Raw genomic sequence first — 1,146,858 nt, 5'->3', positions numbered from 1 at the left:
ACACATCTCTCTAGTACTTATTAGAATTATTTTTCATGTCAGGCCTTCTGCAGAAAACACCTGCTGTGTCAGTACTTCAACAAATAGAGAGCGGGTTTTAATTCCAAGGCTGTGCTGCCTGTTGGATAAGTATCTGTATTATCACAGCTCAGTTTTCTAGTATCTCTGTTTCTGTGTGATCTGAGAACAAACTGCTGGGACTTTCTGTGTTTGTTTCCCTAGTCCATTGTGGTGGTTCCAGCTGGAGTCTGAGACTGAATTGTCACAGAGAAACCATTGTCTCCCTGCGGTCTTCAAGTTCTGCAAGGATACTACCAACAGTCTTAAAAGGAAGGAAAAACATGAATTCAGGAGAACACAGTGAGTTTTAAATGTTGCATTACACTATAATAAGCTGTAAACTTTTAAGATAATAAAGCCCCTGACTATAAAGATACAGTTATGCTTGCCCAGCTTTTTCAACAGTCACTGAGGATTCTTCTGTTCTTCATTTCTAAGGTAGCATCGTGGAGAAACCACATTTTTGGAAGGTGGGTGCTCAAATTCATATTTTTGTCACTTGAGCTATTCCCGTTATGTCTTGGAAATCACTGCTGCTCCAAATTTCACAACAAACATCCCAATAGAGTAGCATGACTTAAAGGAAATCTACAGTTTGATCTAAAATTGTTAAAACTTGGTTGATTTTACTTTTCACCTAGGGAACAAAAAGCTCTGTGCAAAGGTAAGTGTAGTTAGGCAACAGATTTTGGTTTTGATAAACCCAGGGTTTACATTTGCAGACTCTGCTTGCTACTCTGCTGTTGCCTGTCTATCTGCATGGACAAATTCCCACATTGGCAAGAACAAGTAAAAGATGCATGAGAAGGGTAAGGTCTGCCTCGCTCCCTTGTGTGGTCAAGTGCACCAGGGTTTTTGTAGGGTATCCTCTTTGGTCCCTTACAAAACCCACTTGGGGCTTAATCTGTGTATCTATAAATGACAGCACAAGTTGCTAGGCAGAGGGGAACTTGGCTAATGACCTATGCAATTTTTGTCATGTGTTTACTCAGTGCTCCCCCCGTGTCCTATGCAGGCCAGGATAAAGTGGCTGTAATTAGGGCCTCTCGGGCAGATCCTTGGCAGGCTCTGTGTTTACAAGGTCCATGATAAATCATGATGGTTTTTCTTGCCCAGGTTGTAAAAAAGATAACAGAAAATTATTGCACTAGGACTTTCTGGCTTTTGCATTTATAGACTCCTGAGCTATAACAACATCTATTTCAGAGACACAGACCACAGTCCTATAACAGGCTTTATGCTATGGGCTAAGCTTACAGCAGTAGATTTTAAGTGTTGGAGCTTATGCCATCAAATACAGCCACATCTAGGGCTGAATATGGGAACTTGTGCTCCCCTCCTAACTGCTGTGTAGGACAGACTCAACATCATTCACAAAGCAACACATGCTGCTATTTCGATGCATGTGAAATGAGTGCTGTCCATGAGCACATCTGACGTTTTAACATCCCTAAGACAAAATCAGCAGCATCTACAGCTCTGTGGGGAGAATTTTGGGGGGGGGGGGGGGGGGGGAAGATGATGTTTTAATGAAAAATTAAGGCAGAATTCTGATCCAATTAAAAAAATCCCTCCATAAAATATTGAACTAAACCCCTTTATTATTACAAAGTTAGAACATGAATACTGCAGCTCTCCTTGGGAGATTTTTGAGACTTTTCCTCACACAGGGCTGGTATTTCTCTGAGCTTCCTCCCCTCAGTCTTCTCCAACCTTATTTCTGAGAATGAAGATCAGAAAGAGATTGCATTTGCAATGTAGCTCCTACCACATTTGACATATAAACACAGAAGGCAGTTAATACCATCAGCTACAATTAATAGTGCTAAAAGAACAATGCCCAGGAGGCAGCTACATATGGATCTCAACACAAGCTGATGATTTTAATAAAAGAGGGACTATTTTCTGGTATTAACTAATTATGTGTTGCTTTAGGTATTTTATCTCTTTTCTTGCAGTGTAACATGTGTAAGCCTTTCATTTTTCCTGGTCTAGAGCCCTAGTATTAAAACCCAAGCAGTAAAAATAGGCTAATATTAAACTTTGGTATTTTGCAATTATCCTTATATTCTCTCTATAAAAATTTCCTGTGTATTCATCTTATTGCCTGTTCAACCTCACTTCATACTTCCATTTTTAGTTCAATAAAATTCAGCAAAAAACTCTCTCGCTTTATTTACATTGTTTTTCCCCTCTGTTGGTTCCCAAATACTATGAATGTGGACACGTGACTGAAAGCACTGAATTATCACTCACTGGCAGATCCCTGACAACCACCAGTTGGGTTCTCTGTCCATGTCAGTTGCAAAATAAAATATGCTGGCTTTAACCTCTTTTGTGATGGTTTGACTACATGATTCAGTTTGGCTAAGAATATTCCAGCTATTATTATGAGGCTGTGAATTAAACCAGCACGTTATGCTGTTCAGGATGACCTTGTATGATATAACCTTCTGAAGGAAGTGTACTGCTTCATTTCTCTAAGGTTTCGGGGTGGAAACCCCTAGCTGATCAATCCAAACAATGCCAGTACCCCATACTCAAGGAATATATAATAATAATTTCAGATACTCCCTTCTCTTTTTCTGACTGACCTTCACTTCTCCCTGTCCAACAGAATGAAAATTCTAGCATTTACTAGCTGTATTTACAGTGTCATAAAAGATATCTTGCTGAGAGACATACGTTCCCTGGTATGATTCTGTTTAGGGTAATGGGAATCCATTGTGCAAGAATATAACCCTCTGGTTTTTATCTTGCGCCCTTGTCTTCCCTTTGTGTCCCAGAGTGTTTTAATTAAGCTGTAATTTGGAAGCTCTCTAAGACAGCGATATATCTGTCTTTGGTCCCGTAAAGTACTTTATAGCATGTTATAAAGACAGAAATTTTGCAAATCAACCTGCTGGCATGTCACCAATATGCTGGAGGTAAGGTAAGTTAACAGTGAGCTCAGGAAATGCATAGCTCTGTGAAACCTGGTTTATTTTATTGAGATTTGTTAATATCTCTTAAACCCAGTGCATTGCGTTGTGCCCATCTGAAGGACTTTCTAGGACAGAGGTGGGTAGACTTTGAAAGCATATTATTATTCCTTTCTTATTAATTCCATTGGTGGCATCATATTATTCTCAACAGTGACTATGATTAGGTTTATCCCACACCAGTCCAGAAAGGGGAAACATTAAAAATTCAAAAACTTTATCTTGAGATGATAAGGAAGGCATTTAAAAAGGGATAAAGCAGCTAGGGAGAAGGAATATAAGAAGGGGTATTTGTGGCCTAAGGAAGAACTTTAGGAAATGTCTAAGACTACATGGGAATAGTGATCTACTGGAAAAGGGTAAAGGCAGAAAAAAGCCAATCTAAATTAGGAATTTATTTCAGACTAATGGCTCTTATATGACGTTTAACATAGAAACTAGTAATTCCAACATGCAATTTTTCCATTCTCCCACCTGCTCTGATGGGAAAATCACAGGAATTGGGCTTGAGACAATTCAAGGGTATAACAAATCCAACCAAATACAGCTCCAACAGACTTAACCAGCTGGAGAGGGGAAAAATTTGCCTCACCTTTCTTCTGTTTGAATTATTTGATTTCCACTGAGACGTACTCAATAGAAGCTGTGTGACATTTTGCTTTGGAAAAGGAAAACAGAAAATAAACACAGGAGGCAGGGAAGATATGTGCATAATCACTACTGCATTGGTCAGTTATCACCTGGGATATCATTGTATGAAAGCCACCATGCTTCAGTTTGAGCCTACATGCTCTGAGTGTAGACTAAAACCTCCTGTGCTACACCTCGTCACTGCAGACCCTGTTGGTTCAAACGTAAAAGGTAAACAGGGCCCCTCAGTGCCCAGGGCAAACTTGCATGGACAGAGAGAAGACCCCAGTTCATGAGGCTGCAGGCTACTGAAGCCCTGAAGGTAAACTTTTTGTTATGTTATAGAAAAGGGAAAGTAAGACTGATTTTCTGATCATCTTTGGCTCCACAGTACTAATACATTTTCCTTATCACATTGACCAGAACTATCTCATTGGGGTTCTTTTGCCTTATCTATTGTTAAGTTAATATCTATATGGTCTATCTATTATCTTAGTGTTAACTCACAATTTGTCAATGGCAGAACATTTCTCGGTCTTTCTTGAATGACATTTAGCAGGGTGAACACATTTGGCCCTCATTTACGTACTAGTGTAGAAATAACCTGTGCATGTTTTGACATGACAGTCATCATCATGTCCTCTCTATATTTTGGGATACTTTTTTCCAGAGTCTTCTCTTACCATTCAAAAACAATCTACCCCATTAGGTGCTACTGTATAATCACTGATAGCAATTATAAAAAGTTCTAATAAGCATGCTAGAAAGAGTGTTAAGATAGCTAAAGTCAGAGGCAATGGGAGTCTGGACAAGAGGGAGGTGAAATTCAGGTTGGAGAAGCGAGATTGCAGCAATTAAAAGGGAGAAGAGAGCATGAAGAAATGAACTCAATCTCCAAAGAAAGGTAAGGATGAACACCTTTAAAATATATTAGCAATTTACAAGTGCCTCCAACCTCTCTGGTAGAATTAAACATAGCTACTAGTTTCTTCAGCATGTGCGTGTTCTGGGGAGTGACACGTTAATTAATACTAAATATCTAACCCATGGTCTGCCTCAGCTTTCAAGGCACATTATAAATATTGGCAAGAAGGATCATTAAAAACAACACAGATCGAATGTTCAGCTTGATTTGTAGAAATTGCCTAGCAGCAAAGGTGCTGTGAAGATGGATGAGGTTGTTAAAAGGGAAAGATTTCAAATATCATTTCATAAGGAAATGAATAGCTCCTTCCTACCTCTGCAATGTGGCCACAAACACATGCATACAGAGTAAAAGAAAAAAAAATAAAACAAGCTTTTCTCATTATCATGGGAAGCTCACAGACTACTGAAAAATAGCATGTGTCTTCTGCTGCCTCTTGACAGAAATTTTTCAAGGGCTGGACCACAGTTACCAGCAATTTCTCAGACTCCTCTATCATCCTTTCTTGCTTGTTGCTCTCTGCTCCATCACACACTGATGTGTTTCTGCCTCTTACCCCTAACTCTGATGGGTAGGGTAAAATCCAACAACAGGGCCTGGGAAACCTGCAATTTTCCTTCCCTGGGGCAATGTATAATTAGAAGCTTTTTGGTTTAGGATATTTTAAATCAGATGATAAAGCATTTGAAACATTTAAAAGGGAATTTTCAGACCACCTGGTAGGCTTAGGAGAACGTGTTCTTTTAACAGCCAGGAGGCATCTGTAAAGCCAGATATTTTTACATCTCTGATCTTATTTTGAAGAACTTCAATTTCATAAAGCTGACAGCTTTTTAGGCTCAGAGTCACACAATTACTGTGTCACAGAATCACAGAATGGCTGGGGTCAGAAGGGACCTCTGGGGGTCATGCTGTCCAACTCATGTTGTCCAAGCACAGCCCCCTAGAGCCAGTTCTCCAGGACCATGCCCTGATGACTTGTGAATATTTCCAAGGACAGAGACCCCACAATATCTCTGGGCCACCCATGCCAGGTCTCAGTCACCCTCACAGTCAGAAATTGTTTCCTGGTGTTCAGAGGGACCCTCCTGTGTCTCAGTTTGTGCCCATGGCCTCTGGTCCTGTCACTGGCACCACTGAAAAAAGCCTGGCTCCTTCCTTTTTGTACCCTCCCTCCAGGTATTTATACACAGTGATGAGATCCCCTCCTTCTCTAGGCTAAACAGTCACATCTCTCTCAGCCTTTCCTCATAGCAGAGATGCTCCAGTCCCTTCATCAGCCTAGTGACTCTATACGTTCATAGCACTGGGGAGCCCAGAACTGACACAGCACTCCAGGTGGTGCCTTCAGCAGTGCTGATCAGGGGGGAAGGATCACTTCCCTCAACCTTTTGAAAACACTTTTCCTAAAGCAGCCCAGGATAATGTTCGCTTTCTTTGCAGCAGAGGTACCTTGCTGGCTCAAGGTCAAGTTGGTGTCCACTAGGATCCTCAGGTCTTTTTGTGCCAAGCTGCTTTCCAGATGAGTGGCCCCCAGCACATACTGGTGCCTGGGGATGTTCCTCCCCAGGTACAAGACTTTGCACTTCCCTTTGTTGAACTCCATGAGGTTCCTGTCAGCCCATTTCTCCAGCCTGCCAAGGTGCCGCTGGATGGCACCACAACCAGCCAGAGTGGTTCAGACAGTGTTCAGTCCACCTCACTCTCTCCTCACCCAGCCCGTACTTCATCAGCTTCTCTAGGAGGATCTCAGACTGTCGAAAGCCTTCCTGAAGTCTAGGTGGACAATGCCCGCTGCTCTCCCCTCATCTATCAGGCCAGCCATTTCACTGTAGAAGTTTACCGGGTTGGTCAAGCACGACCTCCCATTTGTGAATCCATAATGACTACTCCTGTCGTCCTTTGTGTGCCTGGAAATGATTTCCAGGATTAGCTGCTCCATCACCTTCCCAGGGATTGAGGTGAGGCTGACCATCTTGTAATTCCCTGGGTCCTCCTTCCTGCCCTTTTTGTAGATAGGAGGGACATTTGCTTTCCTCCCACCCTCAGGCATTTCTCCCAATCACCGTGATTGTTCAAAGATTATTGAGAGTGGCCTTGCAGTGACATCAACCAGCTCAGCACTCGTGGGTGCACCCCATCAGGTGTCATGCGCTTCCACGTGTCCAGGTTCCTTCGATATTCTCTAACCTGATCTTCTTCCACCAAATGCATGTCTTTCTTGCTCCAGACTTTATCCCTGGTTTCTAGGTCCTTAGATTTCTAAAGGCTGGTCTAGTAAAGGCAGAGGCAAAGAAAGCATTCAGTACCGTAGTACCATGAGAAAAACCTTCCCTAGAATTAAATGAAGTTCACCTTTACAGTTACATCCACCCAAGATGATGTTTCTACTGAACCCCCTGACCTTTTGAGGGGACACTTATGGACTGAAGAGTATGTCTAGAATTCAGGATTTTTACCTAAAAAAACTTTTTTTTTGAGGTCACAATAGCTTTTTCTACCAAAATACTTCACTACCTTTATCTTCAACTACAGCTCTTGCCTTGAAAGTGTGGGAGTAACCTACCCCTCCTACAGAAGAAAGTTTTTCTCCTCTGTTGTCTCTGCACACACTGAAAAGTTTATTCATCAGAGGAATTTATGTGGCCTTCAAATTTTATTTCTTGTCCCCAAACTCTGTAATAGAGCTGTAACTGGCTTAACCAGCATCGCTCTTCAGGAAATCCTGATGCTGTAATCCTGATGCAGAGAGAGGGATGAGGAATATTTACCCAACAACAAGATTTGCTATGAAATCTTTAATGTTCATGGGATCAGTTGGAACTTGTTTTACAGTTTCACAGAAATAAACCGATACATCATAAACTGTATGGAAGAATTATTTTTTATTATTATTATTGTTATTGTTATTATTTTTATTGCTATTGTTATTATTATTATTACTACAGAGAGCTCACATAACAGACTCTCTAACATCTTGTAAGGTAAGACTGTAAAAAGAAGTTAAGGATATTTAGACTCCTCATTTTAAAAAGGAAAAAACCCTACACCCTTGTTCTTTTCATTTATGTGTCATTCCTTGCAACCTTCCACTCTTTTTTCTCCATAAAGTCTCTCTTTGTGTCTCCCCAATGGGTATTATGAAACTGCTGTAGTACATAAAATATGGATTTTAGTACCATTTGGATAATATTTCCCTTCTCCTCCAATTACGGGACCGATATTTTCCCAAGACAATGTAAAATAACACAGATCTTCAGATGACAGTCTGGCAATAGCTCAAAATCTGGGAAGGGAAGACAGAATCCTTTAGGGAAAGTGATGAAAATGTCAAGGATACAGAAGGAAAGAGATAACATCTCCATTGCTGAAACATGCTCACTGACTGATAGGTTACATTTTGCTGTGGATAGAAATGATTGCATAGATGTTGCACATCATACAGAAAATGGATGTGCCCACTCTGGAATATCACTCTCTCTGCTTTTAAAATACCACAGAAGCTTTATCACAAACCCATCCGTGACTTTGACACCAGCGCTAAATATGCTGCTACAAAACCCAGAATCAATAGGCTGGAAGGTGAACCAATCCTTCACGCCAACACTGGCTGTCATAGTCACTACTGTGTGACCACCTCCTTGTAGCTACATCTGCCAATGATCCATGCAGAAAACTTCCCTGTCAGAAACACTGAAAAGTTCTGCATGAGTTCAGAGGCCAGAACAGAGTCAATTATTTGCCTTGCAACAACATGCTTCAGGCTTTGAAACGTGGAGAACCAGAAGTAGTGAATAGGGCTGCCCTGAAAATCAAACACACCTTTACTTTTATAGAGCGCTTGGAAGTCTCTTGATTAAAGTGCTGTGTAAGCATTAAATGCAATTACATCTAAATATATGGGAAGCGTTATACTACTAATGCTATTTTTATTTTCCAGAAAGGTTGCAGAATCTAGGCTTTCATTATCTGTAACCACTTAAGATTCCAAGTTACTTCTGCTAAAGAGGGAATGATAGCTTTGGTGTCTGGGCTAAGATCCAAATGAGTAATTATATTCTGCAAGCCTACATTTCTCCTCAAGTTTTATATTCGATAAAGTTCTTTTCACTTAGCAATGTTTCTTTTTAAAGACTGACGTCTTCCAAGCCAGAGGCAGCTGCATTTCACTGATGGGTGAACTAATTCATATGTAAACATAATTTGAATAAATCGAGTGCTTTGTGGCTTTCAAAACGCAATGTCCACTCCAATTCATGACTTTCGTTTATTACATGCGTGGAATAAAAACCTGTAGTGCAAACAAAGCAAAAATCCATCTAATCTTTGATTTCAGGGAACAGCCTAAGCACAGGCAATGGGGAAAATTGCTTTGGGTGATTCACATTTACTTTCAAGCATTTTGTTCATAAACAGTTTTTAATGAAATGGCATTTAAACGGAGTATGATGCATGTTAAAATAAAACAGCTATTCACCTACTGAAAATCCCATTAACAAAACTCCAAATAAGATGAACTGAAATTAATAAATCTGTGAACTACCTTGAGATAAATTTTAGAAGTCTCCAGCTCAGTAAATAATTAGTTGGTATGAGTTTTTGCTTCTGCTCAGAAATATAAACTCAGCGCATAGATTAAATGTGCTTTACTTACTAATGATTCTCAGTGCATCAAAGCTGAGAAGTGGTAATGCAGAAGAGCTGAAATGAGTAAGTGAAAGGCAAGAGGGAAATTGTCAGGCTGTCCTAAGGTGTTTGCAAATCAGATCTTGAACTTAAACTATAGTTCTGTTCACAACGTAGAGTTCGGAGAGCTGCTGTTGGCGATCCATGGAACATTACTCAGTACAATGTTGCTATGTCCAGTGTTTTATTTCAGGTCAGTAGTTAGTCAAAGATACAGTGAGTAGTTTCCTTTGGATGTTTTTCCCATGAATGATGGGAATATAAAGAAGAAAGGAAAAGCTGCTCATCTAGCCCTGCTAGGAACAGAAAGCTCCATCCCTTTTTAGGATGGGATGCATACATAGATCCCACAAGGAAGCAAAAAGAAACAGAAAAGAAAAGAAAGAAAAAAAGATGGGAAACTTGTGCTGAGAGAATAATTCCTTTCTCAAGGTGTATTGTCTGCACCGGGCATTCCTCTGTGGTAGGAGTGGTCTTACCTTATTCCTGCTCCCCTTGGATGTGCTGGCACCCCACTCATCCCCACTCATCCTCCACCCAGGCCAGGAGCACATCGCCTTCCAGTGGCAATATCGAACTGGCTCTGCCCGCCAGCACTGCTCTGTGATACTGTTTTGCTGAAAGGCATAGGTTTGTTGGACTAAAAGCTTGGAAGTTAAGCAGAATAAATCATAGACAATGTTATTACTCCACAGTAGTTCTTACCAGGCTAAACCTTGTTATTGCAAGATATTGATTAGACTGGTCAAAGCTCTTATAGCTTAAAAGATTTTACATCATTTACAGTAATTACAGTGTCTTCCTAACTGGTAAAGGTATCTCTGAACTCCCTGAAGGACATCCTGGATGGGCAGAAGTAAGTGATAATTTCCCAGTTACTTTTGTGAAGCCAGGATTTTGTCCGCTTTAGGAAGTGGAGAGCATTTTGTATTTACATACATATTTCTGGGGGTTCTACTATCCCAAACCAGCTCAGTGTCGTGGGGAGCAGCAGCTCGGGGCACGGAACCACTGTCCCCACTTCCCTCATTGCATAACCTGGCTCACATCTGTTCCTCAGCTGCAGGGAAATCCCACACGTGCTTTTGGTCACACCGAGTCTGAAGCTGGAAATGTGGAGACACTTCATGTTGCCTCAGTGCTCTGACTGAGATAAAAACACTGCAGCTTGCTTCTGCTGTGCATGCGGGCTCGCTGATCTGGCATTTCTTTCTGAAAGTTTACCTTCCCAAAGGCTACCATGCCCTGCTGTGACTGTGAGCATGCACCCCATTTAGATTAAGGTACATTAAGGTACCTTTCCACTTAGGAAACGTGCTCATTTCCCCTGAATGAATAGGTGGTTTTCATATTCATTTTAGACACAAGCCTAACTGTATAATCATTGTATAATAATTACTTTTTTCTTTTTACAAAGCAATCAAGGACTAGCACTTTCATAGTAAATAAGTTTATCAAAGAAGCAATCACAGTGAGTCATTTTCAGTCATCTAAATGACAGGCACTGACATTAGAACATACCTTGGGACACCTTTTCACTATTAGTAAAGCGATTGAGAGAAAAGTGCCTTTCAACTACGGACTTTGTTCACAGCTCATTGACTGCTCATGATGGAATTAATAGTTTTGTATTTTATTGGTACCTGCAAGACTGGGCTAATACTTAGTAACCTATCTCTGATATAGGATCAGGTCCTCTGGGCGTAGCACCTCAAATTCCTTTCAGTGAGTATCTTCTGACACATGGATTATTTTGTGAGGGCGTGTTGAGGGGCATAGTGACTCTTCAGAGCAGTAAAAATTTACAGAATTCCAAATAATAGGAAAATATCCAAATTTTCAACTTCAAACGCTTTTCTTCAGCTGGTGGCTTAGTCCAACTCACGTAAATAACTACAGTGAGTCTGGAGCAAGGACCCTTGAATTCATCTCTTAGTCCTGGCAGGGGTTTGCCATATGACCTTGGGCAAGGTCAAGTTTTGCTTTTCTGTACCTCAGCTTCGCCATTTGCAGAATGGTAATAATAATTCTCACTCCACAAGAAGACTGTGGTGCTTAATTAACGTCCATAAAGTACCTTGAAATCCTTAGATAAAAGGTTCTGTAAAAGGGCAAATGTAATTACTGTTATTATAGTGATGCAGCTATAAAATATTCATGGTATAATGGCAAGTCCAGTGAACACTCAGAAGCTTGTAAGATCAATTGCTGTGCATGAATGCACAAGCACATTAGCAGGTTGTACAAGATGCAAGGCAAATTCCTTCCAACTATTAATGTCCTGTCCTGCAGAGGGTTAAGAGCCCCCAGTTTCCCACTGAACTCAATGAGAGGCCCTTGCAAATAGCAGGGAATGTGGGTTCAAGTACCCTCCAGGGTTAGAATCGTAAAAAAATAGGAATTCTTAACATGAAAAAAAATGTGAAGGTTTTTTTTTCCTATTGATCAGAAACATTCTAGTACACTTCAGTGAACTGTTCTGCTAGTACCAAAGAATGGAGACTTGGATCCACAACTGATATAAATCATGGCGGTGTTTCTAAAGTCAGTGCATCTATACTAATTTATGATTGTGAAGTTCTTAAGAACACAAAGCATTCCTGAGTGGGGGTTTTAAGACACAAATGAGAACTATTACACCGAATTAAACTAGCTTTGGGTTGAGAAAGTAAAAAAAAAAGACAAACTAAAAAACCTGAATAAATAAATAAATCCACACCTTTCCAAGGCTCAGTTCCTACATATTTAAACAGAAAAACTTTCAAGAGCAGTTTATTATTGAAATATATATATAAAAAATAATTCCTTAGGATTCAGAACAGCAACTGGATATATTGTGGTTTTAAATTACTACTGACCCTCCTGTACTTTAACCTAGAGGTTCACAGAACCAGCTGTTTGGTTTTGAAGCAAGTTGCCGTTAATGACTTTCTAGCCAATTACAAGACATAATTAATAACTGACAATGCTGTTATACAATGCAGGTATTTAAGGTATTTAAGGACTTCTAGCTCAAGGTCAGTATTAAAAGTCATAAGGAGTCTAACCATTGTGGCACATTGGCTGGCCGTATTTTCTCAGATATCTAGCCTTGACACTCTCGTAGCACAGTCATCACATCCCACCCCTTCTTTCCACCACACCTGAGCGCATGTCCGCTGCTTTCAGCCCACATAAAAGACAGTACTGTCTTCAGTGTCCATCTGAGCATTCACCACCTCAACACCTCCATCCATGCTTTGGCACCCTCCTTTTCACTTTGTTCCTTCCAATATTCATTTGGCATTTCCTCAGATTTGAACTGATAGCAAAGTAAGATTTCTTAAATTATAAATCCCAATGCTGCAAAGGTAATACCAAAATATGCATCTACCCCAGTAGGATGTTATGGGTCTTGAACGTAATCTTTTGGGAGAAGAAAACATTTCTCTTCACCTCTGTAAGAGTATTTCAGTGATCTATAAAGGGGAAATTTCCCGGTGCAAAAGAATGCAGCTGAAGCAGTCAACATTTACCTTGCTCCCTTGTAAGCCCAGTGTAAAGGTTGTGACTTGGAATATATCCCTGAAGCTCTGGAGAGACTCTGTATAACTACAGTCAGGAGTTCTCAGAGCCAATGCTTTTCCATTAGAAACTGTAAAGCTGAAACTTCACTTAGAGGATCTATTTTCAGTGAAGACCATGAAAATTGTGCCTACAAATAATAGCAAACTTGGGCTTTTTGACTCCCTGGTAGATTTTCAAGAAGCTATGAGTGTGGATGATTTAGGATCAGATGTTTCTGAGCTTTCCAGGGCCATGAGGTCTCATCTGGCCTCTTTTCATAGGAGAGGTACACCAGAATTTCACGTCCTTTGAGTAAAAATCAAATTTCCCAGCCCACCAGGCATTTGGCAGCAAACCTGGCCAGTTTCCAAGCTCCCAGTTCCCTGGCAGTCTGTCTAACCATTTTTCACAGAGGAGAGCATGCAGATCCCCTTTCTCCAGCTCACCCAAACAAAAAGGCAGGGACAGCGGAAAACACATATTGATTTTGGAGAAACAGGAGTAGTCTTGGTGTGATCAGACTGCCTTGGTGGATTTGGAATGAAATGTTGTAATATTTAAGTTCTGCAGAACAAAAATGCAGTGAGGAAAAATAAAGCAATGCATTCTCCTTTTTGCCATTGATTTAAGATTTAAAATTTTCCAAGACTTCAGAATCATCTATAGAACCCAAATTTTCTTTTCCAGGTAGCTCTTGCCTATGGCATGGCACATAAACGACCTTAACAAAACTCTCTTGGAGTACAGGAGCCCAAAACATTGCTATAATTTATGGCAGACATCTTGAATTTCCGTTCCTAAGCTGCTCAGCACCCATGGTTCTTCTTGCATCCTGATGTTTCTTCAAATCACATTATTATATAAATAGGCAAATATAACATTTAAGCCCATGGGAGGACTGAGGGAAAAAAGATGCACAAAGTGAGGGAAAAAAGTATTGAAAAATTTAGTAAGAAAATATTAATGATATGGGAATATTCAAAAGAAGAACACAATAAAATGATAAGTGCTGTGTACATTAGTAGCTAATAAAAACAGTGACTTGTGAGAAAGATCTTCCACGGTGCGAAAAATTCAACAGCCATAGCTTTTGAAAATAACTCCATGACAAAGGAAAACATTTTTACCTAGGAAATTTTCATACAATGTTTCATTGGTTTCTTTCTCTCCTTTCTAAGGATATTCAGGGAATATATTTGTACTTTTTTTCAGCAGTGGGCTGTTCATCTCTGTGTGAATAATAGTGGAAGGTCAGAATCCTCAAATCCATTAAAACTGTTACAATATCCAGAAATTACAAAAAAAAAAATTTAAAAATATAATATTTTTATCACCTAAGATGAGATCAATTCACTTCTGGTGAGTAGAATTAATCCTTGCCCAAAGAAAGTCCAGCCCATGTGATGGTTTAGACCAATACTTTACTCCTGCAAGTATCAGTGGGACTGCTAGCAATATTCAGATTAGATGTGCATAAATCTTTGCAGAATGTCAGATCTGACCAAATGAAAAAGCTCAGCGAGCAGCAGGAGGGAGGTTATGGGAGGGAGGAGGGATGTCAGGATTTCTGCATTTAAGCAGATGGGATAATCCATCTAGTCCACCGTACTGGTACCTGTAGTTCTTCCCTGCCAGAAGCAGCTGGGAGACAGAGTCATGTGTTACCATTTAGCAGCATAATCCTCACCTCCAAACATCATGTGTTTTGCTTGAAAGTCTTGCACATTGCACTTCAAAATGTTCCCATCCTACATGTATGCCTTTTGGTCTGTTCCTCATAGACTGAGGAAATTTCATCTTGCAGTAATGAATTCACAGAATGAGTGTTTGAACAATCAGACCGCATGAACAATAAGTTTATGCATATGCATTAGCTGTTCTAAAAGTTCTGTTTAATGAATAATCATAAAGATAATACAACTGATTCCCTGATTCAGGAAGAATGTCATTTTGGGTCGCAGACTTAAAGGATGTGAAAAATTAGGACATTCCAGGCATGAGAATGACGCCCAAAGTGATGACAATGGAAATATCAAGGCTGGAGTGAGTGATGGGATCATTGAAGAAATTTAAGGAGGGCAAGAAAGAGTAAGAAAGATGAAACTTGTGATGGATTTGATACCTGAGATATAAGAATAATGGATTGGGTACAGAGGGGAAAAATCAGCTTGCATCTGAAAGGTGTGAGGATGAAGATAGCTAAAACCGTAATTGCCACAGCCAGGCTGTAGAAGCATCATTTGAAACGGAAGGGAATAATTTGGGAGCCGCAGTTTGTGCAAGCAGAGGCAAGGATGTTACATTGGTACGCACGGCTGGGTGCGTAGGTCAGTGACAAGAGTTTTAGCTTGTCTGCAAAAGCCTGGCTCCTTAAGATATGATGGATATAGAGCCAAGCAGTCTTGCAGCTAGCCTGGATGTCAGAGGACAATAAGAGGAGACAACTGCCCCGGTGACAGAGTGAATCGTGAAGGAAGGGGAATGGTGATGGAGGAAAGAAAGGAAGAAACAAGCAAGCTTACAATGGGAAAATAAGGAGTTAGGAGTAGACCTTTATTAAGCCATCCCAGAAAAGCTGTCGGAGAGAGTCTGATACATGAGAGTAGGGTTGAGGGAGATATATCACAGGCTGAGAGTTGTGAGGTTTTAGAAAGATGTTAGTAGCTCTCTATCTTTCATGTAGGCTGGATGTAGTTCTCTGCACAAAATATGTACTCTACAGGGGGATTTTCATCCCCCATTAAAATGCAGCCACCTCTCTTGTGGGTCGGCCCATTTCATCTCTCCTACTAACGCTACCAAATAGCTTTGGAAGAGCAAGCAGAGAGTAATTTCCCCTCTTTGAAACTATTAAAGTAATTTATGTGAGCAAAATGTAATTATCCAAACTGAAATTTAGCCAGCAGACTGATTTTACATTTCTTCTGAAGCAAGCCACTAGAAATAGGCAGGATTCCTTCTAGCATGAAGCTAGAGTATGGATCCAGTCCTGAATCAAGTGGAATAAAATGGCCCGAAGCACTGCTCCTGAAAGGTGCTGAGTTAACTTTGGCTCTCCCTCTTTTCACCTTGACGAGGGTGCTTATCACCTTTTCGCATGCCCTGGTGCAGTGTATGTATGAGGGTAATTTGAAAAGCTTACATTTATGAAGGCAAAGGGAGATTTACTTTCATCTTCTCTGAGTACAGGATTTGGCCAAAGAACACATCCCTTTGTGCTGCCAGAAAAAGTCCTGTGTTGATCAATTCTGACCCTGCAAGGGAATCGGATTTAACAAAATCATAGTCCCAAATGGCATATCTGGAAGACAGCCAAGGCATAATTCAGGGTGGAAAACCTATCAGGCCGGATTCACAGAGTGTGCCTGGACCCCTTAACGCAGGTGGTGGTGAGAAATGCAGTAAACCAGCCGCAAATTGCCTAGACAAGAATTCCCTGGTGGGTCTATGTGCTGGGCCCCGAGGCATCGCACCTTTGCTGCAACCTGGCCAGATGGGTGAGTGGGTGGAAATAGAAGCAGACATGCTGGGGGCTGGGAGACTTAATGTGGTTATCCTCTGCCATGGCAACCCTCCTCTGGCACATCCTCACTGAACATAAGGGACAATCTTGCCTTTGTAGTTAAAGATAAAATGGGACTCTGAGAAGCAAGTCTCCTGAGCATCTGTGTCACTATATATTTCACTGTTTCATTTGTTCTCTGCAGTGTCCCACTGAAATAAGTGATTTCTGTTTGCAACATTACACCACCTGTAGGATTATTTTTTAAAAATATGCCTTATCTCCCATGTCACAGTTGTTCCCTCTTTTAATGGACTGAAATCAATGAGCCCATCTGTAGAATTGTTCCATGAAAACAGTCCATTAAAAAAAATGAAGAAATTAAATATTTACTGGCATGTCTGCGTAACCATCTTTTCCCACTCTCTGCTACAGGGTGGAACTATACATAGCAGTGAGCAGCTGAGGGGGCTGGGGGGGTTTAGCCTGGAGCACAGGGGGCTGAGGGGAGCCCTTCTCGCTCTCTGCAGCTGCCTGAGAGGGGCTGGAGTGAGGGGGGGGTCGGTCTCTGCTCCCCAGTCACCAGTGACAGGGCAAGAGGGAACGGCCTCAGGCTGCGTCAGGGGAGGTTTAGGTTGGAGATGAGGGAAAATGCCTTCCCTGCCAGAAGGGTCAGGCCCTGGCACAGGCTGCCCAGAGAGGTGGGGGAGTCACCGTCCCTGGCGGGGTTCAAACACCGTGCAGACGTGGCACTTGGGGACATGGTTTAGGAGGCCTGGGGGTGTTGGGTTGGCAGTAGGCCTTGATGATCCCAGAGGTCTTTTCCAACCTTAATGATTCTGTGATTCTATGACCTCTAAACTGAACTATCACAGAACTCTTGTGCATGCATATTCTTTAAAATCACTGAATACTTAGCTTGTGTAGATGCTGCCTTGCTTTCTGAACTTGGATGCAAAAAAAACATCAGTCCGTCAAAAGTCATCCAGAAGACTTCTGTATGCTGGTTGTCCATCCTCATCTACAAGGCTGCCTTTAATTTGTGAGGCAGCTTCTCTTAATTCAGTTCAATGTTAAAAAACAAGCAGTTTAGAGCTCATTTCTGAACAACTGCTTGTGCCTGGGTGGAAGGAGAAAGGACTGCCCTTCCTTCTGAAATCACTGTCTTTTGTAAAATCTTCATTATTTCTCTTTTGGACCATGTGATGAGGGATGAATTACAAGGTGTGGTAAATATGATGAAGGGTGATGCTTTCTTCCAACTTCAACATGTTCACTCCTGATTTTATCCCAGATGTTTCACTTGGAGCCCCAGCTCATTAAACCAGAGTATTTGATTGCAATCTCAGCTTTCCTTTAAAACATAGGTTGGATGTACAAGTGGTGGGAGGCCTCTCTTCTTCTGCATCAGCTCCTGACATCTTACTAATAACCAGAACAAACCTATGTGAAATCCAGAAGGCAGGATCCCGTCTGTTCTGAGAGCAGAAGGAAACTATTTATGGTCAGGCAAGGAGGCTATGGTCCTAACAAATACAAAGGGAATATTTTTCTTTTAAAGTAGGATGAAGCAATGTCTTTTAATTGCATGGTACTTACTGGCTTTCCTCCTGTTTTGCAAAATTACCTACATTGTTTCTGCAGCAGCGTCTGCCTAGGGCTCCCTCTGTAGTCAATACTTCAAGCCATAGGAGATATTAACCTTTGAGTGAGATGTTTGGCCCTGCTTAGAGGTCTGATCCTGAGAAATATACTGTTTCTAAAAGGACTCTACAACACAGGCTATTTTAACACATTTTAGCGGTTGACTTTATGAAGCTGCCTATGGATAAAAAGAGAAGCTTTGAAGCTTTTTAAAGTCTTCTAGGGAATCTGAGTCCTTAGGGATGTTTCCATGTGCCTTAACACAGTCTAAGTTCTCTTCAGAGGGTATTGACTGCTCTAATTTCGCATTCGGGGATAGTTGTATTCCCGAGATAACAAACGTGCACATTGTGATGGTTTCCCTGACTGGGCCAATCATTCTAAGTTCTTCATTTGCCACTACTGAACAGCAGCTGAAGCACAACAGGTATCACCAGGTAATACCTCCCATCAGTAACGCATTTCAGCCATCTCCCTAACATATATATTTTCTTATTTCATTACCCAAAACTGAGTTCTCCATTTCTTCAGCCCTCCTTGACACAGTATCCTCCTTGGGACAGATTCTAATAGTTCGCCTTTTTAGGAATGTTTTTCTAGCCTGCATACAACGTGCTTAATTTCATGGAGCAGTGATCCCTGTCTCATTGAGTTTCTAATCTAAAAAACAAATTGCACTTGGGTTTCATTTTATGTATACATCTACCGCGAAACAGAATTAAAGGCAGTTTTTCTTTCTGAATGGTACAATACTTCACAAGTTTCAAATGATGATGCACAAAAAGAACTTGCTGGAAACAATTGAAAGATCTTTGCTGTATTATTATTTGCAGTTCTGGCATTGTTTTCATTCTCAATTGTTTGAAATGGATTCCTTTTTTCTTTCTTTTTCAGTTCACAGCAAAATCCAAAAAACAGATGTCTAAAATACCGTTGGAATAACGTTCAATATTTAATTGGAAAATCTTTTTCTTTTTTTTGTTAATAATTACAACATTGATTTTTTTAACGTTATTTCTTTTATATACATCTACTTAATTTCATTTTCAAATCAGAAAGCCAGAAACCTTTGGGAAAAAAATGAAAAGAAAACAAGATTTTGAAAATTTTTAATGAAACACAGTAATTTTAAAGTCTGTTTATGAAGGAAAAGTTTCTTCTTGGAAAAAACTCAACCAGCTGTACAGGCAAACCTAACAAACTAGCGTAGATTTTGTAAATCCATCATTTAAATGCAAGATCCACTGAGGTGAAATGTGGCAACTGTTTAATAATGTACAGCAGTGCTATACAGCAATTTAAGATGAAAAGACAAGAAGAATGGCATATGGAATTGAAAATGCAGGCTGAGTGTAAGTAGGCAAAATGTAATCATCTGAATGTGAATTTTGCCACGGCAACAGAGTAGGCATCCCTGCACTTACAGATATTGCCATGAAATCTTTAATGACAACTTGTCAAGGTGTCTTTTTATGTCTCCTTTTTAAGAAATGGCATCCAGAAACACAGTGACCCCAACTTCCCACTTGAGTATCGGTTTGCAACAACTCAGAGGAAAGAGCTCTCCATGGTGAATCATTAGTACCCTATTTTTTTAATAGTGGTTGTACTTTTGGAGTTGCCTCTGACTGGATGGCATAAGCACTGCTTAGCCTTCAGGGCATCTGAGCAGGTCAAAAATGCACCACAAAGAATCCCATTTGGATGTGGGAGGGTAGGGATGAAAAATCATATTTTCTTTTTTTTTTTTAAAATGTGTTTGTGTTTTTAAAGTTTGAATCATTTCCTCCCTCCACCATTCCTCTAATGCTTTGCTGTCAAGTCTCGTTGGCTTCTTCTGATGTGAATGGGCTTATTTTGCTGCTGGAGTGATAGTTTAAAGCAACAAGGGATGGATAACTGGGTGCATTTTATAATTTCTTCCTTTTCTGTTTCTTGTCTGTAGAAAAAAATGGTCTTTTGTCCAGCAAGGAACATATGATCAAGGGATAAAACAATATTTTAACTCATTGTATCTGAATGCAAAATGAAGCATTTTATAGGCCAAAATACGTGTGCTGGTTTTTGCTGGGGTAGAGTTAATTTTCTTCACAGTAGCTACTATGGGGCTGTGCTTTGGATTTGTGCTGGAAACAGTGTTGGTAACCCAGGGATGATTTCCCTGCTGAGCAGGGCTTGCACAGAGCCAAGGTCTTTTCTGCCCCTCACCCCACCCCACCAGCGAGGGGCTGGGGGGGCACAAGGGCTTGAGAGGGGACACGGCCGGGACAGCTGACCCCAGCTGACCCCAGGGATGTCCCACACCGCATGGGTCATGCTCAGCACATACAGCTGGGGGAGGAGGAGGAAGGGGGGGAGGTTGGGAGTGATGGCGTTTCCCTTCCCAAGTCACCATTACATGTGATGGAGCCCGGCTGTCCTGGGGATGGCTGAGCTCCTGCCTGCCCGTGGGAAGGAGGGAATGGATTCCTTGGTTTGCTTTGCTTGTGTGCGTGGCTTGTGCTTTACCTGTTAAGTTGTCTTTAACTCAATGAATGATTTTTCTGACTCTTCCGAGTCTCTCCCCCCATCCCATTTTGGGGGACCGAGTGAGCGGCTGTGTGGTGCTTCGTTGCCAGCTGGGGTTACATCATGACAATAAGTCAAAAAGAAGACTAATTCAAAGGCCAAAAGTTACAAAAATGCTGTATTAATACATTCTCCAAGGATTAATGAACTATTCCTATACTTTAATAACAATATATAGATTTTTAAAAATATTACCTGAGGCAAACTACTCCCAGAGATGTCTGTTCCCAGTTACAACTGTTTAATAGGGAATCAAAGCATGGTTTATTTCTTCCATAATGTTTGATGAAGCTTGTTAAAAAAAAAAAAAAGAAAAGAAAAAGGTGGGAGGCGCTTGTCAGAGGAGCAGCATGTAAAGTCTTTAGGTATCCTGGATGCAGAAAGGCATTACCAGGATATTCAGAAGAGTCGAGGGACAGGCTGTGGACCATGCTAAAGAGAGGTGGCCATAATAACTTCGGAAAAATCTCAGTAAGTTCCTGTCTGATCTTGGCTGGGTTTTCTACAAAGACATATATGGCAAAAAGCACTCCAGAATTAATTGTCTTTGGAATGGAAATATGACAGGGTTGTCTGGAGGATGCTGGATTTCAAAAAGCAATTCACTGAAGGATAAATTAGAGTCCAAGCTGCATATGGAGCTTGCTATTAAAAAACCGTAACACTGTGCCTGAGGTGCTGGTTTTCCTCCCCTCCCCTCCCCTCCCCTCCCCTCCCCTCCCCTCCCCTCCCCTTCCCTCCCCTTCCCTTCCCTTCCCTTCCCTTCCCTTCCCTTCCCTTCCCTTCCCTTCCCTTCCCTTCCCTTCCCTTCCCTTCCCTTCCCTTCCCTTCCCTCCCCTCCCCTCCCCTTCCCTTTCCCTTTCACCTTTCCCTTCCCCTTCCCTTTTCTCTCATTTTCTCCCAAGCAGCATCCAAGTTGGTATCAGGTCTAGAGATCCCACTGCTTCAAAGCCTCTTTTAAACAGACACAGTATATACACGCACACACTGTTGTAGAAATCCCCTGCTTCAAATTCCAAAGTCCTTACACTCTGGCCTGCCTTGATGTCAGTTTGGATCAGAGTTCACTGTATATACTATGATGCAAAAAAACTTAAGTTCTCTATACGGAGAATCTCAAAAGCTAATCTACTTAATGACGTCAAGACGGGGTTTAGAAATTATCACTGCCTATTAGGTGCAATCCCTGCTTTGGCGGTACGTGTGTGGAGACTGCTGAGCACCTCGCCCTTGATCTCCATACCCTTTGGCTCCTTAATCACAAAAAGCAATTGATTACTTGGCAGAGAAAAAGGAGCTGAACCCAAATAACAAAAGAAACATTTGCCTTGAGGTAGTCACTTTCTGTATTGCCAAAGAAGGAAGAGCGGGCATATTATGGACCTATTTTTGTATCATTAATTCATTTTGCTGTATGATATTGCCCAGGGTTCTATGACCAAAGTGATAAAGCTCTTTCCATCCTTATCAGGAGAGTTCTGGGAGACAGGGAAGAAGTTCATTAGACAGAGGGATCAAGCCAGTTGGGTAAAAAATAACAGAGGCACACAGCTGGGTTAGAAAACCAGCACAGTGATCAGAAAAGAGAGTGATGCAGGCAGACTGAAGAGTGAGCAGAAAGAAGCACAGTGGTAAGACCAGGAGGCACTTCTATGTAAATCACAAAGAGAAACCTGGAGCAGTCACAGTAAGAAGGAGTGAAGCAGGTCAGTGAGATGGTGGGATGCTGTGGACAAACTAGTGGGAAGAAATATAGAAAAAATATGAGCAAAGGCATTGGCAACCATGGCTAAAGTGAGAAGATTAAACATCATCCACAAGGAAACAGAACCTTCTCCCCTTCTCGCTTGTTTTGTTTCTCCTTTCATCTGCTTCGCAGCTCATCCTGGAAGGGATCATGGCTTTTGTTGTTCCTTTGGTGGTGCTGAGCTTCTTGCTTTTACTGAACCAAGATATAGTGGTGTTAAGAAACAAAATAAAGTGAAAACCTGACTTTCCCAAAAGCCACAGGAATTTTTCACTGATGTCAAGCAGTAAAGATTTCAGATGATTTGTGAACTTTGCAGCTGGAGTCTGTATTTCCAAAAGCAGACATGTACGTTGTAGATTCTTACATTCCCTTCATAGTTAATGAAGAGAAACAGGCAATTCAGGGCTGCCATTCACCTCTTCCGGATGGAAAGGTGTAGAAGAGGCAAAATCCTGAAAGACCCTATTTCTCTCATAAATAAACACTAAGCCTAGGAGGGCCTGGCTCGTGTGTAGGTGTCTATAATACACTGAGATGAATCCTGTTCTGTGTCTGAAGAAGTGCAGTGTGTGATAAAGCCATCAAATAAGACTTGTGAAGGAAACTAACATGTCAGGCTGGGGGTCATTCCTTTCATACTTCTTCATTAGGCTTCATTGCTTCTCACTTTGCATTCCAAGTCATTCCCAAGCGTAAAAATGACAATCCTCCGATTTGTGAGTCATCTGAGCACATAGGATTGCTTGCAATGAGGGCTGGTTGAGAGGCCTGAGACAAATCTTTTCAGCAGCTCTGCTGGGACTGGGGAGTGATGAAGGTGGTGGATGGAGGAAGTGGCTTAAGCTGGTGGAAGGGAGTCAGATGTTGAATTAGTCATCTGTTGTGATGAGGGGTGGGAACTAAGCAGGTAAGTTATGGGAAAAAAACCCAACATGTATCATCCCTTCAGTCTTCCAGACTCTCATTTTCATGTCCTAATGAAAAATGAACAGGCGAGCAACTAAAAGTTCCAAAAACTTTAAAAGGCCATCCAAAATCTGACAGGGGAAAAAAAAACCTGCAGCACTTCAGAAAGTAGTGGATATCTAAGCAGATGGTCTGTTTGCTTTCCTGAAGAAGGAAAATTAAATTGATGTTTCTAAAGCATCATCCAGGCCTTTAAACACAATAACCAGACATGATGTAGTTTGCACTGATGTGCAGAACACTCTGGTAATGAACTGTGGGAGCAGAGTGGGTCCAGTCCGCCTCCTGTGAACCAAAGGATGTGTGGTGTTATAGGTACAGATGGCATTAGGTGTACTGAGCTGCTCCTATATGTCTTTTGTTTAGTAAATACTATATTTAATGGCCTGCCATTAACTGCCGAACATAGCGAGTAAATTTTGCATTTAAATAGTAAAACTTCAAGGAAGTTCATAATTGCATATCTTTTTACCAAATGACAAGCCATATGCTAGGAAATTTCAAGCCGCTAATTAAACAAAACATGCCCAAGCATGTTTTTTAACAAATACTGTACATCGTTATTTAAATTCAGGGCAAATACTGTTCTGAGCACTACAAATAGCTAAAATGGTGTTTAATAAGATACACCATCTGCATTTCAAATTGATACCACCCACATTTAAATCTCTTGAATAATCCCACTGAACAGTTACTGGGGAAAAGAAATGCATTCATGGCTCTTTCTGTGAATTCGATATCACTGTTCTCGGCAATTCTCGTTTGGTTATTAAACTCACTGGGCTAAAACTGCCAAAGTGCTAACTGCCAGCTTCCAGTTTACACTAATCAAGAAGTGTACAAACCAAATTGTACTGTCCTTTAAGATCTCTGAAAAGGGATTAAATGGAAATAAATAAAAATAAATGTAGGGCTCCCCCCCCCCCGCCCTTAGCTACTCAGAGCTACTCACAAAGCCTCGTAACATATGGAACCCTACAGATTGTATAATCTCCAGATAACTGCTAGGACCATCCCTTAATCAGCTGAGACACAGCATAAGGGAAGGGAATGCACAGAATAAACCTCAAGGAGGGGAAGTTCTGGCATTCGGGCATACATTTTTCCATTTTTCCCTCCCCCATCCTCACCCTACCCAAGAGAATGAGCCTGAAATGCAACAGCTGTTTGGTTTAGCATCCAAACATCCACCATGTACTGGGTTTGCAGGTGTTCGGAGTCCAAAGCACATTGCCTTGTCTATGCCAAGACAGCTGGGGTAAAGTCACAGGCTAATTGTTAAAATTCTCCTACCAAGGAACTATAGGGGGTAGTTACGACAATGAACATGGCAGGAATGGCGCCAGGGAAGGGAGGGACTTCAGCAAAGACATCTGCTGGAAAAATAAAGTCAGTACATCCCTTTTCTATTTTGTTTTGATTTGTTTTGGATTTGGGGGGAATTTTTTCTGCTCTGCAGCTGATGTTTTCTTGGGGACAATTACACTCTCCCTGAGATTATTTATCAGCACCCTGCAAAAACTAGTTCCAGCAAAAGCTGTGGGATTGTCTTAAAAACTCTGAGAGCTTGGAATTATAGCCAAGGCTTCCGTTCTACCTGGTTGGGTCAGAAATATATTGAACTAGACCTGGAAGATTAAGCCCGAGCTGGCCCTGGCACTGTAAATAGCAAAGCAGAGAAGCATCTCAGGGCTTCTGCCTTTCAGCATTAGCTGAATTTACTTTATTGTGATTTAGAAGGGCGGTATAAAGATGAAATGTATCATTTATATCTGTGGTATGAAAGGCTCTAAAATTTCTGTGCAGAGCCCCATTAAACTGCCTCTCCTACAGCTTCTGCGGTGGCAAAGGGGCCGTATGTTTTCACAGGCATTTGGCCTGCAGGGAATACAACCCCCAGGCCAGTTGTTTTACTTTATATCTTCTTCTCAACCTCATCCCTTAAGATCGAGTCCTCTGTAACACATTATGTCTTCCTCAATGGTAAGGATAAACCAAATAAACCTCTATAGTTGAAAGCACAGCTTTGCTTGAAATTTTGACCCGCCAGTGCTGATGCTTTGAATAGTGGTGAATTTTATGAATTTTTAAGATCTCGGTTGGACCGCCCTTTCCGATGCTGCGGTGTAGTTGCCCTGTCCCAACTCTGCACCAGGACTCATCTGTCATTCTTGGTTCATCCATGCTTTCTGGTTTTCATGCTGGATTTCAAGCGGCCAGAGGCGAGGAAGCTGTTACTGCCCTTAGCAGCTTGTGTCGGTTGCGAGTAATAAATCCATTAAAATATTCTAAATCTGTTCTTGCAGTATTTATTTGTTTCATTTCAGCCTCAAAACACTGCTACTTGCTATGCCTCTCAGTTTCTCTATGTACGCTTTTAATGCTTTCCTCTGCTAGCTTCCTCTGAACCCAACCACAATAACTCAAGAGAATCCTTTAAAGTCCACAAAACCTATCTGTGATGTATATTTTAAAGACTTTAAGCCACTTTTTAGGAAAAAAAGAAAATAAACTCAACTTAATGGAAACCACACTGTTAAACACCTTGCAATGCTTTGAAAATGATGCTTTACCACACTCCATTTGGGTAGGATTGTCAGAAATGCTCAGCCATGCTCTTCTCCCTTCTTAATGAATTCTGGGGGAGTCTCACCACCGACTTCAATCAAAGCAGAGTTAGGTCAACATTGAGTTCTTCTGAAAATCTCATCCTTCTTGTATCAATCTATCAATTTATAATTAAGTACATAGAGGGCTATAGTCTATATTATGGATTAATGGTCTGGAAAATTTCATTTAAATTTACATAAGTCAAAGAAACTATAATAAAAGCAATAAATCTAATGGTACTGGTACATTTTGTTTTCCTTTTTTATTCCCTTTTTTCCTTTTTCTTGCATTACTCTCCTTGAAAAGCAGCCGCATAGGCTTAATCTTCTTTAAAAAAAAAAATGTACTGCTGAGTTTTATTAAAAAGTCATTTAAAAAAATGACTAAGCATGGAGTCCATTTTGACTGCTAAGTTAGAATCTTGGGTTAATTCTAACTAGGTTTTAAATGGAAATAGCACAAAATCTTTAATCTTTTTGTTAGTGTGAGCCAATATCCATAGTTAAGAAAGATAAAGAATTAATTCACTGTGATAAATAGGAATAGTTTAAAAAGCAGGAGGGGAGAAGGTTAGCACACAAAAATATTTAGCTTAATCAGCCCATACAGCAGTATTTCCTTTCATCATCTATTTGGAAACCTCCCTTATGATGATCCACACCTGACCACCAACTTTTCGACAAATCCCTCCTTAAAATCCTTCTTTTCTGTTACACTTATTAGATATCAAATAAATAAGAGAATCTTGTTCTCTCTCCTTTCCAACAAGCTGACCTATTCTTTCCTTGAACTTCCCTGCCTCCTTCAGTGCGCTCTGCAGCAAGCTCTGCCACCAGCTCCGTGCAGGTAACGCATTTCTGCTCCATCTCTGGGCCCAGAGTCATTACGGCAATGTAAAGAATCGTTATAGTGATCTACTTAAACAGCTGTACACAGCTATAATGACACCGATAGCTCGGGTGAGAAGGCACTGTTCAAAACTAACATAATGACCGGGTTGCAGATATTGCCACAGGAAGGCATCCTGCACACAGGACCTTACCCTGAAAGACACTATCATTTCTAAAACTTTTTCAATAGCCTTTCTCATTCAGGCTGGTTTTTTGGGTGAGCTGTCTGCCGAGACCCAGGCTGCTCTATGAAACTGGTCTTCTACACGGAAAGCCATGTGCAAAGGCACCCGGCGCCCACTGGGGCTGAATGCCCCTCAGGGGTGCCCAGCAGCCCTTATCAGCGCAGGAAAGCGCATTTTTGCATGGCCTAAAGAAATGGGGTCCACTCAAACCCAATGTATTTATTTTCTTGGTAGGTGCGGTCAGGGAGACCAAGCAGCCTGTAACACAAAACATCAGACAAAGAGCAAAAATCTTTCCTGTTCACCGCACAAAATGCTGCCCCTGGGGATCAAAAGCTGCTCGCCACACCGTGCTTTCCAGAAGCCGGCCCACTGCTAGGACAGAGATCACTCTGCACCGTCGCCTCAAAGGCAGAACCTCGCAGGGATTGCAAAGCAGGTCTTCAAATTTATCTGTAACAAAACCACATTTACAGCTCATGTCCAGCTGAAACATTCAGGGTCCTGATTGCGTGCAAGAGCATAGTTCGTGCTGGATTTTCCTACATAATATTTGCCAGCACACGCTCACATTTAGCCTCTTGCTCGTGACATGATGTATTGTTCTGTAATTACTTTTTTATGCCGTGTTCCAGCCACATTCTGAATGTCACATTTTTTAATTAGCTACAAGTCCATTAAAATGATGCCTTTTTCTATCCAGATGCCCTGGGAAGGTTGTGCTGTTTTAAAGGAGTGATTGAAGCTTGTAAACACAAGCAAGAGATACGACAAAATTAACTGTACTCATCGTCTGTAAAAAGCAAAACCAACAATCTGTGAATAATTATTTTCTTCCATTAAATGTTATGCCAGAATATTCTTCTGACAAGACCCTCTCCAGAAATTTTTATGTGTTTAACTGTTTTACAGTGTCATTCTTTTTAGATAGTGTGACATTCTTTTAATAAGTCATCAAATTACACCTCATGGCTTTCCTATTTAAAGATGAAATGGACCCCTGACACGTCCAATAAATCATACCAATTACATGGATACATCCATAGAATCACTAAACTTCAGGTTTTAATCTGATTTCTGTTTGGGGTTACAATAATACCAAACACTAGATTTTTTTCCGTGTTTTTCCAGGGCTGGGGTTTTTTTAGACTGACCTTGAAAAAGGGGGAGGATGGGAGGAAGGAAGAAAAAGAAAGAGAAGGAAAGAAAGAAGAAAGGAAGGACTGTGGGCTGACTGCGGGAACAAATGGGACATAACTGAAATTCTCAGGAGGCAAGGACGTTGCAGGGAAGAAATGGGTTGGATTTGTTCAGCTATCCCCTATATATAGTCTCATTGAGAAGAATAATGGAAACCCTATAGATTTTCTCTCATAAGAGATTTTATATGGAAATTTGTTCAGGTTTTTTTTCTTCTTCTTTTTTTTTTTTTTTTTTTTAACAGACATTGTGCATTCCCCACAGAAAGGAATTACTTTTCATTAAAAAAAAAAAAAAAAAAGCCTGTTTAGTTGACAACCTGGTTTTCTATTTCTATCACACGAATTTCTGTGGAAGTTTCTAATGCGATCTCAAGGGACACAACGGCTGCCACCACCGTGACTCACCAAACAAAGTTATGGTGGGGGTATGGGGAAGAGAAAAGAGAGCAGAACCCCGGGTGAGAGCTGAGAAGTTCCCTGTGTGTCAGGGATCCAAGCAGATACCACTGACTGATAAAGCCCTGTTAACGTCGGAAAGGATGACAAAACATGCCTTTAACCTGAGGGATCAACACTCGGGTTTTTGCACTGGCGTGGTAGGAATAAATCTTAATTGAAACTAACTACGTGTGGAACGGAGCTGAGGTGAGAGTCATCTAACACTTTCCTTTTTTCTTTTCTTTTTCTTTTTTTTTTAATAAATTGCTTTTTATTGGCAAACAGTTATTATTACTGAACCCCAGAGTATGTCTCCTTTTGCCTGCCTCCCTTTCAGACACTATGCTCCTGATCTTCAGCAGCGAATGCATAATCTTATCTAACTGCTTAGCTCCAGAAAAGTACACAGTTAGTATTTTAAATATTAAGGGAAAATTGATTTTCCCGTTTAAAGAACTGTATTTCTGTGTCGTGGTGATTAGGTGTGAATATTCCATTACCTTTTCCCAGATAAAGAGAGCCTCCTGGGAGTGCTTCGAGGGGAAGTATTGTACTGTAATGATTATTAGATGAGTTCCACCTCCTCAATAAGGTAGTGAGCAGTCGGCAGTGATGAAGTTTATTTACAAAAGATTTGCTCTTAAAAAAAAAAACCAAACATTACTTTTACAATACCTTGGATTTTTCCTCCATGGAAGAAACTTGAGAACTAGGTAAGAAATGGAAGGGCAGGAGATGTTAATTTACCAACAGAAAATGTCATATATGTTTTCCCCAAAACTATTCAGGATTTCAGTCAACTCACTAAGTAGGTGCAACATAAATAGAAAACAAAGGGGAGACAGAGGAGCATTGCAGTTGCAAAATAGCCACAGCAGGAGATGTTAAACAATGGCCCAGGGCTTATAGCATCAGCCCACAGATGAAAACCTAAATCCAATTCCATCTTCTGCTTGGAGGGATTTCACCCCCCCGTCCCAGAGGAGTACCCGTGCGGCTGCAATGTGGCATATTCTTATGAGGGAAAGGGAGCATTCGGTGCCTCCTGTTGATGCAGTTCCGTCTGGCATTGCTAATTAAACTTTCACCTGACATAAGGTTTGATTGTTAGTTCTCCTGACCACTAAACTCGTTCTTCTTCCCTGCCTCTGTGAAAACAAAATAGCAATTTATTAAGCCCCAGCTCAGACTTGCCTACAACTCCATGAGCACGTCATTATTCCCTGGAGGCTGGATTCTTAGCTTTACATCTACATGCTCCTTGTTTCAGAGACTGCAGCCTTAGGTGAGTATCGTAGGGGCATTTTCTCCCTCAAAGTCAGAGGGGTCCCATTTTGTGTTCAATATTCCCTGAACCCAAGCGTTAGCTGGGATACTCACACAGGAGGCGAGATACCTGTCTCCTAATATCTACGCTGAGAATGTACTAACAAATTGGAAAAGTAGTAACAGAAACAGCTATGCCCTGCTTACCTGACAGCAGAAGGATTAAAGAATACAGACATGTGGCTTTTCCACACACCAAAGCAAAAGCAGGGGTGAAATCTGTGCCTCCTGCATCCAGGGTCAGCACTTTTGCAGCTGGGGCGAGGAAACATCTCTTCTCCAGTTAGGGAATACAGTCCTTCATTTTGTATTTGCTCTTCTTCCTGGTGCTCCAAATTAGAAATATTTAATTTTCTTATTCATCTAGGGGGTTTTCACTTGGCACGAAGTGAACACTTTCCTGTTGTCTCATTTATTTCAGTTTTCACCAAATTAACTCCTTTCTCTCCCATACCACTGTCATTTCTCTCTCCACACTGCTAGCTGAATCTCAGGTCCCTTTGCCTTTGGCTGTATGCACTCAGAAGCAATTCAGTCTTGAACTAGAAGTTACCTCTTGTTAAAACTCAGCCACAACTTACAGAAAAGCAATAATCCTTGACTCAGATGCAATATCAGAGCAGCGTGGAAACCTTTCCTGGGACACAACACACCCAACAGAGTGCAAGAAGGCTCAGTCCTCCGAGGACATTCAGCATGTCAGTTCACCTTACTCGTGTTGGTGGTCTAACAAGATAAGAGAGGTGCGTTAGCACCAGATCCTCCAGGACAGGAGAGGCTTCTTTTGGGTTTGTTCCATAGTGATTTCTGGTTTGCCCACTGAGCAAACAAGATGGCACTAAATATCTGGTGTTCCACAAATATGTCCCCGAGGAGATGCAACTGCCAGTGAATGTCACACATGCAGACACACACAGTCTTGCACAGTTTCTGAATATGCAAAGAAACAGAGCTTCAGCTAACTGGAGTGGTACAAAGCACCACATGAAGGGCCTTGTACCTCCAACAGCTTGTTCTAGAAAAGGACCCCAGTCCCTAATTAAATATAGTGCTTTAGAACCCATGTAATTCAACCACATTTTTGTGCAGAAAACAGTTTAACCATGTTTGCTGGGCTATGATGTTTCCTCCCTTTCTTAGTAATATTGGCATTACCTGCTCATGACCAGTCTGTCTCCACAACCTAGGCTGTGTTGACCCCCTGATGGAGCTTTAACAACTTCACTCTTATCAGTGAGAACAGCGGTATCACCGTTCGCCTTTGAGGTCTCATGCTGGTGGCAGAGGAGAGCCAGTATCATTCACGCTGATAGAGCTGTGTGCGCTTTGTGCCACCAAAGTCAAGTCATGCCCAAGCCCTATTACTGAGTTAGAAGCAGGGTCTAGCTTTGGAGGCAGATGTCCTGACTTCACGTCCCTGAAGACTTAACCCTTCTGTGCAGCCTCAGGGAGTTTGGTCAGAGTCCCTCACATTAGCTTGGTTATGTCTTTTCCTATTTACCAAGATGAGCGTGTGTTCTTGACTGAGTAAAATTCAACTCAAGCAAAGGAATTTTGCTTCTGCTGAAAGCAGGAGGATTTTTGCCGTTCATTTAAATGCAGCCAAGATTTCACCTTCAAACTAAAATTCAGCTCTAAGTAGAGATGAATGGAGACGTGGAGCTGGTTCGTTCAGGGACTTGATCACACTGCATTGGAGTACAAATCAACCCAGCTATGGCGAAAGGAGAATTTTGATCACCAGTCAAACTCAGCCGGCTGCCAAATCACATCAACAGGACAGAGCCTTTTCAGCCGATTGACTATGGTAAAGGACATCTGGTTTGTTTAAGTTGTAACATATGTCACATTCCTTTAAAAAGTGAGTGAGTGGATCAGATGAAAATTTGTGGAGGGAGAAAGTTGTTCCTTTAGGACTAAATTGGCTTTCTAAAGAAGGCTTCAAGACCGAAGAATATGGCAGGCGGAGGAAACTGCAGGCACTGAGAGCATAGCAAGGACCTGGAATGCTAAAGGTCAAGACTAGGAGACTGCTGAAGAGAACAAAGGAATTGCACAGAATTTGTTGAAACCCAGAAAACCACTGAGCTGGCTGAAATCAAAAGGAGATATAAGGACACAGTGTCTTGTTCAAAAAACTTCTCATTCTTGCTCTGCTTTACCTAATTGCTTTGAGTTGTCCTAATTAAAAAGGTAATTATTCTAGTCTGTGTACAACCCAGCCTTTTGAGTTTAAAGGGCACTGTGGTCTTCATGGGGATATTACTAAATTACCTAGACACATCCTTCTGAAAGTTGTGCTTGATTTGTGATGCCATCACAGTACTGAACAAAACCCCACAGCAATGCTTTCCAAACTGAATCAGAGTGCTATGGCCACAAGTAGGAATAAATCTCATTAATTCTGGCTCCGGGTAAGCCATTTTTTCTCTAAGCCTCTCTTACAACTAGCTGTGAAGTTTAACGGGAAGAACTTTGAAGAACACCAGAAGCACAGTGACAGGTAGGTGTCACCCCTTCCATGAATTGCAGGGTAATGTGGACATTGTAATCAACAATACAATATTAAAGGAGGTTTACTTCAAATATATGGAGATAAAGACCTGTGGACTTCTTCCACCAAGGGTATTGGTGGAAGGAGAACAGGTTAGGGAATATTTAAGGAACCTGGACACGTGGAAGCGCATGACACCTGATGGGGTGCACCCACGAGTGCTGAGCTGGTTGATGTCACTGCAAGGCCACTCTCAATAATCTTTGAACAATCACGGTGATTGGGAGAAATTCCTGAGGGTGGGAGGAAAGCAAATGTCCCTCCTATCTACAAAAAGGGCAGGAAGGAGGACCCAGGGAATTACAAGATGGTCAGCCTCACCTCAATCCCTGGGAAGGTGATGGAGCAGCTAATCCTGGAAACCATTTCCAGGCACACGAAGGACGACAGGAGTAGTCATTATGGATTCACAAATGGGAGGTCATGCTTGACCAACCCGGTAAACTTCTACAGTGAAATGGCTGGCCTGATAGATGAGGGGAGAGCAGCGGGCATTGTCCACCTAGACTTCAGGAAGGCTTTCGACAGTCTGAGATCCTCCTAGAGAAGCTGATGAAGTACGGGCTGGGTGAGGAGAGAGTGAGGTGGACTGAACACTGTCTGAACCACTGGGGCTGGTTGTGGTGCCATCCAGCGGCACCTTGGCAGGCTGGAGAAATGGGCTGACAGGAACCTCATGGAGTTCAACAAAGGGAAGTGCAAAGTCTTGTACCTGGGGAGAAATAACCACATGAACCAGTACATGCCATGGACTGACCAGCTGGAAGTGAGAGAGAACTGGGCTATTTTGACTTGAGATAAGATCCTCCTCATGGATGATCTTATCAGAGTGTATAAATACCCGATGGGGCAGAAAAGAAGATGGAGCCAGACTCTTCTCAGGGATGCCTAGTAGCATAACAAAAGGCAGCTATCACAAATCGAAATACAAGAAATGTGATTTAAATGCAAGAAAAAACATCTTTACTGTGAACATGAACAGGTTGCCCGGAGTGGTTGTGGAGTCTCTATCCTTACAGATTTTCAAACCCAACTGCTCATTTTCCTGGACAACTTGCTGTTGCTGGTGTTTCTCTGATCACAGATGCTGAAGCAGACAATCTCCAGAGGTCTTTCCTGTGCTGAACTATTCTGTGACTCTGTTATACCTTGTTCATCCCCTCTGTGTACCAACAACAAGGACCTCAGCTGTGATTTATTTTGCTAATTACTCCAAACACTCCCCACTCCACCAAGAGAAAAAGGGTGGGCTGTAGCCTTCTTTGTAGTTGAAGTTACTTCCTTAATGGAAGTAACCATGATACTAAACCAGGAAGTCTTGACTTCCCTTTCCACTCGTAAGTGTATTATGGAGCTAGAGACCAATCTTTTCTGTCTGATGTCCTACCCTCCCCCTTCCCTACTGCTTATGGGAAGAAAATGAATCTTTCCATCTGTGAATTACCCAATATAAATTATTCATGGAGCACTTTTATCAACCCTATTAGCTGCACACGAATCTAGGTAAATGTCAAGTCATCTTCGTTAATCCTTCATTCAGGCTGCTGGAAGTGATACTGCACTGAGCGGTAATGCATTTGACCTCCCAGAGTATTCACTTTGCCAGAGAGTCACATTTTGATGAGAAAGTCTAAGTGCTTCTCTGTGGCAGAGCCTGGACTCTATCCTTTCTGAATAATTGGGTAGTAGGAGGTGGCCCTGACGTTTGCATATTTTCTTCTGGATCGTATATTTCAAATGGAGGAAAAAAGGACCTATTAACTCATCTCATGTCCATTTGTGTAATGCCTTCCCTAGTGGTGCCCTGCTCTCTAACAAGTTTTAAGAGCTGCACTGCTTTGCAATTCTCCTCTGCCCTAGAAGGTAACTTACTGTATTACATCTGGAATATTTTTCCCAGTAAGAACATATCCATTGGAATTAATCTTTCACTCTAACCCTCAAATGCATCCCTTGACTTTAACAGGCCTGGTGTGGCACTTGCTGTTACCTGGCACAACCGCTTTCCTTCCACAAACACCTGAGTTCCTTGGAAACAGACTTCAGCCCAAACCTGCAGCAATTTACAAGTGCCTTTACAAGTGCCTGCTCCAAGGACTGCAACAGACTTTAAGGTAGAAAAAAGAAAAAAAAAAAAAGAGCTCAGCTACTTAAATTGGGACATTTGTGGGAATTTTGCTCATATGTATGCTAGCCTTCATAGCCATAACTCCCTGATTCCATAGATTTTACACTTTGCCATGTGTTTAGTCACACATACTTCGTCTCCAGCCCAGTGGATCTTGAATTGCTTCTGGGATGGCGACATGGTCTTCAGAGTTGGGGTAGAACAGCCTAGTGGTGAGGACTCTGGCTGCCTGCGTGGGACACATGGAGACCGGGTGGCATCAGATCTGGGCCAAGGAATGGAGCTCATGCGAGTGCTCCATCCTCCACAAAGGTGGGCTTGTTGTTTTTAAGTCATACTTCAAAACAGGGGTTGTCATGACCGCATTTGTTGGGCAACCCAATCCCACCGGTCTGTGTTAGGTACCGTCTGAGAAGACCTAAGGGAATGATTCCTCACGTGAGACTTAGAGGTGGTTTCTGCACCAGCCAGGCTTGGACACAGAATGGGTGTCATGTCTCTCAGCCCAGCCAGCGTAGATCTATCTGGGGGCAAACATAACATCAGAATTTCTGAATGCCCAAGGAATTTTTAAGTTAAAAACAATGCAAGATCTTTAGAATTTAGGAATCTGAAGAACAGAGATTTTCATGATCATAGCTTAGGATTTAGGAACCTCATGTCCCTGCTTTCTATCTGTCTGGTATTTCTTGTGCCTTGCAATGGAGTCTGATGTAGAAATATCCATATTTCTGCCACGTTAACCAAAAGCGGTCAACTTTGAAAACTCTGTGCCAGCTTTTCCTCTGCCCAGTCCTGAGCTGTGTCTCTACGTGGTTCTGTCCTCCCTGTGGAGACTTCACAACTTACTTGATGGTCCCTCCCACAGCATTGCTTTGCTTGGTGTGGTCATGTCTTGCTGTTTCAGGCCTGGCCCTGAAGAGCTTGCCCAAGGCTGCATGGAGAGTCAGTGGCGGAGCAGGAACATGCATGCCAGATAGCACCCAAATCTTGAATCCATCCTTTCTGGGTGTACTGTTGTTGTCTTGCAGGCTGGTGTTACACAAATATAAAAGAATGAAAACAGCCAGACAATATGTTTTCCACTTCTAGTCTTTCCTGGTCTCTTTTCTGTCTCCCTTGTTGATGCCACATGTAAAACATAGAGCAAATAGCGACTGATGCCAGCTGGAGTATTGCCTCGGTACAGACATGGAATGATGCTCCCCTCTGGTATCCTACTTTTCCATAATCCTTTTCTAATCTGTTGGCAAGGAAAGAAAGACCATATTAGAGCTACAGCTGCCCCTCTCGGATGGATGTAGAGACAAAAGTTTGCACATACATTACTCTGTTTCTGCCAACTCCACAACAATAACAAATTTTACTATTTAAAATAAGAATAGTGGAAGCACAACCCTTGGGCAGGGGGAGAATAGGACAGTGCAAGAAACTTGTAGATATACAATGGGCTTGAACCCTTTCTACCAAATACGTTATGAAGCATCCGAAGAATTCAAGGATTATAAATCAAACCTGTTCATTTCACACACTTGTATGCAGGCATTTAAAACTCAGCATCTCCTCTTTCCTGGCTGCAAGAACCTGGATTATAGTCTCTGTAAAGCAGTATTGTTTTCTCAGCATAAAACAGAACTTTCCTCTTCATCTATCTTCTCTGCACAGCAGAAAGCCTCTCCCACATGTCTGACTAAGCATTTAAAGAGTAATTGTGAAGTGCCCAACCTGAGTGAGCAGGGGATGTAATGTGCCGAACCTTATTTACATTGGTGCATAAAGAAACCTGAGATTCATAGGAAAAAATGCCCTACGTTGAGGTCGGTGAAGTATGAAAACACCACCTCTCATTTAGCACAGCACTAAGCCTCAAGCTGATAGAGATTGAACAAGTCCTCTGAGGAAGTAGGATGATATGCATGCCTGCTCCTATGATCTTCCCAGGCATCCAGAGTTGGTTACTGTCTGAAAGAGGATGCTGGGCTAGGAGTATTTTTGCTCTGACCCAGCACGGTCATTCTCACAGTCTCCTATTAATGGCAAACTGTGCAGAAATAGCCAGTCAGAGAACTGAAAGACCACAGTGCTAAGTTTGAGCATGAGCAGCTGTAGGAAAAAGCAGTGGATTATCAAGACCATAGCCTTGTGACTGTGCTGCTTTCCCAAGGAAGTCAGAGCTGTGGCATGGCCCTGAGCTGTGCCAGCGAGCGTGAAGGGAGCTCTGACACAGCATTATGTTGCATGCATGGTGGAAACGAAAAGCACTATGAAAACTCTCACGTGGAGAGCCCGGAGGGTCTGGCTGGTGAAGGCTAGAGCTACCTTTTCCTGGGAAAGAGGATTTGCCATATGAGGTGTATTTTCTTATGAGCTGTGTGAATGCTGAGAACCCTTAGATGAAAAACCCAGCACTGGAGCCTCTTTCCCTTCTCTGCCTGGAAAGGAGCTGATCATTTCTCTTGGCTTCTCTTTTCTGTCCTGAACTTGCATTCCTTTTGCTAGTTAAATTCCCCTTTGTTTCCATTAAACAATTTATGACTTAAGCTGTCCTCATTCTTAAAATACATGGACCAAGGAGAAAATATTCCAAGCACTCTCTTGCCTTGAGTGGCCCACCAGGAATGTCAATGCTACAGTGGCTTGCGTTTAGATATGACGATTAGGTTAGGGATTTCAATTTCACTCTATACATAGTCCTATCTTATTATCTGTACTTTATGGATGAGGAAATGAGCATGTTGATTACCAAGATGCTTAAAAATCATGCAGGGAGGGGAGAAGTCAAGAAAGTGAGTCTTCTTTCCAAGAAAAAAAATGATCCCTACAAATAAGCAATTGAATGTGCCTGATAGGATATACAGACCACAATCCAAATGATACACATATGCAATTTTTTAGCTCTGTAAGTATCTAGATAAGCCTATCTGGTAGTAGCAGCAGCTGATCCAGTGACATGTGCAGCGCTCAAATCCACCAAATATGCTATTACACTTTACATTTAGAAATCATCTTTCCCTGAGGATAGCATACCATTTTGCAACTATTAAATATTAACTTGATATTATACTAGCCCACTGCATATGTGATGAGTAAGGGGGTGAGTAACTATATTTTTTATGAGACACCCAGAAGCAAGGACAGAGAGACCCGCAATTGTGGATTATGCTTCCTGCACCTGTCTGTTGTAAATGCTAAAGACTGTCAAGGCTATGTATAATTCTCTTGACACAAGTGTAAGAACGTGCCTGGGGTGGAAGAATGTGAACAACCCCAACTGGAAAACTGCAGAGAAATAGGACAGTGAGGTGACTGGGAAAAGACTTGAATGTGTCTCCTGCTTCTGACTCTATATCCTCATGTTGTTCTGAGCAGATTTCTCAGTCTCTCCATGCCTGTTTCCATTGCTGAAACAGGAATACAAGTCTTTGTTTTCTTTGCCTGGCTTACCTATTCACACTACAGTCCCCCAGGATGGGAAGTGGTTATTATTTTGAGTTTGCAAAGTGCAGAGCATTGAAGGGCCCTGGGCTCCGAAAGCTACACTACTGTAAGCAATAATAAAAGTCAGACAGTTGTCTGCTTCTCATTGCACAGAACTGGCCACAATAAAGGAAGTAATGTCTGGTTTGCTACCTCTGACAGGTGGGAAAATCTCACTTCTTTCCTGAAAGACTTTGTCAGTAATTGGGAAGAGAAGTTTTCCTGCTGGAAGACCAGCTTGGGTACTTGGTGGACAGACGCGATTACATCCAGTCTTGAAGCCAAACCATCAATACCTGATATATGAGCCTGTGTCTCTCAGGTGTGAGGGGCTCCAGGAGCCCGTTAAGCAGCCAAGTGATTGTCCCATGACAGCAAATTGCAGAAAAAGGAAATGCTTGTTGCAGGCTAGTGCTTCACAGAGCAAACGAATGCTCGCTGCCCCCAGATTGGGAAGGTTGCAACCTGCCCCACAAAGAAAAAGGCCATCTTTTAGCCTGTCAGCAGCAAGGAGACAGATGGTCTTTTATGCACTAATCTTTCTCTACACCCCTAGAAAATCAAGGGATTTTGTCAGTGAGAAACTACATGGCCAAACTCACTTAAAAGAATGTATTGCAAAACGATTTGGGTCATTATGGATTAGGCAAGCTTCCCGCTTCTCTGGGAAACTAAACAATTCTTTAAAAGAGCTGTGTCAGATACTATTCTCTTTGATACACTCTGTCCCCTGTTGGCATCTCACAAGGTACTGTATGCAGAGAGTGCCTGTGTTCTCTTTCTCACACCAGTGGCAATCAGGGGTAATGCTGATATTGGGAAGACACAGGGGCATCAGGCTCAGAGTTGGGCTCCAGCCCAACCCCCTGCAGAGAGCAGGGACATCTTCAACCAAAGCAGGTCGCTCAGAGCCCCGTCCAGCCTGGCCTTGGGTGTTCCCAGGGATGGGGCATCGACCACCTCTCTGATGTCTCAGTGCAAGCGATAGCATTGAGCAAATATCGCTTAAGGGATGCGTGTTATACGACTCTCACAGCAGCCTCCAATTTTCCCCTTTTTCTTCTTTCTCCTCTTCCCTGTTGTGATCTAAAAAAGATTAGAAATCAAGTCTCCAGAGGTGAAAAGCTAAAGCAAAAGTGTGCATTAACTACCTTGTCTTATTTGCTTCTCCCAGGTGCTCCCTATTGTAGAAGTTTATTTCATTACATCTGAAATCCTGTTACTGTCAATCCCGTGCATAATGGGAAAGGAAATCATTAGAGCTGAGCAAATGATTTCATGATTACTGACTTATTCAATGAATTTGCTGTACTTCACATCTACCTTTTCTGAACTCTGATGTCATAGACTGACTAGGGATATTAAAATGTAGCCCATATTGCTCATTTATGACCACTGTAGAGTTGCATGGCCTCATTGCACCACCTGGATGACCATGAGCAGCCAAACAGTCAGTTTCTACCAGCCACCATCATAGGTAACTTCGGAGTTCACTTTATAATAATTTTTGATCTGTATATTTTTTTTCATATCTTCACAGGATTTAACGCCAGAGGGCTTTCTGAGGTTACCTAATTTAAGTTTCCCAAATGTCACCTGGTTTCTTCTGAGTAAGTTCAGTAACTTCTCTTTGATTAAAATGGATGTGATTCCTGAACCAATAACAAAGAGAGGATGAAAGAAGTCGTTCTGTGAGCAGAGGAGCTAACGAAACCAGCTTTGTTGTAGATTTGTGCCTTCACAGCACTAGCTCTCCCTCTGAGACTCTCAGTGTCTTGCTGGGTGAGAAACAAAGTGGGTTATGCCTATCTCAGAGCTATGCGTGCCAGCCAGTGGGCCAGCACCTGCGTGGCTGGCCAGCTGCCACCGCACAAATTGGCTATTGTGAGTTCTTCCTGTCTTTTCGGTTTAGAGGGTGCTAATTCCCTCCTCTCTCCTCCACCCAACGACAGATTTCACCAGCCTTGTGGACAATGAAATCTCTCTGAATCTGCTACCTCCTCCCCTTCAAATGTGTTTGGGATGGACTAACGAGTTTCAAAAGTCATGAGGGGATGCAGGGAGTAGCGGGAAGAGAGTTGGGTTTTGTAGACATAGGACCACATATCTGTGTGTTCTTAGGAAGTTAATAATGAATGCAAACATGCCTGAAGAAGGAATGAACTAAGTTAATGGAAGAATATTTATTTTTATTCTTCAGACTTTGGGGAAAAAAAATAATGCAGAAAGGAAAAAAGCCCATCTCTGTTATATTAGCTTGTACTCTCAAGCAATAGGACTTTGGTACTGACACTCAGCCAGGGTCCATAGCTGGCCCAACACATACTAGATTTATGTATATATATCAAAACAATAAAATTAAGAGTGAATCCTTGTTGAACAATAGATCAAAAAGCCAATAGGTAGATTTTTAAAAATCTTTATATTCTTTCTAGATAAGTATCTGGGATTGTGATTGCCCTAATTTTAAGCTACCAATGCAATCATGTAGCTTTCTGCATTTCTGAGAGCTCTACACTGGATGCACAAAGCTCCACCGCTTCTTATGAGCCCTCATTTAAGAGCTCGAAATTTGCTGTGAATTCGTTCCCCTCTTGCCCTCCCCTGTGAAACACCAGCCTTTCTTCCCACATTCTGGTTTCACAAGCCCTGCAGTAGCATTGTCGGAAGCACCAACACTTCACTTAGGTGGAGGAAAGATCACACAATTTGATCACCAAAGAAATCACAGGCAGAAAGTAATCAGCTAGAGGCAAAGTTATTTTGCTGGTATACCAAAGTCTAAATCATAGCAAGCCTTGCAGAACTGTTAGGGAGGAGCTTGGAAGGAGACATGATAGTCAGTCCTTATGCAGGGGTGGAAAACCAGCCCCAACATCTCTGCAAAATGTTCTCTCTGGAAAAGGACATTTTAGTTTTACAAAGTCGGTGTTGTCTGACAGTATTGCCCATGCCTAAATGTGAAACGGGGAGAAAACTGGGGGCACTGAACCTGCGCCTGCTGGGGAGCTGTTCTGTGATCCAACACATTCAAGAGCACAGCACCGTTAAGGTGTTTGTTGGTTTAAGAGAAAGAAATTGGAAACTTTATTAGCTATATTTACAGCAGACCCTTTTCTGGGATGCTTCAGGAAGAGTTAAAATCTAATAAGCACCGATTGTAACAGAGGACACAGAAACCCCTATGTGATTTTAGAACATCACTTCCTCCAAGGAACAATGACTTCCAGAGGTAAAGAGCTTTTTCTCTGCGTTAGGTTTCTGCACTGATGTAACGGCATTGCTTGCATCGGCATTGCATAAGCATGAACCCATATTATATAAATGTGCTGCAGCAGCGAGGAAGTGCTTTCACTCGAGTACCCTCGGGTGGTTTACCCCAGAGTAATGAGGGCTTGCACTGAGACAGTCACACAGGTGTAGCTGCATTTTTTTTTGTTTGTTTAAAAGCCAAATATTCAGTGGCCCATAATTTGGATCTCTGAAGAACACATGGCAACTAAAACTCAAAGCTGAACCGCATTTGTAGCAGTCCGAGCAGTGACAATCCCAAGATTATTTCAATAAAAAGTGCAGGAAATTCCTTCAGCATATGATGGTCCGTAACTGCAGCAGCTCATCACTGCATAGATCAATTTACGGGTACTTACCAAGGGGAAACAGTCATTGTATGTTCTATTAATATTTGTCTAAATCAAGACAACTGTGCAATATATGACTTAAATAATATGCCACCAGTCCAAATTATTGATTTCCTTTTTAAATGAGTGAGAATATATACCCAAGTTCTCAGCTGAGAAGTGGTTCTATTAAAAAACCCAACTATTTCCTTCTTTCAGTTCACAAACGGTGCAGGAGTTTTCAAGTAGAGATGCTGCAAAATCAGAATAGCAGCAAATGCTGAATTGTATGATGTGCATCAGGATGAAAATCCCGAAGACAAAAACTTGCTTTATGACTTATTTATATAAGGGAGAAACTATGGAATCACATGATTTTTGACGTTAAAGTGTTGGAGAATTTTAAACAATATTCCTTGAGTGGCGTGTTATATTTTATACCTGAAAGGATACTGCTTATAACTGAAGCTACTGGGAAAATTTCCCCTGATGTCAAGGGAGGCAGAGCAGCACAGTATATGGCCCAAAATCTGCCTGCCTGTCTGTCACCTAGACTATTCATTTAAATATATTTCTTCCTTAATACAGCTGAGGTTTCTCTTTTACCTTCTAATTGTCCCAGAAACTTTAATCATTGCACAGATTAAAATAACAATTTCAAATTAATGCTATAATTCAGTGCATACAGGTTTTCAGAAAACATTGCCACCCCTACTGAAATGAAAACTGCAGAGTTTTAAGCGTAATGTTGCTATCATTTTGCTGTAATTAACTGCTGAAGATCTGACTTAAATTTATGAAGACATAGGTCAAGTTAATTGTCTTGTTGCTTAGCAAAAGAGAAGAAGAACTCAGTAGGGTGACTGGAGCAGCAGCTACCTATGGTTAATAAAGATTTTGAAATACTGGTTTCCTGAGACCAATACAGCTTCAAAAATATGATTTCCCACAGCCTGCAGAGTTCCAGGAACAATTACTTGTTTCCAAAATGTCTGCAGATAAACAATGAAGTTGCTGCAATTATGTCCAAAGGCTTGTAAAACAGCAACACAAAAAACTCAGTAGGCTGAAGATTTACAGCCTGGACCTCCTTTGTTTACTCAGAACAAGGTGCGTAAATACCAGATGAGATTCTCTTAAAAAAAAATTCATGTGTTTTAATTATATACACTTATTTTCCATAGAGATCAAAAAGCCAATACCTAAATGATCTATTATGAGTCAGACACCCAGTTAGTTTTAAGGATTTGCCTCCTAATTCTTCTTGATATGGATATTTTACTGTTTATACTAGTCTAGCTGTATCTTGATAAAGAGTGATTTTTTTTTTTTTTTAATTTTCTTTTTTTTAGGCTAGACAAACCCCTTTTCCACTCAGGCAGGAGCAAGGATGTCAGTGTCACTGCCCTGGTCTGAATTCACAGTGGTAACTTGAAGGGTTTAATTATCTTTTGCTGGCGGGTCCATGGGAATTTGGAGTTTAAGTCCCTGCGTCAGTGGAATTTAGGTTGCTCGAAGACAGATTTTTTATAAGTAGGAACCTTTCCACATCTGTGGACAAATACCTGGGTCTAAAAATCGAGTTTACTAATCAATGTGAGGATGGCTATATCAATCTGCGATTTGTTACTCATGCAAAAAGTTTTGAGACATGCTAACTAATACCCTTGTTTTGCACTGATCATCTTTACTTATGCAAAGAGCAGGTAAGTTTACCTCCGTACATATAAAGATATAGAAGTCAACTAAAGCTGTAAAACTCACAACCTTACTGATGAAGCCATTTCTCCAAGAGAGTGTAAAAGAACAGGAAAGAAGGATGTTGCAGCTATTTCAGCCTTGAAAGCTGAAGAGGTACCTGAAGAGCCAGGGGGAAGACAAAAGTCTGGAAACAGATGGGGTCTGGTGTCCTTCTGATTCCAGCCCAGGTGATGTGACGGCTGAGCTACGAGTGGGGTTTTGGGCCGCTGCTAACTTCTTTGTGGAAAGGAATATTTAAATTATGTGTAAGCTAAAGCTGAATGAAAACCAAGCTAGAAATGAGAAGAAAAGCGTTAGCTGGATCTATTTTTCTGAAGAAAAATTATCTAGCTATCACAGATCTCTGCCTTAGGATGAGAAGCAAATCCTCCTGAGGTGCTCATTTCTCTACATCAGCTATTGAGAGTCCAGATAAACACTTTTGCAAGGTGCCAAATTTTTGGAGAGCTGCAACTGCTGAAAAATAAATCTGATCTCCTGAGCCTCCCTGGCCTACCCTTTAATCTTCACTGTCCTTTCTAGCCCTTAGCATGGCCATATAGAATGAATAATCGTGTTATTTGGGGGGATCCCATATATTCAGGAGGACCATTTTCCTGTATTTTCCACTTTCTGTTTCCACTTTTCATAATGTTTCTGGAATATACACTGGTGATGTGGTTTTATATTCCTTTGCCCTACCAGAAACTGGCTGCAAACAGATTTATCTCACTGTAATATAACCAAATAAATTAGCATCCAAAAGAACTTTCTATCAAAGCCCACAAGCCTAGAGGCACAGGAAAACTGGTATTAGAGCAGAAGACAATTATTTGGTTTAAGACGGATAAAGATTCTGCGGGGATTTGATACTAGCTTAAAATTTGCAGGGGCGTTATAGCTATAAATCAGCAGGAAAGTAAAAAGCCTCAGATGGTCCAATTTGCTGACAATTTTTCCTCCACGTTTATTTTAAAAAATATATCTAATAGCAAACAAGGTTTGTTACTGTTGGATTTGTTTGTACTGCGACAGCATCTAAAATACTGCTGGAAGCTTTCCAAACTCTGTACGAGTTTCTGTACCGCTCTGAAAAGTGTATATTACATCCCCTTCATGCATCTCAGAAGAGCGTTGCATGACAAAGAAATCTCATTAAAGGACCAGATATTGCTGTCCTGACTTTGAGCAAATACTGGAATCTGGGTCCTAGTCCAGGTTTTGGAAAAGCAATTAATTATTGCAGGTGCTTTAGATATTAGGTGCTCAGCTAGAGACACCTTGAAGAAGGCTGAATTTCAGAATGTGCTATGCTCTGAATATAATTAGTGGCTTTCAAAAATCTCCCTTTTCCTGGTGTTCTCTGAAGAGGACTGACTCTTAAATTCCTATGGATGGATTTATTCTACCAGCCATTTGGGTTTTATTTATTTGTTGGACTGCTATTGTTTGGGTTGGGTTTTTACAGAGACCAGGACTGAAAGGTCATTCCTAAAAGGCTATATTTTATGTTTTGTTTTAAGCATTTATTCTACTGAATAGGAATATTTACAACATCCAAACATGGATCATTTTGGTTAAAATGAAAGCTGAAATGCAAATGTCACTCTGATCCCTTGATAGACGTTTAAATGTGTTCACTTTCCCCTTAGACCATTCATTTTCCAGTCAAAGAAAACCATCTCTGACAGATCTGTGATCTGTTCCAGCAGGGTAGATCTGTGTAATTCCCATGTTGGCCTCAGAATTGTATTTCTTCTATAGAATTAACCACTCAATCATCAAATAATGCACTGCTACACAATATATTTGTTTGACTGCTGACATTTTTCATTCATATGCCTTTTTTCAGATAAGCCTAATTACATTCTGCTGTCCCTTTTCAAGATACACAGTATGATTTTATTCTCCTAAGCAGAGTGCTCTGAAAAAAGTCTGACCCAAGATTTATGAAAATCTCACCATAATTTCAAAAGACTTATAACTGCCTACACTTTGTCCCGATATTAAGCTTACCTTCTTGCGTCATTTGTCACCATTTCCTGACAGTAAGAAAGAGGAATCCACTTGGGAACTTCTATAAAATGAACCTGGATTTTTAAGTCTAAAATTAACTTCTTGGATTGATTTCTATGTCACTCACTCCCTTCAGATAGAATGCACATAAAGATGTGATATCTGTACATAAAATTTTCAATTTATGAAACTATTATGCGTTTGAAAAAAAGCAAGGGGAAAACAACAAGGTTAGCTGGTTCTCAGGCTCTTTCTAGATGTCTTTTTGCTGCAGAATGTTACCCCACTTGGTTGCAGGGTGGGTCCTAGTTGCCTAGTTGCCATTGGTGTGTCTTGCTCTACACAGTGTCAGCCAGCAACAAATCAGACCTTAAAGAAAAATTTATTTTCTCCCTTGGTTTGCTCTGTTTCATTTATTTTTTCCATCAGCAGCACACTGTGCATGGAGTGGTTCTCACAAAATGCCCTAACTGGAAACAGTGGAATATCAAAGCACACACCAAAGAGATGTGGGATTCTGTGGGGAGTCAGAGTGGGAGTATGTACTTGTACATACATACTGGTACATACTCCCACAGCATTGTACTTGCCTGGATTTCTTCTCTTGGTGCTCGTGATCCCCCAGGGATCTGTGCTTTGCTTCTGCTTTAGCACTGATGTTATCTACATACCTATCAGATGGTTTCTTAAGGATCTCAGCCAATCTGGGGTAGCAGGGCCAACTTACAGATCTTTAATGAATTATATTCAAAAAACTGTTCCCTGAAACTCAGCTGGGATGGGTACCACCCAGGATATCAAGCTGGGACCATGTTGAAGACATGTTCTACCAAAGGAAGGTTCTGGCTTATTTCCAATTGCAGGTTTTTGTGAGACTGTGAAGTCTGTCCAGCAGTAAAAATTCACCTTGTGTGGATACAGGCATCTCCCCTGGGTAGCAGCGTAGTCATGGCAACATGGAGCTCAGTCTCTGCTGCCCACCGAGCATCTATCTGTCTTCTGCTTTCAGCTCCCTTGGGGTGAGATCACCTAAAAGTTAAAAAAAAACCCCTTTGCTTCTATTCTTTATTTAGATTATTTGACTTTACAGCAAGTATTGTCTCAACCATTGCTTTGATGGATTTTTTCTGTATTTCTGTGCCTCAGTAGCAGCGGTGAGCTGACCGAGTGCAACCCCCCAGAGTGCATACAGGACTGCTCCCATCTAACTCTGTGTGGCACATCATTCTGAAGGCCGCTCACACCGGGATCCTCCCCTGCCACAGTGACAGACAGACATCTCCAGCATGCAGCAACCTCTTCCATGCTGAATCACCACCTGAAAGTGCCTCTTCCTCCCAGCTGAGTAGGTACTAAGCCTTGTACTATATTGTCCTTGTCTCATACTTGCTAGTTGGAATGAGTCTGCCAGTCGTGACAGGACAAGAGTATTCTTCCTCCCCTCCCCGAACAGATTGTCACCTTCTGGTAGCTACTTGTGACGCTTTAGCCTTCAGTACACAAGACAGTAATGAGAAAAGAGACCCCAACCCTGCCTTGAAAGCCTCTGAAACCTTTCAGGTTGTCTCAGGTTGTCATTACTACCTACATTGAAAAAGCCATGATCCATGCCTCGCTAATCAGTGCTGAACGCTGCCACACGAATACACCTCTGTTCTCAAAGCTAGCAAAGAAAAGTACCTCTTCTTCTATAGGCATCTCCATGTTACTCAGGTTGTGGGATGGTCTCCACCAATTATAGAGCGATCCTACCTTTGGGGATCCTTATGAAGTAAGAGAGGCTGAATCGGGGTCTCTCTCCATCAGCCTGACAATAGTTTAGCATCTACCCTGCAGTGTTGCAGCCCTGGAAATGCGGAAAAGGTCACTCCTCACCGAAGCCCTTCTGTACGTTTTTGTTTTTATCTGTTCTTCCCACTCTGTACCCTGGCTCTTCATGCTTTTTTATCCAGGTTTTCTTTTATTCCCTTTTCACTGCAAGACTCAGCCCCTCTGTTGGCTGCGGTCAGGGGAAAATCCTTATGATGACATCGTCAAAGAGATTTGACGCTCTACAAAACAAAGGGCAATGCCTGGGAAGGGCAGAGTGATGCAGCACAGATTCTGCATGTCAGATAGCATTACCAAAGGGTAAAGTTTAACATTAGTCTTAGCATGTGTTTTATCTTTCAAAGCAAGCTTTGCCCTATACTTTGTTCTGTGCTTCAGACGGTAACCAACCAAATGTATTTCTGCTTTCAGTGTTTTTACTTAATAAATCCTTGCTACTTTCTCTTTTCATTCCACTCTAGCCCCCACTTTTATCACCATCTTCTAGTCTCAGAACATAGAAGGAAAACTCTTGCTTAACACTTGAGAACTGTTGCCCTCTTTTCCCCTCATTTGTAGGTAGTTACATATTAACTCCTACATTCATCAAGATCAGGATTTAAAAATATGCAGACCTGATTGCACCTCCTTTCATACTTGAGTGTCCAAGTCAGTGCAGTTTAGAAATGGTGAGCCCCTGTGAGTTTAGATCAAGTCAGTTAGTTATCTTTGTCATTAAAACCCATTGTTGTGGGTGTTTTTAAAGTCGGAACGCATTTTGCATATGCAATTATGACCCGAGGCCAAACTTTTCAACAGCGATGCACAAAGCTAGGCACATATTCCTATATTTAGCACACCATTAAAATGATCTAGTTTTCAGAGGTGTTGAACACCCTTAATTCTAGTGCTGTTTCTGGGATCTCCGTATGCTTATTACAACAAAAATTCATGCAATGTTTAGATAGATGGACTAAGGTACCATATTTATGTTGCCTAAATCCATACCTAAACACTCATTTTAAATAATTTCTCTTTATTTTTGAAATACCTTCTAGTGCATGGTGACTAATTGATGAAAATTACATTTGTACAATATACCTAGTTTGTATCTTTTTCAAGCCTTTTCAAGCCTCAGTATAATTGCCAATGCGTCATTCCACCACTGCAGCTCTGTTCCTGCATGTATTTCATGGATTTTTGAAGTACATCCCCCAAATGTCCTCTAAGGATGTCCAATCTTACTTAAGCAGTGAATTAAATCTTTCCTCTGAGTCACAGTTATATTTGACAGGAAGGTATATATTTGTTGAGATGTCCTGTTTTCTTAAAATTTTGGACCTTTTGGGTCATCCAGTTCATAGTAGCTTACCCCATTCCACCTGCTTTTGCCATCTTGACAACAGCTAGAACATACAAGAAGGAAATTACAGTGATGTTAACATCTGCTTAGGCCTTGTTAATGCTCTTGAGTAGAGTCTTTATTTCAAAGAATAACCTCCTGAGACACTTAAAAAAAACCCAACCCAGTCCAAATCCCCTCTCTGCTGTCATGATTTTCAAGATAGGAACAGTACAGCACATCTACTTGCCCTACTGTGGCATTTTTTGCTTCAGCACACAGAAAAAAATTACCAGTTGTGTCTTTCATTTTTAATCTTGTTTTCTTTGCCATGAATTGCAAACAGATAAAAGACGCTTCCACTTTTCTGATGTCTTCATGTACCCAGGGACTTATATGACCCAGTATCTATTCATTTGCTATTAGCTGTAGATAAAATATCATTAGCAGATCTCATATTAGTAGATACAAGCTGCAATAAATATGTTTGGATGTTTTATTTGAGGGAAGGTCGGGGGACTCTTTGCAAGCATGCAGACCTCCAGCAGCTCCCCTTGGCCTGACCAGGCCCAGTAAATTAAAAGCCCAGACTCCAGTCATGGGATGTAAACATTTTCATATCAAAGCCTTTATGTGTGATGTCTTATTCTGAAGGTACTTATGTTTGTGGCTTTTGTAAATGCTGTCTCCCTTGGGACAACTGACTTATACCAGCTAGCAAAGGTCCTCAAGGAACCATTCATTTATCTGGTGAGCTCTGCCTGTGACCCTCTTATCTCACATGCCTTCATGTGTCTTTCTGCCACATCCAGCAGTTGAAGGTGATATATCATCCAATTATGCCAGCTAGCCACTAGCAGAAGGTTTATATCAGATGGAGACACATGGCTAATATCCAGGGTACTGGCAATGCAACCTAGGTGCAAAGGGATCATACCGGGGTGGGGGAGGAGAATCAGGCCATCATTAGTGTTTAAAATGACCTGTAAATATTAGGTCAGCTTGTTCGCCGGCAGTATTGTGCCACTGATTTCAGTGATGGTTTCATCTGTTATCCTTAGATCCCAGCTGGATTTTCCATGCTAACTCTTGACAGCATATTGGCTTTGTTATGCTTTTCAAGTTAAATGCAAAAGGTCAACAACGAGAATCTTGGGGGTTTGATACAACATTCTTTGCATTGTTGTGCTCGCATTTATTTTATCATTAGCTTTAAAGGAAGATTACTTCAATGCATGGCAGTGAAAAGCAGGTTGGCAGACCTAACAGAGGACCACAGTAAACAGAAAACGAAAATGTACCGGCTGAACAGAGGGTCTCAGATAGGATTTGTGCAGATCTGAGCCAAGTTTGAGTATACAGTAAAAACACATTAAGAATCTTTCATCCACTTTTCTAACAAACTGGGCTGCAAAAGCATCTCCTTCACAGCCTGAAAAGGATCTGACTGCTTCTGAAATTAAAAGTACTCAGCGGCTTTCTCATGACTATCTAAGGTGGTAGATCAGACTCCTGCTCACTTCAGTGGTTCCCTAAATTGTTTTTTTTTCTGTGATGACCTTGCATGCTTTGTCTGTGTTTTAGCCATGTCAAGGGGAACTGTGGAAATAATAAAGCTCTTAGGCACTTTAGGCACTACTCCAGGGAAATGCAAAAAAGTCAGAAGTGAAATCCAAGGCACAATTCACATTTTTGTGTCACAGTCCTAACTTACTTTTTTGACCACTAATGCGGAAAAAATATAAGGTAATACTCTTGCTGTCGGTAAGGATATCCATGAGTCTCTCAGTTCACATCATATACCCTAGTCATTTCAACCGCCAGTGTGATTTAAGGATGATCTAGAGTAACACATTATTTAGAGATGATGCTCCTGGCAACAGGGATGTACGTCCATGCTGCAACTTAACGAGTTTTTATCTCCACCGGAGGGGAGAGTTTAACTTCGCATCATTCCCACATGACATGACTGGACAAACACATTCTATCGAGCGTTCTTGAACTTCATTTCCTCTCTGATAAGATTTTACAGCCTTACCTACTGCAGTTTCAAGGAAAAAAGCAAAGAGGACAGTATTTACAGCCCCTCCTGCTCCAGAAATACAGCACAAATCACTTTATCACTTTATCTTTGTAAAGCAGTACATGGCTCGATTCACAGGCTATCCTGCAGAGACTATCAGAGGAAGGGAAATCTCTCCTTTGACTAGTGAAAGTAGAAGAAAGCCTTGAGAATTTAAAGAAAAGACCACTCAGTTATGTAGATTAATCTAAATCTCAGTGCCTGTTCTAAGGTTGTTGTTTAGATTCTCTCAGTTGTCAATGGGAAAGGATTTTGACACCTCTGGAAGAGCGATTTGTCCCATCCTTAGATACTGATTTCAGACAGGTGGGATGTCGTCTCCCTCATTGACTACAGATGATACGTGTTATGCAAAAAGCCACAATACTATTTCAGTATCTATGCAGTACCTTCATATATAACATGTTGTTGGCCTTGCAGCGCAGTCCTACATGGTCTGTGAAGGTGCATTAAAAGAAAAGGCTGAAAATCTTTTCACCCATTGACTGACTTCTGTTGGCTTTGAGTCAAGCATTCAGCTAGATAAGTTCAAAGGTTTCCGTTTGAAAAAAAAAACTGATGTGTCATCCAATCAGCAAAGATGGGAGGATATACATAGAAGGAAACAGCAGCAACAAGTCTTCAGCAATTACGTTTGCCACACCTAGACAGAAGGGTAGAATGAGCTGTGAAAAAGAAGTCACAATATTTCTCCTGCTTATATGAATCTCGAGTTGAAGATGGTCAAGCTTTGTGGGAGGTGTTTTGTTTCTGTACAGTTTTGATCTCATTTGATTTGATTTGATTTTGGTTAGCTCTCCTATTTCAGTGCAAGATGCCAGCTCGTTTCTGTTGATTGAAGGTACCTGTGTTTTGGCAGCACCTTCATAAGGAAGAGACATTGAAATTCATAGAAAACTGACTCAGCACTGCCCTGCGCCTGGCAAGATGATGCAACCGAAGCGGTAGGTTTACGATACCTGCATTTCCCTTTGTGTTTGTACCTCCACTCCTGCTAAGAAATTATCACCTCAGCAATGGCTTTAGGACACACGTATTGCTTCTGTGCCATCACATATTCACTCATCCTGGTAGGGCTGGTGCATGTTTCATATCCACAGTTTCTCCTAATGCCCAGCTTAGACCATGGTATTGCTTTGTGCATTAATTTCTTTCCTACTTTGTCGCTTCTGGTCATGTCTCCTTGCCCCACCCTACAGCTTGGCTTGGGGTGAGGTGAGACGTGATGTTTGCTTTCTCTACTTCATCATGCCTTTGGTTACCCCAAAGAGTTCAAATCTGATACTTCTATCCAAGGTCTGTCCTGCCTCGGTAAACTCCACATCCCATGAAGTGTCTTTCATATCAGGAAGGCACATCGATACCAATTCCAGGAACGCCTGCGGAAGGAGGTGATTTTGGGCACTTTGTTGGAGTTATTAGGGCAGAGCAGATTCCTTCTAGAGCCACAGATCCCTGTAAAGACTGACTAATTTATGACAACAGCCTCTGCCAAATAATTGGGTGCCCTCCCTAGCAGATAGAATTCTTCCTCCAATAATAGGTGTCAAGAAGAATCCATCATCTTCCCTTCCAAACATGGTAACCTGGAGATATCTTGACGCTTGTGGGGTTGCAGACAGAGTTTGTAACATGGCATAGGACCACCAACAGGAGCTGACGACTCTATTGTTGTGTCACCTTTGCCCAAATATGACAGCTTTAGCTCTGGGCTGCGTTCACAAACCCACAGGATCCTCACAGCATTTAACACAGACCTTTCTATGGAGGTGCCAAGAGCCAGAAGATGGAGCATCACTCATACCTTCCAGGTTGCACCTCACCGGTCATCTCTCTGTGGCACCTAAGGACTTCTTATTACTCACCTGGGGAAGGGAGGACAGATGGTAAAGGGTGATAAACAAAAGGCAAAGAGCAGCAATGGCCTCAAATCTTCTCTGAAATTGTGCTTTCTGTTGTGAAGATTGATTGGAACAGATGGTTTCATTAAAAGCCTGCTCCGAAGATGGTTGAAGACAATAGGAGATTTTCCCTTGATCTTGATGAAATTTTCACTGGTTCCAGAAGACTGGACCTTGGTCAGGAGACCGCCAGTGTTGGTCTGCAGTATGATCAAACCTTTCCTCTGGGGAGGGGAGAGGTTGTTATGGATCCAGATGAGTCCTTATATACCATAACCCTAAACTTCTAGATTAAACATTCATGGAACAGAGGGAGCTTATAAAGGTTTGTAAATAACTCCTCTGGAAGTGTGCTTGTGGCCACAGCATGCATGGCAGCTCTGAGCGGGTGGGCAGCCCTTCTCATCCACCATTGTTTGAATAATTGGAAAATCACTCAGCCATTACTATTTTACGGCCACAGCCGCAACTGCTCCCTGAGCTGGCGCCTCAGCTGGGGATGTTTCATTTCCATTTAATAGGATGAAAACCATGGGGCTGTGAATCATTTGGTTCTGTCTCCGCCGCCTTAACATGAGCACGTTCGTCGTATTCAATCAACTGTGTTACAGTTCAAATTGATGGCAGGGCTCACACCTCATTTCCACACACAGAGTCTGTGAACTTTCTGAGGCTGCGAACATTCCCTTGCCAACCTCCTCAGCTCTAGCACCCTGCTTATTTTTTTTATTTTATTTTTTTGACTGCTATTTTGTGATAGATACTTTGCAGGCAGAGTAGGTACTGTCATTCCCTAAAGCTTTTATTAACAGTACTTTTTCTTTCTGTCCAAGATTTTCTGCCACATTTATTATCACACATGCTCCCAAGCGTGTGTGTGCGTGTTAGGGTGCCCATAAATCACCGTGCAACCCTAAGTACACTCTAAGAGTGCAATTCCACAGTGCTTTAGCTAATCTAAACCAGAGCTACTGCAGTTGCTCTCTCTCCTTCACCCCCAGCCTCATGTTCCTACCTTCATCTTCGAGCTGGTACTGGCAGATTTGTTATAAATGTTGATCTTTTATGCCATATTATGCAGGGAGCTGATGCAGTTAGAAACCAGTCAGGCTAGGTTTTGGCCAGTCCATTTCCCTCAGCTATGTCATTATCCTGTACTGACAATGCAAGTCAGGGAATGCTACCATGTGGAAAAGGGCGGGATTGAGGGCAGTATGACAGCAAACCTGATTTAGAGTGGCTTAAAGTGCCCCGGCGCCTCTCCTCTGCACATGTGGGTGTACACATGTGTTTATGGGTGTTTATTTCTAGGTACACATGAACAAGAATCTATAGATCAGGTATTTCTAGACTGTTACACGTAGCACTGGGGGTATAAAAACCCTAATGAAAAGTTTGGAAGATCCCATTGGGAGGCTTTTACAGGAGCTGCCAGGTGACATTTCCCAGGAAGGCAGGCAGCAATCTGGTACTAATCCTGACCTCCACACCTCAACACACTGATCAGTCAGTGATTAACACCGCTCAGCTCATCAGGAGTAACAAGCTGGAACTGCCACAGCTTCCCAGTCCATTCTGTTACTGGTGGGATGGACACAAATGGTGCCAGCGCCTGTGTTTCCTGATGAGGGTGCAGGGACAGGGCCTGGGGAGAGCACATAAAGGGATGGTGATGAGGCTAGGGTGTATTTTTTGCAGGTGGAGGACAAAACTAGGGTAATGGAGAGATGAGACTGGGGGATAAGCAGAGGGGAAGATAAATGATGCGCAACAGTGATCTCAGTGTGAAATGGCAGAGGAATGTGCCAGACAGATGTGGTTAGCATCCTATCCTACAAGGGCAGGGGACAGGAATATTTTCCTTTTTTCTCTTCGCATTCTCTCTAAACCCAGATGTGGGAATTGCTACCGGTATCTGTAGCTACTGCTCTCCGTGCAGTTTTGCCACCGTTGCTGGTAGTGCCTGCAGCCACCCCGTGGTTGACAGCAGCCAGATAGCTCGTGGCTGGGTTATGTGGCTGTAGACTCCAAGTGTGCAAGGCCTTGCAATGGATGCAGTGGGAACTGGGATGCTACTGTACTGAGTCTGGGTGGGTCCAATCTTTATGGTGATGTAGGAGAGACAAGGCCTGACACCTCTTTTGCTGCTGAGTGGAGAAAACACCTTCACTTCTGGACAGTGGAAGGTAAACCACCTCCTTCCACCTGGTTATTGTAGTAGTGGTTCCTCCAAGAGGAAAGGAGGAGTTTGATCACCTCACCAGGTAGTTCCTTCCTCTCCTTATTCATTTGTGCTCCTTTTTGTTCTCTATATTGCATGTGATTTTATTCTTTCTAATGTCTTCCACAACAGCAAAATTCTATTCCTCTGCAAACAACCTCTGCTAATATTGATTCAGCCTTTATAACAAATGTATTCCTTGTGCTATTATTGCCGTTAAGCTTTTACTCCCACCCCATGACCCACAGCTAAATGAACACCTTGTCCTCCTTCTGCATGATATTTACTCCCTTTTCCAGCATTTATCCTACACTCCACATGCAATACAAATCCTCTTCCCTTTGCTTTTTTAAGGATAGCAGTGTTTGTAAATGTCAAAAACAACTTGTGGTCCCTACTTCAGAAAGCCATTAAGTTGTCTCATGAGTTGGTGGTTTTTATCCCAAATTCTGAATCATTTGACAATGAATATTTTGTAATTGATGTTGATTAATCTTTGGAAAATAGTAATCACTGGTGAAAGAAGCAAAAAAGTCTTTGTTTTGATATGACAGACTGTATTACACTTTGATTAAACCCTCAACAAGTATGCCAAAATGTTTGATGGAGAAAGCACTTCTCGAAGGGTAAGTTTAAACTTCCTAAGAAATTAATTTCTATTCCTTTCTCCTTTTGACCATGGAGGAAACCTAAGATTACTTAGGTCCTTGTGTGTCCTGAGTCCTCTCAGTTAAATGTCTTTAAGTGCGTAGGATGAATCAGAGCAAAGATGTGACTCTCACTGAAGAATTTGATTTACACTAGTTCTGGGTAGGGTTTTTTTTTCCTCTTTCAAGTTTCTTAAAGTAGAGCATTTTGCTCTTGCTGTTCCTCATCTTTATTGGAGAAAAATAAATGCTATAAGCAGAGCAATGAATGAGGGACGCGGCAGTTCATAAAGCACAGGAGAACAAGCATATCTGGATCACACCTCTAGCCAAAGTGACCTCAACCTACTGTTGATGCTGCATAGGAGCACCAAGACAGCACAGCAAGGAAAGCCAGGTAGTGATGCTTCTCCAGTGTCTCAAACTAACTATACAGGCTAATTCAACAGGGCATTTGGCTAAAGTACTAACCCATGACTGCCCAAGCTGTTTAATTATTAACCTGCTCTTTGGTCCGGTTTTGTCTTTGTGTCAGCTAACGGTCTCCCCAGCAGTGCCCAGGCGTAGTCTGGGGAACAGGACAGCTCTTCGGAGGTCACGTGGAAAGCGTGATGGGAACTTTTTCTTTGTACCTTGTACAGTTCTCCAAAGCTACCCCATCAGACTTTGCATTATAAAACACGCTCAATGACCTCATATCACATCTCATGAAGGCACCTCAGGTCTGCAGAAATTTTCTTTGCCCCATTTAACTTAGCAGTAGAGACACAACCTCCAAGAAGGAAAGCCAACTCTTTCCTCAACAGATGAATCAGTTCTGAATCAGGGTATCTTCTCCTACTTCCAATAAGCAAGGAGAAGAATAAGCTTTTGTAACCCTTGGAAACCACCTGAATTCCCAGGAAGATCTCCCAGTATCTTTCTGCTGAAAGTTGCATTATAGCAACTCTGAGCCCCTCTGCAAAGATAACAATAACTGCCATCAGAGGTGTAAGTAAACCAGAAGTTTAGCTGTAGCCACGATGTTATCAAGCAAGCCCAAAATTAGACAATAATTTCTGACTCTATTTTCCACCCTGCCTCCTCCTCCCATCTGCTAAATATTTCCTGGATTTCATAAGGCTGTTTTCCTTGGTCCTTCTTGATCTTGATCTGCCACTCGCTTGTAGGTAAATCTCAAACAAATGTTCATCATTTCTTCACAGCAAGCTCAGAGATTGATCTCTCTACTCCAGAATCTCCCTCCAGGCAAACTAACATCATCTTGTGTGTGATTATGTACCAGTTCAAGCTCAGCAAGGTTAGAACAGAGCTTATAATCCTTTCTTGTGATTCCTCTGGGCTATCTTCATTCTCTACAGCCATTCTTGTGCTCATCCATGAATTCAGACAGCATTTTCTGCTTGTACCATCCTTCAGGCAAGGAATCTTGGTTGGGGGCAGGGAAGAGTTATCTTAACATACCTTAAAATAAAAACAAACAAAAAACCCCAGCTTTCCTACTTGACTTCAGGGCAAAATTCTCATTCAAATTCCTATCACCTGGGATTCATCTTCTCCAACTTTAGCTGTGTTAGGTATGTTAAGGCATGTCCAGCAACTAGTCTAAGCTCATGACCTAAACTCCACGAGCAATTGCTAAATAGATATAGGAATCCTCCACATGTTATGTTTTCATACCCTCTGGACAGACAGGAACACAGGATGTTGTTATGGTAAATGTAGCTGTGATGGGCAAATATATTCCTAGATGTGTTTCTTTCCTCTGAAAAGTCAGAGGAGACTGTCCTGTCATACTGAACAGTACTATCCCTTTCTTTTCCTCTACTTCCCAGGGTAATTGTATACATTTGTCTTCATTCTCTTTTTACATTTCAGTTTTTTAGGGAAGGTCTGCCTTTTCAGTGTATGTTTCCGCAGTACCTAACACAGGAGAATCCTGCTCTGGAACTGCAGCTTCATGGTACTATGACAAATAAATAACGATGAATTAGGTACAGGAGGAGTAGATCGAGAACACACAAGTCCATGTAAGAAACTTTTCTTGGAAAGCCATTGACCTCAATGTGCAGCCAAGCATGAATCTAGCTTGTGACTCCTTCCTAGCACGCAATTTTCTTTTAGTTCTCTTTGGACTATCAGAGATTGTTATTTTTCTCACCCTAAGAAACAGCTCTGGCAATATTTTTCTTTTTTCCTTTTGAATTAAACTGTATTTTAATCAACATGACAGTTTGTTATAACAGACTACAAAAACGCTTATTAAGGGACATTATTACATTGAATATAACCCCATATAGACGTATTTAACTTTTACAGTCATTTGTTCCATCATTTTCCTTATAATCTGCTGCCCACAGCTGATACAGTGGTTGCTTTGGCCAACCTGGCATCTAATAAGCTATTGCAGTTTGTTATAAAGACCTCAAAATACGTTTAACATATTTCAGTGCAAGTTCACATGGACTGCTTTGTCTAACCAGTTTGTAACTTAGAAAGCTGAATCTTTCTGTATCCATTACACAGATTTACACCCAGAATTTGTTGATATCTGAGTGTTCCTGAAAATGTTGAACAAGGACTACTCTTAATATCAAGGCTGTAGACTAGCCGCATGCATAAATATGAAGTGGTCTCCTCACAGCTCATACCACGACACTCTATATGGCCCAGACTCCATAGTTAGGCTTTAATATGTGATTATTCTCCCTCATAGAAAAGAAGAAAAGAAAAAGACGTCCCAAGCTTGAAGTTAAGAGGTATTGAAAAGTACTGCTGAACTGGGACCTGCATCAATCTATTGTCACAATCAAGTCTCAAGGGAACAAGCAGAGGCTACTGTAACTTCTGTATTGTACCTCTGCACCCCTGAAATTTCTCCTTCTTTATTATGTATTTTAAAATTTACTTAATTTCCAACAATATTCATTACTCATCCCTGAGTGAACTGGGATGCTATGTTGGTGGTGTTTCAAGAAACAAACGTTTGACCCTTCAACGTTTTTTCACTCTCTTTCAGACTTATGGAGCAGTGACAATTACCCTTACTGAAAGGAAATTTTGTTTGAGAGTTTTAAGAGAGAACAGTTCAGCTACCTCAAAAGAAGGAAATAGGGTAAGTAACCTACCATACACTTACAACCACTCAAACAAATGCTTAAAGAAGGGGCTGGAGCTCCCGATTCAAAAAATGTTCACCTTAAAGCATTAATTATCTTTATTCATCTATAGTTAATTAATTTATAAGAGTTGACATTAATTTGCATGTCACAAATCGCTTCTCACCCCAAAAAAGAAAAAAATAACTTACATGAAAACTTCAGTTTCTTTTCTGAAGGTCATGAGCCTTCAGCTGAGTATCCAAGCACACACTTAATAATTGCCTTTGGTGGAACTCCAAGTTAAGCGTATGATTAAATGCTTTGTGGCAGAAGTAGAAATTAAGCATTTACTTATATGCCCAGTGGAATTTGAGACTGATTATCAGGTTATTGGACTTACCAGATATACTCCTGTCACTTTTGGAACTACTCAATGGCATACCGGCACTAGAAATACCTAACAAGGAAAGGCATTGGGTTTGTAATGTGATCAGTGCAGACAGATGCTGAAATTTTTGCAGATCCCTGAAGCAGGCCTGGTAGTGCTAGTTCTGAAAGCTGAAAGGGTCAGGATAAGGGTCATAACTCTTTATTGAGGTTTCTCTGCATTAATAGTTTCCCAACTTTTGGGAACTAGTTTGTTGGCAAACACAATGTCAAAGCATGGTTGTGCTGTAGATTAACCAGCTGCTTAGTTTGTTTGAGACCATGGAAAGCCTTACCAAATTCTTTGTTCAATCTTCATATACTTTACGTTCTCCTCTTGAATATGCATCATACACATAACTGAATGCAGAAGACAGAAATATGTTGTTCCCTTGGAGACAATGTGAACTGAAGGAGAGGAAGCTGAAAATGAGGAGGGGGATTTAAAAGCAGGCAAACTTTGATTGCCTCTATAGGAAAGTAAACACTCAATTTGTCAGCCTAGCACTGAAAAAAATCTCCCACTGGTTGTCTAACAGGACAGAAAGTAAGTCCTTGTTCATTTACTTATATGTACACACATATGCAGAAGAGTGGAGGTAATTGTATGACATTCAAATTATTCCTGTATTTGTGTCTGAGTTCATCTAGCAGTAAATGTTAAGGTCATTCCCAATTTCAAAGATTAGTGCAAGACTAAATTTGCACTGAACTCAAGGCAATTGAAAAAGTTCAACACAAATGTGCTTCGCTGGCATTGAAAGAAATTCAGGCAGGGAATTGGCAGACTTGAATCTATGCCCTTATTAAAGCCTATTTCTCCTACATGGCTTAGCAAGTTCAGCTTATTTTATTTTTTCCTCAATCATAAAATATATGTTTGAGGTGTAACTTCTTCCACCTTGGTGACACTTGCTTCTACAAGAGGCAACTTTCACAGGGGTAGTGGGTTTTCATCTTCATAAGTAAAACCACAGATTTTAAAGAAGGAAATTACAAAATAAAAAAAAAGTCTGGTGTTAAATAAACACACACACGAAAGATAGACCAGCTTCTGATAGATCAGGGAGACATGTATTCCACTCCAATATGCGATGCCGACATACTCTAAAAAGCTAAAGAGCTGTAAGAAACCAAGAATTAAAAACTGCTGGTCCATGACAGAAGGTAAATGCAATACTGAATGAAAAAGAAATGTCTAATGAATATTGTGTCTATGAGGGATGGAGATTCGTCACATCCCCCCAGAGAAGACACCTGTTCAAATATCCTTGTCAGGATGATAATTAGAAAGATGACTCTTATGACTGGGATGCTAATGAGGAAAGTCACACATTTTGCTGCAAAGGGTTCCCAGACTAGCGTGGGTAACAAGTGAGCTGAACTATTACTTGTCACCATAGGAATCAGAGAGTCCCTGATCACAAGAAATGAAAACCGTGAACACTAGATATTTGGATGTTTTCCTTATCTATAAGTGCAAAAAGGTTTGGGACGCTCTGGGCAAGGTCTGGGGTCTGAGTGCTTCATGCCACACAACTGATCATTCGTGTTTTGTTTGATTACTTACCAAAAAAAATTAATCTAATAATGCAAGTCTGTTAACAGGACTTTCTTGCTCATTCATACAACGAATTCCTTCACAGGTGAGAATAGAGTGTGATTCACATCGGCTCTTTAATCAAAACACCGGATGCTTTCCTAGAAGGTACAATCAGTGCCGTGGGCTGAGACTGTCTCCACTTACATGAAGAGCCCTAACTATCACTGACAAAATCTAAGTTAGAAATGAGTTCATGTCAGATGGGACATGACAACCACATTTAATAGCCCGTGTGAGAAATACTGGAAAATCTCAATGGCTGATCTTGCCCTACATTCATCGTAGGCAAATTCCCAGCAGTTTCTTTTTTAAGATTGCTTTTTTCAAGTTAACACTTTCATGAGCATTCCCTCAAACACAAGACTTCTTGTGAAATGTTTTGCAGTCCTTAGACAGAAGATGCAAAAAAGATATGTTTGTGATTCATTATTACATATACTCAGACTTTGTAGTGAAGCTCTAGTAATTGAATACTGTTATCAGAGAGGAAGTCATTCTCTGACTGGTGGTTGAAAAAAAGTTGATATAAACACAGAATTAACCAAGAAACTACCATCTAAATATTCCCAGTTCTGTAGTAGTGGCCATCTGGCAAGACCTGAAACATGCCCTGCTGTACGTTGTGAAGAAGGCAGTCTTGTGTGAAATGCTCATGTGAGGTGATGGAAGGAAAACGACCTTCCCAAATAAATTCTGATGCAAGATTTGCACTGACATATGTGCATGAACCTTTGACAACAGTAATTATGATCTTACATTGATAAAGCATTTCTCATCCTGGATCCCAGAGCACCCTGTGTAGGATCACACTGTTGAGGTGTTGATGCTTTTGAAAGGTTACCCTCAGGTTAAATCAAGGTATGATAAGTGTGGCATTGAGGAAATTAGAAAATACTGTGATGAGGAAGAAAGCTCGCAAATGCAACTGCAGGGCTACAAACAAAATGTCTAGTTTTAATAGATTATTTATAAGCCAAGTTTGCTGTACCTTTGAGACTGGCTCATGACTTTTAAACACCAATTGTTGTCAAGATTGAAAGTGCAAGCTTCATTTTAAAGTGCTTAGAACCTTCTTGTTTCACAAACGCTATTTTTATAGATGGTCCCATACCCTGGCATCAGTTCAGAGCATTCAGTTCTGTGAAGAATGGCCACAGACCCTACTCAACTTTTTATTTGTAGTTGAGAAGTTCGGAAAAAAAGTGTTCTTACCTGTACACTCCTCTTTAGACAGAGGAGAGAAACGGGCATCTTCTGGTGACAGCTCAGATTTGGAAGGGTCTGTGTTGCCAACTTCATCTCCTGCTTTAGACACCAACAGGTCAATGTGATGAGACTAGGGCATACTGGGTATTTTTTCCTTTAATCAGTGGCAGTGACTGATGTAGGAGCAATGTTGAAAAACCATCTTTTCTTTACCCACTGATTGTGTTTAATCTATCCACTAGTCCAACCAGGGAATCTTAAATCTCCCGTCCAAGGGAACTTGTCTAAAACTCTAAAATTGTTATAATATGCTAACAAATAACCATGAGAGAAGGACTTGTGTAAGTCTGGTGAAACTTGAGACGGTTTTGAACCTGAAAAGACACCAGTCCAAATTCCAAACTCTTTTCTGCCATTTGGAGCATCCTGCAGGACTAAGGTCATGGGACAGATTTGCTAGTAACCTATATGCTAGCATGTCTGGTGGTTTTACGTCAGTAAGTAGGATGCTCAGAAAGACACCAATTGTAAAAATCACCCTGTTTTCCCTCTGCATTTCAAGACTTGTTTTCATTCATCTTAGGTTATAGAAGAAAAAAAAAGAAACTCTTTGAGGGTTGCATTTTGAATTCCCAGGACGGCTGACCTTCAGCATTCTCTTCCAGCTGGTATGTAATGACAAAAGGACGTAGTCTTTTTAAAAAAAAAAAAAAAAAAGACAATGAAACATGTTAAATTTTCACAGGCAGTTTTGGGGGTGGTGGAGCAGCGAATCTGGGAATATGCAGAAGAAACATTTGTATTATAACTTTGCTAGGAAACAATGTGCTCTAATTAGACGGCAGCAGGCTTGCAATATCCACACGACCTTATTAATATTTTATGCTAACTGGGATCCATCATGCATTCTTTAACATTCATTTTTTCCGCTTCACATGTTTCCAATAGTTCTTCACTTTCTGTGTCTATATAAGAAAAAATCAAGGTCTTTAGCAAACGTGTTACAAAAGAAAATGGGAAAATTTTTTTGCCATGGAAAAGTAAAGATTATGATTTACCCACTGCTGGGACATTTACTTATGTTGTGAATGATAGAAAAGATAGAAAATTGCCTTGAAAATTGCTTTGACTTATATGTATACAAAAATCCTATATTTGTGTGTGTGTAAGGGAGGGTGGCTGCGATACATTTATTTTGCAGCTAGGTTTGTATGCATTCTGCCATACACAGGTTTAGTTTGGAAGGTCAGCGAGTATGATTCCTCATTTTGAATTCAAAGCAGTGAAATTACCCAGCTACTTTTGGCCTACGTTTTCAGGAGCGTATGCCCAGCTTTCCTTCATCTGATCTTTCAAGATGGCATTTTTAAGTGGATTTTAACGTATTGCCAAGCTCCTGCTCACACATAGGGTCACAACTAAAATGAACTCTCCCGTGAAATGCATTTTCTGCACAAATGTTGCTGTCTAGATATCCTTTCTTGAGAAATGGACCAAAAGCCTGGTTTCATCTGTTGGGTAATAAATGCTAGCACACGCGAACCTTCCCTGGCATTATCACAAAAATTGTGTTCTTTCTTCAGTCCAGGATACAGAATTTGACACTGTAATGGAAAGTACAACTGCAATGATCTCTTCTTAGCTAGGGAAAAACTTAACATCAAAACGTTCATCCTCACCTTGCAGTAGTAAGCTACGTGATCACGGTTTTCAAGTGCGACCGTTAAGAGTTTTTAAACTTTCCACAAACGTTGCAGAGCCACAGTTTCCCTGCTTCACTTCTGACACTGAGACAAAACAAGATGCTTAATAAAGTGAAAGTTTATCAGAGTTTACAGTTTCTACAGCTTGTCCTGACACCCTTATTGTGCTGTGGGAGGCAGGTGGGTATCAGCAGACCCTTGATGGACACAAGCCAGTGTGATGGGTATTCACTTAGCCCAGATTTTTGCCCTTTATAAATAAACGTAGGCTGCAAGGGGGGAAGTAGGGACAAAATTTTGCTGGGAAAGAGGGCTGTCAGAGCAGATATGTAAGAAAACAGCTGAGACTTTCATATCAAGGTTTTCCATCAGGCTGCAAGGAAGTAGAGATCTGCCTCTTTAAAATAATATACTGCTGTGTGGCCGCCTTAGCCTACAAAGGCCCTTCCTTTTCTGTTAATTCTTACTCAGCCTACTTTTCTCTTTCCTATCATTGTTTTCTTTTGGCTTATAATTCCCTCCACCTTCCTTATTACATCTATTTAATTGTTTCTCTCCTTTACTACTTAGGAACAAAATCCTGTTGGACTCCTGTTTGGGTAGTTCTTCTTAACCTTAAAGATCATTTGCCATTCATCTTCCATCTCCTTTAGAGGGGAGTTTTCTTTCAAATCTTGTCTTTCTTCAGCTTCTTATTTGTCATTTGAATTTTTTCTTTGCAGATTGATATTTTGCTCAGATTTCTTTTTACTGATGCAGTTAAATTGCTCTCTGACCCCTGTAAATCTATATCTCCTTTATCCATCAAAAAGTTCAGAGGAAAAAGAAGAAAAGGGGAACTCACTAAGAGGGAAAAAATCAATATAATATATGCATGACACTCATTTGTGGGAACTGAGGTGCTTCTGCACTATCTGTACTACTGAAGCATCTATGAACTTTCCTGTGATCAAGGTCCCATTGTGCTTCATGAAAGACAGTCCTTGCCTTAAAGAGTTTCTACTCTAAGAAAACAGGATGTATAAACAGTAGAAGAAAGGCAGGACTACTCTCTGCCTCATACAGATGGAGAAGTGAGACTAAAGACAAGGTTTTCCAAAGAACTCAGCTACCATTTAGAAAGCGAAATAAGCCCAAATTCCTCTGGTCTAGCTTTTTTCTTCATCCCTCAGCCTGATATGTCCTTTGGGCTGGCTGTAGGCCTTCAGAGTCCACTAACATATGGACTTGAGTGAAAGTCATGCAAGAAGAATTACTTTAAAGGCTAGAATTTCCTCGGGACGTTGGGCATGAGGCAGTGAACTAAGCCGGGAAATCTGGTCATAAATGTCACAGAAAAAATTGAGCGCGTCTGAATTTGTGGCTTACTGCTTGCAGAGCAAAGCAGAACAGCAGCCCCAGCGACTCGCTGGGTGCTTTCATCGGGGGCTCATCTTTCTTTCTGATCCTCGGTCGTTTAGAAAGGCAGTGCTTGCTTGGGGAAGTACGTTCAGCAGGATTCACAGTTTTGCTGTTTTCCTATGAGACGGGCTTGTTCCTTCTGTATTTGTAGGTTTTAAAGGGAATTGGGGGGGAGGAATGGAGAGAGGGAAGGAGGGAAGGAAGGAGGGAAGAAGAGGGAGGGAAGGGAGGAAGGAAGGAAGGAAGGAAGGAAGGAAGGGAGGAAGGGAGGAAGGGAGGAAGGAAGGGAGGAAGGGAGGAAGGGAGGAAGGAAGGAAGGAAGGAAGGAAGGAAGGAAGGAAGGAAGGAAGGAAGGAAGGAAGGAAGGAAGGAAGGAAGGAAGGAAGGAAGGAAGGAAGGAAGGAAGGAAGGAAGGAAGGAAGGAAGGAAGGAAGGAAGGAAGGAAGGAAGGAAGGGAGGAAGGAAGGGAGGAAGGGAGGAAGGAAGGGAGGGAGGGAGGGAGGAAGGAAGGAAGGAAGGAAGGAAGGAAGGAAGGAAGGAAGGAAGGAAGGAAGGAAGGAAGGAAGGAAGGAAGGAAGGAAGGAAGGAAGGAAGGAAGGAAGGAAGGGAGGAAGGGAGGGAGGAAGGAAGGAAGGAAGGAAGGGAGGAAGGGAGGGAGGAAGGAAGGAAGGAAGGAAGGAAGGGAGGAAGGGAGGAAGGGAGGGAGGGAGGAAGCAAGCAAGCTTAATTTACTCAGAGGACTGAGAAATAAAATGCAACAACTCTGAAATAAGTCTTCTAAGTCTTCACTGCAACTATCAAAATAAAGTCTCATATGAAGACTTCTTCCCTTCATATTCCTCCATGACTCCACGGTGGCATTCCTGACTCTCAGTCATGCAAACGAAATGAAGGAAAATTATAAGGAAGATATTTTGTTGAAGACAGATCTTTTTTTTCTAAGGAAAAAAAATAAAGCAAACGAAAACAAAGAACCCCAGGACTTTCAATGCAAGACATCTTTAAATAATTCTTTCTACAAGTAATGTTACGGAAGCTTCAGGCTCATTGGGTAGACTTTGATAAATCCAGAGTTTGGCTGACAAGGTTCCTTGAAGAAATTGTTTTCTGTTGTCTTTGTTCAAGTAATGAAAGAGCTTCAATTAGGGGGGAAAAAAAATCCCAATTTAACACCGAGGATTTTACAGTGAATCACAACGTGCTTCTGATTCAGTGTATTTATCACCATGTTTCACTTTAGTAAACATGCTGTTGATTAGAATCCAAGCCAAATTATCAGGCAGCATGCTTGAAGTCTGTTTTTGTGTTGAATTCACACCGTAATTTATTTAAGGACAAAAAACGATATTATGGGATCCTTTACTTGTTGCATAAGTAGTCCAAGCTCTGGCATCCCTGTGACACATACGTGCTGAGTAGGTTACTCCAATCTGTGGAAGCTGGTGATTTGTTTGGCAAAGCTGGTCTTTAACAAACCAGGTCTGTACATACATACTGGAGTTAACAAATCACTGTCTTTGAATCATTCCAGTCAAAAAGCAGCGTGTAAATGTTGCCGTGTTACTTCTAAACATATTTGGAGAAAAACACTCACTCTTTTTACCACATTACATTTCATTAGTGTAAGGGATGAACATGACAGCAGAAAAGTTCACATAATAAAGGCTAAAACACAGGGCAGCATTTTAAAATCCCATTAGGACCAGATTTTCAAAGATCTCCAAGCTCATACAGATGCAAGCAGACACTTTCTGGGATTTTCTGAGCATGCCTACACACATTAGGTGTCTGAAGTACTGTGGGAAAAAAGTTATAATTGGGTCATTAATTATTTTTATAACACACATAGAAGATGATTTGTGAGTGATGATGTCTGCGAAGGAGGAGAAGTGATCTGATTTATATACGTCTTCCTGCCTAGGTGAATATTCTTTGTGATGTGGTTTTAGTCTGTCTTTTCAAAATGTTCGCTTTGGTAGGATTTATCCAACAGCCAGACATCAGATGCAAGCTAATTAAGTCATACCTCTTCAGGTAACTCCTTCAGTGGAAACAAGTAGACTCTCCTGATGGGATTCAGGCTACTGGTTTGGTTATCTCAAGCCAAGAACAGCCTTGGAAAAATATCCTTCACTTTCCTGTTGCTACAGACAACTAACTTGGATCAAACATTTAACTCTTACATGGCTAACGTTCAGTCAGTAATTCTCAGCATAATGGTTTCAGCTGAGGGTTAAAGCAATCTCTTCCCCTCCCCCCATTTCAGACAGCACAACTGCATTCACAACTATTATTCTAGACTTAGCTTAACTTAAACTGTGTTAATGACCTCATAACATGTCATTCTCAGTGGCAGCCAGCCAGAGGACGGACAAAGGATTGACAGATTCTTCCCTTACATCAAAGAACACATAAACAAAACACCATAAATGGGGTTGTACATTTATGTTCTTAATTTTCGCTTTTTTTAAAATTATGATGGGTGCAAATACTTTAAAACACATATCTAAAAATAAATATTGCATTAGTACAACCCAATTACTCTTTCCTTGAACATGATTTTAGACAAAAATAAACCTTTTTCTCATCATTATAAAAAACAGTGTATTACTGTAATTTCTAGAAGCTCAAGCAAAAATTAGAGTCATTTTGTAACTACTCTACCAACTTAGAGACCCCAACTCCTCAAATCCTTAGACCAAAATAAAAAATCTAAACAATTTATTTCATTTTAAAACTAAAGAATAAAGTCAGATGCCACTTGGGTCCTAGACATTAAAAAGGTTAAGTAGGTCCTAGTGTGTTTAAGGAAGTGGATGACGTAACAAGTTTGCAGAAAAACCATCCATTTCAGACAGAAATTGGCTTGCCTGCAATAGAAGAACCATCCTCCCTCCCTGGGCCTGACTAAGTCAAAATATAAAATCTTCAATGAGTCTTTAGTTCAGAATGAAATCTTATCCAAGGACTACTGAGGGGGTTTGTTGTTTGGGGTTTTTTCCTCTTTTTTTTTTTTTGCATTGATTTTTTTTTTTTGGGAGAGTGCTTCAAGCGCTCTATGAATATTTAAAAAGCAAACTCTAATCTTTAATTTTCTCCACATTGAGATAACTGGCCTTGATTTCTTATCTTGGCCTAAGACTTGAGGAGCTGGTCTCTCAAATTAAGCAGTTACTCAGTACTTTGCGTTTGTGCAGCTGGCGTAAAATGCAGCTTGAGCACATGTGTTTATGGACGGGAAGTCACTAAATCTAATTTTTTTCCTCTCTAATTGCATTTTGTGCCATCAGCTATGAAAATGTGACCCACTGAAACTTAATGCTGCTGCCTGCATTACCTCACCTCCCATGTGGATACACACTCCCTGCTAACTGTCTCCTTGTCAAATCCAATGATAAACTACCACTTGTGAGAACAATCTGCCGCCATTCCTTTATTCTCCCAGTTCCGTTTACCAGGAGCTTGGTTGTAACCTTCCAGGCTACCACTAGCGAGAGGCAGCACGTATTTCTGGAAGAGGCAATTTGGCAGCAGAAACTTGAGCAACTTTTTCTTCTTTGACAAGTGGGGATTTGAGATGAAGGTTGGATCGTGTGGTTAATGGGTTTGGATAAGCAGGTTATAATCTGTGACTTCAGGTAAATCACTCATGTTGGCATCCAGCTGTCTAAAGACATATAGGGGTCCAGTGTTACTTTAGATACTGCAGAGAGGCACTTGGCTTCTAGCCATCTGTAAGGCACTGTGATATATCTGCCAGTCCTACTGGGTATCTCATATACTCAGGGTCGTCTCAGACAGTGTTGGCTTCACCCTTAATTCCATTCTTTCTCTATAAAGTTAATGGTGCAGCAGTTTGTGCTGGTGTCACTGTTGTGATACGGTAGAAAGGAGCATAGACATGACATAAGCTTGTCAAACAATAGCATCACTCTGAAAATTTTTGATTTAAGGATCAAATGGAGAAAACAGACATTCAGCAAATGAACAGGGACTACAAAGAAGACTTTTTATATATCTATAAAAAAATATATATTTTCATATATATATATGTATGGTGTTGGAGACATAGTATTGTTAGGTTGACGGTTGGACTTGATGATCCTAGAGGTCTTTTCCAACCTTAATGATTCTATGATTCTGTATGTAGATGTATAGAGATATATACATAGGCCAGATGTGCCCTAGAGAGGTTGGGGACATATAACAGTGCCACAGGAGTAGGTAACTCTCCCTTCACAGCAGGATCATGCACATCAGAATGACCACTGACCTGGCAGATGAAGCAGCTAATTTTTGCAGAATCTGTCAGTGCCCAGGCCGTAACTTACACCTTACGTAAACTAAATCACAAGAAAAAAACAATCTTGCCACAATTTAGACTGTTATAATGAGCAGGTCAGAAAAGACACAGTGTGGCCATTCCTTTTAATGACTACAAAACCTATCTATTTTCGTATCATAAATAGGAAGAAGAAGTGAGTGCTTGCTGCATTATTTTAATGCTTTCTTGAGGCTCTTGCTTTGCATGAGGGGATCTACCCAGCAGACTAGGGAGACGCCAGGTTTCTCATTTTCAAGATTACGTTCCAGCTGCATACAAGATTATTCAACATGTGGATAAGGAGCCCTCTGCACTCCCCTTAACAGCCACAACCTGCCTTGAGTCCTCTAAGCAACTGGTCCAAAATGGTTTCTAGCATTCCAGCTCTTCTATGTACCAGAAAAAAGGCTGAATTAATCAGCATATGAAGAAAAATCCCTATTGTTTTAATAAAAGACAAGTGCATAACCTGTCCACAGTACTTAAATCTCATATGAGAAAGAAAATCTTTGCATTATTCTACATTGCACAAGGTCGATGTAGGAATGCTGATACTGGCATTTAAAAAAAACTAAATACATCTGTCTTTGGAGGGCCCCAAGGGACTGTTATTGGCTGCTTTTCCTGCAGCCAGAGTTACTCTTTAATATCACTGAAAACGTCTCACCTCATAGACATGCAAGATAGGTCTAAAGCATTATCAAACAGCCTCGACAGAGGCAATTGCTTATCCAGTTGGGAAAGTGCTCACTGAGAGCAGGATTGTATCAGGTTTACAGTAACACTGAGCAGTTACTCTAGGCAGTGCGTTCTGTTTGCGAATGTCTCACCCATGATGAAGAAACTTTGCCTCTGGCCATTCCAGGACTATCATAGCCAACATTTCAGCTCCACTGCCACTAAAGGATCAGATGGTAGGCAGGCAGACAGACTGCATCCAAGATAAACTGGGCTTGTTAAGGCTTTTTGATATCATGTCTCCTGCCCAGTCATTCATATTTATATGTCAGCTTGAAGCACACTTGGTGAATCTGTCAGTGCTGGACATCGCTGATTCGTGGGAAAGGTCCTGGAAAAATCACACTTTTCCTCTGTAGCCACAGCAACCTCCTGTGCTCCGATAGTCATGAGACTGGCATATGCCGTCTGGATCAGAGTATGCTCTCCCGGCCCCTGGGCTGGCTGCTCCTGATTTACACCAGCCTGGGGCTGCCCCTTCAGAAAAGCTTTAATTTAAATTGGTAACCTGTGCAAAAGTGCCAAACTGCCTTGTCTTTGCTAGGGATTTATCTCAAAGCAATGATTCCAAGTTAATTTAAGTTAAGAGCAAGTCTCTTTTTCTTTTCTTTCCTAAGTGAAAAGAAAGTCAGATCACAAAGATGACTTTTAAAGCAGCATTGTTTTCAAAGGAAGCTTAAAGTGAACTGCAGCAATCTATCAGCCAGACTTTATTGTGCAGTACACTAATTTCCCATTTCCACTTCATTTTGTGTTTAGCACTGTAATTTGTACATCTCAGAACCGCTACTGTAAAACCTCAGACAACCTCAAATAAAAAAAAAAAAAAACCCAAAACAGAAAGAAAGAGAAAATTAGAAACCCCTAAAGGAAACCAGGAATAAAAAGCCACAACAAAAAGCTAGAAGTGTCTGGACTTATCGAGAATATCAATGTGTCCACAACAAAGGCTCTTTGTCAGTAAGCCTCATCTGCATTGCCAGTACTCTTAATTCTACAAACTTTTCACATCTACTTAATTGTTCTCTGTGTTAAATCATGCTTTTGTATTTTAAAAAAATAATAATAAATTAATTATCTGCCTTAGCCCTTAAAAGTGATCCATCGAGATGCAAAAATGATGGCTCTTTTAAATCTGTGAAGAATTTGCATACACAAGCCATAGGAGTCCCTGACATGTTGTTCAAAAATTAAATAACATGTATTCATCAGACAAAGGACTACTCTTATACAGTAAGAGAATATTCAATCAGCTGAATGAGAGGAAATCTCATTCTTCAGGCAACATTATGTTACTGACAGGTGCATAAAAGCATCTTAACTGCACAGACCAAAGATGCAAAATCAAATGCTAAATCCTTTATACTTTTTTTTTTTAATGGAGATTAAAAACGATCACTATTAATGGGAAGCCACTGCCAGTTTTGCAGCTGATGTCAGTTTTAATCATTTCAATGTGTGATCTCAAAATCAGCCCTGGGGAGACCCATGCTGGGGAACTGCTCGCATCCCATGGCGTAAGGCATTCCCACTCTTGGGGTGTCTCAAACCCAGCCAGGGGTTGAAAGGGGACCTCAAAAGTAACTATATGGGAGGAATAAGTAAAAAGAGAAGAAAAATTCCCGTATGCTATTCCAACCATTTCCCACATCGGAAAAGACCTGCTGTGCTCCCCACGTTGCATGTGTGGCTCATTTGGTAAGGGCTGTAGAGGAAAGGCTTAAAATCTCCCTGTAGTTTATACAAAAAGAAAAAAAGAAAGGATTTCAAGGACAGGATATCTTCTTTTTGATACCTTTCAGAGGAAGGGAAAAACACCTGACGACTGAAGTGTGCACCAGGCAAGTGAATTATTCAGGTTTTAGCTTACTCCTGAATTCTCTAGCTAAGTATTAATCTACCAGAAGCAACTGAGGCAAGTGAATTACTGATTTCTGCTGTTGCTTTCAGAAGATGGCTACATCTTCTTCCGCATGCATTGGCACTCCCATCTGAGCATCACCTGCTTCTGGGCCCCGTTCACAGACTGAACAATTGATGTGGGTGGTACCTATAAGGTAAAACGCCAGACATGAAGAAATATGAATAAATCAGACAGATCAGGCTTCCAAAAGGAGACAAGAAACGTCCACAAAAAATAATTAATATTGAGCAAAACAACATTTTTCAAACAGAAAAACATTCTGTCAGGGAATATCTGACCAGTTTTACACAGCAACAGCGTAAGTGAATACCAACGCTTTTGCCAAGGGGCAGGGAAGGGGAGAAGGCTGTTAGTGCAGTTCACTTGCTTTCAATTTCTTTTTTTTTTTTTTTAATTCCCCCCAGAATATCAAAGACTTTTTTCCAGTGCATGAGGAAGGAAAAATTCATGCTTGTGTCTTCTCTGATTGCAAGAACTCGCAGTTGCAGGGAGTCGACTTTACTGTCTGTCTTCAGAGGGCTCCTTTTGCTTCACAACTGCAGGGTTTGGGTTGAGGGAGGTTAGTGGGATTTTTTCTTTTCTTTTTCTTTTTTTCTTTTTTCCTTTCACACTGAGTCTTACATTTTAAGAATTTATTGGGTTTAGTCAAAAATGCCTGCCGGTCCTTTCAGTGCCTCTCAGTGTCTGCAGCAACAATTATCCCAGACCAGCTCCATTCCAGAATCTCATAAAAATATGCTTTGAGATACAGAGCGTAGTCTCTCTCACACACAAGGCTTGCAACTGCCATTCTCTGTCAACTATTTTCTGTGGGAAATTAACTTGCTGCAGGAGATGGGGCAAGTCTCATTGAAGTCATCTGTGCTGAATGGTTTCTTAGGGTGTTTTTTTCATTCTTTTTGGTAATAGATTCCACAGATCAGTCGCCAAGACTGTATTGTCTTAATTTTTGCATGCCATTGGTGAACTTAACACTGTGCACTGGTACTTAGAGATACATGCCTTTTATAAACATGGACTAAGGATGTCGATGCACGTCTTTACCATCTGAACAGCTCAAAATGTTTTTCAAGCTCTCATTTAAATGCAGAGCAGCTCTCACCACTGTTCTGGCACAGCTCTGCTCAGAGCTGGGTGATGCTCATACCAAATGTAAATCATTGCTCTGACCAATTCCACGGGCCTTGTCCTCAGCTGTGCTGTAGCTGCTTTGCAGCATGTTGCCAGTATAAAATAGCCCCAAGGTCACTGTGATCACAGGAGGACTGTGGATGCAATCCTAAAAATCTGCATTGCCGGAGTAATGGTTTCACCCTGACCAGGACCAGCGCTGTGGCTAATCACCAAGGGCTGTTGCTGGAAATGCACTCTCCAGATTTAGCTTGCTGGTACCCAGCTGCCAGAACAGATTTTGGGGCAGTTGGCATAAGTTAAAAGCAGGAACAAATAGCAGAAGCAGCTTGGTTTTCACTCTCTCCGCTAAACTGGGGTATTGTCCGCTCATTTTAATCTCTTTTAGTGTTACTCTTGATATTGTGCATTTAAAACCTCCATTTACTTGTAATGGAGGAGAAGACTCCTCTCATTTGGGTACAGGAGGTGAGGATTTGGTCTTGCAAGGTGAAATCTTTCAAATTGTTCCTTGTCCAAAGGACAGCTGAGCACACATGGATCTGTGCCTCTCTTATGGTACTCTCTAAATGCTCAAATTTAAGGAAAAACATAAGTGTCAAAAATGCGTGTTCTGCATTTTGTTCATGTTCAAACGTTAGGTGTTCTCCTAGATAAGAGCCATAATTTTCCAGCGTCCACCTCTTTTGCGTTATTAAAAAGTAAAGTTTTACTCTTTGGGGTGGAGCAACAGCCTAAATCTGGCGGTGTCTTGCATCATGACCATGGCCTCCAGATGCCTCAATAGAGAAATGATAATTATCCATCCTCTGGGCTGAACGCATGCTTGGGGCTGGCAGCTTGTTCTCTCCACAAGCATGTGCTGGTGGGCAGGGCTAGGGCTTTAGAGGCCTTTTTTATATGGTCACTATGTGATAGCGCCAGAGCGCTGTCAGAAAGCTGCAGCAGGATGCACTCAGTTGGGTGAAAGCATTGAATCTCTGTTTCTTTTATCCCTATTCAGCACAGTTTTGTGCATGTTGTCTCCAATGCTTTGAATCTGTTAGCCAAAGGAACGCTCCAAGTAGTTCAAAAGCACACAGAAATTCTTTTCCTTTTTTTTTTCCCCTTCATGTTGGTTCAGAAATACCCTGAGCACCCCGTTGCTTGGCTGGGGATAGTGTCTAAATGCATGCTCACGACGTGGCAGCAGTGTCCTGCAAAAATTGCTGGTCTGCTCTTTGAAAAATGCCACCAACCTTATGAAAAACAACCTTCTGACAAAGGCTAGAGGAGTAAATTGTAGTACAAAGTTCATGTATGATATTAGTAGTAGAAACCAAATGATAGAGTTGCAATGCTAGCCTCTCAGCTCGCCAGCCCCCGTACCAGCCCACAATAGGGTCGTGGGGTGAAACCTTCCCTCTGTTGATTCACCAGCATGGTAAGGATACCACGCAAAATGGGTAGCCCCAGTTGCATACAGCAGTGTGAGTTTTAGCACTGTCTCTGCCATCAGAAATGATGGTGGTGGAGGCCTGACTATATAGATCACAGCAAATATCCTTCCTGCTAAAAGGGCTCAATTCTGCTGTCGAGGCGCACTCCTCTTGTACTGCGATGGCAGCTGAGCACATGTGCTGATGGGAACAAATACCTCTGAGTGGTTTTTACTCTCCTAATCACTGAGCTGCTTCTTTCATTCCTCTTGTCTTTTGCTGACTCTGTTCCTGCTGCTTCTGTGCTGACTGACTCTGCCTTATCTCCCTCCACGTACTAGTGCCATAGCCACTAAATCCTCTCGCAGCCTCCTTGGCATTAACTGTTGTTGTCACCAACTACTTCTTGTACTCCTTTGTGCTTCACCCTGTCTTTATTCATTCTACCTGAAATTCATCAGTATATACAGGGACGAAGATATAAGGAGAGAGAATTCTGCCTTTCAATCCTCCTTTATTTGGAAAAAAGTCTCCCTCCCTGCATGCACAGCTGAAAAAGGAATTGATTTATGTTGCTGCAACTCTACTGATTCTACCTGAACTTTCTCTAATTTCCACTGGTGTAGGGGAGATTAAAATCCATCCCAGAGTATAGCACCTCACTGCTATAGAATTGCTTTTGACTGGGTAAGAGATAGGAGGCATATTTCCAGCCTGAAATACATTTTCATTGTTATCTCATGCACAGGGCTCACTGAAACACTGTTATTGGAATTCTCTGCAAATCACCTGAATTACCGATAATCCTTTAGCAGCCCATGAGCAATAAAACACCGTCTGGCATGGGAGTAATGTTTCTGCGTGCCCTGGATGCAGTGAAAGCACAAAAACTGGCTGCCAGATGCAAACGCAGTGTAGGAGTGCAGAAACATTGCCCTAGCTTGCACAAGGGCTGATTTTGAACCCAAATGGGCAACCTTGCCATGGGATTATCGCCCTGTTCTGCAGCCACAGTCTGGCTCTGGGTTACCTTCTTAAATGGTTCTTTTAGTAGCAAATGCTTTAAAGGCTAGGAATACATTTGCAAAGTATAATGTAGCGTCCCAGTGTGTCTTGCCACATGTGCTACATATATTTTCTCTCCTCTGCCACCGACCTATCTGATAACCGTGCAGGTATGTTACTATTCACAGACCTGGACAGGGGCAACACCACATTTTCTCAAACACTCGCTCAAAGGAGAGATAGGAAGAGCACAATGGGTCCAATCTCTGATTCACTGCTCCATTAGCTTCCAGTTTGCACCAGCTAAAGTTGCAGCCCAAATTTTATTGGTTTCCTAGAATATCCATTTATACCTCCTTCATCACAGATTCTCCAGCATTTCTTTCTTCGAGAGGAAAAAGTTCTTGTTCGGGCAAAGTTGCCCATCTGTTTCATTGCTGTGCCAAGAGTCTCTGCACTCCTCTTTTCTAACCAGCCAAAGGCTAAACAGGTCACACCACTCTGAGCCTTCACCTTACCTGGAGCCAACATTTTTCTCCTCCATTTCATACCTTTGCTCACCACCATGACAGCAGCCGCTTACTTGGTATTTTTTTGCTTCCAAATGAGGAAAAAAAAATATTTAGTCACATTCACATTGCAAAATAAATGTGTGATATCCTTATAAGTGTGAGGATTGGTTTGCAATAAAGGCAGCAGGATGCCTCAAGCAATATGGCTATGCAGAAGTAATCACACATCTTGGGTGGCTGAATTCATTTTATTCGTGGTTTCAGACATGCCGAAGGTGTGCAATCTCCATAATGTGTTGTCCCAGCTTCTGAGAAGTTTCAGAAGAACTGAACTTCTGAAGAGTGTGATTCCTTGCTAGGAGAGAAATGAGCCAGCAAAGAGTCTGGATATTGTATAATTGATCTCAGCATTTATATTTATGCAAATGAGAGCAGGAATGGGAATTCTGCTCCCACGTCTCATGCTCAGTCCTGAGCTGTTGTTCTCTGTGCCATAACAGACACGGTGATGGGAATTAACACTAATAATCAACCCAACCAGGGCTGTGTAAGGCCCAGACTCCAGACTTGTGTCTGTGTTGTCTGTGGCTGTATTTATAAGTCTTTGCCTTTCAAAAGTAATGTGTTAATGTCCAGTTCTTGCATTCAGACATTGCTAGCAGGGTTTTCTTTTTATACAGTAAGTATTTCAGTGTTAAATGGGCTTACCAAACAGCACAGGCACCCCTAAGAGCAGCAGTAGATACTTTTTTCTGCAGTCTTCAATATCAGTATTTGATGGAGAAATTTAGGTCCCAGATTAATGTTGTTAATCTCTGTCATTTCCGTTGCTTCATGCAATACACGCACGTCCTTTGATTGGTTTAGTGACTCACTGGAAACCACAAACGCTACAGTTCAGTAAGTGAGAACTTCTCAGTGCTGGAAATGACAGAATCTTTTACCTTTGCTTATAATTGGTGTGATGCTTCAAGCTGTGTCCACTCAGAACTGTTATCTTTACTTTTTTTATCTTTACCTAGCAGCATAAGTGAGCCAGAGCATTGTTGCACTGGGTACTGTGCAAGTATCTGACCAAAAGCGAGGTGATGACACAGAGTTCAGGCATGAGACTTTGTAGAAGGTAGGAGATGTAGAGACAACCACCAGAAGAATCTGATCAGCCTGAAAAGTAGCAGCCTCATTAACCTATCTGCCTAACGATTGCCAAGGTTGGCTCCTTCTTCATTGGCAGCACCACAGATGGTTTTCAAGCAAAATGTGAAGGTGAGTAGTGAATTGGGTCTATTAATAGATTGCAGGTTTTACCTAGATAATTACAGAAAATAGGATTAGAAAGGAGTTGAGGAGGTCTTCTAGTCTACTCCCCCTTCTCTAGTTAAGGGAATGAGGAGAAGAAAGGAAGAAAAGAAGCAGCTAATATTTTTAACAGACATGAAGTCTGTAGACCGTGCCTGTGTAGCAACACCTCAGTCGGTGTAGGAGACCATCAGCAGGGTTGGGAAAGGCTGCGGAGGTCTGTGAAAGTACATGAGTGCTTTGTGCTGAAGACGGTGCAGGAGATTTCCACTGAAGGAATGCAAAAAAGGGACAAGGTGCCTTATTCCTTAAATGACAAACTGCAGGAACAGTCACTTCACCTCTATTTTAAAAGGATATATATGTATGAAGAAGAGGTTGTCAGGGGTAAGAAGAAGAAATGAGCGTGTGAGGTGAGAATGACCTGAACAAGAGATTTCCCCCGCAGACGTTGCATCCCCCAAAACGATGTAGCTTAGATCTGGCTGTGCTGGGGCTCTCAGAGGCAAGTCAGAGTCAAGCCAAACTTACTCAGCAGAGCAACACAGAGGAACACACAAGTTCCCCATGGCCACTAAATAGATGTTTAGTAGGGGAAAGAATAAAAATTCAGTTTTGACCATACCACTTTAGGTCTACTGGGACCTTTCAGGTGGACAATGACACAGATTAAGCTAGCAAATATTGACGATGAGCTGCTGCTGGCTAGGCTGACCTTAAAACAAAAGAGAGAGGGTCAGAGAGTGAAGGCAAAAGAGCCCCCAAACCCTGCTGCAGTTCAGGCACCCTAGCAGCATTCTTGAGCTTTTCAGAAGCTTAAGCAAAACAGACCAAATTACACTTAAACAATTAAGTAAAAGGCTGAGGATTAAATACTGGCAAAGCTGATTCATTCCCTGTTGCTCTACTATTTTAAAGGGCAGACTGCCAGCTACTGAAACACCGACCCTAACGTTTTTTTCAGCAAGCGGGGCTCCCATTCCCTTAGAAACCCTGCCTGATCTTGTTTGGTTTGAAAACGTTGCAGGAGAAAATGTACAAGACTACGTGACTCGCATAATTCTGAAGCACAGCAAATTCATAAGCCCATAAGTTACTGTTTACAAACACATTTACAACTCTCTCGATTTGGTAATGTGAGAGAATGAGCAAACAGGCTAAGCATGCACTTACCTGATTTCCCCAGCATATTTAAGACACTTAGTTTATGCCGAAAAGCCATAGAGGATGAGGTGGAAGGAGAAGCTCTTCCTGGTTCTAATTTCTAAATACATTAAGTGCAAACACTTCACTTTTATGAGAAAGTTTAACATTTAACTCTATGAATATGAATCTTTGGTAGCAGTTCAGATGATTATCATCCTTCAGTCTCATCAATTCTGTCATATCTACTAGATAAGGTCCTTTTCTGTCATTCTTCCATCCAGTTCAGGATCGCAGATTACAAAATTAGTACAAGGCTATAAATTCTCCCTCTTGTCTGATTTTGTCCTTGGCAAATGTATTTTTCTCACTCAGTTCCATTTCTTATTTTGTTGGTGCATTTTATTTCAGAAACAACCTGCTGCTTTTTTGTTGCGCTTTTTCTTTTGTTCTTCAAGCAATTACCATGCTACAGCTAAAAAATGTCATTTGCCTCCACGCAAGAAGCCTTCTTCCTAAGTGCCAACATGTAATACTGTAATACACTGCAAATCCTTCATTCTGTTTAGGTTTGGAGTGTGCCTATTAGTTTCTAGGGAATAAATCATGACTGTCTAATGACTGAAATGACCTTCAGTCTCTATAGTCATTTCAAATGAAGCTGAGTTGATTCTCATTAAAAACCTGTAATTTTGCTAAGCATTTCAATTACTTTTCTTTGTTGATGCTGTATATAATTTCAAGTACTTTTCTGCAGCTAATTATCAAACTATATTTAGTTTTAAGTCTGAGTGATACTGCCGTGCATTTTTAGAACTGTAGTTACAATAGTAAAGTGTGCTCGCATCAAAGGACCAACAATTTTCTGGGAATTGAATTTCACCTTGAGTGACTCCAGGTTAGCCACATTATCTGTTTTATTAGCTTTACCTTAAAGCCTCTTTCTCCAGAGTTTTGTATGTGGTATTTCTCACAACCCTTTATCTACCATTACCTGATGTCATTGTTTATGACATTTAACCTCTCACCGCTATCCAGACAACACTTAGATTTACTACGCTACTGATGCTGATTTCCTTTTGTCAATGACCATTTAGGCTAGTTTAAGCACCTTCAGCGATAAGACACCTGAAATACCCACGCTGCAGAAATTTTATGGTTTGAGAGCCAAGATTTTTTATAACTCTTAAGTGCACTTTCACTTCCTTTATTGCAGCAAGTATGAAGTTAAATTTACTGAGTAGCATAAATGTCTTCCACCTGTGCACACCATGGAAAAAAAAATCATTAAAGGGGCATTACCACCATATCATACATTAAAAGTGGTGAAAGGAAGAATAAAGATTGAAGTAAAATGTTCACAGGTTGCTACTTGGATTTTAGCATCCAGGACAAGATGTATCTCTTCAAATTTCAGACATCTGTGCTGTTGACACCCATCCTACGCTCCTTTTAGAGGCATGGCGAGAAATGTGCCCTTGTAGGGGAAGATTCATGTGACCAGTCTTAGACACCTACTCAAGGATGAGATGATTCATTCTCTTTCATGCCTCTTCTCTCCATTGACTGAAGGCAAAGTGGACAACCAAGTCCAACAGTAACATCCACATTGTATATTTGAAGTTGGGTGAGATGAATTCCACAATTACAGCTGTATTTAAAAATAAAACATTAAGCCCAACCCAGATGTGTCCCATCTTGCTCTTCTAGGTTTATGTGATCAAAATCTTTAAACTGCCTGTTTTTTAGAAGGTCTGAGCACTCCTGGTTCCCATCAAAACAAACACAGGGACATAGAGTCTCCTTGAAAAACGGTATCTTGACTCTTGAAATCAATCTAGTTCTGCCTCTACTCAGGCCAGTTTTTAAACATGGTTTTAACAGAAAAATTCTCCTGACTCCAAGCTTGAAATAGTCACTTCTGTATGCTTTCCTAAAGCCGTATTTTTAGGCACCAGCCTTAAAATGTCCGCACTTTCAAAATCTCTGTTGGCATTAGTCAGAAACCTTTGTAACAAGTGCCTTTAGCTGTGGCGGTTATGCTCCTTTTTCTAACTTTTTTGTTACTTTTCTCATTTTTCTCTGTTCAACAAAATTAAATAGACCTTCTTCAATTATAACCCTTCCTGAATTACCAGGCTTGTGGGCTGTTTTGGGATTCTAATACTGCAAAGAACGTTTAAAGTAACAAGAAAATCATGAAACCAGATGTAAGCATAATAAATTGGCAAAACCTAATTCTTTCTTCTTTTCTTTTTTTCAGACTCCATTTTTGTGACCTACCTACTTGGCAAAGTTCTTCTAATAGTTAAGTCATCTTATCCTCAGAGGAATTTTTAATTTAAATACGAGTCCATACATTTTGGCCAAAACGAGCCTGTGAAATTAACACTATTTTGGATAGCAGCAAAAAACCTGGAATCATCATCTAAAGGCATTTGCAAGCGTTCCAGGAACATCATTACATATGTATTTTTAGTCTTTCTACTGGCAGCAAGAGCAGTGTAAGACAAATTTGCATTTCAAGGCTGGAACCAACCGCATTTTGCATGGATCTGATAAAAACATCAGAAGAACAACGAGATGCTTTGGCACACACATACATTTCCTAAAATGACAGAAAAATGAGAATTTCAGGGATGCATTTCTACACCTCCCACTTGAAAGTCTTGCTACTTAATCTCCCTTGAATAAGCTGCAAATATGTCTGACCTCTTAGTAAAACTCATTCATTTCTATGGGTTTTTTTCCATGTAAATCCCACAAAAGGACTGTCTCAGTAAGCTTACAGATATTGTGCAGATACTCAGTGAGAGTGCAGATACCTTTAAATTCATCAGATTTTTTTCAATAGTAACAAATGGGACTTTTCAATGGAAATCTTTTCTCACTGGAGCCCCACAATACCTGCTTCTCAAAACTTATCACAGCGCCCAATCTATTACTGTGTCCGTACAGTAAAGGCAGATCAAGAGGGTACAGCGTGGCTTGCAGACTCAGCTCCCAAGGTTGTTTCACAGCAGGCTTAAGGACCACTAATGGAAAAATTTTCTGTGCAAACTAGAGGATGTAGAAGGCTCTGTGTCAAAATGTATGACTTAAATCTTTCAACACTACTCTCTGGAAGTAATAGTATGGTGAAGATAAAAACTAAAGCACAAAATGCTCCACAGCTCAGAAAAATTTGTTTGCTTTTTTTTGCGCTTCCTGATTTTGAAGAATCTCGACCTGTGTGTGATGGCAGAAGATATTTCATTTTCCGAACTGCTCCACGTTTGCACAGAAGATGTGTAGAGCCAGTAATATGTCTCTTGCAGACATTTTATTCTTGCCCATAACTTTTTTTGATCCCAAGTAAGTGATGTTGGACTGAAAGTACGCACTCTTCACTCTCTTGAAACAGCACATGCTCTTTTAGTATTGCAAGCTGAAAAAGGAGTATCAGATCAAAATATCCTTATTTCTCAGAGAAAACGTCAGAGAAAATAAAAGCTTATCTGAATACATAGCAAATGTCTACATTTACTAAAGAATATATCTCTTACGGGCAGGAAGGAGTTAGCAAGCTTATCTTGACACATGATCTTTCCAACAAACAGAAATACGTTGGCAAAATTTCCTAATCTAGCTGCTCTGCAACTTTTTCAAGTTCTCATATGTCAAATTTGGGCTTCAGCCCTGGCTTTCCCCCAGCAAACCTACTGATCCTCCGCCTCTGCATTCAGTCAGGCATGGCTCTCCAGCTCTTATAGTGTCCCTCCAGCTGGCTTTGAAGCCAGGCAGGGGGCAAAAGAAGAGCCATCCTCATCGGTGGCATATTCCTGGCTCCCCACCCTGCTGATTCTGCAGCACTGTGGGACTCCAATGCCCAGCTATTACTGGAAACACTCGCAAAATCTTTTGCAGTGTCCCAGACCCAGTGGCATTCTGGGATCAGTCTCCTTAGAAGCTACTCCAGGACGAAAACTGAACGGCAGCCTAGAGCAAATTATATTCCTCTAGGGGCAAGCGCTACTCTTTATCCTCATTTCTTTCAATCTGATAACTTATCTAGCTGTTTCTTTCTGGAACATCTCGCTCAGTTTCAACCAGAGAAGTCTCCAAGCTGTCAAGGTCCACCTGCCTTTTAGAAAGAAAGAAGAAAAAGAGAAGGTTATTATTAACCTGTTAATCTCATCCCTTGAGGAAATACCTATTAACTAACCAGTATGCGTGTCCTGCCCAGGACACAGGCCACTTCCTTAAGCCAGCAGGTAGGAGAGGTGGCAACGAGACAAGGGAAGAGGAGAGATTTAGGATGCAAGCCCAGGTTTCTTAGCTCTACTAAACAACTTCTTTAACCTTATCAACTTTATGATCACCACCATATCACATAGCAATACATTCCCGAGGCTAATTATGATTTCACTGCAGAAAATATTTTGCTTTCCAGTTTAAAACTTCTTGCCTTTCAATTCCAGGAAATACAGTTTGTTCTAACATTTTAAGAAAGTACTAACCAGATTTATCCAGCTGCTTCATTTGTACAGCTTATTTATTTATACACGTTTATCATGGTCTGGGTATTTTTTTTTTCCCCTCTCTAAGGAGAATGATCTTGCTTTTTAATAGTTGTTGCTACAAATTACAGAATCATTTCCATTTCAGCTGTGTCTGCTTTTGAGTTTAGGTGCCTGGAACTGCACATGGCCTTCAAGGTGAAAGGGTATTTTGAATTATACAGGTTTGTAGCATTTTCTTTATTATTCTCCATTATGGAGAATTTTGTTCAATTGACCTTGTCTCCACAACAAGTATTTTCATTAAATTATTCATGATGAGTCACAGATCTTCTACCAGAGCTGAAACAGTTAATATAGAATTTGCATAGGCAGCCGTATAAAATAAACATGTGAGTATTTCAAGATATTGTCTGTTATTTTTGTTTCTCAACACTGTATTTCCTCTGCTGTTTATCCAGCTTGCAAAGCTCCTTCTGCCTAGATTTCTCCTACCTTGGAAACTGCAGTAGTTGTTACCTGCAAGTCCCCCTCCTTCCCTGCTCACCATCTTTTGTAGATTATTAAAGCATTCTTTAAACAACACCATTTTTGGAGGTGCATCTTTCAGCTTCCCCTCTGATAGCTTCTTGCCATGAGGTAAATGAGTGTGTTCCTGCTCCTTAATGACCTACTGAAGGGTCTCAGCAAATCGCCATCTTTATGTCAACACTTCTACTTGCAGCGGCATGACTGGAAGCAGCAACGTGCTCTCAGAACAGGACAGATACGCTGCTATTCTGTGACTGCTTTGCATTGCTCTGGTGATGCAAGGCAGATGTAAAGTCAGCTCAGCTGCCTGGCTAGCTCAGGTGAGGGTAGGAGAGCAATGAGATTGCTGCAGAGCCCATGTCTCTGGAAAATCCAGACTAGACCAGCCCTGAGCTATTTTCAGAGTATATGCTACGCAGTTTAGGTATTACTATTCTAATGTAGGATGTGGGCTTAAGATAAATATTCATCCTGGTATGATGACCTATTCATCTATGATCTTCTGAGCTGAATTTCTGTATCAGCAAGAGATTTGAGTAACAGTCTGGATGGCTGCACAGCATTTTCTTTAAGCTCTATTCTCTAATTTCCTTAATCAGACCCACCAAAACCCCACTCACAAACTCGCACCTATAGTAATGCAATACCCATCCTAACTTCCAGGCAAAAACATATCTTTCTTCTCACCCTCCCCTCCAAACTCTCTCGATATTTAGAACAGAGGGGTCTGCAGAGCCCATGTGGGTTCAGAAGCGATGCAGGGGCTGAACAGAGCTGTGGTCACAATTCACATAGAAGAAATGTTAACTGCATGCCTGTGCCAGCAGCTGCTCAGCTTTCCAACATCTGACAACTGCAGACCAAAACCAGACAGTGTCAGGAGGTGAGCCAGCCAGAGTTTTATTTGTTTCCAGTATAAATTCATAGAATCATTTAGGTTCGAAAAGACCTTAAGGTCATTAGGTCCAACCGCTAACCTATCACTGCCAAGTCCACCACTAAACCATGTCCCCAAGCGCCACATCTACACATCTTTTAAATATCTCCAGGCATGGTGACTCAACCACCTCCCTCGGCAGCCTGTGCCAGGGCATGACAAGACTTTTGGTGATGAAAATTTTCCTAATATCCTCTAAACCTCCCCTGACACGGCTTGAGGCCGTTCCCTCTCGTCCTGTCACTGGTGACTGGGGAGCAGAGACCGACCCCCCCCTCACTCCAGCCCCTCTCAGGCAGCTGCAGAGAGCGAGAAGGGCTCCCCTCAGCCCCCTCTTCTCCAGGCTAAACCCCCCCAGCTCCCTCAGCCGCCCCCCAGCACACTTGTGCTCCAGACCCTGCCCCAGACCCGCTGCCCTTCTCTGGACACACTCCGGCCCCTCCAGGCCCTTCTTGTCCCGAGGGGCCCAAACCTGAGCCCAGCATTCGAGGTGGGGCCTCCCCAGGGCCGAGCACAGGGGCCCCATCCCTGCCTGGCTCCTGCTGGCCACACCAGGGCTGACACAAAGCATGCAGTATCAAAGCATGTGATCACTTTATTTCCTTTAATGTTATCATCCAGGATAGCCAAAAAGACCGAAGAATACATTGGCTGTTAGTCTATGCAAAATAATGTTAAATTTAGCTACAACTGTGTTTGTATTTTGGGGGTATTTACTTAACTTAATGAGGAATGTGATCACTACTTATGGAGAAAGCGGTCTGTTTTCATATGTGTATGCAAATGTAAGTAATTAGCATGTGCAAATGAGGAGTAGGTGTCCAGGGGAAGGTTGCTGTTTGCTTTCTATCACTTGTGCATGGTAATTATCAAAAGAAGATTTGCAAATGGTCATATATTTTTCTATTCCAAGGTTAATAATAAAATTCAGTGAGCTTTGAAAAGGCCAGACTTGCATTACAGCTTTGGCAAGCTTCCCAAAATGCTATACAAACTCATAAGTTTTCCTGATATAGGACATTTAAATTCTTCACTTGAAAAGAAACTGTCCTTTTATAAGATATGAACAGCTGATCTGGATGTGTGTATCTGATATGGACAGTATTATCAAAACCAGGTTTAAATTTCAGGTTCAAGTAAAAACAGTCCCAATTTTCAAACAAAGGATTCAATTGTAGTCAACTTATTAACTGCCCATAAATAGGTGATTTGTGAGAGAGGGGGTTGTAGAGCTTTTCTAGAAAAACAGTCCCTGTATCAGTCATTTTTCTTGAAATCAAGGACATTTCTTTAAATGTCTGAATATAATTGCCGAGCATGAAGCTCCCAGAAAATCTTGGTCATATAATGTTAAGAAGTTTTATCTGTGAACAAGTGTTTGCCTCCTATGAACTGTCTTTGATTACATCAGTTTTGAGCACACATATCCTACAAAGAAATTGAAACTATTAGATGTGATTCAGCTTAGAGCCTGCAGCCTACTATACACACTAGAGATAAGTGTCTGTCACAAAGAGGTTGTATTTCAAATATTGCGGGAAAATTGAAGGAAAATCCCACAAAAGACTAGTAATATTTCTCTAAACTCCTCTTTTTTTTTCCTTTTAATCTGCTTTTTTTCTCTCTCTATTTAGGCATTAACTCTTAAAATTATGACTAACAATAGGGCTTTTTTTAGCAAGACTGAGCTCTGACTGAATCAAATCTTATGATTACAAAACTTTACTACTGTGAATGGCAAATAAGTAATCAAGTAAAAAAAGAGCTGAGGGTGGAGAGAGAAACATTTATAAACCTCTGTCAGGCTGCTGTCAGCCAGCTGTGGGGAACAGTTTCAAGCCAAATCCTCCAACGGCTCCTAAAGTTATCAGTACAAATATAACCTTATGATCTTCTGATGTGATGAGCCCATGTCTGAGAGGCAGCCTCGCATTTCACACCTCAGCATGTTAAATCTCCTTACATCAAGGGAGGATAGCACATACTGTGTCTACCAGAAGAAAGAAGGCAGCGATGGAGCCAGGTTTGCAGTGACTGAGTGGATAGGGGAGTCTGCTCTCATTCGTACTGGGTTAAGTGACCCCTCTATGCAGTTGTCCTGGACATCCCTATTAATTGAAAGCTTCAAACCTTAAGATACACATTTTCTCTTATCCAAAGCAAAGATTTGCCACACTTTTGCATCCTTCCCTTTTGTAAGCAAACACTTTGCCTGCTGGCTGGAACCCCAGGATTAGTGAAGGACTTAGAAATGAGAAAGGCACTTGCAGAGACAAACACCCTCTGGGAGGCATAAACAGGCCTTTCTGCTCCACTGAATGCTGTGTCCAGCTACGGACACCATAGCTGAAGAAAAATGTGGTCCAGCTGGAGGGAATCCAGACAGGAGAACCGAGAGCGATCAAGTTGTTGACTTAATTGTTAAGCTGAAAGAAGAGGAGGCTGAGACCAAGAGTGATCACAGGACACCAGCATTTAGGGATACAGTGAAACCTCCACTGCAGGATACTTTTTTAGAACAAGGTAGACCACATCTGTCAGAAACAGTACAGAAATCGTTGTCCTGGTCTGGAGAAAGAGGGAGGGAAAAGTCTTCCAGTTCAGACCCCTTCCAGCAATCCCTCTCTTTTTATATATGTATGTGGCTTTCTATAGTCTGGTGAGCATCTATCATATACGATAGTAAGGAGAGAATGAGGGAATTGGGTTTGCTCAGTTTGCAGAAGGAAAGTCTTAGGGTAGATGTTAATGTCCACAACTGCATAGTGGGAGGATTTAGGTAAGACAGAGCCAGATGTGGCTCAACAGTGCACAGTATAAGGACAAAGGGCAACAGACACAAGTTGTTATCCAGTTGGATAGAAGGAAACCTTTCCCACTATGAAGGCTGACAAGCATTGGCACAGGGGCTGAGAGAGGTGGAGTAATTTCCTCAAAGATACTCAAAATTCAACTGGGCAAGGCCCCAAGGAACCTGACCTGATCTGGCCAGTTCCTTACAAGATGCCTTCAGCCTCGCAAGATGTCATGGGAATGAGAAAATACCTTCCCCTATTAGAGAGCAGACACTGAATTACAAGAGGAATTTGGCACTGCAACCATCATCACTGACTACTGTTTAAAGCTAGATAACCATCTCAGGGACTAAATAACACAGAACAGAGCAAAGCACCTGTGCAGCTACACGAGCTCAGGGGGAGCGCTAACATCCTGATTGAGAGTCATGGCATTAACATGATGCGCCAAGAAGAAATATCAACAGGAGGTGTTTTGTCTGCGTTTCAATCTGTCTCTTGCATGGCTGAGGACATGTCTCCAAGGGCTGCAGCTACAAACGGTGCATGATTGTAAATTATACCTAAAGAGCAGGAAACTATTTCAGTTGCTTAAGTCACTATTTTTCCAACAACTGATTTATACTTTACCTTAGATAATTATTGGGTTAAAGAAAGAAAAAGGAAAAGCAGAAGGAGATCAAAGTAAACAAAGCTGCTTTCCTTACCCCTGCCTAGCGTCCTAGCCAGCAGGCTACAAAGTCACAGCTCTTGTCCATGGGAATCAAGCAAGCGTTGCTGGCTGCAAGGGGGCTCTGGTTGAGTACACTTACCACTAAGGTCATCTATGAAAAAGTGCACATCAGCAGCCTTTGAACATCAGCAGTGTTTAGATCAATATCGCAGGAGACAGCTAACATAACTTTAATTTCCACCTTGGTCCAAGGAAATAAAAAGCTGTGTCTTTCCACAGACAGGCTTTAAGCACCAGTTTATAGGATGTTTTGCAAGTAAGCAAGTTCCTCCTTCCTCTTCGTGTTAATGCCACGAGGATGAAGGAAGACCCTTTAATATGAAAAAAACCTTTTGCCTCCTGCTTAGGACAGGTGGAAGAAGGGAAGAAGAAGCAGTTGTCTGAATTACTTGACTCTGGTGAAACAGAAATATATCCTAGAGACCAAACAGGAACATATGATATTTAAAAAACACAAGTCTCCCTTTCTCCCTTTCAGTGAGTCAATGCACTGCATTGCACCAATCTGCCTCAAAGGTAACAATGTGCTCAGGCCTCGTGTGACATTTCTGTGTCCCTCAACTCCAGCTTAGTCAGTAAAAGAATAAGATAAGTTAGCTCTGTAAACAGGAGCTTAGCTTAACTGTCATCATCAACAATTTAGCCACTTAAGTATAAGGTTTGTGCATTGTACCTAAGCAGACGGATCCTTGAGAGGCGACCCAAACTGCCTGCAGAACAGGGATAGCATCCCAGGCAGGAGATTTGCAGCAAAGGCACTTTAGGCAAGTTTCTTTGCTAGTGCCAGATCTTCTTACCCTTGAAGTGAGTGGACTTTTGCCATTGCCTTCAACAGAGTAAGGATTCAGGCAAAAAGCCTCAACCCAGGCTGACTGAATTTAAAAATGCAGCACGGCTCAAGTCCACGGAAGGATGGCCTTGAAAGCATGTATTACATATGTTAAAAATGTGCTTGTCTAACTAAATTGTCCTTCAACAATTGTTTCAATAATTAGTATGTTGGAAACATATTGCAAATCTACATGAACAAATTTACGTTTTTCCTTAATGGATCTAAATGAAGCTACAATTGTGACATGGCCAGGGAGGGCAACTGGCCGTGCCAGGTTCAAATTTCTTTACCTGTACAATAAAACATGTTAGGTAAATATCACTCAGGATTATTTGAGATAAACTGTTTTTACCTCAGAATATAAATGATATTAAAATCAGACCATGCTCAGCTACTCTATCTCATTAAGTAGGTGGGGATTTCTCAATGAACATTAGTTCTGTTTCTTTTAATCTTCCAAAAATACCTTGCTTTTCTTCAAGTAAGTAGTTTATAGTTTAAGCCAGACCTATTGTGGCCTATATTCATATATGTCAGGGTATAAAACTAGTAAATGATACCTAGAAATGGAAGCTATGGTATTGAATATACTGAAGACCTCTATGGAGAAAACTGGGCAGCTCATGCACAGTAGGTATGTACAAGTGTGCAGAATCCATGCGGTGACTGATGCTTTCCAGAATCATCAGAATTATTGCATATGCCCATATGTTCAGCATGGAGGTATAGGAGTTCCAGCTTGCTGCCATATATCCACAAATCTTAACTATGAAGCAGCTCTAAATGTGTGACCATGCTCTAGTTTGATCTAAAATTTTCCCTAGGGAAATGCTCAGCAGCCTGAAAAATAATTTCTAGGACAACAAAATGTTCAAAAATTCCAGCTAAATTTTAAAAGACTTTGCATGTTGACCAATTTTTCTTTTCCAGGATGATTTCGAGAGCACACACAAGAAAACATAGTTATAAAGTAGTCCTAAAATTAAATTCTTAGAGGTTTAATCACCTCATTCATAAATCAGTCAAATTTGGAAACCAATTAGGGTTCATGTTGCCATTTCTTCTCTCGGAAGGTTCTGACACACAACGACAGCCTTCTAGCAATTAGAAACTCCATTTTGATTTCCATCCTGAATTTATTCAGGTCTGGGTAATTAATGGCGATTTTCAGCCCATGATCTGCAGGCTCTGGGTACCCAACAGAGAGCTTCTAGAGGCCTCTCGGCCAGCACAGACTCGATAGATGTGTATTAACTTCACAGGATTCACGGCTCCACTGGGAAAACCTTTAGATACCTAGCAATAACATAAAGAATGAAAACTGTTAATCCCTGTGTCAGGCATTAACCTGTGTTACAGCTCAAATAGCTGTTTCCACACCCCACTGTTTAACTATGAAGTAGTAGAGCGCTACACAACCGTTTGGGCGATACGAAGCTATTTTAGTTCCCTGTTGTATGACACGCTCTTCATTCACCCAGTTGTACTCTTAGTCATCCCCTCCACTTGCAGAATAATTCTGAGGTGCGACCCTTTACACCGCGTGGCGAGAGTGGTTTATCCTGACCGGGTATGGCCAATAGTGCTGCTAACGGTCCGATAACATCACTTACTGCAGCGTCTCCGTTTTCCTTGGGGAACACTCTCGCACAAATACTACTTGGCCTCAGCACTTAAATCCTTGTGAATATGGTTTACAAAGCACAAGCTGCAGGTACTGTAACAGAATGCAATGAAGCATTTCAGGTCAGGTTGGTATTTGACTGCATCTTTTAATAATTATTGGTCGGGTGCACAGCAACTATTAAACACAATGCAGCCAGATAGTTTTTTTCCTCTGCAATAACAAAAGGCCATAAAATGCTCATGTCTAGCAATTCATTACTTTGACTTTGCTATGGTTTGGGGCAAAAAAAGCCCAGTAGTATTTAGTAGAAAAGCAAATAGACTTAAACTGGTGTTGTCACAACCATGTAAAATCTCTTCACTGTGCTCTGGCTAAATGCAACCAGCGTAATACCTGACAATGTCTACCTAAAACTCTCACAGACAGGTTTAGAAATGCTGATGTGTTGAAGGTCTCTTTTTCTTTCAAAACCAACATGAGTTTGTGCTCTTAAATAAGAAACCAAGACCATGGCAACAAGCTTGTACAAGTGTTCATCCTTAGGAATATGTCTCATAGAACTGGTCTAAACCAATTTTCAACTAATGAGAATTTCTGATGAAAAATAGGTTTCCTGAGTTTTATATATACTTCCAGGGTATTTAGCAGAACACAAGAAGTCCCTGAAATAAGGTGTAATTTTTCAGAAGAATAAAGCATTTCAGATGGGTTAAACAGCTTCTTTTTTGTTTTTAGATTGTATTCAGATGCTGATTTTTATTACGGTGACCAGTTTCAAAATACAATATGTTTTCAGTGGGGATCTTAAAGGAGGTTTGGTGGCTATTTCTCCTCAAAGGGGGAGAAAAAAAACCCAAACCCAACCAAACCACCCCCAATAATTCAAACAAGAAATTAATATTCTTGAAGACAATTCTTCATTTTAAGAAAAAGCAGAATCTTCAGAATGAAAATTTACTACGTATGAACATTAAATTTATGAACCTGGCTACTCTTAGTGCATTAAGTTAAGCAGGTGATAACTCCTCACAAATAAAGTACTGAATTGATATAGTACATCTACTCTGGTCCTCTCAAGCATGACAGATTGTAGAGGGCCATTGAAACAAAGTCAGGCCTCCTGAATCACAGCAGGGATTTTCATGTTCATTTATTTGACTCCACACTTAATCTAAATCTTCAGAAATTGCTGTTATATATCCTAACTATTAAAAAAAGGTTTTAAAAGGATAAATGAGGAATGTTCAGGAAGATAAACACTTTCTAAAGGTATTACAGACCCAAATCTTGGCCCCTACTGCATGAAGTTTCTAGAACAGGTAATTTGATAGTCATTTTCACAGAATCCCAGAGTGGCGGGGGCTGGAAAGGGCCTCTGGAGCTCACCCCGTCCCACCCCCTGCTGGAGCAGGCACCCCCAGAGCAGGGGCACAGGGCCGCGTCCAGGCGGGGTGTGAATGTCTCCAGGGAAGGGACTCCACAGCCTCTTTGGGAAGCCTCTGCCACTGCTCTGTTACTGTTATTTATTTTCTGAGCATTCATCTTATTGCAGAGTTGTCTCTTCAGGCTTTTCTTCAGTTACTATGAGAAAATCAGCTCCTTTCTAGGTAGAAGCAAAGATTTTTTCAAAAAACTTCATTACATTACATAATTTGATGCTCTAAAAAATCCCAGTAACATGATGTAAATCATGTGATGAGACTCAAGAAATAATGCATAACCTGGTCTCAGTAAGGCTTTTTCTCCAGCAGAGAAACTCTTGAGGAGCCTCTGCTATGGGACAAGAATCTCTTGTTAACATATTGTGAAAACCAGGCAAACTGCACCAAACAATTCATTCTCTTTACCTGTCAACTTCTCAGCTTTGGGTTGACTAAAGTTAATGTAATCTTCACTGAGCAGTAATAAGCTGTGTAGTGATAGCCATCATGCTTACAAAACTCACAACACTTCTGAGCTTCTCCTTTTATAGGGACATTTTTTTGCCCTGATATTCCTTCCCAGCCCTGGTCATGTATGTCTGACAAAGCTAAACAGCTTCAACCCTTTAAAAAAAGAAAAAAGACCTATGATGAGTTCCATCTCTTGCTGTTTTACCTGGTGATTTCAAGTATATTTTTGCCCTTTCTGGCTAATTTTTTAGCAGCATTTTTTTGGAAGCAACTAGAGTTTAAAGTAGGCTTTATCTCTGCTATCTCCAACTTTCTGAAAGCTAGGGGTCTAGTTGAAATCAAGCTTAGTTACTCTGCACAAAAAGAAAGCACCTCCAGCAGCCCCACAAGGCAGAGCCTGTAAGGACTCACTGACTTCAAGATTTCATTGACTATTGAGGAAACCTAGGCTGAGCAGCCCATTTCTAGCTGTTCAGCAATAGGCGGGATGAGTCTCATCCTTACATTTCTTTTTCTTAAGTGCAAACTGAGACTCCCCCATAATGACGTGACTTTTGGAGATGTAGCATTAGGAATGATAACATCTCAAGAGCTGGCAAAACCAACTGAGTACCTTGTCATACCTGACAAATAAACTGGTTATGTTTGTCAAGAGCAATAACTGGTTATGAAATGTGTGACCCTGGGCCCCATCCTGCTTCCAGAGTCAACACAGATGTATATATTGCTTTACTTTGTACCGGGGATAGACCAGTTGTTCACCACCATTATCCTGACCATCCAGTGGCAAGGATGGCTGCAGATTTCAGTGTGGTTGTAGAAGCTGCCTGCAAAGACACAGCATGAGGACCAAGTGAATGAATAACTGGATGTATCCAATTACAATTATTGCTCACAATTGACCCTCCCCATCTCTATAGTCTCTCCAGGCTGAACATTCCTTGGCAGATTTATGTGTGTTTTAAAGCTTTTTGGAACAGACTTCCCTTTCTACAGGCTATAAATCTTAATTAATCAAACATATTTTTTTCCAGTGCTGGAATTTATAAACCCAAAAATAAAATAAGGAAAGGACTTAAAACCAGCTTTATAGAACCAGATACAAAAGTCATCTAGGCTAATTCCTTATCTCTGATACTGACCAGTGGCAGATCCTTAGGGAAAGTGCATAACTGAGAAGACATTTATAGTGAAATCTTTCCCCTGGTAAATCCTTCCAGCAGTCAGTGGTATACAGACTTGCCACTGCAGCTAATAGTTCCTAACTGATATATTCTCACTGAGAAAGTCTAGTCAGTTTTTGAGCACATTCATTCAAATTTCCACAACTTTCCTGGGTAATTTAATTCTGCTCCATATGAAAAAGTAGTTCACTCTTTTTTGTTTTGAACTGGTTGCTTGGTAATTGAATTGTGCGTCTCCTATTCTGTGTAGTTCAAGAAAGGAAGAATAATGATTCTCTACTCACTTTTTCAATGTCATTCATTGTTTTCTACATCTCTGATCATGTCCACTGTCTCCCATAGCATCCTCACAGGCAAGCTAAGGAAGTGTGGGTTGGATGAGTTGGATGTGAGGTGGACAAAGAACTGGCTCAACAACAGAACTCAGAGGGTCATGATCAATGGGGCAGTGTCTGTTTGAAGGACAGTAACTAGTGATGTTCCCCAGGGGTCTGTGCTGGGTTCAATCCTGGTCAATATAGTCATCAATGACCTGGATGATGGGACAGAGCGTCCCCTCAGCAAGTTCGCTGATGATCCCAAGCTGGGAGGAGCGGCTCATGCACCAGAAGCTGTGCTGCCACCCAGCGAGAGCTGGGCAGGCTGGAGAGCTGGGCCCAGGGGAACCTCAGGGGATTCAACAAGAGCAAGTGCTCAAGCAGGGGGTTGGACGGGATGAGCTCCAGAGGTCCCTTCCAACCACTACTATTCTGTGATTCTGTGATTTTGTGATTCTGTGATTCTGTGATCCTGTGATTCTGTGATCCGAGTCATTGCCAAGCTAAAGAGACTATTTTATATGTTTCTTCCTTATTGCAGATGCCATTACACACCTCTGACCATCTTTGCCATCTTTATGTGTGCTTTTTCCCCCTAATTCTGAGGGGAAATATCCCTTCTGAGATAACATAATTCTCAGAAGACACTACACATGTGGATTTACACAGACTTGTGGTGGTGGTTTGGATCTCCATTCCCATCCCAACAGTCCCTAAGGTTCCTTCTGCCTCTAAGCACCTTCCAAGTGCTGCACTGATCTGCAGTGTCTCCAAGATCCCTGCTCTGAGTGGCAATAATTAATGTAATGTAGAGCCTTTCACTGAGAATGGATATTTGCAATTGCTTCTTTCCACTTGGGTTACTTTGCATTTAGCAATGCTTAATTTCATCTGCCATTCCCTCTTCCAGCCACCCATATCATAATTTAAATAAAAACTTATCTAAAGGAGCAACATTTGGTTCTTACACTACTTCTTCCAGTGTCCACTGAGGTCAGCGGAGAGAATTAGATGGGCTTTCAGTTGGGCCCAGATGGTATTAGGTTGCCATAGATTTTACAGTATTTTTAAAGCGGAAAACCACTTCTGAAACAGAAATGTTTTCCAACCGTGTTCAGCAGCTGAGCTGCACATTCTGGAGATTAGAAAGGGGCTGTCTTGCCCACAGAAAGACTGGATGGCAACACCACAGAAAAGAAAGTGGTACCACAACAGAGTTATTCAGATGCATTTTAATTCAAATTGGATGGGACTGTGGGGGAGGACATGCTGAAAGCCACAGAAATAGAATTTTTCCTCTCTTGCTTCAGTGTAATTTAAAACATCAAACCATTTTTATTGAGTTTTAGTGAAACCAAAACGTGGCTGTGACCTTCTATGCCAAAATATAGCCTGGAGAAAATTTTCAAAGCTGATTTATAAATCCTATAAAACAGGGACATTGATGGTGGTAACAGAGAGCTGTGGACACCAATGAGATATACTGTTACAGCCTTCTTTTTAACTTTTAATGTGCAGCGGGGGTCTGTAAGGTGTATTTACCTTGTATACCAGTGCAGAAACTCTGCATGAAACTTTGTCTTCATAAAACTATGACTTTGATGTTTTGCTCTTTGTCAGACTCAAGCAGAAAACCATGTTAGCAAAATAAAATGTACAGAAGGAAGCATGTACCACCAAGCTCTTATCTTCAACAGAGGGACCTTATTTACAGTAATAAACACAGAAATGCCACTAAACTACTTGTGTGCAAGGACGGCTTCTAGTCTTCTCTTGGACAAGTGATTCCTGCACCCATTTCTTATTCTAGTATATGGCTGAATAAGTTCTTCGAGGTACAGGCTTTCTTACTGTCAATATGACCAGGGCCTGCCCCTGTGAACACTGTGTAGGATCTCTAGGAGATAACTGTCATGCGAATAATTAGTAATGACTAAGTTGCATGGGTCATTTTTTCCTTGAGAGTAACAATAAGAGTTTGCATTCATCAAGTCTCCTGTGTAATGTTGCCGTATTGATTTCCTTGCCAACAGTTCACGCAATGCTTGGGACATTTTGCATCAAAATGTAATTTGAGTTAAAGGTAAGGTCCATTGCCTCATAGCCTCTGGTATTCTGCCTTGTAAAGGTCAAGGGCACAGGTACATCATATCACACCACCCATGGATTACCCATCTGATCTATTCACTATTCTGCAACATTTCTCACCAGCTTTCCAGCACCTTCCGCTGAGAAACTCCATGTCCCCTCAGTGGTGTGGTCTCCTGTGAGCTACCTCCCTGAACGTGCTTATTTTCTCATCTAAGTAATTTTTGAATTTTACCATAGTCCTAATGTTTCCTGAATTTACCAGCTCTTGCAGATCATACTAGTCTCCAGATCTTATAAATCCCTGGGAAATTTCATCCACTACCTTCTCAACACATACATTTCCTCTCCTCAGCCTTTGTTTTCTTGTAATTATTTCTCCATCCGAACCTATAGACATCTCTAGAATTTACATTAACTCAGGCAAAAGAAGATCTTTATAACAAGTCAAGAAATGAAGTTAGGAAAAAAAGTTTGTGTAGATAAAGGAATTTCCATTGGGATTCACTTTCCTTCTAAATTTTGACTTTAGGTGTCCACATCTGTGTTGGTCACTTAAATCGCTCTCACAGGACTTCACAGTACAGACCATTACAGTACATATTTTAGGAATCTACTTGTGGTGAGATAAATTGTATGCTGTAAGAGCATTTCCTTCTCTCTGGTGACTTAAAGGGATGCTTAACAGCTAGCTCAGAGGTAAACTATCTGCCTTGTAAATGCCTCAAGTCAGAGGAGCTGTCTCCGTCCCTCATGCCCTTTCCCACACAGGGTACATGAACAGAAGGACATGATGCTGTGGCTTTATCCTGCACTGACCTTGATAAAGGCAGATTTCTTGACTAATAACTGAAGTCTTGACTAATTAGTAGATAACAAGCTGAACTTACCAACTAACTTTGTAAGAATTTCACTGACTTCAAGTAAATGCTGTATGCACAGAACTCCTGGCAAAGCACAGGCTTTAGCTCTTCAAACCCAGTTTAAAGCAACAACTGTTGTGATTACACTGAGCAAAAAGAGACAAAAGTTCAGCAATGCTGGTGAGGAACAGCGTTCCAGGGAACAATGCAAAAAAATGTCATACTGCACAGCATCAGACCAGTGCAAGTTGCTCCAGCTCCTAAAGAAAGCATGTACTTTGCTTAACAAATTGGCGATGGAGGAAGAGGTGGTGGCAGGGCTATTTTATCATTCTATTGTTTTCTTTGTGTACTTTCTACTTTTGTACTTCATTTCCAAAATAAGTGGGTGGGAGCCTGGAGAAGTGGTGAATATTCCTAGGTCTCTTACTGACTTGCTGCAGTAAATGAAGAGGTCTCTTAACCTCCCTATACCTCAGGTATCCCATTTGTGAAATGGGGCTTGTCCTTTCACCTCTATAAAGCACTTTGGGACTTGACCGTTATTACTATATCCAGTGCAAAGCCAACAGACCTGATGCTGGTGGTCACAACAAAACCACGAGGACTATCCTTACCCAGAGATCAGCTATAGACTGTGAAAAAAACCTAGGCTGTTTAAATACATTATTTAGTTTTCCTGTCCACCCAAGAAAAAAAGGAGAGGGAGAGAAAAAACCCCAAGCACTTCAAAGCGCTGGTCCCCTTGCCCAGAGCACCGAGATCTTAAAGCACACTGTACAACATGGCTACAGTTCCCAAGCTAGAGAAAGATCAAAACTGCAACTTTGCCAGCTCTTCTTTACAATAAAGCTAATCACATTAGGCCACTTCACAAGAATAAATCTTTCATTTCCATCTCACTTTGATTTTCCCTTTTCATTTTCATCTTTAATGGGTAATGGCTTGAATAAAAATCTTTAGGTACAAGGAGGACGAGCTGGTTGCAGGAGGCATGTCTGGGATAAGACTGCAAGGTGGAAAGGTCAGCATCTAATAGGGTAAGCTTAAAATCTGATCCAGTGGTTCATTAATCTGCTTAAGGATGTATATCAGTTTCTACAGTGTCCTGGCTTGAAGGAAGTTTGTTTCATTTCAAAGCTTCCCTCTTCAACACTTAGAGGAAAATTAAAAAAAAAAAAAGAAAGAAAAATAAAGTGTAAACAGGAAAATATTTCATTTTCACTGCCATGAGTTTTGTCATTGCAGAGAAGGAAGAAGTCTGGTCCAATATTGCCTGAATCCCACAATAAAAACCGATGACAATATGTCAAGGAAGAAATGAGACAAGGCCAAGAATCCAAAGAAACTAAAAGTGCTATCCTGTCCTGAACATTTTAATTCAGCCATTTGGGCCTGATTCTGTGCAAGCCTGTATGCTGACACCTCCAGTGAAGGAGTTCAGATGTCTCCAAAGTAGCATCACCTGCTGATGTGATGTCCACAAACACACCTGTTTAGTCCTTGCCACCTGATCTGAAATGCTTTGCGTGAGTGTACATTATTTTCCTTGGTTTGTACGTTGCACAGAATCAGGCCCCTGATTTTTGGCAGACTAACTGTGAAGAAACAGATTAAGATAAATGTAAATATGCAGAGGTGTGCTTGGCATTTGAGGCAAGGGTTTTTTTTCTCCATATGAAAAATCTAACAGATATTACTGCATGAATTACTTCAGCAGGAAGCACCTCAGTTTCCAGACCCCTGAACTAGCTTGTTTTCCCAGCCTGGGGTGGGAGAGAGGAAGGAAATAAAAATTACTCTAGAAAATTAATTCCCTAGCTCTAAAAATCTTTTCAGCTTCTGGTGTGCACAGTACATCAACCCAGTTTGTTGTCCCCTGAAGGGAGCTATTTATTCACAACACTATTAATCAGTTTTTTTCCATTGTTTTCTTACTCCTTCCTTTCCAAAAACCTTATTTTCTTACCTCCTTCATTTTAAAGGCATTAAATAAAAGTTAACCTAAACAGTCAAATTATACCACGAGTTTTTACTGCAGTCTCATGCAAATGAATACCTGAGGAAAATTGTGGCAATTTAAGAGGACTCACTTATGCTCTAATTTTTTAGCTTGGGTAGAGGTCTCTAAGCCTGCATGAAAAAGACAATGGTCTTTCTTTTCCTTTTTTTTTTTTTTTTAAGTTTTGTTTTGTTGTTGTTATTGCAGTTGTTTCTACATCTGCAATTGCAGTTCAGGGCCAGAAACCTGCTGTTCAGGAAAAATTAGAATGTGCAGCTTGTTGCTGAAAGAGCTGAAGCTTACAGAGAGATGTGAAGATCTCAGGTTCTGTGATTTGTGTGGGTGTGTGCCCACAGCTTTTTCTGTCCTCGTTATAAATACAAAGGTTTAAGGAAGCGTGTGCTGTCTGGCTCCATGGTACAAAGGCAGAGGGATTTGCAAAGCTCTTTTCACTGCTGTAAGTCAAGGGGTGATTTCAATGAGGACTATTAGGCTAGAAAAAAATCCTACTGTCAGAGACTTCAGGCATGTCACGGCATGAGGGGAGGAGAAGGGGTTCCCGGAGGGACTTCGCCTGCACTGATCAAGGACATCAGAAACGCTTTGGGTAAACTGAAATGCAAAACTGGTAGAGTAGGAGCGAACTTTGCTCTGTGTGTTGTGCCCTTCCTAGCCTGGGGAGGGAAGGCTACCCGCTCTCCTCACCACTGCCCTCAGGCTATTTGGTCTGAGTTGTGGTTAAGCAACTCTCCTCTCCTTTATGAATAGGTATTTGGGCATCACATTAATAAGGGCCGTGTCTCCAAACCTAATATCATTAGTATTTCTACTTTGCAAAGCACTTAAATGATATGGTCTGATTCTTGTCATGGGACAAAATTTGGAGTCTGCCCCATTTCCACCCCTATTTCCTATCAGAAAGAAAATAAAGGCTATATTAACTGTCATTGAAAAGAATAGAGAACCAAATATTTTATTTTTTAAAAAAGCATATATTTTCTTTCTCTTGTTATTTAAATAATTATTTTTTTTAAAAAAAGGCAAAATTTATATGTTTCAGGTATCCAAAAATTACTGGTAGGCATGAATATGAACAGTTGAAATGGGACTACAGTCCATTCTAAGGAACTCAGAATGAAAACAGCTCTGAAATTACATAAACGAAGTACACACAGCACAAATTCCTAAACATATTAGATCAACAATGTGCTATACGATGTGGCCACATGTGATCAAAGGTGTAAGAATAATAACAGGTTTCTCTGCCTGGAGAAATGTAGTATGACTCAGGCATCAGGCAAAGGTTCACTTCTATGATATAATAGGGCTGTCACCTTCTAATATGTGATGCCAACAAAAAAAAAAAAAAAAAAAGAAAGATTCATAGCTCCCTTCTCAGCCAATTTTAACTAGACTGGGGGAGGAGAAGGTTGGCCGTGGAGGGGGAGCCACCATATGCTGGCAATATCTGAACATCCACAGACAAATACAATAAAACATTGCTATTTCCGTGTCTAGGTCTATCTGCTGCCCTTCTTCCAGTACACATTTAATAAGGAGGTCAGTGGGGGGGAATAAAAAAAACCAGAGCAAGCTGTAGCTCTATAACTAGTTCTGGAACAGCTGCCTTAACTGGAAATCTTGGACATTTACCCAGTACATGCATTATTTTTAACTAAGAGGTCCCTGTTCCTGCAAATGGAGGCAGGTTTGTTTAGCCTCCCAGAAAACACATAATTTCATTGATTTCAGGGGGGCTGCTTTCACTGCTGGCATTGAACATCTGCTTAATGCTTGAAGGAGCAGCACCCTAATTTTCCAAATTTTTTCCAAATAAACCTCATGATGCATAAAGTAATAACTGACAGATGATAACTGCGTAAAATTAATTCACTCCATATGTGTTTACAGGGCTAAGAAAGAAAACTAATAGAGAGAAATGTACTTTTCAAAAATCTATGAGAGGCAGTTTCACAAGAGATTCATAAACCATCCTACGGGCAGTGTAAGAGGTGTTGTCAGGGCAGTTGTACCATGCACGTCCCTCAGGTAATCCTAGTGTTTGATGTAGGAATTAAGAAGGAAAAGAGTATGGGAAAACTGGTCAAATGGCCCTGCAATTAAGGTGCTGAGCTGTGATTCAGCGCCTTGTTTCCTTCCTATCTCAATGACGGCAAACACCCTTTGCAACCTTGGGAGTTACTTTTCTATAGACTGTAAAAACAGGACTCATTATTGGAGCTCTGAACACCTCAAAGCAGTGCCAGCCCCCAGAGTAAATCCACTGGGAAACACTGCTCTTTTCAAGGGGACCTGTGGAAGGATGTAAAGATTTCTACTGCCACCTTCCACTTAATTTTTAACAGAGCTTTCTCACATAAGGGCTGAAATAATGCTAAAGCAAGCAATACCCCTGGCTCTCCTAATGTCACGGTAAAAAAATTTGTGAGGCATACTTTAGCCCTTCTTTCATGAGTTGGTTTATTAATTTATTTTGTTTTACATTATTTTTCAGGAAGGGCAGAAGTTGAGGACAAGAGAGACAGAAGGCTTGAAGACTCCGAGTGAAAATAAGCAGACTGTGGAGTAGGAGCTTTTTGGAAATGTGATACTTTTTAGTGGGGGCACAAAGAAGCAGATTGAAATAGCGTAATTGCAACATGTGCCTTGGAAAATAACATGCAATAACTGCAACCCAGGGCAGAGCCACAAGAGAGTCAAGGTCAAGTTGCATGAACAACCTTAACTGTGGCATTTCCTGAGTTTTACTTATTTGACTTTACAGCCTGAGCTTTTTGTTCTAATTATTTTCATTGCATATATGAAACACATTCAATCTGCACATTATTCATTAATAGTTGGTGTTTAAAAGGAAATGGAATAAAACCATGTGGGCTATGCATGTCTGTGTGGTAAAAAAATCGCGAATTACAAAATCTTTGTAATATTTCTTTAGCCTTTTGTTTTGAGGAACTGCAGAGTGAAATATTGCCCTCAGGACAGAAAAAAGCTGCCTCAGCGTTACATGAAGAAATTTCAGCCTTTAGCTCCAGGCATTGCATCACAATCTCAGTAACCCTCTGTCCCTAGGTGATATTTTAGCACGTTTTCCCTCCACAGTCACTATTTATAGGCTGGGAGAGCGTGCAGTCACTGCGGTACATTATACGCACAGGGTCGTTTGTTTTGTGTGTATGTGAGGGACGTGAGGTTTGCTCCTAACAATTCAGGCAGCTTTATTTTATGGTCTCTGAATATGTACATGCCTAAAGGTTTTTCATAGCAATTCTAGATGGAGAGGTGAAAGAGGAGTTTCTCATATCAAATAATATTGGGGAAAAAAAGAAAAAACAAAGCACCAAACAACCCCCCATAAAAAAAACAACAGAAGATATTCAGAGACCTTTCTCTTTGTTTACATTCTCAGTTTTGGAAGTAAAAAACCATATCCATCCAAAAAGAGTCAGTCGGAGCACCCTAGTGAAGGTTTACAGGGAGGTAATTGTAATATGAACTCAGACTTTTGCATCACGTTTAACTTAGCAACTTGTGAAATATGTCAGACAGTGGACTACGCTGAGGCAGCATCCATTTGAGCAACCTTAGCCGTGTAAAGTCACAGTCACATCTAATCTAAGCTGGGCTCTTATAAGCTTCCTCTATGAAGTTAGTGAATAGTGATAGATGATTCATTTTGGCTAAGAACATATAGAGGGTAAGCTTTGCCTTTGGAGAAATGTCTTTCTATCGAGGGTGTGGGTAACCTGGAGCTTAGGGATATCATTTTTGGACAGATTAGGTAAAGTAAGATGTGGGTGTGGAGGATCATAGGAAAATTCAGGTTGGAAGGACCATCATGAGTCTCCACTCAAAGCTGATTTTTTATCATGGAAACTGTTCCTTTTGAAGAGAACCTCCGGGATTTATGTAGTCCAACCTTGTACTCAAAGCACGTCGCCTTTCCAAGGGGATAGAGCACTGCATGGCATATGTCATTAGTTACAAACCTTGATACCTTAAAGGGAAAAGTATTTTCTCCTTTGTCACTGATATGGAAAAGAATTCTTTCTTGTCACATACATTCATCCTCTGGAAACTCCTGATTTAGATGCTAGATTAGCCCATTTAAATGCAAGTGAAATTTTTTAGTAAGATGTTCCAAAGAAAGTGTTTAGATCAGTGGAAGAACAAGGGAAGAATAGTAGCTCTGAGGTAAGTACAAGGATGAGGGGCAATTAGAGGATGTCAGTGGATTGGGCTGAAGGAGAAGAAAAGAGGCTTTCTGAGGAGACTTTCAAGTATTGGGCGCTGGCAATGATCTTGTTTAATGCTTTCACTAATAAACTTGGCAAAATTAGGAGTATGCCAATTAAACTGATGACAAAAACTGGGAGACATCACTGACAGAGGAGTGCAATCTACTGAAATAATTGAATGGGAACCGAAATAACAGAAATGGGATGAGATTTAATACTTTGAAGTTATAAGGACACACACTTGAAGACTAGGAAGAATTTATCTAGTAAAGCTTCAAGCTTTACAGTGCAAACAGCTGATAGGAAAATATAACATTATTTTATATTGGTATGTTAGGCACTCAGAGCATGGCTGTGAGCCACCAACATAGTATGGCCATGGAAAAGACCAATGTGAATCTAAGGGTATCAGGTTGAATATTTCAAATAAGTACAAAGAATATTAATTGCCCTTTCCAGAACAAGCCTTTTCTCATCTGGAGCTGCGCATTCTGTGCAGTTCTGGTAACCACTGATCAATAAAGATATTAAACTAATATTACATTCTTGTTGGGTAGAAGGAAATTAAAATGAGATGCAAGAGAGAAAGAGAGATTCTACCTTGACTCATGACTAAAGAGGATTGGGACTAGGGGGAAGCAGACAGCCAGGCTTCAAATTTCTGACGTATTAGGGCAGCTAAGAAAGCATGACCTGAAACTGCACTTCACTGGCGCTTCCTTCTTTAACATTCTTATAAATGCTACGTACGCAACCAATAGTCTAATGAAGAAACAAGACTTTTTTTTCTTAGAATAAAATGGGTTTTTTCTTTAAGTTCATCTGATGTTAGAGAGAGAGCTCAGGTCAGTGTGACAAGCATGGACATATTCTTCAGCAGCAATAGGTTCAAATGAACCTGACTCACCAACAAAACAATGGGATGTGCAACCTGGCACATGCTGGGGATGCAAGGAGCTGGAGCATGCTTCCAGCTAGCCTGCAAGAGCCAGTGTGGGAGCAGCCAAACAGTGACAAGAGAATAATTTCCCCTGATAAGGTGTCAACTAATGTGCCATTTTCCAAAAGCATTGGTGGGCTAAAGGAGACACATCCCACAATAGCAAATAGCTTCAGATTATCAAAACAACATACCCCACTGAGATTTGTGTGATATTTCCCAGTTAACCTAAGCTATACATTTTTCTTAACAAGGCAAGATGGTTTGCAAAATCTTGGAAATTAGTTTCTTTCCCATTTTTCCATGGTGTTTTCTGTCCTTTCTGGGTAAATGATAACTGAGAATTCAAAAACATCAGGAAAAAAGGTCTGTTCTAAGTTGCTGATGGTGTCACTGTGCTTGAGATCATAGAATCATAGAATCAAAGGTTGGAAAAGAACTCTAAGATTTTCAAACCCAACCATCTACCCAAAACCCCTATGCTTCCTAAACCATATCCCGAAATACCACATCTACATGTTTTTTTGAACCCCCCCAGGGACGGTGACTCCCCCACCTCTCTGGGCAGCCTGTGCCAGGGCCTGACCGCTCTGGCAGGGAAGACATTTTCCCTCATCTCCAACCTAAACCTCCCCTGACGCAGCCTGAGGCCGTTCCCTCTCGTCCTGTCACTGGTGACTTGGGAGCAGAGACCGACCCCCCCCTCACTCCAGCCCCTCTCAGGCAGCTGCAGAGAGCGAGAAGGTCTCCCCTCAGCCCCCTCTTCTCCAGGCTAAACCCCCCCAGCCCCCTCAGCCGCCCCCCAGCACACTTGTGCTCCAGACCCTGCCCCAGCCCCGCTGCCCTTCTCTGGACACACTCCAGCACCTCAAGGCCCTTCTTGTCCCGAGGGGCCCAAACCTGAGCCCAGCATTCGAGGTGGGGCCTCCCCAGGGCCGAGCACAGGGGCCCCATCCCTGCCCGGCTCCTGCTGGCCACACCAGGGCTGACACAAGCCCGGGGGCTGGTGGCCTCCTTGGCCACCTGGGCACTGCTGGCTCATGCCCAGCCGGCTGTCAGCCAGCACCCCCGGGGCCTTCTCCGCCGGGCACTTCCCAGCCCCTCTGCCCCAGGCCTGCAGCGCTGCCTGGGGTTGGTGTGACCCAAGGGCAGGACCCGGCCCTTGGCCTTGTTAAACCTCACACAACTGGCCTCGGCCCATGGATCCAGCCTGTCCAGGTCCCTCTGCAGAGCCTTCCTGCCCTCAAGCCCAACTTGGTGCCATCTGCAAATTTACTGAGGGTGCACTCGATCCCCTTGTCCAGATCATTGATAAAGATACTAAACAAGACCGGCCCCAACACTGAGCCCTGGGGAACCCCGCTCATAACTGGGAGACAACTGGATTTAGCTCCATTCATCACAACCCTCTGGGCTTGGCCACCCAGCCAGTTTTCACCCAGCCAAGGGTACACCCATCCAAGCCACGAGCTGCCAGCTTCTCTAGGAGGGGGCTGTGGGAGACAGTGTCAAAGGCTTTGCTGAAGTCCAGGCAGACACATCCACAGCCTTTCCCTCACCCACCAGGCGGGTCACCCTGTCACAGAAGGAGACCAGGCTGGTCAGGCAGGACCTGCCTTTCATGAAGCCATGCTGGCTGGGCCTGATCCCCTGGTTGTCCTGCACGTGCCTGGTGACTGCACTCAGGATGAACCGCTCCATAATCTGGTCATACAGAAAACAGCTGCTGTCTCTGCTGCCCTCTGATATGAGTGCCAGGCTCAGGCAGCCCAAGACCTGGACAGCTGCGTGTTTATGGGGGGGGGGCTCCATCTGACTCACCATGTTTCCTTCTAGCAGTGGTTCTCAGGTGAGTGGAGACCATGGCTGGGGCCTCTCCTGGAGGGGGGGGGCATTGACCACTAGCTGAGTTACTCATTAGAGCCAGAAAAGGGGCTGCACCCTGCCCAGGTGAACTGCCATGCCATGCCCTGCATGCCACCCCGTTCGCCACACTCCTGGTCGCTTGCGGTCCCTGAGAGGGGCTGCTGTATGTGCAGGGGTTTTGCCACCTTTGTCCTTGTCCCGCCCGCGCTGAGGCAGAGCTGCCTCCCGTCAGGAGCTCACTCCTTCCCACTCTGGGGTGGGATGGCTACCCACGCTCTCCCTGCAATTTTGCTTTTGCCTTTGTGCTTTTGCCACTATTCTGCCGCTTTAGAAAGGAACCTCCTGTGCGACACTCGGTTCCACAACCCTTCGCCTTGGTGGCTTCACCAAAATGAGGGTTGAACTGGTAGAACAGGCGATATAGGTGGCATAATCCTTGTGGCTGGAATTGCATCTTTTTAGAATCAAGTTTTATACACAGAAGACTCCAGGTAGGTAATGAGGAAGCTGGAGATTAAGGCAGTCACTGAAAGCAAATAAGCAACCTGACCTAAAGTTGGCCCGATGGGATTTTGATAAATTAAAGAAGAATCTACCTGGCCATTCTGGGGTTTATTAGATTGCAATTAAACAGAGACAAGGACAGCAAATGGAAAAAGTATCTATCAAAGTTAAAAAAAAAAAAAAAACACAAAAAAACAGAAAACAGCTCAGGCATAGGTGTAGATGGAAATAATCATAGAATCATAGAATCATTAAGGTTGGAAAAGACCTCTAGGATCATCAAGTCCAACTGTCAACCCAATAATACTTTTAATTTGCTCGGAGGGAATGTAAGTTTCTACTGATTGTTGCAGTAGTTATAGATATCAGGTCAAGAATACCTTCCCAACAGGAGCAGTCTGTGCTCATATGCTGTGCTTTAATAACTCAGGTCTTTTCTTCACCATTTTCCACTGCAAGAGGTCCCGCATTCTAATTTTTGCCTTTTTAAAAAGAGTTCATTCCAACAGCAAGACATCAGAGACCAACCAATTTATCAAAAAGCCTTTTTTTTTTTCAAATCTACATCAAACTTTTGAGACATCAAAATTTTGAGACATATACCATGATCATATTAGCAGATATCCACCAGAGTCCTCAAGTGTGCATTTTCTGAGAAAGCATCTGGAGGGGAGCATAGGAAAAAGAGCCAAGGCTGAAGGGCTGCAATTCCCTCTTCACTGTGTTCTTACACAGGGGTAATGCCACTAAGTTCAGGATCCTGAGTCCAGGCCCAAATGAAAGCAAGCTCAGCAAGCAGGAACTGAACAGTGCTGTAGTGCTGATATGAATTCTGTAGCAAAGGAAAGGGAAAAGAAAAATAAAAATTAAGTCATATTGGAGGTCACACTTAAGATGGAAAACTATAAGCACTCACTGCTGTGGTTATAGTCCATCCTACGCATATCCTAATTTTTCTTATTGTTAAATTTTGAATGCGTTGCACAAAGAAATTATAACATTGCAAAGTGTCTGGAGATCAAAACAACATTCCTCCCTCTCTCTTGAGGAGCAAAGCCTGTGTATAGTCCACACAGCGGTATACAAGCAAATGCACATACCTCAGAAAAAGGACAGAGAACAAAATCCCCAAACTAGCTTTTTCTGTACGTCAAAAATTATTTCACTGACATCAAAACTAAGTGGAACTGAATGCTCTCAACAGCCATCTAGCCAAAGAGAAGAACAGCAGGGAAAAAATGAAAAGATAGTAACAAGCAGAAAACCAGACAAATTGAGGATAACAGCACCAGATGCAATAATCATAATCAGAGCAATTGAACTGCACCTTGACAGGTCACATTTACTCGGATCCCAGGTGGGTCTTGGATCTGTGTATTAGTACAAAATCCAGACAGCAGGACCCACCCCCTCCATGCACACCCCCTGTCTATATCCATGCTTGCAGTTCCCAAGGGCGCTGTCACCTCTGTTATCCCAGACCTCCTGGGGGAATCTGTCAGCTACAGAGCACGCAGCCCGCCCTTACAGTGCTGTGCCTCCACATACTGCCCTGCCTTCCATAAGCGGTGGCTCAAACATACAGCTGAGCCCCAAATCCAGATGGTTTTCTACTTTTTAAAGCAGCCACTGGGCTAGGATTTATTGGTGAGCACTTTGTAACCAACCGATGGAATGAGTTTGATGTGAATTGCTGGTGGACACGCTAAACAGAAATGCAGCGTTAATCGAATTATGCTGTGGTCTGGGATAGATCACTGCATGCAGAAAGCACAGACCTGGTGGAGGTCTGACTTATCCCAACGTGTAACAGGAGCTGCAGCTTTTGCTCAGCAGTTACTGCAGTGAAGGCTTCTCCATCACTGAAGTTCACAGTAAAATCTCAGCGTAAATAACAGCAAGCTTAGAGTCACAGGAGCAAAGAACTGATGTGAGAAGATCATTGGCTACTATGTATTTTCCTTCTAATTTTGTGGTTATTTATCTTTTCAAACAACAGTGCTTAAATAAATGTTAATGGTGAAAAAGTCTGAATTCAAGTGGCACATCAGAACCCCGTGTCACGTCTGTGTCCAGTAGCTAATGCCAGCTCAAAATCACTTCATGGGTATTTAAGTTAGGTGTTTAGTGAAAGCCAAGTACCTGGGCCCCTTCTATAGCCAATGGAAAGCATTGGTAATTCCAGCAGTGCATTCATTTCATCCTTAAAAAACACATGCCTTCCTAAGGCAAGGTGACATATTTCGCAAAGGCTGAAGATAGGCAGTGAGATGTCCATCTAGGACAACCACTCACCCGTGGATCAGCGGGTCATCTGAGAACAGGCTGTGGCACAAATCCAGAGCATCAGTTGATTTTGCACCTCTGGATTTATCAAAAAATATTTTTTAACTTTTGTTTCTGTGCCCTCCTGGTAACTAAAACAATATGGAAAATGCTAGTTTAACATGAAAATATGCCATTTGGTGCTCCTATTTTATCCTGGAATTAAGAGATGTCTGATGATCATGAGTCATTCTTTCCACATGCATTTGGCCTCCAACCAAAGGACCTCTGAATCTCAGATGAGCTCAGGATGCCCCTAAAAGAATTATGTGTAGAGAACGTGAACGGACACAACCAATCTCAGTGGCTGGGAGGGAGGATAAAATACAGGGGTTCAGACTTTCTTCGTAGCTTTTTGGAAAGCACAAACTAAGCGAAGCATCAGTTTGTGAACATCTGAGCAGAAAGCATTACTACATCAACGTGCAGTGAGACCCGAGTTTCTCTCATTGCTCTCCCACCCAGAAGCTGCATAACCACATTAGCGCATTAGTACTTCTGGAGAAGACTAACTGTGTAAGACTTATGAGCTTTATGGTTTCCTGACAGGAGCTGGCTCATATCCAGCCAGCTAAGAGCTTGGGCAGAGGAGGCTGGGACTGTCTGCACCACCCATGCAAGCATGACCTTGGTTACATTTAAATCTGCAATGAAGCACCTGACCCCTTTTAAAGAGGGACAATAGACAGTCCTGTTCTTTGGCCATGTTGTCGGAGCAACTGTAATTTAGCTTATAAAGTGAGTGAATGCAGCTGGCCGAGCTCTTGCTGTCCAGCAAACAATAAAATCCCTGTCTGGGTTTTAAGCATCAGCTCTGAATAGCAAGAGTAGCTCAGATTGTGGGTTGTGCATCCAGGCATGGGTAAAGGCAGGTGGATGGACATGGAAGGAGTGTCAATAAAAGCAGGGTATATTAAAGTTAATAATCATCACAAAGAAGAATGCAAGAGGAGCTGAGCTGTTCCAGGCTGCAGTTACCGGACTAACTTCCAGCAAGTCATAGGCATGAAGGGAACCACCTGGGCCAGTGACTGAGTGCATCAGCTGAAGTGCTTTAATATTAATTACAGTTAGGGGAGATTTTCAAAAGCACCAAATAGTACACTTGATGCTCAGCCCCACTGCCTTTGAAACAGTCAGCCCCTTGGAAATCCCCACTTTGGCCCTTTATAAGCAGTTTATACCCATGAAGCTGAATACACTTTACGAAGGAAGGCATTACCCTCCACACACTCTTAGGGGAATCAAGGCACACAGGCCTGGGAAATCCTTGACGGCAGAATTAGAAATCAAACAGGAATTTTAGCCTTGTCTCATCCACTTGTCCCTACCTCGTTGCCAGTCCAAATACCAAACCCACACTGTCGCACCTGCTGCATGCACTGATGGACCGCTCCCCTGTGCTCCATATGCTAATTTTCTCTCTGTGAACTATACACATTTCTGCAACATTAATTACAAATCAAGAGCTTCTTCTGTCTTTTGCTGGTTCCACTGGTCTGTCCTCACAAAGCATAGCCTCATTTATCAAAATTCAGGCTATGACATCAAAGTAGTCCCTTCTGGCTGAAAAAATAGCAGCTCATCAGTGTTTCAGACTGGAAGAAGTGCTGTCACTAAATATAAGCCAATGCCTCTTTTCCTCTTCCTATCTTTTTCAAATTTTTTGTTTCACTAGATACAGTAAAAACTTGGTCTCTCAAGCTACAGCAACCAGTCCCAGCAATGAGGTTGCACGTCTGCTTGGGGGTTGGTTATGTTTTTTATTTCCAACCACATGCACTCGCTGTCAGATTCCATGTCATTTTTATTTAATCTGATTCCCTATCAAGCTGATTCTCTGTCTCCCAAGCTTTCCTGTCTTCCAGCTGGGCATTTTTTAAAGCAGTGATTTGCAAAACATTAAAGAAGGCATATAAATAAATTACTGTCTGAAGAGTGAGTCATCATTATTTAATAGGAGACTGTATCATAAGTAGTGGCTGCTTGTTGGCAAAGCAAGCCCATGCTGCCCCCAGTTTTTGCTTGCTGTTCTCTGCTGCTCTCCAGCTTTCTGAGGGTTTGTCCTGCTCTATCACATCCTGTGATATTTTTGCCTCCTGGCAAATAAGGCTCTCGCTCTGGACCCCTGGTACTACAGAAGCAAAGGGGAGGACAGCAAAGGCGCACCAAGACCTGAGACACAAGAGCTGCCCTGTTGTAAAGTGGGTTCAGAAGAGACACCTTATGCCTTGGGCTCCATTAATTACTGGTTGCTGGTGAGCTGTAGGGTATCCAGAGCACACGGATGAGAGCCTGCGTGCACACTAACGCGTACAGGCTTCCCCAGAAGAACTTATGGCCTGAAGCGCATCCCTGCTCCTGAAAACGTTGTCTGGCCTTGGGAACAGGCTGGGACCCAACCTAACTAAGAACATACACATGCCACAGTGTGGCTGCAAATCACAGCTGCATCTTAATTTCTATTGCTTTGGGGCCTAAATTAAAGGAATTTATCCTGAGGAAGATCTGACTGTGCTTTTACAGTGTGCAAACAAAGGGAGTAGTGCAATGGGGACCAGTTAGTACAGAAGTGGAGATCCCTCTCTGGGTTGCCCAACACCTCCACAGACTGAGCTTATTTCTTCATGTCCAAAATTCTGCTACATAAGCAAGCAGGGAGGATACAACTAAAATAAACCTCAAGCACTATTTCTTTTTCTTCTGTCCCACCTTATGCTTGCCATGGCCTAGTTCCCAATTATATTCCATATATTTAAACCCCCCACAAGAGCCATACAATGGCCACACCTGAGGCTTCACTTCAAATTCTCCTTCCTCCCCACCACAGTCTTGAACTTCTGGCTCCCAGTCACTCAGCACTGCTGGGTTCCAGTCATCATCTTACCAGTGGAAAGGTTCTAGTCAATTAGAGGAGCTGCATGTTACTACCTTTAAAAATAATGCAGCAAAGCCCCCCATAAACTTAAATGATGCAGCCAAAACACCACAATTCTTCATTTCCAGTTCTTCATTCATGACTCCTCTGTAAGAAACTGGGTTAGAGAAACCCATGATAATCTCTCATATAGTGAGGGTTTTTTTGTCTGTGTTACTATGATGACAGGCAGAGTTCCCACTGATAGTCACCACAATGCTGACAAATCTCTTTTTATTCATGTTGCCTTGAAGTTTCCACCCCATCCTTACACTTGAAGACCAGATGTGACATCAGTGCATCTATTTTAGGCCCTCAGTAGCATTTGAACAGATATGAGATACTTCCTGATGAGAATACCTGCTAGAAGGATCATGTCTACATCTGGTGTCAACCAATGTAATACCTGTGAAGTAAAAACCCAAGAACCATTGAAAGCTATAACAACTTCCACTATCTGAGGACCTGATCTGAGTCTCTGTGTCTTTGCATAGGGCCTAATACATCTAAAGGACCACTATAATATAAATAAAAAGTGCTGATTAATAATTTCCTATGTTTTGGATGGAAGTTATATTTTACTTTCCCACTAAGACAGTTTGTTTCTAGAGGTCACAGAGCAGGATTTGGAGTCTCCTCTTGGTGTCAATGGGTGTGCTTATCAACTCTACTCTTGTTTTCCCTACAGTGATGTGTAAAGAAAAGCCAAGGGGGGCAGAAAGAGGATAGTCTTAACATCACAGCAAAAGGTTTTGTCAGAAACTAGCAAAGCCATTCCAGATTTCTGTGCCTCTCTTTCTTCATTGGGTAAGCGCGGCTCATCTCTTCCTGTGTGTTTATACCATATTTAGCTTAGCAAGACTCTGATCTTAAATAGGAATTTTTGATAAGCCCTTAGAAAAGAGAAATTTACTCCTCTTAACTTATGTACTAATGCATAGTTTATGGCCCATGGGGACTCCAAAGGGCAAAGCATCCAAGCTAAGTATCTGCCTCTCTCCATCACTTACAGGTGGAATTAAGACTCAACACTTAATTCCTAAATAAAGCATCTAATAATAAAAGTGCCTTTCTGCATAAGAAGTGACTAAGAAGCAATAGAAGGCAACCTATGAATCCCAAGTAATGGTGCTCTGAGTAACAAAATGAAATTGGGAAAATTTCCAACATACAGAAAATGAAATTAAATTTGACTCAGAAAGGAATCCTGTTCTTAGTAATGAGAGCCAACTGACAGCCAGGGTTTTACTTGATATGTATCACCAGGTATAGCAATCCTTGCTTTTAGTAATGGCCATTTTTCCTACCTGGGGAATGCAGAACAAAGCGATAGATAACTATTATGCCTTTATGCTCATGTAGGCTACAGATTGATGACCAAGGTTCTCTCTCCTTTTACCCTCAAGCTTTTTCCTTTTGGTGGCTAAGAGCCAGGGTAGAAAATATGTTTACTCTCAGCAAAAAAAGCCCTGTTAAAGTAAGCAGAAAAAAAAATAATTAGCGACCCATTAAAAAAAAAATAATTTGGGCTAAATATTTTTCTACTAGCAAAGATAATAATCTTAATAGGTAATTTTTATTTGGTTACAGTTTATCTGGAAATGGGTATCGTTAAAATGCCTTGACAATAGAACAAACAAACTACTAATGAGGTGTAATTATAGCATAAGATATATATAATTAAACATTATAAATTGACAAGTCCTTGACAGCCTGTACTGAGATAATCTCATAGTATTGCTCACAAGTGTTAGGAGCATTCAGTGCCCTTTCTGAGCTAAATGCACATTTGGATAATACATTTTACTTCCCCAAGCTCTCCCTGCAACTAGATAGCACATTCATCATTTCTGGCAGTATTTAAAATGGAATTTTAAAAGACCCATTGAAACCTATTTGTCCTATAGCCCATGGTAATGACCATTACTGCAAAATGTGAGTATATATATTTGATATACTGAGAAGTGCCAGTATCCTGTATTCTAATGCACTCGCATCCAGCGCTAAACTACTGTGAAGGCTGATGATGTTTTGCTGGAAAGGCTGAGGAATATATGCACATCTCATTTAAAAACCCACCTGGTGCTGATATGTATCCAATAAAGTTCATAAGCAGGTGATAAATTGTGGTTTTATGCCTTCCTCACCTGCACTGTATCCTTTAGTCTATTCCTCTCCCTGAGTTCCTTCCAACTTTGAAAATCTCTGAATGGCTTCAAGCAGCCTCTGTATTATTTTAAACATAACCATGTAGAGCTCCTGGGGCTTTTTCTCCATTTTGCCTAAACGTGGAATTTTTCTTGCCTGAGATTAGGGTGCTCTCACTTGGATGCAGAATGAACAATAGTGTTTCTATTCTAGCTGAAAAACAAGTATCTTATAATGCACAGGCTCCATGAGCAAGTAGAGGAATTTTGGCATTGCAAAACAAAGATCTCCGGTTCCATATCAGGTCCAGCATTAGTCCCTAGATCCCAAACTATGATACATAATGTATGTTTCTTCCAATTACAGAAACAGTTTTAGCTTATTTTACATCAAAGGGTTTTCAAACATTAGTTTAGGCTTCTCCTATCTCTTCATCCTTTCTAGACTGGACTAATGGTAACTAAACCACATGACTGCACATATGGAATGAAAAATGAGTCACTAAAAGCTCTGAGCCATATTTAATCTGTATTCCCTAATCACGAGTAACACAGTACTGCAAGCGTGGACGGTGCTGTTTCCCTCTTCCCCGTGTTATAGAGTTGTCCAAAAGTTAAAAGCTCCTGTGAATAGGAACATATAGAATTTTGTGGTAGTCATTAATAGTTCATAGAGGGCTCTCTAGCTTTCAGGTTACTCTTATTGCTTCACATGGATGCTCGTTTCCTGCCCACTGGCAGGAAAACCTCTGTGGTCAGAACCTCAGCTGGTGTAAATAGGTAAGTAATGGGGACTGGATGATTTTTGCCAGCTGATGATCTGATATAAGATATTTCAGCAGTGAAAATCTTGCATTACTGATTAGACAGAGAAGAGAAACATTGCATGATGTGAACAGCAGCTCTTGAAATAAGGATTTTGAAGTTAGAATGGGGAAAAATGTTATCTGTATTTCACAAGTAGACTTGAAATTTCAGGACTAGTCCGAGATCACTTTTATTCCATTTTGGAGTCTTTTACAGAGATGCTGAGACATGTCCGTAACATCTGAGCACTTTCCAATACCTCACTGAGCAACATAATACCATTTGTCACATTTGTTCTTCTCCTGTCTCTGTAGCAAGACAAGCATGTGCAGTGAAGTACCTCCCTTTCCAAGGGTTGTGGGGTCGGTTTTGGTTTTTAGAATGTTATTAATCAGGGTGCATGAAGGCTGGGTGTCTTTTACTAAATTGATATATTTTTATGGAGGGGTGAAAAGATAGAAACAAAGAGCAAGTACCTGGCATTTTGACATGAAGATAGTAAATTTATAAGGATAGTGTCCTGGCCTCAGTGAATTTACTGCACGTCTGACCTTTTGCTATATTGAAGGAAGTCATAGTGTGGCAAAGAAATGAACTTTTTGGCCACGATATTTACTCTGGAAATTTACACAGTCTTTTAGATATTCTTAGCCTATATCCTAAGTCTTGAAGATAACAAGTGAGTTCATGAATGGAAAACAAATATGTCTTATTTTTTCTTTAAACAAATAGAAAATTTATGATGAATCTATGTTAGTCAAAAAGCAGGCTTCATTTAAAAAGACAAAAAGTGTAGTCTTTTTAATGGTGAAAATGGGGGAAAATGACAGCTTTCATGTATCCTTATTTTACTCTTGCAATCCTACCCAAAGAAATCAAGAAGAGAATCTACAACATCTGCAAAAAAGCAAAATGATAAACAGAGGAATCCAGAGAGATGAGAAAGGTGGGTATCAGATCCAGAAACTGCATGAGAGCCACTGGGCCAGATTTTCGTTCACAGTTTGGTCCCCTCACGCCACCTTCAAAAGTATAAACACTTTGCTCCCTCAGACCCCCGAGGAGGGGAGGGACAATTACATTGTGCAATATGTTTTAAGGGAAAAATGCCTTGCTTTTTCCCTTGGGATGACAACACTGAATGTGCAATGACTGACTGATTCCCCCTGTGGTTCTTCCACTGCTGTTCTATGATCATTCTATGGAAATCCTTGCAGAAAGCCAGGCCTTCGGCTGGTACCAAGAGAGGACAAGAGACTAAGCACTCAGTCGAGATCCCTTTTAAACCTATGGTTCTTTGATTGTCACACATGGTTTCTTCATGAGACTTCTTTAATGCAAGTGACTTTGCTGTCTGACTTTAAGTTATTATGTCAGCAGTGTGTGGGAGGCCAGGATTCTTCCCGTGGTCTTCTAGAAAAGGAGAAAAATGCTCAGACGAGGATTTAATTGTAAAGGAAGAAAAGCAGGTCCAAGAACTTCTTTCCACTTCATTAAAAAGAAGTGCCAATGCCTCAGAAGTAGTATTTCACTTACAGCTTGGGTGAAGGGGACAAAGTGCACATGGAAAAGATGGCTTTGCCTATCTATGCCTATCTGTATCTGTCCCCACAGCAAGGAGTTGCCTCCTGACTCCTTTCCAGCAGCTCAGTAGAGCCATGCTGCCTACACTGCCAGGTTGACCAGCACAGTGTCATTCCTTCCTCACACCTCCCTCGGACTTAGTTGTCTCCTTCAATTCTCAGAGCTAAGTTCTCAATGCCAAAATATCTCCTCCACCCTGGTTTGTACCCATTACCTTGCTCAATGGAGTCTTGGTCAATGACCTTGAGATGGAGGTGTGACAACCTGAAATAACTATAAATAATAAAGGTAGCTTTGATAGGTCTTTAGTTCTGGAATAAAAGTTTTTTAATTAATCCTTTTGAAACAGAGGAGGGGGATGGATCAGTCCAGACCAACTCATTTTTCCATCCACTCTTTCAGCATGAACTGACATAACTCAAAATGACATCTGTGCGACCAAAAAAGCACAAGCCATGTTAAGCCCAGTCGGTAGAATATAAAGTATGTTACTATTTTGTTTCCATGCATTGATTCACGTCACCTTTTTTGATTTTGTTTTCCTTCTTTTTTTTTAGTTATCTGTATCTTAGGAAAATAAATAAAAGCAGTATTTATAGCAGAAATGGGTTTTTCTTGTACATGTAGGTGGCAATCCTTACTCCATTAAATCTTAATAACCGCATCTATTAATTTTATTTTACAAATTTGGTTTGTATATATAGCCAATTCAAACTATTGTACAAGAGTCAAAGCTATGCCAAGCATTTCCTAACCTACAAAAACTGTGATTAAACTCAGTTAGGATTCCATAAGCTCTGCAGAGGTTAATTAAATTTTTATAGATTTACTCTTCATTCAGTCCTGTAAAAGGCTCTTCTGTTTGCCTATAGTTGCCAAGCTGGTGATGGAGGAAATTGAGAACCCTAATCTACATCAGTCTTCTCTGTTGCCAGACACTAAAATGATTTTCAGACTATTGGTATGGCATAAATTGGGGAAAGAAGGAAGAAACAGAACTACATCTGATCACTCTTCGGGTGATCTGTGGGCTACCATGAATGTTAGACTTCCACAGGCACAAGCGACACAGTGAAACTTTCTCTCACTGGGAACGAGCCACAGAAGAATGAACGCTCTTCATCTTGCTTTCGGGCGAAATGGATGGCCACTTCACCGAGGCTATGCAGGAGTGGAATGTGGCAATCTCAGTTCCATGAAGGTTTTACACTTAGGAATAGGAATCAATCTCTGCTGTTCCAAATTACTGGAAAGGCTACTGGCTACTAGGTTACTAGCACTGCTACTATAGATATCTGCAGTGTTTTATCTAGAAAACCCAAGTGGGGATGGGTGTTTTCTTGAACTAGGTGTCGGGCAGGCAGGCAGCAAAGCCAAGCAGTGAGTGTCCCAGGAGGATTACAATCAATGTATTACATACATAGCAAGTGGCTGTGATGAAATAAGAGATGAAGGCTTAGAGATTAAGATAACAATATAAAGAGTACTTTGAACGTGAAAGTCTCTGCTCAGCTTCTGCTTAATCTACTCTGTAAGTCACCTTTTCAGCAAAGCTGAAAACATGTTTAAGTCCAACTCTCTTCAGCAGAGCGCTATGGCATGTGTTTAGTTTTTAGCTTGTGATGAAGTGTTCTGCTAAACATGGATTGACTGCTGAATCTGAGCCTGAGGATGTTGTTAAAATAGTGGTTAGAGGAGATGCAGTTAACATTATTTATTAAAAAGCTTTTAACAGCATTCCTTACAAAAAGCTGCTTAAGAAACTAATCTATCATGGGGTGAAGTTGTGCCTGGGGTTAAAAACTGGTAAAAAGATTAAAAAAGGGTCAGACATGATAGTCACATTTCATCACAGAAGGATGATTGTCACAGGAATCTGCAACAGGAATGAAACTGTAATGTTACCTACAGGGACGCAGCTATGTACACTGAGTAGCCTGAAGGGTGTCTGGGAGCAGTTTGGGTTTTTTCCAAACGTTATTAAAAACTATAGCTTGCTTTTTTAAAAAAAAAAAAAAAGTGTAGCTAATAATCCTCCTGCTTGCTTTTTGACTTGGAAAATATCTTGCATAGTCTGGGCAGTAGCTGAGACAAACAGCAGTAAATGTTCTTAATAATCTAGAACAAGGCCTTTAGCAGCAAAATTTTTAAATTTTTTTTTCCAGGAAAAGTGTGTTTTATGTGACATAATTTAGACCAGCCAAGACCAAATAAGACTTTGGAGAATTCTCAATGGCCAGACTAAACTGTCTGCACAACATTCACGACAGATGAGATTCACTGGCGATAAAGTCAAGGTGATACATGCTGGAGAGGACAATTCAGCTGCTCATACGCATAGCTGAGTTACAAATTAACGGTAATCGCTCAAGAGAAATATCTTGCTGTCACTGTAGACAACTCCGTGAAAACATCTGCTCAGTGCACAGCGGCGATCAATAAGCAAACAAAATGTCAAGATATAGTGAGAGAGGGTTAGGGTTTAAGGCTGGAAGGATTATAGTGCCATGGCCTAAGTCAATGGTGTGCAGTCACCTCGAACATTGTGACCAATTGTGGTCACCCCCTTCCACAATAATTTATTGGAAAGAGAAAAGATTATGAAAAAACGATACAAGGGTAACATTAGAACATTAACACAAACATATGACACGAAAGGCTCGGTTTTCCCTCTCCCAAAGCACACATTATGAGGCCACTGTCTAAAAGATGAACTAAGTAAACCTCTGAGATTTTTTTTATAATTAACACATGCAACCTCTTCCTACAAAAACTCAGCTCAAGAGCTTAACCACTTTCAGAAATAACTGTCAATACCATTCAGACTTAGAGGTGGGTATCCCTAAGGGACATAACTAAGCGAAAGGATGCCAGCCAAATGGCAGGTAAGGGCATTTGGAGGCACCAGCCCCGCTGGGCACATTATGGAATCTATCTCAGTTTTTACACTGTGGGTTCTGCAATTTGCCTACTATAGCCTAGAGAATTTCATGCATTTGCAATGGATGTAAACACGTGCAGATGTATCACACCTATCACACGTTCACGTACATCACTGGCAGAGGAGGCTAACAAAGTTTTGCCCTGTTACTCTTAAGTTTTGGGTTTTTTAATACTGCCAGATTGCTTCAATGAGCATTATTATGCTTTTGTGCTGGATTACTTTAGAATAACCTACGTGACTCAATTGTTGGTGAATCAGCATTACTGTACACAAACTTCTTGCGAGAGAATGTGTCATGCCAAGATGTTAAAGATGTCAAAATAAATTTTAAAATACGACAGACTCAGAAGGAAAAGTAAAATTTAGACCAAAAGATTTTATACATGAGACTAAAGTTCATATTCTTCACCAAGCAAAAAGTATAAGAAAAAATTTCAGAGAAGAAAAAAGAAATATTAGCCACATGCAGCTTTGGGAATTATTTCCTGACAAAAACATTTTAAGGACCTGAAGCACAAAAATCTATTTTATGCTTCTCTGTGCAGTTGATCATGCATTCCTTCAGGCAGGCAAATCCTATTGACTAAACAAGATTTATGTGCAGAGAGCAACAATGGGATCAAAACTTAGGTACCAGCCAGTTAATATCAGAGCAGGGCAGGAAGCAGTTTTTCTGTCCTTGCAAAAATGCATGTGATTTGAAGAACGGTAGTTGTGTGGATAGAGACAAACATCAAAACAACATTAACTGTGAAAAATAGAAAGGAAAGAAAGGAAAGAAAGGAAGAAAGAAAGGAAGGAAGAAAGGAAGGAAGAAAGGAAGGAAGAAAGGAAGGAAGAAAGGAAGAAAGAAAAGAAGGAAGAAAGAAAGGAAGAAAGGAAGAAAGAAAGGAAGAAAGGAAGAAAGAAAGAAAGGAAGGAAGGAAGGAAGGAAGGAAGGAAGGAAGGAAGGAAGGAAGGAAGGAAGGAAGGAAGGAAGGAAGGAAGGAAGGAAGGAAGGAAGGAAGGAAGGAAGAAAGAAAGGAAGGAAGGAAGGAAGGAAGGAAGGAAGGAAGGAAGGAAGGAAGGAAGGAAGGAAGGAAGGAAGGAAGGAAGGAAGGAAGGAAGGAAGAAAGGAAGAAAGAAAGAAAGGAAGAAAGGAAGAAAGGAAGAAAGGAAGAAAGAAAGAAAGAAAGAAAGAAAGAAAGAAAGAAAGAAAGAAAGAAAGAAAGAAAGAAAGAAAGAAAGAAAGAAAGAAAGAAAGAAAGAAAGAAAGGAAGAAAGGAAGAAAGGAAGAAAGGAAGAAAGGAAGAAAGAAAGAAAGAAAGAAAGGAAGAAAGGAAGAAAGAAAGAAAGAAAGGAAGAAAGGAAGAAAGAAAGAAAGAAAGAAAGGAAGAAAGGAAGAAAGAAAGAAAGAAAGGAAGAAAGGAAGAAAGAAAGGAAGAAAGAAAGGAAGGACGGAAGGAAGAAAGAAAGAAAGAAAGAAAGAAAGAAAGAAAGAAAGAAAGAAAGAAAGAAAGAAAGAAAGAAAGAAAGAAAGAAAGAAAGAAAGAAAGAAAGAAAGAAAGAAAGAAAGAAAGAAAGAAAGAAAGAAAGAAAGAAAGAAAGAAAGAAAGAAAGAAAGAAAGAAAGAAAGAAAGAAAGAAAGAAAAAGAAAGAAAGAAAGAAAGGAAGGAAGGAAGAAAGAAAGGAAGGAAAGAAAGAGAAAAGAACTGACTTATCTCCCAAGTCTGCTGGTTAGAAGATTGGAGAGGAAGAGACTGAAAAATAAATCCTAATATGTTCTAAAAAACTTTTGCTCAATTTTATGTAAAATAAAATCCAAAAGATTTCACTTTATCCACACCAGGTGGTTCAGACACCATCTCAGGGGGAGATGCCTGGAAACCAAGTGGTGCTACTTCATAGCACCTAGACCACATATTTACCTGCCCGTATTATGAATACAAGATGTAACGCCTTGTTTCTCTCCACTGACCTAATGGCTCTTCGGAATAGCTGACTCTGTCTCTCCTCCTTATCCCCATTCTTCTTCAGTTTGACAAGAAATTCTGCCTGCACCCAAATGTCTTTTCTGAGAAAAACATTATCTAGTTTGCTTCAAGAAAAAAAAAAAAAAAAAAAGGAAAGGTGGAAAGTTTTTGATGAAACTGCTTTTTATCAAAGAAAAGGCAATTTCTTAGAAATGTCCCAAGCAGCCTTGGGTAATATTTTGTTTTCTTTCTTTAGAGAGACCTGCCTTGCCTTAAAAATGTACACACTATAGAAATACACTGCCAGCCAGCTCTTCTTTCAGACACATAATCTCTCCACATCCACATGGTAGCTACTCTTGTACACATAGCTAAGTAGTAGAGTTATATTTTGATGCATTTAATGCTTATGAGACCACCTCCCTGCAAAAAGGGACTGCCATCACCAATATAATCTATTTTGTACTAAACATGTAGTGTTAAAAATTAAAGCTACTCTGCAACTGTACTTAAAGTAAGATGGAACTAAATTTATAAAGGCTACTGTGTAAGAACCTGATTCTAGCCCAAACGATGCTTGATTATTTACTTTGATTATTGCACTGTTCACTTCCTACTTTTCCAGTAGATCTAGAAACCGTAAGCTGGGTCAACAGTCTCTTCAGTTAAATATTGTTTATACAGGTAGGTCCCTCTAGAAACATTGCAAGTGTTGACATTGCTGTGGTTAATGCAGTGCCATTTATCATCTGAACTACACTCACTGGTACTTTTGCACACTCTTATGCCATTGCAAATACAAGGTAAAACAAGTTAACTGAAAACATCGTCATTTAAACCAACATATTTTATTTCCTACGTGCAGCAGATATAGAGCCTGAATAGGGGTACACGCTGTCCTTGAAGAGCTGAATGGACAAAGCCTTGAGCAATCTGGTCTGAGCTCTCAGGTCTGAGCTCTCAGCTGACCTTGCTCTGTGTGGGAGGTTGAGCTAGAGATCTCCTGAGGTCAACTCCAACCAGGGTGATTTTACAGGCAGTAACTGTTGAAAGAACAGTCTGTAACTCAGGGTAAAACAGCTACAGGTGGTTGTTTACCCTTGAGTTTGGGGTAATTTTATTATGCATCACTGAAAACTGATACAAATTGACTGTCTCAAGAGTTAATGTTTGCCCAGTTCAAGAAGTTGACTAATTCAACTAAACTCAGATGGATCACAGCCAAAGCACTACTTTCCAAGGTGCTTAATAAGACACAGTTTACCCTACGGCATTGCGTTTGGTGCTCACCTGTTAGCATACAGCATCAAGAACACTTACCAGTTGGTAGTACCTAAAAATGGAAAAAAGATGAGGTTTTCTGGGCTTTTTTTTCCTCTGAAATTTTGCATATTTCTCTTGTCCAGCTTCCATCTATCATTTGTGTCATCCTTCAGCTCAAGGTCAGTGTAAGAGTGAAGCAGTCACCACGAGGGAACCCTGCACCCCAAGCCAGCAGCAGCTATGGACAGCAGTGGTTACCTCATCATTATATCCAACGAGTCCTTAAGAGGGCACAAATAATGTATCAAAGAGCACCATTAAACAGGAATTCGAGGTTTTGCTCTGTAAGGACACTTTCAAAGTTAGATGGCTGGAAAACTGCTCTTCTCCTACTATTTTGATAGCACTCGAGCCAAACAACACATGGACTATACTTTATTAACCTTTGCAGCCTTTCTTTCTCCTCCTGATGTCTGGTATCCTGGAGATGTTTCTCTGCCCTCTGGCTTATTAGTGTGACAGAAGAGACAACTGACATTAATTATGCACATAGCACCTCTTAACGCTGGCTTAGTGGGATTCGTCTTCTATTGCCTTTTGCCATACAAAAGGGAGAGGGAGGAAAGAAGGAAGGGAATAAAGGAGGCTGCTAATCAGTTTATAGCTTGAGCTTTCTTTAGTGCAATTACTTTTTTTTCTAAATCATTATGAATAATGAATATTACTGTAGGTACTTAAATAAATGGAATAGTAAGGTTGAATAATATCCACATGCATTGTCCTGTCCAGCTATGTTTGTGGGTGGAGACAATGATTTACTTTTATGCACTAATCACTATGCAATAGTCCTGCTAGCTTGTTGAGTAACCAACAAATTTGTTAGAATAAGAGTAAGCAAGTTCCTTAAACTCTTAAATATACCCCTTTTTATCAGTAGGCCTATCTTCCTTCCTGATTAAGTTAATTCACATTGTTTTTGAAAACAGCCTTTACACCTTTAGCTTTAAGTTCAAATTGACAAACTTATGCTTACAGTTATCCATTTGTAAACGCCTCAGTTCTTGCTCTTAAAATGTGATACCCCCCAAGCTGCCATATAGCTGTAATAAACTGGATGAGAGAAGCTTTCCGTGCAATATCTGCTCCATGAGGCATTCAGAGCTGGCACAAGCACTGCCTAATCAAATGGGAATTATGTTACACTGTCTGTCTTGGTTCGGCTTGAAAGCCATGCTCCCGTTCCCTTCTGAGCCCACTTGCCTCCCCTATGTATTGGAATCTTATTTGGAAAATTCTATTTGGATCTTGCTATAGAATCCAGTCACAGAGGTATAGCCAATGTTTTGAGGACAGACTGAATGTGTTTTAACTGTCCCTGACAAAGACTGGTTTTACTAGTTCTTTAAAGTATGTACTGATGAAGAATCCATCTTTTTCCCTGCTCTGGTACCAAACTGCCTTTAGTAGGAAGATTTTTCTACTTCTAGACTTCTCTTCCTGAGGACAACATAGAAGACTATCCATGGCCTATCTGTGTACAGAGTATCACCATCCTTGTATGGCATACTTTTAAAATAAGAAATAAGAAAATCCCCCCCCATATTTCCTTATAAGTTATGAATCAGCTGCTTTTTGCAAACTGAATCAAGCCTCCAGGCTTTGAAGGTTCCCAGCCTCCAGCGTTAGGAGTCCAAATGAGTGATCCTGCATAATCATTTTCAGATTACTGTTACATTTCCCTCTGTTCCCCCTTTGACCAACCCATGATGCAGACAGGGCACAACTTCTATGCGTCCCAAAATCATTTTCAGTGACCCACTAAATCTAATCACATGCAAGGATGAGACACGGCCACAACACGATATAATCCACTAGCAAAGTGGTTTTTCTGAAAAGAGAGCTTTCCAAAATGTTTGTGAGAGCAGTCCCATTGAGACTATTCTGGCACGCTTACAGTATCTGGGAAGCTTTTGTCTTCTGCCCAACATTGTGATAAATATCAGTGCATCCACCTGATCGTTCTTGAACAAAACCGAGTTGCAGATACCTCAGCAACAAACTGGTCAGCCTTTTATTTGCATAAATGTTCACAATGCTTTTCTCCTGTTTGTCCCACTTTGCTGCACAATGCTATGATTAATTATGCTCATATCAATGTGCTCTTATGAAACTGCTTTAGAAACAAATACGTGCAGTCATTGGCTTAATTTATTCCGTGTATTTCTTGGAGACATTTTTCTGAGGCAAAAATCTGATTTTTTACCTCGTAGTTCTGAAATGGGACATTATGTTTATTTGTATTTTCAGAGCAGTGTTAAGCTGACATTTTTTTGAGCTTGTTATAGTTGGAAAAAATGAAGAAAATGCGAACATTTCCCCCTTGGAAGACAGAACATGATTAACAAAAGGAGCTTAGTATTATATTGCAATCTGATATAATAATGTCCCACCACTGACCTGGTGAACCTGCCACAGAACTGCATCTAATACAATACGAGTTTCTTTCAGCATAAGAAATGTTACACAAATGGTACTACTGAGAGCCAGCAAAATTGTACCAACCACTTGAGCGTGGCAAATGGGCAAGTAATTATGCTGCACAGCAGAAAAGGGATAACACAAAATAAAAAATAAACATGCCCTTTGAAAATCATTTGGGAATTATTCCACAAGTATCAAAACAAAATTAAACTCACTGAGATTAAATATGAGTACCCTTAGATACAGCACGTCTCTGACAAAAAATGAGCCAGCAGAGCATGAAACTCTCTCTTAGGGACAGGATGTTCGACAGCAGTCTCCCACAGTCCTTAAAAAGCTGGAAAGCTCTGGTTCCCACCTGTGAGGTTTGCATCGGAGCTGAAGCAAGACCACATTAGAGGAGTTACATACACCACTGGGGGTGGAGGAGGTGCTGAACAGCTGATGCAGTGGTAGAGGTGCCCCAGCTCGGGTGTCCATGCTCCAGCTGTTGCTATTCCGCAGCGCCAAGGACTCCAGAGCTCGGCTTCTGCCTGTTCCAGACCCTGGTTTCTAGCACTTGGCACCTTTTTGGTCTTGCAGGTCACCTCAGTCTTGTGTGAGGTCCCTGCAGTTCAGGGCAAGGGAGGACCACAGAGGGATGACTGTGGCCACTGATCCAGTTATTTGGCAGCACTAAGCTTAGAGTATTACTTGTCTGTGTGTCTTCAGAGCTGCTTCGTGAATGAGCTAGTCCATGGTTTCTCTAAAACCTATTCCATCAGTCCTTTCACTGCCATCATATTCTGACTTCTCTGACCAGGTCAGCCTTAGGGAGTCAGTGCTAGTCATCTGGCCCGGTGCCTCAGTTTGTACAGGCTTGTAAGGAGACAGAGTAAACCTGATGCTTTGAAGGATTGCTCCCTGTATAAATGCCAGAGCTAGATGCATATGCCAAGTCCTTGCATTAAGAATGTACAAATATTTAACCTGTCCTTGCAGAAAAGGAGTCTACTGAAATAGCTTCCTCCTCTTTGAAAAATACGATGGGAGTTCAGTGCTGTCTTAAAACTGCGCTGCGGCACTACTCGCCTTTCACGTTGTTTAGCCATGGCTGAAGAACTCAACGCGAAAGCAGAAGACATAGTTCACTGCCCCTTCCATTCAGAAAGGGTTTCAGCCCACACCTCTCACCTCACAAACAGATGTTTAATCTTTTTCAACTTTGGGCTATTCTGGGTACTCTGTACTTCACTTCTTCACGCTACCACTCGCGTGCGTAGAGCAGAGGAAAGCGGCATTCATGGGTCTCTCTCTAGCCCGATGCTTCATTTGGCACGGGGAGGGCTGGTGTGCTGTTGCTTCCTGGGACAGTCTCTGTAATTTAATGGTCATCAAATAACATGCTTAAACTGTCCAGTTTAACTGTCAAAAAAATTTGCGGTCACCTCTTTTTTACATGATTATCTTTCCTGGCTCCCTGACTTCTGCATTCTTGGCTGCAAAGAGTAGCAGCTTCAAAATAGCATGACGGCAAGTACCTCGCCTGCAATATTCCTGCATGATGCCATATGCCATCTATACCTGTCAGCTGTTGCTTATTGTCTTCTCCTGCAGGGTGGAACAGATGAGATTGAAAGCTCTCAGGCTGAGGATGGATTTTAGCTCAGGACCCACACCTCTTGGATGAACGTACTGGTCACTAGGTTACTATATTTTAAGGCAAAGATCACAGTCATATCTATTCTTGGGTACCATATGAAGGTGTTTGTTAGTTGGGGGTCCTCAACATTCCTCGACTCTCTTCCAGCTTAAGCCAGAGACAGATGTTAAAAGTCTTGTTACAGGGCAGGTGGATCTGAATGAGGACATGCATGTTTGAGACGCTTTTAGGCAGAGCTAAAAAGAGAGTGGGGGATTGTATGGGTGATAATTCCTGAGCTATGTTCTTTAATTTTACACAAATTCTTCTCTGAGTTTCTGTCCTTTATTGGGACCTACCCTCAACCGTCTACAACAGGAGTCATCACCACCAGGATCTCCCGGCTCTTGTGCTGCACATTGGATGCGGGTTTTGCCAACAGGCAGTAGTGATCCATCAGCTGAAATGCCTGAAGTGGAAAGGGCTTCAATGACATTCCTGTGGCGTAGCTGTGATTTTTTTCTCCTGTGTATAACTGCATATTTAAGTCTCGCAGGTTTTCTTTTTATCTGCAAGTCACATCAAGCTCCAATTAACGTTCCCGATTTTAAATACTTGCAAGAAAGAGTATTTTCTTTTGCCTTTTATATTCTGTCAGCTAAGGGGTTTATTATTTCTTCTTGAATACACTTGTTCTGTCTCCATGTATACCTCAGGACTCTTAAAGATTAGCAATTCGAAGTGTTGTTTTTATTTGGATAATCTTAATATCGTACAAGCATCAGATTTTGCCTGGCCTCAATTGCTCCCGTTCCTGCATTATTACATAACCTGGCAGCTCAGGTTTCTGATTAGGCTTTGTAATTCCAAAAATGTGTCAGAACTTCTAAGTTACAGTTCTTTGACATATCTAAGTGTAATAGGTAAAACCACAGGGAAATTGTTTTCCTGAAAATTGAAATGGTTTCCTTTTCTTTTTCCTTCACATCGTTATGTGTTTGCAGTGCCATGTATTTTGCTGTAATAAATTAGCCTTGTATTTGCTCTAAAAATATTTGCACTAAGAATATAGGCCACATTGCAAAAGTCAATAATTTCAAAGGGCATTTTTTTTTCTCAGAAGAGTTTGGGTTTTTTAAAAACCAACCATTTTTCAACAACGATGTTACATCCACAAGGAAATGTAAAAGAATGCAAACCAAGTCTGGTTTAAAACTTTTGGAATATCTAAGCTGCTCTTGCATTAAAATTCTGGAACCTCACTTTTTTTCCCCCCTATGCTTTAGTTGTTCTGGTTTTGGTCTTACTTTTCCGAGAGGATTCGTCATGCTGGGCTGCTGTGATAACAGGCTGATGGGCACTGGGCAGGCTCAGGGGAACCGGAGAAAAGAGGCAGTTCGAGAAGTCTGTGAGGTTTTGCCCTGGCATTTTATTTTGCAGGAAAGAGCTTTCAGATGAGGAAAAAAAAAAACCCTAGCAATGATCCAGGAACGTGTAGCTGTGTCCCTCTGGAAACTGGGAACTGCTGATTGCTACAAATCTGTTTAAGGCTGGAAAATCTGCAGCTGGCAGAGACAGCGCTGAGGCTTACAGTACTGCCCCTGAGGCTTTCCATCTACTGATGGCATGATGCAGGGCTGAAGTGAGCGAGCACGTGTAGGTGCCGTTCAGCCCCTCTTCCTCACTCCGAGTAGTGCTTGATTCTGAAAATCGATCCCCTAAAATCAGCCACAAATCATAGGTAGTGATGGGAATGAGGGCAGCTAAACCTGGCCTGAAGGGAAGCAGCAAAAATTACACATTGCACCTGAAGGAAGCTTGGTGCAATGTAAAGACAAACCGCAAATAAATCAACGTAAACTCAAATTCATCTGCACAACTACATGAAACCCTATATTTTCATGATATGAATCGTCATTCCCCGTTCTCCGCCTCTCCAAACACACAAAGGTTAAGAGGGGTGGAGGTTTTGATGGAGATGAACAGCTTTCAGCTGCTGGTGGGCGACTTCCAGCTGAGCTCACCCATAGGCTCCCTTGAGGAGGTGATGTAAGGCTAAACTGGAGAGAGGATAATGCAAGCAAATGTGACTGACTGCAGGATGCTGATGTGAGCCGCCCCTAGTGCTAGTGCTTGAGACAGTGCGCATTTCTGAGGCTGTTGTAACTAGTGACTCTGAGACTTTGCTGGGAAAAAGCACTTTGTTTAAATTATTGCACTTGCTCTGAGTGCAAAATCCTTTAAATGAATCAAAGGCAAAGAATATCGCTTATCCTAGACACGGAAATTTCAACCCTTCAGAGAGATGAAAAAGCACTAATGCTTAATGACTGTGTGCGCTTCCAGTAATTACTAAAGAATAAAGTCTGGTATCAGTGGCATAGGAAAGTTAGGGTATGTAAAACTTGTATTAAATGAAGGGAGTTTTCGGGAAAGAAGGATGTGTGTTCATGGCTTCTTTTTCGTTTGGAAAGTTTTACTACTGGCAACGAAAGTGTGCTGTCTCTCCTTTAAATAAAATAGAAAATATACGATTTCACTAGAAATACTTCAGAAAAATACTTTTCTGAGTTTAAATCAGGGAGTTTGAATTCTGGATTCTTTTTTCGGCTTTATATAACAACATCACGTCTATGTTTCCTTGTTCGAATCATTAAATGTGTAAAAATCTAGAAAAAAACCTCTTGGTTCTGGATGCCATGAAACACTGACAAGGCTGCCAGCTTCCAAAGGTACTCAATGCCAACAAATTTGGTTTAAATCAGTGAAGTTTGCAGATATTCACAACCTGTCAAATGCAATGGGTGCCCCAAAATTGGGGCAGCTATAGTTAGTGGGGACATGTGAAAGTGGATTCCCACACATGCAATGCAAGGCTGAGTCAAAGTACAAAGGGGAAAGGACTGAGTCAGAGGAGTTACCCCAACAGATGCTGACAATTTCACCTGATGAGTCCAGTATCCCCCCCCAAAATGTCAGCAATATTGTATTTGTTTTTTCATTACTCCAAATATTTGGCATTCTTGCAAGCGCCTTTTGAGCACTAATTAATTCTCTTTTAGCCCCTTGATCTGAGGATCATCTCCATCCTCGGTGTGGAGGACCCAGGTTTTAAAAGGTGAGATCACAAGCCAGAAATAGGAGATTTGGGCGGTCTGACATCTCTTGCTTTCCTCATGGGACTGGAACAATAGATTAGCATCAGAGGGGGATTCCTTGCTGCTTCTTTATCTGTGCTTCTGTGGGTTTTTTCTGTCTTCCTGTCATTCAGCAGTGTTCAGGCATAAATTCTGTGCTCTGCCATTGCCAAGAGAGAAGCCTCTCAAGACTTGGAGGTGTGAAAGTGGTGAGTGCTGTTTATCTGAGTGCATGGCCGGGCGCCAGGCAGGTGGGCGGGCGGGCTGGAAGCAGAAGCTGCCTAACACATGGGATAAGATGTCTTGGGAGAAAAAACTCCGAATCTGTTCTGCATCAGGCTGACCCTCTCTCTTAAAGATGAAATTAACACAATCCTCACCCACCCCAATGCACACAGAAGCATAAAGAAATTAAGAAATTTTTCACTGTTGTTTGTTTTGAGAAAAAGAAATCCCGTAGCTGGATGGAGTTTCACTTTTTCGTTGAATTCCTCTGGCATTTAGATGTATTCATTCTCTTAGGACACCAGGGATGCTTTTTGAAGATGCCCATGATAGGCATTAAAGAGTTTATTATTTTCCCTTCATTTTTACTCTGTGAGAAGCAGTAGCAGAAGACCTTCAGAACACCATAAAATCTCAGTGTTTTGAAAATTTTTTTTTAAATGTGATGAAGCGAAGAAATTGAAAGGAAAGAAAAAAAGGAAAAGAAAAATAAAATAAAAAAATAAAAGAAAAAGGCAGAAAGCAGGTCTCCTGAATGAGTTAAAAATTAGAAATGCCAAAAAGTGAGAGATGGAAATGACTCACCCCAAGGTCACGCAACAGCTTGGGAGCAACAGCAGTGAAAGAATGTGAAAACCCATTTGTTGCCCCAGAGGGAGGACCCCCATCCTTCCCTGGCGTCTCTGGAAAGTGGCTGGGGAATGAGAGTCTCTCCCTGCCTGTTCCCTTGGAGATGGAGAGCAACGTCCGTAGCAGCGAGCGTGACGGGCAGTTGCCTCCTTGCAGCTGGAGCCAGGTATCCTCTGGCGCTCAGCTTGGTTGGATCCACGTGAGCAAAAAGTCTGTGGTGTACAAAAGGCGCTTCTTGCAAGTGAATGTGTAGGACGTGGTGATAGGAGGTGAGGTTATTTCAGAGCAGGATGTAGAAAAGCCAAAGTTAAAGCTAAATCTTCCCCCAAAGCCTGCACTTTCAAGTTGCTAGGGGTAAGGTACATTGAATATGCAGGAGATTGGAAAAGGAAGGAGTTTGCCAAGTTATGTAATTCAACTGGATGTTCTCACTCTTAACTACTGACCTGGATCAAATCTGCTGCCAACTTGCTCGTACAGAAGTCAGCAGCTGGTTCTAGTACTGGCCTGGGACATGTGTGTTCATTGCATGCATTTTCCAGTGGAAAACGTATTAGAGAAATCACAGAAGAATAGATTCTTTTACATATTTTATAACTATATAGCTATAAATCAGACGTAAAAGGATGTATTTTTATGCACCTCCATATATTTTGTGGCTTTTGGCAGTTTTTGCAAGTATCTGTGTTTGTTATAGGGTGTTTCATGGAGGAGTTTGTGTCTTGTGATGTGCGGGAGTGACAGGAAGGGATGTGAGACTTTGCTGGGCTTAAGAATCTGTTGCCAGACCGCCCGCGCTGGGGGGACTGGACTCCAAGCACAGAGTGTCTCTTTCAGAACTACTTTCTGAAAGAGCTCTTCTCATTAACTCCAGTGTGCTGTGGCCATACACTCAGAAAATACGCAGCTTTTATAAAGCGTTTCCTGACAGATTTATCTTGTGTATCGGTATCATATTGCATTAAGCCATCCCAGACTTATGGCTCAACATGACAGTTCAGCTATGCACAGCAACCTCCTACTTTACCCGACCTGCCAGTTAACTTGACCCATCTTTTTTATTTTTTTCCTTTGTTATTTTTTTCCCCTTTATTTTCTATTAATTTTCATTTACACAAACTGATGTTCGCGTAGACTGCAGTCACTATTCTGGCTGGCTGGTCTACACCTAGCTCTTCCCTGGTGTGAAATAATCATGCTTTGAAACCCTGGAAGGCTGTGATTCCTCCATCCTCCCACTACCACCACAACTCGACTTCCTTCAGTCACCTCAGCTGTAACAGCAACACCGCTCTAACGTCTTTGCATTGAAGTCAAACTCATTGCTCACACTTGCAGGCAGTCATAACAATTCCAAAGAATCTTTGTTGCAGATAAAAGGGCAAATGAATTTATGACAGCCAATTAAAGCACAATTAATAATTAAATGGCGATGTGAATTCTTAACATGATAGTGTTTTTTCTCAAAAGAATCCTGGCGTTTGACAGTGGAGTCTGTGGCTAAGTATTAAATAACATAGCTCACCAAGGGGTGGCGTCACTCCATCAAAGCTAATGAAATATTACAGTGGAGTCTGGTCCATTTTGCTCAGCTTCCAAATAAAGTGCAGATATTTTAAGAGAATGCATTAGATGTGAAAATAAGTAACACATTTATGGAGTGTTTTCAGTCTTGTGGCAGGCCCTGTGTTGAACAGAGATGTCTTCGTTGAAACTGTTCGATTAAGGTTTGGCATAGACTCGCAAAAGGTTCGTATCTGAAACACAGAAGGAAAGAGAAGCAAAAAAGAACCTGTAATGTAGTTAATACTTTCCTTCCTCAAGCATTTAACTTAGGAAGGTGGATCTACGCCCAAGACAGAAGGTTGCATGTGGGGTTTTGGCTATCACAGGAGTATGGAGGAAGGAGATACACTGCGGGTTATAAAGCCCAGGCTCCAGGAACCAAAGCTCACGTTGCCCAGAAGAGAAACACAGATACATCTGTGGGTGTAGCTGAGTCTCTGGACACCACAGAGTATATCAGGCATAAATAGGAGATTTGGGCAATGTCCTCTTCCTGAACTTTTCTTATGGTAGGGAAACATCCCCCAGTGGCATTTTTTTGGTTGTTTACTCTTCCCCAAAGCTTCAAATCTCAGAGGTTCTGCTGTTAGGTTGTTATTACTCTCTGGTTTTCTGCCCGTTTCTTTTTTTAACAGCTTCCCCTTTAAAATTTTAAAATAACCATTTCTCTGCATGCAACCAGTATGAAAGCAGTCTCCTACCTCAACCCATGTGGGTAGGAAACCCTTGTTTAAAATGCTTTCTCTCCCCCTACCTCCTTCCTGTACAACAACAACCCAAACAAACAAAGGAGGCTTTCTTGGAAAGTTGGCAACGGTTTCCTGAGCTCCCACTGTCATTTCTTCTGTAAGATCTTCAACTTGTTTGTTTAAATGTTCATGTCTTTAGGCCTTTCTTCCTGATTTTATTGCTGGAAACCATGAGAGCTGCTATTTGCTCCAGAAAGCAGATTTATTATTTCTTCTCTACCCCAACTATTACTTTCCTTCGATTTAAACTAAATAAAAAAAACAACCCCAATTTACTCTTCCAATATGCACTTTAACTCCTGTGACTTAGAGCCCCAAGCTGTGAAACAGCACATCTTTGTTGGGTTGTTGCAATTGAAAACCAAGAGTGGAAGGCACTCGATAAAATTTAGGTGATGCATGCCACAAACAGCTGCAATCTCATCAGTTCCAGAGCATGGCCTGATGATAGGAGTCAATATGCCATAAAAAATATTTTGAAAAAAAAAGGATAAATATGCATTTTGCATTACATGATATCAAATTTTGTCAGAATGGAGCTGGCTGGGGATTGTGCAGATAATAACAGTTACGTGGGGGATACATGAAATTTTAATGAGGGTTTCTCGAGCTGAGAGGCACGTCTCATGGAGGCGCAGGGGCTGTAGGGGTTAGCGAGCCTTGCTGGGGAGCATGTGAGCAGTTTGCCCCGCTGCTGCCTCGATGATGGGCCACTGTGCCAGCAGGAGCCCGAAGCGATATTCACACCAGGTTAGCAAAGAACAGAGGGCGTGCAAAAAGGGGAGGAGAAAAGTGGTACCTTCACACACACACGCACAGAGGACCTGAAATCATTTGTCCCAGTGAAAATTTCCCAAGGAGTGCTTTTACTTTTGTGAAAAAATTACCCCACCCAAATGCAATTTTTCTTCGTGTTCCCCCAGAAAATGCCCAATAGAGGGTAATAACAGAATAATCCTGGAGACTCTGAGAAGGTGAATGCCCAGGATCACTTCTTTTTATCCCGCTTGAGCAGACGAGCAATCTGAATCTAGTCACGCCACACCTCGGAGTTGGGCTCCAGACTGTCGGCGTACTCCCGGGAAGGCGAGGGGTTGTTTCGCATAAGCAGCTGAAAACACATTTGCAGAACTTCAGTTCTGTTCTGAATCAGACTGGAAAATGTATTTTGAAACCTGAATTTTCCACTACACACACTCCTGGACTTCTTGCCATTCTACTTCAGAGATCAGCGTCTAAAATTGTGCAATGGTCTTTTGATTACCTACAGAGTCTTGGTTCATCTGTGTATGTAAAAAAGGTAATTCAGGTCATTCAGCTGTAAATAGAAAGATGATTTCTAGCAGGCACTGAAATGCACGTGGGAATTTAGTTATTTTCTACACTGAATGAAGTTCTTCATGCTAACCGTTCCTGCCTAAAACACAATCACAGCTAGTGGCAGCCGAGCATTCACCGCACTGTTCTTTTGAGATACCTAACCGTCACGACAAAGAAGAATACAAAGAAGAATTAGCGATAAGAAGGCCTTGGTAAAACCGGGTTCTGTGCTGATTTCATTTAAGGGTTTCCAAAGTCAAAGTGTTAAAAAGCTCGTGATGAACGAAATTCCTCTTTTAATGAAAGCTGAGTTTTGCACAACCACTTTGACAAGGATAAGCGTAAGGCCAACAATCTGAAACGTTTAAGGGTGTCTATAAGTATGTGGTACCACAGACTGCAATATCGAAGTGCTGGAAGTTATAGCGGCTTCTTATATCCCTCATGATTTTTCTGTGAATCCTGTGAAGAATTATTTTCGTATAAAAACTCACCGTAAAGCAACAAGCCCGTTTTTTCCAGCTGTTCGTTCTGGGGCAGCCTTGGCACTGTTATAATTTTGCAAGGTGTCACCAACGCTGGGAGCGTCTTCCATGGCAAGAAGCGGTCAGTAACAGAGTGAAATTGATAGAACACGGGGAGGGTCGAAATAGGCACGTTTGCAGGGGTGACTCCAGGCGCCCTCCTGGTCTGCTAACATTTTATCCACACATCGCACAACGGTAAATGAATATATCTATTTCAAGAAACTGAGGAGCGTGGGCCAGCGTACCTGCAAGTGTACGCGTGCAGGTGTGATTGTGGATTTTCCTTCCCTCGTGTTGCATTCCCTGATTTTCCCGTGGGAGAGTTTTTGTGTTATGATGACTCACCCGTGCAGATGAGGATTTATTGCTGTAACAGGGTATTTTCTACAGTCCTGTGTTTCCCATTCTGTTTGCCATCTGAATTCTTCTATATTATGTCACTGGCTGCTATGGAAATGCTATGGATTCCCTGGACATTAACTGATACTGCTGTTAAAACTCATCTAGGGATAAAATGCCTTTTGACCAGATGGTACATAGGTGGTAGCTCTGTGGTTTGTCTTCTCAGGATTCAGGAGTCTGACAATGGTAGAAGTCCCATCTTCCTCTCGCACAGTATTAACGGAGCTTATCACCAGACAACCAGATATGACACTTGCAAAATTATGGCTCCTCTGAAATCAGCAGAAATATAATAACTTAAGACCAGAGCTTCGTTTTCTGGAATTGTTCTGAGAAAGTACTTTGAAGTCAAGCTGAAAAGACAGGAACGCAACCAAACTACAAGAAAAATGAGCAAGAATACATGGCAAAGGATATTGATTCTCCTTTGGCATGTGTCTTTTGCAGTTGTTAACCTTGAAAGCAGTACAGAGGAGAATGAACCTCAAGAAAATTGGAAGTGTGATGTCCTCCTTTCCAAGAGGGTCGTGAGAGCTATCTGCAAAGCTATGGTCTGAGCTGAAGTTCATCTCCTCTCTCACTTGCTTATACAAATACATGGACACACTTTCATCATGCTCATTCACAAGAAGGAGACCCTAAAGGTTTATAAGCGTTACCATTATATTTATTGTAACCCAAACCCACTAAACTAGAACACGAGAACTCTCTATATAGGAGAGTCTCAAGTCCGCTAGGTGAGACAAGTGACACTGAAGATTGTAAAAATTGTCTGTAGAATTGACTGTAAAATATGTCCTTGCAGGTCCCTTCCCCCTGTACTGATTTCCAGCTTTGCTTTTCCCCTGCTTTGAAAAACTGTCCTCTGGGGAGTCTTCCTTCTCCCGTCACCTGCAAAGGTTAACTTTGAGTCCCTTCCAAAAAGACCATACTTCCCAGAGGTCTTTCAGCCGGCCCATGAACCGCCATTCAGTCTCTCTCTGCCACAGCTCCATCCTATTTCTGCAGCCTGGACATACTCAGCTGCCATCAGGGAAGGAACAGCAGCCCTCTTCTCCACTGCCCACCCTCTTAGCCTTTAAACAGACTGTAAAATGTACATGTGCTAATAAAGTAAATTGTACAAGCACAAATCAAACATCTTTCCCACCTCTCACAGATGTAGATAACTGAACACGAAGCTGTAGGAACTTAAGCAAAGATGTGAAAAAAGGAAAAAAACCCAACCCCAAGAAAGTGATTCAGTCCAACTCATGACTCCAGACTCATCGGGATCTTCCCTATAAATAACGGTGATGTTGTTTTCATTTCTTTTTCTGGAGTTTGACTGTACTCCCACAGGCCTGTATGCATATTTCCCACAGCGTCTCAGTGGAAAAAAGTCTGATTTTCATGTGAAGAAAACTGGCATATGCCAGCAGCCCCAGATGAAATAAATTCAGGCTACCCAGTAAGGGGACAGCGATGGCCCTGTCCTTGCAAGAAACAAGATTTAGCCCTTCCTCTCAAGGTGAGGAGTGATACCTGGGTAGGGACTGGGTGGGGTGAGGAAGAGAAGGATCTGTGTCTTCTCATTTCCTTTTTTCCTATGCAATTTCACTAGCAAAAAATTTTATTCAACTTCTGTTTATCTCCCTTGCCTGCACCCAAACCACTAGCGGGTAGGGGGCTGTTTTGTATCTCACATCTGCTGTTAAAGAATTTATCAGTGAGTCTGCTATTGCAGCATTCTTTCCCGCTGAGTTTTGATCCCTGAATCTGAGGAATTTAGGACTATACGGTTGACAATATCAGCAACTGCAGTTGATTTTCCTTACTTTAAAAGTTGTCTTAAGCCTCATAACATGCCATATGCAGTACAAAAATACAGTTTCAACAGAGCCTGTCTGAGGCAACCGTCCAATACCATACCATAAGTGGATCCCTGTCTAATAAGTAAATAAAACTGCATTAAGTCTGGGGAGAAGGAAGAAGGGAAAAGCTTAAGTTAAGAAGGATTTTAAAGCTGTTTCTTCTTTGAAGTGGTTTTATTGCAAATCATCTTACAGTGTAAAACTCAGCATTAAAACTCGTGTCTTCTCAGATCACCAGCGTGGAATTCACCCACAGTTTGCAGAATCAAAAAGCGCCCTTTGTACATCATTAAAGTATCGCCATGGGATGGGATGTTTCATAACTCGTGGAAGGTACCAGGTCAGGCCCAAAGAGGTTGTATGTCTAGTTTTGATAACCACGTGCTTTGGAGTTGAACTATGTCCACCCAGAACATGTTAGTTCACATCCTGGACTGGCTTTGGAGCAGCTGCTGTGCTTTATGTTTGGAGGACAAGCGTTACTCCAGCATGAAAACACTTAAAACATCTACAGCGTGGACTCTGGGTGCTCAGCACTGAATATTTCACCTTATAGATCTGTTCTTACAGTATCCCGTTACTTGGCAAGGCAGCAGTGGCCAGAGAGCATCCCAGAGAGCCACAGCCGAGAGGAACCATGGTCTTGTCATTAGCAAAATCACCTCCCGAGGGACGGTAGCAGCGCTAGGACCTGGACGCTGAAGTCCGGAATGCCATTTCCTATTCTGAACCAATACAATGCATCCTCACCGATTCTTCTGAAAAAGTGGAACGTTAATTGAATTTCTCCACTCATTCTTCGTGGGATCATAGTTCGCAATTGTCCTCTAGTTCCGTGTCTCACTGCATTTTTACTTTATCTCTCACACTGTGATTATGAAAACTGGCCGTGTGGTATACAGTGAATCATGCTGTGATTTACTTTGAAGAGGTCAGCTTAAAAATTTTCCTGAGAGGAATTTTATTAGGTGCAAACTGCATCACGACTGAATTAAAATGCAGCCTAAGTATTCTTATATCCATTTCTTCAATATCATTATATTTCTCCCTCTGCTTCACCATTATATACTGATTGGAGGAGTTTTTTTCTTTAAAGTGGATGGGTCAAAAGAAGTTTTCTACAAACACAAGGTCAATTGTGCTCCACTGAAAATGATAACAAATAGCTCCAAAGCCTCTGTTGCACTCTGTGATAAGTGGACAGGATGGACACAGAGCGTAATGGAAGGGCAGATGTGGAAAGTATCACTTAGTAATCACTCAGCCCAGAGGTTTGCAAGCATTTTTACCAATGGGCATGAAATGATGGAAGCCACTGCGTAATGAAACAACCGTTTCCCTCTTCATTTGAGCCAGACCCTCTTAAGGCGCAGATTTGTGCATGTCTTTCCCAGCTAAATAGAATAAATCATGAGTATTAATGTAACACACAGCACAAAATGGGCTATCAGTGCTCCACTAAGCTGTGGCTGTTGTACCTGATTTCATCAACCACCTTCTACTTGAAGACAAGACCCTCAACCAGAATTGTTGGATCAATCCTGCAGTGTCTGTGTGTGCTATGAGACCTTGTAGATAAATATCCGTGTTTGATTTGAATGTAGTAGAGGAATCCTGGTCTCATATCTAGGGTAGCCGAGAAAGACAACTATATTTTTGTGTTAGCTAATAGACAAGGTATAAATAAACGATGCCAAAACCAGTGCAGCAGGTCGTTTTGGTTTGTCAGTAAATTTCTTGTTGCGTACCAGGAATGGATGCCTTTTGCTAATCCTCATATCCTCTTGAAGTTATATATTTTATTGTTACTAAGGTCACTGCAAAGCTACTGAATAACAAAAACTTATCTGGAGTTCTGGCTGAACTGCCATCCTTAATCATGTCACTCCAAAATGGTTTATGTAAATCAAAAATTGCCTTGAAGCATCTGTTAATCTCTACTTGTCGAGATCGAGATGGCTAGTGGAAATGCAGTATTTCCTGGCGTGACAGATCATCCTGGCAACGTGCCTGCAGATCTGGCAGCATGTAGATGAAGACACCTGGCAGTAGGAGAGAATTAGGAGGTATTTTTAGGATTGATGCGCTTCATCTTTGAAAGTAGCAGTGGTAATACAGTATGCAATGAGTCGATGCTTCTGTGCACGCATGCATTTTGACATGTCCTAGTTCTACACATGCCACCAACATGCAGAAAATACTTAGGTATCTATTAAAATGATAATAAGAAATAAATAAGTAAAAAAATTTCCTGAATTCTACCTATTTCTGTTTCTTTAAAAATCCATATTATGATTTCTTTGGGAAACATTATTTGTATCCGTAGCTGAATATTTTCTATGGCTCATTAGTCAACATTTGATTGCAATGATTCTGCATTCAAAGACTTAGTGATGCTCAAAGACATCATTTCATATGCTTAAAATTATTTTTTTGGATGACTGTAAATCACAGAATTAGGTTTCTAATGAGTCTGTCACTAATTTCTAAGTTGATTTCCAAAATCCTGCTGGTACAGTTGTCTGTGAGAATGGGAATTATTGAAAAGAAAACACCATAGTGATTTAAAATCCCTTAAAATTAAAATATCCACGCAACCTTCCCCTGACACTTGCCCAACATAATTAAGATGTCCCAGCTTTCAATATTTTTTATTTGCAGTGCCTAAGCCAAGGTATTTCAAGGTATACGATTATTTGATTTTAGCTTTGTTAATACCTGTACTAAACCAGAGCTTTATGTCAGAAAGGCAGCACTAAAAGTCAGGGAAACATTGTCATTTGAATCCCTCTAAAGGTGTATATAGTCTGCATATAATTAGAAGCAGGTGCACTCTGAGTCAACAAAAGGTAACACTAAAAATTTAGTAAAATGGAAGTCTGAGATATGCATAGCACTTACAGAAAATAATCAGCCTGGGACACCATAAAGAGAAATTAAATGGGGTATCTGATCTAATGTTTGGAAAGTTCGTTTGTAAATTTTCCTGAATGACTTAAAAACTGTCAAAATGCCGAGAACGAAGGTGATACATTAAATGATACGCTACATATAGTAAACCAGAGGCAGTTAGAGAATTTAGCCCTGTTAAAAGGTAAAGCCTAAAGGTGTCTGCTTTGCAGCCTCCGAAGTGGTCCTGGGATGCCAGTCCCCCAGCACTGACGCCTGTTCAGAGTTGTGTTTAGCAGATTGGGGCTTACACATACAGAAATCAGAGCCCATCTACAGACTGGCTTTACTTGCCCCAACAGTTGCTTCCCACGCTACTAATTATTTTCATTTTACATTTCATGATTTCCTTTCTTGACCCAAAGTCCATTCATATCACAGGGAATTTTCCCACTGACATTCAATGGGCATTGGATCATATCCTAATTTATCCGTCCCCAAGAAAGCAAGCCTAGAGCTGCCTAACTGCTGGAAAATCAGCATTTGCTAACACTCATTTAGACTCTGAATGGTTGTTCAATTCAGCCAAGCCTCTCTCCTTTTTAATCACTGACAACTGTGTAATCAGGTATTTGCCCAACGCACAGCTGTTCTGCACCTATATTCTTGTGTGCACAATATTATATTATTGTTATTTGCCATTCATTATTCGTCGTCCTCCTGCGAGACATCACTGGGTTTTTTTTCCTTTTTTTACAAGACCACCATTTCTTGAGGAGTCTTGTTTGTCACTTCGCCCAGCATTTTGCAGTCATTGGTTTTCAAACAGAAAAAAAAGACACAGCAGTATTTTTGGTTATTGTCTTCTTTATTTTTCTCTATCTTTCTTTTCCCCATGACTTTTCATAGAAAACAGGGAAGGAAAATGAAAATCTGAATATATTTTGTTTGGTCAATAAACAAACCAATATCAGCGTTCCAAAAGAATTATGATAATTTCTTTTTGAATCATTCCCACCTTCAAATTGTCAGACACGTATTCAAAGGAAGAAGAGTAGCACATCTCATTCAGAAACAGCAAAACTCACCTGAAATCTAAATAAATAGTGCATGAACACATCATGAGCCACAACGTGTTTGCTTAAATTAGTCATTGAACTATCGCAGGCAAGAAATAAGTATGCAAGAAAACCGGTGTGATTTGCAAATTATTTGTGAACAGAAAAAGAGTAGCCAAATACACCGGATAACCAATTAACTGGAATTAGAATGTGGGCCCCTGATCACGTGTAGCAAATTTCCCACTGATCTGATTTCAGTGAAAATAGGGTTTGGGCCATGCCAATGAATTCTCTCCTCAAATCAATTGATTTCAGTTCTCCTAAGGAAAGTATTTGGTTCGGTTCAGCAATGAAAACTGTCCCTATTACCTAAAAAACTTCATGAAAATTATCCATGATTTCAGTAAGAAATCATAGCCTACAGAAGTGAGACAAAAAGATGGCTTTACCCGACCTGCTGACGTGTTTTTGACAAGAGTATTTGGATGTCTGGTAGCATAACACAGGCGGGCTTGACAGCATCAAATGCCCCAAATAAGCGCATATTGATGGATTTATTTTATTTAAACGGAAGATTTGCCTCAACATCCTCAAAAGTGTGTATTTATAACTCTCTCCATTAGCATAGCACACCACCAGCAGCATTTGGTTTTTCTAGAAAGTCTGTAATTTTTGTACGTGGCTTGACAGAGTCAGCATTTCGTTCAGAGAAGTGGGCTCCTGGTCCTGCTCCAGTTGAAGCTGTCAAGAGTTTTTGCTCGTGACCTCTCTGAGGGCAGGAAGAGCAGGTACGCCTTCTTTTCTGAAGGCAGAAAAGAATGGATATATGAATTCCTTCAAGACCGGCGCCACCGGCTGTTTGCACAAACACCTAAGGCTGGCAGAGGAGTGCACTTGGCAGACGCCCGTCCTCTCTCTGCCGAGGAGTGTCGGGTGGGTTACCAAACCACCAGGGCAGATGATCCGCAGTGTAGTAACGGCAAAGAAGTAGCAATGCAGAGAAACTAACCTGAATGCACCTAAATTGCTCCCAAATTCAGTTTTTTTCCCTTCAAAAAAGCTAACTCAGTTACATTGCCAACTTTCTTACATCACTGCTCAGTCTCTGAAAAAACCTGCAGGAGTTTTGGCATGAATTTTGGGGTGCGCATGGGTAAATGAGACCCACACTTGCAGGTCTGAGAGGAGGAACGTTGGAAATCACTGATGATAAATCTGAGGTTAAATATGGCTTTTGCCTCCTGCTGCGTGCAAATGTAAATGAAATAAGCAGCAACAAGCCAAAGGAAATGCTGCTCGGTTGGAAGCAGAAAGGTCCTGTCTAAAAATGAAAGATTTTGCGTAAGAATTTAGAGGTAGAATATCTCCCCAGTTCTGAAACGGGGGATTAACAACCTAAGGGTGTATTAATCACCCAAATGTTATGAGAGAATTCCTGAGGCACAGAAGTCATCCAGGCAATGATTAGTCCAGGAGTAGAGCCTGACACCAGCTTAACCCTGAAGTCATGCCGGTGATTTGCAGTGGCGTGGAGGCAGCACCCAGAACTGGGAGACCTGGTGGAGTTCTCACAAGAAGCACGAAAGGGAAAAGTTCAATAAAAAAACCCCACATATTTACTCAAATAATTTTGACGAAGAAAAAGGTTGTGTGGAATAAAAGCGAAATGAGCTGAAGCAATATACTGCAAAGCACAATACTGCAGAGCCCTGATGAGCATCAGAGACAGTCAGACTTGTAGTAAATAAATGTTATTACGCTGCCACAATTACAGCGTCTTTCCTGTTTTCAGGCTGGTTGAGCCATCTGGCACGGGCATCCGGATAAAAGTTATGCAATTATTAAAACAAGCTAAATTAAATTAATTTAAATTAATCACAGTGTACAAAAATAACTGGCCAGAAGCGTCGAGTCATAGTTGTTTTGAACATGTTGACCTATTTTTCTGGTTTTGCTGGGCTCTCTCTCAGTACGAGATAACATGCTGTCTTTGAAACCAGTGGCAAAAGTCCAGTTGAGTGAAAAGAGAGGTTTGCGCAGGGTCCTGTTTCCCCTGTACGCTACAGCGACATGCTTCGTTAAACAACACGCGCATACAGCACCGACTGAAGGACGCAGCTGCGGTGAGATTACTGTGTGTTGGCCTGTCACGGAGAACGTGAAGTTACTACATTAGATTAAAATGTTTCCCACGCTATTTTGGGACGATCCAAAAGACTTTTTCATTCCCTCAAACCTTATGAAAAGTTTGTGTCCTTCAAACTGTTCATAAATAGGTATTTTTTATTTAGATGTTTCAAAAATGATCGTCTAAGTGCTTTCTTCGCGACAAATGTAGGTTTTCTGTTACAAATTCAGCCAATCTTTTGCTGTCAATGTGTTTAAAAAACAGTGTAAAAAATGACTAACTGAAAATGGCTTGGTTTAAAGTGCTGAAGAAAATGGGAAGGCGTTCAACTAACAGCCTCCCAGAGCTGCTAGGAATAAGAGCAGTTGAAAAGGAGAATCCCAAGAAGGAGAATCCTGAAGAATTTATTTCTGTATTTATCCGATCTGCTTGCCAGTACGTGGAGGGAAAAGGCAGCTTCTTGCCTACTGCTTGGTCAGAGGCAGCCTGGCTCCAGGCTTAGGAAGATGTTTGCGTCCTACTGATTCGACGGGATGTGCTTTCCACGGGCGAGGCTCCTGATATACGCCTGACACCCAGCAGCGGAAGCACTGAGGACAAAAGGAGTGTAGCTTCCACAGCTCTAGTCATGAGCACCCTCAGCTTTAGTTGAAGCGCCCTAAAATGCCTTCCTGCCTCCTAACAACCCATTAAAAGCCACCCAGCAAGGATGCGCATACCCTCCTGCAGCACAGACCAAAGCTCCCTCTGAACTCTATTTGGCTTCCAGTTTTCTTCCTCTCTTTTGTAATTTCTTTTCTCAATTACATTGGCTTTAGGTAAACCCTTTTACAGAAGTTCTTCAAATCTATACCTGAATTGTGTGAAGAGCCAGTTCAACTAGTTTAATGCACTGGATTGGAATCTGAGCCGCAGATAAAACACGCCGCTTGTTTGTTTTTACGCTCCTGATGTGATGCCCCCACTGGGCAGAACCATGTGTCGCATAGTGAAGGGGATTTTGTGGGATGCAGGGGAAAATCTGTACTAGATATTGACAAGTATTTTTTTCAGGCACGTTCAGGGAGGATGTGGAAGCTGTTTTAAACCAAATCATTTTTCCAAAGTGAGGTCCATACTTCTCAGAATAAAGCATAGGCAGGAATATTTATCACTGGCTTTTTTTCTTTCTAAAATAGGACAGGGTAAAAATGCACTCAGTATAAGGTTCTATTTAAAACCCTAGCCTAGGCTTGCCATTCGTCACTTACCTACCAAAATTAAAATGCAGAGACGCTAATGGCTGTGGAGAGATCCAGGTGTGGAATATGTGACTTGGACCAATATGAAATAAAATGTTAGGCAGAGGGGATTCTCTAACTGTAATTAGATTTTAAGCTTAAGCGGCTGCAATTTTACAAATTTCTCCCCCTTCCAAATTGCAAAGTCTTTTGAGTAAAGCTGATACTCTGCATACTTGCAGTCTAAGGAAATTAAAATGAATAAATTATTCACCTAAAAAGACACTGGCATTTACAGTAGGAGTCTTCTTTCCAATAGCATTGTTATTATCATTATAATTGTTACAATAATTTTCTTTTTAAAATCTCGTAAGTCTGTTTCTCATATGTGCATTTAAGTCAGATTGCCTTTCATGTAAATATTATCCTTATCACGTCTAGGCTTCAGTAGACTTGCGTGAAACCTTTTCTTCCGTAAGTTCTCACCTTCTGAGAACGTTATTTACCCTCAGAGGTACCGTGGTTATCTACCTGGGAGAGGGATTAGGAGTCTGGGGATGGAGTCCTATTCTTGGCCCTCTCATTTAAGATTTATAAACTTTAGCAAAGCACCAGAAAAAAAAGAAAAGCCTCAGTAGTGAAACAGGATAACGGCCCACATGCTCTTCTCTAAGTCAGGGAGTTTCGCGAAAGGAACGGTCTAAATGTAAGACTAACTCTTTTTTTACAAATAAGGTTTCAGATCTTCAGCTGAAAGTCCCTAGCAGCGCTAATTATATTTAATTTCGACATCTATGTATAAATGATCCTGCTGAACAATCAAATCCTGCAGCCTTTTATATTTTCTTATGTGGTTAGTTCCACTAGGATTACAGTTATTTTAAAATACACATGAAAGACAGCCGCTATTAGCAAACGCCTCGGAGATTCATATTGACAGCAAGGACCAGAGGGTTAAAGTCAGCTATTTGGAAATTTCCGTGTATAAAAATACCCACTAGACACATCAGGTACTCGGGTGTGCATACAGCGGAGCATCCCGTCAGCTATCTGCATTTGTAAGCTAATAAAACCCATGCACAAATACCTGATTTATATGCATGCCTTGGGGTTTGCACACACGAAGAACGGCGAGGGCAAATACCTGTGAACAATTGCATTTCCCTCACTTTGAAGATCTGCCCGTTAGGAGCAGTCTGTATTTTTTGAGAAACGACCCATCTTCCTCCTGAGTTTATTATTGTAATAACCAAGGTAGCTCAGCAGCCCAGTGAAAACAGGTGAATGTTTAGAAGGGGGCAAGAGAGGAGTTCCCTTCGTACGATTAATCAGACAAATGAAGTGGTAGGAGAGAACTGTTTGTATGCAGCTGAGTTTTCTGAAATGTTACGAAGTAATTGCATTATGAAAATAATCAGCTGCTCGGCATTCTGATCATTAGAAGCTGATGATATAATTGTGTTATAATGAAAAGCATTCCGGTGATTATTCCACAGAGAACTTCTCTGCAGATAATATTCAAATTTACTTTATTCTGGCATAATTTCAAAGAAGCTAAAAGTACAATGTAAACAGCTGGACTGTGAGGTAATATTGTTATAACTTCTGAAGTATGTCCCCTTTTTTAAAGTATTATCTTGAAAACGTTCTTTCAGTTTATCTGCATAATGCCAACTGAACTGGTTTATGTTTTATGGTGGCTCATTAAATAACTTTGTTCTCTATTTCCAATGGGAATTGGCAGTTTCATTCTTTTTTTTTTCTGAACAAGTAATTAGAAAATATCCCAAAGCCATAAAGAATCAATAACACTGGAATTCTCTCATATCCTGAATGATATTTTATCACATACTCTCTTCTACTGATACTCCATGACAAATCTTAACAGCACGTACTACTGGCGACTTACATTTCTGGCGTTTTGCTGGGTATAACGCAAGTCAGACCTTCCTCCACCGGTATCTTCATTATTGTTTCAAAATAAGCATGTTGTATTTTCTCAAGTTAATCAGCAGTCTCCAAACTAGGCATCTGGTATATAAACCCCTCGTTTTGGGAAGTGAGTATTGCCTCCCAAAGACAAGCCAATCCTTTGGGTTTTGGTTGGACAAACAACTCTACGGAGGCACCTGCTTTCCTATTGGGTATCTGGCAAACTGTGGCTGTGGGCAAATTAATCTCCCAGCCAGATAAGAAAACTAAGTTACTCTGCTGGCTTGTTAAAAGCTGTGTATTTTTCTGCTCTTGCTACAGTACCTGAATGCACCTTGAACAGTAAAACATAGTTTTATGCTCTGCTGACTACATTGCTGCAGGGAGATGTCTGGCCTACAACACGGGCTGATCTTTGACTTGTAAAAAGCTCTTTGTTTTCTACTCACGGCTTCTTCGCTATCCTTCCCCAGACAAATAAGTCACTTCAGTCCCACCTGATGGGTAACAGGGGTGAGAAAGCAGAGGTGAATGCTGTTCTACCCAGTAAGACCCATTAGTTTCCCTTTGCTACAAACAAGCATTGCCCATCTCCGAATTTCCCAGCTGATTTAAATCCCCTCCCTGCCTTTTTATCCAAGATACACTCATCTGTTTCTTTAATCTGTTTTTTGGTGCAAAGAGGAAAAAAATTGCCGATTCAGTGTGGTGTGGAGGCGTCCAAGCCTAGCAGCAGCAATGGTAGCTGGGGGGAGAAAGGGGAGCAGTAAGTGCTGAACAGGGGATACCGAGATCTTGACCTCACATGTCCTTCTGTATTGAAAAATGTCACAAAGTTGTTGCTAACTGCAAAGTTCTTGGGCTGGGGTTATCTTGAGCCCTTTAAAGGCTTCTGTTTGTACGGTCTTGCACAGCCAAGCCTGCACTGTTCGGGGGGCCAGCGAGCTCTCTGGCTCAGTATATGCTTGTTCCACCTTTACCTTAGTCCTGCTTTAAAACCAGAGTAATCAAACAGCTGTAGCACCACTCTTAAAGCTCAGGATCAGCTCCGCCTGCTTTTCTCATTCTCAGCTCTTTGAAAAGTGTGTCACATCACCACCCTACACCTGCAATGTGCTGAATCAAGTGAGAAGGCTGGAATAAAATGCCCTGTTTCATTTGATAATGTTTTTACAGGGGAAGTAAAAGCCCACACCTCTCATTGACTCTAATTAGAACAGCACATAATTGGCAGTGCCGAAAATAAAGCCACTAACACAGATGTTTCTTGTTGTCTTAGAAATTTAAAAGGAAGGGAAGAAAAAAAAGGCAGCACTAGAACTTGAAAGGGATTTGTAAGCTTCTGAAAGGTATTTAGTTGCCTAATTCCAAATTGCTTTAGTAAAACTTAAGGACCTAAATATGCCTAAAGCTGTTTGTGTGTGTATATATATATGTATATGATTACTGAAGACAATAAGTAAATCTTAGACCTTTAGAGCCAGAGCTCCATTTTCTGCTGTAACAATGAGGCGCCACTGCCAGATGGAAAGAGGTAGAAGAAGCCAACAGGACAGAAGAATGTTGTCCTCCTCCAGCCTCTGCAGTTCAGCCAACAAACAACTTCTGGAGAGTCCAAACGCTCTGAAGCTGGAGTTAATGTGCCTTAGCCCATGGGCCTATGAAGTTGATTGCTGACTTGCTCTTTCTTACTTTCGTACTGTGAGGGTCTCAAAGTGGCATTGTAATAATAAGGTGCTGTAAAGAGGAGTAGAGACTGGGACTATAGTTATTGTGCTTTTATACAGGGAGCTGGATTTTTCATGTAACTAATGTAAGTTTTTGAGAGGTTGCTTTTTCAGTGCTTTTTATTTTACTGCAATAACAAAAAAAAATATTTCTTTGACATATCATGTGAATCCAACAGAGAAATGCTGGAGAGAGGCTTTGGGAATTGCTAGCTGCATATTCTACTGGCAAGAGAAAGGAAGGATTGGGATAGTTCCTGCACCTTTGATGGGCTTGTGCTATCTCCAGATATCGCCGAATCACTGAGGCCATAGAAATTCCACCTGGAACTCATAAAAATGTTGGGGGCGAGCAGCATTTCTGTCTAAAATTTACCACATTGAAGCATGTACTGGATTAACTTTTTTGTTTCCTTTTTTAAATGCTGCCATGGAGAAAGTCACCAGATGTGCCTACAAGGTCTTCTTTCACCACCACCCCACAGCATATCTAGAGACGTAAATGGAAGCTCTGGATATGTGGTTCTTCTGGGCGGGGGGAATCTTTTGCAGCTTTGCATTGGTTTAGAAATGTATTTACTAAATAGGATTAAGTAAATGAAGTTTTCATCCCTTATTGGGTATTGACATCTGTCCACTGAACAACAGAAGCAGACCTGTGAATGTCAAAGTGAGATATAGCGAGAGGAATCATGGACACAAACGTGGTGTGGGAAAAGTCTTGGGAACCACTGGCACTGCTGTTATTAAACATGCTGTATAACCTTATTATATCTCTATCTTCGATTACATCTATGAGCAGGGTCCTCAGAGAAACTATAGCAGAACATCTCTGTATTTTAAGCATTTTAACACCAGATCTTTTCTACCAGTCCCAGTAACCGATAGCTATTTTTGATTATATTGCATGTACTGCTATAGCACCTCATGTTGATAACATTAAATGACACACAACAGTAGCAGCTCCACCTCAGCCAAGCTAGCTTCTCCTGCCTCCCGTGCCCACTGTGCTAAGCAAATGGCAGGTATGGTTTAAAACAAACCCCACCCAACCACTCTTACCCCGAAAGCCACACAGTTAAACATTACACATAGCAGGGTGTTAGTAACAGATGGACTGTGACAGTGTATGCCACGAATACCTACTAAGAACTGAATATATTTTGTATCAATATTGTGGTTGGAAGATAAAAACCTTTGCGAAGAGTCATTCCTGTGAGTAAGCAGTATAGTCTGGCAGTTTTACCTGGGGGGTGGTGGGGAATAACAAAAGCAATCATCCCATATAATGGGATAACTACCTGCAACAGCTCTGTTTCCATAGGCAGTCAACTCTCATCTGTATATAGCACATGCGCTAAATGAAAGGAAATATTAATGGTTCACAGGTTGAAACTTTGCGGAAGAAAATTTTAGTGCAGGGTGAACTTTTGCAGCCTGTCTCAAAAAGGAGTTAATGGAAGTTTTGAAAGACCTTTAGTTAAGATAGTTTAAGGGAAGTCTTTGCAATTCATGCTGATTTTTTATAAATGCATCATACACGTCCTCGGTATCTGCCATAATGTTATCATTTCCTCTGGTAATTAAAGCTCTAACTTCTGTGTAGTGAGTCTCCATATCTATAAAGCTTAATGCTTCACGTCCCGTATTATCCTCCCTGGGTAACTGCAGTTTGCTGCTACCGTTGGCGTTTCGTTATATGGCCCACCGTTACCGAATACGGTTTGTAACAGCCCATTTCCTTCTTTCCCTATTGCTAATTTAAAAGCAACTGTTTCTTTGTGCTTGTAATATGAATGTCATGTCACTCAGAGCTGAAACATTTTGCTTAGGGCCAAATTCTGGTCTTCATTGACAGGAAAACACCCTTTCACATGAATGAAGCCAGGCTTCGTCTGCAGCCGTTTATACCTCATTTCATTTTGAGAAATGGGCTAGGTGTGTGCTTGGTGGCTTTGGTAAGTCCTTCCAAGAAGCCGATAACCTTTCTACAGATGCCCTTCCTAAAAGGTAACAATCAGCAGAATGAGAATTAAAATGAGTTTCAGCAGAAAATTAATCAACCAGGAGGCGTTAACAGATTAACCCCTTTCCAGGCAGTGTCCCGTCCAGCGCTCCTCCACCTTTTCAAGGACAGGGTGAGCATGAAAGCTGTCCCCTAACCTGGAGATGTGCCTAGCAAAGGACTAGCTCAGCTGGTCAGAAAAGCATGCCCAATATTTTGCACCCTTTGCTGAGCAAACGATCGTTTAATCTCTGATTAATCAGGACGCTTACGCAAGAGCTACACTGACCCCTAATACTCCTTTCTCTGACACCTGCAACAAAGTGCTGAGAAGCCTTAGGTCCTTTGGGCTCTTCTCATGCAGTTATTCTCATACCCAAGTTTTATTATGCTTTCTGCATGAAAATCCACCTGATTACATTATACAATAGAGCATCTGACTCACCTTTATAAATCTTTAAGATTTTTGCAAACCCCAGGATTGTTGATGTTTAAATCAAAAGAAACAAAATTAGTTCTAGCACTCTTTCGTTAAGGAACTCAGACACTAAAACAGAAAATCACATGGTAAAATTGCTTCCCACTCTTAAATCTTGTGCTCTGTCACAAGCTAAATAATTCTAAATTCCCAGGAAGTCTATCTGTTCCTGAAGGAGGCAATCTATCAGCTTGTTGTATTGTGTTTGCAGGTTAAATATTCACTAATGGTTTATTAGCACGTGTATGGTAGATGAGCAACTTTGATTAATGCCCAAGTGCTACAGAGTTTCTCATATTTAATAAATATTTTCAGTACTCCCTTATTGCTTTATCAACATAAATTACAATAACTATCTAATAACTGTAAACCAATACAAACCCTGCAGTAAATCATTCTGAAGCAGAGAGCTGTTTAAAAGTGAAATGCCCATCCAAATGTCTCTTTCACTGCTTTATTGTACTTTCTCTGCTGATTTTTATGTTTTTATGAAGCCCCAACAACACTATGACAGTATAGCGGTCGATTCACCTCACTTGGACACAATTTTTCTCCTTGTCTCAGTTCATTGAGATTAGGATGGTGTTCTTGTTTTTGCTATAGGCTGAAGAGGCAAGTGTGATTCTTGAGGTCTTGTGGTTAACTTAATTTTACTTTGCCTCTGGCTCTCCCCTGCTTTCTCTTCTATTTCGTTATTTTAATTGAAACTTGTGCATACACCAAAACCAACATACCCTTGTACGTATACCTTGAACAGAACGAACCCCGCATCCTTGGTTTCAGCACAGAGTGGCCCCTAAGAGGAGGCTTGGCTAGCTTTAGGTTGGATGATGTAGCTTGCCAGGGGCTGCTCCCCTCGGTGTCCTCCAGCGGCAATGGAGAGAGGGAAGTCTTTCTCAAGAGCAATTCCCAAAGTAGCTGTCTAAAGCAGGCAGGATACATCTTCCTCCACAAGTGACAAAAAAGGGATGACTAACTTTGATTTAACACCTACCTTTTGGATGGCTAAAGTTAAGGAGGATGAATCATACTGTTAGTGCACTGGTCTCCCTTCTCTTTATAGAACAAGGATTTTTTGTTGCTGCTGTCTTTATGTAGCCCTTGCCCCAAAACGTCTACTAGTTTTACGGTCTTCCAAGGACATATTTTACAGAATCATACTATTGAGTTGAAATCACAGGCTGGAGTCTAGGTACGTGGAGACTAAAAGCCACTGAATTTAACTGCAGGATACGTTATTTGATGAATAGGCTTTCAATAAATTTTAGTGTGGTTATTTGCCCTGGATTGGTCAATCTGTTTAATGCTTCCTGCTCTTCTGAAGTGGGCCATTACGTCTGGGATGATTTCAGGTAGTCAGGATCCTAATGTGAGTGAAAGTACTTCTAACAACAAAGTCTTTACTGTATTGGAGTGAGTCAGTCCCTGCCAGCGGAACTGTTTGTTAAAATTACTGCCAGTTCCTGCATTATTCGTTAAAAATCACTTCTCACCAATTCTATTTACTAGCACTGATGAATCCTCTCTGAAGATTTCTGCTACCAAGTAAAGTCTTTCTGTCCAGTAAAGTTTTTCAATGTTTGACGAGCACAACTTAATTTAAGACACCCTCCCCACACTCCCTTACGGCTGAATATCTACCTTTGCTTTGCAGTATGGAAACAGCCTACCTTATTTTTTTTTACTAAACAAAACAATTATAAACTACTGATACTGCAAACCCTGCTAAATGCCTGCTGCTCAATAAACCGATCTGACTGTCAATATATTTCTGCTTAGTAGCATCCTCTAATTTTCCCACACAGATTGCTCCCGCTTGAGACTTCTAAAACCACATCCACAACTTTGGCTGCAGGCAACAGATGCAGAGACGACTCAACATCTCACCGACATGAACCTTATAAGAGTATTTAGGTGGGGTTGCTCTGCAGGAAGTTTTCTGGATGTCTTAAAAATATCAGGGACACCACCACCAACAACAAATTAAAAAGTGAGGTGTGTGGGAGAATGAAGGACATGAGATATTAATTCTTAAGAGTCCAAGAGCTGTAGTGTAAAAAATGAAGCTGAGGAGCACATGCCACATGTCTGTGAAGCCCTAAATGATACCAGCTCTGCTCTTCAGCAGGCACCAACAAGCCAGCGGGATTAGAAGATGCCATGAAATGAAAACAATAGAATTATCTACTTTAATTTTCCCCAGTGAACAATGCAACTTATCACAGAAGCTACAGAAGTGCATAAACTGTGGCCTGATATTGAAGATTTGTAGATTATAAACTCAGAAGACAGCATTATGTTCACATAATCTGACTTTTGGTACAGTTCATGATATTTATCACTGAGCACTTGCATCAAGGGTATAACTTTTGGCAGCATTAGGACTCTTCTAGAAAGCCATCCCAACATAGACTTAAAATGACGGGGAATCAATAATGTGCTTTAGTAATTTCTTACACAGAACCCCCATGGTTTATAACTATGTGTTTTATTTCCAAAATTATTGAAATGATTTTGTCCATCAGCTTTTGCCATGCTTTTGTCAGACAGATTAAAGAGCTTTCCATTATCAGAAGTCTTATCTCTATGTTCCTACTTACAGATTAGAAGGTGACTTAATCATAATCTTTTCTCAGATAAACTAAATAAATCTTGTTTAGTCTTTGACTATAAAGAAGTCTTTCCAGACCTCTATAAATCCAAACACTCTTCTAGACTCTCCACTTTGCAAGATGTGGTTTCATATCTGAACTATCCAACATATTTTCTGATTCTATTTGTGTGACTTTTCCAGGTTTTGTTGAAATTTCTGTAGCTTAAAACAGGCCGCCTCATCAAACGATTCAGAATGCTCAGTGAAATCAGCCCTTCACTGCAATCATTTCTTATAACGCCAAGCTGTGATTGGTAATTAGTGTAGGGATGCCGTCTCACCGCTTAACCCAGATCTACAGAGCAATAAAGTTACGATCTGGATTATATTTCGGTGTTTAGAGATTTCTGAGGGAGGATGTTCAGATTATGTTTGCAAAGACTCCTCTCAGAAAACCCCAAAAGTGTTCTTGTATTTATTTTCATTACAGTTTCGCACACTTGTTCAGCTTTTCACTTCTGGATGGCTGTTTCATAGACAACTTCTGATGCCAAAGCTTGGAAAACACTATGACCTGATTTACTTATTTATTTGCTGTTCATTCAGCAGGTTCGGTGGTCTTGGTCTAGTTTTAGTGAGTAAATATCTTCCTCTAAAATTTACCAAAATAGCTAGGAGAGTTTACCTAGTGATTGGTCAAAGGCTGCAAATACCACCAACTACTTTCTTTAATTGCACATATGAGAGGTGCTAACAGTATTGGTGACGGCATATGGGCTAGTTTCACTTAATTTCTAAAATATTTCCAAGCTGCATCGTATGGCAGAGTACTCGGAGACATTTTCACTCGGTTACTCAGTCACATATGTGAGGAAAGGATTTTGTAGCTCTAAACCTAAAGAAGACAATTTAGGGAAGAGTTTTACTATACTGCCAAATATTTTCTAAATTTTTTTTTTAACCTTTCTTCTCATTTACATGTGTTTCAACAGTCTTACAGAAGGTGGTAGCAGCTACCCTAAAGAAAGCTTTGTGCCTCTTACATGACTTCCTCTTACAGGAAATACATGGGGTTTTTCAGTTGGAGACCACTTTGCTCTTTAATCCTATATGGTTTTTACATAGGAAACAGTTGAAGTAATTCTTCTCAAGTGAAAATATGTTAAGGAATAGGAACATTTAATGTGTTGTTCATGTGTTTACGGCCAAGAAGTCAAATTTAAATCAGAATCTCGACACCATAATCTTTTAGCAAATGTTACCAGCTGTTCAGCTCCACACTTTCTTCCTTCTAAAAGCGAGTAAGAAAGTGAAAATCCATCATATCAGTCAGCTAGTGGTTCTCAGTACCCTTACCTTGACAGATGATACGTCAGAGTGCCTGTCTTTCTGGAAATTTTAGTTTTAATGGGCTGCGATCCATCTTCCTGCAAATACTAACATAAAAGTATGTATCAAGTCGTTTATATATGACTTGAGCCTATATATATAGGCTCACTTTTTATATGTTCTTCTGAGAAATAGTACTTAATTTTTCTTCTATGCCTATTTATTATGTCTGACTATATTTTTCTTCATTGAAAGGGCCAATGAAAGTAGCACGGCTGCTTTACTATTTTGATATCCTTCCAAATGCAAAGAAGTGTGAGAATATTAAAAAAAAAAAGAAAGGAAAAAGTAGAGATGTATAATAGGTAGAAAATTTCTGAGAAATTTGCCAAAGAATTAATTTAAGGGGGAAAAAATCCTCATAAAACGGGAATAAGCAAACCCTAGAGAAAACATTTTCTAAGCGTTACAGTCAATGGGACCCCAGAAACAAACCTCCTTCTTCATACCTATATAATTCTATATTATATGTAATTCTAAATTATATATATATAATCATATAAACATATTGTTCCCTATATGCTATATTACCTAGACTGCATTCTCCTCTCATAGCCGTGCAGAGCCCTGCATGATAGAGTATGGATGCTAAACATAATGTTCAATGCTACTGTAGTAAAGATCAATATATAAATTTACTGTAATAAAGACAAATAAATTATCTGGGGGTGAACACAGCTTTTAAACATTATAATCTGTCCATACAACAGCAAAACAACGTTTAACTCTGAACAACTAAAATATGTGAGTTAAAAAAGCCTCTAATCTAGGCTTTTTGCCAGATAGGTGTGACCTTGGTGGCAATGGGAAATAACAGACAGATTACACTGTACATTTCTAGTACCATAGAAACAGTCCTGGAAATATGATTTTTTTTTCTCTTTTTTTTATTTTTTAGATTTTCTCCCCTCTGGCAAATAAGAAATACTTTGAAAAGCCATTTTAAACCATACGCCTTATATACCAGCCTGGGCAGCCTAATGCCAGTGGGGTTTTTTGACAGCAAAATTGGAGCAAGCGAGGAAAACACATCCACAACATTCTGTATTTTGATTTCTTATATGGGGGAGCTTGCCAAGTATCAGAATAACTCAGATGCAAGCTTCATTTGTACATCTTCATTAAATAATAGCTCCTTGTCTTTAAAGTCAATCCCCTTCATTACTCAGGTCCAGCCTGTTTGACCCATTTGACCCAGGACGCTGACCTTTCCCAATATTCTCCGACTTCACTGTCCACCTGTTGACTTACCTTGAATATACACACTTTCCCTTGCACTACTCCTCAAACACAAGCTCCATACGAAAATCCAAACATCCGTCACCTTATCTTTCTTCAAATCCTGATTTAGAGCTCGTATCACTCACGTAACCTACTCACGTCTTCCTTTTTTGCTACTTGTTTACCTCCAGCTTCTCCCCTTGCTTTAAAAACAACAAAAATACTGGAAATGCATGAATACCCGATTTCATTGTTATTGCCTGCTGAATGAAAAAAAAAAAAATCAATATTTTCTTTTGATAATTCATTTTACTTTCATTTCTAGTCAGCCTGCAAAAATGAAAGGAAAGATGAAATTATTTGGAATCGAAAAAGTATTTGCTTGACCCTAAACAAAGTAATTCAAATTGTTTCTTAAGCGTCGCCTTTTATTATAAAGGAATTGATTTTTTAAAACTTTATTTTTATTTTAAAAATGATTTTTTACTAGCTTTTTCTTTTTTTTCAAAGAGTATGCACATATTTTGGTTGACATGATTCAGCTTCTCTTTTTTTTTTTAATCAAAAAGATTCCACAGGAAAAATTTCCCATGCTCAGAAACATAAATGGAACAGAAAATGTTGTAATAATTCTTTGCTATGTTCATTTATGTGCAAATTCAGCCTTTATGTTTCCTGGGTTTGTGTCTCAATCTGTAAAGTTTGCCGGGCAATGATGCCTCCATTCAGTGTTTGTGCAACACCTGCCACACAAAAGCTGGGACCCCAGTACGGACTTCTTATTCATAGTCCAAACCAAATGCCAGTACGGGATGGAAATCGCCTGTCTTCCTTGTCCTCTCCAGACTTAAATTTAGATGAGGTATCTCACAACAAATATACTGAACAGAAATATTCACATGAATAAAATAATCATATTTATATAGCCAAGTGGAAGTGCTTAAGGTTTGTTTAATGTCTAAGTACAGAACCATTAACAAGAGCATAAATTTTGCCAAGGATGTTGGCAAGAGACGATGTATTCCTTAAAGGATTTATCTATACCTGTTAGTTTAAACCTTTAGCAAGACAACATCAGAAAATTTAGTTAAGGTGTCAGCTTAAAGATCTGAAAAATGTTGGAGAAGCTTTGGACAGGAAAATTCACCTTTTGGTATGCTTAAAAGAGCTTTCAAAGCCAAACCCTCTTGGGCACAAGTGTGCAATTGAGGAGCGTTGAGTTGATTGCACGTGGCGGTGGCTGGGAGAGGTGTGTAGAAGAGAAAACAAAACGTCCAACCAAGAAGCTGTCCCCAGGTATCTAGTGCAGCCAGGTAAAAAAGGGGTAGAGTACATATATTTTGGGTTTTTTAATTGTCGTTTGGAGAGACAATATTCCCATTGAGTCAGGATTTGCTCTTGCGGGTTGTGTCTATCAAAGCCACGGTGCTCTGCACCCGCTGCTGGGCTGCACATGGGAACTGGACCTTCTGGAATGGTGGTTAGCTTCTTCATGCCATCATAGCCAAAGTGACTGTTTAAGGAACAAAAGATAATGGCACAACATTGGATCTGCCTCCTCTGCTCCCCAGCTGAAGTATTTGACATGTTCTGTAGACTCAGGGCTTCCTGGCTGTCCCATCTGTCCCATTTGGTGGCAGAAATGCTGGTGGGGAGCAACAATCTCAAAATTCTGGCCTATTTTCAATTAGGATCTTCAGTGTCCTTTCCTCATATCACAGGAAGGACATAGAGTTTCAGTATAACCTTAGGATACCATATAAAATAACTGCACTAATTATTCCTAGCTGAATTATAGATTGAAGTGATCTTGTTCTCTCTCTCTCTTTCTTTCTTTCTTTCTTTCTTTCTTTCTTTCTTTCCTTCCTTCCTTCCTTCCTTCCTTCTTTCTTTCTTTCTCTTTCTTTCTTTCTTTCTTTCTTTCTTTCTTTCTTTCTTTCTTCCTTCCTTCCTTCCTTCCTTCCTTCCTTTCTTTCTTTCTTTCTTTCTTTCTTTCTTTCTTTCTTTCTTTCTTTCTTTCTTTCTTTCTTTCTTTCTTTCTTTCTTTCTTTCTTCCTTTCTTCCTTTCTTCCTTCCTTCCTTCCTTCCTTCCTTCCTTCCTTCCTTCCTTCCTTCCTTCCTTCCTTCCTTCCTTCCTTCCTTCCTTCCTTCCTTTCTTCCTTTCTTTCTTTCTTTCTTTCTTTCTTTCTTTCTTTCTTTCTTTCTTTCTTTCTTTCTTTCTTTCTTTCTTTCTTTCTTTCTTTCTTTCTTTCTTTCTTTCTTTCTTTCTTTCTTTCTTTCTTTCTTTCTTTCTTTCTTTCTCTTTTCTTTTTCCTTTTCTTTTCTTTTCTTTTCTTTTCTTTTCTTTTCTTTTCTTTTCTTTTCTTTTCTTTTCTTTTCTTTTCTTTTCTTTTCTTTTCTTTTCTTTTCTTTTCTTTTCTTTTCTTTTCTTTTCTTTTCTTTTCTTTTCTTTTCTTTTCTTTTCTTTTCTTTTCTTTTCTTTTCTTTTTTCTTTCCCTCCCCATCTGATCCTCCTCTGATCCTGCAGCACTTTGCAGGTTTGGGATTATAATCAGCAATTATATGTGAAAACTTATCATCTGATTAAGCACGGTTGGCTCATGCTGATAGGTAGAATTGCCTAAAAATAAGGAATCAATCTTGAGCCAAGTGTTGTAATTTTAAAAATACTACTTAAAAGGTATACGGTAATGTAATTAGTCAGGGATGTAATTAGAAACATTTCGACGATGGCTTGAGTGAATGACATTTCCTGCTTAGCCATGCATTTTAGAAATGTTATAACCCGATTCAAGTTCCTAGAGTAACTTTCGTCTTGAACTTGGTACACCACAGAAGTGGAAAAAATAATTGGCAATTCCTTTGAGGTGATGCTCTTCTGACGCCCCCCCAAAATGCCTTTGCTACAACACTGCTTTTGTATCACAGCCTTTATTCAGATCAAAAAGCAATTTCAAGCAACCCAGCTTCATGTCAGATCGAGCAAAGACTAATCAGACTTTCAATCTTGAAGATATTCTTTAGGGAGGCATGTTACAGAGACGCATTTAGCCCACGGTCTGCTGATTAGCTTTCCATTTCTCAGCCATCTCATAAAGCTTCATGGTGGAGTTACCAACTTCTTAGCATGTAACCACATACGACAGAATTGTGCTTTCCTGTCCCTGTGTGCATCCACAGCAAATGCAAGTTAATTTGACTTGAGCCATCATAAAATGAAAGAGAATCAAACTTATCTGTGTTGACGGACTTCTTTCACAGGGAAAGGGCACGCACATGAAGGAACGCTGTGCCATAACTTGTAAGACTCAGTACCTTTCTCTTGCATCTAAACACTACATTACAGACTGGACTGAGCAAAGCGATCCTTGGGCTAGGACTACCTTTTGGCTAACGTTCAAAGATTTGGCTGTGGGATGACTTAAAATTCAGGATCATTGCTATTTTGTGACTGAGACTGAAAACTCACAGAATTAGGTGGTACTTTGCACTTGCCTGTTCTAGTGGGGGTTCTATTGCCAAACACTGACACTGTGGATGTCATAATCTAATTCCTTTGCTGGAAAGCTAGTAAAGGACTTAATTTTGAAATGTAATTAACTTTGAAAAGGACTTAATTAAAAAAAGTTAATAAACTTGAACAGAACAATATGAAATGGATAAGGATGGAAAAGTCTTTACTGAGGGTCAGTGTTATGCATGGTTCTGCATGAACGTTAGGAAGGAAAAATAACTTGGGATAGAAGTTGGGACTACAGCTCTAAGAACAGGTTCAAGTTTGGCAATGTAGATCTGAAGCCCTTTATATGTAGGGATCTGAATCTGCAGTTCTATCTTTAATTAAATAGTTTTTTAAAAATAAAACACATTTTCTTGGTATATTTGAAACCTGCTCATTCCAGGAGAACACAACTGATATTTTTAATGACTAGCTGTTCAGAAACAGCCTAGTGTACAAAATCTGCACATCGTTTTGCTTCCACGTACACAAAAGAAAAATCGGGTATTTTCAAGGTCGTATAACCTGTTCCTTTTTTTTCTCTGCAAAAGCTGGAGGGTTAGGCCTCTGTATAATTTGCCGAATCAAATGTTCTTTCGCATAGTCAGTGATGGATGGAATATACAGATGTTTCATCATTATTTAATATCGAGTAAACCTCTCTCCAGAGTTTCTCCAGCTCTCCTTATCTGTTATGTACTACCCTGTTTAGAACTATGATGGATTTTTGCTATACTAAATCCTTTCCACAGAGTGACTTTCTTTAACACTATGTCATTGTGTTTCCTATGTTTTCTATTTTTTTATCCCTGGTCTTCTGTTTTTGGGGTTTTTTTTCATATTTGGAGGGGATGTTGGGTATGGTGAGTTATTTCAGGATGAACCTTTCTTTCTTTGGAAGGTAGTATCAGTTAAAAAACCTGTATCTGTCGTGGCTCAGCTGAGCACAGGAAAGCGTTAAACAGCTGTATTGTGGCAACTGTTGGCACAACGCAGTAGGTCCACAACTGAGATGGCACTGCAGTCGCTGTGAGAGAGGGACGGTAACAGCAGACCGATTAAACATCAGTGCCTTGCAGGAAAGCACTTTGCCTTGCACCCTGTGACTTGTTTTTCTTGCTTGTGACTTCTTGCAGATTTTTGTTTAAAATGTGCATAATTTTGTAGATGCAGTACTGACAGACTTCAATCAGCAGTAAAGATAAAACTCTATCGCTCATGTGCCCCTGCTAAAGCTCTTTTCATGCAGTGTCGCCAGTTGCTCCACAGCCACATTTGCTCTGAATGCCTTGTACAGCCCATCCAGTCCACAGGAGCAACAACATTCCTCACTCTTTTCCTACAACAAACATTTTCAACACATTTTCTATCCTAGTTTTATGAACCATGATTAATCCTGCAGTAACATCTGTCCTTGCTCATCCCACAGCTGTGCACGACCACCCCCCCCAGTGTCAGAGCCCAACTCCCCCACTATTCCATAACGCTCTCACTTTGCTCATGACCCTGATATGGGAAAAAACTCCAAAATGTGAATGGTGGAGGAGGATGTCAAAGTGATCCCTAACAAGACAGTTCTGGCAAAATCACGTAGGAGGATTTCTTTTCCTTTCAAACCTGGAGGCATATAAGCAGACCAGGTAGAGATCTGGGACAAATTGATCTCTTTTTAGCTGAATGGAGTAACACAGCTTTCTCCCATCTGATGATTTGGCCCTTCATTTCTCATTAGTAAGAACTAAATAAGTTTTTATAGACAGAGGGAAAAAACATTAGCTCTGAAGACTGTTCATCAGCTTGCGTGTAACACCTCTTGGATTAAGATGGGAAAACTTAATTAAAACAAAAAAAATTGAAATTTCTCATGAGAAATTAAGTGCAGTATGCTTCCTTCTTTCTGTATGTGTTTCTGACCCTCTTATTCCTCTTTACTTTCTGCAATATTGTAAATTACCCAACCAAAACCAAATCAGTGGACTATAGTTACACCATGCTGTTTACACAGAAATAGTTTTGTGCTGTCCTCATAGCAGGGGGACGGGCAAGAACTTGACATTTACCTCTGCAGATTGCCAACAGCCAGCTGGTCTGACAGGATATGTGTATCAGCAGGACAACTGGCATGAGCGAAGTTTTATGTAGTACATGCCATTTCTTGCAATGAGGGGGTCAAAAACCTGAATGCAATAAAGGCTGGGGATACTTTAAGATTTTGAGGACCACGCATAGAAAATATAGGGCAGAAATGCACAGAAAGAAAAGTGTTTCAATACTATTCATGGAAGAGCTTATTGCACTTTGTGCATAAGTAACCAAATATTGGGGTCCTTTTAACAAGAGCTTTCTTGGAAAAGCTGCAGTACCTTGTCTATCTCAGGGTCTCTCATCACTAAATAATTTTTATAGTATTTTTATAAATACAGAAAAGTCTATGGCTGAAAACCTTTTTTCCCCTCTATTTAAATTTGCAGTGCAAGAAATTACACATACCCCATTCACACTAGTACAGTTTTTAAGTCTGGGAAAGGGTGTTTGCCCTTGTAGGACCATGAAGAATTTGGCAAGAGAAGAGGTGATGAAGAATTTGGGTGTCTGAGGTGTTTACTTGATTGTAAGACCCAGTTCCTAAAGAAGGATATTAGTATAGCCTACCTACTTCGGTTTCTAAGAAGCTCTAAGCACATACATCCTCCCCACAGAGAACTTACTAAACCACCTACATTTCTCCTGTGCTGCACATAGCATGATGGTCTCCATTGCACCAGTGCCTGTTTAGAGCCCAAGGCTACATGCAATTCAGAAATATACCTTCAGATCACCTGAGGAACCTGAGCTGGTGGATATGTTCCAGCACAGGACAGGTAGGACAAAAAGCAGCGATCAGTCACAGCTGTTTTACTTGGTAAGCTCCATAAAAGGGCAGAGCCAAGCCAACCTGTTGGTCAAAAGCCTAGGAAGATGACCTGGACTGGAGGCCAGACTGCCTGAGGGATTTCAAACCCACAGTTCCCACTTCAAGGAGTGGGTGCAAAGCTGGACATGCTGTCATAAAGTTGGAACTGCCTGTCCTGCTGTAGCTGGACCTGGGCATATATATATACAGAAACTGGGGTGCATGGAAAGGAGTGTAGCCAGCAGGGCGAGGGAGGTTCTCCTCCCCCTCTGCTCTGCCCCAGCGAGGCCACATCTGGGGTGCTGCATCCAGGTCTGGGCTCCCCAGTTGAAGAAATGCAAGGAACTACTGAGAGAGTCCACAGAGAGCTACGAAGATGTCCAGGGGACTGGAGCATCTCCCTTGTGAGGAAAGGCTGAGAGACCTGGGTTTGTTCAGCCTGGAGAAGAGAAGGCTGAGGGGGGATCTCATCAATGCTTATAAATATCTGAAGGGTGGGTGTCAGGAGGATGGGGCCGGACTCTTTTCAGCGGTGCCCAACGCCAGGCCAAGGGGCCACGGGCACAAGCTGGAACATGGGAAGTTCCACCTGAACATGAGGACAAACCCCTTCCCTGTGCGGGTGCCAGAGCAGGGGCACAGGCTGCCCAGAGAGGCTGTGGGGTCCCTTCCCTGGAGACATTCACCCCCCGCCTGGACGCGGCCCTGTGCCCCTGCTCTGGGTGTGCCTGCTCCAGCAGGGGGTGGGACGGGGTGAGCTCCAGAGGGCCCTTCCAGCCCCCGCCAGTCTGGGATTCTGTAAAATGTAGAATTTCAGGACTTTTGCAGGGAAATAAAAAAAAAAAAGCAGGAACGTAATTTTGTAGCATTTGCTAGAACTTTCTTGTTCACTGACTAGACTGCAGGAGGGGAGGGGAAGGGGAGCCGTCCCCACTCCTGATGTTTGGCGTGAGAAGAACTTGAAATCAATTTATTGCCTGAAACTGTAGTCTACTGGTCTGCAGCGCACTTTTCCTTTAGCATTGGAAAGATTGTATTTCTAATTTCCATTTTACTGACGCTAAAATTGTTCTAGGATGAAATGTAATGACACAGGAGACTCCGAAGGCGCATATGAGCCAACATGCGGGGGGTCTGCATAACAGCCAGAAACAGCACCTCCTCTCCTGTGCTGCAGGCCCACGTCTAAGCTCTCTACTACTATTGCACCGCTTCAGAATGAAGGCGTCAGTTGTACTTCAGCTTAGACTTTGGTTGCGGATAGCTAGCACCTTATTTTTAATTTCCTCTGTCCTATCATGATATGATTTTCCAAATGTACACCATTACGGCCGTTTACTTCAGTAATTTGGATCGACTCACGCAATTTCTTCCTGTTCGTCTTTACAGATGAACCATATTTAATGGCTGTATTACATAACACACACCTACCACGGCTGCTCTGAACTTTCATGAAGGGCAGTTTCGTTCCTTTCCACCCCATTTATCTAAGCATCTAAGTCTCATTTTGGAGATGCCAAATGTTCTTTCAATTACTATTCTGGTCACTTTTTCAGTTTCATTATAATTTATAATGATACAGTTTCCAGAGAGAATCTGGAGATAGAGAGAGATTAGGCAATTTTTCAAGAGATATCCGGTGTCACCTTATAAAGAAAAAGAAAGATTGTTATAAAAGTCCTCAGCGTATTAGGATGTGTTGGAATACCTAAGTGTTTGCTTACTAAGAAAACATTCTTCCTGAAACATACTGTTTGGAAATAACATTACGAAAAGCTCTGTGAGGGAGAGGTGAGATGCATAATATAGTAGTATTAAAGCTTATTTGCTCAGTATCTTACTTTTACAGTCTCAGCTTAGATCTGACGTCCACGTAGCTATAACTCATCAAACTACCTTGTAATTTACATCTTTATAATCTCCTGTAACTAATAAAAGGTGCAACAAGTAAGGTCTTAACTGAACAAATGGAGGATCTTTTCACCGCTGTGATTAGCATTAGGTGCTTCATTATGTCAAATTCCGATCGTGCTACTCCTTTGCTCTTACACAGTCTCCCATTGTGGGCAGTAACCTGGCAGCCTCCCTCCTCTCATCAGAGGCGCCCTGTTGTTCTTGTCATGTGAAAGAGGGAGTTTCGTCTGGAGGCAGACCGAGGAGCCAGTATACATCATCACCATCACGCTTTTGCAGCACTGAAGGCAACACGAGTTCAAGATAACTTGTCATTAATATATACTAGACCACATCCTCCTGTGGCTAATGCTCCAGGTTTAGGCCTATCAAGGTCAAAGGAGATACTCAGTTAAGACATACAGGATTTGGACCCTTCGTAGTGTTAGCTCCTTCTCTACGGTCGGGATTATTTTTTTTGAGAGGGACCCATGTTGTAAATGCAGGCTACATAAGCCTTCACCCACTTTTGGCCCACTTCTGGGAAAGGGATGTTAACACACACTACATAAAAGCCTCCTCAAATATTTCTGGCCACTCAACAGATAATGGAAATATGTATTCAATACTTTAATGAAGCACACTTCTTAATATTCTAAATGGGTCAAGGCATCACACCCACATTTACTTTTAAATAATGCTCATCTTTTATGATAGTTTGCGCGTCTTTCTCTTAAATCATTATTCATATTTTTAAAGCATTTACGGAATCAAATAAATCACAGATCTGAACTACTCCGAAAGCTTTATACCGTTAGGTCAAGTTGAGAAAGTACCAGTGACATTCAGCTTGAGCACCTGCCATGGGATGGTCTGTATTGGGCATTGGCTTCCAGAAAATCAGATGCTGAAAGGTAAGCTTTCTTTTTTTTCCTTTCCACATTGTCTAGAACATCTTTATTTTGCCATTTGCTCTTACGATATTTCTGTGATTGTGGTCCCTCAAACGTGTTCACAGTCACTGTAGCAATTACAGATATTCTTAGTACTCGCATCCTTTTTACTGCTACATAAATTTACACCTGTTGAGCCTTTAAACAGAAGTTGTGTTGTACATGTTGACCCCCAGTTTTACACAGTTTCTCCGTGGCTGGAACCTGACTGATTGCATGATGGCTCTGAGTGATAGTAAGTCTTCTCAAGACATGCCACCCAAGTCGCAGAAGGCAAAGGCAGGGACTGCGAAAATGAAGAACCATCCACTGTAGGAGAAGATCAGGTTCAAGACCACCTAAGGAACCTGAAGGTGCTCAAGTCCATGGGACCTAATGACATGCCCCCATGGGTCCTGAGGGAACTGGCAGATGAAGTTTCTAAGACACTGTCCATCATAGCTGAGAAGTCATGGTGGTCCCGTGAAGTTCCCACTGACTGAAAAAGGGGAAACATAAGCCCCATTTTTAAAAAGGGAAAAAATGAACTACAAGCCAGTGAGTCTCACCACTGTGCCAGGAAATATCATGGAGCAGATCCTACTCGAAACTGTGCTAAGGCACATGGAAAATAAGGATGTGATTGGTGACAGCCATTGAAGCTTCACTAAGGGCAAATCATGCCTGACAAACTTAGTGGCCTTCTATGATGGGGTTACGCTGTTGGTGGATGAGGGAAGAGCAACAGACATCATCTACCTGGACTCGTGCAAAGCATCTGACACTGTTGTCTCTAAATTGGAGAGACACGGATTTGATGGATGGACCACTCGGTGGATAAGGAATTGTCAGGATGGTCACACTCAAGGAGTTGCTGTCTATGGCTCCATGTCCAAGTGGAGACCAATGACGAGAGGCGTTCCTCAGGGAACCGGCATTGGGTATTGGTATTGGGACCGGCACTGTTTAACATTTTTGTTGGCAACATCGACAGTGCGATCGAGCGCACCCTCAGCAAGTTTTCCAACAGCACCAGGCTGTGTGGGGTGATTGACATGCCTGAGGGATAGGATGCCATCCAGAGGGACCTTGACAGGCTTGAGAGGTGGGCCCACGCAAACCTCATGAAGCTCAACAAGGCCAAGAGCAAGGTCCCGCATATGGATCGGGGCAATCCCAAGCACAAACACAGCCTGGGCAGAGAAAGGACTGGGAGCAACCCTGAGGAGAAGGACTTCAGGGTGTTGGTTGATGAGAAGCTCAACATGTCCCAGCAATGTGAGCTTCCAGCCCAGAAAGCCAAGCGTATCCCAGGCTGCATCAAAAGAAGCGTGGCCAGCAGGTTGAGGGAGGTGATTCTCCCCCTCTGCTCTATTCTCGTGAGGCCGACCTGCAGTGCTGCATTCAGCTCTGGGGCCCCCAACATAAGAAGGACATGGACCTGCCGGAGTGAGTCCAGAGGAGGGCCATGAAGAAGATCTATGGGCTGGAGCACCTCTCCTATGGAGACGGGATGAGAGAGCTGGGGTTGTTCAGCCTGGAGAAAGAGAAGGCTCCATGGATACCTTATAGCAGCCTCCCAGTACCTGAAGGGGGCCTACAAGAAAGCTGGAGAGGGACTTTACAAGGGAATGTAGTGACAGGACAAGGAGTAATGACTTTAAACTGAGAGAGGGTAGTTTTAGACTGGATATAAGGAAGGAATTTTTCACTCTGAGGGTGGTGAGGCACTGGAACAAGTTGCCCAGAGAAGCTGTGGATGCCCCATCCCTGGAAGTGTTCAAGGTTAGGCTGGATGGGGCTTTGAGCAACCTGGTCTAGTGGAAGGTGTCCCTGCCCAAGGCAGGGGGGTTGGAAGTGGATGATCTTTAAGGTCCCTTCCAACCCAAACTGTTCTATGATTTGGACATACACATTCACAGAACCAATTTGTCAGTATATTGCCAATGCATGCTGACACGTATAGCAAAGATACATAATAAAAAGCATCTGAGACATGCTGGTTTTCTGTGCACAGTACAAAGCAGTGTAATAACAGACACACTTAAATGCATGTGCCAACAAGTATGCTGTCCTCAAGCCAAATGTCCTTTAACAGAGTCAGAGCCCTCACATAAAGCACTTGTTCTCTCATCATCTTTATACAAATAACCAATTTCCCAGGAGCACTTTCCATTTTACTCCCTATTACTCCAAGCTCTCCCAAACCATATGCATTTATAACCTGCTAACAGGACAAAAGCACTGAAACAGTAAAATAAAAGCATAAAACAAATGTATCTTGCTCCTTGCAAGTCAACTGTGAAAGTCCTATTAATGTCAGCGGGGTGGGGGGTGGGGGGCAAGAAAGAGTGGAATTAGCTTGAGTTTGAATTAAAAAAAAATTGTGAGCTTCTCTAACATTTCATGATAAGAATCATTTTTCATAGGACTACATAACATCTCATATACAGTTACACAGACCATTTTTCTCTTCCATTCCCAACTGCTTAACATCTCTGAGACAATTCCAAGGTTTGGGAGAGAAAAGGCTGTGCTCTATCCCTCCAAGCACAATGCCTTTCAACATGTACTGAAAAAATGCAGGTAACATTGGCTCCTGCAGTTCCTCACCTCATCGATCTTAAACCAGCTCTTTTCTATCTGCTTTTTCAGAATATTACACCCTCTGCCTGTTTCCCCCTTCTTTTTCAATATGCTCGCTGGTTACCTTGTTCCTTGCCTCGGGACATTGCCTTTTTCTTCTTTCTTAGGAACTTCAAAGCACCAGAAATAAGCTGCCATTAATCAAATGATTTCTACGTTCTTGACAGAACTTAAGCATCTGTTGCTGCCACGTTACAGTTTTTGGACCACGTTTTGAGATAACGTGGCATAAACCAACATAGATGTTTTGCCAGTCTTAAGAGATACAATCAATCGATAATGCAAAAAAACCCCTTTGCAATAAAACCCATGATTAACCCATGTGTATAGGACACATCTGGGTTAATTTCAGGGAGGCATACCTATGAACTTGCATTAAAGAATTACCTTTAACTGTAATTTATCAACTATTGCCCCACACAAGCGAAGTCTATCTTTGGCAATTCCTTCTCCTATGTAGAGATCTTACGTTCTGATGTTAAAAGAATCTAAAACCTGCAAACACTCACTCCTTTCTGTACCTCTGAATGCAAAGAACTTTGAGTCAACTTCATCGTGTTGTAAATGCACTATTACTTCAACTGTTGCCTAACACTCACAGTCGTCCACCGGCACCAGTATTAAATGAGTTCCTTATGTAAGATTTCATCAGTGACGTTTGTATGATAAATCTGGGCTATTTTTATGTCTGTAGCTTTGAGAGTTCACCTGTTTCTTATTTACAAAGGACTAGATGCAATTCGCTGTATCCACTTAGATTTCACTTGGCATTGTGCTACTGGAACAAAAACCTGCACTGTTAACGTTTTCTGGCAATGGCTTGTATTTGTACCATTGACTTCTATTTCAGAAACCACTAGAAACGGTTTAGCCAATGTTAAGTGTCATTTATTTTTCAGTCACTTGTTATACAGAGCAGTAAACAAAGTCAATTAAACTAACAATACTGTATCTAATGACATTACTCATTTATCAGACTAAAGCTATGTTCTCATGGGTTTACGATTATGCAGATGTAAGCTAGAGCATTTGAAATTAGCCTTCTTCTTGACTTTGACGAATACTGAAAATTAGGGCATTGAAAAAATGCTTGGAAAATTTTCCCAAGAGGAAAAATTTCTGTTTTGACAGAAACAGCTTCGTCTTGACATATTTATAATACAAAACAAAGCTAAAATAGAAATATTTGTAGGAACTGTCATAGCAACCTGTTTTAATTTAATTTGCCAAAATTCTGTTTTTATGAAGTATTTTATGTAGTTTGCATGAAGAAATCATGAAATGGAATGGATCCTAGTACCCTGTCAGAGAAATTTCCAAAATAGTACAGTGCTAGCTTTTACCCCACACCCTGCCCCCAACATATTATTGCAAATCCTACAGTCGTCATAGTTTGTTGACATTCCTTCAATATTTCTGAGCAGGTCCATTAATTTAATGAAAAAGTATTCTTGGTGTTCTTTTTTTAAGGGATGGTTCATTCATCTGCCATTCAAACATGAGGAGGGCTTTGACAATGCAAATATTCCTGCAGTGTCATTCCCATTTGAGGTGTGCTTTATGTAAGGCATGTAAGGTCTTATGTAACTTTTGACCTGATCGATCAAGAGGTGCAACCCTTTTCAGAAGTAATAAGCCGCATAATTCAATTTGAACGTGCATAGCATTTTTGATATTGAAATCAGGATTATTATCTAAATGTGGCATGCTCATTTTACATGGAGCATTCTTCTCACACTTCTACTTCTCTCACAATTAACAGGTCTGTGTGGGTTTTTGGAATGTCATTTTCTTTCTGTTTGAAACTATATCCATCTCCAGCCTGGAAATGGGTGAGCCTGCTGCTAGATAACTGCCTGCCCCCACAAGCCTATGTGATTATTTGCACTGGTCATGACAAACAGACAAATACAAAAAGGAATTCTTCATATCATTCTTTAACTGTCAACGAAAAGCGAGGACAGGGCAAATGGGTGTGAAACACTCCAGGCTTATTGCTCATGATTTATTAATTTGTTCATAATAAAACCCCCTGAATTTTATGTTGCTGTATTGCTACTGTAGATGAGAAAAGATTTCGCGGTTGCAGTACATGATCTTTAGCAGAAGAAAAGGTTTGACCTTTCTAAAAAAGTTAATTAACAAGAAAGGCTCTGTAAATTAGGTCAAAAGGTCCATTAAGATGCAGGAAAATTTCAGCTTACAACAGACTGGTCACCACCAGTAGCAGCTCTTGCCATCAGCTTTCCATGATTTCTTTTTGTTCTTGATTTTTTTTTTTTACTTACAGCTGCTGCTCCTTTAGAAAAGTCAACTTTCTGTCATTTTCATGATTCATCAAGGCCTGAAGGAAAAGACCAGAGTCATCCATAGTCTTTTCATTTGTGATGCAGACTACAAGCAACTTCATTAACTTTCTTCAGGCCATGCTTTAGTTAAAAGTCTTTTGTGCGTTTTTACAGAAGTTAATGGAAAGATGCATCGTCTTGGGCTTCTGTCAATAGAGAAAAAAAAGAAATTAGAAATTTTACATACTTCAAGATATGGGAGATAATTTCTGTAAATATTATATACCTAAACCAAATCTTGATTTCATCTATTCCATCTCACCACAGCTTCCTGCCCACAAGACAGAAACTATACTTAAGTGATTGCTTTCTTCTGATAAAAAATGTTCAGCATGTAATATATCCCAAGTATCTCGTTTAACCCTTAATTAAGTACAATAATTAAGGCTGTCCTGCCACATTCAGTGAGACCTGGACAGGCTGGAGAGCTGGGCCCAGGGGAACCTCAGGGGATTCAACCAGAGCCAGTGCAGGGTCCTGCCCCTGGGGAGGAACAACCCCCCGCACCAGCACAGGCTGGGGGGGACCTGCTGGGGAGCGGCTCTGCTGAGAGGCCCTGGCACTGCTGGGGGGCAGCGAGGTGACCCTGAGCCAGCACCGGGCCCTTGGGGCCAAGGAGGCCAGCGGTGTCCTGGGTGCATGGAAAGGAGTGTGGCCAGCAGGGCGAGGGAGGTTCTCCTCCCCCTCTGCTCTGCCCCAGTGAGGCCACATCTGGGGTGCTGCGTCCAGGTCTGGGCACCCCAGTTCAAGAAGGACAGGGAACTGCTCGAGCAAGTCCAGTGGAGAGCTGCCAAGGTGATCAGGGGCTGGAGCATCTCCCTTGTGAGGAAAGGCTGAGAGACCTGGGCTTGTTCAGCCTGGAGAAGAGAAGGCTGAGGGGGGATCTCATCAATGCTTATAAATGTCTGAAGGGTGGGTGTCAGGAGGATGGGCTGGACTCTTTTCAGTGGTGCCCAACGCCAGGCCAAGGGGCCACGGGCACAAGCTGGAACACGGGAAGTTCCACCTGAACATGAGGACAAACCCCTTCCCTGTGCGGGTGCCAGAGCAGGGGCACAGGCTGCCCAGAGAGGCTGTGGGGTCCCTTCCCTGGAGACATTCACCCCCCGCCTGGATGCGGCCCTGTGCCCCCTGCTCTGGGTGTGCTGGTCAGTGATTCTGTGATACAAAGAATCTTTCATGTAGTGCAAACCAGAATTAATTATCAAAAAGAAAGGTTAATAAAAATAAAAACATGTTTCTTTTTCCTGTAGGCTAAAAGTTCTACAGCTAGTTACCTCTAGATTACCAAGAGACAATGTCAGCTATGGACATTCCCTGTCACGTTTTGTCTAGTAGAATTGTCACAAAGAGAACAGGAGTTTGCAGTAAGGCCGGAGAAAGGATCGAAATTTACTCCAGTATTTGTAAATAACATTGCAGAAAAGTACTATGGTTCAGTGGAGGAATCCAGCAATTCTCATGTGGATGAGCAAATTCCAGACAGCTTTCCATCCCACCTCATAGGTACAGAAAGCACAACAGGATGTAATAATCGAAAATGTAGAAGGTTGAGGACCGTAATTTCCCTGAAGTGAAGCAAATCCACTGGCTTTTTTCTTCAACAGAGGAATACTTAACGCACTGCATTTGGAACCATGGCAGCACATAAAACGGTTCATTCCTCAGACTGGAAATTTTGAAGAGAGTCATTCTTACTCTGTGACAGTTGTTAGGATCCGGATATTAATCCTTCCCCATAAGCCTTTCTTTGGTTAGGAAAAGAAAGGGATTCTAGGGACAGCGCAGTTCTACAAGACAACTGCAACTAGTTCTGCAACGGCATGGGCCAAAAATACATACTGCAGTTTTTAATCTGTGCACCTTCTGCCTAGTTCCTCTACTACCTCCTGTCCCTTCTCTCACACACTCAGCCCAGCTCCCTCCTTTGATCTCTCTCTCACTTATCTTGTCCCCCCCCGCCTTAGACAAGACTACCTGAGCATATGCTCTGGGTTCGTACGAACTACATTGCCTTACAGCTTGCAACATAACTGTTTACCTCTGATAAGTTTCACTAATTGGGATCCCTAGCAAGAAAAAACTATATTCTGGCGTTGCGTAGGATTCACAGTCATGGACAGATTTCCTGTTGTTTTGATGCAGTGTGCAAACATGAGAAAATAGAGCTTGTTTTCCAAGGAGCTAACAACATCAGCAGTACAAGACATGAAGTGTTTACAAACAACAGATGGGAAACAGCTAGAAGGTGGTGGTCAACATGAAAAGCAGCGCTCTCGGCTTAAGAGCTGCCTATTTGATCAACGTTTTTGTAGGACAGAAGAGCTTTAAGGGAAGATATAAAAAATAATTTTTCTGACATATGTATAACTAAGGCAACTTAGACGTAGAGAAACTGAGGCAGCTTTAAAGAAGTCAAGTCAGTTATTCAAGGAGGTTTGAGGAAGGGCTGAGAAGTCACATTTTCCTGAGTCTCAATCTTTTCCCTAGATGTCACCCCTGTCCAGTTAGAACACAATTCATTTAATAAATGTGAGAGATTTTATGGTGTTTGAACTGAATATTCCAAAGTCTATAGCACATTCTCTGAATATATGCAAGATTTCTAAACCATTCTTTCTTCATCTCCCCTTCAAAATATGGAAGTGCAATAAAGCTACCGCACATTGCCTTTCTTGCAATTAAAGGATGAAAGATGACCTCCACAAACACCCCCCTCCCCGCCCTGTTAACAGGTGGCATCAAGTGACGTTCAAAATAAACTTTTAACAAAATCTAAAATCTCTTCCTGTGGTTTTGAAAAGTAATCATTGTAGGAAAAGGCCTCGTAATAGTCTGCTATGGCGGTCATTAATCTAGTCAACATTAGTCTGACAACAGCAAAGACCAGGTGTCTTTTCTGCACTTCTTTTGAGCTTTTAGAGTCAGCTTTCTGAAAGGAGGGAAGGTAGTTGCCCCATCCGCTCCAGCATGAAAAAAGTGGAGAGACATATCCCCTGTGTTTTTTTTCGGAACAACCTGCACCTGCTACTTGCCTTCTAGTTACTCCAGAGGTCCAAGTCAGGGTAAGTCTCTGGATGCTCTGACTGGCAGATTCTTTTGAGCCAGAGAACACGGTCAAAAGGGGTGGCAGAGGGCATGGCAGGCAGGAGACTCGTAGTGTCAGAACCCACCTTGCATATGACTCTTTATACAATATCCAATTTAAATGACCTGCAGGGTGTGAAGGCTTTCCTGTTGCTTACTGTGGTTCTCGTGCCAATATCTAGCACAGAAGTGTCTCATTGCAGAGGAGAAGCAAGAAATATTTGCGACCCAGCGCTCAAGCAAATGTGCAAAAAATGACATACCTAAACCAAAATATAGGGCTCTAAAATACCTACCCAAAAGGTACCCAAATGTGCTCAGGGACGGCCAATGATTTTAGTCAATCCCTGTATATTTATGGGCACTCAGACAGTCAAGTCCAAAAGGTAATGTCTTATTAATACAAGGCACTGAAATATCTGTCAGAGCTGCTGCTGATCTCCCTGCAGCACAGACAGGCAACAAGCTACCTTAAAGAAACAACCTATTACTTGGTTTGTCTTTAAAGATAACTGAGCCTAAAAGAAACTTAAAGCATTCCTAGTTCCACCTCCAGCTTTCAAAATCTGCTTGAGTTGTCCAAGAGATACAGATCCTCCTCAATTTCTCTTAAGCATATATTAGTTAACTGAGTCTTTCAATTAAAAACCCTGCTATTCTTCGTTTTCCTGTTCTCAGAAATTCTCTTTTACAATAATGCTCAAATGTTGTCCAAACAGGAACAGGGGTTCGGGATTAGGTGGTGGAAGAAACGAAGTCCATCTAGACACAAAGAGGTATTGAGATCATAACAGAGGAAATAAAACCTCAAAATTTTAAGTTCATTTTCTTGAAGCAGACAATCGAGACCGTTTTAGCAATAACCCCTCTTCATGTAGAAGAACCTTCTACAAGAGAAAAGATGAGCAAAAGGTGTGGACGGTTTTTTTCTGTGTGTATGCAGACACAATACTGAGGCTTTATGCTGGGGTAAGGGGGGTAATTCCTGCTGTGGTATTTTCACGAGAGCTAGGTATAAAGATACAAACATACTTTGTAATATTTCAAGAGGTGGACTAACCTATTTTAAGACTGAAAACATGTCAAATATAAGGTCTTACTGAAGAAGTTGATATTGTACAGTATTTGGATGTGAGGAACATTGAAGAAAATACAGAAAAAGAGCTAAATGACATGACAGATCTATTATAGCAAAAGCTAAATGCCCAGTAATTAAGACAAATGTGGGTAAAAATAAGATAAATTGATTGTTATGTTAATGCTAATTCCAGCTTTTTTCCTCTTTAAGATATAATGTTGTGGTTATATTTGTAAATATGGTCAGATTAATTTTAGATCTACCCTCAGTGTAAAGTCTTTTTGTGTGCTGGAGAATATAAAAATTCTAGATTATTAACCCCACTATCCAAAAATAACTTTGTCAGAGAACACAAGTAACATGCAATTTTATGGAGAAAACCTGTGTTTGCTGGATATCATGTCACAGGTTTTGTCATAATAGGTAACAGACTATGGCTTGATTACTACAGATTTAAATGGCATGCAAAAGAAAATGATTTCCAGTACACTACATCATGGCAGGGTACCTGCTTTCTAATGTTGTCATTAACAGTAAAAAAAAAAAAAAAAAAAAAAATATTCAATAGGTGATTTAGAAAGTGACGTTCCTATCTGTCCAGGCACCAGTAAACCATAGGTCAGTATGTGAAAACCAGGACTGCTATGCGCTGAGATTTGCTATGCAATACCCTTGTAACCAACAATCTGCCTATATAACCACAAATGCCAACATAGATTTCCCTAAGCAGAGAAACTTGAAACCCCCTTGATTTCCTAACCTTTTTATCCCAGGGGTCACACAGCTTTGAGTTCTTCAAAAGCAGCAGAGCGCGCTGCACTTACAGAACCCAAATGCCCTTTCTGCCACGCAGTCTCCACAACATAAATACTGCAAATCGTCTACAGAGCTCACAAGAAACCACGGTTTCTCCTGTACATCTGCCTTCTGGTTGATCACACCACCACCACAGATCTTGCATTAACATCTTTCAGTAATGACCCCACTCATTTCCTGATGGCCTTTTATATATAGACACACACTACTGCACCTACGTGAGGTGACTGGGCACAGCCAGAGGGTTCATATGGCACACGGTGGCCTGAGCTGTGGGATGCCACTTCAGCAACTCCAACCCTCCCAGGACCTCTTGCTTAGGCGTACTTATGTTCTCTCCCGAAATTCTGCAACCAGCTGTCCCTGGTAAGAGCTAAAGTGAAAGCCAACTTGTATCTGACTAGCTACTCCTTTGAGTAACTATGTATTGCAGAACTCAGCATAAAAATCTCAAGTAAAGGAAAGGTAAAGACTAAATGGCCAACCAGGACCAGTCTCACTGATAAACATGACGCATACCCTGTCTGAATTTTTCTGTCGTCCTTATTCCAAATCATTCCTATTTTCCACGTATATACTTAATATTTGGGTTCTACATTGTGACAGTTTCACAGTTGGCACAGAACTAAAACAACAACAACAACATATATTTACAAAAAGCACCTGTGTATGTTTCACTTCAGCAGAATAGTCTTTTTGTCTGTCTTGCTAATCAAAGCGCCGGATATTTCTGACGCTTTGGTGATGTCTCTTCCCTATATGTAGCAGAAAGTTGGCAGTGGGAGATCCCATGGCAGTTGCAAGCGTTTGTTAAGAGCTGTCGCTGGCCTCCCTTGGCTGGTAGGAGCTACATTCATTTACAGGGCAGCTTAGCAGCTTATCTCAGTTTTTAGTAAACAGTGGTAACAAACTCAGTTTTCTTCGAGACAGTTAACAGTGACTAAAAATATGGGTAATTTCAAAAATATGTTAATTACCTAAATTGAAGAAAGAAACGTCTAAACAGTGGCCGGAGCCCTCTTTCAGGACTATGAGAAGAATAAGTTCACAGAGCTCTTCCAGATTTTCAGATCTCTTTATCACATTCTGGCAGACCTCTTAGCAACAGTCCAGCAATCCATGTCTTCTGTCTTAGACAAAGGTAATCTGGACTAGGCAAGTAATCTGATTTGTTTCTTAAATTGACATGCTTTAAACAGAAACATGCCCAGAGAGTTGGCTGAGTCATTTGGGTCAAATTTACGAGAGATGTATTTGCAGCTGGGTTACTGGTGGAGAGAGAAGTTATACCATTTTTCATAATCATGATTACTTACTATTTGTGGTTCTTATATGTATACTATAGCTCATGCTCATTTTAGTCAAATGCCTGGAGAAACATTTAGCTGACATTCAATTAGTGAAGTAATGCACTGTGATAGAGGAGGAGGTAATTTACTACGTTCTATTTGGAAACCTTGCTTGTTTCCATTGATATTCAGAATAGACTAGCCAGTTACCACAAAGTAAGGTACCACTCCTACATGGAAGGACTAGCAATCCAAAAGATATGGAGTTCAGAAGTGAAGGCAAGAAACAAAGTCTGTAGGTAAAGGCTTCCTAACACCATCTGGCTCCGTTCAATAGGATGGGAAAGACAATACCAGTACCTAGAAAAAGCAGTTTGATGCAACCTGAAAGCCTATTAAAGACACAAAGTAAATGCCTAGTTTGTCTCACAGCAATAATTTACACATCATCATGAAGGGCAGGCCAGCATGATCTCTGCTTACACTTGCAGAATAGGTTATGTTTCCGTCCTAAATGATACTGTGAGGTTAAAATAATTCAAAGTATTTCTGCATACTACACACTGTGACTACTTACATCTGTTGTATGGCCGTGCCAAGTGTGTGCCATGATGAATCTGATCACATTTAAATTCATATTTAAATGAGTTCTTGCCTAAGAAATTTTTTTCTTCTGCTTCAAACTCCTCCTGGACTCTGTTGCTGTGCCTTGATAAAGGGAATTAAGGTTCCAATTCAGCTCCCTTCCTCATTTATTCATTGTAAAAATGAATATAAATCCTGACTATATTTTTCTTGGGCTGAGGAGACAACGACTGGCAACGACTGCCTCTACTTGAGGCCTAATGGATACCTGTACTGCTAGCATCATTCCCTTACAAGCTGAGCCGGGAAACTGTTTTGGCCAGTTCCCTCCAAGCCTAAACTGGCCAGAAAAGGTAAAAGCATGGAAGGACTCATCCCCCTCCCCTCCTTGCTGCCTGTGAGTTTACGCAGAAGCTGGGGAAGCAGATGGATGCCACAAGAAGTGCAAAGGACGCGTGGAACAACAGCACGTCAGTGGGATTCACACTGCCTCAGAACAGCGAAGTCCCCTCAGCGACACTTACTCCACAGGGATCCTCTGCCACCGCGGCTTACGGGACTTGAGGCTCAGCGGTTTTGGAGCAGGATGGTGGCAGCATGTTCCTTCCAAAAGGAAGCGCAGAAGGTGCTGCAGTGTAGTGAAAAAAACCCCCAAACCTTAAGCTTGGTAAGATTAGCAATACAAGCTAAGGAACAGTGGAAAAAAAAGTGCAAGGCTTTGCAGAGAGGGACAAAACCTGACATTTGGTGCAGCGAATGGAGGGCTGTACAACACCCAAGTAACAGAAAGCCATAAGCAAAGTTTTTTTAAGAGGACAGGAGAACCGAAGTTCTTGCAACCGGTCCTGACGGTACCCTCATAAAGGGATTATCTTCCCCCTGCGCAGTATCTGAAGGAGTACAAGAGATTATTATAAATCCACATAAACCCCCTCCCAGCTCTTTGTTCGCCGAGCCCTCCTGTCACAGGTACCGGCGCTGTCCCCCGGCGCCCGGGCTGCGCTTGCGAAGCCCCCACTGCCAGGCGCAGCCTTTCCGCAGCTGCCCCTCGGCCTCCCCCGCCTTACCACCGGCACACGGCGGGCACAGCGCGGCCACCGACCCGCGCCTCGCCCCGCCGCGCTGCCGGGACGCGCCATCCCCTCCCGCCGCCGCTTTCCAGGCCGCCGGGCCCCGCAGCGCCTGGCCAGCCTGGGAGCCCTCACCTCACCTCAGCTCCCCACCTGCGGCGGCCGCCCCCCGCCACCCTGGGCCTCCCTCCGAGCCCTCTCCCGGCCCCCGCAGCAGCCGCCGCCCTCTCCCTCCCGGCCCCCCGGGCGCCTCCCGCAAGCCCCGCTCCCCTCCCCTCACACCCCCAGCCCCATGCCTCCTCCGCCGCGCCGCCCCTTCCCCACCGCGCCGCTTGGTAACGCCGTTTCCATACTCACAGCAACTGCGCACTGAGGCGGCCCGTGGCCGGCCTGGGGACCAGCTTAGCCGGGACCGGCAGCGGCGGCAAGGCCTCCCCCCGCCCCGTCAGCCCCTCGGCGGGCAGCTCCCCGCGCCCGGCGGCGGCGGCGGCGCAGGCGCGCTGCCTCCTCCCCTAGTGGCTGCCGCGGGGAGGCTGGCGGCCGCGGCGGCAGCTCCCGGCTCCCCTCAGAGCCGAGCGAGCGCGGCTCGGGCCGGCAGCGGGAGGCGGGTGGCGAGGGCGGGAGGCGGGGGCCGGGGCCGGGCGCTGTGTGAGGGAGCCGCGCCGCGCACCCAGCCCGGCTGTAACCGTCGCTGCTGGGGAGGAGGAGGAGGAGGAGGCGGAGGAGGCGACGACGGCGGCGGCGGCAGATTCTCCCACCCCCACCCACCGAGCTGAGGTGAGGCCAGGGCAAAGCATCCTCCTTTCTTCCCTTCATCCCTTCCTCCCTTTCATCCTTCCCCCTTCCCCGAGCTCCTTCCTTTCATCCTCTTTCCTTATCCTCCTCCCCCCTTATCTCTCCTTCCCCTCATCCTTCCTTGCGCTTCCTGGTCCTCCTTTCCTTTCTTCTCTCCTCAGCCACCTTTCTCCACTCCTCCCCATCCCCCAGACTTCTTCTCCCCGTGCCCACATTTTGCACCCACCAGAAATAATAATCATGCTTTTTTTTTTCCCCCCTTTTCCTTTCTTAAACGTAATTTTAATTCTCGCCCAGTGAAAGAGGGAGAGAGAAAGAGACAGAGTCGGTCACAGACAGAGATAATCCCCTCTCCTTTAAAGAATGGATTTGAATTAATGGTCATTTTGTGGTGTGTGTATTATGGGAAGAGGGGGCTTATATTTAGGGAAGAACAGAAAGGGTCAAGGGTGTGCTGTTTCACTTATTCATCCATTTACCTGGCATCACTTACAGGTGAAACCTAGCTCTCTATTATTTTAAGCATTTTTTTTTCAAATTTTTAGAAATTATTCTCCTTCCTTCAGGCATCAGAGGTTTCTTCCTCCCTTTTATCCATCCACTGTGCGTCTCTGTAATTTACAGTCGCTGCTGCTCTGATTGCCTCAGCCGGGAGCCGGCGGGGAAGGGGCGCGGGCAGCGGTGCTGTGCGGTGGGGAGGGGGCGACAGCAGAAAGCACCTTCCTCCATCCCATCCCTCTAGGCCTCTTCCAGGGTCTGAGACCTTCCAATCCACCAGCTTCGTATCCCACCCGGAATCCAGCCCGAAAGGTGCCAGCTCCCGTCAAAGGATTTGCTCCGGTGGCAAAGAGTGAAAGTTTAAAATGCGGCTTTGTCTTTACGCGGAGCGTGCTGGGGATGGCGAAAAGCTGCGTGGATGGCGGCTGAAAGGCGACGGCCAAAGCGTCTCCTTGCGTGGCTTCTGGAGTGGAAGAAGTTTTGCTTGGGCATGGTGGTGGCGGTGGGGAGCGGCGTGGCTGCTGCGAGACTTCCCTGGCTGCCTTGCCCGTTTGGGGGTTGGCGTTGTGGATGCGTGTGCTTAGGGGAGCGTCAGCACGCCCAGGGTTCGGGAAAGTAACTTCTACATGTTCACGGTGGGGTGTAACGTGAGGAGTAGGTAGCGTGCACCTGCCCCTCCGTAGATTGGAGGAGTGAATGTACTCCCTCGCATCTCGCCGGCCGTGCGCGCTGCCTGTTTTATTTTTGAGGTGATGCTCTGTCAGTTGAAGTGATCAGTTGGTGGTTGTATTTCTCTCTTCATCAGTTGCAGAGTGGCAGAACGTTGATTGCTAGCATGCTTCAGATGATTTCAGCCTTTCTGAGCTTCTGTTTGCTGAATTAGAAGTTTGTTTATACTTCATCAGGATACATATGTTTCAAAACCCTTACTATTTTATAAATCCATAGATACCACAGTAACCGATACGACAGCAAAACTCCATCAGCCTGAATAACATTAAAACATGGATGTTATACACTATCTTGGCATGTATTCCCTGAGAGATGTTGATTCTGTTAACTTGTCGGGATTGCAGTCAATGCTGTGGGTTTTGGAGTACGAGGTAGATAAGTAGCATAAGCAGGAGTAGTCTTAAATGATGATGCAAACAACAGATCTTACTGGCTTTGTGGCTATTACAATGCTGCTGGTTTCTTTTTTACCTATAGTGTCTGTGATTGATATTATGTATTGTATCAGGCTTTTTATACTCCAGGTCAAAGGGAATTCTTTCTAGAGGAGGAAAAGTACTGACCTGAAGGATGAACTTTTGCACTCGATTGTGTAAATGGTTGTTTACAGAAATGCCACCTCAGCTGTGTACAGGATAGCTGTAATTCCATTAATGGGCTCTGCTGATGACAAAAGCCTCACCAGGAAAAGCTCCAGTGTCGCTTCAGCCCCTACGTGGAAATGCAACCCTAATTTATGCAGATTTCTGAAAGCTTTTTATTTTTAATATTAATGGTGAGCACGTGCGGTACTACTGAAATGCCTCTGAAGCACTGCAAACCAAGAGTGCTTGTAGACTGAGACTGCAAAGCCAAAAGAAGCAATTAGATATTCTGCTCTGACCCCTTCACAATTATAGTCAGTTGGACTTTAGCCAGTTACTTTTGAGTGCAATAACTTGCATTTGGCTGAAACGCATTTTCCAGAAAAATTGGAATTTTGATCAGGAAGACAGCAAGAGGTGGAGAATCTGCTGTTTATTAAGTTATTTGGCTTCAGCTTCCAGTCACTGGTTACTGATGTGCCTTTCTCCACTGTGCTAAAGAACTCAAAGTATTTTCTTACCATGGAGGTATTTATCTGCTGTAACCTAGTAATCCCTCTCTTTTCTATTTGAAAAAAAAAAAAGAAAAAAAGTGGGCTAAAATACTTTAAATTCGTCACTGCATGCATTTTCCTCACAGCTCGCTTTCTGTGGCTTTTTTTTTTCCAAATCCACTTTTTCAGCATTTTTACGAAAACATGAGCTGGAAACAACATTGCCAATGCCTTCTCTCAGGAGTGTTTTGTGAGTTTAAATATTACCTCTCTAGCGTTACCCTTCTGTTTAGCCATTGCATTTACGTATTAACCCTTCGTCTGCAGCACTGCGTTGTGGTCTGGGTACGCTCTCTGTGGCACAGCCTTTGCAGGACTGTTTCTTTCCACAAGAGTTCATCATTCTGTAGGACCAGCATGTGTTTCCTGATTGTAGCTTTATAACTTTCCACATAGCTTTTTTTAAAGAATGTTTTGTTTCTGGCATAGGTTGAATATACCAAAAACTCCTGATTGCTTTTTGGAACCAATTTATCTCAGTGATGTAGTGTTCTATCAATTTATAACGTGCAAATTTTGTCACAATTGATCATGTAGACTTAGAAAAAATTGTAAAAAGGTGTTTTGTGATAGTGGCTCCACCTTTGGGGAACTCCGTGTTAGTCTGTGTTACGGTCTTCTTGAAAGCTCTTTTTTTTTTTTTTCTTAACCAGTTCTTGACCTGTTTAATTGGTGCTATTTTGTCATCAAGCTGTTGTAGAATACTGCACCAAGTGCCACAGAAGTTTATATATGATACAGATATTTTTACCAATGGGAAGTATCAATTTTAGCAAAGAATAAAACCAGATTCATTTAAGAGGATCTATTTTCATTAATTTTGCTTCCTATTTGTTATATAGCTCTGGTACATCAGTTGAATCTCATAATTTTTTTTATATTATTATGCTCAGGACTGCCATCGTTCTAACTTTCCTATAGCTATAAACACTGTCTCACTAGCTTTTTTAGAGTACGGTTGTAACATTAGCATTCATGCAGACATCTGAAATTTTCCCGGTGTTTTCAGAATTGCTAAAAATTCATGTCAGTGGGACAGACATGGTCCATGGTCACTTCTGTGAGAACCCTCTTCTGTGGTGATCTTTGGTCCTGCTGATCAAAAACATTTATGGCAAAGTAATATTGTTTTAATGTTGTACTTGCAGTGGACTGAAGAAGTAATTCATCATTCTCACGAGGTACCAGCAAATCATCTCGCTTCGTTACAAGTGCAGAGTTACTGACTGAATGTATCTGCCCTTTTGCACTGTTAGTGTGGCTCAGAGTCCCTGTTTAGCAGCACACCTGTGTGAGGGCTAAGATTTCTTTTGTTCTTACAAATCCGTAACCCCTTTTTCTCCTGTTGCCAAGAAATGTCTTCATCCTCACCTACCAATTTTTTACACTTACTGATTCAAAAAGCCTGTAATTTTTTATCCCTTAATACATTTTTTTTCTTGTTATGTATGGCTTCACACTTCTAATAGCAGCATTTATTGAAATCTGTTTTGTTGCCAAATTGCAGTAGTTATGACAATGCCTTCTAGGTATTACATGCTGTTGGAACATGTGAGTATGAGGGTTTTTTTCCTGTGTACAACAACACAGCTGTACAATTTATTACATTTCAGAGCAGAGTAGGCTTCTGCTTTTAATAGAGCATGTTTCAAGGCTTGGCTAAAGAAAGCTAAGCTCTTCATTTCTTTTCTCCATACGTTGCCCATAGGCAGTACAATGCATAGGACATACTTTGGGTGTAGATGTAGTACCGAATGACATTGGAAATAGGAAGGGCAAGTACAGAGAAATAAAAAATAGAATATGTAGCTGGAAGTACGAAGGACAGGCACACAGAAATAAAGAATAGCAAGATTAACCTAATGGTAGTTGCAGTAGCATACTTAGATCATAACTTGATTGGAGTTTTTGTGGCTCAGGTCTGTAGAAGTTGTACCCCTAAAGCTGGTTTGAGGTAAGATGCAAGAAGACGACATAAAAAGAACAGAATTGGAGGGGAAGATGAAAGTGACAAAAAGAAAGTTCTATTTCAGAGGCTAGTTAAGAGCTGCTTCTTGACCAAAATAAACTTGTTTATTTTCTATAAACATAGTATTTTTTTAGGATAAACTTTCTTGAGGAATTAGATAAGCAGTACTGTGTATCAGTGAACCAGCGAGAACTTCCCCAAGGCACAGCTTCCGATACAGCAGGCTTCTGCAGGAAGCGAAAGTGGATGAGACTCCAGTTCCTCTGTGGAGCTCTGTTATTGATGGGTAAGGTCCTCCAGCTGTTCAGCAACACCGTGAACCTGACTGTGATCAAACCACTTCTAAGTCTAGCGTACCTTGAGCACTGTTGGAAGCTACAGAGACAAAACTGCTTAAGGCTGCTGTAACAAATAAGTTGAAGACATGACAACAAAGAACGGAAACCAGGTTTTGGCCTATTAGAAGATGCGGTTAATAACCAAGATATTCTTGTATTCCAGCTTCTTATTGTCTTATGGGAATTCATAATACATCTAACTGTATCTCGGAGTGATAACGCTATTGTATTGAGTTTTCAGTCAGGCAGGCTCAGCATTCTTCGGATGTAAATAAATTTTGTCTTGGGTTTCTGGAATAAAGCTCTACATCTCAGCTTTCTAAATGGTTTCCTCAACATCATACGTGAGGCATTGAGAGGGTACTAAGATATCTGGTTCCAAAAAACTGGTTGTATAAAAGAATTCTTGAAAGTTTTCAAACAGTAGGGTAGGTTGAACTCATGTTTACATAACAAAATATCAGCTGCTCTAGGAAATGAACTACTTGTAAGCATCACAACAGTTGGTTGACAATCAGGATTTTTATGTCATGGAAAATCCTTGTCTTCGGGAATAGTGTTTTATTTTGCGTTGGAACAAGGTGTGAAGTTTAAAATTTCCAGTAAAATGACAGTTATTTCCCCAAGTAGGAATATTGCCACCCCCTGTCAACCCACCAATACACATATTTTATTTCAAACTCCGTATCCTGTCATCAGACAAAGCATTCTGACTTTATGGGGAGCAGGAGGAAAGCTTTTCAATAGTTTTTCTTTGGATCTGTTGACAAAGCACACCTTTCTTTGAAGTACTTTTACTCTGCTGAATCAGCATTTCTGACAGCAAGTTGGGTATATTTTTTGGCTGGCTACCCTTTTCAGTCACATCACCCCTGCATTAGTATTCTAGTACTGAGAACAGTAGAGAAACATTTTTGACACTGTTGCAGAGACTGCCCAAGTTTTTAGGCTTCTTAAGTAATGAGAATTATTTGGTTAAGTGAGGCTGAATCCTGTAACAGTAAGAACATCTCACAGGATTTTAATTTGAGAGGTAAGGAAAAGAGTAGATTTTTCAGTTACACAAAAGAATCTCTGTATTTAGAGTATTTTAAAGCTCTTTTTATAGTTATTCGAATCTGTTGTTATCATTGGTCTTATAATAATTATTGTGACATTTCTCTCTCCTGTGCGCTTCTCCTTTTCTTTGAAGCTATGTATTTTAAAAACAAGTATATGCTACGTTATGCTTAAAGTAGACAAGAATATTAGAACAGAAGACAATCTGAAGACAAGTGGAAATTAAACTCTGAATACACTTTTATAAGCAGAAAGTAGAAGTGGTTTTGGCCAGGGTAGGCTCCCAGTTGGCCAGGTCACTTCTGCAAATGGGACTTAAGCTTTTAAGTTACTTAAGGCTTCTTGTAAATGGATTAATCGGTTTGTCCTTTCCTACAACTAATCAACTTTAATTTTTAATGCTTTATTATTTATTAACAAAAGCTAACCCTCTGTATTCTGTTGAATCTGTCTTCATGGCAATTCTCCATTAAAGCCCACTCAGTGCAGCAAGGGAAGTTCAATCTCTCAGTTCTCTAAGTTTTACTTACAAGAAATGGATCAACTGGAAATATTTTATTCCTTATATTTTAAATGCAGAAACGGTGTCCATCCTGTGCAGAGCTGAGAAAACTACTTTTATCAGTTCTCTAAATCTTTTCAAGCATCAAAAGATGCTCCAAAAGACCTCTTCCTAAAGATTTAACTTTCAGGTTAGATTGTGGAGTAGAAATACTACTACAAAACTTTAGTAAGTGCTGGTTTTATTTCTATTGCCGTATCATAATGTTCTTAGCAATAGTTGGGCCCTTTCCAAAGGAACCATGTTAACAAACATTAATAAAACCTCTTGAAAAGTGGCATAAAAATATTTGCAGTTTTAATTTGCTCAAATATTCTGAGGCAGGCATATTTATCTGATGAGGTTTTATTTTTGCTCCTTTGCTGCCTCTGGAAAGCCACTTTTGTTTTGTTTTTCCTTTTTTCTGCTTGGTCTAGTAAGACATCCTCTTTAAAGTAATTTTGTAAGTTTTGAGTCAATTTAGAGGTTTCTGTAAATAAATAATGGTAATTAAGTAAACGAATGAATATAAACAGAGAACAGGTGTGATGTTCTCTGTCATTAAATATCTTCCTTGAACGTTTATTGAATGGTCTCTCTGGTATGAAGTATGATCAGCTGTGAGAAGTTCCCCATGGTTAATTCTTCACGTGAGTTCATACCTGAACCGTCACGTGTCTCCCACTGGGTGCAATATTGCCTCTGTAAGCAAGGTGGGGCTAATGCATGGAGGTGAAATTTATGGCTGCTGTTGTGTCTACAACATCTGATTATTTTGTTAGATAAAAGAACCATGATATGTATTTCCTATTCTGATGACTAGATCTCATGCTTAAATTACTGGAAGCAAAAGTTGCAGTTGCTTTAACATATGCCACTACACTTATTGAGACACTTTGAACATAGAACCCAATTACTTTTTTTTCCCCCTGCATCTCTGTAAAAAATCATATGATGGAAATGGTTATTTCAGTTTCTGCCAAAATAGCAAAGGATTGATTATAACTTTTTAAAATTGTGTCAGAATATTTCAGTGAAATAAATTGTATCATCTATGCTTGATTTTGATAGGCAGTTTATCAAAACTCTTCGTAAAAGGTTATCCAATGGTTACAAAAGTTGACCGTTTAGAAAACGAAAGATACCAAAAGACATTCCAGCCTTTCAAGAAAAGGTATAAAATAGATAACAACTAAAATTTCAAGTGAGAAACATCCAGAGTAGGAAGAATGCATGTTTTAAGTATCTATTTTCTGCTTGTTTATGGGTGATGATGAAAAAATAGCTCCATCTTTTATGGCCAGCAGTGCTTGCACCTAGCCAAGCTTGGCTTTCAACAAATGTCATTTTCCTGTTGTTGATTAAGATTAGGCTATCACTCATCAGCATTAGCGGTCCTGTTTGAAATAATTCAGCAGATTAAATCCGGAAGTAGGAGAATAGTTCTTCCATTTGTAAAATACAGGAAATCCAGTTAATTTAATTCTTGCAATTAGAATCCCCATGTGAATCTCTAAAATGAAGTCACGGAATTGCAGAGACACAACTCTCGTTTGTTACTGGCTGGAAAGAAACAACTGCCATTTGTTACCAAGGTTTGGTTTTTTTTTTTGGATTGGGGTCAAAGTGAGAGAGATTCATATCTTTTTATTGCAGCATATGAACTCATTTCTAGTTCTTATACAAATAGTCTTGAGTGCTTACTATAATCAAGTCAGAAATGCAAATTCAGAATTACAGCTGCTTAGTCTAATTTTAAACATATCTATTATCTTTGTAATCTACATTTCCAGTGCTTAGATGCTACGCAGAAATACTTCTAAGAAAAATAAATCGTCAGGAAGTCCATGAATGAAGGAGGATGAGGCTGTGTAGGGGTAGAATAGGAATAAATAGATTCTCGTTAGCTGGGAGCACTTTGCCCCAGCAAGAAGTCAGAGGCCTCAGCAGTATGCAAAACTGTTACTTGTACTTGGGTGGTCTGCCTATGCTTTCTGTGAAATCCAAGCTTTTTTCACTCAGCTGACAAAATGTTTTGGACTTTTGGACTTGCTAAATATTGTTTCTAGGTCGCATCTCATATCTAGCAAGAACAGGAACACTTAAAAAAAAAAAGATAAAAACTGTTGCTGTGTTATGATTTAATTTTACTTGCATGGCTTAGGGAGGACTCAGTGCATGGCTAAGACAGCCAGCTTTCTGGATCCTTGGATGCTTTAATCTGCTCTCGCACACTGAAGTGTCTTCAGGTGACTTGCATCCTTGAAAAAAGTTTTTTTGTTGTTGTTGGTTTTTCTTTTTTTTTATAAACTCAAATTCAAGCCTGTTCATTGAGGCCTGAGCCCAGGGAGTATTGGTTCAGCGCAGGTCAGAGTAATGGAACCGCACAGGTGCTTTCTAGGTGCTAAAGAGCAGTCGGGACATGAGTCCTGAGCAGAATTGTCTCCTACTCATGCTCTGTTTGTGTGAAAACCAGCATCAAACCTTATATAAATGTTATCATTCCCCTGTGTGCTTTCCTCAGCTTCTGAATAACTGAAGTTCAGTTCCAGAGTATTTTCTACAGCCTTACAAATACTTTTCGGCTTGCCTTGTTCGAATTCTGTATGTACTATGAACAGTATTTTTGTTTATAAATTCAGCCTAAGAACCAGAAGATATATGGGCTATGTTCAATATATACCTTCTGTTGGCAGGGTAAGAAATAGCGTTTTCTTATTAATTTTTATTATATTTAATATAATTTCCTTAATGTCATCAGAGAAACTATCACCTTGCTGCTTGCTGAGTCTTCTTGGAATGCCAGCCAGAGGTATTGTATGGTCCCAGGTGATCTCAAATGCTGCAGCGTAACCTAATTTACGTGACAGAGTAATATGGAAGCATACATTTTGTGCAGACGCAGCCAAAAAGCCTTCAGAATTAATGTCTTGAAGTAGTTGAGAAAGCTGAGTGACTGTAGTAGCTATGGTGACTTCTTTTTTTTTTTTTGCTTTTAAGTAGACACATCAGTGATTACTAGCTTTCATGTGAGCTTTAAGCTGGGCATCTGTTCAGCAAGCTACAAATTTGGTGGCAGCAAAAGAAAAAAATCATAGATGTGTGGACAGATTCAACACACGAAAAGCAGCGTGGTTTGGATGCAAAAATAGCAGGCTTGCAAACAAAATTAGGTTGAGAGCTGTAATGGCACAGATGCTTTTTTGAGGCTCCGCATTCCATGTTCTCCTTGTTTGCTACTAGTTTTAGAACTGTTTTGGCTTGACAGGTGCTGAAGTCGTACCCTTTAGCTCAGACGCTGCGGGAGAGTGACTTTGGACTGACAGATTCTTCCAAACCTGGTTGCATCCTAAGGGTGGAGTCAGCTTAACTTTATTTTAATTGCTTTGTGGCTTTTGGGTTCATGAGAATGACGCTGAGATGCACTGACAACATGAGTGTGTTCAGGTCTCCTGTCAACTTAATGAGTTTATTTTTGCTGGGTGGCTGACAGTCAGCCAAAAGAAACAAAAAAATTTACATAGCCGAAGAACAGCTTCTTGGCTGTTTTTCCATAAAAAGATCAGTCAGGAGGAAGGGGAAACACTGGAGATGACTATTTTTTTTAAAAATCAATTTTCCATATGGTATAAAAATTGGGATCTCTTATTTTCACTTTGTTTGCACCATAAAGGTGTTGGAGGTGGTGTGAGGTCCATTCTGTTGCCATGATACCCAGAATGAAGATTTATTGTACCCTAAGGATGTTGCAGGACTTGTGATGGCTAAAGCCTTTCCTTATCAACCCGTGGGAGCTAATCCACAATAATTAAGTATTTATTGAAACGGATCGTGAGCGAGAGAGACTCTGTAATGATTAAGACATGGGTGGATCAGAGCAATTAGTATTTGGTTACGCAAAAGTAACACCTTCTAAGTAAGGACTGAAATCCATGCTCCCCAAACAAAGATGATGTTGAAGTTTAAACCCTTCAGGTGTGCTTGAAATTAGTGGTCTGAATTGGAAAGTTGGAAGCTGGACCTCCAAGATTTTGAGTGGTCTTGTCCGCTGAGCTCTTGGCCGCGCTGGTTTGGATGTTTCTCTTTCATTGCTGTTCTTCATTGAGAAGTTATTTTTTTCCATTGGGTTGAAACCAAGATCATGTAAGTGAGGAAAGAGTTTTGAAATAATTATTTGAAAACTGTATTTTTAATCATTTCCACCTAGCCTTAATTAGAAATGACTAAAAACTGCTTAGAATTGAAGTCACCTCTTGGTTATTTCAGCTAATGTTAGGAAATACAGGCAGAGCATAGCGGCTGTAGGAAAGGTATGTTGCAGGAAGACATTCAACAGCTTCAACTACTTAGAGCTCCTTTAAATAAGAGGACAGTATGTAAATATGTAATGCTGCGTCTTGAGTAGATGGACTTCCTTTATCCAATAAAAAAAAAAAGAGGACCCTTATTGAGTCTTAGCTCTGATGTTCACATAACACTCCTTTTGTAGGAAATTAACTGCCCGAACCTGAAAGATGTTTCTCCGGTCTCAAGAAACATGAGAAATACTTCACAGTGACCAAGTAGAAAGATTTCTTTTACTGGGGGTCTCTTCCAGCATTGCAGATGGGTTTCTGGGTAACTTACCTGAGGGACTAGTTTGGGTATTCAGAATACACAAGATAAAATCCTTGATCCTTTAAAATTAATTACAGAATTTCCACTGATGTTGCAACGCTCTTATCCAGCACTTCTGGAGCTGGCTCCACCTTCAGCTGTGGACTGTGTCTGTGTCTTCCAAGTGTAGCAGGAGCCAGTCCTGTGTGGTATTACCATGATACGTAATAAGTTGCTTAAATGTCTGGAAAATTCAAATGCTTATCTATGTTACCTTATAGACTTGTTGTGAGTACTAATTGTATCCATTACATGCTCTAGAAGGCAGATAATTTATGTGAGCAGGATTTTTTTTAACATTTCAACAGTTCAAAAAAAAAAGGTAACAACAAGCGTCCAGTATGTCAGCTCTTTGAATCTAATTTCTCATCTCCTGCAACTATGCAATACACACCGCTCAAACCTTTATTTTAATGAGCTATTTTTCCTTCCTGTTTTGATCTAAAGATAGCTTTTCCTCTGAAGTGAGAAACTCGTTCTGTCATGTTGGGCCGGTTGAACAAAACATTACAGATGGACTCAGTTACCTAAACGTGAGCTCGTAGCACACCGTTGCGGGTACCTCACAGTGTTCAGCTTGCTCCTCAGTTCGGTCATGTGTCCTGGGTTACAGCTCATCTCAGTAACGAAAAAGACCGCAAATGTATCAGGGCATTGAGTTACTTGATGGTTTCATGTATTCCTCTGAAATGATGCTAATGTGGGTGGAAGAGTGCCACGGAAGGAACCGCAGTCCTTGGTTAGTCTTTAGTGTGGCAAGGTACATTCAGTAATTGTGAAATTTGGGAAGAGTACTGACATAGGGAGGAAATAGGTGGAAATAGGGGGAATTATGAATGCTGTTTTAGTGTGATGTGTATTATAGGTATCTCATGCAGAATATCCTGTATGAAGAACCTAAGTTCATTGTGGGCCTGTGTTTCTAAATACAGAGAGTACTATGGAAAATATTACAAGGTGAGATGCAAGTTATGTCAAGGATGGTGATCATAGTCAGTATGTTAGAAAGGTTTTATTATTTGATTCTCCAAGGAAATTTTGGTGTCTGAAGAGCTATTGCATTTTCATTTTTGGATCCAACTAAATGAAATAGATGAATTAGATGAAGGTTAGTAATCACTTTGATTTCTCATGTCGCACATTTAATCACCATTAAAGTGTTGATTTTTTAGCCATATTTCTGAAGGTCCTCTCATTTGAACATGCAAAACAAAACAAAAAGCCCAGCACTTTTTAGAATCATAGAATCATCACAGAATAATAGAATCATTAAGGTTGGAAAAGACCTCTAGGATCATCACGTCCAACCATCAACCCAACACCCCCCGGCCTCCTAAACCATGTCCCCAGGTGCCACGTCTGCATGGTGTTTGAACCCCCCCAGGGACGGTGACTCCCCCACCTCTCTGGGCAGCCTGTGCCAGGGCCTGACCGCTCTGGCAGGGAAGGCATTTTCCCTCATCTCCAACCTAAACCTCCCCTGACGCAGCCTGAGGCCATTCCCTCTCGTCCTGTCACTGGTGACTTGGGAGCAGAGACCGACCCCCCCCTCACTCCAGCCCCTCTCAGGCAGCTGCAGAGAGCGAGAAGGGCTCCCCTCAGCCTCCTCTTCTCCAGGGTAAACAGTTAAAGAAAGTATTTGTTTATTTTTAACCCTAAACCTTAGTCCAAACTTCTGTCCAGAAAGTGTATGTCTGTATAGCTCTAAATAATTGAATGAAAATTATATGTTAGTATTATTTGTAAAGTTAAAAACATTTGAATATGTTAATATGGAGCTTTGCAGAATACTGTGGAAAAGAAAAACAGACCACGTTATTTTTTATTATAATAAATTATGTATGCTTCAGGTGATTTCCAGGTATCTTATCTGTTAAAGGAATGACTAGTTCCACTGCTGGACTATTTTATGCTAAGTTATGTTTTTAAGCCAATGGAAATATAGTTTTTAGGAGCTGTATTTTTGTGAAAACTGTTAGCAAATGCATATCATTGTAGTGAGGCCTCAGTAAAGTGTAATCTATTATTCCTTGTGTTTTATTTCAAGAAAACTGAATGTAAGGAGGTGGGTCTTTACTACACACTTGCTCAGGTTTGCTACAGTCCAATATTTGCTGTCCTATTGCTATTTTTGTTAACTGCTTTTTGTGGTGAAGCCTTGTGATTTAATTAACAGTTATTTTAAACCCCCAAAAGCCTGACAGAGGGCTAAATAGAAAATAAATCTGTTTTCCATGTAGGTAAGCACAGAAGTATATGATTAAAAATCTGGGTGGCCTCTTCCATGCTTCAGAAGTCTCCTGCTTGCCTTTATAAACCTTTGGGAAATGGGCCATGTTGTCTCCAATTTTGTAAATAATTAACATGCTCTGTGCAGTTATTTTTATCAAAAGTATATTTCTGGATTAATTTGCAGATAATAATAGTTGTAGTTCTTCAGAGGTTTTTCTTTTTTTATTGGCTAGACCTATATTTCTGGCGTAGGAGAGCAGGTTCTTATCCCATTAGCCACCTTCCTTTCGTGGGAAGTCATGCATTGAATGAGGGCGTTTTAACAATTTTCACAGACTTTGAACTTGGTTTATGTTGTGATAACCCTTGAAACCCAAACTTATATGTATCTTATATGTTAACTCCACCTATAATTTCCACAAGTCATCTTACGAGAGCTTCTTTGTCACTCACAGCGTCAGAACACAGGGTCGTGTTTGTCCTTTGAATTAAGCAACTGTGATTAAATTACACATGCTTTCGTGATCCTTATTTTTGCTGCCTAAAGAATGGTGCGGTGACCTTCTGTTGACACGACAGAGAATGTGTGCTTTGTTAGCTGCATGCGAGATCTGTCCCTGAAGTTTAAACCAGAGGCACTTGTTCTAAAACACCAGCTTTGTGTTTTGGGCTTATCGCTATCACATCTGGACCTTCGCTACCTTAGGTGTCATGTGGTGGTACTTATTCTCCTTGTATTCATTGGATGTGATTTGCTTAATATAAGAAAACAAGCCCATACTACATTTATTTTTAAATGAAGAGAAAAAAAAATGACTTTCTCTGGAATGATGACAATGAGCTGTTTATTACCACAAGCTGTGCATTTTATTTTCTTTTAGTTAGAAAGCAGTGATTTGTCTGAATTTTTGGAGTAGTTCTTAAGTGAATAATGATATAAGAGCCTTCTTACTTGAAGCTTCTTATAAATATAGTTATTTATATGAGGAAAAACTGTTCAAGCACGGATTATTTATGCAGGGGAGAAAACTGGCTCTGGATTGATATAATTTTTCTTTCCCATCTTCTCTGGACTAATTTGTTTTCTTTGTGCAGTGAATGCTCGATATGCTTGCAATTTTGCTTTAGATACTTAGGAGCTCCTTGTACCATTTCCCTTGATAAAATGATTCGATTCAAACCTCACCTTCTGTTCCTCATGGCAAACTTTGTTCCCTCATGGCTTCGAAGAAGTGTTATGGCCTTTCCCCTTTCATTTTTAGCACCTGGTTTTATCATACATTTAAAAAAGAGAACTGAGATTTTTCTTGGTCTATTGGCATGTTCTTAAGTTTTGTATATTTTATTTCCTCCACACCAATCGAGAGATGGAGAGAAGATTAACGCTTTTGACCCCCTGCTTTTGATTTCACTTTTAATGCCAGTCCTCTCCTAAGATGGTCCAGTCTACACCTGCAGCCTGGGCTCAGCCCACCGTGTGAACTGAGATGTGAATCCACTCTGTTCAGCCACCAGATTGTTTCAAAATTGGTAATGCTGCCTTTGGGAACGTGCAGTCATCGGTAAAAAGAGCAGCCAAGAAGCGTTCCTAAAGCATTGTTAATTATTGACGGTAAACATAAAGAGAAGATGTAGAGGATTTTATATCAATAAAGATCTCTTCTACCTAGAGCCAAGAATGACCTAATTTTTTTATTTATTTATTTTAGATACACCAGCAGGATCTGTCTGTAAACAGTTTCTAAGCAACAGCTGCCTGTCCTCTAGAAAGAATGTCACTTTTTATCCATGACTCCTGGGTTTTATAGCCCTTCTGCCCAAACAGGCACCCTAGATTAGGGGGAGGTTGGATCATTCCTGTCAGCAATGATAGTTCTCCTTTTTTCTAGTAGCAACCGCCTACAGTTTGCTGAGGTGTGTTTGAAATTAAATCACTGTCTCCCTTATTGTTGGTTTCCCAACAGCTTTGCTGTCGCAGTCCAGCACTGTGAATTATTTCCGTGCAGTTTCATAAATATTCCGTAATGATCAAAGAACCAGTATTTCTACTTCCATTTAAATCCAAGAGGTGACAAACCAGAAAAAGCTAAATAATTGTATTTATTTTTTTTTTAAAATGATTGCATAGTTTGAAGTGGTTTTAAGGCAAAAAAACTGAGTTTTCCCCACAGCACAGCAGGTCTGTTTCTTCATCAGCAGTTCTGTGGCATCTGTCTCAAAGACTGGGATAATTTAGAAGCAGAGGAAACGACCTTTGTGATTAGATTTTTGTTACCTGGGAACCTGCAGCCCAATGACCAGTTTTCTGAGACTTACCACCATTAAGCACTGTCGAATAATTTGCATCTAGAGGACAAGCAGTAACAACGACCCAAGAAAGAGAGCCAACCTTTTCCATGGTAATATAGTGGTAACGGGGAAAAAAGGGGAAGAGTGAGGGTAATCTCACCTGGACATTGTAAGCTCTTGTGATCAATTTTAAACAGGTGTTAATTGAAAATAGTAAGCATTTTCTTTTAGCCAAAGATCCATGTAAGGTGAAGTATAGAAAAACAATTTTTAGAGGGATTTTTGTTTGGTTTGGTTTACTGCTGGAATCTTTCAAAAGAATGTTAACCTGGGGGCTGTGCAGATCGAGTAATTGGCTCGGGCTATTAGAACTTAAAATAGCCATAAATGTCAAGTTCTCTATTATGCAGCCGAGCTACCATGTTTTGCCTTAGCTGAGACTGCTTTTGAGGTGGGGAAGCACAGACCTTGTAGAAAACAGGGTTTGCATGAAAGGACATTGGAATGGAATAGGGTCATAAACTCATTTAGTAAGAGCTGGAATCTGTCTCCCAAGCTCCAAGTAGCTCTAGACTGAATTTTAATATACTAATTGCGTGTTCCTATTTGAGTTGTTTTTGCCAACTCTGTGAGCGGGCAGAAGTAAACTTGTAGTTCGTTGAAGATTTGGGAGGAGCAAGAGTAGCCTCGTCAGTGATCGCAGCATGGTAGGATGTACATAACTGGATTGTTCATTTTACTTGTTTTTAATTTGCTGTCTCTTACCTGCTACTGTTAGAGTTAAACGGTATTTCAGTTTGAAAAATGGTCTTACTGCTTTTACTAACAGTGCCTGAAGAGAAGGCCTGTGGATGTTGGAATCTGTTAGATCTGAGTAGTAGTTATGCTTGATAATATAGGCTGTAGCCTATGGCCTGATTTAAGGGAATGGTAGTGTTTATTTTTTCCCCCGAAGAGGTAAAATCATAGGTCTTCGTCTGAGTATTTTTGAGAAAAAAACAGCGATCTCTCTGTATGTTTTCTCTGTTATTGAGAGAAGCTGTCTTGTTTCTTACAACTGTCTTTATTTCCTTTGTTTGGTTTGAAATCAGAGATTCAGAATGGGGAGATAAAAAGTAACTGAGGTGTTTTTCTGGCTTGCATTAAGAAATAAAAATGAGTAGAGGGAACTCTGACTTAGGAAAGAGAGGTCAGATGCTACGATGTGGAACTAGGAAACACAACAAGAAAGGCAGTTTCAAATGCCCCTATTTTTGAAAAGAAAAAGTAAAACAAAAAGTTGACTAAGATGACATATGAAACATGAGCTTTTGAAGAACTTGCTATGAAAAGGGCAATACGTCTAAGATTTGTGACACTCTTACATTTTAGGGGCTGCTAGGGTGGCTTCCTCTCAAATGACATAAAAATAGACTGTGATGAAAGACCGAGAGTAAATTCTGTTTTTCACTGTTTTCAACATTCTCGCCTTCTTCATTACATTTTGGCCAAGAGTAGTGTATTGTTATAAAATCCAGCCTAAAAGTAAGCTTTTGTGGCTTTGTTTATTTCTGTTCATTTCTTACGTAAATGAAATGGTGATCTCAGTCAATCACTACCAATAATTGGTTGATATTTCCCTCTAGATTTGGGCCAAACCTACTTGATAACTCCTCTTTCATGTAGTAATAATTCCTCATTGTTCTGCGAGATGGATAAATCCCGACACGAGTATGTCTTTGTTACTAAATATTCTACTGTATACCAAATATTCTTTTCTGTGCAAGTACAATTCTTCCGTCTTTTGCAAGCTCTTAGTTTATAAAAAAGCCTCCCTTTTCATAAGCAAACTCCTGTAGCTCTGTTTCCTGCCTATATTAACAAAAAGTTTGAAGGCTGAAGGGAGTGAACACGCAGTGAGTCATCTTCTGTTGAGAATAAAACCTGATACAGTTGTGAATTAAATCTGGTTTTGTGAAGTACAGCGTGTAGTTTGCTATTGTGTTTTGGGGGATTTGTTTTTGGTATATTTTTGCTTTTAACAGATGTGCAAGTTGGGAAAGTTTTAATTGGACTTGGGAAGTGCTGTCTTACACATTTGTAAATCTGCAAATGTTGGGATGAATTGGGTTTAGTAGAACTTCACTATGACTGGGAATGTCTGCCCAAGGTGTTCTGAATAATTTTTGGAGATGCCTCCATTGACGCTATTTGAGTAACTTTGATTCCTAAACCTAAACATAAGCACTAGGATACCTCCAAAGTCTGAAAGTGAACTGAACGCCAAAAGCTTGATAAAGCTCCTTGACTATTAAGTGGCTTGTGTTAGAACAAGTATGGGATTTTAACAGACATGTGAGTTGATCTGATTATATATATGAAATGCCAAGGTCTGCGTAAGTCCAAGATTGTCTTGTACAAAGATTTCTACAACTCAGAAAATATTAAACGTGGTGATTACAGGCAATGTTAATGGTAAAATCTGGTATCCTTTCTGTAATGGTATTTGAAAATGAAGAGGACATGTATGGGTTGATTCATCCCTGCTTATTCCATCCTAGCTTGTAAGAGCTGTTTATGAAGAGTTCCTCAGTCTCAGGGTAGCAACTGGACAATAGTTTTTAATTGAGGACAGATGTATTATTGTTTCATAACTTCTCTCATTAATGTTCCCTTCATCCCTGAAACATCCTGCTGCAATTGGTTCCACAAATCTGAGGGAAGAAGTACTGCCTATTTGATACTTGGAAACCTGATGACTGAAGAATTTGAGATGCATTTAAGTTCTTGTACCATAGGAACTGTTGTGAGTACTATTCATCTCCGTGCTGTCTGTCTTCACGTGATCTTAATCCTATTTCTTCTCTGTGATTTATATTGAAAACTGAAGATTGAAGCGTGTTTAGACTCACTTCATATGGAAAGCATTCAATGCCTCTGATCATGGAGACTTTATAGGTACATCTTCTAGTTCTACCAGACCTTTTTGGAGGTGGAAGGGCACAGGGCATTAAAACTGTAGAGGTGTAATAGATTTATAGAGTGACGTGAAAGTATTCCCATCTTTTCTTTTCCTGAGCAAAGCTGTGCAGAACTGCTGGTTTTTAGAGGGCTTCCAACTGTGACTCTAGGATCAGTTGCAAACTTCAAGCCAATCATTTTACCTGTAAGGTAGGGTGGCTTTTCCCTGTGTTTTCCTCGTGTTGTTCCCCATGTTTTGCAGTGGTGGAAAATGTGTTTTCATTTGCCACCTTTGCCCCTGGTCACTGAGCTTGATAAGATCTGCAGTGCCGTGTAGTGAGATTTATACTGGAGTATTCTGCTTTTAGTATTATTTTTTTTTAACATTAAGAAATAGGCACTTCATGCTTCACCTCCTTTTTTTCCAAGTGGTGGCAGGAATTCAGTCTGTGGACTAGTGATGTTATACAAGCTATATAGGGTAGAGGTGAGGTTGTGCTTTACCTTCCAGAAAGCTTAGAATCCAGTCATTTAAAGAAGTTAACTGTTTTAATAGGCAATATAGTTATATTGTTATGGACTGAAATTCTGTGATGACAGATGAAAAGCTCACCCACGACGAGGCAGAAGTTGTCTGAAGACATCTTTACTGACCTGTAGGCAGGGGTCACAGAAGAGGAAGACTCTTGGTTTTGAATAAGCTTAAGACTAAACCTACTACTGTTGACGACATCTGAAACACTGATCGTACATATTTTAGTTCAAAGCCTTGTAGGAAGTGGGGAAAACCCCCCAAACTTACTGTGGTAGTGTTTAATCTCCAAAAAGAACTACATGTACAGGGAGACATGCTGAAAAGGAAATTAAAAAGAACAGTAAAACTTATTAATTTCTTGTGGGCTTTTGTTCTTAAGAAATTTCAAGGCAGTGAGGAAAATAAATAATATTCATTAAAATAGAAAATTAAGAAAAGACAATGAGGAATCAGGATGGTAGGGAAAGCTATTTTTGGATAAATAAGTATTTTTTTAAAAATGTGTCATAATGTGCAAGAGTGTTCAATGCCCAAAATGTAAGGGACGCCAAAAATAAATCTGCAAGAATGTTCAAGATATGAAAACCAATTATGGATCTCTTTCAAATACTTTGGAAGCAAGAAGTGTTCCAGCGAGTTGGCAGCCAGTAGACAAGCGAGGTAGAGAAGGTGAAGTCGAAGAGCACGAGGCCCGGCGGAAAAGCCGGGGAGATTCTGTGCATCCTCATTAGCTGTGAAACAGCTTATGAAGGATTTTCACAGAGGAGCTTACAGGAAAGGTGTCTGAGGCCAAAGTGTTAATTAAAGGTGTTTTAGAGAAAATGCAATGAATAGTATCAGGTCACTAAAATGGAGGTTTTTTTAGATCACCATGTATTCATTTTTTTAATGACTGGTCTCACTTGCTCCTCTCTGTGTCTAAGATACGATGACTGGCTTAAGTGCTGGGTTTTCTACCACAGTAAGCGACGGTGAGTTTAATCTTCTATAATTTCTGGATTGACATTGTCTGATTTTTTGCCAATTTTTATTAATGCTTAATGTATTATTTTGTTTGAAAAGGTATATAGGGGGACAGTTTCACCTTGGATGGGTTTTTTTTTTTTAAACCACTTCACTTTCCATTATAATCCTATATGAAAACTATTTGTATTCCATTGAGGTGCCTCTAGTAGTTTATTTACCTGATGACCTGAAAAGTTTCATTGCCATCTTTGAGTTTATCTGGGTTCCTTTGTTCTCTTAATCTTCACAGAGATTATTATTTTCAGACACACTGATCAAAGATTCACTATCAAGATGGAAACTGTTTTTGAAAAGAAAAGTTATTCTGTGGAAAAATTAATCTGACATTAGCTAAATTGCTTTTTTCTGAAGAAGTGGCACTTCATTGTCACCTGTTCCCTTCTTGCATTTCCTTTAGCCTGCAAATACTAGTCATTTGTTAATTAATCCTCTCATAATTTGCAGATTTTCATGTATTTATGCAAGAAGTTACTTCATGTTTTAATGTTGGTAAAAAAGAAAATGCATTTTCTTTCTTTCTCCTAAATTTAGGGGATTTTCGGTTCCGGTAAGAGTAATCTTGTAGTCAGACTGGAAAGGTGTTTTGACGACTGAAAAAGAAACAGGTTAGATATGTTGGTTTCCTCTGTGGTCAGGGCACATCGTGATGGCAGTCTCTTGGACAGCTTGCAGACAATTCAAAATATGGCCCTGAAGTTACTGTATCTTTTTGTCCTGGATTTGAAGGCATGGAGAACACTTATTGCTGTTAAATATCTATATATCTATAGATATTGTTTTTTTTCTGAGCTGATATTATTTCATTCTGTATTGCTTCTCAAGATTCTTATCAGACCCATTAGTGGTGAAATCAGTTTCCTTCTGAGAATAGCACCAGTGCATCAATGAAAAAACGCTTTTAATTCTTTAAATCCTCATACAGAACCGCATGTAATAAAGTTTAAATATTTATGTTTGAAATTCCAATTTTTGAGATTATTTTTTTTTTCATTTTCATATTAATTTTTAAATGGCTACTTACAAAACCTGGTAGTGCAGAACCAAAAACATCTCAGATTTAAGGAATCTGACCGTATGGATATGGCTGTTGCTTTTCCAGATGAATGGATTTTGACGTTTCTCAGTTAGATATCTGACAACGTCTCTCTCTCGCTGGAGCTGTACAGTCTGTATCCATGTGTGCTTATATATGTCTGCTGGTTCAGAGAGTACAGTTGTAGAGTGATGGGCATTTTAAGGATCAAGCACTCTTCTTCAGACCTTGTTTAAGAGAGAGAGAAAGATCCCACATTTAAATGCTGCTTGTTTTCTGGCATATGGATTTTTCTGAATTTTCAAGGTCAGCCAGATTTTTTTTCACCTCTGAGGAGTTAGGACAAAACCAAGTAAGTTGCGTTACTTTTGTATATTTGTCTGATATCCCTTTGCTCTGTCCTTCTCCAGAGCAGAGATTTATATCCGGAAAGCAAAGTATACTCTCATTACCATTTTGCAGTGTGCTTGCACAAGGCGAGCGCTGTCCTGCTTCTGGTTACAAATGGATGCAATCACGGCACTTTCTAATCCATGATGATTGCAGATTGCTTTGAAGTCAATGGGTGTCCCGAGCATCCTCTTATAGGCTCAGCAGAGGGGATGTTTGAACAGCTTTCTAAGTGTAACAGGCTTCCCACCAGCTCCTGCAAAGTTGCTGTACTTTTCTCATCTGTTTAAAATTCATGTGCTCCTGGCTTCTTAAGGCTGCTTTTTCTTTTCTCTCTTTGTGTTGGTGATTCTTTCGCCTTCAGTCAACAATAGGAAATCCTGTGCAAATTGGAAAGCTTGTAGTACCCATACGTCAGTTGGCTGTCACTGTGCTACCGTGTTTCTCCAAGTCAGCTGTTTTCAGAGGAGAAGAAAATTGTTCATTACAAATATATTTAATAAAATCGCACCCCTCATTGAGTTTTTGGTGGTTTGCCTGGGGGTGTGAATAAAAACATGATCAACTTAAACATGGCATCACTTCTTTCACCATTACTGTAAAAAGCATATTAAGCTTTTCATTACAGTTTTTCCATTTTCAGAGTTTTATATCACCTATCAATTTATGTATTATAAGAACATTGTATGGAAGGTCCACGTTGAACTAATCAAATTTTATTTGCAGAAACCGCCTTCCCACCTGTTCAGGAAGACATGCAGTTTGCAAAAATTGTACTAAAGAAAAATCCAGACCTTTTTGTTCAGAGAGAAGGAAATGTCAGATTAGGGTTCTCTGTATGAGGAGAAAAAATTAGTTTAGCTTATGGACTAAAAAGTGTTTTTTCAGTAATTATTTTTCTTCTAATTCTATCCATATGCTCGAAGTCCAGTATATACTGATATACATATATTTCTTGATTTTTATTTTTTTAAAGTTCAATCTAAGTTAAATAATAACATCTGTTTAGTAACCCCTGAAAGATTATTTTTCTCTATTTTTCATTATTGTCCATTTACTTATATTACATCCTGTATCCGTGTCCATATAGCAAGAACTTGATCCATAATGCATAACATTGTGCTGGTGCTTCCAGATTTCATTCCTGTTTTAAAAAATGAGGGGGAGGGGAGACCCTAGAGAACTTCACCTTGTAGTTGTCGTGCACATGTGGGCAGTGATGGGTTTTATGATTCTTTGAGAGGAAGGAGAGGCTGGTTTTCGTATATTTTACTGCCTTTGATTTTGAGTCTTGGACAAAGATCCCATTCTGTTTGTGCTAAGTGCTGTGGAAGTACCTGGCAAAACCAGACTTGGTCTCTCTGTTGAAAATGGAAGACAACAGCTGGATTTAGACGGAGTGCAAACACAGGCTGAGTTAGAATTCATCAGCAAGGTAAGGCTTGGTGACAACAGCCCATCCCAAGCCAACTGCCACTGAGTTTCTTTACATGGTGCAGCCAAGAAAAGTACCAGGAGGAGGTTGGAAGAAAGCAATGAGACCGAGCTCTGGAAGAGTTCCTTTGCAGGTGTAAAGCGGAGCTTTTGAGAAGGTTCAAAGTTACCTGTTTAACAATTTAGTCAGCTGTTTTATGGGATGATCATAGCTGAAGTCAACTTCCTGTTGCAAGTGGCTTATTTTGAGTAATTCTTTAGCTCCAGGGCTAATTTAAGCAGCTGCGCTTGATGATTCCTGTTCTGTGCAACCTCCTGAGCTATGCTGTATTATTTGTGCACAGCTGATCTGTGCTAAATTAACTTTCATTTTAAAAAAATGTTTATTAAACCTGGATTTTTTTTCTTGGTTTCATCTGGTTCATTACGTACCTGCACAAGTACTTGTATGAACAGAACTCAGCAGAGCGTGGGGATAGGCAGAAGTGGGTGGATGCTGCGGAAACCATCGCTGCTGCAGAAGGAAAGGCTCGTTAAACTACACCCCATTAGGTGACTGCAGCAAAGTTTCTGAAAAGCTTTAAAAGTGAAGGTGAGCAATATGATGCAGAAAGGTGATTTAGTTAGTGGAAGAAGTTTGAGAAAGCCCGGACTTTACAAAAACCCAAAGTATCTTTGTAATAGTTTCCTGAGTGCATATGATGGAATAAGATTGCCGTTAACAGGAAGCACAGAAAGCGAGATGCAGGATGATAATACCAAGAAGAAGAGAGGAGGAAGCTGAGCTTCAGGTGTATGGATGAATCAGCATATCATAAGAGTATATCTGGAAGATTTAGGTGTAGCTTGGGTTGGACTACATAAAAGGAAATCAAAAAATAATACTTATATAACAGGGCAGAGAGGTAGTAAATTCATTTTGTGGCTGTGGATATGATTATCCAGGCGCAAGGAACAGAAGCCACGTGACTTCCTTCTATACCTCTGCAGTTTCTTGGTAACTGCTCTAAAATCTGACTCTCAGGACTAAATGCAGTATGGCAGTTTTGTTGCTTTCTATATGACCTTTAAAACCCTTTAGTCATTACTTTTCACACTATTCCCACTCCCTTCAGAAGGAACCAGTTTTTTTCTGTTCTGCTTTATCCTTTTGCATTTTTGTTACTTTGCAACAGTTTTCCTGAACGATCCCAGTTTACCAAATAACTCGGATTTTGTGGCTGAACTGTTTTCATTGTTGTCTGTTTATCTTTGCAGTGTTTGCAGTTTTTACCACTTTACCTGTTTTTTTTTTTTTTGTTATTTTATTTTATTCTTTTTTCTGTAACAAACATAAGGTGCTCGGGAAAATATTTGATTTCAAGTAATGCATTGCCAGCCTGAAAAATTTTCTTCTACCTGAGAAGTCACACCAACATCTAAACTGATTCTCTTGAGGCAGGTAGATAAATTGATTATGGCAGGAAGACATTTGTGCTGGGAAAGACTTATAGCAGGTAGTTAAAGCCTTTGATTGGATCAGTGCTCATTAGCCATGGTAAAAGGAAGGCACAGCAGTAAAGCATCCTTTCGAGGGGTTATTTATATTGGTCACCTGAATGTTGATGTAAGCCTTTGCCAGTTGCTCCGCATTAAACTTTGGTGTGCAGATATTCTTAAATGACACTTCTGGATTTGTAGCAGTGAAGATATTTGTATTGATTTTTAAAATTTTATTTTATTTTTCAGGGGGTAGGGGTTTATGAGGGGCCAAATATTGGATTAATGTAGAGGATACATTGCAACAAGTGAAAATTTCATTACTTAATACTTCTTTACTTTACCTGCAAGGCTAAGCATGCTTTTTGCATAGATTAAGGGCTGAGATCAGAATTAAGTCAGAATTTGAGTGGAGATATGTGTATACAGTAACTGGTAATTTCAATAATTTACATCATTGTTGTTTATTGCTGCATTCGTAGTATTAGTAGAATTGTAAGGAAAAGTATGAATACATCATCAGATATATTAATTTTTGTCCTCATACATGATTTTGAAGGAATTTTAAATTAAATTATACTTGTAAGTTGGCACAGAGATCATCAGGTAGAACATATTCAAATAATATTTGATATTAAACACCCCCATACCTGCCCCCCATATTTGGGATGCTCTGGGTATAATTCTGTGAAAGATTTCCTGCAGGATGTGCTTGTCTGATATTCTCAGAGACTGAAGGAACTTAAAATTTAGAAATTTATTTCTAAATTTGTTTCTATTTTATTTCACTGCAGAAATTTAAAACAGTTAATAGAATTTAAATGTTGGCTTAAATGGGGCTGAAAATGCCTCTGTAGTAAAAATCTGCCTTTTAAAAAAAACAATTGGATTTTAGAATCATTGTATGAATTAGCAAGCTTAAGAGCGTTAATTTTCCATTTACAAGGTAATACAAATATAGTCAAGCTCTTCCATGGTGAAATTGTGGTATTAAAAATTATCCTCGAGTACTTTTAAAGCCAGTATAGCGTGCTCATGATTTACAAAAAATAAGCAAACAACCAAAAACTCCTGGTTTGCCTAAATGCTGAATTTCCCATCTGTACAGTAAACTTCTTTATGTGGCATGAAGTCTTAAGTGATTAAGAAATCTTATCTGGGACCTGCAAAGGCAAAGCCAGAATGAAAAGGCAGTTGCTCTTATAGACAGAGAGGGATTTCTTGGTATCCTTCATGGCAAAGCCGAACTGTGGGATTGGCAAAGAAAAATCCTGGGCCTATTATTAGATTAAAAAAAAAAATTGTATCTGATTGTATTTAATTTTAAATACAATTTTTAAACAAAGTCTCCCCCCCTTCTGGTTATAATATAGCCCTCTAAGCATTTAGAATAACAGCACCTTTGGCACTGTTGTGGCAATCTTGCCAATGGTACGAAGTCGCGGGCCTCACAGTTGAAGAAATAGTGTTGTTGTAAAAAGCGAACTGCGGTTTGTGTTGGCTGGTAGGTTTTATGAGCGGTCTTTAGCAGGAAAGCGATGTGCCCAGTTTCTAACTGTAGCCAGGTATTCAAACCGGCAAGTTCATTAGATCAGTTCCAGTTCAGTCGCATCTGAGATTTCCTCACATCTCTTCCTCCACCGGTTTAGTTTTGACTTGGGTTAGTAACAGTTTGTCAATTTGCGTACCCCAGAAAGTATAAAATAAACAATTGGAAGCTGCAAGGTGCAGCTCCACCGGGGCAGAGTGTAGTCCCTATATTCTGCTGCTGTAATTCGGGCAGCGTTTGTAGTTGCCGTGCAGGTGTCCATGGTGTGTGCGGTGGGAGCAGCTCAGGACGTGCGGCCGTTTGTGCTGCCTTGAGAATGTTTGGGTTGCATCCGGGAAGCAGAAGCAGGAGCTGAAGAAAAGGCTTTTGTTTTCACTTTTCAGTAAGCCCACATCAGAGACATAAAAGAAACTCACATGTGTTTCTCCTCAATGAGGAGCAACTCATAGGTGAGAGTCTGGTTGAGTGGGTTGTGAGCACTGTCAGGGCACCCACAGCAGGAGCCTGTGCTCCTCTAGCATGCAAGAGCAAGAAGTCAAGATGAGCCCGCAGTAAACCTCTTCCCACTAGCATCCGCAAAATGGTATAACACCTTTTTTTGAGCATCTCTTACACAGGTGCAGAAAACTGGGATGTTCAAGTAGCCCAGCATCACAGTACATGAAGAAATGTTGGTGGGTCATAGAATCACAGAATGCCCTGAGCTGGAAGGGACCCACAAGGACCATCAAGCCCAGCTCCTGTCCCTGCACAGGACACCCCAAATTCACACTGTGGCTCTGAGGGCCTTGCCCAAGTGCTTCTGGAATATCGCCAGGCTGGTGCCGTGATGCCTCCCTGGGGAGCCTGTTCCAGGGCTCCACCACCCTCTGGGGGAAGGACCTTCTCCTAATGCCCAGCCTAACCCTCCCCTGGCGCATCTCCCTGCCCTTCCCTTGGGGCCTGGCGTTGGTCACCAGAGGGAAGAGACCAGCCCTGCCCCTCCTCCTGCCCTCGGGAGGGAGCTGCAGAGCGCCATGAGGGCTACCCTCAGCCTCCTCTGCTCCAGCTGAACAAACCAAGGGACTTCAGCCGCTCCTCGTACCGTTTCCCCTCTAAACCCTTCCCCAGCCCCGTGGCCTCCTCGGGACACCTTCCCGTAGCTTTATACCCCCAACGTCCTGCGGCGCCCAACGCTGCCCACAGCACTTGGGGTGAGGCTGCCCCAGCGCGGGGCAGAGCGGGACAATCCCCCCCCTCGCCCGGCTGCGATGCGGGGCTCGGTGCCCCCCAGGGCACGGTCGGCCCCCTGGGCTGCCAGGGCACGCTGGGGGCTCGTGTTCAGCCTGCCGTTGGCCAGAGCCCCCAGGTCCCTCTGGGTCGTATGGTGGAAGAGCTGGGATGGGGTGAAATGTGGAAAGAGAAGAGAACACAAGGGAGCTCCTGCACCGTGGTGTTGCTCTGGCAGCACTGCCGTGGGAAACATGCGACGCTGAGCTGGTTCTTGCTGAGATGTCAGTGTGTAGTAAATGTTGAACTAGCAACTGGAAGGAAAAATGTATTTCAGTCAGAGCTCTATTTAGATTTCTAAGCAGCACATTAAGGTAGTTCTGCTTCAAGAAAAAGAAATGGTTTCATATTTATTTTTTTTTCATTCGGATTAAGTTTTGGGCTATAGAAATTTTGTTAACTTTTAGGTTTTTTAGTTGTGTTAAATTTAGTTATTTTACTGTGGTTATGAAGTGATGGCTTTGGCAAATGTAGATCAGAAAACTGTCAGTGATGTCACAAACTGTTTTTTCTAAGGAAGTGGACAAAAACATGCATATTTAAAAAAAGTGATGTTACCATTTCCTGGCTAAAACATAAAAAAAAATCTAAAATTATGTATTTTCATGAGGCAGCTTTTCTAAGTAATGTTAAAATTATTTTATTCCTCTTAATTTGCTCTTTTTCTGTGTATAATTATTATCATTCCATTGCCAGCATTATTTCATTTCTGTAATTATCAGTATTAAAATGAAAAGCCTCGGTTTCCTGTCAGGCATTTTAATCAATTTTAATCAATTTCTCCTCTGACAGCTTTCTTTCTTCATCTGGTCTGTTTATTGGCAGTTCTGTAGAACATGGAGTTTATAGATGCATAGTGATTTTCATATATTAAGGAAAAATTAGTCATCGCTCTTTCAGTTCTGATTGTTCCTGTATTCTAGAGTTTCAGAAATGGAAATTTTGGGATTGAATTTAGTTCTAATAATGTGACTTCTTGACCTCGGAAATTGCTGTAGAAATATTAAAAAAGGTAAAACAAATTTAAAAAAAAATCCATTGACTTGGGTCTTCCAAAGGCCAAACTGCAAAGTGAAAGAATAGCTCGTATGAATCTATTTTGGTCTTTACACTGGTCAGGCAGCACCAGCGGCGTTACCGTCTTTTGTACGGAGTTACACCTTTTGAGGTCAGAGAGGATCGGGGAAGAGCAGGCGGTTAGGCTGTAACCCTCTCGCCGCGCCATCCTCTCTGGGCACGTTGGGCAGAATCTCCCTGGCTGACGTTACTCTTTGGTACGGGTTTAGGTGCTCTGGAGTGCAACTTGGCACTGCGGAAGAACGTGCTCCGGCAGTATTTGGGGAAATCACATGTACCTTTTGCTTAGTAAAAGATGCCAAGTTTACCATCCTTATTCCAGAAAGTGAAAGAATTTAAATAGGCTGAGTTGGTAGGAGAATCTTTCTTTGAAGGAAAGTTAGAGGTTACATTTGTACCTCATGTGGAGCTCAGTTTTCAGATCCGAGAATATTATTTACGCCCTAACTGAATCTACTGGCAGAAGAATCTGCCCAAAGGACATCTTCCCCACCCCCAGCATTTTTGGATGTATGGATTTTTCTGCTTCAGCCTTTAGAGTTAAGTTTGATTGATTGATTGATAGGTGTCTCTCTCCTTCCCTCAGGTCCTGCTTTAGGAATTCACTGAATAATTCCTGTTAAAAATCTGTCTCCTTCTTATGCTCTCAAGCAACGATGCAAACCAACCACAATCAACACGAGGCAGAGAGCTAATGCCATTCTAAGTGGCCAAACTGAAATTTATAAGGACCTGAAGGTCAAGGCCAGGAGTGAGAGATATTTTATTCCACCTTTGCTTTGGAGGTACTATACATGAGAAAGGTGCTTAACAGCTTAGTTTGAATTTATTGCTCATCTTTGTCTCAAATATGTTTTCCAAGAAGTTCTGTTAAACTTATTTAAATCCAGAATGGCTTAAAATGACTGCTTTAAAATGGTATTTACACTGTTGTAAAACATCCTATGAATATTTTCAACGTCTATAAAGGTTGAAAGTAGCCTGAAACACTACTCTGGACTGTAGAATAATGTTTGGAAATAGCAGATATAAATCATGAACACAATTATTTTACTTGAAAATCTCAAAGTGTCATTTAGTAGAGATATTCTTAGGTAGATAGTTAATAATAAAGAAGTCTTAGCCTAACTGAAAATCGTTATAGCATCATCATATATCACTATATATATTTCTTTCTCTACATATATTTCTATACAGAGTGTATAAAGTGGACAAAGCTTTTTAATTTCACTGTATTTTGATTAGTAGTATTCTTACAACTATGGAAGAGTTCTTCCATATATGATATGGAACGAAATGGCATTCGGCATGTTTGTGTGAAAGGGTGAGTATGTAACGTATAGATATCTACGTGCTTTGGTTTTTAAGTATTAGGTAGTTTAAAAGGGCACAAGAAAATGGAACAAGCGAATCTGCGTAATGTAAGCAGACACCGCTGGCAGACACAATTAAATTTGAAAGGAGATCATCTCTTTTCTGGTATTTTACTGCTGACGTTTTAGGCAGTAGAGCTATGTCTTAAACACTTCTTGCTCTGTTTTGCTGTGGGGTAATGTATGATCTGCAAGTCCCAAAATCTGAGCAATTAGAGGGGGAAAAGACCTGTCAAGTTTGTGCAGATTATTTTCTTGACAATGCAGTATTTTTTTCCCTTAAACAGCATTTTCAAGCGTGTGTGCCTGTCCTCATCACAAACGCTCTTTCCAAGCCCTTTCCACAGTCTCAAAATACACTTCACCATTGGAAAGACATCCTATATCTCCAGTTCTGCGCTTTCCTTGTCTGTCTGCTCATTCACGGTAAAGAACTGTCATTGAAGAAAAAGATAATTTGAAGTTTGTTCAGTTTTTATCCTCATCAGTTACTTTTCTGAGAGGCAAATCATTCTTGATCGGTGACCTTTAAAACTAGTTGATTTACATTTAAGTGCAATCCGTCATTTACATTCCTGAGAAAAATAAAGCCGGGAAGCTCGACAATATTAATATTTAAACATTCGGTTTTGTCTATCACTGTAAAAACAATTTATTCTAAACATCATAGTGATGGAAAATACTACCATAAAAATTGAAATCCGATTTTAATGAGGCTTTTTCATGCAGAAGACAAACTTGACAAACTGACGCAATGTAGTTATCTTCTAAATATCCATTGTGGTCTTTCACGTTGGCTGTCTGCTTCTGAGCTTTGTATATGCCTTTTGCTTAATTTTAAAATTTGTAATAACTTGGAGTGCTGGGTAATGTTATTTAATAGATCTATCTTTCTGGTGAACTTTGGAATCGAAATTTTAATTAAAATGCAGAAAATCGGCCTTTAAATGGTTCTTATTTTAATAAAAAATTTTTACAGGATGAATATTTTTCTTACCTTTTAAATTAGTGTAACAAATATTATCTGTAGGAATGAACTTTTTTTTTTTTTCATGTGTGTATGTTCATTATATTCTGTAAGTGTTAGAAATGGTGGATTTCTGGTAGATTTCAGATTATTATACTGATTTCACACCCACACCCCCACCCCTTTTCTGCAAATGCTCAGATGAATAGAAGAAACAAAGCTTTCCTGAATTTTCAAAGACCAGTTAGTGCCTGAACTTTGAATGAAAAAGATGTGGAATTAGATCAAGCAGATAGACTGAAACAAACCTGTTTTCTCACTGCATCTCCTGAAAAGGTTGGCCTCGCAAGCAGAATTTTCTTGAGCCTCTTAGGCAGGGAATTCCTCCACTTTTAGAATTTGGCTTTCATTAGGGTGCATGTAGTGAACATGTTCTATTCAGATACTAATCCGTTTACATTCCTTCACTCCTTTCTGATGACTTTTTTTTTTCCGGTGATAGTTTTCTTTAAATACTTCACCAGTTGGATGATGCTGGTTTGTGCAGTGGTTGGATGTTACGTATGAAGTATCGTCTAAAGTAGAAACATAAACTCAGCTGTGATTCAGAGCTCTAAAAAGTGGAGCTGGAACTTGAGTTCTGACCTTGATAACTCCAGCAGAGAGCATAGGGCAGGCCTGCGCTCTACCTGTCTCTCTGTTTAGTTTGCGTACTGAGGATTGGCTTAAAATTTAATATTGTATTTATGGCAAAACCCCCAATAAAATGTGATTCTGAAAATCATTCCTGGACAAAATAAGGAAATATAGAAAAATCTTTTTCAGTCAATAATTCTCCTGAAGCTACCTTTTTTCCCTCCCACTCTTCATTTCACTAGTCTGACAGGTTTCTGTCCCTTTATCAAACTATTGAATGAATTTTTAGCATGAAGTATTCTCTTACTTCCTCTAGCTAAGTTGTACAAGATAGGAATTCTAAATTGTCTGAAAGCAAAATTTTAGTTTCCAAAGACGTGCGATGAAAAAATAGAAAAGGTTTTTATCTTCAGCTGGATTATAAATTGAGGGAATCGTGAATTTAGTTTTGCTCATTAGTTTTCCTCGATAGTGAGCTAGAAGTGCATTGTGTTGATTGGAAGTTTTAAACCCGATGCGATCAAAACCCGTAAGTGCTCTGTGACAACACAAGCCGCTGTTGGTCCTGATGCGATTTCTCTTTCAAAACACAATACAACCTGGTTAATTTGCTCATCTGAGTGAGATCTATGCAGATTCTGTAATTCATGTTATGGAATAGATATCAAATTTAGATAGTAGTTTTAATTTTTGAGGCTGAATTTAATACCACACTAATAGCTTGCTAACAAATACTCCCTTTTATATTATTTTAAAATTGTCTCTCAGGAACGTGAAGTCGGGTTTCACTCCGAACTGTGTTATGCAGAAAGGAGGATGGAGCGAACGCGGTTGTGGCTGGCACTTGCCTATAGGCAGACCTTTTTTTCTGGTATATGTGTCTGAGTAAAAAAGTCGTAACCAGTCATATTTCACTTGCCTCCAGAAAATTTTTGGCCTTAGTGTAGCTGCTGTCGTGACCATAAGCAGCTCTACCTAAGCAGAATATATGAAAACTACTATTTTCTCCCGAAATGTGATAAATGTAAAATCCGTTCATGGGGAAGCTTGATCGCAAATACTGATACTGTGTTTTGGGGGAGGGGTATGTATCAGAGGAAAAATATTCTTCTGCTCTTACCTGCAGATCCTCCGTATAAACTGCCTGCTGACAAGGAGCCATCTGGTTTCTTCCACCGGAGCTCGCTCTAGCAGGTTCTGGGGAAAAGCTTTTCCAAACTTGCTCTTCTTCAAATGAAAGCAGAATAAAAGCTGTAGAATCACATTTGAAAGGTAGTGATTCAGACCATCCACAGCGTGGATATACATGGGTTCTGAAGCATGTAAGTGGCCACATTAGGTTAAAGTATACATTCCTGTGTTGAAAACATACCAGGGAGCTGGAGAGAGGCAGGATTTGAAGGCATTTTATGGGTGAGGCTGGAAAAGTTTTTATTTGGTCCTGCTTCGCCTCCCCACTCCTTTAGTGAGTCGATGTTTATTTCTGTTGTGTTTTATTTTTAAGTGACCTCTCACTCTAATCAACTGATTGCTTGATTAAAACGAGTTGGTTTACATAACCAGATGAGATTTTTGGCCTTCCTTGCTTTCATTTTTGCTTTTTGTGGAGACCTCAGTGTTGCTGCTGATGGTCCAGGTGTTTTCAGTTTATGGAAGTCATAGCTAGTGGGATTTGCTTTAATTCTGACATGCGTTCCTGCAGCCCCGTCACCAATTCTTTTGAGAGGTTGATGTGATTAAAGAGAATGTAAGTTGTGCTTTCTATACTTAGCCCTCTCATGTTCTAACTTCTTTTATTTATTTTTTTTTCCCTTCTCTTTACGCCACAGTTATTTATAGACTTTTTAGTGTGAATAATTTACAGTTCAAAGCCTTTGGACGTTAATACCATGGGATATGTTTGGATTTCCTGGTTCTGTGATTTTAGTTTTGTTTTGTTTTGTTTTGTTTTTTAAATCAGTGGGTAAAGCAGCAGTCGGACACCTTGGAGCATCCTCTTTTCAAGTTGCACGATTTATTCACTGCTTATACTTCCTTCAGTCAGCAATTTTCTTTTTTCTATGACTTTGTGATCTTTCTAGATAGACAGATAGACATGTTGCAAACTCTCCTTTTCTCCTTTCTACTGCGACTTCTTTATTTGATCTTTCTCTTGAAGTTTACATGAATTTCTGTTGTGTTTAATGTATCCCATTTAAATGCGGTAAAACTATTTCATAATGAAGAGGCAGCCTAAAGTGAAGGTTGTGGTATCTGTAGTCGCTTCTCTATCTCTGCCAGTGCTTAAGTTAATTAGCAGTGAGTATTATTTATGAAACTGTAAACACATTTGTTTGTGGGCTTTTAATCACTTAACGGTTTCTGCGCTCACGCAGTTATAAGGATACTCTTCATCTTGGTTTTGACCAAAGACTCCACTTTCAGCACTAACTAATTGTTTCTTCAGATGTTGCTGGAACATTAGATGCTTTGATATCTTTGCATTTATGTGTCATTGTCTGTTAATGAACGTAATAAAAATCCCCACCCACCACTACTCTTTAGTGTCTTAAAACCCGAAATTTCTCAGGCTGACTATTGTGAATTTTGAGGTAGCTTCAATAGCGTTGTTTACCTATCCTTAATTGTAATTATTTTTTCAGATTAGGGTTTTTTTTTTAATTATTTTTTTCATGATGTTTTGTTCTAAGTAGCACACCTGTAAAAGGAGAGTCGGGGAGTGCTACTGCTGTAAGGCTGGGGGGGTATAGAGGAAAGGAGGTTGTGGTCTGTTGCGTAGGACATTTTCCTGGGGAATAAGGACTCTGGTTGAGGAAAGTATCAAAGGCAGCTTTCTCCAAGTCTGTAGGAAGACTTGTAACCATGAGCTGGGTCATGACACGCCCTGACTGCTGCTTACGTCTCTAAATTCAGAGTGACCATTACTCCTGTTTGAGTGGGGTGGACTGATGTAGGAGGGGGCTGCCTGTTCTGGGTCACGATGTGCAGCACTGTTACCTGGAGCTACGTCCTAGAGCCTTGAAGGGAAAGTGGGCTTAGGAGGAACTCCTTTCTATTTCTAAACAGCTATTTCACATGGCATTCCCCTCTGAGTGTGGTAATTTGAGGCTCTTTGTGGCTGTTTATCACAGAGGCAGTTTCAATACTGGACCCCACTGGTAGGTTCCTTCAGAAAAGTTCAGTTTTGCAACAAAGAATGACATGAGACTACTCAGTACTAAGGAATTTCTGACAGATGCTCATGTGAATCTGGTGGCTTCAGCGGAAGAACATGCAGGTTGTGTGTAAACAAACAAAAAAATTGCATGTGAGGTGTCTACAGTCCTCTGTTTCTGATCTCCAGTCTGGTCTATTAACTTCACATGAATTTTCTTGTGAAATAGAAGTTAAAATTATTGTTGGAATGTGCCTTCCTCCCTCAGTTAGGGGAATCCCCTAGAGGAAAAGGTGATGGTATTTTGCACTTCGGTTTTTGCATTTCGGATAGGAATTTTCTCCTGACAAGAACTATCCCCTTTTTTTGGTCAAGAAAACTAATATAAATATATTTTGTAATAGGGAAGAATACAGCCAGGTGTAGCCTAAGTAAATAATCTCCCTTAAATGAGCTTATTGTGGTATATTATGCATGTTGTCAGCTCTGATGTTAAAGATAGCAAAAAAAATCCCCTATTTTGTGACTAAGATGATGCTAAAGATTTTTCTGGTCACAGTACAATTGGAACCCGTTCTAAGGTGTTTGAGGCTGATAGTTTAATAATTTTTTACATTTGTTTATCTAAAAGAATGATTATGCACTACGTAGTACATTGGCAGTAATATGCTGCCATGAGAGAGCAAAAGGATAGTGTATAAATCCCAAAAGGATTTGCAATACTAAACCACTCTAAACCTCCCACCACTCAATTAGTCTAAATACAGATTCTGGCTGCTTAAGCAGAAGCTCTGCTTCTGTGTCTTTTTACTGTGGAAAATTCTTATTTAATATAAAAAACTGTATAAATACTCTCAGTATTTTTATGTGATGTCTTTGCAGACATTTCAAATACTGAAGCAAATTCTTACTTGAAATACCTTAGAGTTTGGAAATGCTGAATTTTGGAAGGTTGACATCACAGTTTCTGTAGGGATCATAGAACATTCTTCTGGGTAAAATTTAGTTTTTAACAATGTGTTAATACAAAACTCTTCTTGAACAATAGTAATGTTTCCATTTGAACATAGATAAAGAAATGGGTCTAGGTAAAATTTTTCCAGTGCTTTTCTTCATGGTAGGAATTGCCGAACTGTATGCCTTGGAATAGTTGTTATGGAGAAAATTTTTTTTCCTGGGCTTTTGTTATGTACGTAATGAGGCTTTTAAATAACAGAAGAAATTACAGAGACAGTTTGAAAAATTGAAGTAAACCTTTTAATGGGAATATTCAGAATAACATCAAATTCGAGGCTGCCTAGTGCCGTCCATTCCTTTCTGCTTTATCTATTCTGTTCACAAATTGACTATACACTTCAGTGTCAGTGGTACAACAGGTTATTTTCCAGGAACATTTGGTGAGATAGAATAAATGGGCCATGTTAGATATTAGCTTTATGGCTAATGTTTCTGTATCTTCCTCTCCAAAGCCAGGAAGTATAAAGTTGTCAGTGATCCAACACAAGGATTAAGCTTCGAGGTCCAGGCCTCCCCTCAAGCTCAGTAGTGCAGCAGTTGCTTCCCTGGCCTTTAAAATGAATGTGTCCAGGTCAAGTGTCCTCAGTAATGTGTATTTCATCATAAATAGATTGTTTTCTTTCCCTGGATGAGATCTTAAAACACTGAGCTTTCTAGACCAAAATTAGTAAACAAAGATCTGACACTGTAATTTAACAGTGGTCATTGTTCCTGTTGCTGGTTCTAAAATGTGTGATGCTGTAACTGGGGGGAAATTCCTTCTGATTGTTGTGAAGGGTCATGTGAAATCGTAATTCAGTTCTGCTAAGTGTATCACACACCGTCAACTTTAATATCATACAAGGGGATGAGACTGAATCAAACTCTACCTTCCCATTTCTTTGTTTTTTGGTATGTATAGAATTAACTTTATTTACAAACACTGCAATGGAACCACATCAGTGTGGTTGACTTTACCTTGAACCAAACACAAATACAATGATGACAATCGGGAACTGCCAAAAGAAAGTAACTTATCTCTTTTAATAGATAGAAATGTTAAAATACTCTGTTGAGGGGAAAAGGTGGTTTTAGAAAAGCTTTTGAGAGCTGCTAGGAGAAGAAAGAATTAGGACAAGTCATCTGAAAACCCAAATTTAGAAATCTTCTCCAAAGGTTATTAATAAAGCAGTGAGATGTGCATACAACAGAAAGGTAATGGGAAACGGGGAGGGGGGAAGAAAAATATTTGGTGCTTTAGTCATCATCAACCTTACATAGTAGGAACTTGAATCTCTTTCCCACTGAAGGCAATAGAGAAAATTACTAATGGTTTCCATAAGCCCATGTCGGAGTCTGTAAGGGGAGGAAAAAAACCCTGCTCTTCTAAGATTCCTTTGTATCTGACACACTCTTTTGAATTGCCGCTACTGATGAATGCTATCTTAATCTGCAGTATTCAGGGTCATAATTATAACTTAAATGTGGTGGATTGACTGCAGGACCAGCAAGTATAGCCTAAAAAGAAAATTAAAATGATTTCAAATAATGTGAGGAATTATAAGGTATCATTTGAGAGTTGAGTCTCAGGTTTGTCGTTAGGCTCATGATGGAAGGTCTGAAAAAAATCCAATTAAAGTCTGGTTACTCTTTGAAATTTGTATACTATCTAAGTGGTCAGATTTTTAAAAATTTATTTTGCTGAGTTTTTTAATGACTCTACTGAGATGGCATGGCTCAGTAGGTGAATAAATTGTGTGCATTGTTGCAGTCATTGCCAGTAAATTGGTAATTTATTAATAAATTATACATTTTAAAGAGTAAGAGTGTCCCAGAACTAGTTTCCAATTTTCTGGTACTTTTACATTGATTTTACCAGTGGAATGTTATCAGAAAAGTAATTTGTGCTGGATTTTGTTATGAAGAAAATTCTGAATATTAGAGAAGTTGAGTTATACAAAGTTTAGATTTCTAGGAATTCTGAAACATAATGAAAAGTAATCGTAATAGGGCCCTCCTTTAGTCCAGGAGTGAAAGAGATGGGGGTCAAGTGACCAAGTTCAGTTGCTCTGAGTACACCAAAGTTTCATTCTAGCTTTTATGTATTCTGTTTTCTTGCATAATACAATGCCTGTATAGCTAGTAAGGTTCTGCCATTGTAGTGTTGAACATCTCACAGTCACAAAATTATTTCTTCAGTACTTTGAGCTGGAGGGAACACCGTGCGTGTCTATTGCTAGGAAAGAGAACGGTGTGGATGAGGTGACAGCTTGCAGTTCCTAACAAAGTCTAAAGCCAAGGAAGGATTTGAAACAGAATTTTGTGTCTTCTAATCCAGTTCTGTGTTAGTTACACCCCACAGTATCTAACATATGCCCAGAAGGAAAACTATCCGTGGTAGAACTTGGTCTCACAAGGTCTCTGAGGAAATGGGAAGGTGAGCGTGAGGTTGTGCTAGTAACAGCTCACTGCAAGCTTCTGGCTTCGGTCAGGACGAGGGATCCCGGTCTGGGATGCATCTTTTGATCCGGGAACGGGGGAGTTGCATGCTCTACAGGTAATCACCACGATTTCTTTTCCATCTATCTACAATGACTTCCATCTACCAGTAGGTTGGCTTGATCTTGCTGTAGTTGCAGCCACCTCCCTGCTAGTAGGGTAAGCTAATATTCTTCTTGGCTGCAAAGTTTGGGCACCGTTGTACTGAACAGTCATAGAAAAGCGGAGCTATTTTCTTGGATGCAGTCATTACTGTCATTGCAAGATTCTGTGTTAATCAACACAATTTAGTGAACTACATTGCTAGCATCCAAAACTGTCGCTTTCTTTAGACAGCCAGGCTCATCGGTGTAATCTGTAGGATGGATACTTTACCAGTGATGGTCCCCGAAGGATTTCATCAATAACTGCTGCTTCACTGGGAGGTGATATCTGTGACTGGCATTAGTGGTGTGATTCAAAGTTATGTATTAGGGTGGAGGTTCTGCAGTGAAATAAATGTTCCTGAAAGGTCAAATCGAATGTATGCAGTCAGGTCTGGCTCTGTTCCCAGATTTCATGAATGAAAATATAATATTGGGCTTGTAAAATCATATCCTTTTTCTTTTAGTGGAAAGTAGCGCTTTTAGCATACTTCCTTTAGAATTTGTAACTGCTTGTGTAATCTGGTGTGAAAAATGAGATACTTTGCTGTTCAGTTTCCTTGGGTACAAGATTGTCTTCTGTGTGGTCTTTATTTCAGATGATTGCTTCTTTTGTGTTACATACTGAATGCCATTATAACGTTTTGGCATATATGTATCCATGGCCGATACCGAAATTCTTTCCACCTAAAACCTTGCTCGGCTGTCTCCTTGATACCTAAGTCTCAGGCTTCCACAGCTAGCAAAGGAGAGCAAAAACCGAGCGGATATGTTGGAAAAAATTAATGCATTTTGCTGCAGTACAAGAAAATGACTCGGTAGTGTCTGTAGGAGTTACACACCATAAGGCAAAGCTGAAGTGGTTTATAACACTAGAGTCCTAAGTGAAATATATATATATATTTTACCTTGGTTTGTTCTGCTTATTATTTTATGAAGCTTAGCTTTCTTTGCTCCCCTAAGACCTTTCATGAAAAAGTCTCGAAAATCATAATATGGCTGTCAATGGGAACTTAGCTTTTCATTTAGCTTTTCTAGAGTTGCTGGCATATTTTTACTACTTTTCCTTTCCCATTATACCTTCTAAAGTAAACAGTCATTAGAGAACCTGACTCCGTATTTTACTTATAATCTGGTTTTGAGCATTGTATCCTATACAAATTATATGAATTACCCATGGAGTCGATACCCAGGTTATAAAAAAAGTAGCTACCTACAAAATCAAGCTATGGCACCAGTATGCAGGGAAGTGTGTGTTCTGTGCCTGGAGGATTCTGTGGCTGATGGAGTCATTAATGAAATATAATTCTTTATGTTATCGATAAAGATGAAAGTGTTAAGGTTTTATGTCTGTCTGAAGTATGACATTTTCGAACACTCATTGTAGGTTGTGTTTTGCCATGCTCTTTCACACTGATTATGCCGAACCATGCCAGTAAGCCAGAACATTTCAGGATGAGATTCAAGGGGGGGAGATGTAATCGCTCAGCTGGCAGATGGCACTGCTCGTTTTCTAGATGGGAAGTGGTGATACGCTTTTGGTCTGAAAATGGTAGAAATTGTCATAAGGTGGGGCTGTGCTTGGGCAAACACATTCATCCAACAAGCTGAACTTAGTATTGTGGTATGTCCACGCAGTCAGGTGCTGGTGATTCTAAACCCTGTTGGGACCAGACACAGATCTTGTTCTGCTGGACTGCAAGGTAAACTGTGCCATAACTGTTCAGTATTTAATACTCGCTACCATTTGCATAAAGGAAAAAAGGTTGGCTTCCACCTTCTCTCTCTCTCCTTCAACCAGGTTCTTCCTGGAAATACATTTTTTCCTTTTCTGTGGTGTAAGAGGGATGAAGAATAAGAGTAAGAGTTCAATAAATGGAGATTTCAGTGATTTAGGTAGAAGAATGCCATGCCTTTTATTTTGTTTTAGTGAAATTGTTTTATCTGGAAATTCCATCCAGTGCGCTCAGGTTTATGAGTTTTAGTATTGCATTGAGCAGAAATAACGTTAAATGTGAAACAGCCTTATTGTGCCCTTCAATTACTATATATGAGCCCAGGACAAATTATGTAGCTTTTCAGCTGAAGTAATGAAGACCTTGGTGATGCAAGTGATGACAATTTAAATACTTGGTTAAATATCAGGAAGCATATATATCTTCAAAGAACTGACAAAGTCCTCCAAAACACATGTGCTGTTTTCTGGAGGAGGATATGCAGACCAGAAGATATGCAAATACTGGATTTAAAGGTAATTTGTGTAAACTGATGATCTAACACTGCTAATAATTGGAATTTATGTATGTGCTGGCATATGGGAAAAACTAATTAACTACTCGTGCCTAATGGTGCATAATAGGAAATGGTAACTTATAGGCAAATGCATGAAGAGCTCATCAGATGCTTGTAAACAGGAGCCAGGATTCAGATTTTTTGGATTCAGGCTTCTGTATAGCTGGATGCTACAATGTTCTGTTGGATCAGCAATGTGCAGTGTTAAGCTTTCTGTGTACTACATGAAAAAATCCTGTGTGGCAAATCCCATTTCAGCTTGAATTGTGTGGCTTGGCAAGTCTGCGTGAGTCAGGCCTCTGTAAGAGGTGAGATTAGGAAGGGACTCTGGCACTATCGTTTCTGGCTGGAAAACCAGTAGACACTGGAAAGCTGAAAGTGGACGGTGGGAAAGGCAGGTAATGCATGTAACCTCCAAAACAACATCACTTAGAATTGAAAATACTTTGAAATTTTCATGACCAGCAGTCATAGGGAATTTCTGATTCTGAATGCAAAAATAGAGTCATGAGTGAAAAGATTTATATAACATTTTAAAGCTGTTATATGTAATTTTATGTTTAAACACTTCAGTAATTGCCGCATTTGAGGAGAAGGAGTTAGCGTATAAATGCTTGATAAATAAGTTACTGCCTCTTCGTGTTTAACTTTGAAAGGCACAGAAATGTTGAATTCTCTGTTACAGTAGAGAGTTGGCTTTGTACAGTTCTCCACTCCTAAATAGACTTATCTGTATATTGTGTTCTTTGGTGGTGAATGTGAAAATTAAGAGTAGCTTCTCAAATTAATCTCTTGAATTTCAGGAACATACATGCTTTTCTTTTTCCTAGAAATATATTCTTATTATCTTACAAGAACGTGAATTAAATTTTTAGTATATAAGTAGATTTCCGTACATTATTTTAGTTGTAATTTTAACCTGCAGTTCACAACAACAGTAGAAAATCATACTGTGGTCCTTTGAGACAGCATAATTTGTGAGGTGTATTTGTAGTTAGGCAGCCAATAAGGACAGGGCATGAAAAGGCAGAATCATAGCCACAGGGGATTGAAGTGACAGAGGAGACAATTTATGTGATTCAAGCAGGATGGTGTAAAAGGTTGTTTCAGAGAGCAAGGTCAACTGTACAAAGCATATTCTGTAAATGTTGCATTTAAATTAATTAAGTTTATTTTAATTGAACTAGAAGTAGCCAGGTCCTTACAGGCTTTTAGAAGGAGGTTCTTGGTTTCATCTCCCAAGTCACTAGTGACAGGGCGAGAGGGAACGGCCTCAGGCTGCGTCAGGGGAGGTTTAGGTTGGAGATGAGGGAAAATGCCTTCCCTGCCAGAGCGGTCAGGCCCTGGCACAGGCTGCCCAGGGAGGTGGGGGAGTCACCGTCCCTGGGGGGGTTCAAACACCGTGCAGACGTGGCACTTGGGGCCATGGTTTAGGAGGCCTGGGGGTGTTGGGTTGACGGTTGGACCTGCTGATCCTAGAGGTCTTTTCCAACCTTAATGATTCTACGATTCTGTCTAATCAGGATAAGCTGAGCTACTTTTCGTTCCTCTGTTACTTGCTGGTAAAATAAAACAGATTATTTTAAGGCCGTCTAAGAGAATGGAACTATGGATGATGGCTAGATAAGTCTGAATGAAAGTAAGACACAGCACTGGTGATTAGGAAATTGATTGTGTCAAGAACATTTAAGAAATTGTCATTTTTTTCCCCCTTAGGCACTTGTCTCACTGGTGATCAAAATTAATTCCACAAAATAATCTCTTTTGACTTCATGCTTTCTTCTCAGGCATGAATACTGTGTCTCTAAACAAACTATGTGGCAAGTTTGTGGATCCCAATCTAAAGAGAATTGTTTAGAAATTGCAAAAGGTGACAATGTAACTATAAAAGTGAAGATGGATGCTGAGGGTCTGTTCCCTTTAGGTCATCATATTCTTGGAGGCAATGCTCCTTTTGTCCTGAGACGAGTACAAATAAGAGGAAAGACTAGGACATGGCATAAATTATACCAACTGTCCCAAATAAGTGCTACCAAGATGTCTGATAATGTGAGATATTTACCATAATGGCATTATTGGATCTTCTAGAACTTGGGCTCTGAATGTGATATTTCAATTTAAATAAAATAAAATGTTAAGCTTTTCCTCCTTTTTTTTTTTACTTTTTATTATTAGTTTGGTAAGAAAAAGAATAAGTTCCACTAAGACTAAGTGGAAATTCCGCCTAACTCAGCTGGAAATAATGCACACACAGGTATTTCTGCCGTAGTCCTGGAAAAACCTCTAGCCCATAAATGCTATTTCTAGTATTCTAATTTTTAGCAAACACTACCTTGACTTACCCCATGTAGTTATAGTTTTCAAACCTGTCTTTCAGTAAACAAATTCCACTACATAGAGGTAGGCAAAATTGTAGGTTTCTGGGATTAGCATTTTGTGTGATTCGGTAATATACTGTATTACAATGGCTTGAATTTTGCATACGTTAATAGGTTAGTTTCATTTATGGATTTGATTAAATGTGCTCTTTGTTGTGATGCATTATAATGTTGCAAGGATTACATAGCTAAGATTTATCTTCAGTTAATATTTTAATTTACTTTGCTTACTTGCAATGAACTAGTGAAATGATGTAGAACGAATTTTTTTCCCCAAATAGCATGAGTGGTTACCAATCCTTTCTCAGTCGTCTCCTTACGAAGCCAACTGTGTGGTGATGTTCCCAAATTCATATCTAGGTTTTATAAATAAGGAATGTCAAAGTTATGGAAGGTTCAATATTTCAAATTCGTGATGAACTTCTAGGGGAAGCTGAAGAAGTGGTTCTAAGGGAGCAATATAAATAACAAAATAGGTTAAGAACAGTAGATTTCTGATGCTACTGCTACAAGAGATAAATGAAAAGAAGTTGGTGGAAGGATTTATTTTACCGTAATTTTCCTGGCATTTACACTACAGTCCTTTTTGTAACAAGGCTGGAGTTTGTAAGTTATCTGGGTATTGCACAAGCTATTTTCTCTTAGTAGCAATTAGACGTGTAAGCACTTGAACATAATGAAAGAAAATAGAGGCAGGAAAGCTGGGGAAAATTTGATAGGTTTCCATAATACGACCTCATAAATCATGAATTTTCCCCCACTGTGAGAGTTTAAGAATTTTGTTTCTGGTGTTGGAAAAATTAGTAGTAGGCTATTGCTATCTTTTTTGATTGTATTGTATTTTATATGTTGGGATATTTTTAGAGTTAAATTGTAGGAAAAAATGGCGTATACTTTTGAAACAGTTTATTAAAAAGAAATCAGAGGGGTTAATTTGGCAATAATTTTGTATTTGGAGAAAAGCAGTGTCTTTTACATTAACATTATGGTAGATGACAAATGAAAGACAAGCACAAGATCATCCAGAAATGAAGTGGAATATTTATTGCTAAGGCATCTGTCTGATTTGTCAGCTTATATTATTATCAGATATTCTAGTGGGATACACTTCTCTATCCATGACACACAGAAATTTAAAAAAAAAAAGTTTCAAAAAGAAAGTATTTTTTTAATACTATCTGGTTTCAGAAGACTTTGCCCTTATTCGCTAAAAAAATTTAATTGCTGGTATGAAAGTTTGAATTCCTTTCTGTGATCTAAGGAAGTAATTAAATGCTGTTAAAGAGAATTTTATTTCTTGAAATGAGTTCACTTTCTTTTGAATTTTCTCATCAGCTACTATCTTACCATTAAGTAGATGTGCAAGATCATAATGGATTAAAAGTAGTATAGAGGATTCAAACCTATATTGGCTCTTTTGAGAATGTGCGAACTACTGAGGGTCCTTTAAAAGCTGGGACCAGAGAAGGGACGAAGTGCAGAAAATGATGTGGATATTTGAATGTGGCATATTACTGTCAAACTAAAATGATAGTAAGGAGCTGATAAACCTGAAACGGACTAACAAGGGGTCTTTATATTTTGCTGCTGAAACAAGGCACAGGGGAGAGAAGGACACGTGTGTTACCTCTGTGGGCAAGACAAAGAAAAGGGTCCTTGGCTTGACTAATAAGTAGGTCATGTATAAATCTACGTGGTCTGGAGGTATTCAAAATACGTGTAGCCATGGCACTTTAGGGCATGGTTTAGGAGACCTGGGGGTGTTGGGTTGGGGGTTGGACTTGATGATCCTAGAGGACTTTTCCAACCTTAATGATTCTATGATTCTGTATGTTGTCTCTAATGTGTTTTCTGTCTCCTTTGGCACCAACAGTCCATAGAGTGTTGTGTGAACCTCCCCCTTGGCTCCTCGTGGTGTGAGAGGCATTGAAAGCCGTGCCACTGTAGCGCGTGTAACTTACCCTGTAAGTGTCACCACCAGCACTTGGGTTATCCTCTGTGCCTGTCATTCGCAGCACTGATTCCTCACTTCCAGGAACACTGTAGGTCTATGATACGAAGTCATTTTCTTGAGTGCCTGTGTGCTAAGCTGAATGATTCCTCTGTGCGCCTTTTTTAGTAAATGAAGCTGCTCATGCTTGAAAGGCAAATTGGAGCTGTCATTTCTGTGTTTACCCTCACTATCTACTGGGTTACTCGATTCCTGATCTGCCTTGTCAGCGCAGAGCTATTCCTGCTGTAATAGCTTGGCACCCCATGCCCTGGTTATTTTGTCACACAAGAATAGGAAAGGGAGTAGATTTATCTCACTCCAAAAAGTTGGCCCAATCTTTTATTCCCTTGCGGTTTCCTCATCTTCCTGGGGATTGTCTCCAAGTGATTTGTCTTTCTCTTTTTACCAGTGTAGGCAGTAGGCCAGAGTGTCAACAGTTGCAGGCTCCATTTAATGAGGAGAGGAAATGGTTGATTTCTTAGACTAAAAGTGTAGAGAAAGCACTCAGTGATACTTTGCTGGACTACCCTCCAAACCACAGACAGCCTGTAGCTCGGGGGCTTCAGGTCAAGCTGTTAAGTTTTTTGTTTGTTTTGTGTTGGTTTTTTTTTTCCCCTCCCTTTCCCTTTCATGAATGTATTGAGTTAATTTATGAGCTGATGTAAACTTCTAGTGTCTGCATTAGCCTATGACAAGGAGTTCCAAAACCTTTGCTGATAACTTAGTGTAGGGTTTTTTTATTTGACTCTTTCTTTCTTTTTTTATTTTTCATTGAAAAGAAAAGCAAAGATTGTTTCACTTTACCTATCGTACTTCAGGTTTTGTTGGCTGTATTGTGTCCCCCCTCAGGCTTTTTTTTTTTTTCTGCATAATGAAGATTTTTAATCTATTTAGTGATTCCTTGAAGTCCTTGTTCATGCTTTTTGCCACTGTGTATTTCTCAGTTCCGCAATATTCTTTGTAGGAAAGTGGTGGCCAAATAGAGTCATGATATAGATTTATAATAGCATAACGGTGTTTTCTGTTTTGTTCTCTTTCCCTTTCAGAATAATTCCTCACTTTATTTTTGGTTGCTACTCTGGGTTAAGCTGGCATTTACATAAAGCTATTATAATTCACAGATTGCATTCCTGGGTATTAATAACTAATTCCAGGGTCCATCATTATGTATGTAATCAGAATCCTGATCCTTTTTCCTGTTTTTTATCACTTTACATTTATTGAAGTTAGATTTCATCTATCTTTTTCATAGCCATTTTAGGAACTTGTTTAAGAGCAAAGCAGTTCTGTTCTGTGGTTCTTGTTTCGTTGGAAGGAAGGAAAAAGGGAGAAACAGCTAAATGATCGGATTATGTGGGTTGGCATTTTGCACATCAGTAGATGTTATATTCAGTCCTGAGATCAGTTAATTTATTGTCACTATTCTCAGAAACAAGAGGAGGTAAAAACAAGGGGAAAGGACCTGAAAGTAAAATATAGTAATAATAAAACTTCAGCCATCTATGGTTTGTTTGAATTATAATGGTATGGTGGGTCAGGGAGGCAGCGTGAGACACAGATGCAAGTCTGGAACCTGTAGCATTACCAGAAACCTGATGCCTTCTTAAGAAGTAATGAATAGACACCCAAGAAGATGTGTTATAACAGTTCTGGAAATGGACTTTTTCAGGCTTTCAAAGACATAGTAAAATGTGTCGCTACCCAACAAGCCTCCACAAAGTGCTAGACCTGAGAGCAAGACCAAAGGGAAAGATCTACCCTGGAAGGACACAGTATAAAGGACATACAGTCGTTCATAAATCCCTTTCATTTTGATTCTGTCTTTCTGAGTTTTCTTTATTGTAATGGCCAAGCTGTGTTCTAATAAAATCTAGTTTTACTAATTCAAAGCCCTTATAGTATTTTTGGTACGCTTAATTGAAAGAAAAGCTACGAGTAGATCCAACTCAAAGTAGTGGTTGATGTGGGGCCGAATTACAGTGACAGTGATGAATCTGAGAAATCCCCTCAATCTGCTAGCAATTGCAGGTGTAGTTTGGCCTGGCCACTAATTTCATTTGAACTGTTTTGTGTTCATTTGTGGTCGTATCACACATAGCAGCAGCTAATTTAAAGAAAAGATTTTTGTAAAGATTTCTAGAACAGTGACCGTAGAAGTTCTGGCTCGCATACATAACACATCCATAGGTATGGCAACTGGCTGACAAAAACTAGAAAATTGCAAATTTGGTTTGCCATTGTGGTTTTTCGGTTTGTTTTTCTCGCCTTATTTCAGGTGTTGGTTAATAAGACAAGTCTGAGGAAATTGTTTTTAAAAATATGGGTTTTGGGTCTCTGAAAAGCACAATGTTGTTGAAGGGCCACTTATGTTCTCTGGGTTTAACAGGTACTGTTGGCTTGGACTCTGATGCTAAGAGGACAACACAATTACATCTTGGACAAAATGAAATTAGTAAGTTGTAAAATATATAAATAGGGAAATAATGGAAGTAGACGACTCTCACTTGTCCTTGGGATGATTGTCTCCTTCCTCCTACAGTTCCATCGTGGATGAGGTGGGGTAAAAAGTGTTTAGCTATGAGTACTACACAGAAAGCAAAAAACATGGACTGATGATAATGCATTAGATATCATGTTGCAAACTAGAGTATGAATAGAATTGCAGAGTAGACTGGGAGCAGCCACATCTAGTCTGCCCTCAGACATCAGAAAGCTGGAGCTGCAGTGATAAGAATTATTTAAAAAAAAAAATAGTATGGCACAGTGGTATTATGTGAAGACAAACAGGGATTTTAAGGAGTGGGATGTAAATGTAGTAAAAACCAACTCAACAACAACAGAATAGCCTCAAAGGACAAGCTTATGGTGCTTTGTACGAGGCAGCAGAACAAGTGATAGGAGGCTCTGGATTAGCGAGGGGGGACATATTTGAATCGAGTATAAAACCCCCAGAACTACTCAGGCTTAAAGAACAAACATGCCATGATCAGGGACAGATGTGGTATTGGATACTTTACGTGCCTGTGCAATGAAGACAAATGATGATGATGCTTGTTGCTATTAAATTATCTTCATTTTCTTTAGCTCTATGATGAAGACCCTAGTAAAACCCAAGAACATCCGTGCATCGTTGTGATGGCTGGCAAGATACGCTGAAGTTATTAAAAACATGGATGTGAGCCAAATAAAATAAATTTGCTGTCTTGAAAACTGGCTTTTTTCATAGTAAGACATAAAGGAGGAAGCTTTAAAATGGTAACCATACCGGTTAGGAAATTAGCTACAATGATAGTAACTTTTTATGCTACTGCTCTGGTTGTATACTGTAAATATCAGCTGTCACTAGGCTGTTGTCATTCCATTTCTCTCCTCTGTAAGTAATCCCTTCAGCTAAAGCTGGAGAAACATTGCTTAAAACAGACGAACCCCAACATGTTCATTCTTCGCATGAAATAATTTTCTGTGTGTTATGGGTAGTTTTAAAGACATAGTGGATTGTACCAGTCGGTGCCAGTGGCTTGCCAGCCATACGAGTTATGGTGCCGTGGAGCATAAATCTCTAGGTGCCACTTGCGTGTCTGACCTGTACTGGCACATCTGTAATTAGCAGGAACTCTTAGCTCTATATGCTTCTTATCATAGTGGAAAGTAGTGTTGTAGACTGAACCCTGCTGGAGTTCAAGGGTTCTGGAATTCAGTTCAATAAAAGCTGAATGTAGTTATTGCTGGAGCGTGTGAATCAGCATCTCTGGAAACCAGATTATTTGCTGAGTGCCATAAAATGACCGTCAAGGTTTTCACATGGCTGTACAGAATTTTCTGAAATGAAGCCAGATCCCATCGGTTGCTTTTGTTTTTTCTCGTGATACATTTGAAGTTAAGTAGTGAGATTCTCCAGGTGCAATGCAGTAACAGTTTTATATTTTGGCTGAACCAAGCATCCCCTCTACAAAACCCGAAGCAGTGTGTTTTCGTACATTCACAGAATGGCATGCTGGAAGGAAGAGATGTGATTAGTGTCATCACCTGCATAACTTGAACCGTATCTTTTAATGAAGTCAGTCCTGTTTTAAAGTAATCCTTACCTCTGAGGCAGTGAAGTTCTGCATTTAAAATAAGCAGTGATGGAAAATCCATCTCAGGTTCCTGTAAACTGTTCCCCATAAATATTTTCCCTATTAAAAAAATATTTAAAAAGCTGTTTATTTCTGTTAAGAGCTTGTTTAATTTCAGCTTTCACTTACTGGATTGCAGTATAGCTTGGCCTGGGTTGAGGAGTCTGTTACAATAAATTTTTTCTTTTGATGATATCTAAAATTAATTAAAAATCTATAAATCTATGATCCCAACTGTAATTTTATAACTCCTGTGTAATTCTGGATAACAGATTCAAGTCCCTACTTCTCCCATCGTTTTGTGAGAGATTGATGTTGGATTGACAGCCTTACTCTGAGGTTGTTCCATCTTCAAATTTTAAATGAAGGCACAAGGGGTTTTTTCTGCTCTTCTGGAACATCTTCAGTACTCCATATTTTAAGGAAAAAGGAGGCAAAATCAAGATACAGTATAATAGATTAAAGAGAGGGGACAGGTGTCAGGACCTCTGGTCTGTTTCTTTAACTTCATTTTTTTTCCAAAATTGTACGTAGGTTTTTGGAGAAACAGCTGCTTATTTTCATTACGCATGTCGTCTGCACTGTTGTGGCTCTGGATGTCATCTTTTACATTAGGCATTGTGTGTGTTCCCTGATTGTCTACATTACTTATTTCCTTTCGAATAAAGGACTGTTCTGAACAGGAAACACAGACCTTTATTATCTTAAATTAATTAATTTGAGCATATAATAATGATGTGATTCTTATGCCACGTTGTATTTCAGTATTGCTGGACTAACGACCCTACAGGAAATCGTGCGCACAGCTGGGGAAGATAAAAGGTTTTTGATATCATCATGGATGGCTATCAGTGCATTGTGCTTTAATTAAAACATCCATCAGCAGAAAAATAACATCAGGAAAAGTTTCAGTAAGAAGAGATCAAACAGAATTAAGCAGTTTAGTTCTTATTCTTTAAAACTTTTTTCCATCATTACAGATTTTTATTTTGTCCTTTGTTTTGGATTAGTGGGACAGAACTATGGAATGGTACGTGTGGCTTCTGTCAGAACACGAGGCCTGTTCTGCAGGGGCTTCCGAGGGGCAGAGCAGCTTTCTTTAACATGTTTAAAGCAGGAGCAGGTTTAATGAATGCAAGGTTAGACGATAAATTTTGCTAAGATCTTTAGGAATTTCTCAGAGGCAGTTGATGAACAGATTTGACAAATGCAGGTACTGGCAATGAGACGCTGGACGCGTCTAGAAGTTGGAGGGAATGTTCAGAAAGGTTCTTACTGGCCCGTAATATTAATTGCCGAGGAAAATGTCAGCTGTGCTCCCACAGGGCTTGGTTTGAAAACAATCCCGTTTAATGTGTTAATTATGGAGTTGGAAAATGGAGCAGCTCCTTCTCCGTAGTATGGAAGCTTGTAGACTTTACAAGGGCAAGAGGAGACTGTTGTCATGCAGTATGTCACAGTGAGATTGTACAGGCGTTGGGCTGGTTGTATCTGTAGTTCAGATAACTAAAAGATTCTGTTCAGTGCAGGAAAATAGTGTTGCATCTGTAGGAACAAGAGCAAAAACATCTTAAATAAAGTAATAGTTGGATAATTTAAAGGTTAATGAAGGAGAAAATCTTGTCAAGATGATCCTAGCAGTATTGCTACTGTACTGAAACTAGCAGGGAAATAGTCTTAAATAGCCAGCCAAACTAAAAAAGCACAAAAGCCCTAAAGCTTTGACTCCCCATAGGAAAAAAGGTAAATTGTTGCATTTGAAGGTGGCAATGGTTGATCTTGTGGAATAGAGTTCTCTTTCAGAGACATGAAGAAAAGCTGCAGGGAAATACAGACGTAAGGTTAATTGTAGCTTCCAAGTATGAGGAATTGTAAATAAGATACGTACAGTGAAAGGATGAGCCCTACACGCAGAAGCAGAACTTTGCAAGGTCATGGTTAGAGACAAGCTCAAGAACTTTTTTTGAAGAACTATTGGAATTTGAGGTATAAATTCTGTGTTGCAGGGGGAGTAGCATGCCTTAGTTGAAACTAAAGATGCTTAATACTTCTCTGCTCTGTAAAATGTAAACTGGTATTGCTAATGTGAGTTTAATACAGTGAATAAAAATAACGAGGGTAAACAGATTCAGTGAATAAAAGTGTGAGTTTTGGTGTTTGTTTTTTTCTGCAAGACACGAGATTAATGTTTTCTTAAGAAGGAACAGAATAAGTTTTTGAAACCTTTTCACTACTAAAAAGGAGGATCATTTCTGTAAACATCATATTTACAGTATTCTAAATGTCTTATAAATGTATTACTTTGCTATATGTAGAAATCTGCACTCATTTGGGGGGGGAATTATGATGGTGAGAGCACGTAGAGCATAGGATCTGCACCAAGGACCTGAGTTAAAATAATTTGGTTTTCCTGGGCTTGCAATATGACCCTACATGAACCAGCACCTCAGCAGCAGTGAGCTCGGAGGCTTTGATCATGTCCAGAACTCTGTGAGAAGACTTTGATTAGGAGGCACTGAAGAGCAGCGTGAATACAGAGCGATTTGGGGAAAAATCTTCACTTGTACAGAATCTTGGCAATCTTTTGCTGGGGCTTGGGCTCCCTTTTGGCATAGCTTCCTTAAAATCTTCAATTTCACTGAGCATTTTAAGAAACTCCCCTACCTTGACAGTAAAAGTTATTTAGTGGACAAAAGCATGTTCTTATGAAGAATGTAAGATGATTTATTTGAACATAGGAATTTTATATATGGCTGTTTAAAACAGCTTTCAAGCATTTTTTCATTGCTTGCTCATCTTGGAGTAAATTACCTTTCACATCAAGCAATTCTACTCCTAATGTTTGCTAGAGCAAACAAATGTGAATCTCCCCGTTCTTCATCCTTCCTACTGATAGCCCTCCCAGAATTACCGGGTTACTCATGGAGAACCAGCCATTAGTTTTGTAGGGGTTTTAAGAACTGGGTATTGTACCTAACATCCTCCTAGAGTGAGGATCTTCTGAGTAGTAAACTCCACCTGAGAGGTGAATTTATAGTGCCGTTTCTTGTCCCATTGTCCTCAGATACATATTATAGTTTGTCTGAACCTTCTGAAATGGCCCTCTGAGGGACCAGACGTAGCTTAGAGGTGTGCTGGACCGGAGGGAACTTGGGTTTGTACAACCAGTGCTGCACTGTGGTACCGCATTCCTCAGGGCCATCGCAGGCAATGCTGATCTAAGGGCCCAAAGAGATGGTCACTCTGTAGCTGTAGATGTGTGAGCCTTTAAAGCAGAATTATTTTTCTAAGCCATATAGTAGATAAAACAACCACTTTGGACAACGCACATAGTTAGGCTTTGCACAGAATTTTGAAGTATATCATCACTGTTTGTAATTAAAACAGAAGAGGAAGCAGGTCGTGCGGGTGGGTGGAGGTGGAACCTTTCCGTTAGGCTGACCCTTACGCTGCAGTTTGCACCTTCCCTGAGTTCTTTGTGGCTTCTTTGATTTCCGAAGGCAATTTTCCCTCCCAGCTCAGTCAGGTCTTGGTGTAGGCAGTTGCCTCCAAGACTGAGCTGGTTAATGTGACTGAAAAGTGTGAATGACTCAGCCATTGCCTTTTTATAGCTCTCCTGTTTCTGTGACGGGGCACTCCGTGGTCACCGTCCCGCTGGCTTTGTTACCAAGGTAATCCTCCCCTTGTCAAGGCCTTTTTCCTCCTTACTTAATGGTTTATTGGCTAGAAGTCTGAGTTTACATAATGGGCTGCTTCCATTTAAAAACTTAGTTTTGTTGAGGCCGGACCAGAATCTCAACCCAACATGGAGGTGGAGGGTTAGCAGAAGGGGAGAAGGCTGTGAATCCGGAAGGAAATTGGGAGTTTAGAAAAGCTCAAATTAAAAATCCTCTGTGTGGTTACGCTTGGGAGCAGGGCCTGAAGGTTTATTTTGGCGTGGTTTTTCCCACCGAAGTTGTAGGAAAGGAGAGAGAAGAGTCGCATTAATGGAACAAAATAAACAAGTATGTCAAAAACTTGCTGTTCCAACATGCGGAGACTGATATGCCTCCAAACCATCCTGTTCCATTCTCTGCCCCCCCACCCCCCTTCCCCTTTCTTTCTTCTTTCTCCTTTTTTAAGCAAGGTGGTGGGAACTGCCCATGTCAACTCTGATCGTTTCAGCCAGATCTGCTGGAGACTGTACTGGGCTGTCATTGACTAATGATAGGTGCTTTTATCTGTAGAAAGGGATGCTCCCTTTTCCATTGCTCTTTTAGCCCTCATTGTTAGTCTATCCTTTTAGCATTTTCCCTTTATTTCCCTCCTTTGCAGTTGTTATGCACTCATTTTTCTCTGTGTCCTTCTGTCTCTACTTGTGTTCTTGTATTAGTAGAGACAGAGAATGGGCCAATGCATTGAGAACGGTGTTGGAAACCAGGCTCCCTTGAATATCAGAGCTCTTGCAACAGCACTTTACGCCGCTCAGGTCAGATCACAGCGTACGTCTGCATTGCTCAATGCTGCAGATACACGTAAGGTAACAGCAGAATCTCATCTGTCTGTGTGGCCAGGTATCGCTGCAGTCCGCTGCCAGCCAGACCAGCCACGAGGCAGGGTTCCTAGGGCTGTGTGTGTCGCTAGTATTTCTAATGTCTGAGATAGTTTGCCCTGTTGCTCCAGCCTACTCCGTACCCGTACAAGGTGAATCAGAGCCGGCTTGCGCGTCTCTAATGTCACGCTGTTATCCTCTGTAGGCATACTCAAGGATATAACCATTCAAGTATTTAGATTTCCAGCTCCCAGTGAAGCACATAAATGCATCTGTGAAGTCAGTCAGGATTTTTCTGTCTGTCTCTCAAGAGATTGTGTATCCTGCTGTAAAGAATTCCATATTCTCCACATAAGCCTGTTTCCTTGTAGAGAGGTGTTTGTTTTGACATGGTTCTCAATCTAAGGATGCAAACCAAGAAAGAACAGACTGTCATTCAGTTTCCCACTCATCTTAAACCAGTCTGTGTCCGTGCTGCTGCTGAAAAGGCAGCCCTGTCTTCCCTTTCACCTCTGCTGCTGTATTCGGAGCTTTGGCTGTTGCTGGTGCTGTTACTCACGCGGCTCTGGACTCCAGCAGGAGACTGAAAGCTCGTTTTTCTTCAGTAGGATTAGTTTGTGTTCAACCAGGTTATGTTCTTGTTGGAATTTACAGCGCCGTTACTCAGTGCAAAGAATAGAAACATGCAGAAAGCGCTGAAGTGCCCTCTCAGCTGTGAAAGGTTAGATCGGTTTAAAGCACGTGGAAGTGCCCCATTCGTCCTGACACGTGGACTATAAGCCAAGATGATCATTGATGTGGGGGAATCATTTGTAAAGCGTACCTTTTTTTTAAATAGTCCATATAGATCTTTTGAAGTATCAGGGTTATTATAAATTTCATATTTGGAAATAAGGGCTAAATTATTTTGCCTTTTGCTTCCTCTCAACTTACTGACTTACTACCTTGCTGGACATCTTTCCTTCTTACCAGTGAAGATAATTTTTTTGCCTTCAAGTAGCAAATATATTGTTGGAAGTACAGACCTGTGCTGCCAGTATTGTCAATCCAGTATTGCCACCAGCTTAATCCTACGGATTTGCTCTGAATCAGGTCGAACGGGTTTTTGCTTTATTCAGTATGAAATGTTTAGCATCTATCCTTCATGCCTGCAGTGTTCTGCATTGCAGATGTGAACTGGGCTAACAACTGGAGGCCTGTTCTTGGCTGGCAATGCATATAGTTCTAAAAAATTATCAGTTTGCTTCAGCAAACGTTGCTTTTGCTCATGTAGAGTTAAAATATTTTTACTATGACATTTAAGTTGCAGCACAGAAATGAGATGCACTGTCACTTGCGAGCAGTTTATGACCGTCAGAAGGTACATTTGTGTAAGTCGCAAGGAAAACATGACTGTTGTGGAGGAAAACTATGTTATGGTGTGAGAGACAAACAATTTCACGAGCAGAATACTTCGATTTTGTAGAAGGTTCCAAACAGTAAAATTCTACTGTTTGAAAAGGTTGGTGCTAAGGGTAGTAGATTTTTGGTGACTGGTTAATTGAGTTAATCTGGTGACTGGTTGTTGAAGGATTCCACTGACATAGTTAGATTTTGGCTATAATATGGAAATCCAGTCTAATGAAGTGCTGGCTAAGGTAAATACTTATTTTCTTTACAGATAGGATTTGAAGAGAGGCTGCCTAAACAAATGTTATCGGGTTGGGTAGAGACGTGTCCGTTTTGCTGTGTTTAGGAAAAGGTAAAAGCCTGAAACAAGAGATGGACACATTTTGGCATATGTTCTAGGAATTAAAAGTACGCTTAGGCAATAGAATTCGTTAAATGTATTCTTGAAGAAGTGCGGAGCTAGTTTCAGGATTAGGACCGCAATCATCTGTAAACTTCTTCAGAAGTATTATTAGCAGTGCCATTAACTTACTTTCCTTATTTGATAATAGCAAATTTCAGATTCAGACTTAATAATCACACATTGCCAGTTGATAATATATGTGAACAGCAGAGAGTAAGTTTCACTGAAACTTTCACCTAAAAAGGTTTTCTTAACTCAGCAATCATAAAAACACCATGTGACTCTTACTTCAGTGGGATTTACCCCAAAGAACAATCAGTAAGTGTTTCTAAATTGCAGAGGTCGGAAGACAGACGAGAAACCTAATTTCACATTTTGGAGAAAGAATGGGTTGTTGTCCAAGTATCTTGCTGAGTATTTAAAAAATGACAATTAGTTGGAAACCAGGTGAAAGCAAAAATATTAAGCTACTTAAGAAAACACCATTCTAGTCTAGAAAGTAATAGGGAAGGAGATCTCTTTTACTTATGGCTACTACTTTTTTCTCCTATCATAATACACTCTTATGTTTGTATGAAAAATGTTATGGGATGCCATAACATCTGGAGGCTGGAGAGCTGGGCCCAGGGGAACCTCAGGGGATTCAACCAGAGCCAGTGCAGGGTCCTGCCCCTGGGGAGGAACAACCCCCCGCACCAGCACAGGCTGGGGGGGACCTGCTGGAGAGCGGCTCTGCTGAGAGGCCCTGGGGGTGCTGGGGGGCAGCGAGGTGACCCTGAGCCAGCACCGGGCCTTGGGGCCAAGGGGGCCAGCGGTGTCCTGGGGTGCATGAAAAGGCGTGTGGCCAGCAGGGCGAAGGAGGTTCTCCTCCCTCTCTGCTCTGCCCCAGTGAGGCCACATCTGGGGTGCTGCGTCCAGGTCTGGGCACCCCAGTTCAAGAAGGGCAGGGAACTGCTGGAGAGAGTCCAGCGCAGAGCTGCCAAGGTGATCATGGGACTGGAGCATCTCCCTTGTGAGGAAAGGCTGAGAGACCTGGGCTTGTTCAGCCTGGAGAAGGGAAGGCTGAGGGGGGATCTCATCAATGCTTATAAATGTCTGAAGGGTGGGTGTCAGGAGGATGGGCTGGACTCTTTTCAGCGGTGCCCAACGCCAGGCCAAGGGGCCACGGGCACAAGCTGGAACACGGGAAGTTCCACCTGAACAGGAGGACAAACCCCTTCCCTGTGCGGGTGCCAGAGCAGGGGCACAGGCTGCCCAGAGAGGCTGTGGGGTCCCTTCCCTGGAGACATTCACCCCCCGCCTGGACGCGGCCCTGTGCCCCTGCTCTGGGGGTGCCTGCTCCCGCAGGGGGTGGGACGGGATGAGCTCCGGAGGGCCCTTCCAACCCCCGCCACTCTGGGGTTCTGTGATTATCCTCTGCCCATGTGGGTTACCTTCCTCACAGGTACTGCACAGCCACAGGCCATGTATAAGCTGTGAAGCAGTTTATATTTTCAGTGGAGCAGTTAAAGCTAGTTGTTTGGGGAATATGTGGTCAAATAGTCATAAGATATGGTTAGCATGAAGTCCTTTATCTGAGTGAGCAGTTCCCATTCACCTGTTCAGTCTAGGAAGATGGTTGTAGAAATGGCAAGAAATAAATATTCCATCTTCTCATATATATACACTTGGGCAAGTAACTTCTTTTTAGTCCTTTATCATTTAAAGTCACTATTATGACAGCAGCTGGAGAAATGTTGAGGAAAATGCACTAATTTGACTTTTTAATTTTACTTATTTGTTTTGTGGGGTAGATTTTACCACAAATGGAAAAATTTCTTATAGGTTTTTATTGAGGGTTTTTCTTGTTTGTATCCTTTTATGGCTAAAAGCATCTCTCACCCTTTCATATTGAATTTTGAAGGATATTTTTTTCTGTTTCTTAATAAAGGTTAAAACTGAGGCAGTGTTCTGATTGAAATAACTGATCATCCAGGTTGTCTTTTGTGTCACTTGTATGATTGTCATCCACTGAAATTAGTTTGCTTTTGTAGGCTTTGGACTATGTTACAGCTTTGAATATATCTTTGTGTAATGAGAGGTATATTTTTGAGTACCTGCATTAATAGCTAGTGAGGAAAAGTGTGCTTATTAAAAAGAAAGAAACTGTATTTGACACATTTAAAAGTGTCATAACTCATAAATTATTGACTAGAATAATTGTCTGCTTAAACCTTACTTTTTGAATACAGAGGCTGATCGGAATAGCAACCATCTTTATATTAAAAAGAAACAGGTTCTGAAAGATAATTCAGCACTGTCTGCTGGAAAAATGAGAAGCTCCCCCATTAACCATGTTTACAACAACTAGAATCTGTCTTATAGTTTTCTTTAATCCCATGTATGGGTGTTTTCAGCACTGTAGAACATGAAGCCTAATGATTTTTTGCAGAAGAGTGGAAACTGAATAATAGCAATTTTAGCACACACTGGATATTCTCAGATAATTCTGCTCCCAAATGTCTGCGAATGAGAGGAGGCTGAGGGCTGTTTTTATGTGTGATTTATAAATACATTGATTAGGGAGTTCTGATACGCCTCTCTTTTTGAGCAAGTATTTTAAGTAGTCTGCTAGTAACACAGTGAGAATCATGCACGCTGTGAATGAATTTTGCATAGACTTAGTGTTAATTTTGAGCGACAGTAATTAGTCAAGACATTCTCCTGAATAAAGCAGTAGAACTTATTTTGTATATATGAGATAACATTTCTAAGTACTGAATAGGTACCTTATTGAATTAAGCTTTATGAAGTTTCAAGGACCAATAGCTGAACTTGTTTTGATTTAGTTCACTGAATTGTTTGGGTTTGGGTTTTTTTTGTATTACTGAAATTAGCTTGTCAGTTAAACGTAGCTTTCTGGAGAAAACAATTCTAACTGCCTGGGATATTATATACAGAGGGCTTGATTTGGATCTCACTTAGGCAATGTACAATATGATATTACTGGTGTGTCTTTCCCTGCTAGAGTTCTCGTGCTGTTCTAGGTATATGGGACTTCAAATTTTTTATTTTAATTCTAAAATAAAGGGAAATATTTAAATCAGAATTAGTTAAAATGAACATTTTTTTAATCATTTTTTTTTTGTGTTGTCTTTATGGACAATCTAGTTTACTTGTGGCATTTCTTGTCACCAAATACTTGCATCACTTTCCAGCTCTGTGAGGTGCATTTTATGTCTCTTACGGCCTGACAGCTGGATTTTTCTGTATCTGGAATTTGATAAAGGAAGCCAACTCTCTTGAAAATTTCATGAAAACCTGAAATGGCGAATAAAATGACAACAACTTGCTGTTGTCTTTGTTTTAGGCCTTGTTTAAGCTTTTAAGCCTAAGATGGTTTGGGGAATCCTTTTTGTTTTATAAATGAGTACTGAAATTTTTGGTGCAAAATTAAGGAATCCTGAATACTGTGGGGAAATTGTTCTCAAAAAGCTGAACAGGCTGGTTGAATTTGTTGTATTCCATGCATTGGTGTGTTGATCGTGGCTGCCTTCCAGCTGCCTACCAAGCCGCTCTCTCGATCCCCTTCCTCAAAAGGACAGGGGGAGAAAATAGGATGAAAACCTTGTAGGTGGAGATAAAGATAGGGTGATCGCTTACCAATTACTGTCATGGACAAAACAGACTTGACTTAGGGAAAATTAACTTAATTTTATTGCTAATTAAAATAGAGCTGGATCATGAGAGAAAAAAAAAAGAGACAAAACCTAAACCACCTTCCCCCACCCTCACTTTTTTCCCCGTCTCTACTTCACACCTTCGCTCCTGACTCTTCTACTTCCTTTCCTCTCCTGCCCTGAGTGGCGCTGGGGTGATGAGCAATGGGGGTTGCAGTCAGTTCGTAGCGCTTCGTCTCTGCCCCTCCTTCCTCACGTGTTTCCCCTGCTGCAGCGTGGGTCCTCTCTGTGGGCTGCAGCCCTGGGCGTGCTCTCCATGGGGAAGCAGCTCCTTCAGGACACACCCGTCTGGTGTGGTGTTGGGTCCTCCACAGCCTCCAGTAATATCCGCTCCGGTGTGGTCCTCAATGGGCTGCAGGGAAATCCCTGCCTCACCATGGGCTGCTCCTCGGGCTGCAGGGGGATCTCTGCTGCCTGGAGCACCTCCTCTTCCTCCTCCTCCTTCTTCACTGACCTTGGGGTTTGCAGGATTTTTCTCACCCTTTACTTCACTCCTCACACTGCCGGGCAGCGTTTTGTCCTTTCTTAAATGTGTGTTCCCAGAGGTGTCACCTGCATCGCTGATGGGCTCGGCTTGTGTCCTGTGGTGGGTCCGTGCTGTGCCCAGCATGGGGCAGCCCCTGCCGCTGCTCACAGAGCCCACCTTGCACCCCCCCACTACCAAATCCCTGCCAAGTACACCCAACAACGACATGTATGCAGCATGATAGGGTATCTATTCTTAAGGGATATAGGAGAGAAAAAAAATTCTGAATCTAAATCTTTAAGCACTCAGTGGCTGTGGCAGTGGTGCACCTGGGAGCTCTCGGGAGTAGAGGAACACTAGCAAGATTATAGAGAAGTATTTAGAGAATAGCTATTCTCTAAATAAATTATATGCAGTATTTGGATATTACACTAATAATTTTAATGAATGTTGTGTCATTTTTGTCTGTTCCAGGGAGTATGACTTCTGCAACATCACCTATCATTTTGAAATGGGACCCCAAAAGTTTGGAAATCAGGACTCTCACAGTAGAGAGGCTACTGGAGCCACTCGTCACCCAGGCAAGTATCTTCGATTTGTTTTGCTTCTTCCTTTAACCTGATGCTATATTAACTCATTTTACATAATCATCTTAATAATCTTTGATAATAAAAACTTATTATAAAAACATGAAAGATTTGTGTGTGATGTCTAGTGGAAAGCTCTGTTCAAACACGTTTAGAAGTTCTTGTTCTATTTATAGTCTCAAAGTATGAGTGGGAATACAGTAGCGACAATTATTTACTTATGTTTGTCTTTTAAAAGCAGTTTAGAAATTCATGGAACAGTTTAAGACAGGGATCTGATTGAGCACTTACTCGTGGTTTGTTATTATACCACGGAAGACAGGTGCATGTTAAATTCAGGCAAAACCAACCAACCAGATTGAAGAAACTATTAAAACCTGTTTCATCTCCTGCTGCGATCGATGAGGAGTGTGTGCTCAACCAGTTGTCTTTCAACTGAGTAAAATTTGCTAATAGCAGCTAAATCGTTTGTCCAATGGTCTAGAAAGAGCGAGATGAAAGTGAAGCTACGTAACGTGTATAATGTATATATTAGTGTTACTCAGCTTTTACCCAGGTAGACCGATCTCTTTATTGTCAGAGAAAACCTTTGCATGCCTATCCATATCACGTTTCCTGTGTCTGTACAAATTTACATGTGCTGTGAGTGCATGCACGGGGCAGGAGCTGTGTGGTCCAGAGAAATACAGCAGTAGACATCAAACTTCTGTCACCGTCAGTATGATTTGCCGAGTATGTGACCCGGTGCCTCTCTGTTCCTGAGTTGCCGTTAATAATGGGAAGCTGCTTACCTAATTTTACTCTAGTAAGCTTCGAGATGGGTAGTTCCATTATTTAAAACACACACACAAGTGATTTTTCTTCTAGGAATGCTCATTATAATACAAATGAATGCCAGCTAACCCCATCTGTCCATCCACCTGTTACTAACAATTTTCTTGCAGGCGCTGTGGATCTTGAGATTGGTCTGCTGCATAGGGATGCAGGCCTTCTTTTGAGCGTGAGCCCAGACTTGATGGTTTTGGTTTTTTAGGATAAAACAGAGATAAAATATAAATCGCTACTACTTTAGTTCTCAAAAAATGATGTCTCTGTATGGTTCCTGTGCTCCTTAAAGTGAGTCACTTTCCCCCCAAAATATACCTGTTCATCTTCCTTTATTTTTGTAAAAAAAAAACCTATTATCCTTCTACAAATTGCTCTGGACATGAAAGTCTCTAACAGTGTACACACGTTACAGACTCAAAGGAAAGAGCTATATGTTTCATTTCCCGTAGCTGTTGATAACATGGTAATTAACTTTCCGTATAAACCTTGGTAATTTTATTGTTGATATGGAAGACAGGCTAAAATCCCGAATCCATTGTGATGCCAACTGAAAATTAGAATCATAGAATCGTAGAATCATTAAGGTTGGAAAAGACCCTTAAGATCATCAAGTCCAACCACTATTCTGATCCCGGTGTTGGCATAGGAAGCGAAGCTTCTCTGAAACATCATCTGCTGTGAAAAGAGCAAATTACCGAGTCTTCTGTGGGTCAGTTTCCTGTTTTCCTTTCATTCTGTTTTATTTTCCAACACCTTGCCCAGAAAAGAGAATACATCACCCAAGGAGTGAAATTACCGTTGTAGTTTCTCAAGTTGCTTGAGTTAACATCAGTCTAGCTAAACCAAAACTGCGATAGCATGCCTCAACAAATGTAAATAAAGAAATTACAAGTTGAACTACAGGACATGGGTTTCTTCAGTGGTGGAAACTGAGGCGCTCGAGATCCTCACCTTTCTATTTTGATGAGGAACGATGTATTTCTATTTCAGCAGTATGTCCAGAAGACTAAAGGAAAAAAGTGCAGTCCAGAGAGGCTAGAGAAATGTTGGGCTGTTGCTTTATTCAACGTTTATGAATATTTCCATTCCGATTTCTTCATTTCGTAGGTTTCTAGATAGTATGGACATACAGAAAAACCTTTTTGAACATGTAATCTAATTTCTCGCATTAGAGAAAGTAGAAGTTTTACTTATTTTCCTCTACTTTGACTCCAGTCAAGTATGTTTGACTCAAGCATATTTTTGTGAGCCACACAAATGTAATCACGAAAGCTTCAAGTGATGAGAAATGTGCTACCTTCAGATTGTGTTTATCTGTTGCATTTTTAGCTGAAGTTATTCAGCTGCTCTTTCTGTTTTTCTCAGATAAGTTAACGATGATCCCAGTTTAAAGAATTTTCTCTTTTCTGCTTAAAATTGCATATACAGTCTGGTCAAGTCAAGAATAGTATCTCATTTACCTCTGTTTGGGCTTAGAATGCAATCTGCTTATGCGCCGACAACCTCCACAAGATGCTGTGTGCACATTCAACATGCGGAGATTTGGATCTCCGTAAAAAGTTTCAAAGCACTTTCCTTCCTAAAGAGAGCATCTAATTTGAAAGTTTATCTTGGCAAGTAAATAAATAGATAAGTATTTAATCCCTGTTCAATTTGAACTCTGAAGACCACTGTAGATTCGTAAGAACTGCTTAACGCAGAAATCATAGAGATGTGAATTTCTTCCATAAGTCATTAAAAACAGGTTATGGATAGAAGAGAGAGATCCAATGGCCACAAAACGCCACAGAACTGTGCTGCACGTGTTCCTGGGCAACCTGATCTGACTTTGAAGGGAGCTCAACTTTGACCAGGAGTTTGGAGTAGATGACATCCTGAGGTCCTTTACAGCCAAAATTTGTCCGATTCTGGGATTTCTAGCACCACCAAGACAAATCTGTGCTTTATTTTGGCATTCACACTTAAGTATTTAGGGTATCCTCTTGTTCTCCAAGCTGTGGATGATTTTAGACGGTGCTTGAGAAACCAGAAATGGTTGTACACAAGTCTTTAGGCTCCAAAAACACTAATCAAGCCTTTTGTGTCTGCATGTGGGGGTGGGGATTTAGGCTCTGAATTCAGTGTGTGTATAGGCACATCAGTGAGAGATTTTCAAATGGTGGTGCATCCACTGATCTCTACTGAAATTGTGGGGAGCAATAAAGACATGGGCTGTGGATTTGAAAAAGAACACCTCAGTGAGTCAGGAGAATGGTGCATTAAAACAGAATTTTAGACAAGCTCATTAGCGTTCCAGATGAGAAAATATGGATAACCTAAGAAATGATTTAGAAGAAATTATAAGACAGGGAGGCTGTCTGAGCTGGAGGCAAAAAAAAAAAAAAAAAAAAGAAATCCATTAACTGATCATGAGAATGCATTAGAAATGACAGAATTGCCTTTATTCTAGGAAGCCCTGGACTAGCAAACTAATTAAAACTTTCTCTCGCTGTCAGAGATGTGAGAGTACTGGAGCTTGCTGGGGGTACCCGTTCTCCCAGCGCTTGTTGGCATGTATCACGTTACTGAGATTTTGTAAGAAAAGGGTGATTGAAAATTTCATTAGGATTTCTGTTCTCAACCATATTGAATTTAATAATTGAAATATGTTTATTTTCTCTGGCTTCAATTTCCAAATTAGCTAAAAGCAGAAGGTCATCCTATTTATTGCTAGTTCTGTTTTCTGAGTTTATAACAGTTACTCTTTTTAACTATAATTCTTATAATTTTTAATTCTATGAAATTTTTATAAAGAAATGTGTAACTAAATTATATCTTCAAGGGTTGCTGCCGCTTACTCTCACCTCCGTGCATAGTAACCAAAACGAATTACCATTCTATTTGTCAGACCATGGACGGTTTTCTTCAGAAAAAAGAATTACATTTTTGGGAAGGGCTTAACTGCCGTTACCTGAGACTTTATATGTAGCTGGAAAACAACACTTGTGGATGTTGCCTGTAAGGACTCAGGGGATATTTTTTTGGTTTCTGGTGTTTTTGCGTAATGATTAATACAAATATGAATAGAATTTATGTAAATTAAGGAGAGGGGTGGGAAAAAAAAAACAACCGTGGACCAGCAACATTAATGCAATTGTTTTTTGGAAAAAACACCCAAAATACTGACGTGTGAACACGTGGATGAAAAGATTAGGGATTGTGTATAATTTTTGCAGTTAAGATTTGCTCTTTTGATGAGATTTCAATTGTCTAGTGTCAACCTGTGGTTCTTTTTGGTAGTTTTTCTTAGGTATTTTAAATAGCAGCGTGGCTGTTTTACAAATGTGCCTTTATTACCAGAGCCGTGCAGGGGTTGTGCTTTTTTAGGATCATTAAATTTTTGGACTATTATGTATTATTTTAGAATTTTAGAATTATTTTAGAACAATTACCCAAATAATAGTGGGTGTTCCTGTTTGAGATTTTTCACAACTGATTATGTTTTCCTTCAGTATGACACATTTTTGTCCTTCTGGATTTGCTGCGAAGAGACAATTCTGAATTGCAGTGCATGTTTTGGTTTTTTTTTCCCACAGTAAATTTAAGATGTCCATTATAGTAGCTTAGAATGAAAAAATAGTGTGTTGTAAGGCAGGCAAAAATAACTGAATAATGATTTTTGCATTTCCTTTGTATATAGTATTACTCAGTAAAATTAAATAACCTATATCTGTAAAATAAACAAGCCATTTGATAAATTCCATAGTTTTAATTAGCGCAATTTATTTAGAAAATCATAATAATTACGGCTGCTGTAATACTTCATGTTTTCTTCTCAAAGACCTTGGGCCCAATCCAATCCCTTGTGCAGTATATTTGGAAAATGGTTTGATTTCTGTGTTGCTATGGGAAATGTGTTTATATTCCCAACCGTTCCAGTTAATCAGAAATTATTTATATTCAGTGAACCTTGTTTTTGTTGCACTTGAACCCTAAATCTGGTGTGGTAACTCATCTCCACGGGAAATATATTACTTACGCTTGTCACGGAGCTGCACCTGAACCACACCTGTGCGCGGACACGCGTGGGTTTCCTTTCGGAGGGCCTGTGAACGTGTACGCACGCTTCAGACAATTCTGAGGGAAGTTGAATAGCTGCTAACGGAGCAGCGCATGCCGGCCGCGCACGTCCCACTTGCGTTAGTAATTGTGCAGAGTTTTTGAGCAATTTCTCTATTTGATAGCTGGATTCAGCTGAAGCCGCCTTCAAGACAGAACTAAGGGAAAATTAGTTATAAAGGTTTATTTTTGGATCATTCGTGTTCAATTCAGCTGTGCAATAAGGTCAATGTAATTTTAAATTTTATTTTCACATGAACAGGACTGTCTTCCCAGTTGTGAAGTTAGTTTCTCTTTGAGCTCTCTTTCTTTTAGAATGCCCCCAGGTCTGTGGTGTTTCTGGGAGCGCAGGAGGTCAGACTGCTCGTCAGTATTCTCTGACGTGGGCTTATTAAGTGATGGCCATTCGTTTCTGGGAGTCAAAGCCAACACCTGTCAAATTAATTTGGAATTTTTATTTTCTAATTGAAGCTGAAATTTAAACATGATTTGTGAAGTTATTTTGTTGAATAGTAACAGAATCTGCCTTACATTCTCCAACATTATGCTATGTTTTGCTTAAAATAATTTCTGAATTAAAAACTAGCAGGTGCCCGTTTACTTTGGGGTGGTTTGTTCATCCATTAGATTCTGCAGGAAACATCTGCTGCGTTCTGGCCATCGCTGTTTCTTCTTTGCCATTGGATTTGGTAAGACCTGTGCCTCTCTAAACTTCAGCTGGGGTCTTCTCGGTATGGAGACGTTTTGTGCTGGCGAAGAGAACCTTTACATGTAATCTTTTCAATTTTTATTCTCCCTTGCTGGAGAACTGCATGCTATTTATAGTATATAGTGTCCTGTAAGGTCTGGACCTTGTCAGTCTCTGCCTTCCCATGCTTATATTCACTGTTTAAAGGTGTTTATGTATGCGTTTGTACTTTATGTGTATACAGGTTAGCATTTGCTGGGGGCAGAATAAAGACTCGGAGGGCTTTGTATCTCATCCCATGTTCTCTTTCTCTGGAGGAATGGTCCTTAAACTCAGAGCAATGAAACACGATGGCTACTTTTTCTTCTCTTCTGCCACACAAACCAATATGGAGAGATGGTGAGAAAACCTGTTATTGTAGTATCACAGCTGGAAATCCAAGTTATCCTGGCACTAGTGTAGGTGACTAGGTGACTGAAAAAGCTTATGGCTAAAATGGACCTACTCTGCTGAGTAACTCTGTATTTGTAAATGCTAGACACTACATCCATTGAGAAACTCTTTGATCTCATTCATCATTAGCAAATTATTCATGGTTCAGGCTTACCAGAAAGTTTTTTTGACATTATGTGGTATGGACAGAACCATTTTCATCACAGTTTAACTTAAAAAAAAAAAAAAAAAGCATTTACTGCTTTGACTCTTCAGTCTAACAGGTACTATCCTTATGCAGCAGGTTTGCTGTGCGTGAATATGCCTGAGTGCAATGAGTAAGTTCTGAGAAGGAATTTGCTGGATGTCCTTGCAAATACAGTGAAAAAATAAACTCTCTGGCTTGATGCAGTTGTGTAGGTCACGTCATGGCCTTTGATTGTTGAATGAGCAGAAGGTAGGTGCTCTTTCCCACCTACAGAGCTGATCTCTTCTTACAAATTGGGATACACCTGTGTTCTTGGAGTCTCTTTTTGTGTCCAGGCTTCTGACATCATCTCATCAAAGCCAAACCAAGAGAAGAGGCACAGGGAATAAATACGTATCTAATGACATAAAGACAGACACCATGTAGAAACACAGCTTTATGTCAATGGTGTGCACATTACTATAATCCCCCAGCCCCAAACCCCATTGCTTGGCTAGCAGGGACACCAGTTGTCCTCGCAAAGCACCTGTGTTTTAACTTGAGGAGAGAGAGAGCGGCTGTAAAGGTTCCCCCAGAATGTAATCGCAGTGGGGCCAGTGTCTTGACTGAAAAGAAACAGAATACACCAACAACAAGAAAAGCCAAATAGCTGGATATCCAGCTAGAGTTAACACTGAGAGGTTTTGCTGGTATTTCCAATTGCAGCTCCATTGCACAAACGAATGAATTGCAGTGGAGAGATCAGGGCGGGGGGGAGCTGGACGAACCTTTCCTATAAGTGTAGGGCATTCTTCAGGGAAGAATTAGTGTAAGCAATTGCTTAGGTGAAACCTGGGAGAGTCCGTGATGCTGCCTTCATCCTGCCTACTGAAATAGTACAGCCTGGAGTTTTGAAACTCGTTTAGCCATTTTCCTAATCGGATTCTTTTGCATATGGTTTTCTTGCAACTGTTTCATGGAGAGTTTTCAGGGAATGGTGTTCCTGCCTGGGATTTCCGAACACTTAGCAAGAAGATGAAGCTAATATGAATAATTATTATATTGTCTTTCTTTCACTGTGTCCTTAAAGATGTATAGCAAGATGCAGTGAAGCAGAGCTGAGCCTTTTTCCGTCCTCAAACATACAGCTCAGCAGGTTCTTAACAATCCTGTTGATTTAATTGGGGTCATTGCTGTAGAAGGAGAACATCTAAAGGTTTTAAGGGAAAATTGGCTTCGGTTGCATTTTTAGTTGATTCTTTTCAGTTTGCTTGAAAAGCAGTTATATGTTTTTGGGTTTTTTCAGACTATCTTGTGAGCTACATGTCACTTGCAAAAATTCTCACAGTCAACAAATGTATTAGCAAATTATGGTCTTCTGCTTTTATGTCAAGAAAGCTAATTAAAGCAGGATAGGTATATCAGCTTAGGTTTTAAAAGATGATTGCATAGTTAATAGCCGGTGGCCTTGTTACAGAAAAAATAGTGGATTTTCATTTTGGCTTATCAGCCAAAATGGTTTCATAAACCTACGCTTACTAAAGGTGCTTTACACGTTTTTTGCAGTGGTTAAAATAAAAGACTTGAAAATAATTGCAGCAGATATAATTGTTATCATAATGATTTATATAACTATAATAGTTCTAAGCCTAGGATATATTTGTAATGTAACTGAGTGCTTTAATAGGGAGGTAACTTGAAAAAATGTTTCTAATATCACCAAATGCGAATCAAATGTATTAAAAATAAATAATGTCAGTCACATACTGTATGAGCAAGGCGTTGGTATGGTTTGTTAAGCAGCAGCTTCAGAATAGCTGTTATGATATCCAACTGAATGTGAGCTCGTAGTAGCAAAAGATAATAGGATCCTTAAGTGGATCAGCTGGTGGGTATAAAGTAAATTTAGTGAGACAGTATTATTGTTATAACATAGCATTAATGAGTTTATTATTGGAAGGATTCCCCATTCTCAAAAAAGATGTTGACAAATTGGAAGGAGATCAGAGAAGAATTATGTGAATGATTTGAGTTTTGTCTTTTAATGGCAGACTAAAGACTTTGGATGTATTTCATTTATATGCAGGCCTAACAATAAAAAGGAATTGTCTCAAATTAACTGGCAGGATAGATTTTAAGACTATTTCTGGTAGCACAGTGTAAATAATATTCTAGTATTAATTTCAGCTAAAATTCAAATGTGGGATTCTGTTGTGGTTTAGCCCCAGTCAGCAGCTCAGCCCCACGCAGCCGCTCGCTCACTACCCACAGTGGGATGGGGAGAGAATCGGAAGGGTAAAAGTGAGAAAACTCCTGGGTTGAGATCAAGACAACTTAACAGGTAAAGCAAAAGCCGTGCACACAAGCAAAGCAAGCCAAGGGATTCATTCCCTCCTTCCCCTGGGCAGGCAGGAGCTCAGCCATCCCCAGGACAGCAGGGCTCCATCACATGTAATGGTGACTTGGGAAGGGAAACACCATCACTCCAAACATGTCCCCCCCCTTCCTTCTTCTCCCCCCAGGTCTATGTGCTGAACATGACCTCATATGGTGTGGGACATCCCTGGGGTCAGTTGGGGTCACTGTCCTGGCTGTGTCCCCCTCCCAACTTCTCCTGCACCCGGCAGAGCATGGGGACCTAAAAAAGTCCTTGGCTACTGTAGGCACTGCTTAGCAGCAACTAAAACATCCCTGTATTGCCATCACTGTTTCCAGCACAAATCCCAAACACAGCCCTATACCAGCTACTGTGAAGAAAATTAACTCTGTCCCAGCTTAAACCAGGACAGATTCACACCCTGAAGCTAAAAATCCCAACATTCAATTGATATTCAGTAGGAATTTTGGAGTAAGTGCTCACGGAAGTAGGCTGTAGTAAGGTAAGAGGTATAATGTTCTTAACCAGCATACGTTTAGGTATGAGCAAAAAGTTTTCCTGTGAGGGGTTTTTATAATCTGACAAAATCCTCTGCTGGAAAATGGAAAGGTAATTAAAAATAAACTGTAAATAAACTATAAATAACATACGAGCTGCAGTAGTTCTCCTAGAATACTGGGGAACTCAGTGCTACCAGAATCTTTGTTTTAAAAATGGTTATATTTTTGAAAGACATTCTTTAGGTCCACCAGGAATTGTAAAACTGGGAAAAGAATTACTGGAAGAACAAAAAGCCCCAATAATGGGATTCTCACTTTATGAATCAGGGAGGAAGCAGCAGCAGGATTGCTTGTTTTCTGTCGTAGATCAGATTTGCCAGCAAAAAAAGAAAATAGACGCACAACCTATGCGAATAGATACGCATGCTTTTAATGACTTCGGAAACAATTTGGAAATTAAAGTTCGTAATCCCTCTTAGCTTCGTTCTTGAGTGATGTAAAAATCTTATTCGGTTTCTTATTTTTCATTAACTTAATTTGCTGTATATCATTAATCCGTAAAAGTTTGAAAGGCAACAATATAATCCTGGTTACAAAAAGAGTACGCTAATTACAAGATTTTGCTTTGAGGTGCTAATTACCCTAATTACAATAGGTCCATGTTCTGAAAAGCAATGGCAGTTTTTGTTCCATTTCCCTTCAAGATGTATTTCTGAAGTTTGACTGATTTATTTGCAGTTTAAGGAATTCAGGGCATGGATAGGTGTTTATTGTTTTTTTTCTCCTTCCCTACGTTAAACTCTTTGGAATATTGATTCCATTCAGTGTGTACCTTTTAATGTATCCAGATACATTTTTAGCGATCTTTGAATGTTTTATAAAATGCAGTAGTATGTAACTAGAGAGATCTGAGCATTCGGTATATTTTAAATGAGACCTTGATTTTCAGACAGAAATTTAGAAATGCATTGCAGTTTTTGCCTTAATCACATGGTCTAAACTACCGTATTTAGTTTCCTTTTTGGTAAATTAATTTTTAGTATCTCATCCCACAACCTCATAAGTGTTGGTGTTCTTGAATATTATGTGTCTGAGCAGCAAATGCTCAGATTGGGAAGAAAACCCCAGGCAACGCTGCAGCCCTGGGGCAGAGGGGCTGGGAAGTGCCCGGCGGAGAAGGCCCTGGGGGTGCTGGCTGACAGCCGGCTGGGCATGAGCCAGCAGTGCCCAGGTGGCCAAGGAGGCCACCAGCCCCCGGGCTTGTGTCAGCACTGGTGTGGCCAGCAGGAGCCGGGCAGGGATGGGGCCCCTGTGCTCGGCCCTGGGGAGGCCCCACCTCGAATGCTGGGCTCAGGTTTGGGCCCCTCGGGACAAGAAGGGCCTTCAGGGGCTGGAGCGTGTCCAGAGAAGGGCAGCGGGGCTGGGGCAGGGTCTGGAGCACAAGTGTGCTGGGGGGCGGCTGAGGGGGCTGGGGGGGTTTAGCCTGGAGAAGAGGGGGCTGAGGGGAGCCCTTCTCGCTCTCTGCAGCTGCCTGAGAGGGGCTGGAGTGAGGGGGGGGTCGGTCTCTGCTCCCAAGTCACCAGTGACAGGACGAGAGGGAACGGCCTCAGGCTGCGTCAGGGGAGGTTTAGGTTGGAGATGAGGGAAAATGCCTTCCCTGCCAGAGCGGTCAGGCCCTGGCACAGGCTGCCCAGAGAGGTGGGGGAGTCACCGTCCCTGGGGGGGTTCAAACAACATGTAGACGTGGCACTTGGGGACATGGTTTAGGAGGCCTGGGGGTGTTGGGTTGGCGGTTGGACCTGCTGATCCTAGAGGTCTTTTCCAACCTTAATGATTCTATTATTCTGTGATTCTAAACGTTGTCTTCTACTTGTCTCTTTCAATGGGATCATATTTTCCCCTCGATGTGTTGAAGTTTCTCTCTTATTTAGTATATTTCTGTGTAGTACTGTAGTCATTCAGTACTCATTGATGAGATTTCTCAAACCTTTTACTACTGTATAATAGGGTTATTAAGCGTATGTAACTCATGCTTAGCGTATTCCACACAGATATGTTCAATATTGTGCAGGTGACCTTTAAAGAATACACAAGCAATATTGCTCTGCTGAGTAGAAATCTTCCTTTTTGTAGATATCTGTTTTTTAGAATAAGTCTTTTTAAAATCCTAAATGAAGTCAGTACTAGGATTTTCATTTTCATTTAGTTTGTTGGGTCAGTGTAGAGCAAGGGACTAGTAGCTCAAATTTTCACTCTTGGTCGATAGCTAGCTCATAAATGGTTATTTAGAAAAAAGAAAAGCATTACTGTAAGAATGTAGTCCTGACACCTTATTTTATATGAGGATTTTTTTTTTTTAGAAGGTAGTTTAAAGATCAAAATAGTTGGAATTGATTATACATACTCTTTTAAATCAAGAAATGCAGCTTAATTTTAGCTTAGAGAAACTGTTAGTGTAGAAGAGGGTAAGCCAAAAATAATTCCTCACCTTCTAAAAGTTACTGCAGACATGACTCTTTGGGTTGCTCTCAATCTGCTCTCCTTTCCTGAATCACCTCCCGCAGCACTGATTTTTCATATGTGTGGCTTAGCAGCGCCCTGTGCTGTGTCCCTGGCTCTGGGCTGTGCTTGACGTGGTGGATTCTGGAGCAGAAGGGCTTGTCAGGGCTCTGTGCTGCGCCCACGCCAGGTCGGTGCCTCCTCCTTGCCCATTGCTTGGCAGCAGCCTGGTGGAGCCCCTCGCTCTGTCCTACAGCCAAGGACACTTGGTTGTTGACCTGGGATCTTACCCAGCTTTCATGTAGCCTGACCCCTTTGACCATTTCTCCCTGCATATATGCATCGTACGATCCAACATTTGAAGATTTTCCACCTTTTGCCCCACCTTGAAAACTCTTGACAGCATATGCCGTATTCAGCCGGTGTTTAGTTTTTGTATTGGTTTGCTTTCCCGCCCCCTGGTCATATACTTTCTAGGGAGCACTTGTTGGGCCATGTCCAGGTCTAGTGTAACTCCCTTCTCAAAGCAGCAATCAGACTGGCAGCCAGTCAGCCTTTCAGAGTTATTCCTGATCCTGAGGGTGTACAGCAATATAACTGACCTTTAGAACTGCGAAATCGCAAGCTAGCCCTGTGCTTGTGAGCATCATTATTATGAGACATGTGCACTTCCTTGTTCTAAAGCCTTATCTGCTTGTACAAATGGTTGAACTGTAAGTTTTCAGAGAAGGATTTTGGAGAAATGAGATTTGCAACGGGAATTAATTTTCCTGATTCTTTTCATTTTGCTCTATAGTAATGAAAATGTATTGTATCTGCTTATGCTAATAGTAAGCTTTTTTATTAGAAGGTATTCATATAGAAGCATAATGAATCCAATGTACTGAATGGCTACTGAATATTGAGTTGTTTCCAAGGGATACATATTAATCTATTCAATTTTTCCCAGCGAATTATACATATCTGCACTCTGTGGTGCAGAACGATTAAGCTTTTACTACTCTGCTTGAAATACTTTAATTGCCAGGTAGTTTTTCACTTTCCTGAAGAAGCAATTGGCTCAAAAAACATGAGGAAAATGAATGCATGAGACAATGTGTGCGCGTATTTATATATATATATACACACACACATATGTATATGTGTGTGTATATATATATAAAATTCATTTTTTCCTTCCTGTTTTCTCAGTCTGTATTCTTTTAATCTGCTTCTTTCATATGTTCTACCACATAAGAGATCTTTGAATGCTTCCATGAACCTGTAATATTTATATTTTTTATTTCTTTTTAAACTGAGGGACTTGGTGCCTTCACAGATGTGAAATATGATATTGTTGACTGTTGGAATGTGATGGATTAAAAAAAGTCTGTGATAGTGTTTTTGTCCTTTTTAGAAAAGGAAATTGACTTTATTTGAGAAGTTCCTGTCTGACATAGCGGAAGTACTTGTTAGAGTAACCAAAAACATGTAGGTGAGTTCTTGCTGTAGTAGTGATTATGATCAGTTAGTTCTTTTATTATGTGGTCCCTGACCTGTAAAATAAGCTTTTCTTTATGAGCCGCTTATGTGAAGAATAAATTCACTGTCAAATAGATATCTTTATATGGAAGTTTCTGAATTCAGCTGTGTTCTAGCTTGTTTCTTCAAGATGTATCTGGGTTATGTCATTTATTTCCAACCAGACATGAACGCCCCTTTACAGACATGCCTTCTCATCCAGAGTGTATCTTTAATTGCCTTATTGCAAGTATCAAGAATTCAGGAAAGATAATTTAATTGTGTGTGTGTTTGGACACAGAAAAAGGAAGTCCAGGCCGTGAGCTACATCTATCTGCTTCCCCATGTGGCAGGCATACTTGGAGACAGAAGTTTCTACTTCCTTGTTAGGTTGCTTGGACAAATGAGGAGTTAAGAACGTTATTTTCTGTTTTCATATGTTGGTGGTTTGGTTGGTTGCTAGAATCATAGAATCGTTAAGGTTGGAAAAGACCTCTAGGATCACCAGGTCCAACCGACTAGAGGCTAGAGGCTTTCGGTCTCTGCTAGGGACTTTCCAGTGTTCTCTGCTTGGTTACCTCTGTCAGGTTCATCACCTGCAGTAAAGCTGGGTAGAAAGCTGCAGTGCCATATCATGGGAAGTGAAAAGCTGGTCTTCTGTTCTCTATCAAGGTAAAATTTAGAAGCCTCAGCACTCTGTCAAATGTCCTTTATCATCATTCCTCAGCCATTGTTCGTGTGGACCATCACTTGAAACTGAAAAGGCCAGACCTGTTTTTGGAGGGTGCACACCTGCTAACATGACAGGCCTTATATTTCCTGCTATTAATATACCCTGTTACACAAACATTATAAATTCTTTGGGCCGAATGGTTGAAGTTGTACATATTCCCATTAGTGTCTGTCAGCTTTGTTGATAGATACATACCAGTAGTATAATATACAAAATGGACTGATGCAGCTCAAATCTATTTTTTTTTTCTCTTTTAAAGGGCATATTGTGAGTGCTTCTTTTTATTTAGGTTTCAGTTTGTTTTGGCTATTATGTAGAAAGTAGTGAGAGATTTTTGTTAAAGAAAAAGGTGGGGCGGGTACTTTGTGACACTAACAAAATTGCAGCACTCTACTGGTCTTTAGGGTCTTTAGTCTCCTACAAAAATTGACTTTCTCCTCGCAGTAGACAAATGGCAAGAGTGGAAATGTATTATTGCAATCATAATCCTGGAGCTGTTGCAGGTGTTTAAGTTTTACTGAACAAAACTTACTAAGCTCATTGAAACGGAAGACTGAAATTTTAAGCTCAATGTACTAGTCACTGCATAATAATTTATACATCGTTAATGAGAGCTTTAGTAATGCATATGTTCTTCACATCTCTCAGCCTTTCTCATTGAACTAAAAATGTTCAAGAGTAAAATTGGTATAATAAAGTAACACAATGGTGTGCTCTTTTCAAGTGATTGGCCCTGCAGTTTTCTCTTTAGACTTAGGAGAGTATCATCAATTAATGTGAGGGAGTTCGCCTTTCCTGGTTGTGGTTCTTCTGTGGGGTTTTCTGTTTTGCTTTGTTTTGTTTCTCTTTGGTTTTTTTCTTTGTTTTGTTTTGTGACTGTTTTGTTTTTATAAATAGCCCTTTAGGCTGGATAAGCCAGCAAGGACATTAAACATCCATAGATGATTTATTTCACATCTCTCACGGAAATGAGATAGGAAGCCCAGAGTATCAGTTTGTACTGAGCAGTGTGAGTTTTGTGTGTACTCAAACAGTTAGAATGGTGTATTTTTATACATACTTTTGTCAGCAAAGAAGTTCTGAAACAATTATGTCAGAAACGAAGTCATAATAAATTAAGACGCTTATATGATGCTTCCCTATTCATTAACGATGATGCTCCTAATGCTGATTTGCCTTGAAGAGGGATGCATCCTTCAGAGCTCTTCTGCCTACAACCTTTCCTCCAAGGCTGCTGGGAATCAAGGGAAGCAAGGCTCACGTTTCTCTCTCTCGGGAAATATCATATCTATATAATATATCTATATAAGCCACTACCAGTTGGAACAGGAGAGCTGCGATCAGATGTGCAGATGTTTCTGTCAACGCTCTTGGGAGCTGATGCCCCTAGAAGTCCTATTAAGTAGCCAATAATGTGGTGCTTAAGTCTTTTGGAAATGGGATCACTATTCCTGTGAGGAATCAAAGTGCAAGTTGCTATGAGTGGCATGGCCCTGAGTGCTGATTGAGGGCTTTTTGATCTCGTGCACCTAAAAATCATCAGTTGAAGAAGGTACATGCTAATGTGCTGTTCATGTGTGTTTGTTACTCCCTCTGCTGCTTGAGACTGAGGACTTCAATGACTGCAGCACTTGTACTTTTGTCTGGAGTACTGCTCTCTGATACTCTACCTTTTATTTCTGTTTTAAAACCTTGCATAGTGTTGAGTGAGTTATTAGTAGCTACATACCACCGTCCCATCCAACTGAGGGTATGGACTCAGCAAATATAAAGAGAGGCCACTCGAATAGGCAGTGGTTATACCCACAGTATGTTTTTTGAACATCCTTAGAAAAACAATCAAACCCTTCCATTTTTGGGTCGTACTTTCTTAAATCTCAGTTCTGAAGAAGCATTTGGCTTGCTAAAATGTTCTAAAAAATGCAAAAACCTTGGTCTATATTCTGACAGCAGCGAAGAAATCATTTTACAGAGGGCACTTCTCTGTCCCATATTAGAATCAGCTGCGACTGCAGAGCTCCTCTGAAGGACAAAACCTCAACCTGAAATGATTATCTGCTGCTGCTTCTGCTGACCTACAACTTGTGGCTCCCACTGGACTTGATACCAAATGTTAAGCCATGACAGGGAAGCCAAAGGATCTTTATGTAATGTAGTCCTCTCACCTCCTTGTCCTCCCGACCTCCCCCTGAGTCCTCTGCTTTTGCCAATGGCTTGGTTTTGTCCCAGGCACCATTCTGTCCCAAAATACCAATAAAACTTATGAATTGCATGTCAAGAAAGTGTAATTAATTACTTTTGAACTGGAAGGAAAGCTACGGAAAATATTTAAGCTCTCATTCTTTATGGAGTGGAAATTTAGTAAAGAGAAGCAGTTTTAGAACTTTGGAGGTGATGGTTTTAGAAGTTTAATTTCAGTTTTTAGCTTCTTACAGTAGTTTTATGCAGGATTATCTTACTACTCCCATTTGACCAGACCATTTCTGTCTCTTCCTTCAAATATTTCCCTTGGCCAAAAAATTTCTAGTTGTTTATCATCATTCTATGTCCTGTGATAATTTTTTCTCTTTTTTTCCTTCCTCCCTATTCTTGCTGGTTACAATACCTGCTACTCTAGATTCTTTTAGCATCTTTGCATTAAAAATATCGCTGCTCCTTTTAACTGAGAAATTCTTGTGCCTTTCTTCAGACCACACTCTGTGCTGATCTCTGTTTTTCTCTGCCAAACTCTTAGTAGGTCCTTGCCTTTACAGCAGGTACGTCAGTAGTTCCTTAAGGCTCCCATGGTAACATCTGGTTCCTAGGTACTACTTTACTCTTCGCTCTGACACGGCTTTTGGTCCTACTGTGTTTTTATTACAGAAAAGGGCAGGAATCAGCAGGGTTGCATTTTTTTAGTTTAGAATTTCGTGTTTTAGAGAAAAGTATTTTGGGTTAACAGGCTGGTGGGTCTGAATTAATCAGCTGGTTATATATCGAGTTTCATTTAAAGAAATCTCATTCATTCATTGGGCAATCAGTCATGTTACAAATGTTCCGTATACTTGGCAGTCTGAACTGCAAATTTAACTACAAATTTTCCATTGAACTGCTGGCAAATACTGAGGTAATATATACTTTTTATGAGTTAACTCAGACCAGTGAGTCAGCTGCTCTTCCAATGTGCATGTCTTTCACTGCCGTGGCCATCAGAAAGCTGAGGCTTCTAAGGCTGCATGTTAAGAAGATATATATTGGAAAGTAATAGATGCTTCTGTTATGATATCCCTTTTCTTCCTTGCACTGCCCCGTACTGTATAGAACATTATCCTCATTGATTTCCTTGTCAGTGGTTGCTCTAAGCTTATATGATGTATACTGTGAGGTTAGATGGAATGCTGTGTAGGTATGTGATACTGTCGCTGTGCGCTCTCTATATGAGACGATGTATTTGTCACTGCGGTATCTGAACACTCTGCAAGAAGCTTATTTATCCAGAAAATGAATATGTGTAATCAGCGTCTAATTTCAAAAAAGTCCAACAGGGAAGCCTATGCTGGGTTCCTGCACTTCCATTCATGTAGGGTGGAACTATCAGAAAGCTAATTGTTTCCTCAAAATGTGCCTTATGCTGGATTCATTAAGTTCCACTTTTGTCCACTGAGAGTGTGTGGGCAACCTGATATTCATAAAGCCTTTATTAACACTTATAATTACATTTTATACTACTGCATAATTAATTTTTACTTTTCATGAGATTTTTATGATGTTGATTGTCCTTGTAAATTTATTTACTGCGGTCTTAATTTAGTAAATCTCATACAAGATACTGAAGAACTTCACATAAATAACATGATCAGAGGCTTTTTTAATTGAATTTTTTTCTTGTTTGACTCATTTTAAGTAACTATATATATTTCAAATTTTTCTGTGACTTAGGAGAGATTTAATTTTAATAGATTCTGGGTTTAGTAAAGATTCTATCTTGTTATAAGGTGCATATATGTAAAAAACCCTAGCATTTTCCTTAATATTTTCCATATTGATCAAGTCAATATGTTCCATTGACCATATTGATCAATTCTTATTAACCACCTTAGCCCTGAATATTCAATTACTTTTAGGGCAAGACTCACACATTACTCAAATATTTTTCCTTTTCTAGGAGGCCTTTTAGTGGGGTGTCATCTGTCATCATTATCTCCCCGCAAACAAGCAAACAAACCAAAAAAAAAAAAAAAAAAAGAAAAAAAAGAAGTTTTACTCTATCAGATTGTTTGGTTCTGGTCCTAAATGAATCTAGGAAGTATATTTCATATATTTTTTTCCCCCCCATGTAAGACTTTATATTATATTGTATTCCCTAGCACAGTTCATATTCTAAAATTGGTTTTACGAAGAGATGAAGTGAGTATGATAGTTCATTATTCATCAGGTATTTCTGTTTGCCATATCATATTTATTCATTTAACATACGCTTTATTTTTGCAAGTCATTCCGCACAGGGAAACATAAGCCAGCCGATCAATTCCCATGCAAGCGGTCGCGAGCCAGTCAGCCCACCTGCAGCTGGAGGGATGTGGACTGGGCGTGCTGGGAAGCAAGTGATGGGGAGCTGGGAAACCAAAACACTTAAGAGACTAAGGTGCTCGTAGAACAGGTGCTCACAGACCAGCCTTGTCTTACTTACTCTGAGCACTTCATCACTAAGAAACTACTTTGAGACTCATCCTCCCAAGGTAAATTTTGGTACGATGACAATGTTGTCCCTGAGTCTCTTACCAGACTTGTATAAAAAATTAGCATAATCTAGTTATGATGAAAATCTGACCTGCTTTTGCCTTGCTTCCTAAATGGCTGAAGGGAAAAAACCATTCCTAGATGAGACAGATGAGCAGCCGTCTTCCCGAAAGAAGAAAAAAACCTAACAAAAATCTAAGTGTTTGGAGAATGCCCTAGACCATTTGGAATTTTTAGAGCTCAAAAGAGAGATTGCTCTTCTGTGAGATCTGTTTTGAGGTGCTGTGGTACTGCAGTGATGTTATACCAATATGCTCTGAGATTAATTTACTGAAAAACATTGGTGTTTGGTCCATAGGCTTATACTAGTATTTTTTTTTTTCTGGAATGGTTGCCCAGCTGTGGGATACAATTATAATACATTCTTTTTGTCCAAGGTTTATCAGCTAATCCAAAATCAGAATATTTTGCAAGCAGTACCTTGTTATTACTGGGTCATGCAAAATATGCTGGTTTAAGATCTGCATTAATTAAAGAAATGATTTGTTATAGCCTGATACAGGAGTGTGAAATTATTATTTTTTTAAGTATGGGTGAAAAACGAAGAAGTTGGGAAAAGGTCCTGTGAGCTTTTGAATTGCTCCTGCTTATTGTTCATTTTGAGCCTTCTGCAGTAAAGCGGTTTGGAAATCACTTGGCCGTGTTTCAGAGCATTTTCAGAGTGGCAGTAAAAGCAAAACCAGCCATCTCCTCGTTCTTGTTGGGCAGCCTTTGCTCCCTCTTGTGCCTTCATAAATTGCGTGTCTGCAGTGCAAGAGACGGGAGTGCCGGGTCTCCTTAACAAAAGGGCTGTTGGATATTGGCAAAATAACACATTTTGAGTAATGTTGGTATGGAAATGGTAGAACCGTTGCTGATGATCCTATTCACAAAAACGTGGTGTAGTATGTACATCCGGAGTGGGAAACAAACAAGCGGGAAGGTATAGTTTCATGCAAATTTATAAATACTTGAAAACAGAGTATTAATAATAGATTGTCTCAAGTCTAATACTCACTACCTAATTGTTTGGTTATGAGCTGAGAGTAATTCAAATTTCTACTCTCTCATTCTTAAAAGTTCTTATTGTTAGAAATATTGTGACTAAGAAGCTCTGTCTCTCATTTACAACATGGTTTCTTATAATTCTGTTGCATGACTCTGGGATTTACTGTGAGCAATGTGCTAGCTCATTCTTACCCAGTTGATTTATGAAAACGATTGAAGCTCTCGTTAACTCTACCAGAAGTACTTGTGTAATGCTAAGTATATACTTAAGTGCCATCCTAACTAGTGGTATTTCCTTGAGATGGCTTCCTGATAAGAACTGTAACTTTCAGTCCCCTGTTCCTTTTGAGCTCCTGGTTGGTTATTTACAAGTGCCAGTTCAAAAAAGAAGAAAAAAGCAGGATCCAATTTCTTTTAGCCTGCGACAGTGGAAATCGATAAGGCTGCCCTGGATTGATTTTTGTACCTGTACTAAATAAATAAACATTTCTCTTAAGTGATATAATCTTACTTATTTTTATAGTTGTGTGACAAGGTTTGAAAGATTTACATTAACATTGTCGTTAACATCTCACAGTAAACTCCATATAAAATAAAAATTAAAAGAAGAAGAATTAAGACTAACAGAAGTTTTAGCCTGTAGGTTCTGCAGGTATCCCTAGAGTTACTTCAAGTCACATATGCTCTTAGAAATGGATTCCTACAGATAAATGTAAAATCAAGTTATTCAAAGACTGAGTAAGTGGAAGTGCTTTCTCTTGCGAGGGATTAGCTTTATAGCTAGAAGTCTTTAATTGTGCATTTTACTGAAAGAGGTATTCAAACTTTATAACTCTATTTTTCTAGATGTTAGAATAAAAATTATACAGTATGTCCATAACTATGCTGAGACTGCAAAAAGGTAATTAGGAAATGATGCTGCAGAAGAGGTGTTTGTTGCCATACTCTGCCACTGCACATATGAGTAATGTTTTACATTACTCATTCAGCTACTCTAACCCATCTTTGCTTTTGTCACAAGCAAATGCGATGGTAGACCTGGGCAGATTTATTACCGTTTGTTAACGTGTCGGCGGAGTTCAATGACCTGGTTGCTAGGCAATTTTTAAACAGATTTTTCTGGTGGGACCAAATATGTTTTTTAGTACTGTGGTAGACAAGAAATAATTTTTCAGTAGCAATTGATCTAATTCGTTCTACTGAAATTTTCTTCAAACCCTCTAACATTACAACACACCGAGACAGGAATTACCAGTGCTGTGAGATAGCTGCCGAGTCCAGGCAGCCCATTTCGGAGGCAAAGTCTTGCTAAAAATCAGCAAAAAACCTCAAGGACAGACACTGTGATAAGCACCAGATGCTTGTAAGGGCTGTCAGGCTGAGCTCTGGTTTGCCATGTCTCCTGTCCTCACCAGTGTCCAACAGCAGATAGTTATGGGAGATTGTAAGGCTCGGAATGCGTAGAGATTCCTGTCCTTGAAGCACCGATTGGCAGGAGCCAAGACATCCTGAGCCTCAGACCTGGGGGCAGAGACAAAGGAGGAGAATGCAAAGCTTGCCATGAAGGTTGTGTGCAGGGAGGAAGATTTGCTCTCTCCAGTTGCTCTTTTTCCTCAGGTTTTTTGTTCTAGTTCCACTGCATCTTTTTGGAGGGAGTGATCTGAATCAGCAACGCTTTTTGCTGAATTTGTACCAAGATACAGGAAACAAGGATTGTTGTGATTGCCTCCTGTAACAGGACTAGACTAGACCAAGTAAGGAGAATTCAGTGCCGTGTATCTTGACTTGGTTTGTTTAGCCTGGAGCAGAGGAGGCCGAGGGCAGCCCTCACGGCGCTCTGCAGCTCCCTCCCAAGGGCAGGAGGCAGGGCAGGGCTGGTCTCTTCTGTCTGGTGACCAACGCCAGGCCCCGAGGGAAGGGCAGGGAGATGCGCCAGGGGAGGGTTAGGCTGGGCATTAGGAGAAGGTCCTTCCCCCAGAGGGTGGTGGAGCCCTGGCACAGGCTCCCCAGGGAGGCATCACGGCACCAGCCTGGCGATATTCCAGAAGCACTTGGACAAGGCCCTCAGAGACCTGGTGTGAATTTGGGGTGTCCTGTGCAGGGATGGGAGTTGGGCTCGATGGGCCTTGTGGGTGCCTTCCAGCTCAGGGCATTCTGTGACTTTGTTAAGACTTTTAATACTGGTTGAAATGGTTTAGATGAAACTGCTCTGAGATTGGATTTGCTACCAGGTTTCACTGGTAGGTGAGTCAACTGAATGGCATTCTGATCTTACTCAGTATTTTAATTAATGGTCCAGACGATGGAATGGAGGCACACGTACTACCTTTGCAGAGAACTTGAAGCTAGAGCTGGGACTGTAGGCATGCTGATAGACAGAATTAGAAGTCAACATAACCTTGGCAAATCACAGATCATAGTCTAAAAATATAAAATGTAGTTCAGTACAGGCAATTAGAAAGCCCTGCACTTGGCCAGGCGTAATTAACTGCATAAATACACATCAGAGACCTGACATTGTAGAGGAGGCAAGGAATGGTAGTGGATCATAGCCGAGCATGTCAAGACTGTCATGATTTACTAAACAGGCATGCACTAAATTCAGCTGTAGGACAGAAATACACCTTCCTGAAAAATAATCCTCCCATGCTTCTCTGTCCTTTTCAGCATGGGAGGGCTGTGCTGGTCAAGTAAGATGCAATATGATGTCCAGTTTAAGCACCAGACTTCAAGAAAGATTTGAACTGTTACAAAGAGTTATAAGAGCAATAACGAAGATCAGAAATCTAGAAAAGATGACATTCCACAAAAGAGTGGACGAATAGGAGCTGTTATTGAAGGAAAGAAGACTGAAGTGGAATGTAATAGTTGTCAAATACATGAAGACGGAATGGGACAATTTGTTGTCCATGCCTGTAGTGGATAAGATGAGAAATAATGGACTTAAATTGAAAAGAGGAAGATTCCAGATAGATATCAGAAAAAACCTTTCTCATAATAAGTCTAGTGAAGCATTGAAATAAATTTTCCAAGAAAGTCATGCAATGGATGGTATTCAAGGTCTTTAAAACTGGAGTAGGTAATGGTTCTGCCATACCACTGTCGGCAATGGCAGAGGTAGACATGATTCTGTTTTGGGGTGAGATAGCCTAGGTATTTTTTTTTCTAACACTGTTTCCACGCATATGGTGCCAGAATGATTTTTTTTTTTTGCTTGTTTGTTTGTTTTTCTGAATTTCTTTCCTGTTAAATCTTTGCCTTTTTGACCATCAGCTGGTAGTGGCATTCACAGTATGTCTTTGATCTCTTCTGAATAATGCTAGTTTTGTATATATCCTTGGTTTTTTCCTCACTGTGCATACCTTTATATTTTCAGTATTGAAATTTTTCTGCCAATTTATCACTAAATGCAGCAAGCGTCCTCTGTGCTTCTTTGTGGTCAGCTTTAGTTTTGATTAATTTCATTAACATATTGTATTTCATGTATATTGTGTCATTTGTTTCAGTTCCACTTTATTAGTACACTGACCACCAGCATTTTTCTTGAATTCTCCAGTATCTTTTCTATGTACTTTGCTAAATTTGACGGCTGAAGTATTTCAGTTAAAAATCTCTATCGCAGGCCCAAGAGGAAGTGAGAAAAGTGATGGAGACCTTTGATGATCAGAGATACTCTGCATGGGAGATCTTGGGTCGGGGGAACTTAGCTGTTACATTTTAATTACTCTTGTTATTGAGTTATTTTTTTCTGGGATTTCTGAAAGATTATGACTACAGTCTGAGCAATTTCCTGAAAAAAACATATGTGAAGAAATACAAGGCATAATATTAAGATTTTAGTTATAGACAAAGCAGGAAAGGTCGCAACACTTTTTTCTTTTTTTTATTTACCTTCCTCTTGTTTCAATTTTCAAATGTTTTTCTTTAAGAAGAAAAAGATTGGCAGATTCTACTGTTCTAAGAAAGCAGTAAGATTTTTATCAAGTGTTGGGATCAGGATCAAGCATTGGGTCAAGAATAAACAACCACAAGGTTTGTCCTCACTCAGACAGTGACAATCAGAAATAACGAGCAATCAAATTTTAACTAAATACTGTGGGAGTTTTCATGGTGTTTTGCCTTTTTCTGTGAAAATTCTCTGCTATCTCTTGAAAGACCGATTCTTTTCTCTGTATTAAAAGCAAACAGGGAACGTGCTCCTGGAGTGTGTGGATGTGTGGGTTTTCATTTTTATTGTTTGCAGAGCCTGCATAGTTTCAGGTCAGCATTGAGGCTTCTTATTCTGGTAACAAATTATTCCCTTCCACTTAGTCTGGAAGAGCCAAATATTCGTGATAAGGCAGTTTTGGCTTGCCCTCCCCCACCTCCTCCTACCACCCCGGTGGTCAAGTTTGAGACTAATAAGTGACCTAATGGTTTCTTAAAAATGGGGAAATTTATCAGCCGGAAATAAATTAGCAGACATTCTTCCTGTGGGAACAGGATTTTAAGTGGGGACTTTATCTTTGAGTGCAAGCTGTGCCCCCAAGTCATAGCGAAGCGAAGTTGTGATTCATTACAGAATCCTCAAGCATTAACATCATATACCTAATGAATAATGGCACGTATTTGGACCTGAGCATCTTCTAGCTTGTGCTGCTGAGGATCAGAGCTCTGTTGTGCCATGATCTGTACAAACTCACAACAAAGTGACTCTTCCTACTTCCAAGAGCTTTTTGCTCACTTGGTCTGTGCTACTTTCCTCTTTTGTTAGTTCTTTGTGCATCTGTCTTTTAAATTCAGCATAAGGAATTTTTACAGAGCTGTTAGAGTGGATTGTTTGAAACAAAAGGCACGGCTGCTACTGAAGCTACAATTTTTTTCAAAGGCATTGAAATAAAGGGGTAGAAAACACCCTTCAGAGTATCTATAGTTAAATAGGAAATAGTTTGGTTTTGAAAAGTTAATAGCTGTGAAATGTTTGCTCGTGCAATAAAACATTAAAATTAATCAATTTCCCATTCATAACTGATTAAAGAGATTATAAATACTTAAGTACTTGAATTCATACTCTGGCCAAAAATATTTAGCAAATATAAAGTGGATTTCTGTGGTAATTTTCTAAGGTTGCCTAACTTGATGTCCGTTCTGTGACTTGTTTCATTTATGAAATAAAAGCGAATATTTAAGTCCCTTGAATACCTTACTTCCACCCACAATTGCCTATGTAGAAAATCATCAGGTTATTTAGATTTAGGCTTCAGGTTTGGTTGTTGGTGCCAGTTACTGGAAATACTGAAGAGCTGTATGTGAATTCTGTTTGTAAAAAAAAGATAATCTGCCATTCTGAGGCAAATCCTGGCTCATTTAGAGGAAAGGTTTGTTGTTTGCCACTTCCTTTCATGCTATACTATTGATTTTTATTTTATATGTAACTTAACTCTGTCTTATCTACTTTGGAATCAATGTAATGTAAATTTCTGTGAATTTTGAATTGCCAAACAAGCCTTTGAGAGAAAGTAAATACACCAGTGTCTGTTCCATTACTGAGCAGCTTCCTGCTCTTCTGAAAATCAGAATGTTTGAATAGAAAGGGCTTCTGTCTGTCTAACACCGGAGGATATCTCTGGGTGTTAGCTTAGGTTGATTTCATTATTAATGAACAGAACCTTTCCTGCTGATTGTATTTTAATTAATCAATTTCCACACTGTTTGTATTCAGTCATGGGTGAAAATTTTTCAAATTATTAAAAACAACAATAATAAAAAACCTTGAATACACAGAGGAACATTAGATAAGAGAGGATGACACCCAGGAAATGTAAATCTTCCTAATTGTTCTTAAATGACACGCCAACCTATTTATCTTCCTGAAAAGAAACATTTCCTGCTATTTGATGTGTATAATCCCTTTCTTAATTTGATATTAATACATACATCCAAGAAGGATGTTTGTTCTCTTTAAACTCATCCTTCTTAACTGCTGACGTTGGCAAGATGTTTGTGAAGATGTTCATCAAGCTTTAGAGATCCTTGTTAGCTAACAAACGGTTAAAGCAAAATTTTCCTACTCTTTCTCACAAATTAATAACTTCAGTAACTCTGTTACTGTATTTCTGGGCGTAGTCACTCTGCTGCAGACCTGTGTGACTACCTGCTGGGACGAGCACAGTGAGATTGCTCTTCTTCCGAGTTCTTCTTGAGGTTGTGGATTAGCTCTCAACAATTCAGCATAAATTATTTTTTTGTGTGTTTGTGTCATGGAGGTTTGTTTTCCTACTTTAGAAAAAATCTGACCAATCAGCTGAAAAAAAAACCAACTCAGTAGGCTTGAACAGGTTTGTATTGAAATGCAGGTTCTTTGTTTTCATGGTAAAACATTGAGATTTCAGGAATCACATAATTTCTGGATTTTCAGTGTGCTGGTAGTTTCATTTGGCTGAAATGTATGCACTGTGGAGTCTGTTTTTTCTTCCTTGGGAGTCATGGTTTGAGATAAGATGAAATTGAGGATTCAAATGAAATGATGTCAAATATAGTCTAATGACCTAATTAAATCTAACCTGCACTTAGCTTTCAAAGGAATAGAGGTATCTGCTGCTACATAATGTAGAACTAATCAAACTTTACAAAAGAATATTCCACAATATAAGTTCCATATGTTTTCTTCCAGTTCAGATACTAAAAAACCAACCCCCCCAACCCCAAGAACATTTGCTAGGCCTGTGCCTCTGTATATCATGCTCCCACATATACTTCCAAAACCTCTTTCCATCTTTCTGACAGTTTGTGAACACAGTGAATCACATTTATTTGGCCTAAAATTTAAAGGAAAACTAGTTCATTTAACAAAGGCCTTAGACTTAAAAATAGGCATTTTTAATACTAAATGTTTTACTTCATAAATGGTACCAAATAAGTATCATTTGTAAGGCTGACATGTAATCTTCAGTCCTTAATGCTGGTAGTAAGGAAATACTTTTTAGTTACTGCTCTGTCATGAAAACTTGAAAAGGTTTGCACATTTTTTATTAGAGAACTTGCTGCCAAAAGTAGTTAAGACAAAGTAAAAAAGATTGGAATACAAGAGCAAAACTAGCTTGCAAAAGATTCATGCTTGAACTTTTAAATGTAGTGGTATTATGGATAAAATAGAGTCTGAATACAGAATCATAGAATCTTGGAATCCTTAAGTTTGGAAAAGACCCTTAAGATCATTGAGTCCAACCGCTAACCTATCACTGCCAAGCCCACCACTAAACCATATCCTCAAGCACCATGTGTACCCTTCTTTTAAATACCTCCAGAGATGGAGACTCCACCACCTCCCTGTGCAGCCTGTTCCAATGCCTGACAACCCTTTCGGTGAAGAAGTTTTTCCTAATGTCCAACCTAAACCTCCCCTGACGCAGCCTGAGGCCGTTCCCTCTCGCCCTGTCACTGGTGACTTGGGAGCAGAGACCGACCCCCCCCTCACTCCAGCCCCTCTCAGGCAGCTGCAGAGAGCGAGAAGGGCTCCCCTCAGCCCCCTCTTCTCCAGGCTAAACCCCCCCAGCTCCCTCAGCCGCCCCCCAGCACACTTGTGCTCCAGACCCTGCCCCAGCCCCGCTGCCCTTCTCTGGACACGCTCCGGCCCCTCAAGGCCCTTCTTGTCCCGAGGGGCCCAAACCTGAGCCCAGCATTCGAGGTGGGGCCTCCCCAGGGCCGAGCACAGGGGCCCCATCCCTGCCCGGCTCCTGCTGGCCACACCAGCGCTGACACAAGCCCGGGGGCTGGTGGCCTCCTTGGCCACCTGGGCACTGCTGGCTCATGCCCAGCCGGCTGTCAGCCAGGACCCCCAGGGCCTTCTCCGCCGGGCACTTCCAGCCCCTCTGCCCCAGGGCTGCAGCGTTGCCTGGGGTTGTTGTGAATGTTGACCCGCACTAAATGTAAGAAAGTTCATTTGCTCCTCCTACTATTGTTGTATTTTGAATGTCAAGTTGACCAAAGAATATTGCCTTGAAGAACTCCAAGGTTTACATATTAGTTGGAAAAAGAGCAAGATCATAATTTTTGACAGCTAAAGCCTAAGCAGCAGATAAACACTGAAGTAATGCAATCAGTCTTTGTGTATGGGCCCTTACTTCTGCTGACTAAGATTATACTATTATGTATGTTAAGCCGTTCATAGTTAGGCAAAACTACACGGCAAAATATGCTTGATTTTAAATTTGCGGTAATAGGCTGTAGTGGGCTCTGCGCTGGTTTAACTCAACCAATTAGTGAACAAGACAATTTATTTGAGCCAAGCGAAAATCCAGTGTGGTTATGGTCTGATGGTGTAACAGGATCAGCAGCTTAAGTCATAGACTCTTGTTCACGATGGGCCGCTTCCGTTGCCTAAAATAATCCGTGTTGAGGCTGCAGAGCGCGAAGCAACCGTGCCTGTTGAAGAGGAGATTCAGCAATCATCAACAATCCTGGCAGCGAACCTTTCTGGTACAGATCTGGCCTCAAGTGCAGTTTTAGAACTATCCAATATAAACAGGGTAGGTTGACACTAGGCTTTTTTATCTGTCTTATCCCTTCTTTTTCAAGAACCTCTGGTGACACCTCCAAACCCTCATACATTAGCCATAAAGAAACGTTTTGGTTTCAGTCACAGGCTGAACACATCATTCTGTCATCCCTGTGGATAATTCCCATAAGTAAAGATTTATAGAACTTGCATTGATAGAGAAATCTTAGTGAAACTGATGTTCAGTGATGTAGAATTATGTTGTATAGTGATTGAACAGCAAAATTGCCTTTTGTTAGCTCCTTCGAGAATATGCCTAGGTTACCCAATGTATTACACTATATAAACGTAGTTCCCTTCACATTTATAAGGGACTGTTCTTTGTAGCAACTCAGAACCATGTGCTTCGTAAAAAAATAGAAGGAAATTTAGTTTTGTTGTTTCCTTGATAATGATTTTCATATAATTTACAGCAAATAGGAAAAATGAGAAGGTACCTAGAAACAGTGCATTCATATTTAAATGTAACTTTAATCAATTAACATGTTTAATAATAATAAAAATACATTTCATTGTATCTAAGATAAAAGTATACAAACAATATCCAACCCAAGTGTAAATATGCTCCTTGAAACAGCAGTCAGAGTGGTACTTAGCCTGATGTGCAATCATTCAAGTGGCAGAGTGGAAGAATTTTTATGTTTGGTTTGACTAAATGATTGTTCTTTAATCCTTTGCTCTGCTTTCACTGCGGTGCTTAACAAACATTTCCACTGATAGATACAAATCTTAATATTTCTGTTCCCAGCCTCTAGAGTCTGCTGGGTTATACTACAGATGATATTTTACCATTTGTTACATGTTCCCCATGGTAACCGCCTGAAACTTTCCATATTGTACATTCAGATATATTTATTTACAAATTTTTGGTCTTTTGTGAGTCAATCCTTTCTATTTTTTTTTTCTAATTAGAGATGTACAAATGTCTACAGGCCCTATGCATTGCTCTGAAGATGAAGAAATTAAGCTGCATCCTCAAATACTATGTAGGGTGGTTTCCAACATGTCTAGTAGTGTTTGGGAAGAACTACCATTCTTTTCTTGAGCAGTAGTTAGCAGTAGAAGAATGTCATGTTACAGAAGAGTTGCAGTCTTTTCTGTAACAGTTATGCTGGAGACTTTTTGCATTTTTCAAAGGCTTTTCTTTTCATAATTAAATAAATCACAGTTAAGAGGTGCTTGTTAGGAGGCTGATTGGGGAAAAAAGTCTTTTCTTTTTTTTAATTTTTAGCAGTAATAGCCCACTGAGATAATTGGTGTAAAAATGTAATATGGAATTATATATTGTTAAGGATGACATCCTTGTTAAATAGCTTATTGTTAAAAATACAGCTTGAAGTTCGTATACTTTATTTTTAATTAATACATTCGTTCTTTAACAAAAAGCTTATTTCTTGTGCCTTTGCTTGTGCTGGCGTGAGTTGAAAACCAACTTAATGTCACTTTCTGTGTTTCAGACATAACACCTTTTCTTTGGCACCTGCTGTTCTGTTCTGCCAATTGCCACTTACTGCTGGGAATATATATATCAGATTCTTTTCTTTTACATTGCTAAGACTTTTATTGGCTGTCACTGCGAGTTGGGGTTATTTCCCCTCAAATTTGTAATTTTCTTCTTTCGTTCTCCATATGGTTAAGTTTAATCCAAAGTTATTGTTACTGTGTTGCTATTCAGAAAATTGATGCTGATGGGGGTAATGGTAAGAGATGGTGGGTTAGGAAGGACTATTTCACTTGCAGCCGGAGGGGAAAACGGTTGATCTCTCTGCCATGTGGGGAAAAACACAAAGCCAGATTCAGTTATCAGGTAGGCAGACAAATGCCTAGTACTGTGGTGATTAGAAAGGTTTAGGTACCATATGCAGCAGGATAATTAGGTGTATTACTCATGGTTTTGTTGAAACAAACAATGAAAAAATTGCTGATGTCTACTCAACTAGATCTATCTGTAGAATGTGTGGGACAGAAGTAGCTGTTAGATCTGTGTGGGAGGATGTTGCTGCTCTCTGTTCTGACAAGAAATCAAGATAGGCAGAAGGAACACAGAGATGGTTTCTGTTCCTGGCAAATGCTGGGAGAAAGCCAGTACTTGCTTCTAGTTTGACCGAAGGCGGTTTCTGGAAAGGTTCTCTTTTGCCATGTCTAGAATTGTGTCTCTGAACAGGCCATTTGAATTAACAAGCTGTCCTGCCATGGCAGGTCCCCGGTGCTGAAATCCTAAAATAAAATTGAATATGTTTGTGTGCCAGCATAGCACAGTACCCTTTTTAATGCATGGAATGTGCTCTACTGAAGAGTATTATGGCCTCAAGCTGCATCAGGCGAGGTTTAGGTTGGAGATGAGGGAAAATGTCTTCCCTGCAATAGCGGTCAGGCCCTGGCACAGGCTGCCCAGAGAGGTGGGGGAGTCACCGTCCCTGGGGGGTGGTTCAAACAACGTGTAGATGCGGCACTTCAGGGCATGGTTTAGGAGTCGTGGTGGTGTTGGATTGATGGCTGAACTTCATGATCCTAGAGGTCTTTTCCAAACTTAATGATCTATGATAATATCCCACCTGCCCCAGCCCAAATGGACAAGGTGGATGTTGCCTAGTGGCAGATACACCATAATATGATCATCAAAAGACAGCATTGAAACTCAGTTTAATTCAATAGTAATAAATTGAAAGCTCGGTCAGTTAATATTAAAAAAAAAACAAAACGAAAAAAAACCCAACCAAACATACACACATACAAAAACAAAAGAAACAAAGCAGCCTTTCAAGAAACTCATTCAAGTCTTTCACACAATTTCTTTTTAATAATGCAATTGTATTCTTTTTCTATTTTTTAAGGATAGTTTTCTTTCCTGAATTGCTGTGCAAGAGGTACACAATAGAGAGAAATTGAGTGCTCTGTCAAGGGAATGGATCTTGACTGTAGACGAAGTACAGGCTATGCCTTCTGAGCCTCTTTACAGCGTATGGGGGATAGGTGGAGTACAAAGCAGGTTAAAAGCTGGCCAGGCTTCTGGACTTCAAGAGTAGTGGTCAGTGATTGGTGGCCACCAATTACCAGGGGCATTCTCCAGGCCTTGGTGTCAGGCTGATGTTGTTTAATGTCTTGTCATTAGTTTGGACAACGGGGTGAGATGTACCCTCAATAAATTTCCCCCAAACACCAATTTGGGAGGACGGTTGGGATGCTGAAAGCTGGGGCTGCCATGAGGTCTATCACAACAGGCTGAGGAAATGGCCTGACAGAAACCTAATGAAGCTCAACGAAAGCCAGTACAAAGTCCTGCGGTAGGATGGAGTGATCTGATGCCATGATACGAGCAGGGGATGGACTGTCTGGGCACTGCCCTGCAGAAAAGGACTTGAGTCCTAGTGCACGACAAATTGAACATGAGACTGGAGAGCAACTTTGTGGGAAAGGCGACCAAACTCATACTGAGCCGTTGTCGTGGGTTTAGAATAAGCATAAGCATGAAGAGAGGGTCATGGTAAGTGATTGTTCCACTCTAATCAGTAGTTGCACGACACATCTGCGGTACCGAGTCCTACGTGGGGCTCAGGGCCGAACAAGGCATTGCTATACGGGAGTGAGTCCTTATCTTACATCGAAGTTGGCTCTGCTTTGGTGAGGTCCTGGGCTAGAGACCTTCAGAGGTCCCTTCCAGCTGAAATTAACTTCTGATCGTAAATAAAACAACCTGATTTTTTAATTTTAAGTGGGTGAAAGAGATTTTGTACAGTGTGTGAAATGTGCAAAACAAGCAGCCTAAAAAAGCACCATTCACGGAATACTCTCTTCTGTCTTTCTGAGTGAGAATCTATAGGTGCTCTATATTTACAGTCTCTGATGTTCATAGTGTTAGCATGACTGCAACTGAATGGTGGAGGTGTGGCTATTGATGCTGTTGTGCAATTCTTTCAAGACTACATTTCAAATTATTTCAGAACTGAAATAATTGTCAAACTCAAATGGAGAGACTGAAACAGTGATTTCCTTCTGCCTGTGTTCTTGCACCTATTCTGGTGGTTGTCATCACCGGGAAATGGGTGGCTGGAGGTGAAATGTGCCGGCATCTGAAAACGCCTGATCAGAAATGTTACTTTGTTCAAACTCTGTAATTCACGTCGTTCTTTCTCCAAACTGGATACCTGAGTGTGTGCTTATTGGTTGGTTAAGGGTAAAGAAACGGTGGGAAAAGAAAATGGAAAATATAATAGTCTGGTCTCATCTGGTCTGTCTCAGATCATACTATTTTGTAGGGTTATGATTTCATTTAAATGAATTTGTTTTGGATTAGGATTAAAATAACATGGTAATAATATTGCTCTAACTTGTCCACATTTTGCCTTAAATAATTTTTTACAGTCTTTGTAGGGAAAAAAATATTTTCTTAATTTGCTTTGTAGATACTTTAAAGAATATTCTTCATTTTCCCCAGTTGTTTGTTATTATTAAAAAAAAAAAAAGGACTTGAAGTATAAGTTAATTTCATTATTCTTCCTACTATTGGAAATGGAACTCCCAGAAAATTAAATAATATCCATTTTGGGGGGATTTTGATTTAATCTTTTGCATAAATAGAGTGGAAGATTGGTCGCCTCTGTTCTTTATAGGAAGGGTTTTCATTAGAAAAAGATATATTGCTTGTTACAGAGAAACCAGAGTACTAACTTGCTGCATATGTCTAATGTGTTCTGCTTCCTTCACTTCCAGTACTTCAACTGAAACTGAAACTCCTGGGAATCTTTTTCCTTAGGTGTTAGTGATGTATAAGATTGTTCTGAATGCTGTTTGGGGGAGGTCACAAACAGTAACGTTACTCTAGGGGAGCTACTCTTCGAGGCTGCATCAACAGCTAATGGAGGGACGGAGGGCACTCCCAGGAGTGCAGCTTTCCTTTGGCTGGCGGAAGCCTGGGGAGATCAGCCTGCCTAGGGCAAACTTAAACCTAGTGCCACCTGCCTTTGTAGTTGCTTGCTATCTTAGTTTAGTATCCAGTTAAGGATTATTTAAATCCTCTGATGTTATTTCCTCTAATAAAATGTCTTGGACATTTGAAAACAAAACAAAACCAAAGGTAGATAATATTAAAGCTTCTCTTCTAGATGTAATATCTATTAAGGTCAGAAATAATCCTCCCCCCCAACATAAATAACTCCAGAAACAGTTAGAAAAAGCTGTAGAACCTTACTAAGCAAATTGCCATCTCCCTTTTGCCTTTTTTTTCCTTTTCTCCCAGCCAATACTTTTCCTGCTTTGCAGTTGAGTTCCTTTGAGAACTAAATCTTAAATAATGCTGCCTTTAAGATTGTTAACAAATTTTTACACCGAAAAGAAATGGCAAGAAAGTGGTACATTAAATAGCAACTAAAAATTTAACTTCGTAAAGTGCGCGCTGTTTATAGTGACAAGTCTCATGCAAATCCAGTAATACAGCACAAAGTACACGAAACCCAGGGATTTCACAAGAAGGGTGTTCTGCTGTTACTCTAGTGTGGTGTGCCCTCATGTGGTTAAGTGAAATAACTTCCTTGAACGCACCGGGCACCCGTTGAATTTGTTGTCTATTCTACTAAAGAACTGGGAGAAATTAAGAGCATTAGCTAAATGGGAGATAGTTTGACGCTAGGTAGGTTTGTGGTATTTTTTTGTTGTACAGCTCTCAGATGATTTGGTGCTTGGAGATGAGTACAGATACAGTAGCTTTTGGTTCTGACTCAGCAGCAGATGTGTGCATTCTGCTTGTCTTGCGTTCTGGGATTTTGAGGATCCGCTTACTAATAGTTAGGACAAAGTGGCTTCCGTTCTGATGGGTTAATACTGATAACTCTAAGTGTGGAAATGGAAACTTGGTTGCTGATGTTCTCCCATATAATATATAACACCAGTAGTCTTTTCCTTTTGATACTTTTTGTGTACTACAAGACTTATTTTTGTGATAATAATACATAGCTAGCTACTCTACGTATCTCACATCAGGCACGTTATGTGTTTGTAAGCTTGACTATTAATTCAGTATTCAGTTTTGGAAGGACTTGAAGTTAATGAGGTGTTGTTTTCCGGTTTTTATGTCTCATAATTCATGTAGATTGCTAGCAGCTTTCTTGAGGGCTTCATGTCCTTACAGCAAGTTGCATATGGTAATGACTTTTCTTGTACTTATGAAAGTAGTGTAAAAATTTTTGCCCCAAATTAAGGATTGGTAGAATTGGAGAAAAACAGGAAAATGCACTTATGGCATCTGTGACATTTACTGTTTCAAGTAACAAGGAAAACAACAGATGTCAGTAGGGGGGTTCCACTAATAATAACTTATTAACTGTGAGAAGCTAAGTTATTGAATGCAAAAAGATGACTTCACCCTCAGTTACTGCTCAGTTGTTGCTAAAACCATTGGACACAACTGAAAGTTGATGTTTCTGTCTGCTTCGAGGTTGGTACCACTGAATGTATACTTAAGGATTATCAGGTAGACTTCAGCTTTCTGATTATTTTTAGCTGAGGTAAGAGAAACCTCATGTTTTACTGTTCAAGAGAACATTTTTTGAATTCTAGCCTGTTAACCACTGGTGAGTTGCAGAGAGGTGATCATTTGGAGGTAACTTGCCTTTACTGGTTTCATTTTAAATTCCCACACGGCTTCGTGATGTTGTCTCACTAGGACAATGGTAAACAAAAATAAGATGGTTACAAGCTCATAAGCAGGAAGGACGGCTATCTCCAAATGTTGCTCCAATTAAAATTCAACCTGTGCTATACGAAACCCATAAGTGTCCTTGATTTAGAGCTTTGGAAGACTCAAAGGTATGGAGATGCCAAGTCCTTCTAGGCACCCAGCTCCTGGGATGTAGTTTATAAACTGCACTTATGTGATTAGGCTCCCTGTTCAACATATGGAGAAAAGAGCTGCTTAGGAGTGAGACTTAAAGATGGCAAGTGGGAGACATGTCAAAGGAAGTGGACTTTTTGAAATTCCATCCCCTTCTGAAACATACGCTCAACTCTGAGCCCACAGGGCAGAACTTATGTCATACAGTGATTACTAGACAGCAGGTTTGCTTGGAGTTAGTCTAAATCCTCCTTCGGTGTGAAAAAATGGTTCATTCTTGTCTTTTCAAACCCAACCACACTAGTGTTGCAGCCCACCTTATATAATATTCTAGATGTTAAGGTGTTTAGCCATGAAGGAAGAAGACTTGATTCACTTCTCTCCTGAGCCTGAGGTGTACCTCAAACCCACGTTTCTTACCCCCCTGCCAAGAAAATGCTGTACCCACCAGTGTGTAGCCTGGTCTCTAAGCCATGTAAAATACTAATCCTGCTAAAAGTATGCTATTATGCAGGGAAGAATTCTTGTTCATCTATCCATCTTAGTATATTCATCAACTATTCTTAGATGACAGAAAATGCATTTTTAGCACTAATCATAAACTTGAATTTATGAAATGGTACAACCTAACTTGCTTAGTGTAACCTAAAAAACTGAGATAATGGGAGTCTGTGTTTCTTACTGTCTTTGGCAAGCCCTTCTGTGCAATTAGAAGAACCACAGTGATTTAGAAATAGAAAGCAACATCTTAAAATTTGACTTTTATATTTTGCTTGTGTTAAAGGCATTGAGCAGATTTTTTAGGAGTCAAATTAAGACAATAGTTTTGTTGAAGACTCTTTTCTCAAAGAACTCAATTGTGTAATTGGTCAAATTAAACACCTGCTTAAGCTTTTCTAGCTTGACAAAAGCTGGAATTTTCAAAATTCCTAACAAGATATTAGAAACCTGTATTCAGGAAGGGGATTGTTTGGTTCTTAAAAGAGAAGTTTTGCAATCCTGACAGTGCAGAAGCAGAGAAGAGGGTATCTTGTAATTAATGTTGCTGTTTGTAGCGCCGGTTCCATGAGATGGTCTCGGTCCCAGTGCTGTTATGAGCTGACAAGCGTCCATGCCACAGTCCGGCACTGCTTAAAACGGCATTAATTGGCATTCTTCTTGTCAGGCTCTGCATGGAGGTTGAATGAGCTGTAGCACTTGAGCAACTGATTCTGTGTCTTTAGGCCTTTTTCTGGGGTCACAGTTGAGGCAAGTTGTCTGGGTGGTGCGGGGAAGCTTGAGTCATGTAAATGAGCAGGTAAATCTGTAGGAAACTTGAGGAATATAAACCTGCTGTCTTACGTGACTGGAATACAAAAATAATGTCTTTTACCTGTCTACCAGCTAACTCCTTATATGATGGAGTTATAAAAAAAAAAAAAAAAGCTGGAATTCATATTGGCCTTCTAAATAGCTTCTGAGTAGTTTAGAATCATAGAATCATTAAGGTTGGAAAAGACCTCTAGGATCAGCAGGTCCAACCGCCAACCCAACACCCCCAGGCCTCCTAAACCATGTCCCCAAGTGCCACGTCTACATGTTGTTTGAACCCCCCCAGGGACGGTGACTCCCCCACCTCTCTGGGCAGCCTGTGCCAGGGCCTGACCGCTCTGGCAGGGAAGGCATTTTCCCTCATCTCCAACCTAAACCTCCCCTGACGCAGCCTGAGGCCGTTCCCTCTCGTCCTGTCACTGGTGACTTGGGAGCAGAGACCGACCCCCCCCTCACTCCAGCCCCTCTCAGGCAGCTGCAGAGAGCGAGAAGGGCTCCCCTCAGCCCCCTCTTCTCCAGGCTAAACCCCCCCAGCCCCCTCAGCCGCCCCCCAGCACACTTGTGCTCCAGACCCTGCCCCAGCCCCGCTGCCCTTCTCTGGACACGCTCCGGCCCCTCAAGGCCCTTCTTGTCCCGAGGGGCCCAAACCTGAGCCCAGCATTCGAGGTGGGGCCTCCCCAGGGCCGAGCACAGGGGCCCCATCCCTGCCCGGCTCCTGCTGGCCACACCAGGGCTGACACAAGTGCCAATTAGCAGGAGAACTTTGTCACAAAAGGAGAATTTAAAGATTTTTTGCTCCTAAATTATTACAAATCAGAGGCAAAATATATTAGGGGAGATATTTTATTAGCCTAAATTATATTGATTCTTGTTTCAGTGGTGGGAGAGTCAAAGCGTATTGGTTTGTATGTCTGTTGTATAACAGATAATTTTTGAGAAGATTTGTAAGAGGAAAATAGGCGTGATGGGCTTTTTTTAATTGTGCTTTTTTTCCTTTTTGTCAACAGAAGAAGTAGTAGGAAATTCCACAGAGAATTCATACTTTCTGAAAAACTTTAAAATACTTGCTGAAGAACTTTAAAAGTTTCTTACATAATATTCATTCACGTTGGCCAGGATATAAGCCTCTTCCCGTGCTGTGAACACTGATAAGAAGAATATAAATTAACAGTAACAGTGTTGCTATCTCGAAATTGCATCCTAAAGGTACATCATGTAGACAGAATAGAAATATGCAAATTTGTTCAGGAATTTGTATTTGGCAGCAGAAAAGTGAATCAGAGCAGCTAGGTGTCCTCAAGCGAGATTGGATGAAAATATACTGGCTCTAATCAGTGTTGCCTGAGTTATCTCTGTACTTTGCATCCAAAAGGTAGGTGTGTCATTGGCATTTTTCAACATCCTAGCTAATAATTTATACATTAGAGAGAATAGTCTGCTTATTTATTGATTCTTTTAACCCGCAGGTGTTTGCAAACACTGAAGGGAACTGGAATGACTACAAAAAGACTGGGTTAAAACACTGGACTTTGGTGTGGATAGTGGAAGTTATATTTGTCAGTGATAATTCAAATGTCTATATATAATAGGAAAAGAATTTCAGTTTTATGAATTAGGTAGACAGCCGGTGATAATTGTGCAGAGATAATTAGAAAAGATAATTATGTATGCGTTAGGGGAAAACTAGCATGATTTATAGGCTAAGGACAGTGGCAAATTAGTTAAGTTGATAGAGAAAATTGAAGATTATTATCAAAAAAAGGAGGTATATTAAAGAGTGAATCGTGCTCAGCAGCACATTTTTGTTCACAATTATGTTGGTGTAATAAGGAAAAAGACCTAGTTTTTTAAGTAGCACTGGAGAATAAGCACAAGTATGAAAAAAACCAACAAGTAGCTGCTCCTCTGTTTTGTGTGGGAATGGAGAAGTAGTTTGTTGAAAATATTTTCGACTGTATGTTGCTTGATAATATCTTATAGTTGAATTAGAAACACCTAATGAGCTACTGCTGAAAGCCATATCGTAAAGTAAGTTTATGGTGTGCAAAGTTGGAATATGGGGAGTGAAGTCCCGTATGCTTTTGCTCTGGTTCTAGATGGCCGAAGTGAAGAAGGTCATAAACACAGTGTTCAGGTCTGTTCTCTATCTTGAGCCAGGAATTGAATCTGGTCTTCCTACAGCCATGCTAGTGCTTTAACCCATGCCAGTGCTTTGACCCATAACACAATCTGTTTCTCTCACAAAGTATTTCGAAAGGTCTCTGTTTCATCCTGTGGCCAAAGAAAGTAAAAAAAGAAAACCCAACCCTGAGACAGTTTGGAAAACAAAATTTGTGTTTCCAGACAGCTGTAGGGATTTTTTTCTTTGATGAAACAAACTTCTTTTGGAAACAGGAGGATTTTGAAAAACAATGCCGAAGGGGATACCATTAGTATAACCAGCGAGGCAGTAAGATAGTGCATTCGAGTGGAAGGGTAGCCTTATATCTAGAAGCAAAAGGGCCCTTACACTAAAATGTCAGGGCTGTCTTTTTTTCAGGTCATTGAGTGTTTCTAGCAGCTTGGTGATATATGGATGTATGAGACGAGAGGAATAACGTGTAGCTGTTCGCATTCAAGAAATGCCACTGGGAAGAACAAGTAATATTTACTTGAAAATAGAGGGGACATAGGGGAGAATAGTGAATTTTCTTGCAAATAATTATTGATGTTTCAGAGAAACCCTTTTATGTAGATTTCATTTGCTGCAGCCAAACCAAAGTATTTGTGTGAATGGTTTTCATAATGTCCATGTTTGCATTGCCATGTTTGATTTACCTGCTTTGGCTTATTAAAAACAAGCAAACATATACGTGCTGTCCACCCTTTGAAAATGCCCTGTCAATGATATTTAATGATATTTAAAAACCATAATATCGCAGAATCATCAAATGGTTTGGGTTGGAAGGGGGCTTTAAAGATCATCTGGTCCAGTCCCTTTGCCATGCATAGGACATCTTCCACTAGGATCAGGTTGCTCAAAGCCCCATTCAACCTGACGTTGAATACATCTAGTGACGGGGCATCCACAACTTCACTGGTCAACCTGGTCCAGCATCTCACCACCCTCACCATGAAAAAAATTCTTCCTTATATCAAATCTAAATCTACCCTCTTTTGGTTTAATACCTTTACCCCTTGTCCTGTCGCTACAGGTCCTGGTAGAAAGTCTCTTTCTGTCTTTCTCATAAGCCTCCTTTACCCCGACAAGGTCTCCCCACAGCCTTCTCTTCTCCAGGCTGAATAACCCCAGCTCTCTCAGCCTGTCCTCACAGCAGAGATGCTCCAGCCCTTGGACCATCTTCATGTTCCTCCTCTGGCCCCGCTCCAACAGGCCCGTGTCTGTCTTGTGCTGGGGACCCCAGAGCTGGATGCAGCGCTGCAGGGGGGTCTCACGAGAGCCGAGTACCATCACCTCCCCTGACCTGCTTGCTGCACTTAGGATGCAGCCCAGGGTAGACTGGCTTTCTAGGTTGCGAGAGCGTGTTGCTGGCTCATACCTAATTTTTCATCTACCAGTATCCCCAAGTCTTCTCTGCCAGGCTGCTCTCAATCCTTTCATCACCCAGTCTGTACTGAAAAGATAATAACACGGCATCAGTCCTAGGTGAGTGGTCAGTGACAAATCACAAGAATTATAATAGTAGTATAATAAAAAAATGCATAGCAATATTTTTCTCAAAAATTGTCAATATATTTTGTAATGTGGTTATCGAAAATCTTGACTAGTACAGTTCAAGCAGGTATTGAGGAAACAGAGGGAGGAGTATTACAGTTGTTCAACTTTTGGCACATGCAATAAGAAATCTGTAGGGAAGTCAGATCTTGACAGGGCCGGGAATGTTTCACTATGAGCTGTAGCTGCTGACTTGGGATTAATTTGATGAGTATGTGATGTAGGTCTATCCCCTTTCACTTCTGGCATCCCTGCCCGCACATGACCTCTACAATAGGGAAATCCATGCTAATAGAATTTTCTGCTTTTAGCAAAGGCATCCTCACCTTTCTTTTGTGCTGCTGGAGCTGTGTAAGGAAGACTTAATTCGGGATGGGACTGAACTCTTAATTAGTGAAGTTCTGTTTTTCCAACAGAGATTTGTGCTAGAACTGTGTGAAGCTTCTTTAATAAAATAAGAGAGCAAGGTTCCCTAGTGTGATCACAAAGCCAGGATCATTATGGGGTTGCCAAATGAGCTTATGGTAATTATCAAGTGATATATTTGATAGTTGTACAGAATTTGGGGAGAGGTCTGCATTAATTAGTAACAGAAGCTGATAGAGATGTTCTTTCCTTTGTACCAGCATAGGTAGGGTAAAGTATTTAAAATAAAACAGTTAGCTTTAAAGCCCTGCCAGAAAACTGAGCCATGTTCTTGTTTTGTCTTTTCCTTTTTTTCAACCTCTTTTTTTCAAGCGCAAGTGCAGTTAAAATCTTCTGGGTAGACACTCCTGAAAAACTCAAGCATACTGTTAATAAAACAGCAGGTTATTATTTTTTTCTTTTTATCATGCACTCTATATTAAGTACTAGGTTGATAGATGGCTTTTTTGAAAGGGGAAGGTGGCTAATATGCTATGGGGTTTTTTGTCACTAATAAAATAAGTCTTCCTCCCCCCTTCCCCTCTCCCAGTACGGCTGACTTTTCTGAATGGTACTTCTAATTTTGGAAGAGATTGTTTTCTTAGCATTTCAAACTGGTAATTTAATGTAATTTTAAAGAAGCTGACACAAGGTGGGCAAAATTGCAAGATTCCAGTTATTATGAGTGGTGACCTTCCTGTGAGGGCTGTGTATTGTGCAGAACCCACCTGTTAGTGCAAAGGCTGGAATCCAGAATTGCCCTGTCCCAAGTGAGTGTCCTAACCCTGCATTGCGAATGATTCCTCCCCCTGCTTACTGCCTTTTGGTCAAATGAGTCTTCTGTCTCTTGCTACATGATGGTCCAACTTTGTTTAGAGAGAAGAATCCCCCTCCCTGTTCCAGTCAGTGTGCAGTTCCTTGGTTACAATGATTCCTTGGCAGGTGGGATGTCTCCTCTGCGTCAGGAGGGTCCAAACTACTTTCCTTTGCTCTTTTTATTAGGCTGTCATATTACATTTACAGAATATTTTAGGGGACCTTGAGTAAAGTCCACTTTATAAATGAAAATCACTGTACTTGTACAAATCATTGTGGGACTTTTTCCTCATATCCAGTTTGAATCTCTCTTGTTTCAACTTGAGCCTGTCTGGTATCGGAGACCCCAAAACTGGACATGATATTCAAGGTGTGCCAGGGCACACGGCTGACAGCTTGCTGTCTATGAAGGTCCCTCGAAGCACATCTGCTCCCCAGCCAGTCAGTCCTTCCCGTCTTATCGCTACGGGTTCCCCCTCACTGGTGCAGGAGGACATTGTACTTGTTGACTTTCATAGGGTTCCTCTGAGTGACAGCCCTGCCCTGAAGGATATCGACCGATCCCCCCAATCCATCGTCTGCAACTTGATGAGAGTACGCTCCATGACCGTGACACCAGTCGTCTCTATCCCTAACGCGGAGATTAAGTCATCTACAAATAAATGCAGAGGAACACAATACATGCTCACTATAAAGTTCTTTCAGTGGTGCCGTAAGTCCGTGAGAGTTTTCTCTGACTCAGTGCATGAGGAAGATGATCATTAATGTTCATAGAAGAAGGTGCTCAGCTTTCTAGGCATAGCAGTAACAATTACAGTAGGGATTCCGAGCCCATGGTACAAGACTAGGAAGTTCTGTTGTGTTCTTTGGAAAATATTTACATTTTGGAAAGAATATATGCGCTCTCTGTGTCTGCTCTCAATGCTTTCTTTACTATATAGGTCACTTAAGCATCCTGAGACCTTGTTATTCGCTCAGGAATTGTAGTTTTAAGAACTTGTAGAAGTTTTTAGCTATTCTCATAAGTTTGCATGATCTAGTTCTGATATGCCAATTAATTTTTGGGAGTAGTCCATGTTGGGCTGCATCGTTTTGTTTGTGTTTATTCCTGTGCTTGCAGTCGTTGATAAATTCAGAACGTGAAGGCTTTTTGGAAAGACATGTATTTATACGTGCCAGTTATAATATGCGGCAGAGATTTCAATTTATACTTCTGTTACAAGTAGCTGAAAGATGCATATGTGAGATTAAAACTGCGTGCACTGTGTTTTTTCTATTCCTTTTCTTAAGGAAACTAACCCCGGGTGTTTGCTTCTAGACTGTCTCTGAAATGAATATTTTTATTTTGATCAAACTGGTTTGGGACCCTGATTCAGCAAAATAAGTGTCTGGAATAGAGGGGAAAAAAAGTGAAATCGTAGGTAGGAGACATGAGTTGTATGAGGTCAGAGGCTTGAGTGACAGTGCTGTGACTAAAATAGATGGTTTCTCTCTGCTGGCCTCATCCGCAGGACGTGTTACGGCAGGAGATGTTACGATGTTCTGCTGGTGCTCACTGAAGATTATATTGCTCTTCCTTTTCGTTGTAGTTTCTGTTAGCAAATACTTTCCTTTGATCTTAGAGTTTTGGGTTTTTTTTCCCTAAGAAATTTGTTTTCACAAAAAAATATGTGAGGTCTATCTTAAAGTTCCTAACATTTAAATTGATTTTTTTAAAAAAATAGTAATGTGGAAAATTGAACCGTTCCTGCTGGTGTTTCCTAACCTAGAGTGTGAGAAAAAAAGAAATTTTTCTGCTCAGCAGTCATTTTAGTTACTGAAGTGGGTTTTATCAACAAGGTCAGGAAATATACAACGTCTCCATTTGCTTTTAAAACTGTTTCAAATATTTAAAATAAGAAAGCAGGCTAGTAGGATTTCATATAAGCCCATGAATATTTCCAGATAGAAAGAGTGTCTCCATTATGGCCTCATTGTACTAATCTTGAGTTGCAGAACTAAATTAAAAATAACTATATACGGTGGTGGTGGTGGGGAAGATAATAGTAATCAATGTAATCATAAGAGGCATTCATTCACTTTCCTCTTATTGTATTCCATGGAATTTAAATATATAAAAAACTGATCTGAGTTAGGCTCAAAATTTTTCCTACAGTTTCATGTGAATGATCTTACCTCTGTGTGCCAGGTCACCTCTTTGTAAGCAAAATAAAATAAAATCAACCCCACCAAACCCCAGCATCTGAATGCTGCCATTCAGGTAGCAGTGAGACACCGCTGTTCATGCATGTCATGTTTGTGGATATCCATTGTTTAAAATTTGTAAGCCTTTCCTTCAAATTTACAAATCATTGAGGTACATGGGCAAACGATGTCTCTAGCACCATTTGTGAACTGGTGGTGCTCTCTTGTTAGCACATGTCGTACTGGAGTACTGTATGGCCACCCCTGGAGCGCTGTGTGCAGTTCTGGTCCCCGCTGTACAAAAAGGATGTGGCCAGGCTGGGAGGGGTCCAGAGAAGGGCCACCAAGATGATCAGAGGACTGGGAAGCTGCCATACGAGGACAGGCTGGGAGAGCTGGGTTTGCTCAGCCTTGAGAAAAGGAGGCTCAGGGGGGATCTCATCCCCATGTACCAGTACTTAAGGGGCAGCTACAGAGAAGATGGAGACTCCCATTTTACACGGAGTCCCATGGAGAGGACAAGGGGGATGGACACAAGTTGCTCTTGGGGAGATTCTGATTGGACACGAGAAGGAAATTTTTTCACGATGAGGACAGTCACCATTGGAATAATCTCCCCAGGGAAGGGGTTGACTCGGCCACGTTGGACGCCTTTGAGAGTCGCCTGGACAGGGAGCTGGGCCATCTTGTCTAGACTGTGCTCTTCCTAGAAAGGTTGGACTAGATGATCCCTGAGGTCCCTTCTGACCTGGGATTCTGGGATTCTGTGATTTCATGATTATATTTTAGTCTGAGCTTTTGACATGCTAGAGACTTTTTCACAGGGATTTTTTTTGTGTTTCTTTAATGCCAGAAACAAAACAAAATAAGAAAAAAAGCAGCAAAATTTTCAGAAGGGAATTGGCAATCATTTCCTTTTGAAAAAGATTATTTACTTTGGGGATGCTGTTTTCTACATGTCTGTTGTAACAAGTGGTAGCAAAAGTCTCCGCATTCTGAGGCAATTAGGAATTCGCAATGCCTTGTGCTACTTCTGGACTGGTGTGGGTCGATGCATTAACAAAGGTTGTATCCCAGTGCTGGTTCCCCTCCAGCTCTAGGACCTGCACATGTACATCTGGGTGGACTCTGACGCAGGGATCCTTTACTGAGAAGACTTTGAGCACTGGCAGACACCTTTAAGTGATTTTTCTGTATTTCTGCATTAGTCAGCATAGGACAGAGCAATTGTTCTATGTTAAAAAAGCATTATAGAAAATGCTGTTAAATACTTAATTTTAATTTATAATTATTTCCATATATTTTGCAATTTTCTGATAAACTTTCCTTATTGTTTTATGGTGATTTAGAATTGTTTGCATGTCTGTAGGTGTCCATAATGAGATACCGATGCGCTAGGAAGAGCACTATTTAAAGCTGAAACAATTATTTGCTGTGAGCATACTTTCTCTAAAAACAAACCGCTCCCAGCTTTCATCCTCTCCCCAAGAAGAGTTCCTTTATCGTTTTTAAATGGATATAGTTATATTATTTTGTCTGTTTATGTTGTAAAAGTAGACTACCAAGCTATTTTGAAAACACCTCAGTTTTATTAAAGGTACGGAGAGAAAAAGCTCCCTATATATGGGCCAAAATCAATCAATATTTATTTCTCATTTCTTGATTTAATTGCACCTGTGGTGTGCCCTTGCAGCTACCTCGGAGCTCGCTGCATAAGGTGCCCGTCTCCTGACTAGTCCCTTCTCGGGGATTCAGCAAACCACTCTCCGCAGTCGGGGTTACAGACACCTGCAGTTCACTCTGACTGTGTGAGAAAATCTGAATTTTGTGTTTGTCCTTATCCTTTCTTGGGAAAAAAAAACCCAACCAACCCAGTGAGCTGCCATTGAACAAAACTCACAGAATTAAATTCAACGTGTATTCAACCAATCACTGTTTTTCCTCTGCATATTACATGCTTACCTGTTCAAGGAATGGATTTTTCCAGGACTTACCTCATACTTACCAGTTATAGGAGGAAGGCCTCTCCTGTCACTCAATGCCGTTGGTGGAAGCTAAATCAGGATATTTACTTTTCTAAGTATGTTTTATTTAAAATTACCTGGAGAAAATTGTTGTATTATGAGGTCTGCATGTAAAATGGTTTGTTCGTTGGTTCTGCTGAGACCATTGTTGTGCTAGTAAATCCAACATGTAGCAACATTGTGTTAAATAACACCCCCCCCTCTATATACCTATATCTAAAAATACATATTTATATATACTGCATTTTGTAGATTATCATGGTAAAATATTCAGGATTTATTTCACTTAGTTTAGCAATCTTATACCTATTTGCTTGATCTGAATCTGATTTTTTTAGGTCCCCTTCCTCATTAATGATGCCTCATTGAGTGTCTGTAGGTGCCAGTTTATCATATTCTACGGCGGCTGTGGTCCCTATTCCCATTCATTGACTTCATTAGTTCAGAACTTGTAGATGATCTTCCAACAGATGTGTGACTTCTTGTAGGTAAGGTTAGGTAAAAAGAATCCCGCCTGACGGATGAAACGTGCACAGAAGCAGCAGACTTACCTGGGCTAGTAACACTGATTTTGATGACTTTTAATGGGAAACTAAAATTTTAGGGTACCAAAAGAAGTCCGTAATCCAGCTAATTTCTGTGTCTTCACAGGACTTCACTGGTTCTTCTGCCATCTGCAACTTCTCTGTGTTTGAGCTACTTTGAGCATTTTTTTAGCTCTTTATCCCTGCATCTATCTAATAGAGAACTATGAAATACTCTTCTTTGACTTAATTTATTGACCACCTTTTCTTTTCTTTAGTCGCACCTTGAATATTGTGTTCAGTTTTTGGCCCCTCGGGACAAGAAGGGCCTTGAGGGGCCGGAGCGTGTCCAGAGAAGGGCAGCGGGTCTGGGGCAGGGTCTGGAGCACAAGTGTGCTGGGGGGCGGCTGAGGGGGCTGGGGGGGTTTAGCCTGGAGAAGAGGGGGCTGAGGGGAGCCCTTCTCGCTCTCTGCAGCTGCCTGAGAGGGGCTGGAGTGAGGGGGGGGTTGGTCTCTGCTCCCAAGTCACCAGTGACAGGACGAGAGGGAACGGCCTCAGGCTGCGTCAGGGGAGGTTTAGGTTGGAGATGAGGGAAAATGCCTTCCCTGCCAGAGCGGTCAGGCCCTGGCACAGGCTGCCCAGAGAGGTGGGGGAGTCACCGTCCCTGGGGGGGTTCAAACACCGTGCAGCCGTGGCACTTGGGGACATGGTTTATGAGGCCTGGGGGTGTTGGGTTGGCGGTTGGACCTGCTGATCCTAGAGGTCTTTTCCAACCTTAATGATTCTATGATTCTCTGTCCTCTCTGAACTGTTCTAGCAGCCTAATTCCAGTTTGTTCAATAAGTCTAAATAATTAAGATTAAGTTCTGACATTATTCTATTCATCTTTGTGTCTCCTATGTGAATTTCAGCATCTGCATAACCAGTTTTATTGCCTGCTGTATGTGAAAGCTTTTCGTAGTCATCCTGATGATGTGCTGGACAAACCCATTCAATTTGGTAACCCTGAGTTAGGTTACAGAGGTAGCCTAGTTTGTCTATTTCTAAAATTCTAAAATCCTTAAATAGACAGTGATCAGCCAAGGAAGGATCTTTGGGAAATTTAATGAAGAATTATTTCAAGGGAAAACTAATAAAGAAAATGTTATCTCTAAATATAAATAGTGGAAAAAACCAGATGATGGAAGAATATTACCTTCCTGTAGCCAAGCAGACTCCTTCCAGAAAGAAGGCCCTGGATCAACACATCCATGCATATGTGTATGGTGTTTTCAAGCCCTGATAATCTCTTTTTTTTTATTATTTTATTTTTAATTTTTTTCCTTCCATAGTCTGTAGTTTTTAAATGTGATTTGAAAGAAAAAAGAATAAACACAAACCACTAACTCAAAGAGGAGTAAAACGTAGTGCAAACAGCACGTCCCGAGGCTCTTGGGTCACAACGGTACCGAACACCTTGTCGTGGTTCTTGTCATAGGGATGGGATGACAGTGAATTTTTATACTTCGCTTTGAAATCTTTTGCTCTGTGGTGCACTGTCTTTACTGGAAAGGTTTTTATTTTCTCACGGTAACTTGCTGGGTTAGCACACCGGTATGTCACTTCACCTGCCCAGTTAGGGTGCATTGCATCCCTGAGCATTATGGGTCCATTGCTGTTTTTTCATGCATTTAACACCTGATGACATCCGATTCAGTATTCCTGCTTTACAGACAGGCAGGCTTTTGCTCCTGGAGTGGTGTAAGATATTTTTGGTCCAGCAAAAAGCTGTGGAAGGGACTGTGCTGTGTTGTTAAGCTTTGCAGCTGAAGATTCTGATCAGCTCAATAAAGAGTTCCTTTAGAAGTTTCTACAAATGATGGAAGCAGATTTTCTGTTTAAATACTGGGGAGGGAGTGGGATCATTTCACCGTCTGCTGTTGCGTTACGCCAATATATTACAAATATACTGGAGCAATACTAGAATGAATAGTTTTAACTTGTGTAATCTCTGCAGCAGGAGCTATTAGTTCCCTAATGTCTGGAAAACATCTGCAATGTTTTTGTCACCACTTGAACGTAACTGACGGTACTTATCTCAAGGGATGGTTGCTTTTTGAATGGTTTCTGACCTGTATGTTGTAGATTTTCATTTTATCGGCTTATTCATTTTTTAAAAATGAAAAACAATGACAAAAATGGTTCTTTAGCACAATGCCCTACCATACCTGTTTCTTAGCTTTTTCTCCTTCACTGCTTGACTGTGATTTGCTTAGCCCAGACTAAATAGAGTTTAAAAGGAAAAAGCTTTTTTGAGGTGTGCACTACTATGCTTTGGATTTTAAATTTTAAGTTTTATTTATTCAATACGTGTGACCATTACATCATTTCAAAGGTAAAGAAAATAGCGGGGGTATTGAATTAGGGGGCCATCTATTGCGCAATTAATAGTTGAAAAATCCTTCAAACTGACAAAAACTTTTCTTTCCCAAAGGTAACAACGCTTGTTAACACAAGCAATAAAGGACCATCTGGCAAGAAGAAAGGGCGTTCTAAGAAGGCTCATGTGTTGGCTGCTTCGGTAGAACAGGCCACTCAAAACTTTTTAGAAAAAGGAGATCAAATTGCTAAAGAGAGCCAGGATCTCAAGGAGGAATTGGTTGCTGCTGTGGAGGATGTACGCAAACAAGGTACGTGGAACAAGATGCTTAACTGGGTACCTGTTTTATTTGATGCTTTTAAAGATTTCTTCCAAACCAAGTGTATCAGCTGCTCTGACAATGTAATGAAAACTATGTGCTATATTACTGTATATCTGTAATATGGCATGTAAGTCTTAAAATAGCTATACCTAAGGTCAGTAAGGCTGCCCAGAGAGGTGGGGGAGTTGCCATCCCCAGAGGTATTTAAAAGACGTGCAGACGTGGCACTTCGGGCCATGGTTTAGGAGCCCTGGGGGTGTTGGTCTGGCGGTTGGACTCGGTGATGCTAGAGGTCTTTTCCAACCTTAATGATTCTGTGATTCTACCTTTGTGAATGGCAATGTGTGTAAGGAACGTTCTAACTTTGGTAAAAAAATGTGGGTTTCTTGTTTTTTTTTTTCCTTTCGGCTGCTCTATCACGAAATAGGAAATTAAAATATTACTTAGCAGCCATTCTGTGCCGTGCCAAAGCTTGTTGTTTGATGTTCAACTTGCTTTTTATTCTGCTGTGTAACAAAATAACATGATTTTTCACTTTGCTAAGTCTGAGCAGTGGTTTAAAGCCTGTGGATGCAAAGGTACAATGAGAGTTACGGTGCGTACCTTTCTGAGCAATCTGAAAATTATCAATCCAATAGTACAGCAGTGTAGAATTACTTGTGGTTTCAAGTATATATTGAGATACATGCAAAGGTTATCAAAGTCTGAAAATATACAGATAACAGCAATATTGAAGCCAGGATTTTTTCTGGGTGTTGGTGATAAAAAGATAATTATCAACATTACTTTGCACACTGCTTAGGTCGAACTGCAAGCTTCAAGATACGCAGTGTTACAAAATATTGCCGCGTTGGGCATGGGACTCACGTGTGGGCTAACAACATTTTCTTTACTGGCCGAAATAATCCTGGTTATGCACGATATAATACTTGAAGTTTAAATTGGTATTATAAGAAAACCGCTTTCAAATAAGGCGTTGGATTTTTAGAAGTATCATGGATATCCATGATATCATGGTATTGTCTGACAATTTTCCTTCAAAAGATAAAATGTATGTCAGATGCTTTCAAATTTACGTGTGTGGTGGGGGAAAAATATGTTTTCAATATATGCTCATAACAAAACTTTTCCCTTTCATTGACTTTGGTTGTAATTGCCTTTACTGCAGCAGAATTAAGTGCCTTTCAGGTATTTTCCATTGTAAATCCTATGATCTAAAGATACCATCTGCCAGTATTATCGGTCCTGAGTTTTAGAACAAGGCTGGCGGATCTCCAGCTGAGCTTTTGAAAGGAGTCTAAAGGACTGAGGTATAAAGTGAGTTAGGCCCCCGGCACACGGGTGTTGGTTTACTCAGTTTGGGAAAAGTGGACTCAAACGATCGTAGGAGCAGGCAGGGTTAAAATCCTGTATACATAAACACTTGGCTGTGAATCTTCCAGTCTGTTCTGTCCCAAGGCTATTTCTTCCTCCTACCCACTGTATATACATTTGGTTTCACTGTTTTCCTGTTCCTGTGTGTTGTTTTTTTGTTTTTTTTTTAATATAAAATTGCCAGTACATCATAATAAGTCTAGTATGTGCTGTATACTCTATGTACAGTGCTGTGCCAGTATTCTGGGGGGTGTGTGTTCGTGTGGTTTGGTTTTGGATTTTTTGTTTGTTTGTTTATTTTGGGGTTTTTTGTTTGGTTCTTCTTTTTGTTAGAATTTTGATGCTGATGCCTTCTTGTTCTGGCATGCAGTTTCATTTGTCAACTACTTCAGTTTCCCATGCTTACATGGCTTATTTTCACAGAATCCCAGAATCCCAGGTTGGAAGGGACCTCAGGGATCATCTAGTCCAACCTTTCTAGGAAGAGCACAGTCTAGACAAGATGGCCCAGCTCCCTGTCCAGACGACTCTCAAAGGTGCCCAACGTGGCCGAGTCAACCCCTTCCCTGGGGAGATTATTCCAGTGGTGACTGTCCTCATCGTGAAAAATTTCCTTCTCGTGTCCAATCAGAATCTCCCCAAGAGCAACTTGTGTCCATCCCCCTTGTCCTCTCCATGGGACTCCGTGTAAAATGGGAGTCTCCATCTCCTTTGTAGCTGCCCCTTAAGTACTGGTACATGGGGATGAGATCCCCCCTGAACCTCCTTTTCTCAAGGCTGAGCAAACCCAGCTCTCCCAGCCTGTCCCGTATGGCAGCTTCCCAGTCCTCTGATCATCAAACTTTTTATGTTATGTCAAATTCCACTACAGCATCTTCAGCGCTGACGCGAGTGCCCTTGTCCCCTCCGAAGTGATAGCTCTCTCCCTCTGGGGCTGCGATGCTGCCTCCGGTTTGGTAGCTTCTCCTAAGGAGCCTTCTCCTGAGTTAGAGGCATCAGCCTGTTGCACGCTCTCTGATCTAGGCAAATACACCACATTCATTAGCATGGTATCAGAGCTTCTTATTATCTTTCTTTATCATTAGAGCTTTGTGTTAGTTAACAGTGATTTCTTTGTTGCTTTGTAATGCTAGAGGCATATGAGAGGATTTGCTGTGGAGAGTTTTGGTTTTCTTGATTGAATTTCTGACTTTAATTCATGATAAACCTTTTATTCTTTTTATATAATCTATATTTTAAAAAAAACCAAAACCCAACAGTGTTGCAGGAAGCAGAGAGGGAAAAGGACCTTAAACAGTATTATGCAGAATAATGCAGGCGTTCTTCTTCTGCCAACACCACAGGCTAGAAAAAGTCTGCAGGAAAATGGAGCAGCTTTTTTGGGTCTGTACAAGAGGAATCCATAATGAGGGGAGCAGGAGATACCAAACACCGTTATTAGCACACACGAGCCACGTAAACTAGACCAGCCTTGCTGAAATGTGAAATGATATGTTTAGCTCAGTGCCATAAAGAGCTGGATTAATGAACTGAGGCCCTGCTTTGCCAGAGTATTGCTAGTTGATTTTCTGGCGAAATTCCAGCTTGGATAATTACACCGTCAACCTAAAAACATCTCCTACAGTTACAGCTGGCTCTGGTGTGCTCCTCAGTTGCTGCCCTGTATCGCTGTATACTGTTATATGCTGCTATAGACGGTTGTTGCCATTCATCCCAGAGGGAGTTGCTTTCCATTGATAGGTATGAAACGAATGTACTGTATCCTTTGCAAAATACTTTGGAATGAACATGAATGCAAAGAATATACAGCTTTAAGGTGCATGTTACTTTAATATTGTGGAAGGGTGAAATATATTTGGAGAGCTGTATGGAACTCTGGTGAGCGACAGTTTTGATTTACAAAGTTGAGTTCTAAAAAAAATGAACCCAAGAGCAAGAGGATAGATATTTATTTTTTTTTTAATGTGGGTTATTTTTTATTTCACATAATTTTATGAAAAGGAGTAAATATTTTATGCATAAAGCTCATAACTATGTAGCTCTGAGTGTATGTATGTATCACATAATAATTCCATAATAGGAATACTTTGGCCTCATAGGTCTTAAAAAAAAAAAAGATAGTGGAAATAAGCTTTCATTCAAAACCGTCTAAGTGAAATTATCCAACTGCTGTGCCGCGGAATACTGTGCTGTTTGGGTATGGGTATTTATTCCCATGTTGTCAGAACTGTGTAAAAGATCTCCCAGGTTGGGGACAGATGAGACCTGGGAAATGCTGATATTTGTCATTCATGTCGTCTTACATTAGAGGTGAGGGAAAACAATCAGCCTCCTGCATACTGAGGTTTTGGGAGGAGTGAGATTTTTGTGTATTTTTCGGTCACAGTAACCCTAAGAAAACTACAAAGCCCAAGAAGTGCAGCAAAGTGGAGAACTCACAGAAATAAGAAATACAGCCTGGGGAGGGGAGCAGAGGGATGTGTTCTCATAGCACAGGTGTCTGAATGCAACTGCTCTTTTATTGATCATTAGAGAAGAGGGAAATTCCCTGTGGAGGAGAGATTTAGGTTCTGATTCACACAAAAACCTACAAGGAACTGCTGGTCCATTGGGCTCAGACCTGATTAAATTTATTAAGAAGCAGCCTGGTGTGCCGAGAAAAGCAAGATAAGGACATAGATTTATTTTTTTTTTATGTGAATTTGTTCTATCTATTATATGACTTCGGCAACATTTATCTTATAAGTATGTGCTAGTGACTGCCTGATTTTAATATAATTCTCCTAAAAGTTTCCTGACATATAGCCAAAGCTTCCATTATAAACATGATTTAGTCTGGCAGTTGGTTGTTGTGTTTTAAGTTTTAGCTTTTCAGGCAGGGTAGATACAACTGCACACCATGATCTGAAATTTATACTTGAATAAAGGATCAGAAAATAGCTGATGGTATTTTTTGTGTTTGAGGACAGTGTAAACTTGAGGTAGACTTAAATTTTCGTTCATGCAGATTTATGCAAGTTGCATAAAAAGAATAGGAGGAGATCCATGTACTCCATGACTGTCAGTAAGCATGAAAGTGTATATCAATATCTGGCACACAAAAGCGAGTTTAACTTTCTTGGTAGCTTTTTGTCTCTTTGATGGAATATACTAAAAATTAATGTTTTTAATGATTTAATTTAATGCTTTTAACTACTTAGTTTTTAAAACTTTAAAAATGAAGATTTTTAAACTAAGGCCTGTGAAAGGCCATCTTCCTTACCATCCTGCTTCAGTTACCTGGGGAGAAAGTTAGGGAATCTGCGTATGGTGGTGGGAGCAAACTCCAAAACCACAGAACATACACAAGATGCTGGTAATTTTTATAATAATTTATTATGTTATTTAAGCTCATTTAATCTCTTCTGACTTCAGTGACAGCAGTATAACACGGAGAGACAGAGTCTGTCTTGCGATTTGTAACGTCACATACGCCGTCTCTTGGAGCTGTCTGTTTTGTGTTCCCAGAGACTGCTGAACCCTTAGCCAAAAGCACAGCATTCTTTGAGTCTCAACACAGTGATCCAGTTCGGCTGGCAAGTTGTGCTTTAGCAGACCTTTCCTGACTGTACAATTTTCTTTCAGTTAGACCGTGTTAGACCAACAGTTCCTTCCTAAGGCCCAGTCTTTGCAGTGCCGTGTTATCCTAAGTCTTTAAGACTTGCTGCCAGGGGGCGTTGAGTTTCCCGATTGAAGCAGAAAATCCCTGCTCAGTTTTTGCCATCCTTAAAACTTCTCCACTCACTTCAGATTCTTGTTTTCCGCCCCTTAATCCAATAAATTTTCTTTTTTAACTGCATTAAAGGGAACTCCTAGCAGCCACCTCAGTTACCCACAGAGTCTGGGCTGCGCTTATACTCCTCCTATTTCCCTCTCCTTTTCTTTGCTGCCCTCGTGTGGTCATACATTTATTTTGTCTCCTTGCAATTCAGGGCCTGAAAGTTCCCCTATCTCATGGTCTCTTTATAGCTCCTGTTCCCTGTTAACCCTTCTTACTTTTCTTTCTTTCTCATACCCTGGTTCTGTATTCATGTAAGGTCCTCCTCCTTGTCGCTCATGTTCAGCCATGGTTTTGTAATGCAAAGTAGAAAAAAAAAATCAAATGTCTTTTTCTCCATCTCTTTTTATTCGCCTTTACTTTATACACTTAATGTGCCTTGTTTGTTGTCCTCGTTTTCCCTACCAGTAGATTACACTCCTCTCCGAATCCTTCTCTGGCCCTGGATACCTGCCTCACACTGTTCCATTAGCCCATCCTTCTGATGTACTTGTTTTTATCCATTCTGTCCCTTCTTTTTCAAAGGAAAAAAACCCAACCCAAAACTAAAGAAAAAAAAAAAAACACCAACCAACCAACCAAAAATCTTTGTACCCCTTAGTATTTAAAAGCTTTCCTGGAATAGTTTGGGTTTAACACTTAAAATGACATTCAAAATAGAAAAAAAAAACCCTTAGCTGAATATATTACACTGGTTCATTTGGTTAATAAGAATTAGGCTAATAGATGTAGGTTTGCTCTGTCTCTCTGCTAGTTTCTCCGCATTTTTCCTAGTTTATAAAATATATGGAAGTGGAATTACTTCATAAGGGTGTTTCTGTAGAAGCCATTAAAAGACTTGTCACAATATAACTGTCACTTGATGTGGGAGAGGAAGAAATTCTTTTTATAGAGAAAGCAAATGATGAAGTATTGTCTGATTTCTGCATCCATTTTCAACTCTGAATCTCAGCGACAGAATTCAAAATGAAGTGTTGATCTGCAGTTGAAGGTACCTCTTACTGTAACAACTGAGCACTAATTACTCTGGGGCTTCTTGGGCATTTTTCTGAGTCTTTCTGGCCAATTGTTAGTCCCAAAGTCGGAGTTGAATGAATGAACTGTAGGATATTGGGTTTGAATCTGGCAAGCGTGGAGGAGGAATAATGGATTCTTAAAAACAAAACAAAACAAACAACCCTCCTGTTACTAATATTTTATCACTTAGAGTTTGTCTACATAACCTGAGCTATTGTTTCTTACCTGGCTTAGGGGCTAGAGAAATACTTTTTAGGAAAAAAATTATCTGGTCTTTATTGTATAAGAACTTCTTTTTTTTTTTTTTTTTCCATAGACGTTAGTGACCACTATTTCCAGATAAAGGAAAATGGGTGAGTGTAGAAAGAAGTTACTGAAAAGCAGTTATTTTAGACTAACTAGACTTCCTATCCATTTTGGAAAGCCTTGTGGTCAGTCTTGCTTAATGGGAGAATGACTTTTAGTCTACACTTCTGAAAGAACCTGTGTGTACAATAAGCATATTCTCTGTTCTGTCAGTGGCATCTCTGCCTTTGGCAGTTGGCTTTTTTCCACTCTCTGATGGCTCACCCCTGCCCAACAGGAAGCTTTGAGCATGAAGATTTGAAGTCTTATATTCAGCAAGTCCCTGAAGATATGGGCTGAAAACTCTATCTTCTTATTCAAAAATATTCATAATCTATTTTGAATTGCTCGTTACTTTTGGAAGCGACTTCAATTGTTATTCATGTTTGCAGTGCTCGTCCTAAGAACTGCGGCCTGCTAAATGTCATTCTGTGCAATTACTCTAACGCTGGCTCTTTCAGACCCTTTCAAATCCATTAATTATCTTTCAGCTCTCAGAGAGGTTAGCTTCTGAAAGACAGTACAATTCTTTTTCTAAAATGATTTAAAACACTTCTGATGAAAGAGCAGACATTGTACAGAATCTCAGAGTTATTACACAGATAAGTAGTGTCAGGGGTTCCGCAATCCAGTAGCGAGGCTGCTGCAGCTCCATGGCCCCATGGCGAGGCTGAACTTATATTCTCAGTAGGCGCATGCACACAAACACGCATGTGCAGCTCACGGATACATAGATACCAGCCTGACCACACACATCAGACACTCAGCACTCACTGTTCTGTGATACTATGAAACCCTGGCCCAGGTTGCCCCGAGAGGTGGTCGATGCCCCATCCCTGGGAACATCTAAGGCCAGGCTGGACGGGGCTCTGAGCGACCTGGTCTGGTTGAAGATGTCCCTGCTCACTGCAGGCGGTTGGATTGGATGGCCTCTAAAGGTCCCTTCCAACCCAAACCATGCCATGATTCTATGAAACAAACCCAAGAGTCTTATCCTCTTCCCCTCTCTGGCCGATGAGGATTGAAGGTCTGTTAGTGGGAAGTACCTATATTTGTATACACATTTGTATATACAACCCTTCAGCAGCTGGGTTTAGCCTCTCACTGTGGCCCAGAGCTGGCCCATGGATCCTGATCTCCCCTGTCGTCCCACTCCCAAGGACACACACAGACACAAACACATGGAAGCGGTTGTCTCAGTCAGCCTCCAGACGCTGTGGTCCCTCCAGCAACTGGAAATCAGAAAATCTGGCCAAAGGCATAGCCAGACAAGTGTATTGACCGGCAGTTTGTTTACATATGACTACCCCTTTTATCCTTTTATCCCTCCATTTTCCCCATGCTTGTTCCTCCCCAGATCATCTCTATCCTTCGTTTTCCCCACCTTCGGTTCCTCCCCTAAACATCCCATTACAAGTCTGGTGCAGTCCTAAAGTGTTCTTACCCTGCATCCCATAGTGAGTTCTGTGTCCTTGAGCAGGAAGCTGAAAACAGAGAGAAATGAAATGCATACAGGTGCTCCTCTGTACACGTCCTTAATAGTTCAGGCAGCTGGGGAGGTCTTGAACTGATGATGATGATGGTTCTTGGTAAACCCAGCTGAGGACTGAGAGCCTGTAGTTATTCTCTGCACCGTTTTCCAAAGATCTGTTTCTGTTACAGCCTTGGCTGGAGATTCTCGTATTCATTTCGCTTTTCAACATGTTGTTTAAACTCATTTTAATTTCAATTTTGAAAGCAGCTTACATCTCTGAGAAATGTTTGTTATAAAGGGTGGTTGGCATTTGATATATCACCCAAATATGACAGTTTGAGACAGGTTTTACAAAAGCACAGTGATATATGTTTGAAAAATAATATAAATTAATATAGTAGGTGATTCTTCCTTTTTCATACTATATTTACTTATGTCTTTCTTGAAGATTTTATTACTCTCGTGACTCTATAGCAAGGAAGAATAAAATTGCATTAGAATGTCAACTTCTGACAGTTGTCAAAAATTAAATTACACTTACAAATTGAAAGTTGTAGGAATAGTGTTTCTTCCAGAACTATCTGACTTGAATTCTAAAATCAGAACCTAAAATTACCGCTTGTTCATTTAGAAGCAATATTTCTGTTAAGAAAGGTTTTATTTGAGAAAGGATTGCAGAGATGCACCACAGTTTAGAAGCAAAACAACCTATCAAAGGATTATAAGTAGGGAATATCTTTTCAGTAAATATTTTACTTCACCACCCGTCACAGTGTAGTGTTAGTATGCATGAAATTTCCGAATTCAGGTCATATTTGGGAAATAGTTTTCTAGGATTGAAAATATAAAAAGGAAAAAAAAAAAAAGTAGAGTTTTGCAAATTGGAAGAGGCACCTGAGGCAATTCCCTTGCCCTGTTCTGTCTTCAAGCAGTAATTCCAACACTGGGTAGGCTTAGTCCACAGTCAGTAATCCCCAGCAGTATTAAATGCACAGCCATTTCAATTGAGTTTTGAGATAACCATGAACAATATTCTGCAAGATTTTTCCCACATGCGTGAAATCTGTATTTAAGTCCTCTTTGTACGTAATGCGGTATAGGGATTTGAATTGAAGTCCCTGACCCCTCAGAAGAACGCCGTTACCATAAAGCTATAGAGCACCGCGGGATGAGCATCTCGGCCTCTCCTTTTGAAGCTGTTCTAATTTGTGTGCTAGTGAAACATCATCTAGACCACAGCTGTGAGCTTGAAATCACTATTGATTCATTGGGCAGAAATTCTGAACTGAATTTCTTTTTGTTCAACCCAACATTAAAAGAAAAAAAGAAAAAGAGGAAAAGTTTGATTCATGGTTTGAACTGGAAAATCAGTTATTTTACAGCCTCAATTAGATTGAAAGTGTATGGAAGGAGATTCCTTTCAGCCTGGCAATGGAGGGACCTCAGATGACCGTGTGTAGGTGCCCTCTAAACCTTCCATCACCAGTGGTGGAAGTTTTTAACAGAGCAAAGATAATACGGGTTTCACCAACTGTCTAATACAGCAATGGGTAGAGTTCGGGGAACTGGCTGGGAGGGTACTCTGCAGCAGTGCAGAAACGTTGTCCGGGCAGTGGTCCGTCCAAGGGAGAAAGTCAAGATGGCCTTGTCATTCTGCTTCAGCTGCATTGCTTTGATTGAAGAGCTGGTGGGCGATGTGGGATGTGTTACGAAGCCATCCTTCACCCAAAGGGAAAGACGGGTTTCCTTCTGCGCTGCCACCATTGTCCTGCCCTGTTGCCTTCGCCCCTCCAGTCCTGCTCCCTTCCCGGGCTGAACAAGGAAAACAGGGTCATTTCCAGTCCTTCAAAAGCTGTAACTGGAAAATTTCAGGAGTGATTTAGTAATGATTACACAGAAAAAAGTTACTGACAAACTTACACAAAAAAATTTTATTCTGTTGAGGAAGTGTGGTAAACAAGGTGGTGAAATATATGTTCGATTTGAAAAACCCAAGATTTTCTTTGTTCAGAATGTAGTTGTAAATATTGCTCTAATTCACCTAAAAAGTGGGAACCTTGGGTTCTGATCCGTGTTACCGGGATTATTTCTGCTACTTACCCATTCACATTTAACGAGAAAGATATAAGCAGTACTTGGAGGATTAAACTTTATCTGGGAGTCTTCCTTGCCTCCTCCTCCGTCCTCCTCCTCGCCTGAAGTACGTTTCCTTCTGTGTTCTTTATTTTTGACTTACATTTTCCATGGCCGTCACCCAACTGTAAAAGCAGTTGTGAAGGAACATCGTTCTCCCATACAGATGAGGCTTTAATTTTGGATATGGTTTCATAAAGTGGTAGTCAATGAGAGAAGCAATAAAAATGACAGCATGAAATCTGAAATATGCTCCTTCATGTCTGAATCCTAAAATGTGCTTAGTCAATGTGTGAAAGGCTTTAATTTATTGCCTTTCCATTTGCCATTTTGAACACGCCTGGAGTATGCTTTTCACATATTACAAAGGCCAGTATTCTGAGTAATACATTATACAGTGAGGGAATATATAAATATTCTAATCAAATAACATGCGCTGCTTTCTGCTGAGAAGTGTCAAATTATAGTATTCTGATTGACAGCTATCGCATTTTCTCTTGGGCTTAGTCCCTTTATCAGAGACAAATACTTTTTAAACTTCTGGTCTGCAAGATCCTATGGCTGCTGTTTATGTAGGAGAACTGGAAAAGGAGACTGTTCTATAGTGCCTACGCAATTTAGAATTATTTTTATAACTAGTAAAAATAAAAGTCTAGACTCCCCATTGATTTGATTTGTGATATTTGCAGATCTCATTCATGCATAATTGTTAAAATTTGACTCTCAGCTAGGCTTGGCTTTTTGTCATGTGTTTTAATTGCAGATAAATCTGTTTATAATGCTCTGTTTATGTTATTGTGTGATCTCTACACTATTTGACGAAACATATGTTACTTTTTGTCACAAAAATATGTCAACCCTATTTTCCTTTCATCTGTTTCTTCTGGGCCTTCTTGTTTTAAATCACTCTTAATTTTATTACTTTGATCTTGCCATTATTTTATGGCTAACTTGCTAGATATGGTTGTCCACAAACACATGCCTGAATTAAGCTACCGTTCAGTTAGTCTTCCTGTATTTCCAACTGGCTGAAGCAGTTTCCGTTTTCTCCCCTCATTTGTCTTGTATTGTGCTCCTTCCCTATTGCTTCTACATCTGAGGACACTTTCCGTGCAGAAAAGCCCTCTTTCTGTTTGTTCTGAGTCTGTAGAGCTAATAGGAAAAATTGCTGTTTGAGCATTAGGACTGTCCTTTATAGGTACGTGGGCATGGCAGAAATTGTGTTGAATTTATAGTATAAGATTGAGACAAACAAACAAAAAACGGTATAAATTCCTCATGAGTACTATATACTAGGAAATTAAAAGAAAGTTTCAAAGTCAGAGGAATGAGGTTCTGGAATAACCCAGACATAGCAGTAACAGAGGCAGAAGGTGGTGAGGGAGTAGTAGAATAAATCTGGCTGTTTATGATGAATTCTGGAAGACTGTATTCTGTGATCGCAGGTGGAAGCAAGTGGGTAGACATGATGATCTAGGCACGCTTCCAGTCCCGTGTTCCTGCATACAACTTGATCTGGCTGAGTGCAAGGATCATACACAGTACTTAGAGCTAAAAATGGGCCAAAGTGATTTTCTGTCCAAAGGGTACCTTAAGGTTCCATGGTAGGACAAATTTTTTTATTTTCTTTCTTCGTTTGTCTTTATTTCCACTTTCCTTTTCCCATTTCCCTTTTTGTTCTGCACTTTGGCTATGAATTTCCTGACTAATCCAATCCCCTTTTTCTGCCTTTGCCTCAGTCAAAACCAAAGATGTGTGATTGGTTTTGTTTGTTTGTTTGTTTGTTTTTAAATTCCGTGAAATACTTGATTAGTTCTATACGTGCTAGTTTAAGGAGCAGAGATCCTCTAGCTAAGCTAGCACAGAAATCTGTATGGACTAATAGATCTGCTATTCAATGACAAACGCATTGAATAGATGCGTTTCCTGGTAGTTAAGCACAGCTTTTACACCTCTCGTGTTTCTTAATATGCTTCTGCTGTGACACCTGCACTGCAGCTCTCACTGATGATTGGTTTCTTTCTGTTCTCGGTGAAAATCTAACAATCATCATGTATTGTTTATTAACTTTTTATTATACAAAACATACTAATTTAGACTGGATTTAAGGATGAAATGTTTTATGATGAGGGTGGTGAAACCCTGGCCCAGGTTGCCCTGAGAGGTGGTCGATGCCCCATCCCTGGGAACACCCAAGGCCAGGCTGGACGGGGCTCTGAGCGACCTGATCTGGTTGGGGGTGTCCCTGCTCACTGCAGATGGGGCTGGACTGGATGGCCTCTAAAGGCCCCTCCCAACCCAAGTCATGACATGATTCTATGATTCGGTTGGTCTTTCTATGTGTTGGTGGTGGTCCCTAGATCAGCTTTGTGTTTTGATCCCTGCACCAGAGTGTAATTTCACAGTATGAAGGTCAGGTATCTCTTTATCTCTCTGCACAGAAGCTCCTCCAGTTTGGGAATACTCATTCATCATGTATATACGTGGGGCTACGTTGTATTAACACCTGTATGATATAGAATTCCCATTGAAAGGAGCAATCAAGTGCGAGCATATTAAAATGCTTCCAAGTCAAGCTTAGGTGAAAGATCATTATAGTCTGTGAGAATTATTTTTTAAATGTAATTTCTAATTTTGGAAAGACAGGCTTAGTTTTCTTGTAGATTGATGCTTTGGTTATGATTTCAGAGATCCTTGACAAGTTCTTTTATGGTGTAAAAATAACTGCATTGGGTCCCAAATATAGGTTACCATAAATAATGCGTGCAGATTATGTGAACAGATAGTAGAAATGAAATAACTTGATTTTTTAAAAGTGCTATTGTGCCTTCTAGCTCTTGCTCTATGTAAACCTGCAAGTGCTCTCCTTTTGTATTCTTTGTTGTGTTCTTTCTCTTATCTTTTCTTATTGTAAGCCTATGCCATAGACTTTCCCTGTCCTGGTGGCTTTCATTGGTCTGCTCTTCTCCTTTCTCATGCTGTCTCATACTGGAGTGTCTTTTTCAATTTTTGTATTTAAATTTTCCCTGTTATTTTTCTTGACCACAAAACCCGAAATTGTCCAACGTTAGCATGCCTGTTCTCTTAATCCCAGCCGGGGTGTTGCAGAAAGGCTTTTTTTTTTTCACTTTTAGGCATGCTTGTTCCCCAGATTTTTAATAATGATGTTAAGAAAATGCTGTATGCCTCTATCATTTTCATAATCTGCCCATTTCCTGTATCTCAGGCTCATCAGAAAGCTGGGCAATTGGCAGGCAGCAACACCTCTTGCTATATTAATCCCTAGGCTACTGTGTGCTTGGAAACGTGCTCCGTTCAGAGCCAAGTGCTCCCGGCTTCTCTTACTGCTTCTGTCAAGTCATTCTCAGATAGGAACTAAGTATAAGGAAAAGCATAAATTAGCAGGGATACAAAACTGACCCCTTAAAACATCTAGTGAGCTGGTCAATGCACTAGGCTGATCAATCTCATCATCAAACCTACCCACCTCCTCACAGTGCTCCCCGTCAGCTGACATTAGTAACTTGCTGCTCCTTCCGTTCTCAGAGCTCGTTGGGAATTTTTGATAAATTTTATTAAGAAAATATGGCTTGCTGGAAAATATCAACCCTTTGAAACTCTGAAGCTTATCTCAAAAAATTATCAGTTTCAACTAAACTTTTCACTGGGCAACTCTTTTTATGTGATAATAGTGGATGATGTAGCTGATTTATGTTTTTGAACTTAGTTCACAGTGCCTGGGGCATAGATATAATCTACCCACTAACTTGCTTGGCTATACAGTATTTGTAAGCCTCTTCGAGCCCCAGAATGAAAGTAATATCCAGAGTGATGGATGCCTAATGGAGAATGCCACAGTAATTTTCTTAAATTTCCTTTCTATGCCTGTTAGAAAGCTGGGTGCGCTTTTCAGATGCTGTTCCTTTCTATACCTCGTAACATTTCACTCAAATTTATTAATCATAATTCTCTTTACAATTCATAAATTGTTATGCAGAAACCCATCAAATGATCAAATTCAAGGCTTTAATTGCCAGGACTCATAGAAATTTTTCTTTGTCAGTTACATTCATTTTAGTCCTGTTTTACAAAAATTATTTTAATTAATTTAATATACACCGTTCACCAAAAAGATGGCAGCTTTGCCTAGCAGTTGCCACTGTAGTTATGTGAACAGTTTTGTCTTGTTTACGTGGTGAAATATTCTACTGGTTTTGACTGTGCTTCTTGTCTCAGTTTTGCAGCTACCTGGTAAAGAAGGAAACACTTCTTATATTTCATTAGAAATCTCAAATTTTTAGGATAAACATAGAAGTTATGGAAAAACTACTCGCTTCCTGCAGTGCTGAATCACGCACCCCGGTGTCTTGCTGCATGGCAGAAATCTGTTCTGCTTTGTACAGATTGTTGAAAGACAGCCCTGCCACTTTCAGTATCTGAACTACCCAGACAAGCACACCCAGGTTTCCTTGGGAGAGACATTATTGGGTTCCCTCCCGGCTGCAGTGTGAGAACAAAATAGCCTCGGACAATCAGGTTTCTCAGGGCACTGGAACAAAGCAAGGAGAGAGCCAATTTGCCAACACAGATGCTACTTTGAGATAAAAATAGACATTTTCCTTGCCTTCCATAGAACACTGAAGTTGAGCTGCATGACTTTTGCCAGGGTACAAATAAGGCCACATTATAATTCAGTTGAGTTTGAATTCTTAAATTTGCTTCTGTGTTTATTGATATCTTAAGAGGTCCAGTGTGTTTCATGGTCCCTAGCACCAGCCACAAAGTGTTCACGTTGATGTTCATGAACTCTCCAGTTCAGTGAAGGCTAATTAGTTGTTTAGTTTTTTCCTGAAGGATGTTAAACTGCAGAGTAGCTGAGAGCTTCAGATAGACAGGGATTAGAAATGATAATGTATTCTCACAACCGAAACCATTTACTTTTGAAAAGAAATTTAATTAATGTTTTATTTTACTGAAATGAATCAGTGATGTTTCAAATGCACTATTAATCTATTAAATAGAAAAGTTCTTTCTAAAATGTTACATTTGTGAAATAATTGTTTTAGATTGTCACAGATATGTGGCTAAATATCTTAGAGTTCTGTGTTCTTGGTATTTTACTATCCCTTAGGAAAGAAGTAGTTGGGTTAATTAAAATTACACATTTTTACAGTCTATGAAGTGGATGAGATGGTGTGCTATTGGATCTAAATGAGAATATTGAATGTGAAATATGTACTGGCTTTAGGGATATCCATTGTGCTTTAAAATACATACTGATTCATCTTCCATCACTTAATCTAAATGTCAAATGTAAAGTGAGTCATATTTAAGTGAACTAGATTGTCTGTATAATCAATTCCAGAGAGACACAGCTCTAGTAGCTGAAATGTAATGGGAAAAGATCAGCCTAGATCATATATGGCCTTTCCTGGCCTTGAAATCTATTAATACGATGAGAACAGTGGTCATTCTTCCACAGACAGAGAATGAAATCCCACTGCAAGTGAAAGGGGAAATGAGTTTAGGGGACATAGTAGTGAAGATTTAGAACAAAAGTATTAGGGAAGGGGAGATGAAGATTTAACAGCCATTCATGTGAAGCTTTGGGAATAGCATTTTTAATGCATATTTCTATTTAGTAAGTATACAGCATTCTTCAGTATGAAAATACTCTGCAAATTACTTCCCAAATTTTAACCAATGATTATACAATATCAAATAGAGGTTACTACTGAAATGAACTATTTTCAGTTATGGAGAATGGATTTTAAAGTAAGTACTGTAAAAGAAGTATTTTAAGATACAGGGTGAATAATCATTATGATTATTAAGGTAGGAGGACTATAGAGAGTGAAAAAACAACCATCAAAGACCAGATTTAGTCCATTATTCCTGAATCAGAAACTTGGCAGTTGACAAGTATACAGGAGTGGACAGCAAGAGGTCCTACTCTATTTGGTGAGTTTCTAGACAAGTCCAAAGGGGATAAAATTGCAGATCTTTGCATCCTGAAGGGTTTGGTTTTGTTTGTTCTACTAACAAGTCAGCATCCATGAGAAAAGGATTAAAGCCCTGGTTTTTATGTACGCCCATATCTGTCTTGTACTGGGGAACCCGGAACTGGACACAGCACTCCAGGTGTGGTCTCACCTGTTCTGGAGAGGGGAGGATCACCTTCTTGACCTTGCTGGCAACACCGTTCCTTCTGCAGCCCAGGATGCTGTTGACCTTTGCCGTAAGGGTGCATTGCTGGTTCATGTTCATGTTATCCACCAGGATCCTCGGGGCCTCGTCCGCAGAGCTGCCTTCCAGCTTGTTTGGTCCTCAGCATGTGCTGATGCCTGGGGTTGCTCCTGCACAGTCTCAGCACTTCGCATTTCCCATTATTGAGCCTCATTAAGTTTATGTTTTCCCATTTCTCTGGGGTATTGAGATCCCTCTGAATGGCAGCACAACCATCTGGTGTATCAAACCCCCCCTCCCAGCTTTGTATCATCGGCAAACTTGCTCTCTGTCCCATCATCTAGGTCATTATGAAAAGGTTAAGCAGTCTTGGCTCCAGTATTGACCCATGGAATACTCCACGGGTGACCTGCCTCCAGCTGGACTTCATGCCACTGATCACAACCCTGTGAGACCAGCAGTTCGGCCAATTTTCAATGCACCTCACTATCCACTTAGCAAGCTCACACTTCATCAGTTTCCCTATGAATATGTTCCGGGAGATAGTGTGAAAAGTCTTAATAAAGTCAAGATAAGCAGCATTCCCTGCTCTCCTTGTGTTCAAGGTCAGGTTGCACAGGGCTTTGAGCAGCCTGATCTAGTGAAGGATGTCCCTGCTCATGGCATGGGAGTTGGACTAGATGGTCTTTAAAGGTCCCTTGCAACCCACACCATCCCATGATTCCCCTTGTCATCTCACTGTAGAAGGCTATCAGATTGATTGGGCATGGCTTCCCCGTCCTAAATTCATGCTGACTGTTCCCAGTCACCTTCCTTTCCATCATAAATTTGGAAATGGCTTCCAGGAGTACTTGCTCCATCTCTTACGGGGATCGTGGTAAGGGTCACTGGCCTGTAGCTCTCCAGATCCACTTTCTTGCCCTTCTCAAAGAAAGGATTACATTTGCTTTCTTCTTGTCTTCAGGAAACTACCCCAAACGATCATCGTGATGTTTCAGAGATAATTGAAAGAGAACAGGGGCAGCTTCCTTGGCATCTGTGGGCGCGCTCCGTCAGGGTTTATGGGCTTAGGCACGCCCAGTCTATTTAAATGTTCCCTAACTGAGGGTAAGCCCGCCTGCCTTCTTTCCCACTGCTTCCAGGGGCCTGGGGTTCCCACAGGCAAGTCTTACCAGGAAAAACTGGTTATTTAGCCTCATTATTTTTGTAAATATTATTAATCTGTTACTCCATTTAATATGGCCATACTGATATTTTTTTACAGGTTTTTAACCAGAATATTTGTTTGTAAATTAAATCATATGAAAGGCCGTATTTGTGAAAACAGCATGGTTGGTTTTTGTCAGTTACACTTGCAGGCTTTTTATTTTTTGAAAAATATCATGTAATCATCCTTCAGTTTCTCTTTGATATACATGCATAGATATGTACATATATTTTTGTATGTGTATCTAAGAACATCGTGAAATATTTACACATTTCTGTTGTTTATCAACACTTTCCCTAGCTATTGGTATAATAAAAATAATTCATTTTCAGTAAAAAATAGGAAGCAGTCAACCTAGTGGTTTCTGAAAATATATTCAGAAAATAAAAAAAATTCTGATTGGATATGTGTATTTGCCTATAGGTTTTGAACATGTATATATAAATATTTAAATTATAGGAAAAAAAGTGTAGATTTGTTCACTTCATCTGTTTTTCTGATTTCCGCCCCCCCCCTTCAGGTTGATTTTCACTTTCAATATGTTGGAATCACTTAACACCTTTCCAGTTTTTTTGGGCCTTATTCTAGTTTAAGAATTTAATGACAAGAAGTAGGAATTTGAATAGGATTCGGCATGAGACATGCAGCGGACTGTGCCTTCCTTTTGCCTTTTTGACTTTTGTTTTTCAGGATGTTCAGGATTTGGGTTATGCTGAATCATTCAGAATTTTGGCGACCTTTGCAATCGTCGGTCGGTAGCTTTTTGCAGAAGTTAAGCCTGTAGTGCTTGAATTACCTTACACAGATTACTGGGTGACTTGTATGTGTGTGTGATTCTGGTTCAATGCGTGTAAAGATGTCTTTAACTGCTCCTATATGAGTGCCTGAATTTAATATCCAAAATGAAATGATATCTTATTTTGAAAATCTAAGGGAAAAGAGGTTTTTTTGAGAAACAGGTCTAAAAGACTCCATTTGTAGCTGCTCTTTGTTAGGACAAAGTGACTGAGTATGACTAAATCTAATCTTGCATTACCCCTCAAGGAAGGATAGACAGAGCAGGTCCCCCAGTTAAATCCTGTCAGAGGAAGCTAAGTGATTTGATAGTGATGTTGGGAGACGGTAGCTGTAGGTTTGAACCCCCTCAAGCTGATGAGATCCCAGAACATAAATAATAACTTTGGACACATCATCTGGTGCAGGCAAGGGGCTTGTTGTGTGGCTGTTATCAGATTCACAGAGTCATAGAATGGTTGAGGTTGGAGGGGACCTCTGGAAGTCATCTGGTGTAATCATCCTGCCCAACCAGGGCCACCAAAGCTGGTTGCCCAGGACTGTCCCCAGATGGCTTTGAATGTCTGCAAGGAGGGAGACTTTACAACCTCTCAAGGCAACCTGTGCCAGTGCTCAGTCACCCTCACAGTCAAAAAGTGTTTCCTGATGTTCAGAGGGACCCTCCTGTGCTTCAGTTTGTGCCCATGGCCCCTTGTCCTGTCACTGGGTACTGCTGGAAAGGGCCTGGCTCCATCCTCTCTTCACCCTCCCTTTGGTTATTTGTATACATTCATAAGAGCCCCCTGAGCCTTCTCTTCTCAAGGCTGAGCAGTCCCAGCCCTCTCAGCCTTTCCTCATAGCAGAGGTGCTCCAGTCCCTTCATCATCTTCTTGGCCCTTCGTTGGACTTTCTCCAGTATGTCCGAGTCTGTCCTGTAATGGGGAGCCCACAGGACACGGCGCTCCAGGGGTGGCTTCGCCTGTGCTGAGTAGAGGGGAAGGACCCCCTCCCTCGACCTGCGGCGATACTGCCAAGAAGGCCAATGGTATCCTGGGCTGCAGTAGGCAAAAAGAGGATTCTAAAAGAAAGAAAACCTTTCATCCCCGTGCAGAATGGATCTAAGCACATGAAATGTTGTCCAGCTATGAGTCCTAATGTCACACCAGCTGCAGTTCTACCAGTAATAACAGAATTCAGTAACTAACCTGGATTTCAGTTTTGAGAGGGTTTTTTTTGTGGGTGGTGGTCATTGTTTTCTTTTTTGGTTTGGCTTATTTGTTGTCTTTTTATGATGAACTTTTCTTGATGTGGCTGATAGGGGCTTTCTTCATTTAATGTTCTAGATTTTTTAAACCACTTCCTAACCCCACTAAGACTCTCAATTTACAAAATGTAAACCAAATGCATGCTTTTTTCTCAAAGCAATGTGCCAAAGAATTTGGTACGTGGGTCTTAGTGAGAAAATGGCAGACACTCTGTGTCTAATAAAAAGGGTGTGTGGATCCTGCAAGGTATCAGGTGAAGAATTATTTGTAGCTGCACTTGATACCTCCAAGAAAACGGCAGTTCTTATCACATGTATTCCAGGAACATAATTATTTCCTAGGGCTGCTGAAATGGTTATAGGAATGGATATTCTATGCAGTAAGAGGAGACTGAAGTACTGCCATCTGTCATGGCTCATCCCAAAAGTGCGTGAAGTGAAAAAGGAACAATAGGAAACAATGGAAGAAGAATACTTACTTAAACTGAAGGAAGGACAAATGGGGCATGAGAAGATATGGCTATAAATTATCTACAAATACAGTCAGTATGGAATTAAAGTGTCTCTAATGAAAAAAAACCTGTCAGATTCTGGTGTTCACTTTAGAATGAGTTTCCAACTTCCAGTAGGATTAATTGGGGTTAAACGCCTGAGCTGTTTCTAAGATGGAAGCTTGATAAGTTTATGACTGTAGTTATTATCACATTAAGATTATTATTAATTATGTTATGACATGACTGTCTGCAGTGGCAAGGAAGCAGACCTGATGACTCAAGATGTCTGTGTTTCTTGTGCTGACCTACTTTTCACAGAAAGTAATTTACTATAGATTATAGAATAGCTTGAAATGGATTTGGAAAGAAATGGAGAGCTGAGCGCAGGGTTGGCTTTTTCCAGGTAAAAAGGGTTTTCTGCAAAATAATATGACTAACTGTAGCTCCGCATTACCTGTGGCATAAGAGCAGTTTGATACTATCACTGTACAAGAATAAAAATATGTTAACTGGCACTGAGATAGACAATCCTTCCTCCCCAGTAACAGCTGGCTTTCATGGTTATTATATTTTAAATTGTGAACTATGAGTTCTTTGTAAGATTTAAACAACCTGCTACGAACTTTAATATTAATACTCTTTTGATTTGGTTATTTGTTTATGTCTATTTAACACTTTCTGCTTAATTATTTTGGAGAAGATCTATTTCACCTAACTTCAGCTTTCTAAGGTTAAATAACTAATCCAAACTTTTTAAACTGTTGTTTTGACCCTCCATGTATTTTCCCTCTGTCCACCAGTGTTGACTTTCAAATATATTTGCTAGTTGTATCTCCTTGGGTAGTCAAGCCTAAGATGATAATTTTCCTGCTTGCTCTCCTAGTGCCACCAGCCAATTACTGAGCATTATTTCCATCTTTCATAGTTCACTGTTAATATTTGTCTGAAGCTACGGACTGGTAATTTGGCAGAAAACTGTAAAATGTCTTCAGTACCAAAATGGAAGTTAAATAGCTTGTAGGCACCTGGTTCCAAAATCCAGAGCTTGCTTTTGCTGCTATTTCATCTCGTCTTGGATATACCTGAAGTTCACATACTGTCACATACAAAAGCTTTGTTGCTGGATGCTCAGAATCGCTTCCATCTCATCTGAATCCAACTTAGAGCTTAAATAAGGAAAAGCCATGCTGGGCTTTTCATACCATTGCATGTGTCCCCTTGGGTTCCATCAGCTAGATATGCTCTAGGAGTGCATGTTGGATCAAACTTTCTACGTAAAGCTGTGTTAGCTGGTTTCCTTTAAAAAACAGTCGAAGGGAAGATGATGCCTTCCCAGTTGTTGCACTGATTAGGTGAATCCAGTTGTCGACGTTTTGGATCAAGTTCCCAGGTGAGGAAATTCAAATCTAACCCTTGCCCACATGCTAGACTCTCAGCTATTCTGTGATCGCTCTCAGCCTCTCCTTTGACATGGAATAATTTGAGTCACTGACTCAAAAATAATAATAATAAACAAGATTTGTGGAGACTTCAATCCCATTTTTTTAGCCCACTCTCAGCCAAGAGTTAGTAATAAATTTTTCCGGTAACTGATTTAAAGTATGTGTCAGGAAAAACTCTGTGGCCTCAGAGTTCCTTGCTCCTAGTTTCTGTGATTTGGGCACACCTGGCAGTGCTGGGGGGCAGCGAGGTGACCCTGAGCCAGCACCGGGCCCTTGGGGCCAAGGAGGCCAGCGGTGTCCTGGGGTGCATGAAAAGGCGTGTGGCCAGCAGGGCGAGGGAGGTTCTCCTCCCCCTCTGCTCTGCCCCAGTGAGGCCACATCTGGGGTGCTGCGTCCAGGTCTGGGCACCCCAGTTCAAGAAGGGCAGGGAACTGCTGGAGAGAGTCCAGCGCAGAGCTGCCAGGGGGATCAGGGGCTGGAGCATCTCCCTTGTGAGGAAAGGCTGAGAGACCTGGGTCTGTTCAGCCTGGAGAAGAGAAGGCTGAGGGGGGATCTCATCAATGCCTATAAATATCTGAAGGGTGGGTGTCAGGAGGATGGGCCGGGCTCTTTTCAGCGGTGCCCAACGCCAGGCCAAGGGGCCACGGGCACAAGCTGGAACACGGGAAGTTCCACCTGAACATGAGGACAAACCCCTTCCCTGTGCGGGTGCCAGAGCAGGGGCACAGGCTGCCCAGAGAGGCTGTGGGGTCCCTTCCCTGGAGACATTCACCCCCCGCCTGGACGCGGCCCTGTGCCCCTGCTCTGGGGGTGCCTGCTCCAGCAGGGGGTGGGACGGGATGAGCTCCGGAGGGCCCTTCCAACCCCCACCACTCTGGGATTCTGTCAAAATGCATGGGAACATGGATACAGCAAACTGTGGTCCTTCTCCACAGAAACCTTGTTTCCCTGCAGAGACCAGGCACCTAGAACTTTGACTCTGCAACGATGAGTATGTTTAGAATTTTGTTTTGTTTTCTTTTCACCTGACAATGATCGTTCCTTTTCTTTTAAATCCTTTGAGAGTTTTGGCAACCTTACAGAAATCTAAGAAAAGCGTGCAGCCTTAGAAATGATCCGGTTGAATTTTTCTACTGAAATTATGTTTTATCAGCTTATCATCCAAGATACACTGCACACAAAATACAATAAGAACACCCAGTTCTAATGGTATTATAATAAAGAAAAGAGTTCTGGTGGGAGTTGTTCACTGTGGCTGTCTTAAGTCACTCGGAAGATGTGATGCAGTATTTGCATCGTCTTATGGGAAGTTATGCCATCTGGGATATTTTTTGGATGTGGTTATAATGGTCTTACAAGCAATGTAAATATGCTATGATTTCATAGTAAAAGTACTTTCTTTCTGAGCTTCTACACTGGAGACAAACAGGGTTTTTAGATTTTTTTTAAGGTTAATATAAAATCTCATTTGAAATGGTGTTTGCTCCTCTTCCAGCCTGAATTCCTAAGGGAATGAGGCTTGCAGAATTATTGATCTGATTGTAACTCCTCATGTATTTAAATTATTGTCCAGTTTCAAGCTATTGAAAAGAACGTAAACGTAATTAAAAAATCAGCAACTGGAGGAAAAAAAAAAAGAAAACAAAATAAAAACTGAGACTTGCGTTCACACCAAGAGAAGGCAGGTGCAATTCACCCTTGTCTGTGCCGCTGGCTGGTCGGGCGTCACACGCGTAGCCCTGACAAGGCAAAGCACGTTCTATTTCTCTCTGATTGAAAGCGTCATGGAGAAAGTACGATGGAGTGGGTTTTCAGGCAGTAGAGTAGCAAGATAGGTGAAAGTTAACGTAAAACTATTAATTCAGCTGTGTAGGAATAAACTTTTATTATATGAATTAATAAAACTGTGATTTGAAAAGAAGGTCGTAATGACCAAACTTAAGTAGAGAAACTGCTGAAAGTTTATGATGCACTTAGAAAATGCTGAATTTTGAAAAAAGCAATGTGGATATGGAGCTTGCTTTCAGGAAAGGATAACAGTACACAGAAAGCGAAGTCAGTGGATCATCTTAAAAATGAGGCTTTGCTTGGCACAGCCACAATATAATTCCAGGTAATATATCGATGGGGTTGTGTTCCATAGCTAGGCTGGTTAGTTTGAAACACTTTTAACAAGCCCACAGAGCAGAACACAATGCATTTGGGAGAATCCCAGGGTGGTCTGAAGTTACTAAAGCTGCGTAACAGCAGGGCAGCCCTATGCTGCTACACAAGCTCGGATCTTGAGTCATCAGCGTGGCGCAGTCTAACCTAACTAGAACTGGCTCTGAGCGAGGCTCCTCAGCCTGTACAGCCAAGTTGCTTCTGGCTGTGGAGAGAGGGAGCACCCAGGATTCAGGTTTGGAGGTTTCCATACTCGCTTGTTTTCCATAGCCTTTTGAAGTCTTTAAAATACACAAGTGTTTTTTTCATAGATTGCATTAATAATAACGTTTCTGAATTTCTGTTTTTTAATGCATCATTTTTCTCCCATTTCTTGAATTGTGAAGGAAGACGATGCATTTTCACGTAATTATTTTCAGCTGACACTTTAAAGTAAGGTGGTGTAATCACCCATTTCCTACCAGGACGAAGGCAAGTGACGCATGGTTTCCCTGTTGCTTAGGATAACATTCTATGAGTTTGTAACAGTTTTTAAGATTGTGGCTTACTAAAAGACATTCTAATAACGCTTTTGAATCAGTTTTTTGGGGGGCCTCAGCATTTTATATGTTTGCTTTTATATTCTATTGATTCATCCACGATGATGATCTCGCAATCAGGAGTGAGCTGGCTTTCACTTCTGACGTGACGATAATGCTTACCGTGCAGCTATTAATATAAATATTTAGATTTTATTTTTAATGACAGGTCCAGGTTTCTGTTCCTACATCTAGAACCATGTTATTTTGCAAGTAGCTTTTGAAATACAAACGCATTAATCTGTTTTCCCAGTGATTCATGAAAAAAGCTATTCTTTATGTATCCGGTATTGTTTTGGAAAATTATGGACTGATCCATGTTCTACATTTCTGTAAGGTCTGTGTGCGGTATTGCTTTTCAGGGGGTTACAAAAAAGAAACATCCTATGGCACAAGTCCCTTCACTGTCTTCTGTGAGTCATGTATGAAAGGAAAAGATAGGTGCCATTCTTTTTTGATTACCACTGCATTAAACTATTAGTTTACTTGACTTCCAGTGGCATGCCGTTGATTTTTCATTCACTAAGTCTTTCTTACATAGCAGAATTTACCTGATCTCCTTGTGATGTTAACCTCATTTCTGTGTAATTTAATGTAACATCTGCCTTTTTGCTTGAGCTTGATATTCTGTGTTGGCTTAAATTAGATTATGAACTCTTTGAAAGGTGGTTATGATTTTAAAAAAATCTTTTATGCCCAGTTATGCAACTTATTCCTTACTGTAAGTATGGGGGGAAAAAAGTTCCCACTTCCTGATACCAAGGTCTTTGCCGGTGGTATGTTGCCTACTTCTCTGAACGCGTTGTGCTGTCCCTGGCTTGCCCTTCTTTACAAGCAGATACTCCCTTCAGCTTCTCCATGTTGTCCTTTTGCTGCTGTATTCCAGCGCAGTCCTAGTCTAACTCATTTTAAAGCACTCTCCTTCGGTAGCTGAAAGCCATTAGATCTCAGCTCTGCAGAACTCAAGCCCTTTCAGTGCTGGGGGCATGAAGTACTGTTTATTCTTTCTTGATACTTTCATCTGCTAAAAAGAAATAAAGTTCATAATTAAACATCTTGATTTAGTTACTGAGTACCATGTTGAGTAAGATGCTTTTTGCTGGAATTAAACAGGAATAATGTGTCTAGGCACCAGCATGTTTCATTTGTTGTAAAAAAGAGTGTTCTGCTTTGTCCATGGAGAGGCAGCAATAGGGGTATCCAGGCAGTTTGGGATGGTGAATAGGGAGAGTGAGTAGAGGAGACTGGGCAGTAAAATCACAGCAGTGATGGTCACAGAGGGAATTATGAGGTTCAACAAGGCCAAGTGCCGGGTCCTGCCCTTGGGTCACACCAACCCCAGGCAACGCTGCAGCCCTGGGGCAGAGGGGCTGGGAAGTGCCCGGCAGAGAAGGCCCTGGGGGTCCTGGCTGACAGCCGGCTGGGCATGAGCCAGCAGTGCCCAGGTGGCCAAGGAGGCCACCAGCCCCCGGGCTTGTGTCAGCGCTGGTGTGGCCAGCTGGAGCCGGGCAGGGATGGGGCCCCTGTGCTCGGCCCTGGGGAGGCCCCACCTCGAATGCTGGGCTCAGGTTTGGGCCCCTCGGGACAAGAAGGCCCTGGAGGGGCTGGAGCGTGTCCAGAGAAGGGCAGTGGGGCTGGGGAAGGGTCTGGAGCACGAGTGTGCTGGGGGGCGGCTGAGGGGGCTGGGGGGGTTTAGCCTGGAGAAGAGGGGGCTGAGGGGAGCCCTTCTCGCTCTCTGCAGCTGCCTGAGAGGGGCTGGAGTGAGGGGGGGGTTGGTCTCTGCTCCCAAGTCACCAGGGACAGGACGAGAGGGAACGGCCTCAGGCTGCGTCAGGGGAGGTTTAGGTTGGAGATGAGGGAAAATGTCTTCACCGAAAGGGTTGTCAAGCTCTGGGACAGGCTGCATAGAGAATGAGTTGAGTCACCACCCTTGGAGGTCTTTAAAACGTGTAGATGTGGTGTTTGGGGACATGGTTTAGTGGTGGACTTGGTAGAAGTTGGTTAACGGTTGGGCTTGATGATCTTAAAGGTCTTTTCAAACCTAAATGACTCTATGATTAAGTGATTGGGGAAAAAAAAAATCTTTAATAGGTGAAATAGCTCTTTTAGGTAGAGGAGAGCAGAGTAAGTATCTGAGCAAGAAGGCGAGGACTGGGGAGCAGGAGTGATGGGGAGCGATGTAGTGTGAAGGCAGAATTGTGGAGAGATGGAATTGGGATGATGCTGTTGGGGAGCTCTGTCCCGTCCTCCCTACCAGTGCAGGTGAGTTCTGTATTTCTGTAACACACTGCTGTTTGGCTTCTGTTGAGCTGGTTGCGCTCAGCAGTCTGTCTTGCTGTTTGGGTTTCCTTTTTATTTGTTACAGGTGACTGCTCTAGAAGAACAGTTTGGGAATAAAGAAAAAAAACAGAGTACGGAGGTGGTTGCTGCTTATGTTTTAAAACCAATATTTCTCCTGAACAATTCAGTAGTCACTAAGGAGGGCACTAATTTTTGCCTAACGGCAGTTAGTTTATTTAGTAAGTTTTTTATACCTTCTAGAAAAAAGTACAAGTGTAAAACTTATCTTTAATTACAATTTTTTTTTTTTCAATTCTAGGAGAAACAATGAGAATCGCCTCTTCGGAGTTTGCTGACGACCCCTGCTCCTCAGTGAAGCGGGGCACCATGGTGCGGGCTGCCCGAGCCTTGCTTTCTGCTGTCACTCGCTTACTCATCCTGGCTGATATGGCTGATGTCATGAGGCTTCTATCACATCTGAAAATTGTATGCGTTTTTTAGTATCCTGTGTTCTTTTTGCATGCTTTGGGTGTAGAAAAACAGAGAACAAATCAGTAATGGATGTCAGTGTTCACATTTCTTACTCTGTTTCACTGATGTTTCTTAATGTGCTGAACAAGAAGTAGGAGATAACACATTTCTGCATTAGTCTTATTCATTTTCTAGTTTTGCAGAAATTAATTGTCAGAGACTTAATGTAAATATTAGATATCTTCAATGCCTAGACTAGTACTGCTGTTAAACAGCTCTCCAAACTGAACAGATGCGTTTCTTAACTCGCCTGGCCTGTGTTGTGGATGGCTCACTAACTCAGCACCTGTCAAGTATTGCTATCTGGTGGCAGAGTTTAGGTACTACAGTTGTTCTACTTTTTTTATCCTCTGCGCGACTTCTGGATGTATCCAAAGATTGAATCTTTAATTTGGAGTGAGACAATAGGAAAAGCATCTAATCAGTAATCAAAGAGGAAAAATAGAATAAAGAGGAATTAAAGATTGCCAGATAGTTTAGTGTGAATTTGTATTCAGTTTGGCTGCCACTAGTCACGATTTTATACAGGAGTATTAAACAACCTTGCAGCTGAAACTGGGAAATGTAATTTTTTTTTCTGATAGTTATTGGACCATTTCACTTTTATTGTCTAAACAAATAAACAAAAACCTCTGAAATAAACCAAAACTTTGCAGAAATTCATATACAGAATATTTAAAGCCTGCACACTGAAAGTGTGAATTTAGCAGAGGATGCGGACAGTTACTTCTTTTTAATAACTGACCAAGTGCCCAAAAAGTATTTTCTTTTTTTTTTATTTGTCTTTTTAATAGTGTAACTGTACGACAATAATATGTTCTAGAAAAACAATGAGCACCCTTCAACCTGCGAACTCTGCAGATAAGCTAAATAGTTTGAAAACAGTTTTCGTAATGAAAAAGGCAGATTTTTCAGCACAGATTCTAGTGAGCTCTGCTGTAATGAGCAGAGTGCTGCTCTCGTAATTGTCAGCATGTGGCTCTGATTATGTGCAGTGTAAGCGTTGTCGCTCTCGAATATGCTTTTAATTTTTCCCTACTATAATACTCCATGCAACTGTAATTGAAGGAATCCGTTGCTAGTGAGCCTGACACCGTAATATGATAAACAATAGATTTTTCTAAACGTTAAGATTAAAATTCATATTCAAGGTCTTTAATAGGCGATGAGAAATATTGTTCTCACATCTCAGGTGCCTCCCTCCTGTTACAGCAGTGTACTCTGTTATTTAAAACACAAGTGTCTAATATTGTTTTGGGAGTGGCTGTATTTACTTACGCAGTTTGCACCCTCGATTTGCAAGGGCAGTGTATGGCAATGTGGTTTGCAGTCTCTGCATTTATTAGATCTTATTATGAATCCTGTTTCCAAGAAGCCAGATGTCTTTCGTTGGTTTTGGCAAAATTCAACTTATAAACCCTAAATTTGTTTGTTTTTTTTTCATGTTAAAAAGGCTAATTTATTTCTGAGGATTGACAGTGTAAATATTTTTATCTTACCATTTTATGATGCATACTGATTTTAGATTAATAAAAATGAAATTACTAGGGAGAAAAAGTGTTTATATTTTACAGAATTGACGAAGGGACAGCTCTTGTATTGACTCAAAGGTAACATTCAAAGACTGGTGTAAGTTAACCATAAAATGAATAAACTAAAATCACTCTGTATGTCAAAGTTACGAAGCCTGATTTATACTGACATGCACTGTAATCAGTTTTGACCAAAAGCATGTCAAAGGAGTGAGTTATGCTTAAGACTTCATGGGAAATAGTGCATTTTAATTAACGCTTTTAAGCTAATATATGCAGATGCTTACTGGAAGGACACTCGGTCGTTTCTTTCAGATTCTCTTTTGCATTACTAAAATTAGTAAGAGTGCTTACTGCAGTCAAGCTTGTGTAACGCTCATAAAATGGCATATACTAATATAGTATGTGATCCTGCCCATACAGAATTCGAAGTCTAGTGTAATTAATGACATGCTAGTTAATCAGAGGAATGCTTCTGTACACTTGAGGGAAGTCGTGGGGTTTTTGAGGACAGAGACCTTGCTCCAACATGAATTTGTAGAATAAATGGTAATTAAAAAAGGGTTTGTGCTCACGTCCTTTCAAATGCTTCTCATAACCGGTTTCTTCATTTTGAAGTTTCATGGGCTTGAGCCCAGACTGACACAACAGACTGTGGTCAACAACTTTTGAAATCCGATTGTCGGAGTGGAATCTGTAATAAATTCTCTAGCAATTTTATTTAACAGGGAGCTGGCAGGACTTACAAAAGCGTGTATCGGTTTGTTATGCCTGTGCTCATCATTACAAACATGTTAAAAATTAAAGCTTAAGATTTTTTAATATAAATGCATCCTGATACGAAGGACAGACCCTCACGTTTTGCAAGGAATCCTGCAAGACCAAAATAATTAACACAGTGATGCTTTTGTAATTTGTGTTAATGGTTAAGGCAGTCAAATAGTTCAGCTTTAAAAACTGCTGTTCTTTTTAAGGGTAAAAGAAGAGGTAATGGGATTCTGAATGGGGCGTAGCTTGCAACTCTCAGTATAACACTTCCAACATAGCAGCTATGGATTTATGTGCTTGGATTATACTTTGCCAATAGAAATGGGTGGGTTTGCTACTCTGCTGCCCTGTAAGTTGTAAATCCCCAGTAAGCAGGTAAAAGCTCAACATGAAAATATCCTCTCTGGCTGGTGGGAAAACACAGAGCAACACAAATGATAAAAGGGCAGATTCTGCACAGAATTGTGCCTTTCTAAATTCTTTAGACCCTGGCAACTGCTGGATTTATGGGTTCCCAGTGGCGTTTGGAGAGTAAGCTGCAAACCTCTGCTTCGGCACGGGAGCGTGTCCCCCTCAGAATTTGCTGTTTCTCTTTGAAGGGAAAATTTGTCTGTTGTTGAAAGCTTCCACACACTGTCATGAATTGAAGCAATAGGTTTTAGAAAGAAGGATGAATAGAAGCTTTTCACTTCTCAGCCTTTTTGCTTGGAATTCCATTCTTATCTTGTGAGGGAGAGAAATACAGATTTGAATTTTCATTCAGTCACAAGAAAATTTCCTTTATTTATGGTATGAAAACAGCATTTCATCCCTTCAGGTATTTTTTTTCCTGCTGTACATAAGGTAAAGCTCTACAGTAGATTTGGTAGATCAACTTGTTGGTTTTATATCTTTGCCTGTTAGCTACAGGATGACTGAGTAACTGAAGGTATGCTTGCTTTGGTAGATTCCTTTCTCAGTTTTAAAGTAATTGAAAAAGGAAAGCTGAGAGCTGAGAAGAGAGAGGTGATAAATATATTCTGGGTGCAATCTGTTGTTGTTTCATTTATTTCACAAAGATGCAGTGTTTTGGGTGTATTGGGGTAAATTTAAGTCTTAATTGCAGGTTTGAGTTTCCTTTTTAAAAGTTATTTCTTGTCCAGAATTAATAACATTAAGAACATATTAATCTATTTTGTTTTAAAACGTGCAGATATTAAACATTGAATCTAATAAATGTAAGTGGGGATATTCATGTATTTATGCCCTTTACATTAGCTTTACGTGATACCAAAGCGCAGTAAATGGAAGGTAGTGCAGAATGGCAATCAGACAGCTTCTCTAATAAGAAACCCGATCAAAGTCAGCAGGGCTATCGTAAAGCCCCTGTACAGCGATGGATGTAAAAGCCAAATTGGGTCCATATAATAAAGAGCATTGGGTAGGATAGTTCTAGACTTGGTCAAAGAGGGCACCCAGACTAAACTGCTGACACAGTTAATATATTCTGTTCTAGGTAGAGGAAGCACTAGAAGCAGTGAAAAATGCAACAAATGAGCAAGATTTAGCGAATCGCTTTAAAGAATTTGGAAAAGAGATGGTAAAACTGAACTACGTTGCTGCTAGGCGACAACAGGTGAGTACACTTTAAAACAGTGGTTAAGAAAGTTTGTTTTCGTTCCAAAGATCTTGTATTTCATGTCCAAGTCTGGTTTAAAATGTACATAAGTGATTACTGTGTCGTGGCCTATAATTTGATCACATCGATTTTTTTGAATGTGACGAAGTTTTAAAAAAAATGCAATTTCTTTAAGCATATTTTCAAAGTGGCTTCAATTATTAACAGAGTGAAGGGTGAAAAGGGAAGTGATTCAGGAGGTTGAAGATAGTTTTCATTTGATGATTATTCCCATTTAGTTCTAACCTATGCTGATTTGAGGTCACTGTGGCAGCTGGTAAAGCATGAGCTCTTTGGTAGTCTCTAGTATAACTCAAATTCAGGAAGAACAGAAATCTACTTCGTGTTTAAAACCATCATTATTAATTTTCAGAGACTTAAGAAAACCCAAGTCCTCAATTCATTCATTGCTGAGGCAGATGGAAAAAAGACCAGAAAGTCACGATAACAATTTATTCAACGTCTGCAATTCTACAACTTTGCAATAAAGATAACTTTCTTTTTTAAGAGTCCAGACAGTGCTGTCACTGCGGAGTTGTACAAGGTCTCTCCGACTTCAATGGTCTTTGAATACCTCCAACGGTTTAGGGGCGTAGTCTTTGTACAGCACAGCACACTACATTCAGAAAGCTGGCTTTCCCTATTTATCCTTCTGCTTCTTTATTTTCTGCCTTACAGTAATCACAGTTTACCTCTGATCGCTATTGTATTTTTTCATGAAATGTGTTTTCCAAGTTTTAGTGAAATTAAATAAATTAAAAATATAAAATCTAGTCCCAATGTGGACAGTAGTATTCTGTGTTTTCAGCCACTTCCCTTGTGCAAGCATAGCTACAAATATGGGAAAAAGAAAAAAAAGTGACAGCTAATGAAGGGGTATGTCTCTTAAGTTCTTACTGGAGGTATGAAAAGATAAAAGAAAATCTTCGTTATGAACCTTTTAAAATTTTCTTCTTATGGCACCTTTTTATAATGCCAATAAGGTTTTCCGTAGAACTGGAAAATCTTGCCATCATTAGAACTTTACTACTTAAGCTGTTTGTACATTCTCCTTTCATCTCTTCTGTTTTGTAGCCTGATAAAGTTTTTAGGAGCTCAGTTCTTTTAAAAAACTGCTACCTGTCGGTCGTGTGTGGTTGAAATCAGTCAATGGGTAGAACCTTTAAATTCAGAATATCGGGCTTCTTTTCTGATTTTTGGCATAGATTCAATACGTGAACACAACTAAGCTCTCCAGACCTCTTTGTTCGTAGTTTTAAAATAAAAGTAATAATGTTTTGTTACTCTTCATGAATATTGCTACGGCTACCTTACCTGATATTTGAAAGGCTTTCGTGGACAGTATGATATATCCTATAAATAAATAAATAAATGGATTAAATAACAATAATACAGGGTCATCTTATTCCAGCAACTTACAGTACAGGGTCTGATGCTTGTTGTCAAGGGAAACAAAGGAAAGTATATGTCATTAAAACAAACACTAAATGATACAAGGAATAGAACAAAACGTGAAGGAAAGGATAAAAATAATGAGGGGTATATATAGCAGGTCTTCAAGAACTAAATACATATTCATCAATTTATTTTCGGATTTTTTTAAAAGTCTACCTTATGGTGATTTTATAAAGGACGTAGGTATAGTCCTTAAAAATCACGGCGCTTACTGCAACAGGAGCATTGCACTTGCATTGCCTGTATGGAATCAGCAGACCGAATCCAGTCAATCAGGAAGAGTAATTTTGGATGTTATTATAAATTTTCTGTGGGTATTTGAAGAAGGGAAGCATTTAGAGTCTTTGAGAAGAAGGTATTGTGAGCAGAATGTAACAGCTCTAGCTATGCTGAAGGAATGGACTTGCTTGGACAGGAGGGAGATTTCTTTCTGTGATTTATGGTAGATTCTGCCATCGATTCCATCTGTGCAAAATCACGGGACGGTATTTCAGAGACACTTCAGCTGTAGAGACAATACATGCTGACATGAAAACTTTCACTTACAGCTATAAAAATTGCATGTTTTTATATAGGAACTGAAAGATCCTCACTGCAGGGATGAAATGGCGGCAGCTCGAGGTGCTCTGAAGAAGAATGCCACGATGTTGTATACTGCATCCCAGGCATTCCTCCGTCACCCTGACGTTGCAGCCACTAGGGCCAACAGAGACTATGTCTTCAAGCAAGTACAAGAAGCAATTGCTGGTATCTCCAACGCTGCCCAGGCCACCTCCCCCACCGATGAGAACAAGGGGCACACTGGCATAGGAGAGCTTGCTGCTGCACTAAATGAATTTGACGTAAGTGTCACATGTGTATGGAAAATGAAATGTTTCTCCATGAAATCTGCAGTGCTTTTAACTAAGTGGGTCTTGAACAGGCCTCAAATTTTCCTTTTCATTCAGGTCCATTTCCTCGGACTGCAGAGGTAAAGTGCAGACGTTGATTTGTGTTATTTTTAATGAGGAATAGTTGTTTGCTGCTAATGGACTTGAATTATAAGGAGCTATTTGTACTCATATGCAGCGGCTGCGATAAAGAGAAGGAAGTCCTCTTGCGTCCTTGAAAAGTCTAGCTACGTAGTTCTAAATGGTGCAAAGTCTGATTAATCTGGCATTTTAGTTCTGCGACCAAGATCTGTCTTTTGTTGAATGGTAATATCATATTTGTCTGGCAAGCCAGGAAGTCAAGACGGTAAAATAAAGACGGTGATGGAGCTGAGCATCCTGGAAACATTAATATTCAACTTCCTCATAAATTATGTTAATCAAAGATACAGAAAAAGCATCTTTCAAATAGTTGATACTGGTCACTTCAGCTGCAGGCAAAGTGTTGCAGCCTCTATTCCAGAAAGAGCCACAGTTTTCCTTAGGCAACTTTCCTAACAGCTAGTTGTTTAACTCATATTTTCATTGCCAGTCTTATATTATGGTTTGTCCCTGTCTTAGAGGACTGTTCTTTCAAAAGTGGGGAAGAAAAAAATACTTGTAGACAGTATCTAAAAGTATGGTTTTTTCTCTTTCATTCTGACTTTAGGTAAAGGTTTGTTTAAACTGTAATTAGGGAATGGGGTCCATTTCACTTTGATTAATACATCACGTTATGATACAAGCATCTGGCATACCCCTGCGGGAGCTACTCAGCCCTGCTGTACTGAGGGCTGAAAGCGGAGCTGTAGTGCGGGTGGTTCATCTCATGCCGTGTCGGGCTGGGCTTGCCTTCTGTGTCTCTGGCGTCCTGTCCTCGGGTCTGCTTTGGTACCGTAGTGGAAAGGGTAAATACTATAGGATCAAGGGAAGCTCCAGGATCAAGAAAGGTGTTGTGAAAAGGCAGAAACGAGTAGACAAATAATAGTAAAAGGGAAATGGGGTTAGAGGTGCAAACATGACAGCAGAAGATGTGTGGATAGGTGTAGGAAGAGACGAGCAGAGGGCAAAGCCGTTCAGAACCGCTGCAGGACCCAGAGGTTGACTCCAGTTCCACCGTGCTTTTCAAGTAAATGAAACGGTACTGCCTGCATCGACTGCACTGACCTTTTTTTATATATATATATATATTTCTAGATCTATAGTTTTCCTGTAAAATTATCGTGGGTCAAGATTTAAGGAATTCTGCACGGTTTTCAGGGCCTTCTCAGCTCACAGGTCCCTTATTGGTAAGGTCCTGAGAACGCCATCGCTGTTTGGTCTGATTGTCACTCTGGCTTTTGTGTGGGACGCTGCGTGTTATGGACAGCAGAGGTTTGACAGACAGTGACAGCAAACATGTGACCAGCTGACGATACTGCTGCTCTCTGGAAAAGGCTGCTGTTCAATGCAAAGAGAGTCGCTGTGCATTGTGAAAGTAAATTCAGTGAAGACTATGCGAGACATTTGATATTGTCCCCCTCCTCTTTGCGAGAATATTTCTTCATCATTTTTCTCCTCAGGTAAAGTCTTTTCCACTTTTTGTGATGTGGCAGGCATTATGAATGCGGACGTAAGGCATTATAGCCATACTATCACGGTCTGTTCACAATTACGTGTGGAAAAAGAGCCTGTCTTTTCTGAGAAATTTCTCTAATTTTAAGAGATGAAATGAGAATTTTCTTCTCTGACTTACTAAGGATACAAAGGTGGAAACTATTGCTTTATCTGCTTTCCAACTATATTTCCTGTTTTGCCTCACTGCTTAGCTGTTGAATGAGATTTATTCATACCTAATCTTGCTACAGAGCCGACATTCCCTAAACTCCAGGGAGAGCTGAGATTTATAGCTGCGACAGTGGGATGTTTGTGAATTTACCTGTGTGTTTTACAAGCAAAAAAGCAAGACGAATTACCCGACTAGTGAAACTATGTCATAGGTAAAAAGGTGGTGGAGAAAAAAGTTTGATTTTTAGCTGGCAATATATTACTTCAGCAGGGAAAAGGAAGTTTATATTTTCTAGTGAAAATAATTTTACAGTATATTTATTTTACAGTCTGAGTCATATTGATTGAGATCAACTTGTCTGTGGTATGAAGTGCATACTGAACCTTGTATTACATGACAAAGTAATTCTATATTATCAATAAGTTTACAGGTTTTTCCATAATATTTAACACTTCTCAGCCTTCATTACTTCAAATTTCAGAATCAGCATTCTGTGGCTGAACGTTTTAAATAACTACAGTGTAAATTGTCTGAATACCCTCTCAATCAAAGTATCGCCTCACGTAATATAAATAATTATTCTACCTATTTTAAGTACTTGAGCTATTGTGTTTAAATAGGTGTCATGTTAATTGTCATACTCTGTACAAAGGGGACTTCTGTGAAGTCACCTGTGAGTTATTAGCAGCAAAGTTTTGGAAAGAGTTGTTGTTTCTTGCTTCTCCTTGATAATGTATGTAGAAAGGAAGAGAGTTCACAAAACTCTTGCTTATCTGATTTTCTACTTTAAAGTACTGTTTGAAGTTGGTGAATTTAAAAAGTATGCATTTAATGCCCCATTTTTTTGTCCTTTAACTTAAATGTTCCTGCTTTATTTTTAGATACTATAAATCCAGATATCCCTGAATTTATTAATAATTTAATTTTTTAGTAAAATCTGGTATATTTCTGGGTTCTTACAGCAACTGAGGATGCACCTTTGACTTCTGTCATGAAACGTGCCCAAATTTATGCGAGTTCCATCGAGAGGTTTGTTAAAGACCTTACAGTGAATTCAGAAAATACTGTTTGCGCTGAGGAAGTGGTAGTGTTGGTCTGGTAAGCCTGCGTAGGTCTCAGCCGTTCTGATTGCCGAGGCACTGCTGTGTTGTCCCGCGGCTGATTCACCCGTTGCCCTCTGTGCTCTCCCCACAGCCATCATGAGAGCCACGGACCTAACCATCAAACTGCAGAGCAGTGGGGAGGTGGATAAAAAGATAGTAAAATTGCCAAGTGCGAAGAAATGAAGTGAGAAAGGCCAGGAAATCTGTGCTAGATGAAAGCTGAGGCAAAGATAGATGGCATTGATACTCCGATGTGGGGTTGGTAACTGGATAAATAGGTACCGAGTGAGTGATGGGTGCAAAGCACAGCAAGGACTGGAGGCAAAAGGGAGGGGAACGTGTTCTGCATGGCAGAACGGAGAGGGATCTCCGAGTAGCAGGGGAGTGCCTCCATTCAAAATATGGGCCGAGGTTGTGGTTTCTTAGCTTCTAGAACCGTAGCTGTGTCAGTGGGATGTGCTGACAGCACTTCAGATGTGCTAACCGCTGTGGAAATTCAAATTCCAGGGGTTTCAAACAGGGCACCCAAAAATACTTCACATTTTAAACAATTCTAAATATTTTGCATTAGATTTTGATATGACAAAAGAAGGGTAATCATAACAGTTTTGTAAATACCAAATAGTTTACTACGCATGCACCTGAGACCCACAAAAAGGAGTGTTTCTATGTCTGGACCAAACCTTGGATTGTCTGCAATAAATTATGAGACAAGGATAAAACAAATGAATAAAGCCTGTGACTTAGCGAGGGGGAGATGTCTAAAGGGAAAAAAGGACCAAAAAAACCTGATTTCCATTGAAGGTAAAACCAAATACCTGTCATCCTTTGTAGTGCTCCAGAAGGAAAACATCGGCACTGGTGAGACTGCTTAGCTGACTTTCTCCGCCAGTTCTGTGCTTGTGTGGTGTGTATATAATAAATTGGCACGTTCCGTATCTATCAGTGGAATAAAACAACATTACAGTTGATAAAATCTATATATAGTGCTCACTTTTTAATATGCGAGTCCAAACAGACGCGGCCTGCCCTCGATGTTACCTCAGTGCTCCAGCGACGTTCTGTTTCTCTGGGGGTGCACATCCGTTTCCCTTCCAAGCCGCTTTCCAGCAGCGTTCATCCATGCCACATCTCGGACTGCTCTGCCTGTGCGGCACCCCTTTACTCTCAGATTTCAAAATCGCACTGAGCCTTGAATTAATATGAAAATAATTTGGTTTATGGAGGAATTGGTCTGGTTGAGAACAGAAAGAGCTGATTAAAATTGTTTTTGGTGTGTAATGTATTTCTATATTTGCGGTAGGTCCCGAGGTACTGAAAAGGTACCATTTTTTATTATGAGAAGGATTTGAACAGAAAAATTCCAGGCAGGGTAACTGAAGCTTTAATAAGTTTTTGAACACTGCAGGTCTACCATGTGGGAGATGACTATGTCTGGTGAGAAACCAAGTGGCTGATGGCACTGGTCGCTCTCCTCCAGGCTGGAAAATGAAGTTCATCCTTACTAAAGGCACTATCACAGCATATTTCTCAAAGATATTAAGAATCCTTCAGGAATATTATCAGGACTAGTGAATGCAGTGCTCCTTAAATGGAGCGAAAGATTTAATAAGCGTGTAATGAAAAAAAAATATTACAAAGAAGCTGAAAAGACTTATTACTTGGGTACAACGACAGAAAAGGATGCTTCTTTTTGTAATAAAATTAAGAGCAGTCAAAATGTGGCATAAAGGTAGCAGGCACAAGGGATCCTCTATCATTAAGTGACTACCTTTAAAATGTTGGGTTTTGGACAAATAACCATAGTAGATGTTCAGCCTGAGGATGGATTTCACAGAATATTTGCGGAATCACAATTTACTTGTGAAAAACATTCTTCAGAGAAGTGATTTGTGGTGCTGGAGACAAAAGGACAAAATGTGTGCTTCGAAATGAAAATGGAAACGTGTTTGTTTCAGCACTGAAATCATAAGAAACTATTTCAAAAATACTACTGCACATCCCCCACAGCAATTTGAAACTAGGCTTGTTGAGCTCTGTTGTCTGGGGAGGCACAGTCAAATGGTTATTTCTGTGTAGCAGCAGTTATAAATCGAATTTAAATAGGAGCACCTGGGCTGGTGTGCACTGGAGAAGGTGTGCTGCAAATTGAGATAACCTCGTATATGACTTTGAATGAAAAACAGGGTTGTTTTTTTTTTTTCCCTTGTACAGCTGAGGTAGCTCTTAAACTGGAATGGTGCTGAGTCCATCATTTCGCGTGTGAAGGCAGTAGGGCTGCATCCCGATGCTTCAAAAGCTCCTACTCCGTAGCGTGGGATCCTTCGGCACTTTCTGCGCTCCTTCGATCTCCCCTGAGTGGGGAAGACGGGCAGAGCGGTCGCCCCTCGCGTGTTGAGAAAGGAGGGAGCAGCAGCGCAGCGCTGCACTTCGTGGTACTCCTGAAATCTTTCCTGTTTGCAGAAAAATAGGTTTGAGGATGCTGGAATCCTTCTAAGAGAGGAATAAGCACAGCAGATTTTCAGGGTCCTGGTGACACTAAGGGGCAGAACAAGCTTTTTTTTCCCAAGTCATCGCTGCGCTTTCCTGCCCACTGCAACCCCTTCTGTCTGCTTCTTCTGGGGTCTTTTTTCCCCACAGAATTTTCTGTGCAGAATGGGAGTAGTTTAGCAGCAAGAAACTCAAATTGTTTTCATCACCTGTTTCAGAAGTTCATTCTACTTTTAGTCTTAGTAGATGGCTTCGTGTCATGCTGCAGTTAATGTTTTATCTGTGCTTGTGTATGTGTGGGAACGCATTTATGTTACTGTGAAGTGTCAGCTCCGGAGCGTGAGGGGCAGCACTGGCAGTGGCAGGGTTTTGATATCAGATGTGGAGCAGAAATGCGACCTCTGGAAAGGGAAGCGCCCTTAGGAACCCCTTACCTTCATTCACATGGAGCAGCGAGAAGGGTGCTGCTGGTCTGTATCTGCTGTATAACAGCACCATCTAGTGGGATTCTCGATTGTTTCTTTTAAATTTTATTTCCCGCCGTGAAATGCTCCTGTGTAGTAAATTAGTATTATAAAAAGATTTAGCAAGGAAAAATACTGTTTGTAAGTTTAATCATACCACATGGCTACCACTTCTTTTGACGGCAGAAAAAGCTGTGTGTCAACACGCCAGGTGCTTTGTGTGTTTTCCCGTCAAATACATTTAACCTGTTTGTAGTAGGACGGTAACCGGCTTCTTTGCAAAGGAGTTGTTGTAGTGAACCCTCATCCAAACAAATTTCTTAGAGATAATAGAAAAACACAGAAAGGAAACACACTTTTTAAAAAACCTAATAAACATTTCTATAGATAAATGTTTTCTGTAGCAATGCAATTATTCCATTATTGTTCAATTTATTATAGGTTGCTTATGTCACTGTTACTAAGAAGTATGAATTTCTGAGCTGTTAAATCAAGAATATATTAAAATTTTGTCACGTTACATATAATAGCTCAAAAATAACGCTGAGTGAAATTTTCCCATTAGACTACACTTGGTACTATTTTGAGGGTGTTTATTCAGCACCTCTGAGACGCTTGTGTAACTCAAGTATGTGATAAGTGAACACCACGGATATTTCTGGGAAACAACATGCCTGTTCCGTGTAGAGAACAGTCAGGAGCGGAGTGCTGGAGGCTGCTCCAGCGCTGTCTGCTCCTGGCTCTGCGCTTCTCCCGAGTGTGATAGTCACCAAACTGCTATGGATTCAGTCGTGCTGCTGGCCCAGAAGCAACGATATTCCCTTGTCTCTCTGAATTAGTTCTCCGTTCTTTTAACGCACCAGCCCAGCTCACGGAAAGCTGCTGCGCTGGAGCGATGCAAGCAGGGGTGCGTTTTGGGGAGCTGGAAAAGGCAGAGGAAGGGGGACCCTCCTCCCCCCCGGGGCGTTGCACTGTCACGCTGTTCGTATTCCTTCCCCTCACACCCGTACGGTTTGTCGGTGAAACACAGCACAGCAACAGGTGGAAGCAGTTGATTTATCCCTGAACAGGAATGAAACAGCCGTGTTAGCCCTTTGAGGGACGCTGACACATGTACATAAACCAAACCTGCGAGCACACTGATTTCCTGGTTGTTCAGGCACTTCTGACACAGAAACACCCTGAACACTCTTACTTACACAGACTTGTCTCCCAGGTGGTTCTGAAAAACTGGGTCCCTCGGTATATTGTGTGCTGCTTTTTACACAGAGGCGGTTTTTCATACTGGCTTGTGGTTGTGACATCGTTTCTCTAAGACGTTTATCAATTTGATTTTTTTAATGGCATTTGTCGCTGTGGTTTTGGTTTCTTCTTCCGACATATTGTTCTGCCACTTTGCAGTGGCATTTGCCTTAAAAATTGTATTTTCATTGTGCTAAACCAGAGAAGCATGTTAGGAAATGGTCTCTGCCCTGAAGGTTTTACAAGCTAAACAGACGAGTTAATGAAGTGTAAAAAGAGAAGTAGAGGAAGGAAGGTGTCATTTGTCCAGAGTCACACAACAGATGAATAGAGAGTCAATAAAGGACCCAAAGGCCTGGATTCTAATAACGTGTCTCTTCTGCTGTACTCTGCTGCTTACTGTGGTACAGGATACCTCACTTGTGTTTACTGGGATTGTCTTAGGTGTAAATGTTTGTAAAACTGTGTTACACAGAAGTTTCTTACTCGAAAGATATTTCGGTTCTATCTAGGATAACTGCTCTGCCTGCAGAGCTCCAGCTGGACACTGATGATTGCAGCTGCCACATTGTCTTATACAAATACTCTTCAAACTTTACGTTTGGGTTGTATTTTTTTTCCTTATAGCATCTCTTATTGGATTCACATCTGTATCATTATGCCCTCAAAGATGCCTTTCCTGTCTTTGAGAATACGAGTCTGAAAAATCCATTCAACTTTCCTTCCTTCCACAGCCCTACAGAAGGCCATGAAGTGTTTTTTTTTTTTCAGTTTTGGTTTGGGTCTTGTGTGTGTGTGTATGTTCCTAACCAGGGCTTTTAAAGTGTTACTGTTCTTAAATAAGAAGGTTGTTTCCCATTAGAACAGAAGAAGCGGGTATTGGACTTCTTTTATATGATTTGATAGTTTCTTTTAAAATTCACTTTTACTCAATTACAAGCAGAAATAACTTTTGTTTAATTGGGGGGTTTGTTTCAAAGATCAGAGCACAGTAAATTATTTGAAGGGCCCAATAAAGGTCATCATTACTTTTGCCATCCTTTTCAAGCTTCCCAGAATGCTGAGCGCTGTCAAAGTCTATCCATTGACTTTGGAACTTCCTCCCCCCTCCAGCCTCCCCAATGATTAACATTACGTAAGTGTTTAAAAAGTAAAGAAAGCTGTGTTTGTGAAGAGCTGCTGAAATTTCCTTAAGGCTTTCTACTTATGGAAATGAGTAGAGGACCAGATTTTTCCTGAGTAATAAGGCACTGCACATAATAAGTAAGTTTTTGCAAGAGCACACGCTTAATTTGGAAAACACAGGTGTTACAGTAATCATAGTTCTTTTGGAGATGTAAAATTGTTTTAAAAGATTAATTTAATTTAATGTTTTGGTTTACTTTTATTTTTAATTGAAATATTTTTTTGAATTGTTGAAAAAGATATTCTAATCCAGATAAATTTCACCAAGTTTCACTGATTATGTGCTCTCTGATAATACAATAATGCATTTCTGTAAAGTACGTGGTTATTGTCACTATTTTTAGTTGAAGTATTAATAATTTGTCTCATATTTTACATTTCAGAAGTGGTGCCCTATAGTTTATTAGTGTTTGTGATAGTTTATTCCCTTTTGAACAGGACAAAGGTGGTCTGTAGTACTAATTAGTATGAAGGGCTCTATTTTCTGAAAGTTTTCATTCTCTATTAAAACTTTGCAACCACTCGATGAACACACTGTTATATAATTTCAATAAAATGGAGGGTATAAGAGAAAGCAGTTAACTATGATATCCTTTAAAAAAAGGTATTATCACATGTAACAGTTTTCAAATAAGTTTCCAATTATATTTAAATTAATTTCCTTGGACTTTGTTTCAGCAACTTGAAGCCAAAAATGGTGTACGTTCGTAGGGAGGACACAAGTTTACACTAATCTGTCTGCAGTTGTAAAGAGGCTTGAAACGCTTCATTGTAAGGCCTGAATTGTGGTGTCAGGCCTTGATATATGGCTCTAATCTTAGTTAACTAACTAGAAACGTAAATGTTCCAATTCATTTCCATTCATTGTTCGGTAACGAGCTATCAAGAGGTGATGGGGACTTGAGACTTCTGAAGGAATTTATTGAGCCAGATTTCCTGGCAACTATTTTTCTTCCTTCCAAGAAGATGTGATTTCCTTTTTAACGTAATGTTAATACACGTGTAAGGACTTTGGATGCATCAACTTCATAGTCTGAGTTGCATTTAGATGCCAAGCTTTCTTTGAAAAGGAGTAAAACCTTTCACAAGCAAAAAGAATTGTCTCTTTGGGAACCAAATGTCAAGAGCTGTCGTGGAGCAGGTTCTCATCCCTATTTTCTTTTCCCCAAATCTCAAAAACCTGTTGTTCTTGTGAGACATTTGCGAAATGTTTAGAGTGTAAAATAAACACCTAAAATATAATTTATTTATAACCACTTGGCAGAAAGTAGCGACATCATTATTTATTGTATTTTAAACAATGCGTAGTTGTTCTGTTTCTTTCCTTAGGATCTCTAAGGTTTTCTTTCCAGGCAGTGTTTCTTGTTACGAAAATGAATTAAGAGAGGCACAAAAGTTAGTTCTGGTCATTTTGTGTGATGATAGGGTTAAGAAAGCAGGAGGCAAAAAAAGAAGCATTTAAAGCTCATGGTGGACAGCAAGTTCACCCCGAGTCAGCAGTGCACCTTACAGCCATGCAGATCAGGCACCTGCGAGGCTGCATTAGTAAGACTGTAGGCTGTAAGGCACAGGAGAGTGATTTTTGCCCCTATATTTCACAGAATCACAGAATCCCAGGTGGGAAGGGACCTCAGGGATCACCTAGTCCAACCTTTCTAGGAAGAGCACAGTCTAGACAAGATGGCCCAGCTCCCTGTCCAGGCGACTCCTGAAGGTGCCCAACGTGGCCGAGTCAACCCCTTCCCTGGGGAGATTATTCCAGTGGTGACTGTCCTCATCGTGAAAAATTTCCTTCTCGTGTCCAGTCAGAATCTCCCCAAGAGCAACTTGTGTCCATCCCCCTTGTCCTCTCCATGGGACTCCTTGTAAAAACGGAGTCTCCATCTTCTCTGTAGCTGCCCCTTAAGTACTGGTACATGGGGATGAGATCCCCTCTGAGCCTCCTTTTCTCAAGGCTGAACAAACCCAGCTCTCCCAGCCTGTCCTCGTATGGCAGCTTCCCAGTCCTCTGATCATCTTGGTGGCCCTTCTCTGCACCCCTTCCAGCCTGGCCACATCCTTTTTGTACAGAGGGGACCAGAACTGCACACAGCACTCCAGGTGTGGCCTGACCAGCGCTGAGTAGAGCGGGATAATGACTTCTCTATCTCTGCTGGTGATGCCCTTTTTGATGCAACCCAGCACCCTGTTGGCCTTCTTGGCCGCAGCAGCACACTGTTCGCTCATGTTGAGCTTTCTGTCCACCAGGACCCCCAGGTCCCTTTCCACAGAGCTGCTCTCCGGCCAGGTGCATCCCAGTCTGTGCTGCACTGCCAGATTATGTTTTCCCAGGTGCAAGACCTTACACTTGTCCTTGTTGAACTCCATAAGGTTCTTGCTGGCCCACTCCTCCAGCCTATCCAGATCTCCCTGCAGAGTAGCTCTCCCTTCTGGAGTGTCTCCTTCCCCACTCAACTTGGTGTCATATTTGGCACATATGAAACTGGGTCAGGCGTTCCGCATCCAGACTGGGGCTTCCCAGCACAAGGCAGACTTTAACTTACTTGAGCAGATCATGCAGAGACCGCAAGAGGATGAGGGGGCTGCAGGACAATTCAGGAAGGGCTGGCAGAGCTGGGAATTTTTTGGACTGCAGAAGAAAAGGCTTCGAGGAGAGATCTTGTCCGTTCCTTCAATTGCCTGGTAGGAGGGTGTAGAGAAAATGGAGCTAGAGTCTACTTTGAGGTTTGTGGTATTGGGATGAGAGGCAACTGGCACAAGCTGATTGAAGCAATACACTTTTTGGATATTGGGGAGAATAAAAAAAACGAAACACACCATGAAGGTGATCAAACACCGAAACAGGGAGCAGAGAGATCTGGAAAATCGCCATGGGTGGAGATATCATCTTGACTGGATGAAGCCTTGAGCAACCCAGCCTCATGTTAAAGTTGACTCTGCTTTAAGGAAGCATTTAAAGCAGATAACCTTTAGAAGTTCATTCCAACCTAAATTATTGTGTGATTCTGAATTGTCATTAACAGAATATCCTAAACAAATATTTAACTGACTTATTAAGCCTAGAAATTAATTATAAACAAAAAGTTTTGTGGGATATGGAGGAAAAATTACTGAGTGCAGTGCAGTGGCTTTTATTCTTCATGAACTAAGGTTTGATCATCATGAAGATCTCTTCTTATTTAGAAAGAAACCCCACAAATATGCCTTTTCTGTGTTTTACAGTGAGGAACGCTGGTGTGGTTCATTATACACCCTCAGTGATATACACTTTATTATTTAAAATGTAAATGGTATTTGCATGTAGCCTGTACGGGATTTCCTAAATTTATTCATGGAGTATGACAGAACTGCTTGTGAAAACAGTGGGTTGGGTTTCAGTGCTCGGAGATATTGGAGGTATTTGATCTGCAGATTGTTCATTCTCAGGGCTTGAAAAGGAGGGAAATATTCCAGGAATTCATTCTTGGTAGGTCCTGGGGTCTCATAGACTGAGTGCAGGGTCTTCAGAAACCTCTAAGAAGAAAAGTGTGACTCATGACTCGCTGAGAGGTGTAAGATCTGCTGTTTGAAGTTTGCCGTGTAGGTCGAGAACTTAACACCTGTAAGGAAGAGGCAGAAGAGCGAGGCATTTCTGGAAGGAACAGTCACATTGTTGTAACTGCAACGTGAAAATCGCACTGTGGATGTTGCTCTGAGTTTATGGATTGAGAAAGAGGTTTGCTACAAGTAGAATGTGTGTTGGCTGTTGGAAATCCTCTAGTCTCTAGTGAAGAACACTTTCTGTCTTTGTTAATGGCCATTTTTAAGGTCATTTGAAAAAAAGAAGAAACAACCCACCACATGACCATTAACATGACCATTTAATAGTAATTTAAAAATACAAGCTGATTTTAATAAGGAAACACCAAAAACAATGTGAAACATGCAGCTAATTTTTTAAAATATTTTTTTCCTACTAATGGCATAAATTGCTAAGATAGTTCATTTGGTGCAATTTTGGTCTTGCTACTACTAAATTAAACGTGCTGTTGTGAAGATGAATTTATATAGCTGACTTCTGAAAATCCCAAGTGTTAGCATTTGACTGAAAAGCACAGCTACATAAATATGCACAGACCTGACTCGAAGAGAAGTCATTTCTAATTTCAGTGCTTGCAAACCCGCTCTGCTTACTGCTGGGAAAGGCAGAGCCCAGAAGATACACGTGAGGCATTATTTCCCATTCTGCGTAAAGCTGCGTTCGTTTCTCCTCAGTCAGCAGTTCCTGGTGCTGGAACAATATGCTGTCTGGTTCAAATTCTTCCATTTTTCCTTTGTATTAAATGGTGAATCTTTGTAAATTTCCTGACAACCGTATGTTTATTACTGTTTCACTGCTATGCATTCAGTTAAGCTGTAGATTTCTCAGGGCTTGATCTTCTTTCTCTGGACAGTAGTGAGAGTTATGTTTTTTGTGTGGGGAGTTAATTGGAAGTTTTACTGAGAAATAAGCAGATCTTTTGTGAAAGCCTTGTCCTGCTGAATTAAAGAAAACATGTTCACATGGAATCGGAATTTAGCCTCGAATAAGTTCATTTGAGGATGTTCTGATTTGTAATAAACTGATAGGATGCAATATGAAAGGCAGATGTTGATTATGCATCATGTCCCTAAATCCTGATTTACATTTTAATACACTGCGTTGTGTTTTTTCACATTAACCATATCATTTGGCTTGTGCTTGTTGATTGCTCTTGGATATTAAGGGAAATAGACTAATCATGAAGTTATCAAAATGTTGTGAAAATTGAAATGGTTCATTAGCAAAAATCCTACGTGCTTTAAAATAGGTGTGGTTATTAGAAAACAGAGTACTTCTTTTTCATTCCTATTTAATGATTTATTTTCTTTTAAAATAAGAAGCGCACAGCTTACAGCGCATTTTTAGACAATACGCAATGATGAAAGGTCTTTGCATGATTGTGGCAAAAGGTTACTGAATTACGTGGTGCCGTTACTGTGCCGGCAAGTGGGGGCAGGCAATTATTGCTTTTGGTGTTTGTTACCTTGAACTGCAAAAGGAGAAAAGCAAGTCAGAATATAATCTAGCAGTGACTCAAACCTCATCATTTTACACCAGGTTGTACACTGATAGGGGTAGAATCTATGTGGTTTAGCCCTATTTGAAATTTGGTAATAAGTTTGATATATAAAGTCCGCGAGTGTTTAGCAGTGGTCATAATTTAGGAATTAAAATTATTGTCTTTAATAGAAAACAGTCTTTGAAAATATTTTTTTTTCTAGTGGAATGAAGATACTTTGCTAACGAGCAGGCAACGTGACAAATTAAAGAAGTTCTGAGGCTGTCTTCCTGTAGTGGTCTCTTTTTAGTTTAGTAATCCAGCACTTTTTCCTGATACAAAAAGAAACACAAAAACTTGCAAAAGATTTTAGAAAAAGGCTTTTGAAACATCCCCTACAGAATGGGAATCTGAGATATTCCACATTTTTGTCTAAGTGTGATTATGTAATAATGATTTACTTACAGCGTTAATGACAATTTCCTCAATTTTTTTCATTTAATACTGAGGTAATCTGGTAGCATGTCTGCAGTGTAGCCTACCAACAAAAATAATGAAAATGAAGGAATTAATTAACAAAGAATATTCCACCTTCTTTTCAGTCATAAATAACTTGCAGCTTTCATATGAATTTTCTGAATACCCCAGACATTTTCAGAAGATTCAGGAAAGAAGAATATTAGTTTCCTTCAAGGTGAAATGTATACAATAATACATACGTTCAGGGACGCACGCACAGACTGTATGCATACTACCGTCGTTTGTGGTGGTTTGTTTTCCGCTATGGGCTTCCCAAATACATACCTGAAGCAGTTGTGCTGCTTTTGCCGGTAGTCTTTTATAACTACATGTTCTGAATTATTTTTACATATAATTATTTTAAATGTTATGTATATATTGGGATTTCAAGGCTACCAGATATTTCTGTAATATTGATTTGGACTTTGGTAGATAGCTTATTGGTATGAAAGATGAAGAACGCCATGAAGCTGTTGAAATAAGACGTTGAAGAACTCCTGAAGACCCATGCACGCTCCTAATTTTCCCGCTTGTATTTTGGTTTTTTTTTAGAACAAAATTATTTTAGACCCAATGACTTTCAGCGAGGCCCGCTTCAGACCATCTCTTGAGGAAAGGCTGGAGAGTATCATCAGCGGCGCAGCGCTGATGGCAGACTCCTCGTGCACGCGAGACGACCGCCGGGAGCGGATTGTAGCCGAGTGCAATGCCGTGCGGCAGGCTCTGCAGGATCTGCTCAGCGAGTATATGAATAATGTAAGTGACACCCTCTTACTACTTTTTCAGGAGATGATTAAACCTTTTTGAGGCTAATGCTATGACTTTAATAATTAACAAAACCAATAATGCGTCTTGATACCAGGAGTAAAGGTAATCCTATTTGAATTATTTAACTTTTTAATGGTACCGCTATTTGAATTATTTAACCTTTTAATATGCAAATATTTGAAAGAAGTTTGGTACAATTAAAAGTTCACGGGATTTAATGTTGGCCTGCAAAGGAGCTCCATGCTCTCTGTAGCTTTACCATTGAAGTTTCTTCTTACGTAATAATTCCTTCTGAGGTGAAACACTTTTTCCATGACAACTAAGGTCAAGCACGGGGGAACGGCCTTAGAATTATTTTCTTAATGAGAGTGAATACGGGTGATTTTCACTGTGATTTCCACTTTATGATGGTCATTATTGGGTTTGTTGATTAGGATGTTACATGTAGATACTCATGTGAGCTTGTCTGTTTGCTGTGTGGGTTAAGCTATTGAAGGTCTTTGCTTGCTGTTGGAGCTATTAAATATTCAGTTGCTCTAAAAGTAGAGAGTTTAGTACTATTACTCTTCACACAAAGAAACGTACTTGCGGTATCTTAAATACGGCTATCTGTGTAGGGTTTCAAGAGGTGTTAAATTGTTCAGCATGGTATTAACCTGGAGTGCATAACCTTTGCTCTGTGTGACTTATTCAGAGAACTGTCTCCACCTCACGTTGTGTATTAAAACTCCTGAGTACTACCACTGGGTCCTTTGGAGTGCGTGTGAAAGAGTCCTAAGCAAAATCAAAACCCTTTTTCAAAACAGAACTGTTTGCAAAGAGGTATCAGACTGAACATCCTATACTGTGCTGTTTCTTGTCTGTCATTGCTACCAGAGAATCAGGTGGCACATTTTGATCCTGTTTTGCTGGAATCATCAAAAATAACGTTGAAGAGTCTGTTCAGGGATGAACCTTTAATGTTGTTATTTTCATTGGTACTGTTATAGTTAGTAGGCAGAGCGATACAGTGCAGTATCAATAGCACAAACTTCAGCCTTTAGTCCTTGTACTGTACAGCTCAAAATTAACTATGAGGATTTTTAAGGTATTATTCCAAATAATAGAGTTGCCTCAAGGAATAGCTGTTTCTGATGGTGCAGAATTTAAAAGCACGCATTATTTGCTTTTTGGTTTTTATGAGGTTAGAGTTGAAAGGTTCTTGTACCATGAATGAAAGCAAAGTCTATGCCGTTTGGTTATGGGTTAGAAATTATAAAGGGAGCATTAAACAAGTGATGAGATTGTGGTGGACGAGGGCTTGCTGGATTGCTTCCTACAGAATCTTGCTTTGTAGAGCTATTACTGTTAGGTGAATTCTTTAAAAGTCTTTCAAAACAACTCTGAGAACTTGTGGATTGTGGCTCCCTGTTCTATTGCGGTGCCTCGTTTTAAGTGCGCAGGTTTTTGATCACAATGCAAGTTGCCCTTGGACCAGAAACATTTTATTTCTCACCACATTTACAGAGGAAGGAGAGTTTTAAGTGACTGTAGACATTTGTGGCCACACTGAAGGTGGCTAATGTAGTTTCAGTGTGTTTACTTAAAGACATAATGGCGTGGGCATCTGCTTTTATGGTTACCGCGATATGTTTTTTTTGCATTTGTATTCCTCCTTTTTTCTTTTCAGAGTTTTTTCTCTGTTCTAATTAGTCTGAGCTGCACAATTCATATAATTTTTTGTTTTCCTGCCTTATATTGAAATGTAATCAATTTAACCTATTTTTTACAGCTACTGAGTAAACATTGTAAAGAACTGAATATATACTTAAGGGACATAAAGTGAAGTATTTCTAATTTAAACACATCTGACATGGTAGATTTTGAGAGTGATATTGCATTAAACGTTGTCTTCCAAGCTGATCTTAGCCGATAAAAGGGATGGGATTCAGTTTACAGGTTAAATTTAGGTTCCTGTACGTAGGTGCAAACAGGTAAACCAGGGGCCTTGATTCAGTTGCTTAAAGACAGGTGCCTTAATGCTGCTCTAAACTACCAGTTTAAATGGTCCAGTGCTCATTTGAACAGAGGCTCCTCAATCTGCCACTTGGATCTACCATGAGTCTTGTGTAGGACCTGCCGGCCCCGCTTCCATGTCACGTGTGCTCTAGGGAAGAAAAAAATGGCCAGGTTCCTACTTTTATCAAATCGTTTGAGCCCCAGTTGAGTAAGCTCTGTTATAATTGACAGAGATCGGATCAATACAGGCAATCAGATCAGTACTGCCAAAGGAACCTGAAGGGTCATTCAGATGACTAGGTGTTATAACCTAGTATGGGATAAGCTGAATAACTCTGGACTCCTCTGGGTATTCTAACTAAATCCCTGTTCACAAGGATAAAAGACTAGGTACCTAGCTTGTAGGCAGCTCCTGTTTCGGCATCTATCTAGGCACTGAATTTCACCCATTTATCTACCCCGGCAGAATTTGTGTTGGTATTTAAGCTGTTGCTTGAAACATGGGGATGGATTCTTTTGGGGTTCACAATAATGCTAAGTGTGTTCATTTGACAAAAGATTGCACTTGGAAAGTTTTTTAAAAGCTTGGATGACTTTCAAAAGAGTAAAACTGAAAGGCATACACCAAACTGCTGAAATGACACAGCGGTAAGTCTGATCAAGAGGTGGCTAGACTGTCAGAGCACATTAGCTTTGGGGTGATTCAGCGAAGATGGATGTCTTTAAAATGTTCTGCCCACATAGCCTTAAACTGTTGCAGTCCTGCTTTCGTGGGAAAACCAGTGAAATTTGGTAAGACATTGATGCTGTTTGATATCTGGAAAATGACAGATCATTTTCGGCTGATGATTGTTGATCAAATATGCATATTGATTTGGATGCTTACTATGAGATTCAGAGATTCAGAGAACAAATGGAATATTTTGTGGCCATATTTAAAGGATACAGAAAATGAATTGCAGGGTATTGGCAAGGTGCTGTACAGTCAATATCAGTTCAATCCTTATCCACCTTAAAACTGTTTCTTTCGCGTTATCTACTTCTATGATTTGGGTTCCACAGGGTGTTTCTTTTTGTGTACAAGAACATTTCCATTTTTCCTTTGTTAATTAGATTCTGTATTCCCTTTTACCTGTTGGATATTTACACTGCAAGTCTCATTATGAATTGCTTGCGGTTTGTGCTCTGTCTTACATTAAATTTTCATAGAAGCTAAGTACAATATCAGGTGCAAGAGAACATACTCAGAATGGAGGCATTGTTCTTGAAGCGTCACGTATCTTTTGCTTTTGCAGCAGTGGAGACTGGAGCACGAATCGGAAACTGGAAGGTTTACAGGCAGCTGTATGAAATACAGGTTCAGCTGTGTGATGCTGCGTACCGTCTAGCATTTCGAATGATGAATGCTGAAGGCAATACAGGGAGAAAAAGGGGTTTTCCCAGGTTTTCTGTGCAAGAAAAAAAAATAGCTTACAACTGAACAATGTAGAACTTCTGCCTTTTAAGTAGTATAAGATGTATTGGAAAACCTCCTCCGCGTCCAGAGCATCCCCCTGTGCCCACCTCTTTCTTACAAAGTCGCCTGTAGAGAGGCACGTGTCTTATCTTCTGTGCTCCTGCAGGGCTTTTTAAGTACATCCATCATATCTCCTGGTATATTCCCTGCCTGAGATCTGTTTCATCGCTAGGCGCTTTAACAGACTTCAGCGGATCAATATTCTCTGCTATATGGGAAGGGAAAATGTAACACACATCACAATGTTGTTTTCCCCATTCATCCACCCGGTTTTTATGGGTCCATCACAGACTAGCAAGAAGATAATTATGTTCTTTCTTATACTCCAGGGGTAAGACCTCTCTGTGTATTATCCAGAGTTTTACCAAAGTAAGTTAAAGCTGTTTTGCACTTCAGAAAACTAGATGGGCAGATGCCACAGGTCATCTCATCATTTGGTGACACCAAGCTTCAAGAGGTGAGGCACAGGGATACGAGTTTAAAAAAAAGCTGCAGATGTTCACTTTGAAAATACTGGCAACCAAAGAAAAATATGTAAAAAAATACTGTACAAAGGAGGATAGGGCAGATTGCAATGCAGATGAATAAAAATAATGCTGGTTTTGCAGTTGTATTATTTTCTGTTATAAAGGATTTAGGAAAAGTGACAGATGCATTTAGAGGACTGTGAAAAGACCTGGTTGGAGAGGTGTGTTTCAGTTCCTCCTTGCTTCTCCTCATATAGTTGGTTTGTTCCACTTCCTACGTGTCAAACAAGATTTTTTAAAGTTTCTATTTTTCAAGCTGTCTTCACAAATATTCAGATGTTCTGGTCCCAATTCAGAGATTACTTAAGCAATTATTGCTGTGGGCGGTTTTTGAATTATTATTGCTGCAGGAAAATTAGTCCCTGGGATCTTTACCAGTTTTGTGAATAATTATGCATTTGCATAGTATATTGCATTGACTGGAGCCTCACAGTACATAAGCCCTCTGCAAGAACTTCGATGGAGATGAGATATAAAGTGTTTCATTATTATTTGTGTATCTGGTAATATGTATTACTTTCATTTGTCTTATCGGTAATCTGTCAAAATATTTTCCCAGCATGGTATCTATTATTTCTATGCTGAACTCAGATGAACTTTTAAATCTTTTATTTCTGGGAAGCGGGGGCAGGAGGAACCTCAGTCTGCTGGGTCATATGACTTTTTTTCCATCTCTTAAAGAGCATTTGTAGGTTGTTTTTTTTTCAGATTCTGTGTTTGTGTGATAAATCCCATCATTTATTTCAAAATAAAATTACATTTCTAGACTTCCGTCCTGCAGAGAAGAACTAAATACAGCTCCACAGAAGCTTTTAATACAATTGTTTTCCATTTCTCTAAATGAACAAATTGTTTAACAGATGGTTAGTTCTGATTGTGGTCTAGTTTCCTGCTGGTTTACTGTCCTGGATCCGCCATGATTTGTATTGCAGGCTGTCAGGGAGCAAAAATCCTAGAAACCGGGGAGTCCCAGCTCTTAAACCTAGACTCCTGGATTAGAAGCACACTGCCAAACTCCTGTAACGCAACGCTGGGCACCCTTTCTAGCCAGCATAAGGATGCTGCTGTGTTGGTATCTGATTAGGATAAGAAAGGAAGAAAATCATATTTTTATAAAAATATGCTTTAAAAAGGATGCCGTAAATTCTCTCTGACATCGGTTTCTGTGCCAAGTGGAGAAAGACTGAATTTTGGGTTGCTGGGGTATATCGTAAAGAGAAGTTCAGAAAACAGTTGACAAGTGAGTAACTATGACCATTAAAGACCCCTGTAATCACTTGAATAGTGGCTTGGCATTAATTCAAGTCTGCATTTGAAAAGGCATTTTCTGTCTGGTTCAAATACAAGATTATCTTCTTAGACCTTGGGACTCTTTATTAAGGCAACCTTCATTCTTATGCCTTCCTTTTCCTCTCACCCACTGCTCCGGCTCCCAGCCACTGCCAACATTTCAGAAGAGCTTGGGGTTTATTTTTATTGGAGTTGGGTTTTGGGATAGGGAATATTTCTATTTATCCAAGTGGAATGAACAGTCCTTTATGAAGTCCTTGTATTACCACTGTCGATTTAATATACAGCCATGAGGACCAGAGCACTGCAGGCTAGGTTTTTTTATTTTTGTTGCTATTTTACTGATATTACCATAGGAATAACATTGCTTAGTGTTTGCTCTTAGTAATCTCGCTCTCTAAAGTTACTACCCATTCCTGATGTCTCTCAGCATAACCGAGATGCAATAGGCTCTAATTCCTGTTTCCTACGGAGAAGAAAATGTCATATCTTGAAAATGCAAAATGTAAGAAGAATGAACGAGAAGACACAAATCTACAGGCAGTCTTTCTTCACAAATATCAGTGAAGAATTTGAATTGCTCAAAGTAAAGTTATAGTACTTCAGTACATGAAAAGGAAATGTCCTTAACAGACAGCTGAAGTTATTGTGCTTGATTGGAGAACGAAAAACCTGATAGCAAATGAAAGTCTGTGAACTCTCAAGACATTGTCAGCTTCCATATTGAACAGCTCCATCTGAATGCAGATTTAAGAGAAAAGTAATAATTCTTGTGTACGTTTTACTTTGGGTGCTGACTCGCGTAAGGTTAATCTGGGTGACAGTGAGCAGTAACTTACAGTTAGGAGACAGAGAAATGTCTGTGGCCGTCCTGAGATGAGTGATCGGGGGTGAGTGACAAGCGACTGTCTGCCGGGTCATCAGGATCGACTGACTGAGGCATGACTGTCAGCAGGACAGTTTTGCCATTGCACCATTGCTGAGTTCCTAGCTTTCCAAATATTTTTTAGAGGACAATGGCTTGTTTAAAGCTTCCGACTATTTCATGCTGGAGATAAGCTATTTTACTATTCATTTAGCTCTTTGAGAGGCTGTATGAGCAGTTTTGTCTTTCCTAACTTGGAAGAAACAAGCAGAAGCACAGTGTTATTACTGGAGGAATAGGATGGGCAAATGTTTTATGATGTGTCACAGCATTGCTTCTCAGCCAGTTTAGGTTTCTTTACGTTTATGCATCCCTCCTGAATGCCTCGACTTCTCATGACTGTACATAAATCACGGTCTGTTACCTACAAAGCAACTTGGGCCACCTTTTAAGGAACGTTCTGACTCTTTTTTTTTTTCGATGTGGACTGGGGTTCCCCAGAATTTCTTGATAGTTTTACAGAAATGCTGCACTGCTTACAATTGCACAAGTGAGTTTTGATTTATTTTTTTCATTCCTGTAATTTCTGGTTTTGCAAATCAGTGTTCAGTGTTTGCTTTGTTTCTCTTAGCAGATCCAGAGAACCATGCTGATGTTTTCCATCAGAAACAAATGGAAAAGCCCTGTGAGACAGTAGGACTTTATGGCTTGGAAATGACAAATATGCGAACAATTTGTCTTGGCTTCAGGTTCTGGTGGCAGTAAATTTACGCGGCCCTGTGGTGTTTCATCTGTTGGGACCGACAGATTTCTAAATTTGCTGAATTAATATTTATGGGAGGAAATGCTCTTTCTGAACCACAGTGCTGATAGCTTTTCCCTAGTAGTGTCTACTAGAGATCATTTTATAGGTGCCTCCTACATGCTCTTTGTCTTGAAAGCCGGACGATTATGTCGTGAGAAGAGTTTTGTATCTCTGTTCAAATATAAATGAAGCACAGGAAGTTTTTGGAATCTAAGGCTGAATTGCTATATTAAGTTGAGTAATGTTTCTGACAAGATACTTCCCTCCAAGTTAGGGCGGAAATTTTCTAGACTGCCAGTAAATCCAACCAAGTGCCTGCGTGCGAAAACTTATTTTCTCACTTTCATTTCTATCTCTATACAATTAATGGAGCCCAGTGATTGCCCTGAAGGGTTGGGAAAAAAGGGTCTAAATCATGTTACATTCCAATGCCTCACTGAATTATCTTCCTGATTATCCCTTTATTGTTATGCCATTATTAAGTAAACTGTGTTTTTAAGGAACTCTTTAAATCTAGGCAAGCTCCTTACTGGAATCCATGCATTTAGTATTTCCGTAACTTGAGGGGTGAAGGTGAACTTCCCTGCAAACATTGCAACAGGCTGCATAGACTTGTCCCATACTTGTTCCAGTCCAGACATCTCGGTAGGTAGCTGGTTGTGAAGCTAACAAGTTCTCCAACTTCACCCTCCAAATGATATTAGATGAAGGGTGCAGGGGCGACAGGTGCGTTATCCCATTTATGTAGATAAAAAAACTCTGTAGGCCTTAATGTCTCATAAAGTAGTTTTTGGGTAATATTTTGCAGAGCAACCCACCTTGTGTAGATGTGATAAAACATGAAGGAGCTCCGTCTTCCTACTTCCATGTTTATCCTGCCTAATCCACTTAATATTCCCATTGGTGTTACTTTGGATACTGTGATTTGGACTGTTAAATAAGCCATTTGGTTCTCAACTGCTCATGAAAATTTTTTAAAGTTTTTTCTATATTTTATATCCCACAACCTCTTTTCTTATTAGAAATTCCTAAGGAAGCCAAACAGAAAGCAAGCCAGGGATCGGTATGCTTTTTTTCAGCAGGAGTACGCTCTGTCCACAGGAATTGAGCTTTAAAAAATAATATATTTAGTGGCATTCTAAAATACCTCTCTAATTCAGGTTCTATTACGTGAATATATTGCCCAGGAAGATTTTGTAATCTTGGTCGCTAGATGTTTTTAAATAGTAGGTAAGATGAATGATAGAAGTACATCTGATCCAGTTTTGGAGAAGAGGCTTAGTGACAAAGGCTGTATTTTTTTATTTTTTATGATTTTTAGTTTAAGTTGCACACATGCAGAGCTGGTTTAAGAGGCAGAATTGTTTACCTTTTCAAAGGCTTTCTCACCCTTTTGGTTTTTTCTCTGAAAAACCTTTCCAAGAGCAATATTTTTGGGGGTGTTTTGGGTGGGTTTTTTTGCTTTGTTTTGTTTTTTGTTGGTCACTAACATAAAATGGGAAGAACAACTCCCACTTCCCTTCTCAAAATTCTGTGAATTTTTCAAAGAAAAAGAAAAATTCCAAATCCCATCTGAAAGAGACAGGTATAAAAGGCTTGTATTTTTTTTTAAAGTGTATACAGGGATAGAATCATAGAATCATCAAGGTTGGAAAAGACCTCTAGGATCATAAAGTCCAACCGCCAACCCAACACCAGCAGGGCTCCTAAACCGTGCCCTGAAGTGCTGCGTCTACATGGTTTTTTGAACCCCCCCAGGGACGGAGACTCCCCCACCTCTCTGGGCAGCCTGTGCCAGGGCTTGACAACCCTTTCGGTGAAGACATTTTCCCTCATCTCCAACCTAAACCTCCCCTGACGCAGCCTGAGGCCGTTCCCTCTCGTCCCGTCACTGGTGACTTGGGAGCAGAGACCGACCCCCGCCTCACTCCAGCCCCTCTCAGGCAGCTGCAGAGAGCGAGAAGGGCTCCCCTCAGCCCCCTCTTCTCCAGGCTAAACCCCCCCAGCTCCCTCAGCCGCCCCCCAGCACACTTGTGCTCCAGACCCTGCCCCAGCCCCGCTGCCCTTCTCTGGACACGCTCCAGCCCCTCCAGGCCCTTCTTGTCCCGAGGGGCCCAATATATGTCAATATATTGGGTGTATGTCAATATGGGTAGGCTTATGAAATATTTAGGAGACCTGTGAGAAATTAATTACAAGGAAAATGGAGGTGGAATCAGGTTAATGAAAGATGTCAATAGACTTGACACACAGTTCTGTTCACACATATGCAATATAAAGTTCTTTCTATTCCCTTGTCTACGTTCCACTAGAATATATTCAACCTGCTGTTTTACATTTTATATGTCTGGCATTTCAAGAAGTATTAAAGATAATTCTTATGCATTTATTTTCAGCTGCTATGAAGCAGTTTGTAAGAATGATTAAAACCAATATATTTTCAGAAAATAATGATAACCTGTATATAGTAGTAAATATAACTTTGGTAACAATGGTAGTATATTGTCATGTGACCAAAGTTTTGGGGAGTTTTAAAATCTAGAATGACCAGATTTAGAATTAAAACAGAAACAATTGTCTTCACAATGGTGGTGGTGGTGGTGGTGGTGGTGCTTTTTAATGTTCTTCATCCTTTTTTGCTTCTCAGGCCCCAGTACATCTTATAAACGTTTAAAATTAAGAGTCTGTTAGGTTGCAGTGGAATTTAGTCACAGGTTTAAATGATTTGCCGGAGATTATTATATCAGTAGCCCCATTTCCTTGGGGTCATGAGGGCTGACAACTTCCAAACCATCAGTTCAGCTGGAAGTATTGTATCTTCCACATCCCTCTTGCCACCCTTGTCAGTCCACATAAAAAAATTTAAGTTGATCCAGCGTTACTTCACTCAACTTCTAAGAAAATTTTCTTGGTGTCTCATATAATCCTTTAAAATCATTATTATTTCTAATAAATTCTAAATTTCGATCAGATTTTTTTTTTTCCTCTGCATTTTCCATTTTTTCCCCTGTCTTTGCCTTTAGAAATACTGGATACCTACTCAGGAAACACTGTATTTTCCACATGTAAATTCAAATGTTTCAGCCTCATAAAGTATGTAAATATTCAGGAGAGATCTATAAATTATATTTGCTTCTTTCTTTGCTATTTATCCTAGGGGGAAGGAATGACTAGTGGTTAAGTCACAGGCCTGGAAGTAAAGTTATTTGCCCTTTATGACTGATTTTGCATGTTGATATAATGCTTAGTCATTCTGGACCTCTGTTACTCCAATATTGAGGACATGTCGGTCTTAATTCATTAAAGTTTAGGTGCCTTGAAATGTGCCTTCTCCACATAAAAAACCCCACCTGTAATAATATTGCAATATTTGTATCTTTGTTTGACTGTTGGAGGGTGTGCGTGATGTCTGTCTCTTCATAGACGTAGGGTTTCTCTCAGTTTAATTTCTTCCTCTTTAAAGACTACCCGGATCTCCTCAGCACGTGAATTTTTGCTATAACTGGGCAAATAAACCATTTCCTTGGTTTGCCTGTTGAACTGCAAACTGTGGGAAGAATGACACGGGTCAGAGCGCAGTGGGCGCAGCAGTCGTGGGGAGGGTTACGTGGGATTTCCTTCTGACGATTTCTTAGGTTTGTTTCTGACCGACAACCCAAGCCACCTTCCTATAAAATGTGATATTAATTTCCTGCGTGCCGTAGTTTGGAAAAAATGATTTATTAAGTGGACCCTGAGTTCATCAATACTTTGCCTCCAGAAAACTTGCCTCTTTTTTGGCAGGCGTATTTGTTATTCCTCTTTGTTCTACGTTGTATACATTTGTATGCATAGAAAATCCCTGGCCATACGTCTGATTCCTTATCAGAGGATGTGCTCATTTAAAACTCAGTATATTCAGATTAAAAAATGCGTTTTTTTAGGGGGAAAAACAACATTCAAAACCCCTCAAAAAAAAACCAAACAAAAAAGCATTGCATTGTCTTCTGGTGATTTTTCATGTTTTAGTTCAGTTTATTTTGCATTAATTAGTTTCATTTTTTCTAAAGTGTGTTCTTACAGAAGTCATGACTTCTGCATCAGTGCTTTTAATATGCTGGAAAGCATTCCCGTAATGTTTGCAAGACTTAGGCTATCTGAAAATAATGTTGTTAAAGCTATTTGTTCACCTGTGGAAGAGTCCTTTATCAATCTTGTGCATGTAGTGTGATTCGTAACTTCTGTAATTTTCCTTTGTACTGAAGTTAGCATTTATGGGTCATTAATTTTTTTTTTTCATGTCTGCAAGTCAATATCAGTCCAAGAGAAGTTTTTCATGCATTTTATACTATACCAATAGCAATATGATTATTAGCTCTATGTATACCGGCTTTCGGTGTATGGATCTTTCTTTCAATATTTGCACAGACCAGATTAATTTTGTTGTGCATTGTATCTTTTGGATGCAAAGCAAAGTATTGCCAATGCTTTTAGAATTATTGGGAATACATCAAAATAAAATAGGCATGGACCTACCGAAATTAGTGAGCTTCCAGAAACCCATGTCAAAAATCTGTGTCTCCTGGAGGCTACATAACATTTTCTGTTCCTTTTACATTGCAGGGGGTTTTTTTTGGCATGCATAATGTGTCCAAATTCTGGTAATCATGTGGAAAACCCGAAGGCAGCAATGGAAACATAAAGAGTAAATTAGCTAAGCACATTTGTTTCTCTGAGATATTATTATTCTGCAGGTGAGCAGAGGAGGGAGCAGCTGTAAGCAGGCGTGGGCTCCATAAGGGTGGAAGCGTCTATCAGGGATGTATTAAGTGCATGTTAGCCCTTGTTTAGGAAATAAGTCCATGTAATTCCTCCTGAGCATTTTCAAAATGTGACATAGCCAACTGTATTAACATCATGATATATACATTAAATCAGCTCTGAGCTGATTTAAGTAGTAGTCTTTTTTCGTTCTAATTATGATCAGAAAGCCGGAGCACCTCTCCTGTTGGAGACAGGCTGAGAGAGCTGGGGATGTTCAGCCTGGAGAAGAGAAGGTTGTGGGGAGACCTTACTGGGGCCTTCCAGGACCTGAAGGGGCCTACAAAAAAGCTGGAGTGGGACTTTTTACAAGGGCCTGTAGCAATAGGTCAAGGGGTGATGGTTTGAAACTAAAGGAGGGCAGATTTAGACAGGATATAGGGAAGAAATTTTTATGATGAGGGTGGTGAAACCCTGGCCCTGGTTGCCCCGAGAGGTGGTCGATGCCGCATCCCTGGGAACACCCAAGGCCAGGCTGGACAGGGCTCTGAGCGACCTGGTCTGGTTGGGGGTGTCCCTGCTCACTGCAGGGGGTTGGGCTGGATGGGCTCTAAAGGTCCCTTCCAGCCCAAACCATGCCATGGTTCTATAATTCATTAAAAGCTGGTAGGAAGTCACATCAAAATAGGGGAAGGATAGAGGATGTGAAGAGGAATTTGTCCCTTTTAGAGCATGAGATCATCGTTTTGATAGTCAGGGGTACACTTTCCCAGAGGCAAAGGTCAAAACTCTTTTCCTATTAGTAACGTCCTTACAATATTTACACTTTGATTAGCAATCAAAGCCACAAAACTAGAAAATTACATCAGTGTGTGTAAACATCTGGTTTGTGTATCCTGCATTGGTTTGCATTATCCGGGTTTTTGTTTACACAAGGGGTGTTTTTAGAAAAGAGAACAAGGCATTGTAAATTAGTGCTGGGAAAATTCAGTATGATTTAGAGAATCGTCATCTGAGGTGATGGTATTGGATGCCCAGAAGAGGGCACACTTGCACACCAGAAAGGTTTCCTACACCACTGAAGATCTGCATGCCGATGTAGTACGGCGGTAATCAAAGAAAATGTAATCATACAGAAAAAGAAGAGGTTGCCTTGTTAGTAGTTACGGGATCTTTAGAGAAAAATAAATCCAAAAAGTTATTTGGGAAAATATATATATTTTAATGGAATTAATATTAAGTGTGTGAACTACCAAATAGAAATCAGGCGTTAATTTCTACTTGCAGTCTGGAATAGCATTGATGTCTTGATTTCAGTATGGAATTTGTCAGGCAAGGGGTAAGAGCCTCTCCTGCCCTTCTGAAATAATTTCAGGTACACATGTGTGATGCAGAGCTCAAGAACATACGCATTGCAATACCAGCTAATTAACAATCAAATCTACGCTAATACGAAATGAGATGTATCAGTGTTCGGTGGGATTTGATATTGACCTGGGAAATCCTCTTACGACTCCCTACATACGGTACAACTGCACGGACTTCGTGTCTCGTGACACGGTAACTTGTCGCTTTTTCCAGGGTTGTGCATTAGCCAGGCCCTAGGAGCACAAGAGGTTCGGTTTCATATTTTCCCTTGAGAAATGAAAGACAGAAAAAGCATCTCTACTGGAATCAGTTCTCCGAAACTTCCTTAGTGAAACAGTAGGAGGGAAAGAGGGTTGTTTAATTTATTTTAAGACGACTGAGCTAGAGGAATAAGTCATTTTCATTTTTGTTTGGATTCTTTTTGGAATTATAAATATTGATCCAATTTCCATAACATCTAATACCACTCAGAAACTTTGTCAGAACCCTTCCTTTTAACAGAAATTACGACTGTTTAAAAATATTTTAGCACGCATTTGGCTTCAACAGAATGAAATGAAACATTTTGTGAAATTCATTTCCCTATAATAAAGCTTTAAGCTCACCTGCTATATAAAGTAAGCTACGATTAAGTTCAGGGTAACATATTGACCACACCTTTTCACAATACGTACATTAGGTAGGTTTTTTAATATGTTTGTCAGATTAATTAACTGCTACCTTGACCAATTCTTTCACTTGTTAAGCAATTATTTAAAAAGAAAAAAAAAAACCAAAACAACACTAGGGGAGTGACAGCCTGGATGGATGCATTATAGTTGTAATTATGCAGTAACATTGCAATGAAATTTATATATTTCAATATAAAATCCGAGAGCCTCAAAACAAAACTCTGTAGCTTTAAGTGGACAATGACTGAGCTCTTTCTGAAATGATCTACAATACCTTGGGGCATGATGTGTTGTAATGTAGTTACTCTAAGGCTGTCAAATGCATTGCCAGGTAGTATTTGAATCCTGGGATCAGATAAATTAGATTTTAATTGGGCTTTAAGGGTAAGCTGAATAAGTAGATAAGGTAGAATTAACCAGAGACATATTAACGTAATGAAACCTTTCGTTCTCTTAAAGCTATTGTATTAAACACGGTACAATCTCGTCTCGAAAAGAGATGTCATGGTAGAGTAGAAAGAGATTGACAGTGATAGGCAAGATGAACAGTGGTATCTAACACCATCACAGAAGCACATAATAACATAACCATATTATCTGGAGCACCGTTAACCCACGAAACTGGAGAAAATGGCATTAGTTGTAATTTATTACAGTGGTTTGAAGGGAAAGAAACCAAATAAAAAGTCCCAAACTGAGTTTTCCCGACCTGGTGGGACCATTCCCCCAGAGCCTTTGCTGAGGCTACTGAATGGTGGGGGTTTTGGTTCTTATAGAGCAGAGGGACAGGAAATGGCCACAACACTTGCCTGTGCATTTCTTTTCTCTGTGACGGTTTTGCTTGGTGGAATTTTAATTTTCATTTTTATTGGATGCATGACCTTTTTACTGGTAACTTCCTCTTGTTGTTCACAGAGGCACACTCACACGATTAAATTGTTTAAAAAGTTAGAACTTCAAGCACTTGAATTCGTTATTCCATTATTTTATCTTTAAACATAACTTTTATCATCTAAAATGCGACAGTATGTTTAATGACTAAAGGCCTTATCATGCAAACTGTAATGTGGATAATTTATTACATAAATAAAACCAGGGCTCTGTTTCATGCATAAGACTCCATAATTGCAGTAAGTATCCAGAAAGAGTCAGTTACAATTTTTTAAAAAAATTTTCCTATATAAATAAGAAAAAAAAAAAAGGAAAGAAAAGAGAAAAAAGAGCAAGAAAGTGAGAGGGGGAGTTTTTTGTTGTTGATGTCAGTCATAAATATATTAGTTCATTATAAAATGATGTCTTATTCTTCTGACTGGGTAGGTGAGCACAAACCCTTATGCCTCATGCAGTACCCCCGATTTTTGCATACCGGATGAGAGCCATAGAGCCAAATCCCATCGATGTCAGTGAAAAGTCATCCATCGTTACACAAACGCGTCAAGGATACGGTTGGGAATATAAAATGCCTGACTTCCAGTATAGAGACGTCCCCAGGAAAGGCAATAAGGCTAATTCTCAAGGTTTAAAACTTAATTATATACATTGTTAGATTTGGGTCTTGAGTTTTATGGGAGCTGCTTTGTCCTCATGCGTTCTGCGTGGATAGCCCTTCCGTGATTAATCCGAACATTCAGTTGTAAGCGTTTTGTCAGTGTGAATTTAAATTAAAGTTCTGAAATCAGATGTTTAAAAAACCAAACCATAAAGAAGTGAATGCTTTGTAATTTCATATCATGGTTGAACTAGTGAAATACATTTTGAAGCATAAATACAGAGGCTTTTATTTCTCTTCGCAAGCAATTTTCTTCTCTCCTTTCAACGTAAATAAATAAATAAAAGAGTGCATAAACAAAAGGTATGCCTGCCTGTGAGTGTGTGAGGCTGGACTTACAAAGTAGATCTACATCCGACCGTTTGTATGCACCAAACAATAAAACTTGAAGGCTCATTAGCGTGGAATGACCCAACTGTGTTTTATGCATAGGGGTCATTTCTTTACTAATGAGCCCCGAAGCCAGATGCCTCAGCCCCCAGGATTCCAACTGCTTGGTTTTTTCACAAACAGGAGGTAAAGGGACAGCTTTCTCTAGAACTGTGTAAAGCGAAATATTTTGCCTTGAAAGATAAATGGCTAAGGTGACTCTGTGCTTCTTAGGGGTTTCTATCAATTTCTAATATTTTTGCTGAGGGATGAGAATCCATTAGACACTATCATCCCTGGAAACTGTTTTGGGTAGAAGGTAATTTGACTGTCTTTATCTATATTGGATTTTGTTTCAAATAGATAATTAATCAAAGCCATTCTCATTGAGTGACTATGAAAATATGTGTAAAATACAAAAGAAGAATGATTTTGCACAGATTACAGTGGAAAATAATAGATTTTTTAAATGTATATTTTCTTGTAGATTTTTTTTCCTGTCTTTATGAATTTAAGATGTTTCAAGTGTTTAGGATGAGAAATGGTTGCTCATTTGGCCCTGGATTAATATCACTGGAGAAACCTTTTTCAGGCATGTAAATGAGAAAGCGTGTTATTGTGGATTCCCCCAAGGCAGCCAAAAGAGGTTGATACCTTCAAAGCACACTGTATTTTAAGTGACCTGGAGTATTTTCTGGGGGTGCCTTTCTCTCAGCATTGACTAAATCACACACAAGGCAAGTCTGGAAATGACATAAAAACATACGTAGAGAACAGGCCTAAAGAGAATAGTATTGAAAAGGAGGGCAGTTTATGAAGGATAACGTCAACTTGAGGGTTTGAAAGTGTCTTTCAAATATATTGTGCAAATATGGTCCTTTCAGCAGTGCCACATTTGAATAAAATTTTTGTGTAGCAAATTGTTAGCATCTGTTCCTGTGAATAACTTCATATGGTGATTTGCTCGTATCTTACCGGAGTGTGTTGCAGTGATGTTAGATAATTGGATATAGGTTCTTAGCACTGAAAATTGGTCTTATCTTCAAAAAGGTGGCTGCATGTGGGGAATTAAGAACATAAAATGGCTTAGAATTAAGCTTTATCTGGCCTAGTATCTGATCTCTGGTAATGGTCACAGGGGATGACTGAAGAAGAGCACAAGAACCTGACAAACATATTGTGACTGATTTTTCTTTGCAAAATTCATTACCTTCGCCTCCAGCAATTTATGGTTCAGGGAGTCCCTGAAACAAAGGTGATATTTATTGTTTAAAATGAATAATCTGGGATCCTTTCTTACATGGACTGCAGAGCATTAAGATTTTAGGGGATTTACACAGGTCTCTAGAACAGCTATTTTGCACCATTATGAGCCTTTTTTTTTACCCCTTTTTTTCCCCTCTCCTGAGTTTTGAAACATGTTCAGCCCAGGATGAATTAGGAGGGGGAAAATTTGAGTCAGTAAGTAGAGACGTGAAAACTATTACACCCTAATAGGTCTTTTTTGTAGATATTTTAAAACATTTTCAAACCATGGTTTGTAGACATGATCAGCTATAACCAGCAGTTTCCATTTTGAATACTGTAACAGAACTGAACATTCTGCATCGTGCCTTTTAAATGTATCAGGCCTAAAACACTGAGAATTGATTGTGTAATTTCCACCTGCCCCTGGAGGTTAGCGGTGGGGCAGATATCCCCCTGCAGCCCCTGGAGGTTAGTGCTGGGGCAGATATCCCCCTGCAGCCCCTGGAGGTTAGCGGTGGGGCAGATATCCCCCTGCAGCCCCTGGAGGTTAGCGGTGGGGCAGATATCCCCCTGCAGCCCCTGGAGGTTAGCGGTGGGGCAGATATCCCCCTGCAGCCGCTGGAGGTTAGCGGTGGGGCAGATATCCCCCTGCAGCCCCTGGAGGTTAGCGGTGGGGCAGATATCCCCCTGCAGCCCCTGGAGGTTAGCGGTGGGGCAGATATCCCCCTGCAGCCCCTGGAGGTTAGCGGTGGGGCAGATATCCCCCTGCAGCCGCTGGAGGTTAGCGGGGGAGCAGATATCCCCCTGCAGCCCCTGGAGGTTAGCGGTGGGGCAGATATCCCCCTGCAGCCCCTGGAGGTTAGCGGTGGGGCAGATATCCCCCTGCAGCCCCTGGAGGTTAGCGGTGGGGCAGATATCCCCCTGCAGCCCCTGGAGGTTAGCGGTGGGGCAGATATCCCCCTGCAGCCCCTGGAGGTTAGCGGGGGAGCAGGTGTCCCCCTGCAGCCCCTGGAGGTTAGCGGTGGGGCAGATATCCCCCTGCAGCCCCTGGAGGTTAGCGGTGGGGCAGATATCCCCCTGCAGCCCCTGGAGGTTAGCGGTGGGGCAGATATCCCCCTGCAGCCCCTGGAGGTTAGCGGGGGAGCAGGTATCCCCCTGCAGCCCCTGGAGGACCCCATGCCAGAGCAGGTGGATGCACAAAGGAGGCTGTGACCCCGTGGGCAGCCCATGCTGGGGCAGGTTTGCTGGCAGGACTGGTGACCCCATGGGGGACCCACACTGGAGCAGCCTGTTCCTGGGGCTGGCCCCCCATGGGAGGGACCACACTGGAGCGGTTCATGAAGATACTGCTGCCCATGGGAAGGACCCATGTTGGAGAAGTTCACGGAGGGCTGTCTCCCGTGGGAGGGACCCCACGCTGGAGCAGGGGAGGAGTGTGAGGGGTCCTGCCCCTGAGGAGGAAGGAGCAGCAGAGAGAGCATGTGATGCACTGACCCCAACCCCCATTCCCCATCCCCCTGCGCAGCTGGAGGGGAGGAGGGAGGGAAAATCAGGAGTGAAGGAGAGCCTGGGAAGAAGGGAGGGGTGGGGGAATATGTTTGAAGATTTGGTTTTTATTTTCTCATTACTCTGCTCTGATTTTACTGGTTAGAAATGAAACTAATTTCCCCAAGTTAAGTCTGTTTTGCCCTTGACGGTAGTTGCTGAGTGATCTCTCCCTGCCCTTATCTTGACCCAGAGCCTTTCATTGTATTTTCTCTCCCCTGCCCAGCTGAGGAGGGGCGTGACAGACCAGCTTTGCTGGGCACCTGGTGTCCAGCCAGGGTCAACCCACTGCAGTCAGGAACCCTTGTAGTCTCACTCTTTGTGCTCCCTAAACAAGCGGTGTTAAAAGAAGTCCTGTCAGAAGGTACAGTGTCTTCAGGTTAGCTGCGTTGCGTGATCAAAATGTAGCAGGCCAACGCATTTTCTTTGTCAGAAAATATTATAAAATGTTTAGTAAATCTTTGCTTCTGTAAGAGGGTTCTCCACTAAGCAAAGTCACAATCAGGGGCAAAAAGGCACAAGATAACTTTCTCCCGAGAGGAGGAATATAAACTGTGTCAAAGCATGAGAAAAGTATATGAAGTTTAGATGTGAAGGTGCAAGAAAATCTTAACTCTGTTGTGATTTGCCAGTGCTCATAAACCCGTCTTCGAGAACTAGGACACCGGTCATTTTCTGATGGAGATACTAATCACAGTGGAAAAAAAGGAGGCGTGTTTCTGTTTTATCCTGATTTGAGCTGGTATTTCTATGAGTTCATATTTCACAATGTGCTGGGGGTGTGTGCACGTATCTCCCATTTTTAGCTCTGTCCCTCTTAACCGAAGACAAAAGTCCCTCACTGAACGCTAAGTGTTAGGAAGAAAGGTACATTCAAGTCGCTTTATGATTTATTTGTGAAGATAAAACTTCAACTTCCTAATTGAGAATGTGAATCTGGTCTCCAAATCCTACCTTAATTTGTAGTCTGGGAAACGTAAGTGGGATTTTTTTCTCTTTACTTAGCGTTGCCATGCTGGGAGAATGAGAATAATATTACTGGTTTTTGTCAAACCATATAATTAAATGGCTCTGAAAACCAAAGTGCATTCTATTTCCTGAAGAGTGGTTACACTTTTTACTGCTATGTAAGCAAAATTGTAGTAACAAAATGATAGTGTCATATGCTGTGTACATTTTTATTTGTTAATAACAAATTTAAAATGATAAATACTTTTCTTTCCCTAAAACTCTTACTGTATCTCTTGAGAATTCAGTAGCACTGTAAATGTAATCTGCAGTTCTTTACAATTATAGTTTAAATAGACCAAGTCTAAAGGGAGTCTGCCTATTTGATTTCCAAATTTGCGTCACTTAAAATCCAGTCAGACCAACTGTTCAGATTTTTATTAGGTATGAAGTACATGAATGGGTTCAAGGCCACGCTATGTATAGCAAATACATACCTTGGTTTACAGCATGGATTATCTAACTTGTTACTTAGCGTGTGGTTCGACCTTCAGCGCACAAAGACTGCTTACTGACTTCTTGAATTGTTACTATATTAAATCCTTCGATTTTCAGTAACTGGTGTTTTATAGTCCAGCAGATTGCATTTGATTTTGTGCATTTGCTGTAACATATTGAGTTTAACGGATTTATGCAAGAATGTAAAACAAAAATAATACAGCAGGGACTCGGAATTGTAGAACACAAGGGTATTAGGCTTGCAGATGGCTGATACCGATAATGACATTGAATAATTTAGTGTGGAAGGTAATCTGGTTTTGACAGAATACATTAACATTTAGCCGGTACACACAGGTGTTTGGGTAGCGATCTACATGGTCTGGTCTAAGGGAGACCACGGCGACTGGGTGAAGTGCAGCGTTTTCATCTCACTGACTATGCTCAAAAAAAGGAGGATCTGTTTGGGCCATGCTAAAACAGCTTCAGAAGACCCTCAGTACTGCAGTCGTTAAAATAATTTCTCACTGTGTGGTGTCATTGTTTAATTTTGATCATGGGAGAATAGGAGGAATGTTTATTTAATGCTTTGATTATAATTGTAGGTTCATTACAGGGTGGATCTAAGAAGACAAGGAGGAAGAAAACATGGCAATTAAAATAAGAGGTTTCTCTCCTGTTCACGTCTATGATGTCATAACATGGTCTCTACCTCTTCCATCCAAATTCATGATGAGACACTCCAATCTTTTTGCTGTGGCAACATCTTTAAAACAGTAGACACAACGTTAATCTTGGCATTGGAGAATTAGAGAGAAACGATCAGACTGATAACCTGTGATGAGTGTTCAGATCAGCTGGCAGGAGCTCTTCGGGTTGCGTTTGCTTGGCTGTAAATGCATTCCAGTAACCGGTTGTGTCATGTTTTTGCAGTTGTCCCTGACACACACAGGCCAACACACACAGCGTCACAGATCATGTTAGTTTGCTTTATTGCAGCCTGAAGTCAGTTTGCCATCACTATTATTTTTGTTAACCTATATGTGTGGAAGAGAGTGATCAATTCTCCCCAACTCTTTAAGGAAATACATTTCTCTAAAATCCATATTAATAAAAGTAACAGATGCATATACAGTATTTGTGGTGACATTGGACAATGAATATGTAATTGAACGATGTATGTCGTCTTTATCAAATTCAACCTTGATATTTTTTCAGGCAAAGCCTGAATAATTTTTGTCTTGGCAAGAAAGTACCTGCCAGTTTAAATGTTTGGGAGTAGAGTAGACTAGACTAGACCAGACTAGACTATTTCAGTTGGAAGGGACCTACGATGACCATCAAGTCCAACTGCCCGACCACTTCAGGGCTGACCAAAAGTTAAAGCACATTATCAAGGGCATTGTCCAAATGCCTCTTTAACACTGACGGGCTTGGGGCATCGACCACCTCTCCAGGAAGCCTGTCCCAGTGTTTGACCACCCTCAAGTTAGAAAGTCAAGGAGCAAATCAATTCCACTGTCCATCTGTATTAAATGGTAACCTTTTGGGTGCCCAGCCACACATCATCTCTTGTCAGCCACGATGTGTCCCTGACTGCACTGTGTGATCAGCAGCAGAGCCGAGCGAATCCAAATTTCCAGCTTTCGGCAGCAACGAGGCAGGGGAACTTGCTGAAGGAGACATTAAGGTTTGATTTCAGATGGAGCCTTGTGTAGGCTGGATCATTTTCATGACCACTCAAGCACTGGTTGAGTCCCTGCCTGATTGTTGTTATTGAACCCAAAAAAGAACCTGATGAAAGGAAAGGAGGGAGCTTTCAGCAAGGCATAGTGTAGGGTTTAACTGAGTTAAACTTGCTGCTTTCTACATTTTTTGTCTTGCATATTCAAAAAGGCAAGAGCTGTCAGATTTCCTGAAAGAAACTAACACTAGGTTAGCCAAATGTGGAGAATTTCTGCTGAACAGTTGAAGTTTTTCAATATCATAGGAATTTGAAAACTAGAGGATATAAGGGGAAGAAACCTTAATACAGTTAGCACTCACGATTTTTATAAAATAAACCGTGAGTATTATGAATGCCGAGAATAGCCTAAGCATCATATTGATTTTATAATGTTGTTCCTGACTCTCGTATTGCGGTGCAGTGACATTTCATTACACCCATTGGAACTATAATAACTGAAGTGCAACACCAGCTGATAGAAATGAAATTAAATCTATCTTCAGTAATAAAGAAGTGACGTCCATGAAGAATAGAATACAAACCAGTTTTCTGGTTTTATAATGTTCAATTACAACAAGCTATAAATAAAAAGTAGATATTTCTTGTAGCAATACTTCTTGTATATCAGCTGACAATCAGATAACCTGATTTTTCTTCGGTTCTCAACAAAAAGTTCATCCAAAACCCCACTATTGTGAAATTCGTATTCTACAAAATATTTAACAAAGTGTCTTAAATATCTTCACATTTATGGTGACAGATGCACAAAAAACCCCAACTCTTTGTTGGGAAAATAGAAATCTGGCCCTGCTTTGATGCTTACCCAAACACAGTATATCTGGAATATATAATATCTGGACCTTGAAGTACTAAACATTTAAGCAACATCAAGAACTACTGCGGATAGGAAATTCATCCTGTTTATTTCAGTCACCGAGTGATAGTAAGTTTGTTTAAAATTAATGCGTAAACCAAATCCCTGACCTGAAAAAGAAATATACACTCTATATGTTTGCAGTCATAGGGCTGAAATGTTACTGTCTGCACGAATATCAATATACTAAGAGCAATTTGGCTCTTAAAGCATTCATAATTCATATGTTATACTTGCATATATTATCCTGACTTTTTCCAGGTTCTATTTTAGTATTTGGAAGAGTCTTTAATACCCTGTTACTATATGAACAGATAGTAGGATCGTGTTTTCAGATCCCCGTGCACATTTTGGCTTGCGTAAGAGCCCCAGTAATGAGAATGGGAGAAGGATAACTTGAAAAGGGGTTTGAAGCTAGAAAGATGGGGAGATATAAAGAAATATAACAAATACATTTTAATTGGAAAGAAAGTTGATTAAGAATGGGGGGGCTGGAAATTTGGTACAAGGATGTTTTTGTAAATAACATGAAGGTTTTATATCACTTGTTGAGTTGGTTAGCAATGAGGACTTTTAAAAGGAATGCCATTTTTTCATTGTCTTGAGGACATTTTTTTGTATAATTAACTTAAAAAACCAAACACCCCCCACAAACAACCCCACAAACAAACAAAAAACCAATTAAAAATCCCCACCTGCATTTAGTTTACAGCCCTCCTCCTGAACGAAAGAGCATGTGCTTTTGTCAGGGGGTGCTATTTCTTCACTGTATCTGTCATGACTGTGGAAAATACAGATAATAGAGGGTTGTGAAAGAAGTACAATAAGTTTTTTAAAGCTCAAACTTAACACAGCAGCTTGACATTAACATACATGCTGATATATATATATATATACGTGTATGTGTGTGCGTGTGTTTTAACTGATTCAGAGCCTGGACAGACAAGGAGTGGGCAGAGACAGAGGTACTAAACGAGGCCTCTGAAAACATTAGGGTTAAGTACCTGGTTTTTAGTACTTGCACAGGCTTTTATGACAGGCTCTGTGGTAAAAGGCCGAAATAAGCTCCCGTGCTAATGTGCATTATACAACGCCCCAACATTGCCAGTCAGTAATGGCAACAGGGTGCTTGAATCTAGAGCTATTTCTTGTCTGCTTCAGTTGTTTTATTAAAGAAAATAAAAATGACTGTGTGGATTCCTCATCACTCCTCCTTCAACACAGTATTTACCCTTGACTAACAGCCTAATCGTCCAGGTCACCAACATAGGGAGGAGAACCTCCTTATCTGAACACCAGGTGAAAGAAGTTTGTTATCTGATGCTGGACATCCAAATCATCACTTGAGATGCAAATTTTGCTTTCATTGTTTTGCTGGATGCCAAAGGCCTTTGCAAAGGTATTTGTATTTAAAAGACCTGTAGACGTGGCACTTCAGGGCATGGTTTAGGAGACATGATAATGTTGGGTTGATGGTTGGACTTGATGATCCTAGAGGTCTTTTCCAACCTTGAAGATTCTATTATGGCTCATCTGATCCATGGCATTCTGCTATAACAGGGTTTTGTGAATCCAAAGAAGGGAGAAACTTGCATCCTTAGTGGAGTTGCCAGAGCCTAATGCAAAAAGGATACTACTGCGCTACTACAGGATTGCACTTCACAGCAAAGACATGGATGGTTATAGTGCCCAGATTTTCACTTCATGTTCTCAGGGGATTTTTGCATAGCTTTCTGTGAACAGCAAACCTTTATTAAGACAGATGCAAGAAGGTAGATTTTTCTTTTTGTGATGTTTTTGCAAAATAAATTATATACTGTATGCGCATTGTGGCATATTTATCATGTGCTGCAAAAGGGCATGTTTTAGCGTATTTAGTAAGTTTCGGGAAAACAAAGTACTAAAATTGGTCTTTTTTAGTTCATGCAGTTCTCCTTTGTGGAGGAAGGATCTAAACTCAGAGTTGCAAAATGACCTTTTCAAAGAGTTATTAAGAATTCAGAACAATTCTTACCATTTTCATCTCGATCTTGATGTCTGTATTACTCTTAGTAGAGTCATTTTCATTTCCCTGTCTCCCTTCCAAATTTCCTGACACATAACTGACAAGATCTACCTAGAACATAATGCGTGAAGACCCCAGCTGAAAGGGAGCAGAAGGAGCCTGACACTGGGATATGAAATGCAACCTTCGCCTGTCACTTTATGATATTAAAGTGTGTCTGGCACCTGTGAACACATTTGTCGGAGGGGGATGGTAAAAAGCGTAGTTGAGAGAAGTTAGAAACTGATCTGGTTTTGCTTTATAATGGTCTTAATTTTTTTTTTATTTTTCTCATATCTGAAATTTTATGGTTTTGGGGGATCTAGAAATATTTTCAATTTTCCTCCAGGTTCTCGAAATACTATTTCTTCCTACCCTGGTATATTTATTTTCTTAAATAAGTAAGGGGGCAGAAGTGGGTCACAGCTGTTGGGAAAACATGATTTCTTCCTGTCCTTTTTAAAACTTAAACACATTTTCAATGAGTTCTTTTAAAATACTGTTCTGTGGATAGACAGCATGGGGGCATGGGTGGGTAGAAATCAATATCTGGTTTTCATAATTATTATTATTGTACCAGGGTGGCTAAGGGACATATATGTGAGTTTACTTGCCCATAATCATTGTGTGCTTTGTTGGCCTGGTAAAAGGAACTTTTGTAGCTAAAAGTGTCTTGGACCTAACTCCTGAAATTGAAGAAGGGGAAGGAGGACAGTCCCCAAGGAAGTCTACATCTATGAGATGGGTAGATCTCCCAGTTCGGTTTCCTGACTGAGTTGCTAGTAGCACCTGTGATTTCTAGCAGGGAACTCAGCAGTGAACTCTAAGGAAATACAGCAAACTTCCCCAAAGTGAAGGGATTTGGCATTTAAGAAGAGTATCAGTTTTCCACCAAGAGTGCAGTCAAGCATTGGAACAGGTTGCCCAGAGAGATTATTCAATCTCCACCCATGGAGCTTTTCAAGACCAGACTCGATAAAGTTCTGAGCAACCTGGTCAGGCCTCATACCTGACCCTGCTTGGAGTGGGAGGTTGGACCAGGTGACTGCTGAAGTCTCTTCCCGACCAAATTATTTTCTGATGCTACGACAGTTAAGGGAGCTTGGGTGCGGCAACAGCCCCTTTGACATTCAGAGTTCTTGTATGATTCCAGCTGACAGCAGTTTGTATTTCTGGCGTTTTGCAGAGTGTGGTAGAGCTGATATGCCCATCAACTGATGAAGCAGAACAAAAGTAGGTTATTAATTAAAAAAGGATACTGATTTCTTATAGAAGGATGGTATGAAGGTACGCTTAACTCCCAGCTGATTCCCCGTATGCCTCTGCCAACTGTTAAGATAAAAACAGACATTGGGTACTTTTGTGACATTTGCTTCTCTTTTGCTCATTAATATAATGGAGAAGGGTCCTAGTGGTAATATCTTGGTCTTTTTTTAATTTAGGAAAAATAAAAGAGGTCTTTACTGCACTAACTCTAAACAATGTCTTACAACTTTGTCAAGTAATTTAGGTATAGAAGAAATGTACATTGATTCTTTGTGTGAGCCCTGCATTCTACAAGCAAAGTATATTTTAGAAAAATATACATACGATTGTAAAAATTTTTTAAAAATACTCTTTAGATGTTTTTTACTTGAAAATCATGAATCATTTACCAAATTGAATTACTCTCTCTCTCTACTTTTTTCATTTTAGGACTGTGTACATTTTATCAAAGAGAGACCCAACTTTAAGTTAGCCAGGAATTTACAAGCAGAACTAGATACGCTAGTTCTTGTCATCGTATTCTCTAATCCTCAAAAATTTATTTTAATCTTTTTGTAAGATACCAATAATTAAAATCTATTGTTGAGAAATTGGGAATAGATGTGTACAACATGTTATTCAAAGTTTAAGATGAATGGTTTTGCAAAAATAGTATATATTTGTCATAGTTTATCCCCAGCCGGCAACTAAGCCCACCCAGCTGCTCGCTCACTCCCCAGGGTGGGATGGGGAAAAGAATCAGAGAGGTAAAAGTGAGAAAACTCATGGGCTGAGATAAAGACAGTTTAACAGGGAAAGCCAAAGCCATGCACACAAGCAAAGCAAACCAAGGGATTCAGTCACTGCTTCCCACGGGCAGGCAGGAGCTCAGCCATCCCCAGGACAGCCGGGCTCCATCACATGTAATGGTGACTTGGGAAGGGAAACACCATCACTCCCAACCTCCCCCCCTTCCTCCTCCTCCCCCAGCTGTATGTGCTGAGCATGACCCATGCGGTGTGGGACATCCCTGGGGTCAGCTGGGGTCAGCTGTCCTGCCCGTGCCCCCTCCCAACCCCTTGTGCCCCCCCAGCCCCTCGCTGGTGGGGTGGGGTGAGGGGCAGGAAAGGCCTTGGCTCTGTGCAAGCCCCGCTCGGCAGGAATGAAAACACCTCTGGGTTACCAACACTGTTTCCAGCACAAATCCAAACCACAGCCCCATAGTAGCTACTGTGAAGAAAATTAACTCTATCCCAGTGAAAGCCAGCACAATTTGTTATGTTTAACTTAAATAGAATTTACATTGGGTCTTAATGCTCTCACATTCATGTACACTTGCATTCATTATCTACCTGGGAATTTCATTTTCTATTCTAAATCATTTAGAGGAGAAAAAAAAGAAGAAATATTTTGGAAATATGCACTAATATATTGTTTTTAAAATGTTTATTAGACTTTTAGAGGGGATTTTTGTCGTTTTACCTGAGAGTTACGTTTCTTCTGTTATTGCTTTTCAGTAGAATTTTGCTTTTGCCTGTCATGAGACAAAATAATATGTGTAAATGAGGCCCAAGCACACTCGCAAACTTTCACTATGTCAATTTGTAGTTACTCTCAAAAGTTATCCACGGATTTATGTTCCTGCCAAGGATGCTGAACACTGCCCTCCCCTCTCCCAAGTATATAATCACAGTTTGCAAATAAATTAGCTAAATTTGAAGCTTGAAGGCTACAAGCCAAGAAAGTATCATGTTATTAACTTCTGTTACCTCTGTCATTACTATGTAAGGAAACTTGCAAGGTAAGTTCTTTGCTAGTTATTATTTTCAAGAGAGAGATTGATTTATGCGTATTCTAGGGAAAATAATGTTCTGTGAACCCCAACTTTCAGGAAATAAAGAAAACTAATGAGGACCATCGTTGTTAGAGAGAATAAACTGAGATTCCTTGTGAATGCTTTGGATTTCGCAGTGGGTCTCTGCTTGTATAGCCCATCTGTTGAAACGGTGATTTGCATTAGATGGTGTTAGGTCGTGCTAATTTATAAGGCAAGAACCCACCTTCAAAATAAGTTTCTATTGCTAGTTTTTCAGTAATGTTCTTTGAATGCTGTGAGAGTACCTTGTGAGTTGTGGTTGCAGATAACCTAATTAAAACACATGGACTGTAACATAAACCATGTTCAAATATTAATGTAAAACTGCCTGCTATAGGAAGCGGGCTTCTAAAATGTGATTTATGAGAATATAGGCTTCCCCTTAACTATTCAGTTGTTGTGATGTAAGCATTTAAAAAAAGATTAAGAATATTAAAAAAAGATAACTAAATCCCCAGAGTTAACAGATAAAGGAGTGTCCTGATCCTGTGCAAAAGAAGAATTCCCGTTTAAAATCAGCGGACTTGTAAAGAGCTCTGTCCAATGATATCCTACTTGCTTTTCCCAAGGTAATTTCTAAAGGACTCAGGTATTTGAAATAAAAGTGGACTTTGGTGGCATTGGAAAAGAGTGTAAACTGGGTTAAGAAACCAGTTCACATTTCATTATTTTAATTTTTTTTCTGAAGGTAATTTAATGATAGTTTACTGTCATTCGCATGTCTTTAGCCTGTCACCAATTTTAACTTAATAGGAAAGCCACAGTGACATAACTTTAGATCATGGTGTTAGTATTTACACACTTAACTTCTTTACTAACAGTATGTATTTAATCAGTAAAGGAGATACTCTAAGGAATTAATCATCTAAATATTCATACTTGAGAGGTTCATTTAGGAACAGAAAAATCCTGAAACATTCTTTAGATGTTGATCATGTGTTGGAGATTATGAGAAGCCTGCATGTTCCACGCGAGGCTGAGAAGAATTAACACATTTTAAAATGCATTCAGAGCTGTATAATAGAAATAATACAGTTGTTTTTGTGCTTTTGTGCAGTGCAACAAGCCACACTGATAAGATTTGACTGGAGCCATGATGTTGAATAGAAGATTTGATTTTCAATAGTGGTTAGAACTTTCTAATTCTGTGTTCATAAATTCTGTTTTCATTCCAAGAGGCACTTCTTTGCCAGGCCAAGCTCTACGCAGAGGCTCCTATGCTCCGCTATTCCTTTCTTTTTTGTGTGTGTGAGGGTGGTGATGTGACTGATGGTCAGTAATGTCATGTCCTTGCTCCTCTGCCTCTTCACCACTTGAACATGTGGTCCGGAGGGGGAAAAGTTAGTTACATCCTCTCCTTGGAGAGGATCTGAATCCCAGCCTCCCTACTTATAGGTCAGCGTGCTGACCTGGATCCCGGCTGTATTGGGGGGATTGAAAGTACCTTTTGCTTTTATATTAAAACTAGTTTAATTCAGTAGAAAGTTTGTGTGTGTGTTTGGGGCAGGGGACTGTTTCCAGCACAACGTGCATGGTTCTTTACATCTCTTGTCCTTATATTTTCTTTTTCTGTATGGGTTGTGTTCATAATTTTTATTAGAAAAAAAGAAAAAAGAAACAATGGTGTTTTTACAGAATTTTAAAGGTTCAGAATAATAAAATGAATATTATGCTCTGGCTTCTGGAAGAAGTTTTGAAATCCATATTCAGTGTGGTAAGAGAAATCGCAAACTCTGTTCGCTTTTTTCCCTGAGCTTTGTGGGAAAACAGGTTTTCTTGTATGGATCTCAACATGCTTACAGTTCTTTTCACTCTACTTTAAGACAATAATTGTTATCCAATCTTATAAGACAGGCACTTCAGGTGAGTGTTTAAGGCATAACAATTATGTTATTCAGTGGGTAAACTGAAATGTGGGGAAGGCAGAGGAATTGTTCCTTTGTTCCCTGCCTTCACCAAGGTGAAGGTAAGCGACACTCAGCAGCGTGTGACTGATCTGTTACGCACAGTCTTGTCTTTATACTATATGAACTCGGAAGAATCTGCCCGTCCATAATAAATGTGGTAGGACATTAAAGTTCTGCATGTCTTTAATGAGCCACTAACTCAATTTTTTAATGTGTAACTAATTTCTCTTTTGAAAATTATAGATCAGTGCAGAGATTAAAATAAATACAAGTATTGAAGATTTTTTTTTTTGCCTTCAGGGCTATAGCATGGAAATATAATCACCCTGCAAGCGATCTGGGCTCTCAGAAATGAGGTCACCTTGGCAACAAAATCTTCTATTATTGTCTGAAAGAAGCTAATCAGTGATTTGGCTGAGCCAGAGAATGATAAAAGGGATCTCAGACATTTTTATTCTTTTTGGTCCTCTTCTGCTGTACAAGATGACGGTAAGGTGCTTGTATCAGAAGCTGGAGGAGGTTCCTGCCTCTCCTCAGTGCGTACAGACTCTCAGAGCACCAAAGGGAATTAGTGAACCCACAAGAGGGGTAGGATATAGTCAGAGTTTTCTACAGCTCTGTAACAGCTTGGGTTTTATTCAGTGGCTGAAAGCATTCATGTGTTCCGAACGCTGTAAATCTTTTCCATGTAGTCCCATGTGCTTGCTTGTTCTGTTGTGTTGGCCCTGGAGGATTAAACTGAACCCCCCGCGGTCCCCAGCTTTGGTGGGATCCTGGGAAATGAAGGAGTACAGGTGGTGGCTACAGGAGGACTGGTGAGTCAGGACCGATTCCTGGGGATACGTAGCTGGCCTATCCACTTGTGGGATGGTGGCTTGTATAGTACCTTAATAGTCACCAATTTTAGGTTTACTTTTAAGTTTACTGCCAGAAATCTGCTTTCTTCACCTGAAGGCTTAAAACATTTTGATTGGCCCTTCGAGTATTAATGTAGCTTTTGAAACTGACTCCTGTGATGTACCTCCCAAGTAATTTACTGGGACAACTTCTAGAGATGAAAAAATACTTGAATCTTCTCCCAACTTAGGTGAGCAGGGAGACTTCCTATCCTTGCTTTATTTATTTGCTTTTGCCTTTCTCTGACGCCTTTTTGCTAGCATCGCTTTTTCATCGCTCTAGTAATTAGTTCTCTGCCGCTGCACTTGCCTGTGCCTTTTTTATTCTCTTACTGTGGTGAGCTCTGTTTGTTTGGGAGGATAAGAGAGGGGACTTGAAATGTTTAACCCAGCTGAAATCTTCTTTACATGGCACATTTGGATGAAATGTAATGTGAGTGTTACTAGGCATCACACTAGATGATCTAATAGTCCTCTTTGGCTTTGCTTCCTATTGATCTGTGGATCAATAGCAAAACAGTATGTATTTACTTGTCTGAGTAGTAGCCTGTTTCCTCAGCCAGGAAACAATTTTGGTGTTGTCAATAGGGCTTATGGTTTACAATGAACCACGCCGAGGTAGGAACTACATGGGAATAACGGGCTCCATCTTGGCATGAACTTTGCCCGAGGAAAGAAACATTTGAGTCAAACCAGGTAAAGGAGTTATGGTATGAACATTTGCCAGAGAACCTCGGGAATGAAAGTCAGTGCCAAAAGAGGAATTTTAGAGTACAGAACTATCGTCAGTGTTAGACCAATTTTGTTGGATTCCCAGCCACTTTGGTAAAAGTGTCTGTAATTGGAAAAGGCAATTAGAGCCTCTGAAACAACCTTATCTATTTCTGTATAGACTGGACATCATGTTGAGTGTTAGACACCAAAATCCTTAGTTCAGCATTATTATAATTATAATCATGTCCTTAGTTAAGCAACTAGTTGTGAAATCAGCAAGAAGAGAGAGAACCATTTATCTGCTCATTCTTAGGGACCAGACCTGGTTCAAGATATAGCTGCAGGACAATTGATTTGTAATGGTTGCCAAAATGTATGAAAAGGGGTGAAAAGTTCCCCCCCAACTTAAAATTTCTGTACAGAAAAATTCAGCTGTTCGTTACAAGACCAGTCAGTTGGGTGACATGTTTACAGATGGTACGGAGAACTTTGAAATATCCTGAGAGAGAGGCAGCGAAGCGCAAAGCAGACAACTCCCAAGAACCAGACTTAATGAACACCCGCCTGCAGGATGCCACAGCAAAGAAAAGGTATCCCACAAACAAAAGGACATTAAAGAGTTGAAGTCAGATGCTAATGAGGGAAATGGAATACTGAAAGGTAAATTGAATGTAAAAGCACAACAAGAGATAGACCAAGGTAATGTTTGAGAAACACGCTGTTGAGGGCTAGTTGATTTAAAATATACCAGAAGAAGGAAATCTCTCTGAGACAGTAAATGAGTTATGGTATAAAAGAAGTCCTGAGTGCATTTAAACTGATTTCTAAGGTTGCTTAGGAGCTCAGGGAGATTCCCGTTCCTGAGCTATTCCTTGCAGTGGATAAACTGATGAAAGCAACAATGCAGCGAGGTAAGCCGTAAGCACGGAAATGGCTAACAGGAGTCTACCTTTGAAATTGTGGAATTTTTTTACCTCTTCCCCAATTTGACCTTGCTGTTAGAGGAGAGGAAGACAGCAAATACGACTCAGCTTTAAAGAGACACCTAAGGAGTAGGTGGCAGGAACTAGGACTAGCAGGTCTGACTATCTAACAGCCTAAACGTAGTTATAAATAATTTAGAAAAGGTCTAAGTCACAAAGTAATGAAATTTGCAGGTGGTACAGCGTTGCTTACAACAGTCAGGATGGTGTAAAGAGAGGCTTAGCAGAAGGGAACTGGATATAACTCAGTGGTAAATTCAGTGTCGTAGAGCTGCAGTATGCGATTAAAGAGGAAATTACCAACTATGCGTTGCCAGTCCCAAACTCTACGTTAGCTGTTATCGCTTGGGCCGGGGTAGCAGAGAGGGAGAAGGCTCGGGAATCATTGGGGATACTTCTGGGAAAACATCTGCTCAGTGACCTCAAAAGGCAAATGGAGTGCTAGGAATTATTGGTGAAGGAAGAGACAGCAACACGGTAAATGTCCTCTTGCCACTATATAATCTGTTACACTTCTATTTTGAATAATAAATGCAGTTCTAGTTATATATTAAGCAGAACAGAGAAGGTTCAAGGAAGATTGACAGTGATGCTTAGGAATAGACAGATGCTTCTGAAAAGGAAAGATAAATTATTCTTCGTCTTGCTTAGGGGATGATTGAAGGGAGACATTGTAAGAGATCTGATAAAACCAAGAATGTTTTGGCAAAAGTAAATTGGGAATGATTATTCACTTTGTTGTACAATAGAGAAATGGGGAAAAGTTTAAGAAATCAGATTTAAAGCAAAGAAGACATTATTAGATTTTTTTTTGCATGTCATATTTGTAGAATTATTTGCCTTTAGATGTTTTGAATGCAGAAGTTTAAATGATTTCAAAGGAGGATTATATAAATCCAAGGACAGTAGAATATTTGGTGGTGTCTAATCCTGATGGTCCTCTAATCATCTGAAGAGTTTCTAGCCTGCGGATTGCGTGAAGGCAGACTCAGGAGGAATTATACCATTTCCCTGATAGGTCTTATATTTTTTCCACTTTTGTACCCAACGGCCACTGGCTGAATGTCATGAGTATCCCAAGGCACTGGTGAAATCAGTGCACTGTTATTCTTTTAGAGGGCGTGCATGTATGGTATATGTTTATTATACCATTTTCTAATGAAGCTGAAGAGAAGGTTAAATCCTATTTTTCTTCTGTGTAACTCTGCCCCTGGCATACCCTTAGATTGAAAAAAGATTGAAAGAAATGTAGGGAAGATATCATTGGCATGAGTTCTGTCCCAAATAAGATTTCTGGTTTCTACTGTAAGTATATATTTATCTTCAATTAATATTTTTAATTATATATATCAGAAAATACCTTGTGTGTTACCATCTTAACCTGCAAGGTTTTTTTAGAATTGAGCTGGTAGGTGAAACCTTGACCTTGTACAATCAGTAATAAAGAGCCCTTTGAGTTCACTGACATTGTATCTAACCATGGAAAAGGCAAACACGCTGTAGTTTGGGCGCTGTTGTATGCTGATAAGGATTTCCCACTGCTGCCATAGATAAAAGAAATAAATAGTCAAACATTTGCACGTTCTCAGGAAAAGCAAATTAAGAAAAAGTCCCATTGCTTTACTTTTTTTTTGGTGTCACTGTAGCCAGCAGTAGTTACTGAAAAATAAAGCTCATGCTGTAGAGTGAAAGAGCAACTCTAAGCATAAAGTGGGCGCACAATTCATTGCCCGTTTTGCTAGTTATTCACAGTTCCTCACTGGCTTCATCTTTTTCCATCTTCAAACATTGCATACACATTTTTTAAGCCACCCTCTGAGCTGTTTAGATTCCCTGTGCTAGGTTTAACTCGTTAGTAGGTTCTGTAGCTGATACGCCTCGTTTAGGAGCCAACGGGAAAAGCCTGAGATATTCTTGTGTCATTTACTAGTGTCCACATGGCAGATTTTATTGTGTGCCGGTTTGCACATATTTTGCAGGGGGAACGCTGCAAAAAATACTCTAAAACCAAGTAAACATGGAAACACAGGAAAATTTTAGAGGACAAGATGGAAAATGCTGGTTTCACTGTACTTAGTTTAAAAGTCTGATGTAAATTGTATTTAGTGACAACATCCACTGAACGCTGCAGTGTCGTAGCTTTGAATGCCAACAATCAGGCATTGCCATCAGGATACACACAAGTTAATGGTTCCATAGTTATTTAATAAGAAAAAAAAATCACATCTGGTAAAGCGCTGCTTAACCAGCAAAAAAGTTGAGATTAGAGAGGATTGTGGAAAAAAGAGAGGAAGAGAGTGTGACAGATGAAAAGGAAGGGAAATTCAAAAGTTTATGGAACAGGGAAGAAGGCATAAAACCCTTATTACGCAATCAGAACTTACTCGAACATCTCTTTTTTTTTAATAAGAGGCACAAACTACAATGTTGTTAATGAGTGACATCTGTGGTTTAATTTCATAGCTTTAATTACAAATACTTGTCGCATCCTTTATCTTTTAAATGCATGGAAAGCTGCATGGAATAGCTTCCCATCAGATCTTAAGCTGTTGAATTCAAGATTAAGGAAGAGATGTTGTTCTCATGTCCAGTGAAAAACAGTGACCTGGAAACCAAGCTCTTGCAAATCCCTAACACTGGCAACAAGGGGAACAGATTAAGAACATGAGGGAGGAATGTTATGCGGTCACAGGTGCTCCAAGTAGAGGAAGGGGAAACATTTAGGCCTGTAGAGCTAAGACATGGAGATGTTCCGTCATGTGAAGGATCTTGTCCTTGTGTGGAAGTTTGGCCAGATTTTCAAATGCTTGGCGTTTTGTCTTTCGTAAACCACCCGCGGTTGCGCTCTAAGAATTTGGTTTATGTTCCTCAGAGAGTTTATTAAATTCAGCTCTGATGTCCCAAATATCGTTTTACTTTTTTCTTACATCTCAATTTCTGCCTTATTCTTAAAAAAAAAAATAAAATAAATAATATAGAAAGAAGTGACTGAACAACTGCAGCACTACATCTATCAGCTGACTGATGGCACTTCTTACAACCGATCTACCTTATGGTTCATGGTGAAAGGAAGTGCTACGGCTCCGCAAAATATGCCTTCATTATTATAACTGGCTTGACATGAGAAATAGGAAATGTTGTATAGACTGCAGCAGCCACACAGCTAGAGTTAATCATGAATGTGAATCAGAACTGCTTTTAGCAGCAGGAATCTATCTAAGGCATTTCCAAAGGGGTGGAGCTATCTATATATTTTTGTGGGAATTTGTGGGTGAGAACCCTTAGATATGCACACGTGTTCTGTTTCTGTTTATTCTGTTCAGCCAATTATGCTTTTGCGTATTTTCATATATATTTGACAGACTTATTTTGATCAGTGATGTGGTTAATGGTCTTTAAGTTATGAATTAATGGAAAGAATATTCACTTGTGTGGATTTGAAGGACAGTTTGTAATAGGATTTGAAACTTAGTTTCAAATCAAAAAAAAGGTTTCTTTCCTATTTTGTCTTAATATTTATTTCTCATTTTCCTTCTCTTCCGTTGTATTTAAAATCTTTTTTTTTTTAGCTTTCTTGGGGTATTGCAAAATAGAGTAACCTGTTGTAATACTGAGTTAAGTCCCTGACCCTGTGCAGGGGAGTGCTTTTATCTGTTGCTTCAGTCCCCTTGTTCTAACAAGAAGCCTTCTCCTTAGATGAATTCACAAGTCTGAAACAGGAATCTAACCCCTTAAGTGTCTTATTTTCAGCTATACTTAAGTACTATTGATATTTCATTTTGCCTCCTGTCCTGTTTCTTTCCGCGAGCACTTCAGATGTGACAAAAGAACCGCCCTGAACAAAAGCCTATTAAACACTCAAAACAATTGCTGTGCAGAGGCAGGAGATTGGCAAGGCCCTGGCATAGGCCTTTCCTGGATCTGAGCCTTGCAGTTCTCCCCATTTATTAAGTCAGTTATAACATGTTACGTTAAATGTTGGAGTCCATAACGAAGCACAAGCATGGTATGAGATGTTATCTATTCAGAGCAGGAAACTAATTATTTTCTGCACATAGGTAGCAAGTCTTCTATGATTTTACCCATCTTTGGCTTACAGTGCTGGACCTACTTACCTCTTGACCCTTTTTCTTAAACAGAAACGAAACCATCGACTCATTAGGGTGCTATCTTCTGGCTATGCTGTTTCCTTAGGTCTGTTCTAGCTATACGGGAAGTCTCACCCTTGAAAACACTTCTCTGTTAAAGATACACACAAGAGTTGGGGGAATGAGAGGGTAAGAGTCAGAGAAAAGGGTGAAAATTGCAGTTTATCATCAAATATTTTAGGTCTTGGAATTTTCAGTCATGCTTTCAAATAGTAGATTTTTATTCCAGCTTTTAAAAATCATTATACCAGTACCACAAAAGACATTTAAAGGGTGCTTTCAGTGTTAAATGTTAAGGCGTTTTTAACAACATACCAAAAATCTTTTCTTGAAAGAATGTGTTAGGCAAACATAGAAAGCGTCCTTTTAAAAATATGATTGGGCCTTACTTTATAGCAAAATTGCCAGAAGAACAGGTTTGCAAGTCAGTCTTAAAGAAACTGAACTTTACTAAGTCGCAGCCGTGTGATAGAACTTTATTATTAATGTCCTGTGTGATTTATAGTTTTCTAAATAATTTATAAGTTACTTAATATTACGAAGCATGCCAGAAAAACATCCGTTTTCAAGTATTGTTTATATTATAAATAATATACGTAAGCCTTTCAAGGGTTCAAGCCCTAACAGTCCAAACTGGCCGGTTTAATCCTGGTCCTCAGCAGCAGCGCAATATCAGTTGCTGCAGCTTTTTACCCAATATAGACTACGCCTAGCAATAACAGAAGTCACAGCCATAGGATGAAATAGTCATACTCACTGGACCAAACTTCTCTTGTGATAGTTAAGGTATGTAAAATCACAAGACACCACATGCAGAAAGGGGGTGGTGAGGAAGACAACTACAATGGATGAAGCGCCACCTAATCTGAATAGCAGGAGCTAGTTGGAAGAAAATACACATTTATTAAGAACACCTATAGGTATTCTATTTGCAGCATAAATTTACAACGCTCTTTTTGATCACATATTGGTTTGGGGAATCCAATAGATGATCCAAGGTGAGATAGTATTTAGTTTAATGTAGATGGGATCTGTTTATTCCTGATTTGATCACAGGAGGTCACTGTCTGTTAAAGCTTGGATGAGTAGATTAGCAACAGTTTAGATCACTTTAGCTCAAGATACAGGTAATCCTACTGGAAGTATGAAAATGATACACCCTCAGTAGGGTCGATACCACAGAAACCTGCATGGGGCCCGCTAATCTGCATTAGAAAACAGGTTTTTTTGGAGAAAACGGCTGATTTTATAAGTGGAACTTGTCAAAATTTGAATGAACAGACTTTGCTTGTCTAAAACTGTCTCTCGCCTGCAGTGATTTGAGGCACTCTCTTTTTTTTTTATTATTTTTTCTTTTTGGTTTTGTTTTGTTAGTTTGCGGGGGGGTTTAAATGATTTTTTAATGGCTAATGTAAAATTAAGCACTTAAAACTTGCAGAAAAATTTGAACACCTAATTTTTTCTAGTATGTTAGTGTGTGAATCTGCATCCTCTTTTTTACGTAAAAAGTAAATTATACATGCAGGGGCGCAGAAAGGAGATAATGAATCCACAGGCTTATTTGGTGTATCTGTTTTGTTGTTGTTGTTTTATAAGGTGTGATAGTTTGATGTCATTGAACTCCTTTGTAAAATTTCCACTGTCAGATTTCCACATGACTACCCCAGAAATTCTTCAGTTTTCATCAGTATCTGCGCTCTACTTTCTTGTTGGTGTCATAGAGGATCTACATAAATAAATATGAAGAGGATGTTTTATTCACATATTCGGTATGGAACAATACATTTAATTTTTATTGGGGGGAAGAATGGGAACCTTTCTGATATTTGCAAAAGCCAGCAGGCAGGATAAACGAGTACCAGCCTGATACAGAATGCGCCATCCAAAAAAGAAAATGGGGGGAAAGAAGGGAATTTGCCTTCACTTGAGCCGTCTACAGGTGTCGAATAGAGATAATTAAGGTGATTGCCAAAAGACAGCAGAAAATAGTCTTCAGGATCCTGGAGGATTTGGTGTGGGGTAAGAGAATACTGATCTCTTTATGTCAATATTAAACTTCCAGGGTACTCAGTGAGCAAAGATTTCTCTTTTTGAACTGGTTGACATGTAACCACATGCAGCCATTGCATCGTGACAAATCTGCAGGTCATTGCGCCCTCTGTAGTGGTGGTGCATACGCTGCAGTGGTACTGTGGATTTCTTATAAGTGATTAAAGTAAATGCTGCCGTGATCTTCATTGGTAGACCTTTGACATCTTTTATTGCAGTTGAATATTTTCTTGAATTTTACATCGTGCTGAGCACTGTCTTGTTTCCTTTGTCATACAAATAGCTTGAATTCCTTCTTTATGGCAGTGAGTATATGAACATAAAATGGAAACAAAAGATTGCTGCTGCAAGTAGATCTAAAATTTCTATGATTTTTATACAACTTCCTTAAGAATGTGAAGGAATTTTCCTTCACATAGGAATAATTATCTCTTGAAGGTGAAAAGAAACCTGTCTCTACTTAATTTAAAAAAAAAAAAGGAAACTACTTATAAGCATTTCCATTAAATATGAACTACTGTGATTCACTTTTTCAAGACTGCAGTAATGGATGAAATTACTCATTACAGAGTGTTAGAAAAAACTGAAATAATATTTTATGGTATTTGCATTTCTGACCTGTTGACATTCTCCAGTGAGAAATCAGTGCATCTGTGAAAAAATGCTGATAGCTTTGAGACTTCTGTTTTTTTAAGTATTGCTGCTCAGACAAAAGTGCTTTCATAGCACACATGCGTTCGGCTTTCTTTTTTTTTTTTCCCCCCACAGCATTTTCTTGCACAATTTACTTCTTGAGAATCGGCCAAAACCCAGTATGGGATTAATTTACATCCCTCTCTTATCTCTGTCGCCAAACTGTAGGACTTAATAATTTTCTGTAAACAAAGACGCAAATGTTGTCTCACCGAATCCCTAAGTCAAAATTGCTCGAAGGACCTACCGGAGGTCATGTTGGGGATTTTTTCTTGGCTACCATCTGATAATCAGGCTCGTATAATGAGAGCACAGTTTACTGTGCTCATCTCCGGAATGCCCTACCATGCTTGTTTAATAATAGGTGCTATTTGTTTTCTAGCTATGGAAAAATAAGAATTGTAGGTACCCTCTACTTAAGAGATGGTATTGCCCATTTAAAAACAGACAGATAGATGTATGACTTCTAACAGGTATTCTGTATTTGTGGTAATCACAAGGATGCTGATCTATGCAATTATGGAAGGGATATTCATGAAATGGAGGGAACAGGATCCAGAATGTTCATTGACTTCTTGCAAAATTAAACAAAAACCCCAACCAACCAACCAAAAAAACCCACCCAACACCCTGCCCCCCACCCCCAAAAAAAAAAAAAAGCGCCACACAAACACAAAATTAAAGTTGTTATATTTCTATTTTATTCTGTAATGTAATGTGTGGAGAAGAAAGGAATGCTGTCAACCTATACATATTGGAATCTAAATGAAATATTCTAAGATGTATGTAGAAATAGACAACAAAATTAGTAGATGCTGGATGTTATTCTTCAAACGCTGAGCTGTTTTAACAGCTGTCTGCAGAGGAAAATGTACAATTCACTAATGAGTACTAGTTCCAGATTGAAGCTTTGATCCATGCTTCACTCTTCAGAATGTTATTTTGCTTCCTGTTTTCAGGCACGCAGTACTTAATGGGTGGTTATACCTATTCCTTTGCAAATGGGTCCTGGATAAAGCCTCCAAGAACTTATGACGGTTTTGTTAATCCTTTCCAATGCTATCAAAGAAATCCTGTTGTTCTGTGAGGCACACTTAATGAGATGCTACTGTACCTGGCAGATTAGAGAGGCAACGATTAGATCCTAGCTCTTGTTTGTTAATGAGGAAACTGCTTCTCTAAGGTAGACAATATATTGGGCCTGTAATAGTTAACTAATGCCTTCAGTTAACACGAAATTCTTAATTAAATGTGATTGTGCCCATAGTGGCAGAAAGAGCTCTCACCATGCTTTTGTCTGATTACAGCACTTGCTACATTAAGTTCATTAGAAAGACTAAGCAGTGAATAAAGGCCAAGGGAGGTGAATCATTTTTAATGAATGATGAATGTTACTGAGACCATTTCTTGAGTAAGGAGGAATTACAGTTGCAAAGGATGTTTTTATTCTTCTGTGCTCTACTAAAATATATACATTCCTGGTGTTTTGGTTTTGTGGGTTTTTAAAAAATAATTCATTAATTGTTTTTAGGCAAAAAGATAATCAGAGCTCAAAATAATATATTTTAATTTTCTTCAAAATTTTGACAGCACAAGGATAAACACCTATGTGAGCACTTGTATGACAGAAATGTCATGAGAGAACAGAAGATTGTTTCTAAATATACTTACATCAGCCTACTCTGAACAAAGTTTCTTTAGGGAAACCTTCGAGAAGAGGGAGAACACAGGGCGATGCGACACGGTCACAGCCTAGTTTTGAACACCAAGGTCTCTTCAGAAAATTCAGTGCTACTGGCTTCTTTTCATGTGCAGGGAAGGAATCCACTGTGAATGCCAAGTAGATCTCAACAGTGTCATCTCAACAGCTTAAAGGTGGAAGATATCTACTGTAACCTGATTTTCCACAATTTTAGACTCTATATGTTATTACCAACATTCTCAGGTCCTAAGAACTCATTTTGGACCTTGGTGTATCCCACATCAACTCCAAAAAAAACCCCAAACTGTCAAAGTTAGCTTTATCAGGTAGGTTCAATTAATTCTTCATTCTTCACTGCTATCACAGGATTGTTGAGGTTGGAAGGTGCCTTTGGAGATCCCCTAGTCCAACCCCTCTGTTCAGAGCATGATCAACTAGTCCGGGTTTCCCAGCTCCATGGCTAGCAGTGTTTTGAATATCTCCAGTATCTCCCAACGTGTTTCCTTCTAAGTATATTGTTGTACAATCCTACTGCCAATTACGTACAGGTCGTTATTGCTTTGTGAGACTAGGTTGACGCTGCTGGGTTATATATACTCATTTATTCCTGTTCTGCTTGCCTCTCAGTCTTTTATAGAGTTGTTCTGTCCTGCCTTTTTACTTCATCATCATTTCCATGCCCTACTTCTGCAATCATTTTCCTGCGTATTGACAGTAATTGCGGTTGATACTAGAGTTTGTGAATCTCTTTCCTTAAGCAAAATCAGGTAAGAAATGAGAGCGTGCTAAGTAGAAGGAATAAATCATGTTTGCAGAGACTACTGCTGGCCGAAAGACTGCAAGAGTTTTGACATTTACTCTTCCTGAGCTTGATATTTACTGTTACTGAAACAGATTTTTGCAACAGTATTATTTAGTAATAGTTTATGAAGTAGTTTCCTTGTTGTTTCTCAGTAACACAGCCATACTGACATCTGAGGGAGGGGGCTGCAGTTTGAAACTCTTAAAAGAAAAAACAGGAACGTGATTAATGGTTTTTGAAACTATTTCTCTTGCTTTGTAAAATGTTTTGACTCCTGTCTCTAACCAGACTTTTACCTGTGTAAGCAGGTTTAGGGAGGCCTATGACTTTAGCTGGGAAACGTTTCAAGACAGAGAATCGGGCTTTTTCTATAGAAAAATTGCCTCATGCATCTTGGGTACTGTCAAAGGTTGCTGCTTATAATTTAAAGCCACTAACATTGTAATTTTGTATAAACTTAAGTACTGTGAATATTGAAGTACTTTGTTATTTTTTCAATTCATGTGGTAAATAATCTTATTAGCCATTTATTTAAATGTTAATTTTCTTTCAGATTATTACCTGTTTTAGTCCTGGTATATGAAGATGCTGATCTTCCAGATTATGAAATAAAAACCATTTAGATGGATTATATGGTCCTTCCTTAAATACGCAGATATAAGCTTTTCTAGTTATGCAAGTGCCACACTGATATCGGAGTTAGGGTTTTGTTGTGCACAAAGTTCATGTTGCTTGATAACAGAATACTTGATGTTTTCTCTAGTAACTCTATTTGGGAATTTCTCCCCAGCATTAATATTTGTCTTCAGCCAAGCTTATATGAAAAATTGTAAATTCCAGTAGATGGAGAATAATTGAGGAAGTTTAGTTGATGTACTTCAATTTCTGCACTTCACTGAGGAGAACTTGCCACTTAACAAGTTTATGGTGTTTCAATACTTTAATGTTTATGTACAGCTTGCATGACTCAAGACTGTGAAATTCGGGAAGATACATCTGCATATTTAAAAAGAAAGATTTTGAGTGACTTGATACTTATATTTTCATTTCAAATTAATGGATTGGAGAATGCCTAAATACATTGCATCCAGAACTGTTCTGATGTCTATAATGATTCCGTTGGGCTGCGTTGCGCACTTTTCTTTATATGCTTCATTGCATTGACAGTTTTGCCAATTGTAACAGGATTACATGCAGAATGAAACACTTCAGGAACTGAACAAAGCTGTTAGGCAATGAGATACGTGGACTTCTACAGGGATTTCCACACTTCTGCGCTATCATCTTCAGTGATTGCAGAACGAGCCAGGCAGAAGTCCTTTCTCAGAGGGCTTCTGAGGACAAACAACTGAATGTACTTAAGATGGTCAAAACAAGAATCTCAAAGGAGCAGTAAATCTCACAATTTAAAATAAGGGGGGAAAGAAAAGAAAAGTAAGAAATGTTCTTTGAGGTTTTTCTGGTGACCTAGCACTGCCCCATTAGAGCGAAACAATTTTAGTTCTTTAAGACTCTTTTTCAAATCCTATCTGATTTTAAAGTCAAAACGCCTCCAACAGACATACACTATTGATTTGTGCATTCAGCTACTCTAATTATCTTCATGTGCAGAGCATTTTGACTATTTTGTGCTCAAACTATTGCAAGTTTTGATCTTGATCACTAGGTTTTCTTATATATTTAGCAATCAAATGTACTTTGTTTTCAGGATGAGAGAAGTTTTAAAAAGTGCTTAAGAAGTTTATCTATTTTCCCTCATAAAAAAGCCCAGAGCCTTTTATTGGAGGCTGGTTTGTACATTCTTTGTCTCCTCTCTTTGGCGCTCAGCCTTCTGTCCCCTTGAAGGTTGCAATGCCGAAGTTATTACAGGCAAATACATCAAATGGCTTGTCAAATCGTGCTCATTCCCTTTCTAATCTCAGTGCAAGCTTTTGCCTCATCAGAGGTGCAGGAAGGTTAGGAAATGAAATTCAGCAGTTAAAGAAAACTTCTTGCAAACACAGAAGCGAGTCTATGGTTGAGAGCCTGTTGTTATTTTAGGTATGTTGCAGGATTTACCCATTATCCTGAGGGGAGGGGGTGGAATCAAAATATTAAGTGGTACCAAATAATAAAATGTAATTTTTTGACTACTTTCATTTTAATGCAATTGCATCCTAAGAGTTAAATGTAAAAACTCTATTTAAAAATATATAAATCACTCTCCATTCCTTCTGTAGGCTTTTTCATATTTTGAAGGAAAAAGAATAAAGTCTAGAGGCATTTAATTCTCAGGCCTTTACTAAATAGTTTTGTTTTCTGACATAAATTCAGGCTAGGGATGGTACCGACCTGCTAATTATAAAATCTGGTCCTTTTTTCATTTTTCTGATCCTTCACTTTTCTAATTTTTTGTGTTTGGTTTAAATGAGTACTGCCACCTAATTACAAATAAAAGGGTAATTAATCACCTTCCACTATAGGTGTGAAAATAAGTGAGCAGTTATCGTAGCCATTACACCAAATGGTGCAACCTTAAATTTTTGACCCTGTAACTAGCAGACAGAGCTGTTCAGCTGCAATAACGTCTTAGCGGAGTTGAGTAGTTCTAATTACTGCCTTCTGTGAATGCTATATTTTGAACCTTGTGCCCTGGACTGGCTTGTTCACAACTAAGAAATAACAAGTGCCTTCATCAAAATACAGTGAATTCTCTGGCATTTTGAATTAATTGCTAGAACCAGCTGGGGGATAGAAAATAATTGCCATTCAAATATATCATTTCTTTGATTTTCCTTCTTATTTCACCGGTCTCCCGTGCAGTGAAGTTTAGTGAAGTTCCTAAAATGTAAGTAGCAACAAACAGTTGGGAGGAAATCAATTCTGTTTAATTAGGTCCTTCTTGCAGGTAATGTCTCTCTGAAATTCTCTTCATCCACATCCGGATGGAGAAGTTTGCTTTAAAACAACGGTGGTTCTCTCTATTGGAGAAAAGTCAATTCTCAAAACATCCCAGACTGCATATGTTAGATCCCCCATCCGGCACCGAGATTGTGGGGAATGGGAAGAAATCTGACGGGTCTTGCCTGCTTTGGGCAGCGTCAGCCTAGACCTCTTTTGAGGAGAGGTAGCCTGATGGTAACGAGAGCCTTCTGTATAAATTCTGTCAGTGCTTTTCAACATGAAGAGGAGGGTTTCGTATCGTGTTTATGTCTGTTTGATTTAAATCTGGGGGAGGGAAAAGGGCAGAAAGTGTAATATTTCATCACATACAAAAACATGCACTTGTTGCCTTCAAAATACTTACCTTAGAAGCTAAGATGTAATGCTTTCTAGCTTATCAGTCAGGGAAATGGGTTCTTTGGACTGCAAGAGAAGAAAAGAAAATGTTCCTTCAATTGTTGAGAGCTGGGAAAATGAGGTTGCTAAGAGAGACAGAGGACATAGGCATAGCCTCAAGGAGTCATATTTTTCCATCTTCAGCAGTACAGGACGGACAGTGTATCTGTTGTGGTTGTCTCTGTGGGAAATAAGCTCCATAGGGGCTTAAAGTGTTCAAGGATCAATGAAGGTGGTGTATGTTGAAGGAGAAGGATGAGAGACTGAAGCAGTCGGTTTACTGCTGACCATTCTATGTAGTAAAGATCTTGTGCATATCCATCCTTAGTAAAGAGCCCAGAAACTGCACTGGATTTAGAGAAGGACCTCCATACTGGTTAAGTAGAGGATGTTGAGCTGTTATATATTTCATCGGCCCATACCCTGTGGTGTTGCTTCAGAAGATGCCCATAAGTAGGTGTCTCATTGCGTTTGGTGAAGCATCTCACACACACCTGAAGACACCTACCCAAAACTGAGCCGTAAGCAAAACACCTGATGAACCATCGTCGAGGTCTTGGCAAGAATTATGTGACGGCAAACCGGCTTTAGCATTTATGCAGCACAAAAATCTATTTAATTTCTTTATTTAAAGACATTTGTCACCTGTTTCTGAGGTGCATTTGATGATCTGAAATAATGTATAAATAAATAGAAAGAGACATATACATATTTTTATACATATTTTTATTTCTTCTAATTTCCTGTTTCAGAATTATAATCTTGTTTCAAAAAACTGAGTGGGATTTCATACCTATTTTTTCAGGCTCAAAGGCCAAAAGATCTGATTGGAAATGCAGCTCCGACTGTTAACATCTTTAAACCTATGAATAATTACTAATATGTGCAGAATTTGGTTTTCTCCTTGTTCTTCTTGATGAACTAAGAAACTGACTTTTTTTTCCTGTTCAGTGAGAAATGGTGTTTTTTTTTCTTTGTCTGCTCATTGTAAGAATAGTACAGGCATATTTTCTCTTTAGTCTTCTTCATACCACCTCTCCTTTATTGTGGGCTTTACCTGTATGTTAATATAATCACAGATTTGTTTAGTTCTATAAATTAGGAGTATACTAGCAATCCCCAGTGATTTAGAAATGTCTTGCTCAATTGCCCATATAAGTTACTTTGACTTAATCTCACTGATATTTATTAATATGTACATATTCTCAGAATGGAAACATAGGCATTTCAGTAACTTTGTTCTATCACCTGTCTCTGAAATACTCTTTATAACACTGGGAAGGTTTTCTGCATGGCATAAAAATTTGGAAAGGCAGTAAATAATATTATTCTGCAAATGTTTTCATCACACTAACTTGCAGGCTTGCCTCCTGTATTAATTTCTTTGTATACACATCCTAACTTCTTATTTAAGGGGCAAAGAATGTCGTTGCTCAATGAAATGTTCATTAAAAATAACATTATTTTAACTTCTAAGCTCAGCACGTACGGAAGGCAAATGATTAGGCTTCTGCTTGATAGTCAGGAGTCCATAGTTAATTGCATTGATTTTTAGTAGTATTATCCCACTCTTTCTCACTGGAGTGTTTCTAATTTTTTGTTTGTTATCCAGTCAGTGCGAGAACTTGGAGCAATTGAAGTAGGTTTCGTGGTTAACTTTGATTAAGTCAAAGGAGGAGATGGCTGCTTTTTTTCAGAATGTTTCTTTGTAAGTATTTGCCCAAGATCACATTGCCTCCTTGTGCTGGTGTGCCGCTGAAATCATGTATTCCAGAAGACAATCTGTTCTTGACTGGTTAATGGCATAGACTTTCTCTCTGATCTACACTTTTCTCTACATTAATATTTATGCTACAGCTTGACATAGTGGCGGGGGAGGCGATAGGGGGAAGGGAATGAGAGGCCCATCCATTGGTAGAAACAGTCGCTATTAGCAAAGACAGAAGTAGTGAAGACAGGTAAAGGATGGGTCTGTTCCTGCACTGTGGATGGAGAGAGAATGGGACAGAGACAAGGTTTTCATGATCTATACGCCAAGGGTGGCTGGCGGGGAAGGAAGAGCGCCAGCTGTGGTGGCCTGCAGAGACTTGGAGCTGAGAAGCGATAAAACTCTTAAAATATAATGTAATACTGCAAGTAGTGATGCAGGATAGCTCGATATTTCCCTCCTTTTGCAGCTTGTCTATTATATTAGAAAGAAAAATAGCATATGAGTCTTTAATTGGATCCGGTCTTTGTTTCCTTATTCTGCGTGGGCTGTATAGCTTGTAGAATCTAAAGGAACTTTACCATAAAAAGTGCTTTAAATCATCTTTGTTTATGCAGTAAGGGCAAGCAAGAGACAGGCCAGAATGTGTATCTAGCTTTTAACCACCCATGTGTGGCCCCAAAGAATATAGTTGTGTGTCATTGCTATGACTTCTTTTTTCTTTTTTCTCCTATATAAACTTTCTTCCTCTTGAAACATAGTAGAAAGGTGATTAGGAAGTTGCTCTGGGATTTTATGCCCCCCACTGATTCCTTTTGCAGAAGTGGAAACCTTTGAAGACAATCTGTGCTAGTTGCTTCCAAGGCTGTCACCTAGCTCACTACCTTTTTTTTTTTTTTTTTTTTTTCAAAAACAAAAAAAAGGCATTGTGAGGTGCACTCGCGTCTTGTTACGCCCGAGTAACAAAATGGGAATCAGATGCTACATTTCATTTTGATGAAAAAGCAAAACAAGCAAACTTTTGTTTCTAATGCCATAATATTATACAAATAAATGCTGAGATTAATGTAGAAATGAGTTGAGAGTATAATTTAAGGAATCTCAGGTAACCTTCTAGTTCACCCATGTTTGCTCCAGGCCATCAATGATGAGTAGACTATTTCTGACAAAGGAAGCAGTGAATTTTCTAGTGTGTAAAAAAGATGTACGAGGAGTTGTGAGTTTAAACTCAGAGGTGGAAAAAGCCAACAGCTTAACTTCAATGCATATAAATATACTCTAAAAGTGGTTATTTCCATTTTCTCTTGACCCTGTTAGGTTTCAAGGTGCTCGTATGTGTAGAAATAGACTTTAACCCCAGTGTTGAAGAAAGTACTCCTCTGGAATATCAAAAGGTGATACAGACAATGCAGGTATATTGATAGAAGGATTTCTTTTATAAACCAATATGGTCTGTCCATTTCTTTTGTCTAAGGTTGTTTCCACATTTATGTTTTATCTATTTGACTTTGAAAGAGAATTAGCAAGGAAATCTATATTTAAGATTTTAGAATCTCTGTACATTTTAATAAGGCTTAAATATAACATTCTGCTAAACACTGTGGGGAAAAGGCCAACCGAAATCAGTAATTGCCAGCCACTTTTTTTAGAATGGCAGAATTATTTTTGCCTGTAATAATCCTCAGCAGTTTGCTTTGCTATTGTTGGAACATGTTTGACTACCAGTTGTTAAATGAGCTTGTATCATTTAAGAGTGGGAGAAGAACATTTGAAAAAGGAATTGGAGTATATTCATTTTAAATAGGCAGATTAAGCTGTCACAAATACCATTAAGAATAATTTCTAACAGACAACCTTCACATGGTTTTTGAAATTGGCTCTTTAAACCTCCCTGTTGTAGTTTTCCTTCATAAATTTCTTTTGGAATTATATGGGCTTCTCTAAATGTTGGTTTTGCCTGCTTTTCTTTGTGTTAAGTTTATTATCATAGGTTCCCAGCTCTGATTTTTATTTTTTTCTTTTTAACCTCAATTAAATGAGAATGTACAGTTCTGGACGATGTATTTGCAAGTGCCCTGATATTAAACACATGTTTATTGCAAGAGGCTATTTCACTGTTTGAAAAAATCTAGGGGAAATCATTCAGACTCTTATAATACCCTAAGAACATGATGGACCAAAATGACACTTTCCACTCTTAGAGAGTTTCCTGTTTCCAGTTTGTCAGCCTTTCTGGGTTAAAATAATCCAACATGATTATCTTCCTCATCACTGACACCACCGTGATGACATTATAAGGTGTCAGGTGGGAATTACATCACTTAAAACTGCTTGTACTCAGCTGCTGGGTGTCTAGGGCTGAGCTGTGATGTTCTTGCAGTTAATAGGTGTTTGGCCTTCTCTCAACCCTAGCTGTTTACTTCTCTTCTCATAGGAGTGTGGGTTTCTTTAGCCTCCAGCTTATTTGAGAGATGCCCCTAGCAGCTACCTCACACTGCTGGAGTCTGTACTCCCAGCCCTAAAAGACGCGTGTGCTCTTTGTCTCTTTGGAAGACAGTACAATGACATGTTGGCAGGTGAGGAGTAGTATTGCATTGTGTTGGAAAATAGGGCTTTAAAATTGATGTTTAAATAGCGAGTGGGGAAGTGATGGACTTGTATAAGTGAAAGTCTGAGTGCCAAGGGAATAGAGAGAAATGAATACCAAAACCTGCTGAGTAACCAGAAGGATGAGGGAAAGGGCTTGAGATTGTTCTGACTCCAGAATAATTATTTGTTCCAGTTATGTGCATCTATAAAGCTTCAGATCTGTCAGTGCAAGAAGATCTATACGCTGCCTTGTCCAGCAAAGACAGACCGACCAGCAGAGACCAGCTCCATGCATGAACCTATTTGTATCATTATTTCATTAATATTTTCTCTGCCCATTATGGCTGCCTGTTTATGATGGTCTAGTCTGTGTTAGGCCAGATCGAACCGGGTAAAACTCAGAATAGTGATCTAGACAAGCAAATACTTAAACCAGAGTTGCCAGAGTAATTAGTTATGAGGAAGATGCTGATTAAGTGCACAGCAGTTTAGGTGGTAGCGTTGGAAAAACGACAAAGCAAGCGATCAAAAACCGATGGACAGTCAAGAGGTTCATCTTGCAAATAAGGGATGGAACCTGGAGGAAGGGCTGTCAACTGCCTGAGCAGAATGAGGCACGAATCAATACAAAAATAGGGGGTGGATCTGCGTAATACGGACTCTTGGGTGCAAAAAGGAGATTTCTGAAACTAAGCCGAATCATAATTAGACAAGTTAATAAGCAATGGAGACAATACGTGCGCACATTAGAACGGAAGAAATATTCATCTTCTGAAGTGGTGTGCTTGCCGCGCGATTGAGTTCGGCTTTAGTTTTGGAAAGAACTGCTTCTGGAAGAAAACAGTTTTGTTTAGTGGAAATTTATGCAATCACAGGTTTCTAGAGGAAGAGTTTACAGGCTTCCGATCCAAACTCCTTATCGTGACTTGTAAGCATGAAGATTTCCAAGTAAGACTGATAGAACTGTGTAGTTGCATCTACAGAAAACGTGCATCAGAGGGCAAAGAGGCCTCAAAGGCTTCAAAATTAAGCTTGCTCCATAAATTGCAATAACCTTCACAAGCAATGAAAGTGAAGAAAAAACCCCACCAAACTGAAAAGAAACACAGATGCACTTTACTGATTAAGAAAAATATTCGATGTCTTATATTACATTCTGAAATATAAATTGGTATATCCTTATACCATCATTTTTTTTCTGTATAAGGAAAAGATGTCACTTGGCTGAGTATTTACTGGGGGAAAGCAAGGAAAATAGTCACAAAAAAGTCTATGAAGATGGATTGCTCAAATTATAAGAACTCTATTATGAACGTTAAATAGGTGGTTAGATGCGCAATAACAAGCCAGTATGCTGCTTTTTCTGGATACGAATCAAGTAACATATCACATTAGCTTTTAGACTCCTTGGCACACACAGTCCACATTTCTTATTAAGAAGAAATCTTCATGTCAATAGGTTAATTGTGTAAGCAGTTGTAGGCATGGATGGCAATCAGTCAAAGTAACGTCCACTTTTCTAACATCTATTGTTTTCTTATGAAGGGGTGTTTAACATGTCGTCAGAACTTTAATACTGGAAAACTTGGTTTCTGTGGTTATTTGTACAAACTCCCTGTGGGTCAAAATATGTTTTAAGATTTAATCAGTGTTCCATGTTGTATTTGGAGACACAATATATACAAGAATGATGTTAATTTTGTAGGAATCTTGAAAAAACTTTAAAAATTCACAACGAAATCTATTCGGTCAATGTAATTTGCAAGTGCAAAACACTGGAGCATTTCACATTGATTAAGGTGGTGGTGGATCTTTTATGGACTAGAGGTAGAAAGGAACAAATAGCCCAAAAGATACCTGAACCTTTCAAGTTAAGTCATGTTCTGCATAAGCAGGAAAAATCCAATTTTCTACATAATTTCAACCCCATCTGAATTATTGAAACATGGTATCTATTCTGTTTCCTTACAATATCTATGTGATTAAATTAAGGGTGAGGCTCAATTTCACAGAATCCCAGAATCCCAGGTTGGAAGGGACCTCAGGGATCACCTAGTCCAACCTTTCTAGGAAGAGCACAGTCTAGACAAGATGGCCCAGCTCCCTGTCCAGGCGACTCCTGAAGGTGCCCAACGTGGCCGAGTCAACCCCTTCCCTGGGGAGATTATTCCAACGGTGACTGTCCTCATCGTGAAAAATGTCCCTCTCATGTCCAATCGGAATCTCCCCAAGAGCAGCTTGTGTCCATCCCCCTTGTCCTCTCCATGGGACTCCGTGTAAAAAGGGAGTCTCCATCTTCTCTGTAGCTGCCCCGTAAGTCCTGGTACATGGGGATGAGATCCCCTCTGAGCCTCCTTTTCTCAAGGCTGAAGAAACCCAGCTCTCCCAGCCTGTCCTCGTGTGGCAGCTTCCCAGTCCTTTGATCATCTTGGTGGCCCTTCTCTGCACCCCTTCCAGCCTGGCCACATCCTTTTTGCATAGCAGGGACCAGAACTGCACACAGCGCTCCAGGTGTGGCCTGACCAGCGCTGAGTAGAGCGGGATAATGACTTCTCTATCTCTGTTGGCGATGTCCTTTTTGATGCAACCCAGCACCCTGTTGGCCTTCTTGGCCGCAGCAGCCACTGTTCGCTCATGTTGAGCTTTCTGTCCACCAGGACCCCCAGGTCCCTTTCCACAGAGCTGCTCTCCGGCCAGGTGCATCCCAGTCTGTGCTGCACTCCGCATTGTGTTTTCCTACTATTTCCTACTATTTTAGTTTGAACAATGCTTAAGGGAAATGTTTTGTATAATTAGTGGAACTGGAATTTCTAGGCTTTACAGCCGTGTATGTGGGTGCGTATCTTTGGTACCTGAGCTCACTGAGGAATATTAATATTTTTTTTCCTCTGAAAATAGACCAATTCTCTAAATATCAGCGTACCAGCATTTACCAGAGTTTGAACACTGAAGCAAGACATGAAAAGAGAAGGCGTGCAGCAAATTCCTCTGTCTATAAAAGGGACCAAAGAACTTTTAAGTGGATATGTAGAAAAAAACTTGAGAGAGTTGAATTAGCTGTGGTGTAAACCATTTTTAAATAAAATTAAAGAGGTTGCTGTGTGGCGATTCCCATGTTTTTGTCCATGGTAACGCTAAAAGCTGGGTTATGTTTTAAGGTTATTTATTCTTATGTAAATTCTTAAAAAACGTTTGGAATTACCCAATTACCACTCTAAAATCTTTTCAGGTGAAACGTAACCCTGAAACAACCATTTTACATTCAGTGTCTTAACTTGGGAATTTTTTGTCTTGCTATTCTCACTAAAAAAAAAAAAAGTCAGCAAAATATACCTGTTCATTGACTTTTACCTGATTTGACACCTAGTTTCGATGCCTCCCAGCTCCCATTTTCAGAGGACATCTATTCATCCAAAATGGAGGGGCTGCGGGGCGAGGGGAAGGAAAACAGTTGCAGATGTAAAGGTATCATAGCTTGAGTTCCCCAGATGGTATGTTCTCTTCTTGAATTACATCGGCATCCGCATGAGTATGTATTTTCAGGAGTTGTATTGAATACATATAGAGTGCCTTTGCTTAGCTGACAGAGTTGGGAGTGTCTGCTATTGATCCATGGGTGCTTCAGGAGAAGGTTTTTAAAAATAGAACCAATTCTTTCTTGTTAAATTCTAAATTATTTGTAACATAAACAGTCTCAGTTACGTTTTTAGTGCAGCTGCCAGGCGCTTGAGCTGTAACAATCGCAGCTTGGTCCCAGAATTCCTTTTCAATCTAATGAGCCATTAAAGGAGAACTCTGTGCTTTGAGAAGGGTTAAAAAAAAAGCAGATGTTGGATAGGCTCCTCCACGTGGATTTCTTGATTTGTAACTTCAGATACAAAGCTGCATTTATTCTTAACTCTAGATCTGCGATTTTTTGCTATAATGTAAAGACTTAGATTAAAAAAAAATGCAGAAGGCACTTTGGAGGTTATCCTGAAGGTATACAATAAGCACTAACACTTCAAGAGCTCTAGTTGTATAGTTTAACTTTTGCTCTCCATTGCATTATACTTCCTTACTTTTCTCCCTTTATTTTTTTTTTAACATGATATCTTTAGAACTGTTATTCTCAATTTAAATGTTTATGGAGATGAGCTTACAAATAGCTGTTAGCTATTAAATCTTGGTGATTGCATAATGAGTTATTGTCCCGACTCAGAGGGATATGCGAGATTATTTTTTTTTTCTTCATCATCTTTCAAAATTTTATATAAAAAGGAAAGAAATACACAAAGGATATTTAATCTTTTCTTTTGCTGTCATTGCCATGGAAACATTAAAAGTAAGAGGAACTGTAGGAAGAAGATGAAAAGGTAGAGACACAGAATGGTAAATTAAAAAAGAAGGCGTGTAGCAGTGCCTTAAGTTGTAAGACAATCAATATTTAGATATTGTTTGGTTCAGAACTTACGGCACATTTGGAAAAGCTATACTTTTTAGACCTGAAACGCAGGTTAATTTCATCAATTTGTATAAAAACAAGAATAATGTTTCCCTTCAGTAGAAACACTAAAAAATCCACTTCAATTCATCTCTTTTCTGATGTTTCCATAGTATTATGACTCTGATAATGGTAGAGATTTAGGGCTAAGTTGCATTACGCTAGGATGAATGCTTCTGGGCTAGGATGTGCTCTCTGTTTGCTCGTCTGCCTTTTTTACATGTCTTGGACCATTGCCCAAACCCTTTGGTAAAAAAGTCCTTTTTGGTAAATGTAGAGAAGTCGCTGAAGTCTGGATCCTTAAATGTAATTGGTCTGAAGGACCTAGAGAGCATCTCATTGTTCCTTTCTCGGATGTGTGAATCTAATCTAATTTTATCTGGATGCACGTACTATAAATATCACAATTTCCCTTGTAACCAGCCACTCCTCTTTTTCTCCATCCAAGTCACTAATTTGTTAGCCCTGGTTTTATATTTGTATATTATCAAGTCCCAGTAGGTGGCAGCCCTGCAGCATTGTTGGTGGCTTTTGTAGGCTGAATAGAACTTACTGTGCGTTGCAAATGGCTGCTTTTGCAAAACTCTCCGCAATAATTCTGTTCTCATCCCTTTCATGCCAATGATCTGCCAGTTGGAGAGAATAATGTCCCCAAGTCTCCGTTCTCAATATGTTTTGTGCTACGGTGATGTCAGCTATTATATTCCATAGTAAAATGTGTATCAGTTCTTCTTTGTTGTGGTCGTCGTTGCTGGAACCTGTTCTTCAGTCCCATATTGTGAGTTACCTCTACAACACATGCAGCAATCACATTGCATTAAACTGATAAAGTCACACTGTGTACGAAGACCCATTTTTTGTTTTGTTTTTAGTAAATGGATGATGCTACGTGACTTGCTGCCACCATTGTGTTTTGGGGAATTGTTCCCTTGTTCGTGTAGTCCAGTGCTTTGTGGGAATGAAGTAGGGTGTTGTGAGAAGGTAGGCTGGCATGAACATCTCTGTACCACCTCTCCAGTGCCCTCTTCATAACCTGATAGATAACAGTACTCCCACTGCATCTATTTTTCCTATTTCATCTATTAAGCAAACCTTCTCTTTATCAGTTTTTAAAGATGTTCTGGAGTTTCACAAGCACAGGACAGAACCTGGTAATGTAGTAATTTCTCCTACCAAAGGAGAAGCAATAAGTTTAGCGACACCCTATTTATTAGAGCTGTGTTCTTATGCATTTTAAAGCCAGAAGTGCATGGTCTGTGCGAGGTTATTTCAGTCTCCTACATCCTGATCCTATAAACCCTATTTGGGTTCTGGGATGAGAACCTGCTCCTTCCAGAGAGCAAGGACGTAAGACAGAAGCAGCCAGCTTTCTGGATAAAGCAGTGGTGTGAATGTCATGAAGCTGTTATTTTCTGGACCTACTCATACATATGTTATTGTCACAGGCCTTTAAATAGTGTTGGTGTTGCTAAGCAATATTCAAATCATTTCAAAGATATTTTGAAAGCAGTGAATACCTGTTAACAGTCCTTTTTGCTATACTAGTTGATTTACTACTGAACTGTATTCATATGTTTTTTCCTGATATTCTTTTTATTTTCTATTTTCTTTTCTTTCTTTTTTTTTTTTTACTCCAAGACTTTAGTAATTAAAAGTACAAAAACTGCAAAAACTGAAACGAGTGAGTTAGAGGAGAGAACCAGTGGGGAGAATTGGGGAGGAAAGTACACAAAAGGGAGCACTCTGCTTATTAATGCATGTTTTCTACTGTTCTGCTCCTTAAATTTGAGAAGTTTAGGAAGTGGAGATGAGAATTGCCAGACAGCGTGTTGTTGCCTGGCAGCCTGGAGAAATCATACGATGCTACATGAGGCTGCTTGACCTAAGCGAAATAGGTATTTTTGCCCCTTTCTTCTTCCTGTTAATTCCTGAAAGAGCTGTTGGGATACTGCCTGGTTATATCGCTAAGAATTTCTCCAGTGAAGGAACACATATAGATACGGATATATTTTTAGAGGTGATGCAATTCATATTTTAGTTAAGGTAGTATATTTTTACAGTCTTTGTTGGAAAGAAGATATTCTTGTAAAGAAAGGTTGTGTTGCAATTTGTGACGGTAATGTAGGCTGCTACTAATTGTGAATAATGTAGGTAACCTCTGGATATTTTAGCTGTCCATGTGTTGCATGGATTGTATTGCTCTCTAGAGCTAAGACTTGGGAATTAGTATTTTTGCTTTTATTTCAAAGGCATTATAGTCTTTTCCTTGAAATGAATTAAATCTTCGCAGTAAAACATCCTCTTTAAATCTATAAAGGTTTTTTCCCTCTTAATTTTAAAAATCAAACTCACACTAATAAGAAAACAGGTAAATTTTTACTTCTATATGCCCTGTATGAATCTCCTGCATGTCATCGCAGCTTCTTACAGCAAGATCCAAAGGATTATCTTGTTGGGTATATATGAGTTCCTCTTTATATTAGCAACTTCTATTAAGGAGAGAAAAACAACACTGAGTTTTAAATTTCTTCAACTTGTTTATTAACTTAGTGAACCTGTATCTTTTGTTTTTTCTTCTAATTCGATCTTGAAGAAATCATTTCCGAAAGAGGTGACAGTTCTAAACCCTGGTGTTTTACCAGTGTGGTGTAAAACGCTTACACTGGGTCGCCCTCACAAGTAATGATGATGGCAGCAGATCTTATTTGAGAAGGCAGTAGGTAACACCGCCGTAGTCCGGAGCTCCGTTATGGTAGGCGCCATGCATACAATTTGACAGAGCGTTTTTAGGAGGTGATTAATGAGTTTTCTGAGACACTCTGCAAATACTGGACCTCTTTAACGAATAGCGAGTTAATGAACGTTAGGGGAAAGAGCTCTTGAGGAAAATATTTGAAAGTCTAAAATATATATTAAATATACAGCTTCTCAACCAAAATATATTTGGGTTGCTCCTTGTTACATTTCAGTGGAGTTTGCCTCAAAGGGCAGTTGCCTCGTGCTTTCTCCTACAAAAAGAGAAATAATATGTTGAGTGAGAAGCTATTATGTTCTTCAGATATTATCTGACTTGGTCTTCTGTATTTTAAAGTCAAAGATGTTTTCTAGTCAAAGCAGCTCAGGATAACAAGTCTGGATGGTGCTCATTTCTTTCCACTGCTCGTCTCCGGTTTGCTCTCTCTTCTCAGGTCTGTTTCTTCATGAGCTGGAAGTGTGGACTGCACCCGCTTGGTTGCAGAGAGTCTTGTGGTTGCTGAGGCTTTAAATTATATGATCTTTTATGAAACTGCATTTCCTCTTTCATTTCTCTCATGGTATTTATAAAAAATTGTGTCACTCCTGTTTTAAACTTTGCAGGGTACATGTTCGTATAATCTAGTCCTAATCTTTTCATTAAACACATCTCGGCAGACAACATTTTGAGATCTGGAGCATCACCCAGAAATTAAGTAATGCCAACTGATAAATTTAGAAATGCCAAACGTCTGAATTGAAGTGGTTGACCTTTTGGCACAAAATTATTATAATCCTGCCTTGAGGTAGTATATTTAAATGCACATTCTTTCATAAGCAATTGAGCTCATAAAATTATATGTTTGGCTGTTATTTTTCATTACTGCTTTTGTAATTTTCTAACATCAGATAACATCTTCTGCAGCAGTGGTAGCAATGCTCCTTCTTGGAGGTAAGAAGAAAAGTCCAGAGTTGATATCTAATTTTTCCCAGCATATAAATCCAAATCCATCTTTGCGGCATGGATCTGTAGTGGGATTTTGTTTGGTTTTGGGGGGCTTTGAGGGGTGATTTTTTTTTTTAAGGACATTTACGTGGACAGTTTCTGACAGTTCTTCTCCACTCAGTTCAGGATTTCATGAGCCTTCTAAAACCTTGCGTTTGTCCCGACTTCTGTTGCTATTATGCTACACTACTTACTAATGTAGATACAGCCAGTAATGGCCAAAAATCACCAGAAAACCACCCCCCCAAGAAACAGTAATTTAAAAAATCAGTTGTGGATTGAGGTCAATTCACTTGATGAATCAGGGCCATAACAGAGAAACACAGCTGGCTTTGTAATTAGGTAACTACTTTAATAACAAACAAGATAATTTCTTAAAGACAAGAGTTTGGCTGTGCTAAGAAGATAAATAAATGCTGCTCTTGCCACCAGTAACCATGCTGTTTCTATATTCAGGTGCCGGGAACCCAAGATTTCTCCTGATCTAAATTCAGTTCCCTTCTTTACCTATGATTTTCCAAACTGTGCAACTTCAGAGTATAATGCGGTTGGGAAAAGTGTTTAAAAATCTTTGTCAGTGAGTGAGTTCCTCTGGATGATTCAGTCCATATTGTCAATGAATCCCATTCCTGTCTTTGAAATGCTAAAATTACCCAACATTAGGTCCTTAGAAGAGCTTGCTGATCTTATCCTGTTGAGAATGTTCCCGTGCTTATGTCACTCTGACGTTCTGAGTTGTCCTGCCAGACACGTCTATTATATCACGCTAGCTGAGGGGGCAGCTACCTTCACAATACTGCCAGAGATTCCGCGTGTATCACAGGTGAGGAGGCTTTTCCTTTTATAGCCTTGCAACAGTGCAAGAATCCCAGCTCCTGACACTATTTTGGGATAAAAGGAGGATGTTTTCTGCTTCCGCAGAACTCCTATCTGTTTCAGTCAAGCAAAAATATATTGCAGTACTTGGAACTATCGGTGACAAAGAAACTTTCTGGTTTGTGTATCTGCATCACGGATACTAATGAGCCATATAACGCTGCACATTTGTTACTGACTTTGAGGTGATTGATCATTTTCATCATATGTGGATAATTATTTCCCTAAATAGGATTCCTAATATCATGACAACTTGCACGGCCCCCTCAAACTGATTCACCCATGTAACTATGGCAGCCTCTGTTGTATCATGCTGCAAAGACTGTCTGATGAGTAAGAAGTTATGATTTATTTAAATAATCAAACTCCATGTGCTTAACAAGGAAACAATGCTGTCTTCGAAGTTCTCACTGTGAATTACCTTCTCAACAGCATGATAACATTAAGGTTTTTTTTCCCCTCAACTTTAGCACGTAGAATTGAAGTTTATGAACAGCCGTTACTGCACTGATGGAGAACCAGAGAATAATTTCAGGTGGAAGGAGCCAGTGTTATCTGGTTCAAACCTGCCGAAAGCAAAGCTGCCGTCAGTGTTAGATGAGGATGCTCAGGGCCTTGTCGTCTCACACGGTCTCCAAGGGTGGACGCTCCACAGCCGCTTTGGGCAACCTTAGATTAGCAATATCTTAGACTTTACCTGGGCATTAGTCGAACTCAGTTTGAGATGACAGGGTGGATATAACTACTGGAGCTTTGCTCACAGTGTGAGGAGGTGTGCGGCTCTGCACGTGCTTCAAAAGTTTTGGCAAGGCCCTCTCCAGGGGTGCTTGGTGCTTCCCCCTGTCTGTAATGGGAACTGGCAATACATAACTTTGTTGCGTGAACTTTCCATTAAATGATCTGCCTTTTTTTTTTTTTGATGAAAATTATATAGAGTGTACCTTTCCATTAAAGTATTTTTTTCCCCTAAGGTAATCAGTAATGAGAGACTAAAATATTTGTATCTAAACTGGAAGAGGCATTTTGCCGTAAGGTCGAACTAAGCCACGTATAAATAGCGGACCCTGCTATTCCATGCACAGTTCAGGGTGCTCTTTGTGTACCGACTGTGGGTTAGCAATAGTAAACTGATAATACATTTGATGGCCGTAATTAACGGCGTTTGATTACATCAGCTTGAAACATTTTTTATAATATGATCAAAATCGCACTGGAACACATTCAGCAGTTTTACACTTCAATAATATACAGTATGGAATGACAACCTGGCAGCAGACTGATGAATTCAGTGTTGCGTGCAGGAATACAGAGTAAGCACAATTACAGTGTCTCAGAAGTAGCAGACAAGGAATGCATTTCAACAAATTTTGCTTTTGTCTTTGCTTAGTCTTCACAATGAAGCTTCAGATTTCACAAGTGCAACTTGCAACTCATTCAAGGTCACGGTAAGAGTGATTTTTGAAACTGTTAAAAGATCAAGATGTGTGCTTTATTTGTAGGTACTTCACATTTTAAATGAAACGCTTAGCTGAGTTCTTTTGGTCACTGAAATGTCTTGTTTTGGTTGCTTCGTGCTTCTTTTCTTTCCCTCTCTTGTTTTCAAAACTTGTGTGTATTAATTTTTTTCTTTGCTTTGACTTTTTCTTTTTCCTTTTAAATCTCCCATCCATCTCTTCTGCTGGGACTCTTTCGTTCTTTGCTTTCCCTCAGTTTACTTCTCCCCAGTATAGAAAGCATCCATGCTGATACCACTACAGGTACATTCTTTGAAAGTGCCTTTCTTCTAAGTTAAAGGCACAAGGGAGACTTTCCTCTCTTGAGTCGGTTCGATCACTCTGCTTCCTTCAGTGCTATCAGGTTGTCTGTTTTCCTGTATTATGTCTACATTTCCCAAAAGTTGGAGGAAAAGTCAGTGGAAAAGGACAGGTTGAATTGAACCTTATGGGTAGTCAACAATTGAGACACCACGGAAAGGGATGAGGGTGTAGAAGATAAACCGAGCTGTCAGCAAGCAAAGAGTAGAACGGTGCAGAACTTCCGTAACTTCATAACTTCCATAAATAATAGATTTTTTGTCTGTACTATTGCCTTATTTGTTTGTCTCCATTTTCTAATACTGTAAAGTTTTTGCAGCAGTGTGTATGTTTTGTTGGTGCTAAGCAGCATACCATTATTTGTTGAGCATTGGGGTCGTAATTTAACACATATCGGTAAATCTGTTACTCATATTTTTCAATTTTCATCAGCTAAATTCTTATCTATAGAATGAGAGTTAACTTCTCTGCGTAGTTTTAGTAGCATAAATCGACTTCAACCTTACTGAAAGTGTAAGGTCTCAAAGGGCTATTTTGCCAATCTGAAGATTTAATCTGAAAAAGTCACAGATAAGATTGTATCCAAATGAAAGAATTTCCTTGTGCCTTTGAAGTGACAAAGTCACAGCACCAAAAAAAGTGGTAGAACAGGCTTCCCTTGGCAACAGTTTTACCTTGTCAAACTGATCGTAAAATAAAATCCACGTTACTCTAAGGCAAAGCAAGACTCTGGTGTCAGAGCTGAGAAGAACTTGGTGGAAGGTTGTGTGATAGGAGTAGAAAAAAAGTGCATCTGCAGGGCAAAGGAGTCGGTGCTGGGGCCCAGACGTTCACATCATACCCGTTTCAGAAGGGTCTGTGATGCCCTGGGTCTAGTCTGGATTCATGGCGTGGACAGCTGGCAGTGGCTGGAGCTCCTGAATCACACCACCTGCTTTAGTTTCATCTGGAATGAGTCCAGTCCATAGAGCTGAGGAGGATGCCGTGGTATGGGCCAAAGTGCAGTGAACAGGAACAGAGAGAGGCACGGTCCTGAAATACAGATGTAGAGTCACTCTCGGTTCCCAGATTGTTCCTCTATGGAGTTTTATCTATAAGGAGACATTTGGGCAGGCGAATCTCCACCCCATCCCAGCTATGGAGTCACGTATCGTAACTCTTCCTCTGGTTAAACATTTTTCTCTTTGCTGTCATGTTATGACTAGTAGTTTCCACTTGATGCCCATGAATCAAACCATTGTTATTTTCAAAAGAATTAACAAATACTATGGAATTCTAAGTGCCAGGCGTTGTTTCTTATGTGTTCAAATAACAGGATTGCATTGAAAAAAGCTGTCACCATGAAACTAAAATAAAAAATGCAAATACTAAAAAAAAAAAAAGTAAGTTTTATTGCTCATAATTCGATTTACTGCATTTTATATCCCTTTTCTTGTAGGTGGTAATCTTCTCCAAAATTAAATGAAATACTCTATTTTGTCATGGGAGTATGCATGCAGAAAAAATCACTTTCCTGGGATTGATGGATAATTATTTTTCTGTCTTAACCAGAGAATTTAATCACACGCAAAAAGTACTGAAATTTTAAGATATTAAAAAGTTACTTGTAGTGCTTTGCATTTTGATTGTTGTATTCTCTTGGAAAAGAGTGCTTAGGTCATATAGTAGTTTAATTAATTAAATGAATATGATTTTGTGAGAACTTTAACCAGCACCACCAGCAGACACTGTCTGTATCAATCCAAACTCAAAAAGAACTTGCCATCTCACGTATTATAATCAAGACCTTGCATGTCATTCTTGTTCACTGCAAAGTTTAATTAAACTGGAGTGAATTTAGGGTTCACTTAAGACTACAGGCTACCCGGCATTCCGTATATAAATACATTGAAAATGAGGAGGGATATAGTTGGAGGGCAATAGAATTCTCTCACGCAGACTGAGAAGTCATTATTACCCCTTATATTTGATGCATCAGTATTTATTTATAGATTGAAATGGTGGTGACTGAATATTTTTAACCCATTTTTATAATTTGGTCAGCATTATGCTACTGCGTAAGGACTGTAAAAGGGGTAGAAATTGTCAGAATCACCGTGAACTTAGTGTCAAAGTTGATAAAATAACATCGGCTCAAGCTAGCTTTGAAATGGAGAGTTAGGCTGGAAAATGCCAGGGGAAATTCTGGGCTTAGATTTAGTTTTCAGTATCATTCATGGGAGAAATGTGCAAAAAGCCCACCTCGCTCCCAGGAAAAGGCCTTTATTGTCAGTAGCTTCGTATTGTGTGTCTGTGACCTTTACTGTTGAAACCTTCGTTCCTACTAAGGTAGAACGTAAGAGTTATATTTGGAAAACGGTGAAGCCTGCCTACTCGCATGCAGCAGTGTGTGAGCCAGGAGCGTCCCGCACAGGTCGGCAAGCCTGTGCTTGAAAATTGACAGCAACGCCTGGAAAACACTTAAAGAGTGTGCTCACATGTCAAATAAAGCAGAAAATATTTGCTTATCAGCTCCCTCCAAAAGGTAGAACCAAAACCCAAGCAAGAAGATTTACTTTTTTTTAAAAAGAGGTAAACATACAAAGTATTGTTTTCATTTCTTGCCAGTTACTAGAAGACAAAGGGCTCAATATTTTTCTTTCATTTTTAAAAGGAAAAACATACGTAAGAGAGGGGAAAATTGCAAAGAGAGAGAAGGGGTTCTGGAAGAAAAGGAAAATGAAGGCCAGAACACACCTCTCATAGTGAGCCAGACCAGCAGACCTTTAGCTCACTGTCCTCTTGGCATTTGCCCGCGGCGGATGTTTAGCATTAAGTGCAAGGAGCAAGGCAAGGTGGGGTGAGCTTTTCCCTGCTATATCCTCCACGCTTCCATGCAGCTGTGATATAGAAGCTTCCTGAGCTGAAATTAGTATCTGAAACACTGTTTTAAAAGCCATCAATGGACCTATATTCCGCGCATTTTGCTAAAGATTTATTGAACCAATTCATGTGTTTGAGCTTTCCGGCAACGAGTTGCTGAAATTAATTAGATATTGTACGAAATAGTAATTATTGTTATTAATTTTAAATGTCCTACCTGATTATCCTGTTATAGATCTCCTAATTTATTGATTAGTGGCCAAGTTACAAAGTACAAGTCTTCCCTTTCCCTCTTTTGCTGACTTAATGACCGTTTTCTTTGTTTAGAACCTGAACTGCTGTAACTACTAGTCTCTCAAGCGATGCTGTTCCCTCAAATATATACTTTGCTTTCTTATTTTATTATTAAAGAAAGCATACTCTGGTCTTACAATTTGTATGTGATTATCTTTTTAACCTTTCCTTTTTCATATAATGTTCAGTAACGATACTATTTAATAAGTTTATTTTAAAAATGTAGAGGCAGTGCTCATATTCAACTGAATAATATCTTCGAAGAAAGATGTTGTGATAAGTCATGCAGTACAACTTATTAACCTTAGGTTAGTTAGAGAATTGCTTTGCATCTTCACAGAACTGAAAAGAAAGAGGTCAAATCTAAATCTATGCAGACCTTGTTTTCAGCCAAGAGTTTCAGTAATTTTTTTCTTAGAATTGGCTGTTCTGTCAAGAAGAAAATGGTACTAGACTGGAGTGGTGAGTGTTCCAGGGGTCTTGTGCTGGGTCCAGTCCTGGTCAGCATAGTCATCAGTGACCTGGATGGAGGGACAGAGCATCCCCTCAGCAAGTTCGCTGATGATGCCAAGCCGGGAGGAGCGGCTGATGCACCAGAAGCTGTGCTGGCATCCAGCGAGAGCTGGGCAGGCTGGAGAGCTGGGCCCAGGGGAACCTCAGGGAATTCAACCAGAGCCAGTGCAGGGTCCTGCCCCTGGGGAGGAACAACCCCCCGCACCAGCACAGGCTGGGGGGGACCTGCTGGAGAGCGGCTCTGCTGAGAAGGCCCTGGGGGTGCTGGGGGGCAGCGAGGTGACCCTGAGCCAGCACCGGGCCCTTGGGGCCAAGGGGGCCAGCGGTGCCCTGGGGTGCATGAAAAGGCGTGTGGCCAGCAGGGCGAGGGAGGTTCTCCTCCCCCTCTGCTCGGCCCCAGTGAGGCCACATCTGGGGTGCTGCGTCCAGGTCTGGGCCCCCCAGTTCAAGAAGGACAGGGAACTGCTGGAGCAAGCCCAGCGCAGAGCTGCCAAGGTGATCAGGGGCTGGATCATCTCCCTTGTGAGGAAAGGCTGAGAGACCTGGGCTTGTTCAGCCTGGAGAAGAGAAGGCTGAGGGGGGATCTCATCAATGCTTATAAATGTCTGAAGGGTGGGTGTCAGGAGGATGGGCCGGGCTCTTTTCAGTGGTGCCCAACGCCAGGCCAAGGGGCCACGGGCACAAGCTGGAACACGGGAAGTTCCACCTGAACAGGAGGACAAACCCCTTCCCTGTGCAGGTGCCAGAGCAGGGGCACAGGCTGCCCAGAGAGGCTGTGGGGTCCCTTCCCTGGAGACATTCACCCCCCGCCTGGACGCGGCCCTGTGCCCCTGCTCTGGGGGTGCCTGCTCCAGCAGGGGGTGGGACGGGATGAGCTCCAGAGGGCCCTTCCAGCCCCCGCCAGTCTGGGATTCTGTGTCCAGAGAGGGTGACTGCTTTGGTGTTCACAACTGCTGGCGGCAGCAGTGAAATGCAATATGATAAGTTTGTGGTGATGTTACACAGTTTATTATCTTTGAGTGACCTTTGGCTCCCAGTTAGCTACAGCTGAATAATATTGACAAATCAGGGTGGATCAGTTTAATTTGTTCTTAATACAATTTGCTAATTACTCTTGAAATTAGATTTTCGGGAGGTTTCATTGTACCATTGGAAAAGGATATTGAGGACGGAATTGAAAACTTGCAGCAATAAGGACAATGCCTTAATTTTAGGCTATTTCTGTAAAGCGTTACTGCCATTTTAACAACAAACATGGGATCAAAATAAGACGTGGATGCTTGGGAAAAAATGAGAAGGAGTCGTAAAGTTACAGCTAGCTGTTTAATGGGACGTGATGGGGAAAATAAGTTTGCAGATTTGACATGCCTTCTCTCCATTTTGCCTAGATTAATTTGCAGTGTTAGGCACATTCCTTAGATTTCCTTAATCCAAGTGTACTTCTTTAGAGGTAAAAACTTTAACGTGGACCATGATTTGTTAATTTATAATGTATTAAGGTAATTTGGATTTGCTGGCATTATAGAAACAATTATGGTAGTGTAAAATGAATTCCTTGTCTTCCCAAATTAATTGCAGAATAATGAGATTAATCATGCGGAGGTGGGAGTCCGATGGAATTTTAATATGGTAGAGCAAAACGGGATTATTTGGAACATACCATCTTTTATCCCTCTCCTGTTAAAAAAAAGGAAACATTCCATCATGTGAATCCATTTACTTTGGGCAGTATTTGTGCGGAAGCAGAAGTCAAGGGATAAAACCTCCCTGTGCGTGACTACGTGGTGTAGTGCCTTGAGTTCCACGCATCACGAAGATAAGAAATCAGGGAAGAGTTCAGTGATAAATACTTAATGGTTTGCCACACACACGATGCATTCTGAACATGGTAAAGATTCAGGCTATGCTTTAACAAAAAATAAAAATTAAAGTCTTAACATGATGGTGGTGTCTCCAACAGAGGAAGACTGTCATGGGAAGAGCAGGCAGGAGTGAGAGGTAAAGAGGAAGGGTTGCAGGTACTTCTGGAGGCTTTCTATGTGAGAGATGCTTTCACTGGTCCTCTTTGTGAGGTGGGAGGGTAAAGAGCCGAGGGTAGACGTGTCCCAGGCTTCAATCTGTCCCTATCCCTCATGTGACAGGAATCTCCTTTCACCCTCTGCCTTAAATAGAGCATGGACTGCTCATCGCAGGTTGTCACTGGTGGTTTGATTTGGGCAAACGGGTGTAGATCCATAATTTTGTCATTTTTTTTGTCCACTGAGAAGTATTCAGGTTACCTGTACTTACAGCAAATTAATGTGATGGAAAAGTACACGGTGATTTAATATTTTTGAAGAATTTCTTTTATTTCAGGTAATTGAACGGGCTAATTAGATTGCTGAATTTCACAGAAACATTTTGTCTAATCAAGGTCCTGGGCAACAGGAGATTTGCAGAAAGGAGCAGATCTTTTCTTGTTACATCGTGTCAAACTATGAGATATCACGTCACATGGTGTATTGAGAATGACACTTGTCCAATCACAGACATCATTTTGCCATTTCGAGCAATGCAAATAGAAATATTGTGAAAATCTAGAAATTAATTAGAAAGGCAATAGGTAAAGCAAGGTAAGTGGGAAGTTTGACTTTCCAATTAGTCTAAGTTTTCTCATTAATGAGGTAAGTTAAAACCTGGGAAAAAGCTGTCCTGGGCTGTTTGTTCTGGAACAGGGTCTGCATAGGACAGACAGCATCCTAGGCTTTTCCTTAAACTACTTCTTTAAAGCATTATAATTTTGTTCCCGTACAGTTTGATAGTCTGACAGCAGCACGCAGCACGGCGTGAAAGCCTGGAGACTGACCCAATGCTGTTTTGTACTTTGAGGCTGCGCTTTGGGAAAAAAGAAAAAAAAAAGCTTTGGACAAACAAATCTGCGTTTGTTATTATAGTAGATGTGACACAACGTTCTTGGACATTTAATTTTAAGTCCTGGTTGCTTGTGTTACTGTGGCTTTGAATGATTTATCGGCTTGTGTCGGGAGATGTTCGGTAGCTCAAGAAATATCACAATAATACTGAAGTTCTCAGTTAATGATCTCCTTTAAAATGAACTTTTGAAGTGATGAGGAAGAAGTTAGACGCATGCAAGAGACATGAATGTTATCGGAAAAAGCAAACTGTGACGTTTTCTTTTGGAGTATTTCTCAATGCTCGTCAAGACTAACACCTCCTTCAGGTTGTGTTATATGAACTGGTGGCTTACTGGTTTGTTGCAGGTTGTTATGTTTCCTTTAACAAGTAAGATTTAGAGTACTTTAAGACAGCCTCAGAAATGAAAGTGGATGGTTCCTAAATTGTCAAACGACGTCAGGGCTCTGGAAATGTTATTTTCAGTACAACTGAGCTATTCTGTCTCTTGCCTGAGGTTATTTGTGGAGTATTCCCAAGGTGCTTTGTGTTTGCCAAGAACGAAGTTTTTATGCCCTGGACACCTGCGTTCGCTATCCCCACATTACAACGTCACAAAACTTTATTTCCCTTCCACAAATGATGCTTGTTCCAGTTACTGGGCACCTCTGAATTCCCCCTTTTGGAAGACCTTTGACCTGTAGTACTTCTGGGTGTTTCTGAGCCTCTTGAGCAGGTCCTTCCTTCTCCACCTTGGGAAAACGAGGACATGGGTGCGTGCGTAGCCCATGAGATAAGCAAGGAGGCCTCTGAGACACACTCACAGACTCACCTAGTTATGGGGAATCTGAAAACCATAAAAGTGGGGCGTATTGTTAGTGATAGGACTTCACAGGGGATGCAACAAAAGCTTTTGGAAAAGCTGGCATTCCTGAAGTTCCCGCTGTGTGATAGAGTATGTTAGAAATATGGAAGTAACATTTAGGATGCACAAAAGGATTTTAGTGTGCATGCAGCTTGGATGCCGCTGTGGATGTGACTCTTGGGAGCAGCAGAACCAACCAGCTAAGACGAATTTGCGTCTAAACTGCAGAGTCTGAAAAATGACATAATGACACTTAATTTTTATTTTTACATTACTCCTAAAAATGAGCCGTAAGTAAACTAGTTATTTTAAATCTCTGCTCTCTAATATATGACTTTCTAGAAGCTGTACATTTAAAAAGTAGTTACAACTAGGTATTAGATATTAGCGACTAGGTCAGTTAGGGACAGGAAGTGCAGGGCGATATCTTCTTGGTGCATGAAAACTGTTGACAACAGAAGAGCAGAATTTCCTTGTGATTCTTTTCCCTGTAGAATCATTTCCCAGAAATAGTAGCAACTTTGTTCTGAAAAATACTGACTATTCTAGAACCTGAGCAGGAACGATGTGTATGTTATCTGGGGCTCCGTGCATCGCCAAACAGCCGGTCACACGATTGCTGTGGTTTGTGCTTTGATGTAATTAATTTCCTTCCTTCCCTTCTTCTGTACTACAGGCAGCCCATCTGTTAAAGTGAGTAGATTGTAGACAGCATTTTAACTTCTGGTATGTGAAGTATTTTTGATGATTTCTGTAGAAATATGAGGCCCTTATAAATCTTCAACGTACTGATTCTCTGCAGTGAAGGGTATTTATTTTCTTTTTTCTACATGTGAGAGTTGAAAAAATATGGATCAGTATAAATAATGATAAAGAGAACAAACAGTAGCGATTGGCTTATTTCTGATTTTCCCCTTTTTGGCAAAATATTGCAAAACCCATGACAAAAACTGTCATAACCCAACGGCTATTGCCAAGTGATCTTGATATTTTTCACTTTGATTTCTGTTTGATGAGCATGGCAGACAAATTCCATCTTTCTTGTTGGTTGAGTGTCTGCATCATGGTCTTGCCTTAGATAGTCGGTATTTTCATTACAGAGTTACAGCTAGATATTAGAATGAAACCATCTCATTACTCTTTATAAATGATGGTACTTCTTGCAGAATTATAGTATCAAATTTGACCATAATAATTTAAAATGTTAGTAACATGAGTGAATATTCTTTATATTTTACAAGGTTTAGGTTTCTTTTGATTTAACCACAAGACTGCTGGTTCACAAGCAAAGTTTATAGAATCATGGAATCACAGAATGGTTTGGGTAGGAAGGGACATTTAAAGGCTATCCAGCCCAACCCCCTGCAGTGAGCAGGGACACCCCCAACCAGATCAGGTCGCTCAGAGCCCCGTCCAGCCTGGCCTTGGGTGTTTCCAGGGATGGGGCATCGACCACCTCTCGGGGCAACCTGGGCCAGGGTTTCACCACCCTCTGTGTAAAACCTTTTCTTCCTTAGATCCAGCCTAAATCTGCCCTCCCCTAGTTTCAAACCATCACCCCTTGTCCTGTCACAACAGGCCTTGATAAAGAGGTCGCCCCCATCCTTCCTAGAGTCCCCCTTTAAGCACTGGAAGGACGGTACTGAGTCCTTGGTGTCTAGTAGGGAGAGCCGTCGGTGTGGGTGACTGGCGACATACATAGGATGCTTGAGGCTGAGTTGAGTGGTGGCTTTTGCATGGTTCATCCAATCTGCAGTGGGGAGGTTACACGTCAGCTTGGTCCCACTGGGGATCTCAGTTCTTCATATTGCTGTGAATGCAGCTTTCATGAAAGCACTGAGGATGGAGGGTGGACACATCTGTAGGCTTGAACACTGCTTCATACCCACAATCCCTTCTTTTTACTACTGAAGTAAGATAAGATTTTGTATAGCCCTAATAGAAATAAAAAGTTTAAATATTTGTTTCTTCTGGTTTCTCACAAAATCTGTTTATTTTTCAATCAAAACCCAAAATGTCCCTCAAACAAAGAGTTTGTTGTGGGCACCTGGGCCTGGTCCATTTGCCATCCCACAGATGATAAGTTGGGAGCGGGCTGAATAGTTTTATCCCTTGTTTTTACACAGTAGTATAATGGAATATCTGATACTAAGTCAATCTTTTTCTTTAATAAGATTTTAATAGTATATTTCTGAGGGGTTTATTATTTTCAGATAAGACTATATTCTTTTTGGTTTTGTTGACTTCCTCTAAAAACTGCCCCATCAGAGAGGGAGTTTTGAAAATGTGGTTATTTCACGCAGCCATCATGGATTTGTTACAACATTATGCTACTGTTCTTAATGGTACATTTCTGCTATACCTTTTCAAGTTTCTTGGTACTGTGTTTTGTAAAGATAATAGTTAAATTTACAGAATTAACGTTCCACCACGTACAGTATTATTGTGAAGTCTTCCTTTAGCACAGCCATGTTTGATTTTGCTTGTTGGTCTGTCCATCTTTACTCTTGTCATTACAGTAATAGTCAGAACATCATTGTTATAAATTAAGCCAGATTGTAAACTACCTGGAGTGGTTACTGTAGGATAATATGTCTCTTAAAACAGGTTTTGCATTCTTTAATTACCAAGGAGAATTTAGATTATGATCCAAATCCGATTTTGTATTTTGAATTCAATCAGAGGCATTCAGTGCCAACCATCAGTGGGTCTCCCTGGTATCCGGGATGACTTGTGCTGCTTGTGAGATTGCCAAGTCTTTGTTTGAAGGTCAAAGCCCTGCAGTTTAGTCTGGGACAAAAATGCACACCTGTTTATAATATTTTAAAGATGGTTCTCTTCCCAATGCAAGTAAAAGACTGAGCTGTCAAGCTTCCTGGCATGGTGAGCTTTTCCTAGCCAGCTCTGCTTGATGCCATCTTGTTGAGCTCATAGACTAGGGGAATAGCAGAATATCAATCTACATGATAGATTTAAAATATTTATTTTTTTGAAATTTAAAGCAAATTCCTCCTACAATAAGAAATTTAATGTATTTAAACTCTTTTGTCCTTTTTCCTCTGTAATATTTTTAACTAGCTTTTTTTAAACTAACTTTTACTTCTTTTCTTTGGCTGTTGACAATTCTCTGGAATATTATTTTAGTGGACTAGCGGTCCCTTATATTTATGGTGGGAAATTAAACATGTAGATATAACAGTACTGATTGGAATGTGAAATATGAAGAGTTGGAATCTGCAAAATATTGAAAACTGACTCACAAATAATAGTGAATTAAAAAGAAAATTCAGATCAGAATCATTTAGGAAATTTTGAATGTGTGAAAGCAGGTTGGATTATTTTTATTATTATTACTATTACTATTATCATAATCATCATCATCATCACCTTCATCATCATTATTATTGCTGATCATAATTCTAGGGAGCACTACATATGCCTTTAAAAGAAACATGGGGGGTGTTCATGCTTCTTACCCACACTGATGTGCGTACATTGAAAATTACCCCAACTGTTAAAACCTTTATTGCACTATTTATTGTCCTCTGTTCGGCTGTAGATGACAACCCGAAATGGCTGCAGCTTACTACTGTTCTCTTCCTGTTCGCCTCGGCAGTTGTTTCTGGACCCTTGTAGGTCGCTGTCACTGAGTTTACACATTTGCAATACAAACGTAATTGCAGCGCTGTACTCGGTTTCTCATTGTCTAGTGTAGAGATGTTCAAGGCACAAGTTTCCAAGCTCTCTGGTAGCGGGACTCCAGTAGGTCTCTCCAGAAAGCTCATCCTGCTTTACTGCCCAGTATACAAGGGAGCCAGAGCAAAGGGAAGAGGGTACATTTATAGAGGCTTTAAGAAAAAATGTCTACGTATAACCATAAATTTTCTAATTTTATGTTTTGTGTTAAACCTGGCTGTGATTTAGAAATATACAATTGCTATGATTAGCTATCTAATACTGACACATTTGAGAAGCTGGCTTTGTAAAATATAAAGAAGATGTAGTTAACAAAAAAATAAATAGGACAAATCAGAAACCCATATAATGCAGATATGTATAGCAAGGCTTATTTTACATGAATACTTTAAAATACTTTAAATGGAAGCAATAAAAGCTGTATATTACTGTGAAACGTGCCAGTATCAGAGGCTTAGAGAATTAGAATCTTATTAAAATCATGCTCCTAATCATATCGCCCACAACAAACAGATTTAATTTTTTTGTTTATTTAACAATTTGTTTTTGGTATTTGTGTCAGGGATGTTTCCTGTTGCATTTTATTCTGACAGTTAGTAAGGATTGGGGAATAATGTATTGGTTTGTAGCATCTCATAAACTAATGGCTATTAAACTTTGGTTTCAGGGAAATCAAAATGCTGAAAAATTGTATAAATATTTTCTCTTTTTCGTTGCTTTATCTTGCTATACAGTACCTGGAAACACTGTAATAATGCAAATAATTAAGATATATTTTGTTTTACATACTTGTATTCTTCTCAATATTCATATCTGACTCAAAAAATAAGTTACATATACTCAGAATGGATGCTTGCACCAAATGTGTGTGATAAAAGTTAATTAAAACACTAAGGCATGTTCTTTTTCCCAATAAAGTTATGTAGAGAGAGCTTTTTATGATTGAAATTATTTGAAAATGTCCTTAAGAAATTAAAGGATTTACTGATTTTCAGTCTAAACATGTGGTTCCAGTAACAAAGATAGACTCATTTATTACAACACAGGCTAAATTTAATACAAAACTTAAAGAAGATATTAGGTTGCTCTTTTCTGACTCTTATGCAGCTATGAATGTCTATGGAAGAACCTATAACAAATTTTTTCCTGACTCTGTCAAAGGAGCCGTTGTGCAATTTGTGCATTCAGGATATTGCCTAGAATTGCCTCTTTTTCAGCTTCAGGGTGCTCAGATGTTAGGGAGCCTTTCAGTTTGGCTAGAAATTGTCCAATAGTTAAATTATATAAATGGGAATTTCTTTGTTTGTTGGAAGCTTATAATGGTTTATCAGTATCGTGTGCAAAACAGATTCAGACATCCTTTCAGTCGCTGGTGATTGGGATGTTCAAAGACTGGCTAAACCTGATGGTAGAGAAAAATACATTTAGAGTCACCAGGGAAAGCCAGGACGAGTAGGCGTGTGGGATCAGACTACATAGGTGGAAGAAACGTTTTACGAAGGGGGTGGTGAAACCCTGGCCCAGGTTGCCCCGAGAGGTGGTCGATGCCCCATCCCTGGGAACACCCAAGGCCAGGCTGGATGGGGCTCTGAGCGACCTGATCTGGTTGAAGGTGTCCCTGCTCTCTGCAGGGGGTTGGGCTGGATGGGCTCTAAAGGTCCCTCCCAACCCAAACCGTTCCACGATTTTATGATCTTTCTGAAGAAAATTCCTTGTAAAACAAGTAGAGTTGACCAGTGCTTTAAGTTAATGAACATCACCAAGTGTGTGTGAAAGAAATGGTCCCTAATAACATTTCGTGACTCTTTCAGGCAGGTAATTCTTTATTTTTTTTTTCCCCACCCCTTCAGACAGTGTCTGTGCACTGAAGCCCTTGGATCGTGGCAAAACAGAACTAGAAGCCTCTGAATATTTGCAGTTTCTGTGATGCGCTGCTTTTGTGATAGTTCTGGGAAGCATGATAAGGAAAGCCTTCTAAATTTATAAAGCTCAATCTTACCAAATGAAAGCTGCTCACTTTGGTGGGGTTGTGCTTCACTCCCTGTCACCGCTGATTTGAAGTTTTAGGTAGGGATAACAAAAGCGATTTTTTTCTTTCCTGCTCTAATCACTGTTTCTGACAAGTTCAGAACTGATGTAGTATGCCATTAAGAAAGAAAGAAATGTAAAAAGAACAAGTAGAACCACTCCTTTGTGCCATTAAGGATTTCTTTTTTAGTTGGGTGACATTTTGGAGATAGGCTGCAATTGTTGGATGAATACTGTACTTTTGAGTTGAGGAAGGAAGAGGTGTTCTCTTGTTTTCTCTTTTACTCCATATGCTGATGACAATATTCAGTACACATTCTTTCGTCTCCCTTTTATATCTCTTTATTTGTATACCACTGCATCCCTATTAAGAAGACCCTGTATTTGACCAGCTAAGCCATTGCTTCTTCTTTTACCTCTTTAACCTACTTTTCTCTGGACATTTCTACCTGCCCTCACAAGTCCCTGTCTCCAGGCCACACTTTGCCATTTTCCATTTTCTTGCTTTTGGAAATATTTTAGTTCTGTTGATCCACATAAACCACTTTTTTTCCTTTTTCCTATTATGGGACTAAGACAATTTAGCCAATAGATATTTACCTGTGTCATTCTATGTCTACGGGACTGTTTGGGTTATTCAAGGCTCTGTGGGTTTCTCTGCAAAGAGCTACAAAATACATCTTACCCACTTTAACCTCCCCAGCCCTTCAGCCAAGTGCAATGAAGCACCCATGTTGTAGACATGGAAACACTAGAAAATGTATAACATTAGACTATGAAATATATGAATTTCTACCATAAGGTAGTTTTACTGTTTCTTGTTACGAGCTGTGCAGACATTTAATAAACCAAAGACAGAATGGAAGGAAAAGTACAATCTCTCCTCCAGCATGTTTGTTGTCTGTGAGATCATGGGACTTATCGAATGTAACGCATATACCCACACTATTGTATCGGTGCTTTTCATAACAAAAGAGCAGAGACAAAAAATAGTCAGAGAGAAGTGTGTAAAACCACCCTTTCTTTTCACTTAGGGCTTTATCCAGACCCAGTGAAAATCCAGTTAAATCACTGCAGTACAACATGCAGATTTAAAAATAGGAGAAGTGATTGGAAATCAGCGAGATCAGCAAAGCTACTTGAAACTCCATTTGCATTCTTTCATCAGACTGATAACATTTCAAGTTGCTTGTGTCCACACAAACAGCTAGTTCGATCGGTAGATAATGTCAAAGTCAAGCTCATGATTAGGGAGGAGATTCATGGTGCTCTGCCTTGCTTAAATCACTGAACCAAAATTCTCTTTCAAGCAGGAAGCAGGCCCAAACCCAAATTGCTTCTTTCAGCAATCATCTATCATGATAAAGAGAATTATCATGTAACTGAGAGCTTGAATTACTGGTACTGTATGTGCAAGGAAGTAAGGGTGAGACAGGGAGTATATTAAACTCCTTTAAGCTCTGCTCCAGCAAATCCATGCACTGTGCAAGTGCATTTTTGTCCATCTTTGTTCTCCCTGCTATTTTGCTCTCTGCTTCCAATTATTTCTACTATATGTAATAACATAAATGTTTAAATTATGATAATGTTTATGTATTCAAAATTATACTCAAGTTTCTGTTGGAACTGCTGCACATGTAGCAACAGGGGGTTATGGAAATATTACTGAAAAAAACTTTTGTTATGTTTACTTGTAATATTTAACAGGTTTTTTGTTGCTCCCCTTCTGCCCTTGAACTGGGTAGTTGCAATGGAATGGCAGAAAGATATAATTTAATCTAAAAAAGCATGCTATATTGAAACTAACTTCAAAGCTATGATTAAACGTACTTACAATAATTAGTTTCAAAGCATTCTAATTCCTAGCAGTGTTTGAAGAATTCAGCATCAAATGAAGTAAAATAAATTACACACCACTTTGTTCATTGAATAATCAATTTTCTTCTCCTAACTACCATTTATCAACAGAGCCTTTCACTAGAAAACTTCTCAGCTCTCCTTTAAATATACTCAGAACACACACTCCTCCTTCCCCCTCCCCTCCGCACCCAATGAGCTTGATTACAACATATTCATTGGATTATAATGTAAAAAACCTAATAGTTCACTTTGGATTAAGAGTTGAATCAAGAGAAAGGAAATGTTCAGTGCAGGCTCTGTAATGCTTTGCTTTAAGAACTCCTGTTAGTATTTATGAAAGAGGTGATACTGCATTTCCGAAATTCTGTTTTCTGATATTCTTAAGTAATACTAAATGGAGAAGCTTCATGCGCGGTCATTTCTTGTAGAGGAAACATGAAACTTTGTATTTGTCGTCACGCTTCGCACCAAGTCCACAGGTTAGTGTCTTGGGTGACTGAGGCAAAAAATACAGTATTTCTGTATCCACAAGTAATCTCACTGACATTAGTAAAAATATCTTATTTTTTAAATCATTTGATTATTATTATTTTGACCAGAGGACGGGAAGCGTCGTGTTATTTCCCTCCCAGCAACACATTTCATCAACAACAAGAAATTTTAGCTGAGAAATTGAAAGAAAATGAAAAATTTCTATCTGAAAGTGAGTGCAACACGAAAAGGGACTAGCTAGTGGTCATGTAGCCTGGCTTTTGTGCTTGTTCTATATTTCAAGTAGAACAAGACTGTAAGTGTACTTAAAATTACTTCTGGACTAGAAATTATTAGCAGTACAAGTGATGCCTATCACCCCCTTGGAAGTACAAGAGTGAGCTGAAATTGGGCCCTCTGTAGAACTGGGAGAATCCAGCACACAGGAAATCCTTGATGCCACTGGGACATTGAAAAGTATGCCAGGAGCAAAGAAAAAAAATAGGGAGAGAATTTTGGTTGTTCCTAGGAAGTGTAAAGTTATCCATTTCCTGTAACGGGATTTAAGTTCCTAGTGTCTTCTGAGTTTATGCTGAATTATGTTGCCGCAAGTAAGACTACAGTACAGTCACACTTTCTAACTGCCCGTCCAGCACTTTAACGAGAAGACCCTTGTGCTCATTAGTCTTCCTCTCTTAGAATCAAAATAATTTATTAGTTTATTCTACTGGCGTTTGCAGCATCTCGTGGTGGTCCGTACAGCTTGAACACCTGGGATCAAAAAAGGAGACTCACTGCTTCTTCCTTCTCCACTTTGACTGTTGTTCGTAAGAGAATTGGAGCAAGCATATTTTCTGTCATTTATTTCTTCGTACCTTTTTTTTTTTTCTATTGGTATATGTATATTGATGTCACAGTTCGTATTGGGCCTGTCTCAATGTAGAGTTTACGTACTGTCCATACACATACGCATGAGCAATATGGCTAACTATTCCTAGACCTATTCACTTGAATAACAGAATTTGAAAGGGGTATTTTGTAAGGGTGATATAGTTTAAGTAAGTGTTTACAGTACTAGGCCGTCTGCTGAGATGCTATAGTAATACTCGAAATGAGAAAAAACCCACAAGATTAATTTAACAGTAATTTTGAGAAACGATATAACTTATTTATTGCTAAGGACCGTAACGTATCAAAATGAGCTTGCTTGCACTTTTAAATGTTAATCTTAAGCCCCTGGGAAACTGGAGACAATTTTAAAACAAGTTTCCTCATTAATTTTCCATTTATAATGAGTAGTGTGCAAACACATTTAAAAACCCTCGGGAATAGTTTGTCATAAATTAGTCTCTTTGTGACGTAATATTTCATTTAGGTAAAGTAACGAGTAAGCAGACATTTTGGATACATATATCATAATCTAAATACAGGTATCTTGGTAATTGCATTTTTATTACCAGGTATAAACAGGAGAGATAAATAGAAGTAACAGGGCAATTCTGACACAGACCACTGATGCTTTGGAAATTAAAAACGGACGGAAGTGCTCTGCCTGTAGTCTGGATCGCTTACTGTCCTTCTGTGTTGGTTATCCAATGTGGTTTATTTATTAAAGAAATCCCAGCAATAAAATGTATAGTTTACTCGCTCTTCAGTGATGACGTGTACTATTAGAGCTCTATTTTCTTATAAAATTGCAATAAAATTAGCAGACCTAGTTATTGATTGGGTATTTTAATTATTGTAACGCTTTATAGGTAAAATATGGCATTGAATGTATGAGAAGAAAAGCACTCTGTTAAAGTTGTTCCTATTTTGCTTTGAAAGCTCTAGTTTCAGTTCGTTTCTGTTCAGGAAATGTAGACCTATACTTGGCTATTCCATGGCCAAACTGAGCAGGTTTCACTTTTGTTTGGATTTTGTACTTCCTGTATAGAAAATACATCCTGTTCTGCTTGTACTGAATTACCAGACCTAAGCGTGTGTGTGCGCGCGTATATATATCGCAGCCTTTGCACATGGAGGCTGCTGCTTCTGTATTCCCAGCTCTGCAAGAAGCCTGTAGGACTAGACTCCTGCATTTACTTTTATCTTTCCCGCCCCCCACCGTAATTCAATATGCCAAATGAATGGCATAGCTTCTTTGGAAAACATTTTCTAATAAGATTCCTACGACTTTGTGAAAACATAGAACAGCACAGGCAACAGGAGGTGCCTGGGAAAAAAATACATCCATAGAACAGGCGTGGAGTGATGGTTCCCTAGAACGCTTTCCCAGCTTGTGCTAAATCACAGCTTGTAAAGTAAGATGAGATTGAAAACGAAAAGACATTTGTTAAAAAGTTAGCGGAAAAGTTTTATTTCTAGTACTTCCGTGTGCGGATATTAAAAACCTGTATCTAATGCGCACAGTTCTGAGCTGCTGCGGTTAACTGGCTACTGTTATTCTTTCTTTTTTTCTTTTTTTGCTAAGTAAATCCAAATGTGTATCAGGATGCATAAAACAATGTTTCCATTACTGTATTTCCAAGGTGGTCCCATACATGTGCTTTTCAAAACGGAGACATAGATTCATGCTGACTGAGTGTCGTATTTGGAAAGTTTAAGCAGATTCAGATTTGTTTTTCCTGAAGTTTCAAGTTTACTGTTAGCTTGACTTCTCAGTAGAAAACATTGAGAGACGTAGGTCAGGAAAATCCAGAGCTGTGCAATGAAAAGTAGTTTTGAATATTTTTACTCCCTTTGTTGCTTTTAACATATTCACATGATTTTTTTTCTGTTGCAAGAGTCCGTGGATGCCTTTCTTACATGAGGTTATCAAGCGGCATCACAAACAAGTTATAAAGAACTTAAAAAGGTAAAAGGAAAAATGAAAGGGAAAAAAAGCCAGATATTTTTTGATGTGTCTTATCTTGCTTTATGTAGAGATGTGTTTTCAAGGTTATAAGTTTACAAAACTGAACCCTCTGCTTTGCTATTGTATTTCTGCTTTTTGGTATTAAAGCTGATGTGAGCTGTGCCACTTAATGCTCCACTGGAAGGTGCTACATTGATCTTTTGTGGTAATTAGGATGGTGTGAGAGCATGCCTAGGAAAGGAAAGAAAAAATTCTTAGCTGCCGAAGCTGAGCCATTTGCGCTTGCTGGTGCGGCTGAAAGATATCCAGATACTCTTTACCGAAACAGACTTCTTGCTATGCCAGCTTTTATTGTGTCCACAGCACAAAATGGATGACTTCCCATCAGCGTGATAATCGGTGCCAAATGTTCTGTGTTTTCTAGATTTATGTGGAAAACTACATTTTTAAAAAACTACATTTAAAGAAAAAAAGATGTTCTCATCACCTGTATCACCTCGACTTCTTGCCTCCCCAGAAACTGGGGAGCGTATGAATTCCACTAGTTACCGCAGTCTGGGAGCTCTGGGCTCCCTGACATCTTGTCCCATAATTTTCCTCAGAGGTCAGGGGTGAATGCAGGTGAGGTGGGACACGGTCGGTGTATCAGTGACGTTAACACAGTCCCACAGGCTATTTAAATCTATATAAATTAGCACTTTCAACAGAAAACTGTGCTCAAGCCATGACAAATTATATTTTTTCTTGATATATTTTCTTGATATATTAATGAGCCTATATTGCATGAAATGAACCCTCAACATTTTTCTGCTCAAGATGTATAATATGTATTTATGAAAATGCTTTAACTTACTAAATATGCAAAGCTTTGGGCTCCTACCTCTACTATTCCCTTCTTTTCCTCCTGGTTTTGGTTTGTTGGTTTTTTTTCCCAAAGGGATAATATTTGGGACCGTATTGATTAATGTAGCTTTGACAGAAGGTTGAAAAACTTGTAGGCAGCTCTACTATAGCCCTTTTAACCTGCCCTTCCCCGGCCATCACTCACCTTGAGAATTTCAACACATATATTTTAAATCTGGCTGCTCCTTCAGCACAGTTGCTTCCTTCCACAGCTTCTTAACTCCCTCCAGATCCACTTACATGCTCCGACTGTTGCCTTTGGATGTTGGGAGGTGATGGTGGTGAGGCTCAGAGCACGGTCCTTGATTTGGGGCTGCTCTCATGGGCCTGGGGTACATTAAGCTGAGCCAAGAGACAAGAATTTAGTTTTGGGTGTGCCGCTGGGAAATACCAACCAGAGAGAAGGTGTTTGTTGTAAAACCTGGTCCAGTTTGACTTACAAAACAGTGGCCAATAGCTAATGATTCAAAGAAAGACAAACAGATAACTCTGTGTTCAGTGTTTTATTGATACAGTTTTCTTGTGCAGAAAAAAGAAATCAGGGACCGTCCTTGACTCCTTCCACAATGTTACACAAAAAAAATCATTGTTTTGGCCTACATAGGAGTATAAGAAAGGTATTGCCTAGATGAATGGGGCCAGTTTTTATGGGATTTATTTTTCCCTTTTCTGTTTCAAAGGCAAGTCCTGCTCGTCACTCTGCTGTTGAATTTTGCAGAAAGGAGGTCAGCTATTGCAGATCACAGATTAAAATCTAACAACACTGGAGCTGTTGAAGTCAAACTTGTGAAGATTAATAACCTGTGAAGGTTACAGGCCCCCTTGTTACTGAGAATAAGGTAGTTAACCTGCATGCCTGAATTTGTACCGCAGATCACAGAAACATAAATAAAATTACTTTCAGAGGTCATCTGATCCTAAAGGAAGAAGAGCTGAAAGAATGCATAATTATATGCGTGAAAAATGTATTCTATGGAGTATGAGCATATAGAGTCTCAACACTGACTGTCCTGTGTGTATGATAGCTTTGCCCTCAGGTCACTATTCATCTTTACCTTGGATATTTGCATAATCACCGAGACTCGAGGTATAGACACCTTTGACTAATGCAGGCTCTAGGGATAACAGCAAATGTCTTCGTCTATACCTAGAATATTGTGTTATGGCCCCTGTAACTCGTTGAACAGGCACGGTGAATGATGTGGGAAATCTGAAAAATATTGGGCTACAGATGATAGAGGGACATTAATAATTAAATGCTAAAATTAAATAATTATATTACAAGTTTAAAAAAAAATCCGGCGCAGCAATTCTTAATGATATCTTCCATGGATCATATAAGTCGATGAATTTCAAGTTCAACCATTTGTGCTAAACAAGGTTAAAATGGCTAAAAGACTGACTATATTTTAATGTGCTGTAAAGGAATTAAAAGCCTCCAGCAGCCCATAAAATACCATCCTTCGGTTCTGAACGCAATGCCCATTACCATGGAAAGATTTAGTCAGTCATAGGGCAATAACTAACTCTGTAGGGCTGCTGTAATTGCTAATGTAATTGTATAACTGAGGTTTACCCTGTTTTAATTCCACTGATTCCTAGGAAATAAACTTTATTCATTCCTTAAAGAGGTACTATATATTATGCTATTATATTTACTTCATTCATTTAATATACAGCTAAATTGTCTGATTACTAGTGACATATGGTATCCAGTATTTAGTTTATTGAAGGGAAAATGCCACATTCATTTCCTTTGCTTATCTACACATTTGGAAATAGTTGACAATAAGAAGTTATTATTTTAGATGTTTCATTCTACTGTAGCAGTTAAGCCCTTGACTGTCATGATTTTGCTGATACATGATGCAAAAATATGGTATTTTTATCATATTGCATGGTTTCAACACTCTCAGCTCACCAATGTGTTTATCCGTCCTCCCAATAGCAATCTAATGAGGTAAAACCCATCGGCAGCAATATAGCCCAAGTATTTGATTACCTCTATGCTGAAAGAGAATTCTTTTGTTGTTGAAATCAGTGTTCTTAGAATTGAATTTTAAGTCTTAGATTCAGTTGAGTTGCCATTTTCTGAGTGGGGTGGGTCGTGTTATCAAAGGGAGATCTACTGCTTGGTGTCCCAGCCGTTACATCCTTCACCAGTGAGGGAGGCGACTGCAGTGCTGTATGGAGAGGTTGCACAAATGTGTTTGCATCCTTCAGGTCTCCTAACTGCCTGCAGCTGAGAAACTACGTGTGGGGCGATGGGCTCCTCTTGGTGAAAGTCCAGAAAGGATAAGAAGAATTGCAGTAGCAGGGTGAACATAAAGGTGGAACTAGGCCTTCCGCCATCCTTCCTCTTCCTCCCCTCTGATCCCATCTTTTTCTCTCTCTGCCTTTGTGCAGAACATCATGGTTCCCTGTAGAAAGAGGAATGCTTTTCAATTCCAGTTCTTTCCAATGGTCTCTTTTTATCTTCAGAACCTGGCGTACTAGACAAGCAGAAAAGAAAGGAGTTTGCGTGCAAGTTTGTTAGGAGCAGCAGCAAGCGGGGAGAAGGCAGGCTTAAAAAGTGAGAAAAGTTGCTTTTGTGTTTTGTTTTTAATTTTTTTATTATCATTCTGAGCAGCAGCAGAAGCACTGCAGCTGTCAGGCACAGGAGGCAGCTATGGCATTGATATTCTTGCTTTCATGTTTCAGCAGTTATCTTTGCAACTCTAAATGACAGAACCTCTTTTTAATATCATTTAAAATAAAAGCTAGAACTCTGTAGACGTTGATGGGAGTCATGTGGGAAGTATTGCTACTTACCATGAAAATATGGCTTTGTTCATCTTAGGAGAAGAAATGGATGAGGTATTTTGGATGGGAAAAAATGGGGCTTATTTCCTTTTTTGTTATTAATGACTGTGATTTGATCAACATGTGGTCAGTTCTGGAATGGCAGGTCCTCTGCTCCCGATACAGCAGGCTTCATACAGAATGAAGCTTCATGTCAAGAGTAAAGGCGAAAATCAGGTATACTAAAGTGGGAAATGTGATAGCTGGGTGTTGGAACCTGTGGATGGTAAGTAGGGTGCACAGCACATGCATTTTCTTACAGTATGATGAGGATTGGAGCTGTGCCTTAAAACAGTCGAGAAAGGGTAAGTGCCAATGCTTGCTGTACCAGAAGCAGGAAGGCAGGAGTAAGAATTCTGTCAAGTGGTACTAAATTGAGAGTTAATGACCGTAAGGACATCTTAAAGGTGAGAAGAACAAAGAAGAAAAAGGCAAACTACACGTTTTAGAATCATGGATAAACAGAAGGACTTTGTGAAAGTAGTTACCATTTATTAGTCAGATACAAAAATAATGAATGAAATGAATGTTTATCACATGCAGAGTGTATGCTTGTGTCTATTGAGTAAGAAATGGGGAAGAATAACTTTCAGATAAATGGAATCTAAACCAGATTTTTTCATAATGTCAAAATAAAACTACAGTTGAGTGCATCCTCCTAAATCTAAGAGCAGAAGGAGAGTGGGAACAGAAGAATATGATTAATCTTTAACAGTAAACTTTTTTCTTGTCACTCTGAATGTCTTGAATCAAAGGCAACCATGCGTCAGATGTTGAGTTTGAACTAAATAAATGATAAAAATGCATGATTTGATGAAGTCAGTGAAAACTACTGATTACTGATATCCGGTCACACAAAAAGTCTCTCTTCACTCATCTTTATCACTGAATGGCTACCCCCTCCCCTGATTCTCTTAGCTAACTTTTGCAAATTAAAATTTAAAAAAATTACTTTGTTTTAAAAGAGAAAGGGAGGCGATGTTTTGGAATTACCTGCCTTTAAAAGTAGGGTAGGTCCCATGGACTAGGTACTGCATTGCTATAATTATGTTGAGGATTTTGCCTTTGAGGAACAGACTCAGAGCAGCCATTATCTCATTCCTGCCTGCAAACTGTAACATCAATATACAGTCACCTATTAGCATAGGATAAATTATTATTTCCATCAGAATATGAAGCACAGTAAAGCGCCACTGCGGAGTTGTGGATTCATCCAGGCAGTGTCAAAGAAATGCTAGGCTTGCAATCCTGTATTGCAGTGATTGAGGAATTGATCAGCTTTGCATATGAATCTCTTTGCATCTCCTCGATCTACTCCAGATGGGTGGCTTTTGCAGTGTGTTTCCTTCTTTAAAAAAAAAAAAAAAAGTGAGAAAGTCAGCAGGCAAGAGGTGAAGCCGCGGTCGTGTCTGTAACCCCTGCATGCAGTGTGATTTGTGTTTCTGGGGAGTCACACTGTCCTCGGTGCAATTGCACCAGGCAATGCTCTCAGACCAAACGCCATGAGACGAGGACGCCACCGAGCAAACACACTAGGAAAACAGAGAAATAAGCTGGCCCTTCTGATCTCCTTCAAGGATTGAACTGGGGTGTTATAAATCCCCCCCAGCAGCGCCGCCTCCAGCTCGGGGCTCCTCAGCACGGGAAGGACATGGGGCTGTTGGAGCAGGGCCAGAGGGGGCACAGAAATGCTCCGAGGGCTGGAGCCCCTCTGCTGCGAGGCCAGGCTGGGAGAGTTGGGGTGGTTCAGCCTGGGGAAGGGAAGGCTGCGGGGAGACCTTATTGCGGCCTCCCAGTGCTTAAAGGGGGGCTGTAGGGAGGATGGGGGGGACCTCTTGAGCACGGCCTGTTGTGACAGGACAAGGGGTGATGGTCTGAAACTAGAGGAGGGCAGATTTAGGCTGGATCTAAGGAAGAAATGTTTTACGGTGAGGATGGTGAAACCCTGGCCCAGGTTGCCCCGAGAGGTGGTCGATGCCCCATCCCTGGGAACATCCAAGGCCAGGCTGGACGGGGCTCTGAGCAACCTGATCTAGTTGAAGATGTCCCTGCTCACTGCAGGGGGTTGGGCTGGATGGCCTCTAAAGGTCCCTCCCGACCCAACCCATTCTGTGATTCTGCGAAGGCCAACAGGAGGTAAAGGTCTCTGAGTCAGAAATGTGTGTTTCTAAAATAGTGCCTGAAGATTTTAGCTTGGCTTCTTTATATCCTGCCAGACATGCTGAATGTGTAGCTTGTAACTGTATCTCATGCCACGACATGTTAAGGCTTATAAACAAAAACTGTGTTACATTTTTATGGGATAAAGATTTGTTTGGGGAGAAACATCCTTATTGCTGTCTCTCATAATGACCTCTGTCTTCCTGCGAGCCAGGAGAAATGTGAAGAAAAAAAGGATGAAAGTGCCCACCAACAAAATGCTTCCTGCAGAGTCTATGTAACAAAAATAAAACATAATTATAGGTGTGAATTGAAAGAAATTGAACACTGTCCTGCATGGAAAGGTCTGAAGCCCATCTGTGGTGCTAGAGCACATTAATTCCAGCCTCGTCCCTTTTCTTCTTTCTGCATTAGTGGTTACTTCAGAGAATCAGTGCCGAAAGCTGTTGGCCCAATAAATTATTTTTGTCTATTTCAAAGACAACACAGAATTATACTGCCTGTTTCTTGTCTCCAAATTCATGAAGATATACTTAGAAATACTGTTTTGCCCAAGAGGTTAACTGCATGCTGCGAGAATCTATATTCTTGCTGAAGTTGCCAGAAATTTGTTTTGCAAGAAGAAACTGTGCTGCAGCACATGCTCTTAGTTTTCTGTCTATCTTAGTGTGGAGAGTGAGCGAAGTCAGGAGGAATCCTCGGCCTTGCTTATAAAAGTGCATTGTGGAGGAAAAACTTAAAAATGTGGATGCCCCATGAAGCAGAGAACAGGTTTTGGGTACTACAGTAAAGAGCTTGATTATGGTGTGTATCTCTTCTGTTTTGTTAAATTGCTTTTACAGGATATTATTACCTTTACAGCTTATTGTGCATAAGAAAATTGGCTTCATGAATAGCATGCAGGGATCTGCCCTTTGGTTTTGGTGTAGCCTGAAGCATATGCCACAATATATAATATAATTTATGCAATTTAAAAATCTCTGCTACAATTTGCTGCATTCAGGGTCATTTATTCATATTTTTCCTCTTAGTAGCAGAGCTATAAAAGTCTATTGCAGCTTTTGTGATAGATGCCGTCTCTTTGCTAAACAACAGTGGGAACAGGGTAACAAAAAAATCTGTCTGTACATATGTATCAGGTGCCCTCTTAAAGTTTCGTGCAAATTTCTTAACTAAATAAAACCACAAGGAATGTAAAAAAGAGCTGTGCTATAGCTCTTCTGCACTGGAGCATGTTTCTTTCTACTTGTAAGGTAAGAGACCGTACGTAAATAGTATCTGTATTTCAATTGCTTTACGTGAATAAGGGGCGACGGGCACAAGCTGGAACACGGGAAGTTCCACCTGAACAGGAGGACAAACCCCTTCCCTGTGCGGGTGCCAGAGCAGGGGCACAGGCTGCCCAGAGAGGCTGTGGGGTCCCTTCCCTGGAGACATTCACCCCCCGCCTGGACGCGGCCCTGTGCCCCTGCTCTGGGGGTGCCTGCTCCCGCAGGGGGTGGGACGGGGTGAGCTCCAGAGGGCCCTTCCAGCCCCCGCCACTCTGGGATTCTGTGAATAAAAGAAGCCACCATGTCCAGTATGGGATAGGTAAATCTCTTCCTCCAACTTCTATAATTTGAAGGTCTTTCTTCTGAACTCTATGCTGTGGTGTGTGAAGAGGAAGTGGAGCATCACGGATTGAGTAGGAGGAGTGCGCGCCAAGGCAGGGTCCTCTCCTGTAATCAGTAATTATGGGGAGTCTGATTTCATGTTGGTATCAGCTTTTAATTTCCATTCACCAGGCATGTGCCTGCTGGCAGGATCGACTGGCAAAGCGCACTGTGCCTGGCCCAGCAGCCGCGGTGTCTCCTGCAGCCCTTGGGGTGCTGTCAGCCAACTGTAACATGGGGAATGGGGTGGCTTACAACGTGCAATGAGTTGTGATATCGTCTTGTAGGTGGCTATTCGCAGCTGTCTGTAGAATAAGCAGCTGTTATAAGCAGCTGTTTCAGGCATGGGAAGAGGCTGCCCAGAGAGGTGGGGGAGTCACCACCCCTGGCGGGGTTCAAACACCGTGCAGACGTGGCACCTGGGGACATGGTTTAGGAGGCCTGGGGGTGTTGGGTTGGTGGTTGGACTTGATGATCCCAGAGGTCTTTTCCAACCTTAAAGAAAATCCATTAATATCAAAATCTGAAGCTGCGGTGTCAGCGTGGTGTCTGCAGTGTGATGGCTCTGGCTTCACCACTTGGGAAGCTGCCTCCGGGAAAGAGAAATGTTGTTTCTCATGGCCAGCTTCAGGTAGTATAAAGGGATGTGGATGATGGATGGGTTTTCTTCAGCTGATACCCTCTATACTGTGACATTTATTTTAAGACAGATTTCTCTCCTAGGTAACGATTTCTGTTGTTATAATTTGGTTGAAGATTCATGTCTTAAATGGCGTGACGCTTGCTGAATCAGCTTGTGGAATGATAGATTTGAGTGTAACATTTCTGCTCTTACAGAGCTGTACGTGAAAAAAAAAACATGTTTGTTAGGATGGGAATTAGAATTCAAAATTATAACCCCCCTCCAAAAAAATGTATGTATGTATGTACATTGGATGTGTGAATGGGAAAGTAAAAGCATACATAAATGAAAAATATCTCTATTTATGATTTAGCATTTCATTTAGTATCTATATTTAGCACATTTATTCTGGTAGCTATTAAAGTTTCCATATATTTATCGGTGCATGAGGTTTTTTTAGTCTGTCTTTTAACTAGAGGTTGGGGGGGGGGGGGGATCACACCCAAAGGTCCCCAAGTGTTGAATTATTTTTAAATATAAGAAGGCAAAACCAGCCACTGTTAACTCCTATTTCACATGCATAATTCCTCTCTTTTCATAAACAAGATAATTATAATATTCTTTTTATTGTCTTCACTTCCCCTGCCCCGAGACAGAAAAAAACAAACTGTCAAGTTCTTCTTTTCCCATCTGCTTTTCAGTATCTCTCAGCCAGCTTTTTTACACCTCCAGGTATATTTATTTCATGTACCTTCACCACCCTCGATCTTTTATGCAGTAAGGTGGTCATTAGTGATGACTGGAGGATGAACATAGTTGCGCAGTGGAAATGAGCTCTTAGTTGTTGCTGTGGTCAAGTATAGTAGGGAAACCGAGGCAAAGGTTTCATCTGAATGTATTTAAGTAACACATAATACAGGAATGGGGACACGTGTCCACAACGTTATTTTAAAAACTCAAGCGGGTAGAAGCAGATTTGTAAATGAGAATTAGATATACTGAAGTTACTTGGTGGATCTGGCGCCTTGTTCAGGACACCACGTTTTTGATAGAAGAGAAGGCTAACTGGCATCATTACAATTTTGTTTACCATTTGTATTTGCAATTATAATTTGATCACACGTTCACAGTGTCATCATCCTCCATCACACTGTGCGTGTTCATGACTCTTGTCTTTCAGACTATAAGCACTCTAGGATAACACTATGGTACTCTCCTTTTCAACATGGGCATTTAAAGTACAATAGATATGAATCCACTGGGAGACAATTCTGTATTTTAGGAGACCTGAATTGTCCATCCCAGAGTTTCATGTTCTGTACCAGAGTTGCTTATTGCTAAGATTTTTATTGCTAGGTAGGTGCTTCTAGCCACCAAGGCATAAGTGTAACCATGCGTTCTGATACCGTAATAAATATGTTTATCTGAGATATCTCTATGTCCTTTCTGCAATCAGTAGGAGCAAGAGCTGGAATGTGCTTAGTGCACAGAGGGAGGGATGTCAAATTGTTAACAGCATCTTTCCCAGGAGCAGAAGAACAGGTGATTCACAGCTAAACTAAACCAGGAGAGAGAGAAGAAAATTTCAATATAAGCTGAATTTTCAGAGAGGGAGTGTCAAAGCTCTAGATCGTGAAATGCAAGGTTGCTTTGAAAACCTGACAGCATTTAAATCCTCCCTCCACATTATATTCTCCTACACTGTTTTGGTCCACAATTAAAATGTCATCTTGTGGGGTCTTTTCTTTGTTTATTTGTTTCAGAAATTCAAGGTGTTTGTTTCCAGCATCAATTCTTCCAAAGGAGGATCTTCAGTCCTGTGACTCACAGTGCTTTGGTTACTTGGTGTAAGCATCATTATTCAGCTGAAAACCATTGTATTTCTATCTCTTTTCTAAAGTGTAGCTGTTTTCTTTCTGTTAACCTTTTTTTCCCCTCATTCTCTCCATGTTTTTGATAAGCTGACCGAGAGGTTTGGCCCCTCCAGCCGCAGAGCACACGCGTCTGCCTGCTGGGTGAAAAGGGTTCGCTAGAGAAAGTGAGACAAGGCAGGGGGAAGGAAAGGAGGGTGGATAGATAAAAGAAATGTAGAAGGTTCAGTTAAATAAAGTGAGAAAAAAGGAAATGAGGAAGGAGAATAAAAGGAGGGGGAAGAGGTGAGAAGAATCCCACGCGAGTTGTGTGTAAATCTTAAGCTCCGACAGCTTTTTGTTTCAGTTATGGGGGGGGAATCATTACAAGAAATGTTGCTCAGAAGTAACCTTATTGGCACACGGAGAAGAAAGGCACTGTTGGGTCCTGCTTTTCCACAACAAGACTGCATAAAGATATGAAAAATATTTTAGAGTACAATGTCCCTGTGTAACAGAAAGCAGCACTGAGAACTGCCCAGATGAAAACCCAGAAAACAGTAGTACCCCAGGGACCATAGGTGGGAAAAAGCTTCCAGACAGCCCCAGCACCATATTACTAAGAAGTAATATTTACATTTAACTTCTAAAATAAATGCATTTTTGTGTATTTTGGGAGTGTGCATGCAGCAGAAGTTAGGAGTCTATATTATCTTGTGCACAATGGATGTTATTAATATATTGTACATCCTATAGTTATCAGGTCACCATATATTAAGCCTATAATTAGGTTATCCTATTTTTATATGTTTCTCTATGTATTAGAACTGTTATTTAGTGTATTGTTGCATATCACATTAAATTAAAGATCACTTTCCCCTTCACTATCTCAGTAGTTAAGGATTAATGAACAGTTTGAAATGATTTTTCCAAATTTAGGCTACCTTTACTTTAATTGGCACTGAATAATAGTAAATGCATGAGAGTCTTTGCACAATATGTTTCCTTAACAAAAAAAATGCTGCTTTGCTGTCATTGGTATAGACTGCAGTGCAGCACAAGTAAATTTTCCCAAGGTTTTTATTCGTTCTACCTTAGTGAATTATCTTTCATTCTCATCCTCCTTCAGAAGCACAAAAATACAATTCCTAGTGAAAGACAGACATAGATTTGCAGATGGTGAATCCAGGAAGGATCATTTTGATCATCTCTTTTGACCTCCGCGTAACACAGAGCAAAGAATTTCCCTCATTAAATTCCTATTCAAAGTAGAGCCTATCTTCCAGAAATAAATCCTTTCTTCATTTTAAAGTGGCCCATTTTGAAGAATCTAGCATAACCATTAGGAGACTTTTCTAATGATTAATTATTCTCATTGTTTCAAAAGTATATTTATTTCTTATCTGAAGTTGATAGTTTTGACATTCAGTAATTGTTTATTCTCATACTTTTGCATGCCGTTGAGCCCACTTCCTCTTCTGGGTCCAGAAATAGAGCAGAAGTCTAAGGGAGAAGGTAGCTGAAGTGCTTGATAGCTCTCAATGTCTCAGATGATTTTGGAGCCTTTCTGAGGGGCTTTGTAGATCAGGAGAGATATCAGAGGACTTCCAGGCACTCCTTTTCAACTCACAGGTTGGAGAGCTGAGTAAACAAAATCCTTCTTTCTTGCTATTTTCTTTTTATCTGTTGTTTTTAGGAGCGGGAAAAGGTACCGTCTATCAAAAGGTTCCTATGTGACTGACAGATTTTAAAAACTTTGTAATAACTAACCAACGTTTGGCCAGCTTTCATCTTTTTTGGTTCAAGTAGCTTGGAGGCTGCTTCCAAGCTCATTATCTGTCGTGTTTGACAAGGTGATGCTGTACTCGCACTTTGTCAAAATTATTCTGTTTCACGGTACTGCTGCTGGAGGTGGCTCTTGTGTTTCTCTGGGTCTCCATTTCCAGCCAGGCTCTTTTGAGAGTACTTGCGGCAGAGCAGTAAGTCACAGCAGCAGATATATTGGCAAGAAGAGGGCAACGGAGTGATTATGGAGTGCTCTGGCAGCAGGAAAAAACAAGGCTAATTATGCCAAATGAAAGAAAAAAGAAAAGGTTTGCTGATATAACTTAGTGTGCAAATTCAGGTTTCTCTTTCTGGAATGATTGATAGAGGCATTGATTGTGTGTTTTATCATATTGGGCATCTGTGCAGGAAATACTGATACAGGGCAAAGAGTCACTGAGCCATCACCTGCCTGGCAGAAGGCAGAGGAATCTAAAGAAGCAACATGAAGGGCCAGGCCAGATTTGTGCGCTGGGAAGACTGTAAAGGTGGGGGAGAAAAGAAAGCAGAACTCAGTCAGATTGCATCTTTAAGAGATTCCCACAAAGCAGAGGATGTTTCTGTACCCTTTGTAGAGTCTGCTTGGCGCCCAGTACCAGGCGAGAGCTGAGACAAACACGTTGGTGTTGTGGAGCTGTAGAGGAATCACTTACTCCGTCTTTTCTAAAGTGGAAGTTGGCAGTGTTGACCTTTTCCAAGAGCGTCAGCAGAACCTAATTGCCCACTGAGGCTTGTCTCACTTTGTTTTGTGTTTTGTTGTTTCTTTAAAAAGTGGCGCTTCAACACAACCTAGTTACTATTTTTATGGAACAAACAAACCATGAAATGTGTTAATGTTCCATGGATCAATAATGAGGGATTTCAAGCTTAAAAAACAACTGTCTGGTTTTCTTTCAAGTTCTCAAACGGTGTGCAAAGGTAAGTTGATGTGTTGACAGTCTCCGGCACGAGGACTGGTTAGGGCTCACCCGTATGCAGAGGTTTGATAAGGAACTAGCTGCAGGTGATCTGAAACTGCAGTTGTTCCGTGATCTTGCAATTAAACAGAGAGTAAGAAAATGTGATTTGAGGTCAGTAGGTAGTTACTTTCGCTAATGGATTTGACTGTAGGTTGTTATATGGCTTCTTTTCTTTAGGAATATAGGAACTGCCACACTGGGTCAGGCTAATGGTCTTTCAGCTCCTCTGTACTCTTGCAACTTGCACTACCTATAGCTTTAAAGAAAAATACCAAGATATTTTTCTCCATATTTTAATCTGTGGTAGTTAATAAATGGCCCATGAAAATGATGGTCACCTCAAGGTCGTGTTTCAGTACTTTAATTGGTGTTTATTTGTGATCTAAAAGAAGAAACATTCCATAAAATCTCACTGCTTTTTACCAGGTCCTGTACAGCTGAAGGTTAAAAAATAACCAGATGATGCCTCGATATCTATATCTGCTCCAGCCCAAATTGATCAGACAGCTAGATGGAAGAAACTGTAATTCACATAATGTATTTGTCAATCTGCAAAAACATTTCAATTAATTAGAGCAGTGGCTTAGTAAAGGCACTGCTCCTGCATCTCACCGGATTGAATGTAAATGGACTGCGTGTTGCTGAAAGTCATGTGAAAGCAAACACACAAAATGAAGACCATGAGAAGTTCAGAAAAGTGTTGAATCGATTTTATTTTTTAAGGAACAGATTCTCAGCTATTACTGTTAATATCCAATAATGGAAGTAATTTTTCAGCTGGAAAAGGACACATTCAAAACTAAGCAGAGAGAAATTTGTTTTATGCTCATGCACAGAGCCTTCAAAGTTTAAATAGTCGTTTGGTTGGGAATCAGGGCCCTTGGACCGTGTTCCCACTGTAATCTGGAGGTTCATTTACTTAGATAAGGCACTTAATCTCACTGGGTCTGTTTCCCAATAGTAAAACAGAAATAATAAACATTAGCTGTTTAATTATGGGCGTCTTGTTAGGTTTAATTAATTTATAAGGAATGTTAATATCCCCATATGAAAACTGGTGTGTGGTGTGCAGCGCGTGTGTATATAATTAGATCTAATACACACACACACATTGTTAAAAGAGCACTGTTAGGGCTGCAAGGCCAAGCAGTCAGAAGGAAATACGGATTTTGCATATGGACACTCCCTTGTGAGTACTCATTATGGTAAATATTTAATTATACTACGATATGCTGTCATCCCAGCAGAAAGCCTGTCTCATTCACTTCACATCAGCTGCAAATTTCCACCTCTTTTAGGCAACCCTCTCTGGTACCACTCAGTCTCACCATCCAATTGTCCTTTCTCCTTTCTGATCCTTCTTCCAGGTCCCCTCCCCTTCCCCATCTCCCTAACGTCCTTGGGAAGTTCCTGAAGAAATAGTTAAGCCAAGGTAGTTTTTCTTGACGTCTCAAGAACGGTTCCTTGGCATTAGACAGACCGATGCTGCTGTGAAAATAGCAGCACTATCTTCCTCGTTAGAGCTATGTGTCATGAGCCAATTTCCAGCTTGACTTGCAGAAATCCAGAGCTGAAGCTGGCAGAAAGTTTTGCTCAGCTGGGATGTGAGTGGTGCGGTACAGCTTCGGGTACCTTAACTTGCATGTTGTAGTATGGGTGTTGAACAGATGCACATTGACTTTGGAAAAGATTGTAAATTGACCCATTTTGTGTAGGTCAAAGAATAATAAGACTCCCATTTGTTACAATTACTCCTATTAAATTTCAGATCTATGAAGCAGGAATTTTGTGCCAACGCTCATTGCTTTCTTATGGTTACTTCTAAGGGAGAATAACTCCGTCTAGTACATGGCGGGTTTTGACATCCATTTTTCATGTTCCTAGGAGTGACTTTTTTGCATTCAAGAAACTGATGAGTGAGACAATTATTTTCTAAAATTAGGGATGAGGAAATCTATGGAAAAATCACTGAAGGCAATAAAAGGGAATTACAGGATATGTTATTGCAGACTTTGCATTGCACTTCCCCAAGCTATATGGGTTCACTGACTCCTTTGAAATATTCCTGCAAAGGCTAATTTTGTTTTAAAGAGCATTTGCTGTTGAGGAGTGCAAATATAGCTAATCTATTATCTACTGCAGCTAGCTAAAATAGATGTCTTTGCACTGTTTAGATATGCTGCACAGTGCTGTTGCAGTGGTGCTACCTTATGGTGTCCCAATGTTTGAAATTCATTGAGGTTCATTGAATAAAGCCTGTTTCACTCAGCCGGGAGAAAGGGTTATGAAATTAGCAGAAGTGCCATCATTAATACCTATTATTCTTGTCCTCCAATAGTAGATAACCATGCTTTTTGCTTTTCAGAAAATAGAGGTGGTTTTTTTCCAGGGCAGAAATTACAACTTTCTCTTCTCTTTTGTTTAAAACTATTGATTATTTTGAAAGTAACAAGGAAAATACAGTAGGGCAAAATTGGTACGTCCCATAGATTCAAACTTTTCTGAGAGCCAGCATTGTTAGAGAGGAAGAAAGTTGTTACATTAAATTGAAAATATTGCTAGTTTTATGTCGTGGTGCACACCAACTCCTGTAGGGTTTTTTATCATTATTTTATTTCTTATTTAAATAATGGCTTGTTCTTAAGATACATTTTAACTCCCCACTCAAGGTACACCTAGGGCTCTAGTGAAGCGGTAATAAATGCTAGAAGAGACCCAGAAGACTTTAAGATATATCTAACAGAAGGGTGCAGGAGTGTGTCCAGCCCTCAGGTCCACAAGGAGATATAGCTGTGCATTAACTGTGTGTCAGGATTGTCGTCAAGCACTTTCTCTCCTGGCTTCCTGTGACCACTTGAATGAATGCTGTCCTGCGTGCAGACCAGCCTGTAAAACCGTTCTCCCAGCTCAAAGTGTCTGGGATGTGGAGCACGCCATGAGCTTAGGGGATTTACTGATGCTGCTGGGTTAAAAGGATGCTGTTGTATTCAGTCACAGCGGCTCTGTGCTGGTAATCCAAATTTCTGTCGCTCCCTGGGTTTGGAGCAGTATCACCATTACTTCCTGTGCTCTTCAGCTGAATTATACAGGTTCAATAAGAAAAACAAACGCACTGATTCGGTACCCCTAGGTTTCTGTTTCTTAAATTGACATACAAAAGTAACTCCATAATTGGACTGTCATGCAGATCGCATGGGCAATAATGCTGGGCTGCATCCTTCAGGCTTTCATTCTCACATGAAAGAGGACTGTACAATCTGTTCCTTAGAAAAAATAATTTAAAGAACCCCCCCCCCAAAAAAAACCAACAACGAAGGAGACAGCATTTAATGAGCTAGCCAATATGTCAGCTTATTGTTTGATTTTGCAGCCAGAGATAATAATGACTTCAAAGGCATCGTAGCCAAGAATATTGCAGCTAACTTTGCAATATTAATGAAAGCTGTAGAAGTATCTTTAAATGATGTGAAAGGTGAATGATATGGCACCTACTGTCTTAAGTATTTAAAGATGTCTAATTACATTGCCTGTTTTCCTGTGCAAATAGCTCGAGGACTAAGCTTTTGAATAATTGCAAAAAAATCTGAAATGTCAAAACCATAATGATAATCATTTTAGAACTGACCTTTAAAAGGTATTTCAATACATTTTGTACTCAGGTTGTTTTGAATAATCAAACTTTTATTTTAAAGTCTAAATCTAGTATAATAAGAAGGCAGGCCCTTTGTTAATATGGTGATAAACAGACACTAAACTTTAGTTATAAAATTTTAAAATACCTGAAAACCCATACCATCGATATGCTGACAACGTATGAGTAATTTAAAAGGACAATTCTGTAGGCGCATGGGATGTGGTTTGACTGATGAGAGGAATTTGTCAGAACCGCAGAGCTGGAGGCTCGTACGCTGCAAGGTCCGCTAGGGATCGTGTCAGATCTTGAGTGTGCAGATGGTGAGGATTAGGTGTGAAAGGATGTAAAAGCCAAGTGCAGCTGTGGACAATGAAGTTCATTATAAATCTATTGAATATTTGGAACTGCTAGGTGAGAGCTGCATAAAATATGCAGCAAGAGATGGCATTTTATTGATTCAGTATCTATCTTATTAAAAAAAAAAATCCTGCTTAAAAGTAAACAACTATTTGATGAGCATCTGCAACACCATAAAGCTTGAGTGTATTTGTTGAAGTTACACCGATTTGGTTCACCACATAAATATTCCTTGAGTTTTCTGGATGCTGGAGTGTCGGTATATATCTTAAAGGCTCAGAGAGAAAGACTATAACTCAATGTGCTACCAAACCTGTTTAACTCCCTCCTGCTCCACCAAGAAACTTAGAATGCAGAGTGGGACTAAAATAAATTAGAAAATCAGAGGGGTCAATGATGAAAAAGAAAAAAAAAATAGTATCATATTTCAGCTGTAGACTTCAAATTACTTTATAAAAGATTGAGTATTAATAAATCCATTTTAGATGGAAAACTGAAGGACAGAAAGGTGGTACGACTTGTACAGCATCATTCAAAGGCAATGGCAGAACTGGGAATATGGTCTCTGTACCTTGAGTTGCGCTCCCAGGAACGCTGCGCGGAGTGACCTGCTGTAACCAATCCACCGTGGCAGTGATTTACCAGTGGAGAATGTCCCTTTTACTAGTCAACTCAACGGTAACTGATTTGGTGAAGGGAGAAGGTGGAGCAGGTGGATGGAGGGGAGAGAAGAAAGTGTCACTTGTGTACAGGGTAGTTATGTGGAAACTGGAGAGAAGGGGCAATGCAGCACACAGTTCCTTTGCTAACTTGGCTTTTCTCCAGCAAAAAGATTTTGTATTGCTCCAAGACTTTGGTTTTATGGGGCTTGATGTTTTCAGCATTTCAGTGGCACTGCCTGACAAACAGTGAAGAGCCGTTATGAATGCAGTTACGAGTCACCTTGGAAACAAATATGTAAAAAAGAGAGATGACCAAGTATTAGGTCAAGTCATGATGTGGAACAAACCAGGGAAGAGTCATGTTATGTTAAAACATTTTTTATATGGCTCCTGTCTTAAACAGACAGAAGATTAGAATTTTGAGATTAAAAACCTTTGGGTATCTAAAAAAAAATAAATTACAATTATTTAGTTTGGGTTTTTTAAACTCATTTTATCATGATATTTATTCCTCGTAGTATCTGGCAGTTCTGTTGTGGTGGTAAAAGCCTGTTCATCTTCTTACTAATGTCTGAAGCTTCTTACTCATCCTGGTGAAGAATGTGCTTCTCATTCGGTTGCCCTAGCACTGAAACCCAAGCACATCGTGGAAGAGCAGTGGAGACGGTCACTGGCAATATCAATGTTCTCCCCTCCTTGGAGAAAGCTCGTTGTTAGCAGGCCATGGCTACAGCCCCAGGAACAAACTCACCCAGGAATCACATGCAGCCATACCTATGGTAGGGCAATTTTCAGCAACGCTATCCACTGTCTTTGGCGAGAGAAATGGAACAGAAAGGATGCTCCCCATATTATCATGAATAGCCTTTACAAGCCATTCTGGGTGGGATCCATCTCACCTGAAATGATTCTCACCTTAGGCTCACTGTTCAGGCAAAGAAGAAAGTAAGTTTTCTTAAGGCAATAAATAGTCTCATGGCTTCTCTTAGACATGCTTTGGAAAGCCAAGTATTGTAACCTGAAAGTTTTGTTTTCCTCTATGGACTATAAGGAGACTTTAGACAGCTAGCTCTAGCATGGACATCTCGTGTTGGAGATGTGTCTGGTTAGAGAATCCCACTCTCTGTCAAGAGAAGGGTGTAAAACTGAGAAGATGCTGAGCTGGCGAGAGCTGTATGATAACTACCTTTTGTTGGGTGGAAACATGCTGAGATGTACCAGGAGCTTTCTAATAAAAAGAAATCTTCGGGTTTTTTTTTTTTTTTTTCTCTCCTTAAGAACACAAAATACTAAGCTAGAATATTGTACGTCTTTAAACATACAGGTAGAGAAGACTCGAAAGTCGTAGTGCAGCATTTAATGAAGGTTGGAAATCAGTCTCCCTGTTTGCTCTGTCCTTGTAGATCCCTTCCTCCAGCGCAGCTGTCCTGTCCAGCCGCTTGCAGTGATTTGCTGCTGAACAAGCTCTGTGCAGCCTCTCATGTATTCCCGGGGTAGCGGAAGTGTCGTTGGTGGCTCCTTTATCAGCACGCTTGCAGTTCAGATCAGCACTGCTGTTGCTAATCCTGACTGTTTACAAGATTATATTAATTCCATAAAACATCTCTTTGAAATGAAACTTTTATAAAGCCTTGACAAAAGAAAACTTTTTTATTTCCTCCTTCAAACCAAATGAGTTGGTCCAGGGGTGAAATCAGAGATGCTTGCAACTTTGTTAAACGATTAAAAAATATCACTTTTTAAAGCTTTTGAAAATGATGCAAAAACTTTGGCTAATAAGACCTATTTTTTTTCTAAGTAATGCATTGGTCACTGAAGGTACCAAACTGACGGTCCTGCTAAATAGCAACTTCCATTCACAAATGAAAGCAGGAGATGCAATGGATTGTGATGCTAATTTCCATACTTTGAGCTTTAAAATTGTTCAGGACATACTATTTAAGCACAAAAAAGTTCTTCAGACGATGCTGATGCTATGAAATTTTTATTCTTTCCCCCTGTGGCGTGAAATGGCAAGTTAAAAATTGGTTCTCCTGACAAACTTCTCTTTGTAGATGTTCCTCTGCTGAGGGTTCATACTGTGATTCTCATGCATTATCTAAAGACATTTGTTATTCTTCTTCCCCCAGTTTTATGTATTCTTATACATTGACTTTAATAGAGCTGCTCCCAGCCTTGCCTGAATGCCTGGGTTTTATTTTATTTTTGCTTTTGCTTAGGCGGTACTGTGAATTGAGAATAAAGCCACCAGTTTGTCCTTTGGAAATAGCCACCCTTATTCCTATTTATTAGAGCCATTATGAAAACTATGAGCTAAATAAGAGTATGTGAGGAGAATTATAATTTTACTGATACATAGAATATAGGTATTTGGGAGATGGTGCCTCTCACCCTGGGTATCAGTTTGATCTTGTAGATATACATGGAAGAGGATTCAATTATGCTTCTGTTAGTATGTTGATAAATATCTATTGTTGTGGATAAAACTGACTTTTTTATTCTTTTGAGAACTCCAGGCTAAATTATGAATTTCATAGCTCTTCTTCTCTATTTTGTGAAAGAAAAGCACAGAGAAAAAATAGAAGAACATGAAGTAAGACCTCTTTCAGATCTTTCATTTTCAAAGCAGAGTGGTTTTATCTATATAAACCATACACTTAAAGAAGAGGTGTAGAAAACCTCAGACTGCACATTGAAAATACCAGGAAAATGTTTGAATCGGTCCTTAGATATAGGCACAGCACATCCTTTGTGTCAAGGATATAGGATATTTTGTTAGTTGATCTCTATTATAAACCACGTCGATGCCCTGAAAAGCTTTGAAGTCCCAGAGCTCGTTCTTCGTGAGACCAACAGAGAAACACCAGAAATGAACTTGTTGGCAGCAGGACGTTGTGGCATCACTCAGGCATATCCCGGCTGCTATTTTAATTGAATGAGAACTTTAATGAGCAAAGCGAGGTTAATGTACAGTCCCAGCTTTCCTGCCGATCGGATTGACAGTGTTTCATTTTACTGTCAGAGTTATCAAAATGTGTTTTTTCCTCCCCATGATATTCCCTTATTATAAGTTTTGCAGTGGTAGGGGAATGCAATTGATATGCAGTCAAATTGTTCCTGACAGAGAGATTTTAAAAGCTTTTAGAGTGGATGTAAAGGAGGAATTTTGTCTTCACAGAGTCTGCTTAGCCCATCTATCTGCATTAAGCGTCTAACAGTTACACTGAACAGAAATGACATCTTAAAGAAGACTAAGTGCTGCTTAACTTTTTAATGTCATTCTTGGGAGATCTGAAGTTGGCTATTTTTTTTTCTCGTTGCTGTATCACTCCATCATAGCATTTTATGAAAAATAAAACAGTACCCATGTTCTTAATAGCGACTTCCTATTCTTCCTTTTGCACCACGGAGATGGGAGTTTGTTTCTTGACATATGGAGTGAAAGCACCACACCGATAAACAGTTGGTGCTTGCCTGCGTATGGATTTGTGAGAGAAGAAAAACAAGCCAAGGAGAAGCCTCTTACATTTCTTCTGAGCAGACCCCCACTATTGCAGACATGTCTTTAATCCTGCTTGTGACGCCATAAAGATTTGCATTAAAATTAAGGGTTATTTTTGTCCCAGCGCTTCCTGAAGGGCTGTTTCAGAACCCCAGACTTATTATTTTCAGAAACTTTGTAGGTTTTGGATTGTATTTGTTCCTAGCCAATTCATACCTGATTAATTTTCTGCCAACAGCATCCTTCATCTTAAATAACTCTTGCTCCATACGGTTTGATTTCACAGTACCTTTCAGCCGAGCAGTCCTACAGTGTCCCCTCGCAGCCTTCCTTTTGCTAAAACTACACAGTCCCAGCTTTTTTACCTTTTACCAGCAATAGTACCTTAGCACTTCCTCCTAACTTTTTTTTCTGCTTTGCTTATTTAAACTACTCTTTCTTGAACATTGCAAGTGCACGGTGTTCCAGGTGAAAACTCATCACTGCGTTATGCAACATCATTAATATTTCCTACCTCTGCTCGCCCAACAATCCTGGTATTGCATTTGCCTTATTCACAGGCACATTATACTGGTAGATTGTACTTATTTAGAGTAATAGGTCTTCCCTCCATCACCATTTGCACCTGATGATTATCTGACTTACAACAAATTCTTATCAATAGTCCCTAGTGTAAGAGGTTGAGCTTCAAACTCTTAATTTCTAACCTACATCTTACACCTAAACCTCATGGTTATCCAGCTCTTCACAGTGATAGTCATTCAAATCTGCGTCGAAGATTCCTTCCATTTCTTCTGCATAATCAAATTTCATGACTGCCGGCACATGTATCTGGGTGTACTATATGCTTTATATCCTCTACATTAAATTGATGTATATTAGGCTAAGGAAGACAAAAGAGGTTTTTTTTCCCCATAGTTATTTAGTTAAATGGAAAGTAGACATATCACCTCAACCATCTTCATAAAAAATTAGTCATACCAGCAGTCGGGGTCAGATAACAGCACCTATTCTGTAAGTCCATCTCCAGCTCATAGCATTTGGCAATGAGCTCACTCCTCTCCTGCACTGATTTTTCTACTTCTCCCTTACCCAGGCTCTGCCCTGCCATTTCTTCCGTGGTCATACGGCGGCACCCTGCAGACAGGATCCAATGATTGCTCTCTTCCTAAAGCTGCCACTATGTTTTGCGCTCCGGCTTCCCGTTTTTGCCTCATTCCTGACCCTATCACCTCTGGATGAGCAGGCAAAGGTGTGCCCCCTCACAGGCTTCTTGCACAGAGCTACACTCCGAGCACAACATGCATTTCTGCTTCTCTAATTCCTGTCCTCAGTGTTTAGCCCAAGGGGGTATGGATACCTGGGATGGGCTGGAGGAAGCCCTGAGAAGACAGACCAGATCTCTGGCTCCCGTAGCTGACCCTTCCTGGAGCAGGAGGTTGGCCTAGCAGCCTCCCCAGGGCTCTTCCAACCTCAGTGTTTCTATGATCCGGGTGCTGCTTATTTTGAAGAATCCAAACTCCCTCTTTTTTTCTTCCCCTCTCCCTTTCGTTTTTCCTTTTTTTTTTTTTTGTAAAGTAGTCTGATTCAAAAAACATTTTAAATCAGATTTCTACTCGGACTCAGGGTATTTGAACATGTGGATAACCTTCCTGAACACTTTCCTTTAATGAAATAATCCTAAAATGGAACATTTCTTAAAGTGTGTCTTTGTATTTAACATTACCTACAAAAGCTTCTTCTAAACTGACATTTCTTCCTGAGTTAGACTTACAAGAAGTGCAGAAAAGGTCTGTGATCACTTAATGTGCAACAGTTATTACAGCTAAAAATAGTCCAAGGAAGTTCTACTTTGGAGACAGATTTATTTGAGGGAAAAAGTACTTAGCTATTCACACGAGCTAGGTCATATAAGTCTAAAAGTTATTTTCAACATTGTATCAAATTCAAGGTTAAAAGCTCATTCAACTCTTTTATATTAAAGGTAATATTTATAGTATTGGTTACATTGGCTTGTGCTGCTCAAGACGTTTTAATATTAATAATGTAAATGGTACAACAATGATACCTCTGAGAAATATGTAATGTATGTATGTGCTGCTAATACTATTCTTATTACCATTATCTACTTTATCTCATTTCCATTAAAGTGATGGATATTAAGCAATATGAAATAGAAATGGCCATTCTCTCTATTTTCTGCTTTGCTAGCTGCCAGTCTGTAACTGATGAAAACTCGTATTTTATCAAGCACATTTTATATTCTGAAACTGGACTGTAATGAGTGAATAGGAGAAATACTACTAACAATTAGTTTGGTCATTAGTATATAGAGACATTTATGAGGTATGCTAAGGGTATTCAGTAACTCACTTGAGAAACATGGCAATTCTTATAGCCATGCATAATTTCAATACTTATTAGCTATTTGTAGTCATGTAACAAATATAGAGGAAATTATGGTTTATGTAACCTAGGAAAGAAAGCTGATTAGCTTTTGTAGAATTAAAAGCCCAGACGAAATAGTTTAATGCATCTTTCCATTTCAGATTTGCCTTTTCATCGTCTTTTTAAAGAATCATAGAATTGCCTACAAGACACCCGAAGAAATCACCGTGTCCCTTCTTCTTACTTATCGGCAAGATAAAATAGAGTTCCTCTCCCAGAGATGTTCTTTTAGCCTGCTGAGGTCCTCCGAGATTGGCATTACTCACGCTGTACTGGGCTAATGTGTAACTACCCATCCTTTTCGTTCTTCTTAGAGTAAACAAAGAGTCTTCTCTTGGAGGTTGTGTTTCCTGTATCTCTTCAACATGCCTGCAGTTTCTCTTTGTACATTCTCGAAGAAGTCTGCAGTTATCTGAAAATATGATGCCCTAAACCACGGCAGTGCTCTATCCGAGGATCTCTTCCCCAGCCGCTGTCACCTTTCCTTTGTCATTGTCTGTCTTTATTGTTGACTCTTCTCATTCTAGGAAATATTTGAATTAAACTCTCCAGTCATGTAAATGCCTGGTATTTCCCTACAGAGCTCCCGTTGAGCATGTGATGCATGGGTGTACAGATGTGGGACTCTCTTAAAAGCAAGGAAACAACGATTCTTTTAAAATTCTAAACTCCTTTTTTCCAACAGCCACTCAAAAAGAATGCTGCAATTTATGTAATTACCATGTTGTACAGAAAACTTCTGGGGAAAAAAATGAAAGGAGTATGAGCCATTAGTATGCAAAGCCATAACCCAATATACTAAAAAGAATTTATGGGCTTGTGATTACATTCAGTGCAGATAATTGACTCCCACTTCTTTATTACTTACAAACTGTGAATAAAATTTGAGAAAGGCGCACACACACACACGTATTTTATTAATCAGTAACTTTATTTTGTATTGCAATTAACCCTAAAATAATTAGATCCAGGAGTGAAAAAATATATCTGGGTTCTTGGCTTTCTGTTGCTATCACCAGCATAGCAAAAGCTTTGGATGACCAAGAGCCCCAAGATCACCCCACGTACTTTTTGAAGCTGAGACACACAAGTCTTTTTTCACTTTTGCTTACCTGCAAAATTCTTAACATCTGTTTTTGGAGTCACTTGGTTGTGGTGCTTCTGTGTTGGTACATGATGCAAAGGACTGAGAGGAGTTACAAGCCCAGGATGCCTGACGTTGCTTAACATAAAGCCTTAGGAAATATGTAACTGAAAATTGTAATTGACTTCACATAATTATATCCCTAATTTTCAGAACATTTGTATGTTAATCCCCAGCCAAAATCTGAAACCCACTCTTCTGGGTTGTTTGCTTGTTGTAAAGATAGAATATTAAAAAAAAACTTTTTGCTATTCCCTTGCCTGATTGTGTACGACAGAGATGAAATTGTACAAACGTGATGTGCTGGGACAATTCAACCCTGAGCACAGCAGCCACCCTGCTATTGAAATGCTGGATAGCTGCCAAGCAAACAAAAATCATCCATTTCATATCACATTATTTTGAATACTTTCACCAAATAGAGAAAAGCAGCAAGACGTTAATTACACGGCTCTGCTAAACTCTGAAACTTTTAGCAAAGTGTTTTAACTTTCCTTTGCAAGACTTTGCTCGGTATTGAAATGGTGCCAAAATCTGTATGTACCTTGTAGGTGCAGGTCGGTGCCATCAATCTAGAAACTGCTTCAGGATCAGCAGTGAGGCACACGAAAAATCAAAATATTTTATTTATTAGTCCCACCGTGTAACAGTCCCGTCACGTTCCCGTGTCCAAAGACTTACGTGGACAAATGCACTGGAGGCTAAACTGAGGGATACGGACAGAAAATAACTTGTCTAGATGGATTCTTCCTCAGCTTCTCTCTCTGCTCTGTTCTAATTCAGGGCTGCTTCTGGAAACTGATTTGAAACAAGATCCTTTACAGTATTTGCTTTATGCCTCCTTCATTATTTGTCTTGAATGCTTAGAAGTAAAAGCTTTTTTTTTCTTTTTGTCTTTTTCTCTTCTTTTTTTTTTTTTTTACCTTAACCTATTCTGAAGTGGAAGGTTTAGTTGTTGGTCGGATGTGAAAGAAGAATTTAATTACACTGTATTTTAGCAGTCTGGGCTAAAATTGGGAGAGTCTAGTTCTTAGAAAAAAATAATTCTCTGCCTCCCCGATTAGTGAAGAGGATATTCTGGGAAAGCTGTCAAATTCCGTGAAGGGCTTTAAATACTACTTCACTAAGTCGCTATGCAGGCTTACGGCCAAGTTGTGCTTAAGAGTTCCTGCAGTGAGATAGGCGGTGCAGGTGTGTTTCTAAATCCAGAATCTAATTTAATGAGAGGAGAGCCCTTCGTCTATTAAATACTCCCCCACAAGGGTCTGAAAGGGATGTTAGGAACTCTTAAATGGTGTTTATACAACAAGGTTCCCAGGAGGCCAGATCGCAGAGCACACCCTGGTGTGCAAAGTTACCTGCTTCCCTCTCCTCTTGCTCGACTGCCCTCCTCTGCCAGACCATCTGCCAGGTAGGCAAAAGTGGTTTGAGCTGCAGACAATCAAAGTGTTTTGTCTGGTTTTATGGGTGTCATTTCTTCTTGGCTGCTTGACCCCAATGGGACTGGAGGCAAATGAGGCTGGGAAAGGTTTCCATCTCGGCTGCCTGAAATCTGGGTTTGCTGCATCGTTTTAAGCACCCTCTGCAATCTTGCCAGCATCAACTGGCTTCAGGATGTCTAAGACCTTAGGTCCTGGTCTTCCTAGGGTTACAAAGGAGTTGGATGGCAGGGTGAAGCCCTTGCTCCACCCCAGTTCCATGTCAGCTCAGCTCTTTAATGCGGGAGATTAACAACAGGCTGTACTCTTTCAAGCATTGATAGGAAACCTCAGGAGCTCAGCTGAGGGATGGGAAACGTTTGTGCCCAGCAATTACTCTCGCTCTTTATACATGCTGAGCCAGAAAGGATTGCAATTTCTAAAAAGACTGGCATTGATCTACACTACGTGTAACCACAGAGGAACCTCTTTTTCCTTTTTCTCATGTTGGTCTTGGGAAGTTTAAGTAGCAAGGGTGAAACACAGCCTTGCAACTTGGGAGAGAACCTGCGTTGTCCCCAGTTTGAGTAGCGCTTGAAAATACCTTGCTCAGGGACTGAAGCGGTAGGTGAACAAATGGGGATGCTACTGTAGCATCTGCTGAAGAGCTGCTAGAGAGGCTGATGGATTTGAGATTATTTTTCTGTGTGTGTCTACTTGTAAGTTTTTAGGCTTAAAGAGCTCTTGCATCTCCTCGTTCCTAGGTGCGCTGTATTTTCAAAATGTGCTCTCTGAACATGCACTGAGCGGGGCTCAAATCCAAACCACATTTCTTTCACCAGGAAAGAGGGGGAAAGTGAGAAAACTATATTCAAATGTCAAGAAAAACAAAAATCAGTTTAGAGAAAATGAGTGGGAAAAAATCCATGGGTGCGTTAGAAACTGCAAAATGAATGATAATCTCAGGTAAACCTCAGAGAGTGGAATGCTGCTGAGTTCAGCAGGTTGTACCTGCCATGATATCGAAAGCTCCGTGAAGTGTTACGGCACTGCCAAATAAGAGTGAAAGCCCATCTAGAATCTTGCTAATAGTTGTAGGGCTCTGGTTATTTGGATCACCATGTTTCAGCAAAATGAGAGAACAATAAAAATAAAAAATGAAAAGTATACCATGCTTTTAAGTAAGAATGACAAGATGAGATGGGTAGAATTAAAGGAGTTTGGTTTTGAAAATATCTGAAGGATACAGATCTGTATCTGCACAATAATGGGTTTTTCCTTGTAGTTTCTCTTGCGTTATACAACAAAAGGGGAGGCAAAACACTCTGACTTTCTGTAAAGACTTCAGGAATTTTTTTCATAGGTAAAAACTCAATTTTTTCTATTCAAAGATCCTGCCCGCTACATATAAACAAGACCCTAACAAAAATCTGCAGAGAAAGGACTACTCCATATTTGCACATTAAATAATATATATTAAGATTGATGTTGCAACCAAATATCTATCTACTTTTTCTTTCTTTTTTTTAATTTTGTTTTTAAGACTGAGGAAAAAGTCAATCTAGAGCCAATTAATTTTCTTTGGATTTCCAAAGGAACAGGTAGACAGCAGTGTTGAATTTAATTGGCAGTAGTGGGGTTGCATGAGTTTGTACATCCCACTATCTCAAAACTAAGAGCTTAAAGACTCTTAGCCTTTCAGCCTGTGAAACTGTCTTGATGGTAGTAAAAGGAGTACTTGTCCTTTAATTATAAAGAAAAGGGACATTAAAAAAAAGTTATTAATGTGTCATGGTTTAGCCTCAGCCAGCAACTGAACACCACGCAGCCGCTCGCTCGGTCCCCCACCCCAGTGGGACGGGGGAGAGAATTTGGAGGGCAAAAGTAGGAAAACCCATGGGTTGAGATAAGAACAGTTTAATAATTAAAGTAAAATAGTAATAGGAATAATGGTGGTAATAATAATAAGAAGAAGAAGGAGAAGAAGAGAAGAAACATAACAAGAGAGAGAGAAAGAAATGAAACCCAGGGCAGGGGGGAACAAGTGATGCAACCGCTCACCACCCACCGACTGACACCGCCAGTCCCCGAGCGGCGATCGCTGCTTCCCCAGGCAGCCCCCCCCCAGGTAACACACTGGGCATGACACCATATGATACAGAATATCCCTTTGGCCAGTTTGGATCCTCTCTCTTGGCTGTGCCCCCTCCCCTCCCGGCTCCTTGTGCCCCCGGCAGCGCTTGGGAAGCTGGAAAAGTCCCTGACTAGTACAAGCACTGCCCAGCAACCGCCAAACCATCGGTGTGTTATCAGCATTAGTCTCATGCTAAGCCCAAAGCACAGCACTGGGCCAGCTGCAGTGAAGAGAATTAACTCAATCCCAGCTAAAACCATGACATCATGTAATGTCTTAGTGTGGTGGGGGACGGGGGGAGTCTTTGAGACTGATGTGCCTTTGCCTGCTTTCTCTGCTAGTGATTTGCAAAACCTTCTCCAGATTCAGCTCCCTGCAGGGGAACGTGACAGCGGTGAAGAGCACCAAGCTTTCATTCCTGCACAGTGCTTCTTCCACTCGGCTCATACCCATTGGTGATGGAAAAGAGATTGTTTAATGAAGAAAGGGAATCCCATTCAAAATACTGAATAAGAGCCATGCTTTCATTTATTCAGATTAGCAGAAAGTGTTACTGTGCCGTTCCGAAATGGCTTGGGAGAAATAATAGATACCATGGTTGGGTCACTGAAAAGGAGGGAAGGGGGTTAAAAAGGGAAGCTTTAAAAATAACCACAACCCCCTAAGGTGTAGGAACATGGGTTTTTTTCTTCTTCTTTCAGTGGTTTGGAGCCTCTGTTCGATATTTGGAGCCAAGCTTTGTAAGAAATTCACTTAAACATATGTCATGATTTAACTGCAGTCAGCAGCTCAGCCCCACCCAGCCATTCACTCACTCCCCACCGTGGGATGGGGGAGAGAATCGGAAGGGTAAAAGTGAGAAAACTCGTGGGATGAGGTTAAAAAAACCAAAACAGTTTAATAAGTAAAGCAAATCCGGGCACACCAGCAAAGTAAACCAAGGGATTCAGTCACTGCTTCCCACGGGCAGGCAGGAGCTCAGCCATCCCCAGGACAGCCGGGCTCCGTCACGCCTAACGGTGACTTGGGAAGGGAAACGCCATCGCTCCCAACGTCCCCCCCTTCCTCCTCCTCCCCCAGCTGTATGTGCTGAGCATGACCCATGCGGTGTGGGACATCCCTGGGGTCAGCTGGGGTCACTGTCCCGGCCGTGCCCCCTCCCAACCCCTTGTGCCCCCCCCCCAGCCCCTCACTGGTGGGGTGGGGTGAGGGGCAGGAAAGGCCTTGGCTCTGTGCAAGCCCTGCTCGGCAGGAATGAAAACACCCCTGGGTTACCAACACCGTTTCCAGCACAAATCCAAACCACAGCCCCATAGTAGCTACTGTGAAGAAAATTAACTCTATCCCAGCCAAACCCAGCACAACACAGTATTAACTGATTCTTTCCTTTGTGCGCTGCTGCTCATTCTGCATCCATTTAAGTACACTGAGATCCAGTTTACTACCCAAGTGTGTTTGAAGGGTTGTGGTAAGCTGTGGGCAAAAATGTACAGAGGTAACCAAGTATTTAACCTTAAAATCTTCTCTCATTGTGGTCTAGCTGTGGGGGACATTCTTTTTAATTTCCTTTTTCGCACAGTCCTGTTCTAGGATGAGAGAAGGGAGGGTACCAGCTGGTCTCAGTCTGGGTCAAGGAATAAATTTCCGGGGTGTTAGAAGGTACTGTAGTTACCACTCAGTGTTTTATTTCCCACCTGTGTTTTTTCCTGAATTCTGCATCATGGAAATTTTGTCTCCCTAAAAATGGGAGAGGAGGAAGAGATCCAGAGGGGGCAAATCTGGGGACCTGCTAAGGACACTGCCTAATCACCCATGGTTGTGATGTTAGCAGGGAAACAAGACAGTGCCTCGGGGTGTTGTGCCTGGGTGTGCAGAGCATCTACTAAAAGCCTCTTGGGTATTAAGGCATAATTTGAAATGGGAAACAAAGTCTGACATTTAAGAAGAAGAAAACTTTGCCATAGTTAATAGCAATTATTAAAATTGTAATCTCCCTGAGACACGTCAATTAAAATAACACAACAAACGGTGCCTCAGTGCAGAGTTTGGCATGCACTGTGGCTTTGTTTTTAATAAACATAGTAGACAGTAATATCAATTTAGGAAAAAAGATAAGCAAGAATAAAATTCAAATTTAAATGCAAAGGTTAGAGCAGAACAGATGACTCATGCTTTATCTATATTGAAGTAATTATGCAGTGAGAACTGAGAACACTGGCTTTGGACTTATAAAGAGCAAATCACTATAGTGAGATTTATCTCCTAGCTAATTTTATGGGCAATACAGAAGTTTCTAAGAACTGCTACTTGAAGGATGGCTACGAGAGGTCATTGCTTCTTCAGTTCCCCCTTTCTTTCTGTTGAAGGACTTAACAATCATTCATGTTTACCAAATCATTTTACTTTCTCCTGAAATTTCCTATTGAGGCTGTTGATTGCTTTTTTCTGTGCATCTCTGAACTTCTCAAATGACATTCATGTCTTTGTATATGATCTGCTCGAAATGGTTGCCAATGCGTTTGTAGTGCAAGAGTCTGCAGGCGTGGTGATAAACAACACGTTCTCCTAGGAGATTTGCTAGATTACTGTGCTTTTTTATTGTGCCTTAACTCACCTGTGAGCATCTCAGGTGCTTGCTGGGACTGGTGGCTGTGTTCTCAGAAATGTTTGATCATAAAACAGAACAAAGGCATTTTCGTTATGAGGATTATACAGATCTTGATTGAAGCATTTTTAAAGTCTGGTGCCAATAGATGTCAACCTGCGGCGTGTTAGAAAAGTCAGATTAGTGGGAGGCTATAAGGTGGTTTGCAGATGGCTGAAATGCTGCATCAAAACATTAGAAGAGATGATTTGTAGCATTTATTTTCCCCTCAATCACAATTTCTCATTTTAAATGGATTTCTCTTTGTTTCCCCCTCAAAATCGAGGTTAAAAAAATTATTGGTGTCTAATCTGTTTTCTCTCTGCATTCAGAAAAAGCAAGTTATTAAATGCCATAATTAAATGCTCTGCAGATCAGATTCTGCCTCCTTTGACAGAAGCAAGAAAAGATTCATTAACTCCGTGGCATGGAGTAAGTCTTCACCATTCTAGGGAAGCGGCTCAGGAGTGCAGGCGGGAAGATGAGTCTTGGGGAGATGTCAAGAGGCCATCCTCCTTCCTTGTTGTTTCTTTCCCCCTCTTATCTACATCCAGTTGCAGACCTTCATGTAGCGCAATGAAACTCACTGACAGCTGCTGAAGACACGAGCTCTGTTCTACAGAGTTCTGATGAGGTTTGGGCTTCAATGTCCCAGTACCTGTGTGCTGCAGGAAAAAGTTATTATGAAAATACTTGAAGTAGATACAAAGCAAATACATGTTGTCTAACCTAATACCTTATGTCGTATTTACTGGTTTGGAAATAATTGACTCCTTTGAACAGTATTAAGCATTTATCTAGTGCTGCCCATCTCCAGATTCCTAAGAAACATTTGTCAGTCTTTTAATCCGCTACGCAGACTGTTCCCTCCCTCGAGCCACTCATGAAACGGTATCAGTTTTCTTGGTAAATTGCCTTTCACGTTAAATTTTCAGTTCATATAAAGCTTAACAGAACCTGCTTTTCTCAGCGGCATGCTGTGGTGGTGATCGTGATCAGTTCCCAGTCTCGTTTTACCTGAGAGTCCATTTAGCATGTCGCGGCAGAAGGACGTGGGCGGCCTCCCTCTCTGCGAGCGCTGCCAGTCCGTCTCCAGCTGGGCTTGCGGCAAGCGGAGTAAAGCACCACGAAACGGCGTACATGGGCCAGAGGAGGGGTGGGATGATCATCTTGCAGGGTGAATCTGTAGGCACGGATGTGTTGAAGAAATCAGTCGATTTCTTCACCTTTTTGTGATATTAAATTCCAGTTGTTCCTAGCATTTCTATAGGTTTTTTTTTTTTTTTGACGTTACAGGAGGAATGGATGGAATCATTTGGAAACCTTGTTTGGAGACCTGAATTTTCAGCATGAATTCATGCTTTTGTACATATATATACATAGATACGTATATATACACACGCACACACATATATATATGTATGCAGACACACGCGCTATATAATATCCTTAACATTTTCCCATTTTTACCTGTATTGTTAAATTCGCACATAATAATAAAAAGAGTGCCCAGGTGATTTAACGCAAGAATAACAGTGGTTCCTCTTACAGTTCCTCTTAAAAGCTTTGCTTGGCTTTTTTCTCATCCAAGCTCCTATCTGTATAATTTGGGATTATGCAGATGGACCTTACCGAAGGCTTCTTTGTTGAATAGGAGTCCGTCAGTTTAAGGAGCAGCACTTATCCACCCGAGCAAAACCAATTCCACCTTTGTATCATACTGTATTTCACTGTCTAAATGTTCCAGCTTTGTTCCACACTGGCTCAGACGTTGCTGTACCGCGCTTTTCTTCAATGCAGATACCCAGTTTGCGATATTTTACCTTATGCCGAAGTGCTGTAACCAAGAGAGTGAAGAACTTTCTGTTACATAATTTGGCCGGTACCTTAGGCAGCGTCTTTTTTGTCGAGATGGTGGATAAAAGCAAGGAAAAAAGTCTCCTGTGACTCTGAGTCAAGTGTGGTCAGCAGAAAAGTACTGAATAGAGGGAGCTCTTGATTTATCGTGTATCAGTTAATAAACCACGCAATGAGAGAAAGGCTAGAAGAAGTCCTTGGGATAGCACTATTTATTCGTGGTGTGGGGAGACATAATATAAACCTTCCTCCCTCTTAGCCTCACAAAAGGCTGCAGTCTTAAATATCTTTCTTTAAAAAAGTTAATCAGATTTTTTAATTTTTATTTTTATTTTTTTAAAAAAGGACTCCTGCATCTAACATAAGCTAATCATCAGGGTGGGAAGATAAAATGTTAGAGATGCTGAGATTCTTTTAAAGGATTTTTGGTTTAGCCTTTGGACTTTTAAGGGAAGAATTACAGTAATAAACACCATTATTAAAGTTTAATAAGTTTAAAAAAAAAACACAGTGAAAGCAGAAGTAGGATTTTTTTTTTTCTGCACAGTACATTTTTGTCAGCTAATCAGTTCAGAAAATAAACCGCAGGCAATAAATAATTCTGTAAAGCCTAAAGAATAATAGCCCTCAGAGAGCAAGAGTTTTCAAGACTGCAGTGGGAAGTGATGCTGGAGCCCCGGTGCGGTTAGCTGCCTATAATTACTTGAAGGCGCTGTGTAGTATATGAAATAACCTTTGAGTTCTAAGGGAAAAAGATAAAGACATGGAAAAAGAAACAAACAAAACCTGAAGCCTACTCTAGTATCAGGAGATTTTGGTAGGTAGTGGTTAACTGCATGTTTAACCACGATGATTTCGCAGGAGTCACCCATTGCTAGAATCAATACAAAAATCTTTAGGCATTTTAGATCTTCTGTTCCACCTTCCCTACAACTTTGCCCCAACGGTTTCAATGTACATATTAAAAAAAAAATAAAATGTATGATACAACCTCTCACATTCAGTCTTGTTTTCTTCGAAGAGTCACTAATACAATTTTAGATGGAGTTGTGACAGATGGGCTCTAAGGCAGATCTGCCTGTGTGGAAGTTTAGGTAGTTGCTATGACATCATGAGCCCTGAAATGTTGGTGGGAGGATGGTTTTGGAGAAAAGACTTGGCATGCATAAGCTATCACCTGTACTATGCCATGAATAGTCTTTTGGGAGGTCTGGCAGCACAACGGTAACTTGGGAAAGATATGCATTCCTTTCTTAAAAATACCCCTCCGGATATGAAAATGTCGCGAAGGGCACGAAGGCTATTCTAAAAATAACCCCGCTGCCAATGCGTTTCTGGGCTCCTGCCTTGAGCAAGGAAACAAAGAAGGATAAAGGTACACAAAACTCCTCAAAACAAACTAGTCCTGGACTTGAAGGGTTGAGTAGCCAGGAACCCTCTTCCTTTCCCCTGGTTTAAAAGTCTGTTTTGAAAGGTAGCTGCTCAGGGATGGATTGCTGCTCCGTCCCCTTGCCTTCCCCTCTCAGGGGAGTTTACAAAGAAATCCTCTGTGGCATCTTGGACGGGAGATCGGTTCACGATACCATGTTAAATGTTTATCTTCTGTAACTTTTTGTCAGCCAAAACCAGCACATGGAATCAAGAATTTAATCTCTCACCATTATTTCAATCAATTTACTCTTTTTGGGTTGAAAACAGCTGAAACGAGCCTGGCAGGTATAAGCCATAGAGCTTCCATGAGAGCAAGGAATTCAAGCAGACCAGAGCGTGTAGGTAAACCTATGAATTATGTGAGATATTTGGCAGACTTTGGAGACTTAGCAATGCAGGGCACTTTTCTTATGTCTGTGGAAGGACAATTTCGATAAGGTCCCCTGTGCAGGGTTAAGCAGCAGAAAGCCGTCTTCAAATGTGACGGTGCCCACGCTCTGATGTGTCCCTTCTCTGAAGGTTATTGCTCCTTTAGTAGATTCAACAGAGAAAGCGGGTGAAGATGCATTTCACTCAACGTGCACCGATGTCAGCTACGGTAGCCGGGGCTTGAGCACGAGCTCACTTTTGCCGAATTTCTAGGGACGGGGATACCTGGCAGAGGGACAGAGTGAGCAGCTGGAGAACAGGAACGTCTTAAATCGCTACAGCTGTTTGCTTCTGTGCAGCTGAGCCAGAACTTCAGTCGATTCCCCATTAACTTAAACTGTAACAAGATAAATTGAAATAAAGCAAGGTTGCATTCAACTAAATCAAACTGTGAACGGTTAAATTCAAGCAGTGTTCTCACGTAGATGAATCCTACGGCACATTAGAAAGATAATTTAAAATAGAGTTAACTGCAGGAGGACTTCATTTAAGAGTCCGGATTAAGAAAATCAACAAAAATAATCTCTTTTTGAATGAGATTTTATTATGCTGAATGATGAAAGAGTATGGTTTGGAAAAAAAGCTTCAGCGTAATTTAAAAAACTTCTAGGGGAAACTGAAGTATGAATCTTGTCCTTTACTCCCAGTCGCCGATGTCTAAAGTAATGCTCGATAGCCAAGCAGAATAAGCTATTTACTTCAATAAAGTCAGTCCGGATTCTCGTTTTAGGGTTGGTGTGAAGGGTAGGCTTGTGTGCCAAAGAGAAGTGGAGGAGCAGCAGTCTTGTGCGATGCACAGCTATGCTGGTGAAATTCCGGATGCAGGTGGAACGATCAGTACAGAAAACCAGCCCGAAGGCCAGGGAGAAGTGCAGACCCAGCAGGATCACGGCTCGGCTGACACCTAAGGTCGGCTGGGGTCACCCACTGATTTTATTTTCTTTTTTTTTTTTCTTTCATATTTGTAAATTAGGTTTTCTTTATCATATAATGCGTGGCGTAGGCATATTTTTTCCAACCAGTTTCTTGACTTTTGGCATTTGTAACACCTTGTTGAAAATCAGGTGGGTTTGTTGGCTTTGTGTTGTTTTTTTTTTTTAAATAATCCTTTATAGCTCTGTTGCATTTGAGAATATTGCAACCCAGGTCCTAATGAATAAATTTTTTTCAAGTGTAAATTATACTCCTGCAGTCAAATGTGAAATATCAATCATTTCTAAAAGGTCCAGCTGTTGAAATCCCTACATTTTCTTGCTCTCATGCTTATCAGCTTCTGCATCTTCCATCTCACTGCCATTGTATTGGAGTACTTTCCAGTAATGTATATTTAGTGGTATGTCAAACAGCTCCTATGAACTCTTTATCCTTCCTCTAATCCTTTTCAGACTAAAAATACTTTTGTCTGTAAGATAGGCATTACATTATTAATGTTTAATTTTCTTGACATTCTTCTCTGGATCTGCTTCCTGATCTTCCTATATCTGTAGCTTTACTTTTGTCTCTGGGTATCTATATCTTATATATTCTTTCACCTTCTCTGTATTTATGTTGATCATAGACATTTGTGTTATTTTCTGTGGTTATTTTTTTTCCCCCCTATAGTCTCAAGGTGAGCAATAAAAAGCTGTCTCCTGCAGTGAAGAGTTTTACCTTTGTCAAAGGAGTGAAGGGCAGTTTTGCTGTTCTCTCTGCAGCCTGCGCGGCTGAGAAATCAGCGCTGTTCACTACGGCGCTCTCTTCTGCTAGAGCTTCCAGCAGGGTGATGGTTTCTGGCCTAGCCATAAGGGAGAAAGTCAGTTACAGGTTTTATGAAGGAAAAATAACTTCTAAGTTCCTGAACTAATATCTATCCATGAGTTTTAGGCTGTATAACTCACTGGAAAATCAACTCTATTTAAGTTTAATTATATCGACTTTTTTGTTATTACTTTAAGATACTTGTCTTGATTCAATGACAATTGTAGGTGGTCACTGAAAGTCAAACCTTGTTGGATGGTGAGGAAGAGCTTGTAACAGTCTGAGGTGTTTCAGTTGGTTAGCATGGGCACAGGGATAAATCGCACATGACTCTGTCGTATTTTGTCCTAGAAAAGTGTCATTCTGGTAGAGGATCATTGCCTGCACCTGGCAAAAGGCCAGTCCGTAGCCACCGTGGACTATTTGCCATTGTTAGATGAGTCTCAGTGGGGAGCTGTAAACAGTATTAATCGTAAAGCAAAGCGTGTGTGTTAAGGATCATAATGGGATGATGGAAATAAAGCAAGGGCAGTGAATTTGTAAATCAGATGTATGTTTCTAATCGAAATGCTGTATTATTACTGACTTTCACTGTCACACAAACACCGATTTGAAGGGATGTGTATGCAGCATCTTGCGTTGGGTAAAATAAGATTTCTCTAATGGGGCAAGTATAGCTTAAAAAGTAAAGTTAATGTCAGGTTTTCTCTTTTTTTCCTTTACTGAGTACAAAGTATCTGGTTGACGTTTGACAAGATTTGAGGCAGTTAATCCCACCGTCAGGTAAATTATTATTAAAATTTCCAAACAATCTCTACAGTCATGGACGAGGTCAGGTTTTGACCCCTTTTGAATCAAGTGAAGATCAGCCTGAGGGAGAAGAGGGACTAATTAAAATGAAGTCTCCAGGCCCGATCATCTCTCTGGCAGGCAGCTGCCCAACTTGAAAAATTACTTTCTGCTGCCCGGCCAAATTCTGGTTATTTGCTTGGCTGGATGATAAAACCATCCACGACCTTCAGCAATGTAGAAGACTACAAATCTTCTGTGGTGGAGAAAAACCCAGAAGCAATAGGAGGACATTACAATTTCTGAAGTGGGAATTCTCAGATCCTCTTTTATACTTAGGTAAAAGAATTGTCAAAATGTAGTCTGTAGGGAGAAAAAAGGCCATGGAAGTGTCCAAGACAGGTTTATGTCTAGAAGAATAATTTTAAATAGTTTTATTTTAATAAGCTTAACATTTTTGGCATTTAATATTTTGATTTATGTAGATAGATAGCCTTTTACCTGTTGATAATGTCCAGCACTATATTGGAGATATAAAAAAGAAGCAGTATTACAAACAGATAATTGCCCAAATGCAGATAACGTGGAGTGCCAAGCAATTAAAATATATTAAAAAGTATATAAAAATGTAAAGTTCTGACTTTTTCATACCACTGACTGGGTTTACTAGTACTCTGATTCAGTCTTTTTTTTTTTTTTTTTTTTTTCTCTCCTGTTCAAACTCTGTAATGGGCAGATAATGGTTGTCGGGGCAAGAGATGTCAAAACCTCTTTCTGACCTTGAAATGGAGTCGTGCCAATCACTGATTATTGTGCGAGTCCCCAGAAGGATCCCGACTTGGCAATTGTCTTTGTTACGTGCTTTGGTGTGATACAGCTAAATGCAATGAGTACTGCAGCTACATCTACCTTTTCTTAGGAAAAGACCTCCCAGTCTCTCACAAATGTGGAGATTCATTTCTGATGATGTTGGGGATGATGGTGAATAAAAAGGGCTCATAAATATACTCTATTTGTGTAATACCGCCATTAGTGGCAGCAGCAGAATTGCCTACCTCTATGTTAAGTTCAGGCAGGCCCAGGAAAATCACAGAATCATGGAACAATTCAGGTTGGGAGGGTCCTTTAGAGGCCATCTAGTCCAACCCCCTGCAGTGAGCAGGGACACCCCCAACCAGATCAGGTCGCTCAGAGCCCCGTCCAGCCTGGCCTTGGATGTTCCCAGGGCTGGGGCATCGACCACCTCTCGGGGCAACCTGGGCCACGGTTTCACCACCCTCTTCATAAAACACTTTCCCCTTATATCCTGTCTGAACCTACCCTCTTTCAGTTTAAAACCACCACACCTCGTCATTGCTACAGGCCTTGCTAAAGAGGTCACCCCCATCCTTCCTACAGCCCCCCTTTAAGCACTGGGAGGCCCCAATAAGGTCTCCCCGCAGCCTTCTCTTCTCCAGGCTGAACCACCCCAACTCTCCCAGCCCGGCCTCGCAGCAGAGGGGCTCCAGCCCTCGGAGCATTTCTGGGCCCCCTCTGGCCCCGCTCCAACAGCCCCGTGTCCTTCCCGTGCTGAGGAGCCCCGAGCTGGAGGCGGCGCTGCAGGGGGGTCTCCCAGAGCGGGGCAGAGGGGCAGGACCCCCTCCCTCGCCCGGCTGCCCGCGCTGCTGGGGATGCAGACAGAAAAGACAGAACGTGAGTCAGTATTGCTGCTCTTGCAGCCAAAAAGCTAAAACTGTGTCCTGGGCGGCATCAGCGAGGGCAGCCAGGAGACCAAGGGACACTTACTGCGCTGTACTCAGCCCTTGCTAGGCCACGCCTGAAATAGTGTGCAAAAAATATTTCTGCATATAATATTATATATAATTGCATTACATATACACGAAGAGATATCTGCAGCATTAGTATATGGCATTTAGTACCTATATCGTGTGGTGCCAACATTTGGCCCTCCCGTGTATGAGTGTGTCCCCTGACAACTTCTTGCTTGCCAATGCGCAGGGTGAGGGCATATGAGACTGGGCTGCCCCGCAGCTCTGAGATGTGGCTATTTACTGTTACTGTCTTGACAGTGGTATAATTAAAAACAGGAGAAGAAAGTTTCCAGAGCTTTCATGGCTGCTCTTCAAATGGCCGGGGAAGGGACGAGGAAGTCAGGACCACCACACCGCGGTAATGGTGCAGGAGCAGGTTTTCACCTACAGCAGCAATTGCTTTAACCCCATCGCCAGTGCAGCCTCCAGGGAGCAGCGAGAGGCAGGAGGAGTTGTGTCCCTGCCTTGATGGGCCCTGGGAAGGTCAAACACCCAGTCTTGCTGCACTCCCACCTTGAGTTGTCACCTGCTTGGTCCTCGTGTCAGTGACGTGGCTGCATCTAGCAAATAAAGGCATCAATATGCTCTTTTCAACCTAAAATAGCTTCAACTTTGCTATTTTAATTCAAAATAATCAGTATTGTTTCCTGTAGCCTTTATCATCAACAGAATGCATCCTTTCAGATACACGATAGAGCATGTGATCAGAATATAAAAGTTGAATTAATTTGAAATCCATTATTTTTAGTATAGAGATGTCTCCGTAACAGTTCAAAATATTGGAGAGAAGAAAACAACATACGTTATTGCTGCAGAACCAATATTGGCTTTAGCCAGATTAGCAATAGTAAAATGTCTTTGTTATTTTGAGTAGCTGAACTGTATAGAGAGAACTATTTATATGAGCTTTTCACCTCTAAAGGGCAGACATGGGCAATTATGTATATTTGTAGATGAGTGGGGAAGTATGGTTTATTTATAGAGGCATTTATATGCATATATCAGCATGCAGATCTTCTATCCAGGTAGTTCACTTGAGACTTTTTGTTATTTTTTCTGACGTGAGCTGATGCTGAACAGTGAGGGACTTCATCTAAGTGCCTACCAATATGCAGATGGATTCTTTAAGATTTAAAAGGGTTAAAGAGAAGCCATAATGATATACATAAAAAGAGCAAAATGGAATATGTGTTTATGTGGGGTTTTCTAAACTTAATAAGAAAACATAAAGCAATGGAAATATTTAAGGCAGCTTAGGATTCACTCACAAATAATTATATCGAGCTCACTTCTGATCTCCTGATAAGAAAGTGACACACTGATTCCATGGAAGTCCCGTGAGCAGTGGCTCAGTGATCAATAGCTCCTCTAGACAACTAAGAGAGATGAATAATCCATAGCCAATACGAAATATTAGCAATAAACTCTTAAAATACACAGATCAAGACCCTACATCACAATCTCTAGCATGCTTCTAGCCCCCTCCAATTAAAACTACGATTTTGTAACACACCAGCAGTAAAATTCCACTCCTCATGTCATCACATTAACGATACTGGAAAAGTGAAGAACTTTCACACTTCCATTTTTAATGTGTTTAGCTTCAACATTGCATACTGCAAACACGATGCACTTTTGTAGTTTACAACCCAAAAGCTGTGCATTTACACCCCAAATCCTGATTTTCTGTGTTGATAGGGTCCTGCTCAGCTCTGTGCAGCTGTGTAAAATTTATGCGCCCGACGTCAGGGAATCATCCTCTGTAGTCAATGGCGAGAGACGCAGGGGGAAAAAATCACAGACTATTTCAGACACCTATTTGTGATGGGATGAATTATCCCTGGGAACTGTCAAGCATAATGATGTTTTATTCTTTCTTTTTCTAAAATAATATCGCTTGGCATAATATAAAGTTGGATTTTGAAATGCCCTATAACTAACTATTCAGATTAAATAAAAAAAGAAGTCAAAGAAAGTTGTGTGGATGAAGATAATTACATCCATCACAGATAACGGATTTAATATTACTTATCTGCCTTTATACCTTTTATCTAGAGATGTCAAAATATGTGACAAAGGATAAGAAGTATCAGTATGGAATTTTGCAGGTAGGGAAACTGAGTGTTGTCTGTTATTTTACTCAAAGTCACAGAAGACTACAGTAATATCCCAAGTTGTTTTACTGTGTCTAATGCACGTCCATTGGAACATGCTGCTTCCAGTACGTTTTCAGCCCAAATTGGCTTTCCATTGCCACTCATGTCTTTGGGTTGAACCATGTATAAAATCTATAACGCTGTTTAAAAAGAGTAATAAACTCTAAATGGCTTTCTAGTCACCGGGTCACGTGCAAGTTGACGCTTTGCAGAATTACTGTTCCGTGCTTTTTTTCAGGGAGAGAACGAAGGAATCAGCTTTTAGCACCCTCTCCTCTCGCCAAGACTGCTTGGCCTGTTGCTGGTCCTAGGAGAAGGGTTGATTCAAATTCCTTTAATAAGCGAAGTTGATATTGGTACTTCATCACGACTAAAGGTGTTTTGGGTAATAACTGTAGGTTTTTTCCTCTTTTTTTTTTTCTTTTACTTAAGTAAATATATTTTGTTTTTAATTCTTTCTCTTCACTCTTTTTCGTTCTTCTGTTAGTCTGCAACTGAAGGGCAAATATTGCACTAAGCAGAACTTCCTAGAAAATAAGCATTTTGATATTAAAATGAGAAGGCGCTTCTAAAACAGAAAGAAAACAAAGGATGCGTTTGTAGTCATGTTAATGGTTGGTATTTGTTGCGGTCCTCAGAGCATTTATTCTTGTTTTGATCCTTATCACAGAAATTATCGTGCTTTTACCCCATTTTGTACTTTTTTTAACCAAAAAACTCTTCCAGGCTTTACAACATAAGAATCTTTACTGTGACCACTAGAGACTCAAAACCCTGCTTACAAAATTTAGTATGAAATCTTCTCTCAACATGCATGTGTATTCGTAGGTACCACCTAACCGAGCCTTGCTATGAAGTTATAGTGTCTCTTATCTTAGGGAAAAATCCTTATCAATGAGGATTTTTCACGTTTCCCAATCACAACAGTTGCCCAGCACTATGAAAGTTGTTAAGAACTGTGATACATCTGCAGAATTCAAACTCTTTGAACATTCGGTGGTTTTAAAAGATCAATAGCTGCAGTTTAGGGGAAAAAAAAAAAGAAAAATTTCTCTAGTCGCTAGCAAAACCAGCAGTTTTTACAGGCTATTGAGGCTCAAAGGTTAGATTTCTCAACTCACCTGTCTTGATTGTAGTGAGAACTGGATCAGAGCTGCACCTGAGAAGCATCACCTGAGACACGTGTAACCGTGTTTCATTTTGCATAATCAGCTGCAGAATGAGGTGGCAGCGAGTGAAAATCTGCAGCCCGGATCACGCTGGTTGAGGGACTGTGTGAAAGGTTTCTCGTCCGTAGGTCTACACAGGTGGTGACATGATGGCAAAACTTAAGATCCTTTAATATTTTAATAAAATAATAATATTTTATTAAGTGTCTGCATTTTCTAATGAGCAAATAAACATTTAAAAGTTGAGTTGTTATCTTGCAATAGATGTTTAAGCATAGATTTATCTAAATGTGTGTATCTGCATGTGAGGAAATATATAGCTTATATGAATATATATATATATACCAAAACTGCAAATATATATATAAAAAATAGAGAACCAGAGTGGTTGGCAGCAAAGCTGAGTATTTACTGCTTAAGGTACTTTTCGACATTATCAGAAAGCAGCTTAAATATTTCATCTGTTGTCCCTGGAAAATGCCAGAAAATATTGCTGATTTATTATGTGGGAGGAAGGAAGTGAAAAAAGATATGGTGCTGAAAAATGTACACTGTAGGAGAAAAAATTGACTGAACAATCATTTCTAGATTCTTACTCTTGCTGTGTAAAAACTGATTTGGATTTCAGCTTTATAAATCATCCATCTCTTCGCCTTGTATGTGCTGTACAGAAATGGGCTGTTGGGTTTTGCTGTAGTATTAATTCTTTTTCTAACAGAAAGCTGGTATAGATTCCTCCAAAGGTAAATCAATGCAAAACTATAATGTCCCCTTTTCACTTTTTAAGACTGTATTTTACACAACATGTCTTTGCCTTTGGCCCAAAATAATAACGATGTCTGTCTGTTTTGTGCGTTAGGTGAGTTTAGGAGTTAAATGGCTGTTCTCTAAGTTCTCTCCTCGGCTTTACTGTGTCTACAATTGCATTTAATTTTCTACTCTTGCAGGACGCCTGGTTAAGCTTAAAGCATTTATGCTAAAAAGAATAAACAAAAAATCTTTGATTTTCAATAATCAAAGAGTTCTGCTTTCACGATTTCAAACCAGTGCCACGTGGGGGTCTTGAATATGATTTTGTTAAATAGATAACATTAAGAAATTTAATCTTTATAAAATATGAGCTGGGAAGATCTCAGGATCTCACTCTTCCACTCTCCCAAAGATCACATACAAAGACCTGGTTGTGAAAAATATAAATGGCAGAAGATTAAGGGGGGGGGACGACCCTAAAAATTAAGCCCAGAAAAATCCTGGAGTGGGTGGGTGAATATAAAGGGCGAGTTTCAGCTCCCAGGTTAAATGACAGCTCTTGGTCTCAGCATAACTTGCCTTTTAGTTAAATATTTCAGCCTTTGATCACAACTGATCAGTGCCGTGTTTTGAGATAAACCTGTGTTACGTAACGAACGAGGCTGCTTCTGCAGGCTCCTTACTTCATTCGCTGTACAGGCTGCATAGTTGGAAACAGGACTAGTCAGCAAGAAGTCAAAAGAAAATGAGAAGAAACCGTGTGGGTAAGCCTCAGGGTCCTGCCTTTAGTTTTGGTGCTAACTTGCTGAAAATAATCTGTGTGGTACTTGTCAAGGTGTGCACTCTTTTCTCAGTACCCAGCCTGAGCCTGGGCGGTCCTGACAGCTGCTTTTAGAATGTCAATACATGTGAATGTGAGTTACTTCTGATGTTGATGCATGATCTGAAGGAAATGGGATTTCTAGATCTATCTTCCCTTTCAGTTTCAGTGTGGCCGAGCTCTCTGAAAAGAGGATAACCCAAGTCCATTGGAAATTTCCCAGTATAACATTTTTTCCATGGGAAATATTGAGGCCAAATGTCGCAGTTTTGGCTAAGTTCTGATTACATCAGCTCTCCAACATTCCTGTCCACTTTTTCAGTGCTTGCTCACGGTGTGGGTACTCCAGATAGCTCCAGGAGACCGGAAGTATGTAATAATTGAATGGTAGCTTGAGTTCTGCTAAAGAACTGTGGCATTTCCACAGGACGAGAAATGTGATACCTGTTCAAAACCATTCTCCTCTGCATCTCCAGGGATTTTTTCCTGAAATGGGAATTCCAGTTTCCACACAACTCTCAGAGCATCGCTTGGTTGCTTGAGACACTGCTCTTATTTTAGAAGTATGGTTCTGTTTCTAGTTTGGGGGGATCGGTCCACCAATAAGTATTCTGACAAAGTCTAAGCAAGTGAAGTTAGTAGAACGTTATGGACCTTATGATGAACTTGAGAGGTTTTAGCAGCATGCCTCTGGCAAACTTTTACAGCAAAGGGTGCAAATAATGATTTCTTGAAACTTATACTTTGGCCACGTACAAACAGGACATCTACTTGACGGCTGCTAACTCTGGAATAAATTTCAAACAGCTGGGTAAATTATTATCATGAGGATTGTTAAATGACCTTAATAAAGGGATTGATACTGTTTAATCATGTATTCTGACAATTCTCAGGAAGACCTGGGAAAGAAATTAAAGACATTCTTATGCAAAACTGAGGTTGGAATATTAAGTTGTGAGGATATATATTCCAAATCAAAAAAAGCTTAAGATTTTTTTTTTTTTCCCAAAAAATGGAAAAACACTACGAGAAGGTAGTCTATCAAAAAGTTCGTGAAAATTATATTGCTTTTAGAAGTGATGTTTGGAGATTCACGTATTTTCCTTCCACTTTCAGTGGTATTTCACCTTCCTGGTTCTTATTTCACTTAACTTTGTCTTTCTCTTTGTTATTGTCTTCTTCTCCTTTCCCCCTTTTTTTGTGTCTTTCCCTCTCTCTTTTCTTCTTAGGTTTAAAAAAGCAGCAGAAGAATATCTCCATGTGCCTCCTAAGATGTACTTTTTTTTTAATGATGATGAGTTGTATACGGCCCTTTTCCCTTCAAAGCTTACAAAGCATTTCACTTGCACTAACAGTTTAGTTATTGTCACAGTACAACCATCCTTTAAAAAGTTGTAGCAGTTTCAAAAAGATAGAACAGCATTTGGAAAATACGGAAGTATTGAAGAATATGTATTATACTGGGGCAAAAGGGCGGATATAGAAAAATAATTAAGCACATTAGAATGTGGTGAAAATAGGGATTTTTACTGGAATTACCAGAAGCATAAAGAAAGATTTCTGCTCTAAAGAACCTACGCTCGAAGTAGGCAAGAGGTAGGGCATATTTTATCAGTCTAAGATTAATTATTAAGAGCTGGGCTACAGGAAAGAAGACTTTCTGCTAACAGTCCCATTAAATAACTTCTTACGAGACAAGTAGTCCCATCAGGCAGAATAACATTTAACTTGAACAGCATTTTGTTTCAGAAATCTAAGGGAACATCCCAAGTCATGCAAGACGTCGGTTCGTCAGCGGAGTGTCTTAGTTACAACACCATGATTTCTGTCTTTTTTTCTTCAACACTTGACCTCAAGCTGTTCAGACTTTATTTGATTTTATGTCATTTGATATTAGCACGTGTAATAGCTCCCCACTGGCTCAGGTTGTGCCAAGTCCTTAGTTTACTATTGGCATGGAGAGAAGCAGGCCAGCTGCAATCTCGCATCAATGCCGCCGCTTACTCTTGGAGGCTTTCTGTGTAAGTACTGACCACTGCCAGGCTACTCCATGCATGCGAAAAGTACCACTGTTACCTTTGCTGTAGGCTGTAGTTGAAGGCACGGAAGGGAACATGCTCCTTCCTGTACACTGAAGCATTTAAATAACGCAAAGGTGCCATTCTGTGCTGATTGAGAAAGTGGGGGTGTGCTAGGGGGCTCGTATTTCACATGGCTACGAGATGAGAAGTGAGCAAAGAGCTGAGCTCGGGCAAAGTTCCTGAGTGCTACAGCAGTCCGGAAAATCACACAAAACTCTGAGATAGTCTTGAAACAGTATTCTCAGCTGTGTTATGCCATTTTAAGTCCTGTATTTCTAATTATTTTTTTTTCAAATCTGCTCATTGCCAAGAAGGTTGGGCCACTTTCTCCATAAATGCACTTTGCTGAAATAAATCATATCATTCTCTGTAGGATAGAGACTGCAGCCATTACTAAGATGGTTACTGTCTTCAGGAAGTGTTGCAGGTAGTTATGAATTTGCTTACAGAAGTTAGTTAAGCTGTTTTACACCCAGCAGAAGGGAAGACGGGTGAGTCTAGTGTTCAGAACAGAGGAGGAATCAGGAAAATTCTCGCAACAGGGGCAGAGTGCATGTAAACAGAAACAGGATTTGAAAACAGAAGACCCATAGGGCATTACTGGCATGTGTCTACAGAGGACGCAGCAGTGACAATAGGTAGGTGGGGAATCAAGATTATCTCAGTACAGCCAGAGCTTAGGGCATAACAGGGGAAATGTTAGATACTTCCATGGACGATTTCACTCATATGAAGGTATGTAAGTGAGGTAATGGATGAAACAGTGTAAAAATGAGAGACACAGGTGTGGGAGAGGAACATTTGGTCCATCTCATGTCTCTCAGTAACACTGGTTGAGTCAGGAAAACTCCAGAGGTAGGTAAGCTTGTGAAGTCACAGAAGGAGACTGTAAAATAAAATATAAAGAAAAGACTGTTATATGAGTTCAGGATTAAGAAACCAAGGGAAAAGAAAGGCAGCCAGGAGACTGAGCTTGGAGAAAAGAAAAGAAAAAAGAAAAGAAAAAAAGAGAAGAAAAGAAAAGAGAAGAAAAGAAAAGAGAAGAGAAGAGAAGAGAAGAGAAGAGAAGAGAAGAGAAGAGAAGAAAAGAGAAGAAAAGAAAAGAGAAAAGAGAAGAGAAGAGAAGAGAAGAGAAGAGAAGAAAAGAGAAGAGAAGAGAAGAGAAGAAAAGAAAAGAAAAAAGAAAAGAGAAGAGAAGAAAAGAAAAGAAAAGAAAAAAGAAAAGAAAAAAGAAAAGAAAAGAAAAGAAAAAAGAAAAGAAAAGAAAAGAAAAGAAAAGAAAAGAAAAGAAAAGAAAAGAAAAGAAAAGAAAAGAAAAGAAAAGAAAAGAAAAGAAAAGAAAAGAAAAGAAAAGAAAAGAAAAGAAAAGAAAAAAGTCAGAATAGTGCTAGAAAATTGATGTAAAGGGAGAGGTAAAATAGAACTTGCCTTTTGTAGCCCCAGGGAAGCGTGTGTTTTTATAGCTGCTGTGAAGGCTGTGTTTGATGGGGGCTTTTTCCTCAAGCAAGAAAGGAAACAAAGTCCATGTATTATTATTTTTTATGCTCTTTCTTCGGGTTTGCCTTTACTGTCCAGAAAGTATGCCTTAATTTTTCAGGATCAGAATATATGTGTCATATAATTTAAAGTATCCAAAAGGATATTGCAGAAGTGCAAGAATGGATAGAATTCTTTTTTTCTCTTGAGCCTAGCCTACCTCTGCTTCACTTCAGTAACTCACTGACTAGGACATTATTATTTCTGTGTTCTTTCTATAACACATCCTGCTTTATGGTTACACCTTAGTGGATGAAAATCCATGAGTTAATATAATGAAAATCAACAGGTTCTGAAAATCTTCTTCCGCAACACAAGACCTTCTTGAAAGATTCATCCTTAATTCCTACTACATATCTACTAAGACATGATGCTTTTTTATTACATGCCATGAGAATGATTTTTAGCTCTTCAGATGGAATAATAGACCTTCTTAAACATGTTGCACATTTTTTCTTATAAAGCATGCTTTTGACAGTTCTTTAAAGTACTATTTTTGTAAAAAGTTGTATTGTAAAAAACAGTTTGGGGGTACTTTAGTCAGTGGATATGGGAGACTTCTACTACAACATTCAGAAAGCTTTGGGGTAAAGAGATTAAGTTTTTGAAACCGGAATTTTGTTGCAGACATAGATAGGTCCACTGAAGAATCATAGAATCATTAAGGCTGGAAAAGACCTCTAGGACCATCAAGTCCAACCACCAACCCAACACCCCCAGGCCTCCTAAACCATGTCCCCAAGTGCCACGTCTGCACGGTGTTTGAACCCCCCCAGGGACGGTGACTCCCCCACCCCTCTGGGCAGCCTGTGCCAGGGCCTGACCCCTCTGGCAGGGAAGGCATTTTCCCTCATCTCCAACCTAAACCTGCCCTGACGCAGCCTGAGGCCGTTCCCTCTCGCCCTGTCACTTGTTACTTGGGAGCAGAGACCAACCTCCACATTGCTACAACCTCCCTTCAGGCAGCTGTAGAGAGCTAAAGGCCTCAGCCTCCTCCCCTCCAGACTCAACAAGCAAAGAAGGAACATGTGTGGAGCGAGTTCTAAGAAAGAAGAAAGGATAAAAAATGGCATTCAATTTTTCTGCTGCTCTTGATAAATGATATGTAGGCATAGTCTTAAAATTGAAAAAACCCACCATTCTTCTTTCTAAGTTCTACTTTTTTTTTTTCAGACTTTTCCAAACTTTTCTGAAAATTACCAGAAATCGTATATAGGGAGCTTGAACTTTTAATTCACTTTTTAAATGCGGTCTCAAAAAAGCATGAAATGTGGGGTGCTACCAGCTCCATCCAGGTCTATGTGCTCGATACACCACGGCCTGTGAGTGGATGACCTCTGGGAACTTTATTTCTCTGGGCAGATTAACGAGGTGCTGTGAAATATCCACGTGGATCAACTGTGTTGTCCACTTGGCCAAATTGTGGCTTGGAAATGCATTTTTGGTAAATCATAGAATCATAAAATCTTGGAATCGTTAAGGCTGGAAAAGACCCTTAAGATCATCGAGTCCAACCGCTAACCTATCACTGCCAAGCCCACCACTAAACCATATCCTCAAGCACCACGTCTACTGATTTTTCTATCAGTTTCTCCTGTGCGATGCATCAGCTGTGTCTGTTAGAGAAAACATTTCAGTCATACAGCTGCCCAGGAAAGGTTCTTGTGCTTAAGGGACTCATGAGACCAAGGGTCTTGATTGTGCCTTAGCCGTGCTATAGAGTCTGATGAAAATCAGAGAGTAGAATTTGCCTCCAAACTCTGTCTCAAATGCAAGGGTCAAATCTAATCTTGTTTGTGATCCCTCTGCATTCAGCAGAATTATCTTCAGAAGGGGATTCATCATAATCCAGAATAGTTGCCCGTGATGGTTAGACTGTATCATCTGAAGAATCCTTCCTGTCTTCCATGTGTCTTAAGACAGCCTAGATAACTGCCTTAGGCTGGATGTCTCAGTTTTACATGTTTATGGTTAGATGAAATTAAACCAACCCTTAATCTGTCTGCGGCTTTTTCATATGCAAATTAATGTATTAATGTTTGATTTTCAGCTTTTTCCCATAGAAGCAATAATTAGACATGACAGAAAGCTGGTTGTGTTGCAACATGCAAGTACACAGCACTTCAGGAGTCATAAAGGCGAGAAAGAGGACAGGTGATCAGTGGCACAGAAGGCAAAAATGCTTATGTATAATTGGATTTTACATTTTACTCCTCAGAAATCATAATGACCTAAAGTACTCAATATAACCTCCATCATTTCCTAAAAGAAAATGATATCAGAGTATCCAGTATTGTAATTTTTTTTTTTAAGGAAATTGAAAGATTTTCAGATTTGTTTGTGTCTTACATCTCCTCCTCCACTCTTCTGTTTGTTAGTCTTCTTTCTAGCAACTCCCAGCTGCCTCATTTTAACATTACTGTAGACATTGCTAATACGGAAGAAGGTCAGTTTGAAAGACTGTGTTTTGAATTAAGTTCTTTATTATGACACTTTATGCCTATTAATTAGATGACTCATATAATTGATTCACCATAGAGTTTATCTTTACAAATAATCATGAAAGAATTACTCAAAGATGACAAGCTAGAGCTCTAAATGGAAGCGGTCTTTTAAATACATAATGCTTAAATGCTAGGAATTATTAAAAAAAAAAAAAAAAAACAAACACAAAACCGAACAAACCACACACAGAAAAACCCCACAATTAAGAAAAGAGCAAGAAAGAATAGACTTTAGAAATATATGACAACAGAAATATAAGGAAAGGAAAAATATGAATGCATACAAGATATCCTGTATCAAATTACATAGATGCCATGATGAATCATCTGTTACGTAGTACGTGTAAACAGATAGCATCAGTCTTATGTCAGTTTTAAACGTGATTCATAATATATATAAGAATGGTTTTCAAACAATTTTATTTTCAAATTAATGGAACAACTTTCATGGGATCATTATAAAAAGTGGAGAAATATAAAGTCACCAGCATTAATAAATCACATGGCATTGGGCAGTTATGCTGAATTCAGTCACTGCTTGCCTTTACTTAGATCATATCATTGGATACCATAATATTAGTAGGAGAATTAAAGAATAATGATTATACTTTAAAAAAGTAGGTTTTCGTGGGGGGAAAAAAGGATCAAAGAGTATTGATAACTGAATATGACACTGGAAGAATGTGAATTCTTTTTGCTGCTACCAATAGGCAGTTGCATCTACTCAGAGGGAAGAGGTTTTTTAAAAAACAGTAAATCTCGACTGTAAGTTTATTGATCCTTGTAGATAGTCCCTGGATCCTTCTGGGAGGTGTGACATGTATGAATTTATTCTTACTTTTTACGAGGGGTGGGTAGTAATTAATGAAGGGTTAAGTCAACCTCAATGTTTGTGTACATTTGGAGGTGAGAAGGGGACTTCATTGATTAAACCACCAACCACCCTCACCATCAAAGGTAGAGAAAGGGACAGAATTTTTTGCTACAGACCTTCATTCATCCATATTGGGACATTTTATCACAACTTAAAATATAGTTGGCTTTTTACGACTTGTGAGAAATAAGTCTGTGAGAATTAGCATGAATGTTTCATGAGAGGTGGCAAAGTCAAGGCCAGCACCATGGATGGGCAGAACGGCAGGGAATTCTCAGCTAGGTGGCATAAGATTATATAATATTTTATTTAATGTAGCTCAGGTGACAAACCAGGTCCATTTCCTTACATGTGCTCAGGACCAAGAGATCTTGCTAATTTGAAAAGCGTGTTTGTAAGTGTGGTGGGTTGACTCTGGCTAGATGCCAGGTGCCCACCAAAGCCGCTCTGTCACCCCCTCCTCAGCTGGGCAGGGGAGAGAAAATATAATGAAAGTCTTGTGGGTCAAGATAAGGACAGGGAGAGCAATTACCATCATGGGCAAAACAGACTCGACTCGGGTAAATTGGCTTAATTTATTACCAATAAAATCAGAGTAAGGTAATGAGAAATAAAACCAAATCTTAAAACCCCTTCCCCCCACCCCTCCCTTCTTCCTGGGCTCAACTTCACTCCCGATTTCCCTCCCTCCTGTCCTCCGGTGGCGCAGGGGGATGGGGAATGGGGGCTGGGGTCAGTCCATCACACGCTGTCTCTGCTGCTCCTTCCTCCTCAGGGGCAGGACCCCTCGCACTCTTGGCCTGCTCCAGCGTGGGGTCCCTCCCACGGGAGACAGCCCTCCGTGAACTTCTCAAATGTGGATCCTTCGCATTGGGTGCCGTCCTTCATGAACCGCTCCAGTGTGGGTCCCTCCCACGGGGGGCCGTCCCTCAGGAACAGGCTGCTCCAGCATGGGTCCCCGTGGGGTCACCAGTCCTGCCAGCAAACCTACTCCCACGTGGGCTGCCCATGGGGTCACAGCCTCCTTTGGGCATCCACCTGCTCTGGCATGGGGTCCTCCAGGGGCTGCAGGGGGATACCTGCTCCACCGCTAACCTCCAGGGGCTGCAGGGGGATATCTGCCCCACCACTAACCTCCAGGGGCTGCAGGGGGATATCTGCCCCACCGCTAACCTCCAGGGGCTGCAGGGGGATATCTGCCCCACCGCTAACCTCCAGGGGCTGCAGGGGGATATCTGCCCCACCGCTAACCTCCAGGGGCTGCAGGGGGATATCTGCCCCACCGCTAACCTCCAGGGGCTGCAGGGGGATATCTGCCCCACCGCTAACCTCCAGGGGCTGCAGGGGGGTATCTGCCCCACCGCTAACCTCCAGGGGCTGCAGGGGGATATCTGCCCCACCGCTAACCTCCAGGGGCTGCAGGGGGATATCTGCCCCACCGCTAACCTCCAGGGGCTGCAGGGGGATATCTGCTCCCCTGCTAACCTCCAGGGGCTGCAGGGGGATACCTGCTCCCCCGCTAACCTCCAGGGGCTGCAGGGGGGTATCTGCTCCCCCGCTAACCTCCAGGGGCTGCAGGGGGATATCTGCCCCACCGCTAACCTCCAAGGGCTGCAGGGGGATATCTGCCCCACCGCTAACCTCCAAGGGCTGCAGGGGGATATCTGCCCCACCGCTAACCTCCAAGGGCTGCAGGGGGATATCTGCCCCACAGCTAACCTCCATGGGCTGCAGGGGCACAGCCTGCCTCACCATGGTCTTCACCATGGGCTGCAGGGTCATATCTGCTCCAGCACCTGGAGTGCCTTCTCCTCCTCCTTCTTCACTGCCCTTGGTCTTTGCAGGGCTGTTTCTGTCGTATATTCTCACTCCTTTCTCCAGCTGAAGTTGCATGTTTTTTTTTTCTCCCCTACTTAAATCTGTTATCCCAGGGGCACCACTGCCATTGCTGCTGGGCTCGGCCTTGGCCAGCTGCAGGTCCATCTTGGAGCCAGCCAGCATTTGCTCTGCCGGACATCAGGGAAGTGTCTAGCAGCTTCTCACAGAAGCCATCCCAGTAGTGCCCCTGCCACCAACACCTTGCCTTAGAAACCCGATACATTCCACCCCTTGCCTCTGTGAGTCACATTTTTTAAAATTATCATTAAAATTAACATTCATCAGTTTTCACAAACTTCACTCACATCAACAAAAAAAGAATTTCACACACCAAAAATGAAATAACTTCAGAATTCCGAAAAAAACTGGACAATTTACACAAAATCCACCCCTCATCCCTCACCACGATTGCAACAACAGAAATTTTGCATGATACCACTTCTCAATCTCCAGCTGTTTTCAGTCCATGTTTTGTCCATTACCTCCCCCAGTTACTCTCTTTATCTCAAATTCCTCATGCCCGACGTTGGGCGCCAAAAAGGGTTATCATGGTTTAGCCCCACGGTAGCTTCACAGCTGGTAACGAAGCCCCACCCAGCCGCTCGCTCACTCCCCCTCAGTGGGCTGGGGGAGAGAATTGGAAGACTAAAAATAAGAAAACTTGTGGGTTGAGATGAAAACAGTTTAATAAGTAAAGAGAAACTGTATAAAATCAAAGCAAAGCAAGGAATCCATTCCCTCCTTCCCACGGGCAGGCAGGAGCTCAGCCGTCCCCAGGACAGCCGGGCTCCGTCACGCCTAACGGTGACTTGGGAAGGGAAACGCCATCGCTCCCAACGTCCCCCCCTTCCTCCTCCTCCCCCAGCTGTATGTGCTGAGCATGACCCATGCGGTGTGGGACATCCCTGGGGTCAGCTGGGGTCAGCTGTCCTGCCCGTGCCCCCTCCCAACCCCTTGTGCCCCCCCAGCCCCTCGCTGGTGGGGTGGGGTGAGGGGCAGGAAAGGCCTTGGCTCTGTGCAAGCCCCGCTCGGCAGGAATGAAAACACCCCTGGGTTACCAACGCCGTTTCCAGCACAAATCCAAACCACAGCCCCATAGTAGCTACTGTGAAGAAAATTAACTCTATCCCAGCCAAACCCAGCACCATAAGGAACATTGTGTGAGGGCTGCAATTCATGAAAGCTTCTGTTTTGTCCTTGACCTTTACATTTCAGCACTTCCACAGTCTGCTGGAGTCTGTTGTTAAATGCCACCCTGGAGTTATGAAGGCATGAAAAATTATCAATTATAAAAAGAATTGGCTTTGAAATGAAGATCAATAGAAATCCTCATGTTCAGACAAACAGAGCTACACGCAAAAGCATTCAAATGCGGGAACTCAGGGAAATACTTGTATTCTGACAGCACAAGCGATGGCAGGGTGAGGGAGGCCACTTTCTACTGTCTGTAAGTCTGCATGAAGAGCATCGCAACCTGTTGAGGCAGATAGGTCATAGAAAGGCAGACGTGCAACAGAATACTTGTAATTTCTAGCTGTGCAAAAAGGAAAGGGAGATTGGGATATGATGGTGATGGAAGCCATCTTTTGAGGATTTTATGCAACTGTACCAATTAAGTTCACGTATCAAGGTGCAGTGGACACGTAGTAGCGTGCTTGACCCCGGTGTAGATACTGGTTCGTATAGTCTTCCAAAAAGCCACAGCCACCAGGCCTTTACAAGAGCAGGAGGAGTCATCTCACTGTACTTCCAGCATTCACAGCGTGGAAGCCTACATCTGAGCTGGCTGTAACCTCCAGTAGTTCCTGGGAAAACCGGGGAATTTCAGCGGATGGCTCAGCCGATGTGTTCTACATATCTCTCTGAAGATGAGTGTATGGTGCCCTAAAAGTACCCTGGCCCTATTATATATAAGTATAGGGACTTTAGATCTCTAACAGAGTAGCAATCTATACTGTCAATATATTTCTATGCTCAGATTAAAATGCCTTTTTTTTATTAATAATTGCTACGTTCCCTTACTGTTTTATTTTCTCATAGCACTCCTAGTTTATTGCTCTCGAAGCTGATATTTACCATGAGAAAAATGTTTACATTAACAGACATACAGTTCAGGTATGAGTTTATCTGTAGAAAAAAAAGAGAGAAAGGGTGATACCCCTTAAAACTTTTAATACACCATCTGTGCTCCAGGTCATGTTATGTACAAGAGTCTTTACAGTTGAAAATCATATTTTCCACTCCAAATGGAGCTACGTGCAGCCCTGATCCAATTTACACTGGAAAGAGAGGTGCTTGATGACTTTGGGGGTATAGAAAATACTCCCTAACTACCGTGTAGTAACATAACTAATACTAAATATTACTTCAGAGTGATGAGGTTTGAGGAAATGTGGAAGAGAGCATGCAGAGAGCATGAGATATTTTCACAAAGATGCTGAGTCTCTTATCGGGTGAAAATCCACATTTTAAAATGTGAAAACAATGTTTTAATCCGTTCAGAAGTATTTCTCTCAGATGGCTTTGAGGTTTGTTTGGGTTTTATGTTGTTTTTTTTTTAATTTTGAGGCTTTGCATTGTGCCAGTCAGGATCCTCCCTCTTGCTCAAGTATCTGTGTCATAAATTGAGACCACAATGGATCATAATCCAATTAGAATTTTATTAATTGTAGCAAGTAGAATATGAGCAAATACAGCGCTGGACGGCAGGGGAGTCTGCGCTCCGCCAACTGCCGTACTGAGCAGTTCAAACAGTCTCTCTTTATACATCTTTACTTCCATGTTCAATGAGATAGTGGAGGTACTTTTCGCATGCTTCAGTTGTTGTTAGGGGGTCGTTTCCTGCTTCCTGGTGATATGGGGTTGCTTGTCTTATCTCTGTCGATAAGTTTGGACATCTGATGGTTATCTTGCATAAGCACGCCTGGGAGGTATTCTTCGCATGCTTTACATTGAGCTTTAACATAAGTCTTAATAAACAATACCTTAGTTCAGTTTCTCACAATCCCCCCTTTTTCTTTTTATCCTATTATTGTTTATTAGACACTACTTTCATTTTCGGCACTGCAGGCAAATCTTCTTCCACAATTCCGACATTTATCATAACACTCACAAGGTAATATCTCACAATTACAATCATAGTTCTTATGTGGCATAATGCATTCACAACAATCGTCATCTTCATTAATAGATACACTCTTATATTTTGCTTCAGACCTTGTAGTCAAAATAAGCAATTTAGCTGGGTCAAACCGTTCTTTAATAAAATGTAAAATACAGCGTAATATACAAGGTCCAAATATAAGTCCCAGAATCAACATAATAAGCGGTCCTGCTAAAGCAGACAACAAAGTGGTTAGCCAAGGTGAAACATTAAACCAGCTTTCATACCATAACTTGCCCGCTTCACGATCTTTTTTACGTTGTTCTAACCTTTTCCGGAGTTCAGACATGGTGTCTTGGACTACTCCCGTATGGTCAGCAAACGAACAACATTCTTCATTGAGAGCTACGCATAACCCTCCTTCCTTTAAGAACAATAGGTCTAATCCTCTCCTATTTTGCAGCACCACTTCTGATAAAGATTTTACTGAAGTGGCTAAATTTTGAATAGATTGCTCTATTTTTGCTAAATCCTCATCTACAGCCATCTGCAAATTTTGCAACTCCTGACCTTTTACCAGGGAGGCTATGCCTGTACTTGCTCCAACTCCACCCGCTATCAGCAGTGTAGCTAGGGTTACTGCCGTAATTGGCTCTCGTTTTTGTCTATTCAGGTTTCCTTCAAAGTGGCGTAGCACCTCCTCAGAGGTGTGATAGATTAGGCGAGGAACAATAATCACCTGTATGCAAAACTGAGATTCATTAAACACGTTCAAGGATAGGCAAGGCGTTATTCCGATGTCTGAACAAACCCATTTAGCTCCTGGTGTCGGGATAGCCCATTTGTCCTTTTTATTTTTGTGTTTCTCTATATTGGTGTTAGTGACTATTCGGCTGCACAAAGGCTGATACTTTTCGGGCACTGTGCCTATACATTTTCCCTGACCCGTTACTAATTGAATAGTAATTCCTTGCGTATGATTCTTCTGGTCATCCCATTGACATTCTTGTGGGTTTAAACCATTAGACCATCGAATCATACCTGGTTTTCCAACTGCCTCAAAATATGGTGGTCTAATATTATAACATAACCAGCATTCTTCAGTTAAATTTGGTTTGCTTTCATTAAGGGCACGATAAGAGGCTTGCATTAGATTCCATAAGGGGTCCTTGGGTTCTGACAACTCTAGATCTCTGGATAAAGAGAATTCAGTCACAGCATCATTAGTTGTTTTCGAAGGAGAGCCTGAGGAAGGGGTTATGACAATTACGGGGGCCATCTTTTCTTCAGAGGAAGTGAGCGGATTCAGGACCAGATTTGGTCCTATTGGCAAAGGATCGTGGGGCATCGGTTTCTTCATAATTTGAAAAATACCCCCTCTATCTACACCTTGTTCGTAATATCTAATTCCCCAAAATTTTCCTACAAGCCAGAAGTCCTGACTAGGATCTTTTATGGTTATATTAATGCCTGTACATCCAATATCTTTATGATTACATGTACCATTATAGTAACTATCTGTGTAGCTCCAATTTCTCTTTTGACATATTTGTGGTGACCATTTGATTTCTAGATTTTGATCTCCAGATGCAGACCATTCAGAGGCCCATGTTTCGCATCCCCAGTATGCACAATAATAATGGTCTGGACGATTACAGTATGATTTACCAGGGTTCGATGCTGGGCATATATAAATTGGCTTGCAATTCTTATCCATTTCTCCATCGATTAAGTAACGCAAACTTATATTGAAACTAACTGTTCCCCCCTCCATAATTTGTGCTTGGATTGGCTTATTTGGATATTGTATGTTTGTTATTGTCCAATTCATGGGTTCATGAGGGTTTCCTTTTCCATTTGTTTGGGCTATTATCGATAATAAAACTAACGATATACCAGGAAAAAGGGTGTCTGTCAATTTTTCCAATTTAAGTACACTTTTACCAGTCTTGGGGAAGTTCGACCATAGCTGCTCTTGCGCCTCATTGTTCTGGTTCTTTTCTCCACAGTTTGTTCCTCCTCTGCCTCGCCCGTCGACTCGGTTGCTTCGAGCCACGGGGTGTACCATCTTCTTGGCAGCAAGGGAAATCTTCAGGAGAACAGCTGTTTCAGGCTTTCTGCCTGTTTATATAGGCCTCCCACTTTGCAGCTTTAACTAATGAGACTAAGCAAGACACAGCTAGTACTTCCCTTCTGCACTTTGTAGCCAAAATTTCAACCACAAAGGGGATTGATTCGTTGGAATGGTAACAATAATACTAAGGGTTTATTCCTTTGGCAAAACTTTCCACCATTCATGGGATCCTCGAATAATTTCTTGTTCCGACTCTAATTGTTTTTAATTTCCACTCAGTGAGAGTTCTTTGGATTTTCCAACACTGTGTGCAAACTCCTATCGGAGGGTATCCATATTCACAGTGTGTCCACCATTTATCCTGGCATACCTTACACTTGCAACGAGCAAATGGATAACAATCGCAGTTCAAATGATTGCATCTAATTTGTATATCTAAAGTGCTTATTAGCTTTTCCTCTATATTCAATATTGTGTTACTACATAAGTTTAGCAATTTCCTTCAACACACTTCGTACGCTTCCATATATAATAGATTAAAACAGCAACAACGATTTGTAAACAACTTGGCCAACCCCTGCTCACAGGATCCAACAGCTTTGATAAGTATGCTACTGGTTTCTTTTGTCCCGCCCATTCCTGAGTTAATACTCCGAATGCTGTTCCTTCATGTATGTTAACGAATAAATGGAATGGCCGCTTTAGATCTGGGAGGCTTAAAACCGGTGCTTGACTTAACTCCCTTTTGAGGCTGATAAACTGATCTTGATCCTGAGGGGTCCACTTGGGTATTTTGTCTTTAGACAGTTGTTCATACAAGAATTTAACTTTAAAGCTGTAATTCTCTATCCATTGTCTACAATACCCAAATAGCCCTAATGCTTGTCGAATTTGCCTCTTAGTGACAGGCATAGGTAATTCCAGAATTCCCTTAATGCGCTCCGGATCCAATATCTTCTTGCCGTTAAACAAATAATGCCCCAAATATTTCACTTTTTCCTCCACAAATTGTAACTTTTCTTGTGATACCCGTAGTCCCTGTTGTGCAAAAAAGTTTAGAAGTCGAATGGTTTCTTTTCTTACATCCTTCTTATTATTCCCTGCTATGAGTAGATCATCTACATACTGTAACAGCACATTTCCCGTTTGTACCTGGTATTCTTTTAAGATCTCTTCCAGGGCCTGTCCAAACAGGTTAGGGGACTCAGTGAACCCTTGGGGGAGCACGGTCCATCTCAATTGCTGTCTGCGGCCTGTCTCTATGTCTTCCCATTCAAAGGCAAAATAATCACGGCATTCTTCTGCCAGTGGACAGGCCCAAAAGGCATCCTTTAAATCAACCACACTATACCAGGAGTTATGGGGTCCTAGCTTGCTTAGCAGTGTGTATGGATTTGCTACTACAGGGAACCGGGTGATAGTTCTTTTGTTTATTTCCCTTAAATCATGTACGAGCCGATATTTCCCATTTGGCTTCCTTACAGGCAAAATGGGAGTGTTAAAGGGTGACATACAAGGCTCTAAGATTCCTTGTGCTAATAATCGATCAATTTCTGGTTTCAATCCTCTCCGTCCTTCTAGGGATATGGGATATTGCCTTATCCTCACAGGTATGTGGGGTTCGGAAATTTGAATTTTAATCGGTGGGATTTCCAGTTTACTTATTGTATCCGGAGAGTACCAGACATCGGGGTTAATTTGTTTTTGATCATCTACGGTCAAAGGATAAGCAGACACCGTTAGCTCTTGATTTTTTACTTTAATTTCTAATTGCAATTCAACAATTAAATCTCGTCCTAACAGATTAAATTCTGCTTCAGGGACGAGCAAGAGTTCACCCATTCCAAATTTATTTTCAGTTTCGAATACCACATTTTTGATTTTGCTTACTTTAAAGGGTTCTCCTTTTGCCCCAATTACTTGTACCTTTTCAGGGGAAACTTTACATCCCTCAGGTATTTGCCTAATAGTCGATTTCTCAGCCCCAGTGTCTACTAAAAAGGTGAACTCTTGTTTATGGGGACCTATTTTTAATTTTATCAAGGGCTCATGATGACCCCGGTCCCCTAAGATATAGAGCCCCTGACTCTCCTATTCCGTTTTTAATATTTCCTCATCCCTGATCCTTTCTCTGCAATTCGTCTTTATATGTCCCTTCTTTCCACAGTAAAAACAACATCTCTGTTCCTTCTTTACTACCACGTTCCCTTGTTTCGTTCCAGCAGATCTGTGTTCACCAGTCCGCCCTTTGCGATCCTCTCTGACTGCTGCTACCATCATTTTTACTTGTCGCTTGCTGCTCTCTTCTTCCCGCCTTACGTAGACTTTCTGAGCTTCCCTCAATAATTCATCCAACCCTCTATTCTGCCAGTCCTCTAACTTTTCAATCTTCTTTCTGATATCTTCCCATGATTTTGCCACAAACTGAGTTTTGAGGAGCGCTTGCCCTAAAGGGTTGTCTGGATTTACCCCAGAATACAGCTGAAGGGCTTTCCTCAGTCGTTCCAGCCACTCAGTAGGGCTCTCATCTTTCTTTTGTATTTCATTAAATGCTTTATTGATATTCTGGCCACGGGGTACTGCTTCTCTAATCCCTTGAATTACTATAGTTCTCAGGTCCTGCATATGAGTTCTATGCACCGGATCCTGATTATCCCAATTAGGTCTTTGGAGTGGCCATTTAATATCTGCTTGGGGTCCCTGGGCATGCTGAGCATCCCACAGTCTCATTCCTGCTCGCCTGATCATATCTCTTTCCTCGGTAGTAAATAATTGACCAAGGATAGATTGCATCTCATCCCAAGTATAAAGATTTGGTCCCAAAAATTGATCTAATCTTTCTGCCACTCCGAGTGGGTCTTCAATTAGGTTTCCCATCTCGGTTCTTTTAAAATCTCGTAGGTCAGCCGAACTTAGGGGCACAAAAATATATCCAATCACAGGTTGGGGTCCCCCCATGGGCATTTCCCTTAAAGGATACATCTGAGCTGCCCCTTTTTGACTCCTAGTTACGCGTCTAGGAGGAGGGGGAGACCCTTGTTCCGATTCTGGTGGGGGAGTGGGTGCTCTGGGGACCTCTGAAGGGGCTGCGGGAGCAGGAGGAGAAATATAGGGAGGGGGGCTTAGAAGGGTTTCGTCTAACTCTTCCTTCTTTTTCTTTTGTTCAGTTTTTACTTCATTCAGTGGATAAAGTCTAGCTCTCGGTCTTTCTAGCCACACTTCCGCATACTGACTCTCTTCTGGGTTAAGGGGTTTTTTATTGTTAACCCAGAGGTTTAATTGTTGTCTGACCCAATCCTCTTCTGACCCATAGACTGGCCAAACGTCATCTTTAGAAATCTTCTTCCCTCCCCATATCCTAGTACAATATTTTATCATTTTCTGTTTATCTTTCCCTAGGGTTCCAGGGAAATATCTCCAATTGTCTAGGATATATGCCAGAGGGGTATTCTTAGGTACAGTGGGTACCTTTCCCATGGGAGTCGAAGGCTTGCTGCCCTTCGCCCCCATCTTCTGGAATATCCACAAGCGCGCACTCACTCGTTCCCCTTGTTCCTGGCCCAGTCCCTCGCGGGAGATGGGAAACGCAGTACTTAAGGGTCCGCACTCGCCTGGTTCAATATAGCGAACCTCTCACTCGTTATATTCCAGGAAACCCAATCCCGCCCGAACGGTAAACCCGTGAACAAATTTGCCATATACTTACGCGCCCTGCGTCTTCGTCCGGACTCCCGTGCACAGAATTTTTATGGGATTTTACCGGTTTCTCCTTTGCTCATCATTCTAGAATTTAGGTTCGTCGGTAAGGTTGAGGTAAGCTGTCGGTCGCGGGGCCGCGGATTGCCGCGGGGCGCCTCCCCGGAGGACAGAAGCTCACCGTTCCTTATCCGAGTCACGGCACCAAATTGTCATAAATTGAGACCACAATGGATCATAATCCAATTAGAATTTTATTAATTGTAGCAAGTAGAGTATGAGCAAATACAGCGCTGGACGGCAGGGGAGTCTGCGCTCCGCCAACTGCCGTACTGAGCAGTTCAAACAGTCTCTCTTTATACATCTTTACTTCCATGTTCAATGAGATAGTGGAGGTACTTTTCGCATGCTTCAGTTGTTGTTAGGGGGTCGTTTCCTGCTTCCTGGTGATATGGGGTTGCTTGTCTTATCTCTGTCGATAAGTTTGGACATCTGATGGTTATCTTGCATAAGCACACCTGGGAGGTATTCTTCGCATGCTTTACATTGAGCTTTAACATAAGTCTTAATAAACAATACCTTAGTTCAGTTTCTCACAATCTGCAAACAACCTGGGATTGCAAATATATGGCAGTGTAGGAGCCCTCACTAATTGCATGTATTTGATATATTGTCTCGTGTTAATTAAAAAAAAAGAGGAAAGGATGCTTTCAGAGAGGTCTCATATATTCTGGGGACAGACGTGGATGCAAATACAATGAAAGCACATTTTCTGTTTGTGAATCTTCTAATTAAGCTTGTCAGGATAATCTTTTAATGGAAAAAAATGGCACATTAGCTGCTATTTAGAATTGGTAGGCTAAGTAATATTTTGAAGTTATTTTCACAAAGCTTTTCTAATACTTCGCAATGCTTACAAGAAAATTATATGATCCAGGATAGACTATCTGTAAGTCATGAGTGTGTGAAATTTCATCTGTTTTAACTATTTGATCTTCTATTCTTCAAACATATTTCATGTTTGGAAATGTCCAAGAAAAATCAGAAGACAGCATCAAAGGCAAGGAAAATTACAACAATTTAAGAAATTACCTGATTTTCCTATTCTGACCTGCAAATTACTCTTTGTTATAGAATATGGCAATAGAACAAAACATATGAGGGCACTTTTAATTATCTTTAAAACCTTCTATTTCTATTAGATGGCTGTCTGGTACTATTTATTTTAAGCACTTTGGAAAATTGCATCTGAGATGAGATAAATGCAGCTGCACATTTAAATTAAGATTATCTTTAGTCTAGTAATCTCATTTACTGTTCAGCAATTTTAATTCAAGTCAAGACAGTACAATTAGTGTCATCATCCTGCTGGTATTTCTCATTGCCTTGTGGCTGTATTTACTGTTGTTAAGACAAGGCAACTCGTATAAAGTGTAAGTCAGGATAATACATTATTAAAGGGAGAATATGTGAGCAAGTATTGCTGGTGCAGCCTGATGAGCTGGACTTCCCTTCAGACATCGATTCTGTGTTCGCTCTAAGATGCAGGTCTTATTAAAACACTTGACAAACTTAATAAATTTCCTTTTTAACATGGAGATAAATTTATTTCAAATTGCACTCTGAGAAGCGTTTGGTTTTTTTCCCCTTCTTTTAATTGCCAGCTTAAAATTATAGCTGTTTTGAATATTTATATTATGGCTATTAACATTGTAAGAACCTTTTTCTGTATGATCAATCCTATTCCCCCTAATAAGAAGGGATTTTGCTGTTACCTGTCTGGGCTGGGTTTAGGAAGGTCTTTGGTCTGAGGTGCGTTACGCTGCAGCTTGCGTGAATATAAAAATGTCAGCCATTTCAGGCACACAAAATGGACAGGAGCTCTGAACCTACTTTGCCTTCCCAACTAGCGTAGGTCTGAGGGCTTTTTATTGGTAGTAATCTTTATTTTCTACATCTACATTAGCTGGTTCCAGAGGAAACCGGATTTCCCTAGGTGGGTGATTTTCTTCAAGCCTGCAGCATTAATTACATTTCTGAATTTGGAGTCTTGGCAGTTTAATTTTATCTTTTTTCTTTTTTTTTTTTATAAAAATGTTGTTTGTATGGGTGATTCTATATGTGATCTGGCAAGATATGGTCCTTCAATACACTCAGTGTATTCCCTGAGCCCCACTAGTAATGTTTCCTTTGCAAGGAACTGTTAAGTTGCTGCAAGAAGCCCATTCCAGGAAGAGTAAAGGAGGACTGGTTTGTTCTGGGGATGATTCCCTGAATATATTGCTCTTATATCCAATACTTTCATGACAGTGAAGACGAGATGTCCCCACTGTACAATCTCTAAGTCAGACAGAGTGCAAGTATGAGGGTGTTTTTTACAAGGAGAAGAAGAGACATCAGGGAATGAATCAAAAGCACAGGAAGGAAACTTTGACCAAAAGCAGGAGACATCGGGTTGCATTTGAATAGATGAGTGCATAGTTTAGCATCAAACTTATAAATGTACATTTCATTTAAAAACGTATAGAGAGACCCAGGGGCACGACTGGGTATGTCACGTGTGGTAGAAAAATGTAAACTGTGCTAAAAGTGCGCTGTGCCAGGAGCATTTTCAGTTTCTTACCACAAAGGTGTTCAATGTGCACCTGTCTTTAAATTTTCAAGTAATGTTATTCCTTTGAACGGACTGTTCACGTCCACCTTACCCCTTTCATCTACCTTACTGCTTCAGGAAACAAAAGCATATGGTGCTACTAAGCCCGTGAAGTGTCCTCAGAGCTAAGTGACTGTGTGATCTCTCTCCCTCTCTCTCCCTGTATATCTATATATTTATATATGATTTCAGAAGTAAGGAAAATATTATAGAAGGACTTCCCTGCTCTTACATAGATTCTCCTCTATGTATATTTGTGAATCAACCCTGCATAAGATGACTTTTAGCCTGGCTAATAAATATGCTTTTCAAGAGCTGATCCTTTTCTGATTTGCATTTTCTTCTTTTTGGAATATGCAGAATTGGGTTTAATAGAGGTTATTTGGGGAACGCTGCATGGGGAATGCCGCTATAGCAGCGTCGCTCTGTGTTTTGTCCCATTTATAAGATAATACCCTGGAATCTCTAAATCTGATAATCCTGTACTGCAGCAGCGGGTAAAAATATTTGGAAGTGTCAGGATTTAGCAGATTGAGCAGAAAATCAAAGATAAACCAGTTCCTCATTGTTTAGCTAGGGAGATTCTAGCAAAAATTTTAAACTGGGATCACCTGTCAGTTCTTTTTATTGAACTATAATTCATTGCTTTACTGCTCATTACCCGGGCTGCAAATCAAGCAACACGAATTTTGGACTTGTTCTTTGCAGAACTGAATGGTTTGAACAATAATCCTGTGACAGTGAAAAGCACCGGCAGAACTTAAGGTCACTTAAGACTGATTCAAAATGTGCCCAGAGAGCTTTGGATCAACTGAAGTCACCCAAGAAAACAGATCCCAAATAAATTGAGAACCTCTTCTCACTCTAAAGAGACCAGAAAAAAGCCGCAGTTGCCTGAGCCATTCAGAGTTATGACAAGTCCAAGTTCTGACTAGTCCTGCAAAACTGGAAAGAGAGAGGAAAAAAGCCCACTGAAGGTGCTTTAATATTTTTTTTCAATTATTCTTTCGGTAGTGTTTCTCTATTAAACCATTTTTAATAATATCTGCAGTGATAAAGCAGGAGAGGAAAATAAGTTACTGAAAAATATGGTGGTTAGCGTAAAGCCGATGAGGTGAGATTTGATTCTCCATAAAGGATCCTGAGTTGCAACACTTCAGTTGATGTTAACAGGCTTCGCACCAAACCCAACACTAAAAGCTCTGGTTTTCATGTATACCATTAGCATCATTGGACAGGCAAAATTTCATCCCCAAATGGAAAATTAATTAGCTAAGTTGTAAAAGATTATTGCCGTCTCAGCTTAAGTAAACTAGAACATGGGTTGTCTACTCTTAAATCTAGCCCAGACTGAAGGGAAAAGAAACACTTCTGTGGATCACAGAACTACTGCAGCTGTCTCTTCCAGGTGTGGGGCTTGTGGTTGGGTTGCCTGGTGAATAGTGAAGGTTGAGCTTACATTACAGCATTTTTATAAGGGGCAGAACAAATAGAATGTCTCTCCTCTACCTTCCTAAATCTGGATTTTCATAAGTTAGGTATCTTCAGAGCTGCTATTGGCCTTCTACCAAATTATACTGAAAGTGAGAGGGGTTCATGTGTTCATTTAGAGAACTCTTCCTGGAGAAGAGAAGACTTCAGAGAGATTTCTTGCAACCTTTCAGTGCTTAAAGGGGGCTTATAAGAAAGATAAAGACAGACTTTTTAATACAGCCTATAGTGACAGGACAAGGGGTGATGGTTTTAAACTAAAGGAGGGCAGATTTAGACTGGATCTAAGGAAGAAAAGGTTTTTACAATGAGGATGGTGAATCCTTGGCCCAGGTTGCCCCGAGAGGTGGTCGATGCCCCATCCCTGGAATCATCCAAGGCCAGGCTGGACGGGGCTCTGAGCGACCTGGTCTGGTTGGGGGTGTCCCTGCTCACTGCAGGGGGTTGGGCTGGGTGGCCTCTAAAGCTCCCTTCCAACCCAACCCAACCCAACCCAACCCATTCTGTGATTCTCTGATTCTCTGATAATGTTCAAGTTCACATATATGCACAAAAGCCTGCAGATGGGTTCAGACCAGCACACATGAGTGCACAAACCTCAGTTCATTCAGACTGCAGACTGCAAACAGCATAGGATTCATATTCAACAAATATAGACCTACTGTGCTTAGTTCCCTTAAGTTTAAAAGCCCTGCGTTTAAGATTTTAATTAGCAAATAAATATTTAGTTATGATAAACAAGTTGATTAAAACTATTCAAATTTACTGGGAAAGACTGCTTTATTTGGCTAGACATGTTTACCAGCCAAATTTGGATTCCAATACGTTAAATGCTCTATACTGAAAGAAAATTGCATTTCCTGCCCTAAAGCAATGGCTTCATTTATATATTTTCCTAAACAGAGTATTGGATGCAATTTGCCGCTGTTGCATTTTTTACTTTTTAATCAAACACTGGTATTTATTTCACAGTTATTTATGCATTAGAACTATTTGAATTATAGAAAGTTATCATAGGATAGCTCAGACTGTGACTTGACATGTCTTGCATTGCAGAAGTGATTGCCTGTGTAGGCGATGGAAAATTCTTTATTAGTAGCTATTTGCGAAGGTAGGGTACCAGTGGCAGGCACGGTGCATGTGAAATGGTCACCCCAGTCATAGCTCCGGGTAGTTCCAGCTTGTCTCAGAACATGCCATTTGTATCCCAGTTCTCTGGTTAGTGAAACAGGCAGTTACGGTAGGAAAAGGTGAATAAACACTAAATAAAATTAGTTTATTTTTCACTCCTGTTTGCCAATGTTTTGAAGGAGATTTGCAGGGTAAGATGTTTCAGCTGTCTGTATCACCTCCAAAGGATGGGAACGGAGACATTAGTAGGTATTAACACTGGGTCCACCCTGTGCGTTATCACTGCAGAGTTCATTATTTTATATTTATTAGTTTTTCAGCAGCAATACACTCTGTCTTTAGGCAGACCCAAGTATGGTGGTTTGCAGATAGTTCAATATCCGTAAGTCTGCATGTGTCCTAGAAAATTCCCGTATTTTTTTCCCTGACCACAATTAAGAAAATAAAAGTTAATAAATGTCAGGAAAAATATTAAATTGTATTTGACACCACCCCCCCGCAGTCATCTGGGAAATAGCTTTGTGTGGTCTTAGAATATCCAAGCTAATACGACTTTATGCACAGACTAGCAGAGTGTGGTTCACCCAGGCTGCGGTCTCCACATAGAATGTAAAAGTCATAAATCTAGAGAATATCATGCTGTGGTTATGAATTGGAAAGGAACTGATTGGTTCAGCTTGAAAGAATTGTTCTCATCTGGAATTATTTCAATTTTTGATCGCTGCTGTCCCTGCAGATTTCCTTTCAAGGGTTTTCCAAGTATGCATGGAATGAATTGGTCATTTATATGCAGTTCCTATGTTTTAAGCTAGTTGCAAAGACTGCGTTAACGCCTGGACCTTGGTTTTAAACCAGTGGTACGTTATTCTTTCACGGGTACATTGGTCTGTTTTTGACAAACACAGTCTATAGTGAAAAGCATTAAATAGGTAAAACTGTGTTCCTCAATTGTATGGCATACCTACAGTGTCATTAATATAATACATATTTATTTTCTTTTAACAGACTGAATCAAACACAAATAAATGCCAAGTGATCACCTGACGTATTTTTCATAACCCATTTAACACCATGCTTAGACCAGCTTTCAAAGCATGACAGTGGAGTTCAGTTCGTACCACATACATTAGGAAAACCTGCCATGGTTCTTTCCGTTGCTTGTTTTCTGTTGTGCGTGATCAAAAGAATGACAACCACATCTGTCTGGGGGCAAACTCAGGTATTTCGCCCTGAAAAAGGAACAGCCTGCAATTGTGCTATTTCAGGAGCGAGGTGGGCATGAAATGTATCTGTGTTGTTCTTTACATGTGTGTGGAAAATTAATCAAAATGTTGCTTATAGACCGTTCTTAATTTCCACCCAGTGCGGATTCAGCTGCGTTGGGCTGTGGCAGGTACAGAGCCAAAGCTCTGCCCTTTTGGCGCTTCACCTGCTCTTTAGACAATTCAAATTAAGCACCTCTACGTTTTCCATACTGGGAGCAAAAGGATGCGAAGGATAATTTTATCCTCTGCCTCAGGTGCCCGTCTTAAGATGGGAGGAATCAGGCTCTGAATATCCATTTTTTTTCCTGTCTAATGTAGTTTATAGGCTCAACTTCAGGGCGGCTCACATCAGGTAAGATAAATTTTGTGCTCCTTCCCTTTCTCTGCCTTCCTATCCATGCTGGATGTCCTGGTTTTGGTGTTCTCTTCTGTGGGAATGGCCATCCCAACCTGACAGCAGAGCTCCTCATTCACTCTCGTGTGCTTACACGGGAGCATTAACCGATTTGGGCAATAATTTTGCTCCATCCCTCGGCAGTATTTTCGCAGGATGAATGAAATGCCATTTTAAGTCGTTCATTCAATTTTCATACAAAATTAAGATTTTTCTCCTGCTGTGATGTTTTAAAATTTGCCAAGTAAAGATCTGCCTCTTACCCTGGGAGTGTATTCCACCTCCAACATATTGTCTTGGCAGAGCTTAGGAAGTTTTAGGCTGCTTTTTGAATGGGCTTCAACCAGTATTATGGTTAGAGTAATAACTGGTGTTATAGTAGTATAGTTATGTATAGAACATTCTTAATTTTATATCTTAAGAGGCAATATAACATTGCTCATCGAAGTTTACATTTTACTATTATCTTTAATATGGTCACAGTTTTTTCCTATGAAGTGCAAGTATACTTGTAATGATGAATCTCATGTCCCATCCTGCACACATGGTGTTATAATTTTATTTTAATTATATCATTTAGATATATAAAACATCTCCAGAAATCTTGTTTTACAAGTAATAAGAAATAGTAAACTATTTTATTTACATCATGGATATGCAAGCTGTATGAAACACTTGTAGCTAATATTTATGCATTAATATTTATAGATAAATTATATTTGCAATGGAAATTTGCTTGCAGATTCTCCATTATGATATAAAACCGACCTCTGTAGAATGTGTAATCAGCCTCACATATTGGCTTCTGATCTTTTCCCTACAGTTTATGTCTGCTTCATTATAAACCAAGCTCTTTATAATAGAATTTTGTTTAAGTGAAATCTCTCTAACAGTGTTATATTTTCCAGAAATCACTATGCCAGATATTGCCAATGTTAGATATGGAAAGACCCTGGTTTTGCAAGTGAACTTCCTTTAATCTTCTGTAGAACTTCTCGTTCAATATTTACACGGCAACAATGTCAGGTTATTTTTTGATATATATCTTTATATATATATACACACATATATATATATAAAATTATAAATTTACCAGTCACCCCTCTTTTCTGCCCACAAGTAAATAAGTAAATAAATACATGAACTTAAGTCATCCATAGAATTACTTGATAATTTGCACTTACGTATTTTAAGAGGGAAATAAATTTTCCATAACTTGCATTATAATTCTGTCACTAACTTAAGGACCCCTATATTTTTATGCCTGCCACCTAAGGAATAATTAAAGCATCATGCTAAGCTTGATGACAGAAATACCAAATGGGTTTGGCATCTGAGGCAGACACGAGTGTCTGGAAAACCTCATAAACCTCAATGTGGGTGGAGAAGCAGTAGTGCTGCTTTCAAGATTGCTTCCAGAGCTCCCATTGACACAGCCTGGGACAAATGCCAGTCTTTGAAAAAGGTCTAAACAAACCACAGACTCACTCTATTTAAAAAGGTTGACCCTTCAGTGTGTGTTATTTAATGATTTTTTTTTTTTAATTATTTTACAGAGTCAGGTTCTCTGCCAAAACCTGCAAGATTTTGGTTTCTTTTCCTGTTATATTTGAGAGGAGTCTTGTCAGTTTACATTGCTACCGTACTCTCACATATCTATTATTCAGACTTCTTCTGTTAAGGAGTGGGAGTCCTTTGGCCACTGGAGCAACGTGAACAGTCTGCAAGAGATATCATAATCCTACACTGCTCCAAATACCTTAAAGGGAAATACTTTGTGTATTTGAGGATCAGAGAATACTTTGGGCTGGAAGGGAGCTTTAGAGGCCATCCAGCCCAACCCCCTGCAGTGAGCAGGGACACCCCCAACCAGATCAGGTCGCTCAGAGCCCCGTCCAGCCTGGCCTTGGGTGTTCCCAGGGATGGGGCATCGACCACCTCTCGGGGCAACCTGGGCCAGGGTTTCACCACCCTCACTGTAAAGCATTTCTTCCTTACATCCAGTCTAAATCTGCCCTCCTTCAGTTTAAAACCACCACCCCTTGTCCCGTCACAACAGGCTAAAGAGGTCCCCCCCATCCTTCCTAGAGTCCCACTTTAAGCACTGGGAGGCCCCAATAAGGTCTCCCCGCAGCCTTCCCTTCCCCAGGCTGAACCACCCCAACTCTCCCAGCCCGGCCTCGTAGCAGAGGGGCTCCAGCCCTCGGAGCATTTCTGGGCCCCTTCTGGCCCCGCTCCAAGAGGTCTTTCTTGTGCTCAGGGCTCCAGAGCTGCGTGCAGTGCTCCAGTGGGGTTGTATATCTCCAACGCAAACTAGTGCTGATTGTAGCACAAAGTCACTTTTTAATAATGAATGACTGTTCTTTCTTCTGTTCACATACCTGGAAGTTTGATTTTGATGTGATAAAGCATGTAAAATTCTGTACCTACCTAAAACATATAGATGGGCTTAGTCTATGTGTACAATAAAGTCCTTTATTAGAACCAGGCCTAAAATGCATGCCTTGATAGGAACTTGATTGCTTTTGCTTTCTATAGTGATTTACAGCATTTCTTATTTGTGCTGTGCCTTGTTTTCTGTGAATTATAATAGCAGAGCTAATAAAAATCAGCAATAAATACTGATATCAGTGACATCAGACCAGCAAAGGGCATTAATATTCATTGCAAAAAAAAATTCTGCAAGATAAATTATAGGAGGAAGGATAGGCATTTCAGATTATTTTATTGAGGCACCAGAAATTAAAATACAGTGCAATATTGACATTAAAGTATGCTCCCCTTTATTTGATTTGTTCAGTAATACATTCAGCAATTTTTCAGTAAATTTTTCACACTTAGAATATAATAGCTTTGGTCAAGTTAAAAACCAAAACAGCAGTCCCCTCTCCAAAACCAGCCCAAATTTTGATGCTTAAATCCTTATGTACAAATCCTGTTCCAATGAAGTGTTTCTCCTTCTGCTTATCAATTAAATACAGCATAGTCTGGCATGCTGACATTATTGATCAAGGTACGAGTTGCTCTCAGGGCTCAGTTTGCTGCATTGACCAGCAAAGATACAGATCCTACTGAGAGCTGCAGCTGTGCCTTAGCTCACCAGCTGAAAAATGTTTAACCTGCATCTGAAGAAACTTTATATTAAGCCTAGGAGGAATTAGTAGACTTAGGTAAGCTGCAAATTTATTCCCTTTAAATTTGAGGAAAGGGAAAGAGCAGGTAGCTGGGGACAGGCGTATGCCTTGGGTTTCCTTCAGGCTGCTATCTGGAGCCTCCCAACATTGCTCTTTCCGTGAGCCCATCTTCTGGAGGGGATCCATCGTCGAGGGGATTCCCTTGGGCTATTGTAGTTTTCTGTGTATTTTATTCTTGAAGGAGGGAGCATTCTGTCTAGGAGACAGGGAAATGAAGCAAACCTCATTTAGGGAAGCTGTGCTGGTGCCTAATTTCTATATTGTTAAAGCACAAAATTAAATTCTTGGTAGCTTTGCAGTTTTATCTAATTACCACCATTTTTCACTGAGCAAGAGAGAGAAAAAAAAGTGCTGTTTACATTAAGGACCATGCAGTAATGCTGCAGGAGTATGTGGCCAAGGTTCAGCTTCTCTAGAAGTACAAATATTCATGACTTCACACCCTCTTGCCCTTAATCTTTTATTCCTACAGTCTTTCATCTCTCAGACAAGATTCCACTCTGAAATTCATGATGTCCAGCGCTGGATCGTAAACCAGCTACTGCATCCCACTTCCAGCAGCTGTATCTGATGCGCTGTAAGAAAAAACGATGCTCAGATTCATGATTCATGATCTTAGCTGACCCAACATTTGCGAGGGAATGAGATCTCACCACTGTTTCTTCTCTGATGAAAAAATGCTCATGTTTTCTACCATAATTCCTTTATAGTTTTAATCAAGTATTGTAAATGTGCTCACCAGTCCTTCCCTGGCACGTTTTGAAAGTGGACAGTATGAAATCACTAATAATCCCTAGAGGAAAGTACTAATACAATTCATCTTGGATTAGGTTGTGGTTTTTTTTTTTAAATCTGTTGATAGTTTGTGTTTGTAGGTAAAGGTTTCCACCTTAAAGCTCAATTACCTTTATCAAAGTATTTTTCTTACCTGCTTTAAGAAACTTCCTCTTAAAATTTCAGTACTGTTGATTTGGATGCCTCTCAGCCCAGGTTAAGCAGTGGCATCTGAAAAGCTGATTTATCCCCTAAAGAAAAGGGCACGTGTTCCCAAGTATATCCTATTGAGAAGCTGAGACCTCCATTGATAGATTATTTCTCAAATCACTGCAGGAAGTAAGCAGCCTTGCAAATTTAATCAAACTGGGATCAGCAGTGGTATAAAGCTCTTTAAATGTTTAGAGGTAGAGAAAGGAGATATGGGAGTTAAATAAGGAGGAGGAGAGGAGATGAATTTGTTACCTAACTACCAGTTTCTGAAGGGAAATATGTTTAGGGAGTGCATTTGTCTTGTATGTATTGAAAAGGAGACAGCATTATGAGAAGATTTTTACACCTACTGGGACTTTTATGTTTTTGTAGACAGGGACAGCAGAGCAGAACTGAGGCTCTGCGTGTAGGAAGCACATCCATTTCAAAATTTCCCTGGATTTAGCAGTGTAACCTATTCTTTCCCCTTTAACATTTTAAAACTTTATTTTTGTTGGAATTCATCGCAGCGCCAGTATAAAAATACATTAAGCTATAATACAAACCTTGGGCTTGATCCAGGTATGATGATGTCTGTAGGAGTCTTCCTGCTGATTTTGGATGAGACTTACGATTGGTCTCCCAGCAATTATTTATGCCTTCTGGAAATGAAACATTTTTAACAGAAAAATCTAACCCATCTACATGCTTGTTGTGGAGTTCTCAAGGGTTTTTTTAAGCCTTTCTAAGATAAGCTACAACAGTACAGAAACTGTCGATCTCAGTGTACTATTTTTTTTTAAAACTGACAGTAAGGAAATAATTTTCTATTGTATCCGTCTTGAGGCATTTGAATAAATTGCCTGATTGTTAAAGAAACTAAGCATTCACACTTCAGAAGAGCATTTAGTGTTAGTAAATGACGCAGGATATCCCCCCCCCCCCCCAAACGGAGCACTGAAAAGAGAAGCAAATGTTCCGAAAATTAGCCACCCTAACCTATTCTGCCTGGAAACAAGTTATACCTGGTTTTCTCCTTTATGTCCTCCTTTTTGGCTTCCAGAGTCATGTCATTTTCTGATAACAGCTTTCTGCCTGAGGGTTTTTGTTGGGTTATGATCTTCGTGAGGGCAAGGGCTTTACTTCTCCAGGGACAGTGAAACTTGTAGGAGAGCTCAGCATCAGAGAGCAGCCGACAGCAGTGGCTGTTGGTGCACCATTCGGGGCCTCATCAGACAGAGCAGGAGGAGCTGCAGCAGCCAGGAAGGGCTCTCTGGGTTGAGGGATGTGAGGCAGGAGCGTGGGAAGAGCTCGGGGTTGCATGGAAAGGTTTGGGATGGGTGGGCTCCATGGCACCTGAGGAGTTTGGGTGGGAAGAGATGTTATGAACAACAGAGAGAGGATCTGGGGGCAGCACGGGGTGATGGGTTCTTTGTGGGGAGCTATCGGAGATGTTGCAACATGTTGGGGACTCAGTAAGGCGTGTCGGAGTGGAGACAGGTTAGGGTGTTTGCAACAGAGTAAGAAAGCACTTCTATCTGCAGAGGTAGACGGACCAAAGATCTCTAGGCTTAACCTGTTTCTGAGAGTAGCTGTTAACCGCTGCTTCTGTAAACAACAAAGCAGGAGAAGTGCTGAGTGATCCTTCTCTTTTGGATGTAAGGAACCTTTGAGATAAAAGTTGCAGCTGGGACAACTTGTGCAATAATTCCTGAGTTTGATTTACTGCTTTTTGATTCCTTTTATGTATGGCTCCAAGATATATATGACAAATGTTTGTACGTGAGAAAGTATTTTCCTGTCTAATCATTCAATGCAGTTGTCCCCAAGGTCTTGTATAATGAGAACAATGAATAGTTACCTTCTATTCACCTTTTCCATTAAGTTTAAAAATGCATAGGTCTGCTTTTTTTTTTTTTCTTTCCTTCTTTCTCCACAAAGCTCATTTTAAATGGAAGAAGTTTTTTACTTTTATTACCCTTGTCTGTATTTTCTATTCCTTGGCTCACCTGTGGCATGGGCGCACCCCACAGCTGTACGGCTCCATGGCGATGGTCTCTGTGTTGTTCTCTTACCCCTGCAAAATAGTTCCGTTCGTGTTCTTGATCACCCAGGAACATTATAGCTGTGCTTTTAGAGAACAACCCAGACTGACGTAAGATTTCCTTCCTGAGCGAATTGCTAAAGTAGGAAATATTGTTGTAAATATACTGTCGGGGTGCTGCAAGCACTTTAATACTGAATTTCAGCTGGTGGTTGGTTTTTTGTTGTTTTAATTTTTTTCTTGCTCCTTGCAACATTTCAGACTGTCGATTAGTTTTGACTATGCTGAATATTTTGGTATCATAAGCAGATTTCACTACCTCACCAGCTGTAGATCACTTCTGGACATAGAGATGAGCCAAGATCCAAAGCAGATCCCTGTGGGATTCCGCTAATAACTTCCCTTCACTGGGAAAATTGTCCATCTTTGATCTTTGAACAGGTTGCAAATCTTTGAGGGAATTTTCCGAACAGAATTGTACCAGATAGTTTCTTGTACAGCTTTTGTTAAGGAATAAATCACAGAATCCTACTGACGTGGTGGTGCTCTTCAACTGCCGTAAAAAGCCTAATTATACCTTGCTCATCTACCCTTGCCTGGTGATGCGTTTCTATGCAGTAGATGGATGTTCAAATCTCTGCGTTGATACACTAATTATGGAGAGACTCACAGACCAAGATACTTATTTGTACAATTGAGTAAGACAATTTTTGATAGTAAGTGGAAGAGAAACAAGACCTAAATCTGGATAAACTTAATCAAAATTTGAAGACAGCTATAAAGAAGTACTTTATTTACCCATTTTCCTAGCAACGATTATGATGATAAGAATAAGAAACCTTCTTATTTCCAGAGAACATTTCTCTTGAAAATGCAATGTTTTGTTGTACCTAAGACTTGGAGTCTGTTTATACTCTATTCATCTCATAATAAGTCTTTTCATGATCATTAAGACTTTACTTCTCTTCCTACTTTGGTTTCATCATTTCTCTGACTCCTTTTGGCTCGCCATAAGCTATTGGAGAATCTCACCTAGAGATCCCTTACAGACAGCGTGCTCCTACTGGGTTTAAATTCTTCACCTTAGGGATGTTAAAGTCATGAGATTTGGGGCCAATACAAAATTCTTCTCTGTTTTTCAACAAATCAGCAGGGATTTTTGGGACCGGGTTGTCCGGTCTACCTTTCAGAACTGCCTGTTCCATGTAATCCATATGGTGGAAGGGAGCCAGGACAATGGTGACGGTTGTAAGCTGCCATGTTCTTTTCTTGCTGTCAAGGTTACTTGTAACTTTGGCATTCAGAATTTGTAGGCTTTCACTTAATTGTAGGGATTTTTTTAAAGTGTTTTATAATCTCTGAGGCAACTGTTGCAGGCTGCCTAGCGGCCCCATTCAATTCTAAGTTTTGAAGTTCTTCTGAGAGTCCATATTGGTTTTATAGTAATTTCTTAATAGTCTTCGGGTATATAAATTTCTGAGAAATGAACTTATATTTACAGTACTTCAGAGAAAATTGTAGCTATAAGATCTGGCTTCTCCTATCCACTGAGCATCTCTACCCTTCACAGCCATGCTTAATAATCCGTGCTAAATAATCATTACTCTTGTGGTTTATTATTTTGCTTCTGTTATGTCAGTGTATTAATAAAAGTGTCAGTATATGACTGAAGTGCATCATTCTGTTTTGTCAATGGAGGACTCCTGCCATTTAAAAAAGAGAGTCTGTTTTATTGTTCTAACGGGAAAATAATCATATTTAAATACGAATCATGAAGATGCCAAAATATGAAGGGTTTATAGTACATGTTTTAGAAAAAATATGTTCTCTGATTCTATTGTGATGAATCTATTTTACCAGTAAATTCCAGTCCTATAAACAGCTATAGCTCATTCCTGCTTATGTAGGTGCACGCATCTGGCAAATCCCAGAGAAAACATCCAAACTGAATGAGGTGAAATATTGCAACCTTGTCACACAATCTTTATTTAAAAAGGATGTAAATCTGAGGTTACTCAGCTTTCCCCACACACACTCAACGGAGTAATTATGTTTATTAAAGTGCCTGTTTGCATTATTTCCAGACACAAGTCAAAACCCAATATTTTATACAGATAAAGTATATCGGTTTGTTGGGAAATGGAAGAATTTTATATCATCTGTCCCTTGAGACAGTATTAATATTTATTGGTAAAAAAGCCATTTTTTTAAAGATGTCAGCAAGTACGGGGCAGCGTAGGATAAATTTCTGTGATGCAGGGTACAGACCATGTTCTCAGCTTTATGTACCTGATAAATGTTGTTCAGCTTTTGTCAATGTCATTGAAGCCATTAGCAGATCGCTTCAAAAAGTTCAGTCATTTAAAAATGAACTGAGCTGTTCTTTATGGACATCCATTATTAAAAAGAAATATAACAGAGTTGTCATGAATGACTTTCATCTCACATCAGTTCCCAATCCATGTAACTGCATTGCCTTCCAGGGAGCTGTTCCTAATCTATGGCCATTATAGATTTTGAAGTCGAAAGGGCCATTCTGATTATGTCTAATCTGACCTTTGGCAGAACATATGACATAAATTTCTACCTGCATTAGGTCTGATGATTAAGCCTGTGCTTCTTTGAAAAGTGATGAATAATGTATCTCCCCTAACTTAATCTCTCAAAAAAATAGTCATATAGTCTCAGCTTTTTTAAGTAAGTGGAAAAAAGAGAGGCACCTTTTAAGAAAAATTCATCCCACATGTTCAGTTACTTAAAACGTAATAAATTGAGCTGCCCACTGGAGGTCTTGCCTACCACACTGCCTGTACTTGGGTTTAGACTGGCCTTGTACTTTAACTAGCTCAAATTAGTTGATATGACCCCTTCCCATGCAGCTTTGATCTTACAACTTCACTGAGCCTTGATCAGTTTTCCTCCGGGTTTATTATTCTTGCTTAGGAGTTTATTGGCATTCTGAATTTGTTTAGCTCCAGTAGCCAAGTATTGAATCTTGTAACTAGATCTCTATCAGCCATCGCAAGTCAGAATCTTTTCTGATCTCCTATGGAGAGGGGTAAAGCTGAAGATGAAACTGGATCAAAAGGACACACTATTTGCATTTCATCTGAAGTTTGCAAGAGAGCTGGGATGACTCTATCCATATGCAGGCTTTTGCTTTTGAGTCACTCCATCAAAATCAATATCCAAAATATTCCACCTGAAGACTGCAGAATGTCTCGGGGAAAGCACCTGGTTTATCAGTGCTCAATTCTACTTAGAGCTATGCAGTGGAGGCTTTTTTTTGTCCGTATGTGGATGTATGCACCCTGTTAATGTTAACCTGCCTCCTTCCAAGAATTAATTACCAAATGTCATGAAAACAAACCCCAGGAAAATATTACAGAGTTATTTTTCTCCCTTTTCTTGGGGGATTAGTTTTGGTGTAGGATTGGGGTGGGTTTTTTGCCAAATGTCGTTGCACAGATGTTAGTAGGAGCAGGACTGCAACTTTTGGCAGCAAGCAGCCCATAAGTGCAGTTGTCCTACATGAGAGACATGCTGAAAACATGTTCAGAGCAGCTATTACAACTAGGCATGAGGCTAGTAAATTTTTCTTAGTTACTGATTGCTGCAGGTGTAATAATGGATCCTTCTATATCAAGGCATTTTTAGTCAAATCGGAAGAAGTATTTTAGAATTAATATACTTACGTTGGTTTTTCTTCCAGTGTATGTTGATGTTAAATTCTCTGTAATGCATGGCATTTACTCCAACTGCCCTCACCTGTATAAATTTAGGCATCTTCCTAGGATAATGGCTATCTCCAGCCTGGTCAATGAAAAGCACTGTTTGGTTGTTTTCTTAAATTGGTCTGATAAGGGGTAATGAATCCACTAAAGGTGCCTATTAGAAAAACAAGGTGGAACCACATAAGCCTGGCATTTTTGAGATCTCTCCTATTTCTAGCCTTTCTGCAGAAGCAGCCCCCGGGCTAGGTGACCCCCCCCGGGCTAGTTAACCCCTCACGTTCCTTTACTCGCCAATATTTCAGAGCGTAGAATCTGGATGCTGAAGGGAACTAGCTGACCTGCTGAGCCAGCTACCCATTGATTCCTGGGAAGTTTGCAGGGAAATGAAGGGGTACGAAAGTTGGCAAGACCAGACAGAACAGAAATCGCCTTGATTTCACTGTGTCTGTGGTCCATCAGATGATTATTGAAACAAAAAAAAAATCCCTTAGCAAGGAAGAGTCTGGCAGTCTTATTTGGAGAGCTGTTAAAATATAGCCCTGGATGAAAAGGGATACAGAAGTGCTACAGCTTGTTTATGTCATTGATTATATTGTACAAGTGCTTTTATTTATTAACTGGGAGTGAAATTCTGCTGTTAACTGAGTGCATACAATTTTTGAGACTGCAAGAGTTTTGTGTGGAGGGCAAATTAAACCCTAGACTGTTTTTGTTATTTGCATCATTAGTAGTCAAGAGAAAGCTTTCCTTTTCCAAACGTTGCCAAAAATGATGTTGTTGCTTGTTTTAAATAAAAAAAAATTAGTAAAATAGTCAGGAAGCAGGCTCCTGATGCGCTTCTGGAAGGCATTAGAGGCAGATCCCATCACCTATGGAATAAGAATTGCTGAATAGTTGTTGAGCTATGATATGTTTCTACAAGAGCTCCATAAACTGCCTGATTAACAGATATCAGCCCCAGAAAGTCCAACAGAATCGTTACATGGTATAATTTAATCAGATACTTGAATACATTACAGGAATTTCTAGTTGCTGTTTTGTTCCCCAGTGTAAACGCTAAAATTGGTAAAGCAAGTCTAAGCCAGAATGTTTAAAAATATGCCTAGTGGTAGGCATTTTATCTTACAATTAGGCCTTTTCAGAGGTGCCACCAAACATCTCGAAGTCAGTTCTTTGCTGTTGTATCCCCTTCGGGGATGTGGCCCAGCTCGGCCGCCCCTTTGCTGTGTACATAGAGCCATCAGGCTCCGGCCGTAGCCATCAGGGATCAGCCACCTTTCAGCCCTCCTGCACGTTCCTGCTGTATCATTTGAACTGCCTCGATTCAGCCAGCATGAGTTTATCTCATTAATAAGGCCAGGCAAGTAGCGATGACCTTATTACTGGATATTCATGCTGTATAATATCCTTGTTAAATACATAGATAGCGACAGATCTGTCAAGAGACCGGATCACAGCTTTATTAATGTCCTTCGGTGTCGTCAGTTCACATCGGCGCTGTGTTTTGCGGTCTTCTGCACGGAACAGTTTGTATCGCGCAGTATCGGTAAAGGAACAAAGTCTTTTGTGAGGGTAGAAAGAGAACAGGGTGTCTTCAGGTGCTCAGTGCCCTGTGAAGCTGTTTAATGTAACAGTGGTTTAATACGCTGCTTTATGTGTGTTCGCAGACCACGGCGAGGCAACGCTGCCTACAGGTCATTTGTTAATTGAAGTTTCAAAGCGTTCAGCTGATACATGTTTTCTGGCAGCGGGTATACTGGAAATGGCAACGCTGCCTACAGCTCATTTGTTAATTGAAGTTTCAAAGCGTTCAGCTGATATATGTTTTCTGCAGCGGGTATACTGGAAATAACATATTTTATTTGAGCGACGTAGGTGAAACTTCAGAGTCACGTGAATATAAGTCTGCTGCTCTCCTTCACAGTGAGCCGGCAGCCTGTGCAGGGAAGGGAATAAAGCAAGATAAAGAAAACTGGCAAGAGAGACTTTACTTATTTGTTTGAACTTTAATAAGAAATGTCTGTATACTCAAAAAGCCAGTCCCAGTTGCTTTGCATATTTTAATGAAGAATTATATTTAGTCAGCGTTGCCTCTAACTTCAAATCTGAGAGGTCACACATAAGGCTTTTCAGTTCTTCTCTAGGAGATGTCAGTCCTTTTAGTAGTAAATGAGAAAGGACTCCTAATGACACCAATTAAGAGATGTGAAGGCCTTGTCCCGCTCTTTATGGTCTGATAGGTCAGTTAAAATGGGACAACAAAACGTATGGTACAGACGGGAATGACTTGGGCTCTTTGTGGACAGATGAATGTCCATGAGTTAACTAGCAGAAGGAAGAATGAGCTTGCACAGCCCACCCAATTACAGTCCCTCTCTCTCCCAAGAAAATGAAATACTTTGGAAATTTTGCAAACGTTACCGTGTATTTATGTACAAAGGTAAACAGGGCACTTACAAGTAAGCGGGAATGCGGAGGTCTGGGATCTCCTTGTGTGACCTGTGACCTTTCCTGGACCAAATCTGCCATTACCTAGCTATCATTATACAGACTAAACACCATAAGTAATGACTGTTTGAACTATTTATGTGCCCGAAGCTGGCAGGACTTTGAGGGGAATATGTACAATGCGACAGAGTGGTCTGCCCAGTGCAAGGCAGAACTTTTGCCATTTTGCCCCTGCCATGGCATATGGAAAGTGTTAATGAGAAATCAGAAGCTCTGTTAGATTCCCTCTGCAATTATACACCTGGGGTTTAACCTTTGAAAGACACACATATTTTTTAATTACAAAAAAACCCCATTGCTCTTTTTGTTAGCCTGTTGCTCTAGGTCTTTGCTCCATTCTCACCCTTATCAATGAAAAATTTGGGTTCAAAAGGAAGGGAATGTAAATAATTCTTACACCGCGATAATTACACTGGTAGGCAGCGCACAATGTCTCTGGAAAATCAACCACAAGCAGGTCTTCACCAAGCAAGGTTAACGTCTCACCCTGATATAATATGCTGTTCTGGTAGAGCTTCATCTTTTATGCTCCATCTTAGAAATACCCATCACCCAGTTTGTGACCTCGGTGTTGCTTGTTAAAACATCATAGGGTCTGGTTCACATGAGGGTTTGCGGAAATATTTCTTCGTTAAAACTATTTTTCAAGTTATGCTTTCCCTTCCATTTTACAACCCATCCGTAGTAGTCAGTGCTAGACGTTCTTTTTCTGGATGTACAACTCCATACCGAAAATACGTGGTCTCAGTCATGGAGATGATGTGAATCCTTCTGTACTTGAAGGGCAGGGCTTGAAAAGCCAAGCTGCAAACAGAATAAATCTTCCCTTCCGCTTTCATCTGGGAGCGTTAGATTTATCTCATAATTTGAAATTTCACCAGTTTCCTTGAATTTGTTACAGATTCCCGTGTGCTCTTGCAGTCTCTTTGGAGACTGTGGTCTTCAGACCTCAAATTTCCAAATGCTTCTCGGAGGTTACAGGGAAGCACTTGTATTTTGTGGGTTTTGCCTGGGAAATGGTGAGATATTTAGTAAGTTGGGATGTTTCTGGTTAATGCTAATAGTGAGCTGAGTGGAAAAAGGGTGAACGGCGCAAGCCTGGCTGTTAATTAGGACGTGGGCTCCCCACCCTGAGGGGTTTGTGCAGGGCTATGGTAAGAAAAAAGAAAAATGAACATGGCTTTTAGGACTGACCTAGCTGTTCCTACTGAAATCGCAGGTAATAGTGTTATTTTGCTGAAAAGCAAGTGCTTTCAACAGCCCAACTACTGCATCTTTTGTAAAGCACTACTTATATGGAAATAATACAAAAACATGGGAGGTGAGGGGGAAACGCTTTCTGTAGTACTGGGAGTTTAAGCCAATTCAGATACTTAGTTATCCGTGGGCTATATAAAGCTTTTCATTAAGTGACTATTGAGGAAGCCATTTGAAAACTCATTTGTGAATTTAGCATATGAAATGTGAAGTACAAATATCTGGTGTGACGCTGCATTATTTGTTCAACACACCAATATTGTACGGGCGTTCTTAATACACAGACTGACATGAAGGAAATTGTTGCAAGGAAAAGGTAAAGAGAAACTACAGGAATAGAGATAGAATAGAGAGCCCTATAGGAAGTGACCCAGGCAGCACTATCTTTGTCAATAATAAATGAAACATTTTCCATTGAGTTAAACATCGTCTATTATGTGGATGAAGTTACAAAAAAAATAAGAAATTAAATCTGTACTGAGACAGCTTCTTTCTTTTTGTTTTCTCCCCCGTTACTTTGAGTTCGTTTGCTAAACATGCTTCCCGAAAGTCACCTTGAACTTGGAAACTTCGGAAAAGTTTCCAGTTTGGCTTTTTTGGTGAACCATCATAGGAAAATATAGCTGCAGATTATGTGGTCGTAATAAATTGCTCTGATCCAAGACTGTGACAGCAGATATGCTCATGTAACGGCGGCGGAGAGGGGACTAGCAGCCTCCTGCCTGCACTAACGTTACCTGGTGGGGAGCGTATGCGTGGACGCACCTGACGGGAGAGGATTTGGAGTTGCGTTGTTTCTCGTTGACGCGACTGGTCCGTCTCATCCAGTGCATGGAAAATTCTGCTTAATTTTGTAGGATATTTTTCGTCTTTGTTATCTGGGCTTCTTCATACTTTGCCAATACTCACATTTGAGCCTGCAGATGTCATGTTTGCATTTTGCCTGTAATACTTTTTTTAAAATTTTGCATTTTATTTCTTTTTTTTTTTTCCTTTTCTCTTTTTACGTGCCTACCACCTGTGTAAAGCACAAATCAAGATACCTCCTAGTTTAACTGTACAATTTGTGTCAAGCAATAAGGCAATACATAAGCTAGACGAGTAAATTTATCACAAAAGAGGTATATTGACGTATAAATTCTACAAATCCAGTGTCCAGTGTATAGCATGAAGTCTGTGCAAAAGAAGATAACTATTAATTTTGCTGTATTTAAAACAAACATTTTAAAAACTGTGGTCTGTGGGCCTAGGATTATTAACATTTTATGATATTGCTATGACATCTAGTTAGTAACATAGTATACTTAAATATAAGTTATAATTAAGTGTTGTATGTACAAATATAAAGAAATTCCGGAAAATGTAGTCGAACCCCACTGGTAGCTGCTCACACACCAGTTCTTATCAAATAGTGCAATAAGAAGGAATGAAAACTATTCTTGACTAGAACCATCTGGTTCCTTATCACAGATAAATGATTTCTAAATCCTAGTGTGCTGTTTCACTGAGGTAGAGAAGCCCATGAAATGTTTTGAGATGGTAAAATGTTTAAGCATAGTAAACTAAAAAGTAAAATCCAATTAAATTTGTGAGATGCATTCATTTTCATGGCTTATGTCAACCATGTGAATAAAAAAATCAATATTAGCTCAGTTGCTTCAAAAACCATGGACTTTTTTGCCCCCCCAAGCTCTTCCAACAGGAGTTGTATCATATAAGTTTGATAAAAGAGAAATGTCCACATTAAAAATAGTTGGCCAGCTGCTACTCCCAGCTGAGAAGTCATTTCAGAAACCTTAATGTTTTAATGGTTATTTCTCTGTTCTGAATTAACCCAAATTAATTTATTATCATATCTGGGTGTTCCTGGGCCAGAATCACGCTCTAGCTGGATTCAGTCTTTGCTGCTCCTTCCTTCTAGAGGTATTGGCTGCTCATAATATTATGTCTAGTTTTATTTGCTCTTCTAAACACAGCAAGTTCCTCGGGGCCCCATTCCTTGCCTAAACAGCCCTGTGCTTCTGAGTGCCCCGACAGCAATTTTCTTTCAGTACTTATATTTGGGGTTTATAGGTCTTGAACAGGAATGATGGAATTTTTTATCGTGTTTCAATATCAATGCCTCACGCAGCAGTAATGATACCTTTCTATACTGGCTTGTACATGAACTCCATCATACATCTGAAAACCATATTTATCTTGCTATTTGCTGATTTCTAATCTCAGCTGAACATTTTATTTGCATTAATTATGACCAGATGTAGATTCAAATTATACACTGGGGGTTGTAAGGATTGTCTTAACATGTAGAAAATCAGAATGCTAAAGGTAAATAGTTTCGTGTGTCTGGACTAATGTGTTTTTTGCACTAGCTAGGCTGCTCCAGATACTTATCAGATAAATAAGAGCCTCTCAGCAATGAAGTTTTAATGGGGCTGTCAGAATATGCAGAATATACATTGAATTATAAGCTCTCAGCACCATCCGGGGCGGTATTATTGCAAGTCTGAAGTCATTTCTAGCTGTATGTCAGAAAAGGTGTGCTCATCCAGCAACAGAGCTGTTCAGGCATAAGGAATGTCATCAAAAGGCATGGAACAGGGTTGGATTTTTTTGTGTTGGAGTTAGTCTGGATATGTTTTTCTGAGAACATGACAGCATTCCATACCTTCAAGAAGGTACATTCTCATACAAAATAAGCTTAAGAGTAGCAGCAGTGGTTATAGTAATAAGGTATGTGCCTAAGTAATATAAGAAATGGACATTTATAGATGCATCCCAAGAAATTAACACAAGGAATGACTAATATATAGAAATATTAATACGTGACGTCTTAGGAGGCAGCGTTTTCATAGTCGCTGTAGAAACACAGTGGTAGGTGACACCTAGTGGAGTTTGGCATTAACTACAGGCATGTGCCTAAGCACAGAAAACTTTGTGATTGGAGTTGAAAGGAAAAAAATATTCCTGGAGCTGTTGAACTCTACCGTTCCTCTTGTTCTAGTTACAGATATGAGAATTCTGTACCATTACTGAATTGTTCTTCATGTTAAAAAATGATCGTCACGTTGGGACAGTAGTAAGAGGAAGCAAAAAACCTTTTTCAGCCTCTATACTTTTCCACTTGATAGTTATTTTATACTTCTTGAGGTTGCAGGGTTTAAAATTATAAATACACTGTTTTTGGCTATTTCTAATGTTAGAAAAATAGGTTTATCTTTACATGAGAATCATTATATCAAATTATACTATGGAAAAAAAAGTCTTTTTTTCCTGACAAAGAACAGTCTCTGTTGTATTTGGCTGTTACCATGGCCTTTCTCAAGGCGTAGTGTTATTACACAAACTGATAGGAAGTTATTTGTATTGGGCTTCACCTCACCAAACAACTCAGTTGTTCTTCAGTCTGAGGAGATTATTTTTAAGGGTTCTTGTGAGTCATGCATTTATTTGGAACCTTCAGTGTTGTTTACTGGTGCATCAAAACACAAGGAAAGAAAAATATGAAACATATTTTCCTTCTTTCTGTGGATAGGTCAGGGTTAGGGAAACAAGTGTCTTATGATCAGACTTGGTTCCCTAATAAAAATAGAATTCAGTTCTTAATCTTATTGAAGAAAATGAAAATAATAAATCACTAGAACAACATTTGCAGCGTCAGATGCTCTCACCAGCATGCACGTACTTGGCCTGCAGCTTAGTGGATACATGTTGGTTTCTGTTTACAAGATGATTTGGGTTCATGTTGGAAACTGCACTCTTTTGGGAGGTTCTTCCAATTTTTTTTATTATTATTTAGTCTAGGTCTAGCTCTTGTCCTTTGTACTCACTTGTTCATGGGCCACATTGAAGAATTTGCCAAAAACTTATATTTTAGCTCTGATCATCAAGTAAGCAGGTATGTGCCAGAATGTTTTGTGTTGATTTTGTTATGTCTCTGCTGCTTAGCTGGATAGATGTGGGAGCACAGTCACCTCACTGAACATACAGAGTTATGATACAACCAAGGGTGTTTGTGGAGATGGTGGATCAGGCAGAAGATTTGTCCCAGCAAGAGGCAGTTGATGCATTCTGGTGTCTTTCATACCTTTTATATCTCTGGAGAAACCTCATTTAATAACCCCTCTCCCCTGAAAGCACCGGTGTTGATGTTCCTCCATGGCAGATGTGCTAAATTGGCCAGAGTCCATTTTAATCTCTCGTTTACTGGTGCTGATAATGAATTCTTGACCTCCCAGCAGATGGGACTTGCAAAGCAGTTCTGCTTATTACTAACAGGATCTGCGAGCCAATCTGTGCCTGAGCATGTGGCTTTTATATCCAGTGGAGTGGCATATTGGGTCAGGGACTGCAGGGTGCTGAAGTCAGAATAACCCTCGGAACTTTTAAATAAGCACATACACATGCACCACAGCAAAGTGATGGCTACAGCAGACCCCACTTTGCTCTGGTCTCACCATGTAGCCTTCCAGATATTGTGTTCAGTACAAGCATGAGCTTCCAAAACTGCTTAAAACCTTTTAGATCAGTGGGCAACTCAAGAGAGCGGTCCAAGTTGCCATGATTTATCTCCTGACTATGGCGTGATTATAAGTGTGGTGCAACTTTGAGATAATGAATTTTAAGAAGAATATTGGATCGCTTTGCAAATGGTAAATGTGGCAGTTGGGAGGTGATGGTGTTTGCACATCTGTATGTTACGCTCAAGTTTCTTGAGAGGGTTGATTTAAAATGCATACTCAGAAAATAAAAATAAGTAACTCTGATGCAGTAGAAGGGAAAGAATTTAATAGATCCATTGATTTACATTCATTATAGTGTGCTTAATTTACTCTATAGGAACTTCTGTCATTTAATCAACATGCAAACCACAGACTGTTATATACCCAAGAGTAAACCCCACTGAACGAGGCAGCTATGGTGACTGGAGCCGCCGTCCCCCATGGTGCCACTCCCGGTACATCACGCACGCTTGTGCCATGCGCTGCACTCGTGGCCATATGCGATGGCCATCCCTGCAGGACATGTGTGGCTGTGCTGGTGCACCACAGAACCGGGTTTGGGCTTGGTTTGGATCAGTGACACACGGCCACATCACAGATGTAATTTGTTCAGACTCCAAATTAGCATACTGCTGGGTGTGAATGCAGAGCAGATGGGCTGCTTTGGGATAATAATACACTTGGACACTTGCGGAGGCAGCTGATTTTACATTCGGAGGCACAGAAGTTGCATTGCTCAAAAGCCTTCGTGGAAAGCATCAAGGGGTAGTCATGTTACATTTGGCACCTAACTTAGGAAGACTTAGAGCACCTGTGGCAGACAATATTTCCATTTCTGCTCTGAATGGCCTTCTGATAGCACCTACCTTTCTCCATTAGCTATATGAGGAACCAAAGCTACGATCTATGCCTAAAGTTAGTTGGCAAATACCCATTTATATGTTCCACGTGAGGCTTTGGTAACACCAAACATATGTAGTTAGCACTGATGAAAGGCGACAGCGCTTTCAGAGTCTTCATAGTGAATAATTTCTGGAACCATTTACTTACCCCGTCCCTCCTGAAGAAGACGCAACCATGAATGTTGTCTTCATTACGGTGTGTCTGACTTGGGCTGGCACACAAACGTCTTGATTTGTGTGCCATTTTGCATTTGAGGGGGTGTATGTGTGTGTGCCACGCACCCAGCTGAAGCGGGAGTGAGATTGGTGTCTGACAGCAGAGGGAGGAGGCAGCCTCCTTGTCCCAGGAACTGGGTCCATACGGGAAAATCTAAAATTAGGAATTTGCATTCAATCCTCACAAGTCTTCCCAACTTCACTAACATCGGGGTCATATTACTGAGGTTTGTATGCGGTCTGAATTACCGGGTCACATTACCCAGTAGGAGACACTGCCGTCAGAGTTTCCGAGAGGTGGCTCTGCGAACCCGTTTGCAGACCCTCTCCTGGCTAGGCACAGAGGCAGGCAAGCTCACTCTGCTGGCCCTACAAGCCAAACAACTTAAATTCCAAATTCACCCAACGCGCTGACTCAGCTGGTGCCACCGCAAGTAAATCTGAGCCCGACAGCGAGATCCATATTTATTTAGTGTGTGCAAAGGACAGAGTTTCCTTGAGTCAGCGCTTCAGGGCTCAATGCACGGGGAATATACGTAGAAGCAAAAGGTACAAGCGTGAGTTCTGCCTTGTCCACCAGATCACAAAAACCTTGACACTAAAAGAATAATGCGAGAGCAAGTTTATTGCGCTGGTGCTGGCTGTGATGCTTAGAGCGAAAATAACTTAAAGACCTTTTTACACTGCAAAAGTCTTTCAAAAATTAATCTTACAAGAGCCCACATAGCACTGAGGGCTTAAATACTTTATTGACCAAATTGGTGTTCAGAGGCTATAGGAATACCCTTTCAGTCATAAATCTGAAGGCAGGGCTGGCTCTTTGGGCTGATCTGCATTTACTTTTGTTTGATACAAGTGAGATAAAAACCCAGTTGCAATGTTCTGTGAAATCCATAGGTGTTCCGAGGTGTGGTGCTTGCGGTGGTGCTCAGGTAGTACGAGTAGCGATTTTGGCATGTGCTCCATTTTTTGTGAAACGGGCTGAGGAGTTAAATGCAGCCATGTAATAAGCTGCAGTCTTTGGAAGCTGGCTGTTCTCGGAGGCCAGGCTGGTTTCTGTGTCCTTCATCCCTCTTCCAGTGCGATACAGGCTTTTGGAGCACATGCTGCAGTAATCCCACTAGATGGAGCAGGGCAGCAGCAGTGCCCTATAGGCTGGGCCATAAGGGCAAAAGCCACATGGTTGTCTGCCAGGGAAAAAGAGAAGAGAGAGGAGATCATGGGATAAGAGGCAGAAGAGTGAAAAATGGAATATGTGAAGAAGCAAAGAACAGACTTGAGAAGGACAATTTCAAAAAGGCAAAAAGGAGAAAACCTAGCGGGAGATGTGCAATAGTAATAGAGAAAAACAATATGAAAACAGATGTTGGATTTTATTGTTAAGCCCCAAGTATATTTAAATTTTTCTTTAATCTATGTTTTTCGACATTTCTGCTTTCTCCATCTTTCATTGTAACTGGAAATAAAAAAATGATAATTTTGTACAGATCAAATTATGTTTCTGTCTTGAGAGTCTTACTTAAAGCTAAACTATCCCCAGGACTGCATTTAGTCAGGAATGTTTTGCAATGATAGTTTCCAATGTTTCATTTCAATAGGGAAGATTTAACTTCACTTGACTACTCCAGAAATATTCCTCTTAAACTACCTTATCACGTGGCTGAGCTGTGCTGTTATTGCTCCAATTTTTTATTTTCTTGTTGATGCAAGGAAAATTAAGGTGTTCAGTTGTGATTTTTACATTTCTGCTGTTAAGTATTGTTGAAAAGAAATACTATTTCACTTGCTACTTGTAACATGAACCCTCTGTATACAGCTACAACTTGACAGTAGGACAGTGAAAGCAGCAACTCCATTACAGAGTTTGCCTTCTTGCTCATTTTCGGGTATTAAGAAAATGTTGGGGGAAAAAATAATCCGATGCAGTTACTCAGATTTACTGCTGAATGATGAATGTGAAATTAAAGTGGGATAAATCAGCAGAAAGTTGTAAATGAATAATTTTTTTAAATGGAAGTATTCAAGCTATCCTTTTAACTTACAAATCACAGAACAATTCAGTGTATCTTCCTCCAGCAAGAAAAGCTACTAATAAAATAAGCAATAGATCAAGTCCCATAAAAATCGGTAAGACCCTTCTGAGATGTAGGTAGAGTTTTGATCACACCACACGGTTCTGAGATTGTGTCCTTTATAGCATCGAACTAATGACATAGATTTCAGGAGACCTCCGGGTGATTCTGATTTTTGCAACTGCAGATACACGTTTTAATAAAAGAGCAGCTGTGGCTATGCTGGTAATCCACTCTGGTTTACATAAAAATTCCTTTGGGGGAGAGCTTCACATTGCTCTTTCTCTGGTAAAATATGTGATTCAAGAATTTCAGTTATCCTCAGGTGCTCAATTTCATTATCGTGCCATGCAAAGCTGCCCTCCAGTTGTGCTTCTCAATGAAATTATTTACAGGACTGCATTAAAATCTCAATCAACGAAGACAGCCAAATTAAAAAAAATAATGGTCCTCCCCAAAATGAAGATTTTTTTCTTAATCCAAAAACTCTAAAGCTAAGTGTGTTTGTGTATCTGCTCCCCAACATTCCCTGCACAAACTTTTTACCTCTTTTTATTTACATCTTTGAGCCAGCAATGCACCCTTGGGACCAAGGAGGCCAGCGGTGCCCTGGGGTGCATGGAAAGGCGTGTGGCCAGCAGGGCGAGGGAGGTTCTTCTCCCCCTCTGCTCTGCCCCAGTGAGGCCACATCTGGGGTGCTGCGTCCAGGTCTGGGCCCCCCAGTTCAAGAAGGACAGGGAACTGCTGGAGAGAGTCCAGCAGAGAGCTGCGAAGATGATCAGGGAACTGGAGCATCTCCCTTGTGAGGAAAGGCTGAGGGACCTGGGTTTGTTCAGCCTCAAGAAGAGAAGGCTGAGGGGGGATCTTCTCAATGTGTATAAATATCTCTGAAGGGTGGGTGTCAGGGGGATGGGCCGGACTCTTTTCAGTGGTGCCCAACGCCAGGCCAAGGGGCAACGGGCACAAGCTGGAACACGGGAAGTTCCACCTGAACAGGAGGACAAACCCCTTCCCTGTGCGGGTGCCAGAGCAGGGGCACAGGCTGCCCAGAGAGGCTGTGGGGTCCCTTCCCTGGAGACATTCACCCCCCGCCTGGACGCGGCCCTGTGCCCCTGCTCTGGGTGTGCCTGCTCCAGCAGGGGGTGGGACGGGGTGAGCTCCAGAGGGCCCTTCCAACCCCCGCCAGTCTGGGATTGTGTGATCTTTTAAATTATGCTTGTACAAGAGTCTATCTTAAAGCTGGAGAAATGGTCAAGTGTTGGAAATAAATGTTTGAAGGAGAAAAAGGAAAGTCAGTCTTGAAGGCAACCTTTGGTTGCAGAATCTCTACCAGTGCTCCATTTTGAAGCAAGAGTTTCACTGTACTGGTACAAAGTCTCTTAAATGCTATTACCTGAAAGAAGCTAAACCGCTTGATCACTGTCTGTCTGGTTAATCCCAAAACATGGAAGAAAATTCCATAGGTATTGGTGCCAGAGTCACTGGGCATGCCACCAACATAAAAGCGCTGAGTGTGCAGAGGCAACAAAAATGAGAAGTTCATAGTTAAGAATTTTCTACCCTATTTCAGGGAGAAAATAGGATGAGAAATTATAGAGGCACTAAGGTAAGGAATTATGTGTGTTTTGATGACCCTTGCCCTCAATGGGTTGGGATCATCGTTCATAAGCTCTCTACATTTTCTCTTGCATGGAATAAAAAAGCAAAAGAGTAGGCACTGCAGTGTTAGAACTGTGATATCTGGGAATAGCGTTGAAAATGTTAACGAATCTCTAATTAAAAGCAGGAGTGTTCATGGGAATTGTGAATCATTTGCTGAGAAAAGCAGATCTGAGCAAATGAAATGCCTCCAAATAGCAAGGACAGAGAGCTATACATGGAATTTGAGTACAGGATGACTTCATCTCGATATCCACAAAGTAACAAAAGGCGTTGGTGGCAAAGGAAAAAAAGTAAGCAAGACTTCAATACAAAAGAAAGCAAGTCAAGAAAATGTAGAGCAAAGTTGGGTAGCACTGTGCAAATTTCGTGGATAATACCCTGCATCGAGACAGACTGGACAACCCAGATTCTGCTTCCCATTTAGTTGTCCATTGCATAGCGAGACAATCACAGAATAATTAAGGTGGAAGGGGACCCATGAAGGTCTCGTGTCCAATCCTCTGGTCATCTTACCTCACGTTGCTCAAGGTCTTATCAGGCAAGTTTTGAATATCCTCAGGGGTGGGAATTCCAGAACAACAGAGAAAGAGTAATAACAGCATAACAGAAATACAAAAAATAGAAGTAATAAAAAGGAGGCAGAACCTACCTACTGTAGGTAACGAGGTTGTGTTGGCAAAGGAGACAAGTCAATGAGATGGCCAGTGGTTCAGCCCTGAAAAAGTCACATACACCGGGAAAGGTGGCAGCTTAGGCTGTGATGAGCCAAAAACCATATGCAGCAACTATAGACCTAGGAGAGCAAGCAGATCTAAGTATATTAGAAAACTATAGAAGTATAATAGCATAGTAGTAAAAGAGGGGCCGATGTAAGAGGTAGGGAGGTATAGAAGAACTTGGTGCAAGAAAGTCAAATAAAACTAGGCATAAGCAATTCAAAGGCCTTCTGTGCAGCTGTCTGGTGGAGAAAAATCATCAATGTGAAGTCCAGTCTCATCCAACCGTGAAAAAATAAACCAGAATTAATTCTTATGAACCACTTGAGTGCTCTTGAAAGCAAAGAGATTAAAATATGATGGCAGTCAATACCACGTCTTTGTGCTGGACTCTGTACCGATAACCCTGTGCCCCGCAGGTCAGGAAGCGTATGTATGGAAGGAATATTAACAATACAAACGGATGAAGTAGGTGCAGGGACATGCAAAATGCTAAGAGGAAGGAACATGGGTTGCAAGTGATTAGGACTTGAAAAAGAGAAAAGAAAAACTTTTATATGTGTTTATATATATGCACTGGGATGCGTATAATTGCAATTTAGCTGTGCACACAGCATGTCAGTATATACCGCATTATATACGTACAGTATCTATGGCAGTATTTATGTCGGTAATGAACCGGTCTGGTTGTGCAATCAAGAAATTACTCAGTGCAAGGTGTTTAGTGCTTAAATTATCAAGAGTACATATATTAGGGTAAAGCTGGAAAGAAGGAATTTGCAGTTTATGGCTATAAAATGTAAATTTTGCTTCTGTCCAGTGAAGCTGATGCTTGCTGCGAAATGGTAAAAATACCTGCAGTATCTTGAAGGAACCCAGAGTTCATGGCCAGCATTCTCCATCGGAATTAATGTTTTCAATGCCTTTTTTTTTTTTTTTCTTTTTTTTCTTTTATTTCTGGGTTGGTTTGAGTTCCAATTTCAGACAACTTCAGTCAAGTCATTCGGGACCGCCGAGGTGCGCTGCATTTCTAGAAATCAGCGGCAGCTCACCTTAAGCTTTACAAGGGCCATTTGAAGCATTTTGGTATTCCTATATTCCTTTGGGCCTGTGTGAGCAGGGGCAAGGGCGCAGGGGAGTCAGCGGTGGGATGTGGAGTTTCTGCCTGTCGTTTTGCCCCTCTAGGGTTTTACTGAAAGGAGAATTATGTCAATGAGAGGGGTCTCGCTGCACCCTACGATTTAGGTACATGCCAGTCTGAGCATACTGCAGCTCCTGTGAAAACACATGAGGATCACAGAGTAAGAAAGAAACCCGATTACTACCACCAGTACATTTCCAGTCTATTTTCTGTTTGGCATGTATTTGGGTACGTTACAAGTTTCTCTTTTTTTTTTTTTCCTTTATTTTAAACAAATGGCGATTAAAATCTGAACAAAAGATATTCTACACCCCTGATGTCTGAAAAATATTTTCTTCCTGGCTTTCTGTTGTGAGTTCATTATCTGAGAAAATTGTTTAGGTTTCAAAAGCTGTCATGTAACACAAATAGCTTACGCCGCCTCCTTCCTTTAACTTAGTGCGAATGTTATACACAAGATAGCTGACACAGAGTTATGATATTATCAGCATCATTTAACTTCTTGCACTTAATTTACCTCATTAACATTTTTATTGCATTTTGTTACTATTGCACATACTGAGAAAACATAGTTGTAAAGTCAGCCAGTTCAGGCGAAGCACCTACATGTGGCTCAGGGACGTCAACATGCTTTCGTTGTTGCACTAAACTGGATCAAATAGTTTAAGCTTTCCAGCCGCCCTAGTACCTATCCAGTTGGCAAAGGTGTGGAATAATCTACGACTCAGGGTTTTTCAATTTCCAAGATCACATTTCTACAGTCTGACCAAATGATCTGCTGGAAAGAAAAATGGTGTGTTGACCACGGGACCCGTATTTGATTTCAAGCCTTGATGCACCAATACTTCAGTAGAAAATGATCTTGATAGAATGACAGCTTGCAATCCATCCTCAGACAGAATGAAGGCTGTAAATTAGCATACCTGGTGGTTACCATTGTTTCTGGCTGATAATAGGTGGGAAATTTTGGTGTGCGTTTATGTTATTTTATTGATTGAGTTACTGAAGGTCGCAGATACCAAAAAGTCGGGTTTTTCTGCAGTTATGTTATAGACTTGAATGAGTTTTTATAAAAGTATGTTGGCTTAATCTATATGATTCTGATAAGCATGCTATGTTATCACCCAAACTTGTAGAGTTCCAGAAATATAGGGGATCAGTTTCTTCTGGGGTTCTTGTAAATGTTTTCAGCAAGTATTTTTTTTTTGTAATGTGAACATTATCTGGATATTAGGAGCCTGTAATTTCACTTTGACTTCTGTTCAGTGGTAAAGAACTGAAGGTCATACCATTTGCTTCAAAATCTCTTTTCCTTTTGATTTTCAGAATGGTCTTTGTAGATTATGGACTGAATCTCATGACTTTTTAATGATGGTAGGAATTATATAGGATACCAGAAACCCACATTTTTTTCATAGAGTTCCTAATAGTCTGTAGCTTCTGGGTAGGTGACTCAATTTGGGCTTTAAAAATGAGTTTAACTGAAATAACTGCTCAAACCATTTTCTTAGATTAGTAATCTTGGATTATTTAAATATATATCTATATAAAATATAGATATAATATAAATAAATATATATAAATAGTTTCCTCTTAATAAAAAAACAATCATCACATTCACTTGGGATATCTAATCATTACTAAGAAGACTTTTGTAGAATATAACTTTGTTATGAGGCTTCTGAAGTGAAAAGGTCTATCAAACTTTAAAAAGACCTGTGAATATTTGCAGAAATTTTCCTAATGAATTTTCTTTGTGATTCTTCTGACTGACTAGGAGGTATTAACTCTCTCTTTAATTCAATTATATCCTTCTACAGTCAATCAATGCTAATAGGTTAATTTATATTCAGCTATTATTATTAGTTATTTGCTAATAAAACAAAACCACCAGGAGGCAGTTTGAGATGACGTGTCGTTCTGCAGCGAGCACTAGGCAGGCAGGGTGCGAGACAGCCTCTGCCATGAAGCATCTAATGGTTACAATAAGTCAATCAGTGGGGGCATAAAATGCCTTCCTTGCAAATAAAATGGCTAAAATTAGTGTTTAGATTGGTTACCTTGCTTGATTTTCAAGTATTCCTTTTTTTGCACATTTGAAGGAGCCTCTGGGAAATATTTATACGGAATTAAGGGCTGAGAAAAGAGCCACTGAAGACCCAGGGGTTGTGAGAATGGAAAAGAAAACCTGAGCGTAGGCGGAGGGAGGATGATCATAAGTAACTGTGCTGCTGGTTCAACAACACTCAGCCTTTCTCAGCACATTTAGCGATGGTCTCTGTGGAACGCACCAGAAAACTATTGGGAGTGTGGTTGTCAGACCATACGCTTAACATTGAATTTCCTCTTCTTCTAATTGTTTATTGCGCTGCTTAGCCTAAACATGGCTACTAGTGTCTCTGCTTTATTAGGGCTTAGTTAAACAGTCTGGAAAGCCTTCTGAGTATGGACAGAGGGCTTCCCTCTGTAACCTTCAGTACAATCCTTAGATTTTTACAATTCCCTTTAAGAATGACACTGATATCGCTGAGGTATCACTTCCGTGGCTGGGCATGTTTCTCAGCAGCCTTCAGACTCAGCAGCTAGGTTTAATTTTCCCTAAATCACTGTTTATTCATACAGAGGATACGAATTTGTCTGAGGATTTTATCCACATCTGGTTATCGCTGCTATGCTTAGAATTAGCCTTCTGCTCATCCTAAATCAATTATTTCTAACAGGTGCAAAACCGTAATCCCTTTGGTACCTGGCACCAAGCAGAGTTAAATGGAAAAGAGATATGTAGGTTGGAGGACCGTTAAGAGTCTCTTAAATCAATTAAATCAGATTTTTGTTTTGGTTACACAGAATCTCAGTTCAGGTACCATCTGAAAGCTTTTCCTTTTAAAGTTTGTTTTTAACGATAAAATGTCTGGATTGCAAAACGCATACACCTTACAAGAAGAAAAATAAAGAAAAAAGGAATTTTTATTCCTTCCTGTATCATATTGTACTTGCACAGTTCTCTAGTCTGCTTTTCCCAGAATTTCCTCCCACTGTGCTCTTCTCCCCATCCTCCCCAAATGTATATTTTCAGCTTTGAGGAAAGAATATAGGAGCAGAAAAGCCCAACTCTCTGCATGATTTGCTGTCCCAACATCTCAGCCAGGAGAGATCTCAGCCCTGATGGTCTGAAATAGTTTATTGAAAGGATCCAAGGAGAGCTTGGTGCCTGATTAATCTAATAATTAAGCGTTGCAGTTATTTAGGCTTAAATGAATATTAATCGAATGTTATTTCTAATAATGAAAATAATATTTTTTAATCAAATCATCATTTGATACATTGCTCTTTGTGGTTTTCAGTTATGCTTTTCATTTGCCTGCTGCCTTCGTTGTTTTATCTGTGTGTATATAGAGAGGCGTGGGTGTTTGTGTGTCTACATACGAGAACAAATTGCTAAACATGAAGGTAAAAAGGCATTTCTTATGCCATGAAGCTTTCTTATGGGATGCAAAAGGCATTTTCAAACACAGACGCATACTACTCTTGTAGCACAGAATAACCGAGGGGCGTGGGATATGCAGAGTTTGCTGTATCAGAATTGATACAGGAGTTCGAGCCTGGCAATCAAAACAATTACCAGGACCATGAGAGTGTTGAATTAGTGTCTCCCATTGCAGCTTTCAGTTTGTGTACGCAATTAAAGATGCATTGGTTTACATAAAGAGGGATTATTTATTCTGCCCGTTGTCTGTCTGAATGATTTTATGTCTGTCTTCCTCCCTCCAGAGAGTGCATTCAGGAGAGTGAAGGAAAGTCTTGACTAAATTGTCAAATACTGATGAATCAGAGTTCTCTCATTAAAAAAAGAAAACACCAACAATCCCAAACACTGACATTAGGCTGTCTACGGTGTTTATTTTCTGTTTGCAAATCCTTTACAGAGGCAAAGAACTTCATTTTTCTGTTGGGGAAGATCACAGCATCTTTTAAGAGGACATTAGAAAAATACGCAGGTGGGAAAGTTATTGAGTTGTGTGATTTATGTAGGAGTTCTCGGCGCTGTTGTTTATGGGCCTTTTTGAGGGCGAAGATTAGCATGGGAAAAACGTGTGTCTGTAGATCAGTTTATCTTCCCAGACGAGCTCTGTTGTCACCTGTTAGCTCGAGAGACAGAGTATCATGGACGTGTCTAGAAAAAGTAAATAACGAGGCTAGTGAGTGATCTGAAAACAGTGGTTGTATGCCATAACCATCTTTCCCATTTTAATGAGTGAAGTAAAGTAATTCATTTGTTGGGATTTCTGATGGGTATTCCCTGCACATGGCTTTGCAGGCCTAACTCTGAAATTAGGTCAGGAAAGCTTTGAGCCTACAGAATATTTCAAAGCACTGCAAAAATGTGAAGGAGCCACCTTTTCCCTCACAGTCACGATTCCAATTTATCTTCAAAGCGGAGGCCGCTGCGTTCGCAGGACTGTCGCGTTGTGTCCCCTGCTGGCTCTCACACGCAGGCTGGTGGCAGCTGCAAGCGCTGAGCTGCTGCCTGCTTCTTTTCTGCGTTTGTTTTCATTTTGTGTTGTCTCTGGTTTTCATGTTTTTCTTGGAACTGTTTATTCTGTACAAAGAGGTAGAAATATCTTTTTGACAAAAACAAACATGAGGAGTGTGAAGGTTTGCAGAAGTTACGAGCGCAGGGAAAGAGGACTGTAGCAGACACTGGACTGCAGTGTCACGGAAAGCATGTGCTGCACCTCTGCAGTATTGGTAAGCATATTATTATATGCTTTTATAAAATATTTGTCTTTAACCCATTACAGGACCCCAGGATTAGTCTGTAGGGAGCAGGAAAGGGCTCCCTGATTTACACAAACCCATCCCATTCTAACATCAGCTACAATCTTATATCGACCCTTTCCTAAATAGACCAGGTTTCATCTCAGATGTCAGATATTCCGATCCTCATGCTAGGGTATTTTTCTTCATTTGTTGTGTCCACTTGTTGGTATGTACTTTTAACTGCAATATTTTGATGTATATGGAAAACCTTTCCTTAGCAGCAAAGACCTCCTTGTCTTGTGGCATGGAAGACAGGGAGAAATGCAATGTTTCTGAAAGATCTGGATGACTTCATAATTCAGGGATTGAGACCTAAGCTTATGTATGTGTAAATTTGGCACTTATTAATTGGTAATATTTCTGATTAACAGTGTATCTATACTGCAGCTGGCCAAGGTTGTCCGGACTAATTACCTGAGAAATTCCAGTGAAATTCTACGCTGTTTCTTCTGCACTGATTTTTATGGGGGTGTTTTGAAGTCAAAGATCCACATACACAAAATCCTTCAGCCTTTTGATTATCATCAACAATGGCTTTTTGATCTTAGAGTGACCCTCAGAGCTGAAAACAAATTTCTCCTTACAAAATGGGAAAAGAGACAACTAAGGCCTCTGAAAGGCAGCAGCAACAAGAACCACTATGTAGAAATCCCACGTGCAGCCAAAGGTAAGATGTGAGGAGAAGAGTTAGCTGTACGCAGTTGTACAATAGCGCTTTATGTCTGCTGTATCTTTGTCAGATTTAAATAGGTTTTGTCACTTTGATATGCTTTTCAAAAAAAAAAAGAAAAAGAAAAAGAAAAAAAGTGGAGTATATGACTAACTAGCATTCGATTTCTGTATGAAAACCAGCAAAATCAGGCTCTGGCAGGTCATTTAGGAACCAAGATATTCCTTTACTTCTTCTGCTGCCCTTTTTTTTTCCCCCTGATTCTAATCTATCCTCAATAAACAAAAAAAATTAAGAAAAAAAAAGAAACAAAACCCAACAAACAAAACCTCCACAACGCAAACCACTTTCTCTTGGCTGAGGTGAAAATTATCCACAGGAGGAGAATTCATAGGCCACCTACTCAAAGAAGTGCGTTTGAACAGCCTCTAAGAAATTTCAGTTCATTAGGGAAAGACCAAAAGCTGCAAGCACAATAGACTATTAAAAATTCTTCCTGGGTCCTTGCAATAAGGGAACGTTAGCTGAAAACGACTCCCAAATAAGCAGGGAAAGCAGACCAGCTCATCCACCTCTAAGTGAAGGACTAAAAAGCAACCTGGCAGGACTGGTTTTTTGGGGTAGAGGCGGGCTATTTGTGCCATGCTGTTTCCATTTGAATGAAAAATCAGCTGCCTTACAGACTCGTGTTGTTCTCCACGTCCAGTGGTGTGGTCGATGCAGGGATGTTTGTTACTCCTTTGAAGGTTTCAGCACAAAATAGAAGATAAAATAGCATTCATAAAATAAAATTGAATTGTTAGGCTGCATAAATACAGTAAGTACTTACCAAGCTGCTGCAAAATGTTGACAACAGCTGCGATTTTTCTCTGGAATGGTGGGATTTTGGCTGGGATTGGATTATCCTTGCAGTGACATAAGATCATGGGTCACCAGCTCTATCAAGAGAACCATTAGGAAAATTTAGCCCTGCCAAGATGAGGAAAATCCTAGTTGGCTGCCTACGTATCCCTTCCTCTCTGCACCGCTTCTGTTTGGGCATCTTTTGTTGTGTACAGGGGGACTCTGCAAGCAGTATACACACAATTTAAGCAAATATTTATTGGCTACTACACACAGCGGATTTCCAAGCTAAATACTACTCAGCTAAGCATTAATACGGTCACTGCCCTGATGCCATACCCAGTGCTGGCCTGGAAGTTTTCAGCCAGGTGTGGCAAGGTTCTCCTTCATTGCTTCTTGGAACAGGCTTCCAACTCCTTGTTGTGATTTTTCCTTAGGATTTTAGCTAGCTTTTCACAGCAGTATTTTGCTGCCTGAATCTTCGAGCTGTATCTTTGACTCCAAGAGGAGAGATGAAATCTTGAAAGAGCGATGGGGAGGGGAGCAGGTAGGGATGCTGAAAGGCAGAACGGGTGACGGAGATTTCAGTGGGGGAAAGAACGGATGTGGGCTTGACACCAGCAGAAATGGAAGCTGAAAGACAAGAGTAGGTAACACGGAGCCAAATACTTGGAGGCTAGATGAAAGCTAGTGAAACAGGCAGAGAAAAAAAAAAAAAAAGCAAGGCTTTTTCAAGCAATTCCTTTTTTTCCCCAGTAAATTGGAGAGTGAGCACAATTATTAATTGTTACACATGTCATTAGGATGCAGATCAAAGCAAAACCAAGATCAAAAACCCCACAATATTATTTTTATACAGTATTGATTTATGGGGGTTTGGGCCGTATAACGGTTTTCAGTTATTCATCAGGTGTCTGTATTACTGTGATGGAAATTAGCACAGCTCCTCAGAAGTTAATGAAATTCAGCAGCTCACATTAAGTGCGAATTTGGCCCTCTAGATCTGATCTGCATTCGGCTTGACACCAACATACTTCTGTGCACTTCAGTGGTGTTAATCCTACCTCAGGCTTATAAGAACTTCACTGCTTAAGTCGAAAGAAAGTACTTCTGCGGACGTTAACTCAGCTTGTGACTCTGGACAGTCACTCACTCTCCTAATTCTAATAATAGCTTAAATTGCTTCCTAAAATTGTGCAATTTTAAAACTCTGACAACTTTTTGTAAATACTCTATATACACATCTCTTCACCTCTGTGCAGAACTAACAATATCAGTGGTTCAGCGGGATGGGGAATTGGATAATTTTTTGCTCTTAGTATTTTTAAACTGCTGGTGCATCCTCTGCAGCTGCCTTGCATTTTATAGGTGCACTAAATTTGATGACCGTGAAGGGTTGTTAAACAATATACTGTGATAAAAATAGTTCCCTTTGCTGACATTATGTGGGTTTTTTCTAAACTAGCTCCGTAAATTACATCAACAAAAACTATTTACACTTTTTTACTTTCTTCCAGAGTTTGAGACAGGTAAACTAAGTCGTCTCTGTAGGACGGAGAGCGAAAAGAATCACGTACAAACGATGGACCTGGCCCTCCAGTAGTTATTCATACTAAATAACCTCGTTCTTGCAAGTAGTGTTTTTTAAAGACACTGGACTTTTCCACGCCACTGTTACTGGACCATGTAGCCAAGAAATTCTTACACAATATCCTCCTTACAAGGTTTTTGTAGAGCTTGACGTCTGAATACAATCAACAAATTCCCGTATGTATTTCAGGCTAAGTGGAGTAATACGATGCTTAACAAGTGAATTGAAAGCATTAGCCGACCCTGGTATTTCTGACGAAATTCCATATACTGACAGGGTTATGCAAGCTTGGGTCTATTTTACGTAGTATGAAGTAAGACTGATATTAAAATGAGACTTTAAATAGTATCATTTAAATAAGAGACAAGCATTCGATTATCTTGATCTAATAGGTCTAAGAGTAGGCATTGTGGGAGATGCTGACGATTTCAGTAGAAGAAGAGTAAAGGAGAAAATGTGTTCTCCTGAGTTAAGAAAGAAATTACAATCGAGGGAACAGTATTTAGAGGACAGGCAATGTAGGGGAGCTGATAATAAGCTATATCATAACAGGAAAGGTCATTCAAAGAAACAACAGCTTGATTATTCAGCTAATCAAAAGAATCAGGAAGGCACTTTTACCTGCTATCATTTCCCAACTTCATACAAGGACATATACCATCTACTAATAAAAGTACTGTAGTTACGTGTCTACACTGTCTTCCAACTCTTATCCTTCATATTGAAGGTGCGAGGTCAAAAAGATTATATAAGTTGTAGGAGATAATGGAAGGACAAACAAGAAGAACTGGGTGATATGTTTTATTTCGAGAAGTTAAATGCTAGGATTTTGAAAAGTTTGGAAAGGAGTTCAGTCATTCAGGGAGATTTCACTGCCTAAAAAGTAAAGTTCTAAAAAATCCAGTCTGAAACTAACTGTGTTACAGAATTCCCCTTTCCCGCTTTGTTTGGTTCAACTTTTCAAGTCTGTTTTGTAGGGCCACTCTTCTTTTTATACCTGTTCCCCTTATGTCCCAGAGCACTGACTGGCTCTTTTAAGACTCTCTCATGCCAATCAGTTAAACATGCTGATTTGAATTTCCAACTTCCATTGGAGTTCCCGTTTCATATCTTCCTTATTACTGTGGGATGTGAAATATTTAATTATCAGCGGACATTTTCTAAATACAGATACTTACTGAACACTGCTCTTCTTTGGATTGATATTGACCATATAATAGATTTTATTTTATTCATTTTAGATTCATTTTATTACACTTATGCTCAGTACCAGGTATTAATTAACGATCCAACCACTCATTTGCTTTTCATAAAAATCCTTTTAATTAAATAGAATAGAAATAAACTATCAGGTTCCATCTGGAAAAAAAAAAAAACAAAACACAAACCCAAACACAAAAAAACCCCACCAAAAAACCCCAGAAAAACCCCAAAACCACAAACCCAAACTAAAAACCAAAAACCTACATATCATGAAAGACTGGATTTTTGGATTCAGATTTTCTTTTCATACCTGTCATGATCTACGAGGTCCTAATGAAGAGTCCTTGTGAAGTTACTCATGGTAAGAGGCACTGTCTTTGGCGTGAGAAAAAGAGAAAAAAAGGTAAAGTCCTTTGAGACATTTGGACTCTCATCATATGGAGCTGTGTTAGTTTTGCTTTTTGATTGTGCCCTAGTGTTATAGGTCTTGAGCTATAGCATCCAGACCAAATCTGTTTAATTTCAGAAGCCAGTTATGGATTTACACAATTTGATAGTGTCTCTTGAAATGTTGCCATTTGTTCTGAGAGAAAAAACTGCCTCAGCTTGTGTAAATAATGTGGGAAGGGGGAAGAAGTTGACAAGATGAGCTCAGAAATCAATGAGGACAAAGAGAAATCTGTCATCAACTCAGCTGAATTACAAATTGAGCATAGTAGTTTCACAGTTGTCAAAAGAGTAATAATTATGCCAGATTTCCACTTGTGTGGCCTGGCTTGATTTTTTGTTATCATTTTCTTAAGATGTGTATATAAAAATGGTTTGGTGATACATTACAGCAATTTTAAAAATACATCTGCTGTATTTTCACAAATTTGGTTTCCTGGTCCTGTAATAGCGTGCATTTATGAATCAACCACCCTAACAGTGCTTGCTAAAGTACATTTAATTCAAAATTTAAAGACAATTTTAAGTTCCATATTTATTTTTCAAGAGCCCATGAAAAATTCCTCGGAACTGCACCATCATATCATTTACATCATGTTTGTGAAGGAAGAGGAGAGTAGGCCCCACGGTATTTGTCAAGAGCTTCTTTGCTGCGCCTTGGCTTCATAGCCTCTTCTGCTCCAGTGATGGAAATGGAACATAATTTTCCTATAACCCCTTACTCCAACGGACTGTTGCATCCTTCAGAACAAAGAAGCAGAAACAGACCTTACAGAATAAAGAGGTTAAAAAGCTATTCTATGTAGGTACATGCAGCTGAATCAAGCCCTCCCTACAATCAGCTCTCAACAGTTTGCTATATAATGGTTGGGAAGATGCTTGAATATTACATTTGGCAACCCCTGACTGTTTAAGGCTCAATAATACTTGACATTGACATCCTGTCATGAAGAATTAGTTAAAACATTGGATCTAGAGCAGCTAAGGAGGATGTGATATGTATGTAGGTGTTTGAAAAGTATGGATATGAAAAAAAAAAAGATAAATTGTTGAAGATGATTATGCAACTGTTAGTTCCAGTGGTGTGTAACTTGGTGAGAAGAATGAGATGAATCCAAGAAGGATTAAGGCTGATCAACAATGTCTTCATTAAGAAGGTCAGGACGAATACGGAATTACTCCAGGCTCAGTAAACATAATGAATAAAACTGGTCCCTTGACTAGCTTACTTATATAATATAATATATAATTTCCTGGTAATGGAATTAATACACTTTATACTAAAGGTAGTAAGAACATATTGTTGCCTTCTCTGAGAGTTGTATACGGACCAGATGACTTTGCAGGTATCTCCTGGTTCATTTTTTATGCATCTATGAAAATTAACTGCTTTTGTCAAGTCTTCGTTAGAGAAAGACATCTCTTACCAAGTAAGTCTTTACCAAATCTTTTTCTCTGCCTTTCTTTGAATATAAACCTAGTAACTGAAGCAAACTGACTTTGTTTAGAAGTCTGAGACTAAGAAACAAAAAAATCCTCCAGCTGGCGTAAGGTTGTGAAGCAGTGTCCAAGGAGAAAGGGAGACACTAAATCACCTCCAAAGGTCTTGCCTACATCTATCCCCTGTGACTCCGTCATTGTGTCAACTCATTAATGACGCTTAAAATCTGTAGAGATATGTGGTTATCCCAGGCTGTACTTGTTAAAGTTAAAAGCATAAACAATTTGTTTGTCCTACTGAATTAGGGAAATAGCTTCTCAGAAATTTAGGACAATCTCGCCATTGTAGATCAGATTTTTATTAGATTCTGCATATATCTCCTTCCTTCCCCAAAAGCAATCAAACAAAACAAGAAAAACACTCAGGTGGAATGAGATTCTTTTCCAAACGTGGTCGCATCATCACTTTCCTTGAAAAGTAATGTGTCTTTGTCCGATCTTTCCAACCTAAAAATGAAAACTGTCCTAAAAAACAAGTTGGGATTCGTTTCTGGAGGGTTAAGTAGATCATTTGTCACTGGAGTCTTGTTAGTTTGGCTGCTGACAAATCAGAAAGAAAAATGTTTTAGCAAAGCCGTATAAAGATCCCGGTAGAGGAGTGGATGCTTGTTTTTAGCAGCAGGATTAGTATCTGATAACACTGCAAATCTCTTTGGGACCTTTGCCAAATTTCAACTAGTAACCACTGGTAGGCCTTCACTAAGGTTATATGTTTGGAAAAGGCAAGAAAAAATAGCATCAGTTAAATAAAATTAGGTAAGTAGTGAGGGACTAAAGGAAGTATTGACTCTATCCTTGTAACAGAGCCTCTTTCTGCCAAAAGCTTGCTCTCTTTAACAGGGTGGTCAGACTTTGAGCTTTGCTGGTAAAATTAATTCTAAGAGCTCCAAAGAAAGCTGGTAAATATTAACTCCTTGATAATATTAAATTGTTGTAAACGCAACACAAGTAATTAAAAAGATTCTTCAAGATTATCATGACTAATAGTGAATAGCATGGCTGGAACAGTCATGCATGAATATATATAACAACATGAATATATATCTCTCCATCTCCCTCTTTGTGTATATGTATAGTATAAATAAGCTTAAATATCCACTTATATATGTAGAGAGAGAGGTGGTGGGGAGAAATTAGATATGATACTTACCATGCCTGTGCTAAACCACATAGTAACTTATCAAGGCCAGGTTGTGAATTCATTAATTCAGCTGGTGGTTGCATTGGAGCTAAGAGATGAGCTGCAGCTTTTAACAGTCTTGGAGTGTCTATGGGAAACATAAGAACAGTTTATACAAATGACTCATGCAACCCCCCAAAAATTGGTTGAATTCGGAATCGGCAGTCCTTGCTCTGAAGTCTGAAAATGAGGTGGGTAAAAAACTAATGTTCATTAAAAATATATTTAGTCCTGAATACACAAAATAAAATCTCTAATGTGTGGTTATCAGCATTTCTGTCTGCTTCCACACAGTAATCATTTGTAGGAGTAACTGTAATGAAAAAGCAGTAAAACTCAGGAAGTACCAGGCTATGGTTACTTGTACACACGTGTACAAAAAAAGTATATCCAATCCGATAGTTTTTAGCATTAAATTCTATATATAAGTATTCTCATTCATAACGTGTCTCTAGATTATTACTCTGGATTCATTTACGTAATGGAAAACTTCCAGTGTTCACAGATCTAAGTATTACATCAGTCTGGATTTAGTCAGGGATTTCATTAAGATGAAGTCAATTTTTGCCTGAATTAGGACAAAATAAAAACTTTTTAAACACTGGACTTTTCCAATTACTAGCTGTGATATAGCTTTAATGCTAAAGCCACAAGTGGCAACAAAAAAATCCCACATTTTTTAAAAATAATGTATCAAATGTTATGTGCAGAATGCAAATGAAGACACAAAGTATGTCCCGAAGAGATTAGAACCCAAATAGAAACTGGATCAAATGCCTGAAAACCTGATAACACAGCTGTACTTAGAAAGTTGATATATTTGGAAGTCGTTCCGGATTAATATACGCATTGAGTAACAGTGAGCCTTGAGGAGGCGATGGGTTTGCAGGAAATGTATGCATCAGATTAGCAAAGGGAGAAGAAAGAAGAAGATGTGTAGTAGAGAAAAATGGACAAATTGAGATGTGGCTAGATATGAGAAATTGATTTTAAAAATCAGGTCTGTAGCCAAGGGAGATACATAGTGAGAAACTCTTTCCTGAGAGCCCGTGTGAAGATGTTCTTGCTGGTAATAATGTGGAAGAGGAAAAAGTCGGAGATGAGAGAGAATCGAGGAAGAGATGCTGGTGCCAGGTGTGAAAAACAGACACGCAGGGGTGAAAAACAATTCAGCCAAGAAAAATATGGCGAAATTAAAGTTTTTTTTTAAAATGGGAAGACACATAAGAATGGTGAACAGCCCAAAGTCATTAGCCTCGGAGGCAGAGAAAAGGGCAGATTTGTGTGCACACGGCTATTTCAGTGCGGGGGGGGCGGGGAGAAGAACACAGAATTTGTGACAAAAAAACAGAAGTTTGTATGAGGTGCCTTTGTGAGTATGTGACCACTGAGGCTGGTCCTGGCCTGATTAATACGTGAAGTCTTTCCACTTGTTTCAGTAGGCTTTGCATCAGGGCATTAAAGCGCTTTAGCATAGTCACCAGTTAAACAGACTCACATCTCCCCTCTGAATATTTGTATTCTCATGAAAGCGTTATTCCTAACGTGTGCTTTATTTTGTTTAATTAAAAATGGATGTACAGCAAAGATCAGAGATTAAAATTATATTTGGGGTGTAATTTAACCCCAACATATTTTACACAATACTGAAATACATGATGTTGTTTGAGATATTCTGAAGACAGCTTTGACTTTTCATAATAATTAATATAGTTCCTCTCGGCTCTGTAATGTCTCTCAAATGTCAGCTTACTTGGGTCACATCCAGAAGAAGCACTGCAGTGCTGTCAGGAGAGCTGCCATTCTCTGGAAGGGAGAAGAAAATGAAACCCCTGCCTTCATACAGCAAAAGAAATTCTCAATATACTTTAAAAAATAATACTAGTGGTGTCTTGTCCAATGTATCATCGTTGCAATGGCTAAATGATTTTCTGAAACAAAATTGTCGTCTTAAAATAATTTTTAAAAGTCCTTTCTGACACAATGTATTCCCAGACTGCAGTTTATGAGAGGAAGGATTTATTACTTTATATTGAATGACTGGCTTATTCCCAGTTTTAGGTCACTATAAAGTATGTCTCTGGTTAAGGATATGGTTAAGTGCCTGGCTGAAATAGATAAATTAATAGATAGATAAATTAACAACCCTGCTTGTGCAAGTATTGTTGCGCGGTCAATTTAGGCAAATGAGCTGCTTCATTAAAAGAAAAGTTGTTCCTTAAAGGAATGTAGTTTGGTGTATACACAGTATTGAGAGGGCTGAACTTTATGAATGCAACTGAGATATTAATGAAACAAAACACAGACTGAAGTGAAAAATAAATAGGGGTTTTTTTAAATTATTTGTAGGCATGGATATGCATAGTTTCAATATTTATGCATAAGAAAGCACAATCCTTAAGTATGTTTTCTACAGCTTCCGCTTATCATCCCTAAATACCTTTACCTAACAAAATACACATCTTCTAAAAAGAAGCAGCTAATTAAGGAAGCAGAGATTCTGTAGGAAAGGGTGTAGGTGAGTTACAGTACAAGATAAGCTGTTCCTAGGCCAGCCAGGTATAAGCGGGATATATTACGCAGCTGCATTTGTGAGACCTTTGCTGCAGTACTGTGTCCATTTGGGGTACAGACTGCAAGGGGTATGAAGCCTGATTGAAAAGGAAAGTAAAAATAATGATTAGAGACCTAGAAAAATATGGCTGATGAGAGAAGATTGAGTGAACTGGTGGTGTTTCGTCTGGAGAAGTGAAAATTGCTACCATTTTCCTCTAGGTCCTGAACTATGTAAAATGCTGCTGCAAAGCGGAGTAGAATAAACGGGTTTCATTTTCCAGCTGGACAGGAGAAATAGTTCTGGAATAACATTGCATCAGGGAAGGCTCAGATTAGAATTAAGGAAAATGTATTAGCAGTAATAGGAGTTCAGCACAGAAGAATATTACCTGAGGATGCTGCAAAATCCTTCTCAGGGGAGGGTTCCGATAATAGCCAAACATTTGTCAGGAATGGTACAACTGATTTTGCCTTGTTGCAGGCAAGTGAGCGAAACAGCTTCTTAAAATGCTTTCAATTATTTTTCTATAATTTTAGCAGCTAAATAACAATATTTAATACACTTGTATACAATATTTTAGAAAATGGAAGTATAAAGACATCTTTGAATTAAATTGTACCATATCCCTGTTTTCAGACCCATCTGGAATTGTTAAAATTTTAGTCCTGTTCTGAATATGAAAAATCTGTGTTAATGATACCCATTCTTTCTCCTGGCAGTCTTTCTTCTTTAAACTACTGCAAAGAAAAAAAAATATCTTGGAACAAAAAGCAAATGAAAAATGCAGGGATCAAAACTAGTCCAATTTATAAACTGGTCGCTTAATAAAATAAACCCAGGGATTTATAATTCTGTCCTGCTCTGCCTTTATGTTATGCATCAAATAAGCAAACAGAATAAGACTAACATCATATGTCCTTGTTTCTGTCTCAGACTTGCACTTTATTTTCAAAATCACTAAGCAGCAGTCTGCCTGTGCTGTCAAGTCAACAGGAATTTCCATTAACCTGAAGATAAGTGGTGTTAAGTCTATCCTGAATATCTAAAACCAAAAAAATCTGTATCGTACTAGTAGATGTAGATGCATTTACAGTGAAAGGTGTGAGTTTGTGCTTGCGTGAGTGATACCACCTTTTAGACGAAACCCTGCGTATCTGATTGAAAGTTGATGGCCACTCAGTAATTTTGCAGTTAAAAACGGTGCAGATAAATGTACTAATCCAGGTGTACGGATTCCTACACGCTAGCTTTAAGGTAAAGGCTAGTTGTTCCCTGACAATTGCCTTAATCCAGTTTCATGATTTCATTGCCTGTCGGTTTGCATGCTGTCAAAAACTGAGGCATACACATGCTTCTACATGTATATTTCACTTAAATATTTCTGCATTTAGACAGATTTAAATTAAGAAAATTGATGAGGTGACAGAAGTGGAGAAGGTCTTAGTTTGCAAAGTACAACATGAAGTGTTTTTGTTGTACCTAAAAAGCAATATCATACGGACAGTTATTTGGAAGAGTCCTAATACAGTTCAGTTGCAATAAACGATTAAAATGCCAAAATTCTGGGCACAAATAGAAGTTATTTCATCTCCTGTGCTGCACTGTATTTACAGTCAGAAAATGCTTTCTCATATGTAACCCAAATCTCTTTTGTTGCAAACTGAGCTGATTACTTCTTCTCTTACCCTGCGTAGACATGGAGGACGATTGAACAGTTTCCCTTACAAAAGATTTGAAAACCTTGTGTTTCTTCAGAGCCACTTTTGCCTAGAATAGAGTTTCTTATCCTGTGAATATCATCTGATGCTATTCCACTGGCTGTTTAGACCAGCCTAAACTGGAAGTATTCCATTAGTCTTAATTCAGCCATTTGATATGCCGGTGGCAGTACCTTCTTACAAGGAATTCCTTTTTCTTTTCTGACATTAAGCAAATCTAGATTTTCAAACAACATTACTTACCTTCTTGAAGAAATTACTCTGAAGTAGGGTGTGAATTTAGAGTGCAACGATTCCTGAGCCGTGATGGGGAAACTTGTATTACACAATCAGTCAGAGATAAAGGACCTTGCTGGAGGTGATTTCTGTTACTTTAATGGAGTTTGCTGCCGAAATTACGGCTGCTTCTGGAACTAGCTGTTCAAAGTCACTTTCAGCAAGCTGCTGTCCTCTCTGGTGGGACATCTGTGTCCTTGTGTGGCTTGGAGACGGTTCCTCCTCGGCTCCAAAATAGGAGTCCATGCATTTTGTACCTGTGTGAGGAAATGTTGTGTCCACAGCCGTGGCTTCCAAGATCCCAAGAATCTTCCAGATCTCTGGGATGAGCTGATACTCCCTTGCCAGCATCATTCTGGAGAAACTTTGCTCATCTTTGAAAAATCTGAAGCCAGCCAGCTGAATACACAAATTTAGCAGAAACTTCCAGCAAAATGAAGCCTGTAACATCACTGGAGAAGTGGAAACCTTCTGGATTAACCAGACTACCTGTGATCTGAGAATCAAGGCTTTTAGTTAACATGGCAGAAGTAAAGCAGCAAAAAGTTGTCCTATTGTTTGCTTCTTTGATGGCCCCAATAAAATATCTTTAAAATCTCTTTATACTACAACCAGCCTCTTTCACAGAGTTCTAAAAGAATGGTCTAATTGACCATGTTTATATTTTTTTAGCTGTCAAGCACTGTCTAACCAAGGCAGCCACTGACAGTGAAGCGGGACAATAACAAGGTTATTATGGAGCACTCTATTGATATGTGAGAATTAAAGACCGGTATGAGCTTTAACCAAGCCCTTGGTGGAGTGATGTGTCTAAGAAAAAAAAAAATCTCCGGATCCATCCAGACGTGCTCCAGTTTAATCAGCAGCATCAACGCAAAGCTCCCATCTGTAGAAGTGAGGCGTACTCCCACCAGAGAGGCGAAGGGAAAAAGCAACCAAAGAGGTTCTGGTTTCTCCATGATACTGCTGTAATTGTCAATCTTTTAAATGCCCGTGATAAAATCAGACTTTGAAATTAACTGAGCTGAGGTACCAACTTCTCAGGACAGGTCTAGGAATAACCTGTTGGCTGTGAAAACCTACACCAAATAGGAAGACGCAATTGAACTCCCATTACGGACAATTCGCTTGGCTTCCTACAAGGCTCCTGTGGCGAGGAGTGTAAACAATGCACCTACCAACACTGCGATTTCAGATGTTAATGGCACGTCCATTCCCTGGGAAAACACAGCACTTGATCCGTGTTTGGATAGGTGGATGTCCGACAGATCACATTAGATGGAAACAGCAACACTAATGGCAGCTTCTCATCAACGGCCCTAGGTTTGGGTTATACCAAAAAATATCACGTCTGAAATCACAGTGACAGAATCAGTCCAGTAGTATGATCCACCAAATTCTGAAAATACATACAAGATTTGACATTGTGCATTAAATTCAGGTATAGACAGTGCTTTATTAACCACCAATATTGTATTTAAAATCTTGTGTCTAAAACTGGGATCTTTGCCTGCGAATACTCCTACTCCTTGGCAAACCTAGAGAGTCAAGACTATGTATCTTGATATAGGTTGGTGGCAAATGCCAAATGTGTTCCTGCCTGATTTTGTCACGTCAGCTGCCATTCTGCCTGAAGAACTCTTGAGGAAATGAGGCAGATTTCGATTGCAAAATACTGGAGCATTAATTCAATTATCATACCAGCAAAGGTATCCTCAAAAGATAAGGTTCAAATAAGATTATTAGATATATAAACAAACTAAGACAACTGCTATTTCTTTCAAGAAAGGCATGTGCTTTTATACACATTTAATTTGGTTCACTTATATTAAGACAGATTCTGTAAAAGGAACTGAGCTTGTGCATAAGCGCCTGTTACACAGCATAGGATCTGCCCGTTAGCGTTACCCTGCTTCTTGATTCAGTCCTGTAGTGAACTGAGTGCTGGAAATTTGATGAGGTTTTCACCAACCATCTCAAAGAGTCTGAAAATTTTGTGCAAAAATTGTTTATCTGTTTTACTATTGGCATTTTTACTAGCTTTCCAGTGATCTTTCTGGCTTCTCCTCGGCCTGCTTAAAAGTGGGTGCATATATGATGATCTTCATAGGTCCTTCCAGGGATGACAGACTTGACCATGGTGTAATTTCTCATCCCAGATTTCCTAGGAGGTATCATTTAATTGTTAGCCACGTTATTGCGTCTCCAAGCGCACAACTGTCAGTAGTTGGTTTGTACGAGAATTAAATATGTTAGATCTTGTAATATGCAGTTTCCTTAATTTTGTGTTTTTCTTTGACATATCACTTCACACTTAACTATAAATAATAAACTACTTAGCTCATACATATCAATAAGAAAGTCTGTTAGAAGTGAGAGATTGCTTGCTTAATACCAACAAGTACTTTGGAGAACATCAAATCTCCTGACAGATGAGTGTTGCCACAAGGATTTATTTTGTTCAAGCTTTAACTAAAATAGCTTCACTTGCATTTTGCTATTTAAGGATATTGAAGTAGAAGGTTATAGCAAAATGATTTATAGATAGTAATTGCATTTCCCAGCTTACCTATTTCCATAAATGAAATCACAGATTCAATTTGTACTTGATCTTGAGCACAACAATGTCAATATTTGTATATTCATCAGTTTAACTAGAGAGTAGTTTTCTTTTGTTGCTCCCCAAAATATTTGGAAGTTTTAGGACACACGCTAGTGTTGTTTTTCTTTTTCTCCTCATAAGATACGCGGAAATATATTTCTAGATTTTGGAGTATTTAGACTGTGAATTAAAAGAAGCATCTGAATTTCAAAGCATCAGGGAAAACATAGGGAAGATACGTGTTTTTATACTGTATTTTTACATGCTATATAATCAGCATCCTACAACAGGGGAATCAGAAGAAATATTGTCTCCTGCATCGGTATCTGGAAGCTGAATCTTAATTAACTCATCTTCAATTGCAGAGGTAACACAAAATCAAGTCTGTTATTTCACTAATTTGATTCGACAAAACCATGGTGAACAAGAGCCGTCGTTTTTTGACTATTCACTGTAGAATAACTGTTCACAGTGAGTGTCACAGCACTCTGGCGTGAGGTGAGCAACTTAGTTCATTTTCTGGTAGTGAAATGAAGAGTAGAGAAATTCAGTGATTTCCGTAAAGTGATTTAACTCCAATCCAGGACAAGAAGATTGCCGGGCAACTTGTAAAGCTGAACGTAGAGCTTAGCACTTCAGTGAATCTAAGCAAGTTTCCAATCCTGTGCCATAAATAGATGAATATATGTTACTTAAAATGATAGACTTTCTTACTCCAAATAAAAAGTTTCTTATGAAGATCAGGGGCAAAGGAAGGAGTTATTGCAGGAGTGCTATTTCCTAAGTGGCTTAAAACCCTCGACATTATTCTCCTCGCTAATATCACTAGTAAAAAAGAGCGCTTTTTTTCCCTCCCATTGCTTCAACGCTCTCAGAAAGAGAGCTGTCTGAGTTGTTCCTCTGTTGGCTCCCCAGGTTGTCCGTACTTGAAATCGCAAGCAGACCAACAGGCCAGTCTGAGAACTGTTGCTTCATATGTTTGGTGTCACAGCTATTTAGACACTTGAAATTTCTTTCAATTACCCAGTTTTATTGGAATCTGTTGCTGTGGTCTGCTAGCCAAAACAAGGACTTTACTAAAAAAATAATAAATTGCTGCCTAATATTATTTGCATGGTAATTGCTTTGCAGTGCCTATTAAATCAGTGTTTCTGGCACAGCTTTGTGATAGCAGACGTAGGGATATTAATATACTATGACAAAAAGCTTTTCTCATTTTCTGTTTTTTAAATTAATTACTATTTTCCCATGGTGGGGGGTTGGGTGGGAAATGTATCCATTCTTACCCTCGGCTTCATGGGATTTTGATGAGGGCCATTGCATGGGCTGGAAAACCAGTGATGTCTGCAGACATTTAGGGAAATGTTTAATGGGACAGGGTCAGCTCCGCTGTAGACTTCTTGCACCTTTGTGGCCCAGCTGGTGTGCACAGGAACAGAAAATGCAGCCTGTTTCCAGCTTGAAAATGACTGATGACATGTGCCATTCATCAATCTGAAATGTCTGCCGTGCATCCTCAGCACAGTTAATCTGCATGTGTGCTGGAAGTCCAACACCTTCAGACCACGCTGGATTTACTGTCTTTGCCTTCATTACCACTTGAGCACATACGCAACCATTTTGACACATCCAGCTGAAATGGACTCGCTGGCCGTACACTAGGCGACAAAGGTGTCCGTATTTCCATCTGGGATTTGCAGGCAAGAAATACGTGAGCCTTAGATAACTCCTAATTCAGGATGTAGAAAGCAACGGCTATCTTGTGGTATAATCTCAGCTTAATTTCTCCCTCCAGTCCGTTAGTGTCGATTATATAGTATATACGTTGTCTGGGAAAAGTCTTCTGAACCTGACTACATTTGTAGGTCTGGTCACAACTCCCAGTTGGTTTTAGTAAGCATTCGGTGAAGTTTGGGATGGTGAAAAATAACCAGTTTTTAATGTTATGTATCATATCCTGCTTTAAACATTTTTAAGATGCTTCATACCAAAGCTCTCTTGTCTGTAGCGCATCATTGCATACCATTATTTTTAATTGCCACAACTTAAAAACATTACTGTAAAGACACTAACGCACATTTTCTGTATGACTTTTTTTTCTTAAGTGCTCACAGGACTCACTGCAATTTGTAGCTAGAGTTTAATTAATTATTAGGTGTATGTAACTGTCAATCAATAATTTAGATACTTCTGGCTCACAGTTTTTGGAATGGAGCTTGGTTTATGAAGAGTGAACAAATATACCATTCCATCTGTTAGCCAAACCACCTGGCGCAAAACCATTTGGGGCATAATTATGTAGTTGGCAAGAGTTTCAAAAAATGTGATTTCCAGAGTTTTAATCCCAATTGATGCTTTACTTTGTAGTGATGGAAACCTGACTAATGCATCAGTTTTGGGTGGGTTTTTTTCACACCTCTGAATAAAATAACTTGTGTCCATCTTGCAAGAAATGCCTAACATCGACGAATATAGGAACCAAGAGACAGGCATGAAATAATCCTGAGAGCATAATCACAGGAATGGAACTGAATCTGGTCTGTTGTTATACGCAGTTGAAAGGAGACACATAGGAGTTTCATCATTGTCCTTTTAATCTCTGTAGGCTGAGACTTGGGGCAATTTGAGAAATGATTTTTCCTTCTTGATGGGAGCGCAAATGTTTTTCTGAACTCTGGGTTTTACAAGATTGCTACATCTGCAAATCTATTTTCCTATTCTTTTGGCGATAAATTTTTTTCTTTAATCCTCTGGAAGCACAGAATGCACACATAAGAGACTTAGCAAATTATATTTGAAATACAAAGAAACTTTCTCGTTTTAACTCCTGGAATGGGAAAACAAACTCATACAAGGTTAGCTATAGGTTAGGTAAAACTTCTGAAGTAGGAGCAAATAGATACACCATTTAAGAAGGAAAAGGAATTGCTCCAACTAAGTGTTTACTGCTGGTTATAAACAGTTATTAAGGAGTTACACATCATGCAGAAGTTGAACAAAAGAAATTGGTCATATGTATGTATATATTGTAAAGCTGGAGCTGGGCAAGGCTGATTTCATAGAATCATAGAATCATCAAGGCTGGAAAAGACCTCTAGGACCATCACGTCCAACCCCCAACCCAACACCCCCAGGCCTCCTAAACCATGGCCCCAAGTGCCACGTCTGCACGGTGTTTGAACCCCCCCAGGGACGGTGACTCCCCCACCCCTCTGGGCAGCCTGTGCCAGGGCCTGACCGCTCTGGCAGGGAAGGCATTTTCCCTCATCTCCAACCTAAACCTCCCCTGACGCAGCCTGAGGCCGTTCCCTCTCGCCCTGTCCCTGGTGACTTGGGAGCAGAGACCGACCCCCCCCTCACTCCAGCCCCTCTCAGGCAGCTGCAGAGAGCGAGAAGGGCTCCCCTCAGCCCCCTCTTCTCCAGGCTAAACAACCTTAATGATGTAGGGAGAGTAGTGTTTATAAGGCACACCAGGAGACTGACAGGTAGTTAGCATAAAACTTAGTCATTTTTTACTAAAATTAGTGATATATTGAACAGAACTTGGACCTCCTTTTGAGGTTTTACTGCTTGCTGTTGTTCAGAGCACGTCGTCAGACCCGAGCAATTTGTTGTCCTGCGTGGTACAGAAAGCCACAGGTGAAAATTTGCAATTGAAAATGCAGAGAAATAAGGTTATTGAAGAGGCATCTTATTTCTGAATCAGAAACACCGTCTCAGAATAGTTTGCTTTGTTAAGGTTTGCTTCCCTGTGGTAAAACGTTGGCATGCCATAAATTTATGTCTGTGGAGAGGGCATCCTTAATTTTAATTCTTTGCGTGGTTAAAGTCATTCAGTTATTGTTCAGTTTAATTAAATGGCTTTTATGATATAATTTTAGTGAAGGAAAAAATTATCTATCATTAATATTATGATTGAATGTTTTCTGGTTTTGTTTTTTTTTTTTATTGTGGCAGATATTGGGGAAGAGCCTTTGAGATAACTTTAGTAATAAAAAATGCCTCTGGTAGTCTGCAAAATGTGTTATCTGTAATGAAAAAGGAATCATTGATACTGTTAATTAATAAGTGACGAATTAGTCTGGAACGTGACACTTAATTTACCCCGGTAATAATGTTCAAGGGAAATCACAGATTACTCTAGGCTGTCATTCTAAAGAGGCCCCCTTTCTTCAATTTGTAGAAACTTACAGCTCTTCAGCTGAAAATCAGGGTTTGCCTTTTGGCTACTGTGAGGAGAAATCTAGGAAAAAGCATATTTATTATTTGACAAAGTACAGTTGAGAAGAATAAGTTCTATGTTTGAAAATATGCATTTCCTTCCCGTATGAAAGTAAGGATAGTATTGCACTTAATCAACGGGTAAAACATTCCCACCGAGTATGAGGCGCTCAGCCAAATGCTGTAGGTCACTCACTTGCAATCCCTTCTGTAATTGCCAGAAATATGTATGTGCCTCTCTCTAAGTATTGGTGGGAAATGGATGGCCTTAGTGGATCAGTCTTCTTTCCTTATAGAGCAGAGAATCAATTTTCTTTCGGTTTCCCTGCAAGCTTCTCCTTCTACTTGCACCCATCCCCATAGCACTCAAGTGCCTTTTTTTTTTCTGTCTGTACAGTTCCTTATACTTTTATTCATGAAACTGTCTCGACAATAAGCATGATGAATACAAGTGTTGTCTGAAATTGCATCAGTAAGGGACAGACTTGCTCTGACTCTGGATAATAATGAATTAATTTTATGCTGGAAGAGCAAACTGCTTACATTATTATATGCGAATCGTGAATAATCTGTGTTCTAAATATTTTCAATTAGGTAAAGTTATTAAGACACATTGGAAATGGGTTCATTTTTTAAATTTAAGACATGACAAGTCAAACTGTGCCTTGTTTGTGGTGCAATTCCTTAGTTACAGTTGAACAAATTAAGAGCAACGTACCAAAATTAACATAAAAGTGCTAGCTCTGAACTCCATCTAAACTAGAGTTCTAGTTTGCCAAAAGCCGCCACCACACAGAGCAAGGCACGGTCTTAGATGGCTAACAGGTACTTTCAAAATAACCTATGGAAGGGCAGTAACCTTGCTTTAGTTGTGAGAATGCGTACGAGAGTGCAGAGTGTGGTACAAGCCCTAATTAGAAACACATTCTTGGGCAATTTCTTAGCAAATCACTTGTAGAAAGGGTTACTTAGTTTGTCTGTCTGATACACAAACTAACCTATATCTAAAAAAACCACTAGTCAGGGTGGCATTTGAAGCAGAGACTGAGGAAACTGAAGTGATGGAAGGATTTTATGTGAGGAAAACTTAATCCCTTGCTGCTTCGCATCTGCCCTGTAACCACAGCCTGTTGTACCGGAGTTTATCAGCCTGAGGATGTAGAAGGCTCCCTGAAAGGGCAACCAGAGGACGTTCACTTCTGCTCGCTGCTCAGCCCTAACGAAGAGTTTGATGTTATCTCAAGGGGAAACAGAGCGCAGCTCCCTTTCAGTCCTCAGCAGCCCCCCTCAGTGCACCGGGCTTAGCACCTCAGCTCCTTCGGACCACAAAATGTTCTGGGGTAGGATTCTTAAAAGATAGGGACAGAAAATGGTCTGTTATGTTACCTTATGCAGAGGAATTAGTAAAAATGGGGATTCTTCCAATTTTAGCAAATATCCTACAGAAGACGGAAGGAGTGACTGGCTGTGTAAGGCTCGGCTGGCCTCAGTTTCTCCGGGTGACGGTAGCTGTGCAGGTTGGTAACACTGAAATTCAGCGACTGCTCCATTACTAGGAAATTAAAAGGACCATTTCCACCACATGGTGTGCCTTGTCCCAGATGCTGTTCCTAAAAAAGCACCTTTTTTAAATCCAAAAGGTTTTAGGGGTCTACGTCCACAATTAATTCATCGTTTCCTTTTCTGTATGACTGTTCCTTTTTTTGATGCCTATCTTTTGCATCAGTGATGCCCTTGTACAATGAGTTACAAAGCTTATTTTTTAATTTATGATTATTTCTGATGCTAGAGTGTGCATAGGCCCCTGTCACACTGCACATTATCTTCTCACAGGTACGTACAAGCATATCACAAAGAAAAAAAGAAATACCTCTACTGTAAAACAGCTTCTGCACTAGGTAACGACAAGAAACAACAAAGGAACGCTACAGGCAGCTTAATGAGGAACAGAAAATAATAATAATATAAAGTGAAGCGACGTAAAATTGTGAGAGGAATAAAAAAAGGGGGGGTGGGTGCTTGTTTTAAAAATCAGTTGCCAGGGTGTTGCCTTTCCCCTTGGAGGTTTTATCGTTGCCGTAGCCCTGTGAGGACTGGCCGCTAGAGGGGGAATGGATACACGTTTTGCTGTCGCGCCGCAGTAGTAGGTCCAGTTTCTTTGCCTCCCTCCTTACCTACCAACTTTCCCGACTCATTCATCCTTTTACTTGTCAGTAGCCTTATCTAGCAGTTATATCCTTTCCTACCTTCTGCTTACCAGAGCTGGGGACTGGTTTCTGCCTGAAGGCACAGCAGTGATTTATATCAAGCTATTTAATTTCTGGAAAGCTGGTCTGTTATGTGTGCATTGTAGATGTTATTCCTCTTTTCCTTTTTGCTCCACACAGAGCAGAGCTATTCGATGCAATTTCCAGAAAGGTAGTTGTCCAGTTACTGCGTATAACTTACATTACCGAGGCATGGCTGAACAGTTTTCCTTATATCTTGTCTTTTGCTTTCTATCTGACAATTCAGAATTTCATCCATCAAAGCTTATATAATTTTCAGCTTTTGGAAGTCCCTTTACACATCCTCATGGATTTCATTATTTTTATGATATAAATAATCTGTCATTTGAAAAATGCCATATAATTCCTGATGATATATTTCCCCGGATGATTCAGCAGCCCTAGCCTTGGAACCATAATGCACTCCTTTTTTCACTGTATTGAGTAAAAGGCTGCTGCATTTTTGGGTGCCTAATGAGTTTTTTATGACCATAGAGCTGGTCTTATGTATGAGAAACTGCATATCTTTTAAAGGAGTTTTGGCAAAAGCTCTTTTAAAGTCCAAATACAAAATTGTCTTTTTTGTATTTGCCACTTGTTTAATATTATTATGGTAGTTCAGGACCGCAGGTTATTACAGAAGCACGATGTTACTCCACAGACGACCAGTCAGTTTATCCCTATTGTGTGGTATTACAGACCTTAACAGATCTTGAAACAAACTTAACAGCTACTGAGGTAAGATTTACTGGTCCATTATGATCATCTCTAACCAGCTCTACATTAGGGGAACTGCAGCGTATTTTAGTTATTCAGGTTTTCATGCAACAGCTACTTTTACTAGAAATCTGCTTTTTCTTTACCAGCTCCTCCACTTCATTTTTAACCTGTTTTCTTCGGTTGTTTTTTTTAAAAATTTCTTGATAAACACTATTTGGACCTACTGATTTGTTGTTTTAAATGCCCTAGTTTGCTTTAAACACTCTCACTTTTATTTCCCAATTGCTAACATCTCTATTACCTGGAAAAAGGGGATCTGAGATAGATTTTAGTGTTTGTTTCAGGTTTGATTTTCCAGGACTTATTCATCAAATCCTCATTAAGAGCTATCATTAACAGCCATAGCTTGACTCCTTTGCTAATGAAAAATGACAGATTGGGGCTAGGTTATTCTACATAATGGGAAAACAACAAGGGAAAAAAGAGAAAGGTTGTCAACCCCCCTTTTTCTGAAAGTTACACAGTGTAATTTCATAAACCTACTTAGGGGAACTTTTTGGGAAGATCTTCATTCCACCATCTTAGAATAACTTAATGTAATCCCTGACAGCTGCTGGAATCGGGGAAATACATACACAAACCCAGTGCAATAGGGTTTACTGCAGGCTAGAAGTGCCACCCATCGAAAAAACAACTCCTAGCTTAGCATATTTCCCATAAAGCAAATGCACAATCTCCAAGGGTCCAGCTCTGTGCATACCAGCAATTAAACAGTTAAGCTTCTTAAAAATGTACCAAAAAGCCCATCGTGACAGAGCAATAAGCTCAGGGTTCAGATTCACGGGACTTCATGGGTTGCTGTTTCCCCCCCTGCAAATACACGTTTGCATATACTCATTTTGTCGTCAAATATCACCACGCTGCTTTGTTATCCCCTGACGAGTTTCTCCCGTGTTGGTTAGCACCTAATTCTCTTTGTGATTAATCTGCTATGGGCACTGTCCCCTTTTCAATTTTCCCCTTTATTTCTTAGCAGTGATTTTCTCTATCCCATGTAATTCACCTTCTTGCAGTTGATGCTCAATGCCCTCCGCCTTCTGCAAGCTTAAGCATCGTCCCACGCAGTGTTTTCTGGTTTGTGGAGTTTTTTTCCCCATAGAGAGTACGTCACATGCATTTCTTCTACTCATTTATTGTTTCCATTATTTCTTTGTCTTTCAGGCCATAGGATTCACATTTAGTTTATTAGACTACAGCAATTACATAATAAATTCATTACATCCAGTTGTTGTTTGGGAATTTGCTCTGACAGTAGCGTTGGGTCCTGGGCTGTTTGTGAAGGTAGTTACGGCACAAGGGGAAGGCTCGTGAAGATGGAGGCAGCTGCATAGGCCGGTAAAGACATACGGAATGTCCAATATGGAGTGACATTTACATGAAATTAAGGTAAACATTTGACATGTGGTGGCCTCTTTAGCATGGGGATTGCAAACCTTTTAGCAGCAGCCACAAATTTCTATTTGCTGTTGTAAAAATTGCTTTGGGAAATAATCTGGATCAGCGGAGTAAATTTTCTGTCAAGATAAACTTTAGTGAGGAGACAAGTTTATAAAGAAGCGGGGGAGGAATCCCTAGATGGTTTATCTCATTATTATTAACATTCTTTAATATTTACCAGGTTCTCTCAGCAAGCCAGGCTGTCAGTAGAGGCGCTGAACTACAGAGACAGATTCAGGTTTACTCCTGGGAGCACACTTTACCTCTCATCTTGCGAAGAGGGTTGATAGTAGATGTGTTGCAAAGGGCTGGCAGTTGTTAAAGGAACGAAAAACGCTGGAATTCAATAGCTGTGGATTGTTCTTGCAGTTTAGTTTGGGATATTCAGGGTTTCCCCCCTTCCCTCCCCATGCTTTTGATTCACTCTGTCTGTGAGGTTCTGGGAATGAAAAATGGGAGAGCGGGTGAGAAGGGATAAATATTAGAGGGAAAGTATATATTTAAAAAAAATATTCAGAAATCTGTTTTCCGTTTGAGTCCCCCAGCTCTTAGGAGGATTTTTGCTCATACCTTACTGTAACCACTAGGGTACAGAGGTGTGCTGCCTCAGAGAGATTTGGTACGTATAAGCTGCATCGCTTTCATTGGATAAGCCCTTAAATCAATTTGATATGCTCATGCATATTTTTTTTTAATCTCAGGTTTCACTGAAAATACAATTTTTAGTCCTCTCCCCGGTGTCGTGCTCTGGTTTGTTATTAGGAGACAGGTACGTCTTGAAAAAGCCCACAAGTTCATAACAAATGAATGACCAGGCTTAGTGCGTAACCATGTCAGCCAGAGGAATCTGCTGTGCTAAAAATGGTAATTCAGTGATGAAGCAGATATTTATACTTACCTATTACCTTTGCAATCTTGGATTTAGTCTCTGTTAGCTCAGAAATGGAACCGAATTGGTCGTGTTCCCATAGCACCCGTGTTGAAAGACATCTTCCTGGCAGTAGTTACCGTGTCTGGTGAGGATGTGGAGAACATGAGAGCAGAAAAAGGGTTTGAAATAAAAAGTGCCTTAGCAGAACAGTAGGTGCTGTTTGCCGAGCACAGGCGCACTGAGTATTATCCTTTAGCCACTGCCAATTATCTCTAATTTCTATAAGTGATGTACATATTTGGATTTTAGTGAAGAGAGAAGTGGAGGAAGAGGTGAAAAGCCGATGTTTCTTTTAAACTTAATTTCTTCTCTTGTAATGCAAATCTGGGTGCTTTGAACTCAAACTCCTTTCAGTGCAGCCTGTTACATTTGACTTGTCTCACCAAACTATCACACCAGCAAAAGGGAATCAGAACAGTAATTGGTTTAAAGGCTAAATAATTGTGTCTGAATGCCAACAAGCGACGTTATCTCTATAACAAAAACAATTGCCTTGTTCTCACGGAAAAAACAGATTTCATTGCAAATATGTTCACTTTAAAGCAGACACACTGCAGTAAAATTACAGTGCTCTGCAGCATTCATCTCGGATCTTCACAGCCACCCACCCAATTACAGGCTGTGTCTTGCCAGCAGAAGATTGTTGCTTGGTTTCTGTAATATTTTTGTAGCCTTGCTTTCCTCTACGTAACTTAGAGGTAGACTGCACTTACTCCTTTCCTTTCACCAGGTTTTTCTGCTGTTAAAAAAAAATTTAAAAAAATTGGCTGGTATGGAAAGTCGCATTTATGGCTCTATATGTGATTTTTTTTTTTGCATAGAATACACTGAGAACAGTTGTTTCTAACACCTTAATAGCTCTGGCTTATGTCAGTAATTATATGAAAGGTTAATCTTTAAATCACCAGCATTTCCTAAATTCCTAATCAACTTCATGCTTGGAAAGGAGCCCATATAAATGCTCAATTTGTTAATATTAGACTGGATTGAGCAGGTCGAGGAAAAGTATAACCTTGGTGCATGATGATGAAGTGAACACAGCAAAAATATCTCAGATTAGTTTGTCATAATAGCTGTGAATACGAAAGCTGAATATGAGGGAGAATGAGTGTGGATATAATTAGCAGGAGACTCTGCTATCGCTCAAGATCACCCATCTCTCTAGATGAGGGTTTATTAAGGGATGGGGGAAAAAATAGATATTTTGGGTATAAAAGTCTGATTTTCTAGAAAGTCTGTGGTGAACTGTGACAAGGGTAGCTAAGAAGTCCGGCCAAAAAGCATTAGTGGAAGAGGCACAGTGCTGGAGTTCAGCAAACAAAATGATGGATGAGGGGGACATTGTGCTCCCCGGGAACAGGGAGGTGGCAGAGGAAACGCTGGGGTGGCGTGCGTGAGTGTTTGGGCAAGCCTGTCCGTCTGCGCTTCTGTGAGAGTGTGTGTGTGTGACTGAGAGTTTGAAAAGACAGGGAGAAAGAGAGAGGCAGAGAGAGATGCTGGGTATCTTTCTTAAATCTCTGCTGTTGTCCTTGCCACGGTCTTAACGTGGGACGTGAAGGCACTGAAAAATCCCATTTTCCCTGCGCGCACAGTGGTCTCCTCGCCTTCTCACCGGTTCTTGTCCTCCCTTTCGTCCTGTCCCTTCACCCTTTCCACTTCTCTTTCTTGCTCAATGGAGCTATTTAGTGTTGTACCCTCCTTGCCAGAGGCTGTTTCATCCCTGCTTGCTCAGTTCTTAAAACTGCTTTCTCTACCCACCTTCAGTCTTGGTTTTCCATCTGCGCTAGTCCTTTAGATTTCCCACCTTGAAAAAAGCAAAGGCAAAGGGAGCCAGCAACAACCTGATTTAGTTGTCGTCACTCCAGCCTTTTCTCTCATCTTTTGTCTCTTCTTCATTTCTCTTATTGTTATTACTGTTATTATTATTATAGCACTAGAAATAAGCTTCCTATTTAAATACTTCTGCTGATTTGCCATTCTGAATACCATTGGAGAAGCTGGGGGGAAGGGGAGGGGTATTCAGAGCGTTCTTTTGCTATTAATGCAGAATGAGACACATACAAGAAACAAATTTAGTCCATCTCAAAAGCAAAGGAGGGGCTTTTTATCAGAACCAAAGACAAATGATCAGATAGACTCATTTCAAGTGTCCCTCAATGCCTTAGCCATAAAAACATACAGAATATATTAAAGCATACAAAAATAACCTTAGGTATCATTAATGATCTTTCTCTGGTACACGTATGCAAGGCAGCTATGAACCAGGCGTGGGGCTGCATCTTCAGACTGGTACAGAGCATCGAGCTATTGCTGTGCAACATGGAGGAACAGATCACCCCCTCGGTCTAACCCCCTGCAGCACTCAGACAGCGTGGTAAAGGAGGGAATTTGCATCTTTAACACAGATTTTCTTTGTATTTTATATATTCAGGCCAGAAACAGAATGTGGTACATTAGCATTGATTCTGTGGTTTCATATCACTTTTTTTTTTTAAAGTAGTACAGAAAGGAAGGAAAAAGACAGAAAGGAAAATAAATCATCCCTTATATACATTCAAAGCATACACAGCAACAGTTCCTTCATCACTGGGTGCACTGTGAGTGTGTATTGATGTTAGCAGCAAGAGATTGCATATTAGAGGTCTGTAACACTGGTAGTGTTAACCATCCTCAGAAAAGGTAGTTCTTTTGCTTGCCTTTCACCCTGCCTCGTATGCTAGAAGACACTTAAATAAAAAGAAAATAATGTTAATTACCTAATTGTAAAAGGGAGATTAGTCTTATTAAGTGGAACGTTAAAAGGGGAATATTTAGAATATTTTTATTCCTTCAGTATTCCCCAAGCATCCCCTGAGCAGCAAACTGCCACAACTAACTCCCAAAGCATTTTTTTTTCTTCTTCCTTTTTTTTTTTTTCTTCTTTTTTTGAGCCATTTCATTAGCCAGAATAAGGCCATCAAAAGAGAGGGAATGACATATCTCTGGACAGTTGGTGAACGTGAAATTTGGAAGAAAGGGAAAATTTGTCCCTGCAGTTGCTGTAAATGCAGTACAAATATAATAACTCTCGTATGTACCAATGCAAGCAGCCTGGAGCAGGATGAATAACTGGCTTTGCAAAGGCTGGATTGAAATTAAATACTTGCTCCTTTATTTCTTTACAATCCATATATTTTTGATGTAAACTTTCAGACTAGATGTGGGCACCCTGTGGAGTACCTTCATGCCACGTAACAGCAGTGACAGCCCTCTCTCCAACAGTAGGTGTTCACAGGGTATCCAGATCTCCACATCTCCTCTGGAGGTAATTAGGAGGTTGTCTTTAGAAGATATTACCCTTAGAAAAGATTTCTGCATTAAGATTTTGAAATATATCATTTTCTGAAGTTTAATAAGTGCTGTGCTCTATATGGAGGATCCATCCATCATCCTGCTAAGGGTGGCGAGTCACTGGTGGTCATTACCTCTCTTCAGGAGAAATGGCAACAGGCAATACTGAAATCAGCTCTCACTTAGGAAATCACTGCACCTTTAAAGGAAAATGTTCTCTTCAGTTTACTTGAGCCGTCAATGCAAGATGCATGAAGCACAGAGGTGAATAAATTCCAAAGGCGGAATTGCTCATGTCTTTGCAAACGTAGCTTGAGGTTGCTAACACCAATAAACAGCAGGAATAATTCCAGAGGGGTGCAATCACTAGTGTGTTTAAAATACAACCCACAAATATGCTAAAAATACATAGAAATACAACCACGGGATGATCGTTTGTCAGTATCAGTCTTGCATCAGATTTACAGGGGCAAAACCATGACTGAACTAATACGTTTCCTTATAGCAACAGGGGGTGACTAATAAAGCTAATTCATCTATTTCTTTTTACCATACGCAGACAATAGTTTAACAATCTTGGTTGCTTTTGGAACCTTCCTCACAACTAGCTGTAACCAGTCCTTCTGGCTGCAGTGCTGCATGTTGATTTGAGGAACATATAACATAGCCCAAAGTTAGAGAGACAATTTTTCACAGTTAAATTCCCTATTGATTTGATTTCAGAGAAGGGTTTAATGGAGAAAATACAGGTAGTCTGGCCCTCAGTTAGCATGGTGTAAAGTATTCTCTCTTAAAATACCATCAGGCACCCAAAGAGACCAGGGGGTCCTTACCTACTCTCTGCCCTCCCTGCTGGGTTCATACATGGACTCTCAACCCCTCAGGTCACTTGGGAGTTTCAGGGTGGATCAGGCCCTTGTGAGTTTGAGGCATAGAAACAGAAACGTGCATTTGTTTAAAGAGAGAAAAGCCTAGTTTTAACAGTGCCAGCCTGTTTCAAAGCTCTGGGTGAGTTTTCAGTCACTTTAATGCAAAAGCACTTGCTTGTCATTACATTTCTTATGAAAAAAGTCCTCTCCCAATACCTACTCTCACTGCTTTCACAGATTACATTATAGTCTCACTAAATACAAATTTTGGTTAGGAGGCTATCATCATATTTAATATTAAACAGGTTGAGATGTACCAAATATAGAGGAAAATAAGTTCTGACTCCTTAAAAATAATATCAGTCAGAAAAAAAAAAGTAAAATTCACTCTTTCTGTTTAAAATTAATGGCTAAAACCTGCTGTGCAGGAAAAGAATTGGTTTATTCTGTGCTTTGTAAGTCTGCTGTAGCCTTTTAAGGGTAGGTGGCACTTTGATGCTATAAAATAGAAAAAGCCTGCATTAAACTAAAACATACGTTAGATTTCTGAATTTTTCCTCTATTGGTGGTAACCTAAGGAGAGAGGAATATGTACAGAGCATTGAAATGTTACCCAATCATTATCCGTAACATTTCAGTAGCATGTAACGCTGTATGAAGACAATTTCAAGATGCTCTGCCTGGTGTTATAAAACTACCTCATCTTCATTAGTATGAGAGGAGTTGTTGAAAAGATCATTCAGTGGGTTGTTCACATACTGGAATGAAAAATCCAAAATACAAGGAAAGGAAGCCTTTATTTAAGGGCAGTCAAATAGAACAGCTGTGTGATTCTACATTTTTAAATCACTGCTTATATCCATCAGTTCCATTTATCAGTCATTAGTAAGGAGGGTTCGTATACTTTCAGCCTCTGCAGAGATTTTAGCGGGTTTTTTTGTTAGTGAAGGCTGGTGGTGAAGGTGAGGGACACGAGACAGGCTTTGCTAGCAGTTTAGTACAGGACCCAGAAGTGTGCTCTAACAACTCTCTTACTCTGACAGTGTTACAGCCGAGGTTTTACTCCTGAAACACACACAGCTTTCACCACTGAGAACCGAATAGCTTTTGCTCTTCTCCATTCACCATGGCACCACAGTGCACAAAGCAAGGGTTTCTTTGCTTGTAGCTTATCTCAAAACAAGCCTAAAAGTGGGAAGCGCTAGTAAAAGCCCTTAAATTTAGATTTTTTTTCTTTTCTCTTTTTGGCTTTAAAGAAGATGATGACGGGCACTCTTTTGGCAGTGTATCAGTTGTTTGGGCTTTGTTGCTTGTTGTTTTTTTCTCTTTAGTGAGACTTTGCAGTATGGTCAGATCTGATACAAAAATACTTTCAGGGGTTACAATGCAGTGGTTTATGGATCTTACAGGAACTAACAAGTGAGCTGTACTTAAAAATCCTCAGAAATCCTGTCCCACAGTCAAAACTTTAGCCTTTCTGAGGTTCACTGGCTCCTTGTTGTACTGACATCCAGTTACAGGTAGCACATTAACAAAAATATAATTCCAGTGTCATGCTCCATAGCTTCAGTAACATGATGTAAGTGAATGTGTACTAATTACAGTGTGAAGCCATCTGGTTAATTTTAAGCTTGCAATTTTACGTGGCTTCTTTGCTCCTAGACTTTCATTTCAACACTCAGTATGAAGAGAAAAAGAGGTTAAACTGTTGCATTTTGTATACAGGGAACAATTCATGTAATGTACACCAGTCTGTAAAAACTGTAAATGCTATTTTTTTTATTTTAAACAGTTTTCTTAGTTTACAAAAGATCAATAATTGGTACCTTTTTACACTCTCAGATTCCTGAATATTGACAGATCTTCAAAGGGAGTATTAGCATATGAAATCTTAAGATTGACTGTCCTGAAGATTTCTTAAGACACGATAAAGCTAAAATATCAAGTCTCTTAGGCAGCCCCTCGTAACAATTTCGGCAGAGGAGCACGTCAGAAATCACCAGCAAAGCACAGCAACCCCCCCTGTGCCACTGTCTGCCTGCACGCTGTTATTTGGTTGCACACTGTTTAAATCCCCCAAGGAAAATCACACCTCGCATTCCCTCGCTGGCTGCTGGTGACAGGAACAAGATCCGTACTCATTAATGATCACCAGGGCTCCCTCAATGTGGTTGGGTTTGTAATCAACGTAATACTCCTGGGCTGACATGGCAGCCATTTGATGCATGGTCTGTTTTTGCTTCTGCTTTCTGCGCTGTGTTACAAAGCACTGTCTTAGTTGTCTTAAGCTGGCTGGAAAGCACTTCCAGGAGACGTACAACACTAAAACCACGATGAGGAAGGAAAAAATCAGTGCCATGGTCCCCGTCACCACCTTGTGAATCTGGACGGCGTTCTCCGAGTTCTCGCCGGGCATGGTCACGGTGATGGCGTATGTCGTTGGGTCCCCTTCGCTGTCCTGCACGTCGTACGTGGCGGTGGCAGAGCCGTAGCTGAACGGTTGGTCGCTGCTGTTCGTTACCGGGGAGAGGGTGTTAACACTCGTTGGGTCTGCCGCGTCTTCACACAAGTGAAAAGCGTACACCGCGTCCAAAACATCCTCGCCCTGTGCGTACTCGGGGGTGGCACAGAGCAGATTGCTGTCGTAGCGACCCTTGAAGTTGCTCAGCCAGGAGGCCAGGGCGCAAACGTTACGGCTGCAATCCCAGGCGTTTGCAGAAAGGCTGATGCTAGTGAGGGACTTCCAGGAGTCGAGGACTCGGGAGTCGATGTAGGTCAGCCGGTTGGAGTCCAGCTGCAGGGATTTGAGGTGAGGTACGCTTTCGAAAACGTGAGGTTCGATGTATTCGATTTCGTTGCCGGAGAGATCCATTTTTTCAAGTTGCCATATCCAGTCCAAAGTGTTTACTACGATGGTAACTTTATTCCTTCGCAAGCAGAGGGAGTGCAGGGAGATGAGCCTGGGAAAATGGGCTAAATTCACCTTCACCAAGTCATTGTGCTCGAGGTGCAGCTCAGTGAGTTTGAACAAGCCTGCAAAAGAGTTTCGAGCCAGGCTCTTTAACTGATTGTATCCTATGTCTAGAAACTTCAGGCTGCGACAGTCCTGAAAAATTCTCACTGGCACGAACTTGATGGCGTTCGACCGCATGTGCAAAGTTGTCAGTTTTCTCAGCCCGTGAAACAGGTCAGGCTCCAAAGACTGTAGGTTGTTGTATGATAAATCCACACTGCGCAAGTTTGGCATGGGTCGGAAAGTGGTGTTGGGCAGTTGGGTTATTTTGTTGGAACTCAGGGTGAGCTCTTTAACTCGCCGCAATTTTTGAAAGGCATTCCCCTCCACTGAGCAAATGTGATTGTGATCCAGATAGAGCCACGTGAGCTGCATTAACCCTGTGAACTGTCCATCATGCAGCTCTGAAAGGCTGTTGTACCGCAGAGACAAGCCCATCATGCCCGACAGGTTGCGAGGCATCTCTGTAAGATTCAGTGATTCACAGTACAAAAGCCTGCCCTCACACCGACATAGCTGTGGACACCCACTATTCACGGCTGGAAGCATTTTAGAAAAGATACCCAGCGTACACAATATCAACCCCGGGGGCTTCCTCAGCAGCCAGTTTAAACAGAGACCAATAAGAAGGAAATCCATTAGCAAGAATATTTCCAAATATGCTTGAGAATGTCCATTGAATCTTTTCAAATTCTACATCATATTTTATTTAAAGAAAAAAAAAAAAGGAAAAAAAAAACAAAAAACCAAAACAAAGCCAGAAAACCAAAGCAAAACAGCAAACGGAACAAACACAGAGGCAAATATTTCACTTTACAGCATGCAGGAGCTGTGCAGCATTAAAGTTCACAGACATTCAAAGGTAAAATGATAGTGATTTTGTTCATGTTAAATGCTGCAGCAAAGAAAAAAAAAATCTTTCTTCATGAAAGAATTTAATTAAAAAGTGTCTTACCCACCCTTTTCCAGAGAGTGACAACCTCCATTCAGTTGCTTCCTTTGTGTTTGGACTAATTATATGCAGAGCTAAAAAAGACCCCTCTGTGCTACAAATTCAGTCCCTTTCAATTTTGTGCAAGGCTGGCAAGCTCACAATGTCTCACTTCGCTTCTGCTCAAAGAGCGAAAGGCTTGTCCAGCTAGCTTTTTAGCTGACTCCTAGGACCTGCAAGTTTCAGAACTATGTACATGAGCTTGATCTTCTCCTTCTCCCTCTGTCCTTTGCAGTTAACACTGTGGCGTGAAAAAAACTCCAAACTCTTTACTAACGACTCCACAGGATTTGTCAATCTGTTTAATGTCCATCATTTGCAACGACCATTGACCGGCACAACCTTTACTCCATAGAGAGATTACCATTCATTCACTGACCGGCTAAGGGTAGCTTTATTTCCCATTCTTTGTTCGCTTTGCTTGTTAGGTGATGCTTAGAGCAGAGAGAGACAGCAAGAATCCCTTCCCTTCAGCTGAGCAGTATGTTGCTAGAGCATGCAGAGGCACCTAGTGTTCACTGAGTGTCGTAAGCTGCTCATGATTGTACGCCTGCACTGTGCATCTCAGACATGGGCAGATTGAAAAGGGGTGGGCATAAAACCAACATTTGAGCGAACCAGGAAAGTAATATATGCTCTTTGATGAAATGGAAAATACTTTAAGCCTATCTCGCCATTTCTCAAACAGGCACGCACACACAGCCGCACAAATCATCAACAGCGAGGCAGTGCTAAGTAGGAAGCTTGAGAATTAGGATCCTTTTTTTTTTTCCTTGCTTTTGTTTAAAGTCTGAATTTATAAGCTATTAGCCGGAAGAGGGAGATACTTGATTTCTTGGTTTGGGAAGGAATATGTAAACCAGTATCGTTGGATTGCTTTTTCTCTCTAATTCTGATGATGAGATTTGCCTTTTGGAGTCTTGGGGTGGGGGAGTTGGGGGGGGGGGGGGGGGCGGGAATGTGGTTTTATTCTGACATTGTCTAAATAGAGCATGATTTGAAATTCTGTGCATTCTTTCTCATAGAAATGCAGCCAGAGCTCTGCAAATAGGAATGTCTGGGTTCATATAAGCTTTAATTACATTTGGTGTTTTTCCATCCTGCATATTTTGTGTGTGTTCAGCACATGCCTTTCCTAAAGGCTTGGGTTTTTTTGTGTTTTTTTTTTGCACTGTACGCTACGGCACATACGACTGTAATTCTTGCAGCATAAAGATTAATGTGCTTTTGGAATAAGATCAACGTACAGGTTACTCTGACCGTGTCAGCAGCATGCAGAGAAGGGGTTTAAAACCCGATTAGTTAATAAGTTCTGCAGATTGTGCTGGGTTTTGTTCCATGTACCAAAAAAAATGCTTGCCTGATAATTTGCAGTCCTCATTATCTATGGGAACTGCACCGACAATGAGCTCTCTCTGTAATTTTTACTGACTGGAAAATACACGATACTTCTGTCAGGAAAACGCTGGCCATCTTTTCCTATTATGAAATAGAGTCTAAAGCCTGTGTGCTGGTGAATGCGATCAGAGCTGACAGCTCACGATTCTGCCTGAATTCTCTATGAAGAAGTTTCACACGGAAATACAAGTATTGCAGAAGATCGTGCTAATTTTAAACCAACATCGGTTGTGAAATGCTGGAGGCAGGGCACAACCGTTACATTTTCTTGCTTTTTCACAACCGTATTAATTTAAAAAAAAAAATAAATCTTCTTCTTGAAGTGTCTGCCGGAGAGCTGCGAAATCCTAGCGCTGCTGGTTGTGTCCGAGTGTGGCTGGCTGCTGCGTGTGTGCTGGTAGAGATCAAGGAATGCAGTAATTTGATGCAGTAGAAGTTGTTTTACAGAAGTCCTGGAAAACTTAAGCTCTCGTGCATAAAAATGCGTGAGGGAGAGTCATTACAAATGTATTTGCCAAAAAAAAGTCTTAAATAAATTACAAATATAAACCACTTTGTCTGTGGTTTCCGAACCTGGGAATGAATGTGGTTTTATGCTGCCAATTAAGTTTATTCACATTTTTCTTCTATTTGCAGCCTTTGCATTTCAGTGGTCTCAAAGCTAAAATGAGATGGTTTAATAATACATGAATCTCTTATATGTTTTAGCATTTGGGCAGGAAAGCTGAATGTGTTCCTCCTCTCCCAAGATCATGGTGTTTTATTCAAAGCAGGCTGTTTATGCAAGCGTCCACTGGTTGCAGTACACCTTAATTCTGTTTCTCAGTACACAAAAGCAGGAGGGAAAGCAATAGCAGAACCAGGAGAAAGGGCACTGAAGCAGGAAAACAGACTAAAAAAACTCCAAAACCTTGTCCAAGATTATATTCCGGATTACATTTCTGAATATTTTGATGCAATTTTAGCAGAAAGAAAAATTTCAAAAGGTGACTTGAACTTCACAGATGCTGAAAAAAAGGATCAAAGCGATAAGGTTGTATCCCTTAAAGGACAGCAACCCTGTAAGTCTTCGTGGGGTAGGTCTCGCTGCCCTCTGCCATGTACGATTTGGGGAAAGATCTCCAACACCAGCCCTAAATATTTCAACTATGTCTTCCAGGAAAGCTGACATTTTCTGCAAATCACTTGATGATAATGATCACTTAGTTATCATGTAAATGCTGTGTATAAAGAGAAGAATTCCTCTAGTAGAGCTGAAACACTTTGATACATCCCTGTAAAGAGCTGAACGCTTTTTTTCACTGCTGCTTCTTGCTATTACCTGGGATGCAGCCTGGATGCTAACAAATCTGCCTCTTCCCACACTGGCACCTAATCTATTATCATTTGGTTTCCAGAGGTAGAAATTAGAGCAGACAGTACCAAACCTATATAACATCAGCTGGAAGACTGACAACCAGAATTAGGAGCCCAGAATTAATGCCCCAAGCACACTATCTCACAGCTCTGCCAGAGGTTTATTGCATGAGAAACTCTGCTCTTATTTGTCCAAAATTTGTTTGTAAAAACAAATCCAGGTAGCCTTAAAATGAGAGACCTCTACATATGTTTGGGGCTGTGATGTTGAGGCGGAGTAGTGAGCACATTCAGGAATTGTGGCACGTGGATCAGAAAAGACAAACTTGGATGAATATACGTCTTAGATCTGAAATATCTTCCATAAATTTGGTTTATCTTCTGTATTTTTGAAATATACTTTTTTTTTTTTTTCAATAAAACTAAGAATCTGCTTTGAACGTGATTGTAATGCAAAGGGCCTAATTTCTACTGTCTCAGCTGTTATCACAGCCAAACTGTTAAGTTTACACATTTTCTGAAGTTTCAAAGCCTCGGGCAAATCTCTATAAATTAGCAGATTTAAATTAGCTTTATTAAATGTGCTATTATAAAACATTTTAAGAAACGCAAACTAAGTTTTTTCTGTGTTTAAGGGAGATTGACTAAATCAATGTAAAGTAGGTTACAGAATAACGACACGAGTAAAGTTTTAGGAAGTTTAGCTGGGGAGCTATTTCTTGGAGTCACGACAAGTGTAATTCACTGGCAACCCCCTGCAGTGATTGTCAAAACTGTTCGGGCAGAAAAAGGGAAACATTTTTCAAGGTATTTAGTCTACACATTTTTAATATTGTGTTCAGATTAATGTCACGTATCATTTAGCCAGCCTCAGAATCCTTTCATGCTCACTAATTCCTTGTATTGCATGGCATTACTGTTTGTGCCTAGATGTGTAACTGCCTGAGTTTGCAATCCAGGGGTTGGGACAGAGAGATTAAGATCAGAATCTGGCCACTAATGTCTAACTGTGCATCTACACGTGTTTTAATGGATTAACCAACCAAATACAAAAAGACAAAGCCGTATATTATATACTGAGTGTATTTCTTCCTTCTGGTATTTTCTGAGTGGTTTCTATCAGTATAATAAAAAGTGGGACTTTTAGTGGTGATTTTAATTTCCTTTCATGAATGGACGGAGTCAAACCTTGATCTTACAAGTTAGTCTTTAATTTCCAAGTGCACTGAACCGTGGCGTTTTGTATAAAGGAAACATTTAAAAACAGAAAAGGGAAGAAAAAGGCGTGACTTCAAGTAAAGCAAATTAAATCTGTTATTGCTCTAGTATTCATATCTCGGTCATCCCTGGCATTTGGCTGGCTGTCCCTTCTATATAGAATTCAGAGTTTCAGCTGATAAGAAGTCCATCACCTATGTAACACGTCTCTTTTAGTAAATACGAAAATGCACTATATTACCCAAGCTTTTGAGTAAAATGCTTCTGGCAATTCAAGATGTCAAAGTAATAATGATAACTACCATTAAATTATTGCAGTGCAAAGCAGACACATTGGATTTGTTACTACCTTTAAATAATAGATGTTCTTATGAAAATCATCTTATTGTTTTTGACAATGCGATAAACAGTTTTCTCTCCCTTTACAGTCACTCCATTCTCATCGTCAGCCGCAGTCACGTACAGCTCCATAAGGCCCTATGTGCAGAATTGTCAATGCAGCAGGGAAACGTCAATTTTTAGGAAAATATATCAGTGGGGAGATGAAGTGTCTCCTCCATTCATTACTGATAGACTACTTGAATAAGCTAAGGAGTTACTGACTCTCTTAAGCAGCTGTGAAATTGCCTATGGATTTCTGGATGGGCAGTCAAACTCTAGACAGTGTCATTGCTTGCGAATGTCCAGGTATAATGGAAGAATGAGAAGTAAAAACTATCCTTTTGTGATTCATCAGCACATTGCTGAAGATCATGTAGCGTCCTGGTTAAGCAAAGACTAGTGTGTTACAGTCAAGTTATTGGGTTGTTGGAACTCTTGGTTTACAGGGAAAGTGGAAATCTAAACCTTGGCTTTCAATGACCTCCTGCTACTTTATAGCTCTAAAAATGTCTTGGGAGGTCTTAGAGGAAACATGTGTCCAGTGCAGTGATTAGCAGTTGTAAAGGTTTTAGGTAGTCATATTTAATTGGAAATCAATTAGTTCCACCTTCAGAAATGCTAGGCTAGGCACTCCAGAAAGGTTTGTTTCAAGACCTTCCCAAGTACTTCTGGAGGTGTCAGCGAATCAAATGTAATTGATTTCCCATTAGGTTAAGAGCGAAGAGGGCCACAGCTTATCCATACACTTGAATACATCAGCTTTGCCCTCTTCTACTGTTGATAGTTCATCTGTAAGGATTATTCTTGAATAAACTATAATGCTAAGTGGTCTTTTATTTGTGTTTTTACTGGAAGGATTCTGTTCTTACAGGGATGTAGCTAACCCAAGATGGCTATTGATGCCATCGCATCTCGTGTTGGTTGGGTGGGTGGGTGATCTTGGTGCATTTGCTCAGATTCATCAGGCCTGTGAGAGGTTGGATGATGGTGGACTATGAATACACTACAACGCAACGGAATAGCAGGGTTGGTTAGGACTGTGAAAAATCTCATTCCTTTTACGTTGGGATAGCCTTCTTGATGCAAAACAGTTCACCCTTTTTATCAGCGACATAACTTTAGTGGCAGTAAACACTTTTCAGACTTTCACGGTGCAGAAAGTAGAATTGAGAGGAATTTATGAAATCAATTATTAAAAGCTAGGATGAACAAGTTAAAAGCTGTTCCTGGCAGCCTCCTGGAAAGTCTTTTTACAAATGGATGAACTGCTCTTGGAAAATTTTCCCAGAGCAGAAAATCTGTTCTTCTCAGTATTAGACAATCAGTTGTTCTTAATCCGTTTCTTTTGCTTCTTTCCAAATGTATTTTAAATCACAATCGGAAAAGATAACAAACCTTATGCCGGCCTTTGTAGATACATCATTGCAAGAAATACAGGTTGATGGTAAAGTCGGTGCTAAACTAGGATTTTGAAATTGGATAAAGACTTACTGAATCCTCTTCTATAACAGAGGGTACCATTGGAATTGACTCCAAAGGGAGTTTTACAGGGAAACTTTCCTTTTGGATAATGTTACCTGGAAATAATATAATTGAAAATGTTCTTAGACCTGGTTCCTGGATTTACGGAAGACCTGAACAATATGAGCTAGATTATGTAGCCAAGGACATAAATGTTGGACCGCAGCAGGGTGCCTATAGCAAACAGGCAATTGGAGCTTTGGCAGACTGTATTACTCTCAGTTATGTGTGCTTCTTGGTATATTTTGGCAGACGGAGAAGTCGGGATTTTTATGTTTCCATCCTTCTGCTCTGATGATATCCGTAATCTGAAGGGAAAACGCAGGATAAAATTTGTTGAAAACCTAGTTGTTTGTGTACTGCATCTTATGGGAGATTAGAGGGAATCTGAATCATTAGCTCATACACAGAAGTAATAATGCAGAAACCAGGTTGAAGAATCACATTTCAGATAGAAGTCATTGTGATTTTGGCAAACTTAAGGAAGACGGTTTGTTGACTACCTGAAATATTTATGGCTTCATTACGTATTATATGCAACTGATGTAATGTCTAAGAGCAATAATCACGGGTCAGGAGTCTCAAAAGGACATATTTAAAGGCATAACAAAAGATAGTCATGCCTTCTAAAAAAGGCAATAACCTGACCTTTCTTCTTTCAAGCAGCTTAAAAACTCTGAGCCAACACTGCACAGTTTCATGTGATGGGGCTGGGTTGTCTATAGTTTATGCGTAATCTTAGAAACCCAGCTTTGCTCAACAGTTTATTTAGTTTTGTGAGATCCAATGGAAGTGTTTGAAATGTGCCTTCCTGACTCTTGTTTGGTTTGATTTCAAAGTATTTATGTGTCTGAGCTAAAGAATGTTGATGTCTTATAAAGGAAGAAGCGTACAATGTAATCAAGACACTGTGTTGCTCCTTTACTCTCAATAAATTTGTAGAAAGATATAGTCAACTCTAATAACATATTTAAAGATCCTGAATTTACCTGCAAAGCTATAGGAAGCATATGCAAACCACATTCTCAACATACATACAATACTATGATTTTAAATTACCCTCACATTATACATGTTTTTAAAGGTATAACAGCAGATTTGGGGGGCAAATAGTAACAAAGCTGTAGGGTTTTCTTCAGGTATGCTTCAGGATCACATTTCCCCTCCCACTGCTGTAATTTAGAATCTTTAATATTCATGTAAAATGAAAAGCTTATTGTTTCTTAAGACTCAATTTATATTTTAAATGAGTGGAGAGATGCGTAATCAACTCGAAAAGACAGGAAAAGATCAGCCTGTTTTTCAAGCTACAGGACATTTTACTGTGTGTTTTGAATTCTAGAGACCATTTTTAAAGAACACTTGGCTTACTTCTGCTCTTTTTTTGTAGTGCAAATTAATTATAATTTGACAAGAGAGTGCTTGATTTTCTTCTTCAGATTTGGTGTAGAGCCAAGCTTTATTAGTTAGAGCCTCTAAATCAAAATCAAAGGTCAGTATCTGTGAAATGCCTGTGGCTCAAGATATATTGTGGTTCTTTCCCCATTATTCAGAGATTTTTGTCTATGAAAAGGTGTTTATGTATTTAAGTGGATGCTGTATATTGCATGCATGGCTCTGGAAAATTAACCATTTTTCCTTATTACATCGGTAATGTTCCTAACAGCAATCCTAAAGAAGTGGGAAATCATTGGTGTGAAGCTCCTGAACTGTGCACCTCTTTGGCATGGTCTATAAATGCTGGCTGAGGCTTCACGTCCCACGGCACGTTGTACCCAGTGATTCCCCTTCTCCCCCCAGCCCTGTGGGTGATGGGCAGAGGAGTTGCCCCCAGATCCCCCCCAGCATCATCCTCCAGCCCCGAATCTGTGCTGACATCACCATGTATGTTGCTCGACAGGGGCCCATCTGGGGAATCGGCAGGTCGGGGACAAAAGGTGATTAAGCAAGGTATGACAGTGATTGCCAAATATGCCAACAGAGGCCAGAACGGGAATGGGAATGGCTAACGGGCATCACTTCTGTACTTAAAAAGATGGAACTAGTCGTGTCTGAGCAGAGAGGCATTAAAGATACCTAGCTTAAAAAAAAGTTAATCCAGGAAGCAGTACTACGTGTCCTCATCCTCCCTTTGCTTCTTTAATTATAACTATTTTTCTTGTTCTATGCTCTTGTTTTTCCTAGTCTAGGGTTATTTTTTCTGTTTCCAGCTCTTAATTTCAGGGATTGTCTCTTCCTATGTCCCTGCATAATGCCCAGCATGGACTATCTTTTGCTATGTCCTAATGAATATGATACTAATCAACACAGCTTGGGTGTTCGAGGCAATAATTATTGGAAAAGAATTAGTGAATGACAGTGCTCCCAGGTACGTATTCTATACAACGGAGTTTTGGTCATGTTGTCTTTCTGCAGCCCATTTTGCTAGCTGAGCTTGGACCATGCGCTGACACTAGGTCAGCAGAAGTCACTTCTAGCTGTTTTCATGGCCATGAGGGCCATGCAGGCAACGAGGGTTAGGAGACATTGAAAATGTAGAGGGAAGAAGCTCCCCTAGTGCCAGAGGGATGAAATTGGGAGGTATTTGCTTCTTTACCTTCTGCCCAAAGATGATAATCCTGACAGCAGTTATAAAAGCATTTACTGGAAAAAAAAAAAACAAACAACAAAAAAACAAACAAAACCAAGCAACTCCAAAAAAAACAAAAAACCCAAAAACCCCAAAAATCTTTGATACATGCTGCTTTTTCTTGGTCCTCAGACTGCCGGGCCGTGGAGCCTGTCGGATGCATCTGCAGCACTGCAAAGTAATGCTGACCTTGGGATACTTCCCTGAAACACATTCAGCTCTGAGTCTTTTGAGATGTGTTCTCTGACATTCTGGATTTGCTGGCACCGTTGTATCCATTAAATACTGATTAGATTTAAGAAATCCAAGAGACCAAATAATGCTATCATCTGTTCCCTACTTATCTTAATAATATTGCCAGTAATATTCCAATATATCACTTCTAGGATATTCTATACCTAACCTGATGCATGAAAAATAGGACCAGTATGCTTTTTTGTTTCAGAGGCAGAACAAACCCGGTTTATTTATTGATTGGATTTTGCTATATTGCCTAGAGATGAGGGTAAAAAGTGAATTAGCTACTTTCAAGGACTGTTAGAGAAATACATCATTTTTCATAATGTTTGATGAATTGCTTACAGTACTTGTTTAACTTAAAACTGCAATTAAAGATTGCCCTCTAGTCAAAAGAAAAATGTGACAAAAATGTGACTGGAAACTGGGCAGAAAATTTTCTAAAGCCCTTTGGGATTAATTCCAGTAATTATTCAATCTGACATTTTCCAGAGAAATAACCCTTTATGGATGAGCTCCATTAGTCATAATAACATAGTTCACGTGTCAGATACTTCTGTCCAGTCACTTCATACTCTACATTTAGTAAGAGACTAATAAACATCTTCACTAAATATGAGAAAATATTAAACTGCTTGCAGAAAATCCCAGTGCATGTGTATAGTTTTTAACTAGGTTATGGTCTTGTGAGGTGCGACATGCTGTGCTCGTGTCTACACATACACTGAATTTCCAGGCTGTAGCTGTCCTCAACAGCGTGTCTCCTGCTAATTTTGTGTCATTTAATTCACAGCACTTTAAGAACATTCTTGCTTTTTTTCCCCCCTGAACTGCCCCGGAGAGGTCTGGTTTGGCTGTCTGTCCAGTTGTAAGCACGGGTTTTATTAATTTGCTTGTGTAAATAATTGGTCTTTTGCAAGACCTGTATGTAGGAAGTAAAAATTCTACCTTAGATCCCCTACAAACATGAGTGAATACTTTTTCTCTTTCATATGAACTTATTACAGATAATTAGAACTGCACAGCAAATATTGTCTTTGATGAAAAGCAACTCTTAAGATTTTTGTTACGCTTGTCAGTTTTTTCAACTGAAGATATTCCATAATATTATATTTTGTTAAAAGGTGGTGGTTTAAAAATGCAGCAGGAATTAGATGCTCATATTTGAAGAATTTACCACTCTCTCCTTTTCAGATTCTGACATTGTTTTGTGCTTTTGAAGCCGGAAAGTGGAATTATCTGGGTCCTGATGAGAAGTGATAAATATAATCCTTTGCTAAATGTGGATAAAAGGTGTAGGGAAATCAGATTGTTTTAACACAGCCTCCTCATGCATCTTCCGACTTCTCAAAAGCTGAGAGGGGAGAATTCCTTGTCTTTGGAGATTTACTTTACTTTTTTTTTTTTTTTTTTTATTTTTTGAGTTATGGAGCAATGTTCGATGTACCCAGAGTGTTACTGTGACAAATGCTTTCAGTTCAGGGTTTTTGCATGTCAGTTGTCATTCTTTGCACACTCCAGTAGATGGCAACTCCAGTCTTCGTGACATTTAATCTCCATTCAAACTAGAAATCTTTTCTGTGCCCACCCCCCCACATCTCATCTATATAAATGGCTAAGACTTTCACAGAAACGTGATTCAATTTTACTTTTATTGAAATCCCCACATAGTATCCGATTTGAACTCAAACGGTACCAAAAAGAAAAAACAAAGAGGTCCGTAAGCACCAATCCTCCCGGATCATAAAGCACACGCTAATTCCTGCATAGCTTTTAAAAATATTTTAGGAGTTTTCATAAAAAGGATTAGTACCCCAAACTTCTTTTTTATGTGAAAGGAATGGATGGGTTGGCTGCAAACACAGCATACTGGCTTTAAGTTTGATGGTTTGATTGTAAAGCGTAGAGTCCGTACCTCCCCCGTGTTAATGTTGAAGAATTTACTTTTGCTAAGCACAGTAAATACTCGATCACACTTTTTAAAAAGTTGCACATGATATTTCTTTGGGAATTTGATAATGATGTACCTGGATGCGGCTTGTCTCGGATCAGGGCAAGGGTAGGAGGGGGGTTTACTGCGTTGTGTAGACATGAGGATACTCTCCGATTCCCCCTCTTGCTCGAAGCGCTGCTATATTCAGCCTATCGTCTTTGTGCTTTTATTCCATCCCATCAATTGTATTACCAAAGCATCAACGCAGAGGAGCCTATTCCTGGTTTTCCTCCGCTGACTTTCACAACGTAAATACTTGTCTGTAGAATTTGGAGACACAAAACAAAGCACCTCTCTGTGAATGAATGCCAGACATCAACAACAGGCACAAAAGATTGTGATTGCTCTGCCTGGGATGGAGACTAATGATCATAACAGTCACACAAAGGATCCTTTCTCTATCTCTCTGTATCAAGAATGTAGTTTAATTTTCAGATTATTTCCACTGTGTCTAGCAAGGTTTTATTTACTGGTCGACAGTTAAAAGGGGGCAGAGTGAGGGAGAGGGGTTTTTAAAAATTTTTTTAAATGTTTTTTTTAAATAAGTCCAGATCTAACTTCAGAAGCATACATGCAGCTTATCAGGTTTTGTTGTTGTTTCCCTGCTTCATCCATAGAGAGTTTTCTGTAATTGCATAAGAAACTTTCAAACTGCCACAGTCTGTAGCACATCAGCGATGCTGCTGGATACAAGGTCTTATGGTCACAGTCAAAAACAAACGGTTATTGTTTGAAATAAACTGCAAAAACATCTAAAGCCGAGCAATGTTTAAGGCCAGATTTAGATGTTCACACTTCTATTGGTTTAGTAAAAACCTTGGTTTTCAACCCAGACTTGATTAGTCTGTGGACATTTTTACTTCACAGAAACAGTATTAAAATAAATTATGCTCATATAGGACAAGCAGAATATTGGTCCATTTAAGCCTGAATGATTTTTATGTAACAAATTAGTGAGCAAGGTAATAAAATCTCTTTTGGATGCTTGTTTCATCTCTGGAAAGAATCCCAAGAACCTCAGAAAACTGACTTTCGGGTTATATACAGGTCCTGGGTCTATTGCAGCTAAGTGGCTTGTTTCTCATTATCGCATTTAGTGCTACAGAAACTACTCCACCAGAGTCTTTATTAAAACTTGCTTAAGGCTAGCATTTTCCCTTGGGTCAATAATGACTTTAGAGGAATGGATGTAGAAGCTAGATTTGTTCTAGCTACTGGAATGAATTATGGCTCGTTGGGGCCCCCAGGCTAGTATTTCAAATTCGCCACCAGGCACTTCATCAAAAATTCTACTCCAGTATTGAAAAGACCTTGTGCCCCGATTAGTAAATGCAGAGCATCCATTTGAAGAGCTTCCCCCACACCCAAACTGCACAACTATATATTTTTCTCCGCTAAGAATCCATTGAATTGCCACACACATCAGTGAAGAATGCAGTTTAGAAATGTATCCTGAAGGTCTCATGCATCGGGAAGATAGTTGCCAGTTATTTCTGATTAAAATATGGAGCAAAACCAAAGCATCGAGCTGGCTTCTGTGCGGCTCCTGCTGGTAAAAGCCATTAAAACGCAACAGCTTGTTTTCCTGGTGTAAGCACCGTATTTATGAGAGGGGTGGCATGCAAATACCATTTCCTTCTGCAAGTCCTTGCTCATAAGTAATTCAGAAGCATTGCTTCTCCTGTGACTGTATCATAGAATCATAGAAACATAGAGAATCATACAATGGTTTGGGTTGGGAGGGACCTTTAGAGCCCACCCAGCCCAACCCCCTGCCGTGAGCAGGGACACCTTCAACCAGACCAGGTCGCTCAGAGCCCCGTCCAGCCTGGCCTTGGGTGTTCCCAGGGATGGGGCATCGACCGCCTCTCGGGGCAACCTGGGCCAGGGTTTCACCACCCTCATCATAAAACAGTTCTTCCTTAAAGTTCCTATCCTACTCATATGAACAAGTATTTCTGAAACGTGGTTTCCTCAGTAAGTAAAAACAACTGGGTTTTTTTTCCAGTTTGCAAAATCTGCTCATGTTGATAGTAAGATAAAGTATTGACTTAGGAAATACTTTGGATTTATGATCCCTAAAACAAATTGCTAGCTTTCCCTTTACTGGTCTGGTTTTTAAAATGATCACGTGACGTTTACAAAATATGGCGGTGTAGTGGCGCTGGTCTTTTTCGGTGTTTTTACAGACTGAAGTATCTGTTGAAATGCAGAGGTGTTTGGTATTAAAAAGAGATTGGTAATGGATAACAGGCAGCCAGGTGTTAGGCTTCGCTTCGTGCTTGTCCAGCGCGTAACTTGGGTAGCTCACAAGCACATTCACATTCTCATCTTGTTTTTTTCTTGCTGACTGGATTTTCCCCGAGTGCTGTCCATGTTCAGAGATTTCAAATGCAACATTACCTAAGAGGTACCGTTAAAATCCGAGTCAAACGGTGAATGTTATGATGGATATTCCACTTTAACTGCCATGCCTGTAGCCCAATATTAAATATAAATATTCATTTCTATATATACAGTGACATTTTCCCTATAACCATTTCCATGGTTTATTTCTAGACTAACAACTGCAGGAATTGAAAAAAATTCTTCTCCTTTTGCTATATACCATACACCACACTCCTTACTTTTCATTCCGAAGTAGATTATCCAGCTGTTTCACTACAAAACAGAGTAGACCAGTTTAGCAACTACATCAGAGTGTAAAATATATATTTACTTTCTTGCAATATGTTTATTCTGTGTTGAAATTTTAGATAATACCATTTTAGACAACATCACGGCAATTGAATAAATTCTGTGTATAGGTACGTTTTTCTTGACAGTTTGTAAGGCTGAAAGAACATTTAACATAGTAGGAAGAAAAAAACATCTTCATATGAAATTTGCAATCCAGTCAGCTTGATCAAAATATCAAGAAATAGAAAAAAAAAATTATAGATGCAGAATATATAGAATCACAGAATTGTAGAATCATTTATGTTGGAAAAGACTTTAAAATCATTGAGTCCAACCGTGCACCTAACAGTGCCGAGTCCACCACTAAACCGTGTCCCTGTGATCCATTTCTCTTACGTTGCATTTAATCCCTCGGGAAAAAATGCAGAGTTTTGGTCCAGATAAGAGACATCAGCTTTTGCATGGATTTTCTCCATTTCATTCTGGCTTTAAACACTAGTGGTCCAATACAATAGTGGCGCTTATTTTAGGTGCTTATTTTATTTTTACCTTAATTTTTTAAATTTTTTTTTTTACTTTAAATCTAAAATGAATTAGACACCAGTGTTGTTTTTTTAGACTGTGGAGAACAGACAGAATTTAAGAACGCATGTGCTGATCTTCCAAACGTTCTCTGGAGCTGAAATGGAGTCTCACCAAAACCATGGGATGAGGGTGTCTGCAGTACCCTTGAACCTTTGAGTCTCAGCCCCGACAACAGAGCCCTCTCGCTAATCACATTAGTGATTCCTTCTGTTGGTCATGGCTGGGCAAGTCATTGTGACATAAACCTTCTTAGTTCATGGAAGTGTAATGGATTTAAGAAACCACCTAGTCCATCTTTTTGCTCTAAGGCAACGTTAGTTTTGTCATTCTTGGCACAGCGGCTCCTCCTATAAACTCCAGAACTGAAGGTTTCTCAGGTAAATCTATTCCAGTGCCTCACTTCTCAAATTCTGAGAGTTTAACAAGCCCAGTGCGTCCAAGCTTTTACTGTTGGTGGAATTGTTTGCTCATCTTTGGTAACTGCTTTTCATCCCTTTTGGATCCATTCTAAATGGTCCACACTTTCTTGATACACGGTGTCGAAAACATCCCATGTTGTTCGAGCTGTGACCTTGCTAGTTCGGAGAACAGTGTCTCCCTGGCTCAGCTGGGTTCTTCTGCCTGCGAACAGTGCTTGCCTTATCCACAGCTGGGTGACACCGATGACTCCTCTTCGGTCTGTGATTCACAAAAGCCCCTGGAACCCTTTCTGCAGATTTTCTACATAGCTACGGCTCGTTCTGTGTTTTATAGCTGGTTATTCCTGACTGAGTGAACATCTTGCACACGACCCTGTTGGATAGCATCTCTCTCTTTTTTCTTTTCTTTTGAGGACAAAAGTGCAATTTGTCAAAATCATTCTGAATTCTTATTCTGCCCTCCAGAGTACGTTCAGTGCTTCTCAGCTTGGTGTCACCTCCAAATTTAATAAGCGTATTCCGTGTTCTACCACCTAGGTCATTAATGACAATATGAAACATTGATGGACCCAGAAAAGACCTTTCTGTGTCATTTCTAAGTGAGTCAAAGAATTGCTTTTAGGTAGCAAACTCATTATGTGGCGTGGATAATTATATTATATTAATGAAACTGTGTAACATAAGGAACTATCCACATCTAACAGTGATGATGGAAGAAGAACTCTCCTACACCAAGATTTCTTTTTCTCTCAGTTTTTGCCTGAGCTGAAGTGATCTGACTTTGTTTCATTACCATCTAAGGCTCACAGGCAGGGCACAGGAAGAACAAACTAGATTTTCTCCTTCTCTCTCCAGGGCTGAGCTGGGCATTTACAGTCCTGGAACGTAATGAGAAAGACAGACAGTTTAGGTAACATCCATAAGCAATGTAAGACATGCTTCATTCCTCTGCCTGCCCAGAAAGTCTGTAGAGTACGAATAAACTGGGTAATATAAATAAGAGAACCTGCAAGGACTTACAAAAAAAAAGGCATTTTCTTCCTCCTTGCTCTGGTCAGATGGATGCTTCCACAGCTGCAGCCCCCATCTTCGCCATTTCAGTTGTGTAACGGCCGTTCCCACAGAGCTCCGTGATGCTAAGCGTTCACTTAACTGCACAAATCGCTTTGTGCTGAATTATGTATTTTCTTAACTTTTATTTTAATATGAAATAGAGTCTAAAAAATATTTTCAATGTTCTACTATGGAAATAGGTACTCTGCTAGTTGTAAAGTTTCTGTGAGAAGACATACTACATTCATATATCCTGTCTCTATGAGCTCGACATAACATTTGAATTACTGATTACCTGCATTATGTGTAAAGAGTCATGGAGGTGGACAGCTTAGCCCCTGAGGACTCCCAAAAGCATTAACTCTTTCAGCGAACTCCTGGAATATATTATATCCATTAAGTTGAATGCGTGATTGCCTGCCTTAAGCTGCAACACCTCAATGTCATCCCAGTTAGTCAGTGAGCACCATAGATGCAGAATATTTTTGGCTAGGAGACTCTTTTACAGCTTTGGTTTGCTGAGTTGAAATAAAGCTTCCAATATTTTTTCAGTAGTATTATTGTGCTGGGAATACACTGAAAGAGTTTTGCTTTAGTTTGTTGGGATGGTTATTTACAAGCCCACACACGCAATAAACGACAAGCTGATATTTTTTGTTATCTAAATATCATTTCCATGAAACTTTGGCTCATGTGGAATAATCTATTATATTATTATTTCAATTTATGTGACACCTGTCCAATACTCTAGACACATCTAGCTATCTAAAGTACTTCTGTAGCTTCCAGTACAATAGTATTTTTGCACTTCCAGTATTCTCCTGTATGTCGTTTATCTTCAAAATACCTGCGTGAAATATTCCTGCTTAGAAATAGATAGAGAAGGTAGACAGAGACTAAACTAACATGACAAACGCCACACAGGAATCCTGTGCTGAAGCATTTGTGCCTCAGAAGTCATATACCGTCACCGCGGGCATCCAACCCTTTTCTTCTGCAGCTTGTCGCATAAAACGTGTTGTTCTCAGCTCATCCCCACATAGCGATTTGGTTTTCGTGCCTACGAGGTGGTAGTAACTTAATGAGGCACATAAAGAAAAAAGAGCAGCTTTGTCTAGACCTGGTTTATTCTTTTGTATTTCTCATTCTTTTGTTTTTATCTCACGTTTTGTTTTGTTGTAGCCGGCCTCTCAGAAGAGGTTGACTGTCACGTACAGGCTATTTCGCTGACTGTCCCAACACGCAGGAGCTCACGTGCCCCGTCTCATCACCCTCAGTAGACCAGATTAGTCATGCTGGCTTCTAGGCATACTTTTACACCACGGGGTCTGCAAAGGGCTGGCAGCAGGTGGACTCAGAGCTATTCTGCTCAATCCTTTTGACATCGGAGGCTTAAAGTCTCTACAGGAGTATTTTGCTGAATCATGTTATGATTTTTAAATACTCTGTATAGTACAAAATTTCTCCTAGTGCAGCTTCAAATCCCATGTCCCTTATTTCATACTTAGGGGATTTTTTTCCCAGTGTGGTAATATCTATCATCTCTAATCCTAATTTAGATTTTCTTCTCATATAATCTTGCTGCTACAACTTCCTGTAGGGCACGAGCCAATGTACTGCTTGGTTTTGGGGGGGTTGCAGCAGGAGATGGCCACATGCCAATTGCAACACAGGTCTGAGGCAGTATTTTTTCTGCTCCCAAGCATCATCTGTGCAGAAGCATTTGCAGGAGCAATCCCAAAGGCAGATCCCAAAGGTGATCCCTATGCAGAGTGTGTCTTGTGTTGCACCATGTCTTGCTTAACCGGCCTAGGAAAGGGAGGCAGACCGGTTCCTGGATGGCAGGGGAATATTTTCAGATGCATCGTGTCTTGTACTCGCTCACCGTCATGGATGGTGGAGCAAATCTCTGCACTGTATATTTTTTCCTTGGACCTGCCTGTGTCACATACATGGGGAAAGCTTGGCTGAGAGAAGTTTTGCCACCGCTGCCTCCAAAAGGACCATTTTTTCCTGCAGACGAGTATGTATTTTGGGCAGGAACTTCCTCCCTTATGGATTACATGTTCCCCCTCAGTACTTTCTCTAAGCTCCCTTCTCCATGTCCTGTATTTTTGTTCCTAAATCAGGCAACCCCAGAGACTCTTCTGTTGCTGCCCAAAATGGAATGTCGGTGCTGGAACTGGACAAAACACCTGTAAATGGTCAATTTTAAGGCAGGCACCACTGATAAAACTTGTAACCCTTTCTCCTTTCCTGCGAATCTCAGATGTTTGTATGGCCAGAACAAGCCCAAGCTGGTCAAGGCTTTTTGTGAGGAGCTGGGTTAAAGCACAGCTTATAAATGGAGAGTCAGAAATTACAGCTGGCTTTGAAAGGCAGGAAAGTAGGGGCTGCGAATTTGTAAGTTCGAGATTGTGAGTAATGAGGGAAGAGAGAAAATAGAGGCAGAATTGATTCAGGAGGATTTAAAGCAGAAAGTTATTGATTTGGAGAAATACAATATTGGACAAAGGCAGGAGAAACCCCATAAATTTACAGGTACTGATATTGTGAGAAAGTCGCAGGAATTTGATAGGACTGGTAGAAACAGTTTAATTTTGAGACAAAAGTTGTATGAATATACATATCTAGTGTTTGCAGTCTTAGACAAAAAATGTGGCCAATAACACTGATTTATGAATGGGTGCTGGTGCCTCAAGATCTGCTGAAGCAATTCTGTGTTCTCTTATAGAGATACAAAGACTATATTTGTTGGGTTTACTCGCAGCAGAGAGGAATATAGCATATGGGTGATATAATTTGACCTGCTTAGCATATGGAGAAAATGGTATAATGCCAATTTGCTGCTACCTTGCTATGATGCCTAATAATTTGGGATAGTTGGTATGCATTTAAAATAAAATCTGTGAACATAAAGGTATCCAGTAGCTTTGGAATAAGGAAGAAAAAGAGGGTAGTAATAGAGGAAATCTAATAGCGGAAATTTTAAATGACATTTAAATTAAATTTTTGCCTCGGTTTGTAAATGTGGCAGTGTTTAATGTGGTTTTGATCAGTGCAATATGCTATCCTTGTATCAGCATACAAATGAAATTTGTTCACAGTGCAGTCAGCATCAGGTTCCTGTGGGTGGTGGGGGATGTCCCTTTATAACAAGCACTTGATTTAAGTGAGACAAATGAGTTAAATATGGGTCCGTGTCTGGAGACACAGAAAACCGAGCTAAAAGTCCATTTCTGTTCCTCACAGAAAAGCTTCATAGAGCTAATTCAGGGCTTCTCTGTGAGCACCCCAGAGCCTGGGAGAAACTCATACAAGTGGAAAAGGTCATATAATGCCCCAAAGAAATTGCTCTAAAGTGTGTAACCTATAGGGGAAATAAGAAAGATACAGGTTTTTTTTTTTTTTGTTTTGTTTTTGTTTTTTTTTTTTTTCCCCCTCCAGAAACTTACCCTACATTTCTGCTTTGAACAGATGTCTTAAGAAAATGTGTGGGAAATTTCCAGGAAAGTCCCATACGCTTGAATCTTATTATGTTTCTCAAGTGCAACAATGATTTCAGAGATCACTGATGCTATTATTTTGTTTAGTTTTCAACATTTTGTTTCAATTATTTTTGTTACGTTTGCACCGATACAAATAGCTGTAATACTAATTGCTATTCTAAATCACTGGAAAAAAAATATATAGAATTTTTAATTTTTAAATAATATTTTCCTAGCCTTGTGAAATATTCCCATACAATTTTTCCTTCCTTCCCAGATTTAATTGATGTTCATGTCTGTTTATGAGTTCAGTCATGTTAGTCATTGAACAACATTCAAGCCCACGCTTCAAAATAAGCCTTTGTACAGAAGGAGAGACTGAAGGCTGAATAGTCAGTTGGTCCAAAAATTTGTGGCACCACTGAAGTAAAGAAATGGAAGGAACGAGGCATGGGAGAGGTTTTATATGAGATATTTTGAGGGACTGCATTTTCAGTAGAGCGGCTTAACAAACCAAGAGGTGTCTCCATTGAAGCCTTATGAGCTCTTTAGGTGTTGGCAGGTCACAAGTCCAGAAACTATTTCATGGGTGAAAGAGAATGACTTGGATGGGCGAGGAGGCAGAAGAAAGCATACTGAGCCATGTAGCATCTCAGCTCAGGGAACAAAACCACACTGTTGTGGAACTGATGCAAATTCTTGAGCACACATAGGTGTTATGCAGAGTTTCGAGTGTCTAACAGACAAAACCCAGCTTATTTAGTGACGTATGGAAAGGGGGAAATGAACTTATGAAAAGGACCGTGAAGATAATTTTGATTCTGCTGTAAGACCAATTACTGATAACACCAGCTAGGCGGTCAATATGAGATAGTTTCTATGGAAAGAAATGAAACAATAAGCTGTAGAAATGCCACTAACAGCAGCAAACCTTGAATCATACTTTTGATGTGGGCAAGAAGAAGTAGAAGACACGTAAGAATCTAGGACCTGAAGAGAAAAATGGCTAAACCGTCAAGCTATCGTGCCTGGAACTGGCTTCTATGCCAATATTATTATTACTAATCTGCCTTCACCCTGCCCTGCAATGCACAGCTCAGCCAGACTCTTTGGCGTGGGAGCTACAATTTAAGGCACTGACCTTGAAGGAGGGATTTGAGTTCTGTTCTGGAGGTGTGTCTATGTGCTTATACATGTGGAGAAGCATTTGCATATGTTTGTGTAACAGAAAAGAAACGTTAGATAGCATTTGCAGGCTTCACTGGAGTGATTTAGAGGGAGTAGGTGGTTACTGCCCTAGAACATGGAAGGGGTTTGGTGATATGAGAGAGTAGGAGGGTAATTAAGATTGCAAAAATTATTAATGTTTTGTAGTTACTGTAGCTACCTCTTCTGTTTCTGTGTCTCCAAATATTTAAGTTTTCTCTAAATTCCCCTATCTTTGTTTCATGCAAAATGTTCTTAATTTTAATAAAGGAAACTTCTAACCAGTGGGCATGTGTAGAAATATTTGAAACATGGGTCATTAAGACATAAAGCCAAGAGACAAATAAGCGTAATACAAAAAAGTATTATAACTTTTGAAAGCTTGTGTATTTTAAGCAGCATTCTTTTGTTTTCATAGTTTATATTATGATTTTAAACTCTTCAGGCTGCCATTATTATGTCCAGGGATCATACCTTTATTATGTTCCGTACAGTATGCTAATGCTACCTGCAAGGGATATAAAGAGGGGAGGCACTCCACAAGGGTGCTCAAAAAATAGTATTGAACAGATACTAAATATCAAAATTTGTTGAATTTTTCCTGCTAGACTTATATTGTGTGTTCTAGGAATCAGTAGAGCAGTTTATTCCCATTCCCATTCCCCTGGTTTGCTAGTTCAGCGCAAGTCCTGCAACTGGATCAAATGGAAAATATTTTTTAGGTTCTCTGTTGCGGTCACAGAATATTTGTCAAAGCAAGCTGGTTAAAGCATCATTTAGCTGGATGATTGCTCTCTGATGCTATAGTAATTGACATTTAAAAAAACAACTTGGGTAGAAGAATGTTTAGGTTATTGGCTTTTTAAAATAAATATTTGCAGGTCATAGTTACAAAACAGAGTATTTCACCCTCTGCTTATGAAGCAGTAAACAGGTCTGTTCATTTTCAGTGCATTCTTTTAAAAAGATTATTTTATCTAAATACTGATTTTACAATGTTCAATTAAATTCAATGCATTACTTTCAAAATTAATAATTTTTACAGTGTGTATCTGTGCAGGAAAGCCCAAAGTGGCTGTTCGTATTATTTACAGTTTGGGTGGAGACATGCCTCTTGTTTACTGGAGAGAGATATAATAGGTGCCCAGGTTCTCATTCCAGTTCGCTGAATTACCCAGCTGATCCTACCAGTGTTGTGTGTGGTTTCCCAGCAGAGCACAACCAGGTTCTCACAACTGCTGCACAAGTACCCCATACGGTATGGGGGAATGCAGAGAAGAGACTTGGGACATTTTCAGAAATACAAGTTTTGTTCCTTAGACCAGCGGATTCATTCTCATTCCGGTAATACAGAGGGCAGAATTTGATTAATTACAATTATTCCAATTAGAAACAAAAATGTTGAATCAAAAATATATAACAAAATCCCAGTGAATCATGGAATAGTTTGGGTCAGAAGGGACCTTAAAAGATCGTCTGGTTCAACCCCTCTGGCATGGGCAGGCACATCTTTCACTAGATCAGGCTGCTCAAAGCTCCGTCTAACCTGACCTTGAACAATTCCAGGGATGGGGCATCCAACTTCAAAATTTGAACTTTGAAATTCCTAAAATACTCATGAAAAAAAAAATCAATTTTTTTTTATTTTTCCAACTTCCAGAACTCCCCAAGCTCTGAGTTTCTGTATTTATTTCAGCGTGTCATCTGGGGAATAATACAGCCTGTAATATCCGTGTTGTGTAGAGCAACACAAAAGGCAAGAGGAGTATTTGTCTGCTATTCTTACTACCATGTTTCTGTTTATTTATTTATTTATTTACTTACTTACTAATAACTGTGCTGTATAAAATCGTTTGTGATCTCATTCAATGACCTCTGAAGCCTGTGAGCTTTTCTACTCACCATCGTAAACTCACTGCCAGGCACAGGAGATAAGGCGTGATCATGACTTCTAGTCCAAGAAACTGAAAATTGGTCTATATTCATGAGCGTGCTGTATAATGGGCTGATATAAATCAAGTTGGGTTATTAGGATTTATTTCCGAAGGGAAGAATCATGGTCACATTTAACATGTTAGATTCAAGGTTCACCAGAAAAAACCAATTATAATAATGCTTGCCTTTTCGTATAAGAAAAAGTATCAGAAGTAGTAGCAAAACCAGTTAAGTCAATATAATTCAAACATCAATTTAAGTCACTAGTCATGAGGATACCAAACCAGAACCTTTTGTGATATTCTGTATTCAGAAGAAAATATCTTTTTCACACCATTTTTTGCTGTCCTACAGCATTTCTCTGCAGATACTTACTTAATAGTGAATTAATTTCATAATTCCATGACTTCCAAACACTTCCCTGGCGCCGTTCGCTGCAGCACCGCTACAGCTCAGCTTCTTCTTGTTCAGACGTGCAAACAGGTCTGAGCAGCTGCGGTGACTCAGCATCCCCACGACGCTTCACATTACTTTGTAAATCCCATATTAATGCCAACCCAAACAATACCATCTTGTGTATAGAAACATTCTCTCTGATACTTCAAAAGAAAAAGTTGTTCCGCTCTGCCAGGCCTCCAACCTTAAATACTATGGGTTTTTGCAGCTGAACTGTGGTTTTGGTTTTGTAAGGAACTGTTGAAATACCCAGCAACATTTTTAGACAACTATATTAATCTGTGTTAATTTTAAAAACAACATACTTTAGCTACATAAACACCTGAGCAACAAATGGGGCTCATCTATCCCGTGCACATTAGCAGAGTTCCTGTGGAAAAATTAAGACCCGATCATATTTTAGCCTGGAGAAGAGGGGGCTGAGGGGAGCCCTTCTCGCTCTCTGCAGCTGCCTGAGAGGGGCTGGAGTGAGGGGGGGGTCGGTCTCTGCTCCCAAGTCACCAGTGACAGGGCGAGAGGGAACGGCCTCAGGCTGCGTCAGGGGAGGTTTAGGTTGGAGATGAGGGAAAATTTTCTTCATCAAAAGGGTTGTAAAGCCCTAGAACAGGCTGCCCAGGGAGGTGGTGGAGTCTCCATCCCTGGAGGTATTTAAAAGAAGGGTAGACGTGGTGCTTGAGGATATGGTTTAGTGGTGGGCTTGGCAGTGACAGGTTAGCGGTTGGACTCGATGATCTTAAGGGTCTTTTCCAACCTTAATGATTCTATGATTCTGTATAATTGAGGACTGCACAATAACATGTGTGGATAAAAACGGGAAATTCTAGCTGAGCAGGCAGCTGTAATCCTAGTATTCTATTTTCAAGCGTGTGGTTCTGCAGTTTTAACAAATATTGGCATAAAAGAAGAACTGGCGGTTGAAATAAGATATACATAACACCTAATATTGGGCATTGCCCTTCTTAGCACTGAAAATACTATATCAGTCAAGAAATCATGGCTGGTTTGAATTTTGATTTATTTTGATTGTATAAAGGTAAAACAGCAGATTTGAAAGATAAAAGCATTACATACCCATACACAAATGGATAAATATGTCATCCAGATTTCTCTGTCTTGATAAAATTTGAAGTTATGTGGAATATTGGAAAGAGCTTTCTGAGGTAACAGCTCGTTCCTCGGCATGTTCTTTCAATTTGTTTCTGATGTGAAAAGATATATGTTTCTGGAGAGCAGAATGATATTAGAAGTAGAGACTTTTACTAGGAGATGCTCTTTGTTGTACTTTGCTCTGGAATTCATCAGTCAAAATGAATGCTGGCATAAGCAGTGATTCTGCTAGCCTAATTTTTTTTTAAAAAAAGCACTCTTACCCAAATTTTCTACTCTTTAGCTATATTAGATGACCGATGGACATTCTTATCTTGATTTAGCAAGTTGTCTAAGAAATGAAACTTTATCCTTGAGTATACAAATATCTGTAAATGGGTTCACACCAGTGTGCATTTGAGGCAATTCTGTAAAAATAAAAACAAAAATTAAAAAAGAAAAAGTGAAGCCCATGAAATATTAATTTTATAAACACAGTTCCTTTTGTTTTGTGTAAGCATGTGATATGAACAGGCTCACCGGAAACGTTTATAGCTACCTTGCCTGATGTGGTCATGGGTTTGAGGTTGTCCATGCACATCAGGGCTACAGCCATCGGTGGGTGTGTGTCATGACCAGCACAACCGTTGTTGCCTTTGCCTAATTTTCCTACTTTGGAAGGGAAACCTCCAAAATCACTTGGTGTTGGCCATTGCTTACCTGTAAGTACAGACTAACCCCACCTTACAATTGCCATATTTGAAAGTATACAAATTTATTAAATTATTTAATATATTAATTAAATGAATTAAATGTTAAAGTATTAAAAAATGACATTAAAAAATACAATTTCAAAGGCCTGCATTGAAATTATTGTGCTTTATCCATTCCCCTCCTGGAGGTAACTCTTCCTGATCGTGGAGAACAAGCTATTAACATATAGATATGTCAGCAGAGAAGAACTCCCGTGATATATTTAGAGGCTTGCTCCGCATCGTTACAGAGCGCTTTCCAACACTGACTTGTTAAACACTGTCCCGTGGCCAACCTTAGTCAACCCATCTGTGTTATGTGAAATTCTTCTGAAGGTCAAACCTCAAAGATAGTTTCAGGACTGAGGCCAAAATGAGTTTACACTTTGTAGACAGACTTTTGCTCTTTCTCATGAGCGGGGCACTAAGTGGCTCGGTGTGCGTTCAGAAGCCGTGCCCTCACAAAGTGTAATTCTGATATCCATATGATATTTGAACTGAGAAAACAACCCTTTCTGATCTTTTTGGAATGAATCTCTTATGTATATGAACAATACAAAACAAAAGCCTGTATTGCATGTTGTTGAAAGGGATTATTAAGGGAAAATATTTTCTCTAAATGGGGCTTGTCAGCCATTAAACCCAGGCTAGTGTTCTCTTACTTATTCTCTACTACCTCTCGGTTTCGATCTGGGACTGAATCTCACATGTACTCTGCATAAATATTTTAATGTATGTGTAATTATTCTCTAAATGGACAGCAGTATTTTAGCCAGCTAGCATACACAATTCATTACTACCAATTTGTGTCATCTTTTGTCTTGGAGAAAGCTCTTTTTTAATTCTTACGTGGTTTTCCTCTTTCTTCGCAATCCCTGCAACTTTTAATAGCAGTTGTCAAAGAAAAAAAAAAAAGAAACCCTGGAGAAAAAATAACCTTTTCTTCTCGTTGAAATAGCCTGTTGTTCTGCATCTAGGTATTAATTAACTGCAAGAATCCCCTCTGTTCTCTCAGAAGCAACATAAGGGTATTTTCCTAACCCTTGCTGTGATTGTAACTTTTGTATTAAAATGACCTTTTTTTACCACCGGTTTTCAAGGCCGAGGAACAGAACAGGTGTGCGGCGTGACGTACTTGCAGGACATATTGAAAGGCAAGCTGTGTTCTGCCTTGTTTCACAGATTAAATCTTAACTGGGGGGCATCCCTGAACAATCCCAGAACTGCTGGTATTTAACACTGGCGATCACGCCTCCGTCACGCAGTCCTTAAATGGGGAGCATTAACCAGATATATTTATAATTCACTGGGCATTTCCTGAGAGCTCATGAAAGTCTAGAAGATTCTTCCAGAAACAGTAGTGCAGTACAAATGGTGGAGGATAGCATAGTTTCACAGGTTGAGTCTTTACACTTCTCTCCCACATAAAAGATTGTTAGAAAAACAAAGTTTTCATTCCTGTGATTGCTCCTGCAAGATAAATAAAAAAATAAAACCTGTTCACTTTATACTAGAGAGGTAATATGCATCATGGCACTACTTTAAGATGAAATACTTCCTACCCATTTCACACTTTAGAAATAATTACTTAACACAGTGCAGCCCATTTTATTCACAGTAACTTTTCCTTAGTAATTTACTTAGTAGTTTTGAAGTGAAAAGCATCATGTGGTGTGAAAAGCCACAGAGCTTCTCCTGCTGGGCTTTAGTTTATTTTTTTTAATTTCTTTAGGCATTTGATCATCATGGAATTGACTCACCCTTTACGCTAATTGCCATGCTAAAGAAAACTGCTGAAATACCACCTATTAGAAACAGAACTGGACTGGCAATTGGAAGTACAGTCTAGTTCCCATAGGCTGTAGATTCAGCTGCTGTCTTGGTGTGCATCGTGACCATGCCTAACATGCAGAATCTCTACAATTGTTCCTGTTTTATTGTAAGAATTGATTTTTGTAGGAAATGTTTATTCAGTGATACTTTTATAGATAATGCCAATTAATTTATAGGGTAAGGGATGTAAGAATAGAGTAATAAATAGGAAGTGTGGAAAGCTACATGGTGACTGTAATTGCTATTGAATTGCTATTGAAGTCACTGCAGAGGCAAATTAGTGAATTATTAGAATAATGCTATTTAAAATAGTTGATATCTTTATATATTAAAAACAGGTTTAATCAGGAACATCGAAGTTTAAGTTATTTAGGAGGGAAAGGAGAAAACCAGATGTAGAGGCCAGTCAGCGTTTTTACCACTTGCAAGTAGTTTCTATATGTATCTGTCATTAAAAGGTATTCTAAACAGCTGCATGATTCGTACTGAGAGCTGCAACCTCCCACATCTGTCTCGGTACAAACCATGAACGGTTCCCCAGTAAAAAGTCTCCTGCAGTGAATAACTCCGTACAACTCCAGATCGGCGGTTCGCCTCCAAAGCCAACGCTAACTGATAACGGAAGGTGTATCCCGGATAATTTGAGAATTTAAATTCCACAGACTTTCAGTCCTTTTGAAAGTATGCACACTTGTCTCATTGGATGAATTTTCAAAAGCATCTAAATAACTTAGTAGGATATAAATAACTTTGGAGCCGACAGACCAAGTCCAAACACATGTTAATGTTCTTTGGACAGCTAGTCTTCCTTTGGCACCTTTGAAGGCTTGTTCAGTTTCATTTATGAACATCAGAATGAAGGTGGTGCCAATTAGCATCTGTTTCAAGGTTATATCGGGTCTTGCACTGGAACCACAAGTTTCAGTCTGCTGTGATTTCATTTAACATTCCTTAAAATTTCTTACACTGCATTTCCTACAAGAAGTCTTTGTGGCAATGTACCAAAAAACTGTCTAGTTTTTAACCCCTCTTGCAGTATTTTGGGGATTTTAGTTGTGCCAGAAGATGAAGGTATATCAAGGAAATTTGAAAAATAGGATTATCATCATCGTTTTTGTTTTAAAAGGCCAGGCAGAGTGTAAACGGTGCAGTGGTTTTGCGTGTTGCTTATTCATATACTTTCTTCCATTTCCCTTAGCTCTGAGGTGGGCTCCAATGGCACATGCCTTAGCGGTTTCAATGACATCATTATTAACGTAGCAGAGTTAACTTGTCATATTGCACATTCATAATAACTCTTTTTGGACACATTTATGTAGATGTGCAGAGCTATTCATTCAATTGCCATGTGGACCAGGCAGGGGTAGTCAAATTAATTACTGTCTCATGAATATAGAAGATAAAGGACCAAATCCAATTAAAGACCTCAGAGTCTATGAGCTCGGAACTACAACGTGAACATTTTAAGTGAGTTTTTAACCACAGGGGCACCAGGACTTGGGCTTTGCATTGTGACTCTTGAAAAAAGTGAAGTCACCTCAATCCAGGAGGTTAACTGTGCTGAGTACAGTCCCAGCCCCCATACCTTCTGCATCTTAAAAAGCAAGTTAGGGCTGGAAGGAGAAGGGGTTTTCCAACTTATGCTCTGGCCTGAAGACATGTATTGATAGGGTTTTTTTGGAAAAGACTATCTAAGTCACATAGACGTTATTCTGCCTTTTATATATATTTTTTTAAGAGTTGAGTATCTCCCAGGACGTGAAAGGCCTTGGTCTGATACCCTGTTGTGGGTGTACACAAATCCTTATTTACTTGATACATCTGGACCGGGTGTATATTTCTACCGATCCTGCTGAAATCGAGCGATGGTGCAGCTTGGGATGAAAGGGCACTCCAGGCACCAGAGCCCACCCCAGCATACCCCAGCTGGAGACTCCAGGCAAGGCTTCGGGGGCAGGTTTGCATTTGTTTGTCCTTTTCAATCCATCAGTCTTGTATCCTTGCCTTCAGGTGGAGAAGGAGTTTCTCCCCTTCCCTGTTCCCGTTTCATCCGCTTATTCCAAGGCATCTGTTAGATGATTCCAAAAATACAGCTTATATGCAGTGGAAGTGTGGATTGTCCGTGAAAAGTGAATGTTCCAATCATTCAATGGGAATAACGGTACAACTTCTGCTGACTCGAGAGGGAGCACAGAGAGGCTTTGTAAGCGCACTAGCTATCATTTCAGTACAGGTCTTTATGCATTTAGGTTTCTTCTGAGAACAGAACAAAAGCCAAAAAATTTTCTGATATCTACAAGGGGAAATAAGGACTCTAATCAGTTTATAGATTTGAAGCATTATTTTATGCCTAATTAGTTTGTAATAGCATTTACAAAGGGGTTGTTTTTCTGTACAAAGATTGTTGATGAAAATGTCACAGAGTTATTTTCAACAGGCTTTTGCTTCAGATATCCCACATGGACGTTCTGTTATTTTGTGCTGGCTTTTACGCTAATGCCCTGTAATTGTGTTTTACTTCTTCTGATTAAACTGACAAGGAATTTGAATGGATAACAGTTAGCACATTGATCTGAGGTGGTGACAGGAATAGACCCTGGCTTTGCTCGGTAAAAACAGAAGGACCTGGTCCTTTGCTCTTGCATTCTGTTGAATGTCTGGTTGGAGTTTAAACTAGTTCTTTTATTGTTGTTTTGTTTTTATTTCATCACTCGTGGTTATGACGTCCTACAAAGGAACAAGTGGGCGCAAAGAAGCCACTACTCAAAGTGACTGATTAATTACTGTAATGAGGACTGAGTTATTTTCTTTCCCAGGCTTTCCTCTATCTCCATTCATTCAAAGCCGTAGCTGAAGTTACAGCTTGTGTCCAATTAAATCTCACGAGCATTGTTTGCTTGCAGGTGGCATTTTCACGGGATATGTGCCAGGCTGAAAAACCTTGTTGCCAGACACGCGTTACTGCCCCCGGAAAGTTTGACCCAAGCACTAACCTGATAGTGTGTAGGCTGCGTAGTTCATGCCAAGTCGGGTGTCAGAGCTGGAAAGCAACAGTGGTTTCACTGGCTGCAAGAAACATCAGCCGAAATAATTTCAAATATTGTTTTGGTATAGACTGTAATTGAAAGTGTTCAGAACAGGTTGGACGATAAAGAGAAAACAAAACAACAAAAAAAAAAACCCAATGAAACAAAAAACCCTACCTGCGTGGTCCAGAAGGAACTGGCAAGTTAAGGGAAAAGAAAGTAGCAAAGGATTTGGAAAAACATTTAATTCTCTGTTGTAAGTACAAATATTGAGTTAGCATTGACTTTCAGCCGCATGCATTGGCAAACACGTGTTTGATAGGAAATAAACAAGACCTCGTTTCCTTATGGAATTGCATGATGCAATTAAGAAGAAAGAAATGCAGGTGTAATACTAGATACATATCTCATGAAGAGATCTATTAGATGGTGACCGATGCAACCAACAAGTTGAAATCCTATTTTTTGGTGATATTTGATAATCAAAGCACTGTAAGCTCAGACAAGAGAATTCTGTGCCTCCTACAGACAGGCAAGGTTTGGGGGGTTTGAACTCCAGGGCTATATAATACCTGTCTTTATGCCATTAACAACAATTCTGCATCTAAATAGAAAGGCATAGTTGGAACTTCAATAAGTTTATTAGAAATGTTCATTTAATACCTGTGAACCTTGTGAAATCTTTGATGTTCTCCCAGTGGCCACTTCATTTGTCAGAGATGTCTCTCTGTTTAAAAAGCTCCTTTGCTGAAAAACTGCCTAAAGGTCCACACTACAGAAGCCAATGTTATAGTCAAATATTGTCATGAACTGGAGCCTTTTTCTTAAATACATAAACAAACAAAAAAGCCTTTGCTTGCAACCAAATAACATTATGTGGTTCTCCTATTCCTCCAAAAGGGAGACCTGAAAAATACTAAAAGGATGTTTTCAACGGATGCTGAGATGTCTCAGGAAGTCTTGCATTTAGTGCAGTGAATAACACTCATCCCTGTGACTCATGATATAACCTTTATATATAATATAAATGAACTTCTCTACCACTCCTCTTTTCTTAGTTGCCTGCTATTACTGCAGCTTTATAACAGAGAAAATTTAATAGAAAATATGATAGAAGGTTTTGTTAATAAATATTATATTACATAGTACCGTTAATTGTTATGCTTATAATAATAGAATAGACTTTTCTCAAGTGCTTGTACTAAAGTGGGTAAATTTTAACAGTTTTTATGTACGTAGTCCTTCACTATGGGCTTCCATATCTGAAGGGAAAAAAAAAGTGTACGCTCTCCTTTTCTTCCAGTTATTTTAGATTAAGAGAAGCCATGCAGAAGCAATTTAAAGCAGATTGCAATTTACAGCTGGAAAGCAGTTGGTGGTTAAATGAGGAGTTTGCAGTGGACCCTTTGCAAGTAGATGTCTGTGAAGAAATTAGAATAATTTCGAATTCTGAAGTAAACATTTCTGACCTTCTTAAATGGAAGCATCTGCAAGATTTCATTTAACTGATGAGTGGGGAGATTCTCAGCTAGTGTAAATTAGCATGGCTTCAGTGAAGCTGATGGTTTTATAACAGTTTACACCATCCACATTTCTTTCCTCAGAAATTCTGGGGTTTTTATATACATTTAAGTGTAACAGCATCAGTTTTGTGTACTGACTTCTTCTGAATAGAAATATGCAGTTTATTCGATGAAAACCCTCATGTTTTCGTCTTTGAGTCCTCCAGGTAAGCATTGCAAAGGAAAAGATGCTCTTTAACTGCAGGAAATATTCTGCAGATCAATATTCTAATACATATTTTTACAGTCACCCCCCTCAAGCAGAAAGGAATAAGGGGAAGCTTCAGAGACCCCAGTTCCTAAGGGCATGAGGACAGAAACCGTTATCAGAAGCACACTTGCATGCTAACCCTCGTACCACCTGCATTTGCAGCGATGTAGATCCCATTACATACGTATTGGTGAGATTTCTTGAGGACCTATCAGAAAACCCGTCTCAGGTTGTCAGTCTTGGCTCCTCCAACTGCATTTCCTTGTTTTCCCCTGTTATCAGCAAACTTCCATTCCAAATTCAGGTAATGTTGGCATACGTCTTTATGTGAGAAAGCTCAGATTAGAGACATGCAGCTACAACTGGTATGGGTTTTTTTTTGTTTTCTTCATTAGGATGTGATGTTTCTGTGGCCAGCGACTGTCTGTTGCAATCACACCTATAATTATGATAAGAAACAGTTTTTACGTGGCATTGTCCTAAGGCCATTGGTAGCGATGACCGAAGTATTAAAGTGTGTCTTTATGGGTTTGTATGTTAAGGGGTTTTAAAGGGCAAAAATGAGCATGGAGAATCAAGCATTGTTGTTAAGATACAATGCTGACTTTAAAATTTATGAAGTGTGTTTCTTTTAGACGGTGGGAAGAAAGTGAATTATTTACAAGACCTCAAAATATCTCAACCTGGAAGTACAGGAGTATCTTTTGGGGAAGCTGGTGAAAAAGGTGTCCTCACGATGCCAATATTTTTAAATTCTCTGGAAGAAAATCCTCCAAAACACACATAATCTGTCCAAGACGCAGTCGCTAGCCAAATCCTTAGGAGGGCTGGACAGTCTCTGCAGTTATTCAGAAGGGGTTTTATCTCATGAAACTTAGCTGTTTAGGAATTAGTCATCTAGTACTACACTGTCAATGGAGAGAAGGAAGCCCATGTGGTGATATGTATCCCGTATTAAAATAAATATGTAATACAGATGGGTGCTCTAAAAATGCCTGTCACTATGTATTGAATACAGAAGGAGCTAATATAACTAGATTTTATTCAGTATTTCTAGGTGGTAAAATTAAATGAGATGGTCCTACCCTGAAAACTATCATTGCTTTCTCAAATGGCAGCGTGTGCTACATTATTATCTGAATTTAATTAAATGACACAACTCAAAGATAGGATATTCTTGCCTTGGGGAAGAACTTCAAATAGATGCGTGGCTTTCCCCCTGCTTCCAAAAAAAAAAAAAAAAAAAAGAACCAGTGCCTATTCAACCTAACAAAAATCAATGAGATTTGTGTGTTACACTTGCCTTGTAACTTATGAAAGTGCCACCAGTTGCCTTTTCTGCATTTTTGGTACCTCAGTATGCTGTAAAATCCAATCTTGGCTAGTGGCTAGAAGGGAAGCACTGTAGCCTCACCACAGTGATCTTGGAAACTAGTTCAAAAATACACAAAAATACAGAAATATTCAATGTATATCTACAAACGAAAGAAAGTTCACCAAAACCAACAAATTGCTGCCTTCATTCTCAAGAATGAAAACTATAAATTCTTCGGGCAGTTCTTTTTTAGGGAAGCTTGGATGCCAGTATGTAACTATGGGTAAATATCAATTAATAGTAGCACCTCTCACTTGGGAACTAGAGAAATAAAGCCCTAATCCTAACTGGTCTTTCAAATCGAACTGCAGTCATTGGTAATGTTTCTGAAATTCCTCAGTTATTGCCGAAAGACAAGAAGTAGTTACGACAGTGAATTACGCAAAATGAGAAAAGCAATAGCCACAAACCAACTGAACTAAAATACTCCCCTACACACAAGTTCTTCTTCTTGTGAGAAGATAAAACACGAAACCAGACACAGATGATATTAAACACAGCACTTAATTCACCAGTTCACCTCTTGAAGGCATTCAGATATTGTGGTGGTTTGGACTGCATAAAAACGTACATAAAATAGAAAAAGACAGGTGTCTTCAACCACTGACATATTCAGTTCTCATAATCTCTTCATTTCATTACATACTTACTTTTAATTGTCTACAGATCTAGATAAAACTTGCTTGGATCCAGGCCAAGGCCAAGATTTGTGCACCTCAGGTACTGATATCGTGTCCAGGTCATGGTTCATTTATATTTTAGTGACTTTATTTACTCTCTGGGATTGCAAGGATGTGCCTTACCCGGCTTTCTGCGTAGCTGTGATTATTTGTGCTACACTGGAACCAGTTACACTCACTGTGATCTGGTCACAATTTTGTAAGACAATTAAAATCTGCTGAAAGCAATTGTTTTATTTTAGGAGAACTTCTTGTCGGTAACTGATATTTATGAGCGGGTTATTTAGTGAGTGGCGTTCTAGAACAGAGGAGCTGTGGAAGCACCGTGAAGAAAGCCTGTACTTCAATGCTTTATTGCAAAGCGGCAAGATGCTGCACATACTGGGATCTTTCTGTCTTGTCCTTTCTCTGTGGTGACTGGACCTTTCTCCTTTGCAGCTGTATAAACAAAGGCCAAAATACCTGCGTAAAAAAAGGGTATCTTATCAACCTTTTTTCCCCCCCATTTATGGAAAATTATCATTTTTCCTCAAGAAAAAAAAATGAATGATTAAGAGGAAAAGGGAATGTACAAATTTTCATTCCACATGAGGTGATTCTCTGGCAAAACCAAAGATGGAAAACAGGTGATTGCAGAACCCCCACTGTAGTTACTTAGGATAAATACTAAAAGCCAAAATAAATTCTAGGAATAAACATAAAGTATGGATGAAATCACTGACCCGAGTAGAACAGTAACTCACATTCACACCATGCTGCTAGAGATTTCTCACCATCCAATTTTTTTTTTTTAATTTATTTATCCTAAGATGTCTTCTTCAGCTCATCCATAGAGGAGCCACACAGATTTTCTAAAATATATTTTCCTGACCCATCTTTCTAGTGAATAGCCAGGATTTTCAGCTTCCAGTGAAATTTAGTCTCTGCTCGCTTCTGCTAGAATATATAGTTTAGCCTTTTCCTGACCCAAAATTAATTTTCCTCCCCTGTCAAAAGGAGACTATGTATTGGTGCGTTTAAAACTAGCTTTCTGCTTAAAAGCACTGATGCAGCTTATGTCTGTTGTTCAAAATGTTTTCCCTCTTAGTACTAAGCTTCTCTTCATCACTTTTAAAAGGGCTATTGAACATGAGCATAGTTTTTAAAGAGTGATGTTGTTCAACATTTAAAATAAAATATTAGGACAGATATATTTTTGAGCAGCAATTTATGCCTTAATAAAACATTGTGATATTGAAGTTCTGAATAAACTGTAAATAATGGAACCATCTACCTAGGGGATGATGAAAATATAAAAGTATATCAAGGTTTGGTAGCTTTTGGATCAATAGATAATCTTTCCACCTGTCTGCTGGAGGCTAAATTACTCGATTAATGGCAGCAACGATGTCTTGAACATGCAACATGTCATATGTTAGGAGACTGAGCTCTCCCAGGTATTTTGGCTTATATCTAAAGCAGCAAAGACAGAAGAATGTGTGAAAACAGTGGTCCCTGGTCCCAAATTTTCTTACACATTTTCAGGCTATTATTATTTTATTATTATTATCATCATCATTATCATTATTGTCATTTTTATTATATTATTTTGAAACACAGAGCTTCTAAATTATGCACTTTAAAGAAAAAGGACAATAACTCTAACATCTCATTTAACTGTCATACACGTTGGTATTTTGTATGTGACATTATGTTGCAGCTCTGCAGATGCTGCACGTTTTGTATATTTCTTGGCATTCCATCCCCTTCTTTAACAGGTTACTATTGTCAGCCATGTTCGTCTGCCATTGATTACAAATTTTTTTTAATTATATGCTCAAAATAGGGGGTTTGCACCTCACACAACTGTAAGTAACACTAACTTTTCAATATAAGGATATTCATTACCATAACATCTAAGCCCTCTTTATAATAATAATTTTGGTAGTAGCAATTTTCCCTGTTTCTTGTGCTGAAACTTCTTTCTTTTGTTTTTTTTTTCCCCATATTGGTGGAATTTGGAATTATTCAAAGCTAACAACACAGGCAGGTCCAGTCTGGAGCGTCTTCTTCCGTGTTTGACTGTGTCTCATCCAAAATGTATTATGTCTCTAGGCAGGTTGGCCTGACTGTTCGTGTCTTGATTCTGTGATATTCCCCAGGGTTAGAAAAAAGAGTATCCTATTAAGTACCTCATGCTGATCAAAAGAATTCTGTGATAAGCAAGTCATGGGATGTAAATGTCTTTAATCATTGTGAAGAATATTTTGGGAGATTTCTATTTTACTCCAACAGTCTAATCAATGAACAGCTCATGAAAAGAAGAAAAGGGGGGAAGGAAAAAGGTATTTTTCAAAAGGAAAAACGGTGCCATATCTTAGCAGAGATCACTCCAGCAGGTGCTGAAATATCTTACCATCCTTAAGAGTTTTTTGTTATTATTGCCCGTCCTAACTAAATGAAGTTGAAGTTCCCTGTCTAACTGTTTACCTTAATATTATGCAGTTTTAACTATGGAGCTTTTTAGACTTTGCTTAACAAAAGGAAGGCAATTGTATTCTGTGTTTGTTTTATTGCTTGAGTAATACCGTTGACAGTGGTTGCAACTGTAGGCATTTTCTAGAGTAAAAGGACAGTACCTTGATTTCTACACTAACCAGACATGGATGTGTTGAAAAAATACTCAACTTCTCATGCCAAGCGGTGAATCAGTCTTAATAGGGCTTGAAAAATATATTCAGGGAGCTGGATCTTATGTTGCATGATGTGGGAGGGAGGCTGCAGCCCTGGGGCAGAAGTGCAATGGAAGACCCATTCCTGACCCGGGGGTCTCCGCAGGCAGCACAGCCCCTGGTCGGGAGCCTGTGGAAATTTGCTCATCCTGATCAGCTAAGAATAAATCAAACAGGCAGGGAAAAGCTCTAAGGAAATTAGGATGGGAGCAACACAGACTGAGAGAGTAATTTGAAAGTATCTCGAGTAAAAACTATGCAAATGCTGTTAATGGTCACTAGAAATCAGGAACCTGATTAATATATTCTACTGTAACAAAGTTCTCCTCATTACACCATGAATAGATGTAATTCTGTCCACTGGAACTCTGAATACCGATATTTTGGCATTCAAGGAATTCTGTGCATTTCTCCTCCTTCTCCTTTTAACCCAATGCCAGCAGCAATTTTTTACTTCCTTTTTATCCCGTCTCCAAAGTAGCTTTCTTCCCTTTGCAGAAAAAGATTAACAGAGAAATACTATAAGGCTCAATACCAAGCTCAATGGGGTTTTTTTTTCAGAAACACAGGAAACCACTGAATTCCTTTCTATCCCTTTTAGGAATAGAAGGCCAAAAATTTATCACAGAGCAACATTAATATAAGAGTATTTAAGGACTTAAATAAATAAACTTTAATAAACTTATATTTTCTGCACAGAGCAGATGGTGTTTGACAGACCTGCCTGAAGCTATGTAACATCACATGCCATGCTATTTATTTTTCAATAATGTGATTTACTAAACAAATTTCTCCTTCTTTGAAGTCATACAGTGAAGAAGGGGTTTGTATCCAGATTAAAAGGCAGTAGCCATGTTTACAACAGGTGAAGAACACCTAAAATTCCCGGATACGTAAAAACCGTGCAGAACATGGGAAGTGTTTCTCTGACTTCATCTGTATTCCTACGTGTTAATAAAGTATTGCCATTGAGAGAGCTCAACTGGATCTCTGTCCGCTTGGTGTGGTAGCCTGTTTCCCAGCACAGCCTGGTTCGTGCCATTTCGCATCTCAGGCATGACTCAGGCAATTGCACAGAGCAGGCAGGTTTTCAGTAAGCAGCATGGAACAGGCTTTTCTCTATTTTGGAGGGAGAAGGGGCTGGCCAGATGGATGTTGACAGTTTGTGTTGTGTGGCTTGAGGGTCACAGAAGGGTTCCCAGTTGTCTTGTGTTTCACAGTAGGCTGTACCTTAAGGGCCACTGTTTATGTAATTTAAAACTAGACTGAAAAAGTTACAGGATAAGTTTGGAGGCTTAGGAGATGTGATAGATGTGGGCTGCCATGGGCCTACTCTCAGTGATAGTTTCCCCCTATCAGCAATACAAAACACCCAGGTTAGGAACCTAAATTACAAACTTTTAACTCAACCTTCTTCTTCAATTTCTACTTTTTTTCCAATGACCATTTAGGGAATATCCAGAGACTTTGCTCCTAAACAGTGCAGTTTATCAAATGCCTAATGTACTCAGTGCCACTGGATCCCATAGCTGACTACTTGGAAGAACTCCTAAGTTCCTATTCAGGACAATTTTCTGACCTCCTAAATGGGTGCCAAGCATTTAGTGCTTGACCTTGCATGTGGGTGGTGAACACAAAATACCTCTGCACTGCATGAGATCAGTGAAGAAGAACTGTTAACTAGTTGTTCTGTTTGAGAGCTGTAAAATACCTTCCCAGTGTAGCCTTAAGTGTCCTGGTGTTTGCTTTTTCATTATTCACATTGTGTTAATATTCACTACAATATGCACAGTTTAGCAAATTATTCCCTGATTTGATGGGGGAAAAAATTATTATCTTTGCCCCAGCAAAAAATGTCTTAAAACCTTTTGTGTGGTTAGGTATCTTTCTAAGTCCATGCATTAAAGTTTAAACAATGAGAAGGAAGAGAAAAAATTAAACAATATTTTAGAAATTGAATTATTTGACTAGGAAAATAAAGCATCCCAGAACACTAATGTCACCAAGGATACTTGGTTCAGCTAGTACACAGCACACAGCTGGAGTAATTGAAAATTTTCTTAGACTATAGCTTTGTAGCCTGAGAGACTGGGAACCTGGCTGAGACTAGCTCATCTGGCGGTCCCCGTTGTACCATTTCAGGAGTTAGGAGAGGCTTCCTGTACCAAACTTACCTGCCCTGGTCTGCCTCATTTTTAAGGTGCAATTTCAGCTTGAAAAACTATCGATTATGTGCACATGACATCTGCGTCTTGGACAAAATACCAGGGACTGAATTCAGGGCGTCTAAATCTAAAAGCATGTGCTGAAATTGCTTAGGCTAAAGAGCCGTAGTTCTTTAGCTGGGAACCAGAAGAACTCAAAGGATGAACACAAGAAAAGTGAGATAAAAATATCAGCGGGTTACACAGATGCCTCCTCTTGTATCACAGCAAACACTTTCTCTCCCTATTTTCTGGTGTCAATTTGTATGAATAACTCCAGAATTTGTAATGGATTCTTTTTAAAAACCTAAGAGGTAAATTTATGTTTTGTATTAAATTCTGGTGGCGCTCGATATTTTTGTGTTTGAATTTCTAAATAAAAAAAGGGGATGGCTTTTACAGATATCTAAAAGATCATTGGCCTCATATCATAATTAGAATTGCAGACAATAATAGAAAGCAGGCGTTCCCTCGAATGAATGCTTAAAGCAGAAGTCTGGAACACAGGCCGCTTGCCAATGTGGCCATGCAGAGCTGGTAACAGTGCTGCACATTTGAGAGATCATTATTGAAAGGGGATGTTTAATCCCCATCCCACCTCAAAAGTGACTTCTCAATAGTTCCCAGAAATGTATGCTGTTAGGCTCAGCTGGAAATACAAAATCGCTCCTAATCATATGCAAGGAACAATTCTAAATAGGAGTATTTGAAAACAGAATTGGGAAGGAAAGAGTAACGCTGGAAGGAATTGAAGATCATTTTGATTCTTGATGAAAAGCTCTCAAACAGAGTTCAGTATGATGAGATGTGACAAATCTTTAGAGACGCAGTTTTCTCTTAAGAGAAAGGTAATACAGCTGGCAAAGTCACGTAATGCTTTTTGTACCACTGAACCCAAAAAAATATTTTTTTTTTAATTGGGTTTGAGCCACAAAAAGGTTTTGTCCCCCTTTTTAATCTTCGTGAGGATTTTTGCTTTGAGACTTTCTGCAGAAAAGTGTTTTAAGTGGAATTCTTCTTTATACTGCACCTAATGTCTGCCAATATGATTCCTGTTACAGGCACAGGAACCATTTTCCTTCTGTCCTCAAGCTGTGTTGCTGCTTATTATCATGTTTAACATTCCCAGTGCCTGGCAGGATGGAGATTAGAGGCTCTTAATATTCGTTTTATAGTGAGAGGTCTTGCTAGATTTTTGGAGTATAGGCTGTAATATATGCACATAATTTATTGGTGGAAAAGTTCTGAACTCTCCAGTGAGTCACCTTAATCTTTCTTCTTATCATTTTAGGATTGTTTTAAAATAATCTGATATGCCCCCTGCACGTAAACATGTTAAAAACATTACATTGGACATAAAAACTTAGTGGAAGCAAACAAAAAGAGATGCACAGATTTCTTTTGATAAATCTGCACTATTTTGTAAAAAAATGTATATTTTCTGCGGTATTTTTCTCTAACTCCAAAATCTCATTTTTAACAGACTGGAAGGAAGGAGAAGGGGGACCCACTCAACATTGCTATTGACAAGATGACCAAGAAAACACGAGACCTTCGAAGACAGGTAATCTATGCTTTTTATAACGCTTTTTGATTTTCCAAGGAAGTCATCGCTTTTCAGCTTCAGAATGGTTTTGCCACCTGTAGAGGTATAAAGAACCTGCGTCCTTATTTAGGTGTGCCACTGCGTTACACATGACATTAAGCAAAAGACTAGTATTTCCTGATTCAAAAAAAGGGAGACAAACATATTCCAGGTGTAACCCTCAACGGTCTTAATATGTGGAGGGAAGGCAGGTTGGCCAGACCTTCACTGCCTTTGCAGCCCAGCGACCCCAGTCATAAAAACACTGGCATATTTGCTTATTTGTATTTATTTGTATCCTGTCATTGAAACAACAGGAAGGATGAGCAGAATATAAAGAAGTTTGTAAGAGCAGAATGCTGTCAAAGAAAACTTCTAAGGTACCATATTAAATAAAAATCCTATGAAGATACAGAGAAGGCTGAAAAATAACAGGTTGCCCCGAGAGGTGGTCGATGCCCCATCCCTGGGAACACCCAAGGCCAGGCTGGACGGGGCTCTGAGTGACCTGGTCTGGTTGGGGATGTCCCTGCTCGCTGCAGGGGGTTGGGCTGGGTGGCCTCTAAAGGTCCCTCCCAACCCAAACCATTCTGTGATTCTGTGATTCTATAAATAACTGTAAAACATAGTTTAAACAATAAAGGTTGACTTTCTTATATGATATTTATCATTTGGTAATAAGACTGAAAGATTCATTCAAAAACCTTGAGATGGAAAAGAATAGAAGGGACATTGGCAAACAACAGGGAGAAACCCTCTACAGGTTTCTCTACACTTTTTAAGTTAAGTCAGGAGGGATTGCCTCTTTTTACCTTTTTTTCTCCTTTTGAGATGATCCCAATTCTGCATTTTCTATACAATAAATCAAAGAAAAGACATTCTGCCTGGCCAATCAGAGATTGCCTCTCTGAAAATGATTCCAAATCCACAAATCTGCAAGACCAAGTAATGACTTAAATGGATCTTCAGATACCTATTTGCAACACGACAGTTTAACAAAGAGTGGCCCCTATAGGCGTTTTGAAATCAGTGCTCTGCACTGCTAAAACTCAGCTCATTTCGTCTCTTCCTTAACTTTCAGCAAACGTGCTTAAGAATCACGTTTTCAGAGCTCATTTCTCCAAATAATAAAAATATTGCAATGGGCTTGCAGACAATATGAGTCACTGACTCTCCTGTATAAAGCCTAGCATCACATCTGTTGCTCAGCTAATGACAGAAGAAAGATCTCTGTGACTGTGACCTCCAAATTTGTGGGATCCTAGGTTCTGCAGTGGAGCTTGTACCATGTGTTGCCTCCCACCTCTGTTCTTATTGCTTGAAGGAAGTAGCAGACTAACACATGAGTTGCTGTTCTGTGTGAGGCTCTCAGCAGTTGCCTGAATTACTCATCTCTAAAGCCAAATTTACTCCAAAACGTGATATAAAAATGGCACCTTTCTTAATAAACTGTCTGCTTCTCGTGTATATTCAGCCCCATGGGTGTTGAATTCAATCTCAGAAAGGTTGGAACTCTGTATGTGGGCAAAGTGAAGCACATATATAATAATTTCCTTCTTGGAGATGAAGCTTTTAATATAGTTTCTGATATTTATGAAAGTTAATCACATAGGTATAATGTTTATTAAATCATGGCAGTTGCTAGTAAACTAATCAAGATTAGATCATAATTGTGCCAGGTTTTGCACAAACAGGGGAAGATGGAGTCTCTGCTTTCAGCTGTGTGTATTCTCACTATAAATCATTATCCTTTAGAATTAAAACCAGTGTTCTGCTTCATCACATGCATAATCAACAGCATACAGGTGCATGTCTACCCAGAGCTGCCTGTACACCCCTGCTAAATTTCATAGTATGAGGATGTCACCGAGGGCTTAGTTTAACGGCTGGGGAGAGGGGCTGGAAGATTAAGAAGAAATGAAGCAGGGTTGAAATTGCAGTGTTATACTATTTCTGTCCTTCTATTTTGGGCTAAATCATGGGAGAGACAACCAACTTTGAATACCGTAATGCCTTTTGTTTTTAATGAATGCCTTTTAAAGCAGCCTTGCTTGTCAGATTTATGAAGCTTAGTGTTATCACCATAAAACTGGACAAACTACAAAATGTGTTTTGGTAATGAAGAAGGGATGTATATTTTATTTGGTAGACAGGCTCCCTTGCAAGGCTCCAGTAGTCAACCATCTAAGACTGATTTTTCCTTCTCTCCCCAGGTTACTTAGCTCTCTATTTCTGAGATTTTATTTGATTATCTGCAGAACACGCAGACATATGAAACGATTGTGGTTGTGATACACGGTGCTAAAATTCCATCTCACAATTTACAGTCACATCAATATTTCCTATTCTGATGGCGTTACATCTTTTATACTCATAATTTAAACTCTCCTGAGCATTGGAAAACTATTACAGAGATCTAATTATATGTCTTAATATAAACTGCCAGTAAGAATATCAATGTAAGTCAGAATGAACAAGTTCTTGAAAGCAGCCAAGTCTCACCAGCCCATAGCTTACTGCTGCCGTTTCTTACTTCATTTTGACAATTGGGAAAAAGCACAGAGTTCTGTGTCTGATAACAAGCTGTGCCAGTTGGTGGGATCTGGGGTCTTTTCCCCCCCCACCCCCCATACGCAAGTCTGTTGTAAGAAAAAAACAAAACAGAACAAACCCCAAACAAAACCCCCCAAAACCTAGAAGCACCTTTCACTGTGCGGTACAGCAAGCTAGGCCAGCAGCAGGGTGCTTGGGGATGCCAATTTGTTTGTTTTACCTCCATAGGGAAAAAAAAAAACAACCCTATAGTTGAAGTTCTACAGCTGATCACGAAGCAGCGCGCACACACGGTATTTGAAGCGTTGCAACTCTGCGGTGACATTGAAACAAAGATAAGCAGGGAGGACACACCACACAATTTGGCTAACGCACAAACTGGACGCGTAGCGCGGCCCACCACCGCCCGTAGATCATGTGGAGCTGTATGAGCAGGGCACCGGCTGCTCTGCCGTCACCACCACCGCCGTCCCACCTGTTAGTGCCGCCGCCTGCCCGGCCCCCATCCTCTCTTTGCCTTGTGCCCTGTTCCAGCTGGTCAGCTGAGCTTGTTCAGTCTGTGTTAGCCGGTCGGTTTCCCCACAAGGTATAATAACCAAACCCATTAGTTTTCTCTTAAAGAGCAGATAGCTGTACTGCTGCTCATTTTAACAGAGCAGCCCGTCCGCAGTATTCTGTACGGTAGAATGAAAGAAAATAATTCTTCACTTTTGTCCATTCAAGCCAGACTAATACTTCGCGTGCCTCCAAGTGGAAGGAACTGTGAAGAAACAGGAAGATTTGTTACCAGTGATTCTCAGTTTTTACTGGAGATGATGCTCTCATATAGCTGTTGAGGACAATCCATCCACCTCCTGCAGACTTAGGTTTATGTCATTACTAAAGCGAGTCAGAAATACTTTATGAAATAAATACTCAACAGAAAATTTCTACTTTCTTTAAAACTGAAAAACATCAGAAATTACCCAGAAATTTCTTTCTGAAAATAAAAAGGAAAAGCCTGACAGTGTTGAAAAGTCTTTTTTCTTCATTTTGAAAGTGAGTAGCTTATTTTAGCTTTGTGCTGTAAATATAAATATATGCATATAAATAAATATTGACAATTAAAAATATATTTTTAGAATTGTCAATAATGGTTTCCATCATTTTAAGGTGTTTTGATAATTTTGAATTTTCCAGGTTTCATTCCACAGTAGAATAAAGCAAAAATTAATAATTACTGTATTTTGCTTGACGTAGGATTTCTGGTTCTCCTTGCAGTTTTAGGAAAAAAAAATCCTTTATTATAAAATATATTAATAGGAAATACGAAGTGGATAGTCCTGAAATAACTACATTACCAGTTGCATTTCGATAAATACTTTGAATGTTCAGAGTGATGTCCTGGGCTTTTGTTTTAATGGAGTGGATGTTTAATAGAAATTAATGCTATTGTTAGGTATCTAAGTCTATGTGTGCAGTATCAGAAGGTGGGGTTTGTAACCTGATTACTGTTTAGTGACCTTAGACTCTGTGCCGTTGGATGTAATCCAGCTGTTGGGCAGGTGCCACAAAAAGCAAAACAACATCAGCATACAGCTAGTAGCTAGGATGGCGATTTTGAATATGGAAAGCTGTCATCATTTCTGGCCTCAAAATACCTGCGCTTGTTCTCATGGTCTCTGATTTTCATCTTTCTTCTCATTTTCTCACATCCATCCTTCTCTGCTCTGCCGCTACCTCTTCTGCGCTAGCTCGCTTGTTACTCCAGGCTGGCTGGTGAAATGCAGGAAGACGTGAGGCTGATTTTGGCACCTCCTCTGCCAGCTGGCCAGCTGGTACCCACATGGTGGTTGGCCAGCTGGTACCTATGTTGGTATGCTGGCCAGCCAGCTATTGACTTCACATTACAAATTTCCCTCCATAGGACTCTAATTCAGGTCACTGTTCTCCTACCCAGACAATTTTTCATCAAACTTCAGGTACTAACATCCTCAAGACCTGTTTTGTCTGTCAGATGGTTTTAAAATTGGCCAACACATTAAAATGTATTTGAAAAAATGGGCAGAGTTACAGTAATGAGCCTCATTCCCTCAGAAACCCAGTCTAGGAACAAAAGCCTTTATGGTCAGGCTACGGTCCTGTTCTGTTTTACTCTGTTATCTTCAACACCACTCCAAATTTTCAAAGGTATATTTAATTTGTATGGGGGTATATTACACTGTGCTACTTTGCCAGTAATATTGGTACTCTATGATTCTATGATTCTATGACTGTACAACTATAGCATGTTATTAGCCGTAAATAACCCCTTCAATACGATTTCCACAGCTACGTGTAGCTTGATTTCCCCTATGATTTTCCAACAGTGGGTTTCACCTGTGGCCGTGGTTTATCGTTTAAAAGTTGATTATTTAATCTCAGCTACTTTGTAGGCTCAAAGGTGAAAGATAGGCACTTGCACGATTTCTGTATTCTTTTGGATGGGTTGTATCCCTCTTTCTTATGAATATCAATAGAGGTTAGGATATTGATTGCTTCTTCTGTGTAGGCTTTTTTCCAGTAGCCACTACTAGCACCCTAGGAACGGTGACACTCTCTTAGGTACTCAGGATCTGGGTTAGCCATTTAGGCTTAAACTCATATTAATGATGACTGTCAGTCACACGCCCAAACTTCATCAGTCACATACTTTGCAGCAGCCTAAATTTAAAAAATATATATATCCTAGTCATGTTTGCCCTTTCTAGTCCTCTAATCCATTCTTTATGTATCATGTAGTTACTACATCCTTTCACATGACCCTCATGTATTTTTGATTGCTCTTCTACATTATCCTTGTGCTAAGCTACGTTCTCACAAATACTTTTGTAAGACATTTGGTGGACTACAGGCATGGTATTTATTAGTCTGTTATCAGCCATATTCTCTAACATACCTCCCTTCAATTGCACAGCACAATTATTATACCCGTTATCTGTTAGTCTTTGATAGGACTGTTTCAGTAGCTATATTAGGCTACAGGTAAAACTTAGAAAAGGTTAAAGGTTGATGAGACAAATACCTCCTGTAATTTGTTAATGCAAATTTGGTAAAACAAGCATCTTGGGGAGAACTTCTTGATTGTACTGTTTTTACCTACTTCATAGGTCTCTGAAAGTACTCTCGGTTCGGTGTACTTTCTTTAATATGGGTTACAACAGTTTGAATTAGATAACAGGCTTCATAATGTTCGTAGGCTTATCTTTTTTATTTCTGGCTCTTGAGAGGTGGCTTATCTCCATTTGCTCTTTATGTCAGTTGCTTCCACGTAGATTAAGTTGTATTGCTCTTGTTTATGAATGCTATTTGCGGTGAAAAAGTAATTGTTTAGCACTTTGAAACCTGCCAAAAATTGACGTAGACTCTGGAGAGACTCCTGGAGTAAAAGACATGAATATTAGCTCATGCAATTAGACTAAAGGGACACCTAAAACTGAAAAAATGTGTTCTGTTGGAACAGTTTTTATTGTATCTACCCCATACAATGCAAATTATATTATGGATAGACACTCATATGATGTTTTCAGTCTGTGGACTTAAATCTCTCTCTAAGTATGTGCATAGTTTGCTTCTTTAGAGTATGTAAACGCTTTGAAGAAAGCACAGGACCCTCTCCAAAAGAGGAAATTTCATTGCCATCGTTTTGCACCCAAGCTACTGTCTCATATGCAGACCAGATGACTTGTCAAATGCTCTAGGGAGGGCTAGCGGCACCTAGAAATTACATCTTGCTGCCCCGATTCATGATTTACTGGCATGTGGCTTATCCTCTCTCCCTTCTGAAATGCTCTATGAAGACAAGCAGGAGTTACTGTCCAGTTTTAGAAGAATAATCTGAAACACAGAAAAGCAAAGTTGCTTCTGAAGGCGGAGCCGCCGCAACTTAGATATTCTGTGTTGTACCAGTTTTAAGAGGTACACAGCATCTGTGATCTGTGCAGTCAGATATAAGCCCAAGGGAAGTATGAGTGCTCAGAAAGCAAACAAAACTAAGATCTTCAGAAGAAAACAGTGAACCCAATTCTAATCAAACTTAATCGATATTACATAAGCAATTCCTTTCAGCTCCTCTGAGAAGCTGAACAGCACAGCCAAAGAAATAAAACCCTGTATTGAGGGGGCAGGGGGAAGAGAAAAAGAGAACCTGGAGAATTCACACCAGCTTTTGTCGAGGATGGAAATGGGGTGGTGATATAAGGAAGCTGGTTTTCCTTCAACCTCCCATACAGTCAACAGAGTTTCCTTTCAGAGGGTGGTTTGAAGGTTGTATTTTGGACAAGCTCATCTTTCTTCGCCTGTAGGGAGTCATGAGTGAACTGCTTCCTAATTTAGGCACCCAAGAGATATAACCTAAAGGTAGGTTTGCATGGATAATCTTTTGAATTTCAAGCTATAGAGCCAGTCAACACTGCAGCAATAGGTGCTTTTCTAGGAGGGCTGGGGAAGCAAGCTCTGCCTCTCGTTACCATAAAAGTAGGTCCTGATGTGGCCTTTGTTGCAGGCAAGAGGGTAGTGGTTAAGGTTATAAATCCTGAAGATGGCTTTTTTTAATTCAAGATCTGTATAATTTAAGGAGGGCTGAAAACACGGAGAGAGGGGGTCATGGACCTTACCTAGCTCACATAACACGGTAAGAATTCGTAAGAGAGTTGATACAGCGTTTTGAAGATGCAAAACTTCATACAAGTGTTAAGAAGTAGCAGAATATCCAAGAAGGTTGTAACTTCAAAATTTAGCCTTGCATGAATGTTTACTAAAGGTTTATTTTGCAAAGGCAAAGTAGAAGCAAGGTCATACTTAAATAGGTGATCTACAGGAGGCTGGTGAAGGTTGTGCCATGTTGCCAGAGATGAGGTATCGGTTGTTCCTAAGGGAAAGCACAGTGTGATTGGTGATATCGCTTCATTCTGTTGCATGAAAATGCTTCTTGACAAAATGTTGGTGTTTTTTAAAGCGAGCCAGATGTAAGTCAATCCAAATGTCTTTGAACCTAAGGCCACCTGCGGCATCAGCCCTTGCTCATTAGAAACTCATCACCTTTTCCTTGTTGCTTAATCATTTATGTTTTCACCTGCAGTGGCTCTAGTGCTCTTGATTGTGGAAATCTGGAAGCTGGATTTCTGAAAGTGGTCTATCAAATGCTAATACAGATTTATTTCTGTGCCAGCACTACAGATTTATTTCTTGTATTCATTTAATGTGGGTGCGCTGCATTGCGTGTTCATCAGTACTTCTTTCCTGGGTCTCTCTAGCAGCTCGTACAAAGGTACTAGAGAGGAGTCTGGGGTCACACTGGGTTATAAAGCTGAGACAGTCATGCTCTGCTTGGTAAAGTCCTCTACTCCTTCAGCTTCCACTGTGTTTATAGCCACTCCTTAAAGCAACAGAAGTAGAAGAAATGAAACTCTGAATTTGACCAGCTTGGGCTGAAAGAACTGTAAGGCCCTGGCACGCTGTTCAATACTGCATGCACTTTTTGTCTGCTCCCCTTTGATAGGCTAGCTGGACTATTTACTTTAGAAAAGGAGTTTTAGAAAAATGTCTAAAAATCTGATCTAAAAAGTTAGAGGCAATGAACTGTTATTTAAATTGCACTTAATTTTGATTTTGACTTGAACTTATTTGAATGCACGTGTCTTTGTCTCCCTCAAAATGCATTTCTTCTAGGTGTTTATCACTGTGACATTGAGGTTTTTATGGTACTCTGAAGTGCTTCAGAGGAAATGGAGAGTGTTTTAATACCGCTGATTTACTCTTCAGGTCTGCAGTAATTTCCTTACCGCCTAATTATAAGGCTTGGTTTAATTTACTCAACACATAATGTTTACTGATGCACATATGGTGCCATATTTCAGGAAACTATACCCATTTCAGGTAGTTTTGTGTAAGGCTAGAGTGTGTAACATTTTCATCAAATGAAAGGAAGTTTGATCTGCAACATAAGAGAAATGATGGATTATTTTTGCCTGGCAAAATCCAACGAATGTAGTGGCTATAGCTACCTTTGCTTTTTTGAAATAGTGTTGTTTAGTTTGGGGTTTTGGTTTTGGGGGTTTTTTAGGGTTTTTTTTGGTTGGTTTTTTTCCTACCGAATGAAGTTGTGAGCACAGAGGCTTGGCCTTTTGAAGTGGCTTGTGAGGAATTATGAGGCGAAACTCAGTGACAGCTATATTGTGTTCGAGTAGATTACTGCACATAGTTTGTCTATTATTCCTCAAATAATGAGCCTTTGTAAAAGCTCACATATTTCAACAAATATTTCTACTCACTCCAGGAACTTTAGAAGATGCCAAACTCTGTAATCACTGCCGAGAAACAAGTATGGAGTTTTAAGAACTCTTTTTAATGAGAGACACTGTAAACGGGGGAGACCTTCAACAGAAGTGTATAATGTTGCCACCCAAGAAAACCCAAACAAACAAACAAAACAAACCACCAAACCCATAAACCTATTCCAGGAAATTTCTACTGATGGTAGTTTTACATAAAGAAGCTGTCACTGTTCTGTGGTGTCAGCCAGAGAATGACCTGTAGTCACATCAGCTAAAGAAACTTACAGAAGCGTGGATTCATAAAGACGGCTTCAAATTGTGATGTTCATTATCAATAATGCAGTAGCGTGAGGTAGGGAGCACTATAAAGGCAGAGCAAAACAGTTGTTTTCCAAAGACGTCTGTAATTCTGTCCTAATGGATTTATGAACAATAGCGAAGTACGTAGAATTTAATTTCCAAATGGGATTTCAACATTGCATTTGTTTCTTAATTGACATTAATTTCGTTCAGTAACGCTATTTCTAAAGTATTATAAAATGTCTTTAATGGTACTTGTTATTAAGCAACCACAAATAAAAAAGTTTTGGTTTGAGTTTTTGCTCTATAGAAATTACTGCAAAGGAGAAGGAAAAAAAATAACAACAAAAGAAGAGCAAAACCCGAAAACTCTCAACAAAACAAAACAAAACAAAATTCCAGGCTGTGATCTCGCTGCAGGAAGGGCTTTTTTGAAAGGTATGGATGATAACTGATAGTATCAGATATCAGTCATCACTGTCCATGGGGCAGGATCAGTTTGTAACTTTGATTCTTGGAAAGGATGATGAGAAATCCATTTTTGCAGAACATAATCAATTTTTAATCTTGTTTCAGCCATTGTCTGGAACTCCAATAGACGGGTTGCCAGAGAGAGCTGTCATCAGCTTTCACTGGGGCTAAATCTCTAGGTCTTAGAGAAGCTGATGATAATATTTATTATGCCAGCCTGTTCATGCAGCTGGGGTAGGTGGGAGCGCAACTGCGGCAAATGTAGCAGTTACACTATTAACCCTTTAAAGCTTATCAGATCTAACTGCTTTTAAGTGATTACTGTGCATGCTTAGCATAGTGAGGGTAACTTCCTGAAGGGATTTCATAGACAACTTCCTTCCCATTTGGGACCAAATAGCTATTTAACCTCCTCAAAACAGTGTTGTCCCCAACTATTTCTATTTACTGTATTATAAAAAACCATAAAGCTCCAAAGCCCCTCCACTTGATTTAAAAATCATTTCAGCAGAGCCTGAGACAATACATGAAGACACACAATGTGTTGTGCTTCTCTGTTTAAACCATAGATGTTTAATCCATTATTTTTATTCTTCATTACCCTCCTCTTTGTCACTTATCTCTCCTTTTTTTGCATCAGACCCTCTAGGCTTGGAGTCTTGGTGACATTTTTGACACTTTACAGTCCTCCTCGGTTTTCATAAGGATATTTTTCAAAGTCTTATCCCTTTTCTTCTCTGCTGGCGTAAGCTTTTACAATGTTTTTCTTCTTCTTTGTTCCTAAGTGTAACGTCCTGTTCTGCAACCTCATCCTTCCGTATTGTCCTTGTCACAGCTCTGCCCTCCCAGGTCATACAGAATGCGAAAGTTAATCACTGTCTTTCACTTCTGGATTGTTTTGACTTTATTGATGATTCAGTCCCCACCTGTATTTCTGTCGTCCTGTTTTTCCAGCATTCTTTGGTAAGCTCCATACTGTCCTCTACCTTTTTAAAGCCCTATATCGTCTTTAATGTCAGAAATTATAAATATTTGGTACTACCCCAGCACTCCAATCCACATTAGGATTTTATTGTTCTATCCAGACATGAAACAAGACTGAGTTCTTGCCCTGATAATACTCATAGATTTGGGGGGGTATGTGGACATCTGTCCCCCAAGCTTATACATTTTTCTCTGCTTTCATGTAACTGCCGTAATGTTGTTAGCAAGCCTGAGGCTTGCTCTTGCCAAAAACTATTTTTGAAAAGGCAGCATAAAATTTCTAAGTCACAAAAATGGATTAAACATCCCCCCTGAAAAAAAAAAAAAAAAAAAATCAATGAGGATTAAGTACCTAAGTACTTTAACTAAGTTCTGCTTCTGGCCATACACTATTTTGAGGACTCCTTTGTAGCTACCTACACCTAGAAGGAACTTTTTTTGTGTATGTCTTATTCTCTCTCAAATTTCTGGTCAAAATTTGTCACTTCAAGTTGCTTTCCGTTAGTAAATTCATCCCCAGTCTCTCCCTGACTAGGGAAGTTTCTTCTTAGAGAGAAGAAAGCTCACGCACAGAAAAAGATATGGTCAGTCTTTGTAACAGCATTTCTTCCTGAGGTTTTCCTCTTAGGTTCAAATCTTTAATATTTTTATGTAGGATATTCCAGAAATCTGCAGTGTGGATGTCCAAGTGTGATACATGCTTCAATTGTTAATCCTTCTGTTGTTTAATCTATCAAGACAAATTTGATGGCATTAGCGTCCACATCCCCCAGTATACCATTTTTTGGTCACATCTTCATGAGTTGTAGTGTGCAGAATCGACTGAGGCTTTCTCTGTAGTACTCTACTGCGGTGGCTTCTAATGGTCACTGTCTTAGTCTACAGAACTCAATCTCACAATGTGTTGGAGGAGACACACTTTAACTGCAGTGGAGAAGGCTTTATTCTCATCTCTTTCAATTAAATTAATACCTGTTTGGGAATGCTCTGCAGCTGCCAACTGGAGCTGGGTTCAGCCTGTAATGCATGTTAAGTAGAAAATGGTGAATAAGGTGCTCCTTGGTAAACTTTTGTTACAGATAGCTTTATACTGCCAGTCTTTATAAAGTTTAACAATCTGTTAGAGTCATTAATCCCCTGCTGTGACTTTACCTTCCAGTGTCAGGATTAGACATTTAATTCTCTACTAGACTGTAAGTAGCACTGAGACATTTTGGTTCTAAAATTGTTATATAGCCATGGAAAACATCATTTCAGTGGCCAGTTTAACCTCTTTGAGCTCAATTATAGCTGTGAACCGACAATGATAAAACAGCCCTAAATAGCGCTTAGAACAGTAGAACATGATGCTATCAAACCCAGCAACTGACTCTGCGGCATAAACTGACTAAATTGCCTCAACTGGAAAGTCATAAAATCTGCCTTGTGGTACACCGTTCATACTTTAAAAATATTTGCAGGTCTTGATGTTCTCCTTTTCTATCTTTGTGCCGGTCTGGCGAACTTCTTATTCGTTTAGCTATATGTTTATTAATAAAGTTTTCTCCGTGACAAAATTCATTAAGACAGACCTTTATTTAATGTGCTTTCTCCTCTAACAAATGGAGTTTCATGTAGTGGAAACTACCCACCCTTTGAAGTCACCTCTAACTTAAAAATTCAGTGGGGAAAAGAAAAACATAAAGCATTGTCTTATAAGTAATAGTTTGGGTCATAATATTTTCATCAGAATGCAGGGTAAATTAAGACATTGCAAAGACATTTGTTAATGTACGTACGAGCGCAAGATCTCGTACTGGTTTTAGAATAAAACTTGATGTGTTTTTACCGCATGTTTTATGAGCATTTAAATTCAAGTCACGGTCTTCTCCCATTCCCTTCTGAACCGATGTTGGTTGTATGCCACAGTAAAATCTCTGGATGCATAAGCCATCACTTTGGCTAGACTTCGTTGCGGTATGCAGAGGAACATACAGGATTAGTTTTCCAGTAGTTATTTACCTTGATGAATAGCCCTAATTGGATCAAATAGACTGGTAATGCTGAGCTAATACTTTTAAATGTCTTGTCTTGCGCAATTAATATTACCTTGTCATGTATCCATTTGAGCTATTGGATGAATGTCTTATGTTCATACCTCTGCCACATTTAACAAATGATTTTGTCAAGTCATTCTTTATAGCCTGTGGTGATGGATAGCAAAATTTGTGGCCTCCTGCGTATATAAAACCCGTTAACTATACCTTTCAACTTCAATGCAAGGGCGTCCTAAAACTCAGATAACAAATTTCTAAAGAAATTATAATGTGTGTTTACATGAGGGGTCAGAGATATGCTACTGACATCTATGATTAACACAGCAGAGGAAAATAGAATTTGTTAATTTTATATTTATCAAACCGGTGACAGTCAGAATTCAGATTTTTTTTTTCAGCTGCTGCAATACTGAAATGCAGAAGGCAACATACAGTTACCATTTGAAACAAGATATCCCTTTTATTCATTTATTTTTATTCAGATATAACTCTACTGTATATTTACAGTGGTAAACCCCAAATTGCTGGTTAGCTGATGCTCTTACTGTCCTTTTTATAGATTTCTAGTATGTGGTTGTAGAGTGAAAGTATTTAACGCTGAAGAAAATATGCTGCATACTTAAACACCCTGAGACTTTTCTTACAGTTCCATGGGGCATATTGTTATAATCAGATCTATAATACCGCGTTAACCTTGGTTGAAAATTGAATTGCTTGTTCATTGAACACAACACTTGAAACACATACCTCCTTATGGAATGATACAAACAGAAAAATGTCGGTGTTCATTTAACACTTAAAGTAGTTTCTTCAGTGCAGCGGATGGTGGGTTTTATTGATAACGGCATTGAACATGAGCAAGTGGATTTTGTTTGTAAGGATTTTCCCTGACAATGAGATGGGAACCACATGGGATTTTTAAAATTTTGTGTGTTCCTTTGGAGATGCCACCATTTGGCATATTTTGATCCAATGGACCTCAAAAATTCTAACTGTAGGTACTGAAGTGAAACATCAAATTTGGGAGCAGAGTTTCCCAGCAAGTGTTGGGAGGTGGACATCTGCAGAGGGTGATTAAGCAAATGTGAGATGAACCATCTCTGGCAGTATCTCTCCCTTAATGCTAGCTATAAATGAAACCCTTCATTTAGTAGGGAAGGATTGATATACATAGTGATTGGAAATCTATCAGCCATATAAGGCAGAGTGCTATGCTGGTGCACTCTTCTCTGATACTTCACAGAATCCCAGAGTGGCGGGGGTTGGAAGGGCCCTCTGGAGCTCATCCCGTCCCACCCGCTGCTGGAGCAGGCACCCCCAGAGCAGGGGCACAGGGCCGCGTCCAGGCGGGGGGTGAATGTCTCCAGGGAAGGGACCCCACAGCCTCTCTGGGCAGCCTGTGCCCCTGCTCTGGCACCCGCACAGGGAAGGGGTTTGTCCTCATGTTCAGGTGGAACTTCCCGTGTTCCAGCTTGTGCCCGTGGCCCCTTGGCCTGGCGTTGGGCACCACTGAAAAGAGCCCGGCCCGTCCCCCTGACACCCGCCCTTCAGGTATTTATAGGCATTGATGAGATCCCCCCTCAGGCTTCTCTTCTCCAGGCTGAACAGACCCAGGTCTCTCAGCCTTTCCTCACAAGGGAGATGATCCAGCCCCTGATCACCTTGGCAGCTCTGCGCTGGGCTTGCTCCAGCACTTCCCTGTCCTTCTTGAACTGGGAAGCCCAGAACTGGCCGCAGCCCTGCAGGTGTGGCCTCACTGGGGCAGAGCAGAGGGGGAGGAGAACCTCCCTCGCCCTGCTGGCCCCATGCCTTTTAATGCATCCCAGGATACCATTGGCCTTCTTGGCCCCAAGGGCACATTGTTGGCTCACTTAGCTTCTTAGTGTATTTTTGTCTTTTTTTTTTTTTTTTTTACAATGCTTTTGTATATTTGGAGCAATATTAGTTTTATATTTGTATTGAGGTGGTATCTATGAAAGCTATTCATGGATCAGGATTTCATTGTAGAAGATGCTGTGCGAACAGACCCAAAGGGCGGTGTGAAAGAGCTTTCAGTATAAGAATAAAATAAGAGTCAGCAAGTGGTATCAGCAGATTGATGAGAGAAAAAAAGGAGCACAAGGTGACAATGTGATAGGTAGTAGCAACCACACACCAGCTTCCTAACTGTTGGCAGGTCTCTTTGATATATTCTTCTTTTTTTTGTCATGTCCTCCCCTCCCCCCTTTTTTCTCTATTAATAAGTTAGCTATTCTGAGTGCCTTTAATCATTCTAGAAGTGGAAAAATACTTTCCAGGTAGAATCTGAGTAGAATTAATTTTTACGGGGAATTAAGAATTGCTTATTTACATTGCAGTTACATTGGCTGCTTTAGTTGTAATAGACAGAAAAGGAATACTTCATGCAAAAACATATATGCTATTTTGCTTTTTTTTGTTTTTTATAGCACTTTGAATGGAAATATTCAAAATTAGCTTTCTCCTGATTCAATTAGAGCTGACAATTGCTGCTGTCAAACAGCAGATACGTCTTGGACCATGTATTTACAGTGCCTAATGATATACCAGTTTCCAGTATGATTGGGTGTTTTGATGACACCTTATCTAGCTATAGCTTTCTTGTCTGGACTGCAAACTGGAGAAAATTATCTTTCCTGATGTTTCATCTAACTAAAAAATGCATGATTTAAGAAGGCTAATAGCTAGCCAGACCTCCAGGCTGAATAGCTCCCAGCTTGCGTTTGAGTCCACAGGTTTTCTTTCTTAACAACCAAAAAGCTGGAGAAAACATTCTGATCTATACTCCTGTAGAGCAATTAGCTTCCAGGAAGAATTACTTAAGATTTCAGTCATCTTTCTGGCTGTCTTTCAAGTTTTAGTGAAGTTTGACATTAATTAGTGGTTATTAGCAAGGTAGAGAAGATGTTTGTGACATCATTCTTACAGTAATATTTTTTCAAACAGATGTTTTTATGAAATAACAGGTGTTTAATCTTCAGTATCTTGTACAGTGGGATTTTATTTTTCCTTTGGAATAAATTGTAGTATGTTTTCTAATCTACCTGGAAAATGCTTAGAAAGGTTTTCTGTTTATATATCTTTGTGGCATTTGAAAGAGAATACGAAGCACAAGGCATGTGCTAAACAAAATGCTCATTATTGTGTAGAATATTATTCAGTGCAGGAATCAGAGAAGGCTTAGAAATATTCAGGCTAATATTTTTAATGGTTGCTTGAAGTTAAGCTCCTTAATCCATATTTGGCTTTTAAGTGAGCTGAACTGTTTCTTAAAGTAGTGTGCAGCTTTCAATCCTCATCAATTTGCAATTTATTATGTGGGAAATCACCATCGTCCTATATAGATCCATTCAGTCCAGTTGGATTAGATGTGTGAGTCAGCGCAAATCTCCAAAGGGTTTTGCAGAGCTAGGCCCTTAAGTGTTTGATATTTGGGTCCTTGCTGCAAATATATAAATTGGAGGAAAGAAAGAAAAAAGCCCAAGCTCCCATAAAATGCTGTGAGATGTGACACGTCAACGCTTAAATATAAGTAGCCAATGAATACAGTGGGAATGTATATTAATAATTCTTCTTTTATTTACTGGTCTGCTTTCTTTTGCCACAGCTACGGAAGGCAGTAATGGATCATATATCGGATTCATTCCTGGAGACCAATGTCCCATTACTGGTTCTCATTGAGGCCGCAAAAAGTGGTAATGAGAAGGAAGTGAAGGAGTATGCTCAGGTCTTCCGTGAGCACGCCAACAAGTTAGTTGAGGTAAGTGACCTTATTGACACAGCTAGATTCAAATCTTGCCTCTCTAGGAGAGGCAAGAAATTATATACTGGCTGAAATGTTAGAGGTAGCATTTTTGTAATACAGGTTTCAGGAGTTTTGGTCACCTTTGCACAGCAAGTGTCTAATGACTGGCAGAGAGGCACATGTGCTGCACGTCAGTAGTTCGCTGAAGAATTTTTAAAATGGTGTTTAAAAATGGCATTTTGAAAATGGTATTTCCAGTATTTTGTCAGAAGTCATGAGCAACAAGAAGTAAATTGCATTTCAGCTTTACTAACAGTAAAATAGATCTTAATTTCTATTAAGTAAAACACCAAATAGGTGATTCACAGGACTGTGTCTGGTACTGGCCAAAGGCTGCTCTAGACTTAACGGCTTGTTATGCTGAACTAAAATAGGGAAAAGGACATATAGAGAAGGCATAACCTTAAGACCATATTTACTCTTGAAAGGTCTTTATTAAATATATATATATAGTATCTGCTCCTTTTGAAGACACCTACTGTGTAAAGTCAAATGAGAATTTCATGTCTTCGGGGATGATATTGAAACAGCTCTATTCTACCATGAGGAGCATAAAACATAATGATTGAAACCTGCGTGCTCATTGAATGGACTTTTAATAAAACAATTATGATGTTCATCTCAGTTTGCTCATTAAGAGATCAAGAACTATGAAAAATGCTTGTATTCTTGAAGACAAATATAACTCAGTGCTTTGCTTGATATTATTATGTGGCATTATTGACTTCTCTGTGCTAGCATTATTTTGAAGAATATGTAGCCCCTTTGCAGCATTGAATCATAGAAATGTTTAGGTTGGAAAAGACCTCTAAGATCATTAAGTCCAACCACTAACCCAGCACTGCCAAGTCCACCAATAAACAATGTCCCTAAGTGCCACAACTACATGTCTTCTAAATACCTCCAGGGATGGTGACTCAACCACTTCCCTGGGCAGCCTGTTCCAGTGCTTGACAACCCTTTCAGTGAAGACATTTTTCCTAATATCCCATCTAAACCTCCCCTGACGCAGCTTGAGGCCGTTCCCTCTCGTCCTGTCACTGGTGACTTGGGAGCAGAGACCGACCCCCCCCTCACTCCAGCCCCTCTCGGGCAGCAGCAGAGAGCGAGAAGGGCTCCCCTCAGCCCCCTCTTCTCCAGGCTAAACCCCCCCAGCCCCCTCAGCCGCCCCCCAGCACACTTGTGCTCCAGACCCTGCCCCAGCCCCGCTGCCCTTCTCTGGACACGCTCCAGCCCCTCAAGGCCCTTCTTGTCCCGAGGGGCCCAAACCTGAGCCCAGCATTCGAGGTGGGGCCTCCCCAGGGCCGAGCACAGGGGCCCCATCCCTGCCCGGCTCCTGCTGGCCACACCAGTGCTGACACAAGCCCGGGGGCTGGTGGCCTCCTTGGCCACCTGGGCACTGCTGGCTCATGCCCAGCCGGCTGTCAGCCAGCACCCCCGGGGCCTTCTCCGCCGGGCACTTCCCAGCCCCTCTGCCCCAGGGCTGCAGCGTTGCCTGGGGTTGGTGTGACCCAAGGGCAGGACCCGGCACTTGGCCTTGTTGAACCCCATACAATTGGCCTTGGCCCATGGATCCAGCCTGTCCAGGTCTCTCTGTAGAGCCTTCCTACCCTTGAGCACATCAATGTTCTTACCCAACTTGGTGTCATCTGTAAACTTACTGAGGGTGCACTCGATCCCCTTGTCCAGATCATTGGTAAAGTTATTAAACAGAACTGGTCCACGTTCTAGCTGGGCTTTGGCCCTTCTAATTTTCATAACCTCACGACATCCTTGTCATCCTCCTGAGTTGCCTGCCCCTGCTTCCAGAGGTTATAAACTCTCATTTTCTTCCCCTGAGTTCCAGCCAAAGCTCTCTGTTCAGCCAGGCCAGTCTTCTTCCCTGCCAGCTCATCTTCTGGCACATGGGGACAGCTTGCTCCTACTCCTTCAAGACTTCCTTCTTGAAGAATGTCCAGCTTTCCTGGACTCCTTTACCCTTCAGGACTGCCTCCCAAGGGGCTCTGTCAACCAGGCTCCTGAACAGGCCAAAGTCTGCCCGCTGGAAGTCCAAGGTAGCAGTTCTGTTGACCCTCTTCCTTACTTCTCCAAGAATCGAAAACTCTGTAATTTCATGATAGCTGTGCCCAAGACAGCCTCCAACCATCACATCACTCACCGGTCCTCCTCCATTTGCGAACAACAGAGCCAGTGGGGCACCTTCCATAGTTGGCTCACTCACCAGCTGTGTGAAGAAGTAATCTTCCACACACTTCAGGAACCTCCTAGACTGTTTCTTCTCTGGTATGTTCTATTTCCAGCAGATGTCTAGTAGGTTGAAGTCCCCCACAAGAACAAGGGCTAGTGATCATTTGGCTTCTGGCAGCTGCTTGTAGAATATTTCATCTGCCTCTTCATCCTGGTTGGATGGTCTATAACAGACTCCCACCATGATATCTGCCTTGTTGGCCCTGATTCTTACCCATAAACACTCAACCCTATTGTCACCATCATTAAGCTCTAGACAATCCAAACAGGGTTACTCCACCACTTCTCCTTCCTTGCCTATCCCTTCTGAAGGCATTATAGCAGCACTCCAGTTGTGCAAGTCATCCTACCATGTTTCCATGATGGCAGCTATGTCATAGTTTTCCTGCTGCACAGTGGCTTCCGCTCCTCCTGTTTGTTGCCCATGCTGCGTGCGTTGGTGTAGATGCACTTCAGCTGCGCTATTGATCTCACCATCTTTATGGGGGAAGAAGCCCTGATTCCTGCGTGACCATTCTCTGGTGCTTCTGTGGTTTATAACACATCAAGAACCCTTGTGTGTTTGCAGGTGCATGAACCTCCATCCCTACCTCCACTGAGATGGCAGACTGAGTGACCTCTCTAGCACACGTCCCTCACCATGTCACCCCAGACTTATATCTAGTGATCTTGGTTTTGTCCCTTCCCCCTTCAAATCTAGTTTAAAACTCTTTCAATTAGCCCTGCTAACTCCTGTGCAAAGATCCTTTTCCCCCTTTGAGACAGGTGTCTCCCATCTGCCACCAGCAGGCCTGATGTCATGTAAAACAACCCATGACCAAAACCCACAAAATTCTGCTGATGACACCAAGCTTGGAGCCAGCTATTGATCTCCTGGCTCTTCCTGTTTCTTTTCTCATCATTCCCTGCAAGTGGAAGGATAGAGGAGAACACTACTTGTGCTCCTGACCATCCCAAGGCCTGAAGTCTCTCTTGATTGCCCTTGGACTTCTAGTTGCAAGTTCATTGCTGCCTGAAAAATAATGGATAATAATGTGAGGGCTGTACCAGCAGAGGAATCTTTAACCTGGGCCCCAGGGAGGAAGCAGGCTTCTCTAAGAAGTGGATCTGGTCTGCATATTTGGCCTTTGTTCCCTTTAGAAGGGAGTCTCCTATGACAATGACCCATCTGTTTGTCTGTATGGAAGCTGTTTTGATGCAGTGCGTAGGCTGACTTAATCTCAGCGTCACCTCCAAGCTAGATGAACCATTGTCCTCATTATTCTTTGATTCCACTTGCAGAACCTGGTACCTATGGTGCAAGGGCACCTGGGAAGGTGGGGTAGTCATGGAGGAGACGTGCCTGCTGTGTCGGGCAGGAATGTCTCACCATTGCCCCCCATCCCTTAAGTCACTGTGTTCAGCCAGGCGGAGAGAGGATAGGGAATCCTGCGTATCACGGGTCCTGCCTGCCCGTGGGGCCTGTCTTGGGGAAGGTAGGGCACAATTCCAGTAGTCTGTCTCTCTCTCACTCTCCTGATAGTCCTCAACCTCCTCGCCTCCTCCTGAGCTCTGTCGCTAAGCGGCGGATTTCCCGTACCTGGGCACACCTCCCGTGGGTGTGCTCACTGCTGCCGTCCCACGCTGGTGTAAGAGCAGGGCACACCCTGCGCCCTGACGCCGGGGCGGCAGCGTGTTCCCGCCGGAGCTGTCTGGGAAGCTGCGTCAGTCGTGGTGGGTGCAGAGCTTAGAGAGGCCATGGCGTTCTGCCTGGTGGATACCATTGCTCCCTGGTTGATCTGGCAGAGCTTCAGCCCCCTTCTTTTTATATTTTTTAAATATATTTATTTTATATATTTATATTCTTTTATAAATGGTGGGGCTTGACCGCCATTGCTCCTGGCCCCAGCTGGGTCTCGACAGCCACTGTCGCATGAGCTGCGGGCTCCTGGCATCTCTCTCTACTCCCGAAGAGGTTCCCCTGGTTTGGGAAACCCCCCTGTGCACTGCGCTGGAGTGCTCCGCTGCTGATCATGCTGGCACTGGAGCTGCTCACCTTGGTGACTGAGTCCTTTCTCTCTTGCCATGCCATGTGTTCTTTGGCAGAGGAGAATGCTATTAGGGAACTACTGATTTGACAGGTATTGAACTATCCCTTTGAATGACTTCTGTTTTTAAAACAGGCGTTGTCCTAATTCTCCAGTACCTGAGCTGAAGCAAGGAGTTAAGGTTTCTTGGTTACTCTTGACTAAAGCTAGACAGTTCCCTGATAAAATATATAGGGGGGTTTATTTTTAGTGGGAATAAGGTACTGTTCTGGAGCATCTCACTCTTCCCATGTACAAAACCGGGAGTCGAGGTACCTCATTCAGGGTCTGGGATTCAGGTGTTTGCTATAGTACTTAGCCTGTAGGCATCTAAAGGAGGTCCTGGGGTTTAAACGCTCTGGATGGATCCTGTACAATGCTGAATACAGCAAGGTTTATTACTGTGTCTGCAACAAATGCACAGGGCTGTCGGCAGCTTTCAGTCCTGACTCCTCTGTTACTGCCGCCTGGTGACTGGAGCTGTGGCAGTGAAAAAGGCATCAGGCAGTAGGTATCTAAAGAGAGGAAAAACAAACAAACAGAAAACCCCTTCACAGTATTCGTAGTTACACTGTAGTGGCAGTCAGAGCTGTAGCTGTACACATAATAAACAATGAACATATGTACATATGTGGTTAATATTATAGCAGCCCCTCCTCCACAGATTTACAACAGTGGTACAATTATGGGTCTAATAGCATTATTTAAAAGTTAAAATTAACTGAGCAGATCTGTTTAAAAATATCATGAGAGGTAGTGAATAAAAGGAGGAAAAATATATTTTAAAGGTTATAGTTAAAAAGAACCCAACAGCCCCCCCCCCCCCCCCAAAAAAAAAATAAACAAACAAAAAAAACCCCAAAAACAAACCAAGCAACCCAACCTTCAACTAGAAGAAACCCAACAAGAGTGATTAACTAGCTTTGGTTTTACAAGCCTAACGCTATGTTAGACTTGTATTTTAGACCAAACTAGAGTTTGGTTACTGATTTTGAAGATCTTCAGGCACCCATCAGTAAAACAATTATAATAGTAACAATGGATGTCATGGCACTGATACCTGATATTTTATTCCATGTAGGTTGTTCCAGTCTATTGCAAGCTGATCCTTAATTGATTCTTGTATTTCTCTGACATCTGGTACTAGCCTGAGGGTCTGTCCTTACTCTTTTCCAAAGATGGGTTCTTTTAGGTGGATCTTAATCTTTTATTTGTAAGGATTCCTTCTGGCTTGGATGCTAAAATATCTTGAAGAAATTAATTTCTAGTGCAAGTGGAATTTTGCAACCCAAGTTTCAGGTTCATCAGACTGCACAAGAAAATAAGGATTTGGAGTAGATTTATATCCCTTGTACACTGGATTTTACACTTAAAATAGTTTCATCATTTTTACTTAACGATGAACAATGGTATCTTAGCAGATGGGCTTCTATGGTTTTGTGGGTCAAGTATTTTACAAATAGTAAAATGTGGTTTAAAGATGAGACATAATCAAGTGACTGTGGAATGTAAGATCCTTTCCTAGGCACAGGGCCAGAACTGCTTGGTAATATATGCAAACACAGTTCCAGTGAAGTACGTGCAGTTGCACTTGCTTATGTTAGAGGAATTTGGCACTGCAAACGCAATACTGTGAAAGCTCTGTAACATTAATCATTAATTTTGAAAATCAGAATCGGAATTTCTTGGATTTCTTACCAAGCTCAATAGAAAGTCTATCAAAAGGTCAGGAAAAATAACTCATGTTTTAATAATTCTTTATGTAAAAGCTACATTTTGCAATTCTGAGAAAAGAAAATGCATTTCTTGATATTTGATGAATACAAATGGCAGAATTTTCTTTGCATAGTCAATGCATTTTCAAAAATATATGCTGTAAGAATGAAGCTTATAGAAGTTAACTTTCTTTTATAGTCCACGCTGCAGAATACGTAAATCTTCTCTTAAAAGCTGCTGTCATTATTTATGTTTTTCCCATCCCTGCCTCTTATCATAACATTTTGTCTTCTGCCTTTCACTTGACTTGCTGTGATATGCCTCGTTTGAGAATAATAACCATGAAGATGACTTCTCATTTTTCTAGAAATTCACTAACAACCAGTTTTGTCTATGAGTTTTGTTGGAAACCCAGACGAAAGTGTCATCCCATGATACTTAAGGCACTTTATCTGTGATACCTCTGTTTAGAAGCCTTCTTGTCTCAGGGTGCTTCCAGAGTCCAAGAAGGCAGAGCACCTCAAGAATGAGACGCAGCTTAACTACGATGTGAATCATCCAGAATGACTCAAATTGTCAAACAGATACTGGGGGTAAAAGATAATAATGAAATAAAAGAGAATTTAGATGGTACCGTTCCAGGCCTGGATGGCTAACTCCTTTTCTTCAAATCATATTTCAGCAGTCACGTCTCCACTTTTCTGCCTTCTGAAACTGAAGTTAGAGAAGTGATTGTGCCTTTCCAGGTCATGATCTTCACCTCATGAATGCCTCTAATGTTTTTAAAAAATTTATCTCTAATGACTCAAAGTCAGTAAATGCCTGAGTTGTATTGCCAGCTTCAAATGTGACCTTGGCAAGTCATTTAACTTCTCTATCCAGGCACCTTCATTTGTAGCATAAGGTTAATGACAGCTTATTCTAATACCTACCACAGAAAGGCACTTGACTGACAAATCAGCTCAGATTTATTCAATGCATCTGTTAAAGCACTATATGGCAGCTAATTAATTAATTTTTATTATTCTGTTTAGTAAAGCTTCCTTGGTTTAACTGTTAGTTCTCTGGACTGTTTCTTGAAAAAATAAATTATTAGATCCAACCAGTTTTCCTGGGAGATGAAATTCAGCATCCAGTAAACTCTTAAGAGCCATGAGAGCAAGCTGTTTAGTTGCTTTCAATGGGAAGCTTCAACATGTTTGAAGTTTCATTAAGAACTGTGAAAATTCAGATTATAGGGCCTTCTAGTTAAATCAGTGGATTGGATCAGGCTTTCCATCCTCACAAGGGTGGAGAAAATTACAAGAGAGTTCTACTAATGATTTAAGTTTTGGAGGTTTTTATTATTCTTATGGAAGGACTTCACCATTTGGTGGTCAGTGATCATTTACAAGAGTTAAATCCAGTTGCGTTATTCTCCCTTGAAACTTATTTCCAACAAAATCGGAACGAAGGGGATTTTTGTTCTTTATCATGAACTGATGCAGCACCAAATTTGAAAGAGCTGAAAATAATCTTTGGAAAAGACAGAGCCTTACCAATTTTGCATGAATTAATTATTATGAATACTTTTGTGGAGCTTAGATGTATCTATGGATTTCATCTCATACCAAAATAATCAGAGTTATCTTCTAAGAACACTTGGCTGTGGAATAACTGTGTTAGGCAATGGTTTATGGTGATTAAAAGTTGATAGAGTGCAAGCAAATCAATAGTATCACAAGGCTGGATAGTAATCTGTGGCAGATGAAACCTAACAGCAGCATTTCTGTTTCTGTTTCAGTCTCTTTGTCCATTAGGCTTGCAGGAGTCTTTATGAACTTTCTCCTGACCATGTGATTGCCACTTTGAAGGTGATACTGGAGTTACTTTGGGGAGTTTAAGGGCTTGATTTTTTTCTTTTATAGTTTCAAGGAAAGTTAGTGTTTGAACTTCTTCGTGAGACGTGATGCAGGCTACCCTTCATTTTCCAAGAACTCTATTACCTGTAGCTCCCTAATTCAGGCTCTTTGTATGTTTTCCCATCAGAGATGTGGAAACAGGCTTGCACACTGAAGACAGGAGGGAAAAAAGCACTGCTAGCATGCACAGCACACAAAACAAGCAATTGGACCTGCTCAGTGACCCCTGCTTCTTTGATTTGGTAATGAGAGGAGAGGAAAAAATGTGAAAGAAAATCTTGCTCTGGTGGTTGACAGTGAATTTAATCGAGATTTACATCAGCAGTAAGAGAACTAATATCCAACCCACTTTTTTCATTCCAGAAATATCTCTCAGAAAAGCATACAAAGTGTTTGGTCCCTAAGAAACACAAAGGTAGACTCTTAGAGAGTGAAGATCTGTGTAAATCTGCAATCCGCTTGAGGTCGGTGGAGGTCTGACAGCTTGGTGTGGCACTCTAGCTCACTGTCAGGATGTACTAGAGATCTTCATAAGGAATATATAGCAATGTTGTGTTTGTGTTTTTGTGCATATTGTATAAGTTCATTAACTGAGTTGGATTTTCATTTAAGATAAAACCCACAGTAACAATCCCTGAGAGGGAAAAATTTTGCTCCTTTATTTCTGCAACTTTAGTTCAATGAACAAGGAGCGTTCCTACTGATGTATTTCACAAATCCTGTCCATGCTTGAAATGTTCTATGTTTTTTTTTTTAATTTATGTGCACATTACCGCATTATCAGACTATACAACTAACTGTTTGCTTCTGGTAATGAAGAAAAAGTGCCAATATTCTTTCATAACTTCTGCATCCAACTTCAGTCATGAAAAAATGCATACATAGCTGGTTTCCTCTTACAGGCTGATCAGCTTTTATTCTTCTGTTTTTCTTTTAGTTGACATTAAGCTAGTTAAGAAATAATATTTAGAAGATAGTAATCCTTGTTTCTAATCAAAGGGTGTTAGGAAAGTCATAGATTAGTTTAATTTAAGCCCTTCAAGTTGAGAGATTTTATTTGAAATTAAAGCTGTGGGCTACCTCTGTGTCCTGGTGGTTCATCTGCTCATTTTAGTTTTAATTTCCATCTCAGGCCTTCCTTCCCTGCGTGGGCAACAGATGTTCTTAATTCCTAGTAAACATCATGAGTATTTTGTTGACAGCTAAAACCACGAGTCCAATTATCTGCAATGAGATCATGTAAAGCTTGAACTCTCTGAATTTATTTCTTCCGAGTCCCTGCTGCAGCCAGATCTAGTTAGTCCATCTCTTTACCTTGGTGGTGTATGTGTCTTTGAGGCAAAGTGAATTCAAAGTCTTTCAGGAAACAACTTTCTGGTAATGCTATGTCACTGGTGAGCTCTTTACGCTGCCTTTTTTACTTACATTGGTCACTGGATATTGGTAGTCCACTGGGATCTATGCCAGTCTCATCTTCTGGTTCCTAGTTGAACACTGAAATGAAATCAAATTGCCGTATAGAAAAGGTGAGGCACAGAAATAAGTGCTGCTTTGTGACTTTTTGAGCCTCTTGTGTACCTGTCCCTGAAGAAGATAGGTTATCAAAGGAGTTAAATAATCAATGTCTACATTTTCAAGATTGCTCTCATCCCAAAGCCATCTCTGTCTTCAGGCAACATGGATCCAGCTCTGAGGCTTACAAAGTCAGCTGTAGGAGGAAACAGTTGCAGAACCTGCCTGTGATCTGCAGGCTGCATCATTAACACGGAAACATGGGTGAAATTAAACAATTTGACAGTGAAGCACTTGGCTACAGCCGATGCTGAAGCCCCTGGATGCTGGTCCCTCAACACCTGCCCTTAGCAGGTTCCTGATGAAACCCAGGGTGGCTGAAAGGGGAGGAACTTCCCTATGCGATGGCTTCTTTGACAATGTAGTCCTGATCCAAAATTTCTTCCCACTAATAAACACCCTGGTAAACAAGCATGCCAGAATCTGTGAGACTATTAGCATTATCTTGAGTAATCATTTTCTATTCATATGTCCGTTTCCTTTATTCTTACACTGCTAAGCTCCTACATTTCATAGCAACCCCAAAAGGGTTGAAGGATAATTTTCTTTGTTCACGCATCTTTCTGTATTGTACATAATAAGCAAAAGCTATATAAAGTTGGCAACCTGTGGGTAATGATGGTTCTTGTTTCCCTTCCCAGGAGAGTACAGGATTAAAAAATAGAAAATAATAATAGTAATAAAAAAAAGTGAGTGGTAAATTGCTGCAGAATCTTCATGTCAACTTGAGTGCATCTCTAGCTTTGGGACTGTAGACATAAAGCCAGTGCTGTGCTGGTTCTGTTATCTGATTTACCGTAGGTCATCAGTCATTAGCAAATGACTGTATGTGTTTCTACTCACTGGAAAAAAAAAATGCTGGAGGATTTTCTACAAATTAAAATATATTTTGGCCACTTCTTCATTTTTTTTCTCTAATTCTTTAACATAACTTCTCTTCATATCCTCTATTAATTATTTTCATGAGCAATATCTGCGTTTCTTCTTGCAGAAAAATATATTCCTAGTCATTTCCCAATATTTTCCAGTTAGCTGATATTTTTAAATGATAATTAACTTTTAACCATGCTTATTTACGGCTGCTGTAACAGGGATGAGCCCAATTACTCCCTTTTTAATCACTGAGTAATTTTAAAAAAATATTTTTCTAGTGAATAACACCTGCTTAGCTAGGGACTCACTTCTCCAGTCTGATCACACTACTGCGCTATGTGATTCATGAGGTACATCTTCCCAAAATAAAATGACTCCTACAATCTCTTGTACCCATTTATGTCTACTGTCTCATACAATCCAATCACATAACAGTCTCTGTGGCTTAAAACTTACTAATAATACAATCAAGAGCTCTTGGTAACATTTTAATTAATTGAGTACATAAATTATGGGTTTAGCTCCTCCTAACCAGTTGAGTTTATAACCTTAGTATACTGAGGTGCCATAGAACATCTAGGCTGGAAATCATCCCCTAACTCTTCCATAGGCAGGACTGCTTTGAAGGGAATGAATATATAAACCTGTTAGTGGAAGGGGCCCTCTGGAACCTAAATGTCCTTTTACTTTGAACTTAAACCCTTCTGATAGACTTGATTTTTATTTACAGACATGTCATCTCTTCCATCTCTTCGGTTAGGATTGATCAGGTAGAAATACAACTAGTGCTACAGCTGACTGCTACTAGCTTCCTCATCTTTCAACCCATTAAAGATGTGGTAAGGCACTGGATAAGTTTTCAAGAGGAACTCGGAGCAAGTCTCTTTTATTACTGTGTTGACATCAAGACTTGTGTTTTTAATATTCAGAATGGCTTTCATCCATTAATTTCTTAATTTCTTCCTTTCATGTGACTATCCTCAATGTTTTGTGTAACGCAGACATCTTTCCTGCTTCCACTTGCCAGCTGTGGGGATCTGAAGGGATTATGACCTTCTGAAGATAGGGAGAATGAGATACTTGGCATGTTAGTTATTCAAAGGTGATTTTTTTCTAGATAGCCCCACCTAGCTACCCCCATTATTTAATTTTACGTTCATATCCTATTTTATAAAGTGTTTTATTTATTTGTGTCTCTGGCAACAAGCCCTAACCATAACTGATGCTTTTTCCCAGTGTTTCTTTAAAAAGAGTACCTCAGTCTATACTCTAGAAACTGTATGTTAGGATTAATTTTTGTGACTCAAGACAGGTTACTACTATGCAAAATGTTTAGCATCTTGGCCTTTGTTCTGTGATGTATTAGCATGGTTATATTTCAATCAGTGAATATTAAGAACGGTGCTTTTATATATGCATCTTAGGTTTCACTGTAAGAAGGAAGAGTTTAATCAAATAACCTGTCTTACAGCATGAAATTGAATAGAAACAAGGGGAGTGGTGGGGAATAAAAGAAAGGATGAAATACAAGAAGCTATGCTGGTGTTCCAAACCCATGATAAAGTAGGAAATAAAACAAACAGCTTATATTCCTATAGAGAAAGGGAATTTGTCATCCATGACTGAGCCACTTGCAGCATGCAGGGCAGAGATAGAGGGGCTAGAACTATCTAAGAAGCCAAAAAGTTCAGTACAAGCAGTAAATCCTTCTAAGGAGACTGAAAAGAGCATGCACAAAAAAATAATGAGTCAGAAGTAAAGGAAGGCGTTCAGACCTGCTCAAAAAATCAGCAGAAGATGCACAAGGAAAAGCCATGTCAAAGACTTGAGGACAGAATGGCATGGTTAATGATGGAGCTGTGAACTGATGTAAAAGAAGAAATTGTAATCAAGAACTCTCATGAAGTTGAACAAAAGCCTTAGCAGCTTTGATTTTTAAAAAGACTGCAATCGAAAGATAGGTAGGTAGATAGATAGATAGATATGGCAAAATTTCAAATATAGACCCTTGAGTAATAAAGTTTCTTAATCCAGAACAAAGTACGCAAATGCAAAAATCATCATCTCCAAATACTGGCATTGTAGGTACACTAGAATTGTATGGGAGTGTCTGTGTTGCTTTAGATTAGGCAATGTGCGGGTCACAGTGTCCTCTATCCTGTTTTTTCTCCTGTATCCTATTAGCTGTATTCTAACAAGTGTAGCTGTTGTGATGATACACCCATCACAGTTATATCCTACTGCGTCTACTGTGTCTACTGCAGTGCCAAGGCTAGCTGTTGGTAGTGCACGAATGCCAAAACAATCCTTATTGCCTAAATGTTCCTGGTCAGTGATGCTGGCTGTGTTGACTTTTCAAGTTCCTGTGGCAGAAGGGTACGCTGGGAGCTTTGCAGCAAACTGAGTTTGAGTGTTCATAGTGGCACCCACATCCATTTCCCTTGGTATATTTACAATACCCTGGTGTATTTATTATTGAGGAGGGCCAAAACTGCTCCATTCCAAGTTTTGATTAGAAAACTTTTACGGATACTGAATTCATAATCAATTAAGCCAAGTAACTTCAACAATGAATTCCCCTCAGTTATAAAGTTTATTACTTTATCTGTAATCTCAAGATGGGTATTTAATATTTTTTAGCCCTTACAGTGTGTTCCACATCTTATCTGCACCTTTGTTAAGAAGGACTTTTCATATAATAAATCTGATCCCCAAGTAGATACTTGCAGGTTTTGATCCAACTTCCCAAACTTTAGGCTGTTGAATGAGGTCCTTTGGTCTCTTCCTATAAGCCTTTTTTTTTCCAAAAGTTTAACCACCTGTGTAACTTGTCTCTATACCACGCTTTTTTCAGTAATTTCACTAGTATATCTAGGTACAAACATAAAATGTCCTACTTTTTCTTAGCATGTACTAGATGGAAGTAATACCTCTACACATAGTGTTTTGTGTCTTTTCTTGAATGAAAAAATCTTGTCACATCAATACGTTTTGTGTCTTTTCCTGGAATGCCAGGTGTTTTCAGTAATGAAAAGCACCTTTTGCCATTTTAGATAATTCAATAACTGTTGTTATTGTGTTTTCACACCTATTGTCTAAGCCTTGGATGGCCTGTGCGGCTATAAAATATTTTTCTGTCAAAATAGTTCCTCAAGATTGCTCGTACAGTCAGATAAACCATGTCTTTGCTTCCCCCAGGATAGTTGTTCTTTGGACAAAATTTACATCTCTTGCTGGAAGCTTTTGCTACTGAATTGCATGAGGGAAATGGTAACAGAAATCAGGGTGATGCTATGAATGGACACAGAACAGGCTATGAGAAATAAAGTCTGGTAGGGCTATTGGGGGAAGAGAAGGTTTTAGGGGGAATTTTCAGTGAAGTTCTTTATACGTGCTTGTAACGCTGCTGAATGTCAAGTATGTACAGGTCTAGATTTTTTTTTTCCCCAAGAGTTTCCTTATGATTTTTTTTTTTACTTACTGACAACCCATGACAAGAAAACCAACAAGAAAATTCAACATTTCCTGTAGATATGGATCCAGAAAGTAAGTATTCTCAGTCATAACCTTCCTAGGTAAAAGCTTGAGCTCAGAGATGAAGGAAAAGAGACACAGGAAAATCTCTACTGCTGCAACTGTGCTATATCTCATTAGTTGAATATAATAATAAAGGATGCAGAAAATAACTAGATATTACTGAGTAAAATACTGTAATCCTAATAGCAAGTTTTCTTAGTGTTTGAAAATGGTTTTTATACCTTAATTTGGAGAAAAGTTTCCAAACAACAAACAACCACCTCCCTACTCTGTTAGAATAACATAACAAACATGTTGATCACGTTTCAGTAGAAAATCCTTTTGAGATATTGATGATGATAAATGAAGACTGACTTCATGACTTAGCATGAAAAGTCATTGGTTTTATTGGTTTATTTCCAAGTTAGGAGTTCTGAAAATCAAATAAAATAATTAAGTGGATTTTCTTCAAAGTACTAGAATGTTTTTTTCTTTGGCTTCGGAGCAAGCATGAGGAACTTCAGCCTGAGGACAACTTCTTAAGAAACTTAGAAGTAGCCAAGAAAAGGATTTTAGCATGAAAGTGTAATCTCAACAGTGAGTTTAGTTTCACAGTACACAGGTTATAAAACTCCAGGTAAAATAATGTTTTCATGATCCTGAATTGGTTCCAAGGCTTCAAAAGTTCAGGAAAAGAGGTTCCGTAAGCCTTAATCTCTTTACAATGCATTATGCTTGAAAGCACGTGGTAGAGAAGGGAGGAAAAGTCAAGATTTTTATCAATGCTCATAGCCCTTGCAGCCAAAAGGATTGTGGAATAGCGGTCCTGCTTCTAAAAATGAGTGGCTTACAGGCTAGTGATAACACCTTCATGTCTGGGTCATTATACCTAGTGAGAAAGTCAAGTCATTGCTTTATAATGAGAACTTCTTATCAAAAAATCAAAACTGGTTGTGTTACGTGTCTCCTTATTGTGCCGTATTCCATAGTTGTATCCTTTGAGGTACCAATTAAATGACTCAAGTTTTTCTTTTACTTGTAATGAAAATAAGTGCAATTCTTACCCATAGGTACGCAGAGTGTGTAGCAGATCAGCTGTTAACCTTTCCAACACACAACGGATATTGTTCTACAGTATAAAGGGATTTATAAATTTTACTATGCCCAAGGAAACATTTATGAGCTGCTGTTTGTAACATGACTGAAAAGTCCCATGGACGTGTTTTTGTTGCAAAAAGTGCTATTGCCATAATCTCAGAAGGAAGATGAAGGCACTTAGCAATGTCTATTAACAAAAGAACAAGGAAATTATCATACAGATTTTTTTAGATAGGTGAGAAGAAAATGAGAAAGAAGCAATAATACCTTATTTGACTCACAGTGTAACTTCCTCAGTGGGATAATTATTCTTGCTGGGATGCCAATATAGCTGAGTAGAGTTTATGTAGGAGAGGAAAAGAGTTGAGGCTTCGTGTTATCCCTCTCAGATAACAACAATATCAAAGGGCATCCTTTTTAACAAAAGAATGGTAATTTTGTTGGGTTAAGTTATTAAAATTGAAGTGTGCATAAGAAATGGTAGCAGCTGCTGCCAACGGCCACTGTACTTACGAAACTGTATAATATTAAACCTGCAATAATGCATAGTATTGGAACTAATCACTGAGTTACCTTGGCATCCTCTGGTTTAAAGAAAGTAAAACAAATAACACAAGTATGAAGCTGTCAGATTTCATATTCACAGACTGTATAAAAGGAAGCAAGAGGAGATCAAATTCTGTATCTTGTGTTGCACACCAATATCTCAGCATGACTGTAATCTTTGCCTGTTTCATTGTATAATGGTAAATCCAGATAGCATGAATAGATCACTGGCAACCTTATACAAAAGGTTCTGCATCAGTACAAAATATTAATTATACTGATTTCTGACACACTATTTTCAAAAGCCTAACAGATAAAAGCATTAAGGCCATAAATCGTTTATTTAATCTGATTATTTTCAGTCAGCTTTTTAGTTACTGTCTACTCAATTACAAATGGAGGTTAATGAATCTTTCAAATGTATGGTAATATTCTAGAATTCATTATTTCTACACCACCACCTCCACCCCAGGTAAAAGTCTATCTTTTTTCTCCTCTCCATCCCTTTTTGGATTAGAGAGGAACTTCTGAGTCACATCATATATTTTCATTTCTGAAAGTTGCTGATAGCAGTTTTCCCATCTGAAATGATGTACAGAGAATGAGATGGCAGAGAGCCAGAAAACAGCAGGAGCTCTGAGTACAATGTGCAAGTATGGTTTTACCTTTGCTCTTACCTTACATCTTTCTGTCTTTGCCGTATTCTGCAGAAGTTACCTTCTTTCTCGTCCATAGTATGGCCAAAGATCATCTTTTCCTTCAGTTTTATTTTTAGTAAAACTCAGAATTCTGCTGAGAAACTTGCATCTCCTTCCCCATTTTTCAATTTGATGATTTGCAAATGAATGAGGTATTATCTGAATATAGCCAAATTTGGTAGCAGTCATTAGAATGATTCATCATTTTTGTGTGTTACATTTACAAATACAAAAACGTCTTCCCCAGTGTTTTTGCTGAATACGATCCCATTCCTTGTCTTTACCTGCCTTTTTTACCTTCCCAAAGACTTTTCATTTTTAGAGAACAATTATTTCCCACATCTTCAAAGCAGAACAGCAACCTTTATTCTGTCTCATTTTGTAGTATTTAACACAAAAATGTTTGGCATTTTGCAAGCCGTAAAACAACATGTAAAACCAGATGATCAGTTGGTGTAAAATGATAAGTATTCCTCCATCTTCATATGAACTATGTCAGCCTCCATCCACCAGGTGTAAATCCAAGGCTTGACTTGATCCAACTTAACTGAACTTAGAACTACAATGGCTCAGGTTATCTTAGGGTTTGGGTGATGCTTCCTGCCTTAAACACCTCAAGAGCACCAAAAGTCTGTCTTAAATCAGATATTTTTTTTAACCTCAAAATGTTTTTTAAATTTAGACATTATTATCTGCATTTTGTAGGTGACATCCTGGAAGGTGGAATTATTTGCCCAGAGAATATTAGTGGGCCTGTGGCAGGTCTAGAAAAAAAAGCCTGATCACTGTGATTTCTATCAGTGGTTCATCACTAGGGCTTTCACACTTCTTGTTCCAGTTTCTGGATTTTAACCGTACTATCATTTGAATTTTGGTTGACTTGTTATTTACATATCGCTTAAAATAGTAAACTAGATACAAGTGAGCAAAAAGCTCCGAGCATTTAGAAGCCACTAGATACAGCCTACACTTTACTATATATAAGCCAGTAAAAGTAAACATAGTATACTTCCAATATTAATTTTAAATAGCTAGAACCTTTCTAACATACAAGATGAAATCCATTTTGCCAAACTTTTGCCTTCAACTAATCTTTTAGCCTTTCAGAGGGCTATTGTCTACATCCTCTGGGTTATCGCTGTAGAGAGATGTACTTCTAAAAGGTGTTTCTTACCATCCCAAAGTAGGGCTATCAGTCAAAATACGTGGGATGTGTTGACCCTGAAGATGCCTTTCTCTCTTGTGCAACTTTGTAGGGACCCTAGACAATTAGGTGGCAATAAATGCCTTTTAGACAGCTACTCCTGAGTTAGGTATGGTGAACCTCTATCTGTAATGACAAAAGTCACGTCTCTGGTAAAAGATTTTTACTGTAGAATTCGCTGCTATTGCATGTGCTGTTCTTCTAATTCTGCCCCCAGTTACTTGCAGTGAGGATGTTACGTTCTTACGGTTACCTTCTTGTGAAAGCCTAGAATGCTTCATTTGCATGAATTTTTTCCCTTGAAATAACACTATAATATCAAATCTCTTTGAAAGTAAGACAACCAGTGGCACACGTGTCCAAGGGGAGCATCAACATATTTCACCTCAGGCAGGCTAATGATATGTTTCTCTAATAATTTCTTTTAAGTTGCAGCAAAAGAATAATAACCTCCAGCCATTGCCTGTGGTCGGTTGAATCTTAACCTGTTTGAGCTCTCTGAGCTTATTTTAGTTGGCAGTGTCTGTCAAAGATGCTCCTGTTTCCATCTTATGTGCATTGAAAGCTATCTTGGTGTGTAACTTTAACACAACAGATGGGACACAGTGCAAATTGGCTGACCTCTACTTTCAGCATTTAAATAGCTAAACTGATTTCATTACCGTAAAATAAACTTCCAAGAACTTCTTATACTGTAGACCCAGCTGAAGAGCTAATAAGTGCCAGTTGCAATCCTGTAATTGCAATCGATGAAGAGGTCAGTTTTCATAACTGTTTCATGGGAATGAAAGATACTTCCGTTGACTTTAATGAGAACCAGAGGGATGAAATGCCTAGAAAACTTACGTATTCCTCTGACTAAGACAAAGAAGCTAAAATAACACTGGTAGTAGTGCGGGGCAGGCTTCATTAGTGTGTTTTTCCAAAGTCGTACTCTTATTTTTTAGTATCATTGGAAAGAGATTGAGGACAAATGGGGCTTGCAATGTTAGGAACTGAAAAATTGTGCCAAGAGAGTTCAACACACTTCATCTCAAGACTATCCCTTTCTTGAGAAGGTTTTCTTTTTAGTACTATTGTTCTGTTGCTTTTGGTTCCTCATACCCCCTTTTCTCCTGTTATTTAACCTCCTTTTAGGCTGGATTGTAACACCTTTGGCTACCAGCTCTGAATCTTTAGCAGGCCAGTCCTTATTTTCTGCCAGAGACTTCCTGGAAGAACTCAAGAATACTGCCCCTCAAGAAAAATAAACACTATAAGTTTATATATCTATTACAATGTGAAGATCAGAAGAGAGTAGTTACTAAAAAGCAGTCAAAAAGGACACTTGCCCTGTGCATCCTGGCCTCTGAAAGAGGCATAATGGTCTCATTAGCAATTTGTACCTTTTTTCAACGCTTTTTTTTTAATATTTAGATCTGATTATTTTTACATCTTCTCACGTCCAGGATTCATTTTTCCTACATGAATTTAGGCTCCATCCTTCCAGCTCCTATCCCATTTGTCAGGCGGAAGCGCAGATGCTTTTGAATCAACTTGCTCTTTGGCAAACACTGATGTGGGTTTCAAATATTACAAAAAATTTGCCATAATCAAATCAGTGGGCATATAGTGAAAATGTATGACTCATTCTTTATAAATATGCAATATTTATGGATTTTTTTTTTCTTAAAAACTGAATGACTGAGATAACACAGCAACATATTTCAATACTTGCTTCCTTTGAGCTGCTGGGAGTATATCACATGCTTTATAGAAGGGCCTTTGTGTCTGATTTTTTTCAATTACACCAACTAATAATGTCATATTATACCACATAGTTACTGATATACCCATAACTGTACTATGATCTAACGCATGGCAAAACCCATCTTCCTTTAGCAAACCTGAGCACGCTGTTTAAGTCTAGTTCCTAGATTGCTTTTTTTTTTCAGTGTTTTCAAAGAAAAAGGACAAAACAACTTTATGCAATGAAATAATAAAGTTGTCTTTCACAGCAGTTATTATAGCAGGGAGGCAGAAGTCTATATTTTTACTTACTGATCCTGTTCTCTGCAGCTTTTTCTGCATGGGTTTTTGTAGTTGTTTTCATTCTCCCTGCTTGTCTTTTTCTTCAGTAATATAATAAATAAAAATGAGATCTTGTGTGTTCTTCTTCATATCCTATATTGTAATTATGGCATTTTTGTTGTAATATTGATTTGGGAAAAGAAAAAAAAAGGCCCATCTGTGTTTCTGTGCATGAAGTAATGGAAATCTGAATCTTACAAGAGAGAGTTATTTAATCTTTATTGAGATGATTTGTAGAAGGCTTGCAGGAGATGGAAATAAAGGAAGAGTACTGTGATTAGAAACTCTACTTTCATTTTACTAGAAACTTTATTTCAAAGTTAAGAATGTATCTGTGTATTATATAAATAATCACCTTCAAGAAGTTCTTGTGATCAAATTAAGTTTTGTGTTTATACCTCACTCTGGAACTCTGTCATACTTACATGATAATTATCATTATTATTTTTTCATCTCGGTGTCTGTTTAAGAGAGCTTTTCATTATATTAGAAGACATTTAGGGCAGAATTTTCTAACATTCTTCTCATAGGATGTATAAGATCCTGCACTTGCCAAGAAAGCAGAATATTTTAGTCAATACTTTCTATGAAGGTGCAGGAGGCTGCCTGAAAAGGCAAGCTGCTTTTTTTCTTCTGCTTTTAAAAAAAAAGAAAAGCCCTATCAGGTGGCGTTGATAACCCTGCTTACATGCTCAGTGCTATAGAAATGAAGTGCAAGAAACACCATCAAGGATGGTAAGTCAGGAAATAAAATTCTCTAAGTGTTCCATAACCTAATTTCTAATTCCAGTCCAATTTCTAATCTGTAAATTCCAGAAACTTTCAAGCACTACGCCAAAGAGCTATTTGGCAGGTGATGCCAGAATTTCATTCCCTTAATGTTCACAAGTCCCCTAAATTTAATTTTGAAAATCTTACCAGAATGTGAAACTCTAGTTATTTTTCCTCCCAAGCACTTATGTCAAAATCATTTGTAAAACTCTATTGTAGCTTACTCTAATGTCCTAATTCCCCAACCTTACTAGAAACTCTTGGTACTGGTGGTTAGGTGAAGCTTTGCAAAGGGTTGTACTAACAATTTAATATATTTTCTTAAATTACCGCTATTGATTTTTTTTTCTTCAACATCTTTATCTGCTCCTGTGTCCCGTACTTTGTCTCTGATCTGGTCTCCTTAGTCTTTCAAATTGATTACACAGGGGTGGCTCTTACAATAGATTATCATCTGTGCTTGTAACCTGTCAGAGTTGTTATAATTCCTTATTCTTAATCTTTTCCGTGCTCTGCAGTTTCTTGGTCTGATGGACATTGAGGTAATCCATGTTCCTTTGGCGGTTCCTCAGAGAGTTAAGTCCAAGCCTTTTGGCCTCATCCATATATCTGTAATTCTGAATAAAAGAGGACGAAAGACCTAATGCAAGAGCTGAGATCATTCAGTGGAATTCTCTTATTTAACAATACAGACGTAGCATAACACGTCTGTAAAGCATGGTTGTCTGTAAAGCGACCGTTCGCATCCCCTGATGATCCATGAGGGAGTTACGTTTTAAGGAGGAGGATGGAAGGATCTATTGGGAACACGTGTGATCTAAAGGGACAGAGAGACAATGTTTAATCATTTGTGGAAAATACTTTGTGCCTGGAGACTCTTGTGAGACCTTCCTTCTTGAAAAGAAAGGCTCCTTCCCAGAATACTCTTTGCTGAAGGCCGCACAGGCACAATGACAATGATACCCGCAGCAGCAAGCGGTACGTACCCTGAGCTTTTTTCCTCCTCTTTTGGCTATGCGGTTTCAACTATTTTACGACATACAGACATGTATTTTGTCATGTCAGTGCCCTGAAAAATCTCAGGAATTCATAAAATACCTGTGAAGCTCGACCTCTCCAGTAACTGATGATAATTGTTTGATAAAAATACTTGTATCTACAGTGTGTGACTATATAAGGCTGAAAAACGGCGGGATGGTGCAGCAAAATGTCAGTTTTGTGAAAAATGGGTAGAAATTTTCAATAAAAAGGGCTCTCCATTGAGAAATAAGACAGCTCATTAAATTTTGCTGGCTATATCAGACACTAAACTAGCACTAAAAGAATAGCCTTGATAATTAAGGGTAACGCTTGTAGGTGGCGGGTAGGAGTAATGGTTTTATTTGCAGGGTACCAGGCGGTGCCACTCTGAAGCTGATGCAGTGAATCCATACAGCTGAAGACGAAGCCTTCTGCACCCTCTAAACAAATATACATTGGGATTGTTAAATACAGAAAAGCAAACCATATAATTATAGGTTTGAGTTATTCTGGGAAAACCTGGAACTAGAGAGAAGCTGTGTGAAATTTCTCATATGAATGGTTTTTCAGTAAGAAAATGCAGCTTTGGGTCAACATAAACTATTTGTAAAAGTTTACTGAATTTGGCCAATAGAAATACACTTGGTATCAACCTGAGACAATTTTTTTGGTGATTATTTTACGTTGCAACCACTGAACAGAAAAAAATATTATTTAAACAGCTCTATTTTTTGGCATGTATTTCACATACAAATATTCTGTCTGGCACAGTTTCTGTATTTTTATTCTCTTATTATAAAAGAATTTTCCTGAATCTGTCATATATATTTATAATAAAGGTCAGCCTTCACCCATGTATATAGTCTACTTAACTAACAATAATGATCTGGAGGAAAGGTACGAGGATAAATTCATGTATTAATTTTGAAATTGTGTGGGAATTCTCACATATTTTAGAAACTTGGTCATGTTTCCTGCAGTAGGGTGTAATATCAAACATAATGTCCTGAATAATTACTGTTGGAACTATTTTACTCGGTCCCCCTCATTTTTGCTTATTAATATATTCTTCATTTCCTTCATAAGCTGAACTGTGAAATTGCCAGGGTTTTTTTTTCTAAACAGCTGATATACTCCATATAAAAGCCACCAGACTTTTCTGGAAAGACAAAAAATGATAATGTGTGAGTGTGGTGAAAAAAAAGTATAGATATTAAAGAAAATAAAATTGATCTTGACCGTGTATTTAAAGCATACAATGGGGGAAAAAATTGCTATAACAGAATGATATGATCTTGCTAATTTCTTGATGTAACTTTAGTTTTTTAAGGTGTTCAGTGAGCCACAGTTGGCCAGGAGAAAATAAGCCATTGCAAGGAAACAATTTATAATGTTTGTTTCCACTGTTTGTCTTTCTTTTTACTTGGAAGTCAAGGGACTGAGATACATGATTTGAGATGGAAAGAAATCCTGTAGAGAAGTATTTTACTTATGTTGAAGGAACGGATTATTTTTATTTAAAACAAAAGTGAGTTAATGTTATAGTGATCAGAAAAAGTATATATGTTAGTATTTCTAAACCCTGTATCAGTTTAATGTGGTATCGTATACATAAAGTATCGTAGACATAAAGTATTATGTGTAATTACTCTCTTCAGTTAAACTCACTTTTGCTAACTGTTGGAGATGTACACCAATAAACAAACGCTGATAGTTTTCCTTTTTGACACATAAATGAATGGGTAGGATTGCTTCAGTTTTCAAGAACTAAAATTTCCTTGCATTAGCACTTTTAACTGCTTTAGCCTGAGTTTTACCAAAGGATGACTGTGTTTTATTTAGAACTCCTTTTGAAGGATGTTCTGAATTATGTGTAAGTGGTTGTATTTGGGTTCAGGCCAAAACCTTCTCGATTTTCACTGAATCTTAAAAATTTTTCTGCATGGTGTTAAAACTTCAGTACGAAGGTGGCAAGTACAAGTGCTTTGCAGCCTGGTGGTTTGGGCATCGTCCACAGAGGTTAAAGCTGTGGGTTTGGGCACCTTCAGGCAAAGAATGGAAACAGTCCTAGATGTCTAAAACTTAAATTATACTAAGATGGGGATATATTAACTATTCATCCCGACATATTTCAAAACCAAGGAGACACCACTGCTGATGGGTAGGTAGGATGGGAGAGGATATACATTCTCACCTCCTGGAAAACCTTGTCAGCTGTGAGTCTTTGATACGGAGGTTTTTCCCTTGGTTCACTCATCTGTGCTGTGAGAGCAAAGCCAGCCTGAGCTTCTGTAAAGCTGGTTTCTTACAAATTGTTCTGAGAACTTGAAGGTAGTTTTCACTGCTAGTGCTGAATGAAAAACTTAAGTGTTCCTTTGGCCACAGAAAGCAATAGTAGCCTAGCTGAGATCTGAGAGCCTGAGTAAGAATAGTTTTCTAGATTTTGTTAAATAAATTGATCAAGCTGAAGAAAAATTAATCTCTTTTGGATACACAAATTTTAAATCAGCTATAGCAACCAAGTTTCAAATTTGTAATATTATAGACAGAAGCTGAGCCCTCGCTGGTCCTCCCTTCTGAACTTGCACAACCCTTCATAACCAGCATGACATTTTGAACTAACTCGGAAAAAATAATGTAGTGACAAAAAACTGACATTTATTGTCTCTGGTTCATCTTTGTCAGTACTTTTTTCATTACATACAGAAGATAAATTCCCTGTAATGCAAAGTTGAGACATCACTGATGAGTTAAAATGTTCCCCAAATTTAGACCAATTAATTACATATTATCTACCTTTTTACAGTGAACTTGAGGTTTTAGCTTGTTAAAGAAGAAAACTGCTTGATAGCAGCAGCTGTGCTATCAGTGAACATTAAGGAAGATTATTATCTTAGTTAATTTGAAAACAGCCTGGGTGCCAGCAGTCTAGAGAAGAAACCTCGACTCGCACAAATCCTCACAAATTGTTATCAAGTTTGATAAAATAGTTATTCTTTGGGTTGGGCAGGAATTCTTTTTTAATTGGCCTATCCACTGTGTAGGTTGTGTAAAGCGTTCCCTCAGAATTAGAGTGGAGAAAATAGGAGAGTTTGTGTAGTTATTTGGTAAACAAAGAGCTTAAATTCTGCTGAGTAAACACTAGACAGCTTATAAAAGGCAGACTTTTGGGGAGCTACTTGAAACCTGTGGTGTTAGTATTTGTTCTTCACCCACATTTAGGGAGCTCTATGGAAAGCCTATGGTCTGATATACTAGCTTTTGTCTGGAAAACAAGCCCTTCACTCTGTGTGTGCTCATTAGGTTGGTGTTGTAATTAGCTTTGCTTTTCTCTACTTTGACGCCAGCGTGGCAGGGACTAGCTACTCCTGCTCGCTGTCTGGTCCAGACATCCAAGGAACCATAAGGGTCTTGTGGAGGTGGGAGCACAGAATTGCAAGTAAGGATTGTCACCTTTTGCTATTATATAGTCACCTTGCATATACTGGGATTAATATCTGGAGAACTGGAAAGCAGGGAGTGCCATCCCTTGAAAAAACAACATTTATTAACAAAACAAAAAAAAAACCCACAAAAAAAAAAACCCCAAAACCAAAGCAGTACTTCCCTGTAGGCCATTTGGGAATGTAAGAGTGAAGTTCAAATATGAAGAACAGCTCACTAAAGCCAATGAGTGATTCTGAAAATGTATAAAAATGCTTCAAAATACTTTGGAATCTTTTATGATAATACTGCAAGCTTGCACTGGCATATCTGGGCATCTTAATTCCAATTTGAACAGTGTTTCTGAGGAGAAAGAACTGTCACTTGAGCACTCTCAATGGTATATTTGTCTTTTGCCTGAAGACTGAAGGGTAGGCTTCAATTACACTGCGTAAATCCAGAGTAAGAACATGAATTCAGTCCAGTATGTCTAATTATACCAGTATAGATGAATGCAGTATCTGCCCTATTTTATAATTAGGGTTTTTCAAAAGAAGTTTTATTCTTAGCTGGAATGTTAGTTTGAACATCAGTGTCAAATGTCAGCTGGAGTCTTAAACGTTAGTTGGAGTGTCTGTTGTTTGAATTTGGGTTCCTTTAGTCCATGTAGATGAAACTAGCATTTCTCAGCCTGTTGAAAGAGTGTTGGATTTTTTTCCCTCCCATAAATCATGTGAATTCAAGTAGAACATTTAGACTTTCAACTTGACTGTGTTTGCGTTTAAGCCATTCTCTTGAAATGAGATCAAGATATTCTGTGTAAATCACCTCTGTGCTTCGTTCTCAAATTGAATGCTTGCCTACACTGGGACTAACATGACATGAAAATCAGCTGTTCTTCTGTGAACTTTTAAAATGAGTAAAGTTGATCTTAAGTGCTCCAGTTGTTTTCTCAGCATATGTTCTATTCAAATATCCTCAGTGTGAGTCCATTTAGCATTATTTAGATTGGGTTTTGCCAGCTAAGAAAAGAAAATTTTGGAATTTGGGCCCTGATTGATAAACAGAAAAATATTTTTTCTTAAAATTTTTCATAATCAAGGAATTCTGAACAGTTGCATGAATATCTGTGCCTCTGTGTGTGATGCTGGTTTTTGTAATTTTAACCAAACGGTGAATATGCATCGCAGCCACCTATTCACAACCTAATTCAAATGGCACTCTTGTGTTAGTACACAGTTCTGTACGATTTTACATTGTTTCCTGACGTGGTTCTTAAGACTACAGCATAATGTTAATATAATAGGTAGCAGGTAATAGCTTACAGAATATTGACTGTCATTCTCTCAGAAAAGATGGTTTCTCAGATGGGAACAGCCTAGGGTAGGTTATGTTTCCATTAACTCAGAAACTGAATTGGTTTCCTTGTGTTTACGCAAATAAACACGTTGAACAGCTGTTATCTTCAAACTACTGAGCTCATTTCTCCTGTCACTCATACAGGCGTAAATCAGGATTAATTCTGCTGAAGCAGATGACCATATAATGCTAAATATATGGAAAGACGAGAATCAACGATTTGGTAGCAAACTGTAATTTTTAAAGAAAGACAGAGAAGAAAGGTAGTATTGAAAGCTTTTAGCACTGAAATGTTGCAACACATTGCGCTGCCGTTTGGGATTCGCTGTCCCTGGGACAAAACCCTGTGGTATGCTTGGTTCAGCTACACGCTGTCAGACCACTTGTGCCATTGCTTCCCCTGCCGTTTTAGCTGGCAGGAGGCTGTCATCATGGTAGCTGCCAAGGGGCTTAAAGAGCTAAACCAAAAAATTTAATGGAAAGAAGTAAGGATTGGAAAGAAAAAATTAAAAACAAAAAGAATCAGCTTCCTGACAGTGGAAAAAAATGTGTATATAACAGCTGAAGCAAGAAATACTCACCTGACTCCTTGGCTTATTGTTATTCTAGCTTCATTCTAATGCAGTTTCTTCCTGTTCAATATCAGTTTATAAAACTGTGTTACATGTTCACTGACCCCCGATAACTAAACAAATCCCAGTGTGCAGCTAGATGAATAAATTCCAGTTTGTAGTAGTGCAAATATGTGCTGATGGTTGTTCAGCAAATTCATAATAAATTAACCATTAAAAAGATGCAGGTTAGAAGAATAAAAGAAAACAGGACCAATGTGTTTTCATAAAACATTGTTTATTATTTCTGGTAGCAATTATATATACTTTTTTTATATATAGACTACAACATGTTCTTTGGTCATCCAGTCATGTCTGCCTCATGCCAATGAAAGAAGAGTTTTCATGATCAATTGCCACATTCTATAGCTACCTGAAAGGAGGCTGTAGCGAGGCAGGTCGGTCTCTTCTCCCTAGTAACAAGCGATAGGACGAGAGGAAACGGCCTCAGGCTGCGTCAGGGGAAGTGTAGGTTGGACATTAGGAAAAACTTCTTCACCAAAAGGGTTGTCAGGCCCTGGCACAGGCTGCCCAGGGAGGTGGTGGAGTCTCCATCCCTGGGGGTATTTAAAAGAAGGGTAGATGTGGTGCTTGAGGATATGGTTTAGTTGTGGGCTTGGCAGTGACAGGTTAGCGGTTGGACTCGATGATCTTAAGGGTCTTTTCCAACCTTAATGGTTCTATGATATGATTCAGGAAATCCTATTTAATTTACCTCTTTCTATACATGGACTGGTACTACAGAGACACTTCTGGAGTCCTGTAAACGTTTCTAGAATGTCATTGTACACATAGAGAAGTGCAAACAGAGCAACATTTACTACCATTTGTGTGTCGTTGGTGGATTGGTTGGGAAATTAATGTCAAAGCTACAATTTATTAACCAAAGAGTGTGTTATATGAGCCAAGGCTGGTGGAAATCACTAAGATATGCTGAAGTGGAAGAAAGCTGCTGTACATCAATTGGGGATCTTCAGCTTTGTCTCATGGGATGGATTGAAGGAAAGGGCTTGGTCATTTTGTGTTAGAATTGGTGAGTTTTGTAGTTCTACTTCAAAATTATGTCATTGAGTGAAATGTTGAATGTGAACTGTAGTTCTTTACTGTGCAAGTGCTTAACTGTTTTTGTTTATAGCTGCACTTGAACCCCCTTTGTCTCTTAGTCTCACACATACAATTTAAAGAATTTATATTTAAAACTTGCTAGCACCTTTTGATGTGTTCAGGGCTTCTCTTGGTATTTCTCCCTGTGAGAACAGGGACTAGTTTTCAAATACATAGAAATGAATTGACCATGTTACATTTAAAATAACATGACATAAGTAGTGATCAAAAATTTTATCATTATATTTGCGTTATTTGGGGAGTCTAAGATACTACAGACATCTTAGTAGAGCCAGCAATAACAGTGCATGAAAACAGATCAGAGGAACCAGTATGTCACCTGCTCTGAAAATAACTTGTCAGAGAAAGAAAAATCCTTCAAAGATATGTTTTAATATTTTTCCCTTTGGTCTTCCAAGTGCATAAAGATATTGTAAGAACCTGGGTAATATGTGGAAATTTAATTTACAAGATAAATTGATTAGACTCAACCAATAATTTGTTGTGGTGGTGTTCCAAGCACAGAAATGCACATGCAAAAAAGACAGATGAAGGGATGTCAAAATTCCTGTTTGCTAAAAATGTCACCTACACTGATGTATGAAGCTTCTCCGTGGGTCCCATTTTAAGGTTTTTTTTTAGTTTGTATTTTTCTGAAGGCACTGAAGTTCTGTGAATTTATTATAAGCATGTAAAGATAGTCCTAATGGATGCAAATAGCCTTACTGCTGTGCAGTAGATAAATTTTTTTTCCCTTGTTCTTTTCCCTCACAAAGTCTAATAGCTGAGATGCAGATTTTAGCTAACAGTGAGTCTGCAAAGGAGAAACATGTAGAGGAAAGAAAAATGGTTTGCTTTCTTTTTTTTTTTCCTTCTTGCTGTCATTACTCAATCTTTTCACATGTATTTGAATGGGCAGATTAGTGCACACTCGTTACAGTTGGTCTAGTAAATCTGACCTCGTCACACACTATTGCTATTTGTTTTCCTTAATTAAATGTTTCATGTACAGGGATATAAAGCCGTACAAGTCATATCAGTGCACGCTGGTGAGACTAAGTGAAACAAACATCTGCCAGGAATGGTTTAGTTACAGCTGATCCCGCCTTCAGACAGGAGCATCATCTGTCAAGTTTCTTTTCGGCTCCAATTTCCATGACTCGAAGTAATATTATATGAATATTGGTGTAGTGAAATAGATGTTCCCGTGCTATCTGGTCTCCTAATGAAACTAATCAAACTTGGTCAGAATGTTCCCAACGTTAAAAGAAACTTGATCTGCCTACTCCTAAAGATGGCTACAGGGAGGTGTTATTCCTCACCTGCTCCACAGACAAGTAATCAATGGGTTAATAAAAAAAAAAGTAGTTAGCTTCCATCACCTTACCTAGACATATTCATGGGTGCAATTACTGCCTCGAAAAATGGCATGGAATGGGCCTGAGCAGAGACACAGTAATGCTCCATTTCGTTGTATGTGTCCCTGCATTCCCTACATTTTTTCAATTTTTTCCTGTTCCAGGGTGATATCTCAGATATCAGTCTAAAGACCGATCTTGGAAAACTGAATGATGGCCTGTAACTTGATGAAGGGTAGCTTCCAAATCAACCCAGGGGCAAAAAATCTACTCCAATAATTCATTCGTTCACCTGTGGCTAATTTTAAACGTGGTACACTGGAAAGTTCTTAGGGAAACAAGAAACCAAAGTGCTGAGAAACTCCTCGGCTCAACCTAGGGTTTCCCATGTCCAGAGTGATATTAACAGTGTTGGCTTAAACATATCACAAAGGCCAGGAGTCTCTACAAAAGCATGCTAAACCATCTTCTTATTATAAATCTGTCTTCTTGTAACCAACACAGAACCCCACAGAAACACAGGAACGCTCCTGCTTCCTAGCTGAAGGTTTTTCAGACATGCAACACTTGCTGTAGTTTTGTAGGAAGAAGTAATATCTTTTATTAGAGAAGCAGTTCTCTAAACACTGGATGTTATGAATCCTGGTTAGAGATCTGTATTTTGTGGTCAAATGTATTTTGTGGTTAATCCAGCTGCAGCTTTTCCTAGGGAATTTATTAAATCTCTCACCTACTCGAATTCCTCAGTGTGGGCTACCGGGTAAACTCATTCCTCAGTGCGGCGTTAAGAGGCTAATAACGTTTGTGTCATCAAAACAGTTGCCTGTTTTCACTGAAATGTTAGGAATTTAATTTTCACTGAGGCACAGACTTATGTTACTTTGAATTAAATTAATCAAAAGCTTAAAAAAATTGTTAAGAGGCACTGGTGGAGAGATTCTGCAGCTTTATCATGGACACACTGGCCGTAGACTTCGAGCTAGCAGTTTACAAAGGAGCCCAAATGCATACTGCTATTGCCATTAAGTCTAAGAGCAGAGACAATGGACTTAATATACTGCTCTCCGCACGCTGAGAGGGACCATAAATCAGAGCACAGTGAATTAAAGATCTCTGCCTGCAGTCCGATTTAGAATTTTGATGTCAGTTTTGATTTCTTGGATATATGTTTGTTCCCATTTTATGTTTAATGCTAAAAGTCACGTGAAGAGTTCTTGATATAAAAGCTCATTATTAAAAACTATTTGCCTGTGAGCTGCATTCATATGGCGATACCTTTTTTTTTTTTGAGGAGTCGAAGAATAAGCCAGAAACAGCACTCTAATACACAAGAAATAATCCTAGGTTTGTTAAAATTGTTTTGGATATTTATGAGCTAATGATGAGCCTTTGAAAAGGTAATCAGCTTTCAGGCATGGAACTGCAAATGTGTGAGAACTGGGATAAAATGTAAGACTGAGTCAGAATGTAAAAATTTTTAATTAAATAAACCATATGATTGAGTTTACAACTAAGATGAAAATTACCACATTTTTATTAGTACTATAACAAGAACAAAATTCCCATAAGCGTGCAGTCTTAAGTTAAGAGAAAATATAAACTGAGGATATGAATTCCAACACAATGAGTAATTAATATCACCTTTTTTTAAAAAATGTGTGCCCGTTTCAGAAGAGGAGGAAGAACTAAATATAAATGCAGTTTTTCTCACCTCATTGGTCTTTACTTACTTGTAAGAACAGATTGAGATATAAGGTTTCTCAGTGTCATCTCTTTTGCCCGCATCTTTTTAACAGATATGAGAGACACCGTGTGTTATATAGATGAGGTAGTTTAAGCTAAAACCCTGCTAAGGATTATGTTTACAGTCAGAAAAGGTGGATGGATGTGTGCAAGTGCTCAGGTCTGTGTCTTGGCTGTGGTTAGCTTACTGGTATAAATGCAGCTGCTGTTAAACAACTGTAACTCATCTCTGTTTCTGATCATACAAAAAGTATGGATGTACAGTGACAGCACAAAAAGGGAGGACTAACTGGCTGGCTGGTTTCTTATAATACACAAATGAGAAAATACCTCTTATATCCACGTATTGGGTTTTTGTTAAATACTCTGGGTCTTTGTTTCTCGGTGTCAGACGCTCATATTGTAAAAATCATTGTCATAAATATGACTTTTCCAAGAGAAAAGAGGATGTATAAGCAGGAAAAAAGGCTACTAGAGCAGATGAGTAAGTTAAATGATGTTTCAATCCAATATGAGCTCTTTCCCTGCCAGGGTTAAAGCGTACTGACAGGAGGAATAGAAAAGGGAACATCTAGTTCTGTTGCCTTGTCTACACATTCTGGTTCTGGGCAGATGACACAGTTTTGCATTACTGTTGAACCATTACTAAATTATTGTAAAAACATTTTATAGACTATTATTGCACAAAAATTGGACACATGTAAAATCAATCTTTCTCTGAATGTGACTTTGCAAACTTTTAAAATATTACTCTAAATAAAATCTCTTCACTCACCCCTATGAAGGCAATCAAGGTATTTTAAAAGATTTTGTCGGTAAGCAAGGGAACTAATAAGTTCTGATTTCTTAAAAATAAGTTTGCATTCTACGTGTCGTTATAATCTCAGATTTCTTTCACACTAGCAATCTTTCTTCTCATGCAATCCTACTTTTTTTCTCCAGTCCTTATGACGGTGTATCACAGTTTCTGCTTTTGCAGTGTCTCCAGTTTCCATCTATGCCCATATTCTTTCATCCCCATTAACTTCCTCATCTTCTCTTCAAAGCCTCCTTTGATGGCGGTAAAATGCAGCATGAGCTGTGGCTGAATAAGTGTTTGTGCTGACCCGGGATTCCAGGCTGTCAGATAGGCCAAATAAAGCAAAAAGCTGAATTCTCCCCCAGTGGGACTGGTCACAAATCTTAACCTTGCCTCAAAGGCAGGGTCATGGACGAAGCACAAGGGCTAGAGATGCATATCCCCCTAATGATAATAAAGTAATAGCTACACAGCTAGCAATGCAGGATAACAGAGCGACTACTCCTGCATACCCAATTTTCAGGTTTTCGTGTGAACAGCTAGTTGCTTTTGTTGGATGCTTATATAGAATTTCAAGATGTCCCACCTGTGCTATCAAACACTAGCAGCTGTGATAGATTGTTATACAAATCTTTATCTGCTCAACTTCAGCCCTAAAATGGGTTCCATCTAACTTGCAAGTTACGTTTCTTTAGGGATCGGTAATTATAATTTCTGATTTGTTTATACCCTGGGGTGTCTGATATCACACTGTGTTAATGTCTTCAAAGCTTCTGTTGCTATCGTGAACTTTTCTGAGTTCCTACCACAACCCTCTGTTTTTCTTCAACAACTGTCAAAATATAGCTTCCTAATAATATAGCTAATGTTTGATTATCACAGCCTAGTCACGCACGCATCCCTCTTCTAAGGTCACTGAATACTTTGCCAAAATAGTCGGCTGTTATTAGATAGATGGATTGCTTCGATAACTACTTGCTATTAATCTCTATTAATTATAGCACTGCCAGGGGTATGTTGTCAAAATTGCTTTATGGGATCAACTCATACACGTAGTCTTGTAAATCTTGTTTCCATAGGACACCAACTGCCCTCTCACCCCTTGAGTATTTCAGTATATGTTGATCATAATTCATTATAAGTTTTCATAGCAGTGGCTCTGATTGCAGATTAACCAGAAAGGATTAATACACAAACACCCTGAATTTCTTCCTCATTTGTTGGTATACCAAAACAAGAAATTCTTTCGGCCTTTTTGCATGCTTTGAAGCATAAAAGTTGCTGTTGATTAAAGGTTCTGTTGTCTGACATTTCAGAGATGTTGCTCTAAGTTTTGGTGTTCCTCTGTGTTCTCCCTTCACTGTTTTTTCAGTATGAATAGACCAGGTATGGAAGAGTGGTGTAAGAAAGCCTTTACCTATTGTCAAATTAAATAGAAAAGTAACCTGATCCTCCTAACAGAGGTAAAAGAGCGCTGAGATGGGTCACTGGTCTCCGACCTATGCAGAAGGAATTCTTGTAGTTGGACATTTTGCATTTGCTTTCTGTGAAAGGAAGAAAATAAATGTGTACCATTGCAATGTAAAATGCATTTATGTCTGTAACTTAGGAGATCAGTAAATCAAATTAATCAATTATAGCTATCCTACCTAGGCTCAGCAGTTGTGTTATAGCTATGTGGTGTAGAACAGGATACCTGCTTCATGGCCCACCTGAATAGATGGACAGCAGAGAACAGATCCCCTATGCCTTTATAGGCTGCTTTCTTGTAGGAGAAAGACGTGCTGCGTTTCATCAGTGCAATGCTACATTACTCAAGACCAATTAAAATTAAAGCAGTAATCTTAATCGTAATTGTGTTCTTGAGACTATGTCCTACTCTTCTTCTTGGTTTACTACAGTTGTTTGTTGTTTCTTTCCTTGGCAGTGGATGCACATACACAGAGAGAAAAATCAGAAATCACATCAATATAGTGGGCAAATCATTAAAGGGAGATGCCCCATACGTCTGAAGCTGAGGGCCCCACTTCACTTCCCAAATCCGGTGGGAGTGAACCCCAGGAGAGAAGCCCTTTTCTGCTGTACTCATCTCCCTCCCTGCCGGCCAGCTGGGACATATATGGCTTCCCCAATGCTACTGTATTCCAGCTGAACACCTCAGAAACACACTTATGAGAACGAGAGAGAATCATCTGTAATTCCTAAGGGAGTTTTCTGTCAAAGCAGAAAACATTTCTATTGATTTCAGCTCTGAGAATTAACATCTGCACGCACTTTTCTAAAGTCCTTGAGCACAGAACCCCTAACAGATGTATGCCTAGACTTTTAATTGTGGGTTCGGGTCTTCATGTATGGTAGCTGGAGCAGCTCTGAGCCAATTTATTCTAGCTGAGAACACAGGCTGATAGTTCTGGGCAGTGCTCCACTCTAAGTGCCCAACAGCATTGCTTGAATAATTTTACAAATGAAACTTAAGAGGTTTCCAGAATTATTTGTCTCAGATGTAAATTGGACAAATGCTCTGAAACAGTCACCTGCCTTTTCTATAATCAATTTGCTTTCCCCCATTTTCGACAGAGAATGCTTGGGCTGACCCCGCTGAGAAATCAGTGACCTGGAAAGTTGGTCTAAAATCTCAGAATCACATTAGCATCATACTCCTCTTGTTTTAGCAGGTCTTTGGACCACAGTAGGGGGGTTCTTGTGCTTGCCATCAGGCATATTTATCACAGTTGGGGCTCATCGATGTGGTGTAGAAACTTGACCTGTTTCAGGAAGAAAGAGTTGTACGGTCAAATTCCATGTAGAAGGACAGAGGAAAAAAAGAGTCAGTATTTACTCCTGGTTAATATCTTTTTTCTATTCATATCTAAAATAATTTTTGTTGTCTAATATTAAAAGTAAAGGATCAGACATAACACAATACCCTTTTATTCTTTACTGGCAGCACTATAATTGATTATGAACCAATGTGTGTGGGGTTTTTTGTTATGAAAGTAGTGAAGTAGAAGGATTTTTCAAGGTGTATCATTTTTGATGTCACTTCTATCCCATCCTATAGGCAATAATCAAGACATGTACCAGAACGGTCCTAGAAATGGAGGAGATTCAGGTTGCATTAACAACACTTCACTGGAATTGTCCGAAGCTGGGATTTTTCCATTTTGAATTAAGCTTTCAGTACACATGAGGCTTCTAACACTTAATTTTCTTCAAAAATCTCAGTCCAAGCCCCACTAAATTTATTCAAGTCAGAGTTACTTTGAACTTTACCAGAAGCAGAAATCTCTTAAGGCTCTTTCATCTAAATCTGATATGGAGGAAGTCTCAAGGGAGTTTGAGTGAGTGGAAAAGCCTTATTCCTGTAGTATGAGTGAATATGCTGTTGACCTTTTGAGAAGTGAAGGAGTTTTTCATAAGTTCAGTGGGCAGCATATAGGGCATGAAATAAAACGTTCAACTGTTGTGCTTAAAATTCTCTGTTAGCTTTCTAATGCCGTGCTGTTACCAACCTGCTCAGATACATACAGAGTATTGTAAATGCCCGAGCAGTTTATATTAAATATGTTCAGGGTTGGGTATTTAAAAATTTTCAGAGCAAGCGTCAAACTCAGTAAGCGAGATCATTAGTAATTTACAAAAGAAATGCCTTTTTTACTGCTATGCATGTAATTAGGTTATTTTTAAAGACGCGAATGTACGCACATGTAAACAACTTAAAAATACGTCTCTCATTTAGATAAGACTACATGACCGGTTAATATAAATGAGGGGCAACTGGCAATGTTATCAAGTATGAGGTGCCCCCCATGCCGTATGGAATAGGTACTGAGAAAGACACCACAGCCTAATATTTTCGTGGTAGTACAAATTGGCACTGCAGTGCATGACGAGGAAGAGGAATCTGCTGCAATATGTCCTCTCAGTGACATTTTGATTTTTGGCACTTGCTTGTGTACGTGCAAAAACATCCCGCCTGGTGATAAATAGAGTTTTGCTCAGAATGTTTGAGTGAATAGAGTGAGGATGAATAATTGGAAGATCTTGGGTAACTTAGCTTCAACTCTGTGCTCTCCTTTAGAAAAAATCCCTTCGTTGTGGCTCCATGAATACCACTGGCTGCCTGCAGCAGTACCAACGTCAATATATGTCAAAATTTTGAAGGTTTCAGAGATTGTATCAATATCTGGATAAATTACTACATGGATGGATAAATAATTACAGTCAAGACACCACAGTTCAGCAAGTTACCACTCATCAGCTGAAGCATGGTAACTAGTTATTTGCTTGGCTTTAGTCCACTGTGAATGTTATAGAAGACTCTTCCTTAAACCGCCTTTAGCTCAAGTTATTAAACTCAGAAAATTTGAGTTTCTCAAATGTGTGGTGTAGACAGATAAGTTTGATGGTGTCTTGGGTTTGTTTAGGACATTCTGTATTTTCCTAAAAAAAATAATTACTTGCTGTAAATTTCCATCTTCCTAATATTTCCATCTGTTAATTACAGTGAAAAAATAAATTACATAAATGAAAAAAGACATATATCAAAAGTAAAAAAACCTTATTTATAAATAATACAAAAAACTAAGCTATAAATAGATTGCATTCTCTACCTTAGAATGGTTAAATGGTTGGGGAAGCTGAATAGAGCTTTTTTGTAACATTTCTTCTCTGCAACTTATCGTGGAAAAAAAGAATAAAAGAAAAAAAGATAGAATACATGCATTAGCTGCAATATTCTGCAGCCTTCGTGTTGCTATTGCTCCTTTGCTGTAGCATATACTTCTCCCTTTTTTACATTTTTGCTCTAAGCAATAGACCTTGGACTTTTTCACGTACATTAAATTCATTAATACATTAAATTCAGAGTGGTCTTTGAATTAAAGTTTGAAGCAGAGGACAATATATTTCGATTGTCATAATTACCTTTAATGGTAAAACGATCTCAAGTCAAAATTGGAAAAAAGTCTAGTTTAAAAGCACAACAAAAGGTAACTGCACCTGATTTTCATCGGTGTAAAAAGAAAGTAAATTGGTGTGAAAGACCTTTGATTACTTTGGTAACTTGGAGTGCAGTTTCCTGGCAGAAATAAAGTTTTTCTGTTCTAGGTAGTATGCACGGCAAAAGCAATGAGAAAACGCTAATCCACGCTTCAGTTGCTAGCTAGTGAAAAACTAGTGCAGGCGATGCCTAGCCGTACAGCACTTACACATCCAGCCGCCATATAAGGGTATCTTTAGGATAAATCCTGTCCTTGCTATGTCCTTTCAACAACAGTAATAAAAACTGGCATTAGAAACAAGCCCCGTCCCTACCCCCATCCGCTCTACAGCAGAAAACTGCATGAGGCTGAAATGCAACCAAATACATGCACATACGTTTTATTGGGACTGATCCTGCATATATTTTGAATAATTGAAACTGGTGGAACTATTTGCATGGTTAAAGATAGACACCTAGCAAGCCACAGAATTGCATGTTGGGCTACCGGTGCCAGAGATAGGAAATTAATATGAAGGAGTTGGTACGTGCTTTTTCACCTCCCCAGTTATAGGATTGGTTCAGTGGCTTTGGTGATTGCAGGAAAATACAGCATCCCTGCAGCTGGAGTGTTTATTTTCTTGCTCATTACTTTTCCGTGCTCTTGCAGGACAGGTTGAAGGTGTTTAGCAATTGTTTTGATGGTATAAGAGTAGCTTAGCAGACCTGAAATTCTGGACAATAATGTTTATCCACACAGCAGTTTCACTGTTATTAAGTTCCCCGTGCATTTTGAGGATGATTCACAGTCCATTGATTTTGGTATTTAAAATGTATACATTCATATAAATACTCTTCAGACATTTCACATTGATCTTAATACGAACTTAAGTTCTGCTGAGGCAATCAGTGAATTCAGTATATTCAAGGAACTTAATAAACAGGAAAAAAATTAATTTCCTGGTTACTTCCACAGCCTCTCATGAAATCTCCTCTTCAGTGCTTTAGTGGAGACAGAGCACTTGAAGCATAAAGGTAAAGGCTGTCAAATCAAAGTTTTGGCAGATTGGCAGCTACAATAACATACAGGCTTTTCATTTCCCTTTCCAAGCTCTCTGCTCCATCCAACTCGGGAGTGGCATATTAAACAAATTCCCAACCTTGAAGAACCTGGTTTCTTCACAATACATGTATTAAATATGCACATGCAAAACAAGTTAGAAAGCAGCATTAAACCCTCTTTTATTTCAGTAATACCTTTTTCAACAATTGTCAGGGCTAGCTGTAATCTAAGTTTAAATAATAAACTAGGTACGTCTGGAGGATGAGATAGTCAACCAAGGACCTGAAACACTCTCTGGAAGTGCCTTTCTCCTTTCATCCATTATCCAGAGACATCAGTTTGGCACCTAACCAGTGTGTCTCAGCTAAGTGGAGTGGAATTGGGTCTAATCTTTTTTGGTCATAGTTTTAGGTAGGAAAAATATCTGAAGTTGCTGAATTTAGAGTAGACTAAAGCATGTTGAATTACCTCACAGTTTCTGTTGACTAAAAGCATGCATATGCACCTTGCTGTGTCAAGAATCTTAACTGATGGTCACTTGATTGTGTATTTGATAACAAAGTCAATCAAAATAATTAAATAGGGTCATATCTGGTGATTGAGTGCACTTAAAACTTGTACTGTTTCACAGATCCGTGCTCACATGACAGCACTGAAATGCAGGCTTTTGCAAGTAATATCTATTTCTTGCCATGTTTTAAGAATAAGTTTTGGGTAAAGTCATAGTATTTTCGATTTGTAGTGCTAAATTCAATTTCATCCAGATTGCATCTACCTTTGTAGGATTTGCTTATCTCTGCTTATTTGACATAATCAGATCTTCCCATGGTACAGGCTGGCGTATTCTGCTGAATTGTGAAAGTAGTATTGCTTTCTGGCTGCTGATGGTACAGGACTGCATTTATGCAAGACTTGAAATATACCACAGAAACTATTTAAATTAGGATTATATGTGATATGTATCATTATTTTTTTTTAACAGATAACTGTAATGCTCTTTTGATGCATATTTAATGTCGCCATAGATTACATTTGTACTCCTTATGTATGGATAGTAACAGCCGAGGCCATGTACTGGACTCTTATTTTACAAAAAAGGAGAAAAAGTTTCTTCTGGGTTTGTTCAGCCTTGAGAAAAGGAGGCTCAGAGGGGATCTCATTCCCATGTACCAGTACTTAAGGGGCAGCTACAGAGAAGATGGAGACCCCCTTTTTACAAGGAGTCCCATGGAGAGGACAAGGGGGATGGACACAAGTTGCTCTTGGGGAGATTCCGATTGGACACCAGAGGGACATTTTTCACAGTGAGGACAGTCACCGTTGGAATAATCTCCCCAGGGAAGGGGTTGACTCGGCCACATTGGGCACCTTCAAGAGTTGTCTGGACAGGGAGCTGGGCCATCTTGTCTAGACTGTGCTCTTCCTAGAAAGGTTGGACTAGGTGATCCCTGAGGTCCCTTCCAACCTGGGATTCTGGGATTCTGGGATTCTGTGGTTATATCTGTATCCTTCTTTGGAAAACTAGGACGCTTTGCAGTATCCAAATATTACCTCATCAGATTCTGTTGAAAGAGTAATTAACAGACACAGAGAAGACATACGTTTTATTTTCACTGATTTTTTCTGAGATCTCGTCCAAGAGAACTCAAAGACCTGCTTAATACTTTGATTGCTGTTTCATGACACCCAGCCCCTTTCAGTCACATATCTCACTGCTATCTGAGAAAAAGTAAGATATATGGTCTAGCCTCAGGGCAGAATTTCATCATGATAATCACAAAATTAAATGGCAATCTGAAAAAGCACTTATTTAAAATACAGAAGATATCTTTTGGTGAACGTAATACCATTTGCTAGTTTTTAAGGTCTGTAATTTCCATTCATGTTACTGCATTCTAATTATTAACCTGCTTAGCTTTTGTTTCTCATGAAGATTAAAGTGGTCTGTTTGATGCGTGCAAAGAAGTGACTACAGAAAATGGTAAATTAATTGGAAGATGTCAGCCTAGGAGAATGTTTTTGACATGAGTGCTGTAAGGCTGTTAACAAACAGACTAACTCATTTGTCTCACCATGAAATCAAAATAAACATCACAACATTATGATACAATCTTGACTAGGAAATGCCTGCAAGACTCTTTGAAGCCTTAGGTTCTTTTCTTCCCAGGGCTTTGGCACCGTGATATATGCAAACCACGTTCTACATGACTGTGAAGTGAAATAGGTTCTATGCAGAACAGATGGGCCTGGGCTAACGTGGCGATGTGCACTGGAGACGAGAACAGATTAATACCACAAGGGGAGACTGGAGGAAAATTGGAAAGATGGGGGTATCTGAACGAATTCATGAATCATTTCCAACTGATAGTTATGCCTTCAGGCACAGTGAATAATATCAAGGAAGCATATTTAAAATTTTATAAGTTTGTTTTAATGCAGATTAGAATTAAGAGCCATACTTTTGGATGATTTTAAAAAATATCTTGTATTCCCCCCTCACAGAATGTACCTCTGGGATTTAAATATTACCGATGAGCTTAGTTACGTACACTGTGACATGAAATGCTGCTTGGAAAACCCATGGCAGATTCGTGGACTTCACACAAAGCTTTTAGGAATGGATTTTTTGCAAGAAGCACTGCATGAGCTGGGAGAACATGCTCTGCCACTTGCATCCAAGCCACAGAAAGGCAGCTCTCAGGTGTCTGGAGGCATGGTCTGACTGCTAGACCTCATTCAGGTGTCTCTCTAAGTCTCCCCTGTCTTCATCTTATCCAAACAGCCTTCATTCTTGTAAGGTTCAGACTTCCCAAAGCTGCGCCAGAGCAAGTACATGTAGGTACCTATGTCTTTGAATGAGATCTTCAACCATCCGTTACAGAATGAGGCTTTCAACAGAGACATTTCACATGACCAAGTTATAATACTCTTGCTAACGGACATTTTAGTCTAGGGCAGGCAATCACACAGAAATAAAGAGGTCCACCTGAGAATTAAAACGATTTTAACGTGCATAAAACATTCAGGATCTGAAACAATGAAGACACTTGAGAAATATGTAACTTCCCAGTATCAGTGAAGGCATCAGCTGATGGGTGGAAAAGACAACTCCATGTGCTAGGACATCAAAGATTCTTTATTTTGCAAAGCTCATTTTGGAAGAGCCTCATTAGTAGTACTCATAGTGGACATGGTTAATAAAAGGAAAAAGAAACTGTGAGGGAAGGAAAAGTAGAGATAATTGTCTGGATGCTCTACATGCTCTATATGACTTCTCAGGAGATTATTTTTAAGCTATAGAGGAGGATGTAAAGCACTTGAGAGTGAGGGAAGATTTTGGAAAAATCTTATGAAGATGTCTAGTTCAGTTTGCTCATAAGGATATAATCTACATGGGTTTCTGTTCACCAGCGCAGAAGATGCTGTATCATTCCTCTTTCTTTCTAGGCAACACTCAATAAAAGGAGAGAAATGTATAAAATGGCCCGCTTTGACTAAAACTTGATTCTCATTCTGCTGATGTCGTTGCAGGTTGCAAATCTGGCCTGTTCAATCTCGAATAATGAAGAAGGTGTGAAGCTAGTCCGTATGGCAGCAACACAGATTGATAGTCTGTGCCCACAAGTAAGTAAGATTCATCCTAAAAAGCACTTGAGGACTCTTTTGGCATTAAAAAGGATCACCTGAGACAGGGAAAACAGCCTAGATAAAGACTATAGTCTTTCCTTTGTCGTTACATCATTGCCTGTTTTCCATGAACTGTGAAAAATACGTTCATATCTTCAGACCTGCATATCGAGTGCGGTCTAATGCTGTGTTTTTAACACTGTCCATAATCTACTTGTGCTTTCCCTATTGAAAAAATTTTGCCACTCTTCATAATAAATAATTTTGAATAACAGGTAATAAATGCTGCGCTCACGTTGGCTGCCAGGCCCCAGAGCAAAGTAGCACAGGACAACATGGACGTCTTTAAAGATCAGTGGGAGAAACAAGTGCGAGTTCTCACTGAAGCTGTCGATGACATCACTTCGGTGGATGATTTCCTCTCTGTTTCAGGTACCGGGATCAAGGCACTCTTCTAAAAATATACTCCTAAATTAAACTAATGATTCAGAGCAGAGAAAAACTATAATTACTAAAGCATCATTAGTCCATTAGTCTGTCCCTATTGGAATGCTGATCTTCTATGCTCAGTAGGAGCAACCAAGCCATGCCAATTAATCCCTGGTAGCAAAGGCTAGGTTTTCATCTCCCAGAAAATAGCATGCTTTTTGTGCTTCTATTTCTAGAGAAGTTTTGTTTCAGCTCAGGCACGAAGTAGGATTTTGGCCACCTTTTGAAAACATATTCCAGACCTGTGACAGGCTGACAGTATTTATAAAAATTGTTAAAGTCTGTGTACAGTTGTAGGCAAGAGGAGGAAAGATGAACTTTCCTTACTCTACCTTGTAGCTTTACTCAGATCAGCTGTGTCTGAACAGTGGGGCAGATGTACCATAGGGTCCCGGCTCCCTGATCATCTGTACCAGGTTACCAGGCCCTGAGGAGGGATAGGAAGAAGGGAAATAGGCAGAAGTTGCATATGAGTCCCATCTAGATGTGTTGTCAGGACATGACCAGTGTGTACCTTTCCAGAGAGCTGGGAAGCACTTCTGGGTCCCAGGGGCATTGGTGTAGCAATGCAACCAGCCAGAGAGTAGTAGCAAAGTAGTATAAGAAACAGCAAATCTTTGCATGTCTCTGACCTCTCTAGGAAGGGTTACCATGCAAAACAAGCTCTTCTATGAAAAGAGACAAAATTTCTTAGTCCTTACATGCAGAAGGGGTGGAGAAGAGAAGAACATTGACTCTTTGGGTCATGGTCTTTTCTGGATCCTCCTTGTACAGTGCTACAGCTTGTGGCAGAGTGTATTGTTATAATACAGCCATACACAATGAATACTGTAATTGCGAAGTGCTGCATGTCTTGGGTTAATTGTCTGCTGTACAAAACTCATTTTCCTATTACGGTTTGAAATAAGTGAATTTCATTGCTGTGAATAAAGACTTAGAGTCTGCCAAGTCTGCTTAGTTTAATGTCACAGAAGAGCCAAACCTCAGGAGATAGCTTGGCCTTAATTTTATATTTCATTCTACATTCTTTTCCTTGATGTTTCCTATATTCCCTAATAAAAGTTTAAGATGCTTGCGGAAAAAAAATATCCTTTTAAAAAATCCTTTCTTTCCTCTTTAGCCCTGCCCTTTGTTTAGTTTGGTTGTATCCCAATGTTATTAGTAACAGGGAAATGGTTTGGTTTAGTATAATTACACTCCACTGTTCAACACCACTGCTAGAGTGTTTACTGCAAGCCATGACAACAAAATGAAAGTTAACTCTCACAGTAAAAGGGTACTTCAGAATCTGGTAGCACTCAGATTTTTATTTGAGATTTGAAGGTGGCAAACACTTTTCAACAGTCCTAGTTCTACAGTGAAAGGGCAGACCAAGCTGTAAACTGCAGACCCAGTCCAGAAGCCAAAGAGATGGCAAACTTGCTTAAATCGCCATTTGGTTATTTTCACTCCAAGCATTTGTATCCATAAAAACCAGATGTTATTTGAACAGAATACATTTTTGTTTTTTGTTTTTCTCAAATCATATTTTCTTCCAACATAGTCTTGAATTAGATCCAAACTTTCCAAGGCAGCTGAGAAGCAGTCTTCTCTTGGGTTTAGATTTTTTCCTAAAGCTGTCCATAGGCATCCCTATTAAAGATGAGAAAACATCTCATGTATCCAGAAAGCCTGTTGCTGCTAGCTGTAAGCTTGGAAGCCTCAGCTTACACAAGGTAGTTTTAATTTTGGATGTTAAACCAGTGAAGCATTCAAAATGGGTTAGTGTCTGATTAAACATACTTCATGAAATGACACCTCCTCCTCTTCATATTGAGTTTCACATTTGATGGCATGTTTTATTAATAAGGTGGCTACCAAAAGAAGGTTGACCATAATTTTAATCAGTTAGTTAATTTTATTCAAATCCATATAACATTTTGTGTTGGGCAAAATTTGGCTATACCACGGTAAAAAAAATTGATGATGGTGAGGAGGAAATAGTGAAGAAATACTTTAGCGAAGCATTGTTTTTTAAATGTGGATAGAGAGTCTTTTAAACAAAGAATTTTGCCTTGCCTCTGATTCACAGCTCAGGGGACTTTCAGTTTGCGTTCAGAGTCATTACAGTTTAAAATTCAACATCGTGTAAAACATTTCTGAAACCCTCAAATGATCCAACCTTGGGATTTTTACCAGGGAAGATTAGTGCGTCGTTCTATTTTTGTGGCCAAAGATAATTAACAAAAAGCGGTTGGTGAACTGATTGCTTCTGTTTTATTTATTGCTACTACAAATAATGGCATTTCGTTTCCAGTTTAGTGGTGTCTGTAGCAGAAAAGTAAATTGTTCTTTAGAGCCACTGAGTTTCTCAGAGTGAGTTTGTTCAAATACGACATTCAGTCATAGTTTTATTATTGAAATATTTTTAACTGCGCTGGCTGCAGGGAAATAATGTCTGACCTAGTCAAAATCTGCTTCATCCTTTCACATTATCTGTATGTGAGAATACTACATAAACTATCATACCACACCAGGTGAGAGAAGAAGGCCTGACTCTAAGCCGAGAAGTAACGCTGCAGCTCCCAAGGTTTCAGTAAAGCTACTTGATATTACATCATCTGAGCAGACTCACCGGTGTCGACTCTTACTTCAGAACCTGCACAGTCACGTATAATTGTACTGTGTCATGAAAAATTCACAGCTTAATCTCTGGCATAGATGGAGTAAAGGAGGTGAACTGCTCGTGCTCAGGCTCCTGTTATCTACAAAGGCCGTTTGCTGTTGTCTTTTCAAAATGATTTATTCTCTTTTCTAACTTATTTAAGCACAAATAAACCAAACGTATTAAACGTTTATGGGAATGTGCAAATCCATCTTCAGAGAAGTGCCCAATCATTTATTAGATCATCTGCACAATATTTGACCATTTTCCTTTTTGCATTGATTTTTATTACACTTTCATTATAATAAAATTCAGTGTGATGTTTGAAATTAATGTGACTGTTTTTCAAAGAATTACAGGTTGAGACTCACAGTATAGATGAAAGGACATAGCCCACTCCCCTTCAGAGATAAATATCACACTCGGGATTTTTACTATTATGTGGCAAAGTATCACGGAATGGTATTTGTTTTGCAGACCTGGATAAGGACAGATACCATTTTTAATGTCCATTCATTTGCTGTTTACCCAAATCAGTAAGCTTTGCTATGAGAAAGAACAAAATGAAATGAGACTTTTTTTTTTTTTCTACATTCCAGAAAATCATATTCTGGAAGATGTGAATAAGTGTGTGATTGCTCTCCAAGAGGGGGATGTCGATACACTGGACAGAACTGCGGGTGCCATCCGAGGCCGTGCAGCCAGAGTTATTCACATCATTAATGCAGAGATGGAAAACTATGAAACTGGAGTTTATACTGAGAAGGTACTGGAAGCTACCAAGCTGCTCTCTGAAACTGGTAAGCTTGCTTGAAATACTGCTCAATATGAAGTCAGTTAAAACTTTCAGTTAGTTCTCTGAAATCCGTAGCTCAGAGGGGAACCTGTGCTTGAAATGAGATATAAACAAACAAGTTAATGACCGTGACTTTTTTTTTTTTATTCTCTACTCAATGCCACTGCAGAAGTCATATTGACAAGAGCCATATAAGAGATTCAGTAACCCATCAAGGCTAGTCTACTTCATCAAAGTTTCAGTGATTTGAGTAAATAATACCCAGCCTTTCTGAGTCAGTTGATTATGTATTATGTGTCTCTAGAAAATCATTACAAACATTACTCTGTGGTCTGTGCAGGAGGATGTACTTGTGGGTGACTGAAGTTGTGTTTCTAAACAAAACAATTTTTCATTGAAAATACATTTGAGCAACTGAAAATATATTACCTGATTGAAAAAAATATAAAAGTCTGCTAGATTGTATAAAATACATAGATTATATAAAAGTATAAAGTCTGCTAAATGGGTAGACTGGGAAAAAACACTGATTTTTTTTTTAACCTGTTTCTGCCTTCACAGAGCAGGGGTTGGATTCATCTAAGTGTAGGTGATTACATCTAAGCTGGTCATTTTAGACTCCTTTATACTCTGTATTATCTGTGGCGGTGTGTGTCTGAATTGTTCAGTGCTGGCAGTACTATCAAGTGCTTTCATCTTAAAGCAGTGGTCTACTTTTCTTCAGATGAATCATGCTTTGAATTTCATTGCCTTTACAGACTGGGTCTCCACTCGCTGTACAAGTGACCAGCTATGATATAGGTGCACGTAGTGTAGATGTCTGAAAATGTCTGAGCTGATCCTCCCTCATCTCACCACACTTCCTCATCTGGGCTTTAAAAGAATCAAGGTTATTTTAGAAGGGACGAATGAGAATGCACCAGTTCAGGTCAGGGCAAATGTGACAATCAGACAAAACAACCAGACACCTCCCTAGGAGAAAGGCAAAACCTGTTGTAATTTTGGCAGCCTCTGTGTCAGCTTTGAGCACAGAAATCAGCAAAATGAGCTAAAAAAATGTTGGGATGATTTACCTTTACTTGTTGTGTTATTGTTGTCCCCAGTTTATCACCTTTTAGCCATAATAGGGACCTGTCATGGTTTAGCCCCAATCAGCAGTTCAGCCCCACACAGTGGGATGGGGAGAGAATCGGAAGGGTAAAAGTGAGAAAACTCATGGGTTGAGATAAAGTCAATTTAACAGGTAAAGCAAAAGCCATGCACACAAGGAAAGCAAAGCAAGGAATCCATTCCCTCTATCCCCTGCCCTGGCAGGAGCTCAGCCGTCCCCAGGACAGCCGGGCTCCATCACACCTAACGGTGACTGGGGAAGGGAAACGCCATCGCTCCCAACGTCCCCCCCTTCCTCCTCCTCCCCCCAGCTCTATGTGCTGAGCATGACCCATGCGGTGTGGGACATCCCTGGGGTCAGTTGGGGTCACTGTCCCAGCTGTGTCCCCTCCCGAACCCTTGTGTCCCTGACAGAGCAAGGGGAGCTGAGAAAGTCCTTGACTGGTGTAAGCACTGCTTAGCAGCAACTGAAACATCTCCACATTATCACCGCTGATTCCAGCACAAATCCAAAACACAGCCCCATACTGGCTACTGTGAAGAAAATCAGTTCTATCCCAGCTGAAACCAGGACAGGACCCCAAGCCCTATAGGTACAGGTAAATCTCAGTGACTAAAATCAACAGTTTCTTCTTTTTTCTGACCTTTCGTTATGATTTATTGGAAATTATAGCTGAAGTGTGGACTCTTCTGATTGTGACTAGAAATTTGTGCCTTGAACACCCACAATGATTGTAGATTCACATCAGTCTGTAGAAATTAGCTTTGACAGGCTTTCCTGTGAGCAGCAGGGAGACGTTTTTGGGGAGAGGTCAGGAATCAGTAAATTCTTCAGCCTACATGTTCCATTTGGCTCTACACACCTATTTCCTATGCAACATTCATGGTTACTTTTCATCTGCCTGAACCCTGGTGATCAGGTTTTGGCCTTGTACATCTTGAAGATAACGCAGTGAGGTTTGTTTCTTTTTTTTCCGTGAAGTTTTAGTGACTCTCTTTAAGCGTCATGTGTTTTTTAAGTGGGAGAAGCAAAAGTGGGTCCAAAAATTTTTTATTAGTCTCCCTATTTTTTACTACCCAACAAGAGATCAGTGGAATGAGTACTGTAAATATAACTTGGCTGCAAAAAGTTATGAACTGGTATTATGAATTCACAAAACGCAAATAATCTGTTTAGTTTGAGATGGTTATATATTTTGTTGCACTCTGGTGTTAAAGTCTCCTTGTGTTCAAGGAGACTTTTTCTTCACATCAATGAGATTTCTTTATTAAGCAAACCAGGATATTTTCAGACTTTTTATTCAGCTAGAATTTCTGACCTAATGTTCTGTAAAATTTTTAAAGGAGTAACTGTCAGGTATGAAACACAGTAATATAGATCAGTAATAGGCACAGTAAATACTTACATTCCATATTTAATGCACCTTTTTATATAATTTCAATTATATCTAAGTGCTAGAAACTCTGGACTAAGTGCATCTTGACAATATCAACTTGTTAATGCTGAGATTTGTTCTTTAAGACTGAGTCCCTGTTCCTCAAGGCCAAAGTTATTGCTTATTCTTCATTTTGTACAATGTACGTAAACCTGTGAGTAAGAAAAAAATATTATATTTTAAATGTTAAGAACTGTACATCATACAAATTGTGCAGCAGAAGTTCAGAAGATGGAAAGGGCCCAAAATCAGCAGAGCCAATGAAGCTAAAATGGTTTGTGCCAGACACGAATGTGGATCATTAATATTACAGCACAATTTCTATCTGCAGCTTTTCAGGCCATTTACAGGGCATTTATTATTATTTCTCTATGATTGTTGATTAAAAAAGGTAGAATTTACAGACTCATTTTGTCACTTTAAAATAAAGTATTTATGGTATTTAGACCAGCCTGTGCCATTCTGTGCCCTGCCCATTTATACCCTGCCTTCTCCCCCAGAACTGGTCTCTGTCTACACATCCGTTCGCGTAGCTATGGATAGAGAGACATGGGTATCTATGAATACGTACATATATTATTATATTCATTCTATCACCATCTTGAGATCCTGCGCGGATTTTCTCGAACACTCAAGGATGGTGACAGTCAGGCTCCACCCACAAGTGAACGTATCAAAATGCCTGTGAGAAACTCAGTGATGAATGCCTGATCATTTTCTTCTTTGTTCCTTCTTATTTTTAACTGAACCTTTATTTATTTTTAAATGAATTGCTTTTGAAAGCTGAGAAAAATTGAGTTAAATGACAATGGAAGGGAAATAACCACATTACTTTTTTCTTATAATTATTATTTACTTTTAAATATCAGCTCAGGAAAGGAAAACGTCTATTAAGCCTCCTTTTCCAGGGATTCCATATTGTTATATGATTACTAGGTTTAATCCACAGGTAGTGCAGAAATAAGTATGCGCTGTTTTGGAAAGAGAAACACCTTGCTGATGTTTTCTTTGGGGTGGAGAGAAAATTAATCTTTAATGAAAACGATATTGGTAGGTTCTGAGAAATTGAAACTCTGCAAGCCTTACTTTAATAACTGTTTTCACCTTAAAGTTTTATTTGTTTGTTGTTTTCATTTACCGCCTTTGGAATATATGGGGTCGGGTTTTTTAGTGTTTTCATGCTTTTCTGCCTGCGCTTGACTAACCCACTGCCTTTATAGCCAAGTATTTGGCGGAGGCTAGATTCTTATCTCTGAAAGCAGTATTAGGGAGTGACGTATTGGTTAATGTCTTTTTAAAATTGGGTACTTCTATTTTCCTTTAAAACCAAAATAAAAACTTGACTCTCGCTTGCTGACTTTCTTGTAAATCCAAGATGAAAACTATAAAACCACAGAGTCTACAGGGCTTGCTGGGAACAAACACAAAGCTCATAGATTTCAGTGAATGTTAATTGTGTGCAGGAGTAAACCAGAGCTTCAGGGTTTAATTTTTTTGTTTCCTTTTTTGGCCGCTGTGAAGTTTTACTAATATCTTTAGCTTTATTTCCTAAACAGCAAGGGCCAGTGGCTCCCTGGGGGCAGCCCCAGCCTTGGGCATCAAGCACCTCCATGGGGACAGGGGTGGCCTGAGGCCAGGCTGGGGTGTCAGCCCATGGGGGGGAGTCAGGATCGGGCCCAGCGAGGGGAACCAGGATCAGGGACTGGTAAGCAGGGCCGTGCTGATGGCTCCTGTTAAATGTTATATTGGTAGTCAGCATTTGTAGAGAAGTGTGAAATTATCCTGCTACAGGTGGTCCATGAAAAAGAAGGAAGGAGAGAAGGATGGAAAGGAGGAAAGAAGGAATGGTGAAAAGCAAGAAAAAAAAGGCAAAAAGTAAGAGAAGGGAGTAAGAGAAAAGAGAGAGCAACATTTCTGTTTGAATACTGAGATCTCTCGTACTGCTCAGCACCCTGTCCTAGCAGTGACTGAGGCCAGCTGAGAGCATCCCATTGCCTTTAATTAAGGAGGAGCTTGAAGTCTACTCAGCAACTGCTTGAGAAGCTGTGACTGAAGGGAAGAAGCATGAGTTTCTAAAGGAATAAAAAGAATTGTCCATAGAAAGGAATCAAGTAGCAGGCAACGAGGTTGAATATTATTTTTCAAGATTCCTGAGATGCAGGGAGAAGAAAAAGCTGTGACATTCTTTAAAGGTCAGCCGGTTGAATTTAAATTGGGAAAACTAGAGTAGACTTTGTAGGGTTAGAATGAAAGGGAGTGAATGGGAAATGAAGGAGAAAAAGCAGAAGAAATGGGACAAGCACTGCCTGGGAAGGGTTGTGAAAACTCTCCAATTTTTTTTTCCGTTGAGTTTGCATTGGGATGTCTGGAAGTCATCCTGGAAGAGCAAGTACCTTAGTACTTGGGTTACTCCTGTGAAGGACATTGGATATTTGAAATCATCTGATTCAGACCAGAAATTCGAGCCTCAGCTTTTAGCATATTTTAAAAATATCCTAGTAACTTTGTAAATAGCTGTTTTTAAGTAGGTCACTCTCTGACTTCCATTTTGACTCAATTTTTTTATTTTATCTTTATCAGAATGGACTAGAGTTGAAAATCAACACTAGTGGCAATTCAGCAATAAGCCTGTGAGAGTTTTATCAGTGTGAGTAGGACAAACTTTAAAGATATTTATCACTGGGAAAAGGCAGCTCAATGATATTATCAAAGCTAATACTAAAATGTGGTAAAAATGGATTTTTCAGCAGTGATATGACGGGAAACAAAATGTAGAAGCAAGAAGATGAATTTAAGCGCAGCTGTAATCAAAAACAACCATACGAATCTTAGGGAGAGTTAAAAATTGCAAAACGGAGCCTATTTGAAGAATAAATGATATTAAATTCATGTTTTATGGGAGCTTTAGGTAATATAGTACAACTTATGGTTACCATCATCCTGAGAAGATGAGATCGTTTATCCAGGGGTTTTGATGAAAAACTTTTATTTTATTCTTTTACTCTGCAAAGCACTGTAGTATTTTCTTTAAAGTTTTGCTAAACTGAAATCCAAAGGTCAAGGTATCACCAACAAAAAACATTTAGTGCATTATTTGAAAAAAAGGTATTTTACAAAAGGACCGGTGAATACCCAACTTTATGTTCCACTACTGTGTGGTTTGATCCAAAGAACTTTTAACCAGAGAGGCTGCGTTCAATATGCAGAGGAATACAGTAAGAAAGAACGTAAAATATATTATAAAACAATTGAATGAGAGACAGATTAATAAATCACCATGGTGTCTAAAAGCTTAAATACTATTTCTTTTTTTCTTCACTTTTAGAGCTTAAAAATAGAGTATAGTACTAAAGGACAATATAACGTAATTGATTTAGATTTTCAAAGGCTTTTCATAAAGTCCTGCACACAGAGATGTTTGGAAAATGGGTAACCATGGAGTGTATGTTAAGGCCTTTGATGGATTAAGAGCTGGTTGCAAGGCACAAGCAAAGCATAAATGACCATTTCTCAGCAGGCAGAAAGATAAATCCTGTGATGCTTCAAGGGTCAGCGCTGTGGTTGGTGTATAATGTATGTATTAACAGGTGAATAGACAGAAGGAAAAATTGCCAAAAGGACAATGCTGGAGTGGCTGGTGGGAGCAGGGGAGTTTCCTTATCAGAAAGACAACACTGAAAGATAATTTTACTTAATTTCTCTAGGTAAATGGAACAATTTAAACTATATTATCTACACTGACAGGAAGGCTCTGTGCTAATTCATCCTCTCAGAAAAAATATGGCATTATAGGCAGCTGGGGAAAGATACCTTCTCCATGCACAATTGCCCTCACATCAGTGTTTAAAATCTTAGCCTGTACTTTAAGGAGAGTATTCACTGAATGCCCCAAACAGTTGTTTCAGCTTTGATCTCCACAACCTAAAGATCTTCCAGAAATTGGAGAAGGTCAAGATAAGGAACACAAAACTAAGAATCATAGAATCAATCATAGAATAATTAAGGTTGGAAAAGACCTCTAGCATCATCAAGTGCAACCATCAACCCAACACTACCATGTCTCCTAAACCATGGCCCGAAGTGCCACGTCTGCACGTCTTTTAAATACCTCCAGGGATGGTGACTCCCCCACCTCTCTGGGCAGCAGAGAAATGTGGGGATTTGGAGGGAAATTAACTCCAGGAGAGGTTAAAAAGGCTAGGATGATCTATTTTGGATTTGCCAGATGCCTTAGATAATGAATATTGGGTTAGTATAATAGAAATGCCCATTTTCATAAACCATTATTACTTAGTCGCTGTTCAAATTTTTTCTCAAAAATATCTTGTATTCTTAAGAGCCATTTTTTAAAGTGAGGAGGATAGTGTGGAGGTAGAAAAGAATTTATACCAAGTCTAGAAAATATAGGCAGAAAAATGCAGTGAATATTGACTAGCTTCAACAGAATGTTTTGTGAATATGTGTGAATTGTACAATAATCTTTTAAAATAAAAACACTGGCATTCCTCGCATCCCCTTGCCTACACACACCTACGTATAGATATACACAAACTTATAACTGAAGCCAGAAAGGGTGTTTTGCTTGTGTTATATAAGCCATTTTGTGTCCAACAGCATGCAACTGTTTTCCTCAGAGGAATTTTTGAAGAGCTGCAGCTAACTTTTATTTGGAATATTAACCTGAAGGGAGTTCCGTTTAGCAGTACTAATATTTTTGGGGGTAGTCACTGTATGTAGTCTTTATCTGCACAAGTACACAGTGAGACATCTGAAGCTGGTGAGACACATATATCCCTGCAGGCATCATTTGTTATCCTTCTTTGTACGCTTTGTGATGTACCCTTTCATTACGCGATCGCCGACTACATTGGCCACGAGGCACCTCCCTGCAGACATTGGTTGTCCCCTGACATTTTATTTTTCTGCAAATGACAATTCAATCAGAGCAAAGTTTGAAGGTTTGGGTTTTTTCCTTTTATGTGTGTCTGTATCTCCCAATACTTGGTAACGTAACTCCAGACACCCCATTAATTTCTGTAACGTAGGGCTCACCTGTACTGCACAGGAGCAAATCCGACCTTTCCTGAAAGTGTTGCATTACTATGTCTATCCTGCATAGTTGCATATACCCAGAGATAAAGCAGGAGCCTTCTGTGAAGTGCCAGAAGATTTACTTAACACATATGGGCCAAAGGGTGAGCACTTTGCCAAAAATTCAAGTCACCCGGAAAATACTGGTTTTGCAGTCCATGGCTAACCGGCGATGCAGTGTATTGGCAGTGAAGGCTGATTCTTCCCACAAGTCTTGTGTTTACTGCAAAATGCTATAGGCTATGCATATTCATCGTTTTACATCTATCCTTTAACCACTTCACCAGGGGAAAAGCTAATTGGTGAATAGCAAGAAGAGAAGAGATGGTCTTGTGCTTCAGTGATGTTTCATCCTTTTCTATGCCATAGCACTTAAACCAGCATGCTGCAAATTTTGCCCTAGTTTTGCTTTTCCTGTTTCCTGAGTGAGCAGTATGAGACGCATAGGGTTTGATATCCATAACCAATGAGGGTTCACATTTTCACTGATGAGTATTTAGCTGTAACACAAGTCAGTGACTGCTTCTCTGAGCACAGAATGGTAAATACTCTGACAACCCAACCCAGTGACGTAAAACACAGACATCATTATGTATGGGCATTTCTTCATCCATGACAACCAAAATATTATTAATATATGTATGTGTATGTATGATACGTCTATGCACAATGTGTGCTACAAAGATACGTAGATGGAAGCACACACCAGCCCAGGCAACAAAATATTTGAGTCAAATCTGCTTCTCAGAAACACAGTTGGTCTAATGCTGTTATAGGTCGTATACTATTTCAGTGGAGCTTTATAAAGCTTTTTAATCAGCAATATAATAATGATTACTGAAATGTTGTAAATTATTATATGATATGAGACCAGGGTTTAATAAACATTTAATGAAATATTTAGAATCTTCTGATAAAGGATTTACAGTTCCTCTGGAAACAGACTTTGAAAAACACTTCAAGCTAAATAAGGTGCCATGTTCAATTCCTTATTCATCCTTCAAACTAAATTGAGAAACTGTGCTGTCTTCAACAGAGTATGTCAGCTACCCCAAAGGAATTATTTTTTAAATACCTGTTTTATATACTTAAACTTCCCAGTAGTAGACTGTATTCTTTCCTCAATTAAGTAAAATAGTGGGTTAATAAATGAAAAAAAAATTAAAAACCTAACCAAGACAAAAGAAAATCCTAGAAGAAATTTTGTTCAAAATTCTGAAATTTTAAGCTACAGCTTTGTGAATTTCCAGTACTAAAACCTCTTAAATCTGGGTAAAGGTTGGCCTCTTTTCCTAACAGAGCATCACTTTTTTTTCTCAGGTAGTGGGACATTCATGGATTATTTCTTTTTCATCTCCCCTAATAACTTGCAGTAGCTTGCAATACAGCCAGTCATCCTGGATATTTTTGTTGATTAATGTGACAGACACAACTGTGATGTTTAGTAGAAGCACAGATTCTCTGTGTGAGATTGCCAGGGATCCTTCCTTCAACTTTTAGCAGTAAGCAGTCCAAACCTTTAGACTGTCATGTCATTCCTGAATAATCTCACCTGAATCAGACCAGATTTTTACAGCCACTTAAGGGGTATTTCAACCGGGTGATTGGCAGCTAAAATTACATGCTTAAATGCTTAAATGAACGCAGAGCTACCAAGAACTAGCCAGATGGCAGAGCTGAACATACTGGAGTATATGAGATTAGTAATTTCTCTGGAGATCAAGCATCTGGTGTTTCTGAGGACAGTCGGCCCAGAGAAAAACCTCTGGTCTTTGAGTTGTGTGATTCCCTTAGATCCAAACCCCTGGATACTAGAAAGAGTTGAATAGGTGCTTGTCTCTTTAAAGTGAAACTCTATGAAGTAGCTCTGCTGATGCCATTTAGAAATAGTCTTCTGGCTAGAAAAAATGTCCCAAAGTTGGGACCTTTGGGTACCCTTCAATTCCAGTGAGATTTGGATGGAGAATACCCACTTCTTGCTCAGCCAGTGCCCTCCTGGGCACCCTTCTGATTTAGAGCCAAAAGGGTTCTAGGATTTGGTGCAAGAATGGGATTTATTTATGCCTAAACTCGGATGTCCAAAGCAGACATCTGGTCTAAGCCAGTCGTCCTTCTCTATTCAATGGGCAAAGGAATATCAAAATTTGATTCAGCTGAACTTGAACTGCTCTCTTAAAGTAGGTGTGATTAACTGTCTAACGGAAACATCTGTTGCCCTCCGTTTGGTATAGGGAAACATAGATTTCTAACTTTCAGATGTGTGAAGTAGGATGAAGCCAGGCCAAGTTTCCTACCTCCAATTGATATCATTAAGAATTAGGAACCCGTGACCTTGGAGGGACCTTGACCTTTATAACTTTCCTGTGTCTTTATTTATTAATTATCCCTTTCTAGATTTCTGAATGTTCGCATCTCCTTAAGATTGTGAGGAATTAAAGTTCCTAAATAACAAGGCCATAAAAGCGCGTTAAATTACCTAGGCATTCATTTAATCTTGCATATATTCTAATGCTATGAACAACAGCACCCAAATATTTTTCATATTTTTCTCAATAATTTTATTATGTAACCTAACTTTTCCCTATCAGTCATCTATTTGTTCCCATATCACTAATGAAAATATGCAGCTATGTTTTTAAGTACAAACATTGCAGTACAAACTGATTGCCATAAAAGAAAAAGTCAATAGAGAATATATTTTTGGAAAATAGATAATTACTTGTTTGTTTTAATATGTAACAGATATGGGTGGGGTGGGGAAAAAAAAAAAACAAACCAAGAAGAGCTTCAGAGAAAGTATTTTCTGTGTGGAGCAGGGTGGTTCACAAGAAAATGCAGGTTGTATCAAGGCACGACTTCACCCATGGTGATGTGCAACTTTTCTATTATGTTGATAGTAAAAAAGAAATTTTAAAAAATTAATCAATAGAGGAAATGGAAGGAATTTTAACTTTGTTGTTTCCCAGTTTTTCTCCAGCAGCCGTTCAACCTAAATTTTGTTAGCGGTGATCTTACTTTCAACGACATTGAAAACTCATCTACAGAAAGCTTTTAAAATCTGTATTTGTTAGAAAGATATTCAGTAAATTAGAAGTGTCGCTATTAACTTGGGACCCAATTCTGTCAACATTTTTGCAGATGCCAAGTTAATTCATGTAGTTAGACTGAGAGATGTGCATGGATCACATTTTTCAGTCTACGTGTATGCATAACTGTTTTCCAGACCATGGCTCAAACTAAGAAACCAATATTTAATTTTTCTTCCAAAGTATTGATTTGCTTCTGATTCTGAAATCCACAGCCAATCTCTCTGTACATAATAAATGAATCGTCCTCTGTCTGATGCATTTACAAGTTTTAACTCCAGATACAGATTTTATGCCTTTGCCTGAAATTTGCCTGTAGCAATTTCACTGTCGGTATAAGAATATCCTTCCTTGTACAGTAAATGACAGATAAGAAAGACTGGAGATTTTGTGGGTGCATCTGAGTTAGGTATTTCCCCATACATCACTGTCATGGAGCTCTTTAAGTATGGCCCAGTAACCTTAACTGTTAATTTCCAAAAGCTTTACCAACAACGTATGCTTAGAGAAACTATAAGTAATAGCATCTTATTAGTTTAAGATGTTTTTCTTGGTTCTGTAATCAAAAATGAGCACTGATGTAAAAATGCAATTGGCAAGCAAGCAATTCATAACATAGTTTAATAGCTATTTCCATTTTGAAACAGTAGATAATGCTCATGTGTGAAAATGTACATTAAGGACTAAACTGCAGCCAGGTCTGCAAGGTCAAAATTGTTGAAAGAAGCTTTCACACCCCATGGGCTTTGGTCAAAAATGCGTACCTCATGTTCACCAAAGCGAACAAAATGTATCTTTCCATCTCCTCCCCATGGCCTGATGTGTATGAATCTATTACTGGTGCTGCTTGAATGAATGGATGAAGTCATGACTGTTGGCATCCTCCTAGTGGCATAGTGAAATGACCTGTGGGCCTTCAGTCTGGAAGATTGTTGGTGTGAGGCTTCGTTGGCTGAGCTGAAGGACTTCACAATTTAGGTAGAAGGGGAGAAAAATCCCATGCAGGGAGAATATGGAAAAATATGGAAGAACTTGGCATCCTTCGACAACTGAGCTCTGCTTTGACCTCTACCTATTTGTTGCTCCTGTACCTCTATTTCAAGGAAAGGGTGATTGTAAGTCCAATAACATTGTTTTAGTAGATTGCTGCATGAGTTTAAAACACCTCTCAGAAATAAAATGTTTATTTCGGGCGAGGAGTTTTTCTTATTGTAGCACATTTGCAGGATCTGGTGCTGAAAAAAAGACCCTATAGCTGCCTATTAAATACTTTAACAACATCTATGATACTGGGGGGACTTTTGATTTAGCAAGTAAAAATCTCTTAAAATGTTTCACTTCTGTATCTCCCTTGTAGATCTCTGTGCCTAAGACTACAACTTCAGAGGGTCTGCTTGTGACCAGACTAGCATAACAAATACAGCATGTGTCCCTGCCCACTTCTGTGTGCTCTCATATTCATAGGTCAAGTGAAAAAACGTTGCAAAACAGTAATTGTAGCCCAAATATAATGTTTAGATGTTAAATGTAAATTACAATGTATATTGCAAGAAACCAAATGAATTGCAATGGTCAACTAAAATAAGCATCTTCATAATCTTTTTTCTTTGTGGGGGGGAAATCTGAGCAGTGCACTCTATCAGGCTATGACCAATTTTCTTGAGGAGTTGGTGGAAGTTCCTTCATCTGAGCATTTTAAACGTGATTCAGAAATAGCTTCTCGATAAGGAGTATAGAAACATTTATGTTATCTGGACTAAATTTTGTTATTGGAACATAGAAATATGTATCTGGATACAACCACAAAATATTTTGTTTTAAAAAAAGATTTTCACATCTTTCTTATACACACATTACAAAAATCTGTCGGGTACTTAAAAATGAGCATAGTACTCCAACTAGGGCCTCACTGTGCAACAGTACCTTCTCTCAAGTCTTTGTTTTATATATTGTAAGAATTCTAGATTGATCTGTGCCATTTTTTTACATACATTGTTAGACACATTGCAAAATCCATTTGACTTATTTTTCCTGTTTGACAACGTACCGCAGGTAATTATTTCTTGAGGTGCTTTTTCTCATGACTTCCACTTATAGTCCACCTTATAGTAATTTAATTTACATTTCCCTTGGTTTACTTTTAAGAATGTCATGTGTGGCCAAGTCAAAAATCTTACCAAAGTCAAGCTCTATCACATCTACTGCTTCTCCCAACCCACCAGTTAGCTGCCCTGTCAAGGAAAATATTGTAATAGTTTGATGCAACCTATTTTGACAAATCTGTTGCCTTTCCAGCATCTGCTCATTATTTACAAGATAATTAAATATTAATTGTGTTACATCATGTTTCATTTTCTTTCTGGGTACTGAAATTATGCTGAATATCCTACAATTCTTCCTTTTTTTCTTCTTTACCTTCATATAAATAGATATGTGCTTTTTCTTCTTTTTCTAAATCCCTGGAACTTTCACTGTTATTATTTTTCTTGAGTTTTCAAAGATGGTTCAAAAATTGCTTTGATTATTTTCTTAAGAACTGCAGGGTAAATTTTATTATGCTCTGTTAACTTGAAGACATATTTAATAGATACATTTCTTTATGTTTATGTAAATGTTCTCCAAACTTCCCTTGCCTAATTCAGGTCTGTTGCACTTACTATTAATTATGTTAAATACCTGACTACCTCTGCTATTTAGGAAATTCTAGACAGATATTTAAGGACCCTAAAAATTAGGGTTCTTTGCCTCCTTTTCTGTTGCCATTTTTGCAGCTCTAGCTTTACTTGTTTTATTCCTATCACCGTAAATATTTTTTCTTTTATTCTTTATGTTTACTTGTTTTCATTGTATTTTTAATGATTGCTTTTTGATTTGCAGGCTAAAGACCTCCTTATGCAATCATATTAGTCTCCTACTACACTGTCAAGTGTTCTATTAATTAAGATAATTTGATATATGCATTTATTAATTCTCTTTCCAAAACTTCCAGCTCTCTCGAACTCCTTTTCTACTTAAAATGTTTCCCCTCTACTTAGTAGTGTTTTGTTAATGTTTATTTTTTTTAAGTCTATTCTATCTGTCACCTTTTCCTGCTTTCTTCAGTATATCTCAAGCACTTATTGCATTTATTGAACATTATCTGCATGAAAGGTACAATTCTGTTCTTTCATCTGTGTACATGAACACATATATATGTTTGTATATATACAGGCAAAATAAACAAGATTTGAATAGATATATGCATTTAAAGTGTTCCCCTTCAACATCCAGTGAGTAATACTTAAATCCCAGAACCAGAAAAGTTGAGCTCATAGCTGCCGCCAGTTCTTCAAAATGTGAAGTAGTCTTGAGTCATGTTTTCCTGTGTTTTTACTTTGAATCAGATCGTAAGAAAGATGCTTAAAACATAGTTTTTATTATGAGTAAAATATATTTAAGGACATCCAGTCAAGAAGAAAATGGACTTTCCTGCCACAGTGAAAATTTACTTCCTAGGGAAGATTATCACTGCTTTTGATGAAAATGACACTGGGAATTCCCCTTTGTATTCATCATTTGGGATCAGGCTACCAAAAGGTGCATTAAAAACAGGGTCTAGGGGAAAAAAATGATAAAGAAAGATCATATTACAACAAAAAAGGCAACTGTCTGAGTTAGGAATCATCTTCTCCTCTTCTTCCAATTATAGTGCCAAAATAATAAAGCCAATGGTACATGATTTGGATACCTAGACGCTAGGAGAAGGTAAATAATAAAAATGATGTGCATATAATGAAAGATGGCTATCTATAAATCTTAAGATTGACCCAAGTTCCTTAACTTTATAAGACTTAACCCCAATAGATTTTGTACCCAGGTTTCTAATGAAGCACTGATTCTATCTGTCCTGTAGTATATGAGAGCCCAGACCTCCAATACTGAGGTAAAATGTTGACGAATAAGAGTAACTAAGTACAGAAGTATAGGTGCATTATAATTAGTGGGACCTGATGTTCATACTGGGTTTAAGTTGTTAGAGGACTGATTTGGAGAACATTTATGTTTCTGCATATATGATATGCAGAAAGTGATTATACCTTCAAAGGAATCCTGTATAAAATTTGAAGAAAAGCATCTGGTTACTTCAAGGAATGCCTTTAAACTATTTACATAAGTAAATAATTGCTTTAAGATATGTATTCAAAAAGCTCATACCGCAGTTTATAATACCTATATATATCTAGAGCTATAGCTAATATCTATATAGATATCTATAGCTAATATCTATGGCTATTTTTGTGTTATATAAAGGATGATAGAGAAGAAACAGAATGTCCATTTACATGGCTTCACAAAAGTCATTTGCTAGATTTTACATTCTAAACGTGTTCTTTCCCTAATACAATTTTTATTATTCAATATGAGCTAGACTGCAGTTAGTTATCTAAATTAGTAGACATAATGGCTACATTTGGCTTCGATCATTTGGTATAAATACGTCCTGTGTTTGTTCCAGGTTGTAGAGGTTTTAAATGTACTCTGCTGATAGCTCAGACAGCTTGCAGACTTTTTAAAAGTTAGTGAATCACACTTTGTAAAGGAAGTTTTACATTCTTTGTTGTGCAATTGGAGAAGAGAATATGAAGAGTATTATTTTCATGCTGTCGGAAAATGTGCTGCAGCTCTGCATGTGTAGAGTCGGTACACAGCCATGCCATGAGCCTTCCTGGGTCTTGAAAATGCAACAACCGTATATACCATGTCTACTGGAAAGTATTTATGCCCAAGGGAAAGAGGAAAATGTTCACGAAAGAAGGTGTCTAATCTTACTGCCTTTCATTTTGTTTAATCTAGTTATGCCACGTTTTGCCGAACAAGTTGAGGTTGCCATCGAAGCTTTGAGTGCGAATGTCCCACAGCCATTTGAAGAGAATGAGTTCATTGATGCCTCCCGCTTGGTCTATGATGGAGTTCGTGACATCAGGAAAGCTGTTCTGATGATAAGGGTATGTAAGGAACCTGGGAAATAAAAGTTGGGACTTACAGGAAAGTATCACATTGGGTAAGAGGAATATAAAAGCTTCTTGGAGTCAATGTTGTTTCATAATAAGCCAGAAAAGCTTGACATTGAAACAAGCAGGAAACAAAAGTACGTGCAGCAAAAAAGAATTTGTAAGTAAAGAGATGGGGGCATTTTAGGGGATGAACCACAATTAATTTGTTAATCACCTAGGAGAAGATTTGATCACAACTGCCAATAGATTCAAACTTCATTACCATTTCCATAGTAATAAGATTAATTTTTTTAAGATCTTCAAAGTTTGTGTAGAATTTTGGGTTTGGTTGGGTTTTTTTCCCCCTAATGTATGTGTGCTTCCTAGGATACGAGGTAAGTCTGGTTAAGATCTAAATGAATAAATAAATTATCTTGCTGCTCCAGTGAGCCTCTGCAGGGATGTTTTTGAGTGTTTACCGAGGTAAAGAATGTGTCATTTCAGCATTGACTAACCAGTTGATTCAATTTGCTTAGGCATCTTTTAAAAAAACAACCAAATCAATTATAAAAAACCATAGAACAACATAATTATTGTTAGAGTAGATGCATGACTTGCTTTTCAGTGTAGTCTACTGTCAAAGATTTAAAAAGAAAAAAAAAAAACAACACAAAGAAACAACAACAAACCAAACCTGGTTTGGACATCTCTTAGCAATTGAAACTCTCATTTGAAACCCAAATTGCTTTGAATCTGCCTCAGTGAAAGCCATGTACAAATCAAGCTACAGTGAAAATTGCAGAGAAAAATTATGAAGCAAATAACAGTGCTAAAACAACAACTCATTCCTTTGAGCAAACAGGTAACATACACTTGTGGTTGTGACTATAGCATGGCACTGATGTGAGACTCCAGGCAGTTGGAGCGCTCCAGAATAGCTTCATTTTAGTCGTCTGTCACTATGTATGAACATTTACACAAAAAGCTTTTGACAGGCTTAATTTTGTAACTGTGAAACAAACTCCGTTCCTTACCCAGTGCTAATCTCAGGTAGCCTGAATTGTAGCCATGATTGATGATGGGGGCAAACCCACCCTGTTTTCTGCATTTGCAGCGTTGGGTGTTTGCAACACTTCTGGACTGGGATTGAGGTGAAAGATCTACATAGTAAAGGATCTCTGTTTTGCCTTTGTTTATCCAGTTCCTTAGTCAATAACAGCAGTTTCCAAACTTCTCTTAGGACAAGATCCCATTTCTAAGCACATTTTCATCTTTTACAGTCTCTCATGAGTCATCTTAAATTTCTTCCTGAGACACAACCGTCAGGTGGGATCTGCTATAGACCCACGCTTTCCCATCGCCTATGCAGAGTTCTGGCTTCCAGCAGCCCCCCGTACACCAGAGCTGTCCCAGAGAGGTTGTCATGAGGCTGTCCACGCTGGGCGAGATGTTTCTGCTAAGCACAAAGCACCGTTTTAAATTCTGGAGGCACATTCACTTATTTCGTTGCTGTCTTACCGTTATATTAACCTCTAGCTTGGAAAGCTGAGCAGCGTGCAGGCTTAGCAGGCTCCATAGAAACATCCCAGGTTGCTTTTGCAATTGTATCGCTACTACTTTCTGCTCCTCATGTGATATGAATTAAGGAATTCTGTTTACCCAGATTAGGAAGATGTATTTATGCATTCAGACAATTTACTTATTTATGGAGCTAAATGTGGTGCTCCTTACCCAGGAAGAGAACTAAAGTGCATAAATGGACTCATTAGCCTTGTGAGTTAACTGGGAAAATCCACATACATAACTTACATACGCCACAGTTTGCTGAATCAGAGCCTTATTTTCTGTAGAAAACAAAATTAGTTTCAGTTTGAGACACTCTTTAGCATTCCCATCCGGACGTCTCACACTGAAATAGAATGCATAATTAAAGGGAGAGCATTAAGCTATAAAGGACAGTCTTTAGATTATTTTTATCTAATAATCTATTAAATCTCATGCACACCTTTAATTCAGGCTGTAAAACTTCTTGCAGAATTATATTAAAAAAATACCGAACCTTGAAACCTTTTTAGAGCATCTGACACAAACAACAATTTTCAGGCAGTAATTGTTCATGTGCATACCACGAAAGATTGAATTTATCTGAGATGATTCCCTCATTCCATGGCGGAAATAAAGCCACTTTTTAAATTAATTTTTGTTGCTATTATTACTTTTAGTAAGCTGAAGGAAAGGGGTATAATCTCTGTTCTTCTCTTTTCCCTTGAGAAAGGGAGAATTTATTGTTCCTTTGGAGGAGAAAGGAGACTCATTTTTACATTGGGGACTATTATTATGATCTATACAGAAGAAAAAAACCTCTTTCACAACTTAAGAAGTAGTAGAAATAAATTTAGGAGTATAATTATAGAACCTAAAAATAAGATAGAAAATAATAACTTAGTTCTAACATCTTTTATATTACTGCGTTGGGATCAAATTACACTTTGGTTTTTTTCATAGCTACATATGAAATTCCCTCAGTTATAAGACAGAAACAGTCTCTACCGTTAGGAAGAATCACAGTGACCTTTTCTCATTCTTGTATATCTCTGAGGCCAGTCTTCTCTTTTCACACACAGCCTTTGCTATTGGCAGCCTCGCCATCAGTTGCTTCTACGTTAGCACTAGCGTTACATTTGCTTGGATCAGGAGTGCACTTTTGGAGCCAATCTCCAGTTGTTCTCTCTTGCCGTGTTTTAGCTGATGTTACAGAGTAGTCTGAGAGCATCTAAACTTGATTCTTTGGGGTGATCCTGAAAGATGTGCTCTAGGAGTGTCTTAAATGCCCTTCTATCATTACAGGACTTTCAGTCCATGGGAGAAGACTAGAGCAAGCCTGAATAAATATGAAATGAGGGTAGTGCAAATGTGGGGCCCTTAGCACCAACTCTTTGGATGTATGAAGGATCTTCTACTCTTCCACACTTGTCAGTGTAGGCTTGGCCATGATCACCTATGGGGTAGCCACTGTGGTGAAATCCCAGATCCTCTGGAAAACTAGACTTGGTGCAGAATCCCATCCGCTTTTAAAATAGCCTATCTCTAAAGGGTACTATGGGGTTCGCTGTCTACATTGACTGCCTGTTGCTTCTCAGGCTGAATTTAAAGTATTAGATTTTACTGTAAATCATTAAACTCCTGAAGGCCTGCTGTGAGAGAGGTTCTCTGTCTTTGCTCACTCAGGCTGCAACTGCCTTTGTACAAAAACAAATGTACAGAATAGCATGGAGTTGAATAGAAAAGCATATTATAAAGGCTTCTTTTCTTTCTCCTTGTCTTTTAGAATGAGAGGGTATTTTCATGGTAAAAAATAGAGAAATATCTTTTCAGTCAGTCCATCTTTCCTCTCATCACCAGGCTAGCTTGACCTGGTGTTTCCAGTGCTGAAATTCTTACAACTGCATCTCACAATTTTTAAGTGCATACAGCACTACAGCACCGTGGGGTTTCTATCTTCATTGAGTATATCCGAATTGGTGAAATATTAAACAAATAGCATTTATAAACCTGCCTATATATGCCATTTTATGACTTATACCTGCATAATTCACATTTTTATACTGCAGCTACAAAGATAAAACAAAATTATATTGATGGAGGATATTTTATTTACAGCAAGGTCTTCAGTCTAGCAGAGAGATTTAAAAAAAAAAAAAAAGAAGATTCCAATGACTGGAAGCTGAAAGTCCAAATTCATATTAGAAATAAAGCATGCATCTTAAAAGAGAAAGTATATACTTACTGGGCGATTTATCTGGGATTGTGCAAGATTCTTCTCCAGTGGGAGAATTCATCTGAATTAGATGAATAAAGTGAAGAATATGCTCTATGTGTAGAAGAGATACTGTATTTGGAAAAAAAAAAATTAGCCCTGGGAAGTCTTACGGCCTGTGCTATAGAACAGGCAGGCTAAAAATTATTAAAATGGTCCATTTTTCTGTTGAAGCCAATGAGTTGCTAAAATCTATTAGTTACGAAAGTTAGTCTAGCTCTTCCTGCTACCAGTGGTTGTCAGAGTTTCGTTTGGACGCTGTCTCCAATCTCAAATGCGTGTTTCCTACATCTGTTTGACGATGGGTTCAGGTGTCTACAAGACTGATTCAGTCCTTCTGGCTTCCAACTCAGATAAGTTAAGTTCCAGACTTTGTTGTCTTGGAAACTGGGTTTTAAATACCAAGATCCTGTTAGTTGTGCACAAAAAATTAGAGTTGTTATGGTGTGTTTAGAAGGCCCTGCAAAAGGTAAAATCTTTATGTTAAGGTACTTCAAGATAATATTTCTTTTTTATACCTTTATTTCCAAACAAATAGGAGAGCCCATTATATGTGGGCTGTACCTCCAAGAGATCAGATAACACAAAGCAGTGGTGCAAGAGTGAAAAGCACGCAACCTGTTTGAAATGGCAGCATACAGATAATAGTTAGCTACTAGTCTTCATCTTAATGTAAAATGTCACTATTTTTGGAAGAACGTGAGGGTGCTAAATTCTCCACACTTGAAAACCTTAAGTAAGTGATTCTGAAAGTTACTTTTGAGTTAGATCTTACTTGTGCAGAGGGGAAATACTGAGATTTCTTGCACTTGTAGTATATTATTAAAGTTGCGTTAACTTGTCCTTTTGCTTTACACTACATTTTCTCCAAGTTCAACATCTATACCCATTAAGTTTCAATCTTTTAAAGACCACGAGTTTTAAGATTATGAATGTCCAGCAGTAACAGCAATATGTTTTTTCTGATTGTTTCTTTAAGAATAAAGCCCTGAAATGTAGAATTTTCAGAATATTTTAGCTTATTAAGAGGCATCCTCATGTCCTTACTGGTTACAGTGTTGAGATGTAATTTTGAATATTATGCCCTTACTTTATTGCAACTCTGACTATGGAAGCCTGGGAAAGGGCTGCCCGTGGTCTTTTATAGACTTATTTATAAAAGTGGAGACAGAAGAAACTAAGAAGAGTATACTTGTGGGGGGAAGTGGGAGGGTACTGGTTTTACAATGGCCAGTGCAACTGGCTAGTTGAATGGACTTGGAGGATGGGGAAGAGCCAGCTGGTTTATGAAGAAGGGGTTGGAACGTTCCACCCTGTTCCTGTTCTTCACGGTAAGGGCTAGGCAGGTGAAAAGCTGAGCCCTATGGTAGGAAATACTCTCCTTTGCTCCCAGAGTTTCCCTTAGTAGCTGGTTTGTTTATGGCAGATTTTAAAGTCACTTCCTACCCTCAGGCAACTAAGCAGAGAGAATAAAGTGATTAAAGGCAATTGGAAAGCAAGACCATTGGACATTATAGGGATGGGTACCAAACTTTCTTTTTTTTCCTGTGGCAGTAGAGAAAAGGCAAATTCATTTTCTCACCTAAACTCCATCTCCTGTCTATCCTGTTATATACACTCTTTTTTGTACATGCATCTCTTCAGAGATGCAGCCTGCGTTTCATTACCATTCTGTCATACTTGGTTATTTCTTCCTCTAGTGCTCAGCATCAAAACACATATTTAATTCATACTTTTTAAGCCAAATGAAGATGGCTGTGTTTTACTCTCCCCATCGTGTGCACTTCACCATGTAGCTAGCACAGCAGCTGATTTTCCGTTACAAACAGTGATGTGCACTTCATGTTGGAAACCAGGCTGCAATATAAATATCGCCAAAAGGCTCCTCTACATTATGTTAGAAGGTTTGGACCAGTTCCTAGTGACTGAGCATCTTCAAGACAGCTGTAATGACAACTGGCAATGATTAGTACCTCTGCTAGCAAACTTGACGTTGCTTCCAAGCGTGAAATGCCAGCATGGATTACTTCTTCTGTAATCGTTGGTCCTCTAGGTTAATACTGAGGCATATAGGTATCCAGTAAGGTGAGGATTTCTCTGCGCAGTTACTGGGATCTTCTTTTTCTTTTACCACTGTCATGTATTGTACCTAAAGGAGTCACTCATGGCCAGATTGTTGTACTAGATGCTATTCAAGCACAAAATGGAATATAATCTTCCTTCTAAAGATTATTTCTGGTTTTGCACCATCTATATTAAATATAGTACAAAACAGTGATTTAAAGTAGGCTGTCTCTCCATATGTACATAAGGAAATCTTTTGGCTTTTACTTTTTTGCTAGAAGTTGAAAAACCCAAATGGATCCATCAGTTATCTTTTGTTTTTTCTCCTTCCAACATTTTAAACAACCTGAAGCCAGCTTATACGTGACTAGATTCAATCAATCTACCCAGAGACCCTCACACCATTCGTAGCACTAGCAATGGAGATAACGTGGTTTCAGTTTAGGGGATGAGGCAAATTCCAAAGCTCTGTATCTGAAGAGAACCATGTGAACAAACAGGATAAAGCAGATCATAAAGTTTATATTTGTTTCAAAACTAGGTGACATAATTTATGTTTTCTTTCAAGTGGGAAATCTCTTATTTGCTTTAGTAATTTTTTCTTCCAGGATGTTAGTTACTTTCCCCCAGGTATTTACTTTCTCTTTGGACAATTACACAGAGATTTCAGTAATACAATAGTATTAGCGTCCATTTATATACGAAATAACATTATTTTGAAATTCTGCATTCCAGTTGTTAGTGTTTCCAAAGGACATTTGTTCCTGGAACTGCATTCGTCATGTTAACAGAGTTAAGAAAAGTTGCAGCAAGGTAATGATAAATGCCATTTGTAAAGAAATCTAGAGTTGAAACAACTTAATTTTTAAGACAATTCAATTTCAGTTCTTGACTGCTTGGGCAGACAAGTTAATTTAAAAGGAAAGAGAAACAGCATTTCCTGGGCAGGTAGTTGATGAAATAAGAGCTTACTGTACATGGGACTTTGTCTGTATCCTTTATAAGCTTGCCATCTCCTCTCTTTTGCTTCCTCTCCCTGACGCTCTCTCTAGACCCCTGAAGAACTAGAGGATGATTCGGACTTTGAGCAGGAAGATTATGACGTTCGCAGCCGAACAAGTGTTCAGACTGAAGATGACCAGCTTATTGCTGGCCAGAGTGCAAGGGTGAGTATAAAACCCATGTACTACATTAAGTGTCTGTAAAGCTACAAATAAAAAGCTATTGTTCGGAAAGCAAATGCAGTGGTTTCAAATCTTCAGGGTCACGTAAGAAAGGATGAGAGTAAGTCAACCTAGGAGCTTAAAGTTTTTTCATGTTTCACCTATTTGAAAAGCACTGACTGTATTGAATGATCTTCCTTAGGCTTATGTGATGCCTTGTATCAGACATTTGTCCCAGCTAGTGCTGTAGAAGGCGGCCTTGCAGGTTTGGAATGTGCTAAAACCGTGGGAGTAGTCAGCAAATTAAAGAAAAAAAAAAAATTTCCCATCAGGGCACCATGTGCTGTATCCAGAGAAATCATATATTAGTCATGTTTCCTAGTGTGCAAACCTGTCAAGAAGATCTGTTTAAGCTACGGAGTAGTCCCTGTAATTTAATTGTAATTGAAGACATTTGTTACTGAGTCAATGTAATTTTACCAGGGTAATTACATCATGATAAACTCGAGTCATTGTGATTTGCGACCTCAGCTCATGCATAGGGATTGCAAATTAAGCTGATGAGTGCTTCAGGGGTCACAGGTGCTGGAGAAGTGGAGTTTGTTAACACTCAGGATTATGCCACCCTCTGATGAATGTTTACCTTTCACTAAATAGGCTGCTCAGCTCAGATTATAAAAAAAAAAATCAGAATATAATTTTGGGGACAAGTGACATCATGAAAATATATTTGCCTGGAAAGAGAGTTTAAAAAAAAAAAAACCCTGAATATTTTCCAGCAGAGAACCAGTGGGGAACTGGGAATGGCCTGAATGCTTTTCATGGCTCTTTTGCAAAGTCTGCAGTTTCTTCTGGTAAGTGCTAGAAGTGAAGCAGTGGACTAAATGAGAAGCATCTTCCCCAGACACACTCACACACTGTCGCAAAAGCTGGTAACTGAAACAGTGACTTCTTACCTTGAATGCTGGAAAAAGATTTGTAGGGCTGAGAACCTGAAGACCAAAAGGCAATGATGCTTTGAAAGAGCAATTCAGGGGACCAGGAAAGAGGCGTTTTCAAGCTGCTCTAGGAAGACCCATGGCATGTTAGGGCTTGACTCAAACATTTTACACCCTGAAGAGAAACAGTAGAGTAATTCAAACCTAAATGAAGCTTGCTTAGGGGTATGGGAGGAATGTGAGCCAATGACACAGTGGAATGGTCAGAGGTCTCTTTTTGTCTTAATTTCCCTGCATATTGAATACAGATGGTAAATAAACCATCATAAAAGCAGGGTTTCTATCACTACATCCCAAGGACATAACTATCTCGATATCACCTAGATGAAGAGCAGGTGGATGGTAGGTCCTGTCCCAGGGAGGTGGGCGGCCAGGAACTAGCATTGCAAACCATGCGGTCAGGAGAACAGCAGAATGATACCTAGATACCTGACCCTGAGAATGACGACAGAACTATGTTCTGGAGGCAGTTGACTATCTTTGGGGGATTTTTATATTTTAAAGAGCATAAATTCCTGTTTGATATATTCAAAGAATTGACTATTAAAGTCGCAGGTACAAAAGTGTTGAGATACAATGCAGTTATTTCAAAGTCTTTTTTTTTTTTTTCCTGTTACATCTAGGATTGGGTAGCATATCATCCTTTCTTGATCTGAAAGCCAAGTAAAGACTGCAGTAATATTTTTACTAAGAATCTAGTTCACCTAGGGACTTAGGAGTCTTCAATTCTATTACATTTATTGTGGTTATTATCACTGCTGCACTTAAAACCTTCTGCTTTGATCAGCTACACACTGTGTAAACATAATATATTATAAAGACAGTCCCATTTCTGAATAACGTAGAAAGCAACATGTCACAAGAAGCAACAAATGACAAAAACTTAAAATGGAAACATGGTGAGCAGAAGCCGCCCAGTCCACAGTCTTGAGTGACTCATTGAAATGAGTCTGCTAAGCAGAGTTGTATCTTATTTGAACCTTTTCTGCAGAGAAGCTTCATTTTTTTTTGTGGAGAGTAATGGATTTGTTTAATATGCTTACTCCATAAAGCTATTAGTATTTCAGTAGAAAGACTTGTGCTGGTCCTCAATAGATATAAGACTTGAATATATGAGCTGCATTTGCTATAGGATATAGCTTCTTCGAAAACACATCAGGAGCTGGAATAGAAATGTTAAAACACTGTATACTGGTTTAAAGGGTGTGCAGGTGAAGCTGCCCACAGAAAGAAACCACATGCAAGACATACAGATTGGCTTTCCAAATTTCACTACTGTTATCACATTCTCTTAATTTCAGTTAATTCATCTGTTCTAGTGTGTTATGTGTATTTTATGTATTTATTTATTTATTAGCTTGACTTACACTGCATTTTTCTGTGGAAAGACTAATATGCTTACATTTGAAACTGCTGAGTTACATTGATAAGGCCTAATTAAAACTCGTGTTCAATTTTAATTTAACTTGCAAATTTCTCCTTTTCTGATCTACCGGTTATAACCTTTTTTAATTTCAGTTTTGGAAAAGGTCAATTATGAATTTTTAAAAGCCAAGAGCAGTTTAAGAATATGTAGAGAAAGACTTCAGCTGATTGAAAGTGACATAAACAAGAAAAAATGTAATGACACTTAAATATGTGTCACTCCCCATTAAATGCATGTGGTCTTCAGAACCCCTAAAGCCAAATAGTAGCTCAACTTGGCAATGATTATTGGAAGTGTCCATCTGATCTTCAAAAGTAATTATTCATCATTTTGTAGGGTTTTCTTTGTTTCATTTTTTTGGGGGGGTGGGGGGGTTGGGGGGGCAGGGAACTTTCTGCTTTGTTGGTAACGTCAAGGCAGATTAGTAGCAACCTGTGTAGTCCCTTTTGCATATCTTCCAAGAGCCAATTAGAGCACTAAATGTATTGAAAAGTACATTCTTTATAATTCACTTCAAATGTATTACTTGCATGTCATGGCTTATTTTAGTGTTGCTTGAGCAGAAAACCTCTATTTCTGACAGAGATTGAGACTGGCAGAGATACCGGCAGTTCAGTCTGCCTTTTCCCATAGATGTCATTCTTTTTGTCCTTCCTAAAAGTTAAGATTTAACAGGGATTTTCTTTAATCTTCCTGTATCAACTGGTGAACAATCTGTGTATCATGGCATCACATATATAATTTTTAAATTCTTGGAGGTATAAGAAGAACTATAAACATCCTGTGAAATTGTTTTTGCCTGTCCTAACAGAAATCAAATGTCTACTGGATTTTGCTTGGCATCTTCAACTCCCATAAAAAGAAACTAGGAGTTGGGCATACCATTTAGACGACTGGAAATGTACTGTTCCTATGTTCCTCTTACCATGCCCACCTTCTCCCATTTTTTTCTCCAGGCTATCATGGCTCAGCTTCCCCAGGAGGAGAAGGCTAAGATTGCTGAGCAGGTAGAGATATTCCACCAAGAAAAGAGCAAACTGGATGCAGAGGTGGCCAAGTGGGATGACAGTGGTAATGACATCATTGTGTTGGCAAAGCAGATGTGCATGATTATGATGGAAATGACAGACTTTACTAGGTAAGGACAAAATAACCTGTGCTGAGGACTTCTTCAGACACCACACATCTTTCTTTTTTGGTGCCATTTATAGCCTATTGAGATGATGTGCTGTGTTTTGGGGGATGCAAAGCCAGGTAACCCACATCCTACGTAACGGGATGGGTTGTACAGTTCTCTACACACGACTGCTCTGGTTATTTCTCCAAATGAGATTAATCACATGAAGTTTTAGTCCTATTTGTGAATCTGTTTTATCTGCGGATCATCTTGATTTTCGGCAGCAAAGATAGTCTGTGACCTTACAGACACTCAAGTGACATTTCGTTTAGTACCCATCTAAATGCATGCGCCTCTCTGAACTTTCAACATTTCAACACAATTTGTGTCAATCAAAAATAATGGTAAAACTATTTATATCATTTTGAACAGTGAACTTCTTTCCAAAAAAATCCCAAATGAAATTAAACTGTTCTGATCTAATACTTTATTGGAGCCTGTCAGTAATGGGTTTTACTTGCTTGTATTTCTTTTTTTCTGTTGATGTCTTGTTCTTTTCTAATAACAAAGCATCAAAAGGCCATTCATTAATGATACCATATCAACAGACTTATTTTGTTTAAATGTAGTCATATTGTTAATCACACAAGGAAGAACATTTTACAAGATTCTTTGAATTACAGATCACCATAATAAATTAAAGGTTTTTCAGTGTTTATTTTTAATGGGAGTTCAAAAGTTGAAATGGTATTTATCAAATTGTGATTAGACAAAGCCAGACCAAAAATCTTCATGTTTTTCTTCAGAATTAAAATAAAAGACATCCATTTATTCATCTCACGGAGATCCTTAAAGGGATCTCTTAATCTCCAGATGATCACATGCCTTGTGTCTGGAGACTTCAACCCATTTCAGAAGAGACAGTCAAAGAACTCGACTACTTGCACTTGCATAATTACTTAATTGGTAATAGGCAACAGCAAACATTTTTATCCATTTTAGATTTAATTACGCATATAGAAAGTTTGCTTACTTTAATAGATTACTACTATACTTCTTTCCAAGTAATTATTCTCTCAGCTGATTTGTTTTTCTCTCAGTTTGTCCTTTTACAACTATTCTTTCTGCAGTAAACTCACCACTCCTGTATACCTCATGACAGTGTAGAACCTCCTCTGAAGGGTTATCACCCTTAGATTTTATCACCCTTAGTTTAGAGGAATCTTAATTACTTTTGTGTTTGTATTGTCTTTGGGTCTCTGATCCTTCCGCGCAAACCAGAGTGTAAAACTGCCCAAACAGTACCATCATTTCAAGGAAGGAAGAAATCATGTTCTAAAGCAACAGCCCAGAACATGAACTGTTCCTGCAACCTCCCAGACAACCTTTGATATATTGAACATCAAATTGAAAATTTTGTAATTACATTTTTTACCATCAAAAGAACAGAACTAATATGAGAATGAGAGAAAACTACTGTCACATTTGAAGTAAAATTAAAAAAAAATCAAAGTGCACCTTTGTTTACATCAGATTCAATAAAAACTTTTTTAATATATTCCATTAAAACAGAACAAAGCCTTTCACACCTTTTTGGTTGTCTGTAACCTCAGCAGTGTTAAAATAGAATAATGTTTCAAATGTGTGGACTTCGTGACAGTCAGATGTGCTGATGTAGTTAATGTAGAAACACATGAGGTCACTACGAAGGATTTTTGCTACAGTTTAAGTTCAACAGAAGTGGGATACTTGTTGCATTTCAATATCTGTTTAAGGTGGAAATGAAAGTATGGAAAAAAGATGAAAATGGAAATATATTTCAGTATGCTATTCTTGGCATTATAGGTAAAAAAATGCAAAAATAACACCATGCTGTGCTTAGAGAAAATGCTTTCAGTTTTAGTTTAAACAACCTAAGTTTGATCGTATTATGATTTGCCATCAGTCTTGTCTTAACACTAGTGAAATAGAAATAGACTATTATTTCTCTACATAGTATTCAAAAAAATAAAGGAAAATCAGCTCACTTCCAACTGAGCCATTCTCAGGAGCAGCAGCAAATTTATTATTACAAACAGGATTAAAGTTTTGAGTCTGAAGCAAACTTAGAAAAGTCTGAAGTGACTTTTTGCTTTTTGTCTTTTGTTGGTAACTTTAATGACTAAAATCAGAGTTTTGTGCATCATCTTAAAAGTATAGTGAAAGATCAGTCTTAAAGCTAATTACACATGTTTTAAATGTCATGTTTTAAGTGTAACGTTTAAGTGTAACATAAGGATTATGGTTCACATATCTTTGTTTTCTGACAAAAATCTACTAAAAAAGATTTTCTAAAATGTGTCATTCTTGCCTTAGGCATGACAGGCTTAACATTTAGTACTGGCTTGGGAATAACATAGTTTTGAAATATTTGTGTATTCCAGAAAGAATGCTGTCTTAATGAACACTTAAAAATGCATATACTATTAAGTATCACTCATGTGCTTGAAGGCACCATCAGACTGAATTGCTAGTGAGGTATTTTGTAAGAGAGAGGAAGTATAGCAGACTGATTTCTTAATCAAGCTATACTATAAAGTAGTTAAAAGGTGAAAATGTAATAAATTAAGAAGTCATCCATGTTACTATTTTAAAATCGAACACTAAACAGGGTCACTAAAACCGTTGCCTTTCATGATTTATTTAGATTGTGCATAATTGTATTGTATTTCACAGAGGCAAAGGCCCTCTGAAGAATACATCAGATGTCATTAATGCGGCCAAGAAGATTGCAGAGGCAGGATCGAGGATGGACAAATTGGCGCGGGCGGTAGCTGATCAGGTAACAAAGAAAACGGGCAGAAACATAATGTAACCTCTATCAATGAGTTGCCTTTTGCAGGAAAAGGTTATCCTGGCAGAAGATGACTTGTTGAAAGTCACTGCCCGGATACTGATCTACCCATTGAATATATGTTGTTTCTTCTATACCAATCAGCTTGGTTTTTGTAGTACAGGAAAGTCATAAATAAATGAGTCTCTCTAAACCTCAGAAATGCCTGAATTGTTCCACAGCCTCACTTCCAGACCCAGGTGATTGTATTACAATTAGACTGATATATTTGCTGTCATGAGGGCAGCAGAGACTTGGATGGTCTGTTACCCTTGCCATATGTCTAGGAATCCTTGTATTCTCTTCACCTCATTCTTCCAGCAATTTCCCTTGATATGGCACTTTCTCAAGATTCCCCGACTCCCTTTCTTCTGCTTTGCATCAGGTTATTGTACTTTCACCTTACAGCCCCCTGCTCCGTATTCTAGTGTCTGTGTCCTCAGTCACATTAGCAAATTCATATCACAACTGGAAAGACGAACTTGCTATATTCAGCCCCTTTCTTTCCGACTGGATTATCTGGAGAGCAAGAGGAAACATCATATTAAAAGTCAAGGCAAATTTCAAATACAGGTTCTAGGTAGCTAATTTTAGATTTAGGCAAATTAAATTTTACTATTTTTTTCCCTTGTAAACTTCCTATAGTTTGTTTCCTTTCATTGTCACTGGGAGAAATTTTGCTGGAAGTGGGAACTGATAACTTCCTTGCCTCTAGTCTTTCTCTTCAAAATAAAGATTTCTTCTTCTTCAAGTAAGCATGTAATAGTGTGTAACACATCCCGCTGGGGAATATGGGCCAGAGTGGCAAGAAATCTGAAGCTGCCCATTTTCCTATAACCTCAGAAATTTTGGGTTTAGAATTTCTTCATTATCAGCAAGCACTTTTCCTGTAGTTAACCCATTCCAATCCTTCAAATGTAATCTGTTAATTTTAGCATAAGAAAGAAGAAATCCATCTGTCAGCTGATGAAATTCCTAGTCTACAATATTTGCAGAGGTGGAATATTTTAAAGAAAGAAACACAAAGAGACTTGCTATGCTTAGAGTGCCTTGGCTTGAGTAACGTTTTAAATTTCAGAAGACTGTAACATGCACACTTCAATAATAAACAGTAAAATCACTATAAGAATGAAATGTTTGTTTTAATGCTTGTTCTTTAATGATACTTTACAGAACTTTGGAGACGCTCATGCAATATAAACTTTTTATGGACAGTTGCATTTTTAATTACTGTTCCAATGAGAGAGATTTTGCATTTTCATTTGCTCCAAGGTACTTATATTTAAAGCCTTGTCAGCTCTCTAGAAGTATTGCTTTAAAGTTCATTTCTTTCAGTCCATAGACTTCAAGACTAGAGTAAATATTTCCGTATTAAATTGTCAGTGGTAGGGAGAAGAGGTCTCTTAGGGATTCATGCCTGAAAGATGTGGCAACTGTCTGAGAAAGAGAGGCATTATAGCATTGCCATAAGTATAGAGCAGATTAAACCTAACAGCCACAGAGAACCTCCAGCTTTGTTTATTATTAGTTTTAAAGGAATAGAAAAAAACCAAAGTGACTGCTTTCAGGGTTATAGACAACAGTTTATGCAACTATTTCACGGCAAACATATTCCTTACCTGCATTAGCTGTTGGAGCTAGAGCAGTCATCTCCAGGCAGAGATTGTGATGCTGTTGACTTGTGTGTGTTTAATTCTACCAGTTTTTGTCAAAGTGCTCTGATAATATTATAGAAAAATTGAGCACAAACTTTTTAAGATGCTAAAAGACATATTTGTTCCCCAAGCTATACATTCAAAGAACATTGTCAGTCAGACTTTGTTGGGTAGCCCCAAAGAGTATTTACTGGAGACATGCTGTTAGCAATGGACCCTTTTAGCAATGTTTCATCAGAGTGCAGTACTGAGGTCTGTTCTCTTGAGGCAAGACTTTGAATATTAACTACAAGAGTGTTGCTTATGACGCTGTTGATATTGTGGGGGATGATGCAGTTTCTGTTAAGAGTCACAAAGACTAAGAATAAATTGTACTTGGGCCTTTTCTAGTTATATTGATTAGAAAGCCTTCACTGAGTCTACCACGATTAACCTATATGTAATTTGTATCGAAACATATCTGAGATGCAAAGCATCCATAATGGTACAGGACTGTAGATAGCCTTCCCTCTAGTATGAAGAGGCATCTGTTAGACATGCAGAGGGACCGACTTATCTCATTGTGCTCTTGAGAAGGGCTGCAATACTGATGTCATCTGCTGAGAGACTCTGTAATATGTCACTTACACTTTAGTAAATAATTTCCTTCTGGCACAGATTATGGTATTTATGCATTAACAGTAAGCTTGCCAAATCTGTCAATACCAAGCCTCACCTCTGCCCCTTGAGTCTTTAATGTGTCAGTAAGGCGCCTGGCTTCTGCCAAGTCTGAAGCAGAGCTATGTCCTCTGAAGGTCTGCACAAATGCCAGGGAAGCTGGCAAGACAGTCAAGGGTTGGCATTAGAGTGGATGTAATCAGTCAGAACTGGGTTTGTCCGGACTTTTAACTGGTTCATGTTGTATCTTAACCTGGACATCTACCCAGCAACCTGGAGTTTCAGGTCAAACTTGGTCTTTTGGCTGCTCAATAGATTCTTCTGTTCCGTACAAACTGATATCACAGGTGAACCTCCCGCACAAACATAGCAATCATATTATTTTCATTGTATTTCATTAGTGGCAGACAGAGAGGTTTCTTATTTTTGCGAAAAGGTATAGTGCATCTTCAGGTTAGAATTTGTAAGTCTTGAGTCAAGTGAAGGGTAGAGTTTGAATTTCCACATTTCATCAAATATGTCCTGTAAAGATGAAGTGAAGTGGATCCACCTACTACACACACACATTGCCACTGTCTCCTCTGATTATGTCTCTATAACCATATAAACTCAGCTACATCTAATCAAATATTTCTTTTGTCCATAGTGCCCAGACTCGGCCTGCAAACAGGATCTGCTAGCCTACCTGCAGCGCATCGCCCTCTACTGCCACCAACTCAATATCTGCAGCAAAGTGAAGGCAGAAGTTCAGAACCTGGGCGGAGAACTTATTGTATCAGGGGTAAGCTGGTATTTGTATTTAGCCATTTATGTTTCCCATGTACCACTTGAAAAGGAGCATTTCTGATGGCAATAATGCACAAAACAAAGATATGGTGATTCTTAAAGCAAGCTTGTTTAAATGTTATTGCCATTATTCCAGACCTTACAATAATTTGCGTAGAGCAATTTGATTTTCCAAGTACCCTTTGTTTTTAAACCCCTGTTTAAAGGGTTTTACAAACCCTTTGTTTGTAAAATCTTCATTCTTCCAAAAGAGAAGTCATTTCATAGCCTGGAAAGTCATTGCCAAGCTGTGAATATTATAATTATTTGGAGCTTTTGTATATTTGCTCATTATAAATCTTCTTTCCTTTGTTAGTACTGGTAATTTCCTTCCTCTGTGCAGAAGCCAGCTCTGTATGAAGTGCATATTGTTAAGATGGTGATGACTAATGGGATTTCATTCACTCAGGTTCCAATGCACACTAGGTTTAGCAAAAACTCTGCAATGCCGGCAAAATATTTTAATTTTTGATGCACGTGCTGTTTTCAAATACTATTGGCAAGCACAAGGATCATATACTCTAATTCCCATCCAGTTATTTCAGTTATTTTCAATGAACACTACAAACTTTTTACACACAATGTTTTTTAGAAATAAAGACAGGAATGTGCAGCAGCAGTAATATTATAACAATGAGTTTTCTACATTTTTAAACAATTTTTTTTTCCCTTCCCCTAATGTTGGAGTCTGTGCCTCTGGGGGACTACTAGAACCAAGCAGTAGCAACTGCTGCTTTTCATGACTTTCTTGTTTTGTTCTTTTTTAAGGAATCACCCTAGTATTAACCCCATGACACCTTTGTTATCTTCTAACTCAAATACAGACCATACGTATGTAAACATATGTTTCACTCTCCTGAGTGTGTTTTCAAAATAATGGTTATTTGTGAGACCCAAGATATTTGAAACAAGATTGTTTTCAAATGCGGTTTTGAAAAAGCACCCTTTCATTGTTTAAGCCCAATCAAGTACGAAGACTGTTAGGATAACTAACTTGTGCCCTCCATTTCATCCATAAATTTCCCCAGTGAAATCACTGGCCTTCCTCGAACGTATCAGAAGTCAGAGCAAATGTTCTCAACTACATAACTTTTTAATTTTTTGCAAAGCACTATAGAAGGTCTTAAACATTTGCCAGGCTTTCTTGGATCAAACATTCTGAAGTCATATATGCAATCCTAAAAGGAGCTGCTTAAATGTTCCTGTGTCTGTCCTGCAATTGGTCTTCACTTCTTGACGTATGTACGTATGTAATTTTAATACCTTGATCTTCCCACAGCAATGAAAAGATCCTCTTCCATTTTCCAGATATAAATGGAGTAATCTGTCCTTGTATCGCTGACAGCTATGCTGCATAGTAAATGCTATGATCTTTTCTTACCTACTGCCATCTGGGTCCAGCTTTCATACCCATTGAGTTGTCATATTCATCTATCTATAACAATTACCCAAATCAGTGCTTCTACCAGCTTGGCTTTTGTGGTTGTGTGTGTTTCTTTTTCAAGTCTCTTTATTCAGTGTATGTGGATGCTGAATAAGCCATTGTGAATCTCTAGCATCTATTTGTTACTGGAACATCACCATCCGTTGTGAAATTTAAGTGGCCAAACCGCTTGACTTCATCATTTCCAGTCTGGCATTGTTAGCATCTGCTGCTTACCAGGCTTCATCACCATTGTGTTTCTGTTGGGTTGGGGTTTTACAGTCAGTTGCAGACAAAGGCAAAACTAGCTTCAGCCACAGAAGTTATTTCTGTCTGTTCCACAGACTCAGTAGTACTGACATACAGAAAATTTTAAGATTGCCCAGCTTGCTTCTTCTGCTGTTGCTCTGAACAGGAGGTGATAGAGAGAGTTGAACTCCTGTGCATCCCTTTTTGAGAGCATAATCTTGTTACCTGGTATAACACAGGTAGCACAGTGCTTTCCTGATAGTGTTTTCCAAGCTGTTTTTCTTCAAGGTGCTCGGTACTGTATGCTCCTTTGCTATCCAGAGGTCTGGTATCCAAGTGCACATCTACATCTGCTTGTCGACTTGCTGCTTCTGCTTCCATCTTCTTCTTCATTTTCTCTTGGATAGCCAATTACAAATAAACAGTATTTTATTTACATTAAAATGAAATACCATTATTTGGCAACTTGCATACAGTACAATGTTAGAAGTACAATAGAAATCCAGAATTCAAGCTTCCCAACCTATGACTACAGAAGTAAGTTTATGCAAATGCACTATATTTAAGTGTTTTGATGCAAATATCAAGCACCAGGATGATTATTACGGTATTGTAATTTACTACTGTGTTTACAAAGAACCACAATATAATTCAGTGATCCAAAAGATGAGTAGTGATTCAGAACTATTATGGGGAGTGCAATCTCTGCTTGAATTTTTACATTATTAAGAATATTAATCAATATTTATAAATGAATGAATGTATGCATATGTATATATGAATCTATGTGTGGGCATATGTATATTTATGTAAAAAGGAAAGAGACATAAAACCAATTAAAACCTAAAACACAGATGAAAGCCACCCCACAGTTCTTACAGTTCTGTTAGAGAAAAATGTGTTGCAACAACTTCAGAAATAGTGTGTACACAACATATAATGTGCTATATATCTTTTGGTGAAACTTTATTTCTACTTTCCCCCCAAGATTCAGTAGTTCAGTATAGTTTATCTCTGAAAATAAGCATAAAGCTGATCTTGTTTGCTTTTTCCTCTATAGATTGATATGATACTAGCATAGTACATGAAGGGGTTCTTTTTGGCATCATTGACTTTGCTGCAAATAGAAAAACAGATCAAAAAGTAAGAAAATGTCACGCTCCTGAAGTGTAAATTATTTCAGTAAAGGAAAGGACCCGCTGTTGGTTTTCCCTTTCTTTCTTCCATTCCATTTCCCCCAGCTCTTTCTCTCCTTTGATCTTTCCCATCAAATTCCCTTTAAGCAGGTAGCAAAATTATTTTCACCAGATAAGTAAGGTCTGGCAACTGAGAGCATACATCAGCCTAACCTCATTAATATCAATGGAGCAAGGCCAATTTAGACTATCTGTTGGCTTGGCCCTTTATGTTGCAAGGTGAGACTCTTAATTCCTGATTCCAATTGAGTTTTGAAAAGTAAAATAAGGAAAAACTATATGATGCTTGTTCTTCAGTGAGGAGCCTTGTAAACATGAAGATTATAGGCATGAAAGTAAAGAAAAGGGATGAGGAGAGCATTAAATAAAAGCAAGAAGGAATTAATATTAAAAAAATGAAAAATATTTTAAAAATATTTCTAATCTATGTAGATGATACCCTTGTCCCTAAAAAAAGTCTCTTTGACCTTGGTCCATCAACAAATATAAGTTTCTGTAATTTTTTTGAAGTTGAATATTCAATTTCTAATTCCTCTCTAAGAATAAACAATCTCCTTTAATAAAAACACAGACTAAAATAACTTCAAAATAATTTTCTTTGTCTCTTGCCTTAGTTTATTCAGTTTAATGTATATTTGCTCCATAATCAGTTGCACCATTGTATTGGGATGAATCCTCAGAGGTGCTGAACATATGCTACTCTCAGTGAAGTAAATACCATTTACATACGCTTAGTTTATGCCAATAGATAGTCTTTTTGTGATAGCTACTTTTGTTGAATGGAGTTGGTTTTAACCATAATGTTTGTTATTTGGATAAAAATTCAGGCTTCTTCTAACTCTAGGGCTGCTTTATTTTTTTAGTATTCCTGCTGGACTCTTGTTAGCTAGACCATTACAATAAAACAGATCTATATATTCATTTCTTACCCTAGGATAAATATCCGCTTGTTCTGTTTACTGCTGCTCTGCAGCTGATCAGCTCATTTACCTACTCTCTATTTAGGCTATAAGCTTGCATTTTTTTAAATTCTTGTTTATGTTAGTAGCTCTGCTACAGTTTTTCCTGCAGGATTATATTGAACAGAATCTATGGAAATCCCTTATCCAAGGCAGCCCCCTATTGTTTTCAGTTTTGATTTAGAACTCTACAGATATAATCAGCTGTATTATCAGAAAATTTGCCGGAACAGTCTTAAACTTCTGAGCCAGATAGATATGCAGTGTCATACAGAGTAACAGCCATGTACCTTTGAACACTGTCCAAAAATATTGAATCAATAGCCAAAGCACACTCCAAACATATACTTTAGCTGGGTCCAATTTCCAATTATTTTCAAAGGCCTATTCATCTTAGCATAATAGGCTCAGCTGCAATACAGTTAAGATTGTGACTTCATCTAGGAGTTCTTGCTGGTGAATTCAAGTGAGGTTTTTGGGGGAAAAAGGAAGGTAAAAGGGCTGGAGATACCCCATTAAGTTTGGGTAGGACATTATGAAAATTCCCATAATATCTAGACTGGAAGCTTGGACACATAAAAGTATTAACAGATATGGGATGTACTGCAAAATAACTGTCTGTTTGTTTATTCTTGATCAATGATAAGAATAAGGTAACTGAAAATAGCTAGTCCTCATCAAAAAAGAATCTCACCAAGGCAAGATGTGCTGCTCAACCATAAGGTTGAGCCTAACAAACAAGGAAGGGCTGGTTGAGGATGTGAGAGTTGCGGGTAGCCTTGGCTGCAGTGACTCTGAGATGGTCGAGTTTAGGATACTGCGATGTAGAAGCAGGGCTACGAATTGGGTTACAACCTTGGACTTCAAGAAGGCCAATTTTGGCCTCTTCAAAGACCTGCTAGGACGAATCCCATGGGCTAGGGCTCTGGAAGGTAGGGGGGTCCAAGAGAGCTGGACAGTATTCAAGGACCACTTCCTCCGAGCTCAAGATCGGTGCATCCCTATGAGGAAGAAGTCAGGCAGAGGAGCCAGGAGACTCACATAGATGACCAAAGAGCTTCTAGAGAAACTCAAATGGAAGAGGGAGGTTCACAGTATGTGGAAAAGGGACTGGCCACTTGGAGGAATATAGGTATGTTGCCAGGGTATGCAGAGATGCGACAAGGAAGGCCAAGGCCTGCTTGGAATTAAATCTGGCAATGCAAGTCAAAGATAACAAGAAGGGCTTCTTTAAATACATCAGCAGTAAAAGAAAGACTGGGGAAGCTGTGGGCCTGCTGCTGAACAAGGTGGGTGCCCTGGTGATGCAGGATGTGGAGAAGGCAGAGTTACTGAATGCCTTCTTTGCCTCGGTCTTTACTGCTAAGGCTGGCCTTCAGGCATCCCAGCCCCCAGAAGAGAGAGATAAAATCTGGAGAAAGGAAGACTTACCATCAGTTGAGAAGGATTGGGTCAGAGATCACCTATGCACACTAGATCCTCGCATATCCATGGGCCCCAACGGGATGCACTGGCGAGTGCTGAGGGAGCTGGTGGATGTTCTTTCTGAGCCATTCTCCATCATCTTTGAAAGGCTGTGGAGGACAGGAGAAGGGCCTGAGGACTGGAGGGAAGCAAAGGTCACTCCAGGCTTCAAAAAGGGCAAGAAGGAAGACCTGGGAAACTATAGGCCAGTCAGCCTCACCTCCGTCCCTGGAAAGGTGATGGAGCAGTTCATCCTGGAGGTCATCTCCAGGCATGAGGAGGACAAGATGGTTATCAGAAATAGTCAGCATGGATTCAGCAAAGGAAGATCATACTTGACCAACCTGATAGCCTTCTATCAGTGGCACAGGCTGCCCAGAGAGGCTGTGGGGTCCCTTCCCTGGAGACATTCTACCCCCGCCTGGACGCGGCCCTGTGCCCCTGCTCTGGGTGTGCCTGCTCAAGCAGGGGGTTGGATGAGGTGATCTCCAGAGGTCCCTTCCAACTCCCGCTAGTCTGTGATTCTGTGATTTATCACAGAATAAATAACTGTGTGCATCCAGCAGTTACTTCAGGTCAGCTGGCAAACAGTTTCCCTATCAATTCTGCCTATGGAACTTACATCTAGTAAAAGAAAATAGTTTAAAGGTCATACTTTCCTCTCATTTAAGGCTGAATCACACCAAACTACCTTGTGCTGTAAAAGCAAGTTGGTATACATACAAGCAGTGTAGCATCAAGCTGCTATTTATGAATTCTATAGACTCAAAGAAAAGTCAGGTAGTTTGAAGTTCATCTGCTATTAAAAGTGAGTAAGGCCATCTTTCATTGAATTTGGATTGAGACCCTGTGCATTAGCAGTTGCTGAAGAGCCACTGATGTGGTATTTCATTTCCCTGCACCAGGAAAGCCTTTCTGGGTTTTTTTCCCTTTGTTTGTTTGTTTTCAAGTAGGCAATCAGAGGGAACCTTTGCATTTACAATTCTTAAGAGTATGGAGAAAATGTTGTTTTGGAGATTGGTAAATAAAGTAATTTAATTCCTCCTGAACAAGGCAAGAATTTAGCATTATGTAAAAGAAAGTTCACTGAAGGGAGAGTTGGCAAATTGACAAAACTGTCGGGTTCCTTTTCTTCAAGATTCTCAGGAGTGCAAAAATGTTACTCCTGTTATTTAGTTAGCAGCAAAATAAGTTTTACTATTAATTTACAACGGAAACAGAAGAATGCTACATGAAGTAATACTCACAGAACGAGGGTTTGAAGATATTCCTGGACTCTGGGCTGCTTGAACTGGCAAGCTGTCATTGTTTTCAGTAGAAAACACCTGAGCTAAGACCTAGCTGTACTTAATGATTAATAGATATCACTAATAGAAATTTGTGTTTTGTCTGCTAGTGATTCAATTGACTTGGAGCTGAGGGTAAGCGCAGTTATTCCTAAATAACTGCTGCGTACGCGTTTGTCGGACAGTGGGTGCTCAAAGAGTTACACACCACAAAGAAGAGTTCTAGTCCTGTGTGTAAGCTGACATCATTGCAAGACTAGGGTTTGGGTTATGGTAATACATGACAAGTGGATATAACGCAAGTGAATATACTCAAGTTGGTAAAAGGAAGTGAAAGATGGACCGGGGGGCCATATAGATAGTTACTGAATTGCTTAAAATTATAATTTGACCTTTGTGATTTTCTTTTTTAATTTAGGCTTTATTTTTGCAAGTTGCTTTTCATTTTCACCCACTGTTTCACCCACAATATTGTAGTAAGAAGTTAGAATGGCAAAAAAGGGAGTTTGCAAATACTAACAGTCTATGGTATGTACCAATGCTGTGAAAATAATGTGAGGTGGGACTCACAGAAAGGGATTTTTTTAGGATGACGTTGGTGGACAGGAGCTCTGTTTTAAGGCTTGGAATGAAAACAATGGGTAAAGGACAGGACTTTGGATATAATAAAGAAGCCAAGGAACTTGAAATATGAGATATGCAAGAGTCTGGGGAAGAAAAAGCCAATGCAAAAGCAAGACAGGAATATGAAATCAAAGAATTGTAATGGTGGGAAGGGATTGAGATAAAGTCAGGACCATAAAGTTGGTTGGATTCCACAATAATCTCTCTCCCCTAGTAGTACAAGCAAGGAGAGAAAATAAAAACTTCAGGTCCTTATTTCAGCTCTGAAGTTACCACTGTAAAAAGGCAGCTTCCAGGAGAGGAAGGCTGGGGCTAGGTGGGGAAAGTGAGAGACCTCGATTTGTATTGTGTATTCAACTAGCTCATTTCATCTGTTTTGGAAGATGTGAAAAATACAGGGAGATGTTTCATCTGTGCCTTTGGGATGGAGATATATTTAAGTAACCTCTTCATATGTGTTTGAATGCGTACAGACATATTGATATATGAGAGAGTGAAATAAAGTCATAGTAAGTGTACTCTGTTCCAAAATATATGGCTATATGAAACACATGATACTTATAAATATATAGGTTTTGATAAGACTTTATCTGGAACAAATTGTTTGAGCTTTTCCATTTGTGACTAATAAAGGAATCTCCAACTCCTGCTGGCACAGACTACCTGATGATGTGGTATCTCTCAGGGGTCCATATTGGGACCAGTACTGTTTAATATCTTCATCAGTGACATAGACAGTGGGATTGAGGGCACCCTCAGCAAGTTTGCAGATGACACCAAGCTGAGTGGTGCGGTTGACATGCCTGAGGGCTGGGATGCCATCCAGAGGGACCTGGACAAGCTTGAGAAGTGGGCATATGTGAACATGATGAGGTTCAACAAGGCCAAATGCAAAATCCTGCACATGGGTTGGGGCAACCCGTGGTATCAATGCAGGTGGCGGCGTGAAGGGTTTGAGAGCAGCCCTGCGGAGAAGGACTTGGGGGTGCTGGTGAATGAAAATCTGGACATGACCCGGCAATGTACGCTCGCAGCCCAGAAAGCCAACCGTGCCCTGGGCTGCATCCCCAGCAGCGCGGGCAGCCGGGCGAGGGAGGGGGTCCTGCCCCTCTGCCCCGCTCTGGGGAGACCCCCCTGCAGCGCCGCCTCCAGCTCAGGGCTCCTCAGCACAGGAAGGACATGGAGCTGTTGGAGCGGGGCCAGAGGGGGCACAGAAATGCTCCGAGGGCTGGAGCCCCTCTGCTGCGAGGCCAGGCTGGGACAGTTGGGGTTGTTCAGCCTGGAGAAGAGAAGGCTGCAGGGAGACCTTATTGCGGCCTTCCAGTGCTTAAAGGGGGACTCTAGGAAGGACGGGGGCAACTTCTAGCAAGGCCTGTTGTGACAGGAAAGGGGTGATGGTTTTAAACTAGAGGAGGGTAGATTTAGACTGGATCTAAGGAAGAAATCTTTTATGATGAGGGTGTTGAAACCGTGGCCCAGGTTGCCCCGAGAGGTGGTCGATGCCCCATCCCTGGAAACATTTAAGGTGAGGTTGGACAGGGCTCTGAGCGACCTGATCTGGTTGGGGGTGTCCCTGCTCATTGCAGGTGGGGCTGGAGTAGATGACCTTTAAACGTCCCTTCCAGCCCAAAGTATTCTATGATTCTGTGTGGTAACATAAAAAATTTATCATCCTGACACTGAGTCAATTTACTACTCCTAAAGGATAAAGGCATCAGTGAGTTATGCAGGTTAATCAAAATGAGTGCTGATAAAATCCCTCATGTCATATATTCATTATATATGATGTGTTTTATGGAAACACTGTCTTAGGGCTTGCTGAAAGTTAAAACAGTGAAGAATTCATAATTATCCTATGAAACAGCTCAAAGACAATTAGAAAAAAAAAGACATAAATAGATGTATCTATAGTGGCTTTAAAGCCATTTACAATACTTCTTCCAAATATGTATCAGTAATAAAGATTTAGTTCATTATCTCAATCACAGAAACACAGAATTCCAGACTGGCGGGGGTTGGAAGGGGCCTCTGGAGCTCATCCCGTCCCACCCCCTGCTGGAGCAGGCACCCCCAGAGCAGGGGCACAGGGCCGCGTCCAGGCGGGGGGTGAGTGTCTCCAGTAAAGATAGCACAGACCAGGAGTCTGGCAAGTTTACGCAGCTGGCATCCTTGGAGGAGTTCAAGCCTCAGACAGAAAATGCAGCAGCTGAGGCGGTCTCATGTTGGAAATCAACTCATTTCAAGTCGGAAGTTGTACACGAGACCTCCAGTGGTCTCTTTCACGTGACCTTTTTACAGTGTTTCTATTCAGCTAAGTGAAGGATCCCATGGGATCTTATTGCTACGTCTGTGAGTTCACACAGTTTTGCCTTTATAACAGTTGTTGTTTGGACAATAGTATATACCCTGAGCTTTGGGCACCTGGGGTATCATAAGTATGATCCACATACAGAATAGTGCTGAAGACTTTGGAAAGGTTGGTTTATTTTTATTAGTGTTATGGTTATTTCTTCACAGCAGCTAGTTGAAGGTGGATTGGTGGTGGGCAGAGTTTACATTACATAAGGAAAAGTAGATGAATGAAGCTTAAGACATAACTGAAAAAAATCAACAAGAAAATGTTTTTATTATATAATCTTAGTTCTTTTGACGCTACAGTGTTTTGATGTAAGGCTATTTTCAGGACTAAGAAAATATCTCATTGTATATAAATGCACATGTAAATACACATGCACATAAATATGAAACAACATATCCTGCATAAATGGAAAGATGTTATCCAGAATTTCGTTTGCAAAGCAAAATCACACCACACTTGTCTTCATTAGAATATATTAATGGAGACAAGAAGCACACACACCATCTATATGTCTACATTTAGTAGGTTAAAATTTAGACAGGTCAGACTTTTATCCTTGTTAAGAAGCATTTTGGCTACAGGGAACATGCTCTTGTGCTTTATCAGGTAACAAATATTAATAAATTTCAGAAGATTACATTTATTGAAATTGAATTTATTGAAAGACGAGTTTTCTGCAAAGAAAAACATTTATGGTACCAAATAATGTTAAGACATTTATTTCCATAAGAACAAAGCAATGTGTTACAATTCAAGATTGAGGCTTGAAACAAATATGATCATAAAAAAAAATAGAGAATTGAAGGAAAGATTAATGTATATGCTTCATTACATACTGAATTTGTTTTAAAAATAGTAACCACTCTAAAATCCAAAGCTTGCCTGCTACAGCAGTTATGGCTTCAGTCCAGCTTGTTTTCCTATTCCAGGCCATGCTGAGTGAGATGGGAAGAAAATGGGAATATTATGGCTTTCTGATACACAAACTGCACCAGCCCTGCAACAATTAGCAAGGCCTCGACACCATTCTAACGTGCCCTATGGTATGGTCCTAAGGGACTATTCCTATAAAAGTTGCTATAAAGAAAGAGAGGACTTCAGTGCTAGCTCATGTTCACTTCTTCTCCTGTCTTACTGCCTTTAAAGGAAGTGGTTTGGGATCAAGCTTCACCATTTCATATTAAATAAGAATTCCTTTCTCTTGGGGCATTCTCAAGCACATGTGAGGCTTTAAATAAAAATTGGGTTTGTTTCTTGCACATGGAATTATGGAGAACTGAATTTACGTAATGACAGATTTAACACCCAATAGGAGATTTTGGACGGTGTTTCTTATACAGAAGCATATCTTAGCCCTTGCAATTATTTAAATTCCTGATTTGGATAGTGGTGAGACTTAATCTCACTTCTAAAAGTACTATCAGATGTTGCTTTTGCAGATATTAAAAGAATAACAACTTCAGTTCAGACTCATCAATTTCTTTCACTTTAATTATAGTTCTTGACAACCTGCGTTGCAGATGAGTAACACACACATAGAAACACTAACAGACAAGAAGACATACCCTCAAGGGAAAACATTGCAGGTCTTCCCAGCCTGAGCAGGTTCAATTGCAAATACTGAACAAAACAGCTTACAACAAAGTATTTAATAACACTCACAATCGGAATGTATTTCCATTAAATGTAGGAGGTCATAATAGCCGTTAGGAAGAGATCAAACTGAGTGAGGGAATTTAAAACTTGCCTTATATCTTTACCCTCTGAAATATTTTCTTCCACATTTGGAACATATTATTAGTAGTACTATTTATGAACCTAATCGGAGCAAAGGAAAAATATCTCTGTTCTCACATCACATCATTGATCTGACATAACTGAGAAGCAGCTGCATCAACAAAAGGGGTTTGTTTTGTATAACGTGTCCGAGACATTGATATGGGGTCAAAGGAAACTATCAATTATCAGAAAAATCAATCCTAACCTCTCACTGTTAGATATTCTCAAATGCTTTCTTTTAACTTAAATTATTTCTGATTTTGACTAACACATCATCAAAATACCTTGTGAACGAGGTTACCAGATAGGTAATAGTGTCACTAGAAAATGAGACAAAAAATACAAGTTATTGGTCCTAAATCTCAACAAAGGCCAAACTAGAACTCTATAAATCTGGATTAGAGCACCGGTATCCAATCCAAAACACTGCAGAAATATTTTCATCCTTTTTTATATCTACAACTAGAAGCAGCGTTCCCATTGTCAAAAAATTAGAGAAGTTAGAGCTTTAGTCAGTCTCAGATGGCATGTTACGTATTTCACCATTCCTTAGCTATGACAGATAATGAACAAAAAAGTCTTTTCCATTCATCCGTCAAGCTGATCCTCTACAGCAACAGGACATCTTTGGGTCAGAGGTGTTAAGGTCTCAACTTCTATGGTATGTGCCCGCTTTGCAGTTTTACATTGCTTTTTCAAGCTGGTTTTTTTTCAATTTCTTAAAATATATCCATTTTTACCTTCTGTAGGTATACCAATAGTACATATGGCGTTTCCACATGGTTGGTACTCCTCAGCTTTTCACCATCTTGCTGTACTAAACTTTATAGACAGCAGCCACTGGTACCTCCCCATTCCCCATCATCTGTACATCTTTTTAAGCAAGAAAACAAGTGCTTTGGTGGTTTTTTCTGACAGATCCTTGATGGCAAACTGCACACAGACCCTTTTTTTTAACCTGATTTCTAGTGCCTGGGTTAAATCAATGACTTGATCTACATTCACATAGTTTTCTTATGCTGTTAGGCTTAACATATATCCCTTAAGAAAATATTTTAAAGTCTTCATTTACTGCCTCTTTGCATTTCCATGGGTTCATTTAATTAATTTTAGTTGTATTCCTTGGAACACTTGGAATATTTCCCTCCTTCCTTGAATGTATATACATTTTTAAAATGTTTTCAATTAAGTATATTCTTTCTCTGCTTTAGTTCCCTGTTTAGGCAAGTAATGTGTTCTAGTGTAGGTTCGCAAATCAGTCTTATCATTTCTGCTCTTCCCTTAATTTTCTCTTTGTCAACTACAGATATCATACGAAGCAGGTCAAAACAAGATTTCAGATTTGAGCTGTGCTAGCCCCAAAATACCATCTGGGGTATTATCTGCTACCTAATCTATTGAACTGGTTTTAATCACATTATCATTACAGAATCTACAATATTCCTCCATATATCTCATCTTGTGCTGTTACTGGCGAGTATTCTTGGCCATGCTCAGTCTTCCAGGATTTAATTGTGCTACTTGCATATGTTTCTATTCCAATGAAAGACAATTTATTTCTTTTTAGACCTTACTGCTACTACAGGTGTAATATTTCTTATGTTTAAGGATATATCCTCTGAGCATCCTTCTCTTTATCAGACTGAGCAAGCTTGCTTAGGCTTCATAAGGTCTGGTGGTCACAGGAGTTCAAAATATATTCCTACTTTATTTGGCAAAAACAACTGTGGTGCAATAGTCAAGTCATAGGTTACCTAAGTTATGAATTAACTGAACCCTACTTGGTACTTTTTACCATAAAAACCTTTAAAAGGTCAATTTTTCTTTTCTCTTTGGCAGACTAGTAGACATACATGTTAATAAGGAAGAGATGCAATAGAGGGAACCAGAGATGTTTTTACTGCTCTCTATCTTCATATATGTAAATAGCTTGAAATCAAGATGATGTAGTGAGGAATCAGACAGGCATATGTTTAATTCAATTATGAACTGAAATTCACAGCACTATCATCACTTTGCATGACTTAGATGCAGCCTAGTTTTGCATTGTGTTCCTGAAGTTATATATAATCTCTAACAGTCACAGTAGCTCTTCATTTACTCAACTGGACTAGCTGATTTGTTGAGTTTTTAAATCCACAAATATACTGGGTTACAATACCATCTGCAGATACTGCAGGGTTAGATTATGACAAAAGTTTTGAAGGTTAAGAAGAAAAATGCTTGACTTCTGTTGTTAGGTGAAGTGACTGGTGCTAGACATTAGTCACACTCTTTTTTTCAATAGAAGGAAAGGAGGCAAAAACAAAGAGCACACAAACAGAGCAGGGAATACTCATTAATCATTACTAAGGCCAAAAAAATAATCATGATTAGATTACAATTTACATGATCCCTGTAGCAACAAACAGCCTAAGGGAAAACGTCAATATTAACTCTGTGTGCTTGTAACAAAGAGATTTAAGGAGCATTCATTTTTCATCTTCCAAAAGGCAGGATCTTATGCTAGCACTCTTTACTGGCACTGAATGGTCCCCCATTCTCTGAGCAGTTTATTTAATGGAGTTAGGTTTAGCAGCATATACTATTTTTTTCAATTTTGGTATACAGCTAGGTTATTAAGAAAATCCCAGTGGATAATATATGCAATCATGTTTACTCTCGAACCTGCTTTTCCAGAATTTGGATGATAAAAATTCCGTTTACAATAAATTAGAATGAATATCCCATTTTAAGCCCTCCAGTTTCAGTTCGTGGGAAGTTTTTTGAAAAAAATGTGCTTCAGCCTGTAAAGTTGTCATTGTCTAAAAATGTACAGTCTTTAAAAGCATCACCTCTTTGCAATTTTGTTGATATTTTCTGGAACTTTAAAGTGTGCTCTGTAAATAAATGTGTGCCCAGAATTTTTATACTTCCCTCACTTGTTCTTTCAGCACAATTTGTCAGTTCTCATTTTCAATGTGAGAAAAACATGACTCTTTCCTGACCTCCTTCATATAGTAGTGTAGGTGGCCTACCCTTTGGCTTCTTCTATTCAAAGGTCAGCCCAGAGGGCTGGTTTGTGTAATATTTATTCCGCACCAGTGGGCACAACTGTAATTCCAGTTGTAGTCACTGGAATTTCAGGTGTTTGCATCAGTGTTTATGTTTTTGAGCAGTTCAGCTGTTCAAAAACCATATGCACAATAATGCTACTCAGAAGTCTGTCAACCAAATTCATGCCGGATCTGATGTCAATCAGCTTTTAATGGGGATAGAGCTCTCTATCCTCTCTGGTTTTCATCTAAAGGTACCAAAATGTGCCCCCTTTCCCAATCAGCAAACCCTGTAGGGCTTGCGTGCTTAACCTGTGCTATGGGAGCAAGTGAGAGGAACCACCAGACAGCGGGGTTACTCATCGTGGAAGAGTCCCTGTTTCCTTGACCAAGCATAGCTCCTTCAGCACACGTTTTCCTCTCTCCTCACCTCTACGCTACGGCACAATATTTCTCTTGCTCTCTCTCTCACTATCTCTTTTCTGTATCTCTCGGAAATCAGACTGGAGTTCAGAGCACTTTCACTACCTTTTATGAGGTAGAGTGTGATGTCATAGATGGGGGCAGGGCTAGTCAACTTTCTACCCACCCACCCACCTGTGCTGAGGGAGCTACGCTTGAGACCGGAAGCAGTGACTCCTCGACGGTGAGTAACCTCCTGTCTCATCTATATCTTTGACTCTTTCTATAGGTCTGGGGGTGGAGGGAAAAGACATGAGAATGGGGAATTTTTGTGTTAGCCTTTTTTTTTTTTTTATTAATGATAGGGCTCACAGAATGAATTGCATGTGTTGTTTTAGTCACCTGTGAAAAATAATTTCCTTCCTGTTCTGAAGTCCTAGAGTTAATGTCACCTGTAAAGCAATGATCATGTTTCTTTGCAGAGGTGGTCCATTTACCGGTGCTTAAACTGATCCTCCCATGTTTATCTTGCATTGTGAAAAGGCAGGCTCTGGTCCCCTAGAACTCAATTGCTAAACTGTCATTAATTTCATTACAGTAGCGCTAGGCCATCATTTTTCTAAAGTACTTTGTGATTGAAGACAGATGGTGTTACTTACATATTTACCATTTTTAACTGTGGATAATGCCTGTTTATATAGGACAGGATTTTTACTTTCTGTATTCTCTGTTTCTCTTTATCTAGAATGTTTATGAAGCTATGTATTGACAACAGGCCAATTATAAGACCTATTTTATAGAGGAAGTAAAATTCAGAAGTGAATTGTGGAATATGTGAAATTCAGTAGGAAATCGAACCCCAGGAGGCATAACTGAGATTTAACCTTTGAAATTATAAATCAAAGCATTTGATTCTTTCTGTGATAGGAACTTGAGATGGGCAGGGATATTGCTAACTGAATTTCTTGGTGTTTTTCTTGTGTCACTGCCTATACATTACTATTTTACTTTAAAGCACTGTCTTGTTACCTATTACCCTTGGCCCCAGGTATTAAAGTATTACTGCTTCACTGTTTTAATATCCCTCAGCATTTTAAAAAAGACAAGATGGACTACGAAGACCTTCCTTTCTTGTTCTGCCTCTTGGGTATCTATTAAAGCTGTCAAGATGTCAGAGCTCCCATACTAAAGGGCAGAAGAAGGATCATATGAAGATTTTGACCCCTAGGGATACTGCAAATCTTGCTGTTCTTGTCCATTTAAAGCTCTTTACCAGCTCCGTGTGGGGTCTTGTCATATCTCAGTGAAAGACACTAAAAGGCAGCAATGCATACTCTATAAATCAAAGGCAAAGAGAGTGCAATCACAGCCTTTTCAGCAGAGGTGGTCCATAGGCTGATTGATGAAGTACTTCTATTTTCAGGTGACTAGGTGGCTTTGAGGAATTGGGTATAGGATGCAGAGCCTTCCGTCTTCTGGTCACTGGCATGTATTGGGGATTGGTCAGTAGTGATGGATAGATATTTCTCCCTGATGACTCAGTGATGCTCTTTGTATCAGTGCATAGGAGACCTGAGTGAAATTCTGGGAGGATGAAAGTCTTGTTTACAAAGCTACCAAAACTTTCACTAATGACTGTTTCCCTTCCTGTCAGAGAGAAAAATAAGGACAAAGAATACAAAAATTGGCTCCCTGGCAGGTGGTAGCTTTTCTAGCTTTGAATAATGTGTGCAAGGAGTTTTATTACTACTGCTTATTCCTTTAGTGAACCAAACATTGAAGCCTCCAACCCTTCCTTTGCAAAGCCAAGAACTCATCTAGCAAATTTAGCCTCCCTAACAAACTTTGATCTTTTAAGGAGGAAAGAAAAAGCAGGATAGTCAATCTCTAATGTTTTGTTGGGAGAACTTTATAGGAACTGCTGTTACTAAAGGCAGTTTGAGGTTTGTTCTTTTCAGAGGCGAATGCTTTGAGATAAAATTTAATTGAGATCCTAAACACATCCTCTGCTGATGAATTTACAAAATTGTTCTTGTGCATAATTATTTGTGCATAATGCGGGAGACTTTAATTTTTACACAGAATACCTAAAACATAAGGACCGACTGTACAGTCCCCCTAATCCCACTTCAGTGCTAGGAAAGCATTTTGGTGGCATACAGGGGGAAATTCTTTGTAAAAGATATATAAGGATTGGAAACAGAAAATCAGAATCAGTATCATTCAGTAATTAAGGTGCATTAGAGATACCAATCAGCACTGAGGGGATATTACGGCACAGAGATGTCAGTGGAATACTTTGAACCCAGAGAAATTTGCTCTCTAAATTTATCTTGTACGATGAGCAAATCAGCAGTTGACTGACTTATGTATAGGGGTTAGTTTGTAGAGGGAATGATATTCAAAGTGACATAAACGGTTGCAATAATTAATCTGGAATCTGGCTGTGCCAAATCTAATAAATGTTTGTCCATGCAACCCCAGGATGTGGGTTTGCCTGAGTAACCTGACACTGGGAGGATAAATAGCCTAATTTTAATTTTACAGAGCTAATTCCCCTGTTAAATTATTTTTACAAGCACCTAAGATTAAAAAAAAAAAAAAAATAAAAGATCTAAAGTGCACAGATTCCTGTATTTTACAGCTTTGGCATGAATTTTTATTCAGTCAATTGCAATGGTTGTTTTAACTGTATATTATTTGCATGTGCATAAATTAAAGCAAAATAAAATAAGGCCTAGATTGCAGCTGATTTTATTTAGTGTTAATATGAAAACTTTTGAAAACAAATATCTGAGCAACTTGTTCCAATATATGCTAATTTAAATGAGTTAAATCTTCATAAGTGTTTTGCAAACGGAAAGTTACTTTACGATAAAGCATTCTTAAAAACTGTGATGTTTTATGATTGCAAGCACATTGTGTATTACTGACTCAAAGCAAAACCAGTAACTAGTATATTTGTAACTAGTATATTTATACCTATATATTTAAGCAGGTCAGCATTTAAATTACAGATTTGTTCCTCAGTCATGCTGTCAAGGTGTGAGCAATACTTTAATGATGTAAGATCATATATAGGGATCAAACATTTTTTCGGTGTGATGTAAATTCCCAAATTTTCTGTATTTGCCAGGCTGACATCTCTTACAGGTTGAATTAAAACTTCGTGGGTTGTTTCTTACCTTCTTTTTCTATATGAGAAACGAGGGAGAGCTGTTGAATGCACCATCTGTTCGCAAACCATGTCAGCTGGCAGATAGATGCTCATCACCCTGCCCTCTCTCACTGCAGGTTTAGGCTGGTATAACACCATTGACTCAAAATGAATTACTTTTGATTTGATCTTTTTTAAGCAAAAGAAGTCACAATGCTAGTGCACAGCATTCTAGATGGCTCTCCGTATTGATTTAAACTGCAATCCTTTTAAACTTTGACCTCAGCTTGTTTGAATTGTCAACAAAATTGCTCAATAGCACTTGGACTGAGTTTACCGGCTGGAGGAAACCAGGACTGCCTTAACACCCCGGACTCTCTGTTTCTGGCATAGTTACATCTCAAAGACATTAAACCTGATTCTGTTCAATCATAATCCTTTGGATTTTTATCAGTCCCTTCGGAGTATCCCAAAGCAAACACGGTGGTGTACCCTCATAAAACTGAAACCAGAAGCAAATATTGTCATTATTTCCCTTCTGCAAATGAGAATACTGAGCCACACTTAAGGCAGAAAAGATAGAATCATGATGAGTTTCAAACACTACATCCTTCTCCAAGACACAGATAATTTTCAAGACCAGCATTTCTCTGTCTTTCATTCTATGTTCCAGTTGCCACGCTGGATGGCCAAATTAAAATTAAAGAAATACAAACAGGAGAAAAAGTTCACTGTAGTCAAGTAGTGCAGCTTGAAAACGATAGAGTTGGGAAGAAATCTTTCAGTCACAGGGAGAGGCTACCCCACTCAAGTTGTGCAAAAGATGAGAGTAGGTCTATGGTGTAATGAAAACTGAGTATTTTATTATTTGGAAAGATTTTGCCTGAATTTTGAAGAGTTTTTCACTATTATCTCCATTGCAATGTGGAGAGTGATTCATCTGGCCAAGTGTAAACGTCTGCGTCTGAGATGTTCACTCCAGACTTCCTTTATAATTAGTGGAGACCAAAAGCCATTTCTAGAGAGCAGATATTGCTGTTTCAGGTAGACACTGACAACCGGTTACATCCTAGTGAAACTGTTCAGTTACAGACATCTGAAAAAAATATTTCTGAGTGTTCTGGCACCACCAGCTATGAACAGCTCCTGGACCCTGACTAATATTAAAAGACATTAAATTACATTTTTCTGATGCCAAGTAAACGCAGACAAGTCCGTACATAATCATGACTAAAGTACACTATTTAAGTTAGGTAACAGCTTTATAAGAAAAGAGCCGGTGCAAATGCTTTTTCATTTCACCATTCTTCTAAATAACAGCTGACTCTATACCTTCATCTCCTTTGCATAAATTCTGGATTAGAGGGAAGATTTGGAGATGTGGTTGAGTTAATTTGTTTTTGTGTAGGGAAGGTTGTCCTGAGGTGAAAAGCACAGAAACCATTTGAGTTACGCGATTCATTGAGGCTGTAAGTATTTCTGCATTTGTTGTTCAGGAAAAATGCTATCTAAAATACTGAATCTCAAAAGAAAATGGAGACCAAGAAAATCAGGATTTCCTAACATGAATATTTTCTGAAAAGAGTAGTACAGGACTTAACCAACTTGAGAGAGCTCTTAAATATTTCTCAAAAAAAGCTGGTATTTTTTCTTCCCTTCTCCAGTTATACCGTTTTTCCCTTTGGATAAAACACTTGCTCTTGTAACAGTGAAAATGAGATCACCAACATCATCCACACTGCGCTCTCAGATACAGTCACATAGAGACAGAAGAGAAGGCTAAGGGGAGGTATTGCTGTCTACAGCTACCAAACAGGAGGCTCTAGAATAGCTGGGTCCAGACTTGTCAGAGGTGCACAGTGACAGGAAAAGGGGCAACAAACACAACTTTAAACATGGGAAATTCCAATTAGTTATAACGAAAAAACCTTTTACCTCGAGGGTAGTCAAATTTGTGTGCACGGTGGAGGTCTCTAGTCCAGAGGTGTCAGGGTCTATCCATCCTTGGAGAGACTCTGAATTTGAGCAAAATCCTGAACAACCTCATTTATTCAATTTGTTTTGAAGAGGTCATTGGACTAGATGACCTCAAAAGGTTCTTTTCATCCTAAAGTATTCTATGATTCTATTGATATTTGCATAATAAAATGTAATAAAAATGAGCCTTTACAATTCAGAACAAGATTTTACTTGTTCCAATTTATTCTTAATTTGCTGTCAGCTTTGCTTGTTCTTACCTTGTGAACTGCAACAGCCTTTACAAATGTTTCTGTTTTGTTCTGGTTTCATTTGTTTGCAGTTTCCAGTAATTCTTGCTTGTTTTGACGTTTTTTAATAACATTTAGTGTTAGCTAAAGTTAAAAATGTAATGAACAAATGCATTCACAAATTGTATATTCAGTAACTGACCAGGGGAAAAGAAACCTTCTAGAGAGGCACACTTACTGAATGCTATTTAACCTTTGATTGAGTTGGTCAAACAAATAGAACAGTTAATTATGAATATTGTATTTGGAATAAAATGTTAGAATTTCCCTTAGAAATTATTTGCCATATATTATTAAGGTAGTTCTGTCAGTGCTGGGACTTTTCTGAAAAGCTGAAATGGGGCTTTCTCTGGAAGACTACTGTGGAGATTCAATTTTGTTTCTTTATTTCATTGCATACTGTTGTAAAGTCCTGAAAAGGCTCAGGGAATCAAACAGAAAGGAATGTTTCCACTGATTGAGTTGAGCAAGACGGCAAGGACCCTCAACTCCAAGGAAATAAAAGCTTTTTAGCACTTCAGAAGTGATCAATAACTTGAATGATCAAACCCTTTATCTGCTTCTGAGAGACATGAAATATACATGAACAACAGCAGGCAAACATTAGGAAGCAAGGAACAATTGTCCTGGTACTATCTTCCATTCTACAAGAGGATTTTGTTTTATTCATTTTGACTGTTTGATGCATTGTTTCCAAGCTCTTTCCTGAGAAAAGCCAGCTACGCCTGTAGAGCAGCTGTCTTCAAAGTGTCTCTCTGCTGACCTGGGCAAGCATAACTTTAGAGATACTAAGCTAGCTGAAGGAGCAAATTTGCCTCAAAATGTGACAGATCCTCACAGCTGAAGACATGGAGATAACTCATCTACAGATACCGTTCTGACACTTACAAATTAGAAAAGAAGTTGGGAAAATATCACATTTCTCAGTGTTGCAGTCTGAAACCCTGCATTATGCTGCTTTTCTTTTCGTTTTCATTGTGACAAAATCAGGAGGAATAGCAGGAGATAAGACATTCTTATGTAAAGAATATAGTGTTTCTGTGCTTTTTTATTTTTTATCCAAATTTTCCTGCATTTTATCACTGAAAGTACAATTTACAGCCAACCAGACATGATTTGGACTCCCTTCAGGTAAGACTGTAAGAAAGATGTTTTTCTTGTGTGAAATGATGTATACAATCCTGGCAATACACAGACCATTTACAAAAAGTTTTGTGTTAATCACTTTTTTATTGAGACTGATACTGAACTCCCGCAGGCTTCTTATTCTAATTTTCTTCAGTAAGCCTCCTGGCAATATCACAAAATCCTAGTTATAGTTTGAGTTAGCCTATCCTGTCAAATATAGTTGGGACTTCATCTTCATTGCAGATGTTTTATCTTCTCTTTGAAGGTTAGGTATGCGACTATCTTCAAACCAGTCATACAAAAGTCTGTTTCCTGTTAATCACCCAAGAATTCAGATCAATCCATTCCATGGAACAAAATTATTTTAAGGTGGCAAACATGGTTGTACTAATTTTGCTACAATTAGTAATGCAACTGTGATAGCCATTAAAGAATCCTACTTTTTTGTCCGTGACATTCCATCATAAGCATCATCCCCCAGACATTGGTTCTATGCAGACTGAAGCAGATTTAGAAGAAGAAAACCCTGAGCCATCATGGCAGAAGACTCATTCCCATGTTTGTCAATTGTAGGTTGGTGCAGAAAGTGTCTCTTCCTCTACATTCACCTTTAGCAAAGAAAATGTGTAGTGTATGCCACCACAGTGCTAGCAAAGGTGCAGGGTGAGATCCTGTTCCCATCTACAAAACTCTTTTGACTTCACTGACTGAGGATTTCTTCCTTGGTCTGTGGAATTCTGCCAGATGTTTGGGCATTCAGACTGATGTCAAACACCCTAATTCAGTAACAGACTCTGAAAGTTTTGAGGCAGTGCTCTAGCATGAAAATGACTGATAAAGCAAGCTTATTTAAAAAATTTAATGCTATGTATATGATTGCTTGTCCTTGCAGTGTTTCTGGTGTATGATATGAACTGTACTGTTTTGGCATCTTTTTCCTGCTGTGCAGTGGCAGATAATGAGCAAAAGAAAAAGAACTGGTTCTGAGAAATCTTTCATTATGACTTAAAATATTTTCCCCGATTAAATTCTGAAAAGAATGCAACAATGTATTAATGAATTATTAACTATTGAGGAAATAACCTGCATTATATTTGGTATCTACAAGAAAAAATTTAAATTTTGTGTTATGGCAGTAATGTCATACTGGATAAATAATTTCTTGATTGTAAATACAGTTGGTGAACAGAAAAACTTTAGTATCTATCAAAAATTCCAAAATATATTTTTCACCTTTGGGACCTGCCAGGCTGAAGAGAAGTCGGTAATAACTACATTTCAGAAGAAGAATTGGATAATGTTAACTTTTAGTTGTTTCCAATTCTCTTATTTTTTATTTCATCATTTCAGTTGTTAAAATATGAGCTTTCATGCTAGCTCACTGACAGTATGGAACATCAGCCATTGATACAAAAATAACATTTTGATATTGCCTTGCTCAGAGGGCTTTTAGCAAGTTCCACCAATACAGCAAATCATATGTAAAACTAGAGGGACTAAAGTAAAAGAAAATAAGTGTCTGAGTCCTGCCTAAAACTCATATTAACCCTGTCATCCCTGAGCTGTCACCCTCAAAGTCCAGCCTCACAAAGCATCTGCATTTCCAACACTAATGTTCCCCGTGTGTGTGCTTTGCTCCAGAACGTGCGAACTAGTGTGTTGGTTAGAAGCATTCCTGGTAGCCTACCTCACTTAGCAAAAACCTAAACTTTGGCAGGATTTACAGCGGGGTGCTTCACTGTGTTCCCGGGTGATGCACCCAGCAGTTTTAGTGCATACACAATTTCTTAGGGCTGGCTGGACAGCAGAGCTGGAGATGCCTAATATCTCTAGTGTACGGTGCTCCTGGGCCAAAGACAGCCGGGTTCGGTATCCTTCAGACTGTAACCCGTGGGTGTGACTTTTTGCAAGGCTTCTTGTAGCTATCGATGATGGGAGAAGACAGGACAAAGCAAAGATGAGTAAATAGGCAAATGACCATGACATTACAGTCCATGTTTCAGTCTCTCAACTGAGACAGCAAAAAGAGGGGTTTTTTTCCACAAAAAAAAAAAAAAAAGATAAATATTTGTAAGCTTTCTGGCACCCACTGTGAAATTTAAATGCAGTCTCTGCTAGCCAAGCATTCCTGAGTTGGAGCATGGCTTAACGTTTTGGATGCTGATTGAGAAACAAAAGATATGCAGGGCCCCTGGTGTTTCAGTGAAGTAGCCTTTATGTCTTGCTACAAAAAAAATATTAAAGTTATTTTTGTAGGACAATAGAGGGCTTTTGGGTGGTATTCCTTAACTTTACAGGGTTTATCATAAGAAGATTACTTCTTCAAACCTCTTCATTTAGTGAATGAAGTATACCCCACCCACAATTTTAGTGTTATCCAGTGCTGATTTTATTTATCTGTATTTCATGATTATATTTATATGTACATATTGGTTGTAGTTTCATAGTAAGTGTGCTACTCAAAGCAAATGAATTAGGAAATAATTTTGTCGTTTATCCTCTTTCTTTTAAAATATTCTGGGATAAGTAAATCAACTATATAAATGCATCTCTGCAAATTTTATGTATTATGTCTGTTACCTTTTACTAGAAATGCCAGTATTGGGGGTATTTTTATATGGTTATGCTTTTTAAAAGTACCATAAAGCAGTTGGTATCCTGTTGACCTTGTAAATTAAACGTGTTTTAAAATGGCAATGGACCACAGAAGACAGAAGATACCCATAGTTCCTGGTATACCTGTGTGCTTTCTGTTGTCCTAAGAGGTGGCAGCCTTTGTTAAATACAAGCAAATGGGCCTGGGAATCCCTATAGGTTTCTTACCTGTAATTGCAAGAATGCAGATGAGGACAGTCATTCACTGGATTGGCCACCGATAAAACACAACTACCCCCAGAAAGAATTAAATATTCAACACGTATAAAGGAGTAAATTAATTGCAATCAAGCGTGAAAATAAATGGCTAGGAAAAGAGGAGTATAATACTGTTTTCTCTACATAGCCACAGATGCCTTTTTAACACCATGGTGACCACGTTACATTCCAAATAATGACAATTTCAAATATATAGGATAGGTTTCTTGCAATGGACCCCTATCTAGCAAAAACGTTATACGTGTTTTCAAGTGAATGACTGAAATACGGCTTCAGCCATTGCATAGTACTGCTGATAAATAGCAGGTGTCTCCTACCATAGGGATGAGTGCATCTGAATAGCAGATAAGCCATTCTTATTCTTGCATTGGCTGTCACTAATAGTATCATATTTTATGCAAGAAATGTGCCACAGAAATGTAAGACATAAGTATTATGAATAAGATCTTTTTCTTACATATATCTTACTTACATATTGAGGACTGGATTTACAATTAAGCATAGCTGAGAGGAAAACGTTCTGTTGCGTAAGAATGTAATCTTGGAAAATGCCATTCCTGATTCACCCTCCAGATTCATAATTGCTTCATGTGACTTCAGTGGCTCTAGAGGCTCTTAGTTGACTTTTGGTTTGTGGTAACAGCAACTGTATCTGTCCACAAAAGTATGAAATTGCTTTGAGAAGGAGGAGAAGCAGGGAATGCACCGGCACCCAGAATTCACAGGCAGCCTTAAGGGCCTGGCAATGCATAAATTATCGGCTAAAGGCATACAAATCAAGTCTTCGCCAAGAGTATTCAAAGGGTTACAGGGTCTTTTTCAATATGTTAAATAAATGGTGATTTCTTCTCGCAATCTGTACAAAGTAAACCAGACTAAACTCTACTTTCCAATAATTACTTATACTAATTTTTTGCATTCGTACCTTTCAAGGTTAATGTGGGCCATTGTTACCATCTAAGCTGTGCTCCCGCATAACTGGTGCATAGGCTCCCTGAATTAATGTGCATTAAAAATGTCCAATAGTTATGCTTAAACTAGAGTGTGCGTATTAAGCAAAAACATCCAATATTGATTTCACGATTTCTAGAAATAGAATCGCTATCTTTCATGAGTTCTTGTGATTAATTACTGTCACTGCTAAAAATTTTCAGCTAATTAATAACTCAAATGACCTCCTTCACCTTTCAGCCATTAAGTTCTGTGATATCTCTGTCTAATCTGTTGAGCTTGAAATATTATCAGCTTTCTGTTACTACGTACTTGCTGATTTCGATCGACTAATTTTTAATCGTTCACTTTATTAATGGAAAAAACAGAGCTGACTGAATCTTTCCCATAAAAATTTGTTTTTTTGTTCTTGAGGTACTTTAAATTATTTCCAGTTCCTCAGTATTGTTCTTGAGGAGTCAGAATTCTATAACTGTGGACACAAGATAAGCTGAATACGATAATTTACCCTATTTCACCAGTGTTCTCCTTTTTTGTATACTCAAGGAGTGACTGTGTAGGATCCTGCATGGGATACAGCTCCTTACTGTGTAAGTAGGTATCATCTACTACAAAGTTGTCCAAACTGAAATCTACATTTCTGACTTTACCAGCTTACAAGATATCAATCGCTTCCCCTCTGTATGACTTACCACTTTCCCAGTTGTTATATTATCTGCAAATTTCATCAGTTAATTGACTTTTTCCAAGTTTTTTACAGAAATATTAATATTGTAAAGCTGACGAATGGTTTCCCCAAGAGCACACTGCAAAAGTCACTGTTTAGCAATGATTTTTTTTCTGCATACATACTTCTGGAAGCTTAGGTATTAGAGAATTTGGAATCATTCTGTATGTGCCTTGTTAATTTTGTATCAGCTGAATTTTTAATCCAACTGTCATATAGTACCCAGCAAAACACCTTTCAAAGGTCCAATTAAATCAACAGCATTATTTTAAGCAATCTAAAGTTTAATCACGTCAAAATATGATGTAGGTTACTTTGAAAACATTTTTACCCACAAAACCATTTGGTTATCATTAACTGTATTTCTTTCCTCCCTTTATTTATGTACCCTGTTGTAGGTATTGCATTATTTCGGTTGGGAGTGCTGTCAGCTGAACTCGCCTATAATTTCACAGGTCATTCTATTTGTGCTGCTCAGATATTTCCAGGCTAGGAACTATCTACAATTCTTTTGATGTCTTCCCCCACTTTTCAAGGTTTATTAAACTCAAAAATTATGATATAGAACATTGTTAAAGAAACAGCTCTTTTAAAACTACCTATACTATATGCTTGCTCACTGGAAATACAGATCTTTTTCTCTATTATTTCCCTTAATTTTTGTAGTGTATTTGTGATTACAAATATAATCTGTGGAAATGAAATTTTCTTCTTTCTAAAAACTGTGGTATAATTCTTCCTTCTTACATCTCTCTTCATTTGCTTTACTGTTAAGGAGAAAAATTTCCAGCTTTATTCTGTCCTGCTTCTTCAGCTATTTTGGTATTGTAATTACTGGTTATTTTATTTAGAAGATGTGTATATGTAAAAGAAGGAAGAAATCTTGATTGTCACAAGATCCTGGAAAATTCTGCATATAATGTAGGAAAAATGCAGCACAGCTTATAAGCAGATCAAAAACTCCTCAAAGCCTTATGGATTTTTAGGGGAAAAGAAACCCTGAAATTATCTTCTTGGCAGATAATAGGCTCTGCTGCTCCAGCGTTCTACCCTTGCATTCACTAATTGCAAAGTTAGCTAGTAGCAAAATCTTTTGTTCATTTTTTTCAGAATGATTTATGCCTTCCCTGGGTGGATGGCAGTTTTAACCTGGATAAGTGACCGGCTCCAGTGCAATGATTCTTAGGTTCTTTATGGATTTTGAATTTTCTCCAGCATTCTCGGTTCCTGGAGTTTTATGGGCCAGTAGCCTAAATTTGTGTCTTATGTTTAAGAGGGCTTTTTTTTCCTAAATGAAGGCAAATGTATTTGTAAAGAAACCTAAGTAGCAGAACACTATTACTTTGTGTAGCACGTCAAAGGCTTTGTTAGCTCTTAGCATAAAAAGCTGTCGTTATATGCATAATTCCCTAACCAGTGCTAGGGAGTGAAGTTTGCCTCCTGTACCGTGCAATAATTTCCTAGTGGTACTTTTATTTGAAATGTTAATTTTCCTTCTTTTTTTTTATTATTAACATTATCTGTTTGGAAAAGTGCATATGTTTCTGTGCCCAGATTTTGTAAGGAATTAACGCACTAAGGGCTTGATTCACTGCGGCCTCGTTCCAGCTTTATGCCACTGTAGCTCCACTGATTACAAAGCACAGCTTAAAGCTGAAGTAACACAGTGGTGTAGTAAGATCTAAATGTTAATTTAAATGATGTTCATTCAGTTTAATTCTTCTTTACTGAGCCATAATACAAGCAAGGAGCTGGAGGCAATAAGAAAATCACTGGAAGTAGTTAGGTAGCCAAATTTGATACATAGGATGGCTACCAGCAGATTTTGGCGAACACTCATATCCTAATATTATTATGGGGTTTTGTGTCTCTTTTCTGATTCCAAGACTTGAAAGCATTTTGCAATATGAATGGATATCAAGGGCAAAGACTAAGTATCTGCATGTTAAAATGTGATTAATAATGGTGAAAATAGGGAGGTCTTATCTACTATGACAGCAGATTGAAAGTAGAGGTAATTAAAATGGCATCAAAAGATGTAACGTGTTTTTCTAAAAGACATTGTTGCAATCCGCATCCAGTCCTGCAGAAGTACACGCTTCTGCACACCTGTATCGATATTTTCCATAGAATTACTCATGTGTTTAAAGATGGAGTCTGCATCTTTTGTAGAGTTTTAAGCATCTAATTTAGGTTCCTCCTCATTTCAAAATGCTTCCTTTAATCATTCTGTTCCTTAATATAGGCCCCACGTAAAATAGATACCAGAATTCTTTTATAAAGAAGCGCTGGAAAATGTGAGGCTATTCGAAACCTTCAACAGACAGAATTCATTCAAGAATGTGCAATATAAGCTTGATCCAGAAGTTTATCCACATTGATTATGAAGTAAATACTATTTGATGCTATCGCTTTATATTTAAGATCAATCCACAAATGTTTCAATAAGAATCATTTAACAATGAATAATGCTTGACTGTAGATCTCTGCAGTAAATTAGAATATCCTAATTTAATAGGTTATGATCTGTTATTTGCCAACAAACATACAGATTGCCTTATAAATCATGCAGTAGTGTGGTTATAGAATAACACTATACTGAATTATATTTCATTACTCCCTATTGAACAGTCATGTTTCTGACATATAATGTAATTTTCCATCTTTTAATGTAGTTTCTTTTACTAACAGAAAATACAAATTAGTCCTGAGGAAAAATACTTACTGGGAGCAGGCAATTAACCATGCATTTCAGGGAATGGCACCAAGTACATGAAAATCATTAAAATGCTTTTTTGTTTTTCACCTCACTCTATGTCACTCTTTATGTATTTAATGAATCATAATGAGTATAAGGCCACAGCTGAAGAAATCAAAAATAATAGGTAAGTCTATAGATTAATGTGGTTCCAGACACAGGCTTTCTGTATCGTCTGTTCTTCTTCAACGTGTCACTGACACTTCAGAAGGAGGTTTCTCCTGAACTCTTCTGTTCATGATTCAAAATACTTGAGGTGAAGTATAATATGGCTTCTGTTATTTCCTTATGAGTATTTCTCCTGGTTATCTTGCTTAGAATTCATGTTAAGGAATCATATGCTCCCAAAATATGGAGCAAGAAAAGTTTAGAGGGAGACAGGCCTTTTATACTAATTGAAAATAGCTGAGAACTTACTGAGCAAGTGGGGTGGAATTAAAGGGTTAAGATAATATTACATCCAAAATCCTTCCTACACTCTGGCAAAGACTTGTAAAAAAATGAGGCAGCTTCTGTGGTAGAACTGAAAGGCTTTATCACAAAAAGTGTATCCCATTTTTTCAGCCTTTTGGGAAAAGGATAACTGAACATCCTAAATAGTAACCTGGGTTGCTACGGTACTTAAAGGCCTACTTTTAGCACCTACTAATTTGAGGATGTCCAGCTGGATTTGGCAAGTGCCTAATTTGTGTTTTGGTACATTGAGGCATTGGTTTGGGAGTCCCATTATATGCTTAAATCCTTTTGAAAAATTTGGCTAGGGATATGTACTTGATTATGGTGTGTGATGTAAGCTTATTGACTGGAAGTCACAATGGTTTGAAGTTCAACAAGTTCTTAAGGCCTCTTATATCCAGAGGAATCAGGAACCTCAGGCAGGCTCGTGCACGGCAGAAACACAATGGTATATGTATGAAAAGCTGGCTAATCGTAAGAGTCCTTGTGAAAACAAGTAACTCAAATATTACACTAGATACAAAAACCTGCACTTAACTGTTTCATCTTTTTATTTCTTTAAAGGTTTCAAAAATCTCCTTTCATCTTTTCAGATGGGATTCTCTAACAAGCTCAGCACTGGCCTCACACTGTTCCTGTAGACATCATTGGGGGTGTTATCCAGGGCTCAATAGGAATAATTAGAACAAACCCAAACACTTGGAAAAATGTTTGTTGACTTGTTTTGCGGTTTCTGATATGTAAAAGTAAATTTTTAAAGATTTAAGTAAGAAGTCATGGGTTTTTGTGGAAAAAGAAGCAACTTCTTCACCCATAGAAAAAGAATCAACAAGAAACCAGCCAACACAAGCTTTTCCTTTGAATTATTAAAAGATGTAACGTGAGGTGCTATAGTCTTTACCTTTACAGTTCAGTGCATGTTGTTGCTGATGCTTGTTACTACAAGCTACTTGATTAATCCTGAGGGAGAGGATTAATTTCATCTTTAATGAGATCTGAGAGTAGCCAGACCTCAGTCAAGAAATGGTCTGGTGATCCAGTCATGGACTAACCTTGCTATATTTAATTTTCTTTTCTGTTTGTAGCTGGACAGTGCCACTTCTCTCATCCAGGCAGCTAAAAATCTGATGAACGCTGTGGTCCTTACAGTGAAAGCATCGTATGTGGCTTCTACTAAGTATCAGAAGGTCTATGGTACTGCCGCAGTGAACTCACCAGTTGTATCTTGGAAGATGAAGGCCCCTGAGAAGAAACCTCTAGTAAAGAGAGAAAAACCAGAAGAATATCAGACAAGAGTGAGAAGAGGGTCCCAGAAGAAACATATTTCCCCTGTACAGGCCTTAAGTGAATTTAAAGCTATGGATTCATTCTAAAACACTAAGCTTTACCAGGAGGGTTTTATATTCTTTTTGTATGCATACCTGCCAACTTGTATGCGTCTGGCATGGGGTGGGGGAAGCAGTGTCAATTTGCATGCAACCTGAGACTCTATTGAAGTAACTAACTTTCTGCCATGCCAAAATTTAGGGCATTCTCTTCTGATGTTAAATGGACTTATTCCAAGCTTACTTTTTAAACTAAACTATAGCATTAAATTGGCTAAAGAATTTGCATCACAGGGGTACGTGTGGGTTAAATAATAAATTCAAGTCTAAACCCAGAAATTTTTATGCATGCAAGAAACATTAGGTTGGCAGGTATATTAAGTGAAAAAAAAACATGGAATTGTAATGGTAGACCATAAAGCTTGTATTGCTTCTGTTCCAGTGCAAAAATGTACTAGCCAATATGCTTAAATGTGTGGCCCAATAATTAAATGATATAACTTTTAAGTCATCTTCATTATAGTATGTGAATTTTTAAAACAGATACAAACTAATTCATCTTAAAAATGCTTCTTTTAAACCATATTTTTTTCTTTATATTCTAGTAGTGTTATGATTGCTCACATTTCAGTTAATCCCATTAATATGACCAGAGGTTTACTTTTGCCAGTTGAATTCCTTATGGTGGAGTATGAAGCACAATATGGTGATCGACATTGCCTTTTATATTATGATTATTATTATGATTATTATTATATTAGTAATAGAAGACCTGGTGGTGGAATGTTTAGAGACACGGAAACTGACAGTGTGAGAAATTAGAGGCAAATATGTAGGTGTAGCTTGGATTACAGGTATCTGACATACCATTGTAACCACTAACTCAATAAACTCATTTAACCTTGGAATCCTCAATATGGCTCATCTCTTTGAATGCACAGATATGCGTCATAATTGATGTAGACAGTGATTAATTTTGCCTTGTGATGCCTTTTTTTTTTTTTTTTGGTAAAGGAAAGACAACATTACATTCATTTTCTCCTTTTTTATAACCAGAATAGCCAAAATTGGTCAGTGGGTCAAAACCAGAATTTAAATCTGAGACAGTTTTAAACCTCAATACATATGAGACATACATGTGAAGTGTGGGATGAAATTACTTGTTTAAATACAACACCTCAGAAACAGCATAAAGATAGTTCAATCTGTTAGGTTATACGGTTGACATCTCAGAACCTTGGAAATCATCTATTGGGCCACACTGTATAGACCTGTATAAAGACCATGGTGCAAAGAAATGCAGTATCTACTTTTATTCCCTTTTAGCCCCAACAGTTGGATCAACTGCAGAGATTGTATTAGTGTTACGAAAAAGTCTTGGTATGTATGAAAACAAAACAATAAGCGTGTGTTTATTTTTCATATAATTAAATAGTAATAACTTAAGAGAACATTCATGACCTCATAAGGGGTTTGAAACACTGTGGCAAGCAGTGAGGTATACCATAAGTGACATGTATAGCCCTTACAGTGTTTTTGAGAAACATTTGGATGTTTGTCTCAGATATGCTGATTATCCCTCAGAAATAGCAATGCACCAAATTTTCTTCTATTACCCTCCTACACAATCTTTATAAAGAAATGTACTCTCAGCGGCCTTTTAGGAAATTACTATTTTTGCTTTGTTTAGTTGTACTGTATAATAAAAAGGTTCTCCAATCAGAACTGGAGACTGTACACATGATCAAAACATATTACAAGACGTGGGGAAGTCCTTAATGAGCTTTCCCTATAATGCCCTATAGACTGTCTTTAATTGTGGTACTGATAAGCTGTTTAAAAGTAATTGGGACCTATACAAAAAAATTACGGAGACAAAAGATTGATACTGAGTTTAAAGAAAAAACAGCAAATAACTGACAAATAAAAATGTGCCAGTATGGTGCATGAAAAAAGAAAAAGGCAACTGGCCACAAATAAGTCATAGCACTTTGTCAGAAGTGTTTTGGTCTAAAACTGTGATGGATTTACTGAATGCTTGCTTTAAAATTATATTGTTGCTATAAGAGGCATCTCCACCTTAGAGTTTAGAACAAAGCATAGAGACAATGAGATCTATGAACATGTCTTGCAGAGTCTCCCCTGATTAAGGCTCCATGGCTAAAGAGGAATACTGTAATACAAGGAATCCATTACCAGTCACTCAGTCAAAATAGTGACAGTGTCTGTTAGCAAAATGCTAAGGCAAATGACTGTGTGAAGGTAAAACCCAGAATGTCATTGGACAACTTAGTTGCCTTGAATTAGAGTCCTACTTTAGGATGGGTTATTTGCCTTTTGAAGGGGTTTATCTATGCTCTGAATATCTTTATGGTATCATGATAAAATTTAATGTTGGTAAACGAAAAGTAGCGCACATGAAAACAAGAACCAAAAACCAAGCAGAACGTACCAGTTCAGTGCTCAGCTCGTGCCGATAGACTATTAAGATTGATGAGAAGAGGTTTAACAGAGAAAGAGGAAAATATTGAATGATACTATATATCAGGGATGTGCCTATGTTTGACTACTTCATGCAGTTTTTATCAACTCATCTGAAAGAAGAACCGCTGTAGGATGGAAATGTACATGGAAACATGAGAAAGAATTCTAAGTCTGGAACTGCTCTCTTATAAGGAAAGACTAAATAATGTAAGAGTCTCCATTTTCTTCAGGGTCATAAATAGTGAGGCTATGAGATGAATAAATAAAGAACAAGTAATCACCGGTCCTTATAACTCAAAAATTAGGGTGACAATGACTTATCAAACAGCAAGTTCAATATTTTAAAAATGCTTTTTTTTTTTTTTAAATAAATGAAGCATGGAATTCATTTTCACAATGTCACAGTTGCCACAATGATAACATTTCCATTGACTACGCCACCCAAGAATTCTTCCCACAGACTCCATCTTGAAATCTTGCAGATCTTAAAGGTCTAGGTTTAAGTCTAACATAAAGTACAGGCATAAAATAATCTGTGTGGATTTTGGAAAAGTTCACTACAGCCAGTCCTCCACTAGCAGAAGGGAACACATGTCACCAGCATAGTGGAATGAAGAACTGCTGGACCTCCACAACCTTCAGTCAGAAACCTGTGTCTGTTTCTCATGACTGTCACCTTGGTTCGCAAGCCGAATATATGGCTACCATCCCTATTCCTGTACGTGTACAGCCCTGAACATTTTCTCTTCAAATTGTACCTACAATGCAAGAGAATCAATTACATTGCTGTTTCTAGAAATTATAATTATATGTTTCTTGATGCCAGACTTCAGTTGAATGTACAGCAAATGACTGGTTTGAACATCAGCATGCAGGTCAGGCAGGTATCCCTGAGATAGGGGCAGTTTCTATCCTAGTGTGGTCTTCCATGCTGTAGTCTCTCTTCTTGCTATTCACATGCCAGGAATAGTTTCTTCTCTACAAGAAACTAGAAGCCCAAGATACAAGACTGAGTTATATGCTTCTTCCACAAATGGCTGTATCTTTTGACCTGTGGCCATAAAGGGAAGGCTAGAATCACAGTATCATAGAATCATTATGGTTGGAAAAGACCTCTAGGATCATCAAGTCCAACCACTAACACAGCAGTGCCGAGTCCACCAATAAACAATGCCCCGTAAGTGCCATATCTACGCATCTTTTAAAGACCTCCAGGGACGGTGACTAAACCACTTCCCTGGGTAGCCTAATCCAATGCTTGACAACCCTTTCCATGAAAAGATCTCCCTGGCATGACTTGAAATTCTAAACTTCCCATGGCACAATTTGAGGCCATTTCTTCTTCTCCTATCACTGGTGACTTGGGAGCAGAGACCAACCCCCCCCTCACTCCAGCCCCTCTCAGGCAGCTGCAGAGAGCGAGAAGGGCTCCCCTCAGCCCCCTCTTCTCCAGGCTAAACCCCCCCAGCTCCCTCAGCCGCCCCCCAGCACACTTGTGCTCCAGACCCTGCCCCAGCCCCGCTGCCCTTCTCTGGACACGCTCCAGCCCCTCAAGGCCCTTCTTGTCTCGAGGGACCCAAACCTGAGCCCAGCATTCGAGGTGGGGCCTCCCCAGGGCCGAGCACAGGGGCCCCATCCCTGCCCGGCTCCTGCTGGCCACACCAGTGCTGACACAAGCCCGGGGGCTGGTGGCCTCCTTGGCCACCTGGGCACTGCTGGCTCATGCCCAGCCGGCTGTCAGCCGGCACCCCCAGGGCCTTCTCCGCCGGGCACTTTCCAGCCACTCCAGCAACCCCAAGCCTGTAGCATTGCCTGGGGTTGTTGTGACCCAAGGGCAGGACCTGGCACTGAGCTTTCTTGAACCTTCTACAATTGGCCTCAGCACACTGATCCAGCCTGTCCAGATCCCTCTGTAGAACCTTCCTACCCCCGAGCACATTTTCGCTGAGTAAAAAACTGGATGAGCCCAGACAGTTTTGGTGAATGGAGCTAAATTCAGTTGGCGACCAGTCACAAGCATGTTCCCCAGGGCTCAGTTTTTGGGCCAGTCTTGTTTAATGACTTCATCAGTGATCTGGATGAGGGGTTTGACTGCACCCTCGGTAAATTTGCAGATTACACCAAATTTGGGCAGGAGGGTGCTCGAGGGTAGGAAGGCTCTGGTGAGGCCCTCACTACAAGGAGGACACTGAGGTGCAGGAGCGTGTCCAGAGAAGGGCAATGGATATGGGGAAGGGTCTGGAGAACAAGTCTTATGAAGAGCAGCTGAGGGAACTGAGGTTGTTTAGCCTAGAGAAGAGGAGGCTGAGGAGAGACCTTCACAATCTCTGTAACTACCTGAAAGGAGGTTGTAGTGAGGCGGGGGTTGGTCTCTTCTCCCAAGTAACAAGTGATAGGAGAAGAAATGGCCGCAAGCTGTATCAGGGGAGGTTTAGGTTGTATATTGGGGAAAATTTCTTCACTGCAAGAGTGGTCAGGCCCTGGCACAGGCTGCCCAGAGAGGCGGGGGAGTCACCATCCCTGGGGGGTGTTCAAAAATTGTGTAGACATGGCATTTCAAGGCATGGTTTAGGAAGCCTGGTAGTGTTGGGTTGACAGTTTGACTTGATGATCCTAGAGGTCTTTTCCAGCCTTAATCACTCTGTGATTCTATTATTCTTTGATCAACACTCCCACCCATCTTAGTATTGTCTCCAGACTTACTGAAGGTGCACTCAAGCCCCCTGGACAGATCATTGATAAAGATATTATACAAGACTGGCCCCAATACTGAGCCCTGGGGAACACCGCTTGTGACCACCCACCAACTGGATTTAATTCCATTCAGCATGACTCTTTGGGCCTGGCCACCCAGCCAGTTTTTTACCCAGTGAGGAGTAAAGGAGTTGGGCTTACTTCACATCTTAATAAAATATTGAAAAATGACTAGCATAATATTTCAGTCTATTACATACTTCAACAAAAACCTCAGCCAATTTCTGAATTAAGAAGTTGGAGAAAACAGAAGGCCTGAGAACCTTTAGTTAACTTTCAAAATAATTTTCCTAAGATTCCTTGTTGGTTTATTTATTAAATTAAGAATTTGAAAGTGAGAAGAAGTGCTAAAATAGATAAATATGTATTGTAGGTCAAGAAGCTAGTAGTCAAGGAACTAGTGAGCAAGGCATATTACTACAAAGGACTAAATGTTTTGGATGGGTCAAAGAAATGAAACCTGAATGTAGTAAAATAACTTAGTACATTATTCATACATAGCACTTCTTTATCCTTAATACCCAGTGATCTCAATGACATCATTAAACTTAGACATGAGTTTAAGTGCTTGGCTGCATATAAATGATAAAATTCATATGCTTAAACTTGCACAAATGCTTTGATAATAAGGAAGCAAGGGATAAACCTCAGCACAGATTCACTTTGATCTGGTATTTTCCTGCTACTGTGTCCTCAGAGTGTGAAATATCGATCAATACTTCAGTTCCTCTACATTTTAAAAAAGGTGGACCAAGGTGTAGAAATACATACCAGGAAACAATACCACAAAGACAAAAATACTGGGTGGAGATTTTAATATCCAGTACATTGTTTTATATCTCCACAAGAAAGCTGGCCAAAATAAGTTTCCTCCGTCTCTATGAAATGAGTTTAATAAAGAGGATGTATATTTATAGGCTTCATATGATATTTCTGCATATAAATATGTAGATTTCAATGGGTTTTTCAAGTTAAAACCAAGAGAGTAGTTTTTTTTTTTTCTTTAATGAACCCCCCAGTATGAAAATATATTAAAGGCTTATAATGGAAATAAGGTAATGCATCTTTTCACTTTATTTATAAATATGCCTTCAAACAAACCTTGAGATCAGGCTTGGTTGTTGAGTTGTTTTTGCAAGGCAGAGGATGATTATGTGTGTGGAGAAGGAAAGAAGCTGGAATAGAGCAAGAGAAGTTGTTTGGTTCGAACCTCATCAGTAGTTTGTCCACAAGAGAAAGGTCAGAGCTGAAGTTGTGTCCAAGGATGGGCAGATTATCCCGTGTCATCTCATCAGTGAGTTCAAGCATTTTTTTTTTTTGGCAGTTCAGCACGTATCGAGCTTGCTACTGACTTGTACCTGCAGAGATCAGGAATAGTCAAAAATTTTTCTGGTTTCTCACTGAATGACCAAGTGCATCCTCAAGCAAGGGTTCACACATTTCTCCTGCTTCAGATATTTTTCCCTTTATGACTCAGTTAGCACCAAGCTATGGAGAACTTGACAGCTTGATAAAAGCTGTGGGAGGTAGAAATGGATTTTTGTGCTCTAGTTATACTTTTAAAGGAATAAATATTTGATTACTTGAGCAATGTTTCCTTCTCTCAATAATGTCAGGTAAGATGTCATAGGTAAGTAGCTGCTACCCAATATTAGCTTCTCCTTTTGGGTAAAATTTCAAAGTTCCAGTGTTGTTTGGAAATTCCTGCATAATAATGGACTTGAAAAGGGCTGCATCTTTGCATGATATGAAATGTTTATACTTACCTGCTTCAACCCAGCTTGCTAAAAATTAAATACAAGGAAGAAAGAGAAATAAAGTAATTTTTTCAAAGCCTCCTATAATATTCAGAGATAATGACCCTGCTAGAAGGATGTGTTTGATCTATTTTATTTTTCTGAAACATTTCATGCAGAAATCATGAAAAAAACATTCTTTGGCCTGCCTTTCCAGGAGGTCATATTAAATTTTCTTAATGGCTCGGTCTCCTCATAGAACAATAGATGTGCCTGCTAACAGGAGGATAAACGGAAACAAATCCATTTTTTAAAAATCTTAATTTCTCTTAATCTATTTGATTATATTCCTTTAACTGTGTCGCTTTGTATTTATTTACTTTGTGTGCATGTGCATGCACACGCAAAAAGTCCCAGGATACGCAGAGATTTAGATGGCCAAAAATCTACCAAGTAGCAACCTACTCCCCAGGAAGGAAGGGTTGCCTTTATTTAGCTGGAATATCACAAGGATGTCACAAAACCTCTGTATAAGATGTATTGAGTTTTTAAGATCTCTGACGATCCCAATGCCTGACTTTTCAAATATATATCTCTATGTATATATGCATATATATGTATATACGTATCCATACATATGTGTGTTTGTATATAGAGAGAGATATTTTTGGCTACGTGGAAGTCAAACCTTGTTCAGTTAAACCATAGACTCTGGATCCTTGTTTTCATTAGCCTGCCAGGAGCATTACTGCCCAGCATTAGTCAGTGTTACACAGGCTGGTGTCTGGAACCTGCAGGAGTTAACAAAGACCCTGCTAGTTGTCATATACAATTTTCATTATTAATTAGGCCCTGGTCTACAACTGAGGCTGTAAGGAAGATCCATTATTTGGGCCATAATTGTGGAATAAATTAAGATCACTAGACTTTGTCATAGAGTTATATGAAGCCTACGTGCCTCTTAGTTTCATTCGTCCCCTAAGGCAGGGTTTTAAATCTGCAGTATGCGCAGCTAGAGCTCAGAGAAGCTCAACGCTATTTCAGTGAGCCGTTTATTCACTCTGTGAAGAAAAGCTCCTCCAGTTTTCCCTAATGTCCTGATTAAAGCTGATTTGGGTGTTCACACAATTATGTATGTTGGGGAGCAGGGGGAACATTTATGATATCTCTTCGCTGCCAATGATATCTCAAAAATCACATTAGCTGGATCTCACACACCATGGGAAAGCCCTTTCACTGGGAACAATTTAATCTACAGATTTATGTTTGTGTGGATTGGTAGAAACATTCCTTGCCTGAGCTCATAAGGTGTGCTACACTTGTCTTACCCACCAGCTCCACTGGACATTGAGTATTAGTCACTGCCCCATAGGAAGAGCGTTTAGCTTTTGCCAGTGTGTGCATCTTCAAGTGCTTCTGTTGCTCAGAGAAATCAGCTTTATTTTTCTTTTCTTTTTGAAACTTGTCAAATGATTAAGTGGGGGAAAAAACCCAACTTACATCTCAGCACCTATTTTACATGTACACTATATGAAAGAAATATCTATGGGAATGGGAAGGAGTGATGTAAGTTCATAAATCTTAGGTATTTTCTTGACTCACAAAAACTGTATTGGGGAAGACCCTGCTGGTTGCTTTTTCTCTCTCTTTATTTCTTTATAGTTTGCTTCCCTGCTTTGACGGATCCATATCTACCTATTTTTTCTCTTTTACAGGTAAACTTTTATCACTTTGGCATGAAGAAGCTGTAGTGCAAGTGTAAATACAAGTCTAATGGACAGAAAAGCTCATCTAAAGGAGTGAAAAAATAGAGAGTCTTATGACTGAAGGGGAGTTGTATAACTGTTTCACCAATTAAAATTTTAGGACTGGTATTTGAGTTTTGCACAATCGAAGCAATCATTTTTGTAATTTCTTTACTTTTAAAAGAGGCATGAAAAGGGTTTTATATTCCATATCTCTATGACAGCATTTCTGTGAAAGTCATTATACTTTGTACCTTGAAAAATTTTAAATGAGTATTTTTAGGAGGAGGAGAAAAAGCATTTTGCTCTAGCGTCGCTGAAAAGGCGCTCTGGAATGAAGCCTGCAAAACCAAATCCTGAGATAAGATAGGAAACGGACAGGTATAGTCATCTCAAAGCTGCGTCAAGGTCATGTAAAAAATGCCTGTTTCTTTGGAAATAAGTGAGGAAAAAAGTTAAATAACTTTAAGAAGTAGTTACTTGGATGCAGCTCATTTGCTGTTAAATTTTAAAGAGAAGTATAGGAGTATGGAGGTGTTATAATTTAAAATTTTATAAACTTTAAGAAAGAATGTAGAAAACACAAGGTTTTGATGAATCTTCAGTGTCTCTCTCCACCCCTTCTCATTGTCCTGAGGACCTGTCGTGCTATCAGCATTCAGATGAGCACATCACGCTTGCCCAGGCTGACGCAATGTTTCCCGTCTAACTTTGCGTAAATGCCATGAGTCCACAGAACAGTGCTTGGAGAGGTGCCAGTATCGCTACTGCAAGAGTTGTCTGCAGGGTGACTGGAGCTGGACCAACCTTGTTCAATACAGACATCAATAGCCTTGACTCCTATAGCTGGTGTGTGGCCGTGCAGGGTCAGGACAAGGTAGGCAGAGAGCTGTAACCCCTGCAGAGACCTGGGCTTTTGCAGGCACAGTATCGCTCAGTCTGTGATCCACAGAGAGGGCAAATATGTTTTACCATATATTCAAGCAGAAAATAAAAGTAAAAAATTGAAAAAAAAATCTCAAAATGTTAAAATAAATTTTCAGACTAAAAAAGTACTAAACCACTATGGCTGATGTATGCACTGAATGAAAAGTAAATATGGGACCTCCCACTTAATCTCCGTAACCCAGTTGATAGTAAGAAAAACAAAAGGTCAAGTATTAATGTAAGTCCTCACCCACACAGATACTCACATGTAAACCAGTAATCTATGTTAATTTGTTAAACATACTTCATCCGTGAAAACAACTTTTTTTTTGCACTGTCATGGGTTGGATTTTCAGACACAAATTATTACTACATCCTACTTTATCACTATCAATTTCCTCAGCTAATTTTTATTTATCTAACGTGATTTCTAAGAATCTTTAAAAAAATTAATTTGCATTTTTTTCCTGCAAAGCACAAGTCAATAAAAACCCCTAACAAAGCCAAAAGAAAAGCAAAATAAAACAAAAAAACAACACCCTGATACATATTTAGTTGTCTCTTGATTCTTCCAGATATCAGATCTACCAGTATAATACCATAAACCAATAACACAACACCTGCAACTCACCTGCTAAAAGGGCTACATTCTGTGGTCAACATATGTCAAAGTCAAACTATTTTAAATTTTCCAGATATGAATTTTGTGGATTATGGGAAATTTTCAACGCTAGGTCTGAAATTACAAGATATACGTAAACTGACTTCATGGATAAAGATTTTTGCATTACAGGTTGTATGGCCAGGCTGAATCTAGGTGAGAATATAAATTAGATTGAGGAAAAAATGGCCTGGCTCATGCCCCCATATCAAGTAGCTGTGTATAGCTAGGCACAATGATTTTTCTTTCCTTCAGCTACAGAAAGATAAAGCAGAAACCTGCTTCCAGAATCAAATATAAGGGTAAAAGACTGTCATTTGTCTCCATTTCAGAAGCTACTGCCTTGTTTTAATGAAGATGTAAAGAAATCGCTCCTTAAATGACTTCTTTTTTCCCTTAATCTCCTTCTCAAATGCTTTTCAGACTTAAAGAAAGTGAAAATTACTAGGGCAGTTCCAAAGACTGTTAATTTATACTGTTCTTACTACCAAAAATGTCTGACTGAGAATATGGTTTGTTAATTGACCTTATAATTGACCTGTAGAGCATCATGTGTTGGGCATACTAAGTTGTCTCATGATAATGCCCTCCTCATCAAGGCTTATTGCTTTAGTGCAGCTCATTAGGAAATGAGGACATAAATTAAACTTGAAAAGAGAAATGAAAATGCTGAAGTTGATGTGGGAATGTCTCAGAGCATCTTGCATGCTGCAGAGGGTAAGCTGGCCTTTTCCTCCTGACGCCTTGGCTAAAAGATGGATTTATTTAGGAGTTACGCCTCCCATTAAATTTAATTGTTTCCCCTGAGGATTTCCTGGTAAAAGCCTACTTAGCTGAATGAAAGGTGCTTTCTCTCTGTGAGTATGCGGCAAAGGTGTGGCTGTTGGCACGGGAGACTTTCACATTAGTCTATTTGGTATGAGGACTTGCTTGCTGCAAAGGTGATGCTCGGGGCCTCAAAGGCTGGTCGTCAGATTGTTAGATACAGCTGAACTGGGAAGCTGAATACGTCTTTTGTGATACGACGAAGGTTACGCGTGGTAGGTAACCTGTATTCACAGCATTTCTACAGGAAACAATGAGCTAGCAGAGCTCATTCAAAAGCGAATTTCATTTATTATTGATGAACTACTTTAGATTGCAGAGAAGTTTTATTTTTCCTTTCAGAATACGTATTTCTTATTTGGGAAGGCTTTTTTGCATTATTCATTTAATCATGCAGAGCACCTTGCTTTTTAATTTTTTGCTTTCAGATTCTTCTCACTCCTGCCAAAGCCACGGGATTTTAGGTTTGCAGTCAAGCTACTGAAAGCTCTGTTCTTTCTTAAACAAATACTTGGTTGCTGATGATTTTATGGGTTTAAAATACTCTAGCATTGTGTCTCAAGTGTAGCCACTATGCCTACTTTTTTTCTTTCCCCCTCTTCAGCATTTTTTCTTCAGGAGGAAGCATCATTATTTACGCTAACCTAACTGGGTGGGCATCCTCTGATACCCCCCGTGATAGCATCGGGAAGCTTTTCCAGTGACCTGGGATGCAGGAAACGTTGTTGTGAAACATCTTTATCCTTTATCACACATTTCTGCAAGAGAAAGCTTGGACCAAGCGCCTCTGTAGCACAATGGTGTGAATGATACAGGAAGTTCTTGTGGATCTTCATCTTGCACCATTCAGATGGGTCCAAGCTCTAGCCTAGTTTCTTTTTACTGTCTCTTTGTTTTCCCAGATTGTGTCTGTCTTGTGCCACAGAGCGTGACTTGGAGATACCCAGACTGGTTGTGCCTGAGTTGCATCTGAAAGCAGAAGCAGTGTAACTGCATCGCAGCCATCTTCTACGCAAGTAAAACCCTAACAAGCAGCATTATTACACCAGCTGAAAGAAGCCCTAATTATTCAGGGTTTCAACACAGAAATAACATGTCTTTTCTCTATAGTAATCTTTCCAAAGGAGATCAAAACAATCATAAAAGTAAAGATTCATTAGAACATAATATTTCTTAACATAACTAAAATGCAAAAATGTCCTGAGCAACCAGGGTAGTCATAAAAAAGCAATATAAACAACTTTATCTTTGTCCACTGCCTCAGTGAGCTGGTTCCTTGTATTCAGGCTAGTTTCCACCAACTTCTGGCTTTCTGACTGACAGCACACACAGTCCTCAAAGACTCTCCCTTCCCATCTCACTGCACTGCACATCTGCTCCCTGCATCTCACAAGATGCCTTTCTCTGAACTATGTGCTCCCTGCTCCCTTGTCTTCCCTTTCTTCTGGTCCCATTCTGGAGCCTTATTTCCCCCTTTCTCCAGGGAGGATCTACTTCTCCCCACCACTTTTCCCAGCATTTCTGTCTATTCAAAGCTGGCTTGAGGGTCTCTGCCCCATGCTCTGTTGTAGGGTAAAGATGCGCTCTCTGTTGCAGATACATGAATTATGGTTGTCCACAGCAGGGCTATCCCAGACCATCTTCAAAGCATTATTTATCAGAAGCAAAATGTTCCTTCTGGATTATGTACTCTATGGTGATTACACTGAGAAAAGGGCTAATAGCTTTCTCTGTGTTATCTTGTTAGAAAGCACTCAGCAGTGATCCTTGAGACCCTCTTTGCCAAACCACCTTGTTCAGCTTGCTGCTCGGGTACCCGCGAGTGACTTGGTTGGGATACCCCAGGAAAATACCTAAGGGGCTCCCCACTGTGGGCCAGCAACATAAAGCCAGAAGAGAGGAGCCTACTGTTTCTCTGCAGCAGTTTCATACACTTCTGGGCCATCCTTCATTTCCCAGGTATTTCAAGCTTGAAACTGGACTGTTTTCCCTTACTTTGGCTCTGCTGGTTTTTGGGGTTTTTTTTTGAGTTTGGATTTGGTTTTGCACATGGTTGAAGTCCTGTCAGGGTGCAATTTCTCTAAGTGGGATCTGATGAGAGAGATGAGTTTCTATGTTTTATGTGACAGGGATGTGTGTGTCCTACTGAAATGAAATTGTGCCTTGCATGGCACAACCGTACTGTGGGAACTGACTGCTCAGCATTGGCCTTCTTAGCAAGAACTTCTTTTTTCCTGTAAATCTTTTTTCTGGGCTTTTAATCTCCCATAAAGACAGTCAGACCCTGAAGTGCTGGTATATTTGTTATAGTCATTTGATTGGCTCCATTTCTAGGCTAGTGCCTTTGTAAGACTCACCAAACTTGCTTGCAGTCTGCAGTATAGAAACTTGTACACTGAATAACGATAAACTGTTGGGTTGTTTTCTGCAAATAGGACATAAAAGACAGTATTGGGACACCTAACATAGTTATTTGGGTTAGGCTGGATTCGGAGGTGCAACTAAGCTTTTAGACGCTTTCCTAAAGTGTCAGATTGCTTAAAAAATAAACAAATCTAACAGACGTGGGAACTAGTGGTGGAGGTGGCGAAGAAAACCAGATCATCATTGAAAAGTAGGGGTGGGACATAAGTGTGTCTGATCTCTTCAAAATACTCAGAGCTTCTATTCAAAATGGAGGTGTTTTGGGTTGCCTTTTGAGATCAAGTTTGACATTGAAGGTTTTCATGCTGCCTGGTCTGTGTGTTCAGAATAAACCCGTGACTGCAGGGCGTAGAGTGTTAGAGCTGGCTGAGCAGGCTGGGTACCAGAAGCAGCCTGTGTGTAATGGCATGACTCTCAGTGAAGGTTTGTTTAACATGTTTGCTTTGCTTTTATTCTCACTTCTCTCTGTCGGTCTCATTAACCTGCACAATCTGACTGTATGTCTGTATGAGGCCACTTGAGCACAGATGCTCTCTGCCTGCGGAAGCTTCAGAAACCAATTTAAATTTGAGAAAAAGTGATCAAGAAATTGCAAAAGACCCACTTCTGAAGTCATACATGATGTATCAAGGTAAAAAAAAAAAACAAAAAACCCCACAACAAACCACAAAATGAATAGGAACTTCAGAAATAGGCTATGTAAAATCTGCTATCCACAATTAATTCTGTATTAAAATCCATACGCTGGCAGATTAGGCACCAGTAAAGAATGGCTAATACTAAAGCAATGAGTCATATCACCAATGCTGCAGCCCCTTGTGAAGAATTTTATCAGGAGATTATATTAATCTTGTTTGAAATCGTCACAAACTTCCTTTATTCTAATTATCTTTGCTTGAGGTTCTGTTAAGAAACCGTGTATCATTTTGTAATATAAATGCTTCATAACTGTGGATTCTTGTCCTGTGCAGTAACATTAAAGTGACTTTATATCCCTTATGTATACAAATTAAACAGGAGAAAATTCAAAATACCCTCTCTCTAGCATAAATTGCCTATAATTATTTTGTCGCAATGGCCCTTCAGTCATACATTAGCTTAGCTTATAATATGCTGATACTGAATAAAGATCTTTTCTCATACATCTATTTTCTCTGACAATAGTGATTTGACCCAGATTTAAATTTGCGCTGGCAAGGACTTCTTTTTCACGAGCAGTGGGGTCTGTCTTTTTCTTTTTTTTTGGTTTGTTTTATTTTAAAGAAGGGAATATTTCTTTCTTTACTTTAACCAATTTAATACCAATCAATGGCAGCTCACTACCTTTTTGGAATCCTGTTGAAGTTTTAATGGATCTCTTTTTTCATATAAAAATTAAAATGCTAGCCCAGGTTTTCCTTTAGCATCTTTCACAGGCAGCTCTAGGAATGCTTGGCCTCTGGAGCTTGGCTGCTTGCTCTCACTGGGCAGAGAACTGTGCTATAAGTTTAAGTAACCTAGTGACTAATCCATATTATGCAAGAAGCCAAAGTAGCACCAGAGTAAGGAGGTGAGAAGCTGTTGGGTAGGAGTAGCTGAAGGACTGTTTTGCACTGTGGCAGGGATCCCTGGGGTGCAGAGCATGCTTGAAACCCTTGCCCTGCCTTTTTTTCTGGTGACATATTCAATGACTGTCTTTAAAGAGATCACCAACTCCATAAGTCTTATGCCTTTTCAATTCTCCCTATCTAAAACAACTTGAGAAATGACTTAGCCCTGCTGTTGAACCCCTCTCCAGGGGAAAGGGCTAACTACCGGTATTCACAGAATCCCAGAATCCCAGGTTGGAAGGGACCTCAGGGATCACCTAGTCCAACCTTTCTAGGAAGAGCACAGTCTAGACAAGATGGCCCAGCTCCCTGTCCAGGCGACTCCTGAAGGTGCCCAACGTGGCCGAGTCAACCCCTTCCCTGGGGAGATTATTCCAACGGTGACTGTCCTCCCTGTGAAAAATGTCCCTCTGGTGTCCAATCGGAATCTCCCCAAGAGCAACTTGTGTCCATCCCCCTTGTCCTCTCCATGGGACTCCGTGTAAACAGGGAGTCTCCATCTTCTCTGTAGCTGCCCCTTAAGTACTGGTACATGGGGATGAGATCCCCTCTGAGCCTCCTTTTCTCAAGGCTGAACAAACCCAGCTCTCCCAGCCTACCCTCGTATGGCAGCTTCCCAGTCCTCTGATCATCTTGGTGGCCCTTCTCTGCACCCCTTCCAGCCTGGCCACATCCTTTTTGTATAGCAGGGACCAGAACTGCACACAGCGCTCCAGGTGTGGCCTGACCAGCGCTGAGTAGAGCGGGGTAATGACTTCTCTATCTCTGCTGGCGATGTCCTTTTTGATGCAACCCAGCACCCTGTTGGCCTTCTTGGCCGCAGCAGCCACTGTTCGCTCATGTTGATCTTTCTGTCCACCAGGACCCCCAGGTCCCTTTCCACAGAGCTGCTCTCCAGCCAGGTGCATCCCTGTCTGTGCTGCACTGCCAGATTATGTTTTCCCAGGTGCAAGACCTTACACTTGTCCTTGTTGAACTCCATAATTTTCTTGCTGGCCCACTCCTCCAGCTTATCCAGATCTCCCTGCAGAGCAGCTCTCCCTTCTGGAGTGTCTCCTTCCCCACTCAACTTGGTGTCATTGGTGTATTTAACTAGACTAATGCAGCATCGGACCCAGATTACTAATTTTAAAAAAAATGTACACAAAACTGTATAGATTAAACATGTACATCTCTGCAGATTTATGAGACATCTCTTGATGCAAGTTGGAGCAGAATATGGTCCCATATTTAGACAGCTTTGGTTTTAGCAGCAGGCTATTTGAGTCAGTGAGTTCAGATAAGTTAAAAAAAGACCCTATCATTAAACAACCTAAAGTTTCTGGTGAACTTCTAAGGTATTCAAACTGCAGGAAACTATATTTATTTGAAGTTTTACCAAGAATTCTAAATAATAAGATCCTTACAAACAATCTTATGCAAGCACAAGGAGTACATACATCAATAATCGATGGCTGAGGGTTTAATGTTAACTACAGCTGTCCTCTTTTTATTATTGCACTGTGAATTCACCAAGATTTCTGGTTTTATTCAGAGGCCTCGCTGCAGGTGTTTAAACCTACTCTCACAAGCATGCCACAATTGCAAGGCACAGGGCTGTCTGTGACCATAAAACTACAGAGGAAATTGGAGAACAATTTTGCTACTGTGTGTCCATGTTAAAGTTAGAGTATTTAAGAACAACTCCTGAAACACTGAACACCTTGACATTAACAGAGTTAAATATCAAGTACGGGCAATGTGCAGATGGGTAGAGAAAACGAAGCCTGGGAACAGTCAGATTTCTCTATTTTACAACATTTCAGAGCAAACTGAGGAGCCTCTTGCCACTCTGTGTTTCCATGAAAGTCAGTGAGGACGTGTGATGTCCATTGGCAGGTCTGGTCTCTCTCTAACAAACAATCTCTGGCCCATATTAGGCAAAGACTGGATATCCATTTATCTGGAGGAGGACAAGAAATAAGGTAATATTCAAATGATGTGCCGTATCAACACCACTGCCATAGAAAGGAAGAATAATTCTGCAATAAGATTTGTGGAGTTACTAGTGAAGGTTTTAGTTTATAGAATAAATCCAAGGCTTGAAAGATTTTTGTGCTCCATATCTTCCTAGTAGGAAGGGCAGTACTATAACTGAGAGTAAACCTCTTTATTTTGATACTGTATCCTTAAGAAAAATTCTCTCTCTCTGGTCAGTTCCACCTTAAAATAAATATATAAAAAAAGAAAGACAAACATTTTAAAAAAATTACTTCCTTTGAACTGCATCCTTTTCAAGCAAGCTAGGAAACTGGCAGTAGTTACTTTGAGGGGAAAATATTTATTACATTATTTCATAAATATTTTCTGAGCATTTCATTTTTGGGGAAAAAAATCCAATAACTATGGTTTCGCAAAATACCAAATCTATTTCCACTCTTAGTAAGAAAAATCTATAGTGAGGCATTGAAGGATTACAGTGAGCAACTGATCTTCCTGCTGTCAATTATTAAATGAAATAAAGATTTCTATGGAAAAAAAATTTCTGCAGAAGAGAAAGTTAACAATGTATTTCCAACTAGTTCTGTTTTGAAGAGAAGCAGTGATTTTTTCCATTAAGCAGATCCTTATCTGATTTAAGTCAGAATAGCCACACTGACATCAGGATTTAATCTCTACAGTTTTATAAGCTATTACCTGATACTTTATAAGTTATTAGCTAAACAACATGACGGTTTACTGCATTTTTCATTTGCAGTATTATAGGCAGGATTCACCAGGAACAGTTACCTAATATATGCCTTTAAAAGACCCACTTTTTGGGTGCAGGACATTTTGCCAAAGTATAGCCTTTAGGACTGACACTTTCTACACCGTGTATTTATGAACCAGCTTAAAAAAAAAATCACCTGGACCAATTCTGTTCCATATGATGTAGGAAAAAAATGCATTGCTTTGCTCTGGGTAAACAAAAACACCGCCATTCTCCCTGCAGATTGGGTTTTCTCTGCACTGCCCGGAGCCAAACCCACCACCCTCGGTCCTGCTGTGCCTGTGACCAGTAGGTATCTCTGAGGACCACGGCCCAGTGTGAGCCGTGTTCCCTTCACCGTGTAAATAGAGCACTGCAATATGTCACAGGTGGCAATAACTCAAATGGCTTCCAGAGAAGGTTTACAAAGCACAGCTTTTGTAGAGATGCTCACGTGGGCTCTGAGGAAGTAAGTAAGGGTAATGGAAACAGGAGCAGCTTTCTACTGGAGCACATCTTTGCAGTGCTGGTTCTTCACGCACGGTTGCATTTCAGTACAGAGGCAGGCTATTGGCTAGCTGTTTTCAACATGTTAAATATTCTTCGTGTGAGTTAGAGATTATTCTGGTTTATTTATTTTTTTTTTAACCCGAATGGTGGGTTATCCCATGAAAAATGCCTTGTAGAAAGCTCAGTATGCAAAACTGACACCGCAAACTTTTACCATCTACCGAATGTGCAATTTCATGACGGAAGGTATCAAATTAGCTTGGTAGGATCTGCTTTCAGAAGAAAATGCAAATTATGTTGCCTTCCTTTAGGTCTTTATCTGCTATATCCTGTGTCAACCATTATTTTCCTCAGAACCAGTGTCAGGCTGATGTGCCTGTAATTACTTGGTTTATCTAAATATTCACACAATCTCAATTTGAAGAATGTGGATGCAGGGCATACAGGATTGCTATGTTTTCAGTTTTATTCTTCCAAAGATTGAAAATCACACACATTCATCTGGCCTAATGTGGAAGTGTAAATCTTGCAGTCAAAGATGACACCGCTAGGTACAGCTGAGCTCCAGTTCATTACGTCCTAACATATAATCATGAAATATGTGAGATTAACTGAGCCCTCAAAAATGTCTATTTTCTCACTATTGGTCGTGAAGGTATTTTAGGATGATTTACTCATAGGTGTCCACACTGTCAACTTCTCAAGCTAAATATTGTTCAAAGAAAGTAAATGGGAGAATGGAAGAAAACCAAAGCCTGCCAGCTGAGCAACAGTTCTTAGGGAAATGCAGTGTGATTAGTGACTGCCGAGGAGGAAATTGCAACGCGCACATGTACGCGTAAAACACATAGCCAGCAGCACATCCTTAACATCGCAAAATTAGGCAAAACGTAAAGATGTCTGATTATCTGCTACCTGCACGGCCCAGTTTCTGTTCCCTTCATGGTCTAGACTATTTACTTATTAAGTAAGCTTTAATTACTTAAGCATGGCCAGGTTTTTTTTGCACAAGCTTCTGTCTTATTCCACATGTATGATGGACTTCTGGGATATATCATGGCTGTATAGTAGAGGAGGCTGGCTGTCAGACTTCATACTCACTTTCTTTCAGAAACTGTACTGAGCAAGCCAAAGAATTGCAGAAAGAGGAGGTAGGCTCATGGTGAGGTAGCTGCATGCTGCTCTAGGGAGTTAATTATATTTCAACCTCTGCTTTCAATTTGTGTGATACCCAGAAAGTCACTGAAACCAAACTTTTCACAAATGGTCATTAATTGAGTGTCCCTCTCTTCCCAGTCTCTCACCTTGAGACCCTAGGTGATGACTGGCAGGAGTCTGAGCTCCTGCAGTAGCAGGCAAAGTCACTGAGTACTGTGCTTGCAACAAAACATGAGGTAAGGACCCCCAAACCCACCCCCATTCTAGGTATTTCAGGCTGGACACTCTCAATTCACATATACATTTGATTTTAATCTTTTTGTGCTTTTGCTGCCTGCTGATAGAATAGAGATATTATTGCCTCTCAGCAAGGGTAACTTAATTAATGTTTATGAGGTTCTCAGTTTCTATAGTGATGAGCACCCTAGAAGGTTCAGGAAGAAATGAATAATAATGTTTTTGAAGCTGGAGTTGACTAGGGCAGGATAAATACAGGAAGGGCCAATAAACTAAAAGATGAGAGTATCAAGTAGCAGCTGATTAAGTAAGCATTGTCTTTCCTGTCCTGTGAATGAGGTGTGAAACAAAAGCAATTAGCTTTCTGTCTGTCCTGAGCCCCAAGAAATCAGATAAGTGTAAAATTGGACGGCTTTTTCTACGGAATTTTATGGCAAAAGATTTTTTTAGAACATTTTGTTACCCTGTGAAAATAAATTACTACTTCTTATTAAAATAATTGGAAAATTATTCAGAATTGCCATCTTTCAACTGGAAAAGGAGGGGAAAATGAGCAGAAGATTTTACTCAGGAAAACATGTGTTAAACTTTTTGAAGGAGGCAATGATCAAACTCCAAGTCCTTGTATATTTTATTGTGCAGACTTCCAAGAAACCTCAAGGCAGAACATCAACGCAAACACATAGTTAACAACTTCTGTGTAAAGGTGACCACCTGACTTTCTGTCCCTTAGCAATACAAGTTTCTGTGTCAGGTCATTCTTGTGATGTGACAAGGAACAAGACTGGGTAAGCTAGTAATGAAGGCATAAGATTTGTCTTATAAACTGCTGGAACTTATGCTGAGGGATGTTATGCAGGAAGATGTACTTCAAGTCCCTGATATTTCATGTGTTCAATGTGCTTGTGAAAATAAGCCTGTCCTGCAATAATTGCAAGCACTCATAATGATTTTTTTTTTTAATCTAAATTACAACTATACTGGAAAAGTTTCAGGGGTAAGAACTTTGAGTCTCATACAACACTTCTCATCAGTGGAATTTTATTTTAAAAAGGGGGGGAAAAAAGTATGGAAAAAAAATAAGCACAATTATTGTCTCTGTTTTACAGACAGAGAAATTGAGACCTGTTACATTACAGGCAACAGAAAGTGAAGCATCATAAAATACCATTTCCACAATATCGTGTATCATAAAGGTAGAATAAAAAAAATAGTGTTTATTGTTGAATTAAATAAACTAGGAATTGTTAAAACATACGGACATTTTCCTTGTGCCAGATAAATCATCATTCTTCAGTGCAGTATCTACCTGCAAAACAGATTGAATAGCATACTGTTATCATACTTAATAGTGCTGTTTGAAAATGTTCTAATGAACATTTCTTTTTAAAAAGATTTTGTTTTCCACAGTCTGACAAAAAAGGGGTTCGGGGTTTTTTTTGGTAGTGAGAATTCTCAAGGATTTTTTTCAGTTTTCAGAAGAAAATCCGCATATGGGAAACAGCCACGTATAAAGTAGTTAAAGTGGAAAAGTACTAATTTCTTATCTCCCTTTCCCTGAAAACATCTTATTTTTTGAACAAAAATGTTTGTTACACCTATCAAAATTTAGATTGAGATACAATTTTCCTACTGACTGTGGAGAGACTCTTATACAAGACTCATCTTTTTTTCCATTGACTCTAAGACTAAGGAAATGACTTGTATATGGCAAAATGTCGAGGGCAGATTCAACCATCTTTACCCTGCGAAGCACAAGGCATTATTTGAGGGGGTAAAAACATTGCTCAGTAGGAGCAAAGGTTGAAGCATCCGCTCACTAGCAGAGATACCCATGAAATGTCGTGACTAATTGGAAAAGATACTCTGAAATTAGCATTTGCTGAATGGCTTAATAAAATCAGCGTGGTATGAAAAAAATAACAGCAATTACCGCGTTACATAACTCCCAGGAAACATCTATCAGACATCACAGACTAGCTGAAGATGTATAATTTAGCATTCCCCTTCCTCAGAACTGCTTGTTCTTGCTCAAGATGGTCTCTTTCCACCCTATCCCCCATCTGCTCCACCCCCGCTTCCTATCCTGTCTGATTACTTGTACACTTTTTTTAATTTTATTTTTTATTACTGGTATTCATTTTAAGGAATCAATATCAGTTCTATGGTTGAATCTTCAAACTGTGGAAGGCCTCCGCCAGTTAAATAGTGATTCCGACTCTCTTTAGCTTCAACTTATTGGTTTCAGTTTGATCTACCAGTTTATCTATCCAGGCTCTGATATTGCTGTCTAGCACCACTAGTGGTGTTCGGGTTGCGGTTGTATGTTGGCAGGAAAAGTTCACAGAGGAATCCCTTCTCAGGGTTGCTGCTTTTAATTTCCCGTGTACAGTGCTGACTCTTAATTCATTTGTGATGATGGGAGTAAAATGTCACAGTTTAGAAACAGAATGTCTGGGAGACACCAGTGTGCTCTCAGATTAAATCCACTCCCATCTAGAATAATTCTGATTTTGTTTCTTTTTTATTTTTTTTTAATTATTTTATTTCTTGGGCTGTGCCCGTTTAAATTAGTTGTGTTTATGGCCAGGATCTGGGTGTGTCTGATGCCTGAAGAGGACTTATGAAGACTTCACCAAGGCTCCAGTGCTTTGGGTCATAACTCATCACCAGTGTCAAGGATTGCCGAGGGCATTAAGGAGCTCTCTGAGATGCAGTTCATGCAGGTGGTATTTTCATGAGGATAAACAGTGTAAAACTCCCTGGTCCAACACCGTTGCAGTTACACATGTGGGCATGTAATGCAAAGAGAAGGGTACAGCAGTCAAAACCCTGCTTCCCAGCAATGTGCCCCTTAACTCCATTAGCCCCAAATACTCTGACTCCCCTTAGTCTTTCATACTCTTCCGATAACTCTTTTACATCTCGCAGCTCCTGCCTCTGACTTTTGCAGGTCATTTGACCATGAAAACTATCTGAAATTTAATTTCAAGGAATGGTGCTTATAAAGACTTATAAATTACCTGAGATAGGATGTTAAAGTTTGAAAATTTTGTATCAGCTTTGCTGGCTTGAAGAGAGAATGGATGCTTTCGATGATATTTTAATGGAATTATCTGGTGAATTTAGATAGTTTTAGATGTATTCAGATTTTTTTCTAATGGTGACTGACAATCTGTGAACACATAAAAAACTCCTTGTATAGTTTCAGAGGTCTCTGTTACCAACATTTTTAATTTGAAAGTACATCTCTCCCAGACCACACAGCCTCCTCTTTAAATGTCAGCAACTTATCAGTTTCCAGCTCTTACAGAGAAGAACACCTTTCGCAGAGCATGTGATAAAACAGACAGAAGCTTATAACTGCCTGTTTTCATTTTATTGACATTTCTGATGTGTGTAAAATTACTGTAATATAAAGTGAGTTAACCACATCTTTAGCTGAGAGAGTGCTAAAACAGTGACTGAAAATGAGTGGCTCTCTAATAATCACAGGCAATTAAGAAAAAAAAATAAAAGGGTAGGAATCTTGTTTACCTAATAAATAAGTCACTAGAGAAAAGCCAATAGGAGAAAAAAAAATCAATTACTCTAACATGAATGGAAAAGTAAAAACCACTGAGGACTGAATTTTCAGACCGACTCTGACAACACCACTTCCCTGATGGTGTTATAATTGTTTGTGCAATTTTGTGTGACAACAAAATTCTAGTTATGCTGAAATAAGTTCTATGACCTGCTATTACAGCTTTAAGTTTCCATTAAACAGTCATTCCTTGAATTCTCCTGCAATTTGTAGCTCATACTTTTGACCACAAAAAGACCTCTTTTGGCTGTTTTCTGTTCCCCTTCTACCTAAACATGAAAATCTTACACTTGTCATAGCAATGAAACAGGATTCAGCCTTGAGGACTACGGATTGTTCTGCTCAGCTTTTCGTTGGAGACAAGGAGTGCACAGAAAATCTGAATTATCTGGGTGAAAAAAATGGAAAGAAAACCCCATATTCTTACAGATGGGTTTTTAGACATGAGCCACATGAGGGCTTGCTTTTATGGAAAGAAATGGAAATAGATTATAAACGTATGCAAAGTGATTTGGTGAAACTACATCCGTTAACAAAGTTGCTGTACAATGAGGAGTAGCAAATAATATATTGGAAAAAATAAGAGGCTTTAAAGAGGAGAGCTTCCTTGTGCTGTGCTCATGGGCAGCATGATGAAGAAGGTGTTGATTTGTCCTCTTGTTAAAAGTTTTGGCTATTCTTGTGTACTGTGGGAATGCAGCGGCTGCTATTATCTCAAAAATAAATGCCTTATCTTAAATAAGAAGAAGGAGAATTAAAAAAAAGAAAATTGTGGTTCTTCCTGACTGTCAAGCTTGTTTTGAGATGAAAATGAACTTTGTATCAACTCTTCCACTGAAGGATAAATTAAGCTTGATGAGCGCATAGATGAGTAAAGTATGTTTCATCTTGTGAGAAGAGTTTAGCTTTTTCAAGCCTTTCCACAGCTAAGGAGGCCAGGATTAGCACAACTGCAATGCTTTTTTAAGTTAGTCCAGCATTTCCTTGTGCAATATTTTCTAAAAGATGAGAGGAGTGTGAAAATTAAAAAGAAAAGATCTCTACGCCAGCATTTAAAGAGATGCTTTACCCCTTGGAAGCAACGTATGTTTCCTAGTATGTTTTCTGGGATTTTATAGGACAAATATATCTCAGTCTGCAGTCCAAGTTGATATAGCTTTTTTCTTCCTGATTGCATCTATTCTTCTTTAACCTTTAAAGATTAGGAAGATAAATATTTCATGTTGTATATTACAAATACATATAAAAATATTTTCCTGTTCACCACACTATTCAGTAGTATAACAGTCTCTCAACTGGACATCAGATAATACTGAGATGCCATCTAAAGATCGATTATTTGTTACAGTTATTACTGGAATATTATTCTGGTCATATGGAGGAGAAGAAGAGCATATATATTAACAAATTATACTGTTACAGATATTGGTAGGCAGATATTCTAAATGAGGGATAACAGGAAATGTAAGGTTCTGCGTTATTCATATACTATGTCTGAGGCTGAAATTAGCCATATGTCATTAAAAATACAACAGAGATGTAAGAAATTTTCTGAAGATTTAAGCTAGATATGTACATCCAGGGAACAACAGGCCCATCAGCCTGACCTCGGTACCAGGGAAGGTTATGGAGCGGTTCATCCTGAGTGCAGTCACCAGGCACGTGCAGGACAACCAGGGGATCAGGCCCAGCCAGCATGGCTTCATGAAAGGCAGGTCCTGCCTGACCAGCCTGGTCTCCTTCTGTGACAGGGTGACCCGCCTGGTGGGTGAGGGAAAGGCTGTGGATGTGTCTGCCTGGACTTCAGCAAAGCCTTTGACACTGTCTCCCACAGCCCCCTCCTAGAGAAGCTGGCAGCTCGTGGCTTGGACGGGTGTGCTCTTGGCTGGGTGAAAACTGGCTGGGTGGCCGAGCCCAGAGAGTTGTGGTGAATGGAGCTAAATCCAGTTGGCAGCTGGTCACAAGTGGGGCTCCCCAGGGCTCAGTGTTGGGGCCAGTCTTGTTTAATATCTTTATCAATGATCTTGACAAGGGGACTGAGTGCACCCTCAGTAAGTTTGAAATGAAATTAAACAGACCCAAAAGGAAGGGGTCAAGGCTTTCCTTACTGCTTTTCACCCTGGAGCAGCTGTAGTCTGGTGGTTAATGCATTCTTCTGGAGAAAGATGTGGTTTTGAATCCTCACAGGGAAAGACTAGATCAGGCATATATTCTACATCCTGGCTGAGTGCACCAAGTTCTGAGCTGTTAAAGAAAATTGAGACAATTTTCTTTTCTGTGTAAGAGCAAGAGCTGAAGAATAAACTTGGCTTCAAATACTGAGTCATGCAGCCTGGAAGGGACCTCTGGAGGTCATTGAGACCTGCCTCCTGGGACCAGGCCACTGAAGTTGCATCTAACTTTTAAATTAGACCAATTATTGAGGGCCTGGTCCTTGAATTTCTGCAGGGATACAGATTCCACGACTTCTTTTTACAACTTGTTCCAATGTTTGAATATCCTCATGGTGAAAATGCTTTCTTTAATACCTAATTGGAATTTCTCTTGCTGCAATTTTTGATCATCACCTTCAGCCTGTAGTTTTGAATATACTTATATTGATCCACAGGATAATCTCTAATTTACAAGATTAGAAACCGTATCGGTGGCAGTCTTTCTAATTTATTCTCCAAAAACCTAAAGTCTCCCTGAGGTTGTGATCTGATGAGGAGATATCTGATTCTTGCCTGAAGATAGATAAACACTCATTACCTGAAAAAGTCATGTACTGAAGGTATGCTGACCCATAGGACCGTTTCTTGTTCAAGAGTACGAGGCTTGCTAGGTTGCACATCATCTGGACCCAGGAGTGTGCCTCATCCCCTGTGATTCTTATCTACATGAATTCAGATACCTTTACATGCCATCTGCATTTATCTATCTCCCAGAGAATTACAGACTTTTTCAGTATTTCCTCTGTTTCCAGACAGTACTATCAAAATGCCAGATAAGAACTGAACATAATGCACATTTCCTTTTGCACATAATGCAAACTTTATTTTTGAGCAAATCTGTGTTCCCCCCCCCCAGAAAAAATCCCACAAAAAAGAGTAAAACAGAGACTTACCAGAGCCGGTTTTTTTGAATATAATAGAGACTGAAGATTTCCCTTGAAATATGGAGTTGTATGAAAGAGAAGGTAAGACTTAATTAAATTGGATAAGCTTGAATAAATGTCCAGGCTTTTGAACTTCACCTGTGCCAGATTTAAAGTCATAATAAGTAGAATATATTGATATACTGTTTACCTTTAATCTTTCTTGAAAAATTTTTAAGAGATTAATATTCATACGTTCTCTCCAGGATCCACTTCTTTTTTTAAAGTAACATTAAGATCATTCTGGAAATCCATCTTTCTGGTGATGTTATTATCAGTGTCTTTTTCAGATCATTTAGTATCATAGCATCTAACATGTCCCCTTTCAAACACATGTCCAAACTGTTTAAACACAAATACTTTTGTGAAATCTGAAGAAACATTGAATATATGAATATAACACATAAAGCATTTAATACTCTGAAGGAATAATCTGTGAAGAATGCCTTCATGTTCAACATATTTAACTGGTTTGAGCTAGCTTTATAAAGCTAGTTAAAAGGAGTAAATATTTTCTTATGATAACATTTAGTTTCCTTAGTTAAGGCGCTCTGTGGCTAATTAATCATTTATATTCGTATGGTGGCTTCCAAACATGGAAAAAAACAGGTTTCATCAGTATCAACAATCTCACAGCCTACAGAGGACAGTTGCAAATCTGTGCATAGCCAATAATACTGCAGAGGACATAAACAGAGAGAGCGTGGCCAGAAAATCCAGAAGCACTGGGACACATTCGTAGGTCATAAGAAACGCATTTTGTCTTTCTGCTCCGTTTTCTGTGCCTTTGCTTTTGTATTGGAGAGCTGTGGGGATAGTCTTCCCAGTCTGTGCAGTGCCTGTCATCACAGCTTCTCTGGTCCTGGCTGAGGACTCCAGGTGCAACTACAACTTAATTAATTAACATAAAAACAACATAAGAAGAGGATCAAAAGAAGCAGTAAGAAGGTGGGACAATACCAGATTTTATACTGTCCAAAATGGCCATGTTTCAAAATGAAAAAAGGAAAAAAAGAAAAAGGGGAAAAGATGCAGCACAAATGTTCCTTGGAAAGAAATACGATAATCTTGTTTAATCCTGAATCATTGTTGCAATCAATTCAATTTTGTAGGTAAGCTCTCATGACACATCTATTCCAAGAGCTAACAAGAGACAGAGCTGAAATACCAACAACCCCAAGAGAAGACCAAATTTTCTCTCATGATGAAAATCTCTGCTTGGAGAGGTTTCAGATCTGCATGATCAGTGTGAAATTGAAATTACTCCAAGTGATTTTGATGAGTGACTGTCTTCACAGACAAACTGTTTGATGTTAATGCAAGAAAGGAAACAGAGTGATATGAGAGCAAATGAAAGCTTTGGATGGGGAAAAAAAAGTAAGAAAAATTCTAATATTTTTTTTACTAATCACTATAAATATATGTGATAGAATTAAAAAAAAAGAAAAGAAAAGAAAAAAAGAGAAGAAATACTAGAAAGGTGAGCAGGGTTAGGCAGATATGCGGGATGTATTCTTTGCACAACAAAAGAAGAAATGAACAACAGCAAGAGATAATGTTCAACAGCACATCAATAGCTGAAATATGTGCGTATCAACTGAATCCTTCATTTTGGATTAAAGGAGTATTACATTAAAATAAAAGGGATCTCATGCACTTTCTGTATCTTTTTATAAAGTTTCTGCCTTTAGTAGGGATGAGACCTTTTAATCTTATGAGGGATTCATACTGACAAATAAGCCAACTCATTTACATTAGCCAGCTCGTTCATCTCATTAATTTGCATCACTAGCATCTCTGACTGAAACTGGGCCAGTTTGAAAGCAGGGGCTGGTGTTGTGCAGGGTGACACACGGTCCAACTTTCCTCTTGCCATGGGTAATAACACATTGTGCTGTAATTAACCCTTCAGTCTGACTTCTCACTGGGGACCTTGACATTTTAGTGCAAAACTTGGTGTATTTGATGTATAGGGAAACTTCAGTCTCACCCTCTGAATGCAGGTGCAAGTATATGTGAGGTGGTTTTCTTAGGCTCAGACCTGAGCTTTCCTAAGACTGAAGCATTTCAGTTTTCAGAGCTATTATTTACCAACACAGCGCATTGCATTGTCTCTAGTCTTTACAATGTAAGATTACAGAGTATTGGAAACACGCAATAATCTTCTGGTGTTTATGTATCAATTTTATCTTGATTTGACAACATAATGCATATTCTTTCTCTAAGTTGGTATTGCCTACTGGGTTGTAAAAGTACAAAATGCTTTTAAATACTGCTAATCAAACTACAGGGGCAGCTAATGGAAGTAATTTTAGTCTTTGCTGAGGGGCTATGCACAGTTTTGCTGCCTAGCAAGCAGAGCTGCATCCAAATTGTGAACTTCAGGAGTTCACAAACTTGGTTCTTGCTTCATCCTTGCTCTGGAGGATAGGAAACTGTGCCAGCTGTTTACTTGGCATGGCTTAATTCTTCTTACATGTTTACTCAGGTTGGCTTAGCTCCACTAGCTGATGTATTGGCAAGATGGAATCAACACTTTATGTGGCTGGTTTTTTTAAAAAAAATTATTTTTATGTTGTCCACCCTCTGTAAGAAAAAACAAACGAACAAACAAAAAGCAAAAAAACCACCTCCCATTGCTGGCATAGATACAAGCAGTACAAGGTTACCTTTGTTTTTTTCTTCCCTGTATTGCTGTACTAGTTACTTGGAAAGAAACCCTTACCTATTCTCACAGGGCCAACAGCAAAATTGCTGTGCAGCTTAGCTACATAGAAGATGTGCACTTGAGTTGGTCTAGGACATGGGGTTTTTTACTGGAGTTGGGGAAGTAAGGGTTTCACAGCTATTTATTTGGAAAATGGAAGGCAGAACAAATCTGATAGTATTCTTGCTTGCAAGAAAATTTTTAGGGCTGATTCTTAAAGTCACAGGGCTTGAATGACTCATTCCAAAGCAGTTCATCTTTAACACTGCTTGCATTTAGTATGGCATATTATATAATTACAAAATAATGATGTATTATACTTTGAAGATAATCTTTGTTTTGTTTTGTTTCTGGGTTTTTTTTCCTTTGGGCCAGGAAGCAATACAACTTGTAAGTTCTACATCCCAGGTTAAGCAGGACAGCACTGTTTATGCCATGCAATTCATGCTCTGGTTGGTCTGGGTGAACTAAAAATCAGAGTGAATCAAAGGATCAGAACTGTCAACATGTTTGTGTGCCTGAAGATACAAATAGGGATACAGAAAGTAAAGACCAAAAGCAGAGAGGTGTCCATGTTTGTCTAGTACTTTAATATTATTCCTTCTATCAAGTCATACAGAAAGTTGCAGATACTTCTGAAAAAATCTCTTTAGCTACGTATGTGACGTATGTGTCCTGCTAGACAGACAGACATCTTCAAAAATCTGGTAAAAATTGCACAGTGAGCTCCATGTCCCTCAATGGCAAGAAAATAAAGAATTACAGGAGTCTTATGATACTGCAGCTATGGAAGAGGAAATATAAACTGATGGAGAGTCCTGTGAAATACCTTACAATAGGATTGGTTTTCATATGTCCTCAGAACACTCAACACTTCTACCCCTTGAAGACACTTTGGTTTCTCTTTGATTTATATTCTTCTTATGACACTTGTTGAAAGAATAACTTACTGATATTTCTCTCCCCCAGTAAGCCATGGTAGGGACCATGCACATTTCCTAGATCTCTGTAGTGCCAGGCTGTGACGGTGTGCTTCCTCCTGCCCCAAAAGGACCTTTATCTCCCCTAGCCCTGCTCAAGCAATATCCACCAGTGACAGTTGTACTGGATGCAGTGGTTAAACAGGTGTACTCTTTGCTGGGTGAAAAACTGGCTGGATCGCCAAGCCCAGAGAGTTGTGGTGAATGGAGCTAAATCCAGTTGGCAGCTGGTCACAAGTGGGTCTCCCCAGGGCTCAGTGTTGGGGCCAGTCTTGTTTAATATCTTTATCCTTGATCTTGACAAGGGGGTTGAGTGCACCCTCAGTAAATTTGCAGATGAGACTAAGTTGGGCAGGAGCGTTGATCTGCTCGAGGGCAGGAAGGCTCTGCAGAGAGACCTGGACAGGCTGGATCCATGGGCCAAGGCCAGTTGTATGGGGTTTAACAAGGCCAAGGGCCGGGTCCTGCCCTTGGGTCACACCAACCCCAGGCAATGCTACAGGCCTGGGGCAGAGGGGCTGGGAAGTGCCCGGCGGAGAAGGCCCTGGGGGTGCTGGCTGACAGCCGGCTGGGCATGAGCCAGCAGTGCCCGGGTGGCCAAGGAGGCCACCAGCCCCCGGGCTTGTGTCAGCGCTGGGGTGGCCAGCAGGAGCCGGGCAGGGATGGGGCCCCTGTGCTCGGCCCTGGGGAGGCCCCACCTCGAATGCTGGGCTCAGTTTTTGGCCCCTCGGGACAAGAAGGGCCTTGAGGGGCTGGAGCGTGTCCAGAGAAGGGCAGCGGGGCTGGGGCAGGGTCTGGAGCACAAGTGTGCTGGGGGGCGGCTGGGGGAGCTGGGGGGGTTTAGCCTGGAGAAGAGGGGGCTGAGGGGAGCCCTTCTCGCTCTCTGCAGCTGCCTGAGAGGGGCTGGAGTGAGGGGGGGGTCGGTCTCTGCTCCCAAGTCACCAGTGACAGGATGGGAGGAAACGGTCTCGAGCTGCGTCTGGGGAGATGTTTTACTGGATATTAGGGAAAACTTCTTTACTGCAATAGTGGTCCTGCATGGGTACAGGCTGCCCAGAGAGGTGGGGGAGTCACTATCCCTGGAGATGTTCAAAAATGTGTAGACATTGCACTTCAGGACACAGTTTAGGAGGCCTGGGCGTGTTTGGTTGGTGGTTGGACTTGATGATCCTAGAGGTCCTTTCCAACCTTGATGATTGTAGGATTATATGCATCTGGTTGTGATGGCTGCATCCAGCTCAAATTGGATTCCAGAGACAGGTAACAACTCAATATCCAAGGGCTAATTTGAGCAATGTCCCCTTACGATAGCGCTGGTCAATGCCTGACTCAAGCCAAATTTGGAAGAAAATAAAATCTCTTGTCGGTATGTGACTACAACTATGAGTCAATCATCTTACCCCCATAAATAGTGAGGCCTTTGTGTTCTCCTGTTTTTCCTGTGTTTCCTGTGCAGCAGTGGGCTGTATGACAGGATCTCCCCTTGAGTAGGGATGTCTTTCAAGGTTTTGCCTGCTGTAGAGATCCCTTAGTTCTTGATATTGAGAGATTCCTTGCCACAACAGATCCTCACTAAGTGACTGTTTGCTAAACTTAGTAAGCTTTACTAAGAGTATATCTTTGATTGTGCACATATAATCCTTTAAACATAAACCATTGACCAAGTCTGGGATTAAGTTTGGATCCAGCCGCACCTAGCCTCACCCAGGAGAAGGACTTTAGAATGGAAAGGAGTCCCCTCTGAACTTCAATGGGAGGTTCTCCTGAACAGTTTTGTCTGATCCTGTCCCTGTGCAGTAAACAAGTGTACCTTGCTATCGAACCTTGTTAAACCACTGTTGCATTTACTATCAGACTTTGTTAAATCACTGTTTTGTATCCATAAATGTACTGCGGTTTCTTTCTTATGAGTCAAATGCATCATTCCATCCATGGCAAATTGGCATAGTCAGCAGGATGGCAGGTAGTACCACCCATTATTTATGGAGGCATGGAGTGAACCCGAGTCCCACCTTCTCGGAATAGTGGGCTTGTGACAATTGGCGTAATTGGGAAGCCACTGAGGAGCACCTAGAGGTAACTAGGGCCATACAAAGTGAGCTTAAATGAGTTTAAACCTGTATCTTAATGAATCTTCTTATTGATTGACCCAGTCCCTTCTCTGCCTATTGTATAATGTTATGAAGTAGTTGACAATGTTATCAGGACCTCCTTTTTTCTCTAACCTCAAGCCAGGCCTTAGCCACCAGCCATAGTAATTTCCCTTCATTCCTAAATTTCAAACGCAAAGAAGAAAGCTTGGCTCTGTTTAAATAGACTGCAAAACTCCTTCTCAATCCAACACAGCCAGGTTTTCACTCTGAAATGTTGGATCTTTATACAAGCAGAAGACTCAGTGACATTATGCTGCATCACTAGATCCATGCAAGCAGAAGTACCTTTTGCCAAAGTGAAGAATACAAAGCTGTTACACACAGTTAAGCTTTAAGGGTTATGCCAGAACAATTCCTTGAGTCTTTCTAAATCCAGCTGAAGGTGGCATCAAATTTAACTTCCTAGGCCTTATGCAGGAGGGTAAGATTAAAATACCAAATCTGTCTCTGAACCAAGTATCTATTTTGTAACCAATACTTTGGCTATCTATACAAGGTGTTTTATACACACGTATATGCGTGCATGTATATATATCTCTTCATTGAAGTTAATGGGAGTTTTGTGATTTATTTCACCATGTATAGATGGAGTATATATCACAGGTTATTGAATAAATGGTTCAACACATAGATTTCATTTCCTATATTAGAATTCATAAGTGTACACAAAGATTAGATGTTTTAAAACAAGCCATTGATGGTTCAGCAGTCACATCTCCTTGACCAATTTAGGCTACAGTGATATAATTTAGTAACAGGAAGACAGTATTTGCTGCTACTTATTATCTGTTGTCCCAGGTAAACGCTCTTTTAAAGGTGGTTTATTTGTCATCCCCTTTAGAACATTCTGGCAGAACGGCATTTAAGTTATTTGAGGAAGGCTGGTTATGTGTTCTATGCCCAATATTTTTGTGAAAATGGCAAAATGCTTTTTTATTAATTGTATTTCAGAATTTACTCTTAAAGCTCTTGTTTTTCCAGTTATTGCACTGTTTGTGTAATTTTTGCTGTATCTTTAGAAAACTTATATGTTTATTTATACTTAGCTCTCAATATGCATTCATTATGTTCACAGTGAATATAATTTTTATGTGTGGGAATGACATAAAATAGAAGTAGAACAAGTTAACTGAAGCCTTTGAAGAGGCACACAGTCCATCGAGTGTTTCTCTTGCTACACCAGTTAGCTCTCTCACACCTTCCCCTTCTCCCTGTCCCCTTTGAGCCGAGTCCTGTAGACAGTACTTGTACTCAGGGTCCCTTGGAATCATGACTGCAGACACGCATTCCTCATCTACCAGCCCTTAGGGAATACTGTCTTTTTATACACGCTGCAAAAACCCCAGCTATTATTTCGCACTGCAGAAGACTTAAAATGTTGTAAGTGGTGCCACTATCAGCACTGTTGGTAAGGATATGGATAGATGTTCGTTTCAAACCCTTAAAAACAATAGCCTGAATGTGTGTTCTTAGATCAATGCATAGTGAACTTATAAAATAGCATATGAGAGAAACAGATTCCCCCTATTTTGTATTTTCATGGAGGTTAGGCTGTAACAGCATGCTCTCAGGACATCCTTGGCTGGTCTGACCCAAGCGGAGGGTGTACACTGTGTATGGCAACTGTAATCTGTGCTGTGATTTGTCCTTTGGAGGTACCTACCTCTACCTGTTGGCTGCCTGGAGAGATAACACACCACATTTATTTTTAAAAATCCACAAGAATTTATCAGGAATATGGGTGGGTGGTTTATTGGTTGGCTAGTTCATCTGGTTCGGTTTGGTTTTTATATTACAAATGGGCATTGAGCAACTAAATTAGTTTTGTGTCCAGGCTGAAACTGAGTAGTTTTAACCAAAATAAGTTTATAAAAGTCTGCAAAAATCCCCAAACATTAGATTGGTATGAGCGTTAAAATAAATTACTATTAATAATTAACAGTTAATTTTAAGACGTATAAAATATGGAAAGTGTGAAAAGAAAATAATTTTTAGTTACATGACCACAAAACACGTCTATTCTATTCAGTCCCCAAGTGGTATAGTCACACCACTAGAAAACTGTTTATTTACCTATTTCAGATTAGACGTTTTTATTTGTGGAGTTCCATTTCTATTTGTAATTGATAGCGGCAGTTCTTAGATCTCAAATTTCATTCCATCTTTACACAAAAATAACTTGTAATTTAAGGGTTTTTTTGGAATAGATACACTTTAGTAAATGTGGTCATATATCTTATCGTAACTTAGTTTGGTAAACTATGTTATGTTTACATGTGAGATGTGGAAGTTTTTGTTTAGTTCAGATAGTCAAGGATTCTGGCTGAGGTTTCGAAGTTGCCATTTTTTGACCTATTTGTAGTCAAATATTCAAGAGTTTTAGAAGCAGTACTACATGATGCAAATATTTGCTGGCAAGATCTATGAGGCTTTCTCATCCCTACATTATTGCTTACTGATGGGTGGTGATCTTCCTCATCAGATGATTTGAAATGGCTACACAGTCTGGTGCTTCCCATCAAGGAGGAGCAGATTATGGCAGGTTATACCTCCAGATACTGAGTTTCTAGTGGTTCAGCTGGGATATAAATCTAGCTCTGTCTCCTGATCTGTTACAGAGGTTGTGTGTGAGTCATACACATGCCCAAGTAATTAAAAATTGTCACATTCACTCAATGGTTTGAAATAGACATTATCATAAAAATCACACTTGGGATTGTTTTGCTGGGTTTGACTTATCAATTCCTGAGGCAGACTTTTGAATAAATAAAACATAGCCTGGTATTACTTAGTATCATTTCATACAATTGGTAAAAACTAATTTGATGATCTTGTAGAGGGATTTCTTATTTCCCAAAAGAGCCAACAGATGTCATCTCTCTAATTTGCCAGTTAAAATTCGAACATGCACCTTATAAGAGAAAATTGATTGGAACTCACTTGACTATTGAATAAGATTCACATCAGTAAATATAGTGATTATATTAGTATTAGCTAAACTTCCAAACCACGAAATACATTTTGTTTCATTTTATTTGTAGAAGAATGGCACAATTACTTTGTGAATAATCAACTTCTCAATTTAGCCACAATTTCATCCAGTTATAATAATTAAAATTGCACCCGTCTGTTTTGATTGTTTGAATGGAATAATTATTTCTCATTTTAGGATTTAACTACATCTTTCTTTTTATCTCCCAGCCTTCAGAAAACAAGATTATCTTAAAATCATATGTGCCTTCTACATTTCTGTCTCCATCTGGTTTGACCCACAAAGCCAAAGTGTGGGTACTTGAATACCTGTGACTGAAATTCAGGGACTGTATTATTTGGGTTGCTCTTTGTGGAAGAGACCCTTCCCTTAGACTGTCCATAGGAAAAGAGGAATTGCTATCAGGCTACGACTGAAGTTTCATTTACTTCAGCATCTTGAGCTTGTTGGTGTCTGGCAGATAATGCAAAATACCGTAAAGTGGGCAGTTATTTTATGCATGGCATCAAGGAAAGCTCCTTAGGATATGTGGAGGATTTATATATATTCCCTAATCCTTATATATATTCACTATTTAAAACTCTTACTTCTAAAGACTTAAATATTTACTTTCCATTCTTAAAAGCACTTTGATCCACTTATGACCTTAGATAATTAATTGCTGTGTTGGTCCTACATCCTACATTTCAGCAGCAGATGAGGTCTGTGGAATATCTGCTCAGCTGCAGACTTCAAGATACTTTCCCTGTGTCCCTAGCCTGAAGGAAGAGGATTTTCTTGGTAATCCTTTTGCTTCATCCATGTTTCTGTGCAGCAGCTAAACAGGACAAAATATAGAAATGGCATATATATGTCTTCTCTCCTTCAGTTTTGGACATTTTCTTCCTTTTCCTTTACCCATGAGTGGTCTTGTTCTCTGCCAAACATCAGAACTGGTATTTCACCTCTCCATGTGCAAATCAAGAACAGGCTCTCTGCCAAGCCCAATCCATTATAAAACTTTAGCAGATCTGACACATATGGGTTGATGAATCTTCTGATGTCTTCTACTGTTACTCTTCACAACAACAACAGGATGAGGTCACAGAATCCCAGACGAGCGGGGCTTGGAAGGGCCCTCTGGAGCTCACCCCGTCCCACCCCCTGCTGGAGCAGGCACACCCAGAGCAGGGGCACAGGGCCGCATCCAGGCGGGGGGTGAATGTCTCCAGGGAAGTGACCCCACAGCCTCTCTGGGCACAGCATCTCTGTGGACTCTCTCCAGCAGTTCCTTGTCTTGCTTGAGCTGGGGAGCCCAGACCTGGATGCAGCACCCCAGATGTGGCCTCACTGGGGCAGAGCAGAGGGGGAGGAGAACCTCCCTCGCCCTGCTGGCCACACTCCTTTCCATGCACCCCAGGGCACCGCTGCCCTCCTTGGCCCCAAGGGCCCGGTGCTGGCTCAGGGTCACCTCGCTGCCCCCCAGCACCCCCAGGGCCTTCTCAGCAGAGCCGCTCTCCACAGGTCCCCCCCAGCCTGTGCTGGTGCGGGGGGGTTGTTCTAGGTACAATTCACAACGTAGTAATAAAAAACCTGCAGGGTACATTAGTATTCTCTGACACCACAGAGCTCTTTTTCGCATGTATATATATTTCTGCATATGTGTTTGCACAATCAAATAACTTATAAAGACACATTAGAGGAGAAAGAAAATTAAATATATTTTTATTCTTAGCTTCACTGTATGAAACTGCAAGAAAAAAACCATAATAGCTAAGACAGTAAATATGAGGTTGTCGACACCTGGTCATTCATTTTATAAAAGATTTGATATCTAGAGCATAAAGTATCCAAACATCTGTAGTACATTAAACTCAGCATCCAGCAGCACTGCATAATCAATTAGCACTTTACCAAAATGTTTCTTGTCCAGCAATCTGTGTTTGAAGCATAGGCTTGTGGTTTGAACAGTGCCATTGTTTCCATTTTTGACCCTACTACAGATTTCAAGTACGATGATAGGCTCTTCTTTCGGTATCTCAGTCCACTCTGTAAGACGGGAATAATAAAGTTTGTCTATCTCAAAACACCAACACGATATAAAGACATTCTCTTGATTAACCTGACTCATTACAATTTTCAACTAATGGAAACTGCACTCAGTTTCCATATATTTTTTGAAACTTTCTGTCTTTTTAGAGAAGTTTTAAGCCTCAAGCCTGCAAAGACTCAAGCCTTTGCACTACCGCCACTTATTTCTATGGAATTCCAAGGAAGCAAACAGGCTTAGCCTGGGTTTATTTAGACTCTAACTTTGCACAGTAAAAGAAGTAATATTTTTATATGATCATGTCTAGTCCAAAAAAATGAAAATAATATAGGGTCTTACAGCACATATTTATTGCTGTCCTAAATAATGCCACAAATTCCATGCTTAATTTCTTTTTCAAGACTGAACAAGCCTGAAAGCTTTTCTTCTAGGACGGTTCTTACTTTCAGTCCTGAAGTACTGTTTTTATGGAGTGGCCTCGATGCAAAAGGACTGATAAGCAATGGAGTGGACAGTCAGTTAGCCTGGAAGAAAGAAATTTCAGCCAACACTGTAGGCCCAACTCTGTAAAGGAATAAAATATTTGCATCCTTTTAGCTACTTCTATGCTCATCTTTCTATGAGGTGCAAGCTCTTTTTATTCCTCCTCTTCATCCTTTCGTTTGCCTGTGACAATGCAGGAAGAAAAGATGCCATAAAGGCTCTACTGTCAATAAGGCAAGTTTTCCACATAGTTTGAGGTATAAGAACCCAGAAAAATATTTTACTCTGTATTTCTCTCCTCCCACTGCAACAGTATCAATTTTACTTGGTCCTACTTCTTAGACTGTCATCAGCATTTATTTAATCTGCTGGCATTATTACTCAAAACCGTGAGTTTGTCATCAGCACTTTGAGAAAATATTGAGGATCTAATCAGCTGTTTCTGTTTCAGTTGCTAAATTCTACCAGGTTGTTTGCACAGACATTGCCTGCCTGACCTGGCTCTATACTTTATGTGAAGAGAAGTGTTAAAATAGGTAGAATTGCTCTTCATGCCCCAGTGAAGTTGGTAGATGGGAAAGAGCATGTCGTAGGGACTAGGAGCTTCCACTGTGAATGTGGGCCTGCTGGAAGCTGGCATGGTGGTGCCAAAGCGGGGTGTTGAATAGTAGCTAAGTTGTTACTGGACAGATCTAGAAGAAAAAATATGAAATTAAACAGGAAAAACCTGAGCTTTTTCTGCTTATTTGGCTGTAGTTGTTGCCATAAATAACAAAACTGGAAGTAGTGATAGCTACTCCCTTGCTGTTTCTGAGGGTTTGTTTAATGATTTGGACTCAATGGGACTAATTTGATGAAGTAGTTTGCTGCCTGCCAAATGGTTGGAGTTGCACGATGCTGGGATCCAGCTACCTGCAAAGCTTTGCCTAGCTGGAAAAAGTCAGCACAGCCCGCTGGCTTTGTAACTCTGACCCTAGTCTGGAAGCCTGGCTCTGTCAGGGTTTTATTAAAGTCCCTGAATTCCCTGGTGTAATACCAACTGGTTTTATTTTAGCTGTGATGTCAGGCAAGACAAAGTTCCTCAGCCCATAAAATTCCACCTAGAGAAGCCAATCTTTAGGCCAAAGCTCATACCTAAAAGTTTCTTTTTACCTTTAAAGCTCAGCTGGTACAAAATCCCATCCTAATTTAGAGTAGTTGTAACCTAACTGGGGAACAGGTTACTATGAAGCTGCTGTAGATAAATGCCTTGTGAATTAAACTTCTTCAGTCTGCATTAGGCTCTAATTTTTAGGTATCTGTTTCTGAGAATGTTTTTCTGCTCTTAAAACATTTTTTTGTCTTTGGCCTTTTTCTCTTTTACAGCAGCTGAGCCTATGATGTCCAATTCAAATGTGACTGATTGCTATGATAGGTTGACATTCTGGTGCTGGTATGGTTTGAAAATAATAGCTGCATTTCTACATCTGGGATTCAGCAATCTGGAGGGAAAAAAGCAACACCTTCCCCCATTTTGTTTTGCTGTAGAAGGTATGGTTGTAGCACTGGCTCCTTGTGTTTTGGGCTGAACAAGAAGTTCACTTCGATACACAAAGCAGAGACAGAGCAGGATAGAAACTGGCTTAGTCATATGAGGAATGCACTATAATACCCTCTTCAGATTTGGTAAGTACACTGTTTGCACCTAGATGTGTAGCTCACTTACCAATCAAGAAATGCATTTAATAAAAGTGGTATTGTTTTATATTTTAGTGACTCATTAGTTTCCTGACTCTCCCTGTTGTAAAGCTGTGTGTTCAGGTGTTTATAACTTTAGAAGATTTAGGTGGGTTTTTTTACTTCTTTGTGCTGAATTTTTTGGGGGGGGTTTGGAGGAGGAAGGAGACTCACAAAAATCTCTGCCTTTTTCCCCTACAGTAAATGCAAAATATAGACATGCTAATTTAGAGAAAACTATCTGGTAAAAGCACCATAATAGGATTGTAGCCTGAGGTTTAGGGATCAACAGGTTAGGATGACCATCCTGAGAACTGGAGAGCAGGCAAGAAAAATAAAAGATCTGGGACTGATTAGTATTAGGATTGGGGACTAACTGGTTGGACAGAGAATGGAGACTGGTATCTCCTGAAGAGCTAAAAAGGGACATTTAAAAGCAGGAGCTGGGTGGAGGAAAGGAAGATAATCAGTCAAGGAGGGTGAAAGAGAAAATGAAACTGGGGAAAACGGGAATGGATGGTCTGACTACTGAACAGGGTATCAAGAAACATTCAAGAAGATTCAAGAAAAGGGAGATCATAGATGAAGAAGAACTCAAGTGTGGGAGCGAACACATTTGTTTCCAGGGGTGTGAGTTAGCATCTTACACCTCGGTGTGGTTTCAAGCCTCATCTGAGGAAAGAGTTCTGTTTTCAGCAAATATTAGAGAAATGCACTGTGTCTGTTCTGCTCTTCTGTTGATTCCTGTAAAGGATGAATATCCCCTAGGGTTATCAGTAACTTTGCTGACTTACTTAGCAGAGAGTCGTGTGATGGAAATGAGTCACCAAGCACACTTGTGAACCATGTGGATGTCAGTATAATTTCTTATACTGGGCTTGGATGTAAATTTTGTTTACAGTTAGCTGTAAACACTAGAAAGCTGCAAATTTTATTTACTATTTTAACATAGGCATTCTGTGTCTTAATTCAAGCACAAAAGTCAGAAACTGTCAGAACAGTGGTTGTCTCTGCAACCCTAAATTAGTTTCTGTGCATTTATGCACCACAATTACGATAAATGAATATAAGACATGGAGACTTTCCCCTTTGTACCTTCTTGGGACTATTATTTTATGCACTGTGTGAGATGCAAAATTAACCCAAAGCTGTTCCTGGACGGATTTACCAAATGAAGCATGGAGCTGACTATATTGTTTCATGATTAAAAAGGGTTAGGGACTCCTTCGAGACAGATTCTCCCCAAGAAAATCCTAAGCACTCCTCAGGTAGTGCTAGGACAGTTTCCTAGCTCCCACCTCTGTGAGTGCTGGTTCAGTTTTGAGACCGTCAGCTTTTTGGTAGTTGAGGAAAAACTCTGCATCACATCTGTAAAAATCCTAAACTAAAGATGGAAAGAGTTGTTCTTTGAGGAGACAAATGTAAATTTGCCCAAAACATTATTGGTGTTGTGGAGTCTCCTACCCTGGAGACATTCACACCCCGCCTGGATGCAGTCCTGTGCCCCCTGCTCTGGGTGTGCCTGCTCAAGCAGGGGGTGGGATGGGGTGATCTCCAGAGGTCCCTTCCCACCCCCACCAGTCTGGGATTCTGCGATTATACAGCGGTATTTTGAGAGGGAGATCTGAAAAAAAAAGTAGTCTTAATCGCCCTTTACCTCAGTTTCCTTTCAACAAAGTAAAGACAATAGTATTCTTCACAGAATCACAGAACGGTTGAGGTTGGAAGGGACCTCTGGAAGCCATCTGGTCCAAAACCCCTGGTCAGGCAGGACCACTGAGAACCAGTTGCCCAGGACTGCATCCAAACAGCTTTAATTCCACAGAAATATTTTGAAAATTAATCTTTATGGAGCATTTGGTTACTATAGTAATAAGCATCACTAAAGAACTCAGGAGGAAATCGAGCATTATCCACTCTGTGGAAGGCAACAAAAAAGAATTAACATGAGCTCATGTAATTAGAAAATATATTATAATGCACACTGGAGTACATTGGTTGATTTTTGTGGTTTTGATTCTGTGACCTTAGTAATCCTCTGGTGCAATTTCTATGTTTTTGTTTTATAAATGTTCTAGTGGCCAAGCCGGCTAGTCCTGACTATAACATATTTTATTTATTATGTTGGTGCTTAAGTTATCTTATATTAAGGCTTTGTGAGAATTCTTGGAGTGCTTATGCATAAATAGCAGACAATGATTACTGCTTTCCCTGACATCTTATTTGTTATGTGTGTAGCATAAGCATTGGGCAAGTGAATCAATAAACACTGAATACATTAACTGCTGTATGAAGAGTATGAATCTAATAACAATTCATGCTGTATTATCTGAGATTTCAGCCACTTTGACTCATTCCCTTTCTTTTTTGTTTGGCAGTATATTCCTGTGACAGCAGATGAACTTTGTCCTGAGGATGTGATGGGGAAGTGTTTAATTAAGATCAAAATATACGCTGTGCCCTACTTCTCTTCAATGTTCATAGTTTCCATTCATTCAGTGAAAAAAAAAATTCTCTCTGCTATTTTAGCAGTGTTCTGTGAATGAACATAAGGAAAGTAATAACACTTCCTAATACTACTCCATGTTGAAACGAGGAATAAAAAACTTGAACTTCTAGCACCTGGTCCTCTCAGATAATTTTCTGGATTGCTGCTTCTAACCATATTTCTGGATTTCCAGGTATGGATTTTTACATCCCCACCTCTATTTTATCTTTTTAGGAAACAATGATCTGAATGCTGCTTTCTGACCCTGAACTGAATCCTTACTCAGCTCTAATAGTTCTCTGACTCTAAGAGAGTGTTCTGTCCATTTCACCTTGCATTAAACATGTATTGAGTTTGGTAGGTCATATTGGAAGACTTGCTTTAATGTTTTGAAGTGCAATGAAAAAGTTCAACCAAGTAGGACCATGTCCATCCCCATTTTTTCACAACTTTGTTCCATTTGTCTACATTTGAAGTAGTCTTTGCTGAAATATCTTGAGGGGTCAGGAGGATGGAATGGGATAGAAGAAAAGAAAGAATTTTTAAAAAATTGTTGGTTTTTTGTGGCTCATGGGGAACTGAGGGGCAAAGGTATATGAGAATCACTGGTATATGAGGAATGACTCTTTAATGCATAGGTGACATTTATTTCCTGTGTGGGACTCTAAGATTTTTATAGTCCCAGAGTACCACCAGATTGCACTTCATGTTACAATCTCTGTCATCACCTCAGGCCAAGGTACACGACTGTATTAAGGGGATGATACTTTTTGTTCCCTTTTAACTAACAGTGTAAAAGGGTAATGGTCAGTGCAGGTGGGTGGTCATTTAATGGGAATCCCAAATGAAGCAGAAAATTGAGGGGGTCTGGGTTAATTTACTGTATTTTTCTGGGCACTGAGGCAATAAAAATAAGAGTTATAGAATCTCAAGGTCACATTTTTTTCATGCAGCTCTACACTGTTTAAGGACCAGAATAATAAATATATCTCTGGTATTCTGAAAACTCTGGTTTTGGCTTCCACTCAGCAGCCATCCATCTAGGAGATGTACAGCCCACGTCACCTCAATATCTGGATGCCTCGCATCCTTAATGTATTGATCTATGCAGAATTACTGAGAGGCAGAAAAATGCTATTATCCTTATTTTAGAAATACGGAACTGAGGCATAAGAGATAAGGACTTAAAGTCATAGAGAAAGTCTGTCGAGGAGCAGAGAACTTAACCTGTCTTAAAAGTTGTAATACAAAACCTAAGCCATCCTTCACCTGTCCTAAAGGAATTTACAATCTCTACTGTGGTAAAGGCTCAGCTGCACATTTTAACATCTGCTGCACTGGGCCCAGGTGGCCAAGGAGGCCACCAGCCCCCGGGCTTGTGTCAGCACTGGTGTGGCCAGCAGGAGCCGGGCAGGGATGGGGCCCCTGTGCTCGGCCCTGGGGAGGCCCCACCTCGAATGCTGGGCTCAGGTTTGGGCCCCTCGGGACAAGAAGAACATTGACTTGCTGGAGCGTGTCCTTATCACTCTCTACAACTACCCGAGAGGAAGTGTATTGAGTTGGGTGTTGGTCTGTTTTCCCAGGTCACTAGCAATAGAATAAGAGGAAGCAGCCTCACACTGCATCAGGGGAGGTTTAGGTTGGATGTGAGGGAAAATGCCTTCCCTGCCAGAGCGGTCAGGCCCTGGCACAGGCTGCCCAGAGAGGTGGGGGAGTCCCGTCCCTGGGGGGGTTCAAACAACGTGCAGACGCGGCACTTCAGGGCATGGTTTAGGAGGCCTGGGGGTGTTGGGCTGACGGTTGGACTTGATGATCCTAGAGGTCTTTTCCAGACTTAATGATTCTATGATTCTATTCTTCAGGAAGGCTTTAGGTTAGGAAAAAAGTGAGTTTGACTTCTAAATCTTCACACCTTCTTCTAGCAATGGTATAAAGATATTCTTGTTTTCCCTGCTTCAAAAACAGACCTGAAAATCTTAAATATTCCTTTTCAGGCTTTTGATTTTGTGTGTGTGTGTAGTATTTCACAAATTAGTTTCCACTGTTATAGTTTAACTGCTATCCATTTCCAAAGCAGGCAAAATCTTGATCACCTAGAATGTAACCAAAATACTTTTAATTTGGTAATCTGTCTTGAGATTGTATGCATTCAAAATACTACATAACAGTATTACATTGTTCTAATCTCCTCTTCATTATACCCAATTATTCGGACACCTATGTAAATTCTATCAATTTATTATAGTCTTAGTACTTAAAGAGATAAGGCAGTCAGCTGTGTTTGAGAAGGCTTAAAATGCAGTCTGCTTGTGACCTGAAGATTGTATGGATTTACTGTGAGTCTTGTTTTATACAACAGGCCAACCAACCTGTGGAAGGGAGCACCCTTCCACAGGGATTCTAGTTTGATAATAATTGTCAGTTGATTTGGGGATAAAGTTAGAGGAATATTTAAATTGATCAGGAATAACTAATGAAGACTAGGATTTTCTTCAGGTTATTATTTGTGCTCTAGACTGCACAATTAATTTTTCTGGTGAATTAGTTGAGGTGTGTTAGATTTGGACTGGTGAAGATGAGAGATTACCTTCGCTTACTTGAAGCCACCTTACAGAAATGAGAACAGAACTTTTAGCCTCATCAGCATTTCATGGTAAGCCAAGTCTCATCTAGCCATTTATGTCTGTGTAACACAAAACTTTGAGTGGCCTATTTTGTTTTAAAAGAAAATAAGATAAAATGTTCTATACCATAAGTTTTCATTTATTACCAGTGTTCCCATGGGCATTTCCGTACTGTTCAGTGGAACTCTTCAGGGAATCATGGGGCAAAAAACCAGCAAAACAGCAGGAACAGGTGAACTCTGCTTTTTGGATGCTCAGAGCTCTGTTTTAAGACAAGAGGGTCTTTTGAGACCTGCATGGTTGTGCCTGCATGACACAGCACTCTTTCACTATGACGACAGGATTGAGTTAGCTTGTGTATTTTCGCACCACCTCCACCTTTTCCAGGATTAGGATGCCCCCGGGCTGCCCCAGGAGACCTGTCAGCCCCATTGGCCAGGACGATGGCCGTCACAAGTCAACAGGAGGGGCTTTCCAGATCGCCTTACAGACTTACTGCCTAAGAGATATGGAACACTTTATGAGAACATTTGAGTTTTCACAAGACTTATTATGGGATGTTTGGGGGAAGAAGTAAAGATGGAGAAAGGGAGGGATCAAGGTGGTTTTGGGAGGAAGAAGCATGTAATAAGGGAATAAAACAAGACCTCTATGATGGTATGACTGGCTGGCCAGATGAAAGGGAGCAGTGGACGTTGTTGATCTCGACTTCAGCAAGGCTTTTGACACTGTCCCGTAACATCCTCATAAGTAAGCTTTGGAAGTGTGGATTAGATGAGGTCAATGAGGTTGTCATGGTTTTAGCTGGGATGAAGTTAATTCTCTTCACTGCAGCTGGCCCAGTGCTGTGTTTTGGACTTAGCATGAGAATAATGGTGATAACACACCAATGGTTTGGTTGTTGCTGGGCAGTGCTTGTACTAGTCAAGGATTTTTCCAGCTTCCCATGCTCTGCTGGGGGCACAAGAAGCCGGGATGGGAGGGGGCACAGCCAAGAGAGCTGATCCAAACTGGCCAAAGAGATATTCCATATCATATGATGTCATGCTTAGTATATTACCTGAGCAGAGTTGGCTGGGGGAAACAGCAATTGCGGCTGGGGGACCGCTGTCATCAGTTGGCAGATGGTGAGAAGTTGCATCATTTGTTTGTTCTTTTTCCCTCCTCCCAAGGTTTCACCTCTCTGTCTTTTGTTATTTTCCTTTTAATTATATTATTAATATTATTATTATTATTATTACTAAAACTATTTTGTATTAATTATTAAACTGTTCTTATCTCAACCATGAGTTTTCTTACTTTGGCCCTTCCAAATCTCTCCCCCATCCACAGGAATGGGGGAAGTGCGAGAGTGGCTGCGTGATGTTTAGTTGCTGACTGGGGCTGAACCATGACAGAGGTGGATTGAGAACTGGCTGAACGGCAGAGCTCAGACGGTCGTGATCAACAGCGCAGAGTCTGGTTGGTGGCCTGTCACTACTGGTGTTCCCCAGGGGTCTGTGCTGGGTTCAGTCCTGGTCAACATATTCATCAGTGACCTGAATGGAGGGACAGAGCGTCCCCTCAGCAAGTTCGCTGATGATGCCAAGCCGGGAGGAGCGGCTGATGCACCAGAAGCTGTGCTGCCACCCAGCGAGAGCTGGGCAGGCTGGAGAGCTGGGCCCAGGGGAACCTCAGGGGATTCAACCAGAGCCAGTGCAGGGTCCTGCCCCTGGGGAGGAACAACCCCCCGCACCAGCACAGGCTGGGGGGGACCTGCTGGAGAGCGGCTCTGCTGAGAGGCCCTGGGGGTGCTGGGGGGCAGCGAGGTGACCCTGAGCCAGCACCGGGCCCTTGGGGCCAAGGGGGCCAGCGGTGCCCTGGGGTGCATGGAAAGGCGTGTGGCCAGCAGGGCGAGGGAGGTTCTCCTCCCCCTCTGCTCTGCCCCAGTGAGGCCACATCTGGGGTGCTGCGTCCAGGTCTGGGCTTCCCAGTTCAAGAAGGACAGGGAACTGCTGGAAAAAAGTCCAGCGCAGAGCTGCCAAGGTGATCAGGGGCTGGAGCATCTCCCTTGTGAGGAAAGGCTGAGAGACCTGGGTTTGTTCAGCCTGGAGAAGAGAAGGCTGAGGGGGGATCTCATCAATGCTTATAAATATCTGAAGGGTGGGTGTCAGGAGGATGGGCTGGACTCTTTTCAGTGGTGCCCAACGCCAGGCCAAGGGGCCATGGGCACAAGCTGGAACACGGGAAGTTCCACCTGAACATGAGGACAAACCCCTTCCCTGTGCGGGTGCCAGAGCAGGGGCACAGGCTGCCCAGAGAGGCTGTGGGGTCCCTTCCCTGGAGACATTCACCCCCCGCCTGGACGTGGCCCTGTGCCCCTGCTCTGGGTGTGCCTGCTCCATCAGGGAGTGGGACGGGATGAGCTCCAGAGGGCCCTTCCAACCCCTGCCAGTCTGGGATTCTGTGATTCTGTGTGCTTCCTGGGAATGAATATTTAGCTTCACTGGCTTGACCCATGGCAAATTTGCTGCTGTCAGGCTACCTGATTAGGCAACCCCTAACAATTTTTTATTATTTGCTTTGGTCTAGAGTCCAGGAGTCTCTTTTTATAGCCTAATATCTTCTTTTAGCAGCCAGTGTATGATCAAAAGTCCAAATTAAGTTTGTTTAATTACAAATCTTTAGCTGATATTCCTAATTAGGAATCTACTTTCTTAATGCATCCTCCTTTGATACTGGCTGGTAATTTGGCCATTTTATATAACAGTTCTCCCTTTTTAAGAAAGCCCTCTATAACAGGCACATCAATGAAGTTATTCACATCAGCTCTTTTTCTCTCTGTCCCCCTCTTTCTTGCTGTCCTAAATCATAGGCTCCTAAATTATAATCATAGAGTTCTATATTAGGTTGGGGGGGAAGTATTCAGACTAAATAACTTTATATTCCAATCTTTATTCAAAAAGCGTTGCTATTCTCGGATTTACTTAAAGCTGGTTAACTTCAGTGGGACTGGCACCAGATAAAAAGCAAACAAATAATGTGCCTTATTGAATTAGGACCATTATCTGGTTTTCCACTAATGTAATTCCACCAAGTTAAACTGATTTCTGACAACTGCAGGGAGAGAAGAATCAGTGTCAAGGCCCCATGTTGCTCTCCATAGCTAGTAATTTACAGGAGAATGAGTACTGACATGAAATCTCCCAATGCTGTTAAGTTCTTTTGAGATCATGGTCTAAAAGTGCAATGGGACTTCCCATGGGTGACTAATGCATATGGCTTATGGAGTTAACTCGGTGACAGTGATAAAGTCTGTTTGTGAGCAGACTTGCTTTGTTTGGGCAAACCTCACATCTGCAGTAGGCTGGTCTGGGAAAGATATAGTCAGGCTGTGTGCTTTCCCAGTTGTCTTTTCAAGATGACTTATGATAAAGACCTGAGAGATTAAGCAGTTATTCCAAAAAACAGAATAAATGAATTATTTTATTTTGTGGGAAAGAGACTAAAGCTTTGAGTTTTTTCTATCCTACAACTTTGCAGAAAAGGGTATGAAAGGAGTCACAGGAGGCAAGAAAGTAACTACAAAACAGGAGAATAAGTGTCTTTCAACATATGGAAAGGAGAGCTGGAAGAGCTAAGGAGGGTCTCTGAAATAAACTTGCATTGATAGAAGGGAAAATATTAGAAAGTAATGAGCTTTTGAGAAAAGTTCAATTACAGGAACCAACATAGGTGGGTAACCTGAATGTAAGAAGATGGTGCCATAAAAGAAACTCTCTAGTGACAGTATACTTCCACGAATATGGAAAAAACGCTTTGCTTTAATTGATTCAGCTGAAGGGAAGATGTTACCAGGAACAGGACTGGCTATAGTCCAATAGTTTCTCCTTAGTCTTTGGTGTTGTTAGTTATCCAAGTAGTCCTTGAACTGGTTGCTTTTCCCTTCCTCTGCCTTAATAAGATTGAGAAGATGAAACTTTTCATGCAATTGGATGGATTCTGTCCTGGTTTTATTGCAAAGGTCAGCTAAATTTGGTTGAGATCAAAGCAGAGTGTGTGATATGATGGGAAAAATAGAAACTGAGATCTTAAGCTGCCATTCTTTATGTCACATGAGTTCAAAGTCAAGACACTGGTCATGACATAAATTACATTAAAAAAACTTTGGAAACAATATCCTCTTCCACTGTGATACAAGCTAAAAATAAAAACAAATTTGCAGTTTTAGGATTTAACCATTTCACTAATGTTATAAAATTCTTTTGTATATTCTTGCCCTCCTGGGTGTTTTCAACCTTTCTAAGTTTTATATATTTCTTTTTATTTTTCCCCCTTTCTTCTTTTGAGATTATGTAATGAAGATATTTAATAAAGCTGACCCAGGAAAAAGGAGAAAATCACACCTAGTTTAAAAATGTTTGTTTACCCTCCCCTCTTCTCCCTGAAACTTGAAAGCCATCTGAAAGATCTATAAGTAGCTGAAAGAACAACACAAGGAAGAAAATTTTACCAAAGTGTCATCAAATTCCTTCCAGTTGAAAAGAATGATTTTTAGCAATGAAATTTCCTTAACACTTGAAAATCTTGAGTAGTTCTAAGATCCAATGTTTAGATTTAATACCCAGGTTTTAGAATATTATGTTAGAGGCTTTACTCATACTGCTGCAGTCCTGTTTAATATATTCTTTGTATTTTCCCTCTTTTCTCAGATTACATGGCAGGGATATATATGCTAGTATGTAGGTTGTAAATAAAATTTTGTGAGATATTACATCAAACTTTATTCTGGGAAATTCCAATGGGGATGTGAGATTACAAAATAGAAAAACATGAATAACTCACTCTATCTTTGTTAGTGGAACATAATTTATCCATCATTCCTTTTTTTTATGAGTTCAGTAATGTTTCACTAATGATCATTTAGAAAAATATAAATAAATTACTCATAGAGAAGAGAGACTGTAATCATCATTTGTAGCACAGAGGGAGAGCAATTCTAGATTTCACCATGCTAAGTCCAGTGCAAACCCAAAGCAAAAAGATCTTGCCTTTGCTGCACTTGATTATTAAGTATAGGAGCATAGAAAATAAAATCTGTGTTACCAAATGTTTGAATCTCATTAATTTTAAGTGAGCCTTGGAAGCCAGGAGTTTCAAGGTAATTTTTGAAATCTCAGCCCAGAAGGCTCAATTTTATTTTTGGTTTGTTTATGTCCTTCTCCTAACAAACCACGAGTAACATTTTGTGTGAATTTGTTCTCTGGAGCCTAGTCATTTCGGTTGTCTTTGTTAAGTGGCTACAGAGTGTCACACTGAAGGTGGGTATTGATGGGAATATAATAAGTTTTTTAAAAGAACTGTCATAGACGTTAGAGAAGGAGAGATTTGAGACAGATAAGGACAAAAAGTCACTACAGAAACTTCATAGAAGAAGGAAAAAGAATCCCAAAGTGTTACAGATAGGTTTGCCTTCCTCTAGAAATGGAGAGAACTGGGTTAAGAATGAATGGGGTGAGTTGCCTTTTTGGGGACACAGATATAAACAAGCCACACTGTTAGGAGGAGATAGGGAGTGAAGTTACCCACAACACAAGAAATTGAGAGGACACCCTTCTGCTACAGCTGTAGCATGGCCCTTTGTGGAATGCCTACTCCCATCTCTGATTAAGAACTTCTGGATTCAGATTGGGAAATGTTTAATTAGGGCAGTAATTTAAAGATCATTGCCATCAGGAAAAGTTGGGTTTCTGTCCTTTCCACAATCGTTGGAGAATTTCTGACTCAGTCCTCCTGAGGACCTCGCATCCTTCACTGCTCTTATTTTTGTTCTCTGTTACGAGCCTATTTCTCTATGGAGAGAAGGCAGAAGAGATTGTACAAATTTGCCAAAAGGATGGGAAGTTGGCTTGTTTGTTACAACAGGTGCAATATACTGCACATAACTGCAGTATGTAACACCCACGTGGTAGCCAGGAGAAAATAGCTACTCAAGCAATCATCATGGGCAGGCCTGTAAATAGTCTCTTCTGTCCCCTAGTAAAAGGAAGGTGGAAAAGAAGGCAAGTTGGTGGGTGTTGTGCTGAGAGAGGTCTATGCAAGGAAAGATAGGAGAAAGGTAGGTTTTGTTATTCAACTGTTAAATCAAAGATATAGACAATTAAGCTTTAAGAGTTTTGTTTTTCATTGAACTGCTTGTTGAAATGATATTTGATGTTCGTAGTTAAACTGTAAAATTCGTTCCTATAACGAACACTGTAGAGGAGATTGGACCTCTTAGTTTTCAGAAGATGCTTACAGCTTTATTGCCAGAAATAAAATCCTGTGCAGTGAGGAGGTCTAATTGTGGAGAAGTTTGAGTTCTTCTTTCACTTAGATGTCCTTGCATATGTTCAAGTTACTTCTGCTAACCCACTGGCTGCGTGTGTCCCCCTGAATCTAGCTCTCTGTCCAGGTGTTTCTGTATGCAGAGAGTATATGTAATATCAGGTGTTCTGTTTAATGCTAAGTGCCAGATTGGAAAGCTATGTGTGTGACTATGATTTAAGTAGGGAATATGATTTTTTTCAAGTGATGGTTGTTAGAGAGTTGGGTCTTTTTCTCAGTGCTGATCGGTTTGATTACCCAAACTGACACTGCTATGAGCTCTTTACATCTCTAATCAGTGTCTGAGGTGCAGCCTTTGAAGAACACATAGGGCTACGTGCTGATTGTACTCCTTTAACGTTGGTTGTCCTGGCAGAGGCAGAAAATGTACAGTTTGGATATCTTCTCTGAAGGCAACTTCTTAAAAGCTCTTGAAGATGTAGTTCCCATCAAGACACCACTTACACTTCATTTTTCCAATGCCTTATGACTGCTTGGTGCTAAAATCCAGTCAGGGAAAGTAGCTGAATTTCTCAACTTGAACTCCTACTGGTAAACTTTCCCTAAAGTAGAGGGACATCCCACTGAACAGAGACTAGTTTAGAAAAAATGTAGGCTCTATTTTGTAGCAAAAGTCATGTCAGATATAGAGAGGGTAGTTGGTGGGGTGGACGAGGAAGATGCAGCATCAATATATCACTGTACTGCTTGTGATAGAGCCCCATTTCGAAGGCAGTAAGAAAAGCAATACATCATGAGCTGACTCTTGAATTTTCTCTGTGTCTCTTGTGTTATATTGCCTGACCCCCAAAGCTGCTGATGTATGCTCTCCTGAGATACTGTTTTCTTTCCCAAGTTGACCTGCTTCCCACTAGTAGTTTGCAAGTTGGGGAGTGGCTCAGATTTAATCAAAGCCTGAAATGCAAGCAGAGACATTTAGAAGCCTGAACTAACTACGATAGTCTATTCCCACTAAGCTTTCATCTGAAGTTTGATGGGGTAACAGCATAGATGACAAAGAAAAATGTCATATAAAGCTAATTCAAATAGATTTACATTTCATTCTTGAAACTAGTACTGCAAGTTACAGTTTACAACTTAGCTAGTAATGCTAGAACTAAATATAATAAAAAATACCAATATCTGATTATCAGGAAAAAAAAATCTGAGGATATATATTTCTAGGAGGCATTTAAATAGAAAGCAATCACTATAGTGATATCCGAAGAGGGCATATAGGTAAAGGAGAAAAAGAATACCAGATATTATCAGGGGGTTGAAGAAAACCCCACTATGCATGGAAAAAGATGGGAATGACTGCAACAGTAAGATTTAAGAAGCCACAAATATCAGCACTGCAAAATCGGTCAAGAAGCCAGAGTGCCACGCTCTTAAATCTTTCACCTATACTTGTCATTAGTAGCAGGACTTGAAATGTTAATGAATATGCCCTCATATAGTAGCCCTGGGAATTGCTGCAGTTACCAGATTAAAGGTGTAGGAAATGAGGCAGAGAGACACAGGTCCTGTAACTTTATGCATCTTGTCTAACCTTGTCATCTAGCTTCCTTCTATAGTTCCTGGAGAGGCAGCGGCACTTGCAGAGGGCAATCCAATTTCCCCCGTTGGATTCCTAAAGCCATTGAAAAGCTTGACTATCAGTTAGATTTCAATGAATCCTACTTTAAGTGATGCTTTCAAGGACATGTAAACTTCTATGGCTATTGGGGGAATGGAATGCAAATTTTTTTCTTATGCAACTCAGGAAAGCATATCATTTTTTATCATAGTGCCATAGATATCAGAAAGTACTAGCACCAACCTCTGAAAGCCACTGAGGGGTTTGATGGAAATGAGATAGAGATGCAAAGTGTCTGTCTGCACAGTTTGCATAGGCTCTCAAATGCTTGCAGTTCAGTATTGGGACCAAAGCGATCCCCACATGGTAAATGAATTTTCCAAAACTGGGAAAAAAATATTTGAACATTTCTTTCACTTCAATTAAAAATTCCACCTCTACATTAAATAAATCTATTCAATCTGATTTCTTTTCATTCCAGTGACTGAACCAAAAATCTATTATTTGTCCCTCTCCCTTCATTCAGTTCCAGCAATTAAATTAATTAATCAAAGCTTTCAAAAGTCAATGCTATGAAGAGCAAGACAGTTCTAATGGACAAGCTGCAAGCTGTCTGCACTACACCTAAATCAAGCAACCAGTTAGTGTAATCATTTCCTTGGCACAAAAGAAAGCATCTGACCCTTTTCTTCTCCATCCTGTGTCCAAAAATTTGTGTATCTGTGTGCTCCCACTAGGCATTGTTTCCCACTTTTGAATGTTTAGAGAGAAAATGAAATCATAAAGTGCTGAATCACTAGGGAAAATGACCTTTCTGAAAAGAGGAAATCTGAAAACTAACCACCTTGCCACTTGTCAGCATAGAGAATAAAGCCTGCTATTTGTGAACCTCTCAGGATAAGAAGTACTTCAGCAGGAATGGTTTTAGCAGACTGCAGTGTTTCTTAAGAAGAGAGGAAAAATCATTGTTCTGTTTTGATCACTTGTTTTTCCACTGCAGTAATGCATTCAGCTCAGCAGTCAATCCTACATTAATAAAATGAATGCAAGTGGACTTTACTCCTGAAGTGTCCTTAAGGTGAGCTGATAGCTGAAATCTGTACGAGGATCAGTAACACTTACCTGACATAGCTTCCTCTAGCTGAAAGTATGTCAGCCATTAACCACTTGATAGATCTCTATTGCAGGATTTGGGAACTGAAGTGAGAAAAATGAGATATGAAAGAGAAAGCTAACTGGATGAAAGCTAGTAATTAAACTTCACTGAATTTGGCAGGAAATACTGGCTAACGCATATGCTTCAAGATGTTTCCATTTAAGATCTTGATGTGTTGGGTTTTTTTCTGTTTGTTTTTCTTGAAGGTGTATTAACTTTTTTAACTTTCCCTGAGGTTCCTTTAAATGACCAGCTACGTCTTTGATCACTATCCTCTCCTACAAATATCCAGGTCCTATTGAGTCCGCTCTACCACAGCACAGCATCTCGTGTCAGATGACACGCTCTGTGCTTACAGGCACGACCCAAAGTTGTCAGTCACAGGAAGGACGTGCTATGGCGCAGGGTTCCCATGTGCTCCCTGACGGTCAGGTGCTACGGGGACTCGCTGGAGGACACTACCCAATTTACATCACTGCGTGTTTTCCATGGCAAGTGGCTCTACTCAAAACTGAGTAAGGTACAGTGATTCAGCCCAAGGACAGGACGGTGGACTGGTTGGTATTTTATGCCTCTCTGAAACCCTATTATTTGCAATATGTGTTTAAGATGAGCTTTCACAGTAAAATGGAGCAAACCAGATCATTGCAAATTATTCTGAAGTCCAAATGGATTTGGAATCAGTTTAAAACAGATCTGTATCTCCTCTGTACTGGAGGTAATGCAATAAGCCTCCCATAAGACCTTCATGAACCGTGATTTTTGGCTGCTCTACTCCTGCTGCTGATTTTGATCTTTTCAACTTGCATAGCTGCACATACAGGAAAGCTGTTCGGTTGTATCTTATTTTTATGTTTCACTATCTTATAAACGCAGTCATGCACACAGACAGAAACTGAAAATATTTGAAGTACAAAGTTACGTTCTATACTATAATGCGATCATAGAGCCTGTTTTTCAAAAAACAGTATGGGACAATATTTTTAATGCCTTTGGCATTTATTTCCATTACACTGTATGTCACAAGTCTGATAAAACTTCATGGGATGTGTTGAGGCTTTAAGATATTGCTATGAAATGTTAGCCTCACTCAGATATCCAAACGGATCCCACAATTCATTTACTTGCTCTGCATTGACAACAATGATTAGCAGTAAATATTAATGTGAATGCAGAAGTGCGTGAATCCATTAAATACAGTATCAGTGAAGCCAATTGTCAGCTGCATATGCAGAAAGAACTACAGAAATATCACTCTTGATGTGGATGAGACTTGTATGTTTTTTGACAGATGAAGACAGATTGCTAATGATTATGTACCGGTTTTCATTTAAATCTCTTAAGGAGCATGTGACCAGGCTCAGACAGGAATAGGATACATTAAATCATCCTATGGTTCAATATTTAATTACTGAAAGTTGGAATAACTGTGCTTTTTATTTTTTCCTTCTTTTTTTTTTTCTCCCTTTAAAAATAAACCCAGTAATTAACTCTTCATTTAAAATTGAGTGTCTTGGATGCAGAATTTGTTGCCTGGGAGTTGTTGACTGACAGCTAGAGGATATAGTCTCAGTTATACAATTCTTTCTCAAATGCTGTTCGCTCTCCCTCTTCACACCCCCACCCAACAACCAACATCATATATGAAAAAACCAGCATGTGATGGCCTCAATATGGACATTGTATGACCTGAGAGATATTAAGGGAAGTTGCTGCTTTTTTCACTGATGAAAGTAAAAATGTCCTAGGCTCTTGGGAAATAAGCAGTGAATGTGGAAGCACACCAATAATATGATATTATAGACTCTGTTCTCTTTCTAGCCCCCCAATAAAAATACTCTTCTGATTATAACTATGAATTCCACTTTCTTAGTACAAAGAGACTCTTCTAATACCATTGTGGTTATCAGAAAAAAATTAAAAACTTAAATTTAAAAGAGCACACCCCAGACCAGTTCTTTTATTCATTAATATGAGTTCATTACGTAGAGTTCAGATTGCTCTCTGCGTTATCTGCCTTTCCAGAACACCAGCAGTGACATTCAATGTTTGAAAAAGAAAAAATACCCAAATGATAGGTGCTAATGCCATGCAGACTCTTTTTGCACCCAAACTGGTGATAATTTCTAGTGTCTACCTGCGGTCACTAAACTGCTTTTGCTTTGTCTAATGCAGCTGTAATGGGGGCTGAGGGAGTGGCAAACAGCAATATGTGAGATGAGGAAAGCTGTGCCAACAGCTACTGGTGATGCTCTGCTGTTTCTGTGTGATTGAAGGTGCTTGTTAATACTGGGTGGCTCAGAATTAATTGCCTGAATATTGCCGTTGGCACTCTAAAGTGTGACACTTTGCAGCTGCAAAGAGCCTGCAAAGGCAGGAGAGCACAGCATGGCATAATAGGGAATGGGTCGCAAGAGGGGTGTGAAGGTGGTCCTAGGAGAAAGCTAGGGACCCATATTATGACAGGTAGGGTTCAGCTAGACAGCATCTCCCTTTTCAAGGGAGAGGGAATTTAGATGGTAGGCAATAATTATCATAGACCCTTTTCTCCATAAAAAGTGTGTAATCTGCAAGCACAAAGTTTAACTTCTCCGTAAGCACAGAGTCAGGGTTTCACTGCCATATAATTTGTGTTCCCTAGGTGGAAGAGTACTACTTCCAACAGTCTTGGAAGAACATAAGGGTAACCTTAATTCCATATTAATAAAGCCTCTTTGTTGGTGCCTTTTCCAGGTTATTGTTTTCCTTAATGACAAAAGAATATTTGCTTTGGGAGATAAGGGACAGTTAAGCAGATATCATTACCTGGCTACCTGACTTTTACACTTAAAGAATATCTGCATCTCTTCCAGCACCTGTTAGAAGCAGATCATTTTCCTTTGCAGAGGTCAGGAAGCAAAGCTGGGGGAAGAGGCAAAGTAATTGCTCAAGTCCACCCTGCAGAGAAAAAGTAAAACTTGAGGCTCTTGGGTCGAGACTCAACAGCCTGTTTACTGGCAAAGAAGTTATTCTGTGATTGTGGAATATTATCTACTTTACCTCCAGTGGTCTTATCCAATTAGTTATGGTACAGTATAGTTAAAATTTGTGCTTTGAAATGTTTAGATCCTTATCTGACTGCTGGAACAGGATGAATGTGCAAGAATGGGGCAGAACTCAGTTTTCCTAAATTCAGCCAGAAAAAGAAGTGGAGATCATATTACACTGCCAGTACAATAATATAAAGTGTGTGAAAGAAGGCTGGTATATTCATAGCTTTCCATCTTCATGCACTCCATCATCATTCGATTGCCCACTTTCATTTAGAGGGCGCCTTTTCCAGTTAGCCCCATCATTAGGATATTTAATGGTTGCTGGCAATTGTCTACTCTGCTGTGCACATGCTGAGAGCAGTACTTTGCTAAATAGTTGCGTAGCCCCTTTGATATGTATGCTGGGCTGAGCATCTACCCAGCAACATCCACCCCCTTGCGGTACCAGAGCGCCTTCCCTCTCCCCAGACTGATGGCTGTGCCTGATAACAGGAAACTTAATTTTATATTACTTTCGCTTGTTTACAGGCTATGATTATTTTCAGGATCCTTCCACAAACCAAGTCACTGGTGGGGACTATGAGGCCTTTTGTTTTCTTCCTTTCCCTCCCTCTCAGTCAGTGTGTGTATCTGGGCTGGCTGCGTTGGTCCTTGTTTACAGGTGCCCAGGGCAGACTCTCATAAGCAGGGGAGCATTAAGATACGCCTGGCCATTTGGTGTCAAATTCAGGGAGCTAACTCTTTCCCTGTGCTTCATTTGAGAAGTATTTTAAATGATTCTGATTCTTTTTTCCCTGTATTTCAAAATAGGTTATGTAAATTATTATATCATTTATATATTAAGATAATAAAAATATAAAATTTATATAAATTATATAGAGAACCTATAACATTTATATAGGTTTTTAAAATAAAACTTAGTGGCAAAAACTTACAAATAGTTTTCAGAACTTCTGTAAGTCCAAAACATATCTTTGGCAGTGCGTCAGAGACATTTATTGATTAAAAGCATGTTCCCTTGACTCACCTGGGGTACTGTGAAAACTGACTGCTTTAAACTTGTCCTGGCTGGGCATCTTGATGTGCAGCTTGCAATGTATTTTCTATGTCCTGGTCCATTGTTTTTTAAAGATATGTTTCAATATTGTTTCTTCAAACAAGTACCAGACATAATATACCAGAATAGATTAATATTAAACTGAAATTATTTGGAGTATAGCCAGAGCCATTGCTGTATCCTGAAGTGTGAAGAGGCATAGAACAAGTAAAACCTCTCTGAACCCAAGGAAATGGTGGTTTTGGTTAGGAGGTTGCTAGGCTGGCATGTGCAGGGATTAGTCTGTGCTAAATCAAGTTGTAAACATCGAGAAAGCTGCAATTATATGATGCAGTCTCTAAATCTGATGTAACATGGCCACAGTATGGACAAATTAACAGTTGTATGGACTCTCTCTCAGTTTGGGATGCTTAGTTTTCACTGTACAGACTACTCTTTTGGACACAACTGCAGTTTGCTCCAGGCTTAATTTTGAGCTTTGTGTCTCTGTTCAGGTCCCATAGCAGCATCAGTCCTTTGCTTAGAAGATCCTTTGGATTATTTAGGATCATTTGAGTATAAGTTTCCCTCAGTTCCAGGGACAGAGGTCACTGGAAGTCAGTGCAGGCGGTTATTTAGATCTTGGCATGTTTATAGAAGACACCTAAGCAAAGAGCTCTCTAACCTTTCTGTAGCAGAGCTGTTGCTTCTCTCAGGGCTGTCTGCTGAGTGTCAGAGATCTTAGCCTGGTTTTTTGAAAGGCAAATACCGCCCCCAAACTGCTATGGGGACCGATAACAGTGGATGTTTGTGCTCGTCTTCCTACCAGAGGTGTCAAGGTCTGGATAGCCATGAACGCCAAAGAACTTTGTAACTCCAGAAATTGTCCCTCTACGTCATGGCTCAGTACCTTACAAGCATCCAGAAATGCTATATGATTTGGAGGGGTTTTCTAATGATTATTATTTTTTAAATATTTTTTTAATGATTGCCAGCAGAATCTGGGGAAATTTTACATTGTCACTTGATGCTCTGGTGCAAGCAGTTGATTCCTAGGATATGAAAAGATGTTATGCATTGTTTTGCTCTCAGTAGATGATGGTATAGCAGCTGATGTGATGACATACCTGCATGTAAATTGCTATGTCTTTTTTGATGATCTGGTCCCAATAATTAAACTGAATTTCAATGCTTTTCTTTTTTTTTTGTCATGAGAATTTAAAACTCAGAATTTTAAAGGGTAAGTGATATAGTTTGCAAAGATACTGAACACATCACCTCCCACTAAGACAACCTGATTTCATACAATAAAGCCTGAAAATATTAGTTCTACTACCTTATTTTCTGTCTTTGAGAAAATGAGTAAGGTAATCAATATTCTTCTTGAATTATTTGGAAATTTACAAAGACAATACCCCCTTGGAGCATCTTAAGATTGTTTTAATCTCTTGTAATAATAATCTAACAACAGACTCTTGCTTTCAGTCACTCTTTGAGACTACAGTCCTCTCTCACTCAAATTGTGTTCTCTTTCTCTTTTATTTTTTCCTTTTTTTCTCTTGTTCCAAAGTGTAAATTGTTTCCTGCCACTCTACAGGATTTTTCTCCCTTAATGATATGGAGGGAGATAACTACTCATAGTGCTGACAGAGGTGAGAGTACTAGAATAAGTAATACTTCAGATACAGAATGATATACTGCTACTGGGAGTAAACTCAACAAAGATTCATATCCCAAAACACTAGTTAGTCTATCAGCACTTCTGCCATTATCTCTTAGACCAAAATCTGAGAGAAAGTTTCAAGGTCAGCTGTAACTGTATTGAAAATCTGTAGATCTAAGAAAAGCCCAGCGAATTAGCAACCTTGTCTTCCCAGATTTTGTTCCTAATGTGAGGGGACTTAGATGCCTCCATTTAGCTGGATCAGCGTAATAGGATAAGGGTAAATATAAAAGCCTACACAGATAAAGTTATATTTTGGGAGGGGAGAAATAGTATTTGGTAGAAACATCAGGTATTTTAGCCCACAGAAAGTACAAGGTCAGAAGGCATTTTATGTTGAGGCTTATGTAGTTTCCCATGTAAATAAACATACACCATGAATACTGGCGCTATGCTAACTTGCCCAGAACAAAGGCTAATTGAATCAGCTCATTTAAAACTGTTTTGAATTGTTTCATGGCAAAGTTGTAACCTGTGAGCCACTTACCTCTCAGAAATTCTATTTCTCCACCTCTATATAATTAAACTAAAATGATGATTTAGATAGAAAAGGACTAAAGAACTGTTTCACAGTGTTAATTTGCAGTCTGTTAATACTGGTTTTCACTGACTGGTGTGAAAAATTTACCATCCTGATCCTTAGTGGAAGACTCCTCCACTCTCCCCCTTCAGTTTATGGCACTGGACTTATCACAAACATAAGCTACATAAAGTACAAGCTGCCCACAGCAGCACAAGGACAGAAAGTATAGTAAAGATTAACTTAACTAAATAATGAAGCTAACATGAGCTCATATGTATTATGGCAGAAAAAAAGGTGGAAACTAGTCAAGGAAATGTGTCTACAGATGGGGAGGAGAAGGCTTAAAGGTCTAATGCTTTTCTGCATCAGTCTTTCTGGGAAGGAAAACTGCAATTAGATCAGGTAGTATCTGTTACAGATAGTAAGCTTTCTTTCTGTGAGAGGGATATGAAGCAAAAGATACACACATATTTGGCCCGTTTGGTGGACTTAGGCTGCTGTGTGCTTCATTTTCAGAATTTTTTGCTTTTAAAGAAGGTATCAGCAGGAAGAACAGCAATATTTTGTATAAAAACAGTCTCATGAACAAGCTGATTCAGGTCACTGTCAGAACTGGTGCCATCCACCAACCATTATTTCTGATAGTACTGTCTTCCAGGAGTCATACTTGCACTCAGGGGGAAAAAAAAATAATAAAAAAAATTATTATTATTATTATTATTATTATTGCTATTTAGTAGGGCCTATAGTGACAGGATGAGGAGTAATGGTTTTAAACTAAAAGAGGGGACATTCAGACTAGGTATAGGGAAGAAATATTTTACTGTGAGGGTGGTGAAACCCTGGCCCAGGTTGCCCCGAGAGGTGGTCGATGCCCCATCCTTGGGAACACCCAAGGCCAGGCTGGACGGGGCTCTGAGCAACCTGATCTGGTTGGGGGTGTCCCTGCTCACTGCAGGCGGTTGGACTAGGTGACGTTTAAAGTTCCCTTCCAACCAAAACTATTCTATGATAATAAAAAGCAAACTTGTGAATCCCTGGTGTATATAAAATTACTATTGGGGGGTAGAAAGCTGGTTAAAGATCTTTCTTCAGAGACTATTTAGAATAAGTCACAGACAGAAATGGAAGCACGAATCAAGCGAGGCTCTTCAGGGATATGTTCTAGTGTGGTGCTATTAAATATTTTCATTAAGATCCAGATGATGGAATAGAAACTTTACTTATTGAATTTCAGGCTGCACCAAGCTGTGAGAAACTGCAAGTACATGGGAGGACAGGATGAGAATTCAGAATGATCCTGACAAATTGGAGATATGGCCTGAAGAAAATGGGTTGAGATTCATCACAGATAAATTCAAAATTCTATACTTAAGTAGAAATAATCAACTCTGTTGTGGATCAACTGAAGAAGAAAGCAGTAGGAGTGATAAGGAATCTAGAAATGTTGCCTCTGAAGAAAATTGGAGGAATCAGGGTTCTCTCTTGTAGAAAAGCGGAGACATAATATATAATGGAATTGCTACTGCAGAGAGGAAGGAAACCGTAATGGATGGGAAGCTAGTGACAAACTCATGGTTACAACTGATTTGTTGGTCAAATTTTATTGTGAGCTCACATATGCACAATTTTGCAAAGTCAGTGCTTTATTGACTGCATGGTGTAAAACTGTCTAAAATAAATTTCCCGCTGGTATCAAACCCTAGGTCTCTCAGCAAAGTAGATCATGCTTTGCTTGTGTTTCTCTGCAATCTATTAGCATGAGGTTGGCACTAATGCTTTTTTCTACACATGAGATCAGGAACTGTAAAGCTATTTTATGAGTAAACTGTTCTATTTGTACCCATCAATGAATTTGAAACTGAAGTGTACATGCTGAAAGTAGGCTTTAACCTTCATCTTAACTTTTTGAGTAGTTTTTTACATTAACATGCTGTAGCTGTCTCGTAGTCTCATATTACCATCTGAATTTAAGACTGAAAGTACATCTAGCTTCAGCAATTGCTTGTCACTCACCTGTTGAAATCTGCATTTATATTGCTAATTACAGCGAGTGATTTCTTTTCCCTAGCACTATGCCCACTAGACTACCTACCACTTACCTGAATTTTCAGAAACCATTTTCCATAATAGGTCAAGAGAACTCCAGAATAATATCCTTTCTGCTAATGCAGAAAGTATTTTCTTCTTTAGAACTGCAATAGTTTCAGCACTTTCTCATTTTTTTGTGTTTGTTTGTGCTCCCTGGAGCTTGGTCTTAGAGGAAACAGAAGCATGTTGGATGGATGCCGTCTTTCTTATGACCTGAAATTAACTTTAAAGAGCAATTTAGGAGTAATTCTTGCTCATTCTTATGAAACTTTAAAGACCATATGTGACTATGTGCTCATGTAACATCTCAGATTAATAATTTATATCATGTATTATCACCATCAAAAGTGGCTCTTTGGACATGCTGCTGTACACAGCACATATAATACTCTATTTTCTTAAACGTAATTTATCAGGTATAGTATAACTGTAAGGAACACAGTGCCTTCTTTGAAATTAACTAAGTGTTGCCCTTAGTCATGGAGTGCTGCCACAGAGTTGTTAAACTGTCTGGTAAGTGTTGACTTGGGATGAGGTGCTTTTAGGCTACTTTGCTGTGTGAATTGTATTATGGACATCTTTGTGCAAGGAGAATGTAAACAAAACCTTGAGTTAGGGTGACTACAAGACTTGTAAAATATTTTTTTCATGCTAGTTCAAGAAAAATTAGAGATTAAGAGGGTTTTGTCTTGGTTTAGGTCCCCGAAATGTGCCTTTTGGGTTACCTATACCATCAATGGGGACAGGTTGCCTGGGAAGTTGTGGGCGCCCCATCATTGGAAGTGTTCAAGGTCAGGTTGGGCAGGGATTTGACCAATGTGACCTAGTGAAAGATATTTCTGCCCATGGCAGGAGGGTTGGACCAGATGATGATTAATGGGTCCCTTCAACCCAAACTGTTCTACGATTGTGCCTTCATGGGGTAACCTAACTTAATTCGGCATTTCAGGTACAGGGCCTGAGTAACCATCCAGAAGTTTACTTCTCTGCCAGTTTTCCCACAATGCCACTTTGTAGACGAGTATACACTGTTCCTTTTGATGTCTATTTTTAACGTTTAACACTGCATATTGACACTATAGAACAGCTTGTTATCTCTCCAAAGATACTAACATATTTAGCATTTACATGAAATGGGAGAATCTTGATCCCAGCCTTGAGCCATCTATTTTAGTTGAGTTTTGAATGACTGAAGCAATGCCTCAGAAAGGTATGGGTTTGTTATTTGCCGCAGGGCTGAGGTAGCAGTCCTCCAGTGCTCAGACAATCCTTGGAGGCGGTAGAGTGGTCTTAGAGTTGTGGGTAGAGCTGGACATTTAGCACAGATTGCAGTGTCTGGGATTTTCTTTGAGCACCTAAAGATCAGAGACTATAAAAATAATCATTTTAATTTTCTTTCCACTTAACTCGAAGTAGTGAATTTTGATAGCAGCTGACATATGGAAAGGTGGGGGGGAAAAGTGTTTAGAAATGTAAGTAATGTTTGTCAGAAATAGAAACCATGTAATGATATGACAAAAACCAAACAAGTTTGCATGACTACTTAACTATATTATTTGTTTTTATCTGACTGCAATAGAAAGCACCCATCCCCAGACTCTGCCTGGCCTATCAGTTATTTAAAATCACAAACCCTAAATCAATGCCATCAGCTCCTTCTTTCTGCTAAACACCAGCACAATCAAATACTACCACCTGCAGACACTGGTCTGTATCTCAGCCCACCTTTCAGTTGAAGTCAATGAGCAAGAACAGTATACAGAGTTAACTGAATGTCTAAAGAAGCTGTTCTATACATTTGTGGGCTTAATTTGCACATACTTAATCCCATCTTTGGTTGGCACTTTTATACAGTCTAAGTACTGTAATCATACAAAAATTAGGTTGTGAGGGACCTTAGGAGGTCTGTAGTCCAACCTCCCTCTCAAAAAAAGACTAACTTCAAAGTCAGAGCATGTTTCTCAGGGCTTAGTCCGGCTGAGTCTTGAAAATCTCCAAAGATGAAGGGTCAAACTACTCCTTTGGACTTCTGTTTTGGCACTTAACCAGTCCTACTGGAAAAACCTTTTGGTTTTTCCCCCCCTTTTTTCCATCCTTGTACTGAATCAGAGTTTTCCTTGTGCAGATTTACTGTTGCCTCTTGGGCTTTTACTGTGTTCTCTATCTTTGTACCTTTCTTCTTTTAGATAAAGACAACTTTGGAACTTAAGTCTTCTCTCTTCCAGGCTTAACAATTCTCTCTTAACATCCTCCAATTTCTTCATCTGTCTTTTACTAAGGCACATATTGGAGACTTGGTTGCAAGTGAAACAATTTTTGTGTCCAAATATCATATTGGTACCAGACTGTTAATGAACACTATGTCAAGGAACAAAGCACAAGTTCGCTGATGATACCAAGCTGGGAGGAGCGGCTGATGCACCAGAAGCTGTGCTGCCATCCAGCGAGAGCTGGGCAGGCTGGAGAGCTGGGCCCAGGGGAACCTCAGGGAATTCAACCAGAGCCAGTGCAGGGTCCTGCCCCTGGGGAGGAACAACCCCCGCACCAGCACAGGCTGGGGGGGACCTGCTGGAGAGCGGCTCTGCTGAGAGGCCCTGGGGGTGCTGGGGGGCAGCGAGGTGACCCTGAGCCAGCACTGGGCCCTTGGGGCCAAGGGAGCCAACGGTGTCCTGGGGTGCATTAAAAGGAGCGTGGGCAGCAGGGCGAGGGAGGTTATCCTCCCCCTCTGCTCTGCCCTAGTGAGGCCACATCTGGGGTGCTGCGTCCAGGTCTGGGCTCCCCAGTACAAGAAGGACAGGGAACTACTGGAGAGAGTCCAGCAGAGAGCTATGCATATGCTCAGGGGACTGGAGCATCTCCCTGATGAGGAAAGGCTGAGAGACCTGGGTTTGTTCAGCCTGGAGAAGAGAAGGCTGAGGGGGGATCTCATCAATGGTTATAAATATCTGAAGGGCGGGTGTCAGGAGGATGGGCCGGGCTCTTTTCAGTGGTGCCCAACGCCAGGCCAAGGGGCAGCGGGCACAAGCTGGAACACGGGAAGTTCCACCTGAACATGAGGAGAAACCCCTTCCCTGTGCGGGTGCCAGAGCAGGGGCACAGGCTGCCCAGAGAGGCTGTGGGGTCCCTTCCCTGGAGACATTCACCCCCCGCCTGGACGCGGCCCTGTGCCCCTGCTCTGGGGGTGCCTGCTCCATCAGGGGGTGGGACGGGGTGAGCTCCAGAGGGCCCTTCCAACCCCTGCCAGTCTGGGATTCTGGGATTCTGTGAAGGCAAACAGTATTCAAATGCCCTGCACATATAACTATATGGTTGAGAAACTGTCTGGAAGTAATTCCTGTGGAAAAGTTTAAAAGAACAGCTATGAAGGAAAAGCAACCAAATTGGAATGGAAGCTTCACTCAAAGACACCATACCCTGGTAAGTCTGATCATGAATCTCTTTGCTTGAGATCCATGACTTTACATCTGAGCCACAACAGAAGCTGCATAAGCTGTATTTACTTGGATAGAGGGAGATGTATTTAAAAAAAGATAAAGAAGGCAAATGTATTTAAGATGAGATATATATATTTGGAATGAATTTTCTGCAGAAGCTGAGAAAGCAATGGTTTTGCCTGATAGATCCTCCCAAAGGAACTGCGGCTCAGAGCAGTATCATACTTGTCTTCATCTTTACAATGAAGCAATCCTGGAAGCAGATAAAGTGCAAAGAATGAACACACAGAAGAAAGGCATAAGTTTGCCAGTGAAAAATAGCATTCATTCAAAGCCAGAGAGAGTTTTTTTCAGGGGGCTTTCTTTGCTTATTTTGTTAAACTTCAGTCTGATCACAGCTCAACCTCAACAGCAGTTTAAAAGCTATGACAGCACAAACCCAGTCATTCTATCGTCCAGCTTATGTCAGCTTATTTTGATTCAATAGAAGCATTGGAGCCAGGCCTGGGTACTGCTGTATTCACTATGTGGATGCAGTTTAGTGCTCAACCTTCCTTTACAATGCCAGATTTAGGAGGTTAAAAAAATCCCAAACAAAAGGGAAGGAAAGGAGGAGGGAAAAAAAAAACCACAACCTTTTTGCTTGCTCTGTGAATCCATATGGTTTCTGAGGTAAAAACATACAGTGTTCATGATGGTACATTTTGATTTATTAAGAAAAACATCTCCCTCTTGGACTGATCACATGGTGCAAATAAGGCATAAGTCTTATTTTTAGATACAAAGCAAGCATCTCACAGACACCTTGTTTAATGAGCTTCTGTTATATACTGCAACAGGGGCAAAAATTTCAAGTGCAGGGCTGTAAATGAAGAACTCTCCCAGCTGAGGAAGTAATACTGTCACTACGGTCCCCGTGTACGTTAATTCCTAAACCCATAGCATTGAAGTGTTTTCAAAAGTGGATATCCACAGGAAGGCAGGATTTCAAAAGCTACTTAAGTACCCAAAGTGGCAAGTATCTTCCTGTTCATTTTCCAATGCCCTGTAAAAGATTTTCTAAGTATTGTTAAAATCATGAGCCATTATGTGTCTCCCCTTTGCTACCTTCAAGTCCTAGAACATGGGTTATGTCCACATGGTGACCTGAACCTAGACCCTAACTCGCTAACAAGTGTTCTGTGAAGCAAATTTTGAGCATGATTTAGGAGTCAGGACATTGCTGAGGTCATTCCCAATAGTTTGCAATCAGCTATCATTTTTCAAACCCTACAGCCACATATCCCTTCCACTGCAGTTAGCTTTTGGGGCTGTTAAGTGTTTGCAGGAATACTGAATTTAGAATATAGCTATAAACATGGTCTCTTTGTATCTGGGACTCATGAGAGAGGTAGCTACAAGTCTGTAGTTGTTTGTAGATATTTATTAATTGAGATTCAGACTATGAGTGCTTTTTGCTGATTTCAGCTTTCTGTACATTTGTTGGTTAAGCCTCTTAAGACATTTGACACATCGGATGGATAATCGTGAAGTCTAAAAAATATGAACAGTACCTGGTGGTTTGAAGCTACAGAATAATGAACAGGCTTCTGAAAGAAACAGAAAGTCAGAAAACGCTCGCTGAAATCTGATGTTTTATACATACAAAATCATGGGCATAACAGAATTAATTTCTTTGGGCAGCAAGGCAAGGAGTAAAGGAAAGAGCATCTCAGATGTGAGAAGGATGAGTTGCAAAAGGAGCAGGCTAGACAAAAAAATAAGAAATTGTCTTAATTGTGTTAATTTTAACAATTTAAAAAAAGCATACAAAGCATTAAAACAAAAAATTGAACATGTTGTAGAAGAGTACAAGCACTGCTACAGAACACTAAACTACCTTCTGATTAAAGGCTGAATCTTAAGGTTAAAAACTTCCTTTTTTTTTTTTTTCTTTCTGCACATTTCATTTATTTAGGTTGTATAAATTACATAGGCAATGGTCAATGGTCAACAAAATGTTGCTTGCAGTTACCTGCAGAAATTTAACTCTGCCTTCCCACACACACATTACAACGGAAACTTAACCGGCATTTCCTCTTGAGCCCTGGTTATATGAGTATTCCTTTCTTATCTCAAACAAAAAATGTAAGAGCTTCGTATTCAGCAGGGAGCAGAAAATTATGGATGCGGCGTGTATAATGCTGTCCTCTGTTTTGATCGTACCTTAAATTCTATAGGTAGTAAATGAAAGGAAGAAAACAAAGGCTTTGCATGTCACCAGTTATTTGAATCTATGATCAATGACATCGCTTGTATCAAATTCAGCAGCACAATGTTAATCAAGGTCAGCATCTCTTTTTTTGCAGTGATTAAGGGTCATGTCAGAGAAGACATATTTCTTTGATTGTCTCTGTTATTCACATCTGAAAGGGATTGAAATCACTCATGACCAGTTAGATGCTCCGGCCTGAGGCAGTTTAAATGGATGCTGTGACTTCAGCAATGGTTAGAGTTCAACTTCTGCTGCATGTACACATTGTGTGGGATTTTCTGTGAGATACACTGGTGTTTTAAGGATCGGGCACATTCCCTTGATTAGTCTGTTTTGATCTTCTCTGCCTGAAACACTTCAAAGTCGGTTTGAGGGTGAGAAACACTTAGAGTTTTCCAGGTGCTCTTTTCTCTACCTGACCTTTAAGGAAGGTCTCTGTTATGCAGATTTGCTGAGAGGGAGTAAAAAAATGCAGTTGGTAATTGCGTAAGTTTATTATTCAGACTTCGCAGGTGATTGGCAGCAGCACACCAATGGACAGCCGTATATTTTAACTGCTGCTGAGGGGTCTTTGGGATATTGCAGACTCCCCCAAAGCTGAGAAACTTGTGCAGGTGCAGCAGAGAGGGTTGGGGGTTTGAGAACAGGATGCTTGTGGATGGGATGAGAGACGGTGCAAGGCAAATTATAGCAACCCTCCTTCCACTGCCTACAGGGACATAGAAAGAAGGCAGAAGCAGACTTTTCTTGGGGCTGCACAATGAAAGGTCAAGAGGCAAAGGCCACAAGTTTCAGTAATGAAAAATCCGACTGGATATTAGGAATTTCTTTTTTCCCCCATCACAGTGTTTACACTCAGGAACAGGGGCCTAGCAAGGGGAAAGCGGAATAGCAGACCCTGCAGATTTTCCACACTCAGTGGCACAATTTCCCAAGGAATCTGATTTATCTTTGAGGTTGTTCCTGCTTTGAGCAAGAGTTTGCAGAACAGGCCTGCGGAGGTCGCTTCCAGACACAACTCTTGACCTAGCCTGTGACTCTGTATGTAATCTCTCCTGGGGAAAGGGAGATCCCCTCTGAAATAAAAAGTGGCACTGGAGAGGCAGTGAATGCAATGTTCTTTAATTATGAGGATGAGCTCAAAGGGCTTTGTCATCTCAGTTCAGAGCAGTTATATACAACATAGTACAAAAGTCAAGAAAACAAAAGTTGCAGGGATCTATAAATACTTTGGTGGTCTCAAGGGGCTTTCCAAAGTATATATATCTTCTGTTAATAAACCAAGCATTTCTAATTAGTGTAAGTGACCACAAAACTCTAACCAAAGAGCACAAATTAGAGAAAGCATACCCTAATTTAATGACTGTGTTAGAAGTTATTACCTGCCTACACAAAGTCTGACATAAGGCAAGTATTGACTGAATTATGTGGATTGAATGAGAAGTCTGGTGGTTTTGTGCCAAGTGGAGGAATGAGGGGGGAGGAGGGTGGAAGAGAGGGGAAGCTTTGGCTTGTGACGGAGAAGCTCATTTACCCCAGATCTGAAATCCATATGGTTGTTAACTAGGGACTGGCTACATCCCAACATGAAAAATGAAGTTTACATTGTGTGTGTGAACCAGCAATTTGCATTGATTTGCACATGATTTGTGTCTAATTTGCTAATCATTAAACTCCATGTGATATGTAAATAGGTAGAAAGTTAAAACCGAGGTTTTAAATTCATTCATTTCGACAATTTAATCTCATTGGCAGGAGTTGCCTTCTCTCACACAGTCTGAGTACATTGAAGTTCACCCTCCATGAAAGGCTTACAAAAAGGTCTTTCACTCATATTGTTTCCTTCTATTGCTACTCTCCAAAGGTAGATTGAACTTCTTTAGCAGTGACCTGTTTTTTAGGATCTTTGAGATACAGCTATTTATATGACTTGTGGTCCATCTACAGGTGAGACTGACCAGTACAGCTAATTATCACTTTGAGATACCTGCAATACAGATGGATGCAGAGCAGCAAATGTAGGAATGACAGAAGCAAAAATAGCTGCCTGCAAGGAACTTCAAGATTGGTGTTGATGTGAACAGGATCAGGCCAAAAATCTGTCCTTTTAGTATTTCAGATCAATATATATTGTCTTATTTTTAAGTGGTTTTAAATATAAAAGGACGATCACTGTATTGCAACATTTTAAAAAGATTAAATAGTAACTTGGTCTTTTTTGACTGAAATAGTAATGAGGGATGACTAAAATAGGACATCTGATATTATCAATGCCTCAGCTATCTTGGGTAATTTCAGGATCATAAGAAAGGTGTTATTGTCAAAGCTCTAACAAACAAAAATGAACAAGTTTTAAGGACTAAATGGGGTTTGACCTCCTGTTAAAGAAGGTTTTGTCAGAAACACATGAGATACTAATACATTTAGTTGACTGTAAGTTTTCCTGATGTCCTAAGAGACAAAAATGGTATGAAAATGAAGTTGGTTTATGTGTGGGTTGTTTGTTTGTTTTTCTTAGAAAACTTTATTCAATCAAAAACTATTTTAACAACACAACAATTCACAAATCTGTGTGATTCAGTGAATGGAGCACTGGATTATTTAAAAAAAAAAAAAAAAAGAAGATTGTCTCCAACTTGCTTTGTGACCAAGGCAAGGCAGAGTTAAGAGGTATAGGAAAATCTTTATTTTAACTGAAGGATGTCAAGGCAGGCCAGGGTTTATGTTGTGTGATATATGTATGTACGCTAGAGCTTGGGAGCCTGGACTTGTTGAGACATCAAAGATCAATAGTGATGTGTAAGCACATATGGGACCGAATGCAATATAAGGGAGACATCTATTCCATATTGAGCATACTTATATTTTGTATGGGCTTGTATTGAATATGCAACTAGTAAACACATCTTCAAATAAAATTGATGTGAAAACAGTCTGAAAAATTAGCATAGCCCATGAAGTAGGTTAAATTTACTCTTTCAGTCTGTAGTGAGTTGGAAGTTTTGAGGTTTTTCTCTGAAATGCTGATTCAGTGTAAGGCACCCCACTTAGGGGAAGATGCTTTTCAGTGTCAGGTCACATAGCATGACTCTCCCTGAAGAGTGCTAAGGCCAAGTCACCACATTCCTATAAACCCTGGCTGGAACAGTACCACACTGAGAAACTGAACTGAAACTCCTGTCCTTTCCTCACTTTTCCCCTTAGTGCAGGGAATATCCATGCTGTTATCCAGTTCCTAGTTGCAGTATACCAGATTTTGTGTCCAAGCTGTGGAAGATCTTGTTTCTGCTCCACTAACAGCTTTCCAAAATGTGGTTTGTTGTTTCAGAGAACAGCTTCAGGTTCTAGTCGTCTTTGCCAGAATTAATGCGTTCAGATGTTCCCCCATTCTGCTCAAGGACCATTTGGCCTTCTTCAGCTACCATTAACTGTATCATGTTACTGGAATCATAATTCCAGTGTCATATATCACAGAATCACAGAATCACAGACTCCCAGGTTGGAAGGGACCTCAGCATCACCTAGTCCAACCTTTCTAGGAAGAGCACAGCTAGGAAAGATGGCCCAGCACCCTCTCCAGATGACTCTTGAAGGTGCCCAACGTGGCTGAGTCAACCCTTTCCCTGGGGAGATTATTCCAACGGTGACTGTCCTCACCGTGAAAAATGTCCCTCTGGTGTCCAATTGGAATCTCCCCAAGAGCAACTTGTGTCCATTCCCACTTGTCCTCTCCATGGGACTCCGTGTAAACAGGGAGTCTCCATCTTCTCTGTAGCTGCCCCTTAAGTACTGGTACATGGGGATGAGATCCCCTCTGAGCCTCCTTTTCTCAAGGCTGAACAAACCCAGCTCTCCCAGCCTGTCCTCGTGTGGCAGCTTCCCAGTCCTCTGATCATCTTGGTGGCCCTTCTCTGCACCCCTTCCAGCCTGGCCACATCTTTTTTGTATAGCAGGGACCAGAACTGCACACAGTGCTCCAGGTGTGGCCTGACAAGCGCTAAGTAGAGCGGGATAATGACTTCTCTATCTCTGCTGGTGATGCCCTTTTTGATGCAACCCAGCACCCTGTTGGCCTTCTTGGCCGCAGCAGCCACTGTTCGCTCATGTTGATCTTTCTGTCCACCAGGACCCCCAGGTCCCTTTCCACAGAGCTGCTCTCCAGCCAGGTGCATCCCTGTCTGTGCTGCACTGCCAGATTATGTTTTCCCAGGTGCATGACCTTACACTTGTCCTTGTTGAACTCCATAATTTTCTTGCTGGCCCACTCCTCCAGCCTATCCAGATCTCCCTGCAGAGCAGCTCTCCCTTCTGGAGTGTCTCCTTCCCCAGTCAACTTGGTGTCATACACAAACTTCATCAGGCTACACTTGATGCTGGTATCCAGATCACTTTTAAGATGTTGAATAACATTGGGCACAATATCGATCCCTGGGGGACTCCACGAGTGACAGGTTGCCAGTTTGACAAAGAGCTATTTACCACCCCCCTTTGGGTGCGGCCTGCCAGCCAGCTCCCCACCCACCGCACAGGCCACTTGTCTAGGCCATAACACATTAATTTCTCCAGGAGGAGACTGGGGGGACCATATCAAAGGCCTTGAAACATCTGTAAGATTATTTAGTAAGGTAGCACCTAGTAGAATAATTTTTGGCTTATTTCTAATTAGCCTCCATTTCAAATTGCCAAAATATGGATCTAATGAAATCAAAATAGGGAGGAATAAGTATGAAAGGCTAATCAGACTGTCTCAGCTGGTATTACAAAGTTTAACATGCTCCCCATCCATACAAAATAGACATTTCTTTTAAATATAAATACAGCAATTTTCAGTATGGTTGCAACAGTTATGAGCAAAGGTTCTGCTTTTTTCAATGTCTTTGAAAATCAGACTGAATAATTTATGCCTCAAAAAAATAACATTTTGAATTCAATTAATTTAGGCCAAAGGAAAATATTTGTCAGTTAAGTAGAGATGTTTCCACAGAAAAAAGGGGCTAGCTTGTTACCATCCATTAACATTTGCTTTATCATGCAACATTTTTTAAAATATTTGGTAGAGGCCTAAAAACTAATTTCAAAGTGTTACAGGCTTTGTTTTGCAAATGGGAGAGAATCTGGTTTGCATAACAAACTTAAATATCCAACTCTACTTGAAATCAAGAATGGTGAGAGGACATTTTAAAAAATCCTTTCTTCTTCATAACACCTCTTTTCTTAATTGTAGCCAAGAGATTTTTTTTTATGTAGGGCAGAACTCATCACTGGAGAACATGATTTGGTAAAATTATCAGCATGGGGAGGAAAGGATTATTGATTTCTTTTGAATGCAGCAATATCTTTACCCTCTCCTGCTTAATATACTACTTTCTGTGCATCTGAAGTGATCACTTTTTTTCACAATATACAGGTCAGTCCTTATAATGAGGAGAAAGTATCTTCAAAACTATTCTCTCTCTTGGCTCTGCTCAACTTATATATCTTTTGTTTAAGGCCATATTTTTGCTTTTCAATAAGAATAATTATTTTTGAAAACTGTTGACTGGCCCAATCAGTTTATGTATCTCTTCCTTTTTTTCCAGAGCACTGTATTAGGAGGGCAGAGGGATTTCGGTGTGCCTGTCACATGTGGGGGTGTTCCTCCTCCCTCCACAATTATTGCAAATATGCTTGCGGAGTGATCGTTACTGGGGAAAAAAACAATTGTCCAGGCATGTAGAAAGTCTGAGCTGCAAAACTAAAAAACAACAACAACTTCAAAATGGTTACTTGTGAAGCTGCCAATGACTAACCCCATTTTTCCTGGCTGTAATAATGAATCATCAATTTAACTTCACAGTTCAGTTGTTACAAGTGGAATAGGATGGCAAAGAAATGTGAATGAAGAACATTGTCTTGGTTGCTGAGGTCTTTTTGTCTTTTTTCGAAAGCCAAATGTGTGATGAGTGAAAAGCTTAACATGTATCAATATCCTCTAACATTATCTCACATGTTTTTCAAGTCTATGTATTCAGACTGCCTAGAAGCTGTAGTGCTGAGGTCAACTGAAACATAAACTCAGTAGTTTCAGTTTGTGTGTGAACTGAAAGAAAATGGGCCTTCAGATATGACGCTTGTACATAGAAAAACCACCAGCTGTGATCTCTTCAAAGCCAAGGTAACAAGCAGTTACTTGCTTGTATTTATTCTGACACTGCGACACAAAAAATTCTAGGCAAAGGGGTGAAAAAGACAGGGAACTACCCATGCTGAGTAATTATTCTGAACTGTCTTCAGCGTTGGAACTGACAGCTGATTTGAAGATAAAAATAATATTTTTTTAAAAAAACCCCAATACTTCTAGGTAAAATTTGAGTTGAAGGAGTTACAGGAATTTCATTCAACAAACTAGAATTTATGTGCAAAATTTGTCCTCGTAGTGCCAAAGGGCCAGAGAGAGTTTAGCATTTGTTTTGAAAGGAGTGAAGAGCATGTCATACACTTACCTGTTTATAAATGGAACTGCAACCATAAGCATCAAGCTAAGGTTTGAAAAACCGAGTGTGCAATTTTCATATTTCAATCATGTTGGACTAAGATGCGTACCCTGTACATTATTTTACCCTGTAAGCTAAGAAATACATGGGATCATGATGTTTCAGATTAAAGTTTTAAAAGACTCATTAACTTTATTGGAAACAATACCAGCTGTGAGGCCAAAGGGAGCTAAATCACTGGCAAGTGCTGTGGAGGTCAGAATTTTCTGCCTTTTGCTTACAAATTCACGTTTCCACTGGCTGATGGGCCATCCCATTTGGCTTCCAAGACAAAATGAGCTAGTCCTATGCAATTACGTGCCCTTGAAACCAAGGGCATATTTTGTCAAAGCCATATTTGGCATCAAATTTTTCTAGAGCCCTTGTTTTACTTAAAGAACAGTCTGGGAATTGCTTTTCCAATACCATTTGTTGTGATCTGTAAAAGTGGGTGTTAAAGGAGAGGCTGAAACGAGGAACAGGACATCTAGAAAGTGTAAAGCACGGATGTTGCATGGAGGGAACCTGTAGTTCTTAGTTTTTGGTCTCTCCTGGAACAGTTTATTATGTTGTATCAGGCTGCTGGCTCCTATCTTTCTCAATTAATTCAGTCTGCTAGTTAATGAAGGTGGTTACTAGCAAAGATAAGTGGCTACTGACAGTAAATGAGAAGAGACTTCTGATTTCAGTGAATAAAACCATGGGCCAAGTTCTTTTGTAACTCACACTGCACTTCTCCCGTTAGCTATTCCCACTCACAGCAAATTAAACAAGCAAATTAACACAATAATAACACAAAACCACAAGAAAATTAAACAAAAGCTGGACATTTAATTATCTTTACATAAGATAACTGGCTTGTGTCAGCACTGGGGTGGCCAGCAGGAGCCGGGCAGGGATGGGGCCCCTGTGCTCGGCCCTGGGGAGGCCCCACCTCGAATGCTGGGCTCAGTTTTTGGCCCCTCGGGACAAGAAGGGCCTTGAGGGGCTGGAGCGTGTCCAGAGAAGGGCAGCGGGTCTGGGGCAGGGTCTGGAGCACAAGTGTGCTGGGGGGCGGCTGGGGGAGCTGGGGGGGTTTAGCCTGGAGAAGAGGGGGCTGAGGGGAGCCCTTCTCGCTCTCTGCAGCTGCCCGAGAGGGGCTGGAGTGAGGGGGGGGTTGGTCTCTGCTCCCAAGTCACCAGTGACAGGGCGAGAGGGAACGGCCTCAGGCTGCGTCAGGGGAGGTTTAGGTTGGAGATTAGGAAAAAGTTTTTCACCGAAAGGTTTGTCAGGCCCTGGCACAGGCTGCCCAGAGAGGTGGGGGAGTCACCATCCCTAGAGGTATTTAAAAGACTTGGAGTGGTGGACTTGGCAGTGCTGGGTTAACAGTTGGACTCAATGATCTTAGAGGTCTTTGCCAACCTAAATGATTCTATGATTCTATAACTCCTCAGACTGAATGACAGGAGTAATTAAGCATGATAGAGTATGAGCAAGAGGTTTCAGAGTGGACTCTGCATAGCTAATGAACATCAGTCAATAGGTAACATGTCAGTGGACCTAATCCTGCAGCAGTAAAGTCATCGGAAGCATTTGTCTTCACAAGGGTGCAACACCAGACCTTTGAGTCTGAGGTCAGTTTGAATCCTGCCAGCAATGCCTTCTGAGTCCTATGGTTGTCCTTCCCTTTCACTGCCTTGTGCCTTGCAGCCATTGAATATCAGACTATTTAATTGATTTAACACTGTTTTGACTGTCTTATAATGCAAATGCTGACCTTGGTAAGGGAAGGCTTTTACTTTTTAAATTCCTTTTTTTTTTCACAGTTGCCAGCATAGCAATTAATACATACTTAATAGAATCCAAAATTAGTCACTCCTGAAAGTAATTATGTGCTAATTATGTAATTATTTTATTTTATATAGGCACCAAAAAAATTGCAAAGTACTTCAATTATAGTTTTTTTGAAAAATCAAGTCAACTACTACTTGACTTAAATAGTCATTTATGAAATAATTTGTCACTTGACATTTTAAGACTTCAGGTATTTTTATAGCATTGTTATTGTGTACCTAACAAAATGATTTTTCTTTATCTGAGATTTTTCTCCAGTATTAGAAATTTGACATAGACTTATTTTACACATTTGTCTGAAATAAGCACAGTATATGTTTATAAAAATTGTTAGCAGATTATTATATATTTGTCTGACTCTTAACAGTTTTGAGTTTGAAATAATTGTTTTAAAAGTAACATTTGAAGAAGGGACTTAGAATAATTTTGTGTGTAAATGAGGCCGATCAGATCAAGTTATTCATGTATCTGGTGCTTAATTTCCTCTTTATGCTTTTGGTTTCTGTTAACCACTGTTGCTCCATTTGTCAGAAGTGGCAACATGTCCAGGCAGATAAAGGCCAGAATGTTTTCTGACAATTCTGTCTGAATTGGCAAACAACTCAAACTAGTGCTTCCAATCAAACAGAAACTATATAAACTCGGTTTATTCTGTTTGGCCAGCCAGTGTATCAATCAGCACATACTTACTGCTCATTGACTGACAAATAGGTAGCTTAAAACCAGGTACCGCCCTCCAGGGAATAGTCCGGATCCATGACAAGGCAGATGGATCACTGCAGTGGCTTGCCCTGTACTGAATATTGAAACAGGGAAGATTTTGGGAACAGATGATGAGGGAAAACAGTAGGAGATAGGACTCAAATCCACAGGAAAGCAGGTTTCTTTAGTTCAGCCGATGATGAGTTATTTTAGTTCTCCTCTAAAAGACGTCTCTACAGTCCTTTATCTCCATAATAATATTGTTCAAGACAGTATCTGCTGTGCTCAGAGGGAAACGTGCATTTGTGTACAAGAAACAAATAGCGTCAATCAAATAGCACTTATGACCCTTTCTGCATAATACCACTATAATGTGGTTCTGATTTACTATTACTCAGACTACACTGGTAATTAGGAGCTCAAATGAATTTGAAGCCTTATTATTGTAAACAATATAGGAAGTCATTCATAGAAGATTTACAAAATAATGTTATGCTCTTTGATGGCTGGGGTAAGTTATAAACCTGAGATTTTATGTGCTTGTTGGCTCTAGCACTTAGTAAGCCTTTGTTGAAAATAAATTAATTTTTATCAGTATCAAAAATAAAGCAATATTAAGGAGTTCACATTTACTAACAGATATTTTGCCATAAACTTTGTAGATCCTGTGTAGAAAAGCAGGATTGAAACTCCAGCCCATCTTTATGAGAAGGCTGGCTGTCTTCTCCCTTCCCAAAGATTTTTTATCACCCTCTTGAGATGTGGTTAGTTGCTAGCTCCTGTTTGCTCTCGATATGGTCACTTTTTAGAAGTTTTAGCACAAAAAAATTTATGCCAAACTTGTCAGTAAATGTATGGCTGTGAAGAAAAGGGAGATGCTCTAGGAGTCCCTGACCCCATCCAGCCTCTATATGTCTGGATGGTGCTCCCTGATGGGCTGTCTCCTATAACCCAGTGTTACTTCTTGCGCTTTCCTAAAGGAGGTGGTAGTGGGCCTGTGCGTGTCTCCTCTGAGCTTTAAGTTGAGAGAAACCGTCTATAAGGATTGGGTCTTTATCAGCTGCTGCATGAAGAGTTATATTGTAGGGAGTCTGATGATGCTGCTAAATACAAAAATATTCACTGTCATTTATCTTTTCCTTCAATGCCTTCTGTAATCAGCTCCCTTATTCTGTTTTTACCTCACTAACTCATACTGCTGTGATTGACTGGCAGATAGAGACCACAGCATTGCCAATTTACATTTGCAATCAATAGAGAACTTAGGTTTCCAACGACATTATTAACATATATTTAATAAACAACAAAGTTAACTTTCAGCTGACATTTATGACTCTGTACTGAAGCAGAAGCACTTAAAATGTGATTACACAGAACTCTTCCTGGATGCAACTGTCTTATAAACCTCTGCTTTCTACTTCCCCTCTCCGACACCATTCAGGACTTCTTTCCTGATTAAAAGCTCCAAAACGTCTTTCCTGCTGACACCAGCAAACACATGTACACTACTTTAATTGAGAACTGGTTAGCAAAAAAACAAGGAGCTCAGTCACACAGGCATAAGGATGTGGTGTAATTTCCTTAGGTTGTACTGTCTGGGAATGTTTAATAAATATTTAATTTATTTTAGGGTATGTTCACCTTGCAACATCCAGATTTAAGCAGCAAGGTTAAGCTAGCCTGTCATTGAGCCCTACACTGTGAAGTCGATTTACGTATTTACACACAAGGAGTTTGTCTTTCTTCTTCTATTAAAGCATAATGGTGGTGTGAATCTCCATCTGCAATCTGTTGGGTCAAAAAGGAAGGGAAGAGCTGCTGTGCAAGTCTTAACTGAAGATGGCACATTTTTTTCAGGGATTCCTTTGGGTGTGCCACCTTGATAGGAGACAGATCAGGAGACAATGTGCCTGGTCATGAGAGCACAAGGAGAAAATGGAAGAAAACAACTGAAGAGCTGTCAATGTCTCATTTTCCCTCATTTCAGAGTGGGTATTCTGTTGCTTTAAAATATAACAAGCTGTCCCAAATTCAAGCCTCTAGCTAGGCCAAGTCTATGAAAGAACAACTGCAGGCTGAATGCTGTGCTTGATCAAGGGAGGTGAGAGACCTGTGAACAGTTGAGAGTGAGACTCAAGGTACACACAAAAAATGCTCCATGAAGCTCTGAAGTGAAAATATAGCTTTACTCCAACATCAGGGGAATGGAGGGTGGGGAAAAGAACAAAAGAAAAGCTGACAGGCGAAAGATCACAGGATGAGTGTCTCCTTTGTTACAGGTTGTAGAAGCTGTGAGAAACAAGTGGACAGTGCAGTCAGGCAAGGAGATCACAGAAGTCTAGCAGTGAATTGCATAGGAGCTTACTATCTGCCACTTACAGAACTAGCCAATGTACTATTTGTGCTAGGAAGTCAGTGGAAACATAATGTAAAATGGCTGAAAGTTGAGTGACACAAGTTGAATGCGCCCTAAGATAGGCCTTGTTTTGTAGATAATAGTTGTCTTTTTCTGTGGGTTTGTTGTTTTTTTTTTTTGATGGAGAAGCAAGATTCCCCAAGAGGATTATTTTAAAAGTTAAAAACTTTGAGGTTTTGGCCACGGGGATGGCACAGCAGGGATTGCTTACTTGTGAGGGATATTGGAAGCAAGCTTGGCATGCAATATGCTAAGTAGCTCTTATTAGAATATAAACAAATAAACAATTAAGGTATTTACATCACTGTTTTTGGAAGTTCAGCATTTACCTGTAAACTGTAGAATCACAGAGTCACAGAGGTTGGAAGGGACAAACAATAAAAACCCTAAACCCACTCTGGGCAACCTATTCCAGTGTTCAATCACCTTTGTAACAATAAAGGTTTTTCTTATGTTTAAATGGCATTTCCTCTGTTTTGGTTAGTGCCCACTCCCTCTTGTCCATTCACTGGCCACCACTGAGAAGAGCTGGGCTCTCTTTTCTTCATTACCACCTACCGGGTACTTATACATGTTCATAAGGTCCCCTGGAGCCTTCTCTTCTCCAGGCTGAGCAACTCAAATGAGGTCAGCTTTTTCTCATATGACAGATTCTCCAATCCCTTAATCATCATTGTGGTCCTTTGCTGGACTCACTCCAGTGTATCCATGAGTATCTCTAGTGCTGAACAGAGGGAAAGGATCAAACGCCTGATCGTTGCTGTCTCCAGGCTGTGTTTTCAGGCTGTTGCATTTTTGGGAAGACAATTTCAGCTACGGTTTGTTTCATGTTTTGCTGTTTCTTTTACTTTTAAAAGCATAAGGAGAAAGAAATTGTCTGTATATACGCGGCCATTGAAGGAAAGATAAGGTGGGAGGAGAAGCTTCACCCTAGTGTAGAAAATTTAAATCCCTGGAGAGGAAAAGAGACTATTTTTGTAGCAGAAGGAGGATTTCAAGGTTGCCAAGATTTGTGGAGCTCTTAAGTACTTAAGTATTTAAACTTATACTTCTTCTAAAGGTAAAAAATAGAATAGGAAAGGACAATGGAAAAAAAAAAACATTAAAGAATGTATTATGGTTCAGCCCCAGTCAGCAACCAAGCACCCCGCAGCCACTCGCTCCCTCCCCCCACCCCAGAGGCATGGGGGAGAGAACTGGAAGAGCAAAAGCAAGAAAACTTGTGAGTTGAGATAAGAAGAGTTTAATAATTAAAATAAAATAGTAGTAGTAGTAGCAGCAGCAGCAACAGCAGCAATAATAATAATAATAATACTATTATAATGAAAAGGAAAATAAGGGAAAGAGAGAGCAGTGAAACTCAGGGGTAAAAAAAACCCAAGTGATTCAACCACTCACCACCCACCAACTGACGCTGCCAGTCCCTGAGCAGTGATCTCTGCCCCCTCGCCAACTCCCAGAAGTTAATATACTGAGCATGACTGACACCATATGATACAGAATATCTCTTTGGCCAGTTTGGATCCTCTCTCTTGGCTGTGCCCCCTCCCGTCCCGGCTCCTTGTGCCCCTGGCAGAGCTTGGGAGGCTGGAAAAGTCCTTGACTAGTACAAGCACTGCTTAGCAACAACTATTCTCACACTAAATCCAAAACACAGCTCTATACCAGCTACTAGAAAGAAAATTAACTCCATCCCAGCTGAAACCAGGACAGTATGTGAAACTTTTTTTTATAGGAAGTATCAGAAGAAAATTTTGAAATCAGAAAAAACATAATCCAGAGAACATGAAAATCAGGCAAATTTAGTGGCTTTTTTTTTTAAAGACTGTTTCCTTTCACATCAGTAAACCTGTAGAGCTGGACTGAGTATCTGAATTTATTTTGAAGTTTGTTATTTTGGGGTTGTGAGTTACTCCCTGCTGAATAAGGACTCAAAAATATATGGATGTATGTTAGAAATATTAAAACAACGTTCAATACTAAATACACTTTAATGAAGAGCAAAATAGATTTTTATGTTAATTCTTGCTGGTGTTTTTTCCCTATGTAACTTTTTTAGTACTGGGTAGACCAAGATTTGAACTATGTTACAGTGGAAATAAGTAACTGTACTGTCTGCTGAAGCAGGTTTATTTTACTTTCTGATATTAATCATTCAGACATGAAATCAAACATGCCCCCTGAAATTCCTGTTAAGATATTTGGCTTTTCTCTAATGTTAGACTGTTTTGCAAAAATATCCCTAGGCTTCTTTGGGTCTTGTGTTTTCTTATCTCAATACTAGTAATTAAAAGATTAAAGAAGTTCATTCTCACGTTTCACAGTTTGAAAACAAAAATACAAATTGATTTTGCTAACATATAGCAAAGGATAGGGAAAGGAAGGCAAAACCATGCCTTGACAAAGTAGAGGCCTAAAATTAAATGTATTGAAAGAGAAATCAGAGAATACCATCGTGATATGTATCATTTTTTGTTAGGAACTTATATGCTTGCTTTCATAGTAAGAGTTTATGGCAGGTCCAAAGAGTTGGCCATGTGAGTAGGAAGGGTGTATGCTATTACTGTCGACATTTTGTGGATGGAAACGGTCTCATGGAGTAATTAGAATGGCCTAAGGTCTCTGAAAGAGTCGGCAATAACCTCACCTCTGCTAAGTGTTCATCCAGTTTCCCAGCTGCAAGATCATCTTTCACCTCAAGAATAAAGATATTGCCTCTTTCCATAGGAAAAAAACCAGGCATATTCAAATGTGTGAGGGAAAACAAGCTCCTTTTTTGTGCAAAAATATGTTTTCTCCCCATGATCAGCTGAGCTCTGAACCCTCTTTTTATCGCTTACTCTACTTTTAAATTAAAATGCAGAGATTTAAAATTCACTGTAGTATATGGGCTTGTACCTTCAGTGAAAGAGAAGAAGAGGCAGGGTCTTGTCCTTAGAAATTGTTCTCTCCTGAGAGCTAAAAAGACCCCATGCTTTCACGATGAATGATAATCTTTAAGGCGCATGCCTGTTCTGCTGAGTGACTTTTGATTTCTTTAGTTTGGTCTCTTAATCTGTTTTTTACTGAATATTGATTTCAGTTCACTGCTTTTCTGGAAGTACTGTACCAAAGATTATCTTTCAATAGGCTCCAAGCATGAGTGGCTTAGTAAAAGTCTCTCATCTTATTAGAGGTTTATATTCTTACAGCAGGCTCTCTCTTGTAACACATAAGCTAGTACTACGGACAGGTATATCTACAAAGCCTTTTTAACTCTTTAGGTAACTGCTTGCAATAACATTGAAACCTGCACATTTTTTAAAGAGGAGATACGTTTAATATCTTTGTGTTCATATTTTACTTCAAATTTTGTATGCAAGCTTTCATTAAGATGATTTCTATCAGAACAGTTTTGGAAAAGATTTTATGCAATTCTTGTTTGAATTCTGCTGGGAAAGGTGGGGTTTTTTTCAGAATAAGGTGGGGTGATGGACAGTGGAAAATTAATTAAAAGGATTCAATTAGCTAATCAGGCAGACTGATGTGTGATTAAACAGAGAGTGTCCAGGAAAGCATTCTAATTATAACAAGGTATGTCTTTAATCCTAGATAATTCTAATTAATTTTAGCTGTCTTCAGTCTCTGCTGTCATATTTCAGTTTTGTGCTAGAGTGGCTGTATGGTGACAGGTCCCAGACTGGTGACAGGCAGGGACACAATGTCTCCAAATCAAGTGTCTCCAAATCAAGTGTCCAGAGATAAGTATTTGAATCAGGGGTAAGGGGAAAATCCATGGGAGCGCCGGAGTGCTTGGTGCGTGTTTTGCTGCCTGATTGTCATCTTCAAAAGTCATCACCAATTTACTAAGATTTGTCTCTGTGGCTCAATGCATTATTGCAGAGAGATGCCTGAGCTATCTGTGAATGAATTAATGTCAAGGCTAGAAGCAATATGTGTGTTAGGTTAGCACTTGTTCTTGTCTGATGGACTATTGGAGAGTAGAGGTCAACAACCTGGGTCAGTCTACACAGCTTTGCATTGTGGCTTGTCCATAGCTGTTCCGCTGTTCTTACAAAAGCCCAGACCCAGTCCCCCCTGGCGGGGCTGAAGGTCTTAGTGCTTGAGCCTCTGTGTCATTCCTTCTGCCTAAGTCTGCTGTAGGGTCTGATCTTGTCTCTCTGAGGCTGCCTAATGTGCTGCTGGAGTAAGCACTGCACACCTAGCCCATATTGCAACCTTAGTCCCCTTCAACATAAAAAGACTGCGAAGACTAAAAATTTCACCAAATCCAAGTAAAGCAGAGCAGCGTCACTATGCAAAAGAAGTTTCTAAGATTCTTTAAAGAGATCAAAGAATGATCTTGCTTCTTTAGGACAGGGGAAAATCCTGACTTCAAACTCTTTCTTCCAGGAATGTTTTCCCTGTGTTTTATAGAAAAGGTCATCACTGGGCTTCCTGCAGGGTGATTTAGTGTAAAGATGTTTCTCTCTGGCTCCCAGATGGTTTTGGCAATTCTGTAGCTTGCCTGTATAAACAGGAGGGTTTGGCTCCATGAGCTGCAACCTTTCTATTGCCGAACTCCCAAAACTCCAGGAAGCAGCAGTCCCCACTGGGGAAAAGTTGGACGTCATTGTGGGTCAGCATTTCTGAGAATATCACCTAGATTGTAGGTCTTCAGTTTGCCATGTGGGCGATTGCATCTCAGCGACAGACAAATTTATACATATCAATTGTCATATCTGTCTCTCTGCTCAACTGGAAGCTATTAAAAATCCTGTAAAGTGGCTATTTATAATTAGGAGACAGTGGGAGTGTGATAAAGCATCTGCAGTAGTATTAGTCTGAGCAAGTAGCCTGCATGTCTGGGTGTGCACATAGCCTCTACTTTGTTCTTATTTCCATTTAGAAAAATTTTTAGAGCAGATGTGAGGATTTCCTGCCTTGGTTTGAAATATTTGGAAGCCTGATAGTCTTAACAGAGCAAGAGCTACAGCTCTGTGACAACTGTGTATCTACAAGCTTTAGAACATCAACCGTCATGATCAGTAAATCTGTTAAGGAAGAGAAAAGCCTACGAAGAAGGTTGGACATATATGTTAAACAAGGTGTGCTGTGTACGATGGCTTGGGCAAGTATTACTGTTCTAGAAATCCTAGGAGTAGTGTGGGTATTTTGCTCTGATTTACAGTAGCATAAGCTAAAAAGATCCCAAATGCCTGTGCAATGATACCTGTGCTGAAAGACCTTGGAGGATGTTAAGTTGGATTAAACTAATGATTTAGTTTTGCCTATCGGCCTTTTGTTGAATCAGGGACTGAATTCTAGTGACAATACAACTGTATAGCAATAAGCCCCCATTGCAATGCAACTGTCTTGAAAGTCTTTTGAGAATGGCTTATTAAGAAATAAGACTATAAATTTCTTGAGAAGGAATAAAATACAGTTTACCTGATTGAAAACCCAACTGCTTTAAAAAAAAAAAAATAGCGCCTAGGGGTTTATTCAGAATTCATGCGGAATCCTAAGTTGCTTTGATCAAAGAAATAGCAGTTACTCGTCTGTCTCACAGCCTTCCTCCCCCGTAGAATGAAGGCAAACAGTGGAGAGGAAAATCCTCATCTTTAATCTGAACTTTATAAAGCCCTGATAGATCCATCTGCTTCATTCTTTGTAGGAAAAAAAACCCACATACTAATTATTCTGACTTCATCAATCACTAAAAAACAAATTATCTGAGTTCCACCACATCACATAATATAATATACAAAAGATTTCTACATATACAGCCTTGCTCTCAGTTAATATTCCTGTCTTTTGTGGAATTATACCAATCATGAATTTTCCCTATGCCAGTTTTGGTTATGTCTCTTCATTTAAAATTTCATTTTATTTACCTTGTTTATTGGATTTTTGGAGGTGGTGGTTTGTTTGTTGTTGTGTTTGGGTTTTTGTTTTTTAATTCTTCCAGCATAAACTCTTATTGCCTTAAAACAGCTTTTAGTAAGGTTCTCTATTAAAATCAGACAAAGAGCACTCAGGTGAAATATACCCATTCTATTAAGAACCAACCTTGGTTCTTAAACTTTTTTATCAAACCCCTGGTTTTGATGCTAAATTTCTGAAAGATTATTGAAATCTTGTTAAGTGTAACAAAAGTTGTGATGTGACAGTGTATCTGATATGGGGATTTAGAATGAGACTAACTCAGATTAAACTGAGATTCTCACTCTGCTCCACTCTGTAAACACTGTGATAAGAAAGTAAACAATTGTGTGATATTGTTCTGATATCAGATTTGGTAATTTCTCAGTTTGGGAGATCAACCATAAAATAGTTGGGTTTGGTTTTATTTATAGCTTTCTGGTTGGGAAAAAGGACATTACAGGAAGGAAACAAAGCACATGGCCTCTTATCTCCTACCTGCTAAGCCTACTGCAATATATATTAAAGGAAAAATATGTAGTCACACCATAGGAAAGGAAAAAGAATGTGCTTCCAAACTTAATCGTTTATGTCTTCCACACAGATCACAGCTGATCAAAAACTGCAAGTAGTATTCACAAACCTCATTGTCTGGAATCTTCATTACCACAACATCTTCTTCTCATGCCCTGGACAACATTTCCCTCACCCCTACAATTTACTTCAAAGGTGCCTGTAAGATGTTCTTCCCAGCTCATTGCTCTGGTCATATTACCCATTTTTCCCACGTGTCCATGAGCCACGTGTCCTTTTCCACACCAAACATGATCTATTGGTTTGTTTTTCTGAAGGTCCTGTCTGATTTACATTCTACTGAGCTTCTAAATTTTTTTAAATATGGTGCAAAGTAGTAACTCTACTCTAATTAATTTCCCTGTTTCTTCTTTCTTAGTTCTCGTGCACAGACAGTTTCAAACAAAGCCAAATGAGCAGAGGAAATGTACTCCGGAGTGTTCACTCAGCTCTCAGTCATCTCCAAGCAATACCACGTAGTGTTCATACCTGTTCATTTTTTTGTCAACTGAGTCTTATTTAGTGAACATAATATTTTAAATGGTCAATATTTTAAAGAAGTTCAGATATTTCATGTTCTTGATCATGTTCCATATTCCCTATCCTCTGGATTGCTCATAAATCTAGGCTGGTTGGTTGCCATTTTCTCAGTGTTTCACCCCAGCACTTCCTGTAGCCTTTGTGGGACAAAACTGGATAGTTCATCACATTTCCAGTCCACTTGAATGCAACATCTGTCACTGAACATAAGACTGTTTACTGTCCTCAGCTGAATAAGACATTCATAATGGGAAAAAAAAAAGGTTGTCTTGAAGCTGAAGGAGCTTTTTTTTTTTTCTAAATTAATCACATTAATCATAGACTTGGTTTTGATTTCCTGATGGACTGAGCCTGCCTTGGGAGTAATAGCATCAGCTACTTCCCTTTTGCTTCTGCTTTTAGGAGAAGGCGGGGGAGGAGGGGGAAATAACAGCATTAAGTCATGCCTGACTCTAACAATAGTCTGAGTATGGGAAAAAGAAACAGTGAATGAAAATGCTTTACTGCCCTTGATAAAGAGAACAGGGCATTTACTGAAACACTATTCCAGCTCTTCTCCATGCTGCCTGGCAGTACGTGGGGATATATATGCTCCATCTCAGAAGAAATAGTTGATTGTTTTCAACTTCCATTACTTTTGAGGCTCTGTTCATGAATGGTTTTCTTCATTTGGTATGTCCATGGGATGTAGAGCAGGTAGAGATTTCCTGGGATGTTGCACTATGCCCTCTTCTTTCATGGGCAAACAAAAAATCAGCAAACTCCATTCGGAAATTAGTGAAACTCATTATCCATGCCATGTCAAATTATTAAAATCTTTTCACTCCATGCTCAAATCTATGATCTTTTAGGTTTCACTTCAACATAGTTTTTATTTTGTTTAAAAGCATATATTTTTATACGAAAATACAGTTATACAGCCAGCTAGCACAGTTAACAGACAGGTGATATGACTACCTCAGTGCTCGCAAATGCTATTTAAACTCTGCTTTAAATATTTTCATTTCTAAACCACTTACTTAAAATGAAGTCAAAACTGTGCTTGAGGAAGCCTGAGATTCACAGATTTCTGTGTCAGGAAAATGGTATTATGGTCTTCTAAGGTGATCTTCTTCATATCATAGGCTGTGGACCCCCACATGATAACAGCTAAAGCACACCCGTATGAAAATAGCAGGAGGAATTATCGTTCTCACTGCCCAGAGTCTGACCTTTCTCCTGGCACAGCTATCCATTATGTCTAAGATGTATTCAGGCATTCTGGTTTCCATACTCAACAAATACTCCTTTGGGGTCTTCTCAAATACTTTTTTCTTGTTGAGCTTTTGGCAGCCAAAGTTGCAGAGGTTTCACAATCACTTTGAAGAGTTCAGTCTGCAGACTAATAGCCATTTGATATTGAGCCCCAGACTGTCTTGTTTTGTCTTGTTTTGTTTTCTTTTTTTAATGAGGTCTGTCCCCCCTCTGCTGCCTTAAAAATTAAAAATCCTTTTCTCTGTGCTTAGTTTTCAAGTACACAGAGATAGTTATCATCTCTCTTCCCCAGCCATCATTCAACCATGCTGTATATAATTAGTTCTTTTAATCTTTGCAAATAATGGATCATTTGATTAAAAGCTATCAAGGCATTTATTATAAAGTGTACTTTCATTTTAAATCTGCAAAGCTATGTCATGTCCTAGAAAAGCACATGTCAGAGCAGCCTTAAGTGTTCTCCTTGCCAATTTTTAAATGGGCAACAGGTTTTGCAGGTAATAGAATAGATTGTGCATAATGATAGTTAAGCTGGAATCACTGTTTTCATTCAGTTTAGGTATCATCCCCGCCTTGTCCTATAGCTGGATAGAGAATCTGGGCAAAGAGAATGAACACTAATAAGGTGCTTGGCCTCCTTTCCTGTTCAGAGAAAATGAACATACCACCAGATTTGGTGGTATATATGGCATGAAGTTTAAGACTACCTGGGCTGGTTTTTGCCCTAGGCATTTCCTCATGCCTCTCGGCAGAAATAAGCACTAAGTCACATTTTATATGTTTTCATGGAAGAGCTTAATGTGTAACGGCAAGACACATGTGAACTACCTTTCTGCATATAAATTCAAAGAAGAATATAAAAGATTATTATATTTGGAATTTATTTTATTCATATGCAGGAAAAAATTAGGAGGCATCACAGAGATAGGTTAACTGTAAGACTGAGTCAGTTACTTTTGTAGGTGGACAGAAAGATAATTCTCTTATGTCTCAAAATACGCACCTGCATTCTTAAGTCAGTTCTTTCATTCAAGATCAGGATTTAAACAACCTCTGGGATTCAGTACAAAATCACAGAACCACAGAACAGTCCACAGGGCAGAGTGGAAGGGACCTTGAAAGATCATCTGGTCCAACCTTTTGTTGGAAAGGGAGCCTAGATGAGTTTATCTGGCACCCTGTCCAGTCACGTCTTGAAAACCTCCAGTGATGGGGACTCTGCCACCTTCCTGGGGAGGTTATTCTAGTGATTGATTGTTTTCACTGTAAAAAATTTCTTTCTTATATCAAGATGAATCCTTTTCCAGACAAACTTGTGCCTGTTGCTCCTTGTCTTCTCCATGTGATTCCTTGTGAAGAGAGAACCTCCACCCTTTTTGTAGCCACACTTTAAGTACTGGAATACTGTGATGAGGTCCCCTGGAACCTTCTCTTCTACAGGAAGAAAATACCCAACTCCATCAGTCTTTCCTCACAGGACAAGTTCTCCAGCCCTTTGATCATCTTTGTGGCCTTCCTTTGGACCATCTCCAATCTGTCCACATCTTTCTTGACCTGTGGGGACCAGGTGTGGCCTGGCAAGCACTGAGTGGAGTGGGATGATCACATCCCTATCTTTGCTAGTAATGACGCTGTGGATGCAGCCCAGGATCTGATTTGCCTTTGCTGCTGCAGCGGGACACTGCAGTGGGACTCATATTCAGCATGTTGTCCACCAGGACCCCCGGGTCCCTTCAGAAAGGTTGTTCCCTACCAGACAGGTGCTACCCTGTACTGGCATCTCTAGTTATTCTATCCCACGTGCAGGACTTGGCACTTATCTTTGTTAAACTTCACACTGTTCTTGCTAGCCCAGTCTTCCAGCCTGTCCAGGTACAGTAACATGTATTTCTCTTATTTATCTTATGACAATAGAATACACAATTAATCACTGTTTCTTATCCCAGTCACATTAAAAACTGGTTCATGTTTCTTTATGAAAAGAATGTATAAGGTGATAATATTGCAGACCTAATAAGATGGATTCACTCACAAGATTTTTAAGTTTTGGTGTTTTTTTTTAAATTCAGCATCATTAATCCATATTTTTCTTGGTTGGTGTGTTTTAGTATTTTAAAGACGAAGCTTCCCTGTTGGCTTCTTCAAACTTTTTTGTCCTCAGGGAACTATCTGGTTTCTGTGTTTTTCTAGCCTGCTGCTAAGTGGAATATAAGACTATAAAGTCTCTGTGAAAATTTTGCCTCGTTCATTATTCATTATCCTTGCCACTGCTGATAGTGACAAATGTCATTACTTTAATGACCATCGTTACCCATTGTCATAATTAAGGGAGATCATTTAATGAAACTGAATATAACATTGGTTAATGCATCAAATTAAGAAAAGATGTCATGACTAGGTACACAACATTTCCCATCATTTTTAAAGATGAATCAATAAATTAAACAATTCCTCCTCATTAATATGACAACATAGTCTTTTTAAATGTTCACAGGGGCAAAGAAAAAGGGTGCCCAGATGGTCCTTTCCCTTATTTCTTCTCAATTCAGTAATGACATGGGAAGCTGGATTCCTCTGCCCATTTCTGGGGCTCACCCAAGAATGTTTCATGATTGCAATTTTATGCCTGGCTTGTATATGGCTGCACCTCTCTAAATAGTCCATTAGGCATATCATCCTCAAATAGTTGCAGCTTAATATTGCTTTAGCTAACAAATGTCTCCTTAATTTAGGTGACAAGCATCTGTGTCACTGCAACAGATGGCCATGAGCTCTGTGCCATGGATCACTGTGGGTGGTCTGGTATATGTTTTAGAGGGCTGAAGAAGTTTCTGTACCACTTTTTTGCAGAAGCCATGCCATATGAAGTGCCAACGCTCCATAACAGGAATGGCAATAATCCGGTATAACAGAGAAAGCTAAGCAAGGTCCAGTCATGGTGTCAGTTCCTTCCATTTCAACAAGTGGAGTCCACAACAGAGAAAGCTATTCCACCTTTGCTGGGCAGACGTACTAGATGTGTAGGACACTCATTTGGGCTGTGTACTGATGGTCTAACCAATCTTTGGGATCCTGTAGGCCACCTGTGCTGACACAGCAAAATATATGTGCTGATCGTGGGAGTTTGGATTTAGGTTTGATGGTAGGATCAGGAAGAACACAACGTATGGTTAGTGGGCACAGAGGAAGAGATATTTAGACAGAACAGAAAAAAAGGAAAACATCAAAAGGGAAGGAATAAAAAGATCCATAGAGCATGGGTCAACACGTGAGAAAAAGCATTCGTCAGGCATGTGGAAAGGAGGTTTAGCTATGGATGACTGTGGTTTTGCGACGGATTAAGGTCTAGAGCCACTTGTACAGTCTACCTTTTGTCTAAGCAACTGAGGACAAGTCACCTCATCTCTTCCCCAAAAGAGAAGACCTTCCTTCTCAAAGGGTAAGAGGTTCAGCTGGCACTGAGTATGTGATATTCAGACCTTGTTATCACAGACTGAAAAAGAACAAAAGAATGGATGAAAAGGAGCAATTAAGAAGTCGATATACTCTAGTACAGCTCTTGACAGAGTAATCCCTTACCTCAGAACTAAAATAATTATTAAAACAAGTACCTTGTAGGCAACTTGTTGTAGAAGTGTGTATGTTAATAAGCTGCAAGTCTTCTGCCTAAATATTAATAGGTACTGACTTTGTTTGGCTTGTGAATCCAATGAAATCAGACTAGTAGCAGAGCTGCAAACTAATTAACTACCTTGCAATCACATTCACTGATACAAGAGAAAGGATCCACAGGTCTGCAGTTCTGATTTAAGACTGAGCCAATGCTGAGATTAATGCTGACAGTGAGGAGCACACCAGAGTCTAAAGTATTAAAAATTATGTCCTCCAGGACCGAAAAATTCTGAACAGTAATTTTTTTTTCAGGACAAGCAGTCATTTCTTAAAAATTTATTAGGGGTTGTCAGTAAATCAATGGACAGTTAGCCCCACTGATTGGGATTGATAAACTGTAAAAAGTGTTGCACTCTCTAAGGATTTTTTTTTCCCTCTTAGTAATAGCAACAACTCTTTGAGAACACTTTCTGCCTCAAGGACAGAATACATAATTGTGTTCATGAGCTACATCTATCACAATAGAGAAAGAATTCCCTTGTAAGTGTTAAAAGTGAGATATAGGGAAAGAAATCCTTAAAAAAAAAGAAACAAAACAAGAAAAAATAGAGAGCACATTCTACCTTCACTTCACAACCTTTAGATCTCAGCTTTCACTATAACTTAAATCAGAAAGCTGCATAATGGGTAATCTGTGTCCAGCCATTTTACACATCTCATTGATTCCCAGTCCATGCTAAAACATGACAAAGTGTGTGCGTTTCTGGTAACCAATAACAAAGTACGGCTCTCATTTGGGAAAAGGAAAAAAAACCAACCACAAATTCCAAACAAATAAAGACAAAACAAATAACCCCCCAAAAGTATTTACTTCTCAAGAAATCCATCCCTCATTTTCACTCTCTTCTTTCTGGAACTGAGGAATAGATTACAGCACAGGCACATAATTTAGTGTTAGCCTTAGCCAGTTCTGAGTTATGCACTGTTCACACCTAAAATATCACAAGGAAACAAGAAGCATCAGATCAAAACATCCCCATTTTTCTTCACTTTGGTTCAATTCATGACTAGATACTCTTTTTTGAATTAATTTACCCGTGCAAAGAACAGCTTAGGGAAAAAGAAACAACTACCAAAACAAAAAAAACCAACCCACCAATGCTGACCAATGAAAAATTATCTTTGGGGACTATGTACATTGTATGTTTGAAGTGTTTTTAGTATTTTAACCATGACTGAGGGTGAGTCCTGTTGTTAGTGTTACAGGTCCAGTTATAGACATGGGCATCAAGGCTATGTATCTGCAAAAATGCTTAAAGAGGCTGTCCCTTTCCTAAACAGCTACTGTCTCATTGAACAAAACAGGCCAATACTGATGGAAAAATAAGGTTCTAAGGTTTACCTATGCTTCCATCACATTTGCAATCAGCCACCACAAAGCCATGTTTAACTTAATATTGTCCACAGTGTAGCATATTCCGTCTTTCTCAGTGGGATTCTTCCTTCTTGGGTTTCACTTTTCACTACCTCAAAGTTTAAGCAAGGTTTTTGGTCAAATTCTGCTCCATTACTCTGAGATAATACAAAAGACCTTCAATCAGCTCAGCAGAAATATTGTAAAGTTATCCGTTTCATTCCGTTTCGGTGAACTTAATAATTTTGTTTACCCATTTTGTTTGGAAGACTCTTAGATAAAGAAAATATAACCCTGTGACACTGAACACTCAGTCAACCTCTGCACTGAAATGAGAGTTGAAATCAATCAGATTTGCAAGTGCAGATTAGTATGTATTGGGACATAAACGTTTCTGGGTGCTTGTTTTTCAGAAAAATTCTCAGGATTATCTGAATTTAACTTCATAGCAAACTCTCTTATTGTTTCTGTGAATCTGTATTGAAAAATCCTATTTAAAATGAGACATTTGTTGGGATAGAGTATGTTCCTGTTCAGTTCTGAGAACTGTAACACTTAACTGCCTAGAACAGAGAAGGGATAGCAAGAAAGAAAATCAATTAACACAAAACATCTATTTCTGTAATTTAATAGACAATATAAATGTGTCTTCTCAGAGCTGCCAGGGTGTCTCTGAGTGCTTGCCGTTATATGCAGCTTAGGACATTTTTATTCAGATCCAAAGGGAAGGTGTTAGATGTGTGAAATTCTTTTCCTAGCTCTAGTGCTGAGTTGGCTTTTAATTTCAGCGTACCACTCTTTAAAGTGGCAACTCATGATAATTTGCCTCTCAGGAGTGCTGTAAGATTTCATAAATATTTTTAAGAGTTTTGAGATCCTTAGATGAAGTGTGTGACAAAGTGAAAACGAAAAAATGTACAGAGTTCAAGTGTGCTTCATTGGGGATGTTTGGGTTTTTTGACTGCGGTTTAGCTCGGCTTATCCAGTGTTCTGCCTGGTTTGTGTACTGGAACCCACAGCAACTGAAATCCCCACTGCAGTTTACTGTCAAGTGCCTCTGTGCTTCCCTTTCCAAGATAATGCAGACTGTGTAAAGAAATAATGCTTTCTTCCTTATGAGCAGAATCCTCGTATGACTAAGGGAAAGGGGGAACGATGTGAACAGTTGGGAAGTGAATGCTGGTTATGAGTAAACGTGTAAAGACTCTTATGTCCTATGAATAGCTCTGGACTAAAAGACAAGTTCAGCCTGCAGATTTTGAGAGCTGGTATCAGTTATTTGCCCTAGGTTTTGAAGTGGTAGAGAATTCAAATATGTTGCATACTTGTTCATATGCAGTGCCACTGTGGTAAATAGAAAAATCATGAATTCTCTTGTCTGGTGTATAGGAAAAACAAATATCTGTTTTATATTCCATAGCAGAAGCTGTGAATTGCATTTCCTTGTCCTGACCCTCATCCCCACCACTTCACATAAGGTGCTTAGGAGTTACCACATGCCAGTCCACTAGTGCCTGGAGTGAGCTAGGACACAGAAAACTGGGCTCCTTTACTTGTGTTTACTACATAGATCACTACATTTACTAGTCTCTAACCTGCATAACGTTGGGAACATACTTCATGGTTCTGCCTTTCAATTCCTCTTATATTAAATGGAGATAAGATTCCACTAACCTTTGTTGGGGTTTTTTGCTTGGTTTGTTTGCGTTGGGTTTTGGGTTTTGTATGTTTAGGTGCCCAAGTTTTATATTCTTTCTAAATGGTGTCTTTCCTGATGAAGCAGTGGTGGTCTTGTGTATATCAGGATGCTGCCCCACGACAGAAAAGTTCTTGGTTTTCCTGGTCCCATCATAACAACTGTGAGAAAGTGTTAATTAATCAACCCAGGTAGTAGGAAAAATTATTCTGCTAACCTGGAAAATTTATTGTTTTCCTGAGTTATGTTCAAAATTCTGTATGTATGTGTGTTTACATTGATGGTCACATCAATTTAATTTTCAATGGCTGGAGGGTTCGGACATATTGCCTCAATTTTTCTCCCTGGGTATTTACATTGCTGTGAGCGTAAAGAACATACCTGAGAAGGTAGTGCCAACCTTTGTATCTTGACACATTTATCTGAAGATTTGTGGGTGTTCTGCTTTGGAGGTCTTGCACCCCTGGCCTTTTTGTTTTTACCCTCTTTTCCCTTCTTGAATACTTTAACTTGATGCCAACTTTGTAATATAATTTATCTTTAGGTACAAATAAATTTATTCTTCAGTGCTAATAGTATGATCTTTAAACTCTGAATGACAGACCTGAGAAATGCAGTCAGAGTGGTTCTGCAACTAAAAGTGAAATTGTGAACAATAGGTTGCCCTTAGCACTTAAAAGTAAGATATATGTCCAGTGATACTTGTGTTTGAAGTGTGACTATGAACTGATGATTAGAAAGTGGGTTTCCTCTCAGAGGAGATGCTTCACATTTATAACCTGATATTCTCTTTCTGAGGGTTTAAAATTTCAAGAGTGATGAGCTCTATTAGACAAAATGTCTTTTGGAGGCTACTAGCCTTATTGTGATCGCATCCCCATAAAATGCTCTGCAGTTTCTTTCTTGTTTTACACAGCTGTTTAGTACTTTTTCAAAGAATAGTACACTTATCAATTATTTTTTTTTTAAGTTGAAGGCATCCTTAGGACATTTTGGTTTAGAGTGGCATAAGGCATATTAAAAGTTGGCTTGACATTGGACCTCAAAAGGTAATTTTGAAGAAAGTGGTGCATTACCATGTATTAATGATGGTCTATCCTTTGCAGTCCTCCAGTAACTAGCTATAAATCCATTCTATCCATATCTTTATGACAACATAACCTGAAATACTTTTTGTAAATTTTGCAGTATTCAAATGTAAGTACAGGTTTGAAGATTTCATGAAGGAGATACAGGAACTGCTTAAAAGTTTGGAGAGTTTTATAAAATCAGCATAATTAGCTGGATAAAACCTAGCACAAGTGAGAAAGTATCTGATACTGGAGGGGTCTTTGAGCTAACAGAAGTATCTTAATATCCAGTAAGTCAAAGGCAGAAGCTGGATGAGCCACAGGGAAGGTACAATGCAGCTTTTGAACAGTCTGAGAAAAAAATAATACACTCTCAGTCCATGTTCATTCTGAATCAAGACCAAGTGACTTTCTTAAAAGAGATTCCACCATTCAGCCGTAACTTATTGAGGCTGGTGCTGAAATTGGAAAGACTCTGAAGCCTGTACTACTGAGAGGTATTAATTATTGACTGTCTACTTGGAACTCCTGCATAAAAAGAAGACAAAATAGATTATCTAGTGTGTTCATAAAACAGATCAATCTGAGTATTAATAGGTTTATATCAACATAATTTCTTCAGAGATTATACATAGATTTGACACACTTCAAGACTTAAATTACTCTGTTCCTTATTTTAACCAATCTTAATTAGAAACCTTGCCTGTCAGAAAGTTCTTCAATTCATGACAAGAATGTCCATATTGTGTAGTTTCAAAGTCAGTAACAGCAATTCTTTTGTTTGTTTGTTGAAGCGGGTACCAAACTTTAAAATAACACTCCTACCAGCAACGAAATGAAACCCAGCACACAAAAGGGTGTTTTCCTTCTTCACCAAAGATTTCATATCGTTGAGTATATCTTAGTTTTTGCATATTCCATTGATGAACCACCTTCAGGTATGAAGTGCAGCACTTGTGCTTAAAAGTAGCCATCTGTTACAGTTTGGCGATCATGATGGTGACTCATTCTAGATGGATGAAGTTTGTGAGCACTGTGATTCTTATGATCTTTCATCTGCATGACAGTTCATTATTTTATGGAACCCTACCAAGTGTCTGGAGCACAGCAGTGCTTGTATGTCTGTATTGTTTTCAAAGACACTCACAGATTTGCAGAAATTTAGGCACATTTTACCATCCTACTTTCACTCTGGATTTGTGGGAGGACTGAGGAAAATGCCAAAACCATCTCTCCTCCACACAGAATCACACTCCACTGTTCTGTAGAACAAACCTCTTGCATATGTTTCCTATATGATTTTACTTCTTCACCCATGATCCGTAATTTTGTTAAACACTACTTTACTTTTGTCCTGGTGCTAAATGTCATTCAGGATTTCAGCTTTTTAAACTACTAAGATGATAAATGGATCTGAACACAGCGGCTTGTACTGATTTTTTTAAACTGGTTTTGTGGTCTATGAGTAATTACACACCTGGTTGAAACCAGTAAGATTGGAAATAGACTGTCAGGAGCTCTGTACCTGATACATTTTACCATTCCAACTTTCTGATTATCACCAAATCAATGTTTTGCTCACTGAGGCTTCTGTTATTCCATGAAATTTGAACCTGATAAACTACTATCAGGTGCAGCCCTGCTATGAGCCAGTAAGGACCTCACAGAAAGTCAGGTTATGAATTTCTGGTCACTTAATGCTCAAAGTTTGAATGAAAAGTATGTCTATCAGATCATGGACTCTGATGGATTTCTGAGCAATGCAAGAAAAGCATTCAAAGGTTATTTTCCTATCTTCAGAGAGTCAAGCAGGTACAAAAATGTTATAGTGCAAAATATAAGATTTCAAGGTGAGCTTCGTTGGTTAACTATGGTAAAATCCAATTACATTTTTTTTTCCTCCAGACTTTTGTAATTTTAACATTTTCTTCATTAAACCATACTTCAAACATACAAATTAGTATCAGTTCACTCTAATAACAGTAGCTCTAACATTTAAAGGAGAACCGTGTTGCTTTACATGAAACTCTGTTCCAGTTGTGTGCCTACCAAATATAGAAAGTAAACTTAGGAAGGAAAGTTCACCTGCAAGTTTTAGCTTGGACCATAAATACTTGGTAGATTATGTCCAAATCTGAAACAGTAGTTCCTTGTAACAAGTATAAGGCAGTGCGACCTAAGAAGCTTTGTGTAGTTTCGAAAGGGAAAATAAGGACAGCATGGTCCTCAAGTTACAATACAGCATACACTACAAGGCAGGAAAGAAATTGCTCCATTAATGTCTAGTACTTCAAATACGATTTTCCTTAGTTATTTTCTGTTGCAAAGCAGCAGGGAAATAGCTCTTTCTTCTACTCGTCATTTGTAAATCATCACAATTTAGCCATTTCAGATGGGGTTCAACTTCAAGATATAGACACCTAAACTAGTTGCCAGTGTGGGCACATCCACCAGTTTAGGCTATCTAAGCTTGTATTACAGAACAAGAGATCTAATCAACACAGTCAGTGCAGGTATTCAGGTCTCCCACAACAGATGTACATCAGTGTATTGGCTAAGGGCTTAATGCACTTGCCCACTCATGGGTTCCTAGTGTCACTAGAAGTACCCTAAGATGTCCAATCTGATCTCCAATTATTGGTCTAAAGGGACATGAGTCTTTTCCAGGTCCTGCATCTTACCTGCCGACCCCACTGCAAAGCCAATTTTTGAACCCATTAGTCTGTGAGCTCAATCTCACCCTTCATTTCCTTAATTCAGTGTTTATGTATAACTTCCTATTGCTCTACATTAGGGAACTTAGGAACTTCAGAAAACATATTTCAAATTGTGATACAATACAGGAAGGAGTGGGTTAAAGTAAAGATGTATATTCTTACCAAATATTTCTTGTCTTTGTATAAGATAAGCAATAGTGTTTAGGGGATAAGGTCAGCATTAAATTAATGAATACAATGCTGCATATAAAATCAAAGCAATACTAAAAATACAAAAATATTATTGCTTATAGATAAAGTATTAAAGTATGAACATTGCTGAATTCAAAAGGCTCAGAAAAAATAAAAACTATAGTTGTTATGGAAAATCATCCTAAAAGTAATAAATGAATAAATACTTAAAACATTGAAGCATTTAATTTAGCAAATGAAGGCTAAGAGAGGACCTACTGATGTTCTATGTAAATTCATCCACACGGAGAGCAGACTTCTGAAAGCAAAGAGCATTTTAGTCCATCAGAAAAAAAAAGCATAAGAAGCTGTAAAATGCACAATTTTAGCAATTAGTATCATTAGTCATTACAACACCACCACTATAATTTATCTTCTTTGGATTGAAAATTAATGACTTTCTAAAAGACACTCTAGGTCAAGTACAAGTTTTTAATTTTGATGTACAAATAGCTTGGAGAAAAATTCTAGTAAAATATTCAAAACATTGAGTTAATGAAGTGGCTAAACTCTGATAATTTACAGATGAAACAGTGAGAAAAGATGTTTTTATTGTCAAATAGTCAGATGAGCTCCTCTGCCCAGATTAATACATGCTAGAAACATGAATTTACTATATTTTTAAGAACTAGATAAGATTCTACTTTTTGTCAAGATCTGTCCTTTCCTTGTACTCCTGAATTTGTTTTTTTAAATTATTTTTGTAATCAAAATGTCATTCTTCTACATAGAACTTGGGCTTGCTTGGAAAAGATGTCTAATTGGTGTAATGGCTGTTTAGTATTTCATTTCAAAGTTAATTGAGAACAAAAGATAAACAGTGACTTATCCACTCATCAGACATGAAATTGTGTGTATAGTCAATAATTATACATATTTCTCATTTTGAAATAATTTTGAGTTGAAAATAGAAGCGGGAGAGACTTACTATGACATAATAAATTTTTGATTTGCATATGCATATATACATTGACTACCAATGTATTACTTTGGTTATTAGCAATTACAACAGGTGATTTACTGTTCTAACTTATTGTTCCATAAAGCCACAGTTGATATGCACATTAAGAAATTGTAAAACTGGCACCAAATTTGTATTTAGTGGAAGACTCTTCTTATCAATTATCACCTTCCACTTTGTAATTCAGTGTAGGAAAAATGCAAGAAGGAAAGAATTAAGTAATGGTCTTTGTCTATTTTTTAATTCCTGTGTACGATAAATCACATATAGTGAAGCTTCTTACTTAAGATATAATTAAATTGGGATTAAGAAGCATGAAGTGCCACTTTGGAGAAGGAAAGAGAATAGTTAGAAAAATAGTGATTCATTAGTGTGGTCCATAAGGGAAAGTTAAAAAAGAGGAAAAGTTTCAACACCTTCTTCTGATATGAGACTTATAAGAAATCTCCTGACTAATGGTGTTTTGTGGGACAGACGGATGGAATTCACTTACTATATTTCTTGCAATTATTAAATGTCACAGGCATATATAAATAGTATATATTTATTTTCTCCCCTGCTATCTTTCCTTCATTCATAAGCTCCAGCCCACCTCCACTTTTGGTTATCTGAAACCAAAACTGCAATCCTTAAAACCCCTCCCTTCAGCTGCCACTTTACCCCAGATGCTCTTAAACTCTAGTTTTCAATGTTATTTTTCAAACACTTGAAGTTCCACTTCTTGGCATGACCAGACTCCCAAAGATCTCATGTCCTCAACAGCCTAGCTGCATACATCGCACCTCTGGGATGCTGTCCTCCTTTAGAAAATACTACTGCTGGCATTACTTTGCCTTTTGTGTTTGAATGTGGCTTGAAGAGAAACTTTAGGTTAATCGTCATGAAATCTGCTTCAATACTGGCTGCAAAGAATGTAGCCTCTCTTTGCTAAACCTGCACCTGATACTATCCTCCTTCTCACCCTTTGTTTTTGCTGAGCATCTCACTCAACAGGATGTATTTAAGCCTTATCAGGAACCACAAATCAGACGTTCATTCATGGTTAGTTGGCTGAGTCAGTGGCCAACAGAGAAAGTATACACTCATCACCTAAGGGTGAGAGCTCTTGCTTCTCCGGAGCATAGTGGGTGGGTATATTAACCCCACAGGAGAATATCTTAGGTTGAAGAGTAAAACTGCCATTCACTCAAACTTTACTTATTCTATGAGGGGTGGAATAGCTTCAATAAGAGAGGTGGGAAATCCCCCCATTCCCTATACAGCAGCTGCAAAGTACTGACTAACCTTGTATTTAAAATGAGATTTTTCTCACCATTTCCTTCTATATTTTCTGTAAAAGAAAGGCATGTCTGCTGCTGTGATATTGAAAGAAAGATCACAAAGGCCTACCTTTTAGTAAAAGATTTGTGCTGTTGGTGCCTAGTGATAAAATTTTTTTTCTATTTGAATACTTAAGTCCTGGAGAGTGGTTAGATTTAAAAGGCACTCTATTTCCAGTGCAGGACCTAAAGGAACCCAATCATAGAGGTAGCAGGCAAGGAACTAGGTAGAAAAGCTTACACTGTAATAAAACATACCTTGTATTGTCTGACTGTTTTTACATAGATGAAAGCATGGCTTTTTGGAAACCAAAAGGAAAAAAAAACCAACCCAAAAAAGCCAAAAAAACCACCCCAACCCCCAGAAAAGGAGCAGTCAAAACCACAAAAAGTGAGAAATAAAGATTGATGAAGATGAAGTTGAAAGTGCCTCTATTCCAACAGAGAAATCTGTTGCACAGTTACAGCTAGGAGTCTATAACAAATTAATAATTAGAGAAGAAAATGAAGAAAGAAACCAAAGGAAGCAGGTTCTGATCTAATAACAAGAAACAACACACTGACCCACAGTCCCCTGTGGTGGTGCATAGCATTTGAAGTATCTCACTTAATTATAGCTCTGCTAATCTGTAGTAGTTGCTAAGTACATGCACTGTATCCTGTAGTCTTTGATAATGAAATGCTGGTGAAATGGCATGCCACTCTATTTGTGCTTTAGAGTCTCCCAGTAAGCTGAAGCAGGTATTTTCCCACAATCCTGAGAATGCCCTCTCTGCTTTTCTTTAAACTCTCCTTGGTAAACATATCAAAAGTTGGTTCTCAGTTGGCAACCCAGGTAGATCCCGTATGTGGGTAATCAAGGTGAAGTCCCCTAAAATTAGGTGTTCTAACACTGAGTACGAGGGTACATAAACCCTTGTCTGCATTTGAGATTTCATCCTCCAAGACAAGAAACATTTTGCAGTAGTTGGGTACTAATTTTGGAGTCACTTTGGTTACACCCTGGAATTCATACTTGATAGCAGAATTTGATTGCCAGTAACATAGGCTTATCTGTAGGAGTTATGAATGGGAAAGTGCAATTAGATCAAGGAACAGAATTGTTCCCACTGGTCTCTCCTCATTTGAAACCAGATTCATTTAAGATGAAGATATGCCTCATTGTTCTTCAGATAGTCTCAAGAGGGTCTAGAAGCTGGACTAAGCAGACATTCATCCTGATGGTAAAACAGTGATCAAGGCACTCTGGAATGGCTGCATACTTAGGGAATGTATTTCTACAAAGGATTCTGCATATATTTTATAACCAGAATAAATTTCCTGACAATTGAAAACTGGAAGCCTGTTACTGGAAATTATTTTTGCAAACTGTACTTATCTGGTGGCAATAACACATTTTAACATCTGCTGTTACCTTGCTGAAGCGTATGGATTTAGCTCTTACTAGGAACTTAATAAGCCCAGTGCCTTCATCAGCTGCTTTCCAAATCACTGTATCATCTGAGGAATTCTTCAAGGAATTGAAGCCATGGTGTGTCATAATGCATTTAGCAAATGACAAATGCAAACACATTGAAATGTATATGCAGGGAAGGAGAAAATACATCTCCTGGGCTGGATACTTATTGGACTGTGAAAGTAGTCTAAAATCAAATAAAGACCTAGAAAGTATCTGGTATAAAAAAAAAAAGTCTCTGTCTATGATAGCAGATGGACTAGATGATGGTTATAAAGTATGTACAGAAATGAGCTAGTTTCATCAATATACTCCAGCTGTTTTACTGTGATGGTAAAAAGCAGCAATAACAGTAAAATCAAGCTTATGGCTGATTTGCATTATTAAACCAAGTCAAAGCAACTAAAGCAGAATAGTATTCCAAACTGTTTGTGTCCATGTAAATAGTGGCTTGCTCCTGGTGTTGTATTGTCCATCACAAAAATTCCAGAGTTTTGTTCTTTTGTAAATTATGCCCAATACCAGTGAACAAAGGTAAACAAGTTTCACTTAACTCTTAGGCTGACCATTGCAGCTGTTATCTAAGCTGTGACCCAAAAGATTTTCCTGGAATTTGGGCTTAGATGCACCCCATTGGTGCCCTAGTGCTATGTTAAGATGAATCTTAGGATTTGTGTATTGTTGTAAGGGAGTCTTGGTTCTCATGTTCTTGCACCCTACTGCTGCCACTTGTTGTGCTGTTTCTCAAGGGTTTTAGGTTAGAACTGTTTGTCTTCTGTTTTCTTCACCTCTCTGATGCTTCATCAGCCATTTTTAATAGACACATCAATAACAAGCAGAGCTAATTTCATCCAAAGACTTTATCACATCCTCCGAGGACTGTTAGCTCTTGTTTTATGTTTCTTTCACTTGCTGCAGCCTGCAATATAGTCTATGTTATCACCGAGTTACTTAAATGCAGCTAACACATTCTTCATTACAAAGTCATCTTCCCCTCATATGCTTGCTTGGCAGCTCTCTGCCTGGGCTGTGTCGGGGCTGCAAACTATCTGAATGACAGAGACTCCTCCCACTGATTATACAAAGAGCGTTTGCAATACTTTTGAGGAATCTCATCTAAAATAATTTTTACAAAAATTCATGGGTGGTGTACGCATGTGTTTTCACTTTCGGTCTTCCATTGCCGGTCTGTCTTGTATTAACTTCAAACTTTAGCTTCCAAATCTTGAAAATCTAGCTGTTTACCGCAGTCTTTTTAGGAAAGCTTTTAGGGCAGAGGGTCTACTGTCTTTTCTGTAAGGCCCTGAATGCTTATATCAGAATTGTATCCTCTATGCACTCCTCTGCTCATTGCAGCAATTCTGATACCCTGCAGTTACAAAGAGACTACTTTGGAGATCTTTTCAAGAGGGAAGGAAGGAGCACTGTCCTCTAAACCTTGATGAGTTTGGTTGCTGCTTTCAGAACCAGTCCCGTTGGTTTGGAAGAGCGTCATAAGAGGAATAGAAAGTCCAAAGGGGAGAGAAAAATTGGCTCTAACCTACTCAGCTTGCTCAGAGTGGCTGGGCTGGTGTCCCTTGAATAGGCACCTTCTGAATGATCCTGGGAGAAAAATCTATGACACATGCTATGACACAACCCAGGCAGAACAAATGGGTTTCATTATGAAAACTCCTAAAAAGTAATAGGATACAAGTCTGCATATGAATTACAAAATAATGGCATACATAATAAAAAACCCTTACACTATACTGCAAGGATAAGTGTGAAATAGTAGCTCTAGCATATTATGCACACACTAATAGGAGAAGAGTGTGGCTATGGCTCTAAATACAAGCTGAAGTAGCTTTCAAATATTTACCAATGCTCAAAGGTCTATGGCAGCGTTTCATAAAGAGTGCTGTGTTGTCCTTCTAAACAGAGCATGTAACTGATTATCTTCTGAATTTCAGTTCCCTGAAGAGCCACAGTTGCTGCTAATTTATGAAGACTGACTTGATTTCCTTTGTATAAGTAATTAGCAAACTGTTTCTAGATTACTGAATTTATACTTCTGACAGTTTATATTTCCAAACATCAGTCTTTCCTTGAAAGACACCAAAGTGTTGTAACTGTTTTAACTGAGCATAACTGTAGTAACTGACCTTTTACCCTTCCAGTTCTCTCTCCCATCGCTCTGAGTGGCTGTGTAGTGCTTAGCTGCTGGCTGAAATCGCAACAGAAATTTAGGATGAGTAGCAGAAAGAAGTAAAATATTTCAAGAGGCAGGTACAATGCAAAGTTCTCTGTGCAGTGTGTTAAACATTATAACAAACTTGAATCTACACTCATGTTTGCTAGCTTTTAAGTTGAAAGAGGCAAAAGAATGTGAAAGCACATGAAAATAATGCTTTTTTGAATATCGCTTTTCACCACTGTAATTTTTGGAGGTCACAGGCTTTAACAAAGGAAAGTGAATCCTATAAATCATTAAAAAAAAATAAAAAAGGATGAAAAGAATTTTAATGCAACTTCTAGGAAGTTGTGATTAGTATTAAATCAAAGTCAAGTTTATCTATCAGTCATCAGAGACAGCAGGGATGCAGAAAAAAAAAAAAAAGCCCCTACCTCATAGCAATAGTTTTCATTTCATTAAGAACAGACTTGCTCAGCTTGGCAATGGGAATTAATGTCTGGGTGCAAAGAACTGTGTTGGAAAGGGAGCACCTGAAGGATAACCCATGACTCAAAACAACATTTATTTTCCAGAAGAAGCTCTATGAAGCCAAACCTTTGAAAACGTGAAATAAGTATTTACCTACTGCTTCATTTTGGGTTTCTGGGGGTCCACTTTTACATAGCTTACCCAGCTAGCCAGCTGTATAAGGTTACCACATTCTGCCGAAATGTCTGCAAGATTACACAACAGTTGCAGGAGGACAAACACTGTCACCTTACTCCCCACTCTCTTTCATCCCTTCATATTAACCTGTTAGAGGACACCAGTAGTCACGAATATGAAGGCCACAAACTCATCAACTTGATCACCTTGTCCATCCGGAAGGTTGTACTCTGTAGTATCACCAGGTCAGGCCCTGATTGCGTGTCTGTTTCATGATTAATCATTTCATCTGACTTCTGGATGTTTGGCATCTGGGCTTGAGAGCTGATGCCTGTCAATGCCCTTGCAAAAGAAAAGACCACAGGTCTGTCTCGCACTTCCATGCTTTCTCTAGGCAATGCTCACTCCAGACCTTCCCAGCACTGTCCGCATGTCCATGCACCAGTGCACATTTTTGTTCAGTGCAGGGAGACTTAGACCTGAAAGCACATTGATGTGACAAATCCTCCTGTAAGATTAGCACCAAAGACATGGATTTCAATATCAGCATATGCCAGGGAAAGACATAATTAATGAACTCCAAGTGAATCAGAGTTGCAGATTTACCCAGATGGTATAAAATATGTTGTGACCTTCTGTCATAGACCATGAATCTGCTAGCAATTTGATATGTCTTCAGGTATGCTTAATTCAGAGTAACAAGTGGCTATTGTAAAGAGAGCAATGCAGTACATGCCTGAGCAACTCTTTATCTAGGAAATAATACCTAGATTAGGTTAGAAATATAAATACTTTAATTCATTATACAGTTTGTTTATTCTCTGAAAGCACTGACTTTTGAAAAGAAGGTTAAAAGCATACTAGAAGGTAAAATGCTTCGGTTAAATACTAATAACGTCAAGTGGTTATTGTAGCAATAGGCACTGGTCTCAATAAACTACCATTTTGCCAGAAATGAGACTTCAAGTTCTGCTACCATATTTTTAAAAGCATTTCTGTGATTTAGGGATCAAAATATTTTTCTCTGAATTTGCAGAAGCTCCAGAGTAGTTTAGATGGTTTTAATAACTTGAGCATCCAAATTTCCACATTGGGTCTGGTGGGCTGCAGGATCTGATTGTGGGCAAGCAAATAAAAGAAGGTTGATCACGTTGAACAAAGCTGAACAAATTAACATCCATGGAAAAGCTTTTGAGCAGATCAATAGGCACCTAATTACTGTGAAAGATAATGAGAAGCAGAGTCCTAAAGATAAATATTTTTTCCCCCTACTTATAGACCTTAAGCAAGGAGCTTGTATTATCCATGCCTGGTGAGAGTCAGAAAGAGCTATGTTACACAGAATTATATGAAAATTAATATGACAAAAAGCTAAAGACAAGGTGGTGCCTATACTTTCACAGATATGGCAGAAATATACTTTCCAGAAGCTTGTAATTAATCATGTGATAAAATCATAACACGTGTATGCAGGCAGTAACTCAGCATTTCCCGTTCTTGACTTTCTATGCCTTTGCAAATACAATAAGGTTTTTGGATGCAACTATGCAATCAGTGAAGACTGTAATTGGGAAGATCACAGTTAAAACTTTTACCAGTGCCTTTATTTAATGAATTTAGTTCATGAATGCAAAAATGTATTAAAATAGAAGTTCTTGGATAGTGTCCCGGATACTTAAGAGAGATTTTTCATGTCATCCAGTGGTTTCTGAATCTGAAGAATTTTGAATGTAAATAATTTCTTAAATATCTCCAAATGGAAGGCAAAAGGTATTTTTTTCCATCTGTTTCATCTACACAATAAATGTAAATTAAAAAAGAGAAGGAAAAAAGGAATATAAAAATAACTATGTTGGAACATATCATTATTGATTTTTGCATATGTCGTCTTCCTATTCAGCCAAAAATTATTGCACTGAAAACCTCTATTGACATTTACATGCTAAAAATGTTTTTCTTGTCAAAGTTAGCAGCCCAAACAGCTTGTTGCAGTGCTACATTTCACAAGGATATCATAGGTACTACATCTGAATACACTTTGACATTAAACCCAGTTGCAGAACCAATGTAGATGACCCCTTCCCTTCTTAAATATCTTGGGCAAAATCTTGAGAATGTGTCTAATTAAAAGTGAGTTCCCCCTAAAAATGTTGTGTTCCATTCACCTCAATAAAAATAATAAAATACGATATAACATTGCATTTCTTACATTTTTAGTTATTTATTTATGCAGAAATTTCCCTCCTTCATAGATAAGCTTGATTAGTTTCTTTCTTTTTTTATCAATAACTCTTGTAACTTTAGAATGAGAATGGTTTTGTGTATGCACATTTTACATTTGGTGTGCAGATAATCATCCACTGAAGTGACGAGGGAAGGAGGATACTTATTTAGTTAGAATACTTGATTAACACCTGGAACATGTTACCTCCACTTTCTGCTTTACCTCAGGTTTTTAATGTGATTTTCACCCAGTTTATTCTGCCTGTGCATGCCGTACTTCATCCTCTAAAATAGGGAGAGTGTAGCTTGATTTCATTCACTCTTTTTATGTCTTATTTAAAATGTGGTTTTGTTATAACGTTTGCCACAATGAAGCTCCAGTTTTAGTTTTTATTGCAAGGTAAGTGACAAATATTGTTTAACTGCTGTGGGAAATATAACATAAAATAACGGATTATGTACTCTTTCAAACCACCATGCTGTAGCTACAACTATACCCTTATTTCACCTTTGTTCCCTCTTGCAAATGCTTAAAAAGTTTTACCTTGGAAAATGGCAGGATGAATAATATGAAGAATGGACTATTAGACAGAGCTTCAAATTAGGGATAGCACTAAGCATATTGAATTCTTTTCTTTCATAAGAGCACATCACTAAAGAGTCAATTATTAACTCTGCTACTTGATTTATTCCAACATTTTGAATGTATTAGAGGTCAATGTATTTAAGGTTTTTTTTTAATTATTATTTCAAGTGGTAATTAGGTTCTCAGAGGGTAAGTAGATTATAATAGATCCCAGCTCCCGGGCCCATGCACTGGTACGTCAGTAGGATTTATTATCACTCATACCTTCAGAGAATAAGAATTATGTGTAATTTTCTCATTTAGTTAATGAGATTATATGCTGTTCAATAGGTATTTCCAGTATGATTTGATAGCAAAATCTTACAGAGAGATCCAGGCCTTAGCTTTATCTGTATGGTTTCTTAATTTCTGATCACTTCTTTTTGTACCTTTCCAATTTAAAGTCACATTCGCTGTTTAACATGCAAATTTATTATCAAGTTGAGTCATACTGCATCACTTATGTGAATATTAAGCTGTGCGGGTCCAGTGAAAGCTCATTGAACAGTTAAATGAAGGCAGAGAGTTTGCAAAATATGAGTTTTATTTAAGAGTTCAACAGGTGACTTACATGTCATAAAAGGGAGGGTAAGGAGAGACCACCACTTGCACTGCTGGGACAGAAGCTCAACGTGTAAATGATCCTGAACATGTCTAGAAAATATGTTGCTACAGAATTTATTGTTTATTAAATGAGACATTTGTAACCTTAAAGGATTTTTAATCTCCTGATTTCATTAAGGTGCTATGATGAAGAAAGATTAAAGTAATTTAATTTATTAACTGATTTACTATTTACTTAAGAACTGAACTGGTATGATTAGTTATTGAAATATCTGGAGGTTTTTTCCTTATTTTAAGCAAACACAGACCAAAGTAGTTGCAGAATCTATTGTATCTACTGTCAGAATATGATATGATTGTTCAGGCACAAGAAAGGATCAGATTGTTCCTGTGTCTTGTTTAGGCGTGAAGTGGTGAGAACGCAACAGCAAACAAAAACTATAATTAGGATTTTTTCCATCTGTAAGTTGCAAAGCAATGTTGCTTTTCCGTTCCCACAAGTTTGAAAAGTGTACTGTCCTCACTGCCATTGAGGATCCCAAAAAAGTTGCTTTCTAACTTAAGAGCAAATAATTTTTTGGTAGATAATTCCCCTCTGAGTGTAAGTGGTAAATCTCATTCTGGTAATTTTTGGGAAACAGAGTTTGTAAAAGATTTCTGGGTTCCTACTTAGGCGGGTCTCTGGAGTAGGGGATACAGAGATGACATGGGAAAACAGACTCCACAGTCTATAAGATTGTAAAGTAGGCATGTTTATTCAGCGCTGGGCAGCACGGCGGGTAGTCACACCAAAGCCTTGCTTCCCTGTGTGGTCGCTTGCCTTGGATATATACAACAAAGTGTTACATATTTGCAAGGTTTCCCAAAACACCTGTACATATGCATGACCTGTCCCCGCTTTGTATTAAAATTAGTGCCAAGAAGTCATTTCCATAAGCTTCTCCCCACTGCGCTTGCACAGTTCCTCCTCATGGTGGTCGTTGGGTGTTGTAGAGATGAAAGCTGATGGCGCCTCTTCATCACCGCTAGTAACCTTTGTTTTTGCTCAGACTCAGCTATCCCTTGACTCTTACCCAAACCTCAGGGTCGGTTTTAGCCGGTTCTTAAGGCAAGTTCCAGGTTCATATCAGGAATTGTGCTTCACAAGTCTTCTTGCTTCAGCTAATTTGCACAATAGTTAGCAAAATATTAAGCACTATCTTTCAGTTTCATACTTGGGGCTGCACAGCAAGTAAGCAGCATTCTATCTACTAAGATCCTCTTAACCCCTTCTCTCAGAGAAAAGAAGGAAACTTCTGATAAGAAGACCTGTTCTTCAAGATGACATTAGTTGGAAATCACAGAATCCCAGAACCCCAGACTGGCAGGGGTTGGAAGGGGCCTCTGGAGCTCACCCCGTCCCACCCCCTGCTGGAGCAGGCACACCCAGAGCAGGGGCACAGGGCCGCGTCCAGGCGGGGTGTGAATGTCTCCAGGGAAGGGACCCCACAGCCTCTCTGGGCAGCCTGTGCCACTGCTCTGTGCTGATTTGTGTTTGTCTGAGGCTGGGGTGTTTTTTTTTGAAAAAGAGACAGATCTTGAGGACATGAGTAGAAAATGGTTTAATTTTAATTTCCTTTTTTTTTTTTCCCCTGGATGATGGGTCCCCATGCATACTCTGGTATCGTGATTTAATAACCTCTGAACCACTCCTTCCAGTGAAATTTTTTATTTTGTTTTTCATATTTGTTTTTACTTTCAATGAGAGATTTTCTCTGGCAGTTTTCCCAGATACAGACATATTGTTAGAAATATCATCAGTATATGCTTGCAGATGAAGGTAGATTTGAATGGCCAGAAGAAGGTAAGAGCCAGAAATGTCTTCTCACTGGTTTGTTTTGTCCTAATATCTGTTCAGTCAGTGTCTAATAATCTCAGTTGTCCAATAAACTAAAATATTGGAAGATTTCAAAATCTTCTGCCTACTTATTTGTTTTAATGTCTAAAGAAGAAATTGATTTTTCTTCACAGTTATAAATTATTTTGACAATACTGAAAAGGCTGTTTTGAGAATCAGTACATTATTAGAAATAGTCTGACAACTCATAAGTGATTTTTTTTAAGGAAATATAGACCTGCAACATAACGGGGTTTTTTTTGTCTTCAGTTGAGACAAAAATTCCAGCATTCAAGTAAGAATCAGCCTTATCTATTTTCCTGAATCAGAACCTGAATTCAACAGGCGAATAAATAAATTGCTGCAAACGTATAGTAGAAAACAAACCCCTCATGACGGATTTCATAGAATTTGTTCTCTGAAGACAGCAGTCCCATATATTCTCAATTTAGTAAGAAATGAGATCTTCCTTTGGAAATTCTGATTATGCCTTTGCAATTTCACTTTAGCCCTAGACTACAACCGCATGAAATCCAGGAATCTCAAAAATTCACCTTCCTTATGAGATTAAATTACCATTATCATACTGTTGCTTCAGGTAATATACTTTTCTGTACTAAGAATCCTCTTCAGGGAAGAAAAATGTATTGATTCTGACACAATAGGTAGGTTTCTTATTACATTGGGTTTGGGGCCTAATACTGCCTAGTATTAATCTCAGATGAGAAAGAAACCTTAAACTGCATCAGGTAAGGATCCTTCTTCAGGGTAAGAGTAGTATCTTATAAGCATCCAAGGCACTTCAATTTAAATATTGTAACGTGATGCAAATGGAAATTTCATCATGCAAGTAGGATCTGCAAAGGAAAATGCTGGTTTGTACTTGATAATTTTACAAATCATTTAAGTAATTATTTATTACCAGAGAAATTAATGTTAAGATTGGTGAATAAAGTGGTTTCTTGTGGTGTTAGCACCTTATGTCACAGTTGTCAACTCAAACAAAGTGCTGGGGTGATGGTGGTGTTCTTATTGTCAATACTTATTATTTATTGAGGCTGTCACTGCAAGTGGTGCATAACAAATACAAGTCAAAGCAGGGTTTCCCTGGTAAGACTCTGGTGAACTCATTAGAAACACCCTGCCTAAGACAGAAATTCAAAAAGAGAATGGAAAATGGAAAAAGAAAGGGAAGGCATAGTCTATAAAATTGATTACTCAGAGTCAAATTAGAATACATGAACAGGTGAAGAAGTTATATCTGGGCCTGAATGGGGGCTGATATAATCAGAGGTGATGAAGAGGAGAGATGAAGGGACAAAGAGATAAATGAGGGTAGTGATGCTTCTTCAATGTGTCTTGAATTGGCTGATGTGTTACGACACAATTTTCTGATCAGATATACATAAGAAAAAAGTGTTCATATAATCAGAGAATCACAAAGGTTGGAAAAGATGTCTAAGATCATGAAGTCCAACCATCAGTATAACACCCCCAGGCCTCCTAAACCATGTCCTGAAGTGCCATGTCTACAGGTTTTTTGTACATCTCCAGGGACGGTGACTCCCCCACCTCTCTGGGAAGCCTGTGCCAGTGCCTGACCGCTCTTGCAGTGAAGATATTTTTCTTAATATACAATCTAAACCTCCCTTGATGCAGCTTGAGGGCTTTTCCTCTCATCCTATTGCTAGTAACTTCGAAGAAGAGACAAATCTCAACCTCAGTACCGCCTCCTTTCAGGTAGTTGTAGAGAGCAATAAGGTCTCCCCTCAGCCTCATCTTCTCCAAGCTAAACAGTCCCAGTTCACAGAATCACAGAATCCCAGAGTGGGAGGGGTTGGAAGGGCCCTCTGGAGCTCATCCCGTCCCACCCGCTGCTTGAGCAGGCACACCCAGAGCAGGGGCACAGGGCCGCGTCCAGGCGGGGTGTGAATGTCTCCAGGGAAGGGACCCCACAGCCTCTCTGGGCAGCCCATGCCCCTGCTCTGGCACATGAGATTTGTCCTCATGTTCAGGTGGAACTTCCCGTGTTCCAGCTTGTGCCCGTTGCCCCTTGGCCTGTCACTGGGCACCACTGAAAAGAGCCTAGTCCTACCATCCTCACACCCACACTTCAGATATTCATAACCATTGATGAGATCCCCCCTCAGCCTTCTCTTCTCCAGGCTGAACAAACCCAGGTCTCTCAGCCTTTCCTTATCAGGGAGATGCTCCAGGCCCCTGAGCATATGCATAGCTCTCCACTGGACTCTCTCCAGTAGTTCCCTGTCTTGCTTGAACTGGGGAGCCCAGACCTGGACGCAGCACCCCAGATGTGGCCTCACTAGGGCAGAGCAGAGGGGGAGGATAACCTCCCTCGCCCTGCTGGCCACACGCCTTTCCATGCACCCCAGGACACCGCTGGCCCCCTTGGCCCCAAGGGCCCGGTGCTGGCTCAGGGTCACCTCGCTGCCCCCCAGCACCCCCAGGGCCTCTCAGCAGAGCCGCTCTCCAGCAGGTCCCCCCCAGCCTGTGCTGGTGCGGGGGGTTGTTCCTCCCCAGGGGCAGGGCCCTGCACTGGCTCTGGTTGAATTCCCTGAGGTTCCCCTGGGCCCAGCTCTCCAGCCTGCCCAGCTCTCGCTGGATGGCAGCACAGCTTCTGGTGCATCAGCCGCTCCTCCCGGCTTGGCATCATCAGCGAACTTGCTGAGGGGACTCTCTGTCCCTCCATCCAGGTCACTGATGAATATGTTGAAAATGACTAGACCCAGCACAGTGGGAATACCGCTAGTTCCCTCAATCTCACCGCATAAGACCTGCTCTCCATACCCTGCCCCAGCTCCATTACCCTTCTCTGGACACGCTCCAGCCCCTCAAGGCCCTTCTTGTCCCGAGGGGCCCAAACCTGAGCCCAGCATTCGAGGTGGGGCCTCCCCAGGGCCGAGCACAGGGGCCCCATCCCTGCCCGGCTCCTGCTGGCCACACCAGTGCTGACACAAGCCCGGGGGCTGGTGGCCTCCTTGGCCACCTGGGCACTGCTGGCTCATGCCCAGCCGGCTGCCAGCCAGCACCCCCAGGGCCTTCTCTGCCGGGCACTTCCCAGCCCCTCTGCCCCAGGCCTGGGGCGTTGCCTGGGGTTGGTGTGAGCCCAGGGCAGGACCCGGCACTGGGCCTTGTTAAACCTCACAGAATTGACCCCAGTCGTTCAATGCAGCCTGTCCAACCTGTGTTGTTTTAGTTCAGAGGAACAGAACAAAAAAAACCTTCCACTGGTGACAGATGGAAAAAAATTTATAGCCATAATTCACCTGCATATTGTGATGATTTACCTTTTTTATTGCTCTATTTCTTACAGATAAGATTAAGACTGAAACCTTGGATTCATCAGCTGAAAGCTTTTGGGAACAAAGTTCCCCAGAAGCATTATTTGGGGTAATCATCAGACTCTATTATCAGAATTCTTTCATAATAAATTCCTGTGCCCCATGTAATTTTGAGTTGATTTTCATGGTGAAATTATTGAAAAAGACTGTGAAATGAAAATCTTTTTATTTTTCTGAAATAATCTATGAATGATGGTTACTTTATGAATTAGATTTAATGCAATTTAACTAAAACCAAGTATTTTTGAGTTTGTATTACTGCATAATGTCATGTATGTGCAATTCTCAAATAACGTTCCTTGTCTTATTCCCTGCGAAGATAAACCTTGTGCATAGAATTAAGACAGGCTCTCAGAACAACTATAATTATTAGCAGGATTTTTTATCCATTATTTTGGAAAAAAAAAAATTGCCAGTCATTTAAAGTAGAATTACTTCTAACTGTATAGCATTTTGAAAATTTTTACTATTGGCCTCCACTTCCTCACAGAGGTGGGTAGATGCTGCCAGAATTCATGGTGTTTAGAGAAAGCAGAATTTTTTTAAGGGAGAGCTGGCCACCACATATTTGAAGGTGATTGTGAATTTCTTTTCAAAAGGCCCCAGGGAAGCTCGCAAAGGATTTTAAATAATTCACATGGCAAAAATGCATCCAGAGAGCTTAAAGTCAATAAAGCCTCTAGCTCTTCTTAGTACTTTATGACTGAGTCTTAGTATATTAATTGAAGGTCTCAAGGCAAAGACATCATATTCTCAATCTGCTCGGGTGCAAATGTGAGATACCATATGGGACTTAGCACCAAGAGGGAGGACACAATAAACCCGCAGTCAGAAAGCTTAAATAAGAAGTGGGGTTGGTTTCTTTAGCATAAATAACACTTTTTCTACCCTGCATTACATGAGCCTACATTTCTGATGTGAATAATTTTGAGTAGAAAAAGTGTGATGGAGTAGAAATCTGCGTGGGGTGGAAGATAAATTTAGGTCTGTAATGAGGGACAGTTTGAATTATGTGCCCACTGTATCAGCTGTTAAAGACATTTTTCTTTGCTGCTCAAAATGCAGAAGTTTCAAAATGTTTTCCACCCAACACTATTTCTTTCACTTCCTATGGATGTTGTGGATTTCTTAAAAAGAAGAAAATCTGCAAATAATGTAAAAAGCTTTCAGCAGAGCCCATGACTGTTTTCCTACCACCCATACTGAAGGGAAACGAAATCCAGCTCTGACCAAGCAGTTATTTTATATTAAAAATATAGCACTTCAGCAGATGCAAAGAATGTACCAAACAATTTTGCTAACATAGTTGAAAACAACTACTCTTGTTTGGTTTAAAATTACTATCCAATTTTGTTCATTTTAACAAACTTCTTCAAATTCACTAAGAAAATATGCAACTTTCTGACTAGTTTGAAATCTATTCAGAAGATATGGAGCCTGTTTATCCATGGTTTTCACCATTCTATCTGTACAACCTAGTGAAGTTTGAAACACTGGATCTTTGAACAGGTAAGGTTTTCACTCTACCACAGTTGTTGTCAGTCATCCATTTACCACCAAATTTTAAGAGGAAAGAGCAAACCCCAAGACAGCACCAAGAGTTAGGGTGTGAAAAATGTGATTGTTTTTTGTCATTTAGGTTACCGCTTTCTGTTAGAGAATTTCTTAACAGATTGTACTTGTTTGAATATGAGTGACTATTCCATGCTCATAGGATTCAGATGAAGAAGCAAGAAAAATGGTGGTGTGATTAAACAAAGGCCTTCTAGAAAGCAGGTTGGAATAATCTTCATATGTAATTTTGGGAAAAATAACTCCTTTTGCTCAGTCTCCCAGTCTATAAAAATAAGGTAATAATTATTCCACTTGCAGGGATGACTGGCTCAGGTTAACTGAAATTTTCAGCAGTGCAAAGGTCTTAGCTGAATCTTGTACAACTTTTGCTGTTGAAGTCCCAGGGATATATGTGATACAGCAATCTCTGTTGTCTAAACATTATTTAATTTAAAATATCTTAGAGGAGGGTGTCTATACAACTTAAAATTCTTAATCTTTGAGAAACTTTCCCTTCATGTCTCTAAACCTTTCCTATTGTCTTGCACCTCTACATGTCACCTTTTACAGTTATCCTGTAGTGTTCTGAAAAAAAATGTAATTTGACCCCTACCTTTCTTGGTTTGAGTCCTGGTCCCCCAAAATGCAGCATATTCTAGGCAGAAACATGCTATAGAGAAGTTCCCTTTTACAGCCCATCAGCACTGTTTCTTAAACAGCTGGGAATATTTGATATCAAGTTAGTAAGGAAATATTAGCTCAAAACTGAGATGTCCAGTACAGAGTCCAGCGTCCTACTGTGCACAGTACTAGATATCCCAGAAAAGGATCCAAGAATTTCACATTAGGCAGAAGTGTAATAATCTGTTATTTGCATTATGTCATATGCTAATCTCTGATATTCAAAGTCTGTATTAAAACTCAAGGGTGGTGCTTAATAACCTCTCAGAACTTTTGCGATTTGGCTACTGTAGCTCTACATATTTTTTGTAGTCTTACCGATGTCCAGGCTTTCTTTCAGTCTGTTAAACTTTGTGACCTGGAAGTGGTTTTTGTTTGGCTGTCAGTAATGCTCTGAAATTTGACGGTCTGGGTTGATTAGAGCTGAAGTGTGCTACCCTCGTGCTTGCAGGAAGTGCCATACTTCATCTTCCAAGTGACTGTCATCCACCACCTTCTTCATAACCCCTTTTAATAATTAAATAATAGTCCCTTTTAATAATGGAAAAGATTCCTACACTTTGCACCAGGTTCCACTATCCTTGTGTACTACGTGCTGGTCCACACTGACGTGGGAGGGTAGGGAAGTGAAAGTCTGAGAACGAGGAATGTCATTTCTTTTAACTTCCCATTGAGCAGTGCTAGGAAGATGTTAGAAATATAAAAACTACAAATGCCAGAAGCCCCACACTCTCCGTCGTCTTCTGTCGTTAAACTTCCCTGGGAATGTAACATATTGATGGGTCAGGTCCTCAACTCAGTTGCCAACAGAGGGTATGAAAACTGGGAGATGGCATGTTCAGAAGTTGTCGCTGGAACTGAAAGACTCTTCTGTCTGTTTGGCAGGTGAATTCAGAAAGCTCTGTCCATCCATCCAGCCACCCACCCATCCATTCAGATCTCCTTATGGAGCCAGCAGATGCTGAAATGAGTCACAGCCTGTTTCTCCCTCCAAAGGCACAGTTGTGTTAATGAAGGATATGCAGAGAGTGCTCTTGGCAGAGAGGTCTTTAATGGTTGACGTAGGCAAAACAGCCCAACTCAAAGCAGAATAAAGTGCAGATATGACTAACAGAGTATGCATAACTGGCAATTGTCGCAAAGGAGAGAATGTTAAGAGGAGTGGGCAGGGTTTGGTAAAAATCTGGGAGGATATTGTGTCATTTTGTTCCCTTTTGGAAATGAAGGCAAACACCATGACTCAGGGATCAGCAAGACTGTAGGACTGAAAACTGAAGCTACCTTTGGCTCCATCTGTATTGGACTCAGTGACACAGCATCTGGCGCTGTTCCTCAGAGTCTGGAAAGCTTGAATGATCTGGGTAGGAAGATGAAAGTTAAAAATATCCAGACTATCCATGAATTTCGCAGAAAACCTACTATCCTTCAGTATAGGGAGGAAAGGAGCCAGGTGATACCAAACTGAAATGTTTAAACGGCATCAGTGTTTTAATGGCACCAGTAATCAGTCCAAGGAATGTTACGTCTAGCATAGGGAGAATAGGTTGTACAAATGTGGTAGCTTTCATCTAAATCTTTTCATAGTCAAGAGATCATTAAACAAAAAAGAGAGAGAAGGCTAAAAATGGAGCAGTCATGTCTGAATACTGAGGCATGAAATCTGAGCTGGAAATCCTTTATGTCTGACAAAGTCTAGCCCCAAATTGCCTATTAAGAACGAGTATGTATGCACTGCTGCCAACACCATGCTAGAAAGGAAACGTGATGAAGCCGGTGATTCTCAAGAATCAGAATGCAAGGAGAATTGCTGGGGTCAATATCAGATGCTCGTAATTGGAGACCACTGAGAATTACAAGACTCCAAATACTAAGCCATTAAAGTAGTATGTAATGAAATCGCAGGACAGGAATTTATTATAGACTACCTGATTTCTCTAAAGAATGACTTAAACTACATCAAAAATTGTGTTTACACTGAGGCATTTTAGCTGAGGAATATTAATTAGACATTGCAACAAAACCACTTAATTCTCAAAACATCAGAAATACAGTGAAGTCCTGCAGCAAGGGATAATTTTTGTATTTTCAGTAAAAAGTTAATCACTACTTTAAAATACAGCAACTCTGCAACCAACCCATGGTTATTGCCTGGTCAGGCTTGTTTTGTGCAAAGGACTTGTGGCCAACAAAGAAATGTGGGAATGCTACAAATTAAATCAAAGGAAGCGGTGAACTACAAAAGGCATTAGCATTAAACTATGAAGCAGGACTTCTTAAAAACAGATTTGCCTTCCCCAAAGTCTAGGAATAATAGGAAGGGGAGGACTGCTTGCTCTTGTTTAGAAAGCAGAGAGGAGACAACTGCTGATGCAGAAAGTGAGGCAGCAGCTTATGTCAAATGCAAATGGACTGTAAATGATGATGGCACACGCAGAGACACAACCAGAGACAGGCTGTTGCTTGGTTTGGGAAGGGGTAGTCTACCTGTCCAGGCATAGCTTGAGAGGTGGAAGTGGGAAAACAGATGTCACTGCTTATGTAGGTAGAGTGGATAGCTGCTCATTAATGACAGAGGCTTATACTGATACCGCCCCAAATAGCGTGACGAAGAAAAATAGGCTGCTGTTCCCTTTTCATGTGTCAGCTGCAAGCTGCTTGTCCCTGCTGCAAAAGATGATCGAGATTTCTCTGGTCTGTAAATGGAATAGAAAACTTGCAAACCCTAATAATTTAGCAAACCAAGGTAACTTACATCAAAAGCATTACAGGAGGTAGCCAAGGGACCCTCTGAATCATGAATGTTTGTTAGTAACCAAGTTGGATTCCAAAATTTCAATAATTTCAATATTTAAAAGGACTCAAACAAATTAATTGGGGAAATATATTGCTTCAGTCAGCTGATTTATTCTAGACAAATAACATGTCTAGTAAAATATGGAAGCAGACTCCAGCAGGAAAGGGCTAAAACTAAAAAAGCCCATGAGGTTAGTGTCAGCATAGCTTCAAGGAAAGAATTTTTTGTAAAATAAGAGCACGTTTTATTTGACAGGATTTTGGGTCTGGCTGAAAAGGTCTGTTTGTGAGAGAGAAAATTTGGTTTTCTCTAAAGCATTTGACGTATGACTATCTGACATTTGAATAAAAGAAGCTTTCCATACATAGAATGAACAAAGAACATTAGATGGATTAATAACCTTATAACAGACAGATCTCAAATTAAGGTCTTAATGGGGAGATGTCATTAAAGAAATTGTTTCTCATGGGTTCCAGTCCCATATCCAATGACCTATACCTTGTCAAATCATGAGCATGGCAGATTGCTGGGATATAAATAAAGTTGGCGTGATCTGAGATGCCTGGGAAAATGGTCACAATTCACCAAAATATATTCTGATATATTTGGAATACAGTGATATATTTCCGAATAGAGAACTCAGATTTTCCTGCAGGATAGGAGACTCTCCTGGAGTGCAGGGACCTAGAGAAGGTTTAAGAGTTATCCCAAACCATCATCTCAATTTTCATTCCCTGATGTTTCGAAAACAGACTGCAACAGCTCTCCTTTTCTGGTTTGTTTTGCTTTGTTTTGTTTTGTTTCATTTTGTTACTCACGGGAGAAGGTTTTGCTCATCGATGAGTTCTTGAGACCTTGGGGTTTTTACTTGACTATCCAGACAACATTTTGAACAGCTTCTGTGCACTGGGTCTTTACAGTATTTTAGCATTAAAAATTTCTCAAAAGGAACATCTTTTCAAAATTAGTTCTCCCCCATTCTATTCTGTTGTGCTCTGTGGTATTTTATTCAATTAGTTACTTGTGTGCAAGAGAGAGGAAGGGAAGACTGGCTTGAAAATGTTTTACAGCTAAAGAGAAGTCCCACTGAATTACTTTCCTGTGTTACTCTTTATGCAAAATGGGGCTGATGAAAGAACAGCAATTTGGCAGCCTTTTATACAGCCTATATGTACCATATTGAAATAATGAGCAGTCAAATTGCATGAATTGCGCTTTTTCTTTCCACAGACAGGTGACCGCATTATTCCCTACCATGCATAAATAATAACCTACATACTCATTTAAAATAAAAAGAAAAAAAAAAGAAAAAGAAAGCCTGTATGTCATGCAAAGCGAAATAATACTGCCAGAAAAATCAAACGTGAGATACCAAGCATAGCTAAATCCTAGGCAGATGTGAGAGCTTTTTGGCTGGCAGGTAAGCCTGACTCATGTCTACTTCCTAATGGAAATGGTATTTATACTCCATCAGTCCCTTCAGGTGTTCTGGTAGACTTATTCCAATTATTCTACCATTATAATAAATTTGGTGAAATCCTATTGTGCCCCATCTTTCTTGCTGAGAGATGCAGCATGGAATAGTTATAGCTGAATGGTGAACTACCCACTGGATCCCTATTATAGTTAGAAGGAATGGTATTTTTTCTGTCTTCCTATATTTGTCCATTAAGGCTGAGAGATTCAAAGGAATATGACAGTTAGCTATTCAGCTTGCAAACCTGTGGGAGTGAAATGGGATGGTTTATGCTTTTAAAGACTTGTCCTTTTAGAATATCTAAATGGATATCCCAATGGGAACATCTTTACTAAGATATCCTTAAAAGACGAGAACCTCCAAAGGTGTTTTACAGTTACAACACGTCAGTGCCTTTTTAATTGTTTCTGTTCAGCCTTATGCTGAACTTCGTCCAGTGAAACCACATCAAAACCTATGAATATGGCTATTCTTTAAGCCTGTGCATTTGCTCAAAGCATCTGCGAAAGCAATGCTGCTCTCATGCGGGCACAAATCTGAAGCACCTTTATTCATTGTAAGTGCTCCAAATTTAAACTTGGACAACTAATTCTCATTTCATTAATACTAGAACAATACAGGTCAGATTCTCATTTTAAATTCTCTGGGTTTGAGGGATTTATTTTTCTCCTGGTTGACCTACCTGGCACAACAGGTAACTTGTTACCTGTTCCCTGCTCTGACTGTGCCTGCTCAAGCAGGGGGTGGGACGGGATGATCTCCAGAGGGCCCTTCCAATGCCCACCAGTCTGGGGTTCTGTGACTCTGTAACAGGTATCAATATTAGAACAGAACCAACAAAAATCAATTGAGCTTCGAGTTCAAATCAGAATCAGGCACTGCTACTGTTGGGTCTGTGAGCATAGAAGGTATAATGAAAGGAAAGAAAAGAAAGGAAAGAACGAAAGAAAAGAAAAGAAAAGAAAAGAAAAGAAAAGAAAAGAAAAGAAAAGAAAAGAAAAGAAAAGAAAAGAAAAGAAAAGAAAAGAAAAGAAAAGAAAAGAAAAGAAAAGAAAAGAAAAGAAAAGAAAAGAAAAGAAAAGAAAAGAAAAGAAAAGAAAAGAAAAGAAAAAGAGAGAAAAAGAAAGAGAGAAAGAGGGAAAAAGGGAAAGGGAGAAAGAAAGAAAGAAAGAAAGAAAGAAAGAAAGAAAGAAAGAAAGAAAGAAAGAAAGAAAGAAAGAAAGAAAGAAAGAAAGAAAGAAAGAAAGAAAGAAAGAAAGAAAGAAAGAAAGAAAGAAAGAAAGAAAGAAAGAAAGAAAGAAAGAAAGAAAGAAAGAAAGAAAGAAAGAAAGAAAGAAAGAAAGAAAGAAAGAAAGAAAGAAAGAAAGAAAGAAAGAAAGACTTCTAAAGAGCTGAAAAGTTGATGTTTATGAAAGAAACTGAAGAGTGGGAAGCTTCAATATTGTGTATAATTTTACCTAATTTTGCCAATATCTTTGAGCTTAATTCAGTGTTTAACTCATTTTCTTTGACAGTACAATCCTGCAGAAAATAATGAGGTTGCAAAAGGCAAAATTGGAAGTTCAGAGCAAACAGTTTTTATTCTCTTCCTGTCTTTCAAAATGACCAGTGTCATCCTACTGCAAATGTCTTTGCCACACAATGCAGAATGCTAATGAGGGATACTGGCTTACCTTTTCCTAACTATTTCTTTATTCAAGCATTCAAAACAGGGCTAATTAGTCTGCCTATATAAAAACAACAGTCTCCAACTGGTTTAGTTACAGCTCCATTTATTCCCTATACAAAGATCCCTTTTTTGTCTTGTTTTTAGTGTGTGCATGTGCATATCTGTGGTTTTACCTCCAAATAATTGTTCTAATGGGAGAAATGTTCAGTCCGGTTGTTCCCAGAGAGGATTATTCCACTGCCTAGTGTACACAGCTCTGTATGTACTGCCCAAGCAAGGGAGTGTGGCTGTACATATGTTTAAGGGGATGTTTAGATTCTTGCCTTTTTTTTTTCTTAAAGAACTTGAAGTTACCTTGTTTCAGGATACTGTGCTGGTTCAATCCGTTATTCAGCTTCTTGCCAGTGGCAACTCAGGGCTGGAAACTGTTTCTGAATACTTTCCCTAAGCATCCCATTTTCAACAGCTGTCAGTAAGTGTGAGGACTGAACATGCTGAGGAAAGCTTTCTTCTTCCCTTCTCATCCTGTAAGGTGATAGCAAGAGCCTTTTTTTATTTATCCTTTAGAAAACGAAGTGGTGGACGTGCCTGACCCAGCTATACAGCTGATGGGTACGGTAGTCTGAGAGGCAAAGGTGCTCTCTGAGAACGGTGCTGCAGCTCTCCTGATGTCAAAGTTAGACTGGGCTACAACTGGGGAAGGGGAGACGAAGATTAGAGAAAATTAGAGAGTAGAAGGTGCATAAAGGACAGAGAGAATATGAAAAGCAAGATGAATTGTTTTTCCTATAACTTAGCCAACCTCTGCAGGTGGCTTTCTATTAGTTTCTCCATTGGCATATCTTCACTGGCGGTCAGGCTTCCAGGTTAGACAGTTCACGTTGCTGCCTCCGGCAGACAGACCATGGCTGTTTGACTTTCTAGCTGAAACTCTCTCCTAATGTTTCTATTGCATTCCACATTGCTGACTAGGAGGCAGCAGGAATTGCAGCTCTTCTCTTCCTGAATAAGGGGAAGTGAAACGAAGGTGCAGCAGCCCAAAGGGCATGGTGGGATAAGCTGAAAGTCTAGAAGTATCGTGCCACATTTCCACCTGCACTTACGCAAAAGCCACACTGGGTTTTGAGGATCAATATCCTTTGAGGACACTGATGATCATCAGTTCAAGAGATTTGACACAGTGGCTGTAGTTACTCATATTCCCCCCACCACACCCAACGAGAGCCTTTATCACAGTCACCCAATGTTTTCAGATTATTTTTAATGGCTGCTTGGCAGTCAGCATTTGGTAGTCTGCAAGCTTTTCATTGTTAACTGCTCTTTTATACTCCTGGGCATTTTTTTAAGCATCAGATGTGACATTCCTTCATCTTTTCCTCCAGGTTTGTTGCCTGAACTTGACATTTTGTTTGAACTTTGCTTTTTTTTAACTGCAATTCTCCCCACAAATAAATTAATTCAGAATATTTTTAATGTTATTATTTTTCACTGTGTGCCAGGTGCTGTATTAACTCTAGCTTCTGGCACCGTCCTGCTTTTATAGAGCCCTTTTCGTCACCTATCTAACACTATGGTTTAATTGGTTTCCAGCTCACTGCACATCTCTCACTCACACACACACACAGAGGCACCGACACAAGCATCCCTACTTGGGATGCAGACAGAACATAAGAAATCAAAGCCTGCAGCAAGGCTGAGCCTGTTAGAACCAGTAGGCCTGGTACTGATGGGTATATTGATTTTCTACAACTTCCAGGGAGGTAAAAACAAACATTTTATCATCGACTGTACTGTATGTTCTTCTTCAGTCACTCCTGCATGCTGTGGTCTGGATAAGCTCTTTGCTCAGCGTGGTACTGCATACTGCGTTTTCATTTTCAAAATTCAGCATCTTACCTAGAGTTTGAAGAATAATGTCTGCTGCTGCTGGAAATGCAACAGAGAGTTTGTAAAATATATTGTTCACCATTCTTACTCAGAATCCACTGTTGTACTACATGATTTTATTTATAATCTTTATTGTAGTTATCCTCAGAATTTATGTGACATAGGATATCACCTTTATTCTCCCATTCACAGTTAAAAAACAAAAGCTTATATCTTCAAAGTTGCACAAACATCTAATTCCAGTGGGAAAGCCCATTTAGCTTTAAGTTTTAAGATCTGGGATTAAATGATATGTTCAAGGGCAAAACCAGTAGCTTGTAGCTATAAGCTTAAAGCTATAGCTAACAACTCCTATTTTGAGTTTTTTGCTTTGTCAGTGTCTTAAAGCTGCATTTCTACCAAACAGATAATTTCTAAAATTTTACTTTAAAATCATTTATGGAATTACACTCCTAAATTTTCTCACATATCTTGGGTCCTCACCCTGTTATTCTTGAAATAACAATAGGGAACAGAGGCTATGGGAAGGCTGCTTTATTCCGTTGCAGTACCATCATTTTGCCTACGCCCCTGCAGTGTCTCCCTTTCTCATTCTCCTCCCTTGTGTACTCAGTTCTGGAGTCTGCACAGCTCAGCACTTCATTCTCTTGTTGCTCATCTTGTACTTATGTGTCCTGGGGCTCAAACCGTGACTAATCATTCCATAGTGAGATTTCTATATTCTGCATGTCCTGGGTGCTGGTCTATCATAGCTGCAGGCATCCTATTCCCCTTGTGATGCCATGGCTGGGGTTATTCACAGGTTCCAGCCTTGGTCTGAGCATGGTGGAAGCTTGCAGGTTGCTCCTACTCACATGCACTCCTTTCTTTCAAGCTAATGACATTTTCCTTTCTAAACCAATAAATCACAACAACACTTTGGTTTTGCTCAGTACTCTTCCTCTATCACCTTGGTTCCCAAAGCACCTTTGATTTAGTGGAAGTGCAAGGATATTTTATGATCCTGGGAGATATGCTAGTCACAGCTTCACTGGCAACACTTCTCCCAGTCCGGACAGCTTGGTGGCTGGGGTTTGGGGTGAGGGGCAATGTACTGCTTTTCTAGACTGATCATGAGCTCAGCAGCTTTATTCTTGTACAAAAGGTACAACCAACAGCTGTTAAATCGCAATGGTGAAAACCTCAGTATTGTTTGAAAGGCTCTAATGCTAGGGCTGAAAAACACTGTCGATACCCTTTCTCACCTCTTTTGCATAGTTTTGATTCTTGTTCCTGCTCTACCTCAAAATGGTGCTCAACATGACTTAAAGCTCCTTGGATCAGGTACCTTTTCTTACATGCTGACAAAATAACAGTCTATAGGGATTTGGTTTCTTTGTTCTTATTTTTTTTTCTGAGTATATAATATTGGTTGTTAATTGGGAAGATGAGCTAGGCTGACCAGAAGCTGCAGGACAGGTAGGCTTTTTCTTCCTGTACATTTCTTGCACATAGGTATGGAATTTCTGTCTGCTGCTTTCATATTTGATTTAGCAAAGTCAGAATATAACTATAAGCCCTAACTTTCCCAGTCATTGACATGAGGGGTTAGCACTCACAACTATTTTTAATGGGGCAATTGTGTCAAACATGGGTAATCTGAAATCAGTAACGAGATACTTTAGGTATTGGCCTATATCTGCAATGAATGCACACAAAGACATGGGGGAAAAAAACCCAAACCAACCAGTTTTCTTTTTTATGTCCCATTTTCTTTCTGTTGGAGGATAAGATATTTCTCCAGATGTACATAGAGGAGAAGGTGGCACCATACATATAACAAATAATTCAGCTTGTTCCTCCTACAGAGCAGTTTTGAGCAGTTTGTAGGGAGAATATAGTTGGACTCAGTAGCACAGAAGCTTGGAGACTTTAGCCTTCCAATTTTGTATCACTCAGGCATGCAGGCTCCTTTTCCTCTCATGCAGGGGCAGTCACAAGATGGCTGAGTCAGGAAAGTGATGGTCTAATCTAGCTAATCACTGGATTCCAGTCAAAGGATGTGTGGGTTAAAGGAGGACAATTGTTTCTGCCAAGTACTTGATCAAGAAACAGTAACAATTAGAAATGAATACTTTACTTCTGCAAGCCAAATATTAGCACATTCATTACTTTCCAAAATTACTATGAAAAGGCTGCAATAATTGTTATTAATCAATCCATTAAAAGTAATGGGGCATGATACCTATTACCTTAATAATGAGTTTCAGTGTCAGAGAGTCTATCCATATTGCTTTTATGCTTTGAAGTCCATATCCTTGTTCAGTGATAGTTGAGGCTGGAAATGAAATCCTTTGCCAGGAGATGAATTCATTCTGAGAGGTCACTGCATTAGCCCTGATTTATTTTAATAAACACATGGAACAATAGCTGAGAACAAACTTTTTTTTTTTTTTCTAGCAAATGTAATTACCCAGCAGAGCTTAGCACAGAGGGTAGTTGCTTTTCATTCAAGGTAAAGTGAAAACACCAAGGAAATTTTCATGATGGATTTTTTAAAGGTCAGAGTGCCTGTTCTCCCAGCCATGTGTGTAAATACAGAGAAGCTGGAAGAGGAGAGATGGCCAATACATTGTGTTACTGCTCAGGGACACAAAAATCTTTCCTCTGTGCCATGGGGTGGGGTGCTTCTGGCTTCTCTTTGTCTTTTTCATTTCTTCATCTGTGAAGCTGGGGAACGTGGACACTTTCTTATATCACAGACATAGTGTGAGGTTTAGTTCATTAACACCCACTATGAGATCTCAGACACTGATGTGGAACAAAGGGCATATAAGAACGTGGACAGACCATTCTGCAGAGCTGTTATTTTTCATGTGCAGAATTTTCTCTGTCCAACAGTTGATGAACACACATTTCCTCTCCTTTATTTTCAGCTTAATAAACCTAGATAGTCAGTTGCTGTCACCTGTGATGCAACAGAAGTTTTCTGAGCATTCATTGAGGTTGTTTTAAGGAGCATTTCTGGATTTAGGAGTGCTATTAAACAGGTGACTAACATTGTACCAGGTGATACCTGAGAGAGAGTCTTTCATAACCATGGCAGGATGTAATTATGATCTCTGACAGGACATGCAAACCCTGCAGATGTTAGTTAACTCATGAGCTCTTTCTTAGGATAAAGGACTTGTGACTTGTAATTTCAGGAGGTAGAGTCTGATAAGAAGACACCTCAGACAGCTAGCGCTGATGTTGCAATTGTACACAGGTTTTTGCACAGGTCCTGATGTAAAGAACTGAGAGACCAGGTTTGGTTTTTTCCTCAAGCAAACTGTTTCATCAACTTTACCAAGACCTACTTTTTACTTTCAATACTGTTTCAACCAACACCCGCTAATGAGCTTCAAGCATCAGTTCCATTGATGTATGATTAGGAGTTTACACATTAATATGAAATATAAGGTTCAGTGTATAGAAGAAACTTCACAATGAGATTTACTCATTGTCTGTCCAAGTGGGGGAGAGCTGTTAATATTTTTCTAATGTCTACTCAAGTGCAAAAGATAGCACCTATTTTTCTGAAGGGCCATTATCATTTCCAAGGCAGTAAGGGCAGTCAATACCTGGAAGAAGGAGTGCTGAAACTGCCTCCTAAATAAATTAAAGATCAATAGTGTTTGGTGGGAGGAAGGAGGATTTTAATCTAAATGGAACCCCAGGGAGATTTAAGAAAAGGATTGAGCATAAAAACTAGCACACTTTGCCAAGAAAAATCTGTTTCCTGTTATAGCAATCTGAGCACACAGAATGGTCAAGAGAACATGTCGCTGGCCACGGGAGTAAAGCAAACATCGACAGTGTGTCAGATAGACACGGGGAAAGAGGCACCTTTTGGATTTGATCTTAGGATAATTAGATTAAGCATTCTTAGTTCTCTTAATTTTCTTCTGCCCCCTTCCCACCATATCTCCCATCCATGTCTTCATAAACCTTTGTTGCTGTGTTATTGGTTTGATGCTGGAAGTAAATTTTAACTGCTTTCACCAAAAATGGCTCCAGGTCATAAATAGGGATTTTTATGATCAGGAAAGGGATGAGTCTCTCACGCAAAGCCCAGCACCTTGCCCTGCTTCTAGAGGTTGCCCAGTGTACATCCGCCTAACCCATGCCGGTTAGAGAGAGCTGAAGGTGGATAAGTCTTCCTCTTACTGGCATACCAAAAAAACCTTTCTGGGTTTGAGAACACATCAGAGAGCATGGTTGTGACCTACAGATCTCAGCTGACTCTGTAACATCTCATGGGAAAAACTGAAGTGCAGAGAACATAAATGTATATTCTCACACATCTCTGAAAGACCTTGAAATTACAGACGTTTCTTTTGATCCTTGTTGCGGATAAAGTGGTCAAAATCAGTAGAAATATTGCTGAGGTAGGAGAAAAAATTACAGATACAAACAGGTCACTAGATGAAAGCAGAACTTCACATATATTGTGCCCGTTCTTTAAATCTACCCATTCCATGAAGCTGTGGAATTAAGAGATTTACAGAAATTCTTGAATAAACATAATCTAATTTAAAATCTGAGAATAAATTTTACCACCATTTGGAACAAACTTGAACATGCACATGCTTTAATGAACTTGTATTATACTTTCTTGAATTTGACATTTTAAACTGCATCTATTAAAGTGAAAATTTAAGAGAGGATTTTTTTGTACTTAAAGTCACAATAACTTTCCTTGCAATGCTTCTGTCAAACCATTTAATTTCTACATATTTTAAAGTACCTAAATTAAGAAAATAGTATCTTGATCTTTCAGATTTTTTTCTTTTCTTAAAAAAAAAGTTTCATTTGGAAGCTTTTTTCTTATAATTAACCAAAAGTTAAAAACGTACTTATTGCTGAATAGCAGCTGGAACTGTGTAGGTAACAGATTTTTCTAATATTAATTTAATTGAATAATGAGGGTTGGGGTTTTATTTACTTATTTTAGATTAACCTGTTTAAGCATAATACTAAGATTTAAATAAACATTTTCTTATGTCATTTGAAAAATTTGGTTTACTTGTCATTTTAACAAAGCTAATACTTTGTACTAAAAAAAAAATTGAGACAAAAATATGTGAAGATAAAAAAATGCCCCTATCGGGTTAAAAAGTCAGGGTTCAGCTTTGAAAGGCAATGAAAAGGTGATTTTAACTAAGGTGTTCATCAATAATTCATAAGATTTCAATTAATACAAACTTCTGTTTTTTCATAAAAGCCTTGACCAGGAATTTATACCCAATTTTATCAGGTGTTTCTCTTAATTTTTAAAATTTTTCCTTTGATTGGCCTAAAATCCAGGAGGAAGCAGTTTATGACCTGCTGCTCCACCTGGTTACTCACAAGTCTATGGGGCCAGATGGGGTCCACCCGAGAGTACTGAGGGAGCTGGCGGAGGAGCTCGCCAAACCAATCCCCATCATTTACCAGCAGTCCTGGCTAACAGGGGAGGTCCCAGACGACTGGAGGCTTGTCGATGTGACGCCCACCTACGAGAAGGGCCAGAAGGATGATCTGAGGAACTACAGGCCCGTCAGCCTGACCTCGGTACCAGGGAAGGTTATGGAGCGGTTCATCCTGAGTGCAGTCACCAGGCACGTGCAGGACAACCAGGGGATCAGGCCCAGCCAGCATGGCTTCATGAAAGGCAGGTCCTGCCTGACCAGCCTGGTCTCCTTCTGTGACAGGGTGACCCACCTGGTGGGTGAGGGAAAGGCTGTGGATGTGTCTGCCTGGACTTCAGCAAAGCCTTTGACACTGTCTCCCACAGCCCCCTCCTAGAGAAGCTGGCAGCTCGTGGCTTGGACGCGTGTACTCTTGGCTGGGTGAAAACTGGCTGGGTGGCCGAGCCCAGAGAGTTGTGGTGAATGGAGCTAAATCCAGTTGGCAGCTGGTCACAAGTGGGTCTCCCCAGGGCTCAGTGTTGGGGCCAGTCTTGTTTAATATCTTTATCCTTGATCTGGATGAGGGGATCGAGTGCACCCTCAGTAAGTTTGCAGATGACACCAAGTTGGGTGGGAGTGTTGATCTACTCGAGGGCAGGAAGGCTCTGCAGAGGGACCTGGACAGGCTGGATCCATGGGCCGAGGTCGACTGTATTAGTTTCAACAGGGCCAAGTGCCGGGTCCTGCCCTGGGGTCACACCAACCCCAGGCAACGCTGCAGCCCTGGGGCAGAGGGGCTGGGAAGTGCCTGGCGGAGAAGGCCCTAGGGGTGCCGGCTGACAGCCGGCTGGGCATGAGCCAGCAGTGCCCAGGTGGCCAAGGAGGCCACCAGCCCCCGGGCTTGTGTCAGCGCTGGTGTGGCCAGCTGGAGCCGGGCAGGGATGGGGCCCCTGTGCTCGGCACCGGTGAGGCCCCACCTCGAATGCTGGGCTCAGGTTTGGGCCCCTCGGGACAAGAAGGGCCTGGAGGGGCTGGAGCGTGTCCAGAGAAGGGCAGCGGGGCTGGGGCAGGGTCTGGAGCACAAGTGTGCTGGGGGGCGGCTGAGGGAGCTGGGGGGGGTTTAGCCTGGAGAAGAGGAAGCTGAGGGGAGACCTTATCGCTCCCTACAAGTACCTGAAAGGAGGTTGTATTAAGGTGGGGACTGGTCTCTTCTTCGAAGTTACTAGCAATAGGATGAGAGGAAATGGCCTCAAGCTGCATTAGGGGAGGTTTAGGTTGGAGATTAGGAAAAATTTTTTCACCAGAAGGGTTGTCAGGCACTGGAACAGGCTGTCCAGAGAGGTGGGGCAGTCACCATCCCTAGAGGCGTTCAAAAACCATGTAGGTGTGGCAGTCTGGGACATGGTTTAGGGTGCATGGTGGTGTTGGGTTGACGGTTAGATTTCATGATCCTAAAGGTCTTTTCCACCCTTAATAATTCTATGATTCCATGGTTCTATAAATGAAAAGGAAAATAACAAGAGAGAGAGGCAAAATCCAGAAAAAAAAACCCAAAACAAACAAGCAATGCAAGTGCTCACCACCCACTGACCGCCAGTCCTCAAGCCACAATCATTGCTTTTCCTGGTCAACTCTCCCCAAGTTAATATACTGCTGATGATGTCATATTGTATAGAACATCCCTTTAGCCAGTTCGGATCAGCTCTCTTGGCTGTGCCCCCTCCCCTCCCGGCATCTTGTGGACTTAGCAGAGCATGGGAAGCTGGAAAAGTCCTTGACCAGTGTAAGCAGTACTTAACAACAACTAAAACATCAGTGTGTTGTCAACAGTATTCTCCTACTAAATCCAAAACACAGCACTAGGCCAGGTAGTAGGAAGAAAATTAACTCTATCCCAGCCAAAATCATGACAAACGCAAAAATCATACAGTCAGAAATAATCACTCTGGACTTGACACTGACACATATTCTGATGAGATGCCGAGATTTCTACCAAACACTTTCCCATCATAATTATAAGTGTTGCCAAAAGTATTCAAAACGAGAAATTTACTATTACATTACAGTATGAGACATTATTTTTGGCAGAATGCTTCCATCCCATAAAAAACTAGCAGAGAACTTGAATTAAATCTCTTTCTTCCAGCTTCCAGTTATATTTCAAGCTGTTTTTCAGTTTAAGAAATAGGAGGACAGAGATATTGTTTCTGCAATCTGAAACTGTCACTTTTCTGGCAGTTTATGATGAATTAGTATAGTATAATATAATGTAGTATAATATTTATTTTAGCAAGGTATGTGATTTTTCATCTTTTCTTCTGACATTCTTACAGACCTTGATCTCTCAAGGAACTTCATTATATGTTCAGGTATCACAACAAATTAGGTGCTTTATTCCTACTGAAAGCAAACAGGGGAACAGCGTGAAATTTTGCACTTTCTTGAGTATTTACTGGTTTATATTGCATTTGTACACATTGTATACATTTGGCAAAGTGGAAAAAAAGAGCATGTCATGTGTCTCCATAGTATAGTGGTTAATGTAGGACAAGTATAGAGGAGTTCAAGGCTGTGCCCTGAAGGTTTTGTACATAGAAAGGGTGATTGATGTCTAAAATGCAAGGATAGCTTATGGAGTGTCAACTGCCACATGGAAATCCCCTGTCCAAAGGAAATTCTATAACCATGGAGTTTAAGAATCTGGGTGGCATTTGCAAACTGTTGGATATTCTCTCTCTTTGCCTTTCTTTCTTTTGTCCTTTCTGGCCTAGGGATAGTAGCTGTCTTTTTCAAAATAGATTATTCCATCTCCAGCGCCAGTCACCTCTGAGCTTGTGATTGGGGTCCTCTCCCGAGGGTGAGAGCTGCGGTTCTGAGTCTCTGATAGACAGTGGGAGAAACAGGATGCAGCTCTCTCCTGTTATGGTCATGGCTAGAGAGCAGCCTGGACATTGGAGATGTTCTCTGGCACTGAGGACAAGATAACAAGATGAGGTCCCTTTTAACCTCAGCCATTCTGTGATTCCTTGGAAAGAAAAGAGGCATCCATGTCCTGCACTTGGATTTGGACATAAGAATTGCAGACATCTTTCAGAAAAGCTCATAGGATTTTGAATCTTAATTGAATGGAAACAGCAGATTAGGTTCTGCCTCAAATGTGCTTTTTGCCAGGCCTTGTTTCTTTCAGCTCTTGCTTCCCTGATTGCTATCTTAGAAAGGATTTTGGAGGGCCCTTCATCTCCTTTCTTTGTAAAAGAAAGCTAGCTATCATTGATTCCTCTACATGGACTAGAATTGAGGTGTTCTAATAGTGAATATTAATGCTAAGTGTGCCCAATTTCTTATACTCAATCCCTAAGCATCCACTGTTGCACATCACTGCAAACAGCATAATAATCTATTTATAGCTTTGGTCTGACAAGTCATGGAATCACTACCCATAGTATTTCATGTATTTTGTACACTTGGATTTTAGTTTAGGATGCCCCCAAAATGAGAACTTCTTAGTGTAAGGTAGGAGAAAGATTTTGTCTACCCTAAATATTGGAAATATGATCTTCTGAATCTTCTAAGTGAAATAAAAATATGATAGAACTAAAACCCATTTGATTTTGAACTGAGGTGTCAGATACATTAAAACTTCTAATGATATATCTGCATTTCTCTTCAAAAATGGCCTATGAGAAATAAGATAAACTAGGAGTAATCACTTGATGAATATTAAGGCAACATAATGATTATAATCAGCCCAGCTTTGAAATCAAAGGTAGCTCATAAAAAAGTTATTTAAAATAAAATGGAGGTAACTATCCATGGGCCATCTTTTAATTATACATGATGAGGAAAGAATTAAGCGGCATAATATCATGGCCTGGTTTTCCAACAGCACTAGCTGCTCTGTCGTCTGCTATTTAAAAAACAAAGTGTGATCAAGAAGAAATAATGAGTGATGTAACCAACAGATCCTCTAACCCAGAGTAAAAACACAATACAGGACATACATTGGTCTCTGAAGCACACGGCATTTCAAACAGATGTTAGGTCTTTTTCCTTCTAAATCTGTAAATTTCATTCTTATTCACTTTGCGTCAGTGATAAATCAAAATAAATATTGACTGTTCTGTAGCTTTCCATACACAGGCCCAGAATTTAATACAAGTTCTAGTGAAGAACGCTCTATGCATCAAAGCAGCACAATTAGGGTTGGCATTAATTTCTATTACAAGTCTTTTTTTCTAGTCAAAGGCTGTTTCTTGAAGATGGAAAATGAAAGAAGTGGCAACACAAAATTCACTATAAATTTTTGTGGTATTCCCTCCCATTCATTATAAACTTCTATAGCAGATAGAGAAAAAAAAAAAGTTTAGATATGGTTATCCTTTTCCAAACTACTTTATTCTATTGAAGGATTAAAATTAAAATTATTCCGTGAACTCAGATCAGTTTGTTTTTCAGGTGTATATTTCTGAGGTGACTAATAAAGGAGTTCCAACTTATAAAAAAGATAAAGGTGTTGGTTGCTGTCTTCCTAAATGAAACAAAAGTGGCAGAGTTATGTATCAAATCACAGAATCCCAGACTGGCAGGGGTTGGAAGGGACCTCTGGAGCTCATCCCGTCCCACCCCCTGCTGGAGCAGGCACACCCAGAGCAGGGGCACAGGGCCGCGTCCAGGCGGGGGGTGAATGTCTCCAGGGAAGGGACCCCACAGCCTCTCTGGGCAGCCTGTGCCCCTGCTCTGGCACCCGCACAGGGAAGGGGTTTGTCCTCATGTTCAGGTGGAACTTCCCGTGTTCCAGCTTGTGCCCGTTGCCCCTTGGCCTGGCGTTGGGCACCACTGAAAAGAGCCTAGTTACAATCTCTTGACACCAACCCTTTAAGTATTTATAGGTATGTATGAAATCCCCCCTCAGCCTTCTCTTCTCCAGGCTGAGCAAACCCAGGTCTCTCAGCCTTTCCTCATCAGGGAGATGCTCCAGGCCCCTGAGCATATGCATAGCTCTCCACTGGACTCTCTCCAGTAGTTCCCTGTCTTGCTTGAACTGGGGAGCCCAGACCTGGACGCAGCACCCCAGATGTGGCCTCACTAGGGCAGAGCAGAGGGGGAGGAGAACCTCCCTCGCCCTGCTGGCCACACTCCTTTCCATGCAGCCCAGGAAGGACACCCTTGGCCCCCTTGGCCCCAAGGGCCCGGTGCTGGCTCAGGGTCACCTCGCTGCCCCCCAGCACCCCCAGGGCCTTCTCAGCAGAGCCGCTCTCCAGCAGGTCCCCCCCAGCCTGTGCTGGTGCGGGGGGCTGTTCCTCCCCAGGGGCAGGACCCTGCACTGGCTCTGGTTGAATTCCCTGAGGTTCCCCTGGGCCCAGCTCTCCAGCCTGCCCAGCTCTCGCTGGATGGCAGCACAGCTTCTGGTGCATCAGCCGCTCCTCCCAGCTTGGCATCATCAGCGAACTGAATGCTAATGCAGAGAAGTAGAAAGGAGGAACAACCCTTTTTTGCTAGATATTAACCAAAAAAGTAAACATCTGCTCTCGTTTTCAAAAGGAACCTGCTTTTTTTTTTAGAGTTATCACACCCCCAAAATTGTAGTGAAACCTTGATAAATACCAACATAACATGTATGGCTCTCAAGGTGAAAAGTGTTGCCTACATTTCCTCTGTCCACCTACCCCAGTATCTAGAATAAATAATTTAATTCATAATAGATATATTTCACTGCTTGCAGTTCAAGCATATAAAGATCAGTTATACATTAGACTCCCTCAGCATCAGTGTTAAGTATTTTTGTGAAATACTTAGGTGTTTTTGTCCTTGACAATTTTACAGATGTCTTTTACAGTTACAGTTGTTCAGAAACCCCAGTTGTATGTACTAGTAGAGCGAGATGCCTCCATGAAAATTTTTTCATCTTGAAAAGATGAAATGTTACTGCTTCCCACTTAGACCTGCCCAGGTGAGATTATATCAACCAGCCCTGTTTCTTAGATCTTCTGGTCCTTGTCACACCTCAATCTTTCCATGTAATAAAGGCAAATGAGCTGTCCTCATGATATAACATGCTCGCTTGACTTTAATAATTACCTGAGACTCAATACTCTTCATTCTGGGCAAAACCAGAATGAAAACTTCATGTGATGCTAGTCCCTTTTACTTGAATAGTGACCAGCTACATGAGAAACCCCAATTTCCATGAATGAGAATTTGCAGATGAAGGTTCACTGTCATTATCCTGATACTGAGGTGGTATTGATTTCCTTCACAAGTCTGCTTCAGTTTACAGCTAATGAGGGTTATGATTAGCCAGTGTGTTTCTTACATCCCTGTTCAGTCAATCATCCCCTACCAATGGAGTGTAAAACATTATTCAAGTGGCATAAATACATTATGTAATTGGTACTTCATGCCCTACTGTGTTAGTTTGGGAGAGTCCATTTCAATTTACAAATTCGCTCCGACTTCTGTGCTGATGAATTAAGCTTATATTAATGTAATGAAATGAGAGGCACACTGTATATTTGCATTTGGAAAATTTTGGGGGAAGTATAAGATTCATTAACACAGTACACTTCAGTGTCTTGCTGAACTATTAGTGTGAGACTGAAAAAAATCCAAGTCCTCCTTCTGTCCCTGTCAATGATTTACAGAACAAGCTAGCTTTGGTTACATTTTGACAACGTACTTTCCTTTCAGTTCTCATTAGCATGGTAAAGGAGAAACACCATTATTGGAATCTAGGAACAATTAATTGTTTTCCATTATATTTCAAGATTTTATACAATTTTATGAATTCAGAAATATTCTTTTGTGATAATTGAGATGGTGGAGTTCAGAATCCTCTGTGGTAGAACCAAGGCAACAAGTAGGATTACAACCCTGGACTTCAGAAGAGCTACCTTTGGCCTCTTCAAAGACCTGCTTGGAGGAATCCCATGGGCTAGGGCTCTAGAAGACGCCCAAGAGAGATGGACTATATTCAAGAACCTTTTCCTCCAAGCTCAAGATCTGTGCATCCCTATGAGGAAGAAGTCAAGCACAGGTGCCAGGAGACCCACATCGATGAGCAAAGAGATTCTAGAAAACCTCACATGGAAGAAGGAGGTATACAGAATGTGGAAAAAAGGACTGGCCACTTCGGAGAAATATAGGAACATTCTCAGGGTATGCAAAGTTGCAACAAGGAAAGTCAAGGGAACTTGGACCTCAGTCTGGCAATGGATGCCAAGGATAACAAGGTCTTCTTCAAATACATTAGCAGTAAAAGAAAGACTGGGGAAGCTGTGGGCCTGCTGCTGAACAAGGTGGGTGCCCTGGTGATGCAGGATGTAGAGAAGGCAGAGTTACTGAATGCCTTCTTTGCCTCAGTCTTTACTGCTAAGGCTGGCCCTCAGGCATCTCAGCCCCCAGAGGAGAGAGAAAAAATCTGGAGAAAGGAGGAATTCCCCTTGATTGAGGAAGATTGGGTTAAAAATCATTGAGGCAAACCGGATCCTCACAATTCCATGGGCCCTGATGGGGTGCACTTAAAAGTGCTGAGGGAGCTGGCAGATGCTGTTGCTAAGCCACTCTCCGTCGTCTTTGAAAGGTCATGGAGGACAGGAGAGGTGTCTGAGGACTGGAGGGGAGCCAGTGTCACTCCAGGATTCAAAAAGGGCAAGAGGGAAGACCTGGGAAACTATAGGCCTGTCAGCCTCACCTCCATCCCTGGAAAGGTGATGGAGCAGTTCATCCTGGAGGTCACCTCCAGGAATGTACAAGAAAAGGTTATCAGAAATAGTCCACATGGATTCACCAAGGGAACATCATGCTTGACCAACCTGACAGCCTTCTATGATGGCATGACTGGCTGGGTAGATGAAGGGAGTGCAATGGATGTCATTGACCTCAAATTCAGCAAGGGTTTAGACACTGTCTCCCAAACATCCTCATAGGTAAGCCTCAGAAGTGTATGTTGTATGAGTAGACATTGAGGTAGAATAGGAACAGCTGAATGGCAGAGCTCAGAGGGTTGCGATCAATGGGGCAGTGTCTGTTTGAAGGACAGTAACTAGTGGTGTTCCCCAGGGGTCTGTGCTGGGTCCAGTCCTGGTCAACATATTCATCAATGACCTGGATGGAGGGACAGAGCGTCCCCTCAGCAAGTTCGCTGATGATACCAAGCCGGGAGGAGCAGGTGATGCACCAGAAGCTGTGCTGGCATCCAGCGAGAGCTGGGCAGGCTGGAGAGCTGGGCCCAGGGGAACCTCAGGGGATTCAACCAGAGCCAGTGCAGGGTCCTGCCCCTGGGGAGGAACAACCCCCCGCACCAGCACAGGCTGGGGGGGACCTGCTGGAGAGCGGCTCTGCTGAGAAGGCCCTGGGGGTGCTGGGGGGCAGCGAGGTGACCCTGAGCCAGCACCGGGCCCTTGGGGCCAAGGGGGCCAAGGGTGTCCTTCCTGGGCTGCATGGAAAGGAGTGTGGCCAGCAGGGCGAGGGAGGTTCTCCTCCCCCTCTGCTCTGCCCTAGTGAGGCCACATCTGGGGTGCTGCGTCCAGGTCTGGGCTCCCCAGTTCAAGCAAGACAGGGAACTACTGGAGAGAGTCCAGTGGAGAGCTATGCATATGCTCAGGGGCCTGGAGCATCTCCCTGATGAGGAAAGGCTGAGAGACCTGGGTTTGTTCAGCCTGGAGAAGAGAAGGCTGAGGGGGGATTTCATACATACCTATAAATACTTAAAGGGTGGGTGTCAAGAGATTGTAACTAGGCTCTTTTCAGTGGTGCCCAACGCCAGGCCAAGGGGCCACGGGCACAAGCTGGAACACGGGAAGTTCCACCTGAACGTGAGGACAAACCCCTTCCCTGTGCGGGTGCCAGAGCAGGGGCACAGGCTGCCCAGAGAGGCTGTGGGGTCCCTTCCCTGGAGACATTCACCCCCCGCCTGGACGCGGTCCTGTGCCCCCTGCTCTGGGTGTGCCTGCTCCAGCAGGGGGTGGGACGGGGTGAGCTCCAGAGGGCCCTTCCAACCCCTACCATTCTGTGATTCTGTGAATCTGTGATTGTTAAGTGATATGTTTTTTATTTGAAGTACAACAATTAGTTTAGAAATTCCTTCGCTGTCAACCTGATAAGCTCTTTTTATGATCAAGCAAGCTAAATTACAGCAGTAATTAAATAGAATTGTTTTGATTCCTCCCTACATTCTGAAGAAAAGCAATAAAATTTTCTATACCTAAAATGACATCTAAACAAAGTTGTCTTTTTAAAAATTGAGGACAAGAAAACAAAGAACTTAAATTAAGAGTTAATTTTACCTTGAATTTGTCCCATAATTCCCTAGACGCACTAGAGAAAGCTAGAGAATTAAAAGACAATTTTGTCTTTTATTTAGGGTAGGTGGTGAGGCTTGCCATCACAGTTTTTTTTCATGTTCCTGCCAGAACCTTCTCTGTGGCCTTAGACAAGTAATTCCCTTCTATATTTCAGTTTCCTGATATGTAAAGCTGAAATCTCCCAGGAGCAGGAAGGCCGAGAAATCAGCTAAGACTTAGGGTGTCATTGCATTGACATGAAATTGGATGCCCCTGGGTTCCTGTCGATGGAGACAAAGCATAGCAGTCCATCCATCCCAAATTACTATGCTGTTGGTTTATCTTTATTAGTAAACTTTATTAACAGAAAGAAAATGCTCCCTAAGTTATAAAATAGCATGTGTTCTCCCTGAATTGAGGTTAGTAGGCTTTTACATTTTTATTTTAGAAACTGTGGTATCTAGTGGACTGTGATCATGGTCTGGGATTACGATTTTCAGGCATTGCAATAGCCACAAATATTAACAGTAATAACAATAGTAGATTATACAGGACATAGCTTTTTATGTCCAGAGTCCCTCCAGGTTATAATTTCTTTCCTCATCCCCTCCTTATACCTCGACCCACTGCCATATTCAGAATCAGCACTAATAGAAAGCAACCTGGATTGAGTTGTAGATTATTTCACAGCCAGGTGAAATGGTGCCAGCCTCTTCAGCTTCAAACACAATAAAGCATCAACCTTAGCAGGGCTGGAGATGTCCATTCATGCAGCTCTTTGTGGCCCTAGATAAATCCTCTAGGTTCTTTGGCGAAAAAATAATTGGAAATTTTTGCATTCCTACAATCTTTTCTGAACTTGCGTACCTTCTGGGGGTTGAAAGAACTGCCCAGAATTTGACAAGACCTGATTCCATATGAATTTACTGTTGTTTTTATTACTTTACCTCCGTCTTCTGCAGGCAGGGCGTGAGGAATCCTTGCTATCTTAGCTGCCGGGTCCAGAAACGTTTGGTTTATATATGGGAACCAAGCCTCAAAAACTTCTTAGGGCTGGGTGGGAAATGGTTTATTCCTGGGAAAGAGTTTACTGTAAAAGCATACATGGTTTTGGCAAATGCTTTCAAGTAAGAGGAGTCTTTGTTTTTACAATACCAGTCCAGAATTTCATACTCTTAGCCAAACTTGCCCTGCTTGTTGTGGTCAGAAATAGTTTCTGCAATGATCTTCAGCTATCACTGGAATTCTCAGCCACTGAAGGTTAATAATATAATAAAAGGAGCATTTGAACATTCAGACTGACTGTCCACATGGCAACATTAACAGCTCACTTCCCCAGTTCTCAGTCCCCTGAGTTGCTCTCTGGGAGCAATCTGCTGCATATTGAGATAGTGCTAAGAAGAGTAAAGAAATCTGCACTACTTTGTTCCAGGGTATGGATTAGTCCCTTCTCTTCTTTATTATTACAGACTTTGTCTGAGTGATCCCACAACACAGGTGGTGTTCTTGCTCTGCTTCTCCACAGCACAAGGATGACTCGCTTTTGCACTTGTCCACAGGTGCTCCACAGGTGCTACAGAATGCAGAAGAGTCCCAGGGATTTATTCCAAATTCCAAATATGAAATAATGGTGGACCCTGGAGAAACGGGAGCTTTTCATGAAATCTGCAGAAGTCTATAATCTGATAAAAGTCTTGATGCTTGAGGATGAAACTGTATTTGTTCTGTTTTAAATTGATGATACAGCCAGGGGATTAAATTTTTTGGTGAGAAAGTGGAAGATATGAATAATGCTGACATGTGCATCCCTCTCTCATTGTCTGGAGGCCTTTATCTTTTAGTTGACTGTTTTTTGTAGTTGGAAGAATGAAGGGCCTAGAAAATATTTTATCAGGCCACTAGGCCTGGTGGGCTAAAGGAAGGATGATTTTGTTGTAGACTATATGTATCCTGACATGGTAGCCAAGGTGTCTTTGGTATAACTGAAGATTTTTTAGGAATTGGCATCAGCTTGAGACCAACTAAAGAGATACAGACTTCTATGTTATGTCAAGAATACCACTAAGCTCCTCACAAAGAAACAGTTCACATTGTTACTACATGTAGACAGTTATGATACATATGTGAAGTTGATGATATTTATGTGAAGCTGTTACCTTGCAGCCACCTTTGATAAGGTTAACATGGTGCCCTAAGCCCTCAAGATCAGCTGTGGCCAGGTTGACTGTGGCTGCAGGAGAATATTTAAACATCTGCAGCGCTTCAATGACCAGGTACCGCTTTTACAATTAATTCATATCCAGTCCAAAATGTCAGACTATTATATTGTTTCTTGACTGATTCAGCATTTCATAATAAATTGCACACCTGTGGGGTCTGGCTTACCATCCCATAGCTCTGCAGTAGAATGTAGTGAATAGCTGAAAAGCTTATTTGTCAAAAACAAGTGAAGTGTAGTTTCAGAATAAGTGAAACTAATCACAAATTCCCAGTGAATGAATCTAATTGTTTCATCTTGGTAGCAGGGGAAGGGATGGAGATAAGGAAATCAAAGGGGTTTATGTCACCGCTTCTAAAAATTAAAGGTATTGAAGAGCCATATTTGTGCTTGGATATTTATCTGGATTTAATTAAAATAATATGTAAGGAATGCATGGAAAATATGAAAAATAGTAATTTCTTTCTGTGCTACTCCTGCCCTTCTCTTCTGGTATTTGAACTAAAATCTATTCTTCAAATAATCCTAATCTGAACTGAATGCTGCACTGTGAAATTAGCAAAAGGACTCATGCAGACTTCCAGAGTGAAATCAGCCATAGGCTCCCATCCCAGCCTGGGCAGTGACTCACAACATAGCTGTGGGCAAGTTTCGTCCCAGCACCTCACCAGGGGTGGCTCCCAGTATGGAGGGCTACCTGCCTGGCTTCTGCTGCCAGGCAAAAGCAGCACTCATCCGCTGTAGAGGACCACTGATGGGAATGAAACCACAGGTTCAATGCATCAGTATCTTCTTACAAGTAGCAGCACTATGGAATATTTTTGTCCCATCTTAATGCTTCTGCCAAACATCTGCTGTGAAAATCAACATAACAATGGGTTTCTAGTGGTCAACTTAATGAAAACTGCAATCATGCCTTGCCCAAGGCTACACAGCTTTAGTTTTGTGCTCAGTCTAATTATCTGAGGGACCTGGCCCTGCTTAGCTGTTGAGATCTCATCTAATCTCTGCTTCAATTGCTCCTAGCTATTTGGTGTTGGTTTTATATATACATGTACAGACATCCTTTGTTTTTTTTTGAAAAGACCTTGGGTAAGGATTTCACCATATACCTGCCAGCCTTGTGCTTCCCTTCAGCAACTATCCTGTTGTGTATAACATTTCTGGACTGGACTGCTGTTAAAAGATCACTCCTAAGGAAGTTGTCTTCCCTTACTTTTATGGAGAGCTGCTATAGCAGGTAAAAAATGTGAGGTACCAGGACCAAGGAAGAAAATCTACCTGATTTTCTGATTATTTTAATTTTCAGTTTGTGTAATGTTACTGAATGTTAATTAAATAAGGTTATTTTGTTTGTTTAGTACAAAGGAAATGATTCCCTGTAGACTGTAGCTACGCTTTTCTTCCACTTAAAATTACTAAAAAGATGGGTTGTTCAGACCTTTTTTCTATTTATCTATGTAAACAATAAATTAGAGATATCCATGCACAGAAGTAAAACAATCCTTCAGTAAATCTCTGTTAAAGCCATTGCTAGAATAGTCTAAAAGAAGTTCTGCAGGCTGCTATATGTGAGTCTACTGGTATGGGGCCAATAATTATTCATGAGGTAGGACACTGTACATTGTGAGCAAGCTTTTCTGAAACTGTTTTTATATGGAAGTCACCATCTATCACTCATCAGACACATAAAAGTTAATCTGTATTTGGCAGAAAATAAACAATTAATGGCAGGAGAAAAAACAGCGAATTGAGCGAGTGAATGACGACCCTTTGATTGAGTAATGGTCTACCCAGGAACCTCTTCAACAGTCCTTGCTTTAAGAAATGGTCCTGCTGGCTTTGTCCAATGACAAAATGTTTTCTTTGCTGGAATTAAACATGTAGAAAGAAGTTCAACAACAAGCCATTTACTCAGCACTGCAGTATGGTTAATTAACTCCTTTTCGTACAGTGACCTGATAAAGAGGTTCAGATCTAGTGTCGTACACAAAATGGTGGTCTTTTACCACAGGAAGACTGCAGAGGCATATTTTCAGAGAAAATGAGAATTGTTGCCTAACCCAATTTGTGAGCTTTTGGGGTCTTCTGTGGCCTTGATAACCTTCTCACTAAAGTATACAAATATGAAATGCATAGTCTGGTGGTCAAATCCCAGATACGGGAATGAGACGTTCTGGATTCTATTCTTGGTTTGACTTTTTATGCATTATATATTTGATCTTGCATAAATCATTCACTGTCTGTATCCCATTTTCCTTCTCTGTAAAATGAGAATTACAATACTACAAGATCCACAAAAGCACACAGTTATTTTTATTTGGTGCTACAGAATTCATTAAATACCCACATACAGTTGAGTCATCTCGTGGCACCTTGTCTAGTAAAAATTTATGATCATAGACATTAGAAGCCTTTGTCACAGTTTCTAGGGGTGAAGACAGAAGCAGTCTTTACTACCACATGGCTGCTTCCATATCACCAGAGCAGTAGCATATGGGACATACGTCCCATTGCATTTTCCTAAAATCCCCCTTTGGTAGGAGCAGGTTGTTCTTGGAAAACCTCAGATTAAGGGGCAAAAGATACACAAGGAGCCTCCAGTGAATTAATTCCCTCTGAAGGAAAATGATTTAAAACCAGTGATTTCCTTCCATGGATAGATAACTGTAGCAAAGACAAGCATGTGAAATAAAACATGTATGGCTTCTTTAAAGCTGTAGGTGGTGTCCAGGCAGAAAAGAACTGAGAAGACTTTTAGCCATAAGCATTACAATGAGCAGAGGAAAGAAAAACTACTTTGGGGAATAGTATTTCTTAGTTTATTCCAATAAACTTACTGTTTAGCATTAGGAGAAAGTTGCTTTTCCTCTTACCATATGGCGTATGGCTTGATTTGTATGGGGAAAACATTTAGGGTTATTCAGTGCTCTGTCAGTGGGCTTGTGCTGATTTGGTATTCAAATTTCTTTTGAACCAAGTGATACCTTTCCATTAGTATTAATCAGATTTCACACATAACACCAACAATGAAACTAAGAAATAACTTTGACAAAGTAGATATAGAACATTAAGTGTAAAAAATTAACTGTAACAACTTCTTCCTTCTCTTCAGTTCCCATCATGTCATCTCCAATTCTCCCCACATTTGAAGTTAGGGAAAACATTACTCTCTCTCACATTTCATATTTTACTACCAACTACTTTGTCTCATGTCTCATCTAATGGCAAATAACAATACAAGGGCTCGTAAGTAACATTACTCAAAAAAACATGGAAATCCAAAGAGGTAACTGTGGTATTTCTGTTTATTAAGTTACACCTTCTTTTTCTGCTTGCAGATCATGGTTGAAACACAAACTATTTTACCCGTTTGTCAAGGGGTAAGCAACCAAAAATGTGGTAGCATAACTGAGAACAAACAGGACCCATTCAGTCATTCAGTGTTATCTCTGCATGTGTTTCAATATTGGATAAGATTTATGATGTGCTGTCATTTCTCATTCACAAGGCTGTTTCAGGAGCAGCCCATAAGACCAGAGCTGCAATTTCTACTTGCATGGAGGGTTGTGTTTACGATTCAGATGACAGCAACTAGAAAATCTTACTTTTTTTTACTAGGTCTATTAAAGAAAAAGAAAAGAAAAAGGGAAGTGAGACCAGGTAAATTCTTTAAAGTGTACAATCCATGGTGGATAGAGAGCAGCAGACGTTACTCTCATTGAGATAAGCCTGTGCTCATACAGAGCAAGGTAATAGTAAAGATGGTTCATTCAAACTCCACTGAGAACAACTAATCAGCTACATATCATCTAAAGTACTCTGTCTTCCCAGTGAGAGTGGAAGGGATCCAATTAAGAGTGGGAGAGGCTCTGCTGAGCTTTCTTTAATAGCTTTATCATAGAAGGAAGCAACATATGGAGTTAGAGTCTACTGCCAAAGAAGAAAAATAGCGGAAGAGAAGAAAAATTCTGACATCTTAAGATCTTAGAAAATCTACCAAAATACAGCCTTCAGGAACTCATTTTGTGGGTTAAAAACACAGGCAGGCACAGGATCCTGCCATAAGACAGAAAGAAGGATTAATAGATCACCACCTGAGCTTCTGTTCAACCTTATCTTTTTCCTGGTGACAAGTCTTCAGGTCAGCAGTGATTAGCTGCAGAGATGCCATTCAAGGAAATAAATGCTCCATTGCCACCAGGGCTTTTCAATGGCTGCACCAAATTGTATCATGCTTCTGGGCGAGCGTAAAATAACACGTCTTGTTTTAGTCCATTGTGGTGAGGGGGCCTGTGACTCGGAAGATTCAGAAGATGCTTCTGTGGACAGGTGGCTTCTGTCTTCAGCAGAAAAATTCAGAGATTTGACTAATAAGGGAACTGAAATACAGACCTCTCAGTAAGAAAAAAAGGATTGAGCTGAAACTGAACAATGATCTGGATCATCTCCCTGCCCCAGAAATCTGTCAGTGGGAGGCAAGGAAGGATGTAAAGTGGGGAGGGTATGATCATTAAATAGTGAAATTAAACCTTTGAATTATCTGACTTACCTCTCATATAACACAGATGGACCCCACTGTTGGCTAGACTTGCTGTACAGGGAAGGGCAAGCCATATAATCACTGCCTCAGTTTGCCTCCCTGTAAGGTAAAAGTGAAACTATTTTTCTAAAAATCTTTTTCTCAGAAAATTAAGTTTAAAATGTGTTGTTAAAAAACATAACAAAACAAACAGTCTACCAATAACCCTAGGCTGCACAGATTTACTCTCTAAAGAATTTGATGGGTGAAACTGGGAAAAAAAAAAGCCCTGACAAATAATATTGTTATTAATGGGGCTTCTCAAAGTATATTTTCTTGGCAATATAGGTATGCCAATAAAGGTTAATTAAAATAGCAGGCAATCATGATCAGATTAAATGGGGTGTATATTAATCTCATGCACTTGCATGAGAACCTAAAAAGCATATGACTTGAGGATGACAACCGAAAGCAGCGTATTTTTAGCTAGAATCAATAGAACTTTCTTCCACTCAATTAATTTCTGCATAATATGGAGATGAAACATTTGCTTTTCTTCCCCTCATCTCTATAGGAGGAATGAGGCATAATAACAACATTTTTGGCACAAAAATATGTGTATGAGAATTTGAGAATATTTCAGGGAAGAAAAATGCACCTATAAAAGATACAGTAGTGTCAGTAATCTTTTTTCATTTTCTTTCCAGATTTTCTTGTGCCGGATATACTGCACATGCAAAGATACATCATAGTGTGTGCGTGCGTGTGCACGGACAGTATTTGTGTGCATGTACAGACAGACAGACTTGTAGTTCTTTTCAGGAAAAGAAGAAAAACATATGAGAATTATGGAAGACTATTAACCCAGTCAGCGTTCTGCTGTATTCTGGCCTTCTGTCCAACAATAAAAATAAGACTGCATTTGCTGTTTAAATCTTACTGAGTGTTACAAGAAATTATACAATGATGTATAAGTATATACATTAAATAATCACGCGTTATGTATACCACCAATGATGTGCACATTATCCTTGGGTGAAATGAAATCTGCCTTATGAAGTGCAGACTCGGCTGTCCAACAGAAGCTCTTTATGAGAGTATATCTTATATTTTCAGATACTCCACTAGATGATAGCTGAGCATGACTTCCAGCAGCAGAAGGTACAGGATGATATCCTTCTCCCTCTGACATCAGTGATAGTTTAGCCATTAATTTATTCATGTTTAGAGCATTACTTATAGATATTGGAATATCATTACACATCTTTGGGGATGCAGAGGTATCTGGTATCTTTTACTGAACAAGTTCTGGTAAGACTTTTGTCATCTCCAGGTATCTCTTTTGGAAAAGAAGTGCTCAGATGCTAATGAGAGCAAAGAAAGGTACAGAATGAAGACCTAGAGAGACAGATTGGTCTCTATAAAAGTGTGAAATGCTAGTCCTAGTCACTCATTGAAACAAACACACCAAAAACAACCCAAAAAAAGGCTTTCTGCCCTCATCCTTGATGCAGAGATTCTAAGAACAGTTTAGAGAAGGGGAAAATGTATAGTTTTTCTTATCAGAAAATTTCACTCATTGAAGGCTCCCTATAATAATCCACTGAGAGCACTGTATGGTTGTTGAGAACTTGAAGTTATAACTTTTAACATCTGAGGTTCAAAACATTATACCTTTATGAATACACATCCAAACCCAGGACTTCTTTTTAAAACATATTCTTCATATTCCAACTGTCCTGAAAATAAATAAGCAGCAGGATTCAGTTAGATTCAGACACTCCATCGCCACCTGTTGGGAGGGAAGGACTGTATCTGGATAGTATAAAATGACTTATGAGAAAACTCAGACGATGCTGTTTGTCCTTTTTTAATCTTCCCCTCACCATAATAGTTTCCATGAGCTATGTACTGATACCTCAAAATACCTGGCAACCTGCAGGGAAGGAAATGCAAATGAACTACTATGAAAACTGTTGTTTGCTCACATTAAGCTAACGCATTGTAAAGATGTGGTAGTATTTACCGTAAAACATGGTTTTGTTTTAATTTATAGACTTCTTTACATCCATACTTCTTATCCCTAAGGGCCATAAAGCAAAACATGAACAGAAAACGCAAAATGAATAAAATATATCTTGGCTTAATTTGTGTCAAAATTACAATAAAATGAGGAAATATAATCAGCTTAGATGCTGTATTGTTTTTATTTATAAAGGTTACTGTTTCAGTCTGTTTTAATTATCATCATAGTGATTGCTAAACTGTGGCAGCACAGAGAAGGCTGTATCCCACCTTGACAGACAGATTAGTATCTAGTTCTAAACGGAGGGCAATTATTTTGGAACTAGTTCTATAAATCATTCCCCAAGTCTATGTGTTGTGGTTCAGCCCCAGCCAGCAACCAAGCATCACGCAGCTGCTGGCTCACCCTCCCCCCGACAGTGGGATGGGGGAGGGAATCGGGAGGACAAATGTAAGAAAACCCATGGATTGAGCTAGAGAACAGCTTAAAAATTACAAAATAATAATGATGATGATGATGATAATATTAGTAATAATAATGCTTAAAAGGAAAATGAGAGAGAGAGAGAGAGAGAGAGAGAAACAAAACCCAGGAAAAACAAGGGATGCAACCACCGACGGATGCCTGACCAGTCCCCAAGCACTGATCGCTGCCCCCCAGCCAACTCCCCACAGTTTATATACTGAGCATGATGTTATATTGTATGGAACATCCCTTTGGCCAGTTTGGGTCAGGTCTCCTCTCTGTGTCCCCTCCCAGCTTCCTGTGCAACTGGCAGAGCACGGGGAGCTGAAAAAGTCCTTGACTTAGGGTAAGAACTGCTCAACAACCACTAAAACATCAGTGTGTTATCAACATTATTCTCACACTAAATCCAAAACACAGCTCTATACCAGCTACTAGGAAGAAAATTAACCCTATCCCAGCTGAAACCAGAACAATGTTTTTTGTAGCCTCACTTTATCATTATTTTTTGACAAGTATGTTTTCCTTTAATTTCACGGGACTTAGTGGATAATTCTTTGCAGCTGGACGAAAGGAACTGAAAATTTTGTGTGCAATGCTGTATAAGGCCTATAGTTTTGCTTCTACATGAATGGTGTACGGAGCTGTGTCTTCCCTAGGGCAGAGTAAAATATGGTAAACCAGTTTCAATTGTTGAAAAAACAGTAACATTCATTTTAACAACAAAACTGGTGCAGAATAGGAAAATGGAGAGGGAATATCAGACAGCACCAAAAACAATGCTGATATTTTTGTTTTATCACTGCAACACATCTAAGACTTTCACAACTTATTTTTTAATAATCAGAGAAACAAATAAACAAAAGTTTTTTTCATACTGGAATTGCTTTTTCTATAACTCTTTCCAGGACCATACAAAGCTTGTTACAATTTGATTGAATGGCTATAGTTCGGTGCATTGTAATCTCTCCATAGGTTTACAGCATGTGATTTATTGGTGCTTGCTGTGTTTCTGTGAAATAATGTCCAGCAAACAAAAATACACTGCATCTTAATAACTTCTCCCTGAAGAAAGTAAACAGCGTACTGAGGCTTACACTGCAGTGCAATGCAAAATGCTTTGTGATCAGAGTGGAGTTGCAGCTTCTCAAATAAAGTATTTAAAAATGTTATAAAAAGCCCTTTTGTGGTTGTAACTAACAAACCCACACTTGTGGTATGTCGGGGTGGTGGCAGCAGAAGCTCCTTCATTGTTTAGCACTGGTTGAACGGATTAATTAATGATACATTAATAATGGGTACTATAATAATACACTAATGATTTGGATCTTTTAGAGCATAAACTTGCTGAGGTTACTAAAGCTGCCGTTTTGTTTGGGTTTCGTTTGTTGGGTTCTTTATAAATTATTGCAGGTAAAGTAAATGTCTCCTCCCAGCCCCCAGCTGAACTATGTTTTCTTCTTTTAAAGATATTAACTAGTAAGGGAGTGTATTATAGACAGCATTATTTCATAAGCAAAGACAAATTTGATCAGTTATTCAAGGAAGAGAATAATGTGGTCACAAAAGCCTGTTGTGCTCTAAGTACAGGAAAAAAATATGTTAAATACGTACTGTTTACAAGCAGCTTGTGAAATAGTAGGGGTTTACCCTTATTTTACAGATCATTACATATAAAAAACAGGAGGGAAATTATCTCAGATCATTCAGCTAGACAGAGTAATAGCCCACATAAGTTTGGGAAACAAGTTCATCTGCTTCCCTTGGAATTTCTGGGTGAAGCTGGTGAAAGGGGAAACAGCCCAGATCTCTCCTTTGCCCCATGCACTGAAGATGGCATGGGCCTTGCAACATGACCAACAAAAAGACAAATTCAGTTATGTCAAGGCACTCAATTTCCCCAGTTTTGATTCAAAGGTTAAAGGTATGGATAAATTTAATTAGAATAATTTCCCAAATTTTAAGCCTCGCATTAATGTGCGTTACAGGTTTGGAGAATATAATTACTATTTTTAATCATTTAACTGATGCAGTGCAGATCTGGGACTAATCAAATCCACTTTTTCTGAGTGTCGGACCCAGAAGCAGACAGCGCAGAAGTCCGAACGCCTTATGTTTATACATCATCAAGCACAAAGGAGAAATTTCCCATTCAAGTATACATTAGAAAGTTTGCTTAACAGAGCGCTTTCTCTTCCTTGCTTAGGAAGGAAGGAAGGAAGGAACCTTGTTTAGGTTGAGTGAATAACAGAATATTTCCACTTACATTACTGATTTGGAGGAATTCAGTGTTACCACAAAAGGCTACTTTCAGAGCCTTTTTCATAGCAAGGAATCAACCACTGAATTATTATTTTCAAACCTGACTGTTTTAGCATAGTCAGACAGACACTGAAACTTCTAAACTTTACCAAGCAGCCTGTTGGATATATAAACTCAAAGGTTTCTCATATGAAATATGTTACATGTGCTCAATGCTCTAAAGTGACCTATAGGATTTGCAGAAATGCATTGGAATATGCAGGGTGGTTTGCTTCTGAATTAGTTTAGGTTTTGTACTAAAGAGCATCAGAAATATCTGCTTGTACAGTGCAGGCGTAATGCTGACATTTGTCAATCTTTCTCTAATCAAAGGATTACTTAGCGCTTAGAAGAGCGCTGGTGAACTCCCTCAAATCTCAGCTGGGCTGCACAGAGGGAATTTAACACTACATGGAAAATTTTAGATGATCTTAAATATGCCTAAAGCCATGAAAAGCCAAATGCGTCTGATCCTGTGTCAATATCTGTTCTTGTCAGTTGAATCTGTTGATGTTAGCTTTTAAAGTCGTTTCATATATCACCTCTGATCTCTTCTGGACGAAAAATGCCTAAGAGTCCTTTGTGCTGTAAAACACCCGTTTCAAATCTCTATTAGCTGTTATTTGCCATAGACTCACTTGGGGTCCTATCCTCGATTATTACATTGATATATCAAATAGCTGTAATGTGAAGTGGAATGACAGAACTAAAAGTTTTCATAACCATGAATTTGCTGTGGTTTTGTTCATACTTCATACATTCATAGTGCAAGATATGAGGTCATAAAAGCAGAGAGAAGGATAACAACTAAGTTATGCAACTCCAGGCTTTAGAGTGCTGTAACACAAAAGTTTAGCAGGTCTAAACACTGAAATACAATAATTCATTTTTTATAAGACAATAATTTTTTTCATATATTTATAATTATGGTATTTAAACAATAATGCAAATAATATGACTATAGAACCCTAATAATATTTTTTTTCTGGCACTATTTACATTCCTCATATAGAAGATAGTTGATGTTTGAAACAAACAGAATCTCCTCTGTCTTGAAAAACACTCCTTCTTCTAAGAATTTAATAAAAATGAACCTTCCAAGCCAAAACACCTGAAATTAATTTTGCAGGTGAAGGAGCAGTAAATTATTCAAGAAAACACCTCATGGCGATGCTTCCTTTAATACAGCCCAGGGTACAATTGGCTTTCTGGGACACAAGCACACATTGCTGACTCATGTCCAATTTTTCATCTACTGGTATCCCCAAGCCCTTCTCCACAGGGCTGTTCTCAATCCATTCATCCCCCAGTCTGTACTGATGCTGGGGACTGTCCCCACCCAGGTGCAGGACCTTGCACTTTGCCTTGCTGAGCATGAGGTTCACATGGTCCCACTTCTCAAGCCTGTTGATGTCCCTCTGGATGGCAGCCCTTCCTTCGGCATATCGGCTGCGCCGCTCAGCATGGTGTCACCCACAAACGTGCTGAGGGTGCACTCAATCCCGCTGTCTATGTCATTACTAAATGTATTGAACAGTACCGGTCCCCGTACGAACCCCTGAGGGACGCCACTTGTTACTGATCTGACGCAGCCTTTGAATGCAACTCTTTGGATGTGACTATTCAGCCAATTCCTTATCCATCAAATAGTCCATCCATATCTCTCCAATTTAGCAACAAGGATGTTGTGTGGGACCATGTGAAAGAGACTCAGAGACATTTCAAATAAACACCCTGAGACATTCAGAGAGCTGGAGGGCTTAGAGAATTCAGCTGCTTTGGGATACGTACCTGAATTAGGAGTAGTTATATGCACCTTCAATCCACAAATCTTAAAAATCTTTCCTAGCATTAAAGATATAATTCCTTGCACAGTGCTGAAGGGAGTATATTTTCTTATCTTTATTTTACAAATAGGGAAAACAAAGGGACAGAATGTGATTTTGCAGTAAGCCAAGCATCCTCAACTCCCATGGATTTCAAGGGGAAGACTGCAGAATTGAAGAATCAAAGTTACAAAAGACCTCTAGGCTGGATGTTTTTCAAGTGTTTATATCCTTCCATTTGCAAAGTACACTTGAGTGTCTGTCCCCAGTTGTTCATAATAAAACACTTTTAGAAAGTCTCATTTAAAGGATTTGCCTACAGGAATGTGTCCAGCTCTTAATAAAGGAGAAACTGAAGCTGGATCTCTCAGCTGCTTCCTGTGCTCTTTGCCACAATAGCATCGATTTTGTTTTCTTTTTTTTTTTAACTTTCACCAAGTCAAACCGTCTGTACTTTAAGCCTCACTATTCACCAACGTAATGCGGCAGGTAAAGCGAATACCTCTGGATGCCTATTTCTTCCTGAAACCATGTGCATTAATTTATAAGTCAATCAAATAATTCTGTAGTCTATATACAGTTTTGACTTTCTTCACGTCTTCTCTCAGTTCAGTTTGCATTGCTTCAGGTGATGGATTATGTTTAAATATTTATAATGCATTATGGTGTTACTGAGAAGCCTGGCTGGGGTAAGGTCCCCCAGAGTGAGCGTTGTATGTCATGTTCCCACTCTGCTGAGTTTCTATGACAAGGTGTAGGTTCACTCACTTGGAGACCTCTCCGAAGTAGCTTAACTGATGTTTAATGGATCCTAATAAAAAATCAAAGCATATGAAAATTTATCTTGCAGTGACTAGTTTAGTTTACTCCCACTGAAGTTCCTTGACATTTCTGCATGCTGCTGTGCATCCTGTAAGACTGAACATTCACATCATAGCAAAAAGATAGGTCCACCCTCCGACAGTACAGGAATTTCTCACACAGAAAAAATCCCGTGGTGTTTTTGCATAGTTTGCAGATATATCTGCAACACTGTTTTACCAAATTTTAGATTAATTCAAAACTATAGATTTTATTTTTCCATTTAAAAAGTTATTGCTTTCATTATCTATTTCTCTTTTATTTCATAGAGTGATGCACTACAGTAAATTTACTGCCAAAATAGTACGTACCTTGAGTAACATTCCTCACTGTTGACTGAAACTGGAACATAATGCAACTGGAAATAGGGCAAAATAGCAAGGTGAGAATAAAGGGTATGAAAGAAGGAGGAAGGGCTGAAAGTCTGCCATGCCATTGCACGTAGGCATGTTACTCAATAGTAGAAAAGGGAAAATATTTTTCTTTTCCATGAAAATTAGTGATATCTTAAAAACAAAAATCCTTTTTACATTAGGATGAAAACAAGAACTTTAATGGTTTTAGATGAAGAAATAAGAAAAAATGTGTACTATCCGAGGTGAACTTATCTCTGTCCTGGATATTTGTCCTTGAATAGATAGGTCTGATTTAGAACAGGTTTTGCAAGGCAGTTTCACAGCCCATGATGTTAGTGTGCAAAATGCCAAGTTAGTGAATAGTTAATTTCTTGGTTTCTTTTTCTCTGTATATGTATTTGTGTGAATACATGTTGACCCCTTTATATCTATGCATATAGATAAGAAATAAATGCACTGGCATATATAAAATATATGTTTCTAGACATGACTATATTTGTATAAGCAATAAACCCTTTTTAAAAAAAAAATGTATTTCAGCCTGAAATTATTTTCTTAAACAAAGCTCCATGGAAACTGTTATTTTTTTTGTGAAACATTTTCTTCTTAAAAGAATTACAAAGAATTGTAAACTATGTTTTTTACCAAACTTATCTGAAAGACATGACCTAACTTCATAAAAATAAGAAAAGCACATAGGCAGGAGGCATAAGTACATGAGAAATAAGGCAGAACTTTACCTTGTGTACATAGACGCATTAATGAGCAATAAGCAATTGGGAAGTAAAAAAACACCTAGTTGGAAACCAGATATCTTACAAGGGCTAAGTCACTGTGCCTTCCAGCTGCAACTGTAATCTGTTCTTATGCAAATAATTTAGTGACACATCATCTGCTTAGTGAGGACACGCGTAATTGAAGAGGTCTCAATATGTGAGATCTTAAAATCAAATGAAATGTGAAGAATACTCAGTACCAAGAAGCTTGTATTTGCAATGATCTAATGAAATGGAATTGAAAAGCACATGCCTTTCCTGGAAGAAAAGCTTTATAATATTTATATTAAAAGCCTCATAATATTGATAACTGACTGATGGCGTGCCTTATAATGTTACAGAAGAAGCAGCTTAGTGTGAGGCTAATGAGGAACAAAATGCCAGTGGTCTGACACATCTGCTGCTGAAAACTTGTATCACAGTTGGCAGACCAGGGTATATTCAAGTGTGGCATTCAGAATTTTGTCATTTAAGGCATATATACAGCCCATGATGATAACATACTGACCACAGTTTGAATACCTCAAAGACAGTCAATGTGGACATAAGATCTTGCCCGTTCACTGAAGAAGATTTGGATACTTCTGGTCTGGGTAGGTGGGTATTTTTGGCTAGCCTGTGTGCTGCTGGAAATTGTCTCTCTTAATGTTTTTCATCATCTGTTCTTTCGCCTGAAAGCATTTTCTTGCCCCCAAGTCTCACGTTCAGTCTGCCTTCTGCACGTGCCTTGGTCAGCCCAGAGAACAAGATGAGAGATTTACAGCATTACTAGTGTTAGAGGGCATGGGGAGATAACCAGAGTTGTTTATTCAAATATATAAAATGCATCAAATCCTGTTTTGGTATTAAAGACATCTTACCTAATAAGTTAGGTGAGCATCTCATCTTTTGTCACAGAGCAACTCAGAACTCTGCTCTGTGGAACTTCCCTAGCTGTGTGTTGGTTTATCAATTAGCAGCATATTACTGAAAAGTAAATATTCAAAAGGTCCTGGGGATTTATTTTAAACAGCCGCTTTGTTTCCTAGACTTATTCCTAACATATGGCTACAATATAGATACACCAGCCCTACCCAATTTCTTTTTGGCTACAAGAAACTTCTGATTCTGGTTTTATTCTGGCACCACAGATCTTAGACTGTAAGACTTAAATTTCCGGGACCTAAACTCCTGTGGCTTGCTAGCAACTAGGAAAAGCACATGCTTTGTTAGCAACACAGTTTTCTTCTTGTGTTTCCCCTTCTTTGACAGGTTTTTTTTTCTCTTGATATTGTAAGTTTAAAAGTTCATGGTTACTAATACCTGCTCTGTATGCAGGGAAGTCTGTGTGAGCCATGACTCATTCTAAATATTTCTTTTGAGGTTAACAAAAGCGAATTGCTTTTCAGGTGGAATTCATCAGGCCCCCGGAACGTGTTCTTCTCTACAGATTCTTCCTGCTGCATTGTATTTCTCATTTTCAAGATGTTAAATGTCTTGATTTGCATTTGCATGAGCTGATTGAACCCTTGTTCTTGTTTGCATGCATAACGGTTGCATTTTACCCTCCCCTTTTTTCATTTTGCTTCTTAGTTCATGCTTCTTTCAGAGCCATTGTTATATGTGCTTAATTTTCAAATAATTTTACATATATTTTCCATAACATCTTTTTCTATTGTCACTGTGAATTGTGATAAAAACGTTGGCTGTATTTTCTTTTCTTCTCACTTTATACTCTGCTCACCTTTTGAAATCTCCGGTTTCATCTTCTGATGGAGGCTGAATGAAATGCTGCCTTCATTTAGAAAATTATTCCATTCAGTAGCTATGTCAAACTGGTTTTTCCAGGAAAAAAAGAAAAAAAAAAGGAAAAAAATCAAAGAAACACATTTTTATCAAATCGTGTTCTAAGCAAAAATTTCAGTGGTACCATTATACTGATCTGTGTGGGAGATTTCAGAAAAAAGGGTCATCATTTTTAGTGAAAAAGCCATTTTCTCTTCTCCACTTTGCCAGCCTCCTCAGAGATCAGTGAAATTATTTAAATAGATACATTCTAGGAATAATTCATGTTTTCACAGAGTATTTTTCATCTATATTTTTCTTTATAAATTGGAGATTTTACTCTGCTGACTTGTTGAAATAAGAGTGACTAGAAGGTTTAAGGGTGAAGTGGGAGAAGACACTTAAGTCCTTTCACCCACATACATACATATACATATAGTTTTATGGTAGAAAAATGAAGCTTTTTGGTTTTGGTTTCTTTTTTTTCTTTTGGTGGGTAGTAAAAGCACCATTCCAAGCTCAGACAACTAAACTAAAACATCTTTTGGCAACTTACCAATGTGATCTGATGTTTTTTTACTTCTGGAGATGATAAGTACTAACTACTCTCACTGATAATTCCCCTCCGAAAAGTAGGCCATGTGTGCTAGTGCTTAATGCAATTATAATTGCAGATTTTGATGCCCATTCAGAGCAAACACTGGGGACTTATGAACAGGTCTTTATATCAGCTACCCCACCTGAACATAAGGTATAAACTAGGAGCGTTGCTATCCTCGCCTGTCTCTAGAAACACCAAACTCAAACCGGTCACATCATAAGTGATCCGAACTGCGCCATGCAGGTACCACTTCTCCGACATCCAGCATCTACAAATAGCCTGCGTTGACTAAGATCCTAACTTCGTCCTTACACTTAGGGGTGGATGGGAATTCAGCACTGTGGGCATCAAGCTGATACCATATGAGACAAACCGGGGCTTGGAACCACTTTGCAGAGATGATGTGGACAGCGCATTCTGATTTAGACCTAGGCTGGAAGCAAAGTAATCACATTCAGGTGATGTTGTGCCAGGCAAACATAGCTCTCTTTTGGACTGGAATATGTTTGACTGTTATAAACACCTGTGGTTCAACATTAAATGAATTCTGAATGAAAGGTCAGTGTTGAAACTACCTATGGCCCCTAAAACTGTATATCTTCCTGCTACTTCTCTGTACCACCTTACCTTTCTCTACCTTTCCTTTCATTCAGTGAGACTGCAAAGTGAGAGGGAAGATAAATTATCTTTAATGGCTTATATATCTAAGGTACAGGGCCTTGTATAAAAATTATTGTGGATGTATATGTGATTGATTAGAGCATGTTGTTCGTATTGTATTTGGAAATGAAATTGTAGGAAGGAGGGAATTTCAATAGCAAAGTGGAAATGGTTGTCATCAGGATTAATGTTAAATGATCATTCATGGCTGCCTTATCTCACACTAAGTTTTCTTTAGTGGAATTTTAATAATGCAGGCTTTATTGTGCATTACGGTGATAAGATCCTGCCAATGTTTAGTTGAGCTGGTTAATTTACAAGAGCTAATTTAAAAGGTAGCTATTGTATTAGGGAATCTGTCCTGTTGGATTGATAACCCAGCTTTTAGGATATTATTTCCACAGGAAATGGATCTTCATCTTTTCTCCTCATCTATACTCTTTCTCTCCAGCTTCTAATTATACACATGTGAAGGGAAATTCCTTCATTTGTAGGCACAGATGTCTTCACCCCACAATTTATGAGGTCATCTGTAAAATGAACTTCTTATTTTGGCTTGTAAGTATTTCTAGAGAGTTTTATAATATATTAGGTTTGTGTGTAGGGATAAATATAAACTTTATCTGATATAATCCTGTCTTGGAGAGAGATTTTTTCCACTGCAAATATTTAATGTATTTACTCACAAGTTTTATCATAAAACACAATCATTCAGCATACAACTCATGCGTGCTTATAACACTTCACAAACAGTTTTCTCACCACTGAAATTGAACCACTGAAGTTGAATGTTACAGCTATTTAACAGTTCTCATCTGTGCAATGTGAGAGTTTAAACAGAAAATGGCCTTACTACTTTCCCAACTTTAATGCATATTCAGACATTTTTCATCAGCTGTCATTTCTTTTCGTAAATTCCCTTGTGCGAGGCACTGACTGCCATCTCTGTTGTCACTCTGAACTGAACCCTGGTATTTTCTTGAAAGATTTTGTTCTATATTGGCCTTCATACAGTTCTCAGCACTCTAGTATTTAGAGAAATTTCAATAATCCTTTGAAAAGTGACAAAATTAAATTCTCTGGCTGGTTCCTGTAGCCAGCTCTCATCTGTTCATCAGCCACAGTGAAAGATGTGAAAACCGCTTAGCAGTAAGGGGTTTTGTACACACACACGTCTTTTGTGCTCACTTTCTGCACACATCTAGACAATAAAGTTTTATTGGCACAAATGTTCAGAGCAAATGCAACTCAAAGCCTCATATGAGCATCTGCAGAAGGGGAGATTTAAATCTGCCCAGGAAGACATCCTGTGGGAAGACCTTCTGTGTTCATCCATTCAAAGAACAGGAAGATAGGAAACACGGCATATTTTCTAATCAAAAGTGATGAGCAACACATGTTGAATCTCAAATATTTGCAGTCAATCCCCAGGGTAAAATACTGGAAGATGACAATGGTGAAATAAATTCATAAAGCATCCAATCTAATACTCATTAAAATAAATGAAAAGACAGTTTGAAATTGGAGTAGGCCTATAGGTCCCAGTCTAGTAAGGTACTCAAGCATGTGAGAAGTTTTATTGTCTTTAAGGAGACTAAGCATGTATTTAAACATGCTTAAATGCCAAGTTGCTTTGGGGACAGAACAAATTATATTAAGGAAACAGTATCTTGCTCTCTGGGGGAAAAAAAAAAAAGAAAAGGCTAAATTTCCTTGATACATTTTAAATGTTTAACAAAACATACCCTCCAGTTTAATAGAGATATTTTAAAAAGTTTTCTACTGAGTTTTCATTGGTGGAATGTTAAATGCACCTTTTTAAAGTGCCAGAACACTATATGCATTCAGATAATTTCTTAAAATCCTGTGGGTTTTTTTTTTGTAAATGATTCTTCCCTATTACACAAACACACTTTTGTGAAAAATGAGGATTATAAACCTCATTTTTCCTCTTTCCCCTTAGAAATACAAAGTAAAGCACTTCAACAAAAGTCTACCCAAACAAATATACTTAAAAGATTCATGTATCATAACTCCATGCTCCACGCTGGATTCTGAAGGTAAAACCTATTCAGAATACGTCCTCCGTACTTCTTTTTTCCTCCAAAGCCTTATGTTTTCCTTTAAAACATTTTTATTAAAGTATTAACCAAATCTGACAGTTTTGTTTCCATAAGTTAAGCAGAGCTATATGTTATGGCTGTAGATAAATTTTGCTGCCCTTCTTAGGTTAAGCACGACTTTACTCTGCATGGAGTTCTAGTAATGCTGAGTGTAGCTACTGGTACAGCCGACATCAGTAGATGTGATATTGTTTGTACATACTTTAGGAAGACAAATTATTCAAAAACATTTTGGACAAGTTTTGCATCTGAGGAATATCAAAGCTAGGTTGTGTCTGGAATACATCGCTGAACCTACATGTTGAACTACCTAAACATAAAGAAAATCTGCATATACAAAACCAATAGAAAATTGAACTTTGTAGGTAATAACATCAGGAATGGGCAGAGGCAATGGACCGTATTAATATTTCAATTTTGATATGAAGTTCTAGTGATTGCAAATCATTGCTTATTTTGGTACTTTGGTGTCTCTGTGCATGAAATGTGCCAGTTTCCAGGTTGCTCATAAAAGAAATTATATTTCTTCTCAGAAAAATGTAATGTACATTATTGGAATATTTTCTTTTTTTTGTTATCAACTTTGTCATGGAATGAAAGAAATTAAATTTCAGATTGTATTCAAAATAGCAATTATTGATAATTTATCTGCTGTTGTCATGGCAGTTAAAGATCTTTCGATATTTCAATTCTGAAATCTTAAATTTGATACCTTATCTCTCAGACATTTATAAAAACCAAATCCTTAACAAACTTTGAGTGGAAAAATAACATCGTGAACCTAGCTCATTAACGTTTCTCAAACATGCTTCCTTTGTAGCTTATCGTTTCGTGGATGTGTACGTCCAAACATTAGAAATCAAATTTCAAACCTGCATAAACCACTGAAATAAATAGCTTTATACTGGCGTAAAAATCCAGTGATGAACTGGGCTCTGATCCTGCTTATTTTGTTCTCCTGGGAAATAAGAAAAGGAAGACAAAGACAAGTAAAACATCAGGAATAAGATCAAATGTGAGACAACATAAATGGCCTGAAATTGATTCCTTTTACTTTGGTGACATTTCATTAACTTCAGTGAAGTTTTGGAGGATTTTTGTAGAAAGGCAAGTGAGAAAAGAATAGGGAGAAAGGAAAGAAAACCTTTTCTTTAAGACCCCAATAGCCTGATTTGCTGAACTGTGATTTTATATAAGGAAGAGCAATCACTACTTTCAACGCTCCAAAATAACCTGGTCTCTCATCCCTTTATCCACATGTGAATTTGCAGGTCATTTGTATCAAGAATTTCTGGGGAAGATCCTAGCCAAGCAGCAGTCCAGAAAAAAGGCTCGTGCATAAAACTGCTAATCACAACTCTGGTATTTTAAAATTAAAGTTCTCTCCAGCTTTCTTACTAGTCACAATAACAGGCTGCGACTACTTGATTATTCAGAAATGTTCCAGGAAGATGGTTCATCTCAGGAAACCAAATATATTGTGTTTTCTATCTACTGGTAACTATTTTTTTTAGCTGCTTTAACCAGAACAAAATGTACAGACACACAGCCACAGTGAAGTGGAGCTTAATTAAGATTAAGAAGCGAATAGCAGCCTGCATTTGAACTATCCCCTGTTCCAAATATTCAGTGGGGAAAAGTGAACACTAAAACATTTCCTGACTTCAAAATCAGTCTGCAACCAGAATTAGGCCAAAAGTTCCTGTTATTTTTATCATTGTATGGTTTAGTACTGCTACTGGTTTAGGAGAAACATGAAAATTTGGGGTGGGAGTCAGCTTGCAGATGCTGATGTATCTAAATGTAGATGCCTATATGTGAGAGTCTTGAGTCAGTTGCTGAAAACTGGCCATCTGGAGCCATTTCAAGTAGGTCTGTGGCATCTCCACAAGTTTGAAAGGTGTGACACATGACCGCTGAAAAACCTCTGGACTGGTGCTTGCAGGCCATGTAGGATATCCTAGACTGTCTCAAATGACAGTAGATGCTTTTCGCAAATGGATTGCACCCTAAGTTCTCACGGAAGCCAATGTAGCTCAGACACCTTCTCCAAATGGCTCTTAAAGCTCTGCTAAGTTCACGGCCAGGGCAGATCTAATCAGTATTGTAATTACCTGCCTAAACAGAGGTAAACTCCGGTGTCCTAGTCTGAGTACTGAACCCTGCTTTTACTGGACAAACCAGTGTCGTGGCAGTCAAGAGAACCACCCCCCTGGAGCAAATTTAGAATTAGTTCATGACTGTTGATTACTGTGTCTTGAAAACTAACCAATACAACGCCCTGTAACTCAACCTTTGTACTGTGTACTGCATTTAAAAACTAGTGTGATATCAATACTTAGGTGCAGCTGGTGCTTTTGTTCTTTAAAATCTGTCAATTTTATTTCCTTTTTAAAATAAATTTTAAAAACCATTCATGCCACTCAGTCTGCATCAGTATGAAAGCAAATTTTATAGCCAACTAAAATCCATGCAAATCTGTATTCCTTATAGAAACATTGATGCAGCTGCTGATGCAAACAGCAGTGCCCTAAGGTATGCCTATATTATTTTGCGAATGATGCATGCTGTGAAGGGTGGTTGAGCACAAAGCTGCCAGATGCTCTCTGTGACTTGCGTATTTGTAGGTCACTTGTGCATTCTGATGGCTGAGGTGTAAATGATAAAATTATAGAACAACAACAAAAAAAGAAAACTCCCTATCAGGCCTCAAAGTTGCCTCATGGCTGCAGTGACACAGCTTTAAATCAACTTTTAATGCGACAAAATTTAATTCAGATGAAGCAGACTTGTGTCATGATTCCACCTGTTGTCAGCTGCTGATAATACAGTTTTCTCTCCAAGCCTTCAAAGGTTGTAATTGTGAAATAAATGTGCTTATGTGCATTCCTTGATCTCATGCAGAACTTCCAGCTTTATTCATCCAGGAGGGATCGTGATTGTTTGGGTTTGTGAGATGAGTGCCATGCAGAAAGGACCAAATTCTTCTTGGTCTTTATAAAAATGCAAATGTGAAGTTATCAATCATTGTGGTGTTATCTAGAGACCTCAACAGTGTTTAATCTCTTGTGCTATTCTCCTCTCAGTACAGAGGATCTCCTGAATGTCTTCCAGGTTAAATTCACAGTCAAAAAGATTGAGGTGAAAGGAAACACTGAGATGGAGATGTCCACAGTGAATACTCCTATGTGATATGGACTATATTGATCAATCTTCAGGAGACAGATCTGAAATTACTCCTGATAGAATTTGGAGATGACCGAAAGATTTGTGTCATATTAAATAAAAAGGGGGTGCACCAATCACATAAAGAAGTTTGTTTTACTTGGTAACTTTGGATCTCTCAAAGTATGTGTCAGCTCAGCTGAATAAAGCATTAGAGATCGTGGAACAATGAATGCCAGTCATTCAGAATGGGAGAATGCATGCTGGAAATTTCTAAGGAGTGATAAGGATTTTAGTTATAATAGTCAAGAAAATCAAGCTTTTTGTGCAATGATGTGACTGTGATTCATCATGTATAAAGCAGGGAGTAGTTCATTAAAAATTAAAGAAAAAGATGAAAAATGCACAGACAGGCATGCACAAACAAAGGGTTTCAAAGACTCGAGAAAACCACAGAGTGATAAATATATTAGGTTTGGCTTGTTTGGTTTTCCACAAGGAGATTGAGAGGTGACTTCATTAGCTCACATAAATACTCTCACTGAAGAAAATGCCAAGTATTAAAGGACCTTTACTCTAATCAGGTATAATGGCTGGAATTTAGAAATAGATTAATGCAATTTCAAAGCAAAGCACAAATCCTTAACATGGAAAATAATTGTGGCAAACTACAGAAACAGTGATAACTTCTCAGCCTCCTGAAATCCTCAAAACCGGGCAAGTGTATCGAATAGAAAGTGTTTGCTGTCAGTCAAAAGATAATTGAATGATGTTAAGTGGTTTGTGGTATATAGGAATCTGACTGGGTGATCTAATAACTTGAAACTCTTAAAGTTACAAAAAGAGTTTGGGTAGGCTCTTCCAGGATACTATGAAGTAGAGGAATTAGGAAGCCTGAACAAGTTGGTATCTTGTGCTGAGAAATATGGAAGATGTCAGGGTGGACCACAGAGAAAATTGGTAGCATAAGCAAAGTTTGAGACAGGCTGAAACAAGCATGGAGATCCCTAAGAATACAAAAGTGGTTTTGAACTTGATCCCAAGGTCAAATGCTGCTATATGAGTATTAGAAGGTGTTGCTCAATGATCACACACATTTTACAGCTAAGGCTATTGACCCTGCCGGTTACTTTGCCTTCTTTGTACATATCATTTCTAGCAATCTTAATTTGACTTTCTTTCAGGAGCAAAGATAGGCTCAAGAAACCAAAGTAGATGGCCCTCTGAGATTTAGATGACATTTATATAGCTTTATGTCATGCATCTGTAATAATACCAGGGGGAGGAATACCGTTTCCACGTCCAAATACACTAGCCTCTTAATATATATCAGAAAAAAAAACTCTCTAGAAGTACTAAGTTCAAAAAGAAAAAAAATAAAAAAGATTTTGCATATTAAGCATGAAAATTATATTCAATAAGGCATGGCAAAAAATATTAAGAAACTGAAATCTGAAGCTCTCATGGTATTGCTTGTTTATCGTGTTTCCAACCCAGTTTATGGATGAGATAGTTATGGATAGCCTCAGCTAGGCTCAAATATTTTTGTATGCCTACATGAGTAGACCTTCAGACCTTCTCAGACTCACTTATATAATTAATCATAGTTAGAGATAGGCAAACATGAAAAGTTACAGCCCACTCATTCTGTCTCAGTCTATTCAGATATGCATTCAGATTAATTTTTGGTTAAATTTTCCTTATTTCCATAATTTATGAGTACTTTTTTATGAATTGTAAAAGACAGCACAGTGAGGAGATGTCGATGCAGTCTTTCCAAAGCAAAGGCACCACTTAGGCAAATATTTGGCAAGAGCTACATAATATTTCATGCTTGCAATTAGTTTTTGGGGTCATTTTCCATATCAGTGGGTGTTTCATTTGACAAATCATCCACTATCGTTAAGCCTTTTTTCTTATATTTATAGACTCTAAAGCCAGAATACACTGCTAATAACATTTTATCCAGTGATGCCTATACTAATTCCCTAAAAAATTCTGGTTAAACTAGCTAATATCACTTTAAAAGACTTCTAATCTTGACTTGTAGACTTTAGCTGATGGAACTGATCATGTTTTTAGATAAACTTTTGAAATGGTTAATTAACCTTCTTCTTAAAATGTGCAGCTCCTTTCTTATGTAAATTTGTCTGTCTTTGGGCCCCAGAGATAACATTTTGTTTATTCAGTGGTTTCTGTTGTCGATGTAGACATTTCCTCTTCATCCATATGGTGCATATCCATAAAACGTGAGCAGACTGAGATCACTCAGTGCTTCCCTGTAGGGAATTTATGTGGAGATGATAATCCTGCATATGAAGGGGGAATTGCAAAGCTTGGTTCTTGTCTTTAGAGCAACTTACTCTTTTTTTTATTATTGTTGCAGTAATAATAGTGTTCACTATGGTAGCCAAGGTAATGATAATTTCTGATGATGAAAATTTTGCTTAAAAATCCCTTGCTTTGTAAGTTTTCTTGTACGGTTGATGGCATTTCTTATCAACCATAAAGAGATAAAAAGAGCTCAACTTCCTGGCTTTAGTCATTCCTTTCCTTTGTGTCTACATTTGAGAGTAAAGTTGTCTGAACTAGATATTGCCTTGAGTATGGTATCATATTCCAATGCCCCCCTACCTGGGGGGCGGGGAGGGGTTAACCTAATATATATACTATATATACACCTAGTATACACCCACACCCTAACTAATATTCTTTTTTTCAGCTTCATCCCACAATACCACCAGAAAGCTCAAAATCTGTTAGTGTCATGCCTCTAGTCAATAAGCCATAGAGATGTATGGGATAGGATTTGGGTATTAGAAGCCGAGGTCTGTCTTTCTTAATGTTCTTAATACTTTTTGGCAAACACATTCTTAATTGTTAGGTAAAATGTTCAAAGCTAGTGGTACCCTAAGACATTTTCGTGTCAGTGAGAGATGTTTAGACACTGACCTAGACATACTCCTTTCAAAGAGACATATTTTGGTTGAGCACGCATGATGGGGGAAGGACATTTCCTCCTGTCCTTCCTGAAGGTAATGTGGTAGTCTTGACTTTTGTGTGTTTACACCAGTGTGGGTACAGGTGTATGAATAAATACACTTTTGAACTTCTTAATGTTACACATGTGTGTTTATATGAATGAAGACAAGTAGGCTTGCAGTATATAATGTGAAATAGTACGGATTTTTGCTTATGGTTCCACTACACTATTTTAATTATTAGAGGAACCAAACAAAGAAACAAATAAGAAAATATCAAAGAAAAAAAGACTTCAGGTCAGAAGAAAACTTTATGATTAAGCTTGTGGATGCCACAAGCATTTAGGAAAAGGGTGAAGACCCTTTCCCTAAAACCCAGCCTAACCCTCCCCTGGCACATCTCCCTGTTACTGGTTACCAGAGAGAAGAGATCAGCTCTTGAACCAGTGCATGGTGATGGAAGTTATACAAGGACAGGAGGTATCAACTATTTCTGCTGTGTAGACCTTTTAGTGTCAATTTATTGCTTTGGTTATTTTGAGACATAAAGTAGTTAATAATTTCTACAGTACCTATTTACACACATAAATATACTTCCTGCAATTCCTAACTGCAAGATATATTTAATTCTAGGATTAAAATCCTGTTGGTGAATGATTTTAGGGAAGTATAGCATTAATTTGCATTCTTAAATTGATTTCTTTCCTACCAAAAAAGGAGTAAAACAGAACAAATGAATATTAGTAATAGCTTATAATTCCACTAATGGATATTTACAAACTGCAGGGTTATGCCATTTCTCACTGAAAGATTATTCTTTTTATAATTAAAGATAAATAAACCATTTGCTTGAAGCTTTATAAAATAAGTATCCTACTAATGTCTAAGCCATGGGTTTCGGTTCAGGTCTTTTGCTGCACAATTTATTACATCTGTTTATTGCATCTTTATGGAATCTTTTTTCTTTCATGTAGCAAAGACTTGGGTAGCTATTTGGAGTTTGCTAGTTATCTGCTTGTAATAATTAGAAAATATCTAAGGAAACGTTTTTGTTTTCTGAGGGAAGAAATGGGAAAAATGTAAAGAAAAAAATATTTTTATCTCAGTTCGTACTGGATGTCAATTCGTCTGTTGCCAGGGTCAGAAGGGTAAAGAGCAGAAAGGTGTGGATAGAAGGAATAGGATAACATCTACAATATAGGTGGAGTATCAGTATCAGTCAGGGTCAGTGTTCTAGAAAAAGCAATAGCAAATATATTGTTGGAGACAATCTAGTTCCCTGGAGTTAGGGACGAGATTTTAGCTTTACATATCTTGAGTTTCTCTCTTTTATGTTTTTGGCTATAGAATAATCTATTGTACAGAGCTATGGTCCAGGAGGTCAAAGAAAAGTAATATTATTTTAGGTCTTGTGTAAGAAATTATTGGCCTATCCGTCACTCACTGAAATGTTGCCAATATGCATACTCAGACTGTCAACATTATATTACATTGAAAAGATCAGTGTACAAGAGAGATGAAATACTTGTCTCTCCCCATCCCTGAAAGCATCGTAGTTTGGCAGGAAAAATCACAGTCATTCCCAAGACACCTGTGAAAATCTAATTATTTTTACTACTATTTTGTTAATTTCAAATATTATCTATTTATCAAGGGATGAACTTACTGATAATTTCTGTCTGCAGTCTTTAAACATGTACAGAATGTCTCTTCATTCCACTCTTTAAAGCCTGCTTTATCAATGTCTTCCTTCAAATCATCAGCTTATATCTATCAACCATTTAATATCAACTCTTCCTTTTTCTTTGGAAAGGAAGTGTAGGAATACTACTATTCTCCAAATAGTAGTTCTGTCAAGTTCAATATTGATGGGTCATGTGAGAATACAAACCCATTCCAACAGGACTGAATGTTATTTTCCAGAACAATTTGTAAAATAAATTTGTAGGTTTTGCCTCCAGTTTTCACAGTGGCAAATTTTGCCTTGTTAAATAATAACACTCACAGTTTTGGAAATTTAGTGAAATAATTACAATTTCAAACTGTAAAAATGTAGGTACCCTCATGTGATTATTATCACTACTTTACTATGCGCCAGTTATTCACAGACAGAGTTATTTTAGTGTGTCAAGCATTTTTACACTTTTAAGGTGAAATGTTAGAACTTGAGGTGTTATTGTCCTTTGAAAGGTCTTGCACAAGCCTGGTAAATAAATTAATAAGTAAAGTTAAAACTGTGGTTTTCTAACATTATCCCCCTACATCTTTATCACACTGAGAAGCTGTGCCCCAAAGCTCCTCCTAGATAAAGTATTATTTTATTATTGTTGTTGTTGTTGTTGTTGTTATTCACTTTGTTCCTATTTCTGTGTACGTGGGCAAAGGTTTAGCGTTCCCTAGGAGACAAAAATTTGTGCAGTAGGCTGCAAATAACCACCACCAATTACAACTTGAAGGTGAATTTATATGAAATTAATTGATCATTCCTTATTGATGTCTGATAGATCTAAATCACCAAAAGATTGAATGCACGCAGAAAACTAGCTGAATCCTTTGCCCTTACTAAGACCTTCCTAGGCCAGACTGAATGCCCAGGGATAGAGAAAAACTTGCACCTTTCTGGTCTTTACATCCTTTTCAGAGATAACTTCTTCAGAACTCTCGGTCTGGTATCTCTCACCAGAATTTAGCTCACTTAGAAGAAATATCTATTACTCATTTTTAATTCAGTATCTGACATTTTGGCTGTGAGCTTTTAGACTGCTTCACTGTAGTTAGATTACTTCTTTTTCTTTCTAATATCTCACTTCCCCAGCTATTCACCCACTGCCAGTTTCATTGCTTTGTAATGCCATAGGTGAGCTGTTTTCATCTACAGTGTTCTTAAGAACATTAGTTTGCAAAAGGCTCCATGCAAGAGAGAATTATACAGACAAAAAAGAAATCAAAAGCACTTAGAGGAAGAAGAGATTACACTAGATGTCTTCATCCTGACACTTAAATGGAGCGTGACATTCTTAAAATATTAGTAGAACACGGGACATCAAGAAAATAGTAAAATATTTGTCTTCTATTAACACAAAAAGATGTGTAGATGCATAAAGGAAGATTCAAAACCAGAAATGACAGGGTGGGTTAGGAAAAAAATCTAGTAAGGCAGTAATAGTATCATGTGGAGAAAACAGTATTGTACTTTATAACAGACAAAGCTTCTGTCTATTGTATGAAAGAGATAAAATAGAAAAGCAGTAAGTACTGCATAATCCAAACCCATTGTTCAAGCCATACGCTGCTCATTCTCTGGCAGCAGTCCAAGGACAAACATCAGTGGTATGTATGTAAAGGATTCTTTCATAAATATTTAAAAAATATTATACACACTCTGTGCAGTAAATAATACAATTTATTAAAATAAATAGAATATGTGAAATAAGGTCACTTGCTAGCGCAAAGAATAGAGGCATCAATCTAATCCTGCTCAACCCTGGGATCAGCATAGTCATTTTTTTCCCACTCAAAGAAACATTAACTGGAGTATGTAAAGAGAAAACAGCTCAAGCTTGTGACCTTCTCGTGCACTTCTGGTTCGATAATAGTTTAGAGGGGCAACTAAGAAACAAAGCGAAATGAAGAATCCTTCCCCAAATAAGCAGTTCCACATTTGATCCTAATCTGTTTCCTGCCTTGTCGTGTTTAGGGAATATTGAAACTTTCTGTTTCTCTGTGACACATGAAACTCATAGATACGTAAGTACATAAAGCATAATGCATTGTTTGTCTACGACATCTACTACAGGGAGGGTTAAATTGTCCTTTTTTAATGGCAGCTGTGGGATTTCTTTAGCATTGGCCAGTATCTCAGTGCAAAAGTAGAGAGAATGTAAGAAAGAATAAACATTAAAATAAATATTTTATTTGTTTTACATAAATTTTCTGTTGTGCCTAACTTCACAGACTGCAAATGAAAACGTTGCATCTGAGATTATTCAAATGTTCCACAGGATGTTGAGCAGAGAGTCTTCAGAGGCAAAGAACTTCACCAGTTAACCATTCTTTGAGGAAAAATCTGATTTTCAAAGTGATTCTGCTGGAATGATATCCAGTCCTTATTTTTAATTACTGCAGATGACGTCTACCGTATTTCCTAACGTCCCTTCCTCCCAGACTTCTTCTACAAGTTAGTTACTCTCGTGGAAACAAAAATACATCCGCTAAGGTTTGTGTGTCACCATCACCAGTACTAAATGTCAGTTGCTATTTTTGGTGTCTCGGAACAGTGCTCCTACAGATAACTGTATCCCTTCCCACAGCTCCTTAATTTGACTGCTGATGATGAAATATCTTCACTACAGTTAACCCTTCTTCTGTTGCTGTATTAATTATAGAGAGTAAGGGGGAAAAAAGGGCATTTGTTCTCATCACCATAATAAGCAGGATATAAAAGGAAAAAAAAAAAGGCATTTGATTAGTAGCAGGATACTGTATCTATGAAGAGACCTCTAGCACATCCTCCACATCTGCCTATTCTTTTGTCCTCCCCACCAAGGCGATTCCTGTACCAAGCTCATAACAACTTTTACGTGTACTAATGCACTGCTTTTAGAAAATTACTGATTCCAAAATGTCAGGTGATGAAAAATCCGCTGTGGTTCTAAGTGTAACGTTGCAACCGTTAATTACCTTCATCGTTAAAAATGTTTCCCTCCTTTCTGTTCCGAGCAGGTCTACCTTCAGCTTCCAGCCATACCGTCTCCTTATACTTTTATCTGCTAGATCAGAGAGGCCTCTTCCATCAGAGATCTTTTTGTGTTAATACTGATCATCCATAATCCTATAAGTTGAATTTTTACGTTATTCAAGTTGATTTGATTTTTCATAGCCTTTCTGACCCTTACACTAAATGAGTACAGGAATATAAAGTTGAAATGTCTGACATTTCATACTGCTTCATTTTAGTCTTTGCATCTGTTTGACAATCGGAATGACTATGGAAAGTTTGGGGGATTTGTAAGCATCCTTGTCAGAATAGTTGTTTTTCTAAAATGTTTTCCAAAACTTGCAAGACCCTAGAGACTCTTTTTCATTGCCACAGCCAATTATATTGTCATGGGATAATGTTGAAAATCATCATTTTTCTGCCTGAAGTGAAATTACACTCTAAGAAAGAGATGCACTTTGTAAACAACAACAAAAAAAAGTCAATCCTTGGGACTTGGTATGTAACAGGATATGGAAACTATTTTAAAGTTAAATCATATTATGAAATTTAGCTAGTCAGTATAATTTTAATTTTAAGAAACTTATTTAAAGAAATCTCACACTGACCCAGTTTTTGTTGTCATTTCTTCAATAAAAATTGATCAGACGTTCTTGTCCTTGCAGAATTACTGTATTGACAGAGGAAATTTAACTCCATGCATGATTAATGACCAAGGTAGCACTCTATCAAACATGCAACATGCACTGGTATATTCGATGCATCTGACAGCCCAGGAATGATTATTCTTTGGAGGAATGGAAAGCAAACCGTGACAAAATTACAGCTGCTGATGCATCCTATCGCATCAATAAAATGGCACACCACAACAAATGGGACTCTTGACCTCATCACTTACAGTGGAGCAGATCATTTGTATAAACAAGTTATTTAGGTGCTTAGACAGTTTTCTTTAATGTACTTTGCGGTTGATTAATAAGGCCTCTCTCTGCCTTTTGCACAACACGTATTAGAAAGTGTTTGAGAAGGGAGAGAAACAAAGCATCGTCTTGGGGATGAAGCAATACTCCGGAAATTCCAATTCTGTACGGACCTCTTCTATAGAATTCGAGTTCTAAATTGGGCAAATGACATATTTGCTAAGGCTTCACCTCAAGAAAGTGTCATGCATGAATATGCCTGCAGGTACTGTGTATAAACATAGAGCTAGCCCAGAAATGCCAACTCCATTTTCATGGCAGACCTTTTGTACATGTTATCATGAGAGTTGTGCTAATTTTTAAACCAACACAGCTGGTATTTTCTCTCCTAACTACAGATATGTGTTCTCCTAGCAGACTATTAAATAGCTTTCATCATATTTTAGGTAATTTTTCTATTTTCTGCATCTTATTTTGCAATTTGAAAACATGGGAGAAAACAGAGCAGTTTCTGTTACAGCCAGAGAGATTTTCTGGAACGTTATGCTGTGTATATTCATTGGAAAATGAGGATTAGCTATAAAGGCAATGTTCTATTGAAGCATTGATTTAAACTAATGTTTTCCAAACCAGCAAGTTTTCTACGCCCATCTGTTTAACTTGTAAGGAATGAATTTTCAAAGGTCATTCAGGTATCCTAGTATTTGAAATTGTCTTCAGTTTCTGAACTATAATACAGGGAAATGATTCCAACGCAGGGCTGTCTGCTTTCTAGGTTATTTCCATTATGCAGGGAAACTCTAACTCCAGAGGACTCTGCATAAGCTGGTTATAGAGTCGCCATACATCAAGCAGCCTGTTTCTTTTCCTGAAAATAGCGAACCCCTGAATTTATTTTACTTTTCTAAAGCAATTTTTGGTTTTTGTATCGTTTGGTTTTTTAGAAACTTTGAGTTTATGTTTCAGTTTAGAAGTAACCTGTTTAAATAATTTCTGATTTTCTCTACAGACAGAAATACAGCATTAATGAGGTAAATAAGACTTTTTTTTCACTTCACAGTCTTTATTTCTGTCCTTTTCTTTAGTCTTAGGTTTCAGAAAGCCTGGTTCATCCTCTTGCTTGTTGTCTTTCTTTTTGTTTCTTGGCACCATTCAAAGTCAAAACAGGACTTTTGAGCAAAATAATAAAATCTGTGCTTAAAATTCCAGCTACAGAGAGACAGATCTTAGAAATCTGTCAGGAACATCTGTTCTTGTCAATTAAAAAAAAAGTAAATTAAAAATCAGATCATTTAACTAGACAATCCAAGGCATGTTGGGAGGCTCTATAGATCCACATCCCTTAAAAAAGCTGTAAGAACAAGTAGACTGTATTCTGCAGTCATATATTTTTACTTTACATATTTTTAGGTGTTACTTATTTTCATATTTTGTTTATTTCTGTGGCGTTAGCAATTAAAGCACGAGTGAAACATTTTGCATTCTTGTGTTCTTCACACTTGTTGGATCATATGTGACGAAATATTGATCTGCGATTTAAACTACTCCAATTCATCTGGACTTTCATAACCCCTTTCAATTGTTTACCTTTCCTTCCACAAACCATACATTGTGTTATATATGCCCCAGCAAAAACCCTCACTCCACTCCCCAAAGGTGTAATTTTCAAGGAAACACCTCCTCACTCAGTAAAAAACTTATGATTAAACAATGAACCAAACTAACTGCAATTATTCACTGCTTCACAGCAATGCAGGAGGAAAAAAAAAGATGCTACTCTTGGTTGGAGGAAGAAAAACGACTGCTGGAAAGGCTGTCCATTTAGCGGTCCACTCCTCTCCATTAAAGTCTCTCCACATTTCCCCATTGGGACAAAGCAAAGCCCTCTTTCCTCATAAGAGCATGAGATACCTCGCCTCTACAAGCTCTTGCTAATTATGGTGGTTGGCAGAGTTGTGGGAATTGAAAGTATCACCTTTTGCAACCCCTTTGCTTCATCTCTAGAGGTTAGTGAAACAGGGGAAGGGAAACTAAGCAGTGCTGGGCTGCTCAGTGTCGCACTGAATTGTTGCTGTCTTTGCTGCAATCCATCCTCCTGCCCTAGGAGGAGGCAAACAAGCGAGCGACGTATGGCTAGCCTTGGGCTGGGCAGACTGACAGTCACTCTGTTTTGCTGCTCCTGGCTTTTTCCTGTATAGCTGTTTACACAACTTATGCCTGACACTGGACTAAACAATGTTGACCCTTAGTGTTCTGCATAAATATGCAGCTCTGCATTAAACTCTTTGAGACTTACGTGTTGATCTTTGCATCATCACAGATGTCTGTTTTATCAAGCAGTAACATGATTTGTCTAGTATAGCTCTTTGTCTTTTCTCATAGTCACACTTCCTCACTGTGTTGCAGCTAAATCATGACAGAATCTAAATATTATGATTGCTGTTTGTATGATTGATATTCATTTGCGCTGTCAATGCTCATTGTACTATTGGATTCACAGGTCAGTGCTGTGGTCCCTGCTTTATGCAGCTTTTGGCACAGGAGGGGTGTTGCCTTCCCGGAATTGTCATTATTCTTCTCTGTAATCTTCTTCTCATCAAGAAACTGCTGTGTTTCATATGTTCCCAGTGATGCAAGCAGAGAGGAGCTCAGCCCAACACCTAGATGAAAACACAAGCTTGATTTTGCAGTTCATAATATGACTGTGACTGAAGCCAGAAGCTTGTGCTCTTTCAACCCTAATCCTAGCTCCTTCTTTAGGTACATCTTCCTATTACAGTATGAGTGAATCTGTTAATTTGGATGTTACAGAGAGCAGGAGATATCTGTCAGCACAGACAATTTACAGCAGTACCCACCCGTTTTAACTAAGAATGTATAAATTAATATTTCTGATTCAGTTGTGCAGTCTTTGTTGACAAGTGCTGTCTCCTTTGTGATGAGCATTGTAACACCTGCCCTGAAAAAGAGGTCCCTGTCTAAGCAGGGAAGTAGTAAACAAAATCTTGCTATCTGGATGTAGTTGACCAAGATATGAGTGATTCACTGTGACTATGGGCAAATGAGAGACAGCTATCAATACTACAGTAATATTTGCATCTAAACTACAGTGTTCTCACCCTTCTCACAGCCACAGAGGACAATTACTTTATAATACAGTCATAAAGATTTGTTGGCGGTATTGTGTGCTTTGGTACAGGAAAAATTTCAGCTGCACTGGAACTACTTGCACAGTCAGAAATGTACAGTTTGTCCTGCTGGAAAAGGAAGGGGGAAAGATCTAGCAGCCTTTCAAAATCTTGCGGTGGAATTCCAGTGGGTACGGTGTCACCAAGCATCTTAGTGTTTTGCTGCTAACTTGGTGCTGTGCTGTTCAAAGAAGCTTCTTGGTGAAGCCATTCCTAAAGATCGTGTGAAATGTCATTTCTAACCTGTGATACCTGGCTCCACGCCTCTTGCCCTGGGGAACCTGCCGCTTCTTCTGTGCTGCTGTGGAGGAGTGATCGATACCTATACCGCTGTGAGATGTCATGACCATGTCATCCTGAACCCTGAAAGCCAAGTGATAAAACTTGTTTCTCCATCATAACTCTGAATTCGTGACAATTTCCTCTTGCTGAACCTTCATTTTTTCCAGAGATGAGGACACGTGGGGGTTTTCTGGGGTCATGACCAACAGGCTCAGGAATTGTTTTTTCTCTCTGGCCTATTTCCACAGTTTTCTCATTTGAGTTCGTTAATCTGGTAATGAGGGGAAGAAGTAAGACAGGTTTTAGGGTATACCTGAGAGATTCAGGGTAAAGGAAGAAATTCTATTTCTAACTCAACCCCGCATGTGACATCCTGCATTACAGAGCTCATGTGACTTGAGTTCAATGGAGGGATTTGTTGTGCCACAACAAATTCTGTGCAGCACTGTAGATGAGGAGCTAGAAAGCAAAATAGAGCCAAAAAAAAAACCCCAAACCTTAAACAGAAGAATTGGAACAAAACTGGAAAATCAATTCTGTCAACATTTTCAACTCTACTTCCTTTTACAGGGATTGTGAGCAAACTTTTATTTGAAAAAAAGAAACTGGAAAAGCTAAGTATTAGGATGGTATGCACAAATTGGTGTTTTATTCTGTATTCACATCGGACGTGTCGCAGACACTCTGAGATCTCACGGCGTTTTGGGAACCAGCAGCAGCAGGGAAGCAGAGATTTGGCATACGACGAGGGATAAAAAAAATTAAACTCAGATGGAGGAATAAATTGAGGATTATAGTAATGTCGTAAAAACCAAGAGAGCAAACAGATGAGAATCACACACAATGTTTTTTCATGTTGACTGAGAGGCAGATCTTACGGTGGCAATTTTGATATCTACATGCCAAAGATGTCAATAAGATTATTTCTCAAAGATACAGAAAAAAAGAGAGAATTTCCGTGGGCTCTGGTCTGTCTGAAACTACTTTGTAGATGTTTACAGCACTTGTTCATAGTCCAGTGCTGCTTATAGACCACAGACATCATAGAATTACCCCCTGGGGGCGGGGCTAATTCAGAAAAGAGAAAAGAAATTATCTCTATTCTGTCTTCTTGGCAGGTAGGACAAGAGTAGTGTGTTTAATTTATAGCAAGGAAAATTCAGGTTAAATATTAGGGGCAAAAAGACTATCAGGGCTGTGATACACAGGGATGTATTGACTAGGCAAGCCATGGAGTTGCCAGCATGGGAGACCATTACGAACAGGTTACAAAAATATCTCTTGGGAATGATAGGATCAACTGAGCCTACTTTAAAGCAGGCAGAAAAACTATGATTTTTGGCCCTTCCAGCCACATAATTCTATATTTCTGTGTGATCTGGAATAAAATAGGAAACCATCTGAGAATTAAAAAAAAGAAAAAAGTCCAGCAAGATCAATATAGTTTATTCTCAAGTACTTTCCTTCCCCATGTCTTGTATTTATCCTCTGCTGCTAGCCAAACTCTTTCACAGTCCAGGACCATCTCCTTTAGCAGCCCATCTCCATGAAGAGCCTCTCTGCCTCATTTCCTGCTGAGCGGGAAAACATTAAAAGAGGAGATCTGTTCTCAAGTGTTCCTACAAAAAGAACACACAATCCATACAACTATAAGGCTTCTGGCATCTTCCTACTGTCTTGGCTTTTTGCCAATTCTTATTTTCTTAGTGTAGAGGTATGTCGCTTTTTTTTTTTCTTTTTTTTGGTTCCTGTTCAAAGTTTGAAAAGCATAGCTCCTGTATCATGAGTTTATTTACTAACCATTTTTCTTCAGTGTTATATCTTAATTTCTTCATTTCTTGTGTATGTGAGAGCAGAGTCTTCTTGCCAAAGTAGTTCTTGAATCTTGGTTACTCTATTTATCCACATTACCAAGTCTTAGGTGCTCTGCATTGCAGTATTCCCCTCATAGCCTCTCTCTTTTGATTAACTGCATAGGGAATGTAGGATCTCAACTTTCACACCTTGCATTATGTTTAAATTAATGATTGAATATGATTGTCATGGTTTAACCCCAGTCAGCAACCAAGCACCTAGCAGCCTCTCACTCGCTCCCCCTCAGTGGGATGGGGGAGAGAATCAGAAAGGTAAAAGTGAGAAAAATCATTGGTTGAGATAAAGACAGTTTAACAGGTAAAGCCAAAGCCGTGCACACAAGAAATCAAACCAAGGAATCCGTTCCCTCCTTCCCACGGGCAGGCGGGAGCTCAGCCGTCCCCAGGACAGCAGGGCTCCATCACGCCTAACGGTGACCTGGGAAGGGAAACGGCATCACTCTGAATGTCCCTCCCCTTCCTTCTTCTCCCCCCAGCTCTATGTGCTGAGCATGACGCCACGTGGTGTGGGACATCCCTGGGGTCAGCTGGGGTCACTGTCCCGGCCGTGTCCCCTCCCAAGCCCTTGTGCCCCCCCAGCCCCTCGCTGGTGGGGTGGGGTGAGGGGCAGGAAAGGCCTTGGCTCTGTGCAAGCCCTGCTCGGCAGGAACTAAAATATCCCTGGGTTACCAACACTGTTTCCAGCACAAATCCAAAACAGAGCCTTATGCTAGCTTCTTAAAGATAATTAACCCTATCCCAGCCAAAACCAGCATGAATATATGGTGAGATCACTATTCTGGGTAAGTTTATATTAGAGAATTAGCACCTGACATAGTTTTGGGTTTGTTTTTTTTGTTTTCTTGTTTGGGGTTTTTTTGGTTCGTTGGAATTTTTTAAATTTTTTTTTTAAGGGTTTTAGCTGTTGATTTAAGCCACCACTGTGAAAGCAAGTACTTTAAAAAAATCCTATTGGACATGCAGTTCTAAATTTGCCAGCTCAATATGTTTATGCTCCCCGAAACTTTCCTTGTTTCCTAGTCTTCCATGGGATTACCTGAATGAGTAAAAATTTCTCACGAGTAAGTTCTGTGTCCCAGATGATATTAAGCCATACCTGCAGCCTCCGCAGCTTTCAAATTATTCTCTTGGCAGTATTGCTGGACTTCATTTTTTGAATTGCATGTTTTAAAAGGGATAAAGTGTGGGGCTGTGAGCTGCAGTTCTGGATTCTCTAACCATCTCTGCCCCAGTCTTCTACGGCTTCTGTTTGCTCCTCAGTTTCTGCCTTTATACAACAGTGGCAATAGTATTGATGTAGAACAGTTCTACAGCAAAAATACAGTTATAAAATACTTCTCAGTCTTACGATGGCAAAGACTAGATCAAGTCTAAGTCACTAAGCTAATAATTATGGATAAGCAAAGGCAAAGACTGTTTTCATGTAAGTGGTATTTTTATTGAAATCCACTCTGTGCACTGGGGGTATGAGGGGAGAGGGAAAGCAAGAGAGTTTCCATCCAGAAATGTGAAAAAAAAAACAAAAAGGGTTGGTTTTTTCCCCCCCAAAAAAAACCATTGAGGGCTTCTACCTTTATTGATCCAGATTTACTGCACTGGTTAGAAGTAGCGCACAAACTTTAAAACACACTTAGTGCTCACAAATTGGCTGAGTGTGTGGTACATCATACTAACGCTTACACTCCTTTACTGCAGCGCTTTAAGGCCAGGACCTAGCGATATTTCAGAGGAGTAAAAAACAGGCTTGTAATTTCATGACTCTCCAAGTAATATGGTGGTATTGGAATACACATAGGCGGGATATTGACTCAGTACTTACTGGTATTCAGCCCTAAATCAGTACCTGTATGACTGATAAGGGAACACTACCTGTGGGCTGTATTGGAAGGAAATGGCATGCTTGACTGCACATCACTAAATGTATGAATTCAGTGCATAGGGTCTGGAGATATTACCTCTAATTCAGAAAGACAACAATCTACAGAAGGCATTCAGGCTTGAAGGTGGCCAGTTGCCTGATCAATTGTCGTGGTTCAGCCCCAGTCAGCAACTAAACACCCCACAGCCGCTCGCTCACTCCCCCCACCCCTGTGGGATGGGGGAGAGAATGGGAAGAGCAAAGGCAAGAAAACTTGTGGGTTGAGATAAGAACAGTTTAATAATTAAAATAAAATAGTAATAGTAATAATGGTGATGATAATGATTTTTATGACGATGATAATAACAACAATAATAATAATAATAATATAATGAAAAGGAAAACAACAAGAGGGAGAAATGAAACCCGGGGGAAGAAAAGAAACAAGTGGTGCAACCGCTCACCACCTGCCAGCTGACACTGCCCGTCCCCGAGCCGCGATCGCTGCTTCCCCAGGCAGCCCCCCCCCAGGTAACACACTGGGCATGACTTTACATGGTATGGAACATGTCTTTGGCCAGTTTGGATCCTCTCTCTTGGCTGTGCCCCCTCCCCTCCCGGCTCCTTGTGCCCCCGGCAGCGCTTGGGAGGCTGGAAAAGTCCCTGACTAGTACAAGCACTGCCCAGCAACCGCCAAACCATCGGTGTGTTATCAGCATTAGTCTCATGCTAAGCCCAAAGCACAGCACTGGGCCAGCTGCAGTGAAGAGAATTAACTTCATCCCAGCTAAAAGCAGGACATTAAGTAAAATCACAAATAGGTGAAGAGAATACTGCTTTTGTTTTCAGGGTATTTTGTTTGGATTTGGGTTTTTTTACCTGCTTTATGTACTAGCAAATGTGTTCTGTTTACATTCTGTCTATGAAACCATTCTTCCCTGCAAACACTCCCTATCTGACTACTTGCAGATTTTTCATCAAGGAAAAAAAGTTAAATGAATGTGACTTTGCAGCTAAAGCTGTGTGAAAGTCAGCAGTTTTTGTTCAATAAGATGTGTGCATGCACTGTATCTTGGTTTTAGTTTGCATGGATTCGTGCTTTCTGAGCTACAGGTTCAGACAAGTCATCAAAACCCACTCCAGATCTCCCCATTTATTCTGGCTTCATGCTGAAACCACAGTAAACACTCAGCTCTTATATTTGAAAACAAAAAGACATGACTCACTCCTACTTTCTTCCAGTTTTACAGTATTTCCAACTCCACTGATTTCAGAGAAGTTAAACTGACATAATCTTAAAATGATACAACACTGAATCAGATCCCTCAGGCTTAAAAAATGCATTGCAATGATATCTGTTCACTGACCTTTGTGAAATGAATATGGAGATTTCAGTTCACTTCTTATTTGCAGCACATAGCCAGCACTGAAGCCACCATCATTAACGCATCACCTCTCTGCAGTACAAGAGCTCTGCAGAAATATGGTCCTTTACTCCATTAGGACAAGTGCAGGACAGTGTCATATATCTTAGGAGGAGAAGGCATCTCTGGGGTCATCAAACACTGCATTCTGCATCCATGTCACAGGAAAAAATCCCTTTTATGCATGGAAAACCTTTCTGTTAAAGAGGTGTTATTTTGTTCCTTCTCCTTGCTTGACAATAGTTTCTTCTGCTATCAGATTGGTCAGTGAAAAAGCTTCTGCCAGGGCCTTAGTGACTCGCTTCAGTTTGGTCTTTTCAGCTTTCAGTTTCCTGACGTGGAATAATAAAATATTCAGATTGTAAACAAAGAAACAGTATTTCACAAATGACAGGATGACCCTGCCACTAGAACTGTCCGTGCATTGGGAGATACATGAGCATCTAAGGACTGAGGTGATTTTCCTTTTATAATAGCTTACTTTTAAAAATTTTATTCCCTCTTACCCGTAGGACCTGACAGTGACCTTTTTTTACCCTCCCTAAGTAGTTTTGTGACCTGGGCATGGCCCTCATACGTGTCCCTACATTAATCAGTGTGATCTGTAGTCAGAGTACATTTATAAATTTAAAGCCCTTAATTACAATCATGTATTGATTACTTTAAAAATAAAAAGTTATTTCCATATAATGTTGTTGGATGAACAGCAGTTTTAAAGAAGGAGTAAACAAATTGCAAATTCCTTCTCAAACAATGTTCCAGACAATTGCAATGTCTGTGCCAGCACAAAGCGTCGCAACGGATAAAACTCAGAAGTAGTTTGTACTTTCTATGAAAAACCTACCTGATGTCTGAGAAAATTGCTGGAAATCAAATTGTTTTATTTCTCCTTCTTATGCAAAACCTGATGAAAACATGTTTTAACCGGAATTTTTCTAAACCTTTCTAAAGATTACCTGCTTTGAAAAATACTTTGAAGTTTACTGATGAAAAGCACACTAGGTAGTAGCTGAATATTATTATAAACACATCAGACAGGAGATCTGAAAAGCTTTTATTATTATTTCCTGACTTATTCTTATGTTGAAAACCACCACAGATTTCTGTTTTTATTTCTCATCTATTGCTTGAAAATGTCAAATCACTGTTAATAGTGAAAATGTGCAGTTTAATAGTTTTCTTACCTATGTATTTATCTTGGCAAACCACAGAGAACCTTGATTATATTCACTGTCTCTAGTCCATGAAAATTGTCACCTTTTTTTTCCTTGATTTGTACACAGGGGTCTAATCATAAACCATCTTAAAAAGAGAATGTGCGAGGCTGTCTGCCATAGCTTTATAGCTTTCAAAAAGAGGTTGGCATAACTCAACAGCCATTTGAACAGTAATTTCCAAAAACTTTATTTTGTTGGCCTTAAAGATATTTGTACTTTAAAACATAACTGTTAGTTCCACATTCATGTTCTTGAGGGGAAAAAAAGCATCATACATGCTTTCTGTAATAAACTTACTTCGTCAGAAAAGAAGAAGAAAAAAAGAAACTTTTAGTATTTCTTTCACACGCAAATTCTAATGAAAAATTGCCTAACTGCAACTTACTTGAGCAGTAAATCATGGGATATTATGGCTGAAATTTTATTCTATAAGGAGAATGAATGTGAATAGGATTGTCTACTGAAAATAAGATTACGGACAGAAAATGTTATTACATATTTCTTATCCAAGATATTTTTATCAATAGATAATAAAAATATATTACCTATATTTATACATATATACACACCCGATCACACATTCATATACATGCACATGTGTCTGTGTGTATATATGTATCTCAAATGTGTGCATGTTTAGATAGAGTTGTACCTACAAAATTAGTAGCTATCTTGAAAGGTATGAAAAAGATTAATTCTTCCATTGCAGCTTTGAAGAATCCATAATATTTCATCATAATGCAGGTAAAGCTCATTTCAACTTCACAAGTTTATCACACAATAATTTGTGCTCTCTAGAAGGGATTCACTCATTGGGAAAGGAGCTGAGTTTTCAGAAAACTTTTAGTTGAGAAACCAATGTTCTAAATTTTATTCACAAGCATGTTGTCACTAACCCGTCTGTCCTGGTTTTAGCTGGGATAGGGTTAATTCTCTTCACTGCAGCTGGCCCAGTGCTGTGCTTTGGGCTTAGCATGAGACTAATGCTGATAACACACTGATGGTTTGGCGGTTGCTGGGCAGTGCTTGTACTAGTCAGGGACTTTTCCAGCCTCCCAAGCGCTGCCGGGGGCACAAGGAGCCGGGAGGGGAGGGGGCACAGCCAAGAGAGAGGATCCAAACTGGCCAAAGACATGTTCCATACCATGTAAAGTCATGCCCAGTGTGTTACCTGGGGGGGGGGGGGGCTGCCTGGGGAAGCAGCGATCGCCGCTCGGGGGTGGGCGGTGTCGGTCAGTGGGGGGTGAGCGGTTGCATCACTTGGTTGGTTGATTTTTTCCCCTCCTTCCAAGGTTTCACCTTTCTCTCCCTCTCTCATTATTTTCCTTCTCATTATATTATTGTTGTTGTTGTTGTTGTTGTTGCTGTTATTATTACTGTTTTATTTTAATTATCAAACTGTTCTTATCTCAAGCCACGACTTTTCTTACTTTGGCACTTCCCATTCTCTCCCCCATCCCACTGGCGTGGGGGGAGTGAGTGAGCGGCCGCGTGGTGTTTAGTTGCTGACTGGGGCTAAACCATTACAACTTCCATTATTTTCTGACCTTTCACTGACTGATTTTTGGACCAAAATATCCTCAGACATACCCAGGACTCAGTCTTATCTGGGCTCTCTTTGAAACGCATTCAAGTGGTATCAGACTGTCAGTGAAGAAACTCTTTGTATTAGTATTGCCATTAACTCCTCAGTTATTGTTTTGCAAAAGGGGGATTTTTGTACTTACACATCTCGTGAAAGTTCTACTGATATTATAGTCTCTGATATTAATAAAGACTAGTGTGTAAGCTATATATTTCTGCCTTTGCAGTAGCTAATGGATTTTTAGTCTTTAACAGAACAATGAATTGATGGAATCATCTGTACTTTAATGCTGTAAATAAATGCTGAGATGAAATAAGCCAGTATTTAGGAAATGATTGCTAGAATTATGCCACTTGGTAATTCAGAAGTCTTCGAAATCTTCCCTTCCTTCCCATAGGAAGTGGTAGGAGTAATTAAACATTGAGCAAGTATAAGATGGAAAGGAGCATATGCAGTTACAAAACTGAAATGTACTGAAGTAAACAGTTCATGACCACTGCATAAAGAGAATGAGACAACACAACAAGGGAGATAGGACCTATCCAAATTCCCAAAATGAACCAGATGTCCTAAGAGCTGGACAACACTAGTTTATGTAAATTTAATATAAGGTATGCGTTGTAAAGCATAAGACTCAACTCTTAGACTCACAGAATAATTTGTGTTAGAAGGGAGTCTCCATCTGCCAAGACATGGCTTCCAGGAGTTTTTATTCCAAAATTATTTTCTCTATTATAGATGTCTAGCTTTCTTGGCTGACTGATAGTGAACCAATCAAATATTGTGCAATGTTTAAAATTTAAATTTCTAAAGACTGAGTTTGTAACTACAAATTGCTGACTTTCTCCACTGGAGGGTGAGGGCTTGAGAGAGTACATCTAATTAATCCTGGCTAGTGGATTATGCAAAGCTTTTTGAAGTCAATGGAACTTCCATCTAGTTTCACCAGTGCACATATTGATATTGTTCAACCATGGTGTCAGCTATATAGCATTACCTCAACCTGGCAAAATGGCATCATTTCAGTGTAGGTGATTCAGTTTCAGTGTCCAAGTTCTGTTTCAGATATTAGGTAGGATTTAGAAATATCTAGAAAGAAGTCTGACATTTCTATGGGACGTTTTTCACACACCCACATCTGCTAACTTACCATACACACTTAGGATGGGTGTATATCCCTGAGTCACCTTGTCTAGTGATTTTCCACAGGGACCTCTTAGTATTATTTTAGACTAAACTTTTGACATTTGGGCAAAATGAAGCCAGGTGCCAGTGTCCTCAATTTTACAGAAATTGCCAGTAATTTCACTTTTTTGAACAGTGTTTTAATATAATCTCATTTGGAAATCCTAAGGAACATTAATTAGTCATTCAGCATTTCATGGATGGACTGTTAACTGAGCTTTAGAAGACCAAGATTCTTGTTCTGCCACACATTTCTGCATGACACTAGAATATGCAATTAGTTTCTGTTATCAACAGGAATAAAGGCCCTACATTGCTCTTGGCTGTGCTGTATCTTTTTAGAATATATGAATGGAATTGTGTTTGTTCAAACTTTAACACAGGGATTTTGACAGTCATCACAGGCTTAAAGCATTACTGTGGTGTTACCAATCAACTGTGCATTCCACTTGACTCTCTGGGGTTGTGTCACAAGCTATTTCAGCTCTGTCTCTGTTCTTTCCTTCTGACCTCCTTTGAGACCTTCTCAGAATCATAGAATAGTTTGGGTTGGAAGGGACCATCACCTAGCCCAACCCCCTGCAGTGAGCAGGGACACCCCCAACCAGATCAGGTCGCTCAGAGCCCCGTCCAACCTGACCTTGAATGTTTCCAGGGATGGGGCATCAACCACCTCTCGGGGCAACCAGGGCCAGGGTTTCACCACCCTCATCATAAAACATTTCTTCCTTATATCTAGCCTGAATCTACCCTCTTTCTGTTTAAAACCATTACCCCTTGTCCTATCGTGACAGGCCCTGCTAAAAAGTCTGTCCACATCTTCCTTATAACCCACCTTGAAGCACCGGAAGGCCACAACAAGGTCTCCCTGGACCCTTCTCTTCTCCAGGCTGAACAACCCCAGCTCTTTCAGCCTTTCATCATATGAGAGGTGTTCCATCCCTCTGATCATTTTTGTGGCCAATATTTGGAGATATCCTTCTCCAAATTAAAGTTTTACTTTGCCGTTTTAGTTTGAGTAGAATCCCAAACTCTGCCTCTCCAAACCAAAAATGTTAAACTGCAGACTTTTCCAAATTACAATGAATTACCTTATTTTGGTCTGCTAGTTTTAATTTAGGGGGAACCTAGCAGAAGATTCTGCTATCTAGGGAACAACCAGCTCTAACAAGAGACTTGGGTAATGACATGTTCAGAACAGAAATATTTCAGAGAGGATATATCAGAAGGAAATGCATGTAGAAGGAGCACAGCTGACTGCTGGCAAGACGGAACTTACGTCACCCATACTCTGTACTGAAATGCTAAGTCGTCGCAAAGCTTGTCCTACCTTGGATTAAGGTTTTACTTAGCCTCAGGTGAGGGCTGGCATTTGAAACAGTTTCAAAACCTTTGTCTTCATAGTCCTTTCAAAGCAGGCTAGGCTATTCTGGGTTTTCCTCAGTGCTTTTAGATACTACATTTTTTTCCTCATCAGATGAGCCACAAGTACAGTCACTAACCAGATCATGGAAAGAAACACATATCCCATTTTGAACACCAATAGAATAATCTATGAAGGCAGCAGTATTTCATAGCCTTTGTCACATGAATCCTAAGTCTTTTCAGATTTTTTTACACTTCCAGTTACTGCTGTTCTAATTAATAACCCTTCCTTAAAAAAAAAAATCCATTCAGTATAAGTGGGCTAAGTGCTATTTATCTAAAAGCCTCTGGCAGCTGAAGTCTGGATTAATCTTCTAGCCCAAATCAAATCATGTCAACTCAGATCAGCTTCCTTGTATAATCTGATTTTTGCAGGAAAGTCAGCTTCTCTCCCTTTATGTGACCTGTAATAGCAATATGAAGAAGGAAACTTGGCATCTATGCGCGAGGCAGATCCTGAGACGGTGGAATTCAGCACAGATTTCTCCCTTTTCCTAGAACTTTATGGATTTAAATCACCTGAAGATATGCTTTGAACTCTTTAATACATTTCATGGACCATAAATTTGGAAAGTAATAAGTCCAAAGACTTATCTTCCTATTTTATTGCTTTTTCTTGTGGTAAAGATTGTGCATGTCTATTCAAAATCTTAGCTACCCTGCATAATTTTAAGAATGGCAACATAAATTCTCCTACTTGTTCTCCATATGTATATTTTTATATTTAGCTATCCTTTAGCTTCTATGCTGCTTTACAGCATTTATTTCACAAACTTTATGCATAAGAAAACCTATGCAAATCTCCATTTAAAAATGAAAAGTCTGTAAGAGGCCTGGGAAATTACAGTAAACAGCAAATATTCCTGCAGATAGATATTGACTTTACAGTGTGATCAAATTGTATCCATCTCCTCTCCCTCTTTCTGTCATGCTTTGGAACTAGATTTCAGTCATTTTGGTTTAAATTCCCATTTCTAGACTAATGCTTTTTAGCGGTGACTATTGCTGATGATAATTTTATACTCTAAGCAGGTTACTGCATTAATTTTTTTCTTAAGCAAGTTGCCAAGTATGGTACATCCAGTGGCAATTTATGTTCTGATTCTAGCTTGGCTTCTGCTGTATAAAACACTGTTCTTAACCTTAATAATTTTGTTATTCTGAACACAGAGTTGCTGATCCGATCTACATTCTGGCCTACAGACTCAAGGTCAGTGAGACTGGAATATCATTAGAGTAAATTGCAGCCACAAAAAAAAGTGCATGACAAAACACAGGTCTCATAAAAATATTCAGATCTCTCTAAAAACCCCAAAATCCCAAATGCAGGACTGTAGGGTGGGAGAATCATAGGTAGGGGAGAATTTTGGCTCAGGCAATTATGTATGTACTGGGCTTTTTCTTTTCCTTTTTTTTTTTTTTTTTTTCCTAATTCTGAAGGACACTGTTAATTCTAAATCAGTAATAAAGTAGCCATAAGTTGCTTCACTGCTGGCATTAATTTCATGTCATGTGTTATGGCCTTGCTGGCAGGAAGCTAAATTGGCTTTTTCATTATAAGTGAGGATTTTTTTTCTCACTCTCTTTTTTTTTTTTTTTTTTTAAAATGTATTCAGCATCTTTGACAAGGAGAGATTGTCCCGTCTGTGGATTACTACCTGCATACTAGGTCAAATTCAGTGCTTTGCAACAAGATTCCTGTGAGCAGAACAGCTTAATCATAAAAGGAGTTATTTAGGGTTGAATCCATAAAGGAAATTAAAGTGTCAAGTCTGACTCTTGCATTCAAGACACAAACCCCAAACTAAGATATCCACACCTCACTATGACATTCCTCTCCTATGTTTCCTAAATTGAAGATCTGCAGACAACGTGACTCATGATGCAGAGGTTCCCTAGAAGTGTAAGATTTCCACTGGAGTATATCTGAAACCATCTTATTCTTGATAAAACTGATCTTTTGCATCTGTCAGATGCCTAATCCCTCTCAGAATCACAAACTGAGATTTGTTATGCCTGTCACTAGTGCCAGGAGTGACGGGAACGAAATCTCATGCAGGATGTGGATTTACTGGTTTTCAACTGCCCAAGGAATTCAGTGACATAACTGCTACCACATTCAGGCTTCTTCTACTCATCAGTAAATGAGTTATTCCTCTGTGTCAAGAGGTAGATATCTTTGAGTTTCCTTTAATGAACTACTTTGACTTTGTGCAGAATAACTGAAGTTTCTTTCAGTTATCAAGCAAACAAAATCAGCATGAGAATGTAGCCAATGGTTGAGGTATCTAGCTTGGAAAGGAAGGTTAATGGATATACTGTGTTTCAGTGCCCTCTAAATTATTTTTTGTAATGTCTATTGGAAGATTTGCTCTAAAATGGACTTTTAAAATTTTTAGTGTGATTAAGATGACACTTTAGGACTAACATTCTTTCTGGAAAGAATCTACTGACTGAGATATTATCTATATATTCTTGAACACCAGCAAAAGCTCCTGAAAAAGATCTCCATAATCTTTTTAAAATATCAGTTATGAAAATAAGAATTAAAACTTCAAGAAGAACAGAGTGATGTCTGTTCATTTTTGCAAAGACATGGCCCTTTGTAGTTTATGTTGCTTGACATCAACATTGAAGAATAGGTGGCAGTAATGCTGTCCTTCAACACTTTCCTCTGCCCTCTACAGTGCTAAAGTGTCTTTTAAACTCATGCATAACTTCTTTTAATATTTTAAAATCTCTCATATTAGAGAACCCAGCTAATAGAGCATAGCATCAAACATTTTAGGTTATCCTATTGTGAGACAGGTGAGCTGGCGAAGCTGGAAATTACACTAACATGAGCCACTGAAATCCCAGTGTAAGCATCTAAGCTATTCTGTTCTGGCTCACTTGTCCTCTGGGAAATTTTAGCTGGAGTTGTGAATCTATGAAAATAATGTCTCCACCTCAGAGAACAGTCTGTACATACTCAGTTTAGCCATTAGTTTCCCTGGAAACTTAGCAAAGACACCAGAGCAAAGTGCTTTTGCTAGGAACTACTGCTCAGGAGCTGAAATCCTGCTGTCTGCATAGTGCTTACCATCTGTAGGTTAGTACTAGGTTTCCTTTGGAAGCTCCATCTGCTTTTACTGCTTTCAGTGACTCATAACTACACAATACTCGTCATTTTTAAGAGTAAGGTTTCCAGCTGGAGATCATTGACTGAAGTAAAAAAAAAAAAGTAGTAGCACACATGGATAATATATACATTACTGATTTATAAGAACAACCGCAGCAAAGAACTGATGAGCTACTTGGGAAGAAGAGCAACCACTACTTTGCTCAAAAGCTTCTCTTCTGCCATCATTCCCGTTTTCTCTGCCTGCTTACCAGATTCTTAAATCTCCCTCTCTTTCTTTCTGAAGCGATTCATACCTACTTTGCCCTTTCCTGCAGGGCTTATGGCTCTTCATTTTACATTTCTTCTTCTGTTGTTTTATACAATAGCTTATAGCATCACATTCCGAGTCACCTCTTACAATGAACTTCTGTCATCATTTCTGTTGTTCTTTTTCTAGGCTTTGATTTGTTAATCTATACAGACTTAATTTTGATCTTGCTTAGGTACAATCAGTTACTGATATCAGGAAAACTCCTGGGTAACACTGAGATCATGGCAAGAAGACTAGTAAAGCTGATCCAAAAGGAAGGCACCACGACTACACTTCTAATTTTAACTTTAAAAAATACCTACAGACTTATATGGGTATCAGAACTGAAGGCATGTAGCATGTAGGTCCACACGAAATCCCTGGAACGTTAGCTTAGATTTTTTTCTTGTACATCTGTAAAAAGGGGAATAGATCCCCTTGAAAACCTAGAATGAAAATATCTGCATTTAATAATAACAACAAAAATAAAACCTTCTCTGGGTTTCTACCACAGCTAAGGTTATTTCTATTTTATTTACAGGTGGAAGCAATTGTATCCCCTCTGATTAGTCTTTGTAATTATTCACCTCTTCAAACCTGGTGGAGTATCTGATGAAGCAGCACATATTCTGTACAAATGTGAAGTGACCAGTGTGAAGAGGTCTGGTTGGAACCTGATGAGAAATGTAATCCCAGAAAAGTCCCCCAATCTATATAAATTAATGCAATTAAGGCTTATTGAACACTCCCCTGGACCCACTGTCAAAGCAGATAAACAACCATCCAGCAGTGTGTGAATGTGTAATCAGAGTCTGGAATTCACTGAGAGATGTGGTAATGCTTTGGACACAATGTCAAAATCATTATTTTGCCTTAGACTCTTCTCTTTCTAATACCTCTGCCTCCAGCTCAGTAATTTATCCATCACACATTTAGAGGAACACAAGATAAACAGCCAAAACTAGCACAAAGAAACTAACACAGCTCTACACAATGGGAATTTAAACACCAACATAAATTAAACTGTATTTAAAAGCTGGTAGAAAATATAACTGTGATTCAGTTGGACAGATATTATTAACTTAATGGAATATTAATAGAATATTCCATTTATGTCTCCTGTTCTGTCCCAAAGTCTCCCGAGATGTTTTCCAATTAGTTTTTAATGACAATATAAAATGCAGCCACTTCTGGGATAAACATCCATCAGAAATTAGTAACAAATTTATCATATAAAATCTGGTTAGGAAGAGTTTGCCACCTAACTCCATAAACTGGGATATAGCAAGAACACCAGGCATGTTTCTAAAGCTTTCCTATGCAATTGTTCAAAAGTTACACAATATGGTAAAAGCACAAATCCTAAGCTTGTATTATTATCTATTTCATCTTGCCTTCTCCTTGATATCCTTTATCTCATTCTAACTTAAATGCAGAGCAAAACGTCACACAGTCTATAGCCGTATAGTATAATAAGGAAGACTTCCCCTCTCATCTGTACATTTTACTTTTCTGGTATGTTTTCTTTCACCAGTCGACCAGTTTTCGTGAGCTCTATGAGGAAACGCAGTAGAAAAACATGAAGTGATAAGGCAAGGAAGTGGATTTTTCAGATTTTTTTTTTTTTGCATATTAAAAAGGATAAAGATTTTCAATCTCTTTTGCATCCCTTTGAACATCCTTTTAGCCTACATTACTAACATGCCTTGTTGCTTCTTATTTGGAAATACCAGAGAAAGCTTAAATTTCTTAGGGGTGAAATCGACAGGCTCCAGGGACTTCAAGGTGAGTTGTCGCATGTAGGGCACAAATTCAACTTGTTTTTGCTTTTTTAAAGCATGCAGATATGAACCTACTGGATGTAGTACACTACATTACATTCTTGCATTTAGCTGGTAAACACAATGTGTCTTCTAAGGATGTAAACCTCTTCTCATAAACATAAGTAAAAATATTTCTATGTCATGTTGGTCTAAATCAGATAACAATCAAGTAGGTTTTGATTGGAAACACTGAGGCTTCATACTCTTTTCTTTCTATCCCTTCCACTTTTTAAAAATCTTCAGAGAGTTTTAAACTACGTACAGGAAGTCCGTGAAGTGAGGGGAAGAACAGCCTTATTGTTTTTTGCAATAGCAATAAATGTGATTTTTACCAGCTTTAGTGTATTATACTAAAAGTGCCAAAGCCTTTTCCTTTCTCTTTTGGAATAACTAGAACAGCATAGAGACCCTCTTTCAAAGGTATCAGGTGGCAGATCATAGAATCGTAAAATAGTTTGTATTGGAAGGGACCTGTAAAGATCAGCTAGTCCAATCCCCTTACCATGTGCAGGGATATGTTTCACTAGATCAGGTTCCTCAAAGCCTTGTGCAACCTGATTTTTCATCAGAGCGCAGAGGGTCGTGACCAATGGGGCAGAGTCTGGTTTGAGGCCTGTCACTAGTGGTGTTCCCCAGGGGTCTTGTGCTGGGTCCAGTCCTGGTCAACATATTCATCAGTGACCTGGATGGAGGGACAGAGCGTCCCCTCAGCAAGTTCGCTGATGATGTCAAGCTGGGAGGAGCGGCTGATGCACCAGAAGCTGTGCTGCCACCCAGCGAGAGCTGGGCAGGCTGGAGAGCTGGGCCCAGGGGAACCTCAGGGGATTCAACCAGAGCCAGTGCAGGGTCCTGCCCCTGGGGAGGAACAGCCCCCCGCACCAGCACAGGCTGGGGGGGACCTGCTGGAGAGCGGCTCTGCTGAGAAGGCCCTGGGGGTGCTGGGGGGCAGCGAGGTGACCCTGAGCCCGCACCGGGCCCTTGGGGCCAAGGAGGCCAATGGTGTCCTGGGGTGCATGGAAAGGAGTGTGGCCAGCAGGGCGAGGGAGGTTCTCCTCCCCCTCTGCTCTGCCCCAGTGAGGCCACATCTGGGGTGCTGCGTCCAGGTCTGGGCTCCCCAGTTCTAGGACAGGGAACTGCTCGAGCAAGTCCAGCGGAGAGCTACGAAGATGATCATGGGACTGGAGCATCTCCCTTGTGAGGAAAGGCTGAGAGACCTGGGTTTGTTCAGCCTGGAGAAGAGAAGGCTGAGGGGGATCTCATCAATGCCTATAAATACCTGAAGGGCGGGTGTCAGGAGGATGGGCCGGACTCTTTTCAGTGGTGCCCAGTGCCAGGCCAAGGGGCCACGGGCACAAGCTGGAACACGGGAAGTTCCACCTGAACATGAGGACAAACCCCTTCCCTGTGCAGGTGCCAGAGCAGGGGCACAGGCTGCCCAGAGAGGCTGTGGGGTCCCTTCCCTGGAGACATTCACCCCCCGCCTGGATGCGGCCCTGTGCCCCTGCTCTGGGTGTGCCTGCTCCAGCAGGGGGGTTATATTATATATGGAAAGTTAGTGCAAAAAAGTAAAGTTCTACTATTATGGGTAAATATCAGAAGACATCGTTGCTTAAGTTATTATTAATATTATTATGGTTAATTTATTGAGATATATCATGGATGCTTCATCTCTCCTATTGTTGCACGCAATTTAGAAACACCTGAAAGAAGGCCAACATGGATCCAAAATGCTTAGAGTTAAAGCATCAGAACAAATTTGCCTCAAATTTTGGTGCAGGCATTGTCCTTTCTACAATAAATATCTAACTGCAAACTAGCAGACAAATGCCCGTAAGATGTCACTGAAGACAGGTCTTTATGAGATGGTGTTCTACTTCGTTATTTGATAGTTTATTTTAACAAATCTGTCACTTTTCTACTTTAAAGGACACCGTTATCTGTATAATCTGAACAGTGCTGTCCCCTTGCCTTTTATATAACACTGCACCTTAAAAATTTAAGTTCTATTTATTATGCATTTGCAGAATACTGAATAGCAAGAGATAATTAGCTGAGGGTGTTCCAGCTCTCTCAGAGCTGAAGATACCAAATTGTGAAAATTAGGAATTACAATTAAATCCGATCCAGATTTTGGACTGTCCAATGTTACCCTTTAATTAAAACATTTATTACAAAGTTAGCAAGGGGCTACAATGATGTATCCTTTTAAAGCATGTTACTTTAGTGACCTTAGACTTCCTGGCTCTGTGCCAGACAATTTTAAAGGGGGACACACATGAATAATATATGCTGTAAATGAGTTCTTTTCATAACAGATGCCATTTCTCAGAGTTATCACTTGACCACTGAGAATTAGTATAATAATAAAAATAATCTTCCAGTCCTGCAGAAAATTTAATTTTCATATTTTCATTTCCTACTTTTAGGGTAAATTACTGTATTTAAAATGAAACTACTTCTTTTTTAGAGGAGTAGAATGGAAAAAGAAAGTCATATAAGATAAGGAATATGATATGCAAAACTCAATTACAAAGAAAGGGGTTACGTGTTGTTTGCTCAGATGTTTTGTGTCTTTGTATATATGATTACTCTGTCTTTCTCTGTTGGGATGCAAACAATAAAGGAAACAAAAGAGAATCTGACTGAGCATCTGTATACAGCATTACTACAGAAAAAAAAAAGGTCATGTGCTTCTCTGAATGGCAGACTATCAGACAATCAGAGATATGAAGAGAGGAAAAATTATTTATTCTTTCCTCTGGACCTCTTTTTAAGTGCATTCCTGACCACTTTCCAAAATTAATTTTTAAATTTCTGCGTGCTATTCTCTGTCCTTCCATGCGTGCTCCTGGCAGGCTGCAGAATCCCTGTCGCTGCACCTCTCACATGTACATGGTAATGCAGCACTCAGGTCTGAGTGTCACGCAGTGTAGCCTGGCTCTTAGCTGTTCTCTTTGGCTCAGATGATTCAGTTTGCAGTGAACCTGTGGCACAGACCCACCGGGTGCTTTAATTCTGCTTTCAGTGAGATTCCTGCAGGAATCTGAAAAGATGACCGCAGTGAGCACCAGGTAGTATGAAGACAGCTCTCAAAAGTAACCAGTGTTCATCGGACACTTAACTTACTCAGTGAATAACTTCAGAAATCTTTAATCAAGGCATTCAATTTTTCAGAAGGGTTGGTGTTCTTTGATTTAGACACTTATAAGCTTTTTAATTTGTGCTCCCAAAAAACATAAGTCAGTTGAGAAACTTGACTAAAATCATAGGATCATAAGATCATACAATATCTCCAGTTGGGAGGGACCCATAAGGATCACTGAGTCCAACTCCCTGCTCCTTGCAGAACCACCTGAAACTAAACCATATGACTAAGACCATTGTCCAGACACTGAGATCTCTACGTCCTGCATCTCCAGCAAAGGGGGAATGTATAATACATATTTTAGATGCATTCAGGAATTTGAGGTTAGGAAAGGTATAACTGTGGAAATAAGATACACTGACCATTTTTTAAGTCATCAATAGGAAGCATAACAATGTATCCTGACAGAGCCTTGCATTCTGAGGCTGACCAAAATGATACCTTCTCGACTAAATTCAGGAATCAAATGTGAGTGGCAAACAAGAAAACTAAAATCTTAACCAAGCAACACCAAAAATTGAAAGTTCCAGGAGTTTAAAATGCAGATATATGTTAGCCTTGAAAGGTCTCTAATATTCATTAATCTTTTGGAAAGGCAGATTCATATATCATTTGCTCTTGTTTAAATTACAAGTAAATTATTGAAATCTGTGATGAACAGCTTTCGTCTAAGAAGGCTGTGCCCCGACACATAATATTGTGGTAGACTAAGAATTCATATTGATTCCTATTGAATGTCACCTAGTGAACTGCTAACTGTACCTATTATCGAACTTAAATATTTCATATTTTGGCATATGAGGCTTGTTGAGGTCAAGTCATCTGTCATACAGGGTAAGGATCCGGACATCAGCCCAAGGGTGCTGTTGGTCATGAAGAGAAACTTGAGGCTGTATTTTATACCCCAGGTTTGCAATTTCACTGTTTCCACGTGCTAAGTCTGGAAACTTTCCATAATTCAATGGAGATGGTGGGGTCAACTTTTAAAGCTCAGACACAAATCCTATTACATCTTTCTGGGATTTCATGATCAGTTCCTTTGAACACAGAGTGCTTCTTTAAATAAACAAACCAACCCAGAAAATGATCTCGCCTACTACTCAGAAAATACAGAACTAACAGAGCTTAATCTTTCCAGCATTTAGATATTTTACTGGTGTCAAGGGAAGTGTGTGTGTGTTCATCTTTGCTGAAGAGGAAGAAATGATACATGTTAAATAGACACTCAGTGCTTCTTGCAGGGAGGATTGGATAGCGAATGGCAATGCTGGAATTCATAGCACTGAATTCACATCAATGGACGCTGACAGATAAAACATGGGTAACTTTAATTTAAACCTATTAAACAGTCATAAAATAATGTTATCGTTTGGGAAATTGATTCTGAAATGTGCACAGTTTTGCAGGAGATTAAGGATGCTTGGATCTCAAAATTCAAAACTTAAAAGTCTAAGATCTCTAGGTATCTGTGAAAACTCAGTCTCCATGTATCAAAAAGTGACAATTCACTTAATACTTAAACACTTTTTGTGCTCAGGATGGGTCCTTTGCATTCCTACTTCATTCTCCCTTGAGTACCTTTCCTGAGACATTACAGGCATTACAGGTTTGCGGCTTGCCAAAATGACACAGATCATGCCTGGCAGTATCTCTGCCTTTCTTTTAACGCTTGCCACTAGCCACAGGCAAATTCATTCTTTCACTTTAATGAGAAAAATACTTCTATTCTTAAGATATGAAGATAAGCCAGGGAGTGATTTTCTCTCTACGCTGACTTACTTGAAATCTTTGCTTTGCAGAAGTGCTGTGCTGTGAGCGTGAAATGCACCTGCCTCCATTTTAAACGTTGTATAAGATTAAAGTACAAAGTACAGCGTAAAAGGGTTTTATTGAAAAAATTGGAAAAATTACTGTTTTGTTTATGAAGTTGGAAACGCGTTTACATAAGAAACACATAAACCCAAATATTGTGTGCATACTGATATGGTAGTCTGCTTATAGCTGGGATTTTAGATTTTTTCTGAAGTGTGTAGCAGGAAGTTAAAGCTCAGGCTTGGTAGGGCTTCACTGCCAAATAAAAATGGCAGTGTTTTTCAGGGTAATTTTCAATCTCTGAATTTCCATCCCCGGGCTTTGTTTCATATTTTTACTTTTATCTTGTCTGCTGCCGAATGTAAATTAGATTTAAGAGTGTGTCTCTCATTTTTCTATTAATACCAGGGACCTTTCTCTCTGTGGTTTTCCTTTTTGTTGTTGTTGTGTAGTGTCTAATAGAATAACAAATGAAAACTCTAGAACTTATCTGGGAGTGAATCTCTTACAGAAGTAGAGAAAGAACTTAAAGAACTTACTCTTGTGCATTTCATTTCACTCTTCTTTCAAAACAAGAGGTTAACTTGTACTTTTACATTGAATTGAGCATAAGCCTTTTTGTACAAACGAGTCAGTTTTGCGCACCATACTTGATAAGAATTTTTGGTGTCATGCCACAGTTTATCTTTTGATTTAATAGAGCCTTATATGTGATTATACATGCCACTTAACCATGTTATCCATTTGCAAGGTTTCATTCATTCAAAGAGTAGAATTGTGGCTATGTCATCCCAGCACAGACAAATATTCTCTATCGGTTATATTGCATCTCCTGTAATACGCTCATGTGTACACCTGAACTTGGTGCACTACAGAGAAGCCTTCAGGCTGTTGTAGCTGATCTTTATGAGCAGATGGGTGCTGGGATGGGACCAAAATTAAATTAGTACACTACAGGTGGCTGCAGAACTGATTATACTTAGTGCTATTAGTGCAGAAATCTAGAGAGCACTGAAGGCAATTCAAATGGAAGTCCATGTTTCCAACAATATTATGCGTAGTTAATTCAGAAACTGCTAAATGTAATGATTAAATGTTGAACTTTAAATATTTTGTCATCAGATTTTTCTTGAACACATATATCTGTCCTTGAACTGTAGATAACCACCCAGTCATTTTTCAGAGAAACTTCTAAATCTCACTCAAGATCAGCCTGAACTGCACTTGCCCAGTGTTTCCACTTCTGTGGTTGGGGCACACTTGCCATGAGTGACTGCCAAAGGAGGAGATTCAGAGTGGCGCAGGTGCCTAAATCTACCCGCCTGGTGCCACGTTAAAGGCCTCTGTGGACAAGAAATCTGCATGAGGCTGGCTGGCGCATTGACACAGGAGCTGTGGGAGAACCAAGACACCTGGGTTCCCCCCTCCACATCGTTGTGCAGCAGTGGTCACATGGAGGATTTAGAGAGGAACGCCTCAGAGTCAAGAAGGGAATGTGGGGAACTGGCACTGGGAAGATGAAGCTGAGGGACAAATGGGCAGAAATACACTGGGGCTACCTGCTGGGACAAATTGCTCTAGGGGAAGCAGGCAGCACAATTTTTCTGAGGGATTGCACTTGGGAACTCCCTGGGGATAAGACATCAAAACTGAATTCACACTATTTTTCCCTCAGTGAATCTTTTCTATATGGTAGAGATGAGACAAATTTACATTTTTCATTAGCTTAGTGTCATGTAGTATCATGTACATGGGAATGACCTTCAAGTACAATATTCCCTATCCAAATAATTTCACTAAGGTTAAAAAAATCACAGGCAGAAAACCTAAGCAGTATAAATTTTGAGTACTCTGTCTTTTTTATGCAAGAACAATTCAATTGTGCCTCTTTTGAAGCTTTTGCACTGACGGCACAGGCACTCATGATGTTAGGAACCCTGATAAAGCTATTTTCCTTTACATGGGCCATCCTTGCTCAAGTTTTAGATAAATTTCTTCAATATTTATTATTTAGATCCATGTAAATTAAGTACAGTTAGTAGAACGTAGCTGCAAGAGACCCAGGAAAATGGGCCTGTCTGTGGCTGCTGAGATTGTGCAGACAAGAAGCTGGCTACTCGGTGGAAAAATTTGAGGTCTCTGTCCTAGTCCTAGGTTAGACTTTCTTTTGGGCTGTTTTTGTTTGTTTGTTTTCTAATTAAATAAACTGTGGCCTGAAGAAATTCTTTCTTGGCATATAATCCTTCCTGTGTGGAGGACATGTCTTGTAATATATATTTTGAGGGAGCAAGAGCTCAAGAAATGGATAAGAGCCAAAATTATTAATTTGGCTATGGATCATTTTAAGCTCCATGTTTCTGCAGTGTAAAGATCCCCAGTTGTGAAGCACGGACTTAAACAAAGATAACATGAAATTACGAAAAAAGTGAACAAATATAAATATTTTACAAATTGAATTCCAGACTAATTGTTTTTTCTTCACTCCCCCACAGCCCATTAAATTTTAAAACTATATCTTTAAAAGCATTTTAGGCAGGAAATAAAATGTGTAGCAAACACCTCCTCATATCATTACTTGCAAACTCTTCTTGATAAACAACATTTGTGATACCATATTTTAATATCATAATAGCTTCATATGGAATAGTCAGTGTCAGAACTCTTTTATTGTCTAAATAATTTAATTACATCCCATACAGAAAATCTTTTAGGTTTATTATTTTAAATACACTCTTCCTATATATTTCTCGACTATGTTGTTTTTTACCTTTAAGAGCTTCGTGGTATTTTAAATGCAAGTTTTTCATTGAAATCTGCCTTCCGATGAAGAGTGGGGCAATCTGTGCGTTAGGCTGATGTGAACTCTGTTCCCTTCCAGTGGCAGCTCTTACTATTTTAAAGTAAAGGTTACTGTTTCAAGTTCAGTTTTTATACTGACTACAGCTGACCTCAATGGGAATTTGGCCTAGTCCTAAAAGAAACCCTGGGCACTGAGGCTTTATTAAATCATTATAATCCTACTAAAATTAGAATTTTTGAGTTAGTTACCCTGCATGTCGTCGTCGTCCCCCCGCCCTCGGCTTCTGGCTTTTTCATACTGTACATTACTTGGCAGAGGAAAAATCTTTGTATGGACTAGTAAAACTTGCTATTACCCAGAAGGTTTAAATCAATGAGCTACAAGGGAAAAGCTCCATAAAACAAAGCTCAGAATTGCCCTGTATACCATTAAAGAAGGCATATGAGACTGAGAAAGATCCCTTGGGTTATTAAATAGAATCCTTTCCTATAATAGTCCATGTCTCTAGAGACCTTGTATTCAAAGTACAGGACAAAAGAAAGAAATGGACGATCAGAAAGTTGGAGAGCACAGATAAACATCCACAGGATGCTCATCAGGATATTTCACTATTACATCATCACACCATCAACATACTAGCAATCTTTTTTTATTGGAGTTACCACAGCAAATTATTTCTCATGCTCCAGTCACAGGAGGTAGGAACTATTTTGCCTCTGTGATATGACTGGGCTGATTATTACATCGCTCTTAACATTAGTTTTTATATTCTTTTGAACTGTTATGTATGGGCAGCTGATAAGAAGTTATTGTGGTGCGTCTAGTTATCTGAACTGGGATACCAGGTTGCACATAAAAAGGTTCAAACTGGCCACCAAGATCCTGAGTATATTAGAAATAAAACCACTACCAAAAAATCCCCTGTGGATCATTATAAAATCATGTCAATCTGCCTCATTCAACTTTTAATAGGCACAGCAGAGCCTAGCAATTAATGTTACTATCTGATATTTTCTTTGTAAATGATGTGGGTTTTTCTTCAAATAGTCCCTGCTTTGCACTAATCTACTTCAGTAATACCTAAATCCCTTTCCAGTGGGATAAAGTTCAATTCAATTCCTTTGAGTGTTAAGAAATGTCATGAATGTGTCCTGCATCTCATAAGAAGAGAAGAGTACACCAAGATGCTTTCATCACAAGTTCACTTAAAGCTAGAACTGTGCATGTAAATGAAATTGGTATCTTTTATTAAAAAAGCATGAGATGCTCTGACAAGGGTTATATCCACCTGGTTTAAATTAGATGTCTGAAGTGTAGTCTAATATCTTTCTCTAAGCTCTTTCTACTACCAATATGAATCTCCAAATGCAAAGACACTTTTTTTTCTCTTCCTGACAAAATAAATAGAAACCTTGTCATTTGAATGTGATTTTTGTTTATGGAATGCCTTGCTTCATGGAGAAAGGGTACATCTCAGCTAAGCAGTTTTCATGTACAAAGGTACAGCATGCACTGCACTCAGTGAGACAGTTTGCCGTTTTAAAATGTAAAAATAGCTCCCTACTATTTTGTCCCTCCTTGCTTTTTCTTCACCCTTCAAAAAGGACATGTGTTCTAATGACTCACTGGTAACGTGACCATCTGAGGAATCTGAATGTGCACAACTCCATGGGACCTGATGAGATGCATCCAAGGGGCCTGAGGGAACTAGCAGATGAAGTTGCTAAGGCACTATTCATCATATTTGAAAAGCTATGGCAGTCTGGTGAAGTTCCCACTGACTGGAAAAGGGGAGTCATAACACCCATTTATAAAAAGGGAAAAAAAGGAAGACCCAGGGAACTACAGGCTGGTCAGTCTCACCTCTGCACCTGGCAAGAACACAGAGCAGATCTTCCTGGAAACCATCCTGAGGCACATGATAAATAAAGAGGTGATTGATGACAGCCAACATGGCTTCACCAAGGGAAAATTGTGCCTGACAAATTTGGTAGCAACACTGACGGACACATTTGCACATTTGCAGGTGACACTGAGCTGAGTGCTATGGTTGATACTCTAGAGGGAAGGGATGCCATCCAGGGGGACCTTGACAAGCTGGAGAGGTGGGCCTGCACAAACCTCATGAAGTTCAGCAAGGCCAAGTGCAAGGTCCTGCACCTGTGTTGGGGCAATCCCAAACACGGATACAAACTGAACAGAGAATGGATTGAGAGCAGCCCTGCAGAGAAGGACTTGGGGGTGTGGTGGATGAAAAACTGAATGTGAGCTGTCAGTCAGCACGGAATGCAACAGCAGCAACAGTAAGTTCTGTGGCTGGGTGCTAGATTGGGGTGGACAAGGGTGTTTCTGGAGCCAGAGAAACCTGAGGAAGAGCAGAGTGGCCCTGCAGGTCCTGGCAGCTCTCGCAAGCCAGGCTGACGCTGCAGAGATGTTGCCAGGAGCAATTGTAGGAGATTTAAACAGCCTGATGGAGTGCAATCGACCAGGAGTGCTGCAAACAGGGCATGGCACACCAGTCAGGGTGTGGCAGACACTACCATGTCTTCTAAACCATGTCCCAAAGTGTCACATCTACACGTTGTTTGAACACGCCCATGGATGGTGAATCCCCCACCTCTCTGGGCAGTGGGCAGCCTGTTCCAGTGCCTGACCGCTCTGGCAGGGAAGACATTTTCCCTCATATCCAACCTAAACCTCCCCTGACGCAGCTTCAGGCCATTTCCTCTCATCCTATCACTTGTTACTTGGGAGAAGAGACCAACCTCCCACCTCACTACAGCCTCCTTTCAGGTAGTTGTAGAGAGCAATAAGGTCTCCCCTCAGCCTCCTCTTCTCCAGGCTAAACAATCCCAGTTTCCTCATCTGCTCCTCATAAAATCTGCTCTCCAGACCCTGCCCGAGCTTTGTTGCCCTTCTCTGGACACACTCCAGCACCTCAATGTCCTGAGGAGCCCAAAACTGAGCCCAGCATTCGAGGTGTGGCCTCACCAGGGCCGAGCACAGGGGCCCCATCCCTGCCCTGCTCCTGCTGGCCACACCAGTGCTGACACAAGCCCAAGGGCTGGTGGCCTCCTTGGCCACCTGGGCACAGTGTGGTTCAGCCATGGTGGGACACACGTGGTGGGATAGCTCACATGACTGGAATGCTGTCATGGATGGCTACATACATTTTAGAAAAGAGAGGCCAGCAAGGCAAGGTAGGGGAGGAGCTCCTTATGTGAGGGAACAAATGGAATGTATTAAGATCTGCCTAGCGGTGGAGTAAGAACAAGTTGAAAGCTTATGGGTAAAACTTAAGGCAAATATGGGTGACACTGTTGTGGGCAATTGCTACAGGCCACCTGATCAGGAAGAGGAAGTCAACAAGGCCTTCTACAGACAGCTGGAAGTAGCCTCACAGTTGCAGGCCTTGGTTCTCATGGGGGACTTCAACCACCCTGAGATTTACTGGAAAAGACACATGGTGAGGTGTGCACAATCCAGGAGGTTCCTGCAGAGGATCAAGGATAACTTTTTGACACAGGTGGTGGAGAAGCCAACAAGGAGGCATTTACGGCTGGACCTTATACTGACAAACAAAGAAGGTCTAGTAGAGGATGTGAGGGTGGAGGTAGCCTTGTCTGCAGTGACCATGAGATAGTGGAGTTTAGGATCCTGTGTGGTAGAAGCAAGGCAACAAGTAGGATTACAGCCCTGGACTTCAGGAGAGCCAATGATGGCCTCTTCAAAGACCTGCTTGGAGGAATTCCATGGGCTAGGGCTTTAGTAGGTAGTGGGGTCCAAGAGAGATGGACAATATTCAAGTACCACTTCTTCCAAGCTCAATATTGGTGCATCCCTATGAGGAAGAAGTCAAGCAAAGGAGCCAGGATAAGAAAATTTATTCTAGAAAACCTCACATGGAAGAAGGACGTTTACAGGATGTGGAAAAAAGGACTGGCCACTTGGGAGTTAGATAGGAACATTGTCAGGGTATGCAAAGATGCAACAAGAAAGACCGAGGCCCACTTGGAACTCAATCTGGCAAGGGATGTCAAGGTTAACAAGAAGGGCTTCTTTAAATAAATCATTAGTGTGTTGAGTGTGGAGAAGAGAAGACATAGGGGGGATCTTATCAATACTTATAAATATTTGAAGGGTGGATGTCAAGAGGATGGGTCCAGACTCTTTTCAGTGGTGCCAAATGAAGGGACAAGGGGCAATGGGCACAAGTTGGAACACAGGAAATTCTACTTAAATATGAGAAAAAACTCCTTTTCTGTGAGAGTGACAGAGCAGTGGAACAGCTGCCCAGAGAGGCTGTGGGGTCCCTTCCCTGGAGACATTCACACCCCGCCTGGATGCGGTCCTGTGCCCCTGCTTTGGGTGTGCCTGGTCAAGCAGGAGGTTGGACGGGATGAGCTCCAGAGGTCCCTTCCAACCAGTCTGGGATTCCGTGACTCTGTAATGTGCGCTCCCAGCCCAGAAAGGCAATATTATCTTGGGCTGCATCAGAAGTGTGGCCAGCAGGTCTAGTAGGTGATTCTCCTCGTCCGCTCCACTCTTGTGAGAACCCACCTGCAGTACTGCATTCAGCTCTGGAGTCCCCAGCACAAGAAAGACATGGATGTGCTTGAGTGGGTCCAGAGGAAGGCCAGGAAGATGATCAGGTGACTGGAGCATCTCTCCTGTGAGGACAGGCTGAGACAATTGGGCTTGTCTAACCTGGAGAAGAGAAGGCTCAAGGGGACACCTTAAAGCAGCCTTCCAGTACTTAAAGGGGGCCTACAGGAGAGATGGTAAGGGACCCTTCATGAGGGAGTATAGTGATAGGATGAGGGGTAATGGCTTTAAACTGAAAGAGGGACGATTTAGATTAGATATTAGGAAGAAATTCCATACTGTTAGGATGGTGAGACACTGGAGCAGGTTACCCAGAGAAGTTGTGGATGCCCCCTCCCTGGAAGTGTTCAAAGCTAGGTTGGATGGGGATTTGAGCAACCTGATCTAGTGGGAAGTGTCCCTCCTCATAGCAGAGGGGTTGAAACTAGATGATCTTTAACGTCCCTTCCAACCCAAACCATTCTATGATTCTATAACTCTGTGGAAAGTATGGATGAAAACCTTAACTGTCAAGTTCCGAGAGAGACTAATTTAATGATGTTTCCTCCACCTTTGCAGGGCTGATTTTCAAAACTCATGTTCATCCACTCTTTTTCATTGAGGTGCAATTACACTGCAGAAGTTATACCTTGCAAGAAACTTTGGCTGTGTTGGAACAGAGGTGATCTGCTATACAGTACCCTCTTTGAGGGTTGAGGATGGGTGACGAGAGAGGATACAGCCAACAAAGTGGAGCAAGAGGATCTTCGTCAACTGGATGCCCAGCCTAGTGAGGAGAGATTTAAACTAGGAACAGTGTGGAGGCAGATGATGACCATATTTAAATGAGGTAGCAGAGGCCAAGGTGGAAACCAGAGGATGCAGGAAAGTTGGAATGAGAGAGACCTCAGGAATGACAAAATAGGGCATAAGGATGTCCTCCACAAGTGTATGTACACAAAAACATATGGCCTTAGAAACAAGCAGGAGGATCTAGAGCTTCACCTATGGTCTCTGAGATATGATACTGTTCAAATGACTGAGATGCAGTGGGATGTCTTGCACAAATGTTTCAATGGGTGAATACAAACTCTTCAAGAAAGACAGGCAAGAAAGACGTGAATGGTGCCTATATGGAGTTCTTCTTTGGAACAGATGACAGTTTGGTTGAGAACTGGTACGACAGGATCAAAAGCCTTCTTTAAACAACTCAAGAAAGGCTCTAGATCACAGAACCTTGCTCTCATGGGAGACTTCAATCTCCCTGACATCTGCTGGAAGGACAACACAGAAGGACACAAGCAGTCAAGAAGATTTCTGCGAGGAGTTAGGGATAACTTCCAAACACAGGTACTGAGTGGGCTGGCCAGAAGGGATGTGCAGCTGGATCTGCTGTTACTAAGAAGGAAAAATGATAAGGATGAAGTAGCTTTGGCAAATACCCATGCGGTAGCTCTGGCATTAATACGACCTGTGAAGAGAGACTGAGGGAACAGGCGAGTTCAGCCAGTTCAGACTCTAGGGAGACCTGATATCAACCTTCCAGTACCAGTGGATAGTTTCTTGAGAAGGTACAGTGGGGGGATGGGAGAAAACAGACAATAAGATGAAACAAGAAAGGCTCGGACTGGAGGAACAGGTTGGACTAAAGACCTCCTGAGGTTCCCTCCAACCTGAATCATCCTATGATGCTGTAGTGAAGGACAAGGAGTTAGAGATTGCTAAGTGTCAGGGTAAAGACACAGATTTTGTTTTCAATGAGGAGACATGTCAGTGTTTCAACACATATGGTTTCATTGCTGCATGTATTCTGCAACTGAATGCAAATTTCTCAAGGCTGTCCAAAGAGACTTGTAAAATAGGCACACTGTCTTTCAAGGTGCTAGGTCTTCATTTGGATAAGTGAATTTTCAGGAACATACATGGCTTAAGACATAGACAACTGCCTCTCTGTTGGCTTATTCAAGATCTCTCTGTTAGATGAGTTCTGATTAAGTCAGTATGTAAGTCTATGCATGGGTAATTTTAACTCATGATGATTAAGCTTGGGAATTTAATCAGAATCTGATCTATTTCACCTCAGCACATGGTGCGGACTGAATTGAGCAGCAGTTAAAACTTTAGAGAGAAAGTGGAAATAACGTAGCAAATCAGAAGGAACAATCAAAGACAAAGTGAGGACTTAATCTATTTCTGAACAAAAATAGGAATAAGTATTATCTCCTGCCTGTATTGAAATTCCATCTATGTTAGGTGTTCATCTAGTTACCAGGAGGGCTTTTTTATTTTTCAGTTTAAAACTGGCAGATTGTGACAACGCTCTTGTACTTGAAAGATGCTCCACTGTAGTGTGTTCTGCATACAATGGCTCGGGCTTCAAATGATTTTAGAAACTGAAACCACACTAGAATGCATGTCAGCTTTCTTCCTAAAGTCTCAATGGGTCTGCTTATTTCAGAAACCCTTTTCTCTGTGTCATAGTATAATTAGCAAAGCAGCTCATTATGAAACCTTTCATGGCTACAAATAGGAGGAGTTAAATGGTGAGATACTTTGTACATCTCTGCTGCAATCCAATAGCTCTTATTTCATCATATTATTACTTGGATTTTTGTCCAAGGCACATGATGGGTTTGGTTTTTGAAAGCTGTGATGTATGGTTACAATAAGGTGTATCTTCTCAGTATAGTCCTTTCTTACTGACACTCTGTACCAATTGCCTTGGGTTTTTGATATAGCTAATGTACTGAAAGCCTCTGGCAGAGATTTTGTTAGTTTTCCATTAAGATCAGGAAGGTTCATGATGGTTATTGAAGATGACATTCTGTGTAGCACTTATTTTTACACACAATTACTCTAGTGCTAAGACTATATAGAAATACTTGAAAATTTCAGCAAACTACAAACAGGTATAGAACATACCAGTTTCAGAACCGCATTAATAAATTCATCTGGTTTTAGACTGCACTTCCTCAGGACTGTCATCTGTCACAGATCTAGAGAGCTGTGCACATAGAAGCATCTAAAAACCATTTCCATGTACTGGGAAATCACTAGCTCAGTAAAGAGTTTTAAGATAGTGTGACAGGGCTGCACTCAACATATAGCTCTGGAAATGGGCAGTGCCAGGCAAGCCCTGAAGTTATGCTCATTCCCTGTTGCATGCTGATTGTATGACCTGAACCACATACGTGCTGTCCAGTCCCATGGGAATCACTGGAACGCCTTACCCTTTACCCTAATTACTGGTATTGAAGGCTACAATCTGAAGTGGTTGTCAGGCTAAGGAAAATGAACACGGCAATTCAACTTCTGTTCTTGTCCCACTAGAGGCACCTGTATAGTATTCTTGCCCAACCCACTTTAGCTTCCAAGCTACAAATGGGTGTCATTACTATAGCAAACTTCTTATTTTGCAAAGACTTGGGAACATTTATGCAAGCTAAATTACTGTTACTCTGCTGTCCAGGCTGCTCTAATCTGCTGCCATGAAAGTGGAAGCTGAGAAGAGAGGGCATGGCTAGAAACATTCAAGGCATCACACTGTAAATACATGGCAAAGAAGTCATTAAACACCTCCCCACACACATTCCTCCCTCTCTCCAAGCACAGATTCAGCACCAGCTGTAACCCAATTAAACTCAACAGTTCACAGGTGTTCAGTGGAATGATTATAACACAAAAACACTTTTCTCTTTAGGCTTCCTTAACGTTTTACTGCTATTTAAGTTTCATGCCTTTAAATTTTTTTTTTAAATCCCAGGGACTAAAACCTGAAGTTGTACAAAAGGAAGAAATACTTTCAGATATAGTTTGGCGTTAATTAGAACATCTCTGCAAACTGCCCCATACCTACCCCACAACTCTTACAATTTAAGAAATCTCATATTATGCATTCAGCTTGAAGACTATGAAAGTAGACCATATATTTAACAAAAGAACCATAGAATTTGGTCAGACAATATCACATTAATTCTGAAGATTGTCCCCTCATGTGATAGCGTTTTCCTTCTGATAGCCAGCCTGCGCCAGAGCAATTGCAGATGCTGGAGTCCCCTTCTTGCCACTCCCCTCTTACAAGTCTTCAAGCAAACCCAAACTCTTCTGTGGATGCTTCTTTACTTGTAGCTTTTACTGCTTAGCCAGCTGTATGCACGCTTTTCTTAAATAGCTACTTCCTTACTGAATTTTTAACCTCATGTATTGAATGTATTCCCTCACATATATGTGATGTCATCTGCTAGTGGATTATAAGTAGTAGTCAGTTTGGGAAGGTGACAGTATGGGGTCTGCAAATTATTGTGGGGTGATTTAAAATAACATATTATCTGGGAGTCTTGGGGCTGAGAGCTGGGAGGGGAGAGACTTTTAATGGTGGGATCATATTATGGCTCCAGTTCCTGCTCTGCAAATAGAAAGGAAGCTGGGAAAGAGACTGCCTTGTAGAGCACCATTGCTGGTAGTCACTGGGTTGCAAAAAACACTTGTCTGGCTATGAAGCAGCAGCATGACTTTTCTGTCTGTGTGTCTGGCCAGCTATTGAGAATGTTACTACTGCATCCTGGTATGCCACCTGAGAAAGGTTTAAGTAATATAAGGGAGTGCAGGAAAGAAAATCTGGGCTTGTTTTCCAGCTCTGACAAAGTTTCTGCCTGAAGTCTTCAGAAAGCATTTAAGAGCAAAGAGACATGAGAACCTTTCCCCCTAGCCTGTCTTCGGAGGCAAGTTACCTTTGGGATCAGTCAGTGGAACAGGTAATCAATTACTTTGCAATGGATGCAGAGGGGAAAAACTTAAAAATTCATATTTGGAGGGATGCTTTTCACCTAATTTTAGTCTTCAAAAATTTAGTTATCTAGAAAAATGGGTACTTCCGGAATCATTTGTTCCACCTAGCCTAGACAGCTACTTTCAAATGGCTGAATTTCACTGATTGTAAGAGGGAGGCCATATACTAGATGTCTTTTTGATAGCTTAAGTTAGAATCCAGGCCTTTGAGATCATTTTTATGGTCCGGAGTATCTTTCTACAGATGTTCTCATTTAACCGTGAGTCTTTGGACTCAGTACAGGATTGTCTCACTGGGAGAAATGTGTCGGGCAACAGAGAAAGGTCAGTCTAGATGATCATGAAAGTACCTCTACCTTCTTCAGCTTCAAATTTTATGAAGATTTGGAAGTATCTGCCCTTTGTCTCAAAATAGCCACTGAGTCACTGAGTGTAATTATAAAAGCCATCACAGTAAAGAGAATTTATGGACCTTATCATCAAAGTTATTTTGCATACATTAAGGTTTTATGTATTCCACAAGTATTACAAGAAATCCCCTAATAAATACACATTCTATTTACCTCTGGAAAACAGTGAAACATTCAAATAAGTTGCAGATGAATGTGATCTGCGTTATCTGGGAGCACAGAATGCTATTTTGTCTTACATTTGGGGTGCACCTTGCACAATGAGAATCCTAGATGGTACCAGAACACAAAATACGTACAGGTGATAGCATATAAACAGTGTGAATTTTGCAGGGTTTTGTTTTTGTATGTCAGCACTAATTTAATTCAGGTATGTAATTCAGATATGTTACCATGTTGATTCTTACTCTACTGTTTCATTTCATACTGTTCCCATCGTCTTGTATAGTACTGTGCTATTTACGGTCCTTAATACCAAAGAAGAGAACTGTGCTTTTAAATTTCTGACAATATACACTTTTATAAAATATGTTAGACTCGTTGGGAAGAGGAGGGGAAAGAGGAAGTAACAAATTAAGAAAACACTTTAGAATAAATTTTCAGGAGGTCGAGGTGCTCACCTGTTTCTTGGCAGTGGAGACATTTGACAAGAAGCTTTCTTTTAAAGAAAACAGTGCTTTTTGTTGCTGATGTGCACCTAGATAATAATACAGAATCCTTTATAAAGTCTATATTCATAAGAACCCAGATAAATAACACAAAAACCTTTTAAAAATTTATAAACTCACTTTAGGCAGAGCTTTGCCAGCAGGTGATACAGGGTGATCCTTCCCCTCTACGAAGCACTGGTGAGGTATTTGGATTGCTGTGGCCAGTGCTGGGCCACCCAGTACAAGAGAGACATGGACATACTGGAGTGAGTCCAGTGAAGTTCCACAAAGACGATTAAAGGATGATTAGTCTCACCACACAAGAAAACCTACCAGAAAAACCCTAACTCATAAGAGAGTAATCTGAAAGACTGAAATATTGCTTTCAGGTTTATTTCTAATAATGAGTAAATGTTCTACTGTGTATGCAGTAGTTCCAACCAAACTCACTCTTTCATCAGTTAAGTAACTACAACTTTGTTTGGAATGAAAAAGAGCCATTTTTGTACCTAATATATTCAGTCCTTTTCAAGTGTACTTGATATAAGAAAGGAAAGCAGCTCTGTTTAGTAGCTGAAGGCATGGCTAGAAGCATCACTGTTTAAATAATTGTAGCCTTGAGCCTCATTTTGCATCAGCTAAGCAATTACCCTTTCTTTTGCCTTCTCCAGGTTCAAAGAATTCTAAACAGTGGTGTGCAGAGATTTTTCACAAGGTAATCCATTTATTATAACTGTGTATATTGTGTAGGATAGACATTGCAGAACTTACAGCTCTGTAAACTCGCTCCATAAAGACCAGATGTTAGAACTACAGCAATACTTAAAATCTATTTTTTCTCCAGGTAAAACAACAACAAATTTGGCCATGTAAGTAATGTAGAAATTCTCACTGATGATAGTAGTTTAACAAGCACAGAACTGAGCATAATGATGACAATCAGTGATGAGGGTCACTGATATGGAGAATTCCTCCATAGGAAGGATAATTAGGATAATTCCCAATTATCAGTTTACAATGGAATTTGTCCTTATTTTCAGCTAAGTTTCAAAGTTTAAACTCCTGGTCATGCTGATCTCCCACATAGGCCCTGCTGTATGCCTGTATGTATTTGGCCATTTGCTTCTTTCTTCTCTGTACCTTTTCCAGTTTTACTTTGTGGGTTTTGACGTAAGGAAAAGTAGTATTCAAGATGTGACCACTCCTAAGGAGCTACACAGTGGTTTAATGACATTTTCTCATTTATTTTCTATTTCTTTCCCAATAACCTGGCATTGTTTTTCTTTATGGCTTACTACTGTGCATTAAGTAATATTTTCTCAGAGTTATCTCAAATCACAGAATCACAGAGTGGCGGGGGTTGGAAGGGCCCTCTGGAGCTCATCCCGTCCCACCCCCTGCTGTATCCGGCACCCCCAGAGCAGGGGCACAGGGCCGCGTCCAGGCGGGGGGTGAATGTCTCCAGGGAAGGGACCCCACAGCCTCCCTGGGCAGCCTGTGCCCCTGCTCTGGCACCCGCACAGGGAAGGGGTTTCTCCTCATGTTCAGGTGGAACTTCCCGTGTTCCAGCTTGTGCCCGCTGCCCCTTGGCCTGGCGTTGGGCACCACTGAAATGATTCTAAGATACCTGTTTTGAGTGTTAATAAAACTCTGATTTGCATACTGTGGCCTGGTTTTTTTTCCTACAGTGCTTCTTATTTAGCAACATCTTTTTTATTTTTTATTTTCCAGTCACTTAAACCTGTGACCTCCTCCTGCCATTCTTATAGTCAACCTTCCCCTTTACTCCTTCGGCTAGAACAATCAGTAACATTTGCCAGCTCACTCTCTGTACCCTTTTCTAGATTACCTGTGAACACATCAAAAAGCACAGGTTTTAGCATAGACCCTTCGGGATTATGTTGGCAACTTCCCTTCATTGTGAAAACTGTAATTATTTCCTACCTTTTGTTCCTATTCATTAATCAGTAGTTAATCCATAAGAGGACTTTTCTTTTAATCCCATGACATCTTAGTTTCCTTTGAAAAGAAGTGTTTTCAAAAGCTCTTTGAAAATCCAAGTATTCTATTTATATACGAGTTTAAGAAGTGTACTCTTAAATGACATTTTTTTATGTATGGAAAAGTGACTTTTATGTCTAGGGTTTTTTTGTGGCTGTGATTACTTCTTTATGCTTTGTTTGACATTTTGATAATATTTCTATGAAACTTCATGAATATTATAATGTTTGAGGAATAAAATTTCATTAATATTCTATGCAATATAATGAAATAGTTCATGATGTATTTCAATATAATTTCATGGGGACCATTTTTGTGAATCTTAATCTTATATTTTATTAAACTTATGGTTGGAATACTTTCTTTAATCTTTATGTAATAAAGAATAAGATATTTCCTGAGTGTTTCATGAACTATTTCCTAATTATTTTTATGGTATTTGCTACCCTATGAAAATCCACTTCTGTGTTTTGAAATATGCCTGTATAAGACATGTTATCTGATGCATTTTTAAAAGCATACCTGATAACATTTCAGCATAACCACTATCTATTTTTAAGTGGAAATATACGAATAATGTAAATTACTTTATATCTCTTTATCTCTACCTGATTTGTGTTCCCATTAAGCTTTAATAGGTATTGTAGCTAAGCAAACAATTCAACAAAATTTCAAAAACCACCCTTATTTTCACCTGTGCAGCTCTAGGTTTTCAGCACAGTCAACCTTCTGAGCAGTTGTGGAAACACTGCAGTAGAAAGTTGCTCCTTAAATTGAGAACCTGAGCATGATTTCTAAGCTTGCTTATCTGCTTATGCTGCTAGCCTGGGCTGTGTCCAGGGATGAAGAGTAGGCACCTATGGATAGGTTTTCAGAATGCAAACAGCATCTTCCCCTCGATGGAGTTCTCAGCAGCTCTGCTGCCAGATGTTGCCTAGAGATGTTGTGCTTCAGAAGTGGAGAAGATCATTCTGATTATCAAGAATATCAGAGAATAAACATATGAACATATTTCTCCATCAGTTTTAAAATGTTACTTTTATAGCTTTTTAAATTTTTTTTTCACAAGGAATTGGGCAGAATGGAGCTGAGAAGATGCTTTACATACTGCAAGCTAAACTGGCCTTCTGGGGCTTTGACAGCTGGGACTTGCAGAACTAAAGCTTAGTGGGCCTTTCTCATGGTGTCGGAGCAAATCCCTTAACAGTGGGACTGGTCCCTTATGGGATGCTCCCAGGACATAGCTTGACTATGCTGGAAAAACAGCCGAGACACTTGTGCTTTGTAATGGAACACCTACCACAAAGAACTGCTGCATTTTTTATTGTACTTCATATTTCCTGTAGACAAATGTGTGAAATATATATTGTCAGAAGCAGAGGGGTTAGCAGTGCACTCAGATTCCTTCCTCATTTGTGCTCTGCTGTATCCCTGTACTTTCATATGTGTTCAAGCTTAGCCTCTGAAATATTTCCCCTGAGGAGTTTACCTGCTGCTAAAAAGCTACGCTTTATACTGGATGAAATGTCTACATAAATGGCTTCAAAGTACATATGTTGATCAACTTGATAAAATGCTATAAAATATGCCCCACACAGTGATATGATGCAGTAGTCTGAAATGTATGTTATCACATGCAAAAATAAAATACTGTGGATTCCATCTCAGAGTTCTGTGATTAATTCTATGAAACTTGTTACCTTAAGCAAAACACTGATCCAAGGCAAATTTATTTGGATGGTATCTAGTTTTTGCAGTACTTGGTAAATATGCTTCCTGTTAGGTTTCTATCACTAGAACTTGCAGGGGCAGCGGGGGACTGGGTAGTAGGATAGGAGACGGAGAGTTGGATGTATGTGCAATGGAGTGGATTAGCAAGGAAGAAGGACTCATAAGGAGCCACTGTACTGCTTATTCTCAAAGCAGGAATAATTTTTGCAGCTGAGACTCCCAGCATGTTTGTTTTGAGCATGTGGGCAAGAATGGGATAAAAACTTTGGACAGGTTACCCAGGGAAGTACCTTTTTTGTTTGTATTATCCCCAAAGGCTGAAGCCACAACAGCAGAACTAATATTATCCATGTCTTTAAATTAAAAAAAAAATACTTAAAATAAATTCTATTTAATAGATGTGTGAGACATCCTCTCTTTTTTAAGTGCCCATCAGAGGACTTCCAGGGTGGGTGGCAAATTAATGTCTACAGGTTGGTGTCTCCAGCTGTCTCCCACTCCCTTGTGCTTCAAAGAGACCATAATGAGAGATACATCCTTCTCCAAACGAGAATCATAGAAATCTTACATATTCATTGTCTTTGCCATTCTCTTCAGTGAAATGCAGCTTGAATCGAAATCTTGATAGAATCTTGTCAAATTCTTTATTATAAGGAGAGTTGGCAGATGTACTGCCAAAACACAATCTTTTTTCCTTTGGTCATTGATTTATGATCTTAAATGGTCATAGTCTTATAATCTACTTTCAGCCTCTTGACCTAGAAGTGCTCTATTTTCCAGGCCTGACCTCAGCTGCTCTGTTAGCAATTGTCCTGGTTTAGCCAGCAGCTCAGCCCCACACAGTTGCTCACTCACTCCCCCACCGGTAGATGGGGGAGAGAATCAGAAGGGTAACGCTCGTGGGTTGGGATATGAACAGTTTAATAATTAAAAAAAAACCACAACAAAAAAGCAATGGAAAGGAAAACGAGAGGCGTGAAAACCTGGGGAAGGGTAGGGGGGTGAACCACCAAAACAAACCACACGCAACACAGCTGCTCACCGCCCGACGCCGCAGCTGCCCCCCTTAATATACTGGTCATGGTGTCACATGGTACGGAATGGACCTTCCATTGGCCAGTCGGGGTCAGCTGCCCCGGCCGTGGCCCTGCCCCTCCCAGCCTCCCGCTGACACAGCAGAGCGTGGGAGGCTGGAAAGGTCCGCGACCCCCACAGTGAAGCGAATTAACCCCTTCTCAGCCAAAACAGCAGAGCAATGGACTTCTCTATTGTTATATTCCAGTGGCTCCTTCCTAGAGTTTCCTATACTTTCACCTCTCTCCAGGAAGCAAAGACCTTTTCATATTTTTGGTCCAGTGCATGGAATAACACCACTGAACTGCAGGCAAGCCTTTAGACACAGATTTAAGAGCAATATAGGGCCGAGTAGTGTATAGATTGGTTAGTGACACATAGGTACAGTCTGTCTACAATGTCAGGCAGAGGAAAATCAAATTAATGCAAAGTAGAGAGGCATCTACACAAAACCTTAATGTGTTTAACTCAATGAGAAGTCTGCTTAATGCAGTCAGGTAGAAATACAGCTAGCTGTGGTTGGAGGAATGAATTTAACCAAGACTTTGGTTTCATATCAGCGTTTCAGACAGTGATGGATAAGGTCAGTATGAATGAATGAGAGGCAATCAAGCAGTGCTGTAGAAATGACAGCTTGGAAGTCTATGCCATTTGCAGAATCACCGAATAGTTGAATTTAGATACCTTTGAGAAATCTACCTCTAAATTAGTATCCTGCATCCAGCAGTGCCTGTTACCTATACCCTCAGTAAGAGTTGAAGGCACTGACACAAAGCTAGAGAATAATTTGTCCTCGGGGAGAGTTCAAAAAAGGCTGGCCTGAGCCTGTACTGGGAGATCAGTACCATTAGCAGACTCGCTATTTTTTGTGTTCATACATTTTTACGTGTAGTCCTTTGCATTGTGTCAAGGTGCTATTGATACCCACAGCATAGTCCTAAAAATTCTAAATATTAGTTTGTACTTTAGTTTCTTCCAGTTCCACTGGTTCACATTTGCCGAGACATAAAAAGAGAATATAATGTTTTTGTAGCTTTACTTGGTATAAAATAGGTTTTTAGCTGAAGTCAGTGTAGTTGAGTTCCGGTGCCATCGATTTTAAGAACCACTATTTCCATATTTCCACGCATGTGGATGAGGTATAATGAAGACATACAAATTCCATTTTTCTTCTTTTGCCAGGCATCTGTTCGAGTCTTATTTCTGAAGGCAATGAAGTTGTTTTCATTCACAACTTTTGGTATCACATCTACCAGCCTGACAAAACACCTCAGGAACCCTAGGAAATCTGACATGACAGCAGAAGCTGATGTTTTAGCAATGTTATCAAGCCCCTGGTTGATTTACCCACTGACATGTAGACAGCAGTTTGTCTGACTGAATGAATGTAGGAGTCTACTTCAGGATGAGATGAATAGCTCTCTAACCGCCTCTGAGTGTACTACCAGGATACGCGGTATGTAGTAATCACCCAACCTACATATTGCTCCCACATGTAGATTCCTATATTCAGGCATTTAAAAGAGCAAGCTGAATCCTTCTACTAAATTTTATAAAGCTGTCATGCAACTCAGCTGCCTAAACAGATGTTTAATTCCAATTAAGTTACCCTATGTCCATGTAAGTGGAGCTGACAAATATGACGCTGGCGTTTTAAAGGTCTTTTCTCAGCCACTGGTTTAAGTTCCTAAATGTAAAAGAGAAATCTTAGGGTTAAATTCAGGTGCCCACTTAAAGGCTGGTAGGGCCACAGAAGATTTTGTAGGGAATCAGATTTCCAAGTGGGGCTGACTGGTGTGAGCTGACGTGATTCCTCTGTCTTTCTGGAGTGGCAGCTGGAGATCAGACAAGGTGCTTGAGGGCATCTCTAATGCCACTATGCTCTTTCGTTTCAACTACTGATCACTAATTACTGTGATACTTTTCTTTGTACAGACATGTTCAATTTTTAAAAATGGGTAGGCTTCCAAGTCCTGATTTCTGAAAAATTCACCCTGATCCCAGGAAAACAAGATATTGAGAGTGTGTGTAGAGCAACAGCAAAAGTACTGTCACGTGCCTTTGTAGTATTTGCATTCCCTCCAGGTTTTATTAATAAGACAGAAGGTAACTGTATGAGCTGTGTTACTGCACAGCTGGCCTAAAGGCTGCTCCCACTGTACTGTACAGGTGAGACCAAAGATGCTCTATGATCTGCCAAGGTCATCCAGGACATATGCTGCGGAGTAGGGAACTCCAGCGAGGTGCCACACACCCAGACCCTCCTCTGTTTTTCTTCTGTCCAAATGACACTAACAGAGCTTGGGAGCACCAACAGTCATGGACTGCTCTATAGAAATTTATCTTTATCTTTTCATTATTATCCTGTAGAGGAGAGATGAGTTATCTCTTTGGCAGCAATCTGCATGCTGCTTGCATATGGTATTCCATTTGCTACTAATCAATACTAATATAATACTAATTTCTGTGGAAAGAACTATCATCTGTAAGAACACTTATAAAAATAAATCTGTGGATGCGTTGAAAGCACAAAGCACCCAGAATACATACACCAAGCTAAAAATTTTAATTGTTATTTCAATTTTTGAAGTAGTTACAGTTAAAATGTGCCTATAGCTGTTGCTTTTCGAATGAGTCCGTAATTTCTTGAAGTAAAATAAGAAAAATAAATGTTTTTGTCTTCTCCTTAAGTTACAATAGACATGGGAGAGAATAAAAACAAATCCACGGCTTCTCAGATCTAGACAGTAGGAATTTATAAAACATGAGTGCGCCATCCAGCCTGAAGATAAGAAGGAGGTGTGTTTAATCCTGGAACTGATTATTAACTCAGTATCTGTCTTTTTCGCTTGCCAGAGTGAATCAAAAATAGCACCCTATTCGTGCAGTGACAGCTAATACCACCATATTTTAGCACATGCTAGTGTGATTTTTGACATAAAAGATTCCTAAGGAGTGTTTACGGCGACGCAGCTTAGTTTTAAATTTCCACGTCAGAATAGCATGACAACAGTGGCTGTTCGGCTCTGTGTCTGAGTAAAGGGAGGGGCAGCTTTCGTTATCCACTCTCCTGGACTCTCCTTCAAGACAAGGAGTGTGCTTTACTTTTGAAACAGGCTGGTGAGACAGACATACTCTGGGCATTTTTGGAATGAATATTTATAGTCTTCCACCCAACTGTTTTCTGCTAGTCACTCCTGCAAAGCAGAAATCTTTGCTTTGGAGTAACAGTCACTTAGCACATAGACAGAAATGCTGGTTTTGTAACGAAGAATCAGATGTTATCATCCCCTGGCTTGTGAGCCAATGCTGCTCATAGTCACAGGACAGTCAGAGAGTTTTTTATTTTAAAAAAAGCCGCCGAGGGGCATTAAAGTATAGTGTTTCTGCAGGGCAGTTTCTGCTAAACATCAGTGCCCGTAGGCCCATGACCGTTGGGTACCATGGGCAGAGGGTTTCCTGGGGGTTCAGGAAACTTGACTAGCTTCATAGAAGCGTCTACATTTGAAAGGGTTTTAATGGCTTTCAAAGGCAATTAAACCTGACTGTGCTTAAAACTCCTTATAAAGGTCCTTTCTGTCCCACCATGCTCCTCTGGTTGTTGCCTTAGGACTCCTCACGCTGGGATGCTTGCAGTATCTCTTTTTATTTTTTAATCATGGAAATTTGGTTTTACTCCTGTTACTTATAAAAACCTACAGTCTGCCTCCTCTTTATTGGGCCAGGGAAGAGTGAGGAACCATAGACGTGCTGGCAGTTAAGTCAGAAAAGAATCAGATTTCAAATCAGAAGAGGCAGCACTGCCTCCCTATACCAGAATATTCCACAGAGGCTGTGACTTGGGGATTATAGAGAAAAACCAGGCGAGGTGAACTGTGTGCTCTACCTTTACGAGAAATCTTCCTGCCTCTCCCTGGGTGTCTGCCACTTAATCATATAACTGATTGCATTCTCTGCAAACTTCCCCAGTTTAACGGTGAGTTTCATTCTGAATACTTCCAGTGAAAGCAATTTCACAAACTCTTCTGGCAGCTAATTTCACTGTCTAAGCAGAAATAAGACGATGAACTTTGAGAGAAAGCTTTCTTCAGCTTCCAGATGAAAACCTGTCTTCTAAACTGAAACCATCGCATCACCTAAAAGGAGCTGATACTACCAGGACTACAGAGTGCAAAAAGCCAAAACAAGAACAGACCAATATGCATTTCCCTTGAGTAAGAGCTTTCATCGTGCGTTGTATTTTCTGCACGCAGAAAATGTAAATACATGAGTAAAGCACTAAAATGTTCAAACAATATATTCCCTTTGTACCAGTTGGCAAAAATGAATACTTATTTAAAAAAACCCAAACCCGAACAAACAAATTAATGCCTGGAAAGAAATAAAGCTGTTAAGAAGATAAGTTACGTACTAGCCACCTAGACACTCGCAGTGCAGTAGTTAGCGAACAGGGAACAAAGGCAGTGGTATTCTTTTTTCTTTCATAGCTATGGACCAGAAAAAAAAGTAAATGTAAATTGAATTGAATAAGCTCTTGCTTAATTTATTGGATTAATTTTAAAATACACCTCATAATGACTTTATCCTCTGAGAAGTTTCAGAAGCTTTTAATGCTTAAAAGGCCAGATGCTGTACCGTGCTGTGTATATTCAGGCATAGCGGATCTTACCAGATGAAGAAATAACATCTTTAAAAGGTTTTTGTGCCTCAGAAATGCACACACGGGTAATTTGCCTGACATTTAAAAAATTTAATTTAGGGTTCTTAGGAAAGAGACATAATCATCAAATAACAGCTCACTTTCCATCCATAGAAATTCCTTAATGGTTCTAAATATGATGCGTACTCTGAAAAATTACTTGACTCACAACCATGAACTTTTAACACAATTAATTTAATTTGTAAATTGAACAATATGCATCATTAATGACTCACAATTTCCAATTTGCTGAATGGTTTCTGCCTCAAGTCGCTGTCATTATGGTCAAGCCATTTTCTGCAGCTTTATGTTGCCTTTAGGTTTTGTGCAACTTTCCCACCTTAACTCTGTAATGTCCAGTTAGCACTTTACTGCTGAGTACTACTGGTGAAGACAGCAGACTTATTCCAAAGCTGTTCACACTGTCATACAGCTGAGCCCTGTATTCTTCTCTCTCTTTCCAGTTGATATATAGGTTAACGTCTTAATTGGCAAATTGTCCCTGGGCTGCAGCCACTGGCATTTCCAGACAAGATGGTAGCAATGGAAGTACACCAAGGCTAACCAAGATATTCATATTGATGCAGTGTATGCAGATTGGCGGCCTGCTCTGCCTCTGAATTATTGTTATATTTGGGATTGGTGTTTGAAGGAATCAAATGACTGCAAGCTTCTGTAATTTCTAAGGCATTAGTCAAGACTACCTAAAATTGCCAAGCATTTCATTCAGGTAAGAAAGGCAAGTGGGGGAGTTTGGGGTACAGTCACAGTGTAACATGGTGCTGAACAAGCCCAGCAAATGTAATTGCTCTGCATGCCAGGGGCGGTTGCTTCTGTGCTCCAAGAAGGTAGTCGGTGATGCCGAGGCTGTTGCATTTGGGCCATAATTACAGGCTACGGGACCCAGCTGTTCATGAACAGGAGAAAGCACTCACTGCATGATGCTTGAATGAAACAAGGCAGCTGTTATGAACCTCTTTGGAGGTTTTTCTCTTAAATGGTTGCACCAAATCATGAAAATTATAAAACTGTCCTTTGGAAAAATGAAGCAGCGATAGGACAATAAATTCTGGCTGCCTTTAAGAATGACATACCAAAGAGCTGTACAAGCTTTCGGAGTTTTGAATGGGTGCTGATGTTCTTTGAACATACCAGGATGTGGGATGTTTCAACAAGATGAGGCAGATGGTGTGACATACCTGAGAGCTTTTGATAACTGAGATTCCTTATTTATGAGGCAGCTTGTGATGAAAACCCTGTGCCCATTCTGAAGCCCAGGAGAAGATGAACAGAAAAGGTTTCCATTCAGCATAGACGCAAGTGATACTGGATCAAATAATTCAGCTCTTTGACATCTCTGGATGATCGACCAGCAGGATTAATTATTCCAGGAGTTTTAAAAACTTTTTTTTTCCCCAGAGGTCTCTGAACTAAATATAAGTGTTGTATCTATTAGTAGGATGATACTTATTTTCAAAGTCAAATAGCCTTAGTATGACTAGACACAACCCAAAAAAAGGTAATTTCTGTCTCAACTCACCTAAAATGTGAATCATTAAGTACTTCGTAGGATGGAGGTATGTGGTATGTGACCACTGAGCTGTGTGTTTAGCCATTGTAATACGGCCACTATATTTGCCTTTTGCATTTTATGTAACGTCAAAAAGCATGAGAAGACCAGATTCCGTAGCCTGGGGACTGAAAAGAGAGTAGGACTTGTTGCAAACTATGCACAGCTGAAGGTAATTACCTAAGTGTGACTCAGATCAACCCATCTTCTCATAAAGAGCACGTACATAAAAGTTGGATGCACATGACTATAACATGCATGGGAAGATTTGACGGTTTGCATTGCTGAGGTGTGTTTGACCCAAAAGTAAGTGACAGCTACTGGTACCAGCCAAAAATCTGGGACTGAAAAATAACCTTTATTTGGATGTTATTTTTTTCACAGAAATTATTACAGATTTTTAATCTATAAAACAATTTTTAGGACTTTTAATGTAGTAAGAAACTCAGTTTCAGTAATATTTAAAGACATATTTCAAATTTTAAAAAATGAAACGGCCATCAAGTTTTGAACTAAGCAAAGAAAGAAAAAATATTGCAATTTTTTGCTATTTTTAAAATCTTAAATGTTGTAACAGCTAATGACCATTACAGCTTTGCTTGTGAGAATCTAGTGTTGCTGTGCATTGCTTAGTTTTTCAAATAAATTGATGATCCACACAGCAATGTAGAATGAGATACTCTGTAGAGAAATTAACTGGGGCATTGGTGCAGTAACAATGTTATCAGTTGATAGACAGGGTTTGTTGAGTTGCAGTTACATTTAATTTACTGATAAGGTATTTTTATTTTAAAATATTTTTGTTTTAGCATTTGTATATAATTTGTATAAGGCAGCTATTTTGTGAAAAAATTAACTGAGGATATATTAATCTTGAAATAAAATATGCTTGATGGAGTCTACCCAGAAATAATTACTCAAAATAAACTTTACTAAATGTAGATCAGATGTAGGCTGACTGGACTAAGTAACCTGGAGCATTGCATATTATGTCAGAAAAGAAGAATTACGAAGTGAAAGGGTAGGAAATGAATCCACTTGTGGTTTCAAATCTCTATCTGCAAGTACCTCCCAGTTACATAGGCAGGGATGTCAACACTGCTTTGATATCAACTTGCTTTAAATAAGTTTAACCACTGTAAAGCTGACCACTGGACTTACTTATTTGAACTAAGTATCCCCCCACCAAAACGAAGGACATGGTAAGAAGTAGAGGGTGCAATTCAGAGAAACACAGAATGCCCTGAGCCGGAAGGGACCCACAAGGACCATCGAGCCCAGCTCCTGTCCCTGCACAGGACACCCCAAATTCACACCATGGCTCTGAGGGTGTTGTCCAAGTGCTTCTGGAATATAGAATCACAGAAGGTTGGTAAAGACCTCAAAGATCATCCAGTCCAACAGTCAACCCAACACTGCCATGTCTCCTAAACCATGACCTGAAGTGCCATGTCTAAACATCTTTTAAATACCTCCAGGGATGGTGACTCCCCCACCTCTCTGGGCAGCCTGTGCCAATGCCTGACCACTCTTGCAGTGAAGAAATTTCTCCTAATATCCAACCTAAACCTTCCCTGGCACAACCTGAGGTTGTCTTTTGTCCTATCGCTAGTAACCTGGGAGAAGAAACCAGCCCCCACCTCACTGTAACCTCCTTTCAGGAAGTCGTAGAAAGTGATACGGTCTCCCCTCAGCAGGCTTGGTGCCATGGCTGCCTCCCTGGGGAGCCTGTTCCAGTGCTCCACCGCCCTCTGCGTGAAGAACATTTTCCTAATATCACTCAACCTCTGTATGATTTTTCAGTAAATAATATCTTCTTGTGCAAGGTGACAGAACTGCTCAGGCCTCCATAACGTGAAATCCTTCCTATGGGCAGTCCAACCAAAATGGCTATACTGATTAAAGTTCACTGAAGCTTTTAGTGTAAACTTTTTGGGAGAAGTCCTGATTATGCTGTGTTTTTTGTCAATGCATCACATATACACTTCCAGCTGTGTAGAGGAATATAGTCACTGGTTTGCAAACAGAAAGGAAGACAATATATGGTAGACCTCGCAACCTTACAATTTAACAGAACAAATCCCTATATATTTGTCCCACTTCTCTCATGACTGTATAATAATTTAGAACCATTGAAACAAATTGCCTAGCTTCTTTCATGTGAAAACATGCCTACTGGTTGTATTCGGGTCTTCACTCAAGGCAAGATACTTCCTTATCGGTCTCTATCATTGCAGTTCTAAACATAGCTCTCTTGCTTCGGCTAAATTGGTTTAAGATTGTTCTTGTTTGTGAAAAAACACTTAATTTTGTAATTATCCTACCCCAATGTGTCAAAATGATAATGTCACTAAATACTAATGAAAAGGTCAGAGGAAATAAATAATTACAACTGGTATTATATTTGGCATTAGACGACAGAACACTGTAAGTATTTTAAGCTACATGAAAAACAAAGAATACATTTTCTTTGATTTTTTATTAAGAGAAGTCCACATTTTAGTTTTTTTCATTGTACAATACTCTGTGGTTCATTGACTGGCTTTTCTTTTCCTTTTTCTGAAGACATCAGGATCTTACTGTGGAAAAAAATAATCAGCCCCTTTCAAGATGTACTAAGGCTTTGGAAAATGTACTCTAAAAACCCCAAGCGTAATGTCTTTTTTTAAGAAAACCTTTTAGAATTCTAGGGCAGAGCTATGATTTCCATCAGCATATTCTGTAGCGTGATTAGGGTAAGAGAGATAATCAGTGTTATTACATTCAGTTGGACTTCGCTATGTATATATGGTATGTATATTCATGTATAGAGAGATAGAGGGTTGTGTTTGTGCGCATCTATATATATCAGGTCAAATTTTGGGTTACTTCAGTATCTAACATATCTTTGTGTTAGATACATAGATATTCACAGGTATTTTACTTTGTTTCTATACAGCTTTGAAATCCTTCCTGTTTACGAATTCTATGCACACTGCACTGCTGAAAGCTTATTCAGTCCAGAATACTTCTGTTCAGTTTTGAATAGCTTGTGCAACAGTACGGCAAAGCAGACTGTGTTATTTATTCCTAACATTTATTGTTGTTTCAGCCCATTAAATATATAGTCCTCTAGTCCCATAGGATATATGTATTCTGTTGGAAAAATATTTTCAAATACAAGAACGTATATGGAAGTTTTAATGTACATTAACGTTAATTAGAAAAGAGAGATTGCTAAATAGAAATAGTGCAGCTCAGCCCTCTGTTTTACAGATCCAATGCATGTGGAAAACAGACAACTTTCTGAAGGACAGAGGTGGTGTTCTGTCATATATGTAAATAAGTACTATATGCTCAATTTATATGGGGTTTCTCTTAAATAACTAGCACAATTCCTATATGAGCTTTGAGATCTGTATCAATTCATAAACAGTTAATTCATCTGCGCTTTTCAGACCGTGTGCAAAGAAAGCCTTTACCTCATACATGTATGAAATTGAAATTGAATAGACTGTGCTAAAATTAAATCACTGAGAGAAAAGAAAAAGCATGGAGTCACACTGAAATTTATTATGTCGCACTTGACTAGTAATACAGCAAAGAATCATTCCTGGACCATGTTGTTATTAAAGTTTTATCTGCTTTACCTGACTCTTTAATACTCTTTACCAAACCTGGTCTAAATTTCAGCTGAATAGATGCATTTACTGTAATTTCTGCTTCATGTTGAGAGCTTCCCTATTTCAGTATAGATAGATGAAAAATAGCTCTTACTTGCACTACCTGTAAAAAGAAGCCAACTCGTTTTGAGTGAAATTTGCAGTCTAGACCTGCTTTAAATTCTGGGGACACCAATTGGACGCATGTAAGCAGGGAACAGCACCTGTTTTTTAGTCAGCAATCCACTGTATCAGGCACTCGAACAAGAGGTAGGGGAGGTAATTCAATTTTCTTCTCTACCTATGGAGATTCAATCCTAGATCTCTCAGTACTCACAAGTGTATCCCTGTCAACTTGCAATACACGATTGTGCTATGCCTTTCTCTGAAGTTATCCCTCTGACAGTGCTACACGTGCTTTCATGGTGCTTACATATTAATTGAAATTAGAACTCAAATCCTGGCATTCTAGTTTAGTTCCTAATCCCTAATTTATGGAGTTATTTTCCCTCATCCTCTTACGTTGGCTTAATAAACAGCAACAGGAAAAGAAAGGGACTGGAAAGACTGAGATTGCCCCATAGTAAAATATGGTTCACTGTATGAACAGAGCACTCTCAGCAAGATGAGAATATTAAACCTTGATCTCCCATTCCCATGTGAGAGCCTGAATGATGTAGCTACGCAATAAAGGGGAGTTAGGCAGTATTGCTTCATTTTCCATTTTGGGACAAGTGCCTATGACAAGCACTTCACTGTTTTGCTGGAGAGCTACAAACAACCAAGGATGAAGCAACCCTCTACGTTCTTCTTATGAAAATGATTAGCCACTGGAAGAATTTACCTAGGGATATGGCTGATTTTCGTGTATGTGAAGTTTTGAAATAGCACCTGGATATTCTTTGAAGAGAGAATATTGTCTTATTTGAACATACGTACACTTTATTAGAACAACTAGTTGGTTCCATGCAAGAGTCAGCAGGAGAAATTTGAAGCCTCTTAAGCTGCAGGGAAGCTGAGATGATGATATTGGTCCCTTTTGTACCTAAATTCTATGAACCTATGAAAAATGCTGCCTTGTGGTTATTGTGTGTGGTTATTTATTGTCCATTCTTTTTTGTTCCTTGCTTCATAATTCTGGAAAAAAACCCTACATTTTTATTCAGTGAAACATATATTTAAGGTCTGTGTCACGTCATGTATTCTTGTAATTAACATTTCAATGTTTGTTAACACAATGGCACTTACAGTATTGGAAAATGCAAACTATTAATCTTAAGAGTTATACAAGCTTCTGTATTTGATTAAAATATTCTGTAAAGCACTTTGGCACAATGTTAAACAAGAGAATGAAAAGGTCAAAAAAAATTTTACTGGTTGGTTCAATAAGTTAAAATTAGGTTTTCAATAAAGAGAGTTTGGGGGAAATAAAAATTCTATAAAGCCGCTTTGCCATCAATAGATTAATACATATTAGCTAAATCATGTACTAATGGACAATATAAATAGATTACCTTTTACATTTAGATTTCTAATTAATATTAAGCCTGAAGTAAGTACACACCACCTTACGTGTTGGTCTGTTAAAGGTGAGGTAGGCGTGGGAACTGGGACCTACGACTAGCCCATCTGGAGGCAAACAGAACAGCAGTGCCTTGTCCTGCCCACTGAGCACTTTTCACACCACCAACAGCCACACAAGTGTTTTCTTTTTTTAAAATGCTGTATCTACTCTCAAATAGAGGAAGACCATGCAAAAGAAATAATGACATAAGAAAATTAATTCAGAAAAAGATTATCATGGAGTCACAGAATAATTTGCTTCGTGAGGGAGCTGTGAAGGAGTCTGCTTCAAGCCCCTCGAGACCAAGTCTGATTGCTGCACATGACCTTGTCCAACTGAGCTTTGAGTATCTCAAAGGATGGAGATATGACAGCCTGTCATGGAGAAAAAACCTGTTCCTCATATTTAATTGGAATTTCCTGGATTTCAGTCTGTGTCTCTTGTCCCTTGTCTTTTCCCTGTGCTCATCCAAGAAGAGTCTGGCTCTGTCACCTCTATATTCTCCCATCAAGTCGCTGAAGACAGCAATATGATCTCTCGCTAGTCTTACATTCTTAAAGCAAAACAAACCCAGTTCTCAATCTCTTGCAATATGTCCTCCAAAGCAAAACGCAAAGTCTATTTTTTTTTACAGGACTATAGGATTTACATCTCCAAGTCACTACAGCTGTAAAGCTGGGACAAGTTTTGCAAGAGAATTAGAATGGCTGTTGTTTTGGAAGAATTTGATATATTCACCCAACCATGTGCCATAGAACAGGGGAGACGGTTCATGTTTCTGCCCCACCATGACGAACTGAGAGTTCTGACTGCACATTAATGAATTCTGGTCAGTCTTCTGAAGCTGCTGATATGGACCTGTTATAATCTTGGACACATCTACGCAAGTACATGCCAAATACTGCTGATAATGGCTGTGCTATGTTATTGTCAAACTCGTGGCAATAGCTGGTCACTAAATCTTAACTGGTCATTTATTGCAGCTGAAACAAGCCAGGAATACTAAATTTTTCTTACCTGCCTGAAAAGAAGGGTCTGGAGATCCAGAAATACTTCAAGCAGAACAGGGGGATTGAGGTGATAAGTGAAGAGTTTAAGGGTTCAAAGAAGGAAATTTAAAAAGGAAAAAATTTTAAAGGCACCACAGGGAGCTCTAGGCAGGAGGCAGAAAGACACAGACAGTCTTTTGTAGTGGGGAAGATGGCTGTAGTGGCAGGACCATCCAAGTACAGTAGAAAAATTCCTCAGTGAAAAAAAGAAACTGTGACCTTCGAGCATCTCTGCCTTTAACTACAGCATACAGGCTAAAATAAGTTTATAGCACAAGCCTCCTTTAGATCAGGACCTCACACAGCTGTACAGGAAGTATCTGGCAGAAGAAACTTAACTAATTCTGTTACAATATATCCTGCCACTACTAATGGGTGATAATCAATGCCTGTAAAGTAAGGAGAAGGAAACTAATGCACCAGACCCCTTGTCTGTTCCTGCACTCCTCTTTCATCAACTACATAAAGGGATATCAGGATTCAGTGGGTGAAAACTGAAGCTTGCCAAATTCAAGTGAATACCTGTATTTTAACAAAAGGAACTAACTAATTGCTGAAACAGTTTATCAAGGGATGTGATTCTGTCACTTAAAGTCTTCACAACAAAACTGGACCTCTTTTTAAAATATATGCTTTAATTCCACACACAACTAGTGTGGAATCGCTTGCTAAAATTACACGGTCTATTTGAGGTATGACTAGGTTATGGCTATGGCAATGTATGTTCTTAGTCTGAAACTGAAAAGGTGAAATTCTCTTCTGGTTTAAGTTAAAGTTCATTTTCCTTTGACTTAGGAAAGGGAATCTTAGGCCAGGATTTCACCAGATGTCTGCAAAACGTTATTCCTGAAAATGCTGGGCTGATCTTTATCACAAGTAGAAACTGATGATGAAATTAAATGAAAATATGGTCTCACCAAAGCAAATGACTTTATTGTTGAATGCTTATTCAAAAGAGCTGTGAAATAAACAGTGCTTAGTAACAGAGATTGGAAGGAAAGTCACAGAGTGAGAAAGGGAAATTATCTGTGAAATACGCCAGAAGAGAGCCACATAAATCTGAATGAACCACAGCACAGAAAGGTATTTGTTCCATTAACAGATCTCACATAGGTATTAAATAAAAACTTGCAGTTTTATTAATAAAAAAGGCCATTTGAATGTATGTCAAGCCAACACTATTTCATGTTTCCTGCAAATTCACATTATCTTTATAAATATTTATTGATTTGAGGTGATGGTTTATTGGTTTCTTAAATTAAAGGCAATTAAAAAATCCCAAATGTTTAAGATGATGTTGGGTAGAACTTAGTTAGTTGGTTAGTTTAGTTTGCCTCAAATATGACCATCAAATTATGTAAGCCTAATGCCGGAACCCAATGATTTGTAATCAAATGGAGGAAACACCTTTTTTAGGACATAAACCCCTTTTTCTCTGCTGTGTGTACATATTTAGAATGAATGTGTGAGCAGGAATTCATAAAGAATGGTAAAACACTTCACTATAGGTGTTGTTTGACCACAATTTTGGGAAGCCTTGAGCTGACCTGAAATCAAAGGTTTCTCTTCTGGTTCAGAAGAAATGCTTCCAAAATATGGGCCATTTCATAACAGGCTATAATAGGGCTTTAATTGTTGTCAAAGTTTTGTTTACAGTGGTGCTGCTGCATTCTGTGTTTCCAGACCAAAAATTATACAAGGTTCATACCAGTATAATCTGAACTTCTGGTGCATTATATATAGTAAAAGTTGACTATTACAGAGAAAAAGTTCGACTGGCAGTGTCGTTACAGACAAATCACTAAGTCAAATACACACTGATAATCTGAAAGGACACAAAATACCAAAGAAATTAAAATTTGGCACCTCACACTATCAAACTGAAGGTGGTTTTGTTGTTTTTCTTTCTCATTTAGTTGTGGCTTCAGTGATATCCAATAGACAAAAGGAAGGGCTGTGACCAGTTTTCAACACTGAATCCAATGTGTATTATTAGACCCTTTGAATAAAAGTTGTAGTATGATTCCCACTCCTGTACAGTGTTAAAAATTAATTATCAAGTTCTTGGTGTCAAAACCACAAGTCTTTAAAAAATAATGTAGACTCTCAGTGCCTTTTCCCTCCCGTGTTCCCAGCTATGTGACAACTAGCATAGATAAAATAGTATTAAACAGTTGTTTTGAGACCCCTTTTGTTCTGTTATGAAGCATGTACCAGAAAGTGGATGACGGACAGGTTTGCACATAAAATAAACTGGTCTGTTGGTCAGTTAATCTGTGAGCTGGACCAATGGTAAGGGTTACTTTCTCAAAGTACCAAATAACTTTGAGATATAGTTGAAAAAAACCCACTTTTGTGAATTCATTATCTCTCTAGCCTTTTGCTGTCTTTCAGCTTTTAGCAGATATATGCATTTTCCTAGTGTTAAGCTAATGTGTTTCTCAATTCCGAGATTGCTTTAACAACAAGGATCGAAGAAGATAACGAAATGAATTCCCAAACCCATTCTGAAGAATAAGTTTTGAATTTTAAGTATTTTGTTGTTTCAAGGTAAGAGCTATAAACAGTATCTTCTGAATCAAATAGAAAAGCTTTGACTTATGAAATGCCTTTATGTTCTCTCTTCACCCACCAGCCAAATTAAATAATTTTATGCTTGTGTCGCAAAAAGCAAATCAATGACAATACCTTTCAGAAAACTAATTAAAAGCAAAGAACTCTGAAAGACCACTAGTTATTCAGATGGGGCATAATATTAAGGAGTTTTCAGTTTTAAAAAGTGAAAACAACTTTAAAGAACACCAACAAGAACAGGTATTTATGCTCTCTGCTGTCAAATATTTTGGATTCTTGTCAAGTCTTTCTGTGATATTTTAAAGACACAGAAATTGGAGAGCAAATAGTAAGTGACTGACTCATTTGCCAGAATAATGACACTAAGGCTTGGTGTCTTGGTAACATAGAAGGTATCACACTTTTTTAGATTTTGAACTCTCAAAGACTTCCCAAGAAGGTTCTAGTTCCTTGTACGAGTTTAGAGATAGGCGGCTTCTTTTTCTTCTTAACATCTCATAGATCCTGAAAAAGCTCCAGTGTTTCACAGGTGACAAAGTAAAAACCATTGATTTGCTCTAAAAAATACATGAACTGAAATAACTGGTCTGCCTTGGGTGACCTCTGGAATTCCTCTGAATTTAGGTGGATAAAATTTAGGATCCACTATAATTTAATAATCTAGGCTTCTTCTACTGTCAAGAAAGACAGATCTTAAGATATCTGGAAGGAAACTCTCTTCTTTAGGTCCCTAAGTTGGACATTTCAAAGCCTAACAGATTGCCTTGCGCTAAGACATCAATACATTTAGATGGCTAAAGCAGGTGATAGAAATCTCATTGTTTAAGTCCTTACACAGAACTGCTCAAGATCTGCAACATAAGAATGAATTTACAGCACAGTTCAAAAGCTTTTCATACAAGTTAAAGCCTTGAACTGCTTTAAATTCGATGGTGTCACAAAGAAAAACAGAAATTGCTTGTGTCCTGCTTTACCTGTTTATCTGTAGGGTATTATTTGCTTTGAAGAAACCTCTCACCACTTCTGGGAGCTGAAAAAGGTACTCAAATTTTTGATAGGTGTACAAAGGACATAGTATCTGAAAATGACTAGAAGAGACCCCAGCTTGTACTTTGAACAAACCTATGCACTATTTCTGTGAGGCCAATGTAAATAAGCTTAATTATTTGTGCTTATAATAGAATCCTGTATTCTTTAAAGACTTTCTTACTCAGGGTGAACAGGGATTTGTTGAATAATATCACACCATGGTCGTCAATTCTTACAGCTGGTGAGGCTTTGTGCTTATTGGAGACAGGTCATCTTAGAGAGAGATCAAGCAAAGATGAACTCGTACACACCTACTCTACCAGCAAAAATGAGTTGATTTTTAAGAGCAAAATCGCAGTATGTTAGGCAGCGAAATAATTTCTTGATTAAGGTGTTGGAATAGCATAAAAACCAGGATTCTGTTCCCATGGCACATCTACTTTTTCAGTCATTTTCCAATGATTATGAGGACAAAACCAAGAAAAAAAAGAGAAGGAAAACATTACTGTGGAGATACGTTGTGGGGCACCTTGGTTAACCACTGGAAAAACAATAGACTTTTTAATCTTACCTTACAGAAATGAAAATTCAGACTGGTAACAGTTCACCTGCCATCATAAGAGAAGTATGCAGGACCAAGAGATTGCCTCCATCAAGTCTAGCACTTTTTTGTTTTTATCAGACACACCTATATTATGCTATTTCTAAGCTAAACTGATCAAATTTTATGTAAAAATGAGTTATGGTGTTTGCTTTTTATATACCTTAATAAAAGCTAGAGTCTCACCCTGTTGACAGAAGCATTCCTGTTTGTAGTACAAGTTATTTATAGCAATTTAATGTTCTGCCAATACTGCATGGTTGCTCATAGGGCTGTATATCCTGCTCAACGACTGGGGCTCGGAGTTGGGCCTATAGGCTGGTTTTCTTCAGAACAAAGCTCTAGTTCCTGATCTGATGACAATAGAAAGAGAATGTCGTGGTTCAGCCTCAGCTGGCAACTGAACACCCCGCAGCCGCTCGCTCACCCCCCCCACCCCTGTGGGATGGGGAAGAGAATTGGAAGAGCAAAAGAACTTGTGGGTTGAGATAAGCACAGTTTAATGATTACAATAAAATAATAATAATAATAATGATTATGATAATAATGACAATAATGTTAATATAATAAAATGGAAAAGAAAAAAAAAAAGGGAAAAAAGGGAAAAAAACCCACAGAAACACGAACGATACAGCCGCTCACCACCCGCCGACTGACACTGCCCGTCCCCGAGCCGCGATTGCTCCCCCCTCCCCCGGCCAGCTCCTCCCAGTTAACATACTGGGCATGACATTACACGACACAGAATATCCCTTTGGTCAGTTTGAATCCGGTCTCTTGGCTGTGCCCCCTCCCCTCCCAGCTTCTTGCTCACCCAGCGGAGCATGAGAGGCTGGAAAAGTCCTTGACTAGTACAAGCGCTACCCAGCAACAACCAAATCATTGGTGTGTTATCTCAACATTTTTTTTTCCATGCTAAGTTCAAAGCACAGCACTATGCCAGCTAGAGTGAAGTAAATTAACTCTATCCCAGCTAAAACCATGACAAGAACTAGTGGGTTTTGGTAAAGTTAGGTGTTCTGGGAGGTTAGATATACTTCTTTTTTTTTTTTTTTTTTTAATAAAGGATCAGGTATTGAAGAAAGATACTTAATATCACATGGTTTATTGTCAGTAAATTAGGCTGAATTTTTTTCTGTTAGATTGATTTAATCAACACAATTAAACTTTGTACTAAAAACTTCCAAATGGGCAGATATGCTGCTAAGAGCATTAGAATGGTATTACTGAATGAAGCAGAGTTTGGTCAAATGTCTGTTCTTCCAAGTTATTTCCAAACAACAGCCATGCTGCTGAGATCAGATTAACAGGCTAGTAAAGACCTCAGTAAATCTTTTTTTCTCATGTTTTTATAGACACTACGTGTGGCGGTCTTCATTTACATGGAACTATCCCTTGTTAATGAGAACAATTCTTGCCATCAGACTTGCAGTTTCTTTTTTGTTTTTGTTTTTGTTGTTATTCCAAGATGCAGGTTATCATGTCTCCCCTCTTGAGCACATTAAAGACTTTCAGTTGATAGGATATAAAAATCTATTATTCGGCACAGAGTGTAACTCCCTCTCCTTTCCATTGTGTCTATCCTTTAACAAGGTAATAAATATCAGTTACGCACCCAGAGAGAGGCCAGATATGGAAGTCAAGCTGAGTTTCACTGCCCAAAGGGAAGAAAGGTGACTTGGAGACAAAGAGGGTCAGACTCATGTGGGTCTGCTCAGGGCTGCCTGTTTGATGTCCCTGATTAGGGATGTGGGCTCTACATTTGCTTTGAGTTCACTTCTCAGCATCACAGAGAACAAGAACTGTTAGAGCAGCAACAGCAGCAGCAGCAGCAGGGCAGATGGAGAGATCACAGGTGGCAAAAATGAGAGCCATAGAAAGACTAGATGAGAGAGGAAATGCCTGAACCTGTTTGTTAAAAATAAAACTGTGACAAAGCATGTGTGAACCAGCAGCTGACCAAGTGATACTTTTTGCTTTTACAGAAACTCTGTCCTATTTTAATTTTTAAAAATGTAATCTTGTCATTGTAATGAACTGATTTTAAAAAAATACAGATCAAAACATACAACTTGATGGATCTTTTGTTTGAACAACAGCTACAAAATTTTGCAGAATTTAGGGAAGAAAGCAGTAATTGCAGAGAGATCTTCTGTCCCTTAACCTGTTCTTCGTCAGAGATTGAAATGTGAGGAGAGACAGACAGATGACCTAAAGTAACAGAATTCTGCTTTCTAAATGAGTTAGGAGTCATGTCCAGCTGAGCAACAAAACTGTGTAAACCAAGTTCATCTCAACCACAAGCAGTGTATTAGCTTATAATCCATGAGCCACTATGGTAATACAGGGTTGGTTTTTTATTATTATTTATTTATTCAGTAAACTAGAAAAGGCTGTTGGCTCAGTTAACATAATTTAAGTGACTTGAGTAACTGTGTAGGCCACAGTAATTCAACAACTTGCAATAATTTCTCCTTATCCATACTGAAGGACTTGTGAGAGACTTGAAGAAGAGCCAGTAGTGCATAGAGGAAGGAAAGGGAGGGTACAAATAAAGTGAATCAATCTTAGTGAGGATAAACGTCTTAAAGATGATTGCTGGGAAAATCATATAGTATTTTTGTTGCTATTCTGGAAGTGAGTCCTGAAGTACCACACATGATGAGGTAACAACTATGTAATAACAATCTATGACATGATTACCTTCCAGTTTATGAGCTAAGAGAAGCAAATGTCTTGTGAGAAAAACGTCACGGAGTTTTGTTGGGAGACTGCAATAATGTGAGCACTCCAGTGGGTTAGATGAAAGGCATTCAGTAAACTTTATGTGGCTGGATTTGCAGCCTTGGAGAATATCTTGTGGAAGAGTTTTTCATCATGAGATATGTGAAAATGGGGGTTTTGTGTGGTATTGCATCACATGGCATCAGAAGGGTTCCAGTACGGCCAGTGGACAGACTGGAGACCTCACATCCATAGAACAAACACCTGTCACTTCAGCTGCCTCAGTGACTAGAAAAAGAAGAAAAATATAGCTTGATGGTGGGATTTAGTGATGTTGGCTGGCAAAAAAATGAATGCTAAGGAAAAGAAATCTGGAGTTTCTCCCAACAAATCAATTCCTATCACTCCTGTGTTTATAGTTTTTGCTGGTCATGACAATGTCTCTCTCTTCTTCCATTCCCATAATTTTCAATACCTTTTTCTGGCTACACTTATTCTTGTTATAATTTCCCTTTTTTGTTAATCATTCTGCACGTCATTGTAACACTTGGTTATTTTTCTCACTGGTTTCACTTCACTCATATTTTCTGTATACCTCTGTACAACCCCCTTCATCCTTCTGTTCCTCACTTCTGAGTAAGCCAGTCAATGTTTTTGTTGTTTTTTCCTCCCTCCACGCTTCTTGAGTATCAATGTTGCAAATAAACTATTAATTCTGAATTTCAGTGATTCTCATGATGAAGGGAAGTTGCAACAGAAGTAATCCTTGGACTGACAGAGCCTCTCAGCTTTGTAGTAAGGTAGTAGATAGAAGGAATTGTGCCTTATCAGTATCTACATGATATAAGATATTATCCAGAGTAGAAAGAATGGTCTGTACATATTACCAAACTCCTAAATCTTACTTTGAGCATGTACAATATTTAATTTTCAAATATGTATTTACATATATACATATTTATAAAATTATAAGGATCTTTACCACTTCCCTTGACCACTGGACGCCTTTCAAACTCCTGGCCCTATTTCAAAGATTGGAAGCACTATTATTTCTATGTGATTGGACAGTAAACACTTTCTTTAACAAATCTTCCACTCCTCCCAATCTTGTTATACGAGAAGGTTGAACTGTATTGTTTGAAACTTTCAGAATTGCATGTACTGTGAAGGAGGCATCTGACAGAGGAAACATTATCCTGAACAGTTTAAGCTTTAGAAAATTATAAGCCTGTTTCAAAGTCTTACAAGTGAAGGTATTAAGCTATAGTTTAGTTGTTCTCACCAAGGAACACCATAACAACCAGTTGTGTGGGTTTTCTTCTTTCCCCTGCAATATCCATCTCTAAGGAATGCAGAAAATATACTGCAATTGATATACTATGGTCAAGCAACCTCAACAGAATTGATTCCTGTTTGCTTCCTTGTCAATAAACCATTCAAATGCTCCAATACCTGTGCACCTCTTAAGAGCTTTAAGGCAGACCAAATGACACATGTTTGGTTCCACACCAGAAACTTAAGTTATTGTTTTTACTCAATTTTTTACATCCTGTCTTGAATAAATCTAGTGAAACCAGTCATCTCCTATACATCAAATAAAGTACTTTTCTTCCACACAACCGTTATAAAGCAGCCTCCAGGAATCCTATCTGAAGGTTGCAATGAGTCAGATCATGCTTTTTTAAGGGAGAATATGATTTAGGTTCTGTTCATTGTACAGACAAATGGGTTTTAGGAGGACTTGTCCTTCCTGAATACAGTGGCTAGGAATTTTTGTGGAAAACACCCACCAAGCTGACAAACAGAGCAGAGCCGATAAAGTCTAGTTGGGACTCTGTGCAGTTGTAATGACCCCTGGTAGATTAATGATCAAGCAGAGCAAGAGGAGTATTTCCTCTCCAGAGCACGCAGGCTACAGGTTCATCTTTTAGAAAACAGAGCAGTATTTTCCCTCATCTTCTTCCCAGGAGGTATGAACTGACGACACTAGAAACAATAGTCCTTTTCTTTTAAGCTTCAGAAAAAAATGTGTGTTTCACCACAAGCTCAACTTAGAGAAATATATATATATATATATATTTTTTGATCTAGAATCATGGCTGCTTATTTCTGATTTCTATACAAGAGCAGTAGAATTTCTTTCTTGGCACTGCGAATAATATTTGGATCTGGTTGAGCAACTTTGCATATATGCCTAAGGATGAAATCTTTAAAGAGGGATCTGGCAACTTCCATGAACCTATCACCCACCGGCAGTGAGCAATAATCAGTAGAAATTAATTAATTAACCATTAATTAATGTCCACGGCAAGGTGTTGGCGGGGTGGGGCTGCAGGGAAGCCTCTGTGAGGAGAGCTCTGGGGCTGCCTCATGCTGGACACAGCCGATTCCAGCCGATTCCCGCTGGTTCCGCAACAGTCTCACCGCAGGACGCAGCCGAGCCCATCAGCCAACCTGATGGCACCAATGGGAAAAGGTATTTAAGAAAGAGCAGAAAACACTGGTCAGGCAGAGGAGGACAGGGAAAAAAGTGGCAAACAGCCCTGCAGGCACCAAGGTCAGAGACAGAGATGGGGAGGAGGTGCTCCAGGAGCCGGAGCAGAGATTCCCCTGCCACCTGTGGGGGACATGATGGTGGAGCAGGTAATTCCCTGCAGCCCAAGCAGATACGTATGTCTTTTTGTTTCTCACTACCAAATTCATTTTAATTGGCAATAAATTAAATTAATTTTCCCCAAGTTGAGTCTGTTTTGCCTACAACAGTTATTGGTAAATGATCCCCCTGTCTTTATCTTGACCCACGGTCTTTTTTGTTCTTATTTCTCATCCTATGTTCTTTCCCTGGCCCGCTCGGGAGAGGGAGTGACTGAGCGACTGGGTGGGAGTTTAGCTGGTGGCCACAGATGTGCTCCAGTATGCTAACTTGGAAATGTCAGCTGCACTGTGAATGTATACAACACCCTTGCCAGCTTTGCTGATTTGATCAGAATCAATACTCCAACATGTTTACGGATGCATGTGGATAGATGGCTTTGCACAGGGCAGGGGGAATTCCTCTTTATGCTTCTCCACAAAGCTTGGTTCCACCCCCCATGCTTCACACGTTACTACTCCCAGTAGGGAAACGGTGAGGCATGGACAGGCCGTAGTGCAGGGCTGGCTGCATTTCCCCATCCTACAGCAGAATCTGCATGAATGAAGGTCATGAGACAGAAACTTTGTTCCTCAGGTACTGAGAGAATGAGGAGTTCTTGGAACGTGGCTCCAGGTTGGGCACCAAGACTGGACCTCACTAATATCAGTTTCAGTAGTCTGGTTTGTTTCATCCTACAGCTGGGGTTGAATTATCTTGTAGCCACTGTGCCAGAACAACCTGTCACACGTTGTGTGTTGTGGCCATAATGGGGAAGAACGACTTGAGCTCTCTGAAAGGCTCTGAAGCCTTTGTACAGCCATGCTGGCTTGAAGTGAGAAAATCTGGCTAAGCACACTAATGCCAAGTTCACGCCCTGAATTTCTGAACTTTCACTGCTCCAAGTCTGAGTGGAAATTTTAATTACAGCTCTGCTGGATATCCCAAGGAAAGAGAAGGGAAATAAAGGCTCGGAAATTGAATTTTTATGAGATTAAATATTTTTCCTCTTTTCTTCCAAGTACTGAAAGAATGAAACCATCATAGTTGTGTTAATTGCATTTAATTTTCCAGTGGAAGTTAGAAAATTGAAATTTTCCACAAAAATGTTACTTTTCAGACAGGTCAGTATTTCCCAGTCAACCCATAAGTATCTTGCAACCCATTGTAACGGCAGTTTTTGTAAGGCAAATGCTGGTGGAAGATTTGATACTGAAAATGTCAGTGACAGTCACATTATGAGGGCAATCTGAAGTGAGAAGGAGGTGGGTCTGAGGGAAAAAAATCCACAAAACCCCACTGCCTATCCTTGAGCAAGAGTTTAAAGGAAATCATATGGAGCATGGGGGTGTGTGACATTCAGGGTGGACTTAATACTTTATTTCTGGCCTTTCTATTGTATTTATTCGTCTTGACTTTAGTAATATCTTTTTATTTCTGTTCAGTTGTATCTACAAGTCTAGTTATGAACATGGGCTGTGTTATACACAAACAGAAAGACAAAACACAGTTTTTGTTCTCAAGAGTTTACAAATCCAACCTAGAGGTAGATTTGATAACTGTAGCAAAGTGCTCCTCTTTCATCTATACTGTTTTGGATCCACTAGGTTTCACAACAGGCTATAGTTCTCAATTAATTCTAAACAAAATCAAATTCAGCTGAAAGCTTGCATGTTCAAATTTTATCAAAACCTGGCAAAAACTGTAATAATATGAATCTTTAAATTGCTCGGCTATCTTCCAAAAGATAACAATATCCTTTGAATGTTTTGGCTAGTTTTTGAACATTCATCCAGGCATGTTCTTGAAACCCTAGTCCCTCTGATCTTACTGTGAGTCAAAAGTGTGAGCAAGAAGCTGTTACCCACATTTTTCATTGTTTACTATATGTGTACATGGCATCATTAAAATTTATCATAAGTGAGGAGGTGTATATTGGCTGTGCAGTATTTTTTTTCAGCCCAAAATAGAATCTGAACAGTCTTTTCCTTCTTAAAAGATATTAAAATCTAAATCCTATTAAGCCTTAAACAGAATTGCTAACTTTTCACAGACATGATTGATTGGCCATTGTAAATTGTTGAAACCCAACTGATTATGCATTTAGATAATCAATTGCATAATGATCAGCAGCAAATGATGAGGAACCTATAAAACGCATGTGCTTAGAAACAAATGACTTGTAAAGACTCTAACTCATACATGTCAGGCAATTTAATCATAAGGAGTGCAAGCTGTGACCTCTGAGTGGGATGTGGTATCCTGGCAATAAAGAAGTGGTAGAGGCATGATGTGTTGGTCTTTTTTTTGCGGGACAACAAAGAAATTATGGGAATGTTTGTGTAACTTGCTGAAGCTTGAAGTCATAATGTGACTTAACTGTTTTGTTGCTTCAGATTTCAGCAAACCTCTCTACGCATGCTTATTGTCTTAAGATGTGTAGAGTTTGTGAACCTACATGCCACGTGATAGCATAATACCCCACAAAAGCTGGCAAGTTTTCTCTTTCTTTTCCTCCCACTTCTTTTCAACAGATGTGCCTGAAGCTGTCCCAGCAATTAAAAACAATTTCAATTCTTAGAATGGAATTTGAGTGAAGTTAAAAAGTCTGTAAGACTGGTGGATTGCAAGACTGGGATGAACTTCACATTAATATGCAAAGATAAAAATAATTTTCCTCCCGATAATTATTAAAAGAAACAGAAGATAGATTGTTGCGTTTCATTTTTCAAATGAACAGTTTGCCTTTGCAAAAAGCTTTCCAGCAGTAATCAGAGACATTACTGAAACAAAAAGAAAAGGCAAACATTTTCTTTCCAGCTCAACAGAGGAGCAATCAAATCCTTTTTTCATCATAAAAATTCTGCAGACATTGGACACTACTGCTTGAGGTGTCTAAGCAACTTGACAGGCTGAGGCTAAACCTGCGGGGGTGGCTTTCACGTCACCTCCTATACACGCCCAGCACAAACGCTTCAATAACCACAACGTCTGAAGTCAAGAGAGGCAAAAAAAAGCAATTCACCCTCACCCTCTCCTGCCCAGGACTGCCAGACCTTGGCTTTCTGCAAACTCCTGGGAAGCAGCCAGGATAACGGAGCTGGTGGCTGCTGTAGGTAACACACTGGCTTATTCACTGCAGGAACTTTTACATCTAGGCAGGCAAGATGCAGTCCTCCTGGACCATAACTGGCTCGAAGCATTCCTTCTTCTCTCACCATTAAGATCTACAGCAGATCTGATGACCGAGTTGTGGGTGAATGTTGCCCGACAGGTCTGGTTTTTTTTGACAGATGCAGGAGCCAGGTTTTGGGTGAAGGCTGTGACTGTTGGTCCAAAATCAAACGTGATTTTGGAAGGAATTAAAAAGATGCTTTTATTGGCTCTGAATTTGCTGAAGTGACAGGTTTGGAGATTTCTAAGTGAGAAAACTTTGTGATACTTTTATATGCCTTTGTGTATGCATGTGTATATCTATACAAAAGGGAGAGACGGCTTATAGTTCATGGACAGATAGGTAAAGATTTATGTTGCCTACTCATTCTGCTCATTTTGGGTCAGAAGATGCTAGACTTTCCTACTAATACTAACTAATACAATGCAGCAGATAAAGATAAAATTAATGACACCGATTGACCCTTGTATTTTGTGGCCTTTAAATTTTTATGAGAGGATTTCACAGTCATAAAATTTCACACTGTTTTTCATTACAGATTTCTTCTGCCTGGTTTGTCAGCTACAATAAATAAGATTTTGGTGGATTAATATCGGTATGTTTGTGAACAGCAACTACATCAAATCACGTCTAAGCCTAAATTATCTCTACTTTCACTAGAAAAAGGAAATCCAAGCACTACGAAGAGACTTATTAAGAAAAGCAATCAAATAAAATGTATGACTAATGGTGTCAATTCCTTACAGTGAGCATCTTTGCTCTAATCATTTGGAAATTGAAAGTTGTTCAGATTCCTCAAATAAAAACATTTTCTTCCGCTGTTATATGTCAGCCTTGCGTTAGTTATTGCATTCAGCGAGAGTCTAATAGCAATGTAGTACTGAGCAGGATCAGCGTCTTACTGTATATAGTGATTGCACAAGTTCATTGCTCTTTTTAAATGAAATATATTTCTTTACAGTAAATACACTGGGAAGCAAAGATGATTAGACACGTACTTTTATAAATATGACTGGTGATGTCTACTGATTACTTCACATCACCAGTGTACTTTCAATAAATAAAAACACTTTGCTTTTTTTTTTAAAAAAAAAAGGAATATAAAAAGTGAGACTGAGACTATAACTGAGTTTAAAGCAATATACTTCATATATGACACATCAGCTACATTTTAGGAAGCCGTTCCTACTCGGTCGTTTGGCAACACCCTGTATTCATTTGTGTCTGGAGGACACTTGACAAAACTTTAAAGAACATATATTCTTTTGCACCAAAAGGGACCAAATTAAAAGTTTACCAGGTCAATTATTTGCGAGTCAGATAAGGAGGGGATAACTTAGCTGAGCGTTAAAAGTTGTTTAAAATGCTTTGGGTGTTTTGCCAGTAGAACTAACCCATGGCTGTTGCACTGGAAACCGAAGGCTTAATCCACTTCTTCCAGAATGCAGAGGTTAAGGGTAACTGTATGTAGCTTTCATCTAGCGCATCTCATATACTGACCTTGAAGCACTCTCAGTGAAGATCCCTATGTTCATGCCCATACTGCGAGAGTGGTTGTGCTCTTTGAAGCCTCAGTCCAGGACAAAGGGCTCACAGCAGTACACACAAGTCTCCTCCAAACCTCTACACCTGTGGCGCATGCCTAGGACTTAACTCACACAGACAGCCCATGTTTACAGTGTTTTGCGTATGGGAAATGAAGCAAAGCAAATGAAGTGACTTGCCTCAGGCGAGGTAAAAGATTGGAACAGAACAGAAGTGCCCTGCCTCTAGGCAATGTGCTGTCTGCCTTCCTGAGGTTATGTTTGATTTATAGCAACTGGGCCTGTCTATTTTCATGTCTCTGTGTTGAGGTTTTTTTGAGAAGCACTGCCTGCTTTGCCCTCTTTCAGTTATGGAAAGTGAATTAAACATTTACCTGGGTTATTGATTGCTCCATGCGAATAGTGTGTTTGTGGAGCAGCCAGAATATATTGAACAAGGTGTTCCTAAATGCTTGCATCATTTTCAGCAGCACGTAATCTCAATTAACATTAAAAAGTTCATTCAAACCGTAAAACTATTACTGATTATCCTGAAATTTGAGGTTGTGTAGACAGTATAACTTCCAGATCACAAAAAAAATTCCACATGTCACTGGAAAACTACGCATTCATAAATAAATTCGACAGCCGGGATGTTTATCTACTTTAAGCTACTTTTGAAAGTTAATTTAAGTGTCTTTCAGAAGACCCAAGTTCCTTGAATAGTTAAGGGAAAGAGATAAGCTTAAAGCCACCTAAAACAGCTTTCATGAATAATTCTCTCTGACCTCAACTCATGAGGGATATAAACATGAGCATATACAGAATAATATTTGCATGCAAAACTGGTTTGTCCATGGAAAGAGTAGCTGTGTCCATATGCATGAATCCTGTGAGTAAAACTCCTCTCTTTGCTGAGTTGTAAAGGACACTGTATGCAAAATCATTAATCATCCTGATTATAAGAGGCACTGAAGTTTAAAGCAAGCTAGGAATTTTCACAATTAAGTGTGGGTTTGCGATATGCAACCTAAAATTTCTTTCCTTTAATTCAGGTTGCCTTGTTGGCTTCACATATCCTTGCAGGCTATATTAAGCTTCAGAATACATTATAAAGACAAATATTGGACCTTTCTGCATGTGGCATTATCAGCTAGTGGATAATTTATAAAAAAAAACCTGTATAAACCTTTCCAAACTTTAGAGATATAGGAAAAATAATAGCTTTTCCTGTCGCCATCATCTGCATTTTGACAGGTAGTAAATATAAGACAAACCTAAGTCATTACATATCTATCCAATGTGGCTACAAGACTTACAGAGCTTCTGTGTTTCAGACTGAGTTGCCCATCAGATGAAATCAGTGTTAACATAATAATCTAGTTATTGCTGGTGTTTGAAAAAAAAAAAAGAATTATAATAGGGCAAGTGCAGTAGGAGTTCAGCAGCTGCAGAGTAGCACTGAAAGGGCAGTAGTGGCCTGAAGCAAGAATCAAAGTAATTACATCTCTCGCAGGAAGTGGTGAGCAGCAGAGTTAGATGAGTTAGATGAAAGGAACGCAACCAGTTCACTTATCCTATTCGTTTGCAAGAGAAATGCTTGCTTCCACTTTAGAGTAGACAGCTTCCAGCCACAACCCTCCCTCCTCCAACCCCAAATAACACCACTTTTAGGTAGCCAGGATTCAAACAGGGGTTTAAATTGCCCACTGAGCAAGCAAAACGCAAACGCATGATAGGCACCAAATACAGCGTCCCCATCTCCGTGCATTACCTGAATTCAACAGGGCAGCACCAATGTTAGCGTGTTGTGTGCACGAGGGAGGAGGGAAGGACTTCAGTACCTCTGTACTACCATGGCTGTACTGCTTGTGAATAAATGCATTAGTATAAAACTAATCATTAAATCAGATATTCCATTCAGCTCGTTGTAGTACAGCTCCAATCTGTTCAATACACTTACTAATAGGTTGTTCCATCTCAGCCAAAGCATCTCATGGGAGTGCTATGAGTGATGTGAGTGCAAGAGTGGGGAAGGAAGCAGGACACACCTGCACAAAACATCAGTAGGCCATTACTGGAACACCATGCCCAGTTCTGGTGTCTGACCTTTTAAAAAATCGGAGGTATTTCTGAGAAATTGTATAAAGCTGTCTTGTATTCTTAAACATATGCCTCATGGACAGAGATCACATGAGCTCAGTCTACTTAATCTGCTTCAGGAAGAGACAGGAAGGTAATTTATGATTATCTGTAAGTACGTATGCAGAGAAAGACCTCTTTTACTAAATGTTTCCACACTATGAAAATCATAGGCATAACAAAATCCAGCAGCTGGAAGTTAAAATCAGAGTAACTCAGGCTAAGAGTGGTTAACAGGAGCTGGGAGGAGTAGCGGGGGGTCTGCCTGCGGAAGCAGCTGCTGCCTCCACACCTGGCAAAACCTGGCATCTACTTTAATAAAGCTGTTTGACATCTATTGAACAGGCTCAGGCTGGCATTTCAGCACAGCCACTGTCACTACCTGAAAAAAGGGGGTTAATATACAATGAAATAACAGACAGCACACTTCTCACAACCAAAGGGCTCGCTTGCACTAGCCTAGGTAATGGGTGGGAATCATTTTCCCTTACCCCATAAGTTCCTATCTTACTGTGGAGGTACCTCAGTGGCTAAACCACCACTTATCTCTTCCTCCTGGATGTGATAGGATTCAGCTCACTTGTTTTTTTTAAAGCTCCTTGTGCAGCCTAATTTTTGCTGCTATAGGCTTTGGTACCGAGTTTCCAGAGGCGCAGGTTTCCAAAGGTCAATAACAGCACAAGTCACTGCTTTCCTTACGGCTTCCCTGCCCGACTGCTCTTGTTCAAGGCAATCCTGTCCCAGAGCAACTTGTGCCAAGAGAAGAGGGAGAAGGAATCTCCTTTGACATGATCTTCCAGCTGTGCTAGAAAAATATCTACTGAAAAAAACCAGTTAAATTCCCTGTTGTGGATATTTTAGAAATTACTTAGAAATTTCTGTGGCTTTATTAACAGGACTGGAGCAAACACAGAACCTAATGATTCCTCTAAAATCAAAGTCTAAATTCCGATCATATCTCCTGCCCTTCCTGTCCTTCAGACTATCACCTTCCACCTGGGAATACTGGAAAAGGTGGGATAAGAAATTAATGGCAGGAATGTGCAGTTTTCAGGTGTTGTATGGTCTCTGAGGGAACCATAGCCTGGGGCATAATTTAGACCTCATCCAAAGCCTGCAATAATAATAATAATTTCCTCGGTTCCAGAGATTGGTCAAAGCATAATTTTGAAAATGAATGATTTATAGTTGGTTTCTTGTCAGCCTTCCACCTCTCTGCCTCAAGAACTGAAAGAAAGAAAAGAAAGGAATCCAGCCAAAAAAAAATGTGCCCCAGTTGGGTAGTACACGTATATATTGGAGGACTGCGATTGTTTCAGAGGAATTATGAACTAAGAGTTTTGTTAGGGAATATACCATTAGGGAGTTATTGTAACAAAATATTAGTCACTCTATTTTTTCCAGGAAAATTGTATTATAATGGGATTAAATACTTATCAAAAAGGGGTTAAAGAGTTAAAACATTATAGTTTTGTAGGGCTTTTTTTCCAGTAAGGGTGGAATGGACTCCAGACAGAGAAGTTAGTGCCAGTACTAAGTACTACATACATTACATAAATGACTATATTTTGGGTGTATATATGGAATCATTTAATAGCACATATGTTAATATACGGCTTTTAAAAATACCAATGGTGAAACTAGTAACAAATAATAATATAAAAAACAACCCCAAGGAGCAGAATTCTTGGTATATAAGCAAAATGATCAGCTTAAGAATATTCTATTCCTTAGCATAAAATATTTACTTTTAATTTGACGGAGTAAGTATTGTAGGAGAGAATTATTCATCAGTGATATAAACTTTTATGAGTCTGCATACACTTTTGCCAGCAGGTGTACCTAGATTCTTCCTAGAAGACAGAGATGCAATTACCACGGAGGACACTATCTTACGGTAAATGTATTTCTTAGTCGTCTCTTGCACAGCCCTGTCCACTTGTATGCATTCGTCTCATGGAGAGCTGGTGCAAATGCGAGCCCTTCAGGAGAGCGGGCTTGTCCTACAGAGGGCCCAGGCTCATCTGCATGAGAAGCGGAGGGTCATGTTGAAGACAGTCTCTTGTCCTTGAGACAACAGAAAGATCATTCCCTCACTTCAGTAGGTTCTTCCTCACTGTGGATTTCTACAGAATGTGAGATTTCTGTATATTTTAAATCTGCTGAGGTTTATGTATTTGGAACTCTTCTGCTTTCATTGTGTGAAGTACAAGTGTTTTTTCTTTCAGCTTTTTAGCTAAGTAGAGATCACATCATATCTTTTAAAAATACCATCCAGTTTTTTTGTATTTAATATTTTAATATGTCTTTTCCTTTTCTGGGGTTTTCTTTGTCTATTTGCTGTTTTCTGTTTTCTTCAGGAATGTTCCTCCATAGAAAGTACTTATTGATATATATATAAATATTTATACATTACACATGTGGATATGTATTTCTTTCCAGTGGAGGTTCCTGGAAATTCTATAATGAGACAAAGTTCAGGGGGAAAAAAAAAATCAAGAAAAACACCTAACATGTCAGCACACAAAAATAAATTAACAAACGAAAAGCCATGAAGTTTTAAACTTATGCAACCACTTAAACCATTTTAAAACCCTGACTGCCAGCAGTAACTTTTTAGCTACATGTTCAAGCATCGCATTTCTGCCCTGCCTTTATAAATGTTGTTCGTAGGTTACCTTGAGCCTGAGATGAACCACTTAATTTGCAACTATGGATAGGTAAAACCTATTTGCATGTGAAAGACAAGATGATTCTGCTTCTAACATTGGACCAAGTACAAGAAAGCGGGAAGGTTACGGTCTAGCTACTGCCGGCTGCACCCTACCATTAGGAAAGGAACATCAAATTCAGCTGATTCACAGATGGTATGTGGGCGCTTTCACGGACAAGAGCTTTAGTAACTGGGCAAGAATATGTAATACGTGTGATGGCAGAACGTGAGTAAACGGTAGATACATGAGGAACGCATGATAGAAGGCAAATAAATTGTAGGATAATGTGAGATGCAAATTATAGGAAATGGCCGAATACATTGGTATAGAAAGAACCACAACTCACTCTGGGTCTCAGCTCCCAAACGGCTGGACTTTATTATGCTGCATGATCAACAATACATCATTTAGCTCTTATTGCCAGAGTAGTAAAGAGTTCTGAGTAATGAATCCAATGCAGAGTGAAGCTCTATGTCTCAGCAAGAGAGAGCAAATAAGCTCCTAGAAGAGGTGAAGTCAAAAAAGAGTTTGGAGCAGATAATTATGATTAATGGAGGAATACTTGCATGAGACAACGGGAGCAAATTCCTGAATGGCATCTGTGGCCATTCAGGGAGAAAGGTCCTGACAAACAGAAGACAGCCGTGGGGTTTTTGTTTGTTACTCCTTGTTTGTGATTGTAGTTGACTGCCGTAAAGAGAACCGTGAAGCAATGGAGTATAATACGTACATAATTCAAACTGAACTACATAACTGCGGCATTTCATGAGAGAAGATGCAAAACAAAGTCACCATGCTAGCACAACAACAACAACAACAAAAAATAGATATCATCTGTAAGGCGGGCACCAGGATGGGAAGTTAAATGCCTCCATATGACCAGAACATTTTCCACAGTCAGGCTTTTTTATAGAACCTATCATTTTAATAATTTTTAATTGGGCTATTTTAATTTATTCATGATTGTTATTAAATTTACAATACTTTTCAGTTCTTAAATAATTCCTGTATTTTATCTGGAGGCAAAATCTCTTTAGCCTCTGGCGCTTAAAGACTTCTCACTCATCTGCAATAACTACACTATCTGACTTGGAATAAAAGAATAAATACATGGCACCACACAGGGCAAATACCCAACAGCGTTATAATTTAATACCTCTGGAAAATAGGATAATAATTTGTGTCATTCATCAGTGCGGAAATTTTACTTCATGCTGTCACTGGGGCATCTTTGCACTATCCAGTGACATCCAACTCAGTCATGTTTGGGGACCAGTTCCTTGTGCTTCTGCCCACTGAGACAGGCTCGTTTACAGGGCAGTTCAAACCAAAAATTTACTGTACGTGCTATGAATCATGCACCTAAAAAGCCTTTCCCTGTTCTTTGATTAGAGACGAAACCTTAAAGGGTGCAGCAAATCATTCAATAGGACCGAGACTACATAAATGAGGTGATTTAACTTTCTTCACCACTCTCTCTTCCTTTTTTTTTTTTTTTTCTTTCTACAGTAGTATTGGTCTAGGCAAACCCTTGGATTAAGACTCAAGAATTAGCAACATGAATAAAATACATCATTTGTGGTTCATTTTTATTCTTCTCCTTTCTCCTCAGGAAAAATTGTGCGTGCCCTGTGGAATGCTTTGTTTCTTAAGGTTCAGTTTGAAGATGTTCCTTTCCATTTCTTTTCTTCTTTATTTTCTTTTCTTTTAAAAAAATATTTAGTCTGCTGTGTTGGTGAAAGCAGTCCAAGGCGTTAACCCGATATAAAGCACAAGGTGATGATGAATTTGATGACCCTTAGTTTGCAGAGAAAGCCCTGTCTCCCACCTAAAGAAAGGTTATTGATACGTGAAAAACTTGTTTTCAATATAAGAACAAAGTTAGACATCACAGATCTCCTTCGACAGCATTACATGTTCATTTTGGCTTTGTAGATCTAACCCACTCATTCCAAAATAATACTTCTTGTTTTTTCATAGGAAATCCCTGAAGAACAGAAAAAGAAGCAAATTTTCTCATTATGACAATTTAAAAGTTGGGGCGGGGGGAAAAACTATTACAGCCTGTAGCTGTTCGAAGCGTTTATGGCAAAACTGCTCCGTAAGCAGCGACCACGGAGCAGAGGTAAAGGCAAATGCATGTCCAGGGACTACCCAGGGCCTCTCACTGAGAGGTGCAGAGCGGTTTGCGATCGCATGGTTGCGGTCTGTTGCTCTGCGGAGGAGAGCGCCTCGGTGGAATTCAGCTCCAAATTAATGATGCCAAAATTTAAATACCTGCGTGCCAATGTCTGCAGGCACTGTAGCTGCCTAAGCTCCCGTTTATATTCTATGGAGATCTAATCAATAGAGTCAGTAGCATCCTAGATCCTGTTCAGCTTACCCTGAGCTAGTTACCTGAATCCAGTCAGCTGAGTTACCCTCCAGATTCCGTTCACTATATTGCCTAGATCTCCTTTGACTTTTGCCCTAGATTCTTTCTGCTAAAACAGACTTTTAGTTGTTTTTCCCTTTCAAATACAGGTAATAATCTGGGGGCTGTGTCACAGTCTGCCAAATTGAGGATGCAAGACCTTTCAGGACAGTAATGTAAGTTTTGCTCAGTACAGTAGAGCTCCTGAGTGCTCCACCTGAGAACTGCACTCACCTTTCGTTTCAGAAAAATACTGGTAGGCTCATTGCAAAAGAAATTCCAGTAGCAAAATAAAATACATTTTCTGTGGGCAGTCAGGGGACATAGCAGTGAACCCGACATTTATGTTACTTGACTGTGATAAGGCACACAATGTCTTTTCAGGAAAACAAACAAAAGGAAAAATTGTTAGGCATATTTCTATGAATTATTTTCCTTTATCTGTCTTCTGGCTTTATTATTCTGTATCTACAGTTTACTTTTCCCTGTACCACATTCACTACTACATAATTTGCACAAAGATCTTTTATCTTAAAGGACAGAATCAAAAAGGTAAAAGAGTAAATTTTCCTTTTCAAGATTTTTGCCATGATTTTTGCTTCATTTCTTACAAAAAGTGCACTGAATTCCTGAATATGGCCTTTCTGCAAAGTATCCTGCCTTCCGAAACAAGAACTGAAGGAACATACTGTCCTTTTCCATCTTCCTTTGGCAGGTACTGTTTAATCTCATGCTCTCCATTAAAAGCAAAAGCATCTTTCTACACTGTTGTTTCATTTACTTATTTGGCAAACGCTTCCTGTAGAAAACACTTCAGTGAAGGTTGCAGGCAGCCTCACTTGACGTAGCTTTAGGATTAATGTGTGTTTTCTCTGCACAATGTACAGCCAGAAGGTGTCTGCTCAGGTGGTGTCAGAGACCTGGGCTCAATCGCCTTTTCTAGCGAGTTTTCTTGGGTATTATTGGGCAAGCTATTTCAGAACAGATCCTCAAAATGGCTCAAAAATCACTCAGAATTTCTGGGGTGGGATTGAAATACCTGAGTTATTTACGTTCCTTATCCTGTACCTCAAAAGAATTAGGTTCCTTTGTGTAAGAATGGGTTCAGCAATACCCGCTGCGCTCAAGCTTTACAAGTGCCTGATTTAGGCTATAGGAAACACTGGAAGATGGGGTGTTTCTGTGACACTCTCTCTTGCTGGACTCTCTGCATTTATTTATAACCCTAAGTTTCAGGATCAGGTGGGAACTCGCGTCTGTAAAATGTCCTGTCATATATAAGCTTCTAAGACACCCTTTTAGGCAAAACTGACTCATTTAGTTTTTTTTCTTTTTTAACATACGAATATATCATACATCATTTGGTATCATTTAGAGACTAGATTATGAGTCTGGGAACAGGAGACATTTGTTCCAGCCTTTCTTCAGCTGCAGAGTTTTCAATTTTCCAGCTTCCTCTCCCCACAGAAGCACTCTCATGAGAAAACTTGTGCTACTTTCACCGTTCCCTTTGAATTAACCGGAAAGAATTTTTCTCTCTTGGGAAATTTCACCAAAAAACCTTTATGATTTAAAAATATTAATAAATTATAATGTCATTTTGTAATGTAAAACTACCTTCAAGCTGTTCTACTGATAACTCTATTGGCTGAATGCTGCATGAGCTTCAGTGAAGTTTATCCTTGCATGATTTTTGTGATGTAAAACACTCAAAACTAATTTTTCCATTTGAGCTCTACATGAGACAGGTTAAATGTTTTCCTTTACATCACAAACAAAGTGAGCTTGGAAATATCTAGTTAAGTCCTTGAATGTCACTGTCTGCTTGTGGATCCTTCCCCTTTATGTGTCCCTGGAAACAATATTCTCAACACTCAGATGGGATCAAGAGATCAGAGAAGGGAAGACATGGACTGGTTTCAAGGTCAGGCGAGGTTAAATGCTTGGTCTACACACTTTGATTGAGTTCCTTTAAATGTGCTATTGGAAGCAGTGTAGTAACACTGATGTAACTTTTTATTTGCTTTCCAAGGACTCTCTATTAGTCATTTGTCAATTGGGTTTTTATCACTCTGAAGTTTTTTCCTTGTCTTTTTCTTTTGTTTCTTCTTATTTTTTTTCTTCCTTTCCTTCTTTTTATTTTTATTTTTATTTTCATTTTTCTTTTTTCTGTTCTTTTTTATTTATTTTATATTTTTATTCTTTTTTTTTCCTTTTTCTTCTACTTCTTTTTCTTTTTGCTCTTCTTTTCCTTTTCTACTCTTACAAAAGCACTTCTTAGGACCAGAGAGATGAAGTTCCACCAGTAGAAAGGAAGGAATTTCCTGTGGGTAATGTCACAGCTAATATGAGATGTCCAAAAGCAGATGTTGGTTTCTTCAGGCTGCCCTATGGTATTCTTTTCATCCTTGACAGAGCATCATAGGTACTGGGTAATTCATGCAAATACAGTTTGTGAAGATTTGAAGTTCATAACAATATTGCAAAATTCTTGCTCTCAGGAATAAGCTGCACAATAATAGCCTTACCCTCTGCACAAGGCTTTCAGCAGGGCTCCAGCTGAGGGAGACATGTAATTCAGAATAGATGAAGCATAAAGAAGCACAAATATTGTTCAATGGTTCCAGAAATGATCATGCATGACTGCATACATCCTAATTGTCCTTCATTTGTATGTAGATTTCACAGTGCAAACACCAGTGCTGTATCATTAGCATTACCAACATGCATTTATAAACTAACCTCGGGAAACACTGTGGGAAAAAGACACTTGATCATCAGTGCATGTTTTAGACCCAGAAAGGACTACTGGAAAGCTACCCAAGTGTTCATTTGGCAACGCAGCAGGCTCATTATCTGTATTAAAGTCATTATGCCTGTAGGAAAAAAAAAAAAAAAAAAGAAAGAAAAAAAAAGTAAAAAACCCACCAAAAACAAATAAGGTGTTTAAAGAAGGAGGTAAAGAAAACATGTGCTGCACATATGCAACGCGTCAGTGGCTGCGCTGCAGTGGGGGTTGCCATGGAGACTGCTGGGTGGCAGTAAAAATGCAATAGGCTCTGAAAGTGAGGCACTGAGAGCATCCCATACGAACCCTCCGCTCCCACCGAAGTGGAGGCAAGTTGAGATCTGTCCCTGTTTATTGCAAAGCAGTCTGGCACTGGGCAAATGAGACTTAGGTGGGCAGCGCCAGTGAGCGGCATCGGCGCTAGCGGGAGCTATTACCTTCATAGCAGCTACTCCCCGAGAAGCCACTGTCCCAGGAAGAAAAGAAGGATTTAATTATTGCTTAGCAAGAATGCTGCCTGTGCTTTCCTTTTTCAGAGTGGGGAGTAAATTATTTAGCCTTTAAAAAATAAAATCTTACCTCAGCTAGTCTGGCTGGTGAATGATGAGGTCTATGTCCTATTCCCACCTCTCATAAAACCTTCCCTTTCTACAACAGGGAATATTAAAAAAATAGCTACTTACTTTCTTGTAACTACAACTACGGCTGGAAAAAGGAGCGATAAAAAGGTGAGCTTCATTATTCTGTACAGTAAAGTGCAGATGTGACAGCCCCATCCTCTGCTTCCACACAACCACCCCAAATAACCCAGTGGTGCCATCGTATTAAGAAGCACTTGCAGGTTGTCACACTGGATTTAAATATCCATCTCAGAATATATGACTGAAATCCTGACCCTCCTGAAATGCTATAGGAGTCCTTCACAGAGTACAATAGGGCCACATTTCTTTCATAAAATGCGAACTATAATATAAGAGGAAGAGGTGTTATTTGCATGGTCATCAGGCCTCACTGAGACTTTTGGGACTGATGCTGCTTTACCCTGTGCTTTCTTTTCCAATGCACATTCATGTTCACCATGACCCAGCCACCCTGGGCCCATGCAGAATCCCACTGACCAAACAGTGCCAGGCTGCAGGATTCGGAGGTGTGTGAGGATGTCTCCCTCCTAAATCAAATCACTTCTCTTTTCCTTAGCCCAAATGGTGACATCAGCTTAACACTTACCTAATAAAAAGCCAAACTGGTTTTTTTTTTTTCAGTGGGAAGAGGTCTTTTTTTGTTGTTTTGTTTTGTTTTAAATAATTTTCTTTTTTTTCCCCTTTTTTTTCTTTTGAATACACCTCTCATTTGTCTTATTCCTAAATTACCGAGCAAGGGAAACTAACTGGCTTCCTCCATGCTAGACCCTGGGAATTAAATTATGTGTTTGCAGTACAATAATCTAAAAGCTAGAATACTGGAGGTAAACAGGGAGTGAATCAGTTTATCAGTATAGATACCATACTACATTTCAGTGGTGGCAGAATTATATGACCACTGATTGCTTGTTAAAACAATTCCAAAAAACCAGAATTGTTATACAGCTTATTTTTGCAAAGCAATTGCGAGGCTTACAGTCCCTGGGACAGCCTCTCTCTGTACAAGAAGCTGAAGTTTCTTCCACATGCACAGCACAATGTTCAGACTAGTCTGGAAACAGTACTGAAAGAATTACCTCTTATCAAATGAAAAATTATTGGGACCGCTTTTGACCCAAAATAACAATGTGTAGTTGATTAATGGGGCACATCCATGATGGGGAAAAAAATCTATAACTGAAACCCTGAAACCTGAAAACTTCTAAAAAATTCTGAAAATGCCTAAAACAAATTTTTCCTAAGACCAACTGTTGTGATAGATGGAGGGGTCTGTTTATTACAGCCAAGAAGTTTATGGCTTTTTTTCCTGTAAGAAAGTTAAGTAAGAGAGAACACTTACATATAATTTATAAATCACTAAAATTGTTTCTGGTTGTGCCTATGGAAAAGCAATTCCTTTCCACATATTGCTAAGTTCTGCTTTCATTTTGGTTATTCGTTTATCAACAACTCTCTGAGTGATAGAATATAGAATATTACTTCTTTCATCCTATCATGCTCGCATAAATAAAAGAGAGTAATGGCCTGCTACCTGTGCATAGTTCTGCTTATCAAGCGTTGGGGGTCTTTTAGTTTGTTCTTACTGGTAAAAATTCCCATTTGGAACATCCGTATCAGTAACATACACTACCTAACTCTTCTGAACTTACATATGCAGAAATTTCTTGTGCCAAAATTAAGGCTGCCTATGCAATCTAGTCCCTACCTTTTTGTTCCTCTGTGCCGGCATACAGCCTTTAATTCTGCATGACTTTTTTCTCTCACTGTAGGAATTCAACCTTATTCATTCAGCATTTTGGATGGTTATTGAGGGAACATGAGCAAGAGGCCTGGAGCTCTCACACCAAAGCTGGACTGGGTTCAGTAAAGCTTCTTTTTGAGCCCTGTGGTTTCCAGATGAAATGCAGAAGTTGACCTCAGTGTTCTCTGCATTCATTGTATTAAAGTACAGTCCGGTAGTTTCATTACTTTCAGTAGTTCCCCTTTTCTGTTGGTGGAAATGACCTGTTGAATTAGCATAACGAAAGTAGTTGCTTTAGCAGTTGACAAACCCTAAAAATTATCAACCTGTTCCTTCAGTGTTTACTCAATATTCCATTTCTTCCTAATCCATTGTGCCACTTCAGAAAAGTCCATATTTTGATGACACAGACGATTGAGCCTATTTTCACCAGTGCTAAACACTATATGTAGTACAACTTCTGTATATACAAATTCGAACATAATACAACTTCTGTATAAGTTAATTACCCTGATTCATGTAGTGCCCCGTATTTCGTGGCTTAGATGGTCTTCCTTTTTGACCTCACACCACCTAACCATTACAAAAATTTTTGTCATACACCGATGCTGTGAAAATCGAGAGCTTTGACTCCTAAATCCTGCAAAACTAGCTAGACTCAGAATCATGACAGTGCCCTGTGAGGAAACACATATTTTTAAATGAGGGAATAACTTAGGATTTAGAAAATTCACACATTTTCTATTCATCAAGTTGTCATTCCTATGTCAGACTTTGACAAATTTTGCTGCTGACTGCTATATCATCACTGAGAGTTAAAAATAAACACACATGAAGTGTGGTTGCTTCTTCACCTTGATACTGATCAACTGCCTCACCCACCTGGGATCTCAATCCGTGCAGAAATCACTATTCAAGTTCCTCGGTTTGGCACCTTGCTTTGATTGCACCATTCTCTCCATGACGTTTGGCTTGATCCTTTGCATACACGAAGCAAGCTTTCTGTGCTAGCCTTTAAAAAGTCATTTACTTTATCCCATTCCTTTAAGACTTGTGATTTGAACAAGATACCAACCCTCAACTTTGCACTACTATCGATCATTTGCTTTTCCTATCAACACTTCTACCTGCTACAACCTCTGCTGAAAAAGTCACTCTAAACCTTTGAGAAGGAATTCTGTTACCAGTTTTAAATCCTCCCTTAAAACCTGCCTTGTCTCAGACTACCCATCCCTCCAGTTTTGTACTGGCTACAGGGAAAGCTTTTTTTACACAGCTTCCTCCATTTCATTTTAAATTTGACATCTGTGTCTTTATGCTGGGACAGCTACACCATGTTGATCTAAAGACTACAAACAACATAGGTACAGAACATGCTTTTTCTCCCTTGTACAGCTCCTTCCTACAGACTGATCTTTGATTAGAGCTCTTAAGGCTACACAAGCAATCAAGGCTCATGTAATATAATTAAGACTGATATGAATAATGACATTGGTATGTGATTCTCTAACAGAAATTCCCAATTGTTTTGGTAGAAGACCTGCTACCTTAGGTATTTAAATCTCAGCTGCTTCAAGGAATGCAATAGCTACCCCAGGGAATAAGACAATTCTTGATGAATAGACTAAGTCACTTGCTAGACATACCTTTATTGCTTTCTATGATCTATGAAACCATAGCACCATTCCTTACAGCTCAACAACTGTTTGAATATAAAGCCTGAGTTTCAGTACAAGTACTGGCATCTATCCTCTGGAGTGCCTGGCCACGCAAATGCCTTGCTGGAAAGGAGACTGTGTTCTTGAGTTTCAGTCTAGCAACCTCTACTTGTGCTGCTGGACTGCTAAGAATTGTCGTGGGGATCTGTGATGGGATCAGCAAGGCATGACAAAAAAATGGCAACCGGAAGAAGAAAAGAAGTAATGGACTAAGGCAAGCTGAGAACTGTCAATGAAAAGCACCCTGGTAGTAATGGGAACTGCTGTGGAATCTCTTGGTGAAGCTGGGCGACATACGGCAGAGAGGCTTGGGTTATTTGCTTGAGACAATAAATAAAGAAATAGGTAGGTACATAAATAAAAGCACTAGGGAACCACTTCAGAAACAGAGTCACATTCAGACCCGTGAGACGTGTTTGTCAAATGACAAGGCTGCTGTTCCTTTCATGCGAGGGAAAATATACGTCCCCTTCTGTAAGTTAAGCAAATGCAAGACAGTTGTAGATTCCAGAAAGCTGAAGCCAGACCAGAGGCAACTGCCAGCTGGTCACTCGGGATTCATGCAAAGACCTCGGGCAAATACCTCATGTAACATGCCAATTATTAGTGTCAGAGCATATATGTGGTTTCTCAGTTTCTTTAATTGTTCTGTAGGAAGTGTACATGCTTTTATCTTACTTGTTTTATTTTTCTTTCTGAGATGGAAAATTTTCATTCTTTCTGGAAGAAAAAACGAGGGAGGAACATTCATAAAAGTCTTTAAACATCAAAAAGGTTAAAAAGTGCCTGTTCAATACTTGGCATTCATACTTGGGCATGAGCCCAAGTTAGCACAATGCAGTAGCATTGATTGTAATGAAAATTCAGAAATCGGAAAACTACTAGTTACTAGTGCTGTTGGCTATACACCTTGAATTAGTATTGGAATAAATGTTTGATGACCAAGAAGCTCCAGTGTGTAACGCTGTCTTGCACTAGATTGTTTCTGCCATCAGCAGCCTCCAGAGTACAGTAAATCAATACATTCTATTGACTGTGTGAAGACCTGCATTTATGTCCACTAGACATAGCTCCCTTGGTCACTTTATCACTTGCCTCCTCACGCTTGGCCCTATTGCTCCTCTGACCCTTTCCCACCCTTCCCACGTTGTTGCAGGTCCCTTTTCTTGAGTGAGGCAGGGTATATATCTATTCTGCTTCTAAACACATTTCTTTTTGGAAACTAGTTGTATTTATTGATTTATTCCACCTTCACTTTCCTCCCAGGCCTTTGCCTAAGTGCTAAGAACAGTAAAAGTTTGAGAGTCTTGTTCTATGTCCTTTTGTACAGCACACATGGGCTTTGCAACAGGATCCTTTTCTTATATGGCATCCATTGCTATATCAATTATGGAGAGCACGAGTCCTTTATAATCCTGATAAAAAACTCCAGCTGCAGTAAATCATGTTTTTCATTCAAAATATCCCTATTTATGTTCTTATTTTGACAATCAAGGTGGCAGCTCACGTATCAAGGGAGTCAGATGGACTTTGACATGACTTCAGCTTTAATGTATGAATTGAAATTCCTTTTCCACAAGAATTAGATAATTCTCTGCTGAGTCTAGACAATACACCCCTGAATAGGGAAAAGGGTGTGTTTGCAATCAGAACATCAATCTTTCAGTTTCATCTCATCTCGATAATGATCTAATTTGACTGATAATTTCTTAATGCATTTTTAAAAATAAAATAAATTAACTGTTAGAAACTACGCTTTTTCTTTTTTCCCCTCCAGCTGCTGAGTTAAAATCCATATGCTTTAAAGGCAGGATGATAATGATACCAATTACTTTTTCAACTGTTATTATTTTTATAGTGAGTCAGCAATGTCCATTGTATTAAGCGGTAAGATACCCAGAACAATATTGCATATAGTTCTTTTTGCTGTGCTGGAGAGTCCAGCTAAAGCATAAGCTGTTTTGCTACTTAAGGATTCCTAAAGTGATTTAATCTATAAGATTTAAGCTTTATGCTTTTGGTCCTTGGAGTTACACCTACTGCGGGTGCAAAATTTTGACCTGGAGATTTTTCTGTAGGTGGACATTAATTAGAGTGAAGTAAGGATTACCCGAGTTTAGCATTAGGGGCATATAAAACTGACTCTAAGCCACTGTCTTTCCCTCCGTGGCCCTTCTCCATGTACATCTCAAACTGCAGACCTGAGACACAGTATTTTGTCATTTGAGTTATTATCGACCAAAAAGACGGGTTGCCAAGCATGCCTCACAGAGAGGTATTTTCAGAAAGCTTTTCATTCAAGGATAATGGGAGAAATCCACTATTCACTCACATAAAGGTACGGCCAGGTTGTGTCGCTAGAGTTACTCCATGTATAAGCTGAAAAACATACAGAGCAGAATTTGGTCCCTTATCTTTAGGATTAATGCCTGAATGACATAGCTACAATAGATCTGACAGTTTTCCTGCTAATGTAATTGTATTGGATTGTATTATGAATATTATTAATTAACACTCCATTTGCAGGTGATCTAATCAGTTAATATACGCCTTCGAAAATGTAATATTGCCCTGCTGTAAATGGATATTTAAGCTGACTCGTAGAAACCTATTTCCATTTCCTTTTACTCCAATATTCATATTTCAAACTTCACTGCTTCAACATTTGGCAGGGAACACTTAGATGGTGTGAGGCATCCCATGATCAGTATCCATGGGCCAAAAATACTGGTAGAAACCAGCAGGTTCCTGAAAACTGCAGGGTTTCCTCTGAAAGTACTAGCTTTCTGTTTGATTTCCCTCTCTGACAAGGAAACAAGGGGGAAAAAAAAACCAAACCAAACAATCAACATTTTCACTAAAATGCATTGATGTCAGCGTAAATGAGTTCTCATAAATTTTGATAGGACATGTATGTAGATGTGAATCAGGAAATAAAATGAATGGGAAGTGCAACATAATCCATTTAGGAGAAGTTCTTCATTTATGCAAGAATAATAGAGTCTCAAATTCATGATTAATCATAAAAATTACGAGAGACCTTTCCTCCTCCTCTGCCAGTATTTCCACACTTCTTGCTTTGTGTTAAGCTATAATTTGTTGATTAAATTAACATTTTCTATAGGCATGTTCATGCAATGAGCAGCAAGGGTTATTATGGTCTTAAAGCAGTTTCCTTGGCATTTTACAAGGCAAGCATAAATCGCATTTCATATTTCAGACTTTCCACTTCCCTTGAGGGTCTTCAATGAGAAAAGTGCTAACTTAAGCAAAAGAAAATGAAATGCCTGTATATTTTGAGCACCATTGCAAGAAAAAGTCACTATAGGTGGAAGAAATATTTTGAAAAAAGCAACAGGGACAGTTTCACCCTAGTAGTGTGGCCCAGAACTTTGTTGTTTCTTTGCAAGAACAATACATTGCAAGAGTATTTATTGATTCACCAACTTATTTTCCTGGATGCTGTACTTGTTTAGAAAGAAGGTTGAATCATGTATAATTAAGGTTAAGGAAATGAATAAAATAACTACCTATCTAGAGCACGAATTTGTCAGCCCAGATATCCTCAAGCAGTTGGAACTAATCAACAGCACATCAGATTAACAGCTAAGTATTACAGTGTCATTCCTAGATCATTATCTATATAAATATTCATACTGAGAAAGCAAAACTGTAGAATCGGAATTGTTTGCTTACTAGAAAAATAGGGACAAAGCGTCATAACTGAGAAAGGATAGTTGTAAGTATGCGCAGGTTATGCAAATGCTGATGAAAAACTTTGCATTTTAGACAGACATTTTAATGGCTTCACCACCACATAGTTAAACCACCTTTTATACTTGCACCGTGGGGAAAGCAATGCCTGTGTGAGGACGCAGTTGTAGGCATTCCGATTTTCCCAGTTAGGAACATGCAGGACGTGCTTATGCTACAGAATAAATTAAAATGTAAGGACCCTGAAGCTACGGATGACTTGAGATGGTTGGCTGACATGGTACAATACAGTGCCACGAGGAGATACTAATCAACATCCCAAAGCATTAAACGCCACCAGTGTCTGAAGTAACAAGCTCTGTTTCTCAGCCTCCATTAAAATAATGCCAACAGAGTGCAGATGCAGCTATATTTCTACATCAACCCATAAGCATTATCCTGGTTATCTCTGACTCATTTTCTGTCTTATGGAGTAGATATAGCTATAGCTGCTTGTCTTACTCAGCATCACATATTTGTTTGCCAGTCACCACCTAATTTATTATGCTGCTTGAGTGGGTCTATACTCCACGTGGAGCACATCTGAGATCATCTTTAAGAGTTAGAGTTGCCATGTATGCAGACAGATGATTTGCAGCAGCAAAACCAGATCTGGAATAAGGCTCTAATGATTTATCCATAAGGCTAAGTAGGACTGCAAGTTTAAATCTACTGCAACAGCCTGCTTTTTTCCCACTGTGGGATAAACAGCAGCACAGAAGGAAAACTAAGTACTCCCAGACCAAGCTGCTCTCATCCCAGAACAGTCAGTCCGGGTTATTACTACACTTCTAGAGCACGATATCTTCCAGAACACAAGTGGAATTTATAGGCACTTCTAGTACCTTCTTGCAAAAAGGGAGGAAAATGCGTCTAGTGGGGCAAAGATTTCCCTTGTATAACCTAGTAATTTTTCAAGTCTACTATTAAAACTAGGTTATACACTGTTTGCACGATGCTGTCAGGCTAATGAAAGTCAGAACTTTTCTGGAAAACAAAATGAAAAGGACAAATCCAAACTATGCTGAAAGACAAGAAAATGTAGAGTTTGTCCCAGGTAGGACAAATCTTATGTCAGTAGTGCACGTAAATGTTAAGAATACAGAACCAGTTCGATACCCAGCTAGTTCTGCTGCAACTGCTTTCTCCTTTCAGACTCTTGGCTTGCGTCTTACTATCTTAGCTCCTGTTCATTTCTTTTAGCTTCATTGGGCCAAATTCCAATTACCTGGAGAGGGAGAGTGGGCTGGGAGGCTAAGAACATGTACAGAAATAGAACTTAAATCTTGTTGGACCTAGCAGCAGCTGCAGAAGCTTCATTTCTATAGAATGTTATTACCGGTACTTTCTCAGTTTTAGGTAAACAAATGTGACATGGAATGACCGGCAATAGTTGTGGCAAACTGTTAATGACTAAGAATGCCACCTTACTATGTGCCAGTGGATGTAACTGGGGTTGGTCTTCTTTTTAGATATAAAGAATATTTTCTTTGATCTTGTCTAAGAGAATTAGTTGTAAATTTAGAAAAAATTGCTTTGCTTGACATTCATTTCTTCATTACCAGAATAGATTTGTAGTACTTAAAAGCTTTCATAGAGTGGCTGTTTAAATGAGTGAAATAAAAAAGAAATAGCAACAATACAAAAAAAACCTAAATACAATCAAGAGACATTATAAATGTTTTGCAAAAATTGATGACAAAAGCTTACTTCCCTTCATCAACATCCAAATCCTTAATCCCAAAAAGGAATAGGACATTAAATTCCTTCGAATTAACACACTACCTAATTTTTCTTTCCAAGCGCACGCAAGCGGAAAGGCACAACTATTGCAGAATTATAGATGTTTATCCGCTAGGAATTGCAACTGATTTATATCCATGCGTATGAGAGAAACAACAAATCTACCAAATTTTCCATAATATTAACAACAAAGAATCTTTTGTGTAATAATATTTACCACTTATCAACTTCAGTAGCCATCTCAAATAGTGTAATTTTGCTAAGTGGTGACTAGGAGAACATGATAACAGTCATCAAAGGGTATTAGGACAGGAGAGTGAAATTTTAGGTCCTTCAGAGGAGCACAACTAAAAGTGAGGGAACGAAATTAAAACTAAAACAATCAGGGGCCTGATTCTCTAAATACCCACTAGACAATATCACACTTGCTATTTGGAGTCCCTAATTAATTCCTATCTCTGGTTTTTGATAACACTCGGATATAGATAAGAGATACCATCTCTTCCTTGCTTATTGCTAAGTCAAGCAACGTTGATAGACTAGTTTCAATAGCAAATGTGACTCAATACTACAAGTTTACAGAAGTAAGTTATTAGGCTATCTAACAGATTAATAGGAACTCACTTTGAAACGTGTCATTTTGTGTATTTAATCTTCCAAGTGAAGCGTGAAAGCCCCAGAACGGAGCTTTTTTGAAAAGGCTTGCAGTGAAAAGCTTGGTGCAGTTTTTTTTAAAAGACCTTCAATTTTAATATCTTTCCACACATCCTCCAGGCCTCTTGCAGACCACCAGGTCCAATCATCCAATTTTCAGCACATTATTATAGATTTTTTCCTGAGTGCAACTTGGGAAACAGCTGCTGATTGCGTGATTTTTTCAGGCAACGGCAACAGGCTATTCTGTGCCACTGCATTTCTGAGCTGCCCCACAAGGTGATAGATGCCCATGTGGAAATGACTCAGAGGAAATGACTAAAGGCTTCCTGCAGGTCCCTGGAAAAGGTGGTATCCAGGAGCAGCATCAGGAAAATTAATCTAGCCCGCCACCCAGTTCTAGCCTAGGTCTGAGGTACATGCCTTGGGCAGAGGTCTCCAAAGATCAGCTGGCAAAATAAGTTACTTTGGCAGAAGTCTATTGCTGGATGACATCTTCTCAGGCTCTTCTCTGGTGCAAAGAGAGCAGTGAGCACAGGCTTTGTGTTTGATTTATGCACGTATGGTCAACTGTACTAGACATGTGCAAGAGAAATATTTCTGTGGATAATAGTGGTATCGTCTCACATCAGAGGGATGTGTAAGACCCGCTTTTCCAGATGTAGGCAGAGCACAGTTCGGGCCGTAGCCAAATAAAGAAAATCTTATCATCTGCATTTTACTGTGGAAATACCAAGTCAGAGGATTCACATGAGTTATAGAAATTGGAGATTAGACGTTAAAAAAGTGTCTGGCTTCTAATGAAACCTCAGGCCTTTGATTTAAGTCCTTCTCAAAATAGCATAGTTTTTTATCTGAATGATTGCAACTAAAAATAGAGTGAGATAGGTATGCAATTCTCAGCTGCAGAAAACTGGGGACTACTCGTTTTCTTTTGGGAAGTCTTAACTTTCTTTTTTCAATTATACTGCATCTTTCTTTTTTCTTTTTCACATATATTAGCTCCTACCTAAATCCTTCACACTGCATTTAGAACCAAATAAAGCATTAATATGTTCATCTGTGTGAAATGTTCTCTTAACTATTACCTCGGGCAGTCATTTAGTTGAATCTGATAGGGGAATGCATTGACATTGTTAAGGTTAATGACCCAATGATTAACAATACACATTTTGCAGCTCAATAGTACCAGTCACTGTTTCACAGAGTGATGTGAACAACAGCATCTATATTATGCTACAATATCTGGAATGGAGTCTTTTCTTTCTACATAATATGTGATGTAAAAGAAATCACCGCATGCTCAAATTAGTAGTTCTGAAAGATGGACAAAGTTTTACACTTATCAAAAACACGAGGAACTTCACTGAGCTCATAGATGATACGTTATTAATCCTGATTAGCTCATAAAGTCAGTCAGTTTATAATTTGTGTCCCACTGCATTTAGCTAAATCATCTACAATTTTAAAAAGATACTTTTAAAGCTCATAATTATGACTTACTAAAGCTATAGTGCTATATTGGATCATCCACAGCACAGACCTGATCTGAACTGATGATCCAGAGTACACAATATGACTTTTATGCTGACCTTGGGCAGACAGCCGTATTTGGCATCAAGGTAGACCAGGAGGGAAGAGCAGTCTCATGTAAGATTATCTAGATCCAATTTGTTTTCCAAAAAAATTTCAACCAAACCTGAAATAGCAACAGTTGGTAATATTTCAGTTTGCGCACCATGAGGCCATGGTGGGTTTGACGGGTACTGTACGTGTGTACCATCCTCTGGAAGCGGGATCTGTCTTTGAGTACAACAGTTGCACCTGAAACAGGGTTTCTTCTTCCTGAATACCATATTCTGTGGATATAACTGATCCTCAGTGTTATGTAGTTGACAAGAGTAATCTCACTCAGCTGCCTTCAAAAAAAAAAGATTTTCCTGTCTTAGGTTTATCACATTGTTTTGAGAGCCCTGGTATCTAAAAATAGCATAACTGCAAGAAACATTATTATTATTTCATTTGAGCATTTCAAAATAATTTATAAACATTAAGTAATTCACTGAGCTTCGCAGCACCCCACTTCTGTTATTAGCACTGCATTAGCATTTCTGAGTATTTCACAGGGCCCAAAGGTATGCTTGGACTTGCTTGTACTAAACAATTTTCAGGTTAATTTTAGGCATAACATAATGAACGGAGCAAATAAATAGGACAGTGGCAATTTTTGCTAAGGAAGGACAGGAACAAAATCACATGGTTAGACATATCTGTCATGGAGGTATCATAACAGATTAGTGACTACATTTATTTTTGTTTATTTATTATAAATTAAGATATGAGACAATCAGCTTACAGCATATCAGTCATATTTGGTTTCCAAATTTATGCACTTGAGTGTTCTGATTTTCAGAAGGCCGGTTCAAGAACATGTTCTGTTTAATTAATGGAAGAGGTAAGTGTTCCCAGTCTCTGAAAATTTAGCAGTTTTTTAGGTGATTAAGCATGCACTGAAGCAACTTTCTTAGTTATTTAGTTTAAAAATATGGAACTACAGCCCAGATCCCCATTCACATTTACATGTTAGATCCCTGCAGCAAAATATAAACTATAAATTACACAGCAGATACAAATGGGTTACATTATTAGTCCTGGAGAATGATTTTCAAGCAGAGGAGTCCACCTCAGTGGGGCATTGCATTGAAAAAGGTCTGTCTGTTCTCTCAACCATCTACATGAACTTGTGCCACACAACACTCACCTTTCCCTCACAGTGGCTCGCGTACAATAGGATTTTAGAGGTCTAAGACTTTAGGAAGGAGATTTGTGAACTGAGGCTTGGGCAATTACCATTCCCCTACATCCCCCTTAAGTACAGTGCTGCAGATGCTGCACCTGGGAGACAGGCAGTATATTGAATCATTCAAAAGCTATCAGCATCAGAATGCGTTACAGTCTTGTGAAAGGTCATTTGCTGACTGTTAGATGCAGAAGGTATATGCTAATCCATGCCAGTCACTCAAAGCAAGACGAGAAAGTTTCAAGAAAAGAAACAGCCCCCTTTCATAAGAAAATCAGGATGAAAGGCTACAGCTTGAAGGGATGGATCCAAGAAGAAGAGGTAGGAGGCACATTCTTTCTTCTGTGCCTGACAGAGGTGGCAGATGCAGCCAAGGTAATGGCAGTAAAACATAGCAAAGACATATAGCTGTTAAGCAAAAATGCCTTTTGTTTAATTCCCATGATTTCTACTCCCTTCCTTCTATAACCTTATGGAAACATACAAGGCCACCTGAGTCATTCTTTGCTGGTTTTTAAATAATATCTTAATAATTTTTTACTGGCTCTGTACTTTCTCCATATTTGTAACACTTTCTGCTCATGAATATGCAGATTATTTATTGTATATGCAGATTACCCTTGTTCTCAGGGCAGGAAATTTTGTGTGTATTTTTAAAGGTGTTTTAAGGAAGCTATGAATAGAACAAACCTCTTGGGTCTTCAGGTTCTTTCTAACATGGGCAATCTCATCCTTAAGTGCTTTAACCAGATCTATTTCTTTCTTAAAATAGTTAAACTTTTTACTTCTGCTACTCTGTTCGGAAAGCTGTTCCAGACTCTTATCACCCTGATGGTTAAAAGCAGTCTTCTCTCATGTGTTTTTTCTTGCACCAGCCTTGTCTTTCAGCCTACACAGTTTTTTCCTCTTCATAGGAATTTCTGCCACTGCTGTCTCTAGACATGCCATCGTTGATTAGCTTATTTTCATGGGGCTAAGCAAGGCAGCTCTCCAATCTCCTCTAGTAAACTGCCTTGCCACCCCAGCCAGAAGCTTGGTGGCCAGTCTTTGGCTAGTCTGAATTCTTCAATGTGAGAAGAAGACAATACTCTGAATAAGGCCTCACTGGTCCTTTGAGCAATGGAGTTAATACCTGCTTATAACAGCTATTCCCATTCCCATGAGGAACATGCAGTTTGAAGGAGTAAGTCCTCTGACCTATTTTATCCATCACCCCCTGGATGTCTATGTCCAAGCTACTCACCACAGTACAGTGCATCTGAATCCTACCCCTCACTCCTGGATGGCAAAAGCTATACAACATTTCTTCTGTCCCAGAAATAAGACATTGCACCCTGTTCCTTTAAATTTTACTTCACTTATTGTTCACCTGTCCTTTAGATTAATAACTAAATAAAATCAGTTCCAAGGTGTTCCTTTGGAAACTCTTCCACTCTTCTAGGCTACTATATCATATTTCAAATTATTCTTCTGTTCATTCTAATATATGAAACAAAATTCTGTTTTCACCAGTGCTTACTGGGTTCAAATCCCTTTCGAAGAATTCCAAACAACCATTTTTTTTTATAAAAAACCTTTTGCCTCTCAAACGGTGTTTTCCTTCCCAACATTTACTTCTTGAAATCTTTAAACTGAGGAGAGAAAAATAAAACAAAACCCACCTGTCTTTAAAACAGGGCAGATACATGTATATCCAAAAGGCATATTGTAAAGGAAAGGTCTCTTTCCTTTGCTCTAAATGAAGAATATTTTCTGTTTGCAAAAGTTCTAGTAGAAGGCCCTAAAATTTTAAGGGTAGAAAGGTTCAAGTCCCAGTGCTTAGAAATATTCTCTGTCACTGTTTAATTTACTAGTATAGACACAGACTCTGACTCTGATGAAGTAAGTGATAATGTGCTGCCAGACACAGTTCTTCAATTTATAGTCATACCTTAAATCCTTAGAGAGCTTTTTATATTATATTATTGTTCAAGTGACCTTCTTGGACGATGCATAAGCCAGATCACTTTTCACATAAGAAAGTGTTAGGAAGAGATTATTATTGTATAACGAGATAAGTATGTAATTGCAATTAAATCTTATAAAAGAAGTTTGTAAACTCATGAAACATCAGACACTGTACACTCCTGAGGAAATGTGAGTCTGGTAACATTCTTGCGTGGAACTTCTGAATCAGTAAGTTTTTTGAACTTCCAGGACTTTTGAGTGTTTATAGAGTTACCAACGCAGTCCTCACCATAAGAGAAGAAATGAATATTCCCTCACGCAGACTCACGTTATTAGACAAGGAAGTCTATGTTATATCAGACATGATGGCAGGGACTACTATTTGGTCTGTAAAGGAAAGTACTTTCAATAATAATGTCCCTTGCACCTTTTAACAGAGTTGAAGGTAGAAACTTCTGTTTGTGAAAATTCCAGAAAGCCTTGTTAATAAGCAGGGTGATTGGCAGGTTTTATAGCAACCTCTGCAAGCCCCCTTCCCTGATTTTTACTGTACCAAACCAGTATCTCGTAAAAGAAGTACTGGTTTTGCTGCCTATTTGTCTATTGACCCAGTATTTGTCCATATCTGCGGTCTTGTTCTTGCAGGATCCATTGAAGTTACTGAAGTCTGCAGTGATCTAAGGTTATCAAGAGAGAGAAAGATCTTTATCTCAAGATCTTTGTTGTGTTTTGTTTTGGATCACTATTGAGGTCTTTGACCAACATCAGTTATAAAAACTATTCAAATATTTACTTGGAATAATGACACATCTTTCAGGCACTGTTTAATTAAATGCCAGGACTATGAATTAATACTCACATTAATTCTGGGGTAAAAATAAATACCTATATATGGCTTTGAAAACTCCTCACAAATCAGGAGACAAAGTGAACTTTAAGAAGAAAAAAAGACTTCCTATAAATTTTACAAGAAAAAAGGACAGAAGCTCCTGACAAATCTTTTTTTTTCAGTTTGATATTTTTATTGCTATCTGTAAGTGGACTCTTTTATTTGGCAATGTTACATCCCAACCAAAACAAATTTTAATCTTGCTCTAATGCAAGATTAAAACAATTAACAGAAAAAATACCACCACAGTTCTAGAACTTCATAAGAAGTGCAGCTTTACAGTGTTCAGCACCTGCTTGTCCCAGGACTGTTGCAGCTCTGATGTATGTAAAGCAAGTTCTCCCCTACAGTCTGAATGTTGGTTTGCAAAGCACTTTTGGTGATCTTGCTGTTAAAATTGCTCTCTGAATAGCCAGTTATTAACAAAGAGCATTTTAATTTTTAGCAGTTCAGATCTGAAAACAGTGATATCAGCGATTTTTTGCTTGTGATCTTTCATTCTTCATCCCACAGTATAACTGTATAGCTGGAATATAGGCCAAGTTTTACCTCTTTTTTTTTTTTTTTAATATCAAAGTTGCTTTTTCATATCAAAAGTACATATTATTTTACCTACTGGGGAATTTTCTTAGTCCCTCACTTTGTAAAAGCTAAATATATAGTGAATTGAACTGGGTTTTATGATTCAGTGTAACACATGACTAGGACACTGCTAAAACCTTTGCAGTATTGGAGACTAGCTAACTCTTTGTCTAAAAAGGTCTTTGCAGAAGGGGGTGAAAAGTGTAGGTCATTTGTAGCAATACATTCATCAGACGTGGCTGGTGGTAGCTATTTAAACAAGTCAATCTTGCTTCCATCATGTAAGGTACAGGATACACGTCACTGTGCTTATGGGAAGGGTTTCACTCTCTTAAAAAAGCATTTACGTCTTTAAAAAACATGCAGTGTATGTCTAAAAAATGCATTCTGTGGTCATACCACTGCCCAACAGAAGGAACCGGCAATTCAAATTTAGGACAAAGGGTTTGGGTTTTCATTCTCTTTTTTTTTTCTTATCCCATGAGGTATCACATGCTTTCAAAGTACAAAGTATATTTGACAGCTCATTTTAAATTTTTGTCAAAATCTCATTGTGATGCAGAAAATACAGTATGTAAATTGGAGATCGTGGTTCTACAGTCTCCAGAGACTCACACTGTTTAGTCAAAGGCTGTTGACCACACTTAATTATCACTGGAAGTTAATACAAAATTTAACATCAGCTACCTGACGCTTGCATTAAAATGGCATGCTTATTGCTGATCCTCCACCTCTGCTAACGAGCTAAAAGAAATGGGCTTTCTAGATGGAAAATTATTTACTACTTTAAAATTAATTATATCTCCTTACAAGTTACACTGAGGAACCTTCCTGTTTGTTTCACACTGGCCATTAGAAGGTCGGAAGGAAGGTATGTTTATGCAGATCAAACACCTGCTCCACCAGGCATTCAGGCATGTACGGAACTCGACAAACATGACGGCTTTGGAATCAGTGTCAGAACAGCATGGGGAAGCACTTCTGTGCTACTGACTCATTGCACCGGGCAGCCCCAGGAGTCCCGATTCAAGACCTGAGGACCACAGTCATGGGTGCAGGAAAGGTTATAGTGAAAAACCGTAGGGGCAGCTAAGATTAAGAGACGTTCATTTCTGGTATTACTAAAATAAACAAACAAAACAAAAAGAAGGCATCAACAGTTTTAGAAAACAGTCCTACTTTTTAGAAAAAACTTCTCCATTAAGACAGAGGAAGTGAAAACACAAAGTGAAGACCAGTTTAATCAAAGATCTGTCCTGAACTGGTGTTCAGCTGAGCTAGCGTGATTAAGCTTTATCAGTATCCTAACCAGGACCCACTTGTAGATGGATAATGTGAAACAAAACTTACTCCCCTGCTCTAGGATGCCTTAGATGCTCCACTATTAAATCCTTTGCCCAAGGGCTGAGCTCTTCCACCAAAAACTTTGTTATTTGAATAGATAAGATAGACAAAGGATACTGAAGGTAGGCATGCAAGAGAGATTTGGCTTGCCCCATAGAGATACACCGGGAGGTACAGTGAGAAGAACTCCTTACCAAGATGTGTACTTCACATCAGCCACATCAATTATTGAAACAAAATGCAGAGAAACTTCAAAGCAGTAGATAAGGCCTCAATATTTGGAACCAGTGTCATGTGAGTACAGACAGTGGGGCTTTTACTCTTAATTATGTTTTTAAATGACCCTCTATCACAGGCAAAAAAAAAGCTGAACACCAGTGAATATCTCTAAGAAGCAGAAATGTGGAATTAATTCTGTCTTCATCAGAGCAAGTAAAATGCCACTTTTACTTCAACAAGACTGCACAAATAAATTAATTCTAAATGAGGCAACATCGTCCTGCCAGTTCTCTTGCAAGGCTCAGTTCTACCTTCTGCTGCTTTTCTTACTCCGTTTGGAAATTTCCTTTCAAGAGGGAAGGGAAGATTTCCACTGTCTGAAAACACCACACAGCAAAACACATACAAAAAGGAGAAGAAAACCACATTGGCCTGAATACATCTTATTCAACTTTAGAGAATTAACTCAGGCACCCAGGTTTGACACCTATTTACCCTAGAATTTTGCTAGATGATGTTCAAAAGAAAGCAAAATGGGCATTTGTGAAGTGTGAATTATATCTAGAGGTATATCCGCAGAGCACAGAAGGGGCCTGGGTTTCCAAGAAACATAAATACTTTCTTGTAAAAGCCTAAAGTTAGATGGGGTGAAGTTAGGTCCTCTTGCATATGAAGCACAGCCCTAAAGGGTGGGGGATGAGACCGAATGGGAATATGCTATAGCTCAACATCAAAAGCTGTAAGATGCTTTGGACCATCAGAGAGGGAAGTTGAGTAAGGCATGATGATCCTTATTTTACTGCTATTTTCTATGCTATCATTAAAGCAAAGAGACCCTGAGACCTCACTGGGATGTCGAGTCAGTGCTTCTTAAGGAGCTTTTGTAGTCTAAACTGACAAGGCAGAAATCAGAGACATTATCCTTGTTTTAGAGGAATGTAGTTTGGACAGAAGATTAAACAGTTTACCTTAGGTGACCCGGAAAAACAATTGGTGAGCAGAGAATACCTGACAGACCTCCTGAATCCCAGTCAGGCCCCTCAACCACATAAATTCCTATTTCTCAAACTGTTCAATCATCTGGCCCTGCACTACAAGCTGCGGGTGATTGGACAAGGGGAAGAAAAGGAGTGGGGGGCAAGGGAGTTTTCCTCCATGTCTGCCTCTTGCCTTCACAAGGCTAAAGAAAGAGAAAAAGCTTTTTCTATCTTCAATTTTCAAATCATACTCTATGACTTCCCTCTTTTTTTCCAAGAACATCTTTCTTTTTTTACCTCCCTCTCGCCTTCATCTCTCTCTGCTCCCTTTCTCTGTATGGTGCATTCACAGTTGCGTAGCAACAGCACGTTCCTTAAAAAAGACACTTGCTAGATATAAAAGATTGAATGAAGAAAGTGAGTTGTACAAGGTCTTACCAAGACCATAACACAACCATATTTTCTGACTGGTACTTTTCCAAAGGAATAACCAGGGAGGTGTGTGGGCTGAGGGGAGGTAGGAGTCAAAAAGAATCAACATTTTTGACACTCATTTCCAACTGTCCTTTTAAAGGCCCTTAGGCAGGGTCCTCTGTAGCTTCCTGTATGTTTGGAAAGACCAAAGAAGAGTGTATGATAAGAATGAGAGTTTAAGACCCAAACAACTAATCAGAAATCCATACCAAGGAAACAAAGGAAAGGAAATAAACCTGGTATTTTTGCTCACAGCTGTACTTAACTCTTGCAAAAGCCTCAACTGTACCGTAGCTCTGGAACTTTGAAGGATTCTTCCCCAAAGGCTAAGTGATTTGTTCAATGACACATGTGAGCAGAAGCAAGTCTTAAACTCAAAAGTTATTGATTCTTCTCAACATATAAAATAGTCGCTGGAGATCCCACTGCGATACCTTACTACTGCAGTTTAGCTGCATTTATCATAGACAACAAAGTCAAGTAGGATACGCCAACAAAGACCGGGCTTAAGAATGTCAAGCAACTTAGAAACATAAAATGGAAGCCAGACATTTGTTAGCATGTTATTGAAGTGGAGCAGAGGAACATAAATACTATACAGAAGGTTAATAGTGAGGATCAAAATAGTCTCCAACTTAAAAAAATTATTGTTCTAAGACTGAAATCTAGTGCCATGACATGCTATGTCAAGCTGTTGCAAATAACAGAAGCCTATCATACAGAAGTTGACGGAATTTCTTCAACCCATAAGCAATTCCTTGCTTGCTACCCCTCAGCATGTGAAGTTCCTTCTCCATTTAGATCCATCACTTCTTTCACTCACTCAGTCTGGAGGAAAAAAAGAAGGTGCAGTAAGAGCATGAGAAAGGCCAGATTTCTGAGTAGGATGATACCTTTTGATAGATCTGACTCTTCTATGAGGTGAACATGTGTCAAGAGAGTCAGCAACCATGGCCTTGATCTACTCAGCCTTGATCATTGCTCAGGTTCTCAGCATGCAGAGGAAGACCTTTATGCACAATTAGAGAAGTAATGGAATAAACATTGTGTCAGGAAAAGCTTCAAAAGCAACTCTTTGATGACGTGAGTAGCAGCAGCCACTATGAAATAGTAGCTGTGCTTAGATTTAAATTTTCTTCCAATGCAGCTACCAGATTCATGATAGGATACAAAGGAGTGTCTCTGTCCTGGCCATAAAGGTAGAACAGAAATAGGTAGATACTGAAAGAGATTGGAAATCTTAGTCAACCTGTTTTTTTCATCTTGATCTTATCTTGATCTATTCATTTAACTTCTCTGATGAATCCTTTCCTGTAAAGCAGAAATAGTCTGATTCTATTTTAGGGAAGTTGTGCGATGAACGTTTATAAAAGTCTATGAGGATATAAGCCAGATTCAAGTACTAAGTATTAAATGAATGGGATTAATTAAGATAAAGTCTAGAGAGATCCATACCCCATCCTTCTCTTCCACTATTGGGAAATTTGCCCACGCCTTCACTGTAATTTGCAGTGACCAGCAGTCAGATATTAGACTTGAGCTACAGACTAGCAATTTTTCCCTTTGAAATTTTCTAAAAAAGGAAAGGTTTGATTCCTTTCTCTCTTTCAGGGAAAAATGAGGTAATGGAATATTTAAAGAATGAAAATGTTTTTAATTCCATGCCGGAAGGTCCAAAGAAATGGGATTTGGAGTCAGAATGGGCTGAAATGGGTGACACATGACAAAAAGAGCTGTGTGGGAAGGGATGAAGAACTGAAAAGTCATAGGTCTGTAGTAAATCTTTCAGTATTCATGATTCCAGATCATTAGAAAGGAATTCAGAAGAGGAGATTAGATATTTTGAGGAAGCTTTAGGATTAATGAATTCATGGAAAGGCTGATAGATAAGACTGGTATAAGGTAGCTGGCCAAAAGTTATTAGGAAAAAGGATCGCTTGTCTGTAACATAATGGAGTCAGGTAAAGTGAAAAGGTTTTCAAGTGTCGGAGACCGAATGTACCTAATGGTGCCTGTTCCTGAAACCAGAGTATTTGTCCCACCCAGTGTCTGGGAAAACACCTGGTAATCCCAACTGTACAGATATGAAAGAAAAGAATCACAGCTGAAAATTAATCACTAAAGACACAGAAGCTAATGTGCTGCATTAGGACCAGATATTTCGCCAATCTGATATACAAAAAGAAAATTGTAAAAAAGATTGGGATTTGATAAGGAAGTTGTGATCCCCTCATAGCCATAGGAAGCATAGATATTTGATGTAGACAAGAACAGAAATGTATTGAGATAGGAGACTTGCAGGAGCCATGTGGCAAGTTTGAGTAGACTGAGCCTGCAATAGCTGGAGTTTTCTTTAGGATGTGGATAGAAACAATTTTTAGGGTTTCATAAGAAACCAAGACACACAGACACATCAAGAGAACGCCAGTTTAAAATATCTGAACATATCAGAAAGTTTCTGAAGACATTTAAAGCTAAGGTAAGAGAGTAAAGGCAATAGAATCTCAATTAAAGATGCTCATAAGCAAGATAAACAACATCTCTATATGTCTGATGCTGATGGTACAGATACTGTACTGCATCTCTCACCTAAACATCCTCACCTCCTTCATCTCCTGTCTAAAAATCACATCCTAGATGGATTTTTATCACTTGAATCCAGATACATACAGTATTTATAAAGTGCACATGCTTTGAAATGCAGTTCAGTCATTAGATACCCACATGTACCTTTACTTTTGATGAGCGTTGCCTTTGTTTGCCAACTTCCAGTAACTACTCTGTTAAATAAAGCCCTTCAAATATTGTTTTGTGGGTCAATGTGATGTGATGCTGGTGCCAGGGAATTACAACACTAATAAATTCATCTCTCTAGCTAACATGAACATTGATTAAACTACCTCTGCTATCCTGTCAAGAACTGCATACAGGACTACAGCTTTCTTTTAAGAGCAAGAAGAACTAATCTCTCCTGATCTGTATCTTCTAGCAGCAGTCAAATATTTCATTTGTTCACTTTGCACTGTCTTTTCATCTAATCTAAGGCTGTCAGCAAATGTTATGCTGGTTTGTGAATACAGAATATTGCATGAACTCACACTGAAGACACTAAATTCATATCAGTTGAACACTGAATAACCGTAAGATAGGAAAACTAATTTCAGGGTGGCATTCACCTCCTGGGACAAAATTTATCCATCCTCAGTAACTCTGATGGGTGAGATGAATTACTTTCTGGAGGTGACTAGTGCTCTTCATTGAAGAGAAAGTCTACAAAACTAACTTAAACTATATACTGAAACTGTAGTTGGCTTAAATGTATCCGAAATTACTTCCTGTTCAGTCTGTAATTTCACAATGATTACTTCTTCATCCCATCACCAACCGTGTGAGTTGTCTAATCTTTTAATATTATGAATGAATTTGCATGAATTATTTGCCATATCCAGTATGATACTCAAAAAAAATTCTGGCAGAATTCAAATCTGTTATTAAGGCACTGAATATTAAGATAACTCATGGATAAATAACAATAAAGTACATTTTTAATAAATTCAGTGATATTTCTGTTTCCTCTTGTCCTGATACGTAAGAAAGCAACTGTACTGGAACGGATGATCTCATAACATTTACTCTCATGTTTGATTTAATGAATCATGTTTACTCTCAGAGATGAGCTCTCCAGATGAGCTCTGGAGAACCTTCTGTAGCAGTTTAGCACATAAGAGCCCTCAGCTCTCTGTACATCCATCTACTGGAGTTTATCACACCCTTATCATAGTCTAAGAGAAAACATCCCAATATATGTGCTGCTGCATTTAATGTTCAGTAGCTGAACTTATAATCACAGTGAAAATGAGCTTGCACTGATGTAGTGATCTATGAAGTGGGGCAAACTGTCAGGTAACCACTCTTCTATTCAAAAAGAAAAAAAAGTATTTGGCACAGATAAACCCATAGAGCAACAGAGGTAGTATGATCTATTCCTTCCCATTAGTTGAAATGGTTCGTTTAGAGCCACGAGGAGGAAGTGGGGAAACAACTGGAATAGCTACCACAGACCAGAGATATTAGATATGGGTGATAAACTTCAGGACATACATGACAACAAGACTAATCATAGCTAACACCATCTCTAGTACTGCAGAGGCTTTTAGTTAAGATAGTGAGCTAGTATTATAGCAAATTAGCATAGCCAGAAGAATTACAAAATAAAACCCATAGAAGCATCTGTGGTGCACATGATGTGCGCGCTTGGGGCTTAATTAGTGATTGGCTGTAGGCCTGAATGCGAAAATAAACCTGTGAACTATCCACTGGGGAGACTGCTGGAGCTGTGGATCCTAGTGCTGGGACAGACAGGTTGGAGAGGGCAAGTTTCTGCTTTCCTGCAGGCTGCAGAAGCATCCAGTTATGTCTTCAATGTGTGTAGCCAATTTTTGTCTATCCAGCCACCAGCAAAGTCACTGCAGCACGTGTGAGCATTTGCGCTCTCTCCCTCAGTGTTGACAGTAGCAATGAGATTTGTTTCAAGCTCATCTGGTGTTCTGGATAGTGACTAGGGCAAGTAATCAGATCTAGGGAGTACCATGCCATTGCAATTGGATTGCTACGGCTAGCTGGGATGAGGCTAGCTGGTGAACACCTACACGCGTGGAAGTGTGCACGTACACCCGGATGATACTGAGTAGGAAAGAATTCATCTCTGTTTGAGGGCCAGGCAAACCAGAAGGTCAAGGGAGGAGTAGAGACTAAATTATGACTCAGAGAATGAAAACTAAAAGATGCCCTCTACTCACAGCTTTTCATAGAGGTACCAGTCTAATCTATGAGAATCCTCATGTGAAGTGAAATCAATCTACTCTGACACCTGATTCCTTTGGAATAATCATTAGAATAACAAGTGGAGAGGCTAGAATGGAATGGAACCGGAGAGTCATTTCTGTTTCAAGCAACTGCCAAAATACCTATTTACCACTGAGACCAGCACAACTCTGAAGCAGCTGTTGTGCTCTTCTGGGTACATAATATGTGTTAAAAAATGTATAAACATTTATACATGTTTACCTTTGAGACATCAGCTTCTCTGAAGCAGACATTTCCCTCGCTGCATACATAATACATGCTTTGTTTGAAAAACTGCCTAAATTCATAAAGGGATAAAAACCTGTAGGGCACTGTATATGTACAATGCTGTTATCTCATGTAAATACAGAGGTAGTGGAGCCTTAGCATATAATACAGCCTTATATTCTGTGTTCAAAGTCTTCCGCAAGTTGCTCAAAGCATTCCTATAAGTTTGGCAAATACTGTTACCTACCCATTTCTAAGAAAGGCCAGGATTTTGAAAACTATGTACTGCACAGCAGGCCTTCTTTTGCCTAAGTCCAGTGTGAGGCACAGCAAAGAAAAATTGAACACCTCCTCAACCAGTGGTGCTCCATAAAGTTTTAATGTCTTTATCCACCACCATTAACATTAGGCATCTAGTCTCAGGTAATGGTTGAGGCTCCCGCCACAGTCCACAAGGAGTGAGAAATACGCTGTGTGCAGAGCTAATATAGTAATAATTCATCATAAATATTACCACAAGTGACTAGCTGATCTACCAGTGGAAAATTACGTTCAGCCAACATGTGTGTCCAGACCCAAGTCCAACCCTTGTTGCTGACCACTGAGCACTACTCTTGTCAATCGACCTATAAAAGAGCATCTGATCCTCCAGACAACAGCTCACTCCTTGAGTCCAGAAACTTGCATGGCATTACCTATTTCAGTCAGATGAGACATCTTGACTCAGAGTATCTTTGTGTCTCATTGCAATCCTGCTTAAGATCCGCAAGTGTAAACCACTGCTATATAAAACTTACATGGAGAGATATAATTCAGTTTTCCTCTGCATCATCTTACCCACTCTCCAAACTCTGATTAGTAAACATCCATAAAATTATGTTTGCTAGAGGACTCTATGAATTGCTTTAGTGGAAGTTAACACTGGTTCATGCAATGCAACATTACCTCTGATGAATTAGGCAGAGGTAAACAACGTGATGATATGGTATGTGGCATGCTGTCCCTGGTAAGAAATCTATCTATCTATCTATCTATCTATCTATCTATCTATCTATCTATCTATCTATCTATCTATCTACCTACCTACCTACCTACCTACCTACATGCTTTTTTACCACTATCTGTTGGTAATCGTTTTACATTCCCAAACTTGAAGCTTAAAGATAACCCTTCTACTATTTAATCAAAATAAATTCATTTGATTGTTCACACTAAAAACCTCCCAGTCATCACTTGGGATTTCATATGCAAATATGCAATAAGAGCATATTGTAAATATTAGGTCCACAGTAGCAAGGGAGTTAAAAAGTACGGTGTAGGAAAAAAACTGTCCAGTGTTTTTTTTATCAGAAAACTCCTTGTTGAGGAAGAAATAAAACCGTACCTATTAGTCTTACTATTTCCAGCTCAAGGCGCAAAGGCTAGCTGACAATTTATAAGAGGAGCCCCTTGCAATTATGCTGCATCTTGTTTTCTTGTTCTAATCCACTTGCACAATTTCAACAATTTGATCAAGCACTATTCTCCTCTAGCATACCTCTCACTGCCCAGGCGGCATTATATTCTGCAGAAAGACCTAACTGAGTTTCCGGTATGTGATTAATGGAGCTTTAATTCATAATTGATATATAATTGATAAAATCATTATGAGAGGTCACGACCTTTATACCATTAATAGGGGGGAATCCAGTGGTACATTATTACATATCTTTACCTGGGCGGTCTTTTTCTTTTGTAGTATATATTGGATTAGTTAAGGGATACTCTCAATAAATTAGTACTATCGCAACTGCAAGGTAGCACAACTATAAAACAAAATTATCTATGTACCCGTCAGTGCAAGGGTATGCAGGTAACAAAAAAAGAACTTATATCCCAAGCATGCTGACATCAAATTCACTTCACACTTTTTGCGTGGATAGATGTTATCCTGCTTTACACAAAAAACAGTTTATACAATCTGTCTATCAATTTTCACAAACCTTTAGCAATTTGTGCATGGAAATCTACTTCTGCACAAGAGTAGTTCTGTTAAATAGAACCTGATTTTCAGAACAGAGGACATGGACAACTCCCACTGGAAATCAGCTGAAACTACTGATTGCCATCACCTCCACAAACCTCTGAGTGAGTCCTTGCTTGCTTGGTTACAAGTTCAGGCTCTGCAGAAGCGTTTTCACCTGAGAGGGAGCTCAGAAGAGCTGAGCCCTGCCATGGAATCGCTGGGTACAGCTCTGTTCTCTATTACAGAAAGGCCATTCTGGACATTCTAATGGTCTTCTCTGGCTTTAGTTACTGTCCTTCTGCAATAACCTTTAACAGTAGGTAGCTATGTGACAAAATTTTATATGGCAGGCAGTCAGGAACACCAAGAATCCATTAAAACTGAGGGGTGTAATTGTGTCTGACTTGATACAACAGCTCAGAAAGCAGCGCACTGAGTAGTTAAAGTAAGTGCTCACAGGCTTGTTAATTTGGTGCAAAATATATGATACAAAGTGAACCCGCGTGTTTTCAGGTAAAGAATCAGGTGGTAACAGCTCTGGTTACCAGTTGCTTTGCCTATGTGTTTCTGAATAGTGTGTTCTAAATATGTATTGCTATACAGCTCAAGATGCATATATATTTCCCTGTGTGCTAATTACGACAGGGGAAAAAATAGCAGGCCAATACATTGGTTGATGCTCAGAAGACAGACAGGTATGAATACGGCAAATTAACTGAAAACAAGAAGGTGAAAACATTAAAGAATGTTTAAAGGAAACTTTAAAGAAAAGAAAGAAAACTTTATTATTATTCCAAAAACTCAATCTGTTTCCAAGGAGTGTTGGTGATAGTCCAGTTCTGAAATCTTCAAGGGAAAAATGAATTTAAATCATAAAGAAAGAATAGAAATTATACAGAAGGTCAAGAAGATGAAAGAAAAAAATGAAGTAACTGTCAGATTCAGAATTTAGCTTTAACCCTCTACAAAGTAGCTAAAGAAAAAGAAAATTTCTTTTTCAGTATGAATTCAATTCATTTTCCAGTGAGTTAATGAGAAATAAACAAATACTTCCAATAGTGAAATGGGTTCAGTGAATTGCTAACGTGCATTTCATGGCTAAGATACTAGGTTATTTTTGAAATTGGTATAAAAATTTCATATTATGCCAAAGTTTTGGACCATTCTGGTCTCTGAAGAAATGAAAACTCTAGGAGCTTTTTGCAGCTGATGTAGTTTTTGTTAGTTTTGTCTGTGTTCAACAATTTTGTTGGCCTTTCCTTTGCAGTACCTGAAAATTTGTTCAGCGTCAGAGGAGACCAAGCAGCATGCGTGGGCAGCAGGCGTATCCTGACCCTGGTCAGAGGAGTAATGGGAAACCTCCACGCTGCTGAGATGCTGGCTAAAAATTTCCATTTAGGAGCTATTCCTTCCAGTGGTCAAACGTGTCAGCTGCATACGGTGGGGAGGAAGGAAATTATTCACTCCAGAATTATGGAAAGGAAGAATTTCCTGACTATAAATACCGACGGCTGATCTCATTCTACTCCAGATTCTTTCCTCAGTGTTCTTTGCTAATAATCCTTCCTTACGTTTCTCTCTGTTGTGTTCGGCAGGCAAAATAAGACTGACTTTTTGTAGTAGCTCCTCTCTAACAGTGCACAGGGGCCACAGAGATGCATTTAAATTCCAGCTTGGCATTGTGCTTGAGAGACAGACTATTAATAGGATATCCAGGCTAAAGGGAATGCAAATAACCATTCCCATCGAGTTTTCTGTTATTATAGTCACATTTAGTATTTCCCTAGAGCCAAAGCCCAGCTTATGAGAACAGGGGTAGGAGAAGGGAAGGTGGGGGAGCTGACAATTAGCCAGGCACCATGCTAAACTGGCTGGAGAAGCTGGGGAATATATAGCCACATTTTCTTGAGGAAGCTAGGTGTGCACGCTCCTTGTTTTTTAGAAAGCTGGCTTTAACCTCCAAAATAAACTTGCAGTTGAAGGGAATAATCCTATCACTGAAGACAAAATCCCTGCACTCATACTGATGTAGCGTGATTACACTGAGCTGTATCATGGACTAGGTAATTGTTGAGTTTACCCAGAACGTCTGCTAAACATGCTGAGAAGTAGCCACAAACAATGAATGGGTTGTCATGTAGTCTTCGCAAGAAGCGGGCATACCCTCTGAATGAAATCTGTAGACATCTTCCGTAAGTAGTACATAATGTTTTAATCTGCTTACATAGGTTACATCTCTATTAGGAACAAGAACTTGATTGGGTATACATCATTCAGCTGGAGGCAATAGGAGTCTTTCATAAGAAGCAAATATTAGTTCTTCCGCCAGTCTTATTCTGTAGGTATTTAGCAGTGGAACTGCACTCTTGTATTAATTTGTGAGATAACTGAAAGTGCGTTTAATAAGATTCATTACCCTTAAGCAGTACATTAGTTGTTATCACTAATAAATAATCTGAAAAGAAAAAAGAACTCAAAGAATTTATCCAGTTTTATACCCAACCTCTTTCCTAAAATGAAAATTTTATTAGTGTAATTGAAGATAGCAGAAAGTACGTGATACAAGACAGCTCTAAATATACAAATTTGGACATTTTACAAGCTTGGTTTGACTTTAAAATGCCCACTTGAACATTGCAAGTGCAAACTGCAGCCCTTATAATTTAAAATCTGAGTCACACTGATGGAGCTGAGTAGCTCTGCAGTGCAGGCTGAATGTGTGTGAGCTTTCAGGAGCCGTCACATTATGGCTAGTGTCATGATATTGCTTCTTCCCCACCCTTTGGAGAGTAGGAGTGAAAAAGATGTCTGTATTGTGTCAGGTGTTATTTTCATACCTATTATTTTAGGTACAAAATAATCTCAGCATCTGATGATGATACATTATCTGGCTTCCAGAAACACCAAAAACATCCAACTATGGCAAACCTAAAAGAGGCAACAAATCTCTGTAGCATATGCCACTAGGACTTCCTTTTTTGAGCTGTCCTCTTCCACCAGATAACCCTTGGATCCTCTCCTCACCAGAAAGATAAGCTTGCTTAATTTCACTGTTTTGTATATAGTATTCAAATTATTCCCCAACTGCCTCGCTTCTTTCCAAGTCAAAGTTCTTCCTCCGTCACTTTTATGCTAATCTCTCCTCTCAGTATCTCTTCATAGCCTTTTGTTTTCTAATTAGTTTCTTCTTTACACAATATAGCAACATCAATCTTCTTTTTTTCCCCTTTTCGATATTTTATTTCCCTCAGCAATCTGTCCCCTGAGGGTTGTTCAGCAGGAGTCATAAGCTCAGCATAAGGTCAGTTCTCATGCAAGAGGCACAAAAACTTTTGCCCCGTGTGATTCACCCAGAGAGTTAAGCACAGAATCAGTATTCTGCATGGACTAGCAGATGAGAGGCCTCTTTGACAAATCACTGCAGAAGCTGCAAAGGTGACAGCAAAGCATAACAAAGTAAATGGGGGGGGGAGGAAAGAATAATTAAAAGATATATGCTAGAAATATTAAAATGTCCAATGGCTTTATTTGTTCTTATGAATGATGTATAATAGAGACTGGTACTCACGTGTCCCATCTAACCCACACATGCCTTCAGCATAAAATACTACTTTTATATGACGGTGTTTGGGGTTCTTTTCTTTAAAATTAATTTTAAATTACCTCCTAAAAATGTGGAACAAATTCGCCAGAAAGGAAAGAGGTTACTCCTTCCACTTCTGCCAATTAATGCACTTGAAAGATGGAAGGATTCAAATGACCTCCAATGGGAGGACTCAAACCTAGAACACCTCTAATTTTGGTGTGTGTCTTCCTGAGAGAAAGGGATTCATGTCTGATGCTGTTCCCTTCTCTAGTTGTCTTTTTGAAGCGAACCACATCTGCACAGCTGCCACAGAAGAGATCTCAAGCATACTTTTGCAGGAAGTTCAAGCTGTGGTGCCTAGATATATTTCACTGGAAGATAAACACAAAAATTCTCTCCCACCAGAGATTAGAACCATAAATACTAATGCAGGGTACAATGAGGATAACTGCATTAAAAACCATTATGTACTTCAATGCTACAACGGCAGAGGCTTAATAAGTTCTAAATAAAATAAAGGTCCAAAGGTGTGGATCCTGCCAGGAGAACCCAAGTTTATGAGGATAAAGTATAACTGCACTTTGAAAGAGCAAGAACTGTGTCATAAACTGCCTCTTACAGACATAGCAAATGCATATCTATTTATAAAAGGAACTGTGAGTCCCCAAACGTTTATCCATTACTGTGTCCCCCTTTATATACGCTAACCAGTAAAGGTGGCGGCCTGTATTTAACGGGCAGGCATATGAAAATCAAATTTCCTGTGTGATAACATTGTGCAGCTGTTGATGTCTTATTGTTGGCAGGGGTTTCTGGTACAGACACCTGAGGTGAAAAATGAGATGCAGTTTCAAACACATGAATAAATTCTGATTGTGAATTATTCTGTTTAGTTGCACAGAGGAAATAGCCACGTGAGGAGGATGCCTTTTGAAACTCCCTCTCACTGGCTTTGCTGTGATGAAATAAATATATTTATATATTTTTTGCATTTGGAACAATTTCTGCAATTGTTCCATTTCTCCACTTTTAATTAAACAACACTCCAATTACATTTCAGTTGGATTGCTTCAGGTAAAATAAAATAAAAAAGATGTTGAGCTTCAAAGTGTAATTAATTTAAGTGAGAATTTTTTTTTTTTTCTCAGACTTACAAGACATTGTTCAGAAGAATTATTCATCTCGTCTTCTGGTTATAAATCTTTTAAACTAACAAGGTGAAGGAAAAAAAATATCCTTCCCCTACCATATTAGGAGAATAACTCACACTCATTCCTCCCTAACACCACCTATGGGACACCAAATGTTGAAAGCACAAAGAACATATTTATGCAAATAGCAAAATACAGCAACTGAAGTACAGCAAAATAGAGGAGCTTTAGGAAGCTAGGATTTTTTTTTCTTCAGCAATTCTAGCATTTGCAGTTTTGAACAGTAGCTATCCAGTTTCTCTAAGTCCACCATTACCTCAGAGAGAAAAACTGCAAGACCTGATACCGCGAGAACCCTGAACTGGTAGCGGCAGGAATAAAACACATCCAGACCAGGGGGGCGGTCAGCTTGTTGAAAACTCAGGGGCAGAAGCAGTTTAGCCCCGGCTTTATATTTATTTCTGTCTAGAAATAGCAAAAGTGTTCATTAGGTGTAAAAAATCAAGCCAAGCAAAGAGTAACCCTCGGCTGAGCACTTTGAAAGATATAAAAGGTGAAGATTATGAAAAGTAAATACAATACAGTGACTATGCGCAAAGTGAATATTTGGCCGACGGACATGCGAAGCACCAAGGTGTGTACAGGTGATCTCCGGCTTGCTGCGGGGCAGCCACGCCACCCAACCTCTGAAACGCATCAGCTATAATCTGTGCCAGAATATGAGCCGCTCACCTCTGTCCTGGGCCACCTTAGCACAATTTATCCTTCTTTATGGTCTGAAGTGCTGGTCTCAGCTACATCTTGTGTATTTGAGGTAGGGAGCTGCAATTAGAGCTCACTGGAGGATAAAGCTGGCTCTGCGCTCAGCTAAAATATGCAGTTGCCCAAGAACTGCAGGTTCGTAGGGTCTGTCTGTACACTGAAGACCAGGAGCCAAGGTCCTTTCTTTGGCCTTCAGGGAAAGTAACACAGGACGGATGATGTATATAGCTAAACTTTCTTAAATATGGTGGCTTCACGCACAACAACTGCAAGGGCCAGGCTATTGCACAAGCCATGAGAGGGCAATCACCGGCAAAGTGCTGGTTGGCAAATGTCAAAATTGTCATGGAGCATGATAACTAAATATGCTTCACACCAGTTCCCCAAAAGGCAGGAAAAAGGTCCTTCCCTGCTGCCAAACATAGCTGGGATTTGTTTCAGGACTGGCATCTCCTCGAGGAATGCAAGCAAAAATTGAGACATGCATCTTTTTAACAAACAAGCAAATGGTTTAGCAAATCAATCCCTCTGTGTCAAACACTTATAGCAGAGCTTTCTTCCCTGGAAGAAATCTCTAGCCTCTTCTTGGTTCCAAAGACACAAAACCAACAGTTACAAAATTTACAAAGAAAATACACTTCAACTCCCTGGAGCAGTGCAAAGTTACACCTACATGCTCTAAAAGCTAAGGGAAACAATAAGAAATAAAATTTCTGATATAAAAAAGGATAGAAATTAGTATATTCAGAGAGCAGGTATATTTTGTATCAGTTTTTGTGAGGAAATTCCCAAGAAGCAGAACAGTGATATTAATAAAACAGTGCAGAACCAAACATTTGAATACAAAAGTATGAGTCTGAATATGATACTGAAACAAAATATAGAGACAAAGACAAAACACTATTTAAATCACAAAAATCTATGATAATGTATCTATGTATGACTATGCATGGGAAGGTTTTATATCATCCACAGCTTCAGAACTGCTTCTTTTCATGCATAAAATTTTGAATGGAATGTATCTCTAATTTCAATGATTGACGTTTTTTGTGCTGTTCTAAATTCAAATGCGTGCTGTTCTATTTACTTCAGTAGACGACAGGTTTTTTGAACAGTTATTTTATATCTCACCATTAAAATTCTAAGCAGGTTCATTTATGAAGGAATTAATGGCTAGTATGACTCACTGATAACATTACCTGACACATCCATGAAATAAATTGATAAATATTTTTGTCCACCATGATAAAATGTGCCCTGTCTCTTTAAATCAACAGTTTGAAACATTTTCAAATGACTCAAAGCTGTCTCCACTGATATATCTTTCCATCCAGTCCATAGACTTAAATCTGAATTGAATTCTGAACTTGGATTAGGCTGGATCAGTTCTCCTGATGCTTTTATGTGCAGCTCCTTGAGACTTGGAGAGGGACTGGGAGGAGAACATCCCTCCTTGCTTTTAACTCATGTCACCATTATAAGTTACCTATTTTCTCTTTACTGCAGTAGAAATATTAATGTAGCACTTTGTTCCTTTGAAAAAATACCTTTGCAGTCATCACAAGTAGGAGCTCTGGCAAAGAGCACCAGAAGATTTTTAAGGCAAAAAATAAAAAAAAGACCCTTTTGTTCTAGGAGTGGTTTTCCCTTCTGTATGCTGAACCATTACGGTTGCCAAGTTTATATCTTAGGATTTAGCTCTAGCAGTTCCTTCTGGCCGGGCTTTGGAGGTCTAGGTTTAATGAGGCTCCAGGTAGTGTCATTTGTAATGTGCTGCCCATCAACAGTTCTACTGGAGAGAAACCAGACGCAAGTGATCAATACATCATAATTGTTGTACACACACATCTGGAGGTGTTTAAAAGAAGGGTAGGCGTGGTGCTTGAGGATATGGTTTAGTGGTGGGCTTGGCAGTGATAGGTTAGCGGTTGGACTCGATGATCTTAAGGGTCTTTTCCAACCTTAATGATTCTATGATTCTATGATATCATGATTTTTCCCAATTTTTTTTAAGTGTGTACCACTTTACCTCCTCTTTGCTAAGGAGGTAGCATGACTTCTGATAGGACTCCTAAAACAAATCAACATTTTCAGAAAATACAAGATGTGCATCAGAGGTGTTAATATAAGGCCCATAGGCTTCTATGAAGAGCTTAGGAATTGCACACCTTGCAGGTACTGGCTTTAGTTGTTGGCCGACACGTGCAGCTGACATCCGTGAAAGTACCGCCGGGTCAGTACGCATGGAGAAGTAATCCGCTACAATAATGTACAAGTGTCCTTTCCAAAAACCATAATAATAAAAAAAAAGCTGTTGCTGTCTGCTGCCAAGGTCTGTCAGGTAGCTTTGTAGAGATTAATGATATTAGCAGCTGCTTCCTGGGGGGGGGTTGTCTGGATGTTCTTGTTTGCTTATTTTCCCTCCCATGCTATAGTCTTCACAGCTGTTACTTAGGTTTGAACCGTGCTAGTCAGACCCTAAAAACTGCTGTACTCATGCTATGCCCTTGTTTGTTCTCTTGCCTCTCTTTGGGATTTGGAGAGCAGCTATTCTGAAGTATCAGAGGATTAAAACCCCTTTCATTCCATAATCCCAATGTCAGGTATCTGAAAGTCAGCTTGTGTTTACTACTGTGGCAATCAGTCTGTTGGGATTCCACCCCCTTGACTCTTTCCTCTTTGGCAGCAATGAATAAATTTGATTTATATTGAATAAATAATGAATTAAAAATGAATACATTTTCTTTCTATGGATTGACAGAGTATCATTATTTTCAGGTCAATATTAATATATAGCTACTTGGGCATCTTCCTCCAAAGTCTGTTCTTTTACATGAGTTTCTGCTTAATAAAGTCTTCCCATAAGAACATGTGCTGCTATCAAAGATTAAAAGACAGCACCATTTCTGATAAGAGTCTTTAAATCTCAAAGAAAAGGTCATTTGTTGAATATGAATCCAATGATGGCAGAGATGCTACAATCTGTTTTGGTGTTACCAAACTAGCCAAGTACATAAAGACTAGGCTTTTTGCAAGTCCCCATGGCTTTTGAGCAGCCTATACACTGGAACGTACCAATTTTTTATTTCTCTTTTACTTTTTGATGTGAATACCACAGGGTGTGGGGTTTTTTTTTGTCTCCGGATAGGTTTTCTTTGTAAGGAGACATAACAAACAACTATGCATCCCTTGTCTTTACCCCTGGATGACAGGCACAGTACGGAATATTGTGCCTAAGAGGTGGATGTATCAATGCTTCTTTAATTATGTTAAATGGCTTTGTTACTTGCTTTCCAAAACCTGGTCTATCTGACCATTGCAACATTGCTGCATTCTCAAACTTTGCTGGGCTTCTTCCGGAACTGCAGAAATGTGACGGTTCATCAGATCTTCCTATTTCTTAATACTAAACAGCACGTGTTTTTTCTGCTCCTTTTCACAGGTAGTAGCCTCATTCAGAGCAAGGCCAGCTTGTTGAAAGTATATCAAAATTCATCATGTTCAGGTTTATTTCTGTCATAAACCAACACATCTTCTGCATGGTAAAGGATGCCAAGCAACCCTGGCACCATCTGAGATCTCTTTTTCAGAGATTTTCTGTTGCTAGAGTGATGCTGACTGGGAGCCAGCTGACACAGTACCTTCCAAATATAATGATGAATACAGTTAATGCTTAGATTCTTTCATGAAAAAGCCAGGGAGGAGGAAGGCCAAGAGGACTTTCAAAGTATATAACTTTGAGACTATCTGGCTTATGGTAAACAAGCTAATATAAGGAGCTTGGGGGTTTTTTCCACACACATATGCTGATTTTCTGCTGAGATTTTGGACTTTCATTGCATATGAGTCCTTAAGTACTTTTGTCTGTCAAATACCTCTTGTACCTTCCATTCTCGTCTACTCTTTTCTTACCTTCTCAAGCAAGAAAATACAGAGGTCAGAGGCCGTTGTTTGAGTTTATATTCTCTTGGCAACCCTTCTATTCCCATAAGGACATGTGGTTACATCTCTTCAGTAATTTGTCTTTTTACTACTGATGCACCCTTGACCCTCTCTTGTTGGCCACCTACTAGGAAAGCATCAGTCTTTGCATTATATTTTTCCAAGAACTGTATTTTTCTCCAGTTCATCTGGATACTGACTAAAAATATCCTATGTTGCATCCCATGCAACTACTCCTCTATGTATTTTCATTTGCCTTTACAAATATCCATTATTAGATTGACTATAAACTATTATTATTGAAATTATAATAATCATTTTTTGGTAAGAATTTCAGCATTTTGGGTTCATGCTGGACTTTTGTGTTATAACAGCAATAAGGATTCACTGCTACCTAAAGATAAAATTCCTTGGATCATTTTTATTATTGTGGGAAAGTGGCATGTTGCTGTATAATGCTCCGCCTTCTGGTATGAACTAAAGCTTCTTTCTTCTGCTAAACACAGTTGTCAGCTGTGGCTTCTGCTTTACTACATCTTCCACAGATTTTCAATCTCCCTGCCCTACTGGAATTTTTTGGACTTTCAATTCTTAGTGTAGTAAATTCAATAGAAGCCTTTCCTTATTTGTGTCTTCATTCTTTTTTCAGTCGTTGTCTGAGATTATCTCCCCTTATGCTACTAAATTAAAGGACTCATACAGCTTTTATACTTTTTTTCTGCTGGAGCTTTTACCAGAGTGAGATCTAGATGTAACTGAAATCATGCTAATAGGTCAGTCTCTCTGATACCAGCAATTGCCCTCCTCCCTCCTAGGTCATCTTTTACCATTTCACATATGCAATGTTCAGTTAGACTGACCAAGGTAATAGAAGGTGCTTCCTCTTGGTCCTGGTACCTCCTTTTACATTTGACCCTTTCATATATTTTACCATTTCTGCCTAAGAAATGAGCATCAAAAGCTTCTCTTTGCTGCAATTTGTTTCTGTCCCTGGCAGTTTCAGAGCATACAGCTTATCACTGTAAGAACAATTCTGACAAACAGCAAAATCTTCTATTATTGGCCTGTTCCCTCTTAAAATAGAAACCTTCCTCTACCTTCTGTCTGGATCCAGCAAGGCCAGATGTCTGAAATATCAAAATCAAATTGCTCCAGGAGCCATTTCCCATCTCCATTCCATTACTGAAATGACCACGTTGTTAACAAAATTTTCATGGAACTTCCCCATCAATTTTTCCTTTGCTTTATATTCTCATGTTTCTTGTTGCTCTTAGAGTCAATTATTTATTTTGTTTCACAGATGGTATAAAACAAAAGACATGGTCATGGACTTGCCCTTCATGAGCTCCCTACCTATTATATCATCCCCATTTCATATATTCTAGTTTTTCAATAACATATTTTCCTTTCCTTTTTTTATTTCTCCAAAATTTCTTGTTTGCCTTAATTTTTTGCATAGTAGGAAAGTATCCCTAACTTTAAAAAAAAAAAATCTTGAGAGTGAAAGTCCCCATTTCTTTCCAGTACCACTCATACTACATGTTCTTACAGATATCAGTAATTTCATTGACTGTAAAGGTAATTAGGTAAAGCAAAGAACCCCCTGGAAACCTGCAGAAGCACCTATCTCACTTCACTAGCAACATGGGCAACCTGTGCTGCTGATTTCAGGTGACCGGTTTCCTTCCTGTGTCCTCTGCTAAGAAACTAATATTTAATCACACCTACATCTACCTTAGGTTCCTAAAGTAATTACCCTGGCTCAGAGCCTCTGTTTGTTTATACCTTTACTGTTTGCAAAGGATCTGCTTTCAGGAAGCATCTAATTGATTCCCGTATCTCTACTGGTAGGTTCGCTCAGTGACAACTCAAGAGACTGGTTTAACTTCAAGGAGAACGACGAACACGTCAGATTTTTTTGGCTGGAGAATGAAAAAGCTAAAAGCAAACCTTAGACCACAGTCTAACTAAAATCCTACTTTGATCTCTTAGTTCACTTTATATTTTAGATTATTTATATAATTAGTTCATATTTTATATTATCTAGATAATTAATTTTAGATAATTTTTTATTTTAAAATTACAAAACAGTTCAGTCATATATATCAAATATGTATTATGAATCTGGAGTAATGTTTACTTTAGCATAATCTAAATACAGGTGTTTTATTTTTTCTCATATGCATACATATATGTCTTTACACCATATGTGGTATGTCAAAAAAAGAAAGGTTTGTCCAAGCTATACTGGCTTTTGCTTGCAGTGGTACGTTGTTCCATATCATATTTTATCAATGGGAGGCTTCATGGCTTTTACTGCATGCTTGTAGATGCAATAAAGTTTTTGGCTTCTTTTCCCTGTTAGAAAGTCTTTTCCTTCTCCTTCTCCTTTTCCTTTCCCTTTCCCTTTTCCTTTTCCTTTTCCTTTCCCTTTCCCTTTCCCCTTCCTTTTCCCCTTCCCTTTCCCTTTCCCCTTCCTTTTCCCCTTCCTTTTCCCCTTCCTTTTCCCCTTCCCTTTCCCTTTCCCCTTCCCTTTCCCCTTCCCTTTCCCTTTCCCCTTCCCTTTCCCTTTCCCCTTCCCTTTCCCCTTCCCTTTCCCTTTCCCCTTCCCTTTCCCCTTCCCTTTCCCTTTCCCCTTCCCCCTTCCCTTTCCCTTTCCCCTTCCCTTTCCCTTTCCTCTTCCCGCTTTAGACTGTGATTTTTCTCATTCCTGATCTTGAGCACCTAAGTTCTTAAGCATGCCCATGTGGAAATCCACCACTTTTTCTGCAAAATACCTTTGAGTAGTCTTGGCCCCTTGCACAACATGGCAATGTCTCCATTAGCAAATATATCCACAAAAGCCACCTGCATGGGGAGTTGTGACTTCCTCTATTGCTTTTTTAATTCTTCTCCACCCCCCCGTTTTCCATATAATCATTCTGCACATGTACAGCTCAGATGCTTTGCATGCAGAACATAATGCGTCGGGCTCACAGTCATGTACCACACCAGAAATTTTTGGATTGAATCCCTGTTTTACTGCCTGTAATTTAGGGGTTTACTAACAGGGTCTCATTTCAAGAATCTAATTAGAAACGGTCTGGAAAAATAAGGTACTCCAGGGCTAATCGCGATGGCTTGTTCTGCTGCCGATAATGCCATAATTCACCTACTCCTTTGATGCTTGTAAAATGTTAACCTGTCACGCTTGTTAATTTTTTTTTTACTTTTAATGTACTATAAAATTATATCTTCCTAAATATTTTATGCTTTTCTTTATATTTTATGGCAGCAAATGTAAAGCATTTCAGGAAGCAGATTTCTATTTACCTGGCAGGGAAGTGCGCTGCACATGCAGTAACAACCACAAAATGTTTCGGAGAAAAGGGGCGTAAAGTTTGTGAAGCTCAAAGACATTTTTCGTAGCATCCATGACCTGATTCATCAGCTCTTTTGGCTCTCGGTGCTGACTTCTCAGCCTGGGTAAAAGCAGCATAAAAACTTATCATCCCTTGTTAACAGCAAATCAGTGAAAAAAAAGTATGTCCTTATTTTTTTTCACCTTCCTCCGAGCCCTCTTCTGTGTGTCTAACCCTCAGAAAAAGCAACTGGAATTGGGTTCCTAAATGTCATTACAAAACTCAGTCCGAGACACTGTTGCAATGACTATGATATAAAACTGTACAGAATGGAACAGACAGGTCCAACCTAGAGTTACCAAGTGCACTGATTTACTCTTTTCCTCAATCAGTTTAGGTGATTCGCAGCTCTGAGTAGATCCGCCTAACGTACCGCGCTCTTACAGTGCATTACGCCACCAGCTCCTGGTTCTCTTTGGGGCTTCTGGTTGTGACCGTAATAATTCTAATTGTGGGACAGTCAGTGTTGACTTTAGATAATTATGCCTTCCTTTGAAAACCCATAAAAGAGGAAAAGTAACAATTTTTATTTCATCCAAGTACAGTAACGTAAAGGTTATGAACTGATACTTAGACGCTTTCCCCACGTACCTTTTTTGTCACCAACACATGGCTGAAAATTGTTTCCATAATTTTGTAATTATGTGGAAAAAATTCTTGTTTGAAATGCATTTTTTTCATTTTAAAAAAATCAAAGTTATATTTGAAATTAAATTTTTAAAGGAAATATTAAACACTGTTTAATACAATTTAGACATCCCACTTCTAACTCACAATTTTCTAAATTATTGGAATTCAAAACCAAAGTCCAAACAACATAAGACACTTCCAAAATTGATTCTTAATTAGCTGTAAAAAGTTCTTCTGTAAATATTTTTGTTCTCCTCATTGACTTTAAAGAAAAGGTCTCTGAAACCAAAAGGAAGGCTCACAAACCATGACAAGGGATTATTTTTATCATCTCGTTTACCCCAGAGACCGGATATAGTGTGTATCTGTTTGCAAAACCGCAACCGTTAACTAACAATGTTTGCCTCTCACACCGCACCATCCCAGTAAACACTCCTCACCACAGTCTGAAACCCTAAGCAACACACGGGTTAGTTCTACGTCCCCTTTTAGTGGTGTCCCATAATTTGGATTAATTACTTCCAACCATCTGCATCTGGAACTAAAGTCCTATAGTTCTGTAGGAAATTATTTTTTAAAAATACACATTCATTTGGGATAAAATGGCATCATACACTGACAAGACTAAATATTGATCCATTTACGTATTTGGGATACTATAAGTCAGGCTCTAGCTTTAACTGTATTTTTCTCTGATAAATACCATGCAAAGAGAAAGGAAAAGTTTATGCTTAAGTGTGTTGTACGGCTGCAGGAGTTGGCAAAACTGACGAGCTAAATCCTGCAAGTTATGTGAGGACACTGAATTTGCCACTGTAAGAGCTCAGCTAACTTTAGGAACAGAGCTGTTGCCATTAGCAACGGACTAGTCATTTATAGAGGGAGTGATGTTTATCACTCAGAGTTGCTCTCGATTTTTAGTGCTTTGCTCAGGGTTTAAAAAAAAAAAACAGGATGCTACTGTGTTTATTTTGTATTAGTTCTGGTCTTGTGCTGGTTGGGGACTAATTTGCTCTCTAGTGCAAAGTGCAGTTTGCACAGAGCCACACGCCTGTATTTGCTGTTGAATGTATTTACTTTGCTAGTGTTTCATTTCAGAGCTTGGCGGGGGAGTTTGCTTTGACTCTGCACTGCCTTGCACAGGCTTTTATACTCCTCGCCCTGTAAAGTCTCAGAAAGCCATTTTTTAATCCCTCATATACAGGTATGGAAAAATTAAAATGAATAATGTTATCATTCATACCCAATTTATTTTGACAATACATGCTCGTCTTCCTGCTTTTTTTGATATTACTGTTTGTACTACACTGTGAGCTCCAGCTCCCTCAGCATAGCTCTCTTCTGTCAGTAGTTCCTCTATTTTTTCTTACTCCTATTTTTAGTGCTTGAAGGATTTTGGTTATGGTCCCCTCTTTTTCTTCCTTGACACTGACTTTCTCTATTTGATAAAACCCCTGAAATATTACCCTACGTCTCCTGCTTTTGTGTTCTCCTCCTATATCATCAAAATCATCTCGATCATTGGGCCTGTACTCCGGGTGTTATCATCCCCTTATCATCTCCACCTATAATTTTCTATGGTTCCCATAGGATAGCAGCTCCTATCTCGATTACTGCAACATTTTTGGGCACCTATTAGCTGACATCATAGATCTGTCCACTGAGGCAAATGTAGACAAGAACAGCTAGAATGATCATGAAATAGTCTGAGATATAACCAGAATTTGTTTTCTTTTCTTTAGTAAAACACAGCCTTTCTGTAAAACTTAGTTTACAAAACCACAAACTGTAAAAATGTTAAACAAAAGTGTTGGCACAGAAATTAATAAATTGACCATGGCTCCATTCACTTTGAAATAAAAACCTCTCTAGGCTTTGAAGCTATGAGTTTCCAGAAAAGCCCCACAGCAGAAGTATTTGATTTAAAAATGTAAATAGTTTAAAAGGAAGCTTCATGTACCTATTAACAAGATTATGTAATAACATCACATGTGAGCAGATACAGAGGCACGGGAAGTTTGTTTCAGGACATTCATTACACAACGATTTCTCTTCAGTACTGTCTGTAGGATAATCTCACACCTGAGGACTAAACTGAACAGGAGTCTCTTGTACATTGGTCCCTTGTCATTTGCTTGTCTGTCTTACAACTCAGCTCTGCAAAATAAGTCAACAGCGTAGCTGCTGATACAGGAAAATTTAAATGCATAATTCTTTGAATAAGTGGGATGTGCAGTTACAGAATCACATAATCCCAGAATGGTGGGGGTTGGAAGGGACCTCTGGAGATCACCCTTCAGATATTTATAGGTATTGATGAGATCCGCCCTCAGCCTTCTCTTCTCCAGGCTGAACAGACCCAGGTCTCTCAGCCTTTCCTCACAAGGGAGATGCTCCAGCCCCTGATCCCCCTGGCAGCTCTGCGCTGGGCTTGCTCCAGCAGTTCCCTGTCCTTCTTGAACTGGGGTGCCCAGACCTGGACGCAGCACCCCAGATGTGGCCTCACTGGGGCAGAGCAGAGGGGGAGGAGAACCTCCCTCGCCCTGCTGGCCACACTCCTTTCCATGCACCCCAGGACACCGTTGGCCCCCTTGGCCCCAAGGGCCCGGTGCTGGCTCAGGGTCACCTCGCTGCCCCCCAGCACCCCCAGGGCCTTCTCAGCAGAGCCGCTCTCCAGCAGGTCCCCCCCAGCCTGTGCTGGTTGCACTGGCCATTCAGCCAGTTCTCAATCCACCTCACTGGCCACTCATATAACCCACACTTCCTCAGCTTAGCTATGAGGATGTTATGACTAGATCCTTGGTCCATGGTCCCAAAGAAATGGATAATATTATTAGCACTGAAATCTTTAGGGTATTATAAATGACAGTGGGCACTGTTAATGCAGAGAGAACAATTAAGACCTGAATACTCGTAAATTCTGTTTTATTTGAAATGTCATTATTATAAAACATCACTTGGCTATCTTGTGGGGATTTTTACAACATAGTATACAGCTCAAACAGAAAGAGATCTCCAGTCAGTGAGGCACAGCACAAAAGCAGACTAGAAATTACTCCAATTTTTTTAAGTAGATGATGGAGACAGAGAACAGGAAAGGCACACAGGAGAAATAAGTACCATGGAAACTTAACAGATGAGAAGTTTAATTGTCATAACTGTGCAACTGAAATAGTGAGCTTAACACAGCAACTGAGAAGGACCTGCATATTAGACTAACAAGGTGGATGTCTGCAATGCATCAAAGAACTTGTGAAGGTTTTCATGAGAGTTACAGGGTACTGGGTAGAAAAGATACAGGTGCATTCAGTAAAAAAGGATGCACAAACTGGAAAATGCCCAAATATGTCACTAAGATTAAAAAATCCCATGGATTGTGTAGATGTGGATGCTACAGCCTGGAATTTGTGTGCATGCTGATTATGTAAGTAGAATAATTAACCGCTTAAAAACTATGTGACAGAAGATGAAAACCATTAGAAGATGCATGATACATTGCATAAGGGAGTGATTAGAACATAGTAAAAAAAAGAGTCATGGCTTTGATAATTTAGCTGCAAGCTGGTAGACAATTTTTCCTATTCTGTTCTGTTTGATCAGTGATGAACAATGGCTACGTCTGTAATAGAAAATTGAACGTCCTTGGGAGTTCAATCATTCAGTTCGGTCATTCAGAGCAACGGTCATGGTACGGTTCATGTCTGTGCTAGTGAACTCTTTGGACTCCAAAACGAAGTGGCTGCATCCCAACTGCCTGTTGAAAGTGATCTCTAGCCCCTTCTCAATGACCAGACTCATTTGGAAGAACACTCACTGGCCAGAGCCAAAAATATATATGACAATTTTACAATAAGAACAGTCCAGTTTTGTAAGTGAGGAGATGAGCAAATAAATACTGCAGTGTTAAGTAGAGAGCTGGGATTCTTAAAGAACTAATAGTCCCTAATGTGTCAGTAAGCCAAAAAGACACCAGCAGTGCAGGGACCTTCCTTAACTTACAGCCTGAGGTCCGTGAGAGGCCTGAAAGTAGACCAGTGGCACAATCCAAGTGGCCTTTCTTCCTTGGACTCCTCCAGAGTCAGCCTCCAGTATAATGTCTTGGTGCTAGGACACCGGCTGCCACTGTCTAGTGGAGGATAAAAGGCATCTCTGTCACTTCACATGGTCGGGTACAAAGGACAGAAAATCTTTTGGGAGAGATGCCGATCGGGAGAAAGCTGGTGCAGTCAGAACCATCTGGTTCCCTCAGCCTGAGAAACATCCAGAAAAGAGGGCAACTGGGAGTGGGTTGAGTGACCAGCTCTGCTAGCAGCAGGCTCCCGTGCTTATCATTCCTGGAAACTTTTTGCCCAGGCACGGATGTGGATAGACCTGTCAGGATTGTGATCAGACAGTCCGAGCACGTACAGTTAATGTGATGCTTCCTGAATGCATGAATCTTCCGGCTATGCAAAGATTGACACTGGCATGCCTGACCATATTGATAGCAGTGTACGGACCTTGCCAGTCACTGGGAGAAGGGCCTGCTTAGATAAGAAGACTGGGATAAAATACATTCTTTGTAGAACATACTCTTCAAAAATAAAAAGGAATAATTTTCAAATTTATATTTCTTACAATGCTGAGGATGAGGGCCTACATTAATGCATGGTGATAACCAAATGGAAAGTTGTACCAGATACCTTCAGAGGTGACAGTGTATAAGACTAGCACTCTGAACTCTGAGCCGGTCCATCAAGTTCAAATCCGAAGAAAAGTTCAAAAAAATTTTGTAATTGCTATTAATTATCATGGAGCAAGTGTATAAAGGCATAATTTCTCTTCCTCCTAGCTCTTAGTGGTCAGTTTACACCAGACAGAATGAGGCTTTCATACCCTTGAAATATCTTTTTGCTGACAGCTATAACGATTACTTACTTTTCTAGGATGTTGCTAATCTTTTGGCCTTAATAATATAGCCTGGAAGTCTGTTCCTTAGAAATTTACTTTTTAGTGGCTTTCTGTTTATTTATTAATTTGTGCTATTTTAGAGCAGAAATAAAGAATCCACAGAGGAAAAGATTTGCAAGCGTTTCCCTCTTTAACCTTTTCAACCACAGAGATTATCCACCTTCTCCTCTGCTTTTTGACTGACAGTCTGAAAATGCTAATCTTTAAAATATTAATGCAATATCAAGCATGCTTAAGGTTAAGTATTTCACTTATATTTAATAGAAATCTTTCAAAATACATTTTTCTCCATTAGCTTGGTTAATAACAACTCAAAAGTGTCTATATTTTGTAGGTTTTTTATACGGGGGCTAAACAATTTCAATGTGTGTTCTGTACACGTTCACATCTGTGTAAAAGCAAAGAGCACCCTCAACGTGTTAACCATGTACTTTTCTCCTCTGAAAGGCACTGACATGATAGAGAGAAATATATTCATATTGATTAAATTCAGATCATCAAGGGTTTATAATTCTGATCAAAAGCTGACAAAAAGATGTTCTCTAAATTAACTGTATTAAAAAGCAAAGACAAGAGCAGCAGGCTCCTTTTTCTTTTTTTACTTTTTCAAGCTTATCAGCATGACGCAGCTGGGAAACAGGCACACTTCTGACATGCCGACGAGCTCTGCTCCTGCTTTCAGCTGGGATAGAGTTAATTTTTTTTTCCCCAGTAGCTGGTATGGGGCTGTTTTTTGGATTTAGCATGAGAATAACGTTGGTAACACACTGATGTTTTAGTAGTTGCTAAGCAGTGCTTACACCGGTCAAGGACTTTTCAGCTTCTCATGCCCTGCCAGTAAGAAGCCAGGAGGGGGCACAGCCAGGAGAAGCTGACCCAATGTGACCAAAGGGGTACTCCATACCGTATGATATCGTGCTCAGCATGTGAACTGGGGGGAGTTGGCCAGGGGGTGGGAACTGCAGCTCAGGAACAGGCTGGGCATCAGTCAGCACTGTACATTGCTATTTTTTTTGTTCTATTATTATCATCATCATCATCATTATGATTACGATTATTATTATTATTATTTCTCCTTCCTTTTCTCTCCTATTAAACTGTCTTTATCTCAAACCACAAATTTTACTTTTTTCTTTCCAATTCTCTCCTCCCTCCCACTGTGGAGGGGGAGTGAGCGGACGGCTGCGTGGTGTTTAGCTGCCTGCCGGGTTAAATCGCAACAGCTCTGCAACAGATAACGCACCCACGTGGGGATACTGGTGGCCCACCTCTTTTTCTGAAGTTGCTTCAGACGCTGTTCAGTCTCAGAACCAACATGTACTGTAGCTTTAACGACTTAAGGTGTGTAGCATTGTTCCTTGAATATTTAACACATAGAATATACATATTCTATAGCCGATGGGTTGCTTTCTCTGGCACTACAGAAATTCAGGCCTTGTATGAATGCTATGCCTAGTTTCAAAGATCTTGGGTGAAAAGGGAGAGAAAAAGTGAGGTCAAATATTTATTAGCTACATCTATATTAGTAACTAAAGCAGTGGTTTCTACCCGTTCTCTGGCCCTAACAGAAGGAGCCATGGCATTCACATAGCTGAACACTCTTTCCCTCCAGAACAGGTTGCTGAAGGTACAATCACTACTTGAAAGCAGGTACCCACCAGACTGTGACCATGTTTGGGATACTGAGAATGAGCCAAAACTAAGTCAGAGAGAGTATACATAATTAAGCAGCTTGTACATGTCAATGTTTAAGACCACACACTGGCCAGTTTAGACACAGCTATTAAATATTCAAGAGATATCGCTTTCATCTATTTGCCTAAAGATACTCATTTGCATAGGTACACAAGCCCTTTATAAAATTATGGATGCACAATTATTTGATTTCATTGAGAACTGTGTTCCTGTGCATTAACAAAATAGCCTGATATTTAGAAGTGTTGCGTCAGTCAACAGGAATGCTTATTTTCAGCAAATCTGGAATGAGGAATCTAAGTATCAGTATGGTGTGTGACACTGTTTAAAGATTAAACCATCTTAAATTAAGCATTTCCATGTAGGTGTCTACATGTGAAATACTTGTCCATGCTCCTATGAGAGTCACAGAATCCCAGAATCCCAGACTGGCGGGGGTTGGAAGGGCCCTCTGGAGCTCATCCCGTCCCACCCCCTGCTGGAGCAGGCACACCCAGAGCAGGGGCACAGGACCGCGTCCAGGCGGGGGGTGAATGTCTCCAGGGAAGGGACCCCACAGCCTCTCTGGGCACCCCGTGCCCCTGCTCTGGCACCCGCACAGGGAAGGGGTTTGTCCTCATGTTCAGGTGGAACTTCCCGTGTTCCAGCTTGTGCCCGTTGACCCTTGGCCTGGCGTTGGGCACCGCTGAAAAGAGTCCGGCCCATCCCCCTGACACCCACCCTTCAGATATTTATAGGCATTGATGAGATCCCCCCTCAGCCTTCTCTTCTCCAGGCTGAACAAGCCCAGGTCTCTCAGCCTTTCCTCACAAGGGAGATGCTCCAGTCCCATGATCATCTTCGTAGCTCTCCGCTGGACTTGCTCGAGCAGTTCCCTGTCCTTCTTGAACTGGGGGGCCCAGAACTGGACGCAGCACCCCAGATGTGGCCTCACTGGGGCAGAGCAGAGGGGGAAGAGAACCTCCCTCGCCCTGCTGGCCACACTCCTTTCCATGCACCCCAGGGCACCGCTGGCCCCCTTGGCCCCAAGGGCCCGGTGCGGGCTCAGGGTCACCTCGCTGCCCCCCAGCAGTGCCAGGGCCTCTCAGCAGAGCCGCTCTCCAGCAGGTCCCCCCCAGCCTGTGCTGGTGCGGGGGGTTGTTCCTCCCCAGGGGCAGGACCCTGCACTGGCTCTGGTTGAATCCCCTGAGGTTCCCCTGGGCCCAGCTCTCCAGCCTGCCCAGCTCTCGCTGGATGGCAGCACAGCTTCTGGTGCATCAGCCACTCAGTCAGAGGAGGTGTAACCAAGGGACTCTAAGGATCTAGTGACTTAACTCCATTTGACTCCAATGGGAACCTGGACATCTAATTCACATGTAGACACCTACCTATAGACACCTGACTGTACGGGTCTTAATCTACATAGTGAATCCTAACCATGTGGACCTTACTGCGCATGACCGGACCAACTAGAAAAAGAGCAGTTCGTAAGGCTAGTTTTATATTACCATTTTCCAATACATGTCTTCTTTCACTTCCAGAAATATTTGTCCACAGGGGCTGGAAATTTTTTCCAATGAGATCTGACAAAATTGCTGGGTAGTCTATAGCACACATATGTGTGCTCATCACATCCACACAGAAAGTGTAGGGCTTCTCTTACAGGTACTGTAATACATATGTTCATGTGCTTCTGTCTATGCCATCCCATTGGTCTACTGGTCCTCAAGGCCTGAGCTAGTTTCCTGCAAGGGCAGCAGTCTTTTCTGAAATAGGTATTGAATGGTTCTTTTTCTACATACCGTTGCAGTGACTGATTAGCAGAGGATATGATGTAGCCACATTCTGATGGTGTGTTTCTATTCATAGTAAAGGTATTTCTAATGACAATGTACATTCCCAAAACATAGGAAATGATACAATTTCCTCCCTCAGAGAAGTGAATTTCTTTGCTGTACCTTCTTTGGAACCCATAGGCTGAGGTAAGAAGATGAATGCACTGTGATCACCGAGCAAAAGTCAATGTCAATGATTTGTATCAATGTCAATGGTTTGTGTTTATTTACATTTTCAGGCTTTGATTAAGGAAAAAAAAATCAGAGCAAGGGCTTGGATAATATCCATATCTTGGATGGTGAACTGTCTTGGACTGACAACTGATAGTGACAGAATGGGAATTACTAGATTTGTATTTTGACATTTCTTCCACTAGATTCCACACATTTTATACTAGAATGAATTTTCATATAAAGATATTTATAAGCCTGAAGGACTCCAGATTCTTGAAAGTTTAACCTTGTTTAAAGGGCTTAAATACTGGGAGAGGGGAATATTAAGAAGGAAAGCTTTAAAATCATAGAAACATTAAGGTTGGAAAAGACCCCCAAGATCATCAGGTCCAACCATCAACCCAACACCCCCAGGCCTCCTAAACCATGTCCCCAAGTGCCACATCTGCACGTTGTTTGAACCCCCCAGGGATGGTGACTTCCCCACCTCTCTGGGCAGCCTGTTACAATGCTTGAACCATTCTTTCTATAAAGAAACTTTTCCTAATATCCAATCTAAACCTCCCTTGATGCAGCTTGAGGCAATTTCCTCTCATCTGATTTCTAGTTACTTCGGAGAAGAGACCAACCCCCCCCTCACTCCAGCCTCCTTTCAGGTAGTTGCAGAGAGCGAGAAGGGCTCCCCTCAGCCCCCTCTTCTCCAGGCTAAACCCCCCCAGCCCCCTCAGCCGCTCCCCAGCACACTTGTGCTCCAGACCCTGCCCCAGACCCGCTGCCCTTCTCTGGACACGCTCCAGCCCCTCAAGGCCCTTCTTGTCCTGAGGGGCCAAAACCTGAGCCCAGCATTCGAGGTGGGGCCTCCCCAGGGCCGAGCACAGGGGCCCCATCCCTGCCCGGCTCCTGCTGGCCACACCAGTGCTGACACAAGCCCGGGGGCTGGTGGCCTCCTTGGCCACCTGGGCACTGCTGGCTCATGCCCAGCCGGCTGTCAGCCAGCACCCCCAGGGCCTTCTCCGCCGGGCACTTCCCAGCCCCTCTGCCCCAGGCCAGGGGCATTGCCTGGGGTTGGTGTGACCCAAGGGCAGGACCCGGCACTCGGCCTTGTTGAACCTCATACAATTGGCCTCAGCCCATCGATCCAGCCTGTCCAGGTCCCTCTGCAGAGCCTTCCTGCCCTCGAGTAGATCAACACTCCCACCCAACTTGGTGTCATCTGCAAACTTACTGAGGGTGCACTCGATCCCCTTGTCCAGATCATTGATAAAGATATTAAACAAGACTGGCCCCAACACTGAGCCCTGGGGAGCCCCACTTGTGACCAGCTGCCAACTGGATTTAGCTCCATTCACCACAACTCTCTGGGCTCGGCCACCCAGCCAGTTTTCACCCAGCCAAGAGCACACCCGTCCAAGCCACGAGCTGCCAGCTTCTCTAGGAGGGGGCTGTGGGAGACAGTGTCAAAGGCTTTGCTGAAGTCCAGGCAGACACATCCACAGCCTTTCCCTCACCCACCAGGCGGGTCACCCTGTCACAGAAGGAGACCAGGCTGGTCAGGCAGGACCTGCCTTTCATGAAGCCATGCTGGCTGGGCCTGATCCCCTGGTTGTCCTGCACGTGCCTGGTGACTGCACTCAGGATGAACCGCTCCATAACCTTCCCTGGTACCGAGGTCAGGCTGACAGGCCTGTAGTTCCTCAGATCATCCTTCTGGCCCTTCTCGTAGGTGGGTGTCACATCGACAAGCCTCCAGTCGTCTGGGACCTCCCCTGTTAGCCAGGACTGCTGGTAAATGATGGGGATTGGTTTGGCGAGCTCCTCCGCCAGCTCCCTCAGTACTCTCGGGTGGATCCGATCTGGCCCCGTAGACTTGTGAGTGTCCAGGTGGAGCAGCAGGTCATAAACTGCTTCCTCCTGGATTAAGGGGAGTTTATTCTCCTCTCTGTCCCTTCCTTCCTGCTCAGGGGGCTGAATATCCTGGGGATGACTGGTGATTGGAATGGTAATGGGAAGAAGCCTTTCATTGGATTAACAAAGCCTGATTTCATCCACACAGTATTAATTATGATTTGTTCCAACTCAGGATGGTAATTTTGTTGCTTTTTTTTTTCTTTTTTCAAAGAGAAATCAAAATAATCTATTTAGTAAAACATGGCTTTAAAAAATTGAATAGAGAGTAAATGCCATGCATAACACTCTTCCTCAGCCACCCACTACAAAAATTTCAATACATGTGATTTAATTGCTAACCTACTTACCAAATAGAGGAAGACAGTGTAAGAGATAAGGTTTACAATTTTAAAAGACACACACAGTCAATTAAGATTTCCTGTAAGTATAATTGCTTGATTAGTTTTTATAAGGACCATTTCCATTGCCGTTTTATTTGAATTTCAGGTGTACCCTGAGTCTGAGAATTTAACTTTTGTTCTTGTCTGTATTTTCATTCTCTTAATCTATAATTGTTTTTCCATATGAAAGCATACTGTGCATTTATGGAAAACCTACCCAGCACAACAGGAGATATTTTTATATCAGGATATTTTCTTGCTACTAATGAGTTTGAAAGTTACTTTGTCTTGCTACAAAGTGAACAACCTCAGACTTTCTAAGAGGTGGAAGCTTACTTAGAAATGATTCTAAACCATTTTTTTTGCAACAATCTGCTTTATCAGTAATAGCTACCATTAATAGCGAATGGTCACAGGGCATATCAGTATCGCTGTATACTGATAACATGGATTGGACCAGTGATCAATCCAGTTTTAGAAGTGTAAGAAGTATATTAATGTGGGTCTTTGCAGAAACCTTTTATCCTGGGCTGCCAGGAGGAGATACGAGACAATGTGGAACTAAATCACAGCTCTCTACATTATGTGCCCTTGCCCACTGTAGGTAGCATAACCTTGCTTTTGGTTACTAATGGGTTTTTACATCACTTCGGGTTCTTCATAAAGAGAGCGGTTCAGGACTACAAACCTATGCTGACAGTTCGGTTTGGACCCTCCTCTATGTGAGCGCACAGAGATCTGAATTCAATGGTCAATACAGTTTCACGGTGTGTTTGGGGTATTTTTTTAGCACTAGAGGAGGTGTGAGATACAATGACAAAGTTAATTGCTCTTACTGTAGCTATCCTGGGATAAGGAACACATCTTTTACATCCCAACCTGTTGACTATGGAAATTACTTTTCTGTTACATACCAACACATCCAAAGTCAATATCATAGAATTCACTGGGAGCTTAAAACTTTACCTGTAGGACAAGACTCCACAGTATATTTGATCCTACCGTATCATTTGTAGTAAAAAAGCTAATTATAACTAGTGGAAATTAACTTATCAAAAATCATCCAACAATCCACATGAAAACTGCATACATGAATCGGGCACATGCCAAATTTAATCAGCATATACAAAGTAACATATGGTCCTGATAGTATTATTTTAGCATGTGCTTTCTATCTATAGTTTATATTTATGTGATGCAATTCCATGTCTGAATGGAAGCAGGAGGATTAATTACATCCTCTATATATGCTTATTTCTCTCCATCAGCTATAAAAGAACTAAGAGTGTATAGTGCAAATCAATCATCAGGTCAGACTCTATCGGACTCTTGACTTTATTTTCAAATTGTACACTAAGTGATCATCTCTTTGTGTTGTGCATACCCAGTACCTAACACACCAAACGCACAAGTATATGAAATCTATGCATAAGCAATAGACTTTAAACTGAAAAGAAAATATGGTTTTTTTCTTATTTAGGACTCATTTCCTCAGTTCAGAAATCTTCAGAGCTCTTTTATGATTCATTAAGATTGGTCAGGAAAATAACACAAAAACTAATGATACACTGGATGCTACTCAAGTTCATACTCTCCACCGACCTCTCCACTGACAGAATAACTGTAATTCTTGCTGCTTAGTGCTGACATTTTTTTAACCTTATATCTGTGAAGGCAATTAAGTGAAGAATTAGTTAATCCCCCAGACATCAGCTTTACCTGCATTATTTTGAATACCATAGCTACTGCACAGCACATACAGCCTGCACAGAGATGGAGAACTCCAGGCAGACAGGTAAACATATGCTTATGAGCAAATATTATTTTTGGGTAGCACCTAAAGCAAGCTGCACACTTCCTAAAATAGAGACAGACAAAACTCTTTTCTGAAGCCTATGCAATCTGTCAGAGAGAGAGAAAGATGAATTGATCTTGTAAGTTATCACTTATACAGTATTAGGAGCACATCACGGCCAACCGATAATTAAAACATTATCTGCACAGCTGAAGAAAAAGGTGTGCTGTTGTAGAATTTGTCCCACAGCTATAACCTGGTGAAACTCAAAAACAACAGCCCGTTAAGTCTCAGAGAATGAGGACATTCAGCTGAAAAAGAGGGATGTAGGTCCCGAGGAGAGACATGCTGATGTCCCCTCTTTCACCTAGGATGTTGCTGCTGTGGATTTTCAGCGATGGGAAGCAGCAGGTGGCAAGAATGGGAGATTCAGTTATTAGGTGCATAGACAGCTGCATTTGTGGCATGTGAGAGGACCACATAGTAACTTACCTGCTGTTGGATGGAAAAGGTGGACTCTTAGACCTCACAAGGTAAGTTGTACAGATATGCAGTGTAGGATCCAGTGCCTGAGGTCTGTTAGCACCAACAGCAGAAAAGTAGATGACAGTGGTTCTGGGAGCTCTATTCAAGCTGCTGCTACCCCGACGCTAACAGTTTCTACAATGCTGTCAAACATGAAGCCTCAAAGACAGACAAGAGAACCAGAGTCTCAATGTAGCTGTGAGAGGGTGGTGTAGAGAGGAGACTTAAATTTACTATGAAATGGGAAACTTTCTGGGATTTGAAGAACCTGTACCAGAAGGAAGAGTTATGTCAATCCAAATGGACCCATGCAAGGTCATCGAAAAATATTTAAACTAGGAATGGGGGAAAGCCAAAAAGCACACAAGGTGTCTCATAGGAAAGAGGGCTGAAGCTAGTTTTGTTCAACGAAACCCTCACTGATCAAAATAAATATATGGAAAATGAAATATTTACATCTGCAGGTGCTTCTAACGTCTATCTGTTACCCAGAAGCCACACTGAGGGTTAGGAACTACAAAAAAAGACCTCATAAAACTGAGTGAATCATGAAAAAAGTGGCAGAAGTGCTTTTATGTAGTTAGAGGTACTGTAACGCATCTACAGAACAATAATGTGAATCTTACATTTATGATGCCACACTTTGAACTGAAGTTTCCTAAAACAAGTGGATCAGTGTGTAAAGGCAGCCAAAGAAGCCAATGAAATGTGGTGTGTTATCAAGAACAGTATTAAGAACTAGGCAGAGGTGTCATTTTTTCAAGGCTCAGAAAAGCAGAATTTTATTTCATCTTCCTGTTTTGAAATAGTTATCCAGAAGTTTAGAAACTTCTCCGTCTGCAGTAAAGCGTAAGTATAGTAACCAAGATCCTCCCGTATACTTTATCTGGCGTGACTGTTGCCTGTGTGAATACAGATGGGGATAAAAGCAGCTGAAAATGTGCAGAGAAGAGTGAAAGACTCACCCTGGTTTCCCTAATGAAAGCACTCCTCCCTAGTTTACAAGCTGTTCTTCATCTTTTCTTGCTATGGTTCTGTTGCCAGATTCCTCAAGGCATGACAATGTAAGAAGAAAGTGAATATGTCCATCAACCTGCAGGAGCAGCCTGCTTAAAAGCTTCTCCAAACATCATTAGCTTAAGAACGTTTCTTAAATAATACAAGAGGTGGACCAAGAACTTTGGAAACGTTAATCAAACAAACCTTTTTTGTCTGACTGGGAACTGAGCCCTCTATGGATTTGTTCCAGAAGTGCTGAAAGCTACCTTTTTAGTTTACTGAAATAAAACATTACAGACCATTTTTTCTAAATAATAAATGAATAGATAGAGCTATGATGCGAGTTTGAAGCCTCATCTTAGAATTTCCTAGGTTGGATTCCAGTTCACACTTAGAGACTAGTTAGTGTCACAGTTTGTCTGGCACTGACACTGAGCCTGATGTTGACAGTTAAAAATATAACATAGCGTAGAGAGCAATTCTCTGTTGGCAGGTGTTTGAAAGCCAAAATATGAAATTATTTCCAACTCTAGCTATTAAAGTTAAGCACTGTTTTTAGAGCTTATCCTTTTAAAAATAAAAAACACCTGTCCTTTAAGAGTAGCAAAAATACCTATCCCAAAAGCTGACCTGAAGGTTCCTGGCTGGGTTATGAGTTGTAAAGTATATGAAAATTAAACATTCATTTAAAAGCAGAATTCACAACCTTGAGTTACGAATGCAGTTTAAATTAAAATTAAAACTAAAAATGCAGTTTAAATTCTAAGTCTTTTCTTCAATTTTGACCTAATATTTCAAAGGAGATGTCTGTAACATGTTCAGAGAAATCCCTGCCGCGAAAAGCAGAGAGAACCAATCCAGGTTCTAACAAGTAGCTCGCACCCAAGTAACACTGTGGGTGTTTCTTGGCGACCAGCTGTCCTGGTTTCAGCTGGAGTAGAGTTAATTTTCTTCATAGTAGCTGGTATGGGGCTGTGTTTGGGATTTGTGCTGAAACCAGTGCTGATAATGCAGAGATATTTTAGTTGTTGCTAAGCAGTGCCTAGAGTAGCCAAGGACTTATCCAGATCCCCGGGGGCACAAGAACCTGGGAGGGGACATGGCCGGGACAGCTGACCCCAACTGACCCCAGGGATGTCCCACATCATATGAGGTAATGCTCAGCATATAGAGCCAGGGGTAGAAGAATGAAGGTGGGGAGATGTTGAGAGTGGTGGTGTTTCCCTTCCCAAGTCACCGTTACATGTGAGGGAGCTCTGCTGTCCTGGGGATGGCTGAGCTCCTGCCTGCCCAGGGGAAGGAGGGAATGGATTCCTTGGTTTGCTTTGTTTGCGTGCACGGCTTTTGCTTTCTCTATTAAACTGTCTTGATCTCAACCCAGGGGTTTTCTTACTTTTACCTTTCTAATTCTCTCCCTTGTCCCACCAGGGGGGAGTGAGTGAGAGGCTGCATGGGGCTTGGTTGCTGACTGGGGCTAAACCATGACACCAGCCTCTACTGAGCCATCCTGGACTTCAGTTTTGCAAACTGAATGAAAACCTGTGCTGCTGTAACTAAACCGATAAATTTAACTTACCCAGGTGGCAGTGAGCTCAGGTGTTTCACTCCTCCACAGCCACCAGTTCTGTGGGTTCTGGCTCATATTCGCATTTTGTTGCCTGAAGCGGTTATCAGCACTAGTTGTCGTACCCAGGCAAAATCTAGAGACAGTCTGTCCTTCCTAGAAAAAGCATGCTATAAACCACAACTTATAGCTTGAGTAATATATACTGCAAGAAGTGGTTGGCATTAAGAATGTCATTCCATGCAACGTCGTGAGCCAATGTACTAACTGTCACCACAACTGGAAGTTCCTTCTTATCCATCCCTCTCCACCCACCCTCTCCTGCTCCCATCAGGTATTGGTGCACATTGAACCCTTCTATGAGATGCTTTATGCCACTAGTTTAGCAGAAACTAAATCCAAAAGAAAAAAGCTGGATTGTTTTCTTGCATGCTAGTGACTTCATGGAAGGATACAACAGCATGGGTATGGAAGCAAGGCACGAGATAGGACTGGGAGGACATCAGTGAGTTAGAGAGAAGCAGAACTATCAAAGGAGTGGGAAACAACCCTCTCTTCTGGTAGAAGCAACTATCAGAAAGACGAAGCTACCTGTGAATTTGTACCCCAGGACTATAAATTATATAAACCACTGTGGTGGGTTGACCCTGGCTGGACGTCAGGTGCCCACCAAAGCCGCTCTATCACTCCCCCTGCTCAACTGGGCAGGGGAGAGAACATAAAACTAAAGGCTCATGGGTAGAGGTAAGGGCAGAGTGAGATCACTCAGCAATTACTGTCATAGGCAGAACAGACTTGATTTTGGGGAAATTAGCTTAATATATTAACAACCAAATCAAAGTAGGGTAATGAGAAATAAAATCAAGTCTTAAAACACCCTCCCCACACCGCTGCCTTCTTCTCAGGCTTAACTTTACTCCTCCCCCACAGCAGCGCAGGGGGACGGGGAATAGGGGTTGCAGTCAGTTCATCACACCTTGTCTCTGCCAACCCTTCCTCCTCAAGGGCAGGACTCCTCACGCTCTTCCCCTGCTCCAGTGTGGGGTCCCTCCCATGGGAGACAGTCCTCCATGGTGGGTCTTTCCTACGGGCTGCAGTTCTTCATGAACTGCTCCAGTGTGGGTCCCTCCCACGGGGTGCCGTCCCTCAGGAACAGGCTGCTCCAGTGTGGGTCCCCTGCGGGGCCACAAGTCCTGCCAGCAAACCTGCTCCCACATGGGCTGCCCATGGGGTCACAGCCTCTTTTGGGCATCCACCTGCTCTGGCATGGGGTCCTCCAGGGGCTGCAGGGTCATATCTGCTCCCCCGCTAACCTCCAGGGGCTGCAGGGGGATATCTGCCCCACCGCTAACCTCCAGGGGCTGCAGGGGGATATCTGCCCCACCGCTAACCTCCAGGGGCTGCAGGGGGATATCTGCCCCACCGCTAACCTCCAGGGGCTGCAGGGGGATATCTGCTCCCCCACTAACCTCCAGGGGCTGCAGGGGGATATCTGCCCCACCGCTAACCTCCAGGGGCTGCAGGGGGATATCTGCTCCCCCGCTAACCTCCAGGGGCTGCAGGGGGATATCTGCTCCCCCGCTAACCTCCAGGGGCTGCAGGGGGATATCTGCCCCACCGCTAACCTCCAGGGGCTGCAGGGGGATATCTGCCCCACCGCTAACCTCCAGGGGCTGCAGGGGGATATCTGCCCCACCGCTAACCTCCAGGGGCTGCAGGGGAATCTCTGATCTGGTGCCTGGAGCACCTCCTCCCCTCCTCCTTCACTGACCTGGTGTCTGCAGGGCTGTTTCTCTCACATAATCTCTCTCACTCCTCTCTTTGGCTGCAATTTCACAGTTTTATTTTTGTTCCCCCTTCTTCAATTTTTTTATTCCAGAGGCGCTGCCACCCTCACTGATGGGCTCGGCCTTGGCCTGTGGTGGGTCCATCTTGGCGCTGGCTGGCACTGGCTTTATCAGATATAGGGGAAGCTTTTAGCAGTTTCTTGCAGAAGCCACCCCTGTAGCCCCCCCAGCTAGCAAAACCTTGCCACGCAAACCCAGTACAACCATGGTGACCCAAGATTTTCTACACCTCCATTTCAAACACTCATGCTTTAGATATGATCCTTCATTACAGCTGCTGAGGTTGGTAGCTGTCTACCTGTGAACACAGAAAATCAGCCTGCCAGGGCGTATCAGAGCACTGTTACAGCACCACAGATGTTTGCTCAGTGTTGTCTTTGGGTATCATGTCAGACAATTAGCACTCACAACTCTGCATGAAACAGGCATCACTATATTCAAGGGCTGGAACTATATCTAGACACAGCGGGTAACATCAGAGAAATCTAAGTTGCTGCAATTTGCACTTCCTCCAGGCCCCGTTAAAACAGAAGTTATACCAACTTTGCTCCCTTAGGCTACTCATGAAATAAAGATCTCTCTGTATGTGCCTCTATCAATCTGCCAACACTGTTTCTAATGTATAGCTCTGTTTCTTCTCAGATGTTCTGTTAGACTGAAATTTTCAAGGTTGCGTGAAGACTGACAGATGAGTTTTGTTAAATCAGGATGATCCTCTAAACCACAAACAAAATCTTCAAACACAGAATCTTAAACCTGTTAGGAGGAAAGGTTTGTCAAAACAGGGGTGTACTGGTTTTGGCTGGAAGAGAGTTCATTTTCTTCATAAGTAGCTCGGACTTTGATCACAAAAAGCACCTTTGATGCTTTAAAGGTCCTAACTGGAAATTGATTTCTATATTTTTTATCACCTACCCTCACCATCTCAGATCAATGAATTTGATGGGGACCTGATTTGGCTCTACAGATTTTGGCAGGGACTCCCACAACAGTGTTCACCAAAGAGCGAAACCCACTGCAGTCACGTTTTAAAAATGTTCTTTCTTCTGCTGCTGGAAAAAGGACCACATTCTGTTCTTGTTTACCACAGTTTCTGTCAATTATACGTAATCCTCTAGCAAACCTGCCTTGGGAGAGTTAAACTACAGCAACAGTCAGGCTGCTCAAGTAGCTGGAGTTCAGGTGTTAAGCACTTGTAGCTGCTGTGAGGTGACCAAGTTGAACCATGAATGCTCATGTCATAGATAGAGGTGACCAAGAAAATATACCAAAAAATGACCGCAAAGTGTGTTTGGTGTCCACATTGCAACCAGCTGAGCACCAGAAACATTTACAAGTTGGGCTCAGTGAGTGGGGGGAAAACTTTTAGTCCACTTACCATCTGGTCCTCAAAGGCGGTGGGCAGGAGAATCTCTCTTACAGGGACTATTACAGATTACCGTACCACTTCAAAGCACAAATACTGTGACAGATTGTATCATCTAAGGTGTGACTTTATTATCAAATCCTACAGGTTATGTCAAATTATCTCTACACTTTTTACAAATAAGCTAAGTTACAGATAACAGAGTTTTAAATGGATCTTGTGGATCTCTGTAGGACAGCTTGGGTTCTGGTTGTCCTTGTGTATTTGTCCTGTCCTAACCCATGTTGGCTGAAAATTATTTTCCAGTCTTTTCTTCCTCTGTTCTCCAGGCCATGAGTCACCCTCTAAAAGCTCCTGTTATTCAAAAATAGGTTTTATGCCTTTTCACGGACTTCAACATATCTGCCAGAGACAGCTGATGACCTCTATCTGCAGTAGTCTTCAGATATTTTTTAAAATAGTTTATGCTAGTGGTAAATGAGGTTCAAACAAACTCTCTGTTACAAGGCCAGCTCAGCTGCTTATCAGTTCCTTTCTTGTAATTGTATCTGACCAAATTTCTTGGGGAGGTCATGAATACTACCTGAATGGCAATGCTTCCCACCAGTTTTGTACAGGTATTTCTAATGTAAGAAGCTCTATCAATACCTACATCCTACAGTCTATACCTATACCTAGACTGGAGAGATTAGAAGACACTAAGACCTGTAAATGAGGACTCTGTTGACGCTGAGCCACGTCACTGATGCCCTCAAATACGAAAACAAGGAAAATCCCACTAAGAAAAATATTAGTAACCAGATAAGGAAAATATGTTTGTTATGGCTTTCATTTTATTATGGATTTCTTGTTTTGACTGATTTGCATTTATAATATTTATATTCATTGATTGAGTTTTTTATGCTCAGGTTTTTGATTGATTTGGGAATGAGCAGAGATGACATCTACAACATTACCTCATAAACAGTTACAGGCAAAGCAGGTGCTTTTTTTAAATAATAATAAAACCACAAATCACTATTTAAAAAAAAAACATAGCAATGAATTTATATTGAATGCACTGTTTCTCTGAAATAAATTTTTAGCCCTTTGATGCTTCTATTTTCTCTAAGACTCTGACAAAATGTGATTATTTCCTTCTGTCTCCCACAGGGTGGAAAGGAAGAACAGACATTATTAATAGATGGTTTCTTAAAAACCCGCCAGCGGGAAGATAAAAAGAACAATGGAAAAGACAAGTAAGACTCTCTAAATCTAAAAACTTTCATTTAAAGGTCCTGTGCAAGGCTTTCTCTACACCAATGATTTTTAAACCTATTCAAAGCTGAAATAACATTAACATTTTATGTTAAATTTCAGTAATAGAAGAAGACCAAAACCTTTATTTCTCATTTGCTTTTCACAGTGCCTCAATTTAAGGTCTATAGTGAAATCAATATTTGATCTATAAAATATTTGTTGTTTGTTTTAAAACCCCAGCATTGACATAGTATTAAAGTTGAAAACCAAAGTGATAAATCTCACAGCAGCCACATTTTTTCCCTGAAGTGGTTCCTTAGGAATTACCTGTTAAATGCTTGAAAGCAAAAGATTTACAGTTTTCTAAAATAATGTAACTTTCTTTAAAGACAAGTTAAACACAAAGCCTAACCAGATGCCTTGGCACTTTGAGTGAGTGGAGTGAGAAATAGGCCCCTTCTAAGATGCTATTCAGTACAGATAAGATGTATTACCTTCTGGAGTTGTTTATCTGTTTCCATTCCCTTGACAAGATACCTAGACAGTTACTTTAGATGAGACACTTAAATTTCAGATAGCTGAATTTTAAGATAAATGAATCCCCTCTTTCGTCTGCACCCTTAGCTGCTGTTACACTAAACTGTGAAAAAAAAATCTCTTAGATCTTCCTTTTTTGATTATGAAGGGAGCAGGGTTGGAAAATTTTCTGACCAATGTAGAAAATGAAAGATTTTCGTCAGAACAATTTCTACCATGGGCTTCATGTCACTTCAGATCTGCAAATTCAGGGAAAAGAAGTGTCAGCCAAATGCATGTTTGAAGCAACCATCAGCTGTTATATTGCTAATGAAGGTAATTGTATGTTCATTCTCTTCAAGGATAAGAGGCTGGAATGGGCACATGAAAATTAATCAAGTCATTGAGAGCCTCCTTACAACACGTACTGAAATTTATTTAAGAATCAGTCAAAAAATGCTCTAAATGTCTGGCAGCAGGGGACAAATGATCCCGAACCCTATGTAACGTTATTTTACTCATAAAAAATACATTTATTCATCAATATTTTTCCTCTTATCATAAAGCAAAAGCAAAAATAAGCAAAAACTGGGGAAAGACGTTATCCTCAGTTATTAAGACAATTCTTCTCACCTTTCTTACCAATTTCAGCTGGAAAACGATGAGATAAATTCTAAGAAACAAGTAAATTTATACAAATTTTTTATAATCCACATGCTGCTCTGCATTTCAGTAATGGTTGTGGATGAATACCTGTGGTAGCTGAAGTGTATGATGAATCAAGCTTCATAATGTGACTCCTCTACTTTTGTGAGTCATTTATAAATGGTCTGGAATGTATTATATTCATAGAATATTTTTATAGTCTCACCAATCAAAAGCAAAGGGCATTAAGCATACAATATAACGCAAAAGCCTGAGCTGTAAATCGAGTGCCAGATTCAAAGGATCTTGTTTGTGTGCTCTGAAGAGCAATTCACCATCTCAATACTCATTGATAAGCAACTTGTCTGAGCACCCGTAAATAGCTATTTCACCTGCCTGTCCCTTTGGAAAGTTGGCCCGGTGTATGTTTTTTGTGGTATCTTGCTTTATTAGTAGATACCTTTCTTTTGTAGTAGATATCTTGCTTTATTAGTTGATTGGGTTTTATTCAGAAGGTTATGGAATTTAAACAATCATCTTAAACTAGATATGAAACTCCCACCCTCACTGCCTCAAGCGCCCTGTTGTTTAGGGAGAAGCGATCTACCTGGTTCAGACCTTTTGTGCTCAGTGTGATGTAGGGAATACAAAAAAAGTGAGTGATGTCCTAGTTATTATATGTGTAGCTGCCCCATTACTTTACAGGATAATGTGGTTCAGTTTCAGTTCATAAAAATTCACTCCTTTGCCATAAAGAACTCGATGTATTATAGCTCATATAAAAGCGGGATTTTGAACTGAGCAACTGATTTATTCACCATAAAACACTAAATAACATGATGACCTCTAACTGATCTACGGTGCACCAATCATTCCGGAGGAATTTCAATTTTCTTTCAATCTATACAAACCATGTTCAGGTTCACATTATAAGAAGACTAATGCAAAGTGCCCAATTGTTCAAATAATGTATGCAAGATGCCAAAGGCATATGTTATTTACTTTGAGGATTCCATGATTTTACTTAGCATAACACCACTTAGCTGGACAAAAGAGATTCAAGTTTTCTCTGACAGTTTAAAATAGTAATTGCAAGGAAATAAATAAAAAAAAGAATTATATATGTTTTGCAAGAAAAAAAGGAGGAAATACTAATGTATGGATTAAACGTTAGAGTAAAATTAATTTCCAAGTGAATTTTTTTCTTCCTTTTATGCCCAAAGCAATTATTCTCTTCAATATGAACGCACCAGAGTGTTTGTATGTTCAGCCAATAAACATGGATTTCTGAGGTCCGGTCCTTACAAGGCATGCAGAACAGAATGATTGAGATCACTGTAATTGAAATTACTGGTTTTCAATCATGACACAAACAAACAATTCTGATATAAATCCAAACGAGGAACAGAGGACAGTTGCACCAGGTCAACACAAATCACCGAATCCCAGAATCACAGAATCCCAGGTGGGAAGGGACCTCGGGGATCACCTAGTCCAACCTTTCTAGGAAGAGCACAGTCTAGACAAGATGGCCCAGCTCCCTGTCCAGCCAAATCTTGAAGGTGCCCAACGTGGCCGAGTCAACCCCTTCCCTGGGGAGATTATTCCAGTGGTGACTGTCCTCACTGTGAAAAATGTCCCTCTCATGTCCAATCGGAATCTCCCCAAGAGCAGCTTGTGTCCATCCCCCTTGTCCTCTCCATGGGACTCCGTGTAAACAGGGAGTCTCCATCTTCTCTGTAGCTGCCCCTTAAGTACTGGTACATGGGGATGAGATCCCCTCTGAGCCTCCTTTTCTCAAGGCTGAGCAAACCCAGCTCTCCCAGCCTACCCTCGTATGGCAGCTTCCCAGTCCTCTGATCATCTTGGTGGCCCTTCTCTGCACCCCTTCCAGCCTGGCCACATCCTTTTTGTATAGCAGGGACCAGAACTGCACACAGCGCTCCAGGTGTGGCCTGACAAGCGCTGAGTAGAGCGGGATAATGACTTCTCTATCTCTGTTGGCGATGTCCTTTTTGGTGCAACCCAGCACCCTGTTGGCCTTCTTGGCCGCAGCAGCCACTGTTCGCTCATGTTGAGCTTTCTGTCCACCAGGACCCCCAGGTCCCTTTCCACAGAGCTGCTCTCCAGCCAGGTGCATCCCAGTCTGTGGTGGAAATGTCCATTTCCCTCATAGCCGGTGACAAATAGCAGATGTTTAGGGACAGAGTATAAAACACGACATGTACAGTAATATTTCCTTGTGTATCATCCCAGATTTTCCTTTTAATAGAAGGTTTTAATACCAAGATTTAATTTTGCTTTACATTTTTTACTACTCATTCTAAAGAGAGATTACCAATGATCTGTTGCTTTAATCTGGGACACCCTTTTTGTGCCAAGCTGCATGAGTTTTGAGATATACATGGATCCATATATGGGCACGAACATTGCCATTTGTGATCCATCCTTCCTTTTGGGCCTGCATGGCTCCTCGTACCTCTGTACCGTGACATACCAGGTTCAGTGGAACCACCTCCTAACATGGATTTATATTGCTTTTAATTTCAGTTTCATATATGCCTCATCACCACAATGCATCGAATAAAGCAAACTGCCGCAACTTTCTACTTCAGAGATGATGGTGTTTTAGGACAAACAGTATCTCTACAGCTAGCTGCACCTCACTTCTCTTGTTTATTAAAGGATTTGTTTCATGGCAGACACATGAAGACTTTTAGAATTCTGGAGGCTCCTGAAATGCAACGAGGAACTGAATCCCTCTTTCTCACCCCAGAGAGACGTACAGTGCAGGCAACCACTTTCACGTTCTCGCTGCAACAGTGAATAGCTAATTCTCACTTTGCATTCAGTTCAGCTACCAGTGCCACCGCAAGATGCCTGAGTCTAAAGCAAATGTCAAAGTTTATTAAACCAGAATGGTAGTACCTGCCTCCTTCATCTATCTTTTTTATTCACACACGCACTGCCTTCTCATATACCCTTTTTTCCCCCATATTGCACCCTGCTGCAATTAAAGACTGTAGACTCTTGCCATTGATATCAGTGAGAGGAGGACCACAATGTAAGTTACTGCACAGACCGTGTAATAAGGACCGTGATCTTGTCTTCGTGATTTCCGCTTCTTGTAACCACTTCCCTCGTTGTTAGGGGCTCTTTCTTTCCCTTTCGAGTATTTCTTTGTATTGCTGACCATGTTTAAATTGTACAGTGAGATGCTCTGTTCAGGGCTAGCACTTAATTATTATTTCTCTGTAAATGTTTGGGATGCCTCAGTGCTGTAAAAATGGAACCAGGACTGACATAAGCCTGTCAGGGTTTTTTATAAAAGAAGGCTGATACCAGTCAGGTAGCCGTTGCTGCTCAGGATAGGAAACTACTTAAAAGCCACTGTAGCTGTAAGAAACTTCCAAATGGTGGGTCTTTCTGGAAAAGAAAAAGCACATTGCAAAGGCTTTAGAAACTAAGAATTTTGCAATGATTAGGGAAAGGATCGTACTTTTCTGAAGAGCTAGCTCAGCTGAAAAGAGTTAGGTCTCCCCAGGAATATTAATATATGTTTGTCCATGGTGGGGCAGGGAGGAAAGAGAGTTTTGCTGGAAAACTTGCTGATTGGGGAAGAAAAAAAGAACATTTTGTTCTTAATATAATTGAACAGTGATCTTTGCATCGTTCAACTCATAAGTACTGAAATCTAGGAAAAGTAAACTTGTGTCTTCTGTTTCACTGCATGCTGACCAAGCCACGACATAGTGTACCCAAACACCTTTATGCTGTTGCATGTTATAGAGTTGCATCTCCTTTATTGGGCAGCAGCCATAGCTTGCAGTGAGACATTTCTGTGACCTGAACTGCTGATGTGAAGGCAGAACCAAATGTAAGCCAGGTAAGGAAAATGATAACATTTTAACCATTCTGAAGAATCGCCTCCTAATGAGGAAAATTCAGCTACAAAGTGCAGGGGAAAAAACGGGTAAAGAAAAAAATGACACAGAGAAGAACGGGATAGGGCTTGGCTGCTTTTTTACAGGGCCCTTCCATTGTGCAACTCCTTTCAACAGAAAGGCTCAGTTAACAATGTGGCCCTGTTGTCAGATTGATTGTGCTTTATTGCTCTGAAGTATACAACTGATTGCCGGTCTTGCCTTCATCATATAAGTGCTCTCTGTATTCACATCCCTCACTCTATTAGCTGCAGCTGCAAGTCATCTCTGATGCTGGAATCGGATTTTTCCATCGCCAATTCACGGATGTGTTATAATTGAGTGCACTTGAAGTATCTACTGTATGCACCATTGATATTTAGAACTTCATAAAAGTTTTTGTTGTTGTTTCTTGGATTCTTTTAAAATTCCTGCATCCTGAAATTTTATCTGTGGATTCTCTGGGTTTTCACTGGTGTCCTCTGTTTAGGACTGGATAAGTCGATTTAGTGTGCTCTGTCAGGGACAGGGACAGAACAAGGGGTTTGATATTTATTGAGATTCCATCTTCTAGCAACATAGGTTCTTGATATCCATGGTGTTTGCCCCCGAGGAAGGCAGAACATTGCACATTTTGCTCTTAACCCACAGGAACTGTGGCTCTTCATCTGGTTACAGCGTTTCAGTCCTGTTGGCTTGACTTTCTCTCTGAATACAATGGAGTGTCCCTTGGCACTATCAGGGAATGCGAGACGATCTGGGCATTTGAAGAGGGAAAGATACCCAACACTCAGTGTTAAGCAACTGTATCCCAGTCAAATTGTCTGAATGGTTAATGTGGTGGAACAAAGACAGCTGAGCTCTGCAACAACTGAAGAGTATGGCTAGGCAGCCAGTCATAGCTCTGAGTATGAGGTCTGGTACTAAGAGTGAGGAAAGTCCCAAAAGAGCCATTAGAACAAATCCCCAGCTGGTATAAACTGGCCTGGCTCCAGCATAACACCAGCGCTGGCACAGGGAAATGCTAAAGGCTTTACGGAAGCTGTAGCTGTTAAAGAGAGAGTGGTGAAAGGGAGAGGGAGACACTAAGCTTAGAAAAGTGGGAAAGGGAAGACCTACGGGGCCTAACAACAGAAACTGATGACTATTTTAAGTAGTAAAACTACTAGCAACTAATTCTCCTGCCTGATCCTAGGGATACATCACCAGGTTACTTCAACATGCGTTTGGAAGTTGACTGTCTAGTGCACTGCACCGTTTTTGTCGCTTTTAGAAGTATTACAAACTACTGCTGCTTAATTTGTTTTCACCTTGCACGTGCGAAAACCACTGCAAAAGACACAATGCAACGACCTTCTGTCTTTCTAAGGTTTCAATTTTTAACAAACTAAGTTACTCTATTTCTAATAGTGAGTCTGACATAAAATTCAGACTAGGCTGATGTGTCAGGCTTGATATCCAGGCTTGATTGCAGCATCCCTTTGAATAGCAAATTTATCCCACTTTATACATTGAGTATATATTACTTTTGTCCATAAACAAGCTTCTGACATTTAAACTTCACTGTGAGATGTTATTTTAAAAGAAGAGGAAAATATGAGTTTGTGTCCTGGAATATTTCTCCCTCAGAAAGGTTATAAAAAACTTAATTGGTTTATAGATTTGTTTAATGTTGATAGAGAAACAGAAGGTGAATTTATTAGAACTTGATTCTCAGCTACTGCAAAAAGATCCAGGAATAATGATTCTCTGTCAATGAAGACAATGCTGTGATAATTGTTTTACAGTCCTATTAACAAACTAGATTTGCTTTTGAAGTAAGGAAATATAAGGTAAATAAGTATACTGTGTGTAGCAAGGAACTGACCAAGAGACATTCACCAGTAAGAGCTTTGGATTCATTTAGAAGAAAATTAAACTTTACCTGGTGCCAAAAGACAAGAGTCAGGAGCTCCTGACCTCAGCCACAGTGGAGCTGTACATCATGGAAGTGAAACTTGTTTTCTGATAAAGCAGTTCTGCAGGCATATATGTTGCTTTTAAAATGAATCGTTACAGCTTCTACTCTGCATTAAACTTTACTTTTTTCCCAATTCTTATGCAGGACAGGCTTCTCTGATTGTACCTTTGATGAAATATAACATCATAGATGTAAAATAGAAAAAACATACCAACCAACTGCAAAAGAATTCTTCATATTGCTTTGGGAACGAGAATATAAGGTCTATATTTGGGTGTTGAATTTTTTTGGGAATCACAAGAATTCCAGTGCCCTGATAGTCCACACAGGGACGATACGGAAATTCCCTTCTTGACTCTATAACTGCAATTCCTTGCAAAATAAATTAAGCTGCCTTGTAAAATGGTGGCAATAATAATAATATGGTCTTGCCTCAGCACAGCATCAGACCAGACCGAGTATTCCCTCAGGGACCAGAAGTGAGGGAGACAATGCAGATCATACACTGTTCTGTAGCAGTAAACAAAGAAAGAGGCAAGACAAATTATTCAATACAACTCGCTGAAATTAAGATGACAAAATGGCAATTGATAATGGACACAGTTCTCAGGCTTTGATCTCATCTGCATTTCAGCTACCGGTGTCTCTGCAGAGATGATTCAGGCTGACAGACCTAATATTTTTAAGCAAGAACAAGTTCAATCGAGACAGAATGTGGTTTTTCTTGTCCACACAAGTGCTTTGCTCAAATACAAACATACCAATGGCTGAAATAGTTTATTCTCATCTCCCACATGTTGACAGTTAAAGGGAATAGGCAAAAAAAAGAGGGCAAACTGTTTAATAGCTACATAAATCACCAATTTTTAGAATAGAGAATGAGTCTGACACAAAACCCTAAATACGGCTCAAAGAAAGAAAAGGTTTCCCTAGATTTATGTGAAAAGCTATTTTTCGTTTTGCACTAGAAAACAGGCTAACCTCTTGCCAAAAGCAATCTGCTTATATAATACTCATTGAAGTGAACAGGAGGACAGTGTTGCATGTGCTGGAGTCCTTATCATGGTCTCACAGAGAATCAGAAACCTGAAGACAACAGCGTTATGCTAATGGAGCATTACAGTGGTGGGAGCAATCTGAGTGTCTAGATTAGCTACATCACCTGGAGTACAAAAACTAAAGGTTTGACTTAGATGTCCTAAGGCCAGAAGAGAGAAAATCATGAAAAGCAAATTGGTTGAAGTCTGTTCTTTGCATTTCTATGTTCCAGGGAGTTAGCAGTAACAATGTCAATGACATAAATGGGGCTATGGGTCTTAATTTTCCTGACCAGTCCCAGGAGGGTCTGTTGGTGCCCCTACCCCCAGCCTTTGCCCATGGGCTCAGGAGCTACATTTAAGTTCCATCCTTGGCCTTCAACCCTTGTCTGACCTATTTTGTAAGTGTAATAAGCCCTGTTTGTGTCTCCTGGATGGACCTTAGCTGTATCTTGTTAAGTACATCCATCTCCAGTCACATCTCTGACACTGCCTCCTATATGGACCCCTCAGACACATGCTGTAGCCCTATCTCTACTTCTGTCTTTGGTCCCATCTCCTGCTGCTCCTGACTGGGGGGCTCCCCGGATGGACCTGCAACCTGGTTCTTCAGCTTGCCTTTCTGAGCCTGCCAGCAGACCTTGTTATCAGCGCCCTGCCCTGCCGGCTGTGTTCACGTGCTGTGAAACTGCACCTTGGCTGGCAAAGGCACTGCCTGGCCTGTGGTCACCTATGGTTTGCCCCCTCTCATGTAACATTCCTACTTGTGCTGTGCCTGACGCAGTTGCACCATAATCTGTAGGTAGATGTATTATCCTAGCTGTATCTCCTGTAAGTATATTTGCATGTGAGGGGAAAAAAAGGGCTTGTTCAATAGCCTCCTTCCTGCTCTTATTGTTGAGATCCTCAGGCCTCAATATGCTGCAATAGTAACTAATGCACTTCTGATTTTAACCATTGTGTGAAACTCTTCTTTTTCGCACACAAACTCCTCTAAAAATGCCCTGGACTAGCATGGGTGACTAGTTCATCAGAATCCGCAGGTATTGACCACAGCTGAGAGTTTTGTTCAGACCCACCCAGCCACCTTTTTCCGACAGCTCCCAGCTCCGCAGACCAGGGCAGCGTGCAAATACAGATGCTCCGCAGAAACCACATTCTGCATGTTCTGTTCAGTGCTCGTGACTGCAGGATGCTGGGGTGAAGGAGGGGAAGCTGATGTTTTGTAGGCAGAGTAATAGAGAGTATGGATATATTTACACACACAGCATTCAAAAATTTTAAGCATTCATTGCCATGCCATCAGGGATTAACACCACGTAATGGAGGGCAGGGGGAATTCTCACTATCCTGAACCCACGGAAGAAGAAAGGTTGTTGCTAATGGTAGATATAATGATGAAGATAATTAAATGGGCAAATACCTGCATGCAGAAGGCCATGTTACAGTAAAACATGCTATTATTACTGAGGTAATGATGTTGCATACCATACGCCTTTCAAGGAAGATCATTACTGAGAATATGTCCTGACAGTCTGAAAATAGGAAGCAGGAGGAGGACCCTGGGGTCATGGCTGTGATTAAATTCAATAAGGCAACATGATCAAGAATCAAGAGCATATCGCATGAAATATTTTTCTCTTCATAGAGGACAGGTAGGCATGTTGAAGGGAGATTTTCGAAGTGCAACATCATAACAAGCCACGCCACAACACACTGCAGTGGCGCTCACTTGTGGATAATGTCATCATAGATGGAAGACTTTTGGATATGTACCAACATATAATTAGCAGGATGGCTTCTGGTTATGTAAATGTGAGAGTAAGGAAAGACACTTGAGTAAAAAAGACTAGTTAAAGATGGAAATTTCCCTGGAAAAGATGGAAATTTTACAGAATAGCGGTTGGGGATTGCCATTTCGACGTGCAGTACAAACACAGTCACTCAAGAGTTCTTACACATAGCACACTTACTGTATTTCCTTCACACTTAGTACATAAGAAGAATTTGATTGAGATGCAGATCACTTCCAAGTAGATTTGAACCTAGTGAGTACAAGCCTTTTGGCAGACAAGTCTTAAATGTTATTTTTCTATTCTTATCCAAACCGTTCTAGTGCAACTCACATCAGTCAGGAAAAAGGATCAGTTCCTGGTAGAACTAGTTTGGCTGAAGCTACAGTTAATTTCTGTGGCATTCCCAGCTAAAAGTCCAAATTGTATCAGCAAATTTCTGCCATCTACAAGTTAAGAGGGACTTGAGATGGTCTGCCTAACTCAGCAACTTGTCTCGTCAGTGGCCAAAAACAGACTCGTAGCAAGAATCACTGCAGGAAAATAGACCATCTTGCTGTGTGCTGTCAGGGGCCAGCTGCTTCTAGCTCAGAGACTTCCTGAGTCAGAAATGGTTTCTACACATCAGTAAATCTAATCCGTCTGTCTAATCTAATATTCTAAACCTGCTTTATAACTATGGTAAAGAAAGACAGACATCTCCACAGAATGATTTATCCACTCTGGATGTGGGTGTCCAGGGTAGATAAGATGAATTGCTCTTGGATTCCGCTTTTCCTCCTTTCAAATGTTCTGTTACTTAAGGCTCCATTTTAGTATCATATTACGTCTTCAAGGATAGCAAGTTCATTGAGGATAACAAGAAAATAAAAGGCAGAAATGACTTTGAGAACATGAGGAGACACAAAATCTTGTAGTAGCACACTCGCCACAATTTGCCACTTTACTCGATACATCTCATTTGAAATCTACGCACACTGGTGGGTCAGTTTGGCTCGAGATAGCCACATGAAGCAAACATCTTTCACATTCTTACAGGTAGGTCGGGTGAATCGTCAAAGTCACCAAGTGAGGTTTACACTGAGAAACAGGACCTAAGTTTTCCATCTCAGCCAGTGCTCTGAACATCAGCATTGACCTGCTCCCATCCTCCAAACTGTACCTTTGGATTTGAGGACTCGTACATGCAGAGCAGGGGAGGGGAGGAGAGGGTCTGGGAAACCCTAATAGTTACCATTCAGCTGTCAGGTAAGGGGCAAATAGAAGTAAATATCATAGTTATGGATGCTTGTTTTTATTAAACATATTATGTAAATATACTATGCAAATTCTGTGCAGGCCTCGGGCTCTTGGCAAATTGCTAATGCAGCCCTCAGTATTGTGAGGTTTGGGCTTCCCCACTGTTGATTACGAAGTTTCCTTGATAGAACTATAAATATGGAACATTAATCTAATGAATGTGACAATCTGATATTGCAAAAGTGTATATAAATGCAAATTGCTACCACTATTCTTTTCATGACGTTGTGTGAGCAGAGGGGAGAAAAATGAAATAAATATTGTCTTTGCCTGGGTACTGAGAATTCAGCATTTGAATGCTGGGTCCTTCATGACTATAAAAAAAGTGGAGATAAAGTCTGGAGCCAGGTTCAGACAGGGAAGCTAATCCTGGTCGTAGTTTGGATGTACAACACACCAGTCACCGCTTCTTTGCAGACTCACTGAATTTGCACAGCTTCACCTATTATTCAAGTGGTGGGGAGGCTGTGTTGCAAAAGGAGCCAGCAAAAAGACATGTGTTTGTCCGCGGCAGGGCTGGAATGTGAATGTTATTTTTGCCAGCCATTGCAGGGAAATCAGTGCCACAGGATTGTGGTGTCAGCTCAGAATAAACACAGACATTTTAAGAAATTTCATCTATCCAGAGAAATACTAGCGTGGCCATCTATGAAGAATAATTGTCATATCAAATTCAGTACAGACTGTCTTTTTGGTAAGATGTTGATATGGGAATATGCTTGACAAGGAAACAGTGACTTAGGACAACGACAATTAATCCTTCCTATGCCAGTCATCCTTTAGTTTTTAGTTCTGAGCAGGATGAGAGGATTTTTCACCTCCACAAAATGTCTGGGTAGGAGAAGCAGTAGGAGTACAATGGTCGAAGCAGGCAATTACAGATTCAAAAATTTAGTTCAGAACTACCACTGCGCAAAAGTCACCAGGGAGCACAGAGAAAGCGGATCTCAAACAGGCTGTGGAACAGACTGGGTTTGAAACCAAGTCCCCTAACTGCTTGGCTCTGGTTTGTCAGCAAATGGCACATCTCAATAATGGATCCCATATGAATTTTGGAAGTAGCTAAAATTAATGAAAATATTTTTCTACTTGGGGGAAAGAAAAAAGAAAAGGGGAAGGGGAAGGGGAAAGGGGAGGGGAGGGCAGGGAAGGGAAGGGATTCACAGATGACTGCAGCTGATCAGACACTTTTTCTGGCAGGCATTATATATGCCGTTTCAGCCTTACAGGTCTTCTTGCTCAGTGATAAAACTTCAGGGACATGGGGGACAAAGGCTAGAAAAGCATGTTGGGAGAGGAGAGGAAAATGGTCTAAGGGCCAAGACCTTGACCAACAGTATATTTGCTGGAACAGTTTCCCTGTTCCTGACCCAAATACAATGAATCCTGAAGAACTGGGGGGTGGAGAGGAGAGGGCAAGGGGAAGAAACACCGCAGCACATTCTGCCATATCATTTTCTTCACTGGAGCTAGACAGTCCCTTTATTGGACAACAGTGACAGTTTCAAGATCAGTGGCACGAAGCCAAGCAACTGCCTGACACTCGCTGGTACCTTGATTCCAACCCACCTATTTATCCATTAAGTTCAGGAAAATTATGACACTTGCATATAAGTTTAATCACTTAATAATTTTTACCCTACAAAATCTGCCAAAATAGATCCTGAACTGTTTGAAAAAACAGATACACCAAAAATTCCTATTCCTTTAATGTGGAGAACTTTGGAAAAAAAAAAAAAAACAAACCAAACCTTCATCAGTAAAGGAATTAATGTCTGTAAAACACTTTGAATTAAATGATGTGTTTGTCCTGTTTTATTAGTGACAGCTATAGCTGAACGACTCTATTTGTAAATACTGACAGGGAAAAACTGGGAAAAGCTGTGACGTATCCTGGACCCACCCCAAAAAACCCCACAGTAACAAATACCATAACAAACCAATTTATTTTTTCAGTGTTTTCTCTTTATTCTTCTCTGGGTCTTCTGTATGAACTGTTTGTCTCTGCAAACTGTCCCAGATGAAAGTGCACTTATATATTCTCACATGAGCAAGATGTAGTATGCTGTATCAGTAATATATTGCGTGCACCTCTGACAACGTCTTGGGAACAAACCAACTAAATCAGGAGTTCTAAAAATCAAGAAAGTACTTGCCATAACTCAGGAAAAAAGTAATGAGTTTTTACCACTAGTCTAACCACCAGATATGCTCATCAGAATTTCACCAGGATGGGTACAAAAAGATAGGTATCTACAAGAAATAGAAGATAGGGAATAGCATGTTTGGAAGCGGGCATTCTACTTGAATAGAAAATTAATATCAGATAACAGTGTCAGTCTGCTGCTAGAAAGAGAAACATTGTGTTAGGTTTTATGATCATGAATATTTGCATGAAAGGTGAATGTTCCTTCCGGCCTTCAAGAAATGCTAAAATCTCACTTAGAGTAGTAAGATGTTCGGTCCTGCTGACTGACTGTACCTCCAGAATGATGGAGAATTCAGAGAGCCTCAACAGGAATAACTGAAGATCTAAAACATGACCTAGGAAAGCTTTTATGGAATCCCTAAAGAAAAGAAGACTTTCAGGGCACATAGTACTGGTTTTCAAACACAAGCATGCAAAGAAGACCTGCAAAGTTGAAAGGAATAAAATTATTCTCCATATCCACTGTGGACAGAATAAGATGTCATAGATTTTTCATCTTTACTTTAAATCCACTGGTAAGTAGAGTGAAGCACTGGTCTGATAGAGTTAAAAGGGTGTGGAACCTCTGTCCTTTGATGCTTTCAAGATTTAGACATTTACCAGACCTAGCGTAGGCAGCACGGATGCTGACTTGGCGAGGTACGTTCATGTGTTCTGGCAATCTTGCAGTCTTGTTTTCCCCTATTCTTGTAGAATATTCAACAATGAATGGGTAACATGAGGATATGAAGGTGTTTAACAGAGGGCATCCAACAAAGCTTCTGAGTGCTTGTTGTTAAATATTATGTCCATATCACAGCTTGACACTAAGACAAATAAATTGAATTAGTTAAATATATTAACAATTATTTCCAAACAACTGAACCATCTGCAGCTTGGGAGACCTATTTGCATTTTCAGTGCTATGCTAAGACACATACATTAAATTTTTTCCTTACTTTAGGAAGGTGTCTTTTAAGTTCAGGGCTAAAACAGGACAAAACCCCAAAAGCCAAAGAAGAAGATCGGCTGTTTTAGATTCTTACTGCCCCTGCCCTTCCCCTCCCCCCAAAAAAGCCATAAAAAACACTAACTGATTTTTTTTAATGTGAGAATAAAAAATAAAGAAACAAACAAAAATCATTGCACTATTCTTTTCTGTTGTGGTTTTTAAATAGGAAGACTTCTGTAGCTATATAAAAACGCAGACAGGAAGGAAAGGGGCAGGATTCTTACGTCTTTTATCCTAGTGGAAGTCAAGAGTAACCCCACTGAGATCCATGGAATTACAATGATGTAAAACTGGTGTATATGAGGGGGGAAAAAAAGCCATCCAGAGGAGTATACTTCATTGGTTTCAATAAATTCTCTCCCTTTTTAACACCAGCTGTATAAAAACGTCCAATAAAATTTTATGTGCTAGGTCTGGTGCTGAAATGACCAGACTCTTTCCAATAACATAAAACTGCAGCAAGCAATTACAATATTTCTGCTTAAATATGTTCTTCCAATTTGTTTAGTATCTCATCCTGGAGTAATTCTCCCACATCATCTACTACCTCCAGTATTATCAGAATGATTTTCTCCAAGATACAGAGGAATGTGACATTGAAACTTGCATTTATATCTCCATCTTTCTGAATATGTATTTCCCCAGATGTTATATTCCAAAGTATTTCTCCTGAAGTTTCGCTGTTGCCTTGTTAGCAATTATATTCAAAATGCTTACGTTTTGTACTACTTTATTTCCACCATGAAAGTATCAAACCATCTCCAGCACAAATAGTATGCAATCATGAAGGCTTACAGATTTAAATATTATAGTGCACATTATTTAGTATTACAGTCTTGTCTGAATTCACCTAGTTTTTAACTTACCATCATGTTTTGCGTTTGGCTAGGAGCATATGAAATTTTTACTATGAAAGATCAGACTTCCAATGTAATTTGGCCAGGATTTAGGTGAAGTTGAAAAGTTCTTTAAATATATGTTATTGCTATTAAATCCCCATGTTTTCCCCTTCAGTTAATGAATCCATATATTATAGTGAAATTGTGTAAATGTGAAATCTATGGTTACCCACTTACAGGTTGTCCCATTCTTTCTGGTACTGCAAGTAATCTATTAAAAAGGTCAGGACTGCCTTTCTTCCTACAACTACCATGGCTATTACTTTAAGCAGAAACATGTATTTGAAGCGTTTCACTATTGATTACACTGGCAGCTAGTTCAAGTTCTAGAATGGGAGCCAAGATTTTAAATGCCTGTGGCATGCAAACCTGTAACAATCACTCCCGGGTGATGCTCTAGTTACAGCACAGCAGAGAGGAAAACATTTCAGTGATGAACTGTAGAAATAGTCCTTGCATGGTGAGGACGTCAGATTACAGAGTGGGGATGGGGACTCATTTTTCGGTTTGCTGACCATATTTGTTAAAAAAAAAAAGTTGTTGAACCGAAACATCGTTTATATACTTAGGCTAATACAAATTCTTATATGGTATTAAATAAATGGGATTTTGTTTTAGCTCCTTCCATCACATGCGCACTCTTAAACAAAGTTTCCTTTCCCCCACCTTTTAAAATGTAAGTACATGTTAAAATGTAATCCATCTTTTCAACTGAAGGAGAAGACTTCATTGCGAAAAATGGCCCATTGCACTGCCCCCAGCGTTCGCTTGCGTTAGCTTGAGCACCCCTATTTGCTCTTTGCTACATCGACATTTTGGTGCAGAGGTTATAAACCTCCAAGGCCTCCGATCCTGATTTTGTGCTTCACTAACTCTCTCTCCTCTCTACTGTCCGCTGTCCATGGAAGAGCTGGCTTTAAGGATTGTGAAGCAGAGAATTCTCGTGAATTAAAATGAGAATAGTTTAAACACAGGTACGACACTAGTTCTACACCAAGTTGGAATCAGTTATACAGTAGGAGAAGAAATGTCCAAGTATCAAACCCAAAACCTGTAAGCTGTGACTTTCTGGGGCTCTTTCCCAGTGCTAATTATTCAAGGTGAATAATTTTTTCCTCCCTGTCAAACACGAATTTCCCTTCTTCCAGCACATGTTTTGCAACACACAGAAACATGTGACAGGTTGCAAAAATACAGAGCAATGTACATTCAGTCACTGAATTCCAGCGCTTGTGCTGCAATCTGTGATTTGCACATAAGTGCATAAGCATTTGTACATATACACATATATTCTATTTATATTTGTAAACATTACAAGCACACATGCATAGAGTATAACTGATACGCATTTTATAGAGGATTATTTAGGCACAGAATAATTAAATTTACTAAGGAAATTGCAGACATCTGCATGAAAAGTATGAGCTGAATGAAACACTGAACCTTTATTTAAACCAGTGTTGTCTTCTGCCAAATGAAGAACTTACTTAGTAAAAATTCACTGAGCTTAACAACCCCAGAAATACTTTCTACTATTTTTGTGTTGGTTATTGTTTCAACTCAATTAAAAAGTCTCTCTCTAAAAGCGTCTCTCCAGATCCTAAGGGTTTCAAAAAGAAACATGAATATGTAAGTGTCTCTGAAAACATCAATTAATGTCGCCCAAATTCTCTTCCCAAATGAAAGTTAAAATGCAAATAAAATTATACCTAATGTGTGGAGTGAATCCAGCACATGAATTACAAATACAGGAGAGTTTGTGGTTAAACCACCAGAAATGCATACACAGCTCAGTATTTCTAAAACAGACACCAGGCAGCAAGGTAAGTGGTAACTTTTTTAATGCTCGTATCTTACTTATGCAGAAAGACAAACTGAGACACAAAGAGGTTAAATGAATTTGTCTGAGGCTATGCAATGAGTAATCAATAATAGAAAGGCTCAGAACTGGATTAACAGTTTCTGACTTTCAGCTCCATGGTTAGACAAAGGAACAAGGCTGTCTCTTAATTTACCTTAATTTAAGGTAGTTCATTAGAGTTAAGAAAAATAGACAACTTACCATTTCTTACTGTGCCTGCAGCATACATTGCTGAGGTATTACAAACCACATCTGTAAGTGATGTGAAAAGGCCACATGAGCTCACTGAGGTGGTCAGAGCAGTACTACTGCATAAATGAGCCCATAAGATCTGGTAAGTTACAATGCCAAGCTATAGGGAACCTCACAGCAGAATCTATATGGATATCCTTTATCATAATATGGAAAATATGCTGCCAGTCTTCCAGTCAAGTGAAAAGTGGCCATGGAGCTCACACAAGTCAGTCAAAATAAAACTAACAACAAATGACAATTTTTAATACAAAGTAAAGAAATATCATATAAAGGAAAAATGTAGGAAACTCTAAATATGCCAAATGGCTGTTTGTTGCCTCAACAGTTCTAGATACCATCACGAAAGCCAGTTCTGACTTAACCCTCTATTGTATACAAACACAGGTTCAAGCATCAAACAACTAAGCAAAATTGATTGATATCAATGCAATTCAGTTTTACTTCTTTCAGGGAATAAAGTTTCAAATAATGAATAATGTAACAGTAAATTACAATGAAGGAATTTCATTAAAATATCAGGAAATTAATACAAAACATAGGAGATAACCAAAAATTACCTTGCTGCTACCCAAGGCAACAGTATCTGTGTAGTGCCCTGGCACACATCCAGCGCTCATTTTCCCAAGCATCGATTGAATGTAGCACATCAGCATTTTCTTATCCTACGTCAATCAGTACTTTCATCCTCTTTGGAATTCCGTACCTATGTTCGGCTTAATCGGTTGTGTTCATGCAATGTGTGGCAGAACTCTAAAATGTAACCATTTAACACCTCTGCTCTTTTAGTAATGGCAAATATAAGGTGAGATAGGTCCACCTGCCTGCCATGTCTGTAAGAGACTTCCAGCTGCACTCCTGGCTGGACCTCTTTTGTTAAAGGTTTAGCCTGTCTGAAATCATCCTATCTGGAATTAGACTAAAGACGTATTAGTTTTGGGCTCTGTGACTGAAGTTAAACTTTCAAAGCCGACCTTTGATGCTGAATCTTTGTAGGGATGCTAGGTGGTGTTTTTGGGAAATTAATTTGCATTTTTGTGTTCAAAGACAGCTTTTCTATTTGATACCTGTAATCTAGAAAAGATCAAAGCTCTGGTATATCCAGCTCTGTGAACTCTTTATATTGCTCTGCAACCTCGTGGGTGTCTTAGCATTTTTGTGTCTTAGCATTGTGTTTAGAATAAATCCTGTGTTGCTCAGACATGGCACTGAATATTTTACAACAACCTTCCTGAGAGCTACCTCAGTAGGGAAATAGGAGGCAGAGAAAGAAGTCAGTTCTTCTGACTTTCCTGGTCACCAGGCACCAGGGAAGACGTTCTGAGGTTGGTATAGCCACACTGGGGGCTGAACACAACTACTGGAACACACCTGGAGCCATCCATCTCATTTCAAAGCTCCTCAGAACTGTGCTAGGAGGACACAGCTAGGAGACACATATGCACAGATACGTAGGTAATTCGCTAAGTACCTTCAATTAAAATAGGGGACAAAGAGAAAAAAAAGACATTCTGCATATAAATATTTCATATAGCTACAGAGATGTGAATTGTATGCTATATATCTTTGTGACAGCTAAGTTAATGAGGGCATCTTGCATGAGAAAAAGAAAGTAACAAGCCTTGTAGTAATTTTTAAATGATAACATCAAATTCTATTCCTTTTGACTTACAGTCAAAGAGATTTTGTTAGAAATCATGTTCCCTGAGCTAACTCTTAACCCCATATTAAAGAGGGTGATTACTAATTTCTATTTTTTCTTCTGTTCATGCAAAAGTAGAAGTGGTGGGGAGCTCTCTATAAATAACTCTATCAAGGAGGCACTTGGCGTTATGACGCTTATGGAAGAGGAATATTCCATCCAATTTATGCATTTGTCTAAATGGCATCTCTTGATGATGTGTGTAGGAATTAATACTTGAGAGACAGATGTCCAGAGAAGCACTGTTCAACTTTTTCCCCAAAACAACCTGCTTCTCATGTGAGCCACCAAAGAGGGCATTTTAGTCTAGAGAAATTTCTAAAAACCAAGCTATAAACCCTTAGTTATCAAACATGTGGCCAAACTTAAAATTTATGCTTTATACATATAAGCTGGAGTTCCGGTGCCATTTTCCAGTCAGAATTATATAGCACACGTCAAATGAAAATTTTGTGAATGCAGATGAGTGATAAGGATGAACCTAGGAAGTTTAAAGACATGAAAAGACTGTAAACGGTATGAAAAGAAACTGGTCAGTCAAGCAAACCCTCTGCAAATGTAATCAATCTTGGTTAAATCAAAGGCAGAAACTGTATAAAGAAGCTATTACTGATCAAAGAAATTACCTTGAATTTATGAGTAAGCACTGCAAACAACATCTTGTGAATTGATGCAAGACACTTATATGGAAGCATATTCTGAGGAAAATGGAAAGATTTCATGGACGATTAATGCCTATACAGCAGAAAAGGTAAGAGCATAACTTCATTTAATGTAAACATGATTATGATCCTGATTCTGCATGAAATTCAAGTTCATGCTCATCTATTTTGGGTCTCCGAGAGTTTAAAGTTCAACACATTTTTAAGTACATTCCCGAACTGTGGAAATGTGTCACTGTGTGATGAATACTAACAGGACTACGTGATGAAATAAATATTAAAATACATTTAAAATATCTCACATATCAGAATTAAGTTTTCAATACTTTGTTTTTTACAAAAGGAAGTTCTGTGGAGAATGACAAAGAATCAGAGCATGCAGTTGAATTATGCAAAAGAAACCAACAAGAGACCAGAATGTTTTATTTACCAATTTAGAACCACAAATGGATAGAATTTATTCTGTATGAAAGTATGTGGAACAGGCATACAGATACAGCTAACAGTTCTTGTGCCTCCAGGGATACCCAGGCCATAGGAAATAATTTTATAATTTATTTCCATTACTTACATGTTACAAACACCTATGCTTCACCCTTGTGCCTGTATTGAACTTAGTGCAGAAACATTGCTTGGGTATGTCTAAAATTTATCTCTGAATACAATGACATTTTAATAAAAAGACTATCAGGACATAGAGAACCTGCTGTTTAACTTGGTAGTTTGTACCAAGGTTTAAACATCTTCACTTTTATCCTGAATATATTCCTATTTAAAATTTAGATTCTATCAAATACAATGATAGAAAAGTAATGTCATTAGTAACAAAGGTGATTGATATACCAAAAATATGCACAAGCAAAGCCATCTTTCCAATAGAACAACATCTTTCACAGTAGGAAGAACTATCATCAATAGGCTTTCTCATGAAAAATTAATTTTAATTTCAAATGTAGTGCACGGTTTCTAGTCCTGCTGCTGTTGCTGTATGTAAAAAGGAAAACAGACAGGACTTCATAGTACTAACTTCAGCAGTCATTGAGTTCTTGTTCCCTCACTGTTTTGGACACAAGACTTAGTGCGTAGAAAATTTATTTATTTCATGGCATTGTTTTTTCTGCGATTCCTATAAAATCAATGTCTTTCCTACAACTGGAACTATTTCAGGAAGACTGTGAGGCTTTTTCTGTATTAACAGCTATTGAAAATTCAGAAATTTTCCTGACATCTTCAGTTTCCTGTATCACTCAAGCGGTGTCTTTTCATATTGCTAAGGTTGTTGGAAGCTGCACAGAGAAGTTGCTGCTGGTGCAGTCACGTTTTTTTTCAGCACCCTGCACATCAAAGCAACCATAAAGAGATTAAGGACACTGAGTGTTCACCAGTTTTCACCATCAGAGTTAGATCTGGAGAGCAAGAACTTGCCATAAAAAATTGGAATTGACCTAAGGAATTCTCCCTGGAGCACTGCTTCATTTTACAAGACTTTGGACATAGTACTGAGAAAGGGATACATATTCAAGCATAATTCACTAAGCAGAATTCAGTACCACAGCCTGCTTGAATTCCCTGATACCACTTTGCATTGGTGTTTTCAACCAGTTGAGAATCAAAGTTTCTCAGGATGATCCACTCCATACTTATGTGAATATGACACTACTAAAAATGGCTATTTCTACAAGTGACAATTTAACCTCAGGTTTTAAAGTAATGATATCATGGTGAATCTTTTGCTTTATGGTTGCAACTTGAAACTCAGCAGAATACGCTACAATATACAAGAAAAAGCAGTGCGTTACTTCACCATCACTGATATTTTTCCATTATTCACCAAGTAAATGCAAAGAATATTTCAATCTGCTTTTGCTCTATGTGTTATTCATTTGTTACTTGGGGTCTCCAGTGGATCTGCAGAACCATAAGTATTTCTGAAAAAGTAGATACAGTGGTTCTATGTACATTAATGTTGCATATAAAAAGGGAGAAGATTTGGAATGGGGTAGAACTGCCCTCTAAATATTGGCCAGGAAGGTTTTGGCCAGGGAAGTGTAAAAGGACATTAATTCCTCCATCCAACAGACTCTCTAAGCAGGACTGTTTTGGACCTGTGTTATAAGTTAAAACTACCTTTTGGACAAGAAAATTTCTCTTACAAAAACCTTATCTTACACTCTTAGATGATTGTCATATCATGCAAGAAGTCATTTTCTAAAGAATCATAGAATCACAGAATGTCCTGAGTTGGGAGGGGCCCACAAGGATCATCGAGTCCAGCTTCTGTCCCTGCACAGGACACCCCAAATTCACACCATGGCTCTGAGGGCCTTGTCCAAGTGCTTCTGGAATATCGCCAGGCTGGTGCCGTGATGCCTCCCTGGGGAGCCTGTGCCAGGGCTCCACCACCCTCTGGGGGAAGGACCTTCTCCTAATGCCCAGCCTAACCCTCCCCTGGCACATCTCTCTGCACATCGCCCTCAGGTCCAAAAGAACCCTCATGCATTCAGAAGATGCACTGCTCATGTCAAGTGAAATGCTAAGTACTGAAAGACATTTCTACAATGCATAACAGAGAAATTCCTGAGCTTCCAAATCCTCAAACCGGTATTTTTACCAAGTACACAGCTGCAACAGGCAATCGAGGTCTGGTATCTATTAGCCACATTAACATGGTACTGTATCTGGAGCTTAGTGTCTCTGTTGAAGCTTGTGTAATGTTGCAAATACAGAGATTTCACAGAAGCTTAGACATATCCATATTGTGCCTGCTGATGCCACCTAGTCTTGGGTTAGCATATGATTAGGGATTTTAATGTCTCTGCTCCCATTGTACAGAGTAAGCTTCCTCAACGTAGCTGTGATAATCCGTCAGGAAGGAACTAGTTTTAGGAATGAAGAACCTGGAAAATTGGCTCCAGGCCACAGAGAAGCCCATTCTTGGCTAAATTCCACAGTAATCAAATCATCCAGTATGTCAGTAGAAAGAGGAGAGCCCTGTGTTCTACACTTTGTTCAGATCAGGTTTCTTCTGAAATAAAAGCCATCATAAAGGCTTAACCAGGTATTCCTTACATAGCCTTGGGCCAGCGCTAGTTAACCTACTCTGATCACCGTTATCATAACTACCGACAGACAAAACCCAAGAGGAGCTGAGTTCATGTAAGATGACACTTTTATTTTTCTCTTTCCATCTATATACTGCTTGTTGTTATTTTATCTCTGTGAACAGCCCGCAAAAGATAAAGCCAACAAAAATGGGGACCGTTCATCTGTGATGCATCATCTGCCTGGGAGCAACGCGACTGCCTCAAACACTTTGGCTGGGAGTGTTTCCACAGACTCTGAAGGCAGCTGCCGTGTTGTCACTGTGACCCAAAATTCCCAACAGAAACTCTGACAACTCAGAAACAGAAGGTGAAGAGGGCTCTGACAATGCAAACTTTGAAGAACAACATGCAGATTGGCCCCTGGGGAATACCTCACAAACTGCTTCTGTTCAGTCAAGTGTAAGAGATAGAATCAAATCCAATAGCTGCAATAAAAGAACAGACAGATAAAGGGGAAGCAAAAGAAATACAGAGGGGAAAAAAAAGATGATGACATTTATTAAATAATAAATGATGTTAGCAAGGCAGGTGGGGATACCACACTTCAGATCAGATATCCCCAATCAGAAGTACAGACATAAACAGCCCTGCGTATCCAATGATCTTATGGCAGAGGGTTCTGGAAGACCTGTGGTGGGAGGATCAGGGCAGGCAGTTTTCATGGGTACCTAGAGTATTAATCTCGGTATTAATAAGGTGGTACGGAGGGAGATTTTTTAATGGTGGAGGAGGTGACTGGGGAGGTGATCTATGTTGTACAGTTGAAAAAAAAAGGAGGAACAGGTTTGCTCTGCAATGCACTCAGCTTGCCCCCTGCAGGAGCAGCAAAAAGTGAGTGTGTGTCGGACTGGATCTACAATAGACCTGCTTTTAGCCAGTTCCCAGTTTTTCTGCAGAAAGAACAAGGTTAGTTCAAAATCCCATAGCACTTCCAGTTTAGCTAACCTTTGATAAGGAATGCTTGGAGATTTTCTCCTCCTTTTGGGCTGACAACTACATATGCAGCAGCTAGATCAACCATTTCCAGAGTTCCTGTAGTCTGATCAGTGTCTGATGGGGCTGACATCCAGAAATCCCAGAAAATGTATGAAATCCATAAATTCTGCCTTGGTCAAAATTGTGGAGGAAAAATAGAATGTATCTGAGGAAATTCTAAATAAGAATGAAAGTGAGACGAGCACTGTGTATAAAGATTTAATATGACCAACAGGATGTAATAAAACATATCCTAGAGGCCATCTCCATGCATGTAGAGGAAAAGAAGGTTATCAGAAGTAGCCAACGTGGATTCACCAAAGGGAGATCATACTTGACCAACCTGATAGTCTTCTCTGATGGCGTGACTGGCTTGGTCAATGAAGGAAGAGGAGTGGATGTTGTCTACCTTGAATTCAGTAAAGCATTCGACACTGTCTCCCATAATATCCTCAAGGACAAGCTAAGGAAATGTGGGTTGGATGAGAGGACAGTGAGGTAGGTAGAAAACTGCCTCAAAAACAGAACTCAGAGGGTCATGACCAATGGGGCAGAGTCTGGTTGGAGGCCTGTCACTACTGGTGTTCCCCAGGGGTCTGTGCTGGGTCCAGTCCTGGTCAACATATTCATCAATGACCTGGATGGAGGGACAGAGAGTCCCCTCAGCAAGTTCGCTGATGATGCCAAGCTGGGAGGAGCGGCTGATGCACCAGAAGCTGTGCTGCCATCCAGCGAGAGCTGGGCAGGCTGGAGAGCTGGGCCCAGGGGAACCTCATGGGATTCAACCAGAGCCAGTGCAGGGTCCTGCCCCTGGGGAGGAACAACCCCCCGCACCAGCACAGGCTGGGGGGGACCTGCTGGAGAGCGGCTCTGCTGAGAGGCCCTGGGGGTGCTGGGGGGCAGCGAGGTGACCCTGAGCCAGCACTGGGCCTTGGGGCCAAGGAGGCCAGCGGTGCCCTGGGGTGCATGGAAAGGAGTGTGGCCAGCAGGGCGAGGAAGGTTCTCTTCCCCCTCTGCTCTGCCCCAGTGAGGCCACATCTGGGGTGCTGCGTCCAGGTCTGGGCTCCCCAGTACAAGAAGGACAGGGAAGTGCTCAAGCAAGCCCAGCGCAGAGCTGCCAAGATGCTCAGGGGACTGGAGCATCTCCCTTGTGAGGAAAGGCTGAGAGACCTGAGTCTGTTCAGCCTGGAGAAGGGAAGACTGAGGGGGGATCTCATCAATGCCTATAAATATCTGAAGGGTGGGTGTCAGGGGGACGGGCCGGGCTCTTTTCAGCGGTGCCCAACGCCAGGCCAAGGGTCAACGGGCACAAGCTGGAACACGGGAAGTTCCACCTGAACATGAGGACAAACCCCTTCCCTGTGCGGGTGCCAGAGCAGGGGCACGGGGTGCCCAGAGAGGCTGTGGGGTCCCTTCCCTGGAGACATTCACCCCCCGCCTGGACGCGGTCCTGTGCCCCTGCTCTGGGTGTGCCTGCTCAAGCAGGGGGTGGGACGGGATGAGCTCCAGAGGCCCCTTCCAACCCCTGCCAGTCTGGGGTTCTGGGATTTCAGGACAGTAAGAAAATTTTTCATGTGATTTCCTTACTCCAGCATCTTCCTTTTCATACTAGACATTCAGGGTGTTGATCACCTCTTACCATTTTAAATCTTTACCTTTATCTGCATTTCAGGCTCCTTTTACAATCCAGGGAAAGATATATGATCTTCCAGAAGGAAATTCATCCCAGTTTAATATGAGGATGAGATTCTTCTCAATGGAGTTTTACCGTCTAAAACTTAGGTAGGTTTTCTGTGCTATTGATCAGGTCCATATAAATGCGATTATAATGCCAAAGTCAACATATAGAATTATTTGGATCAAGCTTCAGCCATAAAATTATCTAGCTACCTGCTTTATACGTATTTTTTTAGAATGGCATTATTTCACCCTATTAATGTAAATAATCCCATCTCTCGAAACGTATGAAAATAGCCCGGATTGCTTTCTTACAAGTTAGGTATCTCACTTGTACACGGAAAACTTTTGTAAAATGAATGATGATATAACATCTGTTATAGAGGATTGTAATGAGAAAGGAAATAGAAGAATCCTTATCACTAGATGATACTTTGCCCTGTCTTATTATAATGTGCTAATACTATAGTGCGCCAATGCAATAATATAGCCAGTTAGACACCTGTGTAAGGAAAACTCCCACGAGTATATTTGTAATGAATGGGGACGTATATTCAGATAAACAGAGAATAAAAAGTGTTTATTAATGCATATGGCTCTAGTGCTAAGGATAGGACACTGTAGCATAAAACATGGTTTAAAATAATTATAGTATATGCAGTACAACCCAGTGAGCACAGACTAGGCTTCAAGAGAAATGAGGTGGGTTTTATTTTTTTACTATTAACAAGTGCTACCAGACTTTGGGTACCTCATTTTCGTCAGCCATTTATTATTATGATACTTATTTCTTACTTAAACTACAGCAAGGTCTCGTACAGAAATTATTTAGTAAATACTAAGTGCCATTGAATCAATATAGGCCAGTTTCTCTGCTGATGTCAATGAAATGCTACCTATTTTCTTTGTGAGGGTTATAAAAATTTTGAATACATTCTGCAGCAAAGTGAAGACCATATAGAGAGCTTTAAAAACACCAGAAGCAGAAAGGAAGGAAACAAGCTGTTTGACAGATGTAGAAACTTATAACACGGTCACATTAAGTACTGATTAAATTTTGCACTTCAGCATGGTCCCACAGGCTACACTAACCGTAGTCACACCTGTGGGTAATTCCAGTTAAATAAAAACATGGTCAAGGGTGAGACTTTGTAAGAAATGTCGATCCATAATTCATAACACGCTGAGCAGAACCACCACCTATAGCACTTCCCTTGCTAAATTAGCAACAGATTTAACTCAGTAACAAGCTGCAGAAATGTGTAACTCAGTCTTGCATGAACATCCAGATTTGCATTTCGTCATTCAGTCATGCTTCTGGATATTACCCTGTAGTACCGTGACAACGACGTGGCATTCTGCCTTTAAAGGATTTGACAAGGGCATGGCTGAGGGGACACAACCGAGAACACCTGGCTACACTGTTAATAACGGTCCTGCAGGTGAATGTTGTTATACTCACTTTAGAACATTTTTTTGATAAACTTAAAGGGAATTTCATTATACTTTTTGCCCAAAGAAACAAACTCTGAACTCATTCTGTATTAACTAATGTGTTTTGGTGATTTGCTGGTCTCGGGAAAGAATCTGGAGCCAAATGATTTGTATTAACAATGTTTTCCAGCTACACCAGAAAAATGAGGCAAGGCTCAAATCTGTTCACCCCTAAAACATATCCTCACAGTCATGTGTACACTATCACTGAGGAAACGTAGTCACCATTTCATTCAGGAGTTCTGCTCTCCTGATCACTTGAATGGCCTATGTGGTAATTTTCTTGGGAAACCAGGTAGTTTTCTCCAAGCATAAACTAAGACAGAGCAGGGAAAATAGTTTTCTACACATTCTGTTGCAGGCAGGGTGTGGATATAGACTATAACACGTTAGGGTGCCTCCAAAATCTACCCCACTACTGTTGCGCCCTAAAAGGCCCCCAGTGTCCTCATGCTACATGGTAGCCTCGATGTCACGCATGAAAGCACTGTGCTGCTGAACTACCACACACACTTTGTATTATCTCAAGCACTTTGAATTAAAAATTCTCATGATACCTTAGGGTCCATGGGGCACCACATGGAGCCCACAGGAAACTCGGCCAATGCAGTGCAGTAACGGATTGGAAGTCAGTCAGCCTTCTCTACACAGGCTGACTCTGAGCAATGGGAACACAAAACCCTCTCCCCCACTTGGTCTGAGGGCCAGTGATTATTCCTGGGGGCTATGGCATTGGACAGGTAAAACGAGCCCATGATATAGTCAGCAGCTGCCATTGTACTCGTCAGTAATTGGTCCTTTCTGTTACCATGCACGTACGTTGCCCGTACTGCCGCCCTAAAGGCCTCGGCGGCAGCGTGTGCGCTATCTGGAGACGCCAGTGCCAGCCGTACAACACAAAACATTGTAAGTTGGCTTTGGCAGCACAAATTCAACCTGTTTGATCATAAGGCATAGCCCCAACATGCTAGTAGGTACAAAATGTTAATGTACCTGTATACACGTGTAAGAACTCGTTGGCAGAGAACTATGCCTGCTAGGTCAGTTCAGAATATATAAAATTTCTGACTTGACTTATATACAGTGAGCGGTACAATTCTGTATTAACATACCTGTGTGTGGACTGGGAAGTTCACAAAGGTCTATCTCATGGTCACAAGAGCACCTGATACCCCATAAATTTATATCCCTTATTTTCTCCCTCTAGCTGTGATACTGATCGCCTTGCTTCATTAATATACTCAGCTTAACCCATTCAACAGCTGGTCACTATTTCCATGAGGTACACTTTGATTAACCTTTTAGCAAAGGCTTTATAGTAGTAAAAATAGTAATAAAAACTCCAGAGAGGCCTAAGGCAACAAGAAAATTAAATCCACCAAAGTAAATAAGCCTTCAAAGGTAACCTAAATAAAACTGTTATGCAACCCATTTTCCAGCATGTGACTTCACAGTCCTCTCATCTAAGCTGTACAGGACTACAAAGACAGTGATAGAGCACATGCACGCGAGTACATATAAATATGACATGAAGATCCTTGTCCATATAGCCAGTCATTTCATCACAGGAGATCAGCTAAGCCAAGCCTGAGCTGTCCTTGGAAAATGTGTTTACTGTTTTCAATTAGCCGCTTCTCTTCCATGTTTCATTCTGTAATTTTTAAATAAAATGAATGCAACATAAACAGTTTCTCCTTCTCTGACTGCTGTATTTTTCATAAGTGGGGGACAGCTTTCTCTCAACCACATTGGGCACCTCCTTCAGTGCCCCACAGAGTTGAGCGTGCTCAGCTTTGCATTAGTCTCTACTCTGTTCTCTCACTGCTGGCTGCCCCTTTTCCAAATCTTGTTGGTATGCAGAGATATCTTGGAGCAGGCTTTGCCAGTAAGAACTAAGCAAAAAAAATATTTAATTTCTGGCTTTTCCACATTGTGAATCACAGGATTGTCTCTCCCACCCACCAAGGGACCCATATTTCCCCTGAACTGCTACTGTCTGTGAACTGCTACTGTGAGTCTTCATCTCACCAGCCTGCAGACCCAGAAGCAAGACTGGGCAAGAGAGACGGCACTTCCTCATAGTTAAAGCAGAGGAGGAATGCTCCCCGGGCAGTCCACATTCTTATTCTTGTCCTGCTTCAGCTGGCAGAGTTGGCTGGGGAGTCCTCCAAAGAATGAAATAAAAACTTCTGTTCAGTGCCCGCCCCTGGACGGGCTCAGGCAGCATTGTGCTATCTAACACAATATTACAGCAGCTGTCTCACAGGGGTAGAAAGGCAGCTTCTGTACTGTGCAGAACACAGTGTTTCTCTTTGTGTACGTGAAATCAATGGTTGCCGGCAGAAGGGGGGCACTGTTTTCTTAAGAAGTGGAAATTTTGGCATAGTGGGGAGCAGGATAACAACTGAATAGCATTAGAGATGCAGTTTAAAGGTGAGAAGGGGAAAGAGGAAGATGAGGAAAAATAGAGAAAAATAAAATAGCCAAGGCAAAGACAATGCAGAGAGAAAAGGGAGAAAAAACAGAAGTGCACATGAAGAACAGGCAGTCAGAAAGGAGAGAAATGAGAGGCTGAAGACAGAACAGATCAAGGGCTCTAACAAAACCTCATTGGGCCAAACAGGGAGAAACACTGACTCCCCAAATGCATTTAGTTGAAGAAAACAGTGAGGTAATGAGAAAGCATGAAACATAAAGCAAAATAAAAGTCACTCTATCAATCCAAATTAGGTTTGGACTTGGATTTTGTGATTTTCATAGATGCCTCTGAAATCGTCATGGCTGACTGCTCTGGTCAATGACCACATAGTCTTTTTACAAAAATTAAAGTAGCTGTGAGTTGCATAGCAGAGAGGAAAAGGAATGTGCTCTCCTTGTCCCTTGAGTTGAGTGCAGAGGTAACAACGTACTGATATAGAGAAACCTATGTGATTTTGCTTTCGGCACTTTTAGGAATTTGCAATGATCTGGGCTGCCGTGGCTCAGTCACTGTGATCTCAAAACCTTAGCGTTTGTTCCAAGACTGCTGAACATATAGTACAAGTTCTGGGTAAGGAGGCATCTCTGTTCCTTACCTCAGAAACACTGCTGTTTCCTAACCTGCCTGCCTTTGCTTAATGCAGAAAAAAACGTATGTAACTATCAGCAGTAAGTGCATCCCATCTGTTGTAGAGGGGGCTTTTCTATTTGCATATTGAAAGCTACTTTTTAAGAATGAAGCTCTCCTAGAGAGTCTCTTACAGAAGACTGCATATTACTAAAGAGTAACTGCACCCTATTTTGACTCCTGACCATTAATTATAACACTGCTATACAGAGTAGTAATATGCTATATTCATAATTAATGTAAAGATTCCTAACTATGCATGCACAAAGTTATAATTTATAAAAACTTTGGATCTGTTGAGCATAAGAAATACAATCAAGCTGATTTTTTAAGGTGGGTTCTGTAGCCTATAATGATTCCATTTCCAGGTAGTATACTTTGCTCTATTATTCAGTTATTCATAGTTAAACTGACATCAAACACCATCTTTCGTTCAGAGACCAAGAAGGAAAAGATGATTTTTATAAGTGCCATTTATGAACACAAATTCCTTCCTTCTAATCAACCTGGTAATTAAACTCTCAAGAAAAAGTGTTACCAAATAAGGAAAAAGAAATCAAAGTATCCTGCTAAAGTCCTTTTCTTGTCACAAAGCTTCTTTTCACTCGACTTTCTTAAGTAAATCTGCTTTCATCTAACACCACTTATGGTTTTCAATACCTTTTCCTAAAGCACCCCTATTTTCTTTCTCTCTTCCTGTTCTTCAGGCTTGATTGTACTTACACCAATGAAAAATACTGAGGTTTCTGAAAAATGTTGTAATTAAGATCACTTCCAGAAAACGGTGGTAGATGTATTTATTAATTTGTACTTGCATTACAGGAGTGTTTGGAGGACTCTCTGTGATAGGTGAGGTACAAACAGCTCTTGAAACATAGTCCTGCTCTAATACTTTTGCAATATGAAAAGGAAAGGGAGAAGGAATTGTCTGATTTGAGGATTACCATTTCCATTTGCGAATGGATACCTGAAGCACAGATAAATGAAGTGTCGTTCGAAGAGCTGTGAAGGAGAATTGTGCCAGAATTAGAAATGGATCAGGTCTCCTGAGTCCCCATCCTGGGTTTCACCCATGAAAGAATTTACACCTTTCCATATGCTTCCCCCCTTCACTGTCTTCCAAGGGGTTTACCCTTGGAAGTTCTCAGTCATATTCCAAACTGCTGGAATACATTATGGGCAACATAACATTACACAAGTAACCTTATCAACCTGACGGGCCCCATCTATCAGAATGTACCATACAAATAAAACTAAATCCCATAAACAAATGACGGGTTTAATCCTACAGGCAGTGTTCTGTATTCAACCAGACACTCAGTGTTTTCTTTATACTCCTTGCTCCACATTGCTGTGTTGCTCCCATCAATACTAATATTGCGTACTCCTTCCAGAGTCAAAGGGGTCCAAGATCGACCCCAAAACATAGCATTACGTTTCTGGGCAATGGCCTGAGCTCACTTGTCTGTTTAAGTCTATCTAGCAGACTTAAGGCACTTCCTCAAAGAAAAGTATAAGTGAAGTTCTTGGCTATTATTTGTTCTAGTTAAACAATCTGAGAACTACATGAACAAATAGTGATAATAGTGCCTCCTGGCTCTAATAAATTAACTCCCAGCTCTAATAAATTGTTAAGGGTTTTGTAAAGTTCATCATGAGTCTTTTAGATTGCAGTAGACCGAAGTAAAATGACAGACATCTCCCAGAGATTCCTGACATAAAGTGATGACAGAAGAACCCAAGTCTTCCATGTGCTACTTTCTCACCTATCCACTCTACTCTTTGCATTATGCTTTAAAACCAGCTTCATTTTAATCTGTTAATGCACAGAAAGAGTCTCCAAATTGATTTTATGGGTATTAGAGGATTGTGGGACCTGCTGGACTGTCCTTTACATAGGGCGGGGCATTTCTCATGGCATTTATGGACTACCCTTACGTAGCCCTAGTTTCATAAGTTTCACACTCAGCCCAACACCACTTATCATTAAACAATCACCTTTATCAGCAGGGAAGACAATCCTGTAATGTAAACGCTTGGGTTGTTCACAGCCAGTGAGATGTCACAGAAAATAAAAGAAACATGAAATTGTAGCCTAATCTAAACAGTTTTAATCTCAGGTTGAGATCCCATTGTATCTCATAAATAAGAACTTAAAAGCTTTCTGTTTCAAATTTATTAAGTTTCCGAAGTATTTTTTTTAAAACCAATATTTTTAACAGTAATGCTAATAATGCTTATTTTCAAATTTCTTTTAATCAAGGTTTTCTTTATTTAGTTGTTTGAAAAATGTCCCAGTTCTTATAGCAACTTGATTTTTCTTGGGCTGACAGTAAGATTTCAGTCATGGGTAAACAATATTAGAGAAATGAAATATTACTGTTTGAGCTAAATATTTCTTAAACATTTACCTGAAACTGTAGCTGCCGGAGACATATCAATTTCTCACTAGCCACTAAGCAAGCAAGAGGAGGACCAACCATTCCTATCATAACCTTTGAGGCTGAAAAATTGTTCCTAAACTGTTAAATTCACTAAGGGAGTGTTCATACAAGGGACTTGATACCATTCACTGGATTTAAAGCCAGAAAAGACCATTAGAAAAATGGATGTAGTTTTCTGTGTAATAAAGATGAAATATTTGTATCTGATTACCCTTGCAAAGATCCTAATAACTTGTATTTATCTACCTTTTCAGGAGCCTTTGTGACATGAATACAGAATACATGAATCCTTTTGTATAATTATAGAGAGCTTTGAGAAATTTGTCATCAACTATTTACTTGTTTTTAAAGAGGAAGAGCATAATAATAATTACCTATAATTATCTGGATTAAAGAATGAAAAAAACCAGAATGCCATAATAAAGAAACAACATCAGAACAATAGTTTGGGAACATATTTCCCCAATGTTTGGAAAGAACAGAAGAAATGTAGGGAAATCCAAAATAAGGAAACAAAACTTATATAAGAACTATAAGATCATAAAACATAAGGTGAGAGAGTAAGGAAGCTAAATTTATGGAGTCTGGAAGAGCAAAAGCTCAGGGGCGACGTGATCTTAGTCTATAAATATCTTCAAGGTAAGGATATAAATGAAAGGAGAGAATTATTCAGTCTCAAACTATGAGTACTGGAAGAAAAGGCCTGGAGTGAAGAAGGATGAAGTTCAGGTAAAAGTTTTTAGCCGTAGGAGGAGATGAAACAGTGAGCAGACTGAAATTGTGACATGCAAGGCACTACCCCTGAAATGGGGTGTTCCCACCAATAGAATCATAGAACCTTAGAATCATTAAGGTTGGAAAAAACCTCTGGGATCATCAAGTCCAACAATTAACCCAACACTACCATGTCTCCTAAACCGTGCCCTGAAGTGCCACGTCTATATATCTTTTAAATACCCCCAGGGACGGTGACTCCCCCACCTCTCTGGGCAGCCTGTGCCAGTGCCTGACCGCTCTTGGTGTAAAGAAATTTTTCCTACTATCCAATCTAAACCTCCCCTGATGCAGCTTGAGGCTATTTCCTCTCATCCTATTGCTTGTTCCTCGGGAGAAGAGACCAGCACCCACCTCACTACAGCCTCCTTTCAGGTAGTTGCGGAGAACGATAAGGTCTCCCCTCAGCCTCCTCTTCTCCAGGCTAAACAGCCTCAGCTCCCTCAGCTGCTCCTCATAAAACCTGCTCTCCAGACCCTCATAGATATGTTTCACTTGTGCATTTCCATCTGATAAACTTCCTGCTACTACCGGAACGTGAATTGGCCTTGATTTCTCTTGATCTCTCAGGCAGCATTTAAGTTTCTGAGACTTTAACATACCATGGTACTGGTTTTAAGTTTGTCACAGGTTATATGGGAAGGGGAAGATATTTGATGACCCGAGATAGGCATATCTCTGTAAGGTAGAATGGGGAAGGTAGAAGAAACATTTTTATAGCGCTTTCTGGAGGTGTTCCATAGATACCAACTTTTGTGGATCATATGAGTGCTCTTTTCCATAGCAACTTCCAAATATCACATCTATCCTTGTTCTTGATGCAGACACTTCATGTAACAGATGCTTTATTTTCCTTCCTAATCTTCAAATCTTGCTTCATTGGAATACCTCCTTAAAATTACTCCTACCTTATTCAAATGGCTTCAGACACCCTGTTTTACTGCTATTCCTGCTCCTTCTATGACCCTACCTTCAATCTAAGTCTTGATTGTGACCATAATCTTGCATGAACATCTGAAGACACCTTCACAAATTGCAACTGTTCCAAATAAGGAACTTCCAATGCTTTTGCTGCTCCTCCTTCAACTCTTGTAACACTATTTAAAGTATCAGATAAGGTTTATCTCACCTTAGAAATTGGTACTTCTGAAGTGCCAGTCCTCTGCCAGCTCATATATGGCCATAAAGCTAAAATGTAGCACATCTTGGGAATTATTATATTCAAGTGTTAAAAATAATAAGGGCTGGATGGTGGGCCTGTTTAATAAGCTTACTTTTAAATCTCTACTTAATGGAGACTTATGGCACTGCTAAGCTACTACAAGCCTACCCACATGTTTCTTTTAGTGAAGAATGTAGCACGCATTTCGAAAAAGTTTATTGCAACTTGGTGTAAGCTTTTCTTACACATTAGGGGAAGAATCAAGTTTCAGTCCTGCAAGTTCATCAACAAAATAATTCCCGGAGAACTTGGATCTTTTTTCTTTCCATGACTGTCCTAAGAAAAAATAGTAGAGTATGTCCCTCTTATGAAGGAAGCAAAAAGGAATTCAGTCCTTTGAAAATTAGATTTTACCTACATCCAGTAAACACAAACCATATTTATAGGATAGGGGACTTTGTCTCTTTGGCTGATGAAGTCAATTTAAGCACCGTGCTATAATTCGAAAGGCTAATGTTAGTGCTGAATATGTTAAAAAAAAAGTAAGAACAAGACCCATATTCATTTACTGGTAATAGAATCAAGTCTGTTGACTTACCACTAACATTGGAAATATGTAGAGATTCCAAAGATGACCAGAATCATGATTACAGAACTAAGAAGTTGACAAAGAGTTTATAGTGTAGGAAATTTAACGCTAGCATATAAGAGCTGATGACTGTGGGGAGAAGAGCAGGTGCATAGTCTTCAACTATATGAGACTGCTGGAAGAAAAAAGACCTAATCTGTTTTCCTTCTTCACAGTGGATAGAACAAGTAATAAGAGTCTTATATTTCTGAAATACAGATTTAAGTTAGACGTCAGGAAAAAACTTTCTAAAGATAAGTAGAGTTAAGTACTGGAATAGATTTATGAGTTAGATCATGAAGATATTATGAATCATAAAATCATTTGAATCTTTCAAGAACAGTTTAGACAAACACTAGTTAAGAATGGTTCAGACAGAGCTGATCCTGCCCTGAGGCAAGGGAAACATGTATTTGATTCTGCCAAGAAGCAGAAGGATGGACCAGACAATCTTGTGAAATCCCTTTCAAGGCATTTCCTATAATAAGGTTTAATGAATGAAAGTTGTAGCTAATTTCATTTAGGTAATAGATAAAATCTATATTTTTAATAGGGAAGATAATTTAATAGTGAACAACTTAAAAACTTCATCAGCCCTATGGTTGATTCTCCATCCACTTTAAACAATTTTTAAAATAAAACTGAACACAGAAAAATAAAATACTAGGCTATATTGCCAAGACAAAGGAATTATTTCAGACAAAGTCCTATGGCCTGTGTTATGCAGGATGTCACAATGTCTCTGACTGGTTTAATAATCTATTCGTTTTATTTATTATTTTTATTTTGTTTGGTTGCTTTTTCCATTGGTCGTGTCGTTCATTTATCAAACTGCTTCCTGTCCCTTTCTCTCTGACAGCATGTAAAATGCTTTAAAAGTTTCTAAAGAGATAACAGCTTAGCCCATACACACTTTCTAGTTGTTAATGCTTCCACACTTAGTGGTTTACCCACTATGGGTAGGGAAAGCAATCCCCTTTTAATGAGTGCAGACAGTAGGATAAAAAAAATCCACTGTGTTTGAGGCAAACATCCTTATAATAGTTAAGTTAATGAGAATGTGATTAATGGATATACAGATGAAACGTATTCTCCACCTCAGTGGAAACATCCTTAATTAAGATAGATTTAAGTACTAGGCATTAGATTGCAAATGGAAGCAAGAACAATGAAAGTACTCAGAACGCTTTCTCCTTTCATGCAGCTTTTTGACATATTTAAAGAATTACTTGACTTACTCTCTAGTTTGCAGATACGGGGCTACATGCCTGAGCAAAACAAGAAACCATACATTAGACAAAGAGTTGTATTCATCCCCACCTGCCACTTTCTTCCCAAAAGGACGCAGGTGTCTACAGCACAGACCAAAGGCCAATTTGCCTTGATTAGTTTAAGTGCAGCTTAAGGGCAGCTGGTCCACACAAAAGTAGGAGAAGAGAGGAAATATAAAGACCGGCTGCAAAGGAATTTGAGTCACTGGGTAATTCAAATAGCAAACTGTTTATACTTATGAAACCTACCCCAGCATTCACTGAAATTAAAGGTGAATTCCAAATAACTTTATAAAGGCATGCCGACTTCCAAGAAAAAATGGAGATTAACTGAATTGACATTTTCATTTGAAATCTCTGCACGGGTATATAGAAATTAGGCTGAAGATTTGAGTTCCTGAGACCTCTTCAATAGACTTCTTTATCTCACAAAGTTTCACTTCATTCCTTGAAGTCCTCTTACATGACTACCTCATTTCTCTTAGAGAAACACATGGCACTTTTTCCTTGTGCCTCCTGCTTGCAATCTGTAAAGGGCAGTAAGACAGTAATGATGAAAAATAGGAGGGATGAAAAAGACCTGAGAAGGCATGTGAAAGGGCTGCTGTGTACCTGTTTATGAAGTTGTTACACAGGACAACAATTACATCCATCTCTGTGCTAGGGGCCAAAACAAGAGTAAGAAATTTTTTTAGCCCATCTCTGGTCTTCTAGGGGTTTTAGTCAGTCCGGACGCACTCTGCTGCGTCTCTGCAGCATCGCTTTCGCCCCAAGTGAGATAAATAATGTACAGCAGAAAGCGATTTCCTCTGCACTTGAGCAGTGATTTTGGTTAGATCTCAGCATTACTTTTTAGGGCTGATTTAATTCAAGATGCAAACAAGAGCAAATGTTTTATTATTGAGTAACAGACATTTCGGTTCCATCTGCAGTGGCAGTTAAAGGGGTGTCTCACAGACAATAGGAGAAAGGGGCTCTCTGTCAATTTTGATACTGACTATTCATATCACAAGTACTAGTAAACCAAAGCACGATGAATATTTGAACTGCTTGTGAACACAAATCATGTTGAACAGGGTAAGTGCATCTCCATTTATTATTCAGGGAGCTTAGGAAGGCAGAATATATTTATTGTTAATAGAATATTCACTTCAAGCTACACCAATATGGCTTTTGTTTTGATAAAACTTGTCCTTGAAGAGCCAAACACAAACTTCTGAGCTTTTGCAAGGAATGATATATATTTTCTGATTAACTCAGTATGGGTCTGAGTTGCCAGCTGACTCTTATTCTGAAAGTGATTCTGCATCTTTACAGAGGGAGTGAAAACAAAAGCCGAGAACCTTCTTTTTGCACCTGTATAAAAGATGCATGGAGGTGTAAGACGTCATGGAGTTACACACAGTGCCCCTTTTTGCCCTTCCTGTAGAAAAATGTGACTTTAAAATTAAAAATAAATTTCATCACAAGAAGGCCAAACAAATGCGAGTACTGGCAAGCAATGAATTGCATCGGCCAGTAAAATTAAAAATAAATGTAATCACAGGAAGTCCAAACAAATGCAAGTACTGGCAAGTAATTGGTCAGCTTCTATAAATGAGAACTAGTGTAACAGCATTACACCTTCTACTCCATCTTTGAAGCCTGGGATTTCAGTTCTGTGTCTGCAAAGAAAGAAAAAAGGCTTAAACCTGAGATAAGCATTGAGAGGTCCAAGCCATACACTCGAGCACTGAATTTTGAAAGTACCCTGATTCCCAAGTAACGATCCATGCTTTTGGATCTAGATGGCAAAAAGGTCACTTCTGACCTGAATCCAGACATGTAGGAACAGAAAAAGATGAGTCTGTTAGTTTATTCATATATATTTTTATACACACACACACCCCCCTTCGTTTCTCTTCTAACATGATTAAACTCCTAACACAGTATCACATACAGCACAGCAGGAAGACTTGATGGAAGAATACGATAAAGGGCAAAAATTTACCATTAGTTTTACTGAATAACACAAACTCATTATCAGGGCTAGAAAGAAAACATACAAATAGTTTGCCACATCCCAGTGGTCACAGGGGATTCTAAAGGGTAAATCAAAGACATAAAAATTAAAGCATCAGTGATTCTGCTGGAATATGCTTGAAGCTGTTTTAATACCTCTTGCAAAATGGGTCGAGGAGGAAAAACTGACCAGTCTCAGATAGTTATGAGCAACACAAATGAGAAGGCCATGACTAAGGAGCAGCTTTGCACTAACGGAGAGAATAAAATGTTATTCTCTGTCGTCTCGTCACTGTTCCTCTTAAACAGGTGATAAATTTAAGTTCTCTTCAGGAATACAAAATGATGCCCTTAAGTAAGATTTCATAAAACACAACTGGACATTTAAGACTTGTACACAGAGGAACAAAGCGAAATAAGCAAACAAACGCATTCTGGAAAACAGTAACTAATGCAAGAAAATCTGGACTGTGCAATATGTTTTTATCTTCTCAGAGATGACAGGATGAGGGTAGCAGCAATAATAGGTGGTTTTAAAACAGATGTTATAATCCAGTCCAGTTCCATCTGAACTCCACATGCTTCAGTGGACAGAAATAAAAATGCTTTAGGATGAGATTGTGCAAACCACCATGTTATTTTCAGTTAGACCACTTAGGTCATTACGGCTTTGCTAAGCTCGCTAATAGTTTTGAATTTGGGACTGAATGGAGAATCACTACAATGCCTTCTGAGATCCTGAAGGCAACAGCCCCAAATGAGCAGGACACTATTAACTCCAAGTGAAATGAACTAAAAAAATATAAAATTAATTGACAGCTGTTCACCTTTCATTAGTATGCCTCTACGGGCAAAGCTTTCCGACTGCTGCTTTCTTCACCTGACAAACTGTTCAAGTGGCTTCTCCTTAATATACCAGAAAGCTAGCAATTAAGCTAAAAGCAACCAAAAATCCTCCAAACACTCTTCTTTGAAGATACCCTGGGCTGGTAAATTAAAAGAAATACTGTATGAAAACACTGTTTTTTCTAGAAATATAACATCACTGGACCACATTTTAAAAAGAAACGTAATTTTGCAATGTGAGATTATTTTCTAAGTTATATGCACACACATTTTACTTCCACAAACTACAGGGATAAGTGTCGGCATGTAAGAAAGTAAGCCCAAGTACAGAAGACACATCTTTGCCTGAATCTGACCTGTTTGGAATCCCAAACTCTTGAGCAGGGCAGTAAGAAGGAGGGGGAAGGATTCTTGTTCTTGTAGGCTCAAGAGGAAGGTTGCTTTTGTGGGCTCAGTTCTTAGCCACAATCCTCTGTCTTGGGGGTTGGGGGTGTTAAATGCTGACATTTTTTTATCTAGAGTGAAATGACCTTTTAAGACAATGCTGCTGAAAGGTAACATTTTCCTATAATTAATTAGTAGAAACTGTTAACGGCATTAACAGTCTGTTAAAAGGGATTCAAGTTCAAACATGTGCATAAAGTGACTTAGGCACGACTTTACAGTCTCTTTCGCTAAGTTGGGATCTGTAAGGCAATCACCCCATTTCATACTTGGCTTTAAAACATTTGATAAAGCTACAAAAAATGCCTCTTTGTGATGCAGGGTCATTGAAGGAAATAGTCTGCAAATGATTTCTTTCTAGGCTTCTCTGTTGCTGTAAGCAATCTAGAGAAGGAGCAGCAGGCTGGAGGACAGCAGTAGGGACTGGTGCTGGCAGAGGTCCTTTGCGTAGGGACTTGATGACGGCAGCAAAACTTGCAGACTTCGAGCCCCCAAGTCCGGAAGTTTTGCTGAAGACCTGAAGGACGTACAGGCTACATGGATTCAGTGACAAGGGGGTATGTCCTCTTTCTTTTCCCTCTTTTTTTTTCCTTCCTTTCTTTTCTCCCTAGTACAGAACTCAATTCAATTCAATGAATTCTTGACCTCTTCTGGATTTCTCTTTGCCAATATAGTATTAATAGTAATTCTTAATTTAGGCAAAAGATAATACAATGATAGAGTTGCAAAAATGCTGGAAGGATACTTTATTTTTTTCTCTCCTTCCTTCCTGTTTGCTCCATTATTTATAGCTCTGTTCTACAGATCAGAAACCCATCAGTGAAGTCTGAGTTAAATCTTCAGTCTGTACTATCCAGGCTGATTTAAATTAGAAAAAAAGGGGGCAAAAGAAAACTTATTTTCTATGAAAGAAGACTTTATTTTCCTCATCTCAAACATCAGATCTCCAGTTCAGGATGTAGCTTTTGAAGGCTACTAAGTAATAATTAAGAAATGGAAGTTATGTAAAGAGAGACAGAACTAAATGTTTACTGGAAGACTATGAGTGTAAAAAGCTTCAGACTGAAGGAGCGTATAAGAAACAAGAAAATGTAATAAATGTGAAAACTTAAGAACCCCACCCTGTGCTTTACAATAAAACTGCTTTCTAAAAATGTGCGCCTACACTGTGATATCTACCCTGAGGTAAATCCTTAAAGGAGGTAAGACATTTCCTAACCCTGATGAATTTAAAGCCAGGAGATCAAGAAAGGTGACAACATTTTTGTCAGCTGACTAGCTGAGGTAATACACAACAAAGCCTGGTCTCCTCTAGTAACATGGAGCATCTTGATGTAAAAAGAAAATCTTAATCTCTTTTGCAGGCAAGGCTTAAAATGGAAGCCTTTTGAGAACCTGTGCTGCCAAGTAGAAAGGAGAGTTGAAGCAGCTTTGGAAAGGCAGAACCTTTTCCAAATTAAAAGCACATATACATACTTCTCCACAGGAAACAAAGGTTAATAAAAGTACCCTATTGTCCAAATTACATACAAACGGAAGAATAGTTTTGAAGGAATTATTAGTTTTGAAAGAATAAGTCACAATATACGCAGTACCTAATATGTCTAGCAGTGAGTCTGGAAAGGACATTTTTAGTATCTCATATCAGATTCTCAGCGATGATGAACTATACTGAAGACATTTACTTGTACAGGCAATATCCTGGGCAAGAGAGAAAACAAACAGCAGACAGGATAAATCAGAACTAAATTCAAATCTGAAAAATGTGCTTACAACAAAAAAAAGCTGTGCTTGAAATATATGAATCTGAAGGACTCCTCCACAGAGTACTAAAAAGAAAACATTGGAGAAATATTTCAAATCAGTAACATTTAATAAAATTATTTAATTTTTGTTGTGTGATATTGTCTAAATGTATATATATTTAAAAGGTCTCATGTGGTAGTCATTAGGAAAGGATCCATATTATATGAGATATCCAACTATGTGATGGAGGTTGTAGAGTCTCCCTCCTTAGAGATGATGTCCCGCTCTGCTCTGCGCTGGGGCGGCCTCACCTTGAGCACTGGGTGCAGGGTTGGGCACCACAGGACATTAAGGGTATAAAGCTACTGGGGACTGTCCAGAGGAGGGCCATGAAGTTGGTGAAGGGTTTAGAGGAGAAACCATACGAGGAGCGGCTGAAGTCCCTTGGTTTGTTCAGCTGGAGCAGAGGAGGCTGAGGGCAGCCCTCATGGCGCTCTGCAGCTCCCTCCCAAGGGGAGGAGGAGGGGCAGGGCTGGTCTCTGCTCTCTGGTGACCAACGCCAGGGCCCGAGGGAATGGCAGGGAGATGTGCCAGGGGAGGGTTAGGCTGGGCATTAGGAGAAGGTCCTTCCCCCAGAGGGTGGTGGAGCCCTGGCACAGGCTCCCCAGGGAGGCATCACGGCACCAGCCTGGCGATATTCCAGAAGCACTTGGACAAGGCCCTCAGAGCCACGGTGTGAATTTGGGGTGTCCTGTGCAGGGACGGGAGTTGGGCTCGATGGGCCTTGTGGGTCCCGCTCAGCTCAGGGCATTCTGTGATTCTACAATTCTGTGATAAAAGGCACATAGATTCCACTGCAATCAAATATTGGAAGCTTCTATAGTTTTGTATCTGTTCAAGTAATGTTGAAAGAAACAAAGGATTGTGCTGTACAGTGTAATTTTTACTTTTTGTTCACTTGCAGCAGGGTGATAGTTGTCAATTGAGTAAGTGTGCATAAAAGAGGTACTTGTCAGCATTGCTGACTCTAAATCATGGTGGTCATCTCAGAAGCCTATGATTTGTTTTTTTAAAACTGAGGACTGAACATGTTTTAGGTCTGCCATTGACAAATCAGCCTCTTCCGAAAAATCTGAGTTATGAAGCAGTGTCAGTGAGAAGGTTTAAGCCACAGAACAGAGCCACCAAGGCAAGAAGACAAGCTAGAAAATAAAAAAGTAAAAGAAAAAAAGAAAAAAAGAGGTACAGCTCAAAAGAGGAAAATAGGTAAAACCCAACTTAAAGCCGGAGAAAGGCAGTCAAAGCCTGCCTCCAGAACAAAGCAAAAAAGAACTGTAAAGATTTAGAGAAACCAAAAGCCTGACCTGATAATTTAAAATAGAAAAGGCAAACCCGCCAGCAGTTCATAACAGAGCATTTGATTCTGCCACGAATCTGATCTTTGCCTGAAGTGTGGGACAGATTGTCAAAGCCAGGAAAAATAAAATGCATAAAAAGATGGAAGAATTTAATGCTCCACATTTCAGTACATTTCAAAGCAGTGCTGATCGTTTCCTTGCGACAAAGTGGTTCTGTCTGTAGCCTGCACTTTGCTGATATGTAGCCCACTATAGGCCAAACCACAGCGTAATACACACTTTCTCGTCTATTTGCATATATATTTTATAATTTCATATAATTGATATGGGGTTAATTAGGGAATATCTCCTCTAATAAATTAGATCCATTAATTGCTATGGAGCACAATCCAGAGTGCATGCATTTTCCTGCTGAGATTGTGCGAATTCATTTAGCAAACATTTCTCATCTATTCATTATATGTTAACTGTTTAGAAACTCCTTATACAACGTTACCAAGAATTACACAAAATAAGCAATTTCTTAGGGTAGCAATGCAAACAGAGCACATCTGTGTAGCTATTCCCAAACTTTAAAAAACACATAAACAGCTAAGAAAAGGTGGGACTTTGTGGATTGGGAGTCACTGCTGGGGCAGGGCAGGATGGGGTGAAGCAATGCCAAACCTGAAGGGTTCATGGCAACACTGGGATCTGCAAGCTCTATCTTCTAATGCTCCCCATTCCCTTCCTGGTCCTCCATTTGCCATTTTATTCCCTTTCTCCCTTCCCGCAGAAATAAGAAATAGGAAAATATTGCTACTCTGCTGGAGATTTCCAGGATACTTGAACTGGTTTTGATAATTTTACCAAGTGACTTAAAGATCAAATTCCTCCTTGTCTAGCGTCACAAGACTGTTTCCCTCAAAAACAAAACACAGCATACAGCTTCCCACACAAACACGTGCTCACACACACACTAAACCTGCACACACACCCCCCACCCCTGCTTCTTGAAATATTTGCTCATTCTCGGGAAAATTCTGGAAATTAGCACCTGGTAGGGCAGAAACACCTTTTTCAAGCAAGATTTTGAGGCATACTTCTCAATACAATGAGCACAGGTATTTTCTAGTCAGCAAAATACCATGGAAATGGTCAGGCTGAGTATTTGAAATGGCACTGAACACTGGCAAACGCCACATTTTAAAAGCACATTCACTAACTCGTGTAGGTTTTCTCTCTTTTTCTTTCTTTCTTACATTACTATTTTAAAGTAACGCAATATACATTACTCTGAAAGATCATAAAATCTATTTATATGAAAAATAAATCTTACTTTGTCACCATTTCCTGTAACACAGAATAGCACTGCTTTCAAAAGAAAATGTAAAGACGCAAAGCACTGTTTCTGACAAACAATGATCTGGAGGTAGTTTCAGATTAGTTTGCAGAAATATGGCATACAGCTTTGAAATACATATATGGCAATTTCATGCTTCAATTTAGTTGAGCTATGTGGTACAGTGCTTCTATAGTCATTGTTTCACAAGAAAAAAAGAAACTTTTTTTTTTACTATGGAAGAAAGTCACATTGTGAATTCAATACCAGCTCAAGGAAACAAACTGCCAAATCATAAATCATAACCAGGGACAGAAGAAGAACTAAAAGCGCAGACACAAAATTCTCTCAAGATTCGTTCATTTTTGTAGAGAAGTGATTCGACTTGCTTTGATAAATTTCTAATGTAGTGTAGAAATGGGTTTACTAGACATATAGTGTATCATCTGGTTACCTGCCAAGGAATGTAAAACTCACTGGGAATCCTATTCAACGCCAATTTCAAAGTCCCAGTGAAACTAAATGCCTGTTAGCTTAAAGGGTCAAATAAGTGAGCAGTGTCAACAGGATTTCAGTTATTTCCAGCCCTGTATGCACTCACTACTAAATTCTTTTTGTTCTGTGTGCATGCCCGGGCCTGAACAGAGGCACAGGTATTAGTTATTCCCTGCTGATTGTATTGCAAACAATCGTGCTAATGGAGGGGGGTTGCTAGTAGGATAAGCCTTTAACCTCTGGTTGTCAGTTCAAAGGATGTCTGGGTCGATAGTAGTCAGAAGTCCTTTATCACCTGATGGCTGCTACATGATGTGACTGAAATAACAATGGGTGAATCCTCTTTCTAAAACACAAATCAAATTTACCAGAGGAAGGGTAAGGAGATTTATCCTAAAGAGCTGTATGGGGTCAACTCCCCAAAGCACAGGGGTACTTGGAAAACTTACAGGCAGCAAAACATGCTTGCATCTGCTGTACTTCTGTGAAACACAGCCATGCTCTCTAAACCCATTTACATCCTACATGGCTCTGCTGTGCTGCTCTTCATGGTAATCTGAAGGGCATTTATTTGGTATTAGGCGTTGCACTTCCTGATCACTTGGAGTAAGTGTGTTCAGAGGCCTCCCTGGTAGGGAGAAGAGAAGAAAAATGACAGTCAGACAGGGAGAAGCGACTAAAGCTCACCTTCTTCCTTTGCCGCGGGTTTCTTGTGTACATCATGGGGAGTCTCATCGGGTTAGATTCATTTTACATGTTATGTGTATTAACTTCTACGTTTCAGGAATTTGCTTCCAGATCAAAGAGATAACTGAGCAAGCAGACTGGCTGCCAGGACAGGTTTCCCTTCTATAAAGGAGTTTGCCACGATGGTGTGTGCTGCTGTGCTGATACCTGGCAGGGCTTAGGTGCCATCTCACTTAGAAACCCAGTGACACTTGTCAACCAACTGCTCAGGACAAGCAGATTTGGAAACAAACAGAAAACTTTTGTTTGTTATTTGAATTTTCAGGCCTAGGGAATAGTAAATGTGTTTGAAGCTAAATAGCCAACATACCCAGTTTGCAGGTCTGGCCTTTATTAGAGCACTTCAGAGTTTGCCCCTGGCTGATCCACACCTCAGCCAGTTTTCTGTGGAAAGGGGATAAGAATAATTCTCTACGTCCTTGGGATGTTGTGTGAATTACCTGTCATGCAAAGGTCTAAATAAGAGGTATTATATCGCATATAAGAACCTAATTTGCATGTGCTTACAGTCATGCTATATAGACTTTTCAAATAAAGTACTGATTTATTTAATGAAAAAACAGGGCGTGATGAAGTGGTACGGTTTTATGCACGTGTTGCACCATTACACGACATTATACTTTAAAAACGTAGCTTGTAAGATGTGTTCATGCATGCTTAGCTTGTGATTTTTTTTTAATGAGTATCCTTTTTTGAGGTTTATGGTTGTTCATACATTTACTCTTGACCTCCACATAGCAGTCTAAACTGAATTTAGAAGACTTGGAAAAATCAGCTGTTTAATTATTAAAACAACTCACTCACTCGTTTTTAACTGTTCTAGCCTCTCTAATGCTAAAGGCAAACCTTCCCTGTGCTTTCATGGGAGCAGAGTCAAAATTCAGAAGAGCACACTGGAAAAATTCCACTCCAGTTGGGGGGTTGTTCTACAATATCTTTGTCACATACCAAATGAATTTAGCTTGTGTACAGGTGTACAGCATACATTCTATAACCTCCATGTACGGCAGGGCCGCCAGCGATATAACCTGGGGGAGGAAAGGTCTAGGGAAGTCAGGAGAAAAAAAAGAGAGGAAGAAGATTTAAATCACACAGTGTTGCAACATCATTTTGAGAAGCCTTTTGCATAGTGTTATTTCATCTCCATACAGATGTGTTTGGAAGCAAGTAATTTCATTTTATCTGCTTTTGATAGTGGCATTGATAGAGCACATAACCATTCATTTGCCTCCGTGTCTGAGAACGTTGCTCATAGGTGAGACAAGGAGCCTCAGCATCTCTTTGCGCGTCTCTGCCAGTACAATTCGCATCAAGGAACAGGGCGAGCAGAGAACACAGTGACTGATGGCAGAGGAGGACAAAATGTTGCCTAGCCTCTCACCATCGAGTAGTTCTCCACAAAACACTAGTTGTGGCTTACATCTACGCCCAGAGGATTGATTCCTATCAATAAGAACAGCTTGGCAACAGGTATGAAGTGCTGAACTTTTAAGTTAGAAAGTTCAAAAGGCGTCAAGGGCTGAATGCAACATACAGAATGAGGTATTTTACACCCCACTCCCTTAATGTATGTTGCAAGAGCTGTGTGGGGAAGTCTATAATACAGCTACATGTCCTTTAACTGAGCTGTGAATCTCAGTATCTAAGAATAACAACATTTAGCTCTTTTCCTGACAACAAAGCAGGAGCAGGTTCTAATACTACCCGACCTGGACATTAGCCTGTGAATTATCCCATAGATCTCTTCAGGGAAAAAGTTGTCTTTATTACAACTATCTGTATACAAAATACATAAGTTTCTCTTAAGATCAATTTCCAATGATTTCCATCTGATCCTTTATATCTCTTACATGGCGATAAGAAGTAGATATGTTATTCACGCATTTGATGTTCAAATATGTAACATGACCTGAAGTTCTTTAATGCTGTTGTATATGTGACACTTTCTGAAGGAAATACATGTATGTACTGGGAGAAACAACTGAGATCAAACCACATTTGAATTTCTGTTTTGATTTATGAACCTTTGTCTACTAGAGCAGTCCCATGGCACTTACTTATCCATGGATAATGTAAGAAATCAAATAGTTTGTATGAGTGAAATAGGGACTCACAGTCATTTTCAGCCATATACAAATACATACCTCATTAGCCACTCCATGCACTTATTTCATGGGGGGAAGGAAAACCCAATTTATGCAAAGCACCTCCCTTCTGCAGCTTTCACTTTTACTTTCAGAAAGACTGTGGCTGATGGGAAAATCACGGATTTACATTAAAGAAGAAAACTATAATATAATTCTAAAAAACTTAGCAGATGTCTGTTTTTTCATTTTCTCTGCATAGGGAAACAACGAGAAATTGATAATAGATCTATGTTAGATTCTAAGTTCTGCGGTTAACTTCCTGACCAAATAGGCTCTCAAGCTGCTACTTGTCAGCAGATGGGTACGGGAAGGAAATACCAGAAGTTTCCACTACCATAGTGTGACACGTATGTGAATGCGTCTCCTCTGCAGATGTTTGTCCATCTGGGAAGAAAACTAATAAGGTTCTGGTGTACCACAGCCCTTTCCTGATATCCCTGATGGGGAAAGCAGCCATTACCTGAAGAACATGAGGTCTATTTTTATCCTTCCTTTGGACAGCGTACTCATGACGACATCTGTCATGGTTTGAAGATCATCTCAGCTATTATGGCAGTAATAGGCATAAAGACTAGTATGATTTAGCTGTTTCCTTCAGATGTAGGGGGTTGCCTCCTCAGATAATAAAAATACTGTGAAATTCAAAAGCAGGTTTAATTTACCTCCTTGTTACCCTGAAGTAGGGGTCTCTAGAAGAAGAGTCTAACTTGGAACTAGAGTCACCTCAAGGTTAAACAGGTTTCTAGCCTCTACCACTTGTGTCTGAGGGTAGCCTGTAAGTACCTCCTGTAAGAGTGCCAACAGAGTGCTTCCAAGCACAAAGTCAATATGGTATTTAAAGAATTGTGAAAGATTCTGATTGCTGTTTCCCTAGTGGTAATACGCCTCTCCGCTGTGACTATATCTGCAGTCATCTTGGTTAGGCTTCCTTCCCGACATCAAAGCAAGGGTCTCAAGATATTTTTCCCTTTTATGAACTAAACTTTTTAGAATCTCTCCTCATAACATCATAATCAGAGAATTTAACACTTCTCTGTTAGACCACTGCAAAATATTCCAAGTGACTAATGATGAAGATGACCAGAAAACCCCATGTGTTGCCTGTCTAACAGGAAGATAAGATGAATGAATGACTATTAAACTTACACACTACCCTCTTGTCCCCTGTCAGTCTGCTCCTGGATAAAGCACAGTACAGAATGTAGGACACTATAAAAATATCTGTAATCAGATAGTCCAGCCATAACTATGCAGGATTTAGCCTCATATATGCTTTGTAGCAAAAAACTTCCCATCTATTCTGATCGTATTCTGAGAGGAATGAGACATATTGATTTGTGGCTGGACTGTTTTGTATGTGCATAGAGTCATAAGTCTGAAATTGAAAGAAATTATCTTCAGCATTGAGCCTTTTAGTCAATGCTTTTTCCACTGCTGGACTTTCTTTTGCTGCAGAACTTATTTATTCCTTCAGCAAATTTCTGAATTGGATCGACCATGTCCTTTCTATAATCACAGTTGTTCACCAAAGCCAGGAGGTTGATCAAACCTGAAAAAACTCTTAAAACAGAAAGACCCAAAACACATTTTAGGATAGCTATCCAAATACAAGGTCCCAACACTTCAGAAGTCTGTAATTATTACATTCCTGCATAATCCAGAACTGCAAAAAGTTCCACTAGTTCAGGAATCTTTTAAGGTTAACAGGAAAACTGAAGCCATGCTGTCCATTCCTGGGATTACTCCTTAGAGTGCTACAACCCATGACATATGTAAATCTTGCTCTAGGCTCAATAATTTATTTGCTTATCCATAAACGTATTTAATTGCTCTTTTCCATTTTGTTCTGTCGTCATATTACATAGTTTACAGCGTTTTATGCAATATCCAGATGTGGATGTTGGAACTTTATAAGGAAGATTAGATTTACAGACACCTGAGCAGTTACCTTATTAAAACCCCTGTGAGACTGAGGGGGTTTTACATAGGACCAAGGAAACCTTCTTTTTGAAAAGGATTCATATATAAAAGTCTACAAATCTCCCAGCCCCCAAAGTCAAGCTGTTAATGAAAGATCTTTAGGATAAAACAAATCCACCACCACCAACCCTCTTTTTTTTTTAAAAAAAAAAGTTCATTATTTAACATAAGTAATCGTAAAACTTGAAGGGAGCTTTGGGAAATACAAGTTTAAGTACCTTGGAGCCAATGAGCTGAAAAATTTTATGCAGTGGCTGCAAAAGTATCAACTCAGGCATATAAATTGTCTAAAATACACATTAAACAAGTGCTTTAAGTAGCCATATCCAGAGCAAGAACTGCAAGTTGGCTGAATTCAGGCAGAATTTGTAAGATTATGGATGAAGCACTTTGTAAGGTGTAAGAATCAATGAGTTAAGCAGTTAATGTACTGGTGGCCTCATGAATATGAAGTCTGGGCTGAAGAGGAGACTGGAAAAGGGCGGATCAAATAAACTTGATGGAGAAAGAAATTTGCTAGGAATTATATACTCTGTTATATTGAACCATGGAAATCAATAATGTACTACCCTGCAATGAAGACAACTGGTAGAGTACTAACAAAAACCTGATCTAATTGATTAAGCATTAAAACAAGGCTTGTTGGAGAGAAATGAATGGCAAGAGGTAATAAGCAGCACAAAAATAAAAAGCTAAGGGAAGAGTAAGAAAGTATGAAGCATTATCTGGGCTGATTGTGAAACATGGCTGAGTGATAAAAGGGTCATCTGGCATGCTGAGAAGGCAAAAAGTGATCTGAGAATAGGAAGCTAATGAGTACTGTAGATCACACACGATAAGATAAATGGAGGGGTGATAATACTGGCAGCTAGGGAGAGCATTAGCATAAAGAGGTGATAATAGTATGCAATTGGGAAAGGAGACTGTAAAAATCTAAAGATAAATCTGATAATAAACAAGTACCAATATACTTGACTGGAAGCCAAACAAGGAGAAATCTTTGCATGTGCACAGACTTCAAAGAATGTAAGTATCTAGTGAAGATTATAATGGTTCAAATTCAATACTGTAAACAGGTAAGTCAGGTCTTGAAATAAGCAGAAGCAGGTCCCGCTACACGCAGCAACTCTGTGAGAAGCCGCAGTGTCAGAAAGAAGGCACAGCTGGTTGGTGTCTGGGAATATTAAGACTCCTTTGCAGATTGGGCCGGGTGTGATCTCAGCTGCTCTGCAGACACCCCAGATATAACCCTGTTCATTCTCTGTTTTGACAATGATAGCTAAATATAAGATTGCATGCTAAAAGACCAGCTAGTTAAAGCTGTTATAAGTCCTTGCTATATTTTGAATGTTTGAATGTCATTGCAGCAAACTTGCCGTGTACAATTTTTTTCATAGAATATTAAAAGTAACATACCTTACAGAAGAAATCCAAATAAAATATCACCACAACCCAGCCACCTCCACATTCCAACAAATGCTGAATCCCACTCATAAGAGAGATGAATGGAAAACAAACAAACAAAAAACCAAAAACAAAACCAAAACACAAGCCATTGAAAACAGTTAAGCCTGAATCCAACATTCAATGTTCAGGAAGTTGTCTTATACAGTAATTTCATTTTCCCACATACACATGCCACCTGAGATTGAAATTCAAGGATAAATATATAAAACCCTCAAATACCACTCTAGTTACTCTCTCACAAAATCTGCACTGAATAAACCTCCTAAAAACTTATTCTTGCAAGCCAACCAACATCTCTGAGGGATGCATTACCATTATTAATTTTTTGGTTAGATTAGGAGTACCAGCACATATGGCCAGAGGTGAAATTACCCTTCCTGTTGTCACACTATTGGTAGAGATGAGTGGAGTGATTTAAATTCCAGCGTTCCTCATAACACTAAGTCAATTCCAGATTATTAAATTCACAAGGACTGATAGTGAAAGATAAACTATGGTGGTTGGAGAAGAAATTAGAAACTTTTTACTAAAGAAAGCCACATATTTCCTAACTGTAGCCCTGATAAGCAAAGCAGAAAGGACTGGATTTCAGGAAAAATTCAGCTGCTCCACAGTTCGTGACCTGGTCACACCCAGTGATGCTCAAAAAGGTGGAAAGGACACAGGCATAGGTTGCAACAAGTACCCTGGACCATGACTTACATACACTGGCCAATATGGGCCATGACTTCCATATACTGATTTAGAAATCTGGTTGCACAGAAATGCGCATGAATTCAGGAGCGGAGTATTTTTGAGTTCTCAGCACTGCTCTGATTCTCCTTCTTTTGACAATAAGACCTTTGCCATTGAAATCAGGCAAATCTCCAAATAATTTTGATGGAGGAAAGGTATGTCAAACATTGTGCTTGTTTGAAAGTGCCCCTCCTAAAAATGCTTCACTAAGTTTTTTTAACATTTTGTGGATCATTGCTTAAGCATATGTAGGTTGAGATACTAAAGGTCAGACTTTTGCTTTGCAGCAAACATTGACCTTAGCCAAGTATAAACAGTGTTATTCCATTAAACAAATATACAGGTGTGTGAATGTGTGCATATATACATGCTAACTCTTGAGATAAAGATGGGCTTTTGTTGCAATTTGTATTATAGTAGCCTCTAAGCATCCAAAAAGAGATTGCAATCACATTGCAACAGGCATTTTTAAAGAAAGTGAACCTTCTCTACCCTAGATGAGCTTCCAATCTAAATAAAGGAAAGTAAAAGGTGGAGAGGAAGCATGGAGATTTGCAAAATGATGGTGAGAGCTGATAAGCAGGACTTCCCAACTTTTACTTCACTACCAATGCAGCTTAAATTCAAAGCTACTATATCCTTTATAATCAATAGGTAAAGAGAAGCAAATCACATCTGAAGTAGAGGTCTTAGGTCAGATAAACCATCCTCTTGAAGTACTTAGGGCAATTACTTCAAGGACATCTAATATTTAGATGCCCCTTTGCAGAAGATTAATTTAGCCCCAGCTTCCAAGGGTTCTCATCCAATGCCCGACCAGCTGGATAATTCAGCTTCTCCTCGTGACATGTCTTTTATCTTTATAGAATTAGGATAAGATGACATGGGTTTTGCAAGAGTGAGTTCCCTCAGGTTGTTCCTTTAGGTACAAGCAAACAGGCTACATGGTTCATCCAACTACATTCAGCTAGCGGTGTGGTATGGAGAATCTGTACAGGCTACTACTGTCCTTGACTGATTACTTCAATAAACTGACAAAGGATATTTCCCACCCTCAGACAGACCAATTGCACTGAACATGCTCCAGTAATTTTCTGCAGAAACAGAGTTTGTGTATGAGGGCATTGGTATACTTTACTTTTCTTTATTAAACCCATATTTAATACTAGAAAATCCCAGCTGCTGGTGCATGCCAGCTAATACACAAGATAATTTCCATTTGAGTGTTAAATGAGATATTACCCACCAAAGCTATTAAAATCTCATTGATATCACTGTAATCAGCATTTGGGATTAGTAATGAGTCTAAGGAACAGGTAAAGGAGTAGAGCTTAAGGTACATATGCCAGCCTGCATTTCAAATTAAGTTTTTGGTGTTATTCTGCTGAAGAATACAGAATCAGGCTGATCATCACCATCACAGCTATAAGAATCAGATGATGAACAATAATAATGTAGAGGGGAAAAAAGGAGGAAAGGACAGCCTTGAGAATAGCTTTATGGGCCATTGACATGAAACCTGAAGGCTGTGAGAACAATGAGCTGATGGATATTTTCCCATTTTCTGATTTGACAAGAGATTATATTGCTTTCTTTTTTTAATTAGAAATTGGGTGTATTTTTCTGCTCTTAGAGTATACACCGGTACGTGTCAGACAAGGCAGAAGAGGTAAAATGATAATGAACTTGAAGGCAAAATTTCAATTTAGAGGTAGCTCTTTTCCACTTTAATGACTTTTATAGAAAGTGCAGACAGTAGGATTTAATCATTCAGCACTGTTACCCATATAAAAGTGATGGCATCTTCTAAAGCAGTTCACTTCATAATGAAGCATCAGGAAAAGTATTTGTATGCAAGAGAAGACAGAGAGCTGATGTAGCACTGAAAAAGTCAGAAGTCTTTTACTCTCCAGAGGTAAATTCATAAAGATTGCCCTTCAGTAAACAGAGTAGTAAAGTGATCTAACTCTGCCAACTTTTCACATTTATGCTATGAGTGACAGAAACTGATGAGATGTATTTGGTAATTAGGGATGTAATTTAAATTTTACTAGGTTTATCAGCATTTGATGCTAAATGCCCTAAACGTTGGCAACGCCGTGTCCTTCTGTGTGATTATGTCATGAGTTTGAAGGTATCTAAATCACCCACTATTCATGTACCGCCTGGCCATATTTCATAGTTTTTCTCCACTAGTGAAAGCAAAATACTCCACAGGAACCTAGGGACCACAAAAATAGTTCAGACTCCCAGTGACTGCAATTACTTTTCTAAACTAGATTGCCAGGGCTAGTCTGTTCACACAGTGCATCTAAGACCTCCGATTTTGACAGAAGCAAAAGAAAAAAAAAAAAAAGAAAAAAGGAGGATTTGCAAACATTTCAAGTAAGTAACATTGCCAGCATTGAGTTTTCTATAGTAAATGCCTCTAGATGTTGTAAGAGGATTTTTTTTACGTTCAGACAGATACGAGGGAAAAGCTGTTTCAGTAAAAGAGAGACGAGAACAATCAGTGTATTCAACTCTGCACATTCCATCCATAAGTGATAGGAAAAGGACCTGGCACTCCTGCCCTTCTAACCACTACTGCTTTTCAACTCGTAGCTGTGGAAGTGCACTTGTTTAAGTTGACATATATAATTAATTGCATTAAAGCACAAAAGCGATAATTACTTATTACAGTGGTAGGCAATCATTTATAAAATCATTAAGGGGCAGTCACTTTCTTAATTTTCTTTGTTAGCCAGGGATTGTCAAGCTTTAGTTTTTACTGGTGAGTGGTAGGCAGAGGGAGAAGGGGAAAAAACGTGGTTTTGCACACAAGCTTGTTACTGAGTTTTCTTACTGGTGACAACTGACAGAAAGAACAACCACTTCACCAGCAAAATCCCAGCATGATCCTCAGATTTTCAGGCACTAAGACTTCCTTCAGGCATTGTATGATCGATTCCCTTCAGTGTTCACTGACAATCACTTAGGTTGGAAAAGACCCTTAAGATCATCGAGTCCAACTATTAACCTAATATTACCAAGTCCACCAATAAACCATGTCCCTAAGCACCACATCTACCTCCAGTAATGGTGACTCAACCCCTTCCCTGGGCAGCCCGTTCCAATGCTTGACAACCCTTTGGTGACAAATTTTTTCCTAATATCCAACCTATACCTCCCCTGATGCAGCTTCAGGCCATTTCCTCTTGTCCTGTCACTGGTAACTTGGGAGAAGAGACCAACCCCCACCTCACTACAGCCTCCTTTCAGGTAGTTGTAGAGAGTGATAAGGTCTCCCCTCAGCCTCGTCTTCTCCAGGCTAAACCCCCCCAGCTCCCTCAGCTTCTCCTCATAAGACATGTATTCTAGACCCTTCCCCAGCTTCCTTGCTCTTTGGACACACTCAAGCACCTCAATGCTTTCTGGCAGATGCCTACCAATCAAGCTAAAGGAACAACTCCTGTAGCTGATAAAATAAATAGATTGAAGAAATTGCTGCCTGTAGATAAGAAACACAGGAATCCAGAGAATCTCCAACTTAGAAATCCCTACCTTCCTCGCTGCTGAAAGGCATGCTCTGGTTATACTAGGTTTGTCCTTTTTCTCATGTTCCCTCGCTGAGCAGGAATGTCGACCGTTGTGAGAAACGTGAGATTACGCTGTTAAGGCTGATGGAAACTCTGATCTGATCCAGCAGGGCACACATTCAAACATTATTTTCTCATTTTTCTCTTCAGATTTTAGCTTTTTTATGGAATTCAGTACACATTTATTAAAATGTTCACAACAGGTGAGCAGAAAATACACAGTGACAAAATATTCTGTTGCAGCTGTTGGCTCAATGTCAGGTCAGCTATCAAACTGTGAGGAGCTAATCAATACAGCTCTAGTATTACAATGAAAAAGGCAGTATCTGCTACAAATTTTCACTTATGTGATCCCAGTGAGATGGAACAAATTTAACTAAGGGGTAATCTTGATCCTTTCACCCCCTCCCCACTTTTTAATTCCTTTGAAGTATGAAACTATTGGTCTTTTTCAAGTTTAAGGCCAGACACTATTCCCAGGAGTCTGTCCTTTCATGTAACTTTGGAACTCTCCAACTATTATGTCATCATTTTCCTAATTCCTTTTCCACATGCACTTGATATTCTATTACATCATGGCTGGAAGACCTCTGTAAAGGAGTGTGATTATTCTAATGAAGTCTACAGACTCTCCCTTAGAGAAGGATCATGTCTGCAGCTGACCTGTTGCAGTGCTAGTTGCAATACAATGCTAACCTCCCAGAAAACACTCCAAGCTGCTAACTTCTGCCTCTCCCCAGAACATGTCTATTATTTCAAATCATCCCATATGCAAGATAGCACATTTCAGAGACCCAATGGCAACCTCTGGTTACCAAACCTCTTTGGTTTGTCTTGTTCCTGATGTTTTGTCTTGGATGGGCCTAAGCAACAAGACATCAGTCTGAAGATACTGTTCTAAGTTTGGAAGTCAGATGTGAGACAGAAAATGATGCTAGTAAATGTAATTGAAAAGAAGTTTAGGAGTTTCATTGATTTATTTATTTACCCATAAAAATAGCAAGGAATAGGACACAACTTACGTATTCAGACATTTGGCAGCTCTTTTAAGATGGGAAGAGGATATAGTGGCAACCTAAGCAAATACAGTCTTCCAGTTAGAGTAGGATTACTGAACATCACATAAGACCCAAAAAGCCATATAAAAAGAATCTACGTTCCTTCATAACAAAACTAAAAATGGAACTTATTCTGAGTCCATCCAGATTACCAGCAGCTTTATTAGGAGTAACAACGTCTGACGTTGCTGTTTATACTGCTTAGTATGACATGTGGGCTCAGCAGGACAACTTACAAAGTAATTAAAGTAGTAGTTCAGCAAGATACCATTTCGTCAAACCAGACATGACACAGTCCAGCAGAATCTTCATCACGATTTGACCTAACAGGATTTGACATTGTCTCACATTTGCTTCAGCACTTTTCAGTCCAGTGTCATACAACACAAGAGACTGTCACTGCACTGTCCAAAGATTTGGGTTGGGTTGTCACAATGACAGGGCTACTGCCGTGCTACTGGGCACAAAAGACAATTTTGACTTTAAGCTGGACTTACAGTGGTGATCAGAGCCAGTTTAGTTATCTTAAACACTTACACAACTGGGAAAGAGGAAGAAAAAGATGCTATGGTCCTTAAGGTTTGGGCGCATGGGATTTCTGCGCTGTTTGTTTCCTACACAGTGTTAACTCCGAAACAAGGCTCTTGCAAGTAACATAGCTTTGGTTTGTGAGTACTAGGACTAAGTTTAAAACCTTTGAAATAGAGCAATACTAATTACCTGAGGCAACTGCCTCATAACATCAAACCTCACCTGATTAAAGCCAGCATTAGGGTTAGGAGAGCAGTTTCCCTCACAATGTCACCCAGAAGCTTCTTTCCTTCTTTCATCTTAATACATGACATTTATACATAACATGCCCTTCGGGCCTGAATCCTGCTAGCTCTTTCTACAGGGAGACTCTGTAATCCACAGTTTAAAGGATTTTTCATAACCTTTGCCAGGGGAGGATATGATTCCTAGGAAAATGCTGAACTCCACAAGTAAAGAGGAAACTCAACCTATGTTCAGCTGCCTATCAATAACAAAACAAAGGGTGTAATTTTGGCTACCGATCCTCTCTGGAAGCTGTGCTGACAACGGGCTTGTGCTTCTGCATGTTGAGAGGAAACAAGAACATCGCCAGCAAACCACCGACAGTTCCTCTGCAGGGAACAGCCCTGCAGCGTGGGAAGGAACATGTAATTGTACCAGTAGGTATTCTGTATTCTCCGTTACTAATGTTTATGACTCTCCCCCCACAGTGCATGGCTTCAGACATCTATAAACAGCTTCACAAGAGAAAATCATACACACATATGTATTTATGCACTTAAAATGTGCTTTCTAGTGAGGGTGAGAACACGATAGAAATTCCCCTTCTTGCAGAGATAAAAATGACAGGTCACATCTACACTTCAGTTCCTCTTCTCTTTACCCCATTCATATTTTAATATTAATTTACAGCAAAAAGGAAGCATATAATAAACCACTCGGTGATGTACACTAGCTTCCATGCATTAACTTCTGCTTTTTTATTCAGAGAATTATTAACAGAAAGCATAACATTCCTTACTCTGTGCTACTGTGAGAAGGGCTCTTTACTTGCTTAGAGCCAAACTTTAAATCTTCTTCTCCCAGGAAATAAATTGCTCATCTACCTGATTTTTTTACTAGGTTTGGGTTTCTGGCTCATATATCCTTGAATAATTAATCGCATAAAGTAACCTGCTTGCACGTTCACTTCTGTAACGTATATTTTTCAGTTCCCACCACAAAGGATCATTTCAGTGAACGATGTGAGAGAATTATAGTGAGGGAACACCACATAACAAAAGAATGACGGACAAAACAAACAAAGGTTGTTTTTTTTTTTTTTAGAAAAAACCCTGTCAGTTATACTAGTGCAAATTCTATCTCACCTCCTGAGCCTTCAGTATAATTTCTCTGTATCCTGCGCTAGAGCTTGTCCCCTTAGACTTAAATATTGTAGAAGATAAAGGGGAATGCCATTAGGACACTGGATAATTTCTACCTTTTAAAGGCTTTTGTTTATTTGATTTGCCACACAGCCCTTCAGTCTGGCTCTTCCCTTTGGCATGACTTTTTCCCCTTAACTCCTCTTCCCTCCTCCACCAAAACCCAACCAAAAATGGTGGCATAACTGGAGGCACCAGCTGCCAGTTGGGTGCAGAGTAAGGCCTTATTCCCCTTGTTATAGACATGGATAAAATCCATTTAAATTCAGTAATCTACAAAGCTGTGTCTAAGCTGCCATTATGATCCGATCTTGTGAGTGAGCAGGGCTATCACAGTTTAGTGAGCTACTAAATCAGCTGTGGGTCAATTTATCACTTTCAGGCTTGTACTCGCTAAACTATATTTACTGATATTGTTGACTTGATCTCTGGTGGCTGTAATGTAAATTTTGATACTGTGGGGAGACCTTATCGCAGCCTTCCAGTGCCTAAAGGGGGACTATAGGATGGATGGGGGCAACCTCTCTAGCAAGGCCTGCTGTGACGGGACACGGGGTGATGGTTTGAAACTAAAGGAGTGTAGATTTAAGCTGGATCTAAGGAAGACATTTTTTACAATGAGGGTGGTGAAACCCTGGCCCAGGTTGCCCCGAGAGGTGGTCGATGCCCCATCCCTGGAAACATTCAAGGCCAGGCTGGACGGGGCTCTGAGCGACCTGGTCTGGTTGGGGGTGTCCCTGCTCACTGCAGATGGGGCTGGACTGGATGGCCTCTAAAGGTCCATTCCAACCTAAACCACTCTATGGTCCTATGAAAAGAAGAAAAACTAAAAAAGTCAAAGCACATAAAATCATATAAATGTACCCAACTGCTAGGATGACCCTGGTGCCTACAATGGGACACCAAAGTAGTGCATTGTAAATGCATAGCCTGATATTGGGAATACTGAAGCATCCATCTGAATAATAACCAAAGAACAAAAGATAAATTATCAGCTGATGTCATCTATACTGCTGTCATTCGAATCAAAATGTGAGTCTGGGAATCAACACAGGAAGTACAAAAGTCCTAATGAACCAACATGAAATTCATGTCTGTTATCCCTGTTGGTACAGAACTGTTATAACAGGAAGCTCAACATGAGCGAACAGTGGCTGCTGCGGCCAAGAAGGCCAACAGGGTGCTGGGTTGCATCAAAAAGGACATCGCCAACAGAGATAGAGAAGTCATTATCCCGCTCTACTCAGCGCTTGTCAGGCCACACCTGGAGCGCTGTGTGCAGTTCTGGTCCCCGCTGTACAAAAAGGATGTGGCCAGGCTGGAAGGGGTGCAGAGAAGGGCCACCAAGATGATCAGAGGACTGGGAAGCTGCCATACGAGGGTAGGCTGGGAGAGCTGGGTTTGTTCAGCCTTGAGAAAAGGAGGCTCAGAGGGGATCTCATCCCCATGTACCAGTACTTAAGGGGCAGCTACAGAGAAGATGGAGACTCCCTTTTTACACGGAGTCCCATGGAGAGGACAAGGGGGATGGACACAAGTTGCTCTTGGGGAGATTCCGATTGGACATGAGAGGGACATTTTTCACGGTGAGGACAGTCACCGTTGGAATAATCTCCCCAGGGAAGGGGTTGACTCAGCCACGTTGGACACTTTCAAGATTTGGCTGGACAGGGAGCTGGGCCATCTTGTCTAGACTGTGCTCTTCCTAGAAAGTTGTACTAGGTGATCCCTGAGGTCCCTTCCAACCTGGGGTTCTGTGTTTCTATGTAAAGGAAAGATTGTCTTCTACTAGACAAATTATTTTTTTCAGACACACAGAGGGAAATACGATGCAGTCTAAAAACCACAGTTTAATGATGTGGTGACAGTGGAAATCATTTTGCTTACCATAGGATTCCAGATGAAATAAGGACTCCAGGCAGGTATTGGCCTGCTATTCGTGAATAACTCATTTTGACGGTACTCGCTGATGTATGGGTTCAAGTGCACCGTGCCAACCCATCACTATGCACAATGAATGGGTTGGCAGGACAAACAACCCTCCTTTAATAATGTACAATGCTGCATTTTTTGATTCTGGATTCCCTAGCTGCTAATGTGTTTCTCGCAGTGGGGTTGAATGGATGTTCTCAGTTTTCTGAATTGTAAAATCAAATAGATTATGATGTGTGTGTGTGAACTATTAGAGATATCAAAATTTGGATTTTTATGTGTGCACTGCAGAATCTTACTACATTTTAGTAGACTTAAATAATATATTATGTTATTTTATCTAAATACTAAGGTTGTTAGAGATTTTTTCTAAACGCTGCGAGATTTTGAATTCTTTACCACAACACTTTACTTAAGAAATCAAAAACAAAATAAAAAAAAAGAAAAACCCCTTCAAAACCAGACATTTTTTAAAGTACTGATTTTGGGAAAAGACATTTTGCAGCAGTTTGGGATATAGCGAATTGAAATTATTATGGTAGTAGAAAAGGAGGTGGGGCAGGAAAGATCCCTTAATGCCCTGCTCTTCCCCAGTAAACGTCTCAATTCCTTTCAAATCTTTCAACAGCATATATATGCTTCATAATTCTATTTCCAGAGGTAACATTTATGTTGAAGAGTTGAAAGAATTGCTGTTTCCATAAGACTTCATCATCTAGGCAGAACTATAATTTTATTCTCAAAGTAGCTGTACAGTACATGGTACATCAAGAATAAAATATAAGGTTAAAAAGGATATTTCCTCAGGCTGTTAAAAACCAGGAAATGGGTTAGGTGCCTCAGCTATTCCTACAAGGTAAGGGAGGACACATGACCAATTTGTTTTATCTTGCCCTTATTTTACGCTTTTGGCAGATCAACATCCTCCTCAAATATTGTTTTGGCTGTGGTCAGGATTTCCTCGATGTCACAGATTATTGAAATCATTATCAGAAAGCTTTAGTGTTTCTATAAAACTAGTGTGGGATTGCAATATCAATAGGAAACTGTCTGCTACTTGCAATACAGCTGAATATTCACAGAAGACTCAGATCACCAGTTTCCCCTCATCTGTGTTTTATGACCATGTTTTCACGTGACTTTGAATAGTTCCATTGTGGTCTTTTCATGTATTATTTTTTCCAGATTTTATGTAGCACAGGGAGGGGATGGGATAAAAGATATTCCCATTTAAATACTACTTTTCTACACCTAGTTTAGTAATTACAAAAGTGTTCCTCTGACTTCTTTGGATATCAGAGAGTTTGGTTTATTCCTAGAAGTAAACGACCCAAACAGCAGAAGAGATCTGAAATCACTTTTTACCATGGAATAATACTGAAGACACCTGGGAGCAAAGGACAGCCTTTATATATGTATTGACTCTCATCTGGCTTAAAATGGTAGAATAACTTATGTGCTTTTATATTTTAATCAAAGCATAAAAGGTAAATGCTACTCAGTTTGACATAGGACATTGGCATCAACTCACATGTCTGACTCTTCTTAGAATGAGCTACTCTGCTGACAGAAACAACTTTAAAACATAATTGTTAGTGCAGAGCAAAAGCCTTCATCCAGTAAGAAACAAATAGAGGCAAATGAAAGATTTAAATAGCCCACAGATAACTGTAACTTACAGTCACAGCCCATCTTTGGTAATTTTTGATACCTCCATCACCTGCGTCTTCAAATCCCTCCATTCCACTAAAAAGCACTAAATACTGCAGCCTATAACATGCCTGGAAAGGCTCCCTTGAATATAATGAAATAGGAGGAAGTCCATCTTCCTTGAAAGATGCAAAAAAAACCCTCAAACTGAATAGGTTTATGCAGAAACATTTGTTTGTGAATACAAAAACCTGTGTGTAAAAGAATTATAATGAGATATAAATTAGAACAGTGAAAATCTGCACAGAAATTCACTGTTCATCTCCCTCTACCCCCTCAAGCCTCTGATACAAAGCAGTTGTAAATTAGTTATTTGGGAATGCTGAGCAACTTGGAGAGTTTGAGAACAAAACCTTAAAAACTTGATATACACGTCAGTGGTAGCTCCAACAGAGTAATAAATGCAACGTTTCTATCATTGGCAGAATCACACAGAGGTACAGGTCTCTGCATGGAGGTCCGTACACGATTCATACCGATGCTGTGCAAGAACGTATACAGACAGCCTATGGTTTGTTAGCGTGCCTCATAAGCAGCTAACCTGTATAAACGTACAAGATGCTCCTTTTATTTTCTATTACTGATGCATGATGTCTGCATTAGGGATGTTTGTATAACCTGGCTGTCAGACACCAACGTACATCCAGACAGAGGAATAAGCTGAGAAGCTAGGAATTTTCTCCCCCTGAAGTTTTTGGCTTTAACCTCCCTAAAGAAGGGTGAAAGCGATGGGGAGTGACAGTAACAGTAGCTTCTTCTGAGCAGTGCTCAAAACTAGTGACTTTTTCTACTTCCCTGTGTACTAGTCTAAGTGATTTTCAGTGATCCTATTGCTTTTTGGTCTCTCTAGTCTCTTCTCTCAACGGTCAACACAATTCCCTTTGCCATGTCACTGTGTCTGATCAATACCGACACAGATTAATAAAAGTCATCCAGCTTTTGATTAGCAACGTGCTTTCTTCTGTGCAGTTTGCATAGTTTAAAGGTGCTGTCCTTGAGGGAATCAGCAGCTGCTGAGCGACGCGAGATACAGCAAACTGGTTGAACTTCAGCTTAAGTGAAAGCTTTAGTCTGCAAAGTACACTACCTTTAAAAGATACTTTCTAAGAATAATTTGAGAAAAAATCCCCGATAGCAGCCTGTAGATTTGTATAGATTAAGAAATTTAAAATCCGTGCCATGGAGTTGCGGGAACTCCCACCATGTCATGCAGACAACCCAATGAATTACTGCAGCGCTGAGATTAGAGAGTGGGCACTTGTGAAATGTTAACTCCTGTCACATTCAGTTAAAAAAACTCAGCAACGAGTGTGGTGCATTTTGATAATCACATCTGAAATGCCACAGTGTGGGCAACTGCCTTGTAATACATCACTTTTCTGTTTAGTCAGAAAGTGATAAAAAGGGCACAGGAAAATAATAGATGATATGCTTCATTTTTAACACTTCTTTATGGAGGAAAAAGAACCTGTAAGGCCGTCCAAGCCATCTGTTATCTGTACATGTCAGATTGTTACAGATGAGAGACAGTTTACTTTTTAATACCAGAATAAATTTATAGGAATTCCCAGTGAAGTTCAGTTCAAAGCATATGGTATTATCCATAAGGCACCTGTTCTAATGCTCAGCACTCATTACTTTGTGGATTTAATAGTTTGTCCATCATTAGTCTTTTTAGCCGCGAGATAATCATCAGAGGTGTTTTAATGAAAGCTGTGCAAGTCAATATGATTAAATTTTGAATGAAAACAAATTACACATTTTACTTAAATGAATGAAGTTTGAATATTTTAGACTTGTAGATAATATTTTATAGTAGTACTATTTTGTTCAAGTGGCATACCATTCATAGTGAAAAAGGAAAATACTTTTTTTAACATGTAAATAATACAGCTATGTTACATATTCAACAAAGCTAACACATTCAGCTTCTCTAATCCATTAACAAAAGCACCTTATTGTATACTTGCATCCAGAGCAGAACATGTTTAGAAACTATAAAGCTTGAATTTAACAAATACTGTCAAGTTGAAATTCACATAACTTACTTTCAGGATAATTGTCTTCGCCTTAATAGACTATTTGTTGAGTTTGTTTTCATTCAGTTTCTATTCACTGCCCTGTCGTTTTTATGTCTGGCTTCCAAGGGAGAAGATGAAAGTGCCACTGAAGATTTTTTTTATGCGTTAGCAAAATGCCCACAAACCTGTCAGTCTTTGTTGCCAGTAGACAAACCTGACAGACCATGGGCCTCAGGAGAGGTCTCCTTCCCAGCTGCGAGAGCCAGCCTGGTGGAGCCTGAGAGCCAGGGGATTCCTCCCATCCCTATCTGATGGATGAGGATCCCGTGGTTTACCTTTTCAGGTCTAGCCAGCAAAGCTGAGCACACGCTCCAAGGATGCAAACATGCACATATATAATACACATGGCCAATGACAGAGATGAATGCAGACCAAGAACAGTGCTTTTGCTGGCACTCAGATTATCACAAGGCCCTGCACTCACATACATGTGAGCAGCACAGCCTGACCCTGTTCCTCCTCTCCAACTTATCAAGACCGCAGCTTGCCAGCAGAACATACACACTCACACTCATCGCTGCCTACAATACCAGCATGGACTTTTAAGTCTATCCATAATCTCGTGGACCCAGTAGGCATGGACCCAGGCCCCTTTCCTGGTTACCGTCTGTCATGCACTGTTCCTGGATCGTTATCTGCAGCGAGACAGATTCTCTCTGTTAATGCGCTTCACTGACGAGACACCAGGCAGGTAACATATACCACAATTTTATTAAGTTTTCCACTGTCCTTGGGCAAGTCACTTTAACCTATAGTAAGTCCAATACATAATCAGACAGAAATCAGTAGAACAAGATACATGAAATCGAGGGAAGGGGGATACAACCTGTTTGGTGTTCCAGTAGTCTATGGCAGGGTCGAAGATGGTGGGGGGTCTCAGGCCAGCTGAGTGGGGACTCCCCTGGGTTACTCCCATGCTCTGATTTTATAGCTGGTGTGAAGCCCCTAGTCCCTACATATCTTTGTACCCAGAGCCTTAATCACCACAGCACACCCTGCTACGACCTTTGGAGCTGACAGGGGCTGTTTGGGTAGGTAAACAAGGGGCAAGAAGGGAGGAAGGCCTCATGGTTCAGCAAAAATGTTCACGCTTCTGTAATTTAAAGGAGCCACACAACTAAACCCTCAACTACGAGTTGTGCTTGTGCTTAGTGTTTAGTTGCGACTGGGTGACAGCTTCTTAATTCGGTTTAAATAGTTCCCCCAGGGTGTTCTGTTAGAAACTGCCTAGCCTCTTGACCTAAGCTTAGGCCTAATTTTCTGGCAGCTGATAGTAGTGCAGGGAGTGGCAGGGGCATGTTATGGAGTCTGCACAGCTGGGGCTGGGGGCTAAGCAAGGGGCAACCACCAAGTCTTCACCTAGTTTTACCCCTCACCTTGGCCTCATTGTGGTGTTCCCCTCTTCTGCAGACCCCTGACATTAGTCCGGTCCCAGGGTTGGGACCCCACATAATCTCAAACCTCAGGTCTTTCCAGTGAGGTCTTGTCTTCTCACTGGCTAGACCAGCTTGAGGTTTGGTACCGGAACATAAATTCACACACGCCACCCACGCCTCTCCAGCAGCCAGTCTCAGGTGGGACCTGTACAGTAGCACTGTCACGGTGCACTCAGTTGCTCGGCTTCCAGACCTCATCTTACTCCCTGGTTAGTCCAACCTGAAAGTTGACTTAGCACATCAGGCACATAAAGCACACACAAAAAAATTAAAAAGCATACTTGCACCAAAAATACTTAAGAAGAATTATTACTTTAATAAGCAGATAAGGCAGACTGTGGCCTCAGCAAGAAAAGCGTAGTGACCAGCACCTTGCTTACATGCAACCAAACCCTTCTATCCTGCCTACTCTGCATTTTCACATGCCTGTACTTCTATCCGGCCTTCTCTGTCCCTCTGTCCTCCCTAATTAGCAACCCTGCCATAATCGGCTCTCTCCTGTTGGTCCTAGTTTTGCTACAACTTCACCCAAATTTACGATGTGTTTACCTAGGTTATGTTGGCATTAAATGGTATTATGGATATAGTTATCTTGATACCAGTCCCCTATAATTCCTGTTTAATCGTCTGAAGTTTGGCTGTTTCTCTCAAAACTCTCCCTTAACTGACTAAGAGATCCATCCATTCCTCGTGACACTATCTGTAACTTTAATCAGCTTCTCACACTTCCATAGAATTTATATGCTTATAAAGCAAACAAGACCCATTTGCAGAAGGAAGAAAAGTCAGTGCTTGATGGTTAAGGGTTTAGCTTCAGTTCCTTTCTTACTGCTGTTGAGGTCATTGGAAAAAAACATTAAAGTTTCTATTGAGATCTAGTTCATATAACAAAAGCTATATAAAAAAAAAGAAAAAAAACAAACATTTTTGATTGGAGAATATTTTCAGCCCACAACAAAATTTCTTCTTGAAGTCAGAAATGGACAGGAATAGGACAGTCATTAACCCATTGTTATCAAATTCAGATGCTATGCTAAGGAGTCGGGTAAAAGCCTCTTCTCTGAATCAACCATCACAAAAAACTGAAGCTGGTTCTCACAAAAGCAAGGCTATTTCCCTAGTCACCATCTGGCCATGAAAATACAAACAGTAATGGTTTCACTGAAATGCAGAAGTTTTGAAACCTTAACACATTTTTCACAGAACTAAAATATTACTTTCACCCTAAATATTGCTACTGCATTTTTTTTCCCTTTGGCAGACACAAAAAATGTGACAAGATAAAACCAGTTGCTCTCCTGAGGTTGATTACTTATGTGTAAATAAATATGCATTTCAACACGTTGTGCTGCTGGTGAATGCCTAAACAATGTATTGCCCATGGAAAACCACCTTTGACAAAGGTTAGAATATCTCTAGGAATACAGAAACCTTCCTTCACATTTGTCAGCACATTCAGGGAGGTCACCCCTTCCCCCCTATTCAGCACTGGCGAGGCCGCACCTGGAAGACTCTGTCCAGTTCTGGACTCCCCAGTACAAGAGAGACATGGACATACTGGAGAGGGTGAAGAGCCATGAAGATGAAGAAGGGACTGGGACATGTCTCCTAAGAGGAAAGGCTGAGAGGGCTGAGACTGTTCAGCCTGGAGAAGGGAAGGCTCTGGGGGATCTTATGAACATATACAAATACCTGAAGGGAGGGTGCAAAGAGGAGATAGACAGGCTCTTTCCATTGGTGCCCAGTGACAGGACAAGGGGCCATGGGCAGAAACTAAAACACAGGATGGCCCCTCTGAACATCAGGAAGCACCTTTTGACTGTGAAGGTGACTGAGCACTGGCACAGGTTGCCCGGGGAGGTTGTGGAGCCTCTCTCCTTGGAGATATATTCAAAAGCCATCTGGATGCAGTCCTGGGCAACTGGCTCTAAGCAGCCCTGCTTGAGCAGAGGGGTTGGACCAGATAACCTGCAGAGGTCCCTTCCAAACTCAACAATTCTGTGATTCTTTGATTTATTTTACATAATGTACTACTGTACTTGAATTTCTCATCTCTTCCCAATATTACCCAAACAAGAAAAAAATTAAGAAATGTTAGAATTGCTCATCTATTAGAATTCTTCCAAAGGTTTCCAGCTTTAAATCTTTCATTAAATGATATGTTTTTTCTACAACTTAGATTAATGGGATCCTTAAATACATTTAAACTGAAATCAGGTTAAGATTATAAAATATTTTAAATTAAATGCAACACTTGGCATGGATATCACCATGAAGAAAAAAGTTTGTAATTTAAAATATTACTGTGATGCTAACAAATCTTATTATCAGTGACCATCTCAACTTATCCCTGTTTTAACACAGGACAAGTTGTCCTCTAAAATATTATCTGTCCATTGATTGAAGAAGGAGTCCAGAAAACTAACTTAGTATTTTAACCTTTAGATAGCTACTTTATTGTGTGGCGAGATTACTTCTGTCCTTAGAATAGAAAGTTGCCTTGTACCTATGCATTATCTATCCATGCCCTCCTCTTCTTCAAGCGCTTTCCTGATCCTCACCTGTAATTATTTTATCAAGTGTCTTTCTGACAGAAACCACTACCAAGCTTGCTCCTCACCAGTAAAACCCCTCCACATTGCCTCACGTAAGGTACTGTAGGTGTTCTCACCTTCTGTAAACTCTTTCAGCCCAGAAATCAACTTACCCTTTACTTGTAAAATATCCAAGTATTTTATGCCTACATATGTGCTTAGAAATCAGAAAAGCTTAAAAAATTGTTGGTTGAAAGGGACTTCTGGAGGACATATTGTCCAACTCCTCATTCAAATGCGGGCCTATTTTGAAGGGTCATATTTTGAGAGGGTTGAGGAGGTGATCATTCACAAAAAAGAGCTCCCACAGGTCACTAACAGAACCCCTTTTAATACCATGACATTAGGGTTCTGAATCTCTCCAGCAGGTAGTCATTCTTCTGGCAAAGTGCTATTAGCATCTACAATAATTACAGTTAGTGGATATAAGCCACTGATTCAGTAGTTGCACAGATGAATCCTTTCCAGACTCTATGGTATTCTAGAAACACACCAAATGTTCCTTTAACTGCCCTAGACAATGATAATTCTCTGACCTTCCTTTGACCATTCATGTAACATCCCCACATACGGGAGTGCAGACTGGAGCCAGGCTAGCAGGTACCCATTTTCATGAATATTTGAGGTCAAAATTCCAATCTGACATCACTAGGCAAACTTTCTGTCCTTATTTTATATTATGGAAGGAAATGTTATCTCCAGTTGACCTTTTGTGTTAGCTTGAGACTTAAAAATCAGAAAATTTTGCACACAAACCAGGAAGAAATTGTTAGAGCTGTATAAAACAGGTGGAGATGCACACAGTAGGTGGTTACAATACCAGAATAATGTCTTTAAAACATTATGTTCCTGCACAAGAATGCTCACTAGCTACGCTTAGGAAAGAATAACAATAAACCAAATAATTTTGTCCTTCTGTTAGCAAGGAAAAAAGACATCCATTCCACTACCCTGAGCAATTTTAAAGGAGCAGTAAGGAATAGTTAGCAGCCCATTTTCAGCATCGTACCTGGTGGTTTCCATTACTTACACTGTTATTGCTCTCAGGAGGTGCATAACTGGTTGTCTTAATTGGTTAGGCAATGCCTTGAAGAACTACTTATTAAGCAGGAAAATATGCCAATAGTAATTCGATGCTCACGAAAACCAGTGTGAAAATATTTAAAAAAAGAAAAGGCAATTACATAACTGTCTCCAGATTGCCATCATCAGTTATTCCCATCCGAAAGTTGGTTCTTTCCTGAAAATGCTCTGGAAAGTGTTTGCACCTCAAATTACTGTCTATTAAATGACAGCAGAAGGGCTGGTGGAAGAGGAAGGAGATCTTAGGGCTGGAGGGACTTGCGTTCAGATTTCTCCTGCACTGTAAGTATCCACTGGAATCTCTGGCAAGTCACATGGTAAGTGCCAACAGGGCCCTCTGCAGCATCTTGTAAAGATACTGAACTAGCTCAAATATAATAAAATGTATTGCTGTACACTGACAATTCAAACCCTGTGTCACAGCCGAGTCGTGACAGATTGGAGTACCTTGTTAATGAGGTTATACTGCTTATAACACCTGAACAGGCTCAGGCCTATCCCACACACGCGGACGTGGCCACTCTGTGCCCAAGATGGTAGTCTGTAAAAAGAAATGTCTTTTTTTTTTCTTTAGGTGAATGACACTGCAAAGATAAACAAAAAAGAACTCTAAGGTATTCAGCAAGCAATAGTGGAGACACAGGCATACATAACTACATTACCCTTATTTTTTAAGAGAACCTATTTACAAAGACCGTTAGCATCTGATTTTTTAGAAAATGTCATTTCTTATTTAATCTATGACCTCCAACACAAGCCGCAGGAACTCAATAATGCAATCCTTACATAAAGCTAAATCATCTATGGTTAAATGACAGCATGTGTTTTGTGGAAACTAGACTCTCCTGACAGGCTTGCTAACAGTGACTGTCAACAGTCCAGTACTCTGACCAAGTTATTTTAGATGTTTCACATGTGGAGAATGTAATGTTTAATATAAAATTTACTATCTGAAGACAGTTGATGTTACATGAGATTTCTGATTTAGCACATTGGTAAAAAATATACCAAAACCACAACAAAAATATATGTTGCAATTGCTATATATTGCTAAGTGTAATATACAGTTCAATCATGATAGCAGGGTGGTTCCTATTACCCATCTTTACAGTATGCTCACCATCATAATGCTTGGCATCCCTAATCGGTGGGGATGAAGTCACCTCAAGCCCAGTGCTCTCTTTGAAATCTTTTGTTAGTTGTTCAGCTTTTGTATTTTATTTTGAGCTGAGCCACATCTTGACTCCTTCCATGCTGGGCTGGCTAACTCAGGCAGACATTCATACTCTTCTAATGAGATCCGGGAGAAATATTTATACTACCAGTTGATCCACTCAGCTGTTGATAGCTGTTTATCTACACTAAAGACCACCTTCCAGAACCCTTTTTGTTGAGATAAAGTCAGCTTCTTTGTAATGGCTGTGGTCAGTCCCATCCTGCATTATTCCCTGAGCTTCACGGGCACATCACCCTCTCCCATCTCTTCTGTAGGGGTTTATTGGTCAGTTGCAGTGAGCTAGACAAACATTTGGTAAAATACTGCAATATTCATTAGTCATTAGTCATCTTTAAATGTAAAACTATCCTAAAAAGTCTCTTTTCCTCACTTGACTTTTCTAGCCTCAGTTTCAAGTCCATAAATTGGTTACTTTTCCTGTTAAGACCTCTCTGATACTATATGTCTTCTTTCAGTGCCAATGTTTACCCAGTTACCAGAGCTGTATATGCAAGCAACTAAGATAAACATACATTTGATATACAGCTTTGGGCTTGTCACCCAAATACCTTGAAGAATATATACTGCACGTGAACCAAAAGATTCATTAGGTAACTGGCACAAACTGCCATGGCCATAGCATAGAAACATTTGTTATCTTAAATGCTGTCAGAAAGCCCAAGCTAGTTATACATATTATAGGTACTGTGGGTTTTGGTTAAACAGTAGACAAGTGCCACCAGCATCTGATGCTGAAAGGGAGAAAATCTTCTATATGGCTCCAACACCATTCGTTGTTCAGCTAAATCCACTGGAGGTCATACCAGCAGTAGAGGTAGAAATGTATTTTTAGCAGACAAATTTAGTAGGATTCATTTGACCCAAGTAGTTGGCTTACTTTGAGGTAACCATTCTTGGCTCTCCTTTTGTTCAAGGGAAAGAAAGGTAATTTAGCCTAACAGGTCACTCTGTCTTACAAGAGTGTAGGAAAGCCCATTTCTGTCATTTAAATGGCGTGTACAGGGACTACTCAAATGTAGATTTCTACAGAGTGAGTGTCTGACACTAGCCCAGAATTGCACCCACCTTAAGTTTAGTGAATAAAGTGACAGCAGTGAAACAGGAGACCCAGGATCAAGTCACCACTTACACCTTTAGTGTAAAAGACAACTTTACCTCGGTATGTCACAAAGAATAGAGGTGTAGAAGTCTGATTCTCATACATCCCAGGCTAACGTGGCCATTTCACCAGAGGTTCCTGCAGGAGTTAAACTTCAGTATACTATTAAACTAAAAAACCTTGGCAAAGGTTTTGAAATAAGAGGGGAATGGTTGGTGTGCTTCTCTTGCAGTGGAGCACTCACTAACTTCAAAGCTAGTCGTCGCCTATTACAGGAACACTGTCTCTGTCATACATAGGAACAGATTTTAGATTAACTCATGCCTTTTCAGATTACAAAACTCAGATTTTGGTGTGCAAAGATTTATTCCAACATTCCTCATAGACTTCTAAAATTTTATTTGTAGTTTTGATAAAACATGAAGTGAAAGCTTAAGCCTATATTCTGTCAGGATTATTTCTGAACTCTGCCTAGAGGATGTTTCTCATGCATCTTCTGTCTCGTAGGCAAGAGTCTCCAAAAGCCCTTTGAAGAATTTGAAGAGTTTTACTATTTTCTTATGCATTTATCAAGGCTAGTAGAAAAATTAGATTTGTAGACTACCTGAAGGGTTCTTGCCCATCATTGCTCCCAAACAGGAGCTATGCACTGGAATGTTTTTTGGTGGTGGTTTTGGTTTTGGGTAGGCTTGGGGGTTTGTTTGGGTTTTTTTGGGTGGGTTTTTTTTTGTTTGGGGGTTTTTTTGGGGGGTGGGGAAGAAGGAGTGGCTGACAAGTGCAGCCGGAAGTACAGCTGCAATACTATTTGCTCAGAAAACAATGCTACCTCAAACTATGAGCTTCTACCTTGGGGTTGACATGACCTGAAGACCCAAACTAAGCCAGATCTTACCAGAGAGGCACCCCATACAAACAACAAACAACCAGAAGATTTACCCTTCAGTGAAACCAGGCATATAACCATGGGCAGAACCACAGATGACCAGGATCCAGGATAAACTCCCCCACCTGCACAGGACATGGGTTTAGAACAATGAAGATTATCACACCACAGGCCGTACATCCATATAACCTGCACAGGACAGGCTGTACTGATGATTCAGGGGATGAATAGTTAAACGTTACTAATGCAATCTAGTGTAGCTCAACAAAGGTTGGGGCAGGAGCCAAAACTTCGCCAGAACAATGAGGTAGCCTTGGGCTGTAAGATAACAGGAACAGCCTGCATGAAGACTAAAACTTGTTGCTCTGGGGGACTCAGAAAGGCTTCAAGACAAAAAGTGCCTAAACAAAGTTACACTGCAGAACTACCAAACTCCTGTCTGGAAACCACCCCATGATCCCTGAGGTTCCACTCAGAAGCACCCAGGACAAAGAGGCAACAGCCTCATGACTGCCACTGCCGTAAGGGGCCTCAGGCAAGGATGTACTCAAGGATGTAATCTTCCCAAGCTTGATGAGGAACATGCTGGGGGAATGCAAACAACCTATCAGCTGGCACCCGTGGAAACCAAGACAAAAGGAACTAAGGACATCTCCACATAGATAAGAGTCAGAACACCACTTGAAACCAACACACCTTGCAATACACTGACAAGATTACTGGATGGGCCAACTCGTGACCATATGTGGAAGAAGGGACTTAAAATGCACGGGTAATTAAGATGCAAGTATTATAATTAGTTCCAGGAAATCTAATGCATATGTATATAATGGAGCAATATAAGCTTTGTCCACCATGACTTGCGGTGTGCCAGTTAGGAGGAGTGATCCCCCTTGCACCCAGCGCTGCAATAAACATACCTGCTTTATAACTCTTCATGAGTTGTAGGGTTTGTTTCCACGCCTCACTGATCCTGCATAGGTTACGTATGTACTGATTACATGAGCAATAATAACTGATTAGCCCATCCCTTAACATGAGTAATTGGATTGGTCTACAAAACTGTATTGTAACATATATAAACCCTGCTTTCTTCTCTATCAGGGTCCTCCACACATTAGGCTGGGGCACCGTTATGCACATAGCTAAAATATAAAAGAATAAATTCCCTTGGTAATTCTACGCTAAGGGTCTTTGCCTCTTTCCTTGGCTGGTGAAGAACTGGCATTTACAAGGGTGAGGGTAAGGAAACAGGGAGCACCTGTGTGCAATCTGGCATGCATTATATTACTTCTGGTTATATTACTTCTGGTTATATTACTTCTGGTTATATTACTTCTGGTTATATTACTTCTGGTTATATTACTTCTGGTTATATTACTTCTGGTTATATTACTTCTGGTTATATTACTTCTGGTTATATTACTTCTGGTTATATTACTTCTGGTTATATTACTTCTGGTTATATTACTTCTGGTTATATTACTTCTGGTTATATTACTTCTGGTTATATTACTTCTGGTTATATTACTTCTGGTTATATTACTTCTGGTTATATTACTTCTGGTTATATTACTTCTGGTTATATTACTTCTGGTTATATTACTTCTGGTTATATTACTTCTGGTTATATTACTTCTGGTTATATTACTTCTGGTTATATTACTTCTGGTTATATTACTTCTGGTAACAGAAAACCACTATAACATTCACATGCAGTGTAGTTCACATTAGTGAGATAAACATGCTTGCCCCTCAGACCAGACAAGGACATATGAAGATTTGAAGCCCTGCAGAATTCAATTTTTTTTGAGGAAATGGAAGAACTGCATGTATTTCTTGAAACCCACTCTCTACTTTCACAAAACTTCCCTAGTATTTTTAATACTGTACAGACAGATCGTTTTAGCAGAGGAACATTTTAGCCTGGCTGTTTGAAGATGTGAGAAATTCTGAAACTTATGAAATATTCTACTGAGAGGTAGGCCAGCTATTTACTTTCTGAATTGTTACAACATTTTATACTCCAATATTTTTCCTGTCATGTAATTGTACAGATTACATCTGTATTTCAAATTCAAAATCAGGGTACCTTCTGCTGAGTTTGTTATACACGGAGGTACTTCCTCAAAACATTACTTTTTACAGTGTTCACAGTAAAGTGGTCCATCCTAATTACTCTGGCCAGCAATAACGGACCGTACTCAGTAACCATTGCTGTGCAGTACAGAGACACGATCGTCAACTTTGATTCTAAATGAAACAGCACATTTTATTACACTGCACTATGAGGCACAGTGCAGTCTGTTAGAAAATAAGGCAGTGATCGTGTAGTGATGGTGTAGTGTTAAATATTAGCTGAACCATGACTATGATCTGGTATCGAGTTATCTGTGGGATTAATATACTACTTAAGATAATACATTATAATAATGAAACAAGCATGCTCTCCAAATACCTAATTATCTAGTACCTACAGGATTATCCCCACTACAAAGTTTTCCAAAGTCACTACGATTTTTTGCTTAAGAATTCCCTAACACATAGTGGCAGAAAGAGGAGGAAATGTTGAATTTGTTGTGTGAGTACATTTATACCAAAACTTTACAAGCATAGGTGGATCAGCGGTGTCTCTCAGGGGTCTGTACTGTGACCAATAATGTTTAATATCTTCATCAATGACGTAGTGGGATCGAGTGCACCCTCAGCGAGGTTGCAGGTGACACCAAGCTAAGCGGGGCAGCTGACACGCCAGAAGGATGGGATGCCATCCAGAGAGACCTGGACAAGCTGCAGAAGTGGGCCTGTGTGAACCTCAGGAGGTTCAACAAGGCCAAGTGCAAGGTCCTACGCATGGGTCAGGGCAACCCCCTGTATCAGAACAGGCTGGAGGACGAAGGGATTGAGAGCAGCCCTGCGGAGAAGGACTTGGGGGTGTTGTGGGGTGAAAAGCTGGACACGAGCTGGCAATGTGCGCTCGCAGCCCAGAAAGCCAACCGTGCCCTGGGCTGGATCCCCAGCAGGGCGAGGGAGGGGGTCCTGCCCCTCTGCCCCGCTCTGTGAGACCCCCCTGCAGCGCCACCTCCAGCTCGGGGCTCCTCAGCACGGGAAGGACATGGAGCTGTTGGAGCGGGGCCAGAGGAGGCACAGAAATGCTCCGAGGGCTGGAGCCCCTCTGCTGTGAAGAGAGGCTGGGAAAGTTGGGGTTGTTCAGCCTGGAGAAGAGAAGGCTGCGGGGAGACCTTATCATGGCCTTCCAGTGCTTGAAGGGGGACTCCAGGAAGGGTGGGGGAGACCTCTTTAGCAAGGCCTGTTGTGACAGGACAAGGGGTGATGGTTTGAAACTAAATCTACCCTCCTTTAGACTGCATATAAGGATAGAATTTTTTACTATGAGGGTGGTGAAACCCTGGCCCAGGTTGCCCCGAGAGGTGGTCGATGCCCCATCCCTGGGAACATCCAAGGCCAGGCTGGACGGGGCTCTGAGCGACCTGGTCTGGTTGGGGGTGTCCCTGCTCACTGCAGATGGGGCTGGACTGGATGGCCTCTAAAGGTCCCTCCCAACCCAAACCATTGTATGATTCTATGATTCTGTCAAGCATGAGACATCTAAATAACTGCAAACTGTATGGAGAGATGCGCACGATGGTGGGGTTTTGTTTGTTTGAGAAGGAAGGTGTTTGGTTTTGTAGGGGGTTTTATTGTTTGAGGTTTTTGTATTGTTTCAGTCTGGCGTTGTTTGATTTGGGGGGTTGTTGTGTTGTGGGTGGGTCGGTTTGTTGTTTGGGGTGGGGGGGATTTGTTTTGTTTCTGGGTTGGGTTTGGGTTTTGGGGGGCTTTTTTGATCATAGATCCAGCAGCATATGTCTGGCAACACACTGGGCAACCTTGATATCCTTCTAGTCTATGCTGGTATTAGCAGTAGTAGGCAAGATTCACATGCATAAAATTTTAAATAAATTCAAGCAAATGATAAAGCATGATTTAGGACAGATGTAAAACATGACAGGAGAAAAATAAAGGTGGCTACATCAGTAGCTGTTTCACACATCCAAACTCAGCAGAACGAGTAGAACTCCAACAGGGAGACATTCTCCTGAACTGCATCTTTATGATGAGCCCCCCTAGGGGTCATAGTAGTCCCACTCTAATTGACTAAGAAAATAACTATAGGTAATAAGCCAACTTTTGTCAGAGACAACAAAAGCTTTTGTCTCAGCTTACATGTGAATTAGACCAAGCCCTAGGTGAATACTTCTATGTTTATTTCCTCTGCAGGTTTTATAACAAAATCCCTGCCTTCCAAAAAGGTAAAAATACTTTTTAATCTTTCGGGGCTATTAAAATTCAAAGCAAACACCAAATCCACATTTGCACAGTTAAGAACCTACAGAACTAATCTGAAGTATTCTCCTGCTGACACTCCTATCCTGTGAGAGTCTATAATGCACTAAAGTGTATATTTTTGTACTCTGTTAACACAGCTGTGTACCACTGACATCCATCTTCAACCTTACTTATTGTTTGCCTTTGGCTCGTTAAAATAAGTATAGGCAGAAAGGAAATCCTCAGGAAAAAGGAGAGAAATTTAATTGGGGTTCTTATTAAATATTTAATCTATATGTGATGCACATTTTGGAAGAAAATGGAAATTTATGAGCAGAGCCTTAACAGCTGCGTTACTCCAATATAAGAGAGACATAATGCAGAACTTCACAGTCCTTATTCTTTTCACATTTCAAGGAGAACAGAAAGATATAACTAGCTGATGGATAATAATACTTCACCTCTGACTGTAAAATTGCTTAGCCCCAAACACTTCTAATCCTGAAACTAAAATTAATCAACAGAACTTAGTATCAAAAAAACTCGACACTTAGAAAAATCCACCTATCCATTTTGGTGTCAAAAGGGGAACTGAGCTCGTTGCCAATACTGTTGCCAACTGGCACACTGACTGGAGACAGATTTGACAAGAGCCATCACTCAGTTATCATCACACTGCAAATCCCTTAAATTCTGAGGTTTTGATTACCCTATCCGCGATCTGTTCTCTCTGAGACTGAGGGGGAGATTCATCATAGATTGATGGGATTGAAGGGACTCAAGAAATCTTGCTGTTTATCCTCCTGCAAAGCAGGGTCCACTATACCTGCAATTCTTCATGACAAATATTCTTCTAACCTGTTCTCCAAAGTTGGTGGCAAGGCTACATATTTTCTAGCAGTTCATTATACTAGCCCTTCATTTTTAGTGCTTCCTCCCACTGCAATTGCCGAATACGAGTTTCCCTACCCACCAAACTAAGTCACTGCTTTGCAGTCACCACCTGATGAGCAGGAAAAATGTTCTTTTTCTATATGACCACATATAGAAAATACTTTACTTATTGCATCCCACCCCACTAACTCTCTTTGTAGAGCATAAGAACATCTGCATGACCAGACTGCATCAGACCAAATAGCCAAATACCATAATATTTTATTTCTAATAGCAGTCAGTGACACATGGGTTCGAAAAATCCTGTAAAAACTGGATATGAAGAGAGACCTCCCTCGTATTATTCTTCAAAACTGCAGCAACTGCAGCCTGGAGCTTCCTGCCATTACTTTCAAGATTTTATTTTTTTTCTGAACTGCTCATGCTTTTGGCTTGCACAACATCCTGTGAAAGTTCTGCAGTTTCGTTATTTATTACATGAAAAGAGAAAGATGAATAATCATCCCAAAATCACATTTTCTGTGGTACTGATAATTTTATAGTCTCTATCACATTTCAATTACAATGACCTCAGGCCACTCTGTCCATCCTTATAGTCAATGGTTTCCAGACCCCTATTATTCCCCAGACTCAAGTGTTCTGTGTCCTTTTGAAATACAACACTCCAAAACAGAATGCCGTCACACTGGATTAAGTTTTACCAGTTTGCTGGCTGTTCCCCCCCCTCAGATTTTTTGACTCATTATTTGTGCGCCAAAGTAAAACCTTGCATTTTTCTGTAGTGAATGGCATCCTTTGAATATTTTGAGGCTTTGTCTTAAAATTGAAAGAATAAACAAAAGTCCAAATGATTTTTGCCAATGTACCACAGCCATGAAAATCTAATGACCATAGGTTATGACCTATCTTCTAAAAAACTGACTACAGTACTGACTGATATCAAATCCAAGAACTCCAGGAAACTTCTTTTAATATATTTTTCTGTTTTGATAATAAATCTCTCTGATAACTACTCTCCATACTTTTTTCAAGACAGTTTTGTATTAATCTCAGCATATTTCAAATTACATTCAGGGTATGGATCCCTGGGCTGCTTATGAGAGTGTCAGGTGAAAAGATCTACTAAAATTGTTGCCATTACTTACTAAAAGGTGAAAACCGTTGTTAATATAACTGCTGTTTCAGACACTCTGCTTTGTCTACAGCACTGATTAGTGTGTTGTAGAAGGAAACTGGGTTAATTGACCTAAATCCATAATCCATAACTGTTATTCACGTCCTTTTTTTCTTGCTAGTGATATAAATAGCGCCTTTTTTTTGCCCCCCTTTCTCCTTGAAAAGTAACCTGAAGTTGATCAATCTGCAACTCCCAAGGTTTCCTCCCCTCCCCTTCTCTTTTTAAAGATCAACACCAAATTATCCCATCACCAATCCTCTGGTACTTCATCTGTTCCCCAAAACTTAGTTGCTTCAGAGATTCTTGTCACCTCTCAAATACCTAGAATGAGTTTATTGGGCACAGATGTTTAAAAGCCTCTAAATTACAGTTGCAAAGCGTTAATGTGTTCTGCACTGAGGGCTCATGTTTCTCACTGGCTGGCTATGTATAAATTCTCAATGATGTGTTGGGGTTTTTTTGCCCTTAGACAGATGGATGAGGAAAAAAAATATTTAAAAAAAGGGGGATATATTTCAGCCTTACTAGCATCAATCTGCTATTTTGCCCCTCTTCTGAATATCAGCTAGATATTTTACTGGTCTTTCTATTAGAACTCATCTGCTTGTTACTCTTGACACCCCTTGGTGACTGTCTCTTGTGCTTTGGCTTCTCTCATTGGGCACTGAGCAAATCCTTATGCAATATACTGGTATATTTGTTACGAATGTCTTTGTGCCCAGTTCCACAGAGTATGATCTTGTAGCTGGCCAGATTTAATAAAGAAATCAAAAGAAAACCAAGTTTTTATTTTAGAAAATTTGGATATTCCAGTTTCAAAATAAAAGCTAAAATTTTATTATTATTATTATTATTATTATTATACTTTGGGGTGGGGAAATAATTTTCAGACCTTACTGTTTAAATCCATTTTGATTCTATTCCCAGCTTTCTGCTACAGAATGAGATACAATGTAACCATTTAATATTCTACTGGAAACTTAAAACATTTTGCAATCATCAGAACAATTGGTTTATTTAGGTTTTTTTTTTAAGCCACAACTACTACATTGTTAGTAAATGTACCTTTGAAGGACAAAAATATCTCCCATTCCTTCCTTCCTCCCTCCCATAGCTTCAAATAGAATTGAAAAAAAGAAAAGAGTAAATTTTAGGGGGAAAATAACCAAAAAACTTTGATACAAAAATATTTTTTCTAGATGAAGAATGAACTCTTGGACTTAAATTTAGAGTGTTATTAGTGTCAACATAAAATTCGGTACAGAATAATCAGAAAAGGACTAGGGAACAGCATTATACTATTATATAAATCCAGAGCTTACTTTTATCTCAAGAACTACACGGATATGGTCTGCCATCCCAGGAACAGGTGGTTGGGAAGGGGCACAGAACAACAGTGAGGATGTGAGAGGTATGGTGTCATTATTACAGCATCTTATATTAGAAAAAGATAACCGAGGTAGTAAATGATAAAAAAGGTATAAATAATGAGAGACAAGGAGATCAATAGGGAAAACTGATGTTGACTCCTTCCATGGAAGGACTCATGACCACAGATTAAGCCAAGTTAACAAGAAGAAGAAAAAAGAAAAGGGAAGGATGCCTTTTGTGTAGTTACCCGAGCTGGGGAACCCCTTCCAAAGGCAGCTACAGCTGTTAGAAGTTTACAAAGACTCCAACAGAGACTGTGCAAGGTTTTGAACAGAAAGTTTGGTGAGGATTGCAACAAACACAGGAACCGCTAGGTTCTCTGGAAGGACTTGGATTTAAAAATGGCTGCGAGCAGAGAGAACATTTGGGAGAACTATATGTGATAGCTTGATTTCTCCACTTTTCCCGAAACACTCATTTTTGGGTGAGACATGATGGGAAGGTAGGTATCCAAACACCACGCATCTTTCAAGCTTCTCTTTTCCTCTGAAAACACAGCTTTGTTAAACACTTACACTACAATACTTAATCTCTTGCATATCACTTCTTGGCTCCGTGTGATAACCTTCCGTTCAAGCCATTAATGTCGAAACTATTTCAACACGTTTCCAGTTCCTTCAAATATATGAATATCAAGGAGTATTTGTGAAGCTTGTTTTTGTAATTTTGTGTTCCAACATTAGATTTCCATATGATTAATAATCTGTAAGATCTAACTTAAGCTTTTACCATTATTGGGACAGTAATAACTTCTTTTTCGCCAGCATATTTCCTGATTTCTAATAAAGTGATTAGAAAATCATATGACCTTTCTTGTAGTGAAGTGAAGGCCATGAGAATGGTCTCTGCTACACAGTTGCCTAGTTACATAAAACCCAGGGGAACATCTTGCCTTTAACACCTCTACAGAATTTGGTCAAAATCGGTAGAATCCAAAAGTTGTTTTTGCAAAGGAAGAATACAGGTATGTCTTGTTCAGTCAGGAAATCAAACCAAAAACGCCCCATTAATTAGCTGCAGTACATAGCAAAGATCTGTCTTCAGTACTGGGTTAAACATAACATAGGAAGACTTTATGCTTATTTCATAAAAATACCCAGAAGAACGTTCTTTGTGCTAAGTGAAAGTTTCACTATGGAATTATTTTACTATTTAATAACTGTTTTAATTATTGAAATATATATATTTGTGTCAATAAGCAGTTCCTGCATAACTTCCTTTTTCTCCAAATTTCCATTCTTGTCCTGATAAAACAGGAACACCAAACCCAATAAAAGTAATTTTATTCCCATGCCTCCAGCATTTTCAGAAGTTTTACATCTCAAGCTGGACTGATACAGTGAGAAAATTCACCGCACTTCTAAAATACATTGCAAACATACCTTTTCTATCCAACAGCATTCTAACTTTTACATGAAGATGTTTATAATGAGAATAATTAAAACGTCCCATTCACTTTTTGTGTTTCTTCACATCCACAGGAAGAACAAAAAGGAATTCCTTGTTCTTTTGAATGCTGCCCTACCAAAACCCACATAGCAAGCTCTTTTATTAATTTTCTGCAGTGCGAACTAGCAGATAAAGAGATGCTAATTTGGGGTGGGTGTTTGGTTTTGGGGTGGGTTTTTTTGTATGTGGTGTTGGTTTGTGTGTGTGTGGTAACTGCAGTAGAGGAGATTATGATAGATAAGGCTTCAAAATATACGTCAGATTGCACAGCTTTGCTTGCACAGCCAGAAAGCCATGGGCCCATCTTAAACAGCAGGGCTTTACTCTACCCATATTGTTCACAACCTTAAATTTTTTGTCTTTGCTATCTTAATAGACATTTCCTATTTACATAAGCAGTGTATAAAAATAGTAACAATAAACTGAACATTTTCTTTAAAAAGAGAAAATCATTCTCTTCCTACTATCTCTCTTTCTAGATCATCTCCCCATTTATTGCTCATTAAGAATTAGAATTTATGCCATATACACAGCTATGTTGCAGTGACACACATGAAAATCATTGGGAAAATGCGCGATTACTACCCAGCATACACCAAAGTGGCAGGTAAGTCCCAAATGAACCATGGGAAAATATTCTAAGACATCCATGACATTTTAAGACACCCTTGAACGGAACCCCAGAAGAAACGAAGATAACACTTCCACCTCATGTCCACACACAAAAACATTTCACAACTGTGAAAAAGGTTAAGCCTTTCTTCCTTTGTCTGTGGGTGAGTCATTAGTGATTCATCCCTGTGCAAGGCCTGATGGAAATCCTGCATGCTGTTAAGCACGCTCACCATATCTCTGGCCAAATCTTTCCTCGCTTCCCTTCCCTCCCCAGTGCAGGTTCTTTACTAATATGAAGGAGAACATGTCAGGTACTGTAATATATATCTTGAGTGATCCCCACTATTTATTCATTTTTTTAAAAAAAAATTTCTTAAGATAATATGTAGATTTTTTAATTATTATTTTTTTCCCCTCACTCTCCCACCATTGGCAGACATAAGCCAACAAAGCTCAGAAGTTACAGACAAGGAGAAGGAGGCTGGGCACACAGGCAGGGAGTGCATTCACACACACAACATACAAAGCAGTACTAACTGTCGGATGCAAAATGCAAGCCAGCATCTCTGGAACACGTCAGAACGTTAAGTTATTGTCTAAAAACCTTTTCAGGTTTAAGAAACACTGAACTAGAAGGTAACACATCTGCATTCACTTAGCAATACATCAATAGGGATTTCTTTTTCCCTCACTAATCCAGTCAAATTTAATTGGATTAGACTGATTTAAAAAGCAGCTTTGACTTAGTTGTCTATTGATCTTCCATGTTAAAATGTTTTGATCTAGAAAACATACATTAATATTTACTACTTATCATATCATTAAGGGACTGATTTTGCTGGATTTCAACTGAATAACATGGCAAGTATGAAAGCACTTTTGATTTAGGTCCCCACTGGTTTCAGATTTTATTTGTCCTATCCTTTGAAGACTAGTAATTTTACGTTATAATCCATCCAATTACTAAGAGTTTCCATCCTGTATCTCTCTTGTCGGTAAGTAATTCAACTAACTCAATTACTTCAGCTGGAATATGGCGCTCTCTTACTCCTCTCCCAAAGTTCCAGAAAACCTTTCTGATGGAGATCCCTATACAGTGCGTTAATAAATTAAGCTTTTCAGCTCCTCCATTATGTTTTATGTATTAAATTCTGACATCCTGAAGTAAAGTTCTGGAATCTGAACTAGCCTTTCTTCAGCTTACCATCTGGATGCCTCTCACTGGAAAGAATTCTAGTAGCTGTAACAGTGTCTGGCGAAGATCTAAGGATTTTAGGTCTTCCTAAATACATATTTATTATACAGTTGTTTCTGATTTTTAGTGCATAAGACTTTCAGTCTTAAGTTTCTATAGCTCAACACATACTAAGAGATTAATGGGATCATGCTGAACATCTGCAGCCCTTACTCCTGAAATAAAGGATATATAAAGGATAGCGTTGCTTTTCCTGGTTGTATGTAAAACTGAAAAGGTTACAGTATGTCAACTGACTATACAGGATGAGGAAAAATTGTGATAAGCATTAGTCCAAGAGAAACTCAAATTGTTTGAATAGGACATGCACGCCAACAGCTTGATAAACACTATTTATTTCTGTGCTCATTTCCCCCCCAATTTCTCAGCAGATCTGAAATTATTGGATGTCAATATAGACTAATTAATTTAAGAAATGGACTCAAGAAGACATCCAAAACCTGCGAAATATTTTCCATTTCAGTTATTTTCAAAGAGGGGCGAAAAGGAAATATTTTCAGTTAGTAGTTTTTGTTTTGAAATAATTTTAAGAAATTAAGATCAATACTGAATGCTTTTTGAAACTTTTTATAGGAAAGGTTAACCTGAAGTACTTTTTTTTTTCCCTCCAATTTGCTGACTTGCAAAGGGGTGAAACATGGATTTCCCCACCCCACCCCCATGAAAAATGCATTAAAGAAACAAGCATGGGATGGGAGCACTGTTTCTCATCACTTTCTGGTCAAGAAAGCTACTTAGCCAAGGGTAACCCTGCTTCAGAGTTGGTGCTTTCACATTTTAGTTCGATTAACATCAGTGTTCCTCTGGCATAACTTTGGGGAAGTAAATTAATCCCTGACTCATTTCCCATGTATAAAAGGAAAAAAAATCCAAGCAAAAAACCCCAAAACAACCAAAACCAAGCACCTGTTTGCAACACTTACTTTTTCAACTTTGTTCTATTATTATGTTGTATTATTTTTGGCACAAGAAACATTCTCAATACGCCTTGAGCAATCCGAGTTTGGCTATTACCCAGTAGTCCAGTACATGCACAAACAAATAAATTCCTGTATTTATTTCAACATACATCATCTTGATAGCTTGCAGATTTAATCAGGTTCTTAAAAATACTTCTGTATCTTAAAATATTGTTACAGATGACTATATTTACACAATTGTTTCGGACTCCATTTATTTTGGACAAGTTTGTAATCTGTGGAATTTATCTATCCTTGCACTTAAGTCTTGGCAAACCTGCATCTGCCGAATCCCTGGTGAGTGCCATAGCAACTGCAAAATGGGTTGTTTTAGTATGAGTCTGGAATGAGAGGTCATCCAGGGAGGCTTCCACCAAAACTAGCACATCTCTGGAAAGTTCCAGCTATCTAGTACCACAAGCTCTTTAAAAACATGAGTCTGTTTGAGAAAATGCCCCACAGCTTTAGTGAATGTTACTTAGAAGCCAATGTTTTTTCCTTCCCTTAGTTAACCGAGTCTTTGCCTACTTGCTGTAATTAAAAGAATGTCAGCATCCTCGCCAGTGTTTAACAGATTTGATTCTCCCTTCAAAAAAAGGGGGTTAACATCCTTTTAGACATTTTACAATGGGAGTAAACTCAGCCATTAGACACAGACACAGAGGAAGAAGATTTGGTTACTAAAACTGAATGTCACTTAGCAGAACAGTCAGGATGCTTCCTTCTGTCCTGGCTTACTTCTTTGTTCAGTATTCTGGGGACACTATATAGAGTTTCTCACCTGCAACATGCTTTTACCTGGAGCTTTGAGCTAAGATAACTTTCACTTGTGTTTTTTTTTTTTGTCTTGACCTCCTTTTCTGCTAGTGACACCATTTAAAACTATGTAATGAAAGCTGGAGAAAGCCTGCCACTTGACGCATCCAGCACTGAAGAACAAAAATAAACTCTGCAGAAGTGGCTAAAACTTGCTCTTTGGTTGTCTGCTTCTTGCCAATCTGAAAATCCTTTCCTGGTTTGATCCTACTTCTGGAAAATTTCTCTTATGAAAGGGTATAAATTCAACAGTAAGTAATTCTTCCTGGCAGAAGAGCTCACTCCCTTGAATTTGTGTATTCCAAGTTCACCTATGAGAAGCAAGATGGCACCTGTGGCACTAACCCTACTCAGCTCAATCAATACTATTAACAGAGTAAATTCAAAAAGGAGCAGGGTTAACTGGACTCCCGCCAGACAAAGAGCTGTGAGTTCCTAATCTGAAAGGTTAAGGCATTTGGATTAGCCTTGCTCACCGTGCTTGGAAACTCCAACCCACAGCAACTATTCAGATCATATTTTTCTAGTCAGAAGGGGGAGGCAGACTGTTCAGATGTCTAGTTGGGTGATGAATGATTTTCCTAGGCTGTGAACATTTTCTTAGTCTGCAGAGAGATAAATTTAATGTCTTCTAAGGTTGAAATACATGCCTATTTCAGAAGAGGCACTTAAAGCATTTACCATATGTGGGGGACATATTAATGCCCATTCTCAGCTTCATTTACTGCAGAGGCTTGAACTAGTCTTCCCTATCCCAGGTGAGTGCTGTAACCACTGGGACACCAGTAAATCTTTCATGGCATGTACAGAATACCCTTAATAGCAGAGATGGGGGGTATTTAAGAGAGAAATTTCTTGTTAAAACAGGAAGAAAGGCATTCAATTCAGCTATTTATCGAAGCTGTCTGAAGGAACATTTACACTTGTTCCATTTATGGCCTATATTTCAGAGCACTCAATAGCTTAGTGATAAGGACACCCATTGGATTTTGAAAACTAAATATATAATCTCTGGTCCGAATCAGCTACAGAAGGATTTTCAGCCTAGCTCTCCCCAGCCTAAGCAAATATCTGCATTTCAAACCATCTTTTTATTCCAATAATATCCCTCTTTTTTACTTCATCTGAATAATCTTACAGTTTGCTCCACTTCTCCATTCCCCCCCGCCCCCAGTTTTTAGAAAATATACAAGATTTTCAACTATATATAGATACATAAAAAGACACATACAGATACAATGCCCATAGCCAAGCATATGGCAGCCTCTGCTGAATAGCTGATGAGCACAGAAGTATGCCTCTCCACTCTGAAGAGATGGTACTGGTCCATTTCTTTGATTTCCAAAGATGAAATATGTTTCTCTGCCTCTTGCTGTGCAGCAAATCAGCTTGAGAGTGTGTATAAAAACACCCTCAGAGCTGTAATGCTTGAATTATACAACTCCATGTTTTCTTGCCCAGAACTGTGCTCGTAAGAGCATACACCAGCTAGTAGCATTTGAACTGCTAGGAACTATGTAGTAGTAAGAAAGCCAACAATCTACGTTACGATATCTTCAGGCTGCGATCTGGAAAATCCCCTAAGGTAATGTCAGGCGAAAGTGACTGAACAGTCAGTGGTTCATCACTCGCCTGTTGCAGTCCTGTGACAAAAAAAAAAAAAATCTAACTTCCTTCCATTTGCCAAAAAAAAAAAGGTAATAATTCACATATTTTCGCATAACAACTTCAGCTGAAGGATTTACAGCACATTGGAAAAGCTGGAAATAAGTGTATGGCCTTTTTTTTTTTAAGTTATTATTTAAGACAAAAGCATTTATGGCTAACTAACTGCTATAAGTCTTCAGGAATCAAAAATTTCTACTGGAGAGTTGACTTTTATCCTGCAGCGTCTAAAAATCAAAATTAAAACTTATTTCTCTTTTCCTTGCCACCACCTCTTTTTAGTTCATCGCTACTTTTCAGCTAGCTTCGTTTTATTTCTTCCTTTCATTTTCAGTCCCCTCTCTTTTGCCCATCCTCACAGGTAGCCTCTTTCTATTGTTTATCATCATACCCTTTGCTTGCAACATACCCAGAGAAAAATTCTTCTCTTGAAGCAGAGGAATCCAAAAGCCTGTTTGAGATTCTTAGACATAAGTTTCAATAACACATACATACTTATATGTTACTGAAATGTGTAGAAATGTCTTCAACAGAGCTCTCTAAACCTTGGACAAAGTATAACACCTTGTAGCCTCAGCGTTTACATTATAATCTTAGTATCAGCAAGCCCTGTACTATTTCTGAGACAAGCTGATGGTGACAAAAAACCCAACCAAACCACCAAACAGCGCTAATGTGCAGTACCGGGTGCTGTTCCACATTCTGCATTTGTTTCATAGGAGGAACACAAATTGATAGGAGTCTTAATTCCCAACATGTGGATTAATTGTGTGGTAATTTTATTCTGTTCAGCTCAAAGCACTTGTCAAACCTGTTATATGGCAACATTGGAATGCACCCACCTCTGCAGCAGTGGTGAGAGACTAGAGGGTAAGAATCCTGAGAACCCAAGTACTTTAAGGAAACACTCATTTTTATACACAAAATTGTCACTGAGATATTATTTTCTAGATGGAGAAAGAACCTTGTTTCTCGTATTTGACTTTTTCCAAAGGCTCCAGAGCAGTTAAGATTTTGGTACTTGACTCATTCCGAGCAGGAAGAAGAACAAACAACTCCAATCTGGACATTTTAGAATCTGTGTTTTAAGTTTAATTCTGAAGTTCAGGTGATACTCAATTCCAAAGCAATGATCTACATTAACAGGATATGTGCTCATCAGGGGAATGTGTATATCGGACTTAACAGGGATCAGAAGTTATAGAGAAGTAGAATGATTTTTAGCATTTAATATATTAACTGTTAGATTTCCTTTTTATCTTCTGTTTTGTGTACCAAGTGGACCGAGTTGATACGTTAAGAAAAAAAGGCCAAGAAAAGGCACATAACTTCCTCCAGCTCTAAGAACCATAACATTAGTTGTTTGAACTACATTAATTATTGTCAGACTCCATTCTTTCATAGTCACTAGGAGCTTTCTGAATCCTCTGACATATAAGTATCATGACTAGTAGCATATTACCAGACTAAGCTAGACAACAGTGAGCTGAGCTCTCCTGGACTCTTTCCCTGGTGGTGTCCAACACCAGAAGGAAGGTTAGATTTAAAAAAGAAAAGAGAGCGAAAGAAAGAAAAAAAGTTACTACAGCAAACATGCCCTTTCTAAAACAAGGCTGAGATTATTAATGACTATTTCTATCTCAGAAGTGGTAAACACAGGAGCATTCAGTTACAGAGTCACACAGGTAAATGAACAGCAAGATCAGCAAAGGAAAAGTAAAAATGAAGATTGTATTTTAACAAATGTGCAGCCTAGAAGACGATGCTTTTAAGTGGACACATCTTAGAGTCAAGAGCCAAAAGCATTTCTTACAGCTGGTGATGACAGAAAGTGAACATATGGAGCAAGTGAGGAGAAAAATGCTGGTGGAATGAAGAACATTTGGAAAGCTAAATCATATTACAAGAAGTAATTTATCAAATTTTCAATCAGCGTGCCCTTCCTGCAATGACTTATGGATGAGAATCTTGAAACTTGCTAGAAAAAAGATGGCAAAAGCAAAAGGAAAAATAGATAAAAGTTACTAGGGACTAAGAAGTAAAAGAAAATAGAGATAGTACTTGCTGTCCAACCTAGGAGTGAGTGATTATCATCCTGATCATCACTGTGTTTTAAGACTTAAAAGGCAAAAGCTGCAATCCGTTGCTTCCACTCTCTGTGACTTCTGCGGACAGAGATACTCTTCACTGGACAAAGCCACAACCCTTTATTAGTGGACCAATAACACACACGTTTAAACAACTTAGGACACCATTTAAAAGAGAAAAGTGGTATGTATTAAAAAAGATCTAGCTGATCCTATAACTGAATTTTACAGTAAAGTTAAATCAATATGTCCTCATTTTATGCCAGACAAAACAAATAGACCATCCTTTATGAACAAGTAAATAAAAGTGACAATAAAAAAATCAAACCTAATTCATCAGGGACTGAATTAAAGAAGTATCAAGGCTAAAACACATAGATCATATACAGACAAAGAACAGTTCAGTGTTTAACCACTTTTGCTAGTGTTCAGGAAGAACTGGTATCTGGCAGAGTGGCTCCCTAGGCTTCTTGTACCAATCAAACGCAAGGCAAGGTCAGTACTCTGTATTATAGCACTCCAAGGAAGATTAAGTGGAAGGTCCTAAATTATACACAGCAGGTAAGAATACACAAGCATCAGTTACCACAAATCAGCTCATGCAAGGTAATTTGTTGGCGAAGAGAGCTATTCTTGACAGGAACCCCAGGAGCAAGAGAGCCAGGCAAGCTAAATGACTGCTCAGGTCATATTTATCTTTAACTCCGGCTGGTCCTAGAACTTCCAGGACTTGGCTATATAACCAATGTGATTTTGAAGCGAGCTAAACACTCGCTGTTCACACACATCTCAGTGACAGCTACTGACTACAGGGGGAGGCTAAATAAGCCACACAGAAATGGATAATTATTTTCTACACAGGCCATTCCATAAGATATATTCAACCACTCATGCTCAGATGACTTTCTGTAAAGCAACGGCACATTCAGGCAGAAGACCGTGGAGTGATCCGCAGCAGGTCTAGGTAGACAGGCAAAACTGAGAAGCAGAAGGGACCAGAAGTCTGTAACAAAATCTGAGTTTTGAATAACCACCCTAAGAACCAGAACACAAGAAGTCAGTCTTCTTGCTACTACACTGAACACCTTCCTACTTCGAAGGAAGTATTTTACATGAATGACGCAATCCTTCCCAATATCTTTTCTAGATGGAGTTAAAAGTTCTAGATGCATGTCTGCCATGAAAAGACCATGAAAACAGATTTATGTAGAATAGTAATAAAGAACCTGTAACTTCTATCAATCACTGCGATTTGGAATCACCTTGGCATGTAGCAAAATACTGACTGCAAAGAAGAGAACATCTCAAATCCCCAGCACCATCTTTTCTGAGCCAGCTGAAGTTTGTCGTTGCTGAACTTTTATAGACTGACATTCCAGGTTAAAAACAGAACAAAAACCCCCCAAAACCCCAAAGTAACTCATTTAAATGAGTTTACCATTCTACTACTATGTCACTGGAATAGTTAATAAATTAAAAAAATAAAAGAACATAACAGTTCCAGTTAAATGGAAAGCAGGCCTAGCATTCAAGCAATAATAATGTTTGCAAGCTGTTTTACAGATATGCAATTTAATATCGTACACAGTATCTGAAACTTTCAGGCCAAAACGTCCAAAGAAAAGGTGGTGTTATATATTTGAATTTTCATAATGAAGGGAATATATATGTATCTCCATATGGCATAGGAAGGCCTGAAGTCCAGTAGCCCTTAGAAGGAAACGATAACTTCTCTAAAGGGCATCATGAACAGTGATATTCCCTGAACCTTAGAGCTATGTACTTCTGTCTGCAGAATGTGTATAGACATTTACACCTCTATTGGGAAACTGGAGGTTATAGATTTAAAGGCACCACCAGATAGATGGTAGCTGGATTAGAAGGCAGCAAAGATTTGCTCTTTATTTCTTGCTAATTCCTTTTAGTTCTGCAGATGTGGAATATGCATTAGAAGTTAGCATTTCACAGTCATGCTTTGATACTTAGAAATTGATCATTAAGTATGATCTCCCATATCCACAAAAAGAAAAAAAAAAAAACAACAAATCCACACCACAAAACCAAAACATATTCAAAGGCCACTAAAAGGAAAAAACAGGACTCCAGGTATTCATTACAAATACAAGTGTATTAAGCATAGTCATTTGTTAGCTACCAGCATAAAAATAAATTTCTGCTTGTTACAAGATGAATCCATAAAGTTATCATGAAAAACTTTCACATAACTTTAAAACATGTATTGGCTAGGGTAACTTCAAGACAAAAGTGGTTTTATTAGAGGGAGAAATAGGACTCCATCACTTTGTCATACAGCAGCACAATCTGCTTGTTCATCATATACAGATCTTTATAGTGAAGAGTAGTCAGAGTTATCACTATGGTAACTCAGGCGCAACATATCAAGTTTGCATCATTTTCTCCTCTCCATCCTCCTCTTTCTTTGAGTTAAGTTTAGTGAGTTTACATGCAAAGGAATCTAACAAAGAGGACATCCCGATGGGGAATGTGACCCAAGAATGCAGGTAAAGAAGGAAAGTAGAAGTAGTTATCCTGGATTAATGGAAAGGAAAATCAGAGGCAGTTCACAGAAATGTTTCTTTGCAACTGCTTATTTTAATTCAATCGTTAATATTGATTAATAGCCAGGGAACGTACCCTCTATGATCAAAGTGACAAATTTGAACATATAAATAGAGGATGGCCATTTCCTTAACACGTTTACTGGCTAATGGTATTCAGACAATGAAGTATACAGAAGAGAAGAAAGCAAACTGTGTAAATGGATGTTATAGACCAGGTTCTGCTTGCTTCATTCCTAGGCAGTCCCATTACACCTCTTGGATCTGTTTACATCAGTAAAGTGGAAAGCATTTGGCTCTAAAACAGTGCAAGACAAGCACAAGTACTTAATCCTACTCTGTAGGATAATATATGGCAATGATAGAGCGGCCCCTGTGAAGTACTGGGGAATCTCTTTGCCACTTCCAAAGAACAAAAAAATGCTGCATCATAATCTACATTTCTAGAAGATTTATTAGAAATATGGACTGAAGTCAAGCCTCTAAGTGGTCCACATTTTCTGGTTGGTAAATCTAATGGCAGGGTAGCCTTTCCAAATGCAATAATATTGATCTGGGCAATGCAGCATCAGTAAATTAAAGTCAGCTTTTAAAAAGTTTCTTTTTGCCAACTATACAAGAGGCATATGCAACAAAAGACCGCAGGCCAAATATTTAAAGCCACACTTAGAATCAGGGCTACACAGAAGAAAGTACAATGGAATATGGCATAGATTCAAAAGCTTAGAAATGTTACTTCTTTCAATAAAAATCATTTTTCAAGTCCAAGACCAAACATTCCAGTCTTGTATTTTTCACTAGTCAACTGAAAGTTATTAGGTGGTATTGTAGGCCCAAGGTCAACATCACTAACAGATGTAGGTTACCGGGTTTTACTGCAGAAGCAGCTAGCAAACACACAAGGTTGTTATTTATTTAGCTTGCAGTGTTTCATAATAAAAACTCTGCAATTCTGCATCAGTTCTGTGTTCTCCCTTTTGGCATTCAAGGCAAGCAAACAAACTAATCAATAGTTTAAGGGGAAGAGAGCCTTCCCATATCACAGTGAAATTCTTTCAGACTCCTGTGCAACAGAAGTCTCCCTTTAGAAGTCCACGCTCCCTCCCCCTCCTATACTGAAGAGAAAAAGAGTTTCTTGTATTCTGCCTCAGAAGGGTTATTTTTATCTGGCTGACAGCAAGGCAATATTAACTTCAAATGTTATTTTCGAGGCCTGGAAAACTGTGAAAGGAGGAGTGGAGAGGCGGCAAAGAGGGACCAATCCATCTATTCCTAACTTCTTGGAAACAGGACTCAAAAACTGGACCCATTGGAAATTTTCCTGTTGTATCACAAATAAGAAATAGGAAAATACAGAGGTACGTATAGCCTAGAGTCTCCAAAATACAAGCCTAGACACAGTGAATAAAGAGAAATGTCTGCAGGATATCAGTGCTTTGGGATTCAAGCTTATCCTGCAATTACACAAAAAGGCTTGAGTTAATAGTTAAATCTAAAGGAAGGTGCAGACACCCCTTATACAATTGTCACAAGCAAAACAGTCTCGACTAGGGAGTTTCACTTAATTTATTGCTAATCAACACAAACTTTTGATTACCGAGTTTGGTACTGAGGGGAAAAAAAAAACCACCCAAACCTACAATTAAACAGACAGGTAGGAAGAGACCTTCTTCCCAGCCTCCTCTACAGCACCTCTACTCTCCCCACCTCATTGTTCTTGCCATGTGTTATACTCAGTCCTGTCCTAATCCCTTAGGTAGTGGGCAGTTCAGGAGGTTGGGGTCAGTGCATAATGGTTGCTTTCTGACCCTCGTTGCTTCTGACTTCTTTTCCTCCACTGCTCTTCAATTTTAAATTGTTTTCTGCTGCTCTAGTGTAAGTCACCCACAGGCTGCAGTCCCTCAGGGTTGTTCCTGCTACAGCATGCGTCCTCCATAGCCCACAGTTACCATCCAAGGTACCCTTGCTCCAGCATGGAGTGTCTCCTTCCAAGACTGCGTCTCCAGCTGTGCACCCCACAATGTGTCCTTCTATATGTCTTCCAGAAAAAGCTTATGTCACCATTAATTCTATCTCCTGAATGAACTCTTATCATGCTGCTCATTTTCACCTGTATTTATTAGAAGGGTTAATTATAAAAAAAAGCTGCACAGGTTTCTTGAAGAGATGGTATATGGAAGAGACCTTACTAATGCTCTCAGAAAAGGAGGTATGAGTGCATACCTTTACAGAGCACAGCAGCAAAGTCTTCATGAAAAACTGGGCATAAACCAGGTTCCCTTCATCCTGCCCTCGACAGGTACAATGGCAGTTGCTTGGGGTAATCTTTTAAAGACCTGGAACTGGGAACAAGCCAGATATGAAATCTGCTGTGAGCCTTAAAATAGGTTCTATTAACTAAACATTAAAATACAAACCAATGCTGAAAATAGCCCAGAGGGTATTTAGATTTGGCCCTGGAAATCAAATAGCTAACTTTAATATTAACCTTTAGTTCTGAAAACACCTGGATAATGGCAGAACCCTTTGCATTTTTTATAGTATATAATAAACAGATTGTGCCATAACCAGCAATAGAATATAATCAAGTAATTTCCAGCACTTATGAGTACTAATTTAAAATTGCTTCCACCTCTTCCTCTCATAACACAATCTAGCTACCCTGCTTTTCAATTTGCCTACCACAGTCAACTATTCTGCTTACGTTAGAGTTAAGAAAACATATCTTGGAAGGTCTTAAGGATGACCGTTTCTGCGCTATTCTGCTGTTTCCCAAACTGAATTCCTCCACGGGTGCAAGACTACTTTTATTTCACTGATAATTTACACTGATAACAGTAGAGCGGGGAGAACACAGGGTTTAAAAAAGATAAAACCACAAAACGAAACAAAAATCCCAACCCAAACCCTATATTTTTTCTTTTCATTTTATGTTCTTTCAATATTCATAACACACAAAAATGCATAACTATCTGATCATAAACAGATCCATAAAATGATGTAGTTTGGCTATTTAAAACAAAATTAAATAGGATACATGCCCCAGGGAAGAGGCAATCCAGAAAAAAAGTAGATATGAAAGCACTATACCATGCTACAGTATGCTTGAATGGTCTTTGAGAAAAAGAGTTAATCAGTGACAGGATGAAAATTGTAAGAATTAATATCTGGTTTGCCAAAGGAAGACAGAAGCAAAATAAAAGGGTGGCCCTTAGAAGGATGAAACTAATCGAGGATAGGCTGGGAGAACTAGGCTTGTTCCGCCTTGAGAAAAGGAGGCTCAGAGGGAATCTCATCCCCATGTACCAGTACTTAAGGGGCAGCTACAAGGAAGATGGAGACTCCCTTTTTACAAGGAGTCCCATGGAGAGGACAAGGGGGGTGGACACAAGTTGCTCTTGGGGAGATTCCGATTGGACACGAGAGGGACATTTTTCACAGTGAGGACAGTCACCGTTGGAATAATCTCCCCAGGGAAGGGGTTGACTCGGCCACGTTGGGCACCTTCAGGAGTCGGCTGGACAGGGAGCTGGGCCGTCTTATCTAGAGCGTGCTCTTCCTAGAAAGGTTGGACTAGGTGGTCTCTGAGGTCCCTTCCAACCTGGGGTTCTGTGAATCAGTACAGAGGGATCAACAAAAGATTTGTAAAAACACATGAACACTGAAAAAATGTGAGGTTGCAGGGAATTAGACACATGAGACTTTCTAGCCTGGGAAATGGTGATATGTTTGTGCAATGACCACCAGGCACGAAGGACTGGAAGTCTTTGTGCTTGGTTGTTAACGTCACTTGTTCAAACCACACACAGATATTTTTTGATAATTTGGGATATCTGTGTAAGTGTTATAGTCTATAGGGTTTTTTAATCTCTCTCCATCTATTTTGCATTACTGAAGGGAAATCATTCACATTGCTTTAGCCATTTTGATTGACAGATTTTTTTTTTTTTTTGTCAGCTGTAGTTGCTGTTCCACCTATTTCACAAGGGCAAAGCACCTTAAAATTACTAGCTAGTGCTCCTAGGACCATTTCCCAGATCAATTTAAACCAACAGAACGCTCCATGTTATCCCAAAGCAGCCTGCAGACATCCAATAATCACTCATTTCTCACTACTTTCTGCTCTAGGTATAGGTTTGTATCACTAAAACTGCATACTTAAAACTATACCAAAACAGGATACTGCATTGTAAACACTTTTCTCCGTAAAAGGTGTACAACGTCAATTATGTTGCTAAAACTACAATAAGGCACCTACATACAAAAGGTATCAGCATCGTACAGGAACTTACACAAAAGAAAACCCAAGCTCAGAACTCATTATTTACACCCATAATTATTACTTATGCAGCAGGAAATGTCTTCAAAGTTTCTATTGTCTCTCATACACTAAAAGCTATATTTTACACAATCATCCAGTAACTCTGCCATGACTTCATTTCAAATAGAGATGCCACTACAGCATACCTAAAAAATTCACACTATTCATACATATTTTACATATCCACCCATACACATACACAACCAGCCATCCTCTGTGACAACCTTCCTCCAGGCCAGACATCCATATATTGGAGCATCTTGGTCAGGAACTCAAACAAGCTCATTTAACTCTGCATTTAGGGAATATATTCTATGGACATTAGATAAAAGTTGTCTGAAAAGTCAATCAAAACATGGACTCTGAGAAGCATGGATACACAGAACTACAGGTAGGAACTTAGCATTACATTTGAAAATGAAGTATTTGCATTCAAACACAAGTATGCAATGAGGTAGTACCAGCAAGAAAGGTATCACACCCAATATATCCTCACTGAAATACTCTCTGAAGACAGAATGCATTTTCACAATAGCACAACCTCTTCAGCTTTAGATTGTGTTGCTTATATTTATAAATATTAAAAGATTATTTGGTATCAACGTAACTCTAACTTTGAAGCAGGCATAACGCTGGCCTAAGGAAAATGACATGCACTCCTACCTCTGCCCTGTGGTCTTTGTTCTGACAGTGCTCTTCCTCTGCAGAATTATGCTCAACACTAACAAAACCAGATGCACAGCCGCTACCGCTCTCACTCCCTTCTGCAGCCCTGTACAAGGCTTAATGGAGTAAAGTAGGGTTTCTTCCAAAGTTTCCTGACACTATTGCAACGTGCAGCTTCTTTGATACTCTTAAGCTAAAGTTTAGCACAATAACTATAGTTACCTGGAGCTTTTGCAGCTGAGGCGAGAACATTATGAGATAACGACACCCTGAGGAACAAGACATATATTAACAGACAAAAAAAAGTCAAACAGAAGAAGACAGCTTACTTTCCATAACAAGAAATGGCTGGATGCCTTTTAAGTTCTCTCCCTCTCTTGCCCATTTTTAAGTTCCCTCCTAGCATTCCCTTTGCCTGCCCCTCCCCCTCCCCTTTCTTTTTTGCCCTTTTTGGAATATTTTTCTTGGTGATGAATGAACTGAGAGGGACTGAAAACATCAGCTGAAATAAGCATTCAAAAAGACCAAATGTTTATGCAAAAAAAGAGTAGCCCGCAGTGTTCCCAATCTTGACTCAGGACTCAACTTGCCTTTTCTTGTTTTCCTGATGTCAGGCTTTTCTCTAGTTTCATCCTTAATCCAAAACCTTTTCAAACAAACAAACAAAAAAGCTCTCATATGAGCAATTTCAGAATTGATTAAAAGTGAATAGTTTGTAATAGAATGCTCAGCTGTGGAACTCTTTGCCACAAGATATTGTTAGGTTTAACTGGATTAAAAAATGATTGAGTGTTCCTGTTATCCTTTTAAATGCCCAGAGTTATAAATATTAAAAAGAGATGACAGGAGTTCTGAGAAGATTATAAACTGACATGCTGTTGGACTTAAGCTAATTTTAATGGGGATTTAGCAGAAACCCCCTCTGCGAATAGGTCACAACATAGTATCTTCCCAAAGGTTTTCTTGTGCCTCCTCATGAAAGCATCTTATACTCAGCCATCTCAGGGACAGCTATTTCATAGGAGACTTGCTGATTTTTCTACCAACTGGCAAGTTTTCTATATCAAAAAGCGGAATGCCTATGGCTATATCAGGTGTCAGGTGTAACTTAGCATCAGACCATACGCAGGGGATGCCTGTACAGGCAGAAAGTGATGATCCTGGGTGATATTCATTTAGAAGTTTTCTACAGGAGTACAGGTTGTTAGAAAATACCTGCAGGAACCAACATGGGAGAAATATTAGCAATAGGGATTGTAAAATTACTTTTAAGCCTACAGTGAGATGTTGTGTTTTGTCAATGAGCCGGCAGTCAAAGAAAGGATGAGGCCTGATTCACAAAATTTATCAGGAAATTAAGGTAGTCTAGACAGGGTAAACAAACTAATTCCATTTGTTGGGGAATTCTGGTAATTGTTGCTTCTGCCTAATCCACAAATAGCTAAGACAGGAGTGAACTGCAGGGAGAGAGGCAGAGGAGATGACTGCAAGGAAGATAGAAACTCCAGGTTAGCCGCACATTTCCCTTTCTACCTCAGCCCTGCTGATTTTGATTCTGCTGCTTCAGGCACACTCCTTCAGAAGGGAGGGCATGCCAGCAGGCAGTCTGACAGCCCCAGCGCTTCAGAGGCCCAGCCACACATCTCAAAACCCTTAGCAAACTGTCCCCCCGCTCCCCGGGATTTTATTTCAGGCAAGCACGCTGGCACTTGCAAGGCAGCCAAGTCAGCCACCAGTGGAGAGAACAAGACCACCCCAGAGGAAGGATGACAGCTCAAACAATAGATGGGCACAGAAATACAGCAAACAGTTTCAAGAAAGAGCCAGGAGAAGAATCTATCTGTTAGTTTGATTAAGGGTCCTTGCATTCCTGCTACATTATCAGGTAGACGCTTTCCCAGGGAAACCTCCTGGTCATTTAAATGTTCTGATTTCAGCGCACCATGGGGTTACCGTTTAAATGTAAAGGATCGAGGACGTAGTTCAGTAAACAGAAATTTGCCAGTTATACCCTACATCCACTCAGACTCTCAGTACAGTTAAAGTACAGCGAGGTTGCGCTTCAGTCACAACCAAGAAATAGCTTTTAAAAAGCTACTTCAGGAGACGGTAACAGTCTCGATGCAAAACCAGACAACTTATCACAGGTCAAAAAAGCTGTGGTGGGACAGTATGTTAGACCACCGTGAGAGCAGCGTAGCAGTGATAGGACTAAAATCAGCAAGCTTATCCCCTGGTAGCTAAACTGTCTCTAATAATTTTCCCATGACACTAATACTTGCCGTTGATGTTTAGAGAGTAGATTTAGATACTGTTCTCATTGTGCAGGACGTTAAGGGTGTATAAAGTGTGCAGCAGCCACTAAAACTTCTTTTGAATCAACTAATCAGGCACAAAATTCACATTACCTTTGTGTTTCTGGGCTTTTCCTGTGAAATATAATGCCTCTGCATAATGTAAGCAGACAAGCAGGCACCTTTATTTCAGTTTTCTGTGCATCAAAATGAGGTCTATTACAAGGCACTTCAACTAGGACCCCTTATACCCCTCTGGTGCCAAGGGTAAACACCAGCTCTTTACTTGTAATGACCACAGTCATTTGGGGAAGCAATTATACAAATCTAAAAACGTAAAAGAGATTTTACTTTCCCATTAGTTGCATTTAATCAACTTAGCTTCCAAGCCATGGTCCCAAAACCTAGCCCCATTCCTTCCATATTTTTGTTTTATTCACAAGAAAACAATCACTATTTTTGAAGGCCTCCTTTACTCTCTGTAGTTATTGCTGAGTGCACCTACTTCCTCATCTTTAGCTCTGGCCATAATCTTAGCAAATGCCTACAAAATATTTAAATAAGAAATCATTTTTGCACAGAACATCTTAATATCGCTACTATCTAAAATTATTATTCACTAGATAGCAACATTCAGTGAAGGCCACTTTTTTTTTTTGATGCCATTACAGACCTTTCTTACATTACAGTTTTCTTACGAAAGAATGCTGCTAGACTGCCAGATCTCTGGTGCAACAGGCTCTGTTCTTTGATTTTTCTGTGAATGAAAGACACATAACAGAGTCTAATTCCATGACTGGGGACTAAAAGACATTGCCACAATACTGACCAATCACACTGGCCAATTTATCAAAAATAACAATCAATTCTTCAAATTGATCAGTGTTATAACAGGACTTTAAGGCAAGTAGGATGGATCTTTTACAATTAAAGAATTCTTCATGTAGTTGCAAAAAAAGGTGATTTTTCTGTTGCGCTAATATTTACTAGAAGTTTGAGGACAAATAAGGGGCTCCACGTCATAAAAAAAGTTAGATTAATAATGCTGAAAATCTTGCAGTCAATATGAGATTAAATACTTCAATTTATCTCAGATTTTCTTAAGGTCATACTTTCCTAATTGAAATTACTTGTCAGCACTGACATGGAAGCGGTGTTATTTCTTCATCAATTTGAATTTGCATTTTCTGCATAGCATTTTTGGCTGAAAAGTTCAGCCCAGATGTAACCATTGATTAATTTAGCAATGAGAAAGGCCTGACTCATATCTTGACTAATTGCTCAGTTTGCATTAGTCACTGTAATGAGCAGACAATCTAACTGATACATCCACAGTACAGTTGGTACAGGGTTGCTTCCTCTCTGTACAACATGGTGTACAGGAGGAAGGAAGGAACGCTTCTGAGTATTGTTACAAGGATGATTTTTGGCTTTTCATGTCAATGCAAAATACAGTTTCTGTATATGTCTCTGGAAGACTTAGTTGGCTAAGGGTTCAATACCATGAAAAAAAACCTCAAACCACTAAACACTTCCTGCTGTGAAGGTGACCGAGTACTGGAACAAGTTTGTCCAGAGACTGTGGAGTCTCCATCCTCTGAGATGCCCAAAATTCAGCTTGACATGGCCCTGAGCAACTTCCTCTAGGTGACCTCGCACTGACCAGAAGGGTGGGACCACACGGTCTCAAGAGGCATCCACCAACCTCAGCAGTACCGCGCTTCTCTTTGGTTCATACATATCCCTTAGAAAAAAAATTTAACAGGTTTCAAATCTCAGGTTTTCCTCCCCCAGGCAATTTACCAGTTATGTTAGACAGCCTTTAGATCACACTGGAAGAGATGCTAGATAGCACACTGTCACACTCCCAAGTGAACGGTTTAACTCCTATAGCACAGGACAATTCCCCTACTTTTTGGTACTTTTATGGCACCATGATCCTTGCACTGTTGGCTGCACAGTGATCCAGTGAGGAGGGTATTGCCAACCAATGCGTTCTTTACCATGCTACTCTCCCACCTGTCAGCTATTTAACTAGCCAGCGAGTATTCAGTAGATTAGCAGGACAACTAGCATTTTCTGCTCACATAGGCATCTTAAATATGTGTACCAGCTAGCTACAACCAACAGGATTATTTACATTTCTAGCTTTGAAAAGCACCTAAGTCTCTTTGGCTTGTTTGGTTTTTAAAAAACACATATGTACCTTATGTACACTTCCATACTTATTCATGTTTTTAATATTTAATACTTCGTCTTCCGTCTCTCACTGAGCAAATGATACTGCTCTATGTCCATTTCTACTCCTTTTGCTGTGGTGTTGTAAAGCTCCTTTACGGTACACAGCATTTCCTTCTCAACTGAATAGGGATTTATATGCATTGTAAGTCTCGCTTTAGAGACAGGTGAATAAATGTTAGGTATAGCGATGCTCAGCATTGCTTCCAACAACACTGGCTCTTGCTTACATAAACCAGGAGTTCTGTTGCTGAAAGCTATTGGCCAGCTTTTCCTTTTCAATAGGCCAAAAGTAACATGGGGGTTTTTTTGCAACACAAGGGCATCGTTAATATAACGATAGTCAGAGCTGCTTAAATTCTTAATAATGGTATTTACATGTAAGTTCATTTCATAAAGCTCACGCTTCCATTTAAATAATTCTACAAATTGCACACGGTCACAGCTGTGGCTTCTTTTCTTTAACAAAAGGAAAGTCAGAAGTCACCGAAAGCATTTTTGGTAGGTTTTTTTGTTTGGTTGTTTTTTTAATGTTTCTTTAAAGAAGGATTAGAGGCTGTAGAACCATGCAGTTTGGATGGATTTTTTCCTGTTCTGATCTCCCGCTACTGAAAAAAACCCACAAAACCGAACAAAAAAAAAAAAAACACAAAAAGCCAACATACTTCTGCAGACAGTATTTATGAGCAAGGTTCACAAGTCAGTAGCTGTGACTGCTCTGGCAACTGACTTATTTCACTGTGCTCACGACTCTTAAATTCTCTTGAATGCAAGCTCTTGGGACAGTCCTGTGCTGCTTCTGTTTCACTTGTACATTTTCTACCACATTACAGTTGAAATACAGGTGTTATCATGTTTTACTTATATTCTGTAAACTCTAAAAGGATATATAGACCTCATCCAACATCAGTAAATTTCCATGTAAAGCTGGTTAAGAAAAAAAAAAAAAAAAAAGGAAGTGAACCATTTTTTGTCACAGCTCTGAAAAATGTAGACTTTGCAAATCAGTGCCAATTTCAGCAAAATTTGATTTTAAAATAAAACCAGGGAAGATTTCAGTACATTGGAGTGGACCATTTCAAATTCCCAAAAGTGAAACACTTCAATTTTTGTTTTGAATTTTTTTTTCTTATAGTTAGGATTATACAATAAAGAGGATTACTTAGAGTCCCTCCTACCTACCCCTACCATAATATTTCAATCAATCCCAAGTAATTTCTCCCCCCCCCCCGAAATAATCCATTCTCATAAAGACTTAAAGCTGGCAGATTGCTTCTAATATGAATGTAGTCAAGCTTTCAAACCACAAAATCCGTCACAACATGAAATTCCTTCTGCTGCACAACTAACCAAGCTACTGGGAAACTCTGTAGCCCTCAAATATGGCGCTGGGCTGCCTTTCAGGCAGCTGTGCATGCTACATTTCCCTCCTTTGTAACCCAGGTCATGGCCTTTTCATGTACACTGTCCATTGCAAATTCATTACCAACCTACTCCATAACTATACACCAACGCCAGTGACACAACACTGATGCTGAATACCCACAATACAGGGCTGTCTTCCAAAGATCTGACCACCTGAAAAAGTAAAAACCAACCCAATAGTTACTTGTATTTAGTAAAAGACTTTTAAAGGGACGGGGTGGGGAAGAAGAGAAACATGGTAGGAGATGCTAGGCTTGCATGGATGTTTCCCATTTTTAATCTCCAAATCACAGATTCCCTCCCTGAACAAATGCATTCCTGTCACTTGCAAAACATCAGTGGTAGAACTTTGCACCTGGAAGAAGTGAGTTGGCCCTGGAGACAGTTCAAGATGAACTGAAGGTCAAAGAGGCAAGTCCGTTATATGGCACGATTTATTCCCAACTTTCTTATCACAAGTTCCCTCAGATTTTTACATAGCTACTAGAGTACATGTGCTCAAATGAAGCGTTTTGCAGGCCCTTACAGAAAGACAACAAAAACCAAAACACAACCCTTTAACGTATCCAGAAGACACATACACACAGCATTGTAAAACTTCCTGCAGTCAGAGAAAGCGGGAAGAGAGGAGTAAACCCCTTGCTGATACCTACACTAGCAAAAGCCTATTCCTTGGGTGCCTGTGTCATTTAATGAATAAAACATGATAAAAGAACTATCAGTGCCAAAAATCCACTGAGAAAGCTACATTCTTTAAAGCGCTCACTGACACCCTGTCCATTCATACATTCGAGTATCCCCACTTGCAGCACTTAAAAAAAACAAACAAAAACCACTCAACCCAAAACAAAAACACCCAGAAAACCAAACAAAACCAGAAGAAGACAAAACAAAACAAAAAACACCACCAAAAAAAACCCCCTCAGCTCTTAGAGGCAGCTTTCATCTACTTTCTCCTTTTACAGAAAGGTCAGTAATTGTACTATTTCTGTTCTGTTCTCAGTCCAGTCACTTCTACTCTGAGCCTCCACGTCTCATCTGTCTGTTTAGATCTCACACTCCTGAGTGCATGGTCTGTACTTCACTTTATACCAAATTTTAAGAGATTAAGATGCTGGTAGGTAACACAATAACTCAGTCTGTGCTTGCACTGAACCACAAATTCCATATTAAAGACGTTCCAGCCAGAGAAGGCAAAACCCAAATGAGGCAAGTATAATACTATGAGCTTGAAAAAATTAAGAAAATGGCAGGTAACAAAAGGGACATTAATGGCACCATCCAGAGAGAAAGATACAGTAACCTGGAAAAAGACTGTAGTTTAAATATCCAAGTAAAGTCTGACACAGCAGCAAACTATCAGCCAAATAAGCAATGCCCACCTAATTTTTAAGCAACATTTAGCCCATCAGAAGGTTGACTGATGACAGGCAGCAGTGCCAATGGCATATGCTGAATATGGGAAGAGTGAATCCTTGCAGTTAAATATTCTTAGGGGTTTTTTTTTTATCATTTTATATCTATAGTTATTAAAGTGACACTTCAGATATATAGCTGAGTGCAATACTGAGGTTTTTTGCTCACTTTGCAGTGCATCAGATAAATTCTTCAGAAATTAGTTGCTATATTGGTATCATCTTTGCTCTTCTTTTAGTTGTTTGAGAGCTGTGGCTGAGCCTCAAGTGCCCCAACAGGTCTCAGATAGGCAGAAAAAACACTGCTTCACTACTGTGGTTTGTCTTTGATTGCAGCATCCATTTTTGGTTTAACTGTCACTCACTGGTGATAGAAAGCATTTTATGAGAAGAAGGAATATTAAGAACTATGTAACTACAACAAAGGTTACTTTAAGAATGGAAATGTACCTTCAAACTCTAAGACTTCAAATAACTTCAGTTTACTCTAGGAAATTCATGCGTTCCTTTCTGTTCTCGTAATTTAGTATGTGGAAGCAAACCAGGTTAGTGTAACCCCTTTTAGGCCTCTGTCATTTATATTCTGTCCAAAAATGTTTAAGAAATCTGAACTCGTAACATCTCCATGAGCTGCAGTGACACATGTGCTCTGAATGTTCCACAAGCTGTTATGTCAGGTCAAGGTATTTCTGTTCCCGTTGCACGATTCTGCTGACTTTTGTTACCTCCATCTGTCCTTTAGCTCATCTTTCTCTAATTTGGTTTTAAATTACTTATTTGTAACACTAAACTTACTGCTCTTCTCCCTCTTTACCAGCCCGTTCCTATATCCAGATGTCATTCCTGTCCAGGTAGAGCAAAGACCGCTGTAGCCGCTTTCAAACCCTTTCAGTAGCTCTACTTTATCTAGCTACACAAAAATCTACATGTCCTTAAGACAATAACTTTTTTCCAGCGAGTAGCACCTTTTCAGTGCATGAACACAGACAACCAGGTATATGTGGTGCTGCTCTGCGCGGCTACTTCCTTACCGAACCTTCGGCAGAATCCTGGCCTGATTTTCAGAACTTTTTAAAGAAACAGTTCTGCCTACTTGGCTGGGAAGCTGGGCTTTCCTGAAATTATTATATTGCTGCCTGGTGTAGGGCAGGTCATGATGGTGGGAACGAGAACTCCGGTAGTAAATGGATCAAACAGAAATTTCTGAGCCAGAAAGAATAAAAGCAGCCTCTGAGCTTGCATCATTAAAAGCCAAATGAAAAGTCTGACCAAGATTTCCTGCAAGTTCAGCAGTTTCCTCAAATCCTTTCATTTAGAAAGAGCTGAGCAATCCCCCAGCCTGGTTCTCTGGATATAGCAGGGAGCAAGGGAGAGAGAACATGCACATTGTTTTTTTAATGGCCTAGGCACAGACACTCTAATGTTAAGGGCATAAAGGTAGATAGATTGTTTGAAAGCCTGTCAGTCCTAACCCATCAGCCATGACAGAGCTATTGTTAAGAAAATAAGTAATTACAGCACACACTGGTAAGGTGAAGTCATAACTCCAGCTTCTCCATCCCTCCTTCCCAGAGCTCAGCACTGGTCCTGACCTGCTTGCTTGCGCTGCGCTGGATTGCAGGCATCTCGGGGATGGCACTTCAGGCTGGCCAGAATTACTGCCACCGTTCCAGCAACACTACTCTAAAAAAATATGGTTCTTGCATCTCGAGCTCAGTGTAAACGTTTGCTGGTCACCCTCACAGCAACAGGGTAAGTTAACTATATGCTGTATACAGGAGAACTGGAGGTCTGAGTACCTTTATATTCATTCACAAGTTAAACAAACTGCCTGGTTATAGATCTGCTGATGTTCCTCGTGCACCAGTCAGTCTTGGCCACACAGCACACATTCCAACAGGAATTTGCTGTTTATGACTCCCTGGAGAGTGAACTAGTAGGTCTAATAACACTCCTAGGCACCAAAAAGTAGGCGAGAAGACAAGAAGTAGCAAGTCAATAACTGAGGTGATGCCATGAAGCATTTAATGGAGCTTACCATAGCTGAAGGCTTCTAAGAGTGCCCACGCTGCTCCATGCACATTTTTGAACAGCAACATAATGCTAAAGCTTGCACTGTTGCCATGTTTTGAACTAGCTTTCACTGAAACCTGCCCATCAGCAGAGCAAGATGCTTCAGTGATGGAGTATGCCATATTTTTATGTAAAAGCCAGCATTATTTCTGACACAAGCATTCATATTTTAGTAGACTTAGTACTTTACAAAAACCGTGGCAATAGTAGTGTAAAATTTTGATTACAAGCTGCATTGTACGTTAATGCTTTCTATAGACAAACATCCAAAAAGTAAGACATATCTTGCAGAACAAGATTTTTATACCCATACCTGGCAAAAAAAAAAAAAAAACAAAACAACAACAACAAAAAAACCCACAACAACATAAAAAACCCCTGAAGAATTCTGAAAAAATCCAAGGCCTTTATGAAAAGCACATTCTTTTTAAAAATCCGAGGGGATTAGCTGGGATCCAAGATTTCATCTGAGATTTTAGCCCTGTTCTGTTAGATATATCAATTGCACACATAAAAGAGTAAAGAGACATTTTCTGCTCTGATAACCTATCTAAAAGGTGGAAGACTGAGTTTTTCCCCAAGGGAAAAAAAAAATATTAGTGAAATGGTCTAATAAAGTTAGACAATGAGAGAGTCCCTCTACCACAGCCAGGAATAGATATAAGGCCTGAGGTTTACGAGTGCCACAATTTAGTATTAAAGAATGATGCAACAATTCAGAAATATTCCCTGCTCATATTTATATTTTAACAGGTAGGACATACATATGCTTTTTTAGCTTTGTCACTTCTAGAAAGAAACTGAAATACCATCAGGAAAATGTACATTTTGACTTGCTGAAAAGCTCCAGTAACAGCTAGGCTCAGGCTGCTTCCCCATCTCCCACCCCCAGTCTACCTGTACAAACAAGACGTAGTTTTGTATTGATAACTATCAGAAAAATAGTAAAAGATTAATCATTCAGAAAAAAAACAATAGTGAGCTGTTCCCGACTAGAAAGGTAAGCATTTCTAGATTTCACAACCCTAGCATTATAGCAACATTAGTTAAAAAAAAAACCTGAAAACTACAGAAATACAGTCTTCTGCAGGATTAACAAAAATAAAATTGACAAGTAGATGAAATGCAATGACCAACGTTTGTTTTAGAAACCGTGTTATATATGAACCACTGTTTTCCAGCAGAGAGTACTGCAACTTACCTCTGCTAAATCTGGCTCATAACATCAATATTAAATTTGCTGAACTTTCTCAGGTAAGAGCACATACCTGTAACTCCACACCCACTTATTAAGTTAATATTAACTTCAATAGATATGGGATTAAAGTCCTAAGTCTTATTGTATTTAGGCTTCCTCACTGAAATCTTCAGCTCTGATTTTTCCCCCCATGAGAGATTATCAGTCAAAAGTATGGAGGACAAATTATGAGCTGCTCCACACGCACAATTTGAACACAGGCAGTTCAGCAGTACTGCATTAACTTGTAAAAAAGCCTAAAGCAGAAACTTTAGCTCACAGAGCGTGTAGCTGAATCTGAACCTCAAACATCCAACTCTTAACTGCTGCTTTTCAACTTTATGTTAATGCTTTTTCCAGTTAGCACTCTATTAAAAGTTTCATGACTGTAGAAACATTATATTCATATCATTGTGCTGTACCTTTCAGTCACTCTAGTAACTATGCTGACAATATATCATGTCTGAGAGCAAAGAATGCCTCAAACCACAACACACTAACTTTGGAAATGGGATTCGAATATCCAGTATATGGCAGGTTTTGACTGTTTATGAAATGCAGTAGTTTTGAAGGAATAAGGTTGTATCTTTAAAAAAAAAAATAAAATACCACCCTGACAAAGTGACAGATGAATCAGAACTACCCAGCTCCTCAACTCCAACAGAAGCAAGAGATTGAACAGAGCAAGCTGTGGAACAACAACAACAAAATATCATCCTGATTATTGGCTCACAGTAAGACTTCAAAATAACTCTTCTGCTTGAATCTAAATCACTGCTAAGGGATCTAAGTATAATCTTGGTATTTCTGTGTTTTGCAGGTACTCCCAGAAATAACATAGGACTGATCTGAACGAGAACAGCTCAGACTTCCTCTTGCCCCTTCATACAGGCAATCTTACAGACTGCACCTGCATGCCAAGACGCATGCTAGGGAGCACATTAGATTAGATGGTAGGGTAGGACCTCTGAACTACCTGAGCAAACCTTTTAGTTTCTTATCACCTCCTACCCCCAATGCTTCTGCCACCCCACCAACCACCTCCCCTGTTCATGGTACAGGACAGTCAGCAACCTAACCCTGGCATGGGAGCTGTGGTAACTGGAGACTGGCTGTGGGGTTGAGTTTAAGACTATGTAGGTGACAGCACCACAGCAAGGCAGTGGGAGCTACTGCAGGTCAGAGATGAAAAATCCTTTCCTTTCGCTCGAGGAATACCTACTCTGTATCCTTGGATGCATACACGCACAAGAAAACACCCAACTAACTCTGCAGCTAAGTGTGACTTCGGAATGAGCAGAAAGCCAGCATCTCCTACACCATTTAGGCAGAAGGTTTCTAAGATACCCTCCACAAAGTCCTGACCATTTTCAAGATTTTAGGAAGCACAAAACTTTTCTAATAAATCCACAATAATTTTTATATGGACATAGAGCAACGGTGAAGGATATGCAAAATTTCACAGCTGTTTGACAGAATTCAGAGAAGAGATTTGTAGCAGGATTTAAGCTTCCGCAGTCCGAACCTCTGTTGAATAACCATGCCTGGTGCACCTCACTTTTGGCAATGAGGAAGATATTTATGCAGAGTGTACGCAGAGGTGCCAGTCTATTAAGCTAAGTTAAAACATCAGGCTCCAAGTATTCAAAAAAAGAAAATTGCGGCAGTGGTTGTACGAATCCGATGTCTCTCTGCAACTTTTGTCCCGTGTAGATAGAAACAGTAAGTAGTGGAACTTTTGGTATAGTTATAGAGCGTATTTATGATTACAGATGGATAGGACATACTTCGTACATCTCTTTAAATTAAAAATATTTAAGTTCAAAATATTTAAAATGTCTTACTTCAGGGAAGACTATGTGTACCCTTTCTTTTCCATAGATTTCCACAAGCAAAAGGCTCTTAACCCTAAAGAGCACTGTAATAAACTTCAGTCACAACATAGAAAATGCGCTTGATCCTTCCATAGTTTTAAGTATCATAGCAGAAGGTTTGACGTATGTGCATTATTCTCCTCACCCTGCAGAGCTTTTGGAAGTCAGGTGAAGAAATCTGCCCTTTCTGTTGCATTATTTCTCAAAATTCAGATTACTGGTTACAGCCAGCTAACAAACCCTTCTCTGCTTTTGAAGGCAGGCAGGTAAATATTAGGTAGTAACTGTTACGAAGCTCTAACAATGCAGGTATAAAAGTTGTTGGACATGGGCTGTTTCTTCTATACTACTACTTCTCTCTCATCTCCTAAGAGTTCCTTAGTTTTCAAAAAATTAACAAATACTTCTGGTATATGCATATTTATGAAATGGAAAGAAAATGAAAGATCATCCCCATACCTTTCAGGAGATCAAGACTTTATAAAATAACACACAAAGTTTAACTTCTATATTTTATACTCAGAATTATGAGAGAAAAAACAATAATTTTTTTCCCATGCTACCATCTAAGTGTATATACCAAGAAACAGATTTTGTTACCTTGTTGGTAGAACATGGCTTTCTTACAATGCTAAAAAGATAACACCGTACAAAATTTTGCAAATGCACAAATTGCTACATGACCCAGCACAGATACAGTCCCCAAGTACCGAACCTCAAGGGCCAAATTGTTTTAGGTATCGCACAAGAGGGGAAAAGCATTTAGCATGACATGTAGCAAGTTCCAATGTATTACTAGTAACCTCTTTGAACCTCTTCTGTCTAGTGTAAATTATAGATTACTTGTGAACAGATCAGAATGACAATCTTGGAGCTTTATTATGCCCCACAGAGTTTACTTTCCCACCTGGAAAATAATTCAATAAGGTATGAAAGGACTTGAAGGAAACAAAATAATAATTTAATGTAGGCTACCCAGTAAGAACGCTTTAAGCAAAAGCTATTGGTATGTTAAATTTTACAGTCTAGCAATGTTTCTCCCCAGTTTTAAAAACCCAACACTAATTCAGTGTTTAATCTTAAATGACCACGTCCAACTGAATAATCAATGCACGCTAATACAGCACCACATCACAAATAGCCATGTCAGACTTCATAACCAAAATTACGCCCCCTTTTTCCCTTTCATCTAATAGTACTCAGGTCAGCTGGTGTGACCTCCACCGACTTGAAGGGTTACACTCGTCAGTCCAAAATTATCTAATCTAAGCCACTGCTGAAGAAGCAGAGGGATAACGAGTCAGCTGTCCAGCTTTACAATGCAGGCTGCTCCAAAATTTGTCAGTGGCAGCACCCAAGCCCAAAGATTTAAAAAACCAAAAACAAACCCAGCAAAAAACTCCACCAAAATACTCCAAATAAACCAACAAAAAACCAAACGAAACCCACAAAACACAACACATACTAAAAACTCCACAGAAGCAAATAAACCACACCAGACCCCACGGAACCATCTCAGAAATGAGATTTTATGGTCAGCCCTGCCTGTGGTATCTCATATTGGGAATTCCACTAGCTCCCTACCTTTGATGGAAAGGGTTCATCCTGGTGAGTCTGGCACCCAGCGGGGAGTGCTGGAAGCGGCTGTGACCACCACAGGGCACTCCATGGCCTTCACACAGGTCACCCCACCTCCCCCTGCTACGGAAACCCTGCAATTTATGCCCAAAACATTCCACCCCTCGCCTCTGTGAAGCATGTATTTAAGAACTGTTTGAAGATACAACCATTACAATCTCTACTTTCGATATCATCACAACCTTAATATAAACACAGAACTGCCCATCACCTGTTTACACACTGTTTGCACCACAAACCAGAAATTTCCGACCCCAGGCCGTGCCTGGTCCTGGTGTTGCCCACACACTCCATCAGTGGGCAACACGGTCCTGACTCAGGGCATGTCGTTTAACTTACTTGTCGTAGTTTAGTCCCAGCAGCTCCGCCCCACATAGCCTCTCACTCCCCCTCAGTGGGACGGGGGAGAGAATTGGAAGGGTAAAAGTGAAAAAAACTCCTTGGTTGAGATAAAGACAGCTTAATAGGTAAAGCAAACGCCACATGCACAAGCAAAGCAAACCATGGAGTTAATTCACTGCTTCCCACGGGCAGGCAGGAGCTCAGCCATCCCCAGGACACCAGGGCTCCATCACGTGTAACGGTGACTTGGGAAGGGAAACGCCATCACTCCCAACGTCCCCCCCTTCCTTCTTCTTCCCCAGCTGTATGTGCTGAGCACGACCCCTTTGGGCAGTTTGGCTCAGCTGCCTTGGCTGTGCCCCCTCCCCTCCCAGGTTCTTGTGCCCCTGGCAGAGCAGGGGAAGCTGGAACAGTCCCCGGCTGGTGTAGGCGCTACTTAGGGACACTTAGCTGCTCCTTAACAACAACTAGAACATCAACGTGCCATCAGCACTATTCTCATACCCCATACAAAACACAGCACTACACCAGCTACAGAGAAGAAAGTTAACTCCATCCCAGCCAAACCCAGGGCATTGCTACAAATTAATATGAACTTTTGATTACTTGTTTAGGTATTGAGGGAAAAAATAAACACCTAAAGGAAACACCTTTCCTCCCCCTTCCCCAGGCTCAATCCTAATCCAATACCTCTCCTCCCCATTTCTAACTTTATCTTGCCTTGTTTTCCGTGGGAGTTACTCTCAGTCCACCCCCATCCCTTCTGTGAGGCAACAGGCAGCGCAGGACATCGGGTCAGCAAATAACCATTTCCTTCCTTCCTTCCTTCCTAACTCCTTTCTGCCATACTCCTTGCCTTTTCCTGCTCCAGCACAGGCCACAGTGCCCAGAGCATCCCTTGCCCAGCCTGGGTCGGTCCCCTGAAGGCTGCAGTCCCTCAGGGGCACCCCTACCTCCATGTTGGGGGCCCCGCAGGGCCACAGGCCCTCGCAGTATCCCTGCCCTGAGGTGAGTCACCTCCAGGCTGCAGCCCCCTCAGAGAGGGAGGCCCCTCCTGTGGCATGGAGCACCCGCACCCCCAAAAAAGAAACCTCAACTCCCCAAAACCATGACTTTTCACACATCTCCTCCCTGTAGCAGTTGCTGTATTTTCTTACATATACCTGAGCAGCAGCACCATGCGCTCCTGTAAAATTTGGGAGCGGGGTGGGGGGGTGTTCCCACCTCTTCCAGAGGCACAGAGCAGTTCACAGCCTTCTCCACCAGGCACTCCTACAGCTCCGGGGGGCTGCAAAACCACTGCCATTTACACCCAAGGCACTTTCATACGATGCAGTGCAATATCTTTCACATGTAACATAACGGGTTTTGGGCTGCTCGATAAAATAAATAAATAAGTGCTATCACTTACCAGGCAGGCAACAAGAAATTCCAGAAACAGGAGCTAGTTCCAAAATGGCTTCCTCAGAGCTGCCAGGATCCCAATGTGCTCTCAAACCACTGATTAATAAATAAAATACTAGAGTTAGAAGCAGCAGCAAGCAGCACAATTGCACAGCAACCTCTAGAGTGGCACTGCAGGACTTCTGCAGGTGGAACTCCTTTGAGTGATTACACTGGGGTGGTCACCAGGAGGGTGAATCAAACCCCCACCCACAAAGCATGTGGCCTACAAGGGTAGGCAATGGTGAAGCACAGGGAGAAGTAGAGCAGCTTGTCCTGCTGTACCAAAATGTTGTATGGATGTGTCTGCAGTGAGCTAAAGAGGTTGAGGTAAGGGTAAGAAGTTGTGCAGCCATTATTGTTTAAATGATAGTAAGAGATGGTTGGGTACCTGTGCTGGTGACTGTAGCAAGGTTTTGGGGGTGGGTGGGACGCTGCAGGGAAGCCTCAGTGGGGTTGTTGTAGGGACCTCAGGCAAGAATGCACTCAAGGAAATAATCTTTGAAAGCTTGATGGGGAACATCCTGGAGGCATGCAAACAACCTAGCAGCAGGTACCAGTCAAAACTAAGACAAAAGGAACTAAGGTCATCTCCATTTAGATAAGAGTCAGAACACCAGTTGAAACCAACACACCTTGCAATACACTGTGATAAGATCAATCGATGGGCCAACTCATGGCCATATGTGGAAGAGGGACTCAGAGTTTATGGAAAGGACACATAAAATACCCCTTCAGTAAACCACTAGGGATGACTGGAGATCACCTGATACCTCTTCAGGCACTCCTAAGGGACATAAAACACATGGGTAATTAAGATACAAGTATTATTATTAGTTCCAGTGAATCTAATGCATATGTATATAACTGAGCAATATAAGCTTTGTCCATTGTGGCTTGTGCTATGCACGCTAGGAGGAATGCATCTGGAGCTGTAATAAAGAATGCCTGCTTCTTAAGACTACATTGGCGTTAAGGAGTTTTATTCCTGATGCCGGTGACAGGGTGAGCTCAGGGGTTACCTCATGCTAGACACCATTAGTTCCACAGTGGACATGCCACAGGACACTGCTGAGTCTGTGAGCAAATATGGTGGTGCCTCTGGGGAAACACGTCTAAGAAAGGGCATAAAACGCTGGACAGAAAGAGGAGGAGGGAAAAGAGTGAGGAATAACAGAAGGAACCAAGGTCAGGGAAGGTAGAAGAGGTGTTCCATGGTGGAGCAGATATTTCCCTGCAGCCTGTGGAAGAGCCCATGCAAGAGCAGATGGATATTTCCTGAAGGAACCACTGCCCATGGAGAGCCTGTGCTGGCACAGATCTCCCACAAGACTGCAGCCTGGGGACAGTCCATGCTGGAGCAGGAGAAAAGTGTGAGAGGACAAGAGGAGCTGTTATGGACTGACTGTCCCCCTCCCTTTCCCTCTTTGCTGCCTGCAGCAGGGCTGGAGTGAGGTTGAACCTGGGAGTGAGAAGAGGAAAAGTGGTGGTTTAATATTTGGTTTTTCTCACTACCTAAAACTAGTTTAACTGGCAACAAATTAAATTATCTTTTTGCCAAGTTGAGCCTGTTTTGCTCATGACTGTAAGTGATAAGCAATGTCCCTTGTTATCTCAATGCAGGAGCTTTCTCATCTTGTTTTCTCCCCTTATTTTTGTCCTGCTGAGGAGGGGGGTATAAGTGAGCAGCTGAGCAGGAATTTGGCCCTTAACCATCATTGACTCACCACAAAAGGACTTACGATATCTGCATAAAGAGGAGTCCATAACAGGAGAACTATTTAAAGAAAATTTAAATGAAGATTTTTAAGAACACAAAGCACAGTGCTAAGCTGGTGATTTGTTGTCCAGTAAACAGAGAAAATGTTCCTTGCATGAATGAGGTAGCTGTATGTATTTAAATCTATAAAGCAAATCTATTTTATGTAATAGTAAATATAACAAAACATTACAGATAATCTGTTCAATTTATAGCACCCAGATAACTTTTCGTGCTTGTCTGGACTATCGAAACACATAACTATAATAAAATAATATCTATGGGGGTTAATATTCACAACAGCGGTACTATTGCATCACAACCTGAGAGCAGAAAACATGTTGAAATTACATTACATTTAAATGCCACCTTCTCAGAAATTAAATTTGATCTTATTTTTTAATAAGAGAGGCAAAATCAAACAGAAAAAAATGTTGATTTAGACTTCTCTGCAGGGAGCAGTTGAGGGAAAATACAGGACTAATGCTGGACTTGGAAAATGTTAATTTAAGTCTGTTATGAGCCTTTTTTGTAATTTTGTGGAAGTCCTATAAATCTGATTAATTTCCATAGCTGAGGATCATAAAAGAGGGACCTGTTCAGTTAGGGCACCTCTGCTCTCAGCCAACACGGACAAGCACCTGAGCTTTCTCCAGGTGACATGTCACTGCCATGGGCGCAAGTGACAAGGTTAACGTTGTGTGGGCTGCAGTGGTGCTCTGTGTGGGAAGAAGCCACGAACTGCCCTGTGCTGGTGGCAGTGACTGCTGGGGCAGGAACATCCCTGATGGACAGCAGCTGTGGGTGATCCATGCAGACTTAGCCCCCGAGGGGCTGCACAGGGTGCAGACCCTGAGGAACAGTGCAACAGGAAAAACAGTAAGCAGCGCATGGCAGAAAAGCAATCCGCGGCAAAGAGTGGCTCAAATGGAGGGTCATACACGTCCTCCACCTCGTGTGTCACTCGCCTCACTGGAGGAATTTGGGCAGACTGAGTATAACTTGCGGCAAAACTAAGGAAAACTGAAATTCAGGAGTTGCAATGATAGGTGTCCATCTTAGTTTATTTAAAAGTGTGTGCCCTTTTTCTCAATACTGGAATAAGTGATCAGAAGTTTGTGTTGATTAGCAATAAATTACGTAAAGTTCCATGACTTGAGACCGTTCTGCCTGCAGCAGTTCCTACCCAGAGCCTGGATTAGTTCATTATCTGCCAGTGCAGCAAAGTAAAAGTGCAGAAAGCATGTGAAAACCGAGGCAGATTTGAAGTCCCCCAGGAACAGACTTCTACATCAAATCACCAGTGTCCGTACCTCGGAGCCTGTTTTGGGAAGGGCAGTAAGAACCCGATTCCACTGGCTCAGTCCCTCCTTCACAGAGCAGAAGAGAGCAATTTAATGTCTTTCATCACTTCCCTAGAAATTCACTGGATCCGGGTGGTTTTGTCCCGTAACAAACATGTAAGTGTGCCCAAAACTATTGGTTTTTTTCCCAGCACCCAGAACTGTGAGTTGTCTCAGCATCTTATTTGGGGTGGGGGAAGAGAAGAGTATGGAAGCCAGGACAAAGAGCAATGAGTCAGGAAGCAAGACTCAAATTATCAACTGGCAGGGACTCATCTACTGGAAGGAGTCCTGATGTTTTATTGATATGAAGAAAAATACTGGTTTACTGGCTTTGCCCACAAACCTTATAGACAAAGAAAAAGCCTGTCTCAATCCACTCATAAAGAAGAGCATGCTGTGCTCAGCAGTCTGTGGTCATCTGAAAGTCTTTACAGAAAGGACTCTTGTCCCCTGCTGCTTTGCAGAATACTTAGCAAGGAGCCACAAGTAGGCTGCCAGCATCCTGAGACAACATACTGTCTGGAATACAGGCAGTGCTGAAAGAAATCTTTTTCTTGTCTTCCAAATCACTGTGCCCCTCCCAACACTTGTCCTTAGCCAAGAAAGAATCGTACCCAATTTTTTTGTTCAATTTTGACATTGCCTAGGAATGAGGGCTGCCTGCCCAAGGACTGAGGCAGCTGGTCTAGTGAAAACAATAAATGGCACTGACCATGAGCGCACTCCTTAGCTATTTGTGCCCGGATCCCATGCTTTTCTAATAATTCTCTCTAAGCCATAAGCTTTGGGCTCCGTCAGACCTTGATCTCTGCTGGAACTGGCTTTGGAGTGTGTCCAAAGCTGCTTTGGAAAAGTCTTTCTCAGACATATGTCTGTGCTGAATACATAAATCATGCTAAAATATGGCACCTCCTTGAGCTCCTCTGATTGCAGACAGGAGGGGTGGAACCCTGATTCTTCCGAGACTGGAAGACAGCTCTTATTTTACAAAAGCTTGGAGTAATTTGGTTTGGAGACTTAAGAAAAGTCACTCAGCCTCTGTCCCTTATAGCTGCTCCAATGGATCGACAGGGTTTGTGAGAGGGTGTATTAGAATTGGCCAGTCTTGGGTTATTTGCGTACCCAAGCCAGTTGTGTGAGGCAGGCAAGGAAAGAGCAGAGCAAACCTCAGCTTCCCTCAAATCCACGGCTCTTTCATGTAACATAGTTTTATATATAATGTATTCCTGAAACCTCTACACACCTTTTCAGCTGTTATTTCTGAGACTACCTAAGAGGAAATGAATCTTCAAGCAAACCAATTTGTACTTTGTTCTTTGTACTTACTTAGCAGTGTTAGAAGTGGGGTACCAAGCTGAGGGCCAGAAATATGAGGGAAGTACTCTCACTGGAAGGCAAAGAGTTTTGGAGGTCCTATGGCTCAGCTATTTGTGGGATATATGTTCATATTCTCGCAAAATAAATTGTGTTAGGAAGTCTGGTCCATCACATCTGGATGTGCCTTTATCAATAGAGAAAGCACCCCAGACTCCTCCAGTCATGGATGAAAATCATACGTGAGTATGTGTCGTGGTTTAGCGGCAGCTCAGCCCCACACAGTCGCTCGCTCACTCCCCCACCGGTAGATGGGGGAGAGAATCAGAAGGGTAACGCTCGTGGGTTGGGATAAGAACAGTTTAATAATGAAAATTAAAAGAAACAACAGTAGAAATGCAATGTGAAGGAGAACAACGAGAGGCGCAAAGCCCCGGGGGAGGGGGGAAGGGAGGGGAGAGGGGGAACGAACCGCCGGAACAAACCGCACGCGCCGCAGCCGCTCGCCGCCCGCCGACCCGACGCCGCGCCGCCCCCGCGCTGCCACTGCCCCCCCTCAATATACTGGTCATGGTGTCACATGGTATGGAATGAACCTGCCATTGGCCAGTCGGGGTCAGCCGCCCCCACCATGGCCCTGCCCCTCCCAGCCCCCCCCTGCCACGCCACGCGGCAGAGCGCGGGAAGCTGGAAAGGTAGCTGACCCCCACAGTGAGGAGAATTAACCCCTTCTCAGCCAAAACCAGCACATTCTCCACCCCTTATTCCATACCACTTACACCATGCCCAGGTCCCATATGATGCAATACAACCGTACCAACCACCACCCCTCCCCTTCCCATCCTTTAACATAATACACAGACATCATTCCCTTAGTTCATGGATCTTCCCTGTAAAATGTCCATTAAAATGTCCATTGAGTTCACGCAGTCCATGACTCTGGGCTCCATCTGTTGTATCAGTCTTTCCGGGTGGGAGAGATGGTGTGTGGCGTTGGGTTGCTGCATACCGAGTCAGTCATCGTTCCATCACTGCTGCACGGCTTGTTTCATAGTTGATCTTCCATGGGTTGGGAGGCTCGTACTCTGATATCATTGATACAACACAGAGGTGACACACAATATTATATAGCAGTTCACATTGTGCCATTCAGTTCATTGACTGTTTTCACCCAAAATCAAATCCCCTTGAGGCACACATCGGATTTCTCCATCCTCCCGCATCACCCACCAAGTGCACCCAGGTCCTCGAGCAAAAACAATCCCACGAATGGGTTTGCCTTTGCCAGAGGCAGGAAGAACCCAGACTGTTTTGCCCAGCATACTTTTTGTGTGCACTACAGGGACTCTATCCCCTTCCACAGTATGTAGGATTTCTGACTGGGCAGGGCCAGCTCGGTTGGCAGATCCCCTCGTGTTGACTAACCACGTGGCTTTTGCTAAATGTGTATCCCAGTGCTTGAATGTCCCACCCCCCATTGCTCTCAGTGTGGTTTTTAACAGTCCATTGTACCTTTCAATTTTCCCAGAGGCTGGTGCGTGATAGGGGATGTGATACACCCACTCAATGCCGTGCTCTTTGGCCCAGGTGTCTATGAGGCTATTTCGGAAATGAGTCCCATTGTCTGACTCAATCCTCTCTGGGGTGCCATGTCGCCACAGGACTTGTTTCTCAAGACCCAGGATAGTGTTCCGGGCAGTGGCGTGGGGGACAGGATATGTTTCCAGCCAGCCAGTCGTTGTTTCTACCATTGTAAGCACATGGCGCTTGCCTTGGCGGGTCTGTGGGAGTGTGATATAGTCAATTTGCCAGGCCTCCCCATATTTATATTTCAGCCATCGTCCCCCATACCACAGAGGCTTTACCCGCTTCGCTTGCTTGATTGCAGCGCATGTGTCACATTCGTGGATAACCTGTGCAATAATACCCATGGTCAAGTCCACCCCTCGATCACGAGCCCACCTGTATGTTGCATCTCTCCCTTGATGGCCTGAGGTGTCATGGGCCCACCGAGCTAGAAATAGTTCACCCTTATGCTGCCAGTCCAGATCCACCTCAGCCACTTCAATCTTGGCAGCCCGATCTACCTGCTGGTTGTTTCGATGTTCTTCAGTGGCCCGACTCTTGGGGACGTGAGCATCCACATGCCGTACCTTTACAACCAGTTTCTCTACCCGGGCAGCAATATCTTGCCACAATGTGGCAGCCCAGATGGGTTTGCCTCTGCGCTGCCAGTTGCTTTGCTTCCATTGCTGCAGCCAGCCCCACAGGGCATTTGCCACCATCCAGGAGTCAGTATAGAGATAGAGCACTGGCCACTTTTCCCGTTCAGCGATGTCTAAGGCCAGCTGGATGGCCTTTACCTCTGCAAACTGGCTCGATTCACCTTCTCCTTCAGCAGTTTCTGCTACTTGTCGTGTAGGACTCCATACAGCAGCCTTCCATCTCCGGTGCTTTCCCACAAGGCGACAGGACCCATCAGTGAACAGGGCATATTGCTTCTCATCTTCTGGCAGTTTGTTATACAGTGGGGCTTCTTCGGCACGTGTCACCTCCTCCTCTGGTGATAATCCAAAATCTTTGCCTTCTGGCCAGTCCATAATCACTTCCAAGATTCCTGGGCGACTGGGGTTTCCTACTCGAGCCCGCTGGGTGATCAGTGCAACCCATTTACTCCACGTAGCATCAGTTGCATGGTGTGTAGAGGGGATGTTTCCTTTGAACATCCAGCCCAGCACTGGCAGTCGGGGTGCCAGGAGCAACTGTGCTTCAGTACCAACCACTTCTGAAGCAGCTCGAACCCCTTCATATGCTGCCAATATCTCTTTTTCAGTTGGAGTATAGCGGGCTTCAGACCCTCTGTATCCCCGACTCCAAAACCCTAGGGGTCGACCCCGGGTCTCCCCAGGTGCTTTCTGCCAGAGACTCCAGGTAGGGCCATTCTCCCCGGCTGCAGTGTAGAGCACATTTTTTACATCTTGTCCTGCCCGGACTGGCCCAAGAGCTACTGCATGGACTATTTCTCGTTTAATCTGTTCAAAGGCTTGTCGTTGCTCAGGGCCCCATTTGAAATCATTCTTTTTCCGGGTCACTTGATAGAGAGGGCTCACGATCAGACTGTAATTTGGAATATGCATTCTCCAAAAACCCACAACGCCCAAGAAAGCTTGTGTTTCCTTTTTGCTAGTTGGTGGAGACATGGCTGCTATTTTGTTGATCACATCCATTGGAATCTGACGACGACCGTCTTGCCATTTAATTCCTAAGAACTGGATTTCTCGTGCAGGTCCCTTCACCTTACTTTGTTTTATGGCAAAACCAGCTTTCAGAAGGATTTGGACTATTTTCTCACCTTTCTCAAAAACTTCTTCTGCTGTGCTGCCCCACACAATGATGTCATCAATGTATTGAAGGTGTTCTGGAGCTTCTCCCTGTTCCAGTACAGTCTGAATCAGTCCATGGCAAATGGTAGGACTGTGTTTCCACCCCTGGGGCAGTCGATTCCAGGTGTACTGGACGCCCCTCCATGTGAAAGCAAACTGTGGCCTGCACTCTGCTGCCAGAGGGATTGAGAAGAATGCATTAGCAATATCAATTGTGGCATACCACTTGGCCGCCTTTGACTCCAGTTCGTATTGAAGTTCTAGCATGTCTGGCACAGCAGCACTCAACGGTGGAGTGACTTCATTCAGGCCACGATAGTCTACTGTTAGTCTCCACTCTCCATTAGACTTCCGGACTGGCCATATGGGACTGTTAAAGGGTGAGTGGGTCTTACTGATGACTCCTTGGCTCCTCAGTTGGTGAATGAGTTTATGGATGGGGATCAGAGAGTCTCTGTTGGTGCGATATTGCCGCCGGTGCACTGTTGTGGTGGCGATTGGCACCTGTTGTTCTTTGACCTTCAGCAACCCCACCACAGAAGGGTCCTTTGAGAGACCGGGCAAGGTAGACAGCTGTTCAGTTTCCTCCGTCTCCAAGGCAGCTACACCAAAAGCCCACTTGTAACCTTTTGGGTCCTTGAAATACCCTCTCCTGAGGTAGTCTATACCAAGGATGCACGGAGCCTCTGGGCCAGTCACAATGGGGTGCTTCTGCCACTCATTGCCAGTTAGGCTCACTTCGGCCTCCAATACAGTTAGCTCTTGGGATCCCCCTGTCACTCCAGCAATGCTGATGGGTTCTGCCCCTATATAGTTTGATGGCATTAAGGTGCACTGTGCGCCGGTGTCCACTAAAGCTTTATACTCCTGTGGGTCGGACGTGCCAGGCCATCGGATCCACACAGTCCAGTAAGCCCGGTTATCCCTTTCCTCCACCCGGCTGGAGGCAGGGCCCCTCTAGTCCTGATCATGGCAGTCACAACTCACTTCCTGTAAATGTGAATCAGGAGTCCCTCTATTACACTTAGAAATAAAATCTGCGCTTCTACTCCTCTGTCTGGGGACTTGCTCGCTGGAAACTGGAGCAGCAGCTTTCCTGGAAGAGCCTCCTTGAGTGACTGTTCTTCCTTGCAGTTCATGTACTCGTGCCTGTAGGGTCGAAGTAGGCTTGCCATCCCACCTCATCATGTCCTCTCCGTGGTCACGCAGGTAGAACCATAGGGTGGCCCGTGGTGTGTATCCCCTTCTTTGAGCCAAAGGACGCTTATTCCTAACAGCTGAGACACTGCTCTGTCGAGGTGGGGAGTAGGACAGATCTTCTTTGAGTTGCTGGACCTCTTGGGATAGTTTCTCCACAGCAGAGACAAGCGAGGAAGAGATATTTGTGTCATAATCCCGGAGCCTATCTATCACCTCTGCCACCGTTGGTGTCTCGTCATCTTTCCAGGACATCACTGCCAATGAGTTTGCATGCGAAGATGGTGCGCTCCGTACAAACTTCCGCCACATGGGTCGTGTGCACTCGGCTTCATCTGGATCTTTGGATGACCGTTGATCATCCAGGTCACCATAAATCACCTCAAACACAGCTAATTCCCTGAGATACTGGATGCCTTTCTCCATAGTTGTCCATTTTCCTGGGCGATATGTAACATCTTCTTTAAAGGGATACCTTTCCTTCACTCCAGACAGGAGTCGCCTCCAGAGGCTGAGGGCTTGTGGTTTTTTTCCAATTGCTTTGTCAACGCCCCCTTCCCCAGAAAGGGATCCCAATTGTTTGGCTTCTTTTCCCTCTAGTTCCAGGCTACTGGCCCCATTATCCCAGCATCGGAGCAGCCAGGTGACAATGTGCTCACCTGAACGACGGCTATAATCTTTTCGCATATCTCGCAACTCGCTTAAGGACAGAGATCGGGTGGTCTCTATTTCATTTATTACTTCTCCCTCCTCTCCCCGCGATGGCCCTGGTTCTTCATCATCCCGTTCTAAACGGGTTGATGTCCGCTTCCAATATTTCGTCTTATGTATGGGGGCAACTGATACTGGTACGGGTTTATTTTCTGAGCTAGCTCCGGTACTTGTTGTGGGGGTTTGAGTGGCTGCAGTGCCTGTTGTCAGGGCTGGATTGTCTACAGTGCCAGTCACTTTGCATTTCAATCCAGAGACATTCTCTTCCCCCTGGGGGCACTGAATACTGTTGAGCAGGGCTCGGTATGCATGGGCCAGACCCCAGCACGTTGCAGTTATCTGTGTCTCTCTGGAGTTCCCAGCGTAACAACATACTTTCTCCAAATATTCTACTAGTTTTTTAGGATTCTGCACTTGCTCGGGGGTGAAACTCCAAAACACTGGGGGTGCCCACTGCCCTAGGTATTTGCCCATGCTATCCCACATGCCCTGCCACTCGTAACTATCAAGCCTCGGGGCAGATTTCTGGGTGATATTCTTAAGTTGCTTAGTCAAAACCAAAACAACATGCCCAAAAACTAACAATGACTGCACCTTAACCACCCAAGGATGTTCAAGATACAAAAACGTTGTTGTAACAAAGGCACAGACATCATAGAACAAAGTTGCAAAGGTATTATTCTGTATTTCCTCCATATAAAATCTCTCAGAGGAGGAGGTATAATTGCTAATTGCCTCAACAAGGTGGTATCCGAAGTACAGTAACGGTTTCAGCAAAAACCCCAAATACCAGGTAAAGCTGAAAACGAGTGTTTGTATAACAAATCTCGTAGGCAAAACATTACTAATCACAGCAGAACACAGCAGACTCAAACAACCAACACCGATTTTTAACACCCACTGCAAAAAGGACAACATGGTGCTGTGACCAGCAGCTGTTGTTATCTCCAACCCTCGTGCCCCACGTTGGGCGCCAAAAAGACTGTCGTGGTTTAGCGGCAGCTCAGCCCCACACAGTCGCTCGCTCACTCCCCCACCGGTAGATGGGGGAGAGAATCAGAAGGGTAACGCTCGTGGGTTGGGATAAGAACAGTTTAATAATGAAAATTAAAAGAAACAACAGTAGAAATGCAATGTGAAGGAGAACAACGAGAGGCGCAAAGCCCCGGGGGAGGGGGGAAGGGAGGGGAGAGGGGGAACGAACCGCCGGAACAAACCGCACGCGCCGCAGCCGCTCGCCGCCCGCCGACCCGACGCCGCGCCGCCCCCGCGCTGCCACTGCCCCCCCTCAATATACTGGTCATGGTGTCACATGGTATGGAATGAACCTGCCATTGGCCAGTCGGGGTCAGCCGCCCCCACCATGGCCCTGCCCCTCCCAGCCCCCCCCTGCCACGCCACGCGGCAGAGCGCGGGAAGCTGGAAAGGTAGCTGACCCCCACAGTGAGGAGAATTAACCCCTTCTCAGCCAAAACCAGCACAGTATGGTTGGAGCAACAATTGTTTTTCATAATCACCCCCTGGACATGGAAGCTGCTAATGTGTATTTTTGGGAGCGCCAGCAGAAAATGCTTTATTGAAACACTTGGTACAACCCGGCAGGTTCAGCAACAGGAGGGAAGTCCTATGCAATTTTTGTCACAGAGACTTTCTTTAACCATTGTCACTGCTCTCTTTTGTTCTATTTATTTAATTGCTATTTTGGGGATTGATTATTGAACTTCAGTGATTTTTTCTGTACTAAGAAACTAAGCAAGTACCGAGTAAGATTGCTAATTGCAACAGTCTGATCCAAAACCCATTTCAATGAAGAGACACCTGAATCTCTCCTCTCTTTCCCATCTGATGACACATCATTCCTTCTTTCAGCTTCTGCTCACTTGGAATAGATTCTGGGCAGTGTGAAAATCATATTATATTTTCTCTGAATCTCTGTTCTTTGAAACCTTTTTTTCTTTGAAACTGTTTGCTTTTATAAGGTAGAATAAAAACAAATAAAAGGGAAGTAGAATACAGGACAGAAGTTGTAAAAATAAAGCATCCAAATAATCTTTAATTCTTTTTTTTTTTCTTCACTAAACTAAGATCAGAGGATGGCAGAAGGCCCTGAAATACAAAGATACATAGGATGTGACTCTGTGTGTGTGAATGTGCATCAGAATTTGGACAGTCATTTAGAAATACATTTGAAAAAGTCCTTCAAATCCGGACTAGATTCAGAAGCATTATAATATTTCAATATTGATATTTCTAAGTAGACATAGGTGGCAAGATGCTAAGAAATCTTCAGGTTTTGTTCTTTTTCCTGTTTTCAAGAAAATACTAAAGCTAAATTTTCCATTTTAAGGATTTGGGTCAGTACGAAAAGGTATTAATTTCTGCTTCTGCCTGCAGGAAATAATGCAAAATCTCAGTCTTTCTGCCCTTTATCTGTGAGTGTAAAACACAGAGGTGATGTTATTGTGTTGTAAAGATGCTGTGAACTATGGAACAAAGCAGGTGATTATTTAGGCTCTAGTTTGGAGAAAATATACACACAGAACAATTCTTAATGATTAAGTATGAGCATTGGTGTTGATCTCATCTATCTTATTCAAGGCACTGAACTCAAAGCTTTGTTTGCTTCTTGCTACGGGAATGTTTTCCTCCTGTGGTCTGGCACAAAACCTGATCTAGACTCTTGATTGCTACCTGCTGATATCTGCGCCTTCTGTTTATAATTTTTATTCCCTTTCCTATCAGCTCCTCATTGTCTTAGACAGGAAGGTAGCTGAGGCAGAGACTTCCAGGCCTGGGATAAGACCAGCCATGTCTGGAAACCTCCTATGTAATTGAAATACAATTGGAAATGAGTCATTCTAAAAACAAAAAAATAGATTAACCACATTAACCTAATTTGTTACCTTCACCGTGGTCTTCCCAGTCTCTTCCCAGAAACATAAAATTCCAGTATTAGTAGAGTTTAAAATTCTGTTTTGTGTTTTTCCTTTCACTACATATTATGTGGCAGTTTGGTGGGGTTTTTTGGTGTTTTTTTTTCTTTGGAGAATGGCACATTGCAGAAGCTGTGGGCTATTCGAATTGCTCTAGGTAGTATGGCAGACAGTCAGAATTCTGTTAAACACTGACAATTTTTGAAGCAACAAAAGAAATAAACTTTGTGACAAATACAGGTCCAATAAATAGAACTGAAGTTCCATTAAAATTTCATTAGTCTATTCACCCACACCCATCACACTTCATTCCTTCCCTTTGTGGGCTAAATCAGATGTTAATGCACTTATATTTTTGACAGATTTTGATAACTCTTCTGCTTTTTAAAGATTAAATCTGACAAGCCAGCAGACCCATTCTATGGCTGGGAATATGGAGATGGCAATAACAGGAATTATTTTAGGCAGGGGAAGCAACATTAATAATGAAGAGCAGTTTTCATATAAAGCAGAAATTAGTGAAGTGCATTAAGAAATTCTTTAAAGTCTCAGAGCATTGCCTCTTCCATTTCAGTAAAATCATAGTAAATTTCTATGAAGAGCTTAATGACAGAACCATTTGCTGTTGCAGTAGCTGTAAAGAAAAATGACTTAATGAACATGAAGACATAACAAAATGTTGCAACACTAGCTGTTAATATAAAAGCTTGTTTTTCCCAGGCCAGGGAACCTAAGTTTTGTTTACTAACATCAGAATTTATAAACTTGTACACAACCGTATTACAAATAAATAATTACATTGAAGAACAATTCCATTAATTTCCTGAAATTAAGTTGCAAAGCTGAGTGCACGAAAGCTAGCGAATATTAGCATTACCATAGTATCAAGTTTTTTCCTGTATTTTCCCTTGAGCTTTTTTCCAATAAGTGAACTGAAAACAAAAATGGCATTGTGTGGAGGAGCACTGATTCCCTCTGGAGTGGTCAGTAGGGCTAGAAGTTTACCTCCACTGTGTAGACCCATGTGCCTAGGACCATCATTGAGCGTGCTGTATCCTGTCTCAAGCATGAGCCTTCAGACTAGTCCCTGATGCAGGGTTGCCTCTTTCTTATGAGCAACTGCTCGTTTTAGGCTCACTCTTTACACTGAATAACCAAGTCTTTGCTATTCCTTTGGCCACTTTATAGTTGTTTAGCTCAAAAAGTCCTAGCTTCTCATTTCCTTCAGATTCCCTTCCCAGGGCCCCAAACACTGTCTTTAAAGGTGTCATCCTCCTTTCCCTGTCACACATCCCATGATCCAGTCACTTTTCTTAATTGGCTTCTTCTAACTCTCTTTCTTACTGTGGCCTTTAAGTGCCTATCCTTCATACAGCCTTAATTCATAATCATTCTCTACTGTTTCTTTCTGTCCATCAACCCCTTGACTTATCTAAGTATTGCTTTTGCCCAGTGCCTGTCTCAAACTCCTTACTCACCCATACCTGTTTCCACCGCCAACTTCTGGAATCTTTGGCAGGGGAAAAAAAGTCTTTTCTCCTCCCACCCTCTCACCATTTAACTCACTGGCTTCCCTTTTTCCTGAATGACAAGAACCAAGAACATGAAAATCCAAGACTCTCTTTTTCACCTAATCGGTTTGATTTTCTTATTTCCTCCAAGCCCCTTTCTTCTGAAGCAGTTTTTCTGAGTGTCCCCCAATTCTCAGACAGTGTACGATTCATCCTATCTAGCTGTAGCTATTTTGAATTTAATAGTCTATTCTAAAGTGGCCTGTTGATCTCCGTCCACTGTAAGTTTCTAGGGAGTTAGTTGTCCTCCCCCTGATATCCTCAGGATGAAATATGCTTTGGCAGTGCTTCTCTCTCTTCACTGAGCTAAGAAACCTTAAAAATATTTTAGCTCATATATTTAGCTTTCAATTTATTAATGGTAAGATGACTTAATTTCTGAATTTTTCTGCACCCCAGTTATCTCTTACAATTCTCCTCTCTTACAAGTCTACTACCTAAGTAGGATTTAAAGGAAATCACTAGTTGTAGTTTAAAATTCCCCAGGTGTGATTCCTTTCTTACAAAGGAAATGTATTTTCCTCTTCTTTTGTCTTTAGTAACACAGGACTATTTTGGCTGAAATCTTCCAAAATGCTTTTAGCTAAAAGTGGACATGTAGCATGCAAAAGAGTGCTTTAGGTTTGTCAGCCAAAGTTCCATGTGGTGAAATTAAGACCTTGGTTTTAGTAGATAACCTCGATAATACCATGGTTATGACAGTGGAGAACAGGTCAGATTGCAGAAGTTAGTAACGGACCTGGAGGAACCTCATTTCCCTACCCAGTGTTCAGCAGCCATTAAAATTGCAGCCTTTTGTAACATTCGTTAATGGTAAAAAGAAGAATTAATTACTGGCAAAGAGTTCTGTTATACACTTTTTAAAAGGTCTAATTGAAGGCACATCAAATTCAACAGAAAAGCTTGAAATTACTTTGTTGAACATTTTTAAAGAAAGAAAAGAGGCATGTCCCTGTACAGCCTGGAGAGAACACTGAATGCCTGAGCACAGATTAGCAATTAGGGAAGAAATTACTTTGTATTTCTGGTAAAATATCTTCTCCCGGCCAATCCCATTTAGTCACATACCCATTTAGGAAGCAAAGCTGGATGTCTCCTCAAGGCTATCAGTGACGTGAGTTGCAGTTTCCTAATATCCCGGTTTTGAATCTGCATTAGGGGAGGTGCTAAACCCATAGCTGTAGACCATTGCCTGAGAAGTCTATTTTCCATTTCTCCCTCATTTCTTCTTGCCCATAGAGCACTGGTGTGCGCCATAGAGGGTACACACAAATTCTTTTCTCTCTACCTATGCATATTATTTGAGGAAAGGGAATAGTTCTTGAGGAACAGATTCTATACTTCCATTTGTGTCATCTTTGCCGTCCTTGCTCCATTGAGCGAGGTTTATTTCTCAATTTGGCTTTTCACAGCTGGCCTGTATTTCAACCTAGATAAACTGATCCCCTACAAAGACAATATCTAGAGGTAGCAGAATTTTCTGCTGATTCTTGCCCCAGATGTTCAGCTTCCAGCTGCTTATGACTGCTGAATAGGCTTTGATTCATAAACAGGCAGTATTGACAGTAATCCCTCACAAAACCATTACTTCATATCAGACATTTGCAGCACATAAATCCTATTCTCCAAGGAAAATACATTCTCTTTTCCCCTTTTTATGCACAGAAACACTGCATACAATATATAATATAGTTCCCTCATAAAGAAGTTTAATAAAACAAGAACACGTAGATATAACCTGCTTCCATCAATGTGTGCAAATCATCACTGGGGATATGGACAGATAGAATAAACACTTGCAATAATGGCAAAAATTGCATTGACTTGTCCCCTTTCTGAATGGATGGATTTCAGTTTTTTTCCCCCAGATTTCATGTGTTCAGCACTGTCTCTCCAGGAGGCTGGCTGATTTTCAGTAGGGGTTTAACATCCAATTTACTAAGCCACTTCTGTAAATTCTGCTGGCTACTCAGTGGAAACCTTAAGCCTTCTTTGTAGGTCAAGACATTGAGCTTCTAAACCACTAAGACTCCTCTGAAGTCTGGACCAGACTTCTACAGAAAGAGGAATTGCACAGTGAGTCAAAGATTAGAATAGCAAAAGCAGCTATCACTGATCAAATTAGCTGGTCAAGTTTAAAGATGGACAGTGAACCAAAGACGAATGGATGTCTTTTCTATTGCACTGATGGGTTAATTTCAGACTTCTGTTATTGATTTTTAAATAAAACATAGGTTGCAGATATTATTAAAGGAACAGTATCTTTACAGGTGAGTAAATGGTGCATAAAGCGGATGAGAAACACTTGAATGAATGTACATTCATAAAAGTACTTGGCCTGAGAGACTATGATTGATGCGCTAAAAGAAAATA

At 39.9% G+C, this 1,146,858-nt stretch overlaps 2 protein-coding genes across 3 annotated transcripts; one reads left to right on the top strand and one right to left on the bottom strand.

Moving 5' to 3' along the window:
- Positions 1–178,156: 178,156 nt before the first annotated feature.
- Positions 178,157–708,687, top strand: CTNNA2 (catenin alpha 2). 2 transcript variants are annotated; one of them, XM_075092184.1, is made up of 19 exons: positions 178,157–178,253; positions 237,984–238,090; positions 286,519–286,714; positions 313,594–313,760; positions 317,601–317,720; positions 319,793–320,059; positions 334,509–334,712; positions 583,207–583,287; positions 599,571–599,723; positions 641,039–641,131; positions 641,410–641,566; positions 644,867–645,067; positions 660,620–660,771; positions 667,693–667,806; positions 671,184–671,365; positions 674,060–674,165; positions 677,175–677,309; positions 692,230–692,373; positions 707,533–708,687. In XM_075092184.1, the coding sequence occupies exons 2-19, from the start codon at positions 237,989–237,991 to the stop codon at positions 707,818–707,820; spliced, it is 2,862 nt and encodes a 953-aa protein (XP_074948285.1). In that variant the 5' UTR covers positions 178,157–178,253; positions 237,984–237,988; the 3' UTR covers positions 707,821–708,687. The 2 variants fall into 2 exon arrangements, with proteins under 2 accessions (XP_074948285.1, XP_074948286.1); XM_075092185.1 differs by lacking the exon at positions 692,230–692,373 and having other exon boundaries at positions 178,159–178,253.
- On the bottom strand, positions 537,681–544,314 carry LRRTM1 (leucine rich repeat transmembrane neuronal 1). The gene has a single exon (XM_075092183.1). The coding sequence runs from the start codon at positions 543,375–543,377 to the stop codon at positions 541,812–541,814; it is 1,566 nt and encodes a 521-aa protein (XP_074948284.1). The 5' UTR covers positions 543,378–544,314; the 3' UTR covers positions 537,681–541,811.
- Positions 708,688–1,146,858: the final 438,171 nt, after the last annotated feature.

Source organism: Phalacrocorax aristotelis, chromosome 4 (genome assembly GCF_949628215.1).
Source record: "Phalacrocorax aristotelis chromosome 4, bGulAri2.1, whole genome shotgun sequence".
Taxonomy (NCBI): domain Eukaryota; kingdom Metazoa; phylum Chordata; class Aves; order Suliformes; family Phalacrocoracidae; genus Phalacrocorax; species Phalacrocorax aristotelis.
Note: the sequence above shows the minus strand (reverse complement) of the source record. Positions and strands in the feature narration are given on the sequence as shown.

Bases quoted from the DNA above. Each gene is read 5' to 3' on its own strand.
- CTNNA2 (XM_075092184.1), top strand. From the start codon at position 237,989: ATGACTTCTGCAACATCACCTATCATTTTGAAATGGGACCCCAAAAGT. The intron at 667,807-671,183 runs GTGAGTATAAAA...TTTTTTCTCCAG, and splicing joins TTGCTGGCCAGAGTGCAAGG to GCTATCATGGCTCAGCTTCC. The intron at 692,374-707,532 runs GTGAGTAACCTC...TTCTGTTTGTAG, and splicing joins GAAGCAGTGACTCCTCGACG to CTGGACAGTGCCACTTCTCT.
- LRRTM1 (XM_075092183.1), bottom strand. From the start codon at position 543,377: ATGGATTTCCTTCTTATTGGTCTCTGTTTAAACTGGCTGCTGAGGAAG.